A 1,153,433-nucleotide genomic window follows, 5' to 3' on the forward strand; every position below is an offset into this window, starting at 1 on the left:
TATTGCCCAATTGACTAGAAAATTATCCTGTGTGATCTCAGGCCAACCAATCCACCCCTGATAAATATCAAATTCCAGTTCAAATAATAACTTCATTGTCTTGTGATAGTACCTATAGATAGGCTATCGGTGTATTGTGTATTTACTCACATCCTATCACACTGCCAGTGGCGGGTGTATAGGCATGGAGGCTTGAAGTACTGAGTGATTTTAAACCCCCCCCCCCCGACGATGAAAAATAAGATGAAAGCCATAAATTTCAACTAACCAACTTACCTAGTAAAAATATTAATGTAGGTATCTCTCTCCTGCAATTACACCCCATAGATGATAATGCTAGTGGCTTATTTTTGTGTACAAATACGAAAGTGTCTGTTTGTGTGGTTATGTTATAGGACCCTTTGATATTAATAGTTGCAGGTTTTTTTTAATGTTTAATGTCTAATATTGTATAGATACTCAATTTGTGAGAAATACTGATCTCATAAATAATTTAGTAATTTATGGTATTAACTGGTTTGAATTGTTTCGACGGCCCGTTTAAAATCTTCTGACGAATCGATCGTGGCATGTGCGTTAAAGAAAATCCCCGATGCACATTAGGTACCTATAGATCCAAAAGTATACATAATTAATTGTCCGCTGAGTGAGAGCACCACAATATGCTAACATTTGACTTATATGTACTTAATTCAATACTTTTATATTGGGATGAGCTTAGTTCTAAATTCGAACACCTGCCACCTTATGATGGAATATCTATAACACTCCTACTGTCTTAAAGAGTCGGAGCTAGGTACACTATTTGCAAGGGTATTGATAAATACCTACCTCGGTATGGCTCCATAGCTGCCATAGTCAAGTGCAGCGTGGATCTTCTTTCCCATGAAATGTAACTACCAAATATGATAAATCTTCTTCTAGGAGAAACTCTGTCGTTTTCTTATAAAAATAACTAAAGCCAATTGTTACAGAAAATAATACGAAAGTTTGATTCTATTTTTTCATTTCATGTGTTTAGGCATCGTTTCTGCATCCAACAATGCTAAAAATATCAATAAAATTTTTGCAGTCTATGTGTTGGTCCTAGCTGTAGTGCAAAGGCCCTGCATGATTTTCTTTGTTTTCTTGTCAGTAGTCCTCCTCATTATAACAATTAATTTTATCATGAAAAAATGAGGACAAGTAGTAAAATAACAAATTACTGTATCCGCTGTAAACGTATAAGCACTATTATATTATATTTACAAACACTAGCTGATAAACTATTTTGTAACGAGTCCCTGGGTCACATCATTTTTGTATTCAAAGAGTGGCACGTCGATTTGATTACAGTGTGACCATAGGACAAATATTTGTTATATGGGGCCATGGGGGTGAGATTAGACCATAGCCATTAATTATTAATAAGTACATAAATATAACTACACATTACGTTCGTATACAAAATATATAACGGTAAGAGACAGTATTTTTACCGTCAGACATTTTTTGTTGATACACTTTATTAAGTAATACGGCCACAATACGGGTAGATAGATACCTACCTAATATATTTAGAATAGTCACAACTTTCACCCTTTTTATAAAATATATATAATATCTTCATTTAATGGTCTCATTTTACCCCGTGTGTTGTGACATTTTGAACTAGGTAGGAATTTATTTTATCTATAACAATCCCAAACCATTGGGAATGGAAAACGAAATAAAAAACACGAAAACGAAATCGACTGATTTGTCGCAAAAATCTGTTACACTCATTTGTCATCGTTTAAATAAGGCCAAGTAAACTATGTTTTATTATTTTTGACGAGGCGATTTTGACAGGAAACTGATTATAAATTATTTTTATATCCCGGCAACTCTTGTCACTGACAGTAATTTGGGTCGATTATGTCATGGCGGGTTGTGTATATACGGCTCCTAGGATATAACGCTTTTTTGTGATATTGTTCGTCAATGAATGATTTATGTGGTTATTTACCTGTTGCTCTTTATATTTAGTGTCAAAGATATAATTCATAAGTTATCTCAAATGCTGAAACACTTGCAAATGGGCCTTCGCACGTTCATGGTTTTAGCATCTAAAGTATGGAGTTGTTTTTGTTATATGTTCAAGAAACAGTATAGAGCTGTAAGTAAAGATTTCACGAAATGCATCGATTGTTTAATTCGTCGGATATGCTCTGTTGTTCAATTTCGCATTACATTTTCATAACATAACCGCGTGCTTGTTTCTATTTTCAGGTAGCACAGCATCAATCTGTCAAATATGAAATCTATCCACTGTCGCCAGTGTCTCGACACAGGCTAAGTACGTATCAATTTATCTCACAATATCTTTAATCAGCATAATTATGCGCTGTGTAATTCACCTTGTATCATATTTTTCTCAAAAAAAGTACATTTTTCAACAAACGGTTTTATGCCGAAAATGCTCATATTTAGACGCCGAAATTGTTAAAACGCATGTCAGATACATTTAATCAACGATTTAAATGTTTTTTTTTATAAGAAATACACGGTTTAATGTTTGTATTTTCATTAATCACACCCAAGTTCGAGACATTGTGATAGAGCTGACGTTTAGCTGGATATTCGTATGCGAAATTACAACTTTACTATCAACCATTGAATGTAGTTATAGACTGCTGGTATTTATCCTCATAACTTCAGGTTTTAGTCAAGATAAGGTAATTTGGTACTAGTCGGTTATGTGGAATACAGCGGAAAACACATTTTGAAAATAGCCGATATACTGGATTATTTGTTAGGTTAACCTAACCTAATCCAACCTAACCTAAATTAATCCAAAAAAATAAATAATCCAGTATATTGGGTATTTTCAAAATGTGTTTGCCGCTGTATTACACATAAATGACTTGTACCGGTAATTTTATAGTAAGTACTCCATATCGTTTTTGTGATCGAGGTCTTTTGAGAACTAAACCCTAACATACGGTAACCCAAAAATTAGTAGGTTGTGGTTTGGTATTTGTCTCAAAACACCTTAGCCAAAATGATGACATGGAGTAGGTACTAGAGGTGAGTTGGAAATACTGTCACAAGTTTGTGTACTTAAGTTTTGGATGAAACTACCCATACTAAGTATTTGTTGCCCAATAAACTTGTTTCAAGAAACTTGAAACGTATTAGATGTTCGAATTCGAACGCATTCGATAATATCTGCGCCGTGACTCGCTATTCAGCGCTATTGATAATAAATGCGCGCGAGCGAGATATCATGATACACGTATGTCATTGTTCTCCCTTTCTCCTCTGTTGTAAAGTTGGTATAGTGAAGGACAGAAATGGTCACGTGTTCGTTTTATAGGATACTTTTGAGTTCGCCTTAGGGTTTTAGGTTTCAGAGTTTTTGGTTTCAGTTGAGTATGAAACTTTATCGAGTCCAGGAGTTCGACGCATGGTATGAGATCTCGCCGACCGCTAGCTAGTTCGTAGTCTTGCCACGTATGAAATCATCGCCTCGGCGTCGCGACTCGCGTATGTTTAGTATGCAACGGGTTTTAATTTTAGTTTTAGTTGAGTAAGACATTTACATCGAATTGACGTCAGTCGCAAGCCGGAATAACGGAGTTCTGATAACGCTAACTGACTACGCGTTTATCTGGTTTCGTCACGTCAAGTTTCTCGATTTTTTAGTGTTATAATTGTAATTTGTAAACATAAACTGAATTCAAATTATATGCGTGATTGTATAAATGGATAACTACTGAAACATGAGTGACTAGCGCCACAGTTCCAGCTGTACCTGTCTCGAAAATGGGACATTTCAAAAAGCCGACGTATTTTTAACGATTCTATTAAAGCTGATATTTCAAATACTAGTAAGTATTTTGGAACAAGTTTAGATACCAAGTATTTTTTTATACTGGTAGTAAGTATACTTAGTCTTCAAAATCGACCAGTTTTCCCACCTCTAGTAGGTACCATAAAATTACCGATAAGGTACATAATTTTCTAAAACATGGCGTAACCTGATGTTTAAAATAACTGTTTTCTATCGAGACCAATCCTAATTATATAAAAGTGAAGCTGCAAATATATTACTCTTAAATTCTGCTGCAAATAATTTCGCTTTCCAGATTCATTTGTTCACATTTCACGGCTTACTGTGAGAAAAACGCCTTACATTATTTAATTTTGGAAGTGTAAAACAAGATTTTTATAATGAATGGCAAACCAAAAAATGGTAAATAACAGTAATTCATACATAAGAATGGCAAAGACACCTTCTTGTTTAGGCGGCCTTGTTTCAACTCTGTTGAGTCATAAAATATTAATTATTCGAAGACTACATAGAATAAAATTTTCCAGAATCACCATCATGTATGTTATTGCAATACAAAAACTATGAACTATAGTTGAAAGTGACATGTGGGTCCAGTCACTACGAATTCGGTGTGCTTGCGTGATGGCGGAAACCATTTGAGCTGTGTTTGGGTGACTTTTGATTTTGTTGTTAGCGTCAACGGTGGTTTTCCCAATGCTTCTATTCATTATATACTCAAAACTGATGTGATTATATTGTTTTGTAGGTTTGGTGAAACGGAAAATGCTGGTGCTAGACTTAGATGAGACGCTCATCCATTCTCACCACGACGCCATGCAGCGGCCAACGGTGAAGCCGGGAACGCCGCCCGATTTCATTCTCAAAGTGACGATCGACAAGCATCCTGTCAGATTCTTTGTACATAAACGTCCACATGTTGACTATTTCTTGGACACCGTAAGTAACGGAATGATTATTTCTTCAGTAGTTATGCCGGAAGATGCCCTCTTTAGTGGCCTTCCAACTAAAAAAATAATATCACATTTTATTTTATTAAATTTGATATAGCTACTTTAATTCATTAGGTTAAATAGTTGTTCCAATGCAGAGAACGCACTTTATAATGTGGAATTATTGGAATATTTGACATATATATGACCTTCCCATACTGCTCTTCCCCCGTTTTCAGGGCTTGAAAGACAATGGCCGCGCGGCTTAAGCGTCGGACTATAGCGCCGTGGGTCCCAGGTTCGAATCCTGGGTCTGGCAAGTACACATATTGTTTTTCAATTTGAGTATGGACCTAATAGGTTGAGCAAGTGGCTGACATCCATTTCTCGTAAAAACAAAATCTGTTAATACAAAAACCTTCACTCTGTGGACGCCCATATGATCCTATTAGGATCGGACATGGTCGAAAGAAAAAGAAGAAAAGAAAAGAATTTAAAATTTAGATACAGTGGATCCCCGATCTACCGTTCTCGCATAAATCGTTTTCCCGCACGGATCTTTCATTTTTGATAGTCCCGCCAAACACCCATAAAAACAATGTTAAATAATCCCGCATTAACCGTTCCCCGATTTATCATTTTCCTCGATCTATCGTCTAAATATTATGGTCCCGTCACAAATATTATCCCGATTGACCATTTTTGTTGAATATTTTTCATTTCGCTTACGTAGAATTGTTTATGATACATACAGACCTTTCAGTCGCGTAGCTTTGTTTGCACAGGTCAGTCGGCGCTCAGTCTCGCCAGACCTTTCCGTCGCGTCGCTTTGTTTGCCCATGTTGGTCGGCGCTCAGGCTTGCCTCATATCACGAAAGTCGCGACTAAAATGCCCCTAGCTGAGAAACGAGTTTAAAAAAAAAAAATTATATATCCTGCATTTATCATTTTTTTAGGGTCCCTTGAAAACTGTAGAATCGGTTTCACTGTATTTACTTAATTTTTACTGTCTCGAAGAAAAGTTATTTTGGATTTATGAGGCTTACTTATAAGATTATATTGTCTAATACCATCAACCCATGATGAGGGGTCAACTATTTTTATTGGATTGGCTTAAAGGTCAATGTTTACATTTATACATATATACTATATGACTAAATTATACAGAATTTACACAATTATTCACGTTTGTAAACAACGTATTCTTATCTCCAGTTATCAGTCGTTTACAATAATTGATGGCTCGTTATTTTCAAGAATGATATACATATTATCTATCGTTATGTATTATATTTTATTGTGTATTTGACATACCGTCCTTGCGCTTTCAAAACTGACTATGGTTATAAAGGAATTATTATAAAATATTTGGTGCAAAAACCCTATTTTGTGAAATTTATGCACATAGCCGATTTTGAAGGCGCAACGACGATATGTAAACATTCTAAATTGAAAACGCATTATTTCGATATCCACTCATATTAGAAAAGAGTTAAAAAACCAATGGTCGCAAATACTGTAACTTCATTTTTGCATACTATCCACCCATTTTATAGAAGATTTAGAAAAAAAAAATATCTCCCATCTTTTGTCACTTATATTATACGTTTGTAATATTATGACAATTCATTCTCTAATGTCAAAAGTCTCATTTTTTAAACATATTTTTGTTTATTAATTGCTCGGGATTTTAAAACCCAACTTGGGTGTCACAACTGTCACTCTGACGTTTAATCGTTTGTTTACGTAAGGAGTTGCAAATGGCCGACAATAATAAATTCATTGCCTAGGCAACGAAACAATTCTACCATTAAAACTCGCGTTTGTATACAACTGACTGATTCGCAGCTAACTTCATACTGTCGCGCACTTTCGTAACTGTGTGCACGCGCAGCTCTCAATTTCACTCTCTACCAAACGCCCCAAAAGAAGTATAACTTAAAAAAACTACGTTCATTTGTATGGTAATTACATTATAAATTGGGTTCTGCACAAACATGAGAGTAAGTTTTCAATTTAATTTTTTTGTAAATTTATTAGCAATAACTCGTCATCTAGTATTTGTGACAGTTTTGATGTGATTACTACCTTGATTGGAGTTATCACGGTCTTGACTACTACGAATTTTACCAAATCATAAAACGAGAGCTGTTATCGGTGATAAACAAAAATATTGTTTTTCAGTTTAATATTTTGCTAAAATAATAAAGTTTGTTAAAAATGAATTGAAGTTAAATTATTCATTTTCATATAATATACTGTTTCCTTCAACATCGTTGGTCATTTCCACATTAACAATGTTGATGTGTGCAGTAAGTTTATTTATCAATACTTTCAGATAGCTTTTCCCTGTATACATCCAATATACCACAGTTATCGTTTCACTGACCTCGTTGATTGAATAAAGGACAATGGAGTTACTATCTGTAAACTTCATAAATACTTTATCATAGAATTTCCAAAGCATCGATAGAAAATTGTTATTCATAAACATTGAGCAAGCATTTTTTTGTCTTATCAGTAAGTGTGTAAATATATCCCGAAATTACTTATGTTTATGTTTTGGATATATTTATAGCTGTATAACGTACTATAAGTTGTGTGCCGCACAATCAATTCCTACACTCTCTCGACTCTATGAAAAAAAAATATTACCTGACAATCTAAATTCAATACGCACAATGAGTATTATTATTATTAATACCCCGTTTACACGTGCATAGATTTACTGCTGACAGTACGCATTATTGCGGCCATAACAAGAAAATGTATGGGTAAACATGCAAGCTTGCATGCATGAATTAAATAAGTTTGGAAGCTTCTGAATTTTTATGCGACAGTAGGATTTTTTCGATCTGCGCCTGAGCGGCAGAACGATAGTGGCGAACCTGCCGGCAAAAAAATGAACTACGAACGAATTCTCAGGTTGACTGATTTTCACTACCTGTCAAATTGTACGAAATAGTACGATAAAATGCATCGCGTCTCTTTTACTCTTAAAGAATGAATTGGAGAGACAGTCAGCACTTTTATGTGTAAACGGTTATTGTTTAAATACTCACTATTGCTGCCGGTAAATGCATGCACATGTACAGGCACTATTATGACGCTACACCCCGGTGTGGGCTACCGACATTTTCAACATTGTTCTCTATTATCTCTCCAGTTGGATACATCGAAAGCTGGCGGTCCCATATTTAATTTTTATATATTAAACCAGCCATGCACGAACCACGACCCGTGGGCCGCATGCGGTCTAAAGTGACATGTGCTTCATTACCAAATTTTTTATTGAATATATACTAAGTTCTATCGTGCAAATACATATGTACGTAATGCAGAGTGGAAAGTGATTGGAGTAGCTGATATGTAACTATTAAATTTATAATAATAGAATGTATGTCTCAGAAAAACAATGTATTATATAAACATTTTAGGAAATCTAATAAGCTTTAATTTTGTATACAACAATATTTTTGCTACGACCAACCGTTTTTGAGATATAAGTGAAAAACCAAAAAAATTTCCAAAATTTCGCGGTTGTGCCGATGTCAGCCGAATTAGCAAACTCGTTTTTTTCTCACTCTTTACCATATACAGAAGTAGAAAAAAAAATCTTCTACCCCACCTTTTGCAACCATAACGTATTTTTCAGTCCAATTTGACTGGACTAAAAATACACAATCAGAATTTTTCCCCGAAACAAGCATGGCATTCATAAACTACAAAAGAAGTTGTTTGTTGTAATGTAATGAACACCTACTTCACAAACCTTGGATTTTTTTTTCCAACCATATGCGTGGATACTTTTTCAATTTTGTCGGTGAAAACACCAATTAGGTAGGTACTTAGACACTTAACTATTATCATAAACGTAATCCGAACCCGGTAGCATCCTGTCTGGTCTGATTTTATTGCTTAGGGTCGAAATGTTTTTAAACGATCGACACATTAACAGTTTTGAGAAAATTTTTGACGATATTTTAGCTCGGTATATCCCATAAGGAGCTCGTTATAAAAGTGAATAAATGTATAGAGAAAATCATAAACTAAAATATCAATGAATGTTTCCTCGTTACATCCGAGATCTCGCTATATCCGTGATCGTAATAACCGAGATCGACTCTCTTGACAAGTTTATAAAGAAAACATCTGATTGTTAATACGCCTTGTTTACTTTATTATAGCCATCGATAAATAAATATTTTGAAGTACACTTTTGGATGTTTTTTTTATATTACTCCACTTTCAAACATTCTACATTCATACACATTTTCAGGAACCAATTACGTACGTAAGTCTTGGGCCGCCTGTAGTCATATTATGTAGTTCTGATTGTGTGTTTGCTTCGTTAGAATATTATGTTTTATGTTATTTTTCCCAAAGATAATCTTTCAGCCTCTGACATAGACAAGATTTTTTTAATTACTTACCTATCCGTTCATTACAGTCCACCATACAATTAATCGTGGGGAAAGCATTCATGTCAGTTATTTCTTGTCACTGGAAGGATTGATGTTATAACTTTTTACTTATAGTCATGACTCAAGTGAATTGGGAATTGAAATCGCTTAGGGCTCATTTACATTGACCGAGTTTACCAGCTGCTAGTCGGCGAGTTTAAAAGTGGGCGAGTCAGCTAGTGCGATAGTGAAGATGACACACAAAACTTTCCATTCGCTCAGAAACCAACAAGCTAGCGAGTTGAAACCATTTGTTGTTTCTTTAACTTACTCGTGCTCACAGCTAGTTCACAAGCAACTATGATGACATTCGACCATGTCCGATCCTGATAGGATCATACGGGCCTCCACAGAGTGGAGGTTTGTATTGACAGATTTTGTTTTTTACGAGAAATGGATGTCAGCCACTTGCTCAACCTATTAGGTCCATACCCTGACACACACAAATTGAAAAACAATATGTGTACTTGCCAGACCCAGGATTCGAACCTGGGACCCACGGCTTTATAGTCCAACGCTTATGCCGCGCGGCCACCGTGGGCGTTAATGATGACATACAGCTAGTTTACTAGCTAACAAGCCCATACGCCAGCGAGTAAAGTAGCCCAGCTTTCAACTCTTCTCGTAGATTGTTTTAAATCTGCTTGTTAGCTAGTTAGATGATTACACTGGGTGAGTTTACAAGCAGATAGTAAATTCGCCGGCATGTAGCTTGTAATCTCGCTCAATGTCATTGAGGCGTTAAAGCTGTAGGCAAATCGGACATATTATAAAGTTATTAATAAAAATATAATAATTTATTGTTGCAGGTCTCACAATGGTATGACCTTGTGGTGTTTACGGCGTCAATGGAGATATATGGTGCAGCTGTGGCTGACAAACTTGACGATGGAAGGGGAGTCTTAAGACAGCGATATTATAGGTATTTTTAGTCACATGTCTAATTATTGTTACGTGTGTTGATTTCCTTTTTTTTTTGGTTAATATATTTTATGAATGAATAAAATTTAATTGGATTCGGGTCTTTTGACGAATAATAAAAAAGTGATTTGTTTTGAATAAAAAACCAATTATATGAAATAGCTCTACATGTGTCCGAGAATGGAGAGCAAAACAATAAGTTTCACATTTGCCGCATGTGATTACTACACATACCAGTGGCGAAGGGTAACTTTTGGAAAGAGGTAGGCTGTGGAGATATGATAAAAAGAGCACACTTGTCAGGTATACTTACGAGAATAGTACGATATTTACTACTAATGAATAGGCACACACTAATAAATGATAACGACACACTAATTCAATGAAACTTCAAAAACTCATTGACGACATAAAAATGAGCGATGTGTTTAAATTACGTATTTTTCAAAACATGTATACCCATCAAAAATCATTAGATAAAATTTATTTTTATTTTTAAAAACAATCTATACTTACTTATTTATTAATATTCGATTAAACGCCGTTGAAATTATTTTTTTAATTATCTAATTATTAATGATTTTGGACAAAGTGCGCAGTCGTGACAACAATATTATGCGCGAATGTTTTAGGCTCTGCGAAAGGAGCTTGCCTCATTTCGTACAAATCAGCAGACTTGCTGAGGTTACGAGACGTAAAGTCCATACAAAAAAAATTCAGAATTATTCCAAACATAATCGGAAATTTATTTACGTCGAGAAGTTGCGGCATTTATTATTTAATTTACGGCGCGGCGCGCTGTGGTTTTTTTTAATACCTTTGCAGTTGTTTTGTAAACTGTGTAATACTGTAATACATTCCTACATATGCGATCTCGTTGGCAAAATAAATTATTTTTATATAACATAAAATAATGAAGTGATTAAGTATATAAATATCTCAATAAGCATTTAAAAAATATTTTTCTTAAGAAGGTAGGCTTTAAATAATCGCATAGTATGGAGTCTTCGCCACTGACACATACTGATTTTTTTTAAATCTAGTAACGGGTTCAATCACCTCGTTTTCCAATCTTGACAAAAAGTTTTCTTAAAATATTATATTGCTTAATAATATTTTTGCTGACATGTTTGTTTCTTTGAAATGTAAACAATAAAAATGATGTATAAAGCTGGAAATAGTTGATTCATAAAAGTATCAAATTCTTTAGATGGAATGTTGTGTAACAGTCAATTTTTGTATTTGTTTCCAGGCAGCACTGCACGCCCGACTTGGGTACCTACACAAAGGACCTGTCTTCCATATGCAATGATCTCAATAGAATATTTATCCTTGACAATTCTCCGGGTGCATATAGGGGGTATCCGGGTAAGCTTTTATCATATTCGTTATTATATGGCTATTCAACTATATTATTGTAAAATTTAAATTATTAAATTTCACGTACACCGTTCACACCTTTCATCCACATTCAATCAGACATAGTGATTAGGGTGCATTAATTTTGATAATGCAGTCGAACTTGGTTATTATGAGGAAGATGGGACCAACTGAATTTGCTCATTATAAGCATTACTCGTTATATAACATTTTTCGCGCCACGTTCTATTTAAGCATAGAACATAAAAAATCTGAAAACCATCGTAAAAATCCCCTAAACAAGCATGGCATTCATAAACTACAAAAGAAGTTGTTTATTGTAATGAAATGCTGAGGTGTCGGCGCTGGTAGGTACCCATTGACTTCACAAAGCTTGGATTTTTTACATGCAATTTCAACCATATGCGTGGATACTTTTTTCAATTTTGTCGGCGAAAACACCAATCCCGGCGGCATCGGTCTAGTTAACTGCCCAGTTGGATTTTATTGCTTAAAATGTCAACGAATGTTTCCGCATTACATCCGAGATCTCGCCATTTCCGTGATCGTAATAACCAAGTTCGACTGTAGTTAACGCTCAGACAAATGAGTGACGTCCCTGATGAGTATGAATTATCGTAGTGATGTTTTCTTTTATAAAATTTTAAGGAGTGCAGTGCTATTGTATGGTGTTGAGGCAGGCGCCACTGGTCAGAACACGAAACATCTTTTGTAAACAAATATTTTTAAAGTCTGAATAGATAATTATCATTTTTATTTCATTCAGAAATTGATTAAGAAATTGCGATTAAAAAAAGTGCAGTCTGCGAATGCTCTCAACAGTTTTTTTTTAAATTGTAAATTTATCTATAAATAAAAAAATATTTTTTTAAATCTCATATTTTTACAACACTTTTCACCAGTAAGGAGTAAATTTCAGTATGTTTTCACAGAGATATTAATTATATATCTATGGGTTAATAATGCACATTATATTGTATGTCCAGTTTTCACCGAAATTCAGTTATTATGCACAAAATACCCATCTGTGTCATGTTAATAGTATAAATCCAAATAGGGTACTTATTTATGAAGGTATTGTCTCTTTAAAATGCAGTTTATCAAAATGTACAAAAAACTGGACACACCACATCGGTGCACTAACCCATCAGTATATCAAACTCTCCGATTGCCCGCGTTTGAGATCATTGTGTGTTGATTGTTGTTTGCAGATAACGCGATACCCATAAAGTCGTGGTTCTCGGATCCGCTGGACATCGCGCTGCTGAACCTGCTGCCGATGTTGGACGCGCTGCGCTTCACGCACGACGTTCGCTCCGTGCTCAGCCGCAACCTTCATCTGCAGAGGATCTGTTAGCACTCCACCTGCCCGCCTGCCCGACATAGTAACTGCCACTATCTACTACCTCTTAATGTCATGCTCCATTTGCCAAGAGTAATTTTCTTGCGTCATTCTTTATCAGATGTCCATCACCAGGGTGTTCTTTCTCGTCTACTACCCAGAACAGTTTGGGGGAGCTGTACTTATACCGATCACGGAGGTTATTGTGCAGCTTCTTTAATTAAGAAAAATAGTTAGGTATCAAAAATCACTTTAAAGCATGTGCCATTTATTTCCTTAGATTTATTTTGGGTGAATTCTGTTCTGGCATTAAAGCCTTTCTAACCAATCAGCAATCCGTATTTCTTACATTGTTATGATGGATTGCACATCTCAAGAAGGAGACAGAATGAGTTTTATAGAATTCATTCATCATCGGCACTACAACCCAATGTGGGTCTTGGCCGCCTCCAGGAGACGTCTCCACTCCCATCTGTCTGCCGCAAGCTCCCTCCATCGCCTTAGTCTCAGGGATGCTGTGTCTCTTTCTATACAGTCCAGCCACCGCAGTCTAGGTCTCCCGACCCTCCTTTTCCCTTCTGGTTTGTTGAAGAGAAGCCTCTTTGGTGGTTGGATGTCCTACATCCTTGAGACATGGCCTGCCCAACGAAGTCATCCCACTTTCACATGTGAGACTACAGGGGGATCTTCATACAACGCATATTGTTCATGGTTGTAGCACGTCGCCACGTGCCATCCTCCTCACATACAGCTCCGAAGACTCTTCTTAATATCTTTCTTTCAAAGATATCTAGCTTCCTCTCATCTTTTTTTGATAAAGCCCAGCATTCCGACCCATAGGTTAATATGGGTCTGATGAGGGTTTTGTATAACTTTATCTTAGTTTTCTTTAAGAGGAGTCTTGATCTGAAGTGTTTCTGTAAACCGTAGTAAGATTTGTTTGCCAGAGTAATCCTTCTGCTAACTTCTTGGCTGATGTCGTTTTGAGGGGTAATGCTTGATCCCAGATATTCCCAGTTTTATAGAATATATTTAAAAAATAATGCAAATCGACAATATCATTGAGGCCCTTCGCTCATGGAGAAACTAAAATACGACAAACTGGTTGCTGATGGAACTCATTGACTGGCCAATACCTGTGCTTCGCACACGGCGCTACTGAAACCCACTTGCAATAATAATATTATAACCTCAAACTGTCAAACCCATTGTCTTTCCTACTTCATTCTAAGCTTTTTCCGTAATATCTTTACGGTAATATTCTGGCAACCTGTAATTATACAGACAGGAGTATTTCTCAACTTCTGCCGCAAATTTTAACAGCTTAATGTCCGCATGTTTTTTCATTGAACTACACCTGGCGGCCGGGCGATTTTGCAAAAAATTCGCAAAAAATGGTCATTTCACTAAATTCACTATAACTTGTAAACCAATTGAGATATCTTAACCAAATTTGATTTGATGGCTTCCAGATACTTCGCCGCATAAATCAATGCAATTTGAGCAGTGGTTCTATATCTGTGGGTTGCATACTTATGTGGTTTAGTGAAAAAAACTTAAATCTACTAAAAGGTCTTTTTTTTAAATATGTAAAATCTACTTTTTCACATTGTTTTCTTTGCTTTTATGATCATAGGTGTGAGAATTTAATTGGATGAACTCTTTAAATACAATTGTAGAATACAAGTATTTTAGAAAATCATAAAAAAATATATTATAGATAATAACAAATTCCACCTATCATTTATGGGTTGATTGGTAAATACACAATTGCAACTTGTGTTTACGTCATCGATAGACCTATATTGAATCTGAAGATGCCGAAAGGTGAAACCCAGATGGTTAGAACGATTTAAACCACGAAAAAGTACACTATTCTCAAGAATTTAGCTGTAAATAGATTATTTTACTTGAAACCATATTTGTTTTGATGAGGAAGTGGAAAAACAAGGTTTTCCTACCCACACTGTATCTTTTGTGAGTATTATCTGCCCTCATAGACCCACAATAATATCTAATAAAAATATAAGAACGACGATAAAATCATGCTACAAACATTATCGAACAAAAATGATAATGTTATATCATATTATAAATCCCCAAAGTTTAAAAATCTCTGCTTCTCAAATCATCCCTGTTGCAGATTCGACCCCATCCCCATGTAAGTTTGTTTCCTTATTTTTTTCAGTCATTCTGAGAAATCATAGGTTCATATTACTCTTATTAGTAGGTATTAAAGAAATCTGGGTAGTGTCTTATAAGTTTTTATACAATCTATATAAGTAAATTGTATTCAGTCTTTTTGAACTATCGGTTAAAACGTCGCGAAAATTGCTCTTCTCATGCTAATCTTTTATGATTGTAATCTTCATATATAAATTTTATTTTTATTCACCTCAAAATAGGCGGAGGAGATGGAACATATTTAGAAAAATTTCAAAGAAATATTTTTTTATTTGTTTCGTAAACATATGTTCAGAACCCCTGCCACTAAGTTTGAATAGGTCATAATATTATCAACTTCCCTATAAACACGTCAATAATTGTTTTCGGTTATCATAATGACTCGGCACCATAAAAAAATGCCATATGGGCCCATTCATAAATGATAAATTATATATAACATAAATTCGTGAACATAAGTTGAGAACCGCTGTCACTAAGTTTGAACATGTCGTACTATTATCAACTTCCCTATAAACACGTCAATAATTGTTTTCGGTTATCTGACTCTGCACCATAAAAAATGCCATGTGGCCCATTCCATAAATCACTACGTATAGTGTAATAATAACCAATACTACGATATTTAGTCAAAGGCCCCAAGGTGCATTCCAGCATCCACTGCTTGTATGTATTGCGTATAATAAATATGTGTGAGAATTCACTCTCTCGCTAAGCAGAGACACAAACCAGCAAAATTTAAAAATACAAACATATTATTATGAAAATGCACGTGTTCTTCTCACACACGTTAGTCTACCATCTAGGATTAGTTTTACAAAACTATTTAGTAAAAATAATAGTTTATTTTTTGTTACATAATACGTTGATGTGTACACTACCATCTATCATCGATATTTGAAATCAAACTCAATTATAACCCAGTATTTTTTCAATAGAATGTAATGTATGACGTAGGACGCATATATGCGTCCACGGACAGCAAACAACGTACTTCAAGGACGCAAATACGAGTCCGCGGACATTAAGCTGTTAAATTAAAAATCAGTTCGCCCATCTTTAACTTTTGATGTCTTGACTTGTCTTATTGCTTGTTCGGTTCAGTTCAGTGCTACCAATTTTGGTAATAAAATATGATTTTTCATCGAATCTATTTATATTGGTACCACTGTTTTATGGGTGACTGGAAACTGAGAGACTGGTAGACTAGCAGACTAGCTTTTCGTGTCTCTCTGGTTTCGGTCTCAAACATTTTGAAACAGAGATTCCAGTCTTGCCGTCAGTGAGCCGCCATTGAATTATATTAGCTAGATAGATACTGGCTGGAATTTTAGTTTCAGTCTCGTCTTTGAGTATTCTCGTGAACGGAAAGGATAAAGGGAAATCATTTCTTTTTTGTTGTTATAAAAAATAGTGCTCTAGTTTTTCTCAAAACTTGATTTTTTGAGAATGTGATTTATGTCAGTGGGTTTGGTATTCATGATATATTCATGACTCCATACTAGGCGATTATTTAAAGCCTACCTTCTTAAGAAAAATATTTTTAATTTTATATTGACATATTAAATAATATAATCACATAATAATATATTCAATATGCCCAACGACATCTATCATATAATTTTACGATCTTTTCCACTATTTCAATAAGCACCATTTATGGCATGTCTCGAAGGTTTAAAAAAATAAGCGACATCTCGTTTCGTTTCACATATTGTATGGATTACGTTCGCGTGAATCGAAGACTTTTTTTATATGAAGTTTGTTTCTCATAATTTCAACACGTCTGCGGCGGCCCATTTAAATTGGTAAGCTATTTAAGGAACGCTTATATTTTACGTAAGTGCACATTTATTCAAAATAATTTATAAGATAATTTAAAAAAATAATTTCTATGGGATTCAATCACATATAAATATTGATTGTTGTTAAAAATAATAAATAATTTATCTCGTAATTTTTATTTGTCAGTTAGTTTATTCATAGACTAAGACAATTTATTCAGCCAATTATGTCAGTTGAAATCTGATATTGTATCTAAGTCTGTGTTTTAAAAAATAGAAATATTTCAAAATGTCTAGTTTACGGGTTAAATTATAAATTCTTATGGAACAGATTCACAACAACGGATATTTTCAATATATTTTGAGTGTATCTTGCGTTTATATTTAGGAAAATACATAATTCAAATTAATTGCTTAATTTTATACCATCAGTGAGCTTTTGAAATTTCATCGGTTTTTATGTACCTACCTATTCATCAGTAGTTATGTCGGATTATCTTCTTATTTCCCGTAAATACATTTAACAAATGTGCTTTCTCCACAGCCTACCTGTTTCCAAAAGTCACTCTTTGCCACTGATGTATGTTATGTGTGATATAAAATATTTTAGAGGACATAACATCGAATCATACTCAGTCTCAGGTCTAAGTTCAGGTTTCAATTATTTATTAATATTGTATACATACTAAAGCATAATATATCTTTATATAATTGCAAATGATAATATACAATAGTCAAAGCTCACCGACACACAACTGGTTTTTAGTAGGCAAGCGAAGGAGCCTTGGAGGTTTCAATGTGTCATCATTCTTGTCTATATAACACTTGACCTCCACTTACTCCATCTCGGAAGAAATTGCTATCTCCACTCCTTTCCGATTATTTTGGCCAAACATCTTCAAATCTCCCGTGGCACAGCACAACCGCAGATTGCAGTCTTGCTTGGTAGTTTCTCTCATATCATATTATATGGTAAATAATTATCTCATTTTTCTCTTCATTACAGGAGAGCAGGTGTGGTGACTTAAGAAGTCTCATCATCAGTCAACACGGTGCAAAGAAGTGAAATGAAGGCGGATGCAGACTTCTTAAACGGTTTATCCTCGCGCAGAGTCAGCGTCCGATCACCCTGCGCCTGCACCATCCGCTCGTCAGACAGTAGATGTTAAACAATTCAGTGTGATCTTTCGCTGCTTAGGTTATCTCCGGGCAGGAGACTCGCTAAAGAAACATTTAAGACTCTAACTTAATTAATTTGTGGCTCGTGACATGTATTCATAAGGGAGAGCGCTGTTCAAATGATTTTTTTATTATTCATTGTTTCATTTGGAAGATTGTCGCTTTGCAGAGTTTTCGTGGTAAAAGGGTATATCTAAATTGAAAGGCTTGGAATAAAATAATATCATCTATCATTTTGGTTTAAATCAAGTTGAGTACGCCATCTATGAAATTCACTAATAATTGTAAGCTTAATTGATTGTCAAAAAACCTGATTTAAAATTCGGCCGATAGAAGTGTTTTCAGACTATGGTTACCATCTTTTTATCCAAAGATATTTCTGCGAATATATATTCATGCAAAATAGTTTCAACCATAAATTGTCGACAGAATAAATACAATTGTGCACACAAGCAACTAAATTTTGCTAAACGAGTTTCGTAAATGATTTCTATGATTCTAATTGATCAAATTTAATATCCATATTTTGATTTATAGCTTAATTCTATATTATCTATGGTCACTATCACCGACAATGTTCAAAGGCTTAAATTTTAATGAGAGTAAAGTCGGCAGGATATGCAACCATGTCTATGTCTTAATCTACCCTTCTACCACTATTCTAGATCGCTGATATAAATGCTGATGTATTTTTAATAATCCAGGTGCTTAATTTTTTTTATTTAGTCAATGGTTTCCCAACCTTTTTTGAGTCAACACCCTTTTATAATAGCCATGTAACCAGCGACTCCGTGTCACATTTTTATAAAAATAGCCTTTTTTAATACGGCGTGACAAAAACACATTAAATATAATGAGAAAATTAAACCATACATCATGTTGATAGTCAACAATTCTATTTCTATTCACTTTACTAGCTTCTGTTTCTTAGTGTGGAACATTACACTTTTTCTAGTCTCTGGAAGATTTCTATGTTTCACCAATGTCAGTATGTTTTTTCAGCGTCTCACATGAATACACTACACACATAGATTTTAAACAAAATAAAAAATGCCTACATGCATTTCCGTCCGAAGAAGGTCCATATTCGAAAATCCGTTTTTCAAACAGTGACACCAATTAAAATTGAATTTTCTGTTATTTGGGTTGTGACCAATGGGTTGGGAATCCGAGATTCCGTGACTTCAAACTTATAACTACATTCATTCAACATACGCACTAGTATTAGATCGTGCTGTTTTTAATGTGAAAAAAATTAATTGTGTTTGATAAATTATAGAAAATCTGAATTTCCACCTTTATGATTTTTTGTTCCGATATGTATTACTAAAATGAGTCAAAGTGGTCGGCTGAATGCAGAACTATTCTAACTCACATTTGAAATTTTTTGCATAAGAGTTTTTTGAAACAGCCTACTTCAGTTATTTATTATTTATATAGACAAGTGTATGCACCATTTTTTTCATCAATCTTTTCTTTTTCATGGTCATACACATGGCTGAGGATCATAACCACTTTTTAATTTTTACCATTCTTTGAGCGACTTTCCGCCACTAAGACTTTCCATCCTTCTCGATCTTCCGCTTCTCGCAGGGCAGAATGAAAGGTGCCCCCAGGCAGCTCTTTCACTTGGTCGCTCCAGCGAGCAGACGCTCTTTCTCTGCTTCGCCTTTCCTGGAGGACACCCAAAACCACCAGTCTCTCCAGGATGTCCGGTCTACGCCAAACAATATGTCCAAAAAACTGCAGAATTCGTCTCAGACATATTGTCGAGAGCCGTTCCTTTATCTGCAGTCTCTGGATGATTGACTGGTTCGTTCTGTGCTCCGTCCAAGAAATACGAAGCATTCGGCGCCAACATCACATCTCAAAGGCATCAATTGCCTTCCGTTCCCTTGCCTTTAGGGTCCATGACTCGACTCCGTATAAAAATATAGAGAACACTGATGTTTGCACAAGCATCATTTTTGTGGCAATCGAAATTCCCCCATCTTTCCATATGGTGGTAAGACGTGTCATCGCATTTTTTGTAATCTGTGTGCGCCTTCTTATATCTGATTCACATCTGCCCTTTCCACTGATAGTCGATCCCAGATAACCAAACTCGGCCACTGTTTCTCAATAATCTTACTAAAATATGATGCATTCATTTATCCATAAAAATAATAAATAACTTCAGTAAGTTGTTTCAAAGAACTCTCTCGTAAAACAATCCAAATGTACGTTAGAATAGTTCTGCATTCAGTTGACGCAATGTTAATATGATATAATACATATTATGTAGATATATTTTGAATGTGTTACATTATTTTTTCTACAATTTACAGATGTGTTCTTTGTTATATTATGATTACAAACCTGGGGCTATGTTTTAGTGTTAGTGTGATAGTTCCTCTCCCTTAAATGATGCAGCGGAGATACTTCCTTATGATCTTAGATTACCGTATCTAAAGTTGACAAAATTTAAGTATTTGTAATTATTAAATTGTACCATTTTCATACATTTAATAGTCTAATGTAAATTTGTCAGGCGACTTAAAAGTCACCCAATATAATAATAAAAATATTTATAAGTACATGAATTTATAAAAAAAATATTACTTTAAAGATATGCACTTGTTTTTTTTCTTGCAAATGATTATTGCACTGTTTGAGAATATTTTAATTAAAACCGTTGTCATATTGTTTATCGAAATGCCGATTCTACAGTAAAACCTCGTTAATAAGAACACGGCTAATTAGAAATTCGGCGTAATTCGAAATTTTCATGAAAAAAAGTCCCTTGAACATTATTTTCATATAAAACCATACCTTTAATTCGAAATGATTTCAGAGTCCTGGCATAGAAAAATATTCAATAAATCGTAATAAAGTACACTATTTCATGAGCCAGTCATTGAAAATTGTGACAGACTTTTCTTAAAACATCATAAAGTAATAAAAATAATCCTAACATTTTATAACCCATTAACACATCAGTGGCACAACTGCACTCCACTCAAAGGAAAAACAATAACTCACATGTTTCAGGGCTGTATGTATTTATTTAATTGTTGATTGTTTATTGGATTTTCACATAGTTTTACTAGAGAACCAATACCAATCAATTGTGTTGACAAATTGAAAAAATAAAAAATATTTCGTATTTTTTTATAATTCTAGCTCAACACATATTTTAGTATTTGCACAGATTTTAATTTGAAAGAATTATATTGGAAATTTGGTAGGCACATCTATGATCGTAAACGAAATTAATGAAAATGAAAAAAAACATTCAAAATTTTAATGTTTTCCTATGCATTTCATATTTCGATTTTTTTTTCAATTTTCGGTCCCGTGGAATTCGTATTAACAAGGTTTTACTGCATATACAAATTTTCTCAATTGATTTTGTGTCATAGATAATTAATATTGAATGTTTTATCCGATCGCATCTGCTGTTTTTTTTAATTCAAAAATTTTGTCTATTAATTCTAAATTCAAATAATACGACAGTGTAATTTGTAATAAAATAAAATTTATATAGTTTTCTACCCGTCCGTTTAATAAAAGATACTTGTTCGCGTATGCGGCTGATCTGGTTCATTTGATTTCATGACACAAGTAGCCATTACTTGTAATGATTGTACAAATACGTTATAATATAATATTAGCGTGCTTACGCAACTATGTATTTATTATTAATGTGTATTTTCTGTTTGATCTCTCAGATTTTTTTACATTGTCATTAACATACCTATGTGTACTCACAATGAGGACAATAAATTTCTGTGTTTGTCAAAAGCAGAACAAAATATTTTATACATATCAGATAACATAACTACATTGGCAACACTACTTGAATGACACATTCTGATTTCATAAGAGATCCCTTGGTCATCAATTATATTTTATTATGATTTCAAATAATTTATTTTGTTGAAACGATTGAATACATAAGAAGATAAAATCCTCTCATACCATGATGTATTGTCGACAAAATCGTGTCTTAGTGATATTATTAATATCGCTACAGCCCGGTGTGGACCCTGACCACCTCAAACATCGCTTTCCACCGTCTCCTCTCCCTTGCCCTCGAATGCACTGAGGGTCTAGAAATCCTTTTCTACTCCGTTGTCCAGTGGTAGTAGGAGTCGGGTCTTTTTAATTTTACGATATCCAGTTCATCGCAGACACTGCACACTTGTTAATTAAACCAACGCTGTCATGCTCCATTCTCACGGATTGATGTCTCAAACCCATGTAACATCATCTGACCCATGAAAGGATCTATACCTTTGTTTACTTGCATAATTTTTTTGATTTAATTTGTTTTAGTGGACTATAAAAATACCTTTCTTCTTTCACCTTGTCACAACCCAGCATTGGGTCATAGGGCAAGCACAAGTTCGCGCCACTTCCCTCGATCCATCGCCAACTCTTGCGCCTCCCGGCATGCCAAACCTGCAGTGCATAGATCGCTCTTGTAGCACTACTGCATGGTGAAGGAGGGCCGGCCACGACGACGGAACCCTTGAGGCTGTGTAACAAGGGTACAAAGTGTCGCACTCTTTGGTGACATCCGGAACACATGTCCCAGCCATGTAAAACGTCTCTTTGTGATTACCCCAATCACCAAAGGCTGCTGTGTCCGCTCACGAACTCAGGTGTTTTGTAATGCGGTTGTACCAATGTACTGCTAAGATTGGGCGGAGACATTGATTCCCAAAGCTCAAAAGCCGAGACCTTTGAAGCTTAGTAAGATGCCATGTCTCACAGCCATTCAGCAGCACAGGTAGCACGCACGCGTGCTACTATTATAGACGATGATTACTCTGGATTTGATTTCATTGGTTACTCTATTTTCGACGTTTATTCAAATGCTACCGTTGAGTCTAAGAGGAATTTGGTTGTTATTAAAATTAAGTTAGAAACCCATTCTCAACTACATTGTGTATAACATAGAAATGAATTATGAAAATTAAATTAGCAATACTGTTTACAATACTTCTTCTCAGTCCTGTCGAATGCATTGCCATTCACTTCTGCAGAACTTAACTATCTCGTCGATCAAGCGGGGCATCTAGGTGTGGTAAATAATGTTTTTTTGGCTTGCTTTGTTTTTAATTAAATTTGGGCATGTTTAAATGCCCATCGTAACGTAGACGCGGTTCGTTTGCGTGTGCGGTGTTTATTATTTTTATATTAGAAGTACATAAACGGATTGAAGTCAAAACATTGCATTGTTCAAGAAGTGTTGCCAATTTTTAGACACATGTCTTATTTGAAACACTAATTTTCGGCTACAGTAATTATCTCTATATATGTACCGATAATAAATTAATTGATTAGTATGTTCCTTTATTAGTAGGTCGAATAATGCAATCATCATATTCATGTTGGGTGTGTTTATAATTTTTTTATACATTGCTTAAAACAATATCAGTTGTTGTTTTTTTATTCCTCTGTAATAAAAATTATCGGGTACAAGTCGGTTATATGGAATACAGCGGCAAACATATTTTGAAAATAGCCGATATACTGGATTATTTGTTAGGTTAACCTAACCAAACCTAAACCAACCCAAACTAACAAATAATCCAGTATATCGGGTATTTTCAAATTTACGACTTGTACCAAATTATCATATCTGGCCATGTTGCATTTGAAAATATTCAATAAAAAATACATTATGCAGATGTATTAAGAAAGTGAAAATGTTTTTACACTATTATTGTTTCTGTTGAATGTAAAATTAAATATATTTTTAAATAACATTGTATTTCTTTATGTAAATGCTTACATTATAAAAGTGTAAATAAACTTAGTACATATTTACATACAATGATTAATTAACAGCGTATATTTAAATTAACCAATTTGAAAAGAAAGAACCAGACGTAGTATTCATTGATATCGCGCTATATATATAAAATATATCGCGACAGGTATAATAAATGATATACATAAGTTTTGTACACCTTTCATGGTTTAGTTAATAAGTACAATATAATCAATCACCTCTGCAGAACTCTACCCACGTCTCTCTTTGTGATTATGTTGGCGAGTAATATAATTGTCGCTTGATGGAACCTCTTTGGTTGACTAAATTACTTTGGTTTTGTTTCATTATTGAAGTCTAATAAATTTTCTTTCACAATATGCATATTAAGCCCCCTCGCACATATAAACTTGCGGCAACTGCGACTCTTAAACTGTATCTGATTCAGGCATGTCCAATGCGTCGATCGCACCATAGCCCAAATTTAAAAGTGTGTAGATTCAGTTTTAATATAATATGATTTCATTTCATTTTGAAGGGGAGACATCAACCATTCTTATTTCTTTGACCGGCTTACGTGAGAATTGTTTTCAAACCACAAGGACCTTGTCGTATCGCATCACTCACGGCCTGCCACAGCAGAATATGTGAATCCCTTTGATTTAAACTGGTTGGTAGTGTCCCTTTGCCGTCGCGAAGTAAGCTCTTTGTACAGCAGTTTGACGAATTGAGTATTTCTTTGTGATGATAAAAGATAAGTGCTGTTGTTTAATTTGTAGCACTTCAGTATCCTCAGCCAAATATAATATCGTCTCTGTTCTGGCAGAACACACTAACTGGAGAATACTAGTTTTGAGTAATTTGACTTTGAAGTTGTTAAAATGTTTGAAATAATGGTCTATCATGTGAGTTTATCATTTATTAGGAATCGTAAAAAGGATGACTTTAAAATAAAGACTGTTTATTTATTAAGACGGTTTCCAGACGGTAAAGTTTGAAATAAGGAACATTTTGGTACTAACTCAATATTTCATTTTTTCGAATTAGTGTCTTCTGCCAGAACATTGACGATATGACGTTTTTTCAAGTTGAAGTATGACTATGGGAGAGTGTGGTACATCATTGCTAGTTTTGATACTGCATAGTAGATCATGTCCTACCCGAAGTTGGACATGCCTGATGTATTTGATTTAGTCGATATCTACAAAACACATGCAACTTTGGCCTGCTGTCCACTATGACACCTAGATGTAGACAAAAATTGCAGGAAGTAGCAGTCAAGGTACATATTTCAGGGACGGTTGCTTATGACAGAAATCATAAGTTTAGTACATATTATGTCTATGGATGGCCACTAAGCCAAAACGTTTGGCGCCAGACTGTCATTTCTGTGTGTAATGCCTGCGATAAGGGAAGAGCAGTATGCAATGCTAAAATTTTGTTATAGCCTGAAGAAAATAGACATTGAAACGTAACTATTATTGTGACATTGCATCCAATAAAAATTGGTTACGTGTAAATTGTACGTAAAACATTTCACCGTGGGACAGTTTGCCGTGAGCTTTTTTATTGGAAAGAGATGACTGTGTACTATACAGTCTCCAATTTTATTAGATTCAATATGAACATTAATTCAATTTTCATAGCTGATTTTGCAAAATTCAAGAATGAAAACCTAACCTAAGCTAACGAATAATCCAGTACAACGGCTATTTTCAAAATTTGTTTGTTGCTGGCTTTCTGTAATGTGTAAACTGACAAGAACCGTATTTTATTTAGATATGAATTTTATGTCAGTACATGCGACCCAAATAGGTTGGACGGTCTTTAATATACGGCCATATATTTCCGATACAACATTTCACTAGTGTTATTAAAATTTTCACATATCCCACAGCGTAACCTGCCTCTGATCTGCGCCAATGTTAACTATGTGTATTAATAGATATGTGGCGATAAAATTACTTACATTTGTTCAGATGGTCCTTGCGTCCTGTCTGTATGTGCGAGATTAATGAAATAGCCTGGTTTTATATAAAAAAAAAACAAAAATATTTACTATTATGGTTAAAGTATTCTAATACTATTATTGGTCTATGTCCACTTCTTAAGATGGTTAAATAAGGAATACTAGTCGTTGTGTAAAAAAATAATGTTATTAAATTTTTTGTTATATTAGAACATTTTACAACGTTTCCTATTATTAAAGAAAAATACTGTATCATAGAAATGGTATGAAATTATTACAAAAAATTTCCATTGTTTATGTATATTATTATGTGTTTTATAATTAGTTATAAATGCTTAGTTGGGACTTGTTTACAGTTATTATCAATACGCAAGCGTTCATCTACCTATCAGGAAAGGATATGGTACTAAAATTCTCCTTAAAATCTTTAGAGTTCATTACATACTAAATTTGCACCTAAGTATTTCATTGGTATTTTTAATTGTACCAAAATTTATCAGTGTTAAACTTGTAATTATAAAACCTTTTTCTCCTGCGGCGCTACTTTGTTTTGAAAGATACGGGTTTCCCGTTAAATAAAATGGTGGTGGGCAACTTGTTTATCATAATATGTAGGTACCAGTGGCAAAGGGTGGAGGTAGGCTGTTATGGTCCGTCATAAATAATACATATGAAACTTTGTCAGTTAAACGTATTTGTTTTCATTGAACTAAGACTACGATGTAGAGATAGTATTAGTTAGTTTTTAAAATTCAATTAAACCCTGCCCAATCCAAGCCATAGTATATAATAGTCGAAAAATATTTGTTTATCTATAAAATTATGCCATTAAACGATACATAATTTGAGTTATTTTATAGATAAATGAATATTTTTTGACTATTATGGCTTGTCTTAGCCAAAGCTTATTGAATTTAGAAAAAACTAACTATCACCATCTGTAATATTTATTTTTAATTCAACTAAAACAAATAAATACGACTGAAAAAGTGTGCACATTTTTGTTAGATCCCCATAGCATACCTAAACCATATGGTTTGGATTAGGCAGGATTTAATTGAATTTTCAAAACTAACCAGCACCATCTGCAAGTTGTATTCTTAGTTCAATGAAAACATATGACTAAAAATATTTAGTGTACACTATTTATGTCGAATCCAGCCTACCTCCACCCCTCGCCACTGGTAGGTACAGAATCAACCGAGTATAGTGTTGATTTTTATCAGTCCAAATTAAAACAGAAATCTTCACGATAAATATTTATTTCATCTGCCCATCTTGTAAAAGGTAATTTGGATTTTCGGACCCGGAATATTATTTCACTGACCCATTTACCGGGTCGTGAGCAAGAGAATGGAAAATCCTGTGCATCTTGTTAATCATATTTTGTAATATAATTTTGTTAATGTATCAAGCTAAGCTTTTAAAACTTTCAAAATATTTTACTGCCCAAATAATAAATTATGTAATTCACTATTATACACTTAATGATCTATGAAAGGATATGTTAGTAATGGAAAATGGTCTACCATTTATTGTATATTGCTTGAGACTTTCACGTTATCTTGGTTTATGGCTTGTCACCATGTGTTCTTCCTCCTTTCCTGGAGACTCGTTGCAGAGGTCATTCTCAAGATATAATCTATTGAAGTGTACCGTCTACAAGTCTGAAATGTGAAGGAAAGAAGGAGGTAGAACACTAATCTACCAATTTTATACCATTCTGTCTATTTACATTAATTAATGGATTTCACTGTTTCCAAAATTCAGTTTACTATCTTGAATAATTCCTTACCCTCTCTTCCGTGCACAAGCAACACACCGGTATGTACTCTTACAATAACCATAAACTGTATAACATTTTTTTATTCAAACCACAGTTTAATCTCTAGTTGATTTTTAATTTCTCTAATTTTCCATTGTTCATTCTTCAGGTGCATTCAAAGAATTTGAATTCTATAAGAGTGTTTTACACTATTTCTACCATGATATTTGAAAGCTTTTACTGAAATAATGAAGCATGGTTAAGTTGGCAAACTTGCACAGATATTAACACTGTAAAGTTGGCATTTTCGATTTCCTAACTCAGGCAATGGCTACTTTTTAAAATTTATTGTTATTTTTCAACTAAATAATAATGCCGAAGTGTTGTATCATCGACTGCTTATCTATTCATCTTGATTGATAGACTTGAAAATTAGCAAATGAAAATAATCTCCATAGTAGAAGTGTGAAATTCTTTTCAAATGAACGTACATTGCAACGTCACTATAAGTCATTCTTTTGCTCAATGTATATAGAAGAAGGTGTTCTTCAATATCTTTGGGTGCAATGTGTATTTTATCGCAATGTAAAAATAGGTTTATTTGATTTCATACCTCATGGAAAAGTTAGTTTGAATTATATTCTTGTTGAATTATTAGTCTTGTTAACATTTGGTATTGTTATGTAAACGTCTATTAAATTTAAAACTTACCACCTGTTATTTTAGGCATGTTTTCAAAAATCGAAAAGTCTACATTTCGGTTGTAACTGACTTTTTTGCGTTTCAAGCATAAGTGGTTGGTTTTAACATCTTTTATGTTGAAATTGAAATAATATGCTCTACGTGGGTTTTGGACGTTACATCAATAATTAAAATATATTGTGCGTAATTACGCATACGATATGTACGTTTATTTCTTAAATTTTGACCATACACCTCGTACATTTGTCAACACAAATTGGACAAGTTGACGAAATTATGTAAACATTTTTTTTAATCTAATATCCTGAAATTGAGTGTAATTCTTGCTATTTTTTATAATTTGTGTAAGATGTACTTGATTTTGTACAGTATAAATAGAATACAAACAAAATGACCGCTGTAAATAGGTAAAATAAAACAAATTTGAGGTAAAATTGTTTTTTTCGTTATCACCATTTATTTGTCAAATAAAAATTTGTCAATCCACCCAACTGAAATCCTTTTTACACACCATTCAATAACACGTTTCGAACACTAACCATAAAATTAAAAATATTCTACAATACACGAATCACTGTTTCAATATTGCAAGGTTGTATGAAAATAGTTTAACATAATATTATGCAGGCAACCGGATAAAACAGAACAGTGACAAAAGAGAACAGCCAGGGAAAAATAAAACATTCATTTTTATCGTATCTATTTATTAATTAAAACTTGAGTTTATAAACGAAATATAATTATGTAAATATTTTAAAATTTTTCAATTTTTAAGTGAAAGTGAAAATAGGTATATATACAATTTTTTACAAAACCGACATTTTGGCAATTATGCAGCTGCTAGATTTACTGTAGGTTGGTACCATATACTGTAAAACCACTTAAATGATAAAATTTGGGAAAATTCAAGATATGCGACGGATTATAAAATGCATTATTTAATGGTGATTTGGAAATAATTTCATCACAATAGATGTCACTACATGCTCGAGATTTTAAAATATTTAAAACAAACGCCTGGCACTGGCAATCTGTCTTCAAAAACAGGCGAGCAAGTTCCCTTTTTTTGTATGCCCAGCCCTATATGCCTGACGATAAGCGGCGTACAAGTTCGCTTTGGCACAGAATCGGACAACGTGATATACCTAAGCTTGCCAGCAACACCGAGTTGAGTCCTGTTTAATTGAGGCTTTCCAGCGATTAGGAATGGAAAAATTGTGTAAATTGACTTTTTTTACGGCGTATTGAAAATCTGTGCTATTAAAAATCTATCAACATAATAGAGATACAACAATTTCAATATTAAATGTTATATTTTTCCTGAAAGGTCATAGTTCTATTTATCGCTGTTCTGTTTTGTCATGGAACCTCAGTGATCACTGACATGAGAGGTTCAGATAATTTTTTTGTATTACAACCCTTTATAGTGATTCCAGACAGAAAACTAAAATTTGGAGAAATCATGATGCTGTCAAGGAATCAAAGTATATATTGTTATAATATAATACTTAAATTAAAAATTATAATAGTCAGTATTAACAGAGTATGAGAAACACCTCGGACACATATTTCAGCATTATTAGTATTGTACTGGTTAGTCACCTCATTAATAAGTTATTTTTTCGACAAACACCCAAAGAGTAAATTTAAAATAATTAGTTATTCTATTTATTAAATATATTATTTATATTCATAATTTTTTTTAGTGAAATGAATATAATAAACTCATTGATATATTATATATATGAATAAACTTTAAATAATCCGATCTAAATTAGAAGAATAGCTTGAAAAGTATGACAGCATGTATATCAGTGCAGTTAGCAGTGACATGAATAGAGCATATCAATAAACTAGTACGGCCATTCTTTTTTTGTAGTATTGTTAATTGATAGAGCACATTGCCTGAAATGTGGATGCTGGTTCAAATCCTGTACCCTGCAAATATTTTTTACTATGTAAGTATGCTTCTGAGGTGTTTCAAATTATGCTTGTAATACTAATTTATAACAGTGAATTGTTATTATTTGTAGTTTCAATATTCCCATACTGCATGAAATAAAATATTTTTGGGTAGTTACCTATACAATGATAAAACTAAAAAAAACATTACTGGAACATTGTTATTTACATTTTATTTCTTCATTTTTATATTAATTTATACAATTATAATATTTCAAAAAACACCATATTCACAGGACTCAACGAATTAACTGAAGCATTTGGCTTCCAAAACATTACTGCATGATTTCTATTTACAGGGGCGGCTCTTTTTAGGGGTATTTATTTTTTAACAAACTGAAGATAATTGAATCGAAATTTTTGTCACCTCTGTACACTAACTTCCCATAGTATTATGATAGCATTAAAACTATCATCAAATTGCCCATACGGTGACACAATAATTTTTTGAACCTCCCAAAGCGCACATTCAGGGCCACTCACTCTGAACCCAAGCGAATTATGGGTGTAAAAAAATATTTTAACACTGCATTAGTATAATATTTATAATACAATAAATTCCACAAATTTAGTCAATATATCGGTTGTAACATCATTATCAAGACTTACTTGACTTGATAATGGTGTTACAACCGAAATAGGCTTATCATACAAAAGCAGATTTGTTGAATTCAATATTTTAAATTAAAATTTGTGTCCGGTGTATATATCTGGTCCCGGTACCATAAGAAACATTCACTATTTTTTGACAGGAACATAGAAAACTGAATTTGACGTAGCGTAAACAATGCACAAAAACATATGTTTTAAACAATATTAATATATAACAGTGAATGATGTGTTTGATAATTCTTATGAATAAAAAAAGACAGGAAGGAACATGTGCACAAATCACGGCAATCAGAAAGGCTGGCAAATATGGCCGACATTGCGTGATACACAAAATTACAAACATACCAAGTTTACTGCACACGTACAGACATTTGTTCACACAAAATTGTCGCTTTCCAAAATGGCGAATTTGGTTGCCAGTTTTTTTACTGTGATGAATCAATATTTTCCTTCCTGTCTTTTTTTATTCGTAGGATTATTCCAAATAATTTTATTATTCAGAATGAATTAACAATAAAATATGTGTACTATAATTATTTTAATAATATCAAGAATTATTCATAGTGGATAAAAAAAATATCTGAAACAATGCTGTCATCACTGTTTATATTTCTTAATTTAATTCATTCTAATATGACTAATGTGCATTGTCTATGGTCGCCTAAAAAGTTTAGGTGTCTATGCTTACGGCAAAGGTTAGTTTTTACGGCATCGTGATCAAATATGTATACCAGACCCAAATTTATTTTAAATTGGGCACATTTTACAATGTAACTAAAACGGATGAAGTTGTAAAAAGGCCTGAGAATATTTATTATAAAAAAAGATGAAATTTGGAAAATCAAGATTATAATATAACGCGTTTTATAATATTAAAAATAAAATAAAAAATATTTGGCCCCACTTCTGTGATTACGAGCCGCCGCTGTTTATTAATATATTTTCTTTTATATATATTATTAATTACAATTAATTTAAATTTCAATCTCCGAGACCCAAAACATTATAATATAAAAAGGTTAATTCAAGACCTGTCGATTCCAAAACAATTACAATATAATATTATTATTATCTACATAATAAAACATCACTCAATCGATGAGGTATTGTCCACACATCCACTTGGTAAACATGTCATAATGGCTTACCTTATTAAAATATAATTTTCACCAACACTCCAACTAATTATGTGCTGCAAAGAAAGGAAGAAGAAACACATTATTTATTTTTAAAAAATGCGATAATGCAGAAGATCAAAATGCAGTCGAACTTGGTTATTACGATCACGGAAATAGTGAGATCTCGGATGTAGTGAGGAAACATTCGTTGATGTTTTAGTTTTTGATTTTCTCCATACATTTATTCACTTTTATAACGAGCGACTTCTCGGATATACCGAGCAAAACTGTAAATGTGTCGATCGTTTAAAAACAACATTTTCGACCCTAAGCAATAAAATCCGACTGGGCAGTTAACTAGACCGGGATCGGATTACGTTTATGACACTAGATAAGTGCCCAAGTACCTAATTGGTGTTTTCGCCGACAACATTGAAAAAGTATCGACGCATATGGTTGAAATTGCATGTAAAAAATCCAAGCTTTGTAAAGTCAGTAGCTACCTACCAGCGCCGGCGGCTCAGCACTTCATTACATTAAACAACTTCTTTTGTAGTTTATGAATGCCATGCTTGTTTCGGGGATTTTTACGATGGTTTTCAGATTTTTTATGTTCTATGCTTAAATAGAACGTGGTGTGAAAAATGTTATATAACGAGTAATGCCTATAACGAGCAAATTCAGTCGGTCCCATCTTCCTCGTAATAACCACGTTCGACTGTATGTAATTAAGGTCCTAGCCCATTAGGATAGCTAGCAGATATGACAGGTCTCAAAGTGAATATCTCACCAATAATTATAGCCACAGTCATAGCCCCTACATCCTGAACAGATTAGTTTGTTTTCCTCCAAAAACTTCACAAGTGTTATTAGCCAATTAAATTGTATTGATTAATGCAACTCAATTTACAGTTCCATAGGTGAAAAAAACGTATTTACACATATGTTAAATTTATCAAGTAGATGTTGGAGACATATTATTTTTACCATGTATTTCTAATAAATTTCCTGTGGTTAACCAATCAACTAAATACCAGTGGCGATGAGTGCCTGTGAAGGTAAATAGGCTGTGGTAGGTAACTGAAAGTCTTAGGACAGCCATATTTACAGGAGATGAATTTGAATTTTGTTAATCTTCAGTATTTTACTGAACAAAAAATATTATATTTTACCTTTTTAGATAGATATTCCACAAAAAAAGACAACAAGCACTAAAATAGATATAAAAACTTGGGCTAGAAAATTCTACTGTGTCAGTAGTTCAGCGCTTAGTGAAAGTAACCATTTCAGATCAGAGCCAGAGCGAAAAAAAATAAGAATATACAATACAAAACATGTTAGGCTTACATACCTAAATCCTCAAGTTTTGACATTGTTTGCATGTGTTTTTTAAAATACTTGTATAATCGTTTATATGTGATGTATGCATGAAATGTACCAAATTACTTGAAGCCTTGGCTTTGTTAGATTGTGTTTGTAAAGTTCGTTGCTATGTTTCATCTGATTGACCGAATCGACGATCAATTTATAATGCATCCACAGGCAGATGTTGTTGGCAAATTATATTTTTTTGTGGAACATATAATAATGAAATTATTATTCAAATACGTTAATAGGTTTTTAAAAATCATTTTTATTAAGAAGGTAGGCTTTAAATAATCGCCTAGTATATAGAGTCTTCGCCACTGATAAATACATACCTAATATTATGTCTTTTTGAAATAACATATTGAAAAGACATTATAGAGTGACTATTATACTTTGATATTATATATATCAAGTACACTCAGAAAACCCAAAGGACTCTCAATGAAATTTCGCCAAGTATTCCTTATATATATAACCTTATTGGTTCCATTATGTGGATTGCAAAACAGGGGGACGTATAACAGGTCAATAAGAAAACTATTAAAATATTCTTACATTATTTCTAAACTGCTATCACTGTTTTTGGTGACGACTTCCCCTTCGCTGGAATTGGAGCCCCCCGATTCGCTCCGCTCCCCGCGCCCCCGCATAAGGTCGTCGTCATGTTCTTTATGATCTTTGTCGAGGCCGATCTGCGGCGGACTTTCTTGCAGGTGGACCGCACTCTGAAGTTGCCACGCAGGAATGGAAGGGGGCTCGGCTCGGATGCCTAATGACGGAAATTGATTCCTGCAACAAGAGTTAACTGATTAGGATAAAATTTATACAACTTTAGTTACGAATTAGGTGACGAGAGAGCAGCCTCTTACATCAAAAGTGAATATTCAATATTAAATTTGGTTCAGTCACACCTTATTAACACCTCAATCATGCTGGTCTCTTCTTCAAACTGAGCAGTTTTCTATTTTACCACGTTTTTCTTAGCTCGTATTCTTGTTTGTCCGGTGGTTGTTTATCCAGTACAAATCTAGCAATCGATTTTTAACTAACTTCACGACTAGCTGGACATTTGAAACTTTTAGAATATATCAGAACACGATGCCAATGCATTCTTTTAATACCTTTGCCATCTTTAACCCGGCCGGCGCCGATGTCACACACCTTGTACAAATCAGGCAAATTTCGCAATGCGCATGTGTATAAATCGATGTCACCGCTTCCATATTTATCATACGGGACTGATTTTTTCACGTAAATTTGGCCTGATTTGTCCTTCTCCTGCCACCTATGACATATTTTAAAAGCATTGGTTCTAAATATAAAATAATCACCAAAGTTTCGAACCAATTCGTACGGCCAAGTTTTGCCGGTCGACAGAAATCAGTTTGAATTGCGCGCCGCGACTGCGCAGTATACGACAGACTTTCAACCGAGCGGGCCATTGCGCGGGATTGTATTTATCGCATATAAGTTGAATATTTACCGCAATCGTTGATAAATACTTTTTTTGCTGTCTGGTGTACTTATCACATTAAAACTGGCATGATTAACTATTGAACATATGATTTTATTTTAACGCGATTTTTAAAATACTTTTTGTACTGTCTACCATGTCCCATTTTAGTGAATTTGAAAATTAATACTGATATCAATAACTATTGTGTGTGAGTTTAATGGTTTCTGTGATTTGGCGTTCCCTAATACTGTAGTTAAACATTTTAAAAACATTTCATAGTTTTATAGTGCGTAAATATGGAGGAAGAAAATGTGCGTACTAATGAGGAATTGGACTCAGATTATGATATGTCGGAAGAGGAATTGGAACAGCATGAGACTGATCATGACGTCGACGATACGGACTCTGACGAGCCAATTGAATTTTTGCGGTCGTGGAGAACTGGCCCGTATATTCCAATAGTTCACGAATTCAATGATTGTCGATCTGGCGTGACATCGAACGACTTGAACGAATCCTCTCCCGAATGTCTTTTCTTTGAACATTTTTTGAATAAAAATATAATGTCGGAAATAGTGAAACAAACGAATACATTTTTTAACCATTCGTACAGTGCGGGAGACCTCGGACCGAAATCGCGGTCACACAATTGGACAGACACGTCAGTGCCGGAGTTGTATATATTTTTTGCCGTATCAATGCTGATGACTCGAAATAAGCACACGTCGATAGAGGAACATTGGAGTACCGATCCTTACCTGCATGCAGACATTTTTGGGAAAATAATGGCTAGATATCGATACCAACTTATTTTACAAATGCTTCATTTTTCTGATCCTAGTGTGACCGCCTCAAATGATAGACTAGCTAAAATTAGATTACTGTTAGAACACACAAGAACATTTTTTAGGGAAACGATGATACCGTATCAGAATCTTTGCATAGATGAGAGCATAATCTTGTTTAAGGGTAGATTAATTTTTAAACAATTCATTCCTTCCAAAAGACATCGATTTGGAATAAAAATGTTTGTGATGTGTGACGTAATGACAGGGTATATTATTGACTTAATAATTTATTGTGGGGAAGGGACTGACATACAAGACAATGAAAATCTCGGTATTTCCGGTGCAGTAGTGACAACGCTAATGAAAGACTATATCGGGAAAGGTCACACCTTATGGTGTGATAACTGGTATTCGAGTCCGGCGCTCTTTAAATACCTTCACTCTCACAAAACGAATGCTTGCGGTACAGTGAGAAAAAATCGTAAAGATATGCCAGAGTTCAGCAAACTGAAAAAGGGAGATACCGAGGCTAAATACAATAGTCCACTTTTGGCTCTGAAATGGCACGATAGGAGGGATGTTCACATGCTATCCACCCTCCACGATGCATCATTTGGACCAACGGGAAAAGTGAACTATAGAACTGGCGAAAACATTGAAAAACCAAAATGTGTTATAGATTATAACAAAAATATGGGTACGGTAGATAAGTCCGACATGATGCTTAGCAACTTGTCGTGTATGAGAAATTCGATCAAGTGGTATAAAAAGGTCGCATTCCACATGATCGACTTATATTTATTAAATGCTTTTTATTTATATAAATTTATTAAATGTGACAAAAAAACATTGGGCGATTTTCAACTCTGTGTAATAAAACAACTAGTGGACAAATATTGTGTGAGAATTTCAAATGCACCCCTGCCCAAGCCGACAGCGTCAACTAGCGATAATCCCGTACGTTTATTGCCCAAAAGTGCAACGGGACATTTGCCAGAATACATTTTACCGACAGAAAATACCGATAAGCCTAGAAGAAGATGTTTCGTATGCGGGAATTCTAAAAAAAACCCGAAAAAAACAAAACTCTCTCGCTATATGTGCCCAACGTGTGATGTTGCGTTATGTCTGTCACCTTGTTTTAAAATATATCACACATCAAAAGAATTTTAAAATAGGTTTATTATTGTATTTGTTTTTTTGTAATATGTGAGTTTGTGTTAATTTATCAATAATATTCAATAAGTTAAGTGTTTGTGTAGTTTAAATATATTAAAAGGGTCCCCTTTATATTTGTTTACGACTCAACCCGAAGACATTAATATGTGATTTATCGATATGCACTTGAAAATTAGTAACACCAATTCGTGGGAACGTAATGCACAAGTGTCGAACACACCGCGCAGAGCTCTAACTATTGGCTACAAAATGGCGTCTTGCGGTAAGTTCTTTCAAATTTGGATAGCATTCGTTTGTTCGAGTGTTTCTGATATTATAACTGATTTATTACGGTTTTTTAGTGTGTCGAAATTATCTTAATGGCTTTGGGTTCTCGACTGGAGCTGTGACATATTTTTTATTGCTTTTTTTAGTATAGAACAAAGACGATAATGAAATTCATGCATAGTTATGGTGCGTCATACGATTTTTGAGGCAGGTGCCGCGTTAAGCCATCTTTAACCCTTAACACTCGAGTGCCGCCATATCGGCGGCATTAGAAGTTTCCCGTATTACTCGAGTGCCGCCGTAGCGGCGGCATCGCCTATAAAGTCATTTTTTGTAATATTTTCAGAAATTTTTATAATGCGATTTCAATCAAGTTAGAATGAATAATAATAGGTTATTACATTTATCTGAGAAAGAAGTCGGCAAAAGAATACTGCGTGCCTAATTTCAACATAGTATTTTTATCGGAATCTTCTCTTTTTTTATTCGTAGGTCGTCGCTTGAAAGCAATGTTTTTTTGTCACATAAATTTTATTTATTGAACGTTCCCAGACTAGAGTGAAGTGTTTGTCACGCATGATTTTGAAGTGTGTTTATATTTTTTATTGGTTCTCGCTTGCGCAGGGGCGTCTCGTATAGTTTACAGTTTTATATTTGAATACTGTTTTTGATGACAATACTTACTAGTATATTATGCCGATTCGGAACCTATATAATGTGAAATACTCTAATGAGTCAAATGAAAATTATTACGTATCGATTTATTATTTTTTGAGAAATCTTTTGATAATGTGTACCGCACTGGGAATGAGTTGTTATGAGCCCGAAACTAATTTAGGAAATTTACGAGACAGCCGCTTATATTACAAGTGTATTTGAAGGCAATTCATTTGTATCATATTTACAGTCATAATGGACGATTTACACTTTATAGCCAGTTCTCTACATACCGCTATTTCATTACGATTCTGTGATAAGCCAGGATTACATATTGGAGATTGCTTTGTGAAATACCACACAATCAAGAATTATAAATAAACTAAAAATAAGTACAGTATATTCATTATAAATTTATTTTACAGAATAAAAAAAAAAAATTTTTTTTTTACATTTTTTTCACCAATTAAATGTTTTATATTGAAATTATGCTTTGTGCGGGAAAAAGTCTCGAGTGGGTGGTATGTACCTATAAAAAAAAATTCGAGTGGAAAAGGTTAAGCAGAATTGAATTCATTTTCAGTTAATTCTGTTTTGTATGAAAAGTTATTTCGGAAGAAATCCGTAATCCAATCCACTATTATTGGTTGCTAAGGGGGTGGTCCTAGCAACTAAATTATTAATATATACATGCGTTACTGTGGAAATCAAAATGACATTTCAGCATTCTATATTTGTTTGTTGCAAAATAGCAAAAAAATGATTTGTTGACAATTGCCCTATTTGTCCTAAATTATTAATACATAGAATTGTCAAGTTTATATGATTCAACAGAAAATTTAAAAACGTGGTATATAAAAAGTTCTTTTTATCTTATAATTATTTAACAATGTTTTGGTTATTTTTGATAAGGTATTTTGCAAACTATCACCATGATGTATCTGAAATTTACAAATAATGTGGAATAGGTATGTCAGTACCTACCAAGGTGGTGAAATTCTGAAAAATTATTCTGCTCTGCAGGGCTATTCCAACTAGTTAACACGACAACACTTTCCCGTTATTTTTTTGATCCAAAATAATACTGTACATATAAGGCGTTTAACTAAATTGCATTTTTTATCATGTCACATTGACATTTTTTTTTTTGACCATGTCCGATCCTAATAGGATCATATGGGCCTACACAGAGTAGAGGTTTGTATTAACAGATTTTGTTTTTTTACGAGAAATGGATGTCAGCCACTTGCTCAACCTATTAGGTCCATACCCTGACTCACACACAAATTGAAAAACAATATGTGTACTTGCCAGATAAAAAATATTTCGCGTAAGCAATGACATTTATTTGACAGCCTGCGAGCATGTGACTTGACTCGAGGCGCGGCGCGGTGGCGTTGGTATCGTGATGACAGTATCAATTTTCCAAACCTCCTCATCTCAAGATCTTGTGTTATATCTCGCTGTATCCAGGCACTGTGGGTATTGAGGCCCGCACCAGAAGACATGCCTGGCATTTCATAACGCAAGATAATAAAATCTTGGAATACATTTGTGTGGAATAATAATCACTTTCTTGTTGATTTTGGAGTTAAGTATTATATTGGAATGACCCTACTTATCAACATATCTTTATTGTCTGTCTATCTATAATTGGGTTACATGTAAATTGTACGTAAAACATTTCACCGTGGCACAGTTCGCTGTGAGTTTTCTTATCGGAAAGAGATGACCGTATACTATACGGTCACAAATTTTATTAGATTCAATATGAACATTAATTCAATTTTCATAGCCGATTTTGGCAAAATTTATGAATTCAAGAATGAAAACCTAACCTAACCTAACCCAACAAAAAATCCAGTAGGTATATCGGTTATTTTCAAAATTTGTTTGCTGCTGGCTTTCTGTAAAGTGTCAACTGACAAGAATCGTGTTTTATTTAGACATGAATTTTATGTCAGTACTATACGACCCAAAGAGGTTGGCTAGTCTTTAATATAAGACCATATATATCCGATATAACATATCACGGTGAAGTGTGATACGGCAAACTGCATATGTACAAGTTTTCGGACAAGCTATTACTTTGCATTTTATTTTTATATAAATGCTAATTTTGAAAGCTAAAATTCAGTTTGAGAACTACTATAAAGGTGTAATGGTTGATTTCTAGATGTTAAAATCAGTCCTTTCCTGTTCTTCTCATTGTTAAAATAGTTGGTAGTTTTATGTGTTCAATTGAGTTGTGTAGTGACGGTTAAATTCAGTTAAAATCGTTTCAATTACCTGTTTAATAAAATGCCTTTGACCGAGGCGATGTCAGATTTTAGACTGTCGATCTGTCCTCTCGTCGCAGAATTGGAAACTTGGAGATTGCTCAGCCGATCCACTTCTGATCGCACCGTTACTATTTCTTCCTTCAGATCTGACATCAAACCCTCCATGGACTTTTTCAAATCCAACAGTCTCTCGTCTACTGTTTTCTTCTTGGGCTTGTCCCCGAAGAGCAATGATTCAAACCATTTCTGAAATACAACATATTAGAATTATTATAATATTTTTTGCAGAGACAAAAATTGCAACTTACAAGACAGTGATTATAAACAGCAGTGGCAAAGAGTGGTGGTAGGCTGTGGAGATCTGACATAAATAGTGCACACTTCAACTTTGTCAGTGCAGCAAATGTTTACAAAGAGAGACAGCGTCGCTAGTGTAAGATATAGCATGGCACGCAAACACAATGAGTATGTAAGCTTATTTTCTTTTTTCAAAGTGACTGAGGACTTGATTTCAAGCTTGTCATGTCAAGTCATGTAAGTTTATTTATATAAATTTTGTATTGTCTGAGTATTTAAAATTTTGTATGTTCAGATTCAAAATTTATTAATTATTAAATTTTCAAATTACAAATTCAAAATGTTCACAACATGGCATTTAAAAACAAAGTAATTTTATTTAAAACAGTATAAAATATAGTATATTATTATGTAGTGTGTGTTGATCAGTAAAAATATTATATCATTCATATCTGTTAAGAATTGTCTTTCTCCTTCCAACAAGCAGCCTTCGCCATAGGCTAATAATAGATACCTAATCATAGATCACATATTACATAAATCAATGATACAATATGATTTTATAATATTCAATCCCACTGATAGTCGCATGTAAATGCAAAACAGAGAAATTCAACAAATCAAACTAAAACAGGTTTTAATTTAGACAACCTTTTGGTAGAATACTTCATTTGGAAAAGTTTCTTTCAAAATAAAAGATATGATTGAGTAATTGTCAAAAAACCAGTTTCAAAAGTTCAAATGAGTAGATGAAAAATCCCAGCAAACTAAAGTTAATATATAATTTTTTTTTACTTTAACAATCGTGATACTGAGTAACCCTTTTGAAGGCCGTAAATTAACCTAACAAATTTAACAACAAACCAATTACAAATGTTTTTATGCATGTCTGTACGTACATTGTAATACATTGGACTACTACAAGGTATTTTTATTTTTGTAATATTTGATGACACTATATGAATACGTGTATTAATTAATGCGCCAAGTACCAAAAATATAAAAACTGACATTTCTATAGAAAAATGTTCTACATACCAACGCCAATAACTTCAACTATAGTCTAAGTGTCTCAAGTAAGTCAAAAAAATACAGCAAAATAATTAAACCTGTCGACGTTGTAAGTCCGTTGGATTTTATTTATACTGTTGTAAGTAGCACTGCAGTGGTCAACGGCAATCAATATAAAATAGCTGACGATGGTGTGTTGTTGACACTTGCGAGTTCTTAATACCTAAAATTATAGAAGCTGCCGTGATTGATTCACACTGTAAAACTACATTTTTCAAAAGGTCTGCTTCATGAAATTTTACTGCAATGACTCGGTATTTTGTAACTACAGGCAATACTACTTTTTGGTACTTAGAGCCTTATTTAATACACGTATTCATATTATTCCAAGACATTTTTATGAGAAGTTTAATATTTTCCTCAAGCTGTCTTCAGGAGATGGAAAGAGAGGAAAAAGGGGAAAATATTGATATCTTGGCTTTAAATACACACATTGATTGAAAAACAATATTATGACATTTCTGATTGAGCAGGGATTTCTACTGCTAACTTTCACTTAGATTGATGGAGAGCAATTATTCTCAAAGGCGCTGCAGTCTGTTCAAAATAAAAATAAGGTAATGGGTGCAGCAGATGACTGCATGACTTTTTATAACTTTCTTTTTAGACCAAACCCAACCTAATGTCACACCCCCAAATTGTCACCAATTGCGGTATGTCTCCTCTGGAGGTCTAGAGTGGCCGGAACCATCTTCGAGCGGACTCATAGTAATATGAATAGGGGTCGATTACGAGACAGACCAATTTTTGATATTATAATCTTCAATAACCTTCAATATATCATCTGAAATATTTTTTATTTAAAAAACATTCTATCTAAGTCTATTTAAAACAATTTCCATATTTTGTCCGTACGCCATTGAAAAAATATCCGGCAACGTTGTTTTTGTACGTCGTCGTTGGTGTGTGAGCTTGCACGGAGGGGAAGGGGTAACGCTTATCGCCGGCAGCGTTGTCGGAAGTGTGAAAGATTTTTGGGGTGGGAGAATCTTCTAGCCAAGCAAACTGTAAACAGTGTCAATCTTAACCCTCTGCAAAAGCAGATATAAAATTGTATAAAAATGTAGTAGTAACCGGTATAATTTAAATAAAACTCGCCATTTTCGATTGCCATTCCGAGGTGTTTATTTTGATCACTCCCAAAGTCCCAAACAGACGAAGCCCTCAGCTTGCATACTGAGCAAGAAGGAGAATGCATCTTCTCGCTCTCGCACTTGACAGGAGGTGACACTAACCTAGCCTAAACTATCCAAACATAATCTAACCTAACCTAACCTTAGTGTGTGATAATGATGCATCGAAATGTAAGAAAATATCAAAATTTTAAAATAACAATTATTGGATCAAAAAGCATCTCCGCCGACAGAAAAAGGTATTTAATATAATTTTCTACATGGGATAAACTTTTTTCGCCAAAAAAAAATGATAAATAATTCCAGGCAATCTTAATTTAATCCACAAAATAATCGCACATACACTTTTTTCGGCTTCTAATTTATAAAACAATTATAAGGCCAATGGCTGTGAGACTTGGTGCTTAACTCAAAACAAGGAAACCAAATTAGCTGTCTTCGAGCGCAAAATACTCCGCAAAATCTTTGGACCCACGTTGGAAAATGGGAACTACAGAATAAAAATGAACCAAGAGTAGGAAGAGCTGATTGAACAGCAAACAATCATAAGATACTGTAAGTCCCAAAGACTACGATGGGCGGGACATGTGGAGAGAATGCCTGAAGTTAGAGCGCCAAGGATCATGACGAAGTGGCTACCCCAACGGAAGAGACCCAGAGGCCGTCCAAGAAGGAGATGGGCTGACGCCGTAGAAGTGGACTGGCTTCATATAGGAAGACCCGGTAACTGGAGAAGTGTGGCGAGAGACCGGAGTGAGTGGAGAGCGGTTGTGGAGGAGGCCAAATCCCACCCCGGGATGTAGCGCCGTGGAAGAAGAACACTTTTTTCGTGTAATAAAAAATATAAACTGCTCTTTCTTTTGTCACTATGGTGACAATTAACATTCATTTCAGAGGATAGTCCATCTTTTTTTGGTGCTGTCCTTGAGATTCATTTTTTTATTCAAATTTTCATTGTAATTTAGATAAACAGACTGCAAATTGATTGACATGGAAAAAAACCTTTTCGTCTGATTCCGTTAGCGAAACTTTTGATTTGTTAATAATTGGAGAAGCTAGAAAAATGATTTGAAAATTACTGCTACAGAGAAAATTTTTAATTACCGCTTAAAAAAACCTCTCAAATGTGATTTTGAGTGGTCAATTAGCTGCTGTGTTGTGAAACAAAAAAGATTGTTGGCTTAACGTTAAATGGTTGATATTTGGGACAGCCAAATAAATATTACTATCGTAAGCTACTCAATCCAAACTGAGACAGTGAAGGAAAAAGACATCTTGGGATTAAATCAGTGGTGTGGCAGACAGAGAGAAATGAAGATGATTCCAGGAAGAAGCCAAAACCCACAGCGGTATATAGAACTGATGACAAGTCAAAAAATAAATAATTTTTAGTTTTTAATGAATTGCATATTTTCTGTAAGGATGTAAGAAATGTTGTATATGTAGAGACATTAGGTATCTAGATTGACTGACTGCGCATAATTCGGATGTATCCAATTTCAACAACAAAAATTACCACCAAAGAAAAAATTAATACATACATGTTATTTAAAATATTTACTTATAGTCTTGTTTTATTTAAAAAAAGAAGTCATTCATAAGAATGGAAAAATGTCTAATTCATCAGATATTCGTGTGATTATTGAATTTTTTCGAATCATTGTTTTCTTGATATGTTGTACGTCGTCATCACGAAACAAATTGACGTATTCACACCTCGACGTTTGCTCTCAGACTGCTAGCGAGTCCAAAATTTCGTCGCACCTATAGTTGAAAATTATTTGCCGTTTCACTGAAGTATCGCCTTAAGGAATGTTCAGGCTAATGCGTTGAAAATACCATAAAATCTACATTTTGACCTACGTTGGGCATGTGGGCCGTTAAAAATGAGATATTATCTCTGAAAAAAATACACTTTTCTGATAATTTTCCTTGGTGACATACTTAGACAACAATTTCTCGATTTGAAAAGATGTAGTGAAATAATTGTATACTCATGTTCCGATTTAACTTATTAATCTGCATTCTCATATCTACAAATGACAATGATAAATCAACATGCTAACATCTTCACCTTCAGGATTTCTTAAAGCTGGTCCTCACAAGGACAATTATCTGCAAATTGTCGTCTTAGTTCAATGAAAATAATTAAGTTTGATTGACAAAGTTTAGTGTGCACTTTTTATGTCGGATCTTAAGAACCTACCTTCACCCTTCGCCATTGCTATTACCGCAAGACCTATTGTGTTCCATTAAAAAAATGCTAAAATAATTACAGATAAATCAATTTTGTATGATAAAATATGAATGAATAGTTTGTCATTTCTTAAATTAATATATTATATTATGCAGTCAGACGTACTCAGCCAATGCATTGCAATACATGCATTTATATATTTGGTTATTCAATTTGTTTTTATTTATAATTTGAAGGATAACTGAGTAGAAGTTGTCTGACATTCAACATTTGTTTTGGATGTATTACTAAACTTAATCTTATGAATATCATCAATGTGTAAAAGTATTTGATTTAAACATCCGGTGTTATTAATAAACATATTCATCGCTTGAGAGTAGGCCCTACAACGAAACTAAAAGATTAAGAAAGGAGGAAGTTGATTGAAGACAAAGGTTGTTATTGATTAATATTTATTATTCATATATTCAATGCTTGGTTGCTTACCTTGTAAATCCAATAAATTCCATATGTCATCCCTCCAAAAAGTAATACTGATAGAAAGACATCTCTAAACCACGACGTTCTCGATTGACTGTACAATAATAGCTCTGAAGAGGCAGCTACCGTCGGTACACTAAGTAAGGTGGAAGCCCCCAACTCGAAGGCTTTTCTGATTTCATCGTCAGTCAAGCCTTTATTTCGTAAAAAGCTTTCCTTCTGCTGCAAGGGGCATCGCTGTATTTTTGGATTGGAGAGAAATGTGACAGCTGTGGATATCTGCAAAGACCTTGTCATTTTAATTTGACTCCAAATTATTAATTTCCAGGTATAATATTATAGAACTTTGAATACACAATCATTGAGTGTTGTAGCGCAAGCACATGCTAATCAGTCTGTTTTTTGTGCAATGTAGTGCAAAGTCCTACGTTGGTAGACAGAAAAAACAACTTAAAACAAAAAATTGTAAAGTCAACGAACAGGTAGGCCTCCAAAAAAAATTTATTCAGTACACATTTTTTTATACGATATACAAATATAATAATTACATTGAAATCATAAATACTTACAAGATCTTCTCTTAACGTTGTAAAGGAGCTCGTATTCGAAGCCATAACTGTATTTACTAAAAAATTAGAAACTCGGCAGAAGCCTATCAAACTGAACACAACACCTACGAAATTGACATTTGATCAGAATGCGAATTTGAGAAACGAGAATGGCAGCACTCAAAAAAAGTTTTCCATTTTAATAAAAGATAAATTCCAGAATTTATAATTTTGATAAATAAATAAATATTTTTTTACCCGTTATCATTATTTGTTTAAGATTTAAATACATAGATAGGTGACTAGAAATATTTTTATACATAAACAGTTAACATACCTACATAATGAAAACTGTACATTTCGAATAAAGTTTATAAGCAAATCGGTTGGACAGTGTTCATGAGATTAATTATTTGATTTTACTATCTATCTAGATAGTACCTATATTACGTTATAAAGTAGATTTAATGTAAAATTTTTTTGCGTTATTAGGCTACCTAAAATAGGAATACTGAATATCCTTGAGGTATGTATTACCAACTGGTAAAGTATACCCAATATATTTTGGTGCTCGCAACATTACTATAATGTTTCATTTTCAAATGTCATGCCGCAGGTTATAAATTTAATATAGTTATTATAATATTATGAATATTATGATATAAATAATATAATAGCTCCATTAATATTGTGATTTAAAACGGTTTATTGAAGACATTTGATTCCATTGATCAATTGTAGTGTATGTGCACATATGCACAGTTAAATAACTTTTACTTGAACCTTTTTAAGGTTATTTTTGTAGAATGTCATTTCAAATATTTCAAACTATTGTTCAAAGAACTTTCTTTATCACTAAAAATGCTCCGCTTGTACAAGAACAATTGTGCAATTACAGTCGTTGGGCGCACAGGAGACCATCCAAAATAACTTTTCCAAACCAATCCAAATTTTTAACCGAAGAAGAGGTTATCAATTTGGACTTATCGTCAATTGTTCAGAATGACGAAAATACCTCCGATTATCGTGAGTACGAGAAAACAGAAGATGTTAAAAAACCTCGCAAATCTTCAGACATCAAAAAACCTCAGCCGAAGGAGGAATTATTCAACTTTAGACATATAGATAAAATGTCAAAACCGTATATAAATGAAAATCCAAAAGTATCCGTCAAAACCAAGGCGAAAAAAATTATCGCCGCGAACGACGAAAGCGGGAGCGACTCGGATAAAGAAGATAAACAAAAAATGAAACCACATAGAGGACAAAAAACGGGAAAAAGGGTTACGGAAATTTTAAAGGTGTTTGATGAAAACGGTGACTATATTTACACAAAACTTGGAAATAATGATTTGGATATGGGGTGAGTAAAATCAACCAAGTACCAACATTGATTAGTGCAACTTAATAATTTTGGCCATTATGTTACTATAGCCATATCGGGCACTAAAAATCCTACTATAAACCGTAACCTATTCATGACCCAAGAAAAGATTAATAAAATAACACATACTCTACAAGTCTACATGATAATTTAGTTAGTTTTAAGTTTTATATTTTAATTTTACAAACTACAGTAAGTACTTAAGTAGGTACTTAATTTGATAACGATGTTAAATTTTATCAATATGAACCTTCATTTTGAATAAGTTTTGAAAGCTCATCTAAACTTGACGCTATATTAGATGGACTGCACCTTAAGGCCAGTTCAGATTAGTCAAGTAGTTTACCTCTAAATGATTTAGTAACTGAAAAGTGTCCAAACACAGTACATTAGTGAGTGACGTGTCACAATGAAAAGAGCACATCGCAACAAAGCAAAAATAAATACTTAACTATTTTTTTTATTCAACGACACATGAAATTTAAGAATGTAACATTCTTTTTATTGAACATACATAATTTGAAAACACTTCTGAGAAATAATATATAACCAATAGAAAACACGCACCAGGCTCGAACCTGCATCTCTGCTTCAGAGAGTAGGTGTTGTAAGAACCATTAGTTAAAATTCGTCGCAATTAGATAAGATTCCTATAATAGCATAGTCGTCAATGGCCGAGAGAATCCTGCTGAGTGATTCCAAATATTATGTATGTTCAAAAAATAAATAAGTTAAAACTTCATTTGTAATGGCTATATTAGAAGAATTGGAGGAAGAAATTATACGACAACGAATGAACTTGACTAAAGATCCTAAAGATAATGTGTTCAGACTTGTCTTGTGGCTTCTTTGGTATTTAGTGAGAGGTGGTGGCGGTGCCACTCGACCGAAAAAATAGAACAAAATGGATTGACTAAATGATTTAATTAAATTACTCGACTAAATTTGTCTATTCATACATGTTTAGTTAATAAATTACTCGATACTTGACTAATCCAAATCGGCCTTTAGGTATTTTCAGGCTGCAGTCTGCTGCACACGTTTTTGTTGTTATTCAGTGGAACCCCAATTTTGTCCGCCTATTGGTATTAAGCAGCTGATAGGGTGCTGGCTGATTTTTATGGATCAATTTTCAGCCAATGCAATGCAATGAGGTTTTATATTGCTATAGCGCAGGACTTTTCTTAACTTCATTAGGATAGCTTTTTTTTAACACTTTCCAAAAATTTTCTGTAAAAATTGTCATCTTTACCAGGTGCTATGGCATGATAGTGAATTTTTGGGTTAACTCTTCTCATCCATCCTTCTTTTCGGTGTGGTTTCCCGTGGAAAGATTCTAAATATGCAGTATTTATTTACTAATTTTGATAATCACAGATTAGTGTAAAACGTTTTGGAAGACCATAGTCGTTAAAGAATGTTGTTTTTTATTTCAGAAACTTAATCATCAAGGTGAAGTCGTATAACAAGCGTGGATATTGCGGGCAGGTGTTAGTGGAGGGATGGCGCATGATTGCCGACGGACTGTTGGCGGGCTGCCAACTGGATAAGCTCATGTTCAGTCGATTAGAAGATCTGGACAAGCTGAAACCTTTCATGCCAGCGGAGGGACCTCAAATCTTAAAGATGCCCTACAGAGAAATTCAGCAGTGGTCAAATTTGGAAACTTCTCCTGGAATCATGGGTAATACAAAACAAAACAAAAGACGTTGCGAAAACATTCTTTACTACATGTTTAAATAAATCAAAGTTTAGCTGAACAAAATGACTCATGAATTAGCTGTAATTCATCTTGTATTGTGGATTCATTTGTATCAAACTTCTCTAGTTCACTCCATTTGTCACAAACTGCAAGTATGTTAACGCAATTTCAGATTCACTCAAATAGTCACTTCCATAAATCTATGCATGAAGTTGCCGAGTAGTTATAAGTTTAATTGGCACAATTATGATGATACGCGGCGATGATGAGTGAAAGTGTGACACATGATATCTTGAAATGATTGCGTGAAAGATGAATCGTCAGATGGCTTCTCAATATGGAATTGAATCGTAATTAGTTGCGTATTAGACATATTCATGGTTCAGCAATTCATTCCAAAAATGCCGTGTACTGTTTTAATACTCTAATTTCATAAGGCTGTTATAGTCAAAAAAACAAAATGGTTTTATACCTATGCCTCGATAGTATTGCATAGTATGGCTGAATGGTCTTTCCAAAGTTACCTTCCACTGTTCCTTACTAAAGTGTAATGTGTGAGACCCTCAATGTAACAGGGATCTTGAGAGTGGTGCAATTTGTCATGTAGAGGAAAAATAGATTGATTTTAGTTTAGTTGTTTCAATATGTCTAATTTAAATTGGTGATATTATTATAATATAATTGATTACTAGAATATAGAAGTACTGCTTAATAGGAGTTAATATTGTTTATCTACTATTGTCTGCTTCAAGGTATCTTCAAAACACCCGATTTATTAAACAAGTTGCCTGACACGAATGTTTTCCCCATAAATATTATTTGTGATAATATCAGAGAACCGGGGAATCTGGGATCGATACTACGAGCGGCACTCGGAGTGGGCTGTCGAAGAATTATTTTAACGAAAGGTAATTTTTATTATATTTGACACCCACGTTGGCCGCGCGGCTTAAGCGTTGGACTCTCACGCCTTGGATCCCAGGTTCGAATCCTGGGTCTGGCAAGTACACATTTTGTTCTTCAATTTGTGTGTGAGTCAGGGTATCGACCTAATAGGTTGAGCAAGTGGCTGACACATCTATTTCTCGTAAAAAACAAAGTCTGTTAATACAAACCTCTACTCTGTGGAGGGGAATGGGACGATTTGGCACCGCGAACTGGCCTCGAGCGATTGGCCTCCGGTTATTGGCCGCCGGTACAATCGGACGCCGGCCCAATTGGCAAAGGAAAAGACGTACGTAACGATTTGGTAGAGAAAGTAGACGCGACACTTTAATATGCTTCTATCTACTTAGTGGTTGAACTTAATACATTTTGCGCTTAACATATATGATTGATAATAATTATTACTTATGCTTTATGCTGTTTATAAAAAGGAAAGAATTCTTTCCTCGTCAGAACTTGAAGATGTGCATAATTAAGTAATTTATTGTGTATACCTACCTATTCATATTCAAAAAAAAACAAATATTAATAATGAATTGGTTAGTGAAAATAATATCTTTCGGCGATTTCTCGATTTCATGTTATTATAATTGAACTTTATATGTGTACATTATCATATGTACACATATAAAATATGAAGATGTTGATAGGTATTAATAATTAATACATGGGAATGGGACGACTGGCCTTCGGACAATTGGACGCCGCACTGTCGTAGACACGTATACAGAACGTAGACGAGGTATTTTAATCAGTTTCTATCTACTACTTAGTAGTTTGAATTCATTTTACTCTTAACATAATGTATTCTTTATCGCGTATTGAGAATTACTATGCCTAAGGCTTTATATAAAATAAAAAACTCTTTTTTCGTTGGAACTTGAAAATATGCACGAACGTCTGCATATTTACATTCTCACCAACTATTAAATCATAATATAATCATTTAAATATAAATAATAATATTGAATATTTTTTTTAAAGTACCTATAAGTACCTAACGTCTATTTATTTTCGAATTCCGTGGCGTCCAGTTGTCCGGTGCCAAATCGTCCTTGACCCTAATACATATATGAAGGATTACAACATTTGGTAGTTATGAGAGAGTCTACTTAAATATTCTATTGGATTTCTACTATCGTACTCCTGTACAGGGGTCGAAATGGACCGGAGCGCCGTTCCTGTTTGTGAAATCGGTAAAATTATCGCTCCATCTCGTAGAAAAAATAATTTGACCGTCTAAGCTAGACAAGCCATATTCGCGGTGCCAAATCGTCCTAGACCCCTGTGGAGGCCCATATGATCCTATTAGGATCGAACATGGTCGGAATGAATGAAAATTTTTATAGTTTTAATCAAATTTATTTGGCTTAATTTAATAATCTATTCATTGCTATGGGGTTATACCTTATTGGTTATTGTTTTGATCAAATCAAGTCATTAATGCGTCGATGACATTGAGCTACTTTACAAGCTACAAGCCAGCGAATTTACAATCTGCTTGTAAACTCGTCCAGTGTCATCATCGAACTGGCTAACAAGCAGATTGTAAACAATCTACTGAGAAAAGTTGAAAGCCGGGCTACTTTACATGCTACACGCTGACGTGTGGGCCTATCTGCGTCTGCGCAATAAAGTGATAGTGGTGACCTCCCGGTAAAAAAACAAACTCAATATGTCCTGTCAAGATAGTACCAAAAATGACGGTTTCAACTCGCTAGCTTGTTGGCTTCTGAGCGAGTGGAAAGTTTTTTGTATCATCATCACAATCGCACTAGCTGACTCGCCCGCTTTTAAACTCACCGACAAGCAGCTAGTAAAGTAGCTCAATGTCATCGACGCTTAAGACTCAATGTTTATAGGAACTTTTGAATAAGGGATGTCATAATCACAGATTCACTATGAGTGACATATTTGATTCTATGTAAGTACTGATATGTCAAAGGCTTTTGATCGAGTTGGTCATGATATTCTTCTACCTAAATTAAATGCAGTAGGTGGATCTATTGATTTAACTATTACTAAACTCTTTCAATCAGATCTACTAATAAACTCTTTTAGGTGATCCGCAGGGATCAAATCTTGAACCAATTATGTTTGTCATATTTGACAATATTCATATCATTTCACATAAAACACCGAGAAATACATACGTAGGTTATGTAAACTAAGCAAACACTTCAAACCAGAATGCAAGCCGCCATTTTGTTTTTGGGGCTTCCAATAGAAGAAGAAAATAATGAATTTGTTACCAATACAACCATTCATGCAATCGTTCGATTCGAAAATCTAACAGCCTTGAAAATTCCTAATAAGAAATGAGTGTAGGACTCCTATCTAGAGTGCAAACAGATTCAAAGTATTATTTTTATGGGATCATGTCGGTTTGTGTAATTTGGCTGTTCGAATGACGCTGATCTCGTCATCTGTAAACAAAACCAGTTAATTATATGTGACTATCAAACTTGTTATTGTAAACTTAACAAACGTGTTTCTAGGGTGCGTGGACATATGGGATCCAAAGGTTTTAAGAAGTGCGTCAGGTGCTCATTTCCGAGTACCAATACATACTGGACAGACCTGGGATGACATATCCATATTACTCAATGATGAGTCATCAGTTTTCATCGCTGATAACAATTCTGATAATGACCTTGCAAACAAAGTCAAATTAATAAGAAACGAACGTACAGGAGGACCTGTCCCATACACGTTTCAAGACAGGAAGAAGCATTTAAATCTTGATAAGGAAGAAGATTTGGTTGACTTGTCAGTAGAGATGAGATCCAACGGGGATTTATATGCCGTCAATATACCGTTGATTCCATATTTTGACGTGGATTTCTCCGTCCTGGATTCTGTTACTATCATAATTGGTGGAGAGACCGAAGGAATCAGTCAGGAATGTTACCAGTAAGTATCTTATTTCAATTCATAATTTTTATTAATTCAGTTAGTATTTACTTAGTAGAATTCATTATAAATTATATTAAATTGTACAGGTTGGTTTTGTCAATAGTTTTTTTGATTGTAACACACCATTATCAACCTAATCGGAGGAAGACACGGAATCCGCAATCATCCTTATTCAAGAACAATACCCTACTATGTATTTGGAAACTGTAGTAACATAATTCATTTACTTTGAAACGGGTTATTAAATATTGTTTGTGTGATTAGACAAATTTCTATACCCTCAAGCATTACCATTATAAATTATTCAATTTAAAATATATTAAGTACTTAAATAAATTGTCATAATATATTATGTAGTCTTATTAATAGTTTTACAAATGAAATAGCTACCGACTAATAGAATACGGATAGAATTTAATATAATTTACCAATTTTTATATATTTTTTGTGTTTCATAATGTAAATGTTTTTTGAAGGTTTGGAAAAACGAGGAACGGTACTCGACTCCATGTCCCTCTGATGCCAGGAGTTGACAGTCTCAACACAGGAATGGCGATGTCAATAATTGCCTTCGAAGTGAAGAGGCAATATTTAAAAGCTGTACGTAACACTGACGATGTTGTTGACAAAAATGCCAGAGTTGAAGCTAATGTTTAAGAAATTCTTACAAAATAAATCACTTTAAAATGTATTGTTTTTATATTATAATAAAGTTACTATAGCACTTAGTGAATACCACAAAAATATTGTTTTTGTTAAATCTCAGTCTACATATTATTATGATGTCATATAATTTTTCCATTATTTAACCGTACCTACGTTAAATTACATCAAATTTTTGACACACCCCTCCTTAACATTAAAAACAGATTTTTTTAAAAATATTTATCCTTAAATCCCCGATCCCCAATATTGTGTTTTCGATCCATTTATATTTTTTGTTTACTTTGTGAAATCACATTTTCTGTCATCCCCCCTCCCTCCATCGTCACAAATCATCACATTATATCAGATTCCCCCTCCCCCTAGAGTGTGACGTCATATATGGATGACCCCATAGAGGAACGATCAATGTGATAACGTTTTATTAAGTAGTTAAAGTTAAAGTTATTAAGTATGAGCATTATTCGGAACCTGACCAAATGAACAATGAAAGTTTGAAAACAACAGTTCGACGAATTACAAATTGGGGTTCCACTGTAAATAAATTAATAATATTATTAAATAGGCCCTACCTAAAATTAAAAAAAATGATTTTTGCCAACCCCTGAATTCTGCCACAGGTGCTGCGCACCTCCAACACCCTTCTTTGGTGCGGTACTCATAAGGATCCAATTGGTTGTCTAAATGTTGATAATTATTCCTTAGTATAGAAACTATTAATATAATCAGGACTTTGTGGAAGTAACGGATAAAAAGGAGGTAAGAAAATAAAAAACATTCAAGAAATATTTTTTTATCAATTTATTCGATAGAATCTTTTATGCTAGATAGTTTAGGTACTTAGGTACCCAGTGGCGCACCCAGGATTTAATATTGGGGGGGGGGGGCCAAGGAGGAGAATGTAAATTAGTCCCATAGACTCCTTTTCTTCTTCAGAGCCTAATTTCTCGTTTATCAGTCTTTTGTCTATTGCGCTCGGTGTACCTACACCATGGTCCCCACATCCTGAAACGGGCCTTCAGGCTAGGATATTTGGCGGCCCCTCTACCTACCGCTAAGATTAAAGGAAGTGTGAAACACTACATTAACGTTTTTCAAATTGTGTTTTAGTTCAAATTAAGGTACTTATACAGTGAATTATTGGCGATTTTTATTGCATCTACTTTAATAATGGAGCTGTCGAGTATCGACACATAATAATTAACAAAATATATTGCACAATTATATAATTGAAAATGTTCATGGTCATGAAGCATAATAGCGCTTAGTTTTTTTTACTATTAAAGCTAGTTTATGATGTGTGTTTATCTCACTTATCTGGTCAACCCGACACGCCGGGCCCACAGGCTAGAGCCCTGTCAGCCCTCCCCAGCCATGACCTACACCACTCCGGAATTCGGGTGGACACCGAGAATTTTTTGACAGTTCCATTAGGGATTTGGTTTCTAAAAAAACCTGACATTAGTGTTTCGAAATTTTTGTGTTAGAAATTAAAATCTAAGAAATTTTTCTAAAAAGGGTGCTGGAGAATTACAAATCATTTTTTTGCCCTGTTATTAATTTGCCTAAGCCTAAGGTATAGTTTATTGGCTTTCAATTTCAATGTTTAAAATCATTCTGATAATTTTCATGTTTGGGGGGTGCCAGGGCTCCTTGGCTCCCCCCCTGGGTGCGCCACTGTAGGTACCAAATATTATAATATTGTAGTAATGTAACATGTCATGTCAGTTGTAGAACTAAACTATAATATCTACCTAGGTATTACTTTCGACGTGAATTTATTAGATCGCTGCAGCTATCCTACTGGTAGGCACTGCTGACATATTTTCAAAGTGGAATTATAGTAGAGAGCAGTGTTGCCAAGTCAAAATTTAAAATTTCAGTAGAATGTGACAAAAAAATTCAGTAGATTTGACAAAATATCAGTAGATTTCAGATTCTGAATACCTACTCATTGAATGACCAATTCTTTTCTGGATTTTCAAAAAATTACACGTAAAGTAATTAACGTCTCGTTTTTTAGAGTAAAATACCGCGTAAGGTAATTAACGTCTCGTTTTTTTTAGAAAAAATTCAGAAAGTTCAAAAATAATTAGCGAGGGCTTCAAGAAATATTCCATTGCAAACTTATTTTCCAAATTTTCATTGCATTTCATTTCATTTCAGTGCATTAATCATGTCAAGTTTACTATTAACATAATCATGAATTTACTCACAAATATTATGGAAAACACAAATATTAGTAGATTTTAGAAAATGCAATAAGTATATCTAGGTATGATTTAAAAATAAGGAAAGAACTCACCTTGTGCAGATAACAAACGACCTTGATGCTACTTTAGAATATTATGGTCTTGTAATAATAATTATGAAATAAAATAACAATAATAAAACTATTCATCACCATCTATTTATTGTTTTATTTATTGTTTGTTTTCGTTATTATTGTTTTCTACACAAAATAATGTTAGTTTATAATACGATTTATCACTACACTTAAGTAGGCACCTAGTTATTTTTATATCACTGGTTTCACGATTACTACTAAGGACAATTTAAAATGTTTTCTGAATAACAAATGAATCAGGAAAAATATTTTAAGAAGTTCAAAAATAATAGGTATCAATATTAACGAACTTGTATTAATAATTTTAATATTGCTATAACTGCTGCTATCGGAGAATGCTAGAATAAAACTGATGAAAATTAAGGGCACAGTAGAAACCATTTTCGACTGTCTAAACTCTAAACAATCTGATGAAAACAAAACTATAAAAAGTAGGTACTAGGTAGGTACCCAGTTGTTCCTTGTTCGAGTTTCGAGATCCCATTGTTTGGTGTAATTAAAATAATTCCTGGTTATAGAAAGGAAATCTCTCCATTCGCGATGTTTTATTCAGTTTTATTTTCATTCTAAATATCATGAGAAAGTTTTAGTTATAGATATGCCACCATAAATTGTCCGGTTTTCGAATTTAGTACTAAGCTCACCACAGTATAAAAAATATTGAATGATATATCAAAATCAGCATGTGGCGCTCTCACTAATCGGAAGACTTATAAATTGTTATATCATATAATTATGTACATTCAGCTTTACTTGCTGAAAGGTTCTTGAGAAACCTGACCTAAAATTTAAAATTGCTATTCAGTAATTAATACCTAACCAAATTAAATGTTCAAACTTACTTTATGTACCTGAGTCGGATCCAAAAAGTATCATTCATTCGAACTTACGTGCATAAGAAAAATATTTGAAACCAGAAGAAAAAAGTTTTTTTGCGTTCTAAAAAAAATATTTGTGGACAAAAACCCTTTGTACTAACAATGATTGAAATGTTTGAATAATGTCTCTTGTTCTTCGGTTTCCTTCTTATCAGCTTATCACTTAACAATGATGCAATTGTTCATCCCCATTAAATTTTATTTTTTCTGGTCACACATAGCATAGCATTAAAATATAATGATTATGAGTCATGTTACGTTATGGTGTGACGTTTTACGTAATGTAATTAATAAATAATAATAGGTAGGTATTAATTTATTATTTTCTAAGCAATGATGATGTCAGTGGGTTAAAATGCCGGTATTGGGTAGCGTAACAATGCATCCTTTGTTAATTTAGAAGCGTGTATCCAAATCAACAAAGGCGTGCGTAAATCTTTTCAACTTTATTAATAAATTCACCATCGTTGACTTAAAAATATGGGAAATAGCCAAATATCAGTAGATTTCATGAATTTCGAAAAAAAATCAAAAATTCAGTATATTGGCAAAAAATATCTGTAGATCTACTGAAATTTCAATAGACATGGCAACGCTGGTTATTTTCTGGCAACTTTATTTCAAAATTATTACAGTATTTTAGAACTTTTATATCGTACATAGTACGCCGGCTAAAATTATAGTACAAAGTATAATAATTATACTATGGTTGGCATCACTGCTGGTAGGTAATATTCATTTTCCGGACAAAACTATCAATTTAAAAAAAAATCGATTGATGCCTTGTGGATACATAAAATAATATTATACAAAATATTGAAATTAACTGTCTAAGTTGAAGAGAAGCCTTTGGTTTTATTTATCTTTTACGTTAATTTTAATCACGATTATGCTGTAGACTTACTTTATTCCAATGTTGCTACTAAAAAATCCATGCGTCCTTCCTGACATTCTGACAGATTTATCTTAATTGCCACCCCAAAATTGACAAGGCAAGATTCTATTGGGGGCGGTATACGCAACTATTGGCGAGAATACAAATGGATAAATGGTCTTGATTCCCTTTCCATTATCATAATTTTCTTTACCACAACGATCGGAAAAAGAGGTTTGCACACTTTACAATTATTATATTATTTTGACGCTTACTTCCCTTTATTCGATCACTTCATTGACAGCTTATCTGTTGACTCTTCCTAGAATTTCCGGTGATGTTTGACAATTTGACGTTCACGTAAAACCGACATTTACCGCTTTTATAAGTGCATCTTGCGAAACCCTCGCTTCAAAAACATTAGTAAAAATAAGCTTTTGTGTTTAAATTATCCATTCATGACAACCGCGACACGTAAGTTGGTTTATTTCTTGCCGAATTCGTTCCAATTGTCAACCGATTACTCACGAATTTATTCGATAAATTGGTATCCAGAACAGACAGAGAGAAATCTGATTTTAATATTTATTTTATAAAAGCATGATGTACAAATTCGTGAAGTAATTGTTATCTTTTTGTTATTTGTCGTAAGCGTAGATCGAAAAATCTTTCATGCCTATCTCTTTTCCATATCAATTCAGTGACATACTGTCTCTGATTATTACTGAACATACAGATATTTTCAGTTATTGTTTAAAACAATATAATAACAATCCAAGCTATAAATTAAGTATGAAGTCGCTTCAATGTGTTGTAAATTTACAAGTAATTAATTATTGTACTAAACAGTATGTATTTTTGTCAATACTAATACGGTCTGGGAACTGTTTAAAGTTCATCTTTACCTGACAGACATCCAGTTAATTGGTAGTGAGCACTAATATTTATACGAAATGTCAAAATAGACTTAAAACTTTTGTAGTTAATTAATGATCAGATTTATAATTTTTGCATTCTAGAGATATCTGTGGATATCTGAGGCTGTGATCTCACCACTTGAATTAACCAATAATTTTTATATTGTTCATTAAATATTTGCACAAAATATAGTTTGACTGAGTTTCAACTGTTTATAATGCGGCATTTACAACAGGCATGTCCAACTTCAAGCAAGGTGTGATCTACTTATCCAACTTAAGCAAGGTGTGATCGACTTATCCAACTTCAAGCAAGGTGTGATCTACTTATCCACTTTCAAAACTGGCTGATCTACCAAACTCACATTATTATCCAATTATATTTGGCCGGCGAAATGGAGGCATTCCAAATTAAATAGCACTTATTATTCACCATCACAAAGAAATATTCAATTTGTTTAACAAATGGATACAGATGAACAGACGAGATAACCTGATTTTATTAATACAGTATAGATTTTTGATAACGTGTTTTTATTATTTGTATTTCTTAATTTTAATTCTAGTCCATCATGATTGGCGGGCTCTTTGTCTACAACCACAAGGGTGAGGTCCTCATATCTCGGGTCTACCGAGATGACATCGGGCGCAATGCAGTGGATGCGTTCCGGGTCAACGTTATACACGCGCGGCAGCAGGTCAGGTCGCCTGTCACCAATATAGCGAGGACATCATTCTTCCACATTAAGGTAAGTTCAACTAGTGTGCAGATGTCTGATGACAGGAACTAATGATCCCCCGATCAATTATGTTAGTCATACCATCTCTCTTCGTATGCTTTTACCAATCAATTAGGGGTTGTCTAATCATTAGACCTTTGCGTGTTTGTACTGACAGCATGGTTGCTTAAACTGCAGTTAACTTCATGTGTAACGGAGAGTCCTGCTTCAATATATATATATATAAATGCTCCTTCATTATTTTCACCATCAAATAATGATTATTATTGTCATGGCTAATTCAATAAGTTGCGTAATCTGTATAGTTTTAACTTTAAATGATATAAGTAATACATAATATAATGATACGTGAGTGAAAATGAGAAACAGGCCATCCTGAAATGATTGGCTTAAAGATGTGTCGTCAAATGGCTTCTGAATATAGAATTAAATTGTAATTATTGATATAAGTACTGAAACATTTCTATAAACATACTGCCTTGTTTCAATTTCAAATCTACCACATTAAAAAAGTGTTTTAAGGCTTCGTCTTGTTTTCAAACTCCTCGAAATGCTTTCTCTTTATCTATTTTCCTCTGATGATAATGGATGTTTTCAAGTGTAAATATTCAAAATTATTTTTGTATTTTTCAGAGGGCGAATATTTGGCTCGCGGCCGTGACGAAGCAGAATGTAAATGCTGCCATGGTCTTTGAATTTCTGCTGAAGATTATCGAAGTGATGCAGTCCTACTTTGGAAAGATTTCCGAAGAAAACATCAAGAACAACTTTGTCCTTATTTATGAACTCCTGGATGGTAAGATACCAGTTAGTTTTATCACAAAGTCATAGTTATGGTTTTAACTACCTAAGTGCGCTTCATGAAAATTGCATATACATTCACAATCCGTGTTTGTCTTTTAGCTGATAAATACATGAAAAATCCTCACTTATGGTGGTGTTGGTCATTTTTGTCCTCTAATATTAAATTTGGTATCAAAAGACTATAAACTTGATAAGTCAAATATCAGTTTATATGGATATCGGACTGCTTTTTTGAATTCTTAAAACCTCTCATTGCGATGCTTGGTTTGTAGTTAATCTCTTTTTCTAACCTCCTGTGTTTTTAATGCAACAAGGGCCTGAGAATGCTAAAAAGTAATATCCATGATACAAATGGTTGTCTACTAATTTCAGCTTATTGTAAATTGATAGTTTTATAATATTCTATTGTAATTCTGGTTAGCGCTATTCAATAAAATAATGAACTAATTTTATAATGTTAGTTGGTATAATATATACATACCTACATGAAAGTAAAATGTAATCGCTTTGTGATTATTAAATTAATAATAAAATTGTTGAATTGAGATAAACAATAATATATTTCCAGTTCAGAAGTAATGTTGCTATCAAATATCATTAAGTGTGATAAGTTTGCATGATTAATTTTATTGTAATTTATTATAAATTTAATATTGTACTTTATATTTCAAGCACAAATTTACTTGAAATTATTGTTTTATATTTTTAATTTGCTGACCTGAATCTAATGTTTTTTTTTCGATCCTAATAAGATCATTGGGCCTCCACAGGGTGGAGGTTTGTATTAACAGATTTTGTTTTTACTAGAAATGGATGTCATCCACTTCCTCAACCTATTGGGTCCATACTCTGACTCATACACAAATTGAAAAACAATATATTGTGTACTTGTCAGACCCAGGATTTGAACCTGGGACCAACAACGCTATAGGCCAACGCTTAAGCCGCGCAGTTATCGTGGGTGTTACTAATGTAGATATACTATATCATTGCAGTCTGAGGAAATGATGTACATATTGTATGAAAAAATCGTTTTGAGTATAATATATTTTATAATATATGGATGCCATAGGTATATCTGTTAGTAGATGCAGTAAATGACATACCCCATGAACAGTATTGGGGCCGTGAAAAACTGTAGGAGTGTACAAAGCCTATTAAAAACACCATTATTGCAATATAGAAAATAAATAATCACTATTCGTATAGCCACAAAGGCAACAAAGGAATCTGTAAATTCCGTTTGAACCCACTCGTAAATAAGTCCAGCTATATAGAGGCCTAATTGGATTGGATCACGTTATGTGCTGTCATAGTAAGCTGCTGCTATGGGAAAAAAGTGTGTAATGGCTTTTTCTTGGTATTTAAAATATTATCAGACTGGTGCTCCCATCCCGTAGCACATTTGAACCTTTAAACGAACATTGTCAATTAGTGAAATCTGTTAAAATCGCCAGAACAACAATGAGGTCACCTTACACGTACTGCGCTACATCGGCAACCGCATGACTCAATGACTGTTTTTTATTATGTGTTCTTTGTTTTTAGTCGTTTTCTCTATGGATTTTCTACTAATGTTAGGTATCTATGGGCTGCAGGTTGGGTTCTGTTCAAAATATTATCTATGGATGCAATATCGCAAGTAATTTTAATCTATGCACATATAGAAACTGTTAAAATTAATTGATATTATCATTAATATTGAATAATAATTCAAAATACCAATAAATTTGGCACTTTCCATAATTGAATTTATAGAGATAGCCATCATTCTGCAAAATGACAAAATCATAGACTAAATTTGTCACCGTGTCAGCATGTGATCACGTGACGTGATCATAATGCAATCACAGCATAACAGGGCTGATGTGCTGTAGTTGAACCATTCTAAGGTTTTTCAGCCAAGACATTCTACGCGAGGGTTACACTACAGGAAATATTCCATTTAAGTCAGGATATTCTCCCGATCACTATTTTTAATTGCTGTTAGAAATGATGTTTAAGTAATTAATGCTACAATAATTTGATTTATCAGTTATTCAGTTTACTATCATTGATTATTAATTTTATTATGTTGCATGAAAAATCTTTTAAAATTGCAGAGATCCTGGACTTTGGTTATCCTCAAAATTCCGACACGGGGGTGTTGAAGACATTCATCACGCAGCAGGGCATCAAGTCGGCTTCAAAGGAGGAGCAGGCTCAGATCACGTCACAGGTCACCGGCCAGATCGGCTGGAGACGAGAGGGCATCAAATACAGAAGGAACGAATTGTTCTTGGATGTTTTGGAATATGTCAACTTGCTAATGTCTCCCCAAGGTATGTTATACCTTATTTTGTCCGTTTAATTTATTCGACATCCACAAACAAAATGTTATTTCATGTGTTGATGTACTGCAGTATAGTCTGTCACTGCCAAAACGGTCACCATTTCAGGGATTTGACTGAAACCAGCTTTTAACTATCTTATAGCATCATAATTGGAAAATATTTTAGCATAATTTGTTCCCTGATAGTAGAATTCGTGATTTAATTTGCAGACACTATCTTTGTCGCACATGCCTCGAATGCTATCGGCGATCAAACTGTCGGCCGATACCGATCTCACATAATTATATCTGCTATGCATGCACCTTGAATTGGTTATGCTATATTGTACCTCAACTTTGGAAAATAAACATCATTCTCTCCGTTTTCATCAAGATGTGTCAAGATCAAGACTTGGAACATAGTGCTGAAGCATCTTGATCAAGATGCAGATGTTTATTTGTTCGTCCAACTTAAGCTTGAGATATCTCAAGAATGGTGATGAACTGACCCCTGGTGGTGATCAACAAACACAGCAGCGATTCCCTCGGCGGGATCACCGCAGCCGCTCATAACGGATCCGTAATACTTTGACTTGCCGGTCTAAGATCCTTGGAAGAAATGCACGACTACTGAAGTCTTGCTGTGTTGTCAATAAAATTGATTAGCACAGCATTTTTGTTGCAGCTGCTAACATTACTAGCACATGCTCAACTTGAATGGCACGTCTTTGTCATGTTGCAATACTTCAGATTTATAATCTTTATCCATTTTTTTAGGACAAGTTTTATCCGCCCACGTTGCTGGCAAGGTGGTGATGAAGTCTTACTTATCAGGGATGCCCGAGTGCAAGTTCGGCATCAATGACAAAATTGTCATGGAGGCGAAAGGAAAAGGAAATGGTATGTAAATACATGAAATGTATTATATTAGAAGTCATTGAGATTCAGAAAGAGTATTAGAAGATCTTAAACTCATCTGTATTGGAAGTTTTGATTCAGGAATGGTGTTGATGTTGAAAGCCATGATTCATTGGTTCATCTCGTTTGCCTTGGATCCTTAGTTCGACACGCCAAGAGTCTAAAGCAGTAGTGCTCAATATTATTCTCATTTACATTTGCGAGTAAGCATTTTCCTTAATGAAACTAAGAATAAGTTTCAACACATAAACCACTTGAAATTTAGTGATACACTGAGGGTAGCAACAGCCTTGAACCCGACCTCGAAGACACTTGTTGCCAGTTTCAGTGTAACCAATTGCACTAAATTATATAACACAGAACGGAGGGTCGCTGGAGTATTTGATGTATCTCTATTTATTGAAAAATAATATGTCTGGATCTTGGAAAAAATATCATTATTCGCGACACCTGTACCCTGTACGAATGATAAAGGTTATGCCTCACTAGTCTCGAGCAGTTTTTCCACTCCATCACTGGAGTCATGGTCTCCCACCGTGCCATCGTCGACGTTAGAGTAGATGTTTTGATAAATATTTTACTTGTTTCTAGATACATTCTCAGGTGGTATATCAGGCAATGCTGATAATGACGCAGCCCGCACCGGAAAGCCAGTGGTGGTGATTGACGATTGCCAGTTCCACCAGTGCGTGAAGCTCAGCAAGTTCGAGACGGAACATTCCATTTCATTTATCCCGCCTGATGGAGAATTTGAACTTATGAGGTGAAAATTATTGATAATTTACAATAATATAACAACAACATAATTCTTTCTTTCCTTTACTTATCGGATATAACCAGGAAATATGATTCCTTCATATCATTCTTTCCAGCATGAAGGAACATCGCTATGTTGTAGTTTTTGTCTTACAATAATATAAATTACGGTGTTATTTTCAGATACCGCACAACGAAAGACATCTCTTTGCCATTCCGCGTGATCCCTCTGGTGAGAGAAGTGGGCCGCACAAAGATGGAAGTAAAAGTCGTTTTGAAAAGCAACTTCAAACCGTCGTTGCTTGGCCAGAAGATTGAGGTTAAGATTCCCACTCCGCTGAACACGTCGGGAGTTCAGCTCATCTGTCTCAAGGGCAAGGCCAAGTATAAGGCGTCGGAGAATGCCATCGTCTGGAAGTAAGTGTAAAATTGACTTATATTTTTAAAAAACACTGAACATTTTGTAACTATGATGTGATAATATCTTTCAAAAGAACTACACTTATATAAAAAATTAAAGTTTTTGATGACTGTTTTGACTATTTCCATGAAGTCTAAGCGCAAAATAAAGTTTTTTTAAACATTCCTCTTTCTGTTTGTCCGGGTTTAACTCAAAAACCACTGGACCAACATTGATAAAATTTGTACAGCTTATGGACTACATTGTTCTTACAAAATTTGTAGGGTTTCACCTTGATATCTCTAAAGGTTCCGAAGTTAAGATAAAACTTCCCTCGAAAATAATACACTTGTAACAATTCATCATGGGTAGGTACATAGGTCAGATAGGAGTGGTGACGTGAGGTGTGGGCAGAGGGGCACGCCAAAATCCAACCATTGTATATTTCATTGTTTTGAAAAGAATCAAATCATTTCATTCTATAAATCTGTCTATTTTTTATTTTCATATTTCATCACTAGTACCTATACAATAATATGTAATTTGAAACATTGGATACTGTTGAACAAGATCTTCTTGTCCACGTGTTAAAACTGTGAAGTAATAAGACCCTCCTGTTTTTAACTGCACTTCGACTGCGATGACTTCCGGTTTTTGACGAGTTGTCCAACATGTTAAAACTGTGAACTAATAAGCCCCTCCTATTTAGTTAATCGTACTTTGACTACAGCAACTTCCGGTTATTGCCTAGATCTTCTTGTCGGACAGTAATTCTGTGTGTGAAAGGAAAAGGGAGATGTGTGTAAAATCATTACTTTTCCGGTGAGTCAAAAGAAAGTTGACTTCTGGACAACTTCTGTGTGAAATTTACTAAAGCATTGATTTGACTAATGCACCTTTTCTCTTTTTCATATATGTATAATAAGTATTATGCAATGTGGTTAATTTCTTATATATATTGAACTTACATTATATACATACTTACATTTTTCGTGCTATTTTGCCTCTTGAGGTATTTTTTTTACCATGTTGAATTGTAAGATTTGGAATTTCACAAAATCTCATTTAGTTCTGTGTAAGTGTAAAGATGTTTCACAATCTATCTAAGTAAAAGCGTAGAGTGTTTTGTTTTTGTTTAATATTGTTAGAATTGTAATAACTAATCCTTACTGTTTAGGATAAAACGCATGGCCGGTATGAAGGAAACGCAGCTGTCAGCCGAAATCGAATTGCTGGAAACGGATACGAAAAAGAAATGGACCCGCCCACCTATCTCTATGAACTTCGAAGTGCCATTCGCACCATCAGGATTTAAGGTATATCAATTCTTGTTCACTAGTTGCGTATAAGTTCCAGACTAAGATTGTACATCTATGTTACTAGGTACTTAATCATCTGAAGCTTAATTCTTCAGGGTATGATGATTGAGTAATGGAGTCGCTTGTGTGACGATCGAAGGTTTAGTGAGGATTAAGCAGTGTCAGCAGAATCCATGACATACGACTCATTCTCAAATTAATATTATTTATTTAAATATTGTCAATATATTTTCACACAGTCGAATTACTATTTAATAAACACTTTTTCACCTCAGCAACATTAATTGATAATGCTTATTATATTAAAAATGAATTTCTCATCGAGGCCTGAGATACTCAGTGTAAGCATTTTCCATCGTTATGGGTTCAATAAAAAAGGCTATCATGATGGAACAAATCTCCCTCTGAAACATTGCGTCGAAGGCTAAACTATCTCACTCCTCATTGTATCTCAATCGTGTAACTGTCACTCTGCCTCAGGCTATCTTGTATGATGTAATATTGTCCGTATGTATCCATGTAAACAAGGGGTTCACAAACTTTTTCGTCAAGGGCCGTCAAGCCCCTTCTTTTGTAAATATTTTCTGTTTTTAAAAAACATAAGGCAAAAAAATAAAAAATATTCATTGTGTAAACTATATTTTTAACTAAATATACATTCTTCTTAATATACTAAAAAATAATATTAAAATTTTTTCACTATGTGATTTATGTAACTGTTTGTTTGAAACTCAATCCTGCAATGTAGGCTCAAATTTTGTGGTATGAATACGCAAAACAGATGCGATATGGTTGTTTGTTAATTTTGATCTTAAGTTTGATTTATTAATGCTCATTGTAGAAAATGTTTATTCACTAATATAGGTACTTCCAAATAAAGAAGCCATTTGATGAGCATGTTTAGCTATACAGTAGAACCTCGTTAATAAGAACACGGATAATTTGAAATTCGAAGTAATTCGAAATTTTCACAAAAAAAAAGTCCGTTAAACATTATTTTCATATAAAACCATACCTTTAATTCGAATTTCGTAATTCGAAATTATTTCAGAGTCCTGGCATATAAAAATATTCAATAAATCGTAAGAAAGTACACTATTTCCTGAGCCAGTCATTGAAAATTATAACTTTTCGTAAAACATCATAAATTACTTATTTAAAGAAGGTAATAAAAATAATCCTGACATTTTATGACCCATTAACACACACGGAACCGGAAATTTGGTCGGCATATTATCACTTCCCTCCATTTTGAATGTGAATACCACGCTGTCACTTTTATTTTTAGTATGGTTTTTTGTCTGGATTTTAGGACTTGAAGGTGGACAATTAACACACCGGAATTATGATGGAAACGACGAGTTTATTTGATGATATTATATACTAGATTACTACATTTTATATAATTTATTTTACGGATGGCGAAATGTGCGTAGCGCGAGCGAACAGTGTTTTCTGTCTGGTCGCCGGCCACGTTCTGCCGCGCATAAACAAAACAAACACGGCCGTTTGCGAAAACACAATGCGGACTTCCCAATATGAAATTTCGCCGACAAACATTTACAACGTTGCCGGTTTATTAATATTTATTTTCGTAATCAATCCACTCACTATTTGTTGGTTTGATATCGATTTGGGCCTCTCCAGATTCACAGAGACATCCCCAAATGGGGACCATACGAAGGTGTAACAATATCTATGATCGTAAACGATATTGATGAAAATCAATTTTTTTCTTTTTTTAAATTTAAATATTTTTCCTCCATACACTTCATAATTCGTAATTCGAATTTTTTTTCGATTTTCGGTCCCATGGAATTTGTATTAACGAGGTTTTACTGTATTTGTATATACCGCAAGTGAAAGTCCTTTGTAGGATTCAATTAAATTCTTATCACGATAAGATGCTTTTGCTTACACATTCTCTTTCAAATCTATTAATTTAAACCATATTTACGTTACATGAAAAGGGATCTTGAAAAATATTAAAATTCATTTGATGTTTCTTAAAATCCAAGAAGCGCTTAGAAAATTCATCTAACTCACATTGAATGATCTAACAGATTTTTGACAGCTAATAACACAACAACTATGCGCTGAACCCCCCTCACTTTGCACATCCGCATACACAAATATCAAAGTATCTGACCATTCATTCTTGCCAGAGGGCATTTAATTTCAAATGCAATTTTTAATATTCGATATGAAGAATAAAAAATAATTCAGATTTAACATAGATCTCGCGGGACATACTTTGTGAACCCCTGATGTAAACTGTACCTGGCAATCTGTCAAATAAACGCGCCATCTCCGCCAGCAACTGCAACTCTTCATACTCCACACATCACACTCCATCTCCACACATACTTTTGTATACTTCATGGCTTTAGCACTTTTAATGTGGCGTTTTTTCAGTCTTGGATGTATATAGTATGAAAGGCTGCCATGTGCAACCAAGTCGGCATGGATGCTAACCGTCTCATACTGATCACAATAGATATATTCTGATGGTTTTCTAATGTACCCATTGTTCTCATTGCCCAGGTGCGGTATCTGAAAGTGTTCGAGCCCAAACTGAACTATTCCGACCACGACGTCATCAAATGGGTGCGCTACATCGGAAAGAGTGGCCTCTACGAGACCAGATGCTAAAAGGACAATAAACACTTGATGAATTACGGCTATGAGTCTACCCTTTTCACTCTTACGAAACATTTCTCGAAACGGTTTCCTTCGTCTTCACTGAATCAATACTTGCCTACTTGTAGAGTGAATGAAGTACCATTTGTAGATATTTCATGGTAATTTCTTAAATTATAAATCATTTATTTTTAATTTAACTTAAAAACACTCGAGACATTTTTTTAAGTATTTTTTTTTATTAAATAAATAAATATATAATAGTAATTTTTAGCATGTGAAATAAAGCAGCCTGGTTTAATAGCAAATTGTTACGAATATTCATTAATTGAAGAAACAGTCACATAGCAAACGCACTCATAAAATTTAATATATTATTAAACTGATAAAAATAGATGTTATGTTATTATTTTAAAAAATTATGATAATAAAAATATGTATAATTATTAAATATTTTACGAAGAAAGCATTAAGTTTCTTGTATAAATATGCCATTTGATAAAAAATATTTTCGGGGTACATTGTTTTACTTACGAGTAAGAAATGTTGAGGCGGACAGTCCACAGAAGGCGGGTGTAGAATTCCCTTGCGAATTTATGAGTATATTGCTCAATACACAAAAAGCAGACGCTCACTGCACTGCCCATGTCACTAGTGAAATACTTGCATTTCATTATCTCAGAGAGTAAATAGACGGCATTTTTTTATTTCACGTTTATATTAATTGGAACGCGATTACTGAGAATCGATTGATGAAAATTTCAGATTGATAGGACCAATAACAAAAAAACGGGCTCTGCAGTATTATATCATGTTCTTTTTTTTTATTTGAGTGGTTGCGTCACTCGTAAAATTAACACGTGCACCGTCGCTCTGCCGCCTTCTGTGGGTTTTACTCCTTATATTTCGCTTTATGGCTCTTATAGGCTTATCGCACTTTACGATTCGAAAAGACTCATTTGAACTAAAAGTAATATTTTATTAATTTAATCATTGTAATATTAATTACTATGTGAGAGTACTTAATTTTGTGTACTCAAAATGTCTCTTGCACCCTTTTGGTTTTGCAACTTTTTGAGTATTTGAATAAATAAAATTCGATAGTACTGTGCGTTAAGTCCATTAAACATGTATTTTTTTGTTCTCTTTTTCTTTCCTATCTTGTAAGAGGCCTATGAACCAAAATTAATATATTTTTATTGAATCTCAAGGGTTTTATTTTATCTTCACGAGTATATTATTATCTTTAAATAGGTATATAATGATAAAATAAATATATACGTATATCCCTTTAAAATGCGGTCAGTTGAGAAATGACTGTCTCGTTTGTATGACTAGAAGTGCTTATGTTTATGAACGCTTCCTCATATTCTAGTGTTTGGAAATTGATTCGCCGTTGAGTGAACTCCTTAGCGTTAGGCCTGTAAAAAGCACCAATCGATTAAGTCCGATGATGTTGATTTGATATATTATTATTCAAGAGGTCGGTTGCAAAATGTAGATACATTTAGTCATTCCCCGCGTGAATGTCATGTAGATACAATAGTCCAACACCATTCCTTGTACGTAGCTTATGAATTACGCAATATATTTTTAGGAAATATATTATAAAAAATATATCTTAAGAGTAAACGTGTTATTTTGCTTATCTATTACTGTCACATTATGTTATGACTGTATTTTTGATCCATGAATACGATACGTACTGCATTATATAAATATTTAGTAATTTTTTTTTGATTATATACCTTCAGCCCAAGTTTTTAAAGATGTTGTAAGTAACTTGTTCGAAATAATTAATAACATAACAATTGATTGTACTGTGGTTATGCTTTGTGCGATTGAACCTCGATTATCCAGAAAAATTTATTAGAGAAGAAGATAGTCAAGACTTTGATAGTTTTACTTCTGGAATTTTTCCTCTTTATTCATTACACTTTATTATTATCATAATGAAATCTAGTTAATCATGGCTCTTGGCTTAGTATATTAGTAAGTCATATCTACAAAAACATGTTTTTAGTAAGTTGCAAATCCTCGAATTACATGAGCAGATTCGATGATCATCAAGTGTAATCGTAATCGTAACAATTCAGATACCAATTTGATCATCTTGACGCTTGTTCTAACCATGGCCCCACAAGGGGGGGGGGGGGGGGGTGTCTGACAGGGCCCGGCAAGGTGAGTCGACCAGATAAGTGAAATAAACACACATCACAAATTTGCTTCACTAGTAAAGTATTTTCCTTAATAATATTAATATTTAAAATTATGTGGTTGTATAATACAATTTTCAATCATGTATCAATACTCGACAACTCCATAATTCAAATGGATGTATTAAAATATACAAAAAAACACTAAATACTCACAATAATTTTACCGCATACACCATTTGGAAAACGCTACTGTAGAGCATCACACTGCCTTTATCCTAAGTGATAGGTAGGGGAGCTTGCCAAAGATCCTATCCTGGGGGCCCGCTTCAGGGTGTAGGGGCCATGGTTCCAATATAATATGCTGTGTTGTTATTGGTCATCTTGGTGGCGACACCAAACAGTCTTCTATTGGTGATTGTTCATTGTATTTAATAGCATATTATATTTGGTTTGCTTTGTTAATATAATGAATAAAGTCAGAGGACTATCATTATAAAGTGAATGTCAAACTGACAGCATTGAGAGTGAGGGTGGGGAAGCCAACATTTTCGTGCGATTCGCCTTCTCGATTGAGCTAAACGATCAGTGAAAGTTATCATGTCTGCTCGTGTAATTTTGATATATGTAACTGTTAAAAATAAACTATTAATTTTACCGTTTAACGGTAGTAAATTGCATGGAATTGTGTTATATAGTCATATTTCATAATATCTATTGAATGTGTAATTTGCTAAAAGTTTTTTTTATCATCTAAAACTGTTTTTGTAGATATTTAATTGTACAACCGTTTGCATTCAAGTATAGTACCCATATTTTATTGATATTGAAATATTTTACTATCGAAATTCATTATATATAATACCTACTTATTAAATATATATGAATTGATATTTTACAGTTAACACTTCAATTATTTTTTTGTATATACAACTTTAATGAAAGTTGGAACTGTTTATTTTTTAAATAAAATAATACGAACTCTGCAAACAATGACAATTCAATAGTTGATATTAATGTAAGTAGATAACTACATAATTAAATCAATTACAATATTATTATCGTTCGCTCATTGACTTGTAAATTTTATATCATTAATGACATTTTTCGTATATTTATATTTTAACGTATACATACGTACTAAATTATTTTCACATTTTATTACCTGTGCTCTGTATAAACATTGAAAAAGTTCATTATTACATTATATTAAGATGTCATTAATGGTATATATTCTTATGATGCTGTAATTAAAATATTAGGATGTTCGCACACAGAGAATCAATGCAAACAACTCAAAATTCTAATAAAATTTTCCACATTCAATCGATAGTGATTTTGCATAAACCTGCAATATTCCATACCATTGAGGATTGTGACACCTTACGTCTTTTTTGTTATCTCCATATTCTGTCATCCGCGTAGCTGGTTGTATTAAAAGACCTGTAGTGTCGTTCATTCGGTCAGACCATCATGTAGGCGACCTTCGTCCGCATCAGCCCTCGATATTTACTCTGATAAATTATTGTTTTGCAACTGCAGAACTCTTTGAGACACGTTTTAAAGAGCCTGTCTTTTCTATTTTCTTTCAGTTCATATTAATCTAGAATACTACACAAGTAGTTTTATCTTGCATATAACATACAAAACACTTGTTACTTTTCTCTACAGACATCTACGAAGCTTGTTTATACATTCAACCCTAAAAAAGATAATCGAATAATCCTACCGACTCTGTGTGTCAGTGGATCATGATGTATTTTATAGATATCAATCTAATTCCATGAATAATATAATGAATATGTTTGTATATTTACTATTACAATGTGGGTTAGTTGACCTACAGTCAATTTGAATCAGAATTCTTTAATCATGATCAAAATGAATGTGTATATTTTTGAAATACAGATGCTGATGCATTATATAATATGTATCTATTAATGTTCAAGACCCATTTGCAGCGTGTCATTAAAAAAGTCTGGTTAAATAAATCATTCTGTGCAAAAGGTATGGAAAGATAAATCGCTTTAAACGACATGAGACAAATTTAATGGGACTCTTCATTCCAGGGGTATATTGGTTTTATTTTTATCTTAAGAATATAGTATTTCCAGTCAATGAGCATAATTCGTAATTCGTTATAAATAAGTAAACTGCTATAAATTTGATTCTTGGTGCAGCTCTCCGCTAACCCGTCTTGTTACACCTTTAGATTTAGACATGTTGGAATGTGCATGCTTCGATGCTGAATAATTCATATGTTATAATAAATGTTCCATTGTATTTTTGGTGTATATGTATGATAATAAACATGTTATTGATTACCGATGTAGTTTTTTATTTGATTGTTACTTTTCTTAAAAAACTAAGGTTGATTGCACATATAAACTCTACACGATTGCAATATGTCAAATTTGGCGATGTGATCTGTTGGCATTCAGAAAACAAACGTAACCTAATGTACCGTTGCAAATATTGATGCAACATAGTTGTAAGCACAGCATGAATTTCAGTCAAGTAGTTTCAAATAGTCACCGCCACCACACACATAATCCGGACTTTAAATAGCATGCGAGTTGCTTTTTAAGTTAGTACAAGTGACAACTGTGTCCGCATGAGTCTGTGAGATCGCGCAGAGAGAGCGAAGATCACAATGCAACTCTGGATTGAGTGACATCTGTGAAACTTCGCGGAAGTGAATGCAACTTTATTGTTTCTACTGAGTTGGGATTATGTTAGCGTCAAATCGAATGCCAGCGTGTATTGTGGATAACAGTGAAGAGACATGTATTAGTTGGTTACGACTGTGACTGGTAAGATATTTTTAATATGAAATCTTGCTATTTAATATTCACTTGGCAGTTATGACCAGGTGTCGGCGGCGATCAATGTTCAGTCGTTGAAATGGCCGCAAGGACTAGCCGTATCTCTTGTGTCCCTGGTTGCCCTCACTTATTCCTCATAGAGTTACTCTAGCTAGATTGATGTAGTATATAATATAAAATTTTATTATAATAGGCAATCTTCTGAGTGAACTCAACCAAAGCTATTTTAATATTTACATCATCCATCTAAACTGACCCTCACACAAGTGGAATATATTAATCTGAAGCAATTTAGTTGAATATAATAATATGGTTGTCATAATTATGTATTTATTGGTATCAAATTTTAATGATGTATGTCTGTATGAGTTTTATTCTGAAAAAATCGTAAAAATTCGGTATTCTATCGAAGATACCAAAGTATCAGTTAATAAACCGGACAACTGAATTATTCTGGCATCCTGGAAAGCTGCTAAATGCTATCTATAGAGTGTACCTATTTGGTAGAGCTATGGGATGTTGTTATGACCTGTAATGTCACGGGAAGAATGGCGAGCGACAAGGATTCTTGGAGGTACCGTGTGGTGTCCATAATGTACCAGCTAAGAGGCGGACATATTGTCCGAAGAAGATTGCGAACACTTAGTTCCTCAAACTGCCACACCTCAAGTTATAGTTGTCGGTCTCTAATTATAAAATTATTACATACATTAAGATGTCTGAAAATTATTCAATAGGTATTAGTAAATATTTTTGAAAAGATTTGATTACTTGATTTTTTTCGGTACTTGTCTCTGATTGTGTAACGTTTAACACTTGCGCATTTATTATATTCTATACACAAGACTGCTTTCGGCCCCTACGGTAGCTATCTAATCTAATGTAGGTTTGTATCGAAGTATTAACACTTATTGTAACGATTAAAATAAGTTAGCCATCTTACTAAACCGTCTATCTCGCTCTAAAATTTACCACAGCCAAAAAAACAGTTGTTAAAACAGAGCACTTACTTGTAACAATTACAACTATCTTATTGTAATTGTTACAAACCTACCCTAGATAGCTGCCGTAACGGCCGATAGCAGTCTTGTGTATAGAATAGATGTGCAGGTATGCATATCATAAATATTATTGTGGTTAGGATAGGGTAGGAATTTGATTTTATGCGTCTAATTACCACAAAAAATACCGTAACCCCCTGTTTCATACGCAGTTCCATAGACTAATATACTACGTTAAAGTTCCCACCACCACTCGTCATATATGCACAGTCGTGGATATGCACGGTCGCTTTCCATAACATTTTAAATGTGTCTGAAAGAAGTGATTTTAAGTGCTAATTCTGTCCCGAGACGGAGCCGCACGGGACTGATGCTGCAACCATGCACCATAGTGCTTAAACTAACATTACAAACGTAATTACAATTACAAACGTAACGTAACAAGTTGGAGACAGTTGAAGACAGTTGAAAACATTTGGAGACAGTAAGTTGGCGAGAGTTGGGGACAGTTGGAGACAGTTGACGAGAGTTGGAGACAGTTGAAGACAGTTGGAGACAGTTGGCGAGAGTTGGAGATAGTTGACGAGAGTTGGAGACAGTTTACGAGAGTTGGAAAGAGTTGGAGACAGTTGAAAACATTTGGAGACAGTAAGTTGGCGAGAGTTGGGGACAGTTGGAGACAGTTGACGAGAGTTGGAGACAGTTGGCGAGAGTTAGGGACGGTTGGAGACAGTTGAAGACAGATAGAGACAGTTGGAGACAGTTGGCGAGAGTTGGAGACACTTGAAGACAGTTGAAAACATTTGGAGACAGTTGACGAAAGTTGGAGACAGTTGGCGAGAGTTGGAGACACTTGGAGACAGTTCGGATTCTCCGAATCCCGAATTAAATGAATTCACCGACAATAATAGATTGTCTGGATTAATGTCCAGACATATTCTGAAGGCGATTCCACCGATTGCAAAAAAACAGTATCCATCGCGAGTCTGCCAAGTATGTGCTGCGCATAAGAGGCGAGGAGAGACCAGATACCTTTGTCAAGAGTGCAATGTGCCTCTTCACAAAGGATCTTGCTGGCAAAAATACCACACAATAAATAAATATTGATTGTATTGTCAAAAAATCTGAGTTTTATTCCAATGTCCCCATAAATATATCTATTGTAAGCATTTTAGTACAACACTATGTAATGAAAGATTTTTCTGAAATCATGCCGGTGTGGGAGGGTTTTCTATTTTTTCCCCCGGTATTGAAACGGTTAAGAAAGATTTTTTTTTGTTTTTGGACTGGCTCTGCTGTCCGCTGACGTTAAGCGCCCTGTGTACCCGCATACTGAGTGTCACGAATTTACAGAGGAGTCGGGACTATCCCGCTCCCCATACGACGCTGCAAATTTCTCGAATGCCGCAAAGATGGCCTCGGTTGCTATCAGATCTCCATGTCCAATTGGGCCCGTGTGAGGACGGACCCTGGCAAACAGCTCTGCTCGTTCGACTTCCATAAGCGGGCAATCTCAGAGGATGTGTTCAACAGCTCGGTGGTCATACCCGCAGGTACAACCCGGCCCATCTACTATCAAGCCAAACTCGTGGCGTCTGGCGGCGAAGTTGCCATGGCCGGTGAGGAACTGGCTAATCCAGACTAATATACTACGCAGTTCATATTACTATTGCGCGACTATTGTTTGCCTATGTGTAATGTGAAAGCAGCTTCCATACGGTTCCAACCGAAACGAAGGTAACCCAGAGGTAAGTAGGTTGTTAGATTTTGAAGTTTACTAATGTTCTCGTACCATTTTGAAACTTTTTTTAACTGGAAAAATAACGATACGGTAATCAGTATATTTTATCGGATTTTAAAACGTCTTTTTTTAATAATACGTAGGTACTTACGTAAATAAGTTGAAAAGTTTCGACCCTAAACTAAACGCAGCGAAAAAATATGACATTGCGTGCTGCTGAAATGGCATTTCATGGATGCCAACTGTGAAAATTAATTACCCTCCATTTTTCCGAATCGCGCGGGAAAAGTTGAGTGGTAGTATTTCGGTACGTCCTGACTCCTGACATTGTGGCGGCTCGCGTGCCCCTATTCCTATTGCTTGGTACAGATTGACACTTTTGTTATGAAAATAAAGTTCGCTCGCGTGTTTTTTCGACTCGAGTGCCTGCCGACGCTTCCACCGATCGTAATTGCTTCGCAGACAGAATATGACTTGGGCATATTATAATATGGCGTTTTCATTTTTGCGCTGGCTCACCGGAAACCGCGGAAAATATTACGTAATTTTGAATTTCGAAAAGATACTTTGAACTTTCACGATAATCTGAAAATATGAGATAGTATTATACTATTTATACTTATGTGTGTTGATTCGTACTTCTTCACCACATCTTGTCGTGCTCCAACGAGTTCAATGTGTTGAAGAACAATAAAGATGTGCGATGGGCTGGACTACAAAGTAACTGCTACTGCAATGGGCTGGCCATATTGAAAGAATACCAGATGACAGGACATTAAATATTCTGACCAGGTGGGTACCCCAACGGAAATAACCGGATCTTCTGAGTTGTTCCAACTTTCAAAACATTCTAATTAGAATGTGACCCATTAATTTTTTTAGGTACAATGGGTCAATGAGAAATGGGAGCAGTCTCAGGAAATAAAAACTAGAATTGAGATCGCAAGGAGTGCCTTTCTCAAAATGAGACGCCTCCTTAGCAATTGAGACCTTAACCTAGGTATGAGACTGCGTATGGTACGCTGTTATGTGCTCTCAATTATTCTTTTCTATGGCATGGAAGTATGGACGCTAAACCGAAAGATGTCACGGAAACTTGAAGCTTTCAAAATGTGGCTGTATAGACACATCCTCAAAATTTCTTGGACTGACCGGGTGACAAATGTTGAAGTTCTCAATCGAATGGGGAAGGACCGGGAAGTTCTACGTAGAATCAAAACCAGGAAACTACAGTACCTCGGCCACATTATGAGAGGACAAAAGTACAGCATTCCTCAACTTGTCATTCGAGGAAAGATCAATGGTAAGCGTAGCAGAGGACGGCGCCGCATTTTGTAGCTTAAGAACGTCCGTGATTAGTACGAGTACAGCTCCACCTGTTCTGGATAGCAGACGACAAATCTAAGAACTCCTCGATGGTGGCCGACCTCCGCTAGGGGATGGCACAATAAGAAGAAATTAGAATGTATCGAATATATTTCAAAACTCAAATCGATTGATCTGAGTGTTGTACTATTCCATTTGAATCATTTTTTTGAGACCAGGGTTTCGCCTTTCTGGATATTCAGGCACTATGCGTAGCATTGATATACTACTAGATGAGGAGTTCCCATACAAGTGTCATTTTAAAAATGTACCACAAAAAGATATTACGAATATCGTCTTATAATATTTCCTTGTAGGTATAATGCGTTAAGACCGTTAACATGGATTCCTGAATTTCACCCGTATTACCCCGGCTGTAAAACTAAATTTGCGTTCTTGGAATAGTGAGCCTAAGGGTGTCTGCAACCCAAAGCTTGCAAGCTATCAAAAATTCATGTCTGAGCGGACATAGCAAGTCGTCATGCGCTGACTATTAGTTAGAGTAAGATGCAAGCTAGATCGGGCTTACTCATAATTATTGCCAGGTCGTTTTCGAGACAAATATTAAGTGAGCTTATATCGAGTTAAGTCCGCTGATATTAAAACAGTAAGTTTTAACACTGGCCGAGTCACTGAAAATCGGGCGTCATTTTAAGAAGCATATGATTCATCCAGTGGTATATCAATGATGCCTAGGTACCTATTCACCAATGGAAAATACATAGTGACAACGTATACAGTTAATTCTTGTTTATTTGGCAATTTAATACAATTAAAAAGGTAAAAACCTTATCTAAGTTAAGGATCAGCGCATCTATTCTATACACACGAATGATATCGGCAGCTGAGGGTAGTTTTTCATATGTTTGTATCTAAGTATTATAATTGTTACAATAAGTTAGCCGTCTAAACAGTCAACACCGCCTATCTCTAAAATTTAGCACAGTCAAGAGAGGTGCTGTTAAAACATAGCACTTATTGTAACAATTACAACTAACTTGTTATAAGTAATATGTTACAGTAAGTGCTAATACTTCGATACAGAGATATTAAAAACTACCCTCGATAGCTGCCGTTAGCGGGCGATAGCAGTCTTGTTTATAGAATAGATGCGCAGGTATAGAAAATTTTTTTTTTTTTTTTAATATTTTGAATACCGATTTAAAGTGTTTGTAAACAACCGGTTCGAGCAAATCGTTGCGAGCCTGTTGGATGACACCACTGATGACGTGATGGATAAAATAAGCCGTATTCATCGAATGATATCGTAATTTAGTGGAGAGCGGGTTGAGTTAAGACTGTCCCAAACTCAAACATGGAAAAACTGTTTATGGATGTTGTGAAAGGCTTAACTGCCCTGACATTACAACTGACACAACCCCATTACATATTTCAGGCTAATGGAAAGTGTATAGGTATATTATATATTATTTTAAAGATACAGGTTGATTCATTCATACTAAAAATAATATTGAAATATATTATAATATTATTATCTCGTGATTTAGAAATATTTGCCTTTTGATCTGTTAAAGTTTTGACTATTTCCATGGAACTAAGCAGGAAATATAGTTTTTTTTTTAAATTGCGTGTCATCATTATCATCAAACGCGGCTAATCCATTACTGGATGAAGGCCTTCCCCAGCTCTCTTCACTCTTCTCGGTCTCTAGTTTTTTGTTGCCACGTACATCCACTGAACTTTATGAATTCGTCTATCCAGCGGGCTTTAGTGCGTCCCTGTGGGCGTTTAGTGCCCCTTGGGTACCACTGTATGACGACATTTTCTATGGCGTCTAGTCGCCGAGTGATATATCCAGTCGCCGTTGCCATTACATCTATTTATCGACCTCTATCACATCGAGTACCCGTGTCTGCTTCCTTATACATTGGCTCATCAAGTGAAACCGTGAGAGTGACATTCAGTGCACGAGTGCGTGAACACCGAACCAGCTTCAGCGCGCGCCATCCTTCTCAACATAAAAAGTCAGTGTCTGGCATTCTGTTTAACCCCCCCTAGATCCGTAATCCACCAGCATTGTCAAATTACAGTCCACTGCAAAAAGCACAACCAATAATATGTAATTAATATTTCATTTAACTTGTTGTTAAGGTAGGTCAGGTTAGGTTAGGTTCCACGATGGCCGCATGGCTTAAGCGTCTGTCTATAACGTCATGGGTCTCAGGATCGAATCCTGAGTCTGGCAAGTACACATATTGTTGTTCAACTTGTATGTGAGTCGGAGTATGGACCTAATAGGTTTAGCATCCATTTCTCGTAAAAACCTGTTAATACAAAATCTCGACTCTGTGGAGGCCCATATGATCCTATTAGGATCAGACATGGTCAAAGAAAAAAGAAGAAGAAAGGTAGGTAATCGTAAATAAACATCCTGTATATTACTATCATAGCATGAGTGAACATACAACTCGGATTGGGGTAGTAGAAAATTATTATTATATTTCGTAAGAGGGCATCGTAGAAAACAAAATAAGGGAAGAATAGTTTTTCAACTTTCCACTTCAACTGAAAATTGGTTTAGTTTGTCTACTACTGTTTATCTACATGCATTTGTATCAAGCGACGCTTTTGTGAAACTAAGATAATAATAAAAATATTTTCTTGAAAGTTTCGTTTTTATAGACAGTAAATAAATTTATGCAAACAATTATGAGTGCTAATGAAAAGGGGATAAATGACAGTATCAATACTTTCAGGACACCCAAAAGAAGATTGTGTTTTGGATATCTTTGTATAAACTATTTTAATGCTTGTTTGTTGTGTATTTTACTATCTATCAGTGGTTCCCAAAGTTGACTGGGCTCCGACCCATCTAATAAAAATTTCCAATCTTGGGACCCACCTCTTAGCTGTCTTAGAGAAAAGAGGGCATAAATATTAGTAATGCTCAGATTCCCTAGTGGCGAGTCGTGGAACTACTTAATGCTGTCTTATTTATTTTGTTCTAATTGAAATAAAAAAAATATTTTTTATAAGTGTTGCCAATATGAATGAAAGACTGTTGAAATAAGAAACACAACTTAAATAAAAAAAAAATATTACTTAAATACCTACACCTGCAAGGTTTTTTTTACAAAGTTATTTCAATGGGAAGGATGTATTTGTTTCTTATCTTTCTTCATTACAGTTTTAGCATCAACTTCAACTTTAGTTACTTTTAATCGCAGGAGTTTGATATATCCAATTTATTTCGGTATTTAGTTTTAATGTTAACCATAGCCGAAAATCCGACCTCACATAGATATTAGGTAGTAAAGAGGAGGAGGATTTTCATAGCTTCATCGAACAGGCAAGGATAATTTATCAGCAACTGAGAGCCAGAATTTCGTTAACTGTTTACGATTGAAACTATTTTTCAGTGACGTATCTTTTGATAAATCAATGAGTTCTTCACTTGCTTTTGTTGACATACTAGTTGGTAAGTCATCTTGAAATGGGTTACACATCCAACGCAACGAATCAAACTTTTTCATCTCTTCCCCAATAGTCGTCAAAGTTATTTATTAACAGTGATAAATGACTGGAAATTTCAGACAGTACGTTCATCTTAGGCTGCACTTGGTTTTCAATAATAAAAGTTTCAAGTGTTTCATGAATGAAATATCAAATTTATCACTTCCTATTTTTTTTAATTCATGAATACAGTGGCGAGGGCCCACTCAATATTCGCTCGCGACCCACTGGTGGGTCGCGACCCATAGTTTGGGAAACCATGATCTACATAATTCAGTGGGGTTGATTTGACTCGTCGCTTTTCTCTTTCACACATAACGCGTTAGGTATGGGTAATTTGGCATTTTCAACTCGTATGTTCCCTTTCCCTTTGCACATAATATAATTAATGACGGCGCGATAGTAAAACAATACAACTATGTACGTACATAGTATATAAAACATTACATAGGTACACAATCATCAAAAGTATTACCTACTCATAACTACAAAATGATTTTCATGAAAATTCAATAAAAGAAAATAGATTTTGAAATACAAATAATATTAAATTATGTACAATATATTTTTATACTCACGATTGGGGATTCCAATCCCGGGATCCCGAGCTATTTTCGATACCTATGAATCCCGGGATTGATAAACATAATCCCGAAACTTTCGGGATTGATTTTTTTATCAATTTTTATGGAAAATAAAATAAAAACTAAAATATAACAGAAAAAATACTTTTAACCCATTCATTAGGTCTTTACTATCAGAAACAGCAATTTCATATTAAATTCACATTATTATTTATATCACATTATTTACTCCATTAAACTTATATATTTCCAGGATTGAACGAATACAATATTAACAATAAATGTCTTAAATAATATAAATTATACTAGATTTATTTTTGACCGATTTTATCAATGTTATTTGTAAATATAAAAAAATATATATTAACAATGGAAAAAATGCCAATCCCGGGATTGTCAAATTTTAATCCCGAAATCCCGGGATCAGAATTTTGGCTCGAGATTGGATTCCCTACTCACGATGTACGGTGGGGTAACGCGTCCGCGTATGATGTCGCAGGTCTTGGATTTGAATTTCGGGTCTGGCTAATTCATATTATACTGATTTTTAATGTATGTTTGGACCTAGAACATGGACCAAATAGGTTGATATAGATATTATATACCTATATTATTTTTTTAACACTACAACAGGTCATGAGACCCAATGACGGTAGTGTAGTGAAATTAGTAATAGAATCGAAACAATTACAAACACCTAGGCTTTGAGAAAATTACATAAATATTATGTTGTGACCGCGACGGGAATTGAACCCGGAGCCCTGGGATGAAAGGCCATCGTTATACACATCGTAGTCAAGATCGATTTTCCATATATTTTATTTTGAAGAAACCTCTTCTTGAGGCGACTATATAAGATTCTAGAGTTAATGATGATTCATGCAGATTATTTCTGATGACAGCGTTGTCACTTGTATCTGAGATAGGTGCTTCAAATTTCGGCAATCGAAAGGCGATCGACTTTGTGGTCAATTAAGGTAAATGACAAGATTTAGGGACATTAGATTATTTAATATAGAAAACACATATTTTTGAAAAGCGCCAGAAACATATTACATATTAGAATAAATGCTAGACAGAAAATTTGACCGAATTGGACTCGGAACTCACATCTTTTATTTTCCGGTCGGTCAAAGAATCGAACATTCTGAAATTTTGTGTGTAGATGTATTGAATAAAAAAATAATAAAGATAATATTAAATATTAGGATATGTAAAGTGTATTTGAATGCCTGAATGGTATCTTAAAAAGTGACTTCTCACTGTAGGTAACTAAAGCGTAAAGGGTTCAGTCAATGTATGTGACTACAGTTACTAGTGCATAAATCACAAATGGGGGTTATTTTTCAGGTAAGGGAGGCTCTATATTACTGTTTGAAACCATTGTAATAATGTCATTACATTACTCTACTAAATGTCCCAGAATAGTTTTCTTACATCATATTGTTACAAAATTATTTGGATTCAAAAGATTTAAACTCATTTTCTGAACAATTAGCAATTTTGGATTATGTGATTGTTGCAGCAAATGAGCGATATGCATCTGAAATAATAATATTCCATATTATGGAGTTAATAGATAATATAGTTAATATATATATATATATATATATTTGAAATTATACCCCTCTGCCAGGAAGTTTTTAAATTATCCGCTGATTACATTCAGTGACGTCCCTAAACAAAATGCCGCCCCTAGGCAGGGCCAAAATGCTGCCCCATTTTTTTATACAGTATTTTTTATCATTCTTTCATGACTCAAATATTTAAGAAATGTCTTGTATGGTTACATTACTAACAAAGTATAATTACCACTAAATCTAAATGCCATCTCTATTTCAATTAATAGACAATATTTCGAGTCCACAGTTTCAGATACATTTAAAAATACACATACCAACTTCTTAAACTCGTGAGTGACTGGCAAAAATATTGTTGGATAAATTTTAAATTAAGTAACTATGTACCTACCTGTAATTAAAATACAATTCGCAAATCTGCACGTGTCATTGTTGTGACGTGTCATCAAGGACGTGACGTCCTAGGACAATGGAAGTAAACTAGACATCGCGAACCCGACAAAAAATACTGTCCTGTTAAACTTATTATGTTAATTAATACATTTTGTTTCTAACTAGTGAGCTGAATTTTTTAATGGAAAGATATTTCCTTTATTACTAAGTTTGGGCGGCTATTTCTACATATAGATACCTAATGATTCTCCTTAACTCCGCCATAAACTTGATCGTGGAAGAAGCATAATATATATAGTTTTCAGGGACACACAAGGCAATACGACCAAGAATGGCAGAGTTCTCATTTACACCATGTATAAGTCGAAAAAAATACGTGCCAGCATTTAAACTACAATATTTATGCATACCTAAGAGAAAGCCAGTTGGATAAAGCCACGGATAGTATCCAATAGAAATATGCGAATATTTTACCTGAAGTGGCATGGAAAGGTAGACAATTGGGTATAACGTGGAAAACCGTAAAATAAACCAATGGACAAGAAGGTCGACAATAGTATGCCATGTAATAGAGGTTGCCAAGCTGATGAGAGCCAAACATGTCACTGGAGGAGTGGATAACCGCTGGGCAAATACAGCCATATAGTGGCACACAAGGGGTGAGTACGTGGCAGTAAAGAAGTTTATATAGGGTTAGTAAAAATAGAATTTGCATAATTATAATTCGCTGCTTCTAATTCGTATGCAAAATATCATCGTTGCTAAGCAAATGAGAATAAAGACATGGAGAAAGATAACATATATTGTAATAACCCCATATAATAATAATAGAAGCAATAAATATAGAGGTAAATCATTTAGCTGCCAAAATAGGGTACGGCGTTGGTAGTGGGCTTTCTTAATATTTGATGAACGAGCCGCTGCTTTGTTGGCGGAGGTTTAAGCTTTCCTTCCGGCCTGCAACCTCCTGAGGCGAGCGAAGGCTAACCTCAGAAAGCTCGCGAAGTCCCAGGTCGCTTGCGAATCGATTCAGCGCCTGCGCGAAGTCACAATAACTTGTGATACTGTCGGGATAGTACGAGCAAAAGCTCGTAAAACTCGAGTGACCATGATACACAAACAAAGAAATGTACATTATTTAATTTAAATTCTAATGGTTTTAAGTTTTGTACCATTCCATTTGAGTCGTTTTTTGCAAGTCTGGTTTCGCCTTTCGGCATCTTCAGGCACTGTCACCAAAAGACAAATATACACTTAAACAAATACAATTAGGTAACTCTAACTTATATAGGTAACAAATCAATACAATAAAGTAGGTAAAAACTTTATCACCTACCTATTAAGTCGATAAAAAATATATATAATAAACAAATCATGAATAGTTTTGTGAAGTGTAAATGTTTGTAAAAAAACCCCTACTTTGTCAATAATAATATACTCGATAAGCATATATAAATCGGTTTTGACGCCAACGTCACGTGCTTGAAGATGCCGAAAGGCGAAACCCGGATCGCAGCAAACGACTCAAATGGAATAGTAGAAAACGTAATTCCATTAGAATTTAAATTCAAATTCTGTCAAGTACCTTTCGGTCGATAGTATTAATAGAGTTTAATTAATTTTGATAGACTATTAGAATGCTTAAAGTTATATCCGAGTCGTAGGTAGGTAAGGAAATGTATTCGCGTCGGGAATGGGACAACTGGACGCCAGGACAATTGGACGCCGCACTGTCGTAGACACGTAAACAGAACGTAGACGAGGAATTTTAATCAGTGTCTATCTACTACTTAGTAGTTTTAATTCATTTTACTCTTGCCATAATGTTTTTTTTTTATTTCGGATGAAGAATTACCATGCCTAAGGCTTTATATAAAAATAAAAAACCCTTTTTTCGTTGGAACTTAAACATATGCACGATTAAATCATTATTTACGTGTGCATATTTAAATTCACTATTAAATCATAATATAATAATATAAATATAAATAATAATATTAAATATATTTTTTAAAAGTACCTATAAGTACCTAACGTCTATTTATTTTCGAATTGCGTCCAGTTGTCCCGGAGCCAAATCGTCCTAGACCCATTCGCGTCACTTTCGCAGTTTCAAGAATCATTGGAGTATGCCAACTTTTTCATGTAGTTTTTAGTTCTAATTACTACGGTTCGATGCGAAGTCCTGCGTACCCCTAGGGTTGGCGAACCTTTTTACGTACACCTGCCAAAATATCTCAAATATTATTTTTTGACTGTCTGACGTGCTGGACAGTTTATCATGGGGAAAAATAATTTGTAAGAATTCTATTAATACTGATGATGTTCTAGATGCCACTCACGGAACGTAGCACACATATGTTTTTATCAGTTTTTTTCAATTACGCCATACATTTCAGTCCACCAATTTTGAAACTTTCGGCAAGAATTACTACTACTAGCTCTTTCAAGTTTTTGTTTCTTATTTGGTGAAGCCATTTTTGTGGGTAGAAATGAAATTGTTTGTTAATATCAATTAGTTTGGATCTTTACGCGCAAAATGACACTAAAATTGGTCCGATAAGATTAGGCTCAGTGGTACAGTGGTATCAAGCATTGTAAATTGATCAAAATCTGATGGGGTCAGTGCGATAACATTATGTATGATGCACAAAGTACAAAAACTGATGTATGCAATTATATAATTACATTAAACGTTATGTTTATTCTTGAAGAGTATTTGCCTGCTATTTTTTTATACAATGCCATCTGTCATGTATGCAAGAGTTTTTTCGTTTCTGCCCTAGATGGTATTTAAAATGGTAAATAAATAAATAAATTAAGCCGAGGCATGGTAAGAGCATGCACGCCCCTGCGCAGCGATCTACTGACTAATCTTACCATTACCAGCGAGATGATGAGAGAAAATCAAAACTGTGACTGAAGTGGCTGAAGAACTACAAATTCGAAGACGCAAAAAGGAAAAACGGCTCCCCTTCTTTTATTTGAGGTAAATTATATGAGAAAAAAAAGATTCTACGTTTTTTTTAAAGTTTATATCACACCTATCACAAGGAGTTGTTCGGTGTACGGCTCAGATGAATAGTATCACTATTAATAATAATATGACATATATGTTATAACTTAGTTTTATAGAAGAAGTTTATATGGCAACCCCTAGGTTAGGTGATGTTCTTATTGTTACCTAACAGGTTTTGGAATACGCATCTGATGGTAGTATTTAGTGAAGATACATAGGCTTGAATACAAATTCAATGTTATAATATCTCACAAACGATATGTGGACATATCATACACTGACAAAAATCTGCAATAATAACTTATATTGTAATGAAAGAACAATTTATTTTATTTTTAACCAAGTACTTACATACCACATGTCGTACTTTTTACGAAAAATATTGTGGAAATCGTTGCCCCAAAAGCAAAAGAGCACTTGCGCATAAGTTTTTGGAGTGAAAAAAAATCGTGGAGAGATTATTAGTTATTATTTTGAAATGAAATTTGGAACACATATGAGATAATTACTCAAGATTGAAATGCAATTTTAATTTTTTTATAATTTGTCAATTTTTGATTTTTAAGAGGTTTTAAGTCACATGTTATCATTTTCCTATATGCATCAATGAATAGCTTTATCTTCATCTTTTGATTTGCGAGCGTCCACTTTACGCTTATTGTGATCTTCCAAAATATTTATTTGGGCCTCTTTGTCCGCTACCAACATGTTTTTAAATTTTTCACAAATTTCACAAGTGCCCCTTTTCTGCAACGAAATTATTTTTTTTTGTACAGAGGCCCTTACTCACTTTTAAATAATTACACTTGTTACCTTTTTCCTAAATTATTTTTGTAAACATTGCACATAGTTCCTAAAATCGTGTACATGTTACCTTTTTCCTGTACATTAAATGAAGATCAGTTTACAAATACACAAGTAACCTTTATTTTCTTTGCTCAATTGTGAATTCATGGGTTTTCCTTCACAAATGCCGTTTTGCCCATAATGTAGAGAAAAAAAATACGAAGAAAACTGCATTCATAACTCAAAACCGTCAAAATTGCATATGTGCCATTTTGCTTTTGGGGCGACGAAATATAGTAGACGCAATATCAAAATAGGACTTCAGTGTTGAACCGAGAATTGTAATAATGAGTCTTATTACAATGTAGGTTGAGTTCATTTTTCAGTAACATTCATTTATATTTATCTTGTTATAAAATAATGGTATTCGACAGGACCATATGGCTATGGTCAAGACCTTTTTATTTTCCAGATGCTACGTCCATCTAACACAATTGGATACACTGGAACTAAGTAAAAACGATAAGCGTAAAACACTATATAGATTTTGTAGATGAAACGTACGACTTGTCCCATATAAACCTTTTAGATAGATGGTCAACCCATCTGTAAGTTATTACCATTGCTTCAACTTCCTGATATCCTGAAAACATAATTCTCCTATTGTCGCATCCTTCATTGTGGCTGTACACATTTGATATCTCGATTTATCACGGTCGTAACATACCCACTTCAACAGTGACACATGTTGAAATAATGTCATTCTATAAAATAATGTAATAAAGTTGCAATTTTCTAAATAATTTATGAAATTTTGGATTTATTGATATATTATGTAGATATTAATATTACACAGTTAAATGCTGTTATCTATTAATTCGATTTTTCGTTATTAGGCTTTACGAACGGAGCCATAGTAATGTAAAACCATCTCAAAATTTAAAAATTATCATTTAAGGTGAAGCCTTTACTCAGCCTTTCTAAAAGAGGCACCTAGCAGAAAAATACGAAGCTTGCAATTTGAGACATTTTTTTGATAATTTACAATTTCAAATGTAAGTATTAATTAATAAATATGTATCTGAAAACATGAAAAAGAAAAATATTTTTTATTTTAAGTCAAACTACAATAATTGTAAAAAAAAATAATAAAATGTGAAATTGTTGAATCGGACCGCATCTTATTATTACATATATTTTATGGTCTATTTATTATTAAAATTTAGTTTATTCAGTTTTCTAAGCATCGCCTAAGAGATTTTTGAGAAATTCATAGTTTTAATATCTTTTATAGCTATTTTAAAAAACATCGATTTTTATAAAAATATAAATGTGTATAACTTGAAATTCTTTTTATTTATATCAAATCGAGCTTCAATATTGGGACCATACCTAAATAAAATGTTTTATTTTCTCTCTATTTTTCTTTAACGATTTTCAATAACTCTCCAATGATATTCATTACAGCTGTACATAATATTTGATCTAATTTAATTTGATTTATTATGCTTCTTGTATCCGCCTGTAATTGATACCATCACATTTTTTTGTATATTGATCCTCTGTGATTGATCCTGTTGGTTGAGCTAAATAAATTTAAAAAGGAGGCAAATATTTCACCTCATAGCACTAAAAAAATGCCCAACATTTTTAATTGATGGGAAAGATGCTAACTTGTGATCGAATACACATTGATGTAGCAGGTAATACAGTTAAAATATTTGAAGTTAGATTTGCTTAGTTACCGATCGAAATAGTCAAATTAAATGGCAAACAAAGAAAGTTACAGCGGTCTTATGATGTCTATAATATACTGTTAAACCAAAAAAATGAAATTGACGACAAAAAACAAATTTACAAAATGTGCCTATAACCAATATTGATATAATGGAGCCAGAGCGACAATAAAACATCTTCATGTACTTTTTGGTGAACGACACTTTTCAATAAATTCTGATTTTGCTTGGCATCCCCATTCACCAGATTTGATGGCCACTGATTTATTTTTATGGGGCTACTCGAAAGAACTGGTGTATGTCAAGCAACCTCAAACAATTCAGCGAATCGGACATAAACTTAAACACTTTAAAAATAGGAAAATTATTTATGTTTTACCTACATCTCCCAGTTTCAGTTGGGACACATGGTTACATGTATATTGTACGTAAACATTTCACCGTGGCACAGTTCAGACCGTATACCTACTATACGCATACGGTCTCCAATTTTATTAGATTCAATACGAACATTAATTCAATTTTCATAGCTGATTTGGCAAAATTCATGAATTCAAGAATGAAAACCTAACCTAACCTAACAAATAATCCAGTATATCGGCAATTTTCAAAATTTGTTTGCCACTGACTTCCTGTAAACCGACAAGAACCGTGTTTTATTTAGAAATGAATTTTATGTCATTACTATACGGCCCAAAGACGTTGGACGGTCTTTAACATACGGCAATATATTTCCGATGCAACTTTTTACGGTGAAGTGTGATACGGCGAACTGCATACGTACAAGTTTCCGGACACGGGGATACTACTTGTATATCTAAACAACTGGGTACCGAAGAGATTAAAGTACAATATAAGTAGTTCAGTATTGGGAATAGTATTTTTCAATTTGGTATAAAGTATATGTATGTTTTTTTGTATACATATTTAGTGCATTGATCATTAAGTGAACAATCACTGGAGTTTTCTAGGTCGTGACATGTACGACATAATTCATTGAAGAAATTATCATACACATTGAATGCGCCCCAATTTTGTGGGTTGTGGGACATCTATCAAAATTGATTTCGACCAAATGGTGTTGCGTAAATAAATTGCGTGACAATGTTGAAACTGACCTTTCGCATTGGAAAATATTATTGTGGAAACTGTAAGAGAGAGTTGATAATCTTTATTTATTTATATTTTATAATGCAAAACAAACAGTTACATTTTTAAAAAATAACAAGGAACAATACATGGTGAATTAATAATTAAATGGTAAACAATAATAATAACAGAAGAGTAAAACCAAATAGCAGTGATAAAAGGTGTAAAATTAAATGATATAAGATATAAGTAGATATATAATATATAAGAATATAGACGAACATACTAATATTTATGAAACCATTTATATCCTAGTTTCCCCTAGTATATAAAATAGTTATATTGATTAATTGATTATATATACGTAAATAAATATTTTAAATAGTTTCCATAGATAATTAAGCCTAGCAAGATAGTAAATATTATATAGAATATCGATAACATAAAATAAAAAGAAAATATAATAAGGATTTTAATAATTTTATTTATAAATAGACAAGTTGACATTTTTATAATAATATAGATAAGTACCTATATCGGTTTTATTATTGAAATGAAATGTATGCATTTTAGTGTAATAGAGAAGATAAGAAAGAAAATACATACATTCGGGGTCGATTATGAAAAATGTTGGAAATAGTGCGTGTGAAAGAAGCAGCGCATCTATTCTATACATAAAACTTCTATCGGCCGCTACGGCATTTATCTAAGGTAGGCTTGCATCAAAGTATTAGCACTTATTGTAACAATTACAATAAGTTAGCCATCTAAACAGTCAAAATTGTCTATCTCGCTCTAAAATTTAGCATGGTGCTGTTAAAACATGGCACTTATTGTAAAAATTACAACTAACTAATAGTAATTGTTACAATAAGTGCTAATACTTCGATACAAACCTACCCTAGATAGCTTCCGTAGCGGGAGATAGAAGTCTTGTGTATAGAATAGATGCGCAGGTGAGTGAGAAACGATGGAGACCGAACGAAATTGTTATATTTTTTACATACATACTACAATATTTTCAATGGCGTTCCTTGACAAAATGCCGCCCTTAGGCAGCGCCAGAATGCCGCCCCATTTTTTCTACAGTATTTTTTATCACCCTTCCATGACACCAATATCTAAGAAAAGAAGTGTCATGTGTGGATTACATTACTAACAAAATATATACCACTAAACCTAATTGAAATGCCATTTCTATTTCAATAGATAATATTACGAGTCCACAGTTTCAGATATGTACATAAAAAAATAACTTATTATAACTTTCAAAACTCTTGAGTGACTAGTAACATTATTCGGATAAATTAATTAGATAAGTATGTATCTACCTATAATTCAAATATAATTCGCAAATCTGCATGTGTCATTGCTGGTCATCAAGGGCGTTATTTCCAAGAAGAACGGAAGTAAACTAGACATCGCAAACCCGAAAAAAAAATTAGAGCGCTGTTAAACCTTTTATGTTAATTAATGCATTGTGTCGTAGTATATTCTTGGGTTTTCACCGTGTCTCCTTCTTCCTTCTTTACTCGACGTTTCGGGCTCGTTGCAGAGGCCATTATCAAGAGATATGTTTTATGATGAAATGTAGTGTAGGTATGTGAATGTAAACGTTGCTCTTAGAATGTCAAAAGGAATCCGATTATCTAAGAGCAAACGTTTTTAACCGTAATCCATCATCCCTATTAATATTATCAGGGTTTCTGTGGATTTCAATGGCCTCCTTTATGTCATGGCTTCCGGCACTATCAGCAAAATCTAATATTCGAGCCGGTATCCCCGGTCGTAATGATTGACAGATTACTCTGAGCAACGTTTGCTCTTAGATAATCGGATTCCTTTTGACCTTCTAAGAGCAACGTTTACATTCACATACCTACACTACATTTCATCATAAAACATATCTCTTGATAATGGCCTCTGCAACGAGCCCGAAACGTCGAGTAAAGAAGGAAGAAGGGGACACGGTGAAAACCCAAGAATATATTACGATAAAAAACAACCGTGAAAGCCTCAAACATTATAATGCATTGTGTCTCTAAATAGTGAGGTGATTTTTTAATGGAAATATATTTCCGTTATTACTAAGTTTAGGTACATATTTCTATATATACCTAATGATGCTTCTCGGTTTGCCGCCCTTCGAGTAACTGCCGCCCCCAAGCGATGCTCAATCTGCCAGGCAACCAGGCCATTTGAGCAGACTTCAAGGTGTTTTACATTTATTTTTCAGACTCTTTGTGGAAAATTTAGTGTGCCAGTTATACCTATTCGTAGATGTTTTAATTTATCCAAAGCGTTGACAGCGGTATCTTTCTATAAATCTAAAGATACAAATATAAGCCAACGATAATAATTATAACATAAATAGCCAGCTCTAATCAATGTAATCTTGGCATCTACGATCTGGCTGTAATCGCTTACTTTCCTAATCATTATTGAACATTTTAACGAGTGGTTGGCGTGCATCGGGCCAGATATTAAGAGGAGATCAATTTTATTTTAATGCGGCCGATTGTTATTTTTTTTTGGAACGCCACTGGCATCGACGACCTCGTAAAAATACATAATTAATTTGTTTTAATTGAACGAAAAAACCATGTTTGTACGCTGTACTGCCCAGAAAGGGTCATGGCCGACTCAGACATCCGTTTCAATATCATGTCTGATGGGGTGATTGTCAGACGCCTACTAGCCACATTTTAAATTGAAGAAAGCACGAACCAAATTGAGGTGCATGTCGCGGACTATCACGTGACGTCACAGTAAACTGCCGCTACAGGAAAAAAGTGTGTAAGACATTTTTCTTGGTGTTTAAAATGTTATTAGACTGATACTTCCATCCCGTAGCACATTTTGAACCTTTAAACGAAGATTGTCAGTTGGAAAAATCTGCCGTAATCACTAAAACAACAATGAGGTCACCTTACGTTGAACTGTACCGCATCGACACCTGCATGACTTTCATGAACGTTTTTATCAGCTTCTACATGCCTACACTTTGCGACTGTCATGTCAAAATCACGTTTTTTTTTTGTTTTTAGCGGTTGGCACTATGTATTTTCTATAAGAATGTTGTCGATTATCTATGGTCTGCAGGTTGGTTTCTGTTCAAAATATTATCTATGGATGTCACATCGAAATGGCTCAAATAGACTCTATGACGATCGGTCATATAAATGCCGAAAACCCGTTTCTTATGTTGGCGTCCTGTGTCACCGGTGTCACAGAGTGTAAATACGATGTCATAGCTGTCATACAATATGTATGTATAATATGTCGGAATGTCTATTTGAACCTTGTTATTTTAACGTACGCACACGTAGAAACTGTTAAAATTAATTGAAATTAGCATGAATAATTAATAAAAATTCAAATTACTAATACGTTATAATTGACACTCTTCATCAGTGTCATTCTTCAGTGCATTTACGGAGATGGTACTCGTTCAAAATATTCTACAAAATTACGAAACCATATAGTAAATTTGTCGCCGCGACGCCGACAGCGTGACAGTCCGCGACATGCACCTCAATTTGATTTGCGCTTAATAGTATTTTGGCGGGTCTCGTTCTTAAGGGATGAGACCTCTGTGATTTGGGATGACCAGGAGGTATAGATTTAGAGTCGTCAGGAGGAAAGATGAGACATCGAGATTTTGTGGTTAAATAGATGGAGGAGTGAGTTTTATTTACAGCGTAAACAGTCGGTATGTAGTGGTCAATGACTTCTGGCCTTCTCAGCATTATTTCTACAGTGAAAGAATTAGCAAGTCATTTAAACTAACGCACACTCGTCTAATAATAATAATAATAATAGGCGGACTCGCATAATAGCAAAATATTAAGGCTATACTTCAGCTGAGGCATGGTCTAAAACGATCGTGACTACGCGACGCGCAGTGACGAACAAAACATAATTTGTCATAAAAATTCAACATCGTCCATTTAATGTTATTAAGTAATAATAATAATATATTCATTGACATGTTTTGTTTTTCAAGTAAATAGGTACGTAACGTTTTTTAGTCACCTTTACACGATTTAAGAATTAATTCCTCCGACGCCATCACAAAACAAATTGACTTGCCCACAGGTCGACTATCGCTCTCCGACTGGCAATGCAAGCGAAATTACGTCCCACGTATTGCTGAAAATTATTTGCCGCTTCACTGAAGTATGCTCTTAAACAACACAATAACACTACTCAAAATATTTAATCCTGACCATAAAGAAAATTAAATTTATAATTGGAGGAATATAATTAACCACACATTAATGCAACTAACCCTCCCAACCATCTTGTACGAAAAAGCAAGGGCATGGTTATTTCTTCTTCTTCGACCATGTCCGATCCTAATAGAATCATACGGGCCTCCACAGAGTGGAGGTTTGTATTAAAATATTTTGTTTTTTACGAGAAATGGATGTCAGCCACTTGCTCAACCTATTAGGTCCATACCCTGACAGCATGGCCCCCACATCCTGAAGCGGGCTCCCAGGCTAGGATGTTTGGCGGGTCCCCCTACCTATCGCCAAAGATAAAGGCAGTGTGACACTCTACAGTAGCGATTTCCAAATGGTGTACGCGGTAAAATTAATTTGTATATTTAGTGTTTTTTTTTTTAATATATTTTAATAATCCATTTGAATTATGGAGTTGTCGAGTATCGATACATAATTAAAAATTGTGTCGTACAACCACATAATTTTAAATAATAACATTACTGAAAGGAAATAGCGCCGCAGGCGATTTTTTTTTACTATAAAAGCAAATTAGCAAAATATATATAATATAATATATATAAATATAATATATTATATATACATAATATTATATATATATAAATAAAAAGATAGCAAAATGTGTGTTTATCTCACTTATTTGGTCGACTCGCCTTGCCGGGCCTCTCCTGAGCCCGGGCCCCCAGGCTAGAGCCCTGTCAGCCCCCCCTTTGTGGGGGCCATGCCTGACAGACACAACTTGAAAAACAATATATATGTACTTGCCAGACCCAGGATTCGAACCTGGGACCCACGGCGTTATAGTCCAACGCTTAAGCCGCGCGGCCACCGTGGGTGAGGTCAAAAAATGTTAAGTTGCGTAGTATTCTTGAATACGGGTCTCATTTGAAGCCCTAACTAAGTTTCTTACTACATTATTTGAGAGCAGAAGAAATTTCTTCGAATCCTCTATCTCAACGAATACATACCTGTAAACTTTTGATAGGACTTCGGATGAGTATTTTCCGACTTCCTTTCTTCAAAGAAAACTCGCCTTTTACTGTCTTGAAGCTCGTAGTTTTAAAAGCATTCTTGACTGCTCACACGGGACATAGTTTCCAAGCGTAGTAGTCGCTATGACTTCTTCTGAATTAAAAACAAGGTACCCTCATGTCTGCTACGAGACGGACGACAACGTGTAACGAATAACGGATAACAACTAATTCTTTATTTTATCTAAATTTCGTGTTGTAACGTTTTGAAGTAATAGTTAGTTAAGTTTATAGTATGTTTAAAAATTTAAAAAAATTATTTGTGAAAGATTTATGGGAGAAATGGCCCTGGGCAGAGTCGAGAAATGTAGAGGGCATGATTGTTTCGAGGGGGCATTTTATTCATCCATTTAATACGTCAATGATTTCAACAGTCACCGTGGCGACAAGACGTCTGTTCTCATCGGAAGAATACGTCTGCGGCATCTGCAGAGAGTCAATCACTCCGATGCCGTCGTCGAGGGTATTCTGGCCGCCGTGCTGCAAAAGGGACAGATGGTTTCACAGGATTTGTGTAGAGGTATGCTGACTGGGTTTTTAAAATTAAGTAAGAATGTCAGTCCTCACACTGCGTCAAATACTCATTGAAATAACAACATGGGTTAATTAAAAAATTACATTTTGTTTCAACAAACATAATATTATGTATATTTTTACACTGTTATGTGCAGTGGCGGCTCGTGGATAAGACATCTGGAGGTGCTGCGGTTGATTAAAAATAAAAAAGATGTTTATTTGGATTATAGTTTACTATTAACATCAAAATTAAATATAAATTATTAATTAAAATAAAGAACTTTCCATAAATTGCTTACCGAAATAAATTTTAACAATGTTAATAAAACATTAAAGCTATATTTCTTTCCTCGCTGTCCACACTCATGGCACATTTCGCCGTGAGCTTTCTTACGTCTTACGTACTTCCCGGGTCTTTTCGGGTGTTACTATATTAAAAATTATTTATAATTCCTTAGTTAGAAGCCAGAAGGGTCGATTGTTTGGGCACCGCATCAGTTGGATCATCGGGTCATAACCTTATGGTGGAGCGAGTTCAAAATAAATTTTGAGACTCCTTTATTTGAGGTTATATGGATACTATCCGTGGCTTTATGCAACTGAATTTCTCTTAGGTATGCTTACATACTGTAGTTCAAATGCTAGAAGATATCAATATTTGGCCACGTATTTTTTTCGACTCATATGTGGTGTAAATGAGAACTCTGCCATTCTTGGTAATATTGACTTGTGTGTCCATGATAACTATCTTAGAAATCGGGAGCATCAATTGTTTGTTTTCCCGAGGAGCAGAACTAACCTGTCATTGGTGATGCCAATTGGGAGGGCAATAACTCTGTTCAACCAAATCGCTTCGGATGTTGATATATTCTACCTACGTGAGTATGAGTATAGGTGGACGTTGTTTTATAAGTTCTTAAATTAGGGTCCACTTACCTCATTCGGTGTGCTTCCATTCTTTATAATCTATATTTTTTATAATTTTTGTACCTTTTACTTTACTTTTCATACTGTTTTTGTGATACTGCATACATTTATTCTTTGTTTTTAAATGTTTTGTTGTGAACGTCTTAAATTTATAATTTGTAATGTTCACGGCAAGTAAACAAATAAATAAATTTGAAAGAGATGGCAGTATACTATACGGTCTCTATTCTATACTAAATATTCGTCTATCTATAAAATATCTAAAATTATGCAATTAATTAAATCATAAATATAACTTTGGATATTTTATAGATAGAATAATATTTTTTATCTATTATAGTTTGGTTTAGGCAGGGCTTAATGACTTTAAAAATGAACCAACATATGTATAATAATATGTATTCTTTATAGGATGAATTATGAATGTATAAGTGTGCACAGTTTTGTCATATCGCCCAAAGTATAACAAAACTATTATGCTTTGGTATAGACAGGGTTTAATGGATTTTAAAAACCTAACCAACACCATCTGTAAATTGTAGTCTCAGTTCAATAAAAACAAATACGTATGATTAACAATGTTTAATGTGCACTATTTATGCAGGATATTAACATCCTACCTCCACACTTCGCTACTGATACCTAGGTATATGACAGGTTTATTATCATGTGATTTTATTTCAGTTGTTATCCACCCAGAAAGGGTAATGTTACAATACAATATTATCTAACTATCTAGATACTATAACATAAGGCAACATTATATCTGTAGCTTTATTTTGCTCGAATTGGGAGCAAATAATGGAGAATTAACTAGTTTTATGAGTAATAATTCTTATTCGTCGAAGAAACGTTTATAATATTTAATTAGGAGCGGAGAAAACTCAACACCTTAAAATTTTCCTCCCGGGGAATTGAGTTTGAATTCCGGTGTTCAAGATGTCAGCCTTTTATAGAGGTTGTGGGAAAACGCCGCCAGGGTCGCGTCGCTCCAGCCGGGGGCGCGCGCACCTCTCAGTGTCGTCGGGGCAACCCCACAGGGTGAACGTGTGCCGTCGACGTGTCAACTGTTAGCTCACAAAAGTCAGCGCGAGTCATCGACTACCCCGTACAATATACACACCAGAAAAAACACTTCACGACACTATAAAAGAGACAACAGGCCAAAATTAGACGCGATCTAAGCGAAGGCTCTATTACGCGAGAAAAAACAGGCTGTGTGTTCGGTTATGAGGCTATAGTTCGACTAGATACCGTGCCATGTAGCTGTATATTGCATTTCACTTTGTTTCTTTGTACAGTACAATTTTGATGTTTACTTCCGTTCAAATAAATATTACGTAAAAAATTCTGGAGATAACACTAAATAAACGATCTCGTGGAGTTGTATTCATTTTGTGTGTGTGCCACAGGGTTTAAATGCTGTAAGTACACCTTTTATTTTAATTAAAAAAATAACACAATTATTTATTTTATTTAAATAAAATAGCACAGTGTATTTCATAGGTTTTTTTATGTGATATATTACAATAAAAGATTAAAACTTCAATGTATTATGACGAGTGTGTTTACAATACTAGATAACGTAAAAAAAATAAGCCGCGAATGAAGGACGTAAAATGTATACAGTATTTTTTTATTATCACGCACGGTTTTTCCTTACAAACGTCACTAGTTTTTATTATTACTTACCAAAAAAATATATTGTATACTCTACTTTTTTTCTTATTTCTTTTTCATGCTAATGGATTGCTTCATAGATTTTTGCAATTGAGGTTTTGCGAAAGACATTTAAAAACATTTCTAAGGTTTCAGACGACTTCGCAGACATACATTATAATTGCTTCAGCGTATAAATAAAACAGAAAGAAAATGAATTGTTTGCACCGATTAAATGGGTTTTTACTTTAAAATGTGTATTAATACAAAACATTGTAATGTTGATTTATTGAATTTTTAATTGTCAAAACTACCGGTTAATCTGTCAGCGCACATAAATCATTTTCATTCGTGTGAAAGAGTCGATTTATTAATTTTTATTCATAATTTTATCTATCTTTACACATATAATTCTGACACTTGAAATTGTGCGAAATCCACTGAACTTATTAATTATCTTTGATAGTTTACTTAAAAGATATGTTACCTAGTTTCATTACAAAAGTATACAATTTTAAGCATTGGATTAATTATAAAATCATTAAACTACTTCTTATTGGTCGTTCCGTGGCCACCTTGAAATTCTATCATCTTTGAGCGACCAACACTTTCCACCCATCTCGATCCTCTGATTCTCTCAGGGCAGAGTTAAGGTTGTACCGAGTCATCTTCTTCGCTCAGAGGCTACCCAAAATCACCAGTCTCTCCAGGTAATCCGGTCCGTGCCAAACAATATATCAAAAAAACTGTAGAATGCGTTTCAAACACATCGATAAATTACAATAAATAATTATTTTCACTATTAATTCTTGATAGAAAGACCAATTATTACTGAGAATGTCCGTCAAGATAATACCATTCTTGCGGGTCTATTCTATACACAAGGCTGCTTTCGGTCCGCTACGGCCTCTGAATAGGGTAGGAAAGTATCGAATTATTAACACTTATTGTGATAATTACAATAATATAGTTATAATTGTTACAACAAGTAGGTATTATGTTTTAACAGCACATCTGTTGGCTGTGATAAATTTTAGACCGAGATAGACAGTTTTGACAGTTCAGACGGTTAACTTATTAGTCCAGTCAAATTAGACCGAAAAATACGTTATGGTTGCAAAAGGTCGGGTAGAAGATTTTTTTTTCAATTTGTTTATATGGTTATGAGTGACAAGAAAATGAGTTTTGCCAATTCGGATGACTTCGGCACAACTTTTGGCGGGCAAAAAACCGCAAAATTTTGGGTGTTTTTTTGGTTTTTCGCTTATATCTCAAAAACGGTTGGTCGTAAAAAAATATTGTTTTACATAGAATTAAAGCTTATTAAATTTCCTAAAAATATTTATATAACACGTTTTTTTCTATCTTTAACTGTTTATGAGATATTTGCTGTTGAAAACACGCGTTTTATCAAAATTTTGGGTGTTTTTTTGGTTATATCTCAAAAACGGTTGGTCGTAGCAAAAATATTGTTATATACAACATTAAAGTTTATTAGATTTCCTAAAATGTTTATATAATACATTTTTTTCTATCTCTGACCGTTTATGAGATACTTGCTGTTGAAAACAGTATATCGTCGCTCTAGGATTATATTGTCCAAAGTAACAATATGTGAAATGTTCAGGACACGAAAAACAAAGTTCACTACCTTATATTTCAATATTATTATTTTATTTTTACATTTAATAAATAGGTTGGGTAGGTAATGGTGGGTTTATTACATTCATGGAATTTGGGCCACAGGTAATGGAGTGACTAGTTAGATAAAGTCCATTAATTTCGCTGGGTTTTTTCAGTTAATATGCTATTGATATTAAATATTTTGTTATTGTTATTTGAAATTATCCTATAATTACCTTTTATTGGCTTAAGAATATCTTTCTGATTCAAAATATGGTCAGTAATATTAAAATTATTAAGAATTGAAATTATTAGGGTACCTACTTATCTCTATATATATAAAAATCTCGTGTCACGATGTTTGTGGTCGAACTCCTCCGAAATGGCTCGACCGATTCTTATGAATTTTTTTATGTATATTTGTTAGGTATGAGAATAGGTCAACAAGTATATTTCATACCGCTAGGTGATTAGGGTATCTCTATCCAGAAAAATTTTCTTTTATTTTTCTGACAATTTTTTTTTGTATTTTTTTTATTATTTGGCATAAAAAAATACCTATAACCTCAAATTTTCATTTTCCTACCCCCATCCTCCCATTTTTTAATCGCGATTTTATTATTTTTGTATGAACAAATTTAACCGTCGTTCGTATTTCAAACAGAACGAAATTGTTTATATTGTTGAATGACAGATGGCACTACGTCCGAGAAGAATTAAAGAGAAGCGTCGCGTCATTTTGACATTTCATTCGGCAAATCACAACGCAGTGCGTGCAAAATTTTGTACGATTTATTTTAATTTATCTATTTTTATGTGCGTGTATTACAGTGCACAATGCCAGTAAGATGCAAGGGGGGCCATTTGGGCCGTCGAACGAATAAAGCAACAAAGATGCGAAATAGTAGAGTAGAAAGAACAGACGAACAAATCCAACAAGATAACAAAAACGTGCGTGTAAGCATGTCGCAATTGCGTGCATCTCAATCACAAGAGGCACGAGCTGAACGAAATCAACAACGACAATTGGAACGGAGCTAAGCGCGCCGGTTCGTAGTTAACACACGCAGAGCAAATGACCGACAACGCCAACAAGTACATCGAACATTTACATCCGCTTCGTTCCTTCTTCTCGCATTCGAGTACGAGCCAGATATTGAATATTCCGCTCATCCAAAAGTGCTGATTGGTGCTATGGACAAAGAATGTCCCCATTGTCATGCGCTCAAATTCAAACATGAGTCAGCCGGGATGTGTTGCGCATCAGGAAAAGTGCAACTACCAGAAATTGAGATACCACCAGAACCATTGAACAGCTTGCTCATTGGCACGGTTCCAGATTCAAACCTGTTCCTGAAGTCCATTCGCACATTCAATTCATGCTTCCAAATGGAAACGGAAATAGTTCACAATACTGCGGCAAATGGTCAACAATTCCATTCTACGTTCAAAATCAAAGGTCAAGTATACCACAAAGTAGGCTCATTGCTTCTAATGCCAAACGAACCACATACATTTTTACAAATCTACTTCATGGGCGCGGCGGTGAGGACATCAATCATGTGGATGCACGTTGCGGCTACAATAGCCTCAATTCGCCTGATGCCAGGCGCATCGTCGGCGAACTGGACGCCCTGTTGAATGAGCACAATGAATTATTGAAATTCTTCAAAGCACACATGCACGAATTGCAAAGTGACAATCACGCTATTGTCATCAATCCTGATAAAACACCAGCTGGAGAGCACGTACGTCGATTCAATGCGACTGTTGTTGACGACATTGCTGGAATCATGGTTGGCGACCGCACATCGACGCGAGAAATCGTGATTCGAAGAAGAAACAATAATCTGGAGTTCATCGCTGACACACACCGTTCATACGACGCTCTCCAATATCCGCTAATTTTCTGGAAGGGACAAGACGGATATTGCATAAACATTAAACAACGAGATCCTGTCACAGGTAATTCATTCATTATGAACATCATTACTCATTTTGAATTGAGAAAATGAATGGTTGATTTTTTTTGTTTTTATCGGCGGTCATCGTCTACAGTGCTCTATTCCTCTTTCTGTCATAGATCCCATCCCCACACACTTACGATACATTCGTTACTTTTTATTTAACAACCAAAATATTCACTAAAAATAATTTATATAGCAGAACAACGTTTGCCTGGTCAGCTAGTATAACAATAAAATATTAGTTAGGTACCTATTAAAAAAAATATTTGGGATTTATTAATTAGTTAATTTGTTTGGGTTTACAAACTAGTCTTTATTGTCAATGGGCGCAATGTTACAGATGGTGCGTGGGGATGGGGGGAGAGTTAGTGGGAGTGGTAGAAAGGGCCACATTCTAATTTCTACTTTCATCAGCATTGAGACTCACAGCACCAACATTAACAATCAGTTTATTGTGGTTGACGGAGGACATCTCCTACATAAAGTAGTTTGACCCCGAAATTCATGCTTTGATGACATTGCGAAGATGTATTCGGATTATTTGACAAAACATTATAAGTTACAAATTGAAGTTGTATTTGACGGATATCCATCCAATGCTGCATCCAGTGGGACAAAGTTTGTAGAAAGATTACGCCGTATAAATTTAAAACCATGCCCTGAAATTATGTTTCAAGGAAACACTGTTAATCAGGTGGACCAGGAACTTTTTTTGAGCATCGGAAGTAATAAAAATCACTTGATAACACTACTTAAAACACATTTCTCACGGGTTGGCATAAAAGTGAACCAGGCAGAAAAGGATGCCGATGTTTTAATTGTAACTACTGCCATTTCAAAAGCAAATGAATTTAAAAGCATAGTAATAATAGGTGAAGATATTGACCTTCTTGTACTGATGTCGGCAAGAGGACAATTCTTGGACAACTTATTCTTTCGAAAACCTGGAAAGGGAAGTAAACCAGATGTGTTGTTCTCGACAAAATCGTTTAAATATGACGCACGTACCATTCTTTTCACACACGCGTTCAGTGGGTGTGATACAACATCCTCTCTATTTGGCCATGGAAAGATTAAATTGTGTGGTATTTTGGAGGAGAATATTCAGTTGAAGGAAGTGGTCACAGTATTCAACAATCCAGATGCCAGCACTGATGAAATAGCTGTAGCAGGAGAACAGGTACTTATGAGGTTGTACAGTGATGCCTGTAGACCTGAGGAAACACTGGACACTGCGTTATCGGCTATTCATGAAATCGGACAAACAGATTAAATTTAATCTATCAAGACTACCACCAACTCGAGACGCAGTGCGACACCATTCGCTGAGATCCTACTACCAAATGCAAACTTGGCTTGGCAATGTTAAAAAACCAGAATATTGGGGGTGGCAGCGAACCAGCAATGGCCTAATACCCGTGGAGATCATTAAAGATCCAGCGCCTAAAAAAATACTGAAAGAACTTTCTTGTGCATGCAAGAAGGGGTGCAGTAAAGCATGTACCTGTCAAAAATCAGCGATGAACTGTTCGTCAATTTGAAAGAACTGCAGTGGAGTAAATTGTGAAAATGTAGCAGATATTTCTGGATTGGAGGAAGAGGACGCTTTAGAAGATGACTTTTATATTCAAGCAGAACTTCCCAGTAATGAACAGGTAATGGATGATATGAAATTAATATATATATATATATATAATATCTCTCCATTCTTTTCAAATTAATGGAATATATATAGTTTTGTAGGATAATGATCCCGACATGGGAGCTGCATTGCAAGACTTTGACGACGTAAAACCTTTGCCTACTCCACCTCACCAAAGCGGCAGAAATGGTTAAAAAATTAAGATATTTGGTGAATATTATTATTCTGTACATATTAACATTTGTTTTTCAATCATTACTAAAACTATGAATAATATACTTTATTTGTAAGATCTTAAGTTTAGATTAGTATTTCTTCTCATTAAAGTTTGATTTTTACTAAAACGCGTGTTTTCAACAGCAAATTTCTCATAAACGGTTAAAGATAGAAAAAAACTTGTTATATAAATATTTTTAGGAAATTTAATAAGCTTTAATTCTATTTAAAACAATATTTTTTTACGACCAACCGTTTTTGAGATATAAGCGAAAAACCAAAAAAACACCCAAAATTTTGCGGTTTTTTGCCCGCGAAAAGTTGTGCCGAAGTCATCCGAATTGGCAAAATTCGTTTTCTTGTCACTCATTACCATATATACAAATTAAAAAAAAATCTTCTACCCGACCTTTTGCAACCATAAAGTACAGATTGACTGGACTATATTGTAATTGTTACAGTAAGTGTTAATTATTCGATACTGTCCTACCCTATTTAGCTGCCGTAGCGGACCAAAAGCAGGCTTGTGTATAGAATAGACCCGTTGGATTTATATTACTTAATATATTGTGAAATAAGTACTAATACAACATTTTTAAAGTGTTTGTTATTGTAAATTCAATAAATGACCATACAAATGTGTAACAATAGTTATGTTCATTTTAATGTATTTATTTTTAAATTACTCTAACCTGCGTGCAAACTACATAATATAATAAAGTATAGTCTAGTGAGTGAGTCAAAATATGTTCAACCCAGTTATAGGTATTTTGTTGTAAGTAGCATTCATTATTTTGGAGTTTATATAATTTGAAAATGGAATTGTTGGTATATACATGAGAATATGATTTTGGGTAGATAGGTTAACCTACTAAAATTTTCCCCGCTAATGAGAGACCATAACTATAATGGAAATTCAGTAATAAAAATAATAAAAAGAGGTAATAATCGGCGTGGTGATAATATTATGCACATTAGGTACATATATATCGATAATCTTACACTGGGTGTGGATAGTATAATATTTATTACAATTAGACAGAAAACTAATTGAAATATTAATTGCAATTTACACTGTAATAACACTTTTTTTTATTTTTTTAAATAATTATTTAATTACATTGTGTAGGTGTACATTATGAAGGTAATAAATTGTGGGATTCGTAATTATATCGTCGAAAATTTAATAGTCGATTTCATTTGTACGTGAAATGTTTTTGTTTTTTTAATGCATTTTGAAGAAACGTGTATAAAACAAAAAATACTGAATTTCGGTTACCTACACATATAATAACATAGATAAAACAATTTTTTTATCACCTAAGATTATTATTAGAAATAGATAATATATATCTTGGTCCATGTGAGTGTTTAAAAAGGGTGCCGTGTAGGTATAATGCTCGGGCAGTGTCATCTATTTTTTTTTAATTGGCAACATTTTTTCGATAATTAATATTTTGAAATTAATACACATCATTTTGGTCCATAATATATAAATCTAAATTATTTCAAGGGAAATATCGTCACTGTTCTGGCAGTGTTCTTCGAAAAAATTACATATTGAGTTAATTATACCAAAACGTTCCTTATTTCAAACTTTACTGTCTGGAAACCTTCTTAATAAATAAACAGTCTTTATTTTAAAGTCATCCTTTTTACGATTACTTAATAAACTCACATGATAGACCATTTCAAACATTTTAACATCTTCAAAGTCAAATTACTCAAAACTAGTATTCTCCAGTTAGTGTGTTCTGCCAGAACAGAGACGATATAAGTATTCTGACGTTACTATGTTTTTCTTCACCGTTTAATTATTTACAACATATAACAAGCTCGCATATAAAATAAATATTACAATTAAGTAGGTACATCATTTTCATTGAAGATTTTATTATATGGAATGATGATCGATTATTGACAATATCTATAATATAATAATTGTTTAGAATAACGTATTTACTATATAGTATACTTACTATATAGTATACTTACTATATAGTATACTTACTATATAGTATACTTAATTATTTACATTTTTGCTCCTAAGTAAAAAAAAAACGATGATAATTGCAGAAATTTGGATTTACAACACATACATAGGTATTGTAAAAATTACACTCAAAGTGTCAAAATCAGTCTCATACTATAGCATGCCCTGAAGATGAATGTAGTATGTGTTTAAAGTGATGTAATTTTTGTAAATATATACATTAATTTACGCACGTTGGATTCGATGCCAAATTGTCTATTAGCCAAAACGGTCAACTATCGACAGCATTAGTTTTATTTAAATATATTTTTTAGTGTCTGTTATCATTTTTTCGTGAAATATCTTTTATAAAAAGATTAAATATAATTTTTTTTATTCAGTAAAATAATGAAGATAAACAAAATTAAACAAAAGTCCTGTACACATCCAAGGATTTTTTTCAGTTACCTATTAGAGCTCACCTGCTTACAACAAACGCCATTTGCCACTGTAATACATACATAAGAGACAATAAAAAAGTGTATTAAAATAACATTCACCCTGTGGAGTTCCATGTTGTGAAATTTTGAAAGAGTTAATTTTGATGAAGTTGGTTGCTATTGGTTGCTAGGTAGTTGCGTTTACTGCTAAGCTCCAGCACTTTAACGTTGTTATAATATACACATCGTAAGTTAGTTTAGACTTTAAAGTTAAAGCCTACTCTTGGTATCTTAATGAATTTATTCAGCAACTTCGCGAAGTAATACTTTGTGCCTCTTAACGGGGTCGCAATAAAACTGTTTTGTGGGCGAAAATATATGTAAATTAAGGACCCTCTCTAATAATAGTTTGACAGGGGCGGCTCGGCAATAAACTGTAACCGACGCCCTTGAGCGAGGGCGCCGCGAGAGACGGGCGCTAAAGTGAGACCAGTTTTCTCTAAATAAGGTTGGTTCATTGCTAATTGAATTACACCATACACGAACGGGCAGACGTGAAAGGATACGTCTGCGATAGTGCGGGAACGTTTACCAAAAATAACACTACTTCTCCATAGTGCTAATTACCTTTTGATATTTAGGAGCTATGTACGTAAAGAGCACCTCTTCAATTTACCAACTTTGTCACCTAGTTAGATACTGTTTGCGTATAATACAATTATATATATATATCATAGAGAGTTTTAAAATTTATACTTCTTACCGACTTATGACACAGTATATTACTTTTTCATATTATTTACCAATTACTGAAGATGGTAATTAATGCATTACCAATAATCTCCTTCATCTGGATCTTGCGTCGATCTTATTGCGTTAGCCATTGCTGATTCATTAATGTTGGTCCATCTGAGAGGCCCTTGCCTTCGCGACCTCCTCAAAGGGCTGCCAGCATATCTTCTAACAATGTACCTGAAAAATTAGAGTACATATTTCTTGCAGGTAGCTGAGAGATGATCTTCCAGTATACACACTTTTGTCCACCTAGCCGTCTATCGAATGAGGAATATTCTTCCTCAGTGAGTGCGTAGATTCTCTTCCTATCGGATTCTCTGTTTTAATGAATCTTTTTCAGTGGCTTTTGTGATGCTGTGATTTTCCTCATATGGACTCATAGAATTATTTCACATTATAATTATTCACATAATTTACTTCTCACAGCTTTCGGAGTCATTGAAGCTTAAGTCAAGGTAGGTATATGAAACGGCTCGTACTTTATAAATGATTCCATCTCTTGATGAGGACAATTTCATTAATGCTAGAACAAAATTCAGTGTTTCAATTAATTTTTGGGTTTTTCTAAAGCGCAGCCAAAAAGTCTGATACAATTGAAAATTATGTTTTTCTGATTTCCAATTTTGTCACTTTTCAATTTTATTAAATTGAACAATGTTATTTCATCGCTTATAAAAAAGGAAATGTGTTTATATATTTGGATTATGATATCAGTGTATTGCCACTATGGTTTTAATTATTTTATATTACGTCATAATCGTTTCCAATCTAACCTAACCCAATCATAAATAAAATACAAACCTGTGATAGGTTCTCACAAGAACGGATATAAATCCTCAAACCTTTTTTAACTCAAGACTTAGATATCGTACATTTTGCATTGTATAAATGATACATGCATTATTATGGTCACATGATTTTTGGTATTTTTTGACACCCCCTTTTACTATAATCACATTTCGACACAAAATACGCGGAATTTTTAATATTCCACAATTCATTGGAAAATATCGATTTCAGTTTAATATTTCCTTATGGATTTAAGTTTTGTACTATTCCATTTGAGTATAAAACTTAAATCCATTAGAATTGAAATTCAAATTTCATCAAGTAACTTCGGTCGATAGTATTAGTATTTTCTGATTTTTTAAAAATATTTTATGGTTTTGTAACATCCCCTTTATCACAAATCATGTTATATCAAACTCCCTTTACATAATTATGGACAACCTCTAATACCTAGGTCCTAGAGTGTCCGTAAGCAACCGATTTCTCTAAAAATAGAAATGATCGCGATTCAAAAACTGAATTTTTCGTGTGTTTGATGGTGTGAGAAGAATCACACGCCAATGTCGCTATTATATTCTTAAATTCGTGATTTTTAAGGTGGTTATTTTGTTATTATTGAGATCTATCAGTAAAGTAAATTTTAGTTGTCTTTGGTACGTCATACTATGAATACAAGCCGAGTTTTTAGACATCAACTTACATAAAAAAAATCAATTAAACAGTCTATTTGCGTTCTCTGGAAAATTAAAATATTAAATTCCATCACGCAAAAAGAGTATGTAAATTCTTTGTTTATCACAGAATTTAAGTCATTTACAAATTAGCATAACATTATATTAAATTTATGTAATTTGATTTACGAGAATGAAAAGCAAAAAAAAAAAAACGCACATAATGTAGGAATTAAATTTAATGATTCATTTCAAATGTATGTCGCGTGATGTTACTAAAAGTATGTTTTGCGAACGAAACAGATTTTTTTACATTAAGGAAATAAATAAATCTCTTTGACGATAAGATAAACTTTGTTGAACTTAAAATATTATACTATTTATTTTTGGATTATTTTGCAAAACTTACCATTTTTGTGAATAACTAACTATATATATACAGATTTCCTTCTTCGTCTTTGTTCTGTCTTCGTTCTTCACAATTGTCCCAAAATTCCACGGAGACTTCGTGGTTCTGGCATATGCACCACATCCCATCTTAATTATTGGCTCCAAATATTGTTCAAAAGATCATTTTTTCAAAAACCAGATGACCGTCTTTAGACTTGTCGCTGATGACCCAACATTCTGATCCATATATCAGGACTGGGAACCAACTTCCGTTTTTACCATATAATTTATTTGTAAAACAAAAAATAAAACTATGATTATTGATGGAATTTGAATTGAAATTCAAATTGATTTAGGTTTTGTACCTACTACTCTATTTCAGTATTTTTTTGCTACCCGGGTTTCGCCTTTCGTCATCATCAGGCATAATGCTCACATATCAATGGAAAATACACACTGACAAAGGAATACAGCTAATTATTGTTTATACTGCAATTTAATCCAATAAAATAAGGTAAACATCTTAATACATAAGTAAAGCATCAGGTATAAAAACTTTTTTTTTTTTTTAAATATCTTGAATATTTATTGTTGACTATTATTGTATTATTAATACATTTAGTGCGTTAATACATTAGTACATTTGTAAATTAATACATCAATACATCAGTACATTAATACATTCATACATTTTAATGTGCTTACCAAATGAATTTATTAATAGTATATACCTACGCCATTTAATACGGATTTTTTTACAAACGCATAAATATTCAAAATATTAAAAAAATGTTTTTATATCAGATACTTTACTTAGGTGATAAGGTTTTTACATTATTTCATTGTACCTATTAAATTGTTATATTTATATATTTATTATAATTAACTTACTGTATTTGTTGTCAGTGTGTATTTGAGGGTACATGGGCAAAATAAGAAGTGTCACAAAACCAAAACTTGTCGTAATTAGCGATTTAATTTTTGAACTTATTGGACATTCTTAGTTTTTGTATTGGGGGAAAAAGAACTAAGTACTTTTTTGTATTTTGCGCAATACTTACTTATATTGCAGTTTTCATAAATATCGGACATTATAATGCACAAAAATTAAAAACTCGACAAACTTCGAAAATACACAATACAAAATACCATCTGCCAACCGGTAAAAACATAACATAAACGTTGACGCTTGACATTCCTTGTTACATTTGAAACTTTTAGAATATATCAGGATACTATGCCAATGCATTCTTTTAATACTTTTAGCCATCTTTAAGTAGAATTGAATTAATTTTCAGTTAATTCTGTTTTGTATGAAAAGTTATTTTGGAAGACATCTGTAATCCAATCCACTATTATTGGTTGCTAAGGGGATGGTCCTAGCAACTAAATTATTAATATATACGTGCGTTACTATGGAAATCAAAATGACATTTCAGTATTCTATATATTTTGTTTGTTTGTTGCAAAATCGTAAAAAATGATTTGTTGACAATTGTCTTATTTGTCTTAAATTATTAATAGATAGAATTGTCAAATTTATATGATTCAACAGAATATATAAAAACGTGGTATATAAAAAATTCTTTTTGTCTTGTAATTATTTCAATTTTGTGTGACATTTCTTGTTTTGCCCGTGTACCCTTCATTTGCCGTTAATGGATGCGCATAGTACTTGAAAATGCCGAAAGGCGAATTTTGGATCGCAGAAACTGACTCAAATGGAATAGTAGAAAACTCAATTCAATTAGAGTTTAGTTTATTTGTATTGAGTCTTCATTCTTCCTAAAATTTTAATGTACACCCCTGTTTCCAAACCACCAAGCTAGACAGACGCCACGAAAAAATAAACGATTTATTTGACTGGTATAAAAATATGTTTGTAATCAGTCTTGCATTATTCTTTATACACTTCCCTTATGGATTTCATAACTCAAATATTTCTCGTAACAAAAGGAGATAATATAGAGAGATGTCCTTAATCACAATGATACAAAATGAAATGAAAGAAAAATGTTACTGAAGAAATACACGATGGGAATAAGAAATGATAGAGTAAGTAGCATTGATCATCCATTTAATTTGGTATTAATAAAAATTGTAGATGAAAACCATGCTATTATCGTTGAATACCATTACCATAAAATCTTTCACGTTGATTGGTTTTACCAAAAGCGATGTTAAGAGCATACTTCAGTGAAACAGCAATAATTTTCAACAATAGGTGCGACCAAATGTCGAACTCTATACCAATCGGAGAGCGAAAGTCGAGCTGTGAACAGGTTAATTTGTTTTGTGATGGCGTCGGGGGGGGCTCGTCGTTTGCACAATCTTCGCGTCGCGTAGTCACAATTGTTTTAGACCAGTGATACTCAACCTGTGGCCCTTTAGGCTTTTATGTGCGGCCCGAAACACATTTATTATCAGGAGTTTCGTATATCTTGAGATTCGTTTCAATTTTGACGCACAGATAGTGACACCTGAAGAGGATTGTCATTATGGTCCACATCAGATCTGGTATAAGAGTGTTGCTATTGCACACGATTAATTTAAAAAACACGCATACTTTTTAAAATCTCAAAAATGTTTTGTAAAAAAGGGGGGGTTCATCACACCAGTAGTGATGCGGCCCGCGTTACTTTACAAATTTAATATATGTATTTGGCCCGAAGAAAAAAAAAGGTTGAGTATAATTGTTTTAGACCGTGCCCCAGCTGAAGTATAGCCATAAATGAAAATGTTATTTAAAATACATATATACCAGATGATCACATTTTCCTATTATTCTTCTTCTTATCTTGGCATTCACTAGCGGAGGTCAGCCATTTTTGTCTGATCATCTGCTACGCGGAACAGTTCTCAAGTCGCGAAATGCGGCGCCATCCTCTGGTACGCTTACCGTTGATCTTTCTTTTGATGACAAGTTGAATAATGCTGTACATCCTCTCATAATGTGGCCGGAGTACTATAATAGTTTTCTGGTTTTGATATAACTCATAACTTTTCGTCCTGTCCCATCCGATTGATGATTTTGTCCAAGGAATTTTGAGGATGCGTCTATACAGCCAAAACTTGAAAGTTTTTTTAGAATTATATTTCTAATTTTCAATGTCTTTATATTTGATTGTATGTAATGACAGTAATAATTCTTTTCTCGTTCGTTGCTATCGGTCTTGTTTATGGTTGTTGATTTTTGGTTGCTATGGTTTTCTACTCTTATATTTTCCGCCCGTCGCCGGTGTTGCCATCTCTGCTGCCACTGTTTATACTCTCCGCGACATCTCTTGTTGTAAAGCGCGATATATATTATGGTGCATGACGTCACAGTAAAGTTCTGATCAAATTTAGGTGCATGTCGCCTACTATTACGTGACGTCACTGCAAGCTGCCGCTACGGGAAAAAAGTGTGTAATGTCGTTTTTCTTGGTGCTTAAAATGTTATCAGACTGATGCTCCCATCCCGTAGTTCATTTTGAACCTTTAAAAATTTTAAACAAACACTGAAAAAATACGACTAATTATTTAAATTTTATTTCATACAAGTTGCGACTACCGAATTGCATTTAATAATCTGGTGATCTGAAACTTTTAAATTTAATAAGACATTATTTATGCAGGTGAACGGTGAATATGAGATTGATAAATCTGACTTTGCTACAGTTCTGATTTAAATACCTAAGCTCCATTTTGCAGATTGCATACATATTTAATGAAAGCAAAATTTGAGAGTTCGTTGCCTCTTTTTGCGAATGCATGCATCTATCAGTGGCGAAGGGTGGAGGTAGGCTGTTAAGATCCGCCATAAATAGTGCACATTAAACTTTTTCAGACATACATATTTGTTTTCATTGAAATAAGACTACAATTTACAGATAGTGTAGGTTAGATTTTAAAATTCAATTAAACCCTGAGAAAGCAAGCCATAATAGATATTAGTCAAAAAATACATGTCTATCTATAAAATATCTAAAATTATGCAATTAAATCATACATAACTTTGAGTATTTTATAGATAGAATAATATTTTTTATTTATTATAGTTTGATTTACGCAGGGCTTAATGAATCAAAAAAATTAACCAAAAATATGTGTAATATGTAGTTTTAATCCAACGAAAACAAATAACTATGAATGAAAAATTGTACACAATTTTGTCGTATTGCCCAAATTAGACCAAATCTATTATGGTTTCGTTTAGGCAGGGTTTAATTGATTTTTAAAAACTAACTAATACCATCTGTAAATTGTAGTCTTAGTTCAATAAAAACAAATACATATGACTAACAAAGTTTAGTGTGCACTATTTATAGCGAATCTTAACAGCCTACCTCCACCCTTCGCCACTGGCATCTATTGGTGCAAGAAAGAGAAGTTACTAATAACTCGCAGGAAAATATTGATGAATGCAAAGAAATAAATATTTTTTATAAGTAAATACAAATCTTATTTCCGTGTTAAATATTTAACATATCCTTTGAAATATGGCAATCATATGTGTTTATTTATATTTCAGAATGTGTTGCAATAATCAATTGAAGTCGATGCAAATGTACAGTAAACAAATTACATCATTTATATGTTTTGTCTTCATTGATAAGGCATAAGTTATTGCCATAAGAATTGGCTGTTTAATTGAGAAAATCTAATATTTTGTATGACATTGTTTTAAGGGCCCAAATGCTCAGCGTAGGTCAAAATGGAGTTTTTAAGGTATTTTCAGAGCATAACCCTGGACATTCCTTAAACGTTGTAGATAATCTATTTATATAATTTTGAAGCTTTATTATCCTTTATATTTATTTTAACCATTTGTAGACTATATTATAAAGTATTTTTATTACATAAAATAGTATTCTTTTAAACCTCTCGATATAATGTTTTGGAATATAGTCATATTTCAGTACGTCCACGTGCAGTGGTGTTAAGATTTTTTAGATTTAATATTTTTTAAACGCATTTAAAAAACCATAGCAAAATTAATGTTAACATTATATAGTGACATATTTACGATAAAAAAATATATTTTATAATCTTTGTGATCCAAAATTTGACAAGAATTAGGCATTTCATTATTCTAAAAATGGGCACGATTAAAATATTTGATGATAATTCTAAAGACACTGATTATAAGCTATGTCTTCGAACATTCAAATGTGATGGACATCCTACGAATAATGATTGCTTTATAATAATTATTGACCTAAGAATAAGGTAGTATTTTTTGAAATATGCCATTCTATTGGCATTTCCCAGTGGTTAAGCTATAACATACGGCCGTAGCCATAAATTGACAAACGATAAATGAAGTAAGGAGTAAGATCATGTTAACGCGCGTGTTTGAACATGTACATTTTTTTTCGGTTAGGTATACGGTTAGATAAAATAAGACTTCAACATTATATAAATAGATTATCTACAACGTTTAAGGAATATCCAGGGTTATGCTTTGAAAATACCATAAAAGCTCCATTTTGATCTACGCTGAGCATGTGGGCCGTTAATACAAATTGATCAGAAATCCAAAATGGCTTGCAGTGCAGCTAATATACATTTCAGTCAGTAACCTATTTTCAACTTATTTTTGATATATTTAGGCTCCATCTTTATAATTATTTAAAGTTTTTGGTAACAAACTATTTAAAGATATGATTGCACTGACGTTGATATGTTATAACATTAATATTCTATTTATATATTAAGAACCAAATTAATCGCAAAATTATACCGACTTGTTCTAGGGTGAATTATGATCAAATTAATTCAAACATCCAGCCATCATGCAAGTAGTAATTCGCTTCAGCATAAAAAGTAAACTGAACCGGAAGCGACGACCGGAAGAGTGGAAATATCAAAAGCGGAAGTTCCGGAATGAATTTATCGCCTCCGATTTATACGTTTAGCGATTTTACATCCAGCCTGTCACTGTCATCCGATAGAAAACATTATTATCTACTCTGAGATTTTGTGACAAAGAGCCAAATGGAATAATAATTATTCAATTCTACTTAAACATAACGCATAATATCATATATTATACATCCATAGTTTTCTGCTTTTCTTTGTACCAACTCACATCGGAGTTCGGCCATCATCTTGTCAATCTTCGCTTTATAGTGTACTGCTCAGAGCAGATCATCGCAGTTATACTTTTAACTGTCACAAAGTATACGGGGTCATACTTTGCTGAGTATCCTGTTGAACTTTTCATGGATAATGCTCTAAGATAGAGACCGAAAAGTTTGACGTGAGGCCTGGCGGCGGCGCACGTGGCATATCTTATCAATGGTTTTCAATTTCGAAGTATTGTGAGTATTGCCAGGATTGGAAGATATTATTTCCCACTCCCTTAAATAGGTATATATTTTCGCAAATTTCAAATAATGATATACATTTCTCCCAATCACGTAGGCAACATTAAAATTTTAAGTGTGTTTTGTAGCTGTCATCGCGGCAACTCTTTCGATAACGTTGTTGTAGAGCCGAATGAGGTTATTTTGTCGTATTTATTCTTCACAGTAGGAGATACGATGACTGATAAACTTCCTGCTGTCACTTTTTAAAACTTTTGCCATTATTAACACGTCTAAATGACTGATACCGCGCACTTATAAGAAACGTCAAATGCGTTAAAGGTGAGGGGAATGAATACTGAAACGCGAGAGGAGGGGATCTAGTTCTCCAAGCCGGTTAATAAGTATAAACAAGGCCGTTATAGTTTACATGATTTCTTTTTTGTGGAGGCCTATATTCTTCACTTGAGAGCAAAAATAATAATCTTTTTCATTATTATCGGGTCTCTTTGTAAATTTTTATATTTAGAAAAGATAACATTGAAAGTAATTCGTTAATTTGTGGTTTATATTAAAAATCGTCTTTGAGAAATTCCTTTGAGGAAAAAGTTTCATTCGGAATAACCATAAACATTAACAAAAGCACATCTTGAAAACTTATCGCTTGTCAGAAATGCCAAACGATCAACATAAATACTAAAGAAGCAATGTTGTTCAACAGAAAGAATACCCCTAAATCAACTTCGACAAAAAGCAGAAGTTTGTCCGAATTCTGAGATACTTCGCAGAGATAAAATGAAATATTTCACACACCACAGCGGAGAGTTGTACTCGAGAATTTCTTTGTAAAAATAATTCAGACATTTCTCTACCTATTATATTATTTAAACAAGCTTTCTCCAAAGAGGAGAATGGAGAACACTCTGTAGGTGATAAAGTAAGAAAATAATAATATCAAAGATTGAGTTTCTCACTGTGTGAAGTTACATTAAGTTTGTATGAAATAACAATAAATTTAGTTGTAATCAAGAAAACATTAAAATAAATAATATGCAATACATATTATAAATGATTTATTATGACATTTGGTTTTCATTATCTTTTAGGCTGTACAATAGCAATAGAATCTAACATTTTTTTTTAAATAAATACGACACCCGGCGGGATTCGAATTCGCGCACATGTGGCCTACCAATTAAGTTATACTGTGTCTTATCTAATTGCGACGGAACTAATAGTTTTTACAATACTCTCTGAAGCGTTTTCTAAATTGCGTTAATTTTTTTGGCATTCGGCTTTTGTATTTTAAATAAAAGTATTAATATTACCTTAATTACTAACCGATGTCAGGATCGTGATATTTCCAAATTTTAGTTATATTAGTTGAATAAAAAAAAATATATAAATAAATAGTATTTTTAAATAACGTTTTTGAAATTTACTGTAAAGCTTTCGATCAAATGAATGAACATATATGCCAGAAAAATACGATTAAATACTCAAATCAATTTCGCAAAAGATGACAACGGTAATATTTCAATAAATAATGTTTTAGAGATTTAATTTTCAAATAAATTTAAAAACAAAGTAGCTATGACGAAAAAGTATGTATAATAAACATACAATAATCGAGATAATTTAACATCGAAAAAATAGCTTCTATTCACAGATATATAATGTACACATATATATAATTCAAAAGATTTATATTTCGTTTTATTAATTTGTCGAATGATTCGATGAAATTTATGTTAATCTTATGAAAATATATATTGTTTTTATTATGTATGCTTTTGTGTACAAGTTAGTACAAGAAAGTACTGATATTACCAGAGCTGAAAATGGAACCGTATGATAAATTTCATTTTATGTTAGAAGCTGTTTAAAAGTATATGCCCACGACAGATTCTTCGTAATGCTAGAATTACCGTTGGTTTGTTTCCCATCAATAAACATTAAATGCATTAAATTAAAAAATATATATATTCACTGAAACCTCTATAAATATTTAAGTTGTAAAATACGCTTTCTTTTTTTATTGATTTATCGAAGTGTTGAGATGTCCGTCTGTTCTTAGTATCAGACGGGGTTCTGTTAGTCTTAAATGTGATCGACGATTCACAAGAAAGTGGCTCGAGATAAATAATTTAGACAGAAGTATTGATTTATAACGATCGTTAATATTCTAATTTTAACATTCCTTTGAGATTAAAGCGATTTTTATAACAAACAATTGGTATTTTTGCGTACGCACAGAAATTAGTAAAACAAAAAAGAACAAAGATAATATTGTATGTATTAATGAATTGTGTTCCATATTTAAAAGTATTATAATATAACAGCCATAAAAACATTTATAATGTAAATTTTAGTGTAGGTTCTCACACAACTCAGTGTTGCCAACTGTCGTTGACAAAAACATGCCAGACGGGGTATGAAAACAAGCTATTAGGCAGGAAAAAACGCTAGATTTTGTAAAAATAAAATTGCAAGTACATTTACTTATTCTACCAAGAACAAAGTCATTAATTTTCCCTTTGTTTATCGAAAAATAGTGCAAACACCAAAAAAATATCTACAAGACATTTTTTCAAATAATTTCGATAATTATTGTCAAACTGATGTCATATATCTCAGCACATATTAAATTATAGATACCATTTTTCTATAAGGCCATGAATGATTCTATTATATCAAGTGTTAATAATATGTTGTTTTATTTCTCACGCTACATTCTAAAATAGGTAACGATCTATCTGCATTAAGTAGGTATCCGATAGTTAGAAATTTGATGTGTATGTAAATAAATAAACTAAGTATATTATAATAGCACATTTAAAAGCTGCTGGAGGCATACAGAATGCTAGTAAAAACGCCACAAGCCAGATGCGTTTTTGCAAGCTAGATGCCTATCGAAAAATGCTAGATCTGGTAAAAAAAAACGCTAAGTTGACAACGCTGCACACACTAAACAATAATAATTAAATTAGCTGCATATCGTTGCAGATTAAGTTGTAACTAACTTCGTATTATTATCGCTGGCATTTGTTAAAAACTGCAAGCATTGTCAACGCAATTTTCATAAATTATTAAGTATGTAGATATTATCAGGATAGATCCGAAAGCTTGAATTAGTTCTTAATGGATGGAATTGTTTTATTAATTATGGTCGACTTGCAACGACATTAAAACATTCAAATTATATTATTCATTTAATTTAATTAAACGACTTTTTTATCGTAGGTGAATAAAAAAAATTTGATTTCCTAGGTATGGAAATGTATTTGGGGGTAAAGAAGTTGGAGGAGATAAGTCGTGATTGCTTGGCTGTTTGAATGAGAGTTTATTGTCGTTACAAGAATACAATACTAAAGATGATAACGTAAGATTATAATTGCGCATACGGATGTACTGGTGAGATCGATGTGATCAAAAGATTGCTTATATTAATGAACTGAGAGACTTGATTCGAGTGGAGTGATGGTTAACTACGCCGAGTGAAGGACTCGTGATGGTAGTAGTGCTTCGCGTGTTGGACTCGATGAGTGAGTGAGGGTTTATGGATTGTCCTTCCAATTTATACAAATGCAGTACATAATTTACAAGAGCTGTTGATGCAATTTACAAATCATAATATACCCTTCTGATCTAGGTTATGATTGAGGAAATGCTGATAATCATTATCGCTCTATTCTTTTGTTCTGACAATAAAACATACGAACATAAAAGTGTGTTACTCATTTAATGGTATTTTTTTTATTTGTTTCTTTATTAAACACCACAACAGGCCGTGAAGCCCAAAAATAGTGGTATTTATAAATAGGCTTGAGGAATTTACATATTAGATTATGTAAATATATTTTGACCTCACTGGGAATCGAACCCAGAACTCCGTGATATAAGGCCAGCGCCTTGCGCACTGCACTACGAGAGCCGCAATGAGTATGATTGCAACATGTAGAATGTAGATTTTTATAGTGATTGAAATGAGAGAAAGCATTTTTCGTGTGTGTGTGTATTCTATTGCATTTTCCATACAGACATATTTATATTAAACCTTTCTTATCGTAAAATAAGGACTTTACATTATCTTTAAATAACGTAATCAACTTCATTGTTGGTTATTAAGAAACCTTTGAGATATTAACCGGATGAGAAGTATGCATTTGAGTTTTATGTGATTTTCAAAGAAATTAAATCTATAGTTGTATTTTGCATTTAATAAGTCTTATAACAGGTGCAACCTGGAAAAAAAATAATGGAATCAAACAAAAACTCATTAATACTCTAGAAGAATTTGTTATGAAATTTTTGATTTATTCAAAAGGCCACACTTGATGGTCAATAAGACCGCACGTTCCCAAAGCCTGGTGCAAACTTTTTGAAATATGCAAACTCATTAATTCTATAATGAAAACACTGAGCAAACTAAAACGAAAGAGACAATCTATGCAAACTATTTAATATTGCTTAAAACTTAGAAATAACTTAATAGTAGGAGAGTTGTATAATTGTGGGAGATCAAGAATTTAGGGTAAGTTTTCTATTCGACCTAAATATAATTTACTCTAAGTATAGTGTTAGTGTGTATATAAAATCGTCACATCAATACTACGGCTAGATAACTTGATTTTCACTGTTTTTGATATAGCTATTGAATATGATTCTACATTTCTTTCTCTATAAAATGATACAACTAAGTAAGTCAGAAGTGTATTAATTTTGTGTTTGAAAATATTAGATAACTTTAAAACCATATTATATACATTAAATACTTTTTTCATACAATTGAACATTATTTAATTGTTTCCAATTAGACAAGCACAATTTTCCATTTTACCACGTTTTTATTAGCATGTATTCTTGTTGTCCGGTACAGATTTTTTCTTCTGTGTCCAGTACATTAATTTTTTTCTTGTTTGTCCAAGATTTGTATTGGACGATCGAAGATTTTTAACTAACTTCCCGACTAGCTAGATATTTGAAACTTTTAGAATATATCAGAACACGATGACAATGCATTATTTTAATACTTTTAGCCATTTTCAAGCAGAATTGAATTCATTTTCAGTAAATTCTGTTTTGTATGGAAAGTTATTATTGTCGGTTGCTAAAGGCGTCCTAGTAACTAAATTATTAATATATACATGCGTTACTATGGAAATCAAAATGTAATGTCAAAATGACATTTCAATATTCTATAATATTTATTCAGTATTTCTTTCTATCAAGTATAATAAAAAGTTTTTATTGATGCATAGAATTGTCAAGTTTATATGACCCAACAGAAAATTTAAAAACGTGGTGTATAAAAAGTTCTTTTTATCTTGTAATTATTTATTTTAAATTAATAATAGCCTAGATTTATGTTAATCAAGTAAAGCTAAATTTTTCCCAACAATGACCAAATCCGAGTTATCTACTTGTAGTATTGAGGTGACGATATAGTACTTATACTTAGTGTAAGTGAATGTATCAAACGCGCACACAGAAAAATAATTTAGGGAGAGGCCCTTTCAAAAAAAACAATATATCCATAATAATTTATCATTGATTTTTAAGGCGGCGAGAAGGGGTGGGGTTAACAAAATATAGCAAGTGCCGCTGAATTCCACATTTACCCTGCTTACTACTTATTACATCTCGTCGATTTGACCATGGACTACCTCACATTTCCGGGTTTATTCACAATACCCAGATCATCCGCCCTTTAAGTCTAGCTATATACATCTACCATGCGGATATAACCAAGGGTCTTCAACTACGATTTATTGCGAACCGTCGCATTCACAAATTGTTAAATTGAAATTGAAATCAAATGTGGGTGGCCTAACGGTTATAATAACTATTTTTTGGATTTGTAACGTCCGTTTGTGTCGTCCGCGCTGTCTTTTTTTTTTTGACATGCCGCATCGGAATATTAAGGCTGTACTTCAGCTGGGGCACGGTCTAAAACGATCGTGACTGCGCGACGCGAAGATTGTGCAAACGACGAGTGCAGAACACAATATAATTTGTCATAAAAATTCAACATGCGTCCATTTAATGTTATATTTATTGTTCTATTAGTAATAATAATAATAATACATTAATCGATATGTTTTCTTTTTCAAGTAAATGGGTAACGTTTTTTAGTTATCATTACACGATTTAAGAATTAATTCCCCGACGCCATCACAAAACAAACTGACGTGTTCACAGCTCGACTTTCGCTCTCCGATTGGCAGCCAGTCCGGAATTTCGTAGCACCTATAGTTGAAAATTATTTGCCGTTTCACTGAAGTATGCTCTTAAAGGAAATGTTAGATGCCTCAGAATCACTGCCGCTAGTCTTGGAGTAGCTACAGGTCTTGCGTATCATAGAATGCCGAGGAGGAGGGTGTGGCCAACCTGTTCATAGGCTACTCGACAGCCAAATCACCGGGCCACGATCCTCAGTCATGAGGTCCTAACGAAGATTAAGAGGAAGGAGATGAAAAAGTGCTATAACCACGGATTAAAACCGAATTGTTTTTCTCAATATCAATATGGAGCTAAAAATAATGATAGTTAAAAAAAACATTTTATGCGTTTATAAAATTATCATTCATAATTTTCTCAAGAAAACACATCTATTAGAAAAAAACATTAAAAAATAATTACAAGATAAAAAGAACTTTTTATATACCTACAACGTTTTTAAATTTTCTGTTGAATTATTATGCTCAATATGCTCAAACTTGTATTTGATATGAAGTAAATAAAAAACAAACAAACAAACGAATATGGAATACTGAAATGTCATTTTGACATTTCATTTTGATTTTCATAGTAACGCACGTATATATTAATAATTTAGTTGCTAAGACAACCCCCTTAGCAACCGTCTTTTACTTTTTACGGATTTTTCTGGAATAACTTTCCATATAAAACAGAATTAACTGAAAATGAATTCAATTCTGCTTAAAGATGGCTAAAAGTGTTAAAAGAATGCATTGGCATCGTGTTCTGATATATTCTAAAAGTTTCAAATGTCTAGCTAGTCGGGAAGTTAGTTAAAAATCGATTGCAAGATTTGTACTGGAAATACAACCACCAGACAAACAAGAATACGAGCTAATAAAAACGTTGTAATAAAATAATGTGATGCCAGACAGGATAGTAATTGTAATAATAATTATAGTATTGAAAACAAATACGTATATGACTGACAATGTTTAGTGTGCACTATTTCTGTCGAATCTTAACAGCCTACCTCCACACTTCGTCACTGTTTAATACGACCAAGCTTTCCGCTCAAAATTATATTCCATCCAGAATTTAAGCCGGGAGCTTTTTTTAGACCTCATTTCATTTTTGCCGTCCGTCCTTATCAAACAATAATATATTTTTCATACAGAATCAAGAATCTATTTCTTTCCTGTTTCTTTAATTTACTAAAATCATTTCCCACCCTCAGATGACAATCTCTTAGGTGACAATGTTTTTTTTCCGGTTTGAAAAATAAAAAAAAGATTTCAAAATAATGGACAAAACTGAGGATTTCAGAATAAAATATATCTAAGAAACAGTCTTGTCGAATAAAGGACTGTCCTCTTAAATAAGGGACGGATGTACGGTGACCGTATGTATACTAAATGTATACGCTATTATGTTTATATTATACCTACATTTATATGGGCATCTATTTCGTTTTCCCCATAATCTATACCTTTGAATAATCCATGCTCACATTAATGGCATGGCAGGCCTACTAAATATTCTCTAATAGATTAAGTCATTTGTTTTTTGTAGATCTGGCAAGATAATTCGGCCAATGCATACATTTATTATGTTAAGTATGTTTTTGTAACAGCATTGCTAATATTTAATACGAAACAATATACTGGACATGAGAAATGCATTTGCACCTCAAACGCGATCCGCCCGGCGGCTTTTGGCATGCGCTCGCGTTTTTTTTATCACACAATATCAATGACGTACATTTCTATTTTCAAAAAGAGGGTATTTTCATTTATTTTTAATAATTATACTATCACGTTACACTAACTAGACTAACTAACGAAATAATTCGTCTGATTCTTTATTTCGCTATTACCGTATGTGGATTTTGACCTCCTTCAGCATCCGCATTTATCTAGGTGTATCCAAAGCCGCTTCCCAACCGTTTTGAAGCCCAAGGTTTTTAAATTCGATTTAACATAACCCCTCCCATCTAAAACGAGGTCTTCGATTGCTTTGCGTGGCGTCGTCAATAAAATCATAACAGATAGGGCAATAAATACAAAAGTATGTAGATTTCTAAAAAAAATTAAAAACGTCTAGAAATTAGCATTTCAAAAAAAAATTGTATGAAAATTGTTTTCAAAAGAATATACACTAATGAAAAAATAATTGGTTCTCAATTTAAAATAAGTCACACAATTGATAATAAATACACGCAGGTATGGCATATGGTCATCATTGGTTATATTGATTTTATTGGTAAGACATAGGTCATAAAACGACAGGTTGATTTGATTTAATGTTGATTTTAAAGAAAATTTGGTTTGTATAATAATTCAATTTTTTCATAAGAAATTTAAAGCTGTATGCGGTATCGAAAAACACCATATTATTATTTAACATCATACGCCAGATGTATATTTTGCAAGTTAGATGTCTGGTCGAAGACAGTAGATCTGACAAAAAATGCTGAGTTGGCTTTACGACTTCCTGAATATCAGTCTATATGTCTTATGTGACTCGTCTATGGCCTAACAATTAGAATAGGGTAACAGTACAATATTTGGGTTCTACCTAGTGGGCCATGGTTTATAAGATAGGTCATGGGTCATAAGATCCGCCATACATAGTGCACATTAAACTTTGTTAGTCATACGTATTTGTTTTTATTTGACTAAGACTACAATTTACAGAAGGTATTCATTAGTTTTTATTAATCAATTAAACCCTGCCTTACCAAATCATAAAAGTTTTGATATATTTTGAGCGATACGATAAAATTGTGCACACTTTTTCATTCATACTTATTTGTTTTCGTTGGATTAAGAATACATAATATACATAAAAAATATTCAAAGTTTTGTATTATTTAATTCTATAATTTTAGATATTTTATAGATATACCAGTATTTTTTGACTATTATTATTATGACTTGGTTTTCGCATGGTTTAATTGTATATTAAAAACTAACCGACACCATCTGTAACTTGTAGTCTACTTTCAATGAAAACAAATACATACGACTGACAAAGCTTAGTGTGCACTATTTACGGCGGATCTTAACAGCCTATCTCCTCCCTTCGCAATTTGCCGTATATGTACTTCTAGGTTTGACAAGCCTTTTACATATCAATGAGCAAAATCCATCTCCTAATAATTAATCGATTGAATTGATCGCGATCGTCGCATTGGACATAACTGATATATAACAATTATGATATTTTTATTTTTGTCTTTGTTTCTTTATTAAACAACAGGCTGTGAACCACAATAATAGTGATATAACTCCCAGGTTTGAGGAATTTACATAATTAGATTATGTAAATATATTTTGACCTCACCGGGAATCGAACCCAGAACTCCGGGATGGAAGGCCAGCGCCTTACGCACTGCACCACGGGAGCCGTGATGATATGCGACTAAGATAAGGATCTGTGTATAAATTTAATACTCGTTCATGTTCAACCGGCAGCGCAACATTAAATAAATATCCGCTTAGCTAACGAAATGAATATTAGAAAATATAATCAATGAATGGGTCATTAAATGATATTGAAAAGGGTCGATTATAATTTTTTGCACGTCATTGTGCTGAGTACGAGTTTAAGGCTTTGATTAAATCAAGGCTTTACCTCGTGCCCGTCGAAATGTATGCCGAAATAGGTCATAAAACTAACCAGTTAAAAGAGTTTATAGTAATTACAAACATGCAAACTTTTTAGGTACGATCCCACAACGTAGGTAGGTATTTTACAGTACGTTTTCAGTGAAAGTGAAACATATGATATTGCCCGTCGTGTTCCGTAAATACTTACGTATTCGATTTATTTTTGGAAACACACACACAAAAAAAAAAACATTTTAAATCCTAGATAGACGAAAAAGTCGAAAAGAAGTAAGTAAATTAAATGTTGTGTACTTTATTACAGACAGTAAAAGAGTTCAATTTGTTGCCAATTTATTCGTTTTCATGTTCTTCGTAATCGAGGCTCGTGACTTCGTAACAATGCAAACCTTAATATTTTTGACTTCGAAAAATGTTTATTGAAAACTATATATCAAGCATCATTAGTTTTATTTAAAACAGAACTCTTACGAAGCTTTTACATCGAGTTATTTTGGCAATTTCACCTCAATCTTTGGTTAAAAATAAAAAGGATAAACTCCGATATCATCCTTATCGACCAAACAATAAATTAGTTTTAATAAATAAATTATTTCTTTTATTCAACGAATAACATTCAAGATTTGTGAATGTAGCATTCTATATACTGCATATAGATAATTTGAAAACATCTCGTGCATATACAGACTATAAAAAATCATGTTATAGAAAAAAAATACGACAGCCGACGAGACTTGAACCTGTATCTGCTGGATTCTCATCAGTATGTTTTTTCAATTAACGTCGGTTACTAATTAAAGACTTAATTGATACTTATCATAATTTAATATACTAAAACCGATAGCCAACATTAAAAGGCAATTCGATAAGCATTTCATGTAACAACTAGTAGTTAAAAATTTCGAAATTAACTAAGATGCCCGTAGTTTAATTGGAAAGACATACTGGCTCAAATCCAGCAGATACAGCTTTAAGTACGTCGGGTGTCGTATTTTTTTCTACAGAATGATTTTTTCTCGTGTGTATATTATGCATGAGATGTTTTCAAATTATGTACCTATAGGTATTCAATAAATTAGTGTTATTGACAGGTAGCCTAGAAGCGAATTTCATAGATGGCTTATCTAACTTAAGTTGAGATTATTTTATCTCGAGCCTTTCAAATATTCTCATTTGTATTACAATATCTCTTCAGCAATCCAATCAAGTATTAATAAGATGCCTGTGATAGTCTTCACGTGGTCTTAACTTCGAATAGAAGACCTCGCCTTCTTTGATGTTTCCACTGATAGTGAGTGGGATTCTTCAAATTGTTGTTTTTCTTTCCGGGTATGAGACCAAACTGCAGAACAATCTCTGGAGATATGACTTTTTAGATTATTATATTTTATAATTAAAAAGACATTCGTTCTTCACATTAGCTTACAGTACCATATCACAAACTTTCAATCTCAACACCATAAATTAAGGAAGAAAATTTTCCTAGGCAAACTTTGGTCCGTTTTGTGATTATATTGCTTTTAAATATTATTCTGTATGATGCCTGCCATTGCTCTGTTTGCGATGTCTATTGTAAGTGTGCTAGTAATGCAAAGATCCAAATCTCAAATCGTTGTTATGTAACTGAATACGTAGTTAGGTAATTAAAAATGTTCAAATATTAATACTAATACAACATATAAAATAACTATACTTGTAATCAAGATGTAAATGACTCTACTATCAGCGAGCTAATCATTTGTTATAAATCCTATAAAGTTTACTTCGGTACCATTATGCAGTTTTTCCTTGTTCCAGTTTGCATCCTTTCGAGGTAAGCACGGAGGTGCCAAGTAATAAGGTATGGATTAAAGAGATCTAAGTGAGTACGTGAAAAGTGAAGTTGAATAAAAAGTTTCTGTTTTCCGAATGCTTTTTAGTGAATATTTTTAAATACATAACATGTTTATGCATAACTTTACATAGAAAGCAGATAAATATTATGTGATGTTTATTCTCACGCACACATAATAATAATATAAAACTATATTGTCGTCTGAAAAAAGCTCTATACACGTTTTTACGTAGAATTTCATTTTGCAGCTTTCATTTTTATTATTAGTTATCATTAAAAAAAATATTTAAAGAAACACGTTTTAAAAAAAACTCAGATATTATTAATTCGAATGGTGCTAGTATATCACTTAGTCCAGTAATGAAATAATTTTATGACGAGGAAAGGTTTGTCTCAGCTGTTCGAGGAAATCATTTTCATTTGACCTTTTGAATTTGTTTACACGATGCGATTGCGAGGCGTATTTTTGAACAAGTTTAGTATTGTTGGGTTATGCTTTTAGTCAAAAAGTTTGCGAGTGAACTGAACTCTGCATTTTGACAAAACTTAAATTGACTTTATGCCAAGCAAACATAAACAACTACGACCATATTTTGCACGAAGCAAAATAACAATATGTAGGTAAGCCATAATACAGTAATACTATGCCTTGTACAAAGAAGACAAAGGACGTTTACTTTGTGAAAAAAGTTTGACAAAATATAATATAATGTAGTTTGTTATTGACGTGAATCAAAATATTGCATTTGTTTTGAAAATATTATATTAAACATGTATATATTTTTTTCTTAGTACAATTTCAGATGTTATTATTAACATTTTAATGAAGTAAAACGTCTGAAAACGTAAAACTATTTCTTTCTTTATGTACGTATGTAGTATATTTATAGTATAGTATAGTTTCAAAACTATTCAAGAAATCGTAATGTAGTAAAGTTCTAATAATACGTGTTCATAAAATAGCAAAAATTGCAGCTGACAGATATAGAAGAGTGCGCTGAAATATTTTGACAATTTCAGCTATACAAGAAGAAAATCTAATGAAAATCAAAGAAAACATGTAATACATAAAAGAGAAAAATATAATAAAGTGCTGCTTACTGCTGCATGATGTTTTAGAAATAAAGAAATGGAAGGCGCTCGCGCTAACAGCGACATTACACGGTTAAGACCATTGCCGCCTGGTGTTATCAAAATAACTTCAACCATCCGATGTAATCTATTCTATTTTCATTTAGTTCTCTGGTCACACAATCTGCCTCCCAATAGACGTAATTATATGATACATACTAACACTTGTGTAACAGTATTATTGACGGTAGAGTGAATCTCGTTAGTGTGTAACAAAAATTACTTCACAAAATCACAACAGTGCCACATACAATCTAACTATTGCGTCCATCGCTATTCCCTGGGGAAGCAATAACGCGTATCTTTACCCTCAAACCTGACTACAAAATATTCATGGATAGATAAGTACATGGAAGCCAAAAAATCATTATAAAAAATATACACAATTTTGAAACACCCCAAAAACGTACTTATTACTAAACATTTTACAAAAAAAGTTGGACCGAGTTGGATTAGAATTCACATATCTCACTATCCGGACGAGTGCTTGTCCATAACCTATCTATGCGAATCAATTCTAAGAAGTAAGTACGTTCTCCAAGGTATTTTCAAATTACACCATTGTCAGGTCAACCAACTTTGTGATTAATCAAGGAATTAATATTACTAACATGATTATAGATGGTGTCCGGTGTTAATTATATTTATTAATGGCGCCCTTGAATTTAAAACTACTTTTTTTACTCATTTTATTTTTATTCAATAAAGATTGTTCGCAATTTTTAAGAATAATTTTAGATTCAATAGAAATAAATATATTTCAGTATATAATATCTTTTTTTACTAGTAATAATAATATATACCGCCTACGATGACCGAGTGGTAAGGTGTCGTCTTATAATGTTGTGGGCCTTTAATTCTGGGTCTGGCAGGTGCATATTAACCAAGGTTAAAGTTCAAGGTTAGCAGTTAGGAGAAATAGCAATTTTTGTTAAATCGTAATTCGTAAAAAACAAAAATCGTGTGGAGGCCAATATGATCTTCCAGTGGCGAAGGGTGGAAGTAGGCTGTGAAGATCCGCCATAAATAGTGCACATTAAACTTTGTCAGTCATACTTACTTGTTTTCATTGAAATAAGACTACAATTTAGCGATGGCGTTGGTTAGTTTTTAAAATTCAATCAAACCCTACAAAAACCAAGACATAATAGATAATAGTATAAAAATACTCATCTATCTATAAAATATCTAAAATTATTCAATTATGTACATAACTTTGGATATTTTACAGATATAATTCTATTATACTAATAAAAACGAATCAACAATATATTGTATTCTTAATCCAAAGAAAACAAATAAGTATGAATGAAAAAGTATGCACAATTTTTTCTTATCGCCAAAATATACCAATATTAATATGGTTTACTTTAGGCAGGGTTTAATTAATTTAAAAAAACTTACCAACACCATCTGTAAATTATAGTCTTTGTTCAATAATTACAAATACGTATGAATAACAAAGTTTAATATGCACTATTTATGGTGGATTTTAACAGTGTACCTTCACCATTCGATGCTGTGATCTTCTTAGGATCGAATAATGTAATGTAATGTAAAACAATTTAGACGAAGATACTTATTGATTTTACGAAAGTAGTTTTCTTAATATAATTAAAAAGTAACATATTTACTTCTTTCTTAAAAAAAGCTTTATGATGTAGGTATATTAAGAATGCATTTTTTAATGTCTAATCATATGGAATCTTCAAGCTGATAATAATTTAGTATGTAATATCATTATATGTATGCATATAGATTGTAGAGAGCTTGTAAGATAGTAACGAAAAAAGCCGAATTTAGACAAAGAAAATCATTCCTTGAGCTTAAATTGGTGTACTAAAAGTGTGTTATCAATCGGTGTAATGGGCTTTTTATATTCGGAGAGTACTAAAATAGAGCTTAAAGAAAAATGGTTTTTATATTACTTGTTGCCTTAAGACGAGAATAATAAAGATTAACTTTTCGCTTATAAGTGTCCTTTCCTCTTTGGAACAATTATATATAATTTATTTCCCGCGAATAAAAAAAGCATTATGTTAATTTGTTTATTATATCGTGGTATGACTGACATATATGTATCAGAGGTTAGCACGCTTGAATTCTAACTGGCGGGAATCCGAGTTCGAATCCTATTGTGTAGCCAAATTCACGTATCGTTGTAGAAATATTATAAACGCCAAGGCAATAGGAAGTAAGTTACTATAAACATACCACATGAGAGCGAAGTTTGATGGTTTTGACAGAAAATATGACGTAGTTAAAGTAACAACAAGCAAGAGAAAACGATGTAATACGATTCATGTAAAAGCAGTCGGAAATAATAACGGTAACAATAATTGAATTTACCCTGTATAATAAAGTTATTCCACTATATGGTTAAGACTTAATATATTTTTGTACAATCGGATACCATTATTGAAACTAGGGAACTCAGAAATGCTGGGAACTGAAATACCTAACGGGTGTGGAGTATCAGGCAACCGATCTCGAGTATGGAATAATATGGAATAAACATAAACACGTATTAAGACGGTACTTCAGTGAAACGGCAAATAATTTTCAACTATAGGTGCGACGAAATTTTGGACTCGCTGGCAATCGGAGAGCGAAACGTCGAACTGTGAACACGTCAATTTGTTTCGTGATGGTGACGGGGGTATTATGTAATTCTTAAATCGTGTAAAGATGACTAAAAAACGTTACCCATTTACATGAAAAAGAAAACATGTCAATTAATTTATTACTATTGTTACTAATAGAACAATAAACAGAACATTAAATGGACGCATGTTGGATTTATATGAAAAATTATATTTCATTCGGCACGCGTCATTTGCACAATCCGCGCATCGCCTAGCCGCGATCTTTTTAGACCATGCCTCAACTGAGGTATAGCCTTAAGAATACGATTGTCCTTCGTTCTGACAACTGCTCTCAGTTTATGCACTGACGCTCATTCAATATCGGTTTATTTAAAGGTTGCAATACACACTATTATACGTTTATAATGTGTGATTCATTTTCGTAACACACTCACATATTCAAAACCCTGTGTCAAAATGTAGTGTATTCGGGTAAAGCTTATCGGAATTCTATTGATCTGCTCTGTGATTGAAACGAACATTCACATAATATCGCTCAATAATAAATGCAAAAGTTAAACGCAAAAATAGAGCGCCATTTTATTTAAACTGTCATTTTTTCATTTAAAAATGATTGTATTATTAAAATTCAAAATAGCATAAATCTAATAAATGTTGAAAGCGACTATTTACAATCGAGACACAAAAACATAGTTTATGTCAAGTAATATTGAATTCTGGACATATCGGTATTTGGAAATACACGCTGCAATTTTGAAATTTATGCCTTCTATAAATAAGGGCAATTCTTACTGCCTTACAGGTAATTTTATTTCAATCAACTGAATGCTTCCGTTTCATATTCGATTTAGTAAAATGACAAAATTGATATGCACGGGCATATTGTATGTATTCCGTAATTTATTGTTTTATTAATTTGCGCAATTCAATTTTGAGATACGTCACTTTGCAATAAAATTCGTACCTACTCGGGCGAATGGCGAAACGCGTGTAACTTGAAATATTTTTTTATTGTAATTCAAGATGGCGGAGAAGCGTTTTTGATACAGACAGATGGGACAGGGTGGAAAACAATAAAAAAATACACGTCTTTCAAACAGAGAGCAATGAAAACAAAACACATAAAATACCTATTTTGTGTGTTCGTATTATATCCTTGACATTAACCAGTGACGTATTAAAAATATACATTAAGAGTGAAAAAAAAACCTATAATATATTATAAAGTCTAAAGTAATCGGAGGCATTATTTTTATTACGCGTTTGTGTTAAATAATCCATGACAAATTGATATAACAATATATATTTTCGGCAAAGTGAGTACTTATGCAGATATTTCAGTGGTAGAGCGGTGGAAATGTTGGTAGTTAAAGTCCACCTGTGGTTGTTTTTCGGGTTGGCTGTGACGATTTTTCGTTAGACGTTAGCTGAATTCAATCTACGGTCGATTTTGATGTGACGTGTGTAAAAAAATGTGTTTAAAATTATCAACATTTATGTTTTCGGTCACCGTAGAGCGTAAGAGAGTGCGTCACCATTGTAGGTATTAGTTTTTTTCCTGATTCTAATCCTACTGACTAACTTATTTATTGAACAATGCAGGGCTCGAAATGGACCGGAACTCACCGGAGCGCCGTTCCGGTTCATACAATCCCCAAAATTATCGCTCCGTCTTGTGTAAATATTAATTTGACTGTCTGAGCGAGATATGTCATATTATAAAAAATCTAACACAATCGTTTTTTTTAAATACATATATGTATAAAATTAGATAAGTAACAGTGTTAATGTTTTCGTAAAATTATCAAGCGCTCCGGTTCGTAAAATTTTCCATTTCGAGCGCTGGAACAATGAGAGCTGGCTAGCATATAACTATCACTAGAACCTCACGATATTCACATACGCCAGCCGTTTCAGGTTCATCTTGGGACACTGACTCGTCAGTCTGTTTTGTGAGTTCCAAATATCATATAGCAGTTCGCGTCCCAGTGAAAGTTCCGCTGTTGGATCGAATCCTGCTGGTTTATAATAGTCGACGTTCACTTTATAGGTTGAAAATAAGGACATAGCACGGTCACTCCAAGAACCCATGTTGCCAGTTTTCCCATGTCACTTGCCATTCTATAGGCGTAGATGCAGGATGTGTAAAACGGCCTTCTTCTACGATGTGTATTTCTGCATCTGTAGAACGTGGCTAGAAAATTTATGTACATATTTTTGATAAATAAAGTAAGTAAAATATTATCGGAAAATGAGGAATGTGTGGAGTAAATTTAAATAAATGAGCAAAGATTATGAAGAAAAAAGTTCAAGACGTAAAGAAAATGAGATAAATAAACATAATCAAAGATTTGTAACGCAATAAAATCAGTAAGACAATAGGTAATAAAAAAATGCTATGTTAACAGAAATAAAGTGAGTTTCAGATATTAATGAATAATTGAAAATATACGTAGAGGACAAAGTAGGTCAAGACTAGAGAATCCAATCCCGAGCCAAAATTTTGACCCCGGGATTTCGAGATTACAATTTGACAATCCCGGGATTCCGGGACTGGTCCTGGGATTTGCGTCTCTTTCGATACCTAGTTAATATTTTTTTATTTATACAAATAGCATTGATAAAATCGGTCAAAAATGTCTAGTATAATTTATACTACGAGTATTTAAGGGCCCGCTGAAGAGCCCGCCGTTCAAATATAATTTAGTATAAAAAGGACCTCGGCGTCGTAACTACGTCAATTTAAATCGATCTTTTCGCAAAAATCACTAATCATCGGAGATTTTATTTCAAGAAATATTATTATTATTACTGATAATTTCTGCCGCGCAGAGAATTATTATTATTTTATGAACACCTGCGACATGAAGCCGATCAGAAAACAGGGCTGTCAAAATAATATTAAGCATTCATATTTTTTAAATGTTAATTTCATCATGGTTTTTAATCAAACCTGTGCAAGTACGTACTGATAACTTGGGTGGATTTTGTAGCAAACATACTATTGATATATATACGGGTATATTATTATTATAACCCAATTCAAATTGAACATAGGTTGATACTCAAATACTATTATAGTATGTTTATGATTTCGAGAAAATAATACGATGGTATAATTAATCCATATCAATTATTTGAAAACATTACATTCGCACTTTGCACAAAATTACAAACACATTCGAAGTTTGCCGCACACGTACAGACCACGTGATATTTGTTTACGCAAAATCGTCGCTTTTCAAAATGGCGAATTTGATTACCAGATTTTACTGCGATGAATCAGTATGTTCCTTTTTGTCTTTTTTTATTCGTAGGTTTGTTTACTATGTACACCGAGAAATTTCCATTTATAAACTCGGAAACGATTTTTACAGAAGAGTTTTGGAATATAATGCAACCAAAACTGGAAAAAATTCTATCATGGGTGTTGACTTCCTGAATTAGCTAACCCCAGGTCCATGCCACTACGTGAACTACAGTGGATATTAAGCCATTTCCACACTGGCAACAAGTTGCTGGCAACCTCATTAAATTTTACGATACTTACCATAATTGCTTAAGAAATTTTACAATAATTATCGTAAAATCTAACGAGGTTGACAGCAAATTAACTTGTTGCCAGTGTGGACCCGGCATTAGATGCACAAAACTTAAATAATATATTATAAATAAAAATTTAAAATTATAAATATATATTATGATTTATGTCTTCGACAGCCCTGATGAAATAAATGTGAAATATGAGTCGGATCAGTCACAGAGCAAATTTATTAACACAAACAACTTTGACACGACCTTTTTATATTAACTAGTAGACCAGATATTATGGACCACATGTTAAAAAATCATATTTTCAATTCTCAAGGCCATTTCTGTAGAACGTCCTCTTAAGACTACTTTAACTAATGTTAATATTGTGTAGCTACGTTAAATCTTGGAAATGCATGGGTTTAATGGAGTAAATAATATTGCAATATATCTAATAATGTGAAAGATTAACAGTTTTTTTGTTTATTTGAGAAAAGATAACATTCATAAAGTTCGGCGTAGAAACAAGTGCCTGACTGCACGTCCGTGGCACTGGCGGTTAGACGTCGTTCGCGTGCCAGAACGTCATTGGCGTCTATCTGGTTAAATGGACTAATTTATGTTCTTACGATTGCGTATGGCAACAAAAAAATGGTTATTTATTATCCGTGAGTATCCGGCGATTCCCCCTGTGACATCTGCAGGTAGATACACTTCACTAACATAATTTTGTACACATACTAATTGATTGTGATTAATAAAAAAAATCAATTCCTAAGGTTTCGAAATTATGTTTACTAATCCCGGGATTCATAGATATCGAAAATTGTCAGGGATTGGATTCCCTAGTCAAGACCTCTAGAAATTCCTCAATATTAAAGATTGCGAGAAGTAGACAAATCATATTTTACGTTGGAAGCTCCAAATAATAACTAAATAAATGCTACCAATCAGTTGTTTCGTGCCATAACCAAAACTAAAATACCGCCTTGATGACTAGAACCTCCGGTAATGGACGATACCGAGAAAAAAATATAGCCTACTCCGCTTGTATTCGGTTGAAAAACTTAGTGACCCAATTGTAGAATGGAAACCCCCCTAGTATAAAAAAAACTACATCACTGCTATGCTAAATGGCTAATCGATAAAACAGAAATTAGCTTTACCATCGTTGCTTCTATTTTCTTACCGGAAGGGGAAGCGTGTGCTCGCTGTTCATTTGAATACGTGAGCCACGCCAGCCGGCCGGATAGGGGAAGTGAGGTTATTTAAAAAGTATTATTGCTGATGACAGTTAAATGTAAAGTAGTCTGTTTGCGGCCAGCGGAATATGTCATTATTTCCATTACGATAAATGATACGATAAACGAATGTGGTTTATTTATGCAAAATGACATAGACTGTATTATTTTTAAGTAGGTGATTATTTAAATTCACAACTATCCATCTAGGTATAGCATATTCTTAAGGGTCCATTTGTCATACAAAGATCGAACATGAAGAATTTGTGGGTAACTTTAAGGACGAACTGTATGTATAATAATAAGTCATTAAGTATGGTGTTTTCTATCCAAATAATGTTTACTAAAATAATACATTTGTTAAAAATATATTTAAATCTATGTGATAGCAATTAATAATAATGTTATCATTAAATGATAATTGGACACAGTATGCTTAAGATTTTGAAAAATGTAGAAAATTTATGGAAAAATAACACATTTATTGATGGTCTGATATTTTCACTACAATTTATATACATCCGCAAGATCTTTCGATTAGTAAGCTTATATTTAAGAAATACCCATTTATAGATACATAATTTAAAAACGACTTTTCTGTATAACACGTTACTTCTCCGGACCTTTGAATTGATTTGTCAAAAAATCATTTCAGACTATTCCATAAACATATTTAACCCCTATATACCACAGTAGCGTACACATTTTTTGAAAACTATATTAAATAGCATTTTTCCGAAAGTGTTATTTATTATATTCAGCATGGCCCCCACATCATAAAGCGGCCCCCCCGGCCAGGATCTTTAGCGGGCCGCCCTACATATCGCTAAGTTTATGGCTTGTGTGACGATCAACAGAAGCGTTTTAAAAATTGTGTTAGAGATAAAAAAAAGTACGGAACTTCAATGCATTTTTAGCGATTTTTTTTGTGGTTTTGATACATCTATTTGAATTATGGAGACGTCGAGTATCAACGCAAAACAGTCAAAAATTGCACTGTATAACCTCAAGTCGTGTAATAGCGCTGCGGGCGACTTTTTAATATTAGAGCAAATTCGTAATGCGTCTTTATCTCGATATGTCGATATGTCTGATATGACTGAGAAGAATTCTGCAGTTTTTTGGACATATTGTCAGGCGCGGATCGGACAACCTGGAGAGATTGGTAGTTTTGGGTAGCCTCCAGGGAAGGCAAAGTAGAGGAAGAGTGTCTGAGCGATGGAGCGACCAAGTGAAAGAGCTGACTGGGGGGCACCATCCATTCTGCCCTGAGAGAAGCGGAAGATCGAGAAGGATGGAAAGTCTTGGTCGCTCAAAGGATGGCGAAATTTAAATGTGGTCACGATCCTCAGCCATATGTGCACGATCAAGAAGAGAAAAGACAGATTTATTTCACATAAATGTGATAAATAGCCCCTAGGCTAGAGCCCTGTCAGCGCCCTTGTGGGGGCCATGATGTTCATTATTATATATACTATGTACTGACCCAAAGACAGGTGCATAAATATAAGTAGCAATATACCTATGCATTTCTAATTATTATGGTTTAATATTGTGTAACAGAGGGATAATTAGAAGATAAGTAAAAATGCGGATTTCCTTAGATATGTGTATGTGGATACTAGTTAAAAAAAAACAAAAATAAAATTTATAATTTATGGTAAAATATTTTTTATTACTATATTAGATATTTCTGTTTATTTAATGTTTGTTTTTTTTGCTAATTTTTGTAGTGAAAGAGGGTATGTAGATTAATTTTTAAGGTTTTACGAAACAAAACCATTATATAACAGCGCTTAATGTAAAGATTTCAAGGCTGAAGATAATATACCCTTACCTGGCAACGGTGAAAATTGATTGTTTTCAAAGCCGAAAATATATTTTCCGTGGAATATGAATATTTTACCGCGACGGTGATTGCCACCCGCTCATTAAAATGCACCGCAAATTAAAATATTTTGGTAAATTTCCAAATGCAATGCGATTGAAATTGCCAATAATTCAACTCAATTTTAATAATAAAACTGATACGTATGACGAAGACCAGTTGAAAATCCTAGATGAATAATTATGATATTTATGTACAGGGATTAAATTATCAAATTTAAAAAAATATATGTACATTACCTACTCAGTGATGTCCCGTGGGTGTAGGCAGATTGAGCGTCGCCTGGGGGCGGCAGTTACTCGAAAGGCGGCAAATCGAGAAGAATCATTAAGTATATATAGAAATAGGTACCTAACTTAGTAATTACGGAAATATCTCTCCATTAAAAATACAGCTCACTGGTTGGAAACAAAATGTATTAATTGACATAGTGTTCAACCGGAGTGTATTTTTTGTCGGGTTTGCGATGTCTAGTTTACTTCCGTTGTCCTTGGACGTCACATCCTTGATGACGAGCAATGACACGTGCAGATTTGTGAATTATAGAAATATATTTGAATTATAGGTAGGTACATACTCGTACTTATACTCGAACAACATCTTCTTGACTACGTGTTAAAACTGCGAACTACAAGCTCGTCCCATTTTTAACCGCAATTCCATTATAAACTAACAAGCTCCACCCATTTAGTCGACAACAGCGCCTTCCGGCTTTTGCCTAAATCTTCTTGTTGGAGAGTAACCTAATTAATTTATCCAAATATCAGAGAGTTTGGAAAGTTGTCAGGTGTATATTGAATTGTATCTGAAAACCGTGGACTCGCAATATTGTCTTTTGAAGTAGAGATGGCATTTAAATTAGACCTATATATTTTGTTAGTATTGTATTTATGCAACGCATTTTTTAGATATTGGAGTCATGGAAGGATGATAAAAAATATTGTATAAAAAAATGAGGTGGCATTTTAGCGCTGCCTAGGGGCGGCATTTTGTCTAGGGACGTCACTGTACCTAGTAAAACTACAGATTATACAGTATTATTATATAACAGTGATTGACTGCCTAATACGCCATAATACACAGTAAAAGTACAGAAAAACACAATAATTATGTACTTATAGTAAAGAAAAGAACATGCAATTAACGAAAAAAATACATAATTACTAAATACAAGAAATATAAAATAATGATAAAATATACAAGAGTAGAACAGTGAAAAAGTAAGCAACTGACACAATTAAATAATATGGAAGTCTAAAACCTAAACTTACACTCAAAATTATCATTAGATCTTGTACGTGGTTTACCAAATAAAAAAAAACAAAGAAAAAAAAGAAATAGCAGATGTTTTGATATGAAAATATATATTAAATATATATAAGACACCCACGGTGGCCGCGCGGCTTAAGCGTTGGACTATCACGCCGTGGGTCTCATGTTCTAATCCTAGGTCTGGCAAGTACACATATTGTTTTTCAATTTGTGTGTGAGTCAGGGTATGAACCTAATAGGTTGAGCAAGTGGCTGACATCCATTTCTCGTAAAAAACAAAATCTGTTAATACAAACCTCTACTCTGTGGACGCCCATCCTATTAGGATCGGACATGGTCAGAAAAATATATATTATCCAAACAAGTAAATACACCTAGATTCTTACCTCTAAATATTGTTTTTTTTTCAGTAGTAATTTAAAAATGATAAAAATAGTTTTCTCTGCAAAATTTCTGTGCATTGTATTTCAATATGAATATGGGGGTGGTCCGATTTTTTAACAAGATAAAAAGGTTCAGTTAAACCAAAGTCAATCTACATTAATTTGATTATTTTGAAATTTAGAGAACTTTTACTTTTACAGCCATGTCTATAATGTAAAATATTGTTAATTAACTAAGTATTTTTTTTATTCACAGAATAATTCACAATGTAACATTCTAATAAATATTAAACATAAAATTATGTATATTCAATAATTAGAATGTTACATTCTTAAATCTTGTGAATTATTCGTTGAATAAAAAAAATAGTTAATTAAAATTATTAGCAAGTTCAAGTAAGTTACAACAGAAAATCTTGGAGTGATCCGTCACGTTAGTAATTAAAGTAATACTTACCTACTTTGATTAAAATACAAAAGCCGATCGCCAATAGTAGCTCAATTAAGAAAACGCTTCAGAGAGTATTAAAAGCCATTAGTTAAAATTTGTCCCAATTAAGTATGACGCCTTTAGCACAGTGGTCTATGTGCATGGGCGCGATACCCGTGAGATGCAGTTTCGATTCTTGCGGGGTGGGGTGTCTTACTTTTTTCAAAAATATTTTTCCATTGGTTATAATATATTTTCTCAGAAGTGTTTTCAAAATTATGTGTGTAAAATATTGATATTGATAAATGCATCTTTGGGGCAGTCATATATTTAATATGTTCTTGGTAGAAAGCGTATTAATATACGTATCATAAGATAAACATGTTCTTCCTATGAACAAAGTGTTTTGCTAATGATCTAAAACTAAATCCCAGCCAAAACAATTACACAGAACTTTTTAGTGTGTCAGTTAAAAAAATAGCTAATTTTCGTGTCATATAAAATGTAGCGCGTCAGCCACAAGCTCGAAACAAAACAAAATAAAACATGCCAGTGGAACAATTAAATCTTTCGCGATTTCTCAGACGGTATGCCAAAATGTAGGGCTGAGAAATATTACTATTAAAAAATCTAATGTCAAATTGTTTGATCCACGAAAACAAAATGAATTCAAAGGCTTTGAAAATAAATAAAAAATATTATGATTGTTTAAATTCATTGTTTATCAATTGAGTAGGCACCTATTAAGTAAACTTTAATTTTCTAATTCTAATTATCAGTAAATGGTATCCATGTCAATTTAAGATTCTCATTCAAGTATTTGTATGTTGGTATTTGTATGAAGGTATGTACCAAACCAATTTGCAGAAGATTTAAAACTAATTAAATAAAAGAGGACGTTATTCTAAGTCTGCTTAAGGGAAGCACTTTGCATAGGGATGCCACTGAGCAGTGTGAAGGTACCCACTTCATAAATGCACTTAGCCAATGTGAGCATCGTAGTCTAATGGGCCAGACACTGGCTTCTCCTACCGGAAATTCCAGGTTGGCGTCCCGGCGAAGCAATACGTCTATTTATTTTATCAACCTAGGGTGTACCTATATATGGTTGTCGCACTACTGTTGCTACACTACTGTAAATTGGCATCGTTGCCTGTTATAGTCTTAATAAAATAAAAAAAATGAATGAAAATAATTAATATATGTACTTAAACTAAAACAGTTAGAACGTGCTTAATCCACATAAAATAATTGTAATGCATATTTTCGACTATTTTAATGTATATTGTAATATATTCTCTAAGATATTGTTTATTGGACGATTAATAATTCGTTATGGTTTTATTAAATTTGCCATGAACTATCAGAAATTATTGCAATGATAATGTGTACAGTAAAGTGTGCATCATTACCAATGCTTGGGGAAATAATTCTCAACCTTTTTTGTTGGCGGAAATCTTCACGTATTTTTCGAAATCTCAAAATATGGAATGAAGTGAATTACAAAATCGAAGTGTTAGTTAAAATTATTATAATGTGATTAGTTTAATGACCAGTGACGTAAAAACACTGTAATAAAGCCACAAAATGTAACATATATGAATAATGTAAATATTATAATATTATATAAATTATGAATAATATCGTTTTGAGTGTTTATAAAAGTCGTGATGTAGGTACGATCTGTTTACCAAAAAAATGTTCATTTATAATTAATTAACACGCCAAGTTAAAATTTAATTATTGATTGGCAGCCCTGCATATACCTACATACCGGCGTCCCACGTTGATGAGCCGCGTGTATTTATTTATTTTAGATTGTTACAGCTTACAGAGCTTTGGACTTTCTGGCGCGAGCTTTCCGCAAAGACCAACAATGGCGGATTCGCGCGTGACGATTACTCTTCGACGCATCGCTTTAAATTAGCACAGTCGATTCCAAAAGCTTCGGTCGGGAGCTTTTGATGTCGAAACGTCGAATAAGTCCACAAAGGCTCGCGGATATCGAACACTTAATTAAAGTTTTAACAATTACACCGATTATTATGTTATGGCGACATTGTATCGATTATTGATCAGTCTTTCTTTAGTGAAATTTCGTCAAATGTTACAAAACAGCAAATCGCTCATTTTAAAATCAAACTGATAACCAATTCATTGTGTTTAATTATTGTGTATTGGAATAAATGTTGTTTTTAATAACGGCTAATGCAGTAAAGGCTAATGAAAGGATTGATGATTGGCACGGAAAGAACAATATTAATTTTTATTTGGTTTTAAAATATTGTAAAATAGTTATTAAATAAGTATTATTCTAAGTAACTATGCATTTTATTAGGACTATAAAATCGTTATAAGTACTCAAACCATCACTACTCTATGCACCTTCACCTACTCCAAGAAAGTTTCAGTAGAAGTCAGTGCCGTGTTACTGATTCGATTGATAATCTATTCTTTATCACTAGCATAATATCGTCGGTGTTTTGTAAAAAGGGCGAATCAACCATTTTGGCGAAATCGAGATTTTAATGAAAATACAATATGTGCCCTACTAGCTTTGTTGTGTAAAAACGGAGAATTTTTATCTCCACAGGAAAGTACTTAAAAACGATAATCGACTAAAATTAAATTAATTAAAATTAAGAAATAAAAAGCAAATTTGACATATTAGGCCTTTTAAAATATTATATAATAATACGTATTATAATGACAGTATTCTTTCTAAGCTTTATTATAAACTTGTTAGATATTTATAATCATCTACAGGTAAAAAACAAATAAATGTCAAAAGTTAAAAACCCTCCTCCTGTAAAGTAGCATTTTGGTTAATTCGCCATTTTTACAAAACACCGACGATATGTACTCATCATTTTCGTATTCTAGTTGACTGACAATGGATACGAAGTCTGCATCAGTCATATATTTAAATCCTGGATCAAATTATTAATATACATTTTTGAAGCCTTACACACTTGGGCGCAACGGTTTTCATATTTTGTCTTAAGCTCCTTAGAAAAATCATATTATTAATCTTTTTCTGCATCTGAAAGAATTTACCTCTATGATGGATAATTCATATTTTCATAGGCAGATAATCCGCAAATAATTAACAGAATAATCAACAGTTTACTGTACTATTAACGACGTAGTAATATTAAAATATAAAAATAAAAATTATTTTACAGCTTTATAAAAGACGTTAGAATATTTTTTAACATTCTTGGCCACGGCGCGGAATTGTTCAAGGTAGGTAATTAATTATAGCAAACGAAGAATAAAACAATACACACTATGATCAATATAAAATACCTGAACTATAATACTTATTATAGTAACGCCAAGTAACTCATCCAAACCTTCACTCTGTGGAGGCCCATACGATCTTATTAGGATCGGACCTGTGGGTCTAGTCTATACTTATCGACCGCTAAAGTGATAAAGTGATAAATAGTATCAAACTTAGGGTATGTCTGTATCAAAGTATTAGCACTTATTGTAACAATTACAATAAGTTGGTTTTTATTGTAATTGTTACAATAAGTGCTAATATTTTGATACAAATCTACCTTAAGTTTGATAGTATTTATAACTTTAGCGGTTGATAAGTATAGAATAGACCCAATGGTCTGAAGAAGAAGTAACTAACGGTAATTAATCAGTGTAGTATTATATTTCTGAATAAACTGACGTTAGTTTTGTTAGTAATGTTACTTTATATTACACACAGTGATTTTTTTCTCAAAAGTGTCGCACTAAATAGGTTTAAGGATGCTACAATAAAATTAATATTAGTTATGAATGAATTGTTAATAATTTCATAGCAACTGTCTAAATGCTTGTTTTTAGGTTATACTTTTATTTAATTTCATAGTTACCGAATGAATAGTAAATATATTAATTCGTCTACCTAGGTAGTTGCCTATTATCTTTAAAAAATTATCATCTTCATATTATTTTTGCGAGTCAAGGAGAACGTAAAATAACCGCTCTGTCTCGTATTGTGGCATACCGAAATAATTAAAGGATTAATGTTTTTCACAGAGATAATATAAAAAAATGCAAATAGTTCATTAAACGAATGCATTTAGAATTATGAAGTAATTGGAATATTAAAATTTTGAAATAATTGTAAGAATTTTTAATACTAGTGGAGAGTTTTTGGGAAACACTATTGTACGTCACTGAAGTAAGGCAATGTAGCAATAAATCTGGATTGGACTCGCTAAGCTTATCTGATACATGATATTACTATTAGATTATTAGTTACAACATTATGCAAATAACACTGGTAAATGGGTTCCTTGATTATGGAAACAAATCCTAAGCATTAAGTGATATTTACCTATGTAATAATTGTATAGAGTCTGTATTATATAGACAGAATATTACAGAAGACTTTGTTTGTAGTAGTACATTCTTTATCAATTATAAAGTGTATTAATATAAATATTTAATCTTGTTGAGGTCTCGATAATAATGTTCTAGAATCTAGATGTTAATATTGTACTTATCTTCGCAAATAAATAAGGTTTGTATAATAGTGGAAAAACGTGGAATCTGGGCAAGTAAAATCAGAGCTCTACTGTAGGTAAATTACTAGTTCACTTCATTCTGTATAAACCATAATCGAATAATATTTTCAAATATATTCTACATATTATATAATTAGTTATACGGAAAACGACAGCAGTGTTGGATAATTCGGGAGTTCCCCATCTGTTTCCGAAATCCCGGTAGGTAGGTACTGAAAATGTTCGAATCGAGATATCAGAAAGATTTCTTGACAAAAAATACATTTTGTCAAATGAAAATTACAGAAATTACATACGTTCAGTATGTGATTTCGATATTTACGATCGTTCTGATGATGGGTTTATAGCACGAAATAGCTTGTCAATTACATAACTTAAATATCGTAGAATGAACAGAAAACTTTGTGTTATATATTTGTGTTATACGAGGGTGGGTCAATAATTCCTTAGAAAAAAGCATTAAAACAGTTTTTATTTTTGTATTTTTTTTTTATTTCTCAACATAATCTCCTTGGAGCTCAATACACTTGGTTAGACGTTTCTCAATTTTTTTTAAACCGTCAGAAAAATAAGTTTTCGGAAGGTCCTCAAAATAAGCATTTGTCCGATCGATGACTTCTTCATTTGAAAAAAAAAACGTTGTCCACTTAGCCATTTTTTTAAGTTTGGGAAAAGGAAAAAGTCACTGGGGGCTAAATCTGGCGAATACGGTGGGTGGTCGACCAATTCGAACTTCAATTCTTCAATTTTAGCCATTGATCGTAAACATGTGTGAACACGGGCATTGTTCTGATGAAAGAGGATTTTTTTCCTGTTTAAATGAGGCCATTTTTCTTCAATTTCGTTTTTTAGCTGGTCCAATAAAGATGCATAATAATCCCCTGTTATTGTTTTTCCTTTTTCCAAATAGTCAACGAAAATAATTTCACGTGCATCCCAAAATACAGTAGCCATAACCTTACCAGCTGATTTTACGGTTTTCGCCTTCTTTGGACATGGTTTGTCTTCGCAATCCACTGCTTTGACTGTTCTTTCGTCTCGGGAGTATAGTGGTGTATCCATGTTTCATCTACAGTCACAAAGCGACGAAAAAATTCATCCGGATTGCGTTGCATGAGCGACAACAGGGCTTTAGAGGCCACCACCCTATTGCGTTTATTGTCGACTGTGAGCAAACGCGGCACCCATCTTGCAGAAATATTTTTCATGCCCAATTTGTCATGTAAAATAGAAATGACGCTACCTTTTGAGATCCCTGTAACCTCAATTATCTCACTCAACTTTAATCTTCGGTCACTTAACACCATATCGTGGATTTTATTGATCATTTCTGGTGTAGTCACCTCTACAGGACGTCCTGAGCGTGGTTCATCCTTTGTTGATGTACGACCACGTTTAAATTCATTTAACCAGTTATAAATAGTTGCAAGTGAAGGAGCAGATATGCCGTGAACTAAATCCAACTCATTTTTTATTTCCTTTGCTGTTAACCCTTTTATATTAAAATGTTTAATAACAGCTCTAAACTCAATTTTCTCCATTTTCCATTTTTCCATTTTCCACAAGCAAATTTTTTTTTTAAATGTACGAAAAACACACAACAACCCGACCAATCTGATTGAAACTTCGCAGCATACTGAATCGGTAGTGCCGCTGCATGAAAACAAACCGCTTACAGTACTAGTCGCGCCACTTGTCGGCTTTTCTAAGGACTTATTGACCCACCCTCGTATTATGTTATTAAAAAAGTACAAAAAATCTTCTTAAAGAGAGTCAAAATGTTGTTTTTGCAAGCGAAGTTGAAAAAAGGGCCCATGCTCTACTAATTTTCATATAAAACTTTGAAGAGCCAGAAACGCTTCCATTTTTTATAACATACGAAAATGGCTCTTCGTTATGAGAAACTGAAATTCGTTGTAGCAATATTTATATGGAAATAACAGACGAATCCATCTTGCAGAAGAAGGATTTCACTAACATCATTCGTATGTATGCATAATAACGTCTTTGACATAAATCGTCGATCAGGAGAGTGTACTAAATTTACCGACAGATCTCTAGTATATTTTCCAGTCTTTCATGTTGGATCAATACAAATATTTTTGGTCGAAAATTCACTTGTTATTGTAAACGAAAATTTAAAAAATAATTCTCGTCTGTCTGATAAAACAATAAAATTCTATCTATACTAAAAAAAAGTGTTGTTGTCATTAAGAAATATTTGCCTTTGGATTTAGCGTTTTAATTACTTAAATTAAGTGGACAATTTAGTATAACAAACAACAACTTGAGCAATATTGATGAAACATAAATTAGAGTACATTGTTTTTACCAAATGTAGTTGTTATGAGTACAAATCATCGCAAGTAGGTAAAGTAGAAGATAACAGCGATAAAATGACGTGCCGGTAAAAGGGAAGGGCCTAGATCCAACCGTTGTCTATCCCATTGATTTGAAAACGAAGCAGTCTGTCATCATGTTGTATATCTGTCTTCTTTATATTACCATATTTCACGTGGTTGAGTTCCCAATGAATACGATAAAATATTCATCAGAATCACCACCGCCTCGCGCTACAAAGAATTTTCCATGGTTTTTGCAAGGTGGTTTCATAGACCCTGGCTGAATTCAAATTAGCAATACCCGATGCGGGTAAAAGAATAGTTTTCAATAAGGCATATTCTCTCAGCCGGCACAATTTTCATTTGACTAGCATCAAGTAGAGTAGTTTGCGTGCCAACGTCCTGAAAGAAACCTCGATAGTAAATGCGAGGTACTCATAAAGGCATCTAGAAAAAAAAATCCGGGGTTGATCGCGAGTAACATCTAAAGAATTAAACACAAAGCTAATGTACCTACTCGTATTTAATTGAATAAGTAAGTTTATGTATGTCCATAAAAATGTGTTCTATATTATAAAGAATGAATAAGAAATATAACATAATATTCTATTGGATATAGGTATTACAATAGGATTTTCAGAACGCGACCGTCAAATAAAAAAATTAAGCTCTCTGTAAAAATAAATCAGTAGTGTGAACGCTTGGCATTTTTGTCAATATTTGACCTATTGAATAGGTTGGCTCGCGTACTTGCGAGATAACGCGCCGACAAAGTTGTGTCAGTCGGCTTACGGCTTACGACTACGTAACGCCGTCCACCGGCGCGCGTACAATGTTGCTCTCTACGCAGTTCTATACAGCGAAGTGACAGCTAGAAGTGAGGTTATGTTTCCCAAGTTTTACTTTCAATTTTCCGGCGGCGAAAACTCCCCGGATTTCTGTGTTTCTTTTACGAAATCGTGCCCGCAATGTGAGTCCTTTATGTTTTTTAAATTATTGCTGTTGAATGGTGGTGATTTGCTACGGTTTTCGTGATTTTATTCCGGCAGTGTTGGCGACCATTATTATTGACGAATGAAAACAAATGTAGAGCTGAAAATAGATCAATATGTTGCTTCATTTCAATAACATACATTACGGAGCATTATGTTTACAGAACAACAACGAGTTAAAAATGAATTGTGGTCTAAATACATTACATTTTTATAAATTTGTTTATTTTAAGAGCTGTCATGTTCTACTTTTGTACCAACGATCATTGTTTTGCACACTGTTTTGTTTTGACAATCGCAGTTTTCATAATGTTTTACCTATAATTAACTTGTTTCTGGTTTAAATGCGGAATCCCCGTTGAATTAATAACAAAGAGTAAAAAATACTTTCTTTGGTTTATAACTGTACTTACCTACCCATTATTAATATCATTTAATTTAAATAGGTACAAGTGCACACGATTTAAAACATTACAATTAATTATTAATATGTACCTACATAAACACAGCTACTGACATCTAACTAAAAATATATATTATTTATTGTTTATTCAACAGTCATCGGTATAGGTTGATAATTAATTTATTAACTCTCTTTTGAGAGATTTGTGAAAATTTCACCCCCTTCAAGAAAATTCAGCTAGGTACTCACTGTTTAAAAACCGTCACAAATTAATGATTGAATAGGTACCTATGTAACTATTTTTTTTAATTAACACATGCCCCGGGATTGCCACGGTTTTCGTACGTCTAGCAGCTCCATTATCGGTTGTTCTTTCATAGCTGAAGAGAGTGACCGTCATAAAATGCAGTCATCTTCTAACCACCGACTCTTAATCCCTCACGGTAGGTACTCTGCATCTCTCAGGGCAGAGTTAGGGCTGCCTCTAGTAAGCTCCTTCATTGGTTCTTACCAAAACCAATTCTTTCCCCTAGTTATCTGGTATGCGCTGAATAATATGTTAAAACAAACTGCAGAATGCATCTCGGACATATTGTAGCTAGTAGTTCCTTTATCTGGAATCTCTGGACGATTGACTTGTTTAGCTGTGCCCACATTTCGAAGGCATCACTTGCCCTCCGCTCCCTTTCCCTCGGGCGCCAAGCCTAGACACCGTATAGAAAATATGAAGAAAACTGATGTTTGCACAAGCATAATTTTCGTGGCAATTCAATTTTCCTCGATCCTTTTATTTAATGGTAACAGATGTCATAGCGTTTTTCGCAATCTGTGTGAGCCTTCTTTTTCTGTTTCATATCCACTTTTTCCACTAATAGACGATCCCAGATATACAAGCTCGTCCACTGTTTATATTTTTTCATCAGCCGTTTTCCACCTACGGCTAGATATAGGTCTCTCCAACATAATACGTTTCTTATCGTTTCGTTAAGTCAGTTTAGCGAGTCAACAGGATATGTTTAATTCACTAGGTAGAGTGCTCACTGTATTTTTATATCCTTATTCCTTTAAATCTTTTGAATGTCTTTAATTAATAACTCATCTCCATTAGGTGGGTACAAGTTTATAAAATGTTATAAGTAGTGAAACGATTTAACCATGAAAATGCGCAGATGCGATTTCTTCTATTGCCCAGAAATTAGGTAGGACTAGTGTGATTATTGTTACAGTTGCTATCGTCAACTGTACTTACATCAGCAATATTGCATAGCTTTATCTCCCTCAGCGTCCCTCTGACTATGTCTTGATTATTGTTAAAACGATCAAATCTCGCGCCAATATGGTATATTTATAGTATCATACGGTCCTTACTGTTTTTAAATGATTTTCTGAAAAATTCCCTATAAACTAATAAACATTGCTTCCCTAATAAGCATTGATTGACATTACATTTTAATAATTCCTGGCTTCCAAATTATATACCCGTATAACCACTGGTATCGTACCTCTGTGCATTAACCAATTATGCTACGAGCCTCCTATCTAATTGCGATAATTTAAACTAAAAAGTACTACATGAAATGCTTATCAAATTGTGATATTATTGACTATCAGTTTCTGTGTATTAAATCAAGGAATATTAATTAAGTACATTAATTATTAACCGACTAAGTGGTTATACGGGTGCAAATCCCGTCGAGCACCGTATTTTTTTCAAATACGATTTTTTCCAGTGTGTAGATAAATATCTGAGGTGTTTTCAAGTTATGTATGTTCAATATAATATGGAATGTTGCATTCTGTGAAATATTTGTTAAATAAAAGAAATGGTTTATTAATATTGACGTATTTTACTATTTTTAGGAAAAACATTCAAATAAGAATATATTGCTATTTAAATATATTTAACATTACATACCTATATTCAGTGGCGATTCTCCCTTGAGAGCGTTGGAGCGGTGCACACCCACCCACTCAATTTATGCGAAAAGACTTTTTTTAAATGAGTATTTAATTTATATTTGATAAATTAAAAGTGTTCTGATCTATTACCGTAGTCATTAATTCATATACAAAAACAAATTCTAATATGTGTTTTTAACCGGCTATTTTAAATAATAATATTATATGTTGATGTGAGCGATATTCGCCATCGCTCGACCAAAGCGCCCAGTAATCTAATTTCGATTTCTTTGCAATGAGAAAGAGCGTCGTCTGGCGCGTGGAACAGCAATACGTAAATATTTTTTCAACGTGCTCCGGAGCGACAGTTCAAGTCGCTCTCGGCCCGAACGCGCAGATTCATCGGTTTTAAAACAATACATCCCGTATCACACGTACAATTATTGTATGACAATTTTTATTCAATATTATTATAAAAATAAATTCTTTTCACAGTACGCATTTAAATTTCTGCACATGTTGACAACATTTCTCAAATTTAGGCGAAGTACAATTTAAAAATAAACTTCAAGTTTTTTTTCAGTTTGATAACTAAATTCACAATGTTTATCAATTATGATATCTCTTCAAACTAGCTCTGTAATACGTCTGACTTTTGAGATAAAAATAAACTCAAAAATGAATTGTCTGTTATTTACAGCTTGGATAATTTTTATAATGCTGATGGCGCCTCAGCATTTAAAACATTTTAATCGAAAAAATCTCATTGACACATTTACGGAAACGGTTTTACTATTAAATTTAATTTTTACTATTCCGATGACATCAGTGGAAAGCGAAAGATGTTTTTTCACACTCAAACGGATCAAGTGTTTTAGTAGAAACACCATCGCGCAATCAAGATTGAACGCATTATGTATGCTCAGTATCGAAAAAAGAATGATACAAGAGATTCCTGACTTCAACAAACGCGTAATTGAAAAATTTGTGTCGATGAAAAACAGAAGAATGGATTTCTCATACAAATGAACAATAAATCCCGGTCACTGCCAGATACGAGATATTTCGGTACTACTAATAATTCGGTCAAAACAAAATAGTTTGTGTTAAAGTTTAAAATCCATTTTTTTTTCAAGAAAAACTGTTTTTAGAGGTACAACAAATAATAAATAGTGAGTTATTTATTATTTCTTTTAAATGTACTAAATTAAAAAAACCACTAGTTTTTTTTTTGATTTTTTGGTGAAGTTTTGATGAAGGCAAATGCCTTTTTACGGCAGTCAAAAGGTGAAAAAAGTGAACTCCCAGTAAAATAACTCACCGGTCGCCACTGCCTATATTGCTATATTATAGAATAATGTACAAATCATGTCCATTGAATAATATCGAATGTCAGAAAATAAAAATACTTCTAACTTTTCTTACAAAGCAGTTATCTACATATTGTGTAAATCCTGGTTTCAGATTTTAAATAAGTGGATATATACGTCGTCAGTTGAAAACGGTTCCGAGCTCATTCTTAATGATATTGTGTTACTTTTACTTGTTTAATTCTCAGTACCTCAATAATATTTCCAAAATTAATATTAATTTTATATCAATCCTTCCGCCATGGAAACTCGTGGAAATTTGAAAAGCAAACTTCCGATTAAATAAACAAGTCTGTCTGGACATTATCGTAACAATTTGAGAAACTAGCGTGGGAAATGAACACAGTCGACGATAGAACACGTCATTCACCAGGCGATTACTTACGATCATTATTTTAAGGGTGAACCTCCCCCGGGAATTACAATTAGAAGAAAAACAGCCCGAACTAACAGTTTACATGGAAAACACTCCAAATAAAACGTGAACTAAGAGAATAACATTTTATTTTAGGTGCGTTCTCGTTATCACGGATTGCCAACAATTTCCCATGAGACGAATTAAAACTATTTTATGGATACCTATATGCTAGGGATAGCAATCCCGGATAGAATATTCGATCTTGAGATTAGAATTTTTTAAATCCCGGAATTAGACAAAAACCAATAAAATTGAAAAAAAAACAGCCTTACCATGTAAATAGACAGTAGGTGTCAGAATCAAATGTAAAACGATTTTTTTACCTAGTGTGAGACATTGAGGCCATCCATGGACTGAAACCGTATGCGGTTTAGATCCGTGTGCCATACTAACTAAAGATTTGTGTTCATGAAAATATATTTTCACTAAATTTGTAAGTGTAAGTATATGGTATTAACGGATATGATCAGATGCTTATAATATACTTTGTGAAAATATATTTCCATGAACAGAAAAGATAAGTTTAGTATGGCACACGGTTCGAAACCGCATACGGTTTAAGTCCATGGATGGCCTAATTGTAATTTGTCTGTTGTCTGAAATTACCAAGAACATATTAAAAAAATCGGTTTGAGTACTTATGCACGCGCGTTAGAAGTTATACTTTTTTGGCGTAACAAAACAAAAACAAAACTTGTGATAACCTAGATTCTTCGACTAGCTCTTAATTATCTTGTTAAAAATTACACACCCAAGAGAAAAGACGCTTATTGGAGCGCCGTTGGTTTATTTCTATACACTTAAACTTTAAATTATATAATTATTTCTCGTTGTTTTTATTTTTTTAGGAACAACTGTCACTATGACGTTTAATTGTTTGTTTACGTAAGGAATTGCAAATGGCCGACCATAATAAATTCGTTACCTAGGCAACGAAACAATTCTACTGTCCAACTTGTGTTTGTATACAGCTGACTGATTCAGAGCTAACTTCATATTGTCGCTCACTTTCGTAAGGGTGTGCGCGCGCAGCTCTCAATTTCACTCTCTACCAAACGCCCCAAAAGAAGTATAACTTCAAAAACTGATTTTTAAATAAAGAATAAAATGTGGGGATTTTAAATGAAAAATATACTTACATTTGAAACTGTAACCGAACCATATGAATCTATCATGATGATTTTGTTTTAGCGTATTGATTTAAAAATGTATGGAGTTATTATTTTTTTTGACTAACCTGCGGCCTACACAATTAAAGACCATTATCTTTAATCCATTAATACCTATAAGGAGATTAAGTAATCGCATTTCTTCACGATAACCAAGAAGATATTTTTCTTTCTTAAAATAACAAAAATCAATTCCAAATTCCCGATATTCAATCCCAAAATTCCGCAACTGCGAACCCTAGTAGGTTAGTACAACTTCAATGCAAGGTTCACTAGAAAGACAATTCTTCTCATTAGTCGTTGCCTCATTACCAACTGGAAAGTCCACACACAAGTTGACAACATCTTAAAAACTTAAAAAGGAATCTCGGCATGGCCTATTAAATATTAGAAAAATAATAATAATGAAGCAGATACATGTTAAGGAAATACTTCACTAATAAGAAATATTGATTTTTTTGTGAAGATTGTTTATACACAGAAAATGTTATGGGGGGGGGGGATAAATATCCATAATAATTTATTATTGATTTGTAATAGGGCGGGAGGGGAGTATGACTACGGGTGTTTGTTTACCTTCGAGTTATTGTGACCTCTGGCATCCACAAGTCGTTGGTGAATGAGCGTGGCCCAACGGTCATAATTATTAAGATTGTCAGTGTCTTTTTGTATCATCTGCACTACCTTGTCTTTTGGACATGGTTGCGCCAATTCATGAGTGCCACGGATCTTCCAGTGACACAAACTTTGCATGTCGTAGAATTTCAAGAGGGGTTGAACCTGTTGATAAGGCAAATCATCTTGATTACGATCCTCAGTCATGAGGTCCTGACAAAAAAGAAGAAGTAATATTCCATTCATCCAAATAATGCATATTATTTTTGTTCAAGGGATGTACCTACTTCAATGTTTGGCATAAAATGTTCATACAAAACAATTATATGTTTGAATCCTATTTCACACATATATAGGTAGACTAGATATGACTGTGATATTGAAAACTGTACCTAACTTTTTTAAATTATACATCACATGTACGACTCAGTACCTAAATTGTTAAAATGTTTGTTTTAAATACACTAATAGCGGCGTTTCTTATCAGTTTTGAATCGTGACCCAAATTAGGGTTTTAGTACCCAAGACAATATGAATAAAATAACACATATAGAGTTGGGTTTCGGGATTTTCCCGACGGGAATTCTCGAGAATTTTTCAAGATTTTAAATCCCGGATCTCGATCTTTTCTCGGGATTCGGGATTTCTTTATTATAAAATATTAACTGAAAAACGATTTTCTATATAAAAAAAACTGGACAGGAAAAGACTGGTCGGGGCATTTAACACAATTAAGCCAACGTCGACTCAAAATGAGCGCAATTTTTGCAACATCAGGGAGTTTCGTCTCAAAAGCGTACGCGATTGTCAGACGCAGCGATTGACAGTCTGCGCTTTTTGAAATCCTATTTTGATAAGTAATGTTTTGAATTATTTTTGTTTTCCTACTTCTATTTTGTTTGTCTTCTTACATAAATAAAAAAATCATTTTTTTTTGGAATTTGTCTGTTTTTACACCGATTTTAGGATTTTTACAGGTTTTTTTAAAATTTCCCGATATCTCGAGAATTATTTTCTGGAATTCCCGAATCTCGAGAATTCAAAATATCATCATTTCGGGAAATCCTGAATCTCGAGATTGAGATTTTCTCGGGAAATACCCAACTCTAAACACATATAAACAAAAAATAAATAAATTTTAATAAGACAAAATAGAGTACCTATTGGTAAAAACACTAAATCTTATTAACATGAACCTTGGCTTTGAATAATTTTTGAGAGTTCATCAAATATTGGTGTTATATGAGACAGGCTGGACTTTAGGACATCTCCGGGCTGCAGCCTATTTCTAAATTTGGTTTTCATTATAGTTAGAGCTCAAAACTTTGACTCGCAGTCTTGTTGCAAAGGCAGCAATACATTCAGTGCTTCATTTACTAATATTGGTTTTTCATTTTTTAAATTTCAACCAGAATGCACACAAAGAAGTGCCTCGTCACTTTGTATTTCAATGGAATTGTTCTTCTAGTTTATTAATATTGACAAAAAATAATCATGTAAGTCATTAATAAATAAATTAAATGGCATAAGTACTTACGTATCTCAAGAATGTTATGTTGCGAATATTTTGCCAAGCACACAATATACTAATCGACCCAATTTTGTCCATTCATCAAATCCATAGGTTAAGAAATGCTGACCTATAGGTACACTTTTTATTTTTATTTTTTAATTTATTAAAATATTAATTCATTTTTTGTATCGAAGTATTAGCACTTATTGTAACAATTACAATAACAGTCTAAACAGTCTATCTCGCTCTAAAATTTAACACAGCCTATTGTAACAATTACAACTATATTATACAAGATTTGATAATGAAAGATTATTTTTACTAAAAAATACAAAAAAAACCTCAGAAACATACACATACAAAATAATGGGCCGAATGGGATTCGAACTCCCATGTTTCACTATTCGGGTGAGTGTTCTTATCCAGTAAGCTAATGCACTTCTTTCGCATACATAAGCACGTCATACACAATATAATTTTTTTGTTCTCCACAAAAGTGTTTTTCTCTAGTAAAACGTAAACCACTTTAGCCTTGGTTGCCATGTAATGCAAATCTATGTAACGCGGAGTACCTAGTAATTCAAGACGAATAGTCTCGGGAGATGAGTTCCAGCGATATTGCCGGATGTGGAAGGGGCGAAGGCTTCGCCGGGTGAGGGGGTCGTTTGTTCGGCGTTCCAGTAATTAAATCTACACACCCTCGGGGATGTTTCAGAGAGGGTATGTACAGCGCCAAACGAATTGCTTTTGCTTCCACCGGCCCGGCCCGGGCGGTTATGCCTAGTGGACTGGCGGCTGAGGCATAACTTCGGTGACTATTGTGATTGCTTTATGTAGAGATAACAATGGATTTACAAGTTATACACGTCAAAATAAGACTAAGGAATATATTCACAATAATTATAAACACACATTTTCATTACTAACAAGTCTTTAACATGCACGAAGACTAAGCAGTTTGTTCAAGTTCGATATTTACTCTATTAAAAAGAGATAAACTAAAATATGCATATTTCTTGTAAACTCAGAAATTTAAAATTCGGTACACATTCGACTGCTTAGGTACTCTGCGGAAGGCTAACTCCATTTGGGCAAATTGCAAAGGAGGAAAATCTTAATAGTTTAACTATCCAGCCGAATTTAACAATTTCAAAAATACACTTGAATTTTTTTTTACAAATAAGCTGCACTATGAATTAATACACTATTTTAGCTTGCCTTTTATAAAGAAAATTTATATAAAAAGCGGAGTTGTTCCATTTACGATATTAGAAATTTGGTACTTGCAGTTAAGTGGTTTGTGTGAAGAACGATAACGCATTTATATATAGGTTACGGAGTTTGAAAATTTGTGTGAGGATAGAAGTTCCTAAGTTCCTCTGTCCAGCGGGTTTTAGGATGTCGTTTAGTGATCCTTGGGTACCAGTGTAATAAGAAATTTGTCCAGCGGTTGTCCATTCGCTGAACGACACGCCAGCTCATTGTCATTGCGACCTTATCCATTGATTTATTTTGTGGTTCAGGTTGGGTACAGATTCGAGTCCTGTCCAACTTTTTCGGAGATGTTTTCAAACTGTGTTCAATTATTAACAGTCATTATTTATGTCTACGTGTTTATTGGGTGTGTATTGTATTTTTGTATTTGTTGAAAATGTATCTCTGTGTGAACTAATCGTATGGATAATATATTATTATTTTATTTTATTTTACTTAAATTTAGAGTACAAACGTCGGAATGTAGATCATTATTTAACATTATGTAAATGACATTAACTAGTATTTGCATCCTACATCAGAAGGAGAGTTTCGGTCTGCTTGTCAAATTAGCGTATCTATTCGATTTTGTCAGGTGAGTGTAGAATCGAAGTAGACAAACTGAGAAACGACATGCTCCAGATATTATTTCGACTCGGGATACCAGAACACACTTAAATAAACATTTTCGGTAATTGCATGTGTCAGCTGACGACATACTGTAGAATAAATTATTAATAATGAATATGTTTCCCTTCAGTATTTTGAAATAATACAAATTTTTGAAGTTATACCAGGCGCGTTTGGGAAATCAGATCAGAGTGTATTTTTGGCGTGTGACATGTAACACATAATTTATTTTTTCACAAAAAAAAACGCACTCGATAGGATTCGAACCACCGATTGTTCGGTTATCAGCCGAACGCACTACCTTTACGCCACAGTATGATACTGCAGTCGTGACGATTATACAGTATAATATTATAGTTTAGAATTGTTCCGTTGCCTAGGCAGCGAATTTATTATTGTCGGCCATTTGCAATTCTTTACGCAAACAAACTATTAAACGTCAGAGTGACATTTGGTACTTTAAAAATAAAAACAACGAGAAAACATTGTATAATTTAGTAATATAAGTTAAAAAGTATAGAAATAAACCAACGTCGCTTCAATAAGCGGTCCGTTTTCTTACGTGTGTAATTTAACAAGATAATTAAGAGCTAGTCGAAGAATCTAGGTTATCACAAGTTTTGTTTTTGTTTTATTACGCCAAAGAAGTATAACTTCTAACGCGCGTACATAAGTACACACACCGATTTTTTTTAAATTCGTAAGATCAATACACGGCAGTAACATTTAAAAATGATTTCGTGCATATGTTTTTGACGACGCGGATTATAAACATCCAAACGCCAAAGAATTATAACTTCTAGAGCGCGTACATAAGTACACCCACCGATTTTTTTTTATATATAAGCACAATTTGTATACGAAATTATTTTTATCTGAATTTATCGATATATCTATTGGACGTAATTCATTATTTTAAACATACGAGACACATCACGCACGTGAAACGAAAATCGTGTCGACATTCGAAAAAATATATGAAATTGAATAAAATAAAAAAAGGATAAGAAAATTAGTTGTATCGAACAGTTTGTAGGAGATGTTTCATTGTTATTTTTAATTAAAATTAAAATTTATTTATTAATTAAAATAAAAAAAATATATTGTTATAGTTATAACCTCTGTAAATATACAATCCGATTATGCGAACAGCGTTGCTGACCTCACGTAACAATCAATCGAAATAATTATTTAATACGTATGTAAACATAATATTTGTTTATATTTGACACCATACATTTTTGTGAAGAGGGGCAGGATTTTATGTTACGCTACTGTTTTATAATATCCATCGTTATTATTATGGAATTGAATAAAGTCTTACTATATTGATCGGAATTTTAAATGGGTGAAGTTTATTATACTTTTTACTTTCGAGCAGAGGCTAGTGCGTTGGTCTTGCCATCGGCGGTCTCATGTTCTAGTCACGATGACTGGGTAAACTACGTTGACAATAATTATTAAAATATACAAATCCAAATAAAATACAAATCCAAAGTAATACAGAGAATACAAATTCTGCATCTTATCGTTTAAAAGAAGAACGTTTTGTCCTAAAATCTATATCTGATTAAAACAGCGATATAATAATTATTGTTATGTTGGTAGGTTGGTACAGGAAAGGATGGCTACAATCACCGCCAACGTCTAATAGCGGATATGAAATAGACGGAAATAGAATAATTAAAATTCAGAAAGTTAAACATTAATTAATGTCCCGCGCCCACTATAAATTTTAATTTAAAGAAAGTTTTGAAAAAAAAAAACATTAGGCAACTAATTATAATTCGCTTGTGACTCTAATTATATGGTTTTTAGCCAAAAAAAGCCATAATAATTAACACATTTGTGAAGTTTGATCCCTGGTAGGAATATAAACCACATTAACTTAAGGGTGGGTAAACAAGTATGAGTTGATTTCATCATCATCGGCCTGAATCTATCCACTGCTGGATGAAGGCCTCTTCAAGCTGATTCCACTTCTCTCGGTTCTGTGCGTTGCGTTGCCACGTACTTCCGCAGAACTTTATCATTTCATCGATCCAGCGCCCTCCATGTCTAATTTGCGGACGTTTTGTACCTCTTGGATACCACTGGATGACTAAAGTTTTCCAACGATTGTCCTTTCTTCGAGCTATGTGTCCAGCCCATTTTCATTTGAGGTTTTTAGCAAACTCTATTACATTGCAAACCCTTGTCTGTTCCCTTATTCACCCATTCCTCTTTTTGTCCTTTCGCGTATGCCCAGCATGCACCTCTCCATACCACGTTGTGCTACTCTAAGTTTCTGGATCTCTCTTTTACTTAGGGTCCATGTTTCACACGCATATGTGATTACGGGAAGCACACACTGATTATACACTTTGAGCTTTAGGCACGGGGGGGGTCACTTTTAAAGACATTATTCAGGCGGCCAAAAGCACTCCAGCGTAGCTTTACTCTACGAACAATTTCATCAAATATACATAGATCTATATACACTTGTTGTCCCATATAGATGTAGTTTTTCATAGATAAATAAAAAATTCAGTAATATCAGTCGAATGATATAAAAAATGTTGACATTATAAAATACGAACATACGAGCCATATGATAATATACTTCCACACTCGAATATAGATACCATTATTGTATAAGTTGTAGAGTAAAACACGGAGGATATAGGCCTCCACTGAGTGTAGGTTATATTAATTGCCATCGAGGAACGGTTGTTAACTATTCATCCGACTAATTGGGTATTTATACTGAGTATCAAAATATATACACTGAAACACAACGCTTTTTACCAGCCGCGAGATTGAACCCGGGATCGACGACACTGTAGAGACCGCCTTACCAACTAAGTCATGCGTGGATGTACGATAACTTGCTTTGCGTTACATAAGTAACTATCATTTCAGGGATATGTTTCCAAGGACTACAATCCAAACCTTACAAGGAATCTCGACTACACGCGTATAAATCTTTTCTCCAATCTCGAAAACAAAATACAACCAACTCGAGTATTTCAATTATGCGCTTTCCACAGAAACATTCGCCTCAGACCCTTTCGGATGGTTGAGCTTTAAGCTTTGGAGGTCTGTTGAGGGCGCCGGGACGTCTTCGCAGCGATGGACGCCTGAGATTTATGAGCTTATCCGCGAGAACCGGAACCAAACAATGAATGCATGGTTGCTTGAACTGTTTGGATTCGCATAAACCTGAATCCAGCGACGGTTAGTTTAATAGCATTTGTAAATAGATTCGGCCTATTAAATATAACGATTAATACTCCACAATAGAGAAGAATTCTCATACAGCTTGTTGATTTTGTTATAAAATGTCGTTGTCAGCATTATTTAGTTAACACTAAAAAAAATAGATACTTACATAATATTATATAGTAACAAAAAAAAAAAACTTCATCGCCATTCTATTTACCATCATTCCATGTTGTGAACGTCTTGGATTTAGAATTTCTAATGATTACTATAGTAATAATTCTGACAGATAAATACAATTGGCTGTTTCCTAGGGAGGATTCATCGCAGGGTTAGAAATGGACCGGTTCATGAAATCTCCGAGAGTATCTCTTCGTCTCGTAGAAAAAATAATTTAACCTTCTGAGCTAAGTAGGTCATAATATAACAAAAAATCTAACACTAATTTTTATAAAATGCACATAACATTAGATAAATTTGTGTGTTAATATTTTCGGAAAATTGTAATTGTACTCCGGATTGTAATTTTTTTCATTTCGAGCTCTAATTTTATGCAGTTTTATTTTTACAAGAAATTTGTCAGCCACTTGCCCGACTTATTAGGTACATACATCGAAAAACAACACGTGATTCGTGGCTTCATAGGTGGACTGGTGGACGCATTACCACTCGTCGTCGACAGAATATAATATCTCTATGAAAGAAATCTAATTTAAACCTTTAACTAATCATAATCATCTCGATGAAACCCTCCCTTTAGTTGGAAATTGGGAGCGGAATGCAGAAACATTTGTCATAACTAAAATTTCCTTAGCAGAAAACACTATGAGCCCTATGCAGAATCCAAGATTTCAATCTTAAGGATCAGTTGCCGAAAAGCATGACTTAACTATAGACTATACTGAGTATAGAGTTAAGGAATCCTTAACCATAGACTACTTTTGTTATGAACACGCCCCTTTCTGTATTACCATGATTACGCATGAGTGTAGGACCGTAACAAAAATATCGATATTTTGAAGTATCAATACTTTATGAAAGATACATCGATATTTTGCTATTGATAATTTCTTTCGATAACGATGGATATATAATAAAATTATAAATAACCCTTCGCAAACAACAATAATTTGACAACGATATTTACAAAAATGGCCCCCACGAGGCGGGAGGGGCTAACATGGCTCTAGCCAGGGGGGTCAATCAGATAAGTGAGATAAACACACATCACAAATTTGCTCTAATACTAAGTCGCCCGCGTACTATTTTATTTCAACGATTTTAACAATAGTAGTACGATGCATTTTTTCATTATCGTATGTCGATACTTGACAACTCCGCAATTCATATAGATATAAATTCTAATGGTTTTAAGTTTTGTACTATTCCATTTGAATCGTTTTTTGCGACACGGGTATCGCCTTTCGGCATCTTCGGGCACTATGCACACTCACCAATGGTAAATACAATTGACACACCGACCCGGGTCGTAAAAAAAATACATATTCACTGCGTCCAACGCAACTGGTGCGTTGCCCATCAGGTGGCCATTAGATATAATTAGCATGTTATTTAAATGTGGTAATTAAATATTAATTAAATGGTCCGCAGTGAATGGGGACTGCGGACCTTTTAATATAGACATATATTAAAAAAATACACAAAATCACTAAAAATACAGTGAATATCCTTAATTTGACCTCGAACACCATTTGAATGCTGTATTTCGAAAACGTTGCTTGACACATTTTAGAAAACAATGACATAAGTTGCAAAAATCTTCATATTACCTAAATACACAAATGTTAGTAGTTTTTTTAAAGACAACGGTTAACATTTGCTATAAAATAATATATTTTACATCTACCTACCTATTTACTTTTATACCTATAGAATTGTTTTCACTTTTTCACATCTTTCACATTTTTTTAGAGACAATTGATTTAAAAAATATGATGTGTGATTATTTAATTTAAAAATCTGATTGGAGAGTTTAATAAAAGTAAATAGTCACACATAATTTTAAATCAAATTAGACTGTATCTTATTTGCAGAAATACCTCCAAATGCATAATTGTGTAGTTCACAATAATTATGGATCAAATCCATCAAAATGAATCCTGAGATATTTGAACCTAAAGTTAAAACTCCTTTTGTAAAATTCATGAATGTTTTCACTGTACTTATATATTTACCAAATTTGATTGTACATGGTTCAATTTAAATAAATAGTCGAAACGTAAAGTATATTCAGTCTTTATTGATGTGTATTAGCAAATTAATGTTAGCAAATACCTCTTCTGCTGAAGGAACTGTCAAAATGGACTTGATTTACATTCAATTTGATGTCTTATCAATACTAGTATTGTCATTTATGCGGTAAATTGTAGAGCAACGATTGTGATATTTACACAAAATATATAAATCTGTTTTATCTAGCCACTGAAACAAAATAATCGAATTTTATGAAAATTGGACTTGATCCATAAGACACCCAATTCTCCCGTAGCGCCTAAACTAAACTGTCTCCGAGATTTTCAAGCCAGGAAATGCGGCTTCTTATGCTGCTACGTCTACTATTGATATTTCGCCGAGGATTTGTGGACTTTTGGTCCTCTCCTTATTTTACAGAGATGTTGTGCCTATTTTCCTAATTGTGATGTTACGCATAACTTCCTGGATAACTTGGATATTTCCAAAAGGATTTCTCGATATTTAAGGACGTGACTATTAAGCGCGAATCAAATTGAGGTGCATGTCGCATACTGTCACGCCGTCGCGGCGACAAATTTAATCTATGGTTTCGTCATTTTGCAGAATATTTTGACCGATCACCATCTCTGTAAATTCAGCATTTCGCAACTATCACTCAATCCACCTAAAGTAAAACACGTTGTTTAAATAAAATATGTTTAAAGTTAATATTAATAAGTAAAATTTAATAAAGTTAAATTCAAACCAAACAGAGCTTATAATTATGTAATTTTGCAAATCAATATATCAGGCAATCTGGGATCTGATTTTGACAGTTGCAGTGACAGTGGGACCACTCGTTTGAGAAAAAATATGCTTGTGCAAAAAGCTATGCTCAGGCTTAGTATCTTAAAACGGCGCTGATTAGTCCTATCCTACGTTGAAAAGTAACTGATCCCATTTCGTATTAAATTATCGTAGGTATAATAATGTTTTAACATTTTCCGTATCCTACACGCTCTCTATATAGGGTTTGCGATAAAAATACGCCATTTCGAAATATCAACGTGACTTTTTGATTCTCTTGAGACTTCCCAGTCCACTGCACGAAAAAGGTTATTGATCTTTCAAGTTGTCTTATTCAAAATTTACTACTCTGGATACCGAAATACATATTATTCAGTATTCCGAACAGTAAAATTGTGAGTGTTGAACGGTTTTCAGCATTTGATCATCCCACGCAACGCAATATTATAGTTTATCATATTAACAATTAAGCCAAAAGTAAATGAATAAAAAAACGGTTCTATACGTTTATCCCGGAGACAGCGGCAAACACATTTTGAAAATAGTCGAGATACTGGATTATTTGTTAGTTTGAGTTAGTTTAGGTTAGGTTATCCTAACACGTAATCCAGTATATCGTCTATTTTCAAAATGTGTTTGCTGCTGTATCCAGGATTTAACCGACTTGTACCAAAAAAACTAATATTTTTTATTAAATCAATATCGCCAATGTAAACAAAACAGCTATTTTTACATACGACTCATACACAATTAGAAGCCATTATAGATGTAGTATTTCAATATTGGTGGTCCTGTCAAATTAATTGCCTTTAAAATAAAGGTTTAATTTTAGTGTTCGAATTTTGAACTATTTTACTTTTACTATCTTTTATGTCAATAGTTATCGTCATTTTCGGACAGGTTTGCTGATTCCTATTCCATAAATAATTAAAATACAAATGATTTTTAATATTAACATAAGCATATTTTTAATACTTTTTTAAGTTATACTTCTTTTAGGGCGTTTGGTAGAGAGTGAAATTGAGAGCTGCGCGCGCATACCGTTACGAAAGTGCGCGACAGTAAGAAGTTAGCTGCGAATCAGTCAACGTATACAAACAAACGCAAGTTTGATAGTAGAATTGTTCCGTTTTTAACGAATTTATTATTGTCGACCATTTGCAATTCCTTACGTAAACAAACGATTAAACGTCAGAGTGACAGTTGTTACTTTAAAAATAAAAACAACGAGTAATAATTATATAATTTAGTATATAATAAAGTGTATAGAAATGAACCAACGGCGCTCCAATAAGCGGCCCCTTTTCTTGAGTGTGTAATTTAACAAGATACTTAAGAGCTAGTCGAAGAATCTCGGTTATCACAAGTTTTGTTACGCCACAGAAGTATAATTTCTTTTATAGTGTTAACTGTCAATTCATGGTGCAACTGCATTTTATTATTTGATTAATTATTTCTAATTAAATGGAACACAATTTTATAATACTTATTCCACTTTTTAATTCGATTCTGTATCGGTTTTGTCCTCTTCAAGTTGATAATGTCCCTTTGAAAAGGACGAAACCGGTACACAATTTAATTAAAAAGTGGAATAAGTATAGGTATTATAAAACTATGTTTTATTTAATTATAAATAATTAATCAAATAATAAAGAAGTATAACTTCTAACGCGCATAAATACACGAACCGATTTTTTTGTGTATATATGTGTATATTATGTGGATGTGTTATTACATAAAATGCAAGTTGTAATACATTTGAAATTATTGATTAACTGTGAAGAATATATTTTCGGTCATTTACATTAATTTCCAATGTGAGCTAATTTTTGTTATCTTCTATTTATTCACAAATAAAAGTTTTTTTATCAGTTGCCTGATGTCATGATAACGCGATTAGATTGCGAGTGTTAATTAATATAATAATACAAACACTATTTAGCTCAGTACGTAGGCACTTAATAATTAAATATGAATGCATATTTGACGTTTTTATCATCATCATCAGTCGGAGTCGATCCGCTGCTGGATGAAGGACTCCCCTAGCTCCTTCCACCCGTAGTTGTTCGCTGCCACGTACACCCACCGAACTTTATGAGTCCCGTCTATCCAGCGGATCTTAGGGCGTACCTGTAGTAGTTTAGTCCGCTTTGGGTACCACTGTAAAACAACTATGTGCTGAGGTTGTCCACTCGTTAAGCCCCACTGATAATTCCACCTAATCTTTTATTAGTTTATTCTACTTTTACACTTACACGTCTAATGACAACGGAAGTAAACTAGACATCGCGTAATCCGACAAAAATGTACAGTCCTGTTGAACCTTTTATGTTAATCAACTTATTTTGTATCCACTTTAAATACCAAATATATCGGTATTGTCTGATTTTTAAAACCGGTATAAAATACTAAGATACCGGTTTTGAAATACCGGTATTGAAATCCCTATTAATACACTAAATTACTCATGATGCGAAATATTATATTTTTGTATTTGGCTGGCTATACTTCAATATTTTATTCTGTAATCTGTCATCAATCAAAGGAATAATTTAACCAGTGTGTACTTTCCTAGGTATATCATTATTCTATTATATATTGGATCAGTAATTGTGTATTATTTAGCGATTGTACGTTTTGTACGTATTATTTAGTAATAAAAGTTATTTACGTGTGAAAAACTCGATAAAAATGTTCCTTCTCGTGGAAATCGCATATTAAAGACATGCAAACACACAATCAATCTTATAAAATGTGAATATATAAAAAATATATATTAAAGTAAAATCAATCGCATAATTATAATATAACACGGTGGAAGGTGCGTTGACATTGACCTAGCTTTATTAATTAAAAAAAAGACTACATACATCGGATGCAGAAAGTAAAGTGGTGAGGATGGATATTAACCGACCTAAGATAGGAATTATTTCAATAATACTTTCTTTTATTTTTGGAAAAGTAAACAATTATGCATAACGGTTTGGAAACATTGACGTATTATCAATGTTTGGAAATACAGTTTTGTTAATTTTATAATTTTTGGGTTATTTACGTTGGTTGTGGTGGACGGGCTATAAACACACCCTCAGAACGACCCAAATATATATATAAAAGAAATAAATAATCATTTGAATAATGAAAATATAACAATGTGAATGATAATGTGAAAGGATTTGAAACGATAGATATGTATAATAGAAGGAGATGGTTGATGAAATTGGTCAGGCACGGAAGTACAATTTAAAAAAACATGTAATGACGGAAGTAAATTGCCCTGCCGGCGACAGTATTTATTATCCGTTAAACAAAAAGAAAAATTTGTTTCATGATTTTTTTTTGCAGAAATACCTGTTTTTCGTTATAGATAACTCCAGTATACTGTGGTACAATAGACGATTCGTGGTTGTATTGTTTGCTGAAATGCCCATTTCAATACCATTACAACTGCAAGCCGCGATTATAATGGTTACACTCAGCGTTGCCAATATAGCATTTTTCTTGCCAGATCTAGCATTTTTCAACAGGCATCTAGCTTGTAAAAAACGCATCTGGTATGTGGCATTTTAACTAGCGTTTTTTGATGACTCCAACACGTTTGAATGTGCTGAAAATACGGTAGATATTTAGTATATTTATTTTCATGCGTATCAAATTTCATCAGATATTGACTTTGTTCTTGGTAGAATAAGTAAATTTACTACTGACTATTTTATTCTCATAAAATGTAGTGTTTTTTCTACCAAATAGCTTGTTTTCGTACCCCATCTGGCATGTTTTTGTCAACGATAGTTGGCAACACTGGGTACACAATACTAATGAATCTATAAACGTCTCCAATATGATATAGCTTGCTTGCATATCTTGGTTTATGTATGCCATGCAATGACATTAATATGGACGAAGCATCTGGAAAAAAATGACACTCACTTTTTTGTCGGGTCTGCCGAATGGCATAATCTGTTCTAACGCCATTACAATAAAGGTGGTATTGCTATAAATTCCCGATGCTTTTTGTCGGGTCTGCCGAATGGTTCGGTTCGAACGGGTTCGCTCAAATGAACATTGACACTAGAAACACTGTTCTAACGCCATTACAATAAAGGTGATATTGCTATAAATTCCCGATGCATGATATCGCATAATGGAAATTGCGTGACGTCTACCTATACATGTGCGAATACCGCTATGCACGAATTTACTTGCTAGCCTGTATTGAGTGCGTTGTCCGTTAAAAATGTCATTGATGCCATGCAACTATAGGAACGAGTGCTTCCCAACATTGTTCAGACTAGACGTTTTAAAGTCTTTTTGTTGGATACGACCAGCTCATTTTATTATATTCCTGTGTATTATTATTTTATATTAATAATAATTGTAAGGCTAATTATATATATTTTTTTTGTTTTCAGGTAATTGCATCATAAGTGATTTTATTTAATATATCAACATAAGTGATCAACTTCGTTTCCTCCGCAAAATAGCTGAAAAGGAAACAAGCAAAAATTCCTTCATACTAACTGAGTCGAAACAAACTATATACGGTAATCAGTGTCAAAAAAAAGTGCAAAGTTCTAAAATTCCAGGAATTTATGAAAAATTAAGTCCGCCAACCTTTTCCTCTATCACATTTTATGTCGTTTTCTTTCGGTAGTTCACATTAAATCGATTTATTTTTTAAATATCTTTGAATGTTGTAAAAATAAACTATAGAGAATCAAAAATATTAAACTTGTGATACAGTTAATTATTCTACACCATAAAAAGGTGGTCGTCTGTTTTTGGTGCCAATTTCAGATGATATAGTTTCCTCATGTTATTCTAGATTGCAAAAAATAATCGAAACAACATAAAATATCAAGAAAAGGAAATTAAGATTTTCAAAAACTTAATATCGTCAAATGTTTGAAAAAAGAACAATGATAATATAACTAAACACATACGATACATAATTATTGTGACAGTTTTTGGTCGTTGATTCTAATTATTGAAATTTAGACGTCAATTTAAATTGAAAAAATACTGTTTTTAAATTAATAATACTTAGTTTAATCTGTTTTTTCCACCACGATTGATCTAGTATGGAAAAAGGTTAGAAGTATTTTAAATACGGTTTCATAGTAAAGAAAATATCGCGAAGTATTTGACAATTGTGTTTACTCAAGGATACTAGTTCTCCAGTAGTGTAACGTGGATGAGATTTTTGTCAGTTTAGTATTAAAAGGATAATAATTATTACGTCGGGTCGTGATCTTTTGGCGAGGAGGATCAGTGCCGGTTCGGTCCGTGTGATGAGCTGCGAAGGGCCGCATCGAGGCAGCGGCGGCGGTGGCATCGCGTCCAGGCGCTCGCGGTGAGCGTGTCGGCGCGCGACCGTGGCGGGATTCGGGCGACACGCGGCGCTGCACGCGGGCGCCGCGGGAGGAGGGGCGGCGCGCGCGTCCTACCCCCACCACCATAACCACCACACCCACCACCAGCACAACCAGCAGCAGCAGAGGCACCACGCCGCGCACCATGTCGGAGCAATGCAGGCGCAGCCGCAGGCGCATGTCGTCACGGCCGCCCCGCTCAATGCCAGTAAGTCACTTTTTGTCTATTAATAATTTCCACCAGTTCTTTATGCAAAAAGATCTCTTTAGCCATGGTCAGCGGCGTGTTTCTTTGACGAAACCGATTCGTCAGAAAATGTAAAAAGGGCCTCCTTAGAGTTTAAACCGGTCACAATATAATTAAGTCACATTTCTCACAAACTGAGTGTAAAATATTACATTATATTTTTTTATCATAAGGGGTCTCTAAGTCAGTCAGGCCTATACGCCACAAAACGCGTCACTGGCCGCGGTAGCCTAAATTCACCTGCGCATCTATTCTATACACAAGACTGCTTTCACCCTTTACGGCAGCTAAATAGGGTAGGAAAGTATCGAAGTATTAACACTTATTGTAACAATTACAATAAGTTAACCGTTTCTGGGTCCATTCTATACTGATCGACCGCTAAAGTGATAAAGTGATAAATAGTATCGAACTTAGGGTAGGTTTGTATCAAAGTATTAGTACTTATTGTAACAATTACAATAAGTTGGTTTTTATTGTTGCAATAAGTGCTATATTTCAACAGCAGCAAGATAGGTGCTGTTAAAATAAAGCACTTATTGCAACAATAAAATCAAACTTATTGTAATTGTTACAATAAGTGCTAATATTTTGATACAAACCTAACCTAAGTTTGATAATACATATTTATCACTTTAGCGGTCGATAAGTATAGAATAGACCAACAGAACTGTGAAAACTATACCTACAATGCGCTGAAGACCATGACAAAAATATCATAACGTATGGGGCAGATTATTATGTGGATTAGGTGTGTCGATGGTTATAAACTGAAAAAAATAAAAACAACTTATAGAACATTCGACACTTGTGACTTTTTCAAAATCACTCTTCAGCGAGAGAAGAAGACGTATTCGTATTCATTCATAATGGTTCTAGTTAAAAAAAGTGGGTATGTATATTATATTGACTAGCTCAGTGATTCCAAACCTTTCTGTATAGCAGAATCCTCGGGCATTTTTTTAGAAACTCTAGGAACTTATACCTATTTGAAAGTCCAGATAGTACAATAATTATTATAAAATACTGGCAGAGCCAGCTGCCTCGATAGGCCTTGGCATCCTAATCTAATATAAATATGTATGACGTAAGTATTGTATAATAAATTATACTATTATGTAAGGTGACGGATAGAAAACGCGTTTTTAAAAGTGATATTATCTGTGATTATGTCGAGTTTTATAAGATTATGCTTGACTCAAATTGAAGTATGTTCGGGACTCGAAGTGAAGGTTAATTGGTGCGTTTTCCAAAATGTTTTAGGATCAGCGCTCAAAATGGAAAAGTTTACGAACCGGAGCGCTCGACAAATTTTCTGAAGATATTTACATAGTCATCAAATCGTATGTGAATTTTATAAAAAATAAATGTGTCAGATTTCATATTCTATGGCCTATCTAGCTCAGACGGTCAACATATTTTTTCCACGAGACGGAGCGATAATTTTACAAATTTCACTAGCCGGAACGGCGCTCCGGTGCTTTCCGTTCCATTTCGAGCCCTGTTTAGGATAATAATATAAGGGGATACATGCAAAGCCGTGGGCAGTGATACATCGAGACAATATGCCGCTTAGCAGTCTTTTGACAAAACCGCCGCCGGCGATTTTTTTTTCGATATGTAGTTATTTTAACATATTAAAAGCCCAATAAATTTAAATGCTTTGACAGAAATAATATTAACAGTACATAGGTGGTGATCTTTATAACCGATAACTGGGTTCCTCGATTTTGACATTAAAGTTAGAAAATACATAATAATTGTTTAAATATGTGACGTTAAACTATTTTTGTTCTATTACCAAATTTGTAACTTTTGCGAATTCGTCCGCGGAACTTCGGTTCGGTATCACTGGAATAGCTTAAGTAAAATTTAGCTTAATGGTCCATTTAACATGTTTCAACTGGTTTTTATTATGTACTTTAATGGTCATGAATATTTTACTTCTGCTGCATGTGGAGGTCACGCTCATTTTTTTGAACACAGTGTAACTGCTCACCGAGATGTTGGGTTTGACCCCTCTGCACTCCTCTCTACCCTTCCGTTGTAGGAATTAGTGTATGGGCTTGCAGGAGGGGGACGTATGCGCGGGGCATATGGATAAAACTTAACATCTTGTGGTTATGTCAGCGGACAGCTTTAATCCGCTTTAAATATGCATACTTACCAATAAATATGATATAGGTACTTACATTTTATAATAATCTAATAAATAGTTTTATTGATTAATCATAATTACTTATTTTCATGTAAACGGATTACATATTAATTAGTTACATAATGCTAGTGGCAAAGACTCAATACCAAATGATTTCTTCCATTTATTTTACAAGTATTTAAATTAAAACGTAGAAACTAGTATGTACCTAATATCACTAATAGTTATTATTAGCATTCAATTATTGGTCCAATAATCCTAATTCAAATAAGTGCAAAACCGCATTTCGCGTTTCCACATTGAGAATAATACAAAATAGATAAACATACATAAAAATAAATCACAATTTTTACAACAATGAACTATTTTGGCGATTTCAAAATGATGTGATGAAATGATGCAAGTAAAGTGCTCGATGTTAAATATTTAACTGTGATTTTTTTTAAAATTATTATTGGGCTCTGGAAAATAAATCTAGTATTTTTATTCGGGCTACTTTAAACGTGTTCAGTACAAATGTTGTCGATAAATATTCAGGTTTGCTTCCATGATTTTATCAAGATAGATAGATCAATATTAATTTATCATTATTTGTTTATCCATAACACCCGATAAACTGCTTCACGCAAAAAAACAATGATATATATTTTTATATCAATGTGTTTTAATATTTCTTTGTGATCTAAATTGCTGCTTCACTAGCCGTAAATGAATAGAAAAAAATACGTGTAATTTAAATTTGCATTAAAATTAAAATAAACAGCTTAATAGGTAGGTAGTACATGATAGTTTTTTGATTAAGCCTGCGTATTCTTGAACGGGTACGCGAAAACAGGGTATGAACATAATAATATAAATAACGTATTACGTTAGGTTAGGTACCCACGACGTAAGTACGTACCTACACCTAATGAGTTTAATTTTGCGAAATAACTCAGTTTGTCGTAATTTTATTAGCTACTCACGTAGTAAAATATTTTATTATTTTTGTTGCTATGTATTAATAATGTTGTTTTATTAAATGTTTCACATTATGAAAAATAAGATAAATAATAAATTGTGAAAATAAATATCTCTGGAAAAATAAACAAAAATATTATTATTTTTAAATACTACGTAGGTTGGTAGACCTGTAATCTGACGTTTACAAAAGCGCCACTGGCGGACGATTCGAAAAGTTCAGCTGTCGCTGTCAGTGAGAAATAGCATTTAGTCGGTGCGAGTTCGTATCGTTGGAGTTGTGTTAATATCTAAATAAACAGGTATTTATAACGTTTATTACATGAATTTATTAAATAATTAGCCAAAGATAATTGACAACATCAATAACTGTGAACGGTTACACTCTAACCTTCAAACCCATCGCACAGGGCAATGTCGTAATTCGCCATTAAATAATGCATATTTCAAGGTTTTTCTCGTATAATAAACATGTTTAGTGCGGTGATTAAGTGTGACACTGTTTTCATGTATATTTATAACAACATTATCATAGAAAATACACAAGTATACTTACTCCCTTCGCCCCTAACCTTCAAAACGTATTCCGTTGTTTTGGTACATACATTCTACGGCGCGGAAATGAACGACATGATTCCGGAAACGATCGAAGTTTCATGGAACGTTTTTTGAATTTAATAATATTATTTTTAGAAGGTTTTGTTATCTTTTTAATAATTTTACCACTAGGTCAACAGAGATACGACAATAATTAAGAAGCAGACATAATAATTAATTTATAGTTCATCTGATTTTATTTTAACACGGTTTTGTATTGACAGAAAAACTCTCATAATAATCTCACATACAATAAATAGCTGGATGAATTAGTAAAAAATATGCTAGGCAGTTCAGTAAATAATTTATCATGTTGTAAATAATTCTTCTAATGTACCTACATACCAGTGGCTAAGGGTGGAGGTAGGCTGTTAAGATCCGACATAAATAGTGGATACTAAACTCTGTCTGTCAAATGTATTTGTCTTTAGTGAACTCAGACTACAATTTACAAATGGTGTTGGTTAGTTTTAAAAAAATAATTAAACCCTGCCTAACCAAACTATAATAGTTTTGGTATGTTTTGGGCGATACGACAAAATTGTGCACATTTTTTCATTCACACTTATTTGTTTTCGGTGGATTAAGAATATATATTACACATATTGTCAGTTCATTTTTTTTAAATTCATTAAGCCCTGCCTAACCAAACTATAATAGATAGAAATACTATTCTATATATAAAATATCCAAAGTTATATATGACTTAATTTCATAAGTTAAGATATTTATAAGTAGATTAATATTTTTTGACTATTGTCTATTATGGCTTGGTTTTCGAAAGGTTTAACTGAATTTTAAAAACTAACCAACACGATCTGTAAATTGTAGTCTTTTTTCAATGAAAACAAATACGTATAACTGCCAAACTGTAGTGTGCACTATTTATGGCGGATCTTAACAGCTTACCTCCACCCTTCGACACTGCTACATACTGGCTAGTATATATGTATTTTTTTTTATTGAAATGCCATGCAGTATTTTTTTTAGTACAGTGTTTTCAACATAACACAACTGACAACAACGGCCTCTTGATTTAAAAAATGACGAGTTGTCAGCAGTAATTATAACAAGATTGGTGTGAGTGAGACTAATAATTAGTATCATCTAAAAACATTTTAATGTATGTAGCAACTAGCAAGATACACAAGACAGAGAACTTCTGGAAGAATGTATATAGTCGTTCGGTGGTACCCAATATGTTGATAATGTAGACCTAGAATCGCTGGATTGACGAAATGGTAATGTTTTGCGCAAGTATTCTGCAACGCAAAAGATTGAGTGGAAATACATTAGCTTGTAGACAGATAGCTGGTAGTCATATAGTATTTAGTGGGTTAAACCAGACTGAGTTTGATGAATAGAAAATAAAATTGTTTCCAGCGATCGAAAGATTTTGATTTTTTACCACGTTTTTATTAGCTCGTATTTTTGTTTGTCCAGTACAAATTTTTTCTTCTTTGTCTAAGATTTGTATTGGGCGATTGAAGATTTTTAACTAACTTCTCGACTAGCTAGACATTCGAAACTTTTAGAATATATCAGAACACGACGACAATGCATTCTTTTAATACTTTTAGCCATCTTTAAGCAGAATTGAATTCATTTTCAGTTAATTCTGTTTTGTATGGTATGTAAAACTCTATTATTGGTTGCTAAGGGGGTCATAGTAACTAAATTAGTAATATATACGTGCGTTACGGAAATCAATATGAAATGTCAAAATGACATTTCAGTATTCTATATTTATTCAGTATTTCTATCAAGTACAAAAAAAGTATTTATTAATACATAGAATTGTCAAATCTATATGATTCAACAGAAAATTTAAAAACGTGGTATGTAAAAAGTTCTTTTTATCGTGTATTTATTTATTATAATAACTAGTATTCATTCCCATAATAAGACTTCTTCTGTTGGCCAACAACGAATACCTGATCGTAACAAATGTTCTGTTTAAAATCAATTTAATTTTCCATACTTCTTGAATTATCACGAACCAAACTTTGTACCTACATATACAATTATAATAATGTTAGAGATACTTCTCATAGTGTGACATCTATTTAATTTTGTATGTGGTCGATCTCAATTGAAAAAAAAATGAAATAATAATTGTGCATTGTGTGCATATTAAATTGATAGGTCAAAAATAATCAAAGGCCAGGAGAAACAACTACGTGGATATTGAAATGTCTTATGAGGCATTTCACTATAATGGATAGACATACTTAAAATTTGTATCTACCGCTTCACTACATTGCATAATCAGCGCTCAAAATGGAAAAGTTTACGAACCGGAGCGCTCGACAATTTTATTATATATATATATATATATATTAACATATTTATCAAATTTTATATGTTATATGGCTTAGTTTGTTTAGCTGTTTGTTATATGGCTTAGCTCAGACGGTCAAATATTTTTTTTCCACGAGACCGATAATTTTATCGATGTTACGAACCGGAACGGCGCTCCGGTGCGCTCCGATCCATTTCGAGCCCTGCATAATTGTAAAAATATATAGTAGGTATATACATTTTATCAATTAATTAAAATAAAACCCGACATGTAGTTGAATAATATCGATTTCACATAGTAATCATTTATACGGCTACAATGGGACATAGGTAGTCTACTGATGAAAAAAATGTACTGGAGGTAAAAAGAATATCGGAAAATGGCCGTTTGTGCAACTGTGCGCTTGCGCTGAGTCGACTTCTTTTAGATCCAACATGCAGGCGATCCAAAATGCGACATGTTGCATCTACGGATCGTCGAGCGTCGCAGTTGCATTGGCCAATCTGCGAAGCTCCATTTGATAACGTTTGTTTCTTGGTTTACGATGACGTCACATCGACGAATTCGTCGTAAGACGCATGCGGCGAGTTCTGATGTGCGAGCCCTCTTAAGGTTCTCTCTGATCTAAAATACTGTAATTTCATAAAATAATATCTTACATAAACGCATATGGATCATTTAACTCAATTATAAAATTTATAAATCAAATGTACATGCTAGAGCACGTTTACTTGTTATGATTTGATTGATAGGGCACCTACGTATGTAGTTGTCAATTTAAATAATTAATGACAGCATAAAGATAACGGGTTATTACGACATTAACTTCTCCAGAATGTTGTATTTGATTTTACTTTTCACTCGATATTAAATAAATAGTAAATTTAAGATAATAATTTAATGCAGATAACGATTTCATTTAATGTAATGTTATTAATTATTATATTACATAATTAATATCAATAGTAAACACATAACCACAAAAATATCGCAGCATTCTGAGATTCCACTCTGTGTAACGAATTAGTTGTACAAAACAGACTTTTATTATAATGTTCTAAATATTTTATCGAAAATATTTAGTTAATAGGTACCCATTATTAAGTCTAATTAGAAAAGTGTCAAAAGTTGCCAGTTTCCGAGACGATGACTCAGTCATCGATTAATTTGCGAAGACGTTATCGCCGTATGGCTTTATGGTTGTAACTAAGTAGTTTTCATAATTTTGAACATATATTATTTATTGTATAGTGACAGTTTAGTAGTAGAACAAGTAAATTATGATCAAACCAAGAATAATACCAGTGCCTTACACAACAAGCGTCGAGACGATCCGATTGACATCTGAATCGTTGCGTGTAATAAGGGTCACTATGCAGTAGTTCGACGAGTCGTAAATAGATACTATTTCTATAATTTAGCTATAATTAGCCGGTATACTAATTATTTTGACGCTTTCAATGTAAATTTTGACAGTTCTTTCACTACTCCTCAATTATTACATATTTATATTATTTACTCATGTAGGTTCTCTAATTTTTGTTTTGATAATTCGAAACGCAAACACACTTACTATTTATTATCTGGAAATGTAATATTGCAAAAAACACAATGACCGAAGCTAATTTTCACGACCCTTATAAGGCTCAATATCCACATGACAAATGTTGTACATTTGAAATACATCGAATTTCCATATTTTAATTGTTTATATTTTTCCTAAATCGATGTAGTTTCGGCCTTTTCTAAACTGATCGTCATATTATAATACCTACGGCTCAATCCGGTGCTTCTCAAACCTTTTCACGTCACGAAAAATGTAATGAAAAATGATTTAATAAAAAAAATATGAATATATTTTGCATATTTTTGTTTTATTGAACCGCCATAAAATATTTTTTTTTCGATAATATTATGGGTTTATATTAACAGTTTTTGTTTTTACTAGCAATGCATGTCAGCCGTTTGTTCAACCTATTAGGTCCATATTCTAACTCAAACACAAATTGAAAAACAATAAGTGTATTTTTGCCAGACCCAGGATTTGAACCTGGGACCACGACGCTATAGGCCGATGGTTTTACGGTTAAAAGTTAGCCTAATCGTAAATTTTGGTTAAAAAATTTAAAAATCTCTTGAAATGTTAATTATTATCTAATGATTTTTATTGTTTTTTTCTCCCAAACAGAATTCAGAAAAGCCTAATATTTCTATTGTAAAATTCGAGAGTTCTTCATTCTTCAAATACAAAATCTTTTCATTTTATTTCATTGACATCGAAGTTTGAAATATTCGGTATATTTAAAATGAAGGATATCGAATCCAATGAATCGGTCTTGTTTAAATAACAACGTACCTACCTTCTTTTAAAGCATATACGTCATGAACGATGTTACCATAACTGTGTTAAAAATAATTTTTAAATCTAGTTTGAATTAAAACCGACTAAATATTGAAAAAGCTGTAATTAACGTCGTGTTGATGCTTGAGTAGGTACACAACAATATCTTGCGACACACATGGCACACTGAAGTGTCACCCAAACCGGTTGAGAAGCTCTGACCTAAACAAAAGAATCACTAATTTTTGTCTTTATTACCTACATACGTTCTAAATACAAATTCAATGATTGACCTATTAAATTTCCATTTAAAAGTTTTATGTACAAATAGTAGTTAAATAATACTCACGCGACTGTAATACTGTTAATTATGTGTTTTATTTCCAATTTAACAGTACGTATGTCGTATATGATCAATGATAGCTTAGGTGTTTCTACTAAAACGTAGTGCTTACCTAAATACGATATATTCGCCTTATATATATTAGACAAACTCTATTAGGTACATTCTTGCAGCGTGAATTCTGCCATTTTCACTACTGTTGGGGGCCATAGGTGTCTCAAAAATCTTTGCGCATAAGATTATTGTTTATGAATGTAGCTTTGTCTAAAATAATTAATAATAAGATAATTAAAAAAAAACTATGGCATTCAATCACATATAAATTGTTTTTAAAAATAATTTTAATTAATGATTTTTGATGTGTATTGTTTAGGAGAATACATATTACCTTAAACTCATAGCTCAATTTTATATCGTCAGTGAGGTATTGAAATCATATCGAATTAGTGTATCGTTTTCAATAGTATATACCTATTCATCAGTAGTAATATCGTATTATCTTCTTATTTCCCGTGAGCATATCAGACAAGTGTGGTCTTTCTCTCTGATCTCCACAGCCTACTTCTTTCCAAAAGTCACCCATTGCCACTGCTTTCTTGTATAATAAATAATGCTTCCACCACCTTATATGCTACTGTATATCTGTTATTATCAATTCTATACTCAGCTTATGAAAATGGTAATTTGAATTTTGGATTGAATTGCATGACACATCATAAAATGGAAGATACTGAATGACTAAAAATATTATATTTTAACTGTGTAGGATGACTGTCGTTGGGCACTCAATAGTAAAGTTTAGTTAGACAGGTGGATCTAATTGTTATATTATTCTAAAAGTGGTCAAGATCATAAATGAATTTGCATTCATATTACTCGTATTTTATTAAATGTTGCAACGCTGCATTTTTTATGTAACAGTTCTGTTTGAGATTATTACATTATCATTTTATTATAGCCATATTCTGAATAATATCAGCGAATATTTACGAGATACTGACGTGTGATTTGACTACAAGTTATTGCACATATAAACATAATATATGATTCGAGTATAACATATTATTATTATTATTATTATATATGATACACTTCTTTCATTCCGCAGTACTTACCTTATATTTTTCTAGAAAAAAAAACGTATAAGTATTATTTTGATTGCTATGCTTGGCTAGAAAAAAACAAGGTTGTTTAGCCACTTGGCATTGGATCAGGTCACTAATATCGGTTACAAAATAACACTATATAAAATATTATTTAATTTAATATTGTGAAAATAATATTTTAGACGCTTGACATATTATTTTTATCGTATATCTACATATATGGACTTTTGACTAGATTTCAGATTATAAAGATAACTGCATTTGTTATCGCATAATTTCTTGTGTGTGTGTTTTTGTGATAACGTTATGTTAATTGGTTCATCATTTTATATTATAATCATCAGCATGAATTGTTGGATGAAGGTTTCCAAGGTAATGTCATTCTTTTCAAAGATGTGCATTGCATTGCCACGTGGTGATCAATCATAATAATGTAATTAGCCATGCGTCCGGGTAATATCGGATTCTGCCACTAACCGTCAATTGTTTATCAGAAATATTATTTTGTTACGTTATAGTATTGATAGATTACAGTGGCCAAGAGTGGAGGTAGGCTGTTAAGATCCGCCATAAATAAGTGCACACTAAACTTTGTCAGTCATATGTATTTGTTTTCATTGAAATAAGACTACCATTTACGTCATATGGTGTTGTTTAGTTTTTAAGATTCGATTAAACCATGCGAAACCCAATCCATAATATATAATAGTCAAAAATTACAAGTCTATCTATAAAATATCTAAAATTATGCAATTAAATCATACAACAATGTTTTTTTTGTCTATTATAGTTTGGTTTAGGTTGGGTAAATTTAAAAAAATGAACAGACGATAAGTTGTGTAATATATAACTATTCTTAATCCAACGAAAATAAATAAGAAATAAGTGTGAATGAAAAGTCTGCAAAATTTTGTTGTATTGTTCAAAATATTTAAAAACTTTTATGTTTTGGTTTAGATTGGGTTTAATTGATTTTGAAAAACTAACGAACAGCGCTAGTAAAGTCTAGTCTTAGTTCAATAAAAACAAATACGTATGACTGACAAAGTTTAATGTGCACTATTTATGGCGGATCTTAACAGCCTACCTCCACCCTTCGCTAATACTACATTATATCGTCTCTATACCGTCGATGTAATAAACAGGTTCGCTGTAATATCGTCCCGGGTAGGGTGGAGAGATATCAATAGGAAACGTAAAATAAATGCCAATGTCAATGAATAAATTAATATGGTAATTTGTTAAATATACGTTCACACTTAGACTATAGATACATCGTTCACAGTTATTGGTTTGGTAATAATATCTTCTCTACAAAAATAATATCGACTCGATTGTTTAAAAAACATTACCGAAATATTTTTAATAATGATTACATGTTTAAGTAAAATTTGTGTGTGTGTATTTATTTTTCTCATTATGCGTTTTACATTGAAATATTCCCTGTAGTTACTGCTTTGATTTGCTGCTGTCAATGTCAATTGTTACAATTCGATATTTACATTTCAACAGATGACCCGTTCTGGTAGTACGGAAGAGCCAAAGTCTTCAACAGAAGCGTGTTCAGAATCTTAGGCTTTTTAAATGTCGCTATAGTTCGTTCATTAGGAGTCCTCTAAACCTGTCACATAATTGTTGACAAAATAAAATATGAGACAGATACGGAGGCGCCTTCTTACTTACGAACATATGTTGTTCATTTAGATTTATTAAATGCAGTACCTACACATTGATAACTACTTTTCTTAAAAATTATAAACTAAAGTTGATTGAATTTGTATCCACCTTGGAGGGGCGAGGAAGGGCCGAATCGATGAGATAACGCAAATGATTATAATAATTTTAAATAATTTAAATTTGAATTCATTTATTATAAAGTAATATGGGTACAATACGGTTATCCTGGATACAAATAATCCAGTATATCGGCTATTTTCAAAATGTGTTTGCCGCTGTATCCAGGATAACCGTAATATGTTCTTTAATGTTCACTTGGTAATCTCTGATAAAAAACATGTTTCATTATTTAAATTATACAGTCGGAAGTATGCATTTGCGATGCTGTAAACGTGGCGTGTATAACGAAAGTGATACATTGTAGATAATGGTGACAATGTACTTCACTATACTTCACTAGCAGTAATTTTGCCTATGGTTTGAATAATATAATGTGTTATGCTTAAGGGCCCGCGTACCGCGTAAAGGTCATACATAGAGAATCTTGTGTATAGTTGGGTGGCTAAGACTAAAAAATCTGTAGACAGGAAAAAAATGCATTCCAATATGACATTTCTCATACTATAAATCAAGATTTCATGATTACATCAAATGTATTAATATTTTGGTACATGATTTGTCAGTAGATCTACCTATAGCATTTTTTCAAATCATTCATTTGTCAACCCATGCATTATACATTGTACCTACATTCAGTTTAATTGTAAATTGTTAAACATATTCGGTATTTTTTTCAATGCAGCTTACAATTTACTTGTAATTTTGGAAAACATCCCCATTTAACAAATTCTGAAATGATTCACGAAATGTTAATTATCATTATAACATAATGTATTTATTTAAAGTCTACAGATTGTTTACGATTAGCTCCCAAAGACAAACGTAATTTTAAATTTTCGACCTTTATACGGCACGAGGTCCCTTAATGTTATTCCATTCACGACATAATGTTTTTCTTATCACCAGATAGCGCTGAATAACTGATATACGATGAACGTACGAGCGGCGCTGGCAATTGCCGGCGTTTTCGTTGGATGCTGCTCCAACGTCGTCTTCCTGGAACTGCTAGTGAAAGAAGACCCAGGATGTGGAAACCTTCTGACCTTCCTACAGTTTGCATTTATATCCGTTCATGGATTTTTGTTTACATCCAAAATGGGATCAGTAAAAAGGAACATTCCGATGAAGGCCTATGCCACCCTCGTTTTGTTATTCTTTTTGACGAGTGTCGCCAACAACTACGCCTTCAATTTTAATATATCGATGCCTCTACATATGATATTCCGTGCAGGATCTCTCATGGCAAACATGGTGATGGGGATAATTATACTGAAGAAACAATATACACCTCTGAAATATTTATCGGTTATTATGATATCGATGGGTATTGTTATTTGCACCATACAGTCCAGCACGGAAGTCAAAGCGCACGGATCAGAGAAGAGGACAGCGGAGGAAGACGAAGCATCGAAACCGATGGATTTCTTCTGGTGGACTGTCGGTATTGCAGTCCTGACATTTGCCTTGTTCCTCTCCGCAAGAATGGGCATCTTTCAAGAAACACTTTATGCTGAGAACGGTAAACATCCCTGGGAGGCATTGTACTACACGCATGCTCTACCGTTGCCATTGTTCGCTCTGCTGAGTCGGGATCTCTGGCGGCACTGGCTGTTGAGCGGGGAGAGTGCGCCCATGTTGGAATTCGCTGGGATACCCGCCGCGAGGGTTTACCTGGCCGCCAACGTCGCTACGCAGTGTCTCTGCATCGGAAGTGTATACATGCTGACGACGGAGTGCGCCTCCCTCACCGTGACGCTGACGGTCACCCTCCGCAAGTTCGTCTCGCTGATCTTCTCCATATTGTACTTCAGGAATCCGTTCACGGTGGCGCACTGGACCGGCACGCTGCTCGTGTTCTTCGGCACGATGATATTTACGGAACTGCTGCAGAAGATGGTGGCGGCGGTATTACCGCAGACGAAAAAAGAAAAAGTTAAATAAATTAGAAGAAATTATGCCCAAATATTTGTTCCCATTTAAATCAGGTGTTTTTTTTTTTTTTTAATTTTTTGACAATTTTTAAGATAATATTTTTATGCATTTATTTTTTGATTGAATTATATTACTTACGGTTTTAATCCATAATAATATAAAGCAGAAAAAATGATAATTAAGGAGATGATGATTAAATATATACAAGTGCATAATTGAATAAATCTACTTCATAATCATTCTCTAAATGAGGTCTGGTTAAGAAAACAATATTGATGTTTATATAATATATATTTATGAATTTTGTAAAAATCAGAAAAAAAAGTTCGTTATATTGCTACGAAAAAAATAACAACATTTTATACACAAGGAGTTCAAGGAATATATTTCAATGTTAAGTAGTGAAATGCAACTTATCATACAAATTAGTTATACTTCTTTTTCAGGCATACATTATTGAAAATGTTGTACTTGTAGATAGTTGTACTTGTCGTTTTAATCCTCAGCTTCGTATATAATATTTGAAATAGTAAATATACACAATTTCTTACACTAACAAGATTTCAATTGTACTACGTCATTCGTAGTTTTAAACAAAGGTTTGTTCCGTTAAGGACATAATTGAATGTTTTTTTTTGCCAAAAATACTAATTGATGTTTAATAACACTTCAATAAAAAATTGTTATTATAATATCTAGTACAAAATAATCGAATATTTTAAAAATGGGAACAGTTTGATTAAGATGTAGATAAATACTGTGTAAATACATTTATCTTGAAGTTATTATTTTTTAAGTATAGGTCACACAATGTAATTTGTACGCTTCGTAGACTAATTTGTCATTATAATTGAAATTCATCATACTGATATTGTTAAAAGTACGCCTCATTATCATCATCAATTGCGTCAACTCCAAATGCTGGTTTTGGCCGCCTCCTCACAACGTCTTTGCTCCCTTCACTTCACACTCACTGTCTCAGCAATAAGGTTATTATATCTTCCTAACCTAATTTTACTTTTTGCCTTTGAAGCCTCTTTGGTGGTTTCATTCTTGATACATTATCTGTCTTTTTGACCCATTTTCACATATCGGACGAAAGATGGATGGTTATACATAATATGATTGTTCCTTTCTCGTCGTGTCCCATCTTCAAAAACCTCCCCTCCCTGCTAAATATCTTTATCACAAACTTTTCTAGATTCTTTTAATAGTTTTTTTGATTATGTCCACTAAATAATTGAGCTTTGCCTTCTCAATTTCTGGTAATTTCTATAAATCTATACGAAAATATGGTATACAAGAACATTTGCACGAATTAAAGTTTGCTGATACCATTATGGCGATTCACAATTGGCTGAAAAGATCATGGCCGAAGTGGTAATTTGTACGAATTTAAACAAAACGTAGTGTTTTTTTTTTAAAATTATGATTTTCCACAGTGATTAAATTAGAGAATTTGACGTTACTTTCAATATTTATTAGTCTCTACTGTGGGTAACTTGATTATTTGCTTTTTAGTTATTCCAGTATTACTTATATTTAATACGATTTTTTCAAATTTATTGCAATTTTTATTCATTCAGATTGACTGAATTGTAAGTGACTATGGAGGTGCAGATCAAATATTTATTTAGAACTAATTTTAAATTAATTTTTAAATCCAAATGGACATTATTGTCAAATATATGTCGTATCTCAAATAAATACTCGATAGGTAGTTAATTATTAAAACAGATTGTAAAATATTAATTCTTCGCAAAAACTGATATATGACAATACCATTCGGTTTAAATGGTTGTCTGCTTTTTGTGAATCGGCTTGGTGATTTTGGTCAATTTTCTTTTGTTAACGTGTTATCGTAGAAATTATTACCAGTGTGAAGTTTATTAGAATTTTATTTTAGATTCTTTTGAAAGGACGATCTGAAGTATTTCCGTAAACATTAGAACCAATCGTTTGGCAATATAATTATTCTTCTACTAAAAAGACGACTCATCTAAAAAAAACAAAATAACGAAAGCAAACAGTGCGCCATATATAATAACATATATTTAGTTTCTACAACCACAACGATCATCTCATCTCAAAGTTAATGTATGTTATAGTGTGTGGGAATTTTTACATTTCCAATTAAATATAACATGTGTACTTATATGAATTTTTTGCTCAACGATTTACGTCGCCACTGTTCTCAGTTTGTTATTAAAATTGCAGTAAGTTGTATGCAACGCTAGAATGTAGCGAGGGAATTGCATTTTTTATGTGTATATCGATAAATTGTTAAAATGTCCATGCTGCGATAATGCATTTTCTCTGTAATTCAATTTCGAATAATGCCAGCGAGAAGTAAGCCTGCGATATGATAAGTAATAATAGTTTTTTCTTGAAACTTTGAACTGTATTGATATAATGCTCTAGCTATAAGTACATGCAGATATTATTTTATTTTATGACAGTTTTTCCTAGTATATTTTTCCAGCGTCTTACAAACGAGTAAATTTTGTATATATTATTTAATGGATTATCTCAGCCATGCACATGCAATCTATTCTCGAATTCTGTGTACAAAAAAAATATGCTTGCTTATGAATAATTTTACAAAATATTTAATTTATTGTTCGTTGGTAGACATGATGGAGATACCTAATTTATGCATGTATTTATATTATATAAGTTAAAATAAGGCGTTTAAAAAATCTTTTGTTTGTTAACAGTGTTGCAATTAAATTAAACTGTATTGTTAATTGTATTTTTATTTTTCCCTTGAAAAAATCCGTTGGGTCCCTGGCATGGCCCCCACAAGGGGGGGGTGGCTGATTGGACTCTGGACTCAGGGGCCTCATGTTAGAACTTGCGAGTTGAAGTCGCCAGTCGACATGGCGTCATATGACATCATCGTGACGTACTACCGGAGTGATAATAGCATTCGAGAAATTAACGCTACTAAAATACTGGCGTTATCCATTGTCCCCGTACACAAATAGGTGTTTCAGCATAATAATATCTATGGTGAGCAGTGTGCGTTGGGCGGCTTGTCTCGAGCGTGAATTGGCTTACGTCACAATTACGTCATGTCGTCGGGTGACTCCAAATCACCAGTTATAACATAGGCCTGCATATCGACCAGCCAAGTGAGATAAAAACACATCACAAATTGGCACTAATAGTAAAAAAATGTCACCTGCGGTACTGTTTCGCATATTAACATTTAATAATAACTGGTTGTGCGATGCAATTTTGGTTATTGTCGATATTCAACAAGTCCATAATGTGCATGACAACATAAAAGTGGGTGTATTAAAAATACAAGAAATCGCTAAAAAATACCATTAATTTGACCTCGAACACTATTTAGAATATGCAACAGTAGATCGTCACACTGCCTTTAACCTTAGAGATAGGTAGGGGCCCCCGCCAACGATCCAAGCCTGGGGGTCCGCTTCGGGATGTGTGGGCCATGGTCCCTAGTCTCGACCAAACATATTGGAAAAAAACAGGTAAATTTTACTAATAGACTGGCAAATACATTGTTTGCAAAGCAATATTCAATTAAAATAATAAGGAAATGTGACAAGATTAATAGGAAAATTTGATATCGATGGAATATTATATTATTTCTTGTAACTCATTATATACGCATGTATCATAGACGGATCGGCAGCTGAACAAGAGCATTCATTTTTTTGTTGGGTTTTTTCTGATAGGTCTGAACGATTCTTAGAGTTTTCACAATAATTATATAAGTAGGTGGGTATATTAAATTAAAAAATGGAAATGTTAAATGTGTATTATTAAAATTTAGTTGTTAAGTTTGCTTTAACGTAGGTATATAAAGGTTTTTTGAGTTATGCATAGTTTTAATTTTTAAATATTTATTTGAAAAAACATCGATTTTTATAAAAATAAAAATGTGTGTAATTTGATATCCATTTTATTTATTTATCATATAGTTAGACTGTATGCTTCTATGTATGCAAAGTATAAATAAAAAATAGATTTAACCATAGTACTTAAGTTGTTTTATAAAGATTTATTCTGCCAAACTTAGCGAAAGCCTGACATTTGGTAAGTATTTATTATTATATGCTTTAACTTGCTGTAGCTCTCCTTTATAAATTTAATAAAGTAAAGTTACTTTCCTACTTTATAAACCACCATTACTGTGGAACCGGTGGGCGGTTCGAAAATTTTACTACTAACAGAGATATAAAATTAGGCGGTAGGTATAAAAAAGTTGACTACCCCTGATATAGAGCGTTAATCTTGTAACCATGCTAAGATTATATTTGATACTTAAAGTGAATATGGCAGATCATTAAAAATATGTCGCTGGAATCAAAGGTTGAATAATCTCAAGGTGTTGCATCCACTATGTTGCTGCGGTTGTATACGAGTCATAGAACGTAACGCGCTCAAAGATACGATTCTCCAACACAAACGTCGAGATCTTTGGATCTCAGGAAGATACCACATCTCAGACATACATGAACATAGGTGGCACATACCTACTTTGAACATGTGGCATCATTCTCCTCACAGAATACAGTACTGATACCTCACACACTGAAAGCAGATCTCACCATGGCTATGCAGATTCCTGGTTTACTTGAAAGACTGCCAACGTCGGCAACACAGGTAAAAATATTAAACGAAATAACTAGGTACTTAGTTGTGAAAAAATATATTTGATTGATAGCAAACTTCTGATGTAAAAATGCTCATGAAATAAAAAAAGAAATGCATTTAAATTCACGCATGACGGAAATAACGATCATTACCATAAATGTTTATTCATTTCATGAAAAAACTCAATATGTTTGTTTGCCATCAAAGAAATATTTGTTTAACAATATGTTTTTATTTTTTGCGATGGCAAATATATTGGAAATTAAATATACCTAGGTACATACGGTACCTACATATAATAAATATTTACTAGGTACTGAAGTTTTTTTTAATTCTTGGAGAAGATATATCTGATTGAATTAAGATAGTTTTTTTCCTAAGTCTGATTCATACCAATTAGTTTATTTCTTTGATTTTTTCAATATGTATCTTTATGAGATATTTAGAAAGTTGAAAGCACCTCGCGAACAACGAAAGGGGCATATTTCAATAAATGTGAGGAATGAAGAAGAACGAGTAATCAAATATTTTTATAGGAAAGTAATATTTTTTTATTTATTGTTTTAATATAGAAAACATAGACTATCAATGTACATTATGAAAAATAAATCAAATAGTTTAAAAAAATAAAACAAAAAACTTATGGTAGAACAATGATATACAGCGTGTGCTATTAATCGTTGTTATTTGAAAATGAAAAATAACAACAAAAAATAATTTTATTATTCTCCAATAAAAGTTTTTAAAACTACTACACAGCCAAATTTTGATAGAATTCAACATGGTGAGGTTGCAGCTGGCACATGCCTATCAAATCCTTCTTTTTTCTTGTGTCTTAAATGACAAAATACTTTTATCATCGTTCTACTCATTTCATTTGACTCTTGTTTCCCTGGAACTGAGGCCCCCTTTTGGAAATATATGGTTTTCCGGCATATTTCAGTTTTTTCTTTTGACATCACTCCAATTTTCGATGTTAATCTTCCTTTTTTCTGCCTTTATTTAATTGATTTATGCCACTAGATGACAAACTTACACCACTAACATCCGCCATCATTGTTGTTCTTGGATAAAGCAGTTTTCAAAACCGTATAGCACCGTCTAGGAGTGAAGGATAAACCTTTTCGATACCTACATTAAAACGTTCACATGCATCTACTTATTATTGTTCTATAATAATTAACTCAATATACGAAAAATGTACTGCTTATCGGTGTTCAGGGGGTGCCTTCAATTATGTATATACCTATATTTATTAAATAATGATACAATATTGTGTATTATTTAGTTGAATAAACAAACAATTTAATTAAATAATAGAAAATGAAATGTACGCTGAAATAAAAATTTATGGAGATCCTGATGCCGCCTAGGAATCAGGGTAATTAATACCTTGACTGAGTTACAAAAATATTTGAAGAACGATATTTTCAATAGCGCCTTAATTTTGTAGTGATTAATGCGTAACTACATCTGTATCATACAACGGTAAAGCTACAGTTCCCGGAATGTGATGGTTACAAGTTTATGTCCAATTCCGTGTAAATATTAAAAAACAGATCAGATGAAAAATGATGTAAGTATATTCAATAAAGAATGATACAATTTTAATTAAAAATGATAGACTATAGAAGAATATCGTCTGAGGTTATAAACTCAGTCACTCAACTGCAACATGGCGACGCAGGCGATTTTTTTTTGGATCGGTCTCAATCAATATTTACATTGCAGCACCACATTATTTCAGCATTCGTTGCATAAATATGTTGCATATTATGTTATTTTATATAAGTAGGTACATCTAGTATTAAATTGTTTTTTTTCTATGGTTTCGTTAGTCTGTTTGGCAGCAATCGGCGATGGTGAATTCAAAGATTTCGTGTATTTAATTAATTACCTCTAAGTACTGCCATGTGGACGATTTATTAGGTTAAACGAACTACTTTTAAGACAATAGCACAATATGTAAGATTACTCAGTTAATAAATTACAATTACTAAGTTATTATAAAACAAAGCAACTTAAGATTAGGGATTGCAATACCGGTATTCAAATATTTATCAATACCGAAATACCGTTTTTTTAAATCCGAAATACCGGAATTTTCGGTATTAAGAAAGCACACTCGTATACGTTTTTTAAAATGAATTATAAGTTATGTGCTGCTAAAATGCAAATATATTGAGTGAATCCAACAGAGGTGAAAAAATATTAAAACAAATTTTATCAAATATAATTTAAGTAAGTATATAAGTAATTGTCGCGATGAATTATCAAAATATTATTTCGAAATAGAAAACATCTATGACAAAAATGTTCATTTATTCTATAATTATTGATGACTGTACAAGCGTTGAATTTAAGAAGCTTTTCCTACAGCCGGACTTATTTTCCCCTAATAAACTTTTGAGAGCTTTAGTTAAAATTATCAATATCTATATTCAAATTATTTGTGAAAAAATCACTAGTTCTACAATTATGATCAATACATATTTTTAAATGTGAACATAATAAATGTAGGTAGATATGTAGGTTTTTGCTATAAAATAATATTTTAAAAAGATTTCAATATTTATTACATATATTTGAATACAATATTATTATTGATAAGCACCTACTTCTGTTTTTTTAATGTTTAAGAAATACCGGTATTCAATAAGAAATACCGAAAAACCGGTGTTGATATTTTCATTCTGTATTGCAATCCCTACTTAAGATGGCACGGTTAGTCTTCCCCGCCCCTGAAATGGTGGTTAGATAAACTCTGAATGGTAAATTTCACTCGAACGTCTTGTGCAGGCGAGCACGGACCAGAACGGGACAAAAATTGAAATTAAAAAAAATGTAATTTGAAAAATATATTGCATATTATGTTGGTAGACGTCAGAGACCTCGAAGAACATCACTATTTTCCCAATTATTTAGTAAGAGTTTGTTTCTCGAGAATTCGAGATCGGTGTACGATGTCTCTAGATTTCGAGAATTATCGAGATTTTTTTAAGCTACGCAACCAATTATTTGTGAATTGTCTTCAAACATTTTCAAATTCTGGGTACTTTAGTCTAAAACGCACAAGTCGCTAAACCATGGCAGGCACAACGCTACCCGAATCTCATTTTAAAATAATTCCAAGATAAAAAGGATTTTTTATATCCAACGTTTTTAAATTTTCTGTTGAATCATATAAACTTGACTTGACTAACTTAAACGATCAAAAAAATTTGTATTTGATAGAAATAATACTAAAATGTCATTATGACATTCATATTGATTTTCATAGTAACGCACGTATATATTAATAATTTAGTTGCTAGGACTCTAGACCCCTAGCAACTAATAATGGTGTCGAAATAACTTTTCATACAAAACAGAATTAACTGAAAATGAATTCAATTCTACTTAAAGATGGCTAAATTGCTAAAATATTAAAAAAAATGCATTGGCATCGTGTTCTGATATACTCTAAAAGTTTCAAATGTCTAGCTAGTCGGGAAGTTAGTTAAAAATCGATTGCAAGATTTGTACCGGATAAATAACCACCGGAAAAATAAGAATACGACCTAATAAAAACGCTGTAAAACATATTCCTGATAGAATTCGAGAATATCATGAGAAATGGGAATCTAAACATTTCTGAAGGAAAAATCTCAAAAATGAGATTTAACTATACCCATTACTTCTAAACAAGACATCTCGATCACAACCTTTAGTTAAGTTAAAATTAGGTATGTAAACAATTAAGTGTCAGTATACAACCGAATTTTAGTTATCTAATTAATATGATCTATTTATATAGTGTATGTTATATATAAACATATTGTGATGGTTAGACAATGGGTTAAAAATATATTTTAACGGCAACGTGGACCTGGCAAAGCATTAATCCACACAACGCCTAAATTCCTCATGAAAAAGCATGTAAGTTGGAATTCGCAGTCCGAATGGGCAATAAGAAACAATATACTCGTTAGATGTTTATGTCATAATATGACATGCCATGTTAAATGAAATTTAAAGTTTCTGTAATGCGGTGTTAGAAAATTTACTTTTCAAGCTTTTTGTTGTGACTCATATCTAGAGTTGGGTATTTCCCGAGAAAATCTCAAAAACTACGATTTTTTTTATTTAAGTAAGAAGACAAACAAAATAGAAGTAGGAAAACAAAAATAATTAATAACATTACTTATTAAAATGGAATTTCAAAAAACACTGTCAATCGCTGCATCTGACAATCGCGTACGCTTTTGAGACGCAAAATTCCCTGATGTTGCACAAATTGCGCTCATTTTGAGTCGACGTTGGCTTAATTGTGTTAAAATTAAATGCCCCGATCAGTCTAAGAACGTTGTGTTTTCTGTCCACTTTTTTAATATAGAAAATCGTTTTTTCAATTAATATTTGATAATAAAGAAATCCCGAATCCCAAGAAAAGATTCTCGAGATCCGGGAATTCCCGAAATGTTAAAAATTTCAATTCTCGAGATTCGCGATGGAAAATCTCGAAAATTTCTCGAGAATTCCCGTCGGGAAATTCCTGAAACCCAACTCTACTCATATCACCTTAGTAATAAGAGTACATAGCGTATAAGCTTATATTAAATTGAGTTAAATTACATAGAGAAGTACTGTAAGTAATAATTTCCAAAGTATTTTTGTTTTGTTTTTGATAGTTAAATAGGTACGGAGACGAGATTTATTTATTCAATGAAAACAGTAATGACGTCATTGATTACGGCACAACTTACTGATAAGCCAATGTGCCATAATACAAAGTACAAGTGTAAGGTATTCAATAATTATAAGTACCTAGTACCTAATGTAGAAAAAATGCAATTGACAAAAAAACGTAGTACCTACTAATGTCATGAAATATGAAATATTAATGTCATACAGTCGCGAGGTGTGGAGGTAGGCTGTTTAGATTTTACATAAATAGTGCATAATAAACTTTATCGGTCATACTTATTTGTTTTCATTGAAATAAGGATACAATTTGCAGACGGTGTTTGTTTGTTAGTTTTTTTTTTTTTTTTTTAAATATATTTAAACTCTGCCTAAACTATACCATAATAAATTAGGTATGCTAAGGGCAATCGGACAAAAATGGTGCACATTTTTTCGGTCATACTTTTTGGTTTTTGTTGAATTACGAATGCATGTTATAGATGGTGTGGGTTAGTTTTTTATATTCATTTAGTCCTACCTAACCAAACCATAATCGATAAAAATATTCTTCTATCTATAAAATATCTAAAATTATGCCATTTAACCATACACAATTTTAGATATTTTATAGATAAACGAATATTTTTGACTATTATCTACTATGGCTTGGATTAAGCAGGGTTTAATTGAATTTAAAAACAACGAACACTGTGTACATATTGTAGTATTAGTTCAATGAAAACAAATACGTTTGACTAACAAAGTTTACTGTGCACTATTTATGTTGGTTCTTAAAAGCCTGCCTCCACCCTTCGCCACTTATGTCATACATATAACGTTATTGTTTATGCTGCAGGAGAAATCAATCCAATAATTAATTACTCAATAAGACATTATTAATTTAAACATCACTTAGCATCTGATCTTATTGGTATATTACGGAACTGTTTTCTTATTACAACGTTTTTCTTAGATCGTATTCTTATTTGTCCAGTAAAAATCTTGCAATCGATTTTTAACTAACTTCCCGACTAGCTAGACATTTGAAACTTTTAGAATATATCAGAACACGATGCCAATGCATTTTTAATACTTTTAGCCATCTTTAAGTAGAGTTGAATTCATTTTTAGTTAATTCTGTTTTGTATGAAAAGTTATTTCGATACCATTATTGGTTGGTCCTAGCAACTAAATTTTTAAATAATATATACGTGCGTTACTATAAAAATCAATATGAAATGACATTTCATTATTCAGTATTTCTATCAAGTACAATTTTTTTGATCGTTTAAGCTAGTCAAGTCAAGTTTATATGATTCAATAGAAAATTTAAAAACGTTGTAAATAAAAAGTTCTTTTTATCTTGTAATTATTTATATATTAATTCATGTATCTTTCGAATTTTGTCTTGTAAGAGAACATAAAATCTAGCCGTAGAAACGGACACTCTCGAATTGAAAATTATCAAATTTTTGCATGGAAAACCTACACTCGGAAAGGAGTGCTTATTAGAAAAAATAAATATTTTTATCCTAACGAAAGGGGTAATACAATTTAAGTGTACACCGGTCTCCACAGATGGTCCTCTCTTAAAAGTAAATTGATTAGGTTATCTTTCCATTGCAGTGTATTTGCCGAGCTTAGCCTCCCCTCTTTTATTTATTCTAAATAAAAATTCAAGAAGCAGCTGTGCTCCAATTTCAAACACTGCACAAGAGTCTTATACTATTAGGATTATTCCAGTGGCGTTCGAGTGACACTCCAAAATTCTATCAAGGCACCCCAAAATTGTTTTTCGTTTTAATTTCTTATGAAATAAATTACTAGTACTATCGAGTGAAGCTGCGGGGTGGGAAGATTTATTTTTAATTTGAGTTGATATAGAATTTTAATTTTATATTTTTTAATTTGTGACTGGCTTTCACGTTTTAGCATCATCTTAGGTCTCTGGGGTTGGAATAATGTTTACTGATTTACACATTGTGACGATTTTGGTTACCTACTGAATAACTATGGTATCAATCCGATACCATTGAAAAATGAATTATCACAACCTTAATTTGCAGAAGGTATATAATATATAATGTTGTCTAGAGTTATCAATTGATATCGCGCATCCATTCTATACACGAGACTGCTATAGGCCGCTATCGGCAGCTATCAAGGGTAGTTTTTAAATTTTTGTATCGAAGTATTAGCACTTATTGTAACAATTACAATAAGGTAGTTGTAATTGTTACAATAAGTGCCATGCATGGTCCCCACAAGGGGGGGGGGGTGACAGGGCTCTAGCCTGATGGCCCGGACTCAGGAGGGGCCCGGCGAGGCGAGTCTACCAGATAAGTGAGATAAACACAAATCACAATTTTGCTTTAATAGTAAAAAAAGTCCTTCAACAATTTTATTATTTAAAGTTTTGTGGTTGTACGATACAATTTTTAATTGTGTATCAATACTCGACATCACCATAATTCAAATGGACGTATTAAAATATATTATAATAAAGCACTAAACATACACATTAATTTTCCCGCTTACACCATTTGGAAAACGCTACTGTAGAGCATCACACTGCCTTTATCCTTAGCGATAGGTAGGGGGGCTGCCAAATATCCTAGCCTGGGGGCCCGATTCACGATGTGGGGCCCATGGTGCTATGTTTTAACAGCACCTCTCTTGGCTATGTTAAATTTAGAGCAAGGTTGACAGTTTTGACTGTTTAGACGGGTAACTTATTGTAATTGTTAAAATGAGTGCTAATACTTCGATACAAAAAATAAACAACTACCCTCGATAGCTGCCGATATCGGCATATACCAGTCTTGTGTATATAATAGATGCGCTGATATTGGAAATACGTGACGGAAAATGTTGAAATCTAAAGAGACCGTCCACATTGGCAACAAGTTAATAGCAGCCTCATTAAGGGGGGACATGCTCGTCGAAGGTCAAAATTGAGTTTTTATTGTATTTTCAAACCATGATCCTCGACACTCCTTAAACGTTGTAGATAATCTATTTATATAATTTTGAAGCCTTATTATCCTTTATAGTTATTTTAAACATTTGATGACTGCATAAAGTATTTTTGTTACATAAAATAGTATTCTTTTAAACCTCTCGCTCTAATGTTTTAGAATATAGTTATATTTCGGTACATAACTGTGCAGTGGTTTTAAGATTTTTTACATTTATTATTTTTTAAACGCATTTATAAAACCATTAGCATAATTTATTAAGCGATAATTTTTGTAAAATATTCACGATAAAAAATTATTTTGATAATCTCTGTGAACCCAAATTTGACAAGAATTAGGCATTTTATTATTCAAAAAATCGGCAAGATTAACACATTTGAAGATGATTCTAAAGATATTTATTATAAGCTATGTCTTTGAGCATTCAAGTGTGATAAACATCTTATGAATAATGATTGCTTTATAATAATTATTGACCTAAGAATAAGGTAGTGTTTTTTTGAAATACGCCATTCCTTTTGTCATTCCCCAGTGGTTAAGCTACAACATACGGCCGTAGCCATAAATTGACAAACTATAATTGAAGTAGGGAGTAAAATGATATTGACGCGCGTGTTTGAACATGTACCGTTAAAAAAAAAAATTTTAAAAATTGGTTAGGTACATGTTCAAACACGCGCGTTAACATAATTTTACTCCCTACTTTAATTATAGTTTGTCAATTTATGGCTACGGCCGTATGTTGTAGCTTAATCACTAGGGAATGACAAAAGAAATGGCGTATTTCAATAAAACACTACCTTATTCTTAGGTCAATAATTATTATAAAGCAATCATTATTCATAAGATGTTTATTACACTAGAATGGTCAAAGACATAGCTTATAATAAGTATCTTTAGAATCATCTTCAAATGTGTTAATCTTGCCGATTTTTTGTATAATAAAATGCCTAATTCTTGTCAAATTTGGGATCACAGAGATTATCAAAATAATTTTTTATCGTGAATATTTTACAAAAATTATCTCGTAATAAATTATACTAATGGTTTTATAAATGCGTTTAAAAATTAATAAAAGTAAAAAATCTTAACACCACTGCACAGCTATGTACCGAAATATGACTTTATTCTAAAACATTAGAGCGAGAGGTTTAAAAGAATACTATTTTATGTAACAAAAATTCCATATGCAGTCATCAAATGTTTAAAATAACTATAAAGGATAATAAGGCTTCAAAATTATATAAATAGATTATCTACAACGTTTAAGGAGTGTCCAGGATCATGGTTTGAAAATACAATAAAAACTCAATTTTGACCTTCGACGAGCATGTCCCCCCTTAAATTTCGATTAAAATAATTTTTGGTCAAACAAATTTTGATAATTATCGTGAAATTTAATGAGGTTTCCAGAAACTTATTGCCAGTGTGAACACGGCATTGAATACATTTTTTGTACGAATTTTGAGAAATAAATGTGTTTTTGACTGATAATGTGTAAGTTGGGTTGGTTGGTGTTACACTCCCAAATGGGTCCTCATTTGGGGATGTGTGAATCTGGAAAAGCCCTAAACGGTACCAAGCCGACAAATAGTAAGGGTTGATTACGAAAATAAATAATGATAAACCGGCAACGTTGTAATGGTTGGCGGCATAATTTCATATTGGCAACGCCGCATTGGTATCACTTCGTAAGCGGCCGTTTTTTTTTTTGGCGCGACAGAACGCTGCAAACTGCCAAATCGTAAACATATACATTTCGTCCTCCTTAAAAAAATATATATAAAATGTAGTAACCTAGTAGATACTAACGCAAATAAAATTCGTCGTTTCTGACCACGATTCCGGTGTGTTATTTATCCACCTCCAAGTCCCGAACCCAGACGAAAAAAAAAGTCACAGCATCTTTTCATTTTCACTTTCGAAAATCGAGGGAGATGGCATTGACTGGCTTATAAGCAAAAAGTGATTACTTTCACACATGAGTGTGCGGCAAGCTATGTCTTGGATAGTTGCTCCTGAGACATTACTAGGCATGGATTATGACCTACACCACCTTTCATGTCTCGAGACACGTCCAACTAAAAGCGGGTATGGTACAGAGTGATTTGGTTAGACCACATATTCAAATCCTACTGGCTGGGTAAAACCAGGATGAAGTTTTTCAATCAATGTACGTATTTTGAACCAGAGTAGGTATTGAGGGAATAATTGCTGAATCAATCTAATCAGTCTGAAATTAAAAATAAATAAATGATAAGTTAACGAATATTCTTATTTTGAAATATTCAAACAATTCACTTTGGCATCAAAATTTATGCTTTATCGGTGAAATTGTGGGTAGGTACCAGTTATAAAGAAAACAAAAAATTGTCAATAGTAGCTCAATTTTGAAAGCGTTTCAGAGAGCATTAAAAGCCATTAGTTAAAATTTATCGCAATTAAGTATGACGCCTTTGGCATAGTGGTCTATGTGCATGGGCGCGATACCCGAGAGATGCAGGCTCGATTCCTGCTGGGGGGTCTTACTTTTTTCAAAAAGATTTTTTCAATTGGTTATAATATTATATTTTCTCAGAAGTGTTTTCAAAATTATGTAGGTATGTTTAATACAAAAAAGATTGAATAACTTTTTAGTTTCAGAAACTAACAAATACCTATGATATTTTGAAACAATACTAAATTGCCCAGGTGAAGTCATAGATTTTAACAACCGGTTCGTATATTTAGATAGATACCTACACCACTGTCATATGGCATCCCGGTATCGAAGCATATAGTAGGTTTTGTTCTACCCAAAGAAAGAGCATATGAAAAATCCATCTAAATGGAGCACACAGTCATGACTCGTTAGAGAGATTGCTGCTGTGTATTTCAGTAAAAAAAAAAACTCTTGATAATTGCACGATTGTTTCTCATGGATTGATACTTCATATTTTGTTAAGTAGTTTTTACAATTTACAGGTATAGTTTAAATATTATTTGGTATCGAATTAAGAATCTATTTCGTAGTTGGCGACAAGAAACAAATATAATATTTATAATATAATACTATCGACCGAAGGTATTTGATGGAATTTGAATCTAAATTCTAATGGATTTAGGTTTTGTAGTATTCCATCTGAGTCGTTTTTTGCGACCCGGGTTTCGCCTTTCGGCATCTTCAGGCACCATTTGCACTCGCCAAAAGGCAAACACACACTGACAACGGATACAGTTAACTCTAACTTATATAACAAATTATACCTACATATTAAGTAAAGGATCATCAATAAAAATATAACAAACAAATTAGGTATAAATAGTTGAAGTGTTCACCCAACCCAACCTTATCACTAATAATACAGTTGATTAGCATATAAATCGTCAATACCCATTAATAGATAATTAGTAATAATTATAAACAATTACAATACTACACTCAAGAGGTGTAAAATCGTCTATTCTGGGAACAATGGTAACGTATTGAGAATTTAATATCGTTAACTAATCAGAATAATCAGATATATTTATGATATCAGTCTTTAAAAAGTTATTAGTTAAACAATTAATATTCAATAATGTCCTTACATGATACCTTTTTTTGTTTTATAATATTTTTTTCAACATAACAAATCCACAAATAAACATAGTGCCTGAAGATGCCGAAAGGTGAAACCCGGGTCGCAAAAAACGGCTCAATTGGAATAGTGCAAAACTTAAATCTTTTACGAGTCTCGTGGTTGGAGTGAACGAGCAGGGGTGTAGATGGAGAGTCGTCAGGAGGAGAGATAAAAAGTCGAGATTTGGTAGTGGTTGCTCCGATGGATGCAGAAGCGAGTTTTATTTCCAGCGTAAACAGTTGGTACACAAGTGTGTTACAAAAGCGTTACGTTATGCCGGGTCCACACTGGCAACATGTCGCCGTCAATCTCGTTAAATTTTACGATGAGTATGATAATTATCGTAAAATTTAACGAGGTTGCCGGCGACATGTTGCCAGTGTGGACCCGGCATTACAATACTTATGATATTGTCCCGAGGTCCGAACTCGGTGGAATAGGGAGCGACTTACACGAAGCTTACTAATCGGGCCGAGATTATGATAGATACTAATAGGTATTTAGAGTGAGTAACTAATCAACAATTCGCACCGTGAGTGTAAAACCAAGGCATCTGCAAACATTTTGGATATATTAGGGTTTGAAGTCTTCGTTTTCTAGGAGAAATAGAGTTTCTAAAAAATAACCATAATATTTGGTTTATATCTACATTATATTGCATGTTCTTTCAGTTATTTCACTTTTACATTATCAAGTTCACGACTTTTGCAGTTGTTTTGTATTTAATCTCGAAATTGAAAAATTTGCCGATGCCTTGGTTTTACACTCACGGTGCGTACTATGACCTGCGGGTCTATTCTATACAAAATGCGACTATCGACCGCTAACGTGCTAACGTGATAATGTGTTAGTATTTGTTACATACATTTTATATTGAAATATTATAATTGTAATTGCATTGTATTCAGTTAATCAGTCGAAACTGTCTCTCTCTCGCTCTCTCTCTATCGATCATGCTCTAAATTTTAGCACAGGCAGGGGGCATGCCGTTAAAATATATCATTTATTGCAACAATTAATACCGGCTAATTATAATTGTTACAATACGTGTTATTAATTTGATACAAACATACCCTAGTTAGCGGTTTTAGCGGACGAAAGCAGCCTTTTGTATAGAATAGACCCGCTGCTAGCGATAATTTAAATGATTCGCTAATTCTTACACTGTCGAAATAATGGTGAGAAGGCCCGAAGTCATTGACCACTACACATCCACTAGAATTTAAATATAATATTATTGTTAGTGAGAGAGACATAATATTATGTAGAAACAGTAATTAATGATTGTTAGGCGTAATTATTAGGGTATATATTAGAATAATTCACCCCAAAAGAAAGAGTCACGGACAAGGAGAAAATTGAATAACCATACACCGTAGGATTGCCGTAGGAATTATATTTTTATAGAACGGATGATTTTTGGAAACGTACACACACTTACTTAAAATTTCTAGGATATACGATGTCACGAATGTGGTTGTCTTCAAACGAGTGGGAGTTGACTGCTAACTTCTGCGTAGTATTAAAACTTGATAGTGCAATGAAAAGTATAGCATTACCCAGCTCAGTATCCATGAAAGGCATTGCATTTTTGTGATTGGAACGAGTGCAGATTTCGTGAACTATTTATTCCGGGCAGTGATGGTAGCTGACCAGCGACAGGGGATGGCACAATAGGAGATAAACAATTTATTAATTTGAAACGTTTGATTATTTGTGTATAAATCAAATAAATAATTTATATATATGATGACAGTCATGGCCCCCACATCAGGAAGCGGGCCCCCAGACCAGGATGTTTGGAGGCCCCCCCTACCTATCGCTAAGTTGAAGGGCAGTGTGATTTTTTCACATTAGTGTTCCCCAAATGATATTCCTCGAAAACCCAGGATTCATTGAGATTAAATTAAGAGTTTTTCGTATATTTTTAAATGAATCCACTTGATTTATTGAGTTGTCGCCACTCAGTATCATATTATGAAGCACTAATCGCCACCCCCCCTTTGTGGTGGTCAAGTAATATTCGACCTTTCGACATACCTGTTGGATAAATGGCCATTTTTATATTAAGGAAACACACTAAAAATAATTATAATAAAAAAGTCTACATATGAATTATCATTTAACTAATTATATCAACCTTCATATCAAATCAAATTGCATGGCAAATCATGTAAATACTCATTATATTATATAATAGCGCCGTAGGCGACTTTTTTTTACCATTAAAGCAAATTTGTCGTGTATGTACCTATATCTCACTTAACTAGCCACGCCAGGCCCTCCTCAGCCCGGGCCCCCAGCCTAGAGCCCTGTCAGAGCCATGTGTGAGCCATGATGACAGTAGTGTAGTACTTCCAGAAGTAATGCCATCCAATCGTTTAATATTTTAAGAAAATCTTCCTACCAATAAGAACTAATGTTTAAGCTTTAAAATTATCATCGTATCCTGCTTGTATTTGTAAACTAATATAATTCCATGATTAATAAAGGTTAACAACAATTTATAGTTTTATTTGTACATATTAAATTACTTGAAATTATATATCACTGTTTAACGTGTAATAAATTAATAGTAATAATTATATCAAAATATAGATAAGCACCAAAATTAAATCCACTTCTTGAATGATGACTATGTAATACTGCATTACTACATATAACTGTATAGTAAGTAGGTATTTTAATCAGGAATCATAAGCAAAAACAAACACTCACAGTTATATACAGGTTTCCTAGTTATGAATAGTGACATACTATGTTTTATTAGTCACAATATAAAATAAAAAAACAAATACTAAGATTTTAAATATTAAATGATAGTTTATGTAAGTTTAATGATTTTAAAAACAACTATAATATAATTATGTACCATAAATCAAAAGAGTCATCCACATTATTAAACACTTTCTTAAGAAGAGTTGAAGAAACCTAAATGTCTCATTATCTCAAAATGTTACTTACACTAGGTACTTACTTACTACAAAATGAATAGCTGCCTTTTTGCTTATGGGGGCAGTACATGTCTAGTTATATCAAGTATTGTCTGAATATATTATGAATAAATTCGACAATTTATAATATTTGATAATTTATATTATACATTAATACGGCTGGGTTAATTACATTCCGGTACTTGCGGAAACTCCGCATAACACTATATACAAACCGTTCCTGAAATGAACATCTGCCCTGTGACCTGTGGTGGTCGTTGTTATTAGGGATTCCAATCCCGGGATCCCGAACTGTTTTCGATACCTATGAATCCCGGGATTGGTAAACATAATCCCGAAACTTTCGGGATTGACTTTTTTATCAATTTTTATGGAAAATAAAATATAACAGAAAAAATACTTTTAATAACAAATAACTACTTACATTAGAAATAAACTGAGTTTGAATGATGTTTGATTTATTACCCATGTGTAAGTTGCCAATTCATTTTATTTTTTCACATAAATTAATAAAAATGAGAAAGATTGGAAAAAAATAATGCTTCGCACTTTTAACAAAGTAATTCCACCATCATCTCGTACGTTTTACGGAAGTTTCATATTTGGCTGACTTATTAGATTTATGAAGCGGAGAGGCCATACACCATGATTTGATTTACTATATTAAATCTCGCTAACCCATTCATTGAGTCTTTACTATCAGAAACAGCAATCTCGTATAATATAAACACAAAATTTTATAAATGAAAATCGTTAAGATTTATTTTTGACCGATTTTATCAATGTTATTATTAATTTGTATACTTATATAAAAAAATTATATTAACTATGGGAAAAAATGCCAATCCCGGGATCAAAATTTTGGCTCGGGATTGGATTCCCTAGTTGTTATCATATGCTAAGACTTTACAAATTAGCGTTTTCTAGAAGCGTTTTCCTAAACGCCGCAAGACATGTATTTACATATATTTAGATGAGATACGTTTATACTTGACGTCCGGTTCGAGACTCATGCGTATTCAGACGTGTCTGCGCCACCGTGTGGCGCTTCAAAAGAAGTCAAGTTTGTATAGGCTCTCGCAATTAGATCCCACGATAAGCGAGCGGTGACTTATCCGCTTATTAAGTCGTGGGTCTCGAGATTGAACCCCAGATCTGTCAAATTCACATTTGGTTTTTCAATATGTGTTCTGAGCCAAAGCATGCATTTAATGAGTTGAGAAAGTGGCTAACATTCATATCTCGTAAAAAAATGTGTTAAGAAACTTCTTCATGAGAAGGCCAAGTTCCACATCGAATTGTAGAGCCAATATAAAAACTTTAAAGTAAATGCCAAAACTCCAACAAAAAATAAAATATCATTTAAAATCGGATGTTTATTTTCAAATAAATCACGAGAAAATGCAATTGGATAGTGATGTCCGTTAAAAATATTCATTCGCGCGTTTGTTTTTATCAAAGACACACTAAATTTAAATTTGATAGTGTCAAATATTTAAAAAATATAAACTGTTATTATAGATACTTTACGTTGCTGTTTATCTATAAGGATATAGGAGTTTGTTTTAGATACATATATCTTATAACATTACTAAGTGAGATAGTTTATCAATTTAATAATTTTTACTTTTTTATATGTATAATTGTATACTCCCTCTCTAAAACGAGGAAATAATGAGAGTCGGAGATATAAGGATAGATAATGCAAAATTTAATTTCATTTAATCGACTCACTTAATTGGGAAGTCAATGAGATTCTAAGCAGTATTGATCGTGGATATAAATTGGGTGGGAAACTACTTAAGCTATTCCACATGCCATTGGCTGTGAGAGAGGGAAACAGCTCTTACAAATAGGCCTAATAAATGTCGTGTCCGGAAACTTGTACATATGCAGTTCGCCGTATTACACTTCACCGTGAAATGTTGTATCGGAAATATATGGCTGTATTTTAAAGCCCGTCCGTACTGACATAAAATTCATGTGTAAATAAAACACGGTTATTATCGATTTACACTTTACAGGAAGCCAGCACCAAACAAATTTTAAAAATAGCCGATATACTGGATTATTTGTTAGGTTAGGTTCGGTAAGGTTAGGTTAGGTTTTCATTCTTGAATTCATGAGTTTTGCCAAAATCAGCCATTCAAAAAATTGAATTAATTTAATAAAATTGGAGACCGTATAGTATACGGTAATCTCTTTCCGATAAGAAAGCTCACGGTGAACTGTGCCACGGTGAAATGTTTTACGTACAATTAACATGTAACCAGTAATTAATTTAGGTATGATGGAAGACACCGGGCTGCCGTATATATATATATATATATATTAGATATAATTATACAATATACCTACACATGCCGGGCTATACAATGGAAAATCACTTTTATACATTTTCACCATTTTTCCGGTACATATATGTATGTAATTTTATGACTGTTATTAATATATATATTTTTCTATTTCCAACAGATGGCGAACCAATCAAGTTACCTGAAAACCTGGAAACATTACCCAAGGCAGAGAACTTCCCTATTCAGCGACACAGGTGGAACACGAATGAGGTTAGTCCTTGATATTTAAAAAAATATATATTATGATAAAATTTTGTAAAAAAAAAATAGAATAAGGGTTCAACTTATTCCGCGATCTGCCTGGTTATTAGGTGGTGTGAATACTTGTCGAGGCGTGTAAAAAATAAATTGAAAACTTACGCAAAGTTTTTTTCTATATTATGTATATTTTAGTTTTCGACAAAAATATTTATATAATATAATAGTTTCATATACATACACTCTGTTATGGATCTAGGCTGCTCCCAGAGGAGGTTTGATAATGTTTTTCACGAGGAATGGTGGATAGATATTTTCTCAACATAACAAGTCCATCTTCTGGATTCGAAGAAACATTTAAAACCAAGGCCTGAACAAAAACGATGCATAAGTGCGAGTGAGAAAGTATTTGGCACCCTTATAATCTCTGCGACACGCGCTAGAGTAAGATACAAGGTTTACAGATGTGTGAGATGATTTGCTGTGGTGTCACCGTCAAATCTTAGTTTGTTCCATAGCTAAACGTCGATAATCTGCGAGCGCGTGTTGCTAAAATTGATATTTTTTTGTGTTAAACATAAAGTCGGTAGTAAACATTTTTAGTTAATTAAGTAGAAAATATGGTTCTGTGTGTTGTATTAAAATACCGTACTGATAAGCAAAAAGATGGTATTACGTTTCATAGGTAAGTTGATACATGTTCGTGATAATTTATTTGTATATTATTGTATATTTTAATATTAGTGACCTAGTGTTTCTTTAAAATAACTTAAATTATGGATATCTTTACCTAATGGTTGCATTTTGACCGCTTAAAAATACTATATGACGTATAAAAATAGAAAATTATATTTTATTTCTGAGCGTCTAGTGCGAGCACTAGCGAAATGGTCTATGGTCTCAAACATTTGTGTACGAATGCGTTCGCTCGCCCCACAAACCAAACGCACGGCACGCAGCTTCATTTAGCAATGCAATGGGTGGCGTCTAGATGTATCTATAGTCTAAGTTTAAAACTGTAATTTCAGTGTAAACCGTGGATAATAGGCATTGAGATAATATTATATTAATCACAAGAAAATGCGCATCACATTGCAAATACAGAACCAACGCAGAATGTTCAAATTTATCCAAAATTACGAGATAATTAGAAACTTCGATAGAAAGTTTTACCGATTATATATTACCATAAATATTGTTAAGTTAAGTATAAATTATATTAAAAGTATTACGTGTGTGATAGGGTCTCGTATCCCCTTTGCTCCTTGCTGAACTTGCCGCTAGAAGGTTGTGTGGAACATCGGGTTCACCACTATGGTTTTCAGGTATGGTGTGTGAAGAAGTCGAGATTTGGTGGTTGCTCCGATGCATGGAGGAGCGAGTTTTATTTGCAGCGTAAATAGTCCTTACAAGAGTATGTTACAGTAGTTATGTTACAATACTTATGATACTGTACCGAGATCCGAGTCTCGGTAGAATGAGATGTTGTGCGAAGCAATACAGAGACTGAGATACTAACAGACCGGGACTTATATTCTAGTGACATGGCCAATGAATTATGATACGCTATTTATTGACGTACTCACAATCGAACTAATATCTTGAAAAGAATATTTAGGAAATAATTATTATAATTGAGTCAGCTACTATATGGAGTTTGCGTCATCGGATATATGGAACTATGTGGAATATGGATATTGCGGAAATTATCATTGCAGTCAGCTAATTACTGAGTTTGCCATAATTAGACACTACGGGAAATGGATATTAAGGAATTTATCTCCGGTCAATATGCTGACACGGATTGAGTTGTTTATCCCCCCAAACTTGTGTTGACAAAAGAATAGTTTTCTAGTCATGAGTAATGATCCGTCTGATACCTGCTACTCTCAGGTAAGCGACGACAATATTAGCCTCCTCTCACTTTCCCTATCACCTAAAATCGTGTGACCTTCTCAGAGTTTTGGCACGCTAACATTCGACTGAGCTGTTGTTTGGTTATAATAATTAACAATTGTACAACAACATAATAATATTACTAAATTTAAGCTAAGTTCTAGTTATAAGACCACCAGAAGTCAGTTCCGGCCTAAGCCCCGAAGAGGAATCAATTCAGTGGACGTTAGTTCAAATACCGTTAACATTTTGTACACGTAATCACATACGATTATTACTGAGCCATAGCGTATTACCGGTTTTGAAAATGTTTCGTATTGAACTTACGTAGTTCTTGATAAACTTGAAGATTTTAGGCACCTAAAGAGAATATTAGTGTACCTTTTAGTACTTCTGATAATTATTTTGCAATATCACTTCACTAGGTATAATATTATTCTAATATCTTTGAAGGTAGTTGGTGGACTAAATTTTGAAATTGTTTTCAGACGAATTTAATAAAATATTTAAATGCAAATCATGTTTTTCATATTGCTTTGTTGTTCAAAAGACGAAATGGTGATCAAAGGAGAATTAATTAAAGAAAACAAGTATTTATTTTTGATTGATGATAAAACGGTAAACATTTATACAATAAGTTTCTAAATTAAAATACTTTCGCATTGAAACAAGAGAGTGAAAAAGAATGTCTATAAGCTTGCCGGAAAAGTCGAAGTTTCCACAAATAATAATTTTAATTATAAATCGGACCCGAGGAGGCACCACATTCAGTGGCGGCGAACGTTTCCTTGGACGGAGAGGGGGAGTAATTGCTAAATACGGGACGCCCGAAAGCCAAACTAATTTCATTCAGTAGCGTACTTTGTAAAAGTTTTAGCGCGTGGCTTCGGGACAAAGAATCTTTCAGCTCTCGTGCCTCTTTTGACTTGTACAATACTAAGCTTCTACTTGTATATCCCCGTCAAGTGACAACTTTATCAATTTGGGCCAACACATACAAATATTTACGAAATTATTTCTGGTACAGCCATTTGTGTATATTGTTATTACACATTATTTACCACTATAACTGCTTACTAGTCGCGAAATTGCCCATAATATCAGCGGCAGTTTTCCATGAAGCAAATAAAGTAGCCGCTTCGTCAAAAGTACCAAAATCTTATATTACATATTTTTCACAAATTAATCAAACAATTAAAAAAAAATCGGTGCATGTAGGCACTTATGTATGCGCGTTAGAAGTTATAATTATTTGGCGTAACAAAAACAAAACTTGTGATAACCTAGATTCTTCGACTAGCTCTTAATTATCTTGTTAAATTACACACTCAAGAAAAATGGCCGCTTATTGGAGCGCCGTTGGTTTTTTTCTATACACTTTAACTTATATTACTAATTTATATATTTATTTCTCGTTGTTTTTATTTTTAAAGTATTATCTGTCACTCTAACGTTTAATCGTTTGTTTACGTAAGGAATTGCAAATGGCCGACAATAATAAATTCGTTGCCTAGGCAACGGAAAAATTCTACTGTCAAACTTGCGTTTGTATACAGCGGACTGATTCGCAGCTAACTTCATACTGTCGCGCACTTTTGTAACGGTGCGCGCGCGCAGCTCTCAATTTCAGTATCTACCAAACGCCCCAAAAGAAGTATAACTTCAAAAAATATGGCATCATACCTAATTATTGATATATTTTGAACACCCATTAATGGTGGTTTATCGCGCAGGAATATTTTTGTAAGTGGACCTCTAATTCTGTCTCAAAAAGGCTCTCAACGTACTTAGACCGCCACTGCACAATACGCCATCGACGCAACATAACAGATGTGTGAACTTAGGTACTCTCCAACAAGAAGATTTAAGCAAAAGCCGGAAGGCGCTGGTGTCGACTAAATGGAAGGAGCTTGTTGGTTTATAATGGAATCGCGGTTAAAAATGGGAGGAGCTTGTTAGTTCACATTTTTAACACGTAGCCAAGAAGATGTTGTTCGAGTATAGTAATAGTTATTTATGGTTCAATTTTCATTTTTTTTAAACATATTGTGGACATTACAAATTATAAGTTTAAGACGTTCACAACATGACATTTAGAAACAAAGATATATAAATATAACAGTATTACATAAAAAAGAGATATATCAGTAGATGAATTAGATAGGTACAAGGAAGTACACCGGATGAGTTAAGCAGACCCTATTTTAAGAATTTATAAAACAACATCCACTTAAACTCATTCTCACGTAGGTGGAATATATCAACACCCGAAGCAATTTCGTTGAACATAGTTATCACTCTCCCAATTGGCATTACCAGTGGCAGGTTGGTTCTGCACCTTGGGAGAATAAACAACTGATGGTCTCTATTTCAAAGATAGTTATCAGGGACACACAGGTCAACACTGCCCAGAATGGTTCTCATTTATACCTTGTATAAGTCGAAAAAAATACGTAGCTAAATAAAGATTTCTTCTAAATTGCAGACTGCAGTATGTAAGCATGCCTAAGAGAAAGTCAGTTGGATAAAGCCACGGATAGTATCCATACAACCTCAAGTAAAGGAGTCTCAAGAATTTCTTCTGTGCCCTCTCCACCATAAGGCCATACATCAACTGGTGCGGTGCCCAAACAATAGACCCACTCTCAAGTCTGCTTCGAACTAAAGAATTAAATAAAAGTTTTAATACCGTAACATCTGAAAAGACCCGGGAAGTACGCATGACGAAGCCCAACATTTTAAGCGCTTTGTTACAAATGGTAACTATATGGCTAATAAATGTCAGCTTACTCTCAAACGTAATGCCAAGATCCCTTACAGATGATATTCGTGACAGAACTCTGCCATGCATCGAGTATTGGAAAAACAACACTTTTGAGGCTCTGGTAAACGATAAAAGATTGCATTTATCAATATTGAATTCTAGTTTGTTACGCCTGCCCCAATTTAATATATTATCTATATCAAGTTGGAGCTGACGACAATCGTCCAAGGTGACAACTTCCAAAAAGAGTTTCAAGTCATCAGCGAACAACAAAAACATAGCATTTTTTATTACCAATGCTATGACATTTATAAAAATCGTGAACTGTGAATGGTGTTTGCTTTCGTGCTTCCACGACTCTTCACTGCAAATATTTGTTTTTAGAGCGCAAGCATAGTGTTTTTTTTTTAATTTTACTAAATATTTTCCATCAAAACGATTGTAAAAAATGACACAAAAAATGTGTTGATTCGACTACGTAATAAAGACATCATAAAATATTGCTGTCATATTTAAATTAATAATGTCTCAGCTATTTAATTCGTTAATAAATCAAAAAATAAAATTGCCATATAAATAATTAAATATTAAAGAGACATAGTCAAAACATACGATTATTACTTTTATTTCTTCAAATTTTCGACGAAAACTTTTGCTATATCGTTTGAAATGAGTGGATTTTTATAAGCCTCCGACCTTTGATTTAATAACTAAACGAAAATTCGAAAAAATATATCGCTATCAAGTTTTATATTCTATCTTTGCTATGGGTATAAGGGTTTTGAAGTCTTGTAATTTTTGGCGGTGCATTAAAGCACATATACAGCTAAAACGGTATTGCATATTTTTATTCTTCTTCGCGAGCCAATTATTTGTAGGCCGGCAGTCATCTGGGCTATATACATCCAGGTGCCGAAAATTGGCTGGTAGAGTGAAAGTAGTGGTAAATGTGAATTCTGCCATTCTTCGTGGCGTTGGCTTATGTCTCTGATAATTATTACCTTAGGAATCGAGGGCATCCGTTGCTTGTTCTCCCAAGATGCAAAACTAACCTGCCATTAGTAATGCCAATTGGGAGGGCAATAACCATGTTTAATGAAATCGCTTCGGATATTGATATATTCCACTTACGTGAGGGTGAATTTAGGTGGACGTTGTTTTATAAGTTTTTAAGATAGGGTCTATCAAAGTTCTTCCATCTACTTTAATTTTTGTTATTTTATTTCTTTTCTTATTTAATTTCTAATTTTATTACTTATTGTATTATTTCTTTGTATTTTTATTTTTAAAAATTATTAACACTTATTTTATGTCATGTTTGGAACGCTTTGAAATTATAATTTGTTATGTTCATTATAAATGTAAAATATTTAAATTTGATTTGATTTGATAAATCTTTTTTAACAAAAAACGAAAATACACCCAGAAGGTTATGCTTACTAAATTAAGGTAACATACCTACCTGATAAAAACAATATTATGATTATGTATAATTTTAGAATGCATCGGTGGCATTGACAACCCATATATTGCATGAGCCATGAAATCCTTCCCCTTCCACGCCTGCGGTTTGCCAGGTTTGTATTTTTCGTGCTTCACATTAACAAGGCCTGTTTATTAATAATGCTTCCATTCCCTTTTATAAGCTCCAGAGGATTTAAGTCAATTCCAAGATAATAATAATATGTTGAACGTTAAAAATGCTGCAAAAATAAATTAATTTTCTCTTTATATATACATTCAACCAAAATCTACATGTTGCCATTTCGCAAAGTCAAATTTGATTAGCGTTTTTAAGATATTTACATAACCAGTTATTAATATGTGCGGAACTCACAATTCCTGCACATCCCGCATTTCATATATTGTAGAAAAGAAAATCTTATTGGGAAGACTATAATAATTATGATATGTATGAGTGGGTAACAAATATTTAGTTCGATTACTTATTTAAATGTGACAAAGAACATTGTTAAGAAACCAGGGGGAAAATAGAAATAAACCAGAGCTTTTAGACATCCTAAGGCTTGGTTCTAGGATCAGTTCCAGAATTCTGTACATTAAAATAAAAAGAAACGGAAGTTTGCTTCCGGGATTCGGTTAGTCATAGAGAGGTATCTAATTATTTTCCAAACTCAAGAATATACTACTAGGTATGTTTTTATTGAAGTTATACTTCTTTAGGCGCGTTTAGAAAGTCAGATCAGAGTGTATTTTTGGCGTGTGACATGTAACACACAAAAATAAACGCACTCGATTGAATTCGAACCACCGATTGTTCGGTTATCAGCCGAACGCGCTACCATTACGCCACGGTATGGTACTCCAATCGTGACGATTATACAGTATACTATTATAGTTTATAATTGTTCCGTTGCCTAGGCAGCGACTTTATTATTGTCGGCCATTTGCAATTCCTTACGAAACAAACTATTAAACGTCATAGTGGCAGTTGTTACTCTAAAAATAAAAACAACGATAAATAGTTATCGATATAATTTAGTAATATAAGTTAAAGTGTAAAGAAATAGTGAAATTTAACAAGATAATTAAGAGCTAGTCGATGAATCTAGGTTATCACAAGTTTTGTTTTTGTTTTGTTACGCCAAAGAAGTATAACTTCTAACGCGCGTACATAAGTACACACACCGATTTTTTTTCGAGTGGTGATATATTCCATAGTATGCGAAAGTCTTGGTCGCTCAAAGGATGGCGAAATTTAAATGTGGTCACGATCCCCAGCCATGAGTGCACGACCAAGAAGAGAGATGCTTCCAAAGGCATAGCATATGAGTACAATTTTAGTACGGCAGTTCTGATTAAAAATTCTCATCAAATTTTTCTCATGTGATTATTATCATAAATTTAATACAGTGGTTTTTCTTAAAAAAAACCACGGCCATAGTGGTAAGTGCATTCTTGAAATACTAGCATTCTATGTCGCCATTTTGTAATGTTACAAAAGATTAAGGTATTCTTAGCAATTTAACCACGGACTCAACATGGCGGCGGAGTGATGAATGCCGCACGACCCGCCAGGAGTCGCTTGCATCGTGTTTTGGACTGAGCGACCTCTTTTGCGGTGACTCTGCCAAACGTTTTACGTCAAAGAGGCTTCTTTTAGCAAAGACATTGTCAATGTGACCCCCTGTATTCCAGCGTTTAATAAAATTATGTTCAGAATACAACAAACACCCAAACGGTTAGCCGTGAGACGTATAATGAATGACCAATCACAAATTTCGTTATCAAGACGACTGTAATTAAAACTTTCAAATTAAATAAAAAAAAAACATCAGAGCGCCGTATAGGTGCAAGTTAAGTACAGATTTTGAAAATAAAATCATATTAAAATTATCTCTCAGGCCCGATTCACACTTTGACGTAATATAAAATAGCCACATAGTTTTGCAACGCAAAACGAAATTATGATACGATTCCCGCTAGTTTTGGTGCTCGCGATGGCCCGGCGGTAACGTCACGGCTTATAAAATCATGTATTCTTGGTTTGGTAAATTCCCATGTCGTTTTTCATCGTGTGTTTGAATCCGCGAACTTGACAAGTTGAACAAGTGGCTAACGTCCATTCCTCGTAAAAAATCTGCCAAATAACCTCGGAAGCGGCTCAGATTGTAAAGCCTTCAATTTCTTATTCGGCACATGTGATGTACTTACTATGGACGTAGAGTGATTTTTACTAACATAGTTTTAAGATGTCTTTTTATTCCACATGTAAGTTAATAAGTGTACGGTATATTATGTGTCTTATAATATAAAATGAATTCGAGGTAAACATTCAGCTTTTCGTGATAATGTTTTGTTTCCAGTTTGGTTAAGCCCAGTCGATATCCTAGTTGCTTGGGAATATAATATACTTTCCCCGAGGCATTTTCACGTAAGGAAAAACAGTTTGTTTTTTTATGTTATATAAAATGATGTATTTGTTAGCCTTTTAGCTCTGACAAGAGGTGACGACGGTGTTTTTGGGATTCCGCAAAAATATTGCTTCTGACTGGGAAGATTATTTTATTGAAGGTGAAATGTTGCTATATGAAATGTGTGTTTATTTCGGCTTTTTATTTTACCAACTTAATAAAAAACGCGTGGAATATTTTTCATTACAGTTTGCGGTGTTGCCGCATATAATAAAAATACCAAGAAAATATTATTTATAATATATAAAAGTTAAAATGTAATTAGGTTTAATTTAATAAGTTGTTTGATTGATTCACTCTTTTTACTTGGTTCCAACAGACATCTCATGAAAAATTCAAAGTTTGTTTATATATACCTTTCCTGCCAATTCCAATTATGAATTTTCACGACAGATCAAGATAAAGTTTGCATATTTTGGATTGGATATTAAGTAATTTGATGTTCTTTTGTTTGAATTATCTGTCAGAATTATTTTCATTTTGACATGTTGTAGGTATGCCTAGATTCAGATATTTTAATATTGAAGACTTACTACTAGTTAATTATTATTATTGTTTTGAAGTAAGATAAATGTATATTGATTAACGTAGTGACCTCGTGAGAAGCCGGGTTCAGTGGCTAGTTATTTATATTTAAAAAACTATGTTCAAAATTACTTATAGGTAACTAGTTTTATTCCGTTGTTATTTTATAGAAATTGAGGATCCGATAATCCCAGAGGTATACGTAAAATGATATACGAGTTAGGTGTAGTTTTACTATAATCGCATTCTTACTGCATCCAGTTATGTTCCTGCATCAGAGCGTAGTTGCACAGGATTGCGCCTCTGTTTTTCGAACCATCGCTACATTTTGCGCCTCCCGCTTTTGTAGAACTGGTGTAGGGTGATAATAATATGTAAGGTTGGTTATGGTAACGGAATACGTGTACGGAAGTTTGTGCGTACGGGTGCAAAGTATCGCACTCTCTGGCGGCATTCAGAACACACAATGTCATGTCGAAATCATGTGAAGAACTCTTCATAATTACGACAGTCATTGAAGGCTGACGTATAAACTCACTAACTACAGTGTTTATGTCGCGGTTTGAATGCCGGGTTGGGCTTAGTCAGTCGTTCAAAGTATGGTCATATTAATTTCAGCAAGTGGCTAACATCCTTCCTGTAAAAATAGGTAAGAAATCTTTTCGTGAGGCGCCCAAAATCTATATCGTATTGTAGTAATTAAAAAAAGATTAAATCTGCTCTCAACAAAAAATTGTAATTTAAATCAGTAAAATGATAAAGGTTTTGTATGACAGGAGGTGCGAGATGTGTCGATGGACCGAGAGAAATGGAGTGACCTTTTGCTTACCCTATGCTACGATGCTGGAGCTTAACAAGGCGCAGTTATAGTAAAACTCAGAAGCAATTGAATCTATAATTCATTTTCATATTCTTCCGATGGTGCTACATCTTAACCAGAGCGTTGGTCTCCTCCGCCGTTTTTTCCAGCTGACGCGATCCTCTGCGCCTCCTCTTCAGTCATCAACGTTGAAAATGACTCTTGCATCCCACTTCACAATCTTTTCTGGGCGGTTCGCAACGACTTTTTTTGAACTTCTTTTTTTAAACTGCGTTCGACATGGACTGCCCAGTTAAGGTTCGGGAGTTTTATAAAGGTTGATAGTCAAGGTCCTGTTCTAATATATGTGCGTGAATTATGGACCTTGAATTTAGTTCAAAAGATTTTCATAAACCACGGAGGATAAAAAGGGCTATGTTGGAATCGAAAAATAAAAAAGATAATATAGATAAAAAGCAAACAAAAGTGGTAAGCATTCATAGCACGATGTGTCAATCAATACCGAGAAATGGAGATGGACAAACCACATCGCTGGACACACCGCATCGTCCTGTAGTACGTAAAAGGTATTTAGTCCAGGATTCCATAGACTTTTCGTATACATAATATGCGGAACGCATTCTGACAATTGGAATAGGTTTTAGGGGTCACAAAGATATTTAATGTCGATGTTGCCAGGCGATATCAGTGGTATTTTTTTTTATTGAAGCTTTATTTTTTCTCTTATAACCCACCAAAAAATATTCTGAGTTCTTCAATAAAACCAAGACCGAATCATGAATCAGACCGAAAATGCAATAATTGTACCATGCCATCGGCATGATCGTAAAACGGTTCGTCCCATTTGAAAAAATAAAAATATCGGGTAGTGCAATGTGTTCAAAATTATCGATTCGTAGGATCCTCATTGGCTTAAATTATTTTATTTAGTAGCATTTTTGTATAGAATCACCCAGATTGGTTTCTTTACTATAACTATGCATATGACATTAGTTTTAGTATTATGGTTAATCCAGAAACAGTGTAGGTTGCATATATAGGTAGGTGAATAAATGAAATAACGATATCCACGGAGGATCCTAAGAATCGATAATTTTGAACACATTGCACTACCCGCTATTTTTATTTTTTCAAATAGGACGAACCGTTCTACGACCATGCCAATGGCATGGTACAATTATTGCATTTTCAATCAATCCCTGATTCGGTCTTGGTTTTATTGAAGAACTCAGAACAATTTTTGGTGGGTTATAAGAAAAAAAATTAAACCCTCAATAAAAAAAAATTTACCACTCATATCGCCTGGCAACATTGACATTATATAGCTTTGTGACCCCTAAAACCTATTCCAATTGTTATAATACGTTCCGCATATTATGTATACGAAAAGTCTATGGGATCCTGCACTAATTATAACATCTAAATAGCGAGCAAGAGACCGCTGGATCGATGACATAATCGGGTATAGAAAAAGTACGCTATAATAAATGACTAAAGATCTAAAAGAGTGGAAACAGGAGAGAGGGGTTTTAAACTTTAATGATGTAAAAATGGCTGGAACGATGATTTAAATCAATTTCTTCAATTTGTTAATTTATGTACATGGATAGTAATAATTTTTGCTGAATGATTATACTAAATAATATTAAATTTAATGTTGAAGACATTTCTTAAAAGTTTAAAACGACTTCATTTAGCGTCGGACACAAAGGCAAATAAAATAAAATATTAGTCTTAAATCTCCCAACTTTTCTCCATGGCAAAGGGACATCGCTTTCGCTTAAAAGGGATTATCGTTGATTGGTCCTTCCAGCAGGGGACACAACGACACAGTAGTCTATCTCAGAAATGGTCATATTACAACATGAAACTCGACTTTATCCAAATAATTTGGACTACACCAAGGGACAGAAAATGAACTTTTTGTATTATAAGTTTTCACAGGAGTGTTAGAATAATTTTAGTATGGTTGCATTGATAGCCATAGAAAAGTTATTATTGATTTAATTTAAAAGGAAAAAGTACTAGAAAAATTTTGCGTTTTATTAAATTAAATTAATAATAATATCATGCATTTCTACCATGAATTATTGACAGTTAACTAACACACACACAAAAAAAGAAAAGTTATTCTTAACAATGCTTGCAAAATCGAAAATATGCGAAGGTGTCTTCTATTGACCGTAACACTATATTGGTGGAATTGCATTGTTTGCTTACTCACGTAGTCATTTATGAGTTTGCATGATTGTTCATACAAATAATAATAATTGTTGGATGTAGCATTTTTGGATACATATTTAAAAATGACAAAGGATTATCCATACATATGTTCGCACATTTTTATTATGACAGCAATGCTTTGACACGATATATATAGTAGTTTAAATAGCCAATTTATATAGTAAGTATTTACCGTACCGTTCATCCATAACAAGTTCAAGTTTCAGGGTTTACTTTGATAAGTTTGTCTAATATTTATGGAGTTTATGGAATGTACCTACTGACTTTTAGGAGAAGTCAAAAAGATTTATTTATTTATTTATGAAAACTGTGAACAAGCCCCTCCTACTTTTAACCGCACTTCGACAGCATTGACTCTCGGTTATCGACGACTTGTCCACGTGTTAAAACTGTGAACTAACAAGCTCCTCCTTTTTAGTTAATCGCACGTCGACTATAGCGACTTCCGGTTATCGCCTAGATCTTCTAATCTAGTCGGAAAGTATCTATATATACATATTTAATTGAGTGTCTAAACTGGGGAAGACTGTATGTATTATTATTATTAACCGCGGCACTTGTTAGCCAGTCGGCCCGCGACCAATTGGAATATGGGTAGATTCTATAATTTAAAAAGGTTTTGTATCAGAATCAGTAGTATAATGTGTGTGGTGTTGCCATGTTATGATGTAGGTCATCGATTAGTCGGGCTGAGTCGAGTCCAGTTTCGAGATGTAATATGGCCGAAAAAGAGAGGTCCCGAATTGCCGCCGGAAAAGCGACATAAAACAGAATGTCTGACGGGAGTCAACGACAGTCTTCCTTCCACTTGGCGCTAATGCGAACAATAGAGTGAGCGACAAATTTAAGAGGAGTCCTCACTCATAGGGATAGTGAAGCATTTAATTCTTAGAAAAATACTTGTAGGATTTATTTAAGATCTTTGTTTTGAACGGCACAAAAATATACATGATTTTTGATGTAGGTTATAGTATATTTTCTCGGAAGTGTTTTCAAAAATATATATGATCTATAATTAAGTTATGAATTCCAAAATTGAGTAATGTTTTATTTTATTAAATTCTGAGGAGTGCTGTGCACTTCAATAGTAATAGAGCAGCCGCCACTGCTACAAAAATACAGCTCTAGGAGATAATCTGACAATTGTTGGAACGTTACAATTACAATTCCGACATATATTATGGGGATACAGTCATTATTTTGGGAATTTTAGAATACTTATTTAAATAATCAATTCTATATCAGTTTTATATATTCTTTATTTATCCCATTCAACAACACTCACTAGTGTATGCTAAAAATTAATACATACTATACAATATATTGGTTTATCGGTCTCTGCCCAAGAGTATTTACATACAGACAATATTGTTGTTTTATGGAAGACTTTCAATCAATTTTACGTTTATTCATTTTAATATTATGAACATCATGATATACCTACTATAATTGTTTTTATAATTAAATTACAATTCCTACTTTTCATTCCGATATAGGTACATCATATTTTCGTGTTTGTTATTCTAGAAAATAAATTGAAACACGTATTTCTCGAGGGCTGGGCGTTTTCAATATTTTCACTGTTATAATATAGCGAATCCGCTCTTATATAAATTAGCAGAACCTAATTCATTTTTGGCAAAATAAAACATGGAATGTACAGTGAAATAATAATTCTAAAACATGGCAACCCTTTGAGATGTTAATTAAATGAAAATAACGGGCCTCTTTCTTTGTTTGGTATCATAAAATTATTATATTGCCGAAATTAATATTCTCAAAAATACTTTCACAGGTTAAAAATTACACGGTTTAAATTAATTTTATTATGCTTTGTGACAGATCAATTAATTGTTAATATCATTTTCCATGGAAGGTTAAAAACCAAAATATAGTATTTCTTTTACAGTATAGTTTACGTTAGAATACAATGTAACAGTTTTAAGTTATTAATGTGAATAGCACAAATATAATTATTAAAATAGTGCCTAAGTAAAGAGTATAATGCAGTATTATAAAATAGATAACAGAAGTAAATATGCAAAATACAAGTCATCTTAACAAGTCAAATAATAAATCTACACATCACAATATCTCCGTATACTTGGCTATTCATATCAGATCACCAACGTTTCAGGATGGTTCTGAGAATATCTTTATAATAACGCATATGTTGTTAAGTTTCCCTACATTATAAATCACACCTTTCATTACGTTATAAAATCCAATAACGGTTCTTAAATTAAAAAAGTCTCTTGGACGTCTATATCATTTCTGGTACTGGTCTTGGTGATTTTGACTTCCGGAAACGTGGACCATCGTGGACGATTCAGCGCTAACTCTCTCCAACCGTTTTACTAGAGGAGTCTTAAATTCATCGTATCACGTGGCCGAGCCAGGTCTAACGTCATCTCTTCGCTCTCAGCGTGATGAGAGGCTGCTTGGTCTGCTCGTTACTCCTAAAGTTATACCACCGCATACCCAGTATCCGCCACAAACATCTATTCTCGAAGTTCAGTATACGGTTGCTCTGAGACTTCGTAAATTGCCATGAATCGCTACCGTACAGCAGCACCGTCAGAATGCAAATGCTAAATAGGAGGAATTTGGATAGCGAAATCTCTTTGCAAAGTGCCATCTCCTCTATCTTGAACGATCCAGCGTCGATACTCTGCACTTTATTTAGCCGGGCATTCTTAAATATCTTATGGTGCAATGCTGTTATCTCAGTTTCGGACGTACAGGTATTATCTTTTTCTCGAGGAGTGCATACATAGCCCGCCTTGCTAGTAACTGCTCCGGAATTATAATATACACGTGGCCTATGCCGTATATTTTCTATATTTTCTTATGCCGCGTGATTTAAAAAAAAAATACCTATAAATTAGGAAATACTAGTGTGATTCGAACACACGTAATTCGTTTCTAAGCTACCTACCCAAGTACCCACATTGCAGATAATATCCAATAACTACGCTATCCAATGTGTATAAATTCTTCCATCATTTCTGGCTATGATCTTTGTAATTAAAATTAATGTAATAATATGCCTAACGTAATTCGTCGATGACGTCAGGATTACTCGTAAAAATCGTTTAGACGTTCTTATTCAACACTAAATGTTCACAAGATTTAGTAATATAGTATATAATAAAAATATAAAACTTAATTCAAAATGTATAACTTAGAAATGTGCATGCAGTGGATAGTGGGTATTAAAAAAAAACGAAATACAATGTATAAGGAAATGAACAAGCATATTCAATATAACAGAGCTTACTAAAAGCTTTAAAATTAATTGAGCGGGACGTAATATAGCTTGAAAAAAATACATTCTCTGGAGAGGCTTAGTTTAGTCATCCAATTGTACCAAAAATAAAAAAAATTACCTAGAGGTCGCTGGATCCATGAAATATAACATTTATGCAGAAATACGTGACAATGCAATATACATGTCTGAGCTTTATGGCATCCGCTTGGAGAGGTCTTCAGGCAGCATTGGTTTGATCTGGGGTCATGATGACGGCATATCTGCGTGAAGTTATATTCTAAAATACTACATTTTTTGCTCTTCAAGAGAAAATGAGTTTGGGATAAATTTTGTGTGTTAATTTATTAATGCCAGAACGTTGATTCTAGTCGTTCTTTGACTTCTTTATGCATTATGGCTAATTTGACATATTATAATAATCGAGTTCTACCTCAACTGTGACAATCTTGTCAAAATGTTTTTTTAATATTTTCTGTAAACCTATTTCGAAAATTAAAATGTAATTATTTATAAATACCTTTGATTTAACATGTATCATGATAACGATTCCGTAATACCACCAATAATCATATCGGAGCTATTACTAAACCTACACTACACTATCCATGTCAACAGCTGATTGGAACGAGTGCAAAAACGTTTTTTAAATCCTTTCAGCAGTTATCTCAATTTCAACTTACCCAATTATTCTTCCCAATTGGAACATTTCAAAATCCAATCTTAAGAAACACAGCGTACTATTTCTGACCTTATATATATATCTTTAAAATAATAAATGAATAACTATACAAATTCCCTACAACCAGGGGCGGCTCTGCCGTGAGGTTTAGTAAGGACCGTCCCCACATCGTTATCATGTCAAAAATACACGGCCGATATTTTTATCATTGTCATATTATTATACCTACTTAATTACATAATTAAATGAATTACTTATTTAATTTATTTTATCCATCTAAACCCGTCGCAATTTTATAGAGATATTTATTATACAAATAAATAAAGTAATGATTGCAAATTATGTAATAACATAATGATGATTCCGCGGTATTAAAATAATTAATTAAATTAAATACGCCCTATTTCACGGTGGCACCTGTGTATAAATTAAGAAAGCTATGGCGTCTATTTTTTTTTGCTGACCGGAGGGGGGGGGGGTCACTCAGTCCCATCCCGTCGCCGCTGTTCAAATCTCGTCCTACAAAGGATGTAAATGCATTACCATTAGTATACACATACTGGGGATCGAATTAAATAACCCCTAGGTGAGTAAAAACGGTGGCTGTATGTCGCTGTTCAAAACCGATAATGGTTCATGTTAATAGTTTTAAGCACGTTTTTTAGATGTGATTATATAGATTTCATAATTAATAGCTAAATCCCACCACCTAAAAAGTCATCGAGCCGCCACTGCCTACAATTATTGTCTTAAATCAAATTCAATTTACCAAGAGTCAATATTCGTCCTCACATTTTCTCACACAGTCATACATATAAAACCAATTTAGGTTACAACTGTCCGGTGGCTCGACCCTTCAGAACTTTGAATCTTCTCAGTGATCGAGTGGATCTGTTTTGTTCTCTTGCCTCTTTCAAATTAAATTGCTCTAAAATCCACGACTAATTTTTTCTGGACAACTGCTTATTTTTAAATTGTATTTTTCTTTTTTTGCATTGACTTTTTTATACTTTTCTGTTTTTCTCTCTCTTTATTTTTCTTTAACGATTTTCAATAACTCTCTAATTAAATTCATTACAGCTGTATCATCATCATCAGCTGGGGTCAATCCACTGCTGGATGAAGGCCTCCCCAAGCTTTTTCCAACTCTCTCGGTTCTGTGTCGTTTGCTGCTACGTAATTCCGCCGAAATTTACCAGTTCGTCAATCCAGCGGCTTTTAGGGCGACCCTATGGCCGTTTCGTGCCCCTTGGGTACCACTGGATGACGGCATTTGTCCAACGGCCGTCCTTTCGGCGAGCAATGTGCCCCACCCATCTCCATTTCAGCTATTTGGCAACGTCTATTACATCGCGTACTCCTGTCTGCTTCCTAACCCATTCGTTTCTCTTACGGTCCTTTCGCGTGATGCCCAACATACACCTCTCCATGCCTCGCTGTGCGACTCTTAGCCTTTGGACATCTCTCGTGTTGAGGGTCCACGTCTCGCAGCCATACGTGAGCATGGGTAGCACACATTGGTTGAACACCCTACGCTTAAGACACAATGGTAGGTCACTCTTGAAGATACAGCTGTATATACTATGTGATCTAATTTTAATTTGATTTATGATGCTTTTTGTATCCGCCTGTTATTGGGACCATCGCATATTATTATTTTTTTTTTCTATATTATATTCATATCTATCCTCTGTGATTGATCCTATTGGTTGACCTAAATAAATAAATAAAATATAATACTAACACTCGAGATGTCGTTTGCTACACGTTATTTTCACGTTTGTTCAGTTAGTTTATTGTGCAGTTTTTTTGTCACTCCCGTCTAGTTTTACTTTGGACAAAAAAAAAACACGACCACAATTATTATCTCCGTTTTCCTTTCGCACACATAATTATTATTTAGTGTCAAACAATATGGAAACCACGAAATATAATAACTCTAACCGCGTGCGTTACATGTGACATCTATTGACAATCTCGCACATTAAGAGCCGATAATACATCCTACCGTCGGAACTTTGCGCTGTTTACGTAACATGGTTTTGAATAATAATAAATCGCAGGCAGAACAGGCAGCGAGATTAGGCCTTTGTCGCTATTCATCCCCATCCCTTGTTGGCTTGTTTAGAAATATATATTCAAGTCTAATTTATCTTCCGCTGCGTCATCTCCCTACTGGCGACCTTTCTCTAGAGCTTCTTATTCTTCTTCTTGCGAAGGCATCTCGTCTTATCCGTCGTTAGTACGAAGTTTGCTTGTTACCTCACGTACAAAATAGATTATTGTCCTGAGAAGGATATAGCCTTGTAGATTAGTGACACGATCTTCATCGAATCTAATTAATATTAAAAATAAAATATACGTGCGAACCATTCACACATTGCAGGTTTTTTTAAAAGTAACAAGACACCTTGTTCTTACACTAATGAAAGATTTACGTCGGTAACATTAACATACTTAATATTATATAACATATTATTTTATGATTCTTTATTTTTAAAATATTGCAATCATTCCAAATTCAAAACGTATTATTCTGATATACTTCAACGCGAATCAAATTAAGGTGCATGTCGCCTACTGTTACGCTGTCGCGGCGACAAATTTGGTCTACGGTTTCGTCATTTTGCAGAATATTTTGAACGATCACCATCTCTGTCAAGTCACTGAAGAATGACACTGATGAATTATTATTAATTATTCATGCTATTTTCAATTAAATTTAACAGTTTCAACGTACTTTAAATTTACTTGCGACATGACACCCATAAATAATATTTTGAACAGAACCCAACCTGCAGACAACATTCTTATAGAAAATACATAGTGCGGACCGCTAAAAACAAAAAAAAACGTGATTTTGACATGACAGTCGAAAACTGTAGGCATGTCAAAGATGATAAAAACGTTCATTGAGTCATGCAGGTATCGATGCAGTGCAGTTCAACGTGAGTTAACCTCATTATTGTTCTGGTGATTTCGGCAGATTTTGCCAACTGACAATGTTAGCTTAAAGGTCCAAAATGTGCTACGGGATAGCATCAGCCTGATAACACTTTAAACACCACGAAAAACGATATTACACACTTTTTTCTCGTAGCGGCAGCTTTCTGTGACGTCACGTGATAGTCAGCGACATGCACCATGATGTAATTCGCGCTTTACCCTAATTTTATGCAAGAATTAAAAAAAACAAAATGTGGCAAATACTTGAGCTTGCATACATTTTATAGAATATTTTAAAAATAAAAACCTCAAAAAAATTCATACATATTTGGCAGGACTGAACTGCGATAAACATTAAAAAAATGTATGTTCACAGTACAGTATATAAAAATATAAAATATACTTAGTAAAAAAAATAAAAAAAATAATAATATAAAAATCAGCCGCTATCGTATTGATTATCTTGTAGAATATTAATTATTCAATGGATACCAATTCAACTACACTAGAACTATCTGGATACTTTTACTTAAACAGCCACAACAATCACTTCACTCATTCGAAAATGGCATTAGGATGTATACTGTAATATACGAACATTATATACAGAAACGAAACCACCCACTCAAAACCATATTCCCACAACATCTGATGCTTAAATATTATAACGAAACTGTGAAAAGATATAGATTACAAATACTTCGAGTTGATCGCAATCTATTTATGAATGTATATAAAACTTGGGTGAAAAAAGAATACCCTTGGAAAATGAAGACGCTTGGTTGTCTGGAAAAGTGGTCGTTTTGGATCGGAAAAGAGCCTCTATAAATATTGAAGTAGTTTCGTTTAGGTACTCTCTAAAAGGTAAACAATATTACATTGTTATAAAAGACTCACTTTATAAATTTAGCTTTGTGTTTTTTGAATACATAAACAATAAAATTGATAAACACACAAACGTGTTGTTAAATATGTATTATCATAATAATCAAGTTGGATTAATTTACTACTAGACGAATACTTTTCCTAGCTGATTCCATTTTTCTCCTGTACTGTGTTCCGTTGATATGTACTTCTGCAAAAGTTAAAGATTTCATTTTGATTACTTTTTGGAAGTTTTCTACCTCTTGGGTACCGCTGGATGACTAGACTTGTCTAATGATTGCCCCTTCTTCAAGCTTGGGGGCGCCGTGTGGTGTCCATGTGCTCTAACCGAGGAGCGGATATTGTCGAAAAAGAAAAAGAGATAACTAATTGTCACACATGGTATGAATTAATTTATCCTTACATATAATTGTATAATGAAAGAACCTATTGAAAATCCAGTGCAAGAAACTAGTGATATCTACAAATAGTGTGAAATTATTCATCAAATAATGTTTGGTTGAGCTTTTGTGGGCTGTAACTTTGAAGGATACTTGTGGATTCCGGATATGTGGAGGAGGGTGCGATTTAAACAGTATCCCAGCCACTAACATTTGATGTTGATAGGGCTGGCGCGCGCTGAAACTGGTCAAACTGCACTCACGTACTAGTAGGTAAATAGGTTTGGAATGTAACTCTCACTGTTACACTTGGGTTATTAGGAATGATGATGACGTTTGTATGAATGATCAGACACCCTGTCAGTAACACGGCTTGAATAGATGTTCTGATTTTCTGATTGAGTTCTTGCTTAAACGACGACTACACTGTAGCAAGTTGACTCTTTCGTTGTCTATAAATAACTAACTGTCATTAAAATCACGCTCAAACTGATGACCCGTGATTGTTAAGTGCCTGGATGACAATAATAATAAGAATGGTAGGTGTGACATATTTTTGCGGGTTACAGTCGGTCCAACCAATGTTAATTGAACATGTATGAAAACCACGCAAACAATTTTAACATTTATCGTTCGCTAGTATCCATACTATACCATTAAATGTACTATACAGTTGCTGTCCACGTGACGTGTGTATCATTATTAATTTATTTTGCACAATACTTACACCCGTCCAACAGAAATGATCTGACTGCTAAAAACACAGGCTTACTGTTGGGTGCTAGTACGAACACCGCCAAAGTGATTGGCGATCATCAGAGAAGTTGCGCGCTAAGAAGAAGAAACAGTTATATAAACGTTTCACCGTCAGGGATAAATATGTGTGTTTTCCAAAATAAATAAATGATCATTTCTTTAGTAACAAAAAACTTGGCGGACCCCAATTCGCGTGAATTATTTAGCCTTTTGACCCGAACTTAAAGTTTCGCATCCAAAGGAGGAAAAAGTTTCACCGGCCAAGTTTGTAATTCACTTTGGTTTTTTTCCTTCGTGCTTTATTTAAAAGGCCGGCCTAAAAGCGAAGCCTGCGGTAACTTAAAAAGCTAAAAACGACGGTAGCGTATACCTAACCCGGTCGAAAATTGTTTCTTTTTAGAATTGGATTAAAAAAATATGTCTTCAACTATATTTGTAGACATGTCGCTTAGATAAATGAATCGAAAACTTAGATCGTGATAATAGATCAAAGCAGCCAGATTATCAATAAAGACGTACCTACTTCAACGACTGGGGATGGTTGCGAATAATCGCAGAATAGACATCTAAAGGGAGCAATAACAACCTTGCACAAAATAATATGGAAAAGCAGTGGTAGCTAAGCATATAAAAATATAATAGAGTTCACTTGTTCAAGAATTTAAGATAAGTCCACGATTCAATATGTTATAAACAAAGTTTTTGTATGTCAAGCTCATGTATGTCAAACTTATCTGTAGAATGGCCAAAAATGGATCTACGAACTACCATAGGACGCCATTTTAAAAATTTCATTCGAATGTCAGATTTTGTCCAGTTACGAGTCTTGATTGGGTAGTTTTCGACAGTGGCTCCCCCATCCCCTTCTTCAGATAAGTTTGTAGGTCTGTACATGGCTGGATTTTTCTTTTGTTTATCATATTGTATTTTAAAATAAGAACAATATGCTCATGCACGTGCTAACTGTCTCGCCAATCTAATTCTTCAAGAATAAGCGAGACGCGATGTTGTCATTTTATGGTACTATTTGACAGTCGTAAAATCGGTTAACCTCAAAATGAGCACGGTGTAGTTCGTTTTTTTCCGGCAGGTTCGCCACTATCGTTCAAATATGCAGATTCAGATATCAAACAAATCCCAACTGTCGCGGGAAAATTCAGAAGCTTCCGAACTTTTTTAATTCATGCATGCAATCTGGCAACATGAATTATACAAGAATTTTTTTATTATGGCCTCAATAATACGTACTAAATTCCATCAAGCACCCTCCCCTCGGTCAATTCTAGTATTAATATATTATTATGTTTTTCAATTTTCTTCAACTTTTATTCGATATATTTTTCAATATTTTCAACCATTAATGGGATAAAGCTGAAAAACTAGAAATGGTCCGCCATTTTTCAAGATGGCGGCCATAGCACAGCATGTAGTCTTCATTATAGGTTTGGAACTGGCAACATACGTAATACCTACATATAAAGTCTCCCTTTTAGGGTAATTATTTCCAGCTAAAACCCTAATTTAACTCAGTTAACATTAGACTCACTGATTCTCTATTATTATAATGCTTCTTTCACGACTTCTACTTACTTAAAACTACTTCTATATTATATTACTATTATAGTGTTAGTTGTCTTGTTTTATTGTTCGTTTTGTAGGAGAAAAAGTGCCTATGTGCCGAAAATGGCACTTGTAATAGTGCTTGCCTCAGCCGGTCTGATCATGATCGATTTAGCGCCTTACAGCCGACCCTCTTCAGGACTGAAGCGAAGGCTGTGCCAAATCTAGAGTGCTCGAATCCATATTACAGTCAGATGAACAAATTAAATAAAGCTGAAAAACGTTTCACTAGTGTAATAATGCAATATGACAACTCGAGATACTTATATTTTTTAAACGGTTCAGTATTTATATAATGTAGAACGTCACATATGTTAGTATATAGAATAACAAGCTGAATGCTTTGTATGAGAGCCCACACTATAAATTGGGGCACCATACCTGGCTGGGTTATGTTCTTGTATGGACAACATTATCTGACACTATTGGTAAGCTGGCACGAAAATAAAGAGCAAACAAATCCTGTTGAATATTTGAAATTCCGTCAAGAAATGACTACCATCGTCATAATAAATCAATGTTTGTGTAGCAAAACATTTTTGATAGGCGTAAACAACTGCTGATGCTTCACACTATACGTAGGGCCTCCTGATACGCTCGATTAACACCGAGTGTGGTGGGTGCGGGGCGGTTTGTTTTGCAGGGTCCATGTTTGTGTTGTCGATTAAAAAAAAAATGTAATAATTACTTCGCTTGCCTCGTTCAATTGACTATGCTGATGTCAAAAAGTATATGTTATTTTTTATAGCATGGTATATTATGTACAAGAGCAGATTGGTTGACTAGTCCTTAGACATGGTATTGCATGAAGCATTCTACTGCGTGGTTTACCTATTTGATTTGAGCACCATTAGAACACCATTTTCGCTCTTAAGTGGAGTATATTAATAGCTATAATACATATTTACAACTTCATTATTACCTTCACGGCATAACCACAAGAATGATCGCGAAAGTACAGTGTAAAAATCAGTGTTCTACCCGCAGTCAACGCATGTCATGGTGCATGTCGCCTACTGTCACGAGCTGCCTCTACGGAAAAAAAATGTGTAATGTCGTTGTTCTTGGTGTTTAAAATGTTATCAGACTGATGCTCCCGTCCCGTAGCACATTTTAAACCTTTAAACGAACATTTTCAGTTGGCAAAATCTGCCATAATCACTAAAACAACAATGGGGTCACCTCACGTTGAACTGCACTGCATCGACACATGCATGACGTTTTGAACGTTTTTATGATATTCCACATGCCTACACTTTTCGAACGTCATGTCAAAATCATGATTTTTTGTTTTTATGGCACTATGTATTTTCGATAAAAATGTTGTCTATTATCTAGGGTCTGCAGGTTGGGTTTTGTTATCTATGGATGTCATTCCGCAAGTATTTTAACGTACGAACACGTAGAAACTGTTAAAATTAATTGAAATTAGCTTGAATAATTAATAATAATTCAAATTACTTATACATTATAGTAAGCACTCTTCATCAGTGTCATTCTTCATTCAGTGAATTTACGGAGATGGTGAACGTTCAAAATATTCTGCAAAATGACGAAACCATAGACTAAATTTTCGCCGCGACAGCGTGACAGTAGGCGACATGCACTATAACATGCACCTCAATTTTGCTCGCGCTTTACACGCCAGCCACGAGAAAAGTACGCACTTCAACCGGAAGCATAAATCAACATGGTGATTTAAATTTGAGTTAGTGTTTGGTCTGCTTTCGACGACGCACGGTGTAGCTGCAAATGTCCCTCAAATATGTCAAAAATTTAGTACACTTGGTGGGATTATTATCGTCCACAGGCAACATCGAACTTGTACTTGTGAGCCCCTACATTTACCGTTCATATCCTACACATAGATACAGTTGACTCAAATTTACAGCCGTCAGCTATTTGCTTAACCCACTGTGTCCTTCACTGAATCAAACGGACATTGAAAAACGACAGGAAATTTTACCCCCATTCACGGGACTTAACTCGCTACCGTTGGCTTCATAAACTGGCGTTCTACTGATTCGGGCATTGTGGGTGCGAAGGGTGGATATAGGCTGTTAAGATTATACGTAAATAGTGCACATTAAACTTTTTCAGTCATATGTATTTGTTTCTATGTAACTAAGACTACAATTTACGGATGGAGTTGGTTAATTTACAAAAATCAATTAAACCATGCCTAAACCAAACGACAGTTTTGGTATTCTTTGGCCGATCCGACAAAATTGACCACACTTTTTAATTCATAAGTACTTATTTTTTTTGTCAATTTTTTACATTCATTAATTTTAAACCAAGCTATAATATATAAACGTATTATTATGTCTATAAAATATCCAAAATTATGTATGTTTTAATGTCATAATTATATTTTTATAAATAGACAAATATTTTTGACTATTATCTATTATGGCTTGGTTAAGCAGGGTTTAACTGAATTTTAAAAACAAACCAACACCATCAGCTGTAAATTGTAAAATTAGTTCAATGAAAACAAATAACTGACGAAGTTTAGTGTGAACTATTTATATCGGATCTTAACAGCCTACCTCCACCCTTCGCCACTGGTGCAAGTAGCAGAAAGCTTGATCTATTTGTGGACATCCGGTCACGGATATGGGATAAAATGAAGATGAAAATAAGTATATTTTGAGGACAGGAATCTTAGGCAAACAATAAAAATGTTTAACAATTTTATTGAACATAAAAAAACATCTACTTAAGATTTTGTTTACGTTCACCGGAAAACAACTGTAAATTTTTTGTGAATGAAAAAAATAAACGACATTTCATTACATAGACATGTAGACTATCTGAGAATCAGCTTAGCGTGTTGGCGCGAGCAAAGCAAAACTGAAATCAGACTTCTCCCCGTTATAAATCAAGCTCTCCACGTCGCAATCCTTTTTTTTCTGTAGCCTTTGCATTGAGAAATTTAAGCGCCATGCAAAAGCTCCGTTGAAACTTTCCCGTCTCTTAAAAAGCGAATAAAGCTCTCGAAGGAAGTCGTTCGATTTTTACACACTGAGTTGACTCGGAGTGTTAAATATTTTGTCTTTTTTATTTTTTATAGCGCCGTGAAAGAAATACGGCCGCGCACATTATTGTAGAGTCTTGGTACCTTATTATTTAAATTGAATACGTCATGATGTATCGGTTTTGCTTTTCTTGTGCTTATAATTATTTTATTTAGATTTTTTTTAAATTTTCTATTGTTTAATTAGAAATCAATGCCACGTGTATACGATGACTGTAGGTGGGTGTGACAGGTTGCAACTACTGTCCAACAAGAACTTATTGGCTACGTGTTAAAACTGTGAACTAACAAGCTCCTCCCATTTAGTTGACGACAGCGCCTTCCGGCTTATGCCTAAATCTTCTTATTGGACAGTACTTAGGTGAACATGCCATTAGTTATTATTGCTAAACGCCAGATGTTCACGCTAGAATCAAAGAAAGAATGTACGGGGGTACGACGGGGGTTGTGAAATTTATGAAATTTGCGAGTGCATCGCTTCAAAACATGTAAAAGTATTAAAATAATGCATTAGCATCGTGTTCTGATATATTCTAAAAGTTTCAAATGTCTAGCTAGTCGGGAAGTTAGTTAAAAATCGATTGCAAGATTTATACTGGATAAACAACCACCGGACAAACAAGAATACGAGCTAAGAAAAACGTGGTAATAAAATAGTCATTCTCTGCTTATGTTCTTCTGTAGTTATTATACTATTATTTTCAATACACAAAGTTTAAACGTCTCTAAGCGTACATTTACTCGGAAGTTGTGTAAGTACGGGTAACAATTGCCCAGAAGTTGGTAAGTCCTCGTAACATTTACCGAGAAGTTGGTAACATTCACCCACGAATTGGTTGGGCAATCAGGTTGCGCAAACGATTGTCGCGAGCCTAATTGGGTAATTGAATTACACGTGCAAGTCGGAGCTGGCTTGCTTTCAAGTGGCCGAGCATCCTGCTATGAATTTTAAGTTTCGCCTTTTATAAGCTTTTACGTCTGTTTTTCATTGGGTCAGTGAAATCTTTTTATATTATGAAGCAGGAAACGGTCTCGGACGCTGGAGTTACACCATTAAAATTTTTACGAACAATTAATATTATCTGGCTTCAGCAAAAACTACCTGTAGGATGAAGGTAAATGACGAGAATGTCATATTAAATTGTGCAACAGTATATAATTATGTTACGCCGAATGTGCGAAATTGACTATTACATGAAATGGGCAAATTTTTTCCTAAATCATGAAAAATGCAAGCCCGTTGCCTTATTCATGAATTAGACAAAATATCTGCCGAGTGCGTGAATTCGGCAGTAATTTTTCTGCCTACTTCATGCATTGGACAAATTGGATAGTAGCGCTACGGTGATGTTTTTTGCAACTAAACTAAATGTGTCAAATGCTCATGCATTGGTCAAAATTTACGCATATTATCTATGGTCAAAATAGATGATCGCGCTCCGGTGGTGTTTTTTGCAACTAATCAAACTAACAAAATGTGTCAAATGTCATTGATTAATATGATAACGGAAGAATTTTTTTAAAAGGTATTTTCGCGATTTGATTCGTGCTTGGGTATCAATCGTGCAATGGTCGATTGTATGTTTGTGATAGTTTGTTGATACTTGTTAGCTAACCTCAAAATGGTCATTCAGTTGAATTCGGAATACAAAACCTAACCTAACCTAATAATAATAATATTATATGATGTCCAATTATAACTAACAAAACCATCCGTATTAAATTTACTTTTTCTACTGCCATGTTGACAGTTTAAGAATTCCATACCCTGGCGAATTAACGTCGGTACCCGGCAGATAATTTACCTAATTCATGAATACGGCAACGGGCTTGATTATTACATAAATTAGCCAAAATTTTGCCTATTTCGTGTAATAGTCAATTTCGCACATTCGGCGTAACATATACACCAGCGGTGAAGACTTGGTATTGAACAAGTATTTCACATTTATATTGAATTTGCTTAATATAATATCTATAGGCAATTGCGACAGATAGCGAGAATTGATCACCCGCAATTCAATTTTGTAAATAATTAGCTTAACATATTATAAATCTAAGACGTTCACAGCATTAGTTATAATGCCGGCGCTCCATTGGCACGCAAGTCAGACGATTTACAGTTTTAGGACTTTTTTTCGCGTGGAGCACCCCAGATCTGCGGATTTCTTAATCCACAGACCAGGCTCGTTGGATTTCAAACATCTTTGATATTTTACTCTCCGAGTTGCCAGAATTCGTCCGTCGATCACTATGCAAATTCGATTTAACATTAATACGCAATTATTCGGACCGAAAAAAATCTGTTATTGTTTTAAACATTTTTATTGATTAATTTGTTAATTTACACATTAGAAAATGATAGATTTACCAATTATTTTTTTTATTTGTAAGTATTTATGAAATTCATAAAAGAAAACTTAAAACTTGTGTTGTTTTCACTGCTATATTATTTTATGCAATTCTAAATATAAATAACACAAAATTATAGGATTATCGGAAGACATTACGAGAATCGCAACTTTTGACTTTTGACTGATTGATTTTTTTATTCGTTCGTTGATCGGTAGCAGAGCATAGACAAATCGGACGATTTATTGTCCTCGGACTTTTGGCTCGCCAATGGAGCGCTTGCATAAGAAATATACGCGGTATTAGAAGAACAGTAGAAAGAGTAAATACAACAATTATAAAATAGACACGTGGAAGTACACCTAATGAGCTAAGTATAACCTATTTTAAGAATTTATTAAACAACATCCACCTATTTTCATCTTCACGTAGATGGAATATATCAACATCCGAGGCGATTTAGTTGAACACCTGATGAAATTTATTACAACATGAGAAACTAGTGACACATGATTTTTGAAACTACAATATGCTACTAGAGTCAATGCCCGTAGTGCAGTTGTATTAAAACAGTAGATTAGTAGTAGCAGTAAAACTGTCAGAGGAACATCTAGACTCGAGAAAATCACGGTGAACTCACCGGGAATCGTACCGCTTACCCCCGGTATTAGAGGCCAGTGCCTTATGTATGTACGAGGGTCGCAAATCATTGGTATGTAATCTTAACTAGTATTTGCATACAAATAAGTATTTAGTCATGTACTTTGGAGAATTAAAAAACCAAGTATAATATATTTTTAAAAGCATATTGTTCTATCGGATCCTAAAAGGATCATATGTTGGAGGTAGGCTGTTAAAATTCGACATAAATAGTGCACACTAAACTTTGTCAGTCAAGAATACAAATTGCAGTTGGTAGTGGTTAGTTTTATAAATTCAATTAAATCATTCCAGTACCAAACCATAATAGTGGAGATAGGCTGTGGAGATCCGACAAAAATAATACACACTTTTTTTTGTTTTTGTTGAACTAAGAATGCACATTGCAAATGGTTTTTAAAATTCTATTAAAACATGCCTAACAAAACCATATTAGATAAAAAAAATTCTTCTATCTTTTAACGTTTGACACTTAGATATTGTTATCTAGACCTAAAATCAAAGGTAGTTATTAACTATTGTAATGAATTATATGTATATAATGTTTTATGTGCATTGATCTATTTTCTTTACTAATACTGTACAATTTTACCTCAGAAAAATACAGTGTATAGAAGTGTGATTCGAACATAATATATCTTTCACCTTCTGAGTTAATGCTCTGTATTTCATATGCGTTTATGTACCAATTCACTAAATATATATTTAAAAAATGTTAGTGGGTATAAATAAAAAGCTTTAATAATGTTTTTTAACCCAGTCGAAAATGTTTAAACTGGTTCTGATATTATAGTTTATTAAAAAAAAAAATGTTGAATAACTATTATATATTATATACCAGTGGCGTGCGGTTTACAGATGCTGAGAACGGCGCATCCCCAAATTATTTAAAGATATTCATAGTTTAATCTAATAGGTATATTATTTTAATTTCATACTTTACTTGACATTATATAAAAATGACTGAACCTATTTTAGTGTTTGATGGCTTGATGGATGAGTACACAAATAAAGTTTATTATAAAGAACAAAGGCGTAAGCAAGAGCCCAAGGCCAAGATAGTATCCCTAGAAACGGGATGTTATCCCAACAAGAGATTCATATTTTTTTATATATCCATACAATATTTAAATTAGGTATGTATTACCTACCTCCCTTATTCTAGTTTGATAAATAAAACCATAATATCCCCCATCTCATGAGTCACCGTAAGTGTAGGTATATTTATTTTAATTATTAATTATAAGGTGTGTTTTGAGGTGTGGTACACACTCGACGGCCGCGCGGCTTAAGCGTCAGCTTATAGCGTCGTGGGTTTGAATCCTGGGTCTGACAAATACACATATTACTTTTCAATTTGTGTTTGAGTCAGGGTGTGGATCTAATAGGTTGAGCAAGTGGCTGACATCCATTTATCGTAAAAACAAAATCCCTTAATACAAACATCCACCGTGTGGAGGCCCATATGCATGGCCCCCACAAGGGGGGGGGGGTGATAGGGCTCTAGCCTAGGGGCCCGGGCTCAGGAGGGGCCCGGCGGGGCAATTAAAACGCTACTGTAAAGTATCACACTTCCTTTGTCCTTAGCGATAGGTAAGGGGGGCGCCAAAGATTCTAGCCTAGGGGCCCGCTTCAGGATGTGGGGGCCATGCCCATATGATCCTATTAGGATCGGATGTCATATGGACAAGCAATTTTGTTGAGGTCATGTCGATTCTCTATAATTATGTGGGTTGCCTTGGATTGATAAACGAGTAAGTGATACAAAATGTGTGCTGATCAGGCGTCAAAAGCTATTTAGAATTTGCGTGTTGAACAAAACTGATTTTGGCTCGACGATAAAAACGTTTTCTGAATTCGTCGACCGCTTCCCCGTATCGGCTCTCCGCGTTGGTCGGAATAAAATATATATCAAATATGCAAATTCACACCGGTCAATTCGGTTTCTTTGGCCGGCGAGTATCGGATTTCGTTTGAACGAGCCGAGGGAGCTTGCCACAATGGCCACGGAATTGCCATCCTGCCACTTTAGTCTCCTTATCAACTCGGCCATCGGAGGCTACGCTTTTTGCCATTCTACTAATATGTAAATTAAATCTGCGCCCTTGTACCGGGCTCGCCATGTTGAAGAGTACACGAAAAAATAGAATGATAATTTATTGCGCTCGAATTCGCTAGATTTTCTTTGTCCGAAAGCTGTGTTTTTTGCTTACTGATTCAAGTGTTTTCCTTTGAGTGTGTATTCTATCCACAAATCTTCGCCATACAAGCGAAATCTGGCGTCACAAAAACGTTGGAAATTTATTGTTATATTGTGCTTATGAAGACAAGTATTCACTACTTAAGAGCATTGTTTCTCTACATAGACGTCATTATAGTACATACACAGTATATATTATTATGTATTTATATATTATAAACAGGTTACAAAAATGAGATGCGAAATTCGATAACCTAAAAATAATTAGTGATTTGTCACACTGTTGTTGTAAGTGTGTTGCAATGAAATGCCGGCATTTTTAGAAGATTTTTTAAAACTTTTGTTTCACGTTTTACGATGCTACTTAATTTATATTCTGTGTATATGAGTATAATTATTTTTTTCAATATCTGTTAGGATAAAACCGGTCGTGTATCCAGTATCCCTAAGCAGCGCCAGAATGCAGTTCCATTTTTATACAGTATTTTTTATCATCCTTTCATGACTATAATATCTAAGAAATGTGTTGTATGGATACATTACTAACAAAATATATACCATTAAATCTAAATTAAATGCCATGTCTACTTCAACAGACAATATTGCGTGTCCACGCCATAAATTTAAATTTACACCTGACATCTTTCAATAATATTTGGATAAATTTGGTCAGTATGTACCTAGCTATAATTCAAATATAATTAATACATCTGCACGTGTCATTGCTGGTCATGATGGGGCCGTGACGTCTAAGGACAACGGAAGTAAACCAGACGCGAATCCGACAAAAAAAATCAGACCTGTTAAACCTTTTATGTTAATTAATACATAATGGAGATATATTTTCGTTATAACTAAGTTTAGGTACATATTTATATATAATTATACACAATGATTCTTCTCGATTTGCCGCCCTTCGAGTAACTATATAATAATTGTTTGTATCAATTTAAAAATATGCTTTGCGAAGTCGTTTCTGCGAGTAAGCAGGCATGGGGAAATTACTTAAAGTTAGATAAAAATAATTACAAGATAAAAAGAACTTTTTATATACTTACCACGTTTTTAAATTTTCTGTTGAATCATATAAACTTGACAATTATATGTAATAATAATTTAGGACAAATAAGGAAATTGTCAACAAAACATTTTTTTTTTGCTATTTTGCAACAAACAAATATATAATACTGAAATTTCATTGTGATTTCCATAGTAACGCACGTATATATTATTAATTTAGTTGCTAGGACCACCCCTTAGCAACCAATAATAGTGGATTGGATTACGAATTTCTTCCGAAATAACTTTTCATACACAACAGAATTAACTGAAAATGAATTCAATTCTATTTAAAGATGGCTAAAAGTATTAAAAGAATCCATTGGCATCGTGTTCTGATATATTCTAAAAGTTTCAAATATCTAGCTAGTCGGGAAGTTAGTTAAAAATCGATTGCAAGATTTGTATTGAATAAACAACCACCGGACAAACAAGAATACAAGCTAAGAAAAACGTGGTAATAAGTAAAATTATGTAAAGAAAAAAAAATGGATTTGAGTAATTTCCCCACATCTCGCTCGCTCGCTGAAAGTCTCGCAAATACCACAACTAAATGTTGCTACTCTGCTTGTACCATAGTTTTATTTATTTATCGAAGAAAAGTGTGTTAAAGAAACTTCTATACTTAATAAATAATTAATTTACGCGTATAATGCAACTCTAAAGTTATGTTAATAAGTCGGTATACAATACCTGTTAATTTCTAAATCCACGTCATAATTTATTAAATTAGCCTTGCTTATTTCCCTAACCTATATTCGCTCTAGTTTAAAAAGTACTAGTACTAAAAATAATCGCGACTAAATAATATATAAGCTGGCAGTTAACACACGATTTAAGCTGTCGATTTCATTAGCATAATGGCGTGCCCGCTACACATAGTAAACTTATTTTTCATTACGCCGCCACTGGCCGCGGAAAAATACAAAATGTCGGCTGATATTTACATTATATATGTTTTGCTTACTATTATTATTACACACTATAATACCATTGTGTGTGGCCGTGAATGCAAGCTCTACTTCATATAAGTGCGGGGCTCTTTTAATCGATTTTCGGTTTTCCTTTTATAACATTAACCTTTTGTAATATAAAACCTATTTCCGTGCTGGTTAGAATATATTATATACTAATATGTATATAATATATACACTTGGTATGAATTAATTCGTAACGTGATATAAATTCAAAGTAAATCCTAACGTCTTTTATTTTATTCTATCGATACGGAATTTTACATTCCCCCACGCTTTCCACATACTTCCATGTGTTCCCCAGGGATCAACACTTGGCCCAATTATATTACGTATGTTTGTTAATGGCATTGTAGATGCTATTGGATGGAATTAATTTTTCACTCTTTACAGACGATTAAAAATTATTTTCTCCAATTCACAGCGATTTGGTTTGTTACATAATATTATATTATTGATTTTGGTTTAATTAGTTTTTAGTCAATAAAAAGTAAAATCAAATTAAATATTGACAAATAATGGTGACGTGCCGTCGTTGGTCACTTTAACCTTGTCCTGCCTCCAAACCTTCATTCTAAGAAAGAGTATCAAAGGGAATGTAGACAATACACGCCAAATGACGCTGGATGCGGCGTCGAAAATCTGGCAGCGAGAGTGAAATGGGCAGGTACATATTTGTTCTTTCTCAATGTTAAATGGGGATTGGAGATAAATAGTTTGACGACTGTCCATTAATTATACCAGTATATTTTTGACTGGCCACGGTGATTTTGCTACCAAACTCTTTGAGCTTGGATTTGTCATCCGTGTGGTGGAGAAATACTTAATGTAAACCACATCTGGGAATATCCAAGAATGTATTCCGAACGGGAAGAGATGATCAAGTCGGTCCAATCAGTCTTATTGCGGACGTAAAGATCTCTTCATAGTTTTGTATGTTTGTATGGATTTAGCTTTGCTTTTTGGTATAAGTACTATATTTTGTTAATTAGAATCATTTGTTTTTTTTTGTAAGTTCACCTTATTCCTCTCTCTCATGTGTGACTTTTTTTATTAGAGAAGTGTTTGTAATCTCAGTCAATGCACACTTGAGTAGCTGCTTCTGAGACATTCCTTAGCCTAAACAACTGCTGAAGCTTCACATCCAAATGGGGTCTAGGACGATTCGGCACCGGGGCAACTGGGCGCCACGCAATCGAATACAATTAAAAAATAAATAGACGTTCGTGAATTATTTATATGTACTTTAAAAATATATATTTGATATTGTTATTTAATACTTGATGATAATTTAAATATGCACACGAAAATAATGATTTAATCGTGCATATAATATGTTTAAGTTTCAACAAGAAGAGAGTTCTTTTATTTTTATGCCTCAGATATGATACTTCTCAATCCGCAATAAAAAACATTATGTTAAGAGAAAAATGAATTAAAAGTACTCAGTAGTTGATAGAAACTGATTAAAATTCCTCGTCTACTTCCTGTATAAAATCGTAACACACATCTATTTATGTCATTCGACAGTGCGGCGTCCAATTGTCCTGGCGCTGTCCCTCCAAATGTAGGGACTCGTGATACGCTTGATTAAAACCGAGTATGGTACGGGGAGGGTTGGTTTGAAGGGGTCTACGTTTGAGTTGACAAATATGTCTGTATTACATTTTCTAGGTTAGTATCCTAAAAGATTTTAAGCAGTTTAAGGGGGGCTGAAGAGCTTGACATTCAAATATAATTTAGTATAAAAAGGACCTCGGCGTCGTAAGTACGTTAATTTAAATCGATCTTTTCAAGAAACATTATTATTATTATTGATATTGTCTGCCGCTGAACATTATTATTATTTTATAAACACCTGCAAGATGTATGCCGATCAGAAAACAGGGCTGTCAAAATAATATTATGAATTCATATTTTTAAAATGTTAATTTCATCATAGTTTTTAATCAAACCTGTGCATGTACGTACTGATAACTTGGGTGGATTTTGTAGCAAACATACTATTGATATATATACGGGTATATTATTATTATTATAACCCAATTCAAATTGAACATAGGTTGATACTCAAATACTATTATAGTATGTTTATGATTTCGAGAAAATAATACGATGGTATAATTAATTCATATCAATTATTTGAAAACATTACATTCGCACTTTGCAAGATAACATCAAAATGTGTATATACTTATCTAAATGACGAATGACATTCATGAGTGAGCACGGCTGAAAGCTTGGAAATGTGTTTTTTTCTATTTCAAAATCTTTTTGTGTATTATTTTATTACAGATTCAAGGCCAACTTCATATAACTAATAAAAAATACTGTTTGTTTCTACGAATAAAAAAAGACAGGAAGAAAAATGTGTACAAATCACGGCAATCAGAAAGGCCGGCAAATATGGCCGACAATGCGTGATACACAAACATAAAATACACAAAATTACAAACACATTCGAAGTTTGCCGCACACGTACAGACCACGTGATATTTGTTTACGCAAAATCGTCGCTTTTCAAAATGGCGCGTTTGATTGCCAGATTTTACTGCGATGAATCAGTATGTTCCTTCTTGTCTTTTTTTATTCGTAGGTTTGTTTACTATGTACACCGAGAAATTTCCATTTATAAAATCGGAAACGATTTTTACAGAAGAGTTTTGGAATATAATGCAACCAAAACTGGAAAAAATTCTATCATGGGTGTTGACTTCCTGAATTAGTTAACCCCAGGTCCATGCCACTACGTGAACCACAGTGGATATTAAGCCATTTCCACACTGGCAACCTCATTAAATTTTACGATACTTACCATAATTGCTTAAGAAATTTTATGATAATCATCATAATTATCGTACAATCTAACAAGGTTGCCAGCAACTTAACTTGTTGCCAGTGTGGACCCGGCATTAGATGCACAAAACTTAAATAATATATATTATAAATAAAAATTTTAAATTATAAATATTTATGATTTATGTCTTCGACAGCCCTGATGAAATATGAGTCGGATCGAGTCATAGAGCAAATTTATTGACACAAACAACTTTGACACGACCTTTTTATATTAACTACTAGACCAGATATTATGGACCACATGTTAAAAAATCATATTTTCAATTCTCAAGGCCAATTCTGTAGAACGTCCCCTTAAGGCGTCGGTTCTGGGTAAAGGATCTTGCCATGATGTTTAACTGAACATTATTTTTTCATTGTATGTCACTTCTACAGCTGAGTGCAAGTAAGGTTCTAGGATTTATCATGCAATAAGAATTTAACAATTCAAATAGTTTAAGTTAGGTTATGTTAGGTTAGGTTATATGGAGTCCTTACGAAGTTTCCTGTAGGTACGCTTATTTTAGAGCACATTTTCAATGTAGTATAAGACTATTTTCCTTTCGATAACTCTTCAAACGAGTATTTTCCGACTGGCTTTCTTCAGGACATGCAAGTTTACGAGGCACCCACAGCAAGAACTGCGAGCCAATCAATTCGCTGCGTAGAGCCGTGTATATTTTTAATCATATACATATGTGTGGGTGTGTTTTTTTTTTAAATTTATATTTTATTGTTTATTTAATGTAATAAGATTACTTTAATTACTGCTGCTCCTGGGATAAACTGTATTCTTTTACGCTCCAGCATCAGAACAAGCACATTGTCACACCACTTTTTTTCAGTCTCTTGTGATATTTTTACTTTACTCCGTGTGCACACCTTTGTACAGAGGTGGTTCTACCTTAGGGGTTTGGAGGGACAATCCTCAGATTCATATCATGTCGAAAATACACGCCTGATATATTTTTTATTATGTTATGATATAATATATCTACTATACGCAGCTGTGCTATAAGTGGTTCTTGAATAAATAATTTGAAAGTCCTTTAATGTTTTTCTTGTTTAAGGCGATACATCAGTGAAACGGCAAATAATTTTCAACTATAGGCGTGACGAAATTTTGGACTCGCTGCCATTCAGAGAGAGAACGTCGAGCTGGGAATACGTCAATTTGTTTCGTGATGGCAACGGGGGTATTAATTCTTAAATCGTGTAAAGATGAATAAAAACGTTACCCATTTACTTTAAAAAGAAAACATGTGAATGAATATATTATTATTGTTACTAATATAACAATAAACAGAACGTTAGATGGACGCATTTTGGATTTATATGACAAACTATATTTCGCATGCGTCATTTGCACCCGCGACCCGCAATCCGCGCATCGCCTAGCCACGATCTTTTTAGACCGTGCCTCAACTGAGGTATAGCCTTAACAAGCCAGTCATTCATAACATAATCACGTTTAATGGTAAACTTTCGAACTCGATGAAGACGTCATACGATAATGACATATTTACATATTTTTATTTCACTTTATTAATATTGGTCGTTTCCTAATTTGTTTGTGAGAAAACAACGCTTACTAGACTGCGGAATAGACCTGATGTTTTCGATGCTCTATATTAAATTGGGGTGATAATTTAGGCATTCACGGGTTGGCGTAAACATATTATTATCCCCTAGTTAGCCGTACGTTTTTGTGTGTCATGTATACAGGTACTTGAAATTATAGCCTCCGAAATCGATTGGAAGTATCCAGTTAAAATTAACTGAGGTAATAAACATTGGTTTATAATGCTTACATACACATGTGTAAAGTAAAAGACAATTTAATAGACGTAACTTGGAAAATCGAAAGAAAAATACATTTCTACTCGAGAAATTGTTACTTTAGTATGTGGCTTAATAGGTTAAAGAAATAAATTACCCGTTAAAAGCAGGTAGTGTTTTCAAAACGAATTCAATTATTCAGGAACAATAATTTATTTAATTGATTCTAATTTCTAATATTACCATACACCAAACTGGTGGTACCGACGTGACAAAGGACTAGAACTCAATGAACACTCAAAAGTGATAGTAGTGTGTATTACAAATAATGCGTTTTACGAATATTTTTTTCCCACGCGTATGCGAGCCGCGTCGACTATAATCCATTTGTGTTTCTGAAAAAACCAACACTGTAGTGGATCGGTTGATGATTGAGACACCGTCCACACCTGTGCGAGAACCGCGAATACTCGTCACATGTAATATGTACTTGCAGGTGTGAGCTGGATGTCGCTAAACTGATGAAATGGAAATTTTACGGACATGTCTCGACCGCTGGATAAACGCTATCACACACTTGGTACCAAAGGTTCACTAAATGACCGCCCTAAAACGGTTTCATTAGATTGGACCAACAAAAGCCATTAAATTGGCAGAGACAAACATAGACATAGAAGAGGGACAGGAGATAGGAGAGGCTTTCATCCAACAGTGGATTGATGATGAATAGTAGAAAATTGGAAAAAAAATAGTTTACAATGAGAATAATATCATTATGTCAATATTTAAATAGTTAATAATCACATTCGCATTCTTATTTTTGGGTTAGCGTTACATTAAAAAGTGCTGTAAATATAATTGTATAGATATGTATGTTTAAAACTTTTTTATAAAAGTGCGTACTTAATAGAATTATTTTATTACTGTTTCTTAAAATCTTTTTGATGTTACATCATAATATTGTTGATTTAGTGGTAGGGAATTTCAAAAAGTAATGTAATTGTTTAAAAGCGTGACCTAAAATTGGTGCGTGTTTTTATTGTATCAAATTTAAACTCGTGTAACTCTTTATTGAAATACGTAAACTCTACGAAAAATGATGCTCTGTATTTTAGTTTCGTTATTCTATTGTGATTTAACTCTTTTATTATCATCTTGAATGGTGGAATGGGGTCTTTCTACGAATATGGTTATGCAATCATAAATAGGGTAGAGTGCGGTACGACGAAACATATTTTGTTTGTATTTTTTTTTTTTTAATTGTTTGGGTATTTGGTTATAGAATAATAATTCTTATTGTTATTTTGGTGCAGTCTCCAATCCAAGGTTAGCGACAAAATTAAAGTACAATTCGGTAGCCTGGGTCAATGTCAGCTCATCTATGCTTTTAACATTTAGCCACTTACGCAAGTAACGTAGCCAACAGAGTCACTTCTGAAGAAAGTCTCTTACCAAGATTGCGATGGATTTGTATTCAAGTCCCATTTTGATATTTCTGAAGTAGTTCTAAATTGTGTATTATTGTTGGTAAATTCACATGTTGTTTATGTTTGTTTATGTAATGGGCTTAGTAATTGGCATCCATTTCTCGTCAAAAAAAAATCTGTAAATCAATACAATCTCCACTCTGTGAAGGCCCATTATGATCTTATTAGGATCGGACATGGTCGAAAAAAAATGTGGGGAAAATATTATGATTTAACTTAACATGGTTATTTCTTTCAATATCTTGTCTTTCCACTAAAAAAATCTGTGCATGTACTTATGTACGCACGTTAGAAGTTAAACTTCTTTAGCGTAACAAAACAAAAACAAAACTTGTGATAACCTAGATTCTTCGACTAGCTCTTGATTATCTTGTTAAATTAGATACTCAAGAAAAAGGGCCGCTTATTGATTGGAGCGCCGTTGGTTTATTTCTATACACTTTAACTTATATTAATACAGTATATAATTATTTCTCGTTGTTTTTATTTTTAAAGTAACAACTGTCACTCTGCCGTTTAATCGTTTGTTTCTACACACAATTCTACTCTCAGACTTGCGTTTGTATACAGCTGACTGATTCGCAGCTAACTTCACACTGTCGCGCACTTTCGTAACGGTGTGCGCGCGCAGCTCTCAATTTCACTCTCTACCAAACGCCCCAAAAGAAGTAGGTATAACTTTAAAAATGACATTAAAATTAACAAGTTCATACCTCCATTTCTAATTACAAAATATGTAAAAGCTTTTCGTCAACACTGCGATGGAAATGGGTTAAAGTCCCATTTTGTCGTAGATTTTTCTAATAGGGATGTTTCTGAGGTTGTTCCAGATTATGTATGTTATGTTGCACCTTCGTCTCCTCTGATTCACATCCCACATGGCAGAAATAGATGTCGTGTGGGGTGGAATACTTCCCGGAAGTGAGCCAGCCTCGATTTATTACGCGTCCTATCCTATCGCCGTGAAGTCAAACGAACGTGCCGTGTCTCATCACGCAATGAATGCAGGGCGCTGGTGGTATTTAGCGGCGATACTCCGGCCCTGCACTTCTCCCGTGCGTCGGAAATGCCCGGAAAGCTCGCGGAAAATTAACGAACATGCAAAAGTTTAATAGTTGAAGGTGTAATTTTAGAAGTGCTCGCTTCAAGCAGGTTAAATGCCTGGTTCAGGTATTGAGCGCGACTTCATTAGAGCCGTCCACAAAGCTTATATGAAACAGAACGTATTTAAAAAACCATTTCTTTTATTTAAATGAGTAATTCACAAGATTTTGAGAATGTAACATTCCATATATTGAACATACCACTAGAGTTGAGTATTTCCCGAGAAAATCTCAATCTCGAGATTCGAGATTTCCAGAAAAGAGTTCTCGAGGATTCTCGAGATATCGGGAAATTAAAAAAAAAGCCTGTAAAAATCCTAGAATCAGTGTAAAAACAGACAAATTCCAAAAAAAAATGTTTTTTTTTTCATTTATAAGACAAACAAATAGAAGTATGAAAACAAAAATAATTCAAAACATTACTTATTAAAATAGCATTTCAAAAAACACAGACACAAAATTCCCTGATGTTGAAAAATTGCGCTCACTTTGAGTCGACGTTGACTTAATTGTGTTAAATACCCCGATCAGTTTTTGAACGTTTTGTATTTTCTGTCCAATTTTTTCATATAGAAAAGCCGTTTTTTCTATCAATAATTGATAATAAAGAAATCTCGAATTCCGAGAAAAGATTCTCGAGATCCGGGATTTACCGAAATGCTAAAAATTTCAATTCTCGAGATTCGGGATCGAAAATCTCGAAAATTTCCCGAGAATTCCCGAAACCCAACTCTACATACCACCAATGTATATCAATATATTGCTTGCATTATTTTTCTTGGTGCGATTTTATTCTACGGCATCTAAATACGTTTTGAACATACATAACTTGAAAATACCTCAGATATATACACCCACTAGAAAAAAATATATTTGAAAAAATATGAAACTCGATGGGATTTGAACCCGTATATCCGTTGGTGTCACACCAATCCGTGCATTAACCAATTATGCTACGAGCCTACTATCTAATGCCTACAATTTAAACTAGTAGGCCATACGTGAAATGCTTATCAAATTGCGTTATTATTGACTATTGATTTGTGTATTAAATCAAAGAATATTAATAGCCTTAATTACTAACCGAAGCCTGGCTCTCGCCAACTATTTTAGTTATAACGTCTACTTGAACTTGCTAACACTTTTTAATAAACCATTTCAACGAATAGTTCACAAGAATTTGAGAATGTTACCTTCCATATATTGGACAAACATAACTTGAAAACACCTCAAATATATACCCACTAGAAAAATTTATATTTGAAAAAAAAATACGATGCTCGTTGGGATGTGAACCCGTGTAACCATTGGTATCGCGCCACTGTGCATTAGGCAATTATTATTAGTTATTTTTGTTTATGACTGAACAAAGTAACTTAAATAATAATCACGAGATACAATTATATTTTTATTTTTAAAAACATTTTATAATTATATCTGATTGAACCCAATAGATTTTTTTTAAATCATCTTATTTATTTATTATTTGCTTAAAGCAGCAGTCATCGACAGTAAACATATCCATACAGAGTTTAGGCTGTTCGCCTATCGCTTATAAACTCCATACAAATTTTCGAAGGGCCATATAAAAATAGTCCTGGGATAATTCATTACTTTTTTTGAGAACAGATAGCGCTCGTCATTAATTTTTCATTCTAAACGTAAGTAAACTAAACGGTATTCTAAATTCTGACGATAAACGACTCTTTTTTTTTTTACACATTTCATTATTAATTTTAATTTTAATTAAATACTTGAAGATCTATATTTTTCTTAGAAGGTAGGCTTTAAATAATCGCCTAGTATGGAGCCTTCGCCACTGGTGTAAAGACTGCATGGTATGCTCTATTACACCCAAAATCTGTCTTTCTACCGTGCTTGATGTTACTTATAGCTTTTAAATTGATAATCGATTTTCTAGACGGCTAAGAAAAAATGTATTTGGAAGCAAAAGATGATGAATTTTCCTGAAAATAAATAAAATATCGCAAGTATCGTTTGTCATCGCGGAAAAAATATGAGACTTGTCGTAGCTTTTCCGGAGAAGCCTGCGTGTAATCAAATATTTTTTTTTTCGCAGGAAACAACGTAGGTAAGATTTTATTAGGTTTGTGAGAGAAAATTCTAATTTTGTTCCTTCAATATAGAGTTAGAGAGGTTTTTAGAAGTATCAATGAAAAACGTTGTTCTTTTTAAATTAACAGGAAAACGTATGCACTGTGAGTTTTATAATATTTTAAAAGTTAGCTACGATATGATATAAAATACGCTAGCTTTAACGCCGCAGGTCAGATACGATTTTTACAAGCTGCCCAGTAAACATGATAGATCTGGCAAGAGAACCGTTAGTTTGACAACTCTAGATAGTGGTTTTTTGATTAGACGATTGTATAGAGGGTAGTTCAATTATCCAGAAGACGTTGAAAAACCAAAATATATACCCAGTTCAGAAATGAGGGAACAGAAAAAACTTTTAAAATAAATGTGTATTCGTTTTATCAAGCCAAATGAACGACTGTACGTGCTGGAAGACATAAAACTCCTCTATCTCACGATGGAATCAACTGGCTGACTTCTTGCTTAGAAATAAACCATTAACAGAAACTTTAGCCACGTAATTAGACCATCGCTTTGTTAGTTAATATGAGTTTTTTAATTATATGGTAAGGAATTGTGCGAAACAAAACTGTGTCAGACTAAGTTTAATAGATCCACTGTTATTGTATACGTGTACAAATTATTATTATATAACAAAGTATATACAATTGTTTAAAAGAGAGAGTATCAATCGAACTATAACTATATTCATTCTTTAAAACAGTGATTCTCAAGATGGGAGACAAAGTCCCCGAAGAGATAATATGAAACTCAAGTGAAATATTCTAGAATGTACCTACTTGGAAGTAAACATATCTTCTTATATACCAATATTTATAAATTATTACATATGTACCTATAATTGTAAAAAATACACAATTGAATAACTTAGTCATGTGGATTTCGAAATACAGTAAAAAGAAAATGACAGGCATTTGTGTCAATATTATTTTAGCCCCCTCCATATCCAATGTCCGCTCCTCTACGTTCTTATTATACATCACAATACTCACGTTAAACATCAGTGCAGTGTTCCTAGCTCGTAGAAAATTTTCTTTTTCGTGAGAATTATTAGTTGAAGAAAGTGGACAAAAGATAAAAGATATTTCATCCTATATTGATGACATTATGGGGAAATGGACCCTCCTAAAATTTATTATTTGTCATGAATTATTGTATATAATACTTTCATTATTATTATATTTAATAATTTTTGGTGTATCCGTTTAAAAATGGTAATAGGTACTACATTTTTTTTTTTAAATTTTATGATGTTGTGGATGAAGAAGTCGAGATTTGGTGGTTGCTCCGATGATGGAGTGAGGAACGAGTTTTATTTGCAGTGTAAACGGTCGGTACAAGAGTATGTTATAGTATCTATGTTACAATACTTATAATACTGTTCCGAGGTCCGAATCTCAGTAGAATGAGATGTTGTGCGGAGCGATACAGAGACTGAGATACTAACAGACTGGGAACTTATATTAGAGTGACATATCCAACGAATTATGAACCGCAATTTATTGACGTACTCACAATCAAAATAATATATTGAAAAGAATATTTAGGAAATAATTATTATTACAATATTAAGTCAGCAATTTTATATGGAGTTTGCGTCATCGGATATAGCTGACTATGTGGAAAAACGGATATGCGGAAATTATCATTGCAGTCAACTATTTACTGAGTTTGCCATAATTGGACACTACGGGGAATGGATATTTAATATTGCCGATCATATGCTAACACGGATTGAGTTGTTTATCATCATAATAAATGTCATTCTATCTTCATGCTGCTCGATTTTTCCTTCACGATTGATTTCCAGAAGTAAATGCAGAGTGTTGCAGATTCTCAGTTTCTTTATAATAATATGTTGCTTGGTCGATTATCTGATATGTATCCAGCAATGTACGGTAGTCGCTGATGAAGTAGAGACGTTGGATGTATGCGCAATAATCTTTTTGAATGGGTATTTCTTCCTTCTTTGTTGACGTTAACAGTCCTCGCCACCAATAATTAATCGATATTAAATGCAGTTTTTTCAGGTTTATAACAGGTAAAGATATGTGGTGGGTATAAAAGACAACATAAAGTTAAGTGCGCATGCACCGATCTTTTTGTTAACCCATTATACGATTTGTATAATGAATACTATAATCTGTTTGTTTGTCCACCGTCTTTGTTGTTTTTCAAGTAGGATTTTCAGCGTCAGTGTTGTCGCTCTATAAAATACACCGTCGGATTATTTTTCATTCTGGCAACACGAATTTATCCGTAGCTTTATTGGCTATATATTTTTTTTAATGGTTTACGTAGTTCGCTTTGTTCGTCGGGTGTCAAATGTATATTTTACGCGAGCGAAAAAAGGAAAGTTTTAAACTTTTATAGTTTTATGTGGACTTAACGGCCCGATCGTTAGTTTTGCGTAATAAGACATCTAAAATAGAAAACGCACCGATAAAACTGTACGTTTTAAAATAAATATTTATTACGAATTTGTCTTTCAAAGTTTAGTAGAAATGATTTATTCGAATGGCACGCGATTTCAAAATATCATGTCACTTCTAAGAATTTCAATCCCAGACAATTTTTAATCCTACTACTACGGAAACAAATTAACAAAAATATTTAATATATAATATTATGTAGTGGCAGTTTGTTAGTTGATGATTAAGATCCCATGGAGCTACAGACCATTCAAGACAGTGAATTACTGTGTAACTGTTCTCCATGAATCTATATCCCGAGCTGTCTGTCTTCAGTCGGTCGCGCTCAACTTCTCTGCGTTCCCTTCGACGTTTTGCGCTCATCTTTTACAGGGTAGCCCAGGGTCGAGTACCTACCAGGGTTCCATCGTATACTTTAAGTTAAGGTAATTACTAAAAATATTGTGTTATATTATGATTTTGCTTCTACGCAAAATGTAAAATAGGACTATGTATATAGGCACATCAAATATACAAAAAAAAGATATACATTTAAATAATTCAATACTAAAATGTACGTATTTTTTCAGAAATACAATAATTTTTACCTAATTTTCGTCAGATATACTATGATTGTTTGAAAAAAGGTGTTTCTAACACTGATGAGGCGAAATTGTATTTAACGAGACCACCCTACGCTACTTCAAATAAAGCAGTGAATGATTTCCCTCAAACAAAGCCGCACTTCTTTGGTTATCAGTGCATTTGTAAATATATGTTTTTCATAGGCGATAGACTACAAAAAATATCGTCATTTGTATAAAAACATTTTGTATTTTTATACAGACGTTTGTACATAGTTTTTATACAATGTTCATTTATTTACGGATAGATGTATGTCGACCTGAACTAGGTTTCTAACAAACCTAATACAGTTTGAGTGTTGAGTGTAGGTAGTTAGTAGCAGAGCGTTAGAGCGGACCCTATTTTGAGTTGCTCCGCTCCAGCTCCGCTCCAGCTCCGACTCCGCTCCAGGGTCTGCTCTGCTCCGGGTAAAAAGTTTTAATTTAAAATTTTTATTTTATTTAAGTATTATAAATGTATAAAAATGATAAAAAAATAATCTCCATTGAAATAATTCCAGTGCTGCAAAGTGTCAAAATATACTATTTTCATTGGATTTTATTACGAAAATTTAATAGTAAAAAAAAACGTCCGGAGCAGTGGAGCACTACAACTTTTCGGTGATCCGGCTCCGCTCTTGCTCCCGGTAAAATCCGATTGCTCCAGTGCTCCTGCTCCGTGCTCCTGCTCTGTGCTCATGCTTCGAGCTCCGCTCCAACGCTCTGGTTAGTAGGCTTTGTGTTATTCGCTATACCAATTTGCATAATAATAATTTTAGTGTTACTTTTTAGTGGGTAAATAACATTTCAAAAAAGGAAAACCGAAGGAAATATCTATAATCACGTCGACTGTTTTCATTTCATAGGAAATATCGCTCTCGGAAAACCAATTAGTTTTCTCGAACTGCGGAGGAGAGGAAATGGGTGATTTTTGCGCGCTTTTCGTCAGCTTTCGACCACTTCCGGCCGTAAAAAGCGCGGTTAACGAGACTGCCGATCGGGGTTTAAGCTATGTCCTAATTTGGCCTCAAACCTGCCTCAAAATACACACACAAATACTCACTTATCGTACAGCGTACAGTACACTGTATACTTATGTAATGCGAATGTTCAAAGTTACTTTAGGCGTGTTGAATAAATCGTACGGGATCTCTAATAAATAGGGCTGTAAAGTGTTACATTAATCATGATTAGTATGGTTAATTATGTACAGATATTTTTGATATGCCTTTTATTTTATTATCAATATTGAACGGCATAATTATTTTTTCCATATCAGACACCTAACGAATAAGTTATTTCTAAAATGTTTTTGTGGCTGTAATAGTATAATTATAGCGTTTAGGATTTGCAAATTTGTTTTAGTTAGGTTAGGTATTATATTCCGTTTTGTGATAGTAATACGTCTGATTTTATATCAAAATGGATTACAGCTTTTTTAAAATTTAATTTTACTCTGTCTTCTTAAATATACACTAGGTTTTAGAATGATTCGCATTTTCGTTGATATGTATTTATACATAACTTGTAAATTTTACATATAACAATTTCCCAAATAAAACCCTTGAACCGAGTGAAATTCGAACGCACACTTTCAAGTTAGTTAGCACAATTTTACAGTTAAAATACAAAATAGTCAACCTTGAAGTGCATGATAATTAAAAATTTGGTTTTTATACCCTTTATCTGATATTAATTATTGAGTTAATTAAAAAAAAAACCGACAAAAATAATGGTTAAGTCGTTTTTCCCACGTCACTTCCCTCTTGTTTTGTAATCGTTAACTAAATTTAGATCCTTTTAAATTTAAATGTGCAGCTTACATTCTTTGGAAACAACGGGTATTTACTCATGTACAATGTTATTATCCAATATAACCTATTTAAAAAGAACTGAAGGTTATGCCCTTTTCCCATTCTAGAGTCGATATTATAATATTTTCCCAAAGAAAACCCTTGGACTGAGTAAAATTAGAATGCACATTTTCAATTGATTTCTAACCATACTACCTACCAAAGGATTTATAATCCATCTTACGGATAGTTCCCAATAATTGAGATAACTTTTTTTTTTTTTTAGAATTATTAATAACCATGTTCTTGCTTTTTCGTACAAGGTGGTTGTTAGTAATTTTGGACAATCACAAACACCTAGGCTTTGAGAAAAACACATAAGTATTGTGTCCTCACCGGGAATCGAACCCAAAACTCTCGGGCGGAAGGCCAGCGCCTTACCCACTGCACCACGAGAGCCGCCTATTTGAATTGAGATAACTTAGTATGTTTTGAACATTCGTCAATAGATTTCTATTGCATTTAGAAGAATGCGCCTGAAGTTAAAAAAAATAGTATGCCGTTGACTGATACTTTCTTGATGTTTGAATCTTTTATATATATATGAATAATTTGATTTGTATTTTTTAGCTAAATATATGTTTCTAAAAATCCCAGTTATGTATTTCAATAAAAATGTTTTGCATTATTAAAAAGTTCATATACATCCATAAACATAAAGATTATATTATGTGACTTCTCTTTTTTTCCCGTCAAGTTTTTATCCAACTGGCTTCGATTTTCTATGCTTAATCGAATAGTTTTGTGGGAGCCATCGAGTTAGAAGTCACGATGTTGTGGTCGTCAGAAGGAGAGATGAGAAGTGGAGATTTGGTGGTTGCTCCGATGGATGTTGGAGCGAATTTTATTTGCAACGTAAACAGTCGGTACAAGAGTTATACAGTAGTTTTACAATACTTTTGATACTATTCCGAGGTCCGAATCTCGGTAGGATGAAGTGTTGTGCGGAGCCATATGGAGACTGAGATACTATCAGACCGGTAACTTATATTCGAGTGACATGTCCAATGCATTATGATCCGCTATTTATTGACGTACTCACAATCAAAATACTATCTTGAAAAGAATTTTTAGGAAATAATTATTGTAATTGAGTCAGCTACTATATGGAGTTTGCGTCATCGGATATACCTGACTATAGAAAAATTGATATCGCGGAAATAATCTGCAGTAAGCTATTTACTGCGTTTACAATAATTGGACACTCCGGGAAATGGATATTATTCGAGAAGTTGTAATTTCGGTAATATATTTAATATCGCCGATCAATATGCTGACACGGATTGAGTTGTTTACCACAATAGTTTTATCATTCATTATTTAAATAATTTATGTTACGGACTATATATACGTATAAATTGACGTAAGGCGTGGTTACGTAAGTAATGCTGTAACTGTTATAAAATTATATTTACAACATTATACGAATAATCCCAATATTGAATAATTATCATAATTTGTGCATAAACCTCTAGTTAAATTAAAATCGTATTAGGACGCAGCGTTTATTAGAGTAGGTCCGTTCCAAGTCCCGGCTGGGTCAATTATGTGTCGCCGTTAACGACTTACGAAGGCTTTTTCTCGCTACGATAACGCCCGTCGACTTTCTCAAATCCTCCCACATCGGTTTTTTTTATATTTTCTATTCTAGGTATATACATATTATTTCAGTACACTGTTCTATCGTATGTATACTATGTGTTTCTGTCATCAATAAATAAGAGTATATTATGTAGAGTTAAGTTTTATTTTGATGATACTTTGATCAATATCTCTACACTTTCTTCATCATTATTGTCTGCTGTGGGTTCCTCCTAGGTTATTCCGTCCAGCTACCGGTATTCGAATACCGGTAATAAGTATTTGAACTTTTCGTAATCCCTAAAACTTTGGGGTGGTTCATAAAATGACATTATATGATTTTCAATATATTTCAACTCCCCCATTCGTTAAAAAATAAATTCGTTGAAAAAAGTCGATTCCAGAATAATGTTATCACGTAATATTCTATTCTCATAAAAAATAGTTTATAATTAGTTACATTTAATTTAAGGTTATGTCTTTACCTATCAAAGGCACCATGCGGGAAAATACGAAGCTTGCCATTTGAGACATTTTTTGATAATTTACAATTTCAACTGTATTAATTAATAAATCCTATCTGAAAACATTAAAAAGAAAAATATTTTTTTATTTTAAGTCAAAGTAATAACAACAATAATAATTGTAATTTTTTTTTATAAAATGTGAATTTGTCAAAGGATCCTATCTTATTATTACATATATTTTATGGTCATATTTATTATTACAATTTCGTTTATTATCTTTTCTATGCTGTACCTCAGAGATTTTTGACTAATTCATAGTTTTAATATTTTTATATTTATTTAAAAAAAAAAAACATCAATTTTTATAAAAATATAAATGTAAAATATAGACGTTGCCAAACAGCTGAAATGGAGATGGGCGGGGCACATTGCTCGCCGAAAGGACGGCCGCTCGACAAATGCCGTCATCCAATGGTACCCAAGGGGTACGAAACGGCCACAGGGTCGCCCTGAAAGCCGCTGGATTGACGAACTGGTAAAGTACGGCGGAAATACGTGGCAGCGAACGACACAGGACCGAGAGAGTTGGAGAAAGCTTGGGGAGGCCTTCATCCAGCAGTGGATTGACCCCGACTGATGATGATATAACTTGAAATCCTTATTATTTACTGAATACATGAACCATGTCTTAGTATAGTATGGCAGCGTCGCAGTCGAACTCCCTAGCTAGAGTATTATACAGTGGCATCCTTATTTTTATGTGGAGGTAATCGATTTGATTTAATTTATTTTGTTATATTATAGAATCTTTTTTACGATGATTAACTTGGCGTTTGATTTTTATTAGATAATTTTAGCATAAAACCTAGTAACCATTTGCATTCTCTCTCTAAATCTTCTATACGTGTTTGATTCGGAGTAAAGATGTAATAATTATGTAATGTATTGAGAAAATAGCTAACAACACTATCTCTTAAAATATATTAATATAGCCTATATTGGAGGCAAATATGCTTTGCTTAAGAGCTGTGTTACCAAAAAGAGTTTTTTGTCATATACATGTATGATGTGTATAGGATAACCATGTTCTTTCTCCGTAAATGTCAAATTTTCATTCCAATCACGCGTCTTCCAGCTAATAAAATGTCGATGTTTCCCCTAACGGGTCAAACAGTGTTTAGTAGTTTACGACTTGTCTCTCCCCTTTTTTGACGCCGTTCCCTTGGATTGTCATATTCTCCAAAAATACGCCAACTCCTTTCACATTGTGTCAAAAATAATAATAATTATTTTTAAAGTATCAGAGAGAACATATTGTAAGACTCCCAATACTTTAGTTATAGCACAAACTATTTGTTTAATATATTTACACCATGCCGTGAAGTGGCTGTTTGTGATCAGGTAGCGAAGATATACTAGTAAAAATATCATATTATGTAACCACTTCCGTTTCCGTTATTCCAATTTTAAAATTCATTGGAACTCATTTTATGCAAGATTTAACAAAAAGAAATAAATGAATTTAGTTTTTTCTATCACTTGCATACCTACAATCTACGTTGATATCACAATTTTCTACGTCAGTCAGAGTGTCATTTTCATTTCCCCTCTCAATTTATGTTTGATAAATCGTGTTTTAGTTCAGTTTCTGATATATAAAGCATTTTTTTCATGCATGTGAAATGTTTTTTAATACAAATGAATAACATCTAGTCTAACCCTTCTGTCAAAGATAAAGAGCTACTTCAGTGGCCAAACAAAATCTGTACTAATTTAGAATGTGTCATTTTTTAAATCATCGTCAACCGGGGTCGATCCACTTTTGAATGAAGGTTTCTCCTAGCTCCTTCCACTCCTCTTGGCCTCTAGTTCTTTGCTGCGACGTAAATCCACCGAACTTTATGAGTTTGTTCGTCTATCCAGCGTGTTTTAGGGCATCCTTGTGGGGTGTTTAGTGCCCCTTGGGTACCACTGCATGACGGCATTTGTCCAGCGCTTGTCCAATCGCCGAGCAACGTGTCCAGCCCTTTGTCATTTCATCTGCTCAGCGACCTATATCACACTCTTGTCTGCTTCCTTATCCATTGATTTATTTTGTGATCTTTACGCGTTATGTCTAACATGCACCTTTTGAATTTTTAGATTTCTCTTACATTGAGAGTCAATGTTTCACATGCATTCGTGAGCGTTGGTTGCACACATTAGTTGAACACTTTTCGCTTAAGACACAATGAGAGGTCACTTTTGAAGATACTATTCAGTCGTCCAAACGCCACTCTATGCCAGTTTGGTTCTGCGAGAAATCTCGTCATACATCGTCAATTGACATTTGTTGTCCAAAATAGACGTGGTTGTTGACCCACTCGATTTGAGTGCTATTGATGAGGTTCGCTTTTGGTCTAGCAAAGTAGGTTTTAAAATTTACTTTACTAAATCTCATTCCACCTCAGATGTTTTCCAGTTGTTCCATTCGGCCAGTATTAAGTTAAATTCAAATCAAATATCATGATCACGATCACGATCATGTCTCATTTAATATCATTACATCAGTATACGACTGCATTTCCCCAAAGGGCATCAAGATCGACTACTTGTTTTCATTCTCGCACGATTAATGATCCATCCGAATAAATACGAGTAGCGGAGATAAACGATATTATTTTTTGCCCACTCTGGAACGGGAATGAGGTTAGGTACATTGTTATGAAGATGAATGATGATTATTTTTGATGGGTCGACTAAAAGAGTAATCAAACTTGAAGACTGAATATCTTTCTAACAAAGCGATGAAAAATTGCCACCGTTTTCGCGAAAAATTTAGCTTTATCTTCGGCACTTATTGCTAAGTATTATTTATATTTGTACGTATTTTTTTCTCTATGAATCTATCGTAAAGAATATCTTACTTTTATTTACAAAAGGTGTTTTTTTAAACTTGATAGAACTTGGAATTGTAAAAAATAATACAAAAAATTAACTTTCAATCATTTTTGAAGTTATACATCTTTAGGCGCGTTTAGGAAATCAGATCAGAGTGTATTTTTGGCGTGTGACATGTAACACATAATTTATTTTTTCACACGAAAAAAAAACGCACTCGATTGGATTCAAACCACCAATTGTTCGGTTATCAGCCGAACGCACTACCTTTACGCCACGGTATGGTACTGCAATCGTGACGATTATACAGTTATATTATATTATAGTTTAGAATTGTTCCGTCGCCTAGGCAGTGAATTTATTATTGTCGGCCATTTGCAATTCCTTACGTAAACAAACGATTAAATGTCAGTGACAGTTGGTACGAGGGTGGGTCAATAAGTCCTTAGAAAAGCCGACAGGTGGCGCGACTAGTACTGTAAGCGGTTTGTTTTCATGCAGCGGCACTACCGATTCAGTATGCTGCGAAGTTTCAATCAGATTGGTCCGGTTGTTGTTTTTTATTTTCGAACATTTAAAAAAAAATTTGCTTGTTTACAAAAATGGAGAAAATTGAGTTTAGAGCTGTTATTAAACATTTTAATATAAAAGGGTTAACAGCAAAGGAAATAAAAAATGAGTTGGATTTAGTTCACGGCATATCTGCTCCTTCACTTGCAACTATTTATAACTGGTTAAATGAATTTAAACGTGGTCGTACATCAACAAAGGATGAACCACGCTCAGGACGTCCTGTAGAGGTGACTACACCAGAAATGATCAATAAAATCCACGATATGGTGTTAAGTGACCGAAGATTAAAGTTGAGTGAGATAATTGAGGTTACAGGGATCTCAAAAGGTAGCGTCATTTCTATTTTACATGACAAATTGGGCATGAAAAAAATTTCTGCAAGATGGGTGCCGCGTTTGCTCACAGTCGACAATAAACGCAATAGGGTGGTGGCCTCTAAAGCCCTGTTGTCGCTCATGCAACGCAATCCGGATGAATTTTTTCGTCGCTTTGTGACTGTAGATGAAACATGGATACACCACTATACTCCCGAGACGAAAGAACAGTCAAAGCAGTGGATTGCGAAAGGCGAACCATGTCCAAAGAAGGCGAAAACCGTAAAATCAGCTGGTAAGGTTATGGCTACTGTATTTTGGGATGCACGTGGAATTATTTTCGTTGACTATTTGGAAAAAGGAAAAACAATAACAGGGGATTATTATGCATCTTTATTGGACCAGCTAAAAAACAAAATTGAAGAAAAACGGCCTCATTTAAACAGGAAAAAAATCCTCTTTCATCAGGACAATGCCCGTGTTCACACATGTTTACGATCAATGGCTAAAATTGAAGAATTGAAGTTCGAATTGGTCGACCACCCACCGTATTCGCCAGATTTAGCCCCCAGTGACTTTTTCCTTTTCCCAAACTTAAAAAAATGGCTAAGTGGACAACGTTTTTTTTCAAATGAAGAAGTCATCGATCGGACAAATGCTTATTTTGAGGACCTTCCGAAAACTTATTTTTCTGACGGTTTAAAAAAAATTGAGAAACGTCTAACCAGGTGTATTGAGCTCCAAGGAGATTATGTTGAGAAATAAAAAAAAAATACAAAAATAAAAACTGTTTTAATGCTTTTTTCTAAGGAATTATTGACCCACCCTCGTACTTTAAAAATAAAAACAACGAGAAACCATTAGGTATATAATTTAGTAATATAAAATAAAGTGTATAGAAATAAACCAACGGCGCTCCAATAAGCAGCCCTTTTTCTTGAGTGTGTAATTTAACAAGATAATTAAGAGTTAGTCGAAGAATCTAAGTTATCGCAAGTTTTGTTTTTGTTTTGTTACGCCAATTAAGTATAACTTCTAACGCGTGTATATAAGTTCATACACCGATTTTTTTAAATTCGTAAGATCAATACACGGCAGTAACATTTAAAAATGATTTCGTGCATATGTTTTTGACGACGCGGATTATAAACATCCAATTTTGTACTATTTTTTTTAGCACTGCTGGCTGAGCACGGTAATAATCCGAGGTGGTTTCTGGGCTCCTGAAGTTGCCTCCTCCAGTTTATTCTATCCTCCGCACTTATCCTTCAAACTTGGATTCAAATCGCTCGTGAAATCTGTGCCATGTCACCCAACTACCGTACATATAATCTATATGGTAAAGATTTCGATTACGATTTTTAATTTGAGAGACATCTAAAAAGTCAATACTAGACGTGCCATAAGAAGATGCATGCTGGGCATAACGCAAAAATATAAGAAAATATACCAATGGATAAATAAACAGACAAAAGCTCTCGATGATATAGATGTCAACAAATTGCTGAAATATAATATAGGCTGACTTGGTACTAAGCACTGTGCAAATGGTTAATTATAACCTAAAAAACACTTTATCGATGGTTTGATTATATAATGGTGAAAATGCGTGCTGTAGAAACAAGATGGTGCACTGGATTGGGCCTGATCCTCGACAGGCGGCGTGTGATTCTGTTAAATTCTTAAATCTTGTAAATTATTCGTTGAATAAAAAAAATAATTTATTAAATTATTAGTAAGTGCAAGTACGTTATAAAGAAAATTTGGAGAGATCTCGATACTGGTTAATAATTAAGAAAATACTAATAGGTACTTTGATTTAAAATACAAACGCCGACTGCCAAAAATAAATAAATAACGCAGTTTAAGTGCTTCGGAGAGTATTGTAAAACTAGTAAAAACTAGGTACTAATTAATCTCTTCGCAATTAGATAGGATACGCATAGCGAGACGTTGACCCTCAACACGGGAAATATCCAAAGGCTAAGAATCGCACAGCGAGGCATGGGGAGGTGTATGTTGGGCATCACGCGAAAGGACCGTAAGAGAAACGAATGGGTTAGGAAGTAGACAGGAGTACGCGATGTAATAGACGTTGCCAAACAGCTGAAATGGAGATGGGCGGGGTACATTGCTCGCCGAAAGGACGGCCGCTGGACAAATGCCGTCATCCAATGGTACCCAAGGGGCATGAAACGGCCACAGGGTCGCCTAAAATCCGCTGGATTGACGAACTGATAAAATTCGGCCGAAATACGTAGCAGCGAACGACACAGGACCGAGAGAGATGGAAGAAGCTTGGGGAGGCCTTCATCCAGCAGTGGATTGACCCCGGCTGATTATGAAGACACATAGCTTAATTAGTAGAGCGGGTGCGGGTTGGATTCCCATTGGGCGTCGTATTTTAAGAGATTTTTTAAGGGTGGTTATATATTTCTCAGACATCTTTCCAAATTATGTATATTTTTATATATATAACATAATCTGGTTTTGTAGACTGTTGTTTGTTTAAAATCTTCACGTATGTAGCAACTGTCATTTCACTGCAATACAATTTCTGAGCTCTCGAAGATTGCAAGATAATAGATTTTACTTTGTGAGAGGGTACAAAAGATCGGTTTGTTTCCGGAATGATGCTATCGCATGAGATATCAAATAATATGTCGGACGTCGTGTACGTCTTCGCAGACTCGGAAAATTTCTATTATTTTACGTGAATTTGCAAACCAAATTTAATTATACTAGACCATATTTTATTCCTGCCTTATGCTATTAGGTGGCCTAACATAGTTTTTTCTCGTTTTATTAATTAGGGAAACTTAGTGTTGTTAATGAAACGTAATTAATATTCTCGGTTTTCTGTTTAATTTGGTCTCTTAATGACCTGGAAAATTCTAAATAAAACATGTATCTTACTTACTTTTACTTGTTTAGTTTTTTTGGATTGTCAAGGTCTTTTAATGGTTGTAATGAACACGCATTTTTTTATTTTATAACAACACTTGGAACCTTAAGCAATTTTCAGTAATTGGCGCGTAAATTTTCATTTCGAAGATGTTTATATGGCTCAGGACAGGTGTTTAAATTTAAATGGGTTTTTTAAATTATTTTTGGTTCTATTATAGCACGAGTTAATGTGTTGCAAAAAAGGGTTAGTAAATACACTGTACCCTTTTAAATAAAGGTTTTTTTCGGACAAACCTGTTCCGTATTTGTAATACGATTATTCTAAATATGGATTTTGATAAATAATTACTTACGCCGGTGCTATAGATCGAGTATAGACTATTCATGCCCATCTTTCTTCTTTTTTCACCCTTGTCACGGCCCAGCATTGGGACATAAGGCAAGCACAAGTTCGCGCCACTTCACGCCCTCGATTCATTGCCAACTCTGGCGCCTCTCGCCATGCCAGAACTGCAGCGCGTAGATCGCTTTTGAAGCATCGTTGCAAGGTGAGGGAGGGCCGTCCACGACCACGAAACCCTTGAGGCTGTGCCACAAGGGTACGAAGTGTCGCACTCGTTGGCGGTATCCGGAACACATGTCCTAGCCACGTAAAACATCTCAATCACCGAAGGCTGCTTCCTATAGCCGCCTGCAAATCCGTTCTCTAGGAATCTCTATCCTGAGCTGAAAGCCTTGATTCCGAATTTAGAGAAACCAAAATCGGAGCCAGCACCTAAAATACAGGTGTCTATAATATGATTCATTGATCATTGGTGGGGATATAATTATGTCAATAAGAGGCCATCCATAAACTGAAACCGTATGCTGTTTAGAACCGTGTGCCATACTACACTTATGATTTCTGTTTATGAAAATCTAAGTGTAAGTGTATGGTATAAACACTATAAACGGATACGATCAGATACTTGTAAAATACTTTGTGAAAATAAATAGAAATCATAAGTTTAGTATGGCACACGGTTCTAAACCGCATACGGTTTCAGTCTATGGATGGCCTCTAAGAGTCTTGGGAATAAAATATCCATAATATACTTATTTTATCACTATCTAGGTAGACTATTATGTAAATATATTTAATTAACCGGAACCGGATGTAAATATGGACTTATTAAATGGACGACGTATGTGAAAAATAAAATTACACCAAACTGCATGAATTTTTGTCTGCAGAAATTCTCTCGTAGACATATGGGGGTCATTGTGTTGTATTTCGTGGAAGGACAGATATGGTGGTTGCTCCGAAGAATAGAGGAGCGAGTTTTATTTGCAGCGTAAACAGTTGGTATACGAATATGTTACAATACTTATGATACTGTTCCGATACAGAGCCTATTGAGTTTAGGTCATTGGATATGGGTTGACTCTGTGGAAAAACGGATATTGCGGAAAATATAATTGCAGTAAGCTATTTATTAGTTTGCCATAATTGGACCTTATGGGAAATAGATATTAATAAATTTGTAATTGCGGTCAGATAAGTAATTACCAATAATAAGTACACAGATAAATACATACAAATGGAAGTGTTGTAAAAAATAACTAATTATAATAAGAGCCAATTTACAAACTGTGTCAATTTATAAACAGAATTTTATGCCCCTACTTAAAATTGAAATCTATTTACTTTACAATAAAGGTGATTCACACGTCATATATGTATAAAGTCTTTCTTGGAAAACGTATCCACTTCCTGCATCAATCATCTATATCAATAGATGGAAACAAACATAGGAACGAAATTTCATTAAAATTTTCCACTGGAACTAAGCTTAGGTCGGAACTGAACCTTTAAACAATTGAGTGTTCCAACAGCTCTGATTACAATACCGAACGATAAACAACCGCGAGGCGTCTCAGTTCTCAGTTCATCCGTCAAACCGCACATTTACACATTGTTCGAGCTAATTTATCGCGCAGCACTTAACTGGCGGTGGGGTGTTTATGCAAATTGCTGAAATTATTTTATTCGGTGTGAATATGTTGGGAAATAGATAAGGCGAGAGAATTGAGGTGCACGTAGCCTCTCGTTTTGGGGCGAAGGCTTGTGACTGCCTTCCGTTTCCGTTTTGGACCGCCATGGCACGTGTCCTTGCACTGACGTACCGCAACATATACGAAGAAGGGTTAAGAAGTTTAAATGCTAGAAGATATCAATATTTGGCCACGTATTTTTTTCGAATTATACGTGGTGTACATGAGAACTCTGCCATTCTTGGTTGTATTGACTTGTGTGTCCCTGATGACAATATTAGAAATCAGTTGTTTGTTCTCCCGAAGAGCAGAACTAACCTGCCATTGGTGATGCCAATTGAGAGGGCAATAACTCTGTTCAACCAAATCGCTTCGAATGTTGATATATTCCACCTACGTGAGGATGAGTATATGTTGACGTTGTTTTATAAATTACCTCTTGGATACCACTGGATGACTAAATTTGTCCAACGATTGTCCTTTCTTCGAGCTATGTGTCCAGCCCATTTCCATTTAAGGTTTTTAGAAAACTCTATTACATCGCAAACTCTTGTCTGTTCCCTTATCCACTCATTCCTCTTTTTGTCTTTTCGCGTTGTGCCCTGCATGCACCTTTCCATACCACGCTGTGCTACTCTAAGTTTTTGAATCTCTCTTTTACTTAGGGTTCATGTTTCACATGCATATTAAGGAAGTATTAATTTGAGACGTTATCAGCATGCAACGAGTAATCCCTGCAAAATATTTACTTAACAAATACAGTGATTAGATTTTTGCTTCGCTAACTCGTTATGTTTTTCAGTGTAACCCCTTAGAAAGAGTCGGCGCCACTGCATCAGCCCCTCGAAGGTTCTTTTCCGTTATTGCCACACACAGCTGTGGTTTCCACCCCCTCGGGGCGTCCCCTCGCCACCACAGAAGGCTGTATCTTATTTTCTTATTCGCAGGCCGTTCAGAATATATATTTCCCGTTACAAAACCAAGACGATTATAAAAATAAAACGTTGAATACATCCATTATTTCTTATTCTTTGCCTGAATCCAATTGTTGTGCGGTTTGTGGGTAACGCGTGCCAACTGAATTACCACAAACACGTCTGTGTGTTCGCTTCCAAAAGTATACTGTGAAGGGTATTTCAGCTAGTACACAGGTCGCTTTGAATATCGATTCATAGTGACTAATAAAAGTAATAATGAACATACATAATTTGAAAACATCTTGTGCATATACCCACTAAAAAATCTTTAAAAATACGATATCAGACGGGACTTAAACATATAACCACTGGATTCGCGCTACATTCGAACCCTTTTGGGATTCAAAGTACCTGTTAATAATATAATTATTTATCTTATAAATGAAGATTAAATTTTATTTATTATCACAGTTCACTGGAAGCTGTTGTACCGGAAAGAGGTGACCATATGGCATTGAGATACAAGAAAATAATGCGTTGCCTTTTCTGGGTATTCACGATTCAGCAACGTGATTTGAAGACTATGTTGTGGAATAAGACTCACCACACAGTCTATTACGGGTCTCGGCTGAATTGACATTCGTATGATACTACTATGTATCAGTGAATCACATCTCTATGATATCTCCCCAATGACAGTAAATTATTGTCTTTTGTTTAATTCATCGACACTACTAGGTACTTAGGTTACTAATCATGTACCTACCATTGTTAAGAATATTCGATCGGTGTGATTTCGACTATTGCAATGTGCCTACTCAATATTATATTATTGATCAACCCCAATTAATCCACCCTTGTGTTACTACACGCATATATACCCTTGTACATATAACAAGCGTTACTTAATTTCTTTTATTTTGTTAACTGTCAATTCATGGTGGAACTACATTGTATTGTTGTTTTTATTTAATAAAACGCAATTTTTTTATAGTACTTATTCCACTTTAATTAATATATTAGGACCGGTTTCGTCCGCCTCAGTGGGATATTTTCAACTGAACGAACTTTCAGTTGAAAATGTCCCACTGAGGCGGACGAAACCGGTCCTAATATATTAATTAAAGTGGAATAAGTACTATAAAAAAATTGCGTTTTATTAAATAAAAACAACAAGCGTTACTTATATTACTTACTTACTATTTCATATTTGTAATATTGTAAATGATTCTGTTATCATTCATACCGGACCATTCTACTTATTCAAACTTAATTCAGCTCTGTTCACCGAGTTGTTTCATTGCGGATCGAACTCTCCTGAGTTCTTTCCCTTTTATTTTTACACAATTTAACTGTAAATTGAGAATTTACGAAAAAATATTTATGAAGATTAACATCCGTATAGTCTTATTACTGTCATACACCTTCCACTGGACCACGTGGAGGATCGGGGCCCGTTGGTAAGGATTTCTGTTGCCGAAAACAGAACAACACAGTCATATCATAGTAGATTTTTGGGTTTCCACCGTGTGTCCTTCTTCCTTCTTTACTCGACGTTTCGTACAGTAAAGAAGCGTGTGAGTGAACACGAGAGGGCATACCGATTTAAACATTACACGATGTCAGCAATTGCCGAGCACTCGATGGATACAGGACACAAATTTGACTTTGAAACCAAGATAAAGGGTCGGAATAAAAAATATTTCGCACGATTGGTAAAGGAGGCCATTGAAATCCATAAAAACCCTGAACATATTAATAGGGATGATGGATTACGGTTAAAAACGTCCTGGCTTCCGGCACTATCAGCAAAATCCAATATTCGAGCCGGTATCCCTGGTCGTAACGATTGACAGATTACTCTGAGCAACGTTTGCTCTTAGCTAATCGGATTCCTTTTGACATTCTTAAGCATTGTTTACATTCACATACCTACACTACATTTTCATCATAAAACATATCATCTCTTGATACTCGCCTCTACAACGAGCCCGAAACGTCAAGTAAAGAAGGACACATGTGGAAACCCAAAAATCTACTACGATAACAAAACAACCGTGAAAGCCTCAAACATTATAACACAGTCATACAAAGTTGTTATGTGCTGCTATTATAAATTAACATCTTATTATTATAATCAACCCAAATAAACGGATATAAAAGTGCCTACACATGTTTCACTGGTCACCTACCAAATAGATCTCATAAATCTATCGGTGTCTCTGTAGTACAATTGTTTGCTATCTATTATTTATACTATGCCGCCATACGAGGGAATGAATAATGATCAACTTAACAATATCATAAATCCTGTTAAGTACAATTTATTTTAGAGATTCATAGATTCTGTTCTGAACTTTGTTCTTCTTTGAATGTGGTAAAGTAATAATTATTGGTTTGAATCCGAAATTGATTTATAATCCTGGTGAATTATTGAGATCATTTCGGCTACCACACAATTGATACAAACAAGCCGCGTTAAACACGACCTCCGTGGCCTGTTGTTGCGATGGGAAATTTTCAATAACGATAATGAAAGCGGCGGCAGACAATGGCTGAGTGGATTTACCTCGCATAAATTGCGTTGCCCTTAAAGCCTTTAGGCATTGTTTTCGCAAAATACTCGCTTGATAACATTTTCACATATTTCATTGGCCGTTTTTTCGCGTTTTCCAATTATTGTTATGGTCTGAGATTTTACGCGCGCCTGGGAAATGGGGAAAACGAAAATAGCCCCGCACCGCACTTGCTTACTTATCACTTGTGCGATGCTATTCTTTATTTACTGAACGCGTTTTACGTAACACGCTTTCCTAAATAATAATCGAAGTCATTTAGGTAAGAAGGATCCAACCTACAATAATTGAAGCATAATTAGAAACACGAAACGCAATATCTGCTAACACAACTTGGTCATAACAGATTATCCGAATCTTCAACTTTAGTTACAGTCGACCGTTCTGAAGATGGGTTTATAGCTCGAAACCACTGTCAACGTAAACGACTCAATTAAAGTAAAATTAACAAAAATAACTTTGTTTCGAAACCATTATAATAATGCAGATTGCAAAATAGCAAGGGTAAGTGCTTCCATTTATAATTGGTGTTTCATATAAAGCACGACAGTATAAAATAATAAAAATAGTAGTTTTTTTCAGCAGTTATAATTTATAATTTATTTACCTTGACCATATTTATGGACATGTCTCCCACATCCTTAAGCGGGCCCCCAAGCCAGAATCTTTGGTGCCCCCCTACCTATCGTTAAGGTAAAAGGCAGTCTCACGCTTTACAGTGGCGTTTTCTGAATGGTGTTCGAGGTCAAATAAAATTCAGTTGTTAAGCGATTTCTTAACATATAGAATTATGGGGTTGTTGAGTAGCAATACAAGACAACCAAAAATTGCATCGTACAACCATATATTTAACAATGGTATTTACCCCGCAGGCGACTTTTTTCACTATTAGAGTAGATTTAGGATATTATGTGTTTATCTCATTTATCTGGTCGACATGCCACGCCGTCCCCCCTAAGCCCGGCCCCTAGGCTAGAGCCCTGTCAGCACCCCCTCTTGTGGGGGGCCATGCTTATGGTTATTCTTCTGAAACTAGAGGACGAATTTGGGTGATTGTAGTTCATGATCTCAGGGAACTCTATATTTCACATTGCAAAATCAATAATAAAAAGAAAAATGCGGTTTTCAGTAGTTTTTTTTGGAAGAATATGCCCAAAAATATAATATGTCCTTTTTAATGAAATACTTATGATCATCGTTTATAATAATTATTTTTTTCGAATATATTATGTGATCTATGAATGCATAATGTTGTTTGTCATGTGGGCTAGATGCGTTCTCTATAAATGCGTTAAGCTAAAATAAGACGTTACGTTTTAATATATTATGAGAAAAGAGGATTTCTGCAAAAAATATTCATTAATTCAAATGTCACGAAAGAATTGTATAAAAGATTAATTGGAGTGGAATGGAGAAGAATGAATAAGTAGTAGGCAGTCAGTATCGTAGAAAAGGCTGGAGAAATTAATTTTCTCCGAAACGTATAGGTACACTTTGTTTTGCATTGAAGTGTTGTTTTTCAAATAATACAAATGGATATCTTTATAGTCGTGTATTATTTTTTAGATAATTAAAAAAATATTTCACCACTATCAAAATATCTACGACCATTGTTTTATTTGATTATTTAATGAAATAAATATATATTAATTATTAATTTAAGTTAATAAAACGCAGCTTTTTTATCGTACTTATTCCACTTTTATTAATTCATATCTGTACCGGTTTCGTCTGCTTCAGGACATTTTTGACTGAAAATTAAAGTGTTCAATTCAACTCAAAATTCAATTAACTATTTCTTTTATTCACTGAATAATTCACAAGATTTAAGAATATATCATTCTGATTATTGAACATATATAATTTAGAAAAACACTTTCTGAGAGACTATATTATAACCAATAGAAAAAATCTTTTTAAAAAAAGTAAGCCACCCCGGCCGGGAATCGAACCCTGCATCTCCACGGGTTTACGCCTTAATACGGTTATAATATACTCTCTCAGAAAGTGTTTTTCTAAATTATATATGTTCAATAATCAGAATGATATATTATTAAATCTTGTGAATTATTCATTGAATAAAAGAAATAGTTAATTATAAATTATTAGCAAGTGCAAGTAGTTACATCTAAAAAATATTGGAGAAATTCCACGACGTCGGTTAGTAATCAAAAGTAATAGTAAATAGTTACCTACTTTGATTTAAGAAACAAAAATCGATTGCCAAAATAGCTTGATTTGGAAGTGCGCCGATGAGTAGGTATTAAAAGTGACCAATAGTTAAAATTTGTCGCAATTAGTATGTCACGCCGTAGCATATAGGTTAAATGCGACGGAATGGGGCGTAAACCCGTGGAGATGCAGGGTTTGATTCCCGGCCGGGGTGTGGCTTACATTTTTCAAAAAGATTTTTTCTATTGGTTATAATATACTCTCTCAGAAAGTGTTTTTCTAAATTATATATGTTCAAAATTCAATTTGAAAATGTCCCTCTGAGGCGGACAAAACCGGTCCAGATATTTATTAATAAAACTGGAATATGTACGATAGATGCGTTTTATTAAATTAACTTAATAATACAATGCATTGCCACCATGAATTATTGACAGTTAACACAATAAAAGAAAAAATACATATTACGATGTAGTATAAACGAAACCTGACGATGTCACATATACTAACATCATTGTCATATTATATCAGAATCGTTTCTTTAGTAATTTTATCAGTTAGAGCTGAGGATTGAACAGATACAAGTTAAGTGCACCGGTGGCCAAGTAGACTGAATCACATTCAAAGTTCAAAGTTAAATAAAATAATATTTATCTATGCGATACTTAATTGTTTTTAACATTCTTTAAATGAGGTCTCTTTGCCAAATGATCCTTTACTACTATTTCACGAAAGTATGTATTCATATTTTATGTTTATTATTTATTTTACTATTACTTTAGTGTTTGAATGAGGACAAGTTAAGACAAAACATTCAAATTATACATGGTTGCTATGAACATGATACGTGTGTGAATCTTGTTTCACTCACAAATAGGTATATGTAGATGTGAAAACTTTTCCCACCTCATTTTAAAATTATATGTTATTTATAATCGTTTAATCTTTGGCACGTCAATTAAAATGTTCGTAAAAATACCTTATTTTTTTTTTAAAATATTTATTTGAAACTGTCCCTATCCATTAGCTACCCTCGTCATATGTCGTTATGGCTGAAAGTATCGGGAGGCCAGTACCGTTTTTTCCTGGTCGTACCGTCGAATAGACGACTTCCCTAATTACGGTTTAAGTCCATATGTGCTTCCACTGACGATGAAGCCCTTGAAATTGACGTTATCTTTTCTGGATATGTGGTCGTAAATGTAAAGAAAAAGAAAGTGAAAGGTTTAAGTTTGAATTTCCATTCGGCTCAATTATTTTTCTAGGATTTTTTTCAAATTTATGTAAATTTATATATATTTAAATCGCCGAGAAGGCCGGAGAAGTTAAGTTAAAATGAGGTAAATAAAAGCATTTATTTTTAGGTATAGGTATATATTTTTAAATTTACACATGTAATCAAATTTTTCAGTCACAAAAAATGTGTTTACAAATCACAATAAAGGCGTGTATTTAATAACCCTTCCAAATTACATGTATTAGTCAAAATGTAAATCTGTTCTGCATGTCAAAAATGGTCATTAAAATTGCGTATATTTCATACCGAAACTTCTTTGGTATAACAATAATAGCGGGGAATATCTACCACCGCAACGCTGATGCACGTGTGCACGTGCGGTCATCTGTCAGTTTGACGCATGGCTGTCATTTGTCAAGAAATTTTACAACCTGGTTTCCGTATAATTTTCCTGCCTACTACACTACCCTGGGCACAAAGTAATTTTGCAAGGAAATCCGTTTCCATATGAATAGTTATTTCATTCGACATGGCCGGAATTTAAATGCTTTTAGTTATTTGTGGAAAGATATTTTCTGTTTATTAAATTAATTAAAACATATAATAAAGTATTGTTCTAAAAACTTTTTATCACTGTGTACGTTTTACTACTTACACATATTATGCTTCGGAAACATGGACCCTCAGGAATTGAGAGATCCAGAAACTTAAAGTACCAACCACATCATAGTATAGTGATGGATTGCTGAGGGTAATACATAAAAGATATAAAAGGACTGTTAAATAAGGGAAACAAACAAGTGTCTGTAAGATGTAATAAAGTTTGTTAAAAGCTTCAAATGGAAATGGGTTAGATGGAATAATCATTGAAAGATCTAGTCTAGGTAGTAGCCAAGAAATAAAAAATGTCCGAAAAGTAAACCTAGTTGTTGTACTTAATCTAGTATTAAATATATTTTTTTTTCCGGTGAAGTATCATTAGTTTTAAATATTAATATGCATGTACCTACATTGTTAATTATTGTAGGCATGTGCGTTGCGCCCCCTTGCTTTGTTGATGTATTTAAATATTTCTAGCAAATAGTTTGAAAATACGATGCATTAAAACGTAGCAAGCTACTTTAAAATATTTTTTTTTATCACACGGTTACAAAGCTGTGGAAAAGTTGCATAGAAAAAAAAACGATTTTTAATAATATTTGTTATTTTTAAGATGTGCTCATCAATCGGCGGGTCTCACCGATAGGTATATATGAATATGGTTGTGCCAATTATATTGGCCGTCATTCCTTATTTCCCCACCTACCTCAAATCCTTATTTATTTTTGTCGCAAGATCCCCTGGGCGACCAGCAGTTATGGGTCATGAGTCGACCGTGATTGCGAATAACAATTAGTTTACTCAAGTTCTATCAACAGCGACACGCCTAGGCTTGTTAAAGCTAAGCCGTCGCTAACTACATAGTGATTCAGCCAAAACGCATATGTTCGATCTTCGTTGTAATAAATCTGATACGGTTTAATCGAACGTCGCGTTTATCATCCACCCTGAACTTATCATCATCATTCATCAACCTCATTTATTATCATCCACCAAAAGTTCCGTCAAGTGCCGCGCACCGGGTAACCAAACAAACAGTACCGCGCGAGTGCTAGTAAGTGTAACCAGAACACGAAGCGAGATCATCAACATCATTATCGGTCAGTGTCTGGCATCCCAATAAAACCGCCCCCCTAAATCCAGAATCCACAAGCATTCTTCAAAATTAGTCCACTGTAAAAAGCGCAACCAGAATATATGAAAATGAGAGTATTAGGAGATCTACAAAATTAGTATTTACGCTAGAAACGCGCGCGTTCTTTAAAATCTCTTTCTGTAATTAAATTGTATTAGCGATTCTAACAGACACTTATCAATCAAGCTGGCCAAGTATGTGGACTTCACTGTCAAATTTTGGTAACCCTACCTATGGGTATATTTGTAGTTTGAATTTTGAAATATTTGTATGGGCATAGGTACCTGAGTACTTAACTGTATTGACCTCTTTTTTGACTGTGGACCCGTGCTGCTTAGCAAACATGACCCGAGCCGGACCAAGTAATAACATTTTATCTTTTCTTGGACCGTCCACTAAATTTTATTTCTATCCCTTAGGTTTTACGGCACGAGTTATGAAAGCGTACGTTTAATGGGCCGCACTTTTTGCATATACTGTTTCGAGAGAACGCCAGTCCGGACCTGGAATATTTAAGTGTAGTCCGGTGGAGGATTTTGGCTTAATGCTGACTTGTGTGCCATGTGATTTTATGGATATTCGAGGATAAATAACTTCTTCCCTTACATACCATCTATACATAATAATGCGAAGATACTCTCGTATGGATTTCGTTCACACTGTTTATTTTTCTATCCTTATAAAGTCAATATTACAGGGTTTATGACTGTTTTTATATATACACGCTTTCAGGTTGAGCACATTACTTTCTACTACACTAAATATAAATACGCGAATATAATAATTACACGAATGTCTATTGTCGATAATTCACCATAATTAAGCCTCAAAAATATATATCCAGCTTACCTCCACCCTTCGCTACTGGAATTGCCTGCTCGAGTCTATAATAATTGAAATGTTACGAAATGAGACGAAGATAGCTAAAGTTTGCTACAAATAAATTTGCAATGTAAAGTGACTTCCAGTTAATTTCGATATCGGTCCATGATTTCAGCTTCATTTTTATATATTTAGACTCCATCTAGCAGAAGAGATTTTTCCTCAAGATTTTATATTACACAATATTACACAATGTCCAAGATTTTTAAGGGATTTCTATAAAAAGAGAAAGTTTTTGTGGCCGTTGCAAGTTATGTATATTAAAAAAATAATAATAAAAGGCCATGCAGCCTAATGACATTAGTGTAGTGAAACAATATTGCAGTAGTAGAAGTGAATCAATTACATAATTACTATGTGTTGTGACCTCAACAGAATCGAACCCAGTAAAACCAGTGTCTTACGCACTAGACTACAAGAGGGTTATAATACTTAATTATTAAATGTTGTGTATATTGAAAATTGAATAAAAAGTTTTTAATAAACTATTTTTTTTATTCAACGAATAATTCACAAGATTTAAGAATGTAACATTCTAATTATTGAATATAATATATAATTCCGTGACGTCGGTTAGTATAGTATAGTATTAAAGTACTACCTACTTTGATTTAAAATATAACATCCAATCGCCAATAGTAACTCAATTTGGAAAGCGCTTCAGTGAGTATTCAAAGCCATTCGTTAAAATTTATCGCAATTAAGTATGACTCCTTTAGCATAGTGGTCTATGTGCGTGGGCGCGATACCCGAGAGATGCAGGTTCGATTCCTGCGGTGTGTCTTACTTTTTTCAAAAAGATTTTTCTATTGGTTATTACCTATATATTTTCTCAGAAGTGTTTTCAAAATTACGTGTGTTGAATTATAAGTAATTAAATATAGTTTATCACTTGTTATGCACCACACGTAAAACATGCTTTACGACACTTATTTTGGTCACATGGTGAGCTTTATCATGTACGAATAGGTACCGAAATTGACATTTGAGGTTATGTAATATAAAATTTATTATTGTCGATATTGTATGGTGAGTGTGGAAAAGAGTTATGTAGGTACATACTGTGGAAAGGAGATAGTTGGTAAAATTCGAAGTTATAATAATTGAGTTGAGTTAATGGTAAAAATTGTAGAGGGAATTTTTAATGGAAATTCTAAAACCTTGAGGAGAGCAAACAATTCAAGTTTATTGATCTGTGCACTTCGTGCGTTAAAGAATTTATAAAATACTATCTTTAGCAAATATATTATAATCTATTAATATAATATAATCTACTAATATAATATATTATTATAGTATATAAAACCCTTAAAGTTTTTCGGATGTAGACCCGGTCAAAATCATTGGTTGCTGATTCATAAATGCCGGTGTTATCTAAAGGTTTATTTAAGGTATATAATGGTAGTTTAATGTCATCCAGTGCTTTGAAATGTTTGGATGGGTTTCCGAAATCTATGATTTAATGCCAATTTACTATTCGAGTTGTAAATATTATCTTCCGAGTATAAATATGTTTCTAAAAGTACAATTTTATACTCGATAAATAATGAACACGTCAGAAGTTTTTGGGAGGAGGACAATTTTGATAACTCTTGGCGTCTCTATAATTCGAGTTACTTGATTTAATTTGAGAGGTTGTAGTCATGTCTTGGAGGGATTTGAAATACCTCATATTAAGTATTTATTAAAAAATATTCACATCTTGTACATATTCAACATACATAATTTTGAAAACACTTCTGGGAAAATATATTATAACCATGAGAAAAAATAATTTTTTGAAAAAATAAGACACCCAGCAGAAATCGAAGCTGCATCTCTCGGGTTTCGCGCCCATGCACATATACCACTGTTATATGCGCTATAATTAATTGCGACAAATTTTAACTAATGGCCCTTAATACTCTCTGAAGCGCTATCCAAATTGAGCTACTATTGGTGATCGGCTTTTGTATTTTAAATCAAATTAGGTATTACTCTAATTCCTAACCGACGTCACGGATCACTCCAAGATTTTTTGCTGTAACTTACTTGAACTTGCTTAGATGTACATATTCGTTGATTGGTTTTGAACATACACCCGGAGAGAAAAATATGTGTGTTAAAAACTTTTTCGATGCAAGATTTTTAAAATTTATATATTTCTCAGCCGAGATATATTTTAGTGTTATATTATTAAAAAATAATCTGTATGAATTAATTGATATATATATATATGAGTACCTTGGTATCAAAGTGGGACATAAGCCATTTACAAAATTTTACAGGAGACTGACAAACATGTGTGAAAAGTGACCGTTTTTCATATAACATACCAACTTTAAACTCAAAAATCTCTATAAAAACTACCGTTTTTGATACTTTTAGTGGATTTTTTGAAAAGAGCATCACTTGCACTACCATAATCAATTAAAACATGAATTTAGTGGGAGGTGGCGTATGTCCCACTTTGATACCAAGGTACTCATATATACCGACAGCTTTTCTTTTTGATCTACGTATTTTCGCAAAAGGCCGTGAAACCCTTAATCGTGTGTCAATATTGGCATAGCAGACACCGGAATGTGCTTACAGTGGGACGATAAGACGGCACTTAATTCCTCAATGGGGTGTAAAAAAGTGCCATTACCGAAAAAAAGTGCCACAAAGTGTAATGAACTTATTGCCATATTGGCGGAAGGACGATAACCGTGTTTTTTTCGCCTGACGCCTGAGAAGAAAAGGAAATTTGCATATTTTAAGTTTGGGTTTTTGTCTGAAATAAACCGATTACCGGAGTTTTGCTCTGAACCCGATCGCGTATAAATCTCATAATAAGAATTTCGCTACTACTCAATAAATAACTTAATACTTTAATACGATTGGATTTTTTTTATAATATAGGTAATTCAGTGACGAGGGGTGAAAGTAGGTTGTTAAAATTCGACATGAATAGTGCACAATAAACTTTGTCAGTAATACTTATTTGTTTATGTTGAACTAAGAATACGTTTTGCAGATGGTGCTGGTTAGTTTTTTTTAATTCAATTAAACCCTGCCTTATCCAAACCATAACATTTTAGGTATACTATGGGTGATCCGACAAAATTCTGATATTTCACATTTGAAAATATTCTAATTAATTTATACGTCTAAAAATATTAAAGAGGAAATTATGTATTTGTTGAATTAAAAAATAAACGTTTTTTTAAATGCAGCTCTGAGATACACAAGATTGAAGTATGCTTGATTATTATTATTGAAAATACATATTTTTGAAAAAAGAAACACTTATCTATGAGTTATAGCTTTGCCCACTGAAGAAGAAAGCCGGTACATTACACGACTAGTCCTACTTTTCGCCCCTCCCGTTGTCTATAGATGACCTGTCATTGCCTGTCATTGTCTATAGAGTGCTCATACTGACGCGTCTGTCGTGTTCACTTGTTGGTGTATTCTTCCTTCCTTTTCAGGGCTTATTTACACAAGAAGCGTGATAAGTATAATAAGAGAATGTGAAGATCAATTTTTCAAACGCATGACTTATTTGATTTCAGTTTCATTCATTACAAGTCATTCTATTTTCAGAAAACATATTCCTACACTATTCATAATATATGGATACACTGCTAATAAAAATATGAGTATTAAAATGCTATTACAAATCGATATTTCCAGCTGCCTTGACACATGGAAAGGTTTGATTTGGATAGATGAGTTAAATGATAAATAATACACTAGTATTAATACACTTTCTACAAAATGTAATGCATAGATCAGGGGTTCCCAATCTTTTTGTACTCTAGAGCACATTCTAAAATATCGGTAGGGTGGCGGGCACCACCTATTTTTAATCGACAAACTCCTTCCATAACTTCTCATTTTCCCATAATTTATTTTCTTATATTCATAATTTATTAATAAATAATAAACAAAAATGTTTCAAAATAATAAAACTATTGTTCAAATTGCATACACACAGAGAACTGTATTTACAAAACGTAAACAAAGTAAACAAAAAACACAAATACAAAGAAAACATTTTATAAAAAAATAGAATATCAATATGTCAATGTGATCTTTGGCATTGCATATCATTGGCCAGTGCCTCATAATTAGGAGAGTATGCCGATAATCCTGTTAGCAAACAATCATAAAGATGCTCATCGGTGAGTCGAGATCTATATCTTGATTTTATTAAGTTCATATTTGAAAACAATGATTCGCATAAATATGTCGAACCGAAAAATGATTCAATTTTATATGCCGCTTTTTTCAAAAATGGGAACTTTTCTCTGTCCACTGTATTCCAAAAGTCCTCTGATATTAAGGATTTAAGCAAAATTTCATTCTTAATCTCCAAAATTTCTAACTCTAGTTCTTCTGTCTTACCTTGAACAAAATCTGCAATACATGCGGCCATTTCCATTACATTTATTTGGTTCGTTCACTTCGGGTTTTCTGCGTGTGTAGGCTAGCGTGAAAATTCTGTCTCTGTCGAATAGTGGCGGGCACATACGAATCGTTCCGCGGGCACGGGGTTGGGAACCCCTGGCATAGATCAATGTTACATATTTTTTCGATATCGATCGATATTACCACTGGTTTTTGTGTGAAGGACTAGTCTGACTTTGACAGCTAATGAATAACAGGAATGTATATTATTTATAAATAACACTGATAGTTAATATATTTGATTTGAGAATTCAATTTAAAACGAGAAAGAGCGAATCAATATGTCAAGCAATCTAGGATCTGATTTTGACAGCTGAAAAATGGACCACTCGTTGCTTGTGCAAAAAGTTATGCTCAGGCTTTATTAATCTAAAGATGGCGGTGGTTATAGACATATTATGTAGTTAAATGTTAAAGTACCTAATATGATAAAGACCTATAATGTCGTGGGTCCCAGCTTCGAATTCTGGGGCTAGCAAGTACACATATTGTTATTCAATTTGTGTATGAGTCTGAGTATGGACCTAATAGGTCGTGCGTCCAACGAAACTATTGCGTTGCCCATTAGATGGTCTTTATATATAATTAGCATGTTATTTAAATGTGATAATTAATTAGTAATTAACAGGTACACAGTGAATGAGTTAAGCGAGTGGCGCACATCAATTTCTCGTAAAAACAAAATCAATTAACACAAAAACCTCCACTCTGTCTTATTGGAATCGGACATGGTAAAAAAAAAAAATATGTTCTCACAGATGAGTCGGTGAATTTACGGATTGTGTAGTTATAATGTATTTAAAAAATATGAAATATTGATTTTTAGCTTCAGATTTATTTTATATTTATACCAAACCGAGCTTCGCTATTATAACCATAGTTATGTGAGATAGCCATGACTCAATCCAGATTGTCACTAGGACCGCCATATCTTAAGAAAATATCGATACGTTGACGGCCCTAATTGTGACTCTCTCGATGATGCGACTGACGAAAGTCTCGTTCTGATGTTCTGTTCGCACAGTATCGAAGTATTAGTTAACATTCAAGATTTAAGAATGTACCAATCTAATTATTGAACATTCATAATCCTGCCAACACTCATGAGAAAATATAGCCAATAAAAATCAATATTTTTTCGAAAAAAGTAAGATACCCGGCAGGAATCGGACATGCATCTATTGGGTATCGCGCCCTGTGCATGACAACTACGCTACGACTGCCATGCTTAATTGCGGCAAATTTTAACTATTGGCCTTTTTAATGCCTGCTCATATTCCTGCTGGGTGTCTCACTTTTTTCGAAATAAGATTTTTTCTTTTGGCTATATTTTCTCATGAGTGTTTTCAGAATTATTTATGTTTATTAATTATTATACGTTTCGTCCGTGATATCCTCACCAGTCTTCATTATATACTGGTACTATATGTCTTTAATTTGAAAATATATGCCATTAATAGCAGTTAACAATGTAATTTGATTGCCTACATAATTCGTTGATAAAATAATAGGATTATTAACATAAAAGCATTCATAAAATGTCCAAATGGAAAGGTTCATATTTATTTCGATTGTAAAATTTCGTGCCTTCGACCAAAAATGTTCGATATTACACGTTAGTATATCGTATTATTTTACTACCCCATTTTCAACCCTATCCATCGGCGAGCGACTATTTTCAGTGCAGGGGGAAACGTGATTTTTCGCAAAACACAAAGTCGACGTATCAGGGTAGTAGAAGCTTAGCGGAGTAAACACACAGGTCGGCCGGGAAGCCCCGCAAAGTGAGAAAATCTCCAGGAAACGAGCCAGTAGTGTTACAACGAGTAATAAAATTTACCGCCTCCCTCTTCACTCAGTCTGGCGGAGGTTTTTTTTATCACTTGCGTATTTTAATTGCAATACTCATTTCTAGTTGGGATTAGTGTTGCCAACTGTCGTTGACAAAAACATGCCAGACGGGGTATGAAAACAAGCTACGAGTATTTGGCAGGAAAAAACTCTTTGTGAAAATAAAATTGCAAGTAAATTCTTCAATATCTTTGCTTTCGCGTATCGAAATAAGTGAAAAACCGCACATTTTGACAGAACAATATTTTTAAATTGTTAACAAATACCTGTATTGTGCCAACGGCGTTCAAGTTTCGTTTCATGTTTGAAAACAGCCTTGTAGGACAGACATAGAGAATTATAGAACATAGATTTTAGATGAATAATTGTAAAATTTTTATTTAATATACGCTGAGTTTCTGAATAATATACAAAAACATTAAATAATGCGTGGAATTATTTCATCGTGTTTTATTTATAGTCAGAAATTTGATGCGCATGAAAATAAATAAACTAAATATCTAACGTTTTTTAACACATTTAAAGCTATTAAAAAAAGCGCTGATAAAAACGCCACAAGCCAGATGCGTTTTTTGCAAGGTAAGCATATCGAAAAATGCTAGATCTGGCAAGAAAAACGCTAAATGGCAACGCTGGTTGGGACAGCGCGTTTAAAAACAACAAGGTAGTGAACGGAAATAGAGGTTTACTAACATTTTTTTTATCTATGTGTGTGTTTATTAACTAAAAATATGTCTACAACAAACACATTACGTTTTCAAAATTAATAATTCGCATAATAATGTGTCAACATTTATTACAAAAAAATAAGTAGAAGTGAATTATGTTTATTTCCATAAGCATAATTTACTCGGGACTACTTTAACTGATAAGAAAATTGACATTCGTATTTGTAACGTAAAATACTGTAAACGATTGTATATACTGTTTGGTTAAATTAGAAATGGATAGAATAATGGTAGAATATGTACGGTAAGCACCCACGGTGAATTGGTTGCTAGAGCAGTCATCTCTGAAGCCGCGGGTCACAGGTTTTGTCCCACAGCTGGTCACTAAATCCATTTATTCAATGTGTCTTTGATATACTGTGAGGAGCCTGTGGGTTGGACGAATGGCAGACAACCATTGTTCTTAAAAAGTCTGATAATATAACCATAGTCCCTACATCCTGGATCGGGCCTCCGGGCTAGAATATTTGGCGCCCCCTGCCTATCGCTAAAGTTAAATGCAGTGTGACGATCTACAGTTGTGTATTCCAAATAATGTTCGAGGTAAAATTTAGGGTATTTTTTTAGCGATTTTTTGTATTTTTAATACACACACCTGATTTACGGAGTTGTTGGAATGTCGACAAACAATAATCAAAAATTGCATCGCACAGCCACATAATTTTAATTGTGTTTTTAATAAGTGAAATAGCGCCGCAGGCGACATTTTTTTACTGTTAGTGCAATTTTGTGATGTGTATTTATCTCACTTGGCTGGTCTATCTGCCAGGCCGGCCCCCCCTTAAGCCCGGGCTCCTAGGCTGGAGCCCTGTCAACCCCCTTGTGGGGCCATGAATAAAACCCTAACTAGGTATGTGGAGAGGATTCAGGACGATTCGTAACGGCGGACTGGACGACTGACTTCATCGAACCAGCAGGTAACCATAGAGTTAAAATGTGAACCATTATTTTATTCCCTCCAATATGTACTCTTAAGCCTACCGCACAACTTCTACTGACGCGCTTGCCGTACTCGCGGGGGTGCTACCCCTCGATCTGCACGTCCAAGTCAGAGGATCGATCACCCTCCTCTTGATGGGGATCAGCACAACACTCGCCGGTGTCCATCTGACACCACCGCAGAGATCCGAGGACGTTCCTTACAGGAAAACTGTAAGTGACATTGTGTACAAGACCGCATTTGCGGCATGGCAGGCGAGGTGGACCGCCTCCCCCAAGGGGCGGCACACTTACCGTTTTTTTCCAGACGTATTCTGCATTCACCAAACTAGAAGACTCCAACCTTCGCACTGGATTAGCCAGTTCCTCACCGGCCAAGGCAACTTCGCCGCCAGACTCCACGAGTTTGGCTTGATAGTAGATGGGCCGGGTTGTACCTGCGGGCATGACCACCAAGATGTTGAACACATCCTCTGGGATTGCCCGCTTATGGAATTCGAACGAGCGGAGCTGTTTGCCAGGGTCCGTCCTCACACGGGCCCAATTGGTCATGGAGATCTGGTAGCAACCGAGGCCAACTTTGCGGCATTTGAGAAATTTGCAGCGTCGTATGGGGAGCGGGATAGTCCCGACTCTTCTGTAGACTCATCCATTTCAATTCGTGACACTCAGTGTGCGGGTACACAAGGCGCTTAACGTCAGCGGACAGCAGAGCCAGTCCAAAAAACAAAAATTTTCTTTCTTAAATTTCTTCTTTAAGCACTACGGTGCATGGTTGCAGCATCAGTCCCGTGCGGCTCCGTCTTGGGACGGAATGAGCACTTAAAATCACTTCTTTCAGACACGTTTAAAGCGTCATAGAAAGCGGCCACGGTTGTGCATATATGACGGGTCGTGGTGGGCACTAATTATATCTTCGCCACTGACACGATGTATATAATCCAATCAGCAAATAAGACTTGTTCCATAAAATATTGTAACACAATACAACGTGGATATTGTCAGCGATTTGTAATTATTTTACCATGAAAGGCTACGCGATATATACGTACATTTATGTCTGATTCATAATCCGATACGAGAATATTACCAGCTAAATTATTGCGTTTAGAAAAAATATCCTAAGCCCCGCAAACAAAGTCGGCCGAAGGGCTTATCTTCATAGTTTATGGTGGCAATCTTGTAATTCATCAGTCAACGGAAACGAGCTTCTGCTCGCGAGAGGTGAGTGATTGCTGGGCGTCGTATTCTTTCATTAACCAGCTGCTGATAAGTGTCACGCAAAAGCTTTTGAAGTGTGACCCTTTAACACAGCGTTATTCAATGTCTTTTGTCCGAGGACACGCAAAGAAGCTCCTTCTTATCTTTGTGTTTTTCATATTGTACCCGCTGTTGCGCCACAAATTCCAGAAACTGAAAAAAATCCTCACGTCACGTCTTTACGTCTGGTAATACGTCTGATTAGTGAATTATATTAGATTGTACTGCCATTACGTATTTTTACTTATTTTTTACCACAACTAAACCTCTATACCCACTTGTATTTTAATTGCCTTAAGTTTAGTTAACCTTTGTTACGTAAATCATCAAACATAAAATGAGTTTATACACGTGTTTACACTGCTTTAAAATATACTATTTTTTTTTTACATATTAGGTATATACTAAATACAATTTCGTCATTCAGTTTTGTTTATGAATGATAATGAATTAATTATTACAAAATAAACGCAGAATCTCTTAAAAGTTTCCAGGTTTACGTTTATAATTAATAATGGGAGATTTTATCGTAGTATTATTATAAACAGTAAAAAAATGCCAGTTTTGTTAATGAAAGTTTGAACGGTTTGTAATACAAATTCAATTCCTTCAATACACGCAGTCAATTGTATTAATTTTTAATAATAACAGTGGTTAAATCCACTGTTTTTTTAGTGCAATACTATAATATATTGTAATTCTCAGAACTCGCCAAATTTATCACCATATCGTTAGGTGACCAGATAAGTGACGTGTTTGTTTTGTCGCTAGTAAATACAAACTGATAATAAAGTAAAAAGTGGATTTGACCAAATTTTAAAACTAATTCCTATGTCTGTATTTTTGAAGTAATCCAATAAACTGACATAATCGAGATCAAATCATCATAGCGGGTGGTAGCGGTTATACTTAAAAAGGTTGTATTTAAAGAGAATTATCTACTTTAAAATTTGTTTAAGGTAGTTAACGTAGGTATAATATAAGTAGGTAAAGGATTTTTACCAAGAATTTACGGTCGAAAATAAATTAACCAAAATAATAGATTATAAAAAAAACTATTGTTCTGGTGAAATTCAATTTTTACTAGTAATTAATGATTTTTTATTTTAGAAAAAAGTACGTTATTATAAAAGATAATTGTTTTATGGAAATGGTGCAATATTCAAAAATCTTACGTAATAAAGACTAAAAGTTAACTATGTAGAATGTTTTCATGAATATAATATAAATTACTTCGAAGTATTTTAACATAATATTATGTAAGTACTTATATTCGATTTGTTTTGAGTTTTGTACTATTCCATGACTCAAATTGAATAGAACAAAACTCAAATCAATTAGAATTTAAATTCAAATTCTATCAAGGAGGTACCTTGATCGATAGTATTAATAAGTCGAACGAATGACCAATACACAATATTAAGAACTAAGACAACATTCATCTTTGTTGTGTTATACTATCGCAAGGGTACTAGCTTAATCAAGTATTATGTCCAAGTGACATATACGGCTGTTTCACGTCACTTGATAATTTGATATCTGTTTGGAGATGTGTTGTGTTTGCTCTACTTCGAGACAATATTGGATTTGATATCTGAAACGTGTTGTTTTCCTTCGCAGAAGGATTTGTCAGGATTTGCCGAAGATACAGACCTAGAATTTATGCTATAACCCTTCAGCAACCAAAAGCCTTCACAAATAAATACTAATATAGAACTATAACCCCGCCAAATTCCACGTTCATTTCGTTGAGTTTTGAGGTACTATACTATATAATCAACATCAAGTAAACACGATTCATGTAACTTCACTATTGCATATACGAAATAGGTAGTATAAATACCAGAGCGTTGGAGCGGACCCTTTTTTGAGTTGCTCCGCTCCAGTTCCGCTCCGGGACCTAATACCTGCTCCGGTTCCGCTCCGGGTAAAAAGTTTTAATAAGAATTATATGTATACAAATGTTAAAAAAATAAAAAATAAGTAGTTTTAAAATAATCGTCATTTTCATTATTAATTCTATTAAACAAAATTCCCGTCAGCAAATCGCCTCTCATTATTTGTCTCTTCTGTCAAAAAGTGAGGTTATTTATCACTCGGCAGTGTTGCGATATTTCAAATAATTCCAGTATTGCAATGTGTCAAAATATACTATTTTCATTGTATTATCCGGAGCAGTGGAGAACTACAAATTTTCGGTGCTCCGGCTCCGCTCCTGCTCCGGGTAAAATTCCATTGCTCCAGTGCCCCGTGCTCCTGCTCTGAGCTCCGCTCCAACGCTCTGATGAATACTATAAAGTGTCTGTTCAAGGGATTTAAACGATAATCATTTGACTTACCCCATCTCCATCCGTCATGTATATGCAGCTGCGATTTATGCACGGCCGCCTTCCACGACGTCATAAACGTGTCAGAATGAAAATACTTTAGTGCCACACATCCTTCTCCCGAAACGAAGCTGCATGGGACTGATGTCGCAACCATGCACCTTGGTGCTTAAAGAAACAGGTTAGAAGTAGGTAACCGAAGAGAAAAAATAAAAAGTCAACCCTATACATTGAGGTTTGAGGATTTAAACAGCATTTAGGTAATTGCTGTGTAAACTCAATATTGCATGAGCCGTCATAAACAAATAGAATAATATGTTTTCATATCTCTAAAATAATGACATATACTAAATATACTAATAGTTTGTTAAACTTTGTACCTACTGATATTGTTATTTCGTGTGTCTATTCTTTACAGAAGACCACTATCGACTATACATATTATCACTTTATCATATTTATGTATCGATGTATTGTAATTGTTTAAACTGTCAAAACTATCTATCTCGATCGAAAAGTTAACAGTCGAGAGAGAGGCTGTTTTACATTGTGGAGCATACCACTTTTCGACAGTTTAGACGGTTAAATTATTGTAATAATTAACTTCCTCAATATATAAATCTGATACACTACCGTCGATAGCCTCCGATAACCGCCATATGTATAGAATAGCTTCGCAGATAAATTGGATTAAATAGCATTGTACTGTGATTGTATCTTAAATCATTGTTATTTCAGGTAAAGTATTGTCAGTGGAAGAACGAACGGTGTCTCCTATAAACAATATTCGTGGGTATTGCATAGTTGTATTGTTTAATGTAAAATGATTTATAACATAATAAGGAATCATATTATTGTATGTATTAGTTTAGAGAAATTTTCACTACGCCACGTACCTATTTATATCTAAGAAAGGGTTCACACAATATGCCAGGGTTGGCGGACCTTTTTACGTACGCGTGCCAAAATTTCCCAAATATATTTTTTTTACTATCTATCGTGCCGAGTAGTTTTTCAAAGGGAAAAAATGAAAAAAATGTTATAAGAATTCTATTAAAAAGTTCAAAGAATATAATTGAATTCATCAGTATTACTCAGTTTGGTTCTTTACGCACAAATTGACGCTTGACAAAATGAGGCATTCTCTCGCTGCAATGGTATCAAGCATTGTAAAGTGATTGTAAATCTGTCAAAATCAGAAATTGCAGCGCGGCTTTGCCCGCCGCCTGTTGAGGTCAGTACGATAATATTATGTGTGACGAATAAAACCTAAGGACCGACTTACGGAATTTACAACCTAATGCTTATTCTTGAAGAGTATCTGCTTGCTATTTTTTATACAATGCGATCTGTCATTTATGCATAAATTTCGTCGTTTCCGTTTGCGCATCGATTGGTAAATATTATTAAAAACCTTAGAAAATACGCATCGCTATATAGACATTATTTTTTTAATACTATATAGGTTCCTATATAAGTTGGTATAACTCTCCAATCATATTCATTACAACTGTACATAATATTTGATATAATTTAATTTGATTTATTATGATTTTTGTATCCGCCTATTATTGGGACTAGGGAATCCAATCCCGAGCCAAAATTCTGATCCCGGGATTTTGGGATTACAATTTGACAATCCCGGGATTGGCATTTTTTCCATTGTTAATATAATTTTTTTATATTTACAAAAATAACATTGATAAAATCGGTCAAAAATAGATCTAGTATAATTTATACTATTTAATACATTGATTGTTAATATTGTATACGTTCAATCTTGGAAATAAATAAGTTTAATGGAGTAAATAATATTGTAATATAAATAATAATGTGAATTTAATATGAGATTGCTGTTTCTGATAGTAAATACTTAATGAATGGGTTAGCGAGATTTAAAATAGTAAAGCAAATCATGGTGCACTTATGGCCTTTCCGCTACATAAATCTAATTAGTCAACAGCCAAATATGAAACTGCCGTAAAACGTATGAGATCATGGTGGAATTACTTTGTTAATACTTTGGACGCTTAAGACGCACCTGGCGCGTAATGATCAGGCGGCCGATCGATGTAATTAACGTGCATTTTAAAGGCGGTAATTAAAAAATCATTACCTAGTTAGAAGTGAATGAGTTAGTTGTTAGCATTGTTTTTTTCCAATCTTTCTCATTTTTATTAATTTATGTGAAAAAATAAAATGAATCGGCAACATACACATGGGTATAAATAACACTTCATTCAAACTCAGTTTATTTCTAATGTAGTTATTTGTTATTAAAAGTATTTTTACTGTTATATTTTCGTTTTTATTTTATTTTCCATAAAAATTGATAAACAAAATCAATCCCGAAAGTTTCGGGATTATGTTTATCAATCCCGGGATTCATAGGTATCGAAAATAGCTCGGGATCCCGGGATTGGAATCCCTAATTGGGACCATCACATATTTTTTTTTCTATATTGTGTTCATATGTAACCTATGTGATTGATCCTGTTGGTTGACCTAAATAAATAAAAAAATATATTTATATGATATATTTTTTTTGTTGTAAAAAAATAGTTTTTAAATTATTAAGTAAGTATATCTATTTTTTTCCTCTTCAACATAAATCTTTCGCGTGCCATATTCACCATCATTACAATATGTAGTGGTTTGTGTGAAATTTGTTATAATATAATCCTTTATACAAACCGCTCGCGGAAAAATGTATGAAAAACTATGCACTTCGATCCCTTTAAACCTCAGCTCCCCAATTGCAAGGGCGCTGTAGTGGAAATGTTTATAACTAGTTTTGTAATTTACATGTATCACATAAACCGTAGCGTACTAACTGATACCTATCATCGCGAAACAGTCTATTAATCTACCCAATTAATTACAGGCGTTAAGATCCTCTTCATACTTAGTCATTAAAATAATATTCTGTCTAAAGTTTGCGATCCCATTTGCTCAAATTGAATTAAAATTTCATTTATGGCAACCCTTTTTGTTATTGAGACATTTAACGGCTACGTTTTTAATTTTGTTAATAATAATCATTAGTGAAGCGTTGTTAGCTACATAAGTGCGTGCGAAACGCGTTTTAGAGGCCATTTTGCAAATGATTACCGCGCGGAATACGTAATTTTATTATTAAAATAACGATATAATATGTGAATAAAATTAAGGAATTGGGTTAAGTCACTGGTATACAAACTGTGAGCCGCGGCGCCGCGTCCAATACCCAGTGTGATCTCCAATGCTTCCTCTAACGACATAAAATTGTCTTAGTAAGTAAAAATATTTTTAGGAAGACAATATGGATATTGAATGCACATGTATTCAAGATCTGAAACAGATGAGGGTAGCTGCAGTAACGTTTCGTGTAGTTAGCAGTAGCGAACGGTGGAGGTAGGCTGTTAAGATCTGACATGAATAGTGCAGACTAAACTTTGTCAGTCACACGTATTTGTTTTCATCGATCTACATCATCATCTACATCATCGAATACTACAATGTATTGATAGTATTTGTTATTTTTTTTTTAAATTAAACCATGCATAATCCAAGACAAAAAATATTCGTATGCCTATACTTATATAATTATACCATCAAACCATACATAATTTTAGATATTTTAGAGAGATAGAAGAATATTTTTATCGACTACGGTTTGATTAGGCAGGATTTTATTTAATTAAAAAACTAACGAACACCATCTGTAAGATGTATTCTTAATTCAACGAAAATAAATAAGTATGACCTTAAAAGTGTGTACTATTTTTGTCGAATCTTCCATAGCAGATAATATGAACTATTATGGTTTGGTCAGGATTTAATTTAATTTAAAAAAAACTGACCAGCACCATCTGCAAGTTGTATTCTTATTTCAACGAATACAAATACGTATGACTATTAAGTGCATTATTTATATGGAATCTTAACAGCCTACATTCACCCTTCGCCACTGGTATTTAGTAGATCATGAGTTGCTAGAAGGCAGTGAATTAAAGAAGTATGGGAATAACATAACTTTTGAGAGTAGATTCTATGAAATCGACAATTTTTTTGCCTAAGCCGCTAACGACCTACAGATACACGCGACTAAACGAAATTATTGCTATTGTTAAGGCGCCATTAGATAAGTAGGTGAGTTAGCCACTAAAATAGGCACTGCAATACGAAAAAGTTTGAAAACCACTGGTTTAATTCATTGTTCAAATAACGTTTAAAAATATTTTTATCGTTGTTTTATAATGTTGTTTTACATGGCGTTGCAGTTTTATAGATTTTAATCTTGCTTAAGTCCTTTACGTTTGCTTGTTGTTGTATTATGATAATATAATATTTTAGTTTTTGGGTTGTTATATTATGTTTTTGTCCTTGTTTTTTCGATTCTTCAACAAGCTCGAAACGTCGAGAAAGACGTTGCATTTCATGCCTTAAGAATCTCCGTGATATGTATGAGTACAGCTCTAAGCCGGCTCTCACATCAAAACTCGTCTCGCCCGCAAAGTGTCGAATACGTCTATGTGACGTCATCGTTATTCACAAAACACACGTTGCGAAATGGAGCTCCGCAGATTGGTCGAATGCGACTTTTTAGTTTGAAAAAAAAAACATCTGGAGGCATATGCAACTATTTTCAGCCGACATGCAGCGCAGGTAGGTATAATCCTAAAATGTCGCACTTCATCATTCATTTTGGTTTTCCGAGTGACGTCATTGTCCTCGCAAGGCCTTGCTATATGCACATAAAAAGTCGCATGTTGCGCTCAGTTTTGATTTATGACTATTATTCCGGACGAGACGATTTTCAATATGTGACTGGGCTAGGACGGAGAGAGGAGATCACCTTGTTGGAGGCCGATTTTTCATAAATATGACAATAATAAGAATATTTAATTATATTATCAGTGTAATGTATTTTCATTAAACTTCCTTACTCAATATCAGATTTGCATTATTGTATTTACCTACCTATAGCGTATGAAAGTATTTTTGTCAAGATTTCATGCTAATTTATTTTGGAGTTTTTTTTAAAAGCTGGCAACATTGAGCATTGAAGATTTTCATTTCGGAAACTTCCGTAATTTCATAAGAACTTATTTTCCATATTTACTATGCACTTACCGCGGGGCACGTTTGTCAAATTTGTTCCACTTTTTCAGCGAGCCGGCCGTAGTTTAGCCGCCAGCGCCTCACGCGACCTGCCGCGGGGGTGGGGGCGAATAGTATAAGCTGCCAATTTTTTTCAACCCTCCCTCCACCCACTTTTTGTTTTACGATCGAAAAGTTCTTCGCGTGGAACCACTACACGTTCGAGAAAGTAAACATCTATTATGGAGGGCGAACATTTTATCATATTACGGTATGCAAAAGTTGAATCAGGATGGAAATATTTGCAAATAATATCCTCCATACTTTATTCGTTACACACATTCACCACTACGTCCCAGTGGCGAAGGCTCCATAGTAAGCGATTATGTGAAGCCTACCGTCTAAGGAAAATAGATAGAAAGTAGGTATTTAAATTTAAATGAATAAAAATATGTGCGGGAATCAATTGGAATATAACGTCATAATAATTAAATAATATTTAAAAAATAAAAATTAGAGCTGTGTATCGTCAGAATTTAGAATATATAAAAAATAAGTGACAAAGCAGCGCCTCTAGCGAGTATTGAAATATCGATTCGCTCGAGATGATTTATGCGTGTTTTTTGTATGAACGCGTGTAGGTGAGATCGGGGTAGTCTAGTTTTGTTCATACGAATCTATAAGCTTATAAGAAAAAACCTGTCTCCGCATAAATTTAGTTTCGATGACTGCCGCTTTATTCAAATAATAATTAATAATACGATAATTAAAAAAAATAATTTCTCTGGGTTAATCGCGATATATAAAGATAAGAATATTTTTTAAAATAAATAATTTTAGTTCGTGATTATTATGTATCAGTTAATTCAGTCATAGACTAACATATATATATATATATATATAATTTTTTGTTTAGTTGTTTGTCATTTTGAGCTGATGATACCGCAATATTTCTTTTATTTTGTTAACTGTCAATTCATGGTGGAACTGCATTGTATTGTTGTTTTTATTTAATAAAACGCAATTTTTTTATAGTACTTATTCCACTTTTAATTAATATATTAGGACCGGTTTCGTCCGCCTCAGTGGAACATTTTCAAATGAATATTATTTCTATTCAGTTGAAAATGTCCCACTGAGGCGGACGAAACCGGTCCTAATATATTAATTAAAAGTGGAATAAGTACTATAAAAAAATTGCGTTTTATTAAATAAAAACAACAATACAGCAATATTTACCGATGATATATTTTTAGGCGTATGTTACGTGTAGGTCAAAGAAAATACATAATTATTTTGTATTCATCGCTCAATTGTATATCGTCAGTGAGCTTTTGAGAGTTCATCGATTTAGTGTGACGTTGACATTAGTGTGGACATCAGTAGTAATATCGTATTATCGTCTTATTTCCCGTAAGTATACCTGACAAGTGTGCTCTTTTTCTTTGATCTTCATAGCCTACCTCTTTCCAAAAGCCACCTTCGCAACTGCAGTACGTCTTGATGTGTCTATACGACGATACCTTGAGCCGACATCTGTGTATTATCATGATACGATATAAGACGGATCCAGGAATCATATAACGACTGACAGAGATCGGTATTGATTGAAGATAAGTAAAGTACGGCATAAGAGTTTACAATATTCAAGCAGTCTAGCTAGGAGATAAAAACTGGGCCAGTGCAGCATCCGATCGTCCCCGGCAACAAACCGAATCCCAATGACCAGACATCGAAACTTTCTAGTATTTGATGACTGCCGTATAAGAATTCGACCAAATAATCCTATTGCAGTATATATGAATTTCTTAAATAACTTGGTTGAACAAAGTTAATTATTCTACACTTAAAAAATAGAAACATTACTGATACTGATTTTAAAGGTAGTAATCAGAGTTATACCCCGTTTACACTTGCATGGATTTACTGTTGACAGTAAAAAAAAATATGGGTAAACATGTATTATCCTGCAGTTACGAAAAATGCACGCATGGATCAAAAAAGTTTGGAGGCTTCTGAATTTTCATGCGACAGTAAGATTTTTTCGATCTGCGCCTGCGTAGTAGTACGATAGTCGCAAACCTGCCGGCAATAAAACGAACTACGAACGAATTTTCAGGTTGATCGATGTTAACTACCTGTCAAATAGTACGAAATAGTACCATAAAATGACAACATCGCGTCTCGCTCACTCTTAAAGAATGAATTGAAGAGACAGCTAGCACTTTTACGTGTGAACAGTATTGTCACGATAGTTTAAAATACGCACTATTGCTGCCAGTAAATCCATGCACATATACCGGCGCTATTACACTAGTAGATTTTTCTTAACTATTCCTGAATACTATAGCAGTCATGAAGAAAGTAACAAAATATTGAAGTTTACAATTTTTCGTAGGCAATCAATTTTCCAAGAACATTCGTCCCGTGCCATAATAGTATGCCAAAACTTTTACCAAATCAAATCAGCTGATCTTCTAAAAAGAGTCACTCATTAGTATTTCAATCGATGCTTTTCCCACGCACTGGCATTGGAAATTTTCCTGTTTACTCGATTACCAGAAATTAAAATATCCTATAAAAAATCAAATTAACAAGAAAATCGCGATTCACATTATTATAGTGTTAATATAATATTCTTGTTCGGTTAATCCGTCAACATAACATTTCGACGACAAAACGAAACGTCCCCTTGCTTGATTATTCATAAAAAGTTATCGCAAATTTTTCGCTGAAAAGCGAATCGATGTAGGCTTTCCCGGATATCCATCACACAGATTACATAACCTAAAAAGTGATGGTTCAATAATTTATGTATGTTTGTCACATTCCCAGAAATGATATACCGCTTTCGTTTGACGTCGTTTCGATATATTATTAGTAATAGGTACTGTATATTTTCTAAACGATTATATTATTATCTTCTCTATTTGGTTTTAGAATATTAATGATACTTCTAAGTATTTCAATTTTTCGATGACTATGTCCGATCCTAAGAAGATCATATGGGCCTCAACAAAGTGGATGTTTGATTAGCAGATTTTTGTTTTTATAAGACACGGATGTAAGCCACTTACTTGGTCAACCTATTAGATCCATACTCTGTCTCCAAACATACATTGAAAAACAATATGTGTATGTGCCAGAGCCAGGATTCAAACATGGGATCCACGACATTATAAGCCGACCCATTAGCCGCTCGCCCATCGTGAGAAATAATGAATTGAAACTGTATTAATTTATCATCACTACTTCTACAATACTATATTAATCTTATCCAGGATATTTCTCCGCACCAGCCATTCCCGAGCTGCAGCTCTCCACTCTTGAAAACCCGGTGTTGTAGGCATTGGGGCTTGTTGTCATTACTATTTTTGGGGTTGTGTTTCTTCAATTCTTGCGACATGACCCGTCCATCATACATAGTGTGTTATTCTTGGCTCTGAGAAAACTTCGATTCGCACCTCGTTCGTCTGATGTTATTTCTTCTACAGCTCCGAAAATCATGTTCTTAAACTCGAATATATAAAGGGTTGTTGTGATTACCTAATATTTTGAGTCATATGCCAAGACAATTCAAATATCGCGGGAATTGTGTAAGAGATAATAAACATAATATGGCATTGGTTTAGTTCAATACCTGGATGCAAGGGCTGTACCCAATGTGTAGAACAAAAAGCTATTAATTAATACTCGTACATCTTTTACGATATGTACATGTAGATTTACACATTTAAGAGTATTATCTGAAAACTGTGTTTGTTTAACTTAGGATAGCGTTGTAAGAAAGTGTTATCAATCAGAGAGCAATGCCCTCCCTCGAATAGGGATGATATAATATTATTTAAAACAATTTTCAAAAGCGAAAGAAAGTTTTCTTTCGAAAAATATTGCGCCGCAATTATCGAAATTAAAGCAATACATTTTACAAGTTTTACGAGTTGGAGTAATGTTCCGCCAGAATTGGAATGGCAGTGAGACACGCCACCGGAGCGTACCTACGCCGTGCGAACAGAAAAATGACATTTTATGGCCATTTTTGCCGTGGGAAATGTTCCTCGGCAGCCATTAAGGCAGGTGTGACGGCAGATTGAAAGTTTCGTGAATGATACGGCGCTAATTCCGATGATTTATGTCATTTTTGAGCGTCGCGATAGACAATTTTTGCCGGTTTTAATAGGTTTCGTGAATGCCAATAAAAAAACTTTAAACTTTGACAGTGGGATACGCCTACATCATGATGACACAAGCGATCTATGCGAAGAAAGACTGTGCGACTTGGAGTATGCAGACGACGCAGTCGTGTTTGACTCGACGATCGAGAGGTTGGAGGTGACCGTGAACAGGCTAGCCGCGAACTCGATGCGTGTGGGTCTTCATCTGAATGCCGCTAAGACCAAATCCATGTGCAGTGCTGCTTGCATCGACGCCGACACTCCTCTGCGGGTTTCTGGTCTGCCCGTCGAGCTGGTGTCCAGATTCAAGTACTTGGGTGCCACGGTTGCCGATGATGGTGGTATTTCTAGTGAGCTTGGAATCCGCATGGGTGTGGCGGGCTCTGCGTTCAACCAACTTGGAGTCGCATGGAGGTCAAGGCTGTATTCTGTGAGGACCAAATGTCGTTTGTTTAACGCGTGCGTGCTACCTGTGCTCCTGTATGGCTGTGAGACATGGCATCTTACTAAGCTTCAAGAGTCACGGCTTTTGAGCTTTGAGAATCGATGTCTCCGCAGAATCTTAGGGGTACATTGGTACGACCGCGTTACAAATATCCGAGTTCGTGAGCAGACACAACAGCCTTCGGTGATTGAAGTTATCACGAAGAGACGATTCACGTGGCTGGGACATGTATTCCGGATGCCGCCAAAGAGTGCGGCACTTCGTACCCTTGTGGCACAGCCTCAAGGGTTCCGTCGCCGTGGCCGGCCCTCCCTCACCCTGCAGCGATGCTACAAAAGCGACCTACGTGCTGCAGGTCTGACATGGCGGGAGGCACAGGAGTTGGCGATGGACCGAGGGAAGTGGCGCCAACTTGTGCTTGCCCTATGCCCCAATGTTGGGACGTGACAGGGTGAAAGAAGAAGAAGAATTTCTATATAGGTACCTTTCGCTTCTCAACCGTTTTCTAATCCGGGAAACAGTCACTATGGTATGTAAATATTACCACTTGCATGGGATGTCAACGTTACGTTGAATCGAAACGCGAAAGCCATGCATATATTATATTATAAAAAAAAATCGGTGTGTGTACTTATGTACGCGCGTTAGAAGTTATACCTCTTTGGCGTAACAAAACTTGTGATAACATAGATTCTTCGACTAGCTCTTTATTATCTTAATTTAAATTACACACTCAAGAAAAAGAGCCGCTTATTTGAGCGCCGTTGGTTTATTTCTATACACTTTAACTTATATTACTAAATTATATAATTATTTCTCGATGTTTTTATTTTTAAATTGCCTAGGGAACGGAACAAGTCTACTATCAAACTTGGGTTTGTATACAACTGACTGATTCGCAGCTAACTTCATACTGTCGCGCACTTTCGTAACGGTGTACGCGCGTAGCTCTCAATTTCACTCTCTACCAAACGCCCCAAAAGAAGTATACCTTCAAAAATATTATCACAAATGCCAAATCTTAAGTAAAGGAACAATTTTAACCTTGGTAAACTAACCTATATGTGCAGATTCGATTTTTTCTAGTGCGCAGGAATTCAGTAGGGCGTGTGTGATTATTTTTACCTTTGCTTTCCTCTATTGTATTTATATCAAGCAAATTGCATCGCTTTCTTTTGCATGGCGCCTCGTCGTCTATGTCTTGTTTTATGATAAAAAAATCGAACTTCACGTCAATATGGTATGTTTATTTATGGCAAAGCAACGATGCTTTCCGCGATAAAAAATATTGCATTATTTTCAAAACTTATTAATGTGTTTTTCGACGGATATGCAATTATTCACAAACTATGAAAACTGAAATCCACGAAAAAAAATGAGAGATGCAGGTTCGATTCCTGCCTTACTTTTTTCAAGAAGAATTTTCTATTGGTTATAATATATTTTCTCAGAAGTGTTTTCAAAATTATGTATATTCAATAATTATAATGTTACATTTTTAAATCTTGTGAATTATTCATTGAATAAAAAAATAGTTAATTATTAATGTAAAACGTTCACATCATGACATTTAAAAACAAAGAAAGAAGAAATATTAATAAATCATTATAAGTAAGTATAATATATAAAAAATAGACCAGTGAAAGTTATTAAGTAGAAAGTGTAAATACAAAAAATATAAATTATATACAAGGAAGTACAGTACACCGAATGAGCTAAGTACCTTGACCATATTTTAAGAATTTATAAAACAATGTCCACCTATTAATTATATACCTACTCATCCTCACGTTCATATCATGCGTTGCCTTTACAGTATATTATTATTACCTCTATAATATATAGAATATGATTTATGATATTGTCTGATAATTCTCACTATTACTCCAATAATACTTGTTTAAGATAATGATTACATAATATTGTTTACAGATTGTTAGTACACGTCTTGTTTGAAATTCATGCTGATATTTCAAAGTTAGCGTAAATATTGTATATTATTCTAACACTTTATCAAAGCATTTATATTTAGCAAACATAATAATTTCTCCTGTAATCCACTTGTCCCATGAAAGACAGGCATGGTAAATAAATCAAAGCGACGCACACAACAGTACGGTAAGATCAGGGTCGGCGCAAGGGTAGGAGCGGCCGTGTTCGAAAAAAATATAGAAATTGTAGGGTAGAAAAAATCATAATAATTTCTCTCTTATCAGATACATTATCAGTATTAATGAGTAATAATCGTAAATTACCAAAAATTGACGTCGTGTACTTCGATAATTAGAATTTTGTTTATATTTAGACCGATGTAATATTATATATATGTTTTAATGGATTTAAGTTTTGTACTATTCAATTTGAGTCGACTCGGGTTTCGCCTTTTGGTATATTCAGGCACTATGCGCACTCACCAAAAGGTAAATCTACATTCTACACTGACAACGAATACAATTGATTCTAACTTAAATTAATACAAACCACAAATTGTGACATGCAGCGCAAACTTTTAAAAGTAACTTACTATAATATAATTCAGTCAATCTTGCCGTACTAGCAATATTTATAATATTAATACTATCGACTAAAGGTTTGAAAGAGTTTTAATTTAAATTCTTATGTATTTATGTACAATTTCCATCAAGAACCTTCGGTCGATAGTATTAATATTATATATAAGTGTGTGTGTGTATCACTTCAAGTATTGTTTCACAAAATCAAATACGCATAAGTTACGATAGTACCTGTGAACAATAATAGAATTATTACATCATTATTAAGGTTAAAACAGTGATATTCAAAATTTGCGGTGCAGCTGTCTAGGATGTTAGTGGCAACGACCAGAGACCTCGAGTGATTATAAGACATAACAATTCCAAAAAATATTAATTCAATGATACACGATCACAGTGAAATATACACATGCTATGGTGAATACTTTTTTACTTAAAAAAAACTTAAACTGCTCTTTATCGCTAGGGTTATCTTTCTACCTTTAATTAAGGTTTAGTTTAGAGGATAGTCACATAAAAACTTACTCTTTTACGAAATTTTTAATCGACATGCAAAAAAAACTAAACAAGTTCTCGAATGTGATTTTGAGTTACTTTTTTTTTTCGATCATACATATTATCGTTTTAGGCATCGTGAAACAAAAGAAATGGGTAAAGGTAGTTGAATTGAATACAATTTTATTTAACAAAGCAATATTTTACCTTACACAAAAGAACTTATTTAAAATTAATGATAACAAATGAATATCAGATTCACCCTCAAGCATAACGGTCGTTATTACGTAGTACTTAATGCGATACGTAATGAGTATTGTTGAAGGATGCGAAAATGTCTAGAAAATAAATATGCGACGTCACAATTAAATGTGTCACTAGATTTCAAAATCAGCCAAGTCCACCTTTAGGTATTTTTGACTTTTTTTTATAAATTGCTGAAGAACTACTGCTTTCTAATGCCGGGTCCACACTGGCAACATGTCGCGTGACATGTTGCCAGTGTGGACCCGGCATAACATTTCTGCATTATTGAAATGTGGAACTTATTAATTTTACATAGTCTATACTCGAAATAATATAAACTTTCACCCTTGTGACTGTGTACTTGAGAAAAAAAAGCTGTTTTTCTCCTATTCATCTATTATGGACTTATCTGATTATGAAATCTAGCGACATAAATATAATCATCCAGTTACTCCACTATCATCCATATCCAGTAGTTGCAACCGAAATAATTGAACTGAAGCTAGTAAATATTTCCCAGTTTTGGCAGGGTAAACAAGGGTAGATATTAATAATAATATTATAATAAGAGTGGGTATATTGTTTGGGCACCGCATGAGTTGAAGTATGGCTTTATTGTGGAGGGGTTTAGAAGAAATTCTTGAGACTCCTTTACTTGAGGTTGTATGTATACTATCCGTGGCTTTATCTAACTGACTTTCTCTTAGATATGTTTACATACTGCAGTCTGCAATTTAGAAGAGATCTTTATTTAGCTACTTACTTTTTACGACTTATACGAGGTATAAATGAGAACTATCTTAGAAACAGAGAGCATCAGTTATTTATTCTTTCAAGGTGCAGAACCAACCTGCCACTGTAATGCCAATTGGGAGGGCGATAACTATGTTCAGCCAAATTGCTTCGGGTGTTGATTTATTCCACTTGCGTGAGAGTGAGTTTAGGTGGACGCTCTTTTATAAATTCTTAAAATAGGGTCTCCTTAGCAAAATCGGTGTACTTATTTGAACTACTATTTATGTATAATTGTATTTTCACTGCTTTTATATTTTTACATTATGTTCTTATTAATTATTACTTTTCTTTTTCTTTCTTCTTTATAATAATATTTCATGTCATATTGTGAACGTTTTTAACTTATAATTTGTATTGTCCACAATATGTAAAAAATAAATAAATTAAATAATAATATGGCCGCCCGTGTACACCGCACACAGGGATGCGGCGACCCTGCCCGCTAAACGAACACTGCCAGCACGTTTATTTTTCTATTTTTGACGTTTCGCAAATAAGACTCACGCATAATATATTAGTATTTATGAAAACAAATGTTATTTCAGGCTGTCATTTTCTTCTTGTTGTTTATTGTTTATCTGTATAGAAGTCTCGACTGATATGGTAATTGGCGAGATTGTTTGAACCGATTCTCAGTTTTCCAACTGTGATCCATCCCTTTAGCGTATATTATTGTAATTATTATTATTTGTTGTTTTAGTCGGCCCACATTTAGCTTCTTCTACTGTTCTTGGTCACTAGTTCTTCGTTTCTACTTTCGCTGCTGCTGAACCCGATGAGTTTGACTAATGTTCATCTAACGGAGAGCGGTTTAATTTAAAAAAAGTACTATTGTAGCAACGCAAGGAGCTTATAATTTCTATGCAGATTTAAGGTTAAAAAGCGACAACGTTTAACAGGAGCTCCGAATGACCGAGGTATCGCTAATGTTAGCGATACCCTCGTTTAATTTGGTATGGCCTGATACCTCCGTGACTAGAGTTGGGTATTTCCCGATAAATTTCAATCTCGAGATTCGGAATTTCCCGAAATGATAAAATTTTGAATTCTCGAGATTCAGGATTTCCAGAAATGAATTCTCGAGAATTCTCGAGAAATCGGAAATTTCAAAAAAAAAACAAATTCCAAAAATTATGATTTTTTTAAATTTGAAATGTTAAAAATTTCCATTCTCGAGATTCGGGATGGAGCATACCGAAAATTTCTCGAGAATTCCCGTCGGGAAATTCACGAAACCCAACTCTATCCGTGACTTACCTTCTTGGAATTTGGAATGGATATTATTGGATATGATCAAAGCCGACTCAAGTAGAAAGCCGAAACATTACAACAACGACTGGTCCTACCTTTTATGTAGCTTTTAAAATACCAGATTTCTAAAATGGAGAGTAAATAAAGGCAAGCGAAACTGGAGTATTTTAGACATCTAATAAAATGTAAATTAACTAATTTTGAAATAAATATTTTATGATACACATTGTTTCATATATTCCTTCCTTTTCATGGCTTATTTACACAAGAAACGTGATAAGTGTAATAAGAGATTGTGAAGATTAATTTTTCAAACATATGACGTACTTGACTTCAGTTTCATTCATTACAAGCCATTCTATTTTCAGAAAACATATATATTCCTACACTATTCATATATGGATACACTGCTTATAAAAATACTAGTTTTAAAATGCTTACAAATCGATATTTCCAGCTGTTTTGACACGGGGAATGGTTTAATTTGGATAGATGAGTTACATGATAAATAATACACTAGTATTAAGACACCTTCTACAAATGTAATGCATAGATAGATCAATGCTACATATTTTTTGGACATAGATATTACCACCGGTTTTTGTGTGAAGTACTAGTCTCACTGTGACAGCTGATAACATAAATATATATTATTGATAAACTGCACTGATAGTCAATATATTTGATTTGATACATTGAGACGATACACTTTTATCTATGACTTTTATGTACTATGTTTATGTCATTTTTTTACATTTCAAATATAGCTCAGTTTAGATTTAATTTTTTATAAATACTTATTATATTGTAGGTATAAGGCGTATAACCCACTTAACGGAGCGAGTGGGGCTCTCACGCAAAATTTCACAAGTAGCGTGTAAATCATCGAAAATACAACGTAATCAAATACGCCAGCGTACACTGGATTTGACGACGCATTGTGCCCGCCTGCCCCATGAGTCACCGTTGTGTGGCTTTTCAGCCGAAAATACAACGTAGTCCATTCATTGAACACGGCGAGCAAAATCACGCTCTGGAAGCGTCGTCGATAGACTGGCGAGAAGCCGTTATTTAATAAAAGTGAACTCTTTGTTTAGTTATTGCGTAATTACAAGCCTCGAGAAATAATATAATATTTTTATTGCTTTGTTATAAGAGACGCTGATAATAATAATTATTTTGTGCTTCTTGGGCCCCTTATTACATAGGTGAAGGGTAATGCGCGGGCGGGAGGGGGCCTACTCAGTAGTGAGCGCACCGAACGCTTTTTTGGTGGGCTTTATGCCTAAGAATTACAATATTATTTATGCTTCATTATAAGGTAATTATTTAAATTTTCCTAGATACACGTATTTGGGTAAATATTTGAAATGTTTATTTACTCATAATATGATACGAATTTCAATGCTATCGTCGTAATATAACATCTATTTGTTCAGTGTATTTTGTCTGAAACATTTATAACGATTTGCTTTCAACGGGAGCAAACATTACTCAGTCCCTTTATAATGAATACTATTATAATGATGGCAATAAAATAATAATATATATACCTATATATATTCATAGTACGAATCGCTTGTTTAGAATATTGATAAATTGAAATTCGGCAGAAAGCAATAGACCGATTCGCAAATAGCAGGCCGCAAAGACCGATTGAAATTTTTAGTTTGTGTGAATTTTATAAACGAACTGTTCATTTCTAAAACCCCATAACTGACAAAAAATGACAAAATGTTTTTATTGCGGATTATTGTTTATTGAGGGTAGACCTATCATTCTCTTCGAAAACAACTCAATTGTGAATATGCAACACGATTTTATTTCAAGTCAAAGTTTCAAGTCAGTTCGAAAACAACATAATTGCAGTAGTTGTGTTGTTTTCACACGGATTATCCTTAGCTACCGTACATCGACTATATGCAAAATCTTTCACTTCCGAATATTCCTGTGCATGATTTTTTTGATTATCGCCAGCTATGGGTAAACTCTTTTTTTATACACAACCTTAAGTCAAATAAAACAGGATGGTATTGCTACCACGAAGGACTAGCAAAAAAGGGCCCAATGAAGTGTGCACATTTTTGATGGACTAAATTGATCAATTTGTACTCTAGAAAATTACAGAACTGTACATTTTTTCAGACTGTGGTTTTGATTTTTTCTTACTTTGACTGACACAAAAGATTTCAAAATATTGTTCATGTTGTACCAATGCGGGGTCACTCATTTCTTCCCTGTGATAGGGATTTCGGTATTGCAAAACACTTAATCCGGCGTCAAGATAGGATCAATACTCCATATGAGTATTCTTCTCTCATAGAAAGATCCAGTAAAACAAAAAATAACTTAAAAAAACTTCGGCAGTATATTCCTGAAAAATATATCCTTTTTTATGAAATAATTTTCCAGTGGCAAACCATAGAAACTGAAAAAGTCGATTGATTGATTTTTTTGATAAACTTATTATCTGAAATACTAAATTTGCATAATCTATATCAAATATATTTTTTTTAAATTGAAATTAATTATTAATTATCAATTATAACGGTATTCCACATGTTCATTTCGAAAACAACACAATTACAAGAAATTAAAACAGATTTTGCCATTAAATTAGATAAAATTTAATATTTATTTTAGAGCTCAAATGCTCCATATATTATTAAATAACGTATAATTAAAAAACGTACGTCACTAAACAAAAAAAAAATACAAGGTTTTTTATCTCTCCTGAAAAATTTGATTTCTGTCAGTTATGGGGTTTTCGAAAAGACCAGTTCAAACATAGTATTTACCTATTTGAGATACAAATTTGAAAAGAATTATGATGGTCAATTTAAATTAAATAAGAGGTTTGTTACTTGGGAAAAAATGTTTGATAATAATTACTACGGGTATCTGTAAATGGTAATTTTAAAATTGCGATCACGTCATGCCAATACTATTCTTATTAGATTTTATAATTCCATTTATCGCCACTTGAGGCGCCACCACCTGGCGGCATAATGCTTCAATAAATATTGTTTAATACAACATATTAGTTTATATTAACACGTTAGCAATTAAAATATTAGGTATAGTATACAGAAGGAGTGTGAAAAATATTTTGAATAAGATCTCATATCCGCCTGATGCAAATTATTCATCAGTAACCGAATAGAATGCATTTTTGTTTTTCGTGTAAATAGATATTTTTAAATTGAAATAATTACAAGATAAAAAAACCTTTTTATATACAACGTTTTTAAATTTTCTGTTGAATTATTATGCTCAATATGCTCAAACTTTTACTTGATATGAAGTAAATAAAAAAATAACAAATATAGAATACTGAAATTGTCATTTTGACATTTCATTTTGATTTCCATAGTAACGTACGTATATATTAATAATTTAGTTGCTAGGACCACCCCTGTTAGCAACTAATAATAGTCTTTTACTTTTTACGGATTTTTCTGAAATAACTTTCCATACAAAACAGAATTAACTGAAAACGAATTCAATTCTGCTTAAATATGGCTAAAAGTATTAAAAGAATGCATTGGCACCGTGTTCTGATATATTCTAAAAGTTTCAAATGTCCAGCTAGTTGGGAAGTTAGTTAAAAATCGATTGCAAGATTTGTACTGGACAAACAACCAACGGACGAACAAGAATACGAGCTAAAACGTTGTAAAATATTATTAATTGACAAAACCTTATGAGAGTCCCAAGAAAACTTATTAAACAACAACATTAAATTGTTAATTTTGTTTCAAAATACTACATAGAACAATACAAAATCATGAACAGTCGAATCCTTATTTTTAGCTGTTTTTTCTGAATTGTCTTTTTTCTCTAAAATAAAAAATATATATTTTATTTTTCCCATTGTATTAGATAGGGACTAATCGATTAAAATATGTTTAAAGCTTCAATTTGACAATAAATTTCTATGCCTCTCCCTCTTTACTAGTTTGAAATCATTCCATTTCAATCGAAGCATTTTTATAATACGAGTATGTATGGAGAGTCGTGCATACTTGTATATATTATATTAGTCGTCATTGCACTGGACTCCTCTATCATTTACCGATTCATAATATATTATACATCATACGATCTTCGTTGCAAACCTATCGATTAACTCGCCATTGGTTCATAATTGAACTGCCGTAGGAAACTACCGTGGGAATGATATTGTTTTGAACATCGGTATCATAGTTTTTCTGTGTGCATTTTTCAACCGTTTAATAGAAAGCAGATGCATTGCAATAATGAATGCATAGTGTTAAATTATTATTTAAATTGACTTATATTATGCTGTCCTGAGCTTAGAAAGTTATTATATAACATTATACTCGATGTTTGAACTTTATTAAATTTTGTTTTGGACTACTGTAATATTATGAAATACAAGAAATTTATTTTAAACTTTATAAAATACCTACAGCTTTTTGGCCGAAGAGAAAATTAACTGTTCACTACAGCGAAGTTCTCAGAGCAGATCGCTTTCGTCCGCCGGGACATTGCCAAAAACGGTTTTGCTTTTAAAATAAAATTATCCAACTCATAACACATTTTTCTTGAAAGATTTGCTATTTTTGCCTTTTGGCTTGGACTGTAAATATTAGAATTCTCATGAACTTCTAGCATTACATTAATATAGGTAGTCGGTATGTCTTTTCACACGTAATATTTACATTGTGATGTAAATTAATACTATCGACCGATTATACTTGATGGAATTTCAATTGATATAAGTTTTGTACTATTTCATTTGAGTCGTTTTTTACGACATGGGTAAATGCACACTGAAATCAAATACATTTAATTCTCGCTTATATAAAACATTAATACAACAAAATAAGGTAAGCGCTTTATTACCCATTAAGTAAAGGATTTAGTATAAAAACAAATTTTGAATATTTCAAGTGTTTGTAAAAACCCATAGTAGACTCATTAGATACTCACTATTATAATATAATACACTCAGTAAACGTATAAAATTGTCATAATTCGTAACAATATCACTAGATATGTAGTTAATTTGTTGGGAATTTAATGAAGTTAGCTAATGAGAAATTTCACTAAATATACGTAAATACTAATAACATGTATATAATCAATTATCGATACAGTGGATGCACCAACCCGCGGTCTCATTATGCCAGGCTTTAAGAAAGTATATTAGTTAAACATTATGTACTTACCGGGTCGGAAACAAAACGAATTAAATAAAAATATTAGAATATAATATACATGTTTTAATTTCGGTAGAAGTAAAAATATTTCCTAATTTTTCAGATCGTGTGAATGTAAGTGTGTATGTGAATAGTAAGTAATTTATAAAAAGAATTCCATTCACTCATAACACATTTAAGTTTCACTTTTTATATGAACAATATCTGCATATTTCATAATTTTTATTTATAACTGTTATAATTATATTATGGTTTTGATAGATGAAAGAAATTTGTCTAATAATGTCGAGTTTGCTAGATTACTAAATCTTCATAAGGCTGGCTATGAGCTTATGGTGCAAGTTGATGTCTTTTAGGATGTAATAATATTATCAAAACTGCCTTTACTTGGGTGTCTGTATTACTGACTACTATCTAACTGACTTTCTCTTAGGTATGCTTACACACTCTAATGTATAAGTTAGAAAAGATATTTATTTACCTATGTAAAAAACGATGTAAATGAGATTCTGTCATTATTAGTAGTCCCTGCGGGTCTATTCTATGCTTATCGACCGCTAAAGTGATAAAGTGAAAAATATTATCAAACTTAGGGTAGGTTTGTATCAAAATATTAGCACTTATTGTAACAATTACACGAAGCCGGTTTTTATTGTTGCAATAAGTGCTATATTTTAACAGCACCTATCTTGCTGCTGTTAAAATATCGCACTTATTGCAACAATAAAAACCGGCTTCGTGTAATTGTTACAATAAGTGCTAATATTTTGATACAAACATACCCTAAGTTTGATTCTATTTATCAATTTAGTGTTCGATAAGTATAGAATAGACCCACTGGTACCTGCGACCGTTGTTTAAGGTGCTGAATAAACCTGCCATTGATGATAACAATTAAGAGAGCAATAAATTGCTTGTGTTTTTTATTTACTCTTCTTAATATGCTACTTCTTGTTTAAACATTGTTAATTTTTTTTTTCATGTTATGTTATGAACGGTTTGAATATTTATGCTGTTCACTATAATGTAATTTTTATTTTAATTTGATTTAGCTGTCATCAGAAAACTTATACTGTAATAAATAGCGTTCTTTGTTATAATCCAAAACTCTAAAATATATATCCTTTACCTACTTAAACAGCCTGGAAATTTAGACTTACTTAAAAATTCTAGTCGAGTATGAAACCAGGTCTGAGAGTTATTGGAACACCGTGTGACAAATGATACTGCGGTCCTTAAAATTTTCCTGTACTTTAAGAGATTTTATTGTTTAGTTTCAATTGTTATTTTTCAACACACATTTTTAAATTGAAATAAAAATATGTTGAAGTAGGTACATTTATTAACATGCGTGAATATTACATATTAGCAGTTAAATTGTAATAGTATACAACTAAATAAGTAACAATACTTAAAGGTTAAAAATATAATAAACTTCTTCTCTGTCCATATCCGCTCTTAAATTACTCTTACTGGACACCATGCAGCGTCTTAAAGAATATAATTGTCGGTCGTCTATTTCTCTCTTTTTGTATATTCACAGGTCTTGCTGATATCCCGTAAATTAGTGAAACCATATTCTGAGTTTCGACAGCATATGTTTCCGGCGGATACTGTGTAGTATGACTTTGATAGACATGAGAAGATAATAATGTTTAACCATGCAGCCTCTCATTATATCGAAGGTGAAGGTGTGACGATAGATCTGGCTTGGCAACGTGTAGAGTTGATTTTCGAGAATTTCCCGACGGAAATTCTCGACAAATTTTCGAGATTTTCCATCCCAAATCTCGAGAATTTAAATTTTTAACATTTCGGGAACTCCCGGATCTTTAGAATCTTTTCTCGGGATTCGGGATTTCTTTATTATCAAATATTAATTGAAAAACGATTTTCTATATGAAAAAAAGGGGACATATAACACAAAACGTTCAAAGACTGATCGGGGCATTTAACACAATTAAGCCAACGTCGATTCGAAATGAGCGCACTTTTTGCAACATCACGGAATTCTGTGTCTCAAAGCGTAGGTACCCGATTGTCAAACGCAGCGATTGACAGTCGTGTTTTTTGAAATTCTAATGTTTTGAATTATTTTTGTTTTCCTACTTCTATTTTGTTTGTCTTCTTACATAAATAAAAAAAAATATTTTTATGGAATTTGTCTGTTTTTGCACTGATTTTAGGATTTTTACAGGTTTTTTTTTTAAATTTTCCGATATCTCGAGAAGTCTCGAGAATTCTTTTCTGGAAATCCCGAATCTCTAGAATTGAAAATTTCATCATTTCGGGAAATCCCGAATCTCGAGATTGAGATTTTCTCGGGAAATACCCAACTCTAGTCACGTGCTACGTGTACCCCAATAGAGTCCCGACTCAATGCATTTTCTTCAAGTCAAGGGATATGGGCCTTACGTATAGTTTTAATTTTTCCAGTAACCTTTAAACCAATCTTAAATGAAATTAAAAAAATCATGTAAAATATGCTAACTGTGGCAGTTAGTACAATAAATACCACTGAGTGATAATTATTGGAAAGTATATTATTAATTATTTTTAGGTAATTTATTATATAAAACGGATTAAATTAACTGCATTATTTCTTATAGAGCTTTAAGCTTAAGTTTACGTCGTAGTTTATGTAGGTGTTTGCTGAAGTAATTAAGTGTTGCTAATCCGTTGCATTAGCTATAAATAATGATAGTTTATGAAAATAAATGAGTCTGCAGTTAAGTTTTCACACTATAAGAAGACGTACGCAGGTATTATATAGTTAGGATGACCCACTTTAAAAAGTTTAAGTCGTAAGCACGCTGCAAGAGGCTCTCGAGCACAATACAGCCAGATAAAATGGAGCCCCTGGAAACACTCTGAATGGGAAATTCATTGCGATTTCGGCGTTCCCTTCCATTCACTAATAAATTTCGCACAAAGAAAGACGATTTTTCGGCATAAAAGACGTCTCCATTCTCAATGAAAATTTGTATTATTTCAAGTATTTAATATGAAAGATTTATCATAAAAAATATGCTACCGACATTCATTTGGTATTTGAAATAAGTTTTTAAAGTATTTCGATGATATCTACGTACGTATTTACGTCTTCATAATAATATTTCCCCTTTTTTTCAAGAGGCCTATCCACTATACTATTTTGAAATCTCCTTATTTAATGACCCTACATGCGATTCTAAAATGTTCATATGAGCTTCCACAGAGTGGAGGTTTATTGACAGATTTTTGTTTTCACGGCTAATCGATATTAATCACTTGCTCAACCTATATAGGTCCATAGTGTCTTGATATATTCCACTTGCGTGCGAGTGAGTTTAGGTGAACGCTATTTTATAAATTCTTAAAATAGGGTCTCCTTAGCAAACTCGGTGTACTTCGTTCAACTTCTATAGATGTATAATTGTATTTTCACTGTTTTTGTATGTTTATATTCTTCTTTTTATTCTGCCATCCCCTAGCGGAGATCGGCCACCATCAAGGCAATCTTATCTTTGTTGTCTGCTACCCGGAACAGTTCAGTGGAGCTGCACTCGTACCGATCACGGAGGTTCTTAAGCCACGAAATGCGGCGCCGTCCTCTGCTATGCTTCCCATTGATCTTTACTTGAATGCCAAGTTGGGGAATGCTGTATTTTTGTCCTCTCTATGTGTGTCTTGTCCTCTGTATATTTATATTATATTATGTTTTTATATTTTCATTTTAATCGCTTTTATTACGTTTCTTCTTTATAATAACGTTTCATGTCATGTTACGAACGTCACTTATAATTTGTAATGTCCACAATATGTTAAAAAATAAAGTGAATTGAATTGAAAACTATTTTCCAAACACACATTGAAAGCCAACACAGGCCCCTGATTCGAACCCTGAACCCACGACATCATAGACCAACACGTTACCAGCTTGGCCATCTTAGGTATGGACGGATAGATAAAAATTTTCTACATGTATCACGAGAATAGTCAAAACACTGATCAGATGGAAAATAATTTGAAATCACATATAGATGCTTAAATTTTATTATTATTATACGCAAGAACGTATATAAGTTACAGCACTCATAATATGCACAGTGGATGATGTCTATACGGATCCCACTCGTTTCAAAGATTTTCGCTAATGAATATGTTTTAATATTAATACTATCGACGGAGGGTACTTGGTGGAATTTGAATTTTTTACATTTAAAAAATCTAGTATTATATGATATAGTATTCTGATTGCTTTGTCCTTTATGAAGTTAGTTTTTTTTAAGTAAAACCTATAAAAACTTTTATAAAACTTAGTGAGTTCATTATTAACATAGGCTTTAAAAGTTTAACAGTAAAAGTGATTAACATATCTTTACCGACCATGCGAGATAGTTCTCGCCAAAATTATGTTTACATAAAATCTTAACATAATTTTAAAAGTTTCACCATTAAAGGCACCCTTTAAATACTCCTCAAAAACTTTTCAACTCTTATCAGGGTCTCGGAATTCAAATAAGTTATTTACGAGAAGACTATATTGCCACTTGTTTAACTTCATGCCATTATATCGCTGGAAAACGCGGCAAAGAAATACTCAGTGTCGAGATGATTGAAAGGAACTCTGCTGTGATGGAAAACTTGCTACTGTGCCTTTCTTGATCACATATTTGTCATCAAGAATTGATTTGTTAGCTCTCGAATCTGCTCGTATCAGACATTGGTTTTTAACATTTACTAAGCGAGACCCTTGGGGCGTGTTAATATGCTACGACTCATACATGATGCCATAATAATTGTAGCACAAACTAGAGGTGGGAAAACTGTTCGATTTTGAAGACTAAGTATACTTACTACCAGTATAAAAAATACTTAGTATCGAAACTTGTTCCAAAATACTTACTAGTATTTGGGATAATTTATAGAACGTTTGGCGTGCAAAGCTGTGTCAGTGCTTTTTAGAAGCCATTTTAACACAAATTGTTTATATATATAAGTTACAATTATAACACTTAAAAATCGAGAAACTCGACATAACAAAACCAGGTGAACTCGTAAAAACTTCCAGTCTCATACTCAGCTAGAACTAAAACTAACTCCATATTATTACTATAAAACAAACTTGTCACCATTTCTGTCCTTCACTATACCAACTTTACAACTGGGGAGAAAGAGAGAGCAATGACACCAATGACAGTTGAGTGTATCACGGCTCGATATACGTTTATTATGCTGCTATCTCGCTCGCGCGCATTTAATGTCAATAGTATTGAAACGCGAGCCGCGATGATCTAATCGCATGCGTTTGAACAAGTTTTTTAGATCAAGTTTATTGGGCCACACGCAATGACATTAATATGGACGAAGCATCTGGGAAAAAAATGACACTCACTTTTTTGTCGGGTCTGCCGAATGGCATAATCTGTTCTAACGCCATTACAATAAAGGTGATATTGCTATAAATTCTCGATGCTTCTTGTCGGGTCTGCCGAATGGTTCGTTTCGAATGGGTGCGCTCAAACGAACATTGATACTAGAAACACTGTTTTAACGCCATTACAATAAAGGTGATATTGCTATAAATTCCCGATGCGTGATATCGCATAATAGATATGGCGTGACGCCTACCTATGCACGTGCGAATGTTACGTTTGAATTTACTTGCTAGCTACTGTACTGAGTGCGTCGTCCATTAATAATGTCATTGGCCACACGTACTGAGTATAGGTAGTAGCATGCCGAGACTTGAGTACACAAACTGGTGACGGTATTTCTAACTCACCTCGGCACAAACGCATTGGACAGCCAGTATTTGTTTCTTACAGAATACAGTGGCTATGTCGATGCAACTAATTTATGTTGGTTCAATTCAGACCCTGCCATGTCCATGTTGATTTTAAGTTTAGTCGAACGGCAACCATGTAAGCAACCGTGGTACCACATATAAATATCATTATTTATTTATTATAATATTGTTTTCGATAATGTGTACGTACTGATATTTTTATTAATATTATTTTTTCTTTGTTACAGGTGAGTGCAATATCTTACTAGAATAATGCTGCTACTGTGGTGAGTAAAAGTAAGAATACAGTTTTAGACAATTTGCAATAGTTTATAAAATTTAGACAAATATGATTTGTGGAAAACTGTGATATATGCAATTCAATGTTTCATGTCCACTGCAATTAATTAATTCTCTGTCGTCTAATATACATATTATTATGATACTTCCAGTTTACTTTATCATTATGGCTACCAGTGGGTCTATTCTATACTTATCGACCGCTAAAGTGATAAAGTGATAAATATTATTAAACTTAGGGTAGGTTTGTATCCAAGTATTAGCACTTATTGTAACAATTACAATACGTTGCTTGTCATTTTTGCAATAAGTGCTATAGTTTAACAGCAGCAAGAGAGGTGCTGTTAAAATATAGCACTTATTGCAACAATACAACTAACGTATTGTAATTGTTACAATAAGTGTTAATACTTTGATACAAACCTAGTTTGATAATATTTATCACTTTATCACTTTAGCGGTCTTTAAGTATAGAATAGACCCACAGGAAGAAAATATTGCTGGCTTACCTAGAAATCCGTTTACCTTCTTTGATGCTTTTACCTGATAATATACCTAATGATATGTCTAGCACTATATGACAGAACGCCCACAAATAAGTAGTGAGGTACATAAAAATAGACGCTCGTCGCACTGTCCATGTACGGAGACGGCCGCTCTACGAAATGAACCACATTAAATGGTGGATGACGTGTTCTTGTAAATAAAAATTGATACAACAAAATATCATATTGATAAAAATAAGTGACATTCAAGAGGTAGAAACTATAAAGAACCCACTAGATCGACAACATATTTAAATTATATGGAAGTACGTGGCAACGCAATGCATAGTACATATATGAGTGAAATTAGCTTGAAGAGGTCCTCAAATAGCTTACTCAGTTTGTAAGAAAATTATTAGCCTACAGGTCATTTTTCTGCTTCAGTTTTGGGCTGTGTTTAGACTTAATCTTTGTTAAAGAAAGTTTTCTCTAACATATTATTATTTGGTCCAAACCATTATTTATTAATGTCGCATTAAGTATTAATAAAATATACAATACATATTTGGGTATGCCATAATGCTCATACTATAGTATATACAAATTGAATATTTGTTACGAAAACAGTGTCTTTGTATCATATCTGTAAAATAAACGTACCGTACCCTAATATAGAACCTCTCTTTGCTTAAAATGTACAAAGTCAGTATGACACGATAAACAAGTAAGTAATAAAAAGCAATCTTGTTTGAGACTCAAATAATATAACCGCGACTTTTGTTATTCTGATTAACAACTCAATCAAAATTAACATCTCGCAAAAGCTGTGTCAGCTAACGCTAGGGTTGCCGTCTGTAATATACTGTAAATATGGGACACTGTTTTACGATATTTAGTCAAATTTAAGGACAATTTAATTTATAAATTCATAGTAATTTCGTGGGTTCCAAGTTCGAATCCTGGGTCATGCAATTACATAATAAATATTGTTTATCAATTAATACAAACCTTCACCATGTGGAAGCCGTTATGATCGTATTAGGATCAGATATGGTCAAAAGAAGTTTTTACGTTATCGGCCGGCCGAGAGATATTTTTTTACATGAAATTGACAGTTACAACATAACGCATATGGTAATATGTACAGTTACTTATTATGAAACGCAATTAACAGCAGACACAGGGAAAATGAGTTCATTTTTTTTCGCCCCGGAAAAATGATGGAATGAATTTACATGATTGCATTACTGGAATTGGATTACAGAAACACCAAATGTCTCTTCCGATAGAGATAACGTCGTGTGGCTAATTTGTATCGTAATACAGCACTTCTACTAAATATTGAACATACATAACTTGAAAACACTTCAGATATATACCCACTAGAAAAAAAATCATATTTGAAAGAAATACGATGCTCGACGGGTTTTGAACCCATATAACCACTGGTATCGCGCCAACTGTGCATTAACCTTCGTCATTTCGTCGATTGCAGAAATAAACTAAAAAAAACATGTAAGAAGAATAAGGTAAGACATTTGACATAGGATATATATTATATAATATATACATAACAATAATATCATCATCAACCGGGGTTTGAATGGTTCCCCTAGCTCTCTAGTGTTATTGGCCCACATTTATCCAGAGAACTTTATAAGTTCGTCAATCCAGAAAGTTTTACAGTATCCAGGTGGTTCTTTAGTGGCCTTCGACTACTACTATGTGACTTTAAAGCCATTCGCTTACGCAGAAACTAAAATCTGACGCACTGGTAGGTGATGGAACTCATAAACTGGCCAGTGACTGATGCTTTGCATACTGCGATACTGAAACATAATAATCCCATTACCTCAAACTATCAAGCCCATTGTCTTTCCAGGCAAATGTGTTTCTTATCATCTGCCGCATATTTTAAATTAAAAATCGGTTCGCCCATCTTTAACTTATGACGTCTTAGTTTGTTATTTCTTCTTAAATTCAGTTCAGTGCTACCAATTTTGGTAGGAAAATATGTTTTCTCATCGAATATACCGATATGGGTAACTACAACTGTTTTATCGGTGACTGAAAACCGAAAGACCAGGTGACTAGCATGTCGCGTCTCTTCGGTTTCGGTTGCGAACGTCAAAATGTGCGAACAAAAAAATCTATTCCAAATTGCAAGGTTACGTGGTGGGTAGTATATCTGGCACGAGCCTCTTATCTAATTGCCACAATTGAAACTAGTAAGTCTTACATGAAATGCTTATGAAATTGCAGTCGTAGCCTAATTGGTCAATGCACAGTTCGCGCGATACTAGTGGTTATACGGTTTCAAATCCCGTCGAGCATCGTAATTTTTTCAAATGTGATTTTTTCTAGTGGGTATATAACTGAGGTGTTTTCAAGTTATATATGTTCAAAATATGGAATGTAACATTCAAAATCTTGTAAATTATTCGTTGAATAAAAGAAATGGTTTATCAACTAAACATCTTTATTTTCTCTGAGTTGGGGATATTGTGCATTCCAGACCCCATGTTCCAATATGTATAATGTTTAAAATGTCATGATCATCATGAAAATGATCACCATGATATTAGCCTTGATATATATATTGGTAAATAAAGGCTCTCCCCTGTTGATTCCGTTCCTCTCAGTGTAGTGTGGTATCGCTAAAACCTTTAAAATGTAATAGAAAGTTTCAAAACACGGTAACTATTCTCGGAAAGCCAATCTATCACTGATTGCGGTAGGTATTATTGCAAACATCAGGAGGGTGTTAAAAACCACGAAGGTCTGGTAAATGTTATCAATACGTCATAGCTTTTTCGTCATAACACGTGAAAATTGTCGAGGGATGCTAAACATATTAAGTCACAAAAAGAACTTCGAATATCCACTGGGATATCGTTAGCCTCAGCGAGATTACGTGCAAAGATCAGAGTACTTTTGATTTACAGAGTGGACAATTATGTAGTGTGTTCTATAGGAATTGAGAATTATCGCACAAACGGTGTTAACAAAGCCTGGATAAACCGCGTTGTGTAAGTAAACCGTAGACGTCGGCGTGTTTTAATCGAACACATCCAATGCCATTTCTATCGACATATTGTCACATTGTGCGGATAGGTCATAAGCAAATGAAAACACACACAATAATGTAAATATGCACTGTATCCTGTTTACCTCCATCCGTTAGTCGAAATCACACCATGTGGCGCTATGCATTGAAGGGTCCCGGATAAAGCTTACGTGTATAATACGATTGGAAGTTTAAGTTTTATTTTTGCATTGGGGCTTTTTATCATCTAAATCTTAGTAGGTGCATACATATTATATACGTCTGCCAACAAACACAAATAAATAAACGTAGATACTCATAAAAACTGTTAACAAACACGTGTATAAAAATATTTAAAATTTATTTGTATAGATTGTATTCTAGCCTACCTAATAATCGGTCAAATCTAATTTTATAAAGCTAACAATAAAAATCCATCCGTACGTTTCCTGGCAACCGAAAAAATACGTTCTCCAGGAAATCCCGGGCGCGTGGTAACCCTAGGCGACGGGCGAAAGGTACCACCGTTTTCAAGGACAGAATTGCTTTTTGGCGGGGAAACGTGTCAAAGTTCTGCCATCTCTGTTCAGAAATATTCAACTGGGGCGTAATTGAGCGCGCTAAGACAACCGAGGCTAGAGGCATTCGGGGTAATTGCCGAAAACAAACTCGAAAGAAGTGTTTTGCGAGAAACAAGGGTAGTACCTGAACTGCGGGGGATAGAGCGGTGAAAGTCATGAAAGATTTTAACGTTGGAAAATGTTGAGTTGTCTCAATATTTTGTTTAATACAATGTGTTATTATTTTATATTTTTCTACAGTTTATGTGAAGTATACGAACATGCTACTCGAACTGACCGGAGGAGTTCACGCCAATCACGACGAGGCTCAGATGATCTAAAACGATCGTAACTATGCGACGCGCGGATTGAGCTAATGACGCGTGCCGCACGGTACATAGTCATACACATTCAACATGCGTCCATTTAGTGGAGGTAGGCTGTTCAGATACGCCATAAATAGTGCACACTAAACTTTGTCAGTCATACATATTTGTTTTCATTGAAATACTACTACAGCTTACAGATGGTGTTGGTTAGTTTTTAAAATTCAATTAAACCCTGCGAAACCAAGTCATATTAGATAATAGTCAAAAATACTCGTCTATCTATAAAATATCTAAAATTATGCAATTAAATCATACATAACTTTGGAGATTTTATAGATAGAATAATATTATTTATCTGTTATAGTTTGGTTTATGAAAGGCTTAATGAATTAAAAAAAATAAACCAACAATATGTAAAATATTATACTTATGTGTTCTTAATCCAACGAAAAGAAATAAGTATGAATGAAAAAGTGTACACAATTTTTCCTATTTCCCAAAGTATATCAAAACTATTATGGTTTGGTATAGGCAACGATTTTTAAAAACTTATTAGCACCATCTGTAAATCGTAGTCTTAGTTCAATAAACACAAATACGTATGACTAACAAAGTTTAATGTGCACTATTTATGGCGGATCTTAACAGCCTACCTCCACTCTTCGCCACTGGTGCGCCTGATTGGGACCATACGTATGGTGTATGATCCATTCTTTCTGATTTATTCATTTTAACGTGATTGATGGCATCTACAACTTTACCAACGTTATTGTTGGGTAGTTATAATTAAAGTGGTGCTGGTACATGATAGTGTTGTTTACTTCTATTGTTACGGAATATGGAAATTTCTCCTGGCAAAACACTAAAATTTTTCATTCAAACATTATCATTTGAATAATTTAACAATTAGTGTGATTTACCCTCGCTGGCCGGTTTCGGAGAAGTATTATACTGCGATGGCACATTCGCGGTCGTTTGTCAGCAATAAACGTGTGATGTACCGCCGGGCGAGATGTTTATGTCCGCGCGCGAAACCCGCCGGCCGGACATTGCCGATGGTCTTTTTTTAATTATCGCTTCGCGTAGAGGCCGCGCCATTAACGTCCCGACGTGAATAATCTCTCGATGAGATACTGGTCTACGGTGCTACGGCGATACGGTGCTACGGCGCTACGGTGCTACGAATGCAATGTATGAATTTGGCAGTGGCGAAGGGTGGAGTTAGGCTGTTAAGATCGGACATAAATAGAATAGTTTACAATTAACTATTTCTTTTATTCAACGAATAATTCACAAGATTTAGAAAAGTAGCTTGATTTGGAAGAGCGCTGATGAGTAGGTATTAAAATTGACCAATAGTTAAAGATTTGTCGCAATTAGTATGTCACTGCGTAGCATAGTGGTAATGCACGGATGGGGCGTAAACCCGGGAGATGCAGGGTTCGATTCCCCACGGGGTGGCTTACTTTTTTCAAAAAAGATTTTTTCTATTGGTTATAATAATATATTCTCTCAGAAAGTGTTTTTCAAAATTATGTATGTTGAATAGTTTACAGTAAAGTTCGTCAGTCATAGGTATTTGTTTTCACTCAACTACGTCTACAATTTACAGATTACAGATACAGTGTTGGTTAGTTTTTTTTTTTTAATTTAATTGAACACAATGAAAACCAAGCCATAATAGATATTAGATAATAATCAAAAAATAGTCGTATATCTATATAATATCTAAAATTATGCCATTAAACGATACATAATTTGGGATAATTTATAGATATACTAATATTTTTATCTACTATTGATTGGTTCAGGTAGGGCTTAATGAATTTAAAAAAAATGAACCAACAATATTTGTAATAATATGTATTCGAAAACAAATAAGTATGAATGAAGAAGTATGCGCAATTTTGTTGTATCGCCCAAAATATACCACATCTATTATGGTATGGTTTAGGCAAGGTTTAATTTATTTTTGAAAACTAACCAACATTATCTGTAAATTGTAGTCAAAATTCAATAAAAAACAAATACGAATGACTGACAAAGATTAACGTGCACTATTTATGTTTCAAAGTATCGTACATTTATGATAATTATTTTTTAGAAATGGTGACTGCAGTCAACAACGAATTCTGGTATGGATGTATTGTATGTATACGATGTTGTCATTTTGAATTTCAAAAGTGTTATGTATCCCAGCGTCTGCTCGATGTAATACGTCTAAAGATTGTTGTCCAAGTATTCCGACTTCATTTCCCCTCCTGGTTCGGTCGACGCCCACAGTGCCGGAAACTTGGCTAAGCTGAAACAATTTAGGAAAGCGGGAAGACCGCGCCCGCGATCCACAGAGGTTTGTCGTCGCTGGCGATGGCGCCCTCCATAATATCTCACTCGAACAATGGTTTGCTGTGAATATCTTTTTTGGTGTCCTCAGCGGCAGACGTTTGGTTATAATGAACCGCAGAAAGTGGGAGAATAATACTTGTTGAAAAGTTAAAAATATTAAATAATTGTTGTCTTATTTTAAATAAGCTGTCAATTTAAATGACACTTCTTATGTATATTTTATATAATCAAATATTTTTAATTGTTATTTTGAAACCGCCGAATTTATTTGTTATTTTGATGATCTTGTGGTAAACTTGCCATTTATGTAAAGATCTAGGCATTGTTTGAGAATAAATTTAAGTTTAGTGGCTTTTTGTTATCATTAATTATTATTGTAACAAAGCACTACAAAATATTATGTTGGGGTTTGGTTTTTATGGGGTTTTCACACAGTATTGACAATAATTACAACATTAACTAACATAAACTCAAACCTAAATTTTGATACTCACTCTTGATAAAGATGACCATGTGAGAGAAACGCGTGAGAGTAAAACGATCTTTATGTGTGGTGAAAGTGATATAATCATTTTATAAATTATCATGAACATGAGTAAACACTAAATCTTTCGAAAATATTAAGACCCTGTTCATCCAACCAAACCGCATACGGCTGTAAGCCACATGTCATACGGAACGTATGATTTGGGGTCATGGAGATTTTGTACATAAGCATCTGGCCGTGGCCGTACACCGAATGCCCCTCTACCATAAGTTAAACAATCCGATTGCCAAATTTGGCAGAATGGAACTGACAGCCCGCGTTTCTTGTTAATTGTCATACATACTTGTTTTCTTCCGTGTTTCATTATAATTGAGTAAATTATTTTATATGGCTGGGATTTCTGAATTTGTCTTATTTATACTTGATGTTGTTTATTTATGTTGATCAAGCATTGCAGTATATCAAATAAAGTTTTATAAAATAATATCTATAGTCCGCATGTAACTGGATCTATTTGAAAATGTTTATCTAACGATATTCTACGATACTAGCCTGAACCGTTCTAATAATGCAATATTTATCTATATACAAACAATTCTGGTTCATTGTGCCACCGGTTAATTGGGGCAGCAGCTTATTTGGGTCAAATCTCAAGGAACGGAAACAAAACAAAAGAAATACTAGTAATTTACATCGCTTAATTGAGACAACATTCCTCTTAATTGGGACAGTAAATTTAAGACCACAATACATAATATTATTATTATGTTAACCAATATAATCCAAAAAAAAATATGAACAAGTCATTTTTAATTAGATTTTACATAATGTTTACTATGTTACGATGAAAACGAAGACTGTGGGGTTGCAATTCAATTGTTGGCCATTACATCGAAACATTGAAAGTTAGATGAAGAAGATGACGATGATGATGATCCACCAGTGTCTGGGACTAACCACGAGGTATAAAACTATAATATAACCTGGTTACTGTGTTATCAAAGCAATGACGGGAGCCTTAGGTACGAGTATATCTGTTTTTTAGAAACTTACGAAAACAAAAGACAGTTCGCAATAATTGATGCATATTTGCAGAATTGATAATTAGTGAAGTTATACTTCTTTAGGCGCGTTTGGAAAATCAGATCAGAGTGTATTTTTGGTGTGTGACATGTAACACATAATTTATTATTTCACAGAAAATAAACGCACTCGATTGGATTCGAACCATCGATTGTTCGGTTATCAACCGAACGCTATACCTTTACGCCACAGTATGATACTGCAATCGTGACGATTATACAGTATAATATTATAGTTTAGAATTGTTCCGTTGCCTAGGCAGCGAATTTATTATTGTCGGCCATTTGCAATTCCTTACGTAAACAAACTATTAAAAGTGCTATTTGGTACTTTAAAAATAAAAACATCGAGAAACCATTATATAATTTAGTAATATAAGTTAAAGTGTATAGAAATAAATAAACGGCGCTTCAATAAGCGGCCCGTTTTCTTACGTGTGTAATTTACAAGATAATTAAAAGCTAGTCGAAGAATCTAGGTTATCACAAGTTTTGTTTTTGTTTTGTTACGCCAAAGAAGTATAACGTCTAACGCGCGTACCTAAGTAGGTACACACACACCGATTTTTTTAAAAAAAATAGAATTTATTATTCTCCTGGCTTCATATGTAGAAGTAATTTTTTTTTTTTGGCAGGAAAGTATAATATGCATTGTTTAATTTTATGTGGAATTCGTTTAATCGGGACAGTCCGCTTAATTGGACCAACATTCTTTACGAGCTGTTTGTTGGCGAATCTAAAAGCGGGCGATTCAGCTACTGCGATTTGATGATTACACACAAAACTTTCCATTCGCTGAGAAGCAACAAGCCAGCGACTATTTTGACAGAACGTAGTTCGTTTTTTTACCGGGAGGTTGCTACTGCGCTCTATTGCGCAGACGCAGTAGGCCCATACGCCGGCATGTAGCGTGTAAAGCTGACCGGCTTTCAACTTTTATCGTTACAGTGTTTACAACCTGCTTATTAGCTTGATCGATGATTACACTGGGCGACTTTACAGGCAGATTGTAAATTCGCCAACAAACAGCTCGTAAAGAAGCTCAATGTAATTGACGATTTAATGTGTCCCAATTAATCACAATTGACTATTTCGTTTTCTTTTCTGTGAGACACAAGAATATAAAAGGTACGACGAAGTCAATGTCAACAAATCATTATAGTGCCAACGTCATGTTGTTTGTATATTGGCGGATTATAACATCAGCTAAACGTATTATATTATAACTAACATGGCTTCGTTATTAATTTGGTTCAATATTTTTGGTAAACAATAAAATGACGCTGTGGAGAAATTATGTTGAAAGTACTTATATAACAATTCGACTTTTTATTTGGACCAAACAAAAAAATAAACACGTGGAAGCTGTACATTTAATTTGAAATACAGCGAAAATACGTTTTAATAAACATACCAAGTATATTAATTATTTACTAGAAAACTCCTTAAAAATGCTCAAGTTTATTGAGATAAACAAATTAATAAATGTAGGTAGGTATAGGTACTTTCTGCTTTAATAAGTTATAAAATTGTCGAATAAAATCAAGTAAGTATTTATTTGTATTCACTCATGTGCGTATTCCTTCACAGGAAAACATGTATCATTTTGATAAACATTCATTTAATTATAACTAAATTACGTATTTTAATTTATCTTTATCGATAAGGTAGGTAGATACTATTTTTTTTTCCATTTTATCTCTTATCTGTAAATATGAAAGTAATTGGGATAAAGGTTTTGTCTGAATGATGAGTGGAATCGTAGCCTGTCTTCTTGGTAGTACACTCATGGCTGAGGATCGTGACCACTTTTTAATTTCGCAATCCTTTGAGTGACCTAGACTTTCTATCCTTCTCGATCTTCCGCTTCTCTCATGGCAGAACGAATGGTGCCCCCCAGTCAACTCTTTCAGTTGGTCGCTCCAGCGTGCAGACGCTCTTCCTCTGCTTCGCCTTCCTTGGAGGCCACCCAAAACCACCAGTCTCTCCAGGTTTCGGTCCGCACCGGACAATATGTCCAAAAAACTGTAGAATGCGTCTCAGAAATATTGGCGAGACAAGTAGAAAATGTGAAGATAACGCCATTAATCTGGAAGTCATAAAGCGTATGAGAAAACAGACAAAAGTGATATAAACTTTATACGAGTAGAAAATTGAGATCATAAGACACAATGCAAAATAAACGAGGCTGTAAGTTTTAAAGTCGGAAACCTCCATATTCCCCTATTTTGTCAAGCACATTTAGGACTGAAAATATATTTATTTGAAAATATGAATGATTTTTCTAATAATAATATTCGATATAAAAGTACTTACAGGGTAAGAATCAAGAGAAATATCAAAAATGTAAAATAGAGTTTTCTGATTTTGAAACTAATAGTTTCAGATATTATATCTGATCATTCAAGGAATAATACATGAACGCCGAAGTGCCTCTAGAAGAAGAAGAAGCATATACTTATGTATTCTTTTTTATCCTGATTTAATTATATAATTAATATTACTGTTTATCGAGTAATTTGTTCATTTAATTCACTTGAACTAACGTAAATAAAATACGTGAATAATATTGTAGTGTGGTTTATCCCACCTGTCTTAGGCAGGCCAATGGCCACTGTAGCGACACTTCTTGCTTCGCTGAAGTATATTGTCTTTATAACAAACGAAGGTGAAGTAAGTGTACACTATTTCGTGTCGCACCATAAAGTTTACATGCTTTTGTCTTCCATCCGAGTCATCAGTTTGGATTTGCGTGTTAGCACTTTCTCCGTAAACAACGTATGCCTACTAAATTTAGCTTTGGTATGGGATGAGTTATGCAGTGGTGCCGTTCTAATGGTTTGACAACCTATTCGCTGTTTCTTTTGGTTTCGAATAAAACCTCTGAGTGAGTCTAGTAGTACCTACCAGAGGTGAAGGGTGGAGGTAAGCTTTTAAGATCCGACATAAAAAGTGCACATTGAACTTAGGATGTCTTATTATTGAACTAAGAGCGGAATGCAGAAACATATTTTGTCATAATTAAAATTTCCTTAGCAGAAAACACTATGCAGAAACATTGTCCTTAGTTAAGACAATTTCTATTGAAAATAATACCATATTTAAAAATTCTCTTTCCTATAGTTTAGGTAAATTATTTTATAATTGTTAAACGATGACAAAAATATGACAAATGCATTTTATAAATGCAATAACTATACATACATATTAATATTTAATTATAATACTCTTATGTTTCCGTTATAAGTCATTATACGTGATTCCGCAGGCACCGCAAGAGTCTTTATGAGGTTTCCTATAAGCTTGTCATAGACATTTTTCCGACGTCTTTATTTTAATGTATATAATTATTTTCCTTTTGACAGTTTCTCAAACGAGTATTTTCCGACTAACTTTCTTCAAGGCATACTCGCCTTTCATTCTTTTGAAGCTCGTAAGTCACTTCTGCTCTTAAAGTATTTTTCCCTACTCTCACGGGGTATAGTTTCCAATCCCTTTATTATGGAAAATTAAATTTTTTATGCACCCGTCAATTACATGCATGGTCGCAGCTATATGACCTATTTTGGGTGAAAGCTATTTCCTCATGTCGGGCTAATCAGGCACCAATAGCGAGAGCTGTGTGGCTGGTCAATGCATCCTTAGAGATGTAGACATTTTTAGCGATGCATTATGTATTTTGTTTTTAAAATTCTATTTTATTATTTAATTTGTATTATTATTGAATTATTGTTTTATTTTATTTCTTTTGCAATGTAATTATTTTTTGCTTTGTTTATTTTCCTTTAATAAGTTGATTTCCTTGTAAATGTAATGTTGTGAACGTTTTGAAATAATAATTTGTTATGTGCTCAATGTGTCTTTTTTTTAATAAATAACTCGTCTTTGATATGCTCGACCATTGACGTTTTCATATTTTTATGACGGCATAGAGTGAGTTGGTTTTAATTGTTTCAGAAAATGCGAAAGTGTATGATTCAGGTGGTTGACAAAATGTCAACAACTTAGTCGTAAGAATGATACTTGTCAGGTGTGACTTTGTGCCAGTGGCTCATAGAAATTTAACAAACTTTTCAACCCCTCAGTATTTGCTAGTACAAGGAAGTGAATGCGTAGAGTTTTGTATTGAATATTTTTAATCATATCGATTGAAATTCAATTATTCCGAACGGCATCATTAGCAAAACCTATTTAAGGAAAACACTTCATGGACGGCGAAGCCAAATTGTCATTTTATTTGTTCGGGACGGTTCACGTATCGCGTTGCTTTCGAAATGTATACAAGTGACCAGGGCAGGATTATACTCGATGTGTGCACCAGCAGACTGGCCTCGAATTCATCGATATTCGTTATTAAAAATTGTAAAAAAAATCATCATATTTGCCCCTAAAATAGCATGAAATAAAACCATGATTTTATAAAAATTAATTAAATAATACGTTACTACATTCAATCGAGATCACGTTGGCCTCAAGTTTAGTCGAATACAAAGTGTGTGAAATAGGTGAGATTAATACATGTTATACTATTAGTAATGTGAAAAACAAACATAATACATATTATACATATCTATATAATAAAATTCAAATTCATAAAATAAAATTAAGAGTAAGTAATCGAAATCGGCGTTTTAAGTAGGTACTTACTCTTTGAAGTAAAAAATCTTTACTCCTGGTTGCGTAAAATCGATATGAGAGAAGGATTATGCCATCAATTTTTCATAATATGTGTGGGGTTCGATGTGCGTTAGTTGAAGTGTCGTATGTCATGGTGTTGAGGATGATGATAACGAAGTCGAAGATGGATACAGGAGCGAGTTTTATTTGCGGCGTAACGGTCGGTACAATAGTATGTTACAGTTGTTATGTTACCATACTTATGATAATGTACCGAGGTCCGAATCTCGGTACAATGAGATGTTGTGCGAAGCGATTAGAGATAGTAATGGACCAGGTACTTACATTCGAGTGACCTTTTCGATGAATTATTATTCGCTGTTTGTACATAAAAATAATATTCTTTTTATTGAAATAATCGAGTCAGCTATTATTTGCGTCAATATAATATATGACCGACTGAGTGAAAAATGGATATGCAGAATTTATTATTGAGGTCAGCTCCTTACTGAGTTTGCTATAATTTGACACTACGAAAAATAAGTATTTAATTTGTAATTCTATATCACTATATATGCGAGGAAGTGTTCGATTATAAAGTAAACGAACTTGAAAATTATAAAGATGTTTTAAATAATATATAATATTCTATATAAGTGGAACGACTATTCTGTGAGATTGTGTGAATTGATTATTGTCATAAATTATAAAAGTAAATCTGTCTTTTAACTTGTGATTTTATTATTTGTCTTTTACACGGTTTGTATGGTTAGTTTTCATTTTATTGTCATTATTAAGAATTAAAAAATGGTTATTAATGAGTTTTTTTTATGTCAATGGTTTACAATTTACAGATATGCTTTTTGCAGTGGACTGTAATTTGATTTTGGTGGTGGTGGATGTGGATGCTAGAGATGGGGGGAGGGGTTCAGGTTGCCGGGCACTGACCTTTTATGTTGAGAGAGCTTGTGCGCGCTGGATCTGGTTCGGTGTTCACGCACTCAAGCACTGGTAAACGGACGGTTCGGAATTTCACTCTCTCGGTTTCACTTTTGTGTTTTAGGATGAATGATGATGACAAGTTCAGGATGGGTGATAGACGCGAGGTTCGCTCAAAGCTTATCAGATTTAGCGCAACGAAGGTCAAACACATGTGTTTTGTCTGAGTCACTCTGTGGTTAACGACGGCTTGGCTGTAACAAGCCTAGGCGCGCTCGCTGTCTTGATGTAACTCAACTTAACTTGCAATTACGGTCGACTCATGACCCGTAATGCCTGTTCTTGTGACAATAATTGGCAATTTGAGGTTGGTGCGAAGAAAGGATGAATGTGACCATAATTGGCCCAAAGATATAAATAATAATCAAGGTATTCCAGCAATGATAATCCAGAAAACAAGCTACACAGCAGTAAATTTTATTGTTGTCAACAAAAATTCAATGGAATGTGAATACCCATTTACATCCAATGAATTAAGTGAGAAATTTGTGGATGTCAACTAAATTGCTAAAATGAGTTTATGGTTGCATTGACTTTTTATGTGCAAGGACCCTTTCAACGAGGTGCGGCCCTGCGTCCAACCTTTCAATACCGAGCACCATTCTGAACTTTTAATTGCTTTCAATTTATGCGAATTGTTTATTTTTCGATAACCGCTAACGTAACGGTAGGGGGCATTTTTCCGTGTCGCTGAATATTAACTTTCGCTAAGCGCCGTTATTCGAATAAATTGATTTCTTCGCAAATCTAACGGCTCTGTATGAAAACCAATAATAATAAACAAACCGAAGTGAATGAGAATTGGTTTGCGATAATGGCCCTATTAGGGTTTCGTTATTCAATAACACGAAACTAATCACGTGAAATGATTGCTTAGTATTCGATAATGTAACTCAGAATTTTCAATGTACAGTAGAACATTGGTACACATTGATGTTGATTGTATGAATAAAAGCAATGATGAAGTATTCTGTGCGTAATTTACAGCAGGCTTTAAAAGTAATATTTCAATAATAGATTTTATTGATTCGAAAAAAATCTCAGCGCTCTTCGAAATCATGCTACTTTGGCAATCAGTTTTTGTTTATTAAATCAAAGTAGGTATCTACTACTTTAACACAATGCTTACGGGCCCTTTTAATTAATTTTGTAATTAACGAGTTAATTTGCATTTGAAAAGTAATTAGCAAAAACACAATTTTGTGCGGCCCGTAAGCATTGGGGCATTACTAACCGACGTCACGGCTTTCACCAATTTCACAGGCCAAAGTAGCTTGATTTCGAAGAGCGCTCGCTCATGAGAAGGTATTAAAAAGGCAAATAGTTAAAATTTGTCGCAATTAGTACGTCGCCTTGTAGCATAGAGGATAATGCGCGGACAAGGCATAAACCCAAGAGATGCTGGTTCGATTCCAGCCGAGTGACTGTGTTTTTCAAAATTATGTATGCTCAAAACTTGATACAGTGCGCCTGCAACTACTAATAGATTACTGAAAAAGAGCTTTCGGTGTGTTTAACTATGTTCTTTTGTCCGACAGTGGCGTAGATGCATTTCCTTTGTTTATTTTTATTTATTTTAGTGGAAAGATTAGGTTTCGTAACGTTTGGATGTTAAAACAATTTACAACAAGAGAGGACTAATAAAATATAGGTTCATGTCTTCATTAATTATGTTATCTTTAGATTTTTGCAATTTATTTATTTACCTTGATTTCCTCCATGCGGTAAAATCAAGAACGCTTTTCGCAGGTATAGGACCATGAGTATGGTCGTACTCTATAAGATATAAGATGCTTGACGAATTAAACATGTGTCTTATCTATTTTATATGAATGCTTATACTCTTTATATCTAGTAATAAACGTTCTACCTGTTTGACCCAAATAAATTGCTTTACAAGTTCCACACCCGGTCTTTTTCAAATAATTCCTAGGTTGTTTTAAATTTTACGTGCGGAATATAAATTGTGTCGTTTTAACTGTTTACTTAAATGCCACTTCAATTAACAAGTTTATTCATAATTGTAATACAATTAGCTTGTTTGCTTTTAAATGTGATGGGTATCATTTAATTCAAATAGAGTTTGAGTAATACTTTAAAGAATTGAATTCACTCACCCCATTATATATATATATAGCAGTAGCGAAGGGTGGACGTAGGCTGTTAATATTGCACAATATTAAACTTTGTTAGTCCTACGTAGGAAGTTGTTTTTATTGTACGACTAGAATTTACAGATGGTATTGGTTAGTTTTTAAAAATCAATTAAACCCTGTCTAAACCAAACCATTGTAGTTTTAATATATTTTGGGCGATACGACAAAATTGTGCACACTTTTTCATTCATATTAATTTATTATTTATAATATTGTTGGTTCATTTTTTTAAATTCATTAAACCCTGCCTAAACCAACTATAATAGATAAAAAATATTATTCTATCTATAAAACATCCAAAGTTATGTAATACGAGGGTGGGTCAATAAGTCCTTAGAAAAGCCGACAGCTGGCGCGACTAGTACTGTAAGCGGTTTGTTTTCATGCAGCGGCACTACCGATTCAGTATGCTGCGAAGTTTCAATCAGATTGGTCGGGTTGTTGTGTGTTTCTCGTACATTTAAAAAAAAAATTTGCTTGTGGAAAATGGAAAAATGGAAAATGGAGAAAATTGAGTTTAGAGCTGTTATTAAACATTTTAATATAAAAGGGTTAACAGCAAAGGAAATAAAAAATGAGTTGGATTTAGTTCACGGCATATCTGCTCCTTCACTTGCAACTATTTATAACTGGTAAAATGAATTTAAACGTGGTCGTACATCAACAAAGGATGAACCACGCTCAGGACGTCCTGTAGAGGTGACTACACCAGAAATGATCAATAAAATCCACGATATGGTGTTAAGTGACCGAAGATTAAAGTTGAGTGAGATAATTGAGGTTACAGGGATCTCAAAAGGTAGCGTCATTTCTATTTTACATGACAAATTGGGCATGAAAAAAGTTTCTGCAAGATGGGTGCCGCGTTTGCTCACAGTCGACAATAAACGCAATAGGGTGGCGGCCTCTAAAGCCCTGTTGTCGCTCATGCAACGCAATCCGGATGAATTTTTTCGTCGCTTTGTGACTGTAGATGAAACATGGATACACCACTATACTCCCGAGACGAAAGAACAGTCAAAGCAGTGGATTGCGAAAGGCGAACCATGTCCAAAGAAGGCGAAAACCGTAAAATCAGCTGGTAAGGTTATGGCTACTGTATTTTGGGATGCACGTGGAATTATTTTCGTTGACTATTTGGAAAAAGGAAAAACAATAACAGGGGATTATTATGCATTTTTATTGGACCAGCTAAAAAACGAAATTGAAGAAAAACGGCCTCATTTAAACAGGAAAAAAATCCTCTTTCATCAGGACAATGCCCGTGTTCACACATGTTTACGATCAATGGCTAAAATTGAAGAATTGAAGTTCGAATTGGTCGACCACCCACCGTATTCGCCAGATTTAGCCCCCAGTGACTTTTTCCTTTTCCCAAACTTAAAAAAATGGCTAAGTGGACAACGTTTTTTTTCAAATGAAGAAGTCATCGATCGGACAAATGCTTATTTTGAGGACCTTCCGAAAACTTATTTTTCTGACGGTTTAAAAAAAATTGACAAACGTCTAACCAAGTGTATTGAGCTCCAAGGAGATTATGTTGAGAAATAAAAAAAAAATACAAAAATAAAAACTGTTTTAATGCTTTTTTCTAAGGAATTATTGACCCACCCTCGTATCATAATTTTCGATATTTTATAGATATACGAGTATTTTTTGACTAGGTATTGTCTCTTATGGCTTGCTTTTCGCAGGGTTTAATTAAATTTTAAAAACTCATCAACACCATCTGTAAATTGTAGTCTTATTTCAATGAAAGAAAAAATGTATGACCAAAATGTAATGTTTATATATATTAATAGTTATATCAAACGAAATGCAGTGTACAATAAAATTGACGAACGCTGATTAGTGATTATGAGTAGGTACCAGTGGCGAAGGGTGGATGTAGGCTGTTAAGATCCGACATAATTAGTGCACACTAAACTTTATCATTCATACGTATTTCTTTTTATTGAATTTGTACAATAATTTACAGATAGTGTTGGTTAGTTTTCAAAGTTCAATTAAACCCTGCGAAAACCAAGTCATGATAGATAATATATATATTATAGAAAGATAATGGTTTTTTCAAAGTCTTTGATTATTTTCATGGGAACCGATTTTTTCTCCATTTGATAGTTGCGTATTCGATATTCATTGATTATGAGTAAAAGTAGATATAATTACGTAAGGCAACGTGATATATTTATAACCGTTGCAAGTGATTATTAAAATAACAGTGTTACTTTTTTGATCGTTATAGTTTCACCAGTCACGCAACCGATCGGATGGAAATTCATGCCGCGAAAAATATTACAATAGAAATGGCCGCCTATGATCACGCGTATTATTTAATAAATTATTATTTCGCTTCCTCAAAACTATTATTATATATTGCGCGTGTTAATGCATGTTATTATGAAACAATTTAACAATTAATTTACGTGATATTAAGTAAATCATTTTAGATTATTTTAACGATTTTGTCATACTTTTCAATACATTATAATTCAATATTATATACCTAGAAAAATACCAGGTTTCAGTGCCACTTGCACTTTATACATATATGCCGTTTTGGACATAATTGAATGATTTTGACAATCTGATATCTGGTATCATTTGTGTTGAGTATTCTTTAATATGCCAGCATTATTTGGAGTCCTAACCGATCCGTCCACGGAATTAAGTTGGATCGAGTCTACAATAGATTTCTTAGATTTCTCTACTTAAGGGCATACGGATTCTTTCCTTATGATAATAAAAAGAATTTTCCGAAGTTTTCTTCTGGGTATGCTATCAATGCAATACTTGTCCACCCGAAGAGTGATTGCTCTTTTAAAGCATTTATTTTTACTTCTTCGTGGGTTCATTTACAATTCGTATATACTGGCAAATATTAATTTTCATGCTCCCACCAATATCACTCGTAACTCCACGGTCTTCATGATACCCCGTCGCAGGACGGATGAGATGTTTCATGATACTGTGTATCGTGCGATTAACTTATTTGATGGCGTCATAAATGTTGATTTATTTTTTATTAATTATATTACTATATCATGTTTGTGGACGTGTTAAATAGGTTAAATTTATAATTGTATTTATCATTTTCTTTAATATCTACATAGGCACATACTTTCTTTTCTAATTTCTTGTTATATTGGTTGTTATATTTGTAATTAAGTCATTTTTATAATTTGTATTAATTATGTATTATGGCGCATTGACCAATCGCTGTAATGCCATAATACTCCTTTATAAATAAATATCTATTATGGCTTGCTTTAGGTGTAGCAATTGAACTTTTACAACTAACCAATACCATCTTCAACGATAAGAAGTATGTATATCTGACAAAAATGAGTGTGCACTATTTATGTTAAATGTCAGCTCACCTCCACTCTTTGTCACTGCCACAGGGTGGAGGTTATATTAACATAGTTTAGTTTTTACGAGAAACGGATGTTAGCCAGTCTTCTCATTCTTTTAGGCCCATATGATCTTATTAGGATCGGATATGGTCGAAAACAAAATCGTTTACTTCCGTCAAAAGGGCATTTTTCAACACTGATACAATTGTTTGAGTAAGCGCTTGGTGTTCATTTTTTGTAATTTGTATTTATTATGTATTATGGCGCATTGGCCAATCGCTGTAGTGCCATAATACGCGTTGCCAAATAAATAAATAAATATTTCTGTAATAACAAAATCAAACATTTTTGTGTGTATCTACTATCTACTGATGTCAACACTATGGGGATTGATTGTAAATTTTTCAGAAAATTTTGTATACCTGTCGAACTATGGCTTTTGATGGATTACGGCCACCTGATTGATTAAGAATGGTAGTAGAATAATCTATCAATACCTGACTCTGTTTACCGATTGTCCTTTTGTTTTCGCCATGTCAACACTCTGCACTGTACCTATGGCGTATCACGCAAAAGCATGCATGCGCCGATAAAGTGGCTTAGTCGGGTACTTAATTATTGTGACTGTAAACTTCAACATAGCCGCTAGATTTTCCAATAATATGCGTGACTAATTACTTGGTCTGAAACAGTATTATTTATCACCCCTGTGCATTATGATAATAGGGATTATTTTTGACATTATCTTATTACCTTATTGAATTATCTGTAACGCACGTGAGGAAACATACTATGGATAATTACAATAGAGAGCGAAATAAGGAGAAGATGTATTAAACATATTATTATGTTTAATACATCTTGTGAATTATTCATTGAATATAAGAAATGGTTTATTAAAAATTGTTAGCAAGTTCAAGTAGACGTTATAACTAAAATATTTGGCGAGAGCCGGGAGTCCGTTAGTAATTAATTATTAAGGAAATTAATATACCTTGATTTAATTCACAAAACCGATAGTGAATAATAACGGAATTTGATAAACATTTCATGTATGACTTACTAGTTTAAATTGTCGTAATTAGATACGAGGCTCGTAGCATAATTAGTTAATGCACAGGTTGGCGCGACACCAATGATTATACGGGTTAAAATCCCGTCGAATTTCGTTTTTTTTTTCAAATATGATTTTTTCTAATGGGTATATATCTGAGGTATTTTCAAATTATGTATGTTCAATATATGGAATGTTACATTCTAAAAATCTTGTGAATTATTCATTGAATAAAAAAAAATGGTTTATAAAATATACTTATATATGCAAATTCTAAAATTTCGGATAAATCGTATATTTTATACAGCTCGCTCGTGATTATTATTTATCAGTTAATTTAGTCATAGACTAACATAATTATATTATTTTTATGTTTACTTGTTTGTAATTTTGAGCTGTTGATAACGCTATATTTACCGATTATATATTTTTCGGCGTATGTTACGTGTAGGTAAAGGAAAATACATAATTTATATTCGTCGCTCAATTATTATTGTATATCGTCAGTGAGCTATTAAAATTTCATCGATTTAGTGTGACGTTGACATTAGTGTGTACCTATTCATCAGTATTCTATTATTGTTTTATTTCGCGTAAGTATACCTGAGAAGTGTGCTCTTCTCTGATCTCCGCAGCCTACCTCTTTCCAAAAGTCACCCTTCGCCACTGATACATTCAGGCTATGTACCTACATTATTTATTTCTACATGCATACTAAAATAATTTTTGTTTTATAAATACACTCAGAAAGCATGATACTCGTAAATAAATTCCATTGCGTGCTTAGATGCGAATCTATCAAGGACGCAGATTCGCTTCAAATATTAATAATATGTGAATGGGTACTTGCCATCGGGCAAATTTGAACAGTTCGATGCCGACGTTGTCGTGTATTCAATTATGGAATACGTATGTCATCGGGTTATCTCCATCCATTGTTTCTCTATATTGACATCTTGAGTTTCATTATGGAAGTCATTTATATTCAAATATTCATAATATATATAACTTGCCTTTCGTATACATTTGAAATGTATTTCATATGTCATTGTATATTTAGTTTGTATCGATCAAACTTCATGTCAAAGTTGATAATAATAATAATAAATGTAACTTACATATAATTTGGAACACCTCGGAAACTTTTTAGAATGTTGCTTGGAAAAATATTTGCGCTGAATGGGATTTGAATTTACAACCATCTCAATCCGGGCGCTGCGATATCAATAATTACGCAGAAATTTTATAACAATATGCAACTAATGTGTTATGTACAATTCCTTTAACCAAGTTTGAGGGTTACGTAATCGTTAAGTGCTTTGACAATTTTCCGCTAGATGGTGTTATCGATTGTCATACAAAATTTATTCTTGATTACTCTTACATAATTTCATTTATTACACAACATATATTATTCGATTGTCAGTAGTATATTGATACTATTATAATTATATTGGGTGTAAAGTTTGCTGTCTAGCCACGCGCAACCTTTGATTAAGCCTCAATTACATTGAGCTTCTTTACGAGCTGTTTATTGGCGAATTTAAAAGCGGGCGATTCAGCTACTGCGATTTGATGCTTACACACAAAACTTTCCAATCGCTGAGAAGCCACAAGCCAGTGACTATTTTGACAGAACGTAGCTCGTTTTTTTACCGGGAGGTTGGTACTGCGTTCTACTGCTCAGACGCAGTAGGCCCACATGCTGGCGTGTAGCGTGTAAAGTTGACCGGCTTTCAACTTTTCTCGGTAGAGTGTTTACAACCTGCTTATTAGCTTATTCCATGATTACACTGGGCGACTTTACAGGCAGATTGTAAATTCGCCAATAAACAGCTCGTAAAGAAGCTCAATGTAATAGAGGCTTTAAACACAACTTGTGAATTTTCTAGACTAATTAAAAATACTATAAGTACCTACCTATTTAAAACTAATTGATTTACACAAATATTTTTAATAAACTATTTTTTTTATTCAACGAATAATTCAAAAGATTTAAGAATGTCACATTCTAATTATTGATCATACATAATTCTGAAAACACTTCTAAAATATATATATTATAACTAATAGAAGTGATTTCAAAATTATGTATATTCAATAATTAGAATGTTATATTTTTAAATCTTGTGAATTATTCGTTGAATAAAAAATAGTTAATTAAAAATTATTTGCAAGTTCAAGTAAGTTACAACAAAAAATCTTGGATTGATCCGTGACGTCGGTTAGTAATTAAAGTAAAACCTACATTGATTAAAAATACAAAAGCCGATCGCCGATGTAGCTCAATTCACAAAGCGCTTCAGTGAGTTTTAAAAGCCATTAGTTAATATTTGTACTTCTATAGCATTGTGGTCAATGTGCGTGGGCGCGATTCCCGAGAGACGTAGGATCGATTCCTGCGGGATGTCTTACTTTTTTCAAAAAAGTTTTTTCTATTGGTTATAATATAATATTTTCTCAGAAGTATTTTCAAAATTATGTTTGTTACACAAATATGTTATTTTTCAAGTAGGTATTCTCCACTAAGGACAGGTGAAAAGAGTTGTGGGCGTGACGTTACTTAAAGACTGTTACATTCAGCGATCAGATGTTGAGTGTGACGTTTGTATTAAAACGTTTCAAGTATCCGGCCAACAACAAGTAGCGATGGTAAAAAGTTCAAGCTAAACTGAAAGCTAAAAAAAATACACAACCGTTTCCTCCGAGGCAGTATTCAATTCTTCGCGACGGGGGAAAAGCCAGCGACGCCTTCCGACGGCGGAGAAAAATCGAAACGATTAGTTTTTTTCTGCTTTGGGCGTTCTTAAAGTTTCATGTTACATCATTGACAGGCCTAGTTTCGGGGAAAATCGGCGAAAGCTTGTTAAAGACTCAGAGTCAGTCGAGAGGAAAAGAATTGCTTAACATTTTGACATTGTTATTTATGTAAACTCATTATTTCTGCTGTGTAAAAGAATTAATAAATACCAAGTGTATTGACCTTTCACGTAACATGAGCACTGCTACAAATAAAATGTTATTATATGTTGTATTTAGAGTTTAATTTAAGGAGAGTAAATGTTAACATATTATAATATATAAAAGAAATCAATTTTTTTTAAGATAGTGAATTAGTCACCGGAAAGAAACAAATATAAACAGATGGGAAGTTGGTGGGATTTGGCTAAAGAAAATTGATATTCCAATTGTTATTTGGTAAATGAAATTAAAGATAAATATTGTAAACCACACGGCGAAGGTAATTCTTGATGGTCGTTAGATTAGTTGTTTTCAATGTATCTATGCATCCTGCGTAGTTCTGATACAAATGCAATAGTTACGATCAAGCGAATGAATTCAACTCTGGAGAACAGTTCTAAATTCTCTTTCGACCATGTCCGATCCGAAAATGATCATATTATGGACCTCCACAGAGTGAAGATTTGTATTAACAGATTTTGTTTTTATGATAAATGGATTTCAGCCACTTGCTCAACCTATTAGGTCCATACTCTGACTCATACACAAATTGAAAAACAATATTGTGTACTTTCTATACCCAGGATTCGCACCTAGGACACGCGACGCTTAATCCGCGCGGCCATCGTGGGTGTAAAATTAGTAAACGTAATTATTATTCACAACAAGATTTAGTTGAGATTGAAAATAGATATTGCAAACTAATAAATGTGATAGCGACTCAGTGGCAATCAATCCGTTCCCCAGAGACGTATACATTTTCAGTTATATGCTGTGTATTGTCTTTTTGAAATTTAATTTTATTGTTTAGCATTGTTTATGTATTTTAATTTTTTCTTCTCTCTTCTGAAGGTAATATTTATTTTGCTTTAAGTTAGATAATATATGTTTTTATTTAACTACTCGTAGTTTGATAAAAACTATTTTTATTTCAATTTAAATCTCATGTTGTAAACATTCCGAATTTTGATTTATTATGTTCACAATGTTTCGATTTTAAGTGACGGAGCACACTGCAAGAACCCGTGCGATGCGCTGTAAATGCGGTGTAAAGTCTCATCATGTGATGCAGGGTTCCTTACCTTATTCTAGTTAGGAGCATATTAAATTTATAGCCTTATAATATAATATGGAATATATTATTTGGAATGGCGGGCACATTTTTCCCAATGAAATTTACATAATATTGACGGAGAATAAATACTAGGTAGATAATATGTATTTGACAAATACATATTATTTTCTATTAAAATTAGTAAATTATTTTTATTTACTAAACCAATATTTAGAAAGAAAATATGTTGTCACTTATCTTTTTATAATAAACAAATGCTAAATAGGTAATGTAATATTATATCATTAAACTATGTTACCTTAGGATCTCTGATATATTAATATTTATACTGAACCGAAATGATGTAATTTTGGGTGTTTGTTTTGGATTTTGGACAGCGAATGAGCTTCAGATGTTGTCGTTAAAACCACATTTCGATGCTCTTTTATTCCAACCCTTACCGCGAACCGAACGCCGTCATCTACCCCTACGCGCAGTTAGAAGTCTCTTCCTTTTGTTGCGTCCATTATGCCGGCGTATTTTCTCAGTCCTTGCAGCCGCGTCGATACTAACATCGATTGGGTCGGCTGACTTTGAACATAACCACCGATCATTTGGTGAGAAATAAACATTTGCAAGAAAAACATAATACATATTTGGTGCTACCGGCTTGCTTTAATTTGTCCTGACACAATACTTATTACCTATATAGACCCTTTAACGCATCAGAAATTTTGCGACATCAAATTTAATGGCGGTCATGAAATATTGTGAATAAAGTGATTCAATTGTTTGTACAGTCAGTTTATACAATTTATATTATGGAGTGTAGAGACCTTCGAATTAGGCAGTATAAAAGTACCTACATAAAATTCTTTGGATTGACAGGTGCTTTGTTTACGTTCTGTGGAAGGTTAAAGCATCAGCACCTCGGTCAGATCTATACTCAGTACAATTATAACTCTACACAAACTGTTCTGGGTAGTAAACAATAAAGTTAAAATCACCCTAAAGTTGACCGCCATATGAAAAGCGATAGTACAAAACATTAATAATATAAGTACTAGCATTATCTGAAATAGTGAACAAATAATATTTTGATTTGTACCCAATTTTGTATAATAATTACTAATATTAACAAAGCAATCGTTACCAATAGAAAATAATGCAGAATTTTAAACAACAAACAACTTAATAAGTATGTTCCTGATTAATGATTGACATTTGCAATAATTAGTGCAGTTTTATTGACATCTCGGCTAGTGTGAGGTTTGTTTTTAATCGCATATTCACTTTAATTATAATACTGCTTGAAGAAGTAAATTTCTCCTAAACTACTATGATCCAAACGCGCTATTTTTATCAGACTGAGGTTGGTAATGATATTGAATGCCCTAACCTAACCTAACCTAACCTAACCTAACCTAACCTAACCCGAAACCCCTAGTATGAGAAACCGGTGGGTACAATGTGAATAGTTGAATATCATGTGGTGCTGCTTGGTATACTAAAATCAATACCAGTACAATAAGAAATAAACAATTTTGACAAAAGAATCGTGGCGATGCCAGGACAAATCATTTGACAATTTAATTTTGCCATTTTACTAAAAATATCTCAACTAAATGGGAATAAACGCCATATTATTATGTCATTGTATGTTATGTTTCTGTTTTTATCAAGGACGTGGGGAATCATATTTTCCAATCCTGGTAATACTTCGATTGCAACACGAGCGCCACCGTCAAGCACCATGTTAAGCTTGTCGCTGTCTACCTTACGCATTGAAATACGTACGTTGAAGTTAATGGCCTCACCAAACTACATCCGTCCCGCACCACACTCGGTCTTAATCGGGCGTATCACGGGACCCTACGTTTGGATGTGAAGCATCATTTTTTTTTATGATTGGGAATGTCTCAGGAGTAGTTACCCAAGACTAAGGTCGCCATGCACTAAAATGTGCTTTGACTGAATTTACATGACTTTAAGTTGAGGTACCCATAGGAGAGATGTGCAGGTAGAGGCAATATTAAAAATTGTAGTAAGTAACAAATTAAAGCTAACACAAAACTGCCTAACATTCTAAGTGAAGAGATCTTCACGTTGGCAGTATTACGCCGCAAATTTTCTAAATGCAATAAAATTAGCCTTTGTGGCGACCAGGTCGGACGGTCCGATAGGCCCAATAGCTGGTTGAATCGATTTGAGCAGCTCTTCCCTTTCCGTACACATTTTAGGAGATTCCCAGAGGATGTGGTTTTCATCCTGTATTTCTCCGCCACGTGGATATGTTGAACGGGTAACAAGACCAGCTCAAAGAGCTTGCCAGCGAAGCCACCATGTCCAGTCAAGAATTGACTGGTAAAATGATCTGAAGTCAAAAGGGTTCTCTCGATTCGCCATTTGATATTTGGAAAAAAAACGTATATCGTCAGTGTTTTGTAAAAAGGGCGAATTAATAAAAATGCTATTTTACAGGATTTTTAACTTTTGACCCTTATTTGTTAATTACCTGTGGATGATTATAAATATCTAACAAGTTTATAATAAAGCTTAAAAAGAATACTGTCATTATAATAGGCATTATTATATAATATTTTAAAAGGCCTAATGTCACATTCGAATTTTATTCGTAATACTAAACGGATATCGGATAATCGTTTTTAAGTACTTCCATTTGGATATAAAAATTCGCCGTTTTTACACAACACAGCTAGTGGGGTACATATATTATTGTATTTTCATTAAAATCTCGATTTCGCCAAAATGGTTGATTTGCCCTTTTTACAAAACAACGACGATGTGTACCTGCCTTCAGTGGAGGCATCCCATTTTTTCTGTCATGTATTTAACGCCGCATCCAGCGTCATTAGACGGATAGTTCGCTTCCTCGTGAATAGGTTGTGGAAATACGTACAAGGGCCGCGAATGATGATGAAGATTGTCACTATTTATAGTATGTTTTAAAAATTGAAACCTCGACTATCTCCAAACGTCGTTCCCGCCAAGAAACAACACCCCGAAACTCACGACAGGATAATTGACAGGAGATGATTTATTGCTAGTTGATTGCATTTTTTTCGTGTTAAAAAAACTTTTATCATAATCGCATCGACTACGCTCTACCTAGACATGTCGGATTACTCGACGATTTCAATAACTGGTGTAATTTAAACTCCGGTTAATAACGGTTATGTATACCAATAAGAAAAATTGTCTTTTGATTACCTTATTGACTTTTTTCGCGATACTTAGGTATAATAATACGGAATATTAAAAAAAAAATTGTATGTTCCATTGTAACTCAAAAACTACTGGACGAATTTGAGGAAGGACTTTTGGGTTTTAACCGCGTGTTCTTCCTCCTTATTTCCTCGACAATGTTTTCTGCCATTCTCAAAATAAAGTTTCTATTGTACAGCTCATTATAGACTACAATGTTGAAAAAAATAATACTTATATTTTTATCTCTACATTTAATTTATCACGAGTAAGTAAAGTGGCCCGATAGCAGTGGTGGAGTGATGAGGTGAAGTGCAGGTGGACATGCACCTGACGAGATTTAAACCTTGTCTATCTCATTAATTTGAAAAATAAATAAAATGGATTACATTTATTTGATTATATCATCATCATCAGCCTGAATCTATCCACTGCTGGATGAAGGATTCTTCAAGCCGATTCCACTTTTCTCCATCCTGTGCATTGCGCTGCCACGTAATTCCGCAGAACTTCATTTCATCGATCCAGTGGCCTCTAGGTCTACTTTGCAAACGTTTTGTACCTCTTGGATAACACTGGATGACTAAATTTGTTCAACGATTGTCCCTTCGAGCTATGTGTCCAGCCCAATTAGTTACTTAAATATAATACGTAATCATTATCATCAGCTGCCTCCCCTCACCCTGCAATTATTTGACGTTCGTTATTTGTGCGTGCTGCAAGTTCATGTAAACTTTTTAAACGTCTTAATAATTAACAAAGTGTTGAAAAGTGGTAGCAGGAGGATTTTAAGTCGTGTTATAACCTAATGCAATTACAGGTAGATACTTTTTTAACATTTCAGTGTTACCTACCATATAAATAAAACTATCCCGACAAATTGGAAAATTATTGTCGTCTGGTATTGTATTCGATATTCACATTCTGAACCAAAGTAGGGGGGGGGGGAGAAAGTCTCATAATACTGGCAATACTTTCATAATATATCGCAACGCCACGACAGCGGCCATGACACTTCAAGCTATAAAATAATTATTATTTTCGCAGTCTAAGTGTTTAATTGTCTATTCTCTTGTCTTGTTTTTTCGTATAAAAGTATCGTAGACATCCTGAGATGGCTGTAGCCTTTATTGAATTACCATTATTTGTCGATTTATGTATTCATTTGTGTTTTAAAGTATTATCTATATATGTATAAGCAAAATATATGATTAACCGAACGTGTGGCTAGTATTTCTGTTAATCGGTTACTCAGTAATCCGGTCGCGGTAATCGGCCTTCTGCCTGCCCAAATGATGCCAAATTTGAGGGACGGCCTTACCAACTTCGCAACTCTTTTTTTCAGTCTTGAAATTTAATTATTTTAATGTAGTTGCTTGCGATAGTATAACGAAAAAGAATGAATTTTTAATGCCGCGCGCCATTTCACGGATCGTTTATAACGAGGGTAATAAAGTTATTTTTGTGTTATTTTCTGAGTTATGGCTTTATTCAATTAGGTGTTAAAACTAACTGTTAAAAGTAATGATGACGAAATGTTGTTTCGAAATTTAAATGAATGATTAGAACAATGACGTACTTAATTATATTATACACTGACAATATAAATATTTTAACATTTTTTTTTAAATGACGTAATTCAACGACTAATTCACAAGATTTTAAGAATGTACCATTCTAATTATTGAACATACACAATTTTGAAAACACTCATGAGATAATATAGCCAATGGAAAAATCTTTTTTTGAAAAAAGTAAGACACCGGCAGGATCGAACCTGCGTCTATCGGGCCCAATGTCGCAGTTAAGCATGGCAGTCATAGCATAGTGGTAATGCACAGGGCGCGATACCCAAGAGACGCAGGTTCGATCCTGCCGGGTGTCTTACTTTTTTCAAAATAAGATTTTTTCTATTGGCTATATTTTCTCATGAGTGTTTTCAAAATTATGTAAGTTCAATTTTAACATTTATTATTGATTAAGTAATATTGCGGTATTACAGCTTTTATCAAATGTGCCAGAAAATATTATACGTTCAACAGTAGATAATAAAGTATGTAAGTTAATAAAATAAATATAAATAATTACAAGATAAAAATAACTGTTTATATACAACGTTTTTAAATTTTCTGTTGAATCATATAAATTTGACTTGACTAGCTTAAACGATCAAAAAAAATTGTACTTGATAGAAATACTGAATAATGAAATGTCATTTCATATTGATTTCCACAGTAACGCACGTATATATTATTTATTAATTTAGTTGCTACGACCCCCTAGCAACCAATAATGGTATCGAAATAACTTTTCATACAAAACAGATTTAACTAAAAATGAATTCAATTCTACTTAAAGATGACTAAAAGTATTAAAAAATACATTGGCATCGTGTTTTGATATATTTTAAAAGTTTCAAATGTCTAGCTAGTCGGGAAGTTAGTGAAAAATCGATTGCAAGATTTATACCGGACAAATAAGAATACGACCTAAGAAAAACGTTGTAATAAAATCAGATCTTATCATTTTCAGTATTTACACTCTTAGACAATTATGTATAATATCCATGTAACAAAAATAGAAAATAATGATTGATGAACAACATAATATTATTAAATATTTTTTTTTTAAGAGGGTAATTTCCGAGATACTTCTTTTCATAAGAAACATCTGTAGCAATCATAGGACTCAGCATTGAATGAGTGACACACTTTAATATGTATGTTATGTTGTCAAAATAAAACAAAAAAAGCGATAATGATCATCAGCATTTCCTCGATCATAATTGAATAAGTCAGGATTTGTTATGATTTGTTAATTGCGACATTATCTCTTAATAATATATGTACTGCATTTGCATAAATTGGAAAGGGAACAATGCATGAATCCTCACTCACTCATCGAGTCCGTCACGCGACGTATTACTATTGTCACGAGTCCTTCACTCGACATAGTCAACTGTCATTCCACTCGAGTTCATTAATATTATCAATCTCTTGATCAGATCGATCTCATCAGTACATCCGTATCAGCGATTATAATCTCACGATGTGATCGTTATTAAAGTACTATTGTAAACTTATACCGACAAATAAACTCTCCTCGACAAGGAACAACGATCTTCTCACTCCTCCATCCCAGCTGCCGCCAAACATATATACTTACTGCATTGGCACGTACTTCATCTATCCAAACCCCGCATGTCTACCTTTCCGACATTTTATACCTAGCGAGTGCCTACTTATGAATAGATTTGTCCAGCGATTACCTTTTTTTTCAAGTAATGTGACCGCTGGATTCCTTCCAATTTATTGCAATCATGGCTCCCACAAGGGGGGCTGACAGGGCTCTAGCCTAGGGCCCGGGTATAGGAGGGGCCGGCGTAATGGCTTGACCGGTTAAGTGAGATAAAAACAAATCACAAATTTGCTCTAATAGTTAAAAAAATTCGCCTGCGGCGCTACTTTCCTATGATACCACTACAATTTCAAAATATATGATTTGTACAATGTAATTCGATGTGGTATGATGATTCATATTGTCATGTTACATTTCACGTGACATGTCTACATTTCAAACGCAGACTTAAATAAATAATGTTAATTAAATAACAAAATTTGGCACAACCTTGTTAAAAAGTGTGTGTCAACCCTTGTTTCTAAAACAATGACGGTTAAAAATGAACCAATAGGGTTTCTTCCCGCTTTTTTAAAAGCGTGATGTCAACAAATAACTTATTTCCGCCCAGAAGATTTCACTCCGAGATTAGATTCAGTGCAGTACGGATGTGTCCGGTTAACATTTAGATACAGTTTCAGCGCCATTTGTAGTTACTTCCTTTCGGACAGGAAGAGATCATCAGTTCATAATTCCAGCCAAGATGAAGTTCCAGCCATCACACTTTAAACATAAAGCTAAGTAATCATTACCATCTTAAAAGATATACTCTATGTCCGTACCAAGTGAACGCTTCTCAAATTTGTATTAAAATTTGTATTTGTTTTCGTATCATTTTAAATTTCAATCTAAATTGGTTGTGTGTAATTAAATAACACTTTTCACGATAAAGCTGTGTTCTTATTTTTATATTGTTATATTTAATTTGTAAAATATACACTCTTTTAAGGCGCCCAAAAATTATAATTTAATATTTCAAACGAGTTTACAAATGATAATTTATTTGAGGTAGATAATGATTTATAAAGCATTCTTTACGGAAGGTTTAAGTTAACAGAAAGCCGAACTATATGCTTGAGATTAATAGTACTAAATATTTCATGTTTTATTGATTGAATTAGTTGGCACTCCATGTTTAACAATTGCGCATAAAATTGTTGAACCTTTTCTATTATCATTCTAACGATATTATTTTACACTTTCCCCTTTTTTAAATATGACAATATACTTAAATGATAATTCACGTGTAGAATTTGGGAATCGCTACTGTAGAGCATCACACTTACACACACCCTTTAACCATGACGATAAATAGAGGGCCCGTCAATAAACCTGGCCTAGGTCCCGCTTCAGCATATGGGGGCCATGATTGCAATACATATACTACAAGAGATATTGTCGCAATCAACAAATCCACTGATCTAGTTATGATTGAGGAAATGCTGACAATTATTGTCTCTCTATTGTTTTAATTTTACAACAAAACATTAAAGTGTGTCAGTCGTTTAATGCTGAGTGGTATGATTGCTACACATGTTTAAGAGACACGAAATTTGTTCGGAGATGCCTTCATGTAGCAATGGATTGACCAAGATAATGATGACTTTGATACGAGGTCATATTGTACGCTAGTAGAATTTATGCAATTTCACTCGATAATATAGAACGCAGAAAATATTCACATTAGAGATTCATATAATCCTAGAATATTTCCCATTTATTCCCATTATCAGAAATAATTGTTTTCCAGTAACAAGGAAACCCACAACGGAACTCTTGCCGAGGCTTTTTATTAGAGAAAAACGTTCCTATTTGCCTCATTAGTTTTCCGGAATTGAACTGAAAACCTAACTAACTGAAAGTCCTTCCATTGAAAAATGAAAATGTAGGCCGCGAGATTCGATTTTTCTCTTTAAGTGCCAACTGAGTTAGAAGCTTGATAGAAAATCGAGTTATAATACGTACTCGTATAATTTATAAAATATGTGATAGAAAATTTATTGATTTCGATATGGCACTAATTTTACTGATTCTACTCGTAATTAAAACGATATTGAAAACAGCATCATATTATCAAGACTTAAAAATTAAATAAACATGTTATTATATTATTGATTAATTTAATAAAACACATTTTTTTATTACTTATTCCAATTTTATTATTTAATACATCTGGACCGGTTTCGTCCGCCTCAGAAGGACATTTTCAACTGAATAATTTTTATAAAATAGGTATTAACCAAAACAAAAGTTCTAAAACAATTTTGCGTTTCATTAAATTAATCAATAATACAATGCAGTTCCACCATGAATTGACGGTTAACACAGTAAAAGAAACATGTTATTTTGAAAGCCGAACATTGATTTTTTTTGTACACCCAGTAAGTGATAGGTACAATATAAATCACTTTATAAATACTATCGGCTTGGCCTAATTTTTTTAGATTTTTTTCTAATACATATGTACCTACAATGTTTTAAATAATATGAAGGATCATTTTTACTATGCACTCGGATGTTACGTGCAGATACCGTCAAGAGGGACTATAGAGACTGAGTGTGACCGACTGGAGAGAGAGACATCTCAGTAAAGAGATTCCTGGAGGAAAGTTGTTCACCCGGCTATCGACCTCAATGGTCTGTTGTTCCAGCTTAAGAGCGTACATCAGTGAAACGGCAAATAATTTTCAACTGTATGTAGAACGAAATTACGGCCGCGTTGTCATTCAGAGAGCGATAGTCGAGGCGTCTGCACGTCGATTCGTTTTGTCATGGCGTCGGATGAAAATATTCTTAAATCGTGTAAAGATGACTAAAAAACTTTACGTATGTACTTAAAAAAGAAAACATGACAATGAATATACAATTATTATTACGAATATAATAATAAACAACATAAAAAAGGACGAACTTTTATGACAAATTATATTTCGTTCGGCTTCCGTCATTTGCACCCGCGAACCGCATTCCGCGCATCGCCTAGTCGCGATCTTTTTAGACCATGCCTCAGCTGAGGTATAGCCTTACGAAACCAACACATATGTATTCGGTCGTAGATACTAAAATGGTAGCGATGTATTATTATATTTTTGCGAAATAACAAAGCATTGCTCTAAATAGATTCTATTTTATATTCAATCAGTTAAAACATAGTTTCCCAACCGGCGTGTCACATATTTTTGTAATAATAATTGTAGTAACATTCAAGCGTCTATTCAATGTCGTACGATAAGTTGCATTTATCATTGTATTGATTTCCAATGTCAATGTTGACATATAGAAAAGTTGAGAAAACCAGAATTTATAAAAAACTCTTTCAAGCATCGATGTACATATATAAAATTAGTATGTTTTATATAAGAATACGCGTACTTTAGTATGTTATGATTGATATAATATTATTATAAAAAATAATTTTGAATTTTTTTCCGGTACTCCAATAAAATTGTTCATTGTACGCGAACTTCTTATAACATTAAAGTTTACAGTGATTCAAAAAAAATTGGAAACACTGAGTTATAAAATGAAGGTTGAGAATTATATAACTGAACTGTTTATAACTGAGAATAAATATAATTTACGATTCAAATTCAAATAATATTTATTTATATGTTTCAATACTTTACAATATTAATAGATAGAAATTCCAATAAATAATAATAATTATCGACAATCATAGCCCGTGTATCTATTTAAGTATTGTTTTTGATGAAAAATAACAACAACTAACGCGGTATAATAAAAATAAATAGTGCCAAACAATAGAGCGAACCTCGCGTGATTTCATTCAATTTCATTTTAATGGGGCAGAAGAGATATTTTCGCGACTGGGAGGGAAACAATTGCAAATAAATACAATGGGGGTATTTTTAAACATTGCAATGTTGCCAAAAAATGTAAAAATGTATTCGAATTATGAAAATAATAATATTATGACACAACAATTTATTCTCAAATTATTGTCTATTGGATTTGATCGATTGACGTTTTGAAATGAGAACATATTTTTTTGCTTTTGAAATGATTGTACTGACCTCCAAACTTATCTGTAGAATGGCCAAAAATGTAACTACAAACTACCATAGGACGCCATTTTGAAAATTTAATTTGAATGTCAGATTTTGTCCAGTTACGAGTCTTGATTGGGTAGTTTTCAACAGTGGCTCCCCCATCCCATTCTTCAGATAAGTTTGTAGGTCTATACCGATACATCTATTTTAAACATTGTTATTTGTAAATATCGTCAAATAATATAAAACTGTGACATGTTCAAATAGCGTAGTAATATTACATAAAATCTTTAAATGTCAATATACGTATCTCTGATGTTAAATTAAGATGATTTTCTACAGGGATTTCCCAGGAATCATGGATAACTTATATGAATGAAATTACTTTTGCGTAGGCACTTCCATTTTCAATATCCTCAGTAATAATGTGGAATGCTATTAAAAATATTAAAGTTCTTATGAATATTCGCTAATTATTTAATACGGTTTATTAATTATTGTTTATAATAGCGCTTGTACACGTGCATGGATTTATTGTCACCGTGTGTAAATCAAACTATCTCGATAATAACTGTTTATACGCAAAACTGCTGACTATCTCGTTGACGCGTTGTTGTCATTGTATGGTGCTATTTGATAGGTTATGAAAATTGGTAAACATCAAAATGCTTTGTGTGGTGTAGTTTGTATTTTTTCCGGCAGGTTTGCCACCGTCGACAGCTTTGAATACCTGGGGGTAAACATCACGGGAGATTTTTTATACACGGAGGGAGGCATTTTGCAGATAGAGCTCGCTATCCGAATGGGAATGGCTGCTTGCTGCAACAAAACGAATTTCCGCCTATTCGACGCATGAATTCTGATAGTGCTGCTTTACGGTAGTGAATAATGGCACCTTACGAACCGTACTAAGCTTCGAAAACAGATATTTGTGACGGATACTGGGAGGTAACGAGGAGGTAAGAGAACGTACCAAGCAGTCTTGCATCACGCTGAGAGTGATAAGGCGATGTTGTACCTGGCTCGACCACGTGATGCGGATGCCAAAGGAGAACTTCAACCTGGCTTTCCTGTTCTTCAAGCCGACCGGATTCCAGCGTCCTGGAAGGCCACTAAATACTATCTATAGAGTGTATACGGCTGAGCTACGAGATGCTGGTTTGACCTGGAACGATGCAAGAAGACTGCCTCGTGGTGTCCATATACTGCAACTAAGGGGCGAATATAGCCGAAGAAGAGGAAAAGAAGTTTATTAAAAGAGAATTTTCATAGAATATTCTATTAAATTAGTGTTCCTGGCTTAAATATTTTTTTATCGTTAACTTTGTTAGATCGGAGAACGGTAAAATGTATTTTTTCCATCACTTGAAAATATTCTTTTGCCGCGGATAAAATTAGTCCTGATTATTAAATACCTTGTAATACTCGTATCTGTTATATAATAATATGGTGTTTCATTTTAATAATTTATTTTTAACTATATAAAGAGTTCATTACGTTTAAATTACTTAACTAATTAACAAAGCATCGAATCAACTTCCAAGGTTTCTTTGTGTCCGGGTTTATTTCTCATTTTAGAATTCCCTTAAATAATAAGCTTGGCCTGCCCAATTCCATTGTGTAATGGCGTCTTACGATTTTGTTTGTTCTACTATCCTTACGTTTCTGCTTTCGCCCCGTTGGGCGGCATTATTAGCATCTCGCCGGGTTCTCTTGTTTCACTCGGCTTTCTTGTGTATCAACAGTGATGCTGAACACTGACAAAATATTTCGTCGTGCATATCGTCGATCAACTTCAACAACAATATTTCATTATTGGGATATAACCAAAAACGTTGAAGAGGACCTTCTCTATATATAAGCATACATAATCTCTAAACAGACTTGTATGTTAAATTTATAGTCGTAAGATAAATTGAATCTGAAGATTTTAGCCTTGCATGAAATAATGAGTATGAAGTAAAAACGTGTTTGATTGAAGTAGAGATAATTATGTAAAATAAAAATAAAAATCTTAGATACAGAACCACACTGATAGAGCTGCTGGTGTCTAACAGAAAAGTTGTGTGGATGGGTTACATGTAAATTGTACGTAAAACATTTCACCGTGACACAGTTTGCCGTGACCTTTCTTATCGGAAAGAGATGACCGTATACTATACGGTCTCCAATTTTATTAGATTCAATATGAACACACAATCACTGCTAACCTTTAACCTTACCGATTTTGGCAAAATTCATGTATTCAAGAATGAAAACCTAACCTAACCTAACAAATAGTCCAGTACATCGGCTATTTTCAAAATTTGTTTCGTGCTGGCTTCTTGAAAAGTGTGAACCTACAAGAACCGTGTTTTATTTAGACATGAATTTTATGTCAGTACTATACGACCCAAAGAGGTAGGACGGTCTTTAATATACGGCCATATATTACCAACATTACACGGTGAAGTGTGATACGGCGAACTGCATACGTACAAGTTTCCGGACACGGTGTGGACATAGCAAGTTAACAGTAATAGGTTTTGAGGACAGAACAGATCAATAAATATAATTCCGATAGGCTATATTCCAACACACTACATTTTGATGCAGGGTTTTGATTATGTGAGTGTCCTACGAAATAGAACCACGCATTATGGGCGTGCAATTGTAATTGTGTTGCAACCTTCAATACACCAATATTAAATGAGCGACAATGCATAAACCGAGAGCAGTTGCCAGTATTCGACGTATGACGTATTCTTCCGCACTCGAGATCGGTTGCCTGCTTCTCAACATCCGTTAGGTATTTCAGTTTCCATTATTTCCGAGTACCCTGGTTTTGAGTCACGGCTTAAGGCCATGCATTAGTTGAGGCACGGTCTAAAAAGATCGTCGCTAGGCGATGCGCGGATTGCGGGTGGCGGGTGAAAATGACGCCTGTCAAACGAAATATTAATTGTCATATAAATCCAACATACGTCCATTTTATGTTCTGTTTATTATTCTATTAGTAACAATAATAATATATTCATTGACATGTTTTCTTTTTAAAGTAAATGGGTAACGTTTTTAGTCATCTTTACACGATTTTAGAATTAATTGACCCGTCGCCATCACGCAGCAAAGTGACGTGTTCCTGGGTCAACATTCTCTCAGTGAATGGCAGCGAGTCCAAAATTTCGTCGCGCGTACAGTTGAAAATTATTTGGCGTTTCACTGATGCGTCACCTTAACTGAAGTAAGTGTTTTTACTACATTAATGCTCCAGTGCATATGCATAATTTGATTATGACAGTTTTATCGATGGATTTAGGATAGAATGGTGTTAGTGAAGTAATGGCAGTTACTCAACCCTGCAGTTTTATAGTGAGATACTACGTTTCAAGTTTCGTTTCAAAGCAGTGACATGAAAATGTAGCTGAAAAAAGGCTACTAAGACTAATGGCTAAATAAACTGCAAGGTATTTTATATTATAGATTAACCTGAGCACATGATTATTTCCTGCACCTGTAGAAAAGCGAAAGTATTTCAGTACAATCTTATATTCGCTCAATCAGTTAATTCCAAAAATTATTACAGTTTTAGAAATTGTTAAGAATTAATTTTTATCGGTTGATGATATTGTTTTATTAATTACTTCATACATTGACCATTTCGGACACGGAACACGGTTGACTTTGTCAAAACTGAAATATTCATGTAACGCAAATGTAGCCAGAACTGCATGTTAAAGCGTGGATTGCGTAAGTTATTGTACACAGACGGGCAGGAAACTCAATAATATACTAAATCATTATGTAGGTACCTAAAATATTTCGTATGCCATACAACCTACATTTTAAAACAAATACCAAAGATTCATGTTGTATTGTGCCAAAGTACAACATATTAATTTCAAACTAATTCAATCACATTTAATACAAAAAAAAACAATGTGTTCTTATTCTTCTAACTGTTGTCTAAACTTCTGTTTAATTTTATAAACATAGGGTTGGGAAAGTTATATTTTATTGTTCCGAAGGTGGGTTTATAGATAAAAACAGCTGCCAACCTAAATTGGAATTGATAAAAATAGCTTTGTTTTAAAACCTCGGTATCTTTCGAGCTTAATTTTTTTTGGGGGTAATTAAGATTACATTATCGTAGGCTACAAAAGCTACCCCTCCTTCATCATCGATTATACTGCCACCTGTGTAGATTTCCACCCCTGTGATGTGGTGTTTTATATCAGTGTCTTCGTCAAAAGTTCCTATGTGCTCTATATTTTCTAGATGTCTGGTGCCAGGATATGGAAGTTGCGTATGGCGTATTTCGTTTTAGTACGTTTTGTCTGTATGTAAGTGTCAAGTAATTACCTATGTGGTTTGTTTGAACGTTGTATATTTATGTGAGTTCTTGTATTTTTATGTATATTGGCACTATTCTTGGTATGATCAGTTTTGACGTATATAAGTTGTATTATGGGATAATTCTTATGAATTGCTGTTGCAAAGGGTCTTCGTGCGGAGTTCAGTTAAGGATACGGCATGTCTCTACATAGCATTATATAGCTGAACACTGTTTGTCATAATTTAATCTAAACGATGATTCAACCGAGGTTGATAACGCATTGAGAATCTATTCCCTTTTAACCGTACAACCTCTCTATACTACGAGATGTGATTTAATTACCCTAAAAGCAAATTATCATCATATTACGACTAGTCACATTGAGAATTATGACAAACAGAAGCTCGATTCGCATTGTGTTAATTAAATATCCTCTGGAGGGGCGAATTTTAATCGCGAACTACCCGTTGGGGACCTCTGGCGGGGTAGAATGGTTAACAGCGCCACTGCACTTTTGCGGCGGCTATCACCTTCGCATAAAGCTCCGAAGCTCCGACCCATTTCTCAAAGCACACAACCAGGCGCCGTGACGTCATCGCGAGATTTCGGAGATTTGTGCTATGTTCGTTGCATGAATGCGCGTAGGCTTAGATAAGTATTTTATAAATTATATTTCCATTGCATGGATACGGTCAATGTGGTAATGAATCATTTGGTATTAATGATTGCATGATAGTTCACTTACTATCGGCTGGGACATTATCCATGTATTTACTATGTCGTATCATTAATTTAATTAATCGATTTTTATATTCAAAATGAAGTCTCTTTATAACTTTGTATGTACCATTTATACCATCGCCCGTCTCCCCTACAAATACATCGTAGGCCTAAAATGCATGCGCGTATGTCATGCATAAGTAGGCATTAAATTCCTTTCATTTATGTGAGTGTGGATAAATTCATACTACTGAGGAAGTCATTGGCACCTGCATACTGTGTGCCTTTCTTGGAATACTATCTGTCATCCACCCAGCTGATAAAAACGTTCTGGCGTGGATTGATGCTCTACCAGTGCCTCTTAAGTAATAACTATTTCTTGACCGTGTGATTTTGTATAGGCGGTTGTGGTTTTTTACCTTTTAATATTTCTATGTTGTCATCTACAACCTGCCACCATACATATGTGTGAATGCATGGATACCAAAAATGCTTGGTTTTTATAAAAGATACTCAAGAAAAAATAATCAACGATTATTTTGTACCTACTTTAAAAAAATTATAATCAAGATTATCAAAACATAATAACCAGTCATTATCACCATTTCTGCCATTGTTCTCATGTACAGACCTACAAACTTATCTGAAGAATGGGATGGGAAACCCACTGTGACAAAAATTACCCAATCAAGACTCGTAACTGGACAAAATCTGACATTCGAATGAAGTTTTAAAAATGGCGTCCTATATGGTAGTTCGTAGTTCCATTTTTGGCCTTTCTACAGATAAGTTTGTAGGTCTGTATCTCTGCTTGCTGTCTTTAGTTTTTTGTTTGCACGGACTTCCGTTAAACTCGGTTATCTTATCGACCCAGCGGGTTTTTGAATATTCTTTAAGTTTTTAAACATTTTATGCATATTTTCTATCACTGAATGATAAGATTTGTCCAGTGTAGATCGGCTCTTCGAGCGATACAGCTTGTCCATCTTCACTTTAAGGTATCTACACTTTGTATAATGTCCAATGGTAAAGATGGATATCAATAATATATCTGTAAACTATTTATGTTATTCAACGAATAAGATTTTTGAGTGTAACATTCTATATACTGAATATACATAATTTGAAAACATCTCATGCATATACACACTAGAAAAAAATCGTTTTTGTGGATAGAAATACGACACTCGACGGGACTTGAACCTATATATACTGGATTCGCGCCAGTATGTTTTACCAATTAAACTACGGGCGCCTTTGATAATTACAACGATTATAACTAGTGGTTATTAAACAAAATGCTCCTCGAATTACGTTATAAGGTTGGCTATCGGTTTTATTATGCGCCAGCAGATACAGGTTCAAGTCCCGTCGGGTGTCGTATTTTTTTCTACAAAAACAATTTTTTCTAGTGTGTATATGCATGCCATGTTTCCAAATTATGTATATTTAATATATACGTAATTCTAGTTCCAAAATATTCTTGAATTCGCGTACACAAACTCTGCTTTTGATGATATTTTATTGATTTTTACTTAAATGTGAGCTTTATCTTATCCAGGCACACATTAGTATGTATTAAAGCTGTTTGGTATCATGTGTATGTTTTTTTATAAGTTACGTTAAAAAATAGTCCACTTTGTTAGCGAGCTGACCAGAATTACCATTCGACGCCGGCCGAAAAGTTAAGCACCTACCAGAGTTGTTTGTTGTAAACGGTTTCGGCCGCACTTTCAACACCGAGCTCGCAAAGTGAATACTTGCAATTACCCGAGCGCGCCCCGACGCATATTTGAAAACTTTGCCTCGTTTTGTTAACGCCATTTGTCCAACATAACGGGCGCCTAAAAAAAACTCAAAGCGGGATGAGGTCAGGGCTGTTATGTTCCTATGCGCGCTCGCACAGGTCCGGCGAATCGTTTATTAAAATTATATATTTTTTTTGTGATTTTACCGAGGCTTTGACTGCGACTCGCTGTCATATCGCCTTTTCTCTTCTAGAAGGGGATTCGCCGATCAGGTCCTCACTATTCTGTTAAAGAACTTTACAATTTTGCCAAGGTCTTCCGTCTTACCCATCGCCAGGACACCTTTCAATTCTTCCACATTCTCATAGACATCCGCAATTCGCAGCTGTACCTACTCTGTGAATTTCATATTTGGGGCATTGAAGTGCTATATGTACAATGTCCTCTAAAACATGACATTCATCGCAGAGCTGCGATTCGCTTCTTTCCATGAGGACATCAAATCTTTTGCCCATGGTTTTTAAAGATCATATTTAAAGCATTGTACTGTTATATATACCTACAATGTCTTCTAAAACATCACATTCATCGCAGAGCTGCGATTCGCTTCTTCCCATATCGAAATTGCTAAGTCAAAATGCCGTAAGTGAAAGAAAAAGGGAGATAAGTCTAACATCACTATCTACCAATAGCGAAGGGTAGAGGTAGACTATTAAGATCCGACATAAATAGTGCACACTATACTTTGTCAGTCATACGTATATGTTTTCATTGAACTAAGGCTACGATACGCAGATAGTTTTGGTTAGTTTTTAAAACTTAATTAAACCCTGCGTAAACCATGCTATAATTGATAATAGTCAAAAAATAGTTGTCTATCTATAAAATATCTAAAATTATGCCAGTAAATGATACATAGTTTTAGATATTTTATATTTTTAATATTTTTTTATCTCTTATGGTTTGTCTTAGGCAGAGCTTAATGAATTTTAAAAAACTAACCGACACATGTAATATATATTATTAATACACCGGAAACAAATGAGTGTGACTGAAAAAGTGTGCACCATTGTCGGATCGCCCATAGCATATCTAAACTATTATGGTTTGGTATAATAGGGTTTAATTGAAGCTTAAAAACTAACCAACACCATCTGTAAATTGTAGGCTTAGATCAATGAAAACAAATACGTATGACTGACAAAGTTTATTGTGCACTATTTATGTCGGATCTTAAGAGCCTACCTCCACCCTTCGCCACTGCTATCTACTACTAGTAGTTTTGTTGTAGAGAACTTCGTATGTGAGTTTCTATGTTTTTGTGTGATATTTTAGCATATCGGCGTTGATGCGATTCACTCCTTTCTACATAACGTTCACCTAAATTCATTATGGTTCATTTGGTATATTTAAATCAATTTATCTTTTTGAAAATAACTATTTTTTTCTCTTCGCATGAAGAATAATACTTCTTCTTCTTGTGCCATCCCCTAGCGGAGGTCGGCAACCATCAAGGCGATCTTATATTTGTCGTCTGCTACCCGGAACAGTTCAGTGGAGCTGCACTCGTACCAGTCGCGGAGGTTCTTAAGCCACGAAATGCGGCGCCGTCCTCTGCTACGCTTCCCATTGATCTTTCTTTGAATGACAAGTTGGGGAATGCTGTATTTTTGTCCTCTCATAGTGTGGCCGAGGTACTGTAGTTTCCTGGTTTTGATGCTACGTAGAACTTCTTGGTCCTTCTCCATTCGATTGAGAACTTCAACATTTCGTCGCTGTATGATTGGTTTCCCGAATAGACCAAATGTTCAGGAGAAGAAAAAAAATTTTTATAATCCTATATTTAAATACATGGAGATATTTAAATTGTTATTTTTACAGCACATGAATGATGTATTCATTACCATTACAAAGTAATTTAAAGAAAGGGATGGTTCTCGTCCAATTAGATACAAAAAAACATTCTGCATTAAGAGGTCGATTCGACAAAAACGGATATTCGGGAAACCAATCCTATAGCGACGATTTGTCACCCGGTCAGTCCAAGGAATTTTAAGGATGCGCCTATACAGCCACATCTCGAAAGCTTTAAGTCTCCGTGACATCTCTTGGTAATACTAATTTTCGTAAAAGAGTTTGCATTGCTCTTTCGAATCAATGGATTTTTTTTCATTTTTTATTTCAGAACTTTTTAGTCACTACTATTACTGTTCAGGGCAGTGCAATCCATGCGGTTCTAACATAACGGCGCGGAGTGTCGTACTCTCTGCATCTAGAATACATGTACAAGCCACATGAAGCACCTATTCGTGATCCTATCTACCACATAAGTCTAACGCGTTTGCTCACGAACGTGACGTTAACGTTATATTCGGTGAATATATCGATTTGGACCTAGGTAAGATGCCACGTCTCACAGACATAAAGGAGTACCGGTATCATGTATGCATTGAATGAACAGCATTTTGACTCTCACAAAGTACAAAGTTGACGTACGACGCGGCGGTGGACCGAGGGAAGTAACGCGACCTCATAATTATTGCATTGCGAGTCGATTTTGGTGTGATTTGGTGAAATAATAGTATATCTATGTCTGTAATTATAATATTTTAAATGTATTCATTCTAAATGTTTTCAGTGAATCGATCGTTGTTGTGTGGTCCAGCACGAATAAGCCAAACAAAAAATGTAACTATTTTTACCAGCTTTGCAAAGAATTCATTTGTTCTATCGTGCACCATACTAGACAGTTTTGACGTCACTGTAATAGGATAAAAAATAAATAAGTACACTATTTAATAGAATATCCTTTTCATTAGTAGGAAAGTTTGTAATTCGTTATATTCGTTGAATAAAAAAAGTGATTAATTAAAAATTATACGTATATTTAAAATACACTATTTTTGTCAACAAATAAAAAGGGAATTAATTAAAAATTCCGGAATATTGAAATCAATAAAACATGATGTATCCCAAGATAGCAAATCTACTTCAAATCAATGTTATTATTTTTATTTTGTATATTCTATTTATAGGTATAAGACAAATTCTTCACCGTTTACATATTGATAAAACAAAAATATTATGGGACTCACGTAGATATTCTTCAAACTTGAGAAACGCTAATGAAAGCCATCGAGTGACGTATAACATGATCCACTAAGTGCCGAGCCACACCGGGCGACTCTGGTCGGCAGACCAGTCGCCGAGACCAGACCCATGCATGCAGTTATATGGAGCATGCCACACCTGGTCGCCCAGTAATCGCGCAGCAATAAAGTCGCGCGATCAGTAAAATTTCGTTCGTGCGCTCGGTCTGGTCTCCCGGTCTCTCTGGTCGGGCGATCAGTAGCGATGTATGAAAACATATAGCTATGTATTGAGCGCTGCCACACTAGGCGACCAGTCGCCGGCAGCCACGCCGCATTTTTTGCATAATTGCGTATACATTCATTATTATTATTATTATTGGCTGCCTCTCTGGTCGCCGGCAAGTCGCCCGAGTAAATCGCCCGAAGAGACCAGTCGCGCGACTGGTCTCGAGACCAGAGTCGCCCGGTGTGGCTCGGCTCTAATAGTGCTGATAAGCAAAAAATATTAAAAAAGTAATATAATTAATAAATTAAAAAAAATATATTTGAGGTGTTCCGTTCGAACGATAATAATTTATTTCGCCGCCTCTGTATCTCATTTAGACGCTTCTTTCCACCGCACGTCCGGGCGTCGGGACGCGTGACCGAGCCGCAGGAGGCATCACCTCACTCGGCCGAGCTGTCGCTGGTCGCAGGTGCTTCAAAAAGCTTCGACCTCCAAAGTCTATTCGTTTGAACGATACTCGATGCACTTGCTAGTACTGTAAAGCTTTACTGACACTGCATGTTTTTTGAGATCATATTGATTTAATATTCAATCGGACTGAAATAGCGATTCTTGGTGAAAATATTTTTTATCTGCCTCTCATATTATTGTATTGTTAGCGGTAAACAACTCATTACCTGTGTCAGCAGATTGATCGGCGATATTAAATACTGTATAGCAATGACAAATTATTTTAATACCCATTTCCATAGTATAAAATTATATTACCGCAATAATAAATTCCCAGCTACTCGTATGTTCATTGACGCAAACGCCATTTAGTCGCTGATTCGATCAAATAATTATTTAATAAATTATAATGTTAAGATATTATTTTGATGTATAAATAGCGAATAATAGTTCATCAAAAAAGTCACTCAAATATACGTTTCCGGTCCGTTACTATCGCGGTCTCTATATCGCTTCGCACAACATCTCATTGTACCGAGATTCGGACCTCGAAACATCATCATAAGTATTGTAACATAACTACGGTGACATACTATTGTACCGACTGTTTACCCCGCAAATAAAACTCGCTCCTGCATCCATCTTCGACTTCATCATCATCCTCAACACCATGACCAGCGACACATCGACGACTCCCCTAGTGGTAACTCAAATCGAACCCTACATTGGTGACACCCGACTTAGAAAGCTATGCAATCTTCTACCAGCAAGTTCAGCAACGTGCAAAGGGGATACGAGACCCTACCACATTGGTGAACCCGACGTTCACGTCGTTATTTAATTCCATCATATTATCGAAAATTTACAAATAATAAATACATCAGCCATTGCGGTAACAGAATTCTTTTACAGTCAACTGTCGGATTCATCATCACGTGAAATGAATCCATTGTTTCATTAATTACTTCATTCCAGCTCCTTACACTCATTCCACATCTAAATTATTTGCTGCCATGTACATACACGTGACAGGGATCTAGCCTGGAGCCCGACCTTAGAGAAGGCCCGGCGTGGCGGGTCAACTAGTTAAGTGAGAAAAACCACAAAATTGGTCGTATAGTAAAAAAAAGTCGCCTAATTGGCATAATTAGACGATAATTCACGTGTAGAATTTTACTTTATAATTATTTTAACTGTGTTTCCTAGCTTACAAAATGGCTTTTTATTCAATATGGCGAAGAGTTTCATGTTACTTGACTACCACAAAAGGAAGTTGCGAACACTGCTTCATAATATGCTTAGTGCCGACAACTCAATAAGTCAACTGGATTTTTTTTATAATCGATAAAAATACATGGAATACCCTTAACTCTGGGGTTCCGTGGAAACCACTTGGGGCACACTGCAGCGTAAAAAATCACACTGTCATTAACCTTAGCCATAGCAGGGGGCCATAGATCCTGAAGGCCCGCTTAAGGATATGGGAGCCACGACCTACATATTTAGTATCATCCGTTGCTATTTCAGTATTTTGCGTACAGTGTGTTTTATTGCCAAAATTGTTTAATTGTGAAGTAATTCATAATTATGTCTAAAATGTCGATTTCATGCAATGTTGCTATTCATAATTTTTCCGTCTGTCTGTTATTAATTTTCACCAAAAAAATACACTCACGATGAAAATATGTTAGATATTTTGAGAGCAACCGAAAAACAGAAATAATTAATTACTTTCGCTAGAAAATATTGATAATAATGCAAAAATTACTCGCAACATTTCTAAATTCGAACTTAATAATGCTAATGGCTTTTACAGCGAAGCATAGAGTAGAGTTAAATGCGGGTCTGGATCGATATTCATTAGTTTGAGTATATTGACTTTAATAACTTCAATGAAAGCTCGTATCTCAAACATTAAGAGTTTGTATAGGTCAGTAATACCTAACGTTTTATAACTTTCTATATAATATTATTATATAAGTATTATTAATTAAAATTCTATTTTTTAAATCGATAGCTACGAGTATTTCGGATGTATACACAAAACTACTCTCAATTTAATGTTTGCTCTCAGATGTAGCATATAGCAGTGGCGAAGGGTGACTTTTGGAAAGAGGTAGGCTATAGAGATCTGATAAAAAGAACACACTTGTCAGGTATACTTACTATACGAGAAATAAGAAGATAATACGATATTACTACTAATGAATAGGTACACACTAATGACAACGACACACTAATTTAATGAAACTTCAAAAACTCACTGACGACATAAAATTAAGCGATCAGATTAAATTAAGTACGTATTTTTTCAAAAAATTTATACATTAATAAAAAGCCATTAGATAAAAGATCTTTTTATTTTTGAAAACAGTCTATATTTATTAATATTCGATTTACACCGTAGAAATATTTTTTTTAAATTAAGTATCTAATTATTTAATTTTAGGCTCTGCGATCGGAGCTTACGTTAGTTCATACAATTTGACAGACTGGGCGGGGCGTGACGTGACGTAAACTCCATATGAAAAAAATTGCAAATTATTTGAAACATAATCCGACCTTTATTTACGTCAAGACAGATGGCGCGCTGTGGTATATTTATAAAAACCTTTGCTGATTGTTTTGTTATTATATGTGTAATATATTCCTACACATATTACGGCATCTCTCGTTGGTAAAATAATTTATTTTATAGAATATATTATAATCAAGTGATTTACGTTAAAGTGCCCACCACCACCCGTCATATATGCACAACCGTGGATATGCACGGCCGCTTTCTATGACGCTTTAAACGTGTCTGAAAGAAGTGATTTTAAGTGCTCATTCCGTCCCGAGACGGAGCCGCACGGGACTGATGCTGCAACCATGCACCGTAGTGCTGAAAGAAGAAAGTTAAGAAAGAAAATGTTTGTTTTTGGACTGGCTCTGCTGTCCGCTGACGTTAAGCGCTTTGTGTACCCGCATACTGAGTGTCACGAATTGAAATGGATGAGTCTACAGAAGAGTCGGGACTATCCCGCTCCCCATACGACGCTGCAAATTTCTCAAATGCCGCAAAGTTGGCCTCGGTTGCTACCAGATCTCCATGACCAATTGGGCCCGTGTGAGGACGGACCCTGGCAAACAGCTCCGCTCGTTCGAATTCCATAAGCGGGCAATCCCAGAGGATGTGTTCAACATCTTGGTGGTCATGCCCGCAGGTACAACCCGGCCCATCTACTATCAAGCCAAACTCGTGGAGTCTGGCGGCAAAGTTGCCATGGCCGGTGAGGAACTGGCTAATCCAGTGCGAAGGTTGGAGTCTTCTAGTTTGGTGCCTGCAGAATACGTCTGGAAAAAAACGGTAAGTGTGCCGCCCCTTGGGGGAGGCGGTCCACCTCGCCTGCCATGCCGCAAATGCGGTCTTGTACACAATGTCACTTACAGTCTTCCTGTAAGGAACGTCCTCGGATCTCTGCGGTGGTGTCAGATGGACACCGGCGAGTATTGTGCTGATCCCCCTCAAGAGGAGGGTGATCGATCCTCTGACTTGGACGTGCAGATCGAGGGGTAGCACCCCCGCGAGTACGGCAAGCGCGTCAGTAGAAGTTGTGCGGTAGGCTTTGGTAAGCGAGATCAGCGCAAGTCGCTGCCCGCTTAATAGTGCGCGTCTCACGAGAGTTAAGGAGTTTACTCGAGAATGCCAAATGCTGGAGGCGTAACCGGCAATTCCCATGAAAATTGCGCCGTATGCAACCTTAAGGGCTCTAGGCTTAAGTCCCCAATTGCTGCCCGCCATTCGGGCCATTCTCTGATAGGCCGAATTGGCCTTAGAGACGGCCGTCTTGGCGTGGTGAACGAAAGACAGCTTGTCATCAAGAATTACTCCCAGATACGTAACCCTTTCGGAGAAACGCACTGAGGTCTGGCCAAAACGAACCGTGGGCGGCCGTCGAGTTATGTTGACCCGAGAACTACCCCTGAGGAGGACAGCTTCCGTTTTGCTCGGGGCAAAGGTCAGCTTGTTCAGCAACCCCCAATTAAGGATTCTGCCCAAGGCGTCCGTGGCTGCACGCTCAAGTACCGGTCGGCTGGTCGCCCCAACAAGCAGGAGCAAGTCGTCGGCGTACGCAACGAGCGTGCAGCCCGGAGGCAGTGGCAGGGACAGAACGTCGTCAAACAGAATGTTCCACAGAAGGGGTCCCAGGACGGAGCCCTGGGGACACCCCATGGTGGTCCTCCTGTGAATCAGGCTGGGGCCGGAGTCTTAGGTTATCTCCCTATTGCTGAAGTAGCTTTGAACTAAGGCAAAGAGGTCCCCGGGGATCTGTTTCAGCCTAAGCTTTGCCAGAACCAAGGGCCACCACGCAGTATCAAACGCGCCCGCTATGTCGAGAAAAATCCCGGCAACGAGGTCCTTGCCAGAGCTCTCCACAGAATCGATCACAAAGCGAATCGCATCCTCGGTGGACTTTCCGGGTCTAAACCCAAATTGTCTTTGCGAGATTGGACAGTTTTCCGACAGGTGGGACTCAATCCTGCTGTTTATCAATCTTTCCAATATCTTCCCGAAGACGGGAAGGAGCGTAATCGGTCTATACGCTTTCGGGTCACAAGGAGGGCGACTGCCGGCTTTGGGGATCACCGTGAGATGACCCTTTTTTCCAGCAGTCGGGGAATATGCCACTACTCATGCATTCTTTGTAGAGTTGCGTGATCTCGTGTGAGGCAAGAGACCACGCCCTTCTCGCTAGCGCGTTATCTATGCAGTCAAGCCCCGGGGCTTTGCCAATCGGGAGGCTGGCAAACAGGATTCCTAGCTCGGACATGGTAGTGGCTGCGGATCGCGGAGTGTTTAAGGGGAGCAGCGCATAGACGCGAAGCTGCTGAAATCGGTCGTTGTCAATGTCGAGCGACTCGTTGTCCTGCGGGATAAGAGCATCCAACAGGACTGTGGCGGACTCTTCAGAGCTATTGGTGAACGATCCGTCGGGGCGCCGTACCGCCGACATGACTTTTCCGGGCCGTAAGCCCAGCTTCATCACGCGGAAGGGGGGGCCCCACGGATCATTGCCACCCATTTCAGTGACGAACTCTCTCCAGTGCACCTTCTTAGCCTTACTGATTGCCTTTTTGAACTTGAGTCTAGTGGTCCTGTAGGTGACCGCAAGCGGATGGTCCGCGTGCAGCGGCCCCTCCAGCGATCTTCGCGCTGCTTGTAAGGCCCTTCTGGCCCTCCTCATCGTGTCTCTCAGTCTTGTCAGTCTCGGCTTCCACCAGGGTGCGAGGTTCGGCGGTCTCGGGGTCGTCCTTCCGATAGTGCCCTCCGCTTTTTCAATAATGAGATTCGTGAGGTCCTCAGCCGCAGCGTGCATGTCCTTTGGCGGAGGGCGTGAGGCCATCCTGTCCAGACCCTCAGCAAACTCGCGGTCAAAACGTAATATAAATAAGTCAAAATGCAATTAAAAAATATTTTTCTTAAGAAGGTAGGCTTCAAATTAATAATAGCCTAGTATGGAGTCTTCGCCACTGTCATATAGCAATCGTGCGGGTCTTCCCTTTCTCAGATATCTGAGTAGCTGACATTTAGAAGCATTCAAAGATGTCGGTATTTGGTTGGCGTGAAAAGAAACCGGGACAGGGTGAGACTCTCTTGAGATACCCGGCTAACCGAACCGGACCTGTTATCGCATCGTTTCCGACAAATTCTTACCACCACTCTTCATAGCATAGTATCTATTCTAGAAGCCCAACAAACAGCTAGTTACTCTGATAATTCACAAGTAGACTTTTAAGATCAGCCATAAATAGTGCACACTAAACTTTGTCAGTTAATACGTATTTGTTTTCGTTGAAATAAGACTACACTTTACAGGCGGTGTTGGTTAGTTTTTACTTCTAATTTATAAAACAATTATAAGGCCAGTGGTCACTTATGGCTGTGACACTTGGTGCTTAACTCAAAACGAGGAAAACAAATTAGCTGTCTTCGAGCGCAAAATACTCCGAAAAATCTTTGGACCCACGTTGGAAAATGGGAACTACAGAATAAAAATGAACCACGAGTTGGAAGAGCTGATTGAACATCAAACAATCATAAGATACTGTAAGTCCCAAAGACTACGATGGGCGGGACATGTGGAGAGAATGCCTGAAGTTAGAGCGCCAAGGATCATGACGAAGTGGCTACCCCAACGGAAGAGACCCAGAGGCCGTCACAGGAAGGAGATGGGCTGACGCCGTAGAAATGGACTGGCTTCATATAGGAAGACCCGGTAACTGGAGAAGTGTGGCGAGAGACCGGAGTGAGTGGAGAGCGGTTGTGGAGGAGGCCAAATCCCACCCCGGGATGTAGCGCCGTGGAAGAAGAAGAAGAAGAAGTTGGTTAGTTTTTAAAATTCAATTAAACCCTACAAAACCAAGCTATAATAGATATAGTCAAAAATACTCGTCTATCTATAGAATATCTAAAATTGTGCAGTTAAATCGTACATAACTTTGAATATTTTATAGATAGAATAATAGTACTATGGTTTCGGCAGGGTTTAATGAATTTAAAAAATGAACCAATAATATGTGTAATATGTATTCTTAATCCAACGAAAACAAATACTTATGTACTTATGAATGAAAATTATGGTTTGGTTAAGCAGGGTTTAATTGAATTATAAAAACTAACCAATACCATCCGTAAATTGCACTATTTATGACGGATCTCAACAGCCTACCTCCACCCTTTGCTACTGGCATATATTGTAATAGTATTTTTTTTTTAGAATTATTAATAACCATGTCCTTGCCTTTTCGTACAAGGTGGTTTGTTAGTAATTTTGAACAATCACAAACACCCAGGCTTTGAGAAAAACACATAAATATTGTGTGTCCTGACCGGGAATCGAGCCCAGGAACTCTCGGGTGGAAGGCAAGCGCTTTACGCATTGCACTGAGATATAGGTAAATTATAATTATTTATGTATGTATATAAGTATATTGTTTAACTAAGTAGGCGATGGGTAATCAAAAAATGGTGTTGGGGTTCTACTTATGGGACTTGAAGTTAAAATTTATTAATAACAAAAAATACAACAATAATTGTTGTTTTATTTGCCCAGTCGCGGAATCGATAAAGCGTGTTCCACTGCTTCACAGACGATCTCTGTCACTCTGCCATTATACGTGTTATAAAAGTGCGTGAGATTGATAGATTCGATTGAGATAAAAAAAAAATAGCAGATAGACAAAACTCCTGTCGGTACATTGCTATTCTGACATCTGTCTTTGGTTTAACATACAGTTTATTTATTTTTGTCTAGTGGTAGAGGGTTGCAATACGCTTATATTGTTCAATAGGGAAACGCATGGTTCTTTATGGCCGGTGTGACGTTACCGCGTGCTATGTATTTTAACAATTCAAATAGGCTGCAATATTCATTGAATCAACTTTTTAATTATTGATAACCATGTCCTTGTTTTTCGTACAAGGTGGTTGTTATTAATTTTGAACAATCACAAACACCCAGGCTTTGAGAAAATCACATACATATATTGTGTCCTCGCTGGGAATCGAACACAGAGCTCCCGAATGGAGGGCCAGAGCTTTACGCTCTGCACCACGAGAGCCGCCCACTATGCATAATTATAATTTCCAATACATATATTATATACCGTCATTTTTGCGTTATCATATATGTCATATTATTTAAGTCAACGTGAATGATACAATATATTAAATTATCGTTTGCTATCGAATCTTGGTCACTGATGTATATTATATAAGTGTGCACTGATGTCATATTGTTTGTACAATAAATAAATTACTGACTCGCTACCGTAACAGTGTTGCCATCTTTTTAAAGTGAAATTATAGTGCAGAGCCTCCAAAATTATAGTATTTGGGGAAAAAATATAGTACGTGTTGGCATCTGTTGAAGATGTATAGGTTTTTTGTTTCTCAGAAAAAAATAACGGAGAATTTGAGAAACTCCGAGACCCCTTTTTATTTAGGTACCTCTTCAGACCAAAAATGCTTACCGAAGAATTCGAGAAATTTCATTTTAAACCAAAGTTAAGGGATTTTTTTACGTTTTTTGAGCAATTTTTTTCCCAAGTTCTCCAAATCTTCTTAAATTAAAATTATAATACTTTGCACCAATTTATCGAACGAAAATATCGAAATTTTAGTATTTTTTATATATTTTTTCCGATATTCAAAATTATAGTATTTGGGCGTACTATACCTGTTTTATATCGTACATAGTACGCGGACCAAAATTATAATACAAATACTATAATTATAGTAAGGTTGGCATCACTGTACCGTAAAGTAGTTGAATGCAAACGTTGAATTAAATTGGTAATTAAATAATAATTTTATTTTTTCGGCTTAACGCCTTGGACATGTTTCGAAACATGAACAATTAATATTTTTATAATAAATTTTGATCGAATAAAATCAATAAACTTTAGTTTTTCATTCACTTCACAAGTCTCAGGCTTAGTGAATGAAAATGATACGATTGATATTGTGTAAGCGCTATTGTAGTATTTGTTTAAAAAAAGAATATCGGAATATTCCAACCAATGATAACAATGGTTGTGAAAAGCTGTGATAGGTCATAGATAGTCGATGTTCAACCCCTAATTGGTTTGAAAGTCAATAACTCGTAAATGAAGTTAACTGGTAAACACAGAGAGAGAGGGAACATTGTTATTTTCAGCCAGAATAAATCTCTTGGACCCGTTCCAGTACCTCTTTCTCACTGTGGCGGTAAACAAGCATTATTTTCCATGCATGTCAGCTGATGCCAGGAATCAAAATAATAGTTTGTTGTTTGTCTTGTTTGCAGTTTTGAAGAAAATGTAAATAACACTACCATAGTACCTATATATTATGCGGAAAACATTTTATTAAAATCTAACTTCTTGTATTTGTTATCAGTATTTAAAAGTATATTGCAACTAAAATTTAATATATTATATGACACTGGTATATTACGTCGAGTTTTTTTATGCAGCATTATTATTAATGGTAACTATTGTCACAACTTTTAGCGTAAAAATAATCCTAAGTGTATTATATTGCAGGTGTGAGTGCAATACCGCAGAAGAGCCCTACGGTTTTTTACCGTACTCTGTTAAACGTGACAATATTTATTATAAGTAATTATTTACCTATTAATATTTCAGAATCGATAGTTGTCTAAATATCGCCCAAAAACTATAATCCTTGGTTGGTTTTGATCTCCAAAAGTTTTTTTTACCCATTAACGCTTTGCTGGTAACTCCATCGCCATTGCCGTATGCACACCTTTTCTTGATGTAAACAAAACCGTATAGAATTACGCAAAATCAAAACTGCATAGTAGTTTACAAGGTTTTTGTCACTTGCAAAATTGTACATACTTATATCTTGCCTTATTTATTAATTTAAAGAATGTGATGTGTACTTTGATTAGTGTTTTTAGTATAATATATTAGATCGCATAATTGGTAGACCAGGATCTGAGTGATGTCTCATGTACATAATATGCGGAAAGCATTCTGACAATTGATATAGGTTCTAGGGGTCACAAACATATATACCGTCGATGTTGTCAGGCGATATTAGTGGTTGATTTTTATTGAGGATTTTTCGAAGCCATTCATTTATGCAGCTTAACGTGTGGTATGTTTCTATACACATACTACTAAATCAGGGAATCGACGTTAAGAATAATCCCAAGAATCGATAATGTTGAGCACCTTGCACTACCAGCTACCCACTATTTTTATTTTTTTTCAAACGTGACGAACCGTCCTACGACGTATTATTAATTGTATTTTCAATCGACCCGTGATTCAGTCTTGGATTTATTGAAGATACAATTTTTGGTGGGCTTAAAAAAACTTAAAACTTCAATAATAAAAACATTGACCACTAATATTGCCTGGAAACATCGACATTATTAATATCTTTGTGACCCCTAGAACCTATATCAATAATTGTCAGAATGCGTTCCGCATATTATGTATACTAGACATCGCTCAGATCCTGGACTATAGGAAAAAAATATTAAAAACATAATTGATAATAATGTTATATAACGTATACCTACGCTCACTTTGTTAGATAAGTATGACTAATCATAAGGCTTTTCGACTATATATTCTAGATCATAATATTTAGGTCCGAGACGTGCCATTGCACTGTTGAAATCCTTAATAAGTTAGTTCGGTATGTTCAAGACTACGGTCACAACCGTCCTAAATATTTATTAACTCCCGTCAAATGGGAGTGGAGCCAAAAGACGTTAAGTCCCCCAGGAGATGGCGCTCTTTCGAATCTGCCAATTGCAATTTTCAATCCGCCCGAATCGCGGCGCACGTGCGGGGTACACCGGGCGGCCTGCCCATCGCGGTACGGCCCTGCGTCCGTTACATTCGCCGGATTGGAGTCTGAAAGGCCACTCTTGATAAATGTCTGCCTATTTGTATGAGCGTGGACATGGGGGAGAGGCTAAGCGATTGCGACGTAACCCACTTTCGGTACTAGATGTTGGACGTTTCTTAATATCCCGCTTAGTAAAAACGAAACTGAACAAAACTGAAGGAGACAAGCTTACCTATACGTCATGTTGTGTGTACATTATAAATAATGCTATAGTCGCCCTCGGTTATTACGATCACGGATATAGCAAAATCTCGGATGTAACGTGGAAACATTCGTTAACATTTTGGTTTATGATTTTCTTCATACATTTATTCACTTTTACTACGAGCTACTTATCGGTTATACCGAGCTAAAATGTCGATTGTTTAAAAACATTTCGCCCTAAGCAATAAAATCCGACCGGACAGGATGCCGCCGGAATCGGATTACGTTTATGTCACCAGATAAGTGTCTACCTAATTGGTGTTTTCGTCGACAATATTCAAAAAGTATCCACGCACATGGTTGAAATAAGTAAAAAATCCAAGGTTTGTGAAGTCAGTAGATTCAGTTTAGGAATGCCATGCTTGTTTCGAGGATTTTTACGATGGTTTTCAGATTTTTTATTTTCGATTTTTTGTGTTATGTGACCGCTCATTTGAAAATACCTATTCTATGGTATTACGAGTAACACTTATAGCGAGCAAATTCAGTCGGTCCCATCTTCCTCGTAATAACTAAGTTCGACTGTATTATTATAATATATTATAATAAAAAAATGAATTATTTCATTATTTGTGTATGCGTATATCATTCTCGTTTAATGTATAGGTACTACTACAAAATAAACTTCATACAACCCACACCTATATGTTTAGGGATTGCAATACCTGTATCCCAGTATTTTTCGATATCGAAATACTGGTTTTAAAAATGAGACTATATACTTATTCTTTATTGAAAGTGGAAACAAAATGTATTAATTAACATAAAAGGTTCAACAGGATTTTTAAAGGTTTACATAATATATTATGTACTTACCTATTCAGATATTTTTGTAATAAAATTGTAATATTTTAAAGATTTTTTTATATTATATTTATTGGTAGGTAGATTATTCTGTTTTTTCCATAATATATTTCACGAATGCCGGTATTAAGGCGATGTCTTTACCTACCAGAGGCACCTAGCGGAAAAATACGAAGCTAGCAATTTGAGACATTTTTTAGATTATATCAAATTTTATTTCGGTATGGTCCCAATATTGAAGCTCGATTTGATATAAATAAAAAGGATTTCAAGTTTTACACATTTATATTTTTATGATAATCGATGTTTTTTAAAATAGATATAAAAAATATTAAAACCATGAATTAGTCAAAAATCACTACGGCAAAACATAGAAAACCTAATAAACTAAATTTTAATAATAAATATAACCATAAAATACATAAAATAAGATGGGGTGGGGTCCTGCAACAAATTCTCATTTTATTACATATTTTACAATTGTAAGTTTATCTTTGACTTAAAATAAAAAATATTTTTCTTTTTAATGTTTTCAGATATTGATTTATCAATTAACATAGTTAAAATTGTAAATTATCAAAAAAAATCTCAAATTTCAAGCTTCGTATTTTTAGCTAGGTGCCTCTGGTAGGTAAAGAAATCACCTTAAAACCAGTATTCAATAGCAAATACCTTAATACCGGTATTATTATTTATATTCGGTATTGGAATCCCTATATATGTCTATGTGTAGATAAATTGCCCATATTTTTTAATTCTCCGACTAATATAAAGATATGAGGGGAGAGTCAAAAAGGCTTTTCTGGGTTAATGCAATTATTTTTTCATTTTTATTCCCTACGGAAAACTGTGTCAAAATATATTTCCATTATGTGATCTATAACACCAGGGGAAACAATAAAGAAAATTAAAAAAAGTTTTTTCAAATTTTATTGTTCGGTCGGTTGACGTAATGAAATTTCGTATGCAAATATTTTTAGTATAATACAAAAAGCATAAAAATACACAAAATAATTTATACAAGAAACAAGTTTAAATTAGTACCTACTAATGCTGGTTTTACATTAATTTCATTATAATCCTTTTACATTAAGTTTAAAAAAAAAACGTTGGGTTATAATAACTTATTTAAAGACGAGATAGATTTATAGAAGAAGACAAGACAAGACAGTGACCGGACGCGTTTGAAATGTGTGCTGATAACCAAACGTGCATATTAATGATTATACATACATACTTTTGAAAACACTTAGAAAATATATTATTACCAATAGAAAAAAATCTGACACCCTGCATGAATTGAACATGCATCTATCGGGTATCGTGCCCACGCACATAGTCCACTATGCTAAAGAAGTCATACCTTATTACGACAAACTTTAACTATTGGCCTTTTTAATACTCACTGAAGCGCTTTCTAAATTGAGCTACTATATTGGCGATCGACTTTTGCATTTTAAATTGAAGTACGTATTACTTTAATTACTAACCGACGTCACGGATCACTTGTTGTAACTTACATGAACTTGCTAATAATTTTTAATTAATTATGTTTTTAGATTTTTATTTAGAAAGCGCTTCAGTGAATATTTAAAAGGCCAATAGTTAAAGTTTGTCGTAATTAAGTATGACTCCTTTAGGATAGTGGACTGTGTGGGTGGGTGCGATACCCGAGAGATGTGTTTTCAAAATTATATATATTAAATATTTAGAATGTTACATTCTTAAATCTTGTGAATTATTCGTTGAATAAAAAAAATAATGTTAAAATAATAATGATTATACCATTACAAAATTCTAGATTCCTGACAAACTGTCCGCGGGTTACCTGTGTCAGATGAATTTTATTCTGTGGTATTTATTTGGTCAATTCGAGGATTGGAGTGGACGAGAATAGGTCGAGTTTGATGGATCAAATCAAGAATGCCCCGGGATTATCACAAACACATGACGTTACGTGCCGCTGAATGCCGATAGGTGCGGAATTAAGCCACAGAGAAGGTTGTCAGATAACCAATTCACCCAGGTCACGATCCTAAATTATGAAGTCCAGACGAAGAAAATGTAGAAGAATATTGATCTATTATTTAATTATTGTAGATGTCTTTTACAGGTAATGTTTGTAATTATTTTTAGCATTTACGTTCGGTATATTGTTTTATTGTTGTATATTATGTCTTGTCATTGGGATGCGAAAGTGACGTTTGAATATATAGACCTACATCTCTAATGGCCTCTGCAACGAGTCCGAAACGTCGAGGAAAGAAGCAAGAAGTACATGCGGTGTAAACACAAGAATCTATTACGCTAAAAAACAACCGTGAAAGTCTCAAACATTATAAAATGAAGTTTCAAACATGACATTTTAAATCTGAAAATTACTTTGATCGATACAGCTGTTGTTCTGTGATAAGTAAATTTGTCGATAGATTTGAGTGAAAACACATCGGTTAGTTTGCGGAAAAGTCTGTGTGCCAAACGTCTCAACTTATTACGAAGTTTGACTACTATCGAGCTATCTTTATATGCCGGTGAATATAGATTCAACTAAGTATTCCTCTCAGTTAGATAGTAACATACAAATTTATACCCGTAATCCCTGATGACCGATTACATAAAATAATATAAATTTCAATACCATTCTACATACTGATAGTTGGGGTAAATGTCAGGGGTTTTGTTTTTACTTTAAATAAAATTGACATGCGGGTCAATTGGGTATTATTTATATTATTATTTTCACACAAGTATAAACAGAGATGCTTGTGGAAACCAGAAAAGAACACGTGAAAATTTATTTAATAATTATCATGATGTCACGGTCTTAGAGAACGGTTACATAGATTGCCGAGTATCAGGACGAGAGCGCCGCGGTAAGTTTGACGGGTGATTTATTACTAAATATTAACAAAGCGTTTAGACGCAAAATAATTATTTTAATATTAATTGGTGTCAATACATATCGTTATTTATGGCTTTATTAATTGTTTTTTTGTTGAAAGTGAATTAATTTGGGAAAACGATGGCTCAGATTAACGATAAATAATGAATCTATATTGTTGTAACCATCCACTGCAAATACGATGCGAATCGATGCATTCTTATCAATTAAATTCTGTGATAAAACTCTCTCTCTCTCTCAAAGTCTTCATGGAGTTTTCGAAATGCTACCAGAGTTTATCCGTGCAAATGAGCAAACATTGTTTTGTAGAATGGAAACGTTTTTCAATTTCCCAACTGCGAGGAATTGAAAACCGACGTCGTCAGGTTAACGAAACCAACTAGCGAAGTTGAAAACTCGAGTTTCTGAAGCTTTGGCTTTATCATTTGCAAACTTTCGCGCTCGAGCTTTTAGTCTCGGTAATGAATCTTAAGACGGTTATTGAACTGAAATACGAAATCTACGAGTTTTGAGGTTTAAAGAACGTCACTTAGGTGATATGAACTGTTAAATTGCATTATCAAATTGTTTGGTGTTCTTAATTAGGTACATGTTATCTTTACAGCTACTTTTCGTACAGTTATTTTCGATGAAAATATTTTTAGTGCATAATGCAAATCAACAAGGGAATAATGGGAACTGAAATACACAACGGGTAAGGCGATAGCAGGTAACCGACTCGAGTAAGGATGAATCCGTGTTAAACTTTCACACGTGTCTAGAATACGTTTAACGTCGAATACTGAAAACTGCTCTCGGTTTATGCATTTACAATTTCAATTTCAATTTAAATTTATTTTTTTAAACATATTGTGGACATTACAAATTATAAATTTAAGACGTTCACAACATGACATATAGAAACAAAGAAGTATACTTAAAACAGTAAGTGTTACATAAAAAAGAGATAGATAGTATATTATTAAACCGTAGAAATATGTACATACAAAAATATTAATTAGATAGGTATAAGGAAGTACACCGAATGAGTTAAGCAGACCCTATTTTAAGAATTTATAAAACAACGTCCACCTATACTCATCCTCACGTAGGTGGAATATATCAACACCCGAAGCAATTTCGTTGAACATAGTTATCGCCCTCCCAATTGGCATCACCAGTGGCAGGTTGGTTCTGCACCTTGGGAGAATAAACAACTGATGTTCTCTATTTCTAAGATAGTTACGAGTATCAGGGACACACAGGTCAACACTGCCCAGAATGGCAGAGTTCTCATTTATACCTCGTATAAGTCGAAAAAATATTTACGCTCCTTTAATGTTGGTGTATTACACACACTATTGCACGTGCATAATGCGTGCTTCATTTTCGTAGGACACTCATACATTCAAAAGCCTGCTTCACCATGCGGCGTATTGAATATTGCCTATCGGTATTCTATTTATTATCTCTTCTGTGAAATCAACCATACAAAATCAACGCATCCAAAACTCATCAATATGATTGAATCTGAAGTAAGTTTTACGGAATATGAATTGTCGTACAGCTTGAAGTACCAAAGTACGATATTTTTTATTGTTATATAGTGTAAGTTTAGATGAATTTAATTGTATTATGAGAGATTTTTATGTCTTCAATAAATAACCTGGTTATTGAAACTGTTAGTATATAGTAACTTAGCTGATATTGATCATTGATAAATTATGCGGAATAAGTACTTATTACTTATTGTGTTTTATTAGAATGCAGCGTCTTTTCACCAACAATTGTGACGGTTGAATTTTGCTTAAAATAAGTTTCGTTTCTTTATAGATGCTTCTTCGTTTCTTTCTTTCGTTTTATATATGCATGCTCAATATAAAATAAATTAATACTGTTAAATTATAATATATTTCAGTTTTGTACTATTCCATTTGAGTCGTTATTTGCGACCCGGGTTTCGCCTTTCGGCATATTCAGGCACTGTGTGCACTCATCAAAATACAAATAAACACTGTCAACGAATACTATTAACTCTGACTTATATTACAAATCAATACAATAAAGTATGTAAAAACTCCATTATCTACCTATCAAGTCAATGGTCACAATAAAAAAAATTAACAAACAAATTATGAATAGTTGAAGTGTTTGTAAAACACCCATTATATTATCAATAATAATACACTCGATAAGTGTTTAATAAATCGTCAAACCCTAATAATAGAAGTAATTAAATTCCAAATACAAAATTCCAAATCCATTATAATTTAAATTTAAATGCCATCAAGTACCTACCCTTACCTTATAGTATTAATATTAGAATAATAATAAAGTGTTTATAATTTCATTTTCACTGTCCCAAAAGCCCCGCCATTAAAAAAGTGTTTATTCACATATATTTTAAGCAAAAAAACATATATATCAACAGAACCAATACAATTAATTAGATACCTTTTCATGTTTTTCTCCTATAACGATACGAGAAACAATAATTATTGTCCCTCATATCATTTTGGTTTAGCAACCTAAAATGAAATATTCTATAAATAATAATTAAATTTATAGTATGATTCATTTTAATAAAAATGATAGCCCTCCTCGAAAAATCGATAGCTAACACCATTACTTATTCATTATGCGTTTATTGCTAAATAGGTATGTTACGTTTATAAATACCCCATAGAAATAATCTACGCTTTTCTTTGACTATTTTACCTGCCATTCCCTTTGAACCGTATACTTAACCTTCATTATTACATGTTAAGATTCGATTACGGGCGTCGCTCATCGGAAAAAAGCGTCGCGACGCATTTGCCAATTCCGGAAATACGTTGAGGTCGTTAAGGTAATTTGATAGGTGGGCGGATATAGGCTGCGCTTAGACGTTAACCCAAAAACTTAACAAATTGGATTCGCCGTTATCTCTCTGATCATCACGGGCCTTCCCCGTCGCTCTATATATAAATGGCCAGAATCAAAAGGAAATGTATTTCAGATTTCCTTATGCTTTCCGCATGAAAAGAATATGAATAATTGCATACATATGGGGATACTCCTCAACAAAGTATTTCTGCGAAACGTTTCATATTACATAATAAAGGATTGATACCAATTATTTTTTGTCAAATCAATGATATTGACAACCTTTTAACAATATCCAGTCTTCAGATATGTACGTCAGTATCACACTCAACTGAGAATTCGAGTGCGCCTACTCGGTGAACAACCGTTGAATGTAGGCATTCGCGCCTTTTACCTGAACCTCAATTTATCATTCCAACGCTGCTATCTGATTACTTTATCTAGATAATCGTGATGAATTGTTGCACATGTTATTAAATTAATTAATGGTCTTATTAACTTTTTACTGCCACTAGCAGGTTGTGGTTTTATTTCCACCATTCAAAATGTATTTTGACGAATTCACACGAAGTAAGTACGTTAATTAAGCATTTTTTAAATTATGGTAGAATATTATTGCAATATTTTTGATCAGGTTAATTTTGACTAAAGAGACATGTACCCTGCACTGAGATTGTGAACACCCTTCTATGTTTTTTTTTTTTTTTTTTTTTAAATATGTTATAATTTATAATATAACGAATTGCCATTATAATTGACAAATAAAGGCATCCCTCTTACCGAGGCTGCTTAAAGCTTAATTAAAGACATCACGGTCTGCTTAAATAGATTTATTATTCCGATAATCGTACTAATTGCACTACTATCGTAAATCCTTGTTATTCTACTTTACTTAGTCTACGTTTCCACATGCTATATATCACAATACATTCGCTCTGGAACTCAACATAATCTTGCAATTAAAATGGTCATTACAAATTTTCTGTCATCTTTAATATTGAGATTTTTTTTGTGAATGAGTTTCCTGGTAAGTCAATCATAATATAGATGAAACCATTCATTTTCTCAATTTTCTTTGATTTCAGGTAAGAATAACCACTTCATAATGATACGACACGTTCTTCAGCAATGTAAGTGAGGATCCTGTTTATTTTTCCACCGTTCGTATTTATTCACTTAAATTATGCGTCAACGAATGGGACATCTTCTTCTTGTGCTATCCACTACTGATCACCAAAGAATTGAGGAAGTCTTTGGAAATATAATTTAGGGAATTGGTCTTTCGTGTTTATTTCTTTCAGAACGGAGATATTCGCCCTCCCTATCGTTGATTGAATCCTTAGCCTTGCTATTATGGTCTAAATCTCATAACTATTAAGAAATTTGGAAAAAAATACGGTCTTGACCTGACGATATTTAGCAAATTTTCTTCGGCTTTGTTTGCCCCTTAGCTCGAGCGTATGGACACCACACTGCGTTCACACCTGTTGCTCGCCAGTCTTCTTGCCTCATTCCAGGTCATACCAACATCCCGTAGATCCTCCTTTGTAGCTTAAAGAACAGGCAAGCAAGGTTGAAGTTCTCTTCTGCCATCCGCAGAGTCAATTCCCTCTCATTGTGATTGGTTTGGTTTGTTTGCTGCTTGGTTTGCTCTCTTATCTCCTCGTTACTCCTAAAGTACTGCATACACAGTATCCATCGCAAACATCTGCTCTCGAAGTTCAGCATACGGTTGCTCTGAGCCTTCGTGAGGTGCGATGATTCGCTACCATAGAGCAATCGCAAGAATGCAAGCGTCGAATAGGTGATATTTGGTTTCAACCGAGTACAGTCCCAGACACTGCATCAAGTTGAATGTTGCTTCAGCCATTCCCATAGGAACTCTCTTTGCAAATGCCATTTACCGTTATGTATTTCCCCAGGTATTCGAAGCTGTCGACACTCTCTATGTTTTTCTCTCAGGACGGGTGCAATTGGAAAAAAGTTGGTTTTCTTTGCTTATATTGCGTGTATTGTCAAACCAACGCTAGACGAGTTGTCATGTAGTCTGTTAATTGTTTCTTGAATGCCCTCGTTTGAGTTATCGAATAGGACAACATCATCGGCGTATATACATGTGTGTAATATGTATTCTTAATCCAACGAAAACAAATATGTATGATTGAAAAAGTGTGCACAATTTTGTCGTATCGCCCGAAATATATCATAACTATTATGGTTTGGTTTGGCGGGGTTTAATTAAATTTTAAAAAACTAACCAACACCATCTGTAAATTGTAGTTTTAGTTCAATAAAAACAATTACGTTTGACTACCAAAGTTTAATGTGCACTATTTATGGCGAATCTTAACAGCCTACCTCCATCCTCCGCTACTGCCTGTACTCATAACAAATAAGTTTAACTACAGTGGGTCTATTCTATGCTTATCGACCGCTAAAGTGATAAAGTGAAAAATATTATCAAACTTAGGGTAGGTTTGTATCAAAATATTAGCACTTATTGTAACAATTACACGAAGCCGGTTTTTATTGTTGCAATAAGTGCTATATTTTAACAGCACCTATCTTGCTGCTGTTAAAATATCGCACTTATTGCAACAATAAAAACCGGCTTCGTGTAATTGTTACAATAAGTGCTAATATTTTGATACAAACCTACCCTAAGTTTGATACTATTTATCAATTTAGTGTTCGATAAGCATAGAATAGACCCACAGATGGAGGTCACGTACATTTAAAAAAAATAGTTAATTGATTCAACATGTAAGTGCGTTATGTGTGGCAATTTCCATGTAACATTTTAATGTAAACCACGCTCTTAACGCTTTTTAATATGTGTTAAAGGAAAAAATGATTGATTAGCATGAAAAAAAATATCACACGGGAGCGTGTCAACGGGAATAATTTAAAAATATTATCGAAAGCCCGAAAGCGTTCGCAAACGTCTACAAGCGAATGTATAAAATTTCAATGAATTACATTTTTCTAAGTGTTCAGCGAGGGGAAGGCTCCGCGGGGCAATACGAAAGCTTCAGACACTTTCCAAAGCGTGATGGATTAAAGGTATAAAAGCTGACGCGATTTGCGATACTGTCAGGTGCAATCCGGCCGGGGAACGAAGAGGTATTTCCACGTTCGTTTAGCACATATTTTTTTATCCTTCGCAGGGAGACTTTGAATCTATTTGTATCCATTAAAGTCACGCGTCATTTAGAAAATTTTATGATAACATCACGAGGAAATATTTGATAGTATCACCAATACTTTACTACTATCATTACACAAACATAACAATAATTTACACAAATTAATTAAAAATAATTACAAGATAAAAAGAACTTTTTGTATACTTACCACGTTTTTAAATCTTCTGTTGAATCATATAAACCTGACAATTCTATGTATTAACAAATACTTTTTTTGTACTTGATAAAAATACTGAATAAATATAGAATACTGAAATGTCATTTTGATTTCCATAGTAACGCACGTATATATTAATAATTTAGTTGCTAGGACCCCCTTAGCAATCAATAATAGTCTTTTACTTTTTACGGATTTTTCTGAAATAACTTTCCAAACAAAACTGAATTAACTGAAAATGAATTCAATTCTGCTTAAAGATGGCTAAAAGTATTAAAAGAATGCATTGGCATCGTGTTCTGATATATTCTAAAAATTTCAAATATCTAGCTAGTCGGGAAGTTAGTTAAAAATCGATTGCAAGATTTGTACTGGACAAATAACCACCGGACAAACAAGAATACGAGCTAATAAAAACGTTGTAAAATAGATCAATATTAAGTTATTAAACAGTAGAAAAGTGTAAATACAAAAAAATATTATAAATTAGATACAAGGAAGTTCACCGAATGAACTCAGCAGACTCTATTTTAAGAATTTATAAAACAACGTCCATCTATACTCATCTTCGCGTAAATGGAATATATCAACATCCGAAGCGACTTGGTTTAACAAAGTTATTGCCCTTCCAATTGGCATCAGCAATGGCAGGTTACTTCTGCTCCTTGGGAGAACAAACAACAGATACTCCCGATTTCTAAGATAATTATCAGGGACATATAAGTCAATACTACCAAGAATGGCAGAGTTCTCATTTACACCACGTATAAGTAAAAAAAAATAGGTGGCCAAATATTGATATTTTCTAGCATTTAAACTACAGTATGTAAGCATACCTAAGAGAAAGCCAGTTGGATAAAGCCACGGATAGTATATATATATCCTCAAGTTATTATTATCCTCGTCATAGTCAATTCATTCGGTATTTCATTGTCTGATACGGCGGTATAATCAATTGCAAATCAGACAATAATTATAGAAATGGATTAACTTAATTCTGATAAAAATATATATGACGTAAGTTCTATAATTTCAAACATTTGTGGAATACCGTTTTATTTGTAGCTTCGCCTAATATTTTCGATTTACTAAGGGCCGTATGTATGAGATTACTAATTTTTTTATAAGCTATTTAATCGATGTTCCACCATATAGCGTATATCACTGTTTGTGACGTAAGCAATCTGACGTCACACGTCATTCAAAATGGCTGCTTCATCTATCACTTTCAAATGTCATTTTAATAATGCATTCATTACAACAAACGTTTGCTTGAGGCCTTCGTTCATTTTGTAGACTCTGTAAAACATTTGCGAACTTTAAAAACAGTTCTAGTCGTGCTGTTTACAAAATACGTATAATTTTGATCCATAGTCTATAATCTAGATAGTAGATAACTGATACAATGCCTCGCATTTCGCTTACAAAATGCAGTATTTCTCATGGAGAAATAAGATGGATTTAGGTAAGATTCCGATAAAATATCTCAGCTGAACGACCGCAAAGATAGGTACCTACGGCTGTATCTGGCATTAAAATATGCAATTCGAAGCATTCTGCATTCTTCAAAATATTATGGTACTCGTACATACCTACCTAGTCAATTATTGTAAGATATCTGTAATAAACAAGGCACAACGTCTTGACGTCGCTAAACAACGAATTACATGTGCACTCATGCATACAAATGAGCAGTATATAGCCTATAAAGTATTTGGGAATTTCATGCATACGACCCTAAGTGGCTAATTACCAAGGATTGACAATTTTATACTAACTGACATTACTGAATACGACGCGTTATATTTTTACGTATTATCTACTGTGCCATACATACTTATATATTATATTGTTATGTTGATATTACGCCTACAAAATTGTCTAACGTTCCACGTTAACGCTGGAATTTTGTATTCTTGAAAAACGTATGATTTATGATATACAAAATTTTTCATCGAATCCATCGATATATCATCATATTATCTGATGCTTTCCTATAGCTATAATATATACACAAGTGCTTTCTAATTTCATTGTGTAAGAGAGATGTCTATGTATAGAAACCATTAAGTAATATTCTAATACATTATAATATTATTACTGCGGGGTTTGGAAGCTTTGCAGTAAAGCTCCTGCCCTTATATACGTGCATGTGCACAAATAAGCTATACTTACTATCGCAATATTAATTGTTAAGAGTTTGTTTACAGTTTTATTGAAAGTAGCGAGAAGTGGTCTTGTGGAATGTTGTTTTCATGAAACCGCGCAAATTAAACAATGTAGACTTCTTCTTATTCGGCCATATCTGCCCATTAGTTGGAGCATATAGACACCACGAGGCGCCTCCAAGAATCCCTGTCGCTTAAACGTCGGTCAAACCAGCATCCAGTAGCTCTGCCGTGTACACTCTATAGATAGTATTTAGCGGCCTTCCAGGACGCTTGGCTTGAAGAACAGACAAGCCAGGCTGAAATTCTCTTCTGGTATCCGCAGCACGTGGCCGAGCCAGGTCCAACGTCACCTCTTCACTCTCAGCGTGATGAGAGGCTACTTTGTGCGTTCTCTTATCTCCTCGTTTCTCCTAAAGTCATACAATTTTGAAAACACTTCTGAGAAAACATATTATAACCAATAGAAAAAATCTTTTACGTCTCTTGCAGTCTTGCAGTCTCGTACAGTGTGCTTAATGAGTTCCGGCTTACTTGATTACATATCGTAAATGATTATAAGATTATAATTTTTTTCGTAATTAAGTATACCTCATTTAGCATAGCATAGTTAATTAAAATTATTAGCAAGTTCAAGTAAGTTACAACAGAAAATATTGGAGTGATCCGTGATGTCGGTTCGTAATTAAAGTAATAAATTTTTTGATTAATTTCATTTAATTACAAATAATACAATGCAGTTCCATCATGCATTGACAGTTAGCACTATAAAACAAAATAAAGTAATAAATACTTTAATTTAGAATACAACAACCGATTGCCTACCGTAACTTAATTTGGAGAGCGCTTGTGAGTAGGTATTAAAAAAGGCCATTAGTTAAAATTTGTCGCAATTAAACATGGCAATCGTAGCATAGTGCTAATGCACAGGCCGCAATACCCAAGAGATGCAGGTTTGATTCCTGTCGAGTGTCTTACTTTTTTTCAAAAAAGATTTTTTTCTATTGGTTATAATATATTTTCTCAGAAGTGTTTGCAAAATTATATATGTTTAACATTCGATATGTTAAGTCAACTTATACCTAGTTAGTTCTAAGCAGTGTCAGAAAACATACGTGTTGTGCTGTCACCCTGACAAGCTAGAATGCGCTTATTAAAAAAAGCCTTTTTAGATTATTCAGAATATGTTTTTGGCGAAGTCTATCTTTTTTGTTACGTTCTTGTTTTCATGTTATGTCTCCTCTCAGTCGAAATGGTACGGGCCGATCAATATGCTTCCGGGAAGACATCCGAATTGCGAATTCCAATGCTGGGAAGGAAATTTAGACTCAAAATAGAAATTCTACGAAAAAAACCTCCGTCCGAGAAGGATTGTTTTATTGACGTTTCTTGAGTCAGCACTTTATTTTCTAAACATTTCAGTCAATTGATTGTACAATAAACGTTTGTTTGCTTCGTGGTAAACCCTTGAAATACAAACACATTTTTTAAGTCTTCTTCTCTCGGTATCATCTTGAATTGAAAGGATATCTATCTATCGTCACCTTACTATTAAAACGTCATAACTCTGTTTGAGAAGAATGTTGAAGGGAAGGAAAAAAGTAATACAAATAATATTTTAAATACCTCTTAAATCGATGAATCTGGTTGTGAAATACGAGGTTTTAATTCCATTTTTTAAATCACGCGACCTACGATTTTTTTAAATTTGTCGTTAGATGGATAGCATACTAGTCTAGAGAGCCGAGGTTTTGATATGATTTAAAATGTTTTTTGTTTAAATTTTGTCGAAAAAACTTCATTTTTCCATAATATTAGACTTACGAGGCTTAATATTAAGGTGACGCTATCCATCCAGCGCCAATTGTAACATATCATGGATATTGAGCTATGCACAGACGTTGCTTAGCCGAGGGAATCGTGAGGATACATCTACATCACCATCATATCTCAAAAAATTGACCCACTGTTTTTATGGTTCACGTTTCCATTTCGTATGATAGGATATACGGAGGCTTTGTACATGCCCCCTATCACTCGCTATGGTTAAAGGCAGTGTGAGGCTGTACAATAGCGTTTTTCAAATGGTGTAAAAGTAAGGGTAAAGGTGTATTTTTTTTACCGATTTTTGATATTTTTTAAGACATCCACTTGAATTATTATTGAGTTGCGAGGTATTGACACCAAATAATCCAAAATTGTGTCGCACAATAAAATGTTAATAGCTTTCAAGTAAAATAGCGCCACAGGCGATTGTTTTACTATTAGGTCAAAATATTTATGATGTGTGTTTATATCACTTATCTGGTCAACCCACCATACCGGGCCCCAGGCTAGATCCCTGTCTGCCCTCCCACTTGTGAGGGCCATGATATGGATTGTGGTCAACTGTTTTCATATCTTTTCCAGCCGTTTGAGTGCCTACTTAAAGCCATTGCGATTTGTCATCTTATTTCTCCCTCGCAAGCCACATTATTGTCCATGCGAAGTCACAAATGTACCAAATCACTCACCGTCTCTAGGGTGGGAGACTCGCTTGTTTTTTATAGGTGGTTCCGGAAAATTATCATCATTTTGGTCATCGTTATATTAATTAATTAATTGATGTCCAAGCTTAAACGCATGATCGTCTACCCCACACGATGGAGTAATCTTACTGTATGTAGTGTCACCACCTTATGCATATAATGTATGTATAATATAATATATATATTACACTATATTATAGTGTAAATAAATAATATATACCGGCGAAAGAGAAAAGTTTTTAGTAGGTACTTGACATAATATTATTCTTTATAAAAATGTTGATTTTGAAATTAGGAATTCACTTCATCCTTTGTTCTCTAAAATTTAACTGATAAATATATAAAAAAAACATAATTTGAAAAATGTTTGAAGCAAGTTTTAGCAAAAAATCATAGAAAAAGTTAGACCACCTGATATTCGAACTTGCATCTTTCATTATCCGCTCTTTAAGATATTGATCCGGTTATGATTCATGTATTCAATAACTACGTTTTATTTGAGTTACTACTTCAAATACTGCCAATTGAAAGGTGATTGGCTTTGCAATCAATTATTATGGTAAATGCTATTACTTTCATAATTTGTAACCGACGTCTAGCGCTAGCTCGAAAAGTAAACGATGTGAATTCGAATCCCACCACGTCTAACTGGTTTTTAGGATTTTTTCTAATATGTAGCTAAGTCCTCGAGATTTAAAAAAATATATGTTTTCTATAATAAAGAATCGTACGTTGTATGTTTTCAAAACTGAATAAATAAAATAATAATCACAAATAATATAATATATTATATATATTGACAAGTAATAACGTGTAAATAGGTACTTAGTGCCTTCTACTACGTCCCTGGCAGCGGATAGGTCTCTATTTGGATCATTAAATCCCGATTGGTTTCTTCATTTTGCCTAGAAAACCAATTTTACTTTAAGCCCCTTTTGCAGACTTCTCGCGACACTTCGATTTCGATGAAATAGATTCAGGAAGCCGTACCCTGACGTAAACTACAATATTCTATTAACTTTATCAATGCTCTCTGTTTTAATAGTGTGATTATTAAACTGAGAGTTACATTATATACACTTACATATTATTAACTGTTAATTTATTATTTATTGAATACCTAAGTAATATTACTCAAAGCTCTTCCTAACGGTTATATAATGTACCCTACGTATTTAATTATTATCATAATTTTGATGGTGTTTATATTAGTGGTGAAAGCTCAGTAATAAGCCTTTGCCAAATGTTTACCTTGGCTTGTGGGAAGATAATTTTGTTATTAGAATTATTGTCAACATAGATTTACATTGGGCCTATTTAAATTATCCAACGGACGCTAAATGGCTACAAAACCACTCTATACTTTGACGATACGTGGATGCGAAAATTTAAGGCTGGAGAGGGGTGGAAGAAACTTGAGGAGGCTGTAATCTAATGGAAGTTAGATCATTACTGAAAGTTAACAACTACGATACTATTGAATGAACTGATATTAAGTAGTTTCGCTATCATAATATGAACATAGTAAACCGGTGTCATTGTATGTTGTTTCCATGTTTTTATTTGGTTTTTCTCAAATAAAATCAAATAAATACACAATTGTATAGCGAGTGATTTAATAAAACTATATTCGATAATTTCGATTCCTGCATCCAAGAGAATATCATTATTTTCGATTACCCATCGTTAGTCTTTTTTCTTACGGACACTTTGATACTGGTCTAAAGTGATTCATATTAGTGAAAAAATATAATACGTCGAGTTCTACCGGCAAACTAGATGTTTTTCAATATGTATACAAAACCAACTAGGAAAATGCTTTTTATGTATAATAATAAATAAATATTAAAAAGCCTTTTTATTACTTACAAACAAAAGTAAATGACAGTTAAATGACTATATCTAATGAATATTTAATATACCTATAACCTATGAATATATCTATTATGTATATATATATATATATCTATCTACGGTTGTATTATTTACTTATTTTCTAGTTTATATAATATTAATTATTACCTATTATTTTTTATATTTTTGTATAATACATATATATATTAATATTTTTTTTATTTTTGCATATAATACTATTAGATAATCTCCTATATATTATTATCCTAAGAGATTTTGGAAAATTTACTAACGGCTCATTTAAGCGACATTTTATTGTTATTTTTACATCTTCACTTCGAAATGTGCGCTACCGATTCATCTACCGTTTGAATTGACCACATTTCAGAAATTTTCAATGATTTTACAGGTACGTGACGTTTATATCCGATATTTTCTTACATACCGTATACGATTCGCCATATTTCATTTAACGTACAGCAGAATGACGTCTTCGTCGCTTAAGACCTTCTAATCCTTTATTTGACAAACGAATTCGATTATTTTTATTCAATATTCGTAATGTAGGCATTGGCGCACTTTTTTCGGGTGAAAAAACCATAATCTTGGTACAATTAAATACGTATAAAATCTTTTGACAGTAGCGTGCGCCACTGTCCGCCATTTCATAGATAACATGATATTCCAAATTTGATTTTTTTAAATAAGTACTTCTTTGTGGCTGTTACGCACTTTTTTTTATTGAATAATTACCTAGGCTACTAATTTCCATAGATCACAATATAGTCATATTAAACTAACAAAGTTGCCATTGCAAACAATGAAAGAAATTAATACGAATTGTTATAGTTATCAAAATGAGTCATATTGTATAATATCTACCTATTTTTATCGTCCCTATCATTATCAATCTTGACCTATCCACTGCTGGATGAAGGCCTCCTCAGCCTTATTCGACTCCTTACTTACACATGAATTGTTATATTTATCAAAATCAGTGATATTATATTATTATCTACCTATCTATATATAATGCCATTATTATGACGAGCCTCAATAAATCCACTGCTGGATGAAGGCCTCTCTACGTTGATTGTATTCTTGACAGTATTGAATTTCTAATGTTATTTATCTACATATTCATATCGTCATCATAATCATCATCATCATTAACAAGGATCAATCCACTGCTGGATGAAGAGTTCCGCAACCTGATTCTACTACTATTGGTTTAACGAATTTGTGATATTATACATATTTCTATCCATCTTATCATCATCGACTTGAACCAATCCACTGTTGGATAATGGCCTCCCTAGCCCGAATCTACTCCTTTATGTCATATGAATTGCTGTGTTTATCAAAATCGGTGATACTATATTTATCTACATATTCATATTGTCATCATCATCATCATCAACCAGGATCAATCCTCTGCTTAATAAAGACCTCCATAGACTGATTCTACTCCTTTTTGTCATATGAATTTCTGTATTTATCAAAATCGGTTATATTATATTTATCTACATATTCATATCGTCATCATCATCATCATCACATCGACCTGAACCAATACACTGCTTAATAAAGACCTCCCTAGCCTGATTTTACTCCGTTCTGTCATATGAATCCCTGTATTTAAAAAAATCGGTGATATTATATTTATCTGCATATTCATATCATCATCAGCATCATCATCATCATCAACCAGGATTAATCCACTGCTTAATAAAGACCTCCGTAGCCTGATTCTACTCCTTTCTGTCATATGAATTTCTGTATTTATCAAAATCGGTGATATTATATTTATCTACAAATTCATATCGTCAATATCATTATCATCATCATCGACCTGAACCAATCCACTGCTCAATAAAGACCTCCCTAGCCTGATTCTACTCCTTTCTGTCATATGAATTGCTGTATTTATCAAAATCGGTGATATTACATTTATCTACATATTCATATCGTCATCATCATCATCATCGACCTGAACTAATCCACTGCTTAATAAAGACCTCCCTAGCTTGATTCTACTCCTTTCTGTCATATGAATTGCTGTATTTATCAAAATCGGTGATATTACATTTATCTACATATTCATATCGTCATCATCATCATCATCGACCTGAACTAATCCACTGCTTAATAAAGACCTCCCTAGCTTGATTCTACTCCTTTCTGTCATATGAATTGCTGTATTTATCAAAATCGGTGATATTATATTTATCTACATATTCATATCGCCATTATCATCATTATCATCATTATCATCATCATCGACATGAACCAATCCACTGCTTAATAAAGACCTCGCTAGCCTGATTCTACTTCTTTCTGTCATATGAATTTCTGTATTTATCAAAATCGGTGATATTATATTTATTTACATATTCATATCGTCATCATCATCATCATCGACCTGAACCAATCCACTGCTTAATAAAGACGTCCTTAGCCTGATTCTACTCCTTTCTGTGATATGAATTTCTATATTTATCAAAATCGGTGATATTACATTTATCTACATATTCATATCGTCATCATCATCAACCAGGATCAATTCACTGCTGGATGAAGGGTTCCGCAACCTGATTCTACTACTACATTATACCTATTTCTATCGTCCTTATCATCATTGACCTGAACCCATCTACTGCTGGATAAAGGCCTCCCATGCCTGATTCTACTCCTTTCTGTCATTTGAATTGCTGTATTTATCAAAATCGGTGATATTATATTATATCTATTTATATTTCCATTATCATTATATTAAAATCCAACACCAAGTTACTATGACGAAAAGCTGTCTGCAAGACCTAGCGAGACAGACTGGCGAGAGCCAGCTGGCTCAGCTAGTGTTTATAAATTAAACAATGATATGTTATTAGTTTGTTTGGTTTGTAAGAACCCCTCTTCGGGTGAAGGCCTCCTCTAAAGTGTTAATCTCTGGCCTTTCTGGTGTCTTTCTCCATACCCGTTTGATTTCGTAGCTAAGTATAAGTCTTATCTGGGTTGGCCTATTTTTGCATTTAGGTCGCCAATTATCATAAAAATTTTATGTGCTTGGTTAATAGCTTTGTTTAAATTTGTATAAAAAGTATCAATTTCTTCTTCTTTCGCTATTTCTGTGAGTGCGTATACTTGTATGAGAGATAATTCGTTTCTTTGTATTTTTAAATTCAATAGTGCTACTCTATGTGTTATACCTGTTATATATATAATGAAGTTTTCTATGTTGTTCTTGTGTTGTTATGTATTAAGAATCCGACGCCTTGGTAGGTATACCTACATATAAATATAAACACTATAATATAATATTGTCCTGTACTTGCATACTAATATTATAATTATTCTATATGCATATGTATGAATTGCTACATTGTGTCACGAGCCTGCATCGGAGCATAAAGCGACCACAAGGTCGCGTCATATTTCTTTACACCAGACTTTAACCACATAATAAATTGATGGGGTTGATTCGCAATCGGTACGGTTATACCACACTGTCGCATCCTTTGGCGACATCCTAAGTAGGTATATATTGTAACCTTACTATTAAGACCTCGTAAGTCCGATATTATGGGAGGTTTGTTTGACAAAATTTAAACAAAAAAAACATTTTAAATCATATCAAAACCTCAGTTCTCTAAACTAGTATGCTGTACTCCTATTGACAAATTTTAAAAACTCGTAGGTCTCATGGAACCTCGTAAAACCTCGTATTTCACAACCAGTGTTAGCTGATTCATCGATTAGAGAGGTGTTTAAATATTATCTTTATTACGAGTTTTCCTTTTCCTCAACATTCTTCTCAAACAGACTTACGAGGTTTAAATAGAAATTTCACGATATCCTTCCACGTGAAGCGCTATTCGTGATCACATCTATCATCAAGGACTGATGCATTCTCTCAGGAACGAAAGTATTTGTGACGTGGATCCTATTCACAGTAATATTTATATTTTTCAAAATATTCATATTTAGTTTTAATTGTTGGAAGTTTGCTATACAAAAACCTGTATTTCTTGACGGTTCACATGCTTAAAATAGAATTGAAAATAAGTTGAGTTTTATTATAGCTATATTTGGATACGTGGTAAAACCGAATGTCCAAAAATAAAGCCACGCCGAGCTTTCCGTTTCGAGCGTCGGAGAAAAGCTTCCGAAGTCGGTATCATTTTACCTCAAAGATTTGTAAAGATCCACTTCCCGAGTTTACGTTTTCAACTTTAACGGATCACGTTCGGCGATTTTACACCTCAGCTTAAATTTGTGGAAGTTTACGCGCTTTTTCCTTGCGAGTGAGATTGATCTGGTACATCCGATATGTTTGCAATGTAGATAATGCCACTTTTTCGATGTTAGAAAGTAAGCATTTTATTACTAATAAGATTTAACTAAATTCGTACTCTTTGTATTACAATACTTTTAGACTCAAATTAATTAAATCCATTTAGTTAATTTACCTTACAATTTCACAAAGTTCATAATATGTTCAAATTGCTTCGGATGTTGATATATTCCACCTACGTGAGGATGAGTATAGGTGTACGTTGTTTTATAAATTCTTAAAATAGGGTCTGCTTAACTTATTCGGTGTACTTCCTTGTAATTACTCGTATGTACGTAATTTATATATTTTTTGTATTTACACTTTTCTACTGTTTAAAAAATCTACTCGTATCTCTTTTTTATGTAAAAGGTACTGTTTTAATAATATTTCTTTGTTTCTAAATGTCATGTTGTGAACGTCTTAAATTAATAATTTGTAATGTTCACTATATGTAAAAATGAATAAAAGAATAAATAATTAAAATATTTAGGAAAGCAGCGAAGTGAAGAGATTTGGGTTTTTCCTTTTTTTCTATATGACTTTTACTATCGAGATTTTTTTTAAATTTGAACGAAAACTACTGTGCTTGATTTAGTTAGATTCAAAAGAAAAAATGTGCTGGTTAAGAAAAGTGCCTTGTTGGAAATCATTCCTTTACCAACAATGAATATTGCTGATTTGAATATGGGTAGTGCTTATGAGACCCCGTTGCTAAAACACTGAAAAATTCAGTACTGTTCGGTTATCAGGAATACAGCGGAAAACACATTTTGAAAATACCCGATATACTGGATTATTTGTTAGTTTGGGTTAGTTTAGGTTAGGTTGGTGACGTTCACCCCGGTCCGGGAATAGTCCTAAAGGTACTTTGTCTGCAACCGGTCCTGCCCTCGGACCGATTAAGAACCTTTGTTCGGCTAGCTCGATACTATTCGGGGAGAGGGTGATCAACTAAAGTTCTCGATTGACACCTTTGGAATGCACTTGATCATTATTATTTAACTTTATATTATTTAGGGCCACTACCTAGTGATAGGTTAGCACCTAGATCATTAGTTATCCGATAGTCTTTCAGATCGAACTTATTTTTTTTTATAAATGTTTACGTAAGCGTCAAAGACAGCTGACTATCTGTCACTTCTCTTAGTATTAGATGCTTTTCACGAAATGTTTCGTTGATTATTTTTCAAAATAAAAATGAAAACTCCTTTTAGTAATTCAATTCAAATTATTTATTAAATTATTCTCGATAACAAATTTAATTCCTTTTCTTAATTAATTATCATCGACAATTATACACTTTAGTTTAATTTTGAATAATTACATAATTATTTTATACTCTTATTTAAATTAATTATTAAATAAAGTTAATCAATTATAATTATTTTATGTTTAATTAATGTACGATTACACACTTATAACTAAGAGTTGCCGACCGCAAACTTTAAGAAACTATGCTCCTTTTATATATATAATAGATCGCGAATAGATGACGTGTACTATGACGATATGTTTACTATATCATCTGACAGCTCGAGCCACGTGTCGTTCACGATGACGTTTCAACTCGTGACACACCGTGACGTCGGATTGCGACGCGGCCAAAATATCTCCCGAATGAATATCGGAGAAATATTCAAAAAACTAAGCGAACTCAGGTCGCCTCCGGGCACAACCTTCCAGGAATACTGAAAAACCGACTGCTTACGGTACATAAAATACGGATCGTTATATAGACTCCCGGCGGGAAAAACCCGAGATTTTGACGTCATTCGAAATATGGACCAATGGGAGATCGTTCTGCCTCCTCCACAGAGCTAATGGCCAGAGTATCGGACCAATCATGGAAAAGCTGTTTATTTCCCGGCTTTTCCGGAAAATTATGATCTTTCAATAGAATAAAAATATATAATTAATTAATACCTATAGGCGGTACAAGTTTGATAACAATCGTGAAAGTCCTTATAGGGCTTTAGGCACAAATTGTCCAAATATCTGTTAGTTCATTTATCGAGCTAACGGAAAAGAAAAATGAAAATATTTTCGCTAAAAATTATACGCAACAGAGGCGTGAATCATTAAGACTACCGACTGGCTACGTGTTTGCAAAGAGAATGGCAGAAAAACAAACTTGTCCGTTTCTTTTATGCAGAACTTTTGCGGGCTAATTATGGATGATCGGAAAGGGTTGCGATTAAAATTTATTCAATCATATTTATGGAACACTCCAACTTAAGGGTATAACATTAGTTTCAATCAAAATTTCTATGACAAGTCTTTATTTATTGAGTTTGAAAATTACCTATTTTGGGTAATTTAATATTGATCTGTCGAGGTTAATCGACAGATCTAAAGAATAATTTTTATTCGTAAATTAAGAGAGCAACCGAGTCCTCAGACTTACATTATCAGAATTTCTATTTTCGAAATTCCTTCATTTAACTTTTACAAAAGTAGGTACTTAAATTGGTACCCTTTTTATTACGATTCGAAATATTAATTTATTATTTAAATTAAGTGTGCGTAATCAGTACTTACAAAACGTAATCATTAGATTTTAAATACGACAATATTTGATATCATAATTTATTTATTTAAGTTATTTTACTTTGGCCGCGGGAAAAACATCGCGACTCAATTTAGAAAAATAAAATTTATTTTTATATAATTCAAAATCAGATTAAATAGAAATGGACATTTATTTACAATGTTTAGCAAATGATATCTCATAAGTCGTTTACAATTTATTATCTATTTTTAACCTTAATCCTATACATTTCAATTACTTACATTCCACCTTATAAGACCATTTTTGGTCCCCTAAAAAAAATTCATCCGTAGTTCATTCTGAGGGGCTATATGTCACTCAGACTGCACTACGGGACTCAATACACAATAACTATAGCTTTGTTTAGAGATTGGGCACGTATTTTTCAAATAAATCGACATTCACGATCGGATCGAAAAGTTGTGACGTCACTAATTTATTAAGGAAAAATGCCGGCTGAGGGCCTACATTTTGGGGCCTTGTCATTGGGTTAGGTTAGGTTAGGTTTGGTTAGGTTAACCTAATAAATAATCCAGTTTATCGGCTATTTTCAAAATGTGTTTTCCGCTGTATTCCTGATAACCGAACAGTACCAAAAATTCTTTGCAGTGCAAAGCGGTGGAAATTTTGATGAATATTTTCTCATATTCATTGGAAAATGAGAACTATTTTCTCGAAATTAGCCACTTTGTTTGTAGCTTTCCCGTGCAATAAATGTTATGTATAAACTTAACTTCTAAGCATATGATGCTTCAGGATTGTGGCTTAAAACTTTATAAGTTATGCAACTAAGTTGAATAAACTGACTTTGTACGTTTGTACTGAAATTATGTACTATTATACATTCAGAATAATCATTTTAAACATCCTCCGCCTGAGAATGGCTTACTTACTATCAGTTGGTTGAGGTGGTAATGATTAAATGAGTACAGGGTACATAATATATTAAGTTTAATAAGTAAAAATACTTAATTAAAAATTGAGTTTGGAGTTTGTTTCATATCATCACACACCGTTTTATATATTATTATTTTAGTATAGTCCTTGTACACAATGTAAATTATGTCATTATTATTTTAATAGTAACCGTATATATTTTGAGAGTTTTGTGTAGCACCTCCTTCCAAAATCAAAAAGAAGTGTTATTTTTTTTCTTTTGAACTAGTAATAAAAGATCACATTGAAACAATACCTCATTTATTAAATAAGGTATAATAAACAAGTAGAAATTACAATCCCATATTTAACCTGGGGAGACTGGTGGTTTTGGGTAGCCTCCAGGATAGGCGGAGCAAAATGAAGAGCATCAGCGCGCTGTAGTTACTAAGTAAAGAAGCATGCTGAGGGTAGCCTTCACTCTGCTTTGAAAGAAAAAGAGAATCTTGACAGGTAAAAAGTCCTAGCCGAGTAGAAGATTGGGTACAAGTCGGTTATGGGGAAGCCAGCGGCAAACACATTTTGAAAATAGCCGATATACTGATTATTTGTTAGGTTGGGTTAGTTTGGGTAAGGTTAAGTTAGGTAAGGTTAGTATCACTTACCTCCATTTTGCATGTGAATTCCAACTGTCACTTTGTGTTTTGTTATGGTTTTTTCGTCTGGATTCGGGATGGAAGGTGGATAATTAAGACACCGGAATTGTGAATAGAAGCGGCGAGTTTATTTACGTTAATATTATAATCGTTACATTTTTTATAATTAAATTTTTTAGAGGACGAAATCGGCGTGTTCACGATTTAGCTGTTTGTAGCGATCTGCGCGCCATCTTGTATTTTCGCTTTTCAACGAGAGCCGTTGGCGAAAGAAGGCGACGTTGCAACATCTCCAACGGTCAAAATTATGGCATTGTTGCCAGCAGATATTCAACATTATTTATTTTCGTAATCAGCGCTTTATTATTTGTTGGGTTTGATACCGATTCGGGCCTCTCAAGATACACAAAGACATCCCCAAATGGGGACCATACGGGGTTGTCACATTAGGTTCGGTTGGGCTAGGTTTGGTAAGCTTTTCATTCTTGAATTCATGAATTATGCCAAAATCGGCTATGACAATTAGCGCGGTTGCCGCCTAGCTTCCCCATAACTAGGGAATCCAATCCCGAGCCAAAATTCTGATCCCGGGATTTCGGGATTACAATTTGACAATCCCGGGACTGGTACCGGGATTGTGCATTTTCTTCCATTGTTTATATAAAATTTTTATATTTACAAATAACATTGATAATATCGATCAAAAATAAATCTAGTATAATTTTTTATACTATTTAAGACATTTATTGTCTTGGAAATATATAAGTATACCTAATGGAGTAAATAATATTTTAATATAAATAATAATGTGAATTTAATATGAGATTGCTGTTTCTGATAGTAAAGACTTAATGAATGGGTTAGCGAGATTTAAAATAGTAAAGCAAATCATGGTGTAATTATGGCCTTTCCGCTTCATACATCCAATTAGTCAGCCAAATATGAAACTGCCGTAAAACTTATGAGATCATGGTGGAATTACTTTGTTATTTGTGCGAAGCATTGTTTTTTTTCCAATCTTTCTCATTTTTATTAATTTATGTGAAAAAATAAAATGAATCGGCAACTTGCACGTGGGTATAAATCAAACTTCATTCAAACTCAGTTTATTTCTAATGTAGTTATTTGTTATTAAAAGTATTTTTTCCGTTATATTTTCGTTTTTATTTTATTTTCCATAAAAATTGATAAAAAAATCAATCCCGAAAGTTTCGTGATTATGTTTATCAATCCCGGGATTCATAGGTATCGAAAATAGCTCGGGATCCCGGGATTGGAATCCCTACCCATAACCGACTTGTACCAAAGGTTGAATTTCAAGGTGGTCATGATTCGCAATCATGATAGAATAACGGAGAAGAAGAATTTAACTTTGTTAATTCGATTTACGTAACTGGGTTACCGGTGCAATTGTATTAGTTCAATTATAAGCCACTTTATTATTGATTTACTTCAAATGTACCTTCATACTCTTTGAAAAACTTTGTGGAAAAAAACAATTAGTTTTAAAAACTAAGTAACAAATTTCACGGGAGAAGATTTTAAACATAATATGAGGTTAATAATGTGAATATGAGGCTTGTGTTTATACAACGTTTAATTTTGGTTTTGAATTTATGTTTAAAATACTTCAATTATTTTTTTCCGGTTATCTGTTTAGGTCGTTAATCGTTTACCAACCAATGTTTTTGTTTTTTTTTGCAATCAGATACACGGGCTAAAATCCTTTTTCGATCGATGTAGAGATTTATGGTCGTCTAAAAAATGCAATATTATTTTCGCAAGCAGATAACAGGATAACACGCTGCCAAATAATGAAATTCTAAACAGGCGGAGCGAATAAATCAAACGCCTAACTGATTACGGATTTGTTTCACAGTTTGTTCTGCTTTCCTTTGACGTTATCGTGGAGAATTTATAATGCGTCGCTAATCGATTTATTCACGACTGCGGGTGGAAGGAAGAGCCTTGACGCCGGTTTTTATATGCGGATTCTTCCCCACTGGGGCGAATCGGGAACTAGGGACAACTGCTCATTATATGTAAATATTGTAATCAATATCTATTTTAGCATGGATAAATGCTTTTGTCTTGATCTCCCGGTTAGATTCGTTACGAAAAATAGCACAGGCGTAACGAAAAATAAAGTCACAAAAGTAGCACGGCTGCCAGAGACTCCAGTCGGCCGCGAACGGCGCTTCGGCAATTTATTTTATTTTCTTTAGAATTTGGACGATCAGCATTCAGAGAATCAGTAGGCAAAGCATGTTCCATGTTCAATAATTTTAGCCGTCAGGGTTTAAGTATTTTTTTTAATAAATACAAAAAAATATCTAACATGTTGGAATTAATTATTACCGTTGTCGGCGTCCTATTAATAAATCCCTATCGAACAGTAATATTTAATGCCGCGCATCACTGATAATGGAATATATTAATTTTTTCCCCCGCGTTTTTACAAAGTTGTAGATGCACATACCTTATTTTTAATTTGTTAGGTAGGGCCATGGCCCCCACATCCTGAAGCGGGCCCCCTTGCCATGATCTTCGGCGGGCCCCCTACCTGCTACTGAGGTTAAAGGCAGTCTGACATTGTACAGTGGCGTTTTCCAAAGAGTGTTCGAGGTCAATAAAATTCAGTGTACGTTTAGCGATTTTTAACAAATTATGGAGACAAATTATTGACAACACACAATAACCAAATATTTTTCTACTATTATTGTAAAATGGTAATAACCCCGTATTAAAATAGCGCCGACTCAGGCGACTTTTTTACTATTAGAGTAAATTTAAGATGTGTGTTTATCTCAATTATGAGGTCGATCCGCCACGCCGGGCCCCTCCTGAACCCGGGCCCCTAGGCTAGAGCCATGTCTGCCCCTCCTCATTATGGGGGCCATGTGTAGGGTAGTACTAAGCGATTATTTAAAGCCTACCTTCTTTATAAGACAAATGAATTTAAATAACCTAAACACATTTCAAATTAAAACAAAATTTATACACACACACAAACACATTATATATATAGGTACAGTATCGAAGTCTATCAAATATTCTACTAACATAATATGTAAAAATATGTTCTTTTGTATCGAATTTGAATTGATTTGTCTATGAGTTCCCAAAGCTGTCTACTTCATGACATGAAACGACTTATGCTTCCAACAATAAAGCCTACCTACATTTACGCAAATTGTGTAATGGGTGTTTTGTTACGCACAGTGATCTGAGTTCCCAGCAGTATTGGATAAGAAGGCCGACCAATAAAGTCGTATTTTATAGCGCAAAATCGATTCCTTTGTAAAATATCTATTTTTGTAAATGTTGTCTTTTTTAGCGAAATATTTTTTGCAAAAAAGTAAAACATAATATGGTATATTATGTTAAGTAAATTGTATAAAAGAAAAACTGAAGATGAAATCATGCAAATATGGCTTTACTAAGACATTTCCTTCAAGACAACAACTTTCTTCAAGAGGCACCCTTCGCTACTAGAAAATTTATAGTATTTGACTTATTTTGTCAATGATATTAACACTGTAACATCTGATATAGTATATATTTCTTTCTTCCTTGTCGTTTCGGGTCTTCAATGGTTACATTGTGCCTAGTTACATCCTAGCTTTGTGATCTAGTTGAAATTGCATTTCACTCGGATATAGCTTGCGTAAAAATATGTACAAAATACTTTTTTCATCGCACATGTAAGCCGTCTTCAAAAAACTTTGATTTCATCACGTCTCGGCTGCTCTCTACGACGATTCTCAGTCTATTAATGGGTTTCCATGTTAGGTACTCGTGATTGGCTCTAGGCGGGAGATGGTCTGCTGACTTTGCGTATTCTTCGAGATCCTCATAAGCTAGATTCAACCCCCATGCTAATAGTCATATTTATGTGTACTCCTACTAACAAAATAATTAATAGTAGATCGATTCCATTACTTAAAATCAACATGTAAACGGTGAACCATTTTATTTACATATTTCGATACTGTGATTGCAGACGGTTATAACCGCAGTTTTTTTTCTTTTTAAGTTTTTTTCCATAATATCTTCCAAATTATACATTCTTTGATGTGGCATAATATTACAGTTGCAAGTTTATTGGTCATAAAGTAACGTTAAAAGATATTTGCAATTGACCAAATGTGAAAAAAATTGATAAGGATATATCTGCTTAAAATGCAAGATAAATAAAACAACTTTTTAAAAGAAATGCTTTGAGGTTTGTGATGGAATGCTAATTCCACTTATTTTGATATAAAATACTTCAAAATATCTTATAAACTAACTCTTGTCAGACTGATTTGCTCTCCTGTAAAATTGTGTTAACAGCAATTTTATTATAACCGTTTTCCATCACAGTACCGATTTGCAGTAAAGCTTAATTTTTATTTTTTTGGTAACAATTAATGATATAAGTGGGAATAACATTTTATTATGTGCGTTTAATATCTTGGAAGAAATATGTCTAAATATATACGGTGGCTCGGACTGATGAAAGAGAATGAATTTTCGGTGATAATAAAGATTTGAAGAAAATTATCGATAGGTCGTTACAAATGCCGTTAAAATCGGCAATTATAAGGTGTAGTGGTAACGTTAACACGAAGTAAAACGATAACGAGTTCGCCACTGTTGCCTCCCCGTTTAGTGTGGCCACGAAGCCAGTCTATATCCATATCGGAAGGCGCAAAGAAAGCGGCAGAAGGGAACAGGATATTGTATGATTTAGCACTCTCGCGGGGTACTTGGCAATTTGAATACGGTGAGAAGAAAAGGCGTTTATTTTTTTATACGAACGTGCGAGTGACGTCTGGCTGTGTTCCGGACAGGGACCGTGATACCGGGAAAAGCGTCAATCTCCTTATCACGGTATATTCTTAAGGTCGTGATATTTACTTTATAAAGTTAGTTATTCACGTAAATTATTATTTACAACGTTTTTATTAGCTTGTTTCTCCGGTGGTTCTTTGTCCAGTACAAATCTTGCAATCGATTTTCACTAACTTCCCGACTAGCTAGACATTTGAAACTTTTAGAATATATCAGAACAGGATGCCAATGCATTCTTTTAATACTTTTAGCCATCTTTAAGCTGAATTCAATTAATTTTCAGTTCATTCTGTTTTTTATGGAAAGTTCTTTCAGAAAAATCCGTAAAAAGTAAAATACTATTATTGGTTGCTAAGGGGTTGTCCTAGCAACTAAATTATTAATATATACGTGCGTTACTATGGAAATCAAAATGAAATGTCAAAATGACATTTCAGTATTCTATATTTGTTTGCTTGTTTTTTATTTACTTCATATCAAGTACAAGTTTGAGCTTATTAAACATAATAATTCAACAGAAAAATTGAAAACATTGTATATAAAAATTCTTTTTATCTTATACTTAGTTATTTTTTAGTTATTTGTCATAAAAATCAGCAAGAGATGTGCAGCCAAATATTTATTTCATTTATTGTACCTACTATTATATAATTTTAATGGAATCTCGATATTTGTATTTGAATTATTTGCATATTTCTAGTATTTTCAAATGTTCCGAAATTTGATCATACATATTTTTGAAAAACACTTAAAGAAGATCACAGAAAACACGAGAAAATATATTATAACCAATAGGAAAAATCTTTTTGAAAAAAGTAAGACACCCGGCAGGAATCGAACCGGCATCTCTTGGGTTTACGACCCGTGCGCATTGTTCACTCTGCTACAAGGTGACATACTAATTACGACACACTTTAATACTTGCTCATCAGCGCTGTTCCAAATCAAGCTACTGGCAATCGGTTTTTGTTTATTAAATCGAAGTAGGTACCTACTACATTAATTACTAACCCACGTCATGGATCTCTCCAATATTTTGTGTTGTAACTTACTCGAACTAATAAACTAATTCAAAAGATTTAAGAATGTACCATTCTAATTATTGAACATACATAATTTTGAAAAATATTTCTGAGACAATATATTATAACCAATAGAAGAATTCCGAGATTTTCTTGTCGAGATCCCGGGATCGTAACCCTTGCCAAGCGAATCTTCTACCATTCTGACGTAGGCTCTCGGCTGGGGCGTCCACGCATGTGTGCGTTTATCGCGAATGGAAATGAAGCCAGGGTGTGGGGGTTGAGGCGTTAGGAAGAGATCACAAAGTTTTAAATTGAGGCATCGTCGCTGAGGAAAATATTTTGTGTGGCGCTTGTGTAATAGTATTTTTATTTATGTGAGTGGTGTCACCGACCCAATTTGGAACGTTTATTTTAAATATAACTTTGAATCGTATTATATTTCGCGCGGGTATTCAACGGGCCCGTTTTTGGATGTATTCTGTTTTACACACATTCTAAATTGATTTATCCCAATTTGAATTTTCAACGACACGTTCTGGAACGCTTAAGTATCTCGAAAAAAAATGCAACTTTGTAATCCTTTATCTAACTATATCCTCTTTTACTTTCGGCTGTATGGATATTATCCGTGGCTCTATCCGACTGATTTTCTCTTAGGGATGCTTACATACTGTAGCTTAAAATTTAGAAGGGATCTTTATTTAGCTACATATTTTTTCAGACTTATACGCGGCGTAAATGTGAACTCTGCCATTCTTGGTGGTGTTGGCTTGTGTGTCTCTGATAATTACCTTAGGAATCGAGGTCATCCGTTGTTTGTTCTCCCACGGTGCAGAACTAACCTGCCATTAGTAATGCCAATTGGCAGGGCAGTAACCATGTTTAATGAAATCGCTTCGGATATTGATATATTCCACTTACGTGAGGGTGAATTTAGGTGGACGTTGTTTTATAAGTTTTTAAGATAGGGTCTATCAAAGTTCACTCTGTGTGCTTCCATCTACTTTTATTTTGTTACTTATTTTATTTATTTTCTTATTTTATTACTTATTCTCTGTATTTTTATTTTTAAAAATTATTAACACCTATTTTACGTCATGTCGTGAACGCTTTGAATTTATAATTTGTTATGTTCATTATATGTAAAATAAATAAATTTGATTTGATTTATATATATATTTTAAGTTTTCTTTTCGGGTGTTTGGTAGTGAGTGAAATTGAGAGCCGTTACGAAAGTAATTGACAGTATGAAGTTAACTGCGAACCAGTCAACTATATACAAATGCAAGTTTGATAGTAAAATTGTTTCGTTGCATAGGCCCTAAGCAACGAGTTTATTACTGTTTTTCAAAATAAAATAAAAAAAACGAGAAATAATTATATAATTTGATATAAGTTAAAGTGTATAGAGATAAACCAAAGGCACTCCAATAAGCGGCCCTCCTTTATTCTAGTTTTTATTGATATGTGGCTATTAAAACGTCAATTCTATCTAATATCATACTTTATTTGACAGATCTGAAACATAACCGACCATAGTGACCATAGAGTAAGGAGTATGGATTATTTGTCTTGTTGAAAAATATTGTTTCGCTTTGTGAATTGTACTCCTTTTTCTATGTGATTAGCTGTCAAAACTGAGTTTACTTATATTAATTTTTAAGTGTGATAGGTACGTTACTTTTGTTTGGTATTATTTAGCTTATGTGAAAACTATTTTCTAAATGTTTGAATATTTTTGGTTGATGTGAATTTTGACTAATGTGGTGTGCGATTATTTTGTTTTGTTACGCCAAAGAAGTATAACTTCTAACGCGCGTACATAAGTACACGCACCGAATTTGTTTGTACCTACTTATACTGTCCGAGAACAAGAAATCGGCAATAACAAGAAGTCGCTGTGTCGCATATAGAAAACTTCTCAGTGATGTACCTGTCATGGCATCAACGCGTGTTTAAATAATGCATCGGCTCTTCTTTTAGATGCGATTCGTTTTCTTCTTCGCAATGAACCAAAAGTTTACTATAATATAATTCTAACACCACTCTTGATCGATTAGACATATTTTTATTATAAAAAGCTTCAAATTACGTAAATTGATAGATCCTTACACCACGAGAGCATAAAATGGAATGATAAATTTGGGGACGTTCCTCATTTGAAAACGAAAATACGATTAGCATTATTGGAGGGGTTTGTTAGTTCACAGTTTCAGTAACACGTGGACGAGAAGTTCTTGTTCAACAATATAGGTACTCAATTTTATTCTAGAGTTATTCAAATAGACTTATTCGTACTTCTAATATAATTATGCGCATACACACGCAGTTAAATTCGTACCCCAGTTTAACTGGGACTAAAAACTTATCACATACTTTTAGTTTGCGACTGTCCGAAAACGACCAATATTGTTGGGCTTAGAAAATTTGCGTCGTCATATTGGCAACGTCAAGATTTCTTCACTTAGATTGTTCGGCAGTTTTGTATTAGATTTTGTTACTTACTACAATTTTTAATGTTGCCTTTACGTGCTCATCTTTTCCATGGGTACTCTTTACTTCGGTCAAAGCACATTTGAGTGCATGGCGACCTCAGTCTTGGGTAACTGTTTCCATAATAACTGTTGACATTCCCAGTCATTTATAAATACTGATGCTTAACCGTGTCCGGAAATGTGTACGTATGCAGTTCGCCGTATCACACTTCACTGTGAAATGTTGTATCGTAAATATATGGTCGTATATTAACCCATACCCAACTACTACTAAATTTTATCTCAGTACTATATGACCCAAAGGGGTTGGGTTATATAGTACTGAGATAAAATTCATGTCTAAATAAAACACGGGTCTTGTCGGTTTACAGGAAGCCAGCGGCAAACAAATAGTGAAAATAGCCGATTTACTGGATTATTTTTTAGGTTAGGGTTAGGTAAAATATCAAATCGAACATATCAAATTTAATACCTGATAACAATAAGTTATAATCAGATATTAAATTGAAACCAATCAATTTCAAATTAATGTTCATATTGAATCTAATAAAATTAAAACATTTTTGTCTGCAATCCTCTCAAACATCTCAAACAACGCGTATTTTTTTCATCTCAGTGCTATAGAGATGGCCTTATAGTATATAGTCATCTCTTTCCGATAAGAAAACTCACGGAGAACTGTGCTATGGTGAAATATAATACGTAGAATTTTACATAAGTATTATTATTGAATAGCCCAGAGGTGAGGGAGAGAGATCATCCCGTTTCAATCGTTGAGTACCTATTACATTTAGCAGTAAACAAGTCATTTAATTATGTACTCTTAGTAATGGTGCTCCAACCGAAATAGCTATCGATTTAAAAACAATATGTAAAATTTAATAAGTATTAAGTACTCATTATCATTATTTTGTGGAATCTGCAGCATTTAATAGTGGTAATGTTATTGTTATTATAAATTTAATGACAACATTACCAGATAAGTATTTTGTTTACGTTTCGTAAATATGCTACGGGCTGTGCTTCATTACAACGTTTTATTTTAATACTATCATTGTTATTCAGGTTTTTTTTGTTGTTGTTCGCGAAACATTGATACGCCCCTAAAGCGTGTATTCGTGACATAAGAAATTTTGCAAAAATGTTACGTTTAAAAATACCTCCACACATTCACCCGCTTCTCGCAAACATCGAATGTAAACGTTCACTTTTTTTTGCTTTTTATTACGTTTTTTGCGTTTCCCTTTATATGGCGAAAGAATTCCGCTTCGGCAAACAACAGGCACATGCCTAGCCACCAAAAAGCTGGATGTAAAACAATACGAAATAATACTTACACGTAATGTTTACTTTGTATTGAACTGAATAAGTAATTACTTACGAACGAATGCCCTGCATTTTATTCCTTATTTCTCGTACACGTTTTATTTAAAAAATAATATTTGTTAATTTTCGACTGGTTTTTCTGACTAAGTATTGTTAATTTACATTGGTTAGGTAATATCTGCTGTATTCACTATATTATTGTTTGTTTTCACTATATTAGTTTTGTTTCCCAAAGCGTGGTACGCGTACCCACCCCTGGGGTACGGGAAGAGTTTGATAGGGGTACGCGCTGCACTGGGTTTTGGCTGTGTCTGGCGCAACAAGCATTAATTATCAATACAACTTGAATTTCAAGCTAGAAGGTTTATCGCATGTGGAAGAAGAGCAATTGTTGGAATCAGTTTCAGACGGATTCATGAAAAATAAATATAAGGGGTGTCCTTTAACATCATTCTGGTTGCAAATGCAACATGTGTATTTAGTTTTAACAGAGAAAGTCTTGAAATTCATCTTGCTTTTTCCAACTACACGTGTTCTATCTACGTGAACTTGATTTTTCAGCATTTGTAGACATTAAGTTAAATAATTACAAGATAAAAAGAACTTTTTATATACCTACAACGTTTTTAAATTTTCTGTTGAATCATATAAACTTGACTTGACTAGCTTACGCGATCAAAAAAATTTGTACTTGATAGAAATAATACTGAAATGTCATTTTGATATTTCATATTGATTTACATAGTAACGCACGTATATATTAATAATTTAGTTGTTAAGACCCCTGACCAATAAGCAACCAATAATAGTGGATTTGATTACGGATTTCTTCCGAAATAACTTTTCATACAAAACAGAATTAACTGAAAATCAATTCAATTCTACTTAAAGATAGCTAAAAGTATTAAAAGAATGCATTGGCATCGTGTTCTGATATATTCTAAAAGTTTTAAATGTCTAGCTCGTCGGGAAGTTAGTAAAAAATCGATTGCAAGATTTGTACACAACAAACAACCACCGGATAAATAAGAATACGACCTAATAAAAGGTAAATTTTGTAGAAAGGAACAGGCTTGTCGATGTGGAACCGCATCTCAGATTAAAATTAATAACCATGGAACCAAATTACGATGATCTGTCGTAAAACATTAACAATTTCACCGTTCTCATTGATTATAATGAATGTTATTTATACTTAATATAAATTTTATTTTTCGTTTATTATTATTTTGTTTATGTACCTAGGTACTAAAAAAGGAAACAAATAAATATATTTTGATTGTTATTGTATATGCATTTATTTTGATGAGGGACACTCAGTGTTACGAAAATTATAGAAGGAGTACACAGATGTCGAAAGTTTGGAAAACACTGGACTATAATAACACCAGTATTATTAGGTAGATAGGTAACTTTTTTAAAAAATATTGATGCAGTCCGACTTTATCGTTTAGATTCGGTATTAATAAACTTCTAATTAACTATTATTTTTATCTGCTCAGTCGCTATTTCTACTTTGGATCGCGACGTACTGTCTCTATCAGTGGCAAAGGGTCGAGGTAAGCTGTTAAGATCCGACATAAATAGGTCACACCAAATTTTGTGAGTCATACATATTTGTTTTGCATAGTTTTTAAAAATGAATTTAATCCTGCCTAAACCAAACCATAATAGTTTTGGTATATTTAAGGCGATACGACAAAATTGTACATACTTTTTCATTCATACTTATTTATTTTCGTTGGATTTAGAATACATATTACACATATTGTTGCTTCATTTTTTTTTAAATTTATTAAGCAATGCCTAAACAAACTATTATACATAAAAAATATTATTCTATCTATAAAATATCCGAAGTCATATATGATTAGAAGAGTATTTTTTGACTATTGTCTATTATGACTTGGTGTCGCAGGTTTAATTGAATTTTAAAAAAGTGACCAACACTAGCTAAACATTGTTGTCTTATTTCAATGAAAGAATATACGTTTGACTGACAAAGTCTAGTGTGCACTATTTATTGCGCATCATAACAGCCTACCTCTACCCTTCGCCACTGTTCTCTATAATAGTATAAGGCGTTAGGTACGCTAAACTAGCCGGTACAAATTAATAAACTATTTTTTTATTCAGCGAATAATTGAAAAGATTTATGAATGTAACATTCTTTATTGAACATACATAATTTGATTCACTCCTGCAATCCCAGGGCTGCTGAGTGTCGTATTTTTTTAAAGAATTTTTCTAATGGTTAGGTATATATTTTTCTGGCGTGCGTTCATATATTTCTAATTATTAACAACCATGTCATTGCTTTTTCATACAAGGTATGGTTATTAGTATTTTTCAACAATCACAAATACCCAGGCATTAAGAAAATCACATAAATATATTGTGTCCTCAGTGGGAATCGAACCCAGAGCTCCCAGATGGAAGGCCTGCGCCTTATGCACTGCACCACGAGAGCCGCCTTCGTGTTTCCAGTTTATGTATGACACAGCTTAGTTACTTTTTATATACGAGTTTACTTATTACTTGTTACTTGTACTAGTTTACTTGTTATAGCAAAAAAAAAAACGAAAATTAAACAAATAAAATATGAGTTTTAATTTGTTTTGAAATATTTATTGTAAAATAATTAATATTCAAGGATCTCCTGGGTATAATCATCAGACGTGGTTCAAAAATCCTAATAAGTTTAATAATAATTATTAATGTTCTGGGTAATGCGCCTGGTAAAAGGTGTATAGGGTAAAAACCGGTGGTGGAGTGACCGAGTGAAGGATTTCACTAGAAAACCGATAGCATCCACTACAAGGTTTCCATATGCAGAAATTGAGTTACCACGAATTATTAAATCGGTACAGTTCGGTTAACCTTACCAAACCTAACCTAACCTAACCTAACATAACCCAACCTAACCTAACCTAAACTAACCCAAATTAACAAATAGTCCAGTATGTCGGGTATTTTCAAAATGTGTTTTCCGCTGTATTCCTCATAACAGAACTGTACCATTAAATCTTTTAAATATCTTAAGCGTCAATTACATTGAGCTTCTTTACGAGCTGTTTATTGGCGAATTTATAATCTGCCTATAAAGTCGCCCAGTGTAATCATCGAACAAGCTAACAAGCAGGTTGTAAACACTCTACCGAGAAAAGTTGAAAGCCGGTCAACTTTACACCCGCCTAGTTTTAAATTCGCCAAAAAACAGCTCGTAAAGCGTCAATTACATTGAGCTTCTTTACGAGCTGTCAGCGACTATTTTGACAGAACGTAGTTCGTTTTTTTACCGGGAGGTTGCTACTGCGCTCTACTGCGCAGACGCAGTAGGCCCATACGCCGGCGTGTAGCGTGTAAAGTTAACCGGCTTTCAACTTTTTTCGGTAGATTGTTTACAATCTGTTAACTTTCTTGTTAGCTTGTTCGATGATTACACTGGGCGACTTTACAGGCAGATTGTAAATTCGCCAACAAACAGCTCGTAAAGAAGCTCAATGTAATTGACGCTTTAGAGAGAACTTAATAGGAACATAATCTAAATTAAAAAAATAAATGACATATCCATAAAATAATATGTAAGTAATAATAAGATGGGATCCTTTAAAGAATTCATAAAGACTTTGAAAAGTATTTCTTATTATTGTTTTTCGAAACATATTGATTAATTTAAACAATTTTAAATGTAAACCATCTCGCTCTGCCTCTGGTAAATGTGTTGTTTATGTTTTTCTCTCAATTTTTCTTTCATTAATCAATTATTATTATACATAAAATATATCACCGAGTGTTGTATTTCAATGCAACGGTAAACATCCAATAAAACTTTTATTTCTTTCAATACCCGCCCCATTTTCCGTCTGTAGGTAAATATTTTCGATGATCTTGCAATTTCTCCACAAAATAATAATATTATTCGGATATTTCAGACGCGAATGTCAGCCTGTCGTCCTGCGGGAACAACAAACAAATTGAACTTCGAAGGACACAAAGTGCGGCCTCTATTTGGGATTTTACGAGACCGCTCCGACAAATAATAACATCGAAATGTCGATGATTTACGATACGCAAATGGATGTCTTTCAGTAAAGGCTGTGTCAATAATTTGTAAAATAATAAACAATATTTCACGCAAACTGAGCTTTTTTTTCTGCGTGACATCTCTAATATATAATTTATTAACAGTCAGATATGCATAATATTTATAATATTTTTTTAAGAACCGATTCTTCTGAACAAGTGGACAAATACCATAGCGATCTCCACTCTCTAATAGTCTAATAAGTCTATTACAGTCGACCGGAGTAATTATAAGGTTGTGCCATCGTGTGTTAGGGAATCAACATGGTAATGATTAGAAGACGTTATGCTGAATCTATATCGTAAAACAATAAAGTGGGAAATTGTCACCTCTACTTCTAAACTAATTTGTAGTTAGTTTTTAATATTTTCCCTACACAATATTATATTGTATCAAAATATGGACGTTATAATAATATGACTCTGTCCTAATCATTCATATACACTAGTGGCACGTGAAATGATTTTGCATGGCACGAGCTTGAAGAAAAAAAATACCAATAATAATAATAATAACTGTCAAATCGCATTGTATAAAAAATAGCAGACAAATACTCTTCAGGATAAGCATTACGTAATGTAAATATATAATTGCATAGGTCGGTTTTTAGGCTTGATGCGTCATATTTAATATTATCGCACTAACATCATCAGGCGGCGGGGGATGCTGTGCCGCGAACCTCTAATTTTGATCGATTTGCAATGCTTGAGACCACTGTAGCGAGAGAATGCTAAGCTGATCGGAGCAATTATGGTCTCAATTTGTGCGTATAGAACCAAACTAATTAATACATTAAAGTATACATTAATGTATGGCGTAATTGAAAAAAGTGATAAAGCTATATGTGTGATAATTTTTTTTTTTAAATAGAATTCTTAAAAACTATTTTTTTCCTATGAAAACTGCTCGGTATATCAGACAGTCGAAAAATAATATTTGGGAAATTTAGGCACGCGTGCGTAAAAAGGTTCGCCAACTCTGATTATACATTATACAATATTTAAACGCTAAAGCGGAAACGTTTTCGAGAACAGGTCAAAGACATCTCACAGAAAGCTGTTAGAGTCACCCATTATATAAAATAAAATATATCATTATGATAAAATAAGTGTATTACTTGGTATTCAACACAATTATGTACATATAATTACGAGGGTGGGTCAATAAGTCCTTAGAAAAGCCGACAGGTGGCGCGACTAGTACTGTAAGCGGTTTGTTTTCATGCAGCGGCACTACCGATTCAGTATGCTGCGAAGTTTCAATCAGATTGGTCGGGTTGTTGTGTGTTTCTCGTACATTTAAAAAAAAAATGCTTGTGGAAAATGGAAAAATGGAAAATGGAGAAAATTGAGTTTAGAGCTGTTATTAAACATTTTAATATAAAAGGGTTAACAGCAAAGGAAATAAAAAATGAGTTGGATTTAGTTCACGGCATATCTGCTCCTTCACTTGCAACTATTTATAACTGGTTAAATGAATTTAAACGTGGTCGTACATCAACAAAGGATGAACCACGCTCAGGACGTCCTGTAGAGGTGACTACACCAGAAATGATCAATAAAATCCACGATATGGTGTTAAGTGACCGAAGATTAAAATTGAGTGAGATAATTGAGGTTACAGGGATCTCAAAAGGTAGCGTCATTTCTATTTTACATGACAAATTGGGCATGAAAAAAATTTCTGCAAGATGGGTGCCGCGTTTGCTCACAGTCGACAATAAACGCAATAGGGTGGTGGCCTCTAAAGCCCTGTTGTCGCTCATGCAACGCAATCCGGATGAATTTTTTCGTCGCTTTGTGACTGTAGATGAAACATGGATACACCACTATACTCCCGAGACGAAAAAACAGTCAAAGCAGTGGATTGCGAAAGGCGAACCATGTCCAAAGAAGGCGAAAACCGTAAAATCAGCTGGTAAGGTTATGGCTACTGTATTTTGGGATGCACGTGGAATTATTTTCGTTGACTATTTGGAAAAAGGAAAAACAATAACAGGGGATTATTATGCATCTTTATTGGACCAGCTAAAAAACAAAATTGAAGAAAAACGGCCTCATTTAAACAGGAAAAAAATCCTCTTTCATCAGGACAATGCCCGTGTTCACACATGTTTACGATCAATGGCTAAAATTGAAGAATTGAAGTTCGAATTGGTCGACCACCCACCGTATTCGCCAGATTTAGCCCCCAGTGACTTTTTCCTTTTCCCAAACTTAAAAAAATGGCTAAGTGGACAACGTTTTTTTTCAAATGAAGAAGTCATCGATCGGAAAAATGCTTATTTTGAGGACCTTCCGAAAACTTATTTTTCTGACGGTTTAAAAAAAATTGAGAAACGTCTAACCAAGTGTATTGAGCTCCAAGGAGATTATGTTGAGAAATAAAAAAAAAATACAAAAATAAAAACTGTTTTAATGCTTTTTTCTAAGGAATTATTGACCCACCCTCGTATATATTACTAGCTGACCAGGCAAACGTTGTTCTGCCATATAAATTATTTCTAGTGAATATTTTGGTTGTTAAATAAAAAGTAACGAATGTATCGTAAGTGTGTGGGGATGGGATCTATGACAGAAAGAGGAATAGAGCACTGTAGACGATGACCGCCGATAAAAACAAAAAAACATCAACCATTCATTTTCTCAATTCAAAATGAGTAATGATGTTCATAATGAATGAATTACCTGTGACAGGATCTCGTTGTTTAATGTTTATGCAATATCCGTCTTGTCCCTTCCAGAAAACTAGCGGATATTGGAGAGCGTCGTATGAACGGTGTGTGTCAGCGATGAACTCCAGATTATTGTTTCTTCTTCGAATCACGATTTCTCGCGTCGATGTGCGGTCGCCAACCATGATTCTAGCAATGTCGTCAACAACAGTCGCATTGAATCGACGTACGTGCTCTCCAGCTGGTGTTTTATCAGGATTGATGACAATAGCGTGATTGTCACTTTGCAATTCGTGCATGTGTGCTTTGAAGAATTTCAATAATTCATTGTGCTCATTCAACAGGGCGTCCAGTTCGCCGACGATGCGCCTGGCATTAGGCGAATTGAGGCTATTGTAGCCGCAACGTGCATCCACATGATTGATGTCCTCACCGCCGCGCCGCGCCCATGAAGTAGATTTATAAAAATGTATGTGGTTCGTTTGGCATTAGCAGCAATGAGCCTACTTTGTGGTATACTTGACCTTTGATTTTGAACGTAGAATGGAATTGTTGACCATTTGCCGCAGTATTGTGAACTCTTTCTGTTGCTCCGGACGAAGTCATTTGGAAGCATGAATTGAATGTGCGAATGGACTTCAGGAACAGGTTTGAATCTGAAAATGTGCCAATGAGCAAGCTGTTCAATGGTTCTGGTGGTATCTCAATTTCTGGTAGTTGCACTTTTCCTGATGCGCAACACATCCCGGCTGACTCATGTTTGAATTTGAGCGCATGACAATGAGGACATTCTTTGTCCATAGCACCAATCAGCACTTTCGGATGAGCGGAATATTCAATATCTGGCTCGTACTCGAATGCGAGACGAAGGAACGAAGCGGATGTAAATGTTCGATGTACTTATTGGCGTTGTCGGTCATTTGCTCTGCGTGTGTTAACTACGAACCGGCGCACTTGGCTCCGTTCCAATTGTCGTTGTTGATTTCGTTCAGCGCGTGCCTCTTGTGATTGAGATGCACGCAATTACGACATGCTTACACGCACGTTTATGTTATCTTGTTGGATTCGTTCGTCTGTTCTTTCTACTCTACTATTTCGCATGTTTGTTGCTTTATTCGTTCGACGGCCCAAATGGCCCCCCTTGCGTCTTGCTGGCATTGTGCACTGTAATACACGCACATAAAAATAGATAAATTAAAATAAATCGTACACAATTTTGCACGCACTGCGTTGTGATTTGCCGAATGAAATGTCAAAATGACGCGACGCTTCTCTTGAATTCTTCTCGGACGTAGTGCCATCTGTCATTCAACCACATAAATAATTTCGTTCTGTTTGAAATACGAACGACGGTTAAATTTGTTCATACAAAAATAATAAAATCGTGATTAAAAAATGAGAGGATGGGGGTAGGAATTTGAGGTTATAGGTATTTTTTTATGCCAAATAATAAAAAAAATACAAAAAAAAAATTGGCAAAAAAATAAAAGAAAATTTTTCTGGATAGAGATACCCTAATCACCTAGCGGTATGAAATATACTTGTTGACCTATTCTCATACCTAACAAATATACATAAAAAAATTCATAAAAATCGGTCGAGCCATTTCGGAGGAGTTCGACCACAAACATCGTGACACGAGATTTTTATATATATAGAGATTTAAGTATTTCACTCACAGGGTGTGATCATAGTATTTATTAGTCAGATAGTTGGTATGTAAATTCTAACTTAGGTATAGGTATTTACTTATTGTAGGCGACAATTTTTGATGGGTTAATCGTAATGACTCAATTAAAGTAAATTTAAAAAGTAAAAAAAACTCAAGTAAATATTAAAATTTATTACTTATTCAGAAAATGGATCCGGGACAATCTTCATCCAAGTTAGACGTGTTACGACACAGGTGAGTTATATTATGATCAAAGTAAACCAAGTTTCAGATTTGATCTGGAGCAAACTCATTAATTATTACAGAAATCTCATTAATTATGAGATTGAAAAAATGAAAAATGATTTCAGGTTCAATTATTATTATTTTTGCGAATAACAGCGCCACCCAAAAATAAATAACATTTCCGCACTTAGACGATATTTTGTATTCAAAACACATTTTGTCACAAATTTCATCGAAACGTGTTTTCGGATACGCTTTTTTTTAATTCGGGTCGCCATGAATAAATCATACAAATGTATCATGAAAAATTTAAAATATCGTCACACGATGTACTCAAAACGTCAAAAATTCAAATATGCTCGAATCAAATTTTGATTTATTTCAGAGTGTTACACTTTAAATGAAAACCAATTGTTATTACAGTTAGGTATCTACTTAATAATATAATAATATCTTCTTCTTCGTCTTAAGGTCATGGCTTATTCGGTTAACATAGTCTACGTGGGTTGATTTCAGCTACACGTGTGACTGTGAAGCACGAACCAAATTGAGGTGCATGTCGCGGACTATCACGTGATGTCACAGTAAGCTGCTGCTACGGGGAAAAAGTGTGTAATGTCGTTTTTATTGGTGTTTAAAATGTTATCAGATTGATGCTCCCATCCCGTAGAACATTTTGAACCTTTAAACTAACATTGTTAGTTAGTTGGCAAAATCTGCCGAAATCACCAGAACAACAATGAGGTAACCTCACGTTGAACTGTACTGCATCGACACCTGCATGACTCAATGAACGTTTTTATCATCTTCTACGTTTTATTGTTTTTAGCGGTTGGTACTATGTATTTTCTATAAAAATGTTGTTTATTATCTATGGTCAGCAGGTTGGGTTTTGTTCAAAATATTATCTATGGATGTCATGTCGGAAGTCATGTTAACGAACGCATACGTAGAAACTGTTAACATTAATTGAAATTAGCATAAATCATTAATAATAATTCAAATTATTAATACATTATAGTTGGCACTCTTCATGTCTCATTCTTTAGTAAATTTACGGAGATGGTGCTCGTTCAAAATATTATGCAGAATGACGAAACCATAGACTAAATTTATCACCGCGACGGCGTGACAGTAGGCGACATAAACCTCAATTTGATTCGCGCTTAATAGTGAAAAACCAGTGACACCAAGGCCTGAACAAAAATGAACCGTGAGTGCAAGTGAGTAAGCATTCAGCACGTTTATATCTCCGCTCTATGCGTTAGAGTAAGGTAGAATTTCTACGGCTGAATTAAATATTTTTTGAAAACGTAGCCGGTAAATATGGATTTGACTGATTACATTCATTCAAAACTGCGAGCATGTGTTGCATAAATTTATCATTTTTGCGTTATATATAAAGTTCGTGGTAATTATTTTTAGTACTGTACCGTACTGAGAAGACACGAAGGTATAACGTTTCATAGTTAAGTTGATAATAATAAAATCGAAGCAATTAACACAGCTTCATTTTGCCGAAAAATAGGCTCTCTATATATCTCATTACTCAGAGTGACACACTTAACTTTGGTTGTTTTTTCTGGTAGTCAGTCAGTCGACGTTTAGCGTTGTCAACTTTGAGTTTTGCTTGCAAAAATCACATATATGGCGTTAAATGTAGCATATTTTTCATATCGCGTTTAGAATTGCAGTTTTTCCATATCGTACACCTTTTAGATAAATAATGAATAAACTTACCGGCAATATTTTTTAAAGTAAATTGAAAACGTATGAGGCTTTTTGTTAATACTCATAAAAAGGCTTTCACATTTATCTCGAAAAGAATATTTTGGATTCTACCACAAATATTTTTTTCTCCCCTGAGGCTTTTTTCCTCAACGAGAAACGGTAACTGCAATTTTTCATTAATTTCAGTGAATCAAAGAATTTTTAAAACTAATTGGCTTCTTTTCGACGAAGGTTATCAACACTGTTGGCTTTACCAAATTGGAGTCTGTCATGAGTGTCCATGTCGTTGGTGATGGACTATTCTATCTCTCGATCATCCAATGAGATATTTATAACGTGTATAATATATAATATATATCTATGACCGAGCAGCTTATAATGTCGTAGGTCCCAGGTTCGAATGCAGGAGATATCACATACACATATTGTTTTTAATGTGTATTTGAAGTCAGAGTATGGACCTAATAGCATGAGCAAGTGACTAACGTCCATTTCACGTAAAATCAAAAATCTGTTAATATAAACTCCCACCCTGTGTAAGCACATATTATGATCTTCTTAGTATCTACGAAATATGTGTGAATAGCATATTATATGATTTATTTTTAAAGATAATATAAAAGGGTTATTTATGAAAAAATATATCTTTTCTATATTGCTGAGTTTTAAGGGTGGGAATTTCACAAAGTACCAAGCATTTACAATATAATATTGCTTTGTATGTATATATTATTTTGTTGATAATTAATATTAAATTCACGGCGTTTTGTGTTTCCGTGGTTTCATTTGAAAAAAATATTACATTTTAAACACGTGTGGAACTTTGTAAAGTTTTGTTATTTTAAAAATCCACGTAAACAATTTTTCAATTAGGTATATCGCAAAATGTTTGAAAATTGAATTATTGTTAGTATACGAATCTAATAACATTCGCCTCTGACAATTCAATCGCCAATATTCACCGCCTCAACGACCCTAATAAGTACATATATTATAAAAAAGCGATTTATTTACAATTTAGTTTGTAGTTAGTTAAACGTTATCCAAAAAGTTTCAGTCGTTCACTAGTGTAGTGAGCAGCAGAGTTTTGAAGTATGTTAAAAATTAAAGAAAAATCATTAATTATTTCATCGATGAATTGTCGACGATGAATTGTCTCGACGGTGAATGTGTTCTTGATATAAATAAGTAAGTACATAATATAACGAAATGAATTTTCCATGGATAAAGAAATTTTTACAGCGGTTGAAAATAAACACGCGTTTTTTCATTTCTATTTACCGAACATTGAAAAGCATAATATTCAGCAATTTCTGTTTCATTTCAAATGTTTCCTATTTATGTACTCCGTCCGCGAAGTAAACTTCATATAAAAGTGATGTCACCGTGGAGTAATATATATTCATAACTTCGTGCAGTGCATGACTGGGACCTGGACGAGGAAAAACCTCGTAAAGTATGGCGGGAAAAATAAAAAATGCAAAGTTTACCCCCAAACTTTACACGCGGAATTTTCGGCAGATTACATTTGAGTTTGACTAAGTTTTGGTTTTTTCACTCATGGGATATAATATAGTCACCTAAATACTACAATAAAGTAACTTTACGTATGATGATTCTTAAAATATCACTGAATTTTCATTTTCGTTTTGTATATTATAATGCAATCAATAATATATCTAAAATCATGCTATTAAACCATACATAATTTTTAATATTTTGTAGATATAAGAATATTTTTTATCGATTATGGTTTGTTATATGCATGGACTTGTTATATGCAAATCTTGAAATCAATTTGTAACTAACTTTCAGACTAGCTAGACATTTGATACTTTTAGAATATATCAGAACACGATGCCAATGCATTTTTTAATACTTTTAGCCATCTTTAAGTAGAATTGAATTAATTTTTAGTTAATTCATTTTTGTATGAAAAATTATTTCGATACCATTATTGGTTGCTAGGGGGTCCTAGCAACTGAATTATTAAATAATATATACGTGCGTTACTATGGAAATCAATATGAAATTACATTTCATTATTCGGTATTTCTATCAAGTACACATTTTTTTGATCGTTTAAGCTAGTCAAGTCAAGTCAAGTTTATATGATTCAAAAGAAAATTTAAAAAGGTTGTATATAAAAAGTTCTTTTTATCTTGTAATTATTTTAAATTAACCAACTATCTTTAATAAATGTATTTTTAATTTAAAGTATGTCAAAAAATGTTTGCACTATTCATGCCAATTGCCCATGGTATACCTAAACTATTATGGTTTAATTTAATCAGGGTTTAATCGAAATTTAAAAACCAACCAGCACCATCTGCAAAGTATATTCTTAGTTCAATGAAAACATATAAGTATAACTGATAAAGTTTAGTGTACACTATTTATGTAAAATCTTAACAGCCTAACTCCGCACTTCGCTACTAGTAGGTAGTAAATATCGGCACTTTTCTTCCATTGTAATGAGATTACAAAATATTATTACTAATAAATCAACTCTCAAAAATGTTGATTTCTAGAAGTAACTAGCTATATATGCGTCCCATGCAAATGATACGTTTACCGAAAACCATATTTTATTCAATTCCGTTCATGTTTTATTCATGCTTGCAATACTACGTAAAAACACGACATTGCATATTCATCATATAGCCAAAGTGCTGTGAAATTGTATTAAACAACTTGAAGTATGAAGTGTTGCAAAAAATAAATGACTCGAGCAGCCGGAAAAATCTACATAAACACGCTGTGAGGAATTTCCCTTTAGTTTTTACACGAAATTGGCGGTCGAATTTTAATGTAGTTTTTATTATTAAATGGCGAAAAATATTTGAGTCGCTTAGAATCATAACTCACATATTGCAATTTTGTCGCTTTTACGTTAAATATGCCAAGTGATTCTAAATGAATTAATCTATATACCGAAAAATAGTTGAGTATTAAAAGTCAATTTAAACCATGTGAAAATTGTTGACAAAGTTCATTGTTGGTGTAATATGTCGTATATTTCAAAGAATAAAGTTTTGTCACCAACGCCTTCCTAACCAATCGGGGAGCTCTATTTCTCATAGTATGCTGTTTGTCTGCAACGTTAGGAGTATTAGGTATATATATTAAAAAAAAAAAGTTATTCGACTCTCTCACTCATTAATATTTTAGGGAGTTCAATACAGTTCTTCTAATTACAAAAAATAGTGCTCTGTTGGTTTTTAGCGATTACCTCAAAACTTGATTTTTGGAATATGTGAGTTATGATTCTAAGTGACTCATTTACTGTGATCGGTTGGAAAAGTTTTATTAAAGATTTTCTTCTTATACTTGTAACTGTAAGACTTTGCCAATTATGTACTTAGTTTAAAAAAATAAGAAACAACATCCGCAACGTTGATTGGTTTTACTTTTAACATTCTTACTACCGAAACACTGTCTTAAATCTACAATTTTTCAAAAGCTAGCTGTCTACTGAGGTTCTCTTTATATCCTATGAAAATTTTAACAATGACATGACTAGTCGAATAGAAGTGTTAACGACATATAAATATTTTTTTTGTCTCTTAACGACAGCTTCTTTATATCGCTACATCCTTTTGTGATGTTGGCCTCCTGCAGCATCCATGTATATCCTTCTTCTTCGGCCATATCCGCCCCTTAGTTGGAGCACATGGACACCACACGGCGCCTCCAAGAATCCCTGTCGGTCTCCAGTCTTCGTGATTCATTCCAGGTCAAGTCCCGTAGCTCCGCCGTATACACTATAAATAGCATTTAGCGATTGGATTGAAGAACATGCAAGCCAGGTTGAAGTTCTTTTCTGACACCGTAGCATGTGGCCGGGCCAGTTCCAACGTTACCTCTTCGCTCTCAGCGTGATGAGAGGCTGCTTGGTGCGTTCTCTTATCTCTTCGTTGCGCCTAAAGTCATACCACCGCACATCCAGTATCCGTCGCAAACATCTGTTTTTGAAGCTCAGTATACGGTTGCTCGGAGCCTTCGTAGGTGCCATCATTCGCTACCGTAAAGCAGCGCCGTCAGAATGCGAGCATCGAATAGGTAGAATTTTGTTTTGAGCGAGTATAGTCGTGAGGCTCAGACACTCCGCATCGAGTTGAATGTTGCTCCAGCCATTCCCATTCGGTTAGCGAGATTTCTCTGCCAAATGCCATCGCCCGTGATGTGTAATCCCAGGTATTTGAAGCTCTCGATGTTTTGCCCGTCGCTAATCAGAGGGATATCTAGATCAAGACAGGTGCTATTACACAGAACGTTGGTTTTCTTCTTGTTGATTTTCAAACCATCTCATCCCATCTATATCCAGGTATATCCAAATTAAATTCCCTCTAGATTTGGATATTCAAGTTTGACTTGATATATCCCTTCATATTGTGCAAGGTCGACCAGCCCTTCGATTGCTTTTCGGCTTCCCGATAATCGGTTGACATGTATGACTCGTCCATCCTATGTATATCTAATATGATAAATATGTGCTTGATGGCGGTTGAATTTATGGTAGGGTGGGAAATTATTATGGTTGGTCAGCAAGAGAGGTTGATTCTATATGTCTGCTCTAATTGTTTCTCTCTAATCTTCAATCTTAAAAGGTACAGTTTTACAGGTATTGTATTTCTCATGCCTCAGAGGTATACATACAAATTGGAAAGATGACATCGTTTCGACAGACATAGCATTTTTTGCCATTGGTATTCTGCTTTTGATGTCAGCCTCGCATCCTTTTCGATCAGAGACGCTCGATCTGAAATAAATATTTTTCCTACATGTATTTTTTAAATACTTTTACATATTGTACATTAAATTTATAGTTTGCTCAACAATCCAGTGTGGATTATGGCAGTTTCTTGTGGAGGTTCCTTTTTAGGAAAAGTAGTCAATGTTAGCCGTTCGATTAATGCATTAACCACGTGGCATTGGTGATAGGTAGGTGACCCGGTGAAACACGTGAAGGTAGTTTTGATTTTAGATTTATCTGTGGTTGATTATTTTTTTTACCATGTCCGATCCTAATAAGATCATATGGGCATCCACAGAGTAGATGTCTGTATTAATAGATTTTTAGTTTTACGAAAAATGGATGCTTCCCACTTGCATTAACTATTAGGTCCATACTCTGACTAAAACATAAATTGAAAAACAATATTTTATTTGCCAGACCCAGGATTCGAACCTGGGGCCCGCGATATAATCTCACCTAAACTATTGACAGCTACTTGACTTCGTAACTTAACTGGAATGACAAAAGAATCTCCATAATAAACAGAGAATACCAGAGTCATCTGCGCTTTGTCGATGACATAGTAATTTTCTCGCAAGACTCGGAAGACCTCTTAAGCAATATGCAGTAACTTGCTGAAGTAAGCAACAAAGTAGGCTTGAACATAAATGTAATAAAGACGAAAGTCATGTTCAACTGCTTTGCGGGCCAAAGAGAGATCCTCATCAGTGGCACGAACCGGTGAAAAACTACGTCTATCTTGTATGCGTGAGTGTGTATTGCTCGTGTTATGAGCCCGGTGGCCTGTGGTGGACTGAGCTCAAGTGATAAGCTACAGCCATGATAATACTATAGAGAATTCTACGAATATTAAAAAGATCATTATTTGGTAGGTAAAGTGTTCGAACCCGCAATCCATTGATTTATAAGTGGGCGTTCTGAAATTACTTCACCGTGGTCGTATTAGGATACGAAATAAAAATCCTAATATGTTTATAGCATAACTCTCGTAGTAGTTATTTATATTGTAAAGTAGGTATCTATAATTGTATGTTAGTTGTCTAACCCCAAATTCCCATACCTAATGTCAATCGTTTAACTCGGGAGTTAGGGGGGAAATGGCTTCATGGTTACATCACATTCACAACACAGTCAAGGTGTCGGACCCGAAGTGAGGTCAGTGTGTGACGTCACGTATTTAAGGGTCGCGACTCGGGTCAGTGTATCTGTCTCGGTCTGACGTATGGCTTGTCAATATGAACAGACGGAGACAGATGTACGGGGTGGATCGATATTATACCTCGACACGCAGGCCACGTCAAGGTGTGGTGGGCTATGAATAAGGGTCGTTCTTATTTGAAACTGGCATTTTAGTAATGCTATTCATTATTATTGACATTGTGTCGAACTTATTAAGTGCTTTATTACATTGATTTTCCAGTTTATACCTATGTAGTTTAAATGAGAACTTGGTCATTCTTGCTCGTATTGCCCCGTGTATCCTAGATAGCTGTCTTAGAAATAGGGAGCATCAGTTGGTTGTTATCTTAAAGTGCAGAACTAACATACTATTTATTGGTCATACCGATTGGGAGACCAATAGCAGTGTTTAACCAAATCGTTTCGGGTATTCATATTGAACATAAAATTCTTTAGCCCGGTCAAACATCTCATGGATATAAACTGGCCGCAATTTTGCAACTCTGTTTCATGCGCCCATGCTGGGACAGTGACGTCATGCGACTAACCAAAACGAATGAAACAACAGCTTCTGCACATGCGGTCACGTAGAATTTTGTTATTATGCCGGCGCACCATGTCGAGTGAAATTTGGTACACGCGACAAACAGATGTTTTTTTCTGCCAAAAATGTCCCTCCGATGCTATTGTGCGGTGGTACACCAATTTACATGTGTTTTATGAATGTCAACTAAATTACACCAAAATTATTGACGTATTGTTGTTCTAGACCATTTTCAATGTGCGACCGGGCTTAGGTACCGATTTATTTGAATATGTCGTTTAATCTATCATCGGACTATGGCGTCGTTAAAAAAATATTTTGAATTCTACAACATGTCACGAGGCCAAATTACAGTAAGTATGTTGTGTAGAGTTTGTCGACAGAGACACCCAGACTTAAGAGAAAATCACCTAAATGTATTGTGACTTCATCGAGAACCGAACCCGGAACCGTCCGTATGAAAAGTCAACGCCTTATGCATTGGAACTATGAAGGTCGTTGATATTAGTGAATATAATAATTTGATAAGCATTTCATGTAAGAACTACTAGTTAAAATCGTCGCAATTGGAAAAGCACACTGGCGCGAATCCATCAGTTACAGTTACAGGTACAGAACCCGTCGGTAGCCGTATTTTTTTCTGGTGGTAATATGCATGAGATGTTTTCAAATCGTGTATGTTCAATTATTTATAAAATGTTACATTCTCAAATCTTGTGTCTTCGTTGAATAAAAGAAATAGTTTAGTAATTTATGTTAAATATTTGCTGAAAATCCTAAGGGTGAAGAGAAAAGGGGTAGTTTTGAAAACAGCCACCATTATAGTTCTCGGTACAGGGGGAAATGAGTATTTAAATGTTCCTTTAGTGATATTGATGTCACTAATGAACGGAGTATTTCGTGCGGCCCCTTTTCAATATTTATAAACTTCCTTTTTTCATCCAAAAGAGGTCATTTCTTTACAAATTTTATATTATTTCATGCCGGCTCCGAACTATTATCGTAGTTTTCAGTCTATTGTTCTCAAACAATATTTATGAAACAGTTTTTTTTATACGTAGATACTCTCTACTAATTTAATCAAGCTACAAATTACTGGCGATTATCCATTAGGTATTTATACTTATTTATTATACATTAATCAACACTTTTAATCGACCTCCCACAGTGGATTAGGGGTGTGCTAGTCTTTTATTTCGAATCGAACGTGGCGGGGGTATAGTAATATTCCTAAGTTTGTTTTGGTGGGTACTTGACAATTAGGTTGGTAAAACTATGGGGAAACACTCTAGTCCTTACGGGAACCTCTGTAATTATTGTAAAAAAAAAACAAAATTGAAATCAAGATACTCAGATCTGACTTATTAAGGCAGACTGTGTTTAGTTTTGGTTTGTTTTATATATCTGCGGGTCTCATTGTTGAAGGGGTGAGACCGCAGTAATTGGGGATGTCCAAGAGATGTAGATGGAGAGTCTTCTGGAGGAGAGATGAGAAGTCGAGATTTCGTGGTTGCTCGGATGGGTGGAGAAGCGAGTTTTATTTGCAACATTTTATATATTCTCTTCTTCTCTCTTGTGAGAGATTCGCTCGAGAGTGATTTCGCTAAAAATCTCAAATGGAAATGACCTCGGCGTATAGCTTGAAAACGACACAATCGTCGGTGATATCTAGTCATATAATGGTACTTAATAGGTATAAAGGTAGACCGAGAGGCCACATTATCGATGAAATGGTTAGGTTCTGCGAATGTACATGGCAACGCAACGCGCAGTAGAGTATAGTTTGTAAAACTTTGCACCTTTTACTACACTGATACGCCTCTTTGCCTGATTACCTCGCATAAAATTACATCAAATGATATTCACTTGTGTTAATATAATGTAATACATAAATAAATAGATAATAATATATGTAACAAATATATTTTTAGAATATATTACATCATTTTCATCATAGAGCCGGAGTGCAAAGCTACGTAGCGTATACTCTACTGATTGGAGTAAAGTTAACCACAAGCATTGGATATATCCAAGCTGAAATGCACACTACACTATTAATTATTATCTTACTTTCTTATGTCTATGCGATGATGTTAGGGGTGGATTTAGTTACCAACCGGAAAACATCGCACTGTTATGTCCCTCGGGGAGGAAGGCAAAGGAAACAGGTAGCTTGTGTTGACAGGAATCTGATGTGGCGTGGTGGTATTACCTTTCCTTCGTCTCCTTATCAAAGACTTCTGTGCAACTACTGATGTAATACTCATAGATGTTACGTTTAGAGACCGTCGTCTTGAAGGTAACCGTCAGGTAATTTAACTTCAAGGATGTATTTAGACTAGATAGCACGATTATGATCGGGAAACATTAAGTTTTCACGGAAGCTAAAACATAAAGTTTATTCAATTGGAAATGCAAGTACATAAAATTAGTTTATTGACGTCATTAATCATGTTTAGAATATCATATAAGAAACTGTATCATATTCATGGCCCCCACAAGATGCGAGGGAGGGCTGACAGGGCTCTAGCCGGGGGACCCGGGCTCGGACTATAATGAACATAACAAATTATAAATTTAAAGCGTTCGCGACATGACATAAAATAAGTGTTAACAATTCTTAAAATAAAAATACAGAGAAATGTGACTTAATAATAAAATAAGAAAAGAAATAAAATAAAATAACAAAAATAAAAGTAGATGGAAGCACACAGAGTGAACTTTGATAGACCCTATCTTAAAAACTTATAAAACAACGTCGACCTAAATTCACCCTCACGTAAGTGGAATATATCAATATCCGAAGCGATTTCATTAAACGTGGTTATTGCCCTCCCAATTGGCAGTACTAATGGCAGGTTAGTTTAGTTTAGGTTAGTTTAGTTAGTTTAGTACCGTAACATCCGTAGTACGAAGTACGCAAGACAAAGCCCAACATCTTTAGCGCATTTTTACAAATGGTATCTATATGACCACTACACGTCAGTTTACTGTCAAACGTAATGCCAAGATCTCTAACAGATGAGAGAACTCTGCCATGCATCGAATACTGGACAAAACAATACTCGCGAGGCTTTAGTAAACGATAAAACATTGCATTTATCAATATTGAAGTCCAGTTTGTTACGCCTGCCCCAATCTAATATTATTATCTATATCAAGTTGGAGTTGTCCAAGGTGGCAACTTCCATGAAGAGTTTCAGCAAACAACAAAATATGAATAGCGAAATAAAATGGTGTTAAAATTAATAAAAAAATCTTGTTTAAAGTTAGTTGTAAGATCTTCCGGTGTAATTTATCTGGTAATGAAGCCAGATTTGATATTAAATTTTATGAATATACATTCGATATAAACGCCCGCTTCAGGATGAAGGGGCCATGATTATATTACATGGTTATAGTTTATTAACCTTTATATCTTGTAAAGTTTGGTAGGTATAATGTATCTACATAACAGCACGATAAAAAATAGTCTAGGGCGAAAACATGTTACGTGAAATTTAAAAAGCTTTTCTTTGCCGTGAAACGAGATTCGAGCAGAAATTGGCTACCGTATAATTATTCCGCGGATGGTATGCATGGCGGACGTTGTATTTCGTCCAGCCAATTCGAAATAATATGCAAACGGCCACGTCGAGAGTCGGCCATTTACATGGCATTCGTAATGTACGAGTAATATTCTAATATCTTACGCGTGGAGTGCGCTTTCCCAGAACGGTCCTGCTAGCTAGGGTAATGGAGTATGCAGAACGAACTAGCAGTAGAGTGCATTGTCTTTTCTTGCACAGTAAGTGTGTTGTTTATTATTGGAAGTGGTTGTACATACAAAATACAATACTTTTTTTTCTCTTATTGTGTTAACTGTCAATTCGTGGTGAAACTGCATTGTATTGATTAATTCAATAAAACGCAAAAATTTGAAAATTTTCCTTTGAGGCGGACGAAACCGGTCCAAATTTATTTATTATAAGTGGAATAAGTACTAAAAAAATCGGTGCGTGTACTTATGTACGCGCGTTAGAAGTTATACTTCTTTGGCGTAACAAAACAAAACTTGTGATAACCTAGATTCTTCGATTATCTCTTAAGGGCGGACATGCTCAGCGTAGGTCAAAATAGAGCTTTTATTGCATTTTCAAACCATGATCCTGGACATTCCTTAAACGTTGTAGATAATCTATTTATATAATTTTGAAGCCTTGTTATCCTTTATATTTATTTTAAACATTTGATGACTGCATAAAGTATTTTTATCACAGAAAATAGTGTTCTTTTAAACCTCTCGCTCTAATGTTTTAGAATATAGTCATATTTCAGTACATGAATGTGCAGCGGTGTTAAGATTTTTTACATTTATTAATTTTTAAACGCATTTATAAAACCATTAGTATAAATTATGACGAGATTATTTTTGTAAAATATTTACGATAAAAAATTATATTAATAATCTCTGTGATCCCAAATTTGACAAGAATTAGGCATTTTATTATTCAAAAAATGGGCAAGATAAACACATTTGAAGATAATTTTAAAGATACTAATAATTATAAGCAATGTTTTTGACCATTCAAGTGTGATAAACAACCTACGAATAATGATTGCTTTATAATAATAATTATTGACCTAAGAATAAGGTAGTATTTTTATGAAATACGACATATCTTTTAACATTTCCCAGTGGTTAAGCTACAACATACGGCCGTAGCCATAAATTGACAAACTATAACTGAAGTAGGGAGTAAGACCATGTTAACGCGCGTGTTTGAACATGTACCGTTTAAAAAAAAAGATTTTTTTTCCGGTTAGGTACATGTTCAAACACGAAAAAACACGTTCAAACAATCTCTTAATTATCTTTTTAAATTACACACTTAAGAAAAAGGATCGCTTATTGGAGAGCCGTTGGTTTATTTCTATACACTAACTTATATTACTAAATTATATAAATATTTCTCGTTGATTTCATTTTTAAAGTAACAACTGTCATTCTCACGTTTAATAGTTTGTTTAAGTACGGAATTGCAAATGGCCGACAATAATAAATTCGTAGCCTAGGCAACGAAACAATTCTATTATCAAACTTGCGTTTGTATACAGTTGACTGATTCGCAGCTAAATTCAAACTGTCGCGCACTTTCGTAATGGTGTGCGCGCGCAGCTCTCAATTTCACTCTCTACCAAACGCCCCAAAAGAAGTATACCTTAAACTATATCTATAAACTAAAACTTAAAGTAAAAATTTTGCGTTTTATTAAATTAATCAATAATAAAATACAATACGTTAATTATTGAGCATAACGTATATTATCCCATCTGTATTCATGATGATGTCTATCGTGCGGTTGGCCTGAAGTTTTTTCATAATTTATTTAATTTTTGTGGTACCTAATATTGTGACTTTTTTTACCGTTATTATCTTATATAATATTATTAAATATAACATATTTACAATTTTTATCATTTTTTGACCATATCCAATCCTAATAGGGTAGTGGAGGTTTGTATTAACAGATTTTTGTTTTTACGAAAAATGGATTTTAGCCACTTGCTCAACCTATTAGGTCCTTACTCTGACTTTGACTCTGACAAATTGAAAAACAATATGCGTATTTGCCATACCCAAGATACGAACCTGGGATCCATAACATAATTAGCCAATGCGGAAGCCGCTTGGCCACCGTGGGCAAAATTATCTGATACAATCACTGAACAAATGAGGAAACTTTTTACATTTTTTTTTTTTTTAATATACCTATACGACTTTTTTCCATGTTCGATCCTAGTAAAATCATAATTATAGGCCTTCACTAGGAACAAAATGGCTGTGTCGAAAGCTAATTGTAATAATGGTAATGCCGCCATTTTTCACCCAGAGCTAGTTTAAGTTTGTACGAAGTGGGCATGACTTTGCACTGAATCAGATTTACTCGCATTAAAAGGAGGTATTTACTTAAAAAATGACAGACAATAATATGTATTAGTGCAGCACTTCTTTTTAACAATAATTTTATTCTCCCATAAAACTACGAAATGCTGTTTCATTCAAAATATTACGAACAATATTCGACTAGCTTCATGCCAACAAAATAATATATAAGCCGAGGCTCGAGCCATTGGTCACGTTTTAAATGGTCCCGAGGACACGTCTGGCCCGTCGCTGTGTTTTCACGACGGTGAAAATTTGCAACTATTTCTTGTCTTTCTTCAGGCTCATATAAAAAGCGCCATATTACGTAGGTCCGAGAGAGATAAATTACGATGACCAAGCATTATTTCATTTTATATAATAACATGCGTATATTAGATATTATCTAATTACATGATAGATACTTTAAAAAGTAAAATATATATATAAAAGTATAATTATAAATTTAATGGACTGTATTAGGGAGGAGGTGGGTAGGAATATCGGAATTGTGGTACTCAGAAATAATGGGAACTGAAATACCTAACGGGTAAGGAGAAGCAGGCAACCGATCTCGAGTAAGGAAGAATACGGAATTCATTTAAACACGTGTCAAGAATACGTCACACGTCGAATACTGTCAACTGCTCTCGGTTTATGCATTGACGCTCATTTAATATTGGTGTATTACACACATTATTGCACGCCTATAAATAATGTGTGGTTCATTTTCGTAGGACACTCACACATTCAAAACCCTGCGTCAAAATTTACTGTATTGGTATTAGCCTATCGGAATTCTATTTATTATCTGTTCTGTGGCACTAATCGTGATATCGTCTAAATTTAACACACACAAACAGTTAAAATCTGTGAACTGAACCGAAGATGTCTTAAACTCTAGTACATTGACGACTTTTAACACACTTAGGTTATTATGAAATTGAGATGCATGTCACGTTACTGTCACGGCGAAAAATTTAGTCTAGGTTTTCGCCATTTTGCAGAATATTTTGAACGATCACCACCTCTCTAAATTCAATTATAGAGAGTGCCAATGCAAACGTATTAGTATTTTGAATTATTATTAATTATTCATGCTAATTTTAATTACAGTTTCTACGTGTGCGTACGTTAAAATTACTTGCAATATTATATCCATAGATAATATTTTGAACAGAACTCATCCTGCATTCAATAGATAATAGACACTAGTCTTATAGAAAATACATAGTGCCAACCACTAAAAACAAAAAAACGTGATTTTGAAATGATTCGGAAAAGTGTAGACGTCTAGAAAATAATAAAAACGTTCAAAATGTCATGCAGGTGACGATGCAGTGCGGTTCATCGTGAGGTGACCTCATTGTTGTTTTGGTGATTTCGGCAGATTTTGCCAACTGACAATGTTCGTTTATAGGCTCAAAATTTGCTACTGGATGGGACCATCAGTCTGATAACATTTTAAACACCGAGAAAAACAGCATTTTCCCCGTAGCGGCAGCTTAATGCGACGTCACGTGATAGTCCACGACGTGCACCATAATATATTTCGCGCTTTATTGTTTTACTGTTAGAAACATATTATGAAAGGACATTTTTATGTAGTATTTACCTAATTGACGCAAGTTTTATATTTTCCATTTTTTTCAGCCAGCCTATTTTGAGAAATGCTTGTTCACTACATCTTAATAATTATTTCTGACAAAAAAGCGCTAGTATTATGAATGATCTCACTATGTTTCTAATAGTGAACACTTACAATAAATCTCCATTTAAACTCTTCGTAGTAGACGTGCATGATCATACATAGTTCTATTTTAAAATAATTATAATCCATTTCACGTGTCTCACTTTGAGTTATCAAAAAAGTGGAAAACCTCGCGTAGGAAGGGGCTGTGGGTGTTAACTTCCGGCGGCAGACAAGTGTCACATCCTGTCTACCCTCCACTTTCACCCACCCCCTTTTACTCTTATCTCCCTCCTTCTACAGTGCCGTGTCCGCGTCTGGGAAAAGGCAATCTGACATGTCGTTGTTACCATTATATTATTATTCAAATACAAGGTGTTAAGCTGAGCTTTACTTTTCAAAACAATATTATAAAGTGCTCTTTTGTTAACAAAAAATAAGTTGTTTTCATTAGAACTTCCGCTTCTCCGGTTACTTTATAATGAGAGTCAGTACGTGAAGATTTTCTGTTATGGTAATAGTGTATTAATTGAAAATGAAGTACCACGTGTACGGCTTATTGCTATAGAGCACTTAATACATTTTACGTGAAATTTGAGGTACGAGGGTGGGTCAATAAGTCCTTAGAAAAGCCGACAGGTGGCGCGACTAGTACTGTAAGCGGTTTGTTTTCATGCAGCGGCACTACCGATTCAGTATGCTGCGAAGTTTCAATCAGATTGGTCGGGTTGTTGTGTGTTTCTCGTACATTTAAAAAAAAAATTTGCTTGTGGAAAATGGAAAAATGGAAAATGGAGAAAATTGAGGTTAGAGCTGTTATTAAACATTTTAATATAAAAGGGTTAACAGCAAAAGAAATAAAAAATGAGTTGGATTTAGTTCACGGCATATCTGCTCCTTCACTTGCAACTATTTATAACTGGTTAAATGAATTTAAACGTGGTCGTACATCAACAAAGGATGAACCACGCTCAGGACGTCCTGTAGAGGTGACTACACCAGAAATGATCAATAAAATCCACGATATGGTGTTAAGTGACCGAAGATTAAAGTTGAGTGAGATAATTGAGGTTACAGGGATCTCAAAAGGTAGCGTCATTTCTATTTTACATGACAAATTGGGCATGAAAAATATTTCTGCAAGATGGGTGCCGCGTTTGCTCACAGTCGACAATAAACGCAATAGGGTGGTGGCCTCTAAAGCCCTGTTGTCGCTCATGCAACGCAATCCGGATGAATTTTTTCGTCGCTTTGTGACTGTAGATGAAACATGGATACACCACTATACTCCCGAGACGAAAGAACAGTCAAAGCAGTGGATTGCGAAAGCAAACCATGTCCAAAGAAGGCGAAAACCGTAAAATCAGCTGGTAAGGTTATGGCTACTGTATTTTGGGATGCACGTGAAATTATTTTCGTTGACTATTTGGAAAAAGGAAAAAAAATAACAGGGGATTATTATGCATCTTTATTGGACCAGCTAAAAAACAAAATTGAAGAAAAACGGCCTCATTTAAACAGGAAAAAAATCCTCTTTCATCAGGACAATGCCCGTGTTCACACATGTTTACGATCAATGGCTAAAATTGAAGAATTGAAGTTTGAATTGGTCGACCACCCACCGTATTCGCCAGATTTAGCCCCCAGTGACTTTTTCCTTTTCCCAAACTTAAAAAAATGGCTAAGTGGACAACGTTTTTTTTCAAATGAAGAAGTCATCGACCGGACAAATGCTTATTTTGAGGACCTTCCGAAAACTTATTTTTCTGACGGTTTAAAAATATTGAGAAACGTCTAACCAAGTGTATTGAGCTCCAAGGAGATTATGTTGAGAAATAAAAAAAAATTACAAAAATAAAAACTGTTTTAATGCTTTTTTCTAAGGAATTATTGACCCACCCTCGTATCATTGAAGATACTATTCGGGCGTCTGAAATTTGGTTCTGCTAGAAATCTAATCAAAGGTACATTTATTAGAGTATACTTCTTGAGTATTTGGATCTATTATTTGGGTACCGCATCAGTTGAGGGTTGGCCTTATGGTCGAGAGGGTTCAGAACAAATTCTTGAGACTCCTTTACTTGAGGTTGTATGGATGCTATCCGTAAGTGGCGAAGACTCCATACTAGGCGATTATTTGAAGCCTACCTTCTTAAGAAAAATATTTTTTAATTGCATATTGACTTATTTATATAATCACTTTATTATAATATATTCTATAGAATAATTTATTTTGCCAACGAGAGATGCCGTATGTATAGGAATGTATTACACAGATAATAACAAAATAATCTGCAAAGGTTTAAAAAAATATACCACAGCGCGCCATCTGTCTTGACGTAAATAAAGGTCGGATTATGTTTCAAATTTACTTAACGTAGCCCTATCCAGTCTATCGAATTGTATGAACTAAGGTAAGCTCCGATCGCAGAGCCTAAAACTAAATAATTAAATAATTTAAAAAAATAATTTCTATGATGTTTAATCGAATATAATTAAATATAGACTGTTTTTAAAAATAAAAATAACTTTTATCTAATGATTTTTGATGTATATAAATGTTTTGCAAAAATACGTAGATACTTAATTTAAACTGATCACTTAATTTTATGTCGTCAGTGAGTTTTTGAAGTTTCATTAAATTAGTGTGTCGTTGTCATTAGTGTGTACCTATTCATTAGTAGTAATATCGTACTATCTTCTTATTTATCGTAAGTATACCTGACAATTAGTGTGTTCTTTTTATCAGACCTCCACAGCTCGCCTCTTTCAAAAAGTCACCCTTGGCCACTGCTATCCGTGGCTTTATCCAACTGACTTTCTCTTAGGTATGCTTACATACTGCAGTCTGCAATTTGAAAGAGATCTTTATTTAGCTACGTATTTTTTTTGACTTATACGAAGTATAGAGAACTGCCATTCTGGACAGTGTTGATCTGTATGTCCCTGATAACTATCTTAGAAATAGAGAGCATCAGTTGCTTAATCACCCAAGGTGCAGAACCAACCTGCCACTGGTAATGCCAATTGGGAGGGCGATAACTATGTTCAACCAAATTGGTTCGGGTGTTGAGGTGTTGATATATTCCACTTGCGTGAGAGTGAGTTTAGGTGGATGCTATTTTATAAATTCTTAAAATAGGGTCTGCTTAGCAAACTCGGTGTACTTCTATATATGTATAATTATTGTATTTTCACGGCTTTTGTATGTTTATTTTATGTTTTCTTTCTATATTTTCATTTTTTTAGTTTTTATTACTTTTCTTCTTCATAATAATGTTTTATGTCATGCTGTGAACGTCTTAAACTTATAATTTATAATGTCCACAATATGTTAAACAAAATAAATTGATTAAAGTATTTATATTTAATAGTAAACTAGCATTTACACCGCCACTGTTTCCCAACATTCCTTCGCGGAGCCAAAGGGTTGAGCAATTTTTTACCGTTTGAGAAACGAGCATTTCAGCACATTTTAGTAGTGAAACTTTTTTGACTGACAAAATATATGAGTGTGACATAAATACTCTCTGCTTACCTCGTACGAAATGCTTTCGCATATGACACCATTGACCATACGATATAACGGTATGTATATATTTAATAATATTTAGACAGTCATTTTCAGTAAACATACTCGTATATGAATAAAGAAATAAATATAATATGCATATAAAGGTGCATGTTAGGTGTAATGTGTAAAAAATCTACAAGAGAAACTAATGGGTAAGGTTCCACATAAAAGTATGCAATGTCATAGATATCGGCAATATAATTAAATGACAATCGGCTGGACATGTCGATTGATGAATGGATAAACCTTTGTCGATAAATTATTTCAATGTGAACAAAACGATCACATTTCCACCATGTAACCTGCTGGAGTGTCTCTATAATTATTATCAAGTGTATTAAGCTACGAATACGTTTAGGGAAGATTGTATTCAGCAGTGAATCTACCCCCTCGGGTGGTGGTAATAACAAGATAAATATATTGGACATTAAAAACTTTTGAACAAAAGATTAATGGTATAAATTTCATAAGAAATCAATATATTTTTTCATTATTAGGTGTTTTAAAATTATAGTAATAAAACATATAAATTTTTCGTTGAATAAAAATTTCTTTATTCAATTATTAGTCAGTGCATGTACGTTATAACTAAAATTTATAGAGATCCTGACGTCGGTTCGTCATTAATGTAAGCACCTATTATTGGTTCCTTGATTCAAACCATAAAAGCCGATTGTCAAAATTATCGGAATTTATTTAGCGCTTCACGATTACTAATTAATTTCGTCGTAATTATATAGGTGGATAGCTCTCGTTAGAATGCCACGTTTGATGTTATATCGTAGAAATAGAAGCTGACATTTTCAATGGTTTGTATGTGAACTGTATATAAAACGGGAACAAATCGTAGAAAATTATATGAGAAGTGGACTCACAAGATACCTACATAATTATATGAGTCTTACATAATATTGTAAGTATATTATTATAATTTTGTCATTTCTTGAACCGCCCTGAAAATTTTCTTAAGAGTATTCGTTTATATAACCTTCACTTTGTGTATTTCCAACGGGCTAAGTTTCGTTTTATCTATTTATGCGGCTCTCAAAGAGTTAGCCGTGACTGCGTCCCCATTTTGTTAAAATCAAATAAATACATACTAATACTAAAGACAATTTAATATTTTCCACCATACAGTTTCTATTATACTATACTATTTAATTTTAAACAATGGATTTACGCAAATTGTTCTCAATGGAATCGACACAATTTACTCAAGCACGTAATGTGTAGGTATCAGTGGCGAAAGGTGGAGGTAGGCTGCTAAGATGCGCTATAAATAGTGCACATTAAACTTTGTCAGTCATACATATTTGTTTTTGTTGAATTAAGACTAGGTACAATAATTTACAGATGGTGTCAGTTAATTTTTTAAATTCAATAGAATCCCGCAAAAACCATGCCATAATACATAATAGTCAAAAAATACTCGTCTATCTATAAAATATCTAAAATTATGCAATTAAATAATACATAACTTTAGATATTATGTTGTGTCTATTATAGTTTGGTTTAGGCAGTGCTTAATGAATTTAAAAAATGAACCGACAATATAATTATGTAATACGAGTATGTTTTCTTAATCCAACGAAAATAAATAAGTATGAATGAATGCACAATTTTGTCGTATCGCCCAATGTATACCAAAACTATTATGGTTCGGATTAGGCAGGGTGTAATTGAATTAAAAAAATTGACCAACACCATAATAAGACAAATATGATGAAACCGGTTTTGTGTTGAATGAAAAATAGTGAAAAAATATAACTTACACGATACACCTAGTTCTTTTATGAGATGTTGGTTCTCAAATACTTCAAAATATAAGTGCTTTTGAATGTCGGATTGCCCACCAAAATACTTAGGTAATGGGTATCTATTTTACAACATTTTTATTAGGTCGTATTCTTGTTTGTCCGGTGGTTGTTTATCCTGTAAAAATCTTGCAATCGATTTTTAACTAACTTCCCGACTAGCTAGATTAAAAACTACATTTGAAACTTTTAGAATATATCAGAACACGATGCCAATGCATTCTTTTAATATTTTTAGCCAGTTTTAAATAGAATTGAATTAATTTTCAGTAAATTCTGTTTTGTATGAAAAGTTATTTCGGAAGAAATCCGTAAAAAGTAAAACACTATTATTGGTTGCTAGGGGTCTGGGCTCCTAGCAACTAAATTATTAATATATACGTGCGTTACTATGGAAATCAATATTATTTTAGTTATGCACAGTGAAAAAGTTTTTTCATAAAAGTCATCATTCCAGTTAAAATATAAAATTATTAAAATATTCTAGTAAAAGTAGGTACTACACAAACTTTTGCATAATCGCAGTCTAACATTAAAACATTAAAATCTAAAAATAGTACTTGGTATAAATATTAAAGTAGGTACTGAAAATTTTGATATCCACATGTTATACGGCCTTGATATAAAGAAAACATAAAAGTACGCCGTTTCTATCCGTATCTGTCTACGCGAGCTATTTTTCCAAACTGAATTAAGTACCTACATTTATTATTCTTTTTATTGGGTACAAAAAATAGAATTAAATTATATAAGTTTTTCAGTGATCTTTGTGAGCATTTTTACTAAATAATGTTTCTGTTTGATAAATGCAATAAAGGCTAGTTATTAATCGTGTCCTGTAATGTTTTCGAAAATTTACACACGAAGAAAAATAGAGCGAGACCGTCAAGCCAATTCAGGAAAGGTAGAAAAGCATTTTGTTATGAAATGTTATTACTTATTAGGTATTAGGTGTGAACCAATATAATTATGTAATATATTACAATGTAAGTCAATGGTATATTGTCAATATCGCAAGGGATGTTTTTAAATCAATACATAAGGAATACCTTTTAGAATAAGTACCGTTATAGTTTATAGTTTGTAGATTATATTTTATTGTGAGAGTTTATAGAGTAGGCATGTTCCAACAAGTTTTGTTGTAAGAAGTAATTGTGATATACATCCAAGGGTCGATATTTAGGATGCTTTGTGTAAAAATCTATTGATCAGTAGGTCCATTGCCGACTGAAGAGGAAAGCCGATACATTCACCTACCTTTCCGCCCCTACCATTGTCTATGGATACCCTGTCATTGTCTATAGAGTGATCATACTGACACGTCTGTCGTGTTCACTTGTCAGAGTATTCTTAGTTTCAGATTATTTTAACGTATCTTGGAGACCTTGGAGACCTTGGAGTTCATATTCTGATTTAGTGGTTCTGTGTTATTAATAATTGGAAGTGACGATCAAAGTAAGTTAACTTATTATGTGTATAATAATATCATAAGATACTAGAACGTTTGTCAATGTGACAGTCGATTCTAATCGACAATAACTAATAACTTATTTATACTCTTCAGTCATTATAAAATACCACACTTTGCTTGCAAGTACGTTGTCAATAAATAGTTATGCTCAGGCTTTATTAATCTAAAGATGGCGGTGGTAGGACCCATTGAAGCATTGCCCGTGTGAATGTATCGTAGGCAATGACATCAATATGGACGAATCATCTGGGAATAAAAATGACACTCACTTTTTTGTCGGGTCTGCCGAATGGCATAATCTGTTCTAACGCATTACAATAAAGGTGATATTGCTATAAATTCCCGATGCTTTTAGTCGTGTCTGCCGAACGGTTCGGTTCGAACGGGTTCGCTCAAATGGATATTGACACTAGAAATACTATTCTAACGCCATTACAATAAAGGTGATATTGCTATAAATTCCCGATGCGTGATATCGCATAATGGAAATTGCGTGACGTCTACCTATACATGTGCGAATGTGTGCGTTGTACATTAATAATGTAATTGATCGTAGGTATAATAAAATATGTATATTGCAAAACGTACCTACTATATAAGATGGTGCGTCGTGCCATTAGGACCGACTTTTGTTACAGATCTCATACTGGTAACTTCTGTTTATACAATTGTCGAATTGTAATTATCCCCGTTCTCTAACCCCTCCCCTGCAAAGAATTACTTTTTATTTAACATGTTATTTATGTTAAATGAGTTGAGATATATTATTATATAAATCCTAACTTACCTTACAAATTAAGTTAACTAGAAATATTGCGTTTGTCATAATGGTTGAATACAATATTCAAAGTTTTGTTTGTTTTGATGCAAAAGTTTATATCGTTCCAAGATCTCACTCATTCATATCCGTCGAGGTCCCAACGCGGTCACAAAGTGCAGAATTAATGGAGTCGTAAACCGGCACCGTCTTCTCATCTTCGGTACAGGCCTGGTCGCCTGCTCTCGGATAAAGAAACCATTTGCGTCGAAGCCTTTGTGAATATTTAAAGCTTCGCCGCTTGGCACCTCGCCTACCTACACTCTAACTCTCTCCACGGAGCGAGCGTTACATTGGAGCTATTCTATTGCACTTTATCGTAAAGTGTTTCATTGACTTTTTGACAGATTCACTGTCAACCATTATTTGATTTGATAAATTATATTTTAATTAGTATCAGTGTTAGCGATTTAGCCGCGTAGTGTGTATATATCGCGAGTATTATTTTTCCAATATTCGATGCATGGCAGAGTTCTTTCGCGAATACCATCTGTAAGGGATCTTGGCATTACGTTTGACAGTAAGCTGTCATTTAGTGGTCATATAGCTATCATCTGTAAAAAGGCGCTACACATGTTGGGCTTCGTCTTGCGTACTTCCCGGGTCTTTTCGGATGTTACTGTATTAAAAATTCTTTATAATTCCTTAGTGAGAAGCCGGCTTGAGAGTGGGTCGATCGTTTGGGCCCCGCATCAGTTGAAATATGACCTTATGGTGGAGCGAGTTCAAAAGATATTTTTGAGACTCCTTTATTTGAGGTTATATGGATACTATCCGTGGCTTTATCCAACTGACTTTCTCTTAGGTATGCTTACATACTGTAGTTTAAGTGATAGAAGATATCAATATTTGGCCACGTATTTTTTTCGACTAATACGTGGTGTGAATGAGCCATTCTTGATAGAATTGACTTGTGTATCCCTGATTACTATCTTAGAAATTGGGAGCATTAGTTGTTTGTTCTCCCGAGGAGCAGCACTAACCTGCCATTGGTGATGCTAATTGGGAGGGCAATAACTCTGTTCAACCAAATCGCTTCGGATGTTGATATATTCCATCTACGTGAGAATGCGTATAGGTGGACGTTATTTTATAAATTCTTAAAATAGGGTCTGCTTAAATCATCCGGTGTACTTCCTTGTACCTATATACTTAATATTTTTTTGTATTTATACATTTATACTGTAGAATAACTTAATATTGCATAATTACAGTATTACATAATACTGTTTTAATAATATTTCTTTGTTTCTAAATGTCATGTTGTGAACGTCTTAAACTTATAATTTGTAATGTCTACAATATGTAAAATAAATTGAAAATTGAATATAAAAGTGCCCGCTGATGAGAGGGATATTTTTATTGTTATTTATAAATAATTGATTACACTCAATCGTAGAATTTTTAAAAGCGAACCGGCAATAGAAATTTGTTTATCTTTTTTAAAAAAAAATCATTTACCATTATGAAAACATATAATATTGAATTAGATTCGTTTTGGTTTGATCAATTATTACCAACTGGGTTTCACCTTTCGACTTATTCATGCACTATGGCGCTCACAATGGCTATACAAGTGAAACAGAATAATATGCTTGTTTAGTATTTATTATTTTTTTCCGACCATGTCCGATCGTATTAAGATCATATGGGCCTCCACAGAGTGGAAGTTTGTATTAACAGATTTTGTTTTTATGAGAAATGGATGTCAGCCACTTACTCAATCTATTAAGTTCATACTCTGACTTATACACAAATTGAAAAACAATATGTGTACTTGCCAGACCCACGATTCGAACCCGCCTATGACGCTATTGGCCGACGCTTAATCCGTGCAGCCATTGTGGGTGTTTTATTTATTATTTATCTACCTACTAAATTTACATATTGAATGATCGTAAAAATACATTATTACAAAGTAAAAAAAAAATATTGATGTATTAAGTCCATCACTAATTAATTCTTCTTTTGTGAGTCTTGAGCTCGTCCAGAATGCACCTCCACGAATACCTCTTTTGAGGAGCTTTTAGCATTTTTTCAACCACCAGTATCATGAGCATTTTCCTGATGTATTCAGAAATCGCTTAAAATACACTGAATACTCTTAATTTTACCTCGAACACTATTTGGAAAACGCTACTGTTGAGCGTCACACTGCATTTAACCTTAGAAATAGACAGGGGGCCCGCTTCAGGATGTGGGGGCCATGATCATGAGGTCACACTCAACAGTTAATATTATCCATTTATATTGTACGCCATGGACCAATACGTATTTTCCCACATTGGTTTCCAAATTTCAGTTGATTTTCCGTGCATAAATCGTCCATACTGTATACATGGACCTCCCGATACAGACGTTACGTTTTTTTATATCTCTAATTTTAGTTTATAGTTAATACTATAATATCCTAAGTATTATATTTCGGTATGTTAAACTTGAACAATAAAATTCATACATGAATTTTCCGAGGCAGGCTTTCCCTCGGCGATGATATACAGTTTCCAATGAAAACTGACCTCCTAGATATGCATTTCGCACTTGCCATTTTCTTTTGAAAATATAAAATGTCATAATGTATTTTGAAAAGACTTTTACGATATTCTATGCAGGTGTATTATGTAGTGAAAACATCATTCGCTTGTTGACACTCAGGATGGAATATGTTGAAGATTGTCGTTTGCGATCCATCGTAAAAAAATAGGTTAGCACTTCACGCCCCTGATCGGTGGGTATTTAGTTATTCTTTTGACTATCATTGAATATTTGGCATTCGTATTTGTGGTGTTCTCTTCTTGCCCTTTGCTCATTAAAATAAATGAATATTAAGGCGAAGTCTTCACTGAGCCTTTTTTAAAGAGGCACCTAGCGGAAAAATACGAAGCTTGCAATTTGAGACATTTTTTTGATAATTTACAATTTCAACTGTATTAATGAATAAATATGTATCTGAAAACATTAAAAAGAAAAATATTTTTTATTTTAAGTCAAAAATAAACTTACAATTGTAAAAAAATGTAATAAAATATGAATTTGTTGAATCGACTGCACCCTAGTATTACATATATTTTATGGTCATATTTATTATTTTATTTATGTATGGTCTTAATATTGAAGCTTGATTTGATATAAATAAAAAGGATTTCAAGTTATACACATTTATATTTTTTATAAAAATCGATGTTTTTTAAAATAGGTATATATAAAAAAATATTAAAACTATGACATCAAAAATCTCTTAAATGATGCTAAGAAAACTTAATAAACTAAATTTTAATAATAAATATGACCATAAAATATATGTAATAATAGGGTGAGTTCTGATTCAACAAATTCACATTTTATTACATTTTTACAATTGTAAGTTTATCTTTGAGTTAAAATAAAAAATATTTTTCTTTTTAATGTTTTCAGATACATATTTATTCATTAATATAGTTGAAATTGTAAATTATCAAAAAAATGTCTCAAATTGCAAGCTTCGTATTTTTCCGCTAGGTGCCTCTTTAAAAAAGGCTCAGTGAAGACTTCGCCTTAATGCATATCGGTATCAACAAAATCCTTTTAAAAGTCAGTCAATATACTAATGTCAAGCACTTACAGTTTTATTGTGGTTAATTGGTGATTTTATTATTGGATAAACGTAACATAATATGAAGTTTATTTAATTTTCATCTTGCATCTCGTATGTGTAGTATGCACGATCGCCTTATACGACTTTATAAACGTGTTGGGATTAAACAATTTTATTGTCACTTCCGTTCCTTTGGTACTTGTGACCGATGTGCCAAATATGCATTATAGTGCTAAACGATTTTGGATCAATTATTAAATACTAGCAAATATTACCAGGTGGCAGTACCACCTGTTAACATTCTCATACCATTACGTGTCTATCTTGCTGTCGTTGTTCTGGTATTTCAGCCTTAATTATTTGTCTGAGCTGCTGCATTAGCCTGGCAGAGTCTTTGTAGAGTATCCTTAGTTTGCAGAGCACGCCATCGCTGAACTCGTTCATTTGTCAAGCGGCGTGTTTATATTTTTTGATTGATTGTGTATGTTGCCTAAGGTTACAGTAGGTTTCAGCACCCTGTCGCTATTATAATTACCCTTAAATCTCTTGAATAACACACAAATTTCTCGATAATCTAATCACTGAATATACCAGTTATATAATTAGTCATAAGTATTTGTTTTTATTGAACTAAGCTACAATTTACAGACTGTATTGGTTAGTTATTAAAAATCAATTATGCCCTGCCTAAACCAAACCATAATAGTTTTGGTATATTTTGGGCGATACGACAAAATTGTGCACACTTTTTCATTCATACTTATTTGTTTTCATTGAATTATAAATACATAATATTACAAATATTGCTGGTTTATTTTTTTAAATGTATTAAGCCCTGCCTAACCAAACTATAATAGATAAATAATATTATTCTATCTATAATAATTATAATACCCAAAGTAATGTATGATTTATTTGCATAATTTTAGATATTTTATAGATATACGAGTATTTTTTGACTATTATCTATTATGTCATGGTTTTCGCAGGGTTTAATTGAATTTTAAAAACTTACCAACATCGTCCGTAAATTATAGTCTAATTTCAATGAAAACAAATACGTATGACTGACAAAGTTTATTGTGCAATATTTATGACGGATTTTAAGAGCCTACCTCCACCCTTCGTCACTGGAATATACTATTACCAAATTGTGAGCATCCGTTAAACTATTATGAGAGTATCATTTGTTTTATTTCACGGCCCGATTAAAATAAACGATTTCTTCGATTTTTCGAATTTGCGTTTGTACGTGTATATTTAAAACGTTTTTTCCCTATCTTTCTCACACATTTTGATATGTTTTCTCTTATGCGTTACATATATTTTTTTCTATTCAATTACACTTTCAATAATATATATTTTCAACGTTTATTATCGGGTTATGTTCTTTTATCGCTACAAGATCGGAAATCTTGTGTGTGTTTCGGATATCCGCTTCAAGCAACGGTGCCTTGAAATGTTTTCATTACATTTAATGAATTCGAGCAAACTTTGCAGGATGAGGGTTTTACGTAAAAATAAATATGCACATAACAGTTACTTTAAACGGTTTTCAACCCTTGTACAAGATTTTTACTGAGTCATCTGAAAGTGATTCCAACTTTAGAAGAGCCCAATCAGCCCTTTGAAACATTTCATGTACAAATTTGAAGTTTTTTTATTATCAAGGCCGTTGAAAATTTTTGTTTTGTAAAAGGCGTAATAATTAATATTTAATTGCTTGTCCGTCTTTTAAATTCTAATCTTTTGTGACGTGCTTACTTGTACTATGCAAATTATTTTAATTTTAATGTCTCTCCCACTTTATGCAATCATTAATAATATTATTATGTATGTATCTGTATTAATTGAACATACATAATTTTGAAAACACTTCTGAGAATTAGCTCTGGGGCGTTCATAAACATAATGCAAAGGCCCCTTTATTCGAATACAATGGCCTCCTATATTATATCGAGCGCGACACCGGTGTCCCGTCTGAAACGGGCCTTAACGTAAGTAAGTAAATATCGATTTTTTTATTGATAATAGCAAAAGACAAGAGGCTTTGAAAGTGGCTGCACATTGCCAAAATTGTACGCACACATCAATAAGTAGACGTGTTTCGTTTTTATTGTTAGTGATGCTGAGAAATTATTACGGCTTGTATGCTAGGATTGTTTAGTCACAGTCAGGTCCATTATTTTACATTTTGGTATTATACTATACCTTGTATTAATTTATAATTAACGATTAACCGAGCCTTCGTCAAATGTCGTTTTTAAATGAATATTTTTTCACAGAGCACCCATTTCTAAACAGTTCTTATAGTATGTTTTATTTATAAAATAGAAACACTTCCGGCTTAGTATATATTCAGAGTTCACAGAGATTTAATCAATAATAACAGAGAGTCCTTCAAACGGTACACGAAAATAGTTTAACAAGATAAGATGACTCGTTCGACCAAATAACCAGATGAACTTGCCAAAGAATTAGTTCAGATCACATTTGACAAATATAAATCACATATATCACTAGAAACGAATACCGATAGTGTAAGGTGCTGAGTTTCAAAAATAGAAGACCTGTATGATCAAAATGGTCAGAGTTAATTAAACTAAGCTGATTGGCTGTAACACTGTGAGAGATAAAAATTACGTAGTTAACATAGAGTTAAATCCTCATCCGTCTACATAGCGCTTGCGGTGTCCAGTCAATAGGCAGTGCCATCTATGGGTCTCTTTTTGAAGTAACGCCGCTACAGTCTACAAACAAGTCCCAATGGCTACACTATTTTTTTAGAATTCTATTATGTTAGTCTTACTCATTGAAAAAAATGATAAAACATTATTATAAGCGTATTTTTTCTGTAAATATACAGTAATACCCCGAAGTTACGCGATAGATCTGCCCGACGAAAATCGCGTCAAGTTCGTGTAAATCGTACAACTTTGCATATAAATACATATAAATTTTGTTTAATTGCGTCCAAGGACTAACAAAAATACTAGTTTAGAAGAAAATATTTAATAAAATTGCAGTTCTTTGTAGGTACATATTATTAATATCCACAAAGAATATAACAAAAATTAATTATCTATAAAACTTATTTCGATGTCGATTGCTATATAAAATCTAACAAATTCGTCGGACAACGCAATGCCTTCTTTTTTTCACGCAGAATTTCTTCGTACTAATATTTTTTCCCCATGTTTTGTAGCTATAACGCGTTCTTCGTTGGAGTCGTATGATTTTTAAAATTTATAAGCCCTTTTCAATTGAGCTGAGCCGTTCTTCAAGCTTGCAATTGTCAAGTGCTTTTCCAGTAGAACCGCGTTACTCCGAGTTATCGTATTACTGTACCTACCAATTTTCGTAGAGGTTCACAATATATGAACATTAATGTTTTTTTCTCAGGAAAAACGTAAAGATTAGAAAAAATGTATAAATAAACTGATCACGGTGCGCTGTTTTTTTGTTTTTTGTTTTTTGAGAAACTGTTAAGTATAATATTATACTGTTTTTTTTCATCTCACTCTGAATCAATGTATAATACCAACATTACCAAATAATGTTAACCCATGATATATGTTTTAATGAACATGCATTTTTGTCTCTCTAAGTGGTGCCTGTTGATGTATGTGCGTTGGCTAAAATATGTGCTGTCACAGATTTGAGGTTATATTAATAAACAAACATACGAATTAAAATTAATTGTTGTCATAATTCATTGTTTAATTGAAATGAATCGTGAATATATCATTATATTGACATCTACAAAATGTGATATTTCATAATAATTAATTAATGCTCAGGTATATTAATAGATACCTATACTTAAGTGTGACATAATATCGTAGTGATCAATTAATTAATTAGATATTATATTTATTATTTATCGCCCTGCCGCCCCTGGTGGCACAGTGCGCGTCCTTTATTATTTAGCGCCCGCGATGAAATAATAAAGCGGTGCTTTATGCACGGTGCACGCGCCCCGGCCCGCCAGTGGCGTCGGCCAAACAACAGCGGCGCGCATTTCATCGTGTTAACTGTCGGCCGGGCGGGCTATTCCACGTCGCGGCGAGTCCTGAGTTACGATTTGTCTCACAGATAAAAATGACAAAGTAATCTCGAATTACGCCGGCGTAAAACTTCGATTAAACTCGCTAGAGAAGATTCGGTTACAAAAGTTCTCATTCCATATACTGTTGCCATAACCACACTAAACTTGTGCTGCGTTCTCACTGGTCGATTTTTCTTGTTCAACTGTCTGGCGAATGATGAATGTTGGTCAAGCAATCGAAAGGAATGTTCCCATGTATTGAATTAAGTTGAACTGTTACCCTCCTTTCACATTATACGGTTTTGGCCGTACGGAAAAAATCGAACGGTCAAAATCCGAATCGGCAACAAGTTCACGCTCGTTTCTAACTATACGGTTTATGCACGGTATTTTCCGTCACTAGCTCAGTTTGCGGTTCAGTGTTGTGTTGAGTCATCGGTGACCGTCCGGCCGCCGTGCAATGCAGTGACAATGGACGGCTGCTATACGGTGCCGTTTCGGTTTTCAACCGTTGCCGAGTAATATGACAAGGCTTTTCTTCACGCCACTAAAAGAATGTCGCCGTTCGATTTTTTGCCGTACGGCCAAAACCGTATAATGTGAAAGGAGGGTATCATAAGCAAGATTACATCAAGCACAAAAATTTGACGAGCCGATGTGAGTTGTTATCACTTTGGTTACTCGAGGCAACTTGCGAGGCAACCTGTCGACTCAAGAATGATTCACCGTTTAAACAACAGAAATAGAAAGGACACCAAATTAATTCAATTGAACTTACTAGTTTATCAACTTTCTTTTTTTCTCACTTGTCAAATGACTTTTAACTGTCGTTCAGTATACAGTTTAACGATAAAAATAGCCACATGAAAACGCGACATTTGAACATTATTTTTAAGCCTGATTATTATAAGATGCATCAATTGCCTTTTTTATTATTATGTTATTTTACTCATAACTGTCAAAGTAACAACAGGTGTCGCTTTTTATAAACAAAAAATTCTTACTGAAATAATTTAGAAGTGTCAAAAATTATTTTACTCAAATAACTAAGTACTTATTATTTAAAAATGTAAAATTTATTTTGCTTTTTAATATGTAAAACTATGTAATGGGTAAAGCATAATATTGTTTATCTTGCCTTATAATATCACCAGTGTCATAATTGTGCTTTATATAAAATACAAAGCGATATAAATACCTAAACGTGTTTCTTTAATATAGGCATATATAATATCACATCACACATCCAAACGCAACCGTGTGAATATAATATATTAACGGGGATAGGATGAAAACTCCAAACAGCCTCCAATAATTTTAATAATTATTGTGCATAAAAAGTCTCACAAGATTCTATTATAATATAGAAACTCCCTGTTTTTGTTCGTGATTTGGCATCATTATCCATTTATTTCGTCTACACTTCACAAGTGTCTTAGCCGGCTCGCACATCACAACTCGCCTTGTATGCCTGACGGCCATAAATCAAAACTTCTGAGACTGCGCATACGTACAGCCTGCGGCCATCGGCCATTTCTGTATCTGTCTCTGTCTACACTGTCATTGCTCGCTCATCGCTGGTCACCGCGTTTGACGTTTGTTCATACAATCAACACAATAAAAATAGCAGACGAGAGACTTCTCCTTTTTCGCGTTTGACGTTTGCCGCTAGGTAGATGTGCGAGGTTGTAGCATGCAACATTCGCCGGCAGTCTCAGACGTTTTGATTTATGGCTGTCAGGCACACAAGGCGAGTTGTGATGTTGCGAGCCGGCTTAGTGTCATTTTTACGACTGAAATGTGTGATGAACATACATTTTTTAGTAGTTTCAGTGTATATTGTGGTCTTCCGATATGTTAGAGGCGATATTGCGAATAGTAAGGATGAAGATGTACGAATTTCGAATGATTTTTAATCAGTATTTTCGATAACATTATCAGGAAAACTTTTCCAATTATTAGCATTTTGTTTTTAACACTATTTTTTGTCATTGTTTACAGGAAATTGCTGCTATCCTAATCAGTTTCGAGAGACATACAGAATGGCAGTCGAAGGAAGTAAAAATAAGGTAAGATATTATTAAAGATCTCTTCGCAATTTATTTATTTTAGACTTAGTATTTTAAGTTAAAATCGATTTATACTGAATTGACTTAATTTTTTTTTGTTACCATGAAATAAACATTAAATAGTATAAATAATTCAAGACAAGACAACACCACATGAACAAATAGAGAAAATAATTAAATAGGTATAAACATTAGTTACATACAAAATCATACAAAATTACAATGAAGTATAAGACATTATTTTATGAATTTCTAAATAGGTCCACCTATATTGTCACCCTCAGGTTAGAGCGTAAGTAGTATAATATATCAGTATGGATCAAAATTGATGAAACTTGCACGGGTTGTAGACTGCATTGTTGGTACCCAATTATATTATTATTATTATTCGACCATGTCCGATCCTAATAGGATCATATGGGCCTCCACAGAGTAGAGGTTTGTATTAACAGATTTTGTTTTTTACGAGAAATGGATGTCAGCCACTTGCTCAACCTATTAGGTCCACACCCTGACTCACACACAATTTGAAAAACAATATGTGTACTTGCCAGACCCAGGATTCGAACCTGGGACCCATCGCGTTATAGTCCAACGCTTAAGCCGCGCGGCCACCGTGGGTACCCAATTACTAAACTTTAATATCGATTCTCAATATACCTACCAAAAGAAACTTTCCCGAAAATGACGCACTTGTAACAATATGAGGGACAAAAGGGAAGAAATTTGCGATTTTTATTTCTTCATTATGTATTTCTGTCTATTTTTCATTACATATTTCACGCGAACAAAGTATGGACTGCCTCAGGCCTTGTCCAGATGGTACAATTTAACTCGCGCGAATCCCAGATAGATGTGACCTCATTGAGCCGTCCACTTGTAACCGCCGCGAGTCACTTTTCGCGCGCGGTCGGGGTACAGGTAACCTCATTAAGCTGTCCACACGCGCTCGCGCCATCTGAACAAGCTCTTAATTAGTCTTTAGTTCAAATAGTATGCGCTTGTGATACGGGCTTTTGTTGAATTTAACTTGATTTGCTAATTAAACTACTTTGCTAATGGAAAATATCACTGTATAACCCTCAGTATATGCAATTAAATGGAAAACGTAGCTTTCGATTTATTAGACTTAAATAAACATATAAATTATTACGATTAAATTGTTGGCACGGTTAAGTACATAACATACCAAAATATAACAGTAATAACATCACACCATCCCCTAAGGGAAACTATATATGTACATTATATAAATGTTTAATTATGCATTAAAATATTAATGCCAAACCAATTATATAGCCGTCGTCAGGCAGTTGACAAAATAAATTAATATTCATAACAATGTAGCATAACATGTGGCACATATTTAATAGTAGATAAATCATGGCTGTAAAACCGTGAACCATTGTGAAATAAATTATTTTAAATTTTCAACAATTTTCTGCTACAATATACGTTATTACTATTACTTGCTTTCACCCTATCATGTAGAAACGTCAGAGCATAGGGCTGGCATAAATTCGCGTCGTTTCTCTCGTCTTCTGTCATGTGAGACCCGCTGCGGGTGGATTGTTTTTGTAGTAGGTACCGCTGTTGGTTGATGGGTAGGGCACTAGGTTTTTTTGGATGGATTGGAAGGATTCGGAGTGTGGACTCTGACAAAATGTCCCGTCCACGCAAAACTGTGATCACATTCGTCACCTAGGCCTGATATACCAGCTACCAGTACCAGTATATCCCTGAAATTCGGCGGAGATATTCATTCTCAAAGCTAAAAATTTAAGAATATTAGTACTTACTGATACTTGGTAAAACGCGCCTTTTTGATATTATAATATGGTTAATACTAATTATTAATTTATAAATTTTATAAATTATCATGGACCGGGTAAGCGCTGAATCTCTTAAAAGGATTCAATAACAAGAAATTAAGATACAATTCATATTAAATTCTACAGGTGTCAAATTGTACCTGTAGACCTGGAAACCTGTAGAATTTAATATTAATTATATTTTCATTTCTTGTAAAATGGAATTCTACCAAGTAAATGCTAACTCAATTAATGGATTCAATAACGTTCATAATGGTAAATTACAAGAGGCTCCTGAGACATACAAGTTTGAACAGCCATGGCGTGTATTAGCTGTCTATTTAGATCGGCTTATGTCACGAACATGCAGCCAGCTTGCAGGCAATATTATTATTATTATTGATGTTATATACATATTGATCAAAGTGGATTAGTTGAGAATACGTTAATTAATTTTGGGACCATTTCCAATATTCACTATAGAATTGATTGACACTATTTATTGAGCCCCCCATTATCTAAACTTGGCAAACTTGTGTGATATTCTGATGGCAGTGCGATTCTGCTTTAAATCAATTACATTTAATCTTGCTATATAATAATTATCTTCTTTTCTTTCTGAAAGAGTTTCTGATAATTTCTATACCTATACTGTAATCCCGAATACGTGAAATGAGACGTATATTTTCAAAAACCTATAAGTGCAGAAATGGTCTAAACATATTATATTGCATAATTAACTATTTTTTTTATTCAAACGAATAATTCACAAGATTTAAGGATATATCATTCTGATTATTGAACATTATATAATTTAGAAAAACACTTTCTGAGAGAGTATATTATAACCAATAGAAAAAATCTTTTGATGACCAATAGTTTAAATTTGTCGCTATTAGTATGTCACACCATAGCATATTGGATAAAATGCGCCGGTTGGGGCGTTTACTCGTAGGAGATGCAGGGTTCGATTCCCGGCCGGGTGGCTTACTTTTTTCAAAAAAGATTTTTTCTATTGGTTATAATATACTTTCTCAGAAAGTGTTTTTCTAAATTATATAATATATTATACTGCCTTATGGTCTCTTTCGAATAGATGATATTGACTACAAATTGGTATTACCAAGCAACGGGATGAGTGGATAATTATAATGGACGTTTTTTGTAGGGAGGCTCTCTTCCAGCTAGCGTATTTTACAAATATTTTTACATTAGGTGAGAATACAACACGGATTGAAAACAAATTAACTTAATTACAGAAAAGTTACTGGTACTGATTTACTAGTTTGTGCAAAATGGCGACAAATACAGATTTATGAACTTAAAATGGCCTTGGTTAGATCAATAATTTAAATTATAATCATAATAATGCATCGGTTTACGAGTCGTGGTTAGGGATTCCAATCCCAAGATCCCGACCTATTTTCGATACCTATGAATCCCGGGATTGATAAAATAAACTGAGTTTGAATGAAGTTTGATTTATACCCATGTGTAAGTTGCCGATTCATTTTATTTTTTCACATAAATTAATAAAAATGAGAAATATTGGAAAAACAATACTTCGCACTATTAACAAAGTAATTCCATCATGATCTCATACATTTCACGGCAGTTTCATATTTGGCTGACTAATTAAATTTATGAAGCGGAAAGGCCATAAGTACACCATGATTTGCTTTACTATTTTAAATCTCGCTAACCCATTCATTAAGTCTTCACTATCAGAAACAGCAATCTCATATTAAATTCACATTATTATTTATATTAAAATATTATTTACTCCATTAAAACTTTTGTATTTCCAAGACTGAACGTATACAATATTAGCAATAAATGTCTTAAATAGTATAAACTGTACTAGATTTATTTTTGACCGATTTTATCAATGTTATTTTTTAATATAAAAATTTTATATTAACAATGGAAAAAATGCCAATCCCGGGGCCGGTCCCGGGATCCCGGGATTGTCAAATTGTAATCCCGAAATCCCGAGATCAGAATTTTGGCTCGGGATTGGATTCCCTAGTCGTGGTGATGCATTATAATGATGATGGCAATAATAGATATTATTCTATAACTGATTTTTTCATACAGCATGTAAATGGTTTATACCTTCATACTACTGAAAGTATAGTTAGTTTAACAATAAATTAAAATTGTACGAATTAATGCAATTGTTAATGGTTGATACACAATACAAGTTTTGCTTATTATTCTATTTTGAAAATACAATACGTTGAAAAAAAAAAACCAACGACTTAAAACCAACCATTTGTGTACAATTGAAATACAAACACGTTATTTGCTACAAATATTGGATCAGTATTTGAAAATAGACACCTCAGATAATAAAACCTGAAACACAAAATATAACAATTTGCATCTAGTTGTATTTTTAAGTTATTAAGTTATAAAGTTATCTACTTAATTAAGACGTTAAATTAATCCAATCGGTATTGGTATCGGATGGTGATCGATTTTCAGACAAAGTAGTATCTTAGTTAAATACATTTTCACATAATATAAATATATGGTTATGTGGAAAAGGCTCTCAACATTTTTTTTTAACTTATATGCTATGTTTACATTTCTGCCACTTAATTGTAAACTTTCATAATATTTAATTTCCTTTAAATTATTTCGTATTATTTTTATTCTTCAGATAGCAAGACGACGTGTCACATATTAAAATAAATATTTAAATAAAATAACATTTTCAAGGTATAAATGAATCATAAATTTATATCACCATTAATTTATAATTGACTTTTGGAAAATATAACACTTCTATATTAATTAGCTATTTCTTTTATTCAACGAATAATTCACAAGATTTAAGAATGTGATATTCTAATTATTGAACATACATAATTCTGAATACACTCCTGAGAAAATAATTATAGCCTATAGAAAAAATCTTTTTCAAAAAAAGTAAGACACCCGGCGGGAATCGAACCAGCGTCTCTTGGGTTTCGCGCCCTGTGCATAACCACTATGCTACGACTGCTACGCTTAATTGCGACAAATTTTAACTATTGGCCTTATTAATACCTGCTCATAAGCGATCTCTAAATTTAATTGAGTTACGGTTGGCAATCGATTTTTGTATTCTAAATTACTTTCTTACTTACTTTTAAAATTTGTCGTAATTAAGCATGGCAGTCGTAGCATAGTGGTAATGCATAGCGCGCGAAACCCAAGAGACGCTGGTTCGATTCCAGCCGGGTGTCTTACTTTTTTCGAAAAAGATTTTTTTCATTTGGCTATATTTTCTCATGAGTGTTTTCAGAATTATGTTCAATAATTAGAATATTGCATTCTTAAATTTTGTGAATTATTTGTTGGAGAGAAATAGTTAATTAAAAATTATTAGCAAGTTCAAGTAAGTTGCAACAGAAAAATATTGGAGAGATCCGTGATGTCGGTTAGTAATTAAAGTAATAAGTACTTTAATTTAGAATACAAAAATCGATTGCCTACCGTAAATCAATTTAGAGATCGCTTATGAGGCCAATAGTTAAAATTTGTCGCAATTAAGCGTAGCATAGTGGTTATGCACAGGGCGCGAAACCCAAGAGACGTTGGTTCGATTCCAGCCGGGTGTCTTACTTTTTTCGAAAAAGATTTTTTCTATTGGCTATAACTTATATCTTATTTTTAATGGGTTGTCAAACAATGTAATTAGTAGTTTGAACTGTAATAGACTGGTTTCGTTCATGGGCGATTCCAAAAATACACTTCAGTTCAGTATGAGAATAAACTTATAGAATTTATTCTATAACTCTGAAATTCACTGTCGAGCGATGCTAATAATAAAACCATTTTTTTCTGTAAATGTTCCCCGTTTATTTAAGTTATCCCAATGTAAGGTAGAGTAAAAAATATTTTCCACTTTCGAAAAATTTTCGCAGTAAGATTTCCGAGTTTTCTAATAGAGTTTAATATTTAAAGTTTGATTAAAATGATAGAAGCCTTTTGGGCAGGCGTACATGTTTTAAATCACATAAATGCTCAAAGTTGTTTCAATAAAAAACGCAACTTTTCGCTCAACTTTCGTCCAACTTTGGCTAGAAGTGATACGGAAGTTTTTAATCGCTCTCCAGCTATGCCGGGCGCTTTAAATAATATATTTGCTTCGCGAAGAATTAAAATCGCCTCACCTTGCTTATCTTCTACTAACTCGCTAGAAAATCATGTAAGATAGTCTCGTAAAATATCTGGTGGCGCTTTTACCAGTGGACTGTAATTTGAAGGTGATACTGGATTGGTGGATTGCTGATATAGGGGGGGGGGGGGGGGTTACACAGGATGCCATACACTGACCTTTATGTTGAGAGGGCTGGCGCGCGCTGGCGCCGGTTCGGTGCTCACGCACTCATGCACAGTTTGATAGATGATATATGAGGTCGATGAATGATCATGATATGTATTATGATTGATGGACGCGACGTTCACTCAAACCGTAACAGACTTAGTGCAACGAAGGTCTAATAGATATGTTTTGAATCACTCGGTAGTTGACGCGGTGCGGCAACACGCACCCGTTCGTTGTCTTGAGATAACTGACCTTAACTTTTATCATGGTCGATGATGACCCGTGACTGGTGGTCTTGTGACAATAGTTGGGGATTTAAGGTTGGTAAAAACAAAGGATGACTGCAAATATAAATGGCCCAACCAATATCCATTAGACATAACCTTCGTATTAGGTACAGCCCTGGCCGCCTCTAACTTCTACTCTTCGGCGTCCACTACTCTGGATCTCCAGTTAGATGGGATTCGCAGTATCACCGATTTTCTCAACATTAGGCACTTTGATGACAATTTGGTGTCCTTTCTTAATATTATATGTCATGACCAGCGAAGACTGCAGATTTTCAAAAAAATCGGATTGTGTACTTATGTACGCGCGTTAGAAGTAATACTTCTTTGGTGTAAGAAAACTTGTGATAACCTAAATTCTTCGACTAGCTCTTAAGTAAATAAATAATTAATTAACACCCACGGTGGCCGCGCGGCTTAAGCATTGGACTATCGCGTCGTGGGTCCCAGGTTCGAATCCTGGGTCTGGCAAGTACACATATTGTTTTTTCAATCTGTGTCTGTCATGGTATGGACCTAATAGGTTGAGCAAGTGGCTGACATCCATTTCTCGTAAAAAAAAAACAAAATCTGTTAATGCAAACCTTTACTCTGTTGAGGCTCATAATATGATCCTATTAGGATCGGACATGGTCGAAAAAAAAATGTCTATATGGCAAATGCCCATATATTTTGTGTTCCGCCACGGCTGAAAAATATGAGCGAGTGTAGCAATGTTTGCTGTTGTTTTATACTGTTTCATGGAAAGTAGCGACAGATGGTCAAAAGTAATGTTAATTTGATTAAAGCGCGCAAATTATTATGATGGACAAAATATATTATATTATAATATGCCATACGACTCAATGTCAGTAGCGTAGTAATATACGTGAAATAATCCTAAACACCCAGGCTCTAACAAAATCACATAAATGTATTGTAACCTCACCAGGAATCATACTCGTAGCCCTTGGATGAGAAGTTAATGTTTTACGTACTGGGCTACGAGGCCCTCATGGTAATATAATATGTGGACATGCTTTGAGTATCAAACAAATGTTTATGCATGTGCACTTGTGTATTAATTATTGTATACTTTGTTTGTAGGTGGATTGGACTAAATTTGATAATCAGAGGAGTACTATATATAATCAGCATTGATCTCAAAATAGTTAAACGGCCCACATGCTCAGCGTACGTCAAAATGAAGATTTTATGCTATTTTCAGAGCACAACCCTGGACATTCCTTAAACGTTGTAGATAATCTATTTATATAATTTTGAAGCCTTATTATCCTTTATATATATTTTAAACATTTGATGACTGCATAAAGTATTTTTATTACATAAAATAGTATTATTTTAAGCCTCTCGCTCTATTGTTTTAGAATATAGTCATATTTCAGTACGTCCATGTGAAGTGGTGTTAAGATTTTTTATATTTATTAATTTTTAAAAGCATTTATAAAATAATTAGTAAAATTTATGTCGACATTATTATAGTGAAATATTTACCATAAAAAATTATATTGATAATATATGAGATCCCAAATTTGACAAGAATTAGGCATTTTATTATTCAAAAAATTGGGCAAGATTTACACATTTTCAGATAATTCTAAAGATACTGATTATAAGCTATGTATTTGAACTTTTAAATGTGATGAAACATTCTACGTTCTACTTCATTTTGACGTACGCTGAGCATGTCCCCCCTTAATCTGCTGTTTTTTTTAGATAATCATTATGATTTAATTTGTGTTAGCAGAACAAATCAGCTATCTCTGCGAGAAACTTCCCATTTCACGATTCAGATTAAAATGAATAATAAAGATTGACATAGCATAATTTTAGCATTAAAAATGTATTGTAAATATACCTACGTACTAATAATACAAAATATAATGTTTACAAAAAACACGAAAGCCTTGCTTAACACTTTGGAATATTTACCAATCGATTTATTGTCGTCGAATGTAAACATGAAGCATTGGGGCTACTGAACTATTTACTGAAATAAATTTAACTCAATAATAAAAATGATTTTCATAGATATTGAGTAAACGATTCAATATATATTATTCACTATTCTGTTGCAATTGATACAATAATTATTGTACCAGTATAATTCATATATAATAATATATACTTCAATATTTATTTAGAATTGATGTTTAATTCTCTAATTTAATCAAAGTGGAGCATTATTATTTTATATATATATGCGATAGGTATCTCAAAGTTATGGTATTTTACAACGTTTTTCTTAGCTCGTATTCTTATTTGTCCGGTACTAATCTTGCAATCGATTTTTAACTAACTTCCCGACTAGTTAGACATTTGAAACTTTTAGAATATATCAGAACACGATGCCAATGCATTCTTTTAATACTTTTAGCCATCTTTAATTAGAATTGAATTCATTTTCAGTTAATTCTGTTTTGTATGAAAAGTTATTTCGACACCATTATTGGTTGATAGGGGTCTGGGATCCTAGCAACTAAAATATTAATATATATGTGCGTTACTATGGAAATCAATATGACATTTCAGTATTATTTCTATCAAGTACAAATTTTTTTGATTGTTTAAGCTAGCAAGTCAAGTTTATATGAATCAACAGAAAATTTAAAAACGCTGTAGGTATATAAAAAATTCTTTTTATCTTGTAATTATTTTGAATGTAAGTCTACACTATTGCTTTGGCAAAGTGAATGTAATGAAAATTTCATTTGGTTGAATCCTATTCGGCCAATTTAGTTTCGTACAAGTATTAACGGACACAATACTGAAAGTGAAATATAGGTATTTACTTATTTCACCGTTTTTATTGAAAAAGCTTGATAATCTATATATACTATAGCAATATTTTGTGTTCTATTATTGCGCTGATATAGGGATTTTATGATACACATAATATGATCAGATATCCTAAAGTTCATTCTTTCATATTTTAAGAAATACTAAAACTTAAATATTATTTGTACATAATTCGAAAACCCTTCTGAGAAATATATAACCACTAGAAAAAAATCTTTTTGAAAAAAATACGATACCCAGCAATATTTGAACCTGTTCCCCCTGGGATTAGCGTCCAGGTTCTGTGACCACTAAGCTATACGTGTCCTTCCTAATTGTGATTAAGTTAACTAGTGGTTTTTACAATACTCACTGTAGTCTTTTTAAATTGCGTTACTTTTGTCGATAGGCTTCTCTATTTTTTAATTGGAAGTTTTACTATTTTTTTTTATTAGAATAATTATTAATTACCATGTCCTTGTTTTTCGTACAAGGTGGTTGTTAGCAATTTTGGACAATCACAAATACCCAGGCTTGAGAAAAACACATAAATATTGTGTCCTCACTGGGAATCGAACCCAGAACTCTCGGGCGGAAGGCCAGTGCCTTATCCACTGTACCATGAGAGCCACGGAAGTATTACTATTACATTAATTACTTACTTATTTCAGGATTTTAGTTGTACATAAGTACTTGCACTTGCTAATAATTAATAAACTACTTTTTTTGGTGTCGTATTTTTTCCAAAAATATTTTTTCTAGTCGTTATATTATAATTATCAGAAGGGTTTTCAAAGTATGTTTGTTCAATAAAAGTATGTTAGATTCTTGAATCTTGGAAATTATTTATTGAATAAAAAAATAGTTAATGTATTTTAATTATAAAACAGGGCTTATTTTTTATATTGTGATTTTTAGGATAAAAATAAAGGATGTAATAATGATATAATATAAATCTTCCTACAAAGTGTACAGAATATTTATAATAAGCGCCCTGAGCTACCACTTCTTAATTTTAGACCTTTATATGGCACGTCTGCCTTTAAAATAGTCGTATAAGATATTAGTATTTTTGGTAGTATTGTAAATTAGTGAAAAACTTACGTAGTTATCATCTAAAAATGGTTTGACTGAAAGGATATATATCCATTTCAAATTGTGGCATTATTATTTCGAGTTTCGATAGCGTAATGATGATGATGATAATTTCACTATTAACTTAATCACAAAAGAAAAAAAAAATAGCCAGGAAAAGTTTCAAGTTCTTGTTTTGTTTTGATATAAAAAAAATATCAGCATCGTATTGAATGGGCACGTTTAGTGTAAGTCATAATCGTTAGCACGATGGTTCGTATTGTTTGATTTCATGTAAGTCACTGGAATAATGCCCGACCGGGAAAATTCTTCTGACCTTACGGTTATTATTAAAATAGCAGTTAACCGTTGACCGGATTGGGAATCGCGATTCGTGCGTCGTGGTCGTTTTTTGATACGCGTTTCTACTTCCTGCCTTATTGGTGTAATGGTCCACAGGGTAGTTCAGACATAATAAAAACAGTTACCTACAGAATATATATATATATAAAGGTTTTAAGTTATAATAAAGATCAGCGCATCTATTCTATACACTAGACTGCTTTCGATCGCTATCTAGGGTAGGAAAATATCCAAGTATTAGCACTTATTGTAACAATTACAATAAGTGCTGTTTTAACAGCATCTCTCTTGGCTGTGATAAATTTTAGAGCGAGATAAACAGTTTTGACAGTTCACACGGCTAACTTATTGTAATTCTTACAATAAGTGTTAATATTTCGATACTTTCCTACCCTAGTTAGCTGCCGTAAAGGCCGAAAGCTGTCTTGAGTTAGAGACTGTTAATGGGTCGTGATACGTGAGTTACCTGTTTTCTCCAATACGCCGGCCAATCTGTCAAGTGCACTAGGTAAAGGTAGAAGTATAGTTATGCTACCCTAACATAAGTTCCAGGGTAGTAACATTAAAGTTGATATCATGAATGCCTAGAATGCATTGATGGCTCCACCTGAGGAATGCCTCAGGAACAGTTAAGAAAACATGAGTGAACTAGGTAAACAATAAGACGATTAATAATTATTCTACGAGTATTATATTATAACAACTAGATTTAACAATCAACACGTGGATTAACAATTGACTATAGGTTCGCTGAGCGCGAATTGAGATTTAAAAAAAGACACTAATTATATAAATTGAACAGCAGCTAAATTATAAGAAACGAATCTACAAGCTCAGTGGCTAATGATTAAATAAATTAAACAAAAAAAGAACCATACGAAGTGCACAAAGGCATGGTGTCTGCAGGCTAAGATCTTCAGCTAAGTCACGTCCATCATCTTCGGGGTCTGGACTGAGAGACTGCTGCTAAAGGACGTTAGACTTCTACGGCGGTCGGTACCAAGAGAAGGACTTCCTCCAAAAACAACGCATTTATCTTGTTCGCGGCAAGATAAATTGGTTATGTATATTTGAACATAGCAATACCTAAATAAAAATAGGTGCATACTTTTAAAAACCCCAAAAACCTGTATATTGAGAAAAAAAATATAAATATGCGATTGGATTTTAAGTTCACATTTTTTTCACTGCCCGGGTGAGTGATTTTATCCATTTGCCAATATATTTACATCCAAGTTATTGATCCATCTATGACATGCATTATTAGAGGTGTTTCAAATTACGCAAATGAAACTAATTTGCAATTAATTAATGTAATTATATTAGCCACTAGCAAGATTACATGTGGTAATAGGTATTAGGTGTTAACAAAATTTATTAATTCTGTCTTTGAACATGCGAATTGTTATCATATAAATTATTATTTTCATTATATAACACTCATTATATGCAAAATACATTTAACTCAGTACAGAAATATATATGATTAAATGCTTCAGTTAACGGAATAGTTAAGAATTTATCGGCATACATAATTGACGGACCCAGCAGCCTAACAGATAGTGACTGCGCCGAGAAAGATTTGAGCTTGAGTCGCACTCCGTCTATTTTTTTAATGTGTATGTTTCTGAGGTTTTTCAAATTACACGAATTTAACATTCTTCTTTTTCTTGGTCGTTCCCTCATGGCTGAGGATCGTTACCATTTTTTTTTAAATTTGTCATCTTTTAAGCGACCGAGGTTTTCCATCCCTCTCAATCTTCTGCTTCTCTCAGTGCAGAGTGAATGAAGTCCCCAGTCAGCTTCTTTTCTTGGTCACTAAAGCGCGCCGACGTTCTTCTTCTGCTTCGCCAGTCTAAAACCAACAGTCGCTCCAGGTTGTCCAGTCCGCGCCAAAAATTATGTCTAAAAAGCTGCAGAATTCATCTCAGACATACTGCCGAGAGCCGTTCTTTTATGTGCAGTCTCTGGATGATTGACTGGTCTGTCCCGTGTTTTGCCCAAGAAATACGAAGCATTTGGCGCCAACATCACATCTCGAAGGCATCAATTGTTTTCCGTTCTCCTGCCTTGAGGGTTCATGACTCGACACCGTATAAAAATATGGAGAACATTAATGTTTGCACAAGCATCATTTTTGTGGTAATTGAAATTCCCCGATCTTTCCATATAAAAATTTGTTGTCACATTTTTCGCAATCTTAAATTATTTTAACATTGTTAAATCCTGTGCTTATTAAGTATTGAAGAAACAGTAGTAATTTGATAATTATGTGGTTTTACTATAATAGTGCTGTCGAAATATTAATTATAGATATTAATAGAATTAAATATTAGATAAAATATATCCAGCAGTGGATTAAAACAGTCTGATTATGATGCCATATTATTATATCTATATACAGTTGCTAAATATGTCACAAAAAGAGATGGCTGTATAGCATTGGCACGTCGTGATGTCCAAATTTTATTAGGTTCAATGAGAATTTAAAATTGTTTATTTCAAATATCTGATATACTATGAGATATTTGATAGAAACAACTTGATACTGACGAGCACCTACTTGTTAATTGTATGTAAATATATACGATATGATTGTATTTCTAATTTAGTTACTTACCTAGTTTATTCTGTTTTTCCCTTATATTCCGGTGGTTATCACGTACGTATTTTTAAGTGTTTTATTTAGACACAATTTGATTCCAATCTTATACGGCCATCGGTTTCTGATTAACATTTCAGGGTGAACTGCATATTATGTACAATTTACCCAACACGATATTTGAGAGCGCCATTCGTTGACGATTTAAAAAACAATCTTTGTTTTAAATGACTTATTAGTATGCCTCCGTTTCTGTCTCTCTCTCTATACAACTGACATTTTAATATTGTATATTCTCTTGTATAAAATTATCTTTTTTAACTTTTACTTAAGTCTTTTTTTTAAGTCCTTTCTTTGTAGAGTTGCTTGTCAATGAAATGAGGCATATTAGGCGCGTCAATTAGATATTTAAGGGAAATCAAAACACTTCTAGTATTGGCCCTAGGCTGGCATACATATGTTAGTTGAGAAAGCATATTCATAGTCCTGAGGTGAAGAATTTCTGATCCTCACTCACGAGAAAGAAGATGAAGGTATTGTAAAAAATAAATCGTAAGCTTTATTGATATGGTCTTCAGACAGTCACATCCCTGAAATTGGCCGATACTTTGATGCGGAGGTAAGCCCTGGACGCCAAACAATGTTTGTTATCCATGATGATGCCGAGATAGCCGATATTAAATTCGTTGCCTTCTTTTGTATAAACGTGTGACTTTATTTAGTTTGGCAAAAATTTAGTAAAATATTAATTGCCGAGTTTACAAAATGCCTAATTATGTATACTATAATCTGTGTTTACAGTTCCATGACATGCACGGAGATACTGTCTTCGTTTACGACGAACGTCTCATTCAGATAAAAGATAATTTTGTTTCTTCAATTCCGACCCCTATCACCCTGTACACTTGCCGCCGGTATAAAAAACACGCAGATAATTAGGGACGCATTAACCCGGAAAGCTCGGCGCGCTTTCAAAAGCTTCTTCCGGCCAAAGTTCGCGAAGGTATCGCGGTGCGAATCGCCCCCGCATTCACGGCTACAGCCTTTTTATTATTATTATTTATTTTGCCATTTTATCACGTAGCCGCCGCCGTGTAGGGGTTGAAAATACATTTTTTGGGGGTTGTCATGTTTTTGCGATTGGGATCTTTTCTTTCACGTGGCGTCTTAATTATTTTTTTTGGCTCAACGCAAAGGTAAACAGTACTTTTAGAATATTGATATATTTTTATTTGAAAATTTGTTTTATTATTACAATAAACTAAAACTGACACAATATAATATATATTTGAGATATTGCCAAGACAAAATCCGTTAATAATAATTAAGCATTCAATTCTTGAAATCAAATAATGTAACATGTTGGTTTTATGTATATATACAAACGTTTACTAAAGTAAATGTCGTGTTAACGATTGAATATCGAAGCGCCTAGTTTCAAAAGCCGCTAAAACGATTTTAGGTAGTTTTGAGAAAAATAAGTATTAAATCTGTGAACTTTATATGAATTTATTTTTTAATTCATTACATTCTATAGTATTTTGGCTTTCCATTTTAGGGGTATTTGAAAAGCACACCCAACTATTTTAGCCGGTTTTGAAATTTACCCAAATTTTTGATCATACGTACTAACGGTTTTTGGCATTTTTTAAAATTTAATCTTTGGCCATCATATCGGTAACAAAAATATCCATCTAAATACATATCTAACTCAAAATTTTTCAAAAACCGTTTTAGGGACTTTTGAAACTAGGCGCTTCTATGGACCTAAAAGGCTGTGTAAGTGGCTGCCATCCATTTCTCGTAAAAATAAAATCTGTTAATATAAAACCTTCACTCTGTGGAGGCCCATATTATGATTCTATTAGGATCGGACATGGTCGGAAAATACGTGCAATAATTGTAGTGTCAATGAATAACTAACTATTACTATACGACATAAGCGTGAAGTTCGATAGTTGTGACGGACAATATTACGTAGTTGGAGCGAGAGAAAGCGATGCAATAGGTTTCATGTAAAAGCAGTCAAAAATAGTATTAGTAACGATTATAAATTTCCCTTTGTAATTTATGTGCACCAGAAGAAATCGAATCTGCGCAATTTTAAGGTTAAATTGTTCCACTATAATAAGAGCTCTGAGTTTAAAAAAATTTTAAGTGCATAATAATTTTTCTCAAATGAAACTCAACTCTATTTAGTTTTAAGCTCACTAAAATAAATGCATACATTCTAATATTAATTATTAAAAATGAATACCATGGAATTAGGGTTGGTACATCATGACATATAAATTGAAATTCTAATTTATATTACAGTTTTGTCCTATTCATTAGGAGTCGGTTTTATTGATAGTGGTTCAAAGTTACAGCCTGACGATGCGGAACTGCGAAATCTGAGTCGCTAAAACCAATTCATATTGAATAATATGAAAATGTGTACAAACAGTATATAACTAATTGAGCCTGTTAGGTATTATCAACTAACTTCGATTTATGCATATACGCGAGCGGTTTCGTATCATTAGCACATGTTTTTAAAGTAATTTCCACTTTCCAAAATGTCGCATGTATATATTTCACTAGCTGAAGTACCCGGCTTCGCACAGGGTCGTTTCGTGGTTATATTTATCTTAGATATTAAAAAAATAATAAGAGGTAATTATTTTTTTAATATTAAAATATCTGTGTAATACAATATATCAATATGAAAATAATTCTAATAGGAGTAAAGGTCAAACAAAAGAACACTAAATTAAAATCGAATCCAAAATACGCAAACGTTATTAATGTTATTAATATGCACTAACAAACCAAAATTGGATTAAACGAACTTTGTATTTTATATAATACTAATTTAGAAACCTTTGCAGGTGTGCGCACAACAACTTACAAAAATTTCATCGCAATCAGATGAATGGTATAAGAACGCATACGAATAGAAGAAGATAGAATAGATGAAAAAGAAGAAGAAATGGTTGCCTCAATTCAGAAACCTTGGCGGGCGTGAGCACAATACTTGATCAAAATTTCATTGCAATCGGATGAATGGTATAGGAACGCATACGAATAGAAGAAGAAGAAGATGGTTGTACTAATTCAAAAACCTTTGTGGGCGTGCGCACAACAACTGGTCAAAATGTCATCGCAATCGGATGAATAGTATAAGAACGCACACGAATAGAAGAAGATAGAATTGAAGAAAAAGATGAAGAAAATAGTTTTATCAATTCATTAACTTTTGCGGGCGTGAGCACAACACTTGATCAAAATTTCATTGCAATCAGATGAATGGTATAGGAACGCATACGAATAGAAGAAGATAGAATATAAGAAGAAGATGGTTGTACTAATTCAGAAACCTTCGCGGGTGTTGGCACAATTACTGACGAAAGTTTCATCGCAATCGGATGAATGATATAGGGACCATACGAATAAAAGAAGAAATAATGAAGAAGAAGAAGAAGAAGAAGATGGTTGTACTAATTCAGAAACCTTTACGGGTGTTACCACAAAAACTGATAAAGGTTTCATCGCAATCGGATGAATGGAATAGGAACTCATACAAATAGAAGAATATAGAATAGAAGAAGAAGATGGTCGTACTAATTCAGAAACCTTTGCGGGTGTTATCACAACAACTGACGAAAGTTTCATCGCAATCGGATGAATGGTATAGGAACCATACGAATAAAAGAAGATGTAATGAAGAAGACGAAGAAAATGTTTGTACAAATTCATAAACCTTTGCGGGTGTTGGCACAACCACTGACGAAAGTTTCATCGCAATCGGATGAATGATATAGGGACCATACGAATAAAAGAAGAAATAATGAAGAAGAAGAAGAAGAAGAAGAAGAAGAAGAAGATGGTTGTACTAATTCAGAAACCTTTACGGGTGTTACCACAAAAACTGATGAAGGTTTCATCGCAATCGGATGAATGGAATAGGAACTCATACAAATAGAAGAATATAGAATAGAAGAAGAAGATGGTCGTACTAATTCAGAAACCTTTGCGGGTGTTATCACAACAACTGACGAAGGTTTCATCGCAATCGGATGAATGGTATAGGAACTATACGAATAAAAGAAGATATAATGAAGAAGACGAAGAAAATGTTTGTACAAATTCATAAACCTTTGCGGGTGTTGGCACAACCACTGACGAAAGTTTCATCGCAATCGGATGAATGATATAGGGACCATACGAATAAAAGAAGAAATAATGAAGAAGAAGAAGAAGAAGAAGATGGTTGTACTAATTCAGAAACCTTTACGGGTGTTACCACAAAAACTGATGAAGGTTTCATCGCAATCGGATGAATGATATAGGAACCATACGAATAAAAGAATACATATATGATAAAGAAGAAAAAGAAGATGGTTGAACAAATTCAGAAACCTTCGCGGGTGTTGGCACAACCACTGACGATCGGAATCGGATGAATGATATAGGGACCATACGAATAAAAGAAGATATAATGAAGAAGAAGAAGAAGAAGAAGAAGATGGTTGTACTAATTCAGAAACCTTTACGGGTGTTACCACAACAACTTATGAAGGTTTCATAGCAATCGGATGAATGATATAGGAACCATACGAATAAAAGAAGATAGAATGAAGAAAAAGAAGAAGATGGTTGTACTAATTCAGAAACCTTTACGGGTGTTACCACAACAACCGATGATAGTTTCATCGCAATCGAATGAATGGTATAGGAACAATACGAATAAAAGAAGATAGAATGAAGAAGAAGAAAAAAATAATGATTTTTCTAATTTAGAAACCTTCATGGGTGTGCATACAACCACTTACCAAAATTTCATCGCAATCGGATGAATGGTATAGGAACCATACGAATAAAAGAAAATAGAATGAAGAAGAAGAAGAAGATGATGATTTTTCTAATTCAGAAACCTTCATGGGTATGCATACAACCACTTACCAAAATTTCATCGCAATCGGATGAATGGTATAGGAACGCATACGGGACAGACACACAGACAGACAGACATACAGACAGACAGACATTCATTTTTATATATTAGTATAGCCTATACTCTTTGCGAAAGTGCAAGCAATAAGTTGACAAAGTTTTATCGCAATCGGATGAACGGTATAGGAACGCATACGGGACAGACACACAGACAGACAGACATACAGACAGACAGACATTCATTTTTATATATTAGTATAGCCTATACTCTTTGCGAAAGTGCAAGCGATAAGTTCACAAAGTTTTATCGCAATCGGATGAACGGTATGGCAGTGCATTCAAAACGAACAAACAAACAAACAAACCCACAAACAAATATTATTTTTTATATATTAGATTGATAGAAAACTGATATAAATTTTGCGTCATATAACTAAAATCATATAATAATATTTTTGTAATTTATTTTTAGAGTCGATTTATTACTATATACATAGGTGTGCCCTTCTGACTTAAACTTTCGGCACATTACAATATTTATTTATACACTAACACAGATGCTGTGTTATATATTATATATATTATAAAATATATAAATCTTCGGTTGTAATGGAGAAGCAGAATACTCGTGACTTTAAAGTTGGTTTAAGATTAAAATATTCCAACGACAAACTTGGCAGAGCTACATTTCCTTTCCACTTTGTTCGACATCATGAAAACGTCAAAAACTGTCATGCAAGCCTTATTCGAAGCTTTTAAGATAATATATCATATAAAATAATAATTTGTATATTATTATCAGGGGCGGATTCAGGAAAAATAATATATTAAAATATTACTTACTTTTTCATCGGTTCTACATACAATTCGATATGGATCTTGATTGTAAAATAGTTAAAACCAAAATCAAGAAAATATATTTTTGGAATTCAAAGATTAATTTATTAATTCACAAAATACTTAGGTTATTTAGTAAATTAATTTGATAATTTTATATCTAGGTACATATGAATCGTTTACAGCGACACAGGTTTCGCCTTTCGACATCTTCTGGCGTTATGTATCAATGTATATCTATTTGTCTACCTACGATAAATATACAACTAAAACTATTAGAGTAACACACTCCAGAAGGGCGGCAATTCACGAACGAAGCAATAAAAAACACCGCTTAACTGAAGCATGTAAAATTTTTAGTTTTATAGGAGATATTGAGTGTGTAGAGCTTCGAACGACATCAATACGTGCGAGTGAGAAAGCATTCAGCATGCTTATACCTCATGTCCATGCGTTAGAGTAAGATAGAAAGTAAACATGCCAAAACGGATCGTTTGTGAATGTCATAGAAATTAAATAACATTTTTATCCATTTTGGTAATGACTTCATATTTAATCAGTACTTACTGTTAACGTTGCATGATTAAATCATTCATTGTTGAAGTACGTAGCCAATTAATCTTTAAACAGGCTAGTTAACAATATAACAATATTACAACACGGAATTTCCGTTGTATTTTGCAAACAAACATGTGTGTTTCTGTATTACAAAATCACAATAAATATTTACGTGAGAATTTAAATTCAAAATAATCCTTTCAGCGGTAATAGAAAAAATAGAATAACAGCCTGCTCATTACGTACAAATTTTTGACGTTTAATAACATGTCAAAGTCAAACGGATAGTTATTAGCGCCTCTACCGGCAAAGCGTGTATACTAAATTGCATACTGTACCCGACACCACCGGTTGACATTTAATATACTTCGTTGTAGTAGGTTTGCGCTTAGGTTGTGCAACCGGCAATACTGCTTCATTCAAGAATTGGCCTTCTGGTAATATATTCAGTTCACAAGTTCTACTCGTAGTTTGATGTCAATGCTATTCTTTTATGTAAAAATGTATGAGTGATCTTTCATTTGAGAGTTAGTGAACCCATACGTACTTTTGCTCCTTATTTTCATCTGTCATCCTCATCAACCTGAATCTATCCACTGTTGGATGAACGCCTCTCCAAGTTGGTTCCACTTCGCTCGGTCCTGAGCGTTGCGTTGCCACGTACTTCTTCAGAACCTTATCATTTCATTGATCCAGCTGGCTATAGGTCTACCTTGCGGACGTTTTGCACCTCTTGGATACTACATTATGACTAAATTTGTCCAACGATTGTCCCTTCTTCGAGCTATGTGTCCAGCCCATTTTCATTTCAGGTTTTTAGCGAACTCTATTACATCGCAAACCCTTGTCTGTCTCCTTATCCACTCATTCCTATGTTTGTCCTTTGCGTTATGCCCAGCATGCATCTCTTCATACCACGTTGTGCAACTCTAAGTTTTTGGATCTCTCTTTTACTTAGAGTCCATGTTTCACACGCATATGTGATTACGGAAAGCACACTCTGGTTGAACACTTTGAGCTTTAGTCACAGTGGGAGGTCACTTTTGAAGACATTATTCAGACGGCCAAAAAGCACTCCAGGCTAGCTTTGCTTTGGGAACAATTTCATCGAATATACATCCCAGATAGATATAGTTTTTCACCTGTTCGAGCTGAGCGCCATTAATGTGGATCTCTTAATGCGTCAATGACATTATGCTACTTTACGAGCTGCTTGTTGGCGAATTTACAATCTGCCTGTAAAGTCGCCTAGTGTCATCATCGAACAAGCTAACAAGCAGATTGTAAACAATCTACCGAGAAAAGTTGAAAGCCGGTCAACTTTACACGCTACACGCCGGCGTGTGGGCCTACTGCGTCTGCGCAGTAGAGCGTAGTAGCGACCTCCCGGTAAAAAACGAACTACGTTCTGTCAAAATAGTCGCTAGCTTGTTGGCTTCTCAGCGAATGGAAAGTTTTGGGTGTCATCATCACAATCGCAGTAGCTGAATCGCCCGCTTTTAAATTGGCCAACAAACAGCTCGTAAAGTAGCTCAATGTAATTGACGCATTAGGGATCTCTCTAGACCAGTGGTTCCCAAAGTTGACTGGGCTCCGACCCATCTAACAAAAATTTCCAATCTTGGGACCCACCTCAGCTGTCTTAGAGAAAAGAGGGCATAAATATTGGTAATGCTCAGATTCCCTAGTGGCGAGTCGTGGAACTACTTAATGCTGTCTTATTTGTTCTAATTAAAATAAAAAATATATTTTTTATAAGTGTTACCAATATGAATGAAAGACTGTTGAAATAAGAAACACAACTTAAATAAAAAAAAATATTACTTATATATAGCTTTTTCATGATTGCCGACTGAGCTGTCAGTATGGCTAGCGCTAGTTCCAGCGCTAGCTGGCGATATTCCGCGACTGTGCTGGCATCTGTAGTGCATTGGCAATTCAAATTATTATTATTTTATCACAATATTTTCCGTAACTTAAGTTTATTTCAATTTTTAGGAATTATAAATAGCTGAATGAAATATCAAATTTATCACATCCTATTTTTTTTAATTCATGTATACAGTGGCGAGGGCCCACTCAATATTAGCTCACGACCCATAGTTTGGGAAACCATGCTCTAGACTCTAGAGGAACATGACTTTCGTCTATATGTTTAGATTTCATTAATATTGATTTTTATAAAAACATATTTGGTAGGTAGGTACATAGTACATATTATTAGTTTTGTACGATTTTAATTATAATAATGAAACGTTTAAAAAAATGTTATAAATAATAAATAAATCTACCAACAGGTGAGGCACGTGCACCGGAGGTTTCCTTGATATGTCAAATATCAATAAGTAATTTTATACAATATATTATTATATGACATGCTCGAAGAGACTTAGCACCCTGATACGATGGTCGCTCCAAGGCCGACGTCTTCGCATCATTCATACGATCGAGACAAAAGTGATCCTCGCGTGATGGGTGAATATTACCACTCGACATGAAACTGTGTCACCTTGATCCAGTATACACCGTATACATAATGCGACCTTTATAAGCGGTACACGTCGTGGTCTGACATTTGGGTGGTTATATGTATAGAGAACCGTTGACTTTTTTCCGGAAAAAGTCAACATATTTTAAAAGTAATTAAAATTTTGTGAGAAGCAAGGACAATGTTACGTTTTGTTCAGGTATGATAATTCGAATATATAGGTACTGACATTTCGCTCTAGGGATATTGGGAGGGTCACACTTGAATATTTTATTCAGAATTCCAAATGCGCTCCATCTTTGCTTTGATCTCTTGAGAATTTCGTCAGATATTCCTAAATATAATATCAGTAAATTCGTGTAAGTCTATTTCATCTAGTTAACTCCATAACATTATTTTTCTTGATCCGAGTTCACTTCGATATCTTCTGGACCGATTCTGTAAACAAGGCGATTTTTTCAATCAAAAACTTGCAACTTTTTACAATCTCACTTTAGTGTTTGATTAATACATAGAATTATGTACTTATACGCCATAATATTATATCGTAATTGTTGTTAGTTGTATTATAATAATGCTTTTATAATAATAATGCTACGTTTCCTTCGTATGCGTTGCATTCTATTTTCTACATTAAGGCGGGTACACACTCGTAACTAGGGAATCCAATCCCGAGCCAAAATTCTGATCCCGGGATTTCGGGATTACAATTTGACGATCCCGGGATTGGCATTTTTTCCATAGTTAATATATATTTTTTTTATTTTTACAAATAACATTGATAAAATCGGTCAAAAATAAATCTAGTATAATTTATACTATTTAAGACATTTTTATTGTTAATATTGTGTACGTTCAATACATAAGTTTAATGGAATAAATAATATTGTAATATAAATAGTAATGTGAATTTAATATGAGATTGCTGTTTCTGATAGTAAAGACTTAATGAATGGGTTAGCGAGATTTAACATAGTAAAGCAAATCGTGGTGTATGGCCTTTCCGCTTCATAAATCTAATTAGTCAGTCAAATATGAAACTGGCGTAAAACGTATGAGATCATGGTGGAATTACTTTGTTAAAAGTGCGAAGCATTGTTTTTTTCCAATCTTTCTCATTTTTATTAATTTATGTGAAAAAATAAAATGAATCGGCAACTTACATATGGGTATAAATCAAACTTCATTCAAACTCACTTTATTTCTAATGTAGTTATTTGTTATTAAAAATATTTTTTCTGTTATATTTTCGTTTTTATTTTATTTTCCATAAAAATTGATAAAACAATCAATTCCGAAATCTTCAGGATTATGTTTACGAATCCTGGGATTCATAGGTATCGAAAATAGCTCGGGATGCAAGTATGCGTGATAAATATTTTTGTATACGCATGCACACAGTCCTTAGTACATAAACACAGAGCAAGTAAGCTTGAAGAAAGACAGTTTGTGCTTGGACTCTTGTGGATGCTCTCGCTTTGGCTGATTTTGTCCTGGTTTTCAAAAAAAAAACCACGAATGAATAAACGTGGCATGCGATGTAAAGACTGGTTAAACATATTATTCTCACACTAAATTACTGAGTGAATTGAAAATATATCCTCCAAAATATAGCGAATGATGTTCGCTTGCATAAACTTGCATACATGTTTCCGCAAGCATAGCTAGTACAAACATGCAGATAAAAAATAAATAAAGTTGCTTGTGCAGTCAAAATTTTTGCGCAAAATAATAGTACAGAAGCTCAAGCATGTTTGTACAAAAAGATTGATAATGAATGCCATCGTTATACAAAGGTACATTGCCTTAGAAATTTGGTGAACATATTTTGCCTAATCAATTAAATTTGAGAGTTTGTGAGGGTGTAATACGGCAACTGTAACTTGACGGGCTAAGATGAGGTGTCGCTATTATTGCGACGTGAGAATTTTTTTCCAAATCGCCCCGACCCAAGCGATAATTGTTGTCGCTCCATATAGTTATCGCGGCATGTTGGGCATTACTTTAAACTAAGATTTGCCAGAAACAGATCGCCGCTATTGTAAACACGTCGGTTTAAAAAGTATTAATGCTACATTTTCATTAATGATATTATATCCGTGGTTATGGGACTTTTCCAATTGTTATTTTTTGAACACGTTCATTATTTATTCAATATCACAATATATTCGGTAATTTTTTTCATTGCAGTTTGCAATGTATTAAAACAATAATTCGAGAAATTGTGATATTTTGCGATCTGTATGGTTTAATATATTATTATCTCATAGTCCATTTCTATGCATACATTAAATTCCAAGGTGTGTTAATTGTAAAATTAATGTAAATTAAAATTCTAATGAATTTAAGTTTTGTACTATTCCATTTGAGTCGTTTTTTGCGTCCCGGGTTTCGCTTTTTGGCATATTCAGGCGCTGTGTATACTCACCAAAGGAAAACATAAACTGATGTGTATGTATATCAGTGTATGTTTGCCTTTGGTGAGTGTACATAGCGCCTGAAGATGCGAAAGGCGAATCCCTGGTCGCAAAAAACGACTCAAATGGAATAGTACAAAACTTAAATCCATTAGAATTTAAATTCAAATTCCATCAAGTACCTTCGGTCAATAATATTGATATTAATAATGTAAATTAATATTGTTTTTTTATACATAATTATTATTTTAGAGGTATTATTCAACTAATGATTTCTTACATGGCTATGTCTATAAATACTAGTACATCTTTTTATAATACACGTAGGTTCTTGCGTTGTAATTTCAATAATAATTACTAAATTAAAGATAAAGAAATGAATATTTTTTATGATATTTTGGCATCAAATTCTCGTTATCTTTATTTTAAGATAAGGTTAAATAATCGTTTAATCACGAGTCTTCGCCATTGATATAATATACTTCATAAATACCATAAAGATACCATGCTGTCCCTGTTTGATTCTTTGACTAACGGTGTCAATGAAGATACCTAGAGACAATGTTTATAATATTGTATATTATATAACATTATAATGTGGATAGTAATTTGAAAAAAAAATGTAAAACCTACGATAGATAAAATTACCAAAAAACTACTTCAAGATCTTTCTGAATAAAATATAGTTATGCTCTAATTGTATATTTTTATCTCAGTCAAATATTATTGAAATATATTTATTATTATTATTATTATCAATATCAAAACAAGATACATATCAGAGCAAACTATACAGGACACCTTATACATTATTCAATCGAAATGGATAGTAACATTTTAGATTCGTTTTTCCTTAACAGTGAAAGTTAATGTCCTAGTAAGGCCGAAAGGTTTTCACTTGACCGGCCATGCTGAAAATTGCTGGAGTTATTCTACGAAAATATTTACTGCGCGTGAAACGACGCATGTGAAGATCCAGCGTCGCGACGCCGTTCTCTCAAATCGAACGTCAAAAATCGTATGGTGTCCAGTGACAGCTGTTAACTTACTCTAAAATATAACTTTATAAACAAACACGTAATCTGTTGGATTTATTTTTTTATTCTTTTCACGAAATCATAAACCATGTAATCAATGTCCCTAATTTAGTATGACTCCCTGGAATGGCAGCTTATGTCTCGGTTAGAGTTCCTTCATTGTGTTTATCCAGGTATTGGCAAATTTCTTGTCGTGTTCTTAAGGAAACTATTCCTTAATCTAAGCCTTGAGGTTTATATTTGATGTCTTTTGAGTGTGGGTATATCTAGGATTATGCTTATAATCTGAGCTCCACGGCGTTCGAGACAACAAAAGTAAGTTTTTTATTGAACATTATATTTAGTTAGGATTAATTATTAAGGAGTTGCGCTTTTATCAGTTTCCAGAATTCTCCATTTGTTAAACATGCCTGTTTGTCATGCTTCATGGCCCTTTAGCAGTTATTGTTATAGTCTACGCATTATAAGCAAGATAGTTTTTGAAAAATCATCACTTTTGTTACCTAGGTGAATTTATCGGCTTCTAAAATATAGTCAATTACCTAATTGTCTTTGTAAACTAAAATTTTTAGTCTGGTTAAATTCAAGTCGATTACTATAGATTTCCCCAGAAATTGCGTCTATCGCGTATATTTGGCCAGAGATCGTCTTTCCATCGCGCTGTCTTGCACATTTTCACTTAAACTATTATATCGCAAACTCTTATTTATTCCCTTGTACAATTATTTCGTTTTTGTCTATACTCATTCTGCTAAGAGTGCACCCTTTGCTATGCCGTGTTTACATTATATTTTTCTGTACCGCTCTTTTAGTGTCAACATATTGTAGGTATACTATTTTGATTGTTGAAAAATTGGAATAAATCAAGTTTTTGAGCATTAGGTAGGTTCATGAAGGTTTTTTTTTTTTTTTTTAAATATTTTTACTACAAAAATAATTGTTAAGTACCTATATCTACATCACTAATTATACACAGAAAAAAATTGAGAAACAATAGAAAATAGCACTGATACCACGTTTTAATATTAAATACAATACTTAATTTTCGTCAGTGAGATAATTAGTTAAATTTTTATAGATGAGGCGTCTAATTACAAAAAGCGACAAGTCCGCAATTTGATATTTGCGGGAAACAACGTTTTTATGTTTCAAGCTTCAATTATTTGTTTTAACATGAGATAACTTTTTCCGTTGTATTATATTTAAAAATTAGAAACAAATGGCAATTTGTTTCAGCCGATAAACTTTTGAATGTAATAAATATAGGCAAAATTAAATTGGACGTAGCGCTACTTGAACCTCACTTTTTAATTTATCCTGCATAAGGCACATATTTCCGTGGCACTGTCATGAGTTTACCGGATGGTATAGCATGGGAGACGCCATTTCCAATAATGAACGTTCCATTATTGGTTGACTTAAACACGCGCGAAATCAACCTAGCTTTAAATAACATAAAACACGGACTTGGCGCTTTTTGTAACATATCGAGACTTAAAATAATTTTTTTCGTATGGTTTTGTCGCGTTTTGGAATTTATAGATCAATACATAGTGTGTAAAATTATACAAAGAATACGTGCGTATTTTTTTCGCGATTGTGACCAAATGTGGACTTATCATTTTTTGGAATTAGACGCCTCAGATGGACAATTTTGTAGATTTTTTAACCTATTGTTCTGGTTATGTATCACACTAGTATTGTTACATTTAAAAAACATATTAACACGTAGAATAAATTCATGATGAATACATAATAATGATATATACATTCAGTTATTTATAAACAAATCGATATAGGTATTATCGTTAACTATATTCCTTAGAGACAAATAATGGTAAGAGCTCATACACGCATGGAGTTATGTTTATGTTTCACTAGTTGTCATGTTTAGAATATTGCAACAGCTGTTTAGATATTATTTAGATATGAATGTTTTTTTGAAGTTTCAGTGATACAAGTTGGTGAAATCTCTATTTAAAATAAGAGGTGTACAATTTTTGATAATGTACATAATAATATCGTATTATACTGTCAAGCTATTGAATTTTAATTACGGGTATGGGTTTGTAAAATATTTTAATACAATAATTTATATCAGACGTATTATATAAGTTCCTCCACTGATTTTCACCCATTTCTATAGTACACACTCGTGTACTACCTACTAAGATACAAAGAGTATCTATCGCTTCATGTTTATAAATGATTTCGTTTTTTATGTATGTGTATTCAAAGCGACCGCAAAAACTATGCTCGCCAAACGGAAGGGGCATTGTTTTTATTCTGACATTTTGTTCGTAGTTATAGGAAACAAACAGACCGTTTTGTTGAACAAAATATTATCGATTGGTATTATTAAATTTGTTTACGCATGTCACGATTTACAAATCCATGAAATCGCAACATAATTTTTATGGCATGGAAGACATTGAATCACAATATAAAATTACTTACCTATTTCACTATATTACGCTATATAGTCGGAGTATCTATATGACGTGGACAAGGTCCCGCCGTTTCTTTCAGTTCATCGCCATGTCTCGCGTCTCCTGCCATGTGAGGTCTGTAACACGTGGGTAGGGTCAGCCACGGCGATGGAATCTGGCATGAATTCGAAGCATGTTGGAGCTCATTCCAATACGCCATAGTGCAAATCCATGTGCTGTATGCATTGACTATTATATATTATATAGTATATTCCTCAGCGGGTTTTGATTTGCCTGATAACGAAGTAATAATTAAATTATTAGGTACCATGGTCATGCATGGTGAAACAAATGAAATTTCAGATGCTATATTACAGAAGAAAGATTGGCCAATACGAAGCATCCTCTGTCAACTCTGTATTCCATGAACGGCCAGGTATTTATTCTGAAAGGACTTGGGATCAAATAACCCCTCTGGATCAACTGCAATTGATGCGATATTCAACTATTTTTTCTGCTACATAGCAAGAAGAGTTTCAAGCAGGCTGGAGAGAAGAGTATTGCGAGGGCATGCGCCGTATAAGTGGGAGGCTATCTTTAAGAGATCGAGTGAATATACAATGACTAAAGCAACAAGATCAGCGCAGGATCGCTTTAGCTAGATGGAAGGATATTGTTGGCATCGCCTGTAATTTCAGTGACCACCATCTTAAGGATATGGTAATTGCCCAATGACGTAACATATGGATAGGAGCGCATAATCTCGATACTTGGACTAAAATACTGTATAGGATGTGCACAGACACGGATTGTTGGAGTTGGCTAAGGCGCGTATGATGTTGTGGTGCCAGAAGAAGAATAAGTCAAAAACTATGGTCACAATAAGCAAAAAGTAGCTTTATTTACATAAGATCTATCATAACTAATGATAATAAGGAACTAGTTGAATCAAGGGAACGTTTGACAGCAGTGAACTGAACATACTTCTGCATTACTGTCCATTAGTCCAAAAAAATTCACAGAAATATGAAATGCATCTAAGAAACGATAATATGAACAGAAGTTTCGTATGTCAGCGAACTGTGGACAGTTATATGAGAATAGCTGGAATGTATAAATTTTATGAATTTGACCCGAGCAGGAACAGCAGACTAGAGAATGAGATGTATAAAGGACCTCCACATATAATAAACTGTTGCGGCTTGGGTTACTTGGGTAAATAGGACATGCCCACCGTGTGCCTTGTGGAAAACGAGAGGTGAGAAGACCACGGCTCCGCTGAATTGGTGAAGACGTGAAGGGGGATCCGTTGGCGATGGAGAATGGGGGAAGAGAAATCACGAGGCATAGACTAATTTTATAAGTTTCTTTTATAGCTAGATATATATCCGTTAAAATAAAAATGTTTCAGCGAAAAAATAACAAAGTTGTGCAACTTTCGTGTTTGGTTTCGTTGTTCGGGCCGATCTTTTCAATCGGCGATTTTATTTTTGTACCGGGTGACCTTTTTCCTGATTTGTATTTTCTGATAAGCATTGGCGATGCCCTTTTGCGAACTTTGCCAAACATAACTTATCGGTACTAAATAAAAATTTATAACCTATTGACATTTTGGAGACATCTAAACAAATAAATAATGATTGTTTTTTTGTATGTTTGTTGTGTTAAACACTCACTCCTGATGTGAAAATTTTATAATGTCTACATTATCCACAGGTGTATGAATAGTTATTCTATACTGAACATACATTATTTTGAAAACACTTCTAAAAAAATATATTATAACAAAAAGAAAAAATCTTTTTGAAAATAGCAACACACCCCGCAGAAATTGAACCTGCTTCTCTCGGGTATCGCGCCCACGCACATAGGCCACTATGCTAAAGGAGTCATACTTAGTTTCTACAAATTAGTTAATACTCTCCGGAGCGTTTTTTAAATTGATTAAAAAAATAGTTAATCAAAAGTTATTCCATGATTGAGAAGTATGGAATGAAAACTAGAGTTATGTATAATAATTCATTATGTGATATATATTTCTTATTTACGAATTATTTTCTTATTTTCCGGGTACATTTAAAAAAAGAGTATTTACTGAAAACATACACTACATTTTTATTCATAGTCTAAATATTTAACAATCGATATTCTTCTTTTGATTATATCGTCACTGTTCTGGCAGAAGACACTAATTCGAAAAAATGACATTGAGTTAGTTATATCAAAATATTCCTTATTTCAAACTTTACCGTCTAGAAACCTTCTTAATAAATAAACAGTCTTTATATTAAAGTCATCCTTTTTAATCCTTAATAAACTCACATGATAGACCATTTCAAACATTTTAACAACTTCAAAGTCAAATTACTCAAAACTAGTATTCTCCAGTTAGTGTGTTCTGCCAGAACAGACACGATATATTCTGTCCAATTTTACAGAACCAATTAACATAATTTATTATTATTATTATTTAACCAAATTTCCGTAACATTAGATGGTGTCAAACGTCTTGACGATGTGGACAAAATTGTGTACCCTAGGGTTGTTAGTAAATGTCGACAATAAAGTAAAATTGCTAATAGGTGCTTGTATGGCCTACTAAAATAAATGAAATCAAAAGGATTGATTATCCAGAAAAAACAAAACAATGGCTGTACAAAATTTTCGTGAGACCAACGTTGACATACAGAGCTGAAGCATGTGCCCTGTGCTCCACTGATTGTCAGAAACTAAAGATGTTTGAGTGCAGGATATACTTGGAAAAATGAAGTACGCACGTGCAGATTTAATCGTGATACGTATAAAGATGTACAGATTCCGCTGGAAGGAAAATATAGAAAAGATGAAGGATAGATCAGCATCTAAGCGCTTAACTTCGACAAAGCTGAATAACGACGATTACGGTGGCTAGACGGAGTAGAAACGGATCACCAGACTCTCGATATGGCCAACTGGCATTCCAAAGTTAGGGAGATTATTGTTGGACGCGGTTAAGGCCCACGCCGGGCTGTAGCGCCATTTTTTTGACCTTGTCCGATCGTTAAGATCATATGGGTCTCCACAGGATGGAGGTTTGTATTATAAATGTCTTTCAGTGCTGAAGATGCGCTAGGCGCGTAACGATTAGAAGGACATTAGATATAATTAGTATGATATTTAAATGTGATAATTATCTGGTCAGCAGTCAATGTGTTAACAGATTTCTTTTTGCAAGAAATAGATGTTAGCCACTTGCTATCATCATATCGGGTACATACTCTGGCTCATACACACATTGAAAAGCAATATGTGTTCTTGCCAGGCCCAGGATTCCGACCTGGGACCTGCGCCGTTATAGACCGAATAAGCCGCGCGGCCATCGTGGGTGTTAGCGCCATTAATAATATAATATTAATTACAATAAAAAACAATAATTTGCAGTAATAATAGTCAGGACCCGTTTCGTCCGGTTCAATGGGACATTTTCAACTGATACAAAATATGCAATCAAGCAGCTACCTATTTAAACTTCCAAATTTAAAGACTACGTTACCTTTTTAAGATAATATGAACAATGATTAACTATCCTAAAAACTTATCTCGTTCAAAAATAAGTCAATCTTAATAATTATTAATTTGATCGGAAAGTTAGATGAATTTAATTGATTTATTTTTGAAAACCGGAACGTTCCTTTTTCAAAATGTTTACTTATTGTTGATTGACGATATTCATGTTCATAGTAAATTTAATAGTTTTTATGCGCAGTTTCTTATAATGTACTATTACAAAATTCGAATAATGCTAAACACTACCTATTACATTCTATGGGAGGAGACAGGATCGGTAAAAGAAAACCGCTCGCATATGACTTTTTATCGGTAAAATAAAAATCAAGATGTTATCAATATTTTAATGCTCCGTTTCATGGATGTTCACATTAATAAACTTGCGAACCTTTAAAAAACTTACATATCCTCCCAAAAGAAAACAGCTTTCAGTTTTAGCTCGCCCAACAGAAAATCTTTATCACGGTTTCAAACCTGTGGTCGGTGAAAATCGCAGGAATATGAAATTTGTAGAAATTAACAATTACTCAAGCATGTTTAGGATCGTATTTACGTGCTTTGATTCGTCATATCACATTATTATCCCGGAGGGGCGAAGGGTGGATGTAGGCTGTTAATATCCGCCATAAATAGTGCACATTAAACTTTGTCAGTCATACGTATTTGTTTTTCTTGAACCAAGACTACAATTTACAGATAGTATTGGTTAGTTTTTAAAAATCAATTAAACCCTTCCTAAACCAAACATTAATAGATAATAGTAAAAAAAATACTCGTATATCTATAAAATATCTAAAATTAAATGAACGATTTGGATATTTTATAAATAGAATAATATTATTTATCTATTATAGTTTGGCTTAGGCAGGGCTTATAGAATTTAAAAAAATAAACCAACAATATGTGAAATATGTATTCTTAATGCGACGAAAACAAATAAATATGAATGAATAATAATATACGACAAAAATGTAAACATTTTTTCATTCATACTTATTTGTTTTCGTTGAATTAAAAATACATATTACACATATTGTTGGTTAATTTTTTTAAATTCATTACGCCCTGACTAAACCAAACTATAGTAGATATAAAAGATTATACTAACCATAAAATAATCAAGTTATGTATGGTTTAATTGCATAATTTTAGACATTTTATAAATATACGGTTTAATTGAACTTTAAAAACTAACCAAGATCATCTGTAAATTGTAGTCTTATTTCAATGAAATGAAATACGTATAACTGTAAAAGTTTAGTATGCACTATTTATGGCGGATCTTAACAGTCTACTTCCACCATTCGCCACTAAATTATCCCTATACCCGGAGACACACAAAAATACTGTTTTACGACCGCCATCTTGAAAATTGGCGAACAATTTTTAGATTTTCATCGATATCTCGTTAACATCATTGGACATAAATTATCGAAAAATGTTTTAAATAAAAACTTGAAAACATTAAAAAAATATACATTTTTAATTAGAATAGCAGATCAGAATGGTAAGATTAACTTCGTTCACACCTGTCGCTGGTCATATGCGTATCTTCTTCGACACACCATTTCTGTTTGCATTTTTTCGCTATCCAACGAACAGTCGATAGACGGCGAAATAGCGTTTAGCAATTCGTAACGTTTCTGGCACCAGGCTCTCAGATATATACTTTTTATAATTGTTTTTATTATTGTGCCATCCCCTAGCGGAGGTCGGCCACTATCAAGGCGATCTTATCTTTGTCGTCTGCTACCCGGAACAGTTCAGTGGAGCTGCACTCGTGCCAATCACGGAGGTTCTTAAGCCACGAAATGCGGCGCCGTCCTCTGCTACGCTTACCATTAATCTTTCCTTGAATGACAAGTTTGGTAATGCTGTACTTTTGTCCTCTCATAATGTGGCCGAGGTAATGTAACTGCAGTTTCCTGGTTTTGATACTACGTAGAACTTCTCGGTCCTTCACCATTCGATTGAGAACTTCAACATATTTTGTCACCCGGTCTGTCCAAGGAATTTTGAGGATGCCTCTATACAAATATCCATATAAATGTTATTATTGGTTTTGAATGTATCTTTGGAGTATGGACCTAATAAGTTGAGGAAGTGGCTAAAATCCATTTATCATAAAAACGAACTCATTTAGTGCTAACACCGCGTCTGGCGCGTTTGGAGCCATTATATATAATTAACGTGTTATTTACATGTGGTAATTAAAAGGTTATTAAAAGGTCAGCAGTGCTTGTGTTATTAATATAACTTTCATCTAGTGGTTTTCTTAGGATCAAACATGCTAAAAGATCTTGAACAGACTGTGGTTCAAACATACGTCTACCATAAGACCCACAACAATCAAATTTGCCACCTTTTTGGTATTGTTTTCGGTCAAAGTTAAAATATATAATAGATATAAATCACAATTTAATTAACACAATCTAATAATAATTATTGAAGTAATTAAAGAAAAACCAATAAAAATTATGATTACCTAAGTCTTTTTTCCCACTTCACTGCATTTTTAAAAAAAATATAAGCTAACATTAGATTAAAATTCGGCATTTGCAGCTTATATCCTTTGGACATAGCGTGTATTTAACCGTAATCAATGTTAATATCTATTTAAACCTATTTTGAAAAAAACTGAGGGTTAACTCCATTTTATTTCTAAAGTTTCTACATTGTTTTATGCAGTGTTAAATAACCAACTTAGGTAATTTGTAAGTATATGATTTCAATGTTCGTTGAAAATTAAATTTACACGAAAAGAATTGAAGTAATGTGAACAATTTAAATAATTTGGCGACCGGTGGTTATCGTTTGCTTCCGATCTGTAAAAATTTCACGCTCGCTTGGAGGCATTATGACCTTTTTTTGGCGACCACTGGGTTGCCTTGGCGAATTTTTGTCGAAAAATCTGCGGAATTCGCCTCAACGGCGGAAAATGCCTTTTTGTGCAGAGTGGGTACATTAGTTTCATTCTGTGATAGCAGGTAATGAATTTATTTTATGGTCTGTTTTTTTCATTAGAAAATTGTAATATGAACGATTATATTCACATGCTTTGAAGTTTTGAATTGTATAATTCTGGTTAAACTACTTCTCACACAATAATGTATCTAGTTAGGTACTCATAATATTATTATCCAAATCTCATTATGATATTGAAATCATAATGAGATTTGGGTGGTTCACAATAATTATGGATCAAGTCCATCAAAATGAAACCTGCGATATTTGGACCTAAAGTTAAAACTTCTTTTGTAAAATTCAGGAATATTTTCACTGTATATACTTACCAGTACATGAATCAATTTAAATAAATAGTTGAAACATAAAGTATATTCAGGCTTTATTAATATTAGCAAATTAATGTTGGCAAATACCCCTTTATACTGCTGAAGGAACTGTCAAAATAGACATGATTCACATTCAATTTGATATCTTATCAATACTAGTATTGCCATTTATGCGAAAAATTGTAGAGCTACGATTGTGATATTAACACACAATATATTAAGATAGATATATGTATTATCTAGCCACTGAAATAAAAAAAATGAATTTTATGAAAATTTGTCTTGATCCGTAATTAATGTGAACCACCCATTTATATGTATATGTAACCTATTCCGCTGTGCCGGATATTCTAATTTTGAAAAATAAATTTTGTAGTAATTTTGTACGAAAATCTTAAATCAATAGAACGTAACATTTACTATCATTTACATTGCGTACTGAAAAATTAGTTAATAATTAAATCACACGTGCATAATTATAGCTGACGGTGCTTCCTTAGAATGTAAAATTAATGTTTGCAAAGGGACTGTTCAGTAAAAAGATTTTGAAGAATTTGGCACCAACATTTTATTATGCCTGCCTCAATCTAATATATTATCTATATCAATTAGTTGGAGTTGAACGACAATCGACCAAGGTGACAACTTCCATGAAGAGTTTTATGTTATCAGCGAACAACAAAAACATAGCATTTTTAATGACCATTGTTGTCATTTATAAAAATTGTAAATAACAATGGTCCCAAATTTGAGCCATGAGAATATAGTAATTATTGTGGGAACAAGTACGCAAATGAAATATAACTAAACATGTCTTTATATTCTTATATTAGTAAAAGGTAATCTTTTGGAATTTAAACATTTTCATTGCCGTAGGGCTTGAACTATTAATTCATATAATATTTCGCTGTTTCTTAAATTAACATTGACTGTTTACATTTTCCAAAACGTGACCGCTTATTATTTTCCGGTCCTCGTACAAAAGTTAACAAAACAGCAGTTGATTGCTTTCGAAATTTGCATAAGTACTTTTATTTTTATAAAACAATAAATCAACGCAAATATTTTAGGGCGAAAAGTGACTGTTAATTATTTCTGAATATTCATAAAGGTGAACAATTATATTGCAAAAGGATTTTTTTTAATATAAATTAACAAACAAATAAAATATTCGTATTTAATTTGAAAAATAGTTTCAACGTTCAAGTAATATTAGTACGACCAAAATAAATAATTTTACGCGCGTACTACTCCACTGTTATTTTGTACAATGGAAATTTAATTTAGTATCTAAAAAAATGTAATTATAAATAACCATCTGTTTGCGGTTTGTTTTTGCTGTCATAATTATTTAATAAATCGGAACCAATCGTTTGTTTCCCTGATTTCGAATCACCACGTTGATAATATTATTATCCCGTTGATCGTAGATAACTTGTGATTAGGGAATCCAATCCCGAGCCAAAATTCTGATCCCGGGATTTCGGGATTACAATTTGACAATCCTGGGATCCCGGGACTGGTCCCGGGATTGGCATTTTTTTCCATTGTTAATATAAAAAAAATATATTTACAAATAACATTGATAAATCGGTCAAAAATAAATCTAGTATAATTTATACTATTTAAGACATTTTTATTGTTAATATTGTGTACGTTCAATCTTGAAAATACATACGTTTAATGGAGTAAATAATATTGTAATATAAATAATAATGTGAATTTAATATGAGATTCCTGTTTCTGATAGTAAAGACTTAATGAATGGTTTAGCGAGATTTAAAATAGTAAAGCAAATCATGGTGTGTATCCGCTTCATAAATCTAATTAGAGTATGAAACTGCCGTAAAACGTATGAGATCGTGGTGGAATTACTTTGTTAATAGTGCGAAGCATTGTTTTTTTCTAATCTTTCTCATTTTTATTAATTTATGTGAAAAAATAAAAATAATCGGCAACTTACACATGGGTATAAATCAAACTTTATTCAAACCCATTTTATTTCTAATGTAGTTATCTGTTATCAAAAGTATGTTTTCTGTTATATTTTCGTTATTTATTTTATTTTCCATAAAAATTGATAAAAAAATCAATCCCGAAAGTTTCGGGATTATGTATATCAATCCCGGGATTCGTAGGTATCGAAAATAGCTCGGGAGCCCGGGATTCGGGATCCCGGGATTGGAATCCCTTCTTGTGATGAATTTTGGTTGAAACTCCTGTCTCACTCATGGAAGATAGCACTAACTGTTCAATTCAACTTAACTTGATATCCATGGTGTATCATGCCCGAGCTTATTGTCACCTTGACACCACAGATTTACTTCGACACCCTGAAGGTAAAAAGGGGAGTTTGGATGTGGGAATCGACGCAAATAAATCTTTAGGGGTTGAAAAATGGTTGTCATTTAAATGGATCACGTTATATTGACATCAAACAAAAAAATACGCTAAATACATTAATTCCCATAACGTTATCATTGTTCCCAGAATGGACGATTTTACACCTTTTAGTGTCGTATTTTTTACCACGTTTTTATTAGCTCGTATTCTTGTTTGTCCGGTACAGATTTTTTCTTGTTTGTCCAAGATTTTTAACTAACTTCCCGACTAGCTATACATTTGAAACTTTTAGAATATACCAGAACACGACGACAATGCATTCTTTTAATACTTTTGGTCATCTTAATTTTCAGTTAATTCTGTTTTGTATGTTTCGGCAAAAAATCGTTAAAAGTAATATTTACTACTCACTATTATTGGTTGCTAAGTAGGCCCTAGCAACTAAATTATTAATATATACGTGCGTTACTTTGGACATCAATATGATATGTCAAAATGACATTTCTGTATTCTATAATATTCAGTATTTCTAACAAGTACAATAAAAAGTTTTTATTAATACATAGAATTGTCAAGTTTATAATATGATTCAACAGAAAATTTTAAAGAGTGGTATATAAAAACTTCTTTTTATATTGTTTATAATTATTAATGATCTATTATTAAGTTTCGACGATTTATATACGCGTATCTAGTGTATTATTGATAAGGTAAGGGTTTTTTTTATAAACAATTCAACTATTCATAATTTGTTTGTTATATATTATTTATTTATTGTGATCCTTGACTTAATAGGTAAGTGATAAAGTTTTTACCTACTTTATTGTATTGATTTGTTATATAAGTTAGAGTTAATTATTGTATTCGTTGTCAGTGTGGATTTGTTTTTTGGTGAGTGTACACAGTGCATCTATGGTGTACACTATACACCAGAGGCGAAGGTTCCATAGTAGGCGATTATTTGAAGCCTACCTTCTAAGAAAAATAAAAAGAAAGTATTTAAATTTAAATACTTAAATAAAAAAATGTGCGGGAACTAATTGAATATATCATCATAATAATAATTAATATAAAAAAATATAATTGAAAGCCATATATCGTCAGGATAATGTAGAATAAATAAATAATAAGTGACAAACCAGCGCCTCTAGCGAGTATTGAATTAATATCGATTCACTCGACAATAATTTGCCGAGCTTATTGTATGAACTGCATTCCAAGGGCACCGAAGCAGTCTGTTTTTATTCATCCGAATAATATATAGGCGTATAAGGCAAAGCTTATCTATTTAGTGTCGAGGACTGTCGCATTGGCGCTTTATTCAAATAATAATTAATAATGCGATAATTTATATTTGTTCAATCACGTTATATAAAAATATACTTAATATATTTTTTAAATGATTAATAATTTTATCTCGTGATTATTCATCATTTAATTCAGTAATAGAACATCATATAAGTATATTATTTTTTTGTTTATTTGTTTGTCATATTAGGCGGATGATAATATTTACCGATGATATATTTTTAGGCATATGTTACGTGTAGGTAATGGAAAATACATAATTTATATTCATTGCCCAATTCTATATCGTAAGTGAGCTATTGAAATTTTATCGATTAAGTGTGACGTTGACATTAGTGTGTACCTATTCATCAGTAGTGATATCGTTTTATCGTCTTATTTCCCGTGTCCAAGTGTGCTCTTTTTCTTTGATATCCACAGCCTACCTCTTTCCAAAAGTCACCCTTCGCCACTGCTATACATAGTACACGAAGATGCCGAAAGGCGAAACCCACGTCGCAAAAAAACAATCAAATGGCATCGCGCAAAACTTAATTTCATTAGAAAAAATACGTTATTTGTTAAAACTATTAAATAGTAAAATACTTCCATATAGCGGCTAAAATATGGATCGATGTTTCTTTATAGATTGAAATAACATTTACACGGTTTTGATAAGAATCAGGATCAGCTGAGAATGTCGCATTAAAGCGGATGAATTTGGTAATTAACGTCATTGAATTATGTGGAATAAGTATTGTGTTTTATTTTAATTAATAGTATTAATTTCAATGAAATTTTAATGTAAATACGTTGTCATGGAATCGAAATACACCATTACTTATCAGACAAATGTTTCCCGTCAACGTTTCCGGCTTTGAATGAAATCAAGTGACGCAATCAGTCACAATCAAGTATTACGGACGATATTACATCGTAGCTTTTAGTTGATAAGGCCAGAGAGCTTCGGGAAATGTGACCTGATTTTTAGGGGGTAGCTTTCAATTAATGGAACGCTTGGATATCTATCGTTTCCGGTATATATTCACGTGTATTATAATAGTATATTTTGTTTTGTTTGTTTAGTGAGGTCATTTCAATCATTTATCCCGATTTTATAATCTGTTTGTAAATTGGGAGTGATTTATATCAGTATTACACGAGTCTAAAGCCCGTGTCAGACGGGACACCGGTTTCGTGCTTGATATAATGTAGGAGGCCTTTGTATTCGAATAAAAGAGACTTTGTATTATGTTTATGGACGGCCCAGAGCTAATGAGTCAACGCATAATTTCGCGATATAATTAAGAACATAAAACTGGCTGCGGTAATAAAAACAAGTGTATCGGCGGCTTGAGAATGTGGCGACCGACGGAAAAGTGTAACGGACACGCGTTGACTCATTAGCTCTGCGGCGTTTATAAACATAATACAAAAGCCCCTTTATTCGAATACAAAGGCATCCTATAGTATATCTAGCGCGACACCGGTGTCCCGTCTGAAACGGGTCTAAAACTCTAAATAAACTGTTCGTAAATTCAATCATAATATAAACGACGTAATATATTTATTGTGACAGATAGAATAATTTAATCTAGATATTTCTCTAAATTAAAATTTTATATTACTATTGAAATTGTATTATTATGGACCGTTTCAGAGTTTTGATCTAGTTCAAATTCAAATTTATTTCAAATTGAAATCAGTAGTTTGATCTAGTTGTTATTACAACACTACAATAATATATAATTTTAATTTTTCAAATAATCTGCATCTCACCATGGGTAGAGCAGCCCATTATCAATGGACGAGTCCATATTCTTTCAGTGTTTCCCAAAGTGTGGTGCGCGTTCCCCCTACGGTACGGGAAGAGTTTGGTGGGGGTACGCGCTACACCGGGCATTGGCTGCGCCTGGTGCTTGAAGCATAACTATAAGGAGTGTACTTTAACATCATTCTGGTTGCAAATGCAACATGTGTATCCAGTTTTAACAGAGAAAGTCTTAAATAGATCTTGCCTTTTCCAACTTTTCATATCTATCTGAAGTTGCTTTTTCAGCATTTGTAGACATTAAGTCAACAAAAGGAACAAGCGTTTGGATGTGGAACCGCATCTCAGATTAAAATTAACAACCAGGGAACCAAATTATGATGATCTGTCGTCTCAACATAAACAATTTCATCCTTCTCATGGATTATAATGAATGTTAGGTATTTATAATATAACTTTTATTTGTATTTTATTATGAATTAATTTTATTTTTCGTTTATTATTATTTTATTTATGTACTTAAAAGGAAAAAAATAAATATGTTTTGATTATTATTAAAGTATATGCATTTTTTTTGACGAGGGGTACTCAGTGTTACGAAAATTATAGAAGGGGTATACAGATGTCGAAAGTTTGGGAAACACTGAGTCTAGAACATAACCAACTTTTGAAGAGAGTTACAAAACTGAACAAAATATCGCGATTACACACGTAGGACATAATATTGCCAGAATGCCGGCGATGTGTAAAATTCTGGTCAATATTATTTTAAGAACATTTTATGGAGAATGTACTTATTTCTTAAATAAAAACTGGCGTAAATTTATTTACGTTTGATAAACGGAACAACATCGGGTCCATGCCAAATAAAAACTACTAAGACATATTATGGAAAACTGAAAAGTTTTCCTTGGAAGCTTTTCTACAAGGCATCGTAGCAATTTAAAGTTTTCAAAAGTGACCGAACTGCGAACAGATTTATGTGCTTTGTTATTTTGATTATATTACCCTGTAAACTTCGCTTTCTTTTATTTTATACGTGAGTATATATATATATATATATTTAAATCACTTGTGGAAGTATTAGGAACTGTCTTCAATTGTAACAAAACAGTTAGTTGTTAATATGATGTTTGCTTTTTTGTAACGTTTCTATGTAACTTCCACTTACGTATGTCTTCTTTTTTATCGGTGCTCATAGTTTTATGCATATAATGTCGACTTTATGTAATACTAACTGCATATAATTATTTGGTTAAGAACGTTATGCATAGATGAATGTGTAATGACTACGGCCGTTATATCGATAGAAAATGTATCGATGCCAAAGTATCGACACGGAAGAATTGAAGATTCGGTCATATAAGTGAAACAGTGGTCAATATGGCAACGTTGCTTCCCCCGATTGATGATGTTATTATTATTACTATGTTATTTACTATTTCTGTTTACAGCATGTAATTATTTGGCAGCTGTCAGTTTTATTTAAATCTTTCGCCACTTGCATGGCCACATGCGCGGATCGCCTGCGCACACAACACGTTATTATATAATATTGATACCTCCACGTTTCTACGGGCATGGAGGACCCCTTAATAGTAAATCACGAGCGAAGATATGGATGCCACATTCATGTTTCTCATATCCCGCCAAAATCCTTCCATCGCCGTTTTATGCATAAAATGCTCTTTAGTAATCAACTATAAATGTTGCTTCTTTTGGGCTCAATTCTTAGAAATCTCTGTAACTTTCAGTCTGCCTGCCAAAAAGGTAGCTTGGACGACCCTTACGGTAAAACCCAGGCAAAAGCCAAACATTCGCCGCATGCAAGAATGATAGAGAGGGGTGGTCGTTCAGGGGTAGATTGAAAGAGACAGCGATAAAGCTCAAAAGAAGGAGAGCTAGCCGCAACACTGCAGGTAGAAAGTTAGTTAGGTAAGACTCCCAAACGCGACAGGCTGTGTGCCCTGTGGAAGCTTAATTTTTAATTGACAGCCTAGGCGCCCATTTTTAATAAATTTAGGGCTGTTAAAAATTTATAAAGTGTGAAATTGTTAATGTGTAGTAATATTGTGTTGTGTATGTAATGTGTGTTGTGTAATTTTTTTCGTGAACCTAACTAATTAGGTAATAAAACTTTCGGCAACGATTGGTGCTACGAACAACGTGCGTTCATCATTTTTCCATCCCGTCAATCCTGCATTTACCCCCAACTGTCAAGACCTACCGTGCACTGAACGTGCTCTACCGGACTAAAAACCAGCTACTATTGACCGCCTTGAACTATTCTGAGCTAGTCGAAGGGTGGAAGCTGGTCGTGTGGCTCGCGCGTTCTGCCGACGGCACGCTACGAGGGCCTCATTGACGCCCGGTTGACCGGAGAGTCGAGCTCTGAGGTCGGATCGGCCGTGCGGCCCCGACTCCCCTCCCTACCCGGACTTCCGGGGTGTCAAGTTTGGCGAGCCCAACGTGGACCTGTGACAGTACTTGTCATGTTGGCAAGCATCTGTCAGAAATAGGGCAGTGAAGAACTGAAGGAGCTTCACCGAACCGATATCCTGAAATGAAGAGTCAGTGCTAAATTCAGTGTTATAAATTTAGTGTGCTTAAAGTATTAGACAGTTGACGTGGACAGTGACATTTTGACATTTGTGACAGTGGGAGGACGGTTGTTGTGGTTGACGACTGTAATTTTGACGCTTGTGGTGTTGTGATCGTCCGCCATCTTGAAAATGCTGAGTCTGTTGACACCCGCCATCTTGGATCGGCTGTGAGTGTTGCCATTTTGTTGCTTTTGACAGCTCTCATCTGTCAGTTTGACATTTGGACTTATTTTTTCAAGTTTATATTTTTTCTGTTAATTTTGCAATACTAACAATTGTCAGTGCGTGCAAATAAGGATCAGTGACACTAATAATAAATTTTAAATACTAAATTTTATTTATAACTTTACGATGAATAACTGCGATACGGACTTGATGGAAGTTATCGAATGTACCGTGCGGTGTATCTGCGAGAAGACGGCGCGGACCAAGAGGGATGCCGGCCACGAAATGTCCGTGGAGAGGCGTGGTACGCCATCGCGGCGCGGACGACGCGGTGCCAGACCGCCACACAGCCGGTTAGCGCCTAACAGGCCCTAACCGGAGAAGATGGAGGAAGGAGACCCCCTACGGAGGAACGACCAGGCCAATATAACACTTTAATTTTAATTCATATTTCATATTGTTGTTTATTTTCGTATTGTAATGCTTGTGTATTATTATCATTGCTGTGTATGTCTTATTGATTTGTCATTTTGTTGTTAGACCTACAATTTAACTACAGTATATGCCGCAGCTTAGTACTGCATTAACCGATGTCGTCAAACACGACGGAATAAAATAGATTAATTAAATATCAATGACCTTATTCACTCAATTAAGATGAGATGAGAACGTTGAAAATGGATCCTAATTATCATTTATAAATCTACCTTGGCCAGGTTGATGACTCTGTATTGCGTATTTAGTACGGAGGGATGGTGTACTAAGTATGATAAGATAACCATGAATACTTATTTTCAATTTCTAATTTTGTTTTCTAAGCACATTTTGTTAATTGTATCCCATAAATTTTGCCTAGTTTAATTTACCTACTGACGGCTCATGTATGAACGTATATGAATGCAATGTGAAGTAGTGACGGTCGTTAGCGAGGAACGTTTGTTAAGGAGGAATGGAGGTATTGGGATGGACTGCCGTGGACCGACGGAATGGGTTTTAGCTACGCGCATCTTCTTGCGGGGCGGTTGACTAGATGATGGCGCCGTCGGCTGGTTGGTTGACTCGTTGAGGTAGGACCGTGTCTCTCGATCGGGGATTGATCGAGGGGGCATCTGTCGTCTATCTGTCAGGATTAAGGTGGGCTCACGAATGTAGTGACACTGAGCACGTGTGCCAGTGTGCGCGATAGAGTAGTGATGCGGCGGGCGTCGGTGTGTAACGAATCTGTTCGCACCAGATACGCCGTAATTGTGTTTGTATTTTATTTGTATTTTCTTTGTGTCACGAGTCAATAGTCGATCGCGGCCGGATATTCTAGTAATGGGTGGTGTGTCCCCCACAACTGTCCCGTGAGTTGGTGTCGTGTGATGGGGGCAGATTTTTGAGGTCTAGCGGACGTGAATCCGCAGCATCTCTGTGATAACTTAGCGCGCGTAGTTGATAACGACAGGCCTTCAGCCGTGTCAGAAAGGATGCATGTATGTACGCATGTAGATACAGGTGATGAAAATAGGGTACGATTTTTAGTGTGCGCATTCGTTAGGTAGGAAAAGTTGTGTTAGGATGAACTGCCACGGGTCGACGAGATGAGTCTTAGCTACGCGCCTCATCTTGCGAGAGCCCACTGTGGAAGTAACCTGCATCTAGGTAATGGTACCGATCGTGAGCGGGAGACTTGACGTGTCGTGTGTGTTGAAAGGAAGCCTAGATCGCGAAGTGTAGTGCCGGCCGAGTGATTCCGCCGTGCATGAATGGGTAGCGAGGCGAAGCTAAATTTGTTTTTTTTTATTGTGGCACCTTGGTTTTGTCTTCTGTCGGGAGTGATTGACTGAGAGGCGCCGTTCGTCACTCCGGCGAGTGTGTGGGAGGCCGGCTCGTACGTTTTCGGTAAGACCCTCTCACCCTTGTGTGAGAGTCCGTTGGTAAACCTCTGTCGGCACAGACCCTCTCACCACCGCAGGGGCCGTTTGTCGACTCTTCGTCAAGATACGACTGGTGGAGGGCGGTATTGAGGTGTATTTTTATTATGTGTTGAGGGTCCCTTATCGATCGGTGGCCGGATATTCTAGTAATTCGATATGCAGGGTCGGAATGCCGCAACCCTCTCGTGAATTGTATGTCGCTAAGTGAGGATGAATCTTTAAGGGCTAGCGGACGTGAATCCGAAGCATTGCTGTGATTACTTAGCGAACGTGGTAGATAACGATATGCTTTCAGACGTATCAGAAAGGGCGACATATCAGCATTCGCTCGCTTAGCCGCGAGACAGAATGGCGTCGGTGTGTCTACCCGAATTACCAGAAAATCTAATTTGTTTTTAATTTTTTTTTCCAAAATAAGTAGTGGGGGGGGTGAAGTAACGAAGTAGTGTAGTGTTGAAGTGGGCGATGAGGATAGGCCTTCAGCGGAGCTAAAACGGGCGAAGCTCCACCATCTACTCTTTCGAAGAAGAGTGGATAAGGGTGGTGTGGAATCTACCCTTATAGTTAGAAATTCAAGGTATTTATATAAAGGTGCAAGGGGAGGCCTTCACCAAGAAGGATATAAATCGAGGGGGTTTCAGACCACGGAAATCGGTTGCAGATGGCCACCGTAGACGTACGCGACCTAGAACGGTGCGTAAAAATAAACAAGTAGAAACAAAAAATAGCACGGACTGCCGCCATACGAGCCGAAAACGTCATTGACGCAATCGCTTGCAGCCTAGCGATGTGGGTACTTCAGTTACCCGCCTTCTTCTTGCGGTTCGAAACGTAGGTAGGAAGCTTGCATCAGGGTCACCTCATGGCAGAGGGACGAGTTTTTTTTTTAAGTTTTATACTTTGTTTAATGATTGTAATTGTGGTTTTTATCCTAGTTTTGTCTTGAATTTCTGTTGTAATTTAAAAATATGTTGTTACTAGCGTAGTGAGGCAGGAATGATAGAGTTCTACCCAGAAGTCGATTGCTGTTAAATTGTCTTCTTTTTCTTTTATTGTAATGTGTAATAGATGTTGCTTTGTGATTATGCCTGTCAAAACATAATTTCTCGCAAATGTAGCGTCACCGAGTAAGAATACCGGTGTGCGTAATTGGTAGCGAACTGAAGGTGATGAGCCTGTAACGATGTCGTTCATGCCAGATTCCACCTTGTAAGATTGTGCTTTGTTTTTGTAACCGCTACTTAGGTGACAGGATATACTGAGGCTGGTTATCACTGTCCACCGCGGGGGCACTGCAGCGAGGTATACTCTGCTGGTGGTTGAACGATGGGGGGCGATGTTCACGCTCTGAGCATGTGGGCGAGGGATCGACCACGCAAAGGTCTGTCTGAACCACTCGCCTCAGCTAGGGGCGTCCGTCGATCCTCCCTCGGGATATGAACGGTGGGGGATAGTCTCGTTGGTAAACCCAAAGTAGCGGTAAACGGTTGGGTGTTGCGACCAAATGGCGAGGACCCAGAATAACCGTGTGTGAGTGCTGCTTAGTGCTTGTTTATAACCATGAAAGTTGTAAGCTTAAAATAGAAGTCGCGAATGTAGCTGCGTCATGGAGACTCGTGACGTGTGCGAAAGGTAGCGAAAGGCATTGTTTAAAAAAAAAAAATATTTTTGTAATGGAAAAGGGTCGTTATTAATAAGATTAATTAATAAGCTCTTCAAGCAGGATACGGAGGCGGACAATGACGTCCGGTCTTATAATGTAAATTCCTTATAGATACGAATTATATTTCATGTCTGAAAAAAAAACTATGTGAACTTAGGTTGCTCATGGCGACGCCCCGATGCCTTTCTTGAATTGTAATGAATTACTTGCGAGAATATAATTTTAAACTGACCCTAAGAAGGGCCCGTTATATGTAAACTTATTGAGTTTGGTCATGTCACCGTCAATAAAGTAAATGGGGCAAGGAGCACACCGCTGTGTTGCGGTAATACGAGCGAGGATGGAGGGACGATGGCGGGAAACAGAATGGGCACTTCGCTCGAATCTGAATGGGGCCGCTTGATACCTCCACGTTTCTACGGGCATGGAGGACCCCTTAATAGTAAATCACGAGCGAAGATATGGATGCCACATTCATGTTTCTCATATCCCGCCAAAATCCTTCCATCGCCGTTTTATGCATAAAATGCTCTTTAGTAATCAACTATAAATGTTGCTTCTTTTGGGCTCAATTCTTAGAAATCTCTGTAACTTTCAGTCTGCCTGCCAAAAAGGTAGCTTGGACGACCCTTACGGTAAAACCCAGGCAAAAGCCAAACATTCGCCGCATGCAAGAATGATAGAGAGGGGTGGTCGTTCAGGGGTAGATTGAAAGAGACAGCGATAAAGCTCAAAAGAAGGAGAGCTAGCCGCAACACTGCAGGTAGAAAGTTAGTTAGGTAAGACTCCCAAACGCGACAGGCTGTGTGCCCTGTGGAAGCTTAATTTTTAATTGACAGCCTAGGCGCCCATTTTTAATAAATTTAGGGCTGTTAAAAATTTATAAAGTGTGAAATTGTTAATGTGTAGTAATATTGTGTTGTGTATGTAATGTGTGTTGTGTAATTTTTTTCGTGAACCTAACTAATTAGGTAATAAAACTTTCGGCAACGATTGGTGCTACGAACAACGTGCGTTCATCATTTTTCCATCCCGTCAATCCTGCATTTACCCCCAACTGTCAAGACCTACCGTGCACTGAACGTGCTCTACCGGACTAAAAACCAGCTACTATTGACCGCCTTGAACTATTCTGAGCTAGTCGAAGGGTGGAAGCTGGTCGTGTGGCTCGCGCGTTCTGCCGACGGCACGCTACGAGGGCCTCATTGACGCCCGGTTGACCGGAGAGTCGAGCTCTGAGGTCGGATCGGCCGTGCGGCCCCGACTCCCCTCCCTACCCGGACTTCCGGGGTGTCAATATTATTAAGTTAGCCGTTGATCACTATTTCCCGGAAACCGGTGACCCACCCATTCATATTCATACTAAGAATTGTGATCGTGATTTCAATTATAAATAATTGGCAACACGGAAAATACTAACCTATCTATAGTCACTTATTAATCAACTCTACTAAAGATATCCAAATGTTACGATTCGGCGCCACGCAATCGATTTAAATTAAAAAATAAATATAGACATTCGTGAATTGAATGTACTTTGCAAATACATATTTAATATTATTAGTTATATTAAAATTATTATATAATTATTATTTAATACTTATTAATTTAAATATGCACACGTAAATAATGATTTAATTGTGCATTTTATGTTTAAGTTCCAACGAGAAGAGAGTTATTTTATTTTTATATAAAGCCTCATGCATGATAATTCTCAATCCGCAATAAAAAAAAAATTGTGTTACAGCAAAATGAATTACTAAGTAGTAGATAGAAATTGATTAAAATTCTTCGTCTACTCTCTGTATAAAATCGTAACGAAAGGCTATTAATTTCATTCGACAGTGCGGCGCCCAGTTGTCCCATTCCCGTTAAATGACGTGACAATACGTGTTAAGAAGCCCGTATGAATTCTTATTTATCTAGTACATTTTCTTCTTTTTCTTTCGACCATGTCCGATCCTAATATGATCATATAGGCCTCCACAGAGTGGAGGTATGTATTGACAGCTTTTATTTTTACGAGAAATGGATGTCAGCCACTTCCTCAACCTATTAGGTCCTTACTCTGACTCATACACAAATTGAAAAACAATATGTGTACTTGTTAGACCTAGGATTTGAACCTGAGACCCACGACGCAATAGGCTAACGTTTAAGCCTCGCGACCATCGTGGGTGTTAATGTTAGTAGATTTTGGGTTCCATATAATCTTTTGGATTTTTAATAAGGTTTTTAACGTAATATTTTTATTAAACACAATCAAAATAAAGCTATTATAATAATATGCAGTGATATCAAACCACAATGTCAGAGCTTATTTCTTGCTACGGCGAAAGCTTATTTCGTTATTTTTAAGGCTGTTTCAGAGCAACGAAAGCTCGGCGTAAATCTCTTATGCGGTTTTCGTTTAAAACAGCCTCCGCTGGAGTTTGGGCACCTACTTTGGCATGAAGACGTACCTACCGTTTGAGAGAGACATCAATCACGGATATGCTAAACACTCGTCTCCTCTAAGTGCCGCTGCCATTCTCGAATGTTAAACTTTTCGTCTTTGAATCTCTGAACAACAAACTAAAGTTAACGACTATTTTAAACATACTATAACAGGGTTGGCGAACCCTTTTACGTACGCGTGCCAAGATTTCTCAAATATTATTTTTCGACTGTCTCGACGTGCCGAGCAATTTTTCATGGGGAAAAAATAGTTTTTAAAAATCTTATTACAAAATAATTACAAGATAAAAAGAACTTTTTATATATATCGTTTTTAAATTTTCTGTTGAATTATTATGCTCAATATGCTCAAACTTGTACTTGATATGAAGTAAATGAAAAACAAACAAACAAATATAGAATACTGAAATGTCATTTTGACATTTCATTTTGATTTCCATAGTAAGATTTTTCTGAAATAACTTTCCATACAAATCAGAATTAACTAAAAATGAATTCAATTCTGCTTAACGATGGCTAAAAGTATTAAAAGAATGCATTGGCATCGTGTTCTGATATATTCTAAAAGTTTCAAATGTCTAGCTAGTCGGGAAGTTAGTTAAAATCGATTGCAAGATTTGTACTGGACAAACAACCACCGGACAAACAAGAATACGAGCTAATAAACATGTTGTAAAATGGTGACACTCACATAACATAGCACAAATATTAGCTTTATCACTTTTTTCGATTACGCCATACATTTCGGTATGACTAATTATTTTGAAACTGTCTACCAGAATTGCTACCAAAATTTTGTTTCTTATTTGTTGCAGCCATTTTTTGTGGGTAGAAATGAAATTGTTTGTTAATATATTAATTAGTCTGGTTCTTTATGCATAAATTCACAGCAGAATTGCTCCTATCACATTAGGTATTCTCTCGCTACGGCCGTCTCAAGCATTGTATATCGATCAAAATCAGAGCTTTGCGGTGCCGTTTCCCCCGCCGCCTGATGAGCTTAGTGCGATAATATTAGATGGAACGCATAACACGTAACAACCGAACTATGCAACTATACCATTATATTAAAAGTAATGCTTATTCTTGAATGTATTTGCCTGCTATTTTGTATACAATACGATCTGTCATTTATTATTATTAGAGGTTTCTTCAATCGCGTGCCATAGGTCCGCCACCGCTGAATTATAACATTCGTATATTTAGTGCCTGCTCTTTATATGGCGGTTTGACTTAATGGTTTATGGCGTGTAAATTGGAATGTATATAATTTATTAGAATCCTAATTGATGCAATTTTTACTAGTGTAATATGACAACGTTATTTAATAGTTTTATTTTTACAATGTTTCGTATTCTATGTTATTACTGCATTTATATTAAGTTAAATATGTGTACATTTTATTATCGCGGAAAGTATCTGACTAGTTGAAGACAATGACATTAATATGGACGAATCATCTGGGAAAAAAAATGACACTCACTTTATTGTCGAGTCTGCCGAATGGCATAATCTGTTCTAACGCCATTACAATAAAGGTGATATTGCTATAAATTCCTGATGCTTTTTGTTGGGTCTGCCGAATGGTTCGGTTCGAACGGGTTCGCTCAAATGAACATTGACATTAGAAACACAGCTCTAACGCCATCACAATAAAGGTCATATTGCTATAAATTCCCGATGCGTGATATCGCATACTGGAAATTGCCTGACGCCTACCTATTCATGCGAATGCGCGAATTTACTTGCTAGCTACTGTATTGAGTGCGTCGTCCATTAATAATGTCATTGGTTGAAGATAAATACGATTCTTGGGGCCAAGACAATGAAGGAATCGCGTGGATTTGGTGTGCTAATATTTTTAGGGATACTTTCGTAGGATCCAATATTCCCCAACTTTTTTGATTAAATTATGCCGCCAAATATATTGCTCCATATTATATCCCCAAATTTATGATTATGAGCAAGAAAAAAAATATCTTTAAAAAATCGTTGTTAGAATAGTAATCGTTGATTCGATCGATGGTTCTGACTTGTTTTTCAGAGCACCCAAAATGCTGGTATCAATTAATAGCAAAGTATAACTAATAATCCAGGTATGTTCCTGATTTTTTTTTAAATAGATAACATATCTTTAATAAAATGTTTATCAGTCGGGCGGACGTTTTTTACTGAACGTTGCGGAATAAAAGTTCACAGAGATATCTGATTTTGCAACTAGTACTCTTATACCTATATCATATCTAGAAAATAATATATGCATTTCCGCACAGTCCGTTATTTACTGCGGCCGTTTTGAATAAGCTGAAATAGTAGGGCGGGGGTGAAACGAGCTTTTGTATTCGGCGGGACAATTTTATTCGATTTATTTAGTAAAAGCACAAAAGGAGGCTGTGCGAAATAAATATATTAGAGCGTGGCAACCTTCCAAACATCACCGAGGCCATTGTGCGGACCGCAATTGACCCGGACAATCGCATAACGTTTACCCCAATGGGCCGAGAGTGGACTGCCCCTGGACCTCAGTGAATGATTTTTAATTATTTTGAATTCGTTCGGGACGATAATTCTGTGTAGGCCTTTGTATTCCCACTGAATATTTGTGTGTGGAATTTTGCCTTATTCAAAAATGGGTACAAATGTGATTTTCACTTATATCCCTGAGCTAACTTAACGTGACTTGGCCTAAGTATTGTATAGTAAATGATAATATTTTTTTAATACTGCTGAATGAAGTTTTTTTGTATGTTTTTAATCCTTTTCAGTGATAATTGTTACATTCCTAAGTACTATTATGTAGATATATTTTTTTTAAAATAATTTTGAATCAATACTATCGACCGAAGGTACTTGATGGAATTTGAATTTTAATTCTAATGTATTTAAGTTTTATACTATTCCATTTGAGTCGCTTTTTTCTACCCGGGTTTCGCCTTTCGGCATCTTCGGGCGCTGTGTATACTCACCAAAGGCAAACACACACTGCACACACTGACAACGAACACTCTTAACTCTAACTTATATAATAAATCAATACAATAAGTAGGTAAAAACTCCATTACCTACCTATCAAGTCAAGGGTCACAATAAAAAATGTAACAAACAAATTATAAAAATTTTTATGGAATTGTTTCAAGTGATATCAGTGTTATTTTGGAACAATACATATAACGGAAACGTGTTACCGTGTAAACTATTTAGAATAGCCCTGAAGCAAGGGTCCGGCAGCAGGGTTTACTGTGTATGACGCATTTTGGACAATAAACGCAAAAGCGCCAACTTGAAAAAATGTACAAAGTACTCACAGGCAAACTCGAATCATCATTCAAGAAACTGTGGAATTATCCCGATTTGCCAACATGCCCAGGCGAAGGATACTATGATTATCAATCCCACTACCAATGCTTCTCAGAGCTGCAGAGTACAGTGATCATTAATGGTAACGAAACTCTTTCAGTCATTGGATTTCGCGACCATCATAAAAAATGATTAGGCCATAATTGGCCAGTTTAATATGCAATCTATTTTGAATGATTACCTACTATTTTTTTAATTCAAGATCATAGTGCATTCGTAATGCATCATTCTTTATATTCTTAATTAAAAATATATATCTCGGATAATCTTTTTCAAGATTCTTTCAATTGTATATATTGTATTATATATTGTTAATGAAGCATTCTACATTATCATGTAGGTATATTCAAGCCTTGAATAAAAAATAATTAAATATACCATTAAAATACGACCAAGATACCTATCTGTGCGTGAACAACATTTGCGAAATGCGGCGGAATACAACAAAAAAAAAAATACATTAATTGAATCAGTACATAGAAAATGTTTCTACAAAAATGTTCATAACTTTCGAAACAGTTTGTACACATGTGTATTTCGGTCTGAACTAGGCATAACAAAAAATAATCATTACTATTTTATCACAATTATTTTGTCATTAAGGACAATTTAATAATAAAAAAAATATTTCATACACCTTTTTTATCCGCTCTGATTTTGTCAAGCAAACAATAGAAAACATTATTATTTTCTTGATAAAATCAGTAAAAACAAAACATACAGAATTTTTGGAAGATTATGAAAAAATACTAGTAAAAACTATATTAATACAATATGTAAATACTATTATTAGTATCAAGGTTATGGTATAGTATAATTTTTTCCACGTTAACTTCTTTTTATTTAGTAACGGTTTTTGACCTGTTTATTTTTGTTGTCGGTTGCTTATTAAAAGTGAACCATTCGTGTGGTTGAAATCGACGCTGCGTGTTAGTGATAAATCTCTTTATAATAGTGGAAGGTTTTTTATTAGTTTAATTGCCGGTCTTTATCGGGTGACAGGTGAATTAAATAGTAATATTAATTTTAAACTGAAATAAAATAATATAATTTGTTACATTTTACTACATATTACAGTAAACACCTTGCAAGTGTAAATAGAGGGGAAGTGTAGACATTTTGTTGATTCATTATTTGGTACAGTTTGGTTATGAGGAATACAGCGGAAAACACATTTTGAAAATACCCGATGTACTGGATTATTTGTTAGGTTAACCTAACCAAACCTAACCTAACCTAACCCAAACTAACAAATATACCAGTATATCGGGTATTTTCGAAATGTGTTTTCCACTGTATTCCTCATAACCGAACTGTACCCATTATTTATATTCAATAATATTTTGTGTGCTTCCATGTTCTTTTATTTTTCTTATTTTATTATTGTATTATTTACTCATTATACCCAGATTTTTTAAAATTATTATTTAAAAATTGTTAATACTTATACTTAAATCGTTTTACAGAGGCACCATGGGTACGGCAAATGCGGCTTGCAGTTGTAGTGGTATTGTTTGCTAGCATTGAAACAGGCATTGTCGCAAGCAATTCAATACATGCGCGAATCGCCTATGGTGCCACTGTAGAATGATTTACCTATACTTTATGTGATGTCGTGAACGCTTTGAATTTATAATTTGTCATGTTCATTATATGTAAAATAAATAAATTTGAATTTTAATTATTTCGGTCTGCCAAAGGTATGCACTTCTAACAATAAGAGATCTCTCTTTGACACAAACCTACATAAATTGTCATTGCAAAAGAGTTTGCGTCTTTGTTGCGCGATCGAATAAATGGAACACCTACGTAGCATCTCTATCATGCTCTTCATCGATTATTCACTGTATTAGGTTAAAGTTTCGTTATTTATATACATAACAAAAACATTTATGACAATACCAATGAAACTTGCTTCAAATACACTGGCCTTACCGAAATAGATAACCTACCAATCCATATTGGTATTCAAATCGACGCGTTCTTTAGCTATAGTTAGCATATTATATTGTTTTGCTATCATATGAAAATAGTATTATTGGGCGTATCGACAAGAATGTTGACAGGTGACACTGCTGCCCGGTTATTTTTCTAGTATTTTCATAGTATGCTATGTTGTTAATATTATTCTGTTGTTCAAACAAGATTGAAGAATAAATAAAATTTGAATCTAGCCTTTGTCAGTAAATAATCCATAAAAATAATATTCGCACAGTAGTTTCACTACACTACTGAATTAACCAGAAGACATTTATGAGCAAATTAATTTTAACGTCACGTTTTTACAATTCACAATACCTACATAAAAATTATATATTTATTATTAGATATGCTATGATTATTTAATTTATTGTATCTTATTGGTGATTACTGATTACATCATAACATTCTTTAGTTAATCAACCATATTTATTGGTGATATTTGTAGAAGTGAGATGCAATCATTATTAGTTATACTAGAAGTTATGCAAGAAATCAATATTAGCCACGTATTTTTTTCGAGTTATACGTGGTATAAATGATAACTCTGCCATTCTTGGCAGTATTGACTTGTGTGTCCCTGATAACTATTTTAGAAATCGGGAGCATAGTTGTTTGTTCTCCTGAGAAGCGGAACTAACCTGCCATTGGTGATGCCAATTGGAAGTGAAATAACTCTGTTCAACCAAATCGCTTCGGATGTTGATATATTTCAACTACATACTACTATACTACGATTGCCATTGCGTTGCTTGATTTGGATGGGTGCTGGTGAGCATGTGTAGGGGTCAATACCCTACCATCTGCATGACTTAATTTATAATTACAATGTATCTTGCAACATAACACTGTTGAAATAGCAGAACAAGCGATTTATGTGAATAAATCAATTTTTAACAGAAAGCTAATTTAGCAAAATAATTATATTAATCAATTATTTATAATTTACAAAACATCATGATATGCACACAATTGTTTATATGAAAATCAATCGTGCCTAATAATTAAAAAGTGCTTAATTGTCTAAAATTAAAATCAATTATTTATAATTTACAAACAAGCCATGCATTACAAAATAAACCTAATAAGCATGATTATCAAAATATCCAAATAGTGATAGCAGCATTTTCTATTGTATCGAATCTGTATAAAACACTCAATTACATGAAATCAATATGTCAGTCAGTTATCAAAGACTTAACCGTAAGGTTATCGTTCCGCTCCGCCCGATCGACTTCGCAAATTTCTTATAACGCATACACGTGCTTCCACTCATCTAAATTATATATCTGTAAACTTACCTGTAATAATTAAATTGATATTTATTTGGAAGGAGATAATAAAACCAGGGTTCATTTCATTCACGCATCACTCTTCTTATTATTGGAGTCAAACAAACCTACCCTGCCTGTTCCCTATATCATCTCCTAACAAAACATGCATTAAAGGCCAATAATTAAAGTTTGTCGAAATTAGTATGTCACCTTGTAGCATAGTGGACAATGCGCACGGAGCGTAAACCCAAGAGATGCAGGTTCAATTCCTGCTGGGTGTCTTACTTATTTCAAAAAAGATTTTTTCTATTGGTTATAATATATTTTCTCAGTGTTTTTCAAAATTACGTATGTTCAATGATTAGAATGATACATTCTTAAATCTTGTGAATTATTCGTTGAATAAAAGAAATAGTTAATTAATAATATTTTCCTTATATAAGAGATATATAAAATATTCAAACTAAGTGGGCAGCTATTTAGCTTTGCAGAACTGTTGTTAATTTTAATAACTGTTGGTCTACTTTGGCCTATCTAGAATATAATAATAATATGTTCTACTTGAGCGAGTCACTCAAGGTGCTTTACAGTAATTCAGACATTAGGAACAAACCGCGGGCAATTTTAATCAACATAACTTGGTAGGGCTGCGATTTCGCACCCTAAATAGGGCCCTCCATTACAAAGGGTATATAGTATATACCCTGTGTTGAGTAGGTACCTACTGTAGGGCCTGCCCTAAGATAACTTCTGCCTAAAGTGGACATATGAGAATGTTCACAATATAATTTATCTCCTAAAATATTCGCATTTACCTAAGTGGTGTGGAAATAAAAACAATGTATTTTATAAGTCAGTTTAATTATAAAATATATAAATATTTTAAAGTCACACGAACTAATTGCTGATGTATAATATTTGTATATAATATGCTGAAAATGGTGCAATGGATTTTCCATTTCAAAGAAATTCTCATCACATAACAGTATTATGTTTCTTCTAGTCTAAAGTGTCTAAAGAGTCTAAAGAGAGGTTATACTCATAGGCTTATGAAGAAAAACCCTATTTATTATTATATTGAGTAAAAAAGCGTCTTTTAATTCATTATTGTTGTATAAAATTGTTATGGTTGTAGAGCATGGCTTTATTCAGTCATTTGTATACTCTTGTGAAGTATAAGTATTATATAGCACAGGTGTGCCTACCTGAAGAAACACAGGTCCTGACTTGTTAATAGAGGGCCGCCTACAGATGTCGCCCTCGCCGAATTGTTAATGCTTACTCGTTAATATTTAATATCTAAAGTTTGGCTAAGCTTTAACAAGTCGGAGCTTTAGTGCGTGAACGACAATAATATTATATATATTATACTAAGCTTTTATTCCTTCCCATTTGAGGCCCACTTTCGAGCGGATGTTGACACCTTGAGCTTATGATTGATGCGTCACTGGTTCCGGCTCCGCTGGCTTTTTCTTTTACTGTATTTTAAACTGATGTGATATAAAATTAACATTAATAATTAAAACATTGAGAGCGTCGACAGCTTCAAATATCGGGGGGTACACATTACGGGAGATGGCATTTTGCAAAGAGAGATCGCTATCCGAATGGGAATGGCTGGAGCAACATTCAACTCGATGCGGAGTGTCTGGGATTCACGATTGTACTCGGTCAAAACCACATGCTGCCTATTTGACGCTTGCATTCTGATGGTGTTGCTTTACGGTAGCGATTCATGGCACCTTACGAAGGCTCAGAGCAACCGTATACTGAGCTTCGAAAACAGATATTTGCAACGGATACTGGTTGAGGATACTGGATTTTAGGAGCAACGAGGAGTTTAGAGAACGCACCAAGCAGCCTCATCACGCTAAGAGTGAAGGGGTGACGTTGGACTAGGCTCGGCCATGTGCTGCGGATGCCAGAAGAAAACCTCAACCTGGCTTGCCTGTTCTTTAAGCCGACCGGATTCCGGCGTCCTGGAAGGCCGTTAAATACTATCTATATAGTGTATACGGCGGAGCTACGAAATGTTGGTTTGACCTGGACGAAGCAAGAAGACTGGCGAGCGACAGAGATTCTTGGAGGCACCTCGTGGTGTCCATATGCTCCGACTAAGGGGCGGATATGGCCGAAGAAGAAGAAGGCATTACATTATATATCACATGTTGAAGACATTTACAGCATGATAAAGCAACACAATGAAAACAGCAAGCGACATAATTATATTTAGATATTGTAAAGAGATTAAAATCTATTGCTAGTATGAATTAACGGCATTTATAGGGTTACATATTATTTATTATTTCAACGGCCACGATGGTCGAGCGGCTTACGCGTTGTCTATAATTGTGTGTGTCTCTGGTTTGAATCCTGGGTCTAACAAGTACCTACACATAATTTTGATTTCCGTGTTTGTTTGGAGTCAGAGTATGGATCTAATAAATTAATAATAATGTGGCCAACAACCATTTCTCGTAAAAACAAAAAAATCTGTTAATACAGACCTCAAATCTGTGGAGGTCCTTCGTAGGATCGGATATGGTCAAAAAAAATATTATTTCATTGGTTTTATCATAACATTTTGTACTAAAATGTATTTTTTCTTTTTTTGTTATAGGTAAGCCAATAGGTACAATCATGATCTAAAAATCAAAACGCTGCACACAAGAACTCTAAAACAGTAAGTGTCTACCTTTAATATCATGAAATGTACTTCATAATGATTTCCAATATTATTCCACATCATTTTATTTCTGTGCGATATCTGTTATTGGACATGGGCAGTGATTTTAGCCATCCTAATCCTGGACGTTACTTTTCTACCAACTGGAAATGTTACCCTGAATGAAGAGACACAGAAGTTGATTCTTTTTGAGATACCTATCACATGGTGTGGTCAGATCATGGCCTCCACATCTTGAAGCGAGCCGCCCTACCAATCGCTAGGGTTAAAGGCAGCTCAACAGTACCGTTTTTCGAATATTGGTCGAGATAAAAATAAGGGTAGGTACCTATTTAGTGTTTTTTTTTTGAGATTTTTTGTATTTTACAATACATGAAGCGCCTAGTTTCAAAAGCCTCTACAACGTTTTTAGGTAGTTCTGAGAAAAATGAGAAAAACTATTAATCTTTGATTTGCCCTAATTTTTGATCATACGTATTGACGGTTTTTGGCGTTTTTTAAAGTTCAATCTTTGGCCATCATATAGGTAACAAAAATATCCATCTGAATACATTCGAACTCAGAAAATTTCAAAAACCATTTTAGGGGGGATTTGAAACTAGGCGCTTCACATCTACTTGGATTATGGAGTTGTCGAGAAACATACAACAATAAAAAAACGCATCCCACAACCACATATTTTAAAATATTAATATCTTTGAAGTAAAATAGCGGCACAGGAAATGTCATTGGGCACAGGTGACTTTTTTTCTATTAGAGCAAATTTGTGAAGCGTGTTTATCTCACTTATCTGGTCAACCCGCTACGCCGGGCTCTAAGACTAAAGTGTCATTCTTATACTGATGGTTTTTACCATTTTATTATTTTATATTTATTATTATTTATTATATTATTTAGTCATGTTGGAATATTCAGCTGCTATAAGACGTTGCTCTTGTAGTTGGAAAAAGCAACTTTGTTTTCCACTGCGCTGCATGGAGGCTGTTGGTGGCTTTCTATGTACTGTTCTAGAGACTGGCATCGAGGAATGAATGCTCTGCTGGCATTATTCATTCTTCGAGGCCCTCGGAGGCTTATTCAGCTACCATTTTGTGTTATAGATATTACATATAAATATAATAAATATTGTGATCCACCTTAAGTCGATATTCGAACAAAATTGATTGGACACAATAATTATTTCCCTTTCAATCTAATGGTAGCTTAGTTTTGCACAAACAGTTGATGTTGACAAAAGTACACGATGTGATAGGTGATGCGGAACTGCAGAAACGTAGGGGACAATTGCCGTCTTACAACCCCTAAAATCCGCTGAGTTGTCGAATTATGTCTAGGAAATTAATAAAGACGGAGAAGCTAGGAGATACTTTCACGTAGCAGTGGATCTACATTCGATGCTGGGTGTGCGGTGGTATGACTTTAAGAGCAACGAGTAGATATGAAAACGCACCAAGCAGCCTCTCATCACGCTGAGAGTGAAGAGGCGTCGTTGAACCTGGCTTAGCCACGTGCTGCAGATGCCAGAAGAGAATTTCAACCTGGCTTGCCTTTTCTTCAAGCCAACCGGATTCCGGCGTCCTGGAAGGCTGCTAAATACTATCTATAGAGTGTATACCGCGGAGCTACGGGATGCTGGTTTGACCTGGAACGATGCAAGAAGACTGGCGAGCGACAGGGATTCTTGGAGGCGCTTCGTGGTCTCCATATGCTCCAACTAAGGGGCGGATATGGCCGAAGAAGAAGATTATGTAAAAGAAACCACCAAAAATAAATATATTCGGAACGGAAGGAACGGTCAATTATTTTATCATTTTTACGTACCGTGTAATACGAGGGTGGGTCAATAATTCCTTAGAAAAAAGCATTAAAACAGTTTTTATTTTTGTATTTTTTTTTTTTCTCAACATAATCTCCTTGGAGCTCAATACACTTGGTTAGACGTTTTTCAATTTTTTTTAAACCGTCAGAAAAATAAGTTTTCGGAAGGTCCTCAAAATAAGCATTTGTCCGATCGATGACTTCTTCATTTGAAAAAAAAGTTGTCCACTTAGCCATTTTTTTAAGTTTGGGAAAAGGAAAAAGTCACTGGGGGCTAAATCTGGCGAATACGGTGGGTGGTCGACCAATTCGAACTTCAATTCTTCAATTTTAGCCATTGATCGTAAACATGTGTGAACACGGGCATTGTCCTGATGAAAGAGGATTTTTTTCCTGTTTAAATGAGGCCGTTTTTCTTCAATTTTGTTTTTTAGCTGGTCCAATAAAGATGCATAATAATCCCCTGTTATTGTTTTTCCTTTTTCCAAATAGTCAACGAAAATAATTCCACGTGCATCCCAAAATACAGTAGCCATAACCTTACCAGCTGATTTTACGGTTTTCGCCTTCTTTGGACATGGTTCGCCTTTCGCAATCCACTGCTTTGACTGTTCTTTCGTCTCGGGAGTATAGTGGTGTATCCATGTTTCATCTACAGTCACAAAGCGACGAAAAAATTCATCCGGATTGCGTTGCATGAGCGACAACAGGGCTTTAGAGGCCACCACCCTATTGCGTTTATTGTCGACTGTGAGCAAACGCGGCACCCATCTTGCAGAAATATTTTTCATGCCCAATTTGTCATGTAAAATAGAAATGACGCTACCTTTTGAGATCCCTGTAACCTCAATTATCTCACTCAACTTTAATCTTCGGTCACTTAACACCATATCGTGGATTTTATTGATCATTTCTGGTGTAGTCACCTCTACAGGACGTCCTGAGCGTGGTTCATCCTTTGTTGATGTACGACCACGTTTAAATTCATTTAACCAGTTATAAATAGTTGCAAGTGAAGGAGCAGATATGCCGTGAACTAAATCCAACTCATTTTTTATTTCCTTTGCTGTTAACCCTTTTATATTAAAATGTTTAATAACAGCTCTAAACTCAATTTTCTCCATTTTCCATTTTTCCATTTTCCACAAGCAAATTTTTTTTTAAAATGTACGAGAAACACACAACAACCCGACCAATCTGATTGAAACTTCGCAGCATACTGAATCGGTAGTGCCGCTGCATGAAAACAAACCGCTTACGGTACTAGTCGCGCCACCTGTCGGCTTTTCTAAGGACTTATTGACCCACCCTCGTAATTTTAAACACAAAATTACCAAAATATGACTAAACTATATATTTGCCCATATTAAATGAATAATTCCTATAAATAATTATCTCAGCACATAAGTAATAATAGAAATCCAGAATACGATTCTATTTAGTACACGAAAGATCTAGATTTAAGAAATTATATGATGTGTATTTTTACACCCATACATTCGTTTATAGATTACCCCAGCGTTATATTATTACGAGTATGTGTTTAAATTTCCAGCTGAATTTTGACAGTTTTCTACTAAACCAGGCTATTATGAAAGTTCAACCCGTCGAATTAATAGGTACTTACTTTTTAATAGGTTTATATAACGTAGTGGACATCCTAAAACTTTATAGAGATAAGTGTTTGCTCATCTGAATTTATTTCAGTTTTAGTTCGGTTTAGTTGTACATCTGCTGGTAGTAATGTAATATTATAAATTACCTTTCTAGTCAGCTGTCATGATTTTATTCTTCTTCTTCTTCTTCCACTCTGTCACCACCTAGCATTGAGGCATAGGGCAAGCACAAGTTTGCGCCACTTCCCTCGCTCCATCGCCAACTCTTGCGCTTCCCGCCATCTCAGACCTGCAGCACGTAGGTCGCTTTTGTAGCACCACTGCAGGGTGAGGGAGGGCCGGCCACGGCGACGGAACCCTTGAGGCTGTGCCACAAGGGTACGAAGTATTGCGCTCTTTGGCGGCATTCGGAACACGTGTCCCATCCACGTAAAGCGTCTCTTCGTGATAACCTCAATCACCGAATGCCGCTGTGTCTGCTCACGAACTCAGGTGTTTGTAACGCAGTCGTACCAATCTACCCCTAAGATTCGGCGGAGACATCGATTTTCAAAGCTGAAAAGCCGAGATTCTTGAAGCTTAGTAAGATGCCATGTCTCACAGCAATACTGGAGGACAGGTAGCACGCACGCGTTAAACAAACGACACTTGGTCCTCACAGAATTTATAGATTTTATAGGTACTAAATAATATTGACATATTATAAAAGAAAGATTTTCGACAAATGACGTCAAGTTAATTTGACATAATGCAATTAATGCTGTGCATGAATTTGCTATAGTAACATAACGATTATTATTTCATCTTGCTCAATAGCTGTAGTTCCTACTTATACATACACAAAATCTTCTGAAAATTCATTCCCTTGTCGGCAAAGATGGTATATGACGAAATAGCAGTAGCGAAGAGTGGAGGATACTGTTAAGATCCGCCATAAATAGTACACATTAAACTATGTTAGTCATACGTATTTGTTTTTATTGAACTAAGACTACAATTTACATATGGCATTGGTTAGTTTTTAAAAATCAATTAAACCCTACCTAACCAAACCATAGTTTTGGTATATTTTAGGCGATATGACACATTGTGCACACTTTTTCATTCACACTTATTTGTTTTCGTTGGATTAAGAATACATATTATTACACATGTTGTTGGTTCATTTTTAAAATTCATTAAGCCCTGCCTATACCAAACTATAATAGATACAAATATTATTCTATCTCTAAAACATTCAAAGTTATGTATGATTTAGTCGTCCCGATAATAATTCCAACTAGTGTGCTGCTAAAAGTTTTTGAAAACTGTGATAAATGCAAATGTGTTATTAATGCCAGAAAAACTTTTTAAATTTAACAATATTATTGTGTCATGAAATCCTAAATGGTTTTAAAAAGTGTCGCTAATTCAAAAAGCTTGAAAAAAAATTATTTGTGACATAAAATAATTTATTTTATTTTGTTAACTGTCAATGTATGGTGGAACTGCATTGTATTGTTGTTTTAATTTAATAAAAACGCATTTTTTGTAGTACTTATTCCACTTTTAATCAATAGATTAGGACCGGTTTCATCCGCCTCAGAGGGACATTTTCAACTGTTTGCGTTTTATTAAATTAAAACAACAATACATAAAATAATTGTGAAGCTATCAAGTCTGGTTTGACATTATTTTGGAAATGCACTCCTTGCCACGTCAGTTCTTATTTTTTTGAGACCATATTATTTTGCATTGATTCTGTTTTTAAATATAAACATAAAAAACATTTGAAACAAAAAGTTTAAGTTTAACAAACTATCAAATAAGCACATTAAAACGATAAAACTCATTATTGTGTGCTCATTTATAAATAATTGCAAAAAACAAGCACCTGGCTTTTCGGGCCGCAAAACTTTCAGAGTAGCAAGAAGCACTACCTTTTTTACGCTAGAAATACAAACTCGGTCCCCTGGTAACGAACTCTTCCTGAGTTTAATTAGATATGAATAGAAACTGTCCAACGGGGAGTTAAACTTTCTTATGTACGAGTGTATATTTATTCCACGGCTCCCACTTAGGCCCCAGACCCGCGCGCCACTGAAAAACTTCTTAAAACGTCTTCTTCGTTTGCTTCTAGACCTAGCCCCGTGACAGGACGCCACTGTGCATTTAATTCGCGTGCCTGTAACACAATCTAACATTTTCATGCAAAGTTTTCCTAAGTAACATAACTAGTGTACTTATTTTCCTTTGTCAATTCAATACACAGTGAGTAGGTACTAATTATTTTACTGTTAGGTTTGTTCCTTATGAATAAATCCCTGTATTATATATATATATATATATACTTACTGATATAAAAGCGATTGAGTATATGTATATCAATATATTAGTGACAGAAAGCTTATCTCCAAAGCCGTGAGTCCCGAGTTAGAATCCTACATGTTCAAAATCACACACTGTTTTGTCGATATCTATTAACGGCCCACATGCTCGTCGTAGGTCAAAATTGAGTTTTTATTATATTTTCAAACCATGATCCTGGACACTCCTTAAACGTTGTAGATAATCTATTTATATAATTTTGAAGCCTTATTATCCTTTATAGTTATTTTAAACATTTGATGACTGCATAAAGTATTTTTGTTACATAAAATAGTATTCTTTTAAACCTCTCACTCTAATGTTTTAGAATATAGTCATATTTCGGTACATAACTGTACAGTGGTGTTAAGATTTTTTACATTTATTAATTTTTAAACGCATTTATAAAACCATTAGTATAATTTATGACGAGATAATTTTTGTAAAATATTCACGATAAAAAATTATATTGATAATCTCTGTGATCCCAAATTTGACAAGAATTAGGCATTACTGCCTTTACTATTTTATGTAACAAAAATATTTTATGCAGTCATCAAATGTTTAAAATAAATATGAGGGATAATAAGGCTTCAAAATTATATAAATAGATTATCTACAACGTTTAAGGAGTGTCCAGGATCATGGTTTGAAAATACAATAAAAACTCAATTTTGACCTATGACTAGCATGTCCCCCCTTAAATCCAATTAGTTTAACTAATGGTTAAAAATATCTTTCGTAAAATAGTTCGTTAAGACTACCAAGTCTCTTTAGCCGGCTCTCACATCTAAACTCGCCTCGTCTGCCGCACAACCATAAATCAGACCTTCCAAGAACGTTGATCCGGTGTTGCATATGAAGACCGCGCACATCTACCTAGTGACAATCTAGTATACATATTTGGATGCGGTGATCGGCGAGCCGGTATAGGAATGACCAATTCGTATGTGTTCGTATGAGTCCTGGCGTCTTCGACTCGTAGCCCGAGAAGCATGCAACTTGTCGATTGCAACAGTAGATGTTTTTTTCAAACTAAAAAGACGCATTCGACCAATCAGCAGAGCTCCATTTGGCAACGTGTGTTTTATGAATAACGATGACGTCACATCGACGTATTCGTCACGTTGCAGGCGAGACGAGTTTTGATGTGAGAGCCGGCTTAGAGTCTTTTCAAATTCCGTCCAAAAATGCCTACAGTTTGTTGAATCCCATTTTTTGTATAATAATTTCATACAGCTGACTCTGTCCCACGACTTTACCGTTGTTTCAGTGTGACAAATGCCTTTTTGGAATATTGACCATTAACGAATGCTCCAGGCGGATAAAGGAGACTTACTATTATTGACGTACTCCGCTCGATTGGCTGTCAAATGCCGGTTCTGACTTATTTTCGTAAGGTACTCTCAATATAGGTAGAACTCAGAAGTATTAAAAATAAAAACAGAAACAAAATAATTTTACTCCTTGTCATACATTGATGAATATAAGTAACCCTTTCATTTTTATTATTTATTTGAAATACATTATTATATAGAAAAATACGTATTAAATACGATTTTTGACAGTATTCTTAGCTGTCAGTAAATATCAGACACGCCTTCAACGCGAGGAGGGTAGTTATGTCTGTGCCACGCGTTTCCGTAAGTTCGCTTTGAATATATTCGATATTTTTCAAATATAATTCAATTAAATTTCAAATATAAGCTACCGAGCCGGCTCACCACTCGTTCTGGAGAGGGAAGTCTACGATACACGCTAGTGCTGCCATCTTTTGAGAAATAACATCCGCGTCGCCAAAAATGAATAAATGTTTTTAATTCTTCGACAACCCTAATAAGATGTATTCATCTATATATGCATCGGTATTACTAGCTTTTAGTGTACTAGGTGTATCCGTTAACGTTGTTCTGGTGACAATGTATTGAGAATCAGAATCTGCTGTGCAAAGTGTAACGGGGTATCCGCAGCAACCTCCGTTCGGGGGAAGCAATTTGTCCTGCCAGCTTGTTGTTTACAACACAATTAACACCAGTTTCCTTTGTTACAATTTCACATATTATATAATATTATAATACTTGTATATATATATACCTGATATTGATATATATATATATGGTGACCATATTTTCTTGCCAAAAAATCTGCACATTAATAATTTTTCTGTGCGTTGACTTAGTAGTTCTTTACATACTGTCATTTCCCTCCATTTTCGAAAGTGAATAGCAAGCTGTCACTTCTATTTTTTTTGTATGGTTTTTCATCTGGATTCGGGATGTGGAGGTGGACAATTAACACACCGGAATTGTGATCAGAAACGGCGAGGTTTATTTAAGTTAATATTATATAATAGTTACATTTTGAATAATTTATTTTACGGAGGACGAAATGTGCGTGTTTACTGTTTGGCTGTTTACAGCGTATTACCCGCCATCTTGTGTTTCACTTTCAACGAGAGCGTTGTCGAAAAACGGCGACGTTGCAAATATTTTTCAACGGTCATAATCTACGGCATTGGCGGCTCTATTATTATTATTTATTTTCGTAATCAGCCCTTACTATTTGTTGGATTTGATACCGACTCGGGCCTCTCCAGATACACAGAGACATCCAAAATGAGGACCATTCGGGTGTGTAACAATACGTTATTTTATATAAACAGAAGTGTTTTATAAGCTAATAATTGAAATGGTATTTTTTAAGCTCTTCGAAGTCGCTTTTTATAAGTTTCCATGTCAGAATCAGACGTCAGAAGGTTTTTCTCGTCTATAGATATTCTAGCTAATGTTTTTACCGTTTTTCAAATTTCAGCGAAACGAAAATAGAGAACGGTAGTTTTAATTTAAGTGGACTGTATGTAGAGATATATCAGGATGGCGGAACTGTGGGAGCACATGGACTAATCTTGATGTTTTGTGTGAAATATATGAGAATCTCACTACGTGCTTCGTAGTTCTTCGTGCGGGCAAAATACTAACAGAATTTTTAATTACCCTGTTGACTTACGTAATCGTATAGATTGCGGACGTTTCGCGTTGATGGCAGGTAATATTTTAGTACTTCTCGTATTGAGTTCTCGTAAGACTCTTGTAATTGTCTCGTTGAGGGTAGGTAGAACACAAATTTTAATAGTCGGGTTGGTGTCACTCGTAAATGTTATTGTTGGATGGTCGAAAACGTATAAAACAAAAGTGTCGATGTGGGAATTGGCGCAAAACATGGATTACGAAATAAGATTTTGAAAGACATATAAAAGTGTAGTGGTCAATGACTTCGGGCCTTGTCAGAATTATTTCGACAATGTAAGAATTAGCAAGTCATTTAAACTATCGCACAATAGTGGCATCTACACGCGTGACATCGAAGTGCGATAATGCAGAGGCCAGCAGATATCTCAATAGCAAACTTCATCAACAATGACTAGCAATTTACCAAATATTCATGCATATAAATAGCATTATAATATATTGATGAGTTAGTCAGTCTAAATACCTATTAGTATCAATCATAATCTCCGTCCCATCAGTAAGCTTCGTGTAAATCACCCCACACAGCATTCGATTCCACCGAGTTCGGACCTCGGAACATTATCATAAGTATTATAACATAACGCTCTTGTAACATACTCTTGTACCGACTGTTTTAAAATAAAACTTGCTCCTGCATCCATCGGAGCAACAACCATCAAATCTCAACTTCTCATCTCTCCTCCTGACGACTCTCCATCTACACCTCTTCCTCATCAATGAAAAAGTATAATAGAAACCGCGCTAAAATAAAGAATGGCCACCGTAAATATGTATGCTATGCAAGGACATGATATATGTTTTATAATCTGTGTGATACAACAGTGCAGTTGCAGATTTTTCAATTACGTATATGCCTTATTCTTACATCCTGTCGTTCCCTCACAACAGGATCATGGTTTTTATAAGCAATTCCTACTGAGCTTGAAATTTTACTCCAGTTGTTACAGGATTCAGCTGATCGAATTGCTGACATCAATGAAGATCCATTCGCTCCCTTGATTTGATCAGTCCAGTGTGCCGCTTACGTTGTCAATCATTACCAGTTTTTTTCCCGTTTAGATATGAACGAAATAAATGTTATACTCTGTATCAACTTTTATAATTTCGTCTCTGTTCTGGCAGAACACACTAACTGGAGAATACTAGTTTTGAGTAATTTGACTTTGAAGTTGTTTAAAAGTTTGAAATAATGGTCTATCATGTGAGTTTATTAAATAATCGTAAAAATGATGACTTTAAAATAAAGACTGTTTATTTATTAAGAAGGTTTCCAGACGGTAAAGTTTGAAATAAGGAACATTTTGGTACTAACTCAATATGTAGTGTCTTCTGCCAGAACAGTGACGATTTGATCCTCTAGCACAGGGTTGGCGAACTTTTTTACGTACGCGTGCCAAAATTTCAGAAATATTATTTTTCAACTGTCTCACGTGCCAAGCAGTTTTTCATGGGAAAAAAATAATTTTTGGGAATCTCTTTTAAAAAATGTTGATGTTTTAGATACCACTTAGAAAATATAGCACTAGCTGTAGGTATTCCTTTTTTTCATTTGCGCTATACATTTCGCTCCACCAATTTTAAAACTGTCTGCCAGTCACCACGTTTTTGTTTCTTATTTTGATGCAGCCATTTTTTTGTTGCTAGAAATGAAATTGTTTGTTAATGTATAAATTAGTTTGTTTCGTTACGCACAAATTAATACCAAAATAGCTCCGATCAGATGAGGTATTCTCTCGCTACAGTGGTATCAAGCATTGTAAATCGATCAAAATTAGAGGGTCGCGGCGCGGCATCCCCCGCCGCCTGATGAAATTAGTGGGATAATGTTACATGTGACACATAAAAGCTAAGGACCGATATATGCAATAATTGTTTATTTATATTCTTGAAGAGAATCTGCCTACTCTTTTTTATACAATGCGATCTGCCATTTATTATTATTGCAGGTATTTTTTTCTCTCTTCAAACGCGTGCCATGTAAAATCGTCTCGCGTCCCACTAGTGGCATGCATGTCATAGGTTCGCCACCACTGCTCTAGCATTTTATTGTGTCGCGACCTAGAATTTCTATGTGCCTGGAAACGAATATTATGCTACGTGAAAAACTAGAATTTTCCAAGGAAAATAAATAATATCGTACAATGTTAGGAAATAAGAACATTCATTGGTGATATTATGTTTGCGTATTGTATTGTTAATGTAGCCATGCGTAGCCCACGCTGTTTGCGTGATGACTAGATGTCGGGAAAACCCCTTTCTATTTTTCATAGTTTTTTTTCTTTGCTGGAGAAAAGATGCTAAAGTGCGTCACATTAGGAACTGTTTTTGATATCTACACCAAAGAAATTTGACAAATACATCTTTGGTCTAAAAAGTTACTTAGATACTTCATTATTTTCTACAGTTAATTATAAAGATATTGAAAAATCTTCTTCTATAAAGATTGCGCCTAAATGTATGAAATTGAAACAAAAAACGACCGCTGGTCCATTGATTAAGTTAGCGACAAGTGACTTCACAATTAATATTGCAAGTTCATTCATGATAAATTCACACTACTACATTGCTTTTAGCAGTGTACTGTAATTTGAAGGTGATGGTGGATGGTGAATTACGGATTTAGGGAGGGAAGGGGTTTACACAGGATGCCAGACACTGACCTTTATGCTGAGAGGGCTGGCGCGCGCTGGAACCGCTTCGGTTACGCACTCACACACTGGTAAACGGACGGTATACTTTGATGGATGATATATGAGGTTGGTGAATGATGGTGATAGGTTGTATGACTGATGACCGCGACGTTCACTCAAACCGTAACAGACTTAGTGCAACGAAGCTCATCCTATGAATAATGATTGCTTTATAATAATTATTGACGGATGTTTATCACACTTGAATGGTCAAAGACATAGCTTATAATAAGTATCTTTAGAATCATCTTCAAATGTGTTAATCTTGCCGATTTTTTGAATAATAAAATGCCTAATTCTTGTCAAATTTGGGATCACAGAGATTATCAATATAATTTTTTGTCGTGAATATTTTACAAAAATTATCTCTTAATAAATTATACTAATGGTTTTATAAATGCGTTTAAAAATTAATAAATGCAAAAAATCTTAACACCACTGCACAGTTATGTACCGAAATATGACTATATTCTAAAACATTAGAGCGAGAGGTTTAAAAGAATACTATTTTATGTAATAAAAATACTATATGCAGTCATCAAATGTTTAAAATAAATATAAAGAATAATAAGGCTTCAAAATTATACAAATAGATTATCTACAACGTTTAAGGTATGTCCAGGATCATGCTTTGAAAATAGAAAAAAAGCTCCATTTTGACCCACGCTGAGCACGTCCGCCCTTAAAATAATAACAATAAGTACTAATTTTATTAATGGTTGACGTCGAAATTGCTACTAGTTTGTGACATTCCTGTACGTTCTAATATTTTAAATTCATAGGTATCTTGAAGAATGATATTTGATTCGATAGCTCAGTGGCTAGAACACTGGCTCGGCAAGCGATATAAGTATGCTTCTATTCCACTGGGTCCAAGATTTTTTTTAGAAATTTTCTAATAATTTAGGTTTTAATACTGAGGGTTTCCCAAGTAATGTATCAGGTTTATTACTACTCACCATGTTAGATAGGTACCAAAATGTGTTTATTTTTAAGAAAATCTGTCTTTATCTATATATACGAGCAATGTAACGCCTTTTTTTAATGATTTTGTTATTATTCGCACCTTATCAAGTGATTTTTTTAAAATTCTAATGGATTTAAGTTTTGTACTATTCTATTTGAGTAGTTTTTTTATGACCTGGGTTTCGCCTTTCGGCATCTTCAGGCGTCGTGTACACGAAACCCGGGTCGCAAAAAATGACTCAAATGGAATAGTACAAAACTTAAATCCATTAGAATTTAAATTCAAATTCTTCATAATAATTCAAACCTTCGGTCGATAGTATTAATATGATTTTTTTTTACTTAAGTCACCGTACATACCTCTTGTGTCCAGATTTATCCCGTTGGACGAATGTTTATTTTTCGCCGTCCATCATCTGGGCTAATGTGCATTTCTGGGAAACATAATGTTGGTGGATCGGTATCAAAGTGGAGGAAGTTTGTCGAAAATGGCATCACGAGTATGTCACAATCCAATTCCAGGCGCCGGGGAATGCCATCCATCAAAGAGTATCGCGGGAATTCCCGGCGGATTTGCGCTGGCCGGGATTCTCGAAATGACACGCTTCGTTTCGCGCAAAAGGTCTGCACTCAACAGAAATGTCATTTTTTATTGGAATCGTTTTTTTTATTTGTCTGTTTGCTATTGTTTGGCATAATATTGTGTTGTTTTTGTAATGTTAGTGAATTTTCAACGGAAATAGATCCTTTATTCCCTGAATTATGGTAACTTCAGCAGAGATCAATATTTGTTAAGTATTTGCTATTTTTCATGATAACAAAAATAAAACCATTAGATGTGTCACTGTAATATTGTAACTTTATTTTTTAATGACAAACCTTAACGTTATGACTATTACAATATAACAGGGTTGGCGAACCTTTTTGTGTACGCTTGCCAAAACGTCCTAAATATTATTTTTCAACTGTCTGACGTGCCGACTAGTTTTTCATGAGGAAAAATAGTTTTGAAAAATTCTATTATAAAAATGATGATGTTCTAGATACCACTCACAGAACCTATTATAGCTTTAACACTTTTTTCAATTACGTCATATACCTATTTCGGTCCACTAATTTTGAAACTGTCTGCCTGTATTAGGCTAGCTTCACCATGTTTTTGTTTCTTATTTGATGCATTCTTTTTTTGTGGGTAGAAATGAAATCGTTTGTTAATGAATTAATTAGTTTGGTTCTTATCGCACAAATTGACATCTTAAATCGATCAAAATTGGAGGTTCGCGGTGCGGCATCCTCCGCCGCCTGATGAGGTTAGTGTGATAATATTATACAGCGTTGAGCGTTTTGCGCAACTCAAACGTATAACCGTATAAATTTATAACCAAAAAAAGACATTGTCTACGAACATTTTCACACACGGCTATACGTTTGAGTTGCGCAAAACGCTCAACGCTGCGCCGAACGCTGCCACTCAGGACGTACACTAAGGACCGACCTATGCAATTATATATTTACATTAAACGTAATGCGTATTCTTGAAGAGTATTTGCCCGCTATTTTTTATACAATGCGATTTGTCATTTATTATTATTATAAGTATTTTTGTTCTCTTAAAACGCGTGCCATGCAAAATCATCTCGCGTGCCACCAGTGGCACGCATGCTATAGGTTTGCTACCCCTGCAATATAACATAATAATATGTACAGTATCCCAGGGTCAGTGTGTCGCATGTACGATTTTACAGAAAATGAATTACAATTTTTGTACCTGAAGTATCAATCGTTCAAAGTAAATTCACCGTTTGAGAATAACAATTATGTAACTATGTTATTATGTATCATATCAGAAACTTGAAATTCCTAAAACCATTTTTTTAAAAGTCTATTGATATCAAGGGGCTGAAATTCTTGAATTACGTTTTCCCGAAAGGATTCTATTTTGACGTACAATATACACTAGCAAAGGATGCCTGTTGAAGGTAGGTAGGCTTTGGTAGGTAACTGAAAAAAAAGTCCTAGGACAGCCATATTTACGGGACATCTTATTTTCTGTTTTATGTTTGAACATGTACCTAACCGCAAAAAAGATCGTTTTTTTTAAACTGTACATGTTCAAACACGCGCGTTAACATGCTCTTACTCCCTACTTCATTTATCGTTTATCAATGTCTGGCTACGGCCGTATGTTGTAGCTTAACCGCTGGGCCACAAATGCCAATAGAAATGGCGTATTTCAAAAAAATACTACCTTATTTTTAGGTCAATAATTATTATAAAACAATCATTATTCGTAGGATGTTTATCACATTTGAATGGTCGAAGGCATAGCTTATAATCAGTATCTTTAGAATTGTCTTCAAATGTGTGTCCATTTTTTGAATAATAAAATGCCTAATTCTTGTCAAATTTGAAATCACAGCATCAATGGATCACATAGATTATAAAATATATTTTTTATCGTAAATATTTCACTATATATAATGTTAACATAAATTTTACTAATGATCGAAAGGTTTAAAAGAATTGCATTTTTTGTAATAAAAATACTTTATGCAGTCATCAAATGTTTAAAATAAATATAAAGGATAATAAGGCTTCAAAATTATATAACTACAACGTTTAAGGAATGTGCAGGGTTATGCTCTGAAAATACCATAAAAACTCCATTTTTATCTACGTTGGGCATGTGGGCCCTTAAGAATGTAGGCTTTTAACAATTGCCTAGTGTGTGGAGTCTTCGCCACTGCAATATACTCGTACCTACTGATTTTCAGGTGCAGGTTTTGTAATCATTCAAATTTAATATCGGTTTTCCAGATTATCAAATGGTGCAACAATGGAATCTATCATTGTAGATGTGCATTGCGCATTGTATAAAACTCTCTACTTTTCAAATATCTCGCAGCACACAGTTTGAATACCACTGGCCTACTCAATCGAATTAATAACTACGTCTACTGTGAATAAACATTATCAACCGATAAAAAGTGGGTAGATACTTACCTAATATTTGTTTTTAATATGGTGTTTTCAATGTTATCTTGTTTTGAAATATTCCCCTCGTACCTGCCTACGCATTTTTTGTGTTGTAATATAAAATCATTTATGTCAAACTTTTCGGCGGGCGACCCCTATGAAAATTCAATTAAAACCAACACCCAAAAACACTAACGCGCATTATCTTTGGAATCGCATCTTTGCAAAATGTTTCCCAAACTCCATTGAAAACTATTTAAACTTTGGAAAGCAATTCCGAAAACGGTGTTTCTGAACCGGCAGCCTCCTCCCCATTCTGAAAAGGCATGTAAACAGTATCGGGGCATCGTTAGTCCGCTGCCTCCCCGTACCCTTGATGGGGGTTCGTTACGTATAGCGTGTGGGATCTTACAAGGGAATTTGCTCCGTTGAAGATACCTGATAGACAATTTTCCAATCGTAGTGGAAATTACTGGTAAAACAGTAAATCACTTAACACAACTACTTGTTCAGTGTTGTTTGTTTTTCTCTGAACATTGTTGGAAGATCGTGTCATCTCGTAATTTATGCAACATGATGAATGTGTTCACAGTTGCATTATTTTCCTCTGTCCCTTAATTAATGGTAACATGTCAGTCGCAGCCAGTGCATATTCTGATTTGACTGTATGAGCTGCGTTGGGCTGACAATTATTGCTTTTATTTGTCTTCAGAATCCAAGCCTCTTGATATTTTTATGAGCTCGTCTTCAGTCGAAAGTAGCGCATACTCCTCAAAACTTTCTGCTATCCATTCTTCTAAAACATTTCGCGTTAGCTCTGAGTTTTCAGTTACCTCTGAATCAATTCTTCTAATGGAACTAAGTCTTCCGGTTCCCAGTTTTCATCATCTTGATTCATGCAGGACCACAGCTTTTTCCACGATTAAATTATTGCTCCGCCTGGTAGGTTGTCGCATGCCTCCGCTACATGAAATACACAGTGGACAGTTGATATAGGCTGCGGAGAAGAACGATAGTGGCGAACCTGCCGGCAAAAAAACGAATTTCCAGGTTGACCGATTTTCACTAGCTGTCAAATAGTACGAAATAGTACCATAATATGACAACATTGCGTCTCACTCACACTTCAACACTTTTACGTGTAAACAGTTATTGCCATGGCAGTTTAAAATAAGCACTATTGCCGCCAGTAAATCCATGCACGTGTACAGGCGCTGTAGTAAATGTTCATATTGAATCTAATTAAATTGGACACCGCATAATATACTGTCATCTCTTTCCGATAAGAAAGCTCACGGCGGACTGTGCCACGGTGAAATGTTTTACGTACAATTTACATGTAACCATGTATTTTATGTGTTGGCCTGACCTTTTCTACGTCAAACATTGATATTATAATATGAATATGTACCTAGACTGATAAAGCTCTGCGGAAGTACGTGGCAACTAAAATGGGGTATTTCTCGAGATTCGGGATTTCCAGAAAAGAATTCTCGAGAAATCGGGTAATTTCAAAAAAACTTGGAATAATCCTAAAATATGTGTAAAAACAGACAAATTCCAAAAAAAATATGATTTATTAAGACACAAAATAGAAGTAGGAAAACAAAAATAATTTAAAACATATTAAAATAGGATTTCAAAAAACACAGGCTGTCAATCACTGCGTCTGAAAATCGCGTACGCTTTTGAGACACAAAATTCCCTGATGTTGCAAAAATTGCGCTCATTTTGATTAGACGTTGGCTTAATTGTGTTAAATGCCCCGATCAGTCCTTGAATTTTGTGTTTTCTGTCCACTTTTTCCACATAGAAAATCGTTTATTCAATTAATATTTGATAATAAAGAAATCCCGAATCCCGAATCCCGAAAATTTCTCGAAAATTCCCGTCGGGAAATTCCCGAAACCCAACTCTAGTGGCAACGCAACGCACAGGACCGAGAAAAGTGGAATGAGCTTGGAGAGGCCTTCATCCATCAGTGGATGGATTCAGGCCATGTCATTGATTCAGGCTGATGATGATGATGATGATATAAACAGAAGACACAAAGAATCATTTGCGAACAAGATATCATTTTGAGAATGTTGAAACCCGTGTATGTGGAATTTGCAGTCGAATATTAAAATTGAACAATGAATTTGATTTAATTTATCTCAATTCCTCAGGTTCTCATTGTTGATAACGACGATCCAGCGTAGTGTGACCTATCGTCGTGTGGCCCAATTTAAGGGGTCGTGCTGCCCAAAAGGGAATTCGCGCCTTTCAGACTGTGGTAATTAGAAAGTCTACGATGGACCCAGCTGAATTACGACCATCAGGGAATCTACATAACGTACTAACCCAACACGATACGATGTTTGTAAATTTAATGGATACGGAATTTGAAATTAGTTTTGACGACAAAAATATCTTCAAAGATTTATAAAATGAATTTATCGCGTCTACGGAATTATTTAACTACACGTGCTTCGCTCACGTCATGATTTATCAATGTTATTATAAGTACCAGAGTTTATCGTTTGAGTTCTGTTCTCCCGAGAAGCAGAATTAACCCGCCCCGCCATTGGTGATGCCAATTAGCAGGGAAATAACTCTGTTCAACCAAATCGCTTCGGATGTTGATATATTCCACCTACGTGAAGATGAGTATAGGTGGACGTTGTTTTATAAATTCTTAAAATAAAGTTTACTTAGCTCATTTGGTGTGCTTCCATGATTTATAATTTATATTTTTGTATTTTTTACTTTACTTTTCATACTGTTTTTGTGATATTGCATATATTTATTTCTTCTTTACACTGTTTCTTTGTTTTAATGTCATGTTGGAAATGTCTTAAATTTATAATTTGTAATATTCACGGTATATGCAAATAAATAAATAAATTTTAATTTGAATTTGAATAGGTATTATAATTATTACACTTAATAAATACTTTGAAATATGGTTAGAATTAGAGCTATGTAATTAAAAAAAAGGACAGATAAAGTAGATAAAATTTCTAAGTTATAGTTGAGCTAGCGAGTATTTTTAACGTTGAATTTTTTATTGATGGTGGTGTTATCTGGTTGCGACAAAGTTCAAATTTACTACATTAAAACTGGCGTTATATGGCGAGTAAGAGGATCTCGTAACTAAGTTGACTCCATCTTTGACTCCACCGTTTTTATACTTTTTTCCCTTGACCTCTTCTTTTTTACCTCTCCTTCCATATCCGCTTTAAAAACAAATTCATTAATCTTCACACTCGAGTGCATGATAACTTAATAACTCCTGCGACATTCCCAGATCTAAACAACTTCACTGTAGATAGGTCACATCCAGTGTTGCCAACTGTCATTCATAAAAATATGCCAGATAGGATAAGAAAATAAGCCATATGGCAGAAAAAAGCTAGATTTTCTCAAAACTTAAAAAGTGTCTAGAAACTAGCAATTCAAAAAGATATCTCGAAATTATTAACTCATTTTTTAACAAAATAAAGATTGAAAAACAATTTCGGATTTTGCTACTAATATACCAAATAGATAATCTATCGTTAATATAATATACGAGGGTGGGTCAATAAGTCCTTAGAAAAGCCGACAGGTGGCGCGACTAGTACTGCAAGCGGTTTGTTTTCATGCAGCGGCACTACCGATTCAGTATGCTGCGAAGTTTCAATCAGATTGGTCGGGTTGTTGTGTGTTTTTCGTACATTTAAAAAAAAAATTTGCTTGTGGAAAATGGAAAAATGGAAAATGGAGAAAATTGAGTTTAGAGTTGTTATTAAACATTTTAATATAAAAGGGTTAACAGCAAAGGAAATAAAAAATGAGTTGGATTTAGTTCACGGCATATCTGCTCCTTCACTTGCAACTATTTATAACTGGTTAAATGAATTTCAACGTGGTCGTACATCAACAAAGAATGAACCACGCTCAGGACGTCCTGTAGAGGTGACTACACCAGAAATGATCAATAAAATCCACGATATGGTGTTAAGTGACCGAAGATTAAAGTTGAGTGAGATAATTGAGGTTACAGGGATCTCAAAAGGTAGCGTCATTTCTATTTTACATGACAAATTGGGCATGAAAAATATTTCTGCAAGATGGGTGCCGCGTTTGCTCACAGTCGACAATAAACGCAGTAGGGTGGTGGCCTCTAAAGCCCTGTTGTCGCTCATGCAACGCAATCCGGATGAATTTTTTCGTCGCTTTGTGACTGTAGATGAAACATGGATACACCACTATACTCCCGAGACGAAAGAACAGTCAAAGCAGTGGATTGCGAAGGCAAACCATGTCCAAAGAAGGCGAAAACCGTAAAATCAGCTGGTAAGGTTATGGCTACTGTATTTTGGGATGCACGTGAAATTATTTTCGTTGACTATTTGGAAAAAGGAAAAACAATAACAGGGGATTATTATGCATTCGGCCTCATTTAAACAGGAAAAAAATCCTCTTTCATCAGGACAATGCCCGTGTTCACACATGTTTACGATCAATGGCTAAAATTGAAGAATTGAAGTTCGAATTGGTCGACCACCCACCGTATTCGCCAGATTTAGCCCCCAGTGACTTTTTCCTTTTCCCAAACTTAAAAAAATGGCTAAGTGGACAACGTTTTTTTTCAAATGAAGAAGTCATCGATCGGACAAATGCTTATTTTGAGGACCTTCCGAAAACTTATTTTTCTGACGGTTTAAAAAAAATTGAGAAACGTCTAACCAAGTGTATTGAGCTCCAAGGAAATTATGTTGAGAAATAAAAAAAAAATACAAAAATAAAACCTGTTTTAATGCTTTTTTCTAAGGAATTATTGACCCACCCTCGTATATCATTAATAATACAAAAGGCCAGCATGATGCAAATCTGGTACAATATTCTGGGTTTATTATGAGAAGTTTTAAGCTATTTGAGGTAACGAAAACGCTATATATAACGCCATACGCCAGATGCAATATTTACAAGCTAGATGTCTATTCAAAAATGCTAGATCTGGCAAGTAACCCGCTAAGTTGGCAACGCTTCTCACATCACGTGTTGTATCTGCGGATACGTCTTATATTTAATACCAGGTTTGATACGGAGCGAGTTTGGTTGCTAGCATTATTTAGTTATTGAATCATGTGTTACACGTAATAACTTACCTCAGTGATCCGGTTTTATATCATTAATATATTAATTTATTAACAAACTAAATATTCTTCTAAATATGGTTAATATTTACATATATTTGACCATTTTATTTCAATTTATGATTATTAATATTGTTGTAAGACGGAACTGTTGAGATACAAAAGTGTGACCATGAAACCGCCCATAATAACGAAAACCAGGGGTAGTCAATTTGTTTGTTCTCGCGAGCTAGATAACCCAATTCGTATAATCAATGTATCGAAGAATTTTCAACAGTATTGTTTTATTTCATATATTATCAGTAGTGTATTCTTTTATGACTTAAAAACACCAAAATGCGAGTATTTAAATCAAAAAATATCGCACATATAAAATTTTTACTGATTTGTTTTTTCTGCGACTCGCTGTCATATCGCCTCTTCTCTTCTAGAAGAGGATCCACTGGTCAGGTCCTCACTTCAATTCTGTTAAAAAAAATTACAATTTTGCCAAGCTCTTCCGTCTTACCATCCGCCAGAGCACCTTTCAATTCGTCGACATTCTCAAAGATTTTAGGGCATTGTACTGTTATATGTGCAATGTCCTCTAAAACATCACATTCATCGCAGAGTTGCGAATCGCTTCTTCTCATAAGGACATCAAATCTTTTACTCATTGTGTGGCCTGTTCTTAGCCTCAGTATCAGCTTAACCCTTTACTGCATAGTGTCGCAAATTTGCGACATTTCAAACTATTTCGATATAGCCAATGCCATCTGTGTAAATTATCAAATAATATCCTTTTTCGATGCCTAGAAAACTGTTTTACCATAAACATCTTACTTTACCGATTTTGTTTGGAAATTTCAAGAAATAAAGCATTTCTGCATTATAGTCTCTGCATTTCTGCTTTGACAGTTGACGAATTCGTATGTACGCGAAAATCGGCATTTGTAAATAAATAAAAAAAATATACAGAAGATTGAAATTGGTTGAATAAAAATATCTACACATCAAATAAGGTGTGTACATTAGTTTTTTATAATTGTTTTCATTTGGTTTTGTATTTTGTCATACTAAAATGTAAGATTTCCAAATGTCATAAATCTGCGACACCACGCACTAGCATACAAAATGTAATGAAATTTTCGAAAAATATTTTTTTCATTATTTTTCCTTCATTCACAAGGCATTTTGACACCAAGAAAAAATAAAATTTTTCAAAAAAAAAAAATCATGCAGTAAAGGGTTAAGCTCGTTCTCATTCAAAGGAGACTCTACAAACTAGGGTACCAACCGTGGGGATGGTAGAATGGATTTATTCCATTTCTCCTTTTCGAGTGATGCCCTATAGTGAAAATCTTTCCACATGCTTTGGCACATTTTCTGTATAGCCTCATTCCAGTCCAGGTTTTCTGGTATCCACTGATATGACATCCTTGAATGGCCAACTTCCTTTGCCAGATTTGTCGATCTGGTCAAGGATGTGATATGCTCTGCTTTTACTGTTATGTGAGCGTACCAATTTGTTTAATTTTATATGTTTTCAGATAAACTAGTCGAAAAGAATTAAATGATACAATATGTCATTTAATATGGAACAAAATCTGATTTTTACGCTTTATGTTTCAGACTAAAATCTGCTCTAAAAAAGAAGCATATTTTATCCATAGATACTGAGTAATATCTAACAATTGCTTCAGCATATTTTTTTTGCTGCAGATTTGAATTCAAAATACTCAAATGTAAAATTTGTGAAAGCCATGCTGTGGTGTATGAAAAGGTCGTCAGAAGGAGAGATGAGAAGTCGACATTTGGTGGTTGCTCCGATAGATGTTGGAGTGAGTTTTATTTGCAGCGTAAACAGTCGATACAAGAGTATGTTACAGTAGTTATGTTACAATACTTATGATACTGTTCCGAGGTCCGAGTCTCGGTAGCGATATAGAGAGTGAGATTCTAACAGACCGGGAACTTATATTCGAGTGACATGTCTAATGAATTATGATCCGCTATTTATTGGTGTACCTACTTACAATCAAAATGATTTCTTGAAAGCAATATTTAGGAATAGGATTATTATAATTGAGTCAGCTACTATATCGAGTTTGCGTCATCGGATATAGCTGACTATGTGGAAAAATGGATATCGCGGAAACAATCATTGCAATCAGCTATCTCCTGAGTTTGCGATACAATTAATATGCGACGTTGTAACACTATGAATATGGTCGCGATCAACCTATTGGCCTTATCTGCCGTAGACCACTTTCGCGTGTCAGAGGCGGAAAGATGTCCCATATAATTAACGACCGGTCCCGCGATGCCATTAGCGACAGAATGGACACCCTGGCAGGCCACCTAAAGAGCGCGACACAAAACAGACCGACCCAACAATATGACACTGTGTCCGCGTTAATTACGTTACAACTTATGGTCACAACAACTTTATTACGTCACAGATTATAGTCGTACACAAGAACAGAGTATACCTACTTATTAATAAAGTAGTATGTTCACCACAGGCTCTCAAGGTTTTTTGATGCTAGATCTCAGCTCACCCGACCCAAAAACAACGACTCAGGTAAATATGATAACAGCGAAGGAAGTAATTTCTCCATGGGGTAATCGCGTCTTCCTATCCATGTCTTCCTAATCTTACGTCTTCCTATCCATGTTTCGAATAGTATTTAGTGATTTTTTTCAAAAAGACGGAATTCTGTTGTTTTAAAAAAGGGGCATGCTAAGTTGAAATTATTCTTTTGAGGCATCCGTAGCCCGCTTACCAAGCCAGGCTATACATTGCATTACATACATTAAATGTGACGAGACACTGCATGGTCTACTTTATTATATTTTTGTAACTGAAGGAATATAGGTGGCTCTCGTGGTGCAGTGGGTAAGGCGCTGGCCTTCCACCCGAGAGTTCTGGGTTCGATCCTGGTTATGACAAAAACATTTATGTGTTTTTCTCAAAGCCTGAGTGTTTGTGATTGTTCAAAATTACTAACAACCACCGTGTACGAAAAAGCAAGGACATGGTTATTAATAATTCTATAAAAAAAAACGAAATTCTGAACAGCCTGTTATACGTACGGCCTAAAATTCCACTGTCAATTTGTAGTGGTCAATGACTTCGGGCCTTGTCAACATTAGTGTAAGAATTAGCAAGTCATTTAAACTATCGCACAATAATTTGTCGTATCTACAGTCAGCATATTCTACACGCTTAACATTATTCGATGGGATCGAAACGTTCGAGTGCAATAATGCAGAGGTCAGTAGATTTCACAACTGCAAACTTCATCAACAATGACTTGCAATTTACCAAATATTCATGCATATAATTAGCAAGTCATAGTTGATGAGTTAGTCAGTCTGAATACGTATTAGTATCAATCATAATTTCCGTCCGATCAGTAAGCTTCGTGTCAGTCGCCCCTCTCAGCATTCGATTCCACCGAGGTCGGACCTCGGAACAGTATCATAAGTATTGTAATATAACGCTCTTGTAACATACTCTTGCACCAACTGTTTACGCTGCAAATAAAACTCGCTCCTGCATCCATCGGAGCAACCACCACCAAATCTCGACTTCTCATCTCTCCTCCTGGCAACTCTCCATCTACACCTCCTGGTCATCCCCTTAATCACAGCGGTCACTTCTCTCCAATAACGAGACTCCCGAAAAATTAAATAATATACGAATGATGAAGATACTGTAGGTATAACCACTAATAGAGCAACCATTATTCACCTTATTTCTGTGCCATATCCGTTATCGAACATTGGCAAAAATTTCAACTATCTTTTCCATATCTGTTGATGACGTTCTAGACAGGCTTGGAGACCTTGAAGTGCTTGATCTCTGAGATTCTTGAGGTAGTGCGTTCTTTTTCTGCTAAGATCACCAGAGATCTTAGTTGATTGATACAATGCAGATGTTGATATCCCTTAGGTAACCGCATGGTATGGCCAAATGATGCCAACCCTCTAGTTTTTAATTCTCTGATTATTTGTTTCATCTTTTTCATCCTCGACCTTTTAGGTTACATGTAAGTTGTACGTATCCAGTTCATCGTAGGACACTTATTCGTACGCCGCAGTACGTGAAACATGAGTTCGTATAACATTTTATCAAATGATGAATTCTTCGTTGAACATTTCACCGTGGAATACATTTGTACATATCTTACAAAATGCGGCGATAGTTTGCAAATAGTACTGTTCCAATTAGATTAACCCTAACCTAACCTAACCTAGTAAAGACATCTTCACATTGTTGTAGCATACGTACAAATATACTCCACGGTGAAATGTTCAAAACGAAAAAGTCGTCAATTGATTAAATGTTACACGAACTCATGTTTCACGTACTTCGGCGGACGAATAAGTGTCCTGCAGTGAACTGTTTACGTACAAATTTCCGGATACGGACCTTTTATTATTACCATTGTTTATCAAATAAAATTCAGGGAATCAAAATTTAAAAATGATGACGTATTTTTTCGCAAAAAGGAACGTTTCCTTGTTAATTAAAATTTTCAAATGTCATTCCATTTTGATATAATATATAATGCATTTATTATGCCGTTATTTAGATTTAATTCTATGCATCTGGACGTTAGGCGATAAGGGAAAAATGAAACGTAAGATTTATATTATTACAGATTTGCTTTCATATATTTAAGATCTTTCTATAATATAGAACGTTTTCTCTTCAGTTTAGTACGATTTAGTAAATCGCTCCTACAGTATCTTGTAATCTAGGAAGCCTTCACCTTTATTTTAGAACCCGTGATTCTATACTAATGTACATGGAAACAGATAGGTCTACATGACATCCCAAATGAATACACGCGCGTAACACAGTCCGCCATTATGTAACAAGCACCATTAATTTTTATGTTATTTCTTATTATTTCTGTACTTACTTTTTTTGTATCTCAATGGAATAAATGACCACTTCTTAATGCTAAGTGCTAAATGTAGTCGGCGAGGGTCTGACGGTTTATTTTGTTGATGAATAGTAGTGATTTATCACCATCAGATATCGCCTGGAATCCAATCCATTGCTAAGTGAAGGCCTTCTCAGTGACTGATAAGAGTGATAAGTTATTTTTTAATAATAATTATAGTAATTAGCGAAATAATGTTTTCGGATTTTTAATTTAAAACGTAATGTTTCTTATGTAACTAACTATTTGACGTATCTATATAAATGTATTGCGCACGAGAATAGCGAATGCTTTGTCAGAATTGGTGACATGTCACGGAATGGTTCGGGGTCACTACCGGACTCAGACAGTGTAGCGTTCTTTCTCCGTTTCTCTTCATCATCCTCTTTGACTTCATACTACGGAAGTTAATACTACCTGACCTAGGCATACCTGTTACCTCACGGTGAAGCTATGCGACCTGGAATATGCCGATGACGAGAGCAATCAGGAAACAATCGAGGGCATTTAGGAGACAATCGACAGGTTGTACGACAACTCGTCTCTCGTTGGTTTGAAAATCAACGCGAAGAAAACCAACGTTTTATGTAACAGCACGTGTCCTGATTCAAATTTCCCTCTGATTAGCGATGGGCAAAACATCGAGAGCGTCGACAGCTAGTACCTAGGGGTACACATCACGGCAGATGGCATTTTGCAGAGAGAACTCGCTATCCGAATGGGAATGGCTGGAGCAATATTCAACTCGATGCGAAGTGTCTGGGACTCGGGATTGTATCCTATTCGACGCTTGCATTCTGATGGTGCTGCTTTACGGTAGCGAATCATGGCACCGTACGAAGGCTCAGAGCAACCGTATACTGAGATTCGAAAACAGATGTTTGCGACGGATACTGGGTGTGCTTTAGGAGCAACAAGGAGATAAGAGAACGCACCAAGCAAGCTCTCATCACGCTGAGATTGAAGAAGCGACGTTAAACCTGGCTCGGCCACGTGCTGCGGATTCCAGCGTCCTGGAAGGCCGCTAAATACTATCTATAGTGTGTATACGGCGGAGCTACAGAATGCTGATTTGACCTGGAACGATGCAAGAAGACTGGCGGGTGACAGGAATTCTTGAAGGCGCCTCGTGGTGTCCATATGCTCCAACTAAGGCGCGGAAATGGCAGAAGAAGAAGAAGAAAATATAAATGTGTGGATTAAAAATGTTTGAAAATTAATAAAAAAAAAACCCATAGTGGATAAAATTATTGATTTTTTGTGTTTCGTCGGACGTAGCGACAAGTCATCCCATGGAATGTTATTTTGATTAAAGTTCGCATTGTTTTTACCTTGTGGACAATCAAATTATATTTAATTTGATAGCGATGTTTACAGGTGTTTACGAGTATAACAAAGGTCTACTAATTTACAGTTAAATACGCCTCAGCTGACACTTTGTAGCTTTAATTAAACAAAAAAAAATAATATTAAACGTAAACAATATTTCAAGAATGTCCAAAATATTTTATTTTATCACTCTTCAGTCTCTATTTAAGGTTTTGTTTTTCTATTGTTTGGTTGTTTTTATAACCATTTATAATTACAGTTTTTATAATACTTGATGAATTATAATAGTTTGTGCATATCTCGATAAAAACGCACGCTTACAGAAAACAAACACATTGAATAATTTCCCGTCCGGATCGTGGAAATTCCTTTACATTTTTAACGAGCTGCTCGGTACGATAGAGCCGTAAAGCGTGTGGCATTTTTAACTGACGATGTCGGCTGGTTTCCGTGTCGGCAGGAGACGCGGATACACCCTCGAACCCTCACAAACACGTCAACTATTGATTGTTTATTTGTTTTTTCTATGTTTATGACGGAATACACATCGAATAATAATCCTTTGGTTTACCTAACATTTAATAATCGTTGTATGGTTTTGTGTGAGAAAGAAAACCTTCTATATTCTATTAATTATTATTGTCAGTGTTGTTGGTACGACAGCTATGGCCGTCATATCGAATGAAATAGTATTGTTACCCGGTATCGGTATTGTATTGAAAGAAAGTATCAATAATATGACGGCCCTAACTAATTATGTTATAATGTTTATTTTTTACATATTTTATATCTTAATTACTGTTCACTCAACATTATTATTATCGAAGACAATTCATTAAAATCACGTCAATGCGAAACAATAATTAGTTTTTTACCCTTTTGCTTGTCAATAAATTATACCTATCTAAAATAATAGTATAGATTGCACAGCCTCCATTAGAATTCTCGAGTGTATTGCCAAATCCATGCGTAAGGCATAAAGCCCACCAAAAAAGCGTTCGGTGCGCTCACTACTGAGTAGGCCCCCTCCCACCCGCGCATTACCCTTCACCTATGTAATAAGGGGCTCAAGGAGCACAAAATAATTATTATTATCAGCGTCTCTCATAACAAAGCAATAAAAATATTATTAAATTTATCGGGGCATGTAATTAATATCGGACACGCAATAACTAAACAAAGAGTTCACTGTTCTTAAATAATGGCTTCTCGCCCGTCTTATCGACGACGCTTCGAGAAGCGTGATTTTGCTTGTCGTGTTCAATGAATGGACTACGTTGTATTTTCGTTAATTTGTGTTGCTGAGAAGCCAAAAAACGATGACTTATGGGGCAGGCGAGCACAATGCGTCGTCAAATCAAGTGTGCGCTGGCTTATTTGATTACGTTGTATTTTCGATGATTTACACGCCACTTGTGAAATTTTGCGCGAGATCGCTCCGTTAAGTGGGTTTTACGCCTTACACATCCTATTTCTGAATTATGTCACGAGACCTTCCGGGAACCATAGCAAACGAGTCCGGAAGAGATGCACTTTTTAATTTTTGTATTTATGTAAAAAAAAAGAATCAAAATAATAAATGGTGACATGTAATGATGATTCATGCCTTTCACATCCAGTGATTGCAGTCATATAAGATAGGATAAGAATACGCTCAGAATATCAGTCCTATGCGACATTTCTTTTACCACCGGAAAAAAACTCGGCATTAAATATTGCAGTTCTCAGTTCCCAATGAATACGACAAAATATTCATCAGAATCGCCACCGCCTTGCGCTACAAAGAATTTTCCAGGGTTTTTGCAAGGCGGTTTCATATGCCCTGGCTGAATTCAAATTAGCAATAGGTACCCGATGCGGGTAGAAGAATAGTTTTCAATAAAGGCATATTTCTCAGCCGGCACAATTTTCAGCTAGCATCAAGTAGAGTAGTTTGCGTCCTTAAAGAAACCTCGATAGTAAATACGAGGTATCCATAAAGGCATCTAGGAAAAAACCACGAAGTAGACAAAAGGGTTAACAAACCCTGTAGGTAATTAAAATTTAACGTGGTTTTTCGTCTGCGTCCAATTGTCCGCGGCGGAAAATTGTACGTGAAGCATTATGACAGGATGCTATAATTTTATGTGTAAAATTTATTTTTTATTCAATCAATGTCAGAATGCTGCCGGATATCAAAGGGTCGTTTGTGAAAAATGTGGTTAAATCGTATGTCATAGAAAATCGCGTGACCGACTGAACTACTGAATAAATTTTTCGCACACTTCTCGACTTAGAGATATTGTTGTATGGATGTAGGTACGTATATTTTTAGATTTTCAGTGCTTTGAGATATCTATATTGTTATGGTATGGGCCAAGTCTTTAATAAGGAATTGTGCCATGTATTAATTTGTTATTTATAGTAATTGATAACTGAATTGTTGTCTATAAAATGCGAAATATAATATTATGGTGCACGTCGCGTACTACGTGACGCCACAGTAAGCTGCCGCTACAAGGAAAAAGTGTGTAATGTTGTTTTTCTGGTTTTTTACAATGTTATCAGACTTCATCATGTAGCACATTTTGAATCTTTAAATGAATATTGCCAGTTAGCAAAATCTCCCGAAATCACCAGAACAACAACGTGGTCACCTCAGGCGTAACGCACTGCATCGACACCTGGATGACTTAATGAACGTTTTTTTTATCATTTTCTGCATGCCTACACATTATCTATGTCATGACAATCGTGTGTTTTTTGTTTTTAGCGGTTGGCACTATGTATTTTCTATAAGAATGTTGTCTATTATCTATGGTCTGCGGGTTGGGTTCTGTTCAAAATATTATTGAATTTTTGAGACTCGTCTTTAGGTTACTCCATCATTGAATTTACAGAGATCGTGTTCATTCAAAATATTCTGCAAAATGACGAAACCATAGACTTAATTTGTCGTCGTGACAGTGTGACAGTACGCGACATGCATCTCAATATAATCACAGCTTTACTCTTTTTAAAATTAACATAAATAATGGGAAATTATACAAAATGATGCCTGTTGATACTAACCACTTTACCTATCTTAACGTTTCATTACTTTTGTTCTACGTGACACCTGATAAGTATAGCGATGATATTATGAATGGTCGTGTGAGATTTTATTATGGATAAAAAGTCATATTTCCATTTGTCTGGCGATTGTTCACTCGCTGAGCGACATGCATACAATATCACTGTTTTATCTGGTCTATTAAATATTAATTAATAGGTTTCTAGTTTAGGATTCAAGACTCAGATCAAGTGAAATAAACATATGTAGTTTTTCTATCCAGAAATGCTAAAAAATAGTTCACCATGAACAGTGACATCCCTAGACAAAATGCCGCCCCATTTTTTATAAAATATTTTTATCAAGTTTTTATGACTCCAATATCTAATAAATTTATATGAATACATTACTAACAAAATATATACCACTAAAACATACAAAATTAAATTTATAAATATTTTTTACCCAAAAGTGGGGATTTTTTTTGACGTTGGTAATACACTGGCTTCTTATATGTAATTTTTGCGATACATTAATAATTTGCTCTGTCTTGAGGAATTAAGGGCTATCCGTGTCGCTTTTCTTCTTCACAAAACTTGGTACCATTTGTAATGATATTTTTAGCCGGAGATCGCAAAGGTTTAGGCATTATTAAATCAATAATCGATGACGACGCGACTTTTCGATACAGACTAAAATCTAGGACCAGTAGCGGTAGGCGGCACGCTCTGTAAGAGGGGGTGCATCTTTAGTTTCGACGGCCAACGCAACTTCCGTGCGCACTGGTTTATAAGTCAAACTGTAATTATTGGAAAATCTGTTGTTTCTGGTCACCAAGGACGTTGAAGGGCAACGAAATTAAACTAGACATCGCAAACCTGGCAAAATCAGTCCTGTTAAACCTTTTATAATAATTTATATATTTTGTTTCCAAACAGTGAGCTGAATTTTTTAATGGAAAGATATTTTCGTTATTACTAGGTTTGGGTAGCTATTTTTATGTATACTAAATGATTATCCTCGATTTTCCGCCCTTAGAGTAACTGCCGCCCCCAAGCGGCGCTCAATCTGCCTACGACGTCACTGGCCATGAAAATTAAGCTAAATCCGATTGTCGTAACTGCCAAAACATCAGAACACGGCATGGCGATATTTTTTAAAACTGAATAATTTGTCATTCTTCTCTGTTATTCAGTGAAAATGGTTTACTAAAAATTACCTCGTTTTCAATCGATCTGATCTTCGGGCTTGCTTGAAGGTGTATCTATAAGAAATGAAAGCGAGAATAGTATATTGTTTTTTTTTTAATTTCCATGGAAACCGTTTTACAGATTCGCTTATATTATACGTTGCAATATTTCGGGAGCGCCATGCTATATTCGTTGTCTCCTAGCAGAGCATCGCCTCAATAAATCTTCGTGATTGTTTCATGCAATATGTTATTTATTACTCTTATTGGCACCATAATACATATTGTGCCAGTGAAAAACTCACGGAGGTAAGTAAATAGAATTAATGTCTTTCGGTTTGCAATGTAGAATATTAATTTGGTTAATATATCCGTTCCATAGATGGCGCCACCTGTGCTGTCGATAAAATCGCTCGTAAAATTCAAATTTGGAAAAACTTTCATCGCTTTTTCCTTCCCGTAATGTCATAAACATCGATGGAATGACGCCTAAACAGGGGGAAATTTCAACCAAAAACGACATACTTAATCCTTGGGTTAATGGGTGTTTTTAGCAGGTATGTAGGTTTTGTGTTATAAATGGTTTTGAATGCCGGCGTAACTCGATTAAGCGATGGTTGCACAATTTTGTTTTTGGGATAACATTAATTACTGCCAGATTTATTTTATAATGAAAATAAAAGTAGATCGGTATAAACACAATTTCTACCGATTCATCGCCTCGCTACAACTATGATAGTGATCACTAATCAGGTATAGATTTTTCGTAGGGATACCGAGGTCCAATTTGCTAGCCCTCCGCGGTCTAAAAGACGAATTGAAAAAATGTCGAAAAAACCCTGAGGCAGACGAAGCAGCCGCCTCCATACCAATAAATTCAGGGGCCAAAGGTCCGTAAAAAGTAAGCGGGTTCAATATGACATTATGATGGTAATCATGACTGTCATCATTTACAAAAAAAAGATGGCGCTAGAAAATATCTGTCCAAATCGGAAATAAGTAGGTACCTAAGTCTTGTTTTCAGAATATTAAGTCATAACTTCTAAATTAAATACGTTATTAATTATTTTATAAAATAGGTAAAATACGGCTAGATTATAAAACTATATCGTTATAGTTTGTTTCATGGCCCCCACATCCTGAAGCGGGCCCCCAAGCTAGGATCTTTGGTGCCCCCCCTACCTATCTCTAAGGATAAAGTGAGTGTGACGCTCTACAGTAGCGTTTGATAGATTACAAATGATGTGTACGGTAAAATTAATAATATATCCGCTGTTTTTTTGTATATTTCAATATATGAATTATGAAGTTGTCGGGGATCGATACACAATTAAAAATTGTATCGTCCAACCACATAATTTAAAATAATATCATTATAGAAGGAAAATAGCGCCAAGCAACATTTTTTTACTATTAGAGCAAATTTGCGATTTGTGTTTATCTTACTTATTTGGTCGACTTGCCACACCGGGCCCCTCCTGAGCTCGGGCCCCTAGGCTAGAGCCCTGTCAGCCCCCCCTTGTGGGGGCGATGGTTTGTTTGTATAATTAAATAAACAAATTATTGTATAATTTAATATAAAATAACAAAGCTTAAATCGTTCCCCTAAAAAGTTGCTTCTCGTGTGGTTACCTACTTATTCACGATTGGTACAAAATTATATTATTAATAGTACATACAAATATCAGAAGCAATATACACATTTTTCCAACCGTGTGGCTATAATAATACAGTGTTAAATACGACAAATAAACCGTATTATTTTGGTGAATATTTATAATAGAGTGATACAAAAAAGAAATTCGCAAATTCCAGGTTATGTGACGATTTTAATTATTAAACTAAAATAGGTATAACGTTATAATATTCACAATATTATGGTTATATAATACCAAAATTATAAAAAAAATGATATTTTATCATACACTTTTTATTTGTTTCCCATGCTATTAATGATACTATGGTGACAGTGACGAAATTGTCTTTCCCTAAGGAAACATACTTTGTCACCATGGTTCAAAAGTTTCGAACCCCCAGGGAGCAGAAAATATTGCGTTATAATATTTTATTTATCTGTCTGTCTGTTTGTAACGTATAGGCCGTCTCTCTCTGATCGTATAAATAAAACACTCACGATGCATCCCTCCCTAGGGGCGGCAGGTTATATGAAAGTATGGTGAAGCAGGCTAGTATGGTGAAAAAGTATGGTGAGGCAGGCTGGTAATCAATTTGTGGCAAAATTTTCACGTTAATATTATATTATATGAGTACGTTATAATGACCAAAGTAAATCCTCCGTGATGCCCTGAATTTTTTTTTATCGCGTCGCTATTTCTCGTAAGTTGTCAGCTATTGTTGGCCTGCTTCATTCAGTTGTATGAGAAAGCCGATTTCTTGCTCTTCTTTTTATTTAATACCTCCATGCGCGCTGCACTTTATTACTTAGTCGCGTAGGTGTAGGTATTTCGTTCACACGCATTATTGGTATGCAAATCGACGCGTTCTTTAGCTATGAATATTGTTACCATATATTGCTTTGGTTATGATAAAAAAAAAATGTATATGGTATTGAGCGCATCGACATGAATCTTTTTTAATAGTGATATTATATTTGCAATTGCAAGCACGCAGGTACAAAATACGTATTTTATAATACTTGAGTTGCGCCGAGAGGGTTCAGAAGAAATTCTTGAGACCCTTTACTTGGGGTTGTATGGATACAATCCGTGGCTTTATCCAACTGACTTTCTCATAGGTATGCTTACATATTGCAGTCTGCAATTTAGAAGAGATTATTATTTAACTACGTATTTTTTACGTCTTATACGAGGTATACATGAGAACTCTACCATTCTGGGCAGTGCTTATCTGTGTGTCCCTGATAACTATTTTAGAAATAGGGAGCATTAGTTATTTATTCTCCCAATGTGCAGAACCAACCTGCCACTGGTAATGTCAATTGGGAGGGCGATAACTATGTTTAATCAAATTGCTTCGGGTGTTGATATATTCCACCTGCGTGATGAAGAGGTTAGATGGATGCTACGAGGGTGGGTCAATAAGTCCTTAGAAAAGCCGACAGGTGGCGCGACTAGTACTGTAAGCGGTTTGTTTTCATGCAGCGGCACTACCGATTCAGTATGCTGCGAAGTTTCAATCAGATTGGTCGGGTTGTTGTGTGTTTCTCGTACATTTAAAAAAAAAATTTGCTTGTGGAAAATGGAAAAATGGAAAATGGAGAAAATTGAGTTTAGAGCTGTTATTAAACATTTTAATATAAAAGGGTTAACAGCAAACGAAATAAAAAATGAGTTGGATTTAGTTCACGGCATATCTGCTCCTTCACTTGCAACTATTTATAACTGGTTAAATGAATTTAAACGTGGTCGTACATCAACAAAGGATGAACCACGCTCAGGACGTCCTGTAGAGGTGACTACACCAGAAATGATCAATAAAATCCACGATATGGTGTTAAGTGACCGAAGATTAAAGTTGAGTGAGATAATTGAGGTTACAGGGATCTCAAAAGGTAGCGTCATTTCTATTTTACATGACAAATTGGGCATGAAAAATATTTCTGCAAGATGGGTGCCGCGTTTGCTCACAGTCGACAATAAACGCAATAGGGTGGTGGCCTCTAAAGCCCTGTTGTCACTCATGCAACGCAATCCGGATGAATTTTTTCGTCGCTTTGTGACTGTAGATGAAACATGGATACACCACTATACTCCCGAGACGAAAGAACAGTCAAAGCAGTGGATTGCGAAGGCAAACCATGTCCAAAGAAGGCGAAAACCGTAAAATCAGCTGGTAAGATTATGGCTACTGTATTTTGGGATGCACGTGAAATTATTTTCGTTGACTATTTGGAAAAAGGAAAAACAATAACAGGGGATTATTATGCATCTTTATTGGACCAGCTAAAAAACAAAATTGAAGAAAAACGGCCTCATTTAAATAGGAAAAAATCCTCTTTCATCAGGACAATGCCCGTGTTCACACATGTTTACGATCAATGGCTAAAATTGAAGAATTGAAGTTCGAATTGGTCGACCACCCACCGTATTCGCCAGATTTAGCCCCCAGTGACTTTTTCCTTTTCCCAAACTTAAAAAAATGGCTAAGTGGACAACGTTTTTTTTCAAATGAAGAAGTCATCGATCGGACAAATGCTTATTTTGAGGACCTTCCGAAAACTTATTTTTCTGACGGTTTAAAAAAAATTGAGAAACGTCTAACCAAGTGTATTGAGCTCCAAGGAGATTATGTTGAGAAATAAAAAAAAAATACAAAAATAAAAACTGTTTTAATGCTTTTTTCTAAGGAATTATTGACCCACCCTCGTATTTTATAAATTCCTAAAATAGGTTCTCCTTAGCAAAACTCGTTGTACTTCTTTGAACTTCTATTATAGATGTATAATTGTATTATCATTGCTTTTGTATGTTTATATTATGTTCTCTTTTTATGTTTTCATTTTTATCACATTTATTACTTTTCTTCTTTATAATAATGTTTCATGTTATATTGTGAATGTCTTAAACTTATAATTTGTAATGTACACAATATGTTAATTAAATAAATAAATTGAAATATATTAAATATAAGACAAGGAAAATTTTTTCAGTCAATAATCACGGTTTCGGGAAATCGTCGCTTGGACTATTGATGCTGAATGCCGTCCAAATAATAAATTACTCTATTTTGTGTGAGTTAGCGTTCGCACGATAAAAAAAATGATCACATCCGTTATTATAAAGTCGACCTTTTTGTTTTAAAAAGTTCCGGCGAACGATTATTTACCGTAACCTGGAAATGAGATACAAAGTTTTTAATGATTCCGTAAATTGGAGAAAGTTAAATGAGCTCAAGTATTTACTTCGTTAACAAAATATCGATAAGCAATAAAGTTGAATTAAATTGAGAAGTATTCCTCCCTAGACTCTCTTTGTTAAAAGTGCTTTTTTCAACCATTCTTATTTTTTTGCTTTGGAATAAAAATGAGAAGTAGCTATTGTAACCAGTTATTATTCCCTAGACGTATTTTAACGGTGATTATTTTCATTTATCTATTTAAGACGTTATTTTGGTTTATAAAAATTGCATTTGTATTATATCGGTGAGTGTTCTCTACTATTTATCAGTGGCAAAGGCTCCATATTAGGCAATTATTTAAAGCCTACATTCTAAGAAAAATATAAATTACAGATCTTCAAGTATTTAATTTAAATTAAAATAAATAAAGAAAAAATTTAAAAAATTGAGTCATCTATCGTCAGAATTTAGAATACCGTTTAGTTTAGTTAAGTTTAGAATCAAAAATAAGTGACGAGCGCCATCTGTTCTCAACTAAACTAGCGAATTGATGGAGAAATAATCCCAGGTCTATTTTATATGACCCGTCACTTACGTGACGTCAGACATGTCTGGAAATTTGTATGGAGTTTATAAGCCATAGGCGAACAGCCTAAACTCTATATGGATATGTTTATTGTCGATGACTGCCGCTTTAAGCAAATAATAAATAAATACGATGATTGAAAAGAATAATTTCTATTGGGTTCAATCGGATAGGTTTAATTATAAATTGTTTTTAAAAATAAAAAATAATTGTATCTTGTGATTATTATTTAAGTTACTTAGTTCAGTCATAGACAAAAATAATGGATAGCATGTTATATTGCAGTTATTACTTATTGTCAGTTCAAACGCGAGTGTAATATCGTATTATCTTATTATTTCCCGTAAGTATACCTCAGAAGTGTGCTTTTTTTTATTTGATCTCCAAAGCTTACCTCTTTCCAAAATTCACCCTTCGCTACTGCTATTTATATACAGTTTATTCTTTGTATTGTAGGGGATTTGTCAACTACTATAATGACATATTACTGTTTTATGAATAAATAATTAAATATGTGTGTCTAATAATTTTATCTCAGTTATTACCTATATCCGTACATTTTGAATTGATAAATAAGAAATCTATTTGTTAGTCAATGGACCTTTTCATTTCCGATTAGGCTGAAAAGAATAAATATTTTTTCTCGTAGAGCAATAAATTTGGTTATTTTTGGTCGTTTTTCTTCGGACTATATCGCGGGCAGTTTCCAAAATTGGAAGGCGTGCGGAAATGTCCACGCAGCAAACAGCCCATCAATTCCTCACTCCAGATGAAAAACAAATCATGATCCAAGATCGAAGAAGGCCGACTAGTTGGCCGCACATATTTTGTTGTATTCACGATTTCAATGCGTTGTTTCTACCATTATTTACAACCTATTAGGAGAAATTGTAGAAAAAGTCTTGGACCGAGCGGCGTTTTTGAGTACACATTGTACCTTAGAGCTCAAAGTGCGGAAGTCACATTTATATCATTTTTAAGTTAAGTATGCAGATTTAAATGTGTATACAAGTTTTCTTAATGCTGATAATTTGGGAGTCCAATGTGACATGGTTTTCAAAATACTTACTTCTAAAACGACGGTAGTCTAATTATTATACTTTAGAGCTGAAACAGCGGGTGAATAATTTAAGTCATTTTTTCTTGAAGCTATAGTCCAACATAAGAAGTTTTAGTCCGAACGCGAGTGAGTATTTTAATTAGATTAGATTAACTATGTTAAAACTGCTCTCCTGCAAATATTGAATATGTGACTTCCAAACTTTCAGCTTTAGGAACAATTATATCGTTTGCACTCGTCTAATGTTCTTAAATAATTACTCTACTGATCCAAGTGTCTTTTTGCTAATAATTTATAATATCTACGCTATTTTCGGCGTTTCAAACATCATTAGGCACATCCTGAAGCGGTTACCTATCGCAAAAGTTAATTGAAGGCAGTGTGACGATCTACATTTGCGAATTCCAAATGGTGTTTGAGATAAAATTAAGGGTGTTCAGTGTATTTTTAGTGATTTTTTTGTATTTTTAAATGCACTCACTTGAATTATGGAGTTGTCGAATATCGAACAAACAATAATCAAAAATTGCATTGCACAATCACATAGTTTTAAATGTTAATACGCTCGGCTACATTTTTTTAAAACTTTTACTGCGATTTTGTGATGTGTGTTTATATCACTTGGCTGGTAGATCCGCCTAGTCGGGTCCTCCTTAAGCCCGGGCCCTCAGTCTATAGCCCTGTCAGTCCCCCCCTTGTTGCGGCCATCAGGTAGATAGCTTAATTTGTTTAACGGTGCTCGTAACTAAGAGCAAGATGTGTGTTCGTGTTCGAATTCTGCTTGGTCCGATAGTGTTTTAGGTTTTTTCTAATACATTATATGTTTCTGAAGATTTTTAAACTTACGTATTTTCAATAAAAATAATAAGAAAATAAGAATCCAGACTTTAGATTCTTTTAGAATAATATCAAAAATTTAAATTATTTGAAAGTGTGAATAATATTATGTCGAAATGTTCGGAGTAATCCTGGCTCCCCCTCCTCCTGTTAATATTGGTGGCAGAAATGGTGGTCATTATTTCTTGAGAGAATCCTTCCGGTCTGATGAAATACCGGTAGGTAAAAATGTTTTAACATAATCAATCTATCTGAATCTTAATATATATTTCGTTTAATGTATTTCAGTATTATTGAACTATTTATTAAATGGATAACTCACTCGTATCATGTTGTACTGATACCATCTAGGACGAAATCTCTAGCTGATATCTGTTTATTGTCAAAATATTGTGTAGGGTGGCTCCAGGAATCATTATATTTATTATTATTTGGTAGCCAAACGTTGACTCTCGCTTGTCTTCGAAGGGCGCCCAAAATGTATATAGGTATCAATACATTTCTATTACGGTTTGATACAACTACTGACTTATTTATAGTTTTTTCAAAACGTTGTGACTCTTTAAGTTTTAAGTTCAGTTTGCACGGCAACTAAATATTCATAACCATTGCAGACACGCGAATTTACTGTGTACCTACTCCTTATAATCAAATTCAATTTAAATTTAATTTTATGCCACATTAGTAGTAAATAAAGTGTGCATATTTAATAGCCCCTCGGACAGCGCGAATGAAAAGTATATTTAAATTAATTTTTGATGTATCATTCTACATTTATATTTCTGAGCGATCATAAACCAATTTTAATAAACATATGCCATATTTATATTAATAATGACAGTTTTGTTTGGCACTACAAAAAGAAACCTGTGATTTATTTTTAATTGTAGGAAAAAATATATATTATTTTAACCTGCCACATCACTATCTATATCACGGATGATCAACCTTTTTCGGTCTCTGAGTTACTTTTTAATTTTAATTACAATGTCTACTTATTGGACCATCGTCCTTGATATAAATACATAATATATTGATTGAAATAAAATAACCTAGTTAGAATTTGAACTAAAATTTTACCCAATCCGCAGCAATTATATAATAATATCATTATTATTTACTAAAACTTCGCAAAATATATAATTTATTATTTGATTTCATGCCGTCGCCTTTACATCTTCTTTTTCAATAGATACTTAATTAAGCTATATACCATTTAGGTCTATAGCGGACTGCCAATCGAATTAGCAATTTGTTTTAACGATTGTTGTTTTGAGGGAATCGCGCAAATTCTTATAACATGGACTGTCCATTGTCCATGCTATATTTATTTATTTAATAGTATTGATTGCATATACATGCGTTATTTTTATACACGTTCATCTGTGTAGGCAACATTTGTTCGCGAGAAGTGTATAAAACCTTCATCCTGCGGTACCAGTTGCTTTACATTGAATGTCTTTAGAACCATGCCATTTTGCCAAACCCCTGAAAATGCTCCATGGTTCCCCAGAACACTGTTTGATTACTAATTCTCGATCTATCTCGTTCGAATCGAGAATTAGCGTTTGCTGTTTTGATATTTTTAAGTTATATTATAAATATGAATTTGTAACCTGAAACGAATGTCAACATCGATACTGAATAATATGTAGATTCAGTGCTCGAAATAGAAAAATTTATGAAACGGAGCGCACAATAATTTTCCGAAAAAATCAGTGTGCGAGTTTTTTGTTATATACCTTATACACATGCCAAATTAATTTAAACTGACACATGAAATAACAGTCTTTAGACATATTATAATGCGCACTACTACTAAAGATTTGGATAGGGAACGCTTTTCAGCACTGCAGGCGAAAAATTACTAATTTTAATACTGTCAGAAATGGTATTATTTTTTCTTTCTTTATTTGCCGCATATAACAGTGCATTGTTTGTCTACACCCGTGAGACGTCACTGCTTTATACTTACTTATAAACAAATAATTATTTCCGTCATTTAATTAGTTAATTTAATGATATCATCTACTATTCACAGACATTTCAAGATTTCGGTAGACTAATCCTAGAATACTTAAGAACCTATAAAATGGTATAAATCTTGTAATAATCAGAATTTATGTCATTTTATGGTTGTATAAAACAATTGTAACGAAACAAACTCTTATTATTACTTGTAGAATAGGTGTGTACTTACGGCGTGTTAAGTTTTTTCTATTAAACCTTATTAAAAAACGTAAATTAATATAATGATTGTCATAATAATTTCCGAACCGGAGTGCCATTTTATTTTATTCCACGAAACGAAGCTGTGGTCTTGAGGATTTCACGATTTGGAACTGTGCACAGGTGCATTACAGTACGTTTCGAGCGCTGTAGTAGATTGTAATATAAATAAAAAGTTTGGCTGAAAAGTATTGTAAAATTAGTAATAAGTTATTTAATAGTAAACACTATAACGCTCTTCCACTGTTAATCGGCTATAAAAATCTATCGAAGTTCTTTCAAAAAAGAGAACGTCGAAGGCTCTCCCCGGAAGATAAGTAAAGGGGATGTGCGGAAAGTTAAAGTTTGCAAAGTGAGTAAAGCCTTTTCGGTCAGACAAATCCGGAACTTTCAATCGCGTTGGCTTTCCTCATTTTCCGATGACAAACTTTTACCCTCTCCACCAATTGAAGTATTGAGCCTTTGCTGACATCGTGAGCTTATTGCGTACGACAAGTTTAATTTATTACCCTAGTTATGGGTTATATTATTATTTATCTATTTTATCTGTACATGATTATGTATTATATCTCATACAGTGAATGCTTATAATAATATATAACTATAGCACGGAGATCAAAGCTGTAGAACGGAGTCCAATCGGACGTTTAAACAAAGTTTTCAATACATATTGACCTCCCACTTTCCTTGAAAATATCGATGTCGGGAATTTAACCAATGTGTTCTTTCAGTACCATCTATCGTATTGGTGCGAAACGGACGAGGCTCAAAAATTATCACTCACACAATGCGATATGGAAAGATGATGGGGATATGGGATAGGGATCGAAAAAGAAATACGTGTCCGGAAATTTGTACGTATGCAGTTCGCCGTATCACACTTCACCGTGAAATGTTCTATCGGACGTATATGGCCGTGTATTATAGAGCGTCCAACCTCTTAGGGTCGTATAGTACTGACATAAAATCCATGTCTAAATAAAACACGGTTCTTGTCGGTTTAAATTTTAGAAGAAGCCAGCAGCAAACAAATTTTGAAAACGGCCAGATAATATACTGGATTATTTGTTAGGTTAGGTTAGGTTTTAATTCTCGAATTCATGAATTTTGCCAAAATCAGCAATGAAAATTGAATTAATGTTCATATTGAATCTAATAAAATTGGAGACCGTATAGTATGATATTTAACGATCAAAAGGCACACATAAATACTCTGGTAGATGATACAATCAAGTTTAGCGGAAGTATGTTGTAACGGGATGGATAAATGTCCGTTATGATTATGGACATTGTGGGTATGTAGTCTAAAGTCTTGGATTATCATAGTATAACGTTGTTGTTCTGGACAGATGAAGATCGCTTTGATGATTGCCAATCTTGCAGAGAAGATGACCTTTAAAGAAGACGATTAATCTTTAATAGTAGTTTTTTGTTATAACGGTATGTCAATAAAATCGGTCAATCATAATGTGATATGAAGCCTTTATATAAATACAATTCACTTAAACTAATAACTAAGTTTTCATATAAGTATTAGGTACCAAGTATTTAATATTATCTTATAATATTGCATTTTAAAATCCACAGAAAATGCCGGAATACACTTGCCATATTGGCAGTCTGTACTTTCAATCGCATAATCCCAAATCAATCAAAGTGATACATGACACGAATTTGCTGACGCATTTGGCTAACATTCAGTATTATTTTCAAGCTTTGTCGAAATTTAGCAATGCCACTGTCAAATATAGGAATTGAAGAACTTTTCTTACTTTCTAGAATACTAGAATCAGTGAATTATAACTGAACAATACTCTTTATTGTTATTCAACTAATCTGATAATTATTAAGAGGTAGAAATCTATTAAATGTCTATACTCCAATCGTTTCCCCACTCTTCTAAAAAATAAAACATTTTAAAAGTATATGTACTTAATGCTTTTTATTTATTTCCTTGACACAAAAGAAAGCAATATATTTTGTACCTAACTGAGAGCAAACAGGTGCACTTAAACGATGTTACATCTCGAGTAGGTAACGTTGTCATATAGCAGCGGTGTAGTGATGATGTGAGGTTACGCATGCATGCTCGTCTCGTCAAGCTGTCCAAATGTATTTTTCGTACTTATAATAAAGTTATATAAAAAATATTTTCGAAACTAATAAGAACATTTGTCAACCCTAAAATGAAAAATAAATTAGTGATGGTTTCAGATCAGTAGTATCATTGGTAAAAATGTATGTCATTTGCATACATTTCATCTGTCTGCGTCTTTATTCATTGTTTTTTTTTTATTTGGTCTTTTAGCGTTGTGCCCAACATTTACATTTCATGCCCATGTCATTTATATAACATATAAGCCAAGTGAATGTTAGTTGCGGTTAGACGTATAGTAGTGGTCAATGACTTCCGACCTTCTCAGAATTATTTCGACAGTGTAAGAATTAGCAAGTCATTTAAACTATCGCACAATAGTCGCATCTACAGTCAGCATATTCTACACGCGTGACATTGAAGTGCAATAATGCAGAGGCCAGCAGATTTCTCAATTACAAACTTCATCAGCAATGACTCGCAATTTACCGAATATTCATATATATGATTAGAAGGTCATAGTTGATTGGTTGCTCAGTCTAAATACCTATTAGTATCAATCATAATCTCCGTCCGATCAGTAAGCTTTGTATAAGTCGCTCCTGTTCCACCGAGTTCGGACCTCGGGACAATATCATAAGTATTGTATTATAACGCTCTTGTAACATACTTTTGTATCAACTGTTTACGCTGAAAATAAAACTCGCTCCTGCATCCATCGGCGCAACCACCACCAAATCTCAACTTCTTCATCCATTTATACCTCCTGGTCATCACCAAATACGGCGGTCTCGTCCACGAGACACGCGAAAGACGCATAGTGTAAATATTCCATAATAATAATTCATTTTATTTGTCTTCACTTTGTTACCGCTGGTAATCACACTAGCTCCGGAAACAGTAATTTATTTCGCAAACTATTTTTTGTCACCGTGTTGTTTTTACCTGCAATCAATTACATAGGCCACTCGGCCAGATTGGAATTTATATCCGGCTGAATTCGGCAGCCGGCAGTTTTGGCGCGTTTCCTGCGAGCTTGTCCCTGTTTTGGCGGGCTTTTTCTACCTGCACCGTTGTTGGTGGGCTTATTGTATCCGCTCGAGTAAACAGGCATTACGGGGGTGCGGGTAATCCATTCAAATAATGAGAATTTGTATTGTTATGTTTTGTTTAAGGGGGATCATGGACCGACGTTGGTAAAGCGTTTATCCTCAAAAGTAAGGCTCGAATGGAGAGTGTGACATTAATATACGACTTAAGAGGTCTTTAAGTAGAGGATTGCCTAAGTATACATGTGTTTATGTGCAGTGATAAACGCTCATCACTTATAACGATAAATTATATGAATGAATGTGGAGTAAAATATTAATTAATTCATACTTGACGCCTAGACACAGTGATGGTTTGTGAAACTGACCATTTACTATGAAACTAAACTAAGAAAGTTAAAACAGCTTTCATTAATTATTGCTTGCGTACTTCTTTTTATACCAATTAAGTATACCTATGGTGATAAAAAACTCAATTCGTATCAGCATATTGATCGGCGATATTAAAAAAATACCCATTTCCCGTAGTGTCCAATTATGGCAAACTCGATAGATAGCTGATTGCAATGATTGTTTCCGCGATATCCATTTTTTTTTAAATCATCAGTTATATCTAATGACGCAAACTCCATAATAGTAGCTGACTCAATTACAATAATTATTTCCTAAATATTCTTTTCAAGATATTATTTTGATTTCACGTGGGTACACCAATAAATAGCGGATAATTCATTGGAGAGGTTACTCGAATATAAGTTCCAGTCTGTTTCTCAATATATATCTCAGTCTCTGTATCGCTCCGCACAACATCTCATTCTACCGAGACTCGGACCTCGGAACAGTATCATAAGTATTGTAACATAACTACTACTGTAACATACTCTTGTACCGACTGTTTACGCTGAAAATAAAACTCGCTCCTCCATCCATCGGAGCAACCACCAAATCTCGACTTCTCATCACTGTCTTTCCGACGACCTCTTCATACACAATACCATGACACCATGAGTGGTGAACCCGATGAATGTCTTTTGATGACTGCCACAAGTACATATTATATGACTACAACATCTTAAGTTATCCATTAGCAGCGCCATCTTAAGATACAAAGCCTAAGCATATATTTTTGCACAAGCATATTTCTTATACGAGTGGTCCCACTGTTCAGATGTCAAAACAGATCACAGATTGCCTGTTATTTTGATTTGCAAAACCATTATAACTATACGCCCCTTCTCGTATCGAATTGAATTATAAATATTTCGCAAATCAAATGTATGACCTATCAGTGTTATTTATAAATATAAATTCCTGTTATTCTTCAGCTGTAAAAGCCAGACTAATCCATCATAAAAAAAACAGTATTAACATCGATTTCCAAAAAATGTCTTTCGTAGCATTGAGTACATTATGTTTGTGGAAGGTGTGTTGCTTTCCCTTCAGTCATCCAAAAGTACTTGTAGTAAAAGTAGTTGAACAATGATATTAGTTGTTCCCAATGACATTAATATAGACGAATCATCTGGAAAAAAAAATACACTCACTTTATTGTCGGGTCTGCCGAATGGCATAATCTGTTCTAACGCCATTACAATAAAGGTGATATTGCTATAAATTTCTGATGCTTTTTGTTGGTTCTGCCGAATGGTTCGGTTCGAACGGGTTCGCTCAAATGAACATTGACATTAGAAACACTGCTCTAATGCCATTACAATAAAGGTCATATTGCTATAAATTCCCGATGCGTGATATCGCATAATGGAAATTGCGTGACGTCTACCTATACATGCGAATTTACTTGCTAGCTACTAATATCATTGGTTGTTCCATCTAAAATCACTGTTACTTATGCAAATGGGTTAATTACATTTCAAAGCTTTTTTTGTTAGCGGTAAAATATGTGACATTGAAAAAGTTGTCTAATCATTCTGACCTAAATAAACATAAAATAATTTAGAAAAATATTTTAAAATTGTCTTAAATAAAATTTAATATAAAATGCTCTAAATAATATATACGGCTTTCAAAAATAGGTATGTTGTGAATTGCTAATTGTTAATCATGTGTTATATCTACAATTCAGTTATTTTTCTTGTAAAGTCATGACAGATTTTACCATAAAAATATTATATTATAATAAATAATAATTTTAAATGAATACAAAATTTTATCCACATAAATGGCGGACGAAACCATTCCAGGGCATCTGTTCTATACACGACTGTTTTCGGGCGCTACAGCAGCTATTTAGGGTAGGTTTGTATCGAAGTATTCACACTTATTGTAACAATTACAATAAGTTAGCCGTCTAAAAGTCAAAACAGTCTATCTCGCTCTAAAATTTACCACAGCCAAGTAAAAACATAGCACTTATAGTAACAATTAAAACTAACTTCTTGTAATTGTTACAATAAGTGCTAATATTTCGATACAAACCTATCCTAGATAGCTGCCGTAGCGGCGGAAAGCAGTCTTGTGTATAGATATATATCTTCTATCGTATAAAGAATATACGATAAAAATTTTACGTTTTAGTATATAAATTAATTAATATTATGTTTCAATCTACGTAGGTATTGAATTTTTCCAATAGGCATATTATATAAGGTATCTTAGATGTTTTCATAATAATTATATATGCTCGAATTATTCATTGAACAATAAAATAGTTTATGATTATTTTGTAAATTATTATCATTTTAGAAAACTGAATCTGTCTAAATTTAAGTTTTATTTACTGCATACAAAGTACCTGCTTTAAAACCAAACAAGAATCGCATCGCTTGCAATAAAAAGCAAATTTCCATCAATCATAAATACGTTTAATAGCCCGCACAGGGTAAAATGTTTTTTTTAATTGAATTTATTAAAACATTGTTGCAGCAAAAATATTATAGTATTCTGTGGAGCGAATCATATCGCTCGCGGTAGAATACCAATCTCAATAGCCCAACTAGCAACTCTCATAGAAAGCTTACAGTCAACGTAACAATGTTTTACGAGCGCATCCGCGGCTCTGTGTACAGCTTTTTTCTCCCCCGAGCTTATTATCCATTGGCGCAGTAGGTTGCATTGAATTTTTCAGGATGAGGGTTTAGAAATTAATTAAAATGTATAATAGGTATTTTTTTAATGTCGTCGTGTATTCAATATTGTGAAATGCTTTTCCTCTGACATCTGTGTAATGCTCGAAGTATCACATAATATAATTAGCACACACAACTGTAGCGGCTCTCGTGGTGCAGTGCCTAAGGTGCTGGCCTTCCACCCGAGAGTTCTGGGTTCGATTCCCGGCGAGGACACAATATTTATGTGATTTTCTCAAAGCCTTGGTGTTTTTCAAAAAATACTAACAAACACCTGTTTGTTAGTAATGTCAGATTACCTTCATTAAAAGAAAATTTAAAACACTTTGCTTATAAACCATTACTTTCATGTTGACAAAACTTTTAACATACTAACTTATAAATTACAATTGTTTACTTACTTAAGTTGGCGCTACAGTCTGAGTTCTCTCTCTCCAGTCGGTCACGCTCTGCCTCTCTGTGTCCATCTTGACGTTATTAAAAAACCCACAAACATAATATTATATCCACTGGAAAAAATTCATAGATTAAAAACAGATTAAATAATTAGACTCGTGCCTCACATCTTTTACCGTACGGGCGAGTGCTCTTATCCTTTCTGCTATCGGTAGTGTAATTCATGAACATTACATTCAATGTTTGTGTTATTAAGATATTAGAATTAGATACTATTGATTTATCGCCTGTTGTAATACGATAACAGTTATGCTTTCCTTTTTTTTCTCCACTTGAGATGGCGTGAACATCTCGTCGTCACTCTGGCGAACATAGTGGTGTAGTGAACAAAATGAAGTGTTCTTAAAAGTTGTGCTGTACTTTAGACACATACTTTTAATTTCTCAGACTAAGAATTATTAATGAAAGCCATGTACTAAGTTGATCCACTTACGTATGTTGATGCTTTCTTTGTGGCAACGCCAAGTGTTGTCTGATTTCTTATGTAAATCTAATTATAATCTACTTTATGATCATTGCGTTTGGGTTTTTCAACGGCGTAGCTGATAGAAGGTTCGACCTCGCAACTGGGTAAAAATATTAATTTTCTATGTGTGACTGATCCAGAGTGAGTGCACGATGGTTTTGTCAAATTGCTAATACATAATCCCGTATAAGACGTACCTATTTTAATATTATAACCTCCACAATGTGGATGGTCATATATTTCAAGATCGAATATGGTGATGTATTTTTTTTTACTTCAATCGAATCGTGAAAATGTCATTATTTGTAAGAATAGAAAACTAGATACCAGGGAACTCAGAAACAATGGGAACTGAAATACATAACGGGTAAGGCGATAGCAGGTAACCGACTCGAGTAAGGAAGAATCCGGGTTAAACTTACACACGTTTTACGTCGAATACTGAAAACTGCTCTCGGTTTATGCATTTACGCTTATTTAATGTTGGTGTATTACACACACTATTTCACGTGCATAATGCGTGCTTCATTTTCATAGGACACTCACACATTCAAAACCCTGCATCAATATGCGGCGTACTGAATACCTATAGCCTATCGGTATTCTATTTATTATCTGTTCTGTGCTAGAGTACTGCCCTAAGTACAGCGCTCGAAATAAGAATTTTCCGAAAATATTAATAAGTACCTATATTATTTAATTTTATGAATGACCTATCTAGCTCCGATAGTCAAATAAAATGTGTCATGAGACGAAGTAATAATTGTGAAGATTTCATGAACTGGAACGGCTCTTCGGTGTGCTCCGGTCATTTTGAGTCCTACCTAAGTAATTAGTTTCAGGTAAGAAGATGTCAAAATTGAAAACCAGTGTCTCTAAAATCGATCTTTATGTAAAAGTGTAACTAGTTTTTACACATTTTATATAATTCCAAGTTTTTTTATTATGACATCTGATAAAAAATGGTATCTACATAAGTATGTATTACGTTACGTTAAAATATTTAATTTCTGTGTCATAATGATACTAAACTCATAATTAATTAGAGTAAAATTCGGCTCAACTTGATTTTATTTAAAAAAAAATCGGTGCGTGTACTTTCTTGTTCTTTGGTGTAACAAAACAAATAAGCAGAAAATAAGTACTTACGATAAAATAATTGAAGAAAGATATTTAATGCAATGAATAAAGTTTTGATTAAAAAGCATAATCAGATTAAAATCACACAGTGAATTTATTTTTACACAATTCAACAAAATAAAAAATAAATAAATATAAATAAATAAAATGTAATAAGTACATGAACTGCTTCACTATTCATTTTAACAATAACCACGTGTTATGCTGAGTACCTTGCGTTTGTATACAGCTGACTGATTCGCACATGCGCGTTGGGTATAACCTGATCACGGCTAATTTCATCATGTCGCACTTTCGTAATGGTGTGCGCGCGCAGCTCTCATTTTTACCCTCTCGCAAAAGAAGTATAACTTCAAAAATGTTTTTAATTTTTATCAACAAACGTTTACGTATAAAGATCTTATGTAATATTTTATTGGGCATGCCAAATTGGCCCCTTTTAGCTTGAACGCAACTGCCTTTGTACTGTTCGACCGGCTAATCTGGCCGAGCTTTACTTTTATGATCGAGAATCCCGCGCTCTCAGCTTTCGGCGGACTCCATTTTTGCTTCTTTACGATTGCGCTTCGCTCCGCCGTTTTGCTTTTTTGGCTGTCCTTATTATTTTGTTGCAAGGCCTTTTATTGAAAATTTTACAACACCCCCGAATCCCCACTCCACCCAACCCCCCACACCGCGAATACCCCTCGCCCGGTGGGGATTCTTTTTTAAATTTAATACAAAATTACGCGCGTGAACTTCGGTTTAGCAGGTCGCTCATTAACCGGGCCGTAATGCTTTCGACTCGGTAAGTGTTCAGCCAAAACTTTTCGACTTTGTTTACAACAAGAAATTATCGGTTATTTGTATAACTTTTATTATTAATATTATTATTAAATAACGCCACGCGTACATTTCGATACCACAGTTCAATAAGGGAACAACTCAAAATTTAAAGGTTTTGAGTTAAGAATGCCATTCTCTCTTTATAATTCAACAAAAAAAAATAATCAAAAATTTCTTTAATGTGTCATAAAATCGAATAACCCTTTCCGAGATTAATCAGTAATTCCGTTATATAATCAAATTTATTGGTTCATTATTTATTAAAATGTACAATTTCATTGTGCATTGATGAATTCCACTAAATTAAATATAAAAAAACATACACTTTCATCGAAATCAAGGCTTTAAAATTAAAATGAGAATTACTGCAAAAAATTAAAACGCCATTATCTTGGAACAAGGTTTTATGAGTTGTTCCCCTATTGAACTGGGGTATCGATTTATTTTACTGTATCATCATCACCATGTGCTGCTGGACAGGGTTCTTAACGGTCTTCGGTTTCTTATGTCTGTTATATAGTCATCCTGTCAATTATATTATTGTTGATTTAAACCAGTGGTGGTAAGCCTATGGTACGCGAGATGATTTTGCATGGCACGCTGAGAAATGGGCACATAGTAAATGCCGCACGATTTACAATGCTTGAGACCAACTACTGTAGCGAGAAAACACCTCATCTGATCGGGCGATTTTGATGTCAATTTGTGCGTAAAGAACCAAATTAATTAATAATTTAACAAATAATTTCATTTATACACACGAAAAATAACTGCACTAACTAAGAAACAAAAACTTGGTGAAGCTAGTTGAGTAGTAGTAATTCTGGCAGACAGTTTCGAAATTGAAAAAAGTGATGAAGCTATACTTATGTGTGCTATTTTCTGTGCGTGGTATCTAGGAATCATCATTTTTTAATAGGATTTAAAAAAAAAACTATTTTTTCGTTATAACTGCTCGGCACGTTAGACAGTTTAAAAATATTTGGGAAATTTTGGCACGCGTACGTAAAAAGGTTCGCCAACCCTGGTTTAAACTATAATATACTTCTTCGTGGATTTAGTAACGTAGATGACAAAGTTTAACTGTAATTAAATCATCGTTATCAGCCAAGATCAGCGGCTAATTTAATTGACGCAGATTTCGCATTTGATTCGCATGAATATTTTAAATGGGGCCTCGAAACAGTTCAAACCTATTATTAAACTTTACCAATATCTCAATTAGATGCACATCTCTCACACACTCTACCCCTCTGTGCACCCAATTTCAAGTTCAAATTCACTACGAATTTAATATCTGCTTCTAATAACAAGAGTATAAAATATAATCCAGATCCTAACTAACATATAAAAGGCCCATGACATAACCCCATAATATGGCCTTAGGAAAATACGTACTTGTACACAGAAAAATAAGCCATTAATATTATTATGTATCATCACTCATCATCGCCAACTTCAATAATAATTATGTCTAGTTAGGTTAGGTTAGGTTAGGTTAGCCTGTAGATACAGTTGTGATTTTTAAAAAGAGATAGGTACGAGTACATTGATATTTTACTAGGTACGTTGGTAGTTGGAATTTGTGGTTTTTATTATATTCATGTAATATTCCCAATCGGTACTGAAGGTTTTCAATTTGCCAAAACACATTTTCCAAGACTTATTTTTTTTAACCCATGTCGGATTCTAATAAGATCATATGGACCTCCACATAGTGGAGATTTGTATTAAGAGATTTCTGTTTTTATGATAAATGGTTGTTAGCCACGTGCTCAACGTATCAGGTCCATACTTTGACTCAAACGCAAATTGATAAACAATATGTGTATTTGCCAGTCCTAAGGTTCGAACATGGAACCCTTGACGCAGTGGGCCGACGCATAGGCCGCGCGGCCACCGTGGGATACTGAATATTGCATCATTGAATGTAGCAATGATTATTGATAGAAGCAGTAAATGACGATTTGTCTTACTATCGATCATGTGATATTTAGTAAATTTGAAGCGCCTTGTTTCAAAAGGCCCTAAAACGGTTTTTGAAAATTTTTGAGTTAAATAATATATTGTAGTGAGATGGATATTTTTGTTACCTATATGATGGCCAAAGATAGAACTTTAAAAAACCTCAAAAACCGTCAATACGTATGATCAAAAATTAGGGTAATAATCCCGCTAAAATGGAAAGCCAAAATACTCTTTAGAATGTAACGAATTAAAATAATGAATACATAAAGTTCACAGATTTTACAGATATGATGTTTTCTCAAAACTACCTAAAATCGTTTTTCTTACTTTCCTCAGAACTATCTAAAATCGTTTTAGGGGCTTTTGAAACTAGGCGATTCATTTATTAATAATTGGAATCCATTTTATATAACTAGTGATTCTATATTTAACAATTACCCACCAAAAACAGTTACTTCTCCGAAATATTTTGAAATTCATACCGGATATTTTATTAAATTTTATATCCATCATAATGGAAGCCGCACAAAGGCTAATGTACGTATTAATTAGGTAATTGAGACTAAAAAAAATCTTTTACAAAAACTGTTTTGTTCATAAATACTGAAAGAGGCTTGTAAGTATTTTTCAGTTTATCAAAAAGAATGTTTATAACGCTATTATATTCATTGAATATCGGGTTTCAAAAGCAGATGTTAAGGGTTGTCACAAATATGTTCCTAGGACAATTCATTTTCTTTTTTTTTTTGTTTCAGGCCGAAGAGCGGATCGATGTTGTTGTACAGCAGGAAAAAAGTGCGTTACAGACGGGACGGCTACTGCTGGAAAAAGCGAAAAGACGGAAAAACTACCAGAGAAGATCATATGAAGCTAAAAGTGCAAGGCACCGAGGTGAGTTTAGATCTGTCATATAATATTATATTTACCATAGTAACTTATTTAAAAAAAATACTTTGTGATTATTTCAAGGATCGTTAATCTTTTACTTACTTTGACTGAAATACATGTATGGCGATAAACAACTCATTCCCTATATCAGCAGATTGATCGGCGATATTAAATACTGTACTGCAATTACAAATTCTTTAATATGCATTTCCGTAGTTTCAAATTATAGTACAATAAGCAAATAGCTTACGGCAAAAGATATATCCGCGATATCTATATTTTATGCAATAGTCAGCTACTCGTATGTGCATTAACGCAAATGACAGTAAGTAGCACGATTAATGTAGTTATTTCTTAAGTTATAATGGGTAGATATTATTTTGCTTGTATAAATAGCGAATAATAATTCATCGGAGAAGTCACTCGAATCTACGTATCTGGTCTGTTACTATCTCAGTCTATGTACTGTCAGATTATTTATATTATTATATCGATTGTACCCTTGTACTTATGTAACCCTAAATAAATTCTCACTCTACCATCATCACGAATAACCACGACCCCTACACATGTAAAAATATTTGATTTTTTCGAGATACATACTTCTTCTTCATACTGCAGACATACACTGATGGGCATTGGCTCATATTTATTTCCATTTTCACCAACTCTGCGCTCCCGCATTCGACTCAGTCAGCCGTTTATTCTGACGTTACCAATCAATCTGCTTAATAGTGGGTCACGCAATATTTTGATGGAGTTTGACGCATCTATCATTCTAGAACTATCAATCTATACTAACTCGATATACCTTCAGCAGTGCCGTCCTAATACAAATACAGAAAGCCGACCCCTTTAATTTTTAGTCTCACATTGTATGTAAAATTGTTAGGTGCATGCTAATACATACAATAGGTATTTTATTATCTTACATAGGCAATCTTGAATAAATAACATGCATATTATTATGTTCTACTGAGTATTATGGTATTTATTTATTTAAGAAAACAAAACATTGTGGACATAAAAAATCTAAATTGAAGTCGTTCATAACATGAGATTTACATTATAACAAATATTACCCTCACAAGAAAGAATAAGAAAATATATTATATAATAATAATAAACATAAGTACAATTTTATACAGAAAAATAAAATTTCGAATACAAAATGCATAGCACGTCACCGAAAATGTCTACTTTCGTATTTGGGGAGCACATTAACTAGTCTCGCACCCCTCGCTAATGGTGCCTGATAGGCTTGACACGAGGAAACGGTTCGGATCCAGAATAAATCATTGCTGCGACCACGTAGGTAATTGACAGACGCATGTAAATTCATATTTTTATGGACACCAGGATTGGAAACCATCCGTCGCGATAACAGGCAAAAGTGTTTCAAGAGCAGACGAGACCTACGAGATTCAAGAGAGTGAAAAGTAGTAAGCATGCCTTGTAGAAAGACAGTCGTAAAATAATCATTTGACGAAATATCAAAAGGAAAATAGTTATATACCGGCAAGTTTTCCAGTCGATAGTAGTAGTATCTACTAACAAACGATGCAGGTTTGAATCTTTGCTTACTTGACTGCATCAAAAGTTTTTCAAAAAAGTCAATAGATGGCTGAAAATATTAGATTAATTACGGCCCGGAAAAAAAACGGAAATTTCCGGGCCCGGTATTAAAAGGAATAAACATTAATCATGGAAATTTCCGGGTCCGGTATGATAAGGGCATCGAATAAAGACATCGAAGAAATCTCTTCTGGACGCGTTATAAAATAAGCTTATAGAAAACCTCACAAGGACACCAGATAATCGACCCATATTCAAGAATGCTACGCACTAACGAGACGTAGATTGTACGTATGACATTTGGATTCTTGAATGGTTTAGCTAGTCACATGATGAATCCTAGAAACGTATTTAATTTAGATATACTCTCAAACAGAGGTGTTTTATGTACACGGGCCCCCCTTGTTTATTTATATACTTTATAACGAAGCGACCGCATTGTCTGCTATGTGGAAAATGCTACTGCTTTCAAAAGTTGTAAGTATCGTATTGGTTTCTTCATTTGCCGCCCCTTAGCAACGCATGACCTGCCCACCCCCACGGGACGTCACTATCTTCCTCTAACGTACCGGCCCAATGCCACTTGGGTCATGCAATGGTCTGTGAGTTTTGTTTGTCGACAGATATCTTCGTATTTTATAATATTATCCCATAATAATTTTTTTAACAATGATTGTTACATTCCTTGTTGTATTACTTTTATTTCATATATTAGGAAGCTTTCGGGATCCATGCATCTGTTATATAATTATTATCATGGTGTACACATGGTAATCGAAGATCTTCGTTTTGAGGCGTTATGATAGGTAGAAGTTTATATCATTTAGTTACAGTCAACAAATCCAAATTTACTTGTTTATTATTTTTGTCTTCCTAATGTAAAAGCTTAACTTGACACAAGGAATTTTTATAATTTAAGGTGAAGTCTTTACTGAGCCTTTTTTAAAGAGCACCTAGCGGAGAAATACGAAGCTTGCAATTTGAGACATTTTTTGATAATTTACAATTTCAACTGTATTAATGAATAAATATGTATCTGAAAATATTAAAAAAAAATATTTTTTATTTAAGTCAAAGATAAAATATAAATGTGTATAACTTGAAATCCTTTTTATTTATATAAAATTTTATTTATGTATGATCCCAATATTGAAGCTTGATTTGATATAAATAAAAAGGATTTCAAGTTATACACATTTATATTTTTTATAAAAATCGATGTTTTTTAAAATAAATATACTATGTATTAAAACTATGAATTAGTCAAAAATCGCTTAGGTGATGCTTAGAAAACTTAATAAACTAGATTTTAATAATAAATATGACCATAAAATATATGTAATACTAGGGTGCAGTCCGATTCAACAAATTCAAATTTTATTACATTTTTTACAATTGTAAGTTTATCTTTGACTTAAAATAGAAAATATTTTTCTTTTTAATGTTTTCAGATACATATTTATTAATTAATACAGTTGAAATTGTAAATTATCAAAAAAAAATCTCAAATTGCAAGCTTCGTATTTTTCCGCTAGGTGCCTCTTTAAAAACGGCTTAGTAAAGGCTTCACTTTAACATAGGTATATCCCTATAGTGGTCACTAAATATACTTCTATGGTAATAATCGTACGTATACATTAGAATTATTAGGGGTATTTAGAAGGGTTTTCAAAACCTACAGAACGTAGTGTTACTGTTTTTGATTAGTTCCTTATAATAAATTATACGTGCTTGGTGATTCCTTAAGGCTATAACTTCAGTTGAGGCATGGACTAAAAAGATCGTGACTAAGCGATGCGCGGATTGTGCAAATGACGCGCGCCGAACGAAATATAATTTGTCATAAACATCCATCATAACAGTTATGTTTATTGTTATATTACTAATGATAATGGTATCTTCATTGACATGTTTTCTTTTTTAAGTACATACGTAAAGTTTTTTAGTCATCTTTACACGATTTAAGAATATTTTCATCCGATGCCATGACAAAACAAATCGACGTGCGCACACTTCGACTGTCGGTCGCCGATTGGCAAGTCCAGGCGACGAGTGAGAAATTTCGTCGCACTTACCGTTGAAAATTATTTGCCGTTTCACTGAAGTACGCTCTTAAAAGAATGGGAAACTGTTTGCAAAGCATACAAAATCTACCACATTTTGCTGCCATATACCTACAGAAGTACAAGGCAACCGGTACATATTAATATTATGATAATATCATAAGAAAATAGAAATATACACTACCCGTAGTATGGTTTCATGACAATTTCGTTAAATAAACAATTGTCCATAACGCTATCAAACTATTAGCCGATGTTCATAGAATCTAAATATAAGTATACCTCCATTTAATTTCATCAGAAATCGTGACTGCTCGATTGGTTTTGTGTTGGCGACTGATATTTAGATAAGTATTATGGGTTTATTAGCTTTGAAACGCAATGAATTAAAACCGCTTTTTCAGTCGAATTTCATGGGAAATTAAAATCAATAAACTGGCCACTCTTTGACTCATGCAATCATACTCGTTCATAACCTTATTGTCCCATTCCTACTTATTGTAAGTAACACAGTATCGCAGTAGCGAAGGGTGGAGGTAGGCTGTTAAGTTCCGCCATAAATTTAATAGTGCACGTTTAACTTTTTTAGTCATGCGTATTTGTTTTTATTGACTACCATTTACACATGGTATTGGTTAGTTTAAGAAAATCAAATAAACCCTGCCTAAACCAAACCATTTTAGATATGGTATATTTTTGGCGATACGACAACACACTTTTTCATTCATGCTTATTTGTTTTCGTTGGATTAAGAATACATAATAATTATTACACATATTGTTGGTTATTTTTTTATATTCATTGAGCCCTGCTTAAACCAATCTATTATAGATAAAAAGTATTATTCTATCTATAAAATATTCAAAGTTATGTATGATTTAATTGCATAATTTTAGATATTTTATGGATAGACGAGTATTTTTTGGCTATTATCTATTATGGCTTGGTTTCGCAAGGTTTTTAATAATTGAATTTTAAAAACTAACCAACACCATCTGTCAATTGTAGTCTTATTTCAATGAAAACAAATACGTATGACTGACAAAATTTAGTACTCACTATTTATGACGGATCTTAATAGCCTACCTCTACCCTTCGCCACTGGGTATGAAAAGACAAGCATTTTATTCTCAATAGATTTATCCCATAGGCATTGGACACCGTGTATACAATATAGATTTTATTTTCATCTCAGCCGTAACATTGTTTTATATTGACTTGTTAACTTTGGAACAGCAAAAGCATTAGTGAACATAGAGAAATATCAATATTTTATCACAAACGATTATTTGAAATAATACGAAATAGTAGGTGTTTACAATTGCATAATAATTATGTCGATTAACTTAACTTGGACACTGGTTCAATAGTAGTAGTATTATAGTGTATATATATATATATATATATTAACTGTAATTATTAATAACTATAGATATTTAAATAAGTTATCACTTGGATTGTTTGTTTTTTTTTTAATTTTCATTAAATTTAAATAGCACTGGTAAGCCATAATAGCTGGTTGACGTGATGCAAATCGATATCATGCCACCCTATAAATCATTAATTCATTTGAATGCCCCTAACGTTAATTCACAAGTTGAGCCTAGGGATTGCAATACCGAATGGATATAGCAATACCAGTATTACGGTATTTCTTATTGAATACCGGTATTAATACCGGTGTTCGTCAAAACTTATAGAAAAAAAGAAGTACCTATCATAGAGATGGGAAAACTGGTCGATTTTGAAGACTAAGTATACTTACTACCAGTATAAAAAAATACTTTAATATAAACTTGTTCCAAAATACTTACTAGTATTTGGAATACTATATACTTAGATCGTTTGGCGTGCGTATGCGACAAAAGTTTCATACTCAACTGAAACTAAAACCAACTCGATATTATTAGTATTTTAAAATACGTATCGGTTCAGGGAACTCAGACTGTGTATCGGCTTCAATATAATCGCTAAAAATACGCTGCGCTCCGCTTGTCGAAAAGTCCCATTTATTATAAAATTTTAAATTTATGAGTTGTTTTTCTGTTAGGTTACAATATTATTGTTAACAAAAATGAATAACAGTGATTTTTTTAAAGTTTAAATATGTTTTAAGCGGTATATAACAACCCTAAGCCTGTGCGTCATCTCACCACTATGCTGTGACACAAAATTTATGACCTATTATTATTCATACATTCGAACGCAATAGACTAATAAATTAAAATATACCTATATTCAAGTGCTATCTTGTTCGTCCGCATTTAATGTCAATAGTGTTGAAAGTCTACCAACTGGCGAGTGCACAGAACAGCGACTCGCGATGATATCATCACAAGTGTTTTGGAATAAGTTTATTGGGCCACAAATACTTAGTATGGGTAGTTTCCGAAACTTGAGTACACAAACTGGTGACAGTATTTCCAACTAACCTATCAATAAATATAACTATTAAAATCTATTTGAAATACTATTTTTTGCAATCTACCTACATTTTTTATGTTGAGCTTTATAAATATGTATAGATGATAATATTTTGGAACTGTTAATTTTTACAAAATACTAGTCCGGGTACAAGAAAATCTCTCTGAAATACAATGTTGGATGTACTATCAACGTTGGATCAATAGTTATAGAATAATTGGAGACATTTGCCACGAATGTCTTCTTTTTCGAACAATGTTAATTCATCGCGACGATTCTATAAGTACCTATATTTGGGGGATTTTGTTTTAATATTATGTAATTTTTGTTGGTTATATATATATTGTACTATAATGTACCAAAACGCAAAGTAAATAATGAAAAAATAACATTAATTCATTTTCGAAAACATAAACGTGTATGCTTTTTTAATGCCGAAAATACCGGTATTTTGGTATCGATAAATAATTGAATACCGGTATTGCAATCCCTAGTTGAGCCGAATACATCATACTATTAATTATGATTGTATTTGATAATTGAATATTATTGTTATAGAGATATCGTAGATAATAAATGAAAAAAAAAATAATTGATGGGTATCTAGGCCGAAGTTTTTTGATACTACGGTTACAGATATATCTGCATCGATAAAATCAGCCAGGGTCAAATAACTGCTCGATCACACTCTCCTCTAGCATAATCCAATCTTCTAATTCAAATATATTTATTTTACATAGTATATAATTGAGTATATTATAGGGAACATGAGAAATTATAAATTCAAAGCGTTCACACAGCGCGACATAAAAACAAATATCATAAGTGTTATAGTAACGACCCTAACTCACCTTATATAATTGAAATATATCAATGTTTGAAGTAAAGGAAAGGTGCATGTTGGGCATAACGCGGAAAGATTACAAAATAAATCAATGTATAAGGAAGCAGATGAGAGTATGTCACATGAAGGGGGTCGCTAAGCAGATGAAACGATAATGGGCTGGAATGTCGCTCGGCGAGTGGACACTGCTACAACCGCTGGACAAATGCTGTCAGTGGCACCCAACGGGCACTAAATGTCCATAAGGACGCCCTGAAACCCATTGGATAGACGAAATCATAAAGTTCGGTTGATGTACGTGGCAGCGAAGAACTAAGGGCCGAGAAGAGTGGTGGGAGCGAAGGGAGGCCTTCATCTAGCAGTGGATCGATCCCGACTGATGCTAATAAAGCTTTACTTTCTTCTGTGTCTAGATTTCTCTTTTTATTTTGATTAAAATAATTTCACAATATTTTATAGTATATTGCACGATACGATGGCCGCGCTGCTTAAGCGTAGACCTATTGCGTCATGGTACCCAGGTTCGAATCCTGAGTATTGTAATATTGTTTTTCAAATTGTGTATGAGTCAGAGTATGGACCTCATAGGTTGAGCAAGCGGCTGACATCCATTTCTCGTAAAAACAAAATCTGTTAATACAAACCTCCACTCTGTGTAGGCCCATATGATCTTATTAGGATCGGACATGGCCGAAAGATTATTTAAATAAGTATTATATAACATCCCATCATATTAACACTTATATAATATACTAAATATCGTAACGTTTATAACGTAACGTTAATGGGAGGCAGCATTGCAAAAAAACGTTTTATCTTCATAGATCAAGTTATCAGAATCCTTTAAGTTCTTTACCGCAACATTTTGCGTGACTCCAGAAGTTAGATAACCTCAAAGTAAACAATAACTTCGCCTCGTGAAAACTTGCCGGGACGGGCCGCGTATACGAGTAGGTATTACACGACAAGGCTTAAAAATTCAGTATTATGAACGGCCATGGAAACATTATTAAAGATTATGGTTTAATAATCAATTTTGTTTACATATTTAGTAGGTACTCATGGTCGTTAGGTTTTCAAATATAATAATTAATATTTCGTTACTTTAAAGTAGCACTATCTGAATGCGAACGTTGAATAGGAGGCATTATTTGGTTTAAACCAAGTACAGTCGTAAGTACCTACCAGATATTGCGCATATCGTCACCTTACTATTAAAACCTCGTACCTAAGTCTGTTGAACTCGAACTCTACACTCTAGAGCAGTGGTCCCCAACCCCCGGTCCGTGGACCGGTACCGGTCCGTGGATCAAATGGTACCGGGCCGCCCAAAGAACGTTAAATTATCTCCATTTTATTTACTGTTGTGTATTTCTCTCGGGTTTGTGCGACTTTCCATGGACCAGAGGTTATTATGTTAAAATTTTAATGTTAAATCACTTTATATTCATTTTTTAGTGTAAATGTATTTTATTTTGAGGGCATGTTTAAATAAAATAAAATAAAATATATTAAATCAAAACAATCTAAAATATAAACAATCAACGTCCCCCCCTCAGCGGGCCGCGGTAAAATTATTAAACGTTGACCGGTCCGCTGCGATAAAAAGGTTGAGGACCACTGCTCTAGAGAACCGAGGTTTTGATATGATTTAAAATGTTTTTTTGTTTAAATTTTGTCGAGTTAACTTAATTTTTCCATAATATCGGACTTACGAGGTATTAATAATAAGGTGACGATATAGTCAAATATAGCTCCAGTTCACATTACGAATACCAGCGGCCGGTACTTCGTATACGAGTTTAAATTGTGATAAGACAGCAGGTCATACAGTCTCTATTCATATCTAAGGCCCCTTACGCACTGTCAACCAGTTGCTAGTAACCAGTTTGACAGCAACCATGAAGCATATGAAAGGAAATCAGTATTTACGCACGTGGTTGCAGGAAACCAGACGAAAGTGAGTAAGAAACCTAAGATGAAGAAGCGCTATGACATGTGATACAAGATAGTTCCAACATGGCATGTCCTTTCTTCACTGCATTCCGGCATGCTGGAGACATACCTACATAGTATATACATTATACGGTGGAGATATAGGGCGTTTGAAGAAAGACCAGGTCAGGTTGCGATTTTTTTTAGTCATAGGTACGTCAGTGGCAAAGGGTGATGGTAGGCTATTATGATCAGGCATAAATAGTGCACACTAAACTTTGTCAGTCATACGTATTTATTTTCATTGAAATAAGACTATACTTGTGATGATATGTATGATGTGATGATATGTATGTTGTGATGATGATATGATATGATATTGTACTATGGTGTGATGATATGTTAGTTTTTAAAATTCAATTAAACCCTGCGAAACTAAGCCATAATAAATAATAGTAAAAAAATACTTGTTTATCTATAAAATATTTAGAATTATGCAATTAAATTATAAATAACTTTGGATGTTTTATGTATAGAATAATATTTTTTATCTATTATAGTTTGGCTTAGGCAGGGCTTAATGAACCACCAGTATGTGTAATTTTTATTCTTAATTGAACGAGAACAAATCGTCTCTGTTCTCGCAGAACACACTAACAGGAGAATACTAGTTTTGAGTAATTTGACTTTGAAGTTGTTAAAATGTTTGAAATGGTCTATCGTGTGAGTTTATTAAGTAATCTTAAAAAGGATGACTTTAAAAAAAGACTGTTCATTTATTAAGAAGGTTTCCAGACGGTAAAGTTTGAAATAAGGAACATTTTGGTATAACTAACTCAATATGTCATTAATTCGAATTAGTGTCTTCTGCCAGAACAGTGACGAAATAAGTTTGAATAAAAAAGTGGGCACAATTTTGTCGTATCGTCCAAATTATACCAAAACTATTATGGTTTGGTTTACGCAGGCCTTAATTAATTTTTAAAAACTAACCAATACCATCAGTAAATTGTAGTCTTAGTTCAATCAAAACAAATGCGTATGACTAACAAAGTTTAATGTGCACTATTTATGGCAGATCTACGTAGTACATGGCCAAGTTGAGTCCATCATTGTCTATTTTATGCTTGAAGAATGGTACAGAAGGATTGTTTACAGTACATGCATCAAATAACGGTGGTATAAAGCCTCCCATAGTAACGGAAGTTGAGTTGAGTAGAGTTTAAAAAATATATACCGTGTAATATAGTTTTGCGATGCCTCTCAAAAGCATGAAACGTCGGTTGATCATCGACGGGGTGGCGGGTCAGGGGGAGGGTGCGATAGACGCTGGCGACGCCTTTCCCCATGCCCGCTTCTTATATTCTTCTCTAATTCTTGGCAATGGTTCAGCCCCTAACTGGATGCAGACTGCGATTTACAATTCATTGTAGTTTGGAAAATTCAGGGAAGTCCCGAACGTAGTCATGACATTTTAATTTGTCACCTGTCACAATATTATGATGAGTTGAGATTTCACACAAAGGTTAAATCGCAATATGATATTTAATTGTGATTCCTTGTTATCGTATCACTTATCGATGAGGATAGTGCCATCTTTTAAATGTTCTAGCAATATCTCTAAGTTGATCTCTCCATTAAGCCGAACGCATATTGGAAGGTATGTATTAAGATATCCGTAGCGTCGGTCCTCTCCCCTGACGCAACAAATATTGTTTATTAAATCTCGTAACCGCTTTAAATATATATTGTTGCGCTTTTTTATAGTGGACTGTAATTGATTTTGATGGTGAATGTGGATGCTGGAGGGTGGGGGATTATGTTAAGATACCAAGCACTAACCTTATTGCTGTTAAGGCTGACTCCGTGTTCTGGTTGCACTATTGCTTGCGCGGTATTGTTTGTTGGGTTACCCGGTGCACGGCACTTGGCGTTAAATTTTTGATGAATGGTATGATAAATGAGGGTGATGAATGACAAGAGGCGGTATCACGGCTTGCCAGGTATTGGAGGCCAGGAATTATCGCTTGGACAACGGTCACACTATACCAAGTTCACCCAGTCGTGGTCTACGAATAACTTTTGAATCAGTCTGTATGCGCTTTGAATAATTACTCGCGACAGTCTAGCTGTAACAAGCCTAGAACGCGCCTGCTGTCTTCAGGTAACTAACTGTTATTCAATAACGGTCGACTGATGACCCGTAACTGAGTTGCACCTAGCCTTGTGACATTAACTGGGGATTTGGGGTAGGTGGGAAATATAGGGATGGAAGCGACTCTACGAATAAAAAAAAAGGACAGAGCATATCTACAAATCACGGCAATCAGAAAGGCCGGCAACCATGGCCGACATTGCGTGGTACACAAACATAAAATACACAAAATTACAGACACATACGAAGTTTATAGGCACACATACAGACCACGTGATATTTGTTTACGCAAAATCGTCGCTTTCCAAAATGGCGAATTTGGTTGCCCGTTGTTATACTGCAATGAATCAGTATATTCCTTCCTTTCTTTTTTTATTCGTTGAAGCGACCATAATTGGCCAAACCATACTGATAATGCTTATTAGTTTCAAACCATATTCATGTCCAAAATGGAAAATTTCGTAGTGGGTATATGCATACAACCAATGGCATCAGAAACAATGATTATTTCATTTTTCCATCCAATTAGGACCATAGAAGGAAACGTCATATCCAGGATACTACAATCGCATTTAAAACGATATGATACGATTCACTTTCAAAACCTACTCAAATCTAATTGGTTAGTTTTAAAACATGTCGTAGTGAATTTTTAAACACATGGTAATATTTTTATTTAAAGGTTGCATTCAATTCAAAACCTGGCAAGAATGTTGTATTATTATGTATTTCTTCATAAATTTTAACTTGTATTTTTTTTTTAAAATATTAATTAAGCCCACAGCAGTTTTTTCCTGTTTGTCAACAATTTGGGCTGTGGAGTTAGGCAGGTTTTCATAATAAGATGCTCAATAATTGATCAAAATATATCAATAATATAAATGCAGTCATAATTATTTTAAAACTCCATCAAGGAAACGTGCATCTACGTTTTAGGCTGTTTACTTATTACCTACACTCTGCTACGCTCCAGAACCGGAACATGGGTCATTTATCCAATTCCAGCTCCGCGTCTCGCGCGTCTGGCCAAGTCAGACTGTCAGTATGTAAATCAATGTCCTAATATCGCCGCAGGATGAGGGAGTGACTGTGTGACCATGACATTAACACAGCTTTGATTATATGCCACATTTCACAGTCATACATGAGCACAGGTAGTACGAATCCGTTCTGACTTGTTTGAACGCAAACCCGGTATGCTCGATAGGTAGACCGGTAATTCGCAAAGAGGTATACGAATCAATAGGTACCTACATGCAGAACTGTTCGACTTTGGAAAGGAAAACGGCGTAATCCACACAACTCAAATTTTACTTCTTCTTCGGCCATATCCGCCCCTTAGTTGGAGTATATGGACATCACGAGGCACCTCCAAGAATCCCTGTCGCTTGCCAGTGTTCTTGCATCGTTCCATGTCAAACCAGCATCCCGTTGCTACGCCCTATAAACTCTATACATGTTAATTAGCGGCCTTCCAGGACGCCGGAGTCCGGTTGGCTTGAAGAACAGGCAAGCCAGGTTGAAATAATTCTCTTCTGGCATCCACAGCATGTGGCCGAGCCAGGTCCAACGTCGTCTCTTCACACTAAGCGTGATGAGATTCTGCTTGATGCGCTCTCTTATCTTAAATTTAAAACTTAAAATTTAAATTTTACAGTAGTCACAAAAATGTGTTTTGGATTTCGGTCAAAGTTCAAATACAAAAAAGATAAATCCTTGAAATGCATTAAAATTAATAATTTGGTTTATATATACGTAATCTGATATTAATTATTGAATTAATTTAAAAGAAAACCAACAAAAATGATGGTTAAGTCGTTTTTCCAATTTCAATTCCTTCATCTTTTTTTAAAATTGATAAATAGGCATTTGCAGTAAGTTGTTATGCAATAAAACCTATTTTGAAAAAAACTTAGTGTTACGCCCTTTTTCCTTTCTATAGTCGATATAATAGCTTTGGTTTTCATTGCATTACGGTGTTTAGTATTTTGCTTGGATAATGCCTACAAATTATGAAATACCTAGTGTGAAGGTTTTCGAAAATTCATATAATAATATATCATGATACTATACCGTATATTGTAAGACTTACCTACATTATAATCACCTTTATAGTGTATTAGCAGTATTCAAGTGGGTTGTCTAAATAATGATTTATGATCTAGACACGGTATAAGGTGGGTTCGAAATGCGATTGGGTAGTATTGTAGGTGCGTCCCTGATACACAGAGAAAGGACGTCGATTTGCGAGGCCGTTAGCGACGCGGGCGTCCATCGTCCGTTAGCCCCGGCGTCGGCATCGGTAGATAACGGCGGCCGTTACGACAAAACATAATAAAAATATCAAAAACAAAAGCTGCCGCTGTATTACTAAAACTGCTAACGCGTTATATTTTTCCAATAGAAGATTCGATTCGTACCTTGTTATATCACCAAAACTTTTCCATTATGGAGTAGGTATAGGTATGTGAAGTTTTAAAGATTTAACGTCCATACTAAACTAAGCTGTTTTAAGGGGTAGGCTTGAACCTACCAGAGGCACCTAGCGGAAAAATACGAAGCTTGCAATTTGAGACATTTTTTTGATAATTTATTATGACTATTATGATGGTAACAATAAGTTAGCCATCTAGAGTGTCATCATGTACCCCCCCCCCCTTTTTACAAAACATTTTTGAGATTTTAAAAATTATGCGTGTTTTTTTAATTAATTATGTGCTAAATAGCAACACTCTTATACCAGATCTGATGTGGACCATAATGACAATCCTCTTCGGTTGTCACTATCTGTGCGTCAAAGTCGAAACGAATCTCAAGATATACGAAATTTTTGATAATAAATGTGTTTCGGGCCGCAGGTTGAGTATCGCTGGTCTAAACTGTCAAAACTGTCTATCTCGTTAAAAAGTTAGCATAACCAATAGACGTGCTGTTAAAACATAGCACTTATTGTAACAATTACAACTAACTTATTGTAAAAATTATAATACTTCAATACAAAAATATGAAGAACTACCCTCGATAGCTGCCGATAACGATCTATAGCAGTCTTGTGTATAGAATAGATGCTCAGACACCAATAGCAAGGGCTGCGAGACTAGTCAATGCACTCACCATAAATAGCCATCGTCAGTGACTCATTACAGCTTGCTTTATTATAACCCGTTATTTGTTTGAATTAATAATTATTATGTACACAATATTTTTTTTAAATGGATAAATAACACATTTTACAGTCAGAATGGTCCATCCAAAATAGGTAATAGTTAAATTTAAACCCTTGTTGCTTGCAGCGGCGTTCCTAGCAGCTTTCGTAGAAGCGTTATCAATCATGGTCACAGGTGTTGGAAAGTGCATTAGTGACACGATAACTTTTCTCTGTTACAGTGCATATACGGATGCTACGTGCACTCTGCAATTCTGCCTACGTTCCACAGGAGATGCTACTGGCTTTTACAGGTAAGATTATCTACTTAACTTTTAGCACTGAGTATTTAATTATTCTTTCATAATCTGCTCACGACATGGAATCCGCGAATGGTAACGTATCTGCTCTTTCCTAGCATAAGTTTGTACCCAGGGCATGGACTTAATACGTTTTTAAAATTACTAGGTATACATTTTTCGAAAAACATAATATGTTAAGAAACCTCTTCGTGAGACGATCAAGGATCGGATTGTAGAGTCAATGAAAAAAATCTACCAAAGACATCGAATAGTTTTTGGTTGTCTATAAATAGACCGCGTCGGCTTATGTCCCGGATTCGAATCCCGGGTCTGGCAAATCGACATGTTGTTTTCCAATACGTGTGTTGACCAGAGTATGAACTTAATAGGCTCAGCAAGTGGCTAATATCCATTTCTCGAAAAAACAAAAATCTGTTAATACTAATTTTAATGTTAATTATGCCCTTGCGGTCTGTGAAATATTTTTGCTACATATTTATATGGGTCTATAGGTGTCTTCTTTGACCATGCCCGATCTAATAAGATCATATGGGCCTCCACAGAGTGGAGGTTTGTATTAAAAGATTTTTAACAGATTTTTTAACAGATATAGGTAGCGAAACAACTACGACATTGTTAAGACTATAAAAATATACCTATTACCTACTAATTATTGTCATTGCGTATGTCATTATGCTTCAAATACACTCTTGACTGACTTAGGATCATCCTTCAGTAGTTATGGGGCTCACATACGTTAAGCATTATCCCCTTCGTCTCTATTATTTGGTCGCTGGTGAAGGTTTCTCTGAATTTACGTGTGCGATTTTACTCCGGGTCTTGAGGAGACCCGTTTATTACGGGGTCTTGAAGAGACCCGTTCGGGTCTTGAGGAGACTCGGGTGAGGTTTATAGATCCTCTATATTATGGCAAGGGGTGTTGTTTTAAAAATGAATTTAATTTTAATGACGATCGGTCATATATATGTCGAAAAACCCGTTTCTTATGTTGGCGTCCTGTGTCACAGGGTGTCACAGAGTGTAAATACGATGTCATAGCTGGCATACAATATGTATGTATAAATGTCGGAAAGGCATAGATTTGATCATATACACTAAAACGCTCTTAGCATATATGTGCCCGATTGTCATATAGTCTATTTGAACCTTTAGGTGCGAATCGACGAATGCATAGATTGTTTTTGATGAAATAATTCAGATCTTGAAAAATGATCGATATTGAATATTTTCAATTAAAAAACACATTCTTAGTCATCGAAGATCATAGCATATTATTATTTTATGGGTTAATTATTTAATATCTACCATTTTTTGATAAATAGCAATTTATACATCGGGTATGTTATTACTTATTGTACATGATGATAATCGTCAAATTAATGATTAATCAAATTATTTTTACTAGAATCCGGATATAGTGTTGGTGCATTACCTGAACGTCCCGTATCCAGACGACAACAAGCTGGCTGTGATCACCCCAAGTCTCGCCCTCTGGGGAGACAAGAAGGAATGGACGAAGGAGGAGCTGGTCAGCCAGTTGAAACCAATGTGTAAGTGCGCTCTTATGGAATTTAAAACATCTACCATCAATATAGATTATACGCCCTTAAATCAAGTGCCATTTACATTAGTGATGTCTCTTAATTAATCGACTACCTATCCTTGTAAATGTAAACCATCCGTACGAAATTGACGTAGAGCTAAATTTAATGTTAGCATTTGCATATACAGGATCCCCATAAAACTATTATACAATTGAATCACTTATAATTAAAAGAACATAGGTCACAAAATTCAAAATTTCGGATTATATTCTAAAAAAATATTTTCACTAAATATCTACCATTCTACATTAAAACAACTTCAGCCATACATATCGTTGGTATAAAACCAAGACTATTGACTTTTAAAACACAAATCCTGGACTAACATTCATTGGAAGTCCTGTAGAATATACATTTTGTTTGCGTGATGGCAGAATTCCAGCAACAATGCCTACTTTTAAGGCCTACCCTCAAAGTTATGTACCAATACTACCAATAAACAAGAAAAAAATTAATGATATAAAAAGTGTGATAAAATATATTGATCTAACAGCACTTGATTTTTACAATGAAACAATTAACTGGAAAACGACAGAAAGTGAAGAAAGACCCGAAATTGAAGGTTTAGATTAAATGTGTTACCAAATTTATTAAAAATGATAATAAAAGTAGTTTTTCAAGATAATTATGTCGGTAAAATTAATGCTATTATTTTAGTATATTTTTTGCTTGATAATTAAAACATCCCTACGTCCAACATTTTTAAACAGCTCTCTCTAGTTAATTTTTTTATATTATAATCTAATGTGTTTCATTTATAGTATTAGCTCAGTTTTATTTGATTATCTCGGAATATGCTTTAATATCTTATAGTAATCAGTGATTCAATTGGTGATTAAAATCAATCTTATAATATTACAGTAAAGAAAGGACTTTGATTCTACAATGAAAGAAGAAAGCTGAATTTTGAATTACTTCCAGAGTTTCAATTCTTTCAAATCAATAATATTGGTGTTGAATGGTTTCCGTAGTGGGCAGGCTTCGCATGTGCCCATGAAATTATTTTCAAAAAAATACTTTAAGATTATGAACAACTTCGGAATTTTCCCTTCTGGCTTATATAATAAGTAATAATATTTCATATGAAAATAACGAATAAATATGTTATATTATATTTCTAGTCTTTAGCGAGGATGAACCAGATGTCAACAATGAACTGGAAATATCGGTGAGTATATTATTCAATGATTCATTTTATTCTGAAAAAATACAATAACTCTTCTATAAGGAACATTCCGTTTATTATTTTTATATTGTGATACTTGAGGCATGATATTATTTCGCTCGAGTGTATTTAGGCCTGCGCCGCACGCACCAAATTTTGCGATCATTCTGGGCCGTAAAATACAGCCCAGTCGCCACGAACCTCTGAAACTTACATACATTTGCCGGCAAACAATGTTATGGGCATTTTTTGTATTCCATCGCAGATGGATGACACGCCCAAGAAACAATTAGTGTATCCTTTGTATTGTGGCGGCAGCTTTCGAAAACTTATATAATTTGTTATGTACAAGAAAAATCATTGATTTTTTATACCTACAATAATGTAACATTTTTACTTTATTGATATACATATCGACTGTAGAAAGGAAAAAAGGCGTAACCCCCCCCCAGTTTTTTCAAAATAGGTTTTATTGCATAATAACGTTGTACACGACTAAATACACGTTGTTCCCAAAGGATATAAGCTGCAAATGCTGATTTATTATTTAAATTTAGCTAACAATTAAAAAAACGATCTAACCATCACCTCTGTTTTTTTTAAATTAACTCTATAATTAATATCAGATTAGGCATATAAAAACAAAATATTAATTATCATGCACTTCTGTCTATTTGTCTATGTTCTACGTCTATTTTGTATTTTACTTCGACTGAAAACCATTAAAAACACGTTTTTGTGCCTTCTGTGATTTGTGTGGATTACGCATTTTTTCCTTTCTACAGTCGATATAGTAATAGTAAAATTACAAAAAACGCGACGGACTCGAAAAATAAAGCATTTAAATTAATAAAATAATGGAAAAAAACGTCAATTTAAAATTGAGTGCACGAATAATAAGGGTTTAAGAAGCTATCGTACATTTGACGGCCGTACGTTTTGGTGGTCATTGGATACGGATAATTTTTCGAGCAGTAAACGGGTTTCCGCTCGACCGGCGTACGATATTGGAATAGCAGCAGTTGCGACCTTGTAAGGCAAGCCTTTTCTTCTTCAGAAATAAATTTCCGCTGTGTTTAGCGATCCAGTTGAAGGCGGAAGTCATCATAACAATCGAAACCCTCTGAACAATCAGACAAAATAGAAGATATTTTTATTTCCTTTATTTAATAAACTTGTATCATTCTTACCGCACATATTTCGTAAGACAGGACAGTTATAATAGTATATTATGTTAGTATACTATATCTACATTATATATATTATAATATAATAGTATGCTTAAGATCAAGAAATTTATCTGGGTATGGCAGTGGTGGTAAGGTTGGTCGAAGGGTGGAGGTAGGCCGTTAAGATCTGACATAAATAGTTTATACTAAACTTTGTCAGTCAAACGTATTTGTTTCCATTGAACTAATACTACAATAATATGTAGATAGTGTTTGTTAGTTTTCAAAATTCAATTAAACCCTGGCTAATCCAAGCTATTTTAAATAGATAATAGTTATAAAATATTCGTTTATCTATAAAATATCTAAAATTATGCCATTAAACCTTACATAATTTTAGGTATTTTATAGTTAGAAGACTCCCACGATGGCCGCGCGGCGTAAGCGTCGTGGGGCCCAGGTTCGATTCTTGGGCCAGGTAAGTACACATATTGTTTTTCAATTTGTGTATGAGTCAGAGTATGGACCTAATAGGTTGAGCAAATGGCTGACATCCATTTTTCGTAAAAACAAAATCTGTTAATACAAACCTCCACTCTGTGGAGGCCCAAATGATCCTATTAGGATCAGACATGGTCGAAAGAAGATAGATAGAAGAATATTTTTTATCGATTATGGTTTGGTTTAGGCATCGCCAACACCATAATATATGTAATATGTATTCTTAATTCAATTAAAACAAATAAGTATGACTGAAAAAGTGTGCACTTTTTGTTGGATCGCCCATAGCATAACTAAACTATTATGGTTTGATTTAGGTAGGGCTTAATTGAATTTAAAAAACTAACCAGCACCATCTGCAAATTATTGTATTCTTAGTTCAATGAAAACAAATAAATATGAGTGATAAAGTTTAGTGTGCACTATTTATATCGAATTTTAACAGCCTACCTCCACCCTTCACCACTGGGGTACGGTATAATTTAATGATTCTATGACGACATTAGTATTTTTTGTTTTGCTTAATGTTGTCAAAGCTAAAACGTCATTCTGAATGGTTCCCTACTTAAATGTAGAATTAAATGATTCAATCTTATTCATCCACTGATAAGTAAGGTTTTTAAATCGTACCCTTAAGGCCGTACACTGTCGTCGACATCTTCCACGCATAAAACCTAACACTATCTTAAAGCACGAATGTCATACTTAATTTTTTACTATGTATACAAGTTTTACTTTATGTAGGCAATATAATCAAGTGTCGGTTCATTTATCCAAAATTACAGACTGCTGAAACGGTAGAAGCAATCGTCGGCCAGCTAATGGAAAAGCAGCGACTCGCCCGTCAAGCTGCGCTGGTCAAACAGTTGGAGTGCGGCTGCGTCGACGGCGCCTGCCCACCTGGAAAACCCTGCCCTCATCACCCTCCGAACGTCAGACGAATCACAGCGGCAAAATCGCAAGTCGAACAACAACAGCAACAGCAACAACCGGCTGGAACCAGCGGAAGACATCACTCCGATAACAACAACCAAGTCTCGTCAACCACTGGCACAGGAGGAATCTTATTGACAACGAATAGTCATCCCACAAGGGTGTACTCGAGAGATTCCAGAATCTTACATCACTCCCATTCAAGTCTGGTAACACACGTCTCAAATGGGAACAATATTCCAACATCAAACCCCACAACGACGTCTCCGCCTCTTGTGTTGAGTTTGTCTCAAATCCAAGGTGGGGGAGGACTGTTAATTTTAAATAGCTCAGCAGGAAATACTACAACGAATTCAGTTATGCACCAATCACTGGTGTCTCCATTATCTGTTACATCTTTTGTATGCAATACTAACGACTCGAGGAATACGCATCGTTTGACGAAAGATACTCAATACAAAGGGGGAACCCTCGTTTTGAAGCAGGAAGTTATGGAGACATCCAGTTCGCCGTCTCCCTGTCGCCATAATTCAGATTCCGGTTACGGAAATTCCAGATCGACTGGGCTAAAAATGGTGAACAGAATAGCTAGAATATCCGACGACACAAATGATAATAATATTTCGACTGTCCTTTTTGAAACTTTGACGAATGGAAGAAGAGAAAGGAATATTAAAGCTAATCAAATTTCGAGAATGAATACAGCATGTAGTGCACCAGCTACGCCATCGAAATATGTAGAGCAAACTGAAGAAAAGAACGAAAAGAGATTGCACAATATATACAGTGATACTTTGGTCCTATTCGGTACAGAATCTGGTGGATCTCTCATTAGCCAAAGCGATGGGTCATCTGTAGTAAATGGAACATTTTTCAATGAAACATTAGATTTGTCCCATGAAGACATACAAAAAACTCTCTCGGCAAACATGCCACTTTGTTCTTCAGACCTCGACCAGCTGACAGGCAATGGGACAATCATGCAGTCCAACAGTGTCGTCATCAACACTGATACTGTACAAGTACCCGGTGAAGAGTTGTCTCCGAATGATGTGATCGTTTCCGAGATCAACCCTATGGACTTTATTGAGAATTGTGATGTGGTCGTGTCGCCAACACACGTGGTTGATGACGATGTCTTTGTGAACCTGGACGCTTTCGATATGCTGGGGGATTTCCCCGAATTGGAGGCCCTCGATCCGAACACTGTGTCAAACCATAGTTTGCTACACGTAAGTTATTCAGTAAGTAAAATTTTGATGTTGTAGCATGGTGTGAATGACGGCTTTTAAATAATTAGATACCTACTTAATTAATCTGATGTTCTGTTTGTTTGCCATGCTTTATTCCATGAGTAAAAATTACTATAAATGACCCGAGAAACATTTTTCTTTGGTTGGAGAAAATGAAAGTCATAAAGCTTATTCTGAAAAGGTGTGTAAGAGACAACTTGGAGTCGGAAAATATAATTTTAAATATTTTGTTTCACAGACAGGAAAAAAACGTTGCTCTGGGTTGATTCCATTCAAGCAACATTGGTATTTAAATTATTCTTGATTGTGCCACTAACGGTGGCTCGACGAGTTTCTAGGTGGTGGGGATTAGCGATTATTTATTAAATATACATACCTACCTACTTTCTCATATTATACATTATGTACCAAACTACTTATAATAATATGATTTTATTAATGAGGAAATGAGCAATTTTTCAGAATAGACAATATGATTATCTGAGTCGTTACTTAATTACATCTAAAAGCGTGCTTAAAAATATTAACTTAATTAATAATAATCATTATTATTGACTTACCATTATCAGTTTTGAACAAGGACATACAGCAAGCATTTTTACTCACCTAGGGGTCATTTGATTCGCTCCCCAGTATGCGTATACTAACGCTAATGCATTCACATCCTTTGTAGAACGAAATTTGTACTGCGGCGACGGGATGGGATTGAGTGGCCCTGGTTAGCGAAAAATAGACGCCATAGTTTGCTTAAGTTGTACATAGATGTCACCGTAAAATAGGGCGTATTTAATTTAATTTTTTTTTATTACCGCATAATCATCGTTATGTTATTACATAATTTACAATCACTGCTTTATTTATTTGTATAAAAATAATAAATATTTCTATAAAATTGCGACGGGTTTAGATAGATAAAATAAATTAAATAGTTCATTTAATAATGTAATTAAGTAGGTATATTATTACAATGATAATATGGACGTGTATTTTTGACATGATACGATGTGGGGATGGACCCTACAAACCCTTAAAGTAGAGCCGTCCCTGTGTGCCACTGTCAATGGTCTCATATGACACCTACTTACTTTATTTGCCTTGTCACGCTTCATAAAGTGTCTCGAGCCCCGTGCCTCTTGGCATGTGATACCTACCAAATAATACTATTTGGTTTATATAGTGTAGACAGAATAATATCAATATAGTTTTAAAAAAAACTCAGTTAAAATTGCTTAGTATATTTTTATGGCTTTTGTGAAAGATGCTTAATAATTATATGATTAATTTAAACTTTTACAATAATTTTAAAACCGTCCATCGCAGATCGAGGGGAAATCGGGAATCCACTGTGACATGAAGAACGACTCGAGCAGTCCCCCGTCGGGCTCTCAGTCTGACGGTAGAACTCCAGCGGCCTGCATCACTGATTTCTCGCCGGAGTGGGCGTACCCTGAGGGCGGAGTCAAGGTGCTGGTGACGGGTCCTTGGCATTCGGCGTCATCTTCGTATGCGGTGCTTTTTGATGCCCTCCCGGTGCCCACTACAATGGTGCAGAGTGGGGTTCTTAGATGTTATTGTCCAGGTATTTTTGAATTCATTTTCCACCCCTTATGTTCACAATCTGTTACAAAAATGATTTACTTATTTATAAAAGATGTTTCAATGACTGAAATGAATTGATCTTCCCTCACTCCGTTTGCCGGCTGGTCCACTAAATATGAGGCATTTTGATGATGTCCATCAGCCATAATAATATTATGTATCACGACATGGCCCCCACATCCTGAAGCAGGCCCCCAGGCCGGTATCTTTGGCGGGCCCCCCTACCTATCACTAAGCATAAAGGCTAGAGTAGTATTATCAAAATGGTGATTGAGGTAAAATAAAATTAAATGTATTTTTAGTGATTTTTTGTGTTTTTGATACATCCACTTGAATTATTAATTATTAGTTGTGAAGTATCAACATACAATAATCAAAAATTTTATGGCACGACCACATATTATTTTAAAATGTTATAGTGAAATAGCGCCGCAGGCGACTTTTTTTGCTATTAAAGTATGTTTGTGATATTTGTTTATCTCACTTATCTGGTCGACTAGCCTGGCTGACCTCCAGGCTAGAGCCCTGTCAGCCCTCCCTTTGTGGGGGCCATGTGTCATGATCATGTGGCTGGCCCATTGCAAGCGTTTGAGTATTTGAAAAATATGACGTTGGAGTGATAATCACATACCTGACAGGTCTCATGATTATAGGGACTATGCTAAAGACCATCCTCGTATATGAAGTCAACGATCTTTTGCAAGATTTTACATTCAAATTCTTATAACTTCAAGAAATCACAGACAGTTAATGTCGATACCTCTGAACCGTAGCACAATAGTGATCTCAATTGTGTTTTATATATAATTAAATGAACATTCGTATTTTGTGTAGGTATTTTGAATGATTTGATGTGTTGACACTGTTTACAGAGACCATAGTAATACTAAAGCGCTTACAATCATTCTCTTGATTACTTATATTATCGATAATAAAAATGATTAGATAGATTAACTCCCATTGAATCAAACGAAGTTGTGCTCAATTTATATTTATTTTATATCTTATTTCAGCTCACGAAGCAGGCTTAGCAACTCTCCAAGTGGCCTGCGATGGGTTTGTGATTTCAAATTCTGTGATCTTCGAATATAAGCTAGCTCCGAGAGAGGAAGGTCTGGCAGCTCCCGAGACCAAGGTGGAACCGGCCAGTGAGGGCATGCTGCGATTCACGTTGCTGCACAGGCTGGAGTCGATGGATGATAAACTGCAGATTAAGCAAGAACCTGATGGATTGGATTCCGTAAGAACTATTGCAATAATCTAATAACGTAAACAATAATCTTTTATATACTTAGCTGTCAAAAAAATAGGTGACACATACTCCCGAAACAGCAGACATTATAAAAGCGACAATGCTCTGCAAACTCTATCTTTGGAGCTAATAAAAATAGTTCATATATGTATATCAATCTTTTGGTGATGTTTCTCAAGGATTGAAGACAGTATGGCTATTTTTATTTAATATTTTAGACTGCATCATCTATATCGAGACATACACGCCACTCAGGTCATTTCTGGAATTATAACCATTGCAATACCGACAGCATGCAAAAAGTGCGTGACGTCATACTGTCATTGCATACAACGCTATGACGTAGATGTCAATATATAGGGGGCGCACAGTAGGTAGCTGCCATAGTGCAGCCAGAGTTAAAATGTACACTCCTTAATCTGTGTGTCCCAAACATTATGAATCTCAGGTTACAGGAAAAAAAATCATTTTTAGTTTTTTTTAATCACTATGTGCATTTGGATTCAGGGAATGGACCTAAATACTTTAATGAATAGCTTACTCATCGTAAAAGACTGTCATTTCTACACCGTGGAGCGAAAAAGACTTGTTACTGAATTCAGCAGTTGCGTAACGAGTATTGCGTTAGTGTTGCCAGGGAACAAAATTACTTACCAATCTACTTTTAGTATTAAACGTGCTATTACACTACTTTCAGGTTGAAGATACTGCCCTGTTCACTCAGCCCAACTTCGAAGATCGCCTGGTGACATTCTGCAGGTCGATGACGAGTCGAGTGTGGCGAGGAGTCGCAGCTGAAAGTCAGTCGCCATTAGGGTACATGTCGTCGGCGCCGACTGCTGGAGTGGCTCTCAGAGGAATGACTCTTCTTCATTTGGCCGCGTCTTTGGGGTACTCCAGACTGGTCTGCGCCATGCTGCATTGGAGAGCGGAGAACTCTTCCAGGCTTCTAGAAACAGAAGTGGATGCTATGAGCCAGGATGACGATGGATACACGCCTTTGGTGATTTTAATATCTTAATATTTGCTCACCCAGTGCTGATGCTGTAGGTCGTGGGTCTGAATCCCATATCGATTTTTGAATGTGTGTTTGAATCTACAGTATGGACTTTAAAAGTTAAGCTAATGGTTGACAACCATTTCTCTTGAATAACAAAAAATAGTAAAAACCTCATTAGGAGGCGTGGGGCCGAATTGTAGTGCAAGTGGATGAATCCTCGCCAAACTGATTCACCTAATAATTCTTCTTGGTCCTTTGTATTGTGCATACTAGATATGACAGTACGGTTACCGCGTCGGCTTATAGTATCGCGGGTCCCGGGTTCAAATCCCGGGTATGGTTTTTCAATATGTGCTTGGACTCAGAATATGGACCTAATAGGTTGAGTAAGTGGCTAACATCCATTTCTCGTAAAAAAACAAAAATTTGTTAATATCTCTCTCTATTCTGTGGAAGTCCATAGAATATATGAGGCGTCTAATTACAAAAAGCGACAAGTCCACAATTCAATATTATCAGGAAACAACGTTTTTTAACGTGAGATTTTTTTTCCTGTTGTATTCTATGTCGAAATTAGAACCAAATGGCAATTTGTTTCAGCCGATAAACTCTTAAATGTAATAAATATAGGCAAAATAAAATTGGACTTAGCGCTACTTGTACTTCACTTTTTAATTTATCCCGCATAAGGCACATATTTCAATGGCACTGTCATAAGTTTACCAGATGCTACAGCATGGGAGACGCCCTTTTCAATATTTAACGTACCCTTATTGGTTGACTTAAACACGCGCTAAATCAACCAAGCTTTAAATAATATGAAACACGGACTTGGCGCTTTTTGTAATAAATCGAGACATAAAATATTTTTTTTCGTAGGGTTATGTCGCGTTTTGGAATTTATAGATCAATAAATATTGTGTAAAATTATACAAAGAATACGTGCGTATTTTTTTCTCGATTTTGACCAAATGTGGACTTATCGCTTTTTGGAATTAGACGCCTCATATTATCTTATGCTTCTCAAAGAATAAAATTAATATTTCCAATGATGAAAATATTTTTCTATAATTATTCACCGATATAAACTATGCTACAATAACTAATGTAATAGGCTAGAAAAAACACATTGTCGTGGGTCATGAAGAATTGTCTTTATGCCCTCTAAATGATTTAATACCTACTTGTAATTATTTGAATACAGATGTGGGCGTGCACCATGGGTCACTGCGAAACGGCCCTGGTCCTCTACAGATGGAATCACACAGCTCTGCACATTCGAAACAAGTCATCGAGAACGGCCCTGGACTGCGCCAACTTACGCCGGCACGGAACGATAGTTCGCGAGATCCGGCGACTGGAGGCGAAGCGCGAGGCTTCTGGTGCCGCCCCGTCCTCCTTTGACGGCTCCACGGTTTCCTCGTACGTCAGTTCTGCCTCCTTCAATGGGTCCATCTCTTTGTCTTTCTCGAATTCGGCGGCGTTCGAGAGCTCTGCGTCGATTCCGTTTTCGGCATCGGGCTCATTTGATGGTTCAGCCCTCGGCAGGACGGGAAGCGGGGCGTCGGACTTTTCGGCTGGCGTGTCCCCGGCCACTTCCATCTCTTCGCTGTCGTCGATCGCTTCTTCCAGCCGGGTACACGACGGAGTATTTCTGAGGCCCGGAGCCGTTACGAGGTAAATTTGCAATAAATCTTAAGACAAACACTTCATTTCATGATTTTCATGAAACGCGTTCTTATCTTAGTGCAATCCTGGAAAATAAATCTCAGAGGACAAGTGTGAACTTTGCTATAAATAAATCTAAACTGCAAAATGACTTGCAGCTAATTTAATTATTAGCCTAAGTAACCCTTTTCAGCTCCATTTTCATATAAAGTCTCTACCATCGTAGAAGAAGTTTTTCTTCTACATCTTTGATATCAAACACTTTAATCATGTTAACTGTCAATTTTTTCTTCGTAAAAGGATAATATTATAATAATTAGAAGCAAGCACAACATAGAGTACATATTATTACACATCATTTATCAAAAACAGGACACTTTCATCATTTTCATTATTTGTGTCGCAACACTCCCGAGCGGGGGACCTGGCCTCCTCAAGTTGTTTTCGCAGTCCGATCTATCCACCGCAATCTGCGATACAGATCGCTCGGGACTCCTGACCTTCGCCATCCCAACCACTAGCATTTTGATCTCCTAGCACTCCTCTGTCAAGATGGCTTTGTATAAAACATTCCTGGCTGGTCAGCCCGGGTCCATTCGTTGAACATGACCAGCTCTGTTTTAGAAGTATTGCTGATGATCTAACATTCTAATCCATATGTCATCCATATCGCTCAAATGATCTTTATTAATGTATGTGGAATAAGTACCTACCTATTGTATTACATGGGGTTTTATTTTAATTAATCTTTGGTATTTGTGGAAACATGTCCCTGAAGCATATCAGTTGGTTCTCCACTACTGGTTTCATTCCTTCTGCATTCTCCGTGATGATTTTTTGCAGCACGTAATGCAGAATATATAAAATTCCTTATAATTTGATTCCAGAAGTGAAACGCAGAAGTTCAAAGTCCTGCAAGTGAACATTCCACTAACAGATAGCAATAAAACGATAAACGACAAAGAGGTTTGCATTCCGATGGACACGGCGGGCAGCCCCAGTCCCAGCCCCAGCAGAGGATTCCGGAGCGACTCGGCACTCTCGCATAAGCTGGTCAAGAGATCTTCCGTGGACAGCGGCATCAATATGACCTCTGTGCACTCCACAGACAGTCTACCGTCACTGAAGCCGAGGAGTAACAGAAACAACGGCAAAGAAAATCCAAAATTATCAAGGTGATATATTTCAAATGTTGTTATTTCATTTAATTTGTGTATTTTGATTCAGACCACCATAGCAGTTGGGTGAAAGACTATCAATCAATTCTTGTTAAAACATTTTGCCAAGATATCTGTGCAATATGGAGGTTCATTAATGATATACCCAGGAGTTAAGTTGGTGATTATCTTCACATTTTTGAAAACTTTATATTAGATTTGCTTGGTAAAAATCCATGTTACAATAATAAAAAAATTACATAAAAACATGAATTATGAATTAAAATTCTGTATCTAGGCAATAAAATTGTCACTAAAATTACGAATTATTATTATCCAAACCAATAATCAACGAAATCCTTTATATCGCCTGTACACGTACATGGATTTACTGGCAGCAATAGTGTGTATTTTAAACTATCGTGACAATAACTGTTTGCACGTAAAAGTCCTGACTGTCTCTCCAATCTCATTCTTTAAGAGTGAGCGAGACGCGATATTGCTATTTGACAGGTAGTGAAAATCGGTTAACCTCAAAATTCATTCGTAGTTCGTTTTTTTGCCGGCAGGTTCTCGTTCTACTGCGCAGGCACAGATCGAAAAATTCTCAATTGTCGCATGAAAATTCAGAAGCTCCCGAATTTTTTTGATTCATGCATGGAGTCTTGGAACTGCAAGATAATACATGTTTACACGTACATTTTCTTGTTATGGCTGCGATAATACTTAGGTACTGTCAGTAGTAAATCCTTGCACGTATAAACGGGGTATTACTTTAGTTATTATTGACTATCTTTTAAGAGAAATAAAGAATTGTTTGTCACCCGGAGTTTAATTATTTTTCCAACAAATGAACGCTGCTCTTAATGCTCTGTTTTTTAAATACTATTTAAACAATAAATTAAAATCAGTATAGTACACTATAGTAGAATTTATAGAGATTATATCTCTCATCTAAGTATAGATACATAATATTCACCCTCTAAATGATTGACAGGTTTGATCGGAGTATGTCGCTACCTCTGTCCTCGTTCAACGCAGCCGACATGCTGTTCCAGAACAACATCGACAGCGGAACCCGTCAATTAATATCCCGGCGTATGGATTACGCACTGTGTAAGTAAATCTAATTAATAGCGTAATCTTACCAATATACATAACATTGTACAACCACATTGAAAATACCAATTGTTATTACTAATGAATAGCTGGAGATTATATTTTTGCATCATGTGGGGATGACAATTAATATCGATTGCATTCTCTAATAATTACATATTACAATAATTATTATTTTAGAATAGGCATTAATTAATTATTTTTTGTTTGTTTTTTGTTTAATCGACCACTGGGACGATTGCTCATAAGCTAAATTTTACCGATAATTATTATATTAATTAATGAATTTGCCAAATTTTTATTACATTGACGCTTTTCAATATTTTGCCGTTATTTTTGCGTAGAAGTTACAATTCTATGGGAATGGAAGGATATCGATTACGCATTCATTTAATTCATATTCTTTTCTCTGTTATAGTGCAACTGGTATATTCTGATCGATACGTAATCAAAAATCCCATTCGCTCATTCACATACGATTCCACCCTCCGCTTACCATAAATCGAGCGTAGTTATACACAAAGCAGCCAGGCCACAATTTTGAAAAATATGAGTTATTGTGATTTCCATAATCTCACACGTTTGTTTTACGTTCTGCACAAATCAGCCAAGCTGCCGTCATACAAAAATCTCATATAAATGCGGTTTAAAGATTTCATGAATCGCAGAATATGTCATTTTCAATCTGCGTAAAGCGACCAAGCTGCTGTCATACAAAAATGTCATATAAATGCGTTTTAAAAATATGCCATTTTCGATCTGCAAAAGCCATGAATCAACCATAATATTGTAATATTATGTAATTATTAAAATCTTGACTGTGTAAAGTGTGTTTTTCTACATTCAATTAATAAACATTATTTTCTCAGTTAGCTACCTACATTATATATTTTTCATTTTATTATAATATATAATATTATATTATATAGATATTATTTCATGTAAATAGTGCTAGGCAGCTAAATATAAATTTATAATTTACAAGTTTTTCGAACTATCTTCAGAACTTTGAAATTCCCCTAATACTTGAGTAACTTGGAAGGTTTTTTTTAAGAAAATAGAGTTAGCTGCATTCTGCAGAATGAACATTCTAAAAAAATGGTTTTGCACAAGACAGCCTGGACTGCTAAAACACCAAAATTTCATCGATTTTATACTTTTATATTCTCTTTAAAAGTTACACAAAATCATGTATATACAATATCTATTATTCAAAAGATATCTAACAGTATACAGAGGCTTTGTGGATTTAAAGAAACACACTTTACATGAAAGTGCTTCTATCTCTGTTGGAGGTTTGTGTGGACTGGCTGCTTTGCATATAACTACGAGGATAGATTATCAATCCCCGATTTCACATACATATCTATAACCCTGTCCCCCGCTTCTGTCCTTTCATACAACACAAGTGTCAGTCAGAATATAAAAGTTGCTCTGTAGTAAATGTTTATTTACAGTTATCATAAGAATTGTTTAATAAATTTTCTTGGCATGTATTGGCTGTTAATATGGGGTAACTTAAGTAACTACTTGACAGACTGGGTTGGTTTGGTTTATGTAAACTTTCAAACCATTGAATATACACCTGTTAATAAATAATTGATTGTGATATTATGAATCTAATAAAATGTATCCTATCTATTCTATACACACGACTGCTTTCGACCCGTTACGGCAGCTATCTAGTGTAAGAAAGTATCGAAGTATAAGCATTTATTGTAACAATTACACTAAGTTAGTCGTCTAAACAGTCAAAACTGACTTATCTCACTCTGAAATTTACCATAGCCAAGAGAGGTGCTGTTAAATCATAGCACTTATTGTAACAATTATTACAACTAACTTATTGTAATTGTAACAATCACTGCTAATACTTTGATACAAACTTACCCTAGATAGCTGTTTTAACGGCTAAAAGCAGTCTTGTGTATAGAATAGATGCGCTGGAATAAAATGGAATCAACATTATTGGTGATTGTGTCAGTTATTGACAGGTATTTAATATTTTTTTCATTTCATTTTGACTCACTTTACATTTTACAACATTGGGGATATTGAAAAAAACACTTCATAACAATTTCAATATTAATTGATTCTGTGTATGATTGACATAAATAATCATAATAAAAATGTATTATGTTATCTTTGTCACTGTAGGATCAATAAATGTTTTATCTGAAAAGGGTAATTTTACAAAAAAATATCAATAATATAATATTAACATATATATAACACAATATATATATAATAACAAAGTCCCACATAATAACCGCCATGCCTGAAAGACATTCCTGGAATATTGATTAATATATTGGTTCTTTTATGATTATTTTGTAGTATTTTGACATCTTCTATTTTTTTTATTCAAGTTACCATTGTTGTCACTTTGTTCATTTTTAATCCTTCCAGTTTCATAGAATTATATTTTTTTTAATACAACTAGAATGAAACGTTAATGTGTCTAAGGAATTGACTAAATTTCCAGTAAGTATGTTTTTATCTTGTGATAATATTATACAAAAATAAAAATGTTTACCTACTTACTCTTTGTTGCTATGATACCACGGAAAGATTTTTTTATTTAGGTAGATATTTTAGGTAGGTAAAATAATTTCTGAGACAATTTTTAATCTCTTTAGATTGATTCTTTTTGGATGACTGTGGTGACTTTTTATTATTTTGAGTTATAATTATTGATTATGCCTTGAGTAGACTATAACAGTCATAATTAATAGTTTACTCAAATGGAAAAAGACTGCATTGGGACAGTTTTTCTTTAGAACCTCACAAATTTTAGTTTAATGCAAAAGCACATAAGTCATAATAATTATCATTAATAAAAGTCATAATTCCTCAGCAGATAAATTATCAGCGATTCACAAAAACAATTCCAACTTATTAAAAGGGGTTCTATATTATTCTAAAAATAGTTGTGTGGAAGTGAAATTCAAATTGAAGCGTAATTCGCATTGTAGGTGTTTGATTTAACGAAGTAATACTTTATGATTGTTGTGGAGTCGAGGAGTTTCTGACGATTGGTGGCTTTGTAGGCGAGGTGGCGGGCGGGCCGCGGTCGGACAGCCCGTTGATCGACGTTGAGGCCATGTCTGACGAAGACACCCAACAGTCTGAGAAAGGGCAACCGAGTGCCGTAGGTCAGTCCAAAGTCACGGGTCAGAGAGAAAATCACACCCCACGAGCAAGCATTTGCAACATTTTATCTCAGCCTATCCATCAACATGATTACAAATAACATTCACTGTTTTAAATTTTACATTGAAATTTTTCATTATGGTTCAATCAGACACCGAAAAGTATTAGTACCAATGATGGGTCAGGTTTTATAATTAGCTGCAACTAAATTTCAATGCATCGTCGTTCGTTCCATAATACTTGCAATGTTCTCTCATGGTAAAATAAATAAAATTTGAAATAGAAATTGAAATTGAATCTACATCGTGCTTATGCACTTATAGAGACAAAATATAAATAACTGAGCTGCTGAGAATTGAACGAATACAAGTGCACCAGTAAATCGACTTCAAAGTTAATTAAGTGAAATTCAACACTGTAAATGAGGTCTTTGAGGTCTTAGGCCCGTTTCACTCGAGATACCTGTGTCTAGACACCATGGTATCCAGCCACTCGATATAGCAGTGGCTATTGCAGCCACCGAATAGCTAATTTGTCTCTGACGTCAGAGAGAGATTTATATTCACAGTTCTATTTAACCATAGTGAAAATTTTCATCATTATTAATTTGAAATAAAATTTTTGATAGCCTTGTTACTATATTATATACCTAATACAAAGTTTTGTTTGTATCGGTATGTCTTTCTTTAAATTCAGTGTTGCGTGTGTGCGACAATAAAATAACAATTCTGGCATTGTTTTGTCTGCGACTAACATTTTTCAAAATAAATAACGCAGATTTGTTGTGAAAGCTTGGTCTGATTCAATCAAAACCATATCTCTTGAAGCAAACCAACGCTTAAACTTAAACCATCTAAATCCAATCAAGAAACATTATATTATTATTATAAATCGATAGACATAGATGTCACTGTGCTATTACTGTCATGTTTATATTATAAAGTTTAATCGACCATAAGTGTGCATAACATAATTTCCAATTCATCAATCGACAAGATTTTGTTAATGTATATATTATTATGTACCAAAGTAGTTTAATGGTTTGTAATTCATAATGATATGGTTTTAAGAATTTAAATTGTAATTGCGTTGAGAGATATGTTTCTGGTGTATGGTCCCCAATCCTCAGTGTATCAATTTAAATGTGTGTTTTTATCGTCATTATAATAATTAATATACTCCTAATACGACAAACTGTCAGTTTCCACTGTCGATACAACCATCGAAGTTATGCTCTCCCTTTCTTTCCTTCTGTCAAATTCAACATCCTTCAAAATTCCTATAATACCACTAATGATGAACAAATGCTGTCGTTTTTTTTTTTTTAAATCATTTCAACTAAAAGCTATCCAAATGAATTTCTATTCAATGGTTTTAAAGTCAATATGTTTTGAAGTTTATTGAAAGATCTGAACTACATGAACAATAAAATTGATCTCTCTATTATAATCTACAAGAAAACTGGACCTTAGATCGTGAGATCAAGATCACAATCGTGATAGCATGAAGCACTTTTGAAAAAATAAACATCTCCTCTGAAGTCAAGACATTAGTTTGGGTACCTATTCGTATATATCAGTACTAGTTTACGGAGGTTAAAAAAAATTGACCGTTGAAAGATTGAAGCCATTTTAAATGTGGCTGTTTCATTATACAATAAGAATTTACTTGGCTGATCATATTACTGATAAGAGAAGGTGTTGACACAAGCTAATAAGCCAAGTTAACTGATAGATAGTTCAAGCACAGATAATGGTGTATGCTTTGGCTATATTTTCTGCAGTGACAAGTATTATATATTTCAGCAGGGAAAGATAGTAAGCGTGGGCAGAAGAAGATTTGCTATGCAACCTCCATTAGTGGCCCAATGTCAAAGACTGATTCAGGATAGGGAGATAATATTGAAATTTGTTCACCAACATTTAATAAAAGATATTACGAAATAAAGAATATTACTTTATGTTACGTATGACGACTTTGTTGGGTAGACCATATTTTGAAAATGGTAAAAATCTTGCTAGTCAAGTGAAATAAAATTGAAATAAAAATTTAGATGATGATTTAATTATTATATTATAATCAGTGAGTAGACAACATTTTTGATAAATAAGTCTTCTTTTTGATGATACTCCTATTAAAAAGAGTTTAATCACCAAAATAATAATTTAGGAAATGAATGTAGGGCCAAAACATAATTAATATTCTTTTTATGATAGCAAATAATATACTTCTTTGACTCCTCAATCCGCAAATAGAATCCCCCCTTCCCGAGCATACGTTGGATGGTGTATATTATTCTTCTTAGATGGTGCTATACTTTGTCCTCTCTTTGATCGGTGTTCTAGCTTCTCTTAGGTGATGGATCGATGTTGCTTTCGTTGTTTGATGTTTCGGTTTTCTTTACCCTTACCAACCGACATTTTGAGGTTATATTTTGTACATCTGTCGAAGATTATCTCTGTATTCTCCCGTACACACAATACTTGCGGCCATTCTCTGTTGCATTTCAACGGTAAATGTATACATTATATCGAATCGATACGGTAATTATTCTTAGACATTGCTATTTAAAATAAACTTTATTATTTTATATCTATAAGAGAAAGGCGACAAATATTTTGGCATGTTTTAGAAAGTAGAAAAGTTGACAGTAGAAGCTTTATAGTGGCTTTAGCATTTTTCTTTTGTTTGAATGATTTTTGCCTGTGCTTACTTTTGGTTTTAATTTAACATGATATTGATATTAATTATCTATTTAAATGGACGGTAAGTGAAGCCCAATTTTAATCTTAATGCTTGCATTTTATAGGATCCTCAATGTTTCGATGTGCTAATACTTTTAAGGTTTAATATTGTACATTTTAGCTTCAATAATCAATATGTAGACATAATTTTTTTTATAAAACTCTCTCAATAAAAGTATTTGATTCTAAAAATTGTCAAGTATTACCGACCTACGTACGTTACACCGTTCATGATATCTAAAACTATGACAATGAAGTCATGATTCTAAATTTTATTATTATGTAGAAATGTAATGATAATTTGTGAACAATTGTAATGTAAATTTTATTGAATCTTAATCATTATGTGCTTTTTCACCAAAGTTATTTAACGTCAGCGAACCTTCCATGTATGCTCTTATGTAGTTCGATAATATAATAGAATTTGATTAATTCTTTCCAATGGAAAGTTGAGGTAATATTAATAGAGAGAAACCAACTTTTATTAATATAGAATCGTGTTAGACCCAGATGCATAGAATGTGACTAATCACTAAACACTAATCAACTGTTATTCAGCTAATCAGTGAAGAAATAAAAATATGTGCACGCAAGTTGCGTATAATAATATGCATGTACGACTAATAACCAGCAAACTGTCATATTTTAACCACAAATTATAATATAAATGCGTGTTTTTTAAATTATTTTGAATGCTGATTATATACACAAACACAAAAGACTAGTATCTTATTCTATTATGTAAATAGTCTTCATCTTAATCATGTACTGATTTCATTGCCATGTTAATAAAACACTATAAGAATGGGAAGACACTATACGATTCTATATCCGTGATGCATGCATTTATTCAATTATTAGCCACTGGTAAAGCACTCATTTAATTCTTCAAAGATTAAATTGATTATTGGGGCAATCGGAATATGAGAAACGCAATTATTTTTATGGCGGAACAAGTAATTGCCTTGCTAATTCGGATTTTCGCATCTGTCAATTCTATTTTCATATAGTCATGGTTTTCGACATTATTTCGATTTAACGTAACATCTTACTCATTAGTGGAGTAATTTAAAATTTATAAAAGAGAATTTAAACAGGCAATTATTGTACATACTTTTAGGGATTTAAAAACCGATTAATATTAAGATTAATTTAAGTATATTAAGACAGATAAACGGCATATTTTTCCGGTTACATGTAAATTGTACGTAAAACATTTCACCGTGACACAGTTCGCTGTGAGCTTTCTATCGGAAAGAGATGATCGTATACTATACGGTCTCCAGTTTTATTAGATTTAATATGGATATTAATTCAATTTTCATAGCTGATTTTGGCAAAATTCTTGAATTCAAGAATGAAAACCTAACCTAACCTAAAAAATAATCTAGTATATCGGATATTTTCAAAGTTTGTTTGCTGCTGGCTTCCTGTAAAGTGTAAACCGACAAGAACCATGTTTTATTTATACATGAATTTTATGTCAGTACTATACGACCCAAAGAGGTTGGACGGTCTTTAATATACGGCCATATATTTCCGATACAACATTTCACGGTGAAGTGTGATACGGCGAACTGCATACGTACAAGTTTACGGACACATATTTTCCCAATTCTACAGCAATATAAAATTATTAATGAAGGTTTGTTTCTCACTATTAAGACAAACAATGTCAAAAAGAATAAAATTATCTGTCAAGTAATTTCATGACTTAAAATAGATATCTAGGTACTGATATTTATAGCAATGTTTAAACTATTCCTGTTAACATGGAAGGAGTTTAACTGTGTTTTGAAATACTTAAAATAATACTTATAATAAATACTTATAAAAATAAAAAAATTAACTGGGTAGTTGCAAACTATCTTTGGTAGGTAATGTTTCTGTTACGTTTCCTTACAATTTTCTCTCAAAATGGTGGCTAGCTTCGGTTGTATTATATTATTATATTAATATTTATATATCAATGTTGCTATCGGTGTTTAGTGTTTAGCTGCAAGTTTAGCCGTTAAATGGGTGTTCGATTTTTATCCAACTGGCAACGATCACTAATTTTTTACCGAACATAATTTCCAGGGGAGCAGGATGTCAGAGTCTTCACTCTTGCTGAGCAAATTATCGCAGCCATGCCGGATCGAATCAAGGTAAGCCAATCACAAAGTATTATTTTGCAAGACGAAGAAGAAAAGCTTCTCCACATAATCGGAGCCTATCAGTGGCGAAGGGTGAAGGTAGGCTGTCCGCCTTAAATAGTGCACATTAAACTTTGTCAGTCAAACGCATTAGTTTTCATTGACATAAGACTACAATATATAGATGGTGTTAGTTAGTTCTTAAAGCGGGCCGCATGCGGCCCACTGGGTGTCAACTTGTGGCCCGTGGAGCAGTGAGAAAATAAAAATAATATCAAATGCTGCCGCTAGATGTGCTAATTTCGCCAATTGAGATTCGATTTTAGCTCAAGATTTTAAAAAGCACCGTGTGCTTTTTGCTGCATTTGCAACACCATTCTCCGTAGATGTGAATTTATTACCGGGAAATTTACAAATGGAACATTGTGAAATATGTTATGTTGCATTGAACAGTTAAAGGAGAAATTCCATCAGGTTGTTTTGGAAGAGTTTTACAAAACATATTTGGATACGGAGAAATTTCCTGCATTTTACAAACATGTTCTAATGATGACTTCGCTATTTGGAAACACTTACATGTGTGAACAGCTTTTTAGTTGGATGAAGCATATCAAATCCTGAGTGAGAACACGAATCACCGATGTGCATTTGGAAAACTGTTTAAGGAACAACCTCATTTATATATGATATCGATATTGGTGCACTTAGTTCTGCCACACAAAATCAAACTTCTCACTAAAATTTATTATTTTTATATTATTTTGTTTATTTTTTATTATTTAAAAAAAGTCTAATCAAATAAATATGTTTGAATCACATTTTTGTTTTATTTTATTAATATAATATATATGTATATATATATATAATATATATATTTCTTTTTTGTTTTGTATAATAAAAAAAAAACGGTTGTGCGGCCCAGTAGGAAATCTCATTTTTAGAATATGGCCTGGCTGCTGAAAAGGTTGGCCACCCATGATTTAAACCCTCTGAAAACCATGCCATACTAGATAATAGTCAAAAAATACTCATCTATTTATAAAATATCAAAAATTATGAAATTAAATCATATATTATCTTTCATATTTTATGGATAGAATAATATTTGTTATCTATTATAGTTTGGTTTAAGCAGGGTATAATGAATTTAAGAAATAACCAACAATATGTGTAATATGTACTCTTAATCCAACGAAAACAAATAAGTATGAATGAAAAAGTGTGCACAATTTTGTCGTATCGCCCAAAATATACTAAAACTGTTAGGATTTGGTTTAGGCAGGGTATAATTGATTTTTAAAAACTATCAAACACCATCTGTAAATTGTAGTATTAGTTCAATAAAAACAAATACGTATGAAAATACGTAAGAATGTGTATTATTTATGGCGGATCTTAACAGCCTATCTCCACCCTTCGCTACTGGAGCCTATAAATGTATATGAAGGTGAAGTTGAAACGGTTATTAAAGCTAACTGAATTATCTGTAAGTTATTTCACCTTGCAGATTCATATGTAACAAACTTCACACCTTTATTGCCCGCATCATTCTGTCACAATTTTAGGTTCACTGAATCAGTGAATTCCATAAATGATTAAATAATATGCATATATTGCGAAGGTAATCAATGAGTTTTTTATTTGTTATGAATGGATGGTCAACCATCGTTATATTTAGATGAATAAATAACAAAAGATCGCAAATAACATTAACTATGTTATATATATTGAAAATTAATAAAAGGTCAAATCAGACTGCCATAGGCGCGGCGCGGCAGCAATAAAAAAGGGTTTTATTGGTACCACTAAGTTACGTGATAATGTACAAAATATTGATGTTTCAATCTAATTAGGAGAGCTTTAGAAACTTCATCCGGTTCATATGACTGCATCGTAAGTTAATCATTTTTTTTTTGTTAAAGTCTGCAAGCCATGCAATATTTGCGAAATCATCAGAATTCATCCTTGGTAACTAAATCGACTGCCGTCAATTACACAATATAATATAGTTTCTTAAATCTTAATTTCTGTGTAGGGTACCATGCCAAGTTTAAATGGGTGAAGTGTAATGTTGCTGATAAATTCCTTATTTTTAATTATATACTACTGTCATCTACCAATTTAAATGAAAAGTTAAGTCCTTCACTTATTTTGAATACGTGTAGGAGTACAGGAGTAGGAGGATACGTGATATTTTTTCTTTTTCGAGTGCTAGCTAGCATAGAGTTTGATATATTGTTTTTGCTATGTATTATTTCAATTACAATATTAAACTCTTGAGAAATTTGCCGCAGGTTCACAATGCTTCTGCTCCATTTAGTGTCACAGTCGGAAAGGCCGTAAATGGAAGAGGCTTGTATGGTTCTATAGGAAAACTCCCCGAATAATGAGATATTAATTGATGTATTGAAGTGAATCTATGAGCAAAATAGCTACATAGTACATATGTGTAAATAGTCAGACGATTATCGCTTTTATTTCTTTGATATTTCGATGCAAACATTTTAAAGTATTTTGTTTGCGATAGGTTATAAAATAACCTCAAATATATTAAAAAAATACTTAATATGAAGCGCCTAGTTTCAAAAGCCCCTAAAACGGTTTTCGAAAAATTTTGAGTTAGATATGTATTTAGATGGATATTTTTGTTACCTTTATGATGGCCAAAGATTGAACTTTAAAAAACGCAAAAAACCGTCAATACATATGATCAAAAATTAGGGTAAATTTCAAAACCCGCTAAAACTGTTGGGTGTGCTTTTCAAATACCCCTATAATGGAAAGCCAAAATACGCTTTAGAATGTAACAAATTAAAAAATAAATACAGAAAGTTCACAGATTTAATAGATATGATTTTTTCTCATTTTTCTCAAAACTACCTAAAATCGTTTTTATCATTTTTCTCAGAACTACCTAAAATCGTTTTAGGGGCTTTTGAAACTAGGTGCTTCATATTTTCTTATTAAAATATATCCATATTTGAATCTCGTGTATTCTCTCAATTAATTAATTTTTTTTTGATAGATACCCACCCTTTAAATGATAGTTAGATCGTTTCAGCAAACGTTAATAATTATTCTTCGCTCAAATATTGTACCAGAGAGAAGAGGGCTTGAATACACCCATTGCTTTCTCAACGTAACAACTTCATTATAAAAAATGTATGAACCATGCCATCCCAATTATAAACCAAAACTAAACACACTCTAAAGCAGTGTTCTTCGACTGGTGGTCCGTGGACTGACGCCAGTCCGCAAGAATGTATTACCGGTCTGCGAAAGCTTTTACCATACTATCGACCGACTATATCGCTACACGATTCGGGGAATTCGCACTGGATGAAATGCTGGGAGAATTTTTGAATGCTGCTGATATTAACCAGAAAGTTATATTCAACATCATAAGCCAACATTTAAAAGCGTTAGCTGAAAACTTTAATAAATATTTCTCTGAAAATTAAGACTACGTAAAGGCGGACCTCTAACCTCTTGATTAATAATCCCTTTTTGGAAGACATTAAATGATGCGCACTTGATCGTCGTGCGAAAGAAAAGCTGATCGAGCTATCTTCTGATGTCACTCTGGTGTCCAGACATAAAATGCAATCATTGTCTCAATTTTGGATATCCCTTGATAAAGAATATCCATCTCCACTTCCTTTTTATGTGAAAAGAATTTTTTATCTATGTTAGTAATAAAAACCAAACAGAGAAATCGAATGAATGTTAATGCAGCGCTTTGTCTCTCAGAAACAATGCTGCAACCACGTTTATCAAAATTTTTGACAAAGAAGCAGCAGCAGATGTGGCACTAACCAAAAGTTGTAATTTTAAAATATAAGATTTAATAAATAAAATTCAATCTATAATGGTTATTATGTCTAGCTTATATCGGTCCACGAAATATTTCTCCTGTGTTCACCGGGCCGCGGGTGTTAAAAGGTTGAAGAACACTGCTCTAAAGCAATATGAATTGTATTTTACTAAACACACCCATTAATTATCTGACTCCTAAATCTTTAGTGCATTTTATAGCCATTTAGTGAGTAAGTATACCCACTTCCTTATCAGTTTTGTTCATCCTGCAATGGCCCTATTCCTTCAGACAATCAGCGGGATCTTTATGTACTCTTTTTCCACCCACTTGCATTTTTATGGCTTTGCAGATTGCAATCTTACTTCGCCCCGCTTATTGGGGTTTCGTGTTTCACCGCAATAAAACGTTCACTCTGTAAACTCTCCAATTTTATATTCCTCCTTTAGGGTGTTATTTCGGCAGATGAAATGTAGTACGAACAACTATGAAATTTAAATGCACCATATTGCCATTTTCTTGTAAATTATGACTGTAAAAAAATGACTATTGACCAATTATTGTTTAATTAAAGGGAACGCCTTCTTAATTTGTCGAAAATTGAAAAATTTGGTTTACATTATGTGCTTAACACATTCGCGGACACATGTTAGCTCATACACGTTATTGATATGTCACATATTAAAATTAAACTTTTTAAAATTTTCGATTTAGATATACAGTATAACCTCGTTTTTACGTGCCCGGAATTCACGTTTTCCCGGCAATCGCGTGTAATTTTTTCAGTCCCGATGTATTTCAGTACATTTAATACCCGCATTTACATTTCTCTTTCCCGCGATTTACGTCGGATATATTCAAAATATGCGAGTTACGCACGCTTGACAATGTCTGATGAAGAAGAGGTTGATATTCCAACAAAAGAAGAAGCAATGAGGTTCACCGAGGGTTTAAAAACCTACTTTACAAGCTTTGCTGATATTCAAGATGACATTTTTAAATGTTTATATAGTCTTGAAAGAGAATTACATAACAAAAAAACACAAATGCAACAAACTAATATACATGATTTTTTTAATAAAAAATAAAAAAATTTTCAATAAAAATTTAAATTGAATGTTGTTTTTAAATAAAACGTTATTTCTTTAGAAACATAAAATTTAAATGTTCTTTTTTTCAATACCCCCCTTTTACATTTTCCCTCCAATTAGGTTTTTTTTTTCAGTCCCTTAAAAAACGTAAAATAGGGGGTTATACTGTATATAAATGAGTATGTCTTAAGATATTACACAATCTAATGGAATTATGTTAGCACCGTGACACAAGTAGATAGGGAACATAGTGTTTTAATCCAAAATACGACTTCTATACACGTCATGTCATATTACGTTCCACAGTACAGGACGTCTATAGACGTTCTGTCATATCCAATGACATTAATATGGACGAAGCATCTAGAAAAAAAAATGACACTCACTTTTTTGTCGGGTTTGCCAAATGGCATAATCTGTTCTAATGCCATTACTATAAAGGTGATATTGCTATAAATTCCCAATGCTTTTTGTCGGGTCTGCCGAATGGTTTGGTTCCAACGGGTTCGCTCAAATGAACATTGACACTAGAAACACTGTTCTAAGGCAATTGCAATAAAGGTGATATTGCTATAAATTCCTGATGCGTGATATCGCATAATGGAAATTGCGTGACGTTTACCTATACATGTGCAAATGTCGCTATGCGCGAATTTACTTGCTAGCTACTGTATTGAGTGCATTGCCCATTAATAATGGGATTGGTCATATCACACTTAAAAAAAACGATGTCTATAGATTTATGTCATTCTGATACTCTACCTTTTCTCGTCATATGTGATTACTGCAAATTTTCAAATTAATGCTTTTTCTATGTCTAGTAATATAAATTTTATTAAAATCCATTAGAATTTAAATTCAAATTCCATCAAGTACCGTCGGTCGATAGTATTAAATATAATGAATAATTTAACCGATGATTATGCCAATTATATCGTTGTTAGGTATCGTCCAGGTGGCTAAATTGGTGAATCATATTGGCCGCAATCTAATGGATGTGGGTTCGGGTCCCCCCCTCCGCCTATATTTCAAAATATTTTTTTTAATCGGCACGTTGCTGAGAAATATATGTTCCACGATGGCTGTGCGGCTTAAGCGTCGACCTATAGCGTTGTGGGTCACAGTTTTGAATTCTGGGTCTGGCACTTACACATATTGTTTTTCAATTTGTGTTTGAGTCAGAGTATGGACCTAATAGGTTGAGCAAGTGGCTGACATACATTTCTCATGAAAACAAAATCTGTTAATACAAACCTCCACTAAGCCCAGTCGCACTTTGAAAATTGTCTCGACTGAGCGCAACATGCAGCTTTCTTATGTGCGTATAGGCAAGGCCGTGTGAGAACAGTGACGTCACACGGCAAGCCAAAATGAACAACGAAGTGCGACATTTCAGTATTATACCTGCGCCGCATGTCGGGTGAAAATAGTTGCATGTGACTCCAGCTGTTTTTTTTCAAACTAAAATGACGCATTCCACCAATGTGTGTTTTGTAAATAACGATGACGTCAAATTGACTTATTCGACCCGTTGCAGACGAGACGAGTTTAGATGTGCGAGCCGGCTAATTATGGACAACAGTTTTAATTAAATGCGATTGGAACAATTGCATAAGTACACGTTTTTAAAAAGACAACTCACAACTTGCTTTCAGAATACAATATTATTTATAACAAAGATTGGTATAAATAATATTGTATTCTGATTGTTAAAAGAAAAACGTACTTTCAGCCAATATTTATGTGGACCAATGTTATTGCATTCAAATGCACGTGAGTAGATTGATAAAATGTTCGATTTCATAACTGATTGAATAATTATCACAGAAATGATTGAACATCACTGATTTGTTTAAGTGATGAAACTTACAATAATTAATCATCAGTTATTGTCAACAATTAACAGACTGTCAAAAAAACGTAAAATTGTATTTTACTTAGTTGTTTTTTTATAGCAATGTAGAATAATATATTACCTGTTTCAATAATCAGTAAGGGAAAAGTATCCAAAATTGTGATTTTTGACTTTTGTGATGTTGGTTTTCAGAATGAGAGTGAGGACATGGTGATCGAAGGAAGCCCAAGCGGGGTGGACTCGGGTGCGCCTAGCGATTGTTTGATGGAACCACTCATGGATCTACCGCCTCCGGTCAATTTTGAACCGGCCGAGTTCAATTTCGAGTTTTCGGACCACAATTACAGGTGAGGGTACCATTGTATGAAACGTGTCATAATTAATATTACCACTATTATGATGAGAAGCAAAAATTATTATGATCAGCTCAGGAAATCCGCATCTCGAAAGTATTCTTCCATTTGCCCATTCTTTTAATGTCCATTCTTCAACTTCGTAGACCAATACTGGTCCTTCTTAAGAATAAGTCGTAATAGCTACACTCTCTGAGGTGATTTTTGTAGATTGATTTATAGATGGCGTCAGGATTAATTCAAAGGTTGTTAATTATTTTATTATGGTGAACAAATTCTACAAACTCTATGATCTATAAAATGCTTGAGCATTCTACTTCGTGTTATGGGTTCATATCCCACCTCTGGGGTGAATTCACATGACATGTGTTTACACGTCACATTAATATGTTTGTTTAGATACAGCCCATTGTCTCAATGGGTTGAGCGTAGAGCTAATGACATATTTCTGTTGATACCTCCATACTTTTGATGTCCATACGCTCTATCTTGGGGGCAAAAAGGAATATTAATTGGTTAATGTTATTATAGGTACTATGATGTTGGCACACCGTGTTCAAGTCTTTCTCCGGCCTCGTCGTCTTGTCTGCCGTCTCCCCGCTCCTTACCGCTGGCCGATTCACCATCTCCTCCACCCACCACGGCTGACTTCTGTGAATTCCTGCAGGCGTCTGCCAACCTTTGCGAGAGAGACTTCAACAATCTGACATTGTCTGGTAAGAGAAAGTATTATAATAAGATGCTAATAAAATATTACCACAATCAACTGTGGAATATATTATTATAACCACTAGAAAAAGTCTTTTTGAAAAAAATATGACACTCAGCAGGTTCAAACTAGCGCCCCCCGAGATTCGCGCCCATGTGCTCTGACCACTAAGCTATGCGTTTTAATAAAATTTGTCCTTGGATCTAAGACTGACTATATACAGGTCGTGGCGTTGAATTGCAAATAACGATGCTAGTGCTAGTTATTGTTAATCTTCAAATGCTATGCGGTAATCTGTTCACCTGTAATTTTGGTAGATAATTTTATTTTTTATTTAAGCACTTACTATTAAATATCCACGATTTAAATTATATGTAATTGACAACGAGTGGCCAAGTGGCTTAAGGGTATAACCTCAGCTGAGGCATGGTCTAAAAAGATCATAACTATGCGACGCGCGGATTGTGCTAATGACGCGTGCCGAACGGAACATACTTTGTCATAAAAATTCAACATGCGTCCATTTAGTGTTATGTTTATTGTTATATTAGTAATAATAATAATAATATATTCATTGCATGTTTTCTTTTTCGAGTACAGTAACGTTTTTTAGTCATCCTTACACAATATAAAAATATATTCTTACGACGCCATCACAAAAAAAATTGACGTACTCCCACCTCGAATGCCACTCGGCGATTGGCGACAAATGCAAAATTTCGTCCCACCTATTGTTGAAAATTATTTGCCGATTCACTTATGTATGCTCTTAAGCATCGGCCTATAACGTTCCCATGAGTCCCATGTTCGAATCTTGGGTCTGGCAAATGCACATATTGTTTTTCAATTTGTGTTTGAATCAGAGTATGGACCCAATAGGTTGAGCAAGTGGCTGACATCCATTTCTCGTAAAAAACAAAATCTGTTAATACAAACCTTCACTCTGTGGAGGCCCATAATATCGTCACTGTTCTGGCAGAAGACACTAATTCGAAAAAATGACATATTGAGTTAGTTATACCAAAATGTTCCTTATTTCAAACTTTACCGTCTGGAAACCTTCTTAATAAATAAACAGTCTTTATTTTAAAGTCATCCTTTTGACGATTACTTAATAAACTCACATGATAGACCATTTCAAACATTTTAACAACTTCAAAGTCAAATTACTCAAAACTAGTATTCTCCAGTTAGTGTGTTCTGCCAGAACGGAGACGATATGATCTTATTAGGATCGGACTGAATAGTGCTCAGATAGCAACGGAGGAATGGTGAGGTGAGGTACACGTAGAGGGGTGCACACCTAGATCCGATCGTTGTCTATTTCATTGATTTCAAAATAAAATCAAATCGAATCAGTCTATTTTTTCATTCTGTATATCTGTCTATTTTTTATTTCCATATTTCACGTGGGCATGTACAAAATAAAAATAGCACACAAAATACTACCAATTTAATTAAGTATATTAATTATAAAAATAATTGCATATCCATAATTTGGGGTTTCTTCATCTATCAGTGAAGTAAAAGTATGATTAGGTATTGATATTTTGTAAATGAATTCCCAATGGATGCTTTTTTAAATATTCGTATGCATTTATAAATCTATTAAAAAAATGCATTTTATGTCAGCAGTCTATGCACCGCGTTGTTCATACTTCCGTAATTAATTGAATGAAGCACCTGTCATTTTGAATAATTGGTTTGGATTCGGATTGGAAATGACAATTTACGACCTCTGTGGAGCGTTAATCAAAATCGAATATTTTAATCTCGTTAAAAGCCACCCGACCTTACTCTGATTGCATAAAATCCGGCGTTTTTGTTGGGAAATATTTTTACAGCACTCGAATTTTTTGATATTTGTCATCGTTAATTAGTGACGGCAAACGGACACTTGCGATTCAATTTAACGAGCGTGTGATTTTGCTATTTCGATTTTTCGATGCAAAACTATCGTGGTCAGAACTTCACTCAGTAAACTTTTTTAATTTGATATAATTTTCATGTATTCTGTATAATATAACATATTAATTGAAATAGCATGTTTTATTCTCTACCCACTTTTTTCATGTCACATTTTATATATTATGGAAATATTTTTATGGCTTTTGATTTTTCAGAAATTATCATTAAAGTTTTTACAAAGTATATGTTGCGTCCACTGAATAAGGTCAAATTACCAACAAAAAATAAGAAAATCATAAGTGGCCCAACTGCTCAGGGCGGGTCCTAGCTTTCTCGAAGAACTTCCTCCATTTCCCCTATCTTGGGCCAGTATCCTCCGGGTGTCTGCGTTGGCCGTTCTAACATTTTTGTTGGGCCTGCCAGTCGACATCAAATCTCCATATTACCACTAGTATGCTAAAGGCGTCATACTTACTTCTGACAAATTTTAACTGAAGGCTTTTAATACTCTCTGAAGCGCTTTCCAAATTGAGCTAGTATTGGCGATCCGCTTTTGTATTTTAAATCAAAATAGTTATTACTTTAATTACAAACCGATGTCACAGATCACCTCAAAGTGTTTTCATATAATTAAAATGTTGCATTCTTAAATCTTGTGAATTATAAATTCATTAAAAAAATGGTTAATTAAAAATTATTAGCAAGTTCAAGTAAGTTACGACAAAAAAATCTCGGAGTGATCCGTGACATTGGTTAGTAATTAAAGTAATACTTCGATTTAAAATACAAAAGCCGATCGCCAATAGTAGCTCAATTTGGAAAGCGCTTCAGAGAGTACTAAAAGCCATTAGTTAAAATTTGTCGCAATTAAGTATGACGCCTTTAGCATAGTGATATATATGTATGGGCGATACCCGAGAGATGCAGGTTCGATTCCTGCTTCTTACGTTTTTCAAAAAGATTTTTTCTATTGGTTATTATTTTCTCAGAAGTGTTTTCAAAATTATGTATGTTCATTAAAATTTTAAACTAACCGTTTTTGCTTTAAACACGAAAACGTCATTTACCACAAAAATATTTATCGTCAAATTATCGTATTACTTATCGGTATTTTCTCTCTCTAGCTTAGTAGTTATTTATTAGTCACAAAGTACCCTAATACTCCACCGACACCGATACATGTGTCGCTACATTTCAAAATCAGCCAAGTCCACCTTTAGGTATTTTTGCCTTTTTGTAAATTGCTGAAGAACTACTGCTTTCTAAAATTTCTGCATTATCGAAATGTGGAACTTATAAATTTTAAATAGTCTATACTTACTCGAAATAATATAAACTTTCACCCTTGTGACTGTGTACTTGAGAAAACAAAAAGCTGTTTTTCTCCTATTCATCTATTATGGACTTGGCTGATTTTGAAATCTAGCGACACACATGTGCAAATAATAATGTTTTAAAGTAGTCAAAACTAATTATTGAAGTCATTGGCGGCTTAATCTGGAAAAAACTAGCAGGTCAATTTTGAATATATTATTTTAATTTGCCTTTTCGTTGTATACTGAAAAGACGTATTGCAAATTGACTTTTTATACATTATAGAATAAGTGCTAGAAATTGTTATAGGTAGGTACCTACTTACCCTTCAAAAAATGTCCGTTTTTCATAACGCCAACCCATCGTTAACCGAAATTGCACACAACGCGTTATAATTTTTTGTAAATTAGGTCCACTTTTCTTTCTTTGCTTTTTGAAAAATCATCAATCACACGATTATAAAAATTGTCTATTTTTCCCACATATTTTTTTTCAATACTGAGCATTGCAAGAGCGGTCAGTCTATCCTAGCCCTATTGCGTAGAAAAGTTTTTATTCTTTTGAGAGTGGAAAAACATCTTTCACTTTCAACTGTTGTCATTGGTATGACGCAAATAAATTGGAGAACTTTGATCGACTCGGAAAATGTTTAAGTTTGTTTGTTTGTTATTGTTTTTTAAAAAATGTAGAAGAGAAACTGCACTATTAGCGCCATGCAAATCATCTCGTTGATAAAACACCAATAATTCATTTTTTAACTTGATTATGTTTATTTCTTCTAACAGTTTTACCAAATTTACTTGACGTGTGGGAAAATTATTTTTAAAATCAGTGTAATTTTCTTTATTGAACAAATCGGATATAATGAGATGATCGTTGGATGCGAATCGTGCTTCCATTTCCATTATAATTGTATCACAGACTTCAATTGCTACTGCGTGCGTACTAACTGCTTCACAAAAATGTTATAAATCACTAAAAATCAAACGTTGTGTGTATATGCAATAACTGCACCAAAAACTCCTTATATATGATTAAAATAACCAAAGGCTTTCGTCAAAGCCTGTCAACGAATCCAAACCGCATACACAGTTGCGTCTTGAGACCAATTATCTAGTCAGTGTTATCATTCTGTTTCATTTAATTAGGTGAAAAAATCTTTTGTCTCACACTCGGGCATTGCCGATATTACAGTAATTCACGCACCGTTACAAGCTTCGATCTCGTATTTGTGTTATATCTATCTCTGTCTTATGTATGAGAAACGAGAGAGAAAATTTTATAAAAATATTCAATTTGGGTCAATTTTCAGACTGCCGGCGAACACAATATTTTTGTTCGGGGAATTATCGCCCAACAAAAAAAAGCCCAATAGACAGGGTTGACACAATATCGCGCGCCCTATAATTTCAAATCCACCGATTATTATTAATATTATTATATATGATATTGCACATATTATTAATATTATTATGTCGATTGTAAGGTATTTATTTTGGCAGGTCAATGACCGAATGACCTAAGCAGGGAGCCGCCAGTGATTGAAGTTGCTTATTGTTATATTCATACAGAAATTCATTGGAATACTTTCTTTTTCGAAAGCAAGCATAATATTTTTTCATCATGTTTTTTTATAATTTTTACTATGATGTTATTTAAAATCAAATACAACAAATAATTGTGCTGACAAACTACGCACAGTGTTAGTGTTACTCAGGCATTAGACAAAAATGGGTTTGAATCACACGGCTTGTTTAAATTCACATTTCCTTGATCCAGCGATTATTACTATTGCATTCCATCACCATTTAAATTGTTTATCTTATTTTTCTTTTATAGACCGTGAACAGCGAGAGCTCTACGAGGCGGCGAAAATAATTCAGAAGGCTTACCGATCGTACAAAGGACGTCAGAAATTAGAAGAACAAGATAAGGAAAGAGCAGCTGCCATTTGCATCCAGAACTATTATCGTCGTTACAAGCAGGTATGCTATGTTTTAATCACATGGTGAATTAATTTGGTTTAAATGAACGGTTTGACAAATAAATATATTTGAGTGTGAATGCCCTACTCAAAGTCCTCTATATTCTGACCAAGGTATGCACCATATTCTACATTTACTCTGTCAGTTTAATATTTCTACTGTAAATAATGTCAACAGTATTTTTTTGTTGTTTTGTGTTTTATCGCTTATAAATTCATAAAGACCTTTCAAAATTCAGAATTATAAACCTTGAAAACTGTTTCTTCTTGTTTCATATTAAATCATTATTTATTTTTTGAATATACATACATCTGTAGCTTCACACGATTTATTTGTCTGGTTCTTTGTGGATTATTTTTCTCTTTAAGAATATTCCAACCATGTCCGATCCTAATAAGATCATATCGGCCTCCACGTGTGGAGGTTTGTATTAAGGCATAAAGCCCACCAAAGCGGCGCTCGGTGCGCTCACTACGAAGTAGGCCCCCTCCCACCCGCGCATTACCCTTCACCTATGTAATAAGGGGCACAAGAAGCACAAAATAATTATTATTATCAGCGTCTCTCATAACAAAGCAATAAAAATATTATTAAATTTCTCAGGGCTTGTAATTAATATTCACGATGACATCATTCTACCAGTGAAATATCAGACACGCAATAACTAAACAATGAGTTCACTGTTATTAAATAATGCCTTCTCGCCCGTCTATCGACGACGATTCCAGAAGCGTGATTTTGCTTGCCGTGTTCAATGAATGGACTACGTTGTATTTTCGTTAATTCGTCCCGCTGAGAAGCCAAACGACGGTGAATCATGGGGCGGGCGGGCACAATGCGTCGTCAAATCCAGTGTGCGCTGGCGTATTTGATTACGTTGTATTTTCCATGATTTACGCGCCACTTGTGAAATTTTGCACGAGTGCCCCACTCACTGCGTTAAGTGGGTTTTACGCCTAACAGATTTTGTTTTTACCATAAATGGATGTCAGCCTCTTGCTCAACCTATTAAGTCGATACTCTGACTCATACACAAATTGAAAAACAATATATTGTGTACTTGCTAGACCCAGGATCCGAACCTGGGACCCATGACACTATTGGCCGACGCTTAAGCTGCGCGGCCATCGTGGTAGCAACTTTACAAGAGTATATTGGGATAACTCTCTTAATCATATAGTATTGCATTTGAAATATAAGCAATAAAAACTCCGGTGAATAGCTAGTTAGCACTACAATCTTTTATAGTATATTCTATTAAGTATATTATGTTACTCTTCAGTTTTGGATCTCTTTTATATTGAGTCGATATTTTTCATGCTTACATGAATGCATGTTTAAAACCAAATAATAATATTAACCATGTTATTAATTAATTATGTCTTTATTCTAGTACGCCTACTTTAAACAAATGACCCACGCAGCGATGGTGATTCAACATGGCTACCGGTCGTATTGCGCTCACAAACGTTTCAAGAAGGGCGCCCAGGAATCTTCCGGAATGGGATCATCTAACTGCCTCTCACGGAACCCTAGAGACGGCGGTAAAGGGAGCCCGGGTAGTTTGAAGTGAGATACTTTCTTTCTAATAACCCTTACTTCCTAAAGTCCTTTGCAAAATTATGAAAGCCGACAAAAGATCTAATGTGAATGTAAATTTTCGAACCAAGGAGAAGAAGAATTGGTGACCTTGTCAACGGATCGTACTCTAAATATTAAATTTTCTGAATAACTGTGGAGGAATTTGGAAGACGAATATCCAGCTCTCTACATGAGGGCACTGAAAATCTTGTTACAGTTTTCAAAGAGAAACTTACAAATTTAGACGAAGAATACAATTGAGGGTAGCTATATCAAATATTTTACCTAATATTTCTGAAATTTGCAAAATCCGACAATCTCAGGTATTACATTAATTGATTTTCGCATCAAATAAATTTCATTTTGTTAAGGATAATTTTAGTTACAGTTTTTCCATATAATATGTATAATATATCTTTTCTTTAATCATTTTTTTCTTTGACTGTTATGTAATCTGTCATAAAAGTTATGTCCACAAATCTTCATTTCGGGATAAAAGCGATCGAACACCACGTGACAGTTCATAAACCATGTGATATGTGTCGCCATTCGTCATTTGAACTGATTTAATGAAAACTAGCATCAATGTAATAACACTTTTTTTTCCGAAGAAGAGCATAATAATAAAAATTATAGGACAAAGTCTTAATATAGTCATGCAAAGTTTAGTAATGTCTGCTAGTTAAAGTTGATATTAGCTTACTATTACAGGGCAGTAGCGAAAGATAGGTACTAAGAGATTTATTAACGCTTAACTCATGTAAAAATAAATTATACAGTGCGAAAATGATAAGTTGAAGTGTCGTGAAGTGAAGTGAATGGTCGCTGTCGTGGCGCTGCGATCTATGCCAGTATTGTAGTTCTCGAAGTGGCCACGCTTCACGTTAAACTTGCCGTAGTTTACATATTAGTATTTTTTAAACATAATTCTTACATGGCATGTTTTTTTATTTTGACCTTGTTCGATCCTAATAAGATCATATGGGCCTCCACAGAGTGGACGTTTGTATTAATAGATGTAGTTTTTATGAGAAATGGATGTCAGCCACTTGCTCAACCTATTAGGTCCATACTCAGACTCATACACAAATTGAAAAACAATATGTGTACTTGCCAGACCCAGGATTCGAACCTGGGACCCACGACGGTATAGGTCGATGCTTAAGCCGCGCAACCTATATAATTAAATTACAACATGAGACTAGCGACACATTTAAATGAGTATAAAATTATTACGTTTATAATCACAAGCGGAAAAATAAGAAAGGTCAGTTTCTATTGGAAAAATTGTTTTTAAAATAAACTGAACTTATCGTTGTTGAGTTGTTAATACATCCAAACCTTTAATTTTTTTCTGGTGTTCGTCATCGTTTGTAATAGCAGCAATATAATGACATTGTATGTATTATGGTAATATTACAATTTTCAGTCTGGTAATATTACGAGTTTCATATATTTAAATATGATTTAGTTATGGCAGCATAATTATTGAGAGTTCTTCTTAACTGTGCGGATTAATTAAATTGTCACACAATTGTTATATCGAAGGTTTTCACTGCTAAATGACAATATTATTTAGTTTATTTTGAAACACAGTGATATTCTGACAAGACTAACTAAATTAAAATACATGGGAAAAAGCTGATTGAGTATACCGGAATGTGCAATTATTGGTTGTGTAATAATTATAATATTATAATTTTTAGGCGAACATATTCTCAAAGACGGCAACATCAGGCAGCAAGAAAAATTCAACAGTTCATGAGACAATCCAAAAATAAGTATGTCAACCTTTTATAATACTTACCTGTTATTTTGAAATTAGATATAAAATTTATTAACAATAATATTTGGTTCAAATTAAATATTGGACGGATAATTCAGAACAGTGTAGTACTGTTATGTACTTAAATCGCTTGGAGAATTATCAAACAGACTTTTCTTGTTGACAAGTTATCTAAATGTTAATGCTCTCATGATATTAAACCAACCTAACCTAACAACGAAGGGCCCCATGCATAGTATGTAGTGTTTATAAAGTTAGCTTATGTACTAGTCAGCCAATTTTCTGATAAATACAAAATAAGAATTGTGAACTAATGCATAGCGGTAAATGAGTGCTAACAATGAAAAAAACTGACAGCCGCTTTCAAATAAACACATTTTGTAAGCAAAATATAGTTTCTGACAACACATTATTGTATTGAGGACAGATCATGTACGCAAACATAAAGAATAAATAAATAATGAGTTAACTCAATGACATATTAAATGGACAACTCACTTCATATCGGCACGCTCGAGAAATTGTGCATGAAAGTCATTCACAGATGTATAGGTAGACGTCACGTGACCATATGACGTACTATTTCCATTATGCGATACAAGCTTCGAGAATATATAGTAATATAACCTTTATTGTAATGACGTATTAGTGTCATTGCGTTAAAACAGATTATCGGTTACTTACGACTTCTCGGAGATTAGACGCAAGTGAGCCCAGCGCATCACAGGCGTCTGTCCAATAGTTTCTGTCATTCAATTGCATTGAATAAACATTCATCAATATCTTAAAATGGCATTTTATCAATAATAAATAATACTAACACATGAAAAGTAATATCCCATCTTTCTTGGAGTGTTTAGTAGATTTTTTTTACAATTTTAACTAGGCACATTGGCATTTTGTAACACAATAATAACGGCGGAGTCGAAACCTGACAGTCAGAAATTTTGTATGGGCAGACCCAGCGGTGTCGCCAGACCGCTTGCAAGCAGAATGTTCATTTGAGCGTAGGATACCGATATTAAAATATGAATTTCGCCATCCGGCAGACCCGACACAAAGTGAGTGTCGTTTTATTTTCCAGATGCTTCGTCCATATTAATGTCATTGAGTTAACTGAGGCATCTAATTCCAAAAAGCGATAAGTTCACATTTGGTCAAAATCGAGAAAAAAATACGCACGTATTCTTTGTATAATTTTACACAATACGTATTGATCTATAAATTCCAAAACGCGAGAAAACCCTATGAAAAAAAATATTTGAAGTCTCGATTTATTACAAAAAGCGCCAAGTACATGTTTCATATTATTTAAAGCTTGGTTGATTTCGCGCGTATTTAAGTCAACCAATGAGGGAACGTTCAATATTGTAAATGGCATCTCCCATGCTGTAGCATCTGGTAAACACATGACAGTGCCACGGAAATATGTGCCTTATGCGGAATAAATTAAAAAGTGATGTACAAGTAGCGTTACGTCCAATTTTATTTTGCCTATATTTATTACATTTAAGAGTTTATCGGCAGAAACAAATTGCCATTTGGTTCTAATTTCGACATAGAATACAACGGAAAAAATAATCTCACGTTAAAACAAATAATTGAAGCTTGAAACATAAAAACGTTGTTTCCCGAAAATATTGAATTGTATACTTGTCGCTTTATGTAATTAGACGCCTCAACTACATTATAGACTTATCCTTTTATCATGGTTGCGTGGATGTTACAAATCCTCATAATCTTTCAAGAACATATCTATGGCCCACGACCGCCATTTCTATCATTTACACTAAGCAAAATCGCAACTGTGTCATTATGGTTGTAGAATAATTATGTTCCTATGTATTATTTTCCATAATCATTATTTATTTTGTCCACTGAAAGATTTATTATGTGCTTAAATAATTCTAACATTGTGGTTTGTATTATTTTGCTGGCATAGCGTGTGGGAAGATGGTTTTGGAGTCAACGTAAGTATATAATAATCTCTCTAAATTTATATTCTTGTTATTTGACTAGCATAATATTTTGCTGTTTGAATACAATCCATCTAAGAAATATACGTTTTGAAATATTTATCCGAGACTCAAACCGCATGTTGCAAACCAATAAAGCTTTGTGAATATTCCAACAGATTGCAGAGCGAGCGAGCCGCAAGAGAGAGGCAGGAGGTCCGGCTGCCAGCGGTTGCCCGCCCAAGGTCGCCGTGTCCCGGGGCCAGTACAGCACCATACATTCACAGAGACAGCCAAACCAGGTAACAGATACTTCCTCTATTCTATAACAATGCTATCATAGGAGGTGACTATCAAACAAAACCATACTTTAAGCATTTAATAATATTTTTACTTCATTCATTCATTCTCAACGTTTTTATACCTACAGACCACTGAAAATAGGAGAAACGTTTCGCGGACCGTTACCGCAGAAATAAAAATATTATCAATTCAACGAAATGAAATGACTATATTGCAAAACAATAAGTGCAGGTGAAACGTCTGTTCGCGATTGATTTTGTCACGTAAAATCATTAATTTATTTTTAGAACAAAAAAATGGTGTATTAACACTTCGACGGCCCCAGGAAAAACCGGTGTAAGTCTAAAATCACAAATGTTCAGGAGAGCGAAAAAACTAAAATATTTACGCTATTAAATTCATCATATAAAATGAGTGAGTTTTTTCTAATCTTATTTAAGTAAATCAGATAGACCATTTTATGGTCTATATTTCTATCAAAATTTAATGGTGATTACTTGATTAACAGCTAAGATAATGACCAAAAATCGTTTTTATTTGGAATAATATTACGCGCTTGATGTTTTGACTCGGTTCAACATGCTTTTGCACGGACAAAATAGATCATTGACTCCGCACAGCAGATTTATATTCTGGTATAGAACGGTTTTTTACGTCGCGTTTTTCTTACTCTATACGATTTTATTAAACACAACCATAGTTATCGTGCTCTTATACGGAACAACCATTATAGCGCATTATTTAGCTCGAAATAGGACAGCGTGAATACAAAATAATGACAAAGAGTAAGGAGACATATTGACATACAGTTTTTTTGTACGAAGTTTTTATTACAGAAAAGTATCTAAGTATGATAATTTTTAAAAAATCAAAAAAAAATGTAAATTATTTTAGTTATTTATATAAATATTGTTAATATGTACAATAAGTAATATAAATTATTCAGGAAAATAGTAATTATGGAAGGATAAAAAAAGTTATGTAAGAAACTAAAATATAACGCAAGTAACTACGAGAGAGAAAAAATGTTTATTTTTATACATAATAACACAATTTACATTAAAAATATGGAAAGAACAATCATAATGTTAATAAATATTTTATGTTAATACAAATAAATCACATTTTATTCATTTTATTGGATTATTGATAACACAATTTATATTAAAAATATGGAATGAACAATCATAATGTCAATAATTATTTTATGCTAATACAAATAAATCACATTTTATATAATAAGATAACACAATTTACATTAAAAATATGGAAACAACAATCGTAATGTTAATAATTATTTTATATTAATACAAATAAATCACATTTTATACATTTTATTGGATTATTGATAACACAATTTATATTAAAAATATGGAAAGAACAATCATATTGTTAATAATTATTTTATGTTAATACAAATAAATCACATTTAATTAATTTTATTGGATTATTGATAACACAATTTAAATTAAAAATATGGAAAGAACAATCATAATGTTATTAATTATTTTATGCTAATACAAATATCTCACATTTTATTACTTTTATTGGATAGTTTATACACCAATTGACTATTTTTCCTGCCTTCGAAATATATGTGGAGCCAGTATTGATTGATGTTTTCAAAATATTTTTTTTCCAATTAATTTCTTGTCGTCTTCTCTTTGCACCTTTAGATGGAGAATACGTTGATCGTACATCATTTTCATCATGTGTAGTCGAATTGGGATTATTTGGTTTTTCATTTGTCAAGGTATCATTGTCCATTATGATTTCTGGAATGACGATTATGTCATTACAATGCACTGAAGTGGACGGAATCGCAATATCTTGATAATCATTGCGGTATGTTTGTATTGAATGAGTTTGCGGTTTCGATATTTCATCCATTAAGTAATCCAAAACTTCAGGAGATGCGCATTTAAAATATTCGTCAATATCTGGAGCACTTGATGTAAACGAAATTATACTGGGACAGTATTCTGAATAGCTAGAATTGTAATCCTTATCTGTCGTATCGTTAGAATCTGTAAAAACAAAATACAACATTTGAATTTAATACTCCAATGTATATACCCTATGATTAAAAAAGTAGATAACAGAGTGATACCAGTAAAAAACATTCCTAAAGATGAGTTTACAGTACCTAACCTTATAGAATTGCTTATTTTTCAGAAATATTAAAACTTAAATCTTTTCTAACATCTCAATATTTCGTGGTATTCAGAAAATACATAGATCGTCTGCTACATAATATATAACAAAAAAATAGGTTTTATCAATATAAAACGCAATATAATTCAAATACTTATTCCCCATAATTTACTACCTATGAGGGTTAGTTTCTTCTACTTTGATTGGATAGTGTTATAAAACTTATAAACCAACACAAAATCTTTAAAAAAATAAAATCTTCTATTGAAGCATAAAAAACGGTCCTGTTTGTTGTGAAATTATGTCAAATAATATTACATAAATTGTATTATATTTTAATAAGTGGTTAATACACACACAGACTCTTCACCAAGAATCGAATAATATTTTAATAGTCTTACGTTGTTATAGTAGTTATATCATATTATGCTTACCTATGACTTCATCGTTGTCAATGGATTCTTCATTCACCATGTTTTTCACATTGCAGAATACGCCACTTGCTTCATCCAATATACAAGTATAATCTGTAAATCAATACACAAGCACATTAGATACCATGATTTGGTAGATATTCATAAAATATCTCATTTAAATAGTAAAGTAGTTAAATATATAAAAATACAGATAAGTATGAATTACAATGAAGAAATGCACAAAATTAAATTATTTTAGAGGGTTGGCGCAAACCAGCAACCATTGCGTTATGCATTAAATTTATAAATTAATCAACTTAATATTAACATAAGCTAATTGGTTATCAAATAGTATTTTCTTTAAATAGTGGATATCATTATCTAAGCGTTTCATTATGAACTTTCAAAGAAACAGGGTTTAATATCAATTTTCATTCATATCTAATTCTTTTTTATTTAGGTAATAATACAAAATGTAAACTCTGTCCAATTTTACTAGGATTAAATAGCTAATAACTTTCATAATAATAAAACAATCATAATCAATAAGTAAAAAGTATGTAAATGTATGTACTTACCACTCTCACCACTACTAGATTTTTCAAAATTAATTGATAATTTATTTTGAAGTCCACCCGATGCTAAATGCAATATATGTTATGCGCGATCAGACATGGTATAAGTACTAATTAAATTTTAAAGAAAATAACGATAATTATAAACCGTTGATCATAAAATCATATAAATTAATACCAATTAGGTCACTAGTCATAAACACAAAGATTACATAGGTAGGTACTTAATACTTATTTGTAATTAATGATAAAATTTCTCAGTCGCTAATCAATGGGAAAGTTAAACGAAGAAATTATTCTGTGTACATTTCACCATCTACACGACGTTTTATTTGTTTCATCTTTTCCTAAATTTCTATTATAATAATATATAGGTATAATATAAGGCACCAAGCCCAAAAATTTAAAATTAAAAGAAAATCTTCAATATTTATGTAGAAACGAATAAATGCATCTTTGACTGCATTTTGTATATTTTTGTTAATGTTTTATTGCGGCCAATAAATGCGTCTCTGTGAAAGCCCGCCTAATCCTTTTAGGACAACCCGCCAAATAAAATTATTTTCCCAGGATACTTAGAAGTGAGTAAATTTAATGATTTTGTCTAGGAGACATATTTAAAGTGATAATATAATAACAATACTGGCTACATTGTCATATTTGCAAAAATATTATGTACATGTGCTGTACTTAGGCCCACATTCAATAATTTAATGTTTGAATTTATTTTGATCTTAGCCGAAGTCATAATATTATTATAAAAAGGTAATATTCCCACAAAATTTTATCGGTCTTTTGTAAAAACTCACTATTTCGAAATGTCATAAAAAGGATTACCTATTTAACTTATTTGTGTCATAAATATCAGTCCAAAATTACTATGTATTCCATTACACAAATAATAAAATTAAGTATCTTTACTAGGTATTTGTTTTCTATTAAATAATAAAAATTGTCACATTTAGAAATAACATTACCGACTATTTTTGTAGGAATTTGTAATAATTTCAAGAGCAATTTATTTTATTAGTGTATATTATTATGTTTTCCTACTAGGATACATGGTGGTATAATACGTATCTAAATTATCGGCAGAGTGCATAAAACGTTTGAACTGAACCTTTTGTTGAGTTTAAATAGCAGGGTGTTTAGTCAACGTGTGTTTTCAGTTTCCAATGTAAGCATTCAAATTTTTATGTCTTGTTAATTAACAGAAAATCCGAAAAATTAAGATTCTTACAATCTGTCACAATAATGACGTATATGTTGACGAACACACACAAATACAGAAAAAGGATCGAATGAATAAATGAGCAATCAAGAGTCTGCGGCGTATTTAGGTATGTCCAACCCTTAAATTGAGATGGGCCGGACATAATATATCGCAGATGAAACGACCGCTGAATGAATGCAATAATCCAGTAGTTTTGGAGGAACGTAAGATAATTAGAATTATAATAATATGCTATATTGACAAGATATTTAAGTTTGATGAAATCACGTGCCCGTGAAAAATAATTAACCAAAAAGAATGGAGAAAGCGTGAGGAGGCCTTTACCACAGTGAATAGAAACAAGTGATGAAATAATATAGTTTCATAAATTTTAATGCAAATTAATTTGTTTTCTACGAGGAATTTATTTTATATTAAGTAATATAATATTTTCACATTCGGATATAATACTACTGACCAGTTTTTAATTATTAATGCGTATAAATTCTGAAAATATCAATCTTTTTCGAAGATATACACCAAAACAAATTACGAGTCTTATGTGATACATCAATATAAAACATGGTGTCTATTCAGATATCCGTGAAAGAGCGTAATAACAAGTATTATGAGCCTCTTATTCGAAAGAAAGAGCACACGACACGTTGCTTATTTAGATATGACTATACTTTTCGGAAATTTCTGTGAACACAAATTTAGTCGACGCAATATGTTGATATATTGCACAATCGTCGAAAACCTAACTTTGTCAATTTTTATGCTAGAGACCTGAAATTTTTACAGGACATGCACAAAAAATATGATATTATAAAAAGCTAATAAAACTTAATTCGCTATTTTCAGACTTATAATGGTTTTTCTAGGGCACGTCGACTTGCAGGTGCACGGATTTTGAAGATTTTATTGGAACTTTTAGCTTAGGCATTTGGATGCCAAAAATTCGCGGACCACCGGTTGAGGAACACTGGTCTATATTATAGTCCCCATAGACTAGCTAGTCGCTTCGTGAACACAAATATCATTGTCGCTTTCCCTCCACGAATTGTTTAATATAATATTTCATGGAAAAAAAATAGGTTCTACATTATTGAAAATCACGTAAGTACTTATAGTTTTTTTTATTATTTGATGCTCTCATCATGAACCAGAGATAGAATATTCGTTTTGGCAAGTGACAAAGTACAACCTAACCTAACTCTATCATATTATTATAGAGACTAAAAGGTGATAATAATTGCTCATAATGCTGAATTGCATTAGTGTGCTAAAACAATAATTATCAGGTTTTACAAAACTTTCAGTTATTCTTCCGAATGAAGAGAAAAGCGATGCTGCTTAAAATAATTGATAAATAAGTTTGGTTCTGATAGACACCTCCTCAACAAATTTAATATCTGTAATTGTTTGATTATATTTTTTTGTTTGTTTTAATAATGAATGTATTCTGTTTTTTGTGTGCCTTTAAGAAAATGTTTAAACAATTTCGTATGATAAAGGTTATTTTCAGTTATTTTTCTCAACCTATTATGTATGTAAATAAAATATGTATCTATTATAACAACTGTGATCACTGAAAGACTTATTACTATTAACAGACTATCAGATCTATATACCAACCTTGTTTGTAATTCGAAGTTCCGTTACATTAATCTTGTTATCAGTCGGTCAGCTTGATAGATATGAATGATTTTAAAACATAATAAATTACATGTTAAGAACACTATTAAGACGTTAGGTTAGGAAAGCACTGGTTTTGACTTCAATCCGTAAAGTATGATTTACTATCATAAGACGGCATATTACATACAAGTTTTGGATGATAGTTGCACTGTGAATAAAATATTGATTATAATATCAAGTTCCTATCTATCAGTCGTGAAGGGTGGAGGTAGGCTGTTAAGATCCGCCATTGTGTAGATAGTGTTTGTTAGTTTTTAAAATTCATTTCTAACCCAAATCATAGTAGATAATAATCAAAATCAATAATCGTATTCGTTTATCTATAAAATATCTAAAATTATGCCATTAAACCATTCGATTATGGTTTGGTTAGGCAAGGCTTAATGAATTTTAAAAAATTAAGCACCAACATCTATAATAAATATTATATTCTTAATTCAATGAAAACAAATAAGTATGACTGAAAAAGTTTGTACTATTTTTGTCGAATCGCCCATATCATACCAAAACTATTATGGTTCGGTATAGGGAGGGTTTAACCCAGTCAGTGCTCAAAAGATGCCTGGCGTGTGGCCATTAGACACATATAAATTTACTGCGGACCAGTTAATTACCACATTTAATTATGCTAATTGCTACACCCCTGGTGTGTCTTGAGCACTGACTGAGTTGTGATAATTAACTGGTCAGCAGTGACTGTGTCAATTGAATTTTAAAAAAACTAACCATCACCATCTGTAATATATTGTTAGTTCAATGAAAACAAATAAGTATGACTAACAAAGTTTACTGTTCAGTGTACACTATTTATGTTGAATCTTAACAGCCTACCTCAACCCCTCGCCGCTGCTATCTATATAATATTCTACTTAATACAATTTGTTGATCTGTCTGTCCGCACCTGTTTCATCCACTATAACTCAAAAATTACTCCATCGATATTGATCAAACTTGCACAGCTTGTAGACTACATTGTTGGTACCAACTTTTTCTTCTGGTACTCCAGTGTTCTCCTAAAATTTTGTCAATAATGTTTGATATCTATCTAAAACATTCACCAATAAAAATGCAAAAAACGAGGATGTCATTCATTTATTTTTACAGATAATAATAATTTGAATATTTCGTTATTCGATATCTCAAAATAAACTTATTGTTCTTGATATCTCAAATGAATCTATACTTATATTTTCTATACTAAATAAAACTGGACTGTCTGTTTCAATTTGTTTGGTTTTAACTCGAAAACTACTTAACAAATAATATTAATAAAAATCTTAGTTTATTGACTATATTTTCGTACTAACTTAGTAGAGGTTCATCTTCTTCCGGTGTTCCAAATATGGGTTCCCAATACAACCTTCATACAATTTATTAATGAAAGCTTTACCAAAGATTCACCATTGTCGGCTTTTAGATAAATTACAAAAAAGCGGGATTTATTTTTCTTGATTGACAATTAATTGACATTGAGACAACTTAATTGACATTGAACATTTCATTATTCGATATCTCAAAATAATCTATAATATCGACCTACTATATTTGGTGGACTGGTGACAATGAAATTTTTTTAAAATTTTAGATTTGTCCAAGGGTGATAAGCCCAGATGGAGATCACAATGTATATATTCTAAATATACAATGAAACTTCGATTTTACATGCCTGGAATTCATGTTTTCTCGCTATTTAAGTTTTTTATGTCAATTTCTTTAAAAGCATAAAACCAGGGTTTTACTGTATCATATAAATTTGGAACTATTACACAAAAAATCTTGCTGATTTGTCATCTTGTGTTTATTACTTTTTTATCGCCTTCCAAGCAATTCAATATTCGACAGTGGGCTTTATTCACGTTCCAGCCCACACATTCATTCTTACCTTGATTAGAAGACATATTATTTTTTCACGTCTCCGGAAATTTGTACGTATGCAGTTCACCATATCACACTTCACCGTGAAATGTTATATCGGAAATATATGGTCGTATATTAATGACTGTCCAACCTCTTTGGGTCATATACTACCTATCTACCTACTGACATAAAATTCATGTCTTAATAAAACACGGTTCTTGTCGGTTTACACTTCACAGGAAGCCAGCAGCAAACAAATTTTGAAAAAAGCCGATATTGTGGATTTTGTTAGGGTAGTTTAGGTTAGGTTAGGTTTTTATTATTGAATTCATGAATTTTGCCCAAATCGGCTATGAAAATTGAATTAATCTTCATATTGAATCTAATTAAATTGGAGACCGTAAAGTATACGGTCATCTCTTTCCGATAGAAAGTTCACAGCGAACTGTGCTATGGTTACGGTGAAATGTTTTACGTACAATTTACATATTGTAACCATTTTTTCAATGTTTCGACTGATTGACAATGAAGTTTTCTGAGCATGCTTCAAATCACTATTTTCCTTCTGAATATGTCAAGTCACTTTATCTACAAATCCATAAGACTGTCCATTTTGTGTGCATTATTATAAAATTATAATAAATGATTAGAATGTTATCTTCTTTGAAAATTTTAATTAAAGCCACACTATGATATACCTACATTTTATTCAGTTCCTCGTAAAAATAATATTATCATTACGAATCTTTTATATTATGAATTGGATGCGGAATGATACCCGAGAGAGATAATATTGTAATAATTATATGTACATCTTTTATCCCATCTCATTTTCGTTTTAAAATGAGGCAAACAGAATTCATAAGTACTTTTCACTTAGGTATACACTTGCTTTATGAATGCAAAATAGCCGTAGCTGTATGGCATATAATGTGTACGTAAAATTGCATTGCACTCGTTTGCAAGGCACTGGTATTAAGGTTGAGTGTTGCCATCTAGGTTGAATAAAACATTTCGCACAACGCATCGCCTCTTTCTCTCTCATTTTCTTTCCCACTTCCACTCATTGTTTGTACTACCCCTCTGTACGTTTGTCTGTCTGTCTATCACGCATCGTTGGACTATTAAAATAGGATAACCACAAGATCTGCAATAATTTATTTGCAACTTGTGGAGCACGATTTTTAGAGTATGGCGAACGACATGTACTATCTAGCTACATATTATGAATAATTTGATAAATGATTCTATTATTTTTTCTATTTCCTTGTTTGAGGAACTCTCTTCTTATTTTATTTTGGTTTCGCTGGACGAGCTTCTTGGCTTTATATTTCCACGAAAATATTATCTGAACTGAATCCGGTGTGGGCATTCCAGACGTGCTTCCATATTCTTCTTCTTTCTTCTTTCACCCTGTCACGACCTAGCTTTGGGGCATAGGGCAAGCATAAGTTCGCGCCACTTCCCTCGATCCATCGCCAACTCTTGCGCCTCCCGCCATTCCAGACCTGCAGCGCGTAGATCGCTTTTAGGCCGGCCACGACGACGAAACCGTTAAGACTGTGCGACAAGGGTACACATGTCCCAGCCACGTAAAACGTTTCTTCGTGGTAACCTCAATCACCGAAGGCTGCTGTGTCTGCTCACGAACTCGGGTGTTTGTATCGCGGTCGTACCAATGTACCCTTAAGATTCGGCGGAGACATCGATTGTCAAAGCTCAAAAGCCGAGACCTTTGAAACTTTGTAAGATACCATGTCTCACAGCCAAGCACAGGTAGCACGCACGCATTGAACAAACGACATATTTATATGATGTATAAGTGGGGCTTCAAAAAGTCCCCAGTTTGCGAGTGTATAGTTTCCCCGGAGGAGTCTCAGCCATACACCAGGCCAAACCGGAGGTTGTTGCGTGGATCTATACCTTGCCGGTTGTAATATGACTAGTTTTGTGATTTTATTTCATTGATTTTCTAATGTGTTTTTGTTTTCAAACCATTTTTTACTAACGCATTATAATTATTATCTAATATAGGTACTGGCGATAGATAGCCAGCGAAAACGAAACTTAAACAAACAGATGTTTTACAGAATAAAGAAATAGACTGATTAGTTTTTTTAAAATGAGGCAACGATTGGTAGACGTACATATCTTTATTCAGCTGTTCCATTTCTATGAATATCCAGCCAGTGGCTTTTGACATATTCATGAGTATCACAGTCGATTGAGAGCTCGAGTGAGCCCGCGCGATCAACAACGGTTGGATGTAGACGCTTGTCCATGAACTTTTACCTCACTTCACCATTTCAACGCTGCTATAAAACCATTTTACGTACTCGTGATGAATGAACGCGTGTGCGTTATTTTTCAAAATTTATCTTGTAACTTCGAAAGATATCTCGATTATACTATACTTACTAAATTGTTATCACGTTATCAGCAATGTAGTACTTTTTTTACCATGCCCGATCTTAATGAGATCATAATATGGGCCTCCACAGAGTGGAGGTTTGTATTAACAGATTGCTTTGTTTTTACGAGAAATGGATTTTTAACCACTTGCTCAACCAATTAGGTACCTACATATTATGACTCAAACAAAAACTTTAAGGCTATACTTCAGTTGAGGTATGGTCTAAAAAGATCGTGGCTAGGCGATGCGCAGATTGTGCAAATGACGCGTGCCGAACGAAATATTATTTGTCATAAAAATCCAACAAGCGTCCATTTAATGTTATGTTTATTGTTATATTACTGATAATAATAGTATATTTATTGACATGTTTTCTTTTTTAAGTACATATAAAGTTTTTTAGTCATCTTTACGCGATTTAAGACATTACTTCAGAGAAACGGCAAATAATTTCCAACTATAGGTGCAACGAAATTTCGGACTGGCTGGCAATCGTGTAAAGATGACTAAAAACGTTACCCATTTACTTGAAAAAGAAAACATGTCAATGAATATATTATTATTATTAGTAATAGAACAATAAACATAACATTAAATGGACGCATATTGACTCTTTATGACAAATTATGTTTTGTTCTGCACGCGTCATTTGCACAATCTTCGCGTCGCGTTGTCACGATCGTTTTAGACCGTGCCCCAGCTGAAGTATAGCCTTAAGAATATTTTCATCCGACGCCATGACAAAACAAATCGACGTGCGCATACTTCGACTATATGTCTCCGATTGGCGAGTCCAGGCGACGAGTGAGAAATTTCGTCGCACCTACTGTTGAAAATTATTTGCCGTTTCGCTGAAGTACGCGTGAGAAATGTAGTATATAAGCATAAGCTATAATAAATACAGAGGCGTAAAATATGGTATGAATTTAGTTTCTATTACATGCTAGATTCAGTGTTTGCTTGATAAAAAACTATCCTCATACTGGGTTCGTTTTTGGTCTAAATTTTATAGTATGTATCTACCCTTACGTATGCGATTACTAAAGTCAAGCTATGCGGGAATGGAATATTTTGGGTTTCTATTGTACTGCGAACATTGTAAATTTGTCCGGAAAAACCTCAATTCTGGCTAAATTTCAGGCTTAATACACACTGGGCTTAATAATGTCGAAATCCGGGCCCTTTTTTGGCAGTATTTATTGGGGGAGCGCTGCAAAATGGTTACCCTATCTCCGGGGAGGCATTATTCCGTCGCAGAAGACGTTTATTGCGCCACTCTGTACTGCAAAAAGCGCAAAAAGAAGAAGAGGACTTTAAGTTCCAGCTTTTATTATTACGAAAGAGGCGACAACTTTTATTATTCCAAGCTTTAAGGCACAAAAATAGTAAAAATCCGTACAAAAAATAACTTTATGCGAAAGTAATTATGAAGAAAACAAAGTCAGATTAGGGTTTTTAATCCCGGGATTCTAATTGATCTCTTGTTTCTCAAATTGCGGGATTGAAAATTATGGAATCAAGGTATTGCGGGATGATTTTTAACAACAAAAACAACTAAAGATTGACGCCCGAGATGACCTAGTGGTAACGTATCCATTTGTAAGTTGAAGGTCTCGGATTCGAATTCCGGGCTTGGCGAAATTTACATATTGCTTTTCGATGTGCGTTTGGACCCAGAGCATGATCTTAATAAGTCAAACAACTGACTAATATCCATTTCTAGTAAAACAAATCTGTTAGGTAGGAAACCTCTGCTTGAGGCTGCATATTATATTCACAAAGGATTGTAGAGTAAAATGAAATATATTTTTTTAAAGAACGTCATTGGTTTTTTAATAAAAATAATATTGAAGCTTGAAGGAAATTACTAATCGTACCGTTATAGTATTATGAATACAGTATCGGAAACAATACACATAGTTATCAAATGACATAGCTAATATTATAAACTAGGTACTTAATACCTACCTAATGCGAGATTTATAATATTATGGTACCCATATATATTTTTTGTTAGTATAAATTCATAGCTTATTGATTGAATTAGTCTAAAACTAGCTCTCCCATGATGGCCGAGTGGTCACGCGGCAGCTTATAATGTCTTGGGGTTCAAATCCTGGCTATGGTTAATTCACATGTTGTTTGGACCCAGAGTATGCACCTAATGGTTACATGTAAATTGTAAGTATGTAAAACATTTCACCGTAGCACAGTTCGCCGTGAGCTTTCTATCGGAAAGAGATGACCGTATCTACTATACGGTCTCCAATTTTATTAGATTCAATATGAACATTAATTCAATTTTTATAGCCGATTTTGGCAAAATTCATGAATTCAAGAATGAAAACCTAACAATAATAATCCAGTATATCGGCTATTTTCAAAATTTGTTTGCCGCTGGCTTCCTGTAAACTGACAAAACCGTGTTGTATTTAGACATGAATTTTATCTCAGTACTATACGACCCAAAGAGGTTGGACGGTCTTTTTAATATACGACCATATATTTCCGATATAACATTTCACGGTGAAGTGTGATACTGCGAACTGCATACGTACAAATTTCCGGACACGGAACCTAATAGGGTTGAGCAATTGGTCGTAAAAACCAAAATATGTTACCTAATAGGTACAACCTCCATTCTTTGGAGGTCCATATTATGATCGAACATGGTAAATAACTACATTATTTTATTTAGGAAGTAAATGAAATTACGCCACTGGTGTGCGAAGGGAAATTAACACCATACCTCCCCTTTTATGTTATGACTTTGAAGTTACAAGCAAGTGTTTGAAAATATTGTGGTTCACTAAATGGATTTATAGCTTAGACTATAGATACATCTAGACGCCACACATTGCATTGCTAAATGAAGCTGCGTGCCGTGCATTTGGTTTGTGGGCGAGCGAACGCATTCGTATATAAATGTTTGAGACCATAGACTATTTCGCCAGTGCTCGCCCGAAGTGCTCGCACTAGACGCTCAGAATTAAAATATAATTTTCTATTTTTTTACGTTATATAGTATTTTTAAGCGGTCAAAATGCAACCATTAGGTAAAGATATCCATAATTTAAGTTATTTTAAAGAAACACTAGGTCACTTGATATTAAAATATATAATAATATACAAATAAATTATCACGAACATGTATCAACTTTCCTATGAAACGTAATACCATCCTTGCTTATCAGTATGGCTACCACATTTTAATACAACACACAGAACCATCTTTTCTACTTAATTAACTAAACATATTTACCATTAACTTCATGTTTAACACTAAAATATCAATTTTAGCAACACGCGCTCGCAGGTTATCGACGCTTAGTTAAGCAACAAACTAAGATTTGGCGGCGATACCATAGAAACCATCCCACACATCTGTAAACCTTTTATCTTACTCTAGTGCGTGTCGCAGAGATTATTAGGGTGCCGAATACTTTCTCACTCGCACTTATGCATCGTTTTTATTCTGGCCTTGATTTATAGCCAAAAACGTATTATTCAGTTATCGTAGAATTAATAAAATAACGCTTTCAAACCACATATTGTTTTGTTCTAATGTCGTGATCCCGGAATTGAAAACAAATATTATTCTCAGGGTTGCAACCCCTAGTATATAGGATATTATTTTTTCCGTTCGTTTAAAGAGTTCCGAAAATAGTTGTATTTCTTTATCGTTATAATAATATAAATATTATAAGTAAGTTTATGATAAACAAGCGAAGTAATTTTGCGAATCAGTGGAGCGTGGTCTCATATAAATTAAAGGCCCGATGAATTTCCATGATAAATCACAACATACGAGCGTATTCTATTACAGTCTCGCAACAATGATAATCATATTTTATTATCTCTTTCCAAGCGTTTATAAATAGATACTTATATATATTTTTTTTTAAATTAGTAAATCTATTTTGTTCGGATTCGGGTATAATTTATATTACTAAAGTCGATTTTTGTCCAATATGAGATTTAATAAATACACGCATAGCTTATAAAACGATATGGTTTCATTCTCAATTAAATATCGACGAAATTTACAAAAGTACTCTTTTATGATATTAATAATATCATCATCATCATGATGAGCCGGGGTCAATCCACTGCTGGATGAAGGCCTCCCCAAGCTTCTTCCAACTCTCTCGGTCCTGTGTCATTCGCTGCCACGTATTGGGTACCACTGGATGACAGCATTTGTCCAGCGGCCGTCCTTTCGGCGAGCAATATGCCCCGCCCATCTCCATTTCAGCTGTTTGGCAACGTCTATTACATCGCGTACTCCTGTCTGCTTCATAACCCATTCGTTTCTCTTACGGACCTTTCGCGTGATGCCCAACATACACCTCTCCATGCCTCGCTGTGCGACTCTTAGCCTTTGGACATCTCTCGTATTGAGGGTCCACGTCTCGCAGCCATACGTGAGCACGGGTAGCACACATTGGTTGAACACCCCACGCTTAAGACATAATGGTAGGTCACTCTTGAAGATACCGTTCAGACGTCCGAAAGCACTCCATCCCAGCTTTGTTCTTCGAGCAATTTCATCGTGCATGCTTCCGTCTATGGGCACCTGCTGTCCGAGATAGAAGTAGCTGCTGACTTGCTCGAGTTGTGTGCCATTAATACATATAATCGCAGTGTCCGAAAAACAGTTCCTCATCACTTTTGTCTTTGAGACATTTATCTTTAGGCCGACCGTTTGACTGCTCGACTTAATAATATAATGATGATGAAATCTTGATTATCAGTAAGTATACGAATCATAATGACATACATATTATATTATTTCCTATAAAGTTGACATTGCAGCTCGCAAAAATTTGCCTTATTTTGTTACATGACATGTCAGGGGTTATATATATTTTTTAAATTGTCTTTTGTCAACAAATTGTACCTATACATATTATATTTTTAGTTTTAATGTTAAATGTTGAACATTTTGAAATATGTATTTTATAATGGTTGAATATAATATATATATTTTTGGGTAACTCTTTCAATAAATAATAAAATTAAAATTAAAAATCAATTTGTGTTATTAAATATCTGGCTCAGGGCTCGAAATGGACTGGAGCGTACCGGAGCGCCGTTCTGGTTCATGAAATCCCCAAAAATATAGTTTCGTCTCGTGGAAGAAATAATTTGACCATCTGAGCTAGATAGGCAATATACCAAAAAAATCAAACACACTCACTTTTATAATATATACATAAAATTAGATATCTATTTTAATATTTCGAACGCTGATCTTAATAATATTATTCTTTACAAACCTAATAATATGAAGATTGAATGCAAACTCTCAAAAATACACGAAAGTACACCAAATGAGCTAAGAGACCCTGTTTCAATAATTAAAAAAAACAAAATCGCCCCGAACTCACTCACGTAAGTGGAATATATCAATATTTGAAGCGATTTAGTTGAATATAGTTCTTTTCATATATTCATAGATCCCAGAGACACCCAAAATTCTTTATTTTCGACGTTTATACCGCACGTGGGCCGTTAATGTGTTTATTGTGTACCCGCCTCCTAAAATAGTATGGCTGAAGATTTTCCATGTCAAATAACACTTTAGTTTTAACATAGGTAAGACGTAGCAAATTTGCAACTAAGTCTAAAAGTTATCGTATAAATTTCTATCGCGCGGCACGTCATAACAGCGTCACTTGCAGGTCAATAAGCACACCAAACTTTCAAGAAAAGGGATAGACTTTGATCTCCTGTAATTAATAGTGAACTATATTTAAAGAAATGGTAGGGTGGCTGTAATATGGAGAGTATGTACGCTATTTTTTGATTAATTATCTATGTTAGTATTATCTAAAATTGCGGTAGACAATCTTATCGGTCCGAAAGGCGTAAAGGCTCATTTACACGAGTCACTGCGGATGATCATCCGCAGGGATCGGATTCAGGCATTCACTTTTTGTTTACACGTCGTGTCACCGTAAGTGCAATACTTACTCGATTCATTCCAAATTGGCGTCAAGTGAAATAGCGAACACATAAATCACAGCAACAGCAACCAAGAACCACAAAACAACACTATGTTTATTACAATCAGTATGTACGATCAAATATTATGAAGTGGACTTCAGGAACATCTATTTAACCGGTTTGTTTTCAATTATTCAAAATGACGGTTTACGTATCTATGTAAATATTATGATGACAGTACTCAGGGGCGCAGTGCGCATGCGTGGCGTGTGTGAATGCGCGGTATCATCCGCAGTGATCCAAAGTACCTAGAACAAGTTCAACTTCATTCACTTTTGATTCCGAATGATCACTTTCGATGATTCGTTGATGAATGTGCATTTACACGGGTCACTGCGGATGATTCTTCCGCGATGATTGTCAAAAGTGAACCATGTAAACGAGACTTAAACTCTCGATTTGGTTAAATCTCACATAGTTGAGCTTGTTAGATCAGAAACTAAATAAAAATAAGTTAAAATAACTCCAATTGCATCCGTAAATTCATTTGTTTTTAATATCTGTCATTGATAATATAGTATAAACGTATTTATTTGTTTTTTAGTAGTATGCGAATGACATGAGATGCTTCGTTCAAATTGTATCATGAGTTCTAATGGATTTAAGTTTTGTACTATTCCATTTCAGTAGTTTTTTGAGACCCGGGTTTCGCCTTTTGGCATCTTCAGGCACTCGTCAGTGGGTCGCAAAAAAACGACTCAAATTGAATAGTACAAAACTTAAAGCCATTAGAATTTAAATTCAAATTCCATCAAGTACCATCGGTCGATGGTATTAATATTGTATCATGAGTATCGGAATAATGTATTTTGAAATTGGAATATGAGATAGGTATACAATAGTCGTTATTAATCCAGGGAACAAAGTAAGATAATACGATTTCTTTTTAAATTGTTGTATTATAAAATTAATGTTATAATCTTTCTGGTACTTAACCCTCAATATTTTCGTGCATATTTATTATTGAATGCCATAAGCCATAGGTACTTAATTCATGAATAACGTCCGAGACTTAGACGACGAGACGAAGCTTAAATTCGTAAATTAAACAAACTTTAAGTTAAAAAATCGTAGAAAAAAAATATTTATTTATTCTGAGATCATCAAAAGTTGTCAAAAGGGCGGGGGAAGGGGGGTATCAAAAACGTTGATGGCTTATTTTAGAAGACCTGTCAAATCAAATATTCACTGTGTGAAAATGCCTACGCTCTGAAGTTAAGTCTCCACGTCGTTTTTAAATTATTATTATTATTTTTAGTTGGACTAAAACTCTGCCTGCACTTAGTGACGTCGTTCAACTGGGTCTAGCGAATTGGTTGTTAAAATACAAGTATCTTTGCGAACCGGTTATTAATATTGTCACTTTCGTTTACATATTTCTAAAATGTATATGGATTTTATCTGACAAACGGTTCTCTGTTTTGCCATGACGAGAAATTGATTGTAACACTTCAACAAAAATTTCATATTATAACATTGTCTATTGTTATTAACCAATATACTGGTTGTTTATTACTATCATATTTTAAACAAAACAGAGCATATTGTCTAACATACATACGTATTAATAAGTTACTTTTTACGAGAATTTGTTATTGGACAATGTAATAGGTACAAGATAACACCGTTTTGGTAATGTAACTATTTATCTTTAAAATAGTACGTACACCGATTGATTTCATAACGTTCTGACAACCGTATTTATAAATATAACAATGCTATTCTAACATACCACTTAACTCCAAAATTGATATAAAAGTGATAAGTATGGTATATTGCATTCAGACGGTTAATTATCTTGGGAATTGTCACGTGTGATATTTTTTTAACACTGCCTGTCGTGACATGACAGCGTTAACCGCGAGTTCGTATTAAATATCGCCGAGTAGCTCAGTTAATAGGTCTTACTTGATTCCAAATGAATCCGATTAGAATCACTAATAGGATAACAAAAAGTTCAATTGGAGATTCTAATTAAATACATATTATGGAATCAAGTAAGATACAATGCCGTGTGTTAATAATTATTGTAGATTGCCTTGTTTATAGATTTGCCCCGGGTAATATCCATGTTATTTTGGAGCAATAAGAATAACCGACATGTGTTACCGTGTTAACTATTATGAATAGCTCTGCAGAAACCAAAAATGTATCATATTCGGTACAATTTTGTAACAGTGAATTGTCTAGTATAACAGAAGAAACACAATTTGGAATAACATATTTTTTCATAAGTACATTATTCCAAATTAGGAAAATCTTTGCTTTATCGTCTGCTATCGAGAAAAATTAGGTAGGTGGAGTTGCACTCATACCAATCACGCATGTTTTTCCTCAGATACGTGATTTTTCCATCGATAATGAGATGGGGAATAGTGCTTTTATGTCCACTAAGAAAGAATGTAGTAAAAATCCTACTGTAATTTTCTGGTTCGATACTATGCAGAAATTCTCGGCCTTTTTACATCATAATTATACAGCAACATATTAAACACCGTTTTATTTAAGTTTTAAATATTTTGTTGATCAAAACATAATTATTATCGGGCCAATGTTAGTTTCCGAGGTCGAAGGGTTGTTTGTTACAAAATAAACTGTACTGAATTTTATCATAATATAATATACATTTTATTGATTCGTCTATTACAGGCGACACGAAAGAAAGTGTACATCTCTGGTTGTCTCAATTTGGGTCTAGGACGATTTGGCGCCGGTCAACTGGACGCCACGCAATTCTAAAATAAATAGTCGTTAGTTACTTATAGGTAGGTACTTTAAAAAAAATATATATAATATTATTATTTATATTTAAATTATTAATTATGATTTAAAAGTTGGTGAGAATTTAAATATGCACACGTAAATAATGATTTAATCGTGCATATTTTTAAGTTCCAACGGAAAAAGAGTTTTTTGTTTTTATATAAAGCCTTAGGCATGGTTATTCTCAATCCGCAATAAAAAAACAAGAGTAAAATGGATTAAAACTACTAAGTAGTAGATAGAAACTGATTAAAATTCCTCGTCTACGTTCTGTTTACGTGTCTACGACAGTGCGGCGTCCAATTGTCCTGGCGTCCAGTTGTCCCATTCCCCTCAATTTACCAGTGACACTAAATGAGGCGGTAAACAATGCCTGCCAATTTAAAATATATAAACGTAGCGTAAATTTGACCAAACCGCGATCTATTCATTAACGTGTTAACATCAATTTGTTCCACAAAAAAACTTTCCTAATGGGTATTTGAGTTAAATTAAACTGCGAACCCGTTGTTAAAACAAAAGAAACCGCTGTCGTCGCCAGCCCGTCTTGGGAAAAGTTGGATTTTTACGAAAGTTTTAATAATGTTTTGGCCATCGGAGCTTTGGTTCACTGACTGCATGGCGTTGCGCAAATCGGAAAATTCGTGCAAATTCGGGGAATCACATTTCAATAAAAACATTATTACTTAATTGGTGTTATACGTGTTTACACATTATAATATTAATACTATCGACCGAAGGTACTTGATGGAATTTGAATTTAATTTTTAATAGATTTAATTTTTGTACTATTCCATTTGAGTCGTTTTGTGTGACCCGGGTTTCGCCTTTCGGCAACTTCAGACACTGTGTCTTTACACATTATAGTTTAAAAAATATAATAATAATCTGTAGTCGGCTCTCACATCTAAACTCGCCTCGTGTGCCGCACAGCCATAAATCAAACGTTCCGAGAACTGAGATCCATTATTGCTTGTGAAGACCGTGCACATATACCTAGCGACCTCAGAACAGATAATAAATAGAATACCGATAGGCTATATTCAATACGCCGCATCTCGATGCAGGGTTTTGAATGTGTGAGTGTCCTACGAAAATGAAGCATGCATTATGCACCTGCAATAGTGTGTGTAATACACTGACATTAAATGAGCGTAAATGCATAAACCGAGAGCAGTTTTCAGTATTCGACGTAAAACGTATTCTTGACACGTGTGTAAGTTTAACCCGGATTCTTCCTTACTCGAGTCGGTTACCTGCTATCGCCTTACCAGTTATGTATTTCAGTTCCCATTATTTCTGAGTTCCCTGCTAGCGACAGTCGCGCGTAGCCTTCGAAACGTATAGATATTTGAATACAGCGGTCGGCGAGCCGTATAGGAATGACCAATTCGTAGGTGTGTTTGTATGCGACTTCGACTCTTCAACTCGGAGCCCGAGAAGGATGCAACTTGTTGATTGCAACAGCATATGTTTTTTTCAAACGAAACAGTCGACCAATCTGCGGAGCTCCATTTGGCAACGTGTGTTTTGTGAATAACGATGACGCCACATCGACGGATTTGACACGTTGGAGGCGAGACGAGTTTTGATGCGAGAGCCGAGAGTTACTCAAATAATAAGGAACCAGTAAGGGATGAAATGGAATGCATCAAATGTGTGAAGAATTCAGTTTTTTTGTGAGATAGTTGTCAACATTCTCATCTCCACAATTATTGTAGAATTAAAAATCACCCGTAAAAATGTCTTTTAATTGGTACACGTTTCTTTCCTTTTTTATGCAGTAATACCATTTTTTGCAGTCACCTGTATAAATTCTTCATACATATTAATTAGTGGTTTGTAATATTCCAGCATTTCATTTAGTGATTAATATGTGGCGTTTTGATTCTCCTTTATTCAACCGTATTGATAGTAAATAATTACAAGATAAAAAGAACTTTTTATATACTTACCACGTTTTTAAATTTTCTGTTGAATCATATAAATTTGACAATTCTATGTATTAATAAAAACTTTTTTTTGTACTTGATAGAAATACTGAATAAATATGGAATACTGAAATGTCATTTTGACATTTGATATTGATTACCATAGTAACGCATGTATATATTAATAATTTAGTTGCTAGGACCCCATTAGCAACCAACAATAATAACTTTCCATACAAAACATAATTAACTAAAAATGAATTCAATTCTGCTTAAAAATGGCTAAAAGTATTAAAAAAATGCATTGTCGTCGTGTTCTGATGTATTCTAAATGTTTCAAATGTCTAGCTAGTCGGGAAGTTAGTTAAAAATCTTCAATCGTCCAATACAAATCTTGGACAAACAAGAAAAAATTTGTACTGGACACACAAAAAAATCTGTACTGGATAAACAAGAATACGAGCTAATACGTGGTAAAATATTGGAGGAGTTTGACGATACTGTGGAATTCGAAAATGTAACTGGTCCACCACTAGTCGAATGTGGTAACGACTACTCCACGTGTGGGGTACCGCATAACGAGAGCATTATACGATACAGTGGAGCTTATTTTAAGTCAACCATTAAATTTAATATTCCTTTTAATCCTTTTCGGAGTGTATTTAATATGGTTTTTTGGTGAAAAAAGAAATGTTAATGTAAAATGAAAGGAAATATTATAAAATGGTGATAGTAGGTATAAAAGCACATGTGCCATGAATGGGTTGACCCTTTACGCGCTGCTCGTGAAGCGCTGACCTTTCAAAAAAACTTTTTTATGCATTGCTTATCCTTACAAAAAAAATCGCATAAAGTCTCTTCCTTCATTATATTATGTTATAATATACACTTATATCTTTAAATAGACGCTGTGATATTAATACATATAACGCAGAGGTTTTCAAAGGGTGCGCCGTGTGTCATTCTAGGACACCGCAAAACATTCTAAATATTTTTTTTTATAAAGTGGCACAATGCATATTCACAATCGTAGTTGTCGAATGTCGCCTATAAGTTAATATAACTAAGAAGTTCTTATCATAAATACGTCGCTTGTTTTTCACCGGTGCATGATCGCTACATCAGTCTCGTCCACTAAAATATTTTCATTCTGACACATTTATAGTGTCATGGAAGGCGGCCGTGTACAAATCGTGGGTGCATATAAATGACAGGTGGAGATGGAGTAACTCTCAATTATTGTCATTAACTCGTCGATTTAAGTGGCGTAGGGTTAAGCGTTACTGAAGGCTAACCCTACTCCTATAACTCAGATAGCTAGCTATAACTGAAAGAAAATGGTTTAAAAAATACATAAATACGATCATAATACCTAATATAATATATGGGGATAAACAACTCAATCTGTTTCAGCATATTGATCGGCGATATTAAATAACTGACTGCAATTATAAATTCCTTTATATCCATTTTCTGTAGCTTCCTATTATGGAAAAGTCAGTAAATTGTTTACTGCAATTATAATTTCCGCAATATCCGTTTTTCCACATATTCAGCCATAATCAATGGCGTTAACTCCATATGAGTCGCTTAGAATCATAACTCACATATTCCAAAAATCAAGTTTTGAGATAATCGCTAAAAACCAACAGAGCACTATTTTTTGTAATTAGAAGAACAGTATTGAACTCTCTAGAATATTAATGAGTGAGAGAGTCGAATAACTTTTTTTTTTTTTTTAAATATATATACCTAATACTCCTAACGTTGCAGACATACAGCATACTATGAGAAATAGAGCTCCCCGATTGGTTAGGAAGGCGTTGGTGACAAAACTCCATTCTTTGAAATATACGACATATTACACCAACAATGAACTTTGTCAACGATTTTCACATGGTTTAAATTGACTTTTAATACTCAACTATTTTTCGGTATATAGATTAATTCATTTAGAATGACTTGGCATATTTAACTAAAAAACGACAAAATTGCAATATGTGAGTTATGATTCTAAGCGACTCATATAGAGTAGCTGAATCAATTATAATAATTATTTCCTAAATATTCTTTTGATTGTGAGTACCTACGTCAATAAATAATGGATAATTCATTGGAGTGGTCACTCGAATATAAGTTCCCGTCTGTTAGTATCTTAGTCTCTGTATCGCTCCGCGCAACATCTCATTCTACCGAGAGTACCGAGACTCGGACCTAGGAACAGTATCATAAGTATTGTAATATAACTACTATAGACTCTTGTACCGACTGTTTACGCTGCAAATAAAACTCGCTCCACCATCCATCGGAGCAACCACCAAATCTCGACTTCTTCATCCACAACACCATGTCTCCCACATATACAACAGGAATAGTTAGGTAGGTTGGTACCTACGTTCACATGGATTTATGCTCAAGACCTATTTTAGAGTAAGAGAGTCTAATTGAGCTGTCTTACACTTGCAAGAGTATATTTAAAAAAATATCGATGTGGACTTTTGGCGCTAGCTATAATACAAACCAAATATCGCTCAAAACTAAAACATGAAATAAGAACTGAAGATAGTGATATCTATCTAGTTTGATTTTGAACTCCCACCAATGGGTAATGATTTTAGAGCACTGAAAAAATCTTTATAATAGCGCCTCGAATCGAAAAACAATTGAGAGCCACTGACTTAGGTAATGCTTATAATAATAATAATTATAGAGTTACTTCTCCATTAGTCTATTTATAAAGTTCTTATATGACGCGGTTCGTTGCCATGTCGTGAAAACAGGATTTTATTATTTTGGGAAATCGTAATTACGTGGGGGGAGAATTATTATATAACATTTATAATATGTCGTAGTTTTGGGCAGAGGACACAACAAGTTTTGGGTATTGGTTTATTCACTTCTTTATTATTATTCTTTCCTTATTCTTTCCCAATCGTGGGTGAACCAATTGAATGTGGGGTTTTTTGTATAGTTATTGTCGAGAAAAGAAATTAACCCAAGATAGACTACAATAAACTGCATGTAGTTAATAAACCATTTCTTTTATTCAACGAATATTTCACAAGATTTTGAGAATGTAACATTCCATATATTGAACATACATTACTTGAAAACACCTCAGATATGTAGGTACCCTACTAGTTCAAATTGTCGTAATTAGATAGGAGGCTCGTAGCCTAATTGGTCAATGCACAGTTGGCGCGATACCAGTTACGGGTTCAAATCCCATCGAGCATGATATTTTTTAAAATATGATTTTTTTAGTGGGCGCATAACCACATATTATAGATTATGTTAATATCCTTGAACTGAAATAACGCCGAAGACGATTTTTTTTTGCCAAAATTTGTGGTGTGTGTTTATCTCAATTATCTGGTTGACCTGCCTTGCCGGGCCCCCAGGCCAGAGCCCTGTGAGCCTCTCCCTTGTAGGGGCCATGGTGCCACTGTTATTACTATCCAATTCAATTTATTTTATAACATATTGAGGAAATTACAAATTATAAGTTTAAGACGTTTATAACATGACATGAAACATTATTATAAAGAAGAAAAAAAGTAATAAAAGCGATAAAAATGAAAATATAAAAAGAGAACATAATATAGATATACAGAAGTAGTGAAAATACCGTTATACATCTATAGAAGTTCAAGGAAGTACACCGAGTTTGCTAAAGAGACCCTATTTTAAGAATTTATAAAATAGTGTCCATCTAAACTCACGTCACGCAAGTGGAATATATCAACACCCGAAGTAATTTGGTTGAACATAGTTATCGCCCTCCTAATTGGCATTACCAGTGGCAGGTTGGTTATGAAACGCTTACGTTTACCCCCTTGAATAGTGAGCCTTCGCCGCTGATGGTGCCTCGAGAGAAACCATACTTAATACTTTGGACGCTGAAGACGCACCTGGCGCGTAATGACCAGACGGCCGATCGATGTAATTAACGTGCATTTTAAAGGTGATAATTAAAAAATCATTATCTAGTCAGCAGCGAATGAGTTTTAAGTACAATTTTATAGGTACAGAAAAGTAAAATTTTGAAAACAAAAACATACAATTTTATACAGAAAAATAAAGTTTCAAAAACGAATTGCAAAGAACATCATTGAAAATGAATATGTCTTTAGGGAGCGTATTTACTAATCTTGCACCCCTCGCTAATGGTGCCTGATAGGCTTGACACGAGGAAACGGTCCGATCCAGAATAAATCATGGGTGCAACCACGTAGGTAATTGACAGGCGCATGTAAATTCAAATTCATTAGGACACCAAGATTTGAAACCATCCCTCGCGCTAACAGGCGAAAGTATTCAAGAGCAGAAGAAACCTACGAGATTCAAAAGAGTGAAAAGTAAGCATGCCTTTTAGAATATAATAAATAATGGGAAATAAAAAAATAAGTATTGCCTTTAATCGTCTGTTAAGGTTATGGCGAAATTAATCAACGCAGCCGCTCGCTTTATCCGCTCTTGTAATATGTTCTTTTACGATACGGAACATTATCCGCGAAGACTTTTTCCTTTTTGATATTCATCGCGCGAGAAAATGGCGTACCGATTATTGTCGAGGGCGACCCTATTACCGGGGGACGAATTTCGCCGAGATCGGGATCGTGCCTTGTTACGAGTTACACAACACATGCGCTGGATAATACAATCGCGGATTTGCGTACAAAGAGCGCGGACCGAATCTCGGTCAACGTAATGCTATTATCATTGCGGGAATCGTAGATGTTAAGTAGGGACCTACTTTTTCCAAACGAGATTACGTACAGATTTTAATGAAGTCGTTGTTCTGTATTATTTTTCGCAATATCAGCTCTAGATTTTACATGCAGCGACGACATTAGCTTAAGGGTTGAAGGGGATAGTCTCCGGTTATATTTTTTTAAATGTAAAATATTAACAGAATAATTACAAAATAAAAAGAACTTTTTATATACTTACAACGTTTTTAAAGTTTCTGTTGAATCATTATGCTCAATATGCTCAAACGTGTACTTGATAATATGAAGTAAATAAAAAACACACAAACAAACAAATATGGAATACTGAAATATCATTTTGACATTTAATTTTGATTTCAATAGTAACGCACGTGTATATTAATAATTTAGTTGCTATGACCACCCCCTTAGCAACCAATAATAGTTTTTTACTTTTTACGGATTTTTTTGAAATAATTTTCCATACAAAACAGAATTAACTGAAAATGAATTCAATGCTGCTTAAAAATGGCTAAAAGTATTAAAAAAATGCATTGGCATCGTGTTCTGATATATTCTAAAAGTTTCAAATGTCTAGCTAGCCGGGAAGTTAGCTAAAAATCGATTGCAAGATTTGTACTGGACAAACAAGCACCGGACAAGAATACGAGCTAATAAAAACGTTGTATAATACAGTGCATGGTATGGACCGGTAACCGGACAAAACAAGAGAACATGACAAAACAGAACAGTGGCAGAACAGACCAGCCAGGGCAAAACATTTATTTTTGTGGAATCTATTTATCAATAAAATAAATAAAATAGCTTAATTTTGTTTTAAATAAATTTTAAAACTGTTTTTAAATAAACGAAATTTATATAAAAACTGAATATTTTAAAAATTTTCAATTTTTAAGTGAAATCATCAACTGTTTATTAGGTATATATACATTTTCTTACAAAACCGTTATTTTGAAAATAATGCATTATTTAACACCTTGCAAGCGATTATTATTAGCCAATGCTCATACAGGACGGATAATGTAATGTAATGGTAAATTATTTGTGTCGGCTTTTGAATTTGTTTGGGTAAATAGGTATCTGTTTTATAAATATTATTCAGTTGAAAATGTTCATCTTAGGCGGACGAAACCGGTCCAGATGTATTTATTAAAAGTGGAATAAGTACCAAGAAGTTTTGCGCTTTATTAAATTAACCAATAATATTATATTATCTCATTAATTTGTTTACGCATATAAGTCTGTTATGTTGGTTTATCACGTTAGTATACTGGCTCTGTTGATTGATTGATTAATATTGAATGACAGATAATTTAAATTTCTGACCCTATCATCTATTTGAATGGTGCTAGTGCCACTGTGTATATAATATGCATATTACGGACCTACACATTTTGATAAGATAGTTTTTTTTACTCTGTATTTAATATTATATAAAACATTTCATAACAATATTTCCTATTTTTTGTTATATATGGAATACAAAAAGATACAAAATAGCAGCACGTCTTCCATTTTTCAAAAAAAAAAAAAATATCTGTCACGAGGAAATACACGTTACATCTTTATGACATTTGCATTCTCTGGGAATATCTTAGTAGTCTTGCCAGCCTTGGCCTTGTTCGTGGGGTCAAAAGAGAGATGATGACAGGAAAACCTTCGCAAGTAGTAATGTAATCGATAAGTGGCATCAACCAAAACTTAGTGGCACCTTACAATGGAACAAGACGTATCGATGTATTTTTTTCCCCTCACTTTTAACACAAATATTATAATACGCATTAAATTTTATTAGGAAGTATCCAGTTAATAGCATTTCTAAAATGAAACTATCGGTTTATGACAATTGAAATATGATACCTTCGTAAGTAATCGATTGTAATAGGTATTGTATATTTATATAACAATTAATACTGCGTCAGTCAGAGTCCATCTCATTCAAACCGTAGCAAACAACTGGTAGGTTATTGCACTCTAATGTGCGGTCTAGACGATAGCCATTCTCTCGACTGACAGACTGATACTACGAGCGACAGAGTGCAATATACTGTTCTCACTTACTCTCTTCACTTACAGGTTGTGATGGAGAAATCTCGTCTCGATAATTTTCGACGAATAATCAGAAAAGGTGAATCTCGAATCTCAAGAAATTAATTTTTCCAAAATTTTGATAATTCCCATTTATTGAGAAGTCATCAATAGGAATCTCGAGAATTTTAGAAATTATTACTATGCAAAAATAACTAAGTAAAGAGAATTTGAAATGGAAAAGAAGGCTGCCGACCGGAGCCAGAATTTAAAAAATCTCCGGTTAAAGAAATACAATAAGAAAAGCAAAATTTTTAAATTTACCTGTCTTGACTCGACTCGATTTCAAATGGCTTCGGGGAGTAGGAAATTTGGGCCGGATAAGTTAAAAACAGGGAACTCAGAAATAATGGGAATTGAAATACCTAACGGTTAAAGAGTAGCATTTAGCCGATCTCGAGTATGGAAGAATCCGGGATAAACACGTGTCAATAATACGTCATACGCCGAATACTGACAACTGCTCTCGGTTTATGCATTGACGTTCATTTAATATTGGTGTATTATTGCACATGAATAATGCGTGTTTATTCTCGTAGGGCACTCACATATTCAAAACCCTGCATCAAAATGTAGTGTATTGAATATAGCCTGCTGGAATTCTATTTATTATCTGTTCTGTGGCTAAAAAAATATATTTCTCGAGAATTCTCTAATCTCGAGAAATCACAACCTCTACAAGAACCTTGGTTTCAATTTTCGTTTAATATTTCAATTGTACATTGAACAACTTATACCCGTTTCAAAAGTGTTTTAAATTTAATTATACATAATATTATCTGAGTTATATCATAAGTCTGGAACCGAAATTTAGTCAGATTTTCCAATTCCATTGCGTAGCGAAACTATTTAAAATAATGGCTAATAAAGTAAGCGTGAGTGACTTTATTAAATAAATTTCATCACTGTTTACTTAGCTATGCACAGTTTAAAATTTGCGCGTACATATTTCAAAGTAAAACTACCTTCTTGTAATGAAAGCTTTAAATTAAAAAATCGTCGAGATTACGTAATTATGGCGGAAGAGACGGGGATACCCCTCTGTTATCTGTTTAATTCAGTGCGGCATCTTGTGTATACGGCTGACAGTAGGAATTCAGAATAATACTACAATGGAATGAATATGTTTACTGAATGTAGGAATTTCGTTCCAGTCTCCATTTTCTCCCTGAGTCCCTCTAAATGTGTCGCCGTTCTTTACGGTATCGCCTTGCTCTACTAATAAGTGTCTTTTCGTATACAAAGTTAACACTTCAAAACATTTTGTCCACACAGTTGCGCTACCAGGGTGTTTGAAAGAAGGGGTGCAATATATTAGGTGTGTTTCAGCTGGAAATCAGGAAATGGGAAATAGTTTGCTCTTTTATAATGTTTGAGGCTTTCACGGTTGTTTTTATCGTAGTAGATTTTTGGGTTTCCATAGTGTGTCCTTCTTCCTTCTTTACTCGACGTTTCGGGCTCGTTGTAGAGGCCATTATCAAGAGATGATATGTTTTATGATGAAAATGTAGTGTAGGTATATGGATAAATGTTGCTCTAAGTAAACGTTGCTCTAAGAATGTCAAAAGGAATCCGGTTAGCAAACGAGAAAAAAAAAGAGCAAACGTTACTCAGAGTAATGTGTCAATCGTTATGACCAGAGATAGGTGTATACCAGTTAAGCTGTCGCGGATGCCCAAAAAAGTATATAGGCCAAACTTCTAGAAAAGTAAAAAAGCGTGTGAGTGAACACAAGAGGGCATACCGACTTGAACATTAGACGATGTCAGCAATTGCCGAGCACTCGATGGATACAGGACACAAATTTGACTTTGAAACCAAGATATTGGGTCGGAATGCAGGATATTTCGCACGATTGGTAAAGAGGCCATTGAAATCCATAGAAACCCTGAAAATATTAATAAGGATTATGGATTATGGTTAAAAACGTCATGGGTTCCGGCACTATCAGCAAAATCCAATATTCGAGCCGATATCTCTGGTCGTAACGATTGACACATTACTCTGGGCATCGTTTGCTCTTAGCTAACCGGATTCCTTTTGACATTCTTAGAGCAACGTTTACATTCATATACCCACACTACATTTGATTATAAAACATTTTCATCTCTTAATAATGGCCTTTGCAACGAGTCCGAAACGTCGAGTAAAGAAGGAAGAAGGACACACGGTGGAAACCCAAAAATCTACTTCGATAGTTTGCCCTTTGTGTGCAAATATTTTTGTTTTTTATTACCCTTGAATGGGCCATGGAGATAAGCAGACTGACCCTAAAATAATGTACTTTCCAGTTCTAAATATCTATATATCGTTATAATTAGTCTCAGGATGACACTTCATTCCTCTGAAAGTACACCCATATGTTCTTTGATAGGGAATAGTTACTAGGGTATGTTCAACCTTCACTCGGAAAGATCAAATTTTGCAACCTGGTTTCCTCGAGGGGCAGTTACTTTGCATTTATTGTATTTGTGGCATCATACGGTAAACGAGAAAGTATTTTCTTGTATAGGGTCTACCTAAGTATCTGTAATAGTCACACTAGGAATTCTGCACGCTCTAGTGCAGAGTTTTCTAAACTTTTACTTACCGCGCCCAATTCTAGCATACATGTTTCTAGTGCCCCCCTCCGTTGATACAGTGATACAAATAAACTATTTTATAGTTTCATTATTTGAATAATATACATACAATAATGTCAAACTGGTGTAAAACCATTTACGTGCAATGTTTGTGTATGTGTATGCTTGTTTATACAACAGGAATGTTTGATCACTTGAAACACCTACAAATTACATATACCGGAGAGAAACCATTTAATTGCTATATTATTTGCATGTTGCAATACATTTATAATGGTTTATATATCTGAAGGTGATATATCGATTATAACTCTTTGGCCTAGCGCCATCTTACATTTTAACACCTCACTGAGTCTTCTAGAATCTAGAATCCCCAAGGAGGTGGTATCAATCGCCGCTTTGGTGTATATACCTATTATTATCATTTATAGGCATACTTTTTCTTGAATCGCCCATCTTGGAATCATTATCAGCTTGAATCTATCCATTGCTGGATGAAGGCCTCTTCAAGCTGCTTCCACTTCTCTCGGTCCTGTGCATTGCGTTGCCACGTACTTCCGCAGAACTTTATCATTTCATCGATCCAGCGGCCTCTAGGTTTACCTTGCAGACGTTTTGTACTTCTTGGATACCACTGGATGACTAGATTTGTCCAACGATTGTCTCTTCTTCGAGCTATGTGTCCAGCCCATCTCCATTTAAGGCTTTTAATAAACGCTTTTACATCGCAAACCCTTGTCTGCTTCCTTATCCACTCATTCCTCTTTTTGTCCTTTCGTGTTATGCCCAGCATGCACCTCTCCATACCACGTTGTGCTACTCTAAGTTTCTGGATCTCTCCTTTACTTAGGGTCCATGTTTCACACGCATATGTGATCATGGGAAGCACACACTGGTTGAACACTTTGCGCTGTAGGCACAGTGGAAGGTCACTTTTGAGGATATTATTCAGGCGGCCAAAAGCTTTCTCCAGCCTAGCTTTACTCTGCGAACAATTTCATCAAATATACATCCATCTATAGACACTTGTTGTCCCAGATAGATGTAGCTTTTCACCTGTTCGAGCTGAGTGCCATTGATGAGGATCTGTTTTTGGCCCGCAAAGCAGTTGAACATGACTTTCGTCTTTGTCACATTTATTTTCACACCTACTTTGTTGCTTACTTCAGCGAGTTCCTGCATTCTGCTTTGGAGGTCTTCTGAGTCTTGCGAGAAAATTACTATGTCATCGGCAAAGCGCAGATGACTCAGGTATTCTCCATTTATGGGGATCCCTTTGTCATTCCAGTCAAGTTGCCTAATTAATAATTATTGTGAATGACGCTTCTCATTTGTTGTACCATGTTCTTCACTCGAACTCATATAAAGGTGTACTTACTGTTTGTATATGTCTTATATTAGAAGCCTTCTAACGTATCTCTTAATTTTAACTTTTATTCTTATAAAAGTTAACGTGTGTTAGTGAAATTCACACGACAAAGCGGGAAGAGGCGCTGACTTTCGTAATGGCTCTAACTAAAATTACGTTGATAACGTAAAATTGTGAATATTTGAAAATTCCGTGTAAGCAGAAGCATTATCTCTTTAAAATATCTTCAGGCGTATCTTTGTGATCAAATCAAAATGTAGTAGGTACCACAGACAATTTTAAGATATCATAATATCCTGTCTTTGTACTTTTGCGCGATTACTTCCTCATCATCATCATCATCATTAGCTCTATAATTAGATGTAGACATTGACCGCTTTTAGGATATCTCTTCACCAGCACTTGAAATTAAAAAATTTACGAACCGGAGCGCTCATTAATTTTCTGAAAATAGTTTTCTAACTTAATGTGTTTTATAAAAATAAATGTGTTAGATTTTTTGTTATATGGCCATTCTAGCTCAAACGGTATAAATATTTTTTCCATGAGTCGGAACGACATGTTCAAACACGCGCGTTCACATGATCTTACTCCCTACTTCATTTATCGTTTGTCAATTTATGGCTACGTCCATATGCTGTAGCTCAGCCACTGGGAAATGCCATTAGAAATGGTGTATTTCAAAAAAAATACTACCTTATTCTTAGGTCAATAATTATTATAAAGAAAACATTATTCGTAGAATGTTTATCACATTTGATTGGTCAAAGACATAAATATGTAAATCTTGCCCATTTTTTTAATAATAAAATGCCTAATTCTTGTCAAATTTGGGATCACAGAGATTGTCAATATAACTTTTTATTGTAAATATTTCACTATAATAATGTCGACATAAATTTTACTAATGGTTTTACAAATGCTTTTAAAAATTAATAAATATAAAATATCTTAACACGACTTCACATGGACGTACTGAAATATGACTATATTCTAAAACATTAGAGCGAGAGGTTTAAAAGAATACTATTTTATGTAATAAAAATACTTTATGCAGTCATCAAATGTTGACTAATAGGATAATAAGGATTCAAAATTATGTAATTAGATTATCTACAACGTTTAAGGAATGTCCAGGATCATGCTTTGAAAATAGCATAAAAGCTCCATTTGACGTACGCTAAGCATGTCCCCTCTTGAAACACACTCAAGTGTGTGGAGACTTGGGGTTGGGAGGTCTTGGGTAATAGGTCCTTAGATATTTTCAGTCATAAAAAAAAGGCTGATACTTTACATCAAACGTAGGATCTCATGATACGCCCGATTAAAACCAGGTGTGATTTGATAGTGTCAATGACTTCAGGCAAGTTATCACGATCTATGAACCCGATTTTTTCTTCGTCTCTCCAGGTTCATTTTCATTAATGTATTTGGCGGCTGTGTTTTGTCCAACTGTGCAACATGGCTCTCGTCCTAAGTTAAGTAACAGAGTATGCTACTCTTAATTTTACTCAAGAGCTCTAAGTTATACGCTGTTCGCCAGACGCCAGTTTGTCGTATAATCTCTCTTATAAGGGTCTTTCCCTCTAATATAGAGTCTTCCAATTTTTTTTTGAGCGTATGATATTTTGAGCAATAATCTATAAGGGGGCTGACAGGGCTCTAGCTTAGGGGCCCGGGCTCAGGGGGGGCCCGGCGTGGCGGGTCGACCAGATAAATGAGATAAACATACATCTTAAATTTACTCTAATAATAAAAGTCGCCTGCGGCGCTATTTTACTTCGAGGTTATTACCATTTAAAAATATATGGTTGTGCGATGCAATTTTTGATTGTTGTGTGTTGATACTCGACAACTGTATAATTCTGTGTTAAAAAATCGCTAAAAATATACTAAATTTTATTTGATCTCGAACACCATTTGGAAAATGCCACAGTAAAGCGTCAGACTGCCTTTAATATTAGTAATAGGTGGGGGGGCGCCAAAGATCTTGGCCTGGGGCCCGCTTCAGGATGTGGATGCCATGAGTGGGTCTGATAAGAGTTTGTATAGACAACAATTGGGCTCTTGTAAACGTTTTTGTATCTTGTCAAAAATGCTATTATTATTTTTCCTTTCTTTATCTGGTGCATATTAATTGTGCTGTCTATCCCCAACGGGATGTCACTGATTTGCACTCATAAAATAAATAATGCATTATTTACTTAGATAACGTTTGATTAGTTCAATTAGTAATATCATAAAATATCCACATACATTGGATAGGTATGTTGGAGAGCAAATCGTAGAATACTAAACCCAAATCCTATGGAATCATACAAAATTCCCTTGAATGAGAATTTAATGTTATATTACAAATTTTATAATAAAAAACACAATTTTTGTATAAATAAGTACGTACAATATGTAAAGTTTCTGAAAATGTAAATTAATGTACTTAATAATTCCTGAATCGGGACGCCATTTTTAATTGTTCCAAGAGACGGAGCGGTAATCTCGTTCCGGTACATTTCGAGCACTGTAGCCATATTAAGTGTTGCCAGTATGAATAATATCAATTTCTAATTCAACACAGCTGGTTAGTATTAATTCTACAGAAAAAAATAAATAGGCCGTTGTAGGTACATTAAAGTTGTAAAAGAAACATTGATAGAAAGGATATTCACTAGATAAATAAGAATTCTAAAATTACTGTGTTTCTATATTATCACCTTTGAATGGTGAAAAAATCAATTACTTGCATATTATTGTGTATATTTAAGTAAACCACTACACATTCGGGTTCTAGATATTAAAATATTAAATCGTAATATTTAATTTTCGTGCAGCTCTTAGAAGAAAGAAAAAAATAAATTATTTATACAGTATAGTATTAATTTAGATAAAATTGTAGGTACCTATCAACCTACATATTATTATTATTATTGAGGTCCTGAAACAACTTATCAAATTTTTATATACAATAACTGAAAATGACGTACATATTATGTATGTGTATTTGTAATACAGCCGTCGGAGAAAAGCTCTTATTATTTTTTACGAGTTTTACAGTAAAATTTCAACAAAAACTAAGTAAAAATAATCCTGTAACCTAATCCTTAGAATTCGAACAAATATTTACGTAGGTACGTTGCGCTGTATGGGAAAAGCTTTTTGATAAAATTTGAATCATTTATTTCCGCGTTATTCGAGCTTTCACTTTCAAAATTCGAAATTCGGATGTTTTTTCGTTGTATTATTTAATAATATAAAATATTCCACACTCCATACGTCACAATGGTATCATACTTCGCGCAGCCCTTTGAAAATTTCGAGGCCCTCGCTTCTTTAAAACAAAATACCGCGAAATTTCTGGAATCGTTCCGTTTATTTAAAGAAAGCTCCGCAGCGGGGTAGGTACGCGGCGGATTCTGCCCGCGGCCTTCCGACTGCTTTGTGCTTTCGCGAAAATATTTTAAAACTGGAAGGGGTGCGCTGAACAAAAAAAAAACCTTACCCACAAAATTATATTATAGAAGCCCTTTTCGTGAGAGTGATGAAATAGTAAGGCAGTCCTTACATAGTTCGAATCAATGCAACATTCACTCAGAAATTCAAATAATTTCGACGTCATATAACTCTGTAGTGGTCAATTACTTTGGGCCTTGTCAGCATTATTTTTACAGTGTAAGAATTAGCAAATCATTTAAACTATCCCACAATAGTCGTATATACAGTCACGATATTGTACACGCGTGACATTATTCAATAGGATCGAAACGTTCGAAGTGCAATAATGCAGAGGCCAGCAGATTTCTCAATTGCAAATTTCATCAACAATGACTCGCAATTTACAGAATATTCATGTATATAATTAGCAGGTTATAGTTGATGAGTTAGTCAGTCTAAATAGTATCAATCATAATCTCCGTCCCATCAGTAAGCTTCGTGTAAATCGCCCCGCACAGCATTCGATTCCACCGAGTTCGGACCTCGGAACATTATCATTATTAAAACATAACACTCTTGTAACATACTCATGTACCGCTGCAAATAAAACTCGCTCCTGCATCCATCGGAGCAACCACCACCAAATCTCGACTTCTCATCTCGCCTCCTGACGACTATCCATCTACACTTACTGGTCTACCCCAAACACAGCGGTATCTTCATCCTTCAACAACGAGAAACCGCAAAAACTCGCAATATTCCATAATAAAAACTACTCAAACGCGCACATATTATTGTTCTTTCGTTACAGGCGAGTAACAATTACCGTTTTAACTCCAGACTATCATACATGTCAATTATTGACTATTCATGGCCGTATCACTGTCAAATTCTTCTATTTGACTGTAGAGATGGTTGTGGACTGTATAATCTTTTTCTTTTATTAATAATTACTGAAAATCTTCCTACCCTGGATTAGTCTTATCATATCATTAACGCCTTGGAAATTGGTCAATTTTAACTTTGCGCCGGCTCTCACATCAAAATTCGTCTCGCCCACAACCTGTCGAATACGTCGATGTAACGTAATTGTTATTCACAAAGCACACGTTGCCAAATGAGGCTCCGTAGATTGGTCGATTGCGACTGTTTTGTTTGAAAAAAAATATCTGCTGTTGCAATCGACAAGACGAAGACGCCAGGTCCTAACAAACACCTACGAATTGGTCATTCCTATACCGGCTCGCCGATTGCCGCATTCAAATATCTTTGCGTTTCGAAGGCTACGCTCGACTTCGCTAGGTAGATGTGCGCGGTCTTCACAAACACTGGATCATCTTTATCGGAATGTTTAATTTATGGCTGTGCGGTACACGAGGCAAGTTTAAATGTGAGAGCCGACTACAAAGCTTAGACTGTTTGGCAGTTTTTCTATAAGTTTTGATTATTAATTATCACATTTTTTAAACAAATTTTGTATCTATGTGGTCCTTTCTCTCATGTGAACTTTTCAAATAAAGTAATTTAGTCAGAACACACTTGAGTGCATGGCGATATAAGTCTTTAGTAATTGCTCCTGAGATATTCCCAGTAATAAAAATACTGATGCTTCACATTAAACGTATATTCCCAAGATTCGCCTGATAAAGTAGTTTGGTGGGGCAGTTAACTTCAATGACCAATTTTTGCAAATAGCCAAGCCAAGAGAATCTCCTTCTGTCTATGTCTCTGCTGCTTTCTACTACTTCTCTGCATTGTAACTTAAATACAATTTTCATTATGGAAAATGTGACCGAAGTATGTAGCCTTTCTACCCTTAGTTGTAACCCTAATATTAATGCTAATCGCAATCTCTTGGAGTGGCTTACACTGTGTATGGAAATGAATGAACTATTTAAAACGGAATTAGTTAACATAAAGGCCAAATTAACTGCTGTTGAAAAAATTTCGATGTCAAACCTTTACATCTCTTCGTTGACTTGGCCGATCTTGTTTTCTTTTCTTTTTCAATTTTAATCTTCTCGTACGAACCGTTTAAAATAAATTCATCACTTACAATTGGGTAGTAGTAGAATGTAGAATTTTTAGTCTAGCTAGATCTTGACTAGTTGCTGCTGTGAATTTATAAGACATGAATGACTGCAGATGTTTCTTAACACCGTTTGTGTTCCGAGATAAATTAAAAAACACCTGTTATATTTTGACAAATGGTTAAAATGTCATCAAATATGTAGTGTTTTGTAACGTCATGAATACACGGGTACCGATGACGGGAAAACGAGTACTAATATATTGAATGTAGGTGTCTTTAACACCTGTTAATTAAATGAAAAAAGTAACACTTTTAAAATGTAGTCAACACTACGCCAATATACTGCCCTTCCAATGAAGAAGGCAGTAACTCGCAAATTGTGAAAAGTGAAATTGAGTTATGAATGCCATCCGTCAGGTAATTTTGAAAGCTATATATTCTGTTCACTTCAAAATCAGTATTATCATTAAAATACCGTTAAAATCCTAAAATAATACATTTTTTTAGCAAAAAGGCAGTAATTGCACCTATTCATTGCAGTTACCGCTTTTTTATTATTACATTGTATTTTACCATCCTACTAATAAAAATTACCACTGTTTTTTTTTATTAATTCACAGTACTAAAGTTTGAGAAAAAACATATAATGCCATTTATCTCTAAAGAGTGTGAGAGTCAGTTACTGCCTTCTTCCTTAGAAGGGCAGTATAGAGAGCATTAATAATTGATAATACGCATAAGATAGGTACTTACATGTATTAATTTATTCATACATGTGATTATCTGGTTCGATTCTATTACGCCGAGTTTCATCTTTTCAGATATTTTATTTTAATAATTCTTCGTCTAGAGACGGCTTAATATTTTATAATTACAAAAAAATGTATTATCTATTGCAATAATGGAATGAACGACTTTTACGGAAAATTTATTTTCCAAAGTTTCTTCAATTTAAAGATACTTGTTTGCGATAATACGATGAATCATAAATTCGAACCGATCTGGCCCTTCAAAAGTTTACTTTTGTCCAGTTCTCGAAGTGGAAAAACGAACCAAAGAACGGCTATGAGAAAATGACGTTAAACCTTTGTTAATAACCTAGCCTGATTGAGTATTTTAAATGTCTGTTTTGTAACAATACGCGACGAATTCAGATTCTAGTCCAATACTATCTTTAGATTAGCCGGCTGTTAAGGGGGGACATGCTCGTCGAAGGTCAAAATTGAGTTTTTATTGTATTTTCAAACCATGATCCTGGACACTCCTTAAACGTTGTAGATAATCTATTTATATAATTTTGAAGCCTTATTATCCTTTATAGTTATTTTAAACATTTGATGACTGCATAAAGTATTTTTGTTACATAAAATAGTATTCTTTTAAACCTCTCGCTCTAATGTTTTAGAATATAGTCATATTTCGGTACATAACTGTGCAGTGGTGTTAAGATTTTTTACATTTATTAATTTTTAAACGCATTTATAAAACCATTAGCATAATTTATTGCGAGATAATTTTTGTAAAATATTCACGATAAAAAATTATATTGATAATCTCTGTGATCCCAAATTTGACAAGAATTAGGCATTTTATTATTCAAAAAATCGGCAAGATTAACACATTTGAAGATGATTCTAAAGATATTTATTATAAGCTATGTCCTTGACCATTCAAGTGTGATAAACATCTTATGAATAATGATTGCTTTATAATAATTATTGACCTAAGAATAAGGTAGTGTTTTTTTGAAATACGCCATTTCTTTTGTCATTCCCCAGTGGTTAAGCTACAACATACGGCCGTAGACATAAATTGACAAACTATAATTGAAGTAGGGAGTAAAATGATATTGACGCGCGTGTTTGAACATGTACCTAACCGAATTTTTTTTTATTTTTTTTTAAACGGTACATGTTCAAACACGCGCGTCAATATCATTTTACTCCCTACTTCAATTATAGTTTGTCAATTTATGGCTACGGCCGTATGTTGTAGCTTAACTACTGGGGAATGACAAAAGAAATAGCGTATTTCAAAAAAACACTACCTTATTCTTAGGTCAATAATTATTATAAAGCAATCATTATTCATAAGATGTTTATCACACTTGAATGGTCAAGGACATAGCTTATATTAAATACCTTTAGAATCATCTTCAAATGTGTTAATCTTGCCGATTTTTTGAATAATAAAATGCCTAATTCTTGTCAAATTTGGGATCACAGAGATTATCAATTCAATTTTTTATCATGAATATTTTACAAAAATTATCTCGTAATAAATTATGCTAATGGTTTTATAAATGCGTTTAAAAATTAATAAATGTAAAAAATCTTAACACCACTGCACAGTTATGTACCGAAATATGACTATATTCTAAAACATTAGAGCGAGAGGTTTAAAAGAATACTATTTTATGTAACAAAAATACTTTATGCAGTCATCAAATGTTCAAAATAACTATAAAGGATAATAAGGCTTCAAAATTATATAAATAGATTATCTACAACGTTTAAGGAGTGTCCAGGATCATGGTTTGAAAATACAATAAAAACTCAATTTTGACCTTCGACGAGCATGTCCCCCCTTAATTGTTATTTTACTGCATTATGTAGTTGTATATAAGTTTTATTTGAAATTTACATGAGAGGCATCGCATATTCATTAATTTCTTGAATGGTTAGCACTAAATTTTCACTGCATTATGAGATACAGTAAATCATGCTTATTATTGTGAAAATATAGACACACAGCAGTTCTGTGCCTAAACGTAGTTAAAAAAAAAAATTAATTGGCTCGCTTTAAAACCTCTTCATTTATTAGTTAAGTGGTCGGCCCAAGAAACCACTACAACCTCTTATCGAAAGCCTTCAGTCTTTCTTTAACGCTTATTTAATGTCCAGACTCTGACTCCGTAGACCAGTTCGGATATAATGTAGTAATTGATCGCCCTCTATCGAATATCCATACATATGTAGGGGGGTCATTGTGTTGTGGATTAAGAGGTCGGGATTTGGTGCTTGCTCCGATGGATAGAGAAGCGAGTTTTATTTGAAGCGTAAACAGTCGGTACAAGAGTATGTTACAGTAGTTATGTTACAATACTTATGATACTGTTACGAGGTTCGAGTCTCGGTAGAATGAGATGTTGTGCAGAGCGATACATAGACTGAAATACTACATACCGGAAACTTATATTCGAGTGACATCTCCAATGAATTATGATTTGCTATTTATTGACGTACCTATTCATAATCAAAATAATATATTGAAAAGAATATTTAGGAAATATTTTTTTTATTGAGTCAGCTACTCTATATGGAGTTTACGTCATTCGATATGGCTGACTATGTGGAAAATAAATATTGCAGAAATTATGATTGCAGTCAGCTATTTACTGAGTGTACCATAATTGGATACTACGAAAAATGGATATTAAAGAATTTGTAATTGTGGTAATGTATTTAATATCGCTGATCAATATGCTGACACGGATTGAGTTGTTTATTCCCATACATATATTATCTTGATTGAAAAATAGCTACTTCTCATCTTAATCTATTGATCTGGGCTCCAATAAATTATTAGGAAAATGTAAATATATGTACATTCGTTTTCTTTTTTGTTTAAAAAAGTATTGTAAAAAAGTGGTGATGTTCCGTTCCGGTTCATTAATCCACAACTCGGGTACTAGTTTTATTAAAAAATACGTGTCCGTTTTATGAATTTCCAGGGATGGGAATTCATAACTCTTCGACGTTGCGAGGCCCTTTGTTACGGGAGGCAAAGTTTGGACGTCGCGTCCCTCAATCCGGCGGCTGATATCTGCGCGAGAACACTTGTCAATACGATACGATCTCGGCGGGAAGTTTCCCGCTCTAAATGAAAAGTGTCTTCCTCAGACGGACGGCGTAAATAAACTTGGCGGTTTCGATCGGATAAAAAATGATTGATATTATCGACTGGGCCGCCCCTGGAAAACTTTGCGATCAGATAGATGTTATTGTTCAACTTTATTTGAATGAGTTTCGCTCCGTCTGACTTGTCTGCCTTGTTAGCATGGGTTAACAGTACAACATGATAAGTTCAAGGGTGACAGTTTTTAAATAATTGCGCGAAATAATTGAAAATGATTAAATAATATACTTAAAAACTTAGATACAATCAGTAACGATTTATGCAAACTGAAAGGTCCCAGACGCTGAATGATTTTGAGAACAATCACGTTGTCATCATCATCATCCACTGCTGAATTTAAGCCTCTCCAAGCTGATTAAACCTCTCTCGGTCCTGTGCATTGCGTTGCCAATTACTTTCGCAGAACTCAACAATTTCATCCATCCAGCGGCCTCTTATTTTATCTTGCGGACGTTTGTACCTCTTGGGTACCTAGATTTGTCCAGAAATTATCCCTTCTTCGAGCTATGTGTCCAGCCCACTTAAATTTGAGGTGTTTAGCGTACTCTATTACATCGCAAACTCTTGTCTGTTTTCTTATCCAATCATTCCGCTGTTTGTTCTTTCGCGTTATGCCCAGCATGCACCTCTCCATACCACGCTGTGCAAATCCAAGTCTCTGGATCTCTCTTAAGTAATCAAGGTCCATGTTTCACATGCATATGCGATTACGAGAAGCACACACAACACTATGCGCTTTAGGCGATGTCATTTTTAAAATAAGTGTTCAAGGGTAGCTGTAAATAGTTTAGGTGAAATTGTATCACCTTGTTGGACTCATTTGGTGATTGGAAATCTACTCGATAGTTTATGGACGTTGAAAAATGTCAAAATCAAGTTGTTTTATATATCTATCAATGATATTTTTTATTATTTTATTTTATTTCGTACAAAAACATTTCAAAGATGTACTTATAGCAATAATTAATTAATTTACTTTTAGTTTATAAATTCTGCAGATGAGGAACATCTCCAGAATAATCAATACATTTCTATAATATATTACTATTATCTAGGCATATATTATTGTATGATGGTATAGTAAATTTTACTAAATCCACATAGTATACGTTAGATATATTAACTTTTTTCATGATGAATGATTATTAGCCTTTTTATTACTTTAGTTTTGTCATCGTATTGAATTTGAATTGTAATATTTCAATGAAGCAATTTTGGTAGGTGTTTTTATTTCAACATTAGACTTCGCCGTCTTTTTTCTCTTGAAAAGAATCTCTTCTGTTTCTTTTATGAACGGTGTTGTGCTCGTAAAATTACTGAATTAATCGAAAACGTGACCAAAATTTGGATTCTGCTTTCAAAAAAAATTGGCAACCTTCCCGCGTATTTCAAGACTGTCAATAATAATAATATTACACTGGAACTGAATTAAATTATAAATAATAATGTAATTTATGGACACGCCTCCTCGCTGATGGGACATTGACACTGCTCTAGATAATCTATACTGCATCTGAAAAATACAAGCATCGTTATTCATCAATATTGCCCATATACAAATATCTATAGTCCGACAACATAAAAGTGAACCTTTTTATGTTTGGTTGTGTTTGGCTATTTTCGGCCTGTATACGAGCGTCTAAGAAGGAAAGAGCCCACATCACACGTAGAAAATCGTCAAAGTTACTTTCAATATGAATAAATTATCAAATTACTGTTCACAACAAGATCTCGGTGATAACAGAAAGTCGCTTTAGTCGCGTGTAGAAGATTTTTTGTGTTGTCATTTTTTGAGAAAACCAATCCGGTGAAATTAGCTTATTAATAATTAAACATTATTTATAACAATTCTATTCTCAATAATTCACTTAGAATCCCCATAATTATTATTCATTATTATTAATTAAAATACAATACATAATAATTACAAGATAAAAAGAACTTTCTATAAACCACGTTTTTAAATTTTATGTTGAATCATATAAACTTGTCAATTCTATGTATTAATAATTTAGGACAAATAAGGCAATTGTCAACAAATCATTTTTTTGCTATTTTGCAACAAACAAATATAGAATACTGAAATGTCATTTTGATTTCCTTAGTAACGCACGTATATATTAATAATTTAGTTGCTAGGACTACCCCTTAGCAACCAATAATAGTGGATTGGATTACAGATTTCTTCCGAAATAACTTTTCATACAAAACAGAATTAACTGAAAATGAATTCAATTCTACTTAAAGATGGCTAAAAGTATTAAAAGAATGCATTGGCATCGTGTTCTGATATATTCTAAAAGTTTCAAATGTCTAGCTAGTCGCGAAATTAGTTAAAAATCGATTGCAAGATTTGTACTGGATAAACAACCACCGGACAAACAAGAAGACGAGGTAATAAAAACGTGGTAAAAATATATAATCAAAAATATGTTTATTATTTTTTTATTATCTGACTCTACAATTCGACGTAAGTCTTGGCCACAGAAAAGAAAAATAAATGAGTTCCTTGGTCTTCGCCATTTCGCGAAGACGTTTCTTAAAATATTTTTTAATTGAAAAATATAATATGTTCGATTTGTTTTTTTTTAATTGAAACATATAATTTGTTTAATTTACTAAGTCCATGCTCTGGGTTAAAATAGATATTGAAAAACAAACCCACGACTACATAAGCGGATAAGTTACCACTCGTCTACTGCGCGTGATAATATTATATGAAAATATAATTAAAATTAAATGAAACACAGTATATTTTACGCTGATGTACCTAAATTCATTCAATCTGTCGCAGCTTTTTTAGTGCAGAAAATAAATACACAAAAAGTTTATTTCTTGGCAGAGTTTTCCGAATAATCGAAGCACATCGATTGATCTTTTATTTTGAAAGCTCGGACGTCTTGGGGTCTATTTGGCGCGAGCTTTCAGCCTGTTTCGTAGAGTATCAATCAATCGGAGTTCGAAGCTGTCCGTGACATTGTACCGCTGGGGGTTTCCCTGTACAAACACAGAGATTGTCCATAGACTATTAATTCGGTATACGATAATATTATGTGATAATTAAGTAAATAACTCGTAGACAGAAGTGATTGTAAACTTCTTTGCTGACCCACAAGCGATCGTCGTTAATGATATATGCATATCGAGTGGGTGAACATCTACGCCTATCTTGAATAACAAAATACGCAAACATGGTGCGCGGAGTTCATCTCCAGCAACTTTGCAGTAGACCCCGCGTAGCAGTTCCGCGCGTCATGCATGACATGCATGTAGGTACAGACGCTTGCACTTAACCACCGGTAGTTACCCGAGAGATACTCAGACAGAGAAAATCAAATATAGTATCTTTTAATTACCTATTTTTTTATTCAACGAATAATTCACAAGATTTTAAGAATGTAAAATTAGTCAATGTAGCTCAATTTAGAAAGCGCTTTAGTGAGCATTAAAAACCACGAGTTAAAATTTGTCGTAATTAAGTATGACTACTTTAGCATTGTGGTCAATATGCGTGGGCGCTAAACCCGAGAGATGCAGGTTCTACTCCTGCGGGTGTCTTACTTTTTTCAAAAAGATTTTTCTATTGGTTATATTATAATATATTTTCTCAGAAGTGTTTTCAAAATTATGTATGTAGATATAGTATCAATACAGCCTCAAGAAAAGGAGTCTCAAACAAATCTTTTGAATCAAAGCAAAGTCGTACTTTAACTGATGCGAGGCACAAACAATATACATACTCTCAAGCCTGCTTCGAATTAATGAAAATTTATATAACTTTACTTACACTCGGTCGATAGAATTGATTATTCTTCTTTTTCATCTGGACTACACTCATGACTGAGGATCGTAACCCAAATGATTTGGCTGTCTGATAGTCTTCTCAGTAATTAGCTATACGCAGCTATAAGGGTTTCGCCTCTGTATTTAATGTCTCAGTTTATACAAATAGGGAGAACAAGAGGTTTTACTAGACGCATTATAGTCGTTTTGGTAATGTTTTTGCTCTTCCAAATTGGTTGCAGTTTCGACATTGTAGCAACTTTGTAACAATTTAAGTTTTGTACTATTCCATTTGAGTCGTTTTTTTCGACCACTGACAACGAACACTATCCTGTATGATGGTTTACATGCGAGACTATAATATTATGGTCAATGGTATTGATATACAACATTTATAATATGGTATGTATGTGGATGTAGGTATGTAGACGTGTTATATAAATATATATATATTAGTTGGGATTATTTGTGGATTTGTTATATTTAAAAAGTAATATAATAAAAAAGTAGATATTATGTAAGAATATTATTTAATATTAATTGTTTTAGTAATAACTTTTAAAGACTGATATCATAGATATGTCTCATTAGTTAACTCCATTAGTCACCATTGTTCCCAGAATGGACGATTTTACACCTCTTGAGTGTAGTATTTTTATTGTTTATAATTACTAATAAATGATCTATTATTAGGTTTTGATGATTTATTATACGCTTATCGAGTGTATTATTGTTGATAAGGTAAGGGGTTTTTTTACAAACACTTCAACTATTCATAATTTGGTTGTTATATTTTTTATTGTGACCCTTGACTTAATAGATAGGTGATAAGTTTTTACCTACTTTATTGTATTGATTTGTTATATAAGTTAGAGTTAATAGTGTTCGTTGTTAGTGTGTGTTTGCCTTTTGGTGAGTGTAGACAGTGCCTGAAGATGCCGAAAGGCGAAACCCGGGTCGCAAAAATGACTCAAATGGAATAGTACAAAACTTAAATCTATTGGAATTTACTATATTGAAATTTATGTGCAAAATCTTCTACTGTACCTACGTTATTATAATATTATGGATATTGTATTATTAATAATACATTGAATAACGCGTTTTTAAAATAAGCTTGTTTAGATAAACATATTCGCTGACAATCGCTATATTATTTTTCAGCAGAGGATTGGATCGCGGTATAGTATTACGATCTACTTATAACCGTAAATTTCTTTGTGGATATAGTATTTCTTTAAGCCTATCAGTTCGCTTTCTTTTCAGAGTATTGATTATAAAGAATATTACTGAACAATACCGAGTAAAATGAGATATATTGCTAAAAACATAGCATAATATAGTGCCTACGTTATGTGTGCCTCTGTATTAATCAATAGGTCTAGAGTAAAACAATAAATTACTTTTAGCTAGACTTATAATAATATGCTTACGAATATTAAGTAATGTAATTGTAACAGGTTGAAAGCCTGGGTTCCTTCGCACGAATGGAATGATTCAAACAAGGCGTATTATGAGGGCTCCATCGGGTATTGGTTCGACGTATAATTCGGGGAAATGCGACAGGCCCTAACGAGGGTAGTTCCCGACTTCTCTTTTCTTTTCACCAATCCCCGACGTTATTGATGGGATCCGTTTTCACTTCTTTTCCTCAATAAACTGCAATATTTTATGCGTATAAACAAACTGAAGTTTACTCATTTAATTATTTTTTATTCAATACTGAATATTATACCAGTGGCAAAGGGGGGAGGTAGGCTGTTAAGTTCCGACGTAAATAGTGTACATTAAACTTTGTCAGTCATAATATGTATTTGATTTTTATTGAACTTTACAATTTACAGACGGAGTTGGTTAATTAAAAAAAAATTGATTAAAGCCTGCCTTTGCCAAACCAAAATATTTTTGGTATGCTTTAGACCATGGGTGGCCAACCCGCGGCCCGCCGGGTGTCGACATGTGGCCCGTGGAGCAGTGAGAGAATAAAAATAATATTAAATGCTGCCGCTAGATGTGCTAATTTCGCAAATAGAGATTCGATATTGGCTCAAGATTTTAAAAAGCACGATGTGGTTTTTGCTGCATTTGCAACGCCATTCTCCGTAGACGTGAATTTATTACCGGGAAAATTTACAAATGGAATATTGTGAAATATGTTGCGATGAACAGTTAAAGGAGAAATTCCATCAGGTTAATTTGGAAGAGTTTTACAAAACATATTTGGGCAAGGAGAAATATCCGGCATTTTACAAACATGCTCTAATAATGACTTCGCTATTTGGAAACACTTACACGTGTGAACAGCTTTTTAGTCGGATGAAGCATATCAAATCCCGAGCGAGAACACGAATCACTGATGTGCATTTGGAAAACTGTTTGCGTGTAGGAACAACCTCACCCGATATTGATATCGATGCACTTAGTTCTGCCACACAAAATCAATATTATCACTAAAATTTATTATTTTTATATTACCTATTTTGTTTAATTTTTATTATTTAAAAAAAGTCTAATCTAATAAATATGTTTGATTCTCATTTTTTTTTATTTTATTAATATATAATATATATTTCTTTTTTGTTTTGTATAATAAAAAAAATCGGTTGTGCGGCCCGGTAGGAAATCTCATTTTTAGAATCTGGCCCGGCTGCTGAAAAGGTTGACCACCCATGCTTTAGACTATCCGACAAAACTGCGCACACTTTTTTATTCCTATTTATTTGTTTTCTTTCAATTAAGAATACATACTATTACACAAAGGTCAGTTTTTTTATTCATTAAGCCCTGCTTAAACCAAGCCGTAATGCATAAAAATATTATTATATCTATAAAATATCCAAAATTATCTATGATTTAATGTCGTAATTATAGATATTTTATAGTTAGACTAGTATATTTTGACTATTATCTATTATGGCTTGGTTTCGAAGGGTTTAATTGAATTTTAAAAACTAACCAATACCATCTGTAAATTATTGTAGTCTTAGTTCAATGAAAACAAATACGTTTAAATGACAAAATTTAGTTAGTATATACTATTTATATTGGATCTTGATAGCCTGCCTCCGCCCTTCGCCACTCGAATATACTATAGTATGAACTCTGACATTCTTGAATTTGGATTTTTGAATTAATATTGTTTTAAACAAAACTGATATTAGATTGTTTTAATAATATATAATCTACTGTCAAAAGATGGGTGGTCAGCTAATATAGTTATTTCGGGTTGAGCATTTACATTACAAGAAAATCGATGGTGAATAGAAATGGGAAAAAAATGCAATATAAAAACTGCATCCAAGAGGAAAAATATTACGAAACGAATAAAATGCACCTAATAAGGTCTCTGTCATACTATTTTTTTATATATACCTCCAAGACCCGAGACTGGGCGATAATGGCTAGAGAAATACATAATCTTATACTTATTTTTAAATATTTTGTCGATTCAGTACTTTTTTCAATAAAATATATTTTTAGTAACAATTATTATTGATCTGAAGTATAAGAATGTAACAACTAAAAATTTTGATAACTTATAACGCCATCTATAAAATGATATACGTAACATCATATTATATTGCATTTCTTGGAGGGATTTGATACCCAGATTGTTATTGTTATTACTAATTATTCACTCGAATGACCAATTATTCAAATTGGAAGATGCGAGTTTGAATCCCACCCGGTAGCATTTTTTCTAGTAGGTATGTTATTGAAGTTTTTAATTATGTTATTAGTGAGCAATAAATTGCATCATTAGTTTTGATATAAAATATAAAACATACTTAATTTTGAAAACACTTCTGAGAAAATATATTATAACCAATTGAAAAAATGTTTTTGAAAAAAGTAAGACACCCCGAATTGAACCTTCATCTCTTGGGTATCGCGCCCTCGCACATTGGCCACAATGCTAAAGGAGTCATACTTAATTACGATAAATTTTAACTAATGGCTTTTAATACTCACTGATGCGCTTTCTAAATTTAGCTACATTGGCGACCGGCTTTTGTATTTTCAATCGAAGCAGGTATTACATTAATTACTCGCCGACGTCACGGATGACGCCAAGATTTTTTGTTGTAACTTACTTGAATTCTTGTGAATATTCGTTGCATAAAAAATATAGTTAATTAAAATATAAAATTGATACAATTTGTTGAATTAATAAAATATATTATATTGCAAGTGTTAGTTCAAGACCCTCATGACGTCATCACATTTAAGAAAGTTACATAACATATGTTGAAACTTGAGTTCAACATACCTATTTTTAAGAATTCATACAATCCAACTTTTCTTTTTATCTTGTCGTTAACCTGTCACGTTTTTTGCCCACTTTCTGTGCATTCAGATAGGTACTTAAAAACTGTACATAGGTTTATCACGGTTATTTATTGTGTTTTTTTGCTTAATTTTGGTTATACCCATGTGTGCTATTTTATTCACTATTTTGCGACATTTATGGATAGGCACAGGAAACATAATTGAGAACTGAAAAGTGTTCATTTTGTGTGTATGAATGCAAATGCTACTCAAAGAGATAAGTTTGTTATTTTTAGGATAAATTGATTGATTTGATTTACCATCTTCTTATATTTATTCAGTGATCTCACCGGTGAAATAAATGTAACAAGATACATTGAAAAATATTTTGTTTGTGAAAAAACATTTTAAATGTGGTGTTTGTTTTTTTATCTAAAATGAGGCTAAACATCATACATTTTGTGGATATGATATTATTGTCATCAGTTCAATGCCAGACGAATTATCAGTTAAAAATATTGCAATATAACATTATGGTCTTAGGACCCTAAGGTAAGGTGACGCTCGTATAATTTATGTATCTAAATGGATATTTTTTATAACTTCAAATAGCCATATTGTAAAAACTGTTTTTCAGACATGTGGAGGTATTGATTTGTATTATTTATCCTTTTTGGGTAGTCTTACACTGTCCTACCACTTATTTGTCTTCCAGTACCCCCTTGTCGCTACCACCATACAAATTGTAGGGTACAGATCACACCTTATGTCACCAAAGATAAATTACGGTAGAACAAATCAAGATTTGTTATATTTTCTAAACCCTTTCTGTATCAAGGTGCATGGTTGCTACATCATTCAGTACGGTTTCGTTTCGAGACAAGGAAGTGTGATACTAAAATATTTTAATTTAGACACGTTTATAGCATCACGGAAGGAGGTTTTGTGCAAATCTGCACATAATACACCTACATGATGGGCGGAGGTGGGGTGACTGAAATCATTGATCTATTAATTATTGTCATTTTTATTATCTTAAGGGGGGACATGCTCAGCGTAGGTCAAAATGGAGCTTTTATTGCATTTTCAAAGCATGATCCTGGACATTCATTAAACGTTGTAGATAATCTATTTATATAATTTTGAAGCCTTATTATCGTTTATATTTATTTTAAACATTTGATGACTGCATAAAGTATTTTTATTACATAAAATAGTATTCTTTTAAACCTCTCGCTCTAATGTTTTAGAATATGGTCATATTTCAGTACAATGCATGTGTAGTGGTGTTAGAATTTTTTACGTTTATTAATTTTTAAACGCATTTTTAAAACCATTAGTATAATTTATGTCGACATTATTATAGTGAAATATTTACGATAAAAATTATATTGATAATCTCTGTGATCCCAAATTTGACAAGAATTAGGCATTTTATTATTCAAACAATGGGCAAGATTAACACATTTGAAGATAATTCTAAAGATACTAATTATAAGCTATGTCTTTGACCATTCAAGTGTGATAAACATCCTATGAATAATGATTGCTTTATAATAATTATTGACCCAAGAATAAGGTAGTGTTTTTTTTGAAATACGCCATTTCTTTTGGCATTCCCCGTTTAAATAGCATTCTTTTAAAGAATACTATGTTATGTAATAAAAATACTTTATGCAGTCATCAAATGTTTAAAATAAATATAAAGGATAATAAGGCTACAAAATTATATAAATAGATTATCTAAAATGTTTAAGGAATGTCCAGGATCATGCTTTGAAAATGCAATAAAAGCTCCATTTTGACCTACGCTGAGCATGTCCGCCCTTAAATGCTTTTTAGTTTCTTACTAGTTGTTTAGTTATTTGTATTATGATGAAAAAAATATTAAGCTTGCATAATAAAGTAACCATTTACAGTGGAATTAAGTATTTATATAAACCTTTTACGGTAGAATTGTATGTAAAGCGACAAGGTTACGAATAGCGCCAATTTCTTACAATACAAAATTCCTTTGTCAATTTTTATTAACGGCATACCCTTTATCCGTTTTCGCAACATTTTTTTATCCAACAGTCTCGCGCAGTGGCGCACCCAGGGGGGAGGGGGCAAGGGGCCCTGGAACCCCCCAAACATGAAAATTATCAGAATGATTTTAAACATTGAAATTGAAAGCCAATAAACTATACCTTGGGCTTAGACAAATAAAAACACAGCAAAAAAATGATTTTAATTTCTAACATAAAAATTTCGAAACACCAATTTCGGGTTTTTTTAGAAACCCAATCCCTAACGGAACTGTCAAAAAAATCTCGGTGTCCACTCGAATTCCGGAGTGGTGTAGGTCATGACTGGGGAGGGCTGAGAGGCTCTAGCCTGGGGGACCGGGCTGTGGGGGGCCCGGCGTGTCCTGCTGACCAGATAAGTGAGATAAACACGCATCATAAATTAGCTTTAATAGTAAAAAATAGTCGCCTGCGGCGCTATTACACTTCATGGCCATGAACATTTTAGATTATATATCGACCGTGTTTAGGAAAAAGGGCGTAACCCTCACAGAACAAATTTTACAGGAGAGGCAAAAAACGTTTTTTTGAGAGATTTTAGTTTAATATTTTTTAAAAAATATGCACAGACATTGGGTGCATGATGATTGATGATTTGGTGTAATATATTTTCTATCTAATAATAATTAAAGAAGTTATTACAGAAAAATCATTAAAATTGAGGATAAATGCTTTTTTCCATAAATTAAAAATTAATTAATCTCAATTAAAACCTGAATTTAGATAATAATTCGGCATTTGCGGCTTACTTCCTTTTTTATAGAACGTGTATTTAGTTGTATACATTGTTAATATCTAATAAAAGCACTTTTCGAAAAATTGAGGGTTACACCCTTTTTCCTAAACACAGTCGATATATGTGCAATATATTTTCTGATTATTATGTGTCGATACTTGACAGCTCCATTATTAAAGTAGATGTATTAAAAATTGCCAATAATTCACTGTATTCAAGTACCCTTAATTTGAACTAAAACATAATTTGAAAAACTTTAATGTAGTATTTCACAGTGCCTTTAATCTTAGCGGTAGGTAGGGGGCCCGCCGAATATCTTAACCTGAGTGCCCGTTTCAGGATGTGGGGGCCATGGTGTAGGTACACCGGGTGCAATATACAAAAGACCGATAAACGAGAAATTAGGCTGTGTTGTGTTGAGTAGGTTTGTGTATAAGTTAAAAGCACTAATACTTTTTATGTTCATTTTCAATTAATATTTTGGAACATCAATATAAAAAACCAAAAATCGACGATAAACATTCGGCAAAAAGAACGACTACACCTACTAGTCGGTGGTAGTGTAAGTCAAAAGAACATATTTTTTTTCAGTGGAATTCGGCATACATATTATTGTAGCTCTCTAGACCAAGCGGGTAGCACAGCCGATAATATTTGAGTAATGTTTTAGCATACCAGCCGCACATGTCCAGCATGGTCGCTGTTAGTCACTTCCAATCCGCCAGTCGCTGATGACACGCTCAACGGTTACCGCCGTTATGCCTCCAATTTAATAAAAACTAGGAGAAACTGTACAAATATACCGCCGTGTATTGTGAAAATATGTGAAAATAATTATATTATGAAGAAGAAAAAATGCCTATGGGACTAATTTACATTCTCCTCCTTGCCCCCCCCCAATATTAAATCCTGGGTGCGCCACTGGTCTCGCGTCTTGTAAAATGTTATCTACAACAATTGTGTGTCTTCTAATGGTTTCAAGGAAGGATACTGATATGTTAGAAATGTTTATACTTATGGTTATTTTGCAATACACAGTTATTGGGCTGTATAGAGACATTGACAACTATCAGTAAAAAAATAAAAGTAGCGACTGAACAAGAAAATAAATAAATTTTAGTTGTATTTTAGTCAGTAGTCGATAATCAAACACTCAGTTGTTCGAAATACACAGTGCCTATCCGTGAAGACGTAAAACTAATATCGCCTAATTATATTTCGAATTATATTATAAAAATATCAAAAATTAAGTAAGTACACAGTTGGAAGTCATACAATAAACATGTTAAAAACTACACCTCGAAGTGATAATACAACAGTTCCTCTCAAATATAAATAATATAGTACATGACGTATAGAGTTATACATCTGAAAATAAATAATTTATCACAGTCAGTGTGGCCATTCGATACATATACATTCGCTGCTGACCAGCTAATTACCACATTTAATTACCATGCTAATTGCTACACTCCAGGCGTGTCTTGAGCACTGACCGAGCTGTGGTAATTAACTGGTCAGCAGTGACTGTGTTACACATTTTACAAATGGTAACCCCGACGATTCTCAAAATAAAAGTTTTTCAAATTTTTTTTTAAGTTGATCTGATAAATTCACTAAACGGTTTGGCCGTATTAAAAATTATAAAGAAGAAACATGGGTGTCGTCGATTTATTTTCAAAGATACTCATTGACTATTTTCTATCGATAAATTGAGAATATCAATACGTAAATAAAAGCATCAGTTAATTTATGACGATGACGTACTTGTAAATACATGTAAATAGAATAATATATCTTATTCTGAATTTAATTTAATCCGTGATTACTATTATTATTGTACACATTGTTTCAAATAGTATATACTATTTATTTGTATTGTTTTTTAGTCTCATTATCAGTCGCGAAAACTTGTTTTTAATTGACCATTTTTTACTTAATGCTCTTTTTTATTGTAAGTCCCCGATTTATCGAGGTGAAAGTTTGAGTTAGCGGACTCCTTAGGTGAAATGGTCTGCACAAGGTAAATGGGGTCCGCAATATTGCTACCCTAGCGAGAAGGGCGCGAGGCAATAAATTCAATGCTGACTGCAGTATGTTAAGAGTTTAATTTGGTTCAACGGTGTTGGCCAAGTATTTAGGTTATGTTGACGCTTCAAAGGAATTTTCATACTTGTTAATATTATAATAAGAACAAGTTTTGTTTGCATACTTCTAAGTACTTATTTTATATTTACGATAAATTATGCCCGTTTATACATAAAATAACACATATGGCTCTACCGACAATGTGTACATTACATTATAGTAGGTATCGTAACCATCTTCCGGTTTTCTTCCTCTACGAGACTCGCAGTTGTATGATTTCAACTAGAGGGGGTAGTGTAATTAATTACTTACAATAACTACCACGTAGATTATTTTTTATAATATAGTGAACTTAATAAATTACGAATCCAAGACGTTCACAACATGCCATTTCCATTTCTTTCAGTAGTATCCATTGATTTACCGTGTATCGTTGCCGAACTAGGGGCGTGCCAAGCGGGGTGCTAGGGGATGCGAAATACCCGCGCGGGCAAGATTCCGAAGGCGGCAAAAGTCTGAAAAAAACATTTAAAGCATATTATTAAAAAATACGATAAACTCCACTCAAGCTAAATGTAGGCCTTATGCGATGCCTCCAGAAGAATGGTGAACCGAATTTGCTTTGATTCATAGCTTACATTATAATATATCGTCACTGTAAAGGCCAATTATTGTCGTAACCCTCAAATATCAAATTGTTCAGGAAGTGAAAAAAACTGTGGACATTGGATTTATATACTTATTATTTTATATAATATTTATTTATTATTTTATTACAAATTGAGTAGCTTGCTCTCTACCTACCCTTTGGCTTACGTTAAGAGAGGGTTACGGCATTTGGCTAGAATATTTTTTGTCAAGTTACAAGTGGCTTAAAAATAGTTTTGAATTGTTTTGATATGAAATATTTGTTGGGATTTATGATACATGGCCAGTTCGTGTAAGGGTATGCAATAAGTCCATTACTATCAAAATATCACTTTGGTGAAAAGTGAGGATTACGGCAATTGGCCTGTACAGTGATGATATGGAAAAACAGTATTAACAATATTTATACAAAAAGTGTAGTTAGTAGAGTAAGCAGAAATAGCATAAAAACTACATGGAGGTATACAAAGTAGCTTAGTAGATCCCATTTTAAGAATTTATAAAAAATGTTCACCTAAACTTATTCTCACGCAAGTGGAATTTATCAATATCCGATGCAATTTGTTTGCACACAGTTACTGTCCTCTCAATTACCCCCATAACTAAAGTGGATGCTTATACCAGCAGAGATACCTAGTGGAAAAATACGAAGCTTGCAATTTGAGACATTATTTTGATAATTTACAATTTCAACTGTAATCATTAATACATAATATGTATCTGAAAACATTAAAAAGAAAAATATATTTTTTTAAGTCAACGATTAACTTACAATTTATTGTAAAAAAAATGTTATAAAATGTGAATTTGTCACAGGACCACATCTTATTATTGCATTATATTTTATGGTCATATTTTATAATATAAATTTAGTTTATTAAGTTTTCAATTTCTTCTCGTACAGATTTTTGACTAATTCATAGTTTTAATATTTTTTATATTTATTTTAAAAAGCATCGATTTCTATAAAAATATAAATGTGTATAACTTGAAATCCTTGAAAGCCAATAGACAGATAGGATCTCCATTAGATTGTAGAGCCAATGAAAAAAAATAGGAGAAAATTAAGTGATAAAATATATAATTGTTGGGGCGTGTTAAAAAAAATCTTCTATGTTTTTTTCAATTCAAAGTGGAATAAGTCATAGTATCCGCCGAAGGTATCATTCGCAGGCCAATTTTGTATGATTAACTCAATTTTACTTCCGAGGCTTTGCCGTTCAAACTACCACCATTTTGGCTGAGCTCCAAATCGTATTAAATTCAGAAATGTTTCTTTTTATTTCACTGGTTACGGATTTATTATTACATTAAATAAAGATAGGCACTGGAATATTATAAAATATCGAATTACTGTATTTGTAAAGAATTATTAATATATTGCAATTCCAAAGTCACGTTAAGTATTATTTTTAAATAAGCTATTTTTTATTTTATTTATATAATAATTTGAAAACTGAGAGCGGAATGCTGAATCCAATATTTCGATCTTAAGGATAATTTGCCGAAAACGACGACTATAGACTATACTGACTATAGAGTTAAGGAATCCTTAACTATAGACTACTTTTGTTATGAACACGTCCCCTTCTGTATTACCATTTAGCATTTACCACTGACAGCTGCTGTCAAAATAAATTCTCGTGTCTATAAAACAGTCCATACACTCAAATTCATTTTAAAATGTATCTCAATATGGATATAGATAGTGTTAATTCGTTCGGCATGTACTTGCAGAATATTATTTTACTTTTTATACGCCAGCCCGCAAAAATACAAGATGCCAGACAGAATGAAACTCGACGCTAGTGTTACCATGTTAAAAAAAATATCTTGCGGTGCCTGTGGAATCACGTATAATGACTGATAACGGAAACATAAGAGTATTATAATTAAATATTAATTATGTATTTATAGTTATTGCATTTATAAAGTGCAGTTGTCATATTTTTGTCATCGTTTAACAATTACAAAATAATTTACCTAAACTATAGGAAAGAGAATTTCTAAATAGGGCATTATTTTCAATAGAAAAAACGAACGAAGCTTTAAGGCGAGGTGAACCATAGACAACATGATCTTAACTAAGGACAATGTTTCTGCATAATGTTTTCTGCTAAGGAAATTTTAGTTATGACAAATGTTTCTGCATTCCGCTCTGACAATACGAATAGCCTAACGAAAAATGAAAATATTACTTAATTGTTGCCTACCGAATCGACATTTTAACGAATATAGTATTATGGAAATACAATTTAAATGTTGCCAATCAAAGTTACATTATTTATTAGGCATTTTTTTAAATAAGAATTATTCTAAAGTTGAATGAAAAAGAAATAGTGATACCACTATTATATTAAAAAAAATCATTGAATTGATTTATGACAATATAAAAAAAAAACTCATTTTTAATAGCTTTTCAAAAACTCTAAAAAAATCATCTAGATGTTTACTGTTTCTATTGTATAGATAACCTATTCATTGAATTGGCGTTTACGTGATTAAAATCCATTATAAAGGTTTTAAATATAAAGTTTTTTGTAAATTTTATGATAATTGAGTTATTTATATCGATAGCTCTTTTGGGCTATGAACCCTTCTTCAGAACGTCACTAAGATAACTCATAACATATAATATATCGTAGACTAAGTATATAAATAAATCAATTATCGTAAAATTAACAAAAACATATATATTTAAAAACCATTCAAAATAATTTGACACTATCGACGTATTTATAATTTGACAGGTAGATAAACCATACATTTAAGTCTTAAAATAGTAGTAGGTTATTTATAATACTACCAATATACTGCTCTTCTAAGGAAGAAGGCAATAACTGACTCTCACACACTTTCGAGATAAATGATATAATGTGATTTTTTTACAACTTTAGTACTGTGAATTAATAAATAACGGTGATAATTTTAATTAGTAGGATGTTAAAATACAAATAAAGTAATAATAAACAAGCAGTAACTGCAATAAATACGTGCAATTACTGGCTTTTTGCTAAGAAATTTGTATTATTTTAGCAGATGTCCATTTTTTCACTAAGGATTTTAACGGTATTTTAGTCATAATTCTGATTTTAAGGTGAACAAAATACATAGCTTTCAAAATTACCTAACGGATGGCATTCATAACTCAATTTCACAAATTTTGCGAGTTACTGCCTTCTTCCTTAGAAGGGGTGCATAGTAGTTGATAGGTGCTATAATAATATGGTGATTTCAAAAATATATTCAAAGCATCAAAATTTACCCCTGATTTTAATGACGCCACTTTTGAACTCTACACAAAAATTGGCATTGCAATTTTCTTTGCATATACTCGTAGGTACATACTTTGGAAAAACCTCCTAAAACAAAAATTGGACCAAATGAGACTCACATCCATCGCAATAGGAACGAATTTTGAACGATTTCTGTAGCTTTCTCGTAAATCAAGGTTAAACTTTGGTGCAAGTAGTTAACGTTATATCATTTTGTTTTTGTTTTTCAATTGATACAATTTTCGATATAAGTACTACAAAATACTATATTATGTCAAGACATTAGGCCAATCAAACACGAATAATGATCTGTCCATTTTGAATTCATTACAGCATTTATTTTCAATGGGATGACTAATTTATTTTGACATTTATAACATTTACTAACACTCTACACGACAAGCAATACATAAAGAATGATTAATATTATCATTCGAAAGTGCTAAGAGGGTTGAAATTTAATTTTACAGATCCCGTAATAGTGGCTCGCCGCCTTCTATAAAATCTGAAGGAGAACTGTTTCTACAGTATTTATTCCATGAGATGTGATTTATACGTGAGTTTAAAAGATTTCACACGTTATAAGTGTTGTGTGTCTGATCTATTATATCTCTCATAATATAATTTTTTTAAAATCAGTGTTTAGAATACGTGTTGTGTTATAAAAATGTATAAATCGCTGTGTCTGTAATGAATATAATAAATTTATTATGTTAGTAACTGTCAATTCTTGGTGGATAACCATTAAATTATTTAATAGAGAACAAAATTATAGTAATTAATTTATATAATTTGATAACGATCAGGAATTTCAATTTTGTCTAATAATTTATTTTAGAGATGTTAAATTAGATGAATAAAATAAAACGAACTATATCCGTCTCATCACAAAAAGTGCATATCGTCGCTGCCATTGCAAAATTTCATATTTGAAAAATATGCGTTTTTGACATTTTTGTATAACTAAAACCACAAAAATCGCCTTTATACACAATATGCAAAATAACACAATTTATTCCATTTTCGTTGAAATTATGAAAACCTTTTTTCAATTGATTCAATTGCCATACATTTTTTAAACTGTTTTTATGGTCCCCTGAAAGATTGAGATTTTGCAGATAGGTATACAAATTTGCAATGGAAACGACGATATGTCATTTTTTTTTTTTAAATCTTTTGCCTGCAACATAATATGAATGTTCTGTAAAAAATACTTTCTTTATATTGTATCCTGAAAAGTTATAAAAGAACAAGAAACGCTTATAATTATTAGTAGCTCAGTTAATTTCACCGTTCTATAGTAACTAAGCAATATACAATAATCTGTTATGAAGAATATACCTTTTTGATATAAACAATTCTTACAGTATGTCTGGGATTTTGTACTGAATCCGCATAGCCTGCCACGAACTTATCTGAAGAATTGATGCGGTAGCCACAGTCGAAAACTATCCAATCAAGACTCACAAATGGACAGAATCTTACATTGGAATGACGTATTTAATATGGCATCCATATTGCTTCTAGTAGTTCAATTTTTGACCGTTCTTCAGATAAGTTTATGTGACTGTAAATATTGTAAAATAATCAAGGTTGATTTCATACGCTTATAAGGATACCGTAATCACTTTAAATGTAGATGAAACAGATCCTGATCGTTGCTAAATTATGTGAATTAAAGTTTTGTTTATATTCATGTAATATAATGGCCTTCCACGAAGAATTTGCAGTTAACACAATTTTATTCAGGTGAGTAATGGCATCAATTGCTTACCGGCATTTATTTTTAAATATCGATGTTTCAAATAACGCTTTTGATATTGTGATACTACTAAACATCTACCTGTTGGATTAAGATCTGGATGTTAATTATTTTGCATGTTTTTTTTTTTAGTTTTGATAGTTTGTCATTTTGTTGTCATTATTATTGAATGTGGAATGTTTTGATGTTATAAATAATCAAATAAGATTTCGTTACATGTTTTATATTAATGTGAGACTCGGTGAAGTATTGCAAAATATAGTGGAGATCTATCATTTATATTAATGTGGTATATACACCCCTTAATAGTCAGTCAGATCACTTCAAGGGTCTGGCTACTTGTTATTGGCTACATAGTCTTCAGATTTGGGGATTTGCCATTCAGTACTAAGTAAGTATACATGTGTATTATATACGGACATGATGCTTTATTCTTTGCCGTAACGATCCTCTTAACATAATACATCATGATATTATCATTGACAATTCTAGCGAATTCAGAAAAATGAATATGGTTTATTAGTCATTTAATTTAAAAACGTAATTCACCAAAAATTCTCCAGTGATGCGATAATCTATGGCAGTGATATCAAACCGATTTGTTGCAAAAAACTAGTTTAATTGTCTAAAATCCAGTAGCCCTCTTCATTAAAAACTCCTACAATGTGTAAATCAAAAACATAGATCACACCTCGAGTATACTTGTTTTTACTTGAGATAATAAAAACTCAACAAAATTGCGCTTTTTTCTGTATAAAGTATTAAATTTATGAGAATAATGAACGAAAATATGACTATATTACAAAATATACATTTAAATCGATTGTGGTCTATTTGTGGCAGAAATGGTTAAATATAAATCGATAATAATTTTAATATTGTCGCTAGTTTCAAACATAACGCCTATGTAAAATAAAGATTCCTTGCGATAACAGCGCGAATGGTCACTTTGATCGCGAATTGTGCCTAGTCCCAAAAGTGGTGGTAGTATTAAGACGATACATCAGTGAAACGGCAAATAATTTTCAACTATAGGCGCGACGAAATTTTGAACTCGCTGGCATTCGGAGAGCGAACGTCGATGTGTGAATACGTCAATTTGTTTCGTGATGGCGACGGGGGTATTAATTCTTAAATCGTGTAAAGATGACTAAAAACGTTACCCATTTACTTGAAAAAGAAAACATGTCAATGAATATATTATTATTGTTACTAATAAAATAATAAACAGAACATTAAATGGACGCATGTTGGATTTATATGATAAATTATATTTCGTTCGGCATGCGTCATTTGAACCCTCGACCCGCAATCCGCGCATCGCCTAGCCACGATCTTTTTAGGCCATGCCTCAACTGAGGTATAGCCTTAATCATAATATAAAGTGTTTTAATTAAAAATATTTTGTGAATAATATTAATAGTCAATCTGAAATAATATTAAGATTATTTGAAATTAAATTCATCTAAGGCAGTGTTCATGCCTTCCATTGCTACCCCTTTAGATTCGACTATGTGCCGAATGTGACTAGATAGGTACTAGGTACGTAGCAAGCGTCAAAAATTATCGAATGCAAAAAATATATTACTACGTATTAATAGATGTATTAAACACGAGAAAAAATGCGAGTTATATGATTGTTTCTAAAAGAGTACCAGCATGTAAGAAGTAATACTGCCTTACGTGATCCCTTCTCTGGAGACATGCGAAAAAACAATGTGTAATATAAAATTAAGGCTATTTGTTGAAGCTAGGTTACAATAATGACTACAGTGGTATTATTGTAACCGAGCATCTTGCAATTTTCAAGGCAAGATTGAAAAGAAAATTTCTTCATTTAATAATGTTTCCAGACTGTGATGTTTATATTAATTCCCCCTGCGAATAGGATTAGGTTTGGCGTTGTTATTGTATTTCAGTAAACTTATCACCAAAATAAATATTTTTGAAAATATTGCCAGTAAAACTTAATTATTGTTGGACATTTTGATATTAAGTTATACACAGTTTTGTACGTGTTATTTTTCTTCATAACACTCAACCGAATTATTAAGAAATATCATACTGATAAAGTGATATGGCTTGGAATGGGTCTAGTTTGGCAGCGTGTCTTCGTCAGGAGGTTAGGCACGGCGGGTTCCATTAATCAAGAGTTGTAGCGGACACCGGTATTTATTTGAAAATCAATGATACAAACATCTGAATAACAAGCTATATAACTAAACTATATAGCTAAGTAACAGGCTTAATTTTATAATTCAGAGATTCAGATCTCCGTTTCGAGACAGAACCTTTCCTGGAATTTGGTATTAACACTTTAGGTAGGTAATTTTACAACTTAAAGTTAGTTTACATATTATAAAAAATATATATAATATACTTGGCACCGTTCATTCGGCCGTCAAACGCTGGTTCTGGCTTATTTTTGGAGGGCACGAAATATATAGGTATATATACCATTGTCATTAGTTTACTAGTCTTTTATCGAATCTTTTTTTAAAACTACGAAAATCCCATCATAAATTATTACATTATTCTGAATTGAAAATACCTATAATATAATAACTTGCTTGACTTCTTCTTTTTTGATCGTTTATTTGGTACACGGGGTCTTAGTGTAAGTATACTGCCCTACCAAGGAAGAAGGCAGTAACTCGCAAAATTTGTGAAATTGAGTTATGAATGCCATTCGTTAAGTAATTTTGAAAGCTATATATTTTGTTCACTTTAAGATCAGTACAAAAATACCGTTAAAATCCTTAGTAAAAAATGGACATCTGCTAAAATAATACACATTTCTTAGCAAAATGCCAGTCATTGCACCTATTTGTTGTAGTTACTGCTTGTTTATTATTACTTTGTATTTTAACATCCTACTAATAAAAAATGTCACCGTTTTTTATTAATTCACAGTACTAAAATTTGAAAAAAAAACGGATTACGTCATTTATCTCGAAAGTGTGTGAGAGTCAGTTACTGCCTTCTTCCTTGGAAGGGCAGTGTATGGATTCAATTGTATTATTTTAGGCTATAATTGCCTCAAAAACTTTCGAGTTTACCCCATTTGAAGTAATTTACCCCTTCTCTTTGACTAGTATAATCGAAATAATTACAAGATAAAAAGACTTTTTTATATACAACGTTTTTAATTTTTTTTTGAATCATATTATAAACTTGACTTTAGCTTAAACGATCACAAAAATTTGTACTTTATAGAAATACTGAATAATGAAATGAAATGTCATATCATATTGATTTCCATAGTAACGCACGTATATTTTATTTAATAATTTAGTTGCTAGGACCCCCTAGCAACTAATAATGGTATCCAAATAACTTTTCATATAAAACAGAATTAACTAAAAATGAATTCAATTCTACTTAAAGATGGCTAAAAGTATTAAAAAATGCATTGGCATTGTGTTCTGATATATTCTAAAAGTTTCAAATGTCTAGCTAGTCGGGAAGTTAGTTAAAAATCGATTGCAAGATTTGTACCGGAAAAACAACCACCGGACAAATAAGAATACGACCTAAGAAAAACGTTGTAATAATTAGTAAGCAGTAAGCGGATTTTGGAGAAGCGTTGTAAAAAATGGTCCGCTTTTATTGTTACTACTATTTTAATACTTCCTACGAAAATGTTTTAAAAATTAAAATGAAAAAAACGTTCTTATACATTCGTTATAGATAGATATTTTGTTGTATGAAGTCGCTACTGTGCAAGGCAATTCGAGCGAAAGAATGTATTTATGGGGTGTCAAATTGAATGTCACTCTCTCTCTCCGGGTGGGTTCGTTCTGCGTGAAATCTCCAAAAAATGTTAGGCTATTACCTATCGACCGTCGCGAGCTATCTCAATCCGCGCACAATATACTCGCCTCTGAGGGAAAGGGATGATTCGGCGCCGCCAACTGATCGCCGCAGACTTGGCCATGCCGTCTCGACGTTTGGAAAATTGAACTTGGCGCCAGTAAAGGTTCAAATATATTATGATCACGTTATTTATTTAAAAAAGACACGTTGAGCACATAACAAATTATTAATTCAAGACGTTCACTACACGAAATTTAGAATAAAAAGTACAAGTAAATCAACTTGAGAAAAAACAAGGTAGAGAAAAAAAATATTTTATAGAAAAGAAATTTAAAAAAATCGGTGTGTGTGCTTATGTACGCGCGTTAGAAGTTATACTTCTTTGGCGTAACAAAACAAAAACAAAACTTGTGATAACCTAGATTCTTCGACTAGCTCTTAATTATTTTGTTAAATTACACACTCAAGAAAAAGGACCACTTATTGGAACGCCGTTGGTTTATTTCTATACGTCTTATATTACTAAATTATATAATTATTTATCGTTGTTTTTATTTTTAAAGTAACAAATGCCACTATGGCGTTAAATAGTTTGTTTACGTAAGGAATTGCAAATGACCGACAGTAATAAATTCGCTGCCTAGGCAACTAAACAATTCTAAACTATAATATTATACTGTATAATCTTCCCGATTGGAGTATCATACTGTGGCGTAATGGTAGTGAGTTCGGCTGATAACCGAACAATCGGTGGTTCGATTCCAATCGGGTGCGTTTATTTTTGTGTGAAAAAATAAATTATGTGTTGCATGTCACACGCCAAAAATACACTCAGAACTCCTAACTCCAAACGCGCCCAAAAAAGTATAACTTCAAAAAAATAATAATAAAAAACAACAATAATTACAAAAAAATACAAATTAAACAATAAAATAGAATTTAAAAAACAGAATGCATAATGCATCGCTAAAAATGTCTACATCTCTAGAGAGTGCATTGACCAACCGCACAGCCCTCGCTATCGGTGCCTGGTGAGCCTGACATGAGGAAACAGCTTTCACCCAAAATAGGTCATGGTCTGCGACCACTCATGTAATTGATGCATATGTGCTGTCACGGTTTGTTACAGTAAGCTGCCACTACAGGAAAAAGTGTGTAATGTTGTTTTTCTTGGTAATTAAAATGTTATCAGACTGATGCTCCCATCCCGTAGCACGTTTTGAACCTTTAAACGAACATTAGCAGGTAGTATATTATTAAAAAAATACGATACACTTCACTCAAGTTATATGTACGCCCTGTGCGATTCCTCTAGAATAGTGTTTCCCAAACTTTCGACATCTGTGTACCCCTTCTATAGTTTTCGTAATACTGAGTAACCCTCGTCAAAAAATTGCATTAACTTTAATAACAATCAAAATATATTTATTTTTTCCTTTTTTAGTAGGTACCTACATAAACAAAATAATAATAAATTAAAAATAATATTCATTTATAGTAAAATAAATAAAAGTTATTAGTATTATAAATAACATTCATTATAATCAATGACAAGGATGAAATTGTTTATGTTGAGACAGATCATCATAATTTGGTTCCCTGGTTGTTAATTTTAATCTGAGATGCGGTTCCACATCCAAAAGTCTGTTTCTTTTTTATTTAAGTCGAATGCTGAAAAAGCAACTTCACATAGATATAAAGTTGGAAAATGCAAAATGTATGTCAGGACTTCCACTGTTAAACATGTTGCATTTGCAACCAGAGTGGTGAAGTACACTCCTTATATTTATTTTTTAAGAATCCGTCTGAAGCTAATTCCAACAATAATTGCTCTTCTTCCGCATGCGATAAACATTCTAGGAGAGATGTTGTATTGATGTTGTATTAATGGTTGTTGCACCAGGCGCAAAGCCCGGTGCAGCGCGTACCCCCACAGAACTCTTCAAGTACCCCAGGGGGTACGCGTACTACACTTTGGAAAACACTGCTCTAGAAGAATGGTGAACCGTATTTGCCTTGATTCATAGCTTATATTATATTATATAAGGTGTTTCCGTTCCACATGTATCGCGTTGCCACATACTTTGGAATTTAACTATCTCATCAACAGCGGATTATTAATAAGAGTTTATTTATGTCATACACGCCTAGTGCTATAAAATCGATTGACATAAACTTATAATATGGTGTACCTATACGGTGTACACTAGGGAATCCAATCCCGAGCCAAAATTCTGATCCCGGGATTTCGGGATTACAATTTGACAATCCCGGGTTCCCGGGACTGGTCCCGGGATTGGTATTTTTTTCCATTGTTAATACAATTTTTTTATTTTTACAAATAACATTGATAAAATCGGTCAAAAATAAATCTAGTATAATTTATACTATTTAAGACATTTATTGTTAATAATGCATACGTTCAATTTTGGAAATACATACGTTTGATGGAGTAAATAATATTGTAATATAAAAAATAATGTGAATTTAATATGAGATTGCTGTTTCTGATAGTAAACACTTAATGAATCGGTTAGCGAGATTTAAAATAGTAAAGCAAAACATGGTGTACTTATTGCCTTTCCGCTTCATAAATCTAATGTCAGCCAAATATGATACTGCCGTAAAACGTATGAGATCATGGTGGAATTACTTTTTTAATAGTGCGAAGCATTGTTTTTTTCCAATCTTTCTCATTTTTATTAATTTATGTGAAAAAATAAAATGAATCAGCAACTTACACATGGGTATAAATCAAACTTCATTCAAACTCAGTTTATTTCTCATGTAGTTATTTGTTATTAAAAGTATTTTTTCTGTTATATTTTCGTTTTTATTTTCCATAAAAATTGATAAAAAACCAAACCCGAAAGTTTCGGGATTATGTTTATCAATCCCGGGATTCATAGGTATCGAAAATAACTCGGGATCCCGGGATTGAAATCTCTAGTGTACACCATGTGAGATGCTTCTAAAAGGCTCACCGATCCTTATTGAAATAGATTCATGTAATTCGATTCGAGTAAGAATAGCATCATAACCTGTCATTGGCATTTGAAGAATTATAATTTGGTGTTTATCGTGACTGGCACGTTATATAATATATTATATGCATACTTTTGAAGATGTCGTGAGCTGTAGGTATTTTTGAATGTCGTCTGGAAGAAAGACATTATTACACGTAGGCATCTACAAGCAACGACGTCATTATTTTTTTTTCAAAAAGCTCCTAAAAACTTAACAGCGCACAAAAAATGACGCAGACAATTGGCAGGAGCAGAAGGCGTACGTCTAATAATATGTGTGAGACTAACAAAACTTTTAAATTAAATTACATATATCGCACCGTGAGTGTAAAACCAACGTATGTGCAAATTACATAGTTTGGAGATATAAGGGTTTGAAGTTTTCATTTGGTCAGGATAAATAGAGTTTCTAAAATAAAACCATAATATTTGGTGTATGTATACATTATGACATGTTCTTTTATTAATTTTATTTTTTTTCATATAAATCCATCAAGATTACAAGTTTTAGCAGTTGCTATGGTTTTACACTTTCATGATGCATAGAAAATGTTGATATTTCGCAGTTACCTGAATTGCAGTAAGATTTTTATTGGGAACTTTGGTAATACCATTATAATATAATATATTATATTATTATTAAATAAATCAAGAATGATATTTACCTATAATATTTTGATATTTTAAGCTTACTAACTATAGTTTATTAAAATAGATGCATACAATTTTAAACCAAAATAAAAATAGCAAATTACAATAATTGTATTGTTTTTATAATTAATTTTATCGACGTCAATTATTATCTGAATCTGTATTTAAATGTGTAGATGAAAGTTTTTTTTATAAAAATTGTGGTGTATTTCTGGTATCACTTTTGATGAACATAGGGAAATCAAGTCATTTAATTTTGCTTCGGTGATCCGAGGTGGTTTTATAAATGCTTTGTGTAGTGTAAGTTGTACTGATTGACGTCCGCCCTGACGTTTTCTAATATTTATTACATCAAACACTTCTGTTTCATACTTATTTTTATAGAACAGGCAATAAGGATTGTTTTTCCTCACTTCAATAACGCAAATGTCTACCCAACTAACCTTTTAACTATTTTTGTTGAGTTGAAAATTATTGCCCATTTCATTTGCTAACTTGTGAAAATCAAAAATCTCGTCAGTGCCAATTTCCAGTGAATCACTGGAATCCACTGTATTGGTATACAAATTGGACCTGACTTCAAGACTATTTTTTTGTTTCTCTATGCAAGAGTGTTATAGAGTCACACTCGTTCTAGGTGTGTCCTACGACCAAAAAGTTGTGTATGATTTTTGGGATATTAAAATTCTGGACGGCGTATAAATACATTGCTGTAATAAATTTATTTTTATTCTGTCCGGCACAATTATCCGAATAAAAAATTACTTCCTTCCCAATTGATTGGTCTTCCAAAAATTTTACAACACAAGAACCAATTGCATTGGCCCCTTTGTTTGTAGTCCCTTCATGCTAATCTGGATCGAGTCCACAATAGATTTCTTAGATTTCTCTACTTAAGAACATACGGGTTCTTTCCTTATGATAATGACAATAAAATGAATTTCCCGACTCGTTTTCTTCTGGGTATGCTATCAATGCAATCCCTGTCTACCCGAAGAGTGATTGTTCTTTTAAAGCATTTCTTTTTACTTCTTCGTGGGTTCATTTACAATCCGCATATACTGGCAAATATTAATTTTCATGTTCCCACCAATATCACTCGCAGCTCCACGGTCTTCAAGATACCTCGTCGCAGGACAGATGTTATGTTTCATGATGCTGTGTATCGTGCAATTAGCTTATTTGATGACACCATAAAGGTTGATTTGTTTTTTATTAATTATATAATGTTTGTAGACGTTTTAAATAGGATAAATTTATAATTGTATATATTATCATATTTCTTTAATATTTACACATGCTGTCTTTTCCACTTTCTTGTCATATTAGTTGTTATTTGTAATTAAGATATTTTTATATATTTGTATGTATTATGTATTATGGCGCATTGGCCAAAAGCTGTAATGCCGTAATACTCTTTTTTATAAATAAATAAATAAAAAAAAATAAAAATAAATAAATAAATAAACAAAACAGTAACCATTTTTATTATTAATGTGTGTAAGATGGTAAAATTATAGGTTGAAAGCTTTCTTTTATAATATAGCACTGATATCTGGGCATTTGGTGTTGATAATACGGCCTGCAGATTATAGCAACATACTATTTTATTCGTCTTTCGCCTTCTGTGTTCTCGATAATTGTTTATTTTTTTTGATGAATGTCATATATTATTTAACTTGAATTATATTTTTCTCTTCGCTACTGCAATTTTTATATTTTTCACAAAAGTCACATAGGTCCTTGTTTGGTTGAAAAAAGCTTATATTATAATGGGTATTGTTCCTCTTGCAAACCAGCAGCATCCTTATCTATATCCAACATGGGTTCTTCAGCATCAGGAAATGTACTTGTCACATTTTTGAAAACTTGTAACATTGCAAAAACAAAAATATCATAGATCTGATTGATATACTGTTGTGTTAATTGAAAGAGTTTATTATTGTAGGTGCATAAAATAAATACATAGTACATAAGATAAGTCGATAATAATAAGTTTCATAACAATAATAATATTAAGGTTAGTTTTGTATATCATTTTAGTATAGTATTTATCACAAAGTCTTACCTTTTTAGAAGTTTTTCAGCTTTTAAAGCTAACTCCACCATCATTCGAATCCTTAAACTCATATTTGATAAAAACAAAATACACTGCACTACATTACTTGAATCAAAGGAAACAATAATGTGTTGTAGAATACGTCTGGATGCGTTATCAAAGTCTTAACACTGAATCATTTCAATAATTGCCTGCTATCACAATAATAAAAACAATGCCACATTGCATTCACCAAAAGAATGCGTCTGATGCTCGGGTTTCACAATTAGTCATGGATAATCATTTGCAGATACTATGGTTTTACATTAACAATGGAAGTAAATCTTTGTATTGTAAAACCCAAATATCTGTCTTTTTTAATGAAATTTTTTAAGTTTGCAGTAACTTCAATTTTACATTATCAAGTTTATGACTTTTGCAGTTGTTTTGCATTTAAATCTCGAAATTGAAAAATTTGCACTTGCTATGGTTTTACACTCACGGTGCGATATGTCCAAATAGAGGCTGTTATAGAATTTTCATATTATTATAATACCTAATAGATTGTGACAAAAACGAATAATTGTTTTTATAATCATTTACAAAATACCTATACATACATTTTGTGGTGTAAAATAATTGTTAATTTTTATTAGAAATTATGTAAATTAAAATAATATAATTATATTATTGATTTTTTTTATTGTGTTAACCATCAATTGACGGTAGAAATTCATTGTATTATTAATTTATTTTAATAAAACGCAAATTCCTATAGTACTTTTTTCACTTTTATTAATTGTATCTATATAATCATCTGTTGAAAATATCCCTCTGAGGCGGACGAATCTGGTCCAGCGAATCTATTCTATACACAAGACTGCTATTTATAGGCCGCTAACGACAGCTATCGAGGGTAGTTTTTCATTTTTTGTATCGAAGTATAATTTTTTTGTAATAATTGTTACAATAAGTGCTCTGTTTTAACAGCACCGCTCTTGGCTGTGTTAAATTTTAGAGCGAGATAGACAGTTTTGACTAACTTATTGTAATTGTTACAATGAGTGCTAATACCGAATACAACAAATTTAAAATTACTCTCGATAGCTGCCGATAGCGGCCTATAGCAGTCTTGTGTATAGAATAGATGCGCAGATATAATTAATAAAAGTGGAAAAAGTATAAGTAGCGTTTTATTAAATTAAATTAATACCATATAATTGAAACAAATACAAGTTTCATCCACCCTGTTGCCTGCAAAATTTCATCATTTGATACATATCAGCAATTTAAATTATTCTGACGTATCTGCATAAAATTTGTCTTTAAAAAATGTATCTTATTTTTTAACTTAAAAGTAGAAACGAAATCATACTGAAAGTTCAATATCCATCGTAGTGGACGCAACAGATCCCAATAATTATGTAATTTTATTATTCAATTAGGTGAATTAAATACTAAATGTTGTATAAATGAAGTATTGTATATCAACTTACCCGGTATAGTAATAGTTTTGAAATATTATTAACCACAGTTTATTTACAGATTTTCGTTTTACGTATATTGATGCTGTTTTCAGGTTATAATGTGAATTGGTTTTTACGTAGTAAAGCCCTATTATAATGTTTTTTTTTGAATTCTATGATATGTAAGTTATTATATTGAAAGCTGTATCAGGCTATGAACTCATTTTCAGAATTACTAAGAGATAGCTAATTATCTGAACTGAACGCTTGAAACTCCTAAGATGTGAAAGAAAAATAGGGAGCGCCGTGTTAAACTATGTTAATTATTTCGCCTAACAGTGGCGTAGTTGCATTTACTTTTATTTATTTTTCTTTCGATAATCCTTCAAAATATTATATTCTAACTGTATTGCTTTGAAGCTTGTCACTCTCTTGATGCTTGCAGGTGGTTTCCGATTTCGACGTTATTATTATTTTTTTAATTTGTACGCCACCTGTAAATAGGTCGCAGACATTATCTTTTCTGTGTGAAAACTATTTCCTCGTATCAGGATTATCACCAATAGTAAGAGACGCAAGATTAGTCAATACACTCCTCGGACAGAGACATTTTTGATGATGTGCTGTATACAATGACATTAATATGGACGAAGCATCTGGAAAAAAATGACACTCACTTTTTTGTCGGGTCTGCCGAATGGCATAATCTGTTCTAACGCCATTACAATAAAGGAGATATTGCTATAAATTCCCGATGCTTTTTGTCGGGTCTGCCGAATGGTTCGGTTCGGACGGATTCGCTCCAATGTACATTGACACTAGAAACACTGTTCTAACGCCTTTACAATAAATGTGATATTGCTATAAATTCTCAATGCGTGATATCGCATAATGGAAATTACGTGACGTCTACCTATATATGTGCGAATGTCGCTATGCGCGAATTTACTTGCTAGCTACTGTATTGAGTGCGTTGTCCATATAAAGCTGTATTATTTAAAGGTATAATTTGCTTTGTTTTTCTATTTTCTAAAATTATAGCTTGCTTTATTAAATCACTATAAAATGTTCTATTTTAATCTTATTGTCAAGTTGTGAACGTATTCAATTTTTTAATGAAAAAAAAATGTTTAAAAGTGGAGTTACCATTGGTTCCCAGTGGAATATTTCGCACAGTATTATTTGTCACGCGGGTTCCAGGGGGTTAGAGCGGAATGTTTCCTGTCAAAAGCGAGCTCAATTTAAGCTAATTTAATCAAGTAAAAAGTTTTTCCTAAAAAATATTCTTAACTGGCGGCGAACGTAGTTTGGTTAATTAACAAAGTATGAATGACAAACCATCATTTAAAGAATTATATATTAGGTGTCTTTGTACTGCAAATAACCTGCGCTATATTATTGTATATTGAGATTTTTTTGTTAATGTATATAACATACATTATACAACTATATTATAGATAATTTTATTGTGTTAGGTCAGTCACCCTGTGACCTTTAATTATTCTTTCCTCGTTATTTCAAAGTTATTTATCAAGAGATACTGTGGTCGATTTATTGTTTTATTTTTAAAATAAAAAAATACTAATTCATGTATAAAATTGTGATTATATTAACTACTAGTAATCGTACCTGTATTATAAATTGTTCGATATGGTGATATAATAGTATTTTGTAGTTGTGAACATTATCGTCACAACTACAAAATAAAAGGAAGTTTCTAAACGGGATTTAGAAATAGAGTAAATAGTAAAGTTAAAGAGAGCATGAGACATAAGCAAGGGCCATGAGTTACCTGCATCCCTTTCAAGCTGAACAATAATTACTTCCGCAACCTCGCAACTGATAACTGTAAAATTAATTAGAATACAAGAAGGATTTACACGGCTGAAGGCGCGTGCAATCTATGGTTAAAGATGTAAATAATAATGTCCTGGGCGCCACACGATCTTGAAACCGTGAAAGATTATAAATATTTAACAGTGTGGAATAAAGTAGGAACAATAAATAAAAGATCAATTTATATACTTGACAGAAACTATATTATCGTCAAAGCAAGAAATTAGAATTACATTAAAAGGTTATTAAGCGGCTCGATATTGAAATTTGGAAATACTAAAAGAAATACGAGCAGCTAAGTTAGAAAAGAAACATTGGAAGAGTAGTGAATCAAATAATAATAGTTTTAAAATACCAAATTGGAACGACAAGAGGCTTCCAGCACTGCGGCTGCAATCGTGCTCCGTTAAGTGACGTCCATTATAAATGTTGGGTAAAACTAAAGTGGAGCACGACTTTACTGGACGACAGTCAGAATAAAAAAGCCCTGTTGCTTGTTTCACACCTCGCGACGTCCGTTGCGGCCGGAAATTCTATCAGCGACATCTCTCCAATCGCGTACGCTCCATCGACGTGACCATAGATATTCGTCGGGGTTGCCAGAGGTATGAATGTTAGTTATGTTCATTTTGAACAAAACAATGGTAATAATGTAGAGACTAGTGTTTCGCATTTCGGCATCTTGGAAAAAGTAGGTGTATTTATTATATATATACGTTTCGTAAATGTATAATTGACAAAGTTTTGTGTGACTTACTTTTATTTTAGTTAATTGTACGAAATTTAATCTTTACTCTGTACTCTTTATGAGTTGTATACTTACCATAGATGGATAGAAGTGTACATAGCTTGAAGATATAGAAAGACGAAATCCGGGCCGCTTAAACTGATATCCTTGAAATAAATAGTATGAAACCTTCATCAATTAAAATGGTATTCGTAGTATATCAAGTACCCAGTAGATAGTATTTTTTTGTCATTATTAATCATACTTTGTAAATTCATTTGTAATTGAAATAAAAATGAACTATTGTTACATTATCGTTTGAGAGTATACGTTGCAACTAATTCGAAGCTACACGAGTAGACACTAAATAAAAAACCTGACAATGTCGACAGGTGCAAATGAAGTTTCATTAATTAGTATTAAAGCAACGATTATTTGACAGCGGCAAGTTAAAACCAATTCACTGCTGACCAGTTAATTATCACAACTCAGTCAATGCTAAAGACACACCTGGCGGGTAGCAATTAGCATGATAATTAAATGTGGTAATTAATTGGTCAGCAGCGAATGTATAAGTATCTAATAGCTATAAGCCAGGTGTGTTCTTTTAATTGACTACTTCTTTGTATGCTATATTCTATTTGGTTGCCCTGATGTTTTAAATTATTTTGGCAAAGGCGTTCCTATCCTGCGCTTTTTGAAAAAGTTCCTCAACTCTTCTAATCCTAGCACAATCTCATGATATCCCAAATAAGCCACCTAGCACCATTTAACTATAAATACTACATAGTACATAGTACATTCAGCCTTAAACATTAATTTGTTTATAGAAAGCATGCCGATAATGAGTTGTGAATTAAATATAGGTGATGTTTTTTTCTTGTTATACGTTGAGAATATGTTATATTAAGTTAATATTATACTATTAAGTTAAAAAATGGCAGTCTTACGTCACAGGCGTCAGTGTTATTGCGTGACGGTGAGGCTGCCGAGTCCCGAGGCGTCACGTGAAAGCTCGAAGCGCCGCGGCGCTAAGGTTTGTTGGGCGGATGCGACGCCATTTGCCGGAAACGGGGAGCGAGGAGGCCTCGTTAGGGGCATCCCGGAAGGCAAAAAAATACACCCGGGATAAGGTGGACCGTTTTGTTCGACTTAAAGTGGCTTTCAAATCGTGAGGGCTGCAATGACACGATTAATGGAATCATTCAAACAAAAGAGGGAGATATTTTACGAATGCAATGAGATATTTTTTTTGTTCATCGAATTGTTCGTTCATGCAAATCTTATCTTCGGGAGACCTTTTTGTAAAGATAAAAATAAATAGCATTTTTTTTAAATTGGCCCGGTCATTTGTTTGTCAAAAGAATTTCATTTCGTGCCGATGATTAAGTTAATTTTCACAATTCTCCCTCTTCGTTCTTCAATAATTCTAAATGTTTCAATTATTTTAAAATTTATATTCTTCCATCTATCTAATGTTTTTTCCATTATTAAATTTGAGAATATCAAAATACAAGGTTTAAAAATATAGGCATTCCCAGAATCGCAAAAATCATATATAGAATAATTTAATATTTTACATAATCAATCTGTGGGGTCTGATATGTGTTACCACTGTGGGAGTCGTAGACGTGTCGTAGGTCATGGTATTGAGGATGATGATGAAAAAGTCGAAGATGGATGCAGGAGCGAGTTTTATTTGCGGCCTGATGGTCGGTAAAGTAGTATGTTACAGTAGTTATGTTAAAATACTTATGATAATGTTCCGAGGTCCGAATATCGGTACAATGAGATGTTGTGCGAAGCGATATAGACACTGAGATTCTAGCAAACCGGTCATGTATATTCGAGTCACATTTCCGATGAATTATTATTCGCTATTTATACCTCCATAAAAATAATATCTACCCATTATACTTTAGGAAATAACTACTACGCTAAGCTACGTACTGTTATTTGCGTCAATGCAAGTAGCTGACTATTGTATAAAATATAGATATCGCGGAAATAACCTTTGCCGTTAGCTATTTACTTATTGTACTATAATTCGACACTACGGAAATGTATATTGAAGAATTTGTAATTGCGGTACATTATTTAATATCGCTGATCAATATGCTGACACTAATTGAGTTGGTATCACAATAAATCCATTTGATGCTACTTAGATGTCAAAGTTACACATTTTAAACTCCCCAAATTCATCGGTAAAAGGCATCGATTCAAGAGACATTCAACTGGTAGCTAACATTATATGAAACAGACAGCAAATATAAAGATAACGAAATCAATTATCAGATAGAAATACAATGTGGTGTACGCCATGGGTGTATACTGTCGCCTTACCTTTTTTCCTGTACTTGGAAGTTATTTTGAAAGAACTTTATAAAGTGAACCAGCCGGTATTGTAGTTAACCGGAAACTTATTCACAATGGAACCGTACGATGTCTAGGGTTTACTTCTCTGCCATCACGACTCAACATTCGTAACTTTATTCCAACTGATACGTACCTAACCAGCGTCTTTACATCCCTAGGTATTTCGAAAACAACACGTGTCCACAGTTCTAATCTATACAGTTAGTGTACGGCCTAAGTGGACAGCATTCGGTAGAGCGTAAACGGCGTGCGCAATTCAAACGTGTAGACGTATAGCCTTACTGTCTTACCATTCTCGTCTTAATTCCTAGGTTAAGGTTATGGCTACGTAGCATTTTTCTTAGGTACGGTATCAAGACTTCAACTCAAGTATAAAAAATGCTTAATATTTCTCCCAGGATATTTCATTTACTTAGTGCGTTTTGTCATCTGTAGGTACTCATGCATTTTATATTTTTAGTATTTATGTCATATTTTTTCTATACATGTACATTTGTTATATTCTATTAACATATGCTCAGTGCATTGTGAACAATAGATTCAGCTCATACTCTAAGGCTTCGGCCACATAGGCAGCTGCCTTGCTTGGTGGCTACGTGCTAGGTGACATATCCTAGTGAACGAACGCACACTATTCTATCGTAATGACCACACTGCACGCTTCGCGCCTCGCTACGTGATTATGAGTCACCTCCTGAGTCTCCCGGCGTGTTTGTAATTTTTAAACGCATTTATAAAACCATCAGTATCAGTCATTAAATGTTTAAAATAAATATAAAGGATAATAAGGCTTCAAAATTATATAAATAGATTATCTACAACGTTTAAGGAATGTCCAGGATCATGATTTGAAAATAGAATAAAAGCTCCATTTTGACCCACGCTGAGCATGTCCCCCCTTAATACAAAAATGAACGATGTCAGGACATATTATTATTTATTCATTAATTAAAAGCATTTCTTTGTTAGTTTCCTAAATTTATAATATGTATATAATAATACTATTTTATTTTTAGTGACAATTTTTAGTGACATATAACTTTACAGATGTAGTAACAGAAGTTTGAGAAGCACTTAAAAAGAGATGGAAGTCACATGTGCTGTAGGAAAGGTCACAACTGATTGTGTGAACTTAGTGACGCATAGTTTTCTGCTAAGGGCAATATATTTTTCCCATCCTGGCAATGTGGAAAAGTGCCCGTTTACTATTTTAAGATACTTATATCATTGGTATTTTTGCCAGTGATTTTTTAATCATTTACATATTTTGAGACCCGAATTAAATTTCTATATATCACTTGACTAAGGGTCAAGACGTATCTGTTGGAATCCGTTCATGAAACCGGTGGAGCTTTTAGCATATCTCACATTCGACAACTCGCACATGTGCAAAATGTTTACTGGCGATATTCGACATGATAAAAAAATGTATTTAATATAGCGAGTGTAATTTTGCTGAAATGTGTATGAAATTTAGTCAATTAAATTTTAGAAACATTTTTATTACGAAAGAATTTATAATTTGCTTTCGCTAGTTTTTCACAATACAAAATGTATTTTAGTTGAAATATTCTTTACTAAATACTATTAGTCATTAATCTTTGAATATAAATAATACCATTACATTTTATAGGTATGACGTTAACGGAGATTTAAAATAATCAAGCATACATTATAAGTGAAAAACTGTATAACCTACACAAAATATAGTTCTAAAGGACCATTTTCTTCGTCAGGAAATTCTCCTTTAGAAAATTGTTTGTAGCTCGGTTATGAATTTTAATATATACGCTTGGGGATCAAGAGATTAAACTGAGACTATTTATTCTACTAAAAGCATCTAGATTTCTTCAATATTAAAGTTTTAATCTTTTTAATGCCCCCAAAAATCTTTATCAACGGCCATCTTGTTGTGGTTTGTTTTATATTTCAACAGGGAAGTGGGAAAATGTGTATAGTATTTTTATATATTACTGGTATATAAGAATATATTATTATGTATTAAATAGAATAATGTAATATCACACGTGGGTTGTCTAGTTTTTCAAACACGCCCCATATTGTCGTGTTGCTTATTATCTGACAGATGTCACCAAACAGTTAAAATTTACACTGGATTGCGAAACGGTCATCAAATCTGATTCTGCATATCCCCAGTTGTTTATTCAATGTATGTGGCATAATACCAGCAGCTGAAATCGCCAATGCTCTGTTAATTACCTTTTTGAGGTGCTATATCTTTCCATTCCGTTTGTAGTTTTTGATATTATTGAAGTTATATTTCTTTTGGGGCGTTTGGTAGAGAGTGAAATTGAGCACACGCACACCGTTATGAAAGTGCGCGACAGTATAAAATTAGCTGCGAATCAGTCAGCTGTATACAAACGCATGTTTGATAGTAGAATTGTTCCGTTGTTCCTAGGCAACGAATTTATTATTGTCGGCCATTTGCAATTCCTTACGTAAACAAACGATTAAACGTCAGAGTGACAGTTGTTACTTTAAAAATAAAAACAACAAGAAATAATTATATAATTTAGTAATATAAGTTAAAGTGTATAGAAATAAACCAATGGCGCTCCAATAAGCGGCCCTTTTTCTTGAGTGTGTAATTAAATAAGATATTTAAGAGCTAGTCGAAGAATCTAGGTTATCACAAGTTTTGTTACAAAAAGAAGTTTAACTTCTAACGTGCGTACATAACACGCATCGATTATGTATAGCGTTATTTCTTTATTTCTTGAATCTAGCAAGATTGACTTTTGCGATATAGAGAATACCGCATTCCAAAAGCGTCGTGTAGTCGATGACTCCATTAGAATCAATTGAAAACATTCCGACTGGAATTGCATTCGCATAGCGCCCAAGTGGCCGAGTACTTGAACCGTCTAATCGCGCATCCCCGTCGAAGGCTCCGAAGATAGGAGGCTCTCACGGACAAGAACAAAACAAAATACCTCCACGTATATTATTATCATCCTCTTATACGGCGACTTCTAAATGGGAAACCTTTTTTTATGGGAATCAGGGCACAAGTTTCTTTCGCCTCGCATTATGGGACGTAGGGGTAATGAGAAAAGTTTTTCGCAGTTCTTACAAAACATATAAATGAAATTATCTCACTAACAGAACGTGAAAACCGGTTATTATATATAATTATTATTTCGCCTCTTTCATATTATCTTCTTTTATTCTATAGTCTACATTTACGAAATAATATATTTTTTATCATTCACAGATTCATATTATGAAGAAATATTCATATTAGAAAAATTCTAGAAAAAAATAGATCAAATGAGATTTGAACCACAAATCTTTCATTGTTTTGGTAAGTGCTCTTGTCGTTTATCGTTCTGCCTATTAGATTTTTTAACAGTTGAAATGACAAACGACTGGGAACTATTCATTAATTTTATTCAATATTCGTCTATATAATCTATACAATATCTTAATGTTTAATTTGAGATTGAGCCTTAAAATTTTAAATATGATGTTAATTTTATTATTTATTTTTAAAACTAACAATGCTTAGAATTTAATAGTGATTCAGTTGAGTAAATCGACTTCAATGTTGAAATTGTGCGATTGTAAATTCTACATATTATGGTACATAGATCCGAAGATATTTTTTGCATTTATTATTTGAATGAGAAAAGTTACGCAAAAATATTCAAATTATATAATTTATTATGTTAATGTAAAAATAATTACAAATTTTGACGCAACATGTCCATGGAATATAATCGGACTTCAGGAATAATATTTTTTCATACATATTTGAACCCTGTTTTAATGTACCTATGTGGCAGTGGCGAAGACTCCATACTAGGCGATTATTTAAAGCCTACTTTCGTAAGAAAAATATTTTTTAATTTTATATTGACATATTAAATAATATAATCACGTAATAATATATTTAATATGCCCAACGACATCTATCGTATAATTGTCATAATATTTTTACGATCTTTTTTCCTATTTCAATAAGCACCATTTATGGCATCTCTCGAAAGTTTAAAAAAATAAGCGACATCTCGTTTCGTTTCACATATTGTATGGATTATGTTTGCGTGAATCGATTTTTTTTATATGAAGTTTTTTTCTCTCATAATTTCATCACGTCTGCGGCGGCCCATACAAATCGCTAAGCTATGTAAGGATAGCTTACATATTACGAAAGGGCATATTTTTTCAAAATAAGTAATAAGATAATTATATGGGAGTCAATCACAATATATACATATTATTGATTCTTGTTAAAAATATAAAATAATTTATTTCGTGATTTTTATTTGTCAGTTAGTTCATTCATATACTAATACAATTTATTCAGTCAGTCAGTTGTCAGTTGAAATTTGATATTGTACCTAAGTCTGTGTTTTAAATATACAAGTATTTTAAAATGTCTAGTTTTACGGGTTATATTATAAATTGTTATAGAACAGATACACAACAATGGATTTTTTCAAAGATGACTATATATTTTGATCGTATCTTCCGTTTATAAATGTTTAGGAAAATACATAATTCAACTTAATTGCTTAATTTTATACCATCAGTGAGGTTTTGAGATTTCATCGATTTTTGTGTACCTATTAATCAGTAGTAATGTCGGATTATCTTCTTATTTCCCGTAAATATATCTAACAAGTGTGCTTTCTCCTCAGCCTACCTCTTTCCAAAAGTCACTCTTCACCACTGCTATGCGGTGATGTGACAACTGTTTCTAATTATTTAAAAACATATTCATTTGTATCAGTTTCATACTTACCTCATTATTATTCATCGGTTGTTAAAAATTGAAGCTATCCTGGTTGATAGATCAGGTATAGTTTGTGTGTTAGAACTACCTTCAGTCATAAATGAAGAAAATTCCACCCCGATCTGCAGTAATCTGCGTGCATTTGCAAGGCTGTACCAACAGGGTAATTTATACGCATGCATATTTTCATTTTACTACGCGGAGCGTCGTCTATGCAAATCCTTTATATACGTCGTTTCACCTTAAGATTCCGGTGCGTAACATATGCACATACAGTTATCAACTGCATACATCTATTGGTGAGTTATATAATTCTTTCGAAACGTTTTAAGTGTCTGGGTTTATTTTATTTTAGGTATTTAAATTTAATTGTTCTTTATAATATACTTATCTTATTTTGGTAGTTTCAAAAATAATTTACGTATTACTGGGTGAAACTGAACTCAATATAAAATTTTTATGTGCCGTACGTAAAAGGGGTAACGTCATCAAATAAATAGCATACAGGAAAAATCTGTGCCTTACGTTTGGAAGAGATTTTCTCCCGAGCTGCTTCTAATGCCTCTTTCTTTGGCTTATTCTATAGATACTTTAAAGGATTTGACATAACGTCCATTTGCAGCACAAAGGACCTATGTACATTTTAACATTTAACTAACTGACATTTTATTTGAAGATGTTCTAAATTATTACATAATATCCAATGAACAATGTTCCATTTTTAAATCGTGTGCAATATTGAATTAAAAAAATCATGTCAAAAAATGTGTGGTTTAAAATGACTAATTTAAATAACATTAACACCGTATAGGAATCAGTTGGTATGTTTAATACCTCGATTTAGAATTACATAAGATACCAGGTTTAACTAAATTTATAATAATACTTCAATGTATCGTCGTATAGAAAATTTCGCATGAATAGTAAATTATCATGCTCGTTCCTAAGTGGAGCATATAACCTCTAATGAGTGAAAGAGCAATTGTATCGATGTGATGCCTGATCAAGTCTCTTTGTCCACAAATATATATGTTTCTGAGGTTATTCTAAATTATGTATAGTCAATAATAATATAATAATGATAATAGTAAAAAAATATAAATGGATAAGTAATTAAATTCTTTTTAACGCTACATTAGTAAAAATGAAACGATCATTATATAAACACAACGCTTTCAATAAACTACATAAATATATTTAGACCTCATCGGGAATCAAATCTGGAGCCTTCGCATGAGAGCCCAATGCCTTACGCACTGGACCACGAAAGTCTTCAAGTTTGTGTATAATTATTATGTATATCAATTATTAAAGTCGCGTAGTAGAACTCAATTCAAGTTTTTTTATTAATTTTATCATATCTAAGTTATTTGTTGATAGCTATTTTGGACTGAGAACCCATCTTTGTAATGGTTAATTATAACGGGCTATAATGGACTATAAACCCATCTTGGGTTTATTGGTCGAAATAAGTGTGGAAATAAATTACTCAAATATAGTAGTACCAACAAAAATGTTTTAAAACCATTATTGTGTAATATTCATTGAATAAAAAGACACTATTGATAAATTGGACGATGGCAGGCCTCTTTATTCAGGCGATCAAAAGCAAAAGTGAATAACGTTTAATATATCATATCGTACTACAATGTAATAATAGTATTATCGATATCAAACGTATTTTAAATCAATTCTTTTGCGTCAATTATTAAAAAAAATATTAAGGCGTTATCTTCTGTCGACACTTTTAAGGAAACTATTCCTGTCAGAAAGATATTAGATTTAAAAGTATTATCGCATGAACTCGAAGGCTCTATTCGGTAGACTTGTCAGACTATCGTCCACACGCAATCTATAAAAAAAGGTTCCAAAGCACAGCGAACAGTGTCCAATTTCCTGTCAGTCTAAACGCCGCGACGCCAACGAAAGATAATTCGACGTCAAAGTAATACAGCCTCTTCCTTACAAAAAGCTCGTGCCCCAATGACGCCTGGTTTATTTTCCTTTCAATACAATTGCTTTTTTTCCTATCGTTGCCTGGAAGACGTCAGAGTTAGGGACTGCGATCCCGGAAAGGGTTTTTTTGGTACCGGTATTTTTATTAATGCAGTGTTCAAACTTATTCATTGCACGATGCTTTTGCTGTATTAAGATTTTTCACGGAGCAGCTGCCTAAAAAACGGTAAATCATAGTATGATAGTTTAAATTCTATTGGATTTAAGTTTTGTATTATTACATTTGAGTCGTTATTTGCGACCCGGGTTTCGCCTTTCGGCATCTTCAGGCGCTGTGTACACTCGCCAAAGGCAAACATACACTGACTTTGGTGAGTGTACGCAGCGCCTGAAGATGCCGAAAGGCGAAACCCGGGTCGCAAAAAACGAGTCATATGGAATAGTACAAAACTTAATTCCGTTAGAATTTAAATTCAAATTCCATCAAGTACCTTCGGTGGATAGTATTAATAGTATGATGGTTTGTTATTCAAGACAAGGATTTTTAAATATTATAATAAAATTAGAGCTATTTATAGTTAGTTATTTTTAAAAAAAAAACCAAATTTCGCAGAGGTAGGTCGTTAAAAATAGAACTATAAGCACAAGGATTTACTAAGTACACTCACTACAGTTTATTCAAGTATTCAAAACTCAACTACTTTCATGGATTTTTTCTTTTTGTACTGTGTTTTTGTACTGTAAAATGACTGTTATCATTAAAATACAATAGGTGAGTTTATCAAAATCCCGAAATTGAGCACCCTAAATGGAATAAGACGTGGAGAAAGCTAACAGAAGTTTAATAAATGAGAGGGTTTGGTTGGTACTTTGATACGTATCTGCACGACAGCGAATAGAATTTTATATATATGGCCTGTGAAGTTATTTTTTTTTATAAATGGTGTTAGTGGAAATTCTTTTGGTAGTTTATAAAACTGTCTCACAGAAAATATTGAGTTTTTCACGCGATTTTGTGTTTCCGTCTATTTTATCAGATATTTTTTTGGAAAGAGAATTTATAATGGCAAAAAATAATGATTTATGTGGTAAAATCTACAGTTGAGGTACCTAACCCTTTATTCCTTACTTAAAATATTTTATGTAGGTATTGTAGTTTTAATATTCTACTCAAATATATGATAATATTATGAAATGTGCGTAGTAAAATATTGATTTTAATTTTCTAATTTTGACTGTATACTGTATTGCGAGGAGAATGGAGGAGGCATTGCAGCGCAATTTGAAGAGAAATAATCTATTTAAGTCGTTCAACATACTTACATAATTTTGAAAACACTTCTGAGAAAATAATATATTAACAAATAGAAAAAAATCATTTTTGAAAAAGTAAGACACCGCAGGTATCGAACCTGCATCTCTTGGATTTCGCACCCATGTTCATAGACCACTATGCTAAAAGCGCCATACTTAATTGTGTCAAATTTTAACTAATGGCTCTTAATACTCATTAATGTTCATATTGAATCTAATAAAATTGGAGACCGTATAGTATACTACGGTTATCACTTTCCGATAAGAAAGCTCACGGCGAGCTGTGCCACGGTGAAATGTTTTACGTACAATTTACATGGAACCAGGCGCAACGTCCTTAATTCACTCATTAATTAATTAACCCGGGTGATAAACCATTTTTTCTATTTCGGTTACTTTCCAATGAAAGTAATTCTGACTTTAAAACTTCCTTGATTTAATTTCTTTTATTTTGTCAACTGTCAATTCATGGTGGAACTGCATTGTATTGTTGTTTTTATTTAATAAAACGCATTTTTTTGTAGTACTTATTCCACTTTTAATCAATAAATTAGGACCGGTTTTGTCAGCCTCAGTGGGACATGAAAATGAAACATTGAAAATGTCCCACTGAGACGGACGAAACCGGTCCTAATCTATTGATTAAAAGTGGAATAAGTACTACAAAAAAATTGCGTTTTATTAAATAAAAACAATTCCTTGATTTAGTTCGGGTTGTGAATACATTGTAATGATGTTATTATCATGTCACACGGAGGTTCAGTACTCGTGCAATAAGTAATGACAATGTATCGCAAATCGCAGGCTTACTTCGCAAATGGCATACTATTCTCGTAGTCAAATAATCCCAGCCGGATAAAAACCACGAACCGTGTCATTACGTAGCACTGGAAATGGTCGTTTAGAGAGAAAAACTGCACTGCGGATAGCAGTCGCAGAATCGTGCTGTAAAAATAATTGGACCAATTCGTATGTAGGGATAGAGATTATCGCCGAACGGGCCGTTATATAATTTAGTACAGATAGTAATCAGATTTAGATGCATATTCAATGTAAACCAATAATTATTTTTGACTATGTCCGATCTAATAAGATCATATTATGGGCCTCCACCAGTAGTGAAGGGTTAATATCCGACATGAATAGTGCACTATTAGTCATACATATTTGTCTTTATTGAACTAAGACTACAATTAATTTACAGATGGTATTGGTTAGTTTTTAAAAATCAATTAAACCCTGCCTCAGCCAAACCATAATAGTTTTGGTATATTTTAGGCGATACGACAAAATTCTGCACACTTTTTCATTCATACTTGTTTGTTTTCTTTTTTGAATTAAGAATACATACCTATTAGACATATTGTTGGTTCATTTTTTAAATTCATTTAACCCTGTTTAAACCAAACTAAAATAGATAAAAAATATTATACTATCTATAAAATATCCAAAGTTATATATGATTTAAATGCATAATTTTATTTATTTTATAAGTAGACGAGTATTTTTTACTATTATCTATTATAGTTTGGTTTTCGCAGTGTTTAATTGAATTTAAAAGACTATCTAACACCATCTGTAAATTGTAGTCTTATTTCAATGAAAGCAAATACGTATTACTGACAAAATTTAGTGTGCAATATTTATGGCGGATCTTAACAGCCTACCTCCACCCTTCGCCACTGGCTTCCACATAGTGGTGGTCGGTATTACCAGATTTTTGTTTTTAGAAGAAACGGATTTTAGCCACTTGCTCATCCTATTAGGTTCATACTCTGACTCAAACACAAATTTAAAAACAATATGTGTATATTGCCAGACTCAGGATTTGAACCTGGGACCCACGACGTTATAAGCCTTATAAACTTTGGTTGTTTATTATTTAGTTAGTGTTTTATAATGGTTTAAATAATGCACACAACAAGGCAGCTATCAAAAGACGTATCCGGAAATTTGTACATAAACAGTTCACCGCAGGACACTTATTCGTGCGCAGTACGTGAAACATGAGTTCATGTAACATTTAATCATATGACGAGTTCTTCGTTGAACATTTCACCGTGGAGTATATTTGTACGTATGCTACAACATGTGGGTAATTTTATGAGATGTCTTTACTAGGTTAGGTTAGGTTAGGGTTAATCTAATTGGAACAGTACTATTTCGTCGCTTAAGGGGGGACATGCTCGTCGAAGGTCAAAATTGAGTTTTAATTGTATTTTCAAACCATGATCCTGGACACTCCTTAAACATTGTAAATAATCTATTTATATAATTTTGAAGCCTTATTATCCTTTATAGTTATTTTAAACATTTGATGACTGCATGAAGTATTTTTGTTACATAAAATAGTATTCTTTTAAACCTCTCGCTCTAATGTTTTAGAATATAGTCATATTTCGGTACATAACTGTGCAGTGGTGTTAAGATTTTTTACATTTATTAATTTTTGAACGCATTTATAAAACCATTAGCATAATTTATTATGAGATAATTTTTGTAAAATATTCACGATAAAAAATTATATTGATAATCTCTGTGATCCCAAATTTGACAAGAATTAGGCATTTTATTATTAAAAAAATCGGCAAGATTAACACATTTGAAGATGATTCTAAAGATACTTATTATAAGCTATGTCTTTGACCATTCAAGTGTGATAAACATCTTATGAATAATGATTGCTTTATAATAATTATTGACCTAAGAATAAGGTAGTGTTTTTTTGAAATACGCCATTTCTTTTGTCATTCCCTAGTAGTTAAGCTACAACATACGGCCGTAGCCATAAATTGACAAACTCTAATTAAAGTAGGGAGTAAAATTATGTTAACGCGCGTGTTTGAACATGTACCTAACCGAATTTTTTTTATTTTTTTTTTAAACGGTACATGTTCACACACGCGCGTTAATATCATTTTACTCCCTACTTCAATTATAGTTTGTGCATTTATGGCTACGGCCGTATGTTGTAGCTTAACTACTAGGGAATGACAAAAGAAATGGCGTATTTCAAAAAAACACTACCTTATTCTTAAGTCAATAATTATTATAAAGCAATCGTTATTCATAAGATGTTTATCACACTTGAATGGTCAAAGACATAGCTTATAATTAGTATCTTTAGAATTATCTTCAAATGTGTTAATCTTGCCCATTTTTTGAATAATAAAATGCCTAATTCTTGTCAAATTTGGGATCACAGAGATTATCAATATAATTTTTTATCGTGAATATTTTACAAAAAATATCTCGTAATAAATTATGCTAATGGTTTTATAAATGCGTTTAAAAATTAATAAAAGTAAAAAATTTTAACACCACTGCACAGTTATGTACCGAAATATGACTATATTCTAAAACATTAGAGCGAGAGGTTTAAAAGAATACTATTTTATGTAACAAAAATACTTCATGCAGTCATCAAATGTTTAAAATAACTATAAAGGATAATAAGGCTTCAAAATTATATAAATAGATTATCTACAACGTTTAAGGAGTGTCCAGGATCATGGTTTGAAAATACAATAAAAACTCAATTTTGACCTTCGACGAGCATGTCCCCCCTTAAGAAACAACACCGCGGAAGTCAATTAATTTTCAGGGGCAAACAAAAACCGTCTCAAAAAATTGAAAATTGATACCTTTTAACTTATTTTTTTTGTGTTTAGTTAAAAAAAACATTTGTTTAACTAAACACAAAAAAATAAGTTAAAAGGTATCAATTTTCAATTTTTCGAGACGGTTTTTGTTTGCCCCTGAAAATTTTAATTAATTGACTTCCGCGGTGTTGTTTCTTAAGCGACGATTTGCAAACTATCGCCGTATTTTGTAAGATACGTACAAATGTATTCCACGGTGAAATGTTCAACGAACAACTCATCATTTGATAAAATGTTATTTGGTGGAGCGAAATGTATGGCGTAACTGAAAACAGTGATAGATCTATACGTGTGCTATGTTCTGTGAGTGGTATCTAGAATATCATCATTTTTAATAGTATTCTTAAAAAATATTTTTCTTCATGAAAAACTTCTCGGCACGTCAGATGTACTGTTGTGGTGCTTAATAAAGAAACAAATAATAAAATAAAATACAAATAATATGTCAAAAGCCGACAGAAAATGCTTTGCACATAATATATTCGTAAATTCATTTTTTTGTGTTACGTTCTTTACTTTGCTCTGTTATTATAAGTATTTGCATGTCGGGATTGCATAGGTTCATTTTGGCGGGACAAGTTTTAGATTACTTCCCGGGAATTTCGCGCCACTGCTTCCGCTTCGTGTCTTCCTGAGACGCCTGGCCTGCGACGGGTAACTCCCGATGACTTGATACGCCTGCCCTGCGACTTTCTCTACGCCAGACGATGAGAAAAATTACTTTTCTCTCTTTTTCTCCGTCCAAAGTTTAACAGTGTGTGTTATTTTGCTAAGTATTCAAATTATTTTAATTTTTAAAAAATATATTTGATCCGTTACAGGTATTTATTTTAAGAGGCTTGCTTGCATTATACACTTAGGATGAGAGTAATGTCTAATAAAAACTGCAATGTAATTTTAGTGATAATTATTATTTTGAATAATCAATACGTATCTAAAAACAACAAAATGTTGTTATCAAATTCAAAAATTAGCTTAAACTGATGTAAAATGTACGTTCGATGAATAATTTTGTAGTAATTAGATAAAACGAATATGACTCAACTTGTAAAGTACATTAATATGAATCTAAAGGCGTTGCGTTGTTCTTAATTTTTTTCTCTATTGTATGAGGGTTTTTAAATTATAATATGTTTTATTATTACAGATTATTTTATAGTCTTATGGTCATCATGTATTTTATTATCAGGTTTGGTAATAGATAAATAAAAAAATCAGTTTATAAACGTACCTTCATTTATATTATATAGAAAAATTAAAAATAAATTTAACAATTACGACAAAATTTGAATAATTATTTAAAAAAAAATCTACATCGTTTGAGAGAACTACATTTTAATGTCAATATTAATTTCTAATGGATTTAAGTTTTGTACTATTCCATTTGAGTCGTTTTTTGCGACCCGGGTTTACCTTTCGGCATCTTCAGGCGCTGTGCACACTCACCAAAAGTCAAATAAACACTGACCACGAATACTATTAACTCTAACTTATATAACCAATCAATACATTAAAGTAGATAAAAACTCCTTTACCTACCTATCAAGTCAAGGGTCATAATAAAAAATATAACAAACCAATTATGAATAATTGAAGTGTTAAAAGTAAAAAGCCTCATATCTTATTACCAATAATACACTCGATAAGCATATTATAATAAATCTTCAAAATCCAATAATAGATCATTATTACTTATAAACAATAAAAATACTACATTCAAGATTTATTTTTAATTAAAAAAATGTGTTTTAGATAATACAATAGTAATATATTGGTATATATATTACGTAGCGGTGTATAGAATAGATGCGCTAGAACTATTTTAAATTCGATTGATAATAATATATTATATTAGTAAATTGAACCGGGTAGGTAATAATTGTCTATCGAGACTTTTTGTACAAGTTTCATAAAAGAGGTACAGTATAGTTACAGTATAGGTACAGTATAGTTAATCTTACTTTATGAACATCGAATCAAATAAAAACATCTCTAAAACTCTACTGACGTCGCGCTCATATATTATTCAATAACATTTTCATTCTGCTTTACAAACTCGCCGATAAATAGGGCTCAAAAATATATTTTAGAAATATTTTTATATATACCCATATTATGTATCGCTTACTTGCGATACTTGTGTAATTGAATTAGTCCGTGAGATATATATATATTTGTTATCGAGCAATATAAATATATCAAACTTGACGGATGTTCGGAGTAAACTCTCTTGATACTTTCCCATTGAGTAATTGGCCTCTCTAGTAAATTTACTTGGAGGTCCCTGGAGCCCAACTTCCATAGCCGACTTTCTCAATTGAAAAGTAACAAAGCGTACCTATCACTGTGAGAGTAGACATTTGTATATAAACATTTATATACGTCTGTATATTTGGATACATCTCAAAGCTCGAATTGGAATAGTTCACGAAACGGAATGGACCACAATATTTTTAGCGTGTGATATATTATTATAACATAGAGGACCACGCGAAGCAGGTTTTTGTTAAATAAATAGTTTGTGATTTACATTAATTTATTATGACTGTAGGACATTTTTCTAATAAATAAAAGTAATTAAGTTCTTTAATAAAAGTTTTAATTTCAATGATAAAACGATTTTCATTATTAGTTGACTGTTACACTATGAAACTGTTACTTTTGGTAATTTTATTAAATATTAAATAAATATATAACAATCTTATTAAGTAAGTCAACAGCGATTTAATGAATAAGAAACCAGTCCTCGTTTATGACTATTTTTGATATAACAATCGGGTTACGTGTAATATGTATGCCAACCTTGCTTAAATTCTAAGATAATAACTGCCTTTTGATTTAACAAAGAAATCCAATACAAAAAAACCCTGGTAAAATAATGTCTAAAAAAATTGTTCTTCATATTATTATAAACTTTGTAATAGAGAAACTTATCAGCTTTCATTATCTGAAACATTGATAAAACACCAGGATAGTCATAGATACATCACATCTCAATATTAAATTGGGAAAGTTTTAAAGAATAGATGAAAGAGTATTGGACGAACATATTGTGCAATAATCAAAATGTTTTTCAATATTGTTATAGTTCATTCTTAACTGCATAAGATACATATTTTTACAATATGTCAACAATGCTATAAATATGCGAACTTAGATTTTTTGTAATGATCCTTAGTACAATATTTAGGAGAGTGCATTTTTCCAGCACATTCATCCGTAGGTATTTATTTGTTTACAAGATAATTAAATTTCTATGACACTGACAGAAACATGTAAATAGGCACGGTAATTTACGAGCATCCTTTTATTTTTCACGTGTTATATCCACCTAATGCATCAATCACCTGTAATAGCTAATACGCTTTCGAATATCGTCAGTCGTCCGTGTCACCATCAGTCATTAACACTGAATAGGTAGTTCTACATAATTTATTCTTAGTACCAATGCAAACTCAATAAATTCGATTAACCGAATCGGTCGGCGCTGGAGTTCCGCTCCGGTTTACAACCATTCCAATCCGAGTTCTTATACATTTGAATTGTTTGCCAGGAAAATATTTATTCTGTGCCAGCGGAACAGACTGTGACGAATTTTATTGTGCGATTGAAGGGTTTGAAAATTATCACTGTCTTATAAATAGATTTATTATATTCTATTTATTTATTTCAACTTGAAGCAATTGAGTGGACTGATGTGAAAGGCATTTTCTTTACAATGTGGTTGAAACTCTGACATAATGAAATCGTTGATTCGACTAAATATTATCGTTTTTTTTTAATATTGTGAAATTAAGCTCATTTATTTAATTATTATCTTTAAGAAATATTATCTACATATTTTATTAGTATTGAAACACGCTACAGAGAGTCAAGACTAGGTAATCCAATCCCGAGCCAAAATTCTGATCCCGGGATTTCGGGATTACAATTTGACAATCCCGGGATCCCGGGACTGGTCCCGAGATTGGCATTTTTTTCCATTGTTAATATAAAAATTTTATATTTACACATAACATTGATAAAATCGTTCAAAAATAAATCTAGTATAATTTATAATATTTAAGACATTTATTGTTAATATTGTATTTTATCTACGTTCAATCTTGGAAATACATAAGTATAATGGAGTAAATAATATTAAATATATATATATATATATTCTCCATAAGAAAGGAGACACTGAAGATCTGAAAAACTATCGACCAATTAGTCTACTGCCAATTCTGTATAAGGTTTTCACGAAAATACTCTCAAACCGTCTCGAAACAGTTCTAGACGAGAACCAACCAAGAGAGCAAGCCGGATTCAGAAGAGGCTACAGTACTATGGATCATATACAGGTCGTCAGGGAAATCATAGAGCGCTACCAGGAATACAAACTGCCATTATATCTTGGTTTTATAGACTATGAAAAGGCGTTTGATTCCATCAAAAAATTCTCAATTATAGACGCCCTTAGCAACCAAGGAATTTCCAGACGCTACATAAACATATTGAACAGTATATACAGTGATGCCACAGCATGCGTGAAACTCCACAAACGGTCGTGTAAATTCCCCATTAACAAAGGTATAACATATATATATATATATTATTCTCCATAAGAAAGGAGACACTGAAGATCTGAAAAACTATCGAACAATTAGTCTACTGCCAATTCTGTATAAGGTTTTCACGAAAATACTCTCAAACCGTCTCGAAACAGTTCTAGACGAGAACCAACCAAGAGAGCAAGCCGGATTCAGAAGAGGCTACAGTACTATGGATCATATACAGGTCGTCAGGGAAATCATAGAGCGCTACCAGGAATACAAACTGCCATTATATCTTGGTTTTATAGACTATGAAAAGGCGTTTGATTCCATCAAAAAATTCTCAATTATAGACGCCCTTAGCAACCAAGGAATTTCCAGACGCTACATAAACATATTGAACAGTATATACAGTGATGCCACAGCATGCGTGAAACTCCACAAACGGTCGTGTAAATTCCCCATTAACAAAGGTGTCCGGCAAGGTGATACCATTTCACCTAAACTATTCACCGCTACTCTTGAGGACTTATTTAGGAAACTTGATTGGGAGGAAAAAGGTGTTCCAATTAATGGAGAGCACCTCAGTCACCTGCGCTTTGCAGATGATATTGTTATACTCTCACAAGACCCGAAAGACCTCCAAGGTAGAATGCAAGAACTCGCGGATGTCAGTCAAACGGTCGGTCTAAAGATAAATGTCTCAAAGACAAAAGTGATGAGTAACTGTTTTTCGGACCCTGCGATTATCTGTATTTCTGGCACCCAACTCGAGCAAGTCAGCAGCTACGTCTATCTCGGACAGCAGGTGTCCATAGACGGAAGCATGCACGATGAAATTGCTCGAAGAACAAAGCTGGGATGGAGTGCTTTCGGACGTCTAAATAGTATCTTCAAGAGTGACCTACCATTATGTCTTAAGCGTAGGGTGTTCAACCAATGTGTGCTACCCGTGCTCACGTATGGCTGCGAGACGTGGACCCTTAACACGAGAGATGTCCAAAGATTAAGAGTCACACAGCGAGGCATGGAGAGGTGCATGTTGGGCATCACGCGAAAGGACCGCAAGAGAAACGAATGGGTTAGGAAGCAGACAAGAGTACGCGATGTAATAGACGTTGCCAAACAGCTGAAATGGAGATGGGCGGGGCACATTGCTCGCCGAAAGGACGGCCGCTGGACAAATGCCGTCATCCAATGGTACCCAAGGGGTACGAAACGGCCACAGGGTCGCCCTAAAAGCCGCTGGATTGACGAACTGGTAAAGTTCGGCGGAAATACGTGGCAGCGAATGACACAGGACCGAGAGAGTTGGAGAAAGCTTGGGGAGGCCTTCATCCAGCAGTGGATTGACCCCGGCTGATGATGATATATATATAAATAATAATGTGAATTTAATACGAGATTGCTGTTTCTGATAGTAAAGACTTAACGAATGGATTAGCGATATTTAAAATAGTAAAGCAAATAATCATGGGGTACCTACTTATGGCCTTTCCGCTTCATAAATCTAATTAGTCAGCCAAATATGAAATTGCCAAAAAACGTATGAGACCATGGTGGAATTACTTTGTTAAAAGTGTGAAGCATTGTTTTTTTCCAATCTTTCCCATTTTTAATAATTTATGTGAAAAAATAAAATGAATCGGCAACTTACACATGGGCATAAATCAAACTTCATTCAAACTGAGTTTATTTCTAATGCAGTTATTTTTTATTAAAAGTATTTTTTCTGTTATATTTTCGCTTTTATTTTATGTTCCATAAAAATTGATAAAAAAAATCAATCCTGAAATCCCGGGATTCATAGGTATCGAAAATAGCTCGAGATCCCGGGATTGGAATCCCTAGTCAAGACTTAACCATATTTTAGAGAATCACTTCAATTTTGATATTTTGACTTGAGTTTTAGATGTCGAATTTTGTTCACTTATATGGGCGGGGGGTTACAATTTCCACTGCTTTTTGTCCGTGTACTAAATTTACATTCTCATTAGTCTAAGTGTACGGCCTGAGTGGACAGCGTTCGGTGGAGCGTGAGCGGCGTGTGCAACTCAAAGGCCGTACACTTAGAGCAGCTATTCGTTTTACTGTTCCTGGTGCAGTGCTACAGTAACCTTATGTGGATCTTACTGTCTGCCAGCATTTTTCTTCATCCATATCTAGAGAAATCGGTTTATTGTAGATAAAACTGATATTCAGAAAGCCTTGCAAAAGAAAGGTAAAGCAAGTCCTGTCGTTTTCATTCAAGACGGAAAGATAGTGTAATGTCACATTAAACACCTAATGAAAGTTTTGAATGCCCAATGTCTTTAAGTCCTATATCTCCATCTTTGAGGTATATATGGTTTAGTAGATAAACGCAGTGTTGATATAGCCACAGAGGTCAAACGCGCATGATTTTTCACCAAATTTTAGGATCATCACATCCTACTCGGGTACGCACGATACCGCAAATCAACGCAGATAATAAACTCAATAATGATATTATAAATTATAACCATAGCTAAAGCTCCATAATAAATTGCTAATATTGTGTTGACTTCTTGACTAGTTGTACAGAAAAGTCAAATAGGTACAACCACGGACATATTTATTTGTTTATTTAGTCTATGTCCGCTTTTTAGTTGGAGCGCACTGCACGAGTAAATCCCTACCACAGGAGCATCCAGTAGCTCCGTCGGATATACCATGTGAATAATTATTTTTTAACTACCTTATAGTATATTGTAATCCGGTTGGCTTAAATTATAGGTAGGTCAGGTAGAAAATCTCTTGTGGTAGCCGTCACACGTGGTCGAGCCAAGTCCAACGTCACTTCTTCATTTTTCATGTGACGAGATGCTGCATGGTCCGCCATTTTATCTCTCGTTTTTATTAAATCCGTAAGCATCTGTTCTCGTAGCTCAGTATACGGTTGCTTTTTAGGTTTTGTAATGTGCCCAAATATACCGAAACAAAACGGCATACGAAATAGACCATGATAATATACAATATGGTATATCTACATTTGAAAGAAAAGCCAGTTGATTACCGATATAAACTTGTTTTGTTGTTCGATTCAAAGGAAGTTAAAAAAATTTGCTACTTCATACTTTTTGTTCTTGAATATTTACGAAACAAAAAAAACTACAGTGAAAAAGTTAGTTACTCATTTAACAAGGATTCTCGAAGAGTTCAAAAAAAAAGTTACGCGAAAGGAATACGGAAAGAATATTAAGGAATTTATCGGGATGAGTGTTTGCTTAGAACTCTTCCAAAACTTTAAAACTTCGATCCAAATAAACGCCTTTGAAAGTATTGTGTATTATTTAGAATAGGTACGCATTTTCAGACGTGAAAGAAGCAACTTGATATCAGTCAAAAGAAAAAGCGAATACATGATAACCGGCTTGTAGGCGACAGCGTCGAGGGGATGACTGGTGGCTATCACACACATTATATCGGTTTATTTAGGATTACAGGGGGCTAACTACAAAACTACATGTTTTGAGGTAGCCCCGTTCGATAATGCCGTAATAATATTTAATGATGAAACAAAGCTCTATGTCGTCATTGGCGAAGGATGGAAGTAAGCTGTTAAGTTGCGCAATAAATGTTGCACTTTGTTAGTCAAACATATTTGTTTTCATTGAAATAAGACTACAATGTACAGCTGATGTTGGTTTGTTTTTAAAATTCAATTAAACCCTGCGAAAATTAAACCATAATACAATATAATAGTCAAAAAATACTTGTCAATCTATAAAATATCTAAATTTATGTAATTAAATCATACATAAATTTGGATATTTTATAGATAGAATAAAAATTTTATCTGTTATAATTTGGTTCAGACAGGGATTAATGAATTTAAAAAAAAATAACAAAAATATGTGTAATAATATGTATTCTTAGTCCAACGAAATATATAATTGTATAAGTCCACTGCACTACAATTGTATAGCTCATCTGATCGGAGCAATTATGTTGTCAATTTGTGTGTACAAAATAAGAAGATAAAGAACATAAATATAAATAAACATATAATATAACAAATAACATATAACAATAACAAATAACATATTTAATAAGATAAACAAAATAATAATAAAGAACCAAACTAAATTATTCATTACAAGACAATTTCATTTATACAAACAAAAAATGGCTGCACCAAATAAGAAACAAAAACGTGGTGGAGCTAGTAGTAGTAATTTTGACAGACAGTTTCAAAATTGGTGGATCGAAATATATGGAGTAATTGATAAAAGCGATAAAGCTAGCTCTGTCAGTGGTATCTAGAACATCATCATTTATTATATATAATTCATAGAAACTATTTTTTCCCCATGAAAAACTCTCGGCAGTTGAAAAATAATATTTGAGAAATTTTGACACGCGTACGTAAAAAGGTTCGCCAATCCTGACCTAGTAAGTAGTACGAATTTCTCTCCAAATTTAATAATACGTTGTCGACTATAAAAATATTGTATTGTTCTCCCAGTTTTGGATTGCAAGTGCCAGAAAAGGATTTTTTGAATGGTACAAGTACAATGAAATATTGCCCTAAAATACACACAGTGTAAATTCGCTCGTATTGTGTAAATTTAGTTATTTTGTTGCATTTTGCATATTTAGTATTGATATTCTCTTTTTACCTCTTTTTCAATGTGGGTCTTGGCCACCGTGAGCTTGCTCCATCAACTTAGCCCCAGGGATGTTGCCTCAATTTATATATGACCACCTTTCCCTTCCGGGATTTTGCGGAGGAGTCTCTTGGGTAGTTAATTGTATTCATTCTTCATGGCTGTACCTTCCTCGCCATGTCTGATATTCATAGATATGTCAATATGGGTCTTGGCCGCCGTGAACTTGCCCACTACCTTAGCCACAGGGATGTAGTGTCTATTTCTTGTCAGTCTTCCGACCTCTTTTCCCTTCCGGACTTTTTCGGAGGAGTCTATTGGGTAGATAATTGCATTCATTCTCCATGGCTGTACCTTCCTCGCCATGTCTGATATTCATAATAATAATAAATAATTCATAATGATAACTATGTTCAACCAAATTGCTTCGGTTGTTGATATATTCCACTTGCGTGAAGTGACTTTAGGTGGACGCTATTTTATAAATTCTTAAAATAGGGTCTCCTTAGCACACTCGATGTACTTCTTTGAACTTATATATATGTATATTTCTATTTTCACTGCTTTTGTGTGTTTATTGTTCTCTCTTTATATTTTAATTTTTATACCATTTATTACTTTTGTTTTTCTTTCTTCTTTATAATAATGTTTCATGTCATGTTGTGAACGTCTTAAACTTATAATTTGTAATGTCCACAATATGTAAAAATAAATAAATTTAATAAATAGAATTATAGTTACCAATAATTCAACAATTCTAAAAACGTTAAGAGCGTACATAAGTGAAACGGCAAATTATTTTCAACACTATGTGGAACGTAATTTTGGCCGCGTTGCCATTCGGAGAGCGACACTTGAAAAAGAAAACAATGACAATCAATGAATATACTATTATTATTAGTAATATAACAATAAACATAACATTAAATGGACGCATATTGGATTTTTATGACAAATTATATTTCGTTCGGCTCGCGTCATTTTCACAATCCGCGCATCGCCTAGTCACGATCTTTTTAGACCATGCCTCAGCTGAAACGCCATAAATATATTAAAATAATCTGTCAGCAGGCCCATTTTTTACTAAACAGATACAACTAACAGTTAATTTAAACACCTCGATAGTAGACTGCAAATTAAGTCAGAGGAAATTGTTTTACTCATAAATCCGCGAATGAACGTATTTGCTCAAGTTTTAAGGCCCCGGGTCTCAAAAGTTTCATAAGCTCCCTTCTAATTAGTGCAAACTCTTTGGTTTATTCAGAGTATTATGCGAATGACCCATTTGTGTGATCCAAAAACAATCACAATTACAGTCACGAATAAAAATAAATAAATTAATAAACAAAGTTGAGCGTCTGCCGGCGAATGAAATTAATTAAAATAAGTTAGTTGAGATCCGAACCACTTTTATTTGCATATCAATTCGCGCTCCGCCGCAGAGTGATTAACTCGTTTAGTTTGAGGAAACTTTCCTGCGGGAAAGTAGACGTGCGGTTTGTATACTTAGACGTTTCCAAGACTTCAAACAGCCATTATTCATGCTATTTTCTTCGTAATTTGTCTTACCTGCTATTTTTTTCGCTTTATATGAACGAGAATAATGCGATCTATATTACAATGCTTAAGAGTGAAGGTAGGCTGTAAAAACCGGACATAAATAGTGCTCACTAAACTTTATCAGTAGTACTTATTTGTTTTCATTGAGTTAAGAATACAAATTGTAGATGGTATTGGTTAGTTTTTTAAACTCAATTAAACTCAGCCTAAACTATGCCATTATGTGGAGTTCCGACAAAAGTAGTGCAAACTTTGTCAGTCAGTCAAATGAAAACAAATAAGTATTACTGACAAAGTTTAGTGTGAACCATTTATGTCAGATCTCCACAATCTGCTCTCACCCTTAGTCACTGCTATATTATTTTCGCGTAGATAATATTATAGTCGAATTACAGTATGCGTGTGCGCACTGAATAGCAATATTTTAAGGCTATTTTAATCAATTACGTATTTGTAGGGATTGCAATACCGAATGAAAATACCAATACCGGTGTTCGTGAAATATATAAAAAAAAAAATAGAAGTATCTACCAATAAATATAGATATAAAAATCTCTTTAAAATATTAATACTTCATAGAAAAAATATCTAAATACATACATATTATTATAATAATATTTAAACCTTTAAAAAGTGGTAAAGGTAAGATAATTATGGTAAAGATGTCGATGTTTACAAATACTTATAAGTTGAATGATTGGCCCTTTCTTCTTCGAATAATCTTTCAATAAATTTATATTATGAAGTGATCTTAAATGTGTATACGCCTCACTGATAATTCCGCCTAATGTTTTATTAGTTAATTACACTTTTTACACTTATACGTCGAATGGTAACATAAGTAAACCAGACATCGCGTAACCCGACTTACAACGACGACGAAACATTTTAAGTTAGTTAATACATTTTGTTTCCAGTTTTAATACCGAATATTATATCGGTATTTCGGTATCGAAAAATACTAAGTAAGATACCGATTTTGAAATACCGATATTGCAATCCCCGCGTATTTTCCATCATTGTTTACAACCCTCTCTTATATAAATATGCTCGTTGTGATGAAACATAATATGATTTGGGGTTCATAGCATTTCAAAAAAAAAAATCTTTTTTGAGGAGTAGTTCCATATAAATTATAGTCCGATGGGCCAATAATGGATATACATTGTAAATGCGGCAGGACTTCCCTGCAGAGCAGCTTTATTTATTATTTGATTAGCTTTGATGCATGGGTCCAAGCAGTGTCATGCTGCAATTTAACGTTTATTTTTGCTTATTTACCTACATAATTTTTCGAATCAGCTATTTTTTTACACTTTGTCTTGGATCCTAATCAACCAGTAATTTTAAAGAATTATTAACATACGTCAAAATCACCACCGGCAAATTTGAATGTCACGTCTTCAAAAGCTGTTGCATTCAGTAAATCCCGATCAAAAATTCAACAATATTCAATAAAATGTCATATGTGTTATTCTGAAGGTTTATGGCCCGCCAATTTATTTTTGGATACTTAGAAAATATTTTTTTTTGTACAAAACAATAATTAATGTAATCCACAATTTGCATTACAATATAATATTGCGACAGAAAAAGACGTCTTTTATAATACTCGTAATGTTAAAAACGTAACTTTAACTAAAAAGAAAAAGATTGACAACCTATGAGTCACACTATTGTAATATTCTCTATTTGCATTAATTGTCTGTTGTAGCTATATGCTTATGTTAGCAATGGTAGTGCATATTGCTTGAGCACTATTTAATAGTCATTTTCAAAGATAGGTACTGTTCAGGCGTTCAAATACGCTTCAAGTTTGTTTGATTCTGCGAGCATTCTCGTTATGCACACTTCCGTTAATGTAAATGTGTTGTCAGAGATATACCTATAATATGTTCATCTACTCTATTTAAGTGCCGTTGATGAGAATTGTTTTTGGGTCACCTAAGGAGTATATTAATATTACTTTTGTCTTCGAGACGAAATTGTTTCGTTTATTACATTATATTCTGGATATCTTTTCAGTCTTTCACAAAGACTACAATGAAGTCTGCAAACCATACATGGATGTGACTGAGGATTGTTTCATTAATGGGGATTTCTTAATTCTTTCTCTCAAGATCGTGTTGCCTTGCTAGATACTTTTATTATAAGAAACATGCAAGATGGTTTTATAAAGCTTAAATATAGATATATTTAAGCTAAATTCGTTGAGGAGACGTTATGACCAGAGCTAGAAGTCAAATTGGAATCGAACCATGAAAATCTCTTAAGTAAAGTATATATTATGGAATACTTAATTCCAAATCATGCGAACAGTGAACCGAAATCCATTATATTTGACGGGGTTCTGTATTTTTACATTTTTCTATTATTTTTGGTTAAAAATCTCATGCTTGAGTCAGATGTTTCAACAAGTAGTAATTAATAATATAATATTATAGGTAATTGAAAATTGTAATGTCCATGTACTCCACCAGGAATGGTATTTTGAAAAATAATAAACACCTTCTTTTTGAATTTTGAAATCAAAATATCTATAAATAATTATACATAAATGACTATGTAGGTAGGATAAAGTATGTTAGTTTTCGAAGATCTGGAACTGAACTCTAGAACCAGGGTTCCGATTTTTATTTGGTAAAATTTAATCCGATTCGATTTATTCATCGAAATCGAGCCCGATATAGAACCTTTAGGAAAATAAAGGTTCTAACAGCTATGATTAACTAACTTCATCTTGTTATTACTAAGCTCATTAACAAAATGAAATTCAAATCATTGACTTTAATTTACAACGCTACGTGTAGTTTTACTTTTTAATTTATGGTCCGGTTTTGATTCCAAACCGATTGTTCTCTTTTTGAAAAGCTTCCGAAAGTTTCCGCGCCAAGGTCGCCGCGAAAGTTTTTTTTAACGGGCTTTTGATTGCTTTTGATAGTCACGGTTTGTGTACCGCCGAAAACTTTTATTCATCATTATTCATATCTACGACGAAAATATGGTAATGAAACGGCGCCGCTTGTTGTGTACACACCCTTATTTTTGACAATTTGAATTAATTTTACTAATTCAGATAATATGTACCCAACACAGATACTTTCGAAATTTACTATATTTTATTATAATTCATAAGGTGAGATAATTATTACAGGAAAATACAATTTATATCAGTTATATCACATCATTTCACAAATTAGTTATAGTGCAGGATTCCAGGTGCGTCGTGCAAACCCCTTTATCAAAAAGTAAAATATAGGAAATTTCGCGCCTACATCTATGTAGCTATTCCAATTTATGATCGTGACCTTGAAATGGGGTCGCCAAAAGCTGCATTGACGTAGGCGCGAAAATAATTGCCTCTGCCTTGCTTTTTGATAAGTAGGGTGGTTCTGCAAGACGCAACTCGAATGGGTCTACTACAAGCCTAGTAGCCTAGACTTAGCTAGACCAAGCAAAAAATAAATAAAATCGGTTTAATAGTTGTATTAAACTATTGACAAGCACTTGTTATAAAAGAATTAAATATCTTTTTATACAAATGCTCATCTCTAAACATCTAAAAATCTATGCCAATACACTGATAGACAATTATGGCGGGTTTCAGATGGGACACCCGTGTCGCATTCGATATAATATAGGAGGTCTTTGTATTCGAATAAAAGGGCCTTTGTATTATGTTTATGAACGCCCCAGAGCTAATGAGTCAACGCATAATTTCGCGTTATAAATTAGAACACAAAACTGGCTGCGGTAATAAAAACAAGTGTATCGGCGGCTTGAGAATGTAGTGGCCGACGAAAAAGTGTACCGGGTACGCGTTGACTCATTAGCACTGGGGCGTTCATAAACATAATACAAAGGCCCCTTTATTCGAATACAAAGGCCTCCTATATTATATCGAGCGCGACACCGGTGTCTCGTCCGAAACGGGTCTAAGTGTAGACATGCTTGGGGAAAGTTGTTTCCTCTTACATCGAAATAAGGATTGCAATACCGAATGAAATTACAAATGCCGATATTTCTTTCTAAAACCGCAAGTGGCTGGCGAAACGTTAGAATAAATTTAAAATTAAGGTTGTAACTACCTATATTGCAAATGTATTACGCAAATCTGCACGTGTCATTGCTGTTCACCATAGACATAGAAAGGCAACGAAAGTTAACTACCTAGACATCACGTGAGTCGATAAAAAAATTAAACCTTTATGTTAATTAATACATTTTGTTTCAACTTTGAATATCGAATATATCGGTATTGTTTGATTTATAATCACGGTATTTCGGTATTCAAAAACATTAGAATACAAGTTTTAAAATACCCTACATCGAAAGTACCGACGCATGGTATCGCAGTTTAGTAGAATATTCTTTGGATAAAATCATGCGAATTTTTTAGGATGTGGATTGTCAGGACATGGAAAGTATATTTAATTTGATTGCAATATTTTTAAGTATGAATTTGCGTTGAGGTTCATATAAATAATTGCACGTGTATTTGCGTTGGAAAAAACGATTACAAACAATAATTGCATATTTTGTTAACGGGAGAATGTGTGTAGATTTGCATCAGACTTCAGTCATCATCCCTATTTCGGTATATCTTTTCCTCTTCTAATCCGAGATGCCAATTGCCAATCAGCAGGTGCGAGTCCATTCTTGGGACATGCTCAACTCATGGAGGGTCTCCACCTTCTCACTGGTAGATTCTAAGATTAGCAGTGTTCTGTTGCTAAGTTTTCTCAAATCAGATGTGTTCAATTTCATTAATTTTCTTTTTTAATTTATACGTATTTTTTACAATTTACTATAATTCGATGTCGATAATGACCGTGTCATGAAGAGGTTTAATATTAGTTTTTTACCTGTCACACTCATGCTCTGAGTATAAGCACACATTAAATATCGATATGTAAATTTTCTAGTCCCAAATAGAAAAGTTTCGATAAAAATAATTTTAATATTTCTTATTCTTGTGGTTTTCCTCCAACCTACACTGATCAGAACAGCTACCTATGCTACTATCCAGTATCCTAAGCCATTCTTACATGCGATCCGCAGGTATGAGGGCCATTGGTATATGACTAAAAGTAAACAATAGCGTCCTTCACGAAGTCTCTCCAACTAGTTAAAATTATTCTACGTCAATGTGGAAATAAGTATTTTATACATAGTTAATTTTATTTAATGCAAATTGAAATATTTTATATAAAAATGATGTATTTATAAAGTAAAAATGGAAATAATTTCTATTTATATCAATCTAGACGTCAATGAAATTTAACATGACTTACGAATAAAAGCAGTGCGGAAGTCGAATAGAATTTGTGTCGAGTTTAAAAAACCGAAAACCGGTTATTTACATAAATTATAATCGCGTGTCCATTGAAAAGTAGCGGTACGTAACCACTTACTGCTTTCACCTCAAGGTAACGCTGCCATGGTTAAAATAAAAAGCCAAATTATTGTAGCCTTATCTGGCCAACTAGCCACCTTTAAAACACCTGTTGTTCGGCGATACAAAGAAATATATTTTTCTCTACACGCTGTGTTAAAAATTTATCAGCTATTTATTTTTCGTATCATGTGCACGTATAGTCCATAAAGCACGACCACTGCTAAATCTAATAATGAATAAATATAGAAGGTAAATATTATGTATACCTGAAAAACTCTATAAAGGGTTGTACGATTTATTCTTTGTTCAACGTACATTTATTTTTTCATTATTGTAGATAGTTTTAATCAAGCTGAACAAGTTGTAAATACTACATATTGATTAAATTAGTTGCAAGCTATTTCGTATTGAAGATATATTCATAGACAACTTCTCAAATGAGAATTTTCCGACTAACTTTCTTCAAGGCATGCTCGTCTTTCATTCTCTTGAAGCTCGTAGGTCACTTCTGCTCTTAAAGCATTTTCCCCTGCTCTCACGTGGTAATATTTCCAATCCCGATATTCTGGTAAATTAAAATTTTTATGCACCCGTCAATTACATGCGTGGTCGCCGTGACCTATTTTGGGTGAAAGCTGTTTCTTTGTCAGGCTCACCAGGCACCAATAGCGAGGGCTGTGCGCTGGTCAATACACTCCCTAGAGATGTAGACATTTTTAGCGATGCATTATGCATTCTGTTTTTAAATTTCTATTTTATTGTTTAATTTGTTTTTTTCTTTTTTTTCTTTTCTATTAAATTATTTCTTGCTTTATTTTTTTTCTCAACCTTGTTTTTTCTCTAGTTGATTTACTTGTAAGTTTTATTCTAAACGTCGTGTTGTGAACGTCTGTAATTGTCAATTTATTTGTTGTGCTCAACGTGTCTTTTTTTTTTTTTTTTAAATAAATAAATAAATAAAACTTATAATTTGCACTTACCAAAAGTCGTTAGTATTTCAACACAGATTCACCCGATCAGTCATTTAGATAAATTATTAGATGTTCAGATATTCTTCAGATATACATTGAAACCTGAATTTGTTATAAAGAATGGTACCCACTGTTCTAATATAAGTATATAGTGCATATATTGACTGATTTTAACACCAACCATGTTCGACTTGTACCGTCATCAGTGCACTGACATTATATCACAATGCTGTAGCTATAACTGCATTCGAAATAAACAACAGAATACGTATATAAATAATTATGAAAAAATCACGTGGATATGTTATAATATTCTAATGTGGGCACGTAATACTGAATCGACATGTGTTGGCGATAAATAATGGTTTATTGAATTTATAATGTTGTTATATAAAAAGTTTATAAGATCACAATATCCAGTTATTATTCAAACTCTTCAATATCTAATATATAGTCGTCTTCTTTGTCGTGACCTCATGAGTTTGGATATGATTTGGCCATCGTATATAATATTATGTATATTGTATACAATAATTATTCAAGTCATATTTTATATAAATAACCGATATAAATGCAGTACCTTTTTGAATACCTACTGATATAGCGGGGCTTATGTCGGAAGGTTTTTTCTACTACAATTAAACCCCACGGATTCGAGACAATTGAATATTAGGTGTATTTTCACTTTCACGTGATATTTAAGACATAAAAATTGACGGAAGAAACAAAAAACACAGGTGAAAGTTTATGCACTTTGCGTTTTGATTACAAATTATTATTAAAACTAGACTAGTAGACAGTTTTGAAGACTCGTCCATTACTTGAGTTTATCTTTTTCTTCAAAGTACGCAATGTTCGAAGTAACATGAACCAATCTGCTATGTTAAAATTCCTATATTTCTTTATTTTGTTTTAAGCAGACATATAGGTACATGCGAGTGTCCCGTTTGTAGCAAATGTTACAAATATTATTACAAGTTAAATATTTATCGCTTTAACTATTATTATTGGTATCACTATTTCTTAATTTCCTCAGGTAATCACTTGTTCTGTTTGCTGGTGGCACTAACTATTGCCACAGCAGATGCTCACATTTTAATAAATTTAGAATTTAAGCAATTTTTAATAATGTTTAGTCACACTACTAAAACGAGCAAAAAAGTTTCTCATCTATAAATAAAGATGATATATTTGCATTTAACTTAAATTATCAAACGTATTGATTCAATGAGAAAATATTTATCTTCGATTATAAATATTTAACTTTTTTAAGTATTTTTTTTATTCAACGAATAAATCACAAGATTTAAGAATGTAAGATTTATGCTCAATTTGGAAAGCGCTACAGAGAGTATTAAAAGCCATTAATTAAAATTTGCCGCAATTAAGTACGACGCTTTTAGCATAGTGGTCTATGTGCATGGGCGCGATACCCGAGAGATGCAAGTTCGATTCCTACGGGGTATCTTAATCTTTTCAAAAGATTTTTTGGTACAGTTCGGTTATATAAATATATATAATATAAATAATCCAGTATATCGGCTATTTTCAAAATGTGTTTCCCGCTGTATTCCTCATAACCGAACTGTACCGATTTTTTCTATTGGTTACGTTATATTTTCTCAGAAGTTTTAAAAAAATTATGTATGTATATTTTAACTTTGTGATTTCTTATTATAATGGTAGTTTTTTTGAAAACTTAATTCAATGTAGGTAAGTCTCTCATTGTCTAGACGCGTTTTTTATAAGTATGATTAAAATAACGTATTCGCTTACTTCAATTGTATCAGAAACTGTCACATTTGTTTTGAAAGCGTTTTTCAATTTTTCACAATCAATCCAAGTCAAGCGAAAAATAAAATACTTTTAGTTTTTACATATTCGAGTATAGCTAAATAATGAGATTTCGTATTTTGATACGGTTTCAAAATCTCATTTGTAGGAGCCCGAGAAAGAGCATGCCTCCCCAACAAGTTGCGATATCGTGGATTAAGAAAACAAAAAAAGTTGTTTGTTGTTTCGTTGCGAATTGCTACGGTGCAAAAGTGCGGTCAAAGTCACGTAGAGCCATCTGTTATAGTAGACGCTCTACGGTGCTACGCTTCTACAGCGCTACGTACGAGACACTGGTTTTAGTTAAAATAAAGAACACGTTGACAGTGGTCGTATGAGATTTTGGTTTAACATCGTAAGACATTTATTATGAGGCGTCATCCAAAACTTTATGGTATTATACGCAATATTGTAAAATATAAAAGATTTTAAAGAAAACGTTCTTATATAGAGATGTGGTCTGAACATGAAAATGGGGCATGGATCACTAATTTTTATATAAACTCTGAAATGTGAAAGTACTTCTATGGTCTAATGTTAATACCCGTATCTGACCTATACTGTCCTTCTAAGGAAGAAGGCAGTAACTCGCAAAATTTGTGAAATTGAGTTATGAATGCCATCCGTTAGGTAATTTTGAAAGCTATATATTCTGTTCACTTTAAAATCAGTATTATCACTAAAATACCGTTAAAATACTTAGTGAAAAAATTGACATCTTCTAAAATAATACATTTTTTAGCAAAAAGGCAGTAATTGCACCTATTTATCGCATTTACTGCTTGTTTACTATTACTTTGTTTGTATTTTAACATCCTACTAATAAAAATTGCCACCGTTTTGTATTAATTCACAAAAAACACATTATGTCATTTATCTCGAAAGTGTGTGAGAGTCAGTTACTGCCTTCTTCCTAAGAAGGGCAGTATATGACGAAACTGACTTTTTGACGTACCTACTAAAAACAACAAAAATACTGCCCATCGACTGCGAAATTCCCGTAGTTGTAGTTATTTGAATAAAAATAATACAGTCTTTTTAATAATTTCCCGTATCTGAACATTGTAGGAATAAACCTGTAATAGCCCGTATCTTGCCTCTAAGCTGTCAAGCGTGTTGGATGACGTGTGTTGAATTCAGCTTCACTTTACTTTCGAATTATTTAAAAGGTTTTATGGTAAGTTATATAACACATTGTGATGTTTATCTTTATATATTAGGTATATCACATTTTATTGGATGTTATCATTATATTAGGCGTTAAGGGCGGACATGCTCAGCGTAGGTCAAAATGTAGCTTTTATTGTATTTTCAAAGCATGATCCTTGACATGCCTCAAACCGTTTCAAAAAAAAAAATTCGGTTAGGTACATGTTCAAACACGCGCGTTAACATGATCCTACTCCCTACTTCAGTTTTAGTTTGTCAATTTATGGCTACGGCCGTATGTTGTAGCTTAACCACTGGGGAATGCCAAAAGAAAGGGCGTATTTCAAAAAAACACTACCTTATTTTTAGGTCAATAATTATTATAAAGCAATCATTATTCGTAGGATGTTTATCACACTTGAATGGTCAAAGACATAGCTTATAATGAGTATCTTTAGAATAATCTTCAAATGTGTAAATCTTGCCCATTTTTTGAATAATAAAATGCCTAATTCTTGTCAAATTTGGGATCACAGAGATTATCAATATATTTTTTTATCGTAAATATTTCACTATAATAATGTCGACATAAATTATACTAATAGTTTTATAAATGGGTTATGCAGTCATCACATGTTTAAAATAAATATAAAGGATAATAAGGCTTAAAAAATATATAAATAGATTATCTACAACGTTTAATTAATGAATGCTTTGAAAATGCAATAAAAGCTCCATTTTGACCTACGCTGAGCATGTCCCCCCTTATGTGCTCTTTACGACTTTTTACGTTACGGGTTATTGGCATTCGATGCAGTTACAATAGTGTGCTATTAATAGTCAGACACGGGATATTAAATATTTAGTTTTTTTAGCTTCCTGCACAATTTGTAAAAAGTCACTTACGGAATATTAATATTAGGCCATCGATATAATTTTTTGTATACCTACAACTATACTGAAACTATACAAGGATATTGGAACATGCTTCAATATTTTTTTTATAGTGAAGAAGATTTTATCTGAAACAAGAATTGTCATCGTTAATAGATATCAATATTAATTGATATTGTTATTAGTAATTCACCCACACTATTAGGCTCTCGGTTTGTAAACACACATTGAAAAAATATGTCATGTTGGTCAGTTGCGGGATTGAACCCGCACCCACAGTATTAATGACCACCTAACGACCACACTACGAAATACATAACCGTGAAACGTACATGGTACAATTCCCATGTTCTTTTACTTAAATGAAAATATGATACCTTTATTCGTTATTCGTGTTCACATTATATTTTATAGTGTGAGGCTATCCTAAAGTCACGCCTTATATACCACATTTACGTATACGAACGACATGAAATATTACAAAAAAAAAATCAAAATCATTTTTTGGTGTGTATAAAATATGTTTATGCCTTGATTACCACATAATGATTAAATTTATCCCTCAGTTATATTTTCTTTAAGCTATGTGTCTTATGTAATTCCTTTGAAGTTCATTATGTGAATATAAATTATAATTAATGTTAGAAATTGAATTAAATTAAAAATATTAAAACAGTGGGTAAAACTCCCTACAGTATAATGAAAAATAAAGACGGTTTTTTTTATCAACAATATTATCTTTCGTAACTACAACTAACGTAATTACTAAAAATACATTTTTGCATTAATGAAATCAAAAGTTATTTTAGGATGGAAATTTTTGGCCAAGGTTCCGTGGCTAAAATAAATCTGATAAAGGACTAATCAGAACAGCGCGGTCATAAAAAATATCTTTATGTATTTTTTTAATGTCTCCGGGAAATTGGCCATGTTCAAATTGCCTACTGTATTATGTATTTTGAAGATGGTAAAGGAATCCTTTTTGGCTGAAAGTTATCTGAATTTTCATATCACAACTTGCAATTATGCGACGAATAAAACTTGAACGTTAAAACTGAACAATTTTTTCCATCTTTCCTAGCGGAGAAAATATGTAAAGGTCGCGTCAGATATCTCCGTACTGTGCAGTGCTCACAGTGATCAGCATCAGTAATGATTTTAATCACCTATTAAAGGGGGCAGCACTGTTGACGGTTTGCTTTCAAGTCGGTAATGTTTGATTTCAGCATTTTCAGCACAACAAGTATTTTTTGGTCAACCTGATAATAAGAGTTTGATTGATTCAATCAAAAATCAATAACGGCATATTTAGAATTATGATAATACTACAATTATTGTTTTAAACTGTTATTGAGACACATAAGGATATACCTACACAAGATTTAAGAATGTAAAAATCTTTTTATTGAAATTCATAATAATGAATAACCTATAAATTTTATAAAAACTGAACTGTTCTACCTGTACAACTGGGTACCTTCATAAACTATATCGAAAGCGAGCTTTAAATCGATTGCATCTATGTATCTATTATGTTTTATACATGTGGTATACATTAGTATTTAATTTGAAGGGGTATTAAACGACTACCGTACCTCCCAAAAATTCTCCTAATCGATGTACTCATATTACATCATATTCGGCGAGTGTATAACCTACATAGCACGAACAATATATAGTGATCGAAAGAAGTGAAATAAGTTACAGTGGAACCCCGATCTACCGTTCTCGCATAAATCGTTTCCCGCACGGATCGTTCATTTTTGAAAGTGCCGCCAAACATCCATAAGAACAATGTTAAATAATCCCGCATTAACCGTTCCCCGATTTATCGTTTGCTCGATCTATCGTGTACATATTTTGGTCCCGTCACAAATATTATCCCGATTGACCGGTTTTGTTGAATAATTTTCATTTCGCTTTCGTAGAATTGTTTATGATACATACAGACCTTTTACTTTTCAGTCGCGTCACTTTGTTTGCACAGGTCGGTCGGCGCTCAGGCTTGCCTCGCATCTCGTATCACGAATTTTTATAAGTCTCAAGTAAATGCGCTACATGAAGAAAACTAGAACTCTCGTTGAGAAACTGAAAATAATTCAAGACGTCGAAAAAAATCCAGGAGAAAAACGAGTTTTTTTTTAATTTATTTTTTTATAATATATCCCGCATTTATCGTTTCCTGCATTTATGGTTTTTAGGGTCCCTTGAAAACCGTAGAATCGGGGTTTCACTGTATTATTACCACGTTTTTATTAGCTCGTATTCTTGTTTGTCCGGTACAGATTTTTTCTTGTGTGTCCAGTAATTTTTTTTTCTTGTTTGTCCAAGATTTGTATTGGACGATTGAAGATTTTTAACTAACTTCCCGACTAGCTAGACATTTGAAACTTTTAGAATATATCAGAACACAATGACAATGCATTCTTTTAATACTTTTAGCCATTTTAAGCAGAATTGAATTCATTTTCAGTTAATTCTGTTTTATATGGAAAGTTATTATTGTCGGTTGCTAAGGGGGTTCTCGCAACTAAATTATTAATACATACGTTCGTTACTATGGAAATCAATATGAAATGTCAAATTGACATTTCAATATTCTATAATATTTATTTAGTATTTCTATCAAGTACAATAAAAAGTTTTTATTAATACATATAATTTTAAAGTTTATATGATTCAACAGAAAATTTAAAAACGTGGTAAGTATATAAAAAGTTCTTTTTATCTTGTAATTATTTTGTTTAATTTTCATCTTCACTTACAATGAAGAAACGGTAGATTATCGAATGGAGTGGCACGGATATGTCTCACTCTACCTTTAATGTCCGGTGCCCGAGCAGCCAGCGATATTAATTGAATCGTGCCGTCATATTTGCAGGGGTCGTGCAAAAAGGCAAACGAAATAAAAACTAAGGCTCGTGGTGTCGTTACGGCGACTCCACTGGCATTATTTTTATTATTATTCCCCGTTCAAAGTTTTCTTTTAGTGCCCTCTTTCGGGCCCGGTCAATAAAAAATATCTCGCAAAGATGCCTACCCTTTTCTCTGCGGTGTGCTGAAAATTCGTCTCCGTGATTCGTGTCATTCATAAGACCTCAGACATTATATACAATATATTCAAATAAATGAAAGAAGTAAAGTTTAATCATTAATTACCGCAGAAAGTATATGGGGATGATGTGTTTTTTGTTTATGGTTGATATTGCGGACTTCTTTATAGTCGTGCCTATTGTATCGCCTAGTTTCGCCTTGGCGCCCACTCCAATGCTCTTTTATTTCCTGTTGAAATTATCGAGTATTACTAGTTATGTGGTTCGTTTATTCGGCTAATGATTAACTAATTGATATAATATTTCCTTCAAATACGTTGTTGTTGGAAAATTACCGTGGGATTGGCAATTTTATCAATATTTTAAACTGTAAAAGTCATCACTTGGATTGAAATAGAATGTATATGTTTCATTTTGTAAAGCCTCAATTACATTGAGCTTATTTACGAGCTGTGTGTTGGCGAATTTATAATCTGGCTGTAAAGTCGCCAGCAAACAGCTCGTAAAGAAGCTCAATGGAATTGAGGCTTTAGTTAAAAATATTTTAAATATTTTTTTAACAGGTATCTACGTTTTTTGAGTAATATTTATACCGATGATTAATATACTAATGATTGAATTGTGTGTAAGTTATTTTGCAATGCAAATTGTTGGTAGCAAATCTCAATTTTTTTATCGCATACATTTTCCAACATAATTTTAGACCCCCTCTTTCAGTATATTATTTAATATCCAAAAATATTGCCTTTATATACCATATAATATGATTTTGTTATAAATATTATATTCGACGTGTACCGGAACCAAAACATTCCCATTGTTATATAAAATGTAGATATCACTGCTTACGAAAGGACTGACCGTCGTCAATCAATACATAGACAGACAGTCACATCCACCAAATCTTCATTATTTTGAATAGTGAATAGTAACCCACCCTTAATAGCTTTATTGTGTTATCAACATAATATCGTCACTGTGCTGGCAGAAGACACTAATTCGAAAAAATTTCATATTAAGTTATTTATACCAAAATGTTCCTTATTTCAAACTTTACCGTCTGGAAACCTTCTTAATAAATAAACAGTCTTTATTTTAAAGTCATCCTTTTAACGATTACTTAATAAACTCACATGATAGACCGTTTCAAACATTTTAACAACTTCAAAGTCAAATTACTCAAAACTAGTATTCTCCAGTTAGCGTGTTCTGCCAGAACAGAGACGATATGACAAATTATTATTCATTTTGAAATTTAAAAAAAATGTGATCAATACAATACGCCGTATATAGAAATTGCTTGTTGCTAGTCAACCATTTCAACGTAGTATCAATTGTCAGTAGACAGTTTTTACATTGAAATTGAATGTAAATAAATTTTACTTTGACTTTCGTATTTGTAAGGTATTGCTTGGTTACGTTAGATTACCGGCAGCATATAAAGTAATGACAAGAATTAGGAAATGTGGAATGATAGGGGCTTAATTTTCACTGTAGTTATAAATATGTAATATTTCTTTAAAATAGGTGCCAAATAATTTTTACATAATATGTACTCTTCGTGATTCAGTATAATCATGCTATTGCAATCACATAGCCAGTGTAGATGATAAGGTTTTGTCAAACATGCAAAAACCATGCGTATGTGATATTTAATTGACACTGATGTATTGAGATATGAAAAATCCTCATCAATGCCAGTTTAATTACAATTATTGTATTAAGTTTTAGATGCATCTTGATCTTGGTTTCATACATATTTAGTGGTAGGATGAGGTGGTGGTAGATTAACAGTCGTTGTTGCTTGGTTGTTGAGATGAGAATTTATTAATTGATAAAAGACTACACTGGATACAATAATAAGGATGATGACGTGAGATTATAATTGCGAGGTAATGATGTACTGATGAGATCGATATGGTCAACAGATTAATTATTGTAAGAATGCACTGAGAGACTTGATTTGAGTGGAATAAAAAATGTACTATGTCGAGTGAAGAACTCGTGACAATAACAGTACCTACGTCTCGTGACGGACTCGATAAGTGGAGTGAAGATTCGTAGATTGTTCTTCTTGATTATATTAATGCAGTACATTATATTATCATAGATATTGTCGTAATTTTCAATCAAAACAAACACTACTGCGGGACCGCTAACGTGCTAACGTGATAATGTGTTAGTATTTGTTACATACATTTTAAATTGAAATATTATAATTGTAATTGTATTGTAATCAGTTAATCAGTCGAAACTGTCTCTCTTTTTATCGCTCATGCTCTAAATTTTAGCACAGGCAGGGGGCATGCCGTTAAAATATATCATTTATTGCAACAATTAATACCGGCTAATTATAATTGTTACAATACGTGTTAATAATTTGATACAAACATACCCTAGTTAGCGGACGAAAGCAGCCTTTTGTATAGAATAGACCCGCTGGTCTAGTTATCACTGAGGAAACGCTGACAATTAATATTGCTGATATTTTGTTTTCATAACAAATCCGACATATTATTAAAGTATGTCACTAATTTAATACAGCGTAGCATGATCGCTACACATATATCGCTGGCTGGCCTTTCATCATTCAACGTCTGAATGTTTGTGACTGTTTTACTTCTATTACTAACTACACTTATTTCACTACCCTACTGGCATTTTACCTCATGGCCTGTTGTAGTATTAAAATGAAAAAAAAAAAAACTGTTACCCGAGAAATTACCACCTTTCACATTTTATTGTCGTCGCTTATGGTTGCTTTCTTGAAGAATTGTCTTTATTTATTTTTTATAAAACAAATTCGTGAATGAGATTTTTTATATTGATTTATGGAGTCGAATGTTCTGAAATGTCTACTGAACGATGCTTCTCTCAGCAAAGGTAAAATTGAGAGTCATATAGGGAAGAAAAATTGAACTAAAGAAAAACATTCCACTTCCGTAATGTCATTAATGAACTTCTAAAAGATTTTCTTGTTTAGTATATGCAATAATATTTACAGTAATACTTGAAAATTTCATCAACTACTGTCCTCGATCGAAGATGAAGATTCTCGGACCTAATATATATCGTCACCTCAATACTACAACTAGATAACTCTGATTTGGTCATTGTTGGGCAAATGAAATTTAAACTTTACTTGATTAACTTAAATCTAGGCTATAATAATAATTAAAAATATAAATGGAAAATTGTGCTTCTTTGATTGGGAACAATTAAATAATGTTGAATTGTATGAAAAAATATTGTAGATATTATTTTAGTTTATTTATTTAATTCATTTATGGTTTTAAAGTTATCTAATATTTTCAAACACAAATTTAATACAGTTCCCATTAACTTCTGACTTACCTAGTTTTATCATATTGTAGAAAAAGAAATGACGTAGAATAATATTCAATAGCTAACTCAAAAACAGTGAAAATTAAGTTATCAATTTGTAGTATTGAGGTGACGATATATTTATATAATACTATTATAATGTGTATGAGTAGAAAAGAAGCACAGGTGCGTATGTTTTTTGAGACAAATGCTTCTAATTAATTTAACTAACTTCTTTATTAAAAAACAAGACATATTGATACCCTAGTAATGCGTTTATGGAAATTAAAAAATCAAAACTTTAAGATTTCCTATTAAATTTTCCATTTTATATGGACAGATTATTTAGAAAAAATGTGTCAGATTAATAATTATTTTTATTATCATTAAATATAATTGTTTACGAAAATGTCTGGGTTGATGCCTTTTTAAAGTATTAAATTTTATTCACAATTGCTAAATTCTATTAGGGTATATCACAAAAATTATACATTTTTCGATACTCAAAAGTTTTAAAAATTAAAATTTAAAAATAAAAAAAAAATTAAAATTTTAAAACGGCATTATCTTAGAACAATGTGTTTATGGATGGTTTCCGTTATTTTGATGGTGTTACGCTTACACCCACCCACCTTCAAGTATTAAACACGTCCATATACGTGGTAGCGATTTCGGAACTATTTACTATATTCAACGTTCACACGTAAACCACCCAATTTAACTAATTTACGCACAAAAGAAAATATATTTTACGTTATAAAATATCGTCAATTAATGTTAGTGGGTTAAAGTATTTACTTAACTATTTCTTTTATTCAACGAATAATTCACAAGATTTCAAAAATGTATCATTCTAATTGTTGAACATACATAATTTTGAAAACACTCATGAGAAAATAATATAGACAATAGAAAAAATCTATTTTGAAAAAAGTAGGACTCCCGGCAGGAATCGAACCTTTGTCTCTTGAGTATCACGCCCTGTGCATTACCACTATGCTACGAATGGTATGCTAAATTACTAGATTTTAACTATTGGCCTTTTTAATACATATATATAAAAATATTTTCTCTTGAGTGTTTTCAAAATTATGTATGTTCAATAATTAGAATGGTAGATTCTTAAAATCTTGTGAACTATTTAACTAAAATTGAATAAAAGAAATATTTAATTGAAATTATTAGCAAGTTCAAGTAAGTAATAATAGAAAATTTTGGAGTGATCCGTGACGTCGGTTAGTAATTGTCGCAATTAAGCATGGTAGTCGTAGAATAGTGGTAATGCACAGGGGCCCTATGTTAGAACTTGCGAGTGCCAGCTGGCCGGTCGACATGACGTCATATGACATCATTGTGACGTACTACCGGAGTGATAATAGCACTCGAGAAAATAACGCTACTCAGACAGCGGCGCTATTCATTGTCACCATACACATATAGGTATTTCATCGTAATAATATCTACGGTGAGCACTGCGCGCTGGGCGGAATGCCTCGAGCGTGTATTGGCTGACGTCACAATTACGTCATGTCGTCTGGTGCCACACGAGTCGATAGTTAGGAAATCGCGGTGCAGGGCACGATATACCCAAAAGACGCAGGATCAATTCCTGCCGGGTGTCTTACTTTTTTCAGAAAAGATTTTTTATTTTGGCTATATTTTCTCATGAGTGTTTTCAAAATTATGTATTTTATTGTTTTATATTTGCTGAGCGCACAGTTCGGGAAACTTCTGTCTTCAAATTGTGTATGAAACACAGCACCGCGAAGTTAGTTGACAAACTCGATTCGTTACCGGCATATCGGCTATAACGTAACCAACACCCCCCCTCAACCTTCCCATTCTCATTACGACCAGTTTTATGGCAGTGCATTTTTTCTTCTTCTTTTTCGGTATCGCGGGTACAATATTTCCACTTTACTAAACATACAGTCGTTTCCTTTTGAAACAAACTTGCCAATAAAATTGCTTTAAAATGTTGTACCACCTTTCCAGGACTATTATAATATGTTATTTATTTAATTAATAAGATGTAGGTTATTTTTATCGTCTGAACATGAACTCAACTTAAGTTTAAGCCTTTACTCAGCCTTTCTACAAGAGGCACCTAGCGGAAAAATACGAAGCTTGCAATTTGAGACATTTTTTTGATAATTTACAATTTAAACTGTATTCAATTATAAATTTGTATCTGAAAACATTAAAAATAAAAATATTTTTGGTACTGTTCGGTTATCAGGAATACAGCGGAAAACACATTTTGAAAATAGCCGATAAACTGGATTATTTGTTAGGTTAACTTAACCAAACCTAACCTAACCCAACCTTACCTAACCTAACCTAAACTAACCCAAACTAACAAATAATCCAGTATATCGGGTATTTTCAAAATGTGTTTTCCGCTGTATTCCTGATAACCGAACAGTACCATATTTTTTATTTTAAAACAAAGATAAACCTACAATTTAATAAAATTCTTATAAAATGTGAATTTGGTGCAAGGTCCCACGTTATTATTACATATTATTTTATAGTCATATTTATTAATATAGTTAGTTTATTAAGTTTTCTATTTTTCTATTTCTAGTTTGATAATTTTTGACTAATTCATACTTTTAATATATTTTATATTCATTTTAAAAAACATCGATTTTTATAAAAATATAAATGTGTATAACTTGAAATCTTTTTTATTTATATCAAATCTTAATTAGGTATGGTTCCAATATTGAAGCTCGATTGACTGACGCCACCCGTGGCGCCGTCAAATTAAGAGCGTACAAAATTGAAACGGCAAATAATTTTCAACAGTACGTGGAATGAAATTTCGCAATCGTCGCCAATCGGAAACTGACAGTCGAGGTGTGAGCACGTCAATTTGTTTTGTGATGGCGTCGGAGGAATATATTCTTAAATCGTGCAAAGATGACTAAAAAACGTTCCGCATGTACTTGAAAAAGAAAACATGTCAATGAATATACTATTATTATTACGAATATAATAATAAACATAACATTAAAAGGTCGCATTTTGAATTTTTATGACAAATTATATTTCGTTCGGCTCGCGTCATTTGCACAATCCGCGCATCGCCAGTCACAATATTTTTAGACCATGCCTCAGCTGAAGTATAGCCTTAATGGAATATGACCGAGACATTCTGTATTACATAATAAATAGAAAACTATAGTCACATTATGAGAGGACATAGTAGGTCTAGTGTTCTTGATTGTATTATACAATGATAGATCAATTGAATACGTGGCAGGGAAGACCATCAGTTCAAGTTCAGTTCCGCCGAACTGTTCCGGGTAGCAGACATTAAAGTGAAGATCGCCTTGCTGGTGGCTGACCTCTGATTGTGGGATGGCATAATAAGATAGTTATGATATCCCATTGTATTGGGTTGTGATATTCAACGATTTCTGAAATTAAAACTATATATTATTACTTTTTACAGTTTTATTTAAAAAAGAAATATATTAATAAGATGTATCGTAAAAACTTTGGTAGTATAATTATGCTAATAATATAATTAGGTACCTACGTAATATTTTTTTATAGCCAGCTGACTTGGCACGTTTTATATTTTCGTCAGCTTTTATAATACCTATTTTAACTTAAGTATTTAAAAAAAATCATAAAGTTATTTTTATACCTCATTACTGGTATGGTACGAGAGAAGTCAAAATAAAATTTAAAAATGCTACACAGATAAAAACAGCTAAATATTTACATAGTCGGATTATGTAAAATTCCCCGAATAAGATTGGAAAATCTCATTAGTAGATATCTGATCAAAAAATATTATTTTTTGTCCAATATTTTCTTTAATTTTCGGTCGGTAGCTTAATTTTTATTCAAATATTAGATGACATAAATTTTACAGCTAAGAAGAATACACCCTAACCCAGTGGCGAAGGGTTGAGGTAGGCTGTTAAGATCCGACATAAATAGTATACACTAAATTTTGTCAGTCATAATTATTTGTTTTCATTGAAATAAGACTATAGTATATAGATGGTATTGGTTAGTTTTTTAAATTCAATTAAACCCTGCGAAACCAAGCCATAATAGATATCTAATAGTAAAAAATTCTCGTCTATCTATAAAATATCTAAAATTATGCAATTAAATCATACATAACTTTGAATATTTTATATATATAATAATGTTTTTTATCTTTTATAGTGTGGCTTAGGCAGGGCTTGGTGAATTAAAAAAATGAACCAACAGCATGTGTAATATAATATGTTATTAATTAAACAAAAACAAATACGTGTGAATAAAAAGATAAGAAAAAAATTGTCGTATCGTCCAAAATATACCAAAACTATTAAGGCTTGATTAGGCAGGGTTTATTTTTTTTAACTAACCAATACCATGTATCAATTATTGTAATCTTAGTTCAATAAAAACAAATACGTATGACTATCAATGTGTAATGTGCACTAATTTACAGAGGCTTTCACTGCGAATCGCTGTCATATCGCCTCTTCTCATCTAGAGGAGGATCCGCCGATCAGGTTCTCACTTCAATTCTGATAAAGAACTTTACAATTTTGCTAAGTTCTTCCGTCTTACCCACCGCCAGGGCACCTTTCAATTCGTCGACATTTTCAAAGATATCCGCAATACGCAGCTGTACTCTGTGTCATTCATATTTAGGGCATTGTACTGCTTATATATATAAAGTCCTCCAAAACATAACATTCATTGCAGAGTTGCGAATCGCTGTTTGCCATGAGGACATCGAATCTTTTACCCATTGTGTGTAATGTTCTTAGTTTTTATTAATATTGGTACCTAATATATGAATACTCAAATCAATAATTAAACTTTTAAAACCAAAATCAACAAGTCATTCGTTCTATTGGCACGTAACCTAACTATATAATAGTGAAGTTTGAAGTGAAACAAATAAACCCCACCACCTTTACTCAATAATTGTAACATGGAATGATATCATCGCTTTCACACATTACATAAACTATTTCAAATATTAATAATCGGACACAAACTTAATAAAAGTCTCTATGTGGGTGAAACGCATGTAGCGAAACAGTTTTTTTACTAGTGAATACCAAGCAATGAACGCATGTTCTAATAAATAACATCAGTATCAAATATCGGAGTCGATCCACTGTTGGATGAATCAGTAAACTCAGTCAAAGCTCACTTGAGAGCGTGGCGACCTCAGCATCTTGTAACTGCTCCTGGAACATTACCAGACGTAAACAACTGTACATATGTTTCACATCAAACGTAGTGCTCGTGATACGCACGATTAAGACCGAGTGTAGTGCGAGGCAGGTTTGGTTTGGAGGGCGTGTTTGTGTATTAGATGAAAGCCTTTCGTAACTCCTACTTTATACGTAGTTCTTCGCTGCTACGCAACTCGTAAGCTTGGCGACCTCTATCACAACACATAGACTCCTCTGTCATGTTACCCATTGTTTCATTGATTATCAAAAAAAAAAAATATATCTGATATGCCGCGTTCCCACATATCAATTTTTGTTGACCAACTCTCTGTTGAATGAGACTTGAAACTAAATTGATACCACATAATTATCAAAAAAGTTGATCAACTTGTAAGATGAATTGACGTAGAGGCCCCTTTTCCTTTAGTAGATTCAATAATTGTGAGTCATCTTTGAGTTGACAATTCTTCAATTTGATTATTAGAATCAACAGTAGATAACTATCAGTTTCAGTCTCTACAAGTGTATTTTCAAATTCAAATTAAAATTCAACTGCAAATTGTAAATTTAAGACGTTCACAACATGACATTTAAAAACAAAGAGACAGTGTATAAAGAAATAAATATATACAGTATCACAAAAACGGTATGAAAATGAAAGTAAAAGATTTGGTCGAACAGAGTTATTGCCCTCCCAGTTAGCATCACTAATTGAAGGTTAGTTCTGCTCCTCGGGAGAACAAACAACTGATGTTCCCGATTTCTAAGATAGTTATCAGGGACACACAAGTCAATACTACCAAGAATGGCAGAGTTCTCATTTACACCACGTATAAGTCGAGAAAACTACGTGACAAATATTGATATCTTTTAGCATCTAAACTACAGTATGTAAGCATACTTAAGAGAAAGTCAGCTGGATAAAGCCACGGATAGTATCCATATAACCTCAAATAAAGGAGTCTCAAAAATTTAATTTTTCAGTTCATACAAATAGCTATAACAATGAAGAAGTGGAGGATTTTTACGGAGAAACATGAATGCTATATAAAATATATTTACCTATATATTTTATTTCCATTTACGTTACAACAGTGGCTTGGCGTTGTAGCTTTCTTCGTGAAGTACGAAAAAAAAATTACATTCAAAATAAGCCGAAAACGAGCAGATTGCTACGTGTGAATTATTATATTGTATGTACTCATGCATCGGATGGTTGTTTCATTTTACTTTTTTGGCCAAGTTTGTTTTTGCTCTTTGATGCCCTCAAAGGGAAAGTAGCATCGGGACTTGAATACAAAACGACCGCATCTTTTCCCCTCTAATAAACTCAGTCAAACTTACTTTCGCATAAATTTGAACAACTCTCGTGTGTGTTCATAAATTATTATTGTACCTCCATTGAATACAATGAATAGTAAATTTTGTAGAGTAACTTTCATCGTACTTTTCGCAGTTATGTACCTATATTGCGTAGTTAATTATTATTTTCCGAAAGTGGATTTTAATTAAAAAAACTCTTTTTTAGATGTTAAGGGATAGTATAATGCTTTTAACCTCTAGCGAAAGAATCTCTTCGATACGTACGAGCAATGACTATGAAAAATATCTGGAAAAGAAAATGACACTCATTTTATTGTCGGGTCTGCCGAATGGCATAATCTGTTCTAACGCCATTACAATAAAGGTGATATTGCTATAAATTTCTGATGCTTTTTGTTGGGTCTGCCGAATGGTTCGGTTCGAACGGGTTTGCTCAAATGAACATTGACATTAGAAACACTGCTCTAACGCCATTACAATGAAGGTCATATTGCTATAAATTCCCGATGCGTGATATCGCATAATGGAAATGGCGTGACGTCTACCTATACATGCGAATGCGCGAATTTACTTGCTAGCTACTGTATTGAGTGCGTCGTCCATTAATAATGTCATTGCGTATGAGTATCTTAAATATTTGTTTAAATCAAAATATAAATTTTCAATAAAAATATTTCCTTATTATTTTCTGTAATTCTATGTTTATTTTTATCACTAAAATGTATTCTAACAAGTTTTTTCGAATGTAACAAAGTATTTTCAAAATAATATATTTTTTTTATGTAGATAATTGAAAAAGCATTGATATTTATAAAAAAAACTTCAGTATGTATGATCACAATATTAATAAAAATATGTTCGTAGATTATTAAGGCCATGCATTAGTTGAGGCACGGTCTAAAAAGATCGTTGCTAGGCGATGCGCGGACTGCGGGTCGCGGGTGCAAATGACACCTGTCAAACGAAATATTATTTTTCATATAAATCCAACATACGTTCATTTTATGTTCTGTTTATGACCCTGATTGCCCAGCGCGCAAGTACGCAATGGCACAGGAGCGGAACCGAACGGATTATTCGATTCAATGATTCGGTTCGGTCAGTTAAATGCGGGCAAAGGGAAGGCTATAACGGCGGAGCTGATCAAGACGGTTCGGGAAATGGACATCGATTTGGTCCTGGTGCAGGAGCCTTACTCCTACGGCCCCAACCTGGGTTTCAGTGGGGGTCGGGTAATGCACCACGGCCTGGGGTCCATGGCCTGCATTTTCGTTTCGAATCCTACCCTAGTAGTGCTACACCTTGCCCACTTGTCGAGCGAACTCTTTGCCGTAGCGGAGGTCTCCGACCGATCGGGGAACTCCATTGTGGTGGTCTCTTCTTACTTTAAATTCAGCGTAAACATCCTGAAATGCGTCGAGCAGCTCGATAAAATTCTGGTTGCATGCCGCGGCAAACAGATTATAGTGGGAGCGGACGTCAACGTTCAATCATGGCTGTGGGCCCCCCGGGGGCCGCGGTCTGGCCGGGACAATCCGGCGCCCCTCGAGGAACTCGTGGCAACTCACGACCTGACGGTGCTGAATAACTCTAATGGTCCAGCCACATTCTCTACCAACAATGGGGAATCTCACATTGATGTCACTTTGATATCCAATGGTTCTGCCGGACGCGTCGTGAACTGGACTGTCCATTTGGAAGCGTCAGCAAGCGACCACCGTCTGATCACTTTCGCCTACAGGACCGAGAGGGGCCACGCGTCTCTCGCTCCACTTGTGAGCGAGTCACTGCCGAGGCGTTTCAGGACCAAGGGAACCGACTGGGTACGTTTTGACCGCGAGTTTGCTGAGGGTCTGGACAGGATGGCCTCGCGCCCTCCGCCAAAGGACATGCACGCTGCGGCTGAGGACCTCACGAATCTCATTATTGAAAAAGCGGAGGGCACTATCGGAAGGACGACCCCGAGACCGCCGAACCTCGCACCCTGGTGGAAGCCGAGACTGACAAGACTGAGAGACACGATGAGGAGGGCCAGAAGGGCCTTACAAGCAGCGCGAAGATTGCTGGAGGGGCCGCTGCACGCGGACCATCCGCTTGCGGTCACCTACAGGACCACTAGACTCAAGTTCAAAAAGGCAATCAGTAAGGCTAAGAAGGTGCACTGGAGAGAGTTCGTCAATGAAATGGGTGGCAATGATCCGTGGGGCCCCCCCTTCCGCGTGATGAAGCTGGGCTTACGGCCCGGAAAAGTCATGTCGGCGGTACGGCGCCCCGACGGATCGTTCACCAATAGCTCTGAAGAGTCCGCCACAGTCCTGTTGGATGCTCTTATCCCGCAGGACAACGAGTCGCTCGACATTGACAACGACCGATTTCAGCAGCTTCGCGTCTATGCGCTGCTCCCCTTAAACACTCCGCGATCCGCAGCCACTACCATGTCCGAGCTAGGGATCCTGTTTGCCAGCCTCCCGATTGGCAAAGCCCCGGGGCTTGACTGCATAGATAACGCGCTAGCGAGAAGGGCGTGGTCTCTTGCCTCACACGAGATCACGCAACTCTACAAAGAATGCATGAGTAGTGGCATATTCCCCGACTGCTGGAAAAAGGGTCATCTCACGGTGATCCCCAAAGCCGGCAGTCGCCCTCCTTGTGACCCGAAAGCGTATAGACCGATTACGCTCCTTCCCGTCTTCGGGAAGATATTGGAAAGATTGATAAACAGCAGGATTGAGTCCCACCTGTCGGAAAACTGTCCAATCTCGCAAAGACAATTTGGGTTTAGACCCGGAAAGTCCACCGAGGATGCGATTCGCTTTGTGATCGATTCTGTGGAGAGCTCTGGCAAGGACCTCGTTGCCGGGATTTTTCTCGACATAGCGGGCGCGTTTGATACTGCGTGGTGGCCCTTGGTTCTGGCAAAGCTTAGGCTGAAACAGATCCCCGGGGACCTCTTTGCCTTAGTTCAAAGCTACTTCAGCAATAGGGAGATAACCTACGACTCCGGCCCCAGCCTGATTCACAGGAGGACCACCATGGGGTGTCCTCAGGGCTCCGTCCTGGGACCCCTTCTGTGGAACATTCTGTTTGACGACGTTCTGTCCCTGCCACTGCCTCCGGGCTGCACGCTCGTTGCGTACGCCGACGACTTGCTCCTGCTTGTTGGGGCGACCAGCCGACCGGCACTTGAGCGTGCAGCCACGGACGCCTTGGGCAGAATCCTTAATTGGGGGTTGCTGAACAAGCTGACCTTTGCCCCGAGCAAAACGGAAGCTGTCCTCCTCAGGGGTAGTTCTCGGGTCAACATAACTCGACGGCCGCCCACGGTTCGTTTTGGCCAGACCTCAGTGCGTTTCTCCGAAAGGGTTACGTATCTGGGAGTAATTCTTGATGACAAGCTGTCTTTCGTTCACCACGCCAAGACGGCCGTCTCTAAGGCCAATTCGGCCTATCAGAGAATGGCCCGAATGGCGGGCAGCAATTGGGGACTTAAGCCTAGAGCCCTTAAGGTTGCATACGGCGCAATTTTCATGGGAATTGCCGGTTACGCCTCCAGCATTTGGCATTCTCGAGTAAACTCCTTAACTCTCGTGAGACGCGCACTATTAAGCGGGCAGCGACTTGCGCTGATCTCGCTTACCAAAGCCTACCGCACAACTTCTACTGACGCGCTTGCCGTACTCGCGGGGGTGCTACCCCTCGATCTGCACGTCCAAGTCAGAGGATCGATCACCCTCCTCTTGAGGGGGATCAGCACAATACTCGCCGGTGTCCATCTGACACCACCGCAGAGATCCGAGGACGTTCCTTACAGGAAGACTGTAAGTGACATTGTGTACAAGACCGCATTTGCGGCATGGCAGGCGAGGTGGACCGCCTCCCCCAAGGGGCGGCACACTTACCGTTTTTTTCCAGACGTATTCTGCAGGCACCAAACTAGAAGACTCCAACCTTCGCACTGGATTAGCCAGTTCCTCACCGGCCATGGCAACTTCGCCGCCAGACTCCACGAGTTTGGCTTGATAGTAGATGGGCCGGGTTGTACCTGCGGGCATGACCACCAAGATGTTGAACACATCCTCTGGGATTGCCCGCTTATGGAATTCGAACGAGCGGAGCTGTTTGCCAGGGTCCGTCCTCACACGGGCCCAATTGGTCATGGAGATCTGGTAGCAACCGAGGCCAACTTTGCGGCATTTGAGAAATTTGCAGCGTCGTATGGGGAGCGGGATAGTCCCGACTCTTCTGTAGACTCATCTATTTCAATTCGTGACACTCAGTATGCGGGTACACAAAGCGCTTAACGTCAGCGGACAGCAGAGCCAGTCCAAAAACAAACATTTTCTTTCTTAACTTTCTTCTTTCAGCACTACGGTGCATGGTTGCAGCATCAGTCCCGTGCGGCTCCGTCTCGGGACGGAATGAGCACTTAAAATCACTTCTTTCAGACACGTTTAAAGCGTCATAGAAAGCGGCCGTGCATATCCACGGTTGTGCATATATGACGGGTGGTGGTGGGCACTTTAACGGATGTTCTATTTGTAACAATAATAATATATTCATTGACATGTTTTCTTTTTAAAGTAAATGGGTAACGTTTTTAGTCATCTTTACACGATTTTAGAATTAATTGACCCGTCGCCATCACGCAGCAAAGTGACGTGCTTCTGGCTCGAGATTCTCTCAGTGAATGGCAGCGAGTCCAAAATTTCGTCGCGCCTACAGTTGGAAATTATTTGGCGTTTCACTGATGCGTCACCTTAAGTATATTAGCAATTAATTAAGTATAGTAGATTGGGCTTATTAGGTACCATTAGCGAGTGATTCTTTTAAAATTTAATCGTCATATTGCGAGCGTTCTGAATTCGTAATTTGTTATGTACACAATGTGTTTATTTAATTCTTTGGACGCTGAAGACGCACCTGGCGCGTAATGACCAGGCGGCCGATCGATGTAATTAACGTGCATTTTAAAGGTAATAATTAAAAAATCATTATCTAGTCTGCAGCGAATGAGTTAATAAATAAAGAAAAGTATACATGTGTCAATAATTAACTCATTTGCATTGTATATTGACAATAATGCAAACTACATATACGTATTTCTTCGGATATCATTACCTACTACCGATTGTATTTTGTACCCTTAACCCTCTTAAATGACAAATAAATTTAATATACAAATTTGGTGGTTCGTAAGTGAACGCTGGTAAATGTAAATTACTGCATTTAATGAATTAATCCATGTGAATGGGTTAATTCAAAATAACAACGATACAATATAATATTTATTTAATTAAAAAAGTCACATTGAACATATAACAAATTATTAATTCAAAACGTTCACAACATGACATTTATAATAAAATGTACAAGTAAATCAAGAAAAAACAAACCAAAAAAATAATTTTATAGCAAAAGAAATTTTAAAAAAGTGTACAATATATTATTAATTTCAACGGTAGAGAAGATAATAATTAACATATAAAGTTTATTATTATATATCAAGTACTTATGGGTAATCACTAATCATTTTGAAATCGTGTAAATAGTATTTGTAGATTGAGTTGGCATGATCGATTGATTTTTAATATTATGTTCATAACTGTTCAAATATTGCAATCACATCCAGTGAGAATCCAAATAATATCGTTCAATATGAGCGATTTAATTCCATAGCGCAAATAACATGAAAAATCCATACGTCTCTGTCATAAATTGCGAAAGTTTTATCGTTTATGTACGGCGTCATAATACAGGGATGTTTCGAAAGTTTTGAATGAACATCGAACTGGAAGTTTTCAATTTTTATGTAAAATACTTTTCTGATAGATTATGTAGTAGTAACAATGAAAAAATGTTATGTAGAAGTAATGAGATACGTGGTTTTAATATTCTTTCCTTTTTTCAATGTACGTATTATAAATACACATACATACTACACACTTTTGAAAAATTTCATGTTAGAATATAAATTAACCGAGTGGAATTCGAACACACTTATTTTACTTCTTTCACTAATGAGTGGTCTTATCTTTTGAGATACCGTACCATCTATACCAGGGATTCACAAACTTTTTCGTCAAAGGATCAATTTTGAAGATGAAAAAAAAATATTTAAATTTTTTCACCATGTGATTTATGCAATTGTATGTTTGAAACTAAATCCTGCAACTAGGCTCAAATTTTGTGGTGTGAATACGAACAATTAATGCGATATGGTTTTCAGTAAATTTTGATCTTAAGTTTTATTTATTAATGCTCATTGTAGAAAATGTTTTTCACTATTATAGGTACTTCCAAATGAAGAAGCCATTTGATGAGCATGTTTAACTATATTTGGACATGCCTCAAGTGATCTTTGTACAATTCGATTAAATTCTTATCACGATAACATGCTTTTGTTTCCACTTTCTCTTGCAAATCTGTTAATTCAAACTGAATATTTATGGGAACAGCATCCGGGTTACATAAAAAGGGTCTGGAAAAATATTGAAATTCATTTGATGTTTGTTAAAATCCAAGAAGCGCTTAGAAAATTCATCTAACACACATTGATTGATCCTGGAGTATTTTTATGATCGCAGAATACTGGAAGCCTTGATAGATTCATTCAAAAGAGTCTGATATGTTTTCAGATGACAAAAAATTCTAACATCGAATTATTGTTGAATAATTGAGACTCGATACTGTACTTTAAACAGTAGGTAAGTTTTTTTAAGGGCGGACGTGCTCAGCGTGGGTCAAAATGGAGATTTTTTTTCTATTTTCAAAGCATGATCCTGGACATACCTTAAACGTTGTAGATAATATATTTATATAATTTTAAAGCCTTATTATCCGTTATATTTATTTTAAACATTTGATGACTGCATAAAGTATTCTTATTACATAAAATATTATTCTTTTAGACCTCTCGCTCTAATGTTTTAGAATATAGTCATATTTCAGTACATGTATGTGCAGTGGTGTCAAGATTTTTTACATTTGTTAATTTTTAAACGCATTTATAAAACCATTAGTATAATTTATGTCGACATTATTATAGTGAATTATTTATCATAAAAAAATATATTGATAATCTCTGTGATCCCAAATTTGACAAGAATTAGGCATTTTATTATTCAAAAAATGGGCAAGATTAACATAATATCTCTTTGAACATTCAAGTGTGATAAACATCCTACGAATAATGATTGCTTTATAATAATTATTGACCTAAGAATAAGGTAGTATTTTTTGAAATACGCCATTTCTTTTGGCATTCCCCAGTGGTTAATATACAACATACGGCCGTAGCCATAAATTGACAAACTATAATTGAAGTAGGGAGTAAAATTATGTTAAAGTGCGTGTTTGAATATGTACCTAACCGATTTTTTTTTAAACGGTACATGTTCAAACACGCGCTGAAAATAGAACAAAAGCTACATTTTGACCTACGATGAGCATGTCCCCCCTTAACCAATACAGTCAGTAATAATAATTGCAATAATATTAATAAATTAAAGCATTTATTAGATATACATTCATTTTACTACAGTACTATAAAGTTCGGAAGGTAAATTTATTGAACATGATATATAATGTTTAGTATACCATTTGCACTGACCGGCAGAGTAATGGGACGAATTATTATGCTTTATAGCCAAATATAGTAAGTAGCAAAGTGTGTCATTCTTAGAATTCTTGGCAAACTATTATGTATACAATACTACAATTATTTATTTAATTTAATCGGAGAGTATTACGTATATTAAATTTAATATAATTGATAGTATACTGTTCTAAGCACTATTTAATTAGATGAAATAGATAATTTCCATTTTCATTCATAAGCGAAACATATGAACTACGTGATGAACTTTAACATTTTATATAATAGTTGTTGGACACTCACCCAATATACTGAAATTAAAAAACATACATGTTTATAACCGAGGATCGGACCCATGGCACAAAGATTAAAAAACGGGCGCTCTACCTACTTAATCAACAGGTCACTGTCGCTTTTACAGTCAAGGTGGCTAGTTATATGAAAGTATAGTGTACGTAGGATACTAATTGTTATTAGATACCTGCCTATAGTGGGTCCTTCTATACGTATATACATTTGACTAAGATTGATTTTTAATTACTAGGTAAATAATAATTATTGTTGAACTCAACAATAGTTGTGCTGTAAAATCTTCTTCTTCTTCTTCGATGGCGCTACAGCTCAAGTCGAGCCCTGGTCTCCTCCACCGTCGTCCTCAAGCCGGAACGGTCCTATGCACGTCTTTTCCAGTTCATGATTTTTAGCAGCTGGTTGGCATCTTTTGTAATGTTGTCACCCCATCGTGTGCGTGGCTTTCCCACTAGCCTTTCCCCCCCATGGTTTCCTTCGAGGATCTTCTTCGGTATCCGTGACTCTGTGCTGTAAAATATTATGATGTAATGATTGAACTGTATGCTTAATAGCTTTACTATATCTTTTTTTGCTCTTATCGTTTAAATTAAATCTTATTACTAAATATGCGAAAAATACTATAAATACTAAATTAAATAAATAAGCAAACGTAAAATTATATAATTCAAATTAAATAGGATTTGTTCTGGTATAATCAAAATATAATTACGCAGTAAATAACCTTGAATTTAGTTAGTTAATTCAAAGGGTCGCAAAAAGCGATTGAAAAATAAAAGTACAATTTTGAAAAAAGAATTCAGTTGATAACATTCAATTTCTGAACCACCGTTATATTTGCGAAACTTCGTATTTTCTGTACACCCTGTTTGATAAATCATAACATCGGTGGCGACCGAAAGTTAGCGTTTAAAAACAATAAAAGTTGGACGATCTCGGTCATAATATGATCGCCCGCATGTTTCAAAATAATAAATAGCAAATGCTTTGCTTTGGATCTCAACTTAAACTAAAATGAGATATTTATAAGTAATATAATATTTTTCTATGCAGTTTATGTACGTAACAATAAACATGTTACATATTATATTATTTTGAAAGAAAACACAATCGAATTCTTTATTTATTTGTCTATATCATTGTGTCCGCATACTATTTATAATAAAAAAATAATATTAACCGTATCCAACGGGCAGTTTTATTTTCATGAAGTGAAAACTGCAGTGAAACGTGAAAAATTTGCTGGGTCTACTTACAATAATTACTAAATTACTACGTGAGAAGTATCATGCTAGATTCATCAGATGTGTTACATCTAACATGACGTTAACTTTAATTGCCATTATAAAAAATAATTAAAATATGACTAAAAATAATGTTTGCACTTGAAAAATAAAATATTCCAATGAATATTATTGTTCCAACATGAAAATAACGATACGTCATAGGTTTCGTATTGTATAAACCGTAAATTTACGCGTCATTGGGAATTGATCGTTTCTACAGATGTTTTGCACTATAATACGAAACCTGTAATTCTGATAAAACCGGTTCAAAATAATATTACAAAGTGAAATTAGTACTAAATATTGCGTTTTATTTAATACAATTTAGTACAATGCGTTTGCCAATGTACAATGAATTGCCAGTTGACACATTGCTTAGATAATAATACTGTCCTGCTAAGAAAAAAGACAGTATTTTTACTTAGCAGGGCAGAAGTTGTAATTTATTTAAGTTCAAATACGTAGGTTAACAATTTTTCATTTTCTCGGATCATTCGAAAGCTAATGTAATGGTAATGAAAGCTAAATAGATATGATATAATAATTATATTATACAACATGTTAGGTTTTAAGCAGGTATATATCGTCGCCCCAAAAGCAAAAGGGCACTTGTGCATAAATTGAGTTTTGAGAAAAACGCATTTTAAGTGTTTTTGGAGTGAAAAAATATCGTGGAGAGGTTATTACCTAATATTTTGAAATGAAATTTGAAACACATGTGACCTAATTACTCAAGATTGAAATGCAATTTTTATTTTTTTTATAATTTGTCAATTTTTGATTTTTAAGAGATTTTAAGTCACATGTTACCTTTTTCCTATATGCATTTATGAATAGCTTTATCTTCATCTTTTGGTTTGCGAGCGTCCACTTTACGCTTATTGTGATCTTCCAAAATATTTATTTGGGCCCCTTTGTTCGCTGCAAACATGTTTTTAATTTTTCACAAATTGTACAAGTGCCCTTTTTCTGCAACGAAATTATTTTTTTTGTACAAAGACCCTTAATCACTTTTAAATAATTACACTTGTTACCTTTTTCCTATATTATTTTTGTAAAGATTGCACATAGTTCCTAAAATCGTGTACATGTTACCTTTTTCCTATACATTAAATGAAGATCAGTTTACAAATACACAAATAACCTTTATTTTCTTTGCTCAATTGTGAATTCATGGGTTTTGCTTCACAAATGCCGTTTTGCCCATAATGTAGAGAAAAAAATTACGAAAATAATTGCATTCATAACTCAAAACCGTCAAAATTGCACATGTGCCCTTTTGCTTTTGGGGCGACGATTATGTTATAATATATCTGTAGTTCACCTTTCAATTCCATTTCAATTTTCTTCTTCTTTTTTCTTTAATATACATCTGCCTAATCAACTGATAATGTTTATTATTCACTGTTCATTTAAACATAGATAATTTTATCAAAACATGCGGTTATTTTGAAATATATGATAGATGGATTTAAAAAATATATAATATAAATTTAGTAGTTCTACTTTAAAACTTTGGAATTCTAAAATACGAGTTTATCACATTTTATAACCTAAGAACGGACATGGTCTGTGGAAGGATCGCCTTATAAATCCGTTTATTATTGAATGAATGTGTGATGGACAAAAGAATGATTCTGATTCGCCACTTTCTCGAAGCTCCTTTGAAAGTCTTATGTGTAGAGAGAGACGTTTTGAAATTTTATTGTGTTCGATGTATAATAGTATAACTTCACTATCTTTCTGAATGCGGTCCGATGCGCATTTTTTGAAGGATTACTGTTTACCGTATACACGAAAAGTGCCTAAGGCAGTGGTAGACTGCTTGCATTTCGAAGCACCCGTGTTGTATAATCTGAACCATAGCGCGAAATTTGTATCAAATTATAAGGTAGATAGATAAACTTCTCAAATATCTATTACTTTCATCTTGTTGTAAACTCACATGACATTGCGGCTGTTCCATCACCAAAATGTCCATATTTTTGTTAAAAATATAATAGCCTAATTAACGATCGCATCGGCGTTATTAAATTTTGTATGAAACTCTAAAAACTGAAATTTATAGGATGATTTATTTTATTTATAGCATAGAAACACTTTGGACCCACGTTGGTCGCTAGTTATAGCATGTTTTAGTTATAAAATACTAACATTTAATGCTTCAACTCCTTCCAAAATAAGCACAAAATGTTTTATTTTCATTCAAACTCACATCGAAAAAATAAACCAAATAAATATTGAACCAGTCATAGTATTTGTTACCCACGGAATCAGAAGGGTACTCTGTCCACTAATCAAGCGGTCGCAAAGTTATACATGGCAAAATTAATATTCAATCATTTTCTCGTAAAATAAGCTCTTTCGGTTGTCGATCTCTACTAAAGAGCTTTCAAACTGCATTGAATTTGATAATCATTCGGCGTCGCGACGCTGATCCTCTCGCTTGAAAGACGCCGCGGCGGTCGCCTATTATATATCCCCACCTCACTTTACTCGCCGTGCTTGCTCAAAAGCTCGATAACCTTTTGTGGAGTTTTCTCGGGCTCTTTGAAGGCAGAATTTTTCTGGTGCAATTGTGTGCATCGTGAGGCTTACAGCTATTTTGGATGACTTTATTTTTAATAGGTTGCCGGCGAAACGTACATTATAATGAGATCGATAGTAGGTATAACTTTTATAAGTTTATACCGTAGGTGGCTTTCTGATTCAAAATATTTTTTTTGTGATTTCATTTACAGGAAGCGATTTATTTGTAAAAAACAGAAGTGAAGAAATCTTTGAATTATTCGTTGGATAAAAAATAAAGTTAATTAAAAATTCAAGTTCAAGAAAGTTACAACAAAAAATCTTGGAGTGATCCGTGACGTCAGTTCGTAATTAAAGTAATACCTACTTTGATTTAAAATGCAAAAGCCAATCGCCAATAGTAGCTCAATTTGGAAAGCGCTTCAGAGAGTATTTAAAGCCATTCGTTAAAATTTGCCGCAATTAAGTATGGCGCTTTTAGCACAGTAGTCTATGTGCGTGGGCGCGATATCCGAGAGATGCAGGTTCGATTCCTGCGGGGGGCGTCTTACTTATAAAAAAAGATTTTTTCTATTGGATTGGATTATCTCAGAAATGTTTTCAAAGTCCAATAATTAGAATGTTACATTTTAAAATCATGTGAATTATTAGTTAAATAAAAAAAATAAAGTTAATAATTAAAAACAGAAGTGTCCAAGAGGTTTAATTTTTTTTATTTACGCATTTCTTTTACATTTTTTAAGAGAAAAGGGATAGGATTTGATTTAAATTTGAGTCACATGCATTATTATATAATATTTTAAAGATTTAATGTGGTCTACGTTTTGGGTATGCTTAAGGTATCCAAGTGAATGCGGGAGATATTTCATATTACATACCAAAGGACACTTTTTTGAACCTTTAAACGAACATTATCAGCAAAATCTGCCAAAATCACCAGGACAACAATGAGGTCACCTCACACTGTACTGCACTGCATCGACACCTGCATGACTCAATGAACGTTTTTTATCATTTGCTACATCCCTACACATTTTCGACTCATGTCAAAATCACGTTTTTTGTTTTTAGCGGATGGAACTATGTACTTTCTATAAGAATATTATCTATTATCTATGGTTTGAAAGTTGGGTTCCGTTCAAAATATTATTGAATTTAGAGAGACTCAATTTTCCAGAGATCGTGTTCGTTCAAAATATTCTGCAAAATGACGAAACCATAATATACTAAATTTCTCGCCGTGATAGGATGACAGTATGCGACATGCATCATAATGTAATTGAAGCATTAGAGTATTAAGATTTTTATATTTTGTAAGTACATTATATTTTAAATTCACATTGTTATCTATTTTTATTGTGTATCATAATAGTTGAAAATCCGCTTCTAAATAATACTATTGTAATACAAGGGAAAGATAGATCAATCGCTCTTTGGTTGACTTCTATGAAATATTTCACACAAACCGAAGCAAACTGCTCATCTATTCTATACACAAGACTGCTTTCGGCCTTTACGGCAGCTAAATAGGGTAGGAAAGTATCGAAATATTAACACTTATAGTAAAAATTACAATAAGTTAGCCGTCTGAACTGTCAAAACTGTACAACTAATTTATTGTAATTGTTATAATAAGTGCTAATACTTGGATACTTTCCTACCCTAGATAGCGGCCGAAAGCAGTATTGTGTACATAATAGATGTGCACTGAGGTCGTTTATTTATTCGGTATTTGGGTCTCAGTTCTAGAATTATTTATCATAGAGTATTTATTTAAGAGGCGATCGCAGTTTCATTTTATTACTCGAATGCGCTGCCAGTCTTATGCGAACAGATAATCCATATTGGCACAACTAAGCCCTTTTAGTATGAGATTCGATATGCGACCGACCGTAAACCCCTTCAACTAGAAGAGTACATCTCTACTTTCTTGGCGCGCTGAATATTGCGCCGGCGACATTCGATAGAGCGTTTATTGTTTTCTCGTGTGACGTATTATTTTACGATATTTATTCGTTTTATGGGAGAGAGAAAATAAATTGAAACCTGCACCGCGTACAAGATGAGAATATAAAATGCATAATTTGAAAACATCTCATGCATATACACTCTAGAAAAAACCGGTGTGTGTACTTACTTATGTACGCGCGTTAGAAGTTATACTTAGTTCATTGGCGTAACAAAACAAAAACAAAACTTGTGATAACCTAGATTCTTCGACTAGCTCCTAATTATCTTGTTAAATTACACACTCAAAAAAGGGTCGATTATTGGAGCGCCGTTGGTTTATTTATATACACTTTAACTTATATTACTAAATTATATAATTATTTCTCTTTGTTTTTATTTTTAAAGTAACTACTGTCACTCTGACGTTTAATCGGTTGTTTACGTAATGAATTGCAAATGGCCGACAATAATATATTCGTTGCCTAGGCAACGGAACAATTCTACTATCAAACTTGCGTTTGTATACAGCTGACTGATTCGCAACCAACTTCATACTGTCGCGCACTTTCGGAACGGTGTGCGCGCGCAGCTCTCAATTTCACTCTTTACCAAACGCCCCAAAAGAAGTATAACTTAAAAATCATTTGTGGAAGAAAAAAATACGACACCCGACGGGACTTGAACTTACATCCGCTGAATTCGTGTCAGTATGTTTTTCCAATTAAACTACGAGCATCTTAGTTAATTACGACAATTTTAACTAGTCGTTGTTACATGAAATGTTTATCGAATTGCGTTATAATGTTGGCTATCGGTTTTTAGTATATTAAATTAAGGTAGGTACATATTAATTAATTTCTTATGCATGAGATGTTTTCAAATTATGTATATTAAGTAGGCATATAGAATCCTTAATTCTGAAATCTTGTGTCTTATTCGTTGAATAAAATAAATAGTTTATTAAAAATATAAAATGCAATAATGTTAAGTCGGTAATTCTGATTTTTTTGCATTTTTAGCTGCGTTTCGATTATTTCCATACTATCTTCACCGTGAAATGTTGTATCGCAAATATCTGGCCGTATATTAAAGACCGTCCAACCTCTTTGGGTCGTATATCACTCGTATAGTAGGTACTGAGATAAAATTCATTTCTAAATAAAACCCGGTTTCTGTTAGTTTAACTGTACAGGAAGCCAGCAGCAAACAAATTTTGAAAATAGCTGATATAGGTACTATATTATTTGTTAGGTTAGGTTTTCATTCTTGAATTCATGAATTTTGCCAAAATTAGTTTTGAAAATTTAATTAATGTTCATATTGAAACTAATAAAATGTCAGACCGTATAGTATCTCTTATTTATTTTAACTATATTAATAATAATTATATATAATTGTTCAAATTAATTAAATAATAAATATTTTAATTAAAAAATATTCAATAATAAATAATCTAATTAAAAAATAATTAATTAAGAAATTAATTAATTAATAAATAATCTAGTTAAAAATATTAATTAATAAATCAATTAATAAACTAATAATCTAATTTAAAAAAAAATTAGTCCATTTTTGCATTCAATTAGTATCTATAAAAATGAACTATTGTTTATCTGTCGTCCATCCATCCAATCAATATGGTTGCAGTGTTTATTTTAGCAAGAAAGCTCACGGCGAACATCTACATGTAACCCGTTAGTACCATTTTGGTAACTTATCATTTTGTTTAACTCGGTGTCTCAAAGGGAACTGATGTTAAAAACAAAACTTCTAGAAATAGCGCATTTGCAACAGTTCATCGTGAATCATGATACGGGTTAATTAAGTGGTCAGGTAGCTGCGGTGGATTGGTGAGGCGTGGGTACAGGGACACGCACCTTTGTCCGACTGCTGTCGACTGCGCGGTCTTACGCCGCGTTGTCACTTGTCGATTTTCACCGTTAAATTATGTTTAGAAAGCTATTTTTTGCTTGGCGAGTGGATAACCGCTGCCAAAACGTAGTTGTATACTACCTAATGATCGACTGCCAACGATCATATGACCTGTTAAAACTCGCTTGATTGACCAACTTATCGAGTAATGCGAATTTATGTGACAGCGAAGAACTACGAACGAAGTAGAGTAGAATAAGCTAGCAGATACCTTCATCTAGTAGTGAGTCAACCCCAGCTAATAACAATATTGTACAAAACTTTAATCAATTAAAATATACGCGATTTATACCGGCGCATAAGCTGCTAGAAGTTGTACCCAAAAGAAATGTAATGCAGCGCATCGGTGGGGTAACTTAGTGGATGCACACCAGTAAATCTGACGCAGTTTTACTCGACTCCAGTTAATATCTCGCGGCGGATAACTAGCTACCTATATATTTGCTGCGGAGCTTTTCCGTTAAACTATACGAGCTTTCAAAAGCGAACAAATTTACTTGCTATTACAACGCCTGATTGATAACGATATCCAGCGAACCGATCATACGCTACGATAATTATTATTGTAGATATACATTTTATTTATTTAGTGTTAATTCATTGTGGATGGGTATTGCGATTAACTCTATTAGAGCAGATACAATTTAATAAATCATATTACAATAAACATACATAACATATTGAAAAACACTCAGAAATAAGAAATAGAATAATCTGTAGTCTCTCGGATGCAGTGACGTCCCGTGGGGGTAGGCAGATTGAGCGTCGCTTGGGGGCGGCAGTTAATTGAAGGGCGGCAAATCGAGGAGAATCATTCAGTATAATATATAGAAATAGGTACCTACCTAAACTTAGTAATAACGGAAATATCTTTCCATTAAAAATTGAGCTCACTTGTTGGAAACAAAATGTATTAATTAACATAACAGGTATGATTTTTTTTTTGTCGGGTTCGCGATGTCTAGTTTACTTTCGTTGTCTTTGGACGTCACGTACATGATGACCAGCAATGACTCGTGCATATTTGCGAATTATAGGTAGGTACATACTGACCTAATCAATGTATCCAAATATTATTGAAAGTTGTCAGGTGTATATTTAAATGTATCTGAAAACATGGACACGCAATATTGTCTGTTGAAGTAGAGATGGCATTTAAATTAGATTTATTGGTATATATTTTGTTAGTAATGTATCCATACAACACATTTCTTAGATATCGTAGTCATGAAAGGATGATAAAAAATACTATATTATAAAAATGTGGCGGCATTTAGGCGCTGCTTAGGGATGGCATTTTGTCTAGGGACGTCACTGCTCGGATGCTATACAAAGCTATGGATTAAAGTATTAGCCTTGCAGATATTATCTTACACTTTATAATTTAATTCGGCAACCATACTTGTATATGCAATAAAAGTATGGGTCACCATTTAATGAAAACTGTATCATGTGCATATTTTTTAGCCTTTAATAGATAATAATTAAAAATACATAATCTTGAAAAACCACTAAAATATTCGAAAGAAATCCTAGTTAGACCGAATGGGATTTGAACTTACTTTTTTTACGTTTCGAGTTATCATTTTTTGCATTTAACAATGACTCCGCGTATGCGAATTAATTCTAACATGTAACATTAAGGTAACGATACTACCAACATGAATAATTATAGATTACGTCAAGTGTTGACCAAATTTATTTATATCACTTTTTAAATTGTTCTTTTTTAATCAATACTATATACACACAAGATTAAAAAATGCTCAACAATAAGAATATGTATGTATGAAACACGTGAGTCTAATTTTACTGTCTATTTTTTTTCTAGGATTTGCGCAAGATTTTGAGGTTTTTTCAAAACAATTACAAAGTGGAATCTTTCTTAACAAGTTAATGTATTATCATATAACTCTGATGTATTTCTGCCACATAACCTGGTAAAAGAAATTTTATTAAAGTTATAAGAAAACCACTTTATTAACTAAATGATTCTAATAAAAGAAACCAATTTAATTATACTGAAATATCAGTTCTTCGTGATATACTCAAAGTACGTGCAGATATATATGTTATAATAATCCCGTGGCTTTTGCGACCATTCTCTAATGGAAAACGTCAGATATAAGAAGATAGATAGGTTTATTTTTCAGATAGTGATTTAAAACGTAGCCTGCGAGCTTTTGCGAAGTGTATTATCAGTAATTTGTCGGATACTTACTATCGCAGAGCTTTCTTTCTCAGTTGGAAACGCGCCCCGCGCCGTGTGAGTGTTTTTACGCCTCGGAAGCTTTTGTGTTATCTAACTAAGAAACTCTTTGCCTGTTAAGAGAGGCGTGTATAATTTATACAAGTAGCGAAAGCTCTTTATGCATGCTATATGAGTTGAATACTATTATAATAGAGTTTTGTTTCTAGACATAAACGAATACTATTTATTATTTTTTTGGGTTAAATCTTGACATTTAATCATTTTCGCGATCCGGATTTTGCATTTTGGTATCGTCGTGCACTATGTAGATTCGCTTAAGATAGACATACAACTTGTTTTACTTATTAATGCTACAACGTAGTACTGAAATAATCACGGAAATACCTAGACTTTTAGAAAAACATTTAATATGCACTTTATCGGAAATCGGACCGGGATTTCATAAAAACACATTAATATATTGTGACCTCATCGGGAATCGAAGTGTCTAGATGAAAAAACTACGCCTTACGCACTCAACTACGAAGTCTGGATTATGATAAGTGTTTATTTCATTAACAAATAAAAATTTTATCCTATAATTATCAAAATTCAAATATCAAATTAAAATTATACAAAGAATTTATTCTTCGATATATTATGGTGGTATATTTGTAAATATACCGGATGTGAAAAAAGTATTATTGGCAAATTATTTACCCCTCTGCTAGGCTGTTTTTTGTCTTCTGTAATAAAGTATCTGCAAGACATCTACCTCCTTACATCATTAGATAAAGTTAGTTTGCCATCGTTGGCAGTCACATCCACACAGAAAAATCACGTTTCTCAGAATTAATAGCTCGTATTTTTCCAGTAATTTCTCCGTATCAACCCCAATTAGATAAATTGATTCATCTTTAGTGCACGAAGAAGAAGACGTTATTACGTCTCTCAGATAAGGACTTAATGACTCCTACAACAAACTTTTCAGCTTAAACGAGCTTATAGATAAAGTAATTTAAAACTTTTTAATTTACGGCAATAACGTTACTCGATCAAATTACCCTAAAGGCTATTTTATTGTTTGGAAGCATATATATATTATAACGTGTATAAACAGCTTTACGAAAGCTGGGAATTGAATGTTTTGCTACTGCCATCTTGACGCCGGTAAATATTAATGAAATGTCTGAGAAAATACACGTACTGAACATACATAATTTTGAAAACACTTATTTTTCTATAATCAATAGAAAAAATCTTTTTAGAAAAAGTAAGACAACCCGCATGAATCGAACCTGCATCTCTCCAGGTATCGCGCGCCGCGCATAGACCACTTTGCTAAAGCTGTCATACTATTTTTTTTTAAGTTTTTTTCTATTGGTTTATAGTACATTTTTTCAAAAGTGTTTTCAAAATTATATATGTCAGATATATCACATTGTAGAGTGCCCTCTTTAGATGTGTTATATTAGTATTACGTAAGATATAAGATTTCCTCCATATATAGATTTTATGTTTTCTCATAAAGTGAAGTCAATGAAACTGATCGTTTTCATAGGAATTGGATAATATAAACTCGGATGGTGGTTTATGTATTTGATTATATGATTTGCATAATAAAATTTATGCTTCCTACCAAATCACTTGTTTAATATATGCAGGTTTAGCTTGGTTAAGTTAGTTTTAATGTTATAAATACTGTTAAGACTTGATCAATACTTGTATTTTTTTAATTGATTTTTTTCATATTAATTGGTCCTCAATTATCAAGAATCTGTCATTTCCTCACATTTTTAAGCTCTTTATGTGTATCTTTTTTACGTATGTTCATAATTTTATGGTTAGAGTTAATATTGAGAAATATTATGTATGTATATTTAAAAATCCACGAATATACACCAATAAATATTAAAAAATAATGAAAAAATTTATAAAATAGTGTGTCATAATACCTATATAACATTTAATTAAACTCATTTTTGTCATCTTTCAAAGATTTTTAAATAAGATATTATATATTTACAAATGGCCTTACATGATTTTTTGAAACTTGACTTTTAATTTACTGGCAGTTTTTGTTATTTATGATTTATTGTCTCTGAATGTCGCTATTTTCGCTGGCCATAATAGCTTCGTTAACTTCGACGATCTCCCGTCCTTCACCTGGTCATTCCAGGTAGTCATAATTCTTTCACATATAATGGCATCTCTTCTTCGTTGACCACGTCCGATCTAATATGAAAATATGGGCCTCCACTGAGTGGAGGTTTGTATTAACAGATTTAGTTTTTACGAGAAATGAACGTTAGTCACTTGCTCAGCCTATTAGGTCCATTCTCTGACTCATACACAAATTGAAAAACAATATGTGAACTTGCCAGACCTAGGATTCGAACCTAAGACCCACGACGCTATAGGCCGATGCTTAAGCCGGGTCACCGTGTCATCTCTAGATTGTCTGTTATTACGTGCAAAAAGTCCAAAAAAACCGAGTATCTGCCTTACGCATAACATTGAGAGCCTGTTATGGTGTGTAACTTCTTCAGGATAGGAGTGTTTGTGCATGTGGATATCCATGTACCTACATCGGGAAATCTCAATTCAATTATATATTCAATTATGTATGAGGCACCAAGGCAAAGCGGCCTTTTATCCTCGTCATCTGTAGTATTCGCGTTTGTATACCTATTAACGAAGAACGCATGGCTCTTCGTCGTGGGTTTGAAGAAAAAGAGCTGGGAAAAATAGAATGGTTTCTCATTCGAATTGACTGAGTCAGCACTGCGGAAAAATTTATTTTTTATATCTATGTAGATGTGGTGTCTACCAAATGGCCTCTTTTTTGTCTCCTACTGTAGGAAAAAAATATAAACTAAGAAGACTTTAAAAGCAGTATTGCTCGTGGTCTCGAAAATTCGATGGGGATGGCCAGATCGCAATTGTTTAGATCTTCGATCGACTGGTTTGAAAAGTCTGCTATCATGGAGCTGTAGAATGTTTTAGAAAGTTTCAAGACGTGGTCGTAAATGATTTCTACGTTCAAGTCTCTATGAAGAGTGGTATTGCGTACAAACCATGGGGCATCTGTGATTGTTCTAAGAGGTTTGTTTTGTATAGTCTGTAGCGTTTTAAAATGTTTTGTAGGATTAGCATAGCCCCAAACGGGGGCAGCATATTATGTCATAATGGGGTGGGTGATCGCAGTATAGAGAAGAAGTTTGCTTCTAAGGGCGAGCTGCGAAATCTTTCTCCAGCACCACATTTTAAAAGGATCGAACGGTTTTTTGTCCATACCGTAAAGACATATGGAAAATATTGCGTAGAATTGTACTATATACTATACCTACTAGCTTAATGGCTTCCGGTTTACTTGATTACATCGTAAATGATTTTATGACCGTTTAATGTTAAGTTTATATAAAAAAAAATGTATATATATTACGATGAAATACTCTAGTGTGTAATTTATTGTATAAATAATTTGTTATTAATTTCTCTGTGTAACTTACATTAATTGCGTGAAATATTAAATTTAAATTGCGGAGAAATTAAATTACTTTAAAAACAAAGTGTATGTATTTGTTGGAGTTGGTAATATTCGCCGTAAGTCCCTTGGCGATGGTTTAACAGCTTGCTTTTCATATTATTCCCTTTAGTGCTGCAGCGAGAAATAAACAACGCATTCTTCCCATAAACATTTTATGGTGATCACCTTGATAAAAACGAACTTCAGTTGCTTCCTCGAAGCGGATGAATGTTAATCGGGACACGTAGTTTGTTTCATTCATTATTTTGTAATTTTTCTTAAGAAACAGCAATAATTTTTAAGAACAATAAAATCTCCCCTTCGGACAAAATAATCTAGCACTTCATTGCTTATTTTAATACGGGCTGAAAGTATTTGTGTTCTTCTTTCATCTTCTTGTTATACACGGTTTATGTTTTTCAATGTTTTTTCGCTATCGTCCCACCCACAAAATTTATTGAATCTATTTATTCCTTGTGTGACCTCTAAAAAAATGACAGCGATGTCTATTCGTGTCCACATATTACATATAATATGTATTATATAAATAAATAGTTAATTAAAAAATATTAACGAGTTCAAGTAAGTCACTGTTACTGCAGTTCACTTGTCCGTTCCAGTTTTTGTCAGTTTTCTTTTGAAATATCGGTGTATTTAGATGATCAGTTCAATTATCCGTTCAGTCTCAGTTGACAGTTCAATTGGGAAACGGCGATGTGTATTTACGTATTTTTTATCCACAAAAAATAATGGTTTATAAAAACATTCTAAATATAATTGTTGGTATAATGCAGTACCCATATTTGAAAAAAATACTAATATTTCAATCGAAATTAAAGAAGTAGTATGAAAGATACGACAACTCACCGCGTTGCCGTATCGAATAAACAGTACGGTTACTATTAAATTAACCTAAAAGCTCTGGTTAATTTTGCTAAATAGGTACACGAATTAATTAGGTAGGTCCCTACTTTCTCAATTACAAAAAACGATATTTCCATATTTCGTAATTTGATTTTTTTTTGTATTCATACATCATAGGAAGCTTCTCTTTTATTGACGATATGTGGTGATCACTTTTTTTTCCATTAGTAATAAATAGTCCTGATAAATCTCAGTAAACTGTGGTATTAAGTCATTCACACGTCAGTTTAACTGGCAACTCTAAAAACTAATACGATAACTGATAGAAAACCCATCCTGCCACGTTTCCGTTTCAGTTTTGCGATTACACAACAGTATAACTGAGCTTGACTGAAACAGAGACTGAAAGGACTAAATCGTTCGTTTTAAAGCACTCTTATCTTATTGTTATCGTGATCTGTAAATGACTAAAATAAAATTAACAAAAAACTTTGTTTTAAAATCACACGAATGATCCTATAAATGTATGACTTTTATTTAAATATTGTCTTTCTTTTGTTACAGGCTATGGTCAGTGGGTTCATGGGATTCAAAGACATTCGATGAACGCTACAGGAAGAAATGAAGATATTTCGCCGTCACGGAACCGATAGGAGAATAAGTAACATATGGAAAGAACAAACAAGATCAATTAGCTATTTAGTTATATGCTTATTTTTGGTTCTCCTGAAAGTTTTGTTAGGTACCGTATACATTTGATGGTCCGATGAGAAAGGAACCAACCCACACAATAAGTGAGCTGAGATACTTATAATATTGTATTCTTATGGTTTAATATTTATGTTGTTAAGCCAAACGGGCCTAGGAAATATTTTGGCGATAACTTTGCTAGTTGTGGGGTTATATTGTTTAGAATTTTAGAGTTCCAGAATTACGTTTGTATGAGTTATTTCGAGACAAAGTAGGTTGGTTAGTGAAAAAAATATGACGAATCTATTGAAATTATTATTTAATTTCGCTATCTTGTAAAGATGCCAATTGTCACTTTGTCTAATTGGCTCGATTTGATTAGTTAAATTGTGAGTTGTTGAGTGGTTTGTGGGATTTATAATGGTAATGCAACTGCATAATTACATGCAGCGCTGGTAACTAAAGGCTACGGACTGCATTTCTCAGCATGTTTGTATGGAACATTCGCACACCCTACCGCATCTCGTCGCTTCTGTGGCGGCTCTGAGGACCTTTACGCATGCATTATTCATGCTCATACGGTCAGCGCTTTGATTCAAGTAATATGCACCAGGTCTGCTGGAGGAGGTATGCTCAAATACAAGTCGGCCGTGGCCTGTATTGAAGCTTTTTTTATTAAAGTCAATTAAACTATGAACTTGTGGGTTGGTTAAATGTTTTTTCCCCTTACATTACATACTGAGTTTAATTTTGAATTTCTAAAATCAATACATGTTTCAAGAATGTTTTATGAAAAAAATGTCGATTAACTACAGTTTTAAGAAAAAATGTATTACTACTGAAATGGACATATTAGTATGAGACATATATTAATTAAGGCGCTATGTACCAAAAAAAAAACTGACATTTTTATAGAAAAATGTTCTACATACCAACGCCAATAACGTCAACTATGGTCTAAGTGCCTCAAGCAACTCAAAAAAATACAGCAAAATATTCAAATCTTGCGACGTTGTAAGTCGGTTAGCGTATTTTATTTATAATGGTGTAAATACCACTGCGCTGGTCAACGGCATTCAATATAAAATAGCTGACGATGGTGTGTTGACATTCGCGAGTTCTTAATTCCTAAAATTATGAAAACTGCCGAGATTGCTTCACACTGTTAAACCACGTTTTTCAAAGGGTTTGCTTCATGCAATTTTACTGCAATGACTCAGTATTTTGTAACCACGGGCAATATTATTTTTTGTTACTTAGAGCCTTAATTAATACACGTAATCAGTTATCTTCTCAAATAGTCTATGTTGGGCGTACTGTGTTTTAAAAGCATACATAATGTTTAATTCAGACGATAATTTTCTGTTCCGGTAAAAACTGGATAATATACAATATCAGTGCACTCGCCTATCTACTCTTATCTTTTTCCATAAAGAAATTACAATCGAAGTTCGGGACAAAAAGATGCGATGAGTCGTTCCATATTATTACAGTCGGAGACATTCTGGTGAATTGCCAAATAAACATAACTTAAACAAAAGATTAACTGTCAAAATAACTGCCGCATTTCTCCTGCTGTACGGATGATTATTTTATTTATGTAATATAAAGCGAACCATAAAAGCAGCTGCGAAACGGACGGTGTGCTCCCCAGGCGAAGAATCGGACCCCGTGACGCTCGGCTGGATCCGTTAGGGCGGCGAACCTTCTTTGCCCGCCGTCACCATGAATCTCGTGGACGCGTCATGGTAGGCTGCCGGCCCTGGTATCGGAAAGCCTATATCTGGTGCGAGAGTGTTTCAAGTGAAATAAATCGGTTTCATTTAAATTTTTTTGGACTATATCTTTCGACTTAATAATGACGCATAAGTGATGTATTAGTTTTGAGTAAATCGATGTTGATGATTGAATTTAAATATTGATGATTCACGATAATTATCGATCAAGTCCATCAAAATGGATCCTGAGATATTTGGATCTTAAGTTTAAACTCCTTTTGTAAAATTCAGCAATGTTTTCACTGTATATACTATACTAACCATATTTTGATAGTACATAGATCAATTTAAATAAATAGTCGAAACATAAATTATATCTAGGCTTTATTAATATTAGCAAATTAATGTTAGCAAATACCTCTGTATACTGCTGAAGGAACTGTCAAAATGGACATGATTCACATTCAATTTGATGTCTTATCAATACTAGTATTGCCATTTATGCGGAAAATTGTAGAGCTACGATTATGAAATTAACACACAATATAGAAATCTATTTTATCTTGCCACTGAAATAAAAAATCGAATTTTATGAAAGTTAGATTTAATCCATAATTATTGTGAGACAATCAATTCTCGATACCAAAATTTTAAGTCAAGTGATAAAATATGATGATGCCTACTGAAGAAATACCAAAACCACATTCATTATTTGTAAAGAAAATCTCATTCTTGTCTTGACGGGCTGATGAAAATGTTCATAAAGTTTCTCACTTAACCACGTTATAATAACTCTGGACTAGAGGCTTGCTTCTATTTGATTTAAAAATTCAGCTATTTATATTACCAACTAGAATAATCTAACAATCATTGGTCACAACAAGGAAACTAATAATTATGTATAATATTATATTCAATTAGTTTAGAGATTAAAATATTTTCTCTAAAATAACAAAGTATTAATATTTTTTTACTTAATTAATTTAAATATTTTTTCTAATTTTATAAAATATTCCATCAGAAATTGACAATTATTATTAAATCAAATAAAATGATATGTTTAAAAACGATTCTTTAAAGCAAATTATTTTATTTATTGAACTGATATGTTTTTGTTGAAACTTCAATTTTTGAGTTATTTTTGTAGACAGCTATTTTATGTGGTAAACAATGAATTTAAAAAATGCCATCTTTTACAATGAAGTATTGAGTGACTTTTAATTAACACGTTATTAATGTGTTATATATGATATTGTTATTTATGATCATATATGAGTATTAATTGAAATGTGTATAAACTGCATCTGATAATATAAGTTGTTTGAAAAAAATGTGGGTTATATTATTGATATGACCGTACCATTTTAGTAAACATTCATTGACACGTCAAAAATTTGAAACCCGTTTACAAAAGAGACAGAGTTTCCCGTTATGGAAAAAAAACTATTTTTCGAACATGTCAGCCGCAGGAAACCCGAAAATTTTCGCCAAATTGAAACACCCTCGTACATATTTATAGCGCGGTGCGTATACACTTAGGGGTTCTGTGAGCAGGGGTCGGCAGGTCACTACTTTCGGGTCCCACTCGTAACGCCCCGGTCACGGTCCATTATTTTCTGTTTCAATCTCACGGGAGGCCGTTTCACATACGTGATGCGTGGAATGATCTACCGTGATGCCTCCCCTGCCGGATAGACCAGTGAAGTCCGCAATCGTAATGATTATCAAGTCTATCCCCACAATTAATTCCGATAAGTGGGTGGTTCACAATAATTATGGATCAAGTCCATCAAAATGGATCCAGAGACATTTGCACCTGAAGTTAAAGAAGACATTGAAGAAATTCTATTAAACCTTGCGAAAACCAAACCATAATCGATAATAGTCAAAAAATACTCATATTATCATAAATCAAAACATAACTTTGGATATTTTATAGATAGAATAATATTTTTTATTTATTATATTTTGGTTCAGGCAGGGCTTAATGAATTTAAAAAAAAAATAACCAACAATATGTGTAATATGCATTCTCAATCCAACGAAAACAAATCAGTAGGAATGAAAAAGTGTGCATAATTTTGTCGTGTCGGCGAAAGTATACCAAAACTGATATGGTTTGGTTAAGCAGGGTTTAATTAATTTTTAAAAACTACCCAATACCATCTGTAAATTGTAGTCTTAGTTCAATAAAAACAAATATGTATGACTAACAAAGTTTAATGTGCACTATATATGGTGGATGTTAACAGCCTACTTCCACCCTTCGCTACTGACTGATAGATGGATTGAATAAAAAACATATTTCATAATAAACCTGTTAATATAACCAAAACTCTAAAGTGGGACACCACCTTGAATTTGACCTATAATTTTATTGTAATATATTTTTCCTGTTTTTTTTATATTCTTCATAAAATCAAGTCATAAAAGAAATACCTACCCCAGGGCGTAACTTCTTTAAAATGTTTTAGGAAAACAAATGAAAATTATAAACCTTTGAAACAAAGGAATCCTAACATCTAACTATTTTCACAATTATTAAACTTCAAAAAGAAAGGATTTTTTTTAGAAAACCTTATTACTTAAAAGTTTTTCTCTCCGCGTAATTTTTTAATATATACATATATATTTTGCGGACTTCACTGGTGTGTATGTACAGCCCTCGGAGGCTCTAAACCAATATGTCATGGCGTATTATCATCCCTAACGCAAATATCAGGGATACCTTCCAGTACGTGAATCTGTCAAGAAATCCGATTGTATACTCTAAATTAATCTATCAAGGTACGCGTATAGAATGACATAACGAGATAATTATGACTTAGAGGAAAATAGAAAATGACAACTTGCCATATTGTATTGCAGCTTGCAAACTCAATAAAGACATCATGGCATATTGTTAACCAATATTAGTTTTATAAGTTACGTGAATTAAATTTTATCACATCTGTTTTTTTCGACTTTCACGACTATTTGCAAAAGTGTTATAATAAAAGTATATAAATCAATCGACTTCTAAGCGGGTTTTCATAATTTTATTCACTATTTATTTTCTTTTAAGTATTACTATTTTAAAAATGGAACTCTAAATGAAAAGTAACCGTCTTGGGTGATGTTTATATTCATGTTAATGATATAGTTTTTTGGAAGATACTGAAATGCAAACCTTATATTTTCAATAAGAATCATTGAATGGTTTTGTACATACTTTTAGATATAAAAAATAGTGAATTAACTCCACACAATGGTTAGTTCATTAATATAAAATTACGAGTCCTGGTTTAGTAATGTTTGTTGATTAAAAAAATGGCAATGTTTATGATGGAAAAATAAGTTACGTGGATATTATTCCTTATAACATATTTGATTGGGCATCGATTGGCTTCAATAGATATTTAATGTAAATTTCGTGGCTATAAACTATCTTGCCGTTTAGGATCAAGTAATAATTTTACTTTGATAGTAAAAGAGCTATTCTTGGCGAAGCGATAAAAAACGTATTTCTAGCAAAGTGGATAATAATTGCGAAAAAAAGACATTTGGAATGAAAGAATCTTAACGAAGTAGTCATCAGGGTGCGCCCGACGTCGAATAAACGGCGCCCACTGCATATATAACAATCGTTACCTTAGCTTTTTTCTATCGAAAGCTTTCTAATAGCGACTACGCAGAGATTAAGGATTTTAATAGATAGTATAGAATCTGACAAAAAATACATTACTAGGATATACGGCTGACTTAATGTAAAGAATGGGCTTGAATTTTAAGTCGCTAACTATATAAATATGTAAATTATTTACTAGTTCGGTTAGAGTATTAAACTAATCGAATGCTGTACGATAAAAGAGTTATTTGGTCATAGTAATATGTTGTGATTTAATCATTTAATATATTATTATTATTTTGTACATATAAATGGTTAAGTGTTTTATTCTCTTGTTTTAATTTTGTTTAATAAATTATTGTAAAATGCGGCTTTTATTTTAAAGCCGCTCCGTCGAAAATACGGATTGCCGTGATGATAGTCAAAATTCTTCGATGAAAGTTATGTAAGTTGAAGAAGAAGAAAAAAAATAGTCGATATCGAAATATTATAAAAAAAATCCTCGTTTTAAATGCGAAGGCTTGAGGTGAATAGTATCCGTAATTATTTAATTTCATCCCTTAGATAGAATATTTAGATAGGAATGGAGGCGATCGTATTTGGTGTACTGCTGAGGTACTACATTGTCGATACTTTAAGTGATGGTGTCGGCCTACACTTAGAGCCGTGTTCGGAAAAAAGTGAGATTTAAAAATAGTAAAATACGTTATAAGTCTTTCAAAAAAAAATATTTAAAAAAACAAAATAAGTTACTCGGTACTTCTGTAGGTTGCTAGTTGATTTTTCTTCTTACATTCGTAAAGATAAGGATGCTATCTAAAAAAAAAAGTAAATAATAATTATATTAATAATATACTGTCATTGAAAATGCCTCAACCTTTTTCAAACTTATTAATTATTATTCCTTAAATATATTTAAAAAAAATATTATAACGACGATAGTATTTTTGCATACTAATTGAAATCTTTTTTCTCTTGCGCGCACGCTCCGGTGCGCACGCGATATTTTCAAAATAAATAACAAAAAAAAAAAACACTAATCTTTCGAAAAGTCCTTTTTAATATGAAATGTAGGAATAGAAAACAAATATAAACACTTATTAATTAGCTTCGAATTTCTCTTAAGGTATAAGAACTGTTTATCTTATATTATATAATAATAAATTATATTATACACAAATTTATTCTTATCAAATTAAGATCGCTAGTAAACGCAACACCAAGATTTATAAACGAAACTATAATTCGCATATTGTAGGAGTAAATTAATTTATTATAACGTATAATTAATATTATAAAAAAAAATATTTTAAGATTAAGAAGAGTACCTTGATTAATATATATTACATATACAGTTAATAGCTTTAACATAAAAATAGTGAAACTATTTTCTATCACATATATTTTGAATTAAAAGAAAATAAATTGACTATATATATTATGTATATCATTGCTCCGTCATACGGACATCTATTGCCTAGCTATTGCCTGGCTATTGTAAATATGTGAACTCTTTAAATTAATAATATTATTTATTTATTTATTTAGTAGATACATAATTAATTATTTTGTTTTGTTTCAACTAGTCGGTTCATGAACGACTTCTCGTAATATGTGTAAAAAGGACGATTTCATTAAATGTATGTGGCATATAATTTGACCTATCATTGTTTTGTTTAGATTTGATATCCGGCGCATTCGTAAATTCTTTTTATTCTTTTTGATTCATTGCAATGAAATTACTCTTTTAATAATTATTTTATGCCTTCACAAATAAAATATACCTTCCGAATTATTTACTTATACGTTGCCATTAGATTGTGGTTTTTTTTTTGTTGACATTACGCATTTCTATTAGTGACTATTGTCACATTGTTTAAAATTTGTCATCAAACGGTTATTCAGAATATTGCTGACTTACCAAAATGCATATAAAGGTACTGAGTACTATAAATAAAGCACTTCATATTTTATGGACAATACAATTTGAATAAAATGGTAAAGATTTTTTTAAATCCCTAAAAAGATTACTTTAATTTCCTTGAGTCTTTATTCATATCCCTTTCGGGCTACATTTTGCAATTTACACTACCTACACAGTGTAGTCGGGTTTTGGAAAACTGTGATTATCACATAATTTTCTCAACGATATACGTGAATGTTTACTCGATTTGAATAATATTCCGTTGTTAAATGCAGACTGCGGTATATGTAGGCTAAAATTTACTATACGATTCAATGAATGGTTTTTTATCATTCAAATACAGATACTTATAATGAAAAATACCATTTAACAAGTATCGATTTAAGTATTGATTTAATACAGTGTTTTCTAACCGCGTAGGTACTGCGAACATTTAGGGTTCCGCGAGAATTCACAAAAACTACAACATGAAACCAATTTAAAAGGTTTAAAATTACATATTTATGAACAATGAAGAATTATAAAGTCTAAAGTAAACATGGAAGAATTGGTTATAATAAAAGTCATCCCTTACCACAACGATAACAGCACGTCATGATTTATTGGTATTAACTAAGGTGGCGATTTTATTCTATTTAAAGCACTATAATGTCTATTGTGTATTTTTTCTATTCTTCTTATTCTTTCTCGGCACTACATCCCGGGGCGGGATTTGGCCTCCTCTACAATTGTCCTCCACACGCTCTTTTCCCTGGCTGATCTTCTCCAGTCTCCAGCCCTCCCCATCTTTCTCCAGTCCTCTTCGATACAGTCAGCCCACCTCTTCTTTGGTCTGCCCCTAGACCGTTTCTACTGTGGGATCCACTTGGTCATGATTTTTGGCGTCCTGTGCTCAGGCATTCTCTCAACGTGTCCAGCCCACCTTAGTCTTTGGGATCGACAGAATTTCACCACCGTTTCATGTTTTATTAACTCTTCTAACTCGTGGTTCATTTTTATCCTGTAACTTCCATTTTCCAATGTGGGCCCGAAAATTCTCCTGAGGATCTTTCTTTCTAATATGGCCAGTTTATGTTCATCCCTTTGAATGAGGCACCATGTCTCACAGCCATAGGTAGCTACTGGTCGAATAACTGTTTTGTAGATAAGCAGTTTGCTATTCTTCCTTAGGATTTTCGAACTCAGTAGACCCTTACAGGCGTAGAAGCACTTATTAGCAGCTATGAGTCGTATGTTCACCTCTCCTGTTATTTTATTGAGTGTGTTTAGGTTAGAGCCCAGGTACGTGAAGCTCTGAACCTCTTCCTATACCTGCTGCTCCACACAGATATTTCGAGGTGGACCCTGCTCTCGCGTGGATACCATGTATTTTGTTTTGCAAGCATTTATTTCTAATCCAAGCTTTTCCGCTTCTTTTTTCAATGTTGTGGCATGGTCGATCAGTCTTTGTTTGGATCGGCTAGTTATGACTATGTCGTCAGCATAGGCGCACATCTGGGATGAGTTAACACAACCCCTTATGTCAACCTTACGGGGTATTTTTTCTATACAGACCTTAATTTGGCCAGGTAGAAGTTTCTCAAGATTCGAGAACATGTCTCAAGAGTTCCCCAAAAACAAAAAAAAGGTTGGGAATTACTCATTTACTGTAATGTTTCACATGGAAAATTGATTGAAATTCAGTTTTTTGATACAATGACACTTTAGCGGAAATAAAATTGAACAAATTTATTTTATACGATGTTCGCAATACATTTTATCCTGGATATAACCAAAAGTTCTACAAATTGAATGTTTCTGTCACTCAGGTACTTTGTATCCTCTTTTGATTCGGATTTAAAGAATTGGTCTTTTGGGATTATCACTCGTAGAGCCGGACTGTTTCAAATGAGATTCTTTTTAAGTTGATTGCAAATTGAAATGAATAAGAGGATAAAATGCAATGCTTTCATTCATCTATGTATGTAAAGGAATTTAGCAAAATTCAATTACTTTCTATTTAGAATTTTAAAAAAAGTTCGACATTCTTTAGAATTTAATTAAAAATTCAACTCAAAATTTAAATGTCACTAATTTGCATTTCAAATCAGTTATTTATTTATTTATTTAACGTGCATAATTTATAATATTACTTTATGATTTATATATTATTTTATAATATCTTAGAATGAAACATATCCTTTAATGAAATCGTCAAACCAAAATCAGTCGTAAAGATAATAAACAAATTACAAAAGTCATTTGAAAAGTATTAATCTTGATTTTTATGAGAAGTTTCCAAGTAGGTGGTAATTTTGGTTACTCTTGGATTATTATTTAGAGTTATCCTATATAATAAATATTTTTATAATTCCAAGTAAAATGATACTTAGAAAAAAAAAACACGCTGCCCTTTTAACACGTAGTTGAAATTAGCATATTATATAATATAATAATAAGATTAGGTTATAAAGAAAATCGAGTGAAATGAATATAATATAAAAGGAAAATGATATGAAAAAGAGCAGTTTGAAAAAAAAAACGTTATTCGAATCATATTATTTTGGAGTGACTTCGAACGGTGAATAATTTCGGATGGTAAAAAAATAAAATTGTGATACTGTAAAAATAATTCATACAATCAAAAACCCTACTTAAATATAACATAATATTAATCCCATTCACGCCAAACGGCAAAAAATCCTTAAAACGATACGCCGGCGGAAAATAATTTATATATAACCTAAATAATATAGTATAGTAAACGTGAAATTTGACAAAACTTTGAAAGTCTTCATATTATAATATCGAAAAACGGTTTAGTATAATATTATTATTCTATCACTATATACCTCATTTTTAATAGAAACTGTTTATATTGTGGTGATATTTTCGAGGTTAGTTAGTACCTATCTATAACGGTATTGATTTTACAGATGAGTTTTTTATTCAAACACTGTTTACCGTAACTTTAAACAATCATGTAGGTATTATTTAAATGAAATTAATTTAATTTATCTGTTTACTATGTACATTGGTTAATATCTGTTCAATTCGTAGGCAATGCAGACAGCGATGTGTCACTGTTTAACTTTGGAAAATTTTTGTTTGAAATATGGCGGGATTTTGTATCATTGTGTTTCTGTTTTTGTGTCATTGTCAAACTGCCGTATATGTCATTTGAATGAATATATTTTAAATAATTTCTTATCAATTCACCTACTTGTATACTATAATTTGGACTGCGTGTCAATATCAATAGAAGGTTAACCAATAAAATACATCAGTATAATGTATGGGTAGTGAAAACTTGTGCATTTGCTTTGAAAGATTCATATAACACTTATTTCAAATTGTAGATTGTAATCACAGAAAAAAGTGTTTGGTGGGATTAAAATATAAAAGTTGCAAGTCTATTATTAATATTGAATTAATTATATTTTAATATAAAAGTCTATGTTTCTTGTAGTAAATGTTAAGAAATAACTGCTGTTTAAAATAATTAAAGTCTGCTTTAGTTATGGTAGTTAAAAAAACTCTCAATCATTGTGATAGCTTTAAAATTTTAACTGGTAACATTTGTCGATAACTTACGGCCTGTCACATTATACGGTCAATACGAGCCGCAAAATGCAGTTCTACCTCGGTGAATTGTGATGAATCACAATTCTGCAGCTGTATTGACTGTACTATGTGGTCGACATATCTGCAGATTGCATGCAGCTCTTCGCAAAAAATAAATAGTTTGTACCAATACTATGAAGACTTTCCATGTTTTGAAGATTTCAATATGTATAATATTATTATTAACCTAATAAAAACATTCTCTTTCAGTAATAATCACTAATAATTGATCAAATAAACCGCTAGTTTAGACTATCTACCTTCTACATTCCACTTAATTATATGACGAACGCTTTTAAAAATTATCCATTCATATTTTATAATGTAGACATCTTGGAAAAAGATTAGATTTTATTAATCAATAAGCCACGATTGATCGTGTCTCCTACCTATTGATAGAATTGTATAAAAAAGTCAGACGTTCGTGGAATGGATCGGCAAAATTTTCTAACGATTTGATTATTATTAATCAAAGTAAAACATTCATCTGTCTAATGTTAGGGTAACTGTGGGCTAGCTAAATCTGCTCTAACTGAGACAACGAAATGCGTTTTGTACATTCATGCTTCAGACCCTTATAAATTTACTGATACTGTCAAACGTAGTATTGTGATATTATGCCAATACGAATGGTACATCAGCACTTTTCCTACGTAAGCTTTGGGCACCGTTATAACCACTTTGTCAGTTTCCAGTACGTCATGATCTATAATGGTTTAAGTTAGACGCAGCAAGCTGACAGATTATCACGTGTTTCCTCAGTGCCATACTTATCCAAAATTGGCGGGATCATCAAAATAATCTCACTAATTCAGTAAATTTCTAACTGCCCTTATCTTTCCAGTTATTTGGCGATACTCCTAATATAATTAACAGCAAACTCATTTAGGTGTGATATTAAGTCAAAGTTTGTAACAATACAAATATCTCACGTGATACTTAGATACAGTAATTTTACTGTGGCGATAAAATTTAAGTTACACTTTGTAATATCCATATACAAATTTAATGTTACAACTAATTGATTAGTCAGATTTTTTTTTAATACTAAATTTATGTTCTACGTTACTTTATTTTGCTGTATCCATACGCAGACGTCCGATGTTCGCATCGAGCTAAGGTTGATAGAGGAGTTCTATGAAGTAGTTAAATAATTTTTCAGACTTAAGAAATACGTCCTTTAAAATAATCAGAGCATTCAGTGTACTCCAGTCAATGGGGAGATCGCGAATCGCCAAGTACCTTATATGCTATACATAGAGTGGAGCTAGGCTTTGTTACTTAATTAACTAATGAATTAATTAATTACTTAGTAAAGAAGATGAAAAAAAAATGATCGCAACTTTGAAATATATGCCTAATAATCAAAGAATGAGTACCTACTATTAATTGCTTACTTAAAACAATTATTACTACTACCTTCCTTGAAGTTTTTAGAGAAACAAATTTTATACATTAGGAATTTCGAATCATAATACTATAGTAATTATTATTAAAATATATAATAATATATATGATGTGAAGTGATGTTTTCAATCAATCATGAGACTTACATTTATTGATTATTTAAAAAAAATGTAATAAAATTTTACTTGTAATATTATTATTATAAATAATAATGATATGATTATATTATTATTATGAAATATTATATATTACGAACATAACATATTATACAAGGCATTTTACATCCCAATTTCACAGTATTTAGAGATGCAGAAAATATTTTTGAAAAGATAGCTAGAGGTTAGGTTCTTCTGATAGTCGATATAGTTCAATCGCTGGGTGTTTCGTCTCGTTTCTGTCCATGAGTACATAGGTATGAAACGAAAGCAAAATGAAATATGTCGTTTATAAAATTATGATAATTTGGAAAAAAAAATCACATGTCTGACTAAATACAAAATAAAGTCGTATTTTATTGATAAAATAATAGGTTTCTATCAATGGCTTAGTGCACAAATGTTAGTATTATTTTATATCACGATTTAAATATATTTATAAAATTACTCAATACATACTAAATCTATGTAAATTAATTTATTCTATTTTTTTTTGTTCAAAATATTAATTCAAATGAATAATTCTCAAGATTTTGAGAATATAACATTCAATATATTGAACATACATAACTTGAAAACACCTCAGATATATACCCACTAGAAGTATTTCATGTATGACTTACTAGTTTAAATTGTCGTCATTAGATAGGAGGCTCGTAGCATAATTGGTTAATGCACATATTGGCGCGACACCAATGGTTATACGGGTTCAAATCTCGTCGAGTTTCGTATTTTTTTTTCAAATATATTTTTTTCTAGTGGGTATATAATATATCTGAGGTGTTTTCAAGTTATGTATGCTTAACCAAAAATGTTGAACCATACCTTTGAAATAATCTAAAATTCTCAGTTATCTGGTTGTTGTATTGAGGTGACGCTATTGAAATCAAAATAGAAACAATATAACTTAGATTAAAATTTGTGCACTGTGTCATTACTATTATTCATCTGTATGATTTTAAATTTAACTTCTTAATACTTTATTTACCAGTATGTTTTAAGTTAATTTTTACTTCAAATTTACAGTTACGGTCATAATGATGCATATATTTATTTCTACGACTGAATTTTAAATTTTGGTAATATAATTACTTAGTAATATTAATGTAAAGTTGATATTTTCTTTCGTTGGGTGTACTATGATACCTATGTTTTGCTAAAAAGCAATATAATGACTTGCGATGTATGGGGTATAGTCATCCCATAGGTACTCAATAATGACCGTGACTGTATTATAATATAGTGAATGGTTTTCTAACTATCCGTATTGCATATTATTGTAAAATAACTGAGTAAGTTGTTTTAAAACTACATTTTAGTTGATTGTAAAATTTATGTACTATTTTATTTATTCTGTATCAAAGTGTTTATATTATTTAACATAGGTACCTACTGTGAAAGTCAGTAAAGAAATGTAACTAAAGATACTTTCAAAACATGATAAGAAACAGTTGTATTTTGTTAACTTTGACATTATCTTTAGTGATGATAATATACAAATATCGCAGTACAGATTTGTTTTTGTATTTCAAAAAAAATATTTATGTTTTAAAATCTAATACACAACTGTTTAATATCTTGTTAAGGGTGACACCAGTTCTTCTTCTTATTGTGCCACCCCCTAGCGGAGGTTCCTGGTTTTGATACTACGTAGAACTTAACATTAAATACAACCAATTCTCAATTTTTCATTTGTATTCTCGCATGAACCAAACCACCGTTTCCTTTGTTTAGTTTTTGTTTCGAACGTAGATATAGAATCGAAAACAATTTCTATTTTATAGCCGAATCCAGTTGATATAATACTATCTTAGGTTATGAGAATTGACATACTGTTCTCCCTTTATCGATTTTGTACAGCTTGCGTCAAAGCACTCTTTATGCAATAGATTTAATCTTTTTCTATTGGATATCCTTCCGTGGTGTTTTAAGATGGAGATGATTAAAAAGCGATTTGCAGTTTAATTAATTTAATTTGAATTGATAGTTGCTTTCATAAAATACTTTGAATATTATTTTCCACCCAATTGTTTATCAAAAGTCAAAGATGATTATGTAATATTATTAATACATTTAGGGGTTAACAGCACAGCATAATAATTTGTTTTGGGGAAAAAAATGTTAATGTCATTTTAAACGGACGTCGAAGGGACTGTGTTTTGGAAAAAATAACTGTTATTATCATAAGTAACATTGTGGACGACATTCTTATTATTGACTCGTTACTGAATGTGATCGGCAAAATGAATATTGTAAATAGTTTATCTATCGAACACCCTGCGATTGGTGGTAGTCTTTCTATAATTAAAACTTTTCAAAATATTTTCATTAATACGTACTAAGTCACGCTGATATTATGCTAATAAATTATTTGGTTTTTTATTATAATTTTTTTAATTTTTGGAAAATCTTTTAAAATAAAAAACCGTTTAAATTACAATATGTATAACCGTTGTCAAATGGTTTGTCAATAGTAATTGATTTTAACAGGTTGTTTTTGTAACAATAGAAAAATGCATTTCTATTCTGGTTAATGGTAACTTCACTGTATTGTGTCCATTAAAGTAAAATTTATTTTATAAAATCAATTATCAATACTCTTCAGCATTTTTACGAAACTCTTTGTTTATTATTAAGATGTATGTTTTTTTCAGTCAGTGTAAACAAAACTTACATGTAAAGTGGGGCAAAGACAACGTACGCGTATAATACATAACTACATATTTCAAATGTATGATTTTACATTAACATCCCTATGCCTGAATGACTATAATTTATATAGTTAAACAATCACAAGATCGTTTGAACGGTTTTGTAAATATAAAATATGTATATCACTACCATTGCATTTGCCTCGTGAGTTTTCTTATAAAGTAAGATAAAGACATTTTAGGGGGAAATGAAAAAAAAATATCAATTTTTAAACAAATCTTAATAGGGGAAAGGTGGTATGAACGAAACATTTTTTTTTAATAAACTACAAATTTAATGTTTATATTCAAAATAAATAAATACTTATCACTAGGTATGGAAGGCTCTTTAATCACGAAAAAAACTACTATCTTCTGAATAAATATAGCTCCTAAAATGTATTAAAAAAAAAAATATATTATTAAAATTTCTGTTGTGTCATAAGGTATTTACTAACAAAATTGATTTACTCAATCGTGTATATTATGCTAAAAATTATAATTTCATCAAAAATACTCAAACTTCCAGTTAGATAAAATATGTGTAGTACTTTCAAACCTTATCATGTCACCTCTGCATTGCGTCATTAAATAATTGGTGCCATATAATAAATTCAAGCTGTAAATTTGAATAGTTTTGATTTTATGGCGGGTGATCCTTCCAATACGTGTCTCCTTTATGCCACTTTCCCCCTAATATAAACTTACTTAATAAAACAGTATACCTACACTATTGTCACTATATTATAAATTCCAATATAATATAATGTAATGTGTAATTTTATACCGTACGTCGAATTTGTCCCAAAATATCAATTTGCGTACTGCAAATTTAAATGTAAAATATCTTTATACATATTAATTTAATTCTGATATTGATTTGTAATCATAACTATAAAAAACTGTGTTTGCTTAAGTTTTTACATACATTATTATTTTAAATAGTTATTGTTAAAATGCTGACAAGTATTGAACAGTCATACGTGTTATTTTACATGCAGTAATATTCACATTTCTTAATAATTTATTTGTAAGCGAAACGTATTTTAATTTTAATTTAATTATACCATACTATTATATTAATATATTACAAGTTGATGCTTAGAAATGTTTATGTGTTATTATCGTTTTGTAGGTTTTGGCCATAGCAAATAAATTGCCTGCCTAATAACTACTTGCATATCAATTCAGTTGAATATTTCTAAGATAGGTTAACTATGTTTTTAGTTTACCGGAATGTTTGACATTTTTCTCGATTGATAGAACACCAAAAACACTACATACTCAACCATAAACGAATAATCGTTAAAATAATAACTTTTACATGGCTTTTCGTGGTTAATTAAAAAGAATATTATTTTTTGCTTTATTAAAAATAATGATTTATTTATTTCTGTTATTTTATATTCTAACTAGTGCCAAATTAAATATTAAATAACCTTAAAACTTTATTTAAATGTATTTTCAGAATTTCAATCATAATTATTGTTATCAATAATTTTAAACATTAAAATTGTTTATAAAATGCTTTAAACTGGTTGTTTTAAAATATCAGTTGCATTAACTTAAAGCCTTAATAGTGACATCTATTTTTTTTATTTATTATTATTTGAATATAAAATACATTGAAAACTCTGTGTTGTGTTTACGACTGTTGTTATTCCAGCAGTAACCATAACAATGCAAAACTTATCACCTGCGCATGCTAGTTCAATCTGGTGTGCATATTTTCTTTTCAGTGCGCGCGCAGCTGCTTTATCCAGCCATGACTTAACGCGCCTGCACGAGAATAAGTCTGTAAATGCAGTGTTGCCGGATTTCACTGCTGATGTGTTATATTTTACATTCTGGAGTTATTTTACGAACTATTTTATGCCTCAATCATTCCGGTAGACTCTTGTTCCGTCTCTATTGCTGAGACTCAAATCTTATTCAAGTATTCTACGTAGCTTTAAGTTTATTTTATTGTATGAATTCCCTTATAAAGATCTGTCATAATAATCACCATGTATTAGGTCTTGTATCCTTCTCTATGCATATAACATATTACATTGTAAAGAAACTCGCGAATATATTAAATTTGTCGAGTTTCAAGTATGCAGAGTTGTATTCTTATGCCCGCTCCAATTTTCATTGGTATATTTTTCTTCGAACAAAATGAATATGACGGCATTATTGTCGTGTCGAAGTTTTGTAATTATTTTTTATTGTGTACATATGTACCTATATACACAACTGTTAATTTTAATGTGCATTATTATTGTATTATTACGATCATTAAATTTTTCCATTTAATATTTTAATCGTGCTGTTTTATTCAATTTCCTGCTCTATATCCCATTATTTATTTCCTTAAACCAACTTGGCGCGCTAAAAGTTTTCCACGGCACGCCAAAAAAATAAATTACCTTTATTTTTTTAATATTCTATAAAAAGATATTAAGATAGAAAAAGGAAGCAAAACATGGAAAAGCATGCCTGATACTTTTCTGTTAAACTAGCAATCTCGTTGTTGACCATTTATTCTTCCACTTACTCATGTGATAGTATGTTTTCTATATTGAATCATTTTTCAATTAAATTCATTTATTTTTAACATATTGTTGACATTACAAATTATAAGTTTAAGATGTTCACAACATGACATTTAGAAACAAAGAAACATAAAATAGTATTACATAAAAAAAGAGATAGACCAGTATAGAGATAGATAGTATGTTATTAAACAATAGAAATATGTACATTCAAAGTATTCATGTACATTCAAAGACTAGAAATGGATTGACAAAGAAAGATTCAGCGGCATGTATTAATTTTCAATCAACGACATTTATCAGCCAAAAAGTCTCGCAAATAACATGAAACAAAAATCCGCAAATAAAAATTGTTAATAAATATTTTTATATTTTCTAATTTTCTTTAGAATAGATGACGTCGCAGATAGTACTGTAGATAAAACAGTAGTCTGCATCACACCTGTGGCCAACTTCATTTTATTTCCTTCGTCTAGAGAGCTGGCTGTGTTACAATGACGTAAAATATACATAAAAATGAACCCTATCAGAAACTAACTCAATATAATAAACAGCGCTCAAAATTACTATTCCAGCTATTTAATAAACTATTCTACAGTATTTATATTAAATCAAATATTATTAGTCTAATGTTATTTTTATAAACTATGCCAATCGTAACCATCCTAGATCTTTAAATATTAACCTTTAATATACATACTATAATCATACTACAATCGCTGACAGGGCTCTAGCCTGGAGGCCCAGGCTCAGGAGGGGCTCGGCTTGGCGATTCGACTAGATAATTGAAATAAATGCATATCACAAATTTGCTCTAATAGTACAATACAATTTTTAATTGTGTATCAATACTCAACAACTCAATATTTCAAATGGATGTATTAGAATATACAAAAAAAAAACACATTAATTTTACCGCGTACAATATTTAGAAAACGCTACTGTAGAGCATCACACTGCCTTTATCCTTAACGACAGGTAAGGGAGCCCGCCAAAGATCTTAGCCTGGGGGCCCGCTTCAGGAGGTGAGGGCCATGATTATAATAATATATCATTACCTCCATTATAATTTAATAAATACATTATAAGTAAAATGCAAGTACGTAATAATTAAAAAAAATGGATCACTGATGACTAGGGAATCCAATCCCGAGCCAAAATTCGGATCCCGGGATTTCGGGATTACAATTTGACAATCCCGAGATCCCGGGACTGGTCCCGAAATTGGCATTTTTTCTATAGTTAATATAATTTTTTTATATTATTTACAAATAACATTGATAAAATCGGTCAAAAATAAATCTAGTATAATTTATACTATTTAAGACATTTTTATTGTTAAGATTGTGTACGTTCAATCTTGAAAATACATATGTTTAATGAAGTAAATAATATTGTAATATAAATAACAATTTGAATTTAAAACTTTTGCTGATTGCTGTTTCTGATAGCAGTGAATCGGTTAGCGAGATTTAAAATAGTAAAGCTAATCGTGGTGTGTGGCCTTTCCGCTTCATAAATCTAATTAGTCCGCCAAATATATGAGATCATGGTGGAATTACTTTGTTAAAAGTGCGAAGCATTGTTTTTTTCCAATCTTTCTCATTATTATTAATTTATGTGGAAAAATAAAATGAATCGGCAACTTACATATTATGGGTATAAATCAAACTTCATTCAAACTCATTTTATTACTAATTTTGTTCATTGTTATTAAAAGTATTTTTTCTGTTATATTTTCGTTTTTATTTTATTTTCCATAAAAAATGATAAAAAAATCAATCCTGAAATCTTCGGGATTATGTTTACCAATTCCGAGATTCATAGGTATCGAAAATAGCTTGGGATCGCGGGATCCCGGGATTGGAATCCCTACTCATGACATCAGCTATAAATCACGTGTCGGTATCCATTTCTGGGCGGACTCAGTAATAATTATGAAATTATTTGCAAGAATGAGAATTATTGGATCAGTATTTTAGACAAGAACCATCTCCATTAAAGTGACTCCAGTAAGATGAAGACAAGTGATGTATGATTCTGGAGTTTTTAAATGTATGTACATACTTCCTTATCAAGTGTATACAATATAGCGGATTTACCTATTCTTTGGATCTAAAATATGCTTATAATTTAATCACAATTTTAAGTGGTCACCTAAGCAACGCTTATCTGTTATTATGGTTAAAAAATTAAACGAACGGTAAGAGTTAAAAAATATAATAATGAAAAGATAATGTCTTAACTATTTTGATGTTACATTTATATGGTTCTATGCAGGGCTTTTTTGTAATGTAACGCGGTGGAACGGCGTTCCGGCACCTTTTTTCATGGTATTTTTAACGTTTCAAAAGCAATTAGACGAAACAATGTTTGCGCTTACATAGTACAAGTTAATTTTCCTGAATCATCTCATATGAAAATACAAAGGTATCTGAAAAACTATCGCATTTGATTATGCATTGAATATTATTATCATTTCTTCAAATGAACGTGAACGCGAATTTTCGCAAATTAATCTAATTAATTATTACCCAAATAAGAGCTTCGTTGAAGACCAAAACAATGTCTAGACTTTTGTTTATCATACTCATCGGACCACCTTTGACACTTTTTGGTCCTTCAAAATACGTTGATCGGTGGATCGGTGGTTACTCAGTGGAAGACATTCGGCCATAAACTCCTAACACTAGCAAAAGGAATCAAGACGATTTACCAGACGAAAATTGGACTGAACTTTGGAAATGACCATGGCCCCCACAAAGGGAGGACTGGCAGGGCTCTAGCCTGGGGAATTGACCAGATAAGTGAGATAAATGCACATCACATATTTGCTCTAATCGTAAAAAAAAATCGCCTGCGACGCTAATTTCCTTTAGGCGTATCAAAATTTTAAAATATGTATTGATACACTGAATACCCTTAATTTTACCTCGAACACTATTTAAAAAAAACGCTACTATAGAACGTCACACTGCCTTCAACCTTAGTGATAGGTAGGGGGCCCGCCAAAGATCCTGAACTGGAGGCCCGTTTCAGGATGTAGGCTATAGAAATCACTATATACTTTTATTCAAATATATGATGTTTTTACAATTTTATTTTTTACAACTTTAGTTGTTTATTTGTATATTATGTTTGTTTGTTTAATTTTTTATGCACTTCGTGGCATAGGAAAAGTTGCTTTAAATAATATTTGAATATAATTTTCTTAAGTAGGTACGAAGTTTGCCAAGAAGTGAGTTCCGGCACCTTTTTTTTTTAAAGCCCTGGTTCTATGTTCTATTAATACTTGTGTATTAATTCGGTGAAAATGACGTTTTAAAAATGGTACGCCTGTCGCATGCTTATGAAATACTGTTCGAGATTCGTCCAGATTACTAGCAAAAATAAAGGAATATATACATATGTTTGGAGCCTTGTTATTGATCCATATACAGATCCATATCCATCCATATCATCCATATCCATTCCAGTCACACTGAATTTGGCAATATATCCATGTAACATAACCTACTTGTTTGACATTTAAGTAGTTTCAAAATGGTGCATTATATCACAGCCTCGTAGCCTTTTATCTGTACAATATTTCGTATCTAAAGGACACTTTATTTCATTTATTAAGAGAGAAAGAAGGGTAGGGTAGATTTGCAGTGTTCACGAATCGGCTGGAGGGGGTGTGTAGAGTGGAAGTCATTTCGTTTTGGGGCCATTCGATTTTATCGCGCGGAATTTACGCCAATGACTTTCTGATGCTGGTATTCTATTCTCAGCAATTGTTGTGTTTACGCAAATATTCCCTTAGACTAAAACCCACTTGAGATTATCTGGGACACGTTGAATTTGTTTTTATCTCAGGCACTTTGGGTCTTTGTAATGATCTGCGAAATAAATGTGAGATTAAAACAGACAATATAAACTGTGTTCCGTAGTTTACTTCTTGCGTAAAATCAAACTCATCGTTTTCCTTGGTCCTCGGTTTTGAAACATTATTTTTATGAATTTTATTCCACGATATTATTTCAATTATTTAGCATATAAAAAATTCACATAGTCCGCAGATAATATCAAAAGGAGGAGAGGATGTATTCATTAAAAGGCTAATAATATGATATTCAAAATAAAATACTAACCAACAATAAATATACATATCTATGATAATACTCGTATTAATACTATCGCCCGAAGGTACTTGATGGAATTTGAATTCTAATGAATTTAAGTTTTGCACTATTCCATTTGAGTAGTTTTTTGCGACCCGAGTTTTGCCTTTCGGCATTTTCAGGCACTCACCTAAAAGCAAAATAAATACACACATATGTAGATAATAAATTTTTCCTCCACTTCATTGTATTGATTTGTCATATAGATTAGAGTTAATAGTTTTCGTTGTCAGTGTGTATTATTTGCCTTTTGGTGAGTGTACACAGTGCCGAAAGGCGAAACCTAGGTCGCAAAAAATGACTCAAATGGAATAGTACAAAACTTAAATCCATCAGAATATCTATGATAATTAATATAGTTTTTAGATAGCTATATTAAACGGGTTGACATCTAAATTAATTAGTGTTTGATTTTTTTGTAATTATGTACTCGTATTTCAAGCAACTTGGTCTACGAGGTTGTCGATAAGTACTTGTCATAGATGCACAGCAGTGGCGTTCGGTCCATGGATGTAGTAGTTGTGATGTCACCCCAAAAACAAGTACATTATTGTGATACTTTTATGTTTTCATGTAAGCTAAAATAATACGGACGTACTTACATTAACTTGTTATTTTTCACCCGCGTAGCATAGTGCAAGCACCACGCCGTACCATTTCTTCAGTTTAGCGCTATATCATAATAATATGCTTTTCTTTCCATGTCACTCTTATACCGAATACCTATCCATATCGTTTGGAGCTCATAATATCATGTACCAGTATATGAAGTGCTTTTTAGTGAGCACTAAGCATCGTTATAATTTATTCAATATTTTTGATTATCTTACTTGTACTCCGTCAAATACTAATAAACATAAATAAATATTTTTTTAAGTTATACTTCTTTAGGCGCGTTTGGAAAATCAAATCAGAGTGTATTCTTGGCGTGTGACACGAAAAAAATCGCACTCGATTCTAACCACTATGATAATCCAATCGTGACGATTATACAGTATTATATTATAGTTTATTCCGTTGCCCAGGCAACGAATTTATTATTATATGTACAAAGAATTGTTTCGTTGCCTAGGAAACGAATTTATTATTGTTGGCCATTTGCAATTCCAGACGTAAACAAACGATTAAACGTCAGATTGACATTTGGTAATTTAAAAATAAAAACAACGAGAAACCATTATATAATTTAGTAATATAAGTTAAAGCGTATAGAAATTAACCAACAGCGTTCCAATAAGCGATCCTTATTCTTGAGTGTGTAATTTAACAAGATAATTAAAAGCTAGTCAACGAATCTAGTTTATCTTTTTGACATTAGAATATTATTTAAGAATCAAATGTAATTTACAGAATATTGAGAACATAGTCGATAGGTATACCTACTCCATTTATCGTATTGATAGATTTTTGAGTTTTCAACGTGAGTAATTCTTATTTCTTTCCTCGACATTTCGGACTTGTTGTAGAGGCCGTTCTCAAGAGATATTATGTTATGATGAAGTGTATTGTAGGTGTATGAGTGCGGGAGCCGCGCTAAGAATATCAAAGTAAATCCGATATTGCTCAGAGTAATAATTATGCTGTGTCAGGTATTACGACCAGAGATACCGGATTTTGCTGACAGTGCCGAAGGCCATAACGTTTTTAACCATAGTCCATCATACCTGTTAATATTTTCATGGTTCTTATGGATTTTAATTGCATTTTTTACCAATCCATGATAAATATCCCTTATTCCGACCCAATATCTTGGTCTAGTAAAGCTCGGCTGGAGTGCTTTTAGCAGCCTGAATAATGTTTTAAAAAGTGACCTCCCACTGAGCCTAAACCGCAAAGTGTTCAACCAGTGTATGCTTCCCGTAATCTCATATGCGTGTGAAACATGAACCCTAAGTAAAAGAGAGATCCAGGAACTTATAGTAGCATAACGTGGTGTGGAGAGGTGCATACTGGGCATAACGCGAAAGTACAAAAAAAGGAATGAGTGGATAAGAAGACAGACAAGGGTTTCTGATGTACCTTATATAGTTCGCAACAAACCTCAAATGGAAATGGGCTGGACACATAGCTCGAAGAACTTGGACAAATTTAGTTATCCAATGGTATCCAAGGGGTACAAAATGTCCGTAAGGTAGACCTAGAGGCCGCTGTATCGATGACATGATAAAGTTATGCGGAAGTACGTGGCAACGCAACGCACAGGACTGAGAGAAGTGGAATCAACTTGGAGATGGCTTCATCCAGCAGTGGATAGATTGAGGCTGATGATGATGATCTTGATCTAGAAGTCAAATTTATGTCCTGTGTTTATCGAGTGCTTGGCAATTGCTGACATCGTGTAGTGTTTTAGTCAGTATGTTCTCTCGATAAGAAACAACTGTGAGCGTCTCAAACCTTCTCAACTTGGTAAACTTTCGACTTCGATCTCTTCGACTCTTTAATACTTACTTATGAAAAACATCAACATAAGTGAATTTTATATGATACAGAAAAAGAAGAATTTTGTAATAGAATTTATTTATTTATCAACACTTTATAAAAACAGTATTTGTATTAAAAATTTATATCATATACAAAAAACACATGGGTCCTATTTAAACAAAAAAAAAACTTTTAAACAAAATTGACAGTTTACTGAAAATATTACTAATACAACTAAGTGATAACGGTAGATTTTCTACATGACCAAACTTAATAAAAAAGGCTCAAAATAATAAATGAGTATTGGCGAAGTTACGATAAAATGTTAAGGACAATAGTGTTAATAAAAAAATAAAGAAATTTTCAAATAAAATAATTAGCTGACGAAAAAAAAATTAAGAAATCAAATGGAAATTTTTTAATCAATTTATATTAACCTGCATTTAATTTAAAATTAAAAATAGTTTTTTTTACGACAGAGCGACATTTTTTTTGTAATTTTTATTGTTCAAATATATTTTACTATTTTTACTAATGATCTTTAATGATTTTGAAGTGTACATTAAAATGTTATAATTATATAAGATTTATTAAAAAAAAAAACAGAGAATAGATCATTTATCACTACTTTAAAACAGGTGCCTCTCATTGTCAAGATATCATTTTTTCTTTATAAAAAATAGAAACTTTTAGAGTAGGTACCTAGAAGAAATATTTTTTTTTTTATATTGATGTATTTTTTATTGAGCTCTTCACACCATACAAAACTAATATGAAACACAAAGATGACTAGCAAAAAATATTGCGAATAGTTATGTTAGTGAATATAAAATGAGTTAATATAATATATATTTGTCTAAATATTTAAGGGATAAAAGTCCGCAGTCAGGTGTTTTAAGATTAAATAATAGTTTAATTATGTACTAACCTACATAATATTATTGAGTAGGTATTATTTAGTTCTAACACAAATTAGGAATAATTAATTTTGTAAATGGTAGATATATTTTTCTTTTAATTCATGGAAGACAATAATTACGCTGATCAAAAAGCATGAGGGTATTTAATTTTCAAATAGAAAAAAAAATGCTTTTACTTAAATACTAAAAAGTATAAAAGTATCATTTTATCTGTGAGGAAAATGTTGGCACCACAAAATACACAGGTATTTATTTTATATATTCTCAAAAGATGTTTGCAAAAGTCTCTAAAAGTCAAAAGAAATGTTATTATTAGAGTCGTATTCGTATAAAATTTAACTTAGCAAAACGAAGGTATTAGGAACTTTTGCTATTATTAATAAAAAGTCAGAATACTGGTTTTATAATAAAAGGCAAACGTGGTATATTTGATGTGATTTATGTTTTAATCTTGTCTCGTTCTCAACTTGTTACTGTTGTTATAATTGGGAAGTACAAATGTTGGATTAACCACTGGCGTCTTTAAATTGTATCGACGTTCTTATTTAAATATTTGTATAAAGTGATTTCTTCTCAGACAATAGTCTCATACGCCTCCATTGTAAGAATCGTCTTCACAAGATATCTAATATAAATTATTAATAATTCTTCCTTGTGATATCTTCATAAAATCTAAAACACCTGTACGCGATGGTTCTCTCTATCGCAGACTATGATATTTCCGTTGGACATTACTGCGATACCCTCAAGTCCCTTAAATTCTGCATCCCCTGATCCCCAGGACCCGAATGCTCTGAGGAAGGTTCCATCAGGATGGAAGATCTGGATGCGGTTGTTGCCAGAGTCAGCCACGCAGATGTAGCCCTGGTCGTCTACTGCTACACCCCTGGAAATAAAAATCACACATTTCAGAGCTGTGCTTACTTACATTAAATAATTAACATATTGAAAGAGCATGATTGTCGACAGGTTTCAAATACAAAACCACGAGGAGTCATAGGTTCAACAAGTAATATTAAAAATAGTTGTAAAATATATAGTAATTCGCACTTATTAATTCGTAAATGGAACATATCGATATTCAATGAAATTTGACTGAAAATATATATTGTGCATTCAATTGGCACTACTAATGACATATTATATTATATTATGTCATGGGGTAATAATGAACTGATGATTCCGACTTCATATAATATAGTTAACAGGGATACAAAAACCTATTATAGTTTTTTTTAAGACGCAGCCTAATGCTAACGGGAGAAGTTTGTTATTTGTATTAGAGATAATATTTTTTTAACTTTCTGAGATACGCAATTAGAATGAATATAATATTATGCCTCTTTATTTAATAAATGGAACGTTTATTTTTGAATAACATATTATATAGTGATGAAATGGCTATCGTAAAGCTTCATCATTAAGCCATCCTTACAGATTTCATATTAGTAAGGGTGTCCGGCAAGGCAACACTATCTCATCCAAATTATTCACCGCTACTATTAACGGCGAATACCTCAGACACCTGCGCTTTGCAGACGATATTATTACCGTTGCCAACGAACAGTTGACCTTCCAAACAGGATGCAGGAGCTTGCATATGAAAGCCGCAAAGTAGGTTTAAAGGTAAATGTCTCGAAGAAGAAAAATAGTGATTCTAAACTAAAAGTGATCCTCATCAATGACACTTACATTGAACGGATCAACAACTATGTCTATATTGGAAACAAATGTTAAATAGACGGTGACATGTATAATGAAATTGCTCTAATTATATCTTAAGCAAAACGTATTCAACGAATATGTGGTACTAGTGCTTACGTACTATGCATGTGAAATATGGACGCTTTATGGAAGAGTTTTCCAAAAATTACGAGTAGCACAACCTGGTATAGAAAAATGTATGTAGGGTATAACGCACATAGACTACAGTTGTAACCAATGGATAAGTGAGCAAACGTGATATGATACAAGTCGTGGAGGGCTGGACATATGCGCGGACAAATGCCGACATACAGTGGTATCAATGGTCACTAGACCACCATAAGACGCCCTAAAACCCGCTGGATATACGAATATAAAAACTACGGTGGATCTGCATACCTGCTAAGTCAATAATTAGAGAACGATAAAAGTGGAAAAAGTGTACGGTAGTGGGGTAGTGGGGGTCGAGCAGTGGGGATCAACCCCGGGTGATGATCGTCATGACGTCTATTTTTTTAGATTTACACGATATGTAAATTTTTCCAATATAGTTATGATTAATGTGATTTCAGTTGTGTCTTTATTGCGATTTAAAAATAAAATAATTACAAGATAAAGAGAACTTTTTATATACCACGTTTTTAAATTTTCTGTTGAATCATAATATAAACTTGACAATTCTATGTATTAATAATTTAGGACAAATAAGACAATTATTGTCAACAAATCATTTTTTTTCTATTTTGAAACAAACAAACAAACACATATAGAATACTGAAATGTCATTTTGATTTGCATTGTAACGCACGTAAATATTAATAATTTAGTTGCTAGGACCACTCCCTTAGCAACCAATAATAGTGGATTGGATTACGAATTTCTTCAGAAATAACTTTTCATACAATACAGAATTAACTGAAAATGAATTCAATTCTACTTAACTCTTTAGTGCCAGACCCAATTGCTCACGTTAGTGTCACCCGTGTCCATATGGACACGCAATTATTGTGGTACAGTTTACTTTGCCTAATTGTTATTTTAAAATAATAATTTGGTTTATAAACGTTAGTCAGTTGAAATAAGTACACTGCTTCAATTGTTTGTCATTTTAATGATCTAGCTGACATAATAAAATTAATATCAAGTGTCAAAGTGCCATTCATTTTATAATAAAAAAATGATGGACTTATGTTAAAGGTAACCGTGGTTTTCAGATTATATTGTTTCAAAGAATAATATTTCTGTCATTGAATGCATTATAAACGTGTTCAGTTTCATGATGTGTAATTACGAAATGGAATTACTTTTGTTTATGTGGTGTTATTGCATAATGAATTAATGCATGTCCATATGGACACGCGTGCCACTTAACACTACAAATTTAAATTATGATTTGTTATCAGTGTTATCACTATATTTTTTATAAAATTTATTATTCTCATTTTGTCAAATTATTTAGTTTCTGGGATATGTCTAAGATTGAAAAAAGAGAAATGCTGGTAAATAATGCATTGAATGCACTTTGTGACGCTAGTGATAATGATAATGTCGACGAATATAATATTATTATTTATCTCACCACCGACCAGATCATGCGGTTTTAACAGATGAGGATGGTGGTGGAACAATCGATAATTTAAATCATATACAATTAAAAGCAGATAAACAAGTGAAATCTAGGAATGCATGAATATAGATAGACCAATCTGATATTTTATACTGCAACTGGAGATTCTACACGCCATTACACCTAGCTGCACAAAATATCAATTTTTCGGGAAAAATGTGGAAAATAAGAACGCTGATGGATCTTGATAGGATGGATATTCAAAACTATGTATATCAAAATCAATGGTTCTAGCAGATATACGATATAATTTGTTAAATTATTGTATTCAAAAAAATAGAAAAAATCGACGCTGTGACTGATTTTTTTAAAGAAAAAGAAACATTTAGAATCAGAACGCAGTGAAGAAAATGCAATATAAGCTTGTGTGTAATGTGTATTGAAAACTATCATACTTTATAATAATTCTACTAATAAACCATACAATCCAAAAAAAAAAATTGATAACATAAGTGTCACGCGTGTCCATATGGACACGGCTATTATCTCAAAACTTAAAAACGTTATGAAAATTTTATTTTCACTATTCATTCTCTGTTATATTACAGATACATAAAAAATGTAAATAAAAATTTTTTAAAACAAATAAAAATTCATGTCACACCATCAACAAAATTGATGTGTCCATATGGATACCTGTGCCACTAATGAGTTGAAGATGGCTAAAGTAATAAAAGAATGCATTGTCGTCATGGTCTGATATATTCTAAAAGTTTTAAATGTCAAGCTAGTCGGGAAGTTAGTTAAAAATCGATTACAAGTTTTGTACTGGATAAACAACCATCGGAGAAACAAGAATACGTGCTATGAAAAACGTGGTAAAAATAGTGATATTTATAATAGTAATACAAATTATTATTTCCTGTCATGTCAGCTGCTTACAAAGAGGGTGTTTTAAAAGATACATAAACGCTTGTCTATAAGGAACAGGGATTACTCTGCGCTTTGCAGTACATTATAAATAATTTGCTAATATAAATTCGATAGACCCAACAAGGCAGTATCCAAGACAGGTGGCGAGGTACGACGCACGGCTATTAACCAGACCATCCCGTTAAAGGTAATCGTAAATTTACGCGTCGAAAACATGTCCCGAAGGAGTCAAAGGTATATCGTGCAAACCGAATTAAATCGATAACGCTTTACTCGGAGCTTAAAGCTCCAAGCATTAATTTCGTTGCGGAAGCTTTAAGATTTGGCGGATGTGAGGAAGAAGTACTGATTAACAATAATTATATTTAGCTATCTTAGAACAAAACAACACTACAATTATTACTGTTGATATAAACACTTTAATAGCGCCGATTGACAATAAATTATTCATGGAAAGATATTGTCTCCAATACTTTTACTTAGTTATGTTGCTTACAAGTAATAACATTTAATAGGCTTGTTAATTATATCAACACTTAAGAGTTTATACCTACTTACTTATTTACTGAATATTAATGTTTTCGTGATCTTTAAATTATTGTATTGTATGAAAAATAATACATAATAATATATTCACACTTAATATATAAACATATTCTGTGGCAGTGTGCATTTGCCATTGGTTTGTGTGCACTGTGCTTGAAGATCCCTAAAGGCGAAACTCGGGTCATAAAAATAACTTATATGGAATGGGTAGTACAAAACTTAAATCAATCTGGACAAAGTAATTACTTAATATCTACATATTGTATTTTAATCACTACAGTGAATATAATATGATATTGTTTAATCATTAATACTCATTACCGGTAAGATAAAATATAAATATCACATTTTTTTTTCAATCTATATCTAGATGACATTTATAATATAATATACCTAGTCCGTGGCAGCCTTCGTAGTATAATGTGTCAGTTACATGGTTCTCGTTCGGGGGCTCCGAATTTGATTCCCAGCGAAATCATAATATTATATTTTTGTTTTCTTTTTTTTAATCAGGGTGTTTTTGTGATTATTTCACTTTTATTATTGTAATACTATCACACAACAATCGGACTGCTGACCTACCCAATTAAATATATAATGTTGCTCGTTTTTTTATCAGTGACATAAAGAAAACAATCATTTTAATTGTCATTATTTTTTTATATATTATTAATTTAGAACCCAGAGAGGTATTTGCAAGTAGTTACTAAACATTGCATTTTTTAAAATTATTAATACACTGCATTTCCACCATTATACAACTAGACAGCTAACACCATTCAAGAAATGAATGATACAAGTACGGTAAACTGACTGTCTTGTACAAGAAATACAAATTAAAACAGAGCTTAGTGTTACAGCACATTTAGTTTAATCGAAAATGCCTTCGCCTCAATGTGGTGCTAACGTACGTGAATTAAAAGACCAAATCCGGATATCCGATTGCGTTGAAAGTCCTCAAACTGGCGCAACTCTGATGGAGGAAAGGGGAAATGAAGAAAATGTACAGCATTAGAGATACAGCGACTGTTTATGTTTTCTTTGTTCATGATTTACTCACTATTGAATTTGATAACTTGGATTATAAAATTCGATTAAACAATTAAAAATTAGTTCATTGAACCTTTATTGCTCAAAAAAGTAAAATTGAATAATATTTTTCTGAATGTATTTGATTTATTTTGAACAGTGAATTTCTTGTAAGCTGTTTAATTATTATTCATAATTTCAATAAATATTTTTCTTTCTTTTTAAATTGGTTAGTATAAATATATCAGTTATATTATATTTTCTTTAATAGTTAACAATATCCATTTGAAGTGGACAAAACAGTCCAGTTTAATTATAAAATTACAAGATAAAAAGAACTTTTTATATACAGCGTTTTTAAATTTTCTGTTGAATTATTATGCTCAATATGCTCAAACTTGTAGTTGATATGAAGTAAATAAAAAACAAACAAACAAATATAGAATACTGAAATGTCATTTTGATTTCCATAGTAATGCATATATCCAGGACCACCCACTTAGCAACCAATAATAGTGGATTGGATTACGGATTTCTTCCGAAATAACTTTTCATTCAAAACAGAATTAACTGAAAATGAATTCAATTCTACTTAAAGATAACTAAAAGTATTAAAAGAATGCATTGGCATCGTGTTTTGATATATTCGCAAAGTTTAAAATGTCTAGCTAGTCGGGAAATTAATTAAAAATCAATTTCAAGATTTGTACTCAATAAACAACCACCGGATAAATAAGAATACGAGCTAATAAAAACGTTGTAAAAAGTGGAAGTAGTTACTAAACATTGCGTTTTATTTAATTATTAAATTTTAAAAAAATGATCTTGAAATTTATGATCATTTTTAAATTCTGCGCGTGAATAATGCACAATGATAATGTTAAAGCTCCCTTGATATTTTATTATAATCCGGTAGATATTAGATTGCAAACCATCTACGTGCGCTGGTACTTGGCTCATATGAGGTACGGTTAATTTCAGTTTTAATACGCGGAAAGCCATGTATATTTTCAAAAGGGTAGGTATGTCATCCGACCACTGCAAATTTGGGGTTAAACTCTGCACCAACGTAATTGGAAAATAATAACGTGTTACCCCCTGGTGACTTTAAATTTCCGTCAGCATAATCCACTTTGCATAATTTTATACATTGTGATACTAATAATAAATTGTGGCAATGCTTGTCAAAGTTAAAATAAAATCATATATAGAGAATAGTCGTGCCAAGTGTAGGGATTGCAATACCGGTATCTAAAAACCGGTATTCAATTATTTATCAATACCGAAATACCGGTTTTAAAAATTAAAAATACCGATATTTTCGGTACTACGAAAGCATACACGTATGTGTTTTTTAAAAATGAATTTAAAGGTATTACCATATTATATTTTTTTTTTGCTGCTAAACGCAAATATATTCGACTGAAACCGACAAAAGTTGAATAATATTAAACAAAATGCCTCAAATATATACTTATATAAATGTCGCGATGAATTAACATATTTCGAAAAAGATCACATTCGTGTTCTAACGTTGATAGTACATCCAACAAACGTTGAATTTCATAGACATTTTTCTGTACACAGACTTACAGTATTTGTAAAATTTAGTAGTTCTAAAATATTATGATCTGTATAATATAGTTCCAAAGGTCAGTATAATAATGTAGTTTAGGTTGCTATAAAGTAGTGTTTTAAATTGATTTTAATTATTATATTTAATGATAGGAACTTTTATATTATATGTTTTGACGAATACCGGTTTTAATAGCGGTATTCAATAAGAAATACCGAAATACTGGTATTTAAATATTTTTAGATATTGCAATCCCTAGTTGAGTAGTCAATGTGTGGATTTATACGTTCGCACTGGTATATTTTCAATAAAAGCGATCGACATCAATGACACTAAAATTTTGTGGATCATTAACTACATCTATCTTAGACAATACATATTATGTTCAATAGTTATGATTTATGATAATTATGGTTTATAAGTTTTGCGTTCACTGAATTATTACATATGTCAATGTTCCGAATCCAAACACACGTGTCGCTAGATTTCAAAATCAGCCAAGTCTACCTATAGGTATTTTTGACTTTTTTGTGAATTGTTGAAGAACTACTACTTTCTAACATGTCTGTATTATCAAAATGTGGAACTTATTAATTTTAAATATTCCATAATCGAAATAATATAAACTTTCACCCTTGCACTTGTACTTGAGAAAACAAAAAGCTGTTTTTCTCCATTCGTCCATTATGGACTTATCTGATTTTGAAATCTAGCTACACAAATATCGAAAAATAACGTGTTGCCAAAACGGATGAAAGGGAAAATGACAATTTCATTCAACGAATGTATAACCACCGGAGAAATGCAATCGGACAGAGGTACCCAAGAGATTATAATCGACAACAGGGGCTATATTTTCAATGTTTGCTTCATTAAATACGATGCCCTAAATGTGTAAAGAGAATATCTAATAAACATGCATTTTGAAAAAGTTTGTTAAAATAACCTCCACATTATAGAGGGCGATATGTTCCACTTAGAAACGAACAATTACATTTACAGGAAAAAATATTTGCGGCATAAGCGTTGGACTATCACGCTGTGGGTCTCAGGTTCGAATCCTGGGTCTGGCAAGTACACATATTGTTTTTCAGTTTGTGTGTGAGTCAGGGTATGGACCTAATAGGTTGAGCAAGTGGCTGACATCCATTTCTCGTAAAAAAAACAAAATCTGTTAATACAAAACCTCTACTCTGTGGAGGCCCATATGATCCTATTAGGATCGGACATGGTCAAAAAAAAAAAAAAATTAAAATTATTAAAAATTTATTGTGCGGTAACAAAAAGTGAACAATTTCGTAAAACTCGAAAACTAGTAAGGTGGACTTAATATCATGTTAAATAAATAAATTTGACATGACCTCTTAAAAAACTAGTCCGCGGACTTATAAAAAACAACAATTTGCTATTGCAAAGTAATGTCTTTTGCCAAAAATTTTATAAGTAAAATTTCCAATTATGTTTTAAGTGACATTTTGAATAATTGTTTTTTTTTTGCGATGTTAGTCAAAATTCTTTGTAAATATGTACGGACAGTTGCATATTAAAAAAAAGTGGATCATTCAATGCTAATATTGTGACAATGTTAACAAGTTATTTTTACAAATTAGATCAAATTTTATTTTCGAAAAATAGTTTTTAAAATATTTTATTTTTAATCACAATAAATAATTATGCAAAATATAAATGGTTTATGATCAAAAAGAAAGCTCATTTCATAACAACGTAAGCACTATATAATATCTACTTTGACAGATTACACAAAATTCCCAATTATATTGTCTGTGACACTTTGAATGATTATCATACGTGACAGTTTTCCTAAATCGAGGCCATGTCACACGAGAATCAGTGTTAAGTATTCATTTATCTCTTGAGCGAAGATACGACGTGAAAGAGTTGTGTTTTAAGTGACAGTGACTGGGAGGTTTTAGAATGCAACAGGCTTCCCTGTTAAAACGCTTCGGTCAACAAACGCAGGCACTTTGGAGAGAAAATATAGGCAGGAAATAACAACCATATTATATCGTAAGAAATAAAAAAATAATTTTGTGTTATGTATTTCAATTGATTTTAAAGTTAATATATAAAAAAAATATTTTATTATTTTGGTACTGTTCGGTTATATGGAATACAGTGGAAAACGCATTTTGAAAATAGCCGATAAACTGGATTATTTGTTAGGTTAACCTAACCAAACCTAACCTAACCTAACCTAAACTAACCCAAACTAACAAATAATCCAGTTTATTGGCTATTTTTAAAATGCGTTTTCCGCTGTATTCCGTATAACCGAACAGTACCATTATTTTCATTCAATACTGTAATTTTAGAATGTTGTAATCTTTTAATTGATTTTTTATGGGAAGAGCCTCGTTATAATATTATTCAAAATACACTGAATGAAGGATAATTAAATATACAAATATAATTTGTAATAAACACTTCTGAAAAATATATTATAACCACTAGAAAACACCCTTTCGAAAAATATACGACATTGATTCCTGGGATTCGCACCCATGTGCTCTGACTACTGAACTATACGTGTTCTATCTAATTGCGACGAAGTTAACTAGTGTTTTTAAAATACCTTGTATGCTTTGCTATGTTTTTGTATTTTAAATCAAAGTATTAATATTACCTCAATTACTAACTGTTGTCAGGATGTCTCCAAAATTTACTTATAACGTAATTGCACTTGCTAATAATTTAATAAACTGTGTTTCTTATTCAACGAATAATTCACAGGATTTAACAGCGTAACATTATTTTATTGAACATATATCAATTGAAAACCCAGCAGAATTATTGCAATTGGGATTCGCGCCTATGTACTATGACGTAATATGTGATCTTACAAAATAAAGTAAGTAGTTTTATATACTTATACCTAGTTCAATATTTGAATGATATACTATGTATAAATGAAACATATTTACCGTTTTCATTAATCCTATTTTATTTAACAAAAAATACGTACATAGTACGAAAACAGTCGTCATAAAATTATGGTTATCAGGTACTTTTTTTTCATATTTATATTAAAAATAACATACTTTTCATACGTAATAAAAATGTGTTTGACATTATATTAATTGATATAAAATACTAAATATAGCTTCACTTTATTACATTATAATATTATTATGCACGATGAAATTGCTCGAAGAACAAAGCTGGGATGGAGTGCTTTCGGACGTCTGAATAGTATCTTCAAGAGTGACCTACCATTGTGTCTTAAGAGTAGGGTGTTCGACCAATGTGTGCTACCCGTGCTCACGAATGGCTGCGAGACGTGGACCCTCAACACGAGAGATGTCCAAAGGCTAAGAGTCGCACAGCGAGGCATGGAGAGGTGTATGTAACGGACCGTAAGAGAAACGAATGGGTTAGGAAGCAGACAGGAGTACGCGATGTAATAGACGTTGCCAAACAGCTGAAATGGAGATGGGCGGGGCACATTGCTCACTGAAAGGACGGCCGCTGGACAAATGCCGTCATCCAGTGGTACCCAAGGGACACGAAACGGCCACAGGGTCGCCCTAAAAGCCGCTGGATTGATGAACTGGTAAAGTTCGGCGGAAATACGTGGCAGCGAACGACACAGGACCGAGAGAGTTGGAAAAAGCTTGGGGAGGCGATCATCCAGCAGTGGATTGACCCCGGCTGATGATGATTATAAAATATATTTTAATATTGGCATATTTTTATCGTGACAGATATAATTATTGAGATTTCATAATATTATTACACCTGCGTACATATTATTTTTTAAGGTTATCAAACAGTTGGTGAGATGTCTGTAATTTTTTTGGTCCAAAGATTGGCCACCCAAGATATACTGATACGCTGGAATGGCATCCAAAGACGAAGATACGAGGGGAAATACTTGGCAATCTACCAGAAGATCGGATCTGACGCGTTGCCGTTCTGCGATCTGCATGCCCAACATCGGCCGGCTCCGAAATAAATCGAGATATACTTAACTTAGTGCCAAGAAGAGATAGAACTTTGGAATTTGACACCGCTATTTTGAAAAGACAAACCGCACTGAAATGAAATGTCAGTGAGAACTAAGAGTTTAAAAAATATTGCACACGTTTTATAGCTAGAATCAACACAAAATAATAACATTGTTCCGTCAGTAAAGTTTAGTATATTTTTACCGCAATATCTACACTACAAGTACTTTATTTCTGCATGTTTACTTAAAATTTAAAAAAAATATATTAAAGAATGAACACACTCTCTCTTAAACCCAGAGTACTTCGAAAAATCGACAATATTATAAGATATACCTATACAATAGATACCTTAAACGTCTCCTTGAGATTTACCTTTAATAATGAGAAAATTCAGTTACACTGGGATGTAGAAAGAGTTAGCCACCTATGTGCAACTACATTGGTCAAGTATCAGACAAACACCTGAAATCCGCTTACTACATACTAATTATAACAGCGTTTTTCATAGGTCGTATTCTTATTAAATTTGTCCGGTGGTTATTTGTCCAGTACAAATTTGGCAATCGATTTTTAACTAAATTCTCGACTAGCTAGACATTTGAAACTTTTAGAATACATCAAAACACGATGCCAATGCATTTTTTAAATACTTTTAGCCATTTTTAAGTAGAAGTGAATTCATTTTCAGTTTATTCTGTTTTGTATGAAAAGTTATTTCAATACCATTATTAGTTGCTAGGGGGTCCTAGCAACTAAATTATTAAATAATATTTACGTGCGTTTCTATGGAAATCAATATGAAATGACATTTCATTATTCAGTATTTCTATCAAGTACAAAATTTTTTCATCGTTTAAGCTAGTCAAGTCAAGTTTATATGATTCAACAGAAAATTTAAAAACATTGTAAATAAAAAGTTCTTTTTATCTTGTAATTATGTTTTAATATAAATTCTATAGGAGCCATGTTACATTTTCTCATTAGTTTGCAACGAATTACTTACCTCTTCATATTATTTTCATTAGGTACCTAAATAATTGTCTATACTAAATCGATTTGGATTAAATAAATCAAGTTTTTGTGATCTCAATATCATTTACAAAACTAGAAACTTCTAAATCTTGCTAACCCAGTTTTCGGTTATCCGGTTAACCGATAAGTATAACCATATTTAATTACCGAATTACCGGTTAATATATTAATAAAAACTCTCTTTTTACTTAAAAATGTTTAACTTAAAAAATACTCATATAATTTTATATCATAAACTTACGATTTTATTTATCAAAATTATTTGTAGCTGCAAGAACATGATTTACTCTGAAATTTTGAGAAATCTCTACAACCTAGTTCAAATTAATAAAAACACATTTATTATGTTAGAGAATACTTCATGCTAGCTTGGAATACTATAAAAAATTGGTTGATAAAATAAGCCAAAAACTATTTTATTGCGAATAAATAAAATATATTATATTATGACGTCTTAACGTGGATATATAAATTTGCATATGAAAGACAATCAATATGACAAGACAAGTAAAGAGTCTGAACAAGCTTTTTCTTCAGTAGGAGCAATCTGCAATAACATTATACCCAGTCTAAATGATGGGAGTTTAAATAAAATGCTTAAAATTTCAATTCCTCTTCTAAACGAATTATTTAAATAAACAACCACTGATATGTATGGCGCTGTAATATTCTTTATATTAATGAAATTACATACCAACGCATATTATATTCTATACACAAGACTAGTATCGGTCATTATTGGCAGCTATCGAGGGTAGTTTTTCATTTTTTGTATCGAAGTATTAGCAGTTATTGTAACAATTACAATAAGTTAGCCGTCAAAACTGTCTATCTCGTTCTAAAATTCAACACAGCCAAGAGAGGTGCTGTTAAAACATAGCACTTATTGTAACAATTACAACTAACTTATTATAATTGTTACAATAAGTGCTAATACTTCGATTCAAAAAATGAAAAACTACCATCGATAGCTGCCGATAGCAGTATTGTATATTATAGAATAGATGCGCAGTTAAAGTGTGTAATTTTTCTAATGTTTTAATTATCTGTTAATTGGTGTTAACTTGATATTTTTACCGTTTTACCGGTAATTCGTTTTAACGGTTACTTTGAATGCCTTAGTTATATTGGCGGATTCCGATTGTTAGTCAGTTTATCAACCCATTGGATATTTTATCCTGCATTCAAAAACCGTTTAAATGACTTTAGTACTTATTTTTTTAATGTTATTACCGCCGGTTATTGATAGAGATTAGTGAACATCATCAGATACATGTAAAATATTTCTAATACTGCTTATCTACCGCTTTCCAAGTTAGAAAAACTAAACAACAAAACAACCTGTCAAGTAATGAACCGAATGTCAGGTTTGTCAACCCTTATCGACATGTTCGTTTTCGCCGAGCATAGTCCGACATCCACGATCAAATGACTCGCAGGGAGTAAAAGCCTGTCATACACGACGAGTTTTATTTAGCCTTTTTTGGGGGAAAAAGTGGCAAGCTTGGATTTGAAGATACATCTACGACCGTAAACTAGTAGTGGTAACCTTTTAGTTCAGTCGTCAAGTTGGTTAAAAAATATACAAAAATGATGAATATTAACACATAATACACATGATAGAAACGTGCTTAGAGAAACAGAATCAAAAAAATAAGTTAAAATGGATATAACCGACTAAATGTAATTTTAAAAAATTCATAAAAAATCTCCCAATTTGTGAAAGAATGTAATTACGAAATTAAATTAAATATTCTCACAATGATTATTTAACTTTACATTTATATACACTTAATAAAAAATAAGACAAAAAGTGTAAATTATTGGTAGTTTTACAACAACTAAAAATGAAAAATTAAAACCATTTATTTTTCTTACTGGTATAATATAAATGATTGATATTATTTTTGAAACTTCTGTGATTAGTTTACGAGTCTAATTTTTACAGTTTTATGTGTCTGGCGGAAACTTTACGTATATGGACAGATCGAAACATTTTCAACTGATACTTAAGCAGCCCACAAACGTAATGTTTATTTTACGTTTTAAACTGTGAGAGTTGCAACTTAGAGATAAAACTGGCAGCGTATGTCATATAATAAATATCATTATACATTTTAATGGATTTAAGTTTTGTACTATTTCATTTGAGTCGTTATTTGCCCGGGTTTCACCTTTCGGCATCTTCAGGCACTATGCAAGGCAAATGCAAGCTGATAACAAATACAATTAACTCTAACGTATATAATAAAAAAATACAATAAAGTAGGTAAAAACTTTATCACCTAACTATTAAGTCAAGGATAACAATAAAAAATATTACAAATAAATAATTATGAATACACCCACGATAGCCGCGTGGCTTAAGCGCCGGTCTATAGTGTCGAGGGTCCCAGGTTCGAATCCTGGGTCTGAAAAGTACACATATTGTTTTTCAATTTGTGTATGAGTCAGAGTATGGAGCTAATAGGTTGAGCAAGTGGCTGACATCCATTTCTCGTAAAAATAAAATCTGTTAATACAAACCTCCACTCTGTGGGGGCCCATATGATCCTATTAGGATCGGACATGGTCGAAAGAAGAAGAAAAAAGAAGTATTTGTAAAAACCCCATCTCTAATAATACACTCGATAAACCATCAAAACCAAATAATAGATCATTAGTAATTATACACTCAAGAGGTGTAAAATCATCCATTCTGGGAACAATGGTAAGGTTTTCGAATAGTACAAAACTTAAATCCAATTAAATTCAAATTCCATCAAGTACCTTCGGCCGATAGTATTAATATTATTATGTTTAGTAAGAAATTGATCGATGAACATACCTTGGGAACTTAAACTGTCCCTCTTCAGAACCTTCACCCCCGAACGCGGACAGCACGCGTCCATTGACGTCGAAGATCTGGACGCGGTGGTTGTTGCTGTCGCTGACGATGACCCTGTTGGTGCTGCTGACCGCGATGTAGTGCGGATGCTCCAGCTGCCCAGCCTTGTGCCCGTATGACCCGAACTTGCCGACGAATGTGCCGTCGGATTGGAATACCTGGAGGATATAATATAATGGACATATTAATTTTATATATCCAGCAACCTATATATTTTGAGTGAAAGACAATACCTTTATACATTTGGCATAATGTACTAATCTTGTCAGATTTTGACTATTTTCACTTAAATTTTAGAAAGTGCTTTAACATGTTCTTTTCTTTATTGCCAGAAATGCCTATGGCAACTAATATAATCTGCACTGCAGAGAGCACAGTTAACATGTAGATGTGCTAAAATAAAATTTCGCTATATTTTACACGAAGAAATGCTGATGTCGACATATGCTATTTAGATGCTCAAATTTAGAAGTGCATAATAATGTACAATTAGATAGATTATGATGAAAAATTACTACAGTTATTAGCTACAAATGTCTAAAGTTAATAATATAAATTGTTGAATAGAAACCAAAAATCGCCTGTAAAGAAAAATAAATTATTTATATATTTGACATAGGCACTATTAGTATTAGGCAACAGAAATTAATTATATAAATAATATAGTACCTACCTAATTATTCTAAATAATTTATATACTATGATTAGAAATGGTTTCCTGTGCTAAAATAGCGTTTCCATGTGACTGAGGAGTATAATTTTAATACTTTAAAAAATATTATTGCAAAAATGAAGACTAATTAAATATAATATTTTATGAATATTTCATGTTCAAAAAATCAATCAAAATGACCGGTGTCTTCAGAAATAAGTTAGATACAAGGTAATGAAAAAAAATGTGATATCGATTACTTCCTTATGTTTGTGGTACAGAATTTAGACCTGTGTAAATGGATGTAGAGAGCCGGAAAAGGTTGTTAGATTAAACAACGTGACACATTGTCCTGGACCTGATGATAACAAGCTGATGCAATTTATTTTCAGTTTAAACATGTTTAATATGTTTAATATGTTTTCAAGACAATATTAAAACGTTTGGTAGAAGAATTATGGAAGTCGTAATATTATTGTGTAAGATGTTTTGAAAATCTTTGTTTTGTGACAAGGAGACATTTTGAAAAATACTAAAATAAAGCAGCTGCTGTTAAAAGTTATATAGTTTTAAAAGTACGAAGTTAAAATGGGAAGCAGTTTACTTCGGAGTAAGTACACATTCTTTTAACAGCTGACAATTATTTTCAAAGTCGTGATAAGGGAACCCATTGCCACAAAGTAAATAGAACAATTTAAAATACCGTCTCGGAGAGTGCTCATATAAAACTTTATTCGCCTTTCAAAAGAAACTTAATGATTTGTGACATAACACGAATGGAGTTTATTTCGAAAGTAAGATAGTTTGAAAAGCTTAGGAAAAGTGTAATAAGTACATATTATTATGATGGAGTTGAGGGGTAATGGTTGTGATTCTGGAGCCAAGCATCCCACAAGTATTATTTGCTTGCTTGTAAGAAGGTTTATGGAAATGAAACAGGGTGACATTGTAAGCTGATTAGATTAAATTGACTTCATTCTTAGTTGTAGTTATACTACGATCACTGATTATTCAAATGTTACTATGGATTTCTATTACCGGATAATTTTGATATATGAATCTGATTACACTATTACTAGAATGACTTAACTTAAGGTATGGAAGCAATAAATGCCTGATTAAGCTGAACTTAGCAGCTTGTCATCGAGTTTCATATTTTATTTTTAAAATTATTGGAATGGTATAATTTATATCACAGGCGGTGGAAATCTATGACTTCAATTTTTCTCAGAGGATTTAAAAAATCTATTATGTTCAGGCCGCTTTATAAGCCTGTGAATTACGTTCTTAGAACTAGTTATGGCTTATAATGTACTTGGAATGCAATATTAGCATAACATATATTCGACGTTAAGCAACAGCACCAACATCAAAATTAGCTATTTAGTTCTATGGCCTGACTATATATGGTTTTATAGACTTATAGAGAATGATGTGGCCACATAGTTTAACCATATGACTATATGCATTAATAGGATTTTCTATAACGTGTTACATAATATAATGAAAGTAAGATTAATCCATTGAGCAAAGATGAATTCCAAAGTACCCCCAAGGCTCTTATTTGTCATATCTGAAGGAAAAAAAATAAACTATAGTGAAATTTTTGCAATGAAAATAAGGGACTTAAGTCGTTTCCTGGAAGTAACGAATACTTTTTGCTTTTACTTAATTGCGACAAATTTTCTATTAGTTGTAATATATTTTCTCAGAAAGTGTTTTTCAAAATTATGTATGTTCAATAATTAGAATGGTACATTTTTAAATCTTGTGAATTATTCGTTGAATAAAAGAAATAGTTAATTATAAATTATTAGCATGTTCAAGTAAGTAACATTATAAAAAATATTGGAGAAATCCACGACGTCGGTTAGTAATTGAAGTAATAGGTATCTACTTTGATTTAACAAACAAAAATCGATTGCCAACGTAGCTTGATTTGGAAGAGCGCTGATGAGTGGGTATCAAAATTGGCCAATAGCTCAAATTTTTTGCAATTAGTATGTCAATGCGTAGCATAGAGGTAATGCGCGGATGGGGCGTAAACCCGGGAGATGCAGGATTCGATTCCCTGCCGGATAGCTTACTTTTTTTAAAAAAGATTTTTTCTATTGGTTATAAATTATGTATGTTTAATAATTAGAATGGTACATTCTTAAATCTTGTGAATTATTCGTTCAATAAAAGAAATAAGTAATTATTATGTTTTATCCTGTTTTTACAAGATATTATACCTATATTATTATGAAAAAAAATCAACTTCTGATTAGTAAATTTTATGTATACTGTATCAATGAATCTATAAATGGTGTCACAAATAACACTAGTTTAAATAAACTAATAATCTTTCGTCGTTTCTTGTAAAATACATGCTTTTGTTCAATTCATAAAATACTCTCCTCATACAAAGTAATGCGGACCAGAATGGAAAACTTCGATATTTTATATTAAATTCCGATTGCCAAATATAAGATGTTTGAACGGAAATAATAATTTGACTGCGGAAAATGTCCTTCGTTTTCGGCAGATTAAGTATTTTTTGCTGCAAATAGATCCTATGAAAACATTGTTTCACGAGAAAGAAAATCTATTTTGGGGCGATATTCAATTCAGTCTCGCAGATTGCCCCAACTGTCGCGGGGCGAATATACATAAAAAATTGACCCTTTTTATAGTAGAAAAAAGGTTGTTACTTGCACGCAGGGCCAGATTTAGTTACATAGCTGCCCGTTACAAAAAAATGTCCCTGCCAATGTGATTCATTTCAATTAACTAATGCAGTGGGCATCTGAACGTCTATACAATGCCGCTCTGTGTACTTGAGAAAATCGGATGAACATATATATTTATTATGAATTCCATATTTAAAATCTTCTGTATTTTATATTGTAGACTCTGAAGGCAAAACAGTGCAGTCAATCTTCTACTGGCTCAAAACAATGGAATAATTATTATAAATATAAGATGCATTGCTCATGACGGAACTAGTTACAACTGAAGAGACTGGTTGTGTTGTTTTCATGGAAGACGAATCAAAAGAATAGTTTCACTACGCTGGAGTAAAGAAGCCTACTGGAGTACATTCTTTACTCTATTCTATTCTAAGAGAAGCAGTGGTAAGTGGTGTTTATTAAAAAATGGCTAAAATTTTAGAGTGATCATGATTCTCAACCATGAAAAAATGACCAATAAGAATATTAGATGTCGGAGTCTGATAAGTAGACTGATTCCAGACATTAGTTTCAATGACAAGATTACGTACCTTTATTATTTTCAGTTAGGAGAGTGTTGTAAGATACCAGTAAAATCCTTTCGGTTTTAATTGGCTATCATGTCCTGGTTTCTACTAATAGATACTTCAATAACTGCTGATAGAGAAGGTTGTTCATAATTACGTTTAACAATAGGAATCTCATAAATATTTCCATTATTCTTCCTTGCTTATATCAGAACATTTAAATATGTTCAGTCGCATTATTTGATATTCATATTATCAAGAACCATTGACAAGAAAAGAAAAAAAAACAGATAAAAAGTGACAGTTAAAATAAAAGCACTCTCAAATTTAGCCGCCCATGTGCATACTAAATATTGCCAATTGGAATGCGGCGGCCCTGCCTGTACTAACAGATGTCTGAAATTTTTCCTTCATTTTTATAGTCATATAGAAAAGATAGACAATGTTCGATCAACATCGATTACTTATTCAAGAACTTCCCAGTTAACCTTCGAGTTTGTCTAGAAACTCGAAAGTTTTTTTTGTTGACAAGCTATTTTTCAATAAAATATTTTTGGATAGCTTACAGCTGATATTATTGTAATGAATTGTCATTAGTGTTGTTATATTTTTCACCAGCGATAGCGTACTTTTACTTTCTTAGGCCGAAATGCAAACAATGTCACTATACAGTTAGTATATAGTATACACTAACAATGCTAATTATTTCCGTTCATTGTTTATAGTGTGCGCGTATATCTATAGCAATATGCGCGCGAGACGGATAACCTACAAATCTGACAGTTAATATATTTTATCCAGAAATTAAAAAAAAATAGTTTAAGTAATACCCGACTTGTGTACGCAAATATGGAATAATAGCAGTATTAAATTCATACTTGAATTATATAATATTATGTAAACAGACGCCATCTTTATCGACTTTCATTGCCATCCTAATAAAAAATATACAAAAGAACACACTGTGTATACTTTATCCGTGATGTGTTTATTTATTGAATTAACCACTGATAACGAACCATCGATTTATTTTTTTTTATTAAGTATTTATTAATTTGTAATTCAATTTGAATTGTGCAGTTTTTATACTTTTACTGCTGTATGTCAATTGAAAAATGTTTAAATAATAGTTATCAAACAATCAGATTAAAAAAATAAGCAACATTTTTGACTGCGGAACGCGATATTGCCTTTGATATAAGTATATTATGTCATGGCTTTTGATGTTATTTAGATTTAACCCATAAATGCATGATACATGACTACAACTATTTTATCAGCACACCATCTCAGCTGCAGATAACCATGTCCGGAAACTTGAACATAATATGCAGTACGCCGTAATACACTTCACCGTGAAATGTTGTATTGGACATATATGGCCATATATACATTTGACGCTGTAACGATTAAGGTGGCAATTTGATATAATTAGCATGCTATTTAAATATGGTAATTAGTTAGTAATTATCTAGTCAGCAGTCAATAGTCAATGTGTTAAAGACCGTCCAATCTCTTTGGGTCGTATAGTAATGACATAAAATTCATGTCTAAATAAAACACGGTTCTTGTCGGTTTACACTTTACAGGAAGCCAACAAATTTTGAAAATGGCCGATATACTAGATTATTTGTTAGGTTATGTTAAAGGGGGGGGCAAACTTTTTGGATGTAGGGCCAAATCTAGAATTCAAAATGAGCGGCGGGCCGCAAGTAAAATACCATTTTTAGATATACAGTATGTATTATCACGAAAAATAAACATTACAAAAAAAATAATGAGAAGAATGAAACTGTTGTAAGTACATTTTTTTAACATTTTTTTTAAATTCAGGTGTTAATTTTGTAGTTGATATTCTCAAAACTGCTTGTAAATGGGCATCGGAGATATTTGATCGTAAAGAATTTTTATTGAGGTTCATGATCGAAAATGTTTGTTCACATATATAGGTTGATCCAAAAATAACGAACATTATTCTTGCATAATCTTTAAGTTGGTCGAATTTGTCTGAATTAAGGGCATTGTAAAATTTGGAGATTTCTTCACGACGATGCAATTCTCTTAAATCAGTGTCACACTGCAGATCAATAATCTCAAGTTGTAGCTCTGTCGGCACACTATCAATATATTGAAAATGGATCATGTACTATTGCTAAACTTGTCTCAATTTTTTGGAAGTCACCTAATCTTTGTGAAAAATCGTCATTCCGAGCTTTAATAATTTTAGCATATTCGTCAAATTTATATTCTGATATTACGAGTATATTCAGCATCTTCAAAGTTGGAAAGTGGTCCACGTTGTTATTTGATATTTGTCGAAGGAATTACTTGAGTTTTAATTGAAATCCATTCAAACTTTTTACCATATCATGGGCATATATTTTTTTTCTTTACAACGCGGAATTAAAATTATTTAAATGTGTCACGATGTTCAACGTAGAAAATAGTGGTTACATAGTATGAGACAAGACGCAAGGAAGACGTACTGAGATAATACATTTACGAAACAAAAAATTCTTCAAATTTTAATCTATTGTCAATATTTTTAAAAAAATTATAAAAAAGTTGTTCGTAATAAAAAGTACAATTAATGATGGCGGGCCGCAAAAAAATACCCGGCGGGCCACATGCGGCCCGCGGGCCGCAGTTTACCCACCCCTGTGTTAGGGTTTCATTCTTGAATTCATGAATTTCGCCAAAATCAGTTATGAAAATTTAATTAATTTCATATTGAATCTAATAAAGTTGGAGACCGTATAGTATACGGTCATCTCTTTCTGATAAGAAAGCTCACGGCAAACCGTGCCACAGTGAAATGTTTTACGTTCAATTTACCGGAGAACTGTGAATTTTTAAATAAAACTTAATTGATACAAAAAATATTAAGAATAATAAAGTGTGTTGATAAAAGACAACAACATGCAATTAAAGTTTAACCTAATGTTAACATTACCTACATCTCTGTCTTATATAATATAATGTACAACGGTATAATTATTAAAGCGAGCTATGTATATGCTACATAATAATATATTCAGTCATGTTGCGCAAAGATACTAAAAATCTGCTCGTACAAGTCGCAAATAACCACAAAATGCGGCTACTTATCATAGTGTGTGCACTATGTAGCAAGTCATCTCTATACTAGTAACTAGAGTAGACCACACAGATCCACAGGTTGCCGTGATTTTCTGGTTGTTTGCGGTCCACGTGGCCGTAGGGCAGTGGTCTAGTAAGAATATCTCGTTCTCACTGAGGAATACGTTTGGACATATTTAATTTGGGAAGTTTACCGTTAGTGATGTGATCGTAAAAAGGTTTGCGTGACAATATTATTGTTTATATTGAATATACAAAATTTGAAAACATCAGCTCATGTATATTAATATATATTAATAAATATGACACTCGACGGAATGAGATGTTTTGAAATTATGTATGTTTAATATATTATTATAGAATGTTATATTCCCCAATCTTGTGAATTATTCGTTGACTAAAAGAAATAGTTTATTAACTTATTATTTATAATATATATGAATACGTGTATTAAATAAGGCTCTAAGTACCAAAAAGTAGTATTGCATGTGGTTACAAAATACCATTGATGACCAATAACAAAAGATAAGACTAGATAGGCGAGTGCACTGATATTGTATATTATCCAGCTTTTACCGGAACAGAAAATTATCGTCTGAATTAAACATTATGTATGCTTTTAAAATGCAGTACGCCCAACATAGACTATTTGAGAAGATAACTGAATACGTGTATTAATTAAGGCTCTAAGTAACAAAAAGTAATATTGCCCGTGGTTACAAAATACTGAGTCATTGCAGTAAAATTGCATGAAGCAGACCTTTTGAAAAATGTAGTTTTACAGTGTGAAGCAATCACGGCAGCTTCTATAATTTTAGGTACTAAGAACTTGCAAGTGTCAACACATCATCGTCAGCTATTTTATATTGAATGCCGTTGACCACTGCTGTGCTACTTACACCATTATAAATAAAACACGCCAACGGACTTACAACGTCGACAGGTTTAATTATTTTGCTGTATTTTTTTGACTTGCTTGAGGCACTTAGATTATAGTTGAAGTTATTGGCGTTGGTATGTAGAACATTTTTATATAAACATGTCAGTTTTTATTTTTTTTGGTACTTAGCGCCTTAATTAATATACGTATTCATATAATAAGATACCTAAAAAAATAACCGGCAGATTTTTGATTTTCGTAGAAATTTATGTTGGCAACTCATTAAAAAATACTGTTTTAAATATTGTTTGTATACTAATTACCTATAACATTTAAAAGATTTTTTTTCAGAAATAATATCTATACAAATAAGATAAGATATTTTTCTAATGGCTTGCCAACATTTAAAAAATAGAAACTGTCGTTTCTGTTTCTAAAACCCTCACATTGAAACCATTCGTTTTATACGAATATTTATGGAACTGTATTACAGTTAGAATATATATATATATATATATTGAAAGACGAGTTAAAAGGTCTGATGACGAGATAGTAAGTTTTACAGTATAATTATTTTTATGTAACTTCTACTTATATTCTTTAAATAAATATTTTGTCAGTGCAGTAAAAATTAATTGAAATTTTTGGTGGATTATTTTCATCAATACTATAATTTTTCGACTATATTATCATATTTTGCAGCTATCCAGATAACCCCCAATTAATTGTGTTGTAATTTTAGCGTATTGATAATAATCGATCGGCGAGACCCTATCCATATTACCATTTATTGTACCACTCCCCGAAATGAATTCACAATTCATAACTCTCTACCAGACATTGAAGGTAAAACAGAATTCTAAAGATTACAGTTGGTGTGGATGCATGGTTTTATGAGAAACTACTGATAATGGGTATAAAAAAATGGACAAGTTATAATTATTATAATTGTTAGCAAATGAGTTAATAATATTATTATGTATCATGAGTAAGAAGGCATCAAGTATTTTTATAAATTATTTAGTTTTCATAAATACTATATTCTTAAAATTCAGTAACTGTTATGAATAAATTAAATTTAAGCAAAAAAATCACTAGACCCGACCTCATCCCTTTCCTCTTATTCCCATCAAAGGTTTTTCACGTATTTCGAATCTTAATTCCATTGAGGAGTTTTAGAATAAATACAAATATCAGACTGAGAAGATAAAAATGTTTTTAGGCAGGTTTTCATTCAGCAAAGGATCAACCCAGGATTATGATAGTGATGAATATATAATGCTGACAGTATTGAAAATAGTGAGCTTTTATCCATCACCTAATAAAATTGTGCTAATCTATAAAGCAACGTACCTAAAAGGTTCCTAGAATATAGGATTAAATTAGTATATCTAACTAAAGTTACCCGCGTATATTCTGCACGGAATGAAAAAGAATTATTTAGTTTCATTTTATAGAAAGCACTTAAGTCGAGTTGTCATCGAAAAAATCTTTTTATTATTATACAGTAGTGATAACGTGTTGATTTTTTAATAATATGCTACCTTTTATTACTTATATAATATTATATATATACTGAAAAAATATGGTTGGAAAAAAAACTACGTAATTTAAAATAATCATACATTTATTAAATATAGTTATTTTAAAATGCTTCATCAGGAAAATAACATATGCATACAAAATAATAGTAAAATTCTTAGAGATATAAAAAATATGTGCTACGATAATACAATAATTCTGTCATTTTACAACGTTTTTCTTAGGTCGTTCTTGTCTTATTTGTTCGTTACAAATATTGCAATCGATTTTTAACCAACTTCCCGACTAGCCAGACATTTGAATCTTTTAGAGTATATCAGAAAACGATGCCAATGTATTTTTTAAATAGTTTTAGCCATCTTTAAGTAGAATTGAATTCATTTTTAGTTAATTCTGTTTTGTATGAAAAGTTATTTCGATACCATTAATGGTTGCTAGGGGACCCTAGCAACTAAATTATTAAATAATATATACGTACTATGGAAATCAATTTGAAATTACATTTTATTATTCAGTATTCCTATCAAGTACAAATTTTTTTGATCGTTTAAGCTAGTCAAGTCAAGTTTAATGATTCAACAGAAAATTTAAAAATGTTGTATATAAAAAGTTTTTTTTATCTTGTAATTATTTCTATTAAATTTTCCATCCCCTACATTCAAATTTAATTTTAAAAATAAAGCTTCACTTCTCACAATATGTAGGTAGTTCCTTATTTCCCTTTCCTCTCTCTTCCCCGTTTATAATAGTATTAAAACATATTATAGAAATCAATAATTTCTTGGAAACACCAAAAAATATGAGAGCTGGCTGTTAGCTACATGTTCAAATAATACCTACATACTAAAAAATCAGCAAGTGAATCTATCAGATGTCAGATTTGAATCCGTGAACATCTTTAAGAGGAGACCAAAATATACATCGGATAGTAGAGTCAACAAAGATAAAAATTCCCATAGTTTTAAAGTTTTATTATAATGAAATACGTGTCATATAACAATACTTTTATTGTGTGGTGATAACAAACAGCGAAATATTTATATTAAAAAAAAATATATATTTATCACCTAGTCAACGCTGAATTCCTCAATTAGTTTATTTATTGGCATTTTTCCAAATTTCATTTCACCTCTACAATTATGTATTTTCTTTCTTTTTAACACTATAACAGGTTACGATACCTAATTGCAGTAGTTTACTAGAAATGAAAACTAGTGAAGCAGTAGTAGTTAAAAAAATCATACACACACCAAAGTTTGAGAAAATCATATTACACAGATATTGTGATCTTACTGAGAACAGAATCTGGCCCCCGATATGAGAAGCCAGTATCTTATGCTTTTGACTATGTGGATTGTCACGTATATTATTAAATATTTTACCTACTCATTTTATCAACTTGTATTGGTGAAATATTTTAAATATAACCTGGATCACAAGTATATAACGATATACAGTGACGTTCCTGGTGTTAAAATTTAATTATGTAGCTATAAACAAAAAAAAATAACGTAGAATCATTATAGTGTTATGATAAATAACATGTTCATTAAGTTTAGATAAGAAATCTCAATATATGTGTCGCTAGATTTCAAAATCAGCCAAGTCCATAATAGATGAATAGGAGAAAAACAGCTTTTTGTTTTCTCAAATACACAGTCACAAGGGTGAAAGTTTATATTATTTCGAGAATAGAATATTTAAAATTAATAAATTCCACAATTTGATAATGCAGAAATGTTAGAAAGCAGTAGTTCTTCAGCAATTCACAAGAAAGTCAAAAATACCTAAAGGTGGACTTGGCTGATTTTGAAATGTAGCGACACATACACCCTGCGATGTAATCATTAAATAGTTTTATAAAAAGTGATGATGCATTGTTATAGTTTTCTCACCTGAACTCTGTGGTTTTCCTTGTCACAGACATAAATGAACCCAAGGGCGTCGGTGGTGATTCCCCAAGGGTAGTTGAAACGGCCGTCGCCAGTTCCCTGGCTTCCGAAAGATCGCAAGAAGCGGCCAGATGGGTCTAAAACCTGTTTAAAAAAACATTTTTTCAGTAAAAGTAATAATGAAACTTCCGACACCTTAAATATTTTATGGTTACTTAAGGAATACACTAAATAAGAAAACAGGCACTACCTCCGTATAAACACGACGTGATATATTACGTAAGCCATTCACTTAATCCAATAAGTTTATTCCTGAAATGGTATACAGAAAAAAACGGCAAATAAATTTGATTTAATCGTAGGATAAACTTTGAGTTACAGAACGAGAAATGCTGACAATTTTATAAATCTGTTCGTTATATAAAATAACGAAAGACGAGACACCGCGAATGTTACGGATAAATCGATTTTTCATTTCCTGATAATTAGTATCTGGTAAGAATATTCGATTTAAATCAATTTTCTTTAATTAGATCTATAATGAGTTCTTTAAAGATTTTGCAACGAACTATAAAACATATTATTTATAAATTATTTATTTCTAGTTATTTTTTGTTACTTTAAACAAACATAACGGTTTGAAAACTCTAAATAAAAATAAAAAAATAGTAAAACAAGCACTCGTCATAATAAATGTGAAAATTATTGAAGTTGATTTTAGGTGAAGAAATAAGTGGATGTTTTGAGTAGATCAAAAGTAAAAGGGCTCTCTCTATCACCTACATATTGAGATAATAATATACGAATGGATATAGTAAGGCAATTTTAAGGTGTTTTTCCATATTATATTAAAAGAGTGTTGTAGTGAGCTGATTTTATTGGCGCCTTGTTCTAGGTTAGAGGCCCTGCATAATATTTCGTAGAGTTGTATGTAATTGATGCTAGTTTTCTAATGATTATTGTTTAAATAAAAAATAATAATGCAATTTGGTCAAATTTGAACATTTCAAAGAGGCACTGTTTAGCATTTAAAAATGGAGAGAAGCCCTTTTGGTTTTTGCTTACTCTTTGCTTGCGAGCTTGAATTGAATCAATAAAGTAAATCAACCTTTTTAGACCCAGTTCCCAGTTTTTGAAGGGAACGGTAAAAATAAGATTACTACAGAGGTACTATCAGAATATACACAGGAAAATAAAGTTAGTGAGAAACCCACTGTCATTAAAAAAAAAATGGTGTGGTGAATGATTCAAGTCTCACAACCTCTATTTCTCAGCATCATTCAATTAAAAAAAAAAAAAAAAACAGTATTTTGCTTGATATATTGAATTTGAAAAATACATATATTTACGTTAATAGAAAACAGCAGAATTTCATTTATAAAATAAATACATTTCATAACCTTTTTTAGCCGTGACACAGATTAGTCTGGGTCTGGCAAGTACACATATTGTTTTTAAATTTGTGTGTTGAGTCAGGGTATGGACCTAATAATAGGATGAGCAAGTGGCTGACATCCATTTCTCGTAAAAATATAACCTGTTAATACAAACCTCCACTCTGTGGAGGCCCAAATGATCCTATCAGGATTGGACATGGTCGAATAAAAAAGAACAACATTATTATGCAGATGACAAATAAATAAATGTAGAGTTTTAGTATTTCAAAATACTGTTGTATAATATAAAATTATTTATTATTAATGTGAAACTAAAATTTTAATATGTTTTGAAACTCCATTAAATCTTCGTGATATAATAATATTATTATATATAAAGTTTCTCCTTAATCCCTTTTATGTTTATTTGGTATCAAGGATTCATTAAATATTAACCCATAGTCCACACGTTGTGTTTACCTATACCGTTATTGTTATCGCAGGTGAAAGATAGCAGGTTGTTTTACAAATTAACATAATAAGCACTATATTGCATATATTGCATACCGGTAAGTCATCACAAAGTGAATTATCAATACTCAGTAGTTGATACCTTTAGAAAGTAGTGGATTGAAACGCTTTAAAAATGTTTTCTGTACGAAAATGTCATATTAAAAATAGTATTTTGATAATTTACATTACGACCCAATGTAGAGTCGATTGATAATATCTAAATTTTTCAATTCAATTTAATTTATTTTTAACATATTGTAGATATTATACTATGACATGAAATATTATTATAAAGAAGAAAAAAAGTAATAAAAGCGATAAAAATAAAAATATAAAAAGAGAACATAATATAAACATATAAAAGCAGTGAAAATACAATTATAAAATATAATAGACGTTCAAAAAAGTACATTGAGCCTGCTAAGGAGACCCTATTTTAAGAATTTATAAAATAGCGTCCACCTAAACTCACCCTCATGCAAGTGGAATATATCAACACCTGAAGAAATTTGGTTGTACATAGCTATCGCCCTCCCAATTGGCATTTCCAGTGGCCGGTTGGTTCTGCACCTTGGGAGAATAAACAGCTGATGCTCTCTATTTCTAAGATAGTTATCAGGGACACACAGATCAACACTGCCCAGAATGGCAGAGTTCTTATTTATATCTCGCATAAGTCGAAAAAAATACGTAGCTAAATAAAGATATATTCTACATTGCAGACTGCAGTATGTAAGCATACCTAAGAGCCATATCTAGAAATATATTAAATTTTATAATTATATTTAAAACATAAAATATATTTTTACGATGCGTATAACTGTATTATTATGTAGACATACATTATCTGATTTTGATAATGTGATAATAACCAAAATATATGTTAATAAAATTGTATAACAGAATTTTATCACATAAAAACTATCTCAATTATTAGAATACAATAATAATAAGATAAAATGAGTATCAACTGTGGCTTAAAAAGGCAAGCGCAAGATCTTTGAAGAATTTTAATTAGTTGGGCGACGAAACCAGATCTAAATGCCCGATTAGACGAAATTGCCCGGTTCTGCACGATTCCAAAAAAACCTCTTTTTCCGGAGACACTATTAAAGATTGTGCTCTGAATCTTGATTGCTCTCACTACATAGAAAGCTCGTGTGTGTCTTCAGTTTGGATAGGAATAACTTGACATTAACTTCATTATTTCCAGTAATACGCCAGTCTAAAAATATAGTTGTAACGGATTTTAATTTTTGCAACTTGTTCGAATAAAAATTGACAAAAACCATCAGTTACAAAAGGCAGAAATCTATTTTACCGATCCAGTCGTTACCAATGCGGTAATTTGTATGAATTTTTAAACAATGTTTAGAATTACTTTCATATATTTAATTAACCAATTAATTATAAATGGTTATTTGAAAAGAGTGACTATAGACCGAAGGTACTTGATGGAATTTGAATTTAAATTCTAATGGATTTAACTTACTTTTATTTAGAATACAAGTGTTTTCGTCAAAAAAATCCGGAAACGGTTTTCAAGAAAAGTCCTGTTTACACGGTTTACGTTTGACGATCATCATGGAGGAATCATCTTCAGTGACCCATGTAAACGTACATTTATCCTCGAATCATCGAAAGTGATCAAACAAACCGGTAACATAGATACTCCCACGACATTACGTCGCATTACCCGTGGTTTTATTCATCAACGCCTCTTTTACCAATTCCTCTTTCTTTTTATGAAATTTCTGCATTCTTACAACAAATATTCACTAATTGTTTGAATTCCAACCTGCACTATTATTTTAGTTGACGCCATTTTGAAATGATTTGGGTATTTCACTTTTGGTGACACGTGTAAACGGTTACATGTAAGTTGTACGTATGCAGTTCATCGTGGGACACTTACTCGTGCGCCGCAGTACGTGAAACATGAGTTCGCTTAACATTTTATCAAATGACGAGCTCTTTGTTGAATATTTCACCGTGGAATAAATTTGTACGTATCTTACAAAATGCGACGATAGTTTGCAAATAGTACTGTTCAAATTAGATTAGCCCTAACCTAACCTTACCTAGTAAAGACATTTCCACATGTTGTACCATACGTATAAATATACTCCACGGTGAAATGTTCAACGAAGAACTCGTCATTTGATTAAATGTTACACGAACTCATGTTTCACGTACCGCGGCGCACGAATAAGTGTCCTGCAGTGAACTGTTTACGTACAAATTTTCGGATACGTATGTATGACGACTGCTTCATTATAAATAAATTTGTATCCTTGACTGATTTTTCATTAGAAAAGGTGTTGAATTTTTCTATAATAGAATTATTTTTTCTTGCGGATGATCATCCGTGGTGACTCGTGTAAACGAGCCTAAAGTTGAAGCATAAAATTTATATAAAAGTATTTTGTAGTAGTTACCTGTATTCTGTGGTTATATCTGTCCGCGATGATGAACTGGCCTATGCGATTGACAGCCACTCCGGCGAGGCAATCAAATTCTCCCTCGCCACTGCCGTACGCGCCGAACTCCTTGACGAAGATGCCGTTGGCGTCAAATACTTGGACGCGGTGATTCGAGGAGTCGGCGACAACCATCGAGTTGTCGGGTCCCACGGCAATGCCGCGGGGCCACGTGAATGATCCGGCCTCGCTCCCCCGACTACCTACCTGTGAGTTTAATTTGATTGATCGTATTAGAAAAAACAAAAGAAAGAAATTAACATAGACGTGTACTCAAATGTAATAATATCTTGCGAGTATCAGTGTTAATTGTATATTCAGTATTTATTTGATAGACAATTCTGAACCTGGGATGTAAAATGGCTTAGCGAAAAAACGACTTTATGATAGAGAGGCTAAAAACATAAGTATATATCTCATTAAAAGCACTTGCGCGATTGTTTAAAATGTGTGCATAACAAAAATATTAAGTAAAACGTTATAAAGAGTCTAGAACAGTGCTTTTCAAACTTTTTCATACCACAGCCCCCGAAATCAGAATTTAAAAATCCAAGGCTCCCCTCCCCAAAGTTTTTAGTCTTTAGTAACCAACAGTACTTTATTTACCATTAATTATTTTTATAGGTACATTTTTATTAAAAATAAAAGAACATTTCATTTACTAGCTTGTAAAGCAAAAATTTAAAATAGAAATAAATTAAAAATTATTGCAGCTACTGCCTACAAACACAATTTAATGAGAGGATAATGAGTAGAGATATTTACGTCATAATAAATCAATATCCGGTACAATGTTTAAAATGATATCGGATAAAGTAATATGATCGCGTGAAAATTCTACCTCGCGATTTTGACTGATTTGTATCAGATGACCAGTGTTCACATTTGTTTATGATTTTTTTTCAAGAAACTGAAATATTTCACGGCTCCCTGGCAGGGGCTCCAGTGCCTCCCAGTTTGAGAAGTACTAGTCTAGAAGATAGAGCCTATATATATGAAAATTAATCTAAAATAAAGAGTGAATTTTCGCTCCTGAACTGAGTATATTGGTCTCAACTGAGTGTGGGTTATATTATCAGTCTTTTTAACAAAGAATAATTGTTAGCTATTTGCCAAATTTACTATGATATCGCATTAAACCAAATACACATCAAACTAAAAAAAAAATGCATTGCAGATTCATTTGTAGCAAACCTCAAACTATTATCTCTGGAAGCTGTCAAAAACTGCAATCATTTTAAGGGGGGACATGCTCGTCGAAGGTCAAAATTGAGTTTTTATTGTATATTCAAACCATGATCCTGGACACTCCTTAAACGTTGTAAATGATCTATTTATATAATTTTGAAGCCTTATTATCCTTTATAGTTATTTTCAACATTTGATGACTGCATGAAGTATTTTTGTTACATAAAATAGTATTCTTTTAAACCTCTCGCTCTAATGTTTTAGAATATAGTCATATTTTGGTACATAACTGTCATCTTAATCGTAATCTTAACACCACTGCACAGTTCTGTACCGAAATATGACTATATTCTAAAACATTAGAGCGAGAGGTTTAAAAGAATACTATTTTATGTAACAAAAATACTTCATGCAGTCATCAAATGTTTAAAATAACTATAAAGGATAATAAGGCTTCAAAATTATATAAATATATTATCTACAACGTTTAAGGAGTGTCCAGGATCATGGTTTGAAAATACAATAAAAACTCAATTTTGACCTTCGACGAGCATGTCCCCCCTTAATAATATTTAAAATAATATACAAAATTTTCAATTCCACAATGTAGGTAAGTGTTTTAATAATAATTATTATCGTATACATTTATTCTTTATAATGTGTAATAATATACTAGAACTATAATCGAAACTAAAAAAAAAGATTATACCGCAATTGTAAAATATAAGATACCGCATCCTGTCAATTATTATGCATAGATAGGCGACCAAATGTACCAAACTAAAATTTTTTAGAATTAAAAATAATAAAAACAGTTGCATTTTCCTCCCGGGCCCAGAATATGTATAAGCCTATAATGTATTATTATTATTTAATATGTATTAAAATATTTAAATAAACCACATACAATTAGTGTATTTCCAAAATTTAAATAGATAGGTATAGAATATATAGATAAATAAAATCGTATTGACAGAAATCGAGTATTAGGCATATATAAATCCACCGTATCCACAATCTCGCTGAGACTATCCGAGCAAGTCGAGCACGATAGTGTGGTAAGTGCGCTCGGTTCCCCTCGTGTATCAAATACTATCAAGGAATGTCTTGCCAAGTGGCTCGACGAAACGTCTCGGTGAGAGTGTGTCTAGCATTATTTTTTTTGTTAGAAAATTTTGTTATAAAAAATAAAAACTCCGTGGAAATAATTTGACGAGGTAAAATGAATTTTCGATTTAGTGTATAGTTTTAAAAATAAAATGCCGTGCACTTAATTAAAAAAAATGGAAAATTTAAACTATTGAATTTAAATAAAATAAAGCTACGCACACAGAGTACCTATACATAAACTGTCCACAGTAAAAATTAAAAAAAAAATGTGTTAATTATTATAAAAAAGTCACGCGAAAGTAAATACATTCCTGTAATCCTGAAAATGAAGCTTTATACAAATGAAATAAGTAAGTACATATTATCTTTATCTCTCCAATTGATTAAAAAATAAAACATTATATTATATGTAATTAACAAAAACACCTGTAAGAAAAATGATCAAACAAAACAATAAATAATAAAAAAATAATTTGGCACCTATGTATGAAACACCATATCAAAATATGTAATTTTATTATCGTATATAAAGCAATTTAAGACATCTTTCATATTTCACACAACACTGCTACGATGGTAACAAAGGTCTTTCGTATATTAAACGATGCAAGAGACCTGATTTTGACTTCGCCTTTCATTTTAATACATTTTTAGATTAAATTGAATTGATTTCAAATTTATATATTTTAAATATAATGAGTATGACAAAATAATGCAAATTTAAAGCGTTCACGGCGTAAAATAAAAACTTAGTGGATTCTATCTTTTAAAATATTAAATAACTTCCAAATATACTGCTTACGTAAGTAGAATATATCAATATGAAAAACGATTTGATTGAACGCAGTTATTGCCTTCCTAAGTATTAACAATGGCAGGTTAGTTCTGCATCTTGGGAGAACAAACAACGGATACTCCCGATTTCTAAGATAATTATCAGGGAAACATAAGTTGATAATACCATGAATGGTATAGTTTTCATTTACACCGCTTATAAGTCGGAAAAATATGTTGTTAAGTCTTTTCTAAACTTTAAACTTCAGTATGGAAGCATACCTTTGAGAAAGTCAGTTCGATAGAGCAAAGAACAATGTCCATACAGTCTCAAGTAAAGGAGTCTTACATTTTGGACTATCTCCACCATAAAGCCGTACTTCAACACGTGTGAGGCCCAGACAATAAACCCACTCTCAAGCCTGCTTCTAGCTAACTAAAGAACTTTTAATTCAGTAACATTCAAAAAGACCCGGGAAGTACGCAAGACAAAGCCTAACACGTAGCACCGGTACCCATTATAAAAAAACTTATGTCAAAAAATAACTAAAAAAGGCAGTTTTGCTTGTATAAAATATATTTTTTGTATATTTGTGTAATATAATAATAATTTTGATAACAATAATAAGTATTTATATAGATTTTCACTTGAATATTAAATAATATGATCAATAATTTGATTAAATTAAACATAATTTCACTATATAAGTACCAGGAGTGTTTGATAATTGAGGAGCTGGGTAGAAAAGAGGTGTAAGTAAAATTAGGGCGTTATACTATAAAAGTGTTTTCAGAATCGTCAATTTCGTTCAAAATGTTAATAAATATACATATTGATACGCCATATATTGTAGTTAAGTAGGTACATCGACAAGAATTCATTCAACGATTATTTGGTTATTGAAAAATGTATAATGAATAAAATTGCTTTTTGTAAATATGCGAATTGTCATTTACTCTCTTTTGACGTAACAAGGTCGATCTTTTTCTCAAAACTTACGCCTCTATTCTACCAAGATTCTCATTTATTAATGATTTAAATGTATTTGTGTAGCATTCGGCCTGGGAAAAATATTTATAATTACAACAGTATATTTTTAATTATTAAAAGCAGAGCAGTATATTATTAAACAATTATTGTAAAATTAAAAAAATCAATATAATCCTAATTTGTTTATTACAAGTGAAAAAAAGTTGAAACAAACATTGATAGTATGTAGAATAATAAGTAAAATTATTACCTTAAACAGCTGCCGACGTTTCTGCAGATACTGGCTCCTAGGGGAGGAACCTGCCACTGCGAAACCTGGCAAAGTTAAAGCATTTCAAATGTATTATTAGTATTAGCCTATTATTATTATATACAAAAATGTCCCTGGCAACCAGTGTGTCGTGTAAAAAATAAAATTTTCACTACCTGCGATTTAAAAAAAATCAGTGCCTATGGCAGGGTTGGCATTTTTTTTTACGTATGCTTGCCAAAATTTCCCAAAGTATTATTTTTTGACTGTCTGATGCGCTGAGTAGTTTGTCAAGGATGAAAAATAGTTTTTGAGAATTCTATTATAAATGATGATATTCTACATATCACTCACAAAACTTACAAAATAGCACACGTATAGCTTTAGCACTTTTTTCAATTACGCCATAAATTTCGGTCCACCAATTTTGAAACTGTCTGACAGAAGTACTAATATAAGATAAGATATGAAAATATAATTAATTTTTAAGTTTAATAAAGTTTAAAACCATTAGGTTATAACCTGTAAAATTTAATATTAATTATATTTTCATTTCTTGTAAAATGGAATTCTACCAAGTAAGTGCTAACTCAATTAATACTAATATAAGCTCCACCAAGTTTTTGTTTCTTATTTGGTACAGTTTGTTGGTAGAGATGAAATCGTTTGTTACTTTATTATTTGGTCTTAATTTGGGTTTTTACACAAAAATTGACACAGTAATTGCTCTGATCAGATTAGGCATTCTCTCGCTACAGTGGTCTCAAGCATTGTAAATTGATCAAAATCTGATATTCGTGGCGCGGTTTCTCTCACCGCCTAATGAGGTCAGTGCGATAATATCTATATGATGTATAAATCCTAAGGATCGACATATGCAATTATTATATATTGACATTAAACGTAATGCTTATTCTTGAAGAGTATTTGCCTGGTGTTCTTTATACAATGCGATCTGTCGTTTATTATTATAGGTCAATTTTTCTTTTCAAAATAAAACAATCGCGTGCCTTACAAAATCATCTCCGTATCATAGGTTCGCCACCACTGATCTATGAACTTTCGACTTTTTGACTTAAATCAAAGCAAAGGCATCTACCAAATATGTGTAAAACTAATTTTATACAAAATCGTACTTAGGACACACTGGTTCTAAATAACAGGTACATATTAATTATTATATATGCGTGTAATAAATACGTTAATATTTAAAAAAAATCATTAATTTTAATAATAAAAATTGAATTGCGTAACATTTGGGCTGTTCATCATCAAATTTTTAGTTTAATTTCTTTTATTAATTATTGGAGAGTTTTATAAACTTAATATTGCAATAAACAGGATTGTTGGAGATTTTTTTTATATATAACAACTTATTTTTTTCCAATTTTTTTAACATTTTTAATAAATGGAAACTATTTTTTTGGCCCACGTGTAATTTTATATTTATAAAATTATGATTTTTTTCTACCAACTAATTAAAATAAATTATATATAATAATATTATATACATTTCTCTACAGTATAGAAAAGTATTTAGGAGTAAAGTTATTAGAAGTATTGATTTTTTACATATATTTTACATATATTACATAATATATTATTATGTAATAATTATTATTTTAATAAAAGCAACATTTCACAAAACAATAGATAGGTACAATACCAATTTTATTTATATACATACATAAACACTGATTATAAATTTGATTAATATGTTGTGTGACTTGAATGTATAATAGTTTGATGTAAATTAATGTAAATAATTCGATAGATAATAATATCTTACAATAAATATAATGATAATAATAATATTGTATACAAAACAAAATCTTTAAATTTAAAAAAAAAACATTTTTTTATATCTTATTGTAAATATTTAACAGTGTTTTAAAATTAAAAATATAATATTATGTATTATCTCGTATGTATATTATTAATCTGTGCAGCTGCTAAACACCTTTTTAAATAAAACATTCATGTTGTAACTTTGTCTTTTTAACCATGAATGATCTATGTAGCAGTACAATAATTTAGGAAAACATAAATTTTATTATTTAATTACGGATAGTTTCTTTTTCGGATCAATTTTTGAACTAACGGTTGTTTATAAAATCCATAATATGAAACATTACAATTTTAATAATTATTATTATTAATCAAATATTATAATATATTTGTACAATATTCTGCCTCACAGTCTGTGTGTACCTACTCGTAATAGTAATAATTTGCAGTGTTAAATTGTTATACCTGAAACTTCTGAGTTATGGTCGGCTATAGTTATTTGCTATACCAACACATAGACAGCTAAGGAGACCAAAGTTTACGTTTATGGACCCGTGAATGCTCGTGTTTATGCATAATTAGCAGTAACAACGATTAACAAAGGACGTAGCGTTGCCAAGTTAGTGACTGGATCAATCTAACTTAAATAAAATGAATGCTTTTTTGATATTTAAAGTTTTCATCGAAACGCTGGGAATTTTTGTTTAATGTCTAATAATTTAATAAAGGGCTAAACCCCTTTTATTTCAGAGAAAATATTTACATAGATATGATGTATGAGGTTACATGTAAGTTATAGGTATGCAGTTTATCGCGGGACACTTATTCGTGCGCCACAGTACGTGAAAAATGAGTTCGTATAAGATTTTATCAAATGACGAGTTCTTCGTTGAAGATTTCACCGTGGAATACATTTGTACGTATCTTACAAAATGCGGCGATAGTTTGCAAACAGTACTGTTCCAATTAGATTAACCCTAACCTAACCTAACTTAGTAAAGACATTTCCACATGTTGTGGCATACGTACAAATATACTACACGGTGAAATATTCAACGAAGAACTCGTCATTTAATTTAATGTTACACAAACTCATGTTTCACGTACCGCGGCGCACGAATAAGTGTCCTGCGGTGAACTGTTTACGTACAAATTTCCGGATACGGATGTATGACGACTGCTACAGTATAAATACATTTGTATCCTTGACTGATTTTGTCGTCGACGATAAATGATAATTGTTTATTTTAAGCACAAGCCTCGATCGCATATTTTTATGAATGAGAGTTGGCAACACTGAATGAACCTTACGATTATTATACGGGTGTATTTACCTTGATCAAATATTGCAATTTATCTTATAGCCCTGTAAATGCTTAGTTTTAATGTTATGGTGCAAACACATTTTTCAATATAGAGTAAACGAATGTTTATTCAGTCGACTTATCTTGTTTGCTAGTTTCTAAATTGAATGTAATAAAAATCAATCAAAAATTTAGATGAGTACCTACCTATTCTTAGCAGTTAAATAAATTTTAAATATTCAAGGAAGGTTTTAGATAATCAAATATAATGTAAAATACCAATAATGGTCGATAAATGAGTATATAATAAATAATCTTTGCCAGCAATAGGTAAAAATATCAAACAATATTATCGATACATATTACTCTAAAATATCAGTTTAATTGAAATTTATTCGCTAAACATTCAACCAATAAAAATATTTTAATAATAAAATTTATTTCAGTTGCCAGTATTACAGTTGCAGAGTGTGATAGCTTAAAAGTTAATAAAAACATAAATCAACTCAAATCAGGCAAATAAACCAACAAAAGAGCTATTCTAAAGATTTAATATTATTAGTGAAGTGTTTGGTTTCAAATGAACTTATGAACAAGATTTTAGAAGGTAATTTCTTGTTTCATGAAGCGATATAAGTATATATTTTAAATGTATATTTGTGTCTTGTCCTTTTTGTGTGTGTTTTTTTTATTTAACCGGTATAATAATAATCTGTAATTTTATTATTCCCAGTTTAAATTTGTCATTTGTTTTCTTTCGTTACATGCCATGTGTTCAGCGAAAATTAGTGGTTGTTTTAATAACTTTATCTCATATCATATTGTGATGCAGTTTATATTGTGTTAATATTATGGACGTAACAATATAACGCAAGTTTAGTGCAACTTCTCTTAGTTAGCGCAAACGTCACAATAGTGGTTTGTACAATTGAACGTCGTCCGCACACAGCGCTGGTCACAATATTTAGTGCTGTGACGTCATAGCGCGCTTAGAAAAGTTGCACTCTAACAACACATCATTGGTCTAACGCTAAGAGTAAAATTACCTGCTACCACCGGCGTAGCTGCTACCGTAGGCGAGACGGGGGAGCCTGGCGCGTTTTTTTGGTCGTCATCAGAACTCGCCACCTCTCCCGCTGACCTTAGCGGAAGACCCAGAGACAAGCGTCTGGCGGCCGCTGAAGCCGCTGACGACGCCGTCCCAGAGCCTGTCGCTCCGCTGGCCGCATCTCGTTCTCCTTTCGTCGCTCGATTTCCATACTTGTCTTTTAAGTATCGCGCCCATGAGCTGTAAGCGGCACCGTCTTTCTCAGCCCCTGCAGCTGGTCTTTCTGGAGAAGTTTCTCTAGATTTAACCAATGCATGACTAGATCTACTTCTTGCCAAATCTCCGGTGGATGATGTGCCGTACCGTGATGCTAAATATGCAGAAGGCGATGCGGTCGTTGGAGAAACGGGCTCATCTAAATCATCATCATCGTTTGCTCCGAATCCAGTGTGACTGCTGCGACTGCGGGCCAGACGGTTGCGGCGCTCTTTCAAAGCCAAGTACCTCGATCGTCCAGTTGGGTGTTTACTTTCTTCATCATCTTGAGCGGCAATGCGAGATGCGCCATACCTAGACGTGTCTTCTTCTTCAGCTGGTGCACCAGCACTCTTGCTTTTATTTAAAAAACGGCTCTGATAGCCTGAAGTACCATACCGTGAAGGTGGTTCTTCCTCAGCCGGAGCTGGTCTAGTTCTATATCTAGGCGAAGCTGCTGGTTCCTCTTGCTTACCGTAAGTGGGCCTGCTGTACGATGGAGAGCCATCCTTTCCCGTCTTGTTTTCTTGAGCAGTTTCCCTGGCATTAGAGCTTCTCGCTAAAAGCGGACCAATGTCGCTCTTTGCCATGGCTTGTGACTCAGCTCGTCGGGTGGTCTCGTCTTCACTTTCTTCTGATGAGTCGGTTTCTTCCTCGGAGCTAGTATCTGATTCCTCGGTTGCCTTTGACGCTGGTTCAGCTACCGGCAGCGGCGTAGTCGCCGCACGGTTACCGCCTCCTAAAAAACGGCTCTGGAATCTGGGGGCAGCGGGCTCCTTCTTTTCTGGTTCTGTGGAAGACAAAGATTTTCGTGATGCTTTTTCAGGTGGACCCTTTGAAAGGTATATCTGTTTAAGTTCTTGTGTCGTATATGCCGCACCTGTATTTTTTGGAGGAGGAACCACTGCTGGGACTCCCTCTGATGAAGCGCTAGACTCGGAGCTATCTGATCTCGTGGGTGTCTTTTTGGGAGCTGCCGGAGGAGAATCTCTGCGGGCTGGCGCTGTAACTGGAGCAGCGGTGACGGACGGTTTGCGGGGTGGTGTCTGCGGCCTCGTAACGCCACTTGACTCGTCCGACTCTGCGTCTGATAATGCCTGGGAACACCATTCAAATCAATCCAATTGGTGTTAGCTTGGGCATGCGACTTCACATACGATTAAGACATACACAGTAATATTAAAATAGACTGGTAGAGGGTAGTACTTTAAAATAAAATAATTTACGTACAGTTTGTCTTTCATCGTTTATCACAACTTTTTTTTAGTATTTTCATTTTAGAAATGATCATGCCCAGTCTCATATGGACGAGATCTAAATTATACGATATTTTGTTATTCCAAATTACATCGTACTTCATAATTATTATCCATTTTTTAAAATATGTAATCCAATATTGAAGAAGTTTATCATTCCAGTTTTGTGTTGTGATGCTGTCCAGTGAAGTGTCTCATGTTAGCGTGTATTGTGAACAGTGTGCATAAATTTGTATCATATAATATATATTATCCAACTAACTCTATATTTGCTTCTACGCTTTTTAAATGTTAGTTATTTATTTTGGCAAGCGAAAATTATCCTATTAAATATATCTACTCGACTCTTCGATTTGTTGAGTCATGTCAGTCTTCTTCGACACTCACCTCCCGTGCGGGGGCGGCAGCCGGTGTTCGCCTTCGTTCTTCTTCGTCGGCTCTCTGTTTAAGTGCAGCGACTCGTTCTGCAGCAGGACGTTCCGTTTCTGCAGCAGAGGAAGAGGCTCCTTTGTTTTGCCTCTTTATCCTCGCTATTTCATCATCTTCGCTGAGTTGACGCGTGGCGGGAGCAGGCGTAGGTTTTTTCGGCTGCACTTTTGGTGGTTGTACCACTGGTGGAGGTGCTGGAGCGGGTTCTTTAACCTTCTTTTTACCAGATTCACATTCTTGCAAACGTTTCATTACACGCGGTGAATCAGTTAGACGGAATATACCACTCAATGGACCTCTTGCGACATCTTCTGTATCGAAGACCTTTTCTTTTTCTTTTTGGTTTTCCGCATTAAACCTAACATTTTTGCCACCTTGTTCTGTATCAGAATCATCTCCTTGTTGTTGACTGCGTACAAATCTTGATTTAAATCTCCTCGGTCTACTACTATCGTCGTAACCGTATTCATCGGCACCATAATCCTCCCCTCCTCTTCCGTATCGTGAGGAATCACCATATTTATCAGCAGCGGGAGCTGGTTTTCTATCTCCGAACTTACGTCCTCCTAAAAGTGGCTCATCGGCTGCTTCTCCATATCCTCTATCGCCGTAACCTCGAGTTTCCTCTTGTTTACGGAATTGAGTTGCAAGCCTATGATCGCTTTTGGATCTCATCAATCCAGGGCTACTTCCCTGAGATTGCAATGTTCCACCACCAACAGCAGATCCACTGTTTGTGAAACCAGTATTGGCTGTGTTGATATTGAGTTCTCCGTATCCAGCGACGTGAAGCACTAGCTGATTAGGATCGTGGGCCATTACAAATCTCACTCTCCTGCCATAGTCGCTAGCTTCGTAGTCGAAATTTCTTATAAAGTCAACTGTTTTCAAGAAAATTTCTTTAGCATCCATCAACTCCATATCTTCCCATTCTACATCTTCATTCATATGCTTATCAGCCAAGTCACAATTGCTTGAAATGTTTGCTATCTCCAGTTCAAGATTGTCTTTCAACGTTGACAAATTTCTCAATTCGGTTCCCATATATCTATCAACCTCACAACGTAAATATTCAGTACGATCTTTGAGCGCTTTTCCTAATCTCCTGTGAATTTCATCTACTTCTTCTGAAACTGACGAGCAGTTGGTTTGCAAACTCAATGTGTTCTTTTCTACTGCTGATAATATATCTTGAAGCCTGTGGATACCTCGCCTAACTTGGTTATTTATCCTTGCAATTTCTCTCCTTAAGATGTCCATATGAGCGCCCTTGCAATCAGAACATACTTTTTTGTCGCAATGCCCGCATATACTGCAATATGATTTCTCTGTACAGACATTGCACCGTTCCATAACCTGGTTGGCAGTTGGATCAGGCAGTTCTCCTGATATCTCAATGTGGAGTTCAAGGAAACGCTGCAGGGTGACATTGGTTGGAAATCCCTGCACTCCTTGGTATGGGATGCGATGTTCAGCACGACATTCAGGACATTTAACCTGTTTGGAAAAATAATTTCATATGCTTATTACTATTATTATTATTTACAAAAATTGAAACGAAGCAATTTATTGTAATCGATTTATTTGTAAAAATAATGCAATTCAAAAAAAAATACTGTTCGGTTAAAGCGGATACAGCGAAAAACGAATTTTGAAAATAGCTGATAAACTGGATTATTTGTTAGTTTGGGTTGGTTTAGGTTAGGTTAGGTTGGGTTAGGTTAGGTTAGGTTAGCTTAGGTTTGGTTAGGTTAATCTAATAAATAATCCAGTTTATCGGCTATTTTCAAAATGCGTTTTCCGCTGTATCTGCTTTAACCGAACAGTACCGAAAAAAATAGTGTTTACTAATTACACAAAGACGTGTATCAATATATTTTATAACTCTGTATTACTTTAAATAATTTACCCAAAATTTAAAAATGATAAATTCTTCATTATAATATGATAATATATATATATATATATATATATATATATCTATATATATATATATATAAATATATATATTTTGAAGCCCTGAAGGTGTTCCAAGTTATGTATCATAATAACTTTTTATTTCACACCCACGATGGTCTAGCAGTAACTAGTTGGCTTATAATGTCGTGGGTTCCGGGTTTGGCAAATTCACATATTGTTTTTCAATATTTTTGTATCATAATATAGGCCTCCACAGAGTGCTAATTATATTTACTTGTTTTTTTTCAAGACAAAGATTAAATTTTAACCACTTGCTCAAACTATTAGGTACGGGTTGAAATACGTATTGAAAAAAATGTATGAATTTTCCGGAGCTTGGGATTTGAAGACAGGACCCACGAAATCAAAAACCGACATCTTACTGCTTGGCCAAAATTTCTATATATTAACAAAGATAATTAATTTAAGTAATAATATAATATGAATGAATTGTTTTTTATGATAGTTTATTTATTAAAAGTTGACATTCATACCTGTCTCCTGACATAATCCACCAGACCGTCCATGCAAGGCTCCATGCAGAAACTGTGCTGACATGGCAGAAGCTTGGGATTCCTGTATCGGTCAAGGCAGACGCAACACGTCAACAGCTGCTCGAATTGCTCCATTTTTGTCTTACTTTAGAACTTTCTGTAAATAAAAGAGAATAAAACTTTTAGAATATGTGTATTTAATAATAATTTTGTAAAGAAAAGTCCTTCCTGTACATAATTTTTCACATCATTTAACAAAATTTGTAACAGTATTTTCATATTATTTTATTATTATTAGTATAGAGCCTAAATATTTAAGAACAACATAAATTTGAATTGGTCTTATACAGTAAAATAGTTAGATTTAGATTATTGATAGGTTTACTTATTGAACTTACTATACCTACGATTAACTCAATAAAATATTAATTTGACAGTATATAAGTTAAAAGGTAACTCTAGAATATACATAATGTATTGATAATAAATAAATACAAACATATTACATAATTGTGAGAAAATTTTGTTTTAGATGAAAGGTGACAAAATAAAGTCAAGAAAGCCAACTTGTTCGAGACGTAACCTAAATATGAAATCTTGCGAAAAAATCCTCCGTTTCTACGACTATCTTTGTGTATATTTTTCTTATTCTTTATCTTTATGGTGTTACTAACGTCAATTTTTTTACTACCAATCATAATTAAATTTATGTGGGGACAGCTTTTTTAAAAACCTTTTTGTATTATAAGCATAGACGGCGATTTTAAAACGTTCATGCATTCAGAACATTAAATTGTTTATCAATAAATTAAACAGTGGTTCGTTATGACGTTTTGTTTAGATAGGAATTTACTTACATACCAATTCTTTGATTTGTATTCTTTAGTTTATTCTACAAAGTCAGTAATGCATCATTTACATCAAATTGTAGGTAGACATAACGATTGTGCAGCATTTAGAAATTAAATTAAATAAAAATACCTAACCTAACATTATTTTAAGTCAATAATGACGCAAATTGCAGTAGAAAAAACATCTAATCAGACATTTTAACGATGGGTTGAAGTCAATAGTGTACAAAGATTGCAGTATTCCGGACTATTGTGGTCGCATGGATTTTATAATCGTGGTCGATCCTATGTTACTCTCCAGAAAAGCTACAAGAAAGATTTATGCACTTCATGTATGATATAATATAGGGTGTGGGACGTGGTAATAGACCAAAATAAATGATGTGACCGTATGCTTATTCAATGCTGGAGCATAATAGTGTAATTCCTAAATATTGTTTAATTTATTACAAATAATATTAAAAACTACGGTACTGTTCGGTTATACGGAATACAGCGGAAAATGCATTTTGAAAATACCCGATGTACTGGATTATTTGTTAGTTTGGGTTAGTTTAGGTTAGGTTAGGTTGGGTTAGTTTAGGTTAGGTTAGGTTGGGTTAGGTTAGGTTAGGTTTGATTAGGTTAACCTAATAAATAATCCAGTTTATCGGCAATTTTCATAATGTGTTTTCCGCTGTATTCAGTATAACCGAACAATACCAAAATTACTTATGAATAAAAATGTGTATAGACCCCTGAAGCACAGCCTATTTTCTAATATAAAAGAATTCTAGTTAAAGTGAAACAAAAGTTCAAGAAATGTCGTTTCTCTTGCATCGGCTATCGGTGATCACAAAAGCTTTTCTTATGGACAACAAGCAAGCAAATGAACTTTCTAGAAGGGTAAATCTAGCGGAACTAACAAGCGGCAATTTAAAACGAGAAAAAGTTTAAAGTCTCCGTAAAGTTTGCGGGAAAGTATCATCAATTTTTATTTGCTTCCGAGCTTTTCAGTTCAGAATATTCAATGTAGTCATTTTTTGCATAGGCTTTTAATGTCATTCAAATTATTATATCATGTATATTATATTAAATTCTCTCTTAATATACTTATATAGCGAAAAATGATTTATTTTAACATAAAGTATTGTAGGTTTCCGTAATAATAATAAACGAAACAGTTGGAAATGTCATATCAAAGAGGTCGAAGATCCCCTGACTTTATTTACTCCATACTATTAAAATTGATTACAAATTTACAGGACGATTAGTGTTTAATGTTACTGATTCTAAATTATAATAATTGATAATTACAAAGATCGTGTCTGAGACGTTATTGCGTTGCAAGAGATTTGAATTGACTGTTTTTTGGTAGGAAAAACTACCTCCATTTTATATTGTTTGAATACAATGGAAGGGCGTCAAGATAGGGCTGAAGTCAGGGCTTTCTTGAACGTGCTAGTTTAGCGGTCATTTATCTCGCCTTGGCCAGCATATTTTCTTCCAAAAAGAATCGCTTACAAATGTGCAATTTGATTTGTTCCGTATTACATTGTAACAAGAATTCGCGAATTAGGCGATTTGATAAAAAAAAATATTGCAGGCTTGCATCTGAACCAAAGGTCACTTTGTCTAGATAACAAGAAAGGTGACTTCTGGCGTACGTGTTTAAAAATGATTCGAGGAAGGGTACATAAATGATATGATTTACATTGTAAGTTCAACTTAATTCTATGTAGGTATTACTTAAATAAATTAGGCATGTTTGAGATTCACGATCGGCAGCCACATAAGTACCACATGATATTTTAAATAATAAGGTTATATTTAATTCACACAATTTAAGATTGATTAAGACTAGTTTCATGTATTATGCCAAGTAGTTACTGAACAAAATAATATGTCCACAAATAAATAAAAATTGTAAAAAAAATATTTGAAATGTGGTGTAAATTAATATTTTTTAAACATCACGGTGGAAGGAAAATATTCGGTATGTTATTTTGATTAAACTGCATACTTTATGGAAATATATTATACGTATAACGATATGAAAACAACATTGGAAAATAAAATAATGATTTTATTTTCGTTCTTCATAGAAGTCAGCAGTTATTTTCGCTTCTATGAATAATATCTTTATCTTGAATCTTCTAGTCTCATGATTTAAAATTTTAGGCACTAGAATATTTTACCAATACAAAATACAATGAATGATAATAATTGAGTCACCTTTTTTTCAGTTCGCTAATGACAATGCTGATTGACAAGGACAATTCTTCAAAAGTTTACTGTTGACAGGTGAACGACCTTCAAAATAATAATAAAAAATATATCTGATAATATAAATATATAAGATACTATTAGACTGACCTTAAAATAACTATTCGTAAAGAGATGTTTATTTTATCTAAAAATACATAACATTTTCAATTTATTTCACAATATGTAAATAATTTGCTTGGGTGTAAAGAGGTTTTAATAGAAAAACAAAAGTAACAAACAATTGCGATTAATATCCTTATAAATTGTGTAAACTATCTATTTTTAGAAAAGGATAACATACATTCCACATAGGGATTGCAATACCGGTATTTCAAAACCGGTATTTCAGTATTTTTCAATACCGAAATACCGGTTTTAAAAATCCAAAATACCGGAATTTTTGGTAGAAAGCACACTCATTTATGTTTTTGAAAATAAATTATAAGTTAATTAAATATAAATTATAAGTTAATAATTAAAAATGTAAATATATTTAGTGAACCCCAGAGGTGAAAAAATAATAAAACAAATTTCATTAAATATATTTATAAGTAATTGTCGCGATGAACTATCATAATATTATTTCGAAATGGAAAACATCCGTGACAAAAATGTTCAATTATTCTGTAATTATTGATGATTATACAAGCGTTGAATTTAAGAAGCTTTTCCTGCAGCCGGGACTTATTTGCACTAGATGAACTTTTGAGGGCTTTAGTTAAAATTATCAATATATTCAAAGTATTCGTAAAAATCACTAGTTCTACAATTATGATCAATACATATTTTTAAACGTCAACATAATAAATGTAGGTATGTAGGTTTTTGCTATAAAATAATATTTTGAAAAGATTTTAATAGCAATATTTATTGATAAGCACCTACTTCTGGTTTTTTAATGTTTAAGAAATACCGGTATTTATACCGGTATTGACATTTTCATTCGGTATTGCAATCCCTAATTCCAAATAATTTTAATAAAGACAATGATCAGTTTCATTTCTTATTAAAGATATCTTATTGCCCAGTGGTTTCACTGTGATACCACCTTTTTGTGCTGGTTTGATTTATATTAGCCAAATCTATTTATTATATTGAAATATAAATGAACCTATATAATATTACAAATAAAGTTCATAAACTAAACACGAATAAAAAAAAACACATAGTGTGATTATACCTTAGTCAAATATTTACATTTATGTTTCATGTAAAAACATGTTTGTGATTTTGAATGCAATATAATATAGTATATTTTAATTAAAAAAAATGATACTTGAGTATAATTAGATGTTTTACCCGATTATATAATGCATTTTTAATACGTTCATGATTTCCATATTGTACCTATATCTATAGATATTAATAATATATTTTTAGAATTATTTATAACCATGTCCTTGCTTTTTCGTACACGGTGGTTGCTATATTATCACAAATACCCAGGCTTTAAAAAAACACAACTATTGTGTCCTCACTGGGATCAAACCCAGAACTCTCGGGTGGAAGGCCAGCGTCTTACGCACTGCCCGAGCCGCTTTAGATATATTAAATATAAATAAAATATGTACATGATCACTATATAAATTAAATCTGAATTAATTAAACAAATAAATTTTAATTTGGTAGGTAAGTAATTATTATCATCAGTTTCTCTCACTATTATTGTATAATCTACTTAGGATCTAGACAATAAGTGTGACGAACTGGGGATTAGTTATCTTGCTGAGAGAATATTTGATAAAAAGCTCGACAAAGTGAGAATCGATTATTATAGTTGCCAAAATACTTCTTAGTATACGGTATTATTATTTTTTAATAATTGCTTCAGTAAGAAATGTTGTATAATTATTTTACAACGTTTTTAATAGCTTGTATTCTTGTTTGTCCGGTGGTTGTTTGTCCAGTACAAATCTTGCAATCAATTTTAACTAACTTCCCGACTAGCTAGACATTTGAAACTTTTAGAATATATCAGAACACGATGCCAATGCATTCTTTTAATACTTTTAGCCATCTTTAAGCAGAATTGAATTCATTTTCAGTTAATTCCGTTTTGTATGGAAAGTTATATCAGAAAAATCCGTAAAAAGTAAAAGACTATTATTGGTTGCTAAGGGAGTGGTCCTAGCAACTAAATTATTAATATATACGTGCGTTACTATGAAAATCAAAATGAAATGTCGAAATGACATTTCAGTATTCTATATTTGTTTTTTTTATTTAGTTCATATCAAATACAAGTTTGAGCATATTGAGCATAACAATTGAACAAAAAATTGAAGAACGTTGTTTATAAAAAGTTCTTTTTATCTTGTAATTATTTTGTTGTAATGTGTTTGCAGTGTCGTTGGCAAAACAGCTGTCAACTCACAAAACTTATTTATGGAATTTAAATATAAATAAAATAAATGTAAGTTACCTTGTAAAATCGAATTAATACACTATTATAAACTGGCGATCGTCCACAATTTAATCCGAATTAAATACAGACATAAAAATTAAACAAATATACAATAAAGAAACAGACTAATTAAATTTAAATATAATTTACCCTCGGTCGGATCTACACGTACGCCTCTATGCCCTGAACTCACCTCACCACTCCACCACTGCTATATTATCACTTTACCTACCCATGATTAATATAGTATTAGTTTATAAGGGCATTGTTTTATAAATTCTTAAAATAGGATCTGCTTAGCTCATTCGATGTACTACCTTGTATCTAATTTATATATTTTTTTGTATTTACACTTTTCTACTGTTTATTGCTGATCTATTTATTTGTTTATATAATAGTGTTTTATTATATTTATTTTCTTCTAAATGTCATGTTGTGAACGTTTTAAATTTATATTTTGTAATGTTAAACAGTTGGATGTAGGCGCGCATTTCTCTACCCTCACCTCATCTCACAACTACACTGCTGCTAGCTGACTATTTTACGTACTTGTGATCAATTGTTGCAAGTGCCGTTACTTTAGAGAATTTTTATCTTGTAATTTCAGAATGTTTTAAGATATCAAAATGAAAATTAATTAGTAACAAAAAAGTGGTCTATAAATTTTGCAAGTTTCATTAATATCGATCTCTACTTTAATTAATTAAATAATAACTTTAAAATCTATTCAAAATAATCACATTAGTATCAATCTCGTTATTACTGGAGCAGATAAATGTAATGCAATCGTAATAATGAATAAAATTGATTAAATTAATGAAACTTATTAGATTCAGATGATTTCTGTTGGCAAAAATATTGACCTCTTTGTTTATTTTTTAATTAAATAGAACAAACCTCAGATTAATGATATAATATAGAGAGCGCCTATTTTTCGCGGCAAAATGCAGCCATGTTTCTTGCGTATAACGCACTGTAGAACATCAATTTTATTATTATCAACTTAATTTTGAAAAGTTATACCATCGTGTTGCTTCTCAGTACGGCTACCAAATTTAAACACAACATAGTTAATTGTATTTTCTACTAATTTAACTAAACATAATTACCATTTACTTTATATTTAACACAAAAACAATAAACTTTAGCAACACGTGCTTGCAGTTTTTAAATGAATGTTATCAGTCAAATCCATATTTAGTGGCGACGTTTTCAAAAAATATTTAATTCATCCGTAGATATTTTATCTTACTCTAACGTATAAAGCGGAGATATAAGCTTGTCGAATGCTTACTCACTCGCACTTATTTTTTGTTTTTGTTCAGGCTTTGGAACAAACAGACAGATATAAATAAGAATAAAACGCATTGTCAAGGAAACAGTCAAAACGCTGAGGTAAATGCGAATATTAAATTTATAAATCATTCAGACACTTTAAATATAGGTATTATTAGTATGGATACTGCACGAGATTGTATATTGTCAAAAAATAAAAATTACGTTCACAATTATTATTAGAATAAACAAACGTGCGATATTATTTAAACAAAGAGACATTAGTGAGAGATAGAGGTAATTCTCACAGGTACTTTGTGCGTACAATATATTAGTACAGTAGCATTTTGGCGCTCTACCAAAAGTCTAACCTTTGGCATGAGTTGAACAAAACGTTAACAATACGATCGGGAAACTTTAGCTTTGTTCATTTTGTTTACAGTTAGCTTTCAATTTCTGTCGGAAATGCAATGATTTTAAAAGAAAACTATTTTCGTACATTCCGTTCGTGTTATTGGCGAAGCCAAAGTAGAAGTTTCCATATAACCATTTGATTTTTGTATATACAAGAATTGAATTGAAAGTTTTTGTAACTATAATTATTATATAGTTATATATTTTTTCGCTATTAATTCTTTATGTATTCAATTATACGTTAGAGATTATAAACACTTAGTTGGTTCACCTTGGTTAAAGTGTTGTGATGCTTAGAATGTATGTGATTGTATGACATGTCAAAGTAATTGTATATATATATATATTGTACTGTCAAACATTCTGTTACCAATTTAAATTGTTTATTAAGATGAAACTAACATAATTATAGCTAAATATTTCCACTAAAGGAGTTATATCAGGGTTTAAATAATGATTGCTAATAATTATATTTTCTATTATAAATATATTGTAATATATTGTTTTATAATAAGCATACATATAATTATATATAATGATACTTGGCAAAAAACCGCAAACAAATCTAAGACTATCAAATAATTGATTGGAGAAAATATTTTCAAAAATAAACAAATAAAAATATTGTCCTACTATTAGATAGGAATTAGGTAGGAATGGATAGGAATTTCAGTAGGTACTCAATAATATTAAGATATATATTTTTTCTCAACGTGTTTTCTACAAATGCCTATAAAATTTAGGTAAATTAAATATTGTACGAAAAATACGTAAGCTTTTTGTTTATGCTTAGAATAATTTTAAAATGAAATAAATATAAAACCCTTACCATGCATGTTAAAACGATAGTTTGTGGCACCAAGTCAATGGGCATTTATCCTTTGTACATATTATATATTAAAGTGACATCTTAGTTTATTTTAGATTATTGTAAAAAAAATAAAAGTTGGTTTATCGATAAAATATTAATAATATTATTTATGTTTTAAATATTATAATTGCATTATTAGTCATTTTATCAAATAAAATAACAGCAATACAACTTGTAATGTGAAATATTCTTTAATTTGTCGTGTTGTAATCAACTGTACAATAAAAGCTTTAGTTCCTAAGCAAGTTTATTATCAATTAAGAGTTAATAGTATCTTTCATCTCACTGAAACGACTTTATATTGGATTAAAACTTTGACGAACAAAATAACGTGTCGTTTTAGTTTTCTCTAATAAGATTTGATCAGAGATTTACCCAACAAGTGAGAGGAAACTAAGGCACGATCTGCTTTGCGTCTATTCATCGGGCACAGTAGCGCTACATATTTATATTCCTGGATATTATATTATAGGAATATAAAGCTGGACGAAAGTCTTATTAAGCTCTTTATAGGTACTCTGGATTACTCTGTTAATCAAAATACATGCAACCTTTTGGTTATTTTACATCCTTGAGCCATTCTCAAGAGATATCTCTTGATAATGGCCTCCTGCAACAAGCCCGAAACGTGGAAGAAAGAAAGAAGAACTATAAGCCTTGACAAACTAAAAATCTACTATGTTCTACTGTACATCATCTATCAGTAGTGCAGGGTGGAGATAGGGTGTTAAGATCCGCCATAAATAGTGCAAATTAAACTTTGTCAGCTATACGTATTTGTTTTCATTGAAATATGACTACAGTTTCCAGATGGTGTTGGTTAGTTTTTAAAATTCCATTAAAACCTGTGAAAACCGGGTCATAATAGATTAAAATAAATTATGCAATTAAATCATATATAACTTTGGATAATTTATAGTTAGAATAATATTTGTTTATTTTTATAGTTTGGTTTAGGCAGGGCATAATGAATTAAAAAAAAAAATGAACCAACAATATGTCTAATATTCTTAATCCAACGAAGACAAGTAACTATGAATGAAAAAGTGTCCATAATTTTGTCGTATAACCAAAAATATACCAAAACTATTATGGTTTGGTTTAGGCAGGGTTTAATTGATTTTTAAAATACCTACACCGTAATATGTAAATTGTAGTCTTAGTTCAATAAAAACAAATACGTATGAAATATGGCGGATCTTAACAGCCTACCTTCACCCTTCTCTACTGTCATCTCTGTATGTATTCGTATTAATACGCACAGATATCTATTGCAAATACACGATCAATTCCGCCTCTCTAGTTTTACTTTTTACTATGAGATTTAAATTTATTATTTTTAATGTCATATTAAAATTGATTAATGTGTAACATTTCACATACCTACCTACTCTATTCCGACATATTGTGACTTTATTTATTTAGGTTAAATATTTGTCATGTGAAATGTAAACATTTTTAATAAAAATTGTAAAAAATGTGCGTTGTGGAAGAGTCTAAACGTCATTTTTTAGAATCAAATAGACAGCGACTGATGTGAAAACTATAAATATAATCTGATGTCGAATTTCCGCCGTTATTTTTTGAGTGTTTTGGCAAAGAATCTAAAGCACGCCGCTCGAACACCGCAATCTGGAATGTGCAGAGACACAAAGTCTCCGTAAAATTCGTTAATCAGTGCAGTGCCAAGTGACGACTCACGCTGTGTCACGTAGCACGGCGTAGCAGCTCGTAGCGTGACGTAGCAGAAGGTAGCGCTTCGTAATATATATTATGTACGCGGAATATTTCTAATTGATAACAGCGTGGTAACATTTAACGATCCTTTTATATGCAACAGTGTAACATTTAGATGACACAATGTAATGTTATAATTAAAACAAATTCCTGTGGAAGATTGACTATTGCAAACCTATTATTTTTCATCGTATTAAATAGATCTATTTTTAATTTAGGGTTCAAACCTACTATTGCATATTTTTTATAAGAAATTCACCTAAAATTCTTTAACTAAATTGTCCAAATACAAATTATATAAATACAGAGTTGCCTAAAGTCATAATTTACATTTAGCAATTTTGTCATTTTTTAGTTAAATATACCAAGTGATTCTAAAAGCATTAATCTATAATCTATATAAATAAAATAGTTGTTTATAAAAAATCACTTTAAACCATGTTAAAATCGTTGAAAAAGTAGACATTTTTGTCAGAACTCTCATTTTTCAATGCATAATGTGAGTTCTGTCACCATGGCCCCCTCTAACCAATCAGGAAGCTCTATTTCTCATAGTGTGCTGTGTGTCTGTAGCTTTAGGAGTATTATATATATCAAAAAAAAAGAATGTGAATCGACTCATCCCGTCATCATCTGACCATGTCCGATCCTAATAGGATCATATGGGCCTCCACGGAGTAGAGGTTTGTATTAACAGATTTTGTTTTTTACGAGAAATTGATGTCAGCCACTTGCTCAACCTATTAGGTCCATACCCTGACTCACACACATATTGAAGAACAATATGTGTACTTGCCAGACCCAAAATTCGAACCTAGGACCCACGGCGTGATAGTCCAAGGCTTAAGTCGCGTGGTCATTATTATTCGAGGCTGTGCAATACTTTTCTTATAATTACAAAAAACAGTGCTCTGGTGGTTTTTTAAAAACTCTATTTTTGGAATATGTGAGTTATGACTCTAGGCAACTCAACTCTTGATGTAATGAATGAAATACAGACAATTGTTATTAAATATTACTGGCCCTCGTAGCCCAGTGCGTAAGGTGTTGGTCTTCAATTGGGGGCTCCGGGATCGATTCCCGGTGACGTCACAATATATTATTCATATGACTTTCTCAAAGCCTGGGTGTTTGTGTTTGTTTTCCTTGAATCACTGATTACGTAAATATTTCACTATACTACTGTCATTTGGACTTATTGTTTATTGCACTATTAAAAAAATATATATTATACATAATATATTCTTATAAAATTACCATCACAAATTAGCATTGATAGATACGTCTTTCAATTTTAATACATATTATATCAATTACTTTAATTAAAAAATGTGTGTTTTCAGAATGATTTTAGAAATATTGAATTTGTAATATTAGTAGAAAACGTCAAATATAGAGATGTTACTATACAAAAACATCCATGAGAAATAAATCATATACCATACATGTAAAATTAGGTATGAACGAATTTGTTCCATCGAAATTGCGGGTAGTTTACTCATTAGTATAATAGTAATCAATTTTGATATATCTATTTAGATTCCAACTTCGTAAAAGATTTTTTTTTACACATATTTGTTGTTTTTTACGATACCTAATGGATTAAATAAAATTGTCTGGCATTTTATCTTTGATCAATATTTTTAAAATATTAAAAAATTTTACCGCAATTCTGTAAAACTTGAGATATCAATGTTTTTTGTTACCTATGTGAGAATAATATCAAACTAATATTATTAATTAATGATTGAATCATTATTTATACTATAAAACTAATTGATGTTGAACAATAATTTTATTTTATAGTTTTTCACATAAAAGAATACTAAATTCCATTGAAATTTTTCCGCTCTTGTTCCGTTTTACCTAGGTATATAATAGATCGTAAAATATAAAAATATATATTCGGCTTAAAGAAAAACAGATGTTTTCTATGGTCACGGTACTAAAATGTGTCGTGGAAATACGCAAAACTATAAAACCCATATTGCGATACTTAAATGAACATTTGGTGTAGTTTCAAAGAAACATATCGTAATAGATTCTTAAAAACAGAGAAACATACAATTTTAGAACAACAATAACGTATCTCCATAAATTATAAATTCGTTTGTGTTATTTACTTTCATTTCTCATTTGAATACTAAGTAATATTATGATAATTGTGGAGTACAGTAGTGAAAGATTGACTGCGTCTGAAGTCGTGAGTTTGAATCCATTGTCCAGCATATTTTAATATTTTGTTTATTTAAATGTATGTATCTGATGCAGTGCGTAGATTTTATGAGATGAACGAATGACTGACACTCATTTTTCATAAGGATTCTTATCGATGTGAGCCCGAAACGTCATGAAAAGATCACACAGTGACATTTCAAAAATTAAATACAACAAAAGTAAACTATCTCTTCACATTTTTCATATTACACAGAAATGCCTAACTAAAATTAAAAAAATGCAAATAATATTTTATACAAGAAGACATTTTAACCGAACATTAATGAACAGATAATTAATTGCCTACTAAAAAAGGAAAAGAAAATGTAAGAAAATTTAAAATTTGATAATTTTCATAAGATTAAATAATGTTGAATAATTTATTGAGAATACCTTGCTAGAAAAATCTTATTAGAAATATTCCAGGAATAATCATATATCCAGTGTAATTTAAACATACATCGAACAATTTCGGAGTATCTACTTTAATTAGACATAATATGACATGACATATCATATTTTTTAATTAAAAATTTGTATCTGAAATTACTTATTTTGATTATATTTTTATTATTCATTATAATTGAAATGAAATTGTAGTAGTTTTTATTGGACATAGTTGTATGTTCAAGACATATAATATAGAATTAACTGTTATAGCTAGCCGAAACTTGTCTCTGTATGAAGAAATATGAAATTCTGTGGTAGTTTCTATTTGATAGTGAATTTAATAACGCATCAAAATATATTATTATTATCATTAAGTATGTAATGTTAATTTGACACTATATAATGTTTGAGGCTTTCACGGTTGTTTTTTATCATCGTAGATTTTTTGGGTTTCCGCCGTGTGTCCTTCTTCCTTCTTTACTACGATTAATTTGACACTATTCAATGTATATGCGAACCTGTTTAATAATTGACCTCTCCTGTTTTGCAGTTCAAACAATGGCTATAAAATCTGAAATAGCTGCCAATATATAGCTCAGATATCGTAGAAACAAAAAATATACTGCCTTTAAAAACTACAATGGATGTCTAATAAGTAATTCCCATTTAAATTAATAATACAATTATTTATCTTCACCACTCGACAAGCAAACAATGATAGCCGATGGTATATTTATTCATTTTTTTAATGTTTTCAATCATAAAATATTACATATAAATATGTTATGTATTTTAAATTTATAATTTGACGTGATAACAATATAACATAATATAAACATTTTTATACTTACCTATATTTTTGATAAACCATTTCTTTTTTTCAACGAATAATTCACAAGTTTTTGAGAATGTAGCATTCCATAATATATTGAGCATACATAACTTGCAAACACCTCAGATTATACCCACTAGAAATTACTACACTACTAACATACACTACTAACTTAAACTAGTTGGTCATACTTGAAATGCTTATCAAATTGCGTTATCAGTTATGTATGTTCATTATTACCTATATATCAAAATACCCATTAAAATAATATAATATATATGACGAGTTATAACTTATATAAAACTTAAAAATGTATCAGATTTATACCGTATAGCGACAGTTATGGGTAATAATGTTTATTAAAACAATTACTCCACATATAATACTCTTAAGTGAAGAGAACAAGGTAAGTACAGTTTTCATCACTTGGTTAAGTCAGAACATGAAACTATTTGGCATTAGTAGAAAGCAAAAGACATTTTGAGACCTCCATGTTATTCCAAAGAATGGTAATGACTGACAATGGAAGGCAGCGATGGAATAATCCTTTAATTAAATTAGAGCCTTGCCGATAGAAAAGCTCCGCTACCCTTCAAAGGAATGAAATACGCACGACTCTAGGCAGGAAAAGGCTAGGCTGTTTGAAAACCTGATGAAATTCCGACGGAACGGTGTGGTATAATTAATAAAACCATTTATCTATTATACATTTGTAGGGAATATATTTATATTATTTGGCAATTTTATTATTAAACGGATTTGGTGTTATAGTTTTTTTTTTAAGTAAATACGCTTATGGAGAAACAAATGGGAAGTGAAAGTTAATTAACGCCTCAACAAGTCGATCGAGCCTTCGGTCGATAGTATTAATATGGTATATTTTTAGGTCAACCATTCATGATTATTTAAGAAAATTATAATATTAATACTATCGACCGAGGGTACTTAATAGAATTTAAATTGAAATTCTAACGTTGTCAGTTCATATTTATCATTGGTGAGTGCGCATGTGCCTGAAGATGCCGAAACGCAAAACCCGGTTTGCAAATCAAATGCAATAGTTCAAAACTTAAATACATTAGAAAAAAAATATGTCGATTTAAAATCTTTTGAAAGATATGGAAATTATTCTATTTCGAATAAAAATAACAGTTACATTAAAAAAAACTTATTATGCAAGTTAGTATGGTTGGTACTTTAATCTTAATGTTAGGGAATGAAGAGCAAAATAACATAGTTCATTTTTTTTTATTTTGTATTGATTAATTTAAAAAAATATATTGTTTGGTATTATTTATTTATCTTCATTTGATTGCAATCTTCCATTTTTATGTATCTCAATATTCCGAGGCAGTCAATTACAATTTAAAATAAATACAAACTTTTTTTTCGCTGTGAGTTAATATTACCAATGCGAGCCTGAGTATAAGGGTACAATTTGTCCCTTTGCGTACGGGGACAATGATAGAATACACGTGGTAAAAGGAAGTTTCATTCTGGAAGATAGTAGGCAGGGCTGAGTAGTTTGCTGTCAAGATATAGCCGCCTGTTAGTTTGACGAGGTTTCGGAAGGATTGACAGAAACCGTTTCAACTGGTTAAGATAAAGTACTACCATTCTAGGCAACGCAATGCAATCTTGTGTGTGTTCTATATAGCCGTTGAGTGTTACGGTATTATTATTTATTTTTTTTGTAAAAGAATCTTTTATCACTGCTGCTTTATAATCAATAAATAAAAACGATTCCTAGAAGTCAGTTCGAGTCATTCTTTAACTTGAAAAAACGTATTATATTATATGACTGAGAATACCGAATTACAAATTAAATACAATAATAATAATTGTATTTCACTATCACAAATAAATTCTTTGGTACTCAATTTCCCATTCCCCGTAAAAATTGTGCATTAGTATTCTTTTGGGAATTTACAGTCAAACTATTCTCCTGCTGGAAAAAGGTGCTACTGCGTGATAGTAATAGGAAACTACGCCTCAGTTTAAAGCAAAAACTTTATATCTTCTCTTGATCTCACTGCTGCAGCAGATTGTGTGAATCTCGTGATACGATGTGGTCACCTCGTGATTAATTTGAAAACGACTTTAACGTTGGTTAAAGAAATACTAATAGGAATAGTAAATGCTTCCAATTGGAAATCTCAATAAAATCATAATATTATTACATAAGAGTTATTAGGCCCACCAAACTATACTCGCCCGCACCACACCCGGTCTTAATCGGACGTATCACGGGACCCTACGTTTGGATGTGAAGAATCATTTTTTTTATGACTGGGAATGTCTCATGCACTCAAATGTACTTTGACTGAATCTACATGACTCATCAGTTATGGTACCCATGGGAGAGATGAGCACGTAGAGGCATTATTAAAAATTGTAGTAAATAACAAATTAAAGCTAATACAAAACTGACGAACTTTCTAAGTAAAGAGATCATCACACAATTAAATATTCATGTTTTTTAAATTTTCATGACTTGGTTTGTATGAGTATATCGTGCGATCAACGTAAATCAATTAATTTATCTCACGGCCGGGTGTAGATAGTTTGTAAAAGTAATCAAGAAGAGTGGAATGAAGTAAAGGAGACCTTCATTTTGAAAGAATCGTGAGCTTGTGGATACAACAGGGATAGATAGGAGGTTACACTTAAGTTGCAAGCGTTAGACGAAGAACTACTATAATTCAATTATACGTTGGTCAATTTTGACTGCTTCTACGCTCTGTTGAGATCGGTTTATTATCAGTGTTTAAAAAATATATTCCATGATAAAACATAACAATGACAAAACCGAACAACGATAAATATAACTATGACCTTTCAGGCAAAATATAAATTTAATATTGAAATTGTCCTATCTCTATTATGTTGATATATTTTTAATAGCACAGATTATCAGTACGCTATAATAAATCAAATTATATACCTAATTTCTGCATTCATAATCGCTAGAAAGCCTCAAATAAACAGGACTTTTCCGGCAAGCTTAGGATATCTAATCTTAATCAATAAAATATGTTCAAGATGATTGGGTGACTAGGTACAACGAAATATTGACCTGACCCCTAACTGTTCTGTTTTGTCACTGTTCTGTTTTTTCGTGTTCTGTTTTGTCATTTTCTGTTTTGTCATGTTCTGTTTTGTCACTGTTCTGTTTTGTCATGTTCTCTTTTGTCATGTTCTCTTTTGTCATGTTCTGTTTTGTCCGGTTACCGAAAAATATTAGACACTTAGTCCAACATTGTTAAGCATGAAAAATGCTGGAAAAGTAATTTATTATAATAATTTGATTACAGCCTTATTTTTATATTTTTTGTATAAGATTACCTTATCTACTTTTGTAGATGCTTAGTCCGCCATTGTTTGAAATGACGTTTGATTTCATGTCGGTGCATTATTTAAAATAATAATTGTGATGACGTTGGAATAATAATATTATTTTTTTGTTTTTTTTAATTTTTGTTTTGCTTTTCCTATTAACCATTGAGTTTATCTTTTTATTTTTTGTGAGGTCTGCCAGAAAAACGACTACCATAATGGGGGTCTCATACACCAAATGATATCTTGACTAGTTTTTCCAGATAAGTATCTAAATAAAATCATTGTCTTCCCCGTTTCTAGCCTTCGTAATATATTATGTTTTTTTTAACTTGGAGCTAGAGCAAGTATTAGGTCCCGGAGCGGAGCTGGAGCGGAGCAACTCAAAAAAGGGTCTGCTCCAACGCTCTGGTTTATTGTTCAATCGATTGTGTAATATTATTTAATTATAAGACTATTTATATTATATTCAATTAAGCAAAAATCATACAATATTAAACTATTTAAATTTAGATACTATCATTTTCAAAGTACCCACAGAATTGAAAGCATTGTTATATCATTCAATTACTTTAAATTGTATATTTACTGGAACACTTTGCATTGTTATACCAAAATAATAGAATATCAAAGCAGTAGTTCAAACCGCGTGACAATTTTTAACTCGATTCAAAGAGAATAATATTAATATAAAGTAATGAAAATTGCTCCTACGGCTTCGCATAGATTTTAATAATACGCTTTTGTACGGCCATGTTCTTCCAGTAGAGTCATGCAACCCGAAACTATTTCACGGATAGCCATGCACGCTAAATGGCAGTGTGCCACCTGGCAGAGAAAGTATATCGTCGGCGGCTGTACCTATTAGACAATAGAGTTTTCTGAAAACTCAGGCTTTTCATGGAAAAGGACACGCATTTGTCGGTTTAAATACTGTAATTCTGAGAAATAGTTATATGGATAATGAGTATAATTGACAAAACTATTGCTGTACATCTATTGAAACTAATGACCTATAAAATTACAGTATGCTTTGTCGAACAAATTTATATTAAATTTTATATAGTTATATTATAATGAATGTATATCTTCATAAAAAAAAATCTATATGAAAAAACTTGGGACTGACAGTGATACATAGTTAATTTTTTGTGCATGCGACGATTCTTAGTAGTAAGAATCTAATACTGATTCAAATGCAAATTTTATAACCTGATTACTTAACTATCTGAGAGGTTTTTAAATTAAATCGATAGTGGCAATAAGTTGAGTAATTTAAATCGAGATAATTACATTATAAATTCAGTTCTAAGATGGCGTCAAGATCACATAAAAATATTTTTGACGTAAATTATTAATATATACGTGCGTTACTATGGATATCAAAATGACATTTCAGTATTCTATTTTTGTTTGTTTGTTGCAAAATTGCCTTATTTGTCCTAAATTATTAATACATATAATTGTCAAGTTTATATGATTCAACAGAAAATTTAAAAACGTGGTGTAGGTATAAAAAGTTATTTTTATCTTGTAATTATTTTGAAATGCTTTTGCGTCGTAGATCATGAGTAAAACATGTTCCATGTTAAAAAATATTGACATGCGACATAATCCGATAAATAAAGTATAGAAAAAGTTGAATATATTAAACGGTCTAAAATAAACATACGTTCCGACGTGACGTTTAACGGCAATCACTAATCCTTATCGGCTTAATAGCGACTTAAAAAAACTCTCATAAAATCCGGACGACCCGGTAAAAAATCAGCGTCTCGCAAAAAAGAAACACAAAAAGTGACACAAAAAAAAACGGCAAAGTTAACATAGAAGTTTTGATAAATTGACTCATTATTTCGGGAGCGAGCCGCGTTTTTGATAATGTACCCCCACAGTAAATCAAAGCAGGGGGCTATCGCGGAAAATATTCTCGGCCCGCCGATATTAAGTGTTTATCTACTATTAACATCCCATGGCAGATTACAGATTGTGCAAAAAAGTGTGTCGCTAGACGACCAAACTTTTCGGTTGATTAAAAACTAATAAATTACAATAATTTTCATTGAAAGAAAATTGTTTGCAAAGTATTACAGAAAAACATATTATTTTGTTATTTTGTACACTTCTGGAAAATGGAACTGTCTAATAAAATACTATGTATTAATATCGACCGATGTAATTTGAATTTAAATTTTAATGAATTTAAGTTTTGTACCATTAATTTGTTATATAAGTTACAGTTAATTTATTCATTGTGAGTGTGAATTTGCCTTTTGGTGAGTATATACAGTATCTGAAGCAAAAATGACTCTAATGGAATAGTACAAAACTTAAATCCATTAGAATTTATTGTAAGAAAAATAATAAAAAGCAATATAAATAATGAACAATTACAACTTTATGGCATCTCACTCATCATCAGAATTATATCCGATCCAAATATCGAATAGTAAATAAATAATATTATAGGTATGCATTTAACTTTTTTAAATCTTATCAAATTCGTATAAGTGATATCATTACCTTAAGTTTAAATTACAAAGTTTGTTAAGTTTTCTTGGCTTAATTTGAAATACCTCTCACATCGTTGTTATTGATAATAATTTTGACTATTTTTATACATATCACTAGTTAATACCTTAAAGCATGGGTAACCAATCTTTTTATATTAGCTGATTAAAGAGTCGTCTTTTTAGCGCTTTCTCAGCAGACAGCTTTTTTCACGTAAGTTTTTTAAAATAAAGGACAAAGTCGGCTGCCCAGGGCCCTAAGTTAGACACGTTCTAATACTATTCAGTCAAACATTTTATTTTTAAATACCTATGTTATTTTTAGATTTATGCATTTAATATACCTACATTTATGTTTATATATTTATAATGTCGACTAATACATTATATTTAATATTGCTTCATATTAAACTAACTGTACAATATAGTAATAAATTAGATGTTATTAAAAAAACTTGTTATTGAAATCGTGAAGCCAGTAAAATAACAATATGTATTTTCCAAAAATTCTTAAAATATTCAAAAAAAAAATTTTTCGTCCGTGCTTTATTTTAAAAAAAAATGTGCATAATTATTCTGGATGTATTTATTTTTATCCGTGTCAGTGTTTTGCTAAAAATAAAATCGTTTTTTACTTTCATTCATTTTTATTTTTCTGCAATAAAACAAGACATGTTCTGGATTTCTCATTTCTATAATTAAAATAACTCATTTTATCTGAAGTTCTCTCTAATTCTTTTCTAACCATTCGATTCTAACGATGCGAAATACGTATTATTAAGGTCATTCCAGAAACATGCTTTGTTATATTATATTATGTTTCACGAAAATTTGAAAAGTCATTCTTAAAAAAATGCGCATATATGGCGGACATGTGCGACAGAAAGGATACTTTTGCAACTGCTCTGGTATTCTCGGATACGTATATTATTAATGCCATTTAAAATAACATATTGAAAATATTTACTACCTATTGACTTAATTGAAATTGCACCGTTAGTTCAATATATATATATACATATATATATATATTACCTAGTTGTTATTTATGTTATTTAGCCATCTGTTTATATTAATAATTTTACTAATATTAAAAATCAATAATTCTGTACATAATAAAAGTTTCTTCTAAATCAATGAAGTAAGAATAGATAAAAAAACTCGCCCGATAGCCGGAATAGCATAATCGGCAGCATGTTCGATCTATCTCACTACAATCATTTGTCGAGTAAATCATGACGGTATTTTTTTTACAGATCAACGGGTTTTGTTCTTTCAAGAATGTTTGTGTACTGCGCGCAAAAGAAATATTTCACGTAAAAAAAGAAATAAAATCAAACCTCTTACCTATCTCACAAAATAATGAAAGAAAACATGTATGTATGGATAATTACACGTATGGGCAGATTCACAATATGTATATTAAAGATAGCTAATATCAACCCGATATTATTGACGAAAGTTGATAATAACTATGACATAATAAAACAATATTATGTGTATATCTGTGATAGTTCTGCAGTTTTCTTAAACTATTCATGTACCGAACATACATAACTTGAACACACATCAGATACTCACTAGAAAAAATCAAATTAAAAAAAATATGCGATGCTAGACGGGATTTGAACCCGGATAACCACTGGTATCGCGACAACTGTGCATTAACCAATTATGCAACGAGCCTCTTATCTAATTACGACAATTTAAACTAGTGGTTAATTTAAAATCGCGTTATTATTGACTCTCGGTTTTTGTGTATTAAATCAAGGAATATTAATTACTAACTGACCCCCGGCTCTCGCCAAATATTATATTCAATATTCATGGAATGTTACATTCTTAAAATCTTGTGAATTATTCGTAGAGTAAAAGAAATGGTTTATTATTCATGTAGATAACATTAAAAAAAAATATTGTCGAATATAGTATGACTCCGGAGGCAATAAAAATATAACATACTCACCACGATAAGGTACTAGAATATATTGCTTAAGCGTCAATTACATTGAGCTTTTTTATGAGCTGATTATTGGCAAATTTAAAAGCGGGCGGTTCAGCTACTGCGATTTCATGATTACACACAAAATTTTCCATTCGCTGATAAGCCACAAGCCAGCGAGCGATTTTGACGGAACGTAGTTCGTTTTTTTGCCGGGAGGTCGCTACGCTCCATAATAATGTTTCCATTAAACGTCAAAAAGGTAAATTTCAAAATGAGTAGTTCGTTTTTCCACCACCACGCTCTACTGCGCAGACGCGATACGCCCACAAGCCGGCGTGTAGCTTATAAAGTTGACCGGCTTTCAACTTTTCTCGGTGGAGTGTTTACAACCTGCTTATTAGCTTGTTCGATGATTACACTGGGCGAATTTACAGGCAGATTATAAATTTGCCAATAATCAGCTCGTAAAAAAGCTCAATGTAATTGACGCTTTAATGAATAGTTTTAAAATTCTGTGATACTTGTTAATTATTTATTATTTGAAATCTATATAATATCGTTCATTAGGTAAATTTTGTATTTAATGCACGTCGGCAATCCGCCACTGTTTATACACACGGGATAGGATTGTGACAGTTTTATTCGAATACAAATTAATTATCAATCGGATTAGATACTGGTCATACATTAATGGTAATTGCTCGTGCGACGACATCTTTAATTTATAATACAATATGTATTCATTTTAATGTGATTTCTAGTATCATCTGGAAAGAATTTAAAAAAGCGTGTGTGGTCAAGATGAATAAGTGGCGTAGTTCGCGGCAGTACTGAAATAGACATTGCTCTGTATTTCTAAAAATAACGACGCATATTTTGGACGCCCTCTGTGAGACGTCGCTGTAAGTATTTACGACAAACCACTGAGTCTTACGACCTTTGCCGATTTGAAAGCTCGTCAATAATTCAAAAGCTTCAGCTACGTTCAAACAATTATAATCAATGCTAAAATCAAATTACGTACGAAAACTAACCTTCCTTCAGAAAATATCATAGCAATAACATTACCTTCAAATAGGTTATAGTTATGTATATTATGTGAAGGAAAACTCACTCTATAGTTCTTGGTACGATTGACATATTGAGAGTGTCAATAATTGTTTATTCTCATAAGGCAGGTACTAACTATTGTGTCATTGATAGTAAATACCATTCTAGAGAGTATTATTTCACGAAATTTTTTCAAATATTACTGTATTAAATTTGACTGAGACTGAGTTTAGGTCTAGATTGTTTCATAAATTCTACTATATTTTTCCTGAGGGCTGTTTAACTAATTTTAATAATTGAACATACATAATTTAGATAACACTTTAAAAAATCTTTATTTAGAAAAGTAAGAGACCCAGCAGAATCGAACCTGCATCTCTCAGGTTTTGCGCCCATGCTATAGGCGCCATACATTATTGCGACAAATTTTAACTAATAGCTTTTAATACTCTCTGAAGCGCTTTCCAAAGTATTTTAAAAATTATGTTTATTCAATAATTAAAATATTACATTTTTAAATCTTGTAAATTAATCGTTGAATAAAAAATAGTTATTTAAATGATTTACTCTTATTTTCACTTAAATTTGTCTTGAATTTGTAATTTATAATGTTTAATTTATTTAAATCAATAAATATAAATAATAATATTATTATGCATGATCAAATAATATATTATCTGGCTATAAATTGTCCTCTATTTTCGGCGTATGCATATATTTGAAAATTGGTACGCATATGCTAATGTACTGACAATACATTTTATTATTTCGGGGCAGATCGGTGCTCCATACAAGGAATCTTCATACAGCGTCATTAGAAATACTAACCTGTCTCATGTAAATGTCACAATTTATAATTAAATTTAATCTATACTATAGTAATAATAGCATAAAACAATCATGATATATTATGAAGATGATTTATTTACGATGTATTTATCATTATTTTACATTAAAAATATAATATCTCGATCGAACTTACTCTGATATCGTACGGGTCGATTTAATGAAAAATGAGATTTCTTAGCATTCACATTTAATTTTCGAAAACTTAGTTTTTTAAATAAGTTTCTTTTGATATATAATAATATCCGATCAGGAAATAGAGCGCCTCGTTGCGTAGATAACAAATATTAAATGATTTATTAAAAACACTGAACATCTTCCGTTTTATTAAACTTTCATATGCAAAAGTAATAAAGTCTACCCCGTTATCATCAATAACGTATCCGATTCCCATCTCCCCTTTCTTGTGCACGACTTCTGAATTGATAATAATATAACGCGGGAAATATCAAATAATGAGTGTTTTTACCGCCATGGCATCGCGATCGGGTACGTAATATTATGTATTACCTAAGTGATTTTTTAGGGGATGAACAATATGGTTGAAAGCAATCGGGAAAACATCCCCCAGCGATGTATAACATATAACCGAATTATGGAAATTGCCTGGGGCCATTTTACCCACATTCTTTCGAATAACGGTAATTTCCCAATGCTGTTAGACGCTTTGAGGGAATCTCCGATTTTCATAAAATTGTCTCTGCTCATTCTATGTTCATTCACGTGGAATCATGGCTCCAAAGTATCTCTTTAATAACATTTTTTTATAATATTTTTGAGATATCAAAGATATATTAATAAATTTTTGCATATTTTTTAAATGTAATATTAATTTGCCGTATTAACAAAATGTTATAGAAGTAAACAACATCTTTTTCAAAGTTATGGTGTGTTTGCTGCCCACCACCAGGGCTATTTTTAAGACCTTCGTAAGCCCTAGGCAGTTATTTTTAGAGGTATGCTGAAATTTGTAATTTAAAATTTTCAGCATAATGAAAGATTGAAAATGTACTAAATATATCCGTACTTCATGGTGTTATTATAGAAAATTCCATTCCATAGCCATGGTATGAAAATAATAGCATTATAAATGACATAATAATATAATATAATATGTATAAGGTAGGTTTAAAAAAAAATCAACACTCTTACTGAATGGATTCTAGATGCACTCAGTGCAACTCATGGCTTAACATGGTTTCAATCGACTGCAGTAGAATATTTTTTAGCGGTAGGATGTTCAATAAAAGTAGACATTAAACTTTACTAAAAATGCACATTATTTTACTTTGTCTATGTTTGTTTAGGTGAGGATTTATAAATGTGGGTAATATTATAAACTAAAATTGACAAGTATTGCTCATTTTGATTTAATTAAATTTAGTTTATGTATTTATATTTTCAGTTGGAATATTGTAGGATACGAGAGACTTGCCAACAACATTTCAGAAGATAGCGCTTTGCGTCCAGCCTATGTTGATTGAGCTCGATTCACAACCCGGTTTTTAATAAATGTGATATGTTAAATTTAATAATTATGTGCATTTGTTTAAAAAACATAATCGGAGGTTCGCGACTGTATTTTTATGCAATAACTATTATATTAATCCATTCTAGGAGGCTGATTTTCTTTTATTTTTATAAATCGGTGTGCGAAAGAAAATATGGATAATATGTTAAAAACATTTAAAAAATAGTTAAATGAAAAAAATAGAGTAAAATTGACACTGTATTAATATTTTTGAGGTGTTTTCGAATTAACAATGTTAAAATAGAATGTTATCTTCAAAAATCTTAAAAAAACGTATTCATTAAATAACAAAAATAATTTAGTTATTTTCATATGGGAGTATTAAAATTGTCATACATAGTGGTTCAAAACTCTACCTTTTTTGGCACTCTTGAATAGTAGTGATATTTAAATAATCTCCCTCTTTTTTTTGTATACAGAAATATTTTTGGCATAAGTAAAAGCAATGTTGCCTAAATTTAAAAACAACTGCTCGGAAAATATACGTTTTTCTGAAAATAGTAAACGGTGTCTTTATTAAACCACGTCCGTTCCTAAAATGAATTATGGGCCTCCATAGAGTGGAGGTTATATTAATATAGTTTTTTTTTTACGACAAATAAATATTAGCCATTTGCTCAAACTATTAAGTCGATACTCTAGTTTCAAACACACATTGAAAAACAATATTAGAATTTGCTAAGCCCGGAATTATAGGCCTGACGCATAACTTCTTAGTAAGTTTCTAAGTAATCCCCTTAACTTAAATTGACTTAATATAATAAATTCATGAAGTGTATCCAGTACCCAGTCATAGTAAATTATCACCAAGTAAACGATGAATCTCTTCAATGGACTGGTTTAATATGATTGTTACATTAAAATTGTATATTTTAATAATGCAATAAAGTTGTTTAGAGTGAGTTATTTTTGAAGTGCTCCAAAACAAAGCTCTAACATTATTTTAGTTTACCGCTTAACTTCAGTTACACGTGCTTTGAATACACTTCAAGAGCCAGCATTTGCGTGCATAAAATAATTATGGTTTCCTGAGTTATCTTAACATACATACATTTTCAAAATAATTGTTCGCTTAAAACTATTAGTCTATTACCAGGACAATCCTTGCTAGTAAAAAGAATATTGTTTTATGTAGTAAATTGTATTGTATCGTCTGTTGTAGTACTCTAATGGCAGAGTGACTGCTGAGTGAGATTTTAATTGATTATTGATTTTTCATTATTTCCTTGATCTACAATAATAACTCTATTCTTTTTTTATAATAAACCATTTCTTTTATTCAATGAATAATTCACAAGATTTTGAGAATGTAACATTCTATATATTGAACATATGTAACTTGAAAACACCTCAGATATATTACCACTAGAAAAAATCATATTTGAGAAAAAAATTCGATGCTTGACGAGATTTAATACACTAAAACCGATAGTCAATAATACCGCAATTTAATAAGAATTTCATGTATGACCTACTAGTTTAAATTGTCGTAATTAGATGGGAGGTTCATAGCATAATTGGTTAATGCACAGTTGGCGCGATAACAGTGGTTATACGGGTTCAAATCCCGTCGTGAATCGTATTTTTTTTCAATAACCTTATTCCTTGCTGAACGCCTGTCATAGTAAAATGCGAAGGACTAAAACGTGTGCCGCATAAAAAAAGATTTTAGCATAGATATTCAAGACATTTTTATAAAATGTATATTATATCACTAATTTTGACAAACGTAAAAAACTCGGGCCAACTTTTTTTTTCTGGATTATTTTCTTAATAAATGTTTATATATATATATATATATATATATATATATTTTATAGCAAAACTCTGACTGTATATTCAGTATTAAATAATAAAATTAATTCATTAATATTTATCACAACAATAAATAATATTATTTATATTTTTGATTATTTAAAGAATTACATAGTTATTTTAAAAGATTAAAATATCCAGTCCTAAATATGTAGGCCTCGGCAATCTGCTTACACCCGTATCGGTCCTTTGCATCGCTTTACCATGTACTTCCACATACTTATTTCGTCAATCCATCGGTCTTTCTATCTATTTTTCATACGTTTCCAGCTTTTGGGTATCCACTAATAATGTTAGTTGCTAGAGTTAGCTAACGATTATCTCTTCTTCACCTGTGTGTAGTTTATACTATGTTTTATAATATTATGGTGACCAATGGTTTTTCGCGAAGACTAAGAAAAAGAAAATATGTTCTATATTTCAAAATCAGCCAAGTCCACCTTTAGGTATTTTTTACTTTGTTGTGAATTGCTGAAGAACTACTGCTTTCTAACATTTCTGCATTATCAAAATATGGAATTTATTAATTTTAAATATTCTATACTCGAAATAATATAAACTTTCACCCTTGTGACTGTGTATTTGAAAAAACAAAAAGCTGTTTTTCTCCTATTCATCTATTATGGACTTGGCTGATTTTGAAATCTAGCGACACAAATACATTATACGACCTTCTTAAAGAACAACGTATCTCTATTGATTTATGGATATTTTCATCATTTTGCATGTGCGGAGTGGAGTTCCTTATTATTACTTTTATTCTGACCTTAACATGGTTGATTTACAATGACAATTTTATTGGTTTTTTTAAACTATATTTTATGACGTAAATATCTGTTTGCCAATTTTTGTTATGACTTCCAGAGGAAAATTCTGTTGGCAAGTATTATCCAACATTAATTTGATTGTTTTTTTTTCCTGTTTTATAAACAAATCGATTATTTCATAAATCCGGCATGTTATCGTGGTGGGTATTTCACGTCAGAATATTATGCTTGCAAGAATAAATACTTTTTTTAAACTCAAATAAAAAAATATATTCCGCTAGCGAATTGATTTGATTATTATTCTTACAGATACAAACTATTTTTAAAAACGTTATATTAACTCCACTTGAATTCTAAGTGTATACTGTTATATAAATAACGTCCCCTCTTACTTTCTTTTGCCATTATCTTATTTTCAATGTTAATACTTTTTTGTGGTTTTACCGAGGCTTTGACTGAGACTCGCTCTCATATCGCCTCTTTTCTTCTAGAAGCGGATCCGTCGATCAGGTCCACACTCCTATTTTGTTAAATAACTTTACAATTTTGCCTAGCTCTTCCGTCTTACCCACCGCCAGGACACCCTTCAATTCGTCGACATTCTCATAAATGTCTGCAGCTGTACTCTGTGAAGTTCATATTTAGGGCATTGTAGTGCTATAATATGTACAATGTCCTCTAAAATATGACATTCATCGCAGAGTTCCGATTCGCTTCTTTCCATGAGGACATCAAATCTTTTGCCCATTGTGTGCCCTGTTCTTAGCCTCAGTATTAACTTAAGCTCATTCCTCGTCAAAGAAGACTCTACAAACCAGGACACCTCTCGTGGTGATGGTAGAATAAATGTTAATACTTGATTGTAAAAATATAGAATGTTCGTAAGAATGAAATCGGTCTTGCCCTAAAATTAATAATTAATTGTGGTAAAAAAATATAAGTTACATATTATCTAAGTGTTTATTTTTATAATAATAATAAATAACACTTAAAATTTAATAAATATTGAATTGAGAAAACCAGTGTTTTTATTTCTGAGCTTAGATTACCAAAAGTACATAAATATCAGCGCATATAGGCATATTTTATATGTTTATTCTACAAATATTCATATATTATAGTAATTTGATAAATCTATCAAAATACATAGTCCAACATAAAGTATACAGTGATTATAAAAAGAAAAGTTTCCACCATATACGTAGTACATGTTTGCTGTAGGTATTACTCACGGTTACGTGTCAAAACTGAATTGTAGCGTTGCCACATTAGAGCAGTACTACAATATGTAAATAACAAATTATATTTGAAATCAAGAGCAATCTTTTTCGAGTATGGATAAGATAACAAAACTTTAACATGCTAACTGAAAAAGGTCTGATTATAACAATTATGACACCCACAGTGGCCGCGCGGCTTAAGCGTTGGACTATAACGCCGTGGGTCCCAGGTTCGAATCCTGGAGCTGGCAAGTACACATATTGTTTTTTCAATTTGTGTGTGTCAGGGTATGGACTTAATAGGTTGAGCAAGTGGCTGACATCCATTTCTCGTAAAAAAAACAAAATCTGTTAATACAAACCTCTACTCTGTGGAGGCCCATATGATTCCATTAGGATCGGACATGGTTGAAAGAAAAAAGATTAACAATTATTGAAAATTTTAGTTATCTAAACTTTAGCCGTCTTGCTTTATATAGTCATATCTAATCCACTTAAAATTGCAATAGAGTAGGAATAGTGTAGTTAACTGGATAGTGTGAATTATTATCTCATACGTTCAAACTTCGTTTATGTTTTTTTCTAAGGGGTGTGTTTCTGATATGTGTTAAAATTATGTATTATCATTAATAAGATTCTAACATGTTCCTAAAATACATTGATTACTAATGAAGTAACGGACCCGATAAGTAAACATCCGACAAATGTAAAGTTCGAACGCCATTGAAAGCTGTGCCAAGCTTTTGCTAAAATGTTGGTATATCAAAAAGTTTACTCATTCTTTTAAATGACGGATTTTTTATTAATAAATTTGATTATTTTAGGCGGGAACTTATGAGCGAAAACAAGGGCAATTTGACCCTCTGAGAGTATTAGTGAAAAGTAAACACTGAGTCAAGGGCCTCTCGATATAGTTCATTTACGAGTGTTTTTTAATGCCGTAAGATTAATGGGCTAGCTTAGCTAACGTGATATCGGTTGAATTATAAAATAAACGAATTATATTTTAGGGAATTAAATTCATTATACTTATTATTAAAATATATGTATTAAAATGTATTATTTAGTAAGTAGTATTGTTTTTCAATGGTAATGGCTTTCAAAATTTCGCATATAATGGCGTAGATAATAAAGTACGAGTATTATTCATTTACTAACTAATAATATTCGATGACAGATTGTCAAAACAAGTTAATGTAGATACATGTTGTAGTGTTACTATCAGTAGCAATACGGACTGATAAATTATCAGAAGCTTTTTCATATATATATTTTTTTTCTACCAAATAGAAAAACTAGGAATTCATTAAATTTGGTTATATTATATAGATATGCTTACAACAATTATTTTATTTCCTAAGTGCAACAAAATAAAATTAAGAATTAAAAATTTAAGAATTATTTATTAAATTAAAAATATTTATGAATGGTCTAAATCAGATTATATAATTTGTAATCAAAAAGCTTAGAGCATGTCAGACGTGTTGAAACTTAGACTATATAAATAAATAATACTTATGTAATATTATTTTTTTCGACTTCCTCGTTTTTACACTGTCTGGTGATGACTGACATAGCAATAACAAAAATGCACACAATTCATGCCATATAACGTGACACCATAATATATAAAAGGTAATAATCATAGCTTAATATTATGTATATCCTCTGTATAGTTTTAAAATGATCAAAAATTGCTTAGATAATAATAATATGTACCTACAATAACATTATAAACCATTGCAAAGTGAGGAACTGAACAAGTTTGAGGGTCCCATCGTCAAATTTGGATAATTCCGATCAAAATCGTATGGTAAGCCTTGATTATATAGGGTAGCCGGGCAGCTAGTATTGCATTTATTTTTTAACGATATTATTGTATGATTTTCAAATTACGATAATTAAAAAATATATTGCAAAATAATATATATGTCATGAATTTTCTGTTGGGTTGTGCATCGATGGAAATATAAAACAGATAAACGAAGAAGTAAAATGATATTGACGTTTTATTTGGACGCCGGATGACTGTGGAAACGGTTTCTGATGAGAAAAGCTCTCCGACCAAAATAGCCGTAGAATCTACAAAACAAAGAAGTCGACGAAAGCTTAAAAAGCTTAACGTGTAATAGCCTGCCCTGCGTACCGTCATTAAAACAAATGACGTATTGAAAACTTGCTCCTTAGTTTCGGGACAAAGAAAATGTCAAAAGCTCTGTAGTAGAGTAGTAAGTAGAAACAGCGTAAATATTGATTGCCTTGAAAAGTTAACTCACTAAAGTCATTTCAATTAGGACGGTTCATGAATGTTTGATTCCAATTGATTTTAGTTCTCAATGTCGTCTAAGCATATTACTTTCTTCTTTTTTTTTTAAATATAGGTACTGTCGAAAGGTGTAATTAAAAAAAATATATTATTTTATTAACTTGGATATTACTATTGAAATTGATTTACATTTTTTATTTACGATTTATAAAATCATGTACTTAGTTTGATTATAGTATTATACATTATTATTGATGGTAAAATATACAGGTTGTTTATTATTTAAAATGGTGTAATAATGCTACATAAAATATTATCCTGAATTATTGATTTTATGCATTGTTTCGTTTATCATAGAAATAAATAAAAATTAGTGGTTGACGCAGATAAATAACTAATATTTTAGCGTATAGAAGTAAGTATCCTTTTAGTTTATTATAAAACTGTATTAAAAAAAATAAGAAACAATTGGACTCATTATGCTTAAAAAAAATGATAACTTTGATAGCAGCTATCACATCACTATAAAAACACACCAGCGTATTAAGACAATATATTTGTGTAAAGATGAATACAAAATAATTTCATACACTGTGTGGCGATGTGCGGATGACGTATTATGAGCTCAGATTTTCAATTCGAAAATTATAAAAATATGTTTATTTTAACATAGTCATCGTGAAATGCGAAATTCGTCTTCATGAATAATCAATTTGAATCAAAATCACTCAAATGAATCACACAAAATAGAATAATAATATAAATTAAAGTCACTTTATTATGGTATGATAATGTTTTTAACTCTAATCTAACTGTAAAATGTAAGTTTATGATGATTTTAGAATAAAAATACATAGAATTAAAAAATAGTAATACAGTTATTTGAAATTAAAGTACCTACCATTTCATGAACAATTCTCAAAATTTAATTAAAATACCTAGATATAATATATTTATTTTAATAACACGTATAAGTTATAAATTAGAAACAAAATTTCTTATGGTGAAAATATCAAAATTAGTAAAGTTATAAGTATTCTGTGATATATTATTATCATAAGGAATTCAAAATATTTTTTTATGGAAATGGGTAATAAGAACATTGGTCAATAGTTAGTTACTATTATTATTATGTCAATTAATATTAGTAGATTAGTGACATTAATATTCAATAAAATCAATTTTATCTTCTACTTTCTTTCACAGGTTTTATCAATGGAAAACGACGGTAAAGTATTATATCAAAATGATTCAATGATTATTTTTTTGTCTCTGCTAAGGTTTGAATTTAAATAATATCACTGGATTATTGAATATAATTATGTTATATGCCCAGATTGGATAAAATATAATAAATTGAAAAACGAAGACACAATGTACAATATGTCATAATATCTTCTTAGGTGGGTACCTTATTTGGATATAAAATATATGTACAACATACAAAAATGCTACAGATGGATGTTTTGTGTATATTAATTATCTTAATTTTGAATAAAACTTAAATATCACGTTAACCAATCAATATATTATTGATTAATAATCAATTAAAATGCATGTGACATACCTTGTTAGTTTAACAGTTTAAACGCAGTCCACATGTGAATGTCCCATTCCAAAACGTATCAAAATAGAACTCAGTATCACTTTACACTAACAAGTTAACGAATTAGCATTCGACTTGTAATTAAGAATTAATCGTCATATTAAGAAAACTATTCGATTAAATATTATTAGAAATCACAGAATATTTTAAACATATTCACTGCATTCGACATTAATAAATTTACACCGGAATTATTTGTATCACTTGGGCGTCGTGGAAGCTCAGTCGACGTTTCGCTTAGTATGAGGCGTCGGCGTTGGACTGGATTCACCTTTCGATGTCTCGGCGATTGTTTTTAGGAAACTTTCGAGATGTATTCTGGGACAGAGGGTATACACCATTGGTTTGTGTGCTTAACGGTATTCTTACAAAATGTTATGAAATACATTTATTATGTTGAAATATTGAGAGTTCTGTGGAAATAATTTCATTGTTGTTTCTTCTTCTTCGATGGCGCTACAGCTCAAGTCGAGCCCTGGCCTCCTCCACCGCCGTCCTCCAGCCGGAACGGTCCACCGCACGTCTTTTCCAGTTCCTGATTATTTTAGCAGCTGGTTGGCATCTTTTGTAATGTTATCACCCCATCGTGTGCGTGGCTTTCCCACTGGCCTTTCCCTCCCTGGGTTTCCTTTCGAAGATCTTCTTCGGTATCCGTGACTCAGGTATGCGCTGGACAGGGTATGCCTAGTTTAGCCTCTAGAGTTTTATGAAGGTGGAGAGTTTTGAATCTTGGTATGAGCGGTATAGTTCCGTGAATTTCATTGTTATTAGCCTAAATTAATTATTCATCGTACGATGGAGGCTTTCTCTAATAGATTATATGTAGTTTTTTTGTATATAACCATGGTGTCAAGATTTGTCCAGCGTTTATCTATTAATTTTTTGAGCTATCTGTCCTGCCCATTTATATTTACGATTGTAAGCAAATTTGTTTGATTTATTATCTAATTATTTTATTTTGTTATTTACACATTGTGGCTAACATGCACTGTATCATATCACGATGATTAAAAAATTACAACAAATGGATTATAAATATAATAAATGTATTGGGTATATTTTAAATAAAAAATGCATATTTAACTTTTAAAACGTCTAATAGGTGTAGAGACTACTGGATCGACGAAATAAATAAATTTTGCGGAAGTACATGGTAACGTACCGTATACAACTTATTCTACTAATCGTTTTCGTGACGCCTTCATTTAGCAGTTGTTAGATTCCATATAATTTTAATAAACAATTTTATAAATAACAGGACTGTTTTTTTGAATTACATAAGAATGGCAGAAAGAACCGATTCTGATCTTACGATAATTATTTACTTATCGATGGTGCAGATCACAAACCTCCTATGTCAAATTTTATCGATTTTGACTTTACGGTATCAAAAAATCAACAAAATGGGTCTGTTGAAGTTTACCTCTTATACCTAAGAGAAATAAAGCCCAGTTTATTGTACTTTTAAATAAAACTCCTATTTCATATTCATCGTATTCGACCGTAAACCTCCTATACGCCGTGAAGTAGGAGTTTTGTGAATACACGTTACCACAGCGATGTGACTTAGTTGCTGCACATAGCTTCTAAATCAGTTCATTATATGAAGTTACTAGTGAAGTTTTACAAGCAAAACTCAATATAAAAAAGTGTTTTATTAGATGTAAAAGTGTTTCAGGTCTACGTTTTTGATAATATAAATCTAAATTATGAGTTCCAAAAGTAGAAAGATCATGCAATTGGCATTGGAAGCAAATACAAATTAAGAATTGTCGGTATGTATAAACCTATACTTACAGATTTTATTCAAGTAAATGAAAATATTCCATCGACTGAGATACTTGGAAGTCATTACAATGCTTTAAAGAGAAACAAGAGTCTAAATAAACGTGCATGGAAACTAAATGTACATGATTTTATATTGCGTCTTTATTGGTTCAATACTCTCCAGTTACTGTCATTAAAGTTATTAATTAAGTGCACCAATAAAACTGTTTCAAATCGCTGATTGAAAAATCGACGCGTGTAGTGCTTTCGGTTCGGTCGAATGTGCTTCTCGCGGATGCAAAGTGAAGCGTCGCGACGTCCATGATGCGTGACGTCACAGTCCAGAAATACCCGATGCGTACTTGTTGATCGGCTAGCCATAAGCATGAACCGGCTTTATTCAATGTGTGTGTATGCAAAATAAAGTCGGAATTGGAGAAAATCATGCTCATCCACCCGATTTAGACATGGACTTATAAAAATAAATGAGAAGAATTATTTGCGTCGGTTTATTTATAATATTATGATCACGAGCATTCTGGAAGTAGAGTAAATTTAACGAAAAGATACATAAGCAGATTAAATTCTCATCGGATAAGTAATACAGACTATACATTGTTTGAAATAACAAATATTTCAAAATTTTTACTTATAATAAATTTAACTAGTACCCATTCAACAATAAATTTATTATTTTACACTCGACACAGTTTCATCTTGATAGATCAATTGAAAATAATATATTGATAATACATAAGGTCATATCATTGAAAGAAAAATTGAGCGTAGTTATGCACAAAGCAGCCGAGCCACACAAACCTCAAACAGAGATAGAAGCACTTTTATGTAAATTGTGTTTCTTTAAAAATCAGCAAAGCCTCTGTATACTGTGTATACTTTTTGAATGATAGATATTATAATATATATATATATATATGATTTTGTATAACTTTTGAAGATATAAAAGCATATAATCTATGAAATTTTAGTGTTTTAGCAGTCCAGGTGTTTTGAGTAAAATGATTTTTTTTAGAATGTGCATTCTGCAGAATGCAGCCATCTCTTATTTTTGTAAGAAAACTCTTTATTTTTGATTATTTTCTTTAAAAATAGCCTTCTAAGTTACTAAATTATTATGGGAATTTCAAAATTCTGAAAATAATTCGAAAAACTTGTAAATTATACATCAATATTTAGCTGCCTGGCACTATTTCTTATATGAAAAATCTGTATATTATATTATATATAATAAAATGAAAAACATATAATGTAATTGAGAAAATAATGTTTTTTAATTGAATGTAGAAAAACACACCTTACAGTCACGATTTTAAAAATTTACGTAATTAGGTACATAATATTATCATTTGGCTGCTTTTTGCAGTATGAATATTGCATATTTTTAGAACGCATTTATATGACATTTTTGTATGACAGCAGCTTGGTTGCTTTATGTAAATCGAAAATGTCATATTCTGCGATTTGCAAAATCTTTAAAACAAATTTATATGAGATGTTTGTATGACAGCAGCTTGGCTGATTTGTGCAGAACGTAAAACAAACGTGTGTGATTATGGAAATCACAATAACTCATTTTTTTCAAAATTGTGGCTTGGCTGTTTTGTGCATAACTACGCTCAATTGTCAGTGTCGTGTTTTTACGAAATATTAAAAACTATTTTATTATACAAATTAATTATTAAAACTCAATTTATACAGTCATGAGGATGATTGTTAAAGACAATTTGAGACTGTAAATATAAAATTAAGTACAAAGAAATTTGAAAATAGCATTGGTTTAATTTAAACCCATTCCATGATACATATTTACTTTGTTATGCATTAAAATAATGTCATAAAACTATCCTGGAATTAATGAATAATTGCTAACAAGCATTTAAATGTTAAACTAGGGATAAACAGTCGGTTTTAGTTGTGTGTGAAGTATTAAACTATTACGAAATCTAACTACGTATTTAATTATTACATGATATTAGACATCATAAACACTAATAATTGGTTGTTTCATATCGATTAAGCTATAGTTGTCTGATGTTGAATATGTCAACAGAAAGTGTACCTATAAATTATTTTTTAGACCTGTCTACCGATTGAAAATATGAAATTGGTCTTCCGTGAATATAATAATTTTATTGTGTAATAAAATTGCAACTAAACATTATTATTTAAGTATATTTCTAATAACATGTTGTTTCATCGTGAGATAAGAGATAAAAAAATCATATTCAATAATAAAAATAACTTTAAATAAAGAAATAAAAATCATGTAAGTATTAATAATTATTAACATTACTAGGGATTACAATCCGATACAAAATTTTAAATTTTGAGAAAAAAGCATTAATTTTTAGCTGATACCTATGATTCCGTTTGATTGATTGTTTTTATGTGTTGCTGGGTTATGAGAGAACCTAGTATTGACTGTATATAATGTGTATATTGTGTATATCTTGTATTTAATTGTACGCGTGATGGAAATTCTAATAAACTTCATAAAATTATTCATGATTTGTGTACTTTGATTTAGACATCTGAATTAGTAATAATGATTTTATTATAATGTTGATTTTTTTATTATGTACCTTAAAGAAGAGTTTGTCAGGTTCAATGAACAATCTTGAATTGACTAGATTTTTTTATTTGGTGAGAGGAGAGAAACATTGGGATGGTTTGATGACATGCCCCAAGATGGAACATCTTGAATTGGAAGAAGATGAACTAGAATAAAAACAGTGACTGGAAGAATCTACCGTTTATTCCAGACTATTTTAGTGATGTGTGATCTGATGATGATTATAAGAAAAAATTAAATTGTAAAATTCAAATTTAAGCGATGTTATCAGGTATGTATAAAATATGTTTTAGATTATCTACAGTGTCAAAATCCTACTTAAAAATATTTATTGAGCTGCTAATAGTATGCTTGGCTATCATTAAGTTGTCCTATTTTACCTTGTATTTGATTTAAAATGCTACAACATCGCCGATTCCGAAATAAAAGTTTCGTTTTAAACGGATTTTTTGCTTTTTTCATATCGTTGACAATTTAAGTATAACATGTCAAGAATAACAAAGTATTTGTCTGAAAATAATTGCTATCGCAGTGTGTCCAGAACAAAAACAAATCAAGCGAAGAGATCCTTTCACTGACATTGAGTGGCCGGCCGCGTATTATTAATAAAAAATAGCGCACGCTCAAAAAGCGCAAATGTGCTTTATTTTAAAGCTTACCTGAAACAAATAAGCTTTTTTCGCGTGTGTAAATGACCCACAAACCTGAAAAGCTCGCTCCACTTAGTCAAACAGCTTTTGACCGTGACTGACAATATCGCGAAAAGTTGACAAAGAAATATATTTTACGCCTGTAACTGATTGGAAGGTCAACACGTTTCATATTTTGAGAACTTGGTTTATTTACTTTTGACGATACATTTAATGTTTTGAAAAATATTTAAAATGACAATTGTATGCCTGTTAAGTGCCATTAAAAATATAAATATTTTGCGCTCGCATTAAAAATATGTTTGTGATAGAAACATTAAACATATTTTTTTTATAACGTTATCTTCGACATCATTCTCACAATAATTCGTTATACCGCCAAATGATAAGCATTTGATTTTCGATACATTGAAATAAAGTAAATTTATACTTTCTTTCCTAATCTTAGCATCAAAGTACTTATAATTTTTGTATATGAAGAGGTAGTATTAAGAATATAACACAATTTCCTAAATACAACACCACACACCATACGATTTCGTCCGCATGCCAAGATTTTCAACTTATAGCAAAAACCTACGTTAATAATATGTGGCAAATAGCAGTAGCGAAGGGTGGAGGTAGGCTGTTAAGATACCCTATAAATAGGACACATTAAACTTTATTAGTCACACTTTTTTGTTTTTATTGAACTACTACTTCAATTTACACATGGTGTTGGTTAGTATTTTAACAATTATTTAAGCCCTGCTTAAGCCAAACCATATTAGATTTGGTATACTTTTGGCGATGCGACAAAATTGTGCACAATTTTTCATTCACACTTATTTGTTTTCGTTGAATTAAGAATACATATTACACATGTTGTTGGCTCATTTTTTGAAATTCATTAATCCCTGCGTAAGCCAAACTATAATAGATAAAAAATATTATTATATCTATAAAATATCCAAAGTTATGTATGATTTAATTGTATAATCTTAGATATTTTAAAGATAGATGAGTATTTTTTGACTATTATTTATTATGGCTTGGTTTCGTAGGGTTTAATAAAATTTAAAAACTAACCAATAACGCTGTAAATTGTAGTATTATGTCAATGAAAATAAATACGTAAGACTGACAAAGTTTAATGTGCACTATTTATGGCGGATCTTAACAGCCTATCTCCACCCTTCGCCACTGGCAAATAGTAGGCATTTTTCAACAGCGTCCCTCTAAGAAATAATCACCACTCGCGACTGATAATTTCCTTTCTAATATGTGACCAAATAATAGTTCTCTTAAAGTTTTCCTGAACGACATTATTATTTGTGTCAACTATAGTTATCAATTTAATATTCTACCCCACGATTGAAATAGCCCGGCTGTTGCGAATCAAAACACCCCGTCGTCCCCACGATAAAAGTAATTATTATTGTTAGCCAAGAATACACAAGTTTCGAAATGAATAATTTATCAACCAGGCTCGTGTAATAACTTATTCAAACAGATGTAAAGATATACTCAGTATTGTCTATGAATTTTCAAAGTTTCCACGACCAATGTGTATAGAAGTGATAGAGGTAGGCAGGGTCCAGACTCTAGAACAATTTGGCGCCGCCACCTGGACAAAACTGACTTGGCGACGCCGTATAGACGCCAGATCAACTGAACAATTTTTTAGCTGGATGATGCAAACTTTGGGCAATAAAGATTAATGGTAACCTCATATAAAAATATATTGACAAATTGTCATGGTAATTATAAACATAGGTACAATATAAACTTTAAATTCAATAGTTTTTATAGAAAATAAGACGTACCTAGTTGAAACGAGAGAAAACGATGCAATAGGGTTCATGTAAGAGCAGTCGGAAATAGTATCAGTTACAATAATAATTAAATTAACACTATATAATTTTTACGCACTGTAATTGTTCCACTAAAGTGCTTTATATTATACCACATGGTAATATTATTACATTTTTATACTATTTTCAATAGTATGTTTTATATTCGAACAAGTTGAAAAAATTAATATCCAAGGCAATAGTGAAGTTAATGTCAAGCTATTCCTGTCCAAACTGAAGACACACGCAAGCTTCCTGTGTAGTGAGAGCAATCAAGATTCAGAGCACAATCTTTAATAGTGTCTCCGGAAAAAGAGGCTTTTTGGAATCGTGCAGAACCGGGCAATTTCGTGTAATCGGGCATTTAGATCTGGTTTCGTCGCCCAACCAATTAAAATTCTTCAAAGATCTTGCGCTTGCCTTTTTAATTCACTGTTGATACTCATTTTATCGTATTATTATTGTATTCTAATAATTGAGATAGTTTTTATGTGATAGAATTCTGTTATACAATTTTATTAACGTATATTTTGGTTATTATCACATTATCAAAATCAGATAATGTATGTCTACATAATAATACAGTTATACGCATCATAAAAAAATATTTTATGTTTTTAATATAATTATAAAATTTATTATAGTTCTAGATATGGCTCTTAGGAATGCTTACATACTGCAATCTGCAATGTAGAATATATTTTTATTTAGCTACGTATTTTTTTCGACTTATGCGAGGTATAAATAAGAACTCTGCCATTATGGGAAGTGTTAATCTGTGTGTCCCTGATATCTATCTTAGAAATAGAGAGCATCAGTTGTTTATTCTCCCAAGGTGCAGAACCAACCTGCTACTGGTAATACTACTTGGGACGGCGATAACTATGTTCAATCCAATTTCTTCGGGTGTTAATATATTCCACTTGCGTAAGGTGAGTTTAGGTAGACGCTATTTTATAAATTCTTAAAACAGAGTCTCCTTAGCAAACTCGGTGTACTTCTTTGAACTTCTATATATGTATAATTGTATTTTCACTGATTTTGTATGTTTATTTATGTTCTCTTTTTATATTTTCATTTTAATCGCTTTTATTACCTTTTTCCCCTTCTTTATATGTAATGTTTCATGTCATGTTGTGAACGTCTTGAACTTATAATTTGTAATGTCCACAATATGTTCAAAAATAAATTGGATACATAAACTGAGTATAAATATTGTCCAGTGAAAGCATAATATTATCATTATCGTCGAAATAATGGTTGAGTATTAAAGAAGTTAGTCGTCAATTATATGACATATAGTACTATCACGATTTGATGTATATTATTACTAAACTATATTATATAAAGCACCCAATAATACTGCGCCGCGTCAATATTTTCTAGTTTCAGTAGATACTCGATAATAATATGTTGGTTTTTTGATATTTGAATATGTTGCCAATATGTTACCGTCCAGATGGCGTCGCCAAGTCAACGGCGTCCAGATGGCGGCGTCAAATATTCTCATCCCTAGGTAGGTAACGGTGTCAATTGTTTATATCACTGTCGCGCATGGAATTTACTTAAGTTTAATAGTTTAAACAAGATTATAAATCAGAATTACCGTTCATGGAATACGACGTGTCATTGTATTATTCAGTTTTAATGTAAATAAGTGATTTGAGCGAATGTAATATAATATATTATTAAAAGAAAATTTCGCGGTATTAATTTAACTTCACAAGAAAAGCATTGAAAAGTTTAATAGTAGTATATAAACAATATACTTTAAATAAAACGTGTAGTGTAAAAAATATATTTGACATTACGTACGTTTTAGCATACCGATACTGACAGTGATAACAAATGTTATATTTGGTTTTATACTCATTGAATAAGCCATTCCTAAATGAGTATAGGTTCTGTAATACATCCGACACGTTGTGTGAATAAGGATTAAGAACAGTTACACGGTGACAGCCTAAAAATCTTATACAATAACATAATCAAATTCGTATATAAGTCCAAAATTCACAAGATAGGTGGATGCCTGGTCATTATTTTGAAAGATCGTGGAAGAGATTAATAAATATAAAGAATGTATTCAAAATTCAGATCATTTTTATTTCAGCTTAAAAACACCGTCTTAAAATTTAGTAGGAAATAAAATATTGTCATTAAATTTTCTGTAGACTTTTACGATAACTAAAAAACATAACGAGCACTAAAATATTTTGATTTTACACGACCCATGTTTTTATTATACAATATAATTGAAAATAAATACAAATAATACGTAAAGAGATGAATAAAATTCGAATTGATTTCTTTATTCATCTAATAAATATGATTTTATTCGCAAAAGGATTTTATAGAAAATTTAGTAATCTATCACCGTAAATATATGAACGTGAAACTGAAAATAACGTTCATCTAAACGCACCCTCACGTAAGTGGAATATATCAAAATCGTCGATTTTCTTTGAAAGATCACGGATAAACTGGTCAGGGAATGAGACAACTCTGCACCATGACAATTAGGCGCCGCACTGTCGAACGAAATAAATAGAAGTTCATTACGATTTTATACAGAAAGTAGACGAAGAATTTTAATCAGTTTCTATCTACGACTTAGTAGTTTTAATTCATTTTGCTCTTAACATAATGATTTCTATTGCGAATTAAGAATTATCATGCCTGACGCATTATATAAAAATAAAATAGCTTTATTCTCGCCGGAACTTAAACATATGCACAACGTTTGAATTATTAAACTCTCACCGAGTATTAAATAATAATATTAAATATGTATTTAAAAGTAGGTAGGTACCTATTATTCACGAACGTCTATTTATTTTCGAATTTCATTTGATTGCGTGGCGCCCAGTTGTCCTGGCGCTGAATCGTTCTAGACCCATAGGTCAATACAGTTCTCATTTACACCGCGTATTATTCGAAAAAAATACGTAGCCCGATAATAATAATTTGTAGATATCTTCTATCGTTTAAACTATAGTATGTAAGCATACCTGAGAGGAAATCAGTCGGATAAAGCCACGGATAGTATTCATACAGCTTCCAGTAAAGAGTCTGTACAAATTTATTATTAAAACAACGTGTCTATCTATACTTACATAAACTATGCTAAGAATGACCACTCTTATGCATGCTGGTTTTTATTTAAAACACTCAAAAACATTAGGAATTAGTTCAAATTACTTGCCTTGACCTGAATAAAGAACTGTTTCCGCTCATTTCGACCGGTGCAAAAGCTATTTTTGATTTTGTTGGAAGGAAAACACATTGGATGTACAGGAAGGAGAGCTTTTATGAAAATGGAAAAGTTGTAATAATGGTATAAGGTAAATTTTTTACCTACCGTCTCAATGATATCGGTACTGTAATACAGTATTTTTTACTTAATTTTAAATAATCAATTATAGCAAGTTTTTAATAAAATATACGTTATATTAGAAATTAGAAAGTTAGAAGTTCTTATGCCAATACATATTTTTGATCGTTGAATCGATTTTTTTATACATTCAGAATTAAATAATATTTTATTACGTTCTTTCTAGAAAACACTATGAATCTATTAGTGAAGGTTTTAGATCAATAAACATATTTACAAAAAAAATGTTTTTAGGAAGAACGTTGTATGGGGACCCAATACTTGGGATACCGGACTGCCGTCAAATTTGAATCGAATTTATTTTTACTGAATTTTCACGCATGTACGAGTATTTGTGTTTACTCTAAAGGACATAATATATATTATAAACAATATATAATTAAATATACATAATACAGAGCCAAAGTGAATTAAAAAGATTAAAATAATACAATTTTTTTAAATGACTATTAAAATATACACAAATCTATAATGGAAATATTGTTTGAGAATTAGTATAATTGAGGCGTCTAATTCCAAAAAGCGATAAATCCACATTTGGTGAAAATCGAGAAAAAAACACTCACGTATTCTTTGTATAATTTTACACAATATTTATTGATCTATAAATTCCAAAACGCGACATAACCCTACGTAAAAAAATATTTAAAGTCTCGATTTATTACAAAAAGCGCCAAGTCTGTGTTTCATATTATTTAAAGCTTGGTTGATTTTGCGCGTGTTTAAGTCAACCAATAAGGGAACGTTCAATATTGAAAAGGGCGTATCCCATGCTGTAGCATCTGGTAAACTCATGACAGTGCCACGGAAATATGTGCCTTATGCGGAATAAATTAAAAAGTGAGGTACAAGTAGCGCTACGTCCAATTTTATTTTGCCTATATTTATTACATTTAAGAATTAATCGGCTGAAACAAATTGCCATTTGGTTCTAATTTCAACATAAAATACAACGGAAAAAATAATCTCACGTTAAAACAAATAATTGAAGCTTGAAACATAAAAACGTTGTTTCCCGAAAATATTAAATTGTGGACTTGTCGCTTTTTGCAATTGGACGCCTCAATTGTATTAATAGTTTTGTAATACTTATTGTTCAAAACTTATATTTTTTTTAATATTAAGGTTTTTAACATACATCAATAAATTGGAACACCTTAGAAATGTATATGTTTCAAAACATATTTGTACTGAGCGGGAGTTGAACACGCATCCATCTCATTCCTGGTAATATACCTTACCAATTGGGTAACTAGTATAATATTAATTATTATTTTATTATATTTATACAATTTATTACAAAAAGATGCCCAGCTACATAAGATACAAAGTCCCAGCTCAAAAATAATGAAAAACTTATCAATACACAAAAGCTTTGATGAAACTATGTTATTATTTTATTATCATGTCTTTGACGACAGTCGATTTAGTAGCCACAGACAAATTCCAATGATTTCGGATTATTGCATGGCAAAATTTTAATATCATCAATACACAAAGTCAAACATTTTCTCACATCCAAAAATAATCATTTATTTATATTTTAGCTACATACTAATAATTATACACAAGACGATTCAGTCAGCGCCATCTGTGTTTCGTCTAATATCATGCGAGATAATCTCACACCATTACAGAGCGACCTCTAGACACGAGTATGTAAACACCGTCTATTCTAATTTCACCCGAGAATGTTCGAAAATAATTCAAACGAACATAATAATATTATCTTGTCAGATGAGGTGAGTTTCTTCTACCTCACTTTATAAAATAAAGCTTATTCTAAGGGCACCTGCCTATTAAATTAATCGTGTTTGATAGATATACTCTATAATCTCTGCAACGGTTTTACATTTACTTTTTGCTTGTTCCCCGTATATTAAAATAAACACTTGAAATACAGTACACAGGTACTGCTGTTCCCATACATTCTATTAAATTTTCGGAACTCAAAACACTCATCATGCAATATTCTTTCTACAAAAACGAACTTTTTTATTAATGACATTATCGATCTGAAACATTAATCAATCGATACAACATGGTCGGATTATAATTGTTAAAAAAACTTTGGTCGATCTACTTTTCAAAATAATGAAACATGAATAATGCAGTACGTGTCACGTGAGGGGGATCTGGCGGGAGTAAGGAGGTCGGGGGTAAAGTCACATCATCATAATGCCAATTGGTAGGGCAAAAACTCTGTTCAACCAACTCGCTTCGGATGTTGATATATTCCATCTACGTGAGAATGAGTATAGATGGACGTTGTTTTATAAATTATTAAAATACGGTCCACTTAGCTCATTTGGTGTACTTCCATGATTCATTTTTTTTTATAATTTTGTACCTTCTACTTTACTTTTCATACTGTTTTTGCGATACTGTATATATTTATTTCTTCTTTACACTGTTTGTTTTTTTTTAAATATCATTTTTTGAACGTCTTAAATTTGTAATTTATAATGTTCACGGAATGTAAAAAAAAATTTTGAATTTGAATTTATATTTGAATTTAAAGAAATTTTTTGTTTAATGATGTATTATTCACCATATTAAAACCTAAGATGTTCGTATACGCCTCTCCACAAAATTACATACTATATTTTATTTTCTTTCCTCGGTATTTTAGGTGTGCTGCAGGCTATTTTCCAAATAATATTATATACTTATAATGCTAATTATACAAGTAATAAAAATAATAAATACTTGATGGAATTTGAATTTAAATTCTAATTGATTTAAGTTTTGTACTATTCTATTCGAGTCCATTTTTGCGACCGGGATTCACCTTTCTTTCAGGCACTATGCACACTCACCAATGATAAATGCACATTGAGTTAAATCGATTAGAATTTTATTTATTATCAGTATTCGGAAAACTTTTTAGGTGTAGGTGATATGTACTTATTTCACAAAAATCAAGACCGTCTAAAGACTTTTTTATGAAGGAAAAAGATATAGTGTGTACCTACACGTCCTACACCCTTAAAACGGCATATTATTTTAACCTACGAATAATGTTAAAAATACTTATTAAGTATAATAGAATACAAACAAATCATAGAGTATGTATTAATTAAACATTAAAGATCTTATGACGTACGGTTCTTTTAAATAAAAAATGATATCATAATAATCCATTATTATTCACAATAATATACCGAAGTCTACAACGTTGTATACCTGGTTTCTCTAAGGTATGCTTACATACCGTAGTTTAAATGGCAGAATATATCTATATTTGGCCATGTATTTTTCCCGATGTATATGCGTTGTAAATGAAAGCTCTGCCATTTTCGTTGGTTGTATCAATCCGTGTATCTCTGATAACTATCTTAGAAATCGTGAGCATCAGTTGTTTAGTCTCCCGAGGTGCAGAATTAACCTGGAATTAGTGATGCCAATTTGGACACCAACTCTGTTCAAAGAAATCGCTTGGGATGTTGATATATTCCCCCTACAAGAGGATGAGTAAGGTAGGGTTGTTTAATACATTCTTAAAATAGGGTCCATTTAGGTCATTTTGTGTACGTTTCTAATATTTATACCTATTACTTACTTACTAATACTTATAAATTTGTACCTTCTACTTTTTTAATAATATTTCTTTGTTTTTTTAAATACCATGTTATGAAAGTCTTATATTTATATTTTGTAAAGTGTATGTGTCATTGATGAGCAGTAAAATGAAAGAAAATGCGAGACATGATATCTTGAAATGATCAGGTAACTGATGAATCTCTTTGCAAAGTGGAATTGAATCGTAATTAAACACGTATTAGACAAGTTCATGAATTTCACAGAACAATGTCACGAGTATCACGATGATTTATACTGGCCACTGACAAAGCATTAAGTCATAGCGATTTTTTTAGTAGTAGAAAGACAAACGAATCCTTTTTTCTGAATAATTTTGTGCTTATTTTAGTAAGAGCGATGACCTGTGCAAATCATCGTTTGGAATATAACCAACAATGACATAATTATTCTGTGAATAATACAGGGTGAGTCAAAAAAATCTGGTGATTATCATTAAATGTTTATTTCTCAACCATTATTTTTAAACTTAAGAAGTGATTGGCGAGGGATGCAACCCGTCAATCATTTTAGCTGTACAAAAAATAAATAATCTTCTTCTTCTTCCACCCTGCCACGACCCAATATTGGGGCATAGGGCAAGCACAAGTTCGCGCCACTTCCCTCGGTCCATCGTCAACTTTTGCGCCTCTCGCCATGTCAGACCTGCAGCACGTAAGTCGCTCCTGTAGCACCGCTGCAGAGTGAGGGAGGACCGGCCATGGAACCCTTGAGGCTGTGCCACAAGGGTACGGTGTGTCGCACTCTTTGGCGGCATCCGATACGTGTCCCAGCGAAAAACAATATGTGTACTTATCAGACCCAGGATTCGAACCTGGGACCTACGATGCTGTAGGCCGACGCTTTAGCCGCGCGCCCATCGTACTTATATCTGTATATATTAATACTTAAATAAAGTTTAATATGTATATGCCACTGTCGAGAATGAGAAATGACAAGAAATAGATATTGAGATTCTCGTATTGACATAATAATATATACCCACTCGTTACATCTGGCAGCCCGAGATTGTGAATAGTTTATCAGAATCTTTAACTTTAGTTTTAGACAGCCATTCCGAAGATGGGTTTATATCTCAAAATATTTGTCAACTCAAAAAACTCTTTGTTTCAAAACCATTAAAAAAAACGATATAATTAGTTTTACAAAATCGTCACATCTCTCTGGCTCACTCTGTATAAGCTAAATGATAATTTTAACACACCTTTGGAACTCAGCCATTTACGCAGTACGATAGTCTTGAATCAGAAAAAGTGTGATACGGTCTGTTTGCACGTTTTTTCCGCGAAAGTTCTAGAAGAAGTTACCCACTCACTCTATGACTATATCTGTGATGGAGATGAATGAATAAATCTGTTACATAATAAACACAAAAGTTCTATTACTGAAATAGTATTGTAGTCTTGATGAGTACAATCAAACAGATTCTAGATGTGAATTCTAATGATATTCACAATGGTTATATCAATAAGAATGTGTAGGTATCGACCCACATTGGCCGCGTGGCTTAAACGCCGGCCTATAGCTTCGTGGGTGCCAGGTTTGAATCCTGGTTCTGGCAAGCATACGTATTGTTTTGCAATTTGTGTATGAGTCAGAGTATGTACCTTATAGGTCGAGCAAGTGGCTGACATCCATTTCTCGTAAAAAAACAAAATCTGTTTGTACAAACCTCTACTCTGTGGAGGCCCATATATGATCTTATTGGATCGGACATGATGGAGAGGTATCGTCTAAGATAGCATGGAGTAGGGTAGGGGGTTGAAAATGAAAGTCCCAAAGTAAGTTTAAAGATAAATGTAAAGAGAAAAGTAGAGATAAACTGCTTAACTGAGTGGTTTTTAAGCCTTTTGGTCACACGGCGCATTTTGTATATAAAGATTCGTTCACGACGTCGTTAAAAACATTTTTTTCCATGAAATTTGTACATTCGGTACCTATTGTTTTTTAGTATTTTTTTATATTACTATATGATTCGGATATTCCATGTTTTTTTCATAATTTCAATAAATTAATGTGTGGTTTTTTTTGGATTTACCTTTTCTGTTTTTCAAATATTATTGATGCCTGAGAATCGATTGCGAAATTAATAAAGGACACACATTCATATAAATACCTATTAATTAGATTTTGAAAAAAAAATGTAACGGACACAGTGCTTAAATAAAAGAGGCGAACGTTCACTGGAGCAAATACATTTGTTAATCTAATCGTGCATCAGCGTATTTAATTAAGATTGTTTGAAATTTATTATATTTTTTTTATTAACGCTCCTGAGACATTCCCAGTCATTAAAAATACTAATTCATCACACTAAACGTAGGCTCCTGTGATATTCCCGATTAAAACCATTAACTACACTGTCATAATATTTATTAAGCATTATAATGTTGTTGTTTTAATAAAAAAGAATGAAAGTATGTAATATACCGACTATATAATATGATTTTGCACACTTACTAAAAGGCAATGGATAGTCACAACAAATCTCATTTTTTCAGTTGGTACGCTGTATGGCAAGCAGGTTGACTAGAAATAATAAAAAATACCGAGAGGTAACGTTAATAATATTTACTGCAGTGTGTTATACAACAAAATAAACACATCTTACCGGAAACTCACGTATGAGCAAAAAATAAACCCGGCCCGCTTCAGATTCAAATCTCCTCGTCTGGGTGGGAAATTTTATTATTCAGTCAGGATGAAGGACGAGAGGGAAAGTCCTCACAAAGGGCGCGAGTAAAGTTATCGCGCGAGAAAAATATTCGCAGGGCCTTCTAAATAACCGCGATCGTGCTTGGAAAAGTCAATTTCGTGACGCCGAAGGGGACAATTGCCGAAACGTCAGAGTAGCTTTCAGATTATAGGGATTGTCTGAAAGATTGTAATGCTAAGGAAACACCGAAAATGATTATATTATGCTTTACTGACAATGGGTATTTTTCACTTTCACATTTTAGACATTGCTGCACTATTCATTACATCTACACGAACGAGACAAAATGTGTACTTAATTATTTTGGTTAGTATGTAATGTGGATTGATTTAAAAAAAAAAATAATATTATAAAAAATAAAAAAGTACCTAAGTACCATGTAAGAATATTATTGAATATTAATTGTTTAACTAATAACTTTTAAACACTGATATTATCATAGATATAATATCTCATTAGTTAACTCCATTAATTTCCAATACGTTACCATTGTTCCTAGAATTAACGATTTTACAACTTTTGAGTGTAGTATTTTTATTGTTTATAAGTACTAGTGATCTATGATTAGGGTTTGATGATTTATTATAATATGCTTATCGAGTTTATTATTATTAATAAGATAGGGGGTTTTTTACTATCAATTATATTTTTGAAGTTACACTTCTTTTGGCGCGTTTGGGAAAACAGAGCAGAGTGTATTTTTGGCGTGTGACGAAGTTGCACACGCCGATGTAACACGTTAGGCGTGTGACGGAAGATGCGCGCGCCGATGCAATACATCATTTATTATTATAATTATATTCATTTCGGTCTCAGGGGTACCGTTGAGTTGGTAAATAATTAAAAAAATATTTCAAAATTTGATTTTTTATTAATTCATAATGGGCACTTCTGAATCGATTATAACCGCTGTATGACAAAGATTAGTTTTGGTCCAATACAATAATTAAATGACAATTATCATGTGCTACAATATGAGACGCAGATGAATCACATACGTTTTCATCAACCTAATCCATTGTAATATTAATAGACTCAGTGGGTCTATTCTATACTTATCGACCGCTAAAGTGATAAATATTATCAAACTTAGGGTAGGTTTTTATCAAAATATTAGCACTTATTGTAACAATTACAATAAAAACCAACTTATTGTAATTGTTACAATAAGTGCTAATACTTTGATACAAACCTACCCTTAGTTTGATACTATTTATTACTTTATCATTTTAGCGGCCGATAAGTATAGAATAGACCCACTGGTAGACGTAATAGTATCAGAGTATGCAGCTCTGTGACGTAGAAGACTTGATAATAATCTTTCATTATTATTATCTTTCATTATTATTATCCTACAGCTTTACCCGTTTTTGCGAGCGATTGTGTGCCTTATTCATCACGTCCGATGGGTTCAAACGCCAAACACACTAATTGAATGTTCGAAATTCAAATAGGTCATATAGAGTATGAAAGGAAGGGTTTTCCGAATTTAAGTTATCTTGCGATATAATATTGATGTTTCTCTAAAGCTTTCCGGCACATAGTCACATTATTGACAATATGGGAATTTATTTTTTCACAATGTTTGCAACACTCTAACCGACTAAACAAAAATGGCCGCTTTAAATTTAAAATGCGTTTTAACCGATATATACAATCAATTTTCACAAACTAATCATAATAAGATTGATCGATAAACATATTAGAACTGATTTATTTAAATTTTTTTAAATTAAGTTCTCTGTTTATGTTAAGTTTCTACACCTCTGACGGAAATCAAGTCTTTTGACACTATAAATTTATTACGCTATGTATACTAACATACGGTATTTCAATTGACTCACCACATATTTACTTATGAGATGCATTCGAGTGACTGTAAGTTGAAGTGAGCACAATTTTATATAACTTAACACAGTCACAAAAAAATCACTTTTAAAAACAAGGTAACATCCGTTATTATTTGTTGTTTATGTAAAAAACGACAGGTGATATTATTTACGTCTCCTAATGATTTAAAAATGCACAGCACTATATATTAACTCACATTTATAACAAGCACCCATAGATAACTATAAATATTCAAATAAACAATAACATTTATACGAATTCCGATTAAAACTGATCATTTCATTGAAACGCGGGCGTACGACATATCGGCGTTTTACGATACCAAGGAAAATTTTAAAATATGATGTCACTTTTGTTTTTTTTTTTGTAAGGCTGTTGAATCAATTTTTATTTTGAACCAATGAAACTTATATACATTTAATTAGCTCATTATAACCCAAAAATATTTAAAAGGTATCAACCAGTGTTGCCAACTAACATTTTCAAAGTTCAGTAGATTTTTTGATTTTTTCTTCAAAATACCATTGATTGACAAAATGTATGAAATTCAACGATTGTGTTTGGTGAAAGCGTGCATATTGATATAATCTCACAAGTGTCTTTTAAAAAATCATGTAAAAAGTGACTTTTGTTCATCACAAATATCATTATTTCTTCTTTTCCTGACAACAATTTCAGTAGATCTAATGAAATTCCAGTAGACATGGCAACACTGACTATGCGATCAACCCAGTGTTGCCAAGTCAAAATTTAAAAATTCAGTAGATAGACATGGCAACACTGACTATGCGATCAACCCAGCAGTGTTGCCATGTCTACTGAAATTTGCCAATATACTGAATTTTTGATATTTTTTCGAAATTCAAGAAATCTACTGTTATTTGTGTTTCTCCATAATTGTAAATTAACTGATGATTCTTTCAATAATAAACTTGAAATGATTTACGCATGACCTTTTTTGATGTTATACACTTTTAAATTGACATAAAAAGCATTGTAACTCTACCCAAGAGCGCCATTTTACCCATTAATATCATCATTGTTTACAGTAAATTAATATTATTAGTTATTGTTATTCTTATTAGTTTATATCATATCTAATAAACCACATTTTTCAAAATCTTCTGAAATTTTAAATTTTGACTTGGCAACACTGGGTTGCAGTGTTGCCAAGTCAAAATTTAAAAATTCAGTAGATATACATGGCAACACTGACTATGCGATCAACCAGTGTTGCAAAGTCAAAATTTAAAAAAAAAAATCAGTAGATAGACATGGCAACACTGACTATGCGATCAACCCAGTGTTGCCAAGTCAAAATTTAAAATTTCAGTAGATTTTGACAAAAAATTCAGTAGATTTCATAAAATATCAGTAGATTTTGAAAAATGTGGTTTATTAGATATGATTTAAAACTAATAAGAATAACAATAACTAATAATATTAATTTACTGTAAGCAATGATGATATTAATGGGTAAAATGGCGCTCTTGGGTAGAGTTACAATGCTTTTTATGTCAATTTAGAAGTGTATAACATCAAAAAACGTCATGCGTAAATAATTTAAGTTTATTATTGAAAGAATCATCAGTTAATTTACAATTATGGAGAAACACAAATATCAGTAGATTTCTTGAATTTCGAAAAAAAATCAAAAATTCAGTATATTGGCAAAAAATATCAGTTGATCTACTGAAATGTAAGTAGACATGGCAACACTGGATCAACCATAGAATATTATGTCAAAATTTAATAACGTAACATTTTTTTATGGCTGTTTTTTAAACCAATGAAACTTATAAACATTCAATTGAATTGGCTCATATAACCCAAAAATATTTAAAAGGTATTCAACAATAATTGGTGTTATACATATTATTTAAATCATTATCAACGAGGATCAATCCACTGCTGGATAAAGGCCTCCCTAGCCTGATTCTATTCCTTTCTGTCATTTGAATTCCTTTATTTATCAAAATCGGTGATATTATATTTATCCTCATATTTATATCGTCATCATAATCATCGACTTGAACCAATCCACTGCTGGATAAAGGCCTCCCTATCCTGATTCTACTCCTTTCTGTCATTTGAATTGCTGTGTTTATCAAAATCGGTGATATTATAATTATCTACATATTCGTATCGTTATCATCATCATCATCAACTAGGATCAATCCACTGCTGGATGAAGGGTTCCACAACCTGATTCTACTACTAGCAGTTAAACGAATTTGTGATACTATACCTATTTATATCATCCTTATCAACATCGACCTGAACCAATCCACTGCTGGATTAAGGCCTCCTTAGCCTGATTCTATACTTTTCTGCATTTTAATTGCTGTATTTATCAAAATCGGTGATATAATATTTATCTACATATTTATATTGTCATTATCATCATCAACCTGAACCAATCCACTGCTGGATAAAGCCCTCCCTAGCCTGATTCTACTCCTTTCTGTCTTTTGAATTGCTGTATTTATCAAAATCGGTGAAATTATATTTATCTACATATTCATATCGTTATCATCATCATGATCATCAACTAGGATCAATCCACTGCTGGATGAAGGGTTCTCTAGCCTGATTCTATTCCTTTCTGTCATTTGAATTGCTGTATTTATCAAAACCGGTGATATTATATTTATCTACATACTCATATCGTTATCATCATCATCATCAACTAGGATCAATCCACTGCTGGATGAAGGATTCCGCAACCTCATTCTACTACTATCAGCGAAATGTCAAACTGTCTGACGTGAATAAAAAACCCATCCCGGAGAGAAAACTATGGCGCTATCTATGCATACTTCAGAATTATATTAAAATCCAACACCGCCAAGCCGTCTGCAAGACCTAGCGAGACAGACTGGCGAGAGCCAGCTGGCTCAGCTAGTCTCCTATATATTATTATCCTACAGCTTTCCCGATGTTTGGCGAGCGATTGTGTGCCTTATTCGTCACGTCCGATGGGTTCAAACGTCAAACACACTAATTCAATGTTCGAAATTCAAATAGGTCATATAGAGTATGAAAGGAAGGGTTTTCCGAATTTAAGTTATCTTGCGATATAATATTGATGTTTCTCTAAAGCTTTCCGGCACATACGTCACTTTATTGACAATATGGGAATTTATTTTTTCACAATGTTTGCAACACTCGAACCAACTAAACAAATATGGCCGCTTTAAATTTAAAATGCGTTTTAACCGATATATACAATCAATTTTCACAAACTAATCATAATAAGATTAATCGATAAACATATTAGAACTGATTTATTTAAATTTTTATGAATTAAGTTCTTTTTTTAAGTTAAGTTTCTACACCTCTGACGGAAATCAAGTCTTTTGACACTATAAATTTATTACGCTATGTATACTAACATACGGTATTTCAATTGACTCACCACATATTTACTTATCAGATGCATTCGAGTGACTATAAGTTGAAGTGAGCACAATTTTATATAACTTAACACAGTCACGAAAAATTCACTTTTAAAAACTAGGTAACATCCGTCATTATTTGTTGTTTATGTAAAAAACGACAGGTGATATTATTTACGTCTTATAATGATTTAAAAATGCACAGCACTATATAATAACTCGCATTTATAACAAGCACCCATAGATAACTATAAATATTCAAATAAACAATAACATTTATACGAATTCCGATTAAAACTGATCATTTCATTGAAACGCGGGCGTACGACATATCGGCGTTTTACGATACCAAGGAAAATTTTAAAATATGTCACTTTTGTTTTTTTTTTGTAAGGCTGTTGAATCAATTTTTTTGAAACAATGAAACTTATATACATTTAATTAGCTCATTATAACCCAAAAATATTTAAAAGGTATCAACCAGTGCTGCCAACTAACATTTTCAAAGTTCAGTAGATTTTTTGATTTTTTCTTCAAAACACCATTGATTGACAAAAATGTATGAAGTTCAACGATTGTGTTTGATGAAAGCGTGCATATTGACATAATCTCACAAGTGTCTTATAAAAAACCATGAAAAAGTGACTTTTTTTCATCACAATATCTTCTTTTCCTGACAAAAATTTCAGTAGATCTACTGAAATTTCAGTAGACATGGCAACACTCGATCAACCCAGTGTTGCCAAGTTAAAATTTAAAAACTCAGTAGATGGACATGGCGACACTGACTATGCGACCAACCCAGTGCTGCCAAGTCAAAATTTAAAATTTCAGTAGATTTTGACAAAAAATTCAGTAGATTTCATAAAATATCAGTAGATTTTGAAAAATGTGGTTTATTAGATATGATTTAAAACTAATAAGAATAACAATAACTAATAATATTAATTTATTGTAAAATATGATGATATTAATGGGTAAAATGGCGCTCTTGGGTAGAGTTACAATGCTTTTTATGTCAATTTAGAAGTGTATAACATTAAAAAAGGTCATGCCTAAATCATTTCAAGTTTTTTATTAAAAGAATCATCAGTTTATTTACAATTATGGAGAAACACAAATATCAGTAGATTTCTTGAATTTCGAAAAAAAATAAAAAATTCAGTATATTGGCAAAAAATATCAGTTGATCTACTGAAATTTCAGTAGACATGGCAACACTGACTATGCGATCAACCCAGTGTTGCCAAGTCAAAATTTAAAAATTTAGTAGATAGACATGGCAACACTGACTTTGCGATCAATCCAGTGTTGCCAAGTCAAAATTTAAAATTTTAGTAGAGTTTGACAAAAAATTCAGTAGATTTCATAAAATATCAGTAGATTTTGAAAAATGTGTTTTATTAGATATGATTTAAAACTAACAAGAATAACAATAACTAATAATATTAATTTATTCTAAACAATGATAATATTAATGGGTAAAATGGCGCTCTTGGGTAGAGTTACAATGCTTTTTATGTCAATTTAAAAGTGTATAACATCAAAAAAGGTCATGCGTAAATAATTTCAAGTTTATTATTAAAAGAATCATCAGTTAATTTACAATTATGGAGAAACACAAATATCAGTAGATTTCTTGAATTTCGAAAAAAAATAAAAAATTCAGTATATTGGCAAAAAATATCAGTTGATCTACTGAAATTTCAGTAGACATGGCAACACTAACTATGCGATCAACCCAGTGTTGCCAAGTCAAAATTTAAAAATTTAGTAGATAGACATGGCAACACTGACTATGCGATCAATCCAGTGTTGCCAAGTCAAAATTTAAAATTTTAGTAGAGTTTGACAAAAAATTCAGTAGATTTCATAAAATATCAGTAGATTTTGAAAAATGTGTTTTATTAGATATGATTTAAAACTAATAAGAATAACAATAACTAATAATATTAATTTATTCTAAACAATGATAATATTAATGGTAAAATGGCGCTCTTGGGTAGAGTTACAATGCTTTTTATGTCAATTTAAAAGTGTATAGCATCAAAAAAGGTCATGCGTAAATAATTTCAAGTTTATTATTAAAAGAATCATCAGTTAATTTACAATTATGGAGAAACACAAATATCAGTAGATTTCTTGAATTTCGAAAAAAAATCAAAAACTCAGTATATTGGCAAAAAATATCAGTTGATCTACTGAAATTTCAGTAGACATGGCAACACTGGATCAACCATAGAATATTATTTCAAAATTTGATAACGTAACATTTTTTTTATGGCTGTTAAATGATAATTTTTTAAACCAATGAAACTTATATACATTCAAGCTCATATAACCCAAAAATATTCAAAAGGTATTCAACAATAATTGGTGTTATACATATTATTTAAATCATCAACCAGGATCAATCCACTGCTGGATAAAGGCCTCCCTAACCTGATTCTATTCCTTTCTGTCATTTGAATTCCTGTATTTATCAAAATCGGTGATATTATATTTAACCTCATATTCATATCGTCATCATAATCATCGACCTGAACCAATCCACTGCTGGATAAAGGCCTCCCTACCCTGATTCTACTCCTTTCTTTCATTTGAATTGCTGTATTTATCAAAATCGGTGATATTATAATTATCTACATATTCGTATCGTTATCATCATCATCATCAACTTAGGATCAATCCACTGCTGGATGAAGGGTTCCGCAACCTAATTCTACCACTAGCAGTTAAACAAATTTGTGATACTATACCTATTTATATCATCCTTATCAACATCGACCTGAACCAATCCACTGCTGGATTAAGGCCTCCCTAGCTTGATTCTATTCCTTTCTGCATTTTAATTGCTGTATTTATCAAAATCGGTGATATTATATTTATCTACATATTCATATTGTCATTATCATCATCGACCTAAACCAATCCACTGCTGGATAAAGGCCTCCCTAGCCTGATTCTACTCCTTTCTCTCTTTTGAATTGCTGTATTTATCAAAATCGGTGAAATTATATTTATCTACATATTTATATCGGTATCATCATCAACTAGGATCAATCCACTGCTGGATGAAGGGTTCCCTAGCCTGATTCTATTCCTTTCTGTCATTTGAATTGCTGTATTTATCAAAATCGGTGATATTATATTTATCTACATATTAATATCGTCATCGTCACCATCGACCTGATCCAATCCACTGCTGGATAAAGGCCTCCTTACCCATATTCTACTCCTTTCTGTCATTTGAATTGCTGTATTTATCAAAATTGGTGATATTATATTTATCTACATACTCATATCATTATCATCATCATCATCAACTAGGATCAATCCACTGCTAGATGAAGGATTCCGCAACCTCATTCTACTACTATCAGCGAAATGTCAAACTGTCTGACGTGAATAAAAAACCCATCCCGAAGAGAAAACTATGGCGCCATCTATGCATACTTCACAATTATATTAAAATCCAACACCGCCAAGCCGTCTGCAAGACCTAGCGAGACAGACTGGCGAGAGCCAGCTGGCTCAGCTAGTATTATATAAATTGGTCTATATAGCCACTATGTTAGCCCAATATAATATAATTTTAAATTATGTGTTGTTATAGTTGGGAGACGAAGAATCTAATGATAAATAACTATAGAGCAAGTTTAATATTTTACAAGGTTTTTCTTAGCTCGTATTCTTGTTTGTCCGGTACAAATCTTGCAATCGATTTTAAACTAACTTCCCGACTAGCTAGACATTTGAAACTTTTAGAATATATCAGAACACGATGCTAATGCATTTTTTAATACTTTTAGCCATCTTTAAGTAGAATTGAATTCATTCTCAGTTAATTCTGTTTTATATGAAAAGTTATTTTGACACCATTATTGGTTGCTAGGGGGTCTGGGGTCCTAGAAACTAAATTATTAATATATACGTGCGTTACAATAGAAATCAATGTGACATGTCAAAATGACATTTCAGTATTATTTCTATCAAGTACAATTTTTTTTGATCGTTTAAACTAGTCAATTTAAGTTTATATGATTCAACAGAAAATTTAAAAACGTTGTATATAAGAAGTTCTTTTTATCTTGTAATTATTTAAGATCAAGACAAACAGTATACAAATTTTAATAAATATTCTTTGAATTAGAGCGTGATAATCCCCGGTGAGGTGCGAGCTCCCGACTGTCCTTGTTTACTATTCATAACGCGGCACGCTACATACGAGGGTGGGTCAATAATTCCTTAGAAAAAAGCATTAAAACAGTTTTTATTTTTGTATTTTTTTTTTATTTCTCAACATAATCTCCTTGGAGCTCAATACACTTGGTTAGACGTTTCTCAATTTTTTTTAAACCGTCAGAAAAATAAGTTTTCGGAAGGTCCTCAAAATATGCATTTGTCCGATCGATGACTTCTTCATTTGAAAAAAAACGTTGTCCAATTAGCCATTTTTTTAAGTTTGGGAAAAGGAAAAAGTCACTGGGGGCTAAATCTGGCGAATACGGTGGGTGGTCGACCAATTCGAACTTCAATTCTTCAATTTTAGCCATTGATCGTAAACATGTGTGAACACGGGCATTGTCCTGATGAAAGAGGATTTTTTTCCTGTTTAAATGAGGCCGTTTTTCTTCAATTTTTTTTTTAGCTGGTCCAATAAAGATGCATAATAATCCCCTGTTATTGTTTTTCCTTTTTCCAAATAGTCAACGAAAATAATTTCACGTGCATCCCAAAATACAGTAGCCATAACCTTACCAGCTGATTTCACGATTTTCGCCTTCTTTGTACATGGTTTGCCTTTGCAATCCACTGCTTTGACTGTTCTTTCGTCTCGGGAGTATAGTGGTGTATCCATGTTTCATCTACAGTCACAAAGCGACGAAAAAAATCATCCGGATTGCGTTGCATGAGCGACAACAGGGCTTTAGAGGCCACCACCCTATTGCGTTTATTGTCGACTGTGAGCAAACGCGGCACCCATCTTGCAGAAATATTTTTCATGCCCAATTTGTCATGTAAAATAGAAATGACGCTACCTTTTGAGATCCCTGTAACCTCAATTATCTCACTCAACTTTAATCTTCGGTCACTTAACACCATATCGTGGATTTTATTGATCATTTCTGGTGTAGTCACCTCTACAGGACGTCCTGAGCGTGGTTCATCCTTTGTTGATGTACGACCACGTTTAAATTCATTTAACCAGTTATAAATAGTTGCAAGTGAAGGAGCAGATATGCCGTGAACTAAATCCAACTCATTTTTTATTTCCTTTGCTGTTAACCCTTTTATATTAAAATGTTTAATAACAGCTCTAAACTCAATTTTCTCCATTTTCCAATTTTCCATTTTCCACAAGCAAATTTTTTTTAAATGTACGAGAAACACACAACAACCCGACCAATCTGATTGAAACTTCGCAGCATACTGAATCGGTAGTGCCGCTGCATGAAAACAAACCGCTTACAGTACTAGTCGCGCCACCTGTCGGCTTTTCTAAGGACTTATTGACCCACCCTCGTACCTTAGGCACCATTTCTCGGATTTCCAGGAGCAGATAAAATGTTTGTTACAGACCGTATGCCTAGTGTTGGACATTTATCACACACTTGTATTTAATAAAATAACTATTTATCTCCGATGCAGCCAAATCCTTGTTATAAGACCGTCGAAGCCGATTTCAGCCTAACCATACAAATGGGTGTCAATTTCTGTGATAAAACTATGTTTAGCGTCCATTTTTACATGCCATAAAAACTAACGAACCATGCAGTCTATTGTTAAAGTGGGATATTGTTTTGAAAGTGCGCTCCTTGGTATCTCAATCCATGTGTTTATTTATTAAGACAAGCCTTATATAACTTATTTACTCATGACCTTAAAATGTTTCCTCAAATAAATGGTATGGGACCAAGAAATCCTGCGTTGGAACTGGATTAGAAAACCACAGTACCTCGACCATATTATCAGGGGAAAGAAGTACAGAAATCTTCAACTTATTGCTCTGGAAAACATTAATTAAAATAAAATACTATATTATTTCTTGTAATTATCAAGATCTAGTTACAATGCCTAATTGAAATGAATTAAATAAATTCCGAATATTCCGATGAATAATTAAAATTTTGTGGAATGTACCTACTACAAATTGTGTTTTATTTTAATGAATAAAAAATATGTTTAGATAAATATTTAACGAATACTGAAAAAAAGTAAAAAAAAATCGCCCCCGGGTGGGCTCGAACCACCAACCTTTCGGTTAACAGCCGAACGCGCTGCCATTGCGCCACGAAGGCCTATATTTGCAGTGAGAATAATAAAAAAATGCTAAAATAAATTTATTAGGTAAGTATCAATCTTTCAACAATATAATAATTTTATTCATACCGATAAGTCTTATCGTAATTCATTTATTATCTAAAACAGTAAACTCAATCTTATTGAAGTATTTCACTTTATTTATATAAGTATGATAAACAATATTGTTTGTGAATTTAAATGCAGATTATTAATGCTATATTTTTTAAGATAATTAAAACAGCTAATATAACTTAAAATGAAACATAATATATTATAATAATTATTCTACATTATTTAGTATTATCATCAAGGCCGGTTTCATCAATAATTTCAATGTGATTATGACAATTTTAAAACTATTTATAATGAAAATTAGCTGTATTATTAAATTTATATTATATTATTATGATAATAAAAAAATGGAAAAAGGAAATGTGGAATATGTACGACATTATTGTGTTTTATTTAAACAATGAACACAATCTTTTCAGTAAATATTAACAGTTAACACCATTAAATAAATAGGTATTTATACTCTTAAATTGTTTTGTTACAACTCAAAAACTACTAGGTAGACTAATATTGACGAAACGTGCATGTTGGTAATCATTGTAATAGAGTTTCTTCTAATATATTAAAAGGTTCAGAAGTTACAAGATGTAATTTCCCGAAAATAACGCGCATTCAACAAATTATCATGAGTAGATAAAGTGGTCAAATAGCAGCGGTAGAGTGGTGAGGCGGTGTTTAGGTAAGCAGGCGCGCGCTTGAATCCAACCATTGTGTATGCAGGTGGATAAATATTGTTTAAGGGCGGACGTGCTCAGCGTGGGTCAAAATGGAGCTTTTGGAGTGAAAGAGAGGAAATGGAGTTTCCACTCACCATAGATAATGTTTCTGCGGTGTTTCGAAGTGATAAGACTTAAGTCTTTGCTACGTGAAAGTATACTCACCCATATAGTACATAAACATCAGAAATACATCGTATATTTGAATTCAATCTTCTAATACGATTTACTCAATACTAATAAATCTCACTTACAATAATTTACAATTAGGGTGATGAAGCTTTGGCGATTGTCGCTGGTTTTAGATTAAACCAGTATACAGATTAATGTCCATTACTGAGTTAAACTATACAATATTATTACATAAAATAAAACACTGTAATATGTAGTACTTATGTCACATAATCGAATTAGGTAATTGGAATTAATACAATTGTGTGGAATAATTAACTAATGCCAGTGACGTCCCTAGACAGAATGCCACCCCTAGGCAGTGCCAAAATGCCGCCTCATTCTTTATACAGTATTGTTTATCATCCTTTCATGACTCCAATATCTAAGAAATGCATTGTATGGATACATTACTAACAAAATTCAAAATATAGACTGTAATTTTTCGCAAATCTGCTCGTGTCGTTTATGGTCACCAAGAACGCCGAAGGAAAACGGAAGTAAACTAGTCATCGCAAACCCAACTAAAAATCACAGCCCTGTTAAACCATTTATATTAATTAATAAATTATGTTTCCAGCCAGTAAGATGAATTTTTAATGGAACGATATTTTTGTTATTAAGTTTTGGTCGCTATTTCTCCTCGATTTGCCGCCCTTCGAGTAACTGCCGCCCCCAAGCGACGCTCTTTCTGCCTACCCCCACGGGACGTCACTGACTAATGCGTAGTGTGTTCCATTTGAATTAATTAATCCACCAAGATGTGAAAGTTAACACCAACTTATATATTATTTTCTTTCCAAGGTGGGTTGTGATTTATTTCATTTGAAAATTGTATGCATAATTAGTTAGGCGCGTAATAAAACATAGATTATGAAATCCAAAGAATGTTTTGATTTATTTGGAATATTAATATAAATTATGTTAGTTATTATCATTATTGATGCGTGGTTGGCCTGTTAGGCAGGTCATAAAAAAAGATTGATTAACTCTTGATGGTGTACGCAATTCACGACGCTTTAAGTGGAAAGTAATTTACTTTGCCGTAGTGAGAACAATCTTATTGTTCGTCTCCGACCTTTAGGCTATGATTTTTTTTAAAACATTATAAAGATATAACATATATAACAAGTCGATGTAAATCTTTTATATACCTACGTCACTAATTATTAATTTAAAAATAATAAATTAAATCACTACTTGACTTTAAATAATGTTTTTTTATGATATTTTGATACATTATAATATATTTTCACTATTAATAATTTTTGATCGACATATTATTAGAAATCACAAACAATTTTTAATATTTACATTGTACCAAGAAACGCGTTCTTCAAAATTCTTCTGTCACAGTAAATTTTTATATATTGTGGAATATATACATTAGTATCTTTTATTTATTTATAATAGAATGCTTTATTTACCAATAATTATGTATATTTACCAGTAGCGAAAGTGGATGTAGGCTATTAAGATCCACTATAAATAGTGCACATTAAACTTTGTTAGTCATACGTATTTGTTTTTATTGAACTAATACTACAATTTACAGATGGTGTTGGTTAGTTTTTAAAAGTCAATTTAATCCTGCCTAACCCAAGCCATAATAGTTTTGGGATATTTTGGGCGATACCACAAAATTGTGCACACTTTTTATTTAAACTTCTTTGTTTTCGTTGGAGTAAGGATACATATTACACATATTGTTGGTTCATGAAATTAACTAATTAAATTCCTATAAAATATCTAAAGTTATGTATGATTTAATTGCATAATTTTAGATAATTTAAAGATAGACGAGTGTTTTATGGCTTGGTTTTCGCAGGGTTTAATTGCATTTAAAAAATAACCAACGCTATCTGTAAACTGTACTCTTATTTCAATGAAAATAAATACGTATGACTGACAAAATTTAATGTGCGCTATTTATGGGGGATCTTAGCAGCCTACCTCCACGTCCTCCACCTTTAGCCACTGATATTAATTTATTGATAACTGATATAATATAGTTGAATGTGCGTAGATCAACACCAATAACAACAATATGAACGAATAAATTAAAAGCAAGGTTAACAGGGGCTATAAACCTATATGACTTTCCTAAAGTATCCTTAAATCATAGACATTATCAAGAAACACAAAAGTTTGCGTACACATATAAAATACTATTGAGACCAGTCCGTATTGTGCTACGGTTCAGAGACATGGACATGTTTCGAGAATTTTACTACAAATTTTTGACTCAATATGCTAAGATTAAATCTGGTTACGTTATTATAATAATGTTATAATAATGTAGTTAAATAATGAGCTATGCAAAAGAATCGGTAAGACTGAAGTCATCAGATTTCATTAGAGTTTGGCCACGTGATACAATACATTATGTTTAATGATCCAGCAGGAAAAGAGTACGGATAGACTACGAATTTGGCTTCTTAATGAATATATTAGGAAGAAGAACGAAGGACCGGGCAGAGTGGAATAGTCTGTTTGAGATGGCTATGATTTGATTAAGGTTGTAGTGCCTAAGAAGAAGTGTGTATATAGTGTCTGAAGGTGCTGAAAGGCGACACCCGTATCGCTATAAATAATGATTAAAATAGAATGGTGTAAGTATATCTATTAGAATTAAAATTAAAATTTCTTCTATTAGTGCCCTTAGTTGATCAAATTAATTTTTAAACGACTTTAGTTAAACATTATAAAATTATTATGGACAGATTTTTCAAGCTCAAAATTATTATTGTCTCACAAATAAAATAAAATTTATTAAAAAAAATATTGAAATACAAAAAATAAGATAATAAGTAATTTCAAAAAATTCTGCAAGTATTGCATTAGCATATCCCTTGTCTTATAAACTTCATTATCACTGTTTCTCAAAATGTATACGAGACAAAGGATATTTATTATGGCGGTAGAAAAAAACATGGCGTGAAAATAATTAGGCCGGTCACAGCCTGGGTAATTTGTTAAATGGCCTTTTTTTCGAAGGCGTCTTCTCTGCAAGCCTTTTTACAGAAATTAAATTATTAACACTTTGAGAAGATGTAAAAAATGTTTTTCTTTAAAAGAAACAAAAAAGATATAATATGATTAATATATTGTTTAACCATGTTATAAACATATTTTTCTTTTGAAATTACATCTGAGAATAGATAATAACATATTATCTCATATTTGCCTTCAAAAAGTATGTATCGTTTACTTGCTTTACATTATGACCGCATTAGATTAAAGATCCTAGATTTCAGTATGATACTAATAAATATTAATTTTGGTAAAAGAAGATATTGATCGTAGGATTATAATGTTATATCAATAGTCGATCTAGAGATTAAGAATTACCCAAATATATTTTAAAACGTTTTAAGAATATTTGAGAGGCATTGGGATTAAACGAGTATAAGTATAATAATATAAGCTAAAATAAGTAATCACACAACTAAATACATAATTTATATTGGCGTGAATTAAAAATCACACTCTTAGCATATTCGTTGAAAAAATATAAACATAATAATATATAAAAAAACCCCCTCCCATGAAAAGTGCTTGGGAACAATGTCTTTAAAGTGGATGTACTCATCTTGGTTATATATATATACACTCAATTATTATGAATGTACAAATTAAGTCACGGCATCTATTTTATACACAAGACTGCTTTAGGCTAGGGTAGGTTTGTATCAAAATGTTAGCACTTATTGTAACAATTACAATAAGTTAGCCATCTAAACAGTCAAAACTGTTTATCTCGCTCTACAATTTAGCATAACCAAGAGAGGTGCAATTAAAACATAGCACTCATTGTAACAATTACAACTAAGTGCTAATACTTCGATAAAAACCTACCCTAGCCGAAAGCAGTCTTGTGTATAGAATAGATGCGCTGATTTAAAAAAATCTGGAACTGAATAGTTCTTGTTATCTAAGTGATGTATGTAATTTGTATTTTGCGTCAACAATATTAACCATGTACCATAATAAACCCATTTATCTAAAAAAGAATAACCCTTTATCTTTAAAATAATAATCAATTATGAAATACTATCTTGTTCCATTCAATAATGCCATATTATTATTATGTTTACAGAACTTGTAGTCTTTGGCGAGATTTTCGTAAAGGGTCCAATATTATAGATAGCAACGCTACTGTTTTAAAATCATCCGGTATAATATGAGATTGTTGTGCATTTTTAAAACTTTCGAGGTGAAAATAATTTAAAAATCCAATATCACTAGATCGTCCGTGATGGAGATAGTTTTTGGAAGAAACCAAAACACGACAAGGGTTGTGGACATTGTGGTAGTATACAAATGACATGGTTGAGTTTGTAACAATGCGAAGGTAGTAGGAAATTAAATTGCATATTTAAAATACATCATTGTATTTCACTTAGCTTTTCTCAACTAACGACTTTCAGTTAGATCGTAAAATTTATTTTGCTTCTTTTCTGCCATTTAAAAATAAAAATGTTACTATCAATATTTTTAAGGAAAAAATCATGGAAAATAAATATGTCTCAGAGAAGGTATATACTCATTTTTTAATACATCCTGTCTGGTCGTGACTTCCGATCCACGAGCGGACTTCCGGCGGCCATGTTGCCTCGTAACGCCACAAGGTTATGACGCCGGTCAGAAAAATAATATTAAATCAGATATCAAGAACATACCGATTTTTATAATGCAAAAATAATTATTTACACACTGCCCCACGTTGCTCTCCAGAATCATTTTTTTTTTGAGAACACTTTTTAATGAATAAGTCAAGTATATTATAATATATTCTATAAAAATATAAAGATAAGGCTTGTCATTAAATACAAACTGTCTGGTGGGGCCAATTATGGTCGTTTTAATCCCTATATTTCCCATCTACCTAAAATTCTTAGTTATTGTTGCAAATCCAGGCGACTACCAATTACGGGTCATCAGTCAACCGTGATTGAATAACAGGCAGTTACTTCAAGACAACGATAGCGTATAGACTTGTTATAGCTTTACCGTCGTTTAATGAGTAATTTTATTGTAAGCATACAGACTGATTCAAAAAGTTAAATGTAAACCACTAGCGTGTCCAGTACAACCGTCGTAGAAACTATAATTCTATTTGAATTTATATGTATTTTTACGACTATTAACGATATCAGACAATACGTTGTTCATTACAAAATCAACCGAACATATGGTTGTATTACTTCGCCGTGGTGAACAATAAAGTGGATCAATGGTCCTAAAGATAAACATATCGAAGACAAATCATAGATCGTAACGATACTCTGGAATAATACAGTCGACTATTGAAGGACGTAGATCTCGTCATCAGTTTAAAGGCCCACATGCTCAGCGTAGGTCAAAATGGAGTTTTTATGGTATTTTCAGAGCATAACCCTGGACATTCCTTAAACGTTGTAGATGTAGATAATCTATTTATATAATTTTGAAGCCTTATTATCCTTTATATTTATTTTAAACATTTGATGACTGCATATTATTATTATTACATAAAATAGTATTCTTTTAAACCTCTCGCTCTAATGTTTTAGAACATAGTCATATTTCAGTACATCCATGTGCAGTGGTGTTAGGACACCAGGATTGGGAACTATCCCTCGCACTAACAAGCAAAAAAATGTGACAGTAAATATGATTTTGAGATAACCATTGTGAAAGTCGTTATTATTGTGCCTCGTCCCTCTCCGTACCATAGTATTTTCAAGTGTATTTTAAATAATTATTTGATACTAAACTAAAATTGGTAGCTATATTATAATATAAAAATAAAAAAGACTATTAGATTTGTTGTTAAATAAAATACTCAGTGGCTAGTAATTTGGTGGCGAATATTCAAACAGGTAGAGCGTCGGTCGGTTGTGGCTCCACTGTGCAATTTCCTTAATTTGTTTTAAAATGTCAACCGCGTCGAAACCTCAACGTCGCTTTCCCTCGTAGAACGCAAAACCGAAACGAGATTAGCTTAAATCACCTCGATCGGTTACTAGTCGTGGTTACGTAATTAATTAATACCCACTTTTACAAATCTGTATGATTTTTAAGAAATAATTAACTAACAACATATTGATTAATTTATTCAACTGCTTAAAAGCCTTAACATATCAAATAGGTCATTATTTTTTGGTGTTTACGATCCTAATAATAATAATATGAATACAGATATCAACAAACGCATAGAGGGATTGATTTTTTTTAAATTTATTATCCATTTAGTTTTGTTATTGTTAATTTGCGCCTGCCAATTACCTACGTGGTCGCAGCCATGATTTATTCTGGATCGGAACCGTTTCTTCGTGTCAAGCTTATCAGGCACCATTAGCGAGGGGTGCAAGATTAGTAAATGCGCTCCCTAAAGACATAGACATTTTCTGTGATGTACTTTGCATTTTGTTTTTGAAACTTTATTTAACTGTGTAAAATTGTATGTTTTTTGTTTTCAAAATTTTATTTTTCTAAATTAAATTGTACTTAAGTATGTTTTCTGTTTCTGTTATTATTGTTATTATATTCTATATTGTAATATTTGTTATAATGTAAATCTCATGTTGTGTACGTCTTGAATTTAGATTTGTTATGTCCACAATGTTTTGTATTCTTAAATAAATAAATAAATAAATTTAAATCGTAATTTTCAACACTAATGTACTAATTTTCTATGCCTGAGGAACTCTTTTTGTAAGATTTATAGAGGTATTACAGCAATCTTTTAATATGAGTGATTTACTCCATGGCCCTCATAAGGGGGGCCCGGCGTGGCGGGTCGACCAGATGAACGGGATAAATACACATCTTAAATTTACTCTAATAGTGAAAAAAGTCGCATGCGGCGCTATTTTACTTCGAAATTTTTACCATTTTTAAATATATGGTTGTGCGATACAATTTTTGGTTGTCTTTTGTTGATACTCGACAATTCCATAATTCGATGTGTTAAATTCGCTAAAAATGACATCAAACACCATTTAGCAAACGCCACTGTAAAGCGTCAGACTGCCTTTAACCTTAGCGATAGGTAAGGGGGCGCCAAATATCCTGGCTTGGCGGCCCGCTTCAGGATGTGGGGGCCATGATTTACCCTATACTGTTTTGCATGGTGTATTTAAATGTGCGTTCAAATGGCACAAAAAAATGTATAAACAATAACTATCTTAGTAAATAATATTCTGTCTTAGTTATAATATATTACCATCGGTGAGTGCCTAAAGATGTCGAAAGGTAAAATTCAGTTTAATAAAATACGATTTAAATGGGAAAGTACAAAATTCAAATCAATTATAATAATTTAAATTATGTAATTGAAGTTTTTTTCTATTTTTCACGTTAGTGATAAGTGATAAGACTGATAAGTAAGGAATAGTCAAAATAATATCTGGGTCAATTTTTAAAGTTTAATTGTCTTAAAGCTGTGTTTTTAATTGCTAAATACCGTTATATTGGTAAGATTATTTATTTACGAATAAGTATGATAATCCATGTTAGACTATTTATATCAGTACAGTCAGGATATATCTAATTATTTATATGTTTTGATTTAATTAATTGATTTATTGAATAATGATTTTGTTTTTCATAATATCTAATTATCATTAGGAAGATTGGGACAATTAAATCAAGAAACTTAGAAGTTAGAGAGCTATAATATTTTATTATGTCCATTATTATAACTATCTAAATAAAACATAAATATATTAATACTACCAACCGAGGGTACTTGATGGAATTTGAATTTAAATTCTAATAGATTTAAAGAATACGGTTGTTTGTTCACTTAAGGTGTAAAACTAACCTGCTCTTCTATCGATAATGCTAATTTGGGAGTATTGAAATAGATTTCTTCAGCCATTCATTTAATTGAAATGATCATAATAATGTTTTGTAGAATACTAAGGTGTGATGTGTGTATTACATGTATAGCTCCTTACCTTTGGAATGTAAAATTGGAAAATTCTTTTCTGCGCGTGTTTGTTGGTTATTTTTTGGAATAAAATAAAATAGTAAACGATAGGTATTTTCTTGGGTCGTTTTATATCCACCAGAAACTCTCCCAAATTGTACACGTTCTATCAGAAGTAAAGGAATAAAACCTTAAAGGAAACTAATTTGACCTTTTTCCGCAGTAAAATCCCGCCACTTTTTCCTGTTTTGCATAGTTTTGGCGGGAGTCAAAGCGACGACCAGCGACGGCGGACATCCCGGGAATACAAATAAGGTATTCGCGCGCCTTTTTCATCGGGAATACTTTCTTGCCGCCAAAACTTGCACTGAGCATTACTTTGCATGTCGTTTTGGTAAAGTTTTCCGGTGAAAATTCGAATGGCCGTGACTGCTTTTAAAGTTGGCGATTTTCTAGGATTGCTTTTGAAATTAAGGCAATTACCCATTAGCAGTAAAGATACGCATTTAGTTGTCGATTAAATGTGATAATCTAAGTTTTAATGAAACTTGGCGATACGATAGAAATCTAATATTATTTCAGTGAAAGAAATAATGATCATTGTAGTCAAATAATTTGTCTTTTGTTTATTTAAGGCATTTTTATATTTATTTTTGCATAATAATAATTAATTAAATAAATTATACAAATTTTAACTTCTTTCATTCTTCTTCTTCCAGATGCTACTATTAAATTAGCCACTGAATGTATATTTACAGCACCAATTTACATAATATAAACTCCCAGTTCTCCATATAAAGTCCAGAAAGTGCATAAGTGCAGAAAGTCCAGAAAAAAAATATGGCGACAAAATTGGACTGTCTCTGAGAAGTAAATTGTACACAAAAGTGGACAGATAGGATTGTAAGTGTCTGAATGGAATCAATACAGGAACTCTCACACGACACAAATTGCTTTTGATGTCTGGAAGGCGTTGAATAGGGTTTGAATCGGTGTCCTGTGATGCAAGACGTGTGGTTTATATCTTCAACGTAAGTGAGGAGAGGACTCTAGTAATATAGGTAGGTACTAAGAAAATATGCTAAAATATAATGAAAAGAAAATATTTTTTGTAACTCTTTAGAGAAATGAGACATTATAAATGATCTGTTAGGTTAATCTTCATTACTAGAATATCATAAATAAAGGTAAATGTGCAGATGTTAATGAAATGGATATCAAAAAGATTGAAGGCTGAAATGTGCATGACGATATTCTAGATTGATTACATTATCAATGAAGAGATGAAGAGGATGAGAAGATGACCTAATAAATCATGAGAATTTATAGTTACCATTAATCTCAGAAAAGTTGCATTTGTCAGTTACATGTAATTATATTCCACAATGATAAGTACAATTTACTCCGCGATAACTAATAAGTACTGATTAAATAATATTAAAATGCCAACACCACATTTTTGGTTATTGTACACGTACCCAAAATGGAAGTGATTCACGCTGAAATTTTGTTGTTAAGATTTCTCATAATACAGGGAAAGAAAGAGAGCAACATAAGCGTCAGTGACAAGATATTCATAAGGTTACAAATTCCAGGTGATTGAAGATGTGATACAATAAACCCAGCGCACCTATTCTATACACAAGACTGTTTTCGGCCGCTATCTAGGGTAGGAAAGTATCCAAGTACTAAAACTCAGCACCTCTCTTGGCTGTGATAAATTTTATAGTGAGATAGACAGTTTTGACAGTTCAGACGGCTAACTTATTGTAATTGTTATAATACGTGTTATTATTTCGATACTTTTCTACCCTATTTAGCTGCCGTAAAGACCGAAAGCAGTCTTGTGTATAGAATAGACGCGCAGGATAAAAAAGTGTACTGCAAATTGATGGATAATATTCGATGAAAAAGGGCACCAGAGAAGAGAGAGAAAAAGAAGTACCTACATGGAGTGTATTATGTTGTTTAGGAAGTTACTATAAAAATAAATACTAATAATATTTATCGATAAATTCAAAAATGTACTTAGTTTGTATTTATTTTACTGTTTATTTTGGCGTCTTTTTTGAATCTCGTTTTTTACCTCTCAAGTTAAGTGATATATACAGTGAAAGCTTCTTATATTCTTTAAGGAATTCACTGCATACATACATTTCATTAAGTCTTATTTGCTGTTACGCAGTTTATAATAGTCGTTTTATGAGAAGTGACGCATTTATACACGTGTAGCTTTCCCTCAGGATTCCATCGGCAGGGAAGAATATTTTATCTTGCTATTGTAACAACACAAAGGGGATGTTATTTATATTTGCAATGCATTGAAAATGCTCGCGTTTTATTAGACATAAGAGCGAATAAGAGCTTTTTTCGTGAAAAGAAAAAATGTCGCTGGCCGCTTTTTGGTGGATTTTAATAAAGAAATCTGCTAAGAATAAAAATAACATCCAAAATATTATAAAATACTTCTATAAATAAATTATATTACCGTTATTATGTACCTACTGATTTTGTTCGATTATGAGTATATTTTTAACTGTTAAGAGGTAACAGTGTTGCCTACATAACCTCAGAAACAAACTTATTTTAAACAAGTGTTGTATTTTAATACATATCTTTCACTTACCAAGCGAGTGATTTAACCAATTAATTATACTACCGACGCTAATATACTTTCAAATATTCATAATAAATACGCTATCTAAGGTGTTTCAAATTGAACCATGAAATGATTACCATTAATTTAATTTAAAACAGGGACGTTAGATTAATAAAGTGATTTTAATAATATAGCGTCAGTAATAAATCAAATTATAAGTATAAAACTCACGATGGCCACGCAGCGTAAGCGTCGGCCTATAGCGTCTTGGGTCCCAGGTTCGAATCCCGGGTCTAAAACACATATTGATTTTTAATTTGTGTATGAGTCAATAGACGTAATGATCAGACATGGTCGAAAAAAAGTAATCCAAATTAAAATTTGTGATTAAATATTTTTTTGATTTAAAACTGAATAGTATGCATTTTTTCAACACTTACACAAAAATAAGGAATAATATATTTTTAATTTTGAAAGTATAATTTTGAAAAACATATCCGTTAGAAAAAAATCCTAGAAAAAAACTTGGACTAAATGGGATTCGAACTCATATCACTGTCCGGGTGAGTACTTTTATCATTTAAGATGTCGATCCGCCCATGACTTGTGAAAAAATATTCTATTCAGTGCTCCGTTTGTGATTCAATAAACGTAGTTGGAATAGATATGGTGGACTCCCAAAGAACATGATCGATGCATTGGAGATATTGTGCTGGCAGCATGAACGGCCATGTCTACAAATGTATATTTTTTGGAAGAGTTTGTCATCAAACGACGTCGCTTTTTTACTTGCAAAAGACGTATTCTTCTATTCTTCTACCACATTTTTAGAAGAGATCCAAGAGCGCTGATCACTAAAAGAGAATGTCGTGAGGGCATACCCCTTACGACTGAATTATCATCGATTTAAACAAGATCAGATAGAATTTGATTTTAAATTCTAATGCATTTAAGTTTTGTACTATACTATTTGAGTCGTTTTATGCGATCCGGGTACGTATTATGTACACTCACGAAAATGAAAATATACACTGACAGCGAATACAATTATTAACTCTAACTTATATAATAAATCAACATAATAAAGTGGAAAAATCTTTATCATCTACCTATTAAATCAATAAAAAATATATAACAAACAAATTATTATGAATAATTGAAGTGTTTGTAAAAAATCCCCTAAGTTATCAACTCGTATACTTGATAAGCGTACTATAATAAATCGCCAAAACCTAATAATAGATCATTAGTAATTATAAACAATAAAAATACTACACCCAAGAGGTGTAAAATCGTCCATTCTGGGAACAATGGTACCTAACGTATTGGGATTTTTTGGAGTTAATTAATGAGGTATATCTATAATATCAGTCCTTAAAAGTTATTAGTTAAACAACTTATTAGTCATGATACCTACTTTTTATAAGATGTCAGTAGTCACCATTTTTAATAATGAGGTAAGGAAATGAAGAGAAGAAATATTATTTTTATAATTTTATCAAGTTAACTTCTACTTGGTAATAAGGAAAATATTTATATTGTTCTCAAACTATGCGATTCATGATAAAATTGTTTCATTTTTGCTCATTAACGTAACTTAAATGGAGAATATTTTTTACTTTCATTAGAGAAACTCATTTAATATTTTTTGAGATGGATGTTTCAACACAATTTCAGCGCTTACATCGATTCCCAACCAGGAGTCCGCGAGACTTTGCAAAATATTGTAAGAAGATATACAATTTGTCATTTTTTGTATCATTTCATAATTAATATAAACTTTTGTATCTCAAACTCAAATAGTGAGAAATTTTTTAGACTCCTTTATTTGAGGTTATATGGACACAATCCGTGACTTTCTCTTAGGTATGTTTACATACTGTTGTTTAAATGCTAGAAGATATAAATATTTCGTCACGTATTTCTTTCGACTTATACAATGGTGTAAATGAGAACTCTGCCATTCTTGGTAGTATTGACTTGTGTATCCCTGATAACTATCTTAGAAATCGAGAGCATCAGTTGTTTGTTCTCGGAAGGAGCAGAGCAAACCTGCCATTTGTAGGGCAATAACTCTGTTCTACCAAATCGCTTCAGACGTTGATATATTTCACCTACGTGAGGATGAGTATAGGTGGACGATATTTTATAAATTCTTAAAATAGGGTCTGATTGGCTCATTTGGTGTACTTCCTTGTATCAATTTTTATGTCCATACACTTTTCTACTAAGTAGTTACTGTTTTAATAACATTTCTTTGTTTCTAAATATCATGTTGTGAACGTCTTATATTAATAATTTGTAACGTTCACCATTCTGCCCTTCTAAAGAAGAAGGCAGTAACTGACTCTCACACACTTTCGAGATCAATTACATAATGTGTTTTTTTACAACTTTAGTAGGTACTGTGAATTCTTAAAAAACGGTGATAATTTATTTTCATTAGTAGGATGTTAAAATACAAATAAATTAATAATAAACAAGCAGTAACTGCAATAAATAGGTGCAATTACTGAGTTTTTGCTAAGAAATTTGTATTATTTTAGCAGATGTCCATTTTTTCACTAAGGATTTTAATGGTATTTTAATGATAATTCTGATTTTAAAGTGAACAGAATATATAGCTTTCAAAATTACCTAACGGATGGCATTTATAACTCAATTTCACAAATTTTGTGAGTTACTGCCTTTTCTTCATTGGAAGGGCAGTATTGGTATGTAAAACTAAATTAAGTTTGAATACGGTGATCCGATACAAAAATCAATCTAAAGAACTAAATATAAATATTTTTTTTACATGCCAAATATCATAATAAAATACTGTCGTAACTCAGAAATGTTAAAATATCTGTAACTCCTACATGATAGTATTTTAATGGGGTGCGATATAATACTTGAATGGCGTGTTAATACTATCATTATGAAAATTTACAGTATGCTATTTTTCAGTGTACGTTTGAACCGAGAGCATGGATTTAATAGTTGAGCAAGTGGCTAACATCCACGTCTCGTAAAAAATCTGTTAAGGAATCTTTTCGTAAGGTGGCCAAGATCCACATCAGATTGTAGGTAGAGCCAATGAACAAAAAAGTCATGTTATTACATATTATTATTGTACATTATAGTTGTCATTTGCCAACAGGACAGCGCATCTATTCTATACACAAGACTGATATCGGCAGCTATTGAGGGTAGTTTTTCATTTTTTGTATCTAAGTATTAACACTTTTTATGACAACTACAATAAGTTAGTTGTAATTGTTATACCCCGTTTACAAGTGCATGGATTTACTGTTGACAGTAAGTAGTATGGGTTAACATGTAATATCCTGTAGTTGGCAAGAATGCATGCATGAAACAAACAAGTTTGGAAGCATCTAAATTTTTATGCGACAGTAAGATTATTTCGATCTGCGCCTGGGCAGTAGAACGATAGTGGCGAACCTGCTGGCAAAAAATCGAACTACAAACGAATTTTTATGTTGACCGATTTTCACTACCTGTCAAATAGTACGAAATAGTACCATAAAATGACAACATCGTATCTCGCTTACTCGTAAAAAGTGAATTGAAGAGGCAGTAAGTACTTTTACGTGTAAACAGTAGTTATTGTCACGATAGTTTAAATACGCACTATTGCTGCCAGTAAATCCATGCACTTGTACAGGCGCTAATATAATAATTAGTGCTATATTTTAACAGCACTTCTTTTGGCTGTGGTAAATTTTAGAGCGAGATAGATAGTTTTTACTGTTTAGACGGCTAACTTATTGTAATTGTTACAATAAGTGCGAATACTTCGATACACATTACCCTCGATAGCTGTCGATAGTGGCCGATAGCAGTGTTGTGTATAGAATAGATGCGCTGAAATAGTTTCAGATAATATTTTTTGGATAAAATAAACGCAGAAGATGTATACGGTCGTTAGCGCTGTTTGTTTACAAATTCCACCCGAAGCGTGTTAATATTTTATAATATTTATATAATAGGTATGTGTTGATGATTGACAATTACTGGTTTAAGTAAACAAAACACTATTTTTTGTTATATAATATTTTATCAAAAATTGTCGTCTCGGGAAACTCTTTTAGTTGTTGCATATATAATTTTCTCATAACAACTTTCCACGCCCGAACGGAATCGAGTTTTCATTTGGAATACACACAGACGCAAACGTTTTGCCACTTATAAATGAAAGCTTTTCGTAGAAGCAATATAATTTTCTTTTGAAGCATATTCTGCGAATCAAAATAATGATAATAAATTTGATACGGAAAATATGTTTTTACCTAAGGTAATAAATATTTTCTCATATACTTACGTGCATTATTATATGCGATATATGTACCTAAGTTATATATTTGTATTCTTACAAAAAAACATTTTTTTCATTTAAGAATGTTGAGAAATTTTTATTGCATGACACCTCCATATAAAAAAAAAAAATTTTTTTTTCATATAAAATGTGAAAATGGTGTTGGAAATTCTTACAATAAATCGGCATGTTTTATTTGTTTTATTAAAAAATATTTCGTTTAGAAAATATTTTCTTTCAAAACAATGTTTGTGTAAATATTTGAAATTTAATAAGATAGTAAAATAAGGTTTCTATTTATTTCCATATGGCCCATTTAATATGGTTAAAATCCAACATACTTACATGATGATTTATTTTATATATTATTGTTGTGATAAGCGCTGTTGTAGTGATTAATTATTGTTACACTAATTGTTTCCCTATTAAGGGGGGACATGCTCAGAGTACGTCAAAATGGAGCTTTTATGCTATTTTAAAAGCATGATACTGGACATTCCTTAAACGTTGTAGATAATCAATTTACATAATTTTGAAGCCTTATTATCCTTTATATTTATTTTAAACATTTTATGACTGCATAAAGTATCTTTATTACATAAAATAGTATTCTTTTAAACCTCTCGCACTAATATTATAGAATATAGTCATATTTCAGTACGTCCATGTGAAGTGGTGTTAGTGTTATCGTAAAAGATTTTTTATATTTATTAATTTTTAAAAGCATTTATAAAACTATCAGTAAAATTTCTGTCGACATTATTATAGTGAAATATTTACAATAAAAAAATATATTGATAAATGAATTGATATTGATCCCAAATTTGACAAGAATTAGGCATTTTATTATTCAAAAAACGGGAAAGATTTACACATTTAAAGATACTTTTAAAGATATTGATTATAAGCTATATATTGACCATTGAAATATGATAAACATTCTACGAATAATGTTTGCTTTATAATAATTAATGACCTAAGAATAAGGTAGTATTTTTTTGAAATACGCCATTTCTTTTGGCATTTCCCTTTGGCTAAGCTACAACATTCGGCCGTAGCCATAAATTGACAAATTGAATGGACGTTGTTTTATTTATCTTTAATCATTTAAGTCTATCAACCTAGTTTACTCGGCGTGCTTCCATAAACTACTATTTTTATTATTTTATTATTTACCCAATTGATTTTATAATTTGTCATTTTCATTATGTGTAAAATAAGTAAATTTGAATCAGTATTAGGTTCTTAACTTATTTACTTTCAGCTCCACAGTTTTGACAGTTCCATATTATTTTTCAATAAATTAAATATAATTTTGGTTACTAGTGTATATTATGTAGGTATTGATAGAAAAGTGAAAAAAAAGACTCACTGATACTTGAATGAAGTCAATAGAAAAATTTTCACCAAGATACGAACTGCCTTTAGATGTCTAGAAGGTAGTGCATAGGTCATTATAGGTTACCCAATAGGCGAGATACATCTGAAGTAATAGGGAATCTTAACCAGTAAAGACATATGAGTATAAACTGTTTCGCCCCCATATCAAGGTCATATACAATAGAAAGAATCCGCTAAACTTGATTGACAAAGCAATCTCAATGGACATGATTTTAGACACGTTCTGTCAGTAAGTTAGAAATTTTCTTCCTTTAAAACCCTCACCCATAATTTTATTGCAATGCTATCTTTGTAATAAAGCTATCCAGAAACCGCAAAATAGAGTCACGTATAGGCAATAATTTTTTAAGAAGTACTCATAAAAAGTGGAAATAAGTATCCCTTAGTATTACAATAAAAACGTAGTCACGCGCGAATATCATTACTACCCAAGTGTCTTGTAATAAACCATCTTTTTTCACGTAATATAATAAAGTTTTCGTATAATAAACTAATATCATATACATGTAAAATAAAACAGATAGATTGTAATACATATAAAAATTAAGTTAAAGGAACATGTATCCTTAAATGTCAAAAAACCGATTCCGTTTGCCAATGAGTATATTTCAGATTCAAAATATAATATATCGTCACTGTTCTGGCAGAAGACACTAATTCGAAAAAATTACATATTGAGTTAGTTATACCAAAATGTTCCTTATTTCAAACTCGTCTGGAAACCTTCTTAATAAATAAACAGTCTTTATTTTAAAGTTATCCTTTTTACGATTACTTAATAAACTCACATGATAGAACATTTCAAACATTTTAACAACTTCAAAGTCAAATTACTCAAAACTAGTATTCTCCAGTTAGTGTGTTCTGCCAGAACAGAGACGATATGACAAAGTCCATTACCATAAAACCTATCATGGCCCCCTTATACTGAAGCGGACCCCCGGACCATGATGTTAGGCACCCCCCTAACATATCGCTAAAGTTAAGGGCAGTGTAATGTTCCACAGTAGTGTTCCCCAAATGGTATTTAGCGGAACTCCAAGTATCCGTGTAAAATCCTATTCTGTCTTTTTATTTATATTTTTTAATAAAACCATTAGAATTGTCAGCACCCGGAATCATACTATGAAGTACTGATCGCCACCACATTATTTGATAGCCAACTAACATTTATTTATTTAAGAATACAAAGCATTCTGGATATAACAAATCTAAATTCAAGACGTTCACAAAATGAGATTTAGGTGCATTATAATAAATACCTCTACAATATAAGAAACAATAACATTATAAGAAAGACCTCCGAGGTAGAATGCAAGAACTCGCAGATGTCAGTCAAGCGGTCGGTCTAAAGATAAATGTCTCAAAGATGAAAGTGATGAGTAACTGTTTTTCGGACAATGCGATTATCTGTATTTATGGCACCCAACTCGAGCAAGTCAGCAGCTACGTCTATCTCGAACAGCAGGTGTCCATAGACGGAAGCATGCACGATGAAATTGTTCGAAGAACAAAGCTAGGATGGAGTGCTTTCGGACGTCTGAATAGTATCTTCAAGAGTGACCTACCATTATGTATTAAGCGTAGGGTGTTCAACCAATGTGTGCTACCCGTGCTCACGTATGGCCACGAGACGTGGACCCCCAACACGAGAGATGTCCAAAGGCTAAGAGTCACACAGCGAGGCATAGAGAGGTGTATGTTGGGCATCACGCGAAAAGACCGTAAGAGAAACGAATGGGTTAGGAAGCAGACAGGAGTACGCGATGTAATAGGTGTTGCCAAACAGCTGAAATGGAGATGGGCGGGGTACATTGCTCACCAAAAAGACGGCCGCTGGACAAATGCCGTCATTCAGTGGTACCCAAGGGGCATGAAATGGCCACAGGGCCGCCCTAAAAGCCGCTGGATTGACGAACTGGTAAAGTTCGGCGGAAATACGTGGCAGCGAATGACACAGGACCGAGAGAGTTGGAAAAAGCTTGGGGAGGCCTTCATCCACCAGTGGATTGACCCCGGCTGATGATTATGATAACAAATATTATCCTCGCAAGGGAGTTCTTGTAGTTTTGATATTGGTATCATAGTAATTAATTGAAATAACTATTCAATTTTCATTTTGTAGAATTTAATATACACTATTTTATTAATATTATACTATTGGAAAAATACTGTTGTAGTAGATAATCTTAAGTATATTTTCAATTTTCATAATCGATGTGAAATAGGGGACGTTCTGGAGTTTTATAAAACTTTGTTTTTCTCGCGATGATCGATCAATTTGTTATTACATTAATGTCCTTTGGGATCAGCGACCTTATGGATTTAATAAATTTTCATAATATGATTAAAAAGTGTTCAAATTATTTATTTCCGGTTAAAAACGCGGTGGTAATGAGTGTAATGAGCTAAAAAGGCCTTTATTGGGGAGAAAGTCGTCTTCAGCTAGTAGCGATGATTTCAAATATTGTTATTTTTGCGATATTAGGAATAATCTTCAAAGTATGATTTAGCTATGTAAAATAATTACTAAATTTTAAAATTAAAATCAATAGGTATACCTCTGACACTTTTGAATATGTTGGCTTCAAAGTCGGTTGCCTGTGGATTACAAAAAACCGGGAATTTTTTGAATGAATATTTAATAATAAATTATAAAAAAAATAATCGCAAATTAAAATATTAAATAGTTTATTTAAATTTGTCGAAATATGATATTATGATAAGTCGCAAAAATGATTGATATAACCGACTTTGGAACCAATTTCAAGTTGAATTTTTATTTTACCAATGACTGGCTAGATTTTATATTTAATGAATTATAAGCTCGGCGAAATAACTCAATTACATTAATAAGTTTCTTTCGTAAATATTTTTATATAAAGTATTCAAAATAAATAAACAAAAATAACTAACATGTCGACAGCAACCGCAAAGGAGAAGAGAAGTGACACCAGTCGACAGTGTGACAGTATTTGACACTATTAATAATTAGGTATTGTAACTTAACGTAACACCCCGTTTACACGTGCATGGATTTACTGTTGACAGTTAGTATTATCGCGGCCATAATAAGAAAATGTATGGGTAAACACATATTGTCATGCAGTTGCAAGCTTGCATGCATGAATTAAAAAAGTTTGAAACCTTCTGAATGTTCATGCGACAGTAGAGATTTTTTCGATCTGCGCCTGCGCAGTAGAACTATAGTGGCGAACCTGCCGGCAAAAAATGAGCTATACTCATTTGTCAAATAGTACCATAAAATGACAACATCGCGTCTTGCTTACTCTTGAAGATTAGAGAGACAGTCAGCACTTTTACGTATAAACAGTTATTGTTACGTTAGTTTAAAATACGCACTATTGCTGCCAGTAAATCCATGCACTCGAACAGGCGCTATTAAAAATACTTAACAATTTTGATCACTATTTAATTGGATGAAATCAAAATCCAGTCACGATTTTTATCACAGTCGGGAATAATATTGATATAATTTAAAAACAAAGAGTAACTAAACTCGTAGAGCGATGAAAATATTTTCCTTTTAATTAATTTCGTAAAGCTTCTGAATACGTAATTCATTAAACCGAAATATTGAACTTTGTCTCTCATGAAATTTCCAGCTTAGAAAATTTATTTTTATAATAATTATACGTGACACGGCCCTTTCCGTGTTATAAATTACAACGAATAAATTTATCACGGCATTAACGGGTGATACATTGTACAATTTATAATGTGACGCGAGGAGGATTTAATTATAATATAGACAGAGGATTATTATATTAAAGTCACCATATACAGATCACTTGTTAATTTATTGATAGCTGCATAAAGTACATAACGTTATAGCGCCTGTTGTATACGTGCATGGACTTAAAAGTCATATGTAACATAATTGTCTAGTTGTTATGCTAATCAGAACTTATCGGTCCTTTTGCAATCCTTTAAGGGGGAGAGGCATGCCAGCAGAAAACCTAGCGGGAAAAAAAGAAGCTTGCAATTTGAGTTTTTTTTTTAATAATTTACAATTTAAACTGTTTTACTTAATATATGTGTATCTGAAAATATTTTTAACATGAAAACACACAAAAAGATTTTTAATTTAAAGATAAACTTACAATTGTAAAAAAGTGTAATAAAATGTAAATTTGTTGCAGGGTCACATCTTATTATTACATTATATTTTATGGTCAGTTTTCAATTTCAAGTTTTCAATTTTTCGTCGTTTAGATTTTTGACTAATTCATCGTCTTAATATTTTTTATATTTATTTTAAAAAACATCGACTTTTATAAAAATATAAATGTGTATAACTTGAAATCCTTTGTATTTATATATTATTTATAAGTTTGTCTTTAAATTAAAAAAAAATCTTTTTATTGTTTTCAGATACTTATAATATTAATAATTAATACAGTTGAAATTGTAAATTATCAAAAAAAAAAGTCTCAAATTGCAAGCTTCGATTTTTTTCCGCTAGGTTTTCTGCTGGCGTGCCACTCCCCCTTAAGGACGTCAATCTTTTAGTCATCAAATTCTTTTAAGAAGCAGCTAAAAAGGAAAAAAATGTCCTGATAGTAACCGGTCCCCGATGTACCACAAGTAGTAAAAGTTTGTTTTTAACATCCACATTCAAATTTATTAGTTGAAATAATAGTGTTTAAAATATCAATCAAGTATTAATTTCTATAAATGATATTAACTTGATTGTCTATTTGTTTGTATACCTAACATACCTAGTACCGTATAATATATTTAAACTACGGTTAAGTATTTTATTTAGTAACGATTATGATTAGTTTCGTGCGGATATACGAATATAACTTCTATTTAAACGGACATAGTCGATCTTGATCATTATCAAATTAATTTAAACTATATTAAGTAATACATACTGTCTTTGAGTAAACATACCTATTTATAATTGAAATAGCATTTAAAATTTATCAAAAATATTGTCAAGTAAGGGTTATACCTATAATTTATTAAAACTGTATGATTCTTTAAAGTAAAGAACAATTGTATTTATTATGAAATTCTAATAAATACGATTAGAATAATATTTATAATATTAATACTATCGACCGAGGGAACTTGATGGAATTTTGATTTAAATTCTAATGGATTTAAGTTTTGTACTATTACATTTGAGTCTTGTACTATTCCATTTAAGAGACTCAAATGGAATAGTACAAAACATAAATCTATTAGAATACTATTTGTTTGATTTCCTCATGTTTTTGTCAACCTACTTCAAATTATTACTTTTATTAGGCAATACTAAAGACACCATAAAGACTTTATTTCATTACGAAATAATATTATAATAACATGATATTATAGAAACTAACAACTTCTATTTAGTTAGCATAATGATTTATTACTTTTTATGAAACAACATTCTATAACACAATGTTAATAATTTAGATTTGAATGTTTTTTTTCTGACCAAATTTTATGCACATTTTTGAAAAATTGTTTTGTACCACTCAAATAATCATTAATCTTCATCAAAGACAATATGGCCAACTTGTTGAAGAATAAAAAAAAATGAATGTAACAATATTTTTTCTTTGATTCGGAAAATGAATGAAGGATTTTCTTTTTTGTTTTTGGGTGATTAAAAATTTAAGCTAATTTAATAAAATGTAGGTAGATTTTTAATGTAGTATTTATCGCGATTGATATAGCCACGTCTTGTAAGGAAAACAAAATCATTCTCAATAATTAGAGATGGTCAATTTGTATGAGTTAATCCTACGATGGCAGCGACGTGGATCCCAGGTTCGAATCCTGGGTATGGCAAGTACACATATTGTTTTTCAATTTGTATACGAGTCAGAGTATGGACCTAGGTTGAGCAAGTGGCTGACATCCATTTCTCGTAAAAACAAAATCTGTTAATACAAACCTCTACTTCGTGGAGGCCCATACAATCCTATTAGGATCGGACATGGTCGAAAGAAGATAAGAAAATTAGTATGAAACAAAGTTATTTATCGATTACATTTCATAACCCGCATACGGAATGCCTTATGCATATAAATAAGAGTCGCAAATTTAAATAATTTTAATGTTGTTTATATTTAAGCTGACGTTGTATTATATACTTATAAATAACTATGAAGCATAATTTTAAATAATAAAATATAATACTCTGAGAAATCAAGCTTTGTAAAATGGATATCTTTGAAATCACTCATTGAACGTAACATTTACCTACTTGTAAATACACAAATATTTTGTATGTATGTATCTACATTTTTAAGTTTAAAAAATAATTTAGTATATCCCAACAATGCTAAAAAAATACGTTATCTAGTAGTAGTATTTATTTGAGCTGATAATATATAATGTATCAGCTATATTATTATTTATATAGTATGTGTATCTCATAATTGAATTAACCAATAAATTAATTCATTGCATTAAAGACTTATTTTCTATTAATCTATCCATTATCTAAATCACAAAAATTAAAAATACAAAAATGTACATACAAATACTATGACTCTCATTCTGTCAGTGTATCTTGTGGTTTGTTTCTCTGCTAATATATTATATTAATATTTTGCTACTAGTGACATCTGTTAGTAACAAAATTTAATTAACTGTATACAGATACTAATATTATTTTTAGGTATGTATATACCCCGCGTACAGGATAAAAGTACAGCATTTTCCTGTTCGTTATTCAAGGGAAAATGAACGGTAATACAATAACAAAGAAAAATACCACATTTTTCACATCAGATTGGGCACAAGTATAGCTCCTCCAAAGAGTTTCAGGGGGCAGTCAACAGAATGAAGATTCTCATGATCTCAGGTAGAGGATCACTCGAGAAGAAGAATCATAATACAATTATAATACGTTAGTAAATCAATATATTGATATAATATGAGAGAAAATATTTAAATGTGTAATTTAAAATATATTTTTTAATATTCTGAAAAATCTTCAGATTAGCAATAATTAGTCTGAATAATATTCACAAATAGATTCGTAGCTTAATTGGTAACGATCTTAGTCCGGAAAGTGAACGACGCAAGTTCGAATCGTACTTAGTACAATTTTATAATAAATATATACAAATATAAAAATATATATTTTCAATAAAAAGGCATTCCACTTAAATCTTGAATAACCGAACTAATGAATCATAGTTGATTTTTAATCTAGGTTCTATTACATACTGGTAGATTTAATATTGCTAGACCAACTAAAGAATAGTTCAATAGTAAGCCTCAATAATACCCATTAGGGTCTAAAATTTTCCAGATAATCCGTTTATCGACAAAAACAGAACTTCAGACCGCCCAACTACGTAGCGCCAGATAATCTTTATACACGAGGCGAAAGTTTAGACAAACATTACCTCAATCAAGCCAAACAGAGAGGGTGTGAAAAATTCTTCAAATTTTACCACAGACCTCAGCCACTCACCACAAATTGAAGAGCTTTAAATATCAGCGATCGAAAACTTAAAAATGCATAACACATTACAATGTATTCTCTATCTAGCGATTAATGTTGGGAGTAACATGTTTAGCAAAAACTGCAATTTAACCCATAGCTTACGGGCCGCACAAAATTGTGTTTTTGCTAATTACTTTTCAAATGCAAATTAACACGTTAATTACAAAATTAATTAAAAGGGCCCGTAAGCATTGTGTTACATTTGGTAGAGGAAGGAGAAATTCTTGTGGTATTGCGGCTACGACAAAATTACTTCGCATTGGTGTTAGTGTTATTTCATCATCATCAGCCGGGGTCAATCCACTGCTGGATGAAGGCCTCCCCAAGCTTTCTCCAACTCTCTCAGTCCTGTGTCGTTCGCTGCCACGTATTTCCGCCGAACTTTACCAGTTCGTCAATCCAGCGGCTTTTAGGGCGACCCTGTGGCCGTTTCGTACCCCTTGGGTACCATTGGATGACGGCATTTGTCCAGCGGCCGTCCTTTCAGCGAGCAATGTGCCGTCTATTACATCGCGTACTTTTGTCTGCTTCCTAACCCATTCGTTTCTCTTACGGTCCTTTCGCGTGATGCCCAAAATGCACCTCTCCATGCCTCGCTGTGTGACTCTTAGCCTTTGGACATCTCTCGTATTGAGGGTCCACGTCTCGCAGCCATACGTGAGCACGGGTAGTGTTATTTAAAAGTAACTATACCCACAGTGGCGAAGGGTGAAGGTAGGCTGTTAAGATCCGCCATAAATAGAGCACACTAAACTTTGTCAGTCATACGTATTTGTTTTCATTGAAATAAGACTTTAATTTACAGATGTCTTGGTCAGTTTTTAAAATTCAATTAAACCCCACGAAAATCAAGCCATAATAGAGAAGAGTCAAAAAATACTTATAATAAATAATAAAATTATGCAATGACATCATACATAACTTTGGATATTTTACAGATAGCATAATATTTTTTATCGATTAGAGTTTATTTTAGGCAGGGCTTAATGAATTTAAAAAAGTTAACCAACAATATTTGTAATAATATGTATTTTTAATCCAACGAAAACAAATAAGTATGAATGAAAAAAGTGCACAATTTTATCATATCACCCAAAATATACCAAAACTATTATATTTTGGTTTAACCATGGTTTAATTGATTTATTAAAACTAACCAATACTATCTGTAAATTGTTGCCTTAGTTCAATACAAAAAATACGTGTGACTGACAAAGTTTAATGCGCACTTTTTATAGCGGATCTTAACAGCTTACCTTCACCCTTCACTACTGCAGTACCCCGACACCCTAGAGTCGCCTGCTTAACTTTCATTTTAAATAATCAATACGCATCTAAGAGCGTTAAAATATTTTTAATAATGTAATAAGTTAAAAAATTCAAACAGTTCAAAGAAAATTACTCAAGTATTATATAAAATATGCGACTTTTGGATGTCCAATTTTATATTCAGTCGTATTTTATAAATATTTTTATCATTGAAGTGTAGTTTAATAGGTTTTTTTAGAAGGTAATAAAACAATATTTGAAATATTCATAGTTTTATCTAAAAAAATATTGGTTTTTTATTTACAGTACAAATCGAGTTTTGGTTACGCATAAGAGATTTATATATTGGCCACTCAACCATCACGGGTGCAGACTTTTAAATTTCGTTTAAAATTTAAAAAATAACCAAATCCCGGCTTTGCCTGCTTAGAACAGTGATTCTGAACATTTTATGTTTTTTTGGAACCCTTGAATAAGTTTGTAAATATTTGGATACCACATAAGCTATAGAGAGAACAATTTTATACGTGTACAGCAGTATAATACAATGATAATTTTCGTGGAGTTATCATACACGATAAAAATATATTAACAAACCCATTCAATCTCTTAGTATCACAGGTGGAAAAAGGTTCATCTTACCGGAATCAATCGTCATTGTATTATTATTTAATTTTTATTACTGTTACTTTTTTAGAATATACTACCCTTAGTTAGTGATACATGATCTGGCTACCCGCATAGAATGTCACTGCCGAAGAAGTAAATACAAATTTATTTGTAGAGTATTAATTATTAATTATAACATATAAAAAAGGTTTAAATTTTTACGTTTTTCGCAAGCTTTTGAGAATTCTTACGGAGCTTTACTTAACACGGGTACGACTAATAGAATTCCACGACTTTAAAACTGGCTTACAACGACAGCAATGTTTCTAGTAATTACCTATAATAAATGATAATAACAATAGGTACATGAATAAAGTAAATGCAGATATGCCACTGTTGAGCCATAAAAATAACATCGATTAATATAGCGCTAGCTTATTTTTAACAGCGGAAGAGTTTATTTTTGATTATTAGTTATCTTAGTATTGAACATGCATAACTTGAAAACATCTCAGATATTATGTACCTGCTAGAAAAAAATTGATAAGCATTTTCATGTAGGACCTACTAGTTTAAATTTTCGTAATTAGATATGAGGGCTCGTACCATAATTGGTTAAGGCTATACCTCAGTTCAGGCATGGTCTAAAAATATCGTAGCTAGGCGATGCGCGGATTGCGGGTCGCGGGTGCAAATGACGCATGCCGAACGAAATATAATTTGTCACATAAATCCAACATGCGTCCATTTAATGTTCTGTTTGTTGTTCTATTTGAAACAATAATAATATATTCATTGACATGTTTTCTTTTTCAAGTAAATGGGTAACGTTTTTAGTCATCTTTACACGATTTAAGAATTAATACCCCCGTCGCCATCACGAAACAAATTTACGTATTCACACCTCGACGTTCGCTCTCCGAATGCCAGCGAGTTCAAAATTTCGTCGCGCCTATAGTTGAAAATTATTTGCCGTTTCACTGATGTATCGTCTTAATGCATAGTTGGTGCGATACCAGTAAATCCCGTTGAGCATCGTATATTTTTTTCAAATATGATTTTTTCTAGTGGGTATATTTTCTCATGTGTTTTCAAGTTATGTAAGTTCAATATATGGAATGTTACATTCTCAAATCGTTGAATAAAATAAATGGATATCCCGTCCCGTATAATACTGGCAGTATAATAAAGTTCTATCACGTAAAAACCAATAATTCAATTAATTGTTATTATTTATAACTAAAAATCTGAAATGGAAAATTGAAGCTCATAGTATATCCCGAATAAAAATCTCTACATCTTATTATTTTATTAACCTTTTCGCAAGTAAAATGTTTGCCATCCTTGACTAAGACTACAGACGCACGTCAGATCAATCCCTTGTCATTACTGACAGTCAGCTAACCTTGTGTGTGTGTTTTCCAGTAGCGGTCACTCACTCTCTGGAGTAGGGGGGCTTTCTTCTGCCCCCTCGAGTGCGCCGAGGCCCCTCCGGGCCGCCGCCTTTGGTCTCGGCAGATCTGGATTTTCTGAAACAGGTTAACGTGATAATGTTAAAAAAATGTAGTTACAATAACATTATAGTATGAACTTCTTAATTAATTGTTTTTATTGTAATTTTTGGGAGGGATTTTGATTTTTTAGCATTGCATACAAAATAATGACTAGTTGTTGATAAAAAAGGTTATCCTATGAAATTCATAAAAATAATACAAAATGCTATGAGAATTCATTTAAAAAACATGCAAAAAACATAAAATTGTCCTTAATATTACATGCCTATGAACTATAAAAATTGAAATTTTGATTTTTTAAACATTGTTAATTTTTCAAATTCATCTATGATTTTTGCAATTCATTAAATAGTATTACACACTTTTTATATATATTGTGTTGTGGTTTATTGTATAAAAATATGTTAGCGTTTTCAATTTCATACTTAAGCAAGATGGTATTTTCATTTTATCGTGGTCTTGGTAAATTAATCTCACCACCCGTATTGTATTTATAAAGCTTATGAGAAATGAATCTATAATGAAGCAGTACAATGTTGCAGTTATTTTAATCATTAGCCTTAATGTCTACAGATTCATTTTTGTATATAAAACCTCAATTTGCATATAACTTCAAACTATTTGGTGATTACCTACTTATATAATATTATTATATGGAGAAGTTATTTAGTGGCTAAAATAAAATGATATTATATAGAACTTTACATATTTTAGGTATTGAACAAAAAATAAACATATTATTATGTACCTAAGTAATTAAAAGTTTATTATAACTCATGGTGTACATTGAACGTAGTTATGCAGAATGCAGCCAGTCCACAATAATGTCGAGCTGAGATAATGGCACTTTAGCAACAACATGATGATGTAAAATGGAAAATGTAAAATTGTAAATAGTATTTTATTTCAAGAATATTTTTTTGCGGCTTGGCTATTTTCAGCAGAACGTAAAAAAACCTTCTCGCATCTGATCTATATCATATCTCATTTTTTTTATTTTTTGTAAACTGGCTACTTTCTGCATAACTATGTCCAATTATTGTAATATGTATTATCTAGCATCATTCTATCAATTGCAAAAAGTGACTGTTAGAAGGAGGTAAGTACGCGATAGGTAAATAAAAAAAATAATACACACTTTGAGAGTCATAGTACGGGATATAAGTTGTTAAGTTAAACTGGTAATATTATATTAATTTTAATTAATAGTTAAATTACTATCTATTGTGATTACCCATATTGAAAAATAAAATACGAGCGATACACGATGACAGAAATGACAGAATTATGTGACTGAATTACCAATAATATTATTTTAAACGTTCTCTTATTATTAAATATGTGATATAGCTATCTTCAATGAATCATTGATAGTGCTAAGTACTTCGCTTTATTAATACTTTGGACGCGGAAGACGCACCCGGCGCGTAATGACCAGGCGGCCGATCGATGTAATTAACGTGCATTTTAAAGGTGCTAATTAATAAATCATTATCTACTCAGCAGCGAATTAGTTTAGAAATATTCGATAAACTATAAAGTGATTGATTATCTAACTAAGCCACTAAAATAGTGCACTGTTTAGATATAAGTCCGCTAGATGGTGTCACATACTTTTATATAAAGTGTTATTTTATTGAAATAATTTCAAAAAGCTCAATCACCGATATATTATATTATAATCTATATATAAATCTGCTATAATATAGACATAGGACAGCATGAATATGAAGGGGTGGACAAGTTCACGTAACTCGGATCCAGCCTAAAAACCCAAAATAAGACAGCAGAGGAGATAAAAATCCGCCTTATCTCCAGGAATAAATGCTGGCATGCCTGCAAGTGACTGGTGGGGTCGAAAATTCTAGGCCGAAGAAGTAAACTTCTAATTTATAAAATAATTATAAGGCCAGTGGTCACTTATGGCTGTGAGACTTGGTGCTTAACTTAAAACGAGGAAAACAAATTAGCTGTCTTCGAGCGCAAAATACTCCGCAAAATCTTTGGACCCACGTTGGAAAATGGGAACTACAGAATAAAAATGAACCACGAGTTGGAAGAGCTGATTGAACAGCAAACAATCATAAGATACTGTAAGTCCCAAAGACTACGATGGGCGGGACATGTGGAGAGAATGCCTAAAGTTAGAGCGCCAAGGATCATGACAAAGTGGGTACACCAACGGAAGAGACCCAGAGGCCGTCCAAGAAGGAGATGGGCTGACGCCGTAGAAGTGGACTGGCTTCATATAGGAAGACCCGGTAACTGGAGAAGTGTGGCGAGAGACAGGAGTGATTGGAGAGCGGTTGTGGAGGAGGCCAAATCCCACCCCGGGATGTAGCGCCGTGGAAGAAGAAGATATAAATCAGCTCATTTATAGTGTAAATACATAAATAATATTATTATACTACATACATAATCGTAATTCAAAGTACATAAGTGTTTCCCACTTAAAAAAATAGTGTTCAGTTTTTTGAAATGCCTACTTTAAGTGTTATAAGTCTGTTTCATAATAATCTAATGTAGTAATATTTTATCCATTTAATTAAGTTGTCAAACATGATGAATGTGATTCAATTTCTAGATTGTAAAAAAAATATATATTTACCATCGTTGACAATGATTAATTAGTGACATAAGAAAACTTAATAACACGAAAATAAAATATTATATTGCAAGATATTCGGAGATGAATTCAGGATATTATATTATGTACAATACGAGAAGTTCGAAGTTTAGTCTCAGTGGGAATACTCAGTTTTATTTAAAATAATACGAGTATATTGTTTTATATTATGCCACTGTGATATCGCGATTTTATAAACCATGTATTTATTTTATTTGAGTAATAATAATAATTGTTGAAGTTTTATTTGAGTAATGACCAAAAGTATGTTATGTGGAAATAACAAAAAATACTGCATTTTGAGAGTCCTTTATGTTTAGTAAATATAATGAAACTAATTACTAGATTAATGAGGAAGTATACGATAATAAAATGTATATATTTTGACAAATACCAACTGTTTGATTATTCTTTTCCATTTTCATTATTATTAGACGTGATTTAAAAGCCACGTCGAATGATACATTTTTTTTTCGACCATGTCCAATCCTCATAGGATCATATGGGCCTCCATAGAGTAGAGGATTGTATTAACAGATTTTGTTTTTTTTTTTTACGTGAAATGGATGTCAGCCATTTGCTCAACCTATTAGGTCCATACCCTGACTCACACACAAATTGCAAAACAATATGCGTACTTGCCAGATCCAGGATTTGACCCTAGGACCCACGGCGTTATAATCCAACGCTTAAGCCGCGCGGCCACCGTGGGGGTATGCAAATGATATAAAAAATTTAAAACGTATTTAATATTATAATATAGCTATTTTTTATTAACTTAGAAATCAGATCGATTCGACTTTGTTATAACAATCTAATCGAACAATTTATTATTTCATTGGATTCGAAATTGCTGCATCGTTGAATGATATATCACGACTTTTGTTGTGTTTTTTTTCGTTCAACAGCGATTGATTTTTCATCACATTTCTAATACGTGTGATTAGAGATATAATAAAAAAAATGGAGAAACCTGACTATAAACCTCTAAAATTGTACTAAATTTACTTTAATAAACAATACATAATATACATAATTGTCTTAAATTACTTTTGATAACACAGAATTGAGATGTGTCTGTTCGCAGCTAAACCGAAATGATTACAAGGGTTCAGATACAGCACGCAGGCAATACGCCAATTTCAATACATATCTAATCGACAAAAATGTTGCGTTCCATACAAAGCGTGGCCACTCGATGTTAAACGGATAATCGGTCTCCGAATTTATCCAAAGAAAAGAGTTCATCTCTGATACGCAATAGCAAGTAACGAGTTTTGATAGATGGCTAGTTTATATTATATATTATTTGATTACACGATGTTTGAGAATTAACTTGGTATAACATTATTGTTCAGTGATGTAGATACCTAATACTAGTGATATTAACACGGAAGATGGGTACCTCATCTATTTATTTTTGTTATTATATGTATTTATATCTTTAGAACTCGTTTTGTATGGGGTTAAGGTGATGATTCATATCAGTATGTTTGTCCAAGAATGATAATGACGCTATCGTACATCTTTTTAAAGTCATTTGTTAAAGGCAAATTTTCATCTTTGAAATATTACAGTTAACTTTGCAAGTGAATGGACATATTAATGTACCCTTAAAGAGTCGTGGTCAAAAATGCCATGCTTTTCAATCTGAACTGTTTATCCATCGATCAATTTTCTAAAAACATGTTAAAATTTAAGAGAAGCTTTTAAAAGCTTTTACAGTGTATTTGAAAGTGCTCTAATCGCTCAGTCACAAGAAACTTAACGAAACAAACCTAAAGTTATGCATGAAGCTTTAAACTTCTAAATGTAGGAAAATTAAGCTTTCAATCTTATTAGTGAATAATATTATGTAGAAAGCTCATCTTAATAGGACGTACGAAAACAACATAAACGTACTAATAAAAAAAGTGTTTGTCTTTCTGTTTATTTTATTTTAACTTAAAAACTACGGGACCAATAAGGATGAGCAATTTCACAGAGCTTAGACTGTAGTATTGATGGGTATTTAATTTAAAATATACTTTCATCAAAATTATCAAAATACGAGTTGAGGTGTAGGTAAATAATTAATAAGAGGTACTGCATCAGTATATTTCTTCATTGTTTATCATATTTGTCTATATTTTCATTCTTAATTACCGGCAGTCACGTGAGAAATATGACAATCCAATAATTGGCTGCCACGATGAAATTTTTTGGGCATCCAATTGAAACATATACAGTTAAATTTTGAATTAATATTATACACAATAAAGAAATGAAAATACAATTAATATAAAATTCTACAGGTTTTTAAAAAGGTTTGTCAATAGCTATTTCGGTTGTAACACCATTATCAAGACTATTCAGATAGGCCGTTTGCCTTTGCTTAAATACTATAAGTATAGATAGAGACAGAATACATTTTCTTATTCGTTCAAACAATATTATGACTTTGTATACTTATTAGTAATTGTAATATTATTAATACTTTGAAAACCCTAAGTGGGTTTTTAATGGATATCAAAATTTTACAAAATTTATCAAAAGTACAGTGTTTGAGTGCTTTGGTTATTTATTGACATTATTAATCAATTAAAATATTATTAGTATAATTGTCTTAATTGTGTGCTTAAATTATATTTAATAGTAGCGACGAATGCAATAATTGATTTTACAATCGAATGCATTAATATAATTTACATTGAAAATCAACCAAATCACAATATGATAGTTATAGAAAATTGGAATACTGGCTCAATCTAGGATTTTAATAGTCGTCAAATTGCAAAATATTAATTTTATATCGGATAAGTATTTAGCATCCTAAAATACAGAATGTTGAAACAGCTAAAAATTAATCCAATTAGACAATAAATATAAATTAATTTAAACTTTGGACGCCATCTTGGTTCACCTGTCATCTAGTTTTAATTTCAAAATTGGAACTGCACAGTCTTTACTTCAAATTTTGGCCTTAATATAAATGATAATGACAAATCTGACATGATCTTTGATTATGGAGAAGGACAATGAAGAACACTGGAAGTTACTTTCGACATTATTTAATTCGTATAATAATGATCTCATTTCGTCTTAGATAATATTATTATAAAAACGTTAAGTTGTAGGTAACAATATATTTTTAGGGTTAAATTACTTGTTGGAGTAAATTTTCTACTCGTAATTTGTAGTTTTTGGTGTGTTATGGTAGGTTATGCCGTACTTTATTAGCTGAATTAAGTGTTTAAATATGTATAAAAATATTAAAACAAAATTAACGCAAAAGAAAATAAAATATAAATATTATATAAATTAAATAATATACAACCTTCAGATAAATGGATCATATTATTAGCACAGGATTCCCGATAATCTCGGACTAGCTATTTTTACCCTATCACGCACCAAAACTGGAGCACTAGGCAAGTATATACAAGGTCATATCACTTCCTTCAGTTTATTGTCATATTCCACGCTTTTTGCATTACGAGACACACAGCGCGTAGATAATTGTGTAGCGCCACATAAGGCTGAAATAGGTTCAGCCCAGTATCTAAAAGACTTATTTTTATTGGACGATGTAGAACGTAGTACCAGTATTAATAGACAGAATTATATTGAATAGAATTATATTTAATAGAATTATATTTAATAGTATGATAATATTTTCCTGGCACTACTAACTGCCCAGGATAGATCTTGGCGACTTCAAGCAGATATTTCCATTTTACCCGATCTTTCGCTCTCCTTTTAGAGTCGATTACATCTAGCGCTCGTCAATTGTAAGGGGTCTAAAATAGGTTAGTGTCTTAAAGTATGACATACTCTATGCTATTTATAGTTAGTTTAGTATAACCCCTCATACAATGTTTCCTATTTTCACCTTTACGTCGTTAACCATGGACACATGAGCAATCGCACTTATGATAGACAAACCAGTGTATGCGATTACAGCCGAAAATCCTAAAAAGGCAATCCTTGTACAAAATAATAATATATTTATAGAAAAGAAAATATTGTGGACGTAACAAATCTAAATTCAAGGCAACATGAGATTTACATTATAACAAACATTACCCTCACAAGAGAGAAGAAGAGAATATATAAAATAATAATAATAATAAATAAAAATTAAAACATACTTATGTAAGTACAATTAATTCACATCATATAAGTTAGATCGAGAAAAATAGAAAGTCTTGGTCGCTCAAAGGATAGCGAAATTTAAATGTGGTCACGATCCTCAGCCATGAGTGCACGACCAAGAAGAAGATGTAAGTACAATTAATTTATATAGAGAAAAATAAAATTTCGAATACAAAATACATAGCACGCCACCGAAAATGTTTACGTCTTTGGGGAGCGCATTGACTAGTCTTGCACCCCTCGCTAATGGTGCCTGATAGGCTTAACACGAGGAAACGGTTCCGATCCAGAATAAATCATGGTTGCGACCATGTAGGTAATTGACAGGCGCATGTAAATTCAAATTCATTAGGACACCAGGATTAGAAACCATCCCTCGCGATAACAGGCAAAAGTGTTTCAAGATCAGAAGAGACCAACGGGATTCAAAAGAGTGAAAAGTAAGCATACCCTGTCTAAAGGCAGTCGGAAAATAATCATTTCACGAATTATCGAATGAAGACATCGAAGAAATTTCTTCTGGACGCGTTCTAAAATAAGCTTATAGGAAACCTTATAAGGACACCAGATAATTGACCCTTATTTAAGAATGCTACGCACTAATGAGAGTAGGACATTAATTGGATTCTTGAATGGTTTGAATTTTCACAATTGAAGCGCCTAGTTTCAAAAGCCATAAAACGATTTTAGGTAGTTCTGAGAAAAACGAGAAAAACTATTTTAGGTAGTTTTGAAAAAATGAGAGAAAATCATATCTATTAAATCTGTTGACCTTATGTATTTATTTTTTAATTCGTTACATTCTAAGAAGTATTTTGGCTTTATATTTTAGGGGTATTTGAAAAGCATACCCAACCATTTTAGCAGGTTTTGAAATTTACCCTAATTTTTGATCATACGTATTGACGGTTTTTGACGTTTATTAAAGTTCAATCTTTAGCCATCGTATAGGTAACAAAAATATCTATCTAAATGCATATATAACTCAAAAATTTTCAAAAACCGTTTTAGGGGATTTTGAAACTAGGCGCTTCAGTCATGGATGAATCCTAGAAGTTTACTTGCATGTAGAACTGTAGAAGTTATATGCGAGTAAAAAGATTATAAAGAATCAAAAATTATCCCAAGATTATAAAGGAATAATCTGTGGAACACATAATTTATAACATCATTTTGTAACCATGTATTTTTGGTGTTTAAGCAGTGGGGTTTTATAAGGGTGTCTAAAATACATTCACTGATGATGACAGAGTATTTTTGTTGTAAATTTAAAACAAAACATCAAATATAAATCTCATCAACGGATTAGAAGTTATCACTTTTCATTGGATCTATGTAATAGCATTAGGGCTCAGATGGTTCCGTCACTTTTCCGTTTTCTCACAGAACAAAATCTAATTTCGGCCATAGCAGAGTAAAATAATAATACGACTCTATACAGAATGTCATAATATAATAAATTTTCTTTTACTGCTTCGGTGTTTATTCATCTTATTTGACAGTAATCATTGAGGAAATGATAAATGCGATTCAGAAAATTTCATTTAAACGACTTTTCCACGACGACTCAGGTAGGATGTAAATGGAAATAATTCGTCTATAATATACTCCCAAGTGGTTATTCATTTTCAATTTATTTATTTTAACATTTATTATCACGGGCATAATACAATATTAATACGTAATAGAAAAGGGTGGACGTAGGCTGTTAAGATCCGCCATAAATATTACACACTATTACACTTTGTTAGGCATATGTATATGTTTTGTATAGGTATTGGTAAGTTTTTAAAAATCAATTAAACACTGCCTAAACGAAACCATAATAGTTTTAGTATATTTTGGATGATAAGACTAAATGTTGCACAGTTTTTTATTCATACTTATTTGTTATATTAAAAATACATATTACACATATTGTTCTAATGGATTCAAGCTCTGTACTATTCCATTTTACTTAAATGGAATAGTACAGAGCTTGAATCCATTTGAATTTAAATTCAAATTCCATCAAGTACCTTCGGTCGAAAGTGTTAATATTACACATATTATTGGTTATTTTCTTAAAATTCATTAAGCCCTGCTTAAACCAAAGTATATTAGATAAGAAATATTATTTTATCTATAAAATATTCAAAGTTATGTATGATTAACTGCATGATTTTCGATATTTTATAGATAGACGAGTATTTTTTGACTACTATCTATTATGGTTTGGTTTTCGCAGGGTTGAATTGAATTTTAAAAACTAATGAAGACCATTTTTTGTAGATTGTAGTCTTATTTCAATGAAAACAAATATGTATGACTGACAACGTTTAGTGTGAACTATTTATGGTGGATCTTGACAGCCTATCTCTACCCTTCGTCAGTAATAGGTAGTATTATCAAAATTTATATTAAAGTTTTAAAAAATGTACTACTTGGTTTAAAAAGTAATGCAAAATAATATAATATTCGTGGAGTATTATCTGATATTTCAGCTGTTCTAGTTAATTTTATTAACTCCAAACATAGCCCTATGGAAATTCTATACAAAATGCTCGAATTCATCATCGAATATCTAAATAATATCATAATCAAGTCACAGTATCTAGAATATAAAATAAGAAATTATTCTGACTCCTTGTAAAGAATGTAAAGGTAAGAATGTATCACCTAGTATCCTCAGGCACATAAGCTCGTTCATACTTCTTGCGTTTAAAAAATAAGATTCTTGACCTTTGAAGAAACTTGAGGATAAGAATAGACAATTATTATTGCTGACGGGAATCCCTACGAAGACCAAATAGACATGGAAAAGATTGTTAGATGGCCAAATCATCTGGATTACGATCTTCAGTCATGAGGTCTCGACTAAAAAGAAGAAATATAAATTATCAGTTAAATATAAATATTCGGTACAGTTCGGTTATGAGGAATACAGCGCCAAACACATTTTGAAAATAGCCGATATACTGGATTATTTGTTAGGTTAACATAACCTCACCTAACCCAACCCAACCTAACCTAAATTAACCCAAATTAACAAATAATCCAGTATATCGGGTATTTTCATAATATGTTTTACGCTGTATTCCTCATAACCGAACTGTACCAAATATTCTGCAAAACTTGAATACAATCAACCGTGGAAGTATCAGTTTGCAGTTGTGTAGTGTTGTGAGTGCATGTACGTATTTTAACAGTTCCTGACTCCCTACTAATATTTTGTCAAAATATTTTGGGGTAATTCCATAATATTATGATATTATAATATATGCACTGGGTTCAAATGGAAATAATGTGTTATTAACGCATATAATTTTAACCCTGAAGGTTTTCTGCAAGAAAAAGGGATTGCTTTAATTGGGTGCTTGTTTTGGGGAAAATATTTTAAGAAAGATAAAAAAATCAAATTTAACTATTAGACTCTTTCTTGTTATAAATGTAATTATTATTAACGATATTGCATACTATATTATAAATAAAACTAATTAAATGTGATGTAATCTGAGTATAAATAGTACGTAATTTATCAAACTATTATTAATGCACTAGTAAATAAAGATCTCTCTTATGTCAGTCTACTTTCTCGTTCCTTTATTTTTCCTTACTACGTACTAATTCTATCAAATTTGATCAGATTTTAAAGTGAGTATGTGCTCGAGTATTCACTGTATAAATAAATTTATCTAATAGATATTTAGTCGTCTAGTTATTATACGAGTATCATGCTTCATTGCCATTTCATCAAAACGACAACAAACACATTGCTGACTATTATCGGATTTCCTTTACACTGATTTTATTTGCGGTCTTTCCTTATTTAACAGAACACAATATACAATTCCATGCTTCGTTATGGTATCTACTTTAAAATTTTTTGATTTCTCTTATAACCAAGAGAAATCTAAAACGTGGTAGTATTTATTTTGGCTATCGATTATGAGCAATAAAAATGTTATACATAAAACAGTTTCTTTCAAAGACAACGTGAGACTCAGGGCGATCGATATTTTTGAGCCCCATTCATCCTCTTCAAAATCCAAAACTATAAAAATAATAATATAAAATGCTAGTTTTTGCACAGGGTACCTAATTATTTCATATTAAATACATTACGATATTTCACACAAAATACAGTGATTATTTCAAAATAATCTAATACAAACTAACACTATGCGTTAATCAATAATTATATACTTTTTTTTTCTTTCTTTCAACCATGTCCGATCCTAATCTTGCCAACCTTGTACAGCAGCTTGCAAACAAATAATTGAGTCCAAATCACGAGAATAAAGACAGTAAAAGATACACGTAAACGCATGAGAGAGAGAGAGAAAGAGGGGGAGAAGACATATTAAAACATTGACAGATAGTATTGCCACCTGTTAATATTTGATAGTTAAAATTTTTTTTGACCATGTCCGATCCTAATACGATCATATGGGCCTCCAAAGAGTGGAGGTTTGTATTAACAGATTTTATTTTTACGAGAAATGGATGTCAGCCACTTGCTCAACCTATTAGATCCATACTCTGACTCATACACAAATTGAAAAACAATATCTGTACTTGGCAGACCCGTGATTTGAACCCGGGACCCTAGAAACTATAGACCGGCGTTTAAGCGGCGCGGCCATCGTGGGTGTTATTTGTGAGTTACTAGTGAAATTTATTATATGTAGATATTGGGAAGAAATTGAAAATCTTTGATCCAAAAATGCAAAACTGAGGACCCTAAAATCGTTTCACGTAGGAAAATCGCCCCTCCTGATCATCTAATATAGCCAGCATGATATGCTATGCTTGTGTGATTTTTCATGGTTTGATTTTCTATGGATCTCATTTAATTGTCAAGTTTTTCCATAACGTTAAAAGCCCGATTACGGTCATTAAAACATTCGAAAAACACGGGTTTCTTGTATAGAACTTTTGTTGTTCAGACTTTAAAGTTTCTGATGACTGTTTTTTACAATATTTATATAATATTAAGTTACATAATTTATATACTTATTATAAACTATACTATAATAAATAACAATAAAGTTTATTTTTATTAAAAACTACATCGCTTTGAGCTGATGTTGTTTGCAACATGGCATGTTTTATTTTTCAAAATGAGAGTAAACAGTAAATTCTATAACAGCTCCATTCGAAAAGTTATGCATAACTTTAAATTTGAAAAAGTTTCTGCCGGGTGACTGCAGCACGATGGAATTTATTTTTACTTACTGTTCAAGTTTTTAATGAGACTTCAATAAAATTTTCGAAACGTGCTTTTCATTCAGGTCGCTGGCAACGGTAGGTACCTCAATATGGTCATTCTTTTAATCTGGTATTAAAATAATATTACAAAAAAATAATTTAATTCTTTGATAGTTTTGTTTTGTTTTTTAGATTTTACCACTACAACATAGTTGTACATTAATTAAAAATACTCAAAGGAGGCTTCGAAGTATAGTTTCAAAAAATGGCAAAATGCGTTACAATCTAAATTACATATTTTATAACACACGTTATTAAGTTTTTATAAAAGTTTTTTTACCGTTTTTTAAAGTTTTTTGCCATTTACAAGGCTATTATGACAATTTTGTCTAGTTTGATATCAAACCCTTAGGAATACATTTAACTAAGCAGTAGATACTAGGAGTTGAGATCTTTTTGTGAGGAAATGAGCTAATAAACCATTTATTTACGGGAGAGATCATTTTTAAATGAATATTTTATCAATAAGAAAAATAAAACATGAATTAAACTTAATTACAGATTAGGTAGTCGTGAATATACTTAAGTATTAATTCTCATTGCCACGTACAAATATTTAATAAACGGCTTAAAAATACAATTTGACCACATACGTTATAAAGAACGAATTTTGTCAGACTGACCCAGTTAACTGAGAAAAACCCGCGCGTTGTTGACCTTGATTCTTCTCTTGTTTTCATACTATTTAACTTGGTGGTGTAAATGACGGGTAAAAGCTTATTAATAAATTTTGCCGGGCATGTTAAGATCAAGTTAAATCCCCCAACATATTAAAACATCCATTGACGAGTCATATCGATGTATTATATATTCCTTAGTGAGGCATTATTATATTAGGTACAGTGTATTGATAGGCTAATCTACTGTATTTATATAGGCTAATTTGATACCAAATCATCTCCAGATATTCTGAATATATGGTTTTTATAGTATATTATAATATTAATCAACGTCTAAAATGCCATTGCCTAGCTAAGGCATTCTAAAAATACATAGAATCGCTTCTCTTTTGGATGCTTTTCTTGAGAAAAAAATCAACAAGTGAGACAGTAACAATGCACCAGGTAACGTCGACCCATAAAGGCGCACTCTCACGTAAGTAGAAAAATAAAAAGAATCACTCAACAACACATTAACACCCATACGTACTATTTTTGTGGCGCATTAATATACTTATTATGAAAGTCACGAAATGATTTATTTAATATATCAATAAAAAGAAGCAAATAATTAAGACCTGTATTAAATTTAATAAAGTATTATTTCTTTATTCAATTACAGTAAGCTTTTAAAAGCATAAATTCTAATAACCAAAAATAAATAATTTTGGATAAAAATAGGTTTACAATTAATAATAATACTTTTGTAGAATGATGTTGGGTACAGATTGCAAAAAAGTTTAAAATCTTACGGTAGATACCTCCCATACATCATAATGTGCCGGCTAGATGGCAACGACTTGCCTGCGCGGTATAATTTGTGCAAAAAATACAGAACGCTTTTACAGTGCTTTTCTGTTTGCGCGAGCTACAGTTTTCCCGTCCATACACACGGGCTTCCCGATACAAACCGGTTTCCGCAGATAAACTTGTGGTAAAGCATGGACGACTAGCCGGCGCTTAAGAAACGACAAAATATAGAGTGCTACACCTACTTAACATATAATCAATTGGTGTCAATTTCATTTGTATAATATATCATCGATAAAAAAAAGATAAACGGGTGACTTGAGGTGGGCTGGATTTAATAAAACTTAACGCCCATTTCATATGCAGCGAATTTTTTTATCGCGTTAAAATCCGCGTGATAATTATTTGAGATATATGTAACAATAGCTTTTACATTCTACTGAAACAGGTTTTTCGGCAATATTAGTTTACAATATAATAATTATATTGGTAGACATGTGATGTTGCGCCTAGTAGAAGCGGAACTATAATAAGAAAAATACGCTATATTTGTACGCTATACGCTAAGTGTGTAATTATTATTAAAGAGTCATTTATGCGAATATTTTTCAATATACTAATTTTAATGTTTAATATGAAAGCTGTCTCAACGTGTTAGTAGATGACACACGGCGACGCAGAAGCATTAAGCGACGCTGTAGCTTTTCCACTTGTCGATAGTGAAAGATAAAGTATACGAGAGCTTTTAAGCACTGTAGGTCATTCTTGTCCGCCTTCTTATTTTATGGATTACGGAGAGCTTTTAAATAATGAGAAGGGTCAATTGAATTGAATCATTTATGAGGATTTGTTCCTCCTAAATGAAATACGAGAAGAGATAAAACGATTTTAAGGACGGAATTTTCCCACAATTAGCCGGTCTTAATAATTGAAAATTGAATTTAATATTTTTTAATGTATGCTTATAATACCAAATATATAATACACGCATTATAATGATAATATATTTGGCAGAAATATTTACACAGCAGCAGATAATTCAAAGTGGCTAGAGTTAGAGTGGTTCTTCATCCAGTAGTTAATCGATTCTGGTTATGGGAAATTTACAATTTTAGACGAATAATTATTAACTAGATCAAAATTTTCTTAATTCTTAGACCGTGGTTTCGAATTCCACAGTTAGATTATATCCATATCTTACTACTACTATTTATTTTTAGTTGAAAAAATAGTTAATAATAAATCATTTCTCATATTTTAACACATATACAAATGGTAACTGAATTAGTAAATTTCTAGACGTAAGGCTACCGACAAATTGGAAAGATTCTAATGGATTTAGTTTTGTATTAGTAAATGATGGAACATTAAAAAACTTAAATCCACTAGAATTTAAATTCAAATTTCATCAAGTAAGATCGGTCGATAGTATTAAATTGGAAAGAGTTAGAAGATAATGATGAAACACATTTTTTTCTGTAAATAATAATTAGAAAAAATGCTGAAATCCCTATGCCCGTATGTTGTAAATCTTACAAAGAATAGGTTTGCTGAATCATTTGTTTCCAAAATATTAGACCTATAACCAAATTTATTAATAATAATTTAACTGTCAAATAATATCAATTATAATCCATAGAATAGCAGATGTAGTAAAGTTATATCGTACAAAAAGACGAATTATGGCATGGTTAGAACACATTTAGATGAATTATTTATACACATCATAATATGCATGTTTATATCACCCAACTCGAGCAAATCAGCAGCTACGTCTATCTCGGACAGCAGGTGTCCATAGACGGAAGCATGCACGATGAAGTTGTTCGAAGAACAAAGCTTGGGATGGAGTGCTTTCGGACGTCTGAATAGTATCTTCAAGAGTGACCTACCATTATGTCTTAAGCGTAGGGTGTGCAATCAATGTGTGCTACCCGTGCTCACGTATGGCTGCAAGACGTGGACCCTCAACACGAGAGATGTCCAAAGGCTGAGAGTCACACAGCGAGGCATGGAGAGGTGTATGTTGGGCATCACACGAAAAGACCGTAAGAGAAACGAATGGGTTAGGAAGCAGACAAGAGTACGCGATGTAATAGACGTTGCCAATCAGCTGAAATGGAGATGGGCGGGGCACATTGCTGGACAAATGCCGTCATCCAGTGGTACCCAAAGGGCATGAAACGGCCACAGGGTCGCCCTAAAAGCCGCTGGATTGACGAACTGGTAAAGTTCGGCGGAAATACGTGGCAGCGAACGACACAGGACTGAGAGAGTTGGAGAAAGCTTGGAGAGGCTTTCATCCAGCAGTGGATTGACCCCGGCTGATGATGATGATATCACCTAAAAATGAATCTATATTAAAAATAATATGTGCAATTGTTAGGAGTAATTTTCTGTTCAAATTTGTGGAAATAAATAATGAAACGAGTAAACTCTACAAATTGATTTGAATATTTTTCCAAACTTTTTTTTTACAAAATAGTTTAAATCTATGAAATACTGAAATGCCGTGAGCAACTTAATACTTTTTTGAGAGATGGATATTTAGTTTTATAGATATTATGCATGGTTTAAAAAATGCTGTATTTGTTACAGTACATTCTTTTAAAATAATAAATAATAAAAAAAAAAAAACACAAAGTGGTCATTAGGTGTGGCACACACGAGCCATTCAGCGACACTATTCAAAACAAAAAAACTGCACACATCGAGTATGTTTTATGTTGGGGTTTATAAAATTCCATTTATTCGGGTACTCGTATCAATCTATATCATTTTTCCCATTTCGTTACACAACGAAGAGAAGTGAATTTGAAATATTTCCATTTGTATTGAAAATGAATTGAAAAAGTTGCCCGGAAAAATATTTTCTTTCCCGTACGCTAAAATTCTTTGTAGCATTTTTCGGTGTTGTCTTTTTTTATTTCGCATGATGCTCATAAACACGTGTCTTTTTTGAATTATATGGTGTATGCGCCCGAGGTTCCTCGGGATATTTTGCATAACGCGTGTATCCTTTCATTCGCCGGGACAACCCTTTTTCATCTGCCAATGTACATAACTCAAATAAGTTTTTCTTGAAAAATATTATAATACCGCTAGCGGAACAAGCCTAGAAATATTGTCGAGACATATGTAGTAATAATACTAAACAATAATAAATGTCTGCTTGATGTCGTTCAATGTTTTTTAACTGTATAATAATATCATGAGTAAAAGTTAATTTGACTTGTTCCTAATTGGTAGGCTTAATATACGTCCCGGTTTCACAGATTGGTCCCGACGTCCCGGCCAGCTTAGCATTCTGTCCCGGCTGTTGTTCCGCGTATGAATGGTTGTCAATAATAAATTGTCATGAAAAGTTCATTCCAATGAGAAGTAAGACTGGTATTTATAATAAATACATTTAAATTACTGCTTCAGCAGACTTTCTGTATTCTTCTTTTATACATACTTTTAATAATAATACGATTTTTGGTGGTTAAATTTTTTTCTTTGCCCTTTACCCCGTTCCCGCCCCGGTTTAGAGTTTCATAATTATGGTAAGCCTACTTACTAATTGGTATACTATGATTTCATTTCATTTGAAGGTTGAAGTGAAAAACTACATTTATCTGGAACAGCAAGTGTCTATAAATGGATGTATATTTGAAATTGTTCAAGTTCAAGTTGTTGAAGTAAAACTAGGCTGGAGTGCTTTTGGTAACCTGAATAATGTTTTTAAAAGTGGGAGGTCAAAGCGCAAAGTGTTCAACCAGTGTGTGCATATGTTCACATATGCATGTGAAACATAGACCCTAAGTAAAAGAGAGATCCCGAAACTTAGAGTAGCACAACGTGGTATGGAGAGGTGCATGCTGTGCATAACGCGAAAGGATAAAAGAAGAATGAGTGGATAAAGGAACAGACAAGGGTTTGCGATGTAATAGAGTTTGCTAAAAACCTCAAATGGAAATGGGTTGGACACATAGCTCGAAGAAGAGACAATCGTTGGACAAATTTAGCCATTCAGTGGTATCCAAGAGGTATTAAACGTCCGCAAGGTAGACCTAGAGACCGCTGGATCGATGAAATGATAAATTTCTTCGGAAGTACGTGGCAACGCAACGCACAAGACTGAGAGAAGTGGAATCAGCTTCGAGAGGCCATCAGTGGATAGATTCAGGCTGATGATGATGTTACTATGATTTAGATCTCTTTGGTATGGTTCGCTGGTGTGTCAAAACAATTTTTATGAAGGCATGCAGGTTATAGATTATATAGCCATAGTATCCTAATAACCAAATATACGTACATTGTATCATTATTATGGGAATCTGACGGTACGATTTTTCATATGTTAGATCCATAATTTACGCAGTGTGGAAGATTATAATATGATTTATATCAAATTTTAAAGTCGTGATCTAAAAAGGATGATTACTCTCCAAAAAGAAAGAATTTCAATCAATAATAAACGTGTCACATCATGATTTATGTCGGAAAGCTTTTTGACCCAAGGTCACGCATGACACATATGTAGAGGGCTAGATTTGTCATTAAGCGAAATAGGCTTTAGCTCAGTGCTCCTAAAATGGTAGAGGGTAGATTACCCCAAGTCCGAGGCCACGAAGCTGCCATTACCCTTAGTATAATTCGCGATAAAAGTAGTAAGCTTGAAAAATAAATAATATGGCTTCTGCAATTTAGCTATCTATTTTGATTGGATAGAATCGAAGTCGATAGTAATTTGTGTTGTAACACCATTATCAAGAATAGTTGTAAAAATATCCTGTCGAATTTAATATAATTTATAATATCAATCAAAATGTGTACCTACACCCATAATGGCCGTGCGGTTTAAGTGTCGGCCTATAGCGTCGTGGGTCCTAGGTGCGAATACTGGGTCTGGTAAGTTCATATATTGTTTTTCAATGTGTGTATGAGTCAGAGTATGGACTTAATAGGTTGAGCAAGTGGCTGACATCCATTTCTCGTAAAAACTAAATCTGTTAATACAAACCTCCACCCTGTGGAGGCCCATAATCATATTATGATCTTATTAGTTTGGACATGGTCAAAGAAGAAGAAAAAAATATGTATTATGATATTATATTTCTTAATGCTACTGATTTTATATGGAAAGTAACCAAAATACCTATTATTATTTATGATGACAATTTTATTAAATGGTAGCGTATTTTAAATACTTAGATAATATAATAAATTAATATAACTAAGTAATCTCTAAAATCAGATAATACTAAGTTTGATGCAAAATTAGTGGCGATTCTTTGGCTTGGATACTTATTATCTGGCACGTATCTTGCCTAAAGGTAAGCCGTGATAAATACTTATTTGCCCAACTTTATCATAATCTTATTAGGGATCTTGCTCACTGAGGCCATTCTTAATCTCGAAAATAAATGGTAAGACATTCTGAAGGGGCGGAGGGTAACTTTTCTTTAATTATTAATTTAATTATTTGGTGAATATATACCAGACTTGAGATAGAAAAATAAAGAAACATCTTCAGGTAGGTACTATGAAATGTGATGGAAGAGTTAGAATTTCTTCCAAAGTTTGTGAAACTGACAATACTCACTATAGTATCACTACAGTACAGTGGTATATTAAAATTTAAAATATGACGTTGATGATAATATTATTTAAAACACTAATAGTGTAAAGACAATGAGATCTGTAGCGTCAATGACTTCTGACCTTATCAGCATTATTTCGACAGTGTAAGAATTAGCAAGTCATTTAAGCTATGACACAATCGTCGCATTTACAGTCAGCATAATTATTCTACACGCGTGACATCGAAGTGCAATAATGCAGAGGTCAGCAGATTTCTCAATTGCAAACTTTATCAGCAACGACTCGCAAATTACCGAATATTCATGCATATAATTAGCGGGTCATCGTTGATGATTTAGTCAGTCTAAATACCTATTAATATAAATTTTTATCTCAGTCCTATCAGAAAGCTTTGTGTCAGTCGCTCCGCACCGCATTCCGATCCACCGAGCTCGGACCTCGGAACAGTATCATAACTATTCTAACATACTCTTGTACTGACTGTTTACGCTGCAAATAAAACTCGCTCCTCCATATAACGGAGCATTCACCAAATCTCGACTTCTCATCTCTCCTGCTGACGACTCTCCATCTACACCTCCTGGTCATCCTCAACCACAGCGGCCTTGTCCCACAACAACGAAGCCCCGCCAAAGATGCATTAACTTTACTTATATCATATTATCATGTTACTTTAACATAAAATTTTAAAACACAGTACAGTCATAATCATATGTTAGTATATACGAACAAAATTAACATCATTGGCTGGAATCAAATGTTGTCAGAGAAGAACTTTTAGATCTATAGAAAATTGCCGGCACACTATTAATGCAGAAAAAACCGAATATATGCTTGGTTTCAAGGGAGTTAACGGACTAATATGTGGTACTTTCTGATCCTGAACCACGATTTTGAGAGTGTCAATACTTTCGTATACCTAGGTTCATTTAATATTAATGGGAATTACATTATAAATCTAAACTAAGAGTATTTTTCAAAGAATTAAAGTGATCTAATAAATGTATTGAACCAATACTTGAAATACGTTTATGGCTCACAAATCTGATATGTGACTAAATACAATGAAATAATGATATGCTCACTTGAGAGGAGCCTGATGTTCATCGATGACAAAGTGGAGATGGAATAATGACGATATGTGAGATTCAAGTTGGGTTTTAATACCTTCGGCATCTAAATCTGGAGGGAATTGGCTTTGGAAAAACCTAGATGGTGAACATTATAGTGGAGGAAATATGCTCGTAGCGCCGGGAAAAATAAGCATCACGCGAAAATCAGAAAAGGGGTATTAAAAGAGAGTTTGCGACGAAGCTAAGTATAATATATCCCTTAAGAACGGAGAAGTGTTTGATACGGTTCATTAAAAGTATATTAAAAAAGTGTGTCAATTCTATGAGTCAAATTATCTTTTGCGATTAAACTTTATTTCTTAGTTCCGATGTTAACTAGGTTATATTTATTTTATATAATAGCTTCTCACCATAAAAATAAGATTTTAAATTTTATAATCTCGTAGTAAAGTTTAATAAAAGTTTGTGTAATAGCATAACAGGCCATATAAAATAAATGATAGGGTCTGTATAAATCGAACCCTAGTTTTCGTTTTAATATCCGCACCGATAAAAAATGATATATCTACTATATTACTTGGGCTATCTATGATGAAGCCCGTAGACATCCCATATCCCTCCGACGCGATATATTAAATGATGACAGCACCATTTTCTGATAAAACATCCCTTACATTTCAATGAAAATTACTAGAAGAAAAAAAATCGAACTCCGTATAAAGAAAAGTGACGAATTTTCTTTTTACCTCAGGCAAGTGAAGAAGTTTTCTATCAAAATAACAGAAGATGTCGAAGAAAACTTTTTTTTAGAAGACGGACAGTATAATATTTTAAAAAAAATTAAGCTGAAAAATCGACAACTAAGTCAAGTTAAGAAATTTATTGTTGAGTCGACAGTAACTGCGTCGTCTGCGTACTCGAAATCGTAGTCTTTCTTCAACAGTATCATGCCTAATTGGTTGGGCCAAATTGTGGTCGTAGCCATTCTTAGTCCCCACCTACTCAAATCCCCTTATTTATTATTATTTTAAGACCAGACGACGAGCAATTACGGGTCATGAGTAGACCGTGACTGCAATATACATTCAGTGACTTCAAGACAGCCGTCGCGCGTGTGTCAGGTCAAGACAACTGGTACGTAAGCCTGTTACCGCACAATATTTTTTACGAACGTATTGTTTTGTTTAATCTATTATTTTGTTAGAGGTGCAAACACTATAGGGTATCTAGGTTGTACGTAAACCATAAAGAGGCTGAAAAGCAAAACTTTGATTACTTAAACCGATTCTTAAAAAAATATTTTAATATACTAGATTCCATGTCAGTCGATAGTATTAATTTTATAATGATTTAATTCATGTATTTTTTACCAATTATCGTATAATGTTATAATACATACATTATGATTGGTAAAGGAAATTATCAAACACTTTGTGTAGTATAATATAAAATGAATATACGTTTATAACACCTACACTCACCATAAAAGTGCATTTTATCTCATAAATAAGTAAATAAATATCCCAGATTAATAATATCGCCAGACTTCTAGTGCGTTTTCATTTTATATCTTCTCCATAAAATCACATCTGAGGATACTGTATTATAAAAACTCTATTGGCGACACAGAGAGCCTTAGAATATACCATGAAAATCCCATCAAATCTGAGCATCTAATAAAATACTCGTAAATGACTACACGCGTCTGGAAGCTATACCTCCTCAATTTCAGCGTCGGTTCAGCAAGGCAATAGATTGATCAGAAAAATATAAGTCATATCGTTATCTTATCCACTTATATTTAACGTTATTTCTGTTCATTTCCGTTCTATTTTCTTTTTGCTTTTATATAATTTAATTTAATAATATTTTAGAATATTAGAGTAGCTTGATATCAATGTAAGCCAAACGCAATTTTTAACGATATGTATGTTTTAAATCACTGCTGAACTTTTAATTACCACATTTAAATAACACGTTTATTACATCTAATCTACTACAAACGCGCCAGTCGCGGTGTTAGCACTAAACGATCACTTCTATCGCCAGTACTTGATCATACACCTAAATGCTATTGTATAGATATAGCAGTGATTGGAAAAAGCGCCACAATACACAGTAAAAGTAGGTATCTACTAATTATATAATATTATGAATTTTAAAGAAGAAAACATGCAATATGATATAAAAGAAAAACTTAATAATCTATTATTAATGACACGATATATGAATCATTAAGTAATATTGTATAGTAATTAGATATGAGTAATCAATAGTGTGCTGTGATTTTTGCATGTAGAGATGCTCTTGAAAGAAATACAAGAAAGGTATACCTTACCATTTGCCGCATATTATAATATTTTACTTAAGTTTTTGCAACTAGTTGAAAGTTTGTCAGTAGTATGGGGTATGAAATTGCATAATAACGTGAAAGTCTCAAAAAAGTATATTATAATAATATGAAAACTTAAAAAAATATTATTGGTAAGTACAATTAACCATATTAAATATCTATGGGGATAAACAACTCAATCCGTGTCAGCATATTGATCAAGGATATTAAACATCCATTTCCCGTAGTGTCCAATTATGACAAACTCAGTAAATAACTGACTGCAATGCTAATTTCCGCGATAGTCATTTTACACATAGTCCTCAAACTCCTTATAGTAGCTGACTCAATTATAATAATTATTTCTTAAATATTATTTTCAAGATATTATTTTAATTGTGAGTACTTCAATAAATAGCGGATCATAATTCATTGAAGATGTCACTTGAATATAAGTTTCCAGTCTGTTAGAATCTCAGTCTCTGTATCGCTCCGCACAACATTTCATTTTACCGAGATTTTGACTTCGGAACAGTATCATAAGTATTGTAACAGAACTACTGTAACATACTCTTGTACCGACTGTTTACGCTGCAAATAAAACTCGCTCCTCCACCCATCGGAGCAACCACCAAATCTCGACCTCTTCATCCACAATACCATGACTCCCATATTGATGACCCCTACATATATATTCATATTATTAAACAGGTGGTAATTTATGGAATACACACTCGTATATATGGGAATGTTCCACATGTATAGTAATTATGGACCGCACGCTTAGGTGTGTTATATATTAACTGACTTTACCCATCATATTCAAGACGATTGACTTTTGAGTCACTGGGTATTGCGAAACTTTAGTGAATAATTCAATTTTATTAGATACGATACCATAAACTGATACGTTCATATTGCACATACCGTGACGTGTGTAAAATATCGATGGATTGGAATTTACCACCTTCTAAGGCTACGGCATCTTTACCAATACGATTATTGATAAATTATTAAACTTAACCTCCAAGTAGAGAACGTATTTTTTACCATGCATATAAAATAATGCATTTTATGTGAATTTGTATGCAGTGCGTAAGTATGTCGTTATGTCTATAATAATTGAAGGCGTTATCATTACCTTGGGGATATAGTAAGCAGCTTAAACAACCAATAAGTTTTTTTATTTTGTTAACTGTCAATTCATGGTAGAACTGCATTGTATTGTTGTTTTTATTTAATAAAACGCAATTTTTTTATAACACTTATTCCACTTTTAATCAATAGATTAGGACCGGTTTCGGCCGCCACAGAGGGACATTTTCAACTATATGTAATGAACATACATAATTTTGAAACAATACTTAGAATATTACATTCTTAAATCTTATGAATTATTCGTTGCAATTCGTAGCAAGTTCAAGTTGCAACACAAAAATATTTTGGAGTAATCCGTGACGTCGGCTAGTAATTAAAGTAATACCTACTTTGATTTAAAATACAAAAGTCGATTGCTCGAAAGCTCGAATGCTCAATTTGGGAAGCGCTTCAGAGAGTATTAAGTAAGAGCCAATAGTAAAATTTGTCGTAATGAGTATGACAGTTATAGTATAGTAGTCTATGCGCGGCGGGCGCGATACCCGAGAGATGCAGGTTCGATTTTTTCAAACAAAGTTTTTTTCTATATAAATGTTATAATAAATTTTCTCAGAAGTTCTCAGTTCTCAAAATTATGTATGTTCACCAATGAAATTATTAATGGACAACGCACTCAATACAGTAGCTAGCAAGTAAATTCGCGCATAGCTACATTCGCACATGCATAGGTAGACGTCACGCAATTTCCGTTATGCGATATCACGCATCGGGAATTTATAGCAATATCACCTTTATTGAATGGCGTTAGAACAGTGTTTCTAGTGTCAATGTTCATTTGAGCGAACCCGTTCAAACCGAACCATTCAGCAGACCCGACAAAAAGCATCGGGAATTTATAGCAATATCACCTTTATTGTAATGGCGTTAGAACAGATTATGTCATTCGGCAGACACGACAAAAAAGTGAGTGTCATTTTTTTTTTCTAGATTCTTCGTCCATATTAATGTCATTGATGTTATCCCAATACGTCATTGATCTATGACTATGACCTCAATATGTTAAAAGTTAAAGTCCAAAAAATTCAGATGACAGTGACGATGTGTGACTATTTTTATTCAATTACATAATATCGTCGGTGTTTTGTAAAAAGGGCGAATTAACCAAAATGCTACTTTACAGGAGGAGGATTTTTAACTTTTGACATTTATTTATTTTTTTACCTGTAGATGATTATAAATATCTAACAAGTTTATAATAAAGCTTAGAAAGAATACTTAGAATAGAAAGAATACTAAAGAATTTTAATTAATTTAATTTTAGTCGATTATCGTTTTTAAGTACTTTCCTGTGGAGATAAAAATTCGCCGTTTTTACACAACAAAGCTAGTGGGGTACATATTGTATTTTCATTAAAATCTCAATTTCGCCAAAATGGTTGATTCGCCCTTTTTACAAAACACCGACGATATATCACACACTATTACTGGAATGTTGCTCTTCACACATTCACGTCTGTCTTTTATTTTTTCTATGAAAATATGGTCACCATAGGTATATAATTTAATGATACATAATATATTATAATATTATGTAACTATGTACCTACCTAATAATGTTAAAGATTTTTTTATTTCGTTACGTCGAATTTGTACACAAAATGCTAAAACGGTTGCATCGCAGCCATAGCTAGGCGCACGGTGAAAACTGCGTTCAACGATATAAATTTACTCCAGTGTGGTTGGTTATTCACTTTACATATTATTTCATAGGAAAGATTATAATATTATTATCCCAGTATGTTCATTATAATAACAATAAAATACGTACATTATTATGAATTAAATTAATTCTTTATCGCCGGGTAATTCCTTCATTATAAAACCTATCTATAAAGCTAATAGTAATAATATTAACTATTTCTTTTACTCATCGAATAATTCACAAGATTTAAGAATGTCTTCTTCTTTGCCCATATCCGCCCCTTAACTGGAGCATATGGACACCACGCGGCGCCTCCAAGAATCCCTGTCGCTCGCCAGTCTTCTTGCTTCGTTCCAGGTCAAACCAGCATCCCGTAGCTCCGCCGTATACACTCTGTAGATTGTATTTAGCGGCCTTCCAGGACGCCGGAATCCGGTCGGCTTGAAGAACAGGCAAGCCAGGTTAAAGTTCTCTTCTGGCATCCGCAGCACGTGGCCGAGCCAGGTCCAACGTCGCCTCTTCACTTTCAGCGTGATGAGAGGCTGCTTGGTACGTTCTCTTATCTCCTCGTTGCTCCTAAAGTCATACCACCGCACACCCAGTATTCGTCGCAAACATCTGTTTTCGAAGCTCAGTATACGGTTGCTCTGAGCCTTCGTAAGGTGCCATGATTCGCTACCGTAAAGCAGCACCGTCAGAATGCAAGCGTCGAATAGACGGCATTTGGTTTTGACCGAGTACAATCGTGAGTCCCAGACATTTCGCATCGAGTTGAATGTTGCTCCAGCCATTCCCATTCGGATAGCGAGCTCTTTCTGCAAAATGCCATCTCCCGTGATGTGTACCCCCAGGTACTTGAAGCTGTCGACGCTCTCGATGCTCTGTCCATCGCTAATCAGAGGGAAATCTGGATCAGGACAGGTGCTATTGCACAAGACGTTGGTTTTCTTCGCGTTGATTTTCAAACCAACGCGAGAGGAGTTGTTATGCAACCTGTCGATTGTCTCTTGAATGCCCTCGATTGAGTTGTCGAATAGGACAGCATCATCGGCGTATTCCAGGTCGCATAGCTTCACCGTGAGGGTAACAGGTATGCCTCGGTCGGGTGGTATTGACTTCCGTAGTATGAAGTCAAAGAGAATGATAAAGAGAAACGGTGCAAGGACACAACCCTGTCTGACTCCGGTCGTGACCCCGAACCATTCCGTGACAGTGTCTCCAATTCTGACACAGCATTCGCTATTCTCGTGCAGGCTTTTGATTATGGCAATGATCTTGGGAGGGATCCCGTATGCTCCCAGTATCATCCAGAGGGAGGGGCGGTGCGGACTGTCGAAAGCCTTCTCATAATCCACAAAACAGCAGGCCATCGGACTGTTCAACTCATGGCTCTGCTGGAGAAGACATCGAAGGTTGTGGATTTGGTCTGCACACGCTCGACCAGGTAGAAACCCGGCTTGGTTTTTCCTGAGGACGTGCATTATTGGGTCCCTTATTCTCATCAAAATGATGTTTGCCAAAATCTTTCCCGGAACACTGAGTAGCGTAATGCCTCGGTAATTGTCGCAGCTTAGAGGGTCACCTTTTTTAAGAAGTGTGATGATTTCACCGTTCACCCAGTCCCTTGGGCAGCGCTCTTCTTCCCACACCTTTGTCATCAGATGAAACATAGGGTGCAGGATTGCGCTCAAGCTGTACTTGAGGAATTCAGGATGAATCCCGTCTCCCCCCGGTGCCTTTCCGTTCTTGAGCCTTTTCACAGCCGATTTTATCTCGGTGTGCGTGGGCGGGCAATCGGAAATGTCGGTCGCTCGGGGAATGTCCAAAAGTAAAGCTTCCGCAGATATGTCAAAGGGATCCAAGGGGGGTGGGCGGTTCAGCACTCCGCAGAAATGATTCTTCCAAATCTTCTTGACGCATTCTGCGTCAGACTCTATTGCTCCACTGGGACCACGAATGGCTCCGGGAGTCGGTGGTCGCCTGCCGCAGACTTCACGGGTGATTCGGAAGAGTTTCCTGGTGTCATTTCTGCTTGCTGCCTCCTCTGCCGCTTCAATTTGCCGGTTCATAAAATTGCGCTTGTCCAACCGCACGGATCGTTTGACTACCCTGTCTTGGGTCTGGTAGTCAGTCCGGCGGTCCTCGGTTCGGTCGGGGTCTCTCTCCTCGTCTCTCAGGGCTTTCAGCCTGGCTCGTTCACCAATTTCAACCCACGTTTCGTCAGACATCCACTTTGGCTGCTCACTCCTTCTGGTACCAAGGACGGTACGAGCCGACGACACAATCGCACTCTTTATGAGGCTCCAGTCCGCCTCAATGAGGTCGGATTCAGATTTGTGCCGCTCGTAGATACGATCTACACTATCTCGTACAGCAGTTTCGAAGTCGGTCCGAATTCTTCGGCGTCGGAGCTTCTCAACGTCAATTCGTTCGCACTTTGGAGGCCTCGCCTGGCGACTGAGTTTTACTCGGATGTTTCCAATAAGTAACTCATGATCGCTATGGATATCGGCGCCTCTGTAAGTACGCACGTCGAGAAGTTCCTTTCGGTGCTTCAAGCTGTATAAGAAGTGGTCAATCTGCGTCCTCGTGCGTCCATCAGGAGACGTCCACGTATATTTGTGAATGTCTTTGTGGGGAAAAACAGTGCCTCCGATTGCAAGCTCGTTCAGAGTGGCGAATTCTACGAGCCGCTCACCATTATCGTTGGGGTCACCGAGGCCGTGTCGTCCCATCACCGTGGGGCCAAGCACCGGGTCTGCTCCTACTCTCGCATTATAATCCCCCATTACAATCACGCGGTCTCTTCGGGGGATGGCGGAGACTGCCGCGTGGAGAGAATCGTAAAAAGCATCCTTTGTCTGCGCGTCGGCATCCTCAGTGGGGGCGTAGCACTGAAAGACGGTCAAGGAGCTACCAGGCGTCTTGAAGGAGGCACGTATCAGTCTCTCCGAGATTGGTTCCCATTTCACGAGGCAACGGGCCGCTCTCTTTGACATCAACACTGCCACTCCCTGGCGATGGTATTGCTCCTGACCTGAGTAGACAATAGAGTAACCCTCAATCAACTTTCTCCCGGCTCCTTTCCAGCGCACTTCGCTCAGCCCTAGGATGTCCACACCATAGGTGTGCATGATGCGTGTGGCGTGCAGGTCCTTTCCGGGGGTACGCAGGGTGCGAACATTATATGTCCCAATGCGCATACTCGAGTTGTTAGAGAGGATTACTCTACCTGTTTCATTGTCCATTTCCATGCAAGGTCGTCGTTTTACAGAGCCGGTTGTCGTCCGAGGCTGCTGTGTAGGTGTTTTGTTAATCTGTTTCGTTTAAGGAGGCAAGGTGATTAGCCCAGCGCTCCCGAGGCCTGAGCCACGAGGGCCCTGAAGGTCGGCTCGACCAGGTTTTTCTGTCGGGGATTTCCTTCCCTTAGCCAGAAGGCCAGTTTTATGGCGCCGGTCACTCGCCCTTCGCCCCCTGCTGTTAGCTACAGCGTACGCTGCATTGCCCGGAGGTCGCCACGGGGAGGCCAGCAGATGGGACTTGCTGGCAGTTTGGCATTTCCCAACTTTTGCTATGAACACATCTACTGGCGTCAATGTGTCCACTTGGGGCCGACCAGCCGTTGACCACCGTGTACCTTTCTAATAATTGATCATACATAATTTTGAAAAATATTTTCTGAGGAAATGTATTATAACCAATAGAAAAAATCTTTTTTGAAAAAAGTAAGCCACCCCGGCAAGGAATCGAACCCTGCATCTCCTGGGTTTACGCCCCGTCCGCGCATTACCTCTATGCTACGCGGTAACATACTAATTGCAAGAAATTTTAACTATTGGCCATTTTTAATACCCACTCATCAGCGCTCTTCTAAATCAAGCTACTTTGACAATCTTTGTATTCTTCAATGTAATTCTACTCTGGAAATGTTTAATAGTAATATATTTATTATTTTATTAAATTAAGAAAGGATTTTTCCAATCGTTAACAATTTTAGTTACGATACAGTTAAATACCCCGTTTACACGTGCATGTATTTTACAGTACGTTTTTCGAAGCAATTGCAAGATTGCATGCATGAATAAAAAACAGTTTAGAAGCTTCTGAATTTTCACGCGACTATTGGACTGTCCAATAACTGCGCGTGTGCAGTAGAACGATAGTAGCAAACCTGCCTGTAAAAACCACGCAGATACTCATTTTGAGATACACCGATTTTCACGACCTGTAGAAATAGTACCAAACCATGATAACATCGCGTTTTGCTAACTTTTAAAGAATAAGATTGGTGACACTTTTACGTGTAAACAGTTATTATCGCGATAGTTTTAAATACACACTGTTAGTGAAAGTAAATCCATGCACGTGTACAGGCGCTATAGTATTTATATTTATTTTATACCAATAATTATATTAAGAGGTACATAGATTATTTTTTAATTAATAAAATATCACTACTTCAATAATGGCATTCGAATCGAGCGGGTTAAAAACTAGATTTATCTTGGACAACTGCTGATGTCAATTGACGATGTTAAGTATTTTTTTTTTAAATTATTAACACTTATTTTATGTCATGTCGTGAACGCTTTGAATTTATAATTTGTTATGTTCATTATATATAAAATAAATAAATTTGATTGATGATTGAAAGATTGATCGCAAAATCACACTGGAATGAAATGCCTTTGGGCGCCTGAATAGTATCTTCAAAAGTGACCTTCCGTAAAGTGTCCAACTAATATGTGCAATCAAAACTGACGTATGCGCGTGAAATATGAACTCTTAATGTAAGAGAAATCCAAAAATTTCAAATGGCATAGAAAGGTACATGTTGGGCATAACGCGTAAAGATCACAAAATTAACCAATTGATAACGAAGCAGGTAAGAGTACGCGATATGATATGAGTCACTAAGCAGATGAAATGGCAATGGGCTAGATGTACATATTGCTCGGGGAGTGTAGAACCGTTAGATAAATATCGTCATATTACTATAGTTGTACCCAAAGAGCAATAAACACTCAGAGGGATACCCTAAACCCGCTGGATAGACAAATTCATAGTTACTAGGACTAAGGACCGAGAAAATTGGAAGTAGCTATGGGGTGAATCAGCAGTAGATGGACCCGGGCTGATAATGACTTCTATAATAACTACATATTTCGACTAAAATACTTTCATATTGTATTTTAACTGAGGATGTGTAATAATGGTATACTTGTACACCAGCATTGCGAAAGCACGAGCAAAAAAGTATCTACAGTAACTATTATTTCTTACAAAGTCCTCATGATTGCTAACTTCCGCCAGGAGAGATACTCGAAGAAGAAGAAAAATATATTTGAATATCAATTCTTCTGCATGATTTTTATTGTTTTCTTCTCTCTTCTTATTTTTATAATAACACAATGAAAATTGGTGTATATATATGTGTGTATACATAACATTTTGTCTAAGTATATCCCAAAACTGTGGTATTTTTTTTGTTTTCGAATCGTTTCTTTGGCAACGAATATTGTTATTCGATGAATAATATTATACCAGTATCAGTCTCTTTACGAAACAAGGTTTTATCATAATACCTAATGTACCATTAACAAAAACTTACCCATAATTTGAATCACTGTACTATCTGCGACATGTATATCTAATATAATTTTGTATAATTATGTCGCCAATTCAATGTGTTTTATGTCTTTTAACAATAACCGGAAATATAATAATTACAAGATAAAAAGAACTTTTAACATACAACGTTTTTAAATTTTCTGTTGAATCATATAAACTTGACTTGACTAGCTTAAACGATCAAAAAAAATGTACTTGATAGAAATAATACTGAAATATCATTTTGACATATCATATTGATTCCCATATTAACGCACGTAAATATTAATAATTTTGTTGCTACGACCCCAGACCCCTAGCAACCAATAATGGTGTCGAAATAACTTTTCATATAAAACAGAATTAACTGAAAATGAATTCAATTCTACTTAAAGATGGCTAAAAGTATTAAAAGAAGTCATTGGCATCGTGTTATGATATATTCTAAAAGTTTCAAATGTCTAGATAGTCGGGAAGTAAGTTAAAAATCGATTGCAAGATTTTTACCGGACAAAGAACCACCGGCCATATAAGAATACGAGCTTAGAAAAACGTTGTAAAATAGCAAAATCGGTTGTGCCATCTACTGGACATTTTATAAAAGTTGTAAGCAGTTCTTACGAGATAATAAACGATTTTTAATTCACAGCTTACAAAATGAAATTAAATATTAATATCGGGAATTATAACTTATCACAATCAATGTAGGTATGTAGGTAGACAATGTGACAATGTAGACAAATGTTCAAATTCTGATTATTTGAAAATATAAAGTAAACTCATCACGTAATATTACTTCAACAGCCAACTTAGCATAATATGGTTATAATTTTAACTAGGAATACATAATATTATTTGTATTATCTTTCCTAAGTAAGATTCTCTCAGTGTGCACTTTTATTTTTAATTAACCTTCATTGAATAACACTTATATTTTAATTTCTAATGGATTTAAGTTTTGTACTATTCCATTTGAGTCGTTTTTTGGGTACAGTTCGGTTATGAGGAATACAGCGGCAAACAGATTTTGAAAATAGCCGATATACTGGATTATTTATTAGTTTAACCTAACCAAACTTAACTTAAACTAACCCAAACTAACAAATAATCCAGTATATCGGGTATTTTCAAAATGTGTTTTCCACTGTATTCCTCATAACCGAACTGTACCGTTTTTCGCGACCCGGGTTTTGTCTTTCGGCATCTTCAGGCACTGTGTACACTCACCAAAAGGCAAACACACACCGACAAATAACACTATTAACTCTAACTTATATAACAAATCAATACAATAAAGTAGCTAAAAACTTTATTACCTTCCTATTAAGTCAAGGATCCAATAAAAAATTATAACAAATTATGAATAGTGTTTGTAAAAAAACCCCTACCTTATCAATACTAATACACTCGATAAGCGTATAATAAATCGTCAAAACCTAATAATAGATCATAAGTAATAAATACTACACTCGGTGTGTAACATCGTCCATTCTGGGAACAATGGTAACGTATTGGGAATTAATGGAGTTAATTAACGAGATATATCTATGATATCAGTCTTTAAAAGTTATTTGTTAAACAATTAATATTCTTACATGATACCTACTTTTTTATCCATTCCTTATTCCTTTTGATTTATCATTCAAATCCATTAGAATTTAAATTCAAATTCCATCAAGTACTTTCGGTCGATAGTATTAATATTACTTATATTTTAAATGTAATAGTATTTTTTTTTGCTTATACTAAAAAAATTACTTAGTCAAATCACTTTACTTCTCGGATCCAGATATAAGTCCTTCTCATATCGATAATCTCTTCAACAAATATACTTTTTACAGATACAATATTTTTATAAGTAACGTGGAGAAAAGGCAAATCAAAATATATTTCAAAGGCAAAACTTCTAACATACGATGTTTATTTTTCTCTTCTATTTTTATTGTATTTCTGTATATGTGTGACCGCCTACAATGTCATACGTCACAGCCGTAAATATATTATCATTTCGCTACGAGAGAAATCTTTGGAATGCGTATTTTCATTGATTCCAACAAAAATATACAAATTATTTAAGTTGTTTATTTCGGCCGCCAAAGGGTAACTCAAGTGGGCATGTTCTTGGAAAATGGTGACATAAATTATTGTAATGTTTCGCTGGTTTTCCTAGCGTCTAATAATTTGGCGAGATAAATATGTCACTTTGAATTTTTATTTACTCATAGAAAGTGGCGTTCAGGAATATTAAATGTTCATGCCAAATTTACTTCAGGTGGCGAAATTGGAATATATTAAAAATAACATATCTTTTAATAAATGCGGGATCCGCCTAATTTTACATATATACCTACATATTTAAATTGTTTTAAAATAGTTCAGTTATACGGTATAAGTATTGGAGTATTAACTTTTTAGGGAGAATCTATTCTCTTTCAATGAGTTAAATACTTAAGCAAAGACATTTTAGTTTATTGTCTTGATAATAGCGTGACATTAGAATTAGTCTATGTACTAATAAACTGATCTGTATAATTAAACATGATTTATATTATTAGTTATAAGACACAATTATATTTTGGACCTTTTTTATCAATGAATGAAAGAGGATAACTCCATGTTATTTTCATTTAAGTTGTTTGAATATTACTTTCTGAAAAAAATATATGCTGGTTTTAGAAAACATATATTTAAATTCATTAACTGATGTAATTATATTTATAATTGGATAGTAAATGATAAATTATATTCAGTTATACATTGATAAAATAATTAAAAAACATTATTTTAGATCGCGAGTCAAAGAACAAATCATTTTCATCGAAGTCCATTGTATCTGTGTACATCATATTTAGTTTTCATGCTAATAATATACGAAAGTGATTAATATCATTATGCTGTTTATAATAATACGACTCATTTCATGCTATCATAGTTACTAATTCATTCAACAAACATCAATGCAGTGTTCCCAGATTATGGGAGATATTCTTTTTCATGAAATTTTAGGAGTAGAAAGAAGAAAAGAAAATAAATGTTATTTCATTCTCTAAAGCGTCAATTACATTGAGTTTATTTACGAGCTGTTTGTTGGCGAATTTAAAAGCGGGCAATTCTACTGGGCGACTAAAAAAATGTTTTTAAGATAGGTACCAATTTCCCTTTATGGAACTTAGAAATTAGGCGCTAAAATTTGTTTTTCAAATTTATTATATTATGTACCTACAGTAAAAAAGTGAGCTTCAAAACTTAATTCTTATTTTATAAAATTGTGATAATTATTATAGGTACCTACATGTAAAAAATCAACTCTTCTTTATCGCTAGTTTATCGATTCTCATTTGGTTATGTTAAAAGAAAATAACAATTATTTGGCCCTATAATAAAAAGTTTGAGAAACGCTGCACGGTTAGATTGCACACAGTTATTTGGATAACTGTGGCAATTCCAGAGCTAATACATGCAAACGTAATTCTGAACGGAAACGCGAGGGATGGTCTTATTCGATCAAAAACCAATCGGCGGTCGGCGGTCGTGTCGTCCATAGCTTTTCGATATGGCTCTAGATAACTTTAGACTGATCGCATAGTCTAATACCGGCGATGTATCTTTCAAATGTCTGCCTTATCAACGGTCGATAGTTTTTTTGGTACTGTTCGGTTATCAGGAATACAGCGGAAAACACATTTTGAAAATAGCCGATAAACTGGATTATTTGTTAGTTTAGGTTAGGTTAGGTTGGGTTAGGTTAGGTTAGGTTTGGTTAGGTTAACCTAACAAATAATCTAGTTTATCGGCTATTTTCGAAATGTGTTTTCCGCTGTATTCCTGATAACCGAACAGTACCGTTTTTTTATGTAACTGACCATAATAATGTACTAAAACAGTGCCGCCGCGAATGTATATAACAGCGAATTGCGCACAAATTCTTAGATTCATAATTTTTGTAATTTTAACACATTTTTATGATATAATTAATATTTGTTTTAAAACTTGCAGTTTTTTTTATCATAGGTATTAAATTCTAACATTGTAAAACATAAGAATTAATTATTGATACATATTATTCTGGCAGATCTACTAAAAGCGCAACTGTTAAGAGCGTACTTCAGTGAAACGGCAAATAATTTTCAATAGTAGGTGCGATGAAATTTCGCACTTGTCGCCTGGACTTGCCAATCAAAGACAGATAGTCAAGGTGTGCGCACGTGAATTTGTTTTGTCATGGCGTCGGATGAATTTATTCTTAAATCATGTAAAGATGACTAAAAAACTATACGTATGTACAAAAAACTTTACGTATGTACTCGAAAAAGAAAACATGTCAATGAATATACTGTTATTATTAGTAATATAACAATAAATATAACATTAAATGGACGCATGTTGAATTTTTGTGACAAATTATATTTCGTTCGGCATGCGTCATTTGCACAATCCGCGCATCGCCTAGCCACAATCTTTCCTCAACTGAAGTATAGCTTTAATTAACTATTTATATATTAAACAACCCTAAAATCAACTTAAAATATTAATTAGCTACTCACAATTTGTATATATTTTGTTATATTCTTCTTCTTTCTTTCACACTATCACTCTACAACATGGGGTATAAGGAAAACACAAGTTCGCGCCACTTCCCTCTGTCCATCTCCAACTTTTGCGACTCCCGTTATCGCTACAAGGGTACGGAATGTTGCACTCTCTGGTGGTATCCGGGACACAAAACATGCCCCAGTCACGTGAAGCGTCTCTTCGTGATTACCTTAAACACCGAGAGTTGCCGTGTCCGCTTACGAGGATGAGTGTTTGTAACCCCGTCGTATCAATGTACCCGAAAGATTTGATGGATTCTCAAAGCTCAATAATAGATACCTTTGCCAACCTACCATAAACACAGCTATACAAGAGCATACGCAAGCGTTGACCAAACGGCATTATTTGGTCATGTCGTTTCTTATAATATTACTTCAGATTAAGTCAAATATATTAATATGACATTTTATTTATTCCTAGTCCCAAGAACTCTTTAGCTGTTCCTAGTTATATTTTTTCAACAAAGAATAATATTATTTTAAATATTTAAAAGTAAACACTTTTTATGTTTTTATTTTACTTTTGATCTTTTAAATAATATAAAAGAATTATTTAATAATTTTAGACTAAGTGAAAGTTTTTTTTATGTGAAAAATGACGACTGAATATAACAACGATATTATCTGAAAAATAACTTATTTTGCTAAAACTGATTCTTTAAATGATAATTTTAGTAGAGAACGTCAGACAACAGGTGTGGAATGGAGAAAATGTTGAGCGTTCGCCAATTTTTTTAAACTTTAAAACTTTAAGTTCTCAAAAACTGCCTTGTTTATAATATATACGGACAGAGCAGTATTAAACATTAGGAAATAACGTATTACGTATCCTATAATGATTGTAAATTATTATGGCTGTTAAAAAATACATTGTGAAATAATTGTTAATATGTCATATTTGGATGTGTTATTTATAGGTACTAGAAAACTAGCACGCACTTTGTTAATTTTTTAAACTTTTATTGAAAAGATAAATAAATTATTTACATCTTAAAACCATATATTTTCTTTTCCAGGAAAGCATGATCTTTTTTAATTTATAAACAATAGCGCAATTTAGAGAGTGCTTAGGTAAGATTTGTGAGAACCGTTAGTTAATTTCGTTACAATTAGATAAAACACACATAGCGTAGCGGTCAGAGCACATGGGCACAAATCCCGCTGGGTTATTTATATTTCTTACATCGCATCTATTATATACACGAAACTGCTGTCGATCGCTTCAGCAGATATTGAGGGTAGTTTTGTATCGAAGTATTAGCACTAATTGTGACAATTACAATAATTTAGACTGTCTAAACAGTCAAAACTGTCTATCTCGCTTTAAAATTAAGCACACCCAATAGAAGTGCTGTTATAGCATAGCACTTATTGTAACAATTACAACTAACTTATTGTAATTGTTACAATAATTGCTAACACTTCAATACTACCCTCGATAGCTGCCATAGTGGCCGATAACAGTATTGTGTTTAAAATAGATGCGCAGATGTTTTAAAATTATGTATATACTAATAATATTGTAGAATTACTATCAAGTTCTGCAATATAAAATTGTCATATTATTCACTCTGTTATTTAAGTAAATAAATCTATTATATAGTGTAAGTACGTTTATATTATAATATATTTATGGAATTTGAATAAAATAAACTAATTTCATCATCTATTATTAAAATATATTTGTTTAACTGAAGAACCTTTCTTCAGTCTTGAATAGAAAAATAAATCCTCAAATATTTTGTCAATTAATTCTCCAGGTTTTAGGAAATGAAAAAAGTCTTCTAGTGGCAGAGGGGTAAACCTTTGCTTTGTAAATTTGTTTTGGGAAATCAATCACTCGTCGCCCTTTGAGTAGGGCAGTGGCGTAGTATGATAAAAATATGATAAAAATAAATATATTTTATTTATTTTTATTTAAATTAACACCTTCAAACTATATTTCAGAAAATGGAAAATCTCTAAGGAAATGTTACAGCTATGCATCAATAATAACAGACAGAATAACGGGCTTGTGGGAGTACAGTATTTTCTGGCATCAAATTATCATATCCAGACCATGGCTGGGCTGTAAGCTTTGCAAATCTGTAAGCTTTTTTACTTGTGGCCCAAGCATGGATAATACATAGATCGACTGAAAATGAGGCAGGTTTTAGGAATTTTAGTGTGACAAATCGACGAATACCACATTATTATGACTTTCAAATTATCTTCAATTTCTTGTCCAACTATTTGTACTTATCATTTCTGTATATAAACAATCGACCTGTTTATTTACTAGATTGATAGTATGACCTAACATTCTAATCCATACGTCAAGACCGGATCAACAGTGTTCTGTATATCTGGATAATTATTTTAATGATTTGGGCTCAAATATTTGTGGATTTCAAATTAATAACTCCGGGCTGTCTATTTATTATAACTATCAATAATTCCTAGCCTAGTCATTACAGGTGTTTGAGTTTAGAATATTGCGAAAAATATTTTCCAGTATATATATGCAAGGATCATATCTGGTGACATCCATCAGCACAGTTTTGAGCTATATAACGTCTTCTTTGATGACTCTGACATTGATATATTTTATCAAAATCAAAAACTTTGGCACCAGAAAAGAATCATCGACAACCTTTGCCTGAGTTCTGTTTATTTTAATTTATTTGTAAATAATTACGATATAATAGCGCAAATAAACTTTTATACTAGCTACCCGGTACTGCTTCCTAAGTGACAAACAAAGACCTGGTCGACCTCGTATAATCTAGACTCTGGAGGGATAGTGTTAAGTTAAGGCTTTGAGCAGACCTGAATCGAACAGAATATGCTGGATGAGGCCAATTCTCACCATAGGGTTGTAGTAGCAGATGAAAAAAGAAGAGAAAATACTTTTTATCAGTGAATTATTTTTATAAAAATAGATTTGTATCATTATAAAAATCTTTTCCACTCTACGCCAGTGTATAATGTGAATGATTTTATTAAAGCTACTTATATTTTGTTTCAAAATCTTGTATAAAATCAGTATCTAAATACTTAAAAAATTCGAGTATCCGACGTAGATGAGAAAATCTTGTATTCCACACATTATTTTAGTAATATACTCTAATATGATTTTTTGTGTTTGAATATAAAATTCAGTTGGCTCTGATACACCACTGAACTGTTGAGTGGGAAACAATTAGCGAGTTTCTTTATGTTCGGTTTTTTATTACACAACAATAGCAAACACAGGAAACATCTTTCAGACTAAAACAGTTTCACATTAGTGTTATTTCTGCTGTTCGTGAAACTGCTTTTATAACTCACTGCATAATAAGTAAAATGTTCACCATATTATTAAAAGTACTGGGTAAATTTTGTCAATTTCTCGGTAATCTTGAAATATTAAGGTATAATATTTAAATATCGTGAATACAAAATGATTTGTAAGTTCATGTTGAATGAAAACTATTTTCAGCAGTGCTGTGGAGTGATTAAAAAAACTCTCACTCAAATTATTTTATTTTTTCGACTTTTAAAATAAGTATAACTCTAGAAACTTTGGACGAGTTTTTATATATATTTTACAAATAATAATGTTTTATAATAATACAACGATTTGGTAGTGGAAGGACAGATTTTTCTGGCATTGTGGTCACGACAAAATCACTTTGTAATGGTATTAAAGTAACGATACCAATATCTAAATGAGTCGCATGCACTGCCACTAGAATCTGACACCATTTTATCAACTGCATTTTTTAACAAGAAAATTTATATTGCGTAAACGTAAATATACACGAAAAAAATAGTTTTATTTTCAAAAAGATAATACTATCGACCGAGGGTACATGAATTTAAATTCTAATTGATCTGAGTTTTGTACTATTCCATTTAAGCCATTTTTGCGATCCGGGTTTCGCCACAAACCAATAGCAAGTACACACTGAAATGACGTGTCATTCCAATTTACATTAAATAGGTAATAGAGTTTATGAACAACCTTCAATTGTAAGGTTGTTCGCAAACTCTATTACCTATATCACATATTTTCTCTCTTTGGTCCTTTATCCAATTAAAATAATTTTTGTTCTTACGCCTAACGCCCAACATACACTTTTCATACCACCATGTCCTACTCTACGAATCTGGATTCATCTTTAATTGATGTTCTATGATTCGCAGGCATATATATTATGTCGCTGGATATAAAAATCAGCCACGTCAACCTTTAAATATTGTTGACCTTTTTTGTGAATTGCTGAAGAACTACTGCTTTCTAATATTTCTGCATTATATTCAAAATAATATAAACTTTTACCCTCGTTACTATGTAGTTGAGAAAATAAAAAGCTGTTTTTCTCCTATTCATCTATTATGGACTTTTGAAATCCTTACTATACTTATGATTTTGAAATCCAGTGATACATAATAATTGTGGTTACATAGTTAATCACTGCATTTAAGATGCAATGTTTATCGTCTGCTTTCTGTGACATACCCGTTATCGTCAAAAGTTTCAGATCTTTTTCATCGCGTCGGGTCTTCAATAGTTGCAATATGTCGCTCCAGAAGTTGGCGAAGGCGACATCATTTTTCTCTGCTTGTAGGATCTCATCGAAATTGCAGGTTACTGAGCAAGCCTTGCATGAAAATAGGTGTTCCATGTTTTGCATTTCACCGCACTCGCATGTTTGGATGTCTATGTCTATGACGTATGCATCTGTTCCATATGCATAGTAGGATGCAAACAAACACAACTTACCATTCTCTTTTTCATAGTCACAGGTTTAGATCGTGACTGTAGAGGTTTTACCCAACTCTACAACTGCCACGCCATTGTCTATGCTCACGTTTGGGGCATAGACAGCGGCGAAGCGGAAATAAGAATCTGACAGTAGTCTAGAAACCTCGTTCCTGTGTAGAAGTTATAAGGACGCCTTAGTCCTTTACTGAATTATAAAGTTAAATGATTCATGTTAAACCTTAGCGATATAATATAATTTAACACCATGTTATATGATGTGTAATAACAAACAAGTTAATGTGCGCCATAATATAAATGATAAAAAATACCAACTCGTATATTATTCAACTCTGCCCGAACGCATGTCACACACACGAGCAACCTATCTGATATCAAACGAATAACGGATGTAGTTGGAACAAATTAAGTAACGACTACATCCCTTATATAGCTACATAATAATTATAGGTAATCCAATTAAGTATCTACTAAAATTATCCAAGATATAAGATCCCGAATTAGTGTTCGGTTTTTTTAAAATCTTAAATTTACCTCACCTCAAAATGTCAACGCGTTATTTTCTCAGATGTTTCCTTTCAACACATGTTTGTGTTTCATTTTTTTTATATTATTTGAAATGGCAATGTGTCAGATAGGCTAAATAAAATATTGGCGAAGAGTGGTGTTCTTTTGGCAATGCGTCATTTCCGACAAACACAATATTTCAAGCCATTAAAAAACATCTCGCGAGAGTATTCAAGCATCCAGTATACCAAAAAACATAATGTTGATTTCCTCCCCCACATAAGCTTATACCACAAGAGTATTATTAAGTCAAGCTATACAAACTAACGGTAGATATATGTTTTGTCCAATAAAAAACTATCTACCATAAGAAACTAACCAATATTTTTACTCTCTGAAACTCTTACTAGAGTTTTTCAACAACGGAAATAATTCTTTATCGATACAATAACTATGTTCATTTTCTATTATTGTGAGAACTGCAAGTTAATAAATAAAAACGAAAGGGGAAATATTTCATTTATTATTCAAATTATTTATTTATATTGTGTAATTCAAATATATTTTTTTTTGCATCGAATAATTAGCCTTTCAAAAATACTACGGTAAAGTCAGAGGCTAGACGTAATTGAAATATAGTACTGAAAGCGGATGTGGGTAGTCTCCTGGTAGTCCAGCATGAGGAAGCTTGACTTCGAGACTTTCCAGTTATTCTGTCACTTAGTGCACATACAAGATAATAATCTTGATGTCGATGATTTTCAGGTAAGAAGTCGGAAATGACGAGGAAGACGCTTCTTCTAGAGCAGAATTCAAGGAAACTTTCGGGTGCTATATCTATTTATAATGATATTATCCCCTCAGGTTGAAAGTGATTTATTTGGTTATAACAGTTTCTTGTATAATTTTTGTGGCATTTTTATACATTAAAAATTTACACATAATAAACTACCATAACTTTTATATTTCTAATACTATTTAAGAACCTGCAAACATCAGCCGAGCCGAGCAAATAACTCTGGAAGATTTATAACATATCTGAGGGTGTGGGTTTACCGCTTGTGTGCCGGTTCTTCGACAAACAGATTCTAGAGGGCACGGCGAGGGTGGAAAAGAGCGATTACTGATGCCTCTCTATGTGTATACGTGATATTATAATAATTATGTTTGAGTAATATATTGGTAAAAGACGCTTCACGTAGTTGGGACATGACGTGTTCCGGATGCCGCCAGAGAGTGCAAGCTTCCATTACCATGGCCGACCCAACCTCACCTTGCAGTCGTACTACAAAAGCGATTTATTTGCTGCAAGTTTCACATGGTTAAAGGAGCAAGCCGTGGCGATGTACCGAGATAAGTGACGTGATCTTGATTTTGGCCTATGCCTCATTACTGGGGTGTGCTAGAGTGAAGTAGTAGTAGAAGTAGTAACATATTGCTGACGTTCTGGTAATTGGTTATAAATATAAATTGTACGTAAAATATTTCACCGTGAGCTTTCTTAAAGAAAGAAATGACCGTATACTATACAGTCTTCAATTTTATTAGATTCAATATGAACATTAATTCAATATTCATGGCTGATTTTGGCGAAATTCATGAATTCAAGAATGAAAACCTAATCTAACCTAACCTAACAAATAATTCAGTATATCGGCTATTTTCAAAATTTGTTTGTTGGTGGCTTCCTGTAAAGTATAAACCGTGTTTTATTTAGGCATGAATTTTATGTCAGTTATAGTACTAGCAAAGAGGTTGGAAAGTCTTTAATATTCTTCTTGTTGTGCTATCCCCTAGCGGAGGTCGGCCACCATCAAGGCGATCTTAGCTTTGTCGTCTGCTACCCGGTAAAGTTCAGTGGAGCTGCACTCGTACCAATCACGGAGGCTTTTAAGCCACGAAATACGACGCCGTCCTCTGCTACGCTTACCATTGATCTTTTCTTGAATGACTAGTTGGGGAATACTGTACTTTTGTCCTCTCATAATGTGGCCGAGGTACTGTAGTTTCCTGGTTTTGATACTACGTAGAACTTCTCGGTCCTTCTCTATTCGATTGAGAACTTCAACATTATTTGTCACCCGTTCAGTACAGACAGACACATCTCTCCCACACAAGACACACAAGTCTCCGTGAAATCTCTTGGTTTAGCGTTTATACTTCCATGCCATAGAAAAAAATTGATAGAACATAATAACGTACCATACGCAGTCTCTCGACATTAATGTCGAGGGTCCCAGGTTCGAATCCTGGGTCTGGCAAGTACACATATTGTTTTTCAATTTGTGTATGAGTCAGAGTATGGACCTTATGGGTTGAGCAAGTGGCTGACATCCATTTCTCGTAAAAATAAAATCTGTTAATACAAAACCTCCACTCTGTGAAGAGGCCCATATGATCCTATTAGGATCGGACATGGTCAACATAAATACGCAGTCTCAGACCTAGGTTAAGGTCCAATACAAAATTTTACGGTAAAGTGTGATACGGCGAACTGCATACGTTCAAGTTTCCGGACACGCTGGTAATTAGGTTATCTCTATGTGTATCTTTCGTTTATCAACAAGTCGGTCTCATTACTGTGTTTATTTTCAAGTGTTTGTAATAGGTATGTTGAGCCAAAAGTAAGACATCGTATGCCTCATGACATATACACGATGTTCGAAAACATAAATAAATATTTTAATAATAATAATACATCTATTAGTTAGTCATGAAATGCAGTGTTGTATAAATATATCGTAAAGGTCATATGCAATCGATCTATTAAAAAGCATTGAGGACTGCTCAATTTGAACGCGTATAAATAGATTTCTCTGGCATTAGTTCCCGGAGGCATGTTACCCTTCAAATCGTTTAAGTATGACTTGCACTCGACTAGTTATGCAAGTGCCCCGAGACAAATGTGTGTACATTAGACATTTGCTATTTACTATCGTAATAAAAATGAAATGCAATAATTGACAAATTCATACTCTCGGTGATTGCCAATATATTTTCTATAAGACGTGAGACGTAACATTTAAATGTATATGTTACGCCGAATGTGCGAAATTAACTATTAAATGAAATGTGCAAAATTTTTGAATTCATGAAAAATTCATGAATTAGACAAAATATCTGGCGAGTGCGTGAATTCGGCAGTAATTTTTCTGTCTAGTTCATGCATTGGGCAAATTAGATAGTAGCGCTATGGTGGTGTTTTTTGCAACTAAACCAAATGTGTCAAATGCTCATACATTGATCAACATAGATGGTCGCGCTCCGGTGGTGTTTTTTGCAACTAATCAAACTAACGAATGTGTCAAATGTCATTGATTATATAAAAATATACCAATAACTACAATGACGTTCATATCCATTTACTATGCGAAAAAAAAATCTAGAACTATAATATGATAACGGAAGAATTTTATTGAAAGGTATTTTCGCGATTTGATTCGGGCTTGGGTATCAATCGTGCAATGGTCGATTGTATGTTTGTGATAGTTTGTTGACACTTGTTAGCTAACCTCAAAATGGACATTCAGTTGAATAATATAATTCAGAATTACAAAACCTAACCTAACCTAATAATAATAATATTATAGTCCAATTATCTAGTATATAAAAATCAATATTTGTTTGTTTGTTTGTTTGTTTGTTTGTTCGTATTGTATGCGCTGCCATACCGTTCATCCGATTGCGATAAAACTTTGTAAACTTATTGCTTGCACTTTCGCGAAGAGTATAGGCTATATTTTATATATAAAAATGAATGTCGGCCTGTCTGCTTGTCTGTCTGTCTGCTTGTCTGTCCCGTATGCGTTCCTATACCATTCATCCGATTGCGATGAAATTTTGGTAAGTGGTTGTATGTACACTAGTAATAGTAATTCTGAATTAGAAAAATCATCATCTTCTTCTTCTTCTTCATTCTATTTTCTTTTATTCGTATGGTTCCTATACCATTCATCCGATTGCGATGAAACCTTTGTCAGTTGTTGTGGTAACACCCGCAAATGTTTATGAATTAGTACAACCATATTCTTCTTCTTCTTCATTATATCTCCTTTTATTCGTATGGTTCCTATACCATTCATCCGATTGCGATGAAACCTTCGTCAGTTGTTGTGGTAACACCTGCAAAGGTTTCTGAATTAGTACAACCATCTTCTTCTTCTATTCTATATTCTTCTATTCGTATGCGTTCCTATTCCATTCATCGGATTGCAATAAAACTTTCGTCAGTAATTGTGCCAACACCCGCAAAGGTTCCTGAATTGGTACAACCATCTTCTTCTTCTATGCTATCTTCTTCTATTCGTATGCGGTCCTATACCATTCATTCGATTGCAATAAAATTTTGATCAAGTGTTGTGCTCACGCCCGCAAAGGTTTCTGAATTGATACAACCATTTTCTTCTTTTCTATCTTCTTCTATTCGTATGCGTTCCTATACCATTCATCCGATTGCAATAAAACTTTTGTCAGTAATTGTGCCAACACCCGTGAAGGTTTCTGAATTGATACAACCATTTTCTTCTTCTTTTTCTTCTATTCTATCTTCTTCTATTTGTATGTGTTCTTATACCATTCATCCGATTGCAATGAAATTTTGACCAGTTGTTGTGTGCACGCCCGCGAAGGTTTCTGAATTAGAAAATCATCTTATTCTTCTATTCGTATGCGTTCCTATACCATTAATCCAATTGCGATGAAGCTTTTGTCAGTTGTTGTGGGCACACCTGTGAAGGTTTCTAAATAAGTCTTATATAAAATACAAAGTTTGTTGTTTGTTTGTTCCATCAAATTTTGATTTTTTTTACTACATATTAATAACATTAATAACGTTTGCATATTTTGGATTCGATTTTAATTTAGTGTCTTTTGTTTGACCTTTACTCCTATTAGAATTATTTTCATATTGCCATATTGTATTACACAGATATTTTAATATTAAAAAAAGTAATTACCCCTTATAATTTTTTAAATATCTAACATAAATATAACCACGAAGCGACCCTGTGCGTAGCCGGGTACTTCAGCTAGTAACTAATAAAACCATCCGTATTAAATTTACTTTTTCTTCTGTCATGTTGACAGTTTAAAAATTCCATACCCTGGCGAATTCATGTACTCGGCAGAAAATTTACCTTATTCATGAATAAGGCAACAGGCTTGACTATTACATGAATTAGTCAAAAAATTTTCCCCTTTCATGTAATAGTCAATTTCGCACATTCGGCGTAACATATATAATACTTGATACATCGATTATTTGTACATCCAGTTTTTAAATGCCTTATTGTAGACAAAACGCCCGTCTATTTATACGTTTATGCTGTAAAACCTTACCTCCAAATAAAGATTTCGGAAAGGTATCGACTCATTTAATTAAATAAGAATATTTTATACCCATTCCACTATCGATTTTTAATCAATTTGAACCTTTACTAAGACGTATTCGATTTTGCAACATACAAAACAGTTTTACTATTGTGTACCTAAGCATACTTGATAAAACAGTTTTTCAAATTGATGTTTTCATTAATAAGAATCTAATTTTATTAAAAAGTGTGTAAATTTAGTACTTATTTAATATAAAATAATCATGTAATTAATACTTATTCGCAAGTGGAGGGACGTTATTAAAAATGCTTAACACCGGACACCATCTATAATCCTATTAGTAATTTCATTGACTAATGACAAAGCCGGTTGCCCATTGATAACGTAATTTTTAGAATAAATTCACATGGGTTCCAAATAGATCGGTAGCTTAAAAGATAAGAACACTCACCTGGAAAGTGTCAGGTGTCAGTTTAAATCCCTTTAGGTCCTACGTTTTTTCTAGGTTTTTTTTTAAATAGGATATTTAAAATTAGGTATTTTTAATAAACTACTCTAGATGATTTATTCAGGCAACTTGACAGGGAGAATAGTAGAATCATAATTAATGGCAAATACCGCAATCACAATATGCACTTTTCAGACGACATTGTTGTCTTTGCAAACGACTCAGAAGACCTTCAGAATAAGATAGAGGAGCTTGCCACTGAAAACAGCAATATAGGTTTAAAGATTAATGTCTCAAAGATAAAAGTAATATTAAACTGATTTGCTGAAAAAAACAATCTCCTCACCAATGTCACTCAAATCGAATGAATCAACAAATACGTCTATCTTGGACAACAAATATGTCAATTGGCGGTGGTATTTGTGACGAGATTGCTCGCAAAACTAAACTGGTATGGAGTGCAATTGGATGCCTGAATAGTATGTTAAAAAGTAACCATCCAGTATATTGTCTTAAGCATAAAGTGTTTAATCAACGTGTGCTACCACTGATCACGCATGTGCGTGAAACATGTAAGTTAAGAGATATCCAAAAAATATGAGTAGCATAACGTGTCAAATTTTAGGCATATCGCGAAAAGAACCACAAAATAGTGATATAGGTCGCCAAGCAAATGATAGTAATGGGTTGAACATGTTGCTCAGTGAGTGAACAACCGCTGGACAAATGCAGTCATACAGTTACTAAGTTCGGTGGATGTACGTGGCAGCGAAGAACTTTACTATTGACCGAAAAGGGTAGAAGGGTTTAGTAGGGGCCTTCATCCAGCAAGCTAATGATAATGACCACGTAGATATTATATTTTATACGTAGTTCTACTATCAATAGTTTTTTACAAGTTAGTGAAAGCTTAGGTATTTTTTTAAATTTTTCCAATACAGTGTGTGTGAACTTTTAAAAGGATCACAACACAATAGTTAAATAAAATTAACAATATAATTTGTGACTATTTTTAGAAAATTAAAGCAAGCAATACGTGTTCGTAAAAGCTGCATTCTCTGGTAAAGCTTAGTATAGGTCACAGCTCACGACTGATACGTGTATACAAATTGTCTGATACAAGATAAGCCCTCTGGTCGTGTCACTATTGATATGGGATTAACAAAATTAGCTTGAGCTGGGACGCTTATCTGTACATATCCAAACTTCCACTAAGTACTGTTGGGTATTGCGTTTAAAAATGTACCAAAACCTAAATCACTTAGGTACCTATTTACCAACCTAATAATTTGTTTGATACAAAATATGTATTTTTTTCAATTGGATTTAAAATCCGACATGAATTTTGGCCGGTTCACAAGGAAGGTTCATTCAGAGTTTACACGACATGGATGTTGGCCAGTTGATCAACCTACATACTTATAAATTTAAATCTCTTGGCGGTCATAGTGCACATTTTAACTTTAACAACCTTTATAATAATAACTCTGCCATTCTGGGCAGTGGCAGTGTTGACCTGTGTGTTCCTGATAACTATCTTAGAAATAGAGAGCATCAGTTGTTTATTCTCCCAAGTTGCAGAACCAACCTGCCACTGGTAATTCCAATTGGGAGGGCGAACACTATGTTCAACCAAATTGCTTCGGGCTTATATTCCACCTCCGTGAGGATTAGTATAGGTAGACGTTGTTTTATTAATTCTTAAAATATGGTCTGCTTAACTTATCCGGTATACTTCCTTGTATAAGGTTAATCATTCTACAGTGGCACCATAGACGATTTGCGCGTGTGTTGAATTGCTTGCGACAATGCCTGTTTCAATGCTAGCAAACAATACCACTACAACTGCAAGCCGGATTTGCCGTATCCATGGTGTCACTGTAAAACGATTTACCTCTACCTATATAATTAATATTTTTTGTATTTATACTTTTCTACTGTTTAATAACTTAACACTGATATATTTCCTTTTTTATTTAATACTGTTATAATAATTTTTCTTTGTTTCAAAATGTCATGTTGTGAAAGTCTTAAATTAATAATTTGTAATGTTCACTATATGTTAAAAAATTGAATACTTTTGTTTGAAATAAAATCATTAATGTGTATTTTTGACATGTCTTCAAACACACAACAGATATTAAATATAATTCCGATAGGCTATATCAATACAGTAAATTTTGAGGCAGGGTATTGAATCTGTGAGTGTCCTACGAAAATGAACCACGCATTATAGATGTGTAATAGTGTGTGTAATACGCCAATATTAAATGAACGTCAATGCATAAACCGAGAGCAGTTGTCAGTATTTGACGCATGACGTATGTGTTTAAATTTATTCCGTATTCTTCCTTACTCGAGATCGGTTGCCTGCTTCTCCTTACCCGTTAGGTATTTCAGTTTCCATTATTTCTGAGTTTCCTGTCTAGAAAACTGTAGCTGTTTATTTACAATGAAGGTTAAATAATTTTATTTGCATATTCAAAACAGGGTGAAAAGTTTTAAAATTACAATTTTTAATTATTCTAACGTTAATACGCTTTCTGCTCTCGTGTTGATTATTGCGTATTTGTAAACGTTACATGTAGTAGCCTCCCAAACTTATGTTTGAAAAGTTACTGCAAATCCTTATCAAAGGCTCGGCATTAATCCGGGATTCCTAACTTAAACACCCGTGAGGCTGCCATGTGTCTAACTTCATTCTATGGCTGGATCAGTTTTCCAACAGACTGTTTTATAAATATCTCGAATTTCTTAAATACAGATAACAGTTTGAGTTAAAATAAAAATTCCTTGTCTTTTAAAGAATAATGTCATATAGTCAACCGTTATTGATTTATAGCGTGGGTTTATAGTAATATCCATTGATATAAAATAGAACTAACGTTCCCATTCGATGATGAACTACTCGCCACAAAAACGGTTGACATAAACTGAACTTATTATATTATATTAGATATAACAAACCTTTTAATCAAGCAGTCTACAATTAATAATCATGATTAAAGTTAATAGTAAAAAAATTAAAATGACGACTGTTGAAGATAAATGACTTTGCGATCAACTCCCAGTTTAATTATATTTAACAAAAACATGGAACTGGTTTGGATAATATGTTAGAAATATACATACTATGGCAAAGTATTCGCAGAATGAAAATCAAGAAAAATATCAAAACAAGTAAAAATAGAGGTTACCGACTTTGATACTAATAAGTACCTATATTTGAATGGGATGTTGTAATTTTTTTATGAACTAGCACATAAGTATGACGATCTAACAAAGAATATCCACTATTCTTTTCCTAGTATATAATATGTGAGAAAATATAATATAGCTTTTAATATTTTGATATAGTACAGTAAAACCTCGATTATCCAGATTTTCGATTATCTGGATTATTTTCATTAAAAGACAAATTGGATATAATCGATGCATTGAAACGCGGTAACTCGGGACGTTATCTATCTAATAAATATGGTGTCGGAACGTCAACTATCTCGGTTATAAAAAAACAAAGTGAAACTATTATTAAGTTTACTAACTGTTTAATGTCAGAAGATGGAATCTCAGGGCGGAAAGTGATGAAAAAATCAGGAAATAAAGAAGTTGAAGAGTGTATTTTTATGTGGTTCATACAAAGCCGAAAGAGTCACGTCGGTAATACAACCGATGGATCAGGGTGTAATAGAAACATTCAAACGTTAATGATTATATAAAACATATGCTTCGACGATTATTTGCTAGCAGACAAAAATAATAAAGAAAAAGTTATCAGCTTCTAGAAGAAAATAAATTTAAAAGATTTTTACTACATGGCAGCAGATAGTTTAAATTCTTTAGATGTGTCAACTTTGAAAAAATCATGAAACAAAATTTTGAAAAGAACAGAACCTGCTTTGAGCTATAAGCAAAAATCGATAATTGATTTTTTTAATAAAACATATGATATTATGAATATTATGTGTAAGTATGTATATGTAAATCTAGACAAATAAAAATTATTCATACTGAATAATATACTTGTCTTTCCCTGTCAATTATGATTCTTTTTCGATTATCCGGATTTTTCCTTATCTGGACTATCTTCATCCTCAATTAGTCCGGATAATCGAGGTTCTACTGTATTTGGTATTCATGTATTTAGGCATCGCTTATCTGATATATTCGTATTTGATACATCGTTTGAAGGTTACGATTTTTCGATTTCAATTTTTTAGTCAATATTCAGTAAAATATTAAGCCATTGAAAAGTAAAGTAACTAGAGAATGTACGTATTCTATATAATTTCGCGCATTCATTATTTTAATGAAATTCAAAGACTCATTGATATACTGAAATATGTTGGCATACCTTTAGATTTTTTCTCAAACTGACCTCTGGCATATTAGCAGCATAGCGTAACGTGCGGCTGTTATAAAAAAATAAAATGAAAAAAAAACAACATTTTTCTTTTACTGCTGTCCGAATAAATCATTCGCGAATTGAATATCAACGCGGTGAGACATCGCAGATATATTTAAAGATTGTATTATATGTATGTATTGAAAAAGACATCGATTCTCAAAGCTTAAAAATCGAGACCTTTGAGCTTACAGGGTATACAGGAGCACGTGTAGTAGGTACACACTCATTGAACGAGCGATATTTTACTTTCATAGATTATAACGATGACCTTCTCGCGGCTCTAAATTGGCTAAATGTTGACCCATAATATTTTACTTGTTGTTTTTCGTAATATTATTTCCTTCCTATACTCAACTAATACATAATAAAGCATGCCTACAGTATTTTAGAATCAAATTGTACATAAATTAATAGATTATCATAAATGAACAATAACAAAACATAAATCGCCAAATGACACTTTTAAATTTAGTACATCATGCATTCAAAGCATTAAAGACAAGCCATAAAAATTATTAAATTATACCTAATTTAGTTATTTTCTCTTTTACGTATACAATAATAATAAAATTAGAATGTCACTAAAGGTTCAAGTACATTATGACCACATTACGTGGTGTCATGTGCTGTCACAATAAGCAGCCACTACGGGAAAAAGTGTGGAGTGTCATTTTTCTTGGTATTTAAAATGTTATCAGACTGATACTCCCATCGCATAGCACATTTGAACTTTTAAACGAACATTGTCAAATCTGCCAAAATCACCAGAACAGTGAGGTCACCTCACGCGTACCGCACTTCATCGACACCCGAATGAATCAATGAACGTTTTTATCATTTTATTCATCCCTAAATATTTTCGGCACACGTCTTTTTTGCTTTTAGTGATTGGCACTATGTATTTTCTATAAAGATATTGTCTATTATTTATGGTCTGCAGGTTGAGTTCTGTTCAAAATATTATCTATGCATGCAATATCGTAAGTAATTTTAACGTACGCACACGTAAAAGCTGTTAAAATTAATTTAAATTAGCATGAATAATAATTCAAAATACTAAAATATTAAAGTTAGCTCTCTCCATCGTTGCATTTATAGTATCATTCAAAATATTTTGCGAAAAGACGAAACCTGAGACTAAATTTGTCGCCGTACCAGCATGTGACAGTACGTGACGTGATGATAACCGTCGGAATTTCACTGGCAATCCAGACTTCGGTGGTTGAACGGTGTCAACAAAGATGCACATAAGTTTTTATAGGAGGTTAGAACCTGTCTTGAGTTTTTAGGCTATTGATAGTGATATTGTTGAATTAATTATATCTAATACATTATCTATTTGTGTAAATTATTAAACTTGTGGGTTAGTCCTTTTTGCATAAGGATCCAACTGCGGCCTTGTCGCTTAATTTATCGAGACAACAGAGTGATAAGTTGTCTTTAAACTAAACGGACGTGGATCCGCATAAAAATTAAAAATATTTTTTATTCCGAGGGTTTTATAATATTTTTGCCCAAAGAATTATATTATTTAAGCGTGAAGCATTTTCTTTTGTATTTAACTAGCTCGTGAAAATATATATTCCAAGATTTAATTTATTCCGAGAAATAAAATAATATGAAAATCCTCTAAAATACGTTCGTTAATTCTTCTATATTTTTAAACTTTTATGTAAAAATTTATAATTTTAGGTAAACACAATCTTTGAATTAATATAATAGAATAATACAGTATATAAAAAGGGCTTTCAAAATTATAATATAAAAAGAAAAAGAGTATAAAACTGTTTAATAAAACATTCAAACTAATTCGGAAATCTTATTTAAACATACTATTACATAAAGATATTATAATTGTATTTAATAATTATTAATGTAAAAATTTTCAAATGTGGTAAAGGTATGTTGTACAATTAATAATATGACATGTTTTTTTTATAATATTAATACACATACATAGTTTACAAGTGCTCGAACAGGAATATGAGAATATTTTGAAATATGTTTAGAAGGAACTAAAAGTTGAGTAAAATGTTTATAAATCCATGTAGTGCCAATAAAACCACCAAAACCTGAAACCAAACTAAGTGCTGAGAAACGCAAAAGAACCCAATGAAACTCTATACCGTCTAAACCAGTGACGTGGATTGAAAATGGCATGCATTAAAAACGATAAATTGTATTAATTATTTAAAAAAAAAAACAGATTAATTTTAAGTTTATAATAATATAATATATACTGCGAATGGATATATAAACTCATTTTGACTTTTATATCAAGAATTTGACACTCAAATTTTGCTTCATAGATTCTGGTCAATAGTAGTATAAAAACGTACAAAAATGCATACAGCATGTTGTATAATATTAATACATTTTTTTATTACTTGGAATGTATCAATAGCAGCAATAGTTATCCATGACTAAAGTGCATTAAATTGTGCTTTGACTGAGTTTAGGTACCTAAATGCATTTATATTGTGCCCATAAGAAAGAGTACCAATGGTCGGTAGAGAATAGGTGGTCAAAATCATTGTTGACATCCAATAATAATTACAAGATAAAAAGAACCTTTTATATACCACGTTTTTAAATTTTCTGTTGAATCATATTATTATAAACTTGACAATTCTATGTATGAATAAAAACTTTTATAGAAATACTGAATAAAAATATTATAGAATACAGAAATGTCATTTTGATATTTCATATTGATTTCCATAGTAACGCACGTATATAATAATAATTTAGTTGCTAAGACCCACTTAGCAACCAATAATAGTGAATTGTAAATATTACTTTTAACGATTTTTTTCCTAAACAAACAAAACAGAATTAACTGAAAATGAAATCAATTCTGCTTAAAGATAGCCAATAGTATTAAAAGAATGCATTGTTTTCGTGTTCTGATATATTCTAAAAGTTTCGAATGTCTAGGTAGTGGGAAGTTAGTTAAAAATCTTGGACAAACAAGAAAAAAATTGTACTGTACAAGAAAAAATCTGTACCGGACACACAAAAATACGAGCTAATAAAAAAGTGGTAAAAATGATAAAGCATTGACAGAACAGAAAAAAATATATTTGCTTTTACTTGCTGAAATAAAACCACCCTGCTTTACTGAAGAATTTCTTTGCTCAAGTTTTCCTATACATACGGTCTCCTTCAGGAATGTTTACAAGCAAACGAATACCGACTGATACTTTTCATCGCGCTTTCATCTTTCGTTTTCAGTTTTCCCACGACCTCACGAATACAAGTGACAATTTTCCTCGCATTTTCTTTCGCCGCCTGTCGCTTTGTTTTTCACGACTGTATTTCCGCGGATAAAATCCTTGTGTATCCGGTTTTTTGCGAAATTCTTGTACGACCCGCCGTATTTGAGTTCACGTAACATTAAAACATACACAGCTCCAGGGTCACACATTGCAGAATTTTTCTTGGTTTCTGGAACATTTTAATTCACCGAACACAATAATTATTATTAGCTCACAATTCTTTCTGACCATAATTTTTCACGATCACAATTTCTTTGCTGAATAATTTATTTATTTAAGAAAACAAAACATGTTGACATAACAAATCTAAATTCAAGGCATACACAACATGAAATTTACATTATAACAAATATTACCGCCGCAAGAGAGCAGAAGAGACTATAGAAAATAATAATAATAATAATATAAAAAAAAAATCAAAACACACTTAAGTACAATTTAATACAGAAATATTTACAAGATTAAAATAACTTTTTATATACCACGTTTTTAAATTTTCTGTTGAATCATATAAACTTGACAATTCTATGTATTAATTAAAACTTTTTATTGTACTTAATAGAAATACTGAATAAATATAGAATACTGAAATGTCATTTTGACATTTCATATTGATTTTCATAGTAACGCACGTATATATTAATAATTTAGTTGCTAGGACCCCCTTGGCAACCAACAATAATAACATTCCATACAAAACAGAATTTACTGAAAATGAATTCAATTCTGCTTAAAAAATGGCTAAAAGTATTAAAAGAATGCATTGTCGTCGTGTTCTGATATATTCTAAAAGTTTAAAATATCTAGCTAGTCGGGAAGTTAGTTAAAAATCTTGGACAAACAAGAAAAAAATTATACTGGACACACAATAAAAAATCTGTACCGGACAAACAAGAATACGAGCTATAAAGTTTCAGAAACAAAATGCAAAGTACATCATTGAAAATGTCTATGTCTTTAGCGAGCGCATTTACTAATCTTGCACCCCTCGCTAATGGTGCCTGCGGGTCTATGCTATACACAAGCCTGCTTTCGGTCCCCTACGGCAGCTAAATAGGGTAGTAAAGTATCTAATTATTAACACTTATTGGTAACAATTACAATAAGTTAAACGTCTGAACTGTCAAAACTATCTTTATCGGTCTAAAATTTATCACAGCCACGAGAGGTTCTGTTAAAACACAGTACTTATTGTAACAATTATAATAACTAAATTATTGTAATTGTTACAATAAGTGTTAATAATTTGTTACTTTTCTATCCTATTTAGCTGCTGTAGTGGACCGAAAGCAGCCTTGCGTACAGAATAGACTCGCTGATAGGCTTGACACGAGGAAACGGTTTCCATCCAGAATAAACCATCGCTGCAACCACGTAGGTAATTGATAGGGGTGTGTTTATTAAAATTCATTAGGAAACATGGATTAGAAACCATCCCTCGCGATAACAGGCAAAAGTGTTTCAAGGGCAGAAGAGACGTACGAGATTCAAGAGAGTGAAAAGTAAGCATACCTTGTAGAAAGGCAGTTGGAAAATAATCATTTGACAATTTATCGAATGAAGACATCGAAGAAATTTTTTCTGGACGCGTTCTAAAATAAGCGTATAGGGAACCTAATAAGGACACCAGATAATCGACCCATATTCAAGAATACTATGAAGTAATGAGATGTAGAGTGTACGTAAGACATTTGGATTCTTGAATGGTTTGGACTGTCGCATGATGAATCCTAGAAGCTTACTCGCACGTAGAGCCGTAGAAGTTATATGCGAGTGAAAAGATAATGAAGAATCAAAAATTATTCCAAGATCTTTTGCCTCAGATTGACGCTTTAATGATTATAATGAAGAAAGCCAAAACCCATCCCGTCTAACGACGATAATGATTTTAATGGAAAATATGGAGTGGTTCAAATTTAACAAAACTGTGGAAGGTAAAGTAAATGAATAAAAAGATTACAACTATTACGAACAATTTGTAAAGCATAAAACAACCCATTAATGAAAATTATCGTTGGCATTGCGTACGCCTCCTTAACCTGCCGATGGCGAATGCGTTGGTTGGATACAAAAACTATGGCCGTATGCCAGTACGTTCTAAAATTAATTTCCGAAGAACGACGGGAAAAATACTTTCCAGAGTTATTTTTGGCGGGTTTTTTGCGTGTCCCGCAGCTAAAATAGAGCCGTGGAATCACATTCGGTTGTTCATTATAAGATCTGTGACTGTTGTAATATGTCGAGGTCACGACAGAAGGTAAGCTGCCGCTTGATACACTAAACAGACTTCTGCTGTAGGATAAATATTTTTTTAATTCAAAACATCTTTAAAATGTTTAAAAAAAATCATCGTTTTATTTAAAATATAGTTACGAGCAAAACATCGAGAGTGTCGATGGCTTAAAGTAGGTACACATCACGGGAGATGGCACTTCGTAAAGAGAGCTCGTTATCCGGATGGAAATATCTGGAGCAACATTCAATTTGATGTAAAATATCTAAGCATCATGATTGTACTCATTCAACACCAAACTAGACCCGTTAAACGCTTAAATTCTAATAGTTTTTATTTATATGTGTGTCTTGTCACCTTACGAAAGCCCATAGCAATCGTATAATGTGTTTCCAAAATAGATGCTTGATGTGGATACTGATGTACAGTCAAACAAATAACACCCGTTACACATACAGCGAATGTAATGTGAAACCTGCTTTACAGTTCCACGGACCACTGCAACCGATTGGCAGAAAATAATCGCGTGGATTTTTATCGCTGTGATAAAATTCGCAGTGTGTGAAAAGTGGGATATGAAGAGTGGACCGTGCAGCACTTCGTCATTTAAAATATTGATTTAACTCAGGTACGTGGTACTGATGTCTCAAGAGAGATACAAGCTAATTGGATTGTAGCGCCCTAGAATGTCATACCATTTACAGGCTATGTACTGTGGAGTTATGGGATGTTGGCATTGTCTGAGAAAACACAAGAAGACTGGTTTTTGAAAGCGCTGCGTGGCCTCAATAATGTGCTCTAACTAAGGAGCAGAAATGGACATTAAGGATAATTTATTATAATATTTATTTATTTATTTATATATTTTAATTAGGTATAAAGAACAAATATTTTTTTGAAGTTATACTTATTATGGGGCGTTTGGTAGAGAGTGAAATTGACACGTTATGAAAGTTCGCGACAGTATAAAGTTAGCTGCGAATCAATCAGCTGTATACAAATGCAAGTTTTATAGTAGAATTGTCCCGTTGCCTAGGCAACGAATTTATTATTGACAGCCATTTGCAATTCCTTACGTAAACAAACGATTAAACGTCAGAGTGGCATTTGTTACTTTAAAAATAAAAACAACGAGAAATAATTAAATTATTTAGTAATATAAGTTGAAGTGTATAGAAATAAACCAACGGCGCTTTAATAAGCGGCTCTTTTTCTTAAGTGTGTAATTAAACAAGATAATAATAAGGGCTAGTCGAAGAATATAGGTTTTTACAAGTTTTGTTTTATTATGCCAAAGAGATATAACTTCTAACGCGCATACATAAGTACACGCATCGATTTTTTTTAGTTTTAATTCCACCAAGAATTGAAAGTAATCGCTATTAAAAAAAAAAAATTCAAATTTTTAATCGAGATTGCAATATCTAAACTGAGAAATTGCATTTTATTTTATTTGTTTAATAATATCTCGTGTATACGCCACGCAAAGAACATATGGATGCCGGTGACAAATGCTATTTCCTATGTCAAAAAAAAAACAAAGCACGACAAAGCGTGCTGAAGAGATGTCAGCGCGTTAGAAAATGCTTTCGCGCCCGCCGGGGATTTCTAGTCGATTCATTTCCGGTCACTCTTTTAACAAAACCCTTTATCCGGCTTGGAATAAGCTCTACCATTATTTTTGTGCTAGACAATACAGCGACCGTCAATAGAACAAAGTTATCGAGCGCTAAAAATACTTTTACGCAACAAGTCTTAGTTATCTTTCATATCATTTTTTATGAGTATCAATGAAATTTTTCTCAAACAAAAGTATTGTTTTTGTTTCAGCAACTGTGTAATCTTGACGAAAGCAATTTTTTATTAAAAAAAGACAATAAAACACATTATAAATGAGTTATATCATCACTTTTGAAGACACTATTTGTGCTCCCGAATGCACTAAATGAATAAACAACTCAATCCGTGTCAGCATATTGATAGGCGATATTAAATACATTACCGCAAATACAAATTCTTTAACATCAATTTCCCGTAGTGTCTAATTATGGTAAACTCACTAAATAGCTTACTGCAATTATAATTTCCGCAACATCCATTTTTCCACATAGTCAGCTATATCCGATGACGCAACCTCTATAATATTATAGTAACGGTCTCAATTATAATTATTTCCTAAATATTCTTTTCAAGATATTATTTTTATTGTAAGTACGTCAAAACATAGTGGATCATAATTATTTATTAGACATGTCACTCGAATATAAGTTCCCGGTCTGTTAATATCTCAGTCTCTGTATTGCTCAGCACAACATCTCATTCTACCGATATTTGGACCTCACAATAGTATCATAAGTATTGTAACATACTCTTGTACCGACTGTTTACGCTGCAAATAAAACTCGCTCCTCCATACATTGGAGCAACCGCCAAATTTAATCTCGACTTCTTCATCCACCATCCATGGCTCCTATACATTTCTACTTTTCGAGACCGACGTAGTTGCAACCCCCTCAATTTGAGTGCTTTTAATGAAAATCGGGTTTAGTTCAGAAAAAGTAGTTTATCATTTCTTTTATCTAAGAGTGATCTCCAAACATATTTTGCGGTTTTCATAATATGCAAGCTCTTAATTATTAAAATAATATAATTAATAATATATGTCGATATTAACACAATTCTAAGGGGCACTTTTAATTAATTTTGTAATTAACGTGTTAATTTGCATTTGAAAAGTAATTAGCAAAAACACAATTTTGTGCGGCCCGTAAGCTATGGGTTAAAATAAATAATTTGCATCTAAGTAACGATAACAATAATTTTCTCAAAGGAGAGATAATAAAAAAAATCCTTTAGACATCATGTAAGTAGGTATTGCAATCTGAGCACTATAGCCTTTGAAATTTACCGAAAAATAAAAGTTTATTCCGGAGTCCGCAAAACAATGCCAAATAGTTAGTGTTCTCAAAGGTAGATGCCAAAAGTTTTGTTCTACGTTTTGTTGATAAAGTTCTGCTAGTTAGTTTCTAAAAAACGTTTTTTTTTGTTTTGATAATAATTGTAATCACAGAATTGCAGACCTCTCTATTTGGGCTTTGCTTCTAGATAATCATATATTTTATTTTATATAAATTTGAACAACGAAAATATTATGTGCTTCATATTTTGGTTCATTATAAAACAACGAACGCAGAGTTATACAACTCATTTATATACTTAGTTTTGTATTTCATCATACAATGTAAGATTAGATATTAAGTGAATTGAAAATAAACATCTGTGAAGTATTATAATTTTGCAGATTCATTAGCAAATTTATTAACACTCGTTTAGAAAATTAGAGTACTGAGTAAACTTGTGTATATAATATTCAATTAACCCCTGAAAAACAATTATTTTTATTAACTGTAATCACTAACTTTATCATACTATATATTATTGCTACCTCTATAAAAGTATACTAAATATATTATGTGAATTCATATTTGAATAAAATTAAGTAGTTAAAATTTTTAATTGACAAAGAAAGTTTATATTATTATGCTTCATGTTGTATAACAAAACAAAAAACAAAATGATAAATAAGATAATATATGAAATATTGTTAATTATAAAACAAGTGTAAAAACAAATAATATTAACATAAAACATGGTTAAAATTAGATGTATATATTTTTCAAAAGTTAACGCAAGCTTTTTGAAAAAGTTAGATTGAAATAAAAGACGACGAATCCAGATTTGAGTGCTCGATTGGACCAAATTAATATCCTTTGCAAGAGTTCAAAAGAATCTCTCTTTCCATGACTATGAAAAAGCATAATGCAGTACCAATATTTATTTCAATATACTTAATTAGATTTTTTTCAAAGAAATTATATTTATTTCAACACTGAGTTTAACTAGGGGTTGGAATACCAAATGAAAATACCAATACCTATACCTATACCAATACTTCCTATACTTTTAAAACCCGAGAGCGACTGGCGAAAATATTTGGATAAATTTAAAATTACGGAAGTAGGTACCTACATACCTTAAATGCAAATGTATTTTTGCAAATCTGCACGTGTAATTGCTGGTCACGAAATGAAGTCGAAGGGCAACGGAAGTAAACCAGATATCGCGTAACCCGACAAAAAGTACAGTCCTGTTAAACTTTTAATGTCAATTACTACATTTTATTTCCACTTTCAATACCAAATACATCGGTATTGTCTGATTTTTAAAAACGGTATTTCGGTATCAAAAAATTCATATTGCAATCCCTAAATCTAACATTGAACTGTCATAAAAATAGCATTACTATAATTTAAATACCTACCTATCGGCTTATTTACATAAAAACATTAAGTATAACAAAATTATGTAGGTACATTATTATAGGTAATTTGTAAAATAAATATTTATGTAGGTATTTAAAATAAAAGATATCGAAAATGGCGTATTATTAGTGTACGCGACATGTAATTTTCATTTCCAAATTTCGAATGCACGAGCTGTCTATTTTTTTTTTTTAATAATATTACTTATATAATTTGTACAATATATATGGTCAAAAATAAAGAAACTATGCGTTATGATTTATTGGTGTAGTAACTACCAATAATTCGTTATTAAACTGGCAAAGACGTCCTAAGTAGATTTCATGTAAAACAAATAACATAACAATGGAGTTTGACATTGACCTTAAGGTGAAGAGTAATCAATACCCTCAACAATTAGTAACAAGATGTCAATCTGTATTAGGTACAGTAATGCTATAAACCTTAGTAATTAAAAGGGGCTTACTTGATTGTCCGTCTGCGTGAAAATGTATACTCGAGTTCAGCACTGGTGACAGCATTAAGCTGCCCGCCTCCCCTTTCCGGCTCTGCAACAAATAATACGAAATGTTCCTTAACCACATTATTTGTATTTTAATTACGTGTATTATTAATTAAACTGTTTTACTTTAATGTCATGTGAAATTCATTAATGTGTGATCACAATTAATATTACCATCCTACATTCATTCTGTGAATTTCACTATAATAGCTATACCAATATTATTTATTGATCTTGAATAACTATTATTAAGTCAAGCTTTAGAACAAATTTAGAACAGTTTGATTTTGGTCTGTCAAAAGGTTCCGGAGTTCCGATAAAACTTATCCTAAATAACGGACTTGCAACAATTTATTACGAGTATATAAAATCTCCAGATAGCAGCGTTGGAGTGGTGAGGTAAGGTGGGGGTAGAAAATCGTGTTACAAAATTAACCATTATAAATTATTTTAGGTTGTGACTATTGTTAAATAATAATTACGCTTAATTAATATTCTTCCTAAATTCGAAATATTAATAGGTTAGAAAAACTCACTTAGAAAATATATAACAAATTAAAAAAACACATATTAAGTGACAAAATCTTGGAAAGTGTAGAATTATAACAAACATATTATTCTGTTTGCTGGACGAGAGCTTTAGCCACGGACCTATTATTCCTAACCTATATGTGTTTTCCTTATAGGTTTTCTCTATTATACATGATCTGAAGTTGTTTTAAATGTGCTTTAAAGCTTTGATAGAGTTTTAATAATGTTTAATTTTCACAATTTTGTAAATCTTAATAAATCCTACTTCAAAAATAATAAATAACGTTGTCTTTAAATTTATCTGTACAAATAGTTATTGAATTGTACATTTTATAGCAGTTAAAATGATTCATTAAAACATATGAAAGGAGTTTTAAGCATTATAAGTACCTACTATATATTGTGTTTTACTTTAATATATTTCCTGACATTAATAGCGATCAATACCGGTTACACCCTCTCAAATACGATTCTCTGAAGAATGGATTTTTAATATTAATACTATAGACCGAAGGTACTTGATGAAATTCGAATTTAAATTCTAATAGATTTAAGTTTTGTACTATTCCATTTGAGTCGTTTTTTGCGACCCGGGTTTTGCCTTCTGGCTTCTTCAGGTACTATGTGCACTCACCAAAAGGTAAATATACACTGACAACAAATACAATTATTAGCTCTAACTTATATAACGATCAATACAATATAAATCAATGCAATAACAAAATATATAACAAACAAATAATTATGAGGTGTTTGTAAAAAAACCCCTACCTAAATATATAAATCGTCAAAACCTAATAATAGATTATTAGTAATTATAAACAATAAATAATTACAAGATTAAAAGAACTTTTTATTTACAACGTTTTTAAATTTTCTGTTCAATTATTCTGCTCAATATGTTCAAACTTGTACTTGATATGAAGTAAATAAAAAATAAACAAATATAGAATACTGAAATGTCATTTTGATTTACATAGTAACGCACGTATATATTAATAATTTAGTTGCTAGGACCACCCACTTAGCAACCAATAATAGTGGATTGGATTACGGATTTCTTCCGAAACAACTTTTCATACAAAATAGAATTAACTAAAAATTAATTCAATTCCTCTTAAAGATAGCTAACAGTACTAAAAGAATGTATTGGCATCGTGTTCTGATATATTCTAAAAGTTTAAAATGTCTAGCTAGTCGGGAAGTTAGTTAAAAATCGATTGCAAGATTTGTACTGGATAAACAACCACCGGACAAATAAGAATACGAGCTAATAAAAACGTTGTAAAATACTACACTCAAGAGGTGTAAAATCATCATGGGAATAATGGTCCTACCAAAAATACTGTAGTGTTGATATCAAATAATGATCATAATACATTAATATGATTTTTATATAAACAAATATTATACGAGTATTATACAAGGACTGGTGTCTTCATTTTAAGAACTTATTATTATTATTATTGCTGTCTTAAAATCGTTGGCTAAATATTAAATAAACGTCACACGAAAACAAAGCCAACACTCTGTTGTATAATATACGTTATAATAATAATATAATGCTTGTAATGAAATTTCTTGGCATTTTCGCAAATAGTAGCTATTCTGATATCGCATTCTCTTAGCAAAGTGAAATGTTAATGGACTCCTTTAGCGTAAAAATTAAGATATCACAAATCTTAACGATTTCGCAAGAGCTCTCTGAACACGTATTAGATTTTTTTTCAATAAAACAACAGAGATTACATATAACAACGCATTCTGTCAATTTACATTGTAATTTACAAGAGAACATAATATATTATATTGTATATTCTGATTAACATAATGCAAATTGCTGGATTGAGAAAACACATCGGTCGGAACTGTTTCTGAGGTATTCATTATTTATTAATTTTATGAGCGTGTACTTAATAGAACTCTATAATAACAATTTTTACTGCAATCAATATAAATAACTGAATTAATAATTAAAGAAAACATAATATTTAGTAACTATTTCCACTTTTTTATTATTATAACGGTTTTACCTGCTTCAAATGGACATTGCCAACTAGTATAGAAACTGAATTATTGTGGAATAATTAACATAAAAATTTGCACATACATAATTTAAAAACGTCTTGGATATATTATACCTACTAGAAATAATATTTTTTGAAAAAAAAAGACACCCAATGGGAATTCAACCTGTATTCTTTGAATTAGCGCCAATGTACTTTAACAATTAACCTACGGTCGTCTTATCTAATTATGACGAAAATAACTAGTAGTTTTTACATGAAATGCAAGATATCAATTAAGTACCCTAATTACTAACTGACACTTGGATCACATAAAATTTTAGTTATAATGTACGTTCTCCAATTACCACTAAACTATTAAAAAAACATAACGATAATATATTAATATGATTAGTATGTTTATTTCTTATTAATCATGGTTCTATGATATACGTTATCATAAAAATAGCTAACAGAACGAATTTATTAGATCGGCTTTAGTTTATGTATTTTACTTAGGTAGGTATCTAAAAATATATATTGTTTAATAGTTATATTAAGTTATTAAAAATACATATACTTATATAAAATAATTCATTCTTACCTCTGATAAGATCCTCTGAATATTTGTATCTCTATTGAGGCACAGATATTGTAGGTACTTTTTCACAAAATTTTCCTGAATAGATCGATTTAAATTGTAATTAAAATAATATTTAATTAAATAAACAACTATGTACATTTTTTAAATTAATTACTAATATAACAAAATATTTATGGCATAAGGTATATTATATACATTTGTGAGTGATATAGAATTATAGGTACACAACAGAGTAGGTATATTATTTATAATCTAATTTAACTAATATTTAAATCATTCTTAATTATTTATTAGATGTAATGATAATATTTTGAAAAATAAAAAAATAATAAAAAAAATACCTATTTTTTAATAAGAAAAAAAAATTTTTTGACACTTCAACAAGCCATGAGGCCCAATAATAATAGTGCAGTTTAACAGTAGTATAGAATTATAAGTGAAAAAAGTACTCAGACTTTGAGAAAATCACATAAATATATTGTGACCTTATCGGGAATCGAGCTCGGGGCCCTTGGATGAAAGGCCAGCGCATTACGACTGGATTACGAGTGTCGAATTGTCAAATGAAAATTAATTATTACACTTTTATGTGACGTATATCTAAACAGATTTTTCGTACAAGTACATACAACATAAATACTAAATGTTTTTTGATTTCAAGAGACGAAAACTAAATTATAATAGTTAGTAACATTATACTTCACAATAAATTGATATTTTTCATATTGTAGAAATTTATGAGAATATTTACAATCGGATTAAATAGGTAATTGTTTTTGATTCTAAATTTAAAAAAAAACCATATTTTATAGTTAAGCGATGGCATAGTTATTTAATATAATATGTATAAAACTACTGTCAAAATATTTTTTAACAATTGGGCATTTAAACCAAATCCAATTATTGGTCAATAATGAATACTACCTATCTATAGAATTAAAAATAAAATGGAGAATATTAAATTTGTCAGTGTTTTGTAAATATATCTCAAATTAATATACATTAAGTATATTATAAAGTGTGAACACGAAAGCAACCCATTTAATTACTGTTGTTTATTTAGGCTTATATTAATTATACAATATAATAAATGAATAATGATTTATATTATATGCCATAATGATATACGTATTTATTAAAAGTAAGTAAGTTAGACACCAATGTGAACAACAGAACTTTTTATATACCACGTTTTTAAATTTTAATTTAATTCTATGTATTAATAAATACTTATTTGTGTATTTGATAGAAATACTGAATAAATATAAAATATTGAAATGTCATTTTGACATTTAATATTGATTTCCATAGTAACGCACGTATGAATTAATAATTTAGTTGCTAGGACCCCCTTAGGAACCAATAATATTGCTTTACTTTTTACGAATTTTTTCCGAAATAACTTTCCATACAAAACAGAATTAACTGAAAATGAATTCAACTCTGCTTAAAGATGGCCAAAAGTAGTAAAAGAATGCATTGTCATGCAGTGTTCTGATATATTATAAAAGTTTCAAATATTAATCTAGTCGGGAAGTTAGTTAAAAATCGGTTGCAAGATTTCGACAAACAAGAATATGAGCTAATAAAAACGTGGTAAAAATGAAGTAATATTTATACGAAATTGGAGTAACTAGCTTTCAAATGTAGCTGTTAATATTATATTATAATATACTATGTATAAAATCACTGTAATGGTAATAATAAGAATCATAATATGAGAAACTTAGATTTATATTATTGGATGCTTTAACATAAATAATTTAATGTTTTTATTACAACATTTACGACATAATAATTTAATGAAGGTTAAACTATAAATCTATAATGCAGTTAAAACGTCACAAAATATTTTTTTTAATTGACACAATTTAACAGTACCTAATTGCTTAGTGCCAAGGTATGTAAGTATGATACTATCTTATTTAAAACATATTTGGCTTAGATGATTAAGCGAATAGCGTAACAGATTTAACTTAATGACTAAGACATCTTTTTTGAAACATCCTGTTCTCCCGCATATTTTCAAGTCGAGTTTATTGTAAAATATGTTACTTACAATAAAATTGGTTGATAATTTGGACAAAAAATCGTCAACTCTCTAATCATGGTAAAAAAGGATATGTACCTAAAAATAAATTGTAAAAAGTGAAAACATTTTTTGATGATTAATGGAAGTTAATTAAAAATATAATAATAATAAAAAAATCAACATTACTTTTAATTTTTTGGTAGGTACCTGAGTAGCTAATTTATTTGGGCTATTTTTTAAAATCTTTATTATTAACTCCTGTGTTGACCTTACAAGTTATCCTTGAAAAAATACATGGGCCGTATGGCCTGAAGGTTGGTGAAAATAGATTGCATTACAGATTTTTTTTCAAAAAATCCGTGTTTACCTTAAAAATGAAAATTAAATTTAATTTAATATACTTACCAAAAATATAAATAACAAAAAAACTTAACAATATTGTAAGCTATGAGTAGTTAATACGCAGATTAACAATGTTTCTACTACACCAACAAACACGTTAAAATAATGTTTGTCTGGTTTAATTATTATATATTTATTTAAAAATTTATACAACGGATTCAAATATGATATTATGTTAATACAAGTGAGTCATATAGGTATTAATATAAAAAATATTTTAACAAAAATTTTATATAAATAATATAATATCACAAAAAACTGCTAAACAATCCAAATTTATTTAAGTTTTCTACCATTTTAGTTCAGTTGTTTTTTGCGACCCGGCGTTTGCCGCCCGGCAATTATAATTATTATTAAAATACCATCAAATACTTTCTTCCATGGTGTTAACCCATAGAATAATTAATTCATCTCTTGGTCGATAGTTTTAATTTCCTAAAGAAACGTTAAATATATGCTTCATAATCTTCCTACGAATATATTTTATTGTGTTATAAGTAATATTGAAATGTTCCAGTATATATTATGGAGAGTGTAGGTATTGTCAGTTTTAAAGCAAAATATTTTATAATATTTGTAATTTTTAATCATAATTTTAAATATATTTTTTAAACTATTGAAATATTATGACTATCAACTGACTATGGAGTGGAGTTGTAACTAAACTATAATTGATTTTGTAGGTAAAGTACTATTTTTTTTTTGTTTTTACGACATACATAATATTTCAGCTTTGAGTTCTAGGTTTTTATACTGTAAAGAATATAGACAGGATAGCCTAAGTTAATATAAGGCTTTGGTTGTAATAAAAAACAAGCACAGTACTATTAAAAAAAATCCACTTAATTAAAATAAATAAGATTTTAAGTAACGATCTCCACGATGGATGATAGGCTAGCGCGTCGACTTATAATTTCATGGGAACCGAGTTCAAATCCCAGGCATGGAAAAATCATATTTTATTTTTCAATATGTGTTTGGACCCAGGGTTTGGACAAAATAACCTAAGAAAGTATCTACCGTCCATTTGTCGTAAAAAATAAAAAGTCTGTCAATACATTTTGCAATCTTTTTTGGATGAAACACGATAATTTTTTTTATGCATAATTTAATTAAAATCAAAGCCAATTTCATCCACTTGGAAGGACATTCTCAAGTACTTATATAAATATATACACACACGTCACACATATAATATGTAAAGTCTTTACACCAAGAATAATTGACAGTTAACCTCATTAAATTAATAACTATAACATAATAACATAATTAAGACAGTTTTACACGGTACAATAATAAGTTGATTCATTCAAATTCAAATGTTGGCATGTTTGTGCAACATGCCATTGTTTTTCTTCCTGGAATGTTTGCATAGAAAAATCAATGTCATATTTTCAGTGACGCGCAAAAAAACACTTCATACACTCAATTCAAAGCACGAAAACACAAATAAAAATCCCTCCGAATTTCAATCCGGCACATTCTGAAAAAAAGGTAGCGTTTCGTAGGCAGAGTTAAAAAAAACTTCTAGGCAAAAAAAACACAAAAAATACATAAAAAATAAAACGGCGCGAAAGACGCGAATTGAATTTTGATATGCCACTGTGCACTGCCGGCGTAGAGGGTCTACGGTGAAGGCTGTATCACAAGGCTTGACGTGTTGTGTTGTTACCTATCGAGGATTTACCCGAGGACCCGACGACGCATTGTCGCGGATCTAGAGACCGGTCGCAGACTGATTAGGAATTCAAATTTGAAGACCGGGCAAAAGTGCTGACACACACTTCAAACGGACGCGTCGCTTTATTTTACGTGTGCGTGACAAGCTATACAGGACTGCCGAAAGTCTTTTTCATTATTTATATTGTATTAATTAACTACTTATTTATTTTTATTTTTATTCAACGAATAATTCGCAACATTTAAGATTTTTTTTTATTATTAAACATACATAATTTTGAAAACACATCTGAGAAAATATATAACCATTAGAAAAAAAACCTTTTTTTTAAATATGACACCTAACTCGAATCAAACATCTAACGCGCCCATGCACATATACCACTATGCTATAGGTACAATATTTCTTAATTGTGACAAATTTTAACTAATGGCTCTTATTACTCTCTGAAGCGCAATCTAAATTGAGTTACTATTGGCGATCGGCTTTTGTATTTTTAAATCAAAGAAGGTATTACTTTAATTAGTAACCGACGTCACGGATCACTCTAACATATTTTGCTGTAACTTAATTGAACTTGCTAATAATTTAATTAACAATGTTTTTATTCAACGAATAATTCACAAGATTTAAGAACGTAACATTATAATTGTTGAACATACATAATTGGCACATAGGTAAATGGGCGCGAAACTCGAGAGATACTGGTTCGATTCCAGCTGGGTGTCGTATTTTTTTAAAAAAGGTTTTTTCTATTGGTTATAATTATATTTACTAAGAAGTGTTTTCAAAATCTTGTATATTACATAATTAGAATGTTACATTCTTAAATCTTGTGATTTATATATTAGCTAATTACCCGCAATGAAAAAGCGGTAGAGTGTCTGATTGTAAATCCGATGGTTGTGTGGTTTGAGCCTCGTCTCTGCCAAATTTAAAATGCACCTAGTAAATATAGTGATAGATTTAAAAGCAAGTTTAAAAACCTGAAAGACATCTACCAGAGGCTAACCAATATTTACAACGGACTGTAGAACCAATAAAAAAATATAATATATCAATATATCATTGGCGTAGAAGATATAGGTACACATAAGTCAACCTTAGTCTATGGAGATAGAGTTTAATACTATTTATAGAAATAATAATTTAATTTAATAAAACGCAAATTTTTATTGTATTTATTCCACTAAAATTCCATCCAATACAATCAATCCAATAAAAGTAGAATAAGTCGATAAAATTTTTCAATTTAAAAACTACATTAAATTATTAATACAATGCATTTCCACTATGAATTGAAAGTTGTTAACACAATAAACAAAAAAACTATTTATAGAAGTCAAGCTGAAAGACTAGAAAGTTATTTGGCATTACAGATTTACTTTTAGAAAATTCTCTTGCACTGAAAAATATCTTTTAGTAAGCTTGATAGTGTTAAATTAGTATGTTGAACAATCAACTATAATTATTTAGAATATTAAGATGAATAATGGCAAATTACTGTAATAACGGTACGTCATATAATATAGTATAAAACTCCGGCAAAAAGGGCGGATCCATAAAATATTTTTTTTTATAATTTGTCTAACAATTATTACGATACTTAAAACATTTTGGAATCGGTAGTGTATTAACAGAAAGTACATAATATAAATCCACCTATGAATATGGGTATCTTTAAAAGTGACCTTTTATTGTGTCCCAAGTGTGCAACCAATGTGACTAAGTAGACGTACTCAACGTAGGTATGTATGCGAATTAATATGAATCATATTGTAGGAAAAACCAAAAATTACTAGTAGCGTAACGTGGATTGGGAAAGGTGTATGTTGGGTATATGGTAAGATGACAAAATAAATCAATAGATAAGCTGTAGAAAAGTTTAGTGCAGTCATACAATGGAGCTTAAATGGCAGTAAATGAATACATGAGTGACCTACAATCCATGGAATTGACAAACTCATAAAGTTTGATGGATGTAAACTAATCCATTGAATAAAATGACCAACCCTGGTCAATTGAAGAAGTGATATTTTCTACCACGATAGTAGTTGTAAAAAAGGCTTTAGAAATGTAAAGGCTTTGACATATCCGTTACATTCTCGTAAACTAAACACCATCAGATTATAAAATTGCACTTATATTAATATCGAGAAATGTCAAATTATTATATTGTTTTTAATTAAACTTTTTCACAGTCTGTATAAAGTACATGTGGGCAAAATCGGCGTTTGATACGTTGGACTTTTAGCAAACGGAAAACTATCAGCTAAGACAATTTAAAGCTGTGATCGTAAGTTTTCATACGTGTGATGTTAACCCAACAATATCCGATAGTATAATATAACATTGAATATATGTTTTGCGTCAAAAATAAGGGATTACAATATCGCGTTATTGATAGATATATTGTCATAGATTAAAATAATATAAATAACTTGTTATTGAATTAAATATTATACTTGCAGAAATGTTGTATACTTAGCTTTGGGATAAATACTGAATATAAATCGCCGCATACGATAATCTCTTATAAGTACGACAAGTCAGAAACTCTTTCAGTTGAAACCAAGGCCTGAACAAAAACAAACCATAAATGCGAGTGAGAAAGCATCCGGCATGCTTATATCTCCGCAAAATGCATTAGAGTAAGATAAAATTTCTAAGGCTGAATTAAATATTTTTTGTAAACGTCGCCGGTTAATATTGATTTGAATGACTACATTCATTTCAAACTGCGAGCACGTGTTGCTGAAATTTATTGTTTTTGTGTTAAATATAAATTTAGTGGTAATTATTTCTAGTTAATTTAGTAGAAATGTTATGGTTAAGAATGTTGTGTTTAAATTTGGTAGCCGTACTGAGAAGCAACATGATGGTATAATGTTTCATAGTTAAGTTAATAATAATAAAATTGATGTTCGACAGTATGTTATACGAAAAAAGCACGGCTTCATTTTGCCAATCAATAGCCAGTCTTTTTATATTATTACTTTGCGATTGAAACCGTAGGCGAAGAAAGCGTTGTACGGAATGATCAGGCATGGGAAATAGATTTTGGATATTGCGAGTGCTGAGGCACACACTGCGAATTTCAGACCTCTCACAGTTAGATTCTCCCATCCTATACTACTCACACTTACTGTGCCTCCCCTTCCCGTAGGTACGTCACAAAACAGCAGTTAAATATATACTGTCTGTATATATTACCATGCTAAGTAAGTACACTAATGCACAGTTCAAAATTTTTACGATTTACCTTAGTTATGATTGTATAATGTTTTATAATATAATTAATATTACATATCATAACCAATGTTTCGATACAGTGAATGCTACACATTAGCAAGATACTGTCATATGTATGCCTGCGTCGTGATTCTTTGGTCAGACTGTTCGTCGTGGTCCAGAAAACTTTGAAAGATTATTTTTTTGGGCAATGTGTCTGGTAAAAGAAGCAGACATCAAACACCGATGAGATAGGAAAAGCGGACGAATTACTAAGATTAAGTTAGTAAGTATTATAACTATAAAAATACTTTATTTTATTATATGCAATTATTATAATTCGACCGTGTTTAGAAAAAAGGGCGTAACCCACACAGAACAAATTTTACAGGAGAGGCAAAAAACGTTTTTTGAATGATTTTGGTTTAATATTAATACAAAAATATGCATAGATATTGGGTGCATAATGATTGATGATTTGCTGTAATATCTTTTCGATCTACTAATAATCTAAGAAATTATTACAGAAAATCATTAAAATTGAGGGTAAATGCTTTTTTCCTTAAATTAAAACTTAATTAAAGCTCAATTAAAACCTGAATTTAGATAATAAATTGGCATTTGCGGCTCACTTCCTTTTTAAAGAACGTGTATTTAGTTGTATACATTGTTAATATCTAATAAAAGCACTTTTGAAAAATCGAGGGTTACGCCCTTTTTCCTAAACACAGTCGATTCTTTATAAGCTTTACCTACGTTTTACTTAATAATATAATAGTGTGATGCATTGACTAATGATGGGATTTCCCCAATTGGCATCACCAGTGGCATGTTAGTTCTGCTGCAAATAACTGATGCTCTCAATTTATAAGATACATAGGTCGATATAACCAAAAAATGGCAGAGTTCTAATTTACACCGCGTATAATTTAGAAAAAATACATGGCTAAATATAGATAATATTATCTTCTAACGTTTAGACAACAATAAAATGTATGCATATCTACGAGAAACTGGATAAAGCCACGGATATTTTATTTGAACTCGCTCCACCGAAATCCGTCGTATTTCAACTGATTTAGGGCGCATACAATAAACCCACTCTCAACTCGGCTTCTAATTTTTAATACATTAACATCCGGAAATTACGTATAACGATGTACAATGCTAAATGTAGAAATATTCCGTATTATATTTATTATTATCGCCAAAATTCTATTAAAAATATAATATACCGTGAAAATTCTCTATGTCTAATGAAAGAATGTGAACGAATGAACGGTAAGGTGTATTTTAATACATTTTAACTGAAATTCTCCATATTTCAATAACTAGATTTTTATTAAATCTAATTATAATCTGTCACGTAACGGGTTAAAGCTCCTCTACGAAAGCTCACATATATTATACGAGTAGCTTTAACATTACTATTTTCACGCTCTTCAGCCTGTGGTGGGCACGCTATAAATAATATGCAGCTTTAAGTGACGACTGTTGTAGTTTGAATAAGTGGACTGTGAATTCGATTGTTAAAACTTTTATTTCGGTATTTTCAAATGCTTTCTACGTGAAAGTTTTTCACAAATGGATATATGTTTTACTAACCGCACTCTTTTAGATTTGCGGAATTGCCAGGGCCATGAATTGGATATGTCTTGAAACAGTAGCAGTAAAAGCCCAACGGGAAAAGTAGAAATGCTTTTAACTTTTAACTATCTTCGGAATATAATAAAAAGTCAGTAGGACTGAAAAATGGAACCTAGTTTATTGAAAAAAGAGGCTTGGTGTTTATTAGAATTATTTATGATTTAAAATTAATATTTAATTAAAAAAATTAGTGGTATCTCCACCATTGTTTTGTCATAACTACTACCTAAAACAGGGATGGCAAATAGGACTTAATCAGCGTGCCAAATAAGCTGATTTTTTTTAAATTCGTGGCGCGTGCCATTCCTTTTTTAGGTGTACACATGATATTATAATCTAAATTATATATATTGAATATAAAAAAAAAACAATTATATACATTATTAACTAAATTGTTTATTGAATAAGTATATAAAAATGATATTCATAAAATAAGGAAAAAAATACTTTCACATGGATGTACGCGGAAGAAAAAATGGTCAACAACGAGATTACTAGTTTTTTTAACAGATATAAAAGTATCAAGCATGCTTTACCATGTTTTTAATATTTTGTTTTCAATTCGGCATTCCAATTCATCAATTTGAGAAAGCCGATGACATTCCAATTCTTCAATACATTTTTAAAATATGATTACAAATTTTTCGATCCTAATAGGATTAGATTGCAAATCAATAATTTCAGTACATAAAATGCATCAACATGATTTCGCTTTGATTTTACATTTTCCCGCTATAAAAGTTTTGAATATTAAAAAAATAAAAGGAATTTATTTTTTGGCGTGCCGTCGAAAACTATTAGCGTGCCAAGTATTTGCCATCGCTAATATAAAAACATATAATTATTACTGACATTTCTATACTATAATTAGTAGTCACTTTTCATATGTTTACGAGCAGTTAATTGTATTATATAGCCGAAGTCGATCCGCTGCTGGATGAAGGCCTCCTCAAGCTTCTTACATTCCTCCCGATCCTTAATTCTTTGCTATCATGTACATCCACCTATGTATCATAACTTATATTATATCTATATTATTAAGTAAATAAAATCATAAACATATTATTTTGATTATTAAATATTATCATTAAAACATATTGTATCTGTAGTGTTCGATGTGTGGGTTATCGCTTTGGGAATCGTCGATGTGTCGTAGGTTATGGTGTTGAGGATGATGATGAAGAAGTCGAAGATGTATGCAGGAGCGAGTTTTATTAGGCGTAACGGTTGGTACAATAGTAGGTATGTTACACAGTTATGTTACAATACTAAACTTATGATAGGTACGGATCCGAGGTCCGCATCTCGTTACAATCAGATGTTGGGCGAATAGACATTTTGATAAATCAGTATTCGTAATGTATGCAGTCGAATGTAATACCTCAACATTATATTCCAGTACATTATTATATTGAACGAGTCAGCGGTTTAAATACGAGTAGCTCTGAATTTCATTTATTATTACCGTCATAATATAGTATGATACTATGGGGATGGATATAAGACTAATTTTCCATTGCGATACCGTATTTAATATTGCCAATCAATCTGCTGACATAGGTAAATAGTTGTTTACCGGGATATGAGTCGCTGGGAATTTATTATTGCGGTCGAATAATTTGATACATTACAAATAGATATTTGATCAATAATATACTGACAGCTACATATCTAATAGAATATTATGTTATTATAATTCATTCTCAGCAGTCAAGAGAATGTTATACAATAAATTTTTATAAAACCTTTTTACGAACCCTGTAATTTTAAACTGTGTTTATAAAATAATCTTAGTATAAAACAAAAAAAAATCTGGCATCCTAACCTATTTATTTTCACCAACGATATCCAATATGGTAGAGGTTTGTGAAATCGTGAATACATGTTGTTTTTTCGATTTGAATTTAGTCCAGTGTAAAAACCCAATAGGTCGGGTAAATAGCCAACAAAAATTCTTTGTACAAGCCTGTTAATATAACCCCTACAGGAGAAAAAAATATATGATACCTACTTTATCCTGCTGCTGAGTAAAGTTTACAAGGTGTATATGGTTTGATTCAGGTGATTTAACAATGAATAGTTTTACATTTTTTGGCCATTAGTTTGATATATATTTTCTATAGATATTTATTACTACGCTCTGTGCGGAGCAGAAAGTAAGTCTATTGATTTGTTAGTCACAGGATTTAATTCTGGTGGCAATATAAAAAATTATATATTTTTTAAAACAATATGCGTATTACCATTAAAATAACTGTAGGGTGAATACCCTACAATCCAGCATGACTTGGCAGGAAACCATTAATTTATAACTATAATGTATCTTGCAACATAATATTGTTAAAATTGAAAAACAAGCGCAAGCACAGTGAGTCAATCAAACATATTTTCAACCCTCTTCGTAGTTGCGATATTATTGATTAATTGAATTATTATATTATTTTGCTAAATTAACTTTCTGTTGAAATTTGATTGACTCACATAAATCGCTTATTTTTCAATTTTAACAATATTATGTTGCAATATACATTGTAGTTATAAATTAATGGTCCTGCTAAGTCATGCTGGATGGTAGGGTATTCACCCTACAGAACAAACAAAATTACTTTAAATTAACGATTGTATAAAGCCCCATTATTTGTCTCTCTCTCTCTCTCTTATTAATATTTTTTTACATTATACTTTTCCATTGTTTAGTTGAGAATTTATGATGCCTGGAACACTGGGAGTCAGTAATCTACTTTTTAAAATGAATACCACCCCATTTTAGCTAATTATGACGTTTTACAATGTGATACTATTTATCATGTTATTTATGTACACGCTTCGATACACCCCACTTCACTGTAGAGGGTGACAACCCCTTGAAACGCCTGCACATCGCGCAATCAACCTCTTTTCTTTTTACTATAAGCCAACCGAATGGAAACAGGCCACAATAAAAAAAATCTTCTCAAACTGTAGAACGGAACGTTATTATTAATATATATATATAATATATACATCTTCAGTTAAAGCTTTGTGGATATTATTCGATTAACTTTGTTTTAGCTTAAGTAACTAGATCATCGCAGTATCACTCAGGAAATTAACTCTGTAGTTTCAGTAATCCTCTTAGCGTTATTTTACACTATACGGTTTTAAGGCGATACTTCTGTGAAACGGCAAATAATATTCAACTATAGGCGCGACGAAATTTTGGACTCGCTGTCAGTCGGAGACCGAACGTCGAGGTGTGAATACGTCAATTTGTTTTGTGATGGCGACGGGGGTATTAATTCTTAAAATGTGTAAATATTACTAAAAACGTTACCGATTTACTTTAAAAAGAAAAAATTTCAATAAATATATTATTATTGTTACTAATAGAACATGGTGTGTAAAATTCCCACCTCCGCTCCCGTTATGTATATGCAGCCACGTCATACGCGGCCGGCTAACATAACCCTTACGTGTGCCAGATCAAAGAATTTAAGCCCTCATTTTGTCCCGAGCAGAGCCGCACGGGACTGGTGATGCAACCTTGCACCGAAGTGCGAATGCATGATGTTAATTTATATGGCAACTATCAGAGTGACTTTAGTTTGAAGAGTCGCAAGGGGAGTCGAGAGTGTCCCGCCCCCCGTACGCTCTGGCGAATTTAGTAAAGGCCGCAAAATTGGCCTCGGTTGCCACCATGTCCGCGTGTCCTATTGGGCCCGAATGGGGTCGGACCCGGGCAAACAACTCCGCTCGTTCGGGGCCCATAAGTGGACAGTCCCACAGGACGTGCTCTGCGTCCTGCTGGTCGTGTCCACATGAGCAACCCGACCCATGTCCTGCCAAACCAAACCCCTGCAGTTTGGCCGCAAAGTTTCCATGGCCAGTCATGAATTGACTAGTCCAGTGGGTAGGCACCAGTCTCCTCGTCATGTGTCTCACCGAGACATCTGGAAAGTATAGAAAAGTCTGGCGGCCCTTAGAGGAGGCCACCCATCTCGCCTGCCATGCCGCATATGCGGTCTTGTAGACCAGCTCAGATACAGTTTTTCTGTAGCTCACGCCCTCCACTCTCGATGGCGGTGTCAGAGGGACACCGGCGAGAGTTGTATTGATCCTCCTCATAAGGAGAGTGATCGATCCTCTAATTTGAACGTGCAAGTCGAGGGGAAAGACCCCCGCAAGGACCGCCAGGGCATCCGAAGATGTGGTCCTATAGGCCTTAGTAAGGCCAATCAGAGCAGCCCTCTGTCCGCTAAGCAGAGCCTTCTTCACAATTGTCAGCGAGGCTTTGGTGTGCCACACGCTGGAGGCATAGCCAGCGATGCCCATGAATATAGCCTCGTAGGCGATTCTCAGGGCCCGAGGCTTTAGGCCCCAATTGTTGCCCGCCAGGCGAGCAACCTTCTGATAGGCTGAGTTGGCCTTAGCCACAATTACTTTAGCATGCTTCAAAAAGGTCTGCTTCTCGTCCAGAACGACCCCCAAGTAGGTCACCTCTCGAGAAAACCTTATAGCAGAGTCGCCGAAGCGCACTGCGGGTGATCGCTTATTTATGTTTATCCTTGAGCTGCCCTTTAGGAGGATAGCTTCCGTTTTGCCAGGTGCAAATGCAAGCTTATTAAGCTTACCCCAGTTAAGGATTCTCGATAATGCGTCCTTAGCTACGCGCTCGAGTGTCGGACGGCTCGACGAGCCAACTAGTAAAAGAAGGTCATCAGCGTACGCGACGAGCGCGCAGCCCGGTGGCAGAGGTAACGTCAAAACATCGTCAAAAAGTATATTCCATAGCAAGGGGCCAAGCACGGAACCCTGCGGACACCCCATGGTGGTCTCCCTGTAAATCAATTCAGTGCTAGAGTCGTATATAACTTCCCTTTTACTAAAATAGCTTTGCACTAGGGCAAAGAGGTCCCCCGGGATCTGTCGGAGCCAAAGCTTAGATAGAATTAATGGCCACCATGCGGTGTCGAAGGCACCGGCTATGTCCAAAAAGAAGCCTGCCACAATAACTCCTTCTGAGTCCTCAACAAATTTCTGTGCAAATCTGATAGCGTCCTCAGTAGACTTGCCGGGTCTAAAGCCAAATTGCCTCTCCGAGATAGGGTAGATTCTCTCAAGGTGGCCCTCCAGTCTTCTGCTGATTAACCGCTCCAATATCTTACCCAGCACTGGCAGAAGAGTGATTGGACGGTACGCCTTTGGGTCATGCGGTGGTCGTGTGCTCATCTTAGGTATAATCCTAAGGAGACCCTTCTTCCAACAGTCCGGGAAGATGCCCCTGCTCATGCAGTCAGCATACAGCCCGACTATCTCATGAGGTGCTCGAAGCCACGCCCTTCTGGCAATCACATTGCTAATCCCATCAGGTCCGGGGGCTTTGCCCGCCCTGAGGCCATCAAAAATTAATCCCACCTCCGACTGGGTAAGCTCAGGAGAATGGTGAGTTTCCAACGGCAAGATTGCAGATAGTCTTAGTTGACAGGTTCTGTCATCTTCATGTGCCGTAGGTATGTCCTGTGGAATTAGAGCTTCCAGCAGTATGGATGCAGACTCTGCGCTGTCCATCGCAAAGGTGCCATCGGGGCTCCGCATAGCCGCCATGACTTTACCAGGCCTTGAGCCCAGCTTTATCACGCGGAAAGGCGGTCCCCACGGATCATAGCCCCCCATTTCAGAGACAAAATCCCGCCAGTGCTTTTTCTTGGCTTTATTTAACTCTTTTTTGAATTTTGCCCTTGCGGATTTATAAGCAATCTCCGTAGGTTCGTCATTTCTGGGTAAGTCGTTCTGAGATCTTCTAGCTCTTTGCAATTTTCTTTGGGCAAGTCTCATGGTCCTTCTCAAAGACGTCAATTTTGGTATCCACCATGGCGCAAGGTTGGGTGGCCTCAGAGAGGTTCTACCCAGCGTGGACTCCGCAGTTTGAGTAATGAACGCAGTCAAGTCATTGGCTCTTTGGTGGAGATCGTCAGCCGACATGGCAGAGGCCAGTCCACCAATTTTGACGTCAAAAGCATCCCAATTGACACCGCTCGTCCGAAAGCGCCTGGGAAGTAGTAGGCTCTCGGTTTGGCTCAATGGGGCCGCATCTCCCGCAACTCTGAACGAAAATGTGATCAGACGGTGATCGCTAGCCACCGCGTCCGTGTGGACCTGCCAGTCCACGGCGCGTCTGGCAACGCCACTGGATGTCAGAGTGACATCAATATGTGACTCACCATTTCTGGTGGAGAAAGTGGCCGGCCCGTTAGGGTCATTTAGCACCGTCAAATCAAAGGCGGCCAAGAGCTCCTCGAGTGGCTCAGGTTTGTCCTTGTTACGTCTGGGCCCAGAGGGGGCCCAGAGCAAGGACTGGACGTTAACGTCCGCCCCAACAATTATCTGCTTGCCTCTGCAAGCATATAAGATTTTCTCCAGTTGTTTTGTGCAATACAGGGTAGAAGAACTGTACTGAAAATACGCAGATATAACTACAATGGAGAGCCCCCTGTTATTAGCAATCTCCGCCACCGCGAAGAGCTCATTGGATAGATGCGAGAGATGCAACACAGTCAGTGCGGTGTCAATTACAAATATGCAAGCTAGAGATTTCGGGGTAGCTTGTATGATACGGCCACCGCTTAGGCCCCGATTGGGACCAAAGGCGTATGGCTCTTGTATCATAATTATGTCCGTATTCTGATCCCGAGCAACCTCAAGTAGCTCGGCAGATGTGGCTCGACCTCTGCCCACGTTTATCTGAGCGAAGGAGATCATTGCGGATAGTAATCAGTGCGGCTTCTTTCCTCCTCAATAGCGTGTAGGCGCGCGGGACAGTCGGGATCGGTGGCCAAGTGGCCGTTCGGCTTCTTGTAGCGCGTGCACGCAGGGCACTTGCCCGGTTCGTCAGCGGTGGGGCAGTCTGCTCTGTCATGCCCTTCTTTAGTGCAGTGGCCGCACGTTGTAACCTTAGCGTTGCAACCCTTAGCCATGTGTCCGTATAAGTGGCACTTTGCACACTTGACAACTCCGCAAAAGTCACGCACAGGGAACGAATTCCACCCCATGAAAAGTCTGCCATCATTAAGCAGCGCCTCTCGAGCCTTTCCAGGGATCGACATTATCATATGACAACGTTCGGTCTTCGGTCCCGCCTTGTGGCTCAGTTTAGTTCCAGCGTAACCCTCAGATGCAAGGCCAGACGCCTCCTGGGTATTGTTTATGATTGCCTCCTTGAGCTGCTCTTCTGTCGTCTCAATGGGTACATTAAAAATTATGACGCGGGGAAGCTTTCTCCCCGCGACTTGGGCCTTTAAGCCGGCCTCAGTCAGCCCAGGGGCAGCCATGAGCCGCTTAGCCTCGTCGTCACTTTTGGGATGCACGATGATCCCGCCTCCCCGGATCTTGCGTACCCCGGTGATGTGCACTCCCAAAGTTTCAGGCACAATAGTCTTCATGACCGCTTCCTTTGTGGCAGTCGATTCTTGGCCCTCCTTAGTCGGATAAAACATCACCCCCGGCCTGGCGACAGTTTTCGGAGGAACTGGTGGCCATTCGGAGACTCTAGTTGGTTGAGCCTCTCTACGGGTTACGTCACTCCAAAGAGCCCTGGGAGGAGCATTAGAAGGAGCCTGGATGATGGCTCTCGTTAAGGAGGCACGATCCTTCACAATTGCCTTGTGTGCCTCCAGCTCTATCGCCATGGCCCACGTTTCAGTGATTGCCATCTCAAGCTCCTCGGCAACTGCGTTCACGGTTGCTCTGGCAATACGACTGTCCTTCTCGAGGGTGGCAAGCGCCCTTTTGATGGCAATCGTCGCCCTGGACGCACTCTCCTGAGACTCAGAGAGAATACTCAAAGCCACGGGACTGATCTCCTCGCAAGATGCTGAGGTTGAACCAGCCCTTGACTTAACGCCCTTGCCCTTTGAAGTGGTGGAAGTGGTCTGCTTGTCTTTCTCTTTTTCTTTCTCAGGCCTTTTATCCTTGACCTTGGGGGCCTGCTTTGGGTCACCAATACCCTCAGCCACGTCCGACTTCCGCTTCCTAGTGGACATTCCTTCCACTTGCATGGGGTCCCCTTTGTGGTTGACCATGGCGCTAGGTAACACTCGTCACACGTCACTCACTCAACCACAATTTATCGCACAATAAATATTATTGTTACAATAATTACGTAACTATTATTAAACGAATTAAAAGTCACAATTCCCGGGAAAGTCCAAGGGGAAAACACACAAAAGTTTCACAAATCGTATTCCAAGGGCAGGCGAAGGTATTAGTATAGAAACGGGATCAAAAACTTGTGAATAGCAGGGTCAAAATTGAAGATAACGAAAGCGAAATAATAGCGATGCAAAAACACGTCCGCACGGCTCGACAGTTCAGTCGCAACTCTGAACTAATAGAACAATAAACAGAACATTAAATGGACGCATGTTGGATTTATATGACAAATTATATTTCGTTCAGCAGCATCATTTGCACCCACGACCCGCAATCCACGCATCGCCTAGCCACGATCTTTTTAGACCATGCCTCAACTGAGGTATAGCCTTAACCATACGAAAAAAATCGAACGGTTAAAAATCTGAATAAGCAAGAAGTTCACGCTCTTTTCACACTATACGGTTTGTGCACGGTTTTTTTCTGTCATAAACTCAGTTTGTGGTTGAGTGCTGTGCTGACTGTATGATTTAAAGTCGTCTAATGTTATAGCGTGCATTAGGTCACGTACAACGCCGAGTCATCGGTGGCCGTCCAGGCGCCGTGAATGCAGTAGAAATGGACGGCTGCTATACGGTGCCGTTTCGGTTTTTAACCGTCACCGTGTAATGTGAAAAGGGCCATGCTCTTCTTCACGCCACTAAAAGAATGTCGCCGTTCGATTTTGTGCCATACGGTCAAAACCGTATTAATGTGAAAGGGGCGTTACTCAATAATATTGACAAAATATTTATATCAACATTCTATCTAATAAAATAAATGGAATTATAAAAGTACCATGTGCAGTATTTATTTACATAATTTAATAGCTTTTAATACACATGACAAAATATATATTTTTATGCGTTTTGGTTTTTAATAGTGCATATTATGACAATTACAACGTCCCACCATTTTCCTTGGATTATTGGCACAGACTGCACCCCCTACCATCTGAGTTTGTTTTCATTAACATCGTACCATTATATAAGTATATAACGCGCACATAAAGGAAAGCCCAAGTCAAGGAAACTGATCATATTCAAGTAGTAAATAGTTAATATTATACAAGATTTATCAATCTTAAAAATCAATATTCTACATATAGTGTCATATTATATATCGACTACCTCATGGAATAACACACTAACTCTAAATTATCAACTTTTCAGGAGAGCAAAAAAACCATTCAAAAAAATGGGTAGCATAAGCCGTTTATTGTGTGCAAATATTATTTACATAATAATTTATATCTTTAAATAGCAAATCATTTAAGCAGACAATCAACTTTTGCATGACATTTATTTAGGAAATAACACCCTTAATGTGTTTTTCTACGGTAAGTTTGACAACTAAAATATTACATCCAGATTTGGTGTGATTTTTTCCGTTTATATTTTTTAGAGAGTGTATATATCTATACTTGGTGTGTTTTTCCTCGTAATTATTTTTTTTTCATAAAAAAGTACCACGTAACTTGAGATGGCGTTTTTTTTCATGCTAATTCTGAACGATAATCTTAAATATCTCGACTTAGAGTGATTTTTGTTTTGAATTTTACGAGGAATGACATATTATGTGTTCTTAGTGCTTTTTTTCTCGATGATATTTGATTAAACCAAAAATATTTTTAGATATTCTGATGGAATATGAGGAGATTTTTTAATTTAACAATATTTTATCGCAATAAACTGTATTTTAACCATTCAGCCAGTTTCAGGTAATTGTTTTACAGAACATACTATTATAGTAAGATAATTACAAAAGGTACAAAATGAATATTTCACTCAACATAATAATGATTGATAGCATATATATTAAAAAAAATGATAGGATAGTTAGTTATCTATATATTTTACGTAAATTACGTTTGCATTGCAGCATTGTCAAGTAAATATGTACCTATATGGAACGTTATGTAAATAAATCTTCTTTTATAGGTATTAAGAGAAAACTATCAGCTAACATACAACTTTACTGTATTCTTAAAATTAGATTTAAAATATGTAAAAATATTACTTATAAGATTTATACTTTTATGCAGCTACTTATTTCTATCGCACATCGCTTAGCTGTTTGTAGATGCTAAAGATAACAATAGTCATCATTGCTAACAATATCATAAACAGCGAGATTGTGGATGGCATATTTTCTCTTATAATAAAAGACTCATACTTCACTTTACGGAAATATATTATTAATATGTTCAATTACACTATTTTTGTTGCTTCATTGAGTGCATGAGGACGGTTGTTGTGCCTGCCTCGACTATCCAATAGCAATTCTGACTCTTCATTTTTTTTAAAAGCACTCACCACCCACATAATTGAAATTGAAAGCGTTTGTAAAAACATAGGTTTTCACACTTTTATTATTTTGTCATTGCATGGCAAATTATAAATAAGTGCCTTTGGACGTCTTGAAGCTGGTAGTTTTTGGGTTTTCTTTTGCACTGACTTGACATATCGTAAGATGTCTCATGTCTCTCCATTGTCTCTCATGATTGCCAATCATCCAAAATGAATCAAAACTAACTTGACGTTCGGATTCACTCATTTTTGAGGCACTCTACTTACGAGTATTATTTTAAACAGTATTTTGGGTGTTTTTCGAGAAAAAAATCCAAAAAAAAATTGGCTGTTGTGGTATTTTTTTCTATGCAACAATAGCTCAAAAAACATAAAACACACTATTTTGAATTGGTGTGTTATTCCATGAGGTAGTCGATATGTAATTGAAAATTAATAGTAGGACTGATTGTCTTTAAATTTAATATTTAAGCTAACTAAAATCATAAGTTATTTTTTTGAAAATACATCTAAAAATTCGTTCAAAAATGTATAAATTAACAAAGTATTTTTTTTTTAACAAATGTAATATCTGCGCGCCGCGTGGCCGCGCGGCATAAGCGTTGGACTACAAAGCCGTGGGTCCCAGGTTCGAATCCTGGGTCTGGCAAGTACAAAAATTGTTTTTCAATTTGTGTGTGTCAGGGTATGGACCTAATAGGTTGAGCAAGTGGCTGACATCCATTTCTCGTAAAAAACAAAATCTGTCAATACAAACCTCCACTCTGTGGAGGCCCATATGATCCTATCAGGATCGGACATGGTCGAAAAAAAAAAAAAAAAATATCTAATAATAAATTATATTAAGAATGAATATTATCATATTGTTATTCTATACAATATACAGTAAACTAGCGTATACTTGTGGCACAGCCTCAAGGTTTCCGTCGCCGTGGCCAGCCCTCCCTCGCTCTGCAGCGGGGCTACAAGAGCGACCTACGTGCTGCAGGTCTGACATGGCGAGAGGTGCAAGAGTTGGCGTTGGACCGAGGGAAGTGGCGCGAACTTATGCTTGTCCTATGCCCTAATGTTGGGACGTGGCAGGGCGGAAGAAGAAGAAGAAGAAGAACTTACTCTACCGCGCATAGAAATGTTTCAATTAAAAAAATATTTGTCCTTGCACCACCATTTGGGATGCCATTTTCCCAGACAAACTGATTGTAGACGACGTGCACGCTATGAAGAAAGAGATATCAGGTTTAGCTTTTTCTCTTTGAGAATATTGTATCAAGATGGGGAGTGTTATTTCTATTTTCTGCTTTTTATTCGATTTCTTACTGTGTCTTAACGCTCGTCTGCTATAACAAATCTAAGTCAGTATACAAATACAAGATAAACGAAAACTATGAGAAAAATGTACGACATTCTCATATAAAATGTTTAATAAGTACATAGTCATCATACAAACATTACACATATATAAACATTATAATTTAATGATGTACGTATTTATAATAAATCGTCATTTGTATGATCTGCCATTTTTATAACATAATACTACCAATGTAATTTAAATAAAATACAAATTATGTAGAGCTTCTTTAAGATAATTTGATAGTAATCAGGACTAGTTTCACTTGCATCAATATGATGTTCTCAACTTATACAAATCACCATGTTTGATCCTAAGGCTTCGGCCACATAGGTATGTGCTGTGCTAGTGCTGAGATAGGTGCTATGCATGTCTACTAAAAACACTACTGCCATATTAAATATTATTAGGTACAATTTCATTTGACATTTGGGAGCGCTCAGTTCAACAACGATGTCACTCTCAAAACTAGCCAGAAAGATACTTCTAACAGAGAATTTAAGTTTAAAATTTCGAAAGTTTCAAATTCGAACTTATTGGGTGCATTCATTGGTTGCGTCATTATTCATAACCTCAAAATATACGGTGTTTCACGTTTGTCATACTAAAGAAACATCCGCCATCTTGCAAAATCACTAGGTGACACAATAAAAATAACCAACACGTTTGTTCGCCGGGAGACTCACTGGGTGACTAATAATCACAATATAGCGAGAGGCGAAGCGTGCAGTGTGGCCATTGCGATAGTATAGTGTGCGTCCGTTCGCTTGTATATGTCACCTAGTACGTAGCCACCAAGCAAGGCACTTGCCTATGTGGCCTTACCCTAAGAGTACGAATACGGGCCTACACAAAATAGAGGTTAATTATGTAAACAGATTTTTGTTTTTTCCGAGAAATTGATAATAGCCACCTCCTCAATCTATTAGATCTGCTATGTTTCCTTACCAACGGGCCTTGATCCTTCACGTGGTCCAGTGGAAGATGTTTGTCAGTAATAAGACTCAGATGGATGTTAATCTTCATAGATGTTCATTCGTCATGGTCTCACAGTACGGTTACATGGTGTAAAAATAAAAGAGAAAGAACTCAGGAGAGTTCGATCCGCAGTGAAACAACTCGTAGAGTACAGCTGAGTTAAGTTTGAACAAGTTTAATGATATTAAAATCATTTAAAATTATTAATAGTATAAAAATATGAAATAGTAAGTAACTAATTTTAGTGACGCTTAGTTCACGTACAACGGTTTATAATATGTGTGTAGTAACATAGCTAGATAGGGTGGAGAAATTGGGGTTGATCAAAAATATAATATTGAGTAGGTACATTGCAATAGTCGAAATCACACCGATCGAATATTCTTAACAATGGTACCTAATTAGTAACTTAGAGTGTCGATGAATTAAAAAAAAAGTCAATTTATTGTCATTGGAGAGATATCATAGAGTTATGGATACATAACATATCTATAATCTGGGTGCAAAAACACATTGAAAATTAACAAATGAATTTTCCAGATCCGGGACACACAGCGATATAAACGGATACGTTATATTATATAAACATATAACGTATCGTAACGTAAAATATAAAAAATATACGTTTTTAAGATAAATGTAATTAAATTTATTGAAGGAAATCGATTCAATCACATTAGATCAAAATAACCGTTTTCTCGGAAATAATGCCCTAAAAGAAAGATTTCGCATTATGTACCTATAATAGTGTATTGTCCCGTAATAACATATAAAAGATGAACTCTCGCATATCTTGTGATAAAGCCGCCATCTTGAAAAATGGTGGATGATCTTCAGTTTTTAGCGATATTTTATACGATATTTATAACGAATAAAAGACTTTATAAAGTATTCAAAATTTTCAAATAAAAGTTGAATAAAATAGAGAAATACACATCCTTAGTATTAATATTTTTGAAATGGCAATCAAAGATTATATTTATAGTTTTAAGCAAACAATATAGTTATTAAAAGACCAGATACTAGGTAGATACCTTGTTTAAGCGTAGTTTGATTAGTTATTTCTAACAAATTACTCTATACAATAGATTCAGCTGGAATACAAAGTTTAAAGTTAAAACATAAAAGTTTACGTCGATGTAAACTTTATAATATGAGTGGAAATGTATCCCAAAAGTCGGCGTACAATGGGAGTATAATATAACAGTCTAATTGTCGAGAGTAAGTATATAATTGGCACTATTTAACTTTTTAGTATAATATAATTATTGTCAATGCCTTGAAAAGTAGTGTCGTGAAAAGTAGCCTCCGAATTTATGTTGGAGAAAGGACAGTTGTTTAATTTCCAAATTATATTATCAAGTAGTATACAGAAGAGTAAAAAATAGTCATTTGTTTTAAAACATTGTTTTATTGGACTGATCACATTACGAATAATGAGTTTTAAGGCGAGCCAATATATCAAGAGATAGCTACTATCAATTCTGCATACTTTGCTAACATTTTCCGCAATGAAAAGTATAGTTTAATACAGATTATAATACAGGGAAAGATAGAAGGCATTAGAAAAATATGCAGAAGAAGATTATTTTTGATTATTCTCTAAGTGGTTTAACGTCCGAGACATTGCTGATATGATACGGGTAGCTCAGGAAAGAAGAATAATCAAATCTAAACTTAATTGGTTTCATTATTTAAAAAAAATGAAAATCATAACATAAATCATTTTTAATTCGATAGATTTCTTAATTGTTTTCTAAAAGGAAGATTCCCGTTATTTTTTTAAAGTAATTCGTATCAATAAAATATTAATTCAACTCAGTTTTTAATGAATATTTAATATTTTTATTACATAAATGTATTACTGAAATAATATATTTTTTATTATTATTCTATGAATAACACACACGATTGAAGAGACTATGATTTTTTATTGAACACTAGCTGAAGTACCCGGCTTCGCACAGGGTCGCTTCGTGGTTATATTTATCTTAGATATTTAAAAAATAATAAGAGGTAATTATTTTTTTAATATTAAAATATCTGTGTAATACAATATATCAATATGAAAATAATTCTAATAGGAGTAAAGGTCAAACAAAAGAACACTAAATTAAAATCGAATCCAAAATACGCAAACGTTATTAATGTTATTAATATGCACTAACAAACCAAAATTGGATTAAACGAACTTTGTATTTTATATAATACTAATTTAGAAACCTTTGCAGGTGTGCGCACAACAACTTACAAAAATTTCATCGCAATCAGATGAATGGTATAAGAACGCATACGAATAGAAGAAGATAGAATAGATGAAAAAGAAGAAGAAATGGTTGCCTCAATTCAGAAACCTTGGCGGGCGTGAGCACAATACTTGATCAAAATTTCATTGCAATCGGATGAATGGTATAGGAACGCATAAGAATAGAAGAAGAAGAAGATGGTTGTACTAATTCAAAAACCTTTGCGGGCGTGCGCACAACAACTGGTCAAAATGTCATCGCAATCGGATGAATAGTATAAGAACGCACACGAATAGAAGAAGATAGAATTGAAGAAAAAGATGAAGAAAATAGTTTTATCAATTCATTAACCTTTGCGGGCGTGAGCACAACACTTGATCAAAATTTCATTGCAATCAGATGAATGGTATAGGAACGCATACGAATAGAAGAAGATAGAATATAAGAAGAAGATGGTTGTACTAATTCAGAAACCTTCGCGGGTGTTGGCACAATTACTGACGAAAGTTTCATCGCAATCGGATGAATGATATAGAGACCATACGAATAAAAGAAGAAATAATAAAGAAGAAGAAGAAGATGGTTGTACTAATTCAGAAACCTTTACGGGTGTTACCACAAAAACTGATAAAGGTTTCATCGCAATCGGATGAATGGAATAGGAACTCATACAAATAGAAGAATATAGAATAGAAGAAGAAGATGGTCGTACTAATTCAGAAACCTTTGCGGGTGTTATCACAACAACTGACGAAGGTTTCATCGCAATCGGATGAATGGTATAGGAACCATACGAATAAAAGAAGATATAATGAAGAAGACGAAGAAAATGTTTGTACAAATTCATAAACCTTTGCGGGTGTTAGCACAACCACTGACGAAAGTTTCATCGCAATCGGATGAATGATATAGGGACCATACGAATAAAAGAAGAAACATTGAAGAAGAAGAAGAAGAAGAAGAAGAAGAAGATGGTTGTACTAATTCAGAAACCTTTACGGGTGTTACCACAAAAACTGATGAAGGTTTCATCGCAATCGGATGAATGATATAGGAACCATACGAATAAAAGAATACATATATAATAAAGAAGAAGAAGAAGATGGTTGTACAAATTCAGAAACCTTCACGGGTGTTGGCACAACCACTGACGATCGGAATCGGATAAATGATATAGGGACCATACGAATAAAAGAAGATATAATAAAGAAGAAGAAGAAGGAGAAGATGGTTGTACTAATTCAGAAACCTTTACGGGTGTTACCACAACAACTTATGAAGGTTTCATAGCAATCGGATGAATGATATAGGAACCATACGAATAAAAGAAGATAGAATGAAGAAAAAGAAGAAGATGGTTGTACTAATTCAGAAACCTTTACGGGTGTTACCACAACAACCGATGAAAGTTTCATCGCAATCGAATGAATGGTATAGGAACAATACGAATAAAAGAAGATAGAATGAAGAAGAAGAAGAAAATAATGATTTTTCTAATTTAGAAACCTTCATGGGTATGCATACAACCACTTACCAAAATTTCATCGCAATCGGATGAATGGTATAGGAACCATACGAATAAAAGAAAATAGAATGAAGAAGAAGAAGAAGATGATGATGATTTTTCTAATTCAGAAACCTTCATGGGTATGCATACAACCACTTACCAAAATTTCATCGCAATCGGATGAATGGTATAGGAACGCATACGGGACAGACACACAGACAGACAGACATACAGACAGACAGACATTCATTTTTATATATTAGTATAGCCTATACTCTTCGCGAAAGTGCAAGCAATAAGTTGACAACGTTTTATTGCAATCGGATGAACGGTATGGCAGTGCATTCAAAACGAACAAACAAACAAACAAACCCACAAACAAATATTATTTTTTATATATTAGATATATATTGTTCGGTGATATACGATCCATATCCATGGGATTCCGGCAAATTTGGGTTACCCATTTAGCCACCTGGACCATATACATTCACGATGGACTTAACTAATAAGTACCTATGTTTACAAGAGTATCTCATTTATATTGGCGACCATCTTTTGTGATTTTGAATCAAAGTATTAATGATCTATGTTCAATTCACAATTATTCTTAGATGGCGTTAGTGGCTCTCCAAATTTTAGTTTTTATTATATAATTATACTTCTGTGGGTATCATGGTGTGGTGGATGAAGAGGTTGAGATTTTCTGGTTGCTCCGATGGATGGAAGAGCGACTTTTATTTACAGTATACTTACTTATACAGTATTATTTACAGTACAGAGTATGTTACAATTAATACTTATGATAGGTACTGTTCTGAGGTCCAAGTCTCGATAGAATGAGATGTTGTGCGGTGCGATCCGGAGACTGAGATACTAACAGACCGGGAACTTATATTCGAGTGACATGTCCAATGAATTATGATCCGCTATTTATTGACGTACTCACAATCAAAATAATATCTTGAAAAGAATATTTAGGACATAATTATTATAATGGAGTTTACGTCATTGGATATGGCTGATTATGTGGAAAAACGGATATTGCGGAAATTATAATTGCAGTAATCTATTTACTGAGTTTGCCATAATTGGACACTATGGAAAATGGATATTAAAAAAGTTTTAATAGCGTTCAGTTATTTAATATTGCCGATACATATGCTGACACGGATTGAGTTGTTTATCCCCATACTTCCTAATATTTTTTTAATAAAACTTTTTTTAATTTTGCTCGGTACCAATGTATATTGCAACATAATATTGTTGAAATTGCAAAACAAGCGATTTATGTGAGTCAATCAAATTTCAACAGAAAGCTAATTTAGCAAAATAATATAATAATTCAATTAATCAATATATCGCAATTTAAGAAATAATGCTATGTAAGTTTACCATGATATGCACAAAAGTTGTTGGTTATTTGAAAATCAATCTTGCTCAATTATTAAAACTGCATAATTGTTCAAATTAAAAACAATTGTTTATTATTTATGAAACGAATCATGCATTGCACAATAAACTTCATAAGCATGATTATCAAAAATATTCAAGTAGTTGATAGGAGCAATTTCTGTTGTATCGAATCAATTACAATTGAACACTCAGTAGAATAAAGCAACATCGTCATTCAGTCATCAAAGATTTAGCCTTAAGGTTATCGTTTTGCTTCGCCCGATTGAACTCGTAATCAATCAGAACGCACACTCGTGATTTCACACAGCTAAATTATAATCTGTAAACTTATCTGTAATAATTAAATTAATATTTATTTGGAACGAGATAATAAAACCAGGGTTCATTTCTTTCGCGCACCAAATTCTGAGTTTAATCATTTGGGAGTCAAACCAACCAACCCTGCCTGTTCCCTATTCCACCTCACTTCTAAATAGATATTATAAATATGTTTAACTATGTCAATTTCAATACGTAAAAGTCAAACATGGAAAAAGTAAGAAGTTAGTGCGCAGTGACACAGTCATGATGATATTAACAGACAAAAGACGGAAACGACAGTCGGTTTAACGCCACGAAAAACTTTTCACACGTATTTTTGTCACAACTGAAACTTTCTTGTCACGTTTCACAAAAAAACACCCATTAAACTCTAAAAATCCGCCACTCTTTTTAGTTCTGTTTTACTCGATGGTTATTTTTATTTTATATTTTTTCAGAGTAAGTACAAATAAGTAGTTAAATAATAAACAAATCTGCTGCATCATAGAGATTTTTCTTGTAATGCTAATAAATTATATAATATGGTGGTGCTTTTTGCAGTAGACTGTAATTTGAAATTGATAGTAGTAGATTACGGATCTAGAAGGAGGGTGATTTAATCAGAATACCAGACTATATCGAGAGGGCTGGCGCGCGCTGGAGCCGGGTTCACGAACTCTCACACTAGTAAACGGAGGGTTCGTAATGTTACTCTCACGGTTTCACTTGGGTGTTGGGATGAATGACAGATGCGACGTTCGCTCAAACCGTATCAGATTTAGCGCAATAAAGGTCAAACCGATGGGTTTTTTCTGAGTGTCTCATTAACGATAGTTTAGTTGTGACAAGCGTACACGCACTCGTTGTCTATATGTAACTGCTTGTAACGTCATTAGGGTACTCTATGGACGAATCACCCTATACGCACAGCGGTCTACGAACAATTCACAAGCGACGGTAAAGCCTCGTATAACAAGCCTGCACGCGTCCGCTTTCTTGATGTCATAAACTTAAGGTGACGCATCAGTGAAACGCCAAATAATGTTCAACTGTACGCGCGACGAAAATTTGTACTTGCTTCGCATTCATTGAGAGAACGTGGAGTCGGACGCACGTCACTTTGCTGCGTGATGGCGACGGGCCAATTAATTCTAAAATCGTGTAAAGATGACTAAAAACTTTACCCATTTACTTTAAAAAGCAAACATGTCAATGAATATATTATTATTGATACTAATAGAATAATAAACAGAACATAAAATGGACGTATGTTGGATTTATATGAGAAATAATATTTCGTTTGACAGGCGTCATTTTCACCCGCGACCCGCAATCCGCACATCGCCTAGCAACGATCTTTTTAGACCGTGCCTCAACTAATGCATGGCCCTAACTCGCAAACACGGTCAACTTATGACCCGTAACTGTTGGTCGCCCTTGTCTTGCGACAATAATAAATAAGGATTCGAAAGTAGGTTGGAAAAAAGGATGAATACAAGCATAATTAGCCTAACCATATTATCTAATTAATAAGTTATCATTTTTGACAATAATATTTACATAATTTTCTACAAACGTAGTTTTTATAAATATTATCATCATCGGCATGCATCAATCCACCGCTTTTCTCGGTTCCTAGTTCTTCGCTGCCAATGATTTGTCTACAAATTTATTTAATATGCTTACTATTAGTAGGTACCTATATAAGATTATTTTTACTTTGCTTTGAAATTATTTTCAATTATTATTATTTATTATTATTTTACAATTCACTGCCAGCCAATTTTTACTAGGTGGACACCAGTAGGGCAGCTATTTTTGGAATAAAATAAATTCCTTAAGATTTAATAGGAACATAATGATAAATATTTGTGAAAATTTACCAAATCAACATGTTTTTAGAGTTTATCTTGAATATTATTTATATTACTTAAATGATACATATTGTTTAAAAAATATACACAAACTGTTTATTCCGAAGTTATGACGTTTACAAGAATGCACGAGTTAACTCTACTCTGGCATTATTCAGGTTAAAGTTGATAATTATTATTAATTGGTTATTTCCTGTTGAATTATGCAATATTTGTGTTGTATCCCATTACGTTTATATGCATAAATGTGAATTTAGATGGACAAAAGAACTTATCATTAAGGAGATACGCGTACTAAAGCGAAATATCTCATCTCATATACCTATTGAATGTTTACTTTTAACTTTTCAAAGAACACAAACAAAGGGACTATCATTAACAACTCCAAAGCACGTGTTTGTGGTATTCTCAATTTGATATACCTAATTCAGGTGAGATGAATCGAACAGTAATTAAACTTTTTTATTTGTTTCTACATTTTATTGTTTACTACAAATGTAAATAAAACCAATAAAAGTCGTTGTGTATTTAATACTAATTGTTAAATTTTTAAATCGAATTTAGTAAAAATAATCCAGTATTTTAATGGTAGGTATTGTACAGTCTTCAAGTCAATGAAAGATCTTTGAGACCCATAGTTAGTTATACACGATGAAAACCAAAAGCCGAATGTCTCTGTCAGGATCAATACTCGTGATCCAGCTTTCTGGACAAAGGCCTCCTCATAGCATAGTTTATTTTTAGAGCGGAATGCAGAAACATTTGTCAAAACTAAAATTTCCTTAGCAGAAAACACTATGCAGAAACATTGTCCTTAGTTAAATCATTTCTATTGAAAATAATACCATATTTAAAAATTCTCTTTCCTATGGTTTAGGTAAATTATTTTATAATTGTTAAACGATGACAAATATATGACAACTGCATTTTATAAATATAAATACATATTAATATTTAATTATAATACTCTTATGTTTCCGTTATAAGTCATTATACGCGATGCCACAGACACCGCAAGATATTTTTTTAACATGGTAACACTAGCGTCAAGTGTCATTCTTCACCTGGCATTTTGTATTTCTCCGGATTGGCGTATAAAAGTAAAATAATATTCTGCAAGTACATGCCAAACGAATTAACACTTTCAATATCCATATTGAGATACGTTGTTAAATGAATTTGAGTGTATGGACTGTTTTATAGACATGCGAATTTATTTTGACAGCAGCTGTCAGTGGTAAATGGTAATACAGAAGGGGGCGTGTTCATAACAAAAGTAGTCTATGGTTAAGCATTCCTTAACTCTATACTCAGGATTGTCTATAGTTAAGTCATGCGTTTCGGCGACTTAGCCTTAGGATCAAAATCTTAGATTGTGCATTCCGCTCTTAGTACCCAATTACATTCTGCTACGTACTTACGTAGTTCTTAGATCTAGAGTGACGTGTAGACGTTTAATGTATCTTTAGTGTTTATGACTAATCGTCAAAACTTATTATAAAAATAAAAATACAACACATAAGAGGTGTAAAATCGTCCATTCTGGGAACAATGGTAATGTATTGGGAGTAAATGTGATATCTATGATATCAGTCTTTAAAAGATATTAGTTAAACAAATTAATATTCAATAATATTCTTACATGATACCTATTTTTTTATAATTTATATTTTAAATATAACAAATCCACAAATAAACCCATCTAATATAATCATATATTTATATACACACGTATACATACCTACATATACATACATGCATATAAATGTTGTATATCAATAACATTGAATATAATAGTCTCGCATGTAAACCATCATAATATAGGATAAAAGCAATGGGCTATTAGGAAAGCTAAGTTAATCATTCAATATAGGTAGGCTCTGCAAATTAATGTGCTCTATTTATCTCTAATATTGCTTGGTAGAATAATAATTTATAATCACCCGCATGACTGTCAATTAGAAATTTTGCATTTTTTTCAGTGTCAAACGTAGTTATCATGTAAGAATATTATTATTTAAATTCAAATTACATCAAGTACCTTCGGTCGATAGTATTAGTATTATAAATATTAATATATGAAGAATCATATTTTTGGTTCTACAACCCTTCGTGGATCATTGCCTTTTTCAGAAACTTTCACCAGCCGGACACGATTCAGTGTTGCAGCGTTAAAACTAATTTAATTGTGAATCCTCAAACCCCTCAGGGCGCCGTCCAGCCATCTGAGTTCTAAACATCTTTGAATTTTTTGCCCTCAAAGAATGTGCTACCACGTGATAGTTTTGATTACATGAAGTGAATTTAATCATCAAGATACCTACATGCCATTTTATTTTACAATTACCGTTACAGTCACAAAATGACCGCCTTCAGATCGTGGATCCATGGACCGGTCCACTCGAAGAGTTGTTGTTCGCGCTTTGATGAATGACGCTGCGTTGTATTGATTGACTTCAGACTATATTGGACTTCTCAGTTCTTTTGCCGCCAATCTCTATCAGCTTGGCCTAATAGAATTTCCGCCTTGTTTATGTGGAGAATTGCAGGATGCCAGTCACATCCTTTAGAAATGTCCCTGTATGTCGGTTGAAAGAAGAGAACTTCCCAAGTCGGTCCGACTATTAGTTAGATCGGTCGGCCACTGTGAATCTACAAGGAAAAAATTCTTAGTTTTCAAAAAGTTTGCGGCATTTTACGACGAGTTAGAAGATCTTCTCTCGTCAAGGATTGGCCGTAATATATTATAGAAAAATCGAAAACATTCATTACGCCATTGTATATGTCTGCATAACAATATATCGAGACGTGGCGGGTGGTGGAAGGAAAAGCTAGTTAAAGATGTATATTTATTCCTCCCATCCTGATCACCGAGTACCAATAATTTTGATTTATATATTGATACTTGGAATCAGTTTTATACAGAGTTGTTTTTGTCTTATTTTCGAGAAGTTCTTCAGAAGTAGGTACATATTATTAAATAAATAGTAAAATATATTTTTCGTTTAGGTATATTTTTTTGCTTCACAATTTTATTTATAACATCTGCCAATCATAAAAAAATATGCCTTTAATGATTTCTAAGCAGATGAAATATTTTGACCTTTGTTTGCATGCGAGAAAAATGCGTACCTTTTATGAGTAGATAAACCATTCAATAGGCTATTCACTATGTTCTTTTGAGTGCAGAATATGAGAAAGTAGTGTTCATTAGGATCAAAATAATAATATACTCTATTTCATTTCTAATGTACAAACTATATCTGACCATTCCGGAATCATGCTATAAATACTTATTGGATAAAAAAATAATAATAATAATAAATCCTGAAGAAAACGAGAAAAAACGTTATAGAAAATTTTTAAGAAGTATCTATGTAGGATTTTATTATGGAACATTGATTGATTTTGAAGGACGTTGTTGTGCAAGGGAGTTTTAGAATTGGCTTAATTCTCTGTTCTATATGACACACATGTGGCTGAGTTTCTGCGATAATGTTAAAATCTTAAAATATGCAATATTTACCTCAAACAGACTTTATTATACCGGTATGTCAAAACCAGCATTTAATTATTTATCGGTACCAAAATACCAGTTTCAAAAATTTTAAATACCGGTATTTTTTGGTATTATGAAGCCGTACACGTTTACGTTTTTCGAAAATGAACCCACTACATTGTATATTAAATTTAGTGTATAAGTTTCATGCTGCCAAAACGAAAACATATTGACTTTTATACCAACAAAAGTTAAATAAAATTAAAACAAAATCCCTCAAACACACTTATGGAATTGTTGCGATGAATTACCTAACATATTTCGAAAAAGAAAATATTCGTGGCAAACATTTACACAATTATTAATCTATCACTTACTATTGTTCCAACGTTGATAGTATGTACATCCAACAAGCGTTGAATTTGAGAGAGATTTTTCTGTATCCGGATAATATTTGTAAAATTTAGCAGTTCTAAAATATTATGATCAATACATATTTATAAAGGTCAACATAATAAATGTGGGTAGGTACTTCAGCTTGCCATAAAATAATGTTTTAAATTGATTATAATAGTTATATTCATTAATAGGTACTTCTTTTTTTCTATATTTATTATGTTTTGGTGAATACCGGTATTAATAACGGTATTCAATAAGAAATATCGAAATACCGGTATTGCAATCCTTAATTGTACTTATGTTTGTAAAATATTGAAATAATAATATATTATATAGTAAATTTATAAATGATTATTAGTTTTTATATAATTATTACCTTTTATAAAATAAGTATTAAATAATAAATAAATAAAAAAATATATCAACACATTCCTTGCTATAATGATTATGAAATGTAACATTTTCGCTGTCGTCGCCGTTGTGAATGTATCGTTTCAGTCTGTGAGAGCTTTGAAAGCTTCAGGTATGTATTCAAAATAATTCGCATCACGTAATGTAACCCAGTGTAAGTTTATTATAATATAATTATTACAACAGAAATTAAATTTCATAACCCAGGCAAAACACAAAGCAGAGAGAGAACCTCAAAATCGAATATGTGATAATAATTGGTATCCTCTTTACCACATCTTCTATGGGTAATCCTTTAACGGGGTCCTTCCATCGATTTCCATGTTTAATTACGTGATAGTAAGGATCGCTGGTTGCTTCTGGCAGGTATTGTAAAATCGACTATGTATCTACATTTTACGCAAATTGCTATATTAATAATATTGCTTTTAACTTGACTTTTACGGAATAATAAACACGGAAACCTGTATTCATTTTCACTGTAACCATTTAAGATGTATTAATTAAAGATATGGTGGGTAGGTCACGGTTAGTAGTATTATGAATAATTTTATGTTATTACTATATTAAAAGTAGAATAAGTTATAAAACATAATTTTATACACAGAATTCACAATGTTCATTAGTAGATACAATAGATTTTCAAGTCTTTTAAATATATCTTCTTCTATTTTTGTGACCTGTGATCCAGAAAACAGCCTTTCTCAAGGCTTGGTTCCACCCTTCACAGCATAGGATGTGTTAGAAGAACTCGTGACAATTTTGATTCATCAGTCCATATTATGGAGTTAAGCTCTGACTTCAATTTAGCCAGATGTAACGATTTAAAAAAAAAATATGTCTGGCTTTGGTCAAGTCCAGTGCTGACGAAGAGAGTCTATCTCAAATGTTAAGTTCGTCTCTGATAGATTGGTTTATTCGCTTGGCTATCCATAAAACTCTTGATAGGTGCCCATTTCCAATGCCACATTTTAAATGCGCCCAGTTTTTATTTTATATTTACTTTTCCTGCGTTTGCACTAGGGGCATATTTTTTTTTAAGATTTCAACACTACAATTGCTTACGAGGAAACAACTGCAGAAATACCTACTATGGTTTATAAATTTAACTAATATTGTATCTACCTCAGTTTGGATGTACTATATAGTCAATAGTGCATGTCTGTCGTATAGTTATGGAGCTAAATTCAGCCATTTGGATTATAAAAAGAACACTCTCATCTAATCCACTACATTTACCAAAGCAGAGGAAGAATACAGTGACTACCTGACTACCGTTTAATTATGATATATGATCTCTCCACCCGTAGGTTGACCAAGATCCGGAAAAACTTTCAAGCGGCGGGAGAGGAACTGGTTTGACGCCATAAATGACAAGTAGCTAGAGTAAAGAACCTCATACCTAGTGTTAGATCAAATAGTAGAGTTCCCGTAAGGCCAACTCCCCTACAAATATCGTACGCATAACTAGGGATTGCAATACCGAATGAAAATGTCAATACACCGGTTTTTCGGTAATTCTTATTGAATACCGGTATTTCTTAAATATTAAAAAAACTGAAGTAGGTACTAGCTATTAAATTATTTTTAAAATATTACTTTATAGCAAAAACCTACATACCTACATTAAATTTATTATGTTGACATTTAAAAATATGTATTGATCATATAATGTTTGAGGTTTTCACGGTTGTTTTTTATCGTGGTAGATTTTTGGGTTTCCACCGTGTGTCCTTCTTCCTTCTTTACTCGACGTTTTGGGCTCGTTGCAGAGGCCATTATCAAGAGATGCTATGTTTTTACACTACATTTTCATCATAAAATATATCATCTCTTGATAATGGCCTCTGCAACGAGCCCGAAACGTCGGGTAAAGAAGGAAGAAGGACACACGGTGGAAACCCAAAAATCTACTACCATATGACGTATTGATCATAATTGTAGAGCTAGTGATATTTTATAAATTATTTGAATATATTGATAATTTTAACTAAAGCCCTCAAAAGTTCATCAAGTGCAAATAATTCCGGCTGCAGGAAAAGCTTCTTAAATTCAACACTTGTACAGTCATCAATAATATTATAAAATAATTGAACACGCAATGATAATTCATCGCGACAATTACTTACATATACAAATATATTTGATAAAATGTGTTTTATCATTTTTTCGCCTCTGTTGGATTTACTCAATATATTTTCATTTTAGCAGCACATAACTTATAATTCATTTTCAAAAACGTAAACGAGTGTGCTTTCTTAATACCGCAAATTACGGTACTTTGGATTTTTAAAACCGGTATTTCGGTATTTATTAAATTCTAAACCCTTGAGTATATTGTTGAGATCTGCATCTTGTATGAGGACTCTCTGCCTGCCATCAAGCAGATGAAAATGGCATGAGTCTACTGGTGCCTATCTAGTGTTGATTTGAATATTTCCATGTCATGATTTTTAATAATAATACTACAGACCGAAGGTACTTGATGGAATTTGAATTTAAATTCTAAAAGACTTTGTACTATTTCATTTGAGTCGTTTTTGTGACCCGGGTTTCGCCTTTTGGCATCTTCGAGCACTGTGTACACTCACCATAAGGCAAATAAACACTGACAACGAATACTATTAACTCTCACTTATATAACCAATCAATACAATACAGTAGGTAAAAACTCCATTACCTAACTATCAAGTCAAGGGTCACAAGAAAAAAAAATCGGTGTGTGTACTTATGTACGTGCGTTAAAAGTTATACTTCTTTGATGTAACAAAACAAAAACAAAACTTGTGATAACCTAGATTCTTCGAATAGCTCTTAATTATCTTGTTAAATTACACACTCAAGAAAAAGGACCGCTTATTGGAACGCTGTTGCGTTGTTTATTTCTATACATTTTAACGTATATTACTAAATTATATAATCATTTATTGTTGTTTTTATTTTTAAAGCAACAACTGCCACTATGACGTTTAATAGTTTGTTTACGTAAGGAATTGCAAATGGCCGACAATAATAAATTCGCTGCCTAGGCAACGGAACAATTTTAAACTATAATATTATACTGTATAATCGTCACGATTGGAACATCATACTGTGGCGTAATGGTAGTACGTTCGGCTGATAACCGAACAATCGGTGGTTCGAATCCAATCGAGTGCGTTCATTTTTGTGTGAAAAATTAAATTATGTGTTACATGTCACACGCCAAAAATACATTCTGATCTGATTTTCCAAACGCGCCGAAAGAAGTATAACTTCAAAAATATAACAAACAAATAAATTATGAATAATTGAAGTGTTTGTAAAAAAACCCCTATCGTATTAATAATAATACACTCGATAAGCATACTATAATAAATCCGCAAAACCTAATTTGATTTTTTCATCCGTAAAATCCGTGATCCTTCGTAATTCTATGGATTTTTTAAAAATATTATTCTATAAATAAAATCAAAATTTAATGTAAAATATAATATTAAGCACTTGCTTTTTTTTCCAGTCACTGCAGGATGTCGGTTATATGATACTCGTAATATATCAGGCTATCAAAATAATATGATATTGATACTCAATAAAATGAGAGACGTCCGATTAAGCCTTGGAAACAAACACTGATAGAATGTTACTTTTATTTTATTCAAATATAGCTAGGTAACATAAATTTCCGATAAGCTAAAAAATGATTGATGGAAATATACAATTTGATTGATTTTGCAAATATTATATAAGGTATTTGAAAACAAAATCTATATTATTTTGAACGTGCCTGTTGTAATATAATCTTATATGTAGGTGAGCTTTGTAATATTATGAAAAGCTCTATTTAACCCTTTCGTTACCAATAGTATTTTTTATTCATTCAAATTGTCACATAAAATACAAAGTTATATTTTTTCTGACCATGTCCAATCCTAATAAGATCATAATATGAGCCCCACACAGTTGTGATTAACAGACTTTGATTTTACGAGAAATGGATGTCAGCCACTTGCTCAACTTATTAGGTCCATACTCTGACTCTACACAAATTGAAAAAAAAGTGTAGGTACTTATTAGACCCAGGATTCGAATCTGGGATTTACGACGCTACATTTCGACGCTTAAACCATGCGTCTATCATTAATACAAAATATAATACATTCTGATATAAAAGTATATCAAATTATTGCGAGGTTCGATAGTTTTTGCACGAAACTAGACATATATAAAGGGGCGCAGAGCAATAGAACGTTATGTAATATATCTGATGTAAGTGCGATAGACAATAGTAATCGTAACAATAATCACATTAGCTAAGTCTAATTGCTGTGCATGAGAAGAAATTTTATCTGCGAATATTCATGGTTAATTAATGGTTACATTACATATACATATAGGGTTTTAGCGGCAGAAATAAAAATAAAAATATAGGCAGCGGTTGAATCTAGGCGCACGAATTTTAACTTCATCTCACCACAACTCTTCTCCGTCGCTATATGACCACATAAACTATTTGCGATAAATTGTTGCAAGGGCGTTATTTTCGAGAAGGTTTATATTGTAGCTGTAGAATCTTATAAGATATCAAAATAAACCTACTAAATTTCTAAGAGTAATACAATAATTATTGTAGTCTATAAGTTTCATCACTGTTGGTCTGGTACCTCTGTTCTGGTCTTCGCCACTGCTCTACATTGGGTTAAGTCCCGATAATTATGATTGACATTTTTAAGGAATTCAAAAACAAACAATTGATATAGGAAATTAACTTTCTACCAAAAACTAAAATAATAGATTGACACCGTGTCAAACTATTGTTTTAATTAAATTTTACATGATATATTTTGATGATTACGTTTCTAAATAAAAGTCTTTTTTAGATTCAAACGAAAAGACTAACAAAGTTGATTTCGGTAGGCACATTTAATTAAGTGGAAAACGTGATTGACAGATGACAGAATTTTTCAATTTGTTTACAAAAGTCTTTAGATTCATAATTGGGAAAGTCCTGCCATTTTACAGTACCTACGTAAATATTTACACAGAGCTACTTAATCGTGCTGCTCAAAACGATTTTAATTGAAATTTTGCGAAATAAAAGTTCTCGAAGAAGTGAATATTAAATAAATATTCATTGCTTGCCATTCAAAATAATTATTCAAACAAATATAAAGTGCTTAGGGATTTTTTCTGATTCTTCGTTACTTAATTTGATTTTCTATTTAATTTTTCAAAAAATAGATATTTTCTTCTTCACTATCAAAATTTTATAACTTGATAGAGATAAGCAAAAAGGGACCAACTAACGTTTTTGGGTATTTTGAGCTATGAATGGGAACTTGTTTAAAAAATCCAAATTACAATTTGCCAAAGACAACCAAGTTAAATGTGGTCAAGATTCCTTTTTATTTACATTATTTCTTTTTGCTTAACGGACAAATTTTATAAACCTCAAATTTTCTGTTATGAAAAAAGAACCAACTGTTATAGTCAGTATCAAAATGTCAGAAGAGGCAAGACGTCAAGGTTTCTTTGATAGTATGGAGTGCTGTATCTTTACCTTAAGTTATTTTGCTTAGGTTATTAAAGATATACAAATATATATATTTGCAATTTGATATTTTAAGATCAATAAATAGCTTATGACTTTGCAAGTAATTTGGAATATTAAAAAAGAGAATCAGCAGTTGGTTCCTTTATGTAGAATAGTTTTTAGTGATTATCTGTATGGAAAATGTCATAAAATGAAAAGTAACCAACTGTATTATTGATTAATATCCTAAGATATATTACTGTATTGTATATTCTTTTAGTGGTAATAATAGTCAAAGTATTTAATAGTTTTCATGTTCACAACGTTTACGTAAAGTATATAAAAACATGTACAGACTTTGAAACTCAATAACTCCATTTATCAATTTTTCAGTTGGTTCCTTTATATTTATCTCAATTCAACTGAGGCTCATGATAGATAATTCTGAACCAGCATTTTTTTATAGATTTTGCACGCAGCACGAGTAATCGTAGAAATGGAATAATATATGCATTTAGGATTTGATCCGTTCATCTCGAAGGGGCGCATTATTGTCCTCTTATATTTCGACTAATTACTATGGTTCTTCAGTCTTCAGGTCTTTTTTAAATTTTACATTTTTTGCTGGCACTAATTGGCTAAGGATATGACCTTGATGATTTGATTATTGGGTAGCACTAATCTGTATGGTGTGAGTCTAAGCTAAGGTATTGGCATTCAGTAACAAAAAGAGCATACGTCATCGACAAATCTATTACGATCTTGATTTGATCTTTACACCTAAAAAAAGCTATTCCCCGTTATCGCAGATCTTCAACCTGACTAAATACCATGAATTGTTATCAGGCTGTTATCTACCAAAAAAGAATCCGGTGCGGATAAATTGAAAGCAGTAGTAGGTGTGTCTTGAATATGACGCTGATGATGGAATACGTATGACTATAAGCATCTGCCTCCAGCATCATATTATTCCAAATGTGTTTAGTATGTATTTTTATCTTCATAATAAGTTTCGCAGATCCGTTATTTCAAAAATTAATAAATTTATTATTTATTATAATATCATTTATTATATTAACTGTCCATTCATGGTGGAAATGCATTATATTATTTATTTAATTTAATAAAACGCAACATTTTATAGTAATTTTTCCACTTATAATACATTAATCTGGACCAGTTTCGACTGCTTCAGAGGGACATTTTCAACTGAAATTGTTGAAAAAGTACTATAAAAATATTTTGCTGTCCATTAAATTATATTAAAAATTCAATATAAAATGTGATAAACGATGTTTTTATTTGTTAATCGTATCTGATTAGTTTTTTTTTCTATTGGATCGTATTTAAAAATAAGGATTTTAATCTTTTTTTAAATATTGACACTAATTTGTATACTTTTAAATAATTGATTTCTGTAAGTTATTGACATTTAACTTGTTGACTGCGGTGATTTTAATTACTTTTTAAATTACCGCATTTAAATAATATGCTAATTATATCGAATGGCCAATTAATTAGTGTACAACAAGTGTACCGTCCGTGTGGAAAGAATTCAATATGTTTTTCGTATTATTTTGGTGGGTCTTAAAAGTAATAATATATTGATACATATTATATTATACAAAATTTAGTTACGTATTCTTTATTAGATTTTGACCATGTAGATGTACAGTTTTTAGAAATATATGTCTTTTAGATATAATATTCTGACCATGTCCAATCCTAATAAGATCACGTAATATGGGCCTCCACAGAGTGGACGTTTGTATCAACAGATTTTGTTTTACGAGAAATGGATGTCAGCCACTTGCTAAACCTATTAGGTCCATACTCTGACTCACACACACATTGAAAAATAATATGTATACTTGCCAAATCCAGGATTCGAACCTGGGACCTACGAATATATAGACGAATTGGAAAAATAACAGACCTTACTGAACGAATTAAAGATGATTTTGTAATGTTATTTTTATCCAAAATTAGCTTCAGTGTCTTCACAGTGTGTCGCTGCTATTTTATGTTACCACGTTTTTATTAGCTCGTATTCTTGTTTATCCAGTACAATTTTTTTCTTGTTTGTCCAATACAAATCTTGCAATCGATTTTTAACTAACTTTCCGACTAGCTAGACATTTGAAACTTTTATAATATATCACACGATAAAAATACATTTTTTTACTACTTTTAGCCATCTTTAGGCAGAATTGAATTCATTTTAAGTTAATAATTCTGTTTTGTATATTCTATATTTATTCTGTATTTATATCAAGTTAAAAAAAAGTATTTATTAATACATAGAATTGTCAAGTTTTTATGATTCAACAGAAAATTTAAAAACGTGGTATTTAAAAATACTTTTTATCTTATTTTATTATTCTTATGTCAGTTCTAACAATAATTATAATAAGGTCAGTAAAATTTTAACTTAAATTACAACAAATATACATTTTGTCATGGAAACGAAACATTTGTTTCAGTAATATAACGGTGCTGTTTTAGACAGTCACGTGCAGGTTGGATCCTTTCAAGATATGGGGTACAATAATATCCAATGGCAAGATTTGCATATATTGAAATTTCTATACATGCTAGGTTGGCAAACAATCAGCGCGCTATGCAAAGAGCATCTGTAAAGGTGGGCCACTCCATTGTAAGCTGATTCACTACATTCGAAGAATACTAAATATTTAATTTTGCGGTGTATAATCATGTTAAAGTTTACTACCATGAATAGAGAAGCAATGTTTTATTATAAAATACGCTAGAATGCTTAGATACTCGTACTTTTAAGACTCACTGAGGAAAAACAAAAAAGAAAGTCGCCATAATGAATAACATTTAAAAAAAATAATGGAAATTCTTTTCTATGGTATGGAAGTATGGAAGATAAACCAAGAGATGTCACGGAGACTTGAAGCTTTCGATATGTGACTGCATAGACGCAACTTTAAAATTCCTTAGACTGACCGGGTGACAAAATAAATGTTGAGGTTTTCAATCGAATGGGAAAGGTTTGAGAAGTTTTACGTAGTATCAAAACCAGGAAACTACAGTACCTCGACCACATTATGAAAGGACAAAAGTACAGCATTCTCCAACTTGTCATTCAAGGAAAGATAAATGGTAAACGTAGTAGAGGACGACGCCGCATTTCGTGGCTTAAATACGAGTGCAGCTTCACTAAACTGATCCGGGTAGCAGATGACAAATCTAAGGCCATCCTCCCACGGCACAATTGAAGTCCGACGGAACTGAAACTAAAATTCCAGCCAGTATCTAGCTAATGTATTTCAATGGCGGCTCGCTGACGGCGAGACTGGAATCTCTCAGCTTCAAAACGGTCGCGAAGAGACGCGACATGCTAGTCGCGCGGTCTCTGAAGTTTCCAGTCACCGTAAAACAGTGGTACCAACATCATTAGATTCGGTGAAAAATCATATTTTCTTACCAAAATTGGCCGCACTGCGAATATGTGTCATGCTATAAAAATCATTAACAACCCAAAACGTAAAAAGTACAAGATAAGCAAAATTGAAATAATTTAATTCTATTCGAATAAACGCAGCAGCGTGCGTGTTGTCGGTTTTTGTACAAAACAGCTGATGGTTCAGTTTGACAGTTTGAGGTTATGTGATTATTATTTCAAGTGGTTTCAGTAGCGCCGTGTGCGAAGCATCACATTGGCCAGTTTATGAGTTCCTTCATAAACCAGTTCTGTCAGATTTCAGTTGCGCCGTGGGAGGAGGGCCTAAGATTGTCTTGATGGCGGCCGACCTTCGCTAGGAGATGGCATGAGATAAGAAGAAGAATGGGAAATAGTTTGGTTACAAAACGCATCTTATAATAACGAGTAATCTGTCATTGTATTTTTCAGCTGAGGAATATATATGATTTGTAAGGAACCGTTCATGCTATACGAGAAAGTTGAATGCACCTATGAATGATATTTGTCGCATACCAATCGGTTATTTGCAATCTATCCATGTAGCAATAGTAGAGATTCTTGCTAAAATCGCACCACGGAATGGCTCTAGAGAAGTAACAACCGATGTACATTACACCACCCAAATGTAAAATAAATGACATCCACTATTATGAAGATAATAATTATTATGTACACTACTTCAACAGTAGTTATTAAATTAACATACAAAACATAAAAATTAAAAAGTATTTATTACCAATTTATCGCGTAACCATATATATTTTTTAATTAGGTCGACAATCTGCTTTGCTTCTTGACCGCCTAACGATGAGGATTTTTTTTGTTTTACGAGAAATAGATGTTTATTTATTTTATTTATTTAAGAAAAAAAATATTGTGGATAATATAACAAGTCTAAATTCAAAACATGCATAACATGAGATTAACATTATAACAAATATATCCTCGCAGGAGACAAGAAGAGAATATATAAAATAATAATAATAAACATACTTAAGTACAGTTGAGTTGTATACAGAAAAATAAAATTTCGAATATAAAATACATAGCACGTAACCGAAAATGTCTACGTCTTTAGGGACCGCATTGATTAATCTTGCACCCCTCGCTACTGCTGCCTGATAGGTTTGACAAGAGGAAACGGTTCCGATCGAGAATAAATCTTGGCAATTGGCATTCGTGTGTTAATTCAAATTCATTAGGACATCAGGATTGGAAACCATCCCTCGCGATAACAGGCAAAAGTGTTTCAAGGGCAGAATAGACCTACGAGATTCAAGAGAGTGACAAGGAAGCATGCCTTGTAAAAGGCAGTCGGAAAATAGCCATTTGACGAATTATCGAAAGGAAAAGAAACATACATGTCATTTTGCCAGATGCGGGATTCAAACTCGAGATCCATGACTCTTTAAGCTGATGCGCCACAGTTCGACCACTGCAAGTTTATTTTTAAATATTAATAAACAAAATGATTTATCTTACTATTCTAAATCTAATCTAATTCTAATCCAACACATCAACTGTAGAAATTTAATGATAAAAACGCCTTTTTGTCACTATTAATGGAGTTTTATCTATATATATATATATATGATTTTAGTTAACTACGTTAGTTTTAGTATTTATTCACGTTAATATTCCAGTTAAATCACAATTGTTTTGCAATTAAAACTACTGAAAAATATTGCTATTATCATCTGTATAATATGTTTATAGTTTAAATTGAAATTGTCAATTTCAATATTTCGACTAAATTGACAATTGAGTGATTGCAATGAAATTAATAATTATATATAGGTAACCCTGCCGTACTCCATAAAATAAATCTATCAGGACACTATAAATAGTAAGAAGTCTCAGTGGTATTTTTTCTAACCTATTCACACATAGGTACATACTTCATCTTTATTATTTTATTATTATGAATATATCCATGGTAAAGCATTCATGAAGCAATTTAGTCAAGCATTGAGGGAGATCCATAAGATAATTGTATCAGGGCACTATAAATAGTAAGAAGTTTCTGTAGTGATTTTTCTAACTATCTAGAAATTTGCAAAAACGATTGTGAAAATGTTAGTTTTCATCAGAATTTAAGATTAATTGGTGGCCCCATAAGAACTATCTCGCAACCTGTGGGTTAGGTACACGGGGACTCGATGCATTATGTGGTTTATCATAATCATGGCCCCTACAAGGGGGGCTGACAGGCCTCTAGCCTGGGACTCGGCGTTGCGGCCCAATCAGTGAGAAAAGCCACTAATTTGCTCTTATAGTAAAAAAAGTTGTCTGCGGCGCTATTTTTCTTAATGATTATTAACATTAAAAAAATATGTGGCTGTCCAATGTAATTGATGTGATATGATGATTGGCAAAATTAAATAATACCTAATTCACTGTTGAATTTTATTTTATAATTATTTTAACTGTGTTCCTTACTTACAAAATGGCTTTCTATCTAATATGGCGAAGGGTTGCATGTTACTACTTGGCTACCACAAAAGAAAATCACGATCAGTGCTTCATAATATTATGCTAAGTGCAGACAACTCAATAAATCAACTGGATTTATTTAAAAATCGCTAAAAATTCACGGAATACCCTTAACCCTGGGATTCCGTGGAAACCACTTGAGGAACACTACTGTAGAAAATCACACTGTCAAAAACATTAGCGATAGGTAGGGGCGCCCGCAATAGATCCTGGGCTTCGAGGATGCGGGGGCTATGATCATTATATATAAATAATTACAAATAATTAAAGAGACAATTACCAATATTGTATTTTAGAAAAAAAAAATTGAAAATAATTACAAGATAAAAAGAACTTTTTATATACCACGTTTTTAAATTTTCTGTTGAATCATATAAACTTGATAATTCTATATTTTAAGAAAAAACTTTTTATTGTACTTGATAGAAATACTGAATAAATATTATAGAATATTTACATTTCATATTGATTTCCATATTTATTAATAATTTAGTTGCTAAGGGGACCCCCTTAGCAACCGAAAATAATAACTTTCCATACAAAACAGAATTAATTGAAAATGAATTCAATTCTACTTAAAAATGGCTAAAAGTATTAAAAAAATGCATTGTCGTCGTGTTCTGATATATTCTAAAAGTTTCAAATGTCTAGCTAGTCGGGAAGTTAGTTAAAAATCTTCAATCGTCCAATACAAATCTTGGACAAACAAGAAAAAAAAAATGTACTGGACACACAAGAAAAAATCTGTACCGGACAACCAAGAATACGAGCTAATAAAAACGTGGTAATAAGTATGTATAATAATATTATGTAAGAAGTCTAGACTGAACATAATGTTCTATTACTTACAATGAAATATGTGTCAAGAACATTTAACTGGGAATGCGAACAATTGAAATAAAATAATGTAGATGTAACATATCACGACGTTTAAGTGTGTATTCAAAACAATATTCCCGGCACGGAAGCCGAAACGTCCCAGCAAATAGGCTGAGAGAATAAATATAAAAGTGCGGTGAGAACGAACCCAAAACAAAACAATGATAATAAATAAACCCTTTCGCCCAATTTAACGCGATTTCGAGGTAGCCGCCGAACAAATTACCCGTAAAACGTTGTGTTTACATTTTTTGGGGAGGTTTTTTTTGCTCTCTGTCCGATGCATTTTTCATGTTTCCGGTCCGGCGGTTGATCCGTGAGTAGAAACGTAAAGCTTTCTCGAATAAATATTTAAATTTTCAGCTCCAAGCGTATTGCTTTCGATTATCCTTACCTTTAGAATATTGCTCACTTGCTTAACGGCCCACATGCTCAGCGTAGGTCAAAATGGAGCTTTTGTTCTATTTTCAAAGCATGATCCTGGACATTCCTTAAACGTTGTAGTCAATCTATTTATATAATTTTGAAGCCTTATTATCTTTTATATTTATTTTAAACATTTGATGACTGCATAAAGTATTTTTATTACATAAAATAGTATTCTTTTAAACCTCTCGATCTAATGTTTTAGAATATAGTCATATTTCGTTACATCCGTGTGCAGTGGTGTTAATATTTTTTAGATTTATTAATTTTTAAACGCATTTATAAAACCATTAGTAAAATTAATGTTAACATTATATAGTGACATATTTACGATAAAAAAATATATTTTATAATCTTGGGATCCCAAATTTGACAAGAATTAGGCATTTTATTATTCAAAAAATGGGCAAGGTTTACACATTTCAAGATAATTCTAAAGATACTAATTATAAGCTATGTCTTTGACCATTCAAATGTGAATAATGTTTGCTTTATAATAATAATTATTGACCTAAGAATAAGGCAGTATTTTTTTGAAATACGCCATTTCTATTATTTGACGAAGGCAACACCATTTTCCTCGGCTTGAAGGATCTTGTTAAAATTGCAGCTTACTGGGCAAGCCTTGCATGAAAAAAGGTGCTCCATGCTTTGCATTTCACTGCACTCGCCCCCACTGTCTCGAGTGTGCCCTACCATTATTCTCAGTCTGTTTAAGGCTTTCCGTGTACGACTGGCTCCGGGTGGGAGATGCTCTGCTGGATTTACCCAATCTTCGAGACCCTCAGAGGCTAAGTTCGCCTCCCATGCGCATAGTCTATCTTCATCGGGTGGGACTGTCAGAGATATGGTTTCATAGTATAAATATAATATACTTATATAAAGTATCTAAGGCATTTATGATAAAACGGACTTCCAAACGTAATTTTCAAGGTCGGTTTTACATTATACCTCAAGCGCAGAGTATTTATCAAAAATGTGAGCTTCCAGTACTCACGTATTAGTTATCTTACAGACAAAACATGGTATATTATGCTCTTAAAACAAATTATCGTCATGGACAAAAAGTAGGAATGTTATTGTACTTGGTATTTAAAATAGCATAGCATATTTTGAGCAGAAAATGAATTATTTCAGATACAAAAAACTGCCTAAATGTATCACAACCATACCAACGTCACCTCACGTGTATAACGCTACACTATCAATCTCACACGTGCAAAAACATTTATATTTCATTTTATGTAGTTACGTATTTTTGGTTTACTTGATTTACGAATTTATTATTTTAGTGGATGGGAAGAGAGCTATAGTAACAGTTTCCAGGTAATAATACAATAGTTGTGTATGTTATTAGTTTTTATTATTGATTTTTATGAGTTATATATTATCATATTTTATTTTGATTTTGACAGAAAATCATTGAAAAAACGTTTTTTGCTCCTCCTGTAAAATTTGTTTTGTGTGGATTACGCCCTTTTTCATTTTTACAGTCGATATTATGATCTCTCGTGACGTGGTGGTTATGTTTTCTAAAATTATGCCAGATATACGTGACGCGATTTTAGTGTGGTGTAATAAATTTTTGGAAGATTTGCTGAAAATATTAATTTTTGGCACAAAATGTGCAACAGGATGGAAGTATTAATAATTATTATTTTTGTCTGAATACCGAGTAAAACAACATTGCACACTTTTTCATGTGATGTGATCGTTATGTATTTCTAGCATTAATAATAGTCAACAAATTAAGAGTTGCACAATATGGTATGGAAAAATGTATGATAGGCATTACGTGTAAAAACGAAAAAAAATTCAATGGATAAGGGAGAAAATTAAAGATGTAATAAGTGGGCTAAAGCTATTTAAAAGAAATGGGTTAAATATATGTCTCATATTATATGGTCGTAGGTCAAATGATTATAGTCGAGTCAATTAGTCCACGAAGGATATCAATGATCACCACGAGAGGTGCCCTGGTTTGTAGAGTTTCTTTTGACGAGGAATGAGCTTAATTTAATACTGAGGCTAGGAACAGGGCACACAATGGGCAAACTATTTGATATCCTCATGGGAAGAAGCGAATCGAAACTCTGCGATGAATGTAATGTTTTAGAGGACATTGTACATATAGCACTACAATGCCCTAAATATGAACTTCACAGAGTACAGCTGCGAATTGCGAATATCTATGAAAACGTCGACGAATTGAAGGGTGTCCTGGCGGTGGGTAAGACGGAAGAGCTAGGCAAAATTGTAAAGTTATTTAACAGAATTGGAGTGAAGACCTGATCGACGGATCCCCTTCTAAAAGAGAAGAGGCGATATGACAGCGAGTCGCAGTCAAAGCCTCAGTAAAATCGCAAAAAAAGGATACCAGTGGCATTAAAAAAATGAAAAAGATTTGTTACAACGGAAATCATGAGTGGTGTGTAGCAAAACGACAATGTCGATGTCATATAAAAAAAATATGGAATTAACAAAAAAAAATTTCAAAACTATTTTAATGAAATATTGTTGTACTATACAAATGCACGGTCAATTGACGTATAAAAAAACTAAATAAATACCTATCTCTAATATTTTAATAAGTTTGTATTCAAAAATAATTCAAACAACCCAAACAATCGAATTGGGTGCCTATTTATTTTCGACCACAACAATAATACTGCAATACAGTGTCACTGTCTATTTGCGACTGTTAAAGGACGCCCATGGTATTTGAGTTGAGCGTCTCGGCGCTCTCCGCAAATGTCAAGTCGTCGCGACGCACATGTCGGACGGTCGCGCACAATTCGAGTTGGGCAGAAGAAAACCATCCCACACTATATGGAAAAGAAGATCAACAATATATTTATCAGATCTGACGTCAGTACTATGGATGTATTATAAAAAGTATCTAGCACACATAAATAAATAAGAAAACTAAAATATGGTTATTCCTTCATGTGATACTTAATAAATGGATAACATTATATTGTTGGAACCTGTCGAATTGTCGAAGAAAACCTTCTCTTCTAGAGATGAAACCCAAATGAAGCCAACATGGTGCAAGAAATAATCTTTAGGACCTCTAATTTTCAAGCTTGGTGTTACTTTCTTTCATACAAAAATAACAATTACTTCAAAACGGAATTTATTTTAAGAAAATTAAATTAAAGAAAAAAAACCACTTTCAGAAGAAAATATTTTCTTATGAAAGATTTTTAGGTTCATCAGGTAGGTAATCATGAGCTTCGGATTTAATAAAATCAAACACCGTTGGTGAACCGGTCAAGACATACACATGGATGATGAAGAACTAATGAAGCGACTCATTATAGTGAATCTAAAGACCTAAAATGAAGAAAATACTTTGAAGACTTCGTGGTATACGTTGGCAGTCATCAACAGATGCAGAGCCCATACACAATAAAGAAGAAATATTACAATACTTGGTACATAAAATGGTAATACAAACTGTATAGTTTGATTTATTATTCGGCAATTAATTCGGTTTTCATCTAGACTAGCCCAATTAGATAAAATTACATTTATAGATAATATGATTCACCTACGCTTTGCAGACGAAATAGCTTGAAAATGTAAGCTTCAAATTGGGTTTAAAGATAAACATCTCGAAAATAAAAGTAATGATAAACTGCTTTGCTGATCCTCATCAACGGCACTGAAATCGAGCGAGTGAACAATTATATCTATCTCGGACAATACATGTCAATTGATTGTGGTATGTATGACGAAATTTATTGCAGAACCAAACTGACATGAAGCGCATTTAGGCGTCTGACGTCTGAATAGAATCTTTAAAAGCAACCTCTCATTGTGTATTGAGCGTAAAGTGTGAGTAGTTCAACGTTGCATGGAAAGGTGCATGTTGGGTATAACGCGAAAAGACACCAATGAATATGGAAGAAGACAAGAGTATGCGACGAAATAAAGGTCACTAAGCATATAAAAAATGACAATAGGCTAGACATGTCACTCGGCGAGTGCATAACTGCTGGGCAAATTTCGTCATGCAATGGTACCCGAGGGGCACTAAAAGACCACAAGAAACCCGCGGGATGGACACATTCATAAAAATCATTGCATGTACGTCACAGTAAATAACTACGAATACGACCTTTATCCAGCAGTGGATCGATTCCGAGTGACGATTTTAAATTAAAAAGGTTTATTTTATGAGAAATCAATGTTTTTTAAATGAAAGAAAATACAATACAACCATAGATATTGTATTTTCATATGTCCACGGTATACAGTTTAGTTGTGGCGATATAAAAGAAGAAGAATTTATGTTTTTTTACTGTGTTAAGAATTGGATTGGAAAATTGCTTATAACGTAAAAACGTTTACCTGAATAATTTGTTTTTGTGAGATGGTTTCTTCTTGCATTGCACCATTAGATTATTTTCGTATTTCTAGTGATCACAGTGCCAAGAACAAATGCAAGTAAAATAAATTGATTCACAGGTAATGCAGTGCAACTATGAAACGGATATAATCCATCAGACTTATTTGTGGCCAAGCTCTAGACGTGTGGATTTTTATTACCTTGCGTATTTGCCAGAATGTCTGAAATACAATAAAATGTCAAATTAAAATTCCATCAACAGTGATCGTATTTTCGCTTTTTGTGTTATTTACTTAAATTATTACCTTATTAATGCTTTGTAGCTTAGAGGGATTTATATTATAGTTTTTTTATGTAAAATTTCGTGAAGAATCTTTGTTCAATTTCTAAATGTTTGTGATGTCACCTTGTACTGGTTCATTATAATGCATTTTTGGGTTATTTATTTGAAAATGAACAAAGCATTGGATCAATAAATAACACAAGCATATACTCCTCCAAACTAACTTGCTCCACACCACTCTCAGTCTTTATGGAGCATATCACGAGGCAATAGGTATGCATGTGAATTGCCTGGGAATGACTCAGGAATGAGCAGATACCTAAGAATAGGGTTACAACGTATTTAACTGTGGTTTACTTGAGTTTACTTGACTGAAAGTAAAAAGAACCTAAAGAATAGAGTAATACGGAGAATATACTAAAACTGTAAAATTGTCAAACTATCAAGTGAATAGATCTTTATATTCGCAGTATAATGCCATATTTAAGTAATTATATTGAATGATTTTTTCTAGTGTGTATATGCACGAGATGTTTTCAATCATGTATATTGCAGTTAATCGACCCATCAAACCACATTACTCCGCACCACACCCGGTCTTAACTAGGCGATCACGGGACCGTACATTTGGCTGTGAAGCACGAGTTTTTTATCACTGAAAATGTCTCAGGAATATTTATTAAAAACGGGGGTCACCATGCATTCAAGTGTACTTTGAATGGATTTATATGACTAAGTTAAGAGTAGTCATAGTAGAGAAGAGCACAAAGAAGCAAAACTAGATATGTCATATTAACAGATTTTTACAAATTATGATGTTAGTCATTTTACTACTCATTGACAACCTATACTAGATCAAATCAACATACATTTTTTGCCGACTACGTGATCGAACCAATACTTACGGTTTCAGAGACGGCCATACCATCACTAAACTATAGCGAGGGTACGTACAATATAATAATACAGTCACGGCCCAATTGGTCATGGAGATCTGATAGCAACCGAGGCCAACTTTGCGGCATTCGAGAAATTTGCAGCATCGTATAGGGAACAGGATAGTCCCGACTCTTTTGTAGACTCATCCATTTCAATTCGTGACACTCAGTATGCGGGTACACAAAGCGTTTAACGTCAGCGGACAGCAGAGCCAGTCCAAAAAACAAAAACAAAAAAATCTTTCTTAACTTTCTTCTTTAAGTACTACGGTGCATGGTTGCAGCATCAGTCCCGTACGGCTCTGTCTCGGAATGGAATGAGCACTTAAAATCACTTCTTTCAGACACGTTTAAAGCGTCATAGAAAGCGGCCTTGCATATCCATGGCTGTGCATATATGACGGGTGGTGGTGGGAACTTTAACGTAGGTCATTATACTCCCGACTTCTCTGTAGACTCATCCATTTCAACTCGTGACACTCAGTATGCGGATATATAGGGTGCTTAACGTCAGCGGACAGTAGAGCCAGTCCAAAAAGATTTTTTTCTTCCTTCCTAACTTTCTTCTTTAAGCACTACGGTGAATGGTTGTAGCATCAGTCTTGTGCGGCTCCGTTTCGGGACGGAATCAGCACTTAAAATTACTTCTTTCAGACACGTTTATAGTGTCATGGAATGCGGTTGTACATATCCACGGCTGTACCATACATAACGGGTGGTGGTGGGAAAACAACGTTGTTTCAAATAACTAAATATTTTACATATTTCTATCATTTCTAAGAGTCATAGATTTGAATAAATATAATAATACTATACAATATAGCCATAAAATATACACGGAATTAATTGAAATACTATTGTAGGTATAAGTATAGACATATTCACATATATTTATCCGCTAATAAAAAAAGCATGAATAGCCGACAGGTAATTTAGAATCAAGATATCCATAATAACTGTTATAAGTGATTCACAATTTTCAATGTAATCCGGTAACAATTTGGCGTCGCGGCGCTCTGTTGGGCGTCCTTTATTTGCGTATCGTACAGCGCCAAATTTTATTTATTCTCGACGGCACTTTGGAATTTCATTTTTCTTTCATACAACAAAATACCTCTGAGCTTTACCTTCAATACTCCTAGTAAAATATACATTTTTTTTCATAATATAACGACATATTTTTTAACGAATGCGGGGTCTATTTACTGTTAGAATGAATCTCTACTTTCCCTTAAAATACTTCTCGCTTTTGAAAAAATCGCAACAATTAAAATAAATGAAAATAAATTCATCAATCGTAATATAAATTAGTTTTTAATTAGTCGTCAAACCTCTTATTGGACGGTTTATTGAACCGGTATACTGTATTCTTAGGTTACATTAAAATAATGACATAATATTATGCCTATTATATTAAGTTAAAAGTATGGAACCTTCAACCTTGATTTACTTAACTAAAAACTTAACATGTTCTCTTTTATAAACACATAAACGGTTTCGTATATATTATATATTTTATATCTAGTATAAAACAGTATACGTACCTACTTATGAATAAATTAGAACTTATAATATGTAAATTAATATCATATTTTTTTGAGCAGCAAAAAAACATGGCGACCTATGTTGACGTCTGCTTATACTTTACGTTTGTTGCAAGTACTACGTTTGCGAGTTCTGTGATAGTTCACCAACATATTATAAGTAATAATAGGAACTTATATTTAAAAAAAATGTTACAAGTTTATGCTTATACATTGCGGTTTTATCTCATAACGTGTGTGAATGTTTAGAAATGAATCTCTAATGCGAAATAACTTGCAGCTTATTTAATCATTCGAATTAGTGACCATTCATGAACTTTACTTAAACATACTTCTGCTCTTAAAGCATTTTTCTCTGCTCTCACGTGGTATTGTTTTCAATCCCGATATTTTAGGAAATTTGAATTTTTACGCACCCGTCAATTACATGCGTGGTCGCAGCCTATGACCTATTTTGGGTGAAAGCTATTTTTTCTTATCAGGCTCACCAGGCACCAATAGCGAGAGCTATGCGGCTGATCAATGCACTCCCTAGAGATGTAGATATTTTTGGCTATCCATTAGATATTCTGTTTTTTAAATTCTATTTTATTGTATAATTGGTATTTTTTAAATTTTAAATTTAAATTTTATTTCTTTTGTATAAAACTATTTTTGATTTGTTTTTTTTTCTCTACCTCGTTTTTTCTCTAACTGATTACTTGTAAGTTTATTCTAAATGTCATGTTGTGAACGTCCTGAATCAATAATTTATTATGTACTCAACGTGTCTTTTTCTATTAAATAAATATTTATCTCTATCTTAGAGTACCTACTTATAATTGAATGTACAAAACTTACATAGCAACCTCACCATAATATTTCGCACAGTGACTTAAGCTTAGGGTCAAGCAGAAACTCAAGTCGCTTATCTTGATTTATTGCATCGTTTTGTGCATCTAGTCATGTACATCATGGAGTGAGTAGATCATTCTTTTAGGTGCAATGCATAGGTTCACAACCATAGTGAATCAATTAGCCCATTCTGGTTTTTTTTAAGTAAGCTAGGTTCAAACATAATATTTGAGTATTTCTTATTCTGTAAGGGTATGATTTCCCTTATATAATAACTTAAATGTACTCAAAATAACACTTCAGAATTGCGATGATACCCTTACACAATTATAAATACTTAAATATTATGTTTGAACCTAGCTTACTCCAAAATAATCGGAATGGATTTGGTTTACTATCCTTGTGAAGCACTCATTTAATATCTGCTCGAGTGCATTTTTATTATAAACTCACAAGTCAGATATGACGTCTCAGTTTGATTGATGTAAGTATTTTGTTAGAACCGATTGTACCAGATTTCAATGTCACTTTTTCCGCAAATTTGTCAATTTATGGCTACGACCGTATGTTGTAGCTTAACCACTGGGGAATGACAAATAAAATGGCGTATTTCAAAAAAACACTACCTTATTCTTAGGTCAATAATTATTATAAAGCAATCATTATTCATAAGATGTTTATCACACTTGAATGGTGAAAGACATAGCTTATAATAAGTATCTTTAGAATCATCTTCAAATGTGTTAATCTTGCCGATTTTTTGAATAATAAAATGCCTAATTCTTGTCAAATTTGGGATCACAGAGATTATCAATATAATTTTTTATCGTGAATATTTTACAAAAATTATCTCGTAATAAATTATACTAATAGTTTTATAAATGCGTTTAAAAATTAATAAATGTAAAAAATTTTAGCACCACTGCACAGTTATGTACCTAAATATGACTATATTCTGAAACATTAGAGCGAGAGGTTTAAAAGAATACTATTTTATGTAATAAAAATACTTTATGCAGTCATCAAATGTTTAAAATAACTATAAAAGATAATAAGGCTTCAAAATTATATAAATAGATTATCTACAACGTTTAAGGAGTGTCCAGGATCATGGTTTGAAAATACAATAAAAACTCAATTTCGACCTACGACGAGCACGTGGGCCGTTAATACAGCGGCTTCTTACGTGTCATTTTTGCGATACATTAATTTGCTTTGTCTCGAGGAATTAAAGGGGATCCGTGTCGCTTTTCTTCTTCATAAAACTTGGCAACATTTATAATGATAGGTATTTTTAGTCTGAGATCGCAAAGGTTTAGACATTATTAAATCGATAAAATGACGGAGCGACACTTCGATACAGACTAAAATCGTAGACCATTAGCGGGGGGTGCATCTTTAGTTTAATTAATATATACATTTTGTTTCCAACCAGGGAGCTGATTTTTTAATGTAAAGACATTTTTGTTATTACTAAGTTTAGGTACTTCGCAATTTCTTTATAATATATCAAATGATCTCCTCGATTTGCCGCCCTTCGAGTAACTGCCGCCTCCAAACGATGCTCATCCTGCCGCCTACCCCCACGGGACGTCACTGTACGATACTAATATTATATTATACATATTTACTCATTCTAATTATTAAAAGTACATAATTTTGAAAGCACGTAACCAATAAAAAAAATCTTTTTGAAAAAAGTAAGAATCGCAGAAATCGATCCTGCATCTCTCGGGTGACGCACCCGTGCACATATAACCACTATGTTAAAGGAGTAATACTTAATTGTGACAAATTTTAACTGATTAATTGCTTTTAATACTCACTGAAGCGCTTTCCGAATTGAGCTACTTGCTATTGGCGATCGGTTTTTGTATTTTGTAAAGAATGTTTATTAAGAAGTATTGTACAAGAATGTTACATTCTTAAATCTTGTGAATTATTCGTTAAATATATATTTAAAAAAATTAAATATTCAATTTTAATTTGACATAAATTGCTGATACTTTATTTGGTTCGGTGTTTTAAGCCTCTGAACATTATTTGATCCCTTAAATTCGAACATTTTATCTAATACATGGAAATTTCAGACAATACCTGATAGTAGTCGATCTCCAACAGGGAACGACATGAGAAGAAGGTACTTTTTTGTCTGTATTGTGAAGGGTAATATCTTTAGAATTCTTATTGCATAGGTGCAATGATAATAGTTTTAATTTTGATTTATACAGTGTACTTGAGACATTGAAAAAATTATTTATTTCATTAATCTTAATGAAACAAGCAGCTATAAATCTTTTTCTTACAATATTATCTCTAAAGTTTTTTTCTTCCGCTGCCTGCAGTATTGCAAACAAACATAACGTAAACATTTACTTTCTTAAGAGTTTATTTATAAAGGTACATTTACTTGTATACGACCGCATTTGTCTTCTCCTGTGCCAAGGTAAAATTTACACAGTAATCAAAAAATCAACCAACTCACATCGCACAACCAAGGTGAACATTGTTATATAAATTCCAATGTAATTAAAGTAATGTTTCAATATTTCTTAGCACACGCCACAACATGTTTTTATTAGTTAATAATTTGAAGATTTTCGACTTCTCATATTATTAAATAACAATAAATTAGTAAGCTCATGAAAAACCTTTTTTTTATTAAGTACCTACTTAGATCCAGATGCAAAGTAAATGTAAATAAATGTCTTTGTCAACTGCATGCATATTGTATGTATTGTAGCCAAACATCGAGTAGTTTTGGCAGTTTTTCCCAAAAAGACAAGCGATAGCTATTATAGCTGTCACAATTAGGGAATCCAATCCCGAGCCAAAATTTTGATCCCGGGATTGGCATTTTTTCCATTGTTTATATAAAATTTTCATATTTACAAATAACATTGATAAAATCAGTCAAAAAAAATCTAGTATAATTTATACTATTTAAGACATTTATTGTTAATATTGTATACCTACGTTCAATCTTTGGAAATACATAAGTTTAATGGAGTAAATAATATTGTCATAGGTATAAAAAATAATGTGAATTTAATATGACATTGCGGTTTCTGATAGTAAAGGCTTAATGAATGTGATAGCGAAATTTAAAATAGTAAAGCAAATCATGGTGTACTTATGGCCTTTCCGCTTCATAAAATAATTAGTCAGCCAAATATGAAACTGCCGTAAAACGTATAAGATCATGGTGGAATTACTTTGTTAATAGCGCTAAGCATTGTTTTTTTCCAGTCTTTCTCATTTTTATCAATTTATGTGAAAAATAAAATGAATCGCAACTTACACATGGGTATAAATCAAACTTCATTCAAACTCAGTTTATTTCTAATGTAGTTATTTGTTATTAGAAGTATTTTTTCTGTTATATTTTCGTTTTTATTTTAATTTACATAAAAATTGATAAAAAAATCAATCCCGAAAGTTTCGGGATTATGTTTATCAATTCCGGGATTCATAGGTATCGAAAATAGCTCGGGATCCCGGGATTGGAATCCCTAGTCACAATAGACATGTATCGTATTTTCTGATTGTATACTCGTTTATGACAATGACAACTAATTGTATTGACCACCGATTATCTATGTACATCGTTATGAATATCAGTATAAATAATAGTCTATAATATTATTTAAACTATCCAAAATAGATTACTATAAAATATATTGGGCAATTGAAAAGTAGCTAAGTACATATTGCGAAAAAGAGATAATTTAAATAGTTTGTAACAATATTTGACTGGCGCGGCATAAGCGTTGGACTACAAAGCCGTGGGTCCCAGGTTCGAATCCTGGGTCTGGCAAGTACAAAAATTGTTTTTCAATTTGTGTGTGTCAGGGTATGGACCTAATAGGTTGAGCAAGTGGCTGACATCCATTTCTCGTAAAAATAAACAAAAATCTGTCAATACAAACCTCCACTCTGTGGAGGCCCATATGATCCTATCAGGATCGGACATGGTCGAAAAAAAAAAAAAAAAAAATAAATACAAAGGTATCAACACCCTCAACACGAGAGATGTCCAAAGGCTAAGAGTCACACAGCGAGGAATGGAGAGGTGCATGTTGGGCATCACGCGAAAGGACCGTAAGAGAAACGAATGGGTTAGGAAGCAGACAAGAGTACGCGATGTAATAGACGTTGCCAAACAGCTGAAATGGAGATGGATGGGGCACATTGCTCGCCGAAAGGACGGCCGCTGGACAAATGCCGTCATCCAACGGTACCCAAGGGGTACGAAACGGCCACAGGGTCACCCTAAAAGCCGCTGGATTGACGAACTGATAAAGTTCGGTGGAAATACGTGGCAGCGAACGACACAGGACCGAGAGAGTTGGAGAAAGCTTGGGGAGGCCTTCATCCAGCAGTGGATTGACCCCGGCTGATGATGATACAAAGGTAACAGAAGCATGTCGGCCAATAATTTTGTGGGTTTCAGGTTCGAATCCCGAACCTGGGAAAAATACAAATTGCTTTTTTTCAACGTGTATTTAGATCCAGAGTACCGTCAAAATCTGTCAATATAACCACGAGTCTGTAGAGACCGATATGATCTTCTAAGGATCGAATATCGTAAAATATGCATAAGCAGTGAATTACAGGGCTAAATAAATAAATTTATTACTAAAAATTCCATGCCCGATTTCTAGATCAACCCAAATATTTTTACCCTGATGCAAAGTTAATCCATCTTGATATTTTTTTACTAAAACGTTTGAGAAATACGTCATATTGATTAAAAATAAATGAATGTAATCCACTAAACGCCTAAAAGTGACAATGACACTCGTATTGTATATAATTACAATTTTTTCATATTATGTGATCACAAAGTAGTACAGAAACAAGAAGTAATAGTACATATTATTATTAATTAAAATATAAGATACTATGCAGTGATAGTTACACTTCCTTTAATAATCTCCAGGACCAGTTTTGTCCCTTTGAAAGAGACCTTGTCAACTGGTAAAGAATATATTACAACAATACAGAAAATTTAAAAAAAAAAGTATATTTATTGAACATAATCAATTAATAGTGGTTTATTTTATTAATATAATTATTTCCACCGATATTTGACAGTTAACATCATAAATATTATTGAATACGTGAATTAATTAAGGCGTTAAGTACCAAAAAAATAAAAACTGTCATTTTTATAGAAAAGTGTTCTACATACCAACGCCAATAACGTCAACTATGGGTTAAGTGCCTCAAGCAAGTCAAAAAAAATACAGCAAAATATTTAAATCTGGCGACGTTGTAAGTCCGTTGGCGTGTTTTATTTATAATGGTGTAAGTACCACTGCATTGGTCAACGGCATTCAATATAAAATGGCTGACGACGGTGTGTTGACACTCGCGAGTTCTTAATTCCTAAAATTGTGGAAGCTGCCGAGATTGTTTTACACTGTGAAAACACATTTTTCAAAAGGTCTGCTTCATGCAATTTTACTGCATTGACTCAGTATTTTGTAACCACAGGCAATACTACTTTTTGGTACTTAGAGCCTTAGTTAATACACGTATTCATTATATATTGCAAATTATTATATTTTTTCACCTTTGCAATATTATTGAGATACAATTGTAACGGTTTTTAATAATTGCTGTACATGATTAGAGGTATTGAAAAGACTAATCTAAGCTATCACAAAATTGTGGGTTGGTAGTTTGCTGCATACATGGAGCCAAATATCTTAACCTTTTAAGTAGGTATCTCACAGAATAACAGGAACTCGACGCCTCGTTGCCAAAAAGCAAAAATGCGTAGTTGAAACTTTACACGTTTACCTATGAGAAATATTTCAGTCGGTCTATATGACGCAAACAGAAATGACAAATTACGTTTATTATTATCATTATATATTCGTTTCAATTTTCTTAAATGTTAGAATCAAACAGAAACGTTCAAATATTTTTGTATGACAATATATTAAGCTCTTACTACAACTAAGTAGTAATAAGCTTTTATAATAATATGAAGCGTTTGTAATTTATTAACTGTTAATACATAATATAAATAGTACGATGTATAATTTATTGTGACGCAATGTATAGACAAAATAACTCTGAAAATCATATTTGATAGAGATCAGATACATTCCCACCGGATATTAACGTACCAGACAGTGGTTAATAACGTATCCAGACAAAAGCTCATTACTGAAAAAAATATTGACAATGAATAATATTGTGTTTTTTTATAAAAGCATTCAAGAAGTGATATTGAAAATAGAATTGTACCTAAAATGGTTGTCAGACATATTTACACCGGAACATAAAAACGCATCGAAATTACCATACCAGACAAAAGCACCCTGTTTAATCAATATTTTTATTCGTATTTGATTCTTTTATTCTCAATTCAATTCAATTCAATTCAATTTATTTATTTGAGATATTGTGGACATTACAAATTATAAGTTTAAGACGTTCACAACATGACATTTAGAAACAACGAAATATTATTAAAACAATATTAGGTACATAACAAAAGAGATAGATCAGTATTAAGTTATTCTACAGTATAAATGTGTAAATACAAAAAAATTATATAGGTACAAGGAAGTACACCGGATGAGTTAAGCAGACCCTATTTTAATAATTTATAAAATAGCGTCCACCTTTACTCATCCTCACGTAGATGGAATATATCAACATCCGAAGCGATTTGGTTGAATATAGTGATTGCCCTCCCAATCGGCATCACCAATGGCAGGTTAGTTCTCTCGGGAGAACAAACAACTGATGCTCCCGATTTCTAAGATAGTTATCAGGGACACACAAGTCAATACTACCAAGAATGGCAGAGTTCTCATTCACACCACGTATAAGTCGATAAAAATACGTGGCCAAATATTGATATCTTTTAGCACTTAAACTACAGTATGTAAGCATACCTAAGAGAAAGTCAGTTGGATAAAGCCACGGATAGTATCCATATAACCTCAAATAAAGGAGTCTCAAAAATTTCTTTTGAACTCGCTCCACCATAAGGTAATATTTCAACTGATGCGGGGCCCAAACAATCGACCCACTCTTAAGCCGGCTTCTCAATTTTAATACAGTGACATCTGAAAAGACCCGGGAAGTACGCAAGACGAAGCCCAACATTTCTACATTCTATCAAAATATGCGCATTTGTCTGCGTATTATTATATATTACAACGTTTCTCTTAGCTCGTATTCTTGTTTGTCCGGTGGTTGTTTTTCCAGTACAAATCTTGCAATCGATTTTTAACTAACTTTCCGACTAGCTAGACATTTGAAACTTTTAGAATATATCAGAACACGATGCCAATGCATTCTTTTAATACTTTTAGCCATCTTTAAGTAGAATTGAATTCATTTTCAGTTAATTCTGTTTTGTATAAAAAGTTATTTCGGAAGAAATCCGTAATCCAGTCCACTATTATTGGTTGCTAAGTGGGTGGTCCTTGCAACTAAATTATTAATTTATACGTGCGTTACTATGGAAATCAAAATGACATTTCAGTATTCTATATTTGTTTGCTTGTTGCAAAATAGCAAAAAAATGATTTGTTGACGATTGCCTTATTTGTCCTAAATTATTAATACATACAATTGTCAAGTTTATATAATTCAACAGAAAATTTAAGAACGTGGTATTTAAAAGTTCTTTTTATCTCGTAATTATTTTTATATAAGATCATACATTAGAATGACCAACAGAAAACATATAACTGGCCATGATGATTCAATTATATGACATAATATTGTCAGTTGAATATGACAACGAATCGCTTCTCCACCGTACAACATATAAAAATCGTACAATTATACCACAAACATGAAAAATTTTTGGCGGTCGTACTGCAAAAATAAAGGTCAGAATTCATCTGAAGGCTATATTCGCAAGCTAATTAAAGCATTCGAAGATACTGGTAGTGTTTTAGATCGTCTAACACCTTTGTACATATCAGTCTAGCCCATTCTCGCTGTACGCGAAAGTAATGATTGCAGCAATTTGATCTTTAATTTGACTCTTTATGGCGAATTTTTAATAAAAAAACGTTCATCTATACTCCTATAAGATCCTGCTTACATATAAACGAAAGCCGACGCACTATGGGCACCATGTTAGATTCGCCGATTACGTATTAAAAGAATATCTTAGATGCCAGATAGATTTAAATCATCTTCAGTGATGAGGCACATTTTGATCTTAATAGGTACGTTAATAAGCAAAATTGCCATATCTGGAAAGAGAAAAATCTACAAATTATTCAACAGAGGCTATTACATGCTGTGCAAGATGCTGCTTGTTGCAGTTTTTGGGTTGGAGCTGGTCGTCGGGCCAAACTTCTTCGATAAAACAGCGACTGATAAGGTTAGTAGCGTCCGCTATAAGAAAATGATAACTGAATTTTTGTAGCCGAAATTGAGATATTTCTATTTGAAAAATATGTGGTTTCAACAGGATTGGGGTAACATGCCATATTCACACACATGAGACGCGTTCTGAAATTTTCCGAACATATTGTTTGCTGAGGACCGTAAGCGGTAGTGTGAGGCCTCAGTGCCAGCGTTCGGCGCAGCGTTGAGCGTTTTGCGCAACTCAAACGTATAACCGTGTGTGAAAATGTTCGTAGACAATGTCTTTTTTTGGTTATACATTTATACGGTTATACGTTTGAGTTGCGCAAAACGCTCAACGCTGCAACGAACGCTGCTACTCAGGACGTACACGTAGAGTCCTAGTCGTACAGAGAATTGCTTTATGTCAGGGTGGTCAAGTTCTTCAGCCACGAGGGAACGACAGAGAAGAAAAATAATTCATTTTATTACGTTTAAATGTAGCTTAATACAATCACTGCTTACCTTTTAATTACCTTTTAACTACTATATTTAAATAACATGTTGATTATAATATCTAATAGTCAACGACTCCAAACATGCCAGTCGCAGTGTAAGCACTAAATGAGTTTTTTATATCATTTATTTAGATATGGTAACCGTACCTACCTATTCAATAAGCAAAACTTTTCGATGGTTAGAAAGTTTTAACTTTTGATTTATTTTTTACTGACAACATTGTGTTTATATATTATTGTATATACACACAAAATACTATTATTATTGTTACAAATTCACTTATTCACAAATATTGACCTAGTACTTATACAAAAAGTTCAACTGTGTCACATTTATTGTGAATCTTGATTTACGGTTTAACTTTTGCAAATGCAAAGTAAAAGGCCGAGCCAAAGACTTTTGTGTCTGAAAGCAACTTTGCAGAGTTTTGTCCGTAACGTTTATTGTTTACTGCAGTACTATACCATCTGTAAGTGCCGGACTTGTTGGCTAGGAGAAAGATTTCCTCACAACTTAAGGGAATTGTCACCGATTAAAAAACGAGAGTAAATCTGATGGAAATGACTTCAACGTAATGTATTTTCTAAGCATGGAATGAGATTTTTAAATAGAGCTGTTTTATTGACTTTTTAAGTATTTCAAAGTGTTTTTTTGAAATACGCCATATCTTTTGGCATTCCCAATCATGATAACGCGCGTGTTTGAACATTTAACGTTTAAAAAAAAACGTCTTTTTTTCGGTTAGGTACATGTTCAAACACGCGCGTTAACATGTTCTTACTCCTTATTTCAGTTTTAGTTTGTCAATTTATGGCTACGGCCGTATGTTGTAGCTTAACCACTGGGGAATGCCAAAAGAAATGGCGTATTTAAAAAAAAAACACTACCTTATTCTTAGGTCAGATGTTTAATTAGGATGTTTATCACATTTAAATGATCAAAAACATAGCTTATAATCATTATCTTTAGATCTATCTTCAAATGTGTTAATCTTGCCTATTTTTTGAATAATAAAATGCCAAATTCATGTCAAATTTGGGATCACAGAGATTATCAATATTAATATTAATGTCAACATAAATTATACTGATGGTTTTATAAATGCGTTTAAAAATTAATAAATGTAAAAAATCTTAACACCACTGCAAATTTATGTCTTACTGAAATATGAATGTATTCTAAAACATTAGAGCGAGAGGTTTAAAAAAATACTATGTTATGTAATAATAATACATTATGCAGTCATCAAATATTTAAAATAAATATAAAGGATAATTAGGTTTCAAAATGATGTAAATAGATTATCTACAACGTTTAAGGAATGTCCAGGATCATGCTTTGAAAATACAATAAAAGCTCCATTTTGACCCACGCTGAGCACGTCGGCCCTTAAGATGGTGGATGTTTCTTCAGTATGACAAACGTCAAACACCGTATATTTTGAGGCTATAAATAATGACGCATGGAATGATTGCATCCAACAAGTTCGAATTTGAGATTTTCGAAATTTTTAACTTAAATTATCTGAGAGAAGTAGCTTTCTGGTTAGTTTTGAGAGTGACATATCGTTGTTGACTTGAGCGCTCCCAAATGTCAAATGAATTTGTACCTAAGCACGTAGCCTGCAATGTAGCAGTAGTGTTTTTAGTAGACAAGCATAGCATCTAGCTCAGAACTAGCGAAGCACCTGCCTATGTGGCCGAAGCCTAACTGTACAGATGGAATAATTACACATTACCAAGCATCAGCATCCATGGAAGAAGCTCTATATGTAGTGAAAAGGTCAGATAACTGTTTACTTTGCAAGATAATATACAAAGTTGTATATACCTAAATGAGAAATGACATTAATGAGTGAGCCTCTGAAAGCTTGGAAATTGTGTTTTTTTTCTTTTTGAAATTTTTTTAAATGTGTTTTATTTTATTACAGATTCGAGGTAAACTTCATATAGCTGATATAAAATACTGTTTGTTTACTTTGTACTCCGAGAAATTTGCATTTATAAAATCGGAAACGATTTTTACGGATGATGAGTTTTGGAATATAATGCAACCAAATCTAAAAAAATTCTCTTAGGTGTTGGGTGTCAAATGGGTGTTTACTTCCTGAATTAGTTGACCTCAGAAAAAACAAGTCCATGGCACTACGTGAATCACAGTGGATATTAGATGCACAAAACTTAATTATCTTAATTAAAAACACGAATCAAAAGACATTATAGTGATGTTTTTAGCTTTAATATTACTAACATAACTACTTAACTGTGCACTTAGAAATGTGACGATGCACTCGTACCTTTATGCGAAAAGCAATTCGCTCGAGTGCATTTGGCCATTCGTTCATCCAATGTATCCTAGGATGTGTATTATCAAACATTGTCCACTGTTTACTATACCATCACAATAATATAATTAACAGCAAATGGTACATATCATAATATTATATACTATATCATGATAAGTAAGTATGCACAGAATCTTTGATTCCTTTCATAATTAAATACCTGAAATTTATTAATTACTCTATTATTAATATCGTTTTTCGCAGGATTTTTTATTGGGAATTGTTATTCTTAACTATTTTTTTTATTCAACGAATATTTCATAAGATTCAAGAATGTAACATTCTAATTATTGAACATACATAATTTTTAAAACACTTCTCAGAAAACATTATAAACAATAGAAAAAATCTTTTTGAAAAAAGTAAGACACCCCGAAGGAATCGAACCTGCATCTCTCGGGTATCGCGCACACGCACATTAACTACAATGCTGAAGGAGTGATACTAAATTTATGTTTGAAAAATTTAGCAAACCGCTATTTCGACCATATTTGCTTAAACAGATGACTGTACAACTTACTATTTTCGTTAACATTAATAAATTAGAACATAGCCTATTTAATGGTTTAACTGAAACGTGATATTGGCTTTTGAGATAAAACATAATAATTATTGTTTTCTTCAATTATTATAAACCGCTAATAAATAAATTGACATGGGATATATGACAAAAATATTAATCTTAAACTGTAAAAATATGTATTTTTATGTATGAAGTGTCTAAATATTGTAAATTTACAACATACCATTGTTTGAATTATTTACCAACTCAAAATTCACAAAATTAATTTATTTATTGATATATAATTTTACTCATAAACAAAAGTTGCAACATTCAGTCTTTACCCAACCGGCCCAAGCCAAAGCCCTCAATATCATAGCTGAAAATAATTAAAAACCTCCAGCATTTAGAACACCCGAACGTCGCCGCGCAAAATAAATTATGTTGCATCAGCGGGCAAAACTTCCGTCCCACGCCAAAAATACACTCTGATCTGTTTTTCCAAACGCGCCTAAAGAAGTATAACTTCAACAACACAAAATTTCAAGTCCACCTTTGATTCAAAACGACCCGCTATGGTAAAAAGAGTATTATGTGCTTTTTCAGCCAAGTGTCCAGCTTAGATCGTCGGAAGTTTTTTTATTTATCTCAGTAGAGTGCACCGTTTTGGTAAGTGAACTCAGATGGCATTTTTTGATACAATTAATTGACCTAAAAAACTTCACGTGTAGTGATGCAAAACGTATGATGATACAATGTTTTAGTACGATCACTAAAGCAAAATATGAATGAACCTTTGATAAATCTTTATTGGTTTGATTTAAGTTACACCATTCTCTTCCCTCATATAATATTGTACATAATAATTATTATAATATGCAGCCACGATTTGTGCAGTTTTTCGTGACGTTATAATAGCATGTATCTATGAATGAAAATATTTTAGTGCCTCATTTCATGGTCGTTAAAGAGACTAAGTGTGAAACCGACTTTTTTGATTCTTGAGAATAATTTTGGAATACATAATCGATTTTCAAAATTCAAGACTTTTTTAATGATTTCTCAAGGTCTTCTTTTTGACGTATCGCCTGGATCTAGCTTAAACCGTTTTCAATCAAAATAGATAAATGGACATTATATAATTTAGAAAAACACTTTCTGAGAGAGTATGTTATAACCAATAGAAAAAATCTTTTTTGAAAAAAGTAAGCCACCTGGCCATGAATCAAACCCTGCATCTCCTACGGGTAAACGCTCCGCCCCAACCGGCGCATTTTATCCAATATGCTACGGTGTGACATACTAATAGCGACAAATTTAAACTATTGGTCATTTGGATACCTACTCATTAGCGTTCTTCGAAATCAAGCTACTTGGCAAAGTGTTTTTCTAAATTATATAATGTTCAATAATCAGAATGATATAATATTCTTAAAATCTTGTGAATTATTCGTTTGAATAAAAAAAATAGTTAATTACAAAAATAGATTAACTCAAAACTGGTATGCGTTTGATTGTGAAAAATAGATTATTGTACGTGAATTAAGTATAACCATCCAATGGGATTCAAATTCAAATTTAAATATTTATTTTTACATAACGTGAACATTACCAATTATAAATTTAAGACGTTCACAACATGACATTTAAAAACAAAGATACAGTCTAAAGAAGAAATAAATACATGCAGTATCACAAAACAGTATGAAAAGTAAAGTAAAAGTTACAAAAATTATATAAAAAAAAATATAAAAAATATAAATTATAAAGCATGGAAGCACACTGAATGCGCTAAGTGACCCGACCCTATTTTAAGAATTTATAAAACAACGTCCACCTATACTCATCCTCACGTAGGTAGAATATATCAACATCCGAAGCAATTTGGTTGAACAGAGTTATTGCCCTCCCAATTGGCATCACCAATAGCAGATTAGTTAACTTAATTAGGTAGCCTAATTATGTTGATTTCTGTTAGCATTGTCTAATAAAAGCTTACTAATTATCTGATAAATCGTAGAATAATAATCATATTTTCTGAAAGAGTACCAAAGAGTGACTTAAGTTTGGTTAATCTTTAGTTGATATGAATGGCTGTTGTCTAGTCGGGTTTCTACGAGGAGAAATTATTTAAAAAAAAAAATTAAAAACAATTACAAGATAAAAAGAACTTTTTATATACAACGTTTTTAAATTTTCTGTTGAATCATAATATAAACTTGACTTGACTAGCTTAAACGATCAAAAAAAAGTGTCCTTGATAGAAATAATACTGAAATGTCATTTTGACATTTCTTATTGATTTCCATAGTAACGCACGTATATATTAATAATTTAGTTGCTAGGACCCCAGACCGTGACCAGTGTCGAAATAACTTTTCATAGCTAGTCGGGAAGTTAGTTAAAAATCGATTGCAATATTTGTACCGGACAAAAAACCACCGGACAAATAAGAATACGAGCTAAGAAAAACGTTGTAATAAAATACGACGCCGAGTATGACGAATCCGTATCCAAAAATGGGTGTATTTGTACAAATATTCCTCACAATTTGTTTTTTCATACTGTAAAGCATGAAAAAACGGGAGAATATTTGCATGACTTAAAATTTATTAATTAGTATTTTCCAATTCGAGGATATAATTAACTTCGGCACGTGTACTTAAAGATAGTTATTGATATACTGGTCAAGAGTCTACTGGATTCAAACGAGATCGTCAAGATGGAAACGCGAGTCCAATGATTACTTGTAGGTATATTAATCAATTTGGGTTTCGGGATACATACGTGATCAATCCACAACTCCCCAAATTCACTGGTAGGCTTACCACTTAAAAAGCCATGAACATACCGGAAGTAAAATTTACCTGTTTTTAGACACTGGTAATTCACCTTGCACCTCTTATATTATAATTATGTTATAGTAATCTGCATTACCTGGGAAACCCGCGGGGAGATTAATGATGTAATTTGTTGGCAGTGCTGCATGGATAGTTGACATTGTCAGCATTTCAATTGTTCAATTGGAAGTACCTACACCTGATCTGACATAAGGAATAACCCACTTAACTCAAACCAACCTTAAGCATATTAACACTGTGGTTTTCATGGTCCTACGTATAAGGCACTGGGCTCTCACCCGGGGGCTTTAAGGTCAATTTCCGGTAAAGTCATATTATATTTATGTGGTTTTTTCAAAATTTGGGTTTTTATATTTGATCGTTTCAGTTCTACTACTGCGTTACTGTTTAACTACACCACTATGTTATTGGGTCTCATGATTTATTCTAGTTTTTAAAAGAATGTACATATATCATCATCATCAGCCTGCTGGATGAAGGCCTATCCAAGCTGATTTCACTTCTATCTGTCCTGTGCGTTGCGTTGCCATCAACTTCCGCAGAACTTTCATCTCTCCAGTGGCCTCTAGGTATACCTTGCGGACGTTTTGCACCTCTTGGGTACCTCTGGATGACTAGGTTTATCCAACGATTGTCCCTTCTTCGAGCTATGCAATACATTATAAATTTAAAAACAGATATCTTAACTAAAGCGCAATAAAGTTTTTGGTTTTCTGAGTTTAGATTAAATTGACATCACGCTGATTATTTTGTATGCGGACCGCCCAAGGATAACATCGGCAATTTAAAGTGATGAATAAAATAAAACCATGCTAGTTTTCTTGCTTAATTTTTTTTTATTATTTATTAATATCTATTTCGTGTCGCCGTCGATGTTTTTCTTAACAAAGTAAACGCCAGAAAGGCGTGCTTTATCATACTTACATATTACATAACGATAGCCAGGCTATTTTTTATACGGCTTTCAAAAATAATTGCGTATCTAAATTTGAGCAACTAGGTATTTAGCGGTGCTTAGAACAGTATTTATTGCCGAAACTTTCGGATTTGACTTATGGAGCTTTTTATCAAACAATAAAACACCCTTGAGTATGTGTTGGAGGCTCCAACCTTGAAAACAGCTATTTCCAACAAAAATAACGTATTATCATGGTATTTATTTATAATTACACGTCGCTCGTAGCTTATTACCTAAATATCATTTAATATCGTACTTTGTGTTTAGTTATAATGACCTACACTCCGGTAAAACTAAGTGATCTTGCAAAATCCTAAGGTAGCAACCGTTCAGACATTTAAATCATATTGGCAGCAAAGGCATAGTAATATGCCGCTCAAACGGACCCCTCCTCGTGGGGAATCGCTACCGGACATTCCAGGCCCTGCAAAAACTGCTTCAGGAATCGGAACACGCGTACGCGAGCGGTCAAAAAAGGAACGCTCGCCGAAGAGCCCCAAATCACAACAAGATAAGGCCTCTACTGCTGAAGATGGAGAAAGAGAGCCAAAGCAAAAGAAAACCAAACAAAGAAGCCACCAGCCTGCACCCCCAAGTACGTCGGATGTCGAAAGCGACTGCAACGTCGTTATAGATTCAGCAGTATCGGACACCACAACCGAGCCTGAAAATAATGTCATCTATGATGACATACAAACGTGCTTACATGAAGTGCACTCCTCCCTTAGGGCTGACTCTAAAGATAAGCTACATAATGCCCTACTAAGCCTTTCCGGGGCTGTTGGAAGGCAGAATTTGTGCATGGCCAAGCTGGAAATAAAAGTCGTAGCGCAGGAATGCGAGATTAAGGGCCTGCAGATTCAACTTCGTGATAAGCAATTAAGCATTGAAAATCAAAACCTGGCCATTGCTGATTTAAGAGAGCAGACGAAAACTCTCAAAACTGCCACATTACAAATCAACAAGGAGCCTACCATCACTGCCCCCCCTATTGATACCACCTGGGCTACTGCGTTAGGAAGGCGGCAGCGTCCGGCAGCGGCGCCATTCACGGCACCTGCTGTCACCGGGTCAGCATTTCCTTCGCTGTTGCCGCTAGCACCAAGGCCTGGAGTCCTCTTTTTCCCTACGGGAGAAGGAGAAAAACGATCGGAAACGACAAGAGAGCTCATCAAGAAGTCCCTTAACCCCAGGGATATTGGGGTACAAATAACGGAAATTAGAAACGTCAGAAACGGAGGTGTTATCGTACACCCCCGCTCTGAGGACGAGGCCAAGCGTCTCGTCAGCGCTCTGGAGACCTCAGAGACTGCTCTGAGTGTTAAACTTGCAGGAAAAAAGCAGCCTCGCATTATTATTTTTAATATGCCGGCTTCCACTACAGAACCCCAGCTTCGGGAGGCAATTTACAACTCTACAAGAGAGCAAACGGGTCTATCTGAGGAGGCCTACCAGGCCGTACGCCTCAGCCACAAGGCGGGTCCCAGGACTGGCAGATGCCATTATATCACGTATGTACCTGCCGCGGTGTGGTCTGCTCTCATTGCAGATGACAGACTGTACATGGGGTGGGACTCTTTCCCACTCCAGAACTATCTAGGGGTAACCAAGTGCAATAAATGCCACTTATATGGGCATATGGCCAAATCATGCTCGGCAAAAGACGTCACCTGTTCTTACTGTGCCGAACCAGGCCACGACCGTGCGGACTGCCCCGTGAAGGAAGCTTCACCAAAATGCGTTGCCTGCCGCCGTCACAAGCGGCCATATGACCACCCAACTCATAGTGCAACATGTCCGGCTCGCCTGTATGCGGAGCAGAGGGAGCGATCAATGACGGACTACTCAATTGAAATCCATCACCCATCCTCAGCATGACTCGCTTATAATAAGCATCATTCAACAACTTCCGCACCTCGGTCATGCGAGATTTATTATCAAAATGTAAGAGGCCTAAAAACTAAAGTAAATACATTTAAAGAGGGTATATTGTGTGCCCGACCATCGATAATTGCTCTAAGCGAAACATGGCTCGACGACACCATATCGGCCAATGAGCTGTTCGGAAGTGAATATTCTGTGCATAGAACAGACCGTCGAAATGGTAGACGAGGTGGGGGCGTTTTGCTGGCAATTAGAAATGGGGTAGCATTATCCACACAAACTTTATATCCAACCAGATCAAATTTAACTGAATATGATTTTGATTTTAATTTGTGTAAAGTTAATTTTAACTTTTGTTCACTGTACTTGGCCGCTGTATACTTCCCTCCCGGCAGCTCAGCGACTACATACAGTGATTTTTTTCACATAATAGAAAATTTGGTACTGCCCAACAAAAAACTAATTATTTTGGGAGATTTTAATTTGTATTCCGCTGGTATAATTGAATCTGATTATACCAGCTTTAATAATTTATTTAATTTAAAACAATTTTCTTCTGTGAAAAATAGTCTCGGTCGGACGCTTGATTTGGTGCTATCTAACGTTGGTTGCACGGTGGTCAGCGCGTGTGATGAGCCTCTCGTTCCTGAAGATGTCTATCATCCCTCTACTTGCACAATTTTATCTTTTAAGCATGTATCGCACAGAAATGATTCATCGATTCCTCCACTGAATAGGCATAATCCGCAATGGAATTTTTCAAATGGAAATTTTTTAGCGCTGTATAATTCTTTGAGTACTACAGATTGGACCTCTTTATATGAACAAATTGATGTAAACACGGCATTAGCTATTTTTTATAATAAATTTTATAATAGTCTGGACTCCTGTTTCCCTCGCCGGCTCGTTCATCTACCGAAGTACTCATATCCTAAGTGGTTTACGCCAGAAATTATTTGTAATCTAAGGTCAAAGGCATATTATCATGCACTGTGGAAAAAACATAGACGGACTGCAGATTATAGTAAATTTTCCTGTTTTAGAAACTCATTGAAGTGTGACATCTCTTCGGCTCACAAATCATATCTAACGTCGATTGGTCGAAATATTGTCTCAGATCCTAATTGTTTTTGGAAATATATTCATTCGCTTAATTCCAGTAGTACTACAAAAGACAATGCCATGATGACGTTGAATAATGATCCTATAGAGAACCATGTTATATCTGATGCATTTGCTAAGCATTTTGAATCACTTTATAGCTCAATAGAACCGCTACTTGACCCCGATTCTGCTGGTCCTTCGTCTGCAACGCAAGATATTCAAATCTCAGCTTTTGACGAGAAAGATATGGAATATGGGTTTTCAAATTTGTCTCCCAAAAGTTCATTTGGTCCAGATGGCTTGCCACCTTATGTGGTTAAGGGCTGTTACGAACATATATCCTTTCCGCTTAAACATATATTTAATTTAATCATAGCATCCAGCACTTTTCCTGATGCATGGAAAATAACCCGCCTAAGGCCGCTTCATAAAAAGGGATCTAGATCAGAGATCTCTAACTATAGGCCAATAGCAGTTCTTTCGGCTCCATGTAAATTATTTGAATCGATATTACATATAAACATCAACCGTCAAATAGACTCTCGCCTCTCCGATTCGCAGCATGGTTTTCGACTTAGGCGATCCACAGTAACAAATCTTATAGTGTATAATAATTTTATTTCAAATTCTATGGATAAGTCAATTCAAGTTGATTCTGTGTACACAGATATTTCCAAGGCATTTGATCGTGTTGATCACGATATTTTATTACAAAAGCTTTGTACATTTGGCGCGTCATATAGTATAATATGTTTTTTTGCTTCTTATTTGAAAAATCGCCGTCAATTTGTTGATTACCATGGGAATGAATCGCGGATTTTTAGAACAAACTCTGGTGTTCCTCAAGGTTCAAATCTTGGCCCAATTTTGTTTTTAATATTTTTTGATGATATTGTCAAAGTTATAACCAATTCTTCTTGTTTGCTATTCGCAGATGATCTTAAACTTTTTCGAACTATTGAAACCCCATTATGCTGTGCGATGTTGCAGTCTGACCTAGATGCTATCTCGCAATGGTCTATCTTAAATAAACTTGAATTCGCTACCTCCAAATGTAATATTATTTCATTCAATCGTTCAAGGCACACCTTATTGTTCCCATACACATTGTCTGGTATAATATTGAGTAGGGTAACGGAGATAAAAGATTTGGGAGTATTGTATGATACAAAGTTCACTTTCAATCAGCATATTCTTAACATCAGTACTAGATCTAGCAAAATGCTTGGTTTTGTTATGAGGGTTTCAAAATCATTCGAAAACGTCCGAGTGCTACGTACATTATACGTATCATGTGTGTTGAGTATTCTTGAATATGCCAGCATTATTTGGAGTCCTAATAGGTTCATGCACACAATTAAGCTGGATCGAGTCCACAATAGATTTCTTAGATTTCTCTACTTAAGAACATACGGGTTCTTTCCTTATGATAATGACAATAAAATGAATTTCCCGACTCGTTTTCTTCTGGGTATGCTATCAATGCAATCCCTGTCTACCCGAAGAGTGATTGTTCTTTTAAAGCATTTCTTTTTACTTCTTCGTGGGTTCATTTACAATCCGCATATACTGGCAAATATTAATTTTCATGTTCCCACCAATATCACTCGCAGCTCCACGGTCTTCAAGATACCTCATCGCAGGACAGATGTTATGTTTCATGATGCTGTGTATCGTGCAATTAGCTTATTTGATGGCACCATAAAGGTTGATTTGTTTTTTATTAATTATATAATGTTTGTAGACGTTTTAAATAGGATAAATTTATAATTGTATATATTATCATATTTCTTTAATATTTACACATGCTGTCTTTTCCACTTTCTTGTCATATTAGTTGTTATTTGTAATGAAGATATTTTTATATATTTGTATGTATTATGTATTATGGCGCATTGGCCAAAAGCTGTAATGCCGTAATACTCTTTTTTTATAAATAAATAAATAAATAAATAAATAAATATCTTTTGCTTCAGATGTTGTATTTTATTTATTACTAGAATACTAACTCAATAACCAACGTCATCAGAGTAGCAAACAATACACAATACTGAGCGATCAGTAAATATTTAAATTCAGCCGTAAACAAATTATTACATTATTAAAACTGCTACGAATAGCAGTACTTTGTATATTAGTAGGTACATCCGTAAGTATTCAGTAGCATTTTTTGCAGATAAGCCAGTTGCATTATCCGAAAGTACCACCATATTTTAAATATGCGAATTTTTTATAATCGAATCACATCAGCTGGCAACATACAAATTCTGTATTTTAATTAATTGAACAAGCAATACAAACCTGTGCGCGCCACTAGGAAGCATTTAACTAATTAGAGCTTCGAGTCTCTACGGACCTAAAATTACCACTGTCCAGTGTCCATATGTAATGCTATTTAATAATTTTTATAAAATTATTGGATCTGTAATAATAACTATTTATGATTCAATCTAATATGTGTAAACCTATAATATTATGATATTACTGTAATAAATTAATACACTGGAAATCAACGCTCAAGTAATAAGCGGGCAAATATGCCGCAGAGGTGGACATGATATTTTACAACTGTCTTTTTAGACCAAACCAAACCTAACCTAACCTACTACCCCAACCTAATATTACCTCATATAATCTTAGTTTGTGATAATGGTGTATCAAAATGTATGAAATTTTCAATTAACGATTATTGGATCGAAAAGCCGATGCGCCGACAGAAAAGGGTATTTATTATAATTGTCTACATGTAATAAACTGTTTTCGTAAAAAAAAATATAAAAGGTAGTATCTACCTCTGCGGCACACTTACCAATAAGCGAATTAAATTAATAAAAGTGAAAACAATCATTATCTTAACCCATTTGATGAGAATTTGATCAACTTTAAGGATCCTATCAAATAGGTTAATTACATAATAATATACAGTCATTAAATATTATATCCGCCCTACGGGTAGACTGCAGAGTTACGACTGATATTGGTAGCAAATTAACAATTCAAGATACTTAATTAGAAATTAGGTGTACATTTTAAAAACATTTTCATCATTATGTACCTCTTTTCGATTTTAAATATTCAAATTCAAATTACAGAGAAAGGAAATTTTATAATGTGAGAAATGGACAGCTGGAAATTTTTAAATGAATTATCAACAAGCTAATAATACAGTTAGTATTGAGCATACATGAGAAAATCAATACACAAAAATACTAGTGCTCCTGGGTTTTCCATAGAGTTTTAGTGACAGGGCGATATTAACATTTACTTGTACGACTATATTCTTATAGCATGAAATTGTTGGCTATCTGTCAAAATGATGTACATAATAACATATCATTATTTTGGTGTTTATCCTCCCCCTGGTTAGAAATAACCACGTGTCACGTGACCTACCCTTGCCCAGCAAGCACGCGAGCTATCGCGATCCCACGTGGAGGGAGACGTGTAACTTTTATCGTAAAGTACGAAAGTTCGCGACACAAGTTGCGGGTACTTTTGTTATTATCTTATATTAACACTCAACTTTTATTTATATTTATCACCTCTCCGTATAGAAGCCCTACTACTTGTGGTGTTATGGGAAAACTATCGACAGAACATTATTATTATTATCGGGCCACAGTTAATTAATTTTCGGAATATGTGAAAACATGACGTGGGTAATCGGAATTTTTCGGTAATCATTTACCTTAATTTTATTATGTACCGGTAGTCCCAGAAGTACCCGACCTGACTTATAGATAGCAGTTGTTGTTTTAAAATAATAACCATGATAGAAAGTACCAACATTATAAAACCTAAGTTTGAAGTTTAACGACGCTACGTTGTTCAGTAATTTTTTGTCAGCCATCAACAGTGAACGCTCTCAGTGAATTTGTAAACATGCAAAAAATTGGTCATAGTTATGTAACCAATATCAAAGCTGCGCTAGATTCTACTCTGAGGGTGTCTGCTCTTTTGTTTACAACAGTAACATATTGGGTGGCTGAGTTTAAACGAGCTCGGACGAGCTGCCAAGACGAATATTGCAGTGTACGACCAAATGAGATGACCACGCCAGAAATGGTGACGAAAATCCACAACATGGTATTGGATGGAAGTCGACTGAAATTGCGCTAGCTAGCAGACATGGTAGGCATTTCAAAAAGTGCTCTATATTACATATTAACTGAAAATTTGGACATGAGAAAGCTGTGCGCAAGGTGGGTGCCGCGATTACTTACAATGGAACAAAAACAGCATCGTTAGGATGTTTCAATCGAGTGTTTGGCGAAGTTTCACAACAATAAATCGGAGTTTTTGCGTCTATTCATAACCATGGATGAAACATGGGTCCATCACCTTACACCTGAGATGAAGGAACAGTCGAAACAATCGACTGGAAGGGAAGAATCGGCTCCAAAGAAGGCGAAGACAGTTCCATCTGCAGGCAAGGTCATGGCGTCAGTTTTTTGGGATGCGCGTGCGGTAATTTTCATTGATTATCTTCAGAAAGAAAAATCAGTCAACGGCGTATATTGTGCAAACTTATTGCAGCGTTTGAGTGATGAAATCAAGAAAAAACAACCGCATTTGGCAAAAAAGAAAGTTTCGTTTCATCAGAACAATTCATCAGTTCACACATCCGTTATCGCTTTGGCCAAAATCAATAAACTAAAGTTAAAATTGCTTCCTCACGCACTTTATTCGCCAGATTTAGCCCCCTCGGATTATTTTCTGTTTCCAAACTTGAAAAAATGGCTCGGTGGTAAAAGATTTGCCAAAAGTGAAGAGGTGGAGTCTGCGGTAGATAACTATTTTGAGGAGCTCGATGATTTTCACTATAAACAGGGTATCGAAGCTATTGAACATCGCTGGGAAAAGTGTATCAACCTAAAAGAAGACTACGTAGAGAAATAAAAATATTTTTTTCCAAATTTTTTGTATTTTCTTTGTTAGATCGGGTACTTATGGGACACTACCCTCGTACCATGGGTAACGATGATGTTAGTCTTTCTAGTGAGCTTAAAATTAGTATAGCCATATCAGGGACTGCATTCAAATAAATCAGTCACATAAAGATCACCGCTATATTAATAAAATTGTATTCTGTAAAAACCAATAGTTGCTTTTTTAAATATCGTTGCCTTACTATTAAGACTTCGTTAGTCCGATATTATGGAAAGAAGTTTAAATTTATACAAAAAAACATTTTAAACTAAAACCTCGTATTTCACAACCAGTTTTAGCAGATTCATATTATATTAGAGAGCTGTTTAAAATATTGTTTCTATTACGTTTTTTTTCCTTCTCTTTAACATTCTTCTCAAACAAACTTACGAGGTTTTAATAGTAAGGCGACGATATATAGCTTTCCTATAATTCCCTGGTAACCAACAAAAATATAATTGCTGTAGAAATAAAACGGCAAATGATAATAGCAAACCGGTGCTACTTTGGTCTACAACATCAACTAAACTTGGACTCTTACCATGGTAGATGAGCATGCTGTACAAGGAAACTAGATATAAAAACGAAATATAATAGCTTACCCTGTTAAAATGTATTATTATTTTTTTGAACATATATAATTTTGAAAATACTTCTGAGAAAATATTTTATAACCAATAAAAAAAACCTTTTTAAAAAAGTAAGACACCCAGCAGGAATCGAACCTGCGTCTTTTGGATTCGCGCCCACCTACATCTAACACAATGCTATAGGTGTCCTATCTAATTGCCACAAATTTTAACTAATGGCTCTTACATTACTCTCTGAATCGAATTACTATTGGCAATCGTCGTTTGTATTTTAAATCATAGTAGGTACTATGTTTTAATTACCTTTAATTACTAACCTACTATTGTTTAAAAGACTATAGTTGGTACATTTTTTTGTAATTATATTTTCTGTTGAATATCTTAGTAGGTTTACTAAAGTTTTATTTAGATAAATTTAGCGTTTATTTTGTGGTAAGTTAATTCATAATACATTTTATAAACATTATTCAAATTCAAAATTATTATTTAACTTAAAGGAATCATTAAAAGTTACAAGTCTAACATATTCACAGCGCAACATGAGAAAATAATACAATGAAAAGTATATAGAACAGAATTAAATATAATGAGGCAATATTACAGCCGAAAGGTTTCTCCTAGCTCTGTTCACGTTTCTCTATCGGTAGTTCTTCGTGATTAGGGATCCCGAGCTATTTTCGATACATATGAATCCCGGAATTGATAAACATAATCCCGGGATTTCGGGATTGATTTTTTTATCAATGTTTATGGAAAATAAAATAAAAGCGAAAATATAACAGAAAAAATACTTTTAATAAAAAATAGCTACATTAGGAAATAAAGTGAGTTTGAATGAAGTTTGATTTATACCCATGTGTAGGTTGCCGATTCATTTTATTTTTTCACATAAATTATTAAAAATGGAAAGATTGGAAAAAAACAATGCTTCGCACTTTTAACAAAATAATTCTACCATGATACTCGTATCATACGTTTTACGGCAGTTTCATATTTGTCTGACTAATTAGATGTATGAAGCGGAAAGGTCATAAGTAGGTACGCCATGATTATTTGCTTTACTATTTTAAATCTCGCTAATCCATTCATTAGGTCTTAATATCAAAAACAGCAATCTCCTATTAAATTCACATTATTATTTAAATTACAATATTATTTACTCCGTTAAACTTGTGTATTTCCAAGATTGATCGTATACAATATTAACAATAAATGTCTTAAATAGTATAAATTATACTAGATTTATTTTTGACCGATTTTATCAATGTTATTTGTAAATATATTTTTTTTTATATTAACAATGGAAAAAATCCCAATCCCGGGATTGTCAAATTGTAATCCCAAAATCCTGGGATCAGAATTTTGGCTCGGGATTGGATTCCCTATTCGTGATCATCTACTGAACTTATGATTTTTGGGTAGCATTAGTAGAATACTATCAGATTCTTCTGGCATTTAAGTTGATCTATTTATGTTTTAGTATCGTTTGAAAGTATTTATTAACCATGTGACAACAGTCATATTACTTTATTATTATCAATTATTGTCTTTATTGCTGAAGGTTGGAGGTATCTGTAAAAAAAATAGTGGAAGAAGCCTGTGACCAATAATTGACCTCTTTAGCAATGCCGGAATGTTTATAATAAAATAAAAATTGATATCAAATAAGATTGAAAGACATACGACTTTACCAGTAACAATTATAAGCAATATTTAATTAAAAAAATAATTAGCAATATTCCAGACAATACGGACGATGACACTATTGATGATGATTATATAACGGATGTGGATGACGCCAAAATAATATGAATAGTTGGTACTATTCGGTTATACGGAATTCAGCGGAAAACACATTTTGAAAATAGCCGATAAACTGGATTATTTGTTAGGTTAACCTAACCAAACCTAACCTAACCTAACCCAACCTAACCTAACCTTAACTAATCCAAACTAACAAATAATTCAGTATATCGGGTATTTTCAAAATGTGTTTTCCACTGTATTCCGTATAACCGAACAGTAACGATTAGTTTTATTTATCTTATTACAGCCAATATATTTCCAATCATACATGTGATGCTCATTTTTAGAATAAATAAAATGTTAAGAATAAATTGATTTGTTAGAAATTTTATGTGCACTCGGTTTACCAATACTTTCAAATGGCACTAATACAGTTCCAAAGTGATTTCGTCGTGGCTACCATGCCAGAAGATTCTGCAATTATTCTAATACTGTATGAATCTTCGATCATTGATACTTTGCGTAGTAAAATAAAACATAACTCTTTATAATATGTTATCTTGTAGATTATTGCAAACCACCCTAATGCAGTCTCCTGACGGAGACCAGCAGCTGAGGCCCCGTCCCATGCCTTACCAGGAAGTATCTAATATGATACATTATGTAAATTATTTATTTCGTTTACATATGTTTAATCATTATGTAAACAAATTTGGAAATAATAATTAGGTTTACACAGATGAAAAAAAAATGGTTAGGTAATCATTCCTGTTTAAACACAAACGTTTACACAAAATGTTTTTTTAATGCATAAACAAAACCCGCAGCTTCCAATTGCGTATCTTTTATACGGCGATACTTTTTCAGTTAAACCTCACTGCAGGGTCGATAAAGCCTCCACGTGGTATCATTAAAATCCTGGAAAGCCTTAATACGCCGGAATGGAAGGACTTACTCTTTTAGGGGCTATACACGCGGCCACATTTAGTACCCTGACCTGCCTATAAAATTTTTAGAAATGTGCCCAAAAGTGAGTTTGGTCTGCTTCCATATTGCGAGGGTGTTGTTTTGTCAAATAGCTGGAAAAGTTCAAATTACCGGCTCAACCAATGGTCCATTATTTTTTGTTCTAGTGAAATGGTTAATGGAACTGTACACAGTTTTGTACCAGTGGCAAAGACTCCATACTAGGCGATTATTCAAAGCCTACCTTCTTAAGAAAAATATTTTTTAATTGCATATTGACATATTTATATACTTAATCACTTCATTATTTTATGTTATATAAAAATAATTTATTTTGCCAACGAGAGATGTTGTATATGTATATAGGAATCTATTACAGTATTACACAGTTTACAAAACAACTGCAAAGGTATTAAAAAATATACCACAGCGCGCCGTAAATAAATAATAAACGCCGCGACGTCTCGACGTAAATAAATCTCCGATTATGTGTGAAATAATTCTGAATTTTTTTCGTATGGACTTTACGTCTCGTAACCTCAGCAAGTCTGCTGATTTGTACGAAATAAGGTAAGCTCCTATAAGCAGAGCCTAAAACATTTGCGCATAATAATGTTGTCAGGACTGCGCACTTTGTCCAAAATCATTAATAATTAGATAATTAAAAAAATAATTTCAACGGCGTTTAATCGAATAATAAGTAGGTATAGATTGTTTTTATAAATATAAATAAATTTTATCTACTGATTTTTGATGGGTATACATGTTTTGAAAATTACGTAATTTAAACACATCGCTCATTTTTATGTCGTCAATAAGTTTTTGAAGTTTCATTGAATTAGTGTGTCGTTGTCATTTACTAGTCTGTACCTATTCATTATTAGTAAATATCTTACTATTCTCGGAAGTATACCTGACAAGTGTGCTCTTTTTATCAGATCTCCACAGCCTACCTCTTTCCAAAAGTCACCCTTTGCCACTGTTTTGTACTGATACCCTTTCCTTGTCTACATGGTTACAGTAGATTAAATAATACATATTATAATAAAAGTCTATTTTAATATAATATTATGTATCAATTATAGGTGTGAAAAACTATTTATGCAATCAATAACATTAAGAGGCAAAAGTCGGGAGCTAACTTCGTCGGGAACTTCATCCAGCGCATCTAGTCTATACACAAGACTGCTATCAGCCACTATCGACAATTTAATTCATTGACTACAAACAGACTACAGAATAGTACCTACAAATAATTTTAATATATTATACAACGAATTTTTAAAACTTTATATTTCCACTTACTAAGATGTATTTTTTTAATTTTTGGTGTTGCCAAAGAATAAATGAAAATGTTGAAGACGTTTTGTGATTCATATTACTGAAAAAAAAACTGTTTTCTTGGCATAGTATTAACCAACGCGTGCACTTTGTACAAAATAAGAAGTGACTTGGTCACTTTCAAAAGTGGAATCTGTTTATTTGGATATCAAATAGGACGCAATTTTTGAATCGTTGCCATCTTTTTAGGAAACATTTCACCTTTACAAAACTTCTGAGAGAGATTAACATCTGTGTCTATTTTTGAAAACATTTATTTAGGAAAATTTTCATCATTATTTATACTCCCACCTTGTAGTCATACCATAACAGTAAATAGGGATGTATCAATAAAATTATAATACCGGTATTTGTTTTTTTTCACACAATCATGTGGGAGTCATGTATGGTGGATGATGAAGTCGGGATTTGGTGGTTGCTCCTATGGATGGAGGTGCGAGTTTTATTTGCAGCGTAAACAGTCAGTACAAGAGTATGTTACAGTAGTTATTATATTACAATACTTATGATACTGTTCCGAAGTCCGAATCTCAGTAGAATAAGATGTTGTGCGGAGAGATACGGAGACTGAGATACTGACAGACCGGGAATTTTTATTCGAGTGACATGTCCAATGAATTATGATCCGCTATTTATTGACGTACTCACAATCAAAATACTACCTTGAAAAGAATATTTAGGAATATTAGAATTGAGTCAGCTACTATATGGAGTTTGCGCCATCATATATAGCTGACTATGTGGAAAATTGATTATCACGGAAATAATAATTTCAGTAAGATATTTACTGAGTTTGTCATAATTGGACACTACGGGAAATGGATGTTAAAGAATTTGTAATTGCGGTAATGTATTTAATATCGCCGATCAATATGCTGACTCGGATTGAGTTGTTTATCCCCATATATTATTATATAATATATATATATATATAATTCGACCGTGTTTAGGAAAATGGGCGTAACCCTCATAGAACAAATTTTACAGGAAAAGCAAAAAACGTTTTTTGAGTGATTTTAGTTTAACAATTTTTTTAAATAGGCACAGACATCGGATGCATGATGATTGGTGATTTGGTGTAATATATTTTCGATCTAATAATAATTAAAGAAGTTATTACAGAAAAATCATTAAAATTGAGGATAAATGCTTTTTTCCATAAATTAAAAATTAATTAATCTCAATTAAAACCTGAATTTAGATAATAATTCGGCATTTGCGGCTTACTTCCTTTTTATAGAATGTGTATTTAGTTGTATACATTGCTAATATCTAATAAAAGCACTTTTCAAAAAATCGAGGGTTACGCCTTTTTTCCTAAACACAGTCGAATATATATATATATATATATATAGGTATTAATAATATAATTAGACAGCAATATAATAGCGCTTGTGATAGTTGCGCGGTAACGTGACAGCTTATAAAGTCGTGGGTCTCGAGTTCGAATAATGTGTCCGACAAAAATATATAATATAAAACTTACACTTTTAATTTATTAATACGTATTTAAAAAATTTAAAAAAATAAGTATTATGATAACTCACAATTTATTAAAAAAAAAGCCCGTTTAAAATATGTGTTGGTAAAAAGCTTGGTTTTATTATTACCGATATACTATATTTTGGTATTGTTTATCATTAAAATGTAGTTTATTAAGTTTTCTCTTAATGAATATTTAATTTGAATTTATACAACCGGTATATTTATTAGTTTATTCAAAATTATGCAGCAATAGTATTCTTTTTAACGTGTAATGAATATATTATGATTTTTTAATATAATCGGTGTTGGAAACCTGAAAAAAAATCACAAACAGTAATATTTGTTTTTACTGTAAGTCGGTTAATAACCGATTATCTGAAGATTTTAATAAGGTTCTATAGGCATTTTTTTCTATCATAATTCCATTTAGCCGCAATCTCTTCGATTCCGCTTCATTGAAACTACGGGTGACGTAATAATAATTCTTGGTTTATCTTTTTTTTCTTCTCTTTTATAGAGCAAGGAGGGACCGATAATAATAATTCTCCTTTCTATTACTTTTTACGACCTTTCTCTTAGCAATCTTATTCAGTTGAAGATATAATTAATTCTTCGCCTTGAAAATTAGAGGCTATATTTTTTCTCAGTCGCAGTATTGCGCGAAGGCGTTTGAAAGGTCAAACTATGCAGCTTTCCTCAGAGATGATTCATTATTATTATAAAGTCTTAATTGGACTGAATTATTTTTTATTGATTTATCTGCATCAAAGGAAGTATTTTTATATTTTGTAACATAAACCAGATAATACTTAAAGATTTTTTAAGTCCATAGATAGGCGGTGGCGGAGACACTTCTTGAGACTTCTTCTTCATCGTGTCGGGTCTTCAATAACTACAATGTGTCGCTCCAGAAGTTGGCGAAGGCAACACCATGTTCCTCGGCTTGTAGGAACTCGTCGAAATTGCAGCTTACTGGGCAAGCCTTGCACGAAAAGAGGTGCTCCATGCTTTGCATTTCACCGCACTCACAAGTTTGGTCATCAAAGAACCCCTACTTCACCAGACCACCCATCAGGTTACGTGTAAATTAAACGTAAAATATTTCACCGTGGCACAGTTCACCGTGAGCTTTATTATCAGAAAGAGATGACTATATACTGTACAGACTCCAATTTTATTAGATTCAATATGAACATCAATTCAATTTTCATAGCTGGTTATGGCAAAATTCATGAATTCAAAAATGAAAATCTAACCTAACAAATAATCCAGTAAATCGGCTATTTCCAAAGTTTGTTTGCTGCTGGCTTACTGTAAAGCGTAAACCGACAAGAACCGTGTTTTAGTCAGACATGAATTTTATGTAAAGTACTATACGACCCAAAGACGTTGGACGGTCTTTAATATACGACCATATATTCTTCTTCTTCGATGGCGCTACAGCTCAAGTCGAGCCCTGGCCTCCTCCACCGCTGTCCTCCAGCCGGAACGGTCCTCCGCACGTCTTTTCCAGTTCCTGATTTTTGACGACCATATATTTCCGACACAATATTTCACTGTGAAGTGTAATACGGCGAACTGCATACGTACAAGTTTCCGGACACGTATGCAACAAGGGTGCGGAGTATCGCATATTCTAGCGGCATCCAGCACACATGTCCAAGTCACTGACTGATTTGTACTCTGGTCAAATCAGTATATTCCTAAATGTTTTGAATATGTAGGTATTTTTGAATAAAAAATCAATTTGCATCAAATCTATAGTATTCAGTTAAATAGTTTTATTAATGAAAGCTTTTTATAAATACAAGAATAATGATAATTAGTATAATGGCATTTTGATGTAAGTGATGAACTTTGATAATATCTACATCCGTTTAATAATGAAAATATGTTTACGTAATTGTTGGTTACGGTATAAGTCAACCCGTAATAACTGTAATTAATAATTATTGCTTTGGGGTTATTTTACAACTGTCGTAAATTAAAGTAATGGCATTTTTTGTCATATGGGTGAGCGTTATTTAAAACATAATTTAATAGGATAATATACATACCTAGCATATGTATGTTTTTATGTTAACGCACGAAGCGATAATATGTATCGAATATTTCTTATTTAATATGTATTTACTTATACTATTCCCACACAAAACGAAACATAATATTGATTATGCATTCAAAATTTCTCTATTTTTATCACAGGTTGTCAAATATTTTCAAAATCATTACCGAGGCGACTGCTTTATCGATTATTTAAAAAAGTAATAATGATTATAATCAGATTGGATTAAAAAAGTTTATGATCATTAAATCTTCTGTATCTACTTGCTTATATATTATCAACAGATAAGTTAAAATGTGTATCGTTTTACCGACAAGCTCAAGAAGGTTTTTCACATATTGTGTTATGTATACCTACCCATAAACTTGCTATTCGGTACGCATATGTTAATGAAATGTATGACAATTAATATTTTCATAATATATTTTATTTATACAGTGTCACCGTATCCAAAGTAATGTCCAATTGAAACTTTCACAAATAGATTCCTCATGGAGTCAGGGCTTCTTGACAGAAATTAACATTAAGAAAACATGGGCCTCGTCGATGTACTATTCGAGATAATGTAAATTTAAAAATGCATTATTGTCATTAATGGCTTACATGTTCAGCGTACGTCAAAATGGAGCTTATATGCTATTTTCAAAGCATGATCCTGGACATTCCTTAAACGTTGTAGATAATCTATTTACATCATTTTGAAGCCTTATTATGTTTTCTATTTATTTAAAACATTTGATGACTGCATAAAGTATTTTTATTACATAAAATAGTATTCTTTTAAGCCTATCGATCTAATGTTTTAGAACATAGTCATATTTCAGTACATCCATGTGCAGTGGTGTTAATATTTTTTAGATTTATTAATTTTTAAACGAATTTACAAAACCATTAGTAAAATTTATGTCGAGCCTAACCTAACCTAACTGAATTTTTTCTTTTTAAACGGTACACGTTAAAACACGCGCGTTACCATGATCTTACTCCCTACTTCATTTATCGTTTGTCAATATATAGCTACTGGGAAACGCCAATAGAAATGGTGTATTTCAAAAAAATACTACCTTATTCTTAGGTCAATAATTATTATAAAGTAAACATTATTCGTAGACTGTTTATCACATTCCAATGGTCAAAGACATAGCTTATAATTAGTATCGTTAAAAGTATATTTAAATGTGTAAATCTTGCCCATTTTTTGAATAATAAAATGCCAATTTCTTGTCAAATTTGGGATCACAGAGATTATCAATATAATTTTTTATTGTAAATATTTCACTTAAATAATGTCGACATAAATTGTACTAATGGTTTTATAAATGATTTTAAAAATTAATAAAAATAAAAAAATTTAACACCACTTCACATGGACGTACTGAAATATGACTATATTCTAAAACATTAGAGAGAGAGGTTTAAAAGAATACCATTTTATGTAATAAAAATACTTTATGCAGTCATCAAATGTTTAAAATAAACATAAAGGATAATAAGGCTTCAAAATTATATAAATAGATTATCTACAACGTTTAAGGAATGTCCAGGATCATGCTTTTAAAATGCAATAAAAGCTCCATTGTGACCTACGCTGAGCATGTCCCCCCTTAAGAAGACAATTATTGTATTAAATTATTTATAAAATATTTAGTCAAAACTGATGCAGCGAGCAAACAAACACGGTGTTTTACGATGATAACGTATTAATGGCATGATTATCATTGTTTTACATTTCAAATGTATCTTCACTTTGATTTAATTTGGTATTAAATTGTATCTAATTTATAGATTAAAGTATTAATCTGATAACAAATTTGTCACATTACCTTGAGATGTGATTAAATATCGAGTGTTACAATGTCATACGTCATGTTAAAAATGTTCAATATTTTTCACAAGAATTATAATAATTTAGAAAGGTTTAAATTTTCATTCGTAAGATTATCTTGTATGTATATTCAAATCAACAATAATATTTCATAAATATAATATAGGTGTCCAGAATAATGTTAATATTTCACGTGGTTATTAAATATTTTGTAATAAAATTGTCTATTTTGAGACAGTAATAAAGTAAACCAATCTCTTGGCACATTTACTGACCTATAAAACTTGTGAATAAACATGACATATTAAAACATCTGGATTTACTTGAAGTTTTAACTGTAACTGATACCTTTCTCGAACGACTGAAAGATTTATCATCTAGATTTCATCGTATATTTACATAATATTACTAGCATTGAATAGTATTTATGTTTTAAGTATGTAGATCGTTTATTAAATATGAATTAATTTGTGATGTAGGTACGATATTATTATATAAAGAATACTATCGACTAAAAATAGTTAAGTAATAGAAATTGTGATGAATTTTTTAAATCATTTTTTCGGAATCAGTTTTTTTTTTTTACTATATTATAAGTTTTACATTTTACCATCTTTAAGTTGTATGAACATCTACTAATGGTACATATATTACATACATATAACTACAGTAAGAATTTCACAAGGTTAACGTGCCATATTCCATATGAGGCGTCTAATTACAAAAAGCGATAAGTCCACAATTCGATATTTGCGGGAAACAACGTTTCTATGTTTCAAGCTTTAATTAGTTGTTTAAACGTAAGACTATTTTTTCCGTTGTATTCTATGTCGAAATTAGAACCAAATGGTAATTTATTTCAGCGGATAAACTCTTAAATGTAATAAATATAGGCAAAATAAAATTGGACGTGACGCTACTTGTACCCCACTTTTTAATTTATTCCGCATACGGTACATATTTCCTTGGCACTGTTATGAGTTTACCAGATGCTACAGCAAGGGAGACGCCATTTACAATATTGAACGTTCCCTCATTGGTTGACTTAAAGACGTGCGAAATCAACGAAGCTTTAAATAATATGAAACAAGGATTTGGCGCTTTTTGTAATAAACCGATATTGTTTTTCGTAGGGTTTTGTCACGTTTTGGAATTTATAGTTAAATGCGTATTGTGTAAAATTATACAAAGAATACGTGCGTATTTTATTCTCAATTTTTATCAAATGTGGACTTATCGCTTTTTGGAATTAGACTCCTCATATGATCTCCAATAATAATCCGATCAGATAATTTAGTTAATACAATAATAATGGTAATAATTGTAAACTTCAAAGATAACTCTGATGTTCTTGCATATATCTAAAAGTATCTGTGTGATCCTATGTGGTATATACTAATAGCTATCTTATAAATCGAGTACGTCACTTTGCTCTTCTTCCAAGGTGCAAAATTACACTGCCATCGTCATTGTTGATTGTGAGAGCAACACCTGTGTATAATTAAATCGTTTTGAATATCGATACATTTCACTTGCGTCTAAAGATTAAAGTGTTTTTCAACTAATTTTATGTGCTACCAGATTTCACGTACTATGAGAAATCCTTCCAACCATAACGTTGCATAGAAAGGTGCATGTTCAGCATAACGCGGACAAACCAAATACAAAAACTAATGGACAAGGAAGCAGATAAGAGTACGCGATGTCATAGAGGTCACTAGACGGATTAAATAACGAATGAAATGGCATGGATAGAAATACTATAATTTTTACCCTTTTGTACTATAATCAACATAGAAAAAATGGCAACACTGATATTATATAAAAATATCAATAATATTCAAGCTCACCCTCACTTGCGGTCTAGCATTCGTCGCGATCAGTCGCCTTTCACTGCGCTCCGATACCAGCCTAGATCTACAATCCAGCCGAGACCTACTCAACTACAAGCTGCCTCGCAGAAATCAGCCGACCAAGTTAACTACCTACTTTCACCGTCGCAAGTGACCAGAAGACCTACATCATATTTCACCCGCCGACCAAGCAATATACCTAGTTGCTACCTACAGCGCAAGTGACCAGACAACCAAGCAATATCTACTTGCTACCAACAGCGATAGTTACCAAACGACCATTCACCGACTTCACTGTGGAGAAAATATACAGCGAAATCAGCAGACTGTCTATATACAAACCAACCAGACTTCGGGACCTCATGACGCTCTACTTCCTGGTCTTGACTGCGTATCGAGATGAAGCCGAGGCAGCTATCCACACCGATTCACCCGCTCGACAACACTTCTGGAGGTCAAACAACCCCAGTATTAAATCACACACATGGACCATAAGGAGTAGACATCATCACTACAGATCACCATCTCGATACTTCAGACCACCATCTCACTCACCGATCAAAGAAGCAGACCCCGTCATCTACACAGCACAGGAAAACGACCGAATTTCCATCGTTATTAGGGGCTTCTCGATCGGCATCAACACAGAGGACATCACAAACGATCTCCTTCGCAGAGTCTTAGGATGACCCGGGGCAGGAGCCAGCATCCGATGCCTCTTGTCCTGGTCAATCTCCTCGACAATGACAGAGGGAGGCTAATTCACACACTACAGTACGCACTTCACCGCAGAATCACAATTGAAACACCGAAGAGGATGAGAGACTCACACCTCAGCCCAAATCGAATCAACCTTACGATGACAACAACTCAAACTCAGACCGACTCCAACGCAGATGAATCTAAACTTCACACGGAGGCATATCTCCATCTCCTACGCCGCTCTCCCGCACACACCGACAAGACCTCACAGAGCACTCGAGCCGCAGGAAGTAGACACCTTCAACATCCCGACAACTGAAATAATAGAGATACCCGAGACCCCGGAAATCGAAATTGCAGTCACCTCATTAACTGCAACAGCAGAGACACCGGAAACCAAAACAAAAATAACCAGAGATACCACGGATTTACCGGATGCTGACCTCAGCAGTGACGGTGAGGAGAGCCTGTTCACTCCAACAGGGTCTCCTTATATGTCGCCGACCGGAAACACCCAAAAATCTCCAAAAACAGACGACAACCTTGAAGCAGATGACAACCCAGAAACTGACATCGACACAGACGTCGTAGAAAAACTGATGACAGAACTCAAGATTTCAAAGACCGACACCATTGCCAAACAATACCAAAGAGCAGCGAGCAAGCACACAACCGAGCTCGGTGAGCTCATCACGATCAATCTGCCAACATCGGCCTCAAAACTTTATGAACTCATGGGCATAGAGGAGAATATTTTCTCGACGCCACAAGCGCAAAAAACCATAAATGACATCCAAAAAAAATGATCAAATACAAAGCCGAGCACGGCATCCAGACCAACCTAGACAGCCAACCAAACCCAGACCACGACAGCCCATTAGAACTTGAACAAGAAAACACCCCTCAACAGGAATGGAAGAAAAAAAAACCAAGAAAGAAGAATCACCATCGCCGACGATAAGCAGCCAACGAAGAATAAAGAATGCCCACCCACGGAACCCAAGATAGAACGTCGTGAAGCAAAGAAGAGGTAGCGGTGGCCGAACGAAGAATGCACCAAGCCTATTATTTGAAAATTTTTTACTACAACACTTGAACCAGGAGACAGCAGCCTCTCCCGTTCCTCATCAAGAACCGGGAAACTCACATCGCACAGAATGGATTTGAAGAGAAAACAACACTTGACCCTGGAGGCAGAGCATCTCCCGGCCCTCATCAAGGACCGGACAAATTACATCACCACGTAGAAGCAAGAGAAACCTTTAACAGAGACCAAAAACAGAGACGAAGGGGATGATGCGTAATGTAGATGAGCCCCAAAACTATAAAGGAAGATCCAAAGTCAAAGTCAAACTCACCCTCGCACCGATACATCCAATAATTATCATACACCGCAGTACTAATATCGGAAAGTGACCATCTTTATGGATTTTATGCAGTAGGTACCGTTTTCAATGGAATATACTCGATTTGGCGAAGGAGAGGAGCAGGGATCGCAGCTGGAAGGTTGATCGGTACTGCCGATCCGACAGTATTTCGCCATTTCTGCGTTCGCACGCGGTCACGCGCGTGACAGCGGAGAAAAGAAATATAGCTTTAATGATGTATTAACATTGTTAAAATTTATTTCTGCAAGCAATATATGTAAAGTTTTTTAATTTAATTAATAATATAATTAATTATTTATATTTAATTTTGATGTTAATAGTAAAATATAATCCAAATAAACATTTTTTTATTTTTAATTAACCACAGCACCCCCAGATATCTTATCCACGAGCCGTCACTGGTTATAGAGCTCTTTTAGCCTCTGCTAACATAATATTATGTGTATCCATTTTTGGTCTCAGATGTAAAGCACATATTGACAGCAATCTGTATCGTTTGAAATCGGTCGGAGCAATAATTTTACCTCCAGTTAACAGCGCAAAGATTACAACTAACTAACTGCATGTTCACTAACTAACTGGGTTGTGTATCTTGCTCGATAGAAGGACTTATAAAGTTTGGTGGATGTATGTTGTGGCAAAGAACTAAGGACCAAGAAGAGTGGATGGAGCTAGAAGAAGCCTTCATCCTGCTGATGATAATGGTGATGATGATGGATTACATATATCCTGAAGATGCAAAAGGAAAAACAAATGTAGCCAAAATTAATTAAGTACCATTAGTATAAAATTGTCTTTAATAGTAGAATCAATATAACTACATTTTTTATCAAATAAATTATATCCCTTGAGCTTACTAGCACTTTCATTACAACTATTTTATGCAATGTCTGAATCTAGCATGCATTATTAATGAAATGAAAATTCAAATATAAAATATAAGCCCATAAAATTATTCTTTTAGACAAAAAAATATAATATGCTTCTTTCGTCTATGCGATTTTTTTTGAAACTAAATGTTTTTTTACAAAAACTGCTTTAGTAAAACACATGGTATTGTACAAACGTTTTCATTATAAAATTGAGTCCCACTGGGAGTAAAAAGTACTATGCCGCTTCTAAAAAATACAAGTATTTTCTCTACACATTGAATAGGATATCACCGGAGTATAAACATTCTATATATTTTATTAATTAATATGTTTGAGAACAATCCTAATATTAATATTATTTCTACACTTTACTTATCTTCAAGTAAGTCCATAAAACTGTGAGGTTCATGGGATCTCCCGAAATGGCCACCACAAAAGACCATTTAGTTGCATTAAGTTGTGGCGTCATACAATGATTATGTAAATATCACCGGTTAGATTATTCGGCAGTTTTATATTTGGTTTGTTTGTTACAATTTTTAATTTTGGCCTTATGATCTCCTTTTCCTATGATGACCGTAAGCTTAAAGTTATACATGGCAACCTAAGTCATGGGTTACTGCTCCTTATAATAAAATACTTAATGCTCCACATAACACGTAGGGTTCCATGGTCATTCGATTAAGACCAAAATTAACTGGTCATTTCGAAAACCCCAGTGGCAATTGGGAATCGAACTTGAACTAAAACATCTACGGCTTCTTTAGCTTAGTTTCTTGTACGGTAGGCCTAAAAGGCTTTCTCTGTCGTGATCAAAATAACACGGTTATTACAAAATATAGGTAAAGGTATGTCATGGAAGTATTAGTCGTTTAATACGATGAAGTAGACAGTTCTGAGATCTCTACGTCAAATATCATCAAACTTCACAATATAACAAAAACTTTGGCCATTGTTTTCACGTATTATTAAATTAAAAGATTTTGCAGACTTTGGTACATTAAAATTATTATCTATGTATATGTAAATACTAAATTTAATACTTTGAGAAGGATGGCTTTGTTGGGATTTTTATGTTTGAAATGTCTTTGGTTGTTTCAATTTATGTTTTGAAAGAAGGTAGGCTTTAAAAATCGCCTAGTATCGAGTCTTTATCACTATAATATATGTACCAATTTTGTGGGAGAATCAAAACTCGATCCGATATAAATAAAATAATTTCGAGTTGATAATATTTTTAAATTTAAAATAAAAATATTCTATGAGGAAACTAGGAACAAGAAATTACGATGATAACCCAAAAACCTAACACGAATACCTGTATAGTTAACCACTTTTAATTATTGTAAAGTGTAGTATGAAGTATTTTATCTTTTAAAAAAGAATTCACTAAACATTAATACAGAATCGTCACGCAACGAAAGCTTTTTCAATATCATGAAATTGCATTAACAACATTGTATACGAAGTACAGTTATTACTACAATATCCAGTGAATAAATAAAAGCTTTCATTCGTTTTATGTGTCTTTCTCGTCATCGACAAAGCCTTCCATCACAACCTGCCTGCGATATTTTATTGTATCACAACTTTGCAGATGCAGGTTATGAGGGCGACAGTAAAACGCATCCTGTGAGCTTTATAGCAACCCCCTACCAATAAAATCAAGTGACCCCAATATCTTCTAAGCTATTCCGCAGCTTTTGGCTAAAAGCTCTCAAAGTATAAAGTTTATATTTTTTAAATATGCTGAATTTTAAAACATGGTGTTAATAGCAAGTACCTACAGTAAGAATATTTATGTTGAATAAAATATAATAAACCTTGATTTTTCTATACCTAAAATAATAATAAATTTAATATTAATAAGGATTATAGAATCATAAATAATATGTATGACAACACCGTTTATTTCATAATGTGATTATAATAATCTTTTTAAAAGTATTAAAATATGTAGAAAAATATGCATTGAGTTCTTACGTTAAAAATCAATTATTGCTATAATAATAACGCTTATAAAATAAATAAAAAGAAAATATTTAGTATATTATATCTAATCTAGAAAAAGTCAACCCTCCAAAGTTTGTATGTACCGACAAGCCACAATCGAGTTAATTGGTTACATTATTGCTAACGTCATGTATACTTACTTTCAAAAGTATTTTTTAAATTTTAGTATAAAAATCTTCACGAGAAACTCGAGAAACAAATTTAACTCAACACATTTCATAAATTTCACAAATTTCCATTATTCTGCGTATTTCAAATAATCTTATAAATCATTTATTTTATTCAAAAAATAGCTCTACAGGTATTTATCTATTTAGTAAAATTTACCAGAAGTGTAAAGGTTAATTGATAATAATTGGTAATGGTTCCATCTGATAAATTAAACATACATTGAATCTTTTATTTTAAATTATACAGGTTGCTACATATTTGATAGCTTTTTGATTGTCATACCATCATCAACAGTTTGATGAATGTTTTTCAAGGAAGTCGCCATGTCGTGGTGGAAGGCGATACCCGAGGTGGTTTTCTCGAGAGATTATTGGGGACATTCAGATCAAGCATTGCTATCACAAAGCTTGGAAGGCTGAGCATGGTCAACGCGACTATGAAATGTTTAGCCTTTATCGCTTGAGAGTGAGGCAAGCTGTTCGAGTGGCCTATCGAACATATATGGTATCGGTAGAAGATTGCATTCGTGAAAATCCCAAATCGTTTTGGGATTATATTAAATCATTAAGAAGGGATGGCGGGTATGCCGATTCGATGAGTTGGAAAGGCGAAAAGGTGACCGGACATGGAGTGGCAGAAGCATTTGCTGGTCACTTCAGGTCTGTCTACGCAAGTAGTATTCCTTATTTGGATGTTGCCTCTGCGTCAAGACAGCCATCATGCGGTGCCCAGTCCATTGATATTTTTCCAGTTGATGAGAGTGATGTGTTAAAATTTATTAAAAAACTAAAAAATACTCAATCTTTGGGACCTGATAACGTCCCTACATTTTTTTTAAAGGGGTGTGTTGATTTTGTCAAAGGCCCACTTGCATATATTTATAATCTTACAATGGAGACAGGTATCTTTCCGGAAACGTGGAAGATGTCGAAGGTTACTCCAATCCATAAGAGTGGTACAGAGTCATCAGTGGAAAATTACAGGCCGGTAGCTGTTCTCTCTGCACCAGCAAAAGTTCTTGAGATGATCATGCACAACATGATTTCTCCAAAAATTGAGTCATTTATAATAAATGAACAGCATGGATTTAGAGCAGGCCGATCAACGGAAACTAACCTGATGGTATTTACCAATTATGTGTCATCGGCCCTGGATAGAGGTCACCAGGTTGACTGTTCTTACAATGACTTCTCGAAAGCATTTGACAAAGTCGATCATGATGTCCTGATGGAAAAACTCCAACTTATTGGATTGTCTGATCGATTTTTGAAGCTATTCGGGAGTTATTTTAGGAACCGTCAACAATACGTATCGTACGGCCTTTATCAGTCACAGACCTTTAACACATTTTCTGGTGTCCCTCAGGGCTCAAACTTAGGGCCGTTGCTGTTCACGATTTTTATAAATGACATAGCATTGGTAATAAAAAATGCTATGTTTTTGTTGTTCGCTGATGACTTGAAACTCTTTTTGGAAGTTGTCACCTTGGACGATTGTCGTCAGCTCCAACTTGATATAGATAATATATTAGATTGGGGCAGGCGTAACAAACTAGAATTCAATATTGATAAATGCAATCTTTTGTCGTTTACCAGAGCCTCAAAAGTGTTGTTTTTCCAATACTCGATGCATGGCAGAGTTCTGTCACGAATATCATCTGTAAGGGATCTTGGCATTACGTTTGAGAGTAAACTGACATTTATTAGCCATATAGTTACCATTTGTAACAAGGCGCTTAAAATGTTGGGCTTCGTCATGCGTACTTCCCGGGTCTTTTCGGATGTTACGGTATTAAAACTTTTATTTAATTCTTTAGTTCGAAGCAGACTTGAGAGTGGGTCTATTGTTTGGGCACCGCATCAGTTGAAGTATGGCCTTATGGTGGAGAGGGTTCAGAAGAAATTCTTGAGACTCCTTTATTTGAGGTTGTACGGATACTATCCGTGGCTTTATCCAACTGACTTTCTCTTAGGCATGCTTACATACTGCAGTTTGCAATTTAGAAGAAATCTTTATTTAGCTATGTATTTTTTTCGACTTATACGAGGTATAAATGAGAACTCTGCCATTCTGGGCAGTGTTGACCTGTGTGTCCCTGATAACTATCTTAGAAATAGAGAACATCAGTTGTTTATTCTCCCAAGGTGCAGAACCAACCTGCCACTGGTAATGCCAATTGGGAGGGCGATAACTATGTTCAACGAAATTGCTTCGGGTGTTGATATATTCCACCTACGTGAGGATGAGTATAGGTGGACGTTATTTTATAAATTTTTAAAATAGGGTCTGCTTAACTCATCCGGTGTATTTCCATGTACCTATATAATTAATATTTTTGTATGTACATATTTCTACTGTTTAATAACATATTATCTATCTCTTTTTTTATGTCATGTTGTGAAAGTCTTAAACTTATAATTTGTAATGTCCACAATATGTAAAAATAAATAAATTGAATTGAATTGAATTGAATTGAATTGAAAGACAACAAAATATGTGCCCCCGATTAATTGAACACTTATTTTAGAATCTACCTACGCATAAAGCATTGTCGAAGCATGGTTGAATTCATTAGCTCAAGATCCCATACTACACGATGTACTAACAAATAATCTTTAATAATCCTAAAATAAAATACAGTCATTGACTACCTGTTTAAGCCAAAATATTCAGGTATTTTATCCGGTCTAGATATTGATCATGATCAGTAAAAGAAAGAGAATATTCACACTTTGCACCGACCAAATCAAGAATGCAAATTCAAATTTATCAGTAATGACAGAAAAACTTCGAAGAAGTAAATTTTAATACTGATTCGAGCTTAAAAAACATATCTATACTATTAATATTTTTAATAAGATATTTTGATTTCAATCATCCGAAAAGAATAATACATTTAAACAGGGTGTACTATTATAATATAATAATATTGCCAATAAATATTTAAAAAGCCGTTGCTCTGAAGCAGACTTTTCTGTATTCCATTATATTGTGAGAATATAAAAGAAGACTTTAAAATGATTGATGAAATAAACTTTCTCAGATATTACATATGCACACCTGGTATAGCATTTAACCTGATGCAAGAAAGGGTACCTACTATCGGAATAGCTAGAACGTACACATGACTATATCGATTATTGGTAAATAGTTTACAATATTTATAGGTCATATATTATAACAAATATTTTTATATATATTATATATTATGAAATATACAGGTTTTAAATAATATGTATACAAGTGAAAAATTGATACTATAGGTGATACAGGACAACCCATAGAAATACCATTGGTTTGCTTGATTGTTTTCCCTTTTGGCCATGTCCGATCCTAATAGGATCATATGGATCTCCACATAGTAGAGGTTTGTGGGCCGTACAAAATTGTGTTTTTGCTAATTACTTTTCAAATGCAAATTAACACGTTAATTACAAAATTAATTAAAGGGGCCCGTAAGCATTGTGTTAACGGATTTTGTTTTTTTTATGAGAAATGGATGTCAGCCATTTGCTCAACTTATTAGGTCCATACCCTGACTCACACACATATTAAAAAACAATATGTGTACTTGCCAGACCCAGGATTCGAACCTGGGACCCACGGCGTGATAGTCCAACGTTTAAGCCGCGCGGCCACCGGGGGAATGGATGTTAGCCACTTGCTCAAACTATTAGGTCCATACTTTGACTGAATACAAATTGAAAAACAATATGTGTATTTGCCAGACCCAGGAATTGAAGTTAGCGTAATCCCCTCGATCATTGTGGGCGTAATACTTGACCCTAACAATTTGGACCAAGAGCGTTGATGAAGGAGGCTATTTAAATACAATGAATCTTAACAATACTAATACGATGGTCAACTTTATAAAATTAGTGTTTCACTAATTAATATTCACATTTTTATGCTTAAAATCTATCAATTATAAATTAATTTTGACAGGGCGACGGGAATCATTTAAAAAGTTCAAAATCACGGGTATTATATTTTCATATAATTATCTAGTTGCTACTAGCATTGTAGACTTTCAACCAGATTTCTACTCTAGTTAACTATTTCTGTCGGATAAATCAAATTTTGGACATACTTAGAACAGCGTTCACAGTAGTTATACGTCACCTTATAGTGTTATTTAATACATTATGGAAAACAACTTCTGTAACACGTTCAAAACGTTAAATAGCAAGGAGAAAAAATGTACTGTGATAGCCGTAAAACGAAATACTATACTGTATTCTAAATGTGATACTGGTGACGATATGACTAGTGAAGATATACTGAACCAATAATTGAATGTCTTTATACTGCAGGAAGTGACCGCAAGCGAGAGACTGTTGGTACTTTCTATGTATGTTGAATATTATTTGTTTCTGTAGAAGTAATGATATTAATTTATGTTTATTTTAACTAAACGTGCTAAGAACAACAGATCTTAATAAATAAAATTCAAACTTGGTTTATATCACTAGCAAACAAAAATACATACAACTTTTTTAAAGGAGCCAAGTCTATCTAGTAAACCTCCCCGCGGATGCATTCAAATAAATCACGAACATTTATTCCCTTTAGGGCAAGCCACTGCCATCCGCACAACGCTGTGCATAAGGTGGCCAACATTTTCTGAGATTGGAGGTGATAAATTAGATTTAAAATATTTTGTCACCACTATTTCACCATATCGTTACACCTCAGTATAAACTCACCGTCCCAACTCTCCTCAGAAATTCTACAATCTGAAATCTATATGAAAATACATCACTTAAAAACACTTCAGATATAATATAATTATACATACTGGCGGTTCTCGTGGTGCAGTGTGTAAGGCGCTTGCATTCCACCCGAGAGTTCCTGGGTTCGATTCCCGGTCAGGACACACAATATGTATGTGTTTTTCTCAAAGCCTGGGTGTTTGTGATTGTTTAAAATTACTAACAACCACCTTATACGAAAAAGCAAGGACATGGTTATTAATAATTCTAAAAAATATATATATATATAATATATATTCCTACTAGAAAAAAATCACATTTGCAAAAAATACGAGACCTAGTGGGATTTGAACTCGTGTATCCACTGCTATCGTGCCAATATGCTTTAACCAATTAAACTACATGCCACCTACTTAACTATTACGACAGCAGTTAAGGCAATTAATATTCCTTGATTTAAAACAAAATAATCGATAGTCAATAACAACGCAATTTAATAAGCATTTAATGAAGGACCTACTAGTTTAAATTATCGTATTTTAGTAGAAGGCCTATACGGGTTCAAATCCTGTCAGACGTTGTATTTTTTTCAAATGTGATTTATTCTAGTAGGTATATAAGCTGGGTGTTTTCAAGTTATGTATGTTCAATATATGGAATGTTATATTCTGAAATCTTGTGATTTAATAGTTGAATAAAAGATATGGTTTATTCGAAATGTATGTCTTTAATAAAAATAGTCTAAAGTGAACGTTGCATATTATGTTGTATATTAATAACAATATGTTATTAAAACATTTGAAATTATTATTTTATAGTAATTTTTATGATGTGATGTGACATTATAAAAGGTTTCCTAAGTAAATAACGTGTTACATGAATTTAACTATATAATTATATATTTTTTTTCTATAAATTGTGCATTCTTTCTGGGAGAAGAAAGAATCACATACACGTTTACGGATCATAATATACTTACATGAAACTATTATACTATACAAAAAAATATACGCGCAAATATTCATAATATTTTCTTTGTGTAGACAAAAGAACTCGTCAAATTAAAAGTCATACAGTGTAGTAAAATATTGGAAGTTGTTTTTTTCTCTTCAGGAAAATCAAAACTCTGGTATAATGTGCATGTGTACGTGTTTTATAATAAATGTTGACTTTTATATACGCTATAAATATATCAGAAACCGGAAGTGGGAGCAGTTTTAAATGGATATATAATACTGAGACTCACATATGGTTGTAATGACAGGAAAATAGATAAAATATAATCTTATGTGAATTTGACTTTGTGTTTGATTATTTTGAATCATTCTGAAATTAAAAACATATTCACTAGACAGTGAGTATGAGGTATTATAATAAATTTTTGGCTTGATGCTTAATTGTCTACAATACTATATTTTTGTTGCTTGAAATTGACTGGTTGGCCACCCTCGCCGTAGAAGGTTTACACCTCGCCGTAGAGAGAGGAGCTCTACGCCGTGCCGCGGTTTTTGCGGTGCAATTTTTCATTACTGGTTATAACAATGGACGTGAAATAACATTTGCCGAGCGCTTGTCTTGCATCAGCTATTGTTGCTATAAAACTGTGGGTGGTTTATGTATAGGGTTGCCCGTAAATTATTTAAATAATGATAAAATCAAATATTTTGGTAAAAATTTATGACACTATCACATAACGCTTTCCTGACAAGTTTGCGTTTATGCTTCATTAATTTTACTATACTTTCATTTTATAGATTATAATTTGACCAATATACAGTTGTCACCTTAACATTATAAATATACGCATATATTATGATCTTACATTTTTAAATTCAATAGTGCTACTCTATCTGTTATATCTATGAAGTTTTCTATGTTGGTCTTGTGTTTTTTTATGTATTAAGAATCCGACGCAATACTTTCCAGGTGTAAGTCCTATGACTTTGGATTTGAATTTAAAAATACAAGGAAACGAATTATCTCTCATACAGGTATACTCACCCACAGAAATAGCGAAAGAAGAAGAAATTTATACTTTTTATACGAATGTATATTATATAAACTAGAAAATAAGTAGATAATACAATCATAGATAGATATATATATATATATACATAATAGATATATTCATAAGTTATATATTATATATTCTTTAGATATAGTCATTTAACTGTCATTAACTTTTGTTTGTAAGAAATAAAAAGGCTTTTTTATTTTTATTTATTTATTTATTATGATCTTACATTATCCCTTTTAATACTACGGTGGGCATTAGTTGTCGTGAGGGTGAGTTTAGGTGGACGCTATTTTATATATTCTTAAAATATGGTCTCCTTATCAAACTCGGTGTACTTTTTTGAATTTCTATATAATATTGTATTTTCACTGTTATTGTATGTTTATTTCATTTTTATCGTTTTTATTACTTTTTTATTTATAATTATGTCTTATGTCATGTAGTAAACGCCTAAAATTTATAATTTGTAATGTCTACAATATGTTAAAAAATACATTGAAATTGAAATTAATGGCAGCAGTATCTTCGAGATTCCGATATGGATAGATCAAACTTTACAAATTAATAATGCTCAAATTAGATAGTACATTAAATAGTCACAGATCAACTGGCTGGCGTAACCTTTAAAATAAAGGTACATTATACTTTTCTAATTCATCACTTTTAATGTTTTATATAAAATATAAATGAACAGTGACACCTGTGAATAAAAACTGTAACTATTTTGTCAGTACGCTTTATTCACTGCTGAAAACTGCATGTTTTTAAATTAAATTTCATTCACACAAAACATATATACAATAATAGGTACAGTTTGTGTTTGATAGCCAATACTATGCAATTAAGGGTTAAGCTGCAGTGGTCAGCCGATGTCAACGCAGACAGTTGATTGGACACTTGGAGAGTATTGCTAAATACCATCCAAAAAGTGTTATCTACGATGAATACATACTATGGAAAGACGCAAGAATACTGAGGAATGATAATAATTCTTGGTAGCGCCATCTCATATCCATGTGTTTCACCAAAGTAGTACGTAGTCTAAAAAAGATTATAATACGCAGTTAATCTTTAAATTTAATTTAACTTTTTAAACACCCACAATTGTCGAGCGGTTATAATATTGATATATTATGTCAAGCTTATAATGTCGTAGATTCCGTGTCTGGCAAATTCACATGTTAATTTTCAGACCCAGAGTATAAACTTAATATGTTAACCCATTTCTAGTAAAAAACAACCTTCACTCTGAGAAAACCCATATGATTGTAAAATCGAACACGGTAAAAAAATATTTTTAAAATCTGTTATCATTTTATTAACACCAGTGGTAGATTAGAGAACTTAGAGGCCCAAACTAATGGCTGATTTTGAGGCCCCCCACAATAAAAAAAAATAAAACCTAACTACTAACGTAAAACTCACAATGTATTATCGTCCCTTACCAATTATATTATTGATGACACAAATAATTAATGTTAGTGGTATATTGATCGGGTACATGTACGCATCTGGTTTACTTTTTTAGTTAACAATATAAACACAGTTAATGCTAGTTGAAGGGATATTCTTATACATTGAGTAATATTGACGACCACGATGGCCGCGCGACTTAAGTGTCGGCCTATAACGTCGTGAGTCCCAGGTTCGAACCCTGTGTTTGGTAAGTACACAATATATTGTTTTTTTTAATTTGTGTATGAGTCAGAATATGGACCTAATAGGTTGAGCAAGTAGCTGATATCCATTTCTCGTAAAAACAACATCTGTGAATACAAAACCTCTACTCTTCTGGAGGTCCGTATGATCTTATTAGGATCAGACATGGTAAAAAAATATATATTTTATACTTACTTAATTTGTAAAAAATACTAATCGTTTTAAAATTTTGGAATACTTTAATAATTATATAACTGGTTTAAAATACTCCGTCTTCGGCTTCAAAGAAAAGTACCGCTGATAACACGAACAAAGTTAATTCTAACGTTACAAATTTTATTTAATAAAATATAACGAAATAATACTACCTTTAAGATAGTACATAGGTATTTAATGTTGTTTTATATGTTTGAGTAAAATTTAAGTGTTTTAAAAAAATATTGACAAGTGTCTACGTTAATAATGCAAACAAAAAATGCTATTTGCAGTTTGTTCTACAAAGTGTTTTAATAATATTTTTTGAAATCCTTTTATTAGAATTTTATCGGTCAACCTTTCTTAGGATTGCCGAAAAAAATAAAACTAAAAAAGTAAACGAAGCATTTGATTTTCAGTCTTGAAGATTTTCCGAGAACCTTTGAATTAATGTGAAACCAATTAATATACAATTTGGGTCTAAAAAGGTTTTCCATTTTCCTATCGACGCGTAAAATTCTATTCCTTTTCATCAATCATACATAATTAATATAAAAAAATTCTCTAAGACTGTTAGCCTTTTTCTACTTACGTTCTAATATAAATAAAGCATTTATTTCATAAATTTAATTTTACAACACTGCAATATATATTAATTAGTATTAAATTATAATTAGGCTAAAATCTAAATACACAGTCACAGAAACTTAAAGCAAGTTTTTGAATTTATTGCCAATAGATTAAATGTCATGTTGTGAACGTCTTAAACTTATAATTTGTAATGTCCACAATATGTTAAAAATAAATAAATTGAAATTGAAAAGAATGTGAATGCAGGATTTTTTTCACTGAAAAAAATACTCAGGCCAAAGTAACTGTTCAAGAAAACAGAATTCTACGTCGTGACCGTGAAACCTACTATAGTTTCACGTGTAACTAAGAAAACCATATCCAACTATTTGAATATGAAACACTCTAATGAAACACTAGAACCTGGTAAATAAATTCAAATGTGGTAAATGCGTTCTCTGAAGAGATAGATATTTAGGTTGCTAAGACATATGGGCCAGTCACGTCATTAGATGCGATCTAGTAGTATCGATAAGGGTTATGATGTAAACCTAATGGCACTCAGTCTTTGTGCCGCCTCCGTAGGTGATTGAAATTCAAATTCTATTTAAAATTTATTTATTTCATATAAATACTGAACTTAACAATCAATACATTCAAGATATATTATGTGAGCACTGATAGTGTTTAGTAGTAGTAGTTTTTTGGAAGAAAATTGTACAGATAACCTATCTTAGGACTATTGAAATATATAACAAAAATAATGAAATGTATCTCACTGCATTACCATCACTGTAGCCAATATCAAGCAGTGGTGAAGAGTAGAGGTAGGCTGTTAATATCCGACACAAATAGTGCATACTAAACTTTGCCAGTTATTAAGCCCTGCCTTACACAAGTCCATAGTACATAATAGTAAAAAACATTCGTTTATCATTAAAATATTTAAAATTTTGCCATTAAACCATTCATAATTTTAGATATTTTATAGATAGACGAATATTTTTTTTTCAATTATTATAGTTTGGAATAAGCAGGGCTTAATGACTTTTAAAAATCTCAGCAACATCATCTGTAATAATAATTATGTATTCTAATTAAACGAAAACAAATAAGTATGACTAAAAAAGTGTTTTAAAAAAGTACTATTCTTGTCGGTTCGCCCATAGTATACCTAAAGTATTATGGTTTAATTGAATTTTAAAAACTAAACAGTACCATCTGCATATTGTATTCTTACTTCAATGAAAACAAATAAGTATGACTGACAAAGTTTAGTGTGCACTATCTATGTCAAATTTTAACAGCCTACCTCCACCTTTCGCCACTAATATCCAGTTTCTTATTTTTTTAGTTTATATTTGTATATAATGAAGTATATTATTTGCATATTATTTTCATATATTTATCAACTTGTGTATTTAAATATTATTATCACTACTATCGTTAAATGACAAACTATAAGCCTTACGCTTTGGTAGAAAAATAAACCTTAAATATACTACGCAAATTGGCGTCATATATTATAATTAGTCAGTTAGGTATTCAAAATTATTTAAAGTAAGTTTGTACATATTACGTCAAATACAACTTTGTTAATTCCAGTCTAGTACACAATATTTTTAAAGTCACAAATAATCCACTTTAAAAATAACAATGTCACAGGCTCGAGACTCGAAGGAAAAATACATCAAAAATTTGCAAAAGCGTCTCTGTAAAGATTAAAAGTAAATACCTAAGTCAAAGCAAAACTCAATTAAAGTCAACGAACAAAATCATTATTTACAAGTTACAAAATGATAATGGAAATTACATTAAATTATACATGTCGGTTAATTAGTCGATAGCTATTTCGGATGTTATACCGTTCGGTCTATCATTAAATTTTGTTATTTTAGATGAGCTACGTTCCTAAATTATTAAATCAACATATAGTTTATAATGATTAACAATAATTTAGAGTCCAATAGATTTAAGTTTTGTACTATTGCATTTGAGTCGTTTTTTGCGACCCGTGTTTCGTCTTTCGGCATCTTCAGGCACTATATGCACTCACCAAAAGGCAAATACACACTGACAACGAATACAGTTACCTCTAACTTATATAACAAATTAATACAATAAAGTAGGTAAAGACTTTATGCCCTACCAATAAAGTCAAAGGTCACAATAAAAAAATTTAACAAACAAATTATGAAGTGTTTGTAAAATACCCCCGGTTTATCATCGATAATACACTCCATAAACGAATAAATGGTCAAAACCTAATATAAGTCATTAGTAATAATTATAAACATTAAAAATACAACAGTCAAGAAGTGTAAAATCATCCATTTATTATATTTTTATAATGATCCTTGACTTAATAGGTAGTTCATAAAGTTTTTACCAACTTTATTGTATTAATTTGTTATATACGTTAGAGTTAAGAGTGTTCATTGTCAGTGTGTATTTGCCTTTTGGTGAGTGCACATAGTGCATGAAGATGCCGAAAGGCGAAACCCGGGTCGCAAGAAATGACTCAAATGGATTAGTACAAAACTTAAATACATTAGAATATAAATTAAAATTCCATCAAGTACCTTCGGTCGATATATTAATACTTTGAAATTATTTATACATCGTTAGATGGGCTTTCCATCTAGTATTTTAATAAAATTTAAAAGTTATTTATTATCAATAAATGCTGAAATAATTATAATGTCTGCTATACTTAAGATTTTTTTTTTAGATAATAGCTAAGTATAGCACTCAAGCAGCACTTTGAATTTTCTATTGATTTTGTTTTAGCGTCCCCAGCCGATATTGCTTCCAATTTTGGGAATGTCGAGAATTTTTATTCAAAAGAATATTTATTAAAGGCACACGCAAAACCAGCACGCATATTAAAGGCCGGGAAAAGCTAAATTTTTGTCATTTTTACCGTTCATATTATATTCATATGTAAGTAGGTTTGAGTATTTTTATCTCATTCTGGCAATATTACTCGTAACTTCATCATATTTTGGCAGTCCAGTGTGTAAGACATTGTCTCTCTCACACTGAGAATTTCAGGTTCGATTTCCTGTGATGTCACAACTCACAATGTGATTTTCCCAAGCCTGGGTGCTTCTGTGGTATTTTCACGACTGTAATTAGTATCATCATGGCCTTTTGAGTGTATGAAAATATATCTATAGTACAGTGGTTTCCAAACTTTATGTTACTACGACTCCCTTTAAAAAAATCTAATTTTGGCGTCTCCCCCCCCCTTTATTTCATCAAATAATATAGACACCTTTTTAAATAGTAAAAATGTACCTAAATGAAAAAAAAACATAAAAAAACAAGGTTTTACTACTTATAAGTAGTATTATATTAATTTTTAAATTAATTTGTTTTTCGTGCGACGAATGTGCTTGTTTATTAGCACAATCAATTTCAATAGTAGTCAATCCAAATTCATCATCGTTTATTGACATTCTATCATGTGCCCCACATCCTGAAGCGGCCCCCTAGGCCAGGATTCTTGAACCACATATTTTGCTCGCATAAGATGCTCTGAAACAAAGCAGCGCTGCAGGCGACTTGTTTTCCTATTAATAAAATAATGTGAAAAGTGCATTAGCAAACTAACCTAGAACTCAGTAAATAGATTTTTGTTTGTTTCAATATATCTGGCGTAGAAATTATTCAAAAGTGGAGGCATGGAGAACTTATTTTTTTTAGTAATTTTGATTTGCAAAGCTCTAATTTTTTATGAATGCCTTCACTTTTTAAATCAGTGAATGCATTAGTGGTCTTTGCATTGATTTATTCAATCATTTTTTTTTAAATTTCAACCAAATAGACAAGTTTAAAACGAAATTATCGTTCCTAAGCAAATTTGCCTCAAATATCAACATTGTGATTTGATCCTTTTATTTCATTTTTTTTCACGAGACAGCTAGCGCGCTTCACAATGGTATAGAAGTGAGATATAATAAAATTAGTCTACATATTATTTTCAGACAGGTTTGCAAACAACCTTTTATAGGACTGTTTTTGTTAAGTTTATAACTAGCGGCCGTTTTATAAACTATGAATTTGCAAATTGCAAACCTGTGGCTACATTAATTGTGTTAAACTTTTCGCGCTTCCCTTTGCAACACTCCGCGCCTCCCAGTTTGTAAATCGCTGCCATAGTATGTTTTACAGATTTTCCTTATTGTTATATATTGTAGGAAAAGTACACCTTATTTACATTAAGCAAAACCCTTTATTAGGATCGGTGTATTGCTCTGATTCTCCAATAATTATTGAATCTCTTAGGTATTTTTTGTTACCATCAAACCATATAAGTCTTCCAATACTTTGTTTTTCTTTTCTTTTTCAACTTTCCTCTTTTTTCTTTTGAAATTTTCGTGAAATTTATTGTTAATCAATATTTTGTCAACGTTCTATTATTTTCCTCCTTTAATTATATCCGCTCCTCAGTTCAATCACATATATACTACACGGTGCCTTCAAGTATCCTTGTCGCTCGCTAGTCTTTTTAAACCTTGCCAGAGCATGCCAGCATCCCTTAGCTCTACTGTATATACTTTAAGAACAGGCAAACCAACTTTAAACTTCCTTCAAGAATCCGCAAACGAAATCGTCGATCTCACTGGTTAAAAGCCGTTAATGTGTCTCTTGGATATCAACTACTTATGATCCCTAGTGTTTGCATCCATGGCACACATATTTGTTCTTTCCGAATGTATAATGGCGGTTAGAGATAACCAAATTGACTTCTGACCACTACACCAATCAATTTTTGACAGGCCATGCTGGATTCGATGTCAAGCTCCACTAGCTTGGACTTGTTACCCGGTCAATATTTCAATGTGGCGAAGAACTACAGGATGCAAATCACATCCTTAGGGAATATCCGAGAATGTACTCCGAGAGGGAAGAGATGCTTTAGTAGGTCTAACCAGCTGTTGGGCCCATCGGCCCGCAGGACCTGGTCGCCACAAAGATGCCATAATTAAATAATATTAAAAAAAAATGCGGCGTCTTATTGCGGACGTGAAGATCTCTTCACATAGTTTTGTTTGTGTGTATTGTTTTTTGTATCTTATCGACCGAGTGTGATGCGGGGTGGATTGGTTTGGAGGGGTTCATGTTTGTCTTGCCTCCAAATCAATTCAATATACTAAAATTTTTAAAATCGTTAAATACGTGTGTACCTACATACAGTAACGCTGGTAAGTTACGAGCTTAAGCCGGATTAGACATTAATCCATTTCCGTCCGTAAGTCAAACTGAAAACATTTAATAACTATAAATCGTCGTTTTAATGTGTATACTGCTTTATTTTTCTAACTGGCTCACGACTAATAATACATGTGAGATATTTTTTCTACCGTAAAGCAGCACCATCAGAATGCAAGGATTTAATAGGCGAGATTTGGTTTCATTAAAAAAAATATTAACAACTATTGGACAGAAATTCAGGGCTCCTTGCTGAGTCCCAAATTATTTAGTCTATTTAGCAATGAGCTTATTCCAATGATAGAAGCATGTGGTTGGAAAAATAAAGTCTTGTAAGTATGTGGCAACGTAATTCAAGAAACCAAGAGAAATATAATTAGTTTTAAGGGGGGACATGCTCAGTGTTGGTCAAAATGGAGCTTTTATTGAATTTTCAAAGCATGATCCTGGCCATTCCTTAAACGTTGTAGATAATCTATTTATATAATTTTGAAGCCTTATTATCCTTTATATTTATTTTAAACATTTGATGACTGCATAATGTATTTTTATTACATAAAATAGTATTCTTTTAAACCTCTCGCTCTAATGTTTTAGAATATAGTCATATTTCAGTACATGCATGTGCAGTGGTGTTAAGATTTTTTACATTTATTAATTTTAAACGCATTTATAAAACCATTAGTATAATTTATGTGGACATTATTATAGTCAAATATTTACGATAATGAATGTATTGATAATCTCTGTGATCCCAAATTTGACAAGAATTAGGCCTTTTATTATTCAAAAAAAGGGCATTTGAAGATAATTCTAAAGATATGTATTATAAGCTATGTCTTTGACCATTCAAATGTAATAAACATTCTACGAATAATGATTGCTTTATATTAATTATTGACCTTAGAATAAGGTAGTGTTTTTTTGAAATACGCCATTTATTTTAATAAATAAATATAAAGGATAATAAGGCTTCAAAATTATATAAATAGATTATCTAAAAATTTTAAGAAATGTACAGGATCATGCTTTGAAAATACAATAAAAGCTCTATTTTGACTTACGCTGAGCATGTCCGCCCTTGTATGTTGATTTACATTCTACAACCTTATTTACATTACTAATAGACGCAGTATAGAAAAATTAGCCCTAATTATTCAAAACTGTGCTAAATATTTTACAATAGATAAAAGTTTACCAAGTCCAAGTTGATTGAACCGTAAGGAAAATGTTCACGACGTAGCAATTTTACAATTATATCAATTTTCCAAGTAGGTAGCGTTCCTCGCGCATAACATTACAGAGAAGTGTGTTTTGATACTGAAAGGGCTAATGCCGAAAACGGAAGGTTTAAGGAAAGGAAACTTTTGTAGCGGGCATATTCCGTTTGTGTTGTGGGATACATCTTTACATTATTAATTTGAGAAGGTTATTTTGGTTGTGCAATTTATAAAAGATGTTGAAATAAAATAATTTAGTATAGTGTGACCAAAAAGACTGTATCATTAATATTATCATTATGCATTTGGCTTTTAAGAGATGGACATGGTCATAAAGGATAAAAAAATACTGAGTGTAAACCGTAGATTGAGAAATGCATCAAAGTAAGCAAAATCACGGAAAGATTTTTTAAAGATGAAGAAAATAAAAAAATGATATGTTGTTTAAAAATATAGTTATTCCCATTATTCAAACAAATTCAACAAGAATTATTTATGTTATAATAAATTAATTAAATGGTTAGGTTTCCTGGATAAAAATATGTAATGAAATTGTAACATCAGTGATTTTATGTACATTTAGTCTAAGTCTATGTTAGTTTTCACTTAAATAAAAGCACTATCAAAATGCGCATATTTAACGATGTTTGGAATATTTACATTACTAGACCAAATATTTATATATTTTCCACGGCAAACATTAGATATTTCGAAAATGTATAGTTGAATTGCCTATTATAACATTATAAAACAGTCTTAAAAAGTACTCACAAATTTGACATTGGCCTTTACAGAACTAAGTAATTTAGAAAAGCTCCTGTTCTGGAGGCTTTTAGTACTGCTGAAATTTTCCGTGGAGAGATTGCGCTCGCATCCCCACTAGCCTCGCCTACAGCCTCGCTCCGCCCCTCTGAGTCGCCCTTACAACCCTCTAGTACGTACCAAAGCTTTCACGCGGCAGGACGCGTTCCTTGCATCGAGATCCGGAGCTTTAAGCCCATTTGAAATCGTCCGGCGAGATTAAAATATGACACACCTTTCGGTATGCACAATAAAAAACGAGCACCATTAATTTAAACGAAATCTATATTAAAAGTAGTACTTAAATTTTAATAAAAAATATTTATATAGTGCTTGTAAAATATTTAATTTAATTTTTAATATTAAAAAAAATACAAAACGTTTTATATAATCTAACCTGTGTTTTATTATATTATTTTGTTTATTTTTTTTAAACCAATTGAAATTCAATGTCATTAGTGATAATAAATTTTATTGTGATATTTTTTATATTTGATATATTGGTAAATAATTATAATTCTTAGTTATTTATTATAATATAAGATGGGTTCAGTTTTATATTGATAATGTGACTCAGTTGGATAATAAATAGCTGCGCTATGCCAGTAAATCTGGAGTTATGCTGACAAACAAAATTCGACAAGTGCAAAGTTTACATAAATCTTAGTGCAAAACTCGTTTATCGCAACATCGACAAAAAAATTCAGGTAGGTTTTTGATTTTATCGAACTATTTTCATCATTTTATTCTGACATAATATTATGATTTAAGTCTTTGCAAACGTTAAATCATAAATTTTATACTATTATGCCAACATCAGTTTTGCACTGGTATATTATTCAACAAAACTATTACGTTTATTTTTTAATTTAATAAAAATTATGTATTTCGTTCATTGTAATATTTTTGAAATCAAAAATGCACTCATTCTACTAGTCAGTTATTAAGAATATATATTGCGTATTGTACTCACGTACCCTTATTAATATTACTGTTTTTAAAATGATAGCAGTAAAACCCCTCTTGCCCTTAATTTATAATTATAATTAATATATTTACTACTAAGATAATAATTATTATTGTGATAAATCAATAATATAATTATATATAGAATATTATGTTTAGCACACAGAAAGAATAAAAATATAGAATTGGTTTATTACTTAATACAACCAATACGACCACCGAATAACTTAATCAATATATAGAATTTTATATAACTATATTACATTAAATTATAATTGATGGAAGTTATGCAGGTAAGTTTCCTTTTAAATAGTTTTTTGCTACTAATATTTCGCCTTTCAACAACATAAGGCATAATGATTAGTCACTAGCGGTACACGTATAATTGATTTAGAATATGAATATATATAAACTATTTGTATAATATATAATATATTAACATATTACCATATTAAAATATTATGAAAATACATTATTTTTTAAGTAGATAATATAACCGTTCATTAGAAAATTGAAGCGTTGGAAATTTTATACATTTAAAATACCTAAAAACTAAGTGAATTTTCATTTGCAATCCTAAGCGGAGCGTATGGGCCTCCATGATTTTTGCTGTAACGAAGAAATGGTTTTAGCCACTTGCTTAACCTATTTATAAGGTCCATGCTTTGGGTCCTAACAATGAATTTACCATTTCTAGAATTCGAACCCGAAAACCACGAACTTATAAGCCCGTGGTAATATATCAATAAATACGTAGGTATGGTTTATAAACTTTAATTTATAGTATCGGAATCGGTCCTGCTTAATATATTATTATTATAAAATAAAACATAAATTTAAATAGTGATATTTATGGGTTGTATTATTATTTATAGGTAGGAAAAAGAATTTGCAGCTATGTTCTTCAATCACCAAAAAGTCAAGACATTACATGGAGCATGATACAAATAGATATACTTAATAATAAAATAATCATAATATATGACAATTATTTGTAAAGTAATGTATCAGATTTAAGGTAAGTCAAAACTAGATACTAACCGGCTAGATATACCTACCTTTGTAAAAAAAAAATTCTATCAAGAAAATTTTATTGCAATTGAATATCTTGAAATAATTACAATTCATAGACAAAAATATTATAAACAGCGTTTATTTTAATAAAATTAAAATATATAAATTGAATATAACGCAAATCATTCAAAACATGTTTTAATATTGAAATAATTAATAATACTTACTGAATATATTTTGATACCTATTAGTAAAACTAATTAAAAGTTCTTCATCATCTCGAAAAATTCCGAACAACGATTGACATAAATTCAACTGTTAGAATTTAATTTAGTGTAAACTTTTTTTGTTAAATCATGTCAACTGTCAATTGGTGAAAAACAATTTATTAAAACACAATAGTAGTATGTAGATTATTTAACACAAAGGTTTCGTTATATCTACTGAAGTATATATCAATATTCATTTTATACAGCTTCATGTATCCATATACAATTACTTTAGTGTTTCTGAAAACCTAGATGATATCAACTGACTTATTTTTAAACAGACGTTCCTGAATATATTTTTTTTATTATGGTGTATTTATTATTTTGTTTATTTTTTTTGAATAAACAACAGTATATTTTGTATCACATAGTAATGTCCGATAGAAACTGAAGAAAACAGTCTAAATGTTTATTAAATAATGTAATGAAAAAAGTATGTAAATTCATACCCAATATTGTGTTTTATTTTAATTAACTCTGTATAAACTATTGTGGAGTAAAGTTCTACAAAGCAAACACTAACCCAATTAAAAACCATCTGCAGAATATGTTTTGTATTTATTTTATAGTTACCGCCAAAACAAACGAATTTGAATATTTAAATTTCATTCCATATTTTTCATATTCATTTCTGAACTATTCTAACTGATAAAAAATGTATTTTTTAATTTAAATGGTTTTCCTTTTTGCTATCCATGTTTCACCCTTCGGTGTCTTTAGATGGTAAATTTAATACTGATCAAATAAAAAAAATACGAAATGTAAACCAATCAAATAAGAATTTACATTCAAATGCCATTAGTTGACGGAATTATTTATAAAAATCATACTTTTTGTAAAGAATTAGCCACAGAGTTTTAAATAATATTATAAACAAAGGTTATATTATAATAAAATAAAATTCTTATTATAATTAACAGTAATGTTATATAGTATCATCACCTTATATATACATACACCTTATATATAATCTTACTACTTGGAAGTGCGATTAAGTAGTTTTGAATTAATCGATAAGGAATATTAAATAAAAGTATACTTACGTGTTCGATACATACGGCAAAGTAGAATTCTTGGTAAAAAGAATTAAGCCGATTAGTAAAATATGGTAATGTCCACAAAAGAGATACCAAAACTAGACTAGACTGTGATAACAGTCCTTTTTCCCTTGCAAAAAAAAGCGGGGTGACATATTTGGTTTTATTTTCCGACTAGAATACTTATAATAATATATATATATTTATAACACAACACAAACTGGGACTAATTACAATAGTGAAATAGATCTCACAAGCGTCTAGGCTTGAGAAAATAAAAATATGGATTGTGACTTCACCGGGTATATAAACCGTATCGGAAGCCTGTATCACACTTATCAGACTAATGCAATTTATCCAGAAAAATAACCTTTTGTGTTTTGTAATGCTATAATAAATTTCATAATGTAGGTGCTGAGGATTGAACAAATATAACTGCACCGGTGATAAAGTTGAGTAAATTGACTTGAAAGATAAATACAAGATTGAAAATTCTACATCTCTTTTCAACATTCCATATTATTAAATAAATTAGAAATAATTGATTTCAAATGATTCAGCATTACCATATCAAAACCTGTAAGTATGTTTTTATATTTGAAATTATTGTTTGGTGGAAACACTTGTATTTATTAAAATAAAACATTATAATGTATAGTATGTACTTATTCCACACAATGTCTAATAATTATTACCGGTTTCGTCCGGTAATAGTAAAGAATGTGCCATTGAAACTGATCATGAAATTATGTGGAATCTACATAGATATTGAATTAATAATTATATTTTTTGAATGAGAACGAGTCATTAAAATCATATACATTGGCATGAAAATAATAATATTTTTATACAGGTGCAGTGCGCAAGGCGCTGGCCTTTCATCCGAGAGTTCCGGGTTTGATATATGGTTAGGTCACAATATATTTGTGATTTTCTCAAAAACCGGGTGTTTGTAATTGTTTCACTTATATTACTAAAAAATACACTACTGTTTCATAAGACTATTTTCATTAGGCCTCTTAACCTTTTGTAGTGTTATAATGAATATAATATATATATATATGTACTACAACATTCGCGGGATATAATTTTAGGAATAAAAAAATACTTAAGACTTGTCATACAAAGTAGGTGTATATAAATAATTTCTCATGGGTAGTGTTACCAACTGTCAATTTTAGACACATATTTTTATGTGGCATTTATTATATTGGTAAAATATAAAGTGCAAAAGTTCAGGTTGATTTTAAAGGAAATCTAGTGTAATATACTAGCTTTTTATGAACAGTTTTAAGCTGTGTGCGATGTCAAAAAATACTAGATTTAACGTCATATTATGCCAGATTCAAATATTAAAGCAAGAATAATAGATCTGAAAAAAAATAACTATGAACTGTTGATTTAGAAACAGCACTCTTAACTAATTTTGTAATTATATTTCAGTTGTATTCGTTACTTAACATCTCAATTAGTATACTGAAATTTATGAATATGAATCGTTATTTTTTCATTAAATTCAACGTATTTGCATCAGTAATATTCAATTAGAATAAAAAAAATATTGAAAGATTTAATTTTAATTAAAAACAAATACTTACATTTACCTCGCAAATGTTGAATATTAATCAAATCACAGTGAATTTAAATAACTCCCTGAACGGAAATCCAATACGTAAAATATTCCAATCGATAAACTCAATTAAAACGGTTCGATGATGTACCTAGTTACTATCAAAATACGAAACAAGTTGCCTTCATTGTGATAATATTGTTATCATGGCCGTGAAATTTGCATGTGCCTTGAGTGATTGATCGCATATCACATCGGCCCCGGAGTACCACTGCAAAATTTCGATATCACAAATAATTAATCACAATGGATTTTTGTTTAAATCACGACAGTGTATTAAAATTATTTTACCTTGACTGCCACCTAGATCAGAGCTTCTCAATCGGTATGCTGCGAGCGATAGAAAGCGTCCTCATAAAATATTTTATAATTAACTTAACGTTGCAACAGTAAAGTCCCTAGCCAAAATGTCGCCCGATTTTTGTATACCTACAGTATTTTGTATCATTTGTGCACGGTGTCATTTCTCATCACCATGGACGGGGAAGGGCAACGGAAGTAAACTAGACATCGCGAACTCGACAAAAAAATACAGTCCTGTTAAACCTTTTATGCTAATTAATACATTTTGTTTCCAACCAGTGAGATGAGTTTTGTAATGGAAAGATATTTTCGTTATTACTAAGTTTAGGTATATATTTCTATATAATATACCAAATGATTCTCCTCGAGCAAGCCCTTCAAGTAACTGCCGCCCCCAAGCGACGCTCAATATGCCTACCCCCACGCGACGTTACTGCGTTGCATGATTCGTTAGTTCTTACAATGGACAAGAATTTAGTTTTTTATTATTCATTTATATCCATTGTGATCTGTTTAGCATAGCTCGTAGGGTGTCCGTATTTAAAGTAGTCGTGCATCGTTCATATACGACTGATATTAGAGCCATGCGTTATTATGACTGGTTCATAACATCGTTGCTAAAAAGCTACATTTTAGTCCAAAGCAAGTTTTCATGATTCATGACTTGATGGCATAATTATTTATTCGAGAAGAGTGAAACATCATGAATGAACTCGCATTTTAAAATGCTATTGCGCAATACGTTCGTATTTCCAACTGACTCAAACACCCTTTGACTAAAATTAATGAATCAGTCAAAACGGATCATTACCTCTAATTCAATATTAAAAGTCTCCGATTCACTACTTAATGACTCGATTCCCGTGGCTACTCTATTATAGCTGTGAGTATGAGTCTCATTCCGCATGTAGTAAAAATAATTGTTTATATGTGTTTTGTGTTCCCTTCTGTGTGGTTGTTAGAAGGTACAATTCTGGAGTATAAATAAATATATAATAAACTGAAACAATTGATAAAGAAATTGTGACGTCTGCATCATAATATCTGTTACATAAACACAGCGCGTTCAATATTGGTGATATTCGAAGAGATTCTATAGGATTCGGATTTCTTGCATCATTGAGTCATAAACCAAATCTGGCTTCAAAATCTACGGTATATGGCACCATGTTATTAATCTGTTCTGCGATTCATATGTTTATAAAGTGGATAGTATCCTTTTAAACTATTAAATTATCTTAATTATTTAAGAGTTTCATAAAGGTGATAGGTACATAACTAGTTTTTGATGAGCCAAAAAAGTTTAAGTATAATTTTTGTTCTGTGCCGTCCCGCAAAAAAAGTTTGGAATCACAGGGTTTGGTATAAAATATCATTTATGTAGTAATAGTTGTATAATAGCTAATAACAATTTCTTTTTTCACGATTTTATAATTATCTCTTATGAAAACACTGTTTTGTTGTATACTGGATAAGTACATAAATTGCAGAAAATAATAATTTATTGAAAATCGTGTACCATGTAAGTCTAAATATTACTATATTAATTATAACTACCTTATTTTTGGTTCTTAGACTGTCACTATTCATCGATATTTTTTTAGACATTTCAAGCTCTTTGTAGAGGTATTTTTAATTAAAATATTAAAAAATAATACCTACCATCTATAGTAAAAAACTAAAGATTGATAAAATTCAGTAAATTAGAAAAATCCTTTATCAAGTGACGCATAAAGCATAGCGGATAATAATATTGACATTTTTATAATTACATTTTTTTTTAACTGATCGACGTCTTTTTCTATGAAAGCTCAATATCATTTCCTATAAACGTTTAATCTCGATAAAATTGTGGTGAATAATATGACCCAATAAAAATAACTATCGTTTTGATAGCGGTGCTTAAGTTAAGTTATTTACCTGGATAAATGACCCTAGTTAACCTACAGACTGATTGATTTCTTGATAAGCATCTCACTTTTGGGGGAGAATTCCTTTTTTCGTTATTTATTGTCTCAAATTTGTTTCAAGACAATGAAAATAAACAAAGGAAACATGTTGAATATGCTTCATTTTAAGAAATTTTTCATAAAAATAATAAACACTAAACGTCAAAATAACTATTTTTGTTAAATCGCTTGTCAACCATCTACTACGAATTTAATTTTCATCTTTTTTTGTTAAAGAAAACAAACAAGTAGTTTGTTTTCTTTTATGGTGTTAACTGTCAAATCATGGTGGAAATGCATTGTTTTATTAATTTTAATAAAACGAAATGTTTGCAGTAGCTACAAATTCTACTTTTATTAAATATTTACTGGACCGGTTTCATCCGCCTCAGAGAGATATTGCCAAAAGTAGTAAAGAATATAGGTACTACAAACATAAATTTATACCAATCAATTTAAAAAGAGACAGATATATTAACAATCAATTAATAAAACAAATATTTATAATAAGGCCTAGTAAGATAGTCATCATCAGCCGGGGTCAATCCACTGCTGGATGAAAGCCTCCCAAGCTTTTTCCAACTCTCTCGGTTCTGTGTCATTCGCTGCCACGTATTTCCGCCGAAATTCACCAGTTCGTCAATCCAGCGGCTTTTAGAGCAACCCTGTGGCCGTTTCGTGCCCCTTGGGTACCACTGGATGACAGCATTTGTCCAACGGCTGTCCTTTCGGCGAGAAATGTGCCTCGCCCATTTCCATTTCAGCTATTTGGCAACGTATATTACATCGCATACTCCTGTTTGCTTCCTAACCCATTCGTTTCTCTTACGGTCCTTTCGCGTGATGCCCAACATACACCGCGATTCTTAGCCTTTGGACATCTCTCGTGTTGAGGGTCCACGTCTCGCAGCCATACGTGAGTACGGGTAGCACACATTGGTTGATCACCCTACGCTTAAGAGATAATGGTAGGTCACTCTTAAAGATACCATTCAGACGTTCGAAAGCACTCCATCCCAGCTTTGTTCTTCGAGCAATTTCACCTGCTATCCGAGATAGACGTAGCTGCTGACTTGCTCGAGTTGGGTGCCATTTATACAGATAATCGCAGGGTCCAAAAAATAGTTCCTCATCACTTTTGTCTTTGAGACATTTATCTTTAGGCCGACCGTTTTACTGACATCCGCGAGTTCTTGCATTCTACCTTGGAGGTCTTTCGGGTCTTGTGAGAGTATAACAATATCATCTGCAAAGCGCAGGTAACTGAGGTACTCCCTATTAATTGGACCACCTTTTTCCTCCCAATCAAGTTTCCTAAATAAGTCCTCAAGAGTAGCGGTGAATAGTTTAGGTGAAATGGTATCACCTTGCCGGACACCTTTGTTAATGGGGAATTTACACGACCGTTTGTGGAGTTGCACGCATGCTACATGCATCACTATATATACTGTTCAATATATTTATGTAGCGTCTGGAAATTCCTTGGTTGCTAAGGGCGTCAGTAATTGAGAGTTTTTTGATGGGATCAAACGCCTTTTGATAGTCTATAAAACCAAAATATAATGGCAGTTCAGTAAGATAGAAAAATATATAAAGAATAGCAATAATCAAAATGAGTCAAAATGTTTAAACGGTAATAAGAGAGATTTTGTGATATTTTTTCTTTTACAGCAGGTGAAGATTTCTTATAATTTTTAGAATAGTAGCCATATCTAAATAAATTATTATTTTATTATTGTACCAAAAAATAGTAGTTATAAAATATTGTTCATTAATGACATGTCGTAATGTCCTAAGATACTCAACCAGCCAAAATGCTCCACTTGAAAGGAAGAGAAAAAAAGAAGGGTCAAAGAGACCTAGGTTATGGCGGATGAATTGTGTAGAAATATACACAGCATTTCTAGACCAATACACTGAAATGAGCTTGTGGCAGCCAGAGACGATCAGAGATATTTCATGGCCACGGGCAAGATCAACATTGGTTTATATTGTCCGAAAGCAAGAAATCGGCGTTACCAGTAAGTCGCTGTAGTTGTATGTAGAAGATTTCTCAGTGACGTACCTGTCATGGTGGCAACTCCTGCTATATGCGTGTTTAAATAAAGTATCGAAACTCTTTTTAGTTGCGATTACTTTTCTTCTTTGCAATAAACCAAAAATTTAATAATAATAATTTTAGCATCACTCCTGATCGCTCTAGACATATTTTTATTATAAAAAGCTTAAAATTACGTAAATCGACAGATTCGTACACTACGGGAGTGTAAATTGAAATGATAAGTTTGTTGTAATGGGGGTTTGTTGTAATTGTAATGGGGGCGTTTCTCATTTGAAAACGGAAACAAACGTGATTAGCTACACTGGATGGGATCATTAGTTCACATTTTTAACACGTGAGCAAGAAGTTCTTGTTCGACAGTAGTACCGATGGTGATGCTGATTATTATTTCACTGTTGATATTTCTCTACAGCGCTTTTTTACCGTCAAAAGTTCTTCAAAACGTAGCTGTATGTATTCGAGAGTTTTAAATAATTTAACAAAACCCAAATATTAAAACAAAGTAAAATTATTCTCTGTGTGTTCTTTTGACTGTGTTTTCACAAGAGTCGAGCCTTTTGTGCGAACTAATAAGTAAACCTCGAACGTTAATTTCAATTATCGCGGTATGGTGTAAAGTAGTATTTGATAATCAAGTTGAAATTGGTTATAGAGGTGACAAGCGCGCTCATATTTAATTCGAAGATAAACAACGCGATTAATATACTTGCAGAGACTTAGCTAATTTCGTATGATTGTTAAATAATATCGAGAATATGAAAAATTGTAACTGATCTAACTTTACAATTCATTCTTCAATATCAAGTGGTGGCGCTTTTTGCAGTGAACTGTAATTCGAAGATGGTGATGGATTACGGATCTAAGGTTAGGGGTATACACAGGATGCCAGACACTGATCTTTTATGTTGAGAGGGCTGGCGTGCGCTGCCCGCACAAGACCGCTTTCTTGATGTCATTCGAGCTAACTAAATATTATTCGCAATCACGGTCGTCTCATGACCCAAATAGCTGATTGTCTGGTCTTGTGACAATAATAAATAAGAATGTGAGATAGGTGGGGAAATAAGGAATGACGGCCACCATATTTAGCCCAACCACCAATGATACAGTCACATTCGGATTTAGGTGAATTTAAAAAAAATTACCGATACTATATTATACCATTTTTGTATTCTTAGTTCAATGAAAACAAATAAATATGACTGGAAAAATTTAGAGTGCACTCTTTATGTCAGATTTTCATAGCCAACCCCCACGCTTTTCCACTGTTAGGTAAATATATTGCAAAAACTATTAAATTATATTAAGAATTGATGTCTATATAAGTCTGTTACTGATAATAATAACATTTTTATCTAGGTTAACTCTAAATCGTCGCATACTAAGGTGTCATTACTACTTAACTGCTACCGCATTTTTAACATTTAAAAGTTATCCAAATAACAGTTGGAGATAGTATGTTATAACAGTATTAACGTTAATACCTTATACTGATATTCCCTAAACACTTGATTATACCACATCGTCTGTCGCTTATCAGTTTTGTTCATATAATCTTAATTCTCGTTGATTTATAGCTATTGTATAGAAGTAGGAACTCACTATCTACTCTATTATTCTAAAAATCTATAGTCTTCTTAGAAGTGTAGGAATAGCTACTCCTGCTTTCTCTTAGACAGGGCTTTTCAAAACATACACTCGTAACGCATACTATCAGGAGGCTTACAAAGTGATCTTGATAGCTTTGTTATGCGGCCTTAAGTTAGTCTAGATATTATTTGATTAAAGATACCTGTCTCACTATCCAAAAAGAGCAAACACAATATAATTTCCTTTGAGTAAACGTACAGAAGTATACTTTGGATATTATATAGTATCTTCTCTATGCTGGCAGAAAACTTCCTTCTATAGGGTTGACTGTGACTCTAGAACTGAGTAAGTATATTACATATATTGTTTGTCGTTAGGTGGTCAGAGAAAGGTATATATATATACAGTCATACGACTCAGCATTACAAGGGTCAATATTTCAATATTTATGTTTTGTTGTTAAAACAAAACCAGAGTGTAGGAAGCGATTGTCAGCATTTCCTTAATCATTACCTAGATCAACAGTGTATATTGTTATTTATTTAATTGCGACAATGACTCTTGTAACGTATTGATTTCATTTGTATAAATTGCGAGAATGATCCATAACTAGTCACCCCTCATCTTGAGTCCGTTATTCGACTCACTAACGTGTGGGCATGTAGAAAATGATAAAAGACGCTCATTGAGTCATGCGGGTGTCGATGCAGTGCAGTACGTGTGAGGTGACCTCATTGTTGTTCTGGTAATTTCGGCAGATTTTGCTAACTGACTCTTCGTTACGTGCTACGGGATTGGAGCATCAGTCTGATAACATTTTATACACCAAGAAAAACGACATTACACACTTGTTTCCCGTAGCGGTAGCTTGATGTGATTTTACGTGATAGTGTGCGACGTGCATCATAATAATATAATCACAGCTTAAAGGTACCCGACTCGGTCACGTGCTGTGGACGCATAATCTTGCTTGCCTATTATATAAACAAAATGGACTCCGGCGTCCTGGAAGGCCACTAACCACTATCTACGATGAAGCTACAGGATGCTGAAATGACGCAAGAAAACTGACGAGTAACGGAGATTCTTAGAGGCACCGTATGGTGTCCATAATATGCACCAACTAAGGGGCAGACCAGGAAACTCAGAAATAATGGGAACTGAAATACTTAACGGGTAAGGCGATAGCAGTTAACCGACTTGAGTAAGGAAGAATCCGGGCTAAACTTACACACGTGTCAAGAATACTTTGTACGTCGAATACTGAAAACTGCTCTCGGTTTATGCATTTACGCTCATTTAATGTTGGTGTATTACACACAATATTGCACTGCATAATGCGTGCTTCATTTTCGTAGGACACTCACACATTCAAAAACCCTGTATCAGCATGCGGCGTATTGAATATAGCCTATCGGTATTCTATTTATTATCTGTTCTGTAGGGCAGACATAGCAAGAGAGAAATTGCAAAAAAAATGTATACAAAATGCATACTTTATTTGCTTTATTAACTGTTATTTCATAGAAAGTACAGTCCAAAAATTAACATTCCTAAGATATCATACAATAAAAACATTATGTTTGATATTACGATGTTGTTTATGAAGTATTTTCTGTTGATTACACGTCAAATAATACCGTTATTAAACAACGAGAAGAGATCAAAACAGCTGTCCAAAAAATACGTAAGCTTCTAAGCTGCTTTGAGAGAATAGGAAAAGGATATTGCCAAATAAACGATCGGCTACTAAACAAAGCACACGGAAACAATGTTTTTATTAGGAGATAAATATACAGTTCGGCTAAGTATTGACCACTCATCATAGACTGTCATTAATGCGTACTTACGCGAAATATGATACGCATTATTTCGTTTTTACTACATAATAAATAGCAGATTTATGTTTGATTGAAGAGAGAATCTTTTGAGTAACGAATTTCTAGAAAAAAGATATAAGTATTTAGTAATTCATTAATACACAATAATGTTATGCTTAATTGATTATTATTGATTTAAACGTATCAATGCGGTAAAATTTAATTACTTAGCGGAGATGAAAACATAATTATATTAAGTCTACATTATCTTTGGCAACTTCAGTGAATAAGATAATAAATGTATTGGGTAATATTTTATTATAGAAATGTTTTATGAGAATTTATTCATTAAGTGAGAGGTATTTACATTTTAAAGGATGTTACATAATTAATTATATCCTTACCATCAATCATTATCATAAGTTCTTGGGTACCTACTAACTAACAATGAATATTTTTGACAGCGAGTACGCGATAAATTCATCGATTCGGGCTGTAAAAACCGATTAGCTACACCCCACAATTTTTAGTGAGATGTCACGAAAATCTTAAGTACCTACCTACGGAATTATATGATTTACGATGCATAGCCCAAAATTAACGCGAAAAAAATATTCTCTTCACACAAACAAGGACTAATATTTTATAACTCAGTATTGGTTTTTGAGTCTCGTATAGAAATCGTTTGGAAAATCATTTAGTAGGTATAAGTGCTGCGGAGAGTTTAGTATGCATAATATTATAAATGCAGTTTCTTTTGTAATTCGACTACTTGAGACAATAGTATAATATATGAAAGGTCATGAAAAAGTAGAAAGTGGCCATGAATCACTCACTTAATTAGCTTGATATTTAAAGGCGGGTCTAGGACGATCTTGTGCCTGGACAACTGGGCGCCACGCAATCGAATTAAATTCGAAAATAAATAGACTTTCGTGAATATAGGTACTTTTAAAATATATTTTTAATATTATTATTTAATACTTTAAATATGCACACGTAAATATTGATTTAATTGTGCATACGTTTAAGTTCCAATAAGAAAAGAGTTATTTTATTTATATAAAGCCTCAGGCATAAAAATTCTCAATCCGCAATAAAAAAAACATTATGTTAAGAGCAAAATTAATTAAAACTACTAAGTAGTAGATAGGAACTTATTAAAATTCCTCGTCTACTTTCTGTATAAAATTGTAACAAACGTCTATTTATTTCATTCGACAGTACAACGCCCAATTGTCATGGCGCCTAATTGTCCCATCTCCTTGCGCGCAACAATTTCGAGTACATCATAATAACTTGAAAGACGCAGTTTGACTTCTAATATGGGTTTTTTTGTGAAACATCATCTTTTTCTTCTTCTTTGGCCCAGATAATTTGACTGTCGGTTAGTAGATTTATCTACGGCTCAACTCTACGCAGAGTCTGTGTTAGTCGAAGCCCTATGGTACTCTTGATTCGGTCAGTCCATCTGGAGTAAGTTCCTCTTCTTCCTCTTTAAAATTCAGTCTAATCAAATATTGCTTTAGTGGTATATGATACATAAAATTGGAGAGAGAGGCAGGCGATCCCTTCAAGAATATGCATTTATTACCAAACGGTTCATTGGTCGCGATAGCTATTTAGGTATACTATGTATACTATAAAAAGTCAAATGAAATATATCTATATTATTTTTGATAAATGTAAAATAATTTAAACTTTTAATATTTTTGAAGTTATACTTCTTTAAGCGCGTTTGGAAAATCAGTTCAGAGTGTATTTTTGGCGTGTGACGTCATGTAACATATAATTAATTTTTTCACACAAAAATAAAAGCACTCGATTGGATCCGAACCACCAATTGTTCGGTTATCAGCCGAACGCACTACCATTACGCCACAGTATGATACTCCAATCGTGACGATTATACAGTATAATATTACAGTTTAGAATTGTTCCGTTGCCTAGGCAGCGAATTTCATATTGTCGGCCATTTGCAATTCCTTACGTAAACAAACTATTAAACGTCATAGTGGCAGTTGTTACTTTAAAAATAAAAACAACGATAAATAAGTGTGTAATTTAACATGATAATTAAGAGCTACTCAAAGAATCTAGGTTATCACAAGTTTTTTTATGTTTTGTTACGCCAAAGAAGTATAACTTCTAACGCGCGTACATAAGTACACATACAAATTTTTTTAAATCATAATATATTATGTCAAAAAATTGTGTAGTAATAGTTTTTTGGAGTTATTATTTTGTTATTATGTAATATAATGTCGCTATAAATCCAACATACCGGACAGAGGAAACAGTACATTCATAATAATCATTTAAAGTTTTCCAGAAAGCCTTCGGCAATTTGACGACACAGTAATTGGTTCATGTATTTTATTTAGTCGCATCACGTCGCTATTTTCTAAATGCGCTGCGACGCAATTGCACACTAATGGCAGCTTTCAAAGCTCTCCTACGGCACCGTGAAACTCTTTATCTATTAGACAGACAAGTGTTTGTCTGTAACTTGCTACTCTCTGATTCTTGTGTACTGTCTTGGGGATGGATACTTTGATAATTGATGTGTACTAAATAGCGTCAGATTGCAAATGGAATCAGCTAGCTTAGTGAATAAGTAATCACTATGAAATGTCTGTGATAGTACCGTATTGTAGTATAGTACTCCTACTGTATTTATGATGCTTTTAAACTTATGCTTTATTATCAAGGAGATATTTTTTTTTATTAACACGAGCCCAGTTATTTTTGTAAATTTCTAACTGCGCGTCTTTCGCAAATCTGGTTTGTATCGGTTTGGTATCTTAATTCAATTGATGGATGCTTATTTCAACTAACTAATAGTAGAAAAACGAAATTATTCTAACATGTAGTCAATCTATTAGTTGTTTTTTCGGTGGCTAATATAAATATTTACGAATACTCTTAACCTCCCTCCTTCAGTAATTCTATCCATTAAAGAAAAATTAAACATTATCTATGATAACAATATAGACTATTTAAAATTCTAATGGATTCAAGCTCGACGACACGACGCCTGAAGATGCCAAAAGGCGAAACCCGGGTCGCGAGAAACGACTTAAATGAAATAGTACAGAGCTTGAATCCATTAGAATTTAAATTTAAATTCCATCAAGTACCTTCGGTCGAAAGTATTAATAATATAGACTAATTAGGTGGTAAATAGGTTACCTAATTTGTAACATAATTTATTGTTCTTAATAGTCGTTATCCTCACCGCATGATGATCGCATTATCTACTGATAAGAATTATTTATATTAATATGCAGTTTTGAATTTCATTAGTAGAGCATTTTTACTTGGTCCTATTGGCAATATGACCAAAGAAATTGAATGACTGACTAATTGACTAAAACTGACTATCTGAATTATACAGGTTCTTCGATATAAAGCCATTCGCCGTATATGATATCTTTCTTCAGCAGTTAGTATATCTAAAAAGTTTCCAGCCGTTTTCTCTTTATCTTGTTTTCGATATAGGCTAGCAATCGTAGGTGTATTGATGATTTAACCATTTTCCATAACACCAGTTTTCTATATTTTGGTTTCGTATCCTTCACTGTTGAGGACCGAATTCTTGGATATACCCTTGTTATGTCACTCTAGTAATTCATACATTCCATGATTTACATAGCTGTATATAATGATATACTTTTTGCATCACTCATTTGGATGGGCCATAGGAAACCTACATTTTCCACGACAACCCTCAACAGTGAAAAATTATTGTTGTTTTCTTTCTGGCAACGAGGCCAAAATACTTCTGACCATTTTGGAAATATATTTTAGAGAGTCATTTTATATTCATTCTTTTTGCGGTCCATATAGACATTAAAATGCAACTCCAAAATCCATCTCGAAGGTATCGATTTAACGACATTATTTCGCCTTTATATATTGCAGAAAGATGAAGAACACCACAGTCTCAACCAAGCAATTTATATATAGGTAATTTTATTTTTCGTAAATTTGCCTTATATAAATTTGGCTTATTTCATTACAAGTTTATACGATACCTATATTATCAAACATAGTTTTAAAGATAAAAAAATATATTTTATTAAATATTACACATTAAAAATATTTCAGTGGCGCAGATTCTTCAAACTTTTGCCCTCTATATTACACCGTATAATTAACTAAAACAATGAAAATGAGTAGGTATATGTCATTCAAATGACGTGGCCAAATGACATAACATTATTCATTTCCTCACATACACCCTATTATTATGAGTAACTAGTAAATCGTTACGAATTCTTTATTTAAATGGTATCATAATCGTAGTATATTCTTGAGTTTTCACCGTGTCTCCTTCTTCCTTCTTTACTCGACGTTTCGGGCTTGTTGCAGAGGCCATTATCAAGAGATATGTTTTATGATGAAATGTAGTGTAGGTGTGTGAATGTATGGTATCATAATAATTATACGGTAAACTTATATACCTATATACCTACGTCTTGAAAGCTTTTAATATACCTAATATCAGTGGCGAAGACTCCATACTAGGCGATTATTTAAAGCCTACCTTCTTAAGAAAAATAATTTTTATTTTCATGTTGACGTATTTATATAATCACAAATAATAATATATTCAATATGCCCAAAGACATCTATCGTATAATTGTCATAATTTTACGATATTTTCCCATATTTCAATAAACACCATCTATGGCATCTCTCGAAAGTTTAAAAAAATAGAACACACCGCGTTTCGCTTCACATATTGCATAGGATTATTTTCGCGTGAATCGACGGGTTTTTTAATATGAAGTTTTTTTCTCATTATTTCAAAATGTCTGGCGTCCCGTATACAAATGTACAAGCTGTTTTGTTAGCGCTTACGTCGCGAGAGCAGATTTATTCAAAATGATTAATAAGAAGATAATTTAAAAAATAATTTCTATGGGATTAAATCACATAAATATGTATTGATTTTTGTTAAAAATATAAAATAATTTATCTCGTGATTTTTATTTATTAATTAGTTCACTCATTAGACAATTTAGATATCTGATATTGTACCTACCTAAGCCTGTGTTTTAAATATATAAGTATTTTAAAATGTCTAGTTTTACAGGTTAAATTATAAATTGTTATGGAACATAATAATATATAATATACAACAACGGATATTTTCATAGATGATAGGTAATATATTTTGAGCGTATGTTACGTTTATAAATGTTTAGGAAAATACATAAGTAATTCAAACTTATTGCTTATTTTTATGAACTAATTATAACGAACCAATTAAGCTTTTGAAATTTCTTCGTTTTAGCGTACCTATTCATCAGTAGTAATATTGGGTTATCTTCTTATTTCCCGCAAATATATCTTTCAAGCATGGTTACTCCCACAGCCTACCTCTTTCAAAAAGTCAGCCTTCGCCACTGCCTAATATATATAGTATACTCAAAACTCTATGACTATAATATATCGTAGTATGTCTAACTTATATGTACTCGTAGTTAATTACTTGTATTTCTTTTTATTGTATTAGCTATCTAAAAGCTTCCTTAATTACGGTTTCCAAATAAAGAATGTAAAAACACGGTTATCATCGATTGATTCTTCGAAATAATGTTATTTAACCATTTCATTAGTAGATATATAACGTAGTTTTTCTCGTGTAGCAAAAAGTAGGTAGATGCTATGTTGGAGTCGGGAGTAGAAGGGAATAATCCAAATAGTAATAATATTTTGAAATTTAAAAAAAAGTGTGTAGTCGTCAATGACTTCGGGCTTTATCAGCATTATTTTGACAGTGTAAGAATTAGCAGGTCATTTAAACGATTGCAAATCTTCACATCTACAGTTACTACTTATATTCTACACGCATGACATTATTCGATGGGATCGAAACGTTTGACGTGCAATAATGCAGAGGCCAGCAGATTTCTCAACCGCAAACTTTATAAACAATGACTCACAATTAACCGAATATTCATGAATATAATTAGCGGGTCATAGTTGATGAGTTAGTCAGTCTAAATACTTATTAGTATCAATCATAATCTCCGTCCGATCAGTAAGCTTCGTATCAGTCGCCCCGCACAGCATTCTATTCCACCGAGCGCGAACCTCGGAACAGTATCATAAGTATTGTAATATAACGCTCTTGTAACATACTCTTGTACCGACTGTTTACGCTACAAATAAAACTCGCTCCTCCATCTATCGGAGCAACCACTAAATCTCGACTTCTCATCTCCCTCCTGACGACTTTCCATCTACATCTCCAGGTCATTCTTAATCACAACGGTATCGTCCTTCAACTACGAGACCCGCAAAAATTGTAATATCAACAATCTATTTTCATCTATAATGTGGATATTCAATGCATTGACTACATGAAAATGTTTGTTACTCAATATAAAAATTCACGGTAACATTTTCGGATGTATATTCAATCGGTGCTGCAAGCTAGGGTTGACAAATAACCAATACGTTTTAAACTATGAATCCCAGAATGACCCTGTTACCATAGATTTTCATCTATATTGCTAGGAAGTAGTTCGAACCTCTGACTTTAGCAGCGGAAAACAGGATGTTTGTTTACTATCTCGTAATTTGGAGAAATATTGACTACATACAAGCATTGAATAATATTATTATCAGGTCACAGTTCAAACAGACAAATTGTTGAGATATAATAATTTATTCTTAGTCCAGAGTCCAGACTAACATAATATTATTATTTATTTTAGCAACAAAATAATTAATATTATTTAAAATATTTGAAATATGTATAATAACCATCATCATCATCAGGAGCGCGACAACCCGGTGTGGGTCCTGGCCTCCTCCAACAGCTCCCTCCACCTGTCCCTATCCAGTGTGGCCGCTTTCCAATTCGGTACCCCCAGAATACGGCAGTCACACGCAGCTCCATCCAACCAGCGAATCTTTGGCCTGTCTTTTCTTCTACGCCTTATTGGATTGCTGGACGTCACTCTCTTTGCCGGTTCATTGTCATTCATATGGTGCACATGACCTAGCCATCGCAGTCTCCCAATCTTAATTGATTGGACTGCGCTACAATCTTTGTACAGCTCGTAGATCTCAGCATTATATCTTCTCCTCTAATTGGTGCCGTCCTTGATCGGTCCATATATACGGCGGAGATTTTTTCTTTCAAAGATGTTCAGAGTTCGTTTATTTCGCAGAGTTAATGTCCAGGTTTCCGATGCATAGGTGAGCACTGTCTTTATGAGTGTCTTGTAAAGAGTGCTTTTAGTTCGGTGAGATAGTATGCGGGACTGAAAATGTCTTAACAGGTATAATTATTACGGTTTACAATAATTTGTATAAAATGTAGGTACATTTGGAAGGTTTTATATTCTAACGCAAAGAAAAAATGATAAAAAAGATGAAAAATGTACATCCTGACAAACAGACAAGACCAAAAATCGTGACAATAAATTATCAACGGTATTGTAGTACCTAATTAGTTTTTTGTTTCTGTATTTATACTATAACTGCATTTTTTTAATAATCACACTGTATTACGTTTTTTCTACATATTGGAAATTGGGCTAACTACGTAAATAATTTAAGTATATTATAGGTATAAAACCACCAATGTGGCGAAACTGCTTTCTGTGGAATACATTATTATTATTATTCAAAAGTACCTTATGTATGCGTAATTAAGTTTAATCTTAATTTACCAAAAACAATCAAAACATTGGGATATATATAGGTATATTATATTGACATATTTTATTATAACGTGTTCTTTAAAACCAAGCGTTCTTACAATTAAAGGAACTAATTCTGTTTCATTTGAACGACACATCATAGAAGACAATATTGTCGTCTGCAAAGCGCAGGTGACTGAGGTAATCTCCGTTGATGAGAATTCCTCTCCTCTCCCAGTCGATGCGTCTAAATATATCTTCTAGAGTGGATATAAATAGTTTGGGTGAGATTGTGTCACCTTGGCGGACACCCTAGCTAATTATAAATCTACAGGGTGGTTTATGAAGCTTTACACTTGCTGTTGCATTACTATAAATTTCATGTTATTGAGGATGTTTATTTATAGCGTCTAGAAATTCCTTGGTTATATAAGGCATCGATAATAAAAGATTTTTTTATTGGAAAAAATGCCTTCTCATAATCAATGAAACCAAGGTATAGTGGCAGTCTGTATTCTTGATACCGTCGTGCTATAGCCTCTTCTGAACCCAGCTTGCTCTCTCGGTTGATTCTCATCTAGAGCAGTTTCTAGGCGGTTGGAGAGTATTTTTGTAAAAACTTTGTACAGAATTGGCAATACGCTGATTGGCCAATAATTTTTCAGAGCTTTCTTTTTAATTCTTTTTAATAAGCTGGGAGAGGCTTTCATCTAGCAGTGGATTGACCTCGGCTGAAAAAAATATAATAGTTAAATGAACTATATGAATTCATGAGGTGTGAAGACAAGTATCAAAACCACTCCAAAACTGATTCAATATTATTTCACGCACACCCTATAAACACAAATTTGTGTCTCGATGCTTGTATCATAACACACTTTCGCGCAGCCAAATATAGGCCAATAAAAAAAAATTACGACAAACGCGCTGTTACTTTTCCGGAGAAAATACGAAATAATAAGGAAATATGAAGTCATTTGTAAGCAGACAAATGTGTATGAATGATATTCTGCGGTATTTAGTCTACCAAAGTAGATGTAATATATCCCTTGCAATTTTTGACCTAAAAACCTGTATGTAAACAAAATATTAGAATACTGATATCACAATAAGTATCATAGTAAAAGAATGTTTTATTTGTAGTGGTCAATGACTTCAGGCCTTCTCAGCACTACTTCGACAGTGTAAGAATTAGAATATCATTTATACTATCGCACAATAGTCGCATCTACAGTCAGCATATTCTACATGCGTGACATCGAAGTGTAATAATGCAGAGGCCAGCAGATTTCTCAATTACAAACTTCATCAGCAATGACTCGCGATTTGCTGAATATTCATGCATATAATTAGCAGGTCATAGTTGATTAGTTGCTCAGTCTAAATAACTATAAGTATCTATCGTTATCTCGGCCCGATCAGTACGCTCCGTGTAAGTCACTCCTATTTCTCTTATTCGTTCAGTCCTCGGGACAATATCATAAGTATTGTAGCATAAAACTCTTGTAAAATACTATTTACGCTGTAAATAAACCTCGCTCCTGCATCCATCGGAGTAACCACCACCAAATCTCGACTTCTCATCTCTCATACTGACGAATCACATCTCCACAACACCTCCTTATCATCCTCAAAGACAGTGGTCTCGTCCCTCTAACAACGAGACACCCGAAATATTTATCATTATATTAGCCGATCTAAATTAACTGTTCAATGCCTATCCTTGATGTCCGTACTTTTTCGTCCTTTATACTTATATGATTTTCATGCACCGATTATCGTTATAATTAAGATTGAATATCTAATGAATTCATCAGGTTCTTGAATAGTTTTAAAGTTTAGCGCTTAGTAAGATACCTATCATTCTATCCGAATAAAAATGGCTGCTGCAACATTCAACTGACTGCAAAATGTCTGGGACATCTAACAGAACTTGGTTAAAGCCAAATGCCGCCTATTCAATTCTTGAATTCTGACACTTCTGTTTTGTGGTAGTCAAGGCAACCTTAAGCGGCTCAAAGCAACCATATTCGGAGAAAACATGCTTGCAGCAGATACTGGGTGTTTATAATATTAGGATTAGGAACTTTTGTCGCATACGCACGCCAAATGCTCTATATAGTATTCCAAATACTAGTAAGTATTTTGGAACAAGTTTCTATACTAAGTATTTTTTTATACTGGTAGTAAGTATACTTAGTCTTCAAAATCGACCAGTTTTCCCATCTCTAAAAAGTATCAATGGCCTCCTACTGACAAATTTTGCATGACGCTGAAAGCCGAGAACTTAGAGTCAAGCTATGAGGAAAGCTGCCCGATGGTCAAATAATCCAGGTCATAATCTTCAGTCATGACGTTCTGACAAAGGAAAATAATTTACCAAGAGTTGAAACATTCTCTAATTTTCGATTTAGTTATTTATCAGACGATACTCTTATAAACACAACTTCTGCTTGTTACATGTTACAAATACCCACCTCTGTAACGTGAGATTGTTTTCCTTCAAAACAGTATTATAATGAGCACAAAACATTTCAAATGTATATTATGTATGTACGAACAGTACAGTGGCGGAACTAAATTGCGCAGTACAGAGGGGCCGAGGCCCATGACCGTACATTTTAAAAGCAAATATACATTCATAATAATATTTTAATTTATTTTAAATAAAAATGTAGGTTCCTATTACAACTTCTCCAAGCATGTAAAGAAAGACTCATATACACATTAAATTAAAAAAAAAAAAACACCTGTGAGAAAACCACTAGAAAAAAATCGTATTTTCTTTCCTGGAAAATAATACGACTTCCATCGGGAACCGAACGCGTCCACGTGCATTGACCGCTAAGCTATGTGTATCCTATTTCATTACGATGGAATTAATTAGTGGCTTTTTACAATTTTTACTGAAGCGCTTTCTAAATTGCGTTATTGTTTTGGCAATCGGCTTTTGTGTTTTAAATCAAAATATTAACAATATACATTATTTAACATAACACATTAACCGACATCAGCATCTATCTAAATTTTTGTTAAAATGTACTTGCACTTGCTAATAATTATTTAATAAATCATTTTTTACGTTATTAAATCTTGTGAATTATTCGTTGAATAAAAGAAGTAGTTTATTACGTATACCATTACTTAAAAAAGTGGTTTTCGTTTTTGGTAGGTATTTTAAAAATTATCATTTTAGAATCAGATGCGAGATCATTTTTGTTTAGATTTTCTGAGCTGTCTGAATCAGACATCAAAATAATTCTCCATACCAAATCTATGCGCAGTATTTTTATGGGTATTTCTATTCCATTTTTAAACAAATCTATAAAATAGAGTGCGGATTTACAAATATAGAACTAAGTGTTAGTTTTTAAAAGAAAATAAACCTACACTATAGAGTAAAATTATAGATAACATATTGTCATCTAAAACTAAAGTAAATGATCACAGTAGCAATAAAATAACAGCAGAGTAATTTTGTATTCGGTGTACACTTTGAATACCTACCTGCAAATGTTTTAAGTAAACGACAAAACATCGTTCCCAATAATTATTGTAATATGCGATAACATAATATTATGCACCCCTTAAGTGGATAATATCTATTTCTTATAAACACAAAAACCTATTTATACAAACTTCCACTTTGTGGAGGCCCACATAGGATTGGACATGTCGAAAAAAGATAGTTTTAGTAGTTAAACTATTTTCAATATATTATATCATCAGTGGCGAAGAGTGGAACTAGACTGTTAAGATAAGCCATAAATAGTACACATTAACCTTTGTTAGTCATGCGTATCTGTTTTTATTGAATTAAGACTACAATTTACCGATAGTATAAGTTAGTTTTTAAAAATCAATTAAATCCCGCCTAAACCAAACCATAATAGTTTTGGTATATTTTGGGCGATACGACAAAGTTGTATCTAGGTATATTATAATCAAAGTTATTTATGATTTAATTTCATTATTTTAGATATTTTATAGAGAGCCGTGTATTTTTTGACTATTATCTATTATGGCTTGGTTTTCGCAGGGTTTAATTGAATTTATAAACTAACGAACACTTTATATACAATAAAAACGAATACGTTTGACTGCCAAAGTTGCACTATTTATGGCAGATATTAACAGCCTACCTTCACTCTTCGCCACTGATATCAATGCAATCGCGACTTTGTTAATTTCATCAAACGCTCAATCTAAATAAATGTAAACATATTTTTTATATATTTTATAAGTCGTGTATTTTTTCCTTATAATAATAAATTGTCCCAATTATTTCATGCTTAATTCAGTTAAATAAATAAAACTTAAAAAAAACTTTGTTTATGAGAGGTGATATTTCTTTTTACAGACAAATGGCCCTAATATTTTTTTTGGAGCAGAATTAAAAGTTCCGCTACTGGTACAGTCAAGTATAAACTTATACAGTTCAGTGTTTACAGAACCTTAGGGGGTTAACTTGAATAATTTACTAGGTACAAGTAAGTAGTGGTAATTTTGAAATTTGACGAAAGTTGCCAGCAGATTGTATTTTCAGTTTGAGTTTCAAGTAAATCAAATCAAAATATTGGCACGCTTCCATCTAATGCTTTTATCAAGTACCTTTCATATTAGTTTTGTTGTATTCCAATCAAAATAATATGCTAAATACACTGAATTAATGTTCTTCTTAATATTCTGGTACACAATATTCATCATTTCTCATTGTAACAAACATTTTTTAATGAATTATTTTTTAACAATATTTGTATTACAATGCATTTTTTTTTTTGAACTGCTTAACTTTATGATGTCTTCTTTTCACTTTTTTGAAGTAATACTTCTTTAACCGCGTTTTAAAAATCAGATCTGAGTGTATTTTTGGCGTGTGACATGTAACACATAATTTATTTTTTCACACAAAAATTAACGCACTCGATTAGATTCGAACCACCGATTGTTCGATTATCAGCCGAACGCACTACCATTACGCCACAGTATGATACTCCAATCGTGACGATTATACAGTATAATATTATAGATTAGAATTGTTCCGTTGCCTAGGCAGCGAATTTATTATTGTCGGCCATTTGCGATTCCTTACGTAAACAAACTATTAAACGTCATAGTGGCAGTTGTTACTTTAAAAATAAAAACAACGATAAATAATTATATAATTTAGTAATATAAGTTAAAGTGTATAGAAATAAACTAACGGCGTTCCAATAAGCGGTCCTTTTTCTTGAGTGTGTAATTTAACAAGATAATTAAGAGCTAGTCGCAGAATCTAGGTTATCACAAGTTTTGTTTTTGCTTTGTTACGCCAAAGAAATATAACTTCTAACGCGCGTACATAAGTACACACTATTATTAGTCCAGTAAATTTATATCTAAAATTACACTCATCAGCAACCGTTGTAGTCCAACTTATAAAGCACCAGCCTCTCATCTGGAGGTTACGTGTTCGATTTCCGGTGAAGTCACAATACTTGTATACCAACGTGATTTAAAAAATACTTGGATAACTGTGTGATTTTTTCACTGCTACAACTATTATTGTATACACCTACGTTAGTTTAGTTACAAGTTAAAACCTTCGGCTGATCAAAAATGCATTATATTTGACTATTTCATACACTTTAAATTTGATATGTCGCAAGTAGCCATTAGTTTGAGGGAATTGCAAATAATTATTGCTAGTAAAATGATGGTTAATAAATACTACAGTCTTCACTCCTCACTTTTGGACAAACGTGATAATTTACTTTTTTACATAATAATTGTTGCATTATTATTGTATTGCAATTTTTTTCATTCCAACAGTATGATACTAAATTGTATGCATACCGATATAATATTATCAATAGACCAGAAAATAAATAAAAGCCCCTAATTGTCTTATAAAATACCAAAAACTATATATTCGTAATCCTATATGGATTTAGTATCTTCAAGAAAGACCTACCATTATGTCTTAAGCGTGGGGTGTTCAACCAATGTTTGCTGCCAGTGTTCACGTATGACTGCGAGACGTATACTCTCAACACGAGAGATGTCCAAAGGCTAACAGTCGCACAGCGAGGCATGGAGAGGTGTATGTTGGGCGTCACGCGAAAGGACCGTTAGAGAAACGAATCGGTTAGAAAGAATACAGGAGTACGCGATGTAATATACGTTGCCAAACAGATGAAATGGAGATAGGCGGGGCACATTGTTCGTCAAAAGGACGGCCGCTGAACAAATGCCGTCATCCAATGGTACCCAAGGGGCACGACGGCGACGGCCACAAGGTCGCCTTAAAAGCCGTTGGATTGACGAACTGATAAAGTTCTACAGAAATACGTGGCAGCAAATGGTACAAGAGCGAGAGAGTTGGAAGAAACTTGGAGAGGCCTTCATCCAGCAGTGGATTGACCCCGGCTGATGATGATATGGATTTTGCTAAAAGTGTTTTGCGGACGGTAAATCAATGTACCCAATTGTTTGATCGATTAATTATTATTGTAAGTACAGTATATGCAACACAAAGAGTACATGTGGAGATAGGAAGGGGAAACGGAAGTAATTAATTGGCGTAACCAATACCTAATCAATCGAATTGTACACAGACGTATAAAAATCATTATTTTGAATGTAGGTATTTAGGTATCTACATAAGTATAACAATTCCCTGTTGATAAATTCTTTTGATTACGATCCGAGTAAGAAGTAAGAAAGTCCTTTCAAAACTTTCGTCGTGATTATTTCACTGTCACTAAGCCCGAAGAAAAAAAGGCGCAAAAAATCTGTTCACAAACGAAATGTTTGGAAATGTTTTCCCTTTGATCAACTTACTGACTGCTTTTTTCTCTCTATTCGTCCTCAGGGCTTGCGGAAAGTGAAGAAAAACCAAATTACATCGAAAACCCTGAAGAAAACTCTGCCTGATTTTGCAAGTAAGTAAAAGTTTTGTTTCCTGAAACCGCCATATCATTAAATATTACATTATCATCCGTTCTACCATTTGGATTAAAATTCAATAGGTACGTTTAAAATATTATCATTCCATTTATATTATAATACTATAGGGGGTGATTTATTCATTTTCAGTAAAACGATAAAGTATATAAGTAATATAAACATTTCTCTTTTCAAAAGAAAGTTTAAAATGTCGAGATATTGATCGATGCGCATTTTTTCTACATACCTACAGTCCTACATCATGCGTGGTGTGATGTAAAACTCTACCATTCTTGTATAAACAAATATAACATAATATTATGAATTAATTTTATATTATTGTAGTTTAATAAAATTAATTAACTATATCGATATTTTCCATGTCACGTTGTAAAGATCTTAAATTTGTATATTGAAAAAATGAATCTTGGGTATTTTAGTATGGAATTAAAATCAAAATCCGAATTGATTTTAATTAATTGATCGATTTCGAGTTATGTCTCACCAGGGTTTCACCTTTTAACATCTTCAGATCCTCACACCGGTTAGTAATTAAGGTAAATTACTAATACTTTATTTCAAAATTAAAAAGCGGATTGCCAAAACAACAACGTAATTTAGATATCGATTAAAATATTGTCATAGAAAATGCAAGTATGTTATATCTAAGATTTGAAAGACACATGCTAATGATCAATGTTATTACCTATTATCTATTAGTTGTACTTTGATTGAAACCACAAAAGCCGGTCACCAATATTTGTAAATTTAATAAAGCGCTTCAGTTGTAGGATACAGACGGCTCAATTGGTTAATTCTCATTGACTGGAATCTAATATATGCTTATTTTATTCCTGTCCAACGTCGTCATTCTTTAAAATTTTGTCTAACATAATAATGAGGTATATTAAAAATAATATGTATTTTCAGAAAGTATTTAATTGTACTATGTATTTGATTCCACAAACTTTTCACTCTAACCTATTCCAAAACTTAACTTAATTTCAGTTGCCTGATACTTATATTTCCGTAAAATTATAATACAGTAACGTATTTAAAAAAATAGTAATATTTACTCAATTAATAACATAAAAATACCTCTATGAGATATTTCAAAATAAGGTCAGGTCTTTTAATAATATATTCGACTTTTTAACATAAATACTGAGCTAACGACATGCTCTTTTGCCCTTATATTCTTACCCTCATCGCGAGATGGGGCGGTATTTTAAGATAAGGGGACCTTTTACCCAAACAACCTTTCAGGCTTCAGCCAGGCAATAAATTTTCCTGAATAACTGCACGCCGGAATGCATAATAAACATTAGATACCAAAATTTATTTATGTTAATTCTTGTTAATTAATGGCAAAAAGTTTACTCTATTATTATCCAATGATATTGTAGCATTATCATTTTATACTATGACCTGACGTAGAGCTTAGCCATGCTTAAGAAAATGTCTTCATTGCCATTAAGTAGCCGTAGGCATATTCTATTGCATGAGTTTTGATGTGTCTGCTTGTTCGCGGTCTAAACACATTGTTTTAAATCTTCGACTCTCCCTCATTCTTATGATCTAATAAAAAAAGTTTGTTTACGATTTGGATTATTCTATAAATGAATAAGATTTCCTATTTAAAAATATATATATAGTTTCTTATTCATATTTTTTTGAAAAACAATGTAACATATTTTATTGGAAAAAAACAGTTTGTATTCAACTGAATAAACCATGCATTCAGGATATAAAAGTAAAGTAAACAACATATTTTATTGAAAACAAAGTATCTGAATTAATTTGATATGTATAACTAGGAATAAAGTTCTGGAAATACGTCATATCTAATCTAGAGTAAGGAATACTTTTATAAAATTCACAAAAAAATCTCCACATTTCTTGCAAAATACTTTAGAACCTTGCTATATAGATGAAAATAGGAGAAATATTTTGCCAACAGTTAGATCAGGAGTAAAAAGTGATATTTATATAGTATTTTGTTTTGCATTTTTTAAATCATAATAATATAAGACCCGAAAAGGCAAAATAGTATTAAAAATACATATAACTTAATTTTATTAGCATACATAATATTATACATAAATGAATGGTGTATTAATTTATATCACTATATCACTATATCTTTTATAAAAATATTTTATAAAACCATCGTGGACTTACCTTCTTAAAACACTGAAATAAATTGCCGTTGTCTGTAAAATCGTTTTTGTTTTAATATAAAAAAGCACTCTCGACATGAACAATCTACCATTTTGAAAGAACTAATTATTGATAGTAAGGCTACATACTACTTATAATATATATATATATATATATATATATATATGGTTTGAATCAACACTAAAAGTTGTAAAATTTTTACGAAACCTGCCACACTGTACTTTGTATCCAAATGAATACATTATGCATTAAGGGTTAAATAATTGAATCGCTTAATTTTCACATGTGAGATGATAACGAAATCACGGTATAGTAGATACATAATATTCGTGTATGTAGGTACCTTAATTTCCACCCGAGAAGGTGTTTTTATCAATAGATACATTATTTTCAAAAATATTTAAATTGTTTATATTTTTATAGGGTTCTGAAAATATTTTTATAATGGTATCTTATTACTTGTAAGAACCCCTCTTCGGGTGAAGGCAAAAAAGTCTTAATATATATATGTACTATACAAAAATATAAAAAAATAATAATATTATATAAACTAAAAAATAAGTAGATAATACAATCCTAGATAGATATATATACATAACAGATATATTCATAGATGATATATTATATTCATTAGATATAGTCAATTAACTGTCATTTACTTTTGTTTGTATGAAATAAAAAGGCTTTTTTATTTATTTATTATCTTATTACTTATGTACATGCATATCTTTTTATAACCACCCTGATGGCTGTCAATAACTGATTAATCGTCAATCTGTGTAGGAGTATTAAAAGTGATAATATTAATTTAATTAATTTATTTAAATAGCTGTCATTTTATAATCATCCGGGGTCGATTTACTGCTAGATGAAAGCTTCTCCTAGGTCTTTCTACTCTTTTTGGTTACTGGTTCTTCGCTGCTGTGTGGTTTTCACGAACAAGTTCATCCATCTAGTCGGTTTAAGACAAGCCCATGGTCGTTTATGGTGGTATACTAATATTAAGGGCCTACATGCCCAACGTAGGTCAAAACGGATATTATATGGTATTTTCAGAGCATAACCCTGGACATTCCTTAAACGTTGTAGATAATCTATTTATATAGTTTTGAAGCCTTATTATCAATGACATTAATATGGACGAATCATCTGGAAAAGAAAATGACGCTCACTTTATTGTCGGGTCTGCCGAATGGCATAATCTGTTCTAACGCCATTACAATAAAGGTGATATTGCTATAAATTCCTGGTAATTTTTGTTGGGTCTACCGAATGGTTCGGTTCGAACGGGTTTGCTCAAATGAACATTGACATTAGAAACACTGCTCTAACGCCATTAAAATAAAGGTCATATTGCTATAAATTCCCGATGCGTGATATCGCATAATGGAAATTGCGTGACATCTACCTATACATGCGAATTTACTTGCTAGCTACTGTATTGAGTGCGTCGTCCATTAATAATGTCATTTCTTATTATCCATTATATTTTATTGTAAATATTTGATGACTGCATAAGTATTTTTATTACATTAAATACTATTATTTTAAACCCCTCGATCTAATGTTTTAGAATATAGTCATATTCCAGTACATCCATGTGTAGTGCTGTTAAGATTTTTTAGATTTATTAAATTTTAACCGCATTTACAAAACCATTAGTAAAATTAATGTTAACATTATTATAGTGAAATATTTACGATAAAAAAATATATTTTATAATCTCTATGATCCCAAATTTGACAAGAATTAGGCATTAAATTTTATTATTCAAAAAATGGGCAAGATTAACACATTTAAAGGTAATTCTAAAGATACTTATTATAAGCTATGTCTTTGACCATTTAAATGTAATAAGCGGCCTACGAATAATGATTGTTTTATAATAATTATTGACTTAAGAATAAGGTAGTCATTTTTTGAAATACGCTATTTCTATTGGCATTTCCCAGTGGTTAAGCTACAACATATGGCCATAGCCATAAATTTACAAACGATAAATGAAGTAGGGAGTAAGATCATATAAAAGCGCGTGTTTGAACATGTACCTAAACGAATTTTTTTTTTTTAAAACGTGAAATTCTCAAATTTTTTTAAAGTAAAATTTATGTTGAAAAACATAATTGACAAATCTCTCATTTTATAATAAGTAAATTAACAAACTAATCAGTATGACAGAGAAATGCCGATGCGCTGTTATTAACAAAGTGAATCCATCGTTTCATTTCTTGTTTCACTCAGATTTCTATTCTATGAACGTACACATGTCATGTGATAAATAATTTTACTATAATAATAATTATTATAAGTAGAAGGTATCTAGTTTTCCAATAAATTAACTTTGCAGCATTAATACATAACTATTTTTTTCAACTATAGAAATAGTTCAAGCCATAGTTTATGGGAATACAATGTATTATTTTATTATATCATTATGTTTCATTGTTCGTGTTTGCATTGCAACATAACAAATCAAATAAAGAATCAGCCGCTCTTACGCTTGGCTCGGAATAAGACGTGAAATAATAATAACGTATGAATTATATGAAACACGGCGTTATCTTAACACGCGTTGAGAGAATTCCGACGCGCGTTGGAAAGCCTTGCGTTATTAAATTCTGAGAAAACCGCCGAGTTTTACCGCTAGACAGGTGATACTCCCAAATAATAATGTGTAATCGCAATAATTCAGTGGCACCCTCATGCACTACAGCCCTTAATGTATTAACACATCAAGACAACTACAAATATTATATGAAATAATAATATACTTAGATCGCAATAATTATGATTAGTTTTTTTCGAAACTTACTAATATGTAAAAAGATAATAAATAAATATTTACAAGATAAAAAGAACTTTTTATATACAACCTTTTTTAAATTTTCTGTTGAATCATATAAACTTGACTTGACTAGCTTAAACGATCAAAAAAAAATGTACTTGATAGAAATGATACTGAAATGTCATTTTGACATGTCATATTGATTTCCATAGTAATATATTAATAATTTAGTTGCTAGGACCCCAGACCCCTAGCAACCTATAATGGTGTCGAAATAACTTTTCATACAAAACAGAATTAACTGAAAATGAATTCAATTATACTTCAAGATGGCTAAAAGTATTAAAAAATGCATTGGCATCGTGTTCTGATATATTTTAAAAGTTTCAAAATACTAGCTAGTCGGGAAGTTAGTTAAAAGTCGATTGCAAGATTTTTACCGGACAAAGAACCACCAGACACATAAGAATACGAGCTAAGGGCATAATGCTCAATTCATACTTACCACAAACTTACAGTAAAATTGGTAAATAGCCGAAATCCATCTGTTAACTATAGATTATAGAGATAAGGAATCCTTAACCATAGACTACTTTTGTTATGAACTCGCCCCTTCTGTATTACCAATTACCACTGACAGCTGCTGTCAAAATAAATGTACGTGTCTATAAACAGCCCATACACTCAAATTCATTTAACAATTGATCTCAATATTCAATGGGTATTGAACAATTATTAAATATCCGTGACATTTAATACGACATATTTCCTTTACTTTCGTTGATTCTGTACATGTCTTAATTTAGTAAAACCGATTATCGAATTGAAATGTCAGTGTCAATGAATTATGAATTACCTTTTCTTATTCGGATTTAGATATCTATGTAATATTAAACCAATAGATAGGTAGTTAAAATATATAAGTACTTAGTTACCTCCACACCAACATGGTAATATTAGTTTTAATCACTCTATATAATTATTCAGATCATGGCATATTGTAATAATAAATTTTATTGTAAATGACAAAATCTGACATTTCAACGGCAAGTGTTACCGTATCGGGAAAAACATGGGTCAAAAAATAACTTATATTATTCACTAATTGCGGAGACATTTAATCATTTTAATTAAATATTAATTGTGTATTTATAGTTATTGAATATATTTTGTATATTTTTCATATTTTTGTCATCGTTTAACAATTACAAAATAATTTACCTAAATTATGAAAAAGAGAATTTGTATATATGGTATTATTTTCAATAGAAAAACAGAACGAAACTATTGCAGATCTGGTGGACCATAGACAACTCGATCATAACTATGAAAGGCTTTCTGGATAGTGTTTTGTTGTAATTTTGTTGTAATTATGACAGACGATTGAGCATCGCGCTCTAAGAATAACGCTGTAACAAACATTAATTTTTTTTTAAATGTTTTTAAAAGTGTGAGTAGTGATATTTATGTTTGAGTGAACACGCTATGTAATGAATCAATGACATTGTGCTACTTTATAAGCTGCTAGTCAGTGAGATTAAAAGCGGGCGTGTCAGCTATTGCGATTGTGATTATGACACACAACACTTTTCACTCGCTCAGAAGCCAACAAGCTAGCGAGTTGAAACCATCATTTTTGGTAATATCTGACAGGACGTGCTGAGTAGTTCGTTTTTTACCGGCAGGTTCGCCACTATCGCTCTACTGCGCAGACGCAGATCTTAGTCGCAGATCAAGTAGCCCGAATTTCAACTTTTCTTGGTAGATTGTTTACAATCTGCTTGTTAGCTAGTTCTATGATGACCCTGGTCGAGTTCGCCGGCTTGTAGCTTATAAAGCAACTCAATGTCATCGACGCTTAACGTAATAAACAGATAAATTACTAATTTAAAATTGTAAATAGTGATGTATTTAAGGATTAACATATTTTTATATATTCACGCGAAATGTAGGTTATTATTTTAATTTATTTCTATGATTTATTATTAAGCGAAATTTGTTGGAAGGATGAATAATTGCGTATTTGTTTAAACAAATTGTTTAAAGCTGTCATAATAATTATCAATAAAAAATATTATTATTATGATGTTATATAGGTACTTTTATAAAATCATTAATAACTACCTACGTGTATTATAACTCATAAAGTCTTTCATCCTTTGTAAAAATCACACATCTGTGTGAAAAATAGAAAAAGAGAACTGGTCTCACTGTGATAATAATCAATTCTCGAGCGTCTGCTTCACATGATATTTGATAGCCAATCGCCATTACTGATAATATTTTTATTATCAGAAACTCAGCACAAAAAGTATTCAAATGATTTTTATTATTTTCTTTCACAGTGTGCTTTTAATTTTCTCCACAAAGTATTCATATTTGATCATTATTATTACCAATATACCAACATAGCAGATCAGTCTTAATTTATAAATAATATTATAGGTTTAAATTATGTTATTTTATCAATTTCAATCACATCATCATTAAATTGACATTCACGATGTAGAACTCCATTATAATTGCTTAATATAGAAGCATCTATTGACGTAAAATAGAACTAACATATTATTTTGTATTAGATATAAGGAGTAGTCGATATCAAACCTTTCAATCAAGCTGTACACAAATAATCTCTCAATTGAATAATCGTTCCTCGCATACTGTATTTGTATAGTAAGACATACAACTACAAAATAATAAAACTATACTATCAGTATCATATTGAAAATTAAAATAGATATTATGAAATAATAAATAACCATAAAAAAGAGTTATGTGTTTATTAATCAAATATATTTTATCCATATAAAAAAAAACTAAACTTAATAGTTGAACGTAAAATCAAATTAAAATGTAATTAAAATAACGATCAATTACGTTTTGATGAGCAACTTATAATTTATATAGTATTTAATCTAAATAAAGGAGAGATATTCCATTTAATTTACTTTAGCAGTTATGTTTAAAATAATACCAGCAATCATTGACGCAATTAACTTATGGATTGTAGGTCAGAACTTATGGATTTTCCTACTCTGATATAAATTTCTGCCATTAATCAACAATGCTGTTACTGATAATATAATAGTTTTATATAATAATAATTATTGGTTGCTAGATAGGTATACAACATTTCATAATGAGGATTTTTTTGAAATTAAAAATGTTCACAATCTAATATTCTTCAGCTAAATAAATTTCTGGCATCGTTTTATTACACACAATTTTGAAACAATATTATTAAAACAAAATAAATGAATATTTTGTGATATGTGGCCAGCTGAACTCGAACGGGTATGTGTGCCATTATCGTCAGCTAACATACGACGTGCCGTGGAACTTTGACAAAATTTGTACGGAGAGTTCCACTAATGGTTTCGTGGGCCATCGTCAAATTTAGTTAAGATTCCAGACTTCTACAGTTATGACTGTATGGATTTATATTAAATTGCTTAAAATAATCTTAACTTCAAAGTCTATTGCCTCAAATATGCTTGGCATATATTCAAATTTGTATAATTAACGTACTCAAATATTATGGAGTTTATATCAATCATTATATAAAACTGATAATATATTATGTAATACTAATATTTTTTATATAAATTTAATGATTTATATACCGAAATTTTTTTTGCAATTTCCGTACCAACTCTAGATTAGGTTTAAAGACATCCTACCAAAGTAAATGTTAACAAAATCAATGAGTTTGATAATATAATTCATAATTTTATTTAAATGAAACATGTGTACCTACATTTAAAATTTAATCATTTTGGAATGATAGTTACACCATATCAGAAAGTTTAATATGTAAATGAAACTCGAAGCGTATAATATTAATTAAATAAGAATATATGCAAGGAATGTTACCATGCGCTATAATAATATAATATTTATTATGCAGTAAGTTTTTTCGAGGAAAGATATTTGTTCAAAGCCATTTTCCATACGTTTGATTAAACAAACATTGAACAAAAAACGTGCACTGTTTTCCAGCTGCGGGATCAAAATCACGGGTTTATAAACAGATAGTCTACCAATTTGCCCACCGTGATTGCATATTCTATAGCCAACTGCACCATATTAATGATACGTCATGTTAATTCAAAGTTTTTTTTTTTTTTTAATAAATATATTGTATTTTTTTATTTTTTAGTTACTTCATTAGGAAATAAAATGAATTATAAACTAAATTTAAATTTAATTAAATGTAGCCTTGATATTGGTGTGACAATTGAAAGAGCTATCTACTTATAATAAATCAACCGGTATAGCGGCGTGACTTCGAAAAGAGAGCCATATATGCCGCTGCCCATTGACTGGACGCTGTAAGCACTATGTAGACGGATCTTGGCCCAATTTTGTTTTTAATATTTTTTGATGATATTGTCAAAGTTATAACCAATTCTTCGTGTTTGCTATTCGCAGATGATCTTAAACTTTTTCGAACTATTGAAACCCCATTATGCTGTGCGTTGATGCAGTCTGACCTAGATGCTATCTCGCAATGGTCTATCTTGAATAAACTTGAATTCGCTACCTCCAAATGTAATATTATTTCATTCAGTTGTTCAAGGCACACCTTATTGTTCCCATACACATTGTCTGGTATAATATTGAGTAGAGTAACGGAGATAAAGATTTGGTTGTATTGTATGATGCAAAGTTCACTTTCAATCAGCATATTCTTAACATCAGTACTAGATCTAGCAAAATGCTTGGTTTTGTTATGAGGGTTTCAAAATCATTCGAAAACGTCCGAGTGCTAAGTACATTATACGTATCATTTGTGTAATTCTTGAATATGCCAGCATTATTTGGAGTCCTAATAGGTCCATCCACATAATTAAGTTGGATCGAGGCCACAATAGATTTCTTAGATTTCTCTAGTTAAGAACATACGGGTTCTTTCTTTATGATAATGACAATAAAATGAATTTCCCGACTCGTTTTCTTCTGGGTATGCTATCAATGCAATCCCTGTCTACCCGAAGAGTGATTGTTCTTTTAAAGCATTTCTTTTTACTTCTTCGTGGGTTCATTTACAATCCGTATATACTGGCAAATGTTAATTTTCATGTTCCCACCAATATCACTCGTAGCTCCACGGTCTTCAAGATACCTCGTCGCAGGACAGATGTTATGTTTCATGATGCTGTGTATCGTGCAATTAGCTTATTTAATGGTACCATAAAGGTTGATTTGTTTTTTGTGGACGTATTAAATAGGTTAACTTTATAATTGTATATATTATCATATTTCTTTAATATTTACACATGCTGTCTTTTCCACTTTCTTGTTATATTAGTTGTTATTTGTAATTAAGATATTTTTATATATTTGTATTTATTATGTATTATGGCGCATTGGCCAATCGCTGTAATGCCGTAATACTCTTTTTATAAATAAATAAATAAATTAGGATTTAACTCTATGTTGACTCCGTAATTGATATCTGTCAAAGTCTTACAGTCAATCAGTTTAGTCTGATTAGCTCTAATCCTTTTGATCACACAGGTCCTCTATTTTAAGCTTAAGCACCTTACACTATCAAGATTCGTTTCTATTGATAAATGTGGTATCTAGTTGTCAAAAATATGATACCTACCTGAACTGAACTAATCCTTTGGTAAGTTCATCTGGTTATTTGGTCGAGCGAATCATCTTATCTTGTTAATCCGTTTTTGTGTACCGTTTGAAGTATTCTCTTTTATTATTGTTTAAATCTCTTTGAACTCTGAATAAATACTACACCGGAAATGTTTCTATTTTATAAATATTATAACATACTATTAACTAGCGACCAACGTAGGCCCAAAGTGTTTTTTTGTTATAAATAAATAAAACCATCCTATAACGTTAGAATTAAACATAATTTATATTATCGCTTTGTAAATTATAATAATTCTACTCAGTAAATACTCAAACATAACTAAGTAATGATACAAATCACTGAGCTTTACAAATATTTTATTGTGTAATTTTATTTTATATCTCTACAAGGCTTGTTTCTTGAAAACCTGGTTTTTATTAATTACATAGTCTCAGAAGTTGTCTTGATGTAACGCTACCTTAAATTATTCAAGATGTTTTCTCTTAAAGTACAAGTTAAAAATTATGTAGGTCATTATACTTTTTTTACTCTACAACATGCCGCGAGACATAAATATTACAATAGAGAATTCTTTATTAATTAAGTAGATACTTATTTAATTTTTTTCATGTGCAAACAATACATTATTCCAGTATAATAAAATTACTTTAAGATAATTACCTAAATGATAAATAACTTGTAAGTCTTTTGTTTAAATTTGTTATATTTTACTTTTTAAATGATATATTTAGTTAAAGCATTAAAGAAAAATGAATAAATAAAAAATTTTCACGTATTCTACATTAAATATAAAATTGACCTTGTGGCCGATATTTCTATTTTCAAAGTATTATAAAACTATCGTCAGGTTAATGCAATAAAAATATTTTCTTTTTCCGTTAACATGACACTCACTAATATTATTTAATTTTATTATTTCTAACGGTGTTATATATCTTTTGTTACCTTGAAGGCAATAAATAAGAGATAAAATGAAAATAAATATTAATGTATTTCAATTTTGTATAACATTTCATGTCAACAAAAATCTATGGTATATTTGCATAGATGAGACTAATTTGACATCTATATTTCTTTTATTTTGTTGACTGTCAATTCATCGTGAAACTGAATTGTATTGTTGTTTAATTTAATAAAACGCAATTTTTTTGTAGTATTTATTCCACCTTTAATCAATAAATTAGGACCGGTTTCGTCCGCCTCAGAGGGACATTTTCAACTCAAAGTTGAAACAACTCAAACTTTCAGCTGAAAATGTCCCTCTGAGGCTGACGAAACCGGTCATAATTTATTGATTAAAAGTGGAATAAGTATTACAAAAAAATGCGTTTTATTAAATTAAACAATAATGACATCTACATCACAATATTTTTTCTGACTATTTCCGATCCTAAGAAGATCATAAATGTCTTTATTATATAGTAGAGGTTGTATTAACAGATTTGTTTTTTTACGAGAAATGGATTTTAGCAACTTCGTCAACCTATTAGGTACATACGCTGGTCCAAACACACATTTAAAAATAACATGTGAATTTTCCAAACAAGGGATTCAAATCTGGGATTCACAATATTATAAGCTGACGTGGTAACCAAACGGCCACAAAAATTACATTTTATTTCATTAAAAAAAATAAAGTATATTTATTAATACTATTGACCGAAGGTACTTGTTTAAATTTGAATTTAAATTCTAATGGATTTAAGTATTGTGCAATTCCATTTGAGTCGTTTTTAGTGCACTCACTGTCAGTGTGTATTTGCCTTTTGGTAAGTGTACATAGTACCTGAAGATGCCGAAAGGCGATACCCGGGTCGCAAAAACGACTCAAATGCAATAGTACAATTTAAATTCATAAGAATTTAAAGTCTATTTATTTATTTATTTAATAATCTATTTACTTTTCTAACCCAAGAAATAATGGCCCTGGGCTATCGCCATATTTGGCCATGTTCTAAATCTAATCTATAATAATATTATAAGAATTTGATATGCTGGCAATTCTTGGGCCTAGATTGAGTATGGCCAAGAATCTAGATTCATATCTAGCAAAATATAATTTATATCTACTCGTAATAAAATTATTTCAATAAAGTAGTGTATTATGCATTTATTTATGATAATTACATTTTTTTGACCATGTCCGATCATAATATGGGCCTCCACAGAGTAGAGGTTTGTATTAACAGATTTTGTTTTTTTACGAGAAATGGATTTTAGCAACTTCGTCAACCTATTAGGTACATACGCTGGTCCAAACACACATTTAAAAACAACATGTAAATTTTCCAAACAAAGGATTCAAATCTGGGATTCACAATATTATAAGCTGACGTGGTAACCAAACGGCCACGAAAATTACATTTTATTTCATTAAAAAAAATAAAGTATATTTATTAATACTATTGACAGAAGGTACTTGTTTAAATTTGAATTTAAATTCTAATGGATTTAAGTATTGTGCAATTCCATTTGAGTCGTTTTTAGTGCACTCACTGTCAGTGTGTATTTGCCTTTTGGTAAGTGTACATAGTACCTGAAGATGCCGAAAGGCGATACCCGGGTCGCAAAAACGACTCAAATGCAATAGTACAATTTAAATTCATAAGAATTTAAAGTCTATTTATTTATTTATTTAATAATCTATTTACTTTTCTAACCCAAGAAATAATGGCCCTGGGCTATCGCCATATTTGGCCATGTTCTAAATCTAATCTATAATAATATTATAAGAATTTGATATGCTGGCAATTCTTGGGCCTAGATTGAGTATGGCCAAGAATCTAGATTCATATCTAGCAAAATATAATTTATATCTACTCGTAATAAAATTATTTCAATAAAGTAGTGTATTATGCATTTATTTATGATAATTACATTTTTTTGACCATGTCCGATCATAATATGGGCCTCCACAGAGTAGAGGTTTGTATTAACAGATTTTGTTTTTTTACGAGAAATGGATTTTAGCAACTTCGTCAACCTATTAGGTACATACGCTGGTCCAAACACACATTTAAAAACAACATGTGAATTTTCCAAACAAAGGATTCAAATCTGGGATTCACAATATTATAAGCTGACGTGGTAACCAAACGGCCACGAAAATTACATTTTATTTCATTAAAAAAAATAAAGTATATTTATTAATACTATTGACAGAAGGTACTTGTTTAAATTTGAATTTAAATTCTAATGGATTTAAGTATTGTGCAATTCCATTTGAGTCGTTTTTAGTGCACTCACTGTCAGTGTGTATTTGCCTTTTGGTAAGTGTACATAGTACCTGAAGATGCCGAAAGGCGATACCCGGGTCGCAAAAACGACTCAAATGCAATAGTACAATTTAAATTCATAAGAATTTAAAGTCTATTTATTTATTTATTTTATAATCTATTTATTTTTCTAACCCAAGAAATAATGGCCCTGGGCTATCGCCATATTTGGCCATGTTCTAAATCTAATCTATAATAATATTATAAGAATTTGATATGCTGGCAATTCTTGGGCCTAGATTGAGTATGGCCTAGAATCTAGATTCATATCTAGCAAAATATAATTTATATCTACTCGTAATAAAATTATTTCAATAAAGTAGTGTATTATGCATTTATTTATGATAATTACATTTTTTTGACCATGTCCGATCATAATATGGGCCTCCACAGAGTAGAGGTTTGTATTAACAGATTTTGTTTTTTACGAAAAATGGATGTCAGCCACTTGCTCAACCTATTAGGTCCATTCCCGACTCACACACAAATTGAAAAACAATATGTGTACTTGCCAGACCCAGGATTCGAACCTGGGACCCACGGCGTGATATTCCAACGCTTAAGCCGCGTGGCCACCGTGGGCGTATATCAGCGATCAGATTAATTACCTATCACATATTCTTGCCACGTGGATTTAGATTTACCATTACTTAATAACTTGCAATTTACCGATAAATACTTTAAATGTTGGTCCAACATCCATTTAACTATTTGTTAAATAAAACAGAATAAAAACCACGATTTAACTAAAAACCAGATGTTTTAAGCCGGACTAAAAGATTGTTTTTCCGTCGTAAACTAGCGCAGATGATTAAAGGTTCAAATTTTCTTATCTCGAGTCAGAAAAAGCTCTGCATGTTGTTTGTTTCAACGTCCCTTATTTCAGTGGAAGCTTATTTCAAGGGATGACTTCTATTCCCTAGTGGCTGCAAATTACCGAGTCTGCAATATTTCTCTTTGGACGTCGCAGTTGTGTACAAATGTTTTGCTTGAATGTAAATGGGTTTTCGTTAATTTAACTGAAAGAAAAATGCATGCTTTCAAATGTCTACGTACTACATTTAATTTTATGAAATTATTAATTTTTATGTACACTTTTAAGTACAGATATTTTCATATTTTTCCTATTCATAGTGAACTTTACTTGACTTTTGTATATCGTCAGCATTCAGTATGTACTGAATATACACGAGTTTTATGAATGTTATATTATTATTATTGAATACACATATTGTAATAATTTAGAAAAAAGTATTAGAGACATACTTTAAAAAATAGAGTCTATTAGTATTTAGTATTGAATAAAAAAGTATTTTTTTCCGACCATGTCCGTTCCTAATAAGATCATATGGGCCTCAACAGAGTGGACGTTCGTATTAATAGATTTTGTTTTTAGGAGAAATAGATGTCAGCCACTTGCTCAACCTACTAGGTCCATACTCTGACTCATACATAAATTGAAAACAATATGTATACTTGCCAGACCCAGGATTAGAATCTAAGATCCACGATAATATATGCCGATGCTTATGCCGCGCGGCCATCGTGAGTATGAAGTTTTCAATTTTGATATTTTTTCACATGTGCAAGGAAGTCATTATTTTAAATGGTTACTTAAAACACTCGATAAAAATATCTATAATCATAATAATATCATTACCTTGATTGATAAAATTGGTTACTCTCTACTAGCTTAATCGCCCACAGTGGCCGAGCGGCTTAAGCGTCAGCTTATATTATCGAAGCCTGGGTTTGGCAAATACATATATTGTTTTTTAATTTGTGTTTGGAATCAGGATATGGAGCTTTAGCAGGTCTTGTTGTAAAGGGACGAGACTGCTGTAGGAGGTGATCGAAGTCGAGATGAAAGTCGGATTGGAGATTACTCTGATGAATGGAGGAGCGAGTTTTTATTACAGTATAAATAGTCGATACAAGACTTATGTTACAAGAGTTATGATACTGTTCCGATGTCCGACCCTCGGTGGATGAGATGCTGTCCGGAGCGATGCGGAGACTAAGATTACTGACACGAAGATTACTGATCGGATTAAGATTGATACTTAGACTAACTCATTAACATCATTAACTCGCTATTTATATACATGAATATTCGGGAAATTGCGAGATTCATTGATTATTGATATTGTTTTCAATTGGGAAATCTGATGGCCTCTGCATTATTGCAACTTCGAGCGTTTTGATAACCTAGCCCAAAGCATTTAAACCCCATCAAAGAATGTCACGCGTGTAGAAAATAATAACTTTATAATATGGAACGATTATGCGATAATTAAACGAGTTGCTAATTATTACATTGTCGAAATAGTGACAACAAGACCCGAGGTCATTGACCACTACAGTCTTAAAAGGTTGAGCAAGTGGTTAACATCCATTTTCGTAAATACAAATCTACACTCTGTAGAGGCCCATATTTCCTATTAGGATTGGACAAGGTCAAAAGAAGAACAAATAAGAAGAAGCTTAAAAGATAAGAGTACTCAACTGCATCTGCAGATTTGACTTCGAATTCAACCTTTATTCTAGGATTTTTTTTTCTATATCTATATAAGTATGTTTCTGAGGCTTTTCAATTATTATAAAGACAAAATTCTTGAAGATCAGTATACGTTTGCCTTTATAAGGTACCATGATTTGCTACTGTAAAGCAGTACCTTCGAAATACAAGCTTTAATTTAATTAGGAGGACAGTTGCACAAAATGTTTACTTTGTAATCTGTCGATTATGTCCTGTTTTTTTATACAGCAATAATTGTCAATAATACCTTATTTTAACTTCATTAATTAATTGCTCCATGCCCGGATGAAAATCTTGAATATCTTCAAGATACTTTATCATGACTTCCTGTTATATGTTGATCTATAGCATACATTTTATTGTATTTTGTTTTAATTACAATACATCGTATACACACAGTTAATTGCAAAATAGATAATATTGTCTTTCCATACGCCTTGCATATTTTTTGTCGACATAGATATCTTATTATATGAGTGCTTTTTGTTCGATTTCGAAAAGCAGACGAATGAAAAAAATATGAGAATTTGTTTGTTTACATGAAAATTCACAAACAACGGAATGAGCTTTTTGTTAAATTTGTTGTGTGTGGATTGGAAAAATTTTCTATTTACACCGGTAACAAAAAACACACCATATTATGGGTCAGTATAATAGAACATTTTATTATATTTTCTATAATAGAATAATAGAAAACATTAGTTATAATAATTAAATTGGCGTTTCCGTGTAGCATACTAATTACTAAAAGTTTTGTAATATTTTTTTAAAATTATAGGTACTACTCTTATTAGGTAGATATTAAATATATACCTTCAACTAACTTTATCTATTTTAATAAATCATCATCATCAAGGGCACGACAACCCGGTGTGGGTCCTGGCCTCCTCCAAAAGCTCCCTCCACCTGTCCCTATCCAGTGTGGCCGCTTTCCAATTCGGTACCCCCAGAATACGGCAGTCACTGGCAGCTCCATCCAACCAGCGAATCTTTGGCCTGCCTCTTCTTATACGCCCTATTGGATTGCTGGACATCACTCTCTTTGTTGGTTCATTGTCATTCATATGGTGCACATGACCTAGCCATCGCAGTCTCTCAATCTTAATTGATTGTACTGCGCTGCAAACTTTGTACAGACCGTAGAGCTCAGCATTATATCTTCTCCTCCAATTGGTACCGTCCCTGATCGGTCCATATATACGGCGGAGAATTTTTCTTTCAAAAATGTTCAGGGCTCGTTCATTTCGCAAAGTTAATGTCAGGTTTCCGATGCGTAGGTGAGCACTGGCTTTACAAGTGTCTTGTAAAGAGTGCTTTTAGTTTGGCGAGATAGTATGCGGGACTTAAAATGTCTTAACAGGCCAAAGTAGCATTTATTCGCAGACATGATTCTCTTGTTGATTTCTTCTGTAATATCATTATGTCGAGTTACAAGAGATCCAACGTATATGAAACTGTCGGCCATATCAAACTTGTATGCACCAATATCTAACCTTGGTGCGTCTTTTAGTGGTGTGACATAGACTCTATTTTAATAAAACTATTTTTTATTCGATCAATAATATTATTGATATGCGATTTAAAATGTATATTTTTATTGAACATGATTAATTTCGATTCACCTCTCAATCCTCATAAAATTACAAAAGATTATCGCTGTACAATTAATATGCAAGTAATTTGAAATAAGAACTCACAAGACTGCTACGGATGCAAAAATAATTACAAACAAACAAATATAATAATATATAATATAAAAACACCCATACTTTCATAAAATCACAATAATATATAGTGACTTCATCGGGATCAAATCCGGTGCCCCCTGATGAAACGCCAGCGCCTTTTGTTTTGTAAGACTTTGAGTTTGAATTATAACTACTAGAGAAAGAGTCTTATAAACGCTTTATGGTACGTTATCTCAATGTTTTTAGTGTGTTAAAATAATTATTATTAGTAATCTTATAAAGTTAACATAGTATTATGAACTGGTGTACAAATTATATATTTAAATTATTGTGAGTATATATTATTATATAACATATATAATTTAGAAAAACACTTTCTGAGAGAGTATATTATAACCAATAGAAAAAATCTTTTTGGAAAAAGTAAGCCACCCCGGCCGGGAATAGAACCCTGAATCTCCACGGGTTTACGCGCCATTCTGTCGCATTTAACCAATATGCTACGGCGTGACATACTAATTGCGAAAAATTTGAACTATTGGTCACTTTTAATACCTACTCATCAGCGCTCTTCCAAATTTTTTCCAAGATTTTTTCTATTGGTTATAATATACGCTCTCAGAAAGTGTTTTTCTAAATTATATAAATGTTCAATAATCAGAATGATATATTCTTAAATCTTGTGAATTATTCATTGAATAAAAGAAATAGTTGATTATATATTATTATATAGTTATATTTTCTTGATTTATATGATTGATCATCTAAATACGATTCTAAATTAAATTAAATTTTCGTATTTGGTTGCCTATTTAATGTTTTGTCGTATTAGGTTTTTGTTATTTATGATTATTTTTAATTAATCGACTTTTCTCGACACTCATTCCTGAGGTAATTCTCAGAAACTAATATATTGAAGTGTACTTTATGTACTCGTATATGAATGTGGATGCTACTCTAAATGTGTCTTAAAGGTTTAGCTTAGCTGGGAGCGACCGTTGCTCAGAGCAAAAAATGGGAAGATAAAGAGGAAGAACATGCCCTGTTAACTCAACAACCTAATACGATAACAAACAATTATGTCTTAAATAGGCGAATTCTTTTGTTTTGGTATAAGTTGAATATGTATTGTATTTGAAATAGTAAAGTGTACGTAGTAATTAATACAAAAATACCGTATATTCATAATACATAAAATTTTAGGGTTTCCTTTGGCAATATAATTACAAATTTTTAAAATTATATAGTTAAATAAAATCTAAATTTAAATTTGTATTGTAATTCTTGCAGTTTTCAGAAATCCAAAGAATAGTAGCGTTAAGTGTGCTGTGAACAAATCTGCTGCTGGCAATGATTTGCAGTTTTTTAAAGCATTAGTTCTAGTCTACCATTTAGTTTTTTTAGTTACACTTTACAATATTTGGTCTCTAAGGAAATCTTCTATAGAAGGTTTTCCTTAACTTTGGCAGTAAACAAATGATAAAATATAAAACATCGATGTAATACAATAATGTAGTAATGAAAGCATATAAATAAAGTAAACATAATATTTATTATTAACAAGGGGTTGGATAATTGCAATAGCTTTTGCATTTACATGCAAACAACTTTTTAGATTTCTCCTACACATTTACTGCAGGGATTGTAGCATTATAAGATCATGTATTCTTTAGCAGATCAAAAGTCGGATAGAAGATAGATCCTTCGTTGTTACTTAATAGTGAGAGAACAGTAGGTAAGGCGCTGGCCTTCCACCCGGAGAGTTCTGGGTTCGATTCCCGGTCATGACAAAAACATTTATGTGTTTTTCTCAAAGCCTGGGTATTTGTGATTATTCAAAATTACTAACAACCACATTGTACGAAAAAGCAAGGACATGGTTATTAATAATTCTAAAAAACAATACTGAGAGAAGGGTGTTAAAATAGCTTGGCAACAAGGTAACTGAGCGACGGACATCCGGGCAGCAAACAGATGAATTAAATATATATAATACGTTTTTGTTATGTTTTTAACTAGAAAATGTAACAATTTTATTGTATTAGGTATATATTTGGCAGTAGATGATGAGGTGGAGATTTAAAAGGTCGTTGTTATATGGATGTTTGGAGGAGAGTTTATTGATTGTTACAAAAATACACCGAATATAATAAGGATGATAACGGGAGATTATAATCGTGGGTAATGATATACTGGTGAGGTCGATGTGATCAAGAGATTGATTATAATATTGAACTGAAAACTAGAAGATAAACTTAATACTGCTAGTATTTTGTATTTGCGAATGAATACTCACTTTTGTTTTCTTTTATCGGAAACAAGTACCTACTTACTTAAATGTCATTTAAAATAATTTAATTAATTTCTACTTAAACAAAATTTCAAAGAAAAATAAATGTTTCATGTTACCAGGTGGATGCAAACGTCACTGGTTTGATGGGCAAACGGTAATATTTCCTGGACTTTCAAATTCTGCTTAGCTTAAAAATTTGATGTGTATTATTTAATTGTTAATTCAAATAACAAGGGAATGATAAATTTGAGTGAATTGTTTAATTTTTAATTCGTTTGCTTGACAAAGAACATTCACCTTTGTCCGGGTCAATGTTTTATTCAAAGAGATACATACCAGATAACAGGGGTCCAATTCTACCTGTGACGTGCAATTTTTTATTAGAAATTCATAAACGGACATACACAAATGATATGTAACGCGAGCAGAATAATACAGGATCGGCTATGAAAAATTCATGGCAGGATGTGACGGCAAAAAGGGTCGAATGCTGTCATTACCATAAAAAAATGTTACAATATATAAATTATGTCATATCAGAAAATCTTGATTTTGTAAGGGCCAACGTCAAAATTCGAAATATTCGAGAGAGTAGGATTTTTTTGTAGTTTATTATAGATGTTAGCAATCCACCAAATTAATCATTATTCACCATTGCTACTACATTTCAATGTGAAATTTGGTCATATTATCTAGAAAATAGGCCACGCTAAGTAGATAAAAAATTGACGCCACTAGATTATCAGTTATACAGAAAGCTTTTATATTCAAGTTTTTCTAAAGCTTGTAGGTTTAAAATGTTGATAATAATATTATAAAAGTGAGTAAGATTACTTTTGATACCAAGAATAATTTTCTTTCATCCTTTGGAGAATATAAATTATGGAAATAAATATACAATTCATAATTATATACGTATACACAATTTGAAAATACCTCAGAGAAATATACAACCACTAGAAAAAAATACACCCACTGGATTCAAATAAATGTGCTCTACCGACTAAGCTACATGCGCCTTATTTTATTTCGACAAAAGTAATAGTAGTATTTGACAACTTTCTGAACGCTTCACAGAAGTCGTTAATTTTGGCAGTCGGCTTTTGTACTTTAAGTTGGTTGACAAAATTGGTGCGAATCCAGTGGGCGCGGATTCAAATCTCGCTAGGCTTCTTAATTTTTTTTAAAGATTTTTTCTAGTTGTTCTCTTAGATATTTTCAAATTATGTATATTTAATAAAATAATGATCCGTTTTCAGACTCGTTGAATAAAAATAATAGTTTAATAATAAAATATTATGTTCATGGGATAATACATTAACAAATTACGGTGTTTGCTGTGAGCATATTATATGAAGCTATTGTATACGTTTGACCGAGACAAGGCCAAAATTTAGCTACGTTTCCGGATAAAAGAGCATTTATTTTGTTAAATAAAAGGCAATTTAATAACTTTGTATTTTATTTCTTCTGTGACATAGGTCAAACATAATTTGAAACTTATGCAAGCATGTTTATTTTTGCTGTAACATAATATTATTTCTTTATATTAATTATTACATATTTATTTATTATACGGAACATATTATGTATTTTAATGATTTAATATATCAAGTAACATGTGAAGTTCGAAATAAAGAGTATGTGAAGATCTTTGTGACTTAACTAACTTATTTTATTTTGTTAACTGTCAATTCATGGTGGAACTGCATTGTATTGTTGTTTAATTCAATAAAACGCAATTTTTTTCTAGTACTTATTGCACTTTTAATCAATAAATTAGGACCGGTTTCGTCCGCCTTAGAGGAACATTTTCAACTGAAAACTGATTCAGTTGAAAATGTCCCTCTGAGGCGGACGAAACCGGTCCTTATTTATTGATTAAAAGTGCAATAAGTACTAGAAAAAAATGCGTTTTATTAAATTAAACATCAAAGCTAACTAAGTAATCTGTAAACTTTGCATGTAAGATGTACATAATAATATTATATGTCATCACAATTATTATCAGATCTGTTGTAACGAAATGGATTCGGGTTAAATATTTTTTTTTTTTTACACTTAGAGACTAGCGAGTAAAATATAACTAAGAATAGGTCAAGTGACTTCCGCCCGATACGTCGAACTTAGCTCCAACGTATCTTTTTTCGTTCTCTTACATATAAATTATACGTATTTCATTTCACCGTAGCACAGTTCGCCGTACGCTAACCTGTCGGAAAAAACGTGACCGTATTCTATACGGTCTCTAATTTTATTAGATTCAATATAAATATTAAAATAGCCGATTTTGGCAAAATTCATTAATTCAATAATGGAAATCTAACCTAACCTAACATATGATTCAGTATATTGACTATTTTAAAAATTTGTTTGTTTTTGGCTTCCTGTAAACCAACAAGAACCGTGTTTTATTTTGACATGAATTTTATACCAGTACTATGATCCTAAGAAGTAGGACTGTCATGTAGGACTTTAATTAATATACGACCATAATATATCTCTGAAACAACATTTCACGGTGAAGTATGGTACGGCGAACTGCTTACGTACAAATTTCCGGACACGCTCTTACGTCAGCAGCTCTTGACAATGAAAATTGTTTTAGTCCACTGGACAACACATGAGATCACGTCTTGTCAGTGCTGTCCATTGAAACGAATTCAATATTTTTTTAATAATAAAGTGCCTAATTATTATCAAATTTGGGATCACAGAGATTATAAAATATATTTTTTTATCGTAAATATTTCACTATAATAATGTTAACATTAATTTTACTAATGGTTTTGTAAATGCGTTCAAAAATTAATAAATCTAAAAAATCTTAACACCACTGCACATGGACGTACTGAAATATGACTATATTTTAAAAGAGAATACTATTTTATGCAATAAAAATACTTTATGCAGCCATCAAATGTTTAAAATAAATTTAAGGGATAATAAGGCTTCAAAATTATATAAATAGATTATCTACAACTTTTAATGAATGTTAAGGCTAATGCTTTTTGAAAATACCATAAAACCTCCATTTTGATCTACGTTGGGCATGTGGGCCCTTAAGGTCTATATTAGTTATAGTATGACCACAATTCTGTTCATATTCTAATCGCCAAGTAAACTTAATCTCCTGTAAATTGTTGTGAATTTTATATCATTGCGTTTGACCATAAAACCGTGTAAAATTCTTTTCCTTTTAAATAAATAGTGGTTTGTTCTAGTTATGCATTCTTTAATTTATCATATAACACTATTAATTATTACAGAAAATTTTGTCATAGTAATAGGTTGGCGCTTTTACGAAGCCATTTGGGATTCGAATTCCACTTGGAGTCGAATTGGAGTCGTCATTGCCAAGAAAACCACTAAAAATGATATCGAACTTGTAGATAAAGAATACTCATAATTATGTCTTTATGTTCTGCATTTAATTAATAAACAACCAATCCTAAAGAACGCAATTTTAAGTTAAAAGTTAGTAAGTAAGTTACTATTAACTTCTGTTTACATTATTTTAACTTCAAGTTACTATTTTATTTTTAAAACAATTTTTTTTTTTGTATATAACACTGTCTTTTTATTTGTGTTTATTGTTAAAATAAAAATGGACTCTATATTTCGAGGTTAAGTTTGAACGGGTTAGGTGGAGAGGATGGAGTTCTGGATACCGGGCACTAATCTTGAGGGTATTGTGATCAGAGAAAGTTTTCCTTGAGCACTTCTGGATCCCGGATCACATCGATTCTGAAATAAAGTTGCCCATAAGATAATAATATGACGGTTTGGAAGTTGGAGTGTAGATTTGGATACAAATTGGCGCAAACATTCATCTTAAAAGTAAACATTATTTTCATTTTATGATTAAATTAAAACATAATAAGTACTATAGTATTGTTTAAAATATCGTTCCTGCCTCCCACATTCCCCTAGCCAATGCCACCATCTACTATCCTCTCTTCCACGCTAATATTCATTATCAATCCTGCCATGGTACAAGAGATCTAGCAACTCCTATCTTTAGCCTCCGCGTGACAATAATGCTGGACACTGCTGATAATGTGCAGTTTTATATCATTGTCATCATCAGCCGAAGTCGATCAACTGGTGGATGAAAGGAGTCCTAGCTTCCTTCACTCATTTCGGTCCTTAATTTTTCACTGCCAAGTACTTCCATCAAACTTTATGAGTTCTTCCATCCAGTGAGTTTTAGGGCATCCCTGTGGATGTTTAGTGCGATTTTTAGGGCTTCCTCTGTATGACGGAATTTTTTTAGCGATTGTCGACTCGCCGAGCATCGTAACTAGTATATTGCCATTTCATTTGCTTAATGACCTTTATCACATCGCGTAGTCTCTTCTCCTTCCTTATCCATTCGTTTTTTTTGTTATTTTTTTGCGTTATGCACCTTCCCATGCCACCTTGCGCCACTCGTAATTTTTACATTTCTTTGACGTAAAGATTCCATATTTTATACGCATACGTGAGCATTGGTAGCACACATTCATGGTTGAACACTCAATACTGTAGTGTGTGTTGCGCGGTGTACAAAAGGAGTTACTGAAGTTACTGTGACGTATGATCTGCCATGGGCGAGCAGCTTTAGAGCTCATATTTTACACGCATACGTGAGTAGCACACATTGATTGAACGCTGTATGCTTAGACATAGTGGGTGTTACTTTTGAAGATACTTTGAAAGCGCCCAATGCGCTCCATGCCAATTCATTCTGCGAGAAATCTCGTTATACATACGACCGTTAATTGACATGTATTGTCCAAGATAGACTTAGTGAGTTACCTGCTCGATTTGAGTGCCTATATACTCCTATAATAATATGTTGATAATAGAGAAAGGTTCATGATTGAATAAATACGTATTAAAACGAAAGATCTTTAGCTAAGAGAAGAAAAATCAAGACAAAAGAGAATACCCACAAACTATTCTTTCTGGATAGCTTCCAAAACCTTTACAATGGAAAATGTAGAATAATATATTATTTAATTTAAAATTGGCCCATGGCATTCGAATCACGGAATCTAGTCTTCAAAAAGTGTCTGGTATTGTGCAAGTATTTCTTAGAGTAATCAAAGCGAACCCTTTTTTAACGCATCCAATTTCTCAAAACACCTTTAATTACTGAAAGCTTTCAGGTAGTTACGCGAAATGCATACTAATTACCTCACGGAAGTATCGGAGCAACTTTACGAAACTTGGATCACGATGGAAAAGTAACAGTTCTGGAAAATTTCACTATTTAGAAACATCGTAGTTGGATAAAATTTATATAGATAGTTAATAGGAAGTTGTATGTCGTTAAAAACTTATAACTTAGGTATACAATGTTTATAACTAAAGTATACAATATAAAATAAGTACTTTATACCTTATTTATTAAGTGGAAACATCAATAAAATGTAGGTTCACATTTGTGAATACTGAATATTTAAAAGATAAAATAAAACTTATCTATATATTATGCGAATAGAAGTTATTTTTTTTTGCCCACATATCAAATATTGAAATGTTTTTTATTCCTTTCAGCGCTGACGGCACAGCGTTTATGTCTTCGTTAGTTGGCCATTAGATATAATTAGCATGTTATTTAAATATTGTAATTAAGAAGTAAAGAAGAAGTTAAAAGCCATGTAAGTAAACATCAAAAACAATTCTCGTACATATTTTATTACAACGTTTTTATTAGCTCCTATTCTTGTTTTTCTGGTGGTTGTTTGACCAGTACAAATCTTGCAATCAATTTTAACTAACTTCCCGACTAGCTAGACATTTTAAACTTTAAGAATATATCAGAACACGATGCCAATGCATTCTTTTAATACTTGTAGCCTTCTTTAAGCAGAATTGAATTCATTTTCAGTTAATTCCGTTTTGTATGGAAAGTTATTTCAGAAAAATCCGTAAAAAGTAAAAGACTATTAATGGTTGCAAAGGGGTGGTCCTAGAAACTAAATTATTAATATATACGTGAGTTACTATGGAAATCAAAATGAAATGTCAAAATGACATTTCAGTATTCTATAGTTGTTTGTTTGTTTGTTATTCATTTATTTCATATCAAGTACAAGTTTGAGCATATTGAGCATAATAATTCAACAGAAAATTTAAAAACATTGTACATAAATAGTTATTTTTATCTTGTAATTATTTATACTCATTTCATTGTTGTAATATAAAGTACTTACCTAAGTATTGATTTAGTTATCTATTTTATTTTTTGGTTTATTAATTAGATTTAGGTTTATTACTAGACATTATTAATTATAATACATGACTGCAGAGTTTCTGTTTATGAGAAGGATCATTTAAATACTCAGTCGAAGAAAGTAAGTTTGGCATATTGGTATCACGTAGTCTTGTATTTTTGTTTCGTCTATCTATGACTGCATTAAAAAAGTGACCGTTTGAATCCATAGCCATCTCAATATAATATATATATATATGGATCATTTTGGGACTATTTGACATTAGTATCCCATCTGAGCAGATATGAGGTCAAGCTCAAATCCAAGGCCACACCATGAGCAAGAGGTTTAATGTCCTCATAAGGAGAAATGATTTTTAACTCTGCGATGAGCTTCGCCAACAGTAGAGAGTATTGTCAATTTATAGACTGTTTTCAATTATTTAACAGTTACGGTAGACAGTATAGTACTAAAATATAGTCAACAAATCAACCATACCAAAAGGTTTTCAAATCGATGTAATGATAAGTAATCTATAATGCATATAAACGATTTTTGGATTAAAAAAACAACGATATCTTTGTGTGTACAAAAAAATATAGTAGTATCTATTTAATTATTAAAAATAATATTTATTTTCCAAATGACTATTCCTGATACAAAAAAAGCTCATTGCAGAAGCTTTATTCTCGAGAGATAATGTATTTTTATTAATATAGGTCAGGTATGTGAATACGAACGCCACCCAAAAGTTCAATAAAAAAATTGGTGTGTGTACTTATGTACGCGCGTTAGAAGCTATACTTCTTTGTGCGTAACAAAACAAAAAACAATGATAGTGATAAACCAGATTCTTTGACTAGCTCTTAATTATCTTGTTAAATTATGTATTACATTGATGATTTTCAGATTTTCCAATCCCAACGCTGTAGAATTGAAGGGACGTCACTTATTTATATAAATCATTAGTGGGAAGATCAGGTTCGCAAAGAGAACCCGCCATAAGTGCTGAAACTACACCACATATGAATTGAAAAACCGATCGTTAGGCAGATTTTAAAAAGATTTTGTTCGTATGATGTCGAAAATGTTGGATTTATCGAGAATGGGCAGAGAATTTGTTCACGTCCAATTATTTCAATTTATATTATTTAATTAAGATAGCCTCGTTATAGCAGGTATTACGTATTAACAGCGATTGTTTATAAGTGTTTGTAATAAAATTCAAGATAATATGACATTTAGGTATATTACGAGTATATAGATTTTTATATGTGCAGATTGGGTGTATGTTATGCACTAATGTTTTATATAAGTATATACTATGTAATGCACGTGAAATACAATCTGTTTATTTTACATTTCAGTTAAAGCTTAATGTAGTATAATATATTACATGAAAATAATATGTACCTACATATCAATACATACTCAAGAAAAACGACCGCTCATTGGAACGCCGTTGGTTTATTTCTATACACTTTAACTTGTATTACTAAATTATATAATGGTTTCTAGTTGTTTTTATTTTTAAAGTACCAACTATTACTCTGACGTTTAATCGTTTGTTTACGTAAGGAATTGCAAATGGCCGACAATAATAAATTCGCTGCCTTGGCAACGGAACAATTCTAAAATATAATATTATACTATATAATCGTCACGATCGCAGTATCATACTGTGGCGTAAAGGTAGTGCGTTCGGCTCATAACCGAACTATCGGTCGTTCGAATCCAATCGAGTGCATTTTTTTCGTGTGAAAAAATAAATTATGTGTTACATGTGGCTCGCCAAAAATACATTCTGATCTGATTTGCCAAATGCGCCAAAAGAAGTATAACTTCAATAACCTTTAGAAATTTTCCAAGCTGTCAGGTTTAATCTACAAATGACCTTAAGAGCGTTCAAAAATTCGCTTTGAAATAACATTCATATAAATTATCTTCTTCAAAAAATTATGCCAAACCTGCCACTAATAAAAAAAAATCTATTACGTGATATTTTACATTAATTTCATTTTAGTTGTGTAGTATCCGAGTAGTAAATGAAAGTACAAACGAATAACAGGGTGTTTGAAGTCATTTTGATTAATGTTGTATGTCTTTCTCTATCTTTAAAGGTCTAGGTAGAACGATTTTCAATTTCAATTTCAATTTCAATTTTTTTTTTTTTTTTAATATTGTGGACATTACAAATAACAAGTTTAGGACGTTCAAAACATGACATGAAACATTATTATAAAGAAGAAAAGTAATAAAAACGATAAAAATGAAAATATAAAAAGAGAACATAATAATATTATAAACATACAAAAGCAGTGAAAATACAATTATACATCTATGGAAGTTCAAAGAAGTACCTACACCGAGTTTGCTAATGAGACCCTATTTTAAGAATTTTGAAAATAGTGTCCACCTAAACTCACCTCACGCAAGTGGAACGACACACACGAAGCAATTTGGCATTACCAGTGGCAGGTTGGTTCTTCACCTTGGGAGAATAAACAACTGATGCTTTCTATTTCTAAGATAGTTATCAGAGAAACACAGGTTAATACTGCCCAGAATGACAGAGTTCTCATTTATACCCGCAGTAGTGAATAATACCTTTTTTTATTCGGGTTTACTTCTTCCCGTAGGATAATTTTTATTTGATTCTGATTGTATTATCGCCTTATATATTCCTACATTATCATAAAATTCATACTTTGATATACTATTTTTTATAATTTCATTGTTACTTTGTTATATAGACAAACAGTAAGATCTCGTCAAGACCAATAATTTGCTACACGTAATAATTATTTGGTAACGATATTCATACCCTTAATTGCATAAAATACCCTCTCCCTCTCTCGCATTATTGCTAGTAACACGTGAATTATAACATGAAACTTGTATCTGTTATCTTTAAAATTATATTATGATAGTTTTAAAATTATTATCAGTGTTTTAAAATATTTCCAGAATCGTGTTATAGGTTCATCAGTCCAGATACCCTATAAATACCACAAAAAGTTGTAGGTCTATGACAAAAAAAACTGGAACAAGCGAAGAGTATTTGGAAAATTTTTATTTTTAGCTAAAAAACGAAGTGTTGAACTTTGTATTCTTTAGTTACTCCCTTACATTTGTTTTCCAAGTCCAAGATCTTTTATCTGAACGAAACAATACAGAGAATATAAATTAAAAGGGAAGATCTTCGCGGAAGTCTCCCCTTAGGAACCATTTAAAATGGGACATAAACGTTGCTGTTTCTCAATTAAGTTAATTAGTGGTTTAATACTTCATTCGATATACCCCATTTGTTTTATTGAGCTTTCTAACATAATTAATATTATAATAAATGTTTATTTAAATAAACGCTCTGATTTTTGTGTGATTTTCATCCAGTATTGTAGCAGCCAAGGGATCAACTGCTTTAACCTTTTTTGTAATAATTATTTTTTTTAAGTAGATTAAAAACATGATCCTATTGTGTCTAAAAAGCAAATATTTTTTTTCCGACATTGTAGTCGAAAGTAACACGTTTTAATAAATATAGATTTTTAAAGATACCGACGCATCTATTATATACACAAGAGTGCTTTCAGCCGCTACGGCAGCTATCTAGGGTAGGTTTGTATCAAAGTAATACCATTTATTGTAACAATTACAATAAGTAGCCGTCGAAACAGTCAAAGCTGTCTATCTCGCTTAAAATTTTACCACAGCCAAAAGAGGTGCTGTTAACTATAGTATCGGCCTATAATAGCAGTCTTACAGTGACGTCCCGTAGGGGTAAGCAGATTGAGCGTCGCTTGGGGGCGGTAGTTACCCAAAGGGCGGCAAATCGAAGAGAATCACTAGGTATATAATAAATAGAATATTTGATTAAAAAATTCAGCTCACTGGTTGGAAACAAAACGTATTAATTAGGTACTATAAAAGTTTTAACAAGATTTTTTGTCAGATTTGCGATGTCTAGTTAACTTCCGTTGTCTTTGAACATCACGTTCTTGGTAAATAGCAATGACAAGTGCATACCTAATTTAAAATGTATCCAAATATGTTTGCCAGTCACTCACGAGTTTTGGAAGTTGTCAAGTCTATTTTTAAAAGTACCTATCTGAAACCGTAGACACGCAATATTGTCTATTGAAGTACCTACAGTATAAAAAATGTGGCGGCATTTTGGCACTGCCTAGGGGCGGCATTTTGACTAAGGACATCACTGCAGTCTTATGTATAGAATATATGCACTAGAAGGTACCATTTATTAATTTTTATATCTGATTCTACATGTAGGTAATATAATTTATAAATAGGTATCAACTTGTACGTACTAAAATAATTTAATTAAAATATTCAAACTAATCATATTATACTATTCGAACAATATAATTCAACTAAATACATGCTTACTATGCCGGGCTTCCTCTAACTTCTTTCTACTCCTATCGTTCCATAATATTATAATAATGATATATAAGTTATATTTATCTAGTTACAATAATTTAAATATATCTTCTTCTTCTTTACGTATGCTCTATCTTTTGTTAGAGTATGTAACCATCGTACGGGTACTTCGAAGAAACCTGAAGTTGTTCGCCAGTCTTTTAGCATTTTCACAGGCATGCAAGCACTACGTAGCTCTGTTGTATGTTATTTAGTATATTTTCTATACCCAGGAATACGGTTAGTTTGATGAATTGATTGAGTCTTCATTAGCAAGTACTTGAGTCAGGTGAGGTAAATTTGACTAGAGGCTGCGTTGTATACTCTTTTAGCGAATTGTAACTTTTTAAGTCATCGTATAATTGAACATCCAGTATTCGCTACATGCATATATTCGAAAAGCATAATATAACAGTCTTGTTATGAGCTTTTTAGACGCTACTATAAACCAGTATCAGAATGCTAGCGTGGACTATCGGTATTTTATTTTAACCAAATATGTACAACCGTAAGTGTAATTATTATAAATACAGTAAATTTTTTGTTTAGCCATTTCCATTCTTGATTTCTGCATGTCACTAAACAGAAAGAAATCTGGACCGGGATATATGATATTATACATTAGATTAGTTTTCAGGCCAATGTTAAATGAATTATTATGCAAAGCATCAGTTATTATCTATCCAAAAGTTAATTGACAGACTTTATTATAATAAATATTTGACGCTATCTACTAAATATACATATACAAATAAGGATATATAAAATTATTAGTAATACAAACAGTAGTTTTTCTATAATAGCGAAGAGTCAACAATTTCTTTCAGAATAGCTAGAATGTTGTAAGCATTATTTATAGGCATTATATATATTATTATATATAAGCATTATATCAAAGGAATGTGATATTATACTGATTAAGATAATAAAAGAGAACTTGTATAATATAATACAATGAATATTTGTAAACAAATGCACCCAAACCTTTTATACGTATTGACTTTCTGCATCTCAGGTAAGTAAGACATTTCCAACTGAAAAAACAATCCGCGCTTAATACTTAAATGGGAAGACTACGGGTCCATTGGATCAATGGAGAGGAAGTGTATCATTGAAGCGAATTGACTTATAAGACTTGTTAGAGAATTTATTCTTAACAGAAAGGATAAAGACAAATTGTGGAAGCCAAAACTTGATTTAGGCTATAGCGCAACTGGTACAATAATTATACATAAAACACTAATTTACCTTTTCTTCTGGTTTTGATATTAAAATCACAAGATTTTATTTGACGATTTATATTATAATATTATATGAAGTATCAAAGTTTAAAAAATTAAACACCAATTGTGAATAATGAGAAAAACAAACGTTCGTTTTTGAAATTATAAAAATATCAGTAAATTGATTGCGCAATTGTGCGTGTATTTTTAACTGAGCCATTAAAAGCAATTCTGGAAATAAAATTTAACATTTCGACTTTAAATTGATATTTCTGGATATAATCCTTCTTCAAATAGTTTCAAAAAGTAGCACGTGCACGATTACAGTTTGAATTAATTAAAATCTACCCGATAAAATATATACAGCGGCAATAATTATTATTTTTAAAACCACGTTCAGAAAAAGAAAATATTATATTATTATTTAGGTGGTTTATTTTACAATAAATATTAAACGTAGCTTTAATGAAAATTTTAACATTATTTCCTGACTCGGTCACTTGAAACCAATTCAACTGTTTGAGTGTAGTATAAATAATTACAAGATAAAAAGAACTTTTTATATTCAACGTTTTTATATTTTCTGTTGAATCATATAAACTTGACTTGACTAGCTTAAACGATCAAAAAAAATTGTACTTGATAGAAATAATAATGAAATGTCATTTTGACATGTCATATTGATTTCCATAGTAACGCACGTATATATTAATAATTTAATTGCTAAAATGGGTTATGACATATGCGCCATTTTAAATTTTCATTTTTTACTCCATTTGGGTCTAATATTAGTATACCGGTTTCATAATTCTTACTAATGGTACACACATTTTGATCCTCGGAAAATAAAAAAAATCTCAGATAGTTTAGTAGATAACCCTTGTAGCGATATCTGTGTACAAAAAAAAAACAAACTAGAATGAACTTTTAAAACCGGCTGTTAGAAACAACATGTAATTACAAAGAAATTGTCTTTGATACTATTTCTAGCTGTCAGTCACTCATAGTCACCGCTATTCATTGTTAACAAACCTAGTGTTTTATGGTTACATGTAAGGTGTAGGTAAAACTTTTCACCGTAGCACAGTTCACAGTGAGCTTTCTTATCGGAAATATATCACCGTATATCACACGGTCTCCAATTTTAAAGATTCAATTTGAACATTAATTCAATTTTCACAGCTCACTTAACTTAACCTAACCTAACAAATAATCCAGTATTTCGGCTATTTTAAAAATTTGTTTACTGCTGGCTTCCTGTAAAGCAGTAATTCCCAACGCGGGGCGTACGCCCCACCGGGGGGCAAAAGGTCATATTGAAAATCATTTGAACACGAAGCATAAGACAAAGATCGCACTAATTTTTTTCCGAGTTGTACATGTAACGTAATATACATATTTACTTACAAAAATCAAGTTAAAAAATAGTCATTTGAATATATTGTGTATTTTTCATTTGAAGCATTTTTTTTTTCAGAATTAGTTAGGTAACTATACAATTTTGAAGGGGGGAGGGGGCATGGATATTTTTGAAGCGTTGAAGTAGGGCTTAGCAGAAATAAGATTGGGAAACACAATGTTTTATTTAGGCATGAATTCCGATACAACATTTCACGGTGAAGTGTGATACGGAAAAATGCATTCGTACAAATTTTCGGACACGGTATTTTATCTATATACCGGATATCCGTTTGTCTTTCCATTTTTCCACACCATATCTGTAGTTTTGTGTCAATAAATTGATGCAGTGGTCACAGAAATGGTGTTTTATCTTCGATCCCATACTTTCAACTGGCGCACGGCCTTCGATAAACTATCATCATGTCAAATGGACCAATAAAATTCTTAATATAACAGAACTCATTTAAACTAGGGATTCCAATCCCGGGATCACGGGAACCCGAGCTATTTTTGATACATATGAATCCCGGGATTGGTAAACATAATCCCGAAGATTTCGGGATTGATTTTTTTTTATCAATTTTTATGGAAAATAAAATAAAAACGAAAATATAACAGAAAAAATACTTTTAATAACAAATAAACTAAGTTTCAATGAAGTTTGATTTATACCCATCCATGTGTAAGTTGCCGATTCATTTTATTTTTTCACATAAATTATTAAAAATGAGAAAGATTGGAAAAAAACAATGCTTCGCACTTTTAACAAAGTAATTCCATCATAATCTCATACGTTTTACGGCAGTTTCATATTTGGCTGACTGATTAGATTTATGAAGCGGAAAGGCCATACACAACGATTTGCTTTACTATTTTAAATCTCGCTAACCCATTCATTTAGTCTTTACTATCAGACACAGAAATCTCATATTAAATTCACATTATTATTTATATTACAATATTATTTACTTCATTAAACTTATGTATTTTTAAGATTGGACGTACACAATATTAACAATAAAAACGTCTTAAATAGTATGAATAATACTAGATTTATTTTTGACCGATTTTATCGATGTTATTTGTAAATATAAAAAAATCATTAACTATGGAAAAAATGCCAATCCCGGGATTGTCAAATTGTTATCCCGAAATTCCGGGATCAGAATTTTGGCTCGGGATTGGATTCCCTAATCTGAACATATTGTGGTGATTCCGATGTGTATATCTATCCGAACACTCTCAATAATTTGACTTGTATAATGTTGGTTACCTACTGGAAATGTCTAATAACACATAAATTTTCATTGTCGCAGAATTGTGTTGATAACTGTAATTTAAAGGATATGGTACCCGTGTAAAGGATATATATTTTCTCGACCCAAATGTTAATGCAATTGTTTCACAGAGTACGCGAAAATTTATTACTCGTTAGTTAAGGCTAAGTGTTTGACCTTTTTGAACAAATTAATTTGCCAATAGTTTAGAAAATTACATAGGTACAAGTATAAGCGATTACAAACATAATTAATTTCAAATTTATAAATAAATACCTAATTATACATAAATAAATTTATAAATATCTGCCTGCGTACGTGGGACGATTCCGTTTAATATGACATGTTTTAAAGATGGAAGACACCCAATAACTCAACATATTTGTTTCCCATTAAATACCAGGAAGTACTGACATGGCGATATCTGATGGACCGCAAAATACTTTGAACAAAAATAAAACATTATAAACAGGTCCGTTTTGATATAGTCACAAAGAATTGAGAGTAATACTCTCTCTCGACCATGTCCGATCCTAATAGGATCATATGGGCCTCCATAGAGTGGAGGTTTGTATTAACAGATTTTTGTTGTTATGAGAGATGGATGTCAGCCACTTGCTCAACCTATCAGGTCCGTACTCTGACTCATATACAAATTGAAAAACAATATGTCGGCCGTGTTTAGGAAAAAGGGCGTAACCCACACAGAACAAATTTTACAGGAGAGGCAAAAAACGTTTTTTGAATGATTTTGGTTCAATATTAATAAAATAATAGACACAGACATTGGGTGCATGATGATTGATGATTTTGTGTAATATCTTTTCAATCTAATAATAATTAAAGAAGTTATTACAGAAAAATCAATAAAATTGAGGGTAAATGTTTTTTTCGTTAAATTAAAACTTAATTAAAGCTCAATTAAAACCTGAATTTAGATATCAATCGGCATTTGCGGCTTACTTCCTTTTTACAGAACGTGTATACATTGTTAATATATAATAAAGCACTTTTCGAAAAACCGAGGGTTACGCCCTTTTTCCTAAACACAGTCGATGTGTACTTGCCAGACCCAGGATTCGAACCTGGGACCCACGACGCCTATAATATAGGTCGACGCTTAAGCCGCGCGGCCATCGTGGATACTAAAACTTGTGCTTTTTTTTTTAATTTCTTCAATTTTCAATATTCTAGAACTCTAGGATTAAAGATTTATTGATTCTTCAGTCCCATGATGGCCGCGCGGCTTAAGAGTCGGCCTATGTCGTCGTGGGTCCCAGATTCGAAACCTGGGTTCGGCAAGTACACATATTGTTTTTCAATTTATATGGACTTTATAGGTTGAGCAAGTGGCTGACATCCATTTCTCGTAAAAACAAAATCTGTTAATACAAACCTCCACTCTACGGAAGCCCATATGATCCTATTAGGATCGGACATGTCGGAGTAGTAGGAGATTCTCGAGAATTCTTGAGAATTTTTTCTTTAATTTGTAATACGGAGTTTTGGGCAAATTTCTATTATTTTTTTCAGTGAAAATAAAGTGGAGAACTTCCCTTTTTACTTAAAAATGAGAATCTCGAAATTTTAGAAATAAAACGAGAATCAATTTTTATTTATCGCAATCTATTATCAGTGATAAACCCATTTCATAAATTAATATTATATGATTTATAAGCCATTCGGTTAAATTAGATATTATATTCGTCATGTTTTCAATATATTACCTCTATTTATATTACATGGAGTTGAACATATGTACATTGAAAAAAACATTATGTGTATTTATCAGAGGAGGAAACTGTCACGAGAATATCGTGGATGCATCCGACATAAGTGTGTAAAATTTATCTGAATTCTACACAGCCGATCATCGAAAAGCACGCAGCACTGTGGATAAAATCCAAGAAGCAATTTCCTCAAAAGTTTTGGCTCTTATAAACGGGAAAAAATAACATACATCACGCACCTCGTAAGATCAAGGGCTGTAGATTAGTTGAGGAACCCGCATGTGTGGAGAGGTTCGCAGATTTACGGTAACTGTTTAAACTTTGCATATAACGAGGCTCCAAAAAAATATCGCTAAGTTTCCCAAAGCGGCTAAGTATATCATACTTAAAGTCAATCGATAAATTTTCTTGAAGGTTCTACGGCAGGCGTGGTTAGTCTTTTTTTATTTCTGACACTATTCAACTTAACTTTACATAATAATGATTCCTTTCCAGTTTGTTTGGACAGGAAACAGTAGAATTATTCTTACACGCGAATTGATTAGATTTGGACAGTCTAAGCTGCATATAATTTTATATGTAGTTTAAATTCTAGGTTTAGTTTAGATCTAATGTTAGATATTATAATTCTGTCATATTATTAAAAAATATATTTTGTGTGGTAATAATATTATTATTATAATTATTATCAGTGGGTCTGTTATATACTTATCGATCGCTAAAGTGATAAAGTGATAAATATTGTTAAACTAAGAGTATGTTTGTATCAAAGTATTATCAGTTATTGTAACAATTACAATAAGATGCTTGTAATTGTTGCAATAAGTGCTATATTTTAACAGCAGCAAGAGAAGTGCCATTAAAATATAGCACTTATTGCAATAATTACAAACATTTTATTGTAATTGTTACAATAACTGCTATTACTTTGATACAAACCTATCCTAAGTTTGATAATATTTATCAATTTAACACTGTAGCAGTCGATAAGTATACAATAGACCCACAGATGGGGCTAATCTACTTCTGGATGGAGGTTTTTTCATTATTTAGTGGATTTTTATATATGTCAGCCCTGGAAGCATACATTGCGCTTTAACACGTTACGCTTTTGATAATATAATGTAAAGTCACCTTTTAAGATAGTATGCAGCCATCAAATGCGTTTAATACAGGTTTGTTTCTGTAAGCATTCACTTCATATCTACCGCTTTGTTGATTTACATTGTTTTTGTCTGAGAGAGGCTTTATTTTTGACCTATACGATTCGAGTGGCATTGATGACAACTACATTTTGGTCATAAAAACAATTTAGGTACAACCTTTATCTTCAAGACATTTCTCCTGTCTTCAATGAGGGTCAGAATTTTACATTCTTAAATCTTGTGAATTGTTCATCGATAAAAGAAAATTTAATAAATTATTAGCATTTCTTGAAGAGAAGAGGCGATATGACAGCAATTCGCAGTCAAAGCCTCGGTAAAATTATATAAAAAATATTGACATTCGATCTTGACGCTGTTTAGTAATTAAGCTAATTGATGCTTTGATTTAAAATACAAAAATCGGCTGTCAGAATTAATGTAATTTGTAAAAGCTCTTCTACAAATACAAGTTAATTTCATAGTAATGAGATTTGATGCACGTCCCTCAATTGGTAAAATACATTGGCGTAATTTCAGCGGATACTGATTCGACTCCCGACGGGCGTCGTATTTCTAAAATTATATAATATGTTTAATAAACAAAGTTAGATTTTTAAATCATGTGAATTATTCGTTGAATAAAAAAATAGTGTATTAACACAAGATACTGGAAATGCTACATTGAAACGAAACGGGATAGTTTTTAAATACCTTTATAAATGGTGGAAAAATATAGACAACTATTATTATAATTACATCAAATGATGTACATATCTGTAACTTAGAGCTACAAGTTTGCAATTCATATTTGCAAAATTTAACAGGAGAATAGTTTAAAAGAAAAAAAGTGTGTCAAATGGGAAGCTTTTCATAATATATTATGGATAGTTTTGTTAACATTGTAAGGCTATTTGAGGTTAGAATTCTTTTTATTTATCATACAAAACTTTGAAGTTTGCCGCATATGCAGTAGAGTAACTTTAATATTTATATTGGACGACCATTATTATGGAAAATTTCACTATTTTTTACTTTTATAGCAGAGCTAGAGGGTAAGATATAGGAAAAAAGTTGGCCACATATGTTTTGCAGTGAGGAAGGCAACGCTCTGTTTCAACATTATTAATAATTCAATGGAAAACATCCCACTTTTCCTCTCATATTTGAGATCGGACCCGTTTGTTTTCATTCAACTCGAGCTGATATACATAAAATATATGAATTTATGCGTTTTCTTCGCGAAATATTTTTTGACAACAAACAATCTTTCCGTATATAATATTTTCTTGCAGAAACTTTTTTTTTGTAATATTTTCTAAGTTCATTATAATATTATATACTATGTAACATGATGGGTAGATAATATCAGCATTATAATATCATTGAACCGTATAAAGGAATGTAATATAAACACCTAAACGAATTTTATAAAATAGAATAATTAATATTGTATAATTGTTGTTTTAATATAATAAAACGCATTTTTTTGTAATACTTATTCCACTTTTAATCAATAGATTAGGGCCGGTTTCGTTCACCACAGAGGGACATTTTCAACTCGGACAATTTGAGTTGAAAATGTCCCTCTGTGGCGGACGAAACCGGTCCTAATCTATTGATTAAAAGTGGAATAAGTACTACAAAAAAAATGCGTTTTATTATATTAAAACAACAATACGATGCAGTCCCACCATGAACTGACAGTTAACAAAATAAAAGTAATATTGTATAACTTGCAAATATCCTTTTAAAGCTGATGAAATTAGCCATAGGCATTATTAAATCATGCGGAGGATGTTGTACATATCAATTATGCTTTATTTTAGTTAATAATTTTACTGGCGTTTGCGTGGTATAGCCGTTCACAACAGCTTTAATATGGCAACAGGTTATCCTAATCTTCAAACAAGTTTCAGTTGACCGTTTCAAAGATGAGTGAGCCCAAAATAGCTATCAACGTAAAATACTCAATTAAAGTAGAATTAACAAAAATTACTTTTTGTTTCAAAACGCTACGAGAGATTTATAATTCTTTACGAAATAAACTGCATCCGTGTTGGATCATCCAGGATGGAAACAGTTAAACTCAGCAAGACATTATAGGCTAAGACCTTATATACGTAAATATTTATAAAGATTATAAAGTGTTCTATTACTTGTCTTTGCGTGCAGAATGTACTGAATGTAAATGCAACGGGAAATTAATTTTGTATTACTGTTGAAATTTTGGAAGCAGTGTCGAGCAATTTACGGAGTTGGTCGGCTGACTCAAAAGCAAAGCAATCCACGATATTCACCATATTAAGTAATTATATATAGATTACATTCTCAAATCTTGTGAATTATTCATTGAATAAAAGGAATAATCTATTAAAGATACTATGTAAGTGTTCTTTAAAATTTCAAAACCTGCCTGCAGTTTTCACCTCGCCCGGTTATCATATGAAATGTTGACAGTTCGAAGATACCTGTGAGCGTTTTTGATTTTAAAATATTCGAATTGTCTGTGACGGTTTTTCGTTATAGACTAGCCGAATTCACTCTTTAACGCATGAAATAGTATTACATTAAAAATAATTGTATGAACTCTCCAATATTCATATGAATATATTTTTTTTCTTCTTTATTTGGAAGCAATTGAGCTCTTCTCTGAATGGAAGGCTATTCTGCTTTACAATGGTTTACAAAAGTATACATACACTTTTTTTAACTACAGACATAAATAGTTACATTATTAATAATACAGAATTACATTTTTGTTACACTACACACTAGACATTTACGTTACATTTTTGGAGAAATTCATGTAAGTACAATTTTCATAACTGAAATATTTGGTTTTGCCAGAAACGAATTAATCGTGAAAGGAGGGAATAACCTGCATTTTCCCAATTTATTCATTAACACCTCTCTTTCTCCTGGTCATAGGCATCACATTGCCAGACAATGTGGTTAAGATCTTGAGTGGGATGCCCACACTGACACTGAGGGCTATCTACCACTTTAAATGAATATAATATAATAACCATATTATTATGGTCACAATAAATAAAGCAGTGATACTTTTTACTACTAGGTACTATAATCAAAACAAAAAATATATTGATAGAAATATTTTGTTCTACGTATTGTACTTTTTCTAACAGCAAAGAACGAAAGCTCCATGTCACATAGTCGGCAGTGGTAGCGTTAGCGGTGGGGTAAATAATGCCAGGCGATAAATAACTCCGGTTTGATTACTATACCCACCGATCGTACGACAAATAACCACGCCACTGGTGCACACATATTATATGGTGAATCAATAAATGTCGTGCAAACTGATTGTCTAGTACCAGCTTAGTAATTTATTTATATGTTATCGTGTAAATAGGTGGTTAAAATGTAGGCATACTCATAATGAAATTTAAAAAATCCATCTGATTTTGAAATATCATTTAGATTTTAATCAGTGTTTTACTACTAGTAATATTTTCATGACAACTCAAACGAAAATGTAGTGTTTTAATATAAATTGTTTATATATCTGTCTATTTGTTCCATTATAACTGCATCTGTGATAGACGAGTGGCAACGTATCGTCGCAAATCTCCAGTTTGAATCCCAGAGGAAAAGGATAACTGGGCAATAAAAAAATTTGGCGCCGCACTGTCAAATGAAATAAATAAACCTTCGTTACGACTTTATACAGAAAGTATATGAGGAATTTTAATAGGTTTCTATCAACAACATAGTGGTTTTCATTCATCATTGTCTTAGCATAATGCCTTTTGTTACGGATTGAGAATAGTAATTATCATGATTAAGGCTTTATATTATAAAAATAAAAGAACTCAATTTTTTTTATAGTGTTAACTGTCAATTCATGGTAGAACTGCATTGTATTATTAGATTAATTATTTTGTTTCATTAAATAAAACACAATAATTTTGTACTTATTCCACTTTATTAATTAAATTTTGGATCGGTTTCGTCCTCCTCAACGGGACATTATCAATAATGGTAATGATAATGTCCCTTTGAGGAGGATGAAACCGGTCCAAAATTTAATTAATATAGTGGATTAAGTTCTATTAAATTGTCGTTCATTTAATTAAAAATTTATCAAATAACTCACTTTTCGTTGGAACTTAAACATATGCACAATTAAATCATTATTTACCTGTGCATATTTAAATTTTCACCACCTAAATAATAATATAATAATTTAAAAATAAATAATATTTTTAAATATATATTTTAAAAGTACCTATAATTCACGAACATCTATTTATTTTCGAATCCCATTTGATTGCGTGGCGCCCAGTTATCCCGGCGCCGAATCGTCCTATACCCAATCCCGGATATAGAAAATTCACATTTTGTTTGTCAATGTGTGTATTGCTTATGACCCCCACAAGAAG

At 33.1% G+C, this 1,153,433-nt stretch overlaps 7 protein-coding genes and 1 non-coding gene across 13 annotated transcripts; 5 read left to right on the forward strand and 3 right to left on the reverse strand.

The window, feature by feature from the left end:
* The first annotated feature begins 1,876 nt into the window (after nt 1–1,876).
* Dd (CTD nuclear envelope phosphatase 1-like protein dullard) lies at nt 1,877–20,552 on the forward strand. The gene is made up of 7 exons (XM_085944158.1): nt 1,877–2,137; nt 2,251–2,317; nt 4,563–4,753; nt 10,019–10,131; nt 11,383–11,498; nt 12,722–12,895; nt 17,827–20,552. The coding sequence occupies exons 1-6, from the start codon at nt 1,967–1,969 to the stop codon at nt 12,865–12,867; spliced, it is 804 nt and encodes a 267-aa protein (XP_085800284.1). The 5' UTR covers nt 1,877–1,966; the 3' UTR covers nt 12,868–12,895; nt 17,827–20,552.
* Nucleotides 20,553–31,731: 11,179 nt separating this feature from the next.
* Pex14 (peroxisomal biogenesis factor 14) lies at nt 31,732–45,751 on the reverse strand. 2 transcript variants are annotated; one of them, XM_085944155.1, is made up of 5 exons: nt 45,633–45,751; nt 45,070–45,342; nt 39,893–40,131; nt 33,812–34,045; nt 31,732–31,962 (listed from the first exon to the last, which is right to left on the reverse strand). In XM_085944155.1, the coding sequence occupies exons 1-5, from the start codon at nt 45,675–45,677 to the stop codon at nt 31,956–31,958; spliced, it is 798 nt and encodes a 265-aa protein (XP_085800281.1). In that variant the 5' UTR covers nt 45,678–45,751; the 3' UTR covers nt 31,732–31,955. The 2 variants fall into 2 exon arrangements, with proteins under 2 accessions (XP_085800281.1, XP_085800283.1); XM_085944157.1 differs by lacking the exon at nt 31,732–31,962 and having other exon boundaries at nt 33,808–34,045.
* A 490-nt stretch (nt 45,752–46,241) lies between these two features.
* On the forward strand, nt 46,242–53,298 carry LOC147073649 (rRNA methyltransferase 3, mitochondrial). The gene is made up of 5 exons (XM_085944504.1): nt 46,242–46,974; nt 48,432–48,679; nt 49,450–49,605; nt 52,141–52,555; nt 53,035–53,298. The coding sequence occupies exons 1-5, from the start codon at nt 46,418–46,420 to the stop codon at nt 53,213–53,215; spliced, it is 1,557 nt and encodes a 518-aa protein (XP_085800630.1). The 5' UTR covers nt 46,242–46,417; the 3' UTR covers nt 53,216–53,298.
* Nucleotides 53,299–57,424: 4,126 nt separating this feature from the next.
* On the forward strand, nt 57,425–68,288 carry AP-2mu (adaptor protein complex 2, mu subunit). Its single transcript, XM_085944311.1, has 9 exons — nt 57,425–57,554; nt 58,804–58,986; nt 59,611–59,773; nt 61,884–62,102; nt 62,870–62,992; nt 63,602–63,773; nt 63,950–64,183; nt 65,344–65,482; nt 68,030–68,288. The coding sequence occupies exons 2-9, from the start codon at nt 58,810–58,812 to the stop codon at nt 68,135–68,137; spliced, it is 1,335 nt and encodes a 444-aa protein (XP_085800437.1). The 5' UTR covers nt 57,425–57,554; nt 58,804–58,809; the 3' UTR covers nt 68,138–68,288.
* Nucleotides 68,289–146,847: 78,559 nt separating this feature from the next.
* Nucleotides 146,848–751,507, forward strand: Camta (Calmodulin-binding transcription activator). Its single transcript, XM_085944160.1, has 24 exons — nt 146,848–147,039; nt 166,946–168,113; nt 202,992–203,083; nt 440,801–440,868; nt 551,567–551,702; nt 566,083–566,154; nt 567,569–567,713; nt 568,889–568,935; nt 571,388–572,767; nt 574,109–574,367; nt 575,401–575,627; nt 576,337–576,642; nt 577,844–578,316; nt 579,195–579,482; nt 580,462–580,580; nt 583,634–583,738; nt 588,560–588,627; nt 595,568–595,722; nt 596,260–596,444; nt 601,499–601,644; nt 603,038–603,213; nt 604,932–605,006; nt 607,146–607,268; nt 751,333–751,507. The coding sequence occupies exons 2-24, from the start codon at nt 168,062–168,064 to the stop codon at nt 751,391–751,393; spliced, it is 4,758 nt and encodes a 1,585-aa protein (XP_085800286.1). The 5' UTR covers nt 146,848–147,039; nt 166,946–168,061; the 3' UTR covers nt 751,394–751,507.
* On the forward strand, nt 171,505–183,683 carry LOC147073652 (UDP-xylose and UDP-N-acetylglucosamine transporter-like). Its single transcript, XM_085944166.1, has 2 exons — nt 171,505–171,572; nt 180,663–183,683. The coding sequence occupies exon 2, from the start codon at nt 180,687–180,689 to the stop codon at nt 181,695–181,697; it is 1,011 nt and encodes a 336-aa protein (XP_085800292.1). The 5' UTR covers nt 171,505–171,572; nt 180,663–180,686; the 3' UTR covers nt 181,698–183,683.
* Nucleotides 751,508–775,769: 24,262 nt separating the features above from the next.
* tn (tripartite motif containing protein thin) lies at nt 775,770–977,167 on the reverse strand. Of its 5 annotated transcripts, none has more exons than XM_085944165.1 (13): nt 977,118–977,167; nt 972,997–973,071; nt 969,820–969,901; nt 908,559–908,682; nt 820,361–820,517; nt 817,866–819,404; nt 817,103–817,319; nt 816,698–817,012; nt 811,828–811,892; nt 807,473–807,721; nt 803,149–803,289; nt 791,783–792,000; nt 775,770–777,486 (listed from the first exon to the last, which is right to left on the reverse strand). In XM_085944165.1, the coding sequence occupies exons 5-13, from the start codon at nt 820,493–820,495 to the stop codon at nt 777,273–777,275; spliced, it is 3,093 nt and encodes a 1,030-aa protein (XP_085800291.1). In that variant the 5' UTR covers nt 820,496–820,517; nt 908,559–908,682; nt 969,820–969,901; nt 972,997–973,071; nt 977,118–977,167; the 3' UTR covers nt 775,770–777,272. The 5 variants fall into 5 exon arrangements, with proteins under 5 accessions (XP_085800291.1, XP_085800288.1, XP_085800290.1 ...); XM_085944162.1 differs by having other exon boundaries at nt 815,966–817,012; XM_085944164.1 differs by having other exon boundaries at nt 977,103–977,167.
* On the reverse strand, nt 880,522–880,593 carry TRNAN-GUU (transfer RNA asparagine (anticodon GUU)). The gene has a single exon. It is a non-coding gene; the product is annotated as a tRNA-Asn (tRNA).
* Nucleotides 977,168–1,153,433: the final 176,266 nt, after the last annotated feature.

Source organism: Rhyacophila brunnea, unplaced genomic scaffold, assembly GCF_057557595.1.
Source record: "Rhyacophila brunnea isolate RB1 unplaced genomic scaffold, BYU_Rbru_1.0 scaffold_17, whole genome shotgun sequence".
Classification (NCBI taxonomy): domain Eukaryota; kingdom Metazoa; phylum Arthropoda; class Insecta; order Trichoptera; family Rhyacophilidae; genus Rhyacophila; species Rhyacophila brunnea.

Excerpts from the sequence above, each read along its gene's own strand:
- Dd (XM_085944158.1), top strand. The coding sequence starts at position 1,967 with ATGATTTATGTGGTTATTTACCTGTTGCTCTTTATATTTAGTGTCAAA. Across the intron at positions 2,138-2,250 it reads TCAAGAAACAGTATAGAGCT|GTAGCACAGCATCAATCTGT; the intron begins GTAAGTAAAGAT and ends TTCTATTTTCAG. Across the intron at positions 4,754-10,018 it reads TTGACTATTTCTTGGACACC|GTCTCACAATGGTATGACCT; the intron begins GTAAGTAACGGA and ends TTATTGTTGCAG.
- Pex14 (XM_085944155.1), bottom strand. The coding sequence starts at position 45,677 with ATGGCTTCGAATACGAGCTCCTTTACAACGTTAAGAGAAGATCTT. Across the intron at positions 40,132-45,069 it reads GAATTTATTGGATTTACAAG|AAATGGTTTGAATCATTGCT; the intron begins GTAAGCAACCAA and ends GTTGTATTTCAG. Across the intron at positions 34,046-39,892 it reads AAAGGCATTTTATTAAACAG|GAATCAATTTCCGTCATTAG; the intron begins GTAATTGAAACG and ends CTCTTGTTGCAG.
- LOC147073649 (XM_085944504.1), top strand. The coding sequence starts at position 46,418 with ATGTCATTTCAAATATTTCAAACTATTGTTCAAAGAACTTTCTTTATC. Across the intron at positions 49,606-52,140 it reads AAGAATTATTTTAACGAAAG|GGTGCGTGGACATATGGGAT; the intron begins GTAATTTTTATT and ends ACGTGTTTCTAG. Across the intron at positions 52,556-53,034 it reads ATCAGTCAGGAATGTTACCA|GTTTGGAAAAACGAGGAACG; the intron begins GTAAGTATCTTA and ends TGTTTTTTGAAG.
- AP-2mu (XM_085944311.1), top strand. The coding sequence starts at position 58,810 with ATGATTGGCGGGCTCTTTGTCTACAACCACAAGGGTGAGGTCCTCATA. Across the intron at positions 62,993-63,601 it reads GGCGAAAGGAAAAGGAAATG|ATACATTCTCAGGTGGTATA; the intron begins GTATGTAAATAC and ends ACTTGTTTCTAG. Across the intron at positions 64,184-65,343 it reads GAGAATGCCATCGTCTGGAA|GATAAAACGCATGGCCGGTA; the intron begins GTAAGTGTAAAA and ends CTTACTGTTTAG.
- Camta (XM_085944160.1), top strand. The coding sequence starts at position 168,062 with ATGCAGGCGCAGCCGCAGGCGCATGTCGTCACGGCCGCCCCGCTCAAT. Across the intron at positions 579,483-580,461 it reads GAAAATCCAAAATTATCAAG|GTTTGATCGGAGTATGTCGC; the intron begins GTGATATATTTC and ends AATGATTGACAG. Across the intron at positions 583,739-588,559 it reads AGGGCAACCGAGTGCCGTAG|GGGAGCAGGATGTCAGAGTC; the intron begins GTCAGTCCAAAG and ends CATAATTTCCAG.
- LOC147073652 (XM_085944166.1), top strand. The coding sequence starts at position 180,687 with ATGAACGTACGAGCGGCGCTGGCAATTGCCGGCGTTTTCGTTGGATGC.
- tn (XM_085944162.1), bottom strand. The coding sequence starts at position 820,495 with ATGGAGCAATTCGAGCAGCTGTTGACGTGTTGCGTCTGCCTTGACCGA. Across the intron at positions 819,405-820,360 it reads TGGATTATGTCAGGAGACAG|GTTAAATGTCCTGAATGTCG; the intron begins GTATGAATGTCA and ends TTTTCCAAACAG. Across the intron at positions 777,487-791,782 it reads GGACAGTTTAAGTTCCCAAG|GGGTGTAGCAGTAGACGACC; the intron begins GTATGTTCATCG and ends TTTTATTTCCAG.